At 42.8% G+C, this 1,125,598-nt stretch overlaps 3 protein-coding genes, 1 long non-coding RNA gene and 1 other non-coding gene across 12 annotated transcripts; 2 read left to right on the forward strand and 3 right to left on the reverse strand.

Annotated features, from left to right (window-relative positions):
* Positions 1 to 23,458: 23,458 nt before the first annotated feature.
* Positions 23,459 to 593,918, reverse strand: dgkh (diacylglycerol kinase, eta). Of its 4 annotated transcripts, none has more exons than XM_060832853.1 (30): positions 593,780 to 593,918; positions 577,636 to 577,824; positions 377,438 to 377,548; positions 349,294 to 349,374; positions 240,670 to 240,774; positions 236,866 to 236,998; positions 212,768 to 212,874; positions 208,516 to 208,641; positions 201,045 to 201,147; positions 192,598 to 192,760; positions 191,613 to 191,721; positions 183,829 to 183,968; positions 168,070 to 168,154; positions 163,939 to 164,030; positions 159,434 to 159,533; positions 151,027 to 151,309; positions 142,452 to 142,589; positions 132,804 to 132,944; positions 132,235 to 132,352; positions 131,315 to 131,425; positions 125,862 to 125,958; positions 117,727 to 117,834; positions 115,869 to 115,982; positions 100,357 to 100,491; positions 88,174 to 88,340; positions 85,560 to 85,665; positions 81,086 to 81,178; positions 69,247 to 69,366; positions 66,436 to 66,544; positions 23,459 to 24,186 (listed from the first exon to the last, which is right to left on the reverse strand). In XM_060832853.1, the coding sequence occupies exons 1-30, from the start codon at positions 593,828 to 593,830 to the stop codon at positions 24,134 to 24,136; spliced, it is 3,588 nt and encodes a 1,195-aa protein (XP_060688836.1). In that variant the 5' UTR covers positions 593,831 to 593,918; the 3' UTR covers positions 23,459 to 24,133. The 4 variants fall into 4 exon arrangements, with proteins under 4 accessions (XP_060688836.1, XP_060688838.1, XP_060688834.1 ...); XM_060832855.1 differs by lacking the exon at positions 593,780 to 593,918 and adding an exon at positions 37,652 to 37,782 and having other exon boundaries at positions 577,636 to 577,952; XM_060832851.1 differs by lacking the exon at positions 593,780 to 593,918 and having other exon boundaries at positions 577,636 to 577,952.
* LOC132821233 (U2 spliceosomal RNA) lies at positions 307,225 to 307,410 on the reverse strand. The gene has a single exon (XR_009645302.1). It is a non-coding gene; the product is annotated as a U2 spliceosomal RNA (small nuclear RNA).
* Positions 577,339 to 603,162, forward strand: LOC132820649 (uncharacterized). The gene is made up of 4 exons (XR_009645228.1): positions 577,339 to 577,942; positions 584,426 to 584,998; positions 588,603 to 588,858; positions 602,898 to 603,162. It is a non-coding gene; the product is annotated as an uncharacterized LOC132820649 (long non-coding RNA).
* Positions 603,163 to 636,335: 33,173 nt separating this feature from the next.
* Positions 636,336 to 982,225, forward strand: vwa8 (von Willebrand factor A domain containing 8). 3 transcript variants are annotated; one of them, XM_060833282.1, is made up of 45 exons: positions 636,336 to 636,619; positions 639,368 to 639,445; positions 658,785 to 658,915; positions 675,036 to 675,146; positions 725,928 to 726,095; positions 740,660 to 740,824; positions 747,944 to 747,993; positions 750,530 to 750,638; positions 750,719 to 750,823; positions 751,991 to 752,119; positions 753,876 to 754,010; positions 754,118 to 754,195; positions 766,025 to 766,185; positions 772,079 to 772,192; positions 787,286 to 787,454; positions 794,134 to 794,211; positions 795,699 to 795,814; positions 796,334 to 796,437; positions 796,544 to 796,650; positions 801,721 to 801,792; positions 810,833 to 810,909; positions 816,199 to 816,274; positions 823,677 to 823,812; positions 825,077 to 825,196; positions 835,526 to 835,731; positions 846,183 to 846,334; positions 857,613 to 857,715; positions 861,499 to 861,637; positions 864,631 to 864,830; positions 875,666 to 875,779; positions 878,470 to 878,534; positions 884,667 to 884,792; positions 894,756 to 894,865; positions 898,821 to 898,975; positions 900,199 to 900,400; positions 902,610 to 902,691; positions 903,431 to 903,635; positions 915,695 to 915,803; positions 923,241 to 923,397; positions 933,106 to 933,214; positions 949,959 to 950,084; positions 954,654 to 954,812; positions 969,185 to 969,283; positions 974,092 to 974,330; positions 981,019 to 982,225. In XM_060833282.1, exons 1-45 carry the CDS (start codon positions 636,466 to 636,468, stop codon positions 981,125 to 981,127), a joined length of 5,709 nt encoding a protein of 1,902 aa, XP_060689265.1. In that variant the 5' UTR covers positions 636,336 to 636,465; the 3' UTR covers positions 981,128 to 982,225. The 3 variants fall into 3 exon arrangements, with proteins under 3 accessions (XP_060689265.1, XP_060689266.1, XP_060689267.1); XM_060833283.1 differs by lacking the exons at positions 969,185 to 969,283; positions 974,092 to 974,330; positions 981,019 to 982,225 and adding an exon at positions 960,731 to 960,786; XM_060833284.1 differs by lacking the exons at positions 636,336 to 636,619; positions 639,368 to 639,445; positions 658,785 to 658,915; positions 675,036 to 675,146; positions 725,928 to 726,095 and adding an exon at positions 740,221 to 740,352.
* Positions 982,226 to 1,032,261: 50,036 nt separating this feature from the next.
* rgcc (regulator of cell cycle) lies at positions 1,032,262 to 1,038,635 on the reverse strand. Of its 3 annotated transcripts, none has more exons than XM_060832857.1 (5): positions 1,038,546 to 1,038,635; positions 1,036,609 to 1,036,779; positions 1,035,038 to 1,035,109; positions 1,034,231 to 1,034,293; positions 1,032,262 to 1,033,189 (listed from the first exon to the last, which is right to left on the reverse strand). In XM_060832857.1, exons 1-5 carry the CDS (start codon positions 1,038,577 to 1,038,579, stop codon positions 1,033,182 to 1,033,184), a joined length of 348 nt encoding a protein of 115 aa, XP_060688840.1. In that variant the 5' UTR covers positions 1,038,580 to 1,038,635; the 3' UTR covers positions 1,032,262 to 1,033,181. The 3 variants fall into 3 exon arrangements, with proteins under 3 accessions (XP_060688840.1, XP_060688839.1, XP_060688841.1); XM_060832856.1 differs by having other exon boundaries at positions 1,034,231 to 1,034,296; XM_060832858.1 differs by having other exon boundaries at positions 1,034,231 to 1,034,296; positions 1,038,536 to 1,038,626.
* Positions 1,038,636 to 1,125,598: the final 86,963 nt, after the last annotated feature.

The raw sequence follows: 1,125,598 nt of genomic DNA on the forward strand, positions 1-1,125,598 counted from the left end.
TGTCTTGTACAGTTGTAACATTATGTCCCAATTGTACTCAATGCTCTCACCAATTATGATGCTATGGCTTTAAGATGTCTATTTTGTTCTTTTAGTTTATGTGTCTATTTAAAACTGATAACAGCTTATGAGGCCTTGGATTTTTTAAAAATTGGAACAATAGAAGCAGCCTAAATAGATGTGGTCAAACTCTCAGAACCAGGACTTTCAGTTACCTAGTTTTTCAGTAGCAGTTGTGTCCGGGTCTGTTGCTGCAGTACATCTCTCCCTGCTACTCTGAGTTCTCTTGATGTCTTTCCTCCTGGGCTACTGGAGTGATACAATCTGTTTTCTGAATTTGCATTTTGCCAAGGGTGTGTTACTATACTGGAACAATTAATGTTTATTAATGATTTGGAGAAAATGTTTATTAACTAACTGTGGGAAAAGATCTGCACCCTGCCTACACACAGCATGACCACACAAAGCAGAAAATCAAGCCTGTCTAAACCATACAAGAAACACCCAGAATACCAAACAAGCTGACAAGGGAAACCAGACATGACCACAGTCACTCGCAGACCAGGGAATACACTTCCCAAGACAAACTGACAATAAGCTTCCTGGACCCGATACACACAGCTGTCCCAAAGCCCTGAGGGCAGTCACCTCCCCCTGTGATAGCAAAGCCACACAAAGCTCAGGTTAGACGGAAAGGCACCAGAATACCTCGCTCACAGGAGATCAACAATAGAAACATCTAATTGCAAAGATAAGAGACATTCTCACCATCTCTCAAAGAGGGCTGGAATCTGCTGATCTAATTAAGAACCGATTGATGCTGCCAAGAAGCTTCATTGTATCTACATTCAGGTCATCCTTCTGATAACTGCTTTGCGATTATCACCATCATAACTGGATTACTTGACTGTCAAGACCATTGTATTTTGACTATTTTTAATTAGCATCATTGTACTTTATTCCTATAAAAACTGGCTTGATTCTCAGCTCTACCTTGACCTACCCTTGTACAGACTGTCAGTTCTGTGTCAGCCTACTCAATTTCTCTTCCAGCCATATCGCTTGTAGTGAACAGCTTGTCAATTTCACCCGGTCTGGCTAGTGTGGTCTCTCTTCAATTGGGTTCAATTCTCTGACACTAACTAATCTATTATTCTGTTAAAGTTACAGCTAAGCGTGTTCTTTTGTTTTTTTTTGTTTTAGCATAGTCATTGAGTCATGCAGCACAGAAACAGATCCAAACAGTCCGTGCCGAACGTGATCCCAAAGTAAACTAGTCCCACTGCTCGCTCCTGGTCCAAATACCTCCAAACCTTTCCTATCCAAGTTTCTTTTAAACGTTGTAAATGTATCCGTATCCATCACTTTCTCAGGGAGTTCAGTCCACATGGGAATCATCCTCTATGTAAGAAATTTGCCTCGCATGTCTTTTTTTAAATCTCTCTCCTCTCACCTTAAAAATGTGACCCCTAATCTTGAAGTTCCCCATCCCACGGAAAAGCCAATAACCATTAACTCTATCTATACCTCTCATTATTTTATAAACTTCTATCAGGTCGCCCCTCAACCTCCAAGGCTGCTGTGAAAAAGGTCCCAGCCTATTTTTTTATAATGTAAAACTTCCATTCCGGGCAACATCCTGGTAAATCTCTTTTGAATCCTCTCCAGCTTGATCATATCCTTTTTGTGACAGGGTGACCAGAACTGGACGTGGTACTCCAGAAGAGGCCTCATCAATGTCCTGTACAACCTCAACATGACTTTCCAACTCCTATACTCAAAGGACTGAGCAATAAAAGCAAATGTACCACCCTGTCTATATGTGATGCAAACCTCAAAGAATTATGTAGCTGCACTCCTAGATTCCTCTGTTTGACAACACTATCCAGGGCCCTACAATTAATTGTATACGCCCTACCCTTGTTTGTTCTACCAAAATGCAACACCTCGCATTTATCCAGATTGAACTCCATCAGTCAGTTTTCAGCCCAACCGCCCATTTGATTGAGATCCTTTTGTAATCTTAGTAAACCTTCTTCACTGGAGAAAGTGAGGTCTGCAGATGCTGGAGATCAGAGCTGAAAATGTGTTGCTGAAAAAGTGCAGCAGGTCAGGCAGCATCCAGGGAACAGGAGATTCGATGTTTCGGGCATAAGCCCTTCAGGAATCGTCCTGAAGAAGGGCTTATGCCCGAAATGTCGAATCTCCTGTTCCCTGGATGCTGCCTGACCTGCTGCGCTTTTTCAGCAACACATTTTCAAACCTCCTTCACTATCTACTGTCCCACCAACGTTGGTGTCATCTGCAAATATACTAATCATGTCTGCTATATTCTCACCCAAATCATTCATATAAATGACAAAGAAAAGAGGACCCAGAAACTATCCCTGCAGAACACCGCTGGTCACAGGCCTCCAGTCTGAAAAGCACCCCTCCACCATGATCGTCTGTTTCTGGCCATTTTACCAATTATGTATCCAATTAGCTAGCTCACCCTGAATGCCATGTGACCTACCAGCATCTGCAGTCATTGTTTTTACCTTTACTAATTAGTCTACCATGCAGAACCTTGTCAAAAGTTTTACTAAAATCCAAATAAATGTCTATTGTACTGCCATCGCCAATCTTTTTGCTAACTTTGTCAAAAAACTCAATCAAGTTTGTGAGACCTGATTCGCCTTGCACAAAGCCGTGCTGACTATTCCTAATTGATTTCTGCCTCCGTTTCATTTAATGTCAAGTAGTTTCACCAAATACATTGTATTTGGAATGCAACACCTTACATTTACCTTTAAAATTAGAAAAAGGGTCTAACCTACCTCCTTAATATATTTTGAGGGGGTTTGGTCTGATCCATAACAAAGCAAGTGTGCCAAATGCCTCCTTCACCACCCTATCAACCTATGACACCGCTTTCTAGTCACGTACCTCCGAGATATCTCTGTTTGATAAAACCCAACCCCCCCCCCCCATTCCAGATGTTTTGAGGTTATGAATAGAATGAGATGAATGCAAGTGCTTTCCTTTTATTTCTCATGTTTCAGTGCCAAAGCAGATCATCGTCACCTTGTAGAAGACAGGTAAATTATTCTAACCAGGTGGCTGACTGGCTGGTTGACTGTCCACAACAATTTGTGAACACAAAGCTTGCACAGGTTTACCAACTTTACATGCTTTGTGATCAATTTTCAGGGAAGCCTACACCATATTGGTGGAGTACCAAAGGTCAATGCATGGAAGCGTGGCTGTCTTCAAGTTCCTCATTCCTCCTTCAGTGCAGGAATATGTTAGCATGATGTTGTTGGAGAAAGATAGTCTCAATCATCTCACTGAGGACCAGGAAATGCATATCTAAAGTAAGGTACTTTTTGTATCCCTTATTTTGTGTCTGGTGTCCAAATCTTGTGATATTACAATGTGACATTCAGTAATCTAAGCTAGACTGTTTTCCAAAATTGAGATGAGAACCCCAAGATGACTGTGGGAAAAAAATATTTTACTGTTCTTTGCTGTTTATGGGCTTTACTTAGACATTTTTAATGTGTCTACTGGTATCATCTTATGAATTCAGTAAATAATCTGTATTTATTTGCTCCCTTCTTGAATAATAGCACCAACATTGGCTGTCCTCCAGTAGCTAGAGAGGATTTGAGAATTATTACCAGTGCCCCAGCTACTTCCTCCATGGCCTCCCTCAGCAAGCTGGCATAAGATTCATCTGGCCCTGGAGATTTATCTACTTTTTAACCTGCCAGATCACTCCAAACCTCCTGTCTGATAGAATTTCTTTCATTGTATCACGGATCTTTTCCCTCATTTTTATATCCATATCGTCCCTCTTACTAGTGAACAATGATAAAGTATTCCTTTAGAACCTTAAATCCTCTGGTTCCAAGCACAAATTACCACTATTGTCTTGAAGGGCCCAAATCTTTCTCTGGTTATACTTTCATCCTTAATGTACTTATGGAGGAAAATCCTCAGTTATTTCATAATACCTGCCATTATTCCTTTGTACCCAACGGTGGATCTTCTAACTTGTTTTTTATTCCGAGTACATTTAATACTCCTCCAGGCCTCTATTCTTTTGAGTCCTCTTTTCCTCCCTCCTTTTAATTCAATCCTGCATATCCCTTGATATTCAGGGTTCACAGGATTTGATGGTTCCACCCATTTTCTTTTTTGGAACTTATTGGCGTAGTAACCCATTTTCCTTTTTTGAGTTTGCCCCACTGCTCTGACACAGATTTACCTGAAAGAAACTGCTCCCAGTCCAAACCTGAACTTATTTAAAATGACCTTCCTCCAGTTTAGAATTTTGTAATGGAAAAGGACAAAGATGGGCCTGAAATCAATCGTCAATGTAATAGAATTATCATTACTGTGTGCAAAATGCTCCACTGATAGAACATAGAACAGGCACAGTCTCGGCCCTTCAGCCTTCAATGTTATGTTGACCTTTTATCCTACTTGAAGATTAGACTAACCTCCATATCCTTCTTGAACTAGCTTCCATCTGCCTATCCAAGAGCCGCTTAATATTAGATTAGATTAGATTCCTTACAGTGTGGAAACAGGCCCTTCGGCCCAACAAGTCCACACCGACCCGCCGAAGCGCAACCCACCCATACACCTGCATATACCCCTTACCTAACACTATGGGCAATTTAGCATGGCCAATTCACCTAACCTGCACATCTTTGTGACTGTGGGAGGAAACCGGAGCACCCGGAGGAAACCCACGCAGACACGGGGAGAACGTGCAAACTCCACACAGTCAGTTGCCTGAGGCGGGAATTGAACCCAGGTCCCTGGCGCTGTGAGGCAGTAGTGCTAACCACTGTGCCGCCCCTAATGACCCTAATGTATCTCGCTCTACCACCAATGCTGGCAGTGCATTCCACACACACAGCACTCTCTGTGTAAAGAACTTTCCTCTGACAACTCCCCTAAACCTTATACTTTAACTACTTGTCTGGCTTTGTTACTTAAAGTTAAGTCCAGGACCCTCTCTTGAAGAGCTTTCTAAGAATTCTGCCTCCCTCTAAATCTTTCACATACCTACCCCAGTTAATGTTGGAGAAGTTGAAATCTCCTACTATCACTTGAACCCCTATATTGCAGAAAGAGGCCGTTCAACCCATAGAGTCTACACCGACCCTCCAAAGAGCATCCCACCCAGGCATCACCGCCCCCCTTCCATTTAGCATGGCCAATCCACCTACCTTGCACATCTTTGGACTGTGGAAGGAAACTGGAGCACCCGGAGGAAACCCACGCAGACATGGGGAGAATGCAAACCCCACACAGACAGTCACCCGAGGCTGGAATTGAACCCGGGTCCCTGATGCTAACCACTGAGCTGCCCACTACCCTGCTACTTTTACACTTCTTTGAAATTTTCCCACATTTCTGCCCTTCTAGAGACACAATGGTGGACATAATGTTATGGAACAAACCAGGCAGGTGGTAGAATTGATAGTGGGGAAGCATTTTGGGTGATTGTGACCATAATTCAGTACGATTTAAGGTAATTAAGGAAAAAAGAAAAGAAGGTTTGGAATTGGGAGCAGGGCGATTTCAATATACTAAAATAAGATCTAGTCAAAATGGACTGGGAAAGTTTACTTGCAGAAAAATTTAGCATTGGGAACCGCTCAAATGGATAAGAATCACATTGTAGGGCCAACAGTTTCCTGTAAAGATGAAGAATGGGATCAACAAGTGGAGAGAGAATCCTAATGCCAAGGATTGGATTAGGAAACAAAGGAAGCTTACAGTACGCACTGAGGGTTTAAAAGGCAGAAGCCCCAGTGACCAATGGAAAATGCAGAGTTGCCTTTAAAAAAAAATTTGGAATCATCGAACTTCCGCTACAAAAGGGGGCCATTCAACCCATTGTTTCTGTACCAGCTCCTGAAACAGCTACCCCACTCTTCAGCCTTATCTCTGTAGTCCTCTCCTGTCATCACTTCCAAATATATAGCCAGCTCTCCTTTGAAACCACTGACAGAATCCACCTTCAACACTCTCCCAGGTAGTGCATTCCAAATCCCAACAAAGCAAAGTGGGGGGGGGTATGATAAAATACTGCAGGTAAGGGTATTTTATAAGTTCATTAGGGGAAACAGGATAAGCAGGGATATAGTAGGGTCTGAAGTGGCAAACTATGTCGCAAACTAAAAGATGTAAGATTTTAAATGAGTACTTTACATCTTTATTCACTATTGAGAAAGACATATAAATACAGAAATCAGGGAGGAGGACTGGGGGATATACTTTAAAAAATTACAATTAAGAGGGTGCAGGTATTAGCAGTTTTCAAGGGTACAGCATTCAGTAAATTTTCAGGCCCAAATGACATGTGCCAGCCTGCTGTGGGAAGCAAGGGCAGCAACATGACTTTACTAACCTTCAGTGGCCACCGAAGAGGTGCCAGAAGAGCGAAGGACAGACAATTCCAGAAGGATAGTAAGGATAAACCAGAGAACTATAATCATCTAATTCTGTTCCTGGGAGAGTCTGAATATCCCTTACATCAGATAAATACACCAATAAAGGAGTTAGTGGGAATGAAAAAAATAGCCCTTGAAAATGAAAAAAAAAGTAACCCTTTAGAAAATGATTTTGAATCCACTGGTAAGATCTCTCTTGAAATACTCTCCTTCTGAAAACCAGCTTTGTTGGTGAGAAATGTCTGCTATGAAACACCTGTTTGTGACATGGTGCATTTGCCGAGAGGTGTGAGGGAGGAGTGAAGGACTCCTGGGAAGTCATGTATTTGTGTGGTTGTGTTACCTGAGACACTACTTGGGCAGTCTCTCCCACCCATCCTCCTCCTCGAACCATTAAAAAAGATTCTGTGCACCAGATTGATAAGGTAACGAGTTTATTTTTTATTCCTGATTTTTCAACAATTCCCTTGGGAATTTAGAACAGTGGGAATGGAGGTGAGGGCAATTGAATTTTCCTCCTGCAGAATGTGGGAGGTAAGGGTCACCACTAGTGTCCCTGCTGACTGCATCTATGGGAAGTACACCCAACTCCAGCTCCTTGAAAATAGTGTTAGGGAACTGGAGCTGGATGAACTTCGGATCATTTGGCAGGGGGGAGGGGTTATTGAGAGGAGTTACAGGGGGGTAGTCACACCTCGGGTACAAGATGGGTTACAGTCAGGGTATGGAAAGGGAACTAGCAGGCAGTGCAGGGATCCCCTCAGTATTTGGGGGGGCGGGGGGGGCAGGGAAATGACTTACCCGGGGAAAACAGTGGGGTACAGGGCTCTGACAGAGTCTGTCCCTGCTGCTCAGAAGGGAAGGGTGAAGAGGAGCAGAGCAGTAGTCATTGGGAACTCCATAATTAGGGGGACAGATCGGAGGTTCTGTGGGGACGAGACTCACGGTTGGTGTGTTGCCTCCTGGGTGCCAGGGTTCATAATATCTCTGATCGTGTTTTTGGGGATCCTTAAGGGGGAGGGGGAGCAGCCCCAAGTCGTGGTTCACATAGGCACCAAAGGTGGTAGGAAGAGAGATGGGGATTTAAGGCAGATATTCAGGGAGCTAGGATAGAAGCTTAGAGCTAGGACGAACAGAGTTGTTGTCTCTGGTTTGTTGCCTGTGCCACGTGCTAGTGAGGCAAGGAATAAGGAGAGAGGGGAGTTCAACAAGTGGCTGCAGGGATGGTGCAGGAGGGAGGTTTTGGATTCCTGGATAATTGGGGCTCTTTCTGGGGTAGGTGGGACCTCTACAAGCAGGATGGTCTTGATCTGAACCAGAGGGGTACCAATACCCCGGGGGGTGAAATTCGCTAAAGCTATTGGGGGGCGGGGGGTGAAATTTGCTAAGGCGATTGGGGTGGGTTTAAACTAATCCAGCAGGGGGATGGGAACCAAAATTGTACTTCAAATATAGAAAAGGTTGAGAGTAGGGAGGTCCGAAATCAAGTTTCAGGGACACAAGATGGCACCAGCAAGCAAGAAGTTGGTTTGAAGTGTGTCTACTTCAACCCCAGGAGCATTCGGAACTTGCAGCATGGATTGGTACCTGGGACTTCGATGTTGTGGCCATTTCGGAGACATGGATAGAGCAGGGACAGGAATGGTTGCTGCAGGTTCCAGGATTTAGATGTTTCAGTAAGAACAGAGAAAATGGTAAAAGAGGAGGAGGTCTGGCATTATTAGTCAAGGACAGTATTACAGTGGCAGAAAGGATGTTTGGGGACTCGTCAACTGGGGTGATATGGGTTGAGGTTAGAAACCGGAAAGGAGAGGTCACCTTGTTGAGGGTTTTCTATAGGCCTTTGAATAGTTCCAGAGATGTAGAGGAATGGATAGCAAAGATGATTCTCGATAGGAGTGAGAGACCAGGTAGTTGTCATGGGGACTTTAACTTTCCAAATATTGACTGGGAACACTATAGTATGGGTACTATAGATGGGTCAGTTTTTGTCCAGTGTGTGCAGGAGGGCTTCGTGACACAGTATGTAGACAGGCCTACAAGGGGTGAAACCACATTAGATTTGGTACTGAGTAATGAGCCTGGACAGGTGTTAGACTTGGAAGTACGTGAGCACTTTGGTGTTAGCGATCACAATTCTGTTATGTTTACTTTAGTGATAGAAAGGGATGGGTGTGTAACACACTGGGCAAGAGTTACATCTACGGGAAAGGCAGTTACGATGTGATTAGGCAAGGTTTAGGAAGCATAGGATGGGGAAGGAAACTGCAGGGGATGGGCACATTAGAAATGTGGAGCTTATTCAAGGAAAAGCTCCTGAGTATCCTACATAAGTATGTATCTGTCAGGCAGGGAGGAAGCTGTAGAGTGCGGGACCTGTGGTTTACGAAGGAAGTGGAATCTCAGGTGAAGAGGAAGAAGAAGGCTTATGTTAGGATGAGATGTGAAGGCTCCGTTAGGGCACTTGAGGGTTACAAGGTAGCCAGGAAAGACCTAAAGAGAGAGCTCAGAAGAGCCAGGAGGAGACATGAGAAGTTGTTGGCGGATAGGATCAGGGAAAACCCTAAGGCTTTCTATAGGTATTAAGGAATAAAAGAATGACGAGAGTAAGATTAGGGCCAATCAAGGATAGGAGTGGGAACTTGTGTCTGGAGTCAGAGGAAATGGGGAAGCACTAAATGAATATTTTTTGACAGTATTCACTCTGATTTGGTTACTTAGTGTGGAAGCAGGCCCTTTGGCCCAATAAGTCCACACCAACCCTCTGAAGAGCAACCCACCCACTCCCATCCCCTACATTTAGCCCTTCATCTAACCTTACAGGCAATTTAGCATGGCCAGTTCACCTAAACTACACATTTTTGGAAACCCACACAGACACAGGGAGAATGTGAAAACTCCACACAGACAGTAGCCTGAGGTGGGAATTGAACCCGAGTCTCTGACACTGAGGCAGCAGTGCTTGCAACTGTGCTGCCCAACAATGTTGTCGAGAAGAATACTGAAATACAGGCTGCTAGACTAGGTGGGATTGAGGTTCACAAGGAAGAGGTATTAGAAATCCTGCAGAGTGTGAAAATAGATGTCTCCTGGGCCAGATGGGATTTATCTTAGGATCCTCTGGGAAGCCAGGGAGGAGATTGCCGATCCTTTGGCATTGATCTTTAAATCGTCATTGCCTACAAGAATAGTGCCAAGAAACTGGAGGATAGCAAATGTGGTTGCCCTGTTCGAGAATGGGAGTAGAGACAGCCCTGGTAATTATAGACCAGTGAGCCTTACTTCAGTAGTTGGTAAACTGTTGGAAAGGTTGTAAGAGATAGGATTTATAATCATCCAGAAAAGAATAATTTGATTAGGGATAGTCAGCACGGTTTTATGAAGGGTAGGTCGTGCCTCACAGCCTTATTGAGTTCTTTAAGAAGGTGAACAAACAGGTAGATGAGAGTAAACTGGTTGATGTGGTGTATATGGATCTCAGCAAGGTGTTCGATAAGGTTCCCCACAGTAGGCTATTGTACAAATTGCGGAGGAATGGGATTGTAGGAGATATAGCAGTTTGGATCAGAAATTAGCTTGCGGAAAGAAGACAGAGGGTGGTGGTTGATGAGAAATGTTCATCCTGGAGTCCAGTTACTAGTGGTGTACCGCAAGGGTCCGTGTTGGGTCCACTGCTGTTCGTCATTTTTATAAACGACCTGGATGAGGGCATAGAAGGGTGGGTTAGTAAATTTGCAGACGACACTAGGGTTGGTGGAGTTGTGGATAGTGACAAAGGATGTTGTAGGTTACAGAGAGACATAGATAAGCTGCAGAGCTGGGCTGAGAGGTGGCAAATGGAGTTTAATGCGGACAAGTGTGAGGTGACTCACTTTGGAAGGAGTAACCGGAATAAAGAATACCGGGCTAATGGTCAAATTCTTGGTAGTGTAGATGAGCAAAGAGATCTCGGTGTCCAGGTACACAGATCTTTGAAAGTTGCCACCCAGGTTGACAGGGTTGTTAAGAAGGCATACAGCATTTTAGCTTTTATTAATAGAGGGATCGAGTTCCATGAGGTTACGCTACAGCTGTACAAAACTCTGGTGCAGCCGAATTTGGGATACTGTGTACAGTTCTGGTCACCGCATTATAAGAAGGATGTGGAAGCTTTGGAAAGGGTGCAGAGGAGATTTACTAGGATGTTGCCTGGTATGGAGGGAAGGTCTTACAAGGGAAGGCTGAGGGATTTGAGGCTGTTTTCATTAGAGAGAAGAAGGTTGAGAGGTGACTTAATAGAGACATATAAGATAATCAGAGGGTTAGATAGGGTGGACAGGGAGAGCCTTTTTCCAAGTATGGTGATGGCGAGCACGAGGGGACATGGCTTTAAATTGAGGGGTGATAGATATAGGACAGATGTCAGAGGTAGTTTCTTTACTCAGAATAATAAGGGTATGGAATGCTTTGCCTGCAACGGTAGTAGATTCGCCAACTTTAAGTGCATTTAAGTTGTCATTGGACAGACATATGGACGTATATGGAATAGTGTAGGTGGGATGGGCTTCAGATTGGTACGACAGGTCAGCGCAACATCAAGGGCCGAATGGCCTGTACTGCATTGTAATATTCTATCTGTTCCTCCTTGCTATGGCAGCGTTGCAGTGGTTTTGGAGTTGATATTTAGGGATGGCAGCGAAGTGGTTCTGGTAAAGAAATCCCGGCTTTTGCACCCTCAAGGGCAGCTTTAGCAGCTGCTTTCCCTAGCCCCTCCAGAAACCAATGAGCTGCGGATGGAACAAAAAATAACTTTACCGCAACTTAGCCTGAATTATTTGTTTTTATAATTTCTGTAATTAAAATGGTGCTGAATTCTGGTGATTTGTACACATCTTACTGTATTTTCACAAATACAAATGAAAATAAATAGTTATTCTATTCTATGTTCTCCTATCCAATCTCTTGGTAAATGTCAGTGTTACTCTACCTATTTAAATAAAACATTGTGATTGCAAATTAAAAATAAACAAAAGGAAATGGTGTGTTTGTTTAAGCATGATTCCCATGAGGAAGAGAAATCTGATAGACAACAGATTAAAATAAATGACAATACCATTGAGCAGTGAATGCATTTGGATTTATTTAATATTTCAGCATATTAGGAAGATCTGAACAGACTGCCTTTCCCTAAGCAGCTCATACTGTACAACAAAAATGAACTACCAATTCCAGCAATATACAAAAATACACATCTGAGTAACTTTCTAAACAATAATTAGTCAACCATGCATTTAACAGAAAAGGCACAGAAAACAAAACCCTTTCTAGTAGTCATAATTACCAGCTACATAAATAAATCACCCAAATATCTATAAGTAAATGTAACATTATATTCAAAGGGTGAAAACACATAAAACATCTTTATTTTCCAAACAGTATGCAATAAATACTTAATATTTTGTTTATTAAAAATAAAACTGTGCTGTTGTAAACGTTATGTAAACAAACACGTTTCACTTTTGCCTTACCTTTATCAGAATACATCAAGACAAATCTGTTGTCTATTGGTTGATTTTTTAAATGACACTGGAAGGGTATCGGGCAGTTTAAAGCTATACTCATTTCTGAAGCAAAACCTGTCCTCCAATTTGGTATCACAGAGACTTCAATATGGTGTTCATATGCAAGGAGGAAACCTTCAAGGCAAATCAAAGAATAGAAAGAAGCTTTGTGGGGCAATCAGTCTCACCATTCATATGAAAGCTATATCTTGGTCACCCTGGCTTCTGATGCATGCGGAAAACCATTGCTATCCTTAAGCTGCAATGCAATCTACAAAGGAATTCACACAGGTAACCTTCTGATTGCTGAGATATGGAAGGTTCAGTTTCTCTTTCAAAGGGCAAAGGACATTGCCTACTTAGGTTATCTGGCGCAGATAGGGAGCACCAAGGCAAAGTAGGAGAATGTTGCATAAAGAAGATAAAGTGGGAATTCTATAAAGTTTGCATAAATTTTCCATCAGGTAGTAACTTCATATGCTTGATAGAACAGGCAGGAGCTAAAAAGGACAGGCTAGTCATGTTAGGGTTTTAACTTTTGTCCAGGTGACTGTTTGTTTTAACACACAATTCATGTGTGCATCCCAGCTTCACACATCTCGTCTTCTCTGCTGTGAGCTTTGACATTTAGGGACTGTTGAGAATGCCTCTTTAAAACGTCAACTGGCGCCACTTCTACAGCCACCACCCGATTTAGATAAGGAAAACATTGTTCAGGAATGTATCAAATAGCCTCCACAGAAGATGAGGCTTGGAAGTGTAGGACTGCTGTTGCTACAGAAGTAAGCAATGATTTAGCAAGTAAACACCAAGGTAGCTTATAAACTTGATTTAAGGACAACCATAAATAGAACTAGAAAATGGTCTTAGAAAATAGCTAAATCACAATTTGTTACATTAACTACCACAAATACCAGCACAATTTCAATACAGTTACAAATATCAAAGGGGACTGCACAATGGATAATCCAAACTGTATAAAATACATCCCAGGCAGGAGAATAATATTCGAGGTACAATGACAGATATGTGTGGTCATTACAGTGTCAAACTGTATTAGTGCAACATAGCCCATTAAAGATCATAAGCAAAACTTTTGAAATTACATGCACATCTTGCTTGTAAACGCATTGTGAAAAGAAGCTGTGTCAATTATTTGCCACTAACTGTTGCACTTAAAATGCATCCCAAGAGATGGCTGGCCACTGGGAGAGGAACGAAAATTAGTGTTCTCTAGAATTCTACAAACGTGTTTGTCCCCAGTGCATTATAAATTCCTCATGATAAAGCCTTGTCAGTCATTATTCATACAGTGCAGCATTGAGAGTTGGGTTTTGTTTAGTGTTCCAAGTTCCCATATACTAACCAATCTTTGCAGCAGTGGATTGGGAAGACTGGCTTCTAATTAGTGTAAAATGACTTAAAGGATCACGTAAGTGTTGCTGCCCATGTCTCTTTGAGAAAGCAGGAAGGTTGCTACTGTGTCCTTTACGAATCTGGTACAAAAAATGTTTCCATTATAAGGCTTCATTCTTCAAAGTGACTGCATAGAAGAGTTAAAAACATACAATTGCAGGTCATTGGTGTAAGTGCAATATGAATTGAAGGTTTTTAGAGACAACTTCACCACTTGCTGTTCCGGGTGAAGATTTTGTGCAGACACCTGCTTCTGCTGCCAATTTAAAGCTAAGTACAAAGATGATTTGTCCTGTTTGTTCGAGGGAGCTGGTCCTGAAAGGAACTGCCAAATTTCCGAATGCCCTCAAGTCCCATTTATTAACTTGAGACTTATTGGGAGTGAATGTGATTCACGGGGCTCTATTTCATGGTCTCAATGAGTAATACTGTGCAGGCCACACAGCACTGCTGCCTGGCCCAGCAGAACAGCGTAAGACCATGCTTACAAACCAATTTCTCCTCCACTTGCCTTTTTCTTTATTCTCCACAGACTGCAGCTCAAAGGCATAACCCTTTCAGTTCCGGACTGAGTGAGCCCTGTACCAGCTGAGGTTTTTACATCAAGGCCCCGTCGTATTTCTCAAATATCTGTTTGAAATTCCATGTCATCATTTTGAAAAGCATGGAGTTTGAACAGCGCAGTGTCCAGGTCAATAAAGGTAGTTGATATGGTCATTTCATTTTGGCTGTGTGCAAATTAGCTACTTAGTTTCCAACATCACAACAGTGATGATACTTTGAAAGCACTTCATTTGCTGTAAAACGCTACAGTGAGATTGTGAATGGAGTTGGATTATTTTGATTCTTTCACTTGTACACACTATGATAGAAACCTGGAGGCATTATTATGCAGACACTTCACAGTCTTGCACCAAGTTCCTTACTCTGCTGTTAAGTGGAGGCATTAAATTATTTACTTTCTTTCTAATGGCTATTAGAAAATCAGAGAGCAACTGGAAAAATTTGTTGAGTAGCTCGCAGTAACTTTCCCACCATGACTGAGAACGTCATCCTCCACAACAGTATTAAAAAACTGGAATACCTGTCACGTACATACAAATACAGGAAAACATACACACAGAAAAATATACACATGTATGAACATACAAAATGGGGGATGTAGACTATTTGGCCCCTTGACCCTGCTCCATAATTCAATAGAATCTCCTGTTTCAAATTCCACACACCCATCCATTCTCAATTTCTCCTTCCTAATAAGAATCTATCTGACTCAGTCTTAAATATATGCAATAACCCAGCTCCAACACTTTCAGAGGTGGAATTCCAAAGTCACACTACACTCATGGAAATAAATTCTCATCTCTGTCCTCAAAAGACCACTCCTAATTTAAAAGCTTTGGACTCACCTACAGAGGAAACATACTTTTCACATCCACATTGTCCACTTCTACACATACATAGACAAACATGTAGATAAGGAGAGACCTAAATACACAGACTCACACAAATGGTCCACGGATTCACAGCAGATTCTACCAGTCAATATCAACACTGCTGAGGAGATGCAGAGCTGACATTCCTGATGAAGGGCGCATGCTTGAAGTGTCGACTTTCCTGCTCCTCCGATGCTGCCTGTGCTTTTCCAGCACCATACCTTTTGACCCAGCTCATTCAGCCCATTGTAACTGTGACAGCTTTTTGAATGGGGGATGTAATTCCTTATTTTTTCCCACTGCCCTACAAATGTAGCCTTTTCAAATACCCCACTTCTAGCAGTGCATTCCATTTCAGAACAACTTCTAGTTAAAAAAGATTCTCCTAATTTCTCCCATACATTTAAAAAAATATATTAAATCTGTATTTTCTTGCTGATCCTCCTGACACTGTAAATTGTTTCTTCCAGTCTACAGCATGAAAAAACCATGTCATTTTTAACACCGCCGATCACTGCTCTGAGAAGTTTAATCCTAGTTTCTTTAGTTTCTCAATGAAACGGAAATCCCTCATTTCAGGAACTAATCTGAGTAAATTTCTTCCACATTCTTTTCAAGGCTTTTTCAGCCTTTCTGACATGTACTGTCCAGAACTGGCCAGGCTGGGCCTTTATAAATTCCTAAAGGTTCTATTTTGCACTCTGTGCCTCCACTCATGAAGCCAAAGATCAATTTGCATTTTTTGCAGGGAACCCAAATCTCTCGACTCCAATACTCCCTCTAAAATGATACAATTACATTTATAATGCTCTTCCCATGATACACTTCTTTATATAACATTGCATGTGTCAATTTCATTATTCATCCCCAACCGCCTTCAGTCTCCTGCTATCACTCTCACCACTTACTGTGGGTGGAATCGTGAGGAAGTGATGAGGCTCCCAGCCAACAGCTAAAGAGCTGCTGAGAGTACCTGGGCACCTATGTTCAGGAACGCCTACCTCAGTCAATCACCAAGTGTCGCCGGACAAGACATCCAAACCCATGGATGTCTTCCTGGTACATGCAAACAACCCCTCATGGGACAGCATGAAGATGTCAAACCAATAGCTGGGCTTATCCCAGCGGTGAGGTCATACTCATGACTAGGGAGTTTTAGGAGGACCAACTATGGGCATTTGCAGCACAGATTTAACCAGAGCTGCCAACTAGGCATTCACCCACCTGACTAAACAGATCCTCCCCCAACAAAGTCACCACAACACTGGGGTAACACTTTGGCCAGTGTTTCCAAATTGCAAGTCACATGTAAACTGTGAAATATGCCTTTTATAGTCTGGATCAGTCATAAAGAGCACCGCTCCCAATAGCGACGCCTGGTTGGACACCAATCTATACTTCACTCCAAGCTATGTTAAAAAAAAGGCCTGTTCTTGCTCTGTCATATTCTTTAAATCTTCTGGGCTTCAATATGACTCAAAAATCTATGATGTGTTACTTCACCAAACTGGAAGTCAATGCACAACCCTTGTTAACTTCTGCTTGTTCATTGTCAGATGTTGTGGTTCTGCTCGCCGAGCTGGAAGTTTTTGCTGCAAAAGTTTCGTTCCCTGGCTAGGGAACATCATCAGTGCTGTTGGAGCCTCGTGTGAAGCGCTGCTTTGATGGTATTACCATCAAAGAAACATCAAAGCAGCGCTTCACACGAGGCTCCAACAGCACTGATGATGTTCCCTAGCCAGGGAACGAAACGTTTGCAGCAAAAACTTCCAGCTCGGCGAGCAGAACCACAACAACGGATACCCGAGCTACAAATCTTCAATCAGATTTTAATCATTGTCAGATACTAATTCTCTAATTAATCCATTTTAATTGTTGTTTACTAATTGTTGTTTTTGAACCCACCACTTACATTAGGCGTGTGCTCAGCAAATTGATCATCTTCCCTTGTTTGAACATTTACAATCCTGCAGTACACTGGCACTCATTCTAAAATCAAGAACGATCAGCATATCATGGCAAAAGCTTCTATTCTTTCCAGCAAGCCTTTCTTACATAACCTGGGATACAGCGAATCTGGATATGGTGAGCTTGCTATTCCTGATCATCGATAGCTGTTTAATACCTAGTTATAATCTGCTCTGAGCAAGAACCAGTGACCTGATTCCAATTAAATTTTCATGTTGCTTCAATTACTTTACCTATTTAATGTTTATTAGAGCTCCCCTAAACCGAAGGCACACCTGGAGATGTGCGGTTACTGCCTATTAAAAGTCTCAGTGGCTGATATAGGTAAGACATTAGGTTCTACTGCCTGCTCAACATGATGGTCTTAGCATTTTCAGATTGTCTTTGATGAGAAAACCTCATTGCCTGGAAGCTTTCCTTATATTTTGCCTCAGAATCCTTAAGCTGTCAAGTCTGTGTCACTGTAAACATCCTGTATACTTGTTCAAATACTGTACGAGTCAGAAATACTGATTAACTGCAAATACTAAGGGGATGGAAGGGAAGGGTGCTTCTGAATTTACCATGAGGGACAATGTTTTTCACCATATCCATCTATCTGTTACTGATATCTTGTTATCAGTGTGTCAGGCCCTGCTTCATTCCAGATTGCTAATAGTTAGTTAAGCAGCTGGAGAACATTCAGTGTTGATATTAAAGTTAAACTTAGTGCCTACACAAATGGGTCAGCATTAGTTTGATGCCCTTTACAGCTGTAGTGAAGTATCCAAATATAATCTCGTCTTCACCACTCCCCTTTCCATCTCCCACTCCCCACTCAATAAAGTTTCAAGAAATTTCTTTTCATGAGGGTCTCGAAATAAATGCAAATTCTTGCTCTTGGTTTCAGTCATTCACATCTCTGTGGAATTAAATAAAAAGTTGGATGCACAGAAAGGTTAGGGACTTTATCTTATTTCAGAGGTGACTTGATACAGACAAGTACAGTCCTCATTCAACAGATAGAATGCAACTGAATTATTTGTCCCTGCAACTCAAGCAACCAGAAAGCTTAAAGAGTGGTTAGGGGCCTCCAGCACTTCACCAGATGAGAGTGCAGCACCGTGGCTCTCCCTGTTGGTCATACTTTTAGTTGGTGGGGATATGGGAAGGAGAAGGGGTGGGGGGTGACTGACTAAAATAGTCCATCTCCATCCCCCTTGACATTAGGTTCACTCCTATAACACAGGGGGCTAAAACCAGCAGCCTATCCAGCATATGAAAATAAATAAATCATCAATTAGGTTTGTTAGAGGCCGATAGGCAGCTGGGCAGGTCATTTTTCAAAATGACACCAAATAAAAGACAGGAGGGAAGGGAGGTGACAGTTCAGGGGGCGACAGTTTGCATTGGGGCACCACACGCTCCCAAGTTGCCCCTCCCCTTTTGACCACACTGCCTGTTTTAAACCCCATGTCCTGCCTTTCTGGGTAATCTCCCTGCAGTGGCCACTCCTCAGGAATTAGAGCTGCCAGCCAATCAGATCAGCCAGAGAAGCCTCCCTAAGGACAGAGAGCCTACCCACTGAGGGGGAGGGTCCCACTTATAACCAATTTCACCCCACATGGGTGCTCATTGGAGTGTGTTAAATTCAAGTTGACAAACCCCTTACACACTCCATAAAATGCAGTCCTGTCTGTAGAGCTTTTTGCACCAGTCCAAAGGCCTCCAACAGTTGACCCTTGTCCAATATACCACCACTCATTTCTAGATCCTCTTACAGTACCCACCTCCCACTCCACAAACCTTAGGTGTGCTGGGGCCAATTGTTAAAAACTCATCCATTCCCCACCCACCCACATCTCTTGCTGCACTGCAATAAGACTAGGGTTGGAATACAGAATCTGCAAGGCCCTGTTTGTAAACTTCAATACCATACGATTAAGCTTGGCTAAATCGTCAGCTAACTACTTCACCAGCTATTTGGATGCAGTGACTACTGGGAATGGGCAATATGATATTCGTCCAAAATCTCTGCGTCACCAGCTGAAATCCTGTTGTACTGGTGATAACCAGAACACTAAAACCATGTGAGAGACAGATATAGAAAAGAGTTCTCAGAACAAATCCAGAGGACATGGTCTTGCTGTGAAGAAGACAGGGACTGTAACCCAGCCTACACATTGTGAGCAAATGGAATTGAGATTACAATCCCAGGTGGGCAGAGATATTGCTTCTGACCTTCATGTGGGTAATAATGATTTAAAAGGTAATAATGATTCAATCTTCAGACTAACATTCATCCAGATGCTAGTTCACCTTTCGTTTGCAAACATCTTTTTGATCAGTATAATACCAATCCAAGAAAGCAGCGTAGATATATCATTAAATATAGTGATGCAGGTCCACTGCATATTTAAAAAAGTATAGTATTATGCAATCAAGCTCTGTGAAAACATCAACAAATATCATAGTAAGGATTTGTTAATTTTGATAAAAAGAAGTGTCCATTCTACAGGCTGGTTCACATTAAAGACTCAAGGTCAAAAACTGCAAATAGCTTCCCCCTGACCCACGCCCATGTCCCGCACGACTCAGAGCTAGAGACTCAGCTTGAAGAACTGTTCTTACTGAAACTTAATGAAATGCCAAAGCCAATTTGCAAAAAGATGTCTTTTCTGGGCTTTTTGCTGAGCATGCAGTCATTTGGGTGAATGTACGATGGTGTAATCATAACAACTTGCAACATCATCACAGGAAAATAGCCTAAGGTGATTTGAAGAAAATAAATGTCTGACGGAGGACATTTTAGGAGACTTGGCCAATAACCTGGTCATGGACTTGGATTTTATGCTGTGACCAGAAAAGAAATGGAGAGCTTTAGGAGAGGGAAGGTGCAGCTGCAGAAAAAAAAACAATAGGTGATAAGCAGAAGCATGGGATTTTGGGGACAGTATATTTCAGGGCTGCAGAGTGTTCAGTTTGGTAACTTTTAAAAATTTATTATTTCAATGGATTCTTGCCAATCCCCAACTGCTCTTGACAAAGTGATGGTGAGCAGCCTTCTTGAATCACTGCAGTCTATAGGATATAGGGACAGCCACAATGCTGTGAGGGAGGTCCAGGATTTTGTTACAGTGACATTGAAGGAATGGCATGTGGTTTAGAGGGGAACTTGCAGGTGGTAGTGTTCCCATGTATCTGCTACCCTTGTCTATCCAGATTATCGGGGCCTCAGTGAATTTCTACAGTGTATCTTGTAGATGATGGAGGAAGTGAATGTTTAAGATGGTGAATGGGATACCTGCCAAGCAAGTTGTTTTGTCCTCGTCAGTGTCAAGCTCCTTCAGTGTTGTTGGGGCTGAATCCATCCAGGCAAGTGAGGAATATTCCATCACACTCCTGACTTGTACCTTTCAGATGGTGGACAGACTTTTATTATGAGGATGTGGGTGTACTTTAAGAGAGTTAAAAGCAACAGAACTACCATACACAGCACCAAGTGTTCTCAATAAGATAACAATGTAGTACTTGGTCAGACAACTAGATTAGCTCGTTGCTTGGAGACAAAACCAAAATTAATTTTGGCCAATCAGTTTAAATTATACCCCCGAAGAAACCAAACTCCAATCCAGTTTGAATTGAGTATATTGACAATCTTAAAAGCCAATGACACAATCCGATGATTTGGGGGTCTGAGACTGGGGAAAATTGAACAGTTGAGAAGAGAACTGCCGAGCCCCGGCGGGTAAAAGACTGCCCGAAAAATAGTTCTCTTAAAAGTACCTTTTTGAATAGTAACCTGTGACGCAGAAATTCCTAAAAATAAGAAGACACAGGAAGATCCAAATAGAAGAACCGAAAGCTGCCTGGTTTTGAGATAAGAAGGGTTGTTTTTAAATCTTAATTGGGAGTTTTATTGGACTAGTATTATAGAAGGAAGGTAAAAGATAAGTTAAAGGAAGGACTTGGACATAGTTATTAGTTAATTATTCTCTGTTATACTTTAAGAAATAAAGTTAATTTTTACTTTAAATAGTTCTTGGCCACTCAAATTTCACAGATTACTGCACAGGATAAACTTTACTGTGTTGCTGGTTTTATATTAAGCAGGTGGGTTCACCATACTCTGGATCAGTGGTGCTGGAAGAGCACAGCAGTTCAGGCAGCATCCAACGAGCTGCCTGAACTGCTGTACTCTTCCAGCACCACTGATCCAGAATCTGGTTTCCAGCATCTGCAGTCATTGTTTTTACTGGGTTCACCATACTGTCTGAGGCATTGGGTCAGCTAGAGGATAGGCTTGGCAGTACAGGAGTTGGAATGAAGGCAGTGGCTCCAGCTGTGCTAACATCTGTCAGGATAAAAGGACAGTTACACACAGGATGCTGAATAAGCCGGTGGTTGCTCTGTGGAAGTAGAAGATCTGAGAGGGACAATGGTGAGGTAGAGCTGGCTGTCATCAGCATTCTATAACCATGTTTGCAGGAGATTTTGCGAAATACGTGTGAAGGTTATTCAGTTAAAGGACTCGACAGTGAATCCTGATAATCTTAGAAATAAGCATTTCCAACAAGACTTTAACCTAGCGAGTTTTGAGAAGATTTGTAACTCAGGTTGAGGTTCTAGATGTAAGTTTGCTCACTGAGCTGGAAGGTTCCTTTTCAGATGTTTCGTCACCATACTAGGTAACATCAGTGAGCCTCTGGTGAAGCACTGGTGGTATGGCCCACTTTTTATTTATGTGCTTAGGTTTCCTTAGGTTGGTGATGCCATTTTTTTGTGGTGATGTCATTGCCTGTTCTTTTTCTCATGGGGTGATAAATGGGATCCAGTCAATGTGTTTGTTCATAGAGTTCTGGTTGGAGTATCATGCCCCTTGGAATTCTCACGCGTGTCTCTGTTTGGCTTGTCCTAGGGTGGATGTGTTGTCCCAGTTGAAGTGATGTCCTTCTTCATTCGTATGTAAGGATACTAGTGAGAGTGGGTCATGTCGTTTTGTGGCTAGTTTTCTGCCCGTTGACCAATGTAGTGATTGTTACAGTCCTTGCAAGGTATTTTGTAAATGACATTAGTTTTGCTTGTTGTTTGCTCGTTACAATAAGCAGAACAAATGTCATTTACAAAATACCTTGCAAGAAGTGTAACAAACACTACGTTAGACAAATATGCAGAAAACTAGCCACCAAGATACATAAAAATCAACTAGCCACAAAAAGAATGACCCTCTCTCATTAGTATCTTTACATACAGATGAGGAAGGACACTATTTCGACTGGGACAACACATCCTTCCCAGTATAAGCCAAACAGCGACACACATGAGAATCCCTAGAAGCATGGCACTCCAACGGGAACTCTATCAACAAACACACTGATTCGATCCCATTAACCACCCCTTGAGAAAAAGAACAGGAAATGACATCATCACAGAAAATTACATCACCAACCCAAGGAAACTAAACAGATAAATAGTGGATCATACCAGTAGTGCTTCACCGGAGGCTCACTAATGTTACCTAGTATGGTGACGAAATGTCTGAAAACGAACTTTCCAGCTAAGTGAGCAAACTTGCATCCAGACTTTAAGATATTTTAAATGTTTAAGACAACTGGCAAAAACTCAAATAGGTGGGGATGAGGATTTTTATTTTTATTCAGTGAGTTGTGAAGGCTGCTGGGCGCATAATGGGAGGAATGTGTCCTGTACACTAAAATGAGAATTTTATGATGCCACATGAAAGGGAATGGAAGATTTTTTTCAAAAAGTGGGGAGAGGAAATGCACACTCCAATTATATATGATCCTAATTGATTCTAACTGCATAAACCTGCGCAGGTAGAATCCATCCTCCTTTTTGTTAACTGTATCAACTGAGATTAAATATGTGGAGGGTTCTAATTGTATGGTAACTTGAGCACATATAAAGACACACTTGCAGACACAGGTTGAGGGTCAGGTTTGGAGGTATATACCTGTAAAGCAGCTCTCTGTGAATAAATGTATGTTTCTTCCTTCACTGACTATCTATCAGGACTAAAACACCTTTGTGTTTTATAAAAAATATTTGCTATTCTGCTATTTTATTTCCTTGGGTTTGTTCAGTGGAAGCTCACCAGGAGCTTTACAGGCTATGCATAAAGTTGCTTTTTAACTTAAAATGAGGGCAAAATATAAACTAGCAATCCCTGTTTTTTTTTCGTGATTAACTGCCTGTATTGATTGCTCTGATCAAAATGCAATAATTGCTTTTCCTGCCCATTAACTCCCCCAAATCTTATATTGCCAGCAAATATATGTGTGTTTGTGTTTACACAGTGTGCACACATAACTACATAAAAAAAACATCCATCTTGGAGATGCTTATGTTGAGAGCTACCCTGTTGTGACCCGTTGAGTTCCTGAACAATCAGAGCCATCAACTTGCCCTTAATCAAGCAAGTGAGTCGGCTGCACTCACTGGAATGGGTGACACAAACCTACAGTCTTGTGTGAACCAGTCCTTGTCAAAGTAATACACTCATGCAAAATACAGCTGAGGAGCGGAGACAATGTTTCATTAACAAACACTTCAGCATTAATAAGTTACTCTCTATTAAACAGATATAAAACTTGTTCAAGTGTTTTTCTTTTTTAAAAAAACATTAGTCATATGTCATGCAATCCTAGAAAGAGTTCAAGCAGGCACACTGTGCGGTATAATCTGCATGCATGCTACACTGCATGTGCTTCCTACATCAGTCTGGATTAGATGCCTTGGTCACTGAGTGATATGCTCCGCAGACCGTATTCACAGGTCAAGAAACACTGATGGGAGCATTTGCTCCAAATATTGTACAGGATACAAACCAATTCCACCTTCTAAAGCAATAAAGGCAATTAATCTGCATGAAATTGATATGTAACTGCGATAAAACAAGCCGTTTTTGGATCCACGGCCCTCGCGGAAGGAAGTCCTGAAATATTTTGCACCTATTTACCATTTTGCAGCATCCTTGTTTCCAGGAGGGTTACGCAGTTCAGTGTAAACCAATGTTTACCGATGCATATTAGGACTTGTCACATTAAAACAATCTAAAATGGCTGCTGAGGGTCAATATGTTGGCACAAAACCCTCAGTGAAACTCAAGACAGTTTAAGGTTAGAAAAAGAATATATTAACTGAAGCAAACTCCTGAACATTGCACTTTGTGACGCAGCAAGGTCACAAATCCTACCGAGTGGAAAACCTGCAGAGTGTCACCAGACTCCCCGGAGAAGTCTGTACAATGTTCCACTATTTTCTGAGATAGCACCAGAACAGCTACACTTCTGGCATAGAAGTGTTTTTGCTGAGGTCCTTAATTCCCTGGAGAATTCGCTTCATGTGGCCCACTTTCGTTATCCCCAGATCCTGAAAGAAGAAAGAGAAATGAATGGATGTTTGCCTCACAGCTTTATGGTGACACAATGTCTTCACAGAAACTCCAAGACATACACATTTCTTGGGTTGTCCCTCCCACCCTTGGAATCTTGTGATAGAAAGAACAGGGAAGTCTCTACCATGCCTGTCATAGCAGCACACTGCTCCAAAGTGCTAAAGCAAACAAATGAAAGCAATTGTAGTCACTGTTGCAATGTAGGAACTGAAGCAGACAATTTGGAACAATAAGATCCAATGAACAGCAGTGCGATAATGACCAGACCGTCTGTTTTTTGGGATGTCGATTGATAGATAAAGATTGGCCAAAACACCAATTGGCTTCCTTGGAAATAGAGTCATGGGAGAGCCATCTGAGAATTTTGGTTTAATGAGTTATTTAAACAACAGCATCGCTGACAGTGCAGATCTCCCTCAGTACTGCACTCGTGGGTCAGGTGAACAATACATACAACACGGTCCGGAGTGGGACATGGATATGCATTCTTTAACGCAGAAGTAAGAATGCTGCCACTGAGCAACACCTTGCCCTGCAAAGGATGCAACCTTTCTTCAATTGCCTTCACCCATTCACTTCACAGATAAAACACTGGGGGTCAGTGCCCACACTCGAGGCAGACAGTTGCGGGCTGGAGAATTGGCTCTGAATTTATCCAAAGCTAGGGTACTCCTTGAAACGAGTATCAAAGACTCGACAGCCTTACTCCAAAGAAGAACAAGGCATTCTTTAGCAGCTTGGTCAGCATTCTTTCCTCATTAAAATCAGATGAACCTATCATTGGGGAAGCGCTTCTGCACAAAATGAAACTATAATTCCTATACAACATTTTTCACTCTGACTGTTCATACTGTAATGTATAAAACCCACATATGAAGGCATTATAGGTGGCCACGTCTTGCCTGGGTGGGCATCTTATGGTCTGTTCTGTTTGACATGTTCATCTCCTCCATCATTGGAAAAAGGTTTTGCTGTCCAGACTGCTGGAAGTGTGAACTGATAACTGCACCAGGGACAGTAATGGGACCTCAGTGAGCAATACATACTACCTCCATAACCAATAAGATTTAAAGATTGAGAAATAACCAGAGGAAAGGCTGGGATGAAAGGTGGATTACAGTCAAATCAGATGCAGAAGGAGACATAAAGAGAGGGAGAAAGAGATTTGATTAATGGAAAGAGAAAAAGATTCAGGCAGGAAAAGTAAGAATAAAATTCAGAACTTAAAAAGTGACACATTTAAAATCTCCAAATTCTTGAAGGAATTAGAATCCACACATCTAATTGTTCATTTGTTTGGCAAGGTAAGTTGATTGGTAGTCATCAATAGTTATCACAACGTTAAAAGGCCACATGCACTGTTAACCCCCAAATTACCTTCCCATGGTTTGCTGAGTAGACTGCAGCTACAATATAAAAATCACAGGGAGGTTTGGGTGCGGGATGAGAAGTAATTTTTGTAAAGTTAACATTCAAATAGTGCAAACTGAACAGCAAACTGCAATTCATGGGGTAGCTATTCCTCACCACAAACGCCTGGACGGTTTGTGCACACATAACCGGGTACATCAATCATACTACTGTTGTCATTTCAGCAAATTCTGCAAATGCAATGTTGGTTTTTAATCTCTAGGAGCTTTCTCTATAGTTATAGTAGAATACGCTATATGTCAATATATGTGTATCCAGTATGTTTGAGTTGGGTTTGATTTATTCTTGTCACATACAGTGAAAAGTATTGCTTTAATGCTAAACAGGCCGATCGTATCGGGTAGCAGAATAGAGTGCTGATCACAGTGATACAGCAGCAGAAGGTGTAGAGAGAGAGAGCTCAACATCAATAATTGAGAGGTCTGTTCAAAAGTCTAATAACAGCAGAAAGAAGTTCTTCTTCAATCTGTTCATATGTGTATTTAAACTTTTATATTTTCTGCCTGACAGAAGAGGGTGAAAGTGAATATAACTGGGGTGACAGAGGTATTAGACTACTTTTCAGAGGCAGCAGGAAGTATAGATGGAGTCAATGTATGGAAGGCTGGTTTGTGTTTTGGACTGGGTTGTGTTCATGACTCTCCATAGTTTCTTGTGAAGAACAGTTGCCATATCACACTGTGATGCATCCAGATAGGATGCCTTCTATGGTGCATCTATAAAAATAAGAGTTGATTTCCTTAGCCTCCTGAGGAAGTAGAGGCATTGTTGTGCTTTCTTGACCATCTTGTCGACATGGTTGCGTCTCTATTTCAGACATCTCCAAAGCAAAGGGTTGCAATGCAGTCACACAACTTCAGACTGCTGTGTTTGGAGATCAAAGCCAAGTTTAGGTATTAGGGTATATCTGAGTATTGAAACTAGCCTGAAGTTTATTTGAAACAAACCTACTTCCAGAAGTCCAAAGGTGGGGGGGGGGGGGGGGGGGGGAGCTTTTAAAAATCAGTGGACGTCTGAGAGATTGATACACCTCTTAAATTGGGACTCTGCTCAGATGAAGATTTGCAATAACATAAAACCTAACCATGAGAGAGGGTAACCAGAAATGAAACCATTCAGAAAAATTTGATTTAGGTTCTGGAATAGATTTTATCCTCACTCTTTCCCTCAGCACTGCTGCCTCACAGCGCCTGAGACCCAGGTTCAATTCCTGACTCAGGTGACTGACTGTGTGGAGTTTGCATGTTCTCCCCGTGTCTGCGTGGGTTTCCCCCGGGTGCTCCGGTTTCCTCCCACAGTCCAAAGATGTGCGGGTCAGGTGAATTGGCCATGCTAAATTGCCCGTAGTGTTAGGTAAGGGGTAAATGTAGGGTTATGGGTGGGTTGCGCTTCGGAGGGTCGGTGTGGACTTGTTGGGCCGAAGGGCCTGTTTCCACACTGTAAGTAAGCTAATCTAATCTAATAATACCCAGACTAAACAAGTCATTCAAAAGAAACAGAGATCAAAGTCTGAGACTCCTCAGAACTCAGCTTAGAAACATAAGAGAGGATTTTGGCTATTGGCCCCTCAAGCCTGCTTTTGTTATTCTAGAACTCTATCAATCTGTTTTGAACTTACTTATTGAATAAGATTCCACAGCCTGTCATAAAAGTAGAGGTTTCTAAAACATCATCACTATTTGAGTGAGGAAATACCTCCCCTTCTCAGTTCGAAGTGGTCCCTTTATTCTGCTACAGTGTCGAAAATGTGTTGCTGGAAAGCGCAGCAGGTCAGGCAGCATCCAAGGAACAGGAAATTCGGCGTTTCGGGCATAAGCCTTTCCTGTCGAATTTCCTATTCCTTGGATACTGCCTGACCTGCTGCTCTTTCCAGCAACACATTTTCAGCTCTGATCTCCAGCATCTGCAGACCTCACTTTCTCCTCTGCTACAGTGTCCCCTGGTTTTAGACCCTGCAGCCAGTGGAAATATCCTTTCTGCATCTCCACTTTAGGTATTTTGTTATGTTTCTATGAGATCATCACTCATGCTTTTAAACTACAGTCCCAGTCTACTCAATCTCTCCTCACTGGACAAATCCCATCCCTGGCATCAGTACGATGAACTACATCTACATTTCCCTGATATCAAATAGATCATTCCTCAGGCAAGAGGACTGCACGCTAGACCCTAGCTGGATACTCACCAATGCTATACAAAACTGAAGCAAAACGTCTTTGCTCCTGTACTCAATTTCTCTTGCAACAAAAGCTCATATATTATTTGCCTTCCAAATTATTTACTGCACACACATTTCAGTGATTTATGAACAAGGATACCAGGCCCCTTTGGAAATCACTATTTTCCAATTTCTCACCACTGAAGAAACGCTCTGCAAGTCTGTTCCACCTACTAAACTGGATAACCTCACACTTATCCACATTATGTTCCACCTGCCATGCTCTTGCCCATTCATTCAACCTCTCCCTTTGAAGCCTCTTGAACCATCAGGCTCAGTGATTTGCACTGCTGCCTCACAGTGCCAAACACCTGGGTGATTGTGTGGAATTTTCATGATATCCCATGTCTGCATGGGTTACCTCCCATAGTCCAAAGATGTGCAGGTTAGGTGGATTGGCCATGCTAAATTGCCCCATAGTGTCCAAGAATTTGTAAGCTAGGTGGATTAGCCATGAGAATTGCAAGGTTATGGGGATAAGATTGGGGGTCTGGGTATGGGTGGGTTGGTTTTCAGAGGGTCAGTGCAGACTAGATGGGCCAAATGGCTTTTTCCACACTGTAGGGACTCTATGACTCACCTCACATTCCCAATAGCGTTTTATTTATTATCTACAAACTTAAAACTATTGCAATTGGCGCCCACATCTGAATATTGACATGGATCGTGAACGGCTAGACACCAAGCAGTGATCCTTGCGGTACCCCACAGGTCACAGCCTTCCAAATTAAGAATGATGCATTTATTTTTATTTACTGCTTTTTGCCTTGTTATGAAGGTGTAAGGGGTACTGTACCTTTAAGAGAGTTGAAAGCTAGCAAGGACTTAGAGAGGCAGAGAGCCCAGAACAAGTTAACAATGTACCACTTGGTCAGAACACTGGCTGGGTTGCTATGAGACAAAAACAAATTCAAGTTCAGCCAGTTTAAATTATGCCCCAAGATACCAAACTCCAATCAAGTTGAAATTTGGTCTTTTGACAATATTAAAACCAATAAAACAATCTGATGTTTTGGGGTATAAAACTGGGGAAAAATTGAACAGTTGACGGAGAACTGCCAAAAGATGTATGCTGGTAGTCAGAACTCTCTGGTTGCTGACCCTAAAAGGTCTTTTTTTTAAAAAAGTAAGCTAATTAATTAGCCCTTTCGCAATGAATAATATGGGATTGAAAATAGAAAAAAAATCATATTGCTACAGAAAATGTATCTTGAATATATTTCAGAAATTTCAAGCCTACAGCATTGGTGCTCAGTAGATTTATCTAGATTTATATAATTTGGAGTCACTCATAAATACTGCACTCCCCATGCATGCATTTTTACTTTCCTGAATTAAACTTTGCCCTACATTACCACCATTTGATGGCCTTAAAATCATTCCTATCAATGTTTACTGACTCCTGTTGTTTCTTAGATCCACTCAAACGTCTCTACATTCTATTCTGCCGATCAGAGATTCTCTCTCACTAATGCACTGATCCCATTTATCTTCAGCACAGCCACACCTTTTTTTTAAGCTTATCCCTCTGTCAAATACTCTTTAATATTCATCTCCCAGTCTGGGTTACCTTGCAGCCTGATCTCTGCAATGGCAATTAAATCACTCCTGTTTACTTCTATTCATTGAATAAATTTAAGAATGAGATAGATTTTTAATTAGTAATGCGTTAAAGGATTATGGGGATCAGGAAAGAAAGTGGAATTGAGGCGGAGATTAGATCAGCTATGATCATATTAAATGGCGGAGCAGGCTGGAGAGGCTGAATAGCCTACTCCTGCTATTAGTTTTTCTGTTCTTATGACTCGAGCCACCAATTTTCCTATGCTGTGACTGCTGTTTGCATTCAGATAGAGTACTTTTAATTCTGCCTTTTTAACACTATCCTGTAATTTGACTTTGCTTGGTTAGGCCGTTTTTGGAATAATTTTGTGCAATTCTGGTCTCCCTCCTGTAGGAAGATGTTGTGGAACTTGAAAGGGCTCAGAAAAAATTAACAAGGATGTTGGCAACAAAGGGTTTGAGCTATAGGGAGAGGCTGAATAGGCTGGGGCTGTTTCCCCTACAGCGTCGGAGGCTGAAGGGTGACCTTATAAAATCATGAGGATTTTCCCCGGGTTTGGGGAGTCCAGTACTAAAGGGTATAGGTTTAGGATGAGAGGGGAAAGATTTAAAGGGATCTAAGGGGCAACTTTTTCCACACAGAAAATGGTGCTAATATGGAATGAGCTGCCAGAGGCTGGTACAATTACAACATTTAAAAGTCATCTGGATTGGTATACAAATAGGAAGGGTTTAGAGGGCTATAGACCAAGTACTGGCAAATGGGACTAAATTAATTTAGGATATCTGGTCGACATGGACGACTTGGACCGAAGGGTCGGTTTCTGTGCTGTACATGACTCTGACTCTATCACTCTGGGATTTGTTTCTTTCTCTTTCCGCTTTTCTTTACAGCTTTTCTACATCCTGTTGTTAGTTTTGATTTTACTCTATCAGAATTCTCTCGTGGGTTCCCCTTCCTCAGTTTAATCTAGTTTAAATCTAATTTCAATCTAGTTTAAGCTCTCCACAACAGCACCAACAAATCTCTCCGAGAGCATATCAATTCAGTGCTATTACCATTCCCCAGAATCAATTCCAATGCACTGAGATCTAAAGACACCCTACTGCACCACGTCTTCATTCACTCAATCTTCTCATTTCTGTACTGACTAGCATGTGATACTGGGAGCAATCCTGAGACAACTGCCTTCGGGGTATTGTTTTTCAGTCTCTAACCTCACTCCCTAAATTCTCCTTTTAACAGCTACTCCCTCTTTCTGCCTGTATAATTGCCGTTAACTTGGACCACTACCTCTGCCTCTTCATCCTCCCTCAAAAGAATGTCCTACTGCAGCTCTGCGTTATCCTTGACCCTGGCATGAGGGAGGCAACATGCCACCCTGGAGTTATGTCTATGACTAGATAAACACCAGTCTGTTCCCCTCACTACTGGATCTCCTACCATTATTACACTCTTCTTCTGTCTCACCTGTGCAGTTGAGGCACTTGCTATGCCACAAGTTTTGCCTCTTGCTGCGTTTCTCTGACACACCATCATCCAAAATGAAAAATGGTGCATGAGACTCAAGGGGGATTGTATATCATACACCTGGTTTTTCAAAGCTGCCTAGCAGTTATCCATTTCTTCTCTGTATGCATTCTCTTAATGTTCGGTGAAACCGCTTTTGTTAAACAACTTTCATCAACACCTGTAGGTGTCTGGCCTGAATTCGAATTCTACCAACCCCTGCAGAAACAATCCCAAATGGAGATCCAACCTTATAATCCTGCTCAGCTTCCTCCCAGACGAGCATTTTTTGACAAAACTGCCTCTGCACCATCCCTCACATGTACGACACCAACACACTTGCACGCACCCTTTGTCAAAATCCTACACTGTACCTTAGTTGCCTCAAAGCTTGACTTCTCTCTACCTTCACGCTTAAATCACCCCTTTCCTCTTCCAGCGCCTTTTGTTTGAACATGGCAACTGTCAGATACTCACTACTAATTTTCCAAATCTCTCCACAGACTCTCCTTATCCTTCGTTTATTTTGTATAGGGGATTAAGGGCTGATCTAATGGAGGTATGTAAGATGATGAAAGATGCCAAAGAGGAGGATAGAAAGAAACGGGCGGCACGGTGGCACAGTGGTTAGCACTGCTGCCTCACAGCGCCTGAGACCTGGGTTCAATTCCCGACTCAGACGACTAACTGTGTGGAGTTTGCACGTTCTCCCCGTGTCTGCGTGGGTTTCCTCCGGGTGCTCCAGTTTCCTCCCACAGTCCAAAGATGTGCGGGTCAGGTGAATTGGCCATGCTAAATTGCCCGTAGTGTTAGGTAAGGGGTAAATGTAGAGGTATGGGTGGGTTGTGCTTCGGCGGGTCGGTGTGGACTTGTTGGGCCGAAGGGCCTGTTTCCACACTGTAAGTAATCTAAAATCTAAAATCTAAAAAATCTAAATCTAATCTAAACTATCTTCTCTGGTGTTAGTTCAGAATAAGCCAACAGAACAAGAAAAGGTCATAGAGTCATAGAACCATAGCGATGTACAGAAACAGACCCTTTGGTCCAACTCACCCATACAGACCAGATGTCCTAAATTCATCTAGTCCTATTTGCCAGCATTTTCACCCATATCCCTTCTTACCCATCCAGGTGCCTTTTAAATGTTGTAATTGTACCAGCCTCCACCAATTTCTCTGACAGCTCGTTCCATACACACACCACCCTCAGTGTGAAAAAGTTGCCCCTTAGGTTCCTTTTAAATCTTTTCCATCTCACCTCCCCTACCCTGGGGAAAAAAAACCTTGACAGTTCACTCTCTCCATGCTCCTCATGCTTTTATAAACTTCTATAAGGTCACATCTCAGCCTCCGATGCTTCAGGGAAAATAGTCCCAGTCTATTCAGCCTCTCCCTATAGCTCAAACCCTCTAACCCGGGCAACAGCTTTATAAATCTTTTCTAAATACTTTCAAGTTTCACAACAAAGGAGAATGGAAATTTTCTGTAAAAAGCATTTAAACCTGGGTGTCTACTGAAAATTTCAAGATTCAGATTAATGGGCTTTCATGAGCAATAGTTACATAACCAAGGAAGGTCAATTGGAATTAGAATATTAATCAGTCATGATCTAATCAAGTAGCAAAAGAGATGTACCAGTTGATCTCAAATTTTCCTATTGATCTCAAATACACATCCTGCTCCTCAGAGGCTGGAGTTTTCTCCATTTATCACTCTATCCAGCATCTGAACACTGCTTATTAAGCTGATAAACTGTTACCATTGGCAATGGTTTATCCAGTTTTGCATATTCCAGTGTCCATTGTGATTGGTACAGATTTGAATCTATTCTTCAAGATCCTATTTCCCTCCATTAAATTCTACCCAACTCACATTCAGTACAGTGGCAACCCACAAGAATGGTATTAAACATAGAAAAAAATCTGACCTCTGTGGAAATAATGGCGACAAAAGACAATGTTCCTTGAAGAAAGAATGTGCTTGAAGGTTCCTGTAAAGGATGCTGGGATGATCCATGCCAGGAGTGACAATTCTAGAAATATGCTGTTGGACTTGTATAACACACTAGTTAGACCTCAACTGGAGCTGGAAAAGCGCAGCAGGTCAGGCAGCATCCAAGGAACAGGAGATTCGACGTTTCGGGCATAAGCCCTTCTTCAGGAATGAAGAAGGGCTTATGCCCGAAATGTCGAATCTCCTGTTCCTTGGATGCTGCCTGACCTGCTGCGCTTTTCCAGCATCACATTTTCAGCTCTGATTTCCAGCATCGGCAGACCTCGCTTCCTCCTCGAAGACCTCAGCTGGAGTATTGCATACAGTTGTTGGGGGGGGGGGGGGTATTATATGATAGGAAAGATTCAAATTCATTGGAGAAAGTGCAGAAAAGATTTACAAGAATAGTTCCAGGGATGAGATACTTCAGTTACGAGGATAGACTGAAGAGGGTGTGACTGTTTTTCTTGGAGAGAAGAAAACTGAAAGGGAGAAGACCTTGACCTTGAGAGGAAATTTGTCAGAACTTTTCAAAATGCTGAGTGGGCTAGTCAGAAGAGATCGGGAAAAGCTACTTCCACTTGTAAAGATCCACTCCAAGCCACCCACCATCCTAATTTGCAAATATATCGCTTTCTTTCACTGTTGTGGAGTCCAAATCCTGAAATTCTCTTCCTTAGGATATTGTAGGCTCTAACGACAGCACCTGGACTGAGTGGTTCAAGAAGGCAGCTCACCTTCTCAAGAGCAGATAGGGACAGGCAAATAATGCTGGCCCAGTCAGCGACCCACAAGTGACCCACAGAGTTAAGGTGATATGCAAAAGAAACAAGGGTGATGTGAGGAAATACTTTTTCACACACTGAGTAGTTCGGGTATGGAATTCAGTGCATGGAAATGTGGTGCAGGCACATTCAATTGAGGCATTCAAGATACCATTGGATGACTACTTGAATAGAAATAGCATGTGAGGGTACAAGGAGAAAGATACAAGGGTGCAAGGAACATTTCAGAAAACATCTCTGGGACACCCGAACCAAACAAACCCTGTGGCCGTACACTTCAACGTCCCCCCCCACTCTGCCAAGGACATGCAAGTCCTGGGCCTCCTGCACTGCCAAATTCTCGCCGCCTCATCTTCCGTCTTTTGACTCTCAACCACATGGGATCATTGTTGATTTCACCAGTTTCCTCATCTCCTGCAGATGCTGGAGATCAGAGTCAAGAGTGTAGTGCTGGAAAAGCACAGCAGGTCAGGCAGCATCCGAGGAGCAGGAGAAGCGACGTTTCGGGCATAAGCCCTTCATCATTGTCTGCGTTGGTTTCCTCCGGGTGCTCCGGTTTCCTCCCACAGGTTAAGTGGATTGGCCATGCTAAATTGCCTCGTAGTGTCCAAGGATGTAGAGGCTACGTGGATTAGCCATAGGAAATGCAGGGTTACAGTGATGTTCTTTGAAGGATCGATGTGGAGGATCGATCTCCACACTATGTGTGGTTCTATGAAGATATTCTGTGAAACAAATCACACGGTTGAGGCAGTGAATTGTGACTCTAACCTCGGGGAATCGGCAATTGTTGGCTATTAGATTAGATTACTTCGCATGGCCAATTCACCTAACCTACACATTTTTGACTGTGGGAGGAAACCCACGCAGACATGGGGAGAATGTCCACACAGACAGTTGCCTGAGGTGGGAATTGAACCCGGGTCTCTGGCGCTGTGAGGCAGCAGTGCTAACCACTGTGCCACCGTTCTGCCCACGGTCAGTCTGTTGGCTATAAGGAGGCTATACTAAATAAGTTCAGAAAGTGTCAGCTAAACATCTAGCAGGCATGGCAGATTCCAAAGTATTATGAATTAACCTAAAGCTTACTGTGGTGAAAATGCCCAGGCATTTCAATGAAACAGGGAGCAAAAAATAAAGGGAGGCGAGACAGTATTGACTGAAGGCTTTTAAGGGTGAGTGGCAACAAAATGGTGATGCTTTAGAAATAAACCTCTTCGATTGTTATTTGCTTTGTAACAACTGTCATGATCATGACACAATGATCATCCCTCTTTCAGCAGTTGCTTGTTTAATGATCTACAATGTGGTGAGCTGCTCTGGAATCCAGTTCAATACTCATTGTCCTTTCAAGCCTCAGATCCTGTCCATCACCAATTATTTCCGTTTGGTTCCAATCCTCTCTAAAAGGCAAATGGTGCAAGGTACCAGGGTAGACAACCTGTATTCAAGATGGGAGAGGTGGATAAACAAGGCAACTACTATATACATTTGTTGTCAGCCTTGGGCCGAATCTTTAATTCCAGATAAGACTGTTGGGCATTTAAAATATATTTTCTACAGATGGACAACTAGTATTATATATGTTAACAGATGTCAAGTTAGAAGAATGTGGGAGTTATTTTTGATGAAGTTATCATAGTGAAAGTTTTACTGATAAGTTCAACTTTTCACATGTTCTTGCAAGAAACAAGGTGGCTAAAAGAACTCAACCAAATGGTCCATGTGGAAATATAGCAGTTTGAATAGAATACTAGTTGATAGTCAGGAAACCAAAGTTTGGTGGCGGCAGGGTGCAAGGGGCAAATTCATCCTAACAGCATAAAAGTTCAGTATTCAACGGCTGATTGAAAGAAACAAGACCCTCCTTGAGTTAACCACGAACAGGGCATAAAAACATTGAGCTAGGTCGTATCCCATTTTACTTGCAATTATTTTCTTTTAGGATAAGGAAGAGGCCATTCGCCCTTAAAAGCTATTCTATCATTAAATGGTCGATATATATCCTACATTAAATAAATGAGATAAATATTAGATAAATACTTAAAAAGAAAACATATTTAGGGATACAGGGAAAGAACAGGGAAGTGTGATGGAATGGACTGTTCTTTCAAAGTGCCAGCAAGGTCATGATGGGCTAAATGGTCTGCTTTTGTGCCATATAACTCTGTGATTTTACTTTTTCATGAGGTTAAATCCACAGCATTATTTACAAATCTCTCCTTAGCTTCAGCCACTCTTTCACGGACCCCTTTTCAGTTATATGTCCCAGATTGTTACTGGTTCCCTACAAGTTCCCTGGTTCCAATGTCACTAGTCACCAACTCTGCCATTCTGGCATTTCCTCCCAAAGGTCTTTCAATCTGCAACCTCTTTTGACAGCTGATTGAAAACCAGTCACTCAGACTGCCTTTTTGGTCACCAAATGTCATCCCTCTACTTCAGCTATTCACCACATTCTGAACAAATGAAAAACCCACGTGGTCCTTGCCCACATTTCAGCACAAACTGGCAATTCTTTAGTCAGAGGCTGCAAGGACCGGTTGACATGAAATCAGGAATCTCACAGTTGCACAGTTACTGTACTTTCTGAGACTGATCTAAAACAGATCGGGGAAGAAAGAGTGAAGCTTTTCTTTTCAACAATACCTGACTTGGAACGGCTCAATGCTGATGAGCACAGTAATTATAAAATATTCCACTGACAATACTTTGACCAAATGATCATAAAGTCACCATTTTCTTGGTAGTACCTTTTAAAAGAAAAGGCCTTTTTTTTGCACCTACTACTTAAAGGAGACATTAATTGATACAAAATGAGTAATTGTCAAAAGGCTGCAAAGGAAGTGGAGAAGATGCCAAAATGCTTCACAAGGAGAGGGAAAAGACACAGAGGCTGTAACTCCAGCAACGACAGAACAGGCTGGGGGGGGCAGGGGGGCTTCTCTTGGAGAAAGTGAAAGGTTGAGGTGTGGCCTAAATCTATGTTTTTAAATTGTAATGAGATGTCGAGACGATATTTCTACTTATAGGCAAATCCAAAACTTGTGGTCTTAAATTTCGTAGAGTCATTGATAAATCCAGTAAGGAATTCAAGAGAAACTTCTTTGATCAGAGTTGCATGAAAATGAAACTTGCGAGACATGAACTGGTAAAGGCAAAACAGACCCAGTTAAGGGAGGTGCCAAATAACCATGTGAGAGAGAGAGAAGCTCGAAAGGATATGCTAATAGGATAAGATAAAGTGGGATAGGAATCGGCTTGTGTTGAGGTACAAATGTCATTGAAAATCTGCCGGGCTAAATGATCCGTGTATGCAGTATAAAATTGGGCTTGAGAGCGTCAGCAGAAAACTCACGTTTAAATGTATGGCAATATATCTTTGACTAGCAGCATGAATGGTGGATGATAGTGTGGGAGGCAGTAATCTTACACAGTCTATTCTCAATGGGGGGGGAATTCTATCCTGATTGCTCAGTCCTGGAATAGCATCAACGTCTCCTGACCATTCATCCAGACACAGCAAGCACTGCGGAGACAGTCAGGGGTGAGGAACTATAAAACACAAGGAAAGTTAAAAGTGGGAGAAGTACAGACAACATACAAAAACACAGAAAGCGGAACGTGGGCACACAAACAGAAATTTTATCTTTTCTAAATTCTGCTCTGTTCAAAGCGATACCATCATATTGTGCATTTTCTAAAACATACAGTGAACTTGAAGGAAAGATACTTCCATATAAAATGCACAAAATGGCTTGTGGATATACCATTTTCCACTGCCAAACATGCACACATTCAACAATAGTGACAGTTTGACAGCTATCAATACACCATCATACGATCACGTTTAGCAAGCTAAGCCAAAGCACAGCAGAAAACAGAAGGTATGAGAAGGATCGGGTACAATTGCAAGGGAAAATAGGTCTGTAAAGGAAGTACCTTCAGATCACGCCTTTCCAGGTGCAAAAGCTCAGAGCCTCGGATGTCATGACGGATGAAGCGTTCTTTGTATTCTCCCAAGCTGAGCAGCTCCAGCCAAGAAGCAACTTCATCTGTGCCCCATTTTTGAACTACCAAAGTCAAGAGCAAAAGCCCCTTAATTCCTCCATGCTTCATAAGCAAAGGGTAAGCAAAAGTGGGAAAGAGCAGAGGAGCTTGCAGTGCTGGCAAAGAGGGTGAGGACAATAACAGTTACATTCATCTAGCCCATCGACCAGGTTGCTTTTCCATGCAAACAGGTGTTCTTGTGTAGACATTTTGAACACTGGACATCCTTGCAGCTCTGAAAACCTGAACACATTTCCAAATACTGACAAAGTCATGCTTGTGAAGCTGCGATTTGAAGTACCTCTTCACCAAAAATCTGCTCTGCAGAACCAGTTCATGTGGGCACTCAGCATCAGAAACATGATCTAACAGACAGACATTAACCAAGGTGGGAACCTTAGGAGATGGGTCTTAGAGTTACCATGAAATTGGAGTTGTATTGTGCCTGTATAATGAGAGTTCCCTTCAGGAATCTTTTCCTGCAACCATGTCCCAACCGAAACTAGCATATCAAAGTGTTATTGAGGGAGTATCTGACATCACACTGCTGCTGAAATAGTAGCATGTTAAACACACTGGCCTGTGTGTACATTTGACCCAAAGATGTTACAAGCTAGAAGTTCATTTCTAAAGGAGTACTCATTACGGATAGCTTGGAAAACTGAGCTTCTGTTTAAATTCAACCACAGTAGGTGGCAAACAGGTGGTGAGATGTTTGTCAGTGAGATTCCAATGTTTAGAGATTGTACCAACCTATATATTCTGCAGTCTAACACACTGAGATGAATATTGCAAGGAATTGAATGAGAGGGGTTCTAAGAATAGTGGTGGTGTCTTTGATAGGTGAGGACGATGGTCTCAGGTTACAGTCTGATATTGATCAGTTGGTGAATTAGGCAGACAATGGCAGATGGAATTTAATCCTGGTAAATGTGACACTTTGGGAGGTCAAATAAGAGAAGGAGATACACAATGAATGGTAGGTCCCTATGGAGTACTGAGGAACAAAGGGACCTTGATGTACAAGTCCATAGATACCTGAAGGTGTCAGCACAGGCAGGCTGGGTGGCAATGGTAACATGCAGGATGCTTGTCTTAATTAGTTGGGGCATAGAATATAGGAACAACTTTATAAAACATTGGCTAGGTGACAGATGGACTTCTTTGTGCTTGGCACACAATCAGAAAAATATGATTGCAGTGGACAGGCTTCAGAGGAGATCCTGGATGTTGCCTAGGGCGGCACGGTGGCACAGTGGTTAGCACTGCTGCCTCACAGCGCCAGGGACCTGGGTTCAATTCTCGCCTCAGGTGACTGACTGTGTGGAGTTTGCACGTTCTCCCCGTGTCTGCGTGGGTTTCCTCCGGGTGCTCCGGTTTCCTCCCACAGTCACAAAGATGTGCGGGTCAGGTGAATTGGCCATGCTAAATTGCCCGTAGTGTTAGGTAAGGGGTATATGTATGGGTGGGTTGCGCTTCGGCGGGTCGGTGTGGACTTGTTGGCCCGAAGGGCCTGTTTCCACACTGTAAGTAATCTAAGTAATCTTAAAAAAAAGTCTCACTTATGAGAAGAGTCTAGATAGGCAGGAGTAGAGGAGGCTTGGGGAAGTGGGGGAATTTGACTGAGGTATACAAAAGGCATACCAAGAGTAGATTGTGAGAATCTTTCCCCTGTAGCAGAGGATACAAGTTTAAGGTGATGAGTAAGTGATTTAGAGGAGATCAGAGGAAATACTCAGAGGGTGCTGGAAATGCGGAATGTACTGCCTTAGAAGGTGGTGCAGCCAGGTACTCTGGCAACTTTAAGAAACATCTGGATGATCACTTGAAACGCTGGGCCACAGTAGGCAATGGACCAAGTACAGGTAAATAAAATTACTGTTGTTTGGTGTTTGTTGGTCAACATAAACATGGTGGGCCAAGGGACCTGGAACTGTGCTGTAAGACTCTCGTCAGTCATAGACATGACACTAAAGTGAACAAACATCGCTGTTACAGTGAAAAACTATTGCTTTGGGGACAATGCATTTCAGAGAGAAATGGGAAAAGGGGAGATTCACTGGTACCCTTTTTGGCATCAGGCAAATGTTTCTGTATCTTCTTAAGCTTTTATTTAAAATAAACATTTATCAAGAAGGGCAGCCAAAAGATTAATTTTAAAATTGTAGAAGTATTTTTATAACTTAGCAATGCAGAAAAAGGCCTGAAAAGACACATGTTCTTTCACTGACCAACAATGGAGTAAAGGGCTCAGATATTCTTATGGTAGTTGGTTGTTACAAGTGTAGGCAGGAGTTGGGATCATGTAGAACTTTTGATCAGGTTGACTTCACTGAAATTTCCCATGATGTTGAAATAGTCGACGGGCAATTCCTGTTGCCAGAACTCTCTGACAAAGTCCCCAAATCTAAGTTAGAGTCAGAAATTTCAAAGGGGATTCTGACTAGCTTATCTGAATATTATCCAGGAAATGTTACAGGATTAAAATCTGCTCCAACTCTTGGCTAACTATAAAACTGGTCTCCACCACATTGAGCTATTTGATTCACCATAGACACAACCTCAACTCACAATTTCCCCCTTTCTAGACACTCCACTGCATGCTGGCCTCTAATGCCAAAGCACCCACCAACTCCTACCTCTTAACCCTAATCCAGCTGAGCCTTGATTCACTCCTCCTGACCCCTCCATGGACACCTGATGCTCAATACCTCCCAGATTACTCACAGACCCAAATCCACCAACTACTTGAACTCCCCACTTATCTACCACCCCAAATATCCCACCCCCATGGCACCTGAGACCCCACCCTGCACATACCACCTGCCTGGCACCATACACCTTCACTTATGTTGCACATTTGTCTTCTCTCAACAGCTCTCCTATGGTTTTGGAACCACATTAAAGGTGGAACATGGTACAAAAGGGAGTGTGGTCTCTCAGATGAATTACTGCACTGCTATGGCTTGGAATTTTAGCCAGAAAGATAAGTGGGCAACCTTTTGACTGATCTACATAGAAAATGGAGATATGGACATAGACTGAAAGACCAAGGTCAATATATATCATGGCCTTTGCTGTGCTGAATCCTAATGACATAATAAAGTCTTCAAAAAGGACAATATATGGCTACATTTATTTTGAGATTTTGCTTGCGAGATTATTAGAAAAAAATGAGAAGTGACCTTGTGTAATGTTGGGAGGGACTAAACTCAGATGAGGGATAAAAGGTTCATTGATTGGTGTAAGCTGACAATGGGTAGCTATACAATGATGCGTACTTTTCAACACCTACAATCATCATTTATTGAAGAAATGAAAACGGTGCAGAGAGAGAGATGGAGAGAGAGAGACAGTTGAATGTCCTAATTCAAAGGTAATATGAAGCAACATATTACTTCATATGTAATATGAAAGAAGCAGGAAAATAGACAGGGACAAAAGAAGGGAATTACAAGAGTACGAAGACAGAATTGGTTACAGTGAACAGGGTACACAGGTTAAAATGGAGATTGCAGAGGAACAGTGGCAGATATTTGAGAAGATAATTCATAACTTTCAACAAAGATATATTCCGTTGAGGAAGAAAGGTCCACCAACAGGAAATACCATCCATGGTTAATAAAATAAAGTTGAGAGTAGTATCCAATTTAAAGAAAAGGTATACAATACGCTGGAGATTAGTGGTACACCAGAAGGTTGGTAAAGTTTTATAAGTGAGCAAAGGATGATTAAAAGAAAATAAATAGAGAAAACATCAAGTGTGAAAAAAAACTAGTACGAGAAAGAAATACAATTGGTAAAATCGTATACAAATACACAAAAAGCAGTATAAGTACGGACCCTTTAGAAAGTGGAACGGAAAGTTCATAGTGGAGAATGAGGAAATGGCAGAGACTTACACCATGTATTTTATATCAATTGATCCAGGAGAAGACACAATAAACAGTCAAAAATAGTTGGAAATCAAGAGGCAAAAAGAACTCAGAATAATCATGATCAGTACAGGAGAAGTAAAACTCGCTGGGCTAACAGCTGACAAGTCCTTTGAACCCAATGGTCTGATCCTAGTGGCTTAAAAGAAGTGACTTTGTGATCGTGGATGCATTGAAGGTTATCTTTCAAAGTTTCCTGTATTCTAGACAGGTTTCTGTGGATTGGAAAACAGCAATATCTCAAAAGGAGGAGGGAAACAGAAAGCAGGAAACTTACACTAATGTCTGTCACATGAATCCATTACTAAGGAGGTGGAGGCAGGACACTTAGAAAATCATAACATAATCAGGCAGGACCAACACGGCTTTAAGAAAGGGAAATTGTGCTTGGTAACTTGTTTTTAAACAGTCTTTGAGGGTGTAACAAGCAGGTGGACTTGTACACATGAACACATATATAAAATAGGAGCACAGGTAGTCCTTTCAGCCCCTCAAGTTCCACATTCCCATCTATCGCCAATAACCTTTGATTCCCCTGTCTACACTTTAAAAATATTTAATGATCCTGCTTCCACAGCTTTCTAAAGCAGAGTTGCAAATTCACTCAGGTTTCTGAGAGGAAATGTTTCTAAAGGGCTGAACACTTTGAAAAAGTGTTCCCTGGTTCTGAATCCACTCACAGTAGAAGACATTTTACCTCCTTTGTCAAAACCTATTAGGGACTTCTCCACTGCAGTCAAATCATCCCTCACACATTGTCAAATGCCAGTGTAAGGAAGACTAGTCTGTCCAACCTACAACGCAGCCTTTTCATTCCAGACATCAATCTTCTCCTAACTGCCTTCAATGCATTTGCTTCCTTCCTTAAATACGGAGACCAAATGTATACAGTGTTCGATATATGGTTTCACCAATGTCCTGTGTAACTGATATTCGATGCTCTAATGCTGAGTTTCTCTCATAATAAAGGACAACATACCGATGACTCAACCTATGTACCCTTCTCAAACACATGGTCTTCTTCGCAGCATACTTTCCTCTTATTGTGCCAGTCTGCAAATTTAGCCACCATGCTTTCACTGCCCTCATTGAGATCATTGATGTAAACTGGAATATGTCGAGGTCCTAGCACAGAGCCCTGCAGGACTCCAAAGATAAAATAGATGTAGTGTATTCGGGTTTCCAAATTACATTTGATTAGACAATGCATGAAAGGTTACCCTCTCATCATTTTGGGAGTGATCCATTAGCATGGACACAGGATTGACTAACAGGAAACAGAGAGTTGGGGTAAATGGATCATTTCATGTTAGCAAACTGTAATGAGTGCCACTGGGGTTTCAACTATTTTAAATCTGTATTAATGACTTAAATGAAGGGACTGACTGCAGTTGAGCCAAATTTGATGATCTCATTAAGATGGGAGAAAAGCAAGTGAGGAAGACACAAAAAGGCTGTCAAGAATTGTAGATAGGTTGAGTGAGCGGGCAGAAATTTGGCAGATGGAGTATAATATGGGAAAAATGAATGTCCACTTTGGTGGGACGAATTGAAAAATAACATTTTTTTAAAATGGACAACGACAGCAAAATGCTGCTGAACAGAGGGACTGAGTATCATTGTACATGAATCACAAAAAAAAGCATTCAGATTCAATTAAGAAAGAAAACAATGGCTTTATTGTATGGGGTTGGAGTATAGTTCTATGTTCCTTCCCAAGGAAGGATAGAGTTGCACCAGAAGTAGTTCATAGAAGAATCACCAGGCTGATTCCTGGGATGAAAGTTTATCTTTAGAGGAATGGAGGAGGAGGCTGGGCCTATACTTACTGGAGTTTAGAAGAACGAGAGGTGTTCTTACTGAAACATAGAAGATTCTGATGGAGCTTGACAGAATAGATTCTGGGAAGACGTTCTAGATTCCAAAAAAACTGAAAGAATTGCACATGCTGGAAATCTGAAACAAAACCAGAAATTGCTGGAAAATCTCAGCAGTAAATGCCCATATGATGGAAAACAATGAGCCCAATTTCAAAATAAAGGAGCTCTCATTTAAGATGGAGATGAAGAAGGATTTCTTTTTTCAGAGGGTTGCTCACCTGTGGAATTGTCTTCCCCAGACAGCAGTAGAGGCTAGGTTACTGAGTATACTCGCGGCTGAGTTAGATGATCTTGGCTGAGATTGACAACGACCACAAGGGTTGTGGGGCATGGGTAGTAAAGCAGAATTGAGGCTACAATCAGATAAGTCACGACCGTATTAAATGGCAGAGAGTGTTGAGGGGCCAAATTATCCATTTCTGTTACTTAGGAGCTGATGGAAAATACTTATTGGCAAATTATTTTAAATAAAATTCAGCTCATCAAATCATGAATTTTCACTCATTTCTTGTAGCTCTTCTTTTAATTTGGATGTCAAGGCCACATAATAGTTAGTACATTTCTAATCTGACCCATCTTAACTAGTCATGAATAATGCCTGGTTCTCTGCATCCCTCCTGGTAGTCCAGTTTCAACATCCACAAGGGAATGGCCACCTCTCAGGGTTTATTTCCAAGCATCTATATTGCGTAATTTTTAAAATTCTTTCAGGTGATGCGGGCGTGCTGACCAGGCCAACATTTACTGCCTACCCCAAACTACCCTTAGGTCCATATCCCTTAATATCAATAATGTCTAGAAATCTATTGATCTTATGAATGAGTACAGTCAGGCAGAATGAGATTGTAAACACCTTTAACAATCTGTGTAAGAGCAGAAGGCAAAACTGAAACAATAAAATCGGTGAACAAATCCCAGAATGCCCAAGCAACAATTAATAGATGCTGCAGTTATGACTTCATTATGTATTTGTACAGGAACTGTCCCCAAAGCAAACAGCCAGGCTCTGCAAAATCATACATGATAAAACAAATTTCAAGGAACAGAATAAAGATAATGATGAACCTGAACAAATTATACAAGCTACAAGGGATTTTACTCATGTGATATACATTTTGAGTAAAGAGTCTTTTAACTATGCAGTGCTGGCCAGTGCATGCATTTTGATAGAATGTGATACATATTGGTTAAGATATTATTTTCATTTGCTAAACAGTGATGATCATTGCACAGTTAAAGATCTGCTATCTGGTTTTTGATGATTTGGGATTATGTCTTACATTTAAGGTAAAACGAAGGGGACTGTATGTGAAGTATTGGGAAGTCTGCAGGACAGCAGGCCTGCATGGTTTGACCGTCAAAGGTTGAAAGGAAATCAGATTGTTTGACTGGGAAGAAGGTCTGAGGTATTCACACTTTGTAGACAATCACAGTAGTCTGTTGCTAACAATGGATGATGGGCTTATGAATCACCAAAGTCTCTGAAAAGTATTGAAATCATTGGTTCACAAGTAGTTATGCTTTAAAACATCTTTTTAGTCCCAAGTTAAAAAGAGCATCAAGCTCTCAAGAACAGCCAATCAGCTTTGCTACCTTCATGCCTCAGAATTATGTCAAAAAAGAGAAAGTTAAGAGCACTTTACCCGAGTGCAGGCAACATTCACAACAAGGTTGATGTCCTAAAGGCACTAATAGAGATAATGATCTCACTGCCATCATAGAAACGTGGTTGCATGATGACCAGGACTGATAACTGAATATTTAAAGATATTCAATGCTTAGTAAGGGAGAATCCCAGATCAGAAAAATAACGTGTGGAATTTGTTTGAGTGGAAGCCAGAAATAGCAAACAGCATCAGACATTGGTTGGAATGAAAACAGAAATTTCTGGGAAAACTCTAGGGTCTAGCATCATCTGTGGAGAGAAAGCAGAGACAATGTTTCAGGTCCAGCTATCCTTCTTCAGAAGTCTGAGGTTCACCACCACCTAAATTCTGACAATGCAAGCCAGCGATGCCCAGATCTCACTAGTGAATAACTACGGTCAAGTTTAACGTGGATAACTGAGAGGTTATCCATTTTGGTCAGAGGAATACAAAGGCAACTTATTATCTAAGTGAAGAAAAACTTCAGAATAATTCAGTGCAGAGGAATCTGGGTGTCCTTGTGTATGAATCGCAAAAGAACCATCACACAGGGAAACAGATAATAAGGCAGGCAAGTGGAATGTTGACATTTCTGGCTAAAGCCTGACTGATCAGTTGAATAGTCAGACTGCAACAGATTATAGCATTTAACTCAAATAGGTCAAAACTATGTTGAAACACCTCAAAGTAAAGAATATTTTCAAGGCAAAACAAAATCTTGCTAAAAGTTCCTATTCATAGGTAAATGTGAGGTATTGTCCTGTAGTTTGGAAAGTGAAGAAAATAAAAAAAAAGTTTGTTAAAAGCACTCTGGCTTCTGGAAGCAGAGGACGTCGGGTTCTTCGTTTCTTTTGAAATTTATTTTCTCATGGGTCATGGACATCACTGGCTGGCCAACATTTATTGCCTATCCCCAGCTGCCCCTTAGAAGGTGGTGGTGAGCTGTCTTCTTGAACTGCTGCAGTCCACGTGCTGTATGTTGAACTGCAATGCCCTTACGGAGGGATTTCCAAACTTTTGACCCAGTGACAGTGAAGAAATGATGATATATTTCTAAGTCAGGGATGGTGACTGGCTTAGAGGGGAAATTGCAGGTGGTGGTATTCCCATAAACTTGGTGGCCATGTCCTTCTAGATGGAAGTGATCGTGGGTTTGAAAGGTACTGTCTAAGGATCTTTCCTGAATTTCTGCAGTGCATCTTGTAGATAGCACACACTGCTGCGACTGAGCATTGGTGCTGGGGGGAAGATGATGCTTGTGGATTTGGTGCCAAGCAAGCAACAAGCTTTGTCCTACATGGTGTCAAGGTTCTTGGTGCTGCACTCATCGAGGCAGGCGGGGAGTATTCCATCACATTCCTGACTTGTGCCTTGGAGATGGTGGACAGATTCTGGGGAATCAGGAGATGAGTTACTTGCCGCAGTATTCCTAGTCTCAGATCTGCGCCTGTAGCCACTGTGGGTATGTGGCAAGTTCAGTTCAGTTTGTGTGAAACACTTTACAAGGTATTCCATTTAATGTACACATGGAGACTCCACAAAAGCTGAGAGAGAGAAAAGGTTCTGGACAGGCGTTCTTGGCTTGAAACAGATGCTGGAGAGAAAAGAAATATCTCACATAAAAGAAGTGAATTCGAGCCGTCAACTCTCGTTCACCAAAGGAAACAGTTATATGCTCCAGAGGAGGGGCGTCCTCCAGAAATGTTTTCTTCCAAATTTGGAACCGTTTGATTTTTTTAATCAATTTACGGTTTTCTATATAAAATCTGTTACTGAAACTTAGAGTAGGGAATCTATTAACTATGATAAGTGAGTGTCTACTCATATTTGGATGGTATTAACTGCGACATGGTAGTTCAGTGGTCAGCACTGCTGCCTCACAGTGCCAGGGACCTGGGTTTGATTCCACCTGCAGGTGACTGTGTGTGTGGAGTTTGCACATGTCCGTATGAGTTTCCTCTGGGTGCTCTGGTTTCCTCTCACAGTTCAAAGATGTGCAGATCAGGTGGATTGGCCACGGGGAATGCATGGTTACGAGGTGGGATACTCAATGTGTACTCGATGGGCCAAATGGCTTGCTTCCACCCTATGAACTACAAATTTACTAGTGTTCCTTGATTAGTGAACAGGAATAGATTGAAGCTGTGGCCCTAAGGTTTGGAGTTGCGTGTTTGTATTGCATATGTTTATAAATAAAAAAATGATAGTGTAAAGATTAGGTAGCGATGACAGGAGGCTCAAGAGCTATGAGCTTCCTTCCCAAAATGATCTCCTGACTTTTGCACAGATCAGAACTGTGGAAGAAGAAATGGGGACTGACAGAATTCTACAGACTCCTGGTCTTGGTTTATAGATGTGGGACCTATAAAATTCCCAGGTCCTGTGGTCCAGGAACAGTGTTTTACAATATTACGGGATGGGAGGGGTGTCAGTCTAGGGCAATGACAGCCTGTTCACCTCTGTGTCCTGAAATTAGCTGGAGTCTGGAATTAGCTGGGATTAACAGCTAGCTTCCGTAAGGGTGACCATGACAACTATTATTGATTGCTGTAAAAACCCAATCGGTTCACTGATGTCCTTTCGGGAAGGAAAGCTGCCATATTTACATGGTCTGGCCCACATGTGATTCCAGACACCCAGCAATATGTTTTTTTAAAACGGAGCTCTGAAATGGCTCACTCACTTAAATGGCTATTAGGGATGGGCAATGGGCAACAAATGCTGAGCTTGCTAGTGATACATAAGACCCAATGAACGTCAGCATTGTGGGGCAAGTATTTGGAAAGCAGAGTGGTCTGCCCAAGAAACAAAAACCCTTTTTAAATAAATTGGGTCGAGGAAAACATTTAAATTGACATTTTTAAATACCAACAATAAAGCACAAAACATAAGTTATGTAAATAAAAATTGCGCATATATTCCATACCAGCAAACATAGTTTCGGTGTTAAAAACTTACCACATTAAATATTCAAAGCTTAATGCTTTAATTATTTCCCTGTGAACAGCAGGGTATGACAATGAAAGAATTTCAGATTGTGTGGTTATGGTCCCTATCCAAAAGCAGGATAAAGTGTTTTTGTTGATTGGTTATGGAAACAATTATTCTTTGTTGGATTCTCAGTAGAAGCAAAAATATATCCAACTTCTGATCAACCTCTGTCTCTTTCTAAGCTTGCACTACAATCTGAAATAAAAATTAAACATTCAGGGTCCTGTGAAATATAATTCCCAAAATTATTCTGGTGCTAATTCAAAGGTAAAACAGGCCCTTTCATACCTCACTGATTGGCACATGTGGTTATGCAGCAGCATTCAATCCTATAAGACCATGGTTGTGCTGTGGTTGTCAACTTTGTGTTAAACTTCAAAAGGATCTGATAGAGCAGACACGGAGGTTGTTGCTGCTTGTTGAGGAATCTAAAACACAGGGGTGCAGTCTCAGGACAAGGGGGCTGAGATGGGGAGAAATTTCTGCATTGAATATATTGTCAATCGATAGAATTTTTACATAATTTTTTATCCAAATGGATGCTTCATTGTTGGAACATATTTAAAGTTGAGATACACAGAATGTTAGTTTCTCAGTGAATTAATGGATGCAGACAGCAGACAGGAAAGTGGAAAGCCATGATCACTTTTTTTATTTATTTGTGGGACTTTGGTGTCACTGGTTGGCCAGCATTGATAGCCCTTGAGAAGGTGATGGTGAGCTGCCTTCTTGAACCGCTGCAGTCCACTTGCTGTGGGTTGACCCACAATGCCGGTAGGGAGGGAATTCCAGGATTTTAACCCAATGACTGTGAAGCAACTGCAGTATATTTCCAAGTCCGGGTGGTGAGTGGCTTGGAGGGGAACTTGCCAGTGGTGGTGTTCCCAACTACCTGCTGCCCTTGTCCTTCTCGATGGAAGTGGTCGCAGGTTTGGAAGGTGCTGTCTAATGATCTTTTGTGGATTTCTGTAGTGCATTTTGTAGATGGTACACACTGCTGCTACTGAGCACCAGTGGTGGAGGGATTGAATGTTTGTGGATATGGTGCCAATCAAATGGGTTGCTTTGTCCTGGATGGTGTCAAGCTTCTCGAGCGTTGTTGGAACTGCACCCATCCAGGCAAGTGGGGAATATTTCATCACACTCCTGACTTCTGCCTTGTAGATGGTAGATAGGCTTTGAGATGACACGAAGTGAGTTACTCGCTGCAGTACCTCTAGTCTCTGACGTGTTTATGTGGTGAGTCCAGTTGAGTTTCTGGTCAGTGGTAACCCAGAGATGTGAGGGATTCAGTGATGGTAATATAGTTGAACATCAAGGGGTAGTGGTTAGAGTGTCTCTTATTGGTGATGGTCATTGTCTGTCATTTGTGTGGCGTGAATGTTACTTGCCACTTGTTGGCCCAAGCCTGGATATTGTCCAGATCTTGTTGCATTTGGGCACGGACTGCTTCAGTATCTGAGGAGTTGCGAATGGCGCTGAACACTGTAATCATTGGCAAACATCCCCACTTCTGACCTTCTGACAGAGGCAAGGTCATTGATGAAGCAGCTGAAGATTGTTGGGCCTAGGACACTACCCTGAGGGACTCCTGCAGAGATGTCCTGGAGCTGAGATGACTGAACCTCCACAACCTTCTTCCTTTGTGCCAAGTATGACTAACCAGCAGAGTGTTTGCCCCCAATACCTATTGATTCCAATTTTGCTAAGGCTCCTTGATGTCATATTCGGTCAAACGTGGCCTTGATGTCAAGGGCTGTCACTCTCACCTTCCCTCTGGAATTCAGCTCTTTTGTCCATGTTCGAACTAAGGCTGTAATGAGACCAGGAGCTGAGTGACCCTGGTGGAACCCAAACTGGGCATCACTGAGGAGGTTGTTGCTGTGCAGATGCTGCTTGATAGCACTGTTGATGACCCCTTCCATCACGTTACTGATGATGGAGAGTAGACTGACTGGGCAGTAATTGGCTGAGTTGGATTTGTCCTGCTTTTTGTGTACAGGACATACCTGGGCAATTTTCCACATTGTAGGGTAGATGCCAGTGTTTTAACTGTACTGGAAGAGCTTGGCTAGGGGAGTGGGAAGTTCTGGAGCACATGGATTCAGTACTATTGCGGAATGTTATCAGGGCCCATTGCCTCGGATTGTTGCAAATGCATCAGCCTTATCTTTTGCCCTGATGTGCTGGGCTCCTCCATTATTGAGGATGGGCATATTTGTGGAGCCTCCTCCTCCAGTGAGTTGTTTAATTGTCCACCACCATTCACAACTGGATGTGGAAGCCTGCAGAGCTTAGATCTGATCCGTTGGTTGTGGGATCGCTTAGCTCTATCACTGGCACGCAAGTAATCCTGTTTGGTAGCTTCACCAGGTTGACACGTCATTTTTAGGTATGGTTGATGCTGCTCCTGGCATGCCCTCCTGCACTCTCCATTGAACCAGGGTTGATTCCCTGGCTTGATGGGGGATATGCCAGGTCATGGCATTATAGATTGTGCTGAAGTACAGTTCTGCTGATGTTGAGGGCCCACAGCACCTCTTGGATGCCCAGTCTTGAGCTGCCAGATCGGTTCGAAGTCTGTCCCATTTAGCACGGTGATAGTGCCACACAACACGATCAAGGTTATTCTCAATGTGAAGGCAGGACTTCGTCTCTACAAGGACAGTGCAGTGGGCACTTTTACCAATACAGTCATGGAGAGATGTTTCTGCACCCAGCAGATTAGTAAGGATGAGGTCAAGTATGTTTTTTCCTCTTGTTGGTTCCCTCACCACCTGCTGCAGACCCAGTCTAGCAGTTACAGAGGAACCTCCATTATGTGAAGGACTTGCGTGGGGAATATTTTGTTTGGTTAATCGAATTCCAGTTAATCAAATGCTGGATAACATAGTTCAGCTGAGCAGTGGGACCTTCTGATCTTGCCAGATTATCTGATATTCGGATAAGCAAATGCCAAACAGTGGAGTATCCTCTGTATATCCTTTAGAACGCGACCAGCTCGGTCAGTAATGCTGCTGCCGAGCCCCTCTTGGTGGTGGATATTGAAATCCCCCACCCAGAGTACATTTTATGCCCTTGCCACCCTCAGTGCTTCCTCCAAGTGTTGTTCAACTGATTCATCAGTCGAAGGAGGGCAGTATGTGGTAACCAGTAAGACGTCTCCTTGCCCATCTTTAACCTGAAGCCACGAGACTTCATGAGGTCTGGAGTTGATGTCAAGGACTCTAAGGGCAACTCCCTCCCAACTGTATACCACTGTGTCGTCACCTCTTCTGGGTATGTCCTGCTGGTGGGATAGAGCATATACAAGGATGGTAATGGTGGTGTTTTGGGTGTCATCTGTAAGGTATGATTCCGTAAGAATGCCCAAGTCAGACTGTTGCTTGACTATTCTATGAGGCAGCTCTCCCAATTTTGGCACCAGCCCCCAGATGTTGGTAAGGAGGAGTTTGCATGGTCAACAGGGCTGAATGTGTTTTTGCCATTGTCCTTTCCGGTTCCAAGGTCGATGCCAGGTATCATTTCTTTGTTGTGACTTTGTAGCAACTGATACAATTGAGTGGCTTGCTACGCCATTTCAGGGGGCAGTTGAGGGTCAACCACATTGCTGTGGGTCTGGAGTCACATGTAGGCCAGACCAGGCAGGATGGCAGATTTCCTTCCCTAAAGGACATTAGTAAACCAGATGGGTTTTTCCGACAATTGACAATGGTTTCATGGTCATCTGTCAGATTTTTTTGCCTAATTGAATTCAAAATCCACCATCTGCCCTGGTGGGATTCAAATCCAGGTCCCCAGAACACTACCTGGGTCTCTGGATTAATAGTCGAGTGATAATACCACTAGGCCATCGCTTCCCCATTCATATCGTGTTGAACAGGCATGATAGACTGAATGGGCTAACTCTCGCTCTTCATTCTTATCCATCCTTAGGAACCCCACTCTGGCTTGGCCATCTCTGCTACATTTGCTGTCGAGGAAGACAGTGGACACACGATTCCTGACATTAAAAAACAGGAAGTGCTGGAGAAACGCAGCAGGTCTGACAGCATTTGTGGAAAGAGAAACAGACTGAGTGTATCCAATCCAATATGTCTCTTCTTTGGAACTGATTCTTGACAGCTGGTCAGTCTGTATTCCTTTGAATATTTTAGAAAATGAGAAAAATATTCTCTTTAAATACCATTATCTCATGGGTTTTGCCCTGGGGGGCAGGTTACCGTATTCTGGAAATTCATCTTTAATTCCTAAAGTCTTCAGTGCAATCCTGGAGGATTTGCAACATAATCTCATACTGTGCTGAAATTCATATGAAAATAATGAACAATAATGATCATCGTTCATGATTATACTGACATGGATAAAATACAATTTAAAGGGAATAATCATTACCAACACGGGCTAATAAATGAAATTCCTCTGTGCCAGTTGCTAAGAAAGTAAGAAATTATATTAACTCTATTTGGTACATCATTAAATGGTTTCCTCACTGTTGTCAATATGGATGGAAGGGATCAACTAAAAACCGCCCAAGAGTCTGTTTGCTTCCTTTCCAAGTTCAACATTTACGTATCATTGCCAAATAGTTGAAAAGAGTACAGCAATTGTGAAAGGTTCAGCTTGTGGTTTCATAGATTCACTCAGCATGGAAAAGGCCCTTCAGCCCATTCAGTGTGCACCAACATAACTACCACGGAGAGTCTACTGATCCGAATTTCCTGCACTTGACTCATATCCTTGAATGTTATCATATTTGAAGTACTCATCCAAATATTGTTCTCAGCCTCTACTACCTTCCCAGGCAAATCAGTCCAAACTCCACCACCTGCTGAGTGGAAAAGGTTTGTCCCAGATCTCTTCCAATTAATGGTCAAGGTGCTGGTCTGCCAAGAAGGAATGACCACAGTGTCTGCTACTAACGATACTGAAATATATAGCCCACGTGAACCAGCACAAAGCTCGGAATGGCATGCCTCTAAGAGCCCAATCACTGGACCCATTTTGTTTTTGAACCTGTGGCTAAAATTATAAGCAAACTGAAGCCGGAGCTCAGTAAGTGTTCACCCACTAATCATGGTCGCAGAGTGGAAATGAGATGTACTCAGCAAAATTAGAGGATGTTTAAAATGGTCTGGATTACTGGAAGAAATTGCAAAGATAGAAAATAATGAAGTAAACTTGGCCATTAGGACGCTGAAGTCCATCAGCCAGTTACATTCATTCATAATGAAAGATTGATTTTGAACTATTTTTACTTGAACGAGTACACGTATTTTTTCAGAGTGTTACTACTGGGTGTGTGAACTTTGTGTTATCAAGTTGGTTGTGAGGTTTATTTCACTCACCTTTCTATTTGGTTGATCTTACATCAATCGCAATTGGATCGGGTCCGGTAGGCTAGTGACAATAAATGTGATTCAATGCTTTTCAGAAACCTGTCTGAGCATAATCTGTGTTTGGAAGGAACATTCTACCAAATTGTTACTTGACCCAACTCCACAGAGAATTAAAACATTGGTAACGTAGGTCGGACAGATGGAAGGCGTCAATGAAACGATCTGTGACGAACATGTGCTTACAAGATTCTAAGGCCTGGGTAATGATGCATTTATGATAAATTCTCAGTTGTGGTTGGTATGGAAGAAGTTGAACTGATCGGACAAGATGAATATCAGGACATATCAACACTGCCTTGAAGAACCCTTGCTGCACTATTGTATCTGAGGTATAGATTGTGATTATGGTTTCTATCCTCAGGAAATGGCTGAACTATCCTATCAAGATCAAGCATATCCAGGAAACCTATTGATGACAACTATTGCTCAGATGGTTCATGGGTCTCCACAGCATCTAATTCCAGGAGTGTTGCTGCTCCAGGATGAAGTCTAAAAGGAATAAGTTTTCTTCTTTCATCTGTGAGGTAAGTGGGGTTTCACATGAATGGTGTAAAGCACAAGACAAACTCAAGGCACTGGATTTATTCATTTTTACAAAGCTACCAATCAAGTCCCTTTGTGCAGAAGCTGAAAGCCATCACATTTGACGGCTGAATCCTGGGCAACAGCCTGACATAGTCGCACTCACCGAATCATACCTCACAATATTTGAGACAGTACCATCAATATCCTGGAGTATGTTTTGTCCCACTGACAGGACAGACCCAGCAGAGTTGACGGCATATGGTATAAAGTCAGAAGAGAGTCCTCAATATTGTCTCCAGACCTCAAGAAGTCTAATAACACCAGGTCAAGCATGGGTAAGGAATACTTCTGCTCATTACCTTTGGCTGATGAATCAATGTTCATGTTGAAAACCAACAAGCAACCAAAGGCACATAACATATTTTGAGTGAGGAACGTCAATGCCCATCACAAGCTCATTAAGTCCTGAAGGACACCTCTATTAGACTGGGCAGCAGGCAGTGAAGGAACCAACAAGCAGAAAAAAACATAGTCGACCTTATCTTCACCAATCTACCTGTATCTGACAGTACTGGTAAAAATGAATGCCACACAGTCATCGGGAAGGAATGATTTGGAGATGCCAGTGTTGGACTGGGGTGTACAAAGTTAAAAATCATACAACACCAGATTATAGTCCAACAGGTTTAATTGGAAGCACACTAGCTTTCGGAGCATCACTCCTTGGTTAGGTGGTAGTGGAGGGCTCAATCCTAACACACAGAGTTTATAACAAAAATCTGCAGTGTGATGTAACTGAAATTATACATTGAAAAATTGATTGTCTGTTAAGCCTTTCATCTGTTCGAATACAGTGATAGTTTCACTTCTTTCATGTGTAAATCACAAAACCTTTTTTTAAAAAAAAGGTTGCATTCTCGGGTTAGCTGTTAACAATGGTGATAGCTAGACAATATGTTGAAGGTGTAGGCCCCCTGTGTTCTCTGTCTATGCCATGATGTTTAGATTGATTCTAATCTAAAAAGTGAGATAACGGAGTTTTCCATAAATCCATGCAGTTTTTGAGCTCAGAGTTCTACATGAATGCATGCAGTTTTTGAGCAAAGTACACTGTAACCCTGAAAATACAAATTCACCCCACAAAATACATTCAAATTCGATTCCACCAATTTGTACCCTCATAATGGGCATATGACTCAGCATATGTAAACCAGGGAGTGAAAGGAAGAGAGGACCTTAGTAAAATGACAGTCAGGTGGCAAATGACACTAAGCAAACTGCTTGCTTAGGCAAACTAGGGTTTCATCCTTGGCTCTTAAAAGAGGTTGCTAATGAGGTAGTAGATGCATTGGTATTAATTTTCTAAAATTCTCAAAAATCAGGAAGGGTTCCATTGGATAGGAAAGTAGCAAATACAACTTGTCTATTTAAAAAAGAAGGGAAGCAGAAAACAGGAAACTTCAGGGGAGTTGCTTTGATATCTGTAAAGAAGTGAATTAGAATCAATTACTTAAGAAATTACAAAATCTCAAGGTAATTGGGAAGAGTCAGGATGATTTTGTCAAAATGTTTAACCAATTTATTGGAGTTCTTTGAAGGCGCAACACATTGTGTGGTATAAACATGGACTCTAATGCAGGAAGTGTTGACAGCTGCAGAAATTTGAGTTCCAGGTTTCAGAGCTCAAGCTGTGGCTGGAGACACTGTGGCACATCCGCAAAGCTGAGAGTGATGTGGAAAGCATGCTCAGTGATACCGGTAGTGCAAGAGTGCTGTGGGGTTCCACTCTCCAAGTCAGTTTCTGATTTAGAAGCTAATCAGGGCACAGGTTGCTCAAGAGAGCCATATTTGTGTTGGTAGGAGCTGTACAGGAGAGGAGGAAGAAGAAAGGGATGTGACAGGAAAATATTTAGTTAGGAGACAGGCATTTTTAAAATTTATTTCATTCACAGGATGAGGGTGTCGTTGTGTGGGCCAGCATTTATTGCCCATTCCCAATTGCCCAAAGGGCAGTTAAGAATCAACCACGTTTGCGGGTTCGAGTGGCTGTCGGAGGGGAGGGCCGTGGCGGCGAGGGTGACCAGGGTCGGGGACGTGCGGGGGCCTGGGCTGGACATTGCCGCAAGACATAGCGAGCAGGGCAGCGGTAGACGTCCGGTACGTGGCCACCGCCATCCGACACCTTAAAACGGCGGTGCTCGGGCCCGACGTAGTGCACCAGTTGGAGGACGCTCAGGTGTGCGGTGGGATCCCGTCCGCGCTCACCCCAGCCCGGACGGAATTTCACATTGGCCCCAAGGTCCCGTACTTCCCGCGGGAGCCTGTGCCCCACAACCTGAGCCGCCTCCGGAATTTTAATTTTGTTCCTTTCAAGGACGTAAAAAGGTGGGCCCTGTATTGACTGCTGCTGCACACCGTCCACCTCTTCGCCCTCATCCACCATCCGGACACGCCTTGGCGTGCCCATTTGCCACGGTGGGGATCCCCAGTGGAGGGCTCTCTACGCGGGAGTTCTCCCCCTTTCTCTCGGGGATCTAGGGTAGAGGGTGACTCCCAGCCCAACTGCCTGTTCTGTGGTGCTGTGGAGTCCATGGACCATGTGTATATTGGGTGTGGGCGTTTGCACTCCCTCTTTGATTTTCTCAAAAACCTTCTTCTCTGCTTTTGGTTGCACTTCAGTCCCACGCTCCTGATCTTTGGGCACCCGGTATGGAGGAGGGAGGGCAGGTCTGAAGACCTCCTCGTGGGTCTGCTCCTGGGCCTGGCCAAACTGGCCATAAACAGGTCCAGGCAGCGGGCCGTGGAGGGGGTCGTGAGGGCCGACTGCCTGCCCCTCTTCCGCAGTTATGTTAGGGCCCGGGTGTCCTTGGAGAAGGAGCACGCAGTGTCCACCAACACCCTGGAGTTGTTCAGGGAGAGGTGGGTGCAGCAGGGAGTGGAGTGCATCATTTCCCCCTCCAACTCTATTTTGATTTAGTCCCTGCCCTCCCCTTCACTGTTTTGATCACACAGCATTGCTCTTTGATGTGAAGGACACTGCTTGTCACTGGCCACCCAGGTGTTTTCCTATCTTCCTCATGGTGGAAATTGAATAAAGATTTGTGCACCTTGTGTCTCTCACTGTGTCTCACACCTGCACATACACACCATGGGTGCTGGGGAAAAAAATAAGCACTACCGCAGAAAAAAAAAAGAGAAAAAAAAAGAAAAAAAAAATCAACCACATTACTGTGGTCGTCACATTGGTCAGACCAGGTAAGGATGGCAGTTTCCTTCCCTAAAAGGGCATTAGTGAACCAGATGGGTTTTTCCAACAATCAGCAATGGATTCATGGTCAGCATTATATTCCTAATTCTAGATTTGTATTGAATTCAAATTCACCATCTGTCCTATGTACCCATAGCAATACCTGGGTTTCTGAATTAGCAATCCAGAGATAATACCAGAAGGCCGCTGCCTCCCCCTGTGGGGAATGTGACTGTAGATGTGCCTCCTGGATGGTGTGGGCTTCCCTAGTGCCAGGGTCCTGGATGTCACTAAGCAGTGCAGGACATTCTTCTAGGAGAGGATGACCAGCCAGAGGTCGTGGTCCATGTTTATACCAATATAGGAAGGAGGATGTGGTTCTGCAATCTGAACTTAGGGTGTTCGTTAGAAAACTAGCAAGCAGGATCTCAAATGCAGAAATCTCCAGATTACTCCCAGTGCCACATGCAAGTGAGGAGGTGGGTGTCACTGGCTGGGCCCAGCATTTATTGCCCATCTTTAGTTGCCCTAGAGAAGGTGGTGGTGAGCTGCCACCTTGAACTGTATACCATGTGCTGTAGGTTAACCCACTATGCCCTTAGGGAGAGAATGCCAGGAATTTGAACCAGCTACAGTGAAGGAATGGCAATGTATATCCAAGTTGGGATAATGAGTGGCTTGGAGGGGATCTTGCAGGTTGTGGCGTTCCTGTATGTCTGCTGTCATCGTCCTTCTAGAAGGAAGTGGTTGTGTGCTTGGAAAGTGTTGTCTAAGCACCTGGCAAATTTCTGCAGTGCTTCTTATAGATAGCAAACACTGCTGCTTTTCAGTATTGCTGGTGAAGGGAGTAGATGCTTATGGATGTGGTGCTAATCATTCAAGGATAAGACAGATGAATATATGGTGGAGTTTCTTGCAGTTTTAATAACATTGATAGGAAGGTTTTTAACCAACCTGTCAGGGGTGTGGGAACCAACAGAGAATAGTGGAGAAGAACAGCAAAGTTCATAAATATTTGGATGTTGGCACTAGCACAAGTTAATTGGTGAAGTTGGAGTAAAGAAGAGTAAAATGAATTCTAAACCAGGCACAATTATAACGCAATAACAGAGACCTGGCTCAAGGAAGGGCAAACCTGTAACTAGGGGGTGCCACAGGGATCAGCGCTGGGGCCACATTGTTTACTTCATACATTAATGACTTGATTAGAGTGGTGCTGGAAAAGCACAGCAGTTCAGGCAGCATCCGAGGAGCAGGAAAATCGACATTTTGGGCAAAAGCCCTTCATCAGGAATAGAGGCAAGAGCCTGCAGGGTGGAGAGATAAATGAGAGGAGGGTGGAGGTAGGTTCTGACCTTTCACCTTCATCCCCACCCCCATTCACCCATTGTACTCTTTGCTAACTTCCTCCACCCTCCTCTCTGACCTATCACCTCCATCCCCACCCCCACTCACCTATTGTACTCTATGCTACTTTCTCCCCACCCCCACCCTCCTCTCATTTATCTCTCCACCCTGCAGGCACTCTGCCTCTAATCCTGATGACGGGCTTTTGCCCGAAATGTCGATTTTCCTGCTCCTCGGATGCTGCCTGACCTGCTGTGCTTTTCCAGCACCACTCTAATCTAGACTCTGGTTTCCAGCATCTGCAGTCATTGTTTTTACCTACATTAATGACTTGGATGAGGAATACTGTAGCCAGATTTTCTGCTGACACAAGAACAGGTGGGAAGGTAAGTGATAAGGACAATACAAAGAGTCTGCAGAGAGATATGGACAGGATAGGTGAGTGGATTTTGCAGATGGAATATAGTGAGAGAAAATTTGAAGTTATGTGCCATGACAAGAACAAAGGAGCTGAATATTATTTAAATGGAGAAGGACTATAGAAAACTATAGGTAAGAGGCATTTAGGATTACACATACATAAATCACAAAAGTTAGCATATAGGTTTGGAGGGTAATAGAGAAGGCAAATAGAATATAAGCCATTACTTCAAAAGGAACAGTGCATAAAATTGGGGAGGCATTGCCAAAATTGTACAAGGCAGTAATCAGATGACAGCAGGAATTCTAGGAACAATTTTGGGTCTCTCAGCTAAGGGAAGATACATGAGCAGAGAGGCCAGAGAAGGTTCCTGGATATAGAGGGGTTGGCTTATGAGGAGAGGTTGAATAAGTTGGGCCTGTGCTCACTGCATTTAAATGCATGAGAGGCAACCTATTGAAACACACAAGATTCTAGGGGATTTGACAGGGTGGATGTGGAGAGGTGGTCTCCAATTGTGGATCAGTCTAGCACCAGCGGAATAATGTCAGAATAAGGGGTGTTGAGGAATTTCTTATCTGAGAGGATAGTGAGTCTGTCGAGGTTGGGTGATTAAATATGTTCAAGGCTGAGATAGACATATTTTTGAACGGTAAGGGGAAAAAGAAGGAAAGTGGAGTTGAGGATTATCAGATCATCTTTTCTGCTCCAATGTTTTATGGTCTTATGGACTGGCTGTTAAATATTTGTGGGTATAAGATGTTCACAAAAAAAGGTAGGAAATGAGGAGTAGCTGAATTGGTTACAGACAGCTTACGAAAGAGGATGCTTCAGAGGGTTCAAGGGTGGAGTCAATTTGGGCTCAGCTACAGAATAAAAAGGATGTAATTACATTGCTCAGTGTACTCTACAGACTATTAACTAGGGGGAAGGATGCAGAAGAATACATCCGTAGGAAATTTACACAACATTGCAACACAGTCGGGAAGTTGTAATTGGGAACTTCAATTACCCATACATCTTAGGGTACAGGAGAAAAATTTCAGAGTTTGAGGTGACACAAAATGTGGAAGATTTGTAAACTTTGAGGACAATGCAAAATTCCAAAAAGATACAGACAAGTTGGTAGAGTGAGCAGCTAGGTAGCAGATGAGGTTCAATGTAAGGAAGTGTTAGGTGATGTACTTTGGTGAGAAGGACATTGAGAGTCAACCCAAATTAGGGTGTACAAGTTTAAAGGAGGTATGGGAGCAGAGGGACCTGGGTATATTTATGCATAGACCATGAAGATGGCAGGACAGGTGAAGAGAACAGTTAATAAAACATAGTACCCTGAGATTTATTAATAGGATATACAAAGCAAGGAGATGATGGGCACCACATTACAGAAGGGGATATAAACATTTGGGAGATAGTGCAGAAGCAACTATAAGAATGATTCCAGTGAGAAGAAACTTTTGCTTTGAGGATAGATTAAAGAAGTTGGGACTATTTTCCTTGGAGAGAAGAAGGCTAAGAGGAAATCTGAAAGAGGCTATCAAAATCATGAGTGGATTGGATAGAATGGATAGGGAGAAACTGATCCTGCACATGAAAGGAACAAGAATGAGAGATCGTAGATTTGTTCTTGATTAGCAAAAGAAGCAAATGTGATGAGAGAGAAAATGTTTTTTTACAACGAGTAGTGAGAGTCTGAAATGCACTGGCTGGAAATGTGGACACAGGTTCAATTGAGACATTCAAGAGGATATTGGATGATTATTTGGATAAAAGTAATGAGCAAGATGCAGGAAATTGGCACTAGGTAATGATGCTCATTTGAAGAGCTGCTGCAAAGTGGGTGGAATAAAATAAAGATCTGCAGACACTGGAGATCTGAAACAAAAACAGAAATTGTGAAGAAACTTACCAGGTCTGTCAATACCTGTGGGAAGAAAGCAGAATTAATGTTTCGAATCAGGTGACTTTTCATTTGATGTCTCTACTTTCTTCCCACGATACATCAAGTGATCCCCTGCTGGACAATGCCCCCTTTTGTGATTCTACACATAAAGGAGTTTCTGAGGACAGAATGGAAAATTAAAGCTCATGGTTTAAGGGGTAACATATTAAAACAGACAGTGATTGGTTGCCTGGCAGAAAACAGTGCATAGTAAATGCATCTTGGTCTGATGGGTAGGATTTGATGAGTGGAGTCCATAATTGTCATAGAATCATATATTACAGTATAGGTCCTTTAGCCCATTGAGTCTGTACCACCAAAAATATACTATCTACAATAGTCTCACTTTCCTACATTAAGCCCAACCTTTTGAATATTATGATACTTCCAGTGATCATCCAAGTACTTTTTAAAGAATGTGAGGTTTCCCACCTCAACTACTCTTCCAGGCAGTGCATTCCAGACCCTCACCCCCTCTGGGTAAAAATATTGTTCCTTAAATACACTAAAAATCTCCTGCCTTTCACTTTAAGATTATGACCCCTTCTTACCGACCCTTCGACAAAGGGGAACAATAGTTTTCTATCCATCTTGTCCATGTCCCTCAGAATCTTATCCAGTTCCCCATCAGCCTTCTCTACTCCAAAGAAATCAAGTCGACCTTATCCAGCCCCTCTTCATATCTGGAACACTCCATCCCAGGCAACATCCTGATGAATCACCTCTGCACTCCCTCCAAAGCAATCACATCCTTCCTGTTGTGTGGTGACTAGAACTGCATACAGTACACCAACTGTGGCCTAACCAAAGTTCTGGGCAGCTCCAATATAAGCTCCAGGCTCTGATCATCTACGCCACAATCTCCCCCATGGTAGGCTAATGCTAAAACTTCGGAAGTATGGCATTGAGGATACATTAGAGGTTTGGATTAGGAATTGGCTGGCTGGAAGGAGACAGAGGGTAGTAGTTGATGGATTATGTTCATCTTGGAGCGCAGTTACTAGCGGTGTACCACAAGGATCTGTTTTGGGACCATTGCTTTTTGTTATCTTTATAAATGATCTAGAGGAAGGACTTGAAAGCTGGGTAAGCAAGTTTGCGGATGACACAAAAGTCGGTGGAGTTGTGGATAGTGAGGAAGGAAGTGGTAGGTTACAGCGGGATATAGATAAGTTGCAGAGCTGGGCGGAAATGTGGCAAATGGAATTCAATGTAGCTAAGTGCGAAGTCGTTCACTTTGGTAGGAATAACAAGATGATGGATTACTGGGCTAATGGTAGGCTACTTGGTAGTGTGGATGAGCAGAGGGATCTTGGTGTCCATGTACACAGATCTCTGAAAGTTGCCACCCAGGTAAATAGTGCTGTGAGGAAGGCATATGGTGTACTGGGCTTTATTGGCAGAGGAATTGAGTTCCGGAGTCCTGAGGTCATGTTGCAGTTGTATAAGACTCTGGTGCGGCCTCATCTGGAGTATTGTGTGCAGTTTTGGTCGCCATACTATAGGAAGGATGTGGAAGCTTTAGAACGAGTGCAGAGGAGGTTTACCAGGATGTTGCCTGGAATGGTAGGAAAATCTTATGAGGAAAGGCTGAGGCACTTGGGGCTGTTCTCATTGGAGAAGAGAAGGTTTAGGGGAGATCTGATAGAAGTGTATAAGATGATTAGGGGTTTAGATAGGGTAGATACTAAGAACCTTTTACCGCTAATGGAGTCAGGTGTTACTAGGGGACATAGCTTTAAATTAAGGGGTGGTAGGTATAGGACAGATGTTAGGGGTAGATTCTTCACACAGCGGGTTGTGAGTTCATGGAATGCCCTGCCCGTATCAGTGGTGAACTCTCCTTCTTTATGGTCATTTAAGCGGGCATTGGATAGGTATTTGGAAGTTATTGGGCTAGTATAGGTTAGGTAGGATTCGGTCGGCGCAACATCGAGGGCCGAAGGGCCTGTACTGCGCTGTATCCTTCTATGTTCTATGTTCTATGAAGGTGGCAAGGTCCTGTATGCCTTTGTCCTATATTCAGTTAAACCATCCTGCCATGGATCTGTGGATAAGCACCCCAAGATCCCTTTGTTCCTTCATGCTTCCTGGTGTCCTCCCATTCATTGAATATAAGCCCTTTAGCCCATCCAGTCTGTCCCACCAAAAATATACTTCTCTTGGTATCGTTTCATTTACCAAAGGCATCACATTTATCAGGGTTAAGTTCCATCTGCCCATCCGACCAATCTAATTATATCTTCCTGAACCTAACACCTTCCTCCTCACTGTCAGTCAGGGTCTGCTCTGAAGCCTCAACCTTTTACAATGTACATCAATGACTTGGATGAGGAGAGCAAAGGCACGGTAACTAAATTCAAAGATGACACCAAGATAGGCAGGAAAGTATGTTATGAAGAAGATACAAAGTAGTTACAGACAAATACAGATATGCTGAATGCCAGCAAAAATCTGCCAGATGGTCTATTATGCAGGAAAACCTGACATTGTCCATTTTGGTCAGAAGAATAAAAAAAGTATTACTTAAATGAAGAGCAGCTATGGAATTCTATGAGGCAGAGGATTTGTCATGAGTCAAGGAAAATTTGTATGTAGGTACAGCACTTAATCAAGATGATTAACGGGATGTTATTCTTTCTGACAAGAAAGCTTGAACATAAACGTATTGCATTTCAGTAATACTTGTCAATGGTGAGACCACATCTTGAATACTGTGTGCTGTCTGGTTCTCCTTATTCAAGGCAGGCTGTAAATGCACTGGAACACTTTTGAAGAGATTTACTTATGTTGATCCCTAGAATAAAGAGGTTGTTCTACAATGAAAGACCTGGACTGGCTGGACTTGTTTGCATTGGAGTTATAAAATATTGAGGAGACTAGGCCTATATTCTCTTCAGTTCCGAAGAATGAGAGGTGATCTCACTCAAAAACACAGAATTCCATGTGTCAGGGTAGATGCAGGAAGGATGTTTCCGCTGGTTGGTGGGGAGGATTCTAGAATCAGGGGATAGTCTTAGAATAGTAGGCCTTCGGAACATTGATTAAGAGAGGGATTTTAGGGTACAAGCCTGTAGCTCCCTGAAAGCGGCAACACAAGTGAATAAGGTGGTAAAGAAGACTGCCTTCATCAGTCAGGGCACTGAGTATAAAAGTTGGCAAGTCATGTTGCAGCTTTGGTCAGGCCACATTTGGAGTATTGTGTACCCTATAGGGCCTGTACCTGTGTCACACTGTTCTACGTAATAAAGAGAGAGAACATTCAGGACTGGAATGAGAAAGAATTGATTCATTTTAAATGCTGTGTGAAGATAGATTGGCGAATCCTGATTATTATCTCTTTGAAAGACAAGGAAAACCAGGATTGTTAGCTGTCACCCGTCCAATTCAGTACTATTTTATAAATTTGATTCCATCTGGAAGGACTGTGTAGGATGCCCTTCGCAGGCTTTTCTAAATGGTTCCTGTTGCTCACGGTGCACGGCCATGGAATATGCCAAAGGGCGCTTCCTAACAGCAATAGTGCAGTTTTTTTTTTATAAATACAATCCCTACAGTATGGAAACAGACCCTTTGGCTCAACAAGTCCACACCGAACCTCCAAAGAGTAACCCACCCAGACCCATTCCCCACCCCTATTATCCTATATTTACCCCTGGCTAATGCACCTAACACTATGGGCGATTTAGCATGGCCAATTCACCTAACCTGTACATCTTTGGATTGTGGGAGGAAACTGGAGCATCCAGAGGAAACCCATGTAGACACGGGGAGAATGTACAAACTTCACGCAGACAGTCGTTCGAGGCAGGAATCAAACCCGGGTCCCTGGAGCTGTGAGCCACCATGCCACCCACATCACATTTCACATCAAAATCCAGAACCAAGCCATGGGATGAACCTCTGTCAAAGGGAACAGCATGTAAGGGACAGAAAGATCCAGTAATATGGAAGGGAAATCAATATATTTATTTGACAAAAATCCTTAGGTAAGGATGAAGTCTACAATTGGTGATGAGTAAAGCTGATGTATTACATTTGACCAGGGAATCGGAAATAATTAATCGGAGAAACTCAGCAGGTCTGGCAGCAGCTATGGAGAGAAATCAGAGTTAACGCTTCAATTCCAGTGACCCTTCTTCTGAATAGCTGAGTTTCTCCAGAAATTTCTGTTTTCTTGATCTGAAATCAAGATGGATGGCACATCACATCAAGCCCTTTGACCCATTGAAGAGGTGTTTGTTAAAAAGTTGATAAAGCACCTCAGATTTGTGAGATGACATTGTCCCTGAGAGACAGTACCCAAGAGATGGAAGTGTGAACAAGTCTGGAAATGGTTGTCTCTAACTGGCAGACAGTTGCTGCTGAAGCTCTACCAGGAATAGTGTAATCCCCTCCAGGGGGAAGAGACTCCAGGCAATGTATTAATACATGTTATCATAAATTAGGCTACAGTCTGGGAAGAATTGCTGATTCTGCTCATGTTTTCACTTGTTCGGTATTATATTTCTGTATGTCTGTTACAGAAAGTGTGGGATGTGGCATGTATGGAATGTGGTGCGTGTGTGTATGATGCAGGCATGTGTCTTTCTGTGCGACATGCATGCATGTGTGTATGTTGGTGCATGTATGGGGCATGTGTGCGTGTGTGGTGTGCTTTCTGAAGGCAACGGGAGATGGAACAAGAATAGTGTTGGGGTTGAACTGTTCTGCATGCATAGCAATGAGATTGTAATCAAGGCTATTTTCTCTGGAGTATTGGTAACCTAATGTGCACCACTGCACTGCTAACCATCTGCCCTGCAGTGCCAATCACAAAGAATGCCCGGAAAGTAGAATAATAACTGGAGATGATAACACTTGTATCTAGTTTGAAATAACTTGCAAGTGAACTGTCCTGAGAAGTCAAATGATCTGGCTATATAACGCATTGTAAAACTGATGAATGTTTGATGCTGAGCTGTAAACGTTTAGCTGGTTAAACTGCAGCAGCATTTTGATTAAAGATGGTAAATGCGGCTCCACACAAATGGTTTCTCTTATGGCATGGGTTCCTTTGAATATTGGAGCTATCGGATTTAAACAAAGTGTTTTTATTGGGAAATATTTCTGGAATACTTTAAAATAGATTTTCCCTGCTCTGTATATTTTCCCAATTTAACCCTTGAAAGATAATAACCAGAAACTTCTCCACTTGCCAGTTCCATTCTCCCATCACCACAGAGAATTCGGTGAAAAGTAAATTCTGTTCTCATGGGGATCCTGTAACCGTGAAAACATCACTTACAGCTGAATTGGTGTGAGGCGATTAACTGTCAATGTACAAGAGTAATGATGCCTTACCTGGCTGAGGAGTTGCCTTATGCCTTTGGCTTTTCTCTTTCTTAAACTTTGGCACAATTCTGAACATAGCACTTCGACTGTTTCTTTTGGCAAATTCCAATGAATGGTCCTATTGAAAAGGAGGTGATTATTTTGTTAGTTGCAAGTGTTACACGGACTAAAGCCATTCTCAACGATGGAGACAACTCTTCTTCCCCAAATTATTAACTGATCTCACATTATCCAACAGACCTTATGTGGAGTCAGGAGTGTACCAAGCATCGGCATGTCGTTTGTCGACTTACTGGTCGCAGCAGATAGGAACAAGCCATCACAAGCAGCCTGCACTCCTTTCAACCCAACATGGTCAGAAAAACTGAGTGCAGGGCACAGTTCCAATATAAGCAGATCATCCAACACATGTTAACATCAAATAATAACAGGCACTAATTTATAACACATGGTATATGCTAATTTTTTCAGTGTGCTCTAGACTGCACAATTACACTGCAACATGGATATAACAGGTTAATTTTCCTTTGCATTTTGTCTTATTGCTAAAACGGAAATACAGATCCAATCTCCCATTCTGTTGCTTTGCCCAGTGATTGTCTAGCAAGTCCTAAAATATATAAGAAACGTCTAATTTTTTTCAAATATTAGAAAAACTTCTAACAGGACTAGAAAGGTTAGATGCAGGAAGTATATTTCTGAGGTTGGGGGAGTCCAGGACAAGGGGTCATAGTTTAAAGATAGGGAGTAAATCTTTCAGGACTGAGAGGAGGAGAAATTCCTTCACCAAGAGAATGGTGAGCCTGTGGAATTCACTACCACAGGATGTGGATGAAGCCCAAAACATTAAGTATTTTAAAGAAGCGTTTTATTCTGGCTAAAGGAATCAAAGGGATATAGGGTAGGTTGGGATTAGGGTATTGAGCTCGATGATCAGCCATTATTGTACTGAATCTTGGAGCAGATTTGAGGGGTTGATTGGCCTTCTGGTACTTCGATGTTTCTATGAAAAAATTTTGAAGACTTGAATTTAGAGAGCGTCTCACGGACTTAGGACACCCCCAAAGCAACAGAATGCCTTTGAGAATTCTTGCAACATTGTGTACGTACTGTACATTCCCGTCTCTTCCTCCACTAGTGCCATGGGATCCTCTCCACCTTCCTAAGTCTCACTTCAACACGCCATTCAAGAACTAGTACCTCTGACAGTGCAGCACTCCCTCAGGGTCCATAGGAAGGTGTTTCCGACCAAAACAACATTTGTCCCCTTTCATTGCTGTGGTTGCATCGTAGTATAAAACAATTAAAAGGAGCTGTGAAATTAAATATGTCACCAACCACTTCACTCACAAATTTTTTTCAGCACTGCACTGGAGCCTGGATTCTGTGGTCAAGACTCTGGACGGCAATGTGAACCTGTAACCATCTGATTCAGAGGCTATCACGTCAGCCAATCATTTTGAAGGGCCTCACCTCATTCTCTCCACAAGTCTCTTCTCAATGAGATAGAGCTTTGGCAAGACTGATCCCAGAGTACGGAGTAGTGTGTTGGTCGTGTAAAGATGTTACTAAACTTGAAAGGTTGCAAAAAGATTTACAAGGATGTTACTGAGACGGGAAGGTTTGAATTATAAGGAGTGGCTTCAGAGGCTGGGATTCTATTTCACTGAAGCGTACGAGGCTGAGGAGTGACCTTAGAGAAATTTATAAAATCACAGAAGGCATAGATAAAGTAGGGATAGAGGAGTCTAGAGGGCATTGATTTAAGGTGAGAGGGGAATAGATTTAAAAGGAGCCTGAGGGGCAACTTTTTCACACAGAGGGTGGTGCATACATGGAATGAGCTGCCAGAGGAAGTGGTGGAGGCAGGTACACTAAAAACATTTAAAAGACATTTGGACAGGTAAATAGCTAGGAAAGGCTTCAGAGGGATATGGGCAAAACACAGGGAAATGAGACTGCTTCAGTTTAGGAAACCTGGTCGGCATGGACAAGTTGTATGACTTTAGACTCCTTTCCCAGTGAAGGATATACTTGCCTTGGAAGGGCTGCAACAAAGGTTCATTCTGGGGATTAGAGAACTGTGCTAAGAGGAAGGATTGAGTAGAAAGCACCTAAATTCTCTCAGTTGATTTCACAGAAATGTATGACATTCTGAGAGGGCACAACATAGAAATGTTGATGGGGGGCTGCCTTCTGACAAATCTAGAACTAGGTGTCAAAATCCCAGGATAACGGATTGGCTGGGTTCATTGAGAGGTTTGTAAATTGTTACCCAGTGTAGGAGCATATTCAAGGCTGGGATCAACAGACTTTCTGCATGAAACAAATTAAGTGATAAAGGTTATTGACTGAAATGTTAATTCTGCTTCTTATTCCACAAGTTTTGCCAGATATGCCCAGTACTTACACTGTTTTTGGGCTTTTAATTTCAGATTTCCAGCAGTCCCACCACTATGCTTTTGTAAGGGAAGCCAAGAATATGGGTATGCGGCGGGATAGTGCAGTTGATTTGTAAGATCAACCATGAAGTTACTAAATAAGGGTGTGGAATGCAGAGATGACATGGGCTAGCTTCTTCTCTGATTTCTTAATGGTGTTCCTATTTGACCTGGACATACACTAAGCATCAAATGAAATTCAATGATAGGGATTGCACTGTGTGGCAGCCATCTCACCTAAATCCATGACATTAAGTGCGTCCTATCCCAGGATCTGTTCTTGTCTCATCATGCCTCACAAGGCCTCGAGAACACTGCACCCGAGAATGAGGAGCCCTGGTTTTTCTATCATACAAACTAGAACCTCTTTGCTCCATACCTCTTCAGCTGTTGGCTGCAGCACGTGATAAAGCCATGGAATCTCTGCAAGCTTTCCCAGCTCAACATCCACAAGGTGTAATGCTGTTGACAGCTGCTCTTCCTGAGGTGAGTCTAGTTGCTGCCAGGAATGCAAAACAGAAAAGCGGTTGGTTAGCCACTAAAATAACCATTATTCTAGCCATCATTATCAGTTTAAATATACAGATCTGCATCTTCACATCTCATAGCTGGCAGCTATCATATAGTGGGACTGTATGAGACAGAGTGGGGGATAAGATTGGAGACCTTCATTTCATAGGTTTGAATAATAAGAGGTCATAACAGGTCTGCTAGTGTTTACCTTTCCAAACATTAGCAACCTTACTCAATTCAGTTCCTTCCCCAATCTCTGTATCTCTCTCTGCATCTCCCCTTCACCTGACTCACCAGTTGGCCGAGTCTCTGATGTGCTGTGCTAGGCTTTTCTGTCCACTAAGTTACCTTGTTTTTCTTCACCTTCCAAGGGACTGCTCTTTGAAGTGGTCATGCTCCCCACAAATATTCTGTTACCTGCTCCATCCAAATTTCCTCCACTTTCCTCCATAGGCTGGACAAGTTCACAAAACATGTGCTCAGGTCAGTAGAAATTGTGGACCATTGAAAATGTATGCTGAAGGGAAGGCCCTTTGGAAAGGAAGGAATATCTGCGTCTAGACACCCCACTCCATGACGCAGTATCACATCTGCTTGCTGATGTTCCTTTGCCTTCAATGAGTGAACATTGCAGGCTCAATGTGTGCCAAATTAAAGTTCAGGGCAGTACACAGCCCAGGCTTCTGCTGGCACCAGTCAATCAGACCCTCCACCCCATGTATCACTTTCACAACCAATTCATCAGGAGTTACACACTGGAGGTGCAACTCAAGTATCTGGATCAACTCATGTTGTGTAATCTTGCAAGCCATGCAGCCTTATATGCTGTGCTGTGCCTGACAAGCTCTCAATTTTGATAAAGCACTCATCCCTGTGTAGCTAGTTTACATTTCCTGTAGTTTCTGTTTGCAGGCTATTTGAGTGCAGTTGCCCAAATTGTGTATTTCTTGCTTTCAAAGTCCTCAATATGGGACTACAATTTAAACCGTGCAGAAGACGGGTGGCATGGTGGCTCAGTGCTTACTGCAGCCTCACAGAACCAAGGACCCAGGTTCAATTTCAGTCTCGGGCGACTGTGTGTGGAGTTTGCACATTCTCCCTGTGTCTGCGTGGGTTCCCTCTGGGTGCTCCGGCTATCTCCCACAGTTCAAAGATGTGCAGGTCAGGTGAACGGACCATGCTAAATTGCCCAGAGGGTTCAGGGATGTGTAGGTTGGGTGCATTCATCAGGGGTAAATGTGGGGCAATGGGGAATGGGCTTGAGTGAGATATTCTTTGGAGGGTCAGTGTGGACTTGTTGGGCTGAAGGGCCTGTTTCCACACAGTAAGGAATTCTAAAAAAAAGACCAAAGAGAAATTTAGGAATATGACTTTGGAATGCAATATTCAAAAATTTAAAAAGGCCTTTCCACATTCCAAAACCACAATAATTTATTTGTGTTCAGATTTATTCACTTCAGCATTAAATGCAGAATTAGACTGGAACTAGTTATGAAATATTTCCCCATTGAAACTGGTCTCGTGGTTCTGGAGAAGGTTCAGAAAAGAATGACCAAACCCAGTTTACTACAATAAGCAAGCTTAGTGAACTGAGCTCTAGAAAAATGTACACTTAGGGAGATTTGATTCAAGTGTTTAAATAGTGAGAGTTTTTGTAGTTGTGTGGAGCAGACGCGTGTTGTGATCATGGTTCACATGACTGAAATAGAACATTACAGTGCAGTACAGGCCCTTCAGCCCTCGATGTTGCACCGACCTGTGGAACCAATCTGAAGCCCATCTAACCTACACTATTCCATTTTCAGCCCAACAAGTCCGCATATGCCTATCCAATGACTATTTAAATGCCCTTAAAGTTGGCGAGATCACTACTGTTGCAGGCAGGGCATTCCACATCCCTACTACTACTCTGAGTAAATAAACTATTATTTATCCTATATCTATCACCCCTCAATTTAAAGCTAGTTCCCCTCGTGCTAGCCATTGCCATCTGAGGAAAAAGGCTCTCAGTGTCCAATCTATCTCACCCTCTAATAAGCTTATATGTTTCACTTAAATCACCTCTCAACTTGCCTCTCTCTAGTGAAAACAGTTTCAAGTCCCTCAGTCTTTCCTCGTAAGACCTTCCCTCCATACCAGGCAACATCCTGGTAAATCTCCTCTGCACCCTTTTCAAAGCTTCCCCATCCCTCCTATAATGTGGTGACACAGCACTGTACACAATACTCCAAATGTGGCCGCAGCAGAGTTTTGTACAGTTGCAGCATGATCTCATGGTTCGGAAACTCGGTGTGTGAAAGCTAACACACCGTATGCCTTCTTAACGACTCTATCAACCTGGGCAGCAGCTTTCAAGGATCTATTTACCTGGACACTGAGATCTCTCTGCTCATCTACACTACCAAGAATTTGACCATTAGCCCAGTACTCTTTATTCCAGTTACTCCTTCCAAAGTGAGTTAACTCACACTTTTCTGCACTAAACTCCATTTGCCACCTCTCAGCCCAGCTTTGCAGCTTATCTATGTCTCTCTGTAACCTACAACATCATTCGTTACTATCCACAACTCCACTGACCTTAGTGTCATCCGCAAATTTACTAACCCATCCTTCTACTCCCTTATCCAGGTCATTTATAAAAATGACAAACAACAGTGGACCCAAGACAGATCCTTGCGATACCCCACTAGTAGCTGAACTCCAGGATGAACATTTCCCATCAACTACCACCCTCTTGTCTTCTTTCAGCTAGCCAACTTCTGATCCAAACTGCTAAATCCCCCTCAATCCCATGCCTCCGTATTTTGTGCAATAGCCTACAATGGGGAACCTTATCAAACGCTTTACTGAAATCCATATACACCATGTCAACTGCTTTACCCTCATCTACCTGTTTGGTCACCTTTTCAAAGAACTCAATAAGGTTTGTGAGGCACGACCTACCCTTCACAAAACCGTGCTGACTATCCATAACCAAATTATCCCTTTCTAGATGATTATAAATCCTATCTCTGAAAACTCTTTCCAACACTTTACTCACAACCGAAGTAAGGCTCACTGGACTATAATTTCCACGGTTCTCTCCCCTCCATTTCTTGAACAAGGAGACAACATTTACTATCGTCCAGTCTTTTGGCACTATTCCTACAACAATGACGACATAAAGATCAAAGCCAAAGGCTCAACAATCTCCTCCCTGGCTTTCCAGAGAATCCCGGGATAAATCCCATCCAGCCCAGGGAACTTATCGATTTTCACACTTTCCAGAATTGCTGACACCTTCACATTATGCACCTCAATCCTGTCTAGTGTAGAAGCCTGTATTTTAGTATTCTCTTCGACCACATAGTCTTTTTCTAGTGTGAATACTGGCAAAAAGTATTCATTTAGCACTTCCCCTATCACCTCTGACTCCCCGCAAAACTTTCTACTACTATCCTTGATTGGCCCTAATCGTATTCTATTCATTTTTTTATTCCTGATATACCTATAGAAAACCTTAGGGTTTTCCTTGATCCTAACTGCCAACGACTTCTCATGTCCCCTCCTGGCTCTTCTTAGCCCTCTCTTCCGATCTTTCCTGGCTAATGTGTAACTCACAAGCATCCGAACTGAGCCTCACATCTCATCCTAACGTAAGTCTTCTTCTTCTTCTTGACAAGAGATTCAACTTCCTTAGTAAACCATGGCACCCACACTTGACCACTTCCTCCCTGCCTGACAGCTACATACTTATCAAGGATCTGCAGCAGCTGTTCCTTCAATAAGCTCCACATTTCAAGTGTGCTCATCCCTGCAGTTTCCTTCCCCATTCTATTCATCCGAAATCTTGTCTAATCTCATCATAATTGCCTTTCCCCCTTTGCCCTGTGGTAAATACCTATCCCTTTCCATCGCCAAAGTAAACATAATCAAATTGTGGTCACTATCACCAAAGTGCTCACCTACCAAATCTAACAGCTGGCCTGGTTCATTACGCAGTATCAAATCCAATGTGGCCTCACCTCTTGTTGGCCTATCTACATTCTGTGTCAGAAAACCCTCCTGTACGCTTTGGACAAAAACTGACCCATCTAAAGTACTTGAACTATAATATTCCCACTCAATATTTGGGAAGTTAAAGTTCCCCCATAACAACTACCCTGTTACTCTCATTCCTATCAAGAATCATCTTTGCTATCCTTTCCTTTACATCTCTGGAACTATTCAGAGGCCTGTAGGAAACTCCTAACAGGGTGTCCGCTCCATTCCTGTTTCTAACCTCAGCCCATACTACCTCAGTAGACGAGTCCTCAAACGTTCTTTCTGCCACTGTAATACTGTCTTTGACTAACAATGCCACACCTTCCCCTCTTTTACCATCTTCTCTGTTCTTACTGAAACATCTAAATCCCAAAACCTGTAACAACCATTCCTGTCCCTGCTCTACCCATGTCTCTGAAATGGCCACAACACTGAAATCCGAAGTACCAACCAACAATACAAGTTAACTCACCTTATTCTGGACACTCCTGCCATTGAAGTAAACACACTTCAAACCATCTTCCTGCTTGCCAGTGCCCTCTTGTGACCTTGAAACCTTATTTCTGACCTCATTACTCTCAACCTCCCGTATGCTCAAACTACAATTGCCGTTCCCGTCCCCTTCTGCATTAGTTCAAACTCTCCCAGAGCATGAGCAAATTTCCCTCCCACGATAGTGGTGTCCCTCTGGTTCAGGTGAAGACCATCATGTTTGTAGAGGTCCCACCTAACGCTGAAAGAGCCCCAATCATCCCTCCTGCACCATCCCTGTAGCCACGTGTTCAGCTCCACTCTCTCCCTGTTTCTCGCCTCACTAGCACGTGGCACAGGCAACAAACCAGAGATAAAACTCTGTTTGTTCTAGCTCTAAGCTTCCACCCTCACTCCCTGAATTTCTGCCTTAAATCCCCATCTTTCTTCCTACCTATGTCATTGGTGTCTATGTGGGCCACGAATTGGGGCTGCTCCCCCACCCGCTCAAGGATCCCAAAAACAAAATCAGAGACATACAAGTCAGGCTTAATGGACCAGCTGGCTTCTACTCAATGTGTCTTTTCATCTGTAGTTATGCTGATGGTCTACTTTCAAGCCTGAAATAGGGAGCCTGCAGCCCAGGATATCTTGGGCTGCCTTATATTTCTTCATTAGCTGTTTGTGGAGTGTGGCATTTGAAAAGGACTGAACGTAGGGAAGATGTCTCATTATTCAACAAGTCCTCAATTAGAATACAGAGGCTTGCTTATTTTGGCATCTGGAGAAAATTTTTACTGAATGCTGTTGCTACTCGGGTGGTTTAAACTAGCTCAGCAGGGGGATGGGAACCTGAGGTGTTGTTCCAGTGCACAGGAGGATGAGAATAGGGAGGGCATGGACAGGATTTCACAGCAAGCTGGTTTAAAGTATGCCTACTTCAACGCCAGAGGTATCCGAAATAAGGTAGGTGCTCTTGAAGCACCTGGGATAGGTACCTGGGATTTTGATTTGTAGCCATTTTGGAGACATAGTAACAGGAGAGGAGAGGTCACACTTCTGGGAGTTTTTTATAGACCTCCGTAGAGTTCCAGGGATATGGAGGAGACGATCGGCAAAACAATTCTGAGTAGGAGTGAAAGGAAAACGGTGGCCATTATGGGAGACTTTAACTTACCCAATATTGACTGGAAATGCAATAACTCTAGTACGTTAGGTGGATCAGTTTTTGTCCAATGTGTGCAGGAGGGTTTCCTGTCATAGTATGTCAAAGGGTCAAAAAGAGGGGAGGCCACACTGGATCTGGTGCTTGTTAATGAACCAGGTGTTTGATTTAGTGGTAGGTGAGCACTTTGGAGAGAATGACCATAATTCGGTTACGTTTAGTTTAGCGATGGAAAGGGATAGATATATGTCACAGGGCAAAAGATATAGATCGGGGAAGGGCAATTATAATGCGATTAGGCAAGATTTAGGATATATAGAATGGGGTAGCAAAATACAGGGGATGGGGACAATCGAAATGTGGAGCTGGTTTCAGGAACAGATATTGCGTGTCCTTATAGGTATGTCCTTGTCAGGCAGGGAGGAAGTGATAAGGTCGGGGAACCGTGGTTCACTAAAGAACTTGCATCTCTTGTTAAGCGGAAGAGGTAGGCTTCTGTGATGATGAGATGAGATGGTTCAGATGAGACGATGGCGAGTTACAGATTAGCTAGGAAGGATTTAAAGAGAGAATTAAGAGGAGCAAGGAGAGGACATGAGCCATCTCCAGCTCCTCCAAGCCCGTGTTAGGGAACTGGAGCTGGATTTGGATGAACTGCGGATCATTCGGGAGGCAGAGAGGGTCATAGATCAGAGCTTTAGGGAAGTAGTTACTCCGAAAGTTCAAGATAGATGGGTGACAGTGAGGGGGAGTGGGAGGAGGAAGCCAGTGCAGGGACCCCCTGGGGTCATTCCCCTCAAGAACAAGTATACCGTTTTGGATACTTGTGGGGGGGATGACTTACCAGGGGCAAGCAACGAGGTTCAGGCCTCTGGCACGGAGCCTGGCCCCGTTGCTCAGAAGGGAAGGGTGGAGAAAGGTAGAGCGATAGTTCTTGGGGACTCGATAGTGAGGGGTACAGACAGACGGTTTTGTGGGGGCGACAGTGACTCACGTTTGGTATGTTGCCTCCCAGGTGCAAGGGTACGTGATGTCGCTGATCGTGTTTTCCGGGTCCTTAAGGGGGAGGGGAAGCAGCCCCAGATCGTGGTCCACGTTGGCACCAACGATATAGGTAGGAAGAGGGGTGAGGATGTCAGACAGGCTTTCAGGGAGCTAGGTTGGAAGCTCAGAGTTAGAACAAACAGAGTTGTTGTCTCTGGTTTGTCACCCGTGCCACGTGATAGAGAGTCGAGGAATAGGGAGAGAGAGCAATTAAATGCGTGGCTACAGGGATGGTGCAGGAGGGAGGGATTCCGGTTTCTGGACAACTGGGGTTCTTTCTGGGGAAGGTGGGACCTCTATAAAAAGGATGGTCTACACCTGAACCTGAGGGGCACCAGTATCCTTGGGGGGAGGTTTGCTAGTGCTCTTTGGGAGGGTTCAAACTAACTCCGCCGGGGCATGGGAACCTGGACTGTAGCTTTAGGGTACAGGACCTTGAGTGTAGGGAGGTTATGAATAATGCAGCGATCTCGAAGGAGGGTGCCTGTAAACAGAAGGGTGGATTGAAGTGTGTATACTTCAATGCCAGAAGTATAAGAAATAAGGTAGGTGAACTTGCAGCGTGGGTTGGTACCTGGGACTTCGATGTTGTGGCCATTACAGAGACGTGGGTAGAACAGGGACAAGAATGGCTGTTGCAGGTTCCAGGGTTTAAATGTTTTAGTAGGATCAGACATGGGGGTAAAAAAGGGGGAGGTGAGGCATTACTTGTCTAAGATAGTATTACGGCAGTGGAATGGACGATGGAAGAGGACTTGCCATCTGAGGTAGTTTGGGCTGAGGTTAGAAATAGGAAAGGTGAGGTCACCCTGTTAGGTGTTTTCTACAGGCCTCCTAATAGTCCTAGAGAAGTAGAGGATAATATTGCGAGGATGATTCAGGAAAAGAGCGAAGGTAGCAGGGTGGTTGTTATGGGGGACTTTAACTTCCCAGATATTGACTGGGAGAGCTATAGCTCGAGTTCATTAGATGGGTCGGTGTTTGTCCAATGTGTGCAGGAGGGTTTCCTGACACAATATGTAGACAGGCCAACAAGAGGTGAGGCTATATTGGATTTGGTTCTAGGTAATGAACCAGGCCAGGTGTTAGACTTGGAGGTAGGTGAGCACTTCGGGGACAGTGACCACAACTCGGTGACTTTTAATTTAGTGATGGAGAGGGATAAGTGTGCGCCGCAGGGCAAGAGTTATAGCTGGGGGCAGGGAAATTATGATGCAGTGAGGCATGACTTAGGATGTGTGGCTTGGAAAAACAGGCTTCAAGAGAAGAACACTAATGAGATGTGGGGATTGTTCAAGGAGCAGCTACTACGTGTCCTCGATAAGTATGTACCAGTCAGGCATGGTGTAAAGGGCCTTGTGAGGCAGCCGTGGTTTAGTAAGGAATTGGAATCCCTTGTGAAAGGGAAGAAGGCGGCATATGTAAAGATGAGGCGTGAAGGTTCAGTTGGGGCGATAGAGAGTTATAAGGTAGCCAGGAAGGATCTAAAGAGAGAGCTAAGAGAAGCGAGAAGGGGACATGAAAAGTCTTTAGCTGGTAGGATTAGGGAAAACCCAAAGGCTTTCTATAGGTATGTCAGGAATAAAAGGATGACTAGGGTAGGTATCGGTCCAGTCAAGGATAGTAGTGGGAAGTTGTGTGTGGAGGCGGAGGAGATTGGAGAGACATTAAATCAATACTTTTCATCAGTATTCACTCAGGAACAGGACACTGTTGCTGATGTGAATATGGAGTCACAAATGATTAGAATGGATGGCCTGGAAATATGCAGGGAAGAGGTTCTGGGAATATTGGAGAGGATGAAAATAGATAAGTCTCCTGGGCCTGATGGCATTTACCCTAGGATCCTATGGGAAGCTAGGGAGGAGATAGCAGAGCCATTGGCCTGGATTTTTATGTCGTCATTGTCAACGGGAATAGTACCAGAGGACTGGAGGATAGCGAATGTGGTCCCCTTGTTCAAGAAAGGGAGTAGGGATAGCCCTAGTAACTATAGGCCAGTGAGTCTGACTTCAGTGGTGGGCAAAGTCTTAGAGAGAATGGTAAGGGATAAGATTTATGAACATCTGGATAGGAATAACGTGATCAAGGATAGCCAGCATGGTTTTGTGAAGGGCAGGTCGTGCCTCACAAACCTTATTGAGTTCTTTGAGAAGGTGACTAAGGAAGTGGACGAGGGTAAAGCAGTAGATGTTGTGTATATGGATTTTAGTAAGGCGTTCGATAAGGTTCCCCATGGTAGGCTAATGCTAAAACTACGGAGGTATGGCATTGAGGATACATTAGAGGTTTGGATTAGGAATTGGCTGGCTGGAAGGAGACAGAGGGTAGTAGTTGATGGACTATGTTCATCTTGGAGTGCAGTTACTAGCGGTGTACCACAAGGATCTGTTTTGGGACCATTGCTTTTTGTTATCTTTATAAATGATCTAGAGGAAGGGCTTGAAAGCTGGGTAAGCAAGTTTGCGGATGACACAAAAGTCAGTGGAGTTGTGGATAGTGAGGAAGGAAGTGGTAGGTTACAGCGGGATATAGATAAGTTGCAGAGCTGGGCAGAAATGTGGCAAATGGAATTCAATGTAGCTAAGTGTGAAGTCATTCACTTTGGTAGGAGTAACAAGAAGATGGATTACTGGGCTAATGGTAGGCTACTTGGTAGTGTGGGTGAGCAGAGGGATCTTGGTGTCCATGTACGCAGATCTCTGAAAGTTGCCACCCAGGTAAATAGTGCTGTGAGGAAGGCATATGGTGTACTGGGCTTTATTGGTAGAGGAATTGAGTTCCGGAGTCCTGAGGTCATGTTGCAACTGTATAAGACTCTGGTGCGGCCTCATCTGGAGTATTGTGTGCAGTTTTGGTCGCCATACTATAGGAAGGATGTGGAGGCATTGGAACGAGTGCAGAGGAGGTTCACCAGGATGTTGCCTGGAATGGTAGGAAAATCTTATGAGGAAAGGCTGAGGCACTTGGGGCTGTTCTCATTGGAGAAGAGAAGGTTTAGGGGAGATTTGATAGAGGTGTATAAGATGATTAGGGGTTTAGATAGGGTCGACACTGAGAACCTTTTACCGCTAATGGAGTCAGGTGTTACTAGGGGACACAGCTTTAAATTAAGGGGTGGTAGGTATAGGACAGATGTTAGGGGTAGATTCTTCACACAGCGGGTTGTGAGTTCATGGAATGCCCTGCCAGTAGCAGTGGTGAACTCTCCTTCTTTATGGTCATTTAAGCGGGCATTGGATAGGCATTTGGAAGTTATTGGGCTAGTGTAGGTTAGGTAGGATTCGGTCGGCGCAACATCGAGGGCCGAAGGGCCTGTACTGCGCTGTATCTTTCTATGTTCTATCTTTAACGGGTAGAATAAAGGAGAACCCTAAAGCTTTCTATAGGTATGTGAGGAATAAAAGGATGACTGGGGTAGGAATAGGGCCAGTCAAAGACAAAAAGTGAGAAGTTGTATGTGGACCCTGTGGAGATCGGAGAGGAGCTAAACAAATATTTCTCATCTGTTTTCAGGAGAGAAGAGGTCACACTGCTGGGAGTTTTTTTATAGGAGAATATTGTAGAGGAGAAGAATGAGATACAGGATATTAGACTAGAAAGGATTGAGTTAGGAAGGACGAGGTGCTATCAATTCTAGAAGGAGCAAAAGTAGACAGGTCCCCTGAGCCAGATGGAATTTATCGGAAGATTCTCTGGGAAGCTAGGGAGGAGGTGTTGGAGTCTTTGGCCTTGACCTTTGAGTTGTCATTGTCTACAGGTTCAGTACCAGAGGACTGGAGGATTGCAAATATTGTGCCCTTGTTCGAGAAGGACAGCAGAGATGACCCAAATAATTATAGACCAGTGAGCCTTACTTCTGTGGTAGGAAAGGTTTTGGAAAGGATTTTAAGAGATAGGATTTATAATCATCTAGCAACCAACAATTCGATTTCAGATAGTCAACATGGTTTCGTCAAGGGCAGATTGTGTCTCACAAACTTCATTGAGTTTTTTGAGAAAGTGACCAACCATGTGGATGAGGGTAGGGCAGTTGATGTGTTGTACATAGACTTCAATAAAGTCTTTGATAAGGTTCCACATGGTAAGCTGTTGGAGAAAATGCAGAAGCATGGGATTGAGGGTGATTTAGCACCTTGGATTAGAAACGGGCTTTCTGTAAGAAGGCAGCGAGTAGTGGTTGATGGAAAATATCCAGCCTGGAGTCTGGTTACTAGTGGTGTGCCACAAAGATCTGTTTTGGGACCACTGCTTTTGTCATTTTTATAAATGACTTGGACACAGGAATAGGTGGATGGGTCAGTAAGTATGCAGATGACACTAAAGTCGGTGGAGTAGTGGACAGTTTGGAAGAATGTTGCAGATTGCAGGGGGACTTGGATAAACTGCAGAATTGGGCTGAGAGGTGGCAAATGGAGTTCAATGCAACTAAATGTGAGGTGATTCACTTTGGGAAGAATAACAGGAAGGCAGAATACTGGGTCAATGGAAAGATTCTTGGTAGTGTGGATGTGCAGAGGGATCTTGGTGTCCATGTACATAGATCCCTAAAAGTTGCCACCCAGGTAGATAGTGCTGTTAAGGCGGCATACGGTGTGTTAGGTTTTATTGGTAGAGGGATTGAGTTCCGGAGCCGTAATGTCATGCTGCAACTATATAAAATGCTAGCGCGGCTGCACTTGGAATATTGTGTACAGTTCTGCTCGTCCCATTAGAGTCATAGAGTCATAGATCTACAGCATGGAAACAGACCTTCGGTCCAACCCGTCCATACCGACCAGATATCCCAACCCAATCTAGTTCCACCGGCCAGCACCCGGCCCATAGCCTCCAAACCCTTCCTATTCATATACCTATCCAAATTCCTCTTAAATGTTGCAATTGTACCAGCTTCCACCACTTCCTCTGGCAGCTCTTCCTGAGCCCCAGTAGTACATGGAACACCCAGGTTAGAGAGAATGTGAGTCAATGCCTGCAGAATTAACTGATACCATCACCTTACCAGAGGAACTCTTCCAACGAGCAATGATTCTGTTTCATTATGCAGTGCCTTCACATTGCTGGCTATCTCAATTGCTGCATTTCTGGTAAGACTCTGCATTGAGGAAACAGAAAAGATTTAAGCTGGCTGATTGGAATATATTTAAAGGAGAGATCAATCATTTTGCACAAGCATTGACAAAAATTTAACTGGAGAAAGCAAATTCGTGACTAACAACTCTGCCCAGAGATTCTTCTCCAGATCCATTCGGAGTCCAGATACAAACCTAAATCATAGGTCAGTACAGTGGATCCCCAAGGTGAATTTACGACTGCCAGAGTTGAGAATGCACAGATTCAAAAGTTCTGTGTTTGCTCATGGAATTAAATGTGTTACAAACCATGAAAAGCATCAGGAGTATTTTGTGCATGGTGATCCTCAAAATAACAAGTATAGAAGGTTAGCAATGAGGGAGGAAAGGAACTTATTAAACACAGAACAACTGAAGTTCTCTTTTGCAGGAACCTCTTCTATCTCAAGACAGTAGGTGGAGTAAAAGTGACAGTGACAACATGAATAAGAAATTGGCTGAGTGATAGGAAACAGAAAGGAATGATTTTTTTCTAACTTGAGGAAAGGTTTGTACTGGAGTTCCCAGGTGTTGGTATTGGGACCTTCGCTCTTTCTGATCGAGATGGCTGATCTGGAGCTTGGTGTACAGAGGATGATTTCAGAATTTGCACATGGCACAACAATTGGAAGCATTGTAAACTGTGAACGGGATACTGTAGAACTTCAAAAGGATAGACAATTTGGCGGGATAGGCCATCAGGTGTCAAGACCAGAGACAGAAAATCTAAAATAAAGAGTTCTATTCTAAATGGATTTCAGGAGAAGCACTTGTGAATCAGTGTATATGTTACAGTACATTAATGGTGGCAAGACAAGTTGAGACAATGTTGAAAAAAGCTTATTGTATCCTGGACTTATTAATGATGGAAAAGTAAAGATGAACAAGTAAGTTATGTTAAACTGACATATAACACTGGTTCAGCCTCAACCAGAGTAATGTGCCCAATTCTGGGCACCACAGTTTAGGAAAGATATGAAAACATTTAAGAAAGGACAGAAAAGGTTAAGAATGATTCTTGGTGTGAAGAACATCAACAATACAGACAGATTGGAGGAGTTGGACTGTTTTCCTCGGGTGAAGAGAGGCGACTTAATGGAGGGATGCAGACAGAATAGATAGGGAAAAAATCTATTCCCAGTGGTGGGATGGATCTTTGAGAATGTTGGCGGCCTTTCCTTGACAGCAGGCCTGGTAGATGGATCTTATAGATGGGTGGTTGGCCTTTGTGATTGGCCAGGCCGAGTTCACCACTCTCTGTAACCGTCTCTGATCTTGAATGGTACAGTTGCCATACCAGGTAGTGATACATTCAGACAAAATGCCCTCAATGGCACATCTATACAAGTTGGCAAGGGTATTCACCATGATGCCAAATTTCCTCAGTTGCCTGAGGAGGAAGAGACATTGTTGGGCCTTTGTAACCAGTGTGTCTACATGAAGAGTCCAAGAAAGCTTGTTGTGGATGACCACTCCCAGGAGCTTGACAATCTCCATTCGTTCCATCTCTGTGCTGTTAATGTGTAGGGGGGCATGAGTAACATCCCGCTGAAAGTCAATAATGAGTTCCTTGATTTTGCTGGCATTGAGAGCTAAGTTGCTCAGAGTGCACCATTTTTTCAGGTCTTCCACCTCCCATCCGTAGTCTGTTCTGTCGCCATAACAATAAGCATTGGAATTCATGCATCCACTTCACCTAGTCTATAACCACATGCAGCTGCCAGTAAAGCTGTGAAATTACAACTACCTTGCTGTGATAATGGACATATTGGCACTGGAGGCAGTTCAAGAGAGATTCAACTAGGCTGATTCCTGAGAGAAAGGAGTTGACTTATCAAGGATAGTTCGATAGGTTAGGTTTGAGGGATCTTATTGAAACATACAAGATTCTGATGAGTTTGGCAGAAGAGATGTTGAGAACTAGGGGACATAGTTCCAGTATAACGGGACATCATTTGAAACTGAGGTGAAAAGAAATTTCCTATCCCAGAGGGGAGTGAGTGTCTGGAATTCTCTACCCTCGAGATTTCTGGAGGCTAGATAATTCAAAAAAGATGAAGGGGAGGTGGACAGACTTTTTTAAAACTTTTAACTTGTTGAACTGACACGGATGGGAATGGAGGAGGAGAGTCTGGTACCATTGCAGGGCGGTGAGTCCCTGACCAAAGACTATAGTGGTGGGGCAAGGCCCTTTGCAGACTGGAGGCTAGACTTTGAGTTTTGAAGCCTGAAGTGGTCTGCAGACTTGGCCTGGTGCGGTCTGGAAGTCCATGCTGGCATGGACTGGGGAGGAAGGATTGTAAATTGAGTACTTTTTAAATTTCTTTTTATTCTTATGTTGGACTTTTTTTTCTATTTTATACCTAAGTTTCTGAACCTAGATTACTTGTACCTAAGATGGCACCATTGCAAACATTTCATTGCATTCATTTAACAATAAAGGAATTCATTCAATTCAATCCCCAAGGTAACTGCTAAGCAATAGAGCTAATCCGTGCACTGCATAACTGTTATAGTTAAATATTGGACGCAACGGAGCATCTAGGATCTGTTGTCTCTAAGTATAAAATGTTTGTGTTCATAAAAAGATGCAACCTGTCGAACCTATGCCTGCCCATTGAAAGATCTGTTCAATTGGTTCCATTCTCCTGATCTCCCCCCACAACCCTTTTCTAGAAATTATACAACTATGAGTTATGAAGAGAGATTGGATAGGTTGGGTTTGCTTTCCTTGCAGCAGAAGAGGCTGAGGGGGCTGGGGGGGATGGGAATAGATTGAGATGTTAAGAGGTATAGACAGTATAGATTGTGAGAATGTCTTCCACATAGCAACGTATCTAAGATCAGTGGGCATAGGTTTAAGGTGAGGACCAAGTAATTTAGAGAGAATATTTTTCACCCAGAGAGTGGTAGAAATATGGAGCATGCTGCCTGAGAGAGTGGTGGAGTCAGATGCTCTTGCAATGTTTAAGAAGCAATTGGATGAGTATGTTAAATGCAAAGGTATAGTAGGGCTGTGGACCAAGTGCAGTGCAGTTTGGGGCTTGTTGGTCTGCACAGACATTCACAGATGGGTCTGCTCCAATGTTGTATGCTATGAGATTTCAAAGGTATATGAATAGTTTAAATGAATGGGTCAACATTTAGCAGGCAGAGTGTACTGCAGGAAAATACAAGAAAAGTATCGTTGCAACTGTACAAAGCATTAGTGAGACAGCAGCTGGAGTTATGCAAACAGCCTTATTCTTCTTAAAGGAAGTGATTCAGGGAGAATTCACTTGGCTGATTCCTGAGATGAAAGGGTAGTCTTATAAGAAAAGGTTGAGCAAGTTGTGTCTAATCTCATTTGCGTTTGAAAGAAATGAGAGTGATCTTATAAAAATGTACAAGAATCTGAGGGAGCTTCAAAGGCTGGATACTGACAGGATATTTCCCCTCATGGAGGGATCTAGAACTAGGGGTTCACAGTTTCAAAATAAGAAGAGTCCCATTTAAGAATGAGCTGAGGAGAAATTTCTTCTGTCAGTGTGTCTTTATTCTTTGGTCATCTCATGCTCAGAGTGCAATGGAGGCTGGATCATTGAACAAATTTAAGGCTAAGCAGAAAGATCAACGAGGGAGTTAAAGGTTATGTGTCAGGGAAGGGGATGGTGCACGGACTGGAAAGTGGAGTTGAGATCACAATCAAATTGGCCATGAGCTTATTCAGTTGTGGAGCAGGCTCAATGGATAAAAAGGCCAACACCTGCCCCTATTTCTTATGATCTTGCTGGCAGCTATATCCCACTTGATTAGGAGATGGCAGCATAATAAATATGAGTGGTTCATGATTCATGTCGACCAGCACAAGCATTGACTCCAATCCTGTCCAGGCTACTCGAAGTAAGTCACAGCAAGATTTACTTGAAGGATAAATTAGCCGTCTTTTGTTGTAAAATGTTACTCCAAGAAAGAATGATGAAAGGACAGATGAGAAAGGAAAGGGCTTGTAAGAGCATATGCATCGAGATGGTCAGCAAAATTAGGAGAGAAGGAAGGAGAGCGAAATAGAGTGAGATATAGGCAGATAGAAATAAAGAAAGAGAGAATTATTTTCTATTTTATCTCTGAGCGGTGCCACTTTAGAAATCACTTACCTAAACTGAGTTAATTAGGCCACAATAGTTAACAGTTTTATCCCTTTTTGTGATTCACAAATTCACATTCAATTTCATCTACTGGATGGGTCTATTCTTCATCCAGGTTCAGAAAGGGGTAAAGCATATTACCAAATTATTAAACAATCACCCCATGTTAATGAGTTCAGCTCTGCAGAACAGCCACTTACTGAGCCCAACATGACATAACTGCTACCTCTGTCCTTACCTCTGGAAACTTTGGATGGGTTTTGTTTAGTGCATGCGAGCTCGCGTTGACAGCGTGAGCCAGCTCTTGCTCCAGAAGGCTGTGGGTTTTGGCTGTGTCGCAAATTCTGAAAGTCATGAAGGAAAGAATGCCTCAGCAGTACAGGTGGAACAATAGAATTGATGGAAAAGTACATGTGTTCCTATCAGAAGTCAAATCCCTTTGACTTTACTCAGCTTTTCATTCATAAAAAAGTTATTTATTACATATGCAAATTAGGAACAGAAATGCTTGCTATTACTTACTTGACCGGCTTCATTATTTTCCTCTGGCAAAATGTATCAAAAGAATTAATTTTCCATATTGAGGAAGAGAAGATGTTGCAAACATGAATCCCTACATTATGAGGTCAGCCTTATAAGTGGTTGTCAGCCCTACTCCAGATATTTCAGCACATCATCTCAGCAGGACTCAGGAAGTGCTGCATTATTCTCAGTATTATCTTTTGGATGAGGGATGTTAAACTCAAGACCAGTATTCCAAAAACAAAAGCTATCATACTGGATCCTCTTTTCCATCACCAAACAGCCAAATTATTGAGAGTGGGCATGTACATATAGGCCATATTAGGTAAAGAGCTGAAAGTGTGTTGCTGGAAAGGCGCAGCAGGTCAGGCAGCATCCAAGGAGCAGGAGAATCGACGTTTCGGGCATGAGCCCTTCTTCAGGAATCATGCCTGAAACGTCATCTCTCCTGCTCCTTGGGTGCTGCCTGACCTGCTGCGCCTTTCCAGCAACACATTTTCAGCTCTGATTTCCAGCATCTGCAGTCCTCACTTTCTCTCATATTAGGTAAAGATGCCAGATTTACATCCCTAAAGGACATTTCACAAACTTGATTGAGATTTTTTGAGGAAGTGACAAAGATGATCACTGAGGGTAGGGTCTCACATGATGTTGCCTCACAGGAACTTTACTTAAGCAGTTGACAAGATCCCTCATGGTAGGTGGATGAAATCCATGCTAAATTGACAAATTAGATTTAAAAAACTGGCTTGGTCAAAGGTGTTTTTCTGACTGGAGTCTGTGACCAGCGGTGTTCCACAAAGATCAGTGCTGGGACCTCTGTTGTTTGTCATTTATCGAAGTGACTTGGATGAATATGCAGGTGGTGATTAGTAAGTATGCAGACAACATGAAGATTGGGTGGAGTTGTTGACAGTGAGGTATGTTATCAAAGGATACAGGAGGACACTGATCAGTTGGGATGTTGGGTGGAGTTTAATTCGGACAAGAGTGAGATGATGATTTTGGGAGGACAAATGCATGAGGAAAAAATATATCAAATGCAGGACCCTGAGGGGCACTGATATACAGAGGGATCTTGGGCTCAAGTCCAATTCCCTGAAATTGGCAACACAAACAAAGTTGTAAAGAAAGCTTATAACATGCTTCATTGGTCAAGACACCGATATAAAAATTGGCAAGTCATGTTACAATTGTGTAAGAACTTCATTTGGAATAACGTGTGCCGTTCCAGTCACCACACTATAGGAAGGATGTGGAGGCTTTGGGGATAGTGAGATAGAAGTTTACCAGGGTGTTGTCGATATTGGAGTGTATTAGCTACATGGAGAGGTCGGATAAACTTGGATTGTTTTTGCTCCAGTGTCAAGATTATTAGAAGCATGGATAGGATGGATAGTCAGATACTAGGGACTTGTGTTTAAGGTGAGGGAGAAATGTGAGGCAAGTGTTTTACACAAAAGGTGGCATGTGCCTGGAATAAGGTGCCAGGGAGGTAGTAGAAGCAGCAACAATAGGAATACCTAAGAGACATCCAGACAGACACACAATCAGGCGGACAATAGAGTGATATGGCCCATGTGCAGGCAGATGTGATTAGTTTAGAATGGTACCACAGACATGGTGGACTGAAGGACCTGTTCCTGCGCTATATGTTTTATATTCTAAGGTCATTAGTGAGCTAGATGGGTTTTTACACAATTGATAATTGTTGTCATGAGTGCGATTATGGAGTTTCCTCCGGACTTATTAAATTAACTCCCAAATTTAAACTCCCAAACTGTTTCGGCAGGATTTCAAAGCTCATCTCAAGTTATTAGCGTGGGGCTCTGAATTACAAATTAATTAAAATAACCACAATACTATTGTACCTGTGCAATAGGAAAATTGGCTAGCATGTTGCTGTATTATCACCAGGAGCAACTACAGAAAGTGCAGCATTAGTTGGAAATACTTTGGACTGCTTTTTCTTATGGGATGGGGGCCTCATTAGCAAGGCCATATGAACTGCCTCTCCCTAACTCATTTTTGGAAGGTGGGTTTATTAAGGATAGGCATGCAATATAAAAAGTCATCCCAAAGCAGTATGGGCTCAGAAAGCGCCATTGGTCTACACACCAAATGGCATGTTAATAATGTATCTTCCAGTAAGGGTGCCACTGTCCTCTCAGCCAATCTAACTTTACCCATTTTTCAGTTCCGTGGCTTCTTTGAAAGTTCCAGCGAGACACATACACGGGATGACTAGGTCTTTGAGGCTTGTGTGAAATTGTCTCTCAGTACCATGCAAAAGACTACGTGAATCTGCCAAGATGCAAAGTGTGACGAACCTTGTGATTAATTCCTCAGCTGCTTGAGCACAGAGCTGGAGCTGGGTGGCCTCCTCTTCCGTAGCCAGGTCCACAGACTGTTGAGGGTACAGGTGTGGCCGAAGAGCAGGCCTGCAGGAGTCATACCGGAGTTTGTCTTCCCAAGATTTCAGAGTACTCTCGAATGCCTGTACAATGAGGAACATGCAGCATCAATCAGAACGGTCAAGGCTAGGCTGGAGGCGGGTCTCACATGGCTTCCTCAGTTAGTTTGAAACGTCTGCCCTATCACTTCATCACAAACAACTTCATCATTCCAGTTCTGAAGAAGAGTCCCTGGGCCAAGACACTATCTCTGCTTTCTCTCCACAGATGCTGCCAGACCTGTGTTTTTTCAGGAATTTCTGTTTTTGTTCCATCATTCAACTGTGCCATTTGTAGGTGTGGAAGGGAGGACCATCTCGTAGGAAAATAAATCTCCTCACCCTTAAATGTCATTCAGTATCAAGCCGAACTTTCTACAAACAAAAGCAGAAATTGCTGGAGAAACTCAGCATAGTTAACATTTCGAGTCCAGTGACGCTTCTTCAGGACATTTTGACCATACCAGTGCCATTTCCTGAAATTCTGCTTTCGGTTTTTCCTCATTCCTCGCATCACTACTAAAGGTCCTTTTTATACTCATCACCCACCTCTCAGCCTCTCTATTCAGCAGATAATATTCTAGCATTTTTGCAATCTTGCCACCATCGAACACAACCTTCAACTCTCCTGGAGGGATTGCTCCCTCTGCAAAACTCAGGTCCATTTTTCAATTACTCTGAAAACTACTGACCCTTGAGCAGCATCTTTCGATGCAAGGTCAGAGAACGCAACACACCTGCCTTTACCTCCTCCCATCCCATGTCCAAGTACCAAAGCACACTTCCACTGAAACAGATAGCCATTTGTCTCAGGGGCTAATGGACTGTGCGAAAGTGAGGACTGCAGATCAGAGTCAAGATTAGAGTGGTGCTGGAAAGGTACAGCAGATCAGGCAGCATCCAAGGAGCAGGAAAATTGACGTTTTGGGCAAAAGCCCTTCATCAGGAATGAGGCAGGGAGCCTCTGGGGTGGAGGGATAAATGGGAGGGGGTGGTGCTGGGGAGAAGGTAGCTCAGAGTGAAATAGGTGGATGGAGGTGGGGATGAAGGTGATAGGTCAGAGAGGAAGGTGGAGCAAATCAACTTTTGCACTAAATGTCCTCTCTTGTGGTTGTTGTAGACAATTCATGAGTAGCTTTTTCATTCATCATTGGACGTGGGTGTCGCTGACTCATTCAGCATTTATTCGCCTTCTCTAACTGCCCTGACAGCAGGAAAGAATCTGCCACATTGCTGTGGACCTACAGTCATGTGCAGACCAGACTGGAGAAGGATGAGAGATTTCCTTTCCCACAGGACATTAGTGAACAAAATTAATTTTGATATTAATTGATAGCAGTTACATGGTTGCCATTAGGAGAGCGTTTTACTCCAGATTTTGTTGAATTAAAATTTCTGCACTGTGGAATTTGAACCATGCTCCCAGAACAATAGCCTGGAGTTCTGGATTGCTAACCCAGTAATATGACTACGAGACATGTTCATAAGATATAGGAGCAGAATTAGGTCGTTACGCCCCATCAATCATGGCTTATATGCACCTCATCCCCATTTTCCTGTCTTTTTCCCAGTACCCTTTAACCCATTATCTGTTAAAAATCTGTTAACCCATCCTCAAATTTACTCACTGTCCCAGCATCCTGGGATAGTGGATTCCACAGATTCACAACTTTGGTAGAAGTAGTTTCTCCTCAACTCTGTTTTAAATTTGTCAATGAAAATGTGTTGCTGGAAAAGCGCAGCAGGTCAGGCAGCATCCAAGGAACAAGAGAATCGACATTTCGGGCATGAGCCCTTCTTCAGGAATGAGGAGAGTGCGCCAAGCAGGCTAAGATAAAAGGTAGGGAGGAGGGACTTGGGAGAAGAGGCGGTGGAAATGCGATAGGTGAAAGGAGGTTAAGGTGAGGGTGATAGGCCATCCCCTATTCCCAATTCCTTTGACTCCGCCGCATCTGGTCCTAGGAGGACCAGTTCCAATACCAAACAACCCAGACGACCTCTTTCTTCAAAGACCGCAATTTCCCCCCAGATGTGATCGACGATGCTCTCCACCGCATCTCCTCCACTTCCTGCTCCTCCGATCGCCACCAGGACAGAACCCCACTGGTCCTCACCTCCCACCCCACCAACCTCCAAATACATCACATCATCCGTCGTCATTTCCGCCACCTCCAAACGGACCCCACCACCAGGGATATATTTCCCTCCCCTCCCCCATCAGCGTTCCAAAAAGACCACTCCCTCTGCGACTCCCTTGTCAGGTCCACACCCCCCACCAACCCAACCTCCACTCCCGGCACCTTCCCCTGCAACCGCAAGAAATGCAAAACCCAAGCCCACACCTCCCCCCTCACTTCCCTCCAAGGCCTCAAGGGATCCTTCCATATCCGCCACAAATTCACCTGCACCTCCACACACATCATTTACTGCATCCGCTGCACCCAATGTGGCCTCCTCTATATTGCGGAGACAGGCCGCCTACTTGCGGAATGTTTCAGAGAACACCTCTGGGACACCCGGACCAACCAATCCAACCACCCCGTGGCTCAACACTTCAACTCTCCCTCCCAATCCACCAAGGACATGCAGGTCCTTGGCCTCCTCCATCGCTAGACCATAGCAACACGACGGTTGGAGGAAGAGCGCCTCATCTTACGCCTAGGAACACTTCAACCACAAGGAATGAACTCAGATTTCTCCAGTTTCCTCATTTCCCCTCCCCCCACCCTCAGTCCCAACCCTCGAACTCAGCACCACCTTCCTAACCTGCAATCTTCTTCCTGACCTCTCTGCCCTATCACCCTCACCTTAACCTCCTTCCACCTATCGCATTTCCAACACCCCTCCCCCAATTCCCTCCTCCCTACCTTTTATCTTCGCCTGCTTGGCACACTCTCCTCATTCCTGAAGAAGGGCTCATGCCCGAAATGTCGATTCTCCTGCTCCTTGGATGTTGCCTGACCTGCTGCGCCTTTCCAGCAACACATTTTCTGCTCTGATCTCCAGCATCTGCAGTCCTCACTTTCTCCATTAAATTTGTTACCTCTTATCCTAAGACTATGACCTCTCATCCTAGAATGCCCCACAAGAGTAGGTATCAGATCCATGTCTATTTTATTCATACTTCTTATCATCTTGAATATCTCAAGATGACCTCCCCTCATTTTGCTAAATTCCATAAGACCAGAAGACACAGCAGCAGAAATTAGGCCATTCAGTCCATCGAGCCTGCTCCATCATTCAATCATGACTGATAAGTTTTTCAACCCCATTTTTCCGCTTTCTTCCTGTAACCTTTGATCCCCTTGGCAATCAAGAACCTATCTATCTCCATTTTAAATATACTCAATGACCTGGCCTCCACAGCCTTCTGTGGCAATGAATTCCAGAGATTCACTCCTCTCTGACTCAAGAATGTTCTCCTTGTCGTCATTTTAATAGGTCTTCCCTTTACTCTAAGGCGGTGCCCTTGGGTCCCTCCTGCCAACACCCCACACTGTCCAGGCTGTTTAGTATTAAGTTTCAATCAGATCCCTCCTCATTCTTCTATAACCACGCCCTCATAAGGAATGACAGCGCAGAAAAATACCACTGGCCTGAGCCTGACTGATGTTCTTTTCTTTCAGTGGGTTCACTTTGGCACCATCTCGTCATTTATCCTGGACTCTCTGCTTATTCTTTCCTCACAGCTCCTGAGGACAAAGCACTCTGGTCACGTGTGAGGACTTCCCATGAATTAATACAATCTAGGTCAATGGTAGATACCTCTGTATCACAAACGCGGGTGATCTGTTGCTCTCATGTGAACAGTGAGATTGTCATAGAACACCTCTTCAGGAATGTGGCTCTCATCTATATGGTTCCCATGATGTGGCCAGCAGAGTGACTGCTGACTCAGGAGGGCAGATATGCTGAGATGTCTTGCAGAGTTCAGTCCCCAAGCATGACCCTGGGCCTCTTTAGTTCTCTGTTCCCAACCTGACCCCTCTGCTCTTGGTCACCTGCAATCTTCAAATGAAGCTCAAAGAATAAGACCTCATTGTTCCTTTCAACTATTTACTATCTTCCAGAGTGCATCCAGTTCAAATCATCACCACCATCCCCTTTTGTTGAGACAACAGGAAATGACAGTGGCTTTGCGTCTGCCCGTGACAGCTCCTGTAGACATATCGTCTGCTTTTTGTTACTTGCTCCATTACCATGTCCTTTGCCTTGCATCATTATCCATTTTCTAACTTAATCGCCCTTATCTTCCACCCTGTCACAGAGCTGCCCTTTTGTTCTTTGCTCAACATTACTGGCTCTGCACTTGTACTAAACCTGTTACATCTGTAGCTTTGTCATGCCCTGACAAAGGGTCATATACATGAAATGTTAACTTATTTTTTCTCTCTCTCCAATTACACAGACAACAACTGCAGAGTATTTCCAGTGTTTTCATGCTAATTTGAGATCCATAATTCATGCTGGCCTCAGGAGGGAACGGAATTATTCTTCTTCCAGGCATCTTAAAACCAGCACTTGGTCCATAATCAGAACTCCTGAATAAGATCTGAAATTTCTACTTATTTATACGATGTTGCAATCAGTATTACAATGCGAACTTAATTTTCAATATTTCCCTATGGAGATCTGTAATCAGTACTACCCTACAGGGATCTGATTAATGATCCCTGTAGGATGGTTCTGATTACAGATCCCTGTAGGATGGTACTGATTACGGATCCCTGTCGGACGGTACTGATTACAGATCCCTGTAGGATCGTACTGATTACAGATCCCGATATGGTGGTACTGATTACAGGCACCTGTAGGGTGGGATTGATTTACAGATCCTTGTAGGGTGATACTGATTAATGATCCCTGTAGGATGGTACTGATTACAGATCCCTATAGGGTGGTACTGATTACAGATCCCTATAGGGTGGTACTGATTACAGATCCCTGTAGGGTGGTACTGATTACAGATCCCTGTAGGGTGGTACTGATTTCAGACACCTGTAGGGTCTGACTGATTACGGATCCCTGTAGGGTGGGACTGATCAATGATCCCTGTAAGATGGTACCGATTACTGATCCCTGTAATCAGTACCACCCTACAGGGATCCATAATCAGTACCACCCTACAGGGATCCATAATCAGTACCACCCTACGGGATTCATAATCAATACCACCCTACAGGTGTCTGTAATCAGTATCATTCTACAGGGATCATTAATTAGTACCACCCTACAGAGATCTGTAGTTAGTACCACCCTGTAGGGATCTGTAAATCAGTACCATCCTACAGGGATCCGTAAATCAGTCACACCCTACAGATGTCTGTAATGAGTACCATCCTACAGGCTTCCATAATCAGTACCATCCTACAGGGAGACGTAATCAGTACCACCCTACAGGGATCTGTAATCGGTATCATCCTACAGGAATCATTAATCAGTACCACCCTACAGGAATCTGTAATCAGTACCATCCTACAGGGATCATTAATCAGTACCACCCGACAGGTGTCTGTATTCAGTACCACCCTACAGAGATCTGTACTGAAAATGTGTTGCTGCAAAAGCGCAGCAGGTCAGGCAGCATCCAAGGAACAGGAATCAACATTTCGGGCATAAGCCCTTCATCAGGCCTTTCCTGATGAAGGGCTTATGCCTGAAACGTCGATTCCTGTTCCCTGGATGCTACCTGACCTGCTGCACTTTTCCAGCAACATATTTTCAGCTCTGATCTCCAGCATCTGCAGACCTCACTTTCTCCTACAGAGATCTGTAATCAGTACAACCCTACAGGGATCTGTAATCAGTACCACCCGACAGAATTCCGTAATCAGTATGACCCTATAGGTGCCTGTAATCAGTACCATCCTACAGGGACCCGTAGCTGAAAATGTGTTGCTGGAAAAGCGCAGCAGGTCAGGCAGCATCCAAGGAACAGGAGATTCAACGTTTCGGGCATAAGCCCTTCATCAGGAATGAGGAAAGTGTGTCCAGCAGGCTAAGATAAAAGGTACAGGGACCTGTAATCAGTACCACCCTACAGGGATCTGTAATCGGTACGATCCTGCAGGGATCATTAATCAGTCCCACCCTACAGGGATCATTAATCAGTCCCACCCTACAGGGATCTGTAATCAGTCCCACCCTACAGGGATCATTAATCAGTACCACCCTACAGGGATCTGTAATCAGTCCCACCCTACAGGGATCATTAAACAGTACCACCCTACAGGGATCATTAATCAGTCCCACCCTACAGGGATCATTAATCAGTCCCACCCTACAGGGATCATTAATCAGTCCCACCCTACAGGGATCATTAATCAGTCACACCCTATAGGGATCAGGAATCATTACCACCCTGCAGGTGTCTGTAATCAGTACCATTCTACAGGGATCATAATCAGTCCCACCATACAGCTGTCTGTAACCAGTACCACCCTGCAGGGATCTGTAATCAGTACCACCCTACAGGGATCTGTAATCAGTACCACCCTACAGGGATCTGTAATCAGTACCACCTTACAGAATTCTGTAATCGGTATCATCCTGCAGGGATCTGTAATCAGTCGCACCCTACAGATGTCCATAATCAGTACCACACGACAGGGATCTGTAATCACTACCATCCTACAGGTGTCTGTAATCAGTACCACCCAAGAGGGATCCGTAATCAGTACGACCCTACAGGTGTCTGTCACCAGTAACACCCTAAAGGGATCGTAATCAGTACCACCCTACAGTGATCTGTAATCAGTACCACCCGACAGGCATTTGTATTCAGTCCCACCCTACAGGAATCCATAATCAGTACAAGCCTCCGGATGTCTGTAATCAGTACCATCCAACAGGGATCCATAATCTGTACCACGCAACAGGGATCATTACTCAGTATGACCCTACAGGTGTCTGTAATCAGTATCATTCTACAGGGATCAGTAATCAATACCACCCAACAGGGATCATTAATCAGTACCACCCTACAGAGATCTGTAATCAGTACCATTCTATAGGTATCTGTAATCAGTACCACTTTCCAGGGATCTGTAATCAATACCACCCTACAGAGATCATTTATCAGTAACCATCCTTCAGGTGTCTGTAATCAGTACCACGCTACAGGGATCTGTAATCAGTGCCAGCCTACAGGGATCATTAATCAGTACCACCCTACAGGGAGCTGTAATCGGCACCATCCTACAGGGATCGGTAATCAGTACCATCCTACAGGGATCATTAATCAGTACCACCCTACAGGCATCTGTAATAAGTACCACCCTACAGAGACCTGTAATCAGTCCCACCCGACAGGGATCTGTAGTCAGTGCCACTCGACAGAGGTCTGTAATCAGTACCATCCTACAGGGATCTGTAATCAGTACCACCCTACAGGATCTGTCATCAGTATCACCCTATGGAGATTTGTAATCAGTATCACCCGACAGGGATCATTAATCAGTACCATGCTACAGGCATGTGTAATCAGTGCCATTCTACAGGAATCATTAATTAGTACCACCCTGTAGGTAACTGTAGTCAGTACCACCCTATACGTAACTGTAGTCAGTACCACCCTGCAGGGATCATTAATCAGTACCATTCTACAGGGGTCCGTAATCAGTACCACCCTACAGGGATCTGTAATCAGTACCACCCTACAGAGATCTGTAATTAATACCATCCTACAGGGATCCGTAATCAGTACCACCCTACAGGCAACTGTAATCAGTACCACCCTACAGGCATCTGTAATCAGTACCACCCTACAGGGATCTGTATTCAGTACCACCCTACAGGATCTGTAACCAGTACCCGCCTATATGAATCATTAATCAGTACCACCCTACGGAGATCTGTAATCAGTATCATCCTACAGGGATCTGTAGCTGAAAATGTGTTGTTGGAAATGCGCAGCAGGTCAGGCAGCATCCAAGGAACAGGAGAATCGACGTTTCAGGCATAAGCCCTTCTTCAGGAATGAGGAAAGTGTGTCCAGCAGGCTAAGATAAAAGGTAGGGAGGAGGGAATTGGGGGAGAGGCGTTGGAGATGCGATAGGTGGAAGGAGGTCAATGTGAGGGTGATAGGCCGGAGTGGGGTGGGGGCGGAGAGGTCAGGAAGAAGATTGCAGGTTAGGAGGGTGGTGCTGAGTTCGAGGGATTTGACTGAGACAAGGTGGGGGGAGGGGAAATGAGGAAACTGGAGAAATCTGAGTTCATCCCTTGTGGTTGGAGGGTTCCTAGGCGGAAGATGAGGCGCTCTTCCTCCAACCGCCGTGTTGTTATGGTCTGGCGATGGAGGAGTCCAAGGACCTGCATGTCCTCGGTGGAGTGGGAGGGAGAGTTAAAGTGTTTAGCCACGGGGTGGTTGGGTTGGTTGGTTGGTCTGGGTGTCCCAGAGGTGTTCTCTGAAACGTTCCGCAAGTAGGCGGCCTGTCTCCCCAATATAGAGGAGGCCACATCGGGTGCAGCGGATGCAGTAAATGATGTGTGTGGAGGTGCAGGTGAATTTGTGGCAGATATGGCAGGATCCCTTGGAGCCTTGGAGGGAAGTAAGGGAGGAAGTGTGGGCGCAAGGTTTGCATTTCTTGCGGTTGCAGGGGAAGGTGCCAGGAGTGGAGGTTTGGTTGGTGGGGGGCTGTGGTCCTGACGAGGGAGTCACGGAGGGAGTGGTCTTTTCGGAACGCTGATAGGGGAGGGGAGGGGAATATGTCCCTTGTGATGGGGTCCGTTTGGAGGTGGTGGAAATGACAGCGGATGATACGCTGTATATGGAGGGTGGTGGGGTGGTAGGTGAAAACCAGTGGGATTCTGTCCTGGTGGTGGTTGGAGGGGCGGGGCTCAAGGGCGGAGGAGCGGGAAGTGGAGGCGATGCGGTTGAGGGCATTATTGATCACGTCTGGGGGGATATTGCGGTCTTTGAAGAAGGAGGCCATCTGGGTTGTAGTTCCAATACCGTACAACCCAGATGACGGACCAGTTCTAATACCGTACAACCCAGATGGCCTCCTTCTTCAAAGACCGCAATTTTGGACCGTTTCAGAGAACACCTCTGGCACACCCGGACCAACCAACCCAACCACCCCGTAGCTCAACACTTCAATTCCCCCTCCCACTCCACCGAGGACACGCAGTTCCTTGGACTCCTCCATCGCCAGACCATAAAAACACGACGGTTGGAGGAAGAGCGCCTCATCTTCCGCCTAGGAACCCTCCAACCACAAGGGATGAACTCAGATTTCTCCAGTTTCCTCATTTCCCCTCCCCCCACCTTGTCTCAGTCAAATCCCTCGAACTCAGCACCGCCTTCCTAACCTGCAATCTTCTTCCTGACCTCTCCGCCCCCACCCCACTCTGGCCTATCACCCTCACATTGACTTCCTTCCACCTATCGCATTTCCAACGTCCCTCCTCCCTACCTTTTATCTTAGCCTGCTGGACACACTTTCCTCATTCCTGAAGAAGGGCTTATGCCCGAAACGTCGATTCTCCTGTTCCTTCGATGCTGCCTGACCTGCTGTGCATTTCCAGCAACACATTTTCAGCTCTAATCTCCAGCATCTGCAGTGCTCACTTTCTCCGACAGGGATCTGTAATCAGTCCCACCCTACAGGGATCATTAACCAGTACCACCCTACAGGGATTTGTCACCAGTACCACCCTGCAGGGATCATTAATCAGTACCACCCTGCGGGGATTATTAATCAGTACCATCCTGCAGGGATCTGTAATCAGTCCCACCCTGTAGGATTCCGTAATCAGTACCGCCCTACAGGATCATTAATTAGTACCACACTACAGGGATCATTAATCAGTACTATCCTACAGGGATCTGTAATCACTACCACCCTACAGGCATCTGTAATCGATACCACCTTACAGGGATCTTTATTCAGCAACACCCTACGGGATCCATGATCTGTACTCACCTTCAAGGACCCTTAAACAGTAATGTCATAATGAAATCCGTCATTAGTATTCCCTGACCGGGATCGTAATCAGTTCTGCACTGCAGTCCCATGTAATCAGTGCTACCCTACAGACATCCATGTTCAGTACACCCTCACAGCGATCTGTAATCAGTACACCCTCACGGTGATCCTTAGTCAGTATTCCGTCACGGTGATCCTTAGTCAGTACTCCCTCACGGTGATCCTTAGTCAGTACTCCCTCACGGTGATCCTTAGTCAGTATTCCCTCACAGTGATCCTTCATCAGTATTCCTTCACGGTGATCCTTCATCAGTATTCCTTCACGGTGATCCTTAATGAGTATTCCCTCACGGTGATCCTTAATCAGTATTCCCTCACGGTGATCCTTAATCAGTTCTCCCTCACGGTGATCCTTCATCAGTATTCCCTCACGGTGATCCTTAATCAGTACTTCCTCATGGTGATCCTTAATCAGTATTCCTTCACAGCGATCCGTAATCAGTATTCCCTCAAGGTGATCCTTAATCAGTACTCCCTCACAGGGATCCGTAACCAGTACTCCCTCACAGCATTCTGTAATCAGTCCTCCCGTACCAGTGATCTCTCATAGGAAGAGAGGAGACCTGGTCGAGGTGTACAAAATAATGAGCGGAATAGATAGAGTCAATAGCCAGAGACTTTTCCCCAGGGCAGGACTGACTGGTACAAGAAGTCATACTTTGAAGATATTAGGAGGAAGGTATAAAGTAGATGTCAGAGGTAGGTTATTTACGCAGAGAGTTGTGAATGCATTGCCAGCTGTGTTGGTGGAAGCAGAGTCATTGGGGACATTTAAGCAATTGCTGGACATGCACATGGATAGCAGTGAGTTGAGGGGTCTGTTGGTTAAGTTACTATATTTTACATTCGGATTAAATCTCGGCACAACATCGTGGGCCAAAGGGCCTGTTCTGTGCTGTACTTTTCTATGTTCTATGTATTCCTGCACAGTAATCTGCGATCAGTCCTCCCACACAGCGATCTGTAATCAGTACTCCGTCACAGGGATCCGTAATCAGTACTCTCACAGCGATCTGTGATCAGTACTCACTCACAGCAACCCATAATCAATACTCACTCCCAGCAACCCATAATCAATACTCACTCCCAGCAACCCATAATCAATACTCACTCCCAGCAACCCATAATCAATACTCACTCCCAGCAACCCATAATCAATACTCACTCACAGCGATCTGTGATCAGTTCTCCCTCACAGCGATCAGTAATCAGTACTCCCTCACAGGGATCTGTAATCTGTACTGGGTAGGGATCTGTAATCTGTATTGTACTGGGCAGGGATCTGTGATCAGTGCTGTGCTAAAGGGATCCCAATTAGCACTCCCCTACAGTAATTTACAATCAGTACTGCCATACACAGTAATCCATAAACAATGCTCCTTTTCAGGGATCTGTCATCAGTACTGCACTACTAGGATCCCGAATCAATAACCTCCAATAGAAATCTGTAATCAGTACTCATCTACAGGGATCTGTAATCAGTAATCCCCTACAGGAGAATCTGTAATCAGTACTGCCCTTCCAGGGGATCTGCAATCAGTACTCATCTACAGGGATCTGTAATCAGCAAACCCCTACAGGGATCTGTAATCAGTTCCACCTTACAGGTATCTGTAACCAGTACAACCCACCAGGGATCTGTCATCAGTACTCCCCTACAGAGATCCTTAACCAGTAACGCCATAAAGGGATCTGTATGCTGCTTAATAATAAACTCAAATGCCCAATTTGTATTGAAAATGATCTATTAAACCCTCCTGCCAAGTCTCAATTTTACAGTCCCCAGTCCTGGAACAGACTCCATTGCACTGGCCAGCTCTGCTTCCAAAGTTTCTGGAAGTCATACAGAATCAAATTAAAATAAAGACAGAAGATGTGATTTGAAAACTGGGACAAAAGTACTTTTGTGTCCTTGACCCTTTTACCTCATGTTACCTGGAATTACTTCTTGGTCTTTATTCACTGTGTGCAACATCACAAGAGCTCAAACTGGAATCTCTAAAAGTCTCTGGCAATTTTACAGGAAATGAAACAGTGTCTGGTATTTAGAAAGAAGTTGTTTGCACACTTACTCGATCTCTTGTCAACATCTGTGCTCTGTTTTTGTGCACAATTTTGATAACCCCAGGTGGCTGGATCCATGCTTCTCCATCTACCTGTATCGGTACGCCCTCATCTCCCAGAATGGTGATCTTCACAGACCGACACTGCAGGATATTAAGCCACTTTAATCATTGCTTTTGCACACAATCAGACATTGACAATTCAACAACATTAAAAGTTTTAATCAAAAGCTCTTGTCAGCAAAGTAGCAGCCACTTTAGAACACTGAGGATGTTCTAAAGGAGGAATAACTCAGAGGAGATATAACACATCAAATCAGAAAGGGAGATGATTACAATTTGAAGTTTAAGAATGGGGTTGATCTTTTGGTTGTTCACATGAAACTTTGCTGAAATGTAAGCTGACAAATAAAAAGTTTAGCCTTGAACTGGGCAACCATTAGTTCTGTAGAACAGGACAATGTGGAACTTTTGACTCAGCATTTGCATTCATCCTGAAAATATGTGAAGGTGAGAATTGTAGGATTTTGGTAAAATGCAGAGCTCTAGGATGAATAACTGCTCTTCAAAAAGGTCACCACAGACCTGTTGGGCCAACGGGCCTCCTACTATGCAGTAAAGTTCCATTATTCCACAGTTTGAGAAAGCTCAACAGTGAGATGCAGTTTGACTCAAAATTATATTTCGGGGTGAAACAGTTTTGACACATGGGTGGTGGAACAGCTTGGGCTGGGATTATTCCTGCAAAGAATATAAGGACTTCACTAAGCAAGGTTAGGACCAATATTTAATGAGAGAGTAACAGAAGAACTCTGGACCAAGGGGAGGCCCAAGCTTTAGTTCTCAAGCTTGTTCTGCAATTCCGTGATAGATCTGTGACCCAAAGCTATAAATTTGCTCAATATCCTTTTACATGCCTGACTAACAAAAAAAAATCAGACTTAAAACTGACAATTCATCTACCTTCCACTACTCCACCTGAAGATTAGATTCCCTACAGTGTGGAAACAGGCTCTTCAGCCCAACAAGTCCACACCAACCCTCCGAATGCACCTCATACTATGAGCAACTTAGCATGGTCAATTCACCTGGACTGCACATCTTTGGGCTATGGGAGGAATCTGGAGCACCTGGAGGAAACTCATGCAGACACGGGGAGAATATGCAAACTCCACACAGACAGTTATCCGAGGCTGGAATCGAACCCAGGTCCCTGGTGCTGTGAGGCAACAGTGCTAACCACTGAGCCACTCTGCCGCCCTTACTCCACCTGAAATTCTGGTTCTAATTTTAGATGCAGTTTCCTAGTCCTTTTCTCCCCCAACAAGGAAGACAGTGTCTCACTATTTACTACATCTGTTCCCCCTTACTATGTGGGGTCACTTAACTCAGTTGGTTTTCTCAGCTAGCTTGCAATGTAGAGTGTTGCCAATGGCATGGGTTCAATTGCCACACCAGCTGAGTTTAAGATGAAGGACTCTCCTTCTCAAACTCTCCTCTTGCCTGAGGCATGGTGACCCTCAGGTTAAGCTAACACCAGACGTGTGTCTCTAATGAAAAAGCAGCCCTCTGCTCTGATAGGACAGTGGTGACTTTACCTGCCCTTAATATCTTAACTTCGATCAAACCACATCAAACTATCTAAATGCCAGGAACTGCCGCCCAATTTTGTGGTAATTTCTCTTTACAATTTAACTCTTGGGCTCTGGGTATATTCTAGCGAACCTACATTGCACTCCCTCTGACTTAACATATCCTCCCTAAAGCCTGGTGCTCAGAACTGCTCTGAGTCTTTTACATGTGGTATAACTAAATATCTGAAATTCAATTTCCATTCATTTGTATTGAAATACTCAAAATATAAAGACAAGCATTCCATTAGCCTTTTAAATTGATTTCTGTATCTGTGCATGGCATTTAATGAACTGCATACTGAGGCCTACAAGTCCCTTTGGACCTCAAGCACAGGATTCCATCCTCTTTTGGTCCAAAGAGGATAATCTCACATTTTCCCAAAGTGAAATCTATTTGCCAGTTTTTCTCAACCAGTTAGTGTACTAATATGTCGTTGTAATTAATTGAATTAATTATTATTGATCTGATTTATTATTGTCACATGTACCTTGGTACAATGAAAAGTTTTGTTCTGTGCTCTGTACAGGCAGATAATGCCATACAAAGTGTAATACAGTAACAGAACAGAGCAAGGAATACAATGTTGTGGCAGTCTTATAACAGCAGGAAAGAAGCTGTTCTTCAACCTGTTGGCACATGTTTAAATGTTTGCACCTTCTGCCAGATGGAAGAGGCTATAAGAGACAATAACCATGGTGGGAGGGGTCTTTGATGCTGTTGGCTGCCTTCCTGAGACATTGGGAAATATAGATGGAGTCAACGGCTTGTGTGATGGTCTAAGCTGTGTTCACAACTCTCTGTAGTTTCTTACATTCCTGTCAGAGCAGTTTCCATACCAAGTATATAGACAGGGATATGCCTTCAGCCTTGCTTCCTGAAGTCAATGACCAGCACCTTCATTTTGCTGATGTTGAGGGAGAGATTGTTATCTTCACACTATGCTACCAAGCACTCTATCTGCATTTTGTCTCGTCATTGTTTGAGATCCAGTCAACAATGGTGGTGTCATCAACGAATGTGTGTAATGATGGATTAAGGATGAAATTTGGCCACACAGTAATGAGTGTATAGAGAGTATACGAAGGAGCTGAGTACACAACCTTGCGGTGTTGAAGATCATAGACTTCATATTTTAATGCATGAAGCAGTTGGAATAAAGTAAATGTACTGATGGCGCAAGTCGAGGCAAAGCAATATGATGTCATAGCCATTACAGAAACATGGTTACAAGGAGATTAAAACTGAGAACTTAACATTCTGGGAAACTTGACCTTTTGAAAAGATAGGAGGGAAGCAAAACATGGTGGGGTAGCACCGTTAATAAGAAATAAAATGAGGACAGTTGTGAGAGACAATCTAGGCTTGGATGATGTACAGTCCATTTGGGTGGAGGTAAATATAAAAATATGAGGAAAATGAGCAGGAGTAGGTTATCTGGCCTCTCAAGCCTCCTCCACCATTCAATAAGATCATGGCTGATCACTTTCATGGAGTCAGGTCCAGTTACCCACCCACTCAGTAATTCCATCACTGCTGAACATCTAACCAACTTTGCCTTAAAAACACTCAACGAGATAGTGTCAACTGCTTCACTGGGCAAGCAATTCCACGGATTCACAACCTTTTGGGTGAAAAGGTTCCTCCTCAACTCAGTCCTAATCTGCTCCCCCTTATTTTGAGGGAAAGCCCCCAAGTTCTAATTTCACCCACCATTGGAAAGAAGCTCCCTGCTTATATCTTAATCTATCCCCTTCATAATTTTATATGTTTCTGTCAGATCCCCCCTTATTCTTCTAAATTCCAATGTGTATATAGACCCAGTCTACCCAATCTCTCCTCACAGGCTAACCCCCCCAACTCTGGAATCAACTTCATGAATCTCTTCTGTAAAAAAACAGCAAGGGAAAGCACACATAAGTGAGGGTCATGTACATATCCCCAAAGAATAGTCACTCTGTAGGAATGGCTGAAAATCAACAAATAATAGAATCATAGAAAAAGAGAACAATAACTGTGGATGATCATAATCGCCATGGTGACAGGATTATTCAAATTAAAAAGGGTAGCTATGACAACAAATTCATATTAAGAATAGCTTCCTAGAGCAATATACCATAGAGATAATCAGGGAGCAGGCCATCTTGGATTTGGTGATGGCTAAAAGGGCAGGTTTAATAAATGATCTCCAAGTAAAAAATTCCTTAGGAAGTAGTGATCATAACATCATAGCATTTAATCATATTGGGTCAAAACAATCTTGTTTAACATAAAAAAGAGAATTACAATGAAATGAGGGCAGAATTAACTAAAATGAAATGGGCAGATAGATTAGCAGAAAAGACAATAAGCAAGCAGTAACAGACATTTGAGGAGGTGATCCGTAACTCTCAGCAAAAGTACATCACAGTGAGGACAAAAGATTCTTAGAGAGGGATAAACCAACTATAGCTAGGTTATGGTTAACCATAACCAGGTTATGGAGAGTATTAAGTTGAAAGTAAGTACATAGATGGAGGCTGAAGCCATTGATGGCCACAAAGACTGGCTTAAGTACAGAATCCAGCAAAGCAGGCTTAAAAAGATCATAAAGTCAGAGAAAATAAACTACGAAACTAGCAAGGAATACAAAAACTGACAACAACAGCTTCTTGAAATATATAAAAAGGAAAACGGGTCAAAGTTGATCTTAGCCCCTTAGCAAATGAACCTGGGGAGACATGCGAAATAAGAAAATGACAGAGAATTTAAACATCAGTCTTTGTGGTGAAAATACATCAAACATCACACTAATACTCAGGAATATTGGGAGGAATTAAGTACCATCACTATCACTAAAGAAGTATTAGACAAACTAAATGAGGCTAAAGGCAAATTAGTCCTCTGGCCCTAATGGCTTACATCCTAGGATCCTAAAAGAAGTAGCTATAGAGATAGAACAAAGAACAATACAGCACAGGAACAGGCGCTTCAGTCCTCCAAGCCTGCGCTGCCATTTTCTGCCTTCCATGTTAAAACTGTCTTCCCGTACAGGATCTGTATCCCTCTATTCCCTTGCTGTTCATATATCGTCCATGCTTCCTGAGTGCTGCTATTGTGTCTGCTTCCATCACCTCCCCTGGCAATGCATTCCAGGTACACATCACCCCTCTGTGTGAAAAGCTTGCCTCACACATCTCTTTTAAACCTCTCCCTTCACACCCTGAATCTGTGTCTCCTAGTAATTCACCCCTCTGCCCTAGGAAAAAGCCTCATACTTTCCACTCTATCCAAGGAATTCAAAATCTTATGAACTTCTTTCAAGTTGCTCCTCAACCTCCTGCGTTCCAGTGAAAACAAATCCAATCTAGCCATCCTTTCTTCATAGCTAAACTTCCCCATACCAGGCAACATCCTGGTAAACCTTTTCTGTACCCTCTCCAAAGCATCCACATCTTTCTAGGAGTGTGGTGACCAGAACTGTTCACAATTTTCCAAGTGTGACCCAATTAAAGTTCTATAAAGGGAGGGATCCAAGATGGTGGCGACCCAGCAAGTCTGAGTCTATAGTGCTCTTCCCAAGACTTGGGTAAAGTGGGTCACCCACCCCCACCACACTCACCAAATCATTCATAATAGCTGTTAAATTTAAATAGTTGTTTAGTATTATATTTAAATAGTCTAATATTTAGTGAAAAATGACCAAAGGGAAGGGAGCCCGCAGCTCTCAACAAGCAGGACCCCCTTCCCCACCCTCTCCCTCTTCAGCTGCAGCAGAGGCGTCCACAGCCGTCCCGGGGGACTTACCGACGGTAACAAGCCTTGTGGAGATGATCACCAAGCTGGACGCGAAGATTGATGCCTTTATCGAGGAGTCCCGAAATCGCTGGGAATCACTCTCAGCCGCGCTGCAGAAGCACAGCCGAGACATCCAGGAACTCGAGCGCCAAGTTGGAGGGGCGGAGTTAAAGGCCGCGACCTCCGAGACTGCAGCTCAATCGGCCGCGGATCAGGTCCGGACTCTCGAACAATGAGTCCGGACCTTAGAAAATCATATTGACGACCTCGATAATCGAGGTCATCGAAAAAATATTCATTTGCTGGGCCTTCCCGAACGGGAAGAGGAAGGCCAGCTTACAGCATTCCTGGAGCAATGGCTGCCACAGCTGTTAAATCTGCATGCTGGATCAGGCCAGGTAAGGGTGGAATGGGCCTACCGGGTCGCAATACGTGGGCCCGGCTCAAACCAGCGCCCACGCCCGGTCCTGTTCCAGCTGCAGAGCTATAGGGAGAGGCAGATGCTCCTAGAAGCCTCAAGAAATCTTGGAAAAGATCCCCAAGCCATGATCTATAAAGGATCCCAGATCATGCTATTTCAGGACTTTTCCCCAGCTCTGGTCCGAAAGAAGAAGGCATTCGATGAGGTGAAGAAGCGTTTAAGGGACTTAAATACTCAGTACTCCTTACGCTACCCAGCGACGCTACGCTTTAACCACGAAGGATCCATATATAACTTCGGATCACCAGAGAAGGCTAAGGAATTCTTGGACTCTCTTAGATAAACTGTAAGAGATAGTGGATGTTGGTTTGTCTTTCCCCCCCCACTTTGGTCTATATCCCCCCCTTTTTTTTTGTCTCTCTTTTTTTCTTACCTTATTGTTTAATATTATCATGGGGGGGTGGGGAGAGGGATTTGATTTTCTCCCCTCCCCGCTTGGGGTTGTTTTCTTCTATTACTTTATGTATATATGTGGGTATGTATGTATGTATATATATGTTGGGGCGTTTGGTTAATGTTGGTGGGGGGAGGTGGTTACCTTATTCTATTTTACCTCTGTCTTTAGGAGCGGGGTTGTTTCTCCCCTATTATTTTGTATTATTATATTTAATTATTACTTGTTGAGATTGTAATTTTATAGTTATGTATTTATATATGGTATTAACATTCCCAAATATATCCAGGTGTTGGTGTGAGCGGGGGTAGGGTGCTCACTGTTAACTCTAGCTTTGTATTACATTTGAATTCTCCTCATTTTATTGAGGAGCACCTGGGTCAAGGGTGGGGCACTAGTTGGGAGAGGATAAGATGGACTTTTGGAGAGGAAGTGACACTCCCTGGGAACAAGGGGGAGAATCTCCACTTAGGTACGTTTTATATTTTTTTTATTTAGAAATAGTTTTTTATTATACTGTTGTGAGTGTATTAGAGAGCCTTTATTTTTGTAACTTTATATGCTCTATGCTCGGGATGTTCCAGATAGGGTTTCCCCTCCTGAGGGGTCTCGGATTTGCCCAGATGATTATGGTTGATCAGTCGGTTAAGTGGTGCACCTGGAATGTCAGGGGGAGTAATTCGCCAGTTAAAAGGAAGAAAATATTATCAAATCTTAAGAAAGAGAGAGTTGATATAGCTCTCCTACAGGAGACACACCTATCGGATAAAGAACACTTAAAATTACGACAGGGTGGATTTGATCAGGCCTTTTTTTCTTCTTTTAGCTCAAAAAGCAGGGGAGTTGTTATTCTTGTTCGGAAGAATTTCCCTGTCAAAATCCTAAATCAGATAAAAGATGAATCTGGACGATATATTTTGATTAAAGCCCTCATAAATGGAGACGAATATGGGATTTTAAATTTGTACTGCCCCCCGGCACACCCCTTTAAATTTATAACAGAAGCTTTTTCAAAATTGATGGCCTTTGATGCCCATCATACAATTATAGGGGGAGACTTTAACTGTATTACGGATCCGGAAATAGATACATTTGAATTCTCCTCATTTTATTGAGGAGCACCTGGGTCAAGGGTGGGGCACTATTTCCTAGGGCAGAGGGGTGAATTACTAGGAGACACAGATTCAGGGTGTGAAGGGAGAGGTTTAAAAGAGATGTGTGAGGCAAGCTTTTCACACAGAGGGGTGATGTGTACCTGGAATGCATTGCCAGGGGAGGTGATGGAAGCAGACACAATAGCAGCACTCAGGAAGCATGGACGATATATGAACAGCAAGGGAATAGAGGGATACAGATCCTGTGCGGGAAGTCCTGAAATAGCATGATCTGGGATCCTTTATAGATCATGGCTTGGGGATCTTTTCCAAGATTTCTTGAGGCTTCTAGGAGCATCTGCCTCTCCCTATAGCTCTGCAGCTGGAACAGGACCGGGCGTGGGCGCTGGTTTGAGCCGGGCCCACGTATTGCGACCCGGTAGGCCCATTCCACCCTTACCTGGCCTGATCCAGCATGCAGATTTAACAGCTGTGGCAGCCATTGCTCCAGGAATGCTGTAAGCTGGCCTTCCTCTTCCCGTTCGGGAAGGCCCAGCAAATGAATATTTTTTCGATGTGCCAAGGCTGGCACTACGTAAATTATATGGCTGGCTGGGTTCCTTTATCTGGAATCATAGGATTCCCAAGGGTGCTGCCGGAGTATCTCCCAGATCTAGACAACTGGCGGATCTGAATAAAGAATTAGGATTGGTAGATGTATGGAGATGTCTTCATCCACAGGGCAGAGATTTTTCTTTCTACTCTAATCCACATAAATGCCATACCAGAATTGATATGTTTTTTGCCCCCTCGATTTTTTAAAATTCCATATCATCCTGTAAAATAGGTACTATAGCAATTTCCGACCACGCTGCTGTATATATGGAATCTAAGGCGAGGAACAATGGGACATTCGCTCGGCATTGACGTATGGACCCCTTCCTGATAAAAGATAGTAAATTTGTAAAGTACTTCTCCCAAGAATTTAAAACTTTTTTAGAAATTAATTCAGGTACGGCTAGCAACCCATCAATGATGTGGAAGACCATCAAAGCTTATGCGCGAGGTTTGATCATCTCCCACTCAGCGACCCAGAAAAATTGAAGGGAAAACAACAGCGTCTGCTCGAAGCACGCTTAAAAGCAGCTGAAACTGCATACACTGATAGACCTTCCATTATAAAATTGCAAAGGATTATGGCTGTTAGGACAGCTCTAAACACTACGCTTACTCAAACGGCTAAGAGGGAAATATTATTTGCAAAACAAAGGTTATATGAATATGGCGACAAACCGGGTAGATACTTAGCATTTCTTGCAAAGAAAAAGAAGGCCCCTCAGACTATTACGCCTATCAAAAGCAGTTGTGGTTACCAATGGACTAGGTTCGGATAGCTTCAGTGTGGGTAGGGGCTGCCGTCAAGGATGTCCTCTCTCGCCATTGTTATTTACGCTAGTCATTGAACCACTAGCAGAAGCTACAGGTACTCTGACTCATGATCATAAAACGATTAATGTGACTTTTAGAGAATTTTATTCTGAGTTATATAAATCGCAGGATTGTGAAGATAGGACTAGGAGGATACAGTCATTTTTTAAAAATTTGACCTTTCCGGGTCTAACTCCGGAACAGGTATCGGTCCTAAATGCTCCTCTAACAGTCCAAGAAATACTTGATGCAATTAGGAACTCCAGAGCGGAAACGCACCTGGCCCAGATGGTTTTCAAGCTGAATTCTATAAAGAATTTACAGAAATATTGGCTGATCCACTTATGGACATGTATAACTATGCATATAGTCAGGGCTGTCTCCCGCCTTCACTGAAAGAGGCAAATATCTCTCTTATCCTTAAAAAAGGAAAAGATCCAGAAGACTGTACATCATACAGACCAATATCCTTGCTAAATGTAGATTTTAAAATCCTCTCTAAAATGTTAGCACTGAGACTAGAAAGGATACTGCCATATATTATAAAGGAGGATCAGACAGGATTTATTAAGGGCCGTAGATCATTAGAAGGGTTTTGAATATGATCCAAGCCTGTCATCAGGGAAAGATACCAGGAGTAGTAGTTTCATTGGATGCGGAAAAGGCATTCGACAGGGTTGAATGGTCATATTTGTTTTATACATTGGAAAGGTTTGGCGTTGGACAAGTGTTTACCAAATGGGTCTCAACACTGTATAGTGATCCCAAAGCAGTTGTGGTTACCAATGGACTAGGTTCGGATAGCTTCAGTGTGGGTAGGGGCTGCCGTCAAGGATGTCCTCTCTCGCCATTGTTATTTACGCTAGTCATTGAACCACTAGCAGAAGCTAAACAGACTGATCCTAATATAACGGCCCCGAGGATTGGTACAGGTAAACATAAAATTACCCTTTATGTAGATGATGTTCTTTTATTCCTCAGTAATCCTCTGAGGTCCGTACCTCGTCTAATCCAAGTTATTAATACATTTAGTGCATTCTCAGGTTATAAAATTAATTTTTCAAAATCAGAGGCTATGCCAATGGGTGGCCTGGCTATGACACCCCACTTAGTGGACGGATCCCTTTTTCCCTTTCGTTGGTCCCTGGAGGGTTTCTTATATTTAGGTATTTTTATTACTCCAGTATTTGGTCAGTTGTATAAGGCTAATTTTGTGCAATTACTGGAAAGGATAAGGCAGGACCTCCAGCGTTGGGGAGACCTTCCAATTTCCTGGTTGGGTAGAATAGCACTAATTAAAATGAATGTCCTACCCCGTCTCCTATACCCTATGAGAATGCTTCCGGTGATGCTGCCAAGGCTGGCACTACGTAAATTATATGGCTGGCTGGGTTCCTTTATCTGGAATCATAGACGGCCCCTCATTAAGCTGAAGAAGCTACAGCTTCCACAGGCAAGGGGAGGACTGGACTTCCCAGACTTTAGGAAATATCAGTTAAGTTCCCTATTAAGTTACATAGCTGATTGGGTCTTGTCTGATCCACAATCAATCTGGCTGGACTTCGAGGCGTCTCAAGTAAAATACCCAATTATTAACCTTTTATTTTCAGACAAGAGGAAAATCATTACAGATCACTTTAAAAACCCCATAATACTAAACACAATTAAGGCTTGGAATATAATGCGGCAAAATGAGGGTAATTTACATAAAACATCCCCCTATGCACCGATAGTAGGAGCATGGGGATTCCAACCGGGGTTTACAAATGCCACTTTTAAACTCTGGAGATCCAGGGGTATCTCATGTTTAGGGGACCTATTTAAAGATGGGATCCTGATGTCTTTTGAACAGCTGCGTCAGAAATTCGGATTACCTAATGGAGACCTCTTTCGATACTTCCAAATTCGAGATTATATACAGAAGAAGACTACGTTATTAGATAGTCTTTATAAATCAGATAGAGAGTGTAATGTCCTACGACCAGTGAGGGTATCCTCCGTAAGTACTATTTATCATTTACTACATGATGAAGTATTGGGAGATATGGACAATCTGCTTAAAACATGGGATCAGGATTTGGGACTAGAAATATCTATAGAAATGTGGAATGATATTTAGGAAAATGCTAGAAGAATTACTATCTGTAACAGAACTCAGGCTATCCAGCTGAAGATACTTCATAGGGCCCATATAGCACCGGGTCGATTGGCAAAATTTAAGGCAGGAGCATCTCCAATGTGTCCCAAATGCAAAATAGAGGTAGGCACTCTTGTACATTGCCTATGGACTTGTCATAAGATCCGTAGATATTGGACTAAAGTAGCAAGTACCCTGACAGAAATTTTAGGAACGGAAATTAGAGTGGACCCTATCTCTCCTTTTGGGCTTTTCGAACTTTCCCTCCCTGGATATGCATGGGAAGAGACTATTTTCTGTTCTCTCTTTCTGTGAAAGGAAAAATATTTTGGTGAACTAGGTGGCTGAGGGCCCCCCTGGACTTTCAAATTGGCACAGATTAATGATGGAATGTATTCTCCTTGACTTCCTTACAAATATGGTGCACTGAAAGACCGAATTATTTTATAAAATATGGCAGCCCTTCTTGAATTACATAAATGCAGATATTTCGGCCATCCTAACAAGGGCTTTTATTTAATGGAGATTACAAACCTGGCTGCTCCGGAGCCCCTTAGGAGGGGAATCCCGCACAAATACGGGTTTTCTTACATTTGATGTTAATACATTCCGAGCATGTAAGAGACTTAAGTATACACTCTGGTTAGTTGTAGGTTAGATTAGTAGAAAGTTGAGTTTTGTTTTTTTTTCTATTTCGGTTTTTTTTTCCTTTGTTAAATTTTGACTATTGTATATTTGATTTAATTGTATATCAATGTTTGTATTTGAGAGTTTTGTTTATTTTTGTAAACTTGTAAAAATGTTAAATTTCTAATAAAAATATCTTAAAAAAAAGTTCTATAAAGCTGCAGCATAAGTTGTCTATCCATATACTCAATGCCCCTTCCAACGAGGGCAAGTATTACACTTTTGAACTACCTTATCTACCTGTGCTGCAACCTTTGTGGACCTACACACCCAGATCCCATCTGCATATCAATACTCCTCAGGGTTCTGCCATTCACTGTATAATTTCCACCTATACCTGACCTTCCAAACGGCATCACCTCACATTTGTCCAGATTAAACTCTACCTGCCATTTTTCTGCCCATACCTCCAACTGATCTATATCCTGCTATATTCTCTGACAATCCTCCTCACAATCCGCAAGTCCACCAATCCTTGTATGGTCCACAAACATTCTAATTGGACCAGATACGTTTTCCTCCAAACCTTTTATGAAGATCACGAACAGCAGAGATCCCAACACTGATCCCTGTGGAACACCACTAACCACAGCCCTCCATTCTGCAAAGCAACCTTCTACTACTACCATTTGCCTCCTATGACTAAGCCAGTTCTGTCGCCATCTTGGCAGTCCTGATACCATGTGACTTCTGCTTTTGACCAGTCTGCCATGACAGACCTTCAAAAGGCTTTACTGAAGCCCATGTTGACAACCGCTTTTCCCTCATCAATCACATTTGTCACCTCCTCAAAAAAAACTTAATCAAGTTAGTGAGGCATGGCCTCACCCACACAACACCATGCTGTCTATACCTAATAATTCCATTTACTTCTAAATGCAAATAGATCTTGCCCCTGAGAATCTTTTCCAATAATTTCCCTACCACCAACATGAGTCCCACAGGCCTGTAATTTCCAGGATTACTCCTGCTACCCCTGTTAGACAATGGGACAACATTGGCTATTCTCCAGTCCTCTGGGACCACACACATGGCCAAAGAGGATACCAAGATGACAGTCAAAGCTCCTGCAATTTGTGATCTTGCCCCGTCAGTATTCTGCAATAGATCCCATCAGGAGGCGGGGACCTATCTACCTTAATACTGTTTGAGACGGACAACTCCTCTTCCTTTTTAGTAGCAATTTTGCAAAATAGTGGATGCATGTAAATTTCCAAAAATCCTTAGATTCTGGAGAAGGATAGAGGATACTGCTAATGTGTTTCAAACTGTTATTCAAAAAAAGGAGGAAGACAAAAGGTGGGTAGCATGAAAATTAGCCTGGCATCTATCGTTGGAAAAGTATTGGAATAATTATTAATGAATTAACAGAAGAACATTTGGACAATCATAAGCCAATCAGAATCAGTATGAAAGGGAAATTATGTTTGATTAATTTAATAAAGATTTTTGAGATAGTTTCAAAGAGAGTGAATAGAGGGAAACCAGTAGATGTGTCGTATTTGGGTTTCAGGCAGACATTCAACAAGGTATCCCTACAAAAGGTTAAGTTATATGGTAAGAGCCCATGCTATTCGAAGCAGTATGGTGGCATGGATACAGAATTGGTTCATGGGTAGGAAACAACGAGTTGGGGATAAAGGGTTATTTTCAGTTCTGTGGCCTGTGGGATTTCACAGGGTTCAGTGCTGGGACAGCAACTGTTTACAACATATTTATGATTTGGAGGAAAGAAGTGAATGTACTATTCCAAAATAGGTGGAAAGGCAGTTTGTGCGAGGGATACAAACAGTTTACAAAGACATATTGATAGGCTGAATCAATGGGAGCAAAGTTGGTAAGTAGAGTAGAATGTGGGGAAATGTGAAGTTGTTCATTTGCAAGGGAGAATAAAAGATCGGAATATTCTTTAAATGGAGAGAAACTGCAGTAAGCTACAATATAAAGGGACTTGGGGGTATTTCTGCATGAAACACAGAAAGATGGCACACAGGAACAGCAGGTAATCAGGAAGGCTAATGGTATGTTGAGGCGAAAGTGAGCACTGCACATCCTCGAGATTAGAGTCAAGAGTGTGGTGCTGGAAAAGCACAGCAGGTCAGGCAGCATCCGAGGAGCAGGAAAATCAATATTTCGGGCAAAAACCCTTCATCAGAAATGCTGACCCTTGTTCCCAGGTGACTGGAGTATTAGATTAGATTAGATTTCCTAAAGTATGGAAACAGGCCATTTGCTCAACAAGTCCACACCGACCCTCAGAATTGTAACCCACCCAGACCCATTACCCCACCCTATATTTACTCCTGACTAATGCACATAATACTATGGGCAATTTAGCATGGCCAATCCATCTGACCTGCACATTTTTGGATTGAGAGAGGAAACCGGAGCACCCAGAGGAAACCCATGCAGACGGGGGGGGGGGGAGGGGGAGAATGTGCAAACTCCACACAGTCTCCCGAGGTGGGAATCAAACCTGGGACTCTGCACTGTGAGGCAGCACTGCTAACCACTGAGCCACTGTGCCGCCACCAAATATAAGAGTAGGGAAATCTTATCACAACTGCGCAACGTACTGGTGAGACCCACGTCTGGAGTACAGAGGACAGTTTCAGTCCCCTTATTTAAGGGGAGGCATCATTTCATTGGAGGCAGTTCACATAAGGTTGACTAGTGTGATCTCTGGTCTGGAGGGATTAGCCCATAAGACCAGAAGACATAAGATTGTCTTGAGTAAAGGCTAAACAGGTTGGGACTCTACTCACTGGATTTAGAAGAATGAGAAGTGATCTTATCTCAACATGTCGGATTCTTAAGGGGTTTGACAGGCTAAATTCTGAGAGAATGTTTCCTCGGTCATGCGAGAGTCTAGGACTAGAGGACATCATATCAGAATTAAGGGAGGACAATTTAAGCCTGAGATCAGGAAGAATTTCTTCTCTCAGAAGGGTGGTTGTCTTTGGAATTCCTTGCAACAGAAAGCTGTGGGGGCAGAATTCTAGCTATATTTAAGACTGAGATAGATTCTTGATCAGTAATCAGAAATCAAAGGTTACAGGGAAAGAGCAGGAAAGTGTATATGGGAAACATTGGACCAGCCCTGTTCAACAATGGGGCAGGCTCAATGGGCCAAACTCCATGGTCTTATGGTCTTCTACTTGAAAACACTTTAAAATTGATCTTCATATCTTTTGTTAGCTATCCGACTATCATCTTTGGTAATTCAATTTTGAAACAAGATTGTTCCTGTGAAACATGTTGGGACGTTCACAGATGCTATACAGCCATAAGATATTATATAAACTCGAGTCCTTGTGCTACTTGAACTAAGCAGAATTTGAAATGTTAGCCATGCATGTAACCTGAGGTCAGATTTATGCTTGCTCTTTGAATATTATCCAGTGTTTCATATGGTCATAGGAAGTCCTACTTTACAATCTCTCGCAGGCCATTCTTTGTTGTGCAGAGGCAATGCATGCACTGGTCAGAAATTCCACCACTGACATGATAGAGAAGTCTTCTCTGTCCCAGTAATGACCATGATCAATGAGCAATGCTAATTTCAGCTCAATTCAGTGTTGAAACAAGATCAAAGTGAAGTACAATCCAAATTCAAACACTAATGTAGTTGTTTATGCTGGAGAGTAAAAGTTCAACTTGCACAAATGATTGAACAGAAGTGTCTTGGACAAAAGCAGACTGATCTAGGAGATAGGAAGAGTTGAGATGCAACATGAAGAAAAAAATAATGCAGATTTAAAGAGAAGAGCATAATACGATAAAGCTGGTCCATGAACATTCAAAACCCAGTAGAAAAACAGATAAAGCTTTTCACCAGGTGATTAAATAGTTGCTTCAAATATTGAATCATTTTATGGGCAACATACCCACCTGGGCTATTCGGTGATGCTGGAGTTTGATAACTCTTGACACTGCCATCTGCATACTTCCAAACACAGCCACCACTTCCAAGATCTTGTCATCAAATGAGGGTGCACCAAAAATCTAAAAGAACAAAATGTCACAACTCTGGGAAAGACCAAATAGCTGCATGGCAAAGCATTTCAGCACTTGCAGATTGAATCCTTTTCTGGTCTGACAAAGAAGGCAAACTCCTTGAAAGATGCTGTATGTGGTAACTTTACAATCGGTTCTCCTATCATAACAGCACTTTTCAACAATATGGTCTTACTGGTTTGCAGCAGACAGAAAGTTTCATCCATTTAAAGCTCTGAATGAGAGGGCAAAATCATAAAACTTGCCCTTACGTGGTCACAGATATAAAAGGATAGACATTAGTAATGGTAATGCTAGTGGATGAGCACACACTATGCTGTGGTTTCCCACTTACTCAGTGATCAGTTGCTTTCGCCTTCCCTGCCAACCAGCTAAGTTTTCAAACTGGAAACAATAAACTTAAAAAACAAACTCAACAATGGTCATAATTTCAATATCCCTATTAAGATGGAGTTGGGGAATAACAAAATCTGACTTTAGAGCAGTACAGCACCCTGGATGGTCTTGACCCTGATGTGAAGTTTCTAATTTACACAATGGCTTTGAATTCAGTGACAATTTTGTGGACATAATCAGTGCAAATCAAGGAGTGAAGAGTCAAAATCAAGATGTGCGGTGCAAAGACTGATTGGCTCCCCCCATCTTTAGTGCTGAATAACCTCTCAGAAACCAACCTCGAGAAAAAAAAACATTGAGGCAGCTCCAGAATAGCCAACCATGTGTAGAGTTGGCAAAAAGCCGAGAAGGTAGCTTTAACGAGCTTGTCAGTTGATGCCAGGTGCTCAAACTGGGCAGCAGTAGCAGTCAGGGAGCCAGTGAAATTATACTCAGAAAGCAAGAGCCCAGCGAGAGTTGGAGTGGTCAGAACTGAAAGTAAGGGATGAGACAAATCTGACTCTTTCCACTGTACAAAGTGGTAGAAATCCTTTTTTTAAACATTTATACTCTTGATTTTTAAAATGGTACTTTCAAGGGTATCTAGTTTATTTTTTGTTGTTGGAATGCGATGGGTAGGTACGTTTTTGTTGGCTACTGAGAAAACTGCTAGAAATGATTAATGAATACTTGTGACAGAGAGAGACAAATGGTTCTTTAAACCAACAATAAAATTATCACTTCTGATGTTTTGGCTCAATTTTAAGCACTGTTATTGCAGCATATTTTGAAATAAATTCACATAATCTTTAAAAGGACATCTACTAACACGGTATCTGGCAATAGGAAAGTCAAAGAATACATTTTGAACTGTTTGGGCAAGCCCTATAGGTAAATCTGACTGGCTGTGACATTGTTTAGAGATTCTGGATTAGTGGTGCTGGAAGAGCACAGCAGTTCAGGCAGCATCCATGGAGTAGCGAAATTGAGTAAAAAAACGTCGATTTCGCTGCTCCTTAGATGCTGCCTGAACTGCTGTGCTCTTCCAGCACCACTAATCCAGAATCTGGTTTCCAGCATCTGCAGTCATTGCTTTTACCTCATTGTTTAGAGATGTTCAGTGTAGACTGCAGTACAATTCCACGGTTCACTACAAGGGCTTACAATTGTGACAACAGTTCCTAAACAATAACAGGATTCAACACATGAATTCTGCAGCCCCTGAAGTAATTTGGCAACTTTCCAACCAGTAGGGGTGGATGCAGATGCATTATGTCCAAACAAGGATAGTAGTAATGCCTCACACTCAAAGTACAATTCTTGCCAGAAGGATACATATCTTCCTCATGCAACTTACATCATCCTCTTTTGTACCGCCCCAAAAGTTAGTTCCTCCAGCATAGCTGGGAATGTTTAATACAGCAATGCCCTGGAGACTAGGTAGGGGAATGTATTGTCCATCACACTGTAAAACACAAAACAAACTGGGTGAAAAAAAAGCACAGCCTAATTCAACAGTTAAGTAATGCATACCCACACTTCCATTCGAGTCAATTGCAGTTGGGAGAGGTAACAGTGAGATATCTTTCAGAGGTGCTGTTAATCTTTTTCTCTCAAACTTAAAATTGTATTAAACAATGAGGAGATGAGTCAAGTAAAAATCAAACCAATGAAACAGTCAGGCATACGATGAATCTTAATGCAGAGAAGTTGGAAATTATGCATTTTGTGAGGAACATAAGAGGCACTGTGAGCAAAATTCAGAGAATCCCTACATTGTGGAGGCAGGCCGTTCGGCCCATCAAGTCCATACCGACCCTCCGAAGAGCATCCCACACAGATCCCCCACTTTATCCCTGTAACCCTGCAATTTCCCATGGCCAAACCTCTCAACCTGCACATCTTTGGACTGTGGGAGGAAGTCTGATGCTCAGAGGAAACCCATGCAGACACGGGAAGGATGCGCAAACTCCACGCAGACAGTTGCCTGAGGATAGAATTGAACTTATGTCCCTGGCGCTGTGAGGCAGCAGTGCTAACCACTTAGCCATTGGGCTGTCCAAACTCCTGAAGGACTGCAAGAACAGAAAAATCTGGGCTGTGTACACATGGAACAAATTATGACATTGCCAGAAAAATGTATTGAGTGTATCACGTCACAAACAGAGTCTTAAATTAGTCAGAAAGTTGTAACAACCTTTTATGAAACTCTAGTTAAACGTCAGCTAGAGTTTTTAATTCTGGGAATCAGACTTTCAGAAGGATTTCAATGCTTTGGAAGAAATTTACTGGAAAGGGAGCAAAGAAGTGGGATGTCAGCAACCCACATTCTGGGGATGATGGGCTTGTTCTCCACAGAATAGAAAACATAATGAAGAAATTGGAGAAGGGTTCAAAACAAGGAATGGTTTGGATAGTGTAATAAAAGTAAAACTGTTGGCTTTGCAGAAGGGTCGATAGTAACATGACCCCAATTTAAGGTGATTGGTAAAAGAATATGAGGTGAGATGTCACAAATTTATATTGCAGAATCAGATGTAAACTGGAGGGTACCGACTGAAAGGTTACTGGAAGCAAAGTCAACACGAAATTCAAAACACAAAAAGCAGGTGCCAGGGATCAATTTGACATCTTTGCCAATGCACTCAATAGTATCATTCTACAATACTACGATGATACTCTTCACAGGAATGACATAAAATATTGTTGGCTACAATATTTAAACCAGCTTTCAAAATGGTTCTAAAGACAATGTAGCACAGAAGTTCCAGGGGGCCAGACATTTGAAACCACTCTAAAGCAATATTAATTGGATCAACAATTTATGACAATCTGCATCTACTAGATACTTTCACATTTTGGACCAGGACTCAGGATGATGAGAGAAACAGAGTTACCAACACATCCAGTTTTAGATATATATTTATATGCAGGTAGTCATATAGATGAAGCAGTGTTCTTGTAATTGGGATGATTCAATGGAGGAGTATTCTTTTGAATACTTTAGTTTTAAGAGGCCAGCAACTCAGTATTAACTCGGTTCCACTCTCATGCGCTGAATGAAGATCTCCTGTATGTACCAGTTTTAGCATCTGAATCAGCATTCCAGACACACGATTGTGAATGAAGCTTTAATGAAGTGACATGGATGAGCCCTTCAATAATAAATATATTGCCTCCAGTGTTTAGTCACATCTGACTACTGAGCTTTATTATCACCATCATAAAATTTTATAACTTATACCAACAATTTAGATATGGAGACTGAATGTATGATAGCTGTATTTGATGACACCAAGGTAAGTAGGAAAGGAAGGTATCAAGCAGAATCTGCAAAGTGACAGGTTAATTGAATGGGTAAAAAATTGACAGATATTTACCCATAATTTAAATGGAGAGTGACCACATGGTTTGCTGGTACAGAGGGATCTCAGCATCCTGGCACACAAGTCACATTGTCATTCTGCAGACACAGCAAGTTATTTGGAAGGCAAATGGAGTGTTGCTTATTGAAAGGAGGATGGAATATAAAAGTAGGGAATTTTTTTTAGAGCTTTCACTTGTTTCTTGATGTAACATGGAGGATGTTGAACTGGTTGAAGGCTAGCATCTGCGATGCTGGAGGCTTCAAGAGGAGGCCAAGATGGATCCTTCACTCACAACTCTCATCTGTTGCACTGATATGTCAGATTCCACCATCCTTGATAACATGGGCACTTGTGGAAGCTTTTGTTCCACTGAGCTATTTAATTGTCTGCTAAAATTCACAGTAGGGCTGCAGGCCTTTGTTATGCATGGTACTGTAAGCTGCTTCTCCTATTTGACATGCAAGCAACTCTGCGTTGTAGCTTCACTCAGTTCAAACCTCATTTTCAAGTATGCTTACTACTGCTCTTGGCATAGTCTCCTTCATGGTCTGTTGAACCAGGGTTGATACCCTTTCTTGACAGTAATGGTAGAATGGGAGATATACCTGACCATGAGGTTGCAGATTGTATCTTAGTATAATTCTGCTGCTACTGCTGGCCCACTGTGCCTCATGGATTTCCAGTTTTGAGTTTCTGGGGCTGATAATGTCTAACCTATTCAGCAATGGTGGTAGACCATATATGCAGTGGTTGATCTCACCAATGCTGTCATGGACAGATATTTGAGATGGGGAGCAAATCAAGTGGGATTTTTCTTCTTGTTGGTTCTCTCACTGCGTGCCATTGGCCTAGTCTGGTAAATGCAGGTTGGTAGTAGTTGTGCAACTAAGCCACTCAGTGAATGATATGAGCTTCAATGTTTCTCCATAGGACCTGGGCTGTGAGATGGGGTGTAACTGTGAGTGAGGCAGGTAGGAGGAGACTCCTTCAAATGGAGGAGTCTAAGCTCTCGCAATTGTCCACAAGTTTGGGATTCTCACAACTTGTGCAGACAAGAATAGAGCTGCAGGGTGGATGAACAGACTGTCCATAACACCAGAGTCATAACAGGAGTCATTCAAACCTGGGAAATGAATATGAATGTAATGGCAATAGGAAACAGTACAGTCAGGATAGAATAGTTCAGCTGAGAGCTTGAGTCCAGAACTCTATGTTGCATGCCCAATGCTAAGATTGGGGGAATCAGCTGGGAACTGAAGCTGAAGGCATAATTGGAGGATCCAGTGGTCCTGGTTTATGAGTATAAAAGGCATTGACAGGGCTAAGAAACAAGTTCTGCTTAGAAAAGTGAGGAGCTCGGGGCTGAATTACAAAGCAGAAAGATAAGGTTAAAAATTTCTGGATTATTACTCGAGATGTGCAAATTGGCAGAGGATAAAGAAGGAGAAGTAGAATGTGTATCTTAAAGACAGGTGTGGTACATCTCTATGACTCTATGTACAGACCTTTATTTACACCTGTACATCTCTTTACTTAAGAAAGGACATAACTACAGCAGAAGTTCGCAAAAGGTTCAGTTAACTGATTTCTGAGATGAAGGGCTTATTTTAGGAGAGGTTCAGCTATTTGGGCCCATAATAACAGACTATGTTTTGGAGGGGAACTCATGCATTATCCTGTACTTCAAACCAACACTACTACCTGCACACTGAGGTACCAGCCTGTAGCATCGCTGGGCTGTGGGTATCGATACATACACTGTCCAATAGGGTATTTGCTCTCATTAGGAAGTAAGCTCCTCAACTCTTTATGTAAATGATTTGAATGTGAACATAGGAGATATAGTAAGTAAGTTTGCAGATGACACCAAAATTGGAGGTGTAGTGGACAGCGAAGATGGTTACCTTCGACCTTGATCTGCGGGATCTTAATCAGATGGGTCATGGACTGAGGAGAGGCAGATGGAGCTTATTTAGATGAATGTTAGGTGTTGCACTTTGGAAAGGCAAACCAAGGCAGTACTTATTCACTTAATGGTAAGGTCCTGGGTAAGGTCCTGGTAAGGTGCTGAACAAGGAGATCTTGGAATGCAGGTTCACAGCTCCTTGAAAGTAGAGTAGCAAGTAGATAGGAGGAAGAAGACACCAGTCTAGAGTGAACATGGAAGCGAAAGGTCTTAGACCCTACACTAGATAGTTATTTGATAACCCACTATGTACAGGTGCATAAATAATACATAGAGTCATAGAGATGTACAGCACAAAACCAGACGCATACATGCACCACCCTCTGTGTGAAAATGTTGCCTCTTCGGTCCCTTTTAAATCGTACCCCTCTCACCCTAAACCTATGCCCTCTAGTTCTGGACTCCCCCACCCCAGGAAAAAGAATTTGTCTATTTACCCTATCCATGCCCCTCATAATTTTGTAAACCTCTATAAGGTCACCCCTCAGCCTCCGACGCTCCAGGGAAAACAGCCCCAGCCTGTTCAGCCTTTCCCTATAGCTCAAATCCTTCAACCTTGGCGACATCCTTGTAAACCTTTTCTGAACCCTTTCAAGTTTCACAACATCTTTCTGATAGGAAGGAGACCAGAATTGCACACAAAATTCCAACAGCGGCCTAACCAATGTGCTGTAAGCTTGTGGACCAGCATTTTTATCGGTTATTAGGAACCTAACTTTCCTTGAGGCACCAGATACTAAAACATTTCAAGCGTTAAAAATCACACAACACCAGGTTATAGTCCAACAGGTTTAATTGGAAGCACATTAGCTTTCGGAGCGTCGCTCCTTCATCAGGTGATAATGGAGGGCTCAATCGTTATAACCTGATGAAGGAGCATCGCTCCGAAAGCTAGTGTGCTTCCAATTAAACCTGTTTGACTATAACCTGGTGTTGTGTGATTTTTAACTTTGTACACCCCAGTCCAACACCGGCATCTCCAAATCATTTCAAGAGTTGACAGATTTCTTACAGTATAGTAACAACAAATCCACATCGACCCTCCGAAGAGTAACCCACCCAGACCCATTCCACCTGACAAATGCACCTAACACTATGGGCAATTTAGCATGGCCAACCCACCCTAACCTGCACATTTTTGGATTGTGGGAGGAGACTGGAGGAAACCCACGCAGACACGGGGAGAATGTGCAAACTCCACACAGTCTCCCGAGGTGGGAATTGAACCCGGGTTCCTGGCGCTGTGAGGCAGCAGTGCTAACCATTGAGCCACCAGTTAAGAAATATTTCAACCTCAAGCCTCCTCCAATTTTGAGACGTTGTCAGTTTTACTCGGCAATTGGGGAACCAGGATAATCTGTATCCGGATTTTTGACAAGGTAAAGACAACTAGCAGATGCATGTGACTTTGGTTTAACCCTTAATAAGATGCTGAGAGACCATTTTGGTGTGTAAGACTAATGATGTAACCATGCAAAAGTGCCTAATGTTTGAAGCCCAACTGGACTTCAACAGGCACTGCAACTGGCTTTATCATTGGAAAATGCAGCAACTGGTGTATGAGTTGCAGGGTATTCGATGGAAGTGGACAGCCTCGCCAGTCCAACTGAGCTTGGGGAACACCACTTGAGTCAAGGCAATGGCCTCAGTCAGGACATATCCTGAGCAGAGAGATTCGAAGTCAGTCCACAGCAAAACCCCAAAACAAAGTCAAACCCCAGCCAATCACTGAAATTTTGTTCAGCATTTGGGCTGCAAATCATTGTAGTTGCTGCAAGTATGTGGACTCAAGACAGCAAAAGAGTCCCCTTGACCTAAACTGAATAAGAGAACTCATAGGCTGGGAACCAGGACAGTGCATACCCTGGACTACATCTGGTTGGAACAGTTAAATTACTGAGCAATATCCAAATCAAGAACCAGTCAAAATAAACATCTGGTTAAATATTCTAAAGGAGAGTGATGGGCTTGAACTTGCTGAGGCAAAATTGGTTGAGAAAGGTTCACCTCGATTGGCTCAACAGTTTTCGATTAGAAAATGGCTGCCAAATCAAGTCCTAATTAAATACCTGGACATTTTTCAGGAATGTCTCGGGACTATCAAAGGGGCCAAGGCCACCTTGGATGTTAACCAGAAAGCAATTCCACGATTGACCCTGCTACCAATTGCCTTACAGGCAAAAGTAGAGTTAGAAATCAGAAGGCTGGAAAGTGAAGGAATCATCAAAGCAGTCCAGTTTATGGAATGAGTAGCACTAGTCATACTGATTGTGAAGTCCAACGGGTCAGTTCGCCTTCGTGGGGATTTTAAACAAACAGTAAACTGCTTCTCGCAGTTAGATAAATACCTAACCTTTTGCATCGAGGATTTATCTGCAAAGCAGGTAGGGAGGGCTATCCTTCATGAAGCTGGACATAAGCCATGCATACTTGCAATTGCGGTTAGATGAGGAATTTGCATATGGTTCAGGAACAAAAAATGTGTACAGCCCTCAACAGCCTTTCCAACTGTTCAGAACTCATGGGTTCTCCCTCTCCATCAAGTGTTGAAGATACTTCAGAATCTGAGATGGACATGACTGCCTCGATGCCTTTGCCACCTGAAGAAGGGAACGAATTTCTTCTGAAACACTCTGGGTGCAAGGGGCGGTCTACTGTGCATTGCACACCACCCATACCAGAGGCAGTGTTGGAGGAACCTGAGCCGGTACTAAAAGAAAGGGAGTTACCAAAAAAAAACCGGCCTATGTCCTTGGACTCAAAGGGGGAGGGATGTAATGATTGTAATGAGGTCAGCCAGGTGGACCTCATAGAATATTAGTTTCCTGCTTGGGGCTGTTAATCTGGTCCAATCAGCGAGCACTGTCCATTCTGAGAGCTAGCTCTGAGGGAGCTCAATCAGTGTCAATCATGGATGACGTGGTGACGAATACCGGCTTTTGTGGAATTATTTCACCATCCAACACTTCCAACATTCCCTCCCTTCATCACTAATATCCAGTAGCAGCAGTATGAACAACTTACAAGATGCACTGCAGCAATTCACTCAAGGCTCTTTCAACAGTGCCTTGCAAACTGTGACCTCTTCCAACTAGAAAGACAAGGGCAGTAGATGTGATTTGGAGATGCTGGTGTTGGACTGGGGTGTACAAAGTTAAAAATCGACTTTATACACCCCAGTCTAACACCGGCACCTCCAAATCATGACTACCATCGACACTACTAACTGCCGGCTTAAAGTGGAGAGGATCTCCAAGATCGCACATATTGACAATGCGTTATTTTTTTACTTTGTACAAGGGCAGTAGATGACATCACTGCCAGCAAATTCCTTTCCAAGTCACTCACCATCCTGACTTTGAAATATATCACTATTACTTCAGTGTTATTGGGTCAAAATCCTGGAACCCCCTCCTTAACATGGACCTACAAGGCGATGTTATCATTTATGAAATCATTTTGAGAGATCAGATGCCACTAGATCAGACTTATGCGCTCCAATGTTTCAAGAATATCACTCCTTTCTCAAGAGCAATTGGGGTTGGAAAATATTTTCTCAAACAATCAATGACGCCAACACCTGTGAACATACTTTTTAAAAATGCCGCTCGTAAGATTATACAAACAATGAAGCAGCAGCAGCAGCCATGGCTTCAGGACTTGTTTTTGGGCCTGATGTCTGCAAAAAATCTAACGGCAGTCAGATTCCATTTCAGAACCAGCCGCAGAGGCCCATCATAATTCTTAAAGAAACAGAAGCAATATCTCTTGCCATTAATACACCAACTTGGGGGGGGGGGTATGCTTAAACCCCTGTGATATAGAGAAAGCACCTGAAAATGAAGGACAATAAAGGTGACAGTAGCTGAAAATGTGTTGCTGGTTAAAGCGCAGCAGGTGACAGTACCATTATACTTCAAACAAATTGCTATTGGAGGAACCCAACCACAAACTTTGTCATACTGAGGTTTGAACAGTCCCAACACAGTTAGTTGTTAAGAGAACTCTTTAGATCATATTCCCTGAATAACAGCACCCAGACATGGTTCCATAAATAAAGGAATTTAATGATGTTTTAATATGCATGTATCATTTGCATTGATTGTGTCTTCTTGTCATTTGACTGGTTGACCAACTGTGGAAGATACAAAGCATTACCTCAAGTTGCACCTTTTGTTCTAAGTTCTTATAGGTTCGCTGCAGTAACTCTTTGGTACCAAGCACACCATACCACATCATATTCTTCGTTCGGCTTCTAAACAAAAAAAAATTAAGAGATTATTCAGTATGGTACAAGGGTGTTTCACTGATATTTCATACTTCATTTTATGGCCATACATGAAACAAAATGTGCCTTTGTCACTGACTGACAACTGATCTCACACTAAAAAAGACATTTTTTTTTCTATATTAATGCACAGATTCTGATTCTGTTGAGGTCTGCTGGCCAGTGAACAAACAGGACTTTATTTGTGGTTTGTAAATGATCTGATGGATCTGTCATTCTTCTCTACTGTGGAGAAAGTGACCAGAAACTTAAACAGACTAGCAATATGCAGGTAGTTCTTCTATTACGCGATGGTTGCATTCTTGTGCAACCCTAAATTATGGAAAAATCGCATTCTAGAAACAGCACTTAAAGTGTTGGTGCTGTAATTGCACTGCAGCCAACACATGGTAAAAGCTCGTGCTTTAGAAACAGTGTCCCCAATTCGTCAATTATGTTGCAGCGAATTCGTGTGAACTTCTGTTGTTATCTGAAAGTACTGTGGCTACAAGAGCAGATTAGATCCTGACTTCCCAAAGCCTACTCAGTTCCTCTGCAATTTCTTTGCTCCACTTTACTACTTCTCCACCCTCATTTTCCAACAGACCAATACCTCCGCTTGCCTCTCTCTCACCATGTGCATTTCTAAAACAATTCCTGCAATTTTTTTATATTACTGGGCAGCTTACCATCATACTGCATACTCTCCTTTAGTGCTTTTTTTCTAGTTGTTCTCTGCTGGTTTTTAAAGGCGTCTTTATCCTTTGGTTTCCAACTGATCGTCATCACATTGTATAATTTTTCTTTTGCCTTTACGCTATCTCAGACTTCCTTTGTCAACCACATTTGCCTTGACCTTCCATTTGCTTGTTTTGTTTTCCTTGGGATGAATTTCTGTTGTCAAGATTAGAGTGGTGCTGGGAAAGCACAGCAGGTCAGGCAACATCCAAGGAGCAGGAAAATTGATGTTTCGGGCAGGAGCCCTTCATCAGGAAACTGCCTGAATTACCCCCAGAAACACCTACAATTGCTGCTGCACCATCCTCCTTCCTAGACGCACCTTCTAACCAACTCAGGCCAGCTCCTCCCTCATATCTTTTCCTACCCTTATTTAATTGTAATACCACTACATCTGATTCCAGCTTCTCCCTCTTAAACTCAGGGTGAATAATAGTCATTCGTTTAGTGAGACCAATTGATGGTAGGAACATCAAGTGGTTCATGCCCCATTTGGGACATATATCCCTAAAACAAATGTGCCCCTCTATCAGAACTGGTATCTTCAGGTGCACAATGTGTCTGCCAAGGACTTGCTTGAAGCATCCAGTACCTCCCTGACAATTGGCAATCAGCAATAATTGGTGGCAAGGAAGTTGCCTCCATTCATGATAAACAGATTGATGGTTCTAAGGGACTGACAAAATTGCATCAGAATGTGGAGGTTTTCAACGTTGCTGTGGCTGATGTGTCTCTCATATCCTGACTAATGTAAATATGGCACTGTTAATCCCAGACCAATAGGCTTGTATCACATGTCAATCACCTTCTCTGCTCTATACCCACATGTCCTCGGTAACAAAGCTGGCACACAGCTTCAGCCATAGATATTTGTTTTCCTTTGAAGACAATGTTTCATTAGATTCTGAGATCAACAATAGGCTGAAAGCATTTGAGATTGTCTGGCACCTTTTATTTTATCAGGCCACCCCTGAAGATAACCTTCCACCGTGCCTTCACTTGAGTCATTAGCAGTTTCCGATTGAAGCTGGTTACATATATCCGTTCAAAATGAAACAGATCAATTTTGAGTACACCTTCCACCTCAAAATCCATGCTGTTGACTTGAAAACTCAGTGGAATGCATGCAGCCATGTTCAGCTTTTGTCTATCTGCTCGACTGATCTAAAGTGAGCATTTCAGTACCAGTTTTATAGTAGATGTCAAAGTCATATCCCTGTACTTGTGCAAGAAATCATTGTAAAAACAAACATGCATATGAACATATCACATAGGGATGGGAGTAGATCACTTACCCCTTCAATTCTATTTTTAATCTAGTAAAATATCTCTGAACTGCCTCCAATGCAGTTACAATAAGGAGACCAATACTGTACATAGGATTGCAGATGTGGTCTCATCATGGTCCTGGATATCTGAAGTAGGAGTTCCTACTTTTCTACTTAATTCCCCTTGCAATAAATAACATTCTTTTACCTTTCCTCTTTACTTGCTGTACTGTACACTACATTTTTGTGATTCATGCACTTGGACATCCAGATCCCTCTACACCTCATACCTCTGCAACCTCCTACCATTTCAACAGTATGCTTTTTCATTCTTCCTGCTAACGTGATCAGTTTCACATTTTCCTGCTTTATCCTCCCCTTGTCAGATCTGTGCACATTCACTTAATTTATCTATATGCTCTTGTTTTATTCTTATAGCCTCTTCACAACTTACTTTTCTAGCCACCTTTGTCTCAGCAACAAATTTAACAAACCTACCTCTGATCCCTTCATCCAAGTCATTTACATAGACAACTGAAGTCCCAGCACTGGTCCTTTGGAATGATCTCAGAAATGATTTGTTCCTTGCCTTGTTCCTGCTGCAGTTTCACTCTCCTGCCATGTAGCCACTATATCTGAGGTAAGGCCAAGTGGCAATGCAGGGGTTCATATCAAACAGCTCTCAAGATCAGTTCTTATATTACATCTTTCTTCAGTTAATCTAGTCTGATCAGTTTGAACCCCCTCAGCTACTCCTTCTTCTCTTTGCTTCTTTTCAATTTCACTATTAGCGATGTTTTCATTGTGCCATGATCAAACCTGGCCCATACTTTTGCCCATCCTTTGTGACTTATTTTGATCCTCTTCTGTTCCTTTGTAACATTCTCTTACTAAGGAATTGATCATTTCTTCTCACTTTCTTCTCTGATTTTAACTTGGATCATTTGATAACAGATTTCCAACCATTGCTCCATTTGGCTTTAGCTGCTATGATCCATCCATGTCAACAGTGACAAATTCTCCAAGCTCTCAGCTTCAGTAAAAGATTGAGTTACTGTGATTGAGCACGCCATTCAACATACACCACTTTGACACCATATCTTCAATTATAGAGTCATAGAGTCATCGAGATGTACAGCATGGAAACAGACCTTTCGGTCCAACCCATCCATGCTGACCAGATATCCCAACCCAATCTAGTCCCACTGGCCAGCACCCGACCCACATCCCTCCAAACCCTTCCTATTCATATACCCATCCAGATGCCATTTAAATGAAACATAGTCGAACTCTCCAACTCCTCACAACTTGATTAAAAACTCTCCTTGAAATTATTACTCCAATCTGTTATTTCTATCAATTCCTGTCCTCACATAGATATCGTTAGCCACTAAGGCTCTTATTCCTATTTATTACCCTTAAGTTGGCATTTCGTACTCGTTCTCCTACACCACAACAGAGACAATGATTACTTCAATGATTTTACAGCACTTTGGGCCCCTGGAGTCATGAAAAGTGCTATAAAAATACAGATTCTCTCTTTTCCCAGTACTACTGTCTTACATTACCCTACTTTGCTGCCATAATACAATTATTTTCTTCTATTATTATCATTATATTTGGGTGTTTCCTAATCTAGACCTTGTGATATAATTAGTGGACGAAATCTTATCAGGGCCTGAACGACAGGGGCTATAATCAGTTGTGAAGTAGAATCGTGTGACAAGTCCGATGAAGCCTATCTCAATATCAGGAACAACTCACTGCATCTTACATATATTTGGATTTCTTGATAGGTGTGGTGAATTGTGAATTACTTGAGATTACTGGCTGTTAACCACCCTTATTAACTGTGCAATTTGACTCATTAAAATTAAATTGCCTATTTTACCAATATACTAGCAAGCTTGACTTCCTCAGTGTGGAAATCTGAGCAGCTACATGAGCTTCCTGCTTGCTTTGAAGGAGCTCCAAATTGAACACGAGGAACCAATATTTCATGCGTGCTCCATGAGCACCAGCTGCATCTCTTCACATCCATGGACGCTAGCATCTGAAACTGCAGTAGGACACTGTGCATTCAGGAACTCAGCCAGCTCGTGGACCAGACTAGATTGCATCCCGGGGCTCTTTTCTCACTGTCATAGTCTAAGCCTACCTGAATGCTAAAGGCATCTCTTCTTTGTATTGTCTTGCTTTACCTTCAGCCAGAGCTATCATGCTCATATTACTTTCGTCTTGCCTTGCTATTCAGTGCAAATCCAGGAGGTTTATTGAGATTGACTGGCAAATAAGGGGAGGTAATCTTCAATCAGGAGGTGTCTGCACATTAAGTCAAGGTCAACCTCTATCAGCAGTATTTGGATGAAACTAGAGACAGAGGGGAGCAGGACTGTGGAAAGATTTGAAAACAAAGATCAAAATTTTACAATCAAGTCATTGCTAGACTAAAAGGGTAAAAAATGAGGTCTGCAGATGCTGGAGATCACAGCTGAAAATGTGTTGCTGGTTAAAGCACAGCAGGTTAGGCAGCATCCAAGGAATAGGAAATTCGACGTTTCGGGCATAAGCCCTTCATCAGGAATTCCTGATGAAGGGCTTATGCCCGAAACGTCGAATTTCCTATTCCTTGGATGCTGCCTAACCTGCTGTGCTTTAACCAGCAACACATTTTCAGCGATTGCTTGACTAAAAGCCAATGTATGTTTGCAAGAACAGAGAGATGATTCATGTTGCAAATTAAGTCATGGACAGCAGAGTTTATGATGATGACAAGTTTACTGAGGGTAGATGTTGGGAGACTACCCACAAGTGTGTTTGAACACTCAAAGTTTGAGCTTGCAAAGACATGGGTGAGAGTTTTAGCAGATGAGCCGAGCCAGGACAGGGACAATGACACGTATGCAGCTTGATAAGAATGAGGAAGGACAGTTCACCATTATCCCACTCATATAGTATGCTAGTAATGACTTCTACAAGAGCTGTTTCCTTACTTAGTGAGTTTTGAGAAGATTTGTTTCATTACTGTGGAGATCCAACTGGATGATGTGCATATATCCTTCTTGTTACACCTTTTCTTCTGTCAAGCTCCCTACTTCCCCCAGGGAGGACAGATCGCGACACTTTATGTGCTTACTCAGAACAAAGATCTTCAGCAGAACCTTCTTTGCTCACTAAGGTCCTCCATCTTCCAGCAATCTTCATGTTGCCAGTATCTGACCGCAACTGTGTGCTTTTCTAATATAGCTCTGTGGTATAGTGTGGTGTCCTGCATTACAAGCCATTGTTCTTTACTTGATATCCCAGTATTAATAAAAAGTTGAAAGCTATGTAGGTACCTGCATTTCTCAGGATGTTCCTCACGTTTGTTGTTAAATTCCAAAGAGATTTTTGCATCTAATCCAATTCCAAAATAATTGTTCATAACACACTTTTCAGTATAACCTTCTCTGCAAATAGAAAGTAAAATAAATAAGCAAAAATTGCACTGTCACGATACGCTAACATATTCATCAGTAACAACTTTGACAAAGCTGCTCCTTTAACAACGTTATGTTGTCCTTGGATTTTTTTCAGAGAGGTCATAAAAGGCAGACTCCAAAAAGTCTAAGTTGAAGGGTTTTAGGGCCAATTTGATTATCGCTAACAGATAATACCTCAGGCAACAGGCTTTCAAGTCTTTGAAAAAAAAGCTTGGACAGTGAAAGACAAGTGGCCAGTTCTGCCAGCTTAGGTTTTCTCTGGTTCGGTTCGGTTTTCAGCAGCAGTGTTGAAAGAAGCTGCTGGATCCAAAGAAGCAGGTCCAGGTTGGTACTCTCTCTCTTTGACATCTCTCCTGTAAGACCCTGTGTTTGATTTTACCTTCTGTGCCAAGGGGTGGTTATGGGTATCTTACAAGTATGTGGAACAGCATCATTAAGTTGGTATTCTCTGTCGGGTTTTTGGATAGATTGAGATATCTTGTATTCTTTTGCTTGTGTTTCATTTGGTAATCTTGTATACAAGTTCTGTTTTGTTTAAAACTAAGTGGTTTGATCAGCAGCATCCCTCCTGGAATATCCACATTACACCTGCTTAAAACAACTAGCATTTTAGGATCTGGGCTACTTTCTTGAAACGTCTTGAGGGGTTCTGGCCTGGTACATAACACAGTATTATTCCGAAAAAGAACTGATAACTTTGAAAACAATAATTCAAATTGTAACTGAAGAAAAAGCAGTAACGAGGAACAGTTAGCATAACGAAGAATGCTTCTTACAGTGAATCTGGGTCGGGGTCAATGAATGGCGTTGCTCCAAAAGGATCAATGTTTGCAAGTAGCATTTTGCTGATGATTGAGCTTCCAGCGATGGAGGCAGCAAGTCCAGCTCGCAAACCTGCAGTAATACAAAAACATACCTTTAGGTTGTAAATGAGGAAGAATCTATACAACTAAATTTTATCAGGCAAGCTTCCAAACACAGAACTTTGACTCATGGTAGCACAGATCAAAGAAGAGGATACAGAGGTTAACAATCCTCATATCCAGCTCTTTAAAATAAAAAAGTTGGCATGCTTACACCAGGTGTCTGGATATGGCTTGCAGGCAAATCACCCAACCGTCTCCATTCTGTGAACAGTGACAAGAAGCCAATATCCAAGGTTTAACCCTTAGGCAGAGGGAAGGTCATAAAACACTGAATCTCTGCTTCTGTCCCATGGGATTGACTCAATTATCCACTTATTGGAGGAAAACTGAAGCTGTTCTGGGACCACCAGAGTAATTAATTTACAGCAGTATTATTTCCACCTTCTGGAATGTCTCTACTGTGTCAGAATGCTAGGTACCTGGGCAGATGATTCTGGTGTTCAGTACTGGAAGATTTTCTTTGCTCGCAGTCAATTGTGAGGTTGTGAATGGACCAGTGAATGAAGTGGTAGTGCGATGGATTCGTCTCTCTGGAGGGGATCTTTGAGCAGATTGCAGAGCTGAAACAACCAGCAGAATACTGAGTTATTAGAATTATGAAGTGTTGCTACTGAATATTACCAAACAATAAAAGCAACAAATGATTTTCAATCAACATGAAATAAATTAATAATCAGCAACCTATTAAATTACACTCTGTTTATTATTTATTATTGCACTTTTATTATTACACTTTATTATTAGTTAATTAACCAAAGGCAAGCAACTATCCTGCTCAACTCTGATGCTTTGTCTTCACCTAGTTTTGAGGCATTCATCAATATTCAGAGCATTTCTGTCTTCACTCATGGGATATGGTTGTCGATGGAATGCCAGCATTTATTGCCCATCGAAAAGGTGGTGGCGAGTTGCCTTCTTGAACCGCTGTAGTTCTCATAATGTAGGTTGACCCACAATATTGTTAAGGAGGAAATTCCACGATTTTGACCCAATGACAATGAAGGAATGCTGATATGTTTCCAAGTCAGCACAGTAAGTGACTTGGTGGGGAACTGGTATGTGATGATTATTCCATGTTTCTGCTGCTCTTATCCTTCTAGATGGAAGTGGTTGTGGGTTTGGAAGCCACTGTCTGAGAATTTTTGGCGTATTTCTGCAGTGGAGAAAGTAAGACGGCACACACTGCTACTGCTGAGTGGCAGTGGTGGAGCAAGTGGATGCTTGTGGATGCAGTACCAATCAAATGGGCTGCTTTGCCCTGGATAGTGTCAAGCTTCTTGAGTGATGTTGGAGCTGCTACAAATCAGGCAAGTGACAAATATTCCATCACATTCCTGACTTGAGCTTTGAAGATGGTGGACAGGCTTTGGAGAGTCTGCCACTACATTCCTACCCTCTGACCTTTTAGCTGCTGTATTTATATAGAAAGTCCAGTTGGGTTTCTGTGGTCAATGGTAATCCCCCAGGATGTTGACTGTGGGGGAATTCAGTAATGGCAGCACCATTGAATGTCAAGGAGTGGTGGTTAGATTGTCTCTAATTGGAGATGGTCATTGTCTGGCATTTGCGTGGCCCAAACGTTACTGGCCACTTGTCAGCCCAAGCCTGGAACTTGTCCAGATCTTGCTGCAATTAAACATGTGCTACTTCAGTATCTGAGGATTGTGAATGGTGCCAAACACTGTGCAATCACCAATGAACATCCCTACTTCATACCTTATGACTGAGGGAAGGTCAGTGTGAAGCAGCTGAAAATGGTTGGGCCTCGGCCACTACCCTGAGGAAGTCTGCCAGAGATGTCTTAGAGCTGATATGACTGACCTCTAGCAACTACAACCATCTTCATATGTACCAGGTATGGCTTCAACCAGCAGAGTGAGCCCCCGATACCCATTGATTCCAGTTTTGCTAAGGCTCCTTGATGCCACACTTGATCAAATGTGCCCTTTATATCAAGGGTTGTTAGTGTTAACTCACCTCTGGAATTCAGCTCTTTTGTCCATGTTTGAACCTAAACTGTAACAAGGTGAGGAGTTAAGTTGTCCTGGTAGAACCCAAACTTGGGTATCAGTGAGCAGGTGCTGCTTGTTCGCACTGTTGATGACACCTTCCATCAAAAGTAGACTGATGGGGCAGTAATTGGCCAGTTGGATTTCTCCCTTTTTTGCATACAGGACAGACCTGGGCAATTTCCCACATTGTAGGGTAGATGCCAGTGTTGTAACTAGGCTGGAACAGCTTAGCCAAGGGAGCGGCAAGTTCTGGAGCACAAACCTTCAGTACTATTGCTGGAATGTTGTCAGGGCCCATAGTATGTGGAGTGACCAGAGTTGGCTGCAAACTGGTACCTATCGTGCTGGGGACCACTGGAGGAGGCCGAGATGTGGTACTTATGGCTGAAGGTTGCTGTCAATGCTTAAGCCTTCCCTTTTGCACCGATGTGCTGAGCTCTTCCATCATTGAAGATGGGGATATTTGAAGAGACTGTTCCTCCAGTGAACTGTATACTTGTCCACCACCATTCACGACTGGATGTGGCCAAACTGCAGAGCTTAGATTTGTTGGTCTATCACGTGCTGCTTGTACCATTTTGCACAAAAGTAAACTTGTTTGGTAGCTTCATCAAGTTGACACCTTGTTTTTTGATGTGCTTGATGCTGCTCCTGGCAAGTCCTCCTGCATTCTTCATTGAACCAGGGTTGATCCCCTGGCTGGATGGTAATGGTTGAATGGGGAATATGATAGGCCATAAGATTGCAAATTATGTTGGAGTGCAATTCTGCTGCTGTTGCTGGCCCAGAGCACTTCATAGATATCTAGTCTTGCGTTGCTGGATCTGTTTGAACTATGTCACATTTAATGTGGACAGTCCCACACAACACGATGGAGGGTATTGTCAATGAGAAGACAGAATCTCCACTCCACAAGGACTGAGGTGGTCACTCTTACTGATACTGTCATGGACAGATGCACCATCAACAGGTAGATTAGTGGGGATGAGATCAAGTATGTTTTTCCCACTTGTTGGTTCCCTTACACCTGCTGCAGATCCAGTCTAGCACTGTCCTTTAGGACCTAACCTGCTGCAGAGCCACTCTTGGTGCTGAATACTGAAGTCTCCCACGCAGAGTGCATTTTGCACCTTTCAGTATAGCTCCAAGTGTTGTTCAACATGGAGGAGTACTGATTTATCTGTGGAGGGAGGATGGTATGTGGTTATCTGCAGGAAGTTTCCTTGTCTACGTTTAACCCGAAACCATGAGACTTCATGCGGTCTAGAGTCAATGTTGAAGACATTCGGGGCAACTCCTTCCTGGTTGTATATCACTGTGCCATCACCTCTGCTGGTCTGTCCTACCAGTGGTACAGGACAGGAATGGCGATGGCATTGTCTGTAACATTGTGTGTAAACTATGATTCGATGAATACAATCACGTCATGGCTGTTGCTTGCCTATTTGGCACTAGCCCCAAATGTTAGTCAGGAGGACCTTGCAGGGTTGTTAGGGCTGTTTCAGCAATTGTCTTTTCCGGTACCTAGGTTGATGCCAGGTGATCCATGTGGTTTCTTTATTTGTTGGAACTTTGTGGCAACCGATATAACTGAGTGGCTTATGTTACGAAGTCGAAAGCATATATGGTCACTTGAAGATAGAAAGTGCTTTTCTGAATTTAAAGTACAGCCACAGTTGCCAGCTAAAGGTCAGGCTGTTCCAAATAGAGTCATAGGGTCAAAGAGACATACAACATGGAAACAGACCCTTCGGTCCAACCAGTCCATGCAAACCAGATATCCCAACCCAATCTAGTCCCACCTGTCAGCACCTGGCCCATATACCTCCAAACCCTTCCTAATCATATACCCATCCAAAATGTAGCAATTAGCTGTTAAATGGATACCTAAATTTAACTAATTAGTTTAAATTATGCCCAGTATACCAGAAGCCAAAGGAACTTGAATTTTATTGTTTTGACATCTGGAAACCAATCAAATTATAAGAATCTAATGTGTCACGGGGGGTATATGATTAGATTAGATTACTTACAGTGTGGAAACAGGCCCTTCGGCCCAACAAGTCCACACCGACCCGCTGAAGAGTTACCCACCCAGACCCTCTGACTAATGCACCTAAAACTATGAGCATTTTAGCATGGCTAATTCACCTGACCTGTACTCTTCCAGCACCACTGATCCAGAATCTTGTTTCCAGCATCTGCAGTCATTGTTTTTACCTCTGCACATCTTTGGGCTGTGGGAGGCACGAGGAGAATGTGCAGACTCCACAGAGAGTCGCCCGAGGCTGGAATCAAACCTGGTTCCCTGGCGTTGTGAGGCAGCAGTGCTAATCATTGAGTCAACCTGCTGCCCCTAATTAACAGGGGTTCGACCTCCGTATCATAACACTTGATAGACTATTTCAGAGGACAGTTGAGAGTCAACCACATTTGTGTGGGTCTGGAATCACATGTAGGCCAGACCAAGTGAGGATGGCACATTTCTGAACTAGATGAGTTTTTTTTGATAATCAACAATGGCTGCATGGTCATCAGTTGACTGTTAATCGTTGATTTTGTTTTACTGAATTCAAATTCCACCATCTGCCATGGGATTTGAATCCACGTCCCTGGGACACTGAGCTTCTGGAATAATAGTCCAGCAATAATACCACTAGGTCATGGCCATCACCTTGTGCTGGCTGTGTAAAGCAGTGCCGAAATGTGTGGTGTTGGAAAAGCACAGCAGGTCAGGCAGCATCTGAGGAGCAGGAGAATCGAAGTTTTGGACATAAGGGCATAAGTTTTGGGCCCGAAATGTCGATTCTCCTGCTGCTCAGTTGCTGCCTGATCTGCTGTGCTTTTTCAGCGCCAAACCTTTCGACTCTGAACTCCAGCATCTACGGTCCTCACTTTCTCAGTGCCTTAATTCCAAAACCTAACCTGAACTTGCTCAGTTAGACCAAGCTATACTTTAATGCAAGAGTAAAATCATTCAAGGTATTTTTGTGCCACTCAGGAGATTCTCAAAAGGGCACAGAGACCAGTGCCTCCAAACAACACATGCAGGGAAAATAAAAGGTGTAGGGATATAGTGATAATTTGCCATGAATATCAAGCCAAGGTTGTACCAAATTTAGCTTGAATCATGGAGGAATAGAAATGAAATGCAGAAAAAATTATGCTGAACTTGCTAAAACAACGTGGTTAGACCACAATAACATACTACGACCAGTTCTGGTCTCCATATTATATGAATGAGGGCCTCTAAGTCAGCCCATGGCAACAGCTCAGATTCTAAGATATAGCCAATAAAGCAAATTTACTGTTAAGTGGTAATTAATTGTACAGGAGTAGGAGAAGGCATACTCAGCCAGGTGAGCATAATTGTTTAGATTAGATTAGATTACTTACAGTGTGGAAACAGGCCCTTCGGCCCAACAAGTCCACACTGACCCGCCGAAGCGCAACCCACCCATACCCCTACATATACCCCTTACCTAACACTTCAGGCAATTTAGCATGGCCAATTCACCTGACCCGCACATCTTTGGACTGTGGGAGGAAACCGGAGCACCCGGAGGAAACCCACGCAGACACGGGGAGAATGTGCAAACTCCACACAGTCAGTCGCCTGAGGCGGGAATTGAACCCAGGTCCCTGGCGCTGTGAGGCAGCAGTGCTAACCACTGTGCCACCGTGCTGCCCAATGGATAATGTCCGAGAGTAGGGGGCTAATACAGGTTCATAGAGACTTGGAGTTTGAGAGCCTTCTAGACCTAGAAAGGAGACTTGGAGAGCTGAGAGTGGAGAGGAGTACACGATAGAGATGTAGGCCCTAGGATAGGTACAACAAAGAGAAGTCTCATGCTTCAAGAAACACTGAAATGGCTACACATTTTTACTCCAGAAAAAATAAAGTGGAGAACGATAAGGGAATTTTTTAGTTCAGATATAGAAGGTATTTTCAAAAGGGAACAAGTTCAAAATTTAGGGCCATCAAACAGAAGTCACTACTGATTCCCATAGGACAATCAGGGAAACTACTAATCTCAAGGCAGAAGAGCAACGAGACAGGGAGACTGCAGACACTGCAGCAAGACAGCGAGATACTAACGGAGTTGTACAATCCCTTTAGTGTGGAAAAAGACCACTCAGCTGGAGTTTGGACTGACTGACCGAAAAGCAACCCACCAAGACCCAGCCGAGACCTTATACCCATAACCCCATATTTACCCTGGCTTAGTCACGTAACCTGCACATTTGTGTACACAACAGGGCAATTTACCATAGCCAGTTCACTGAACCCGCACATCTTTGGGCTGTGGGAGGAAATGGGAGCACCTGGAGGAAACTCACACAGACACGGGAGAATGTGAAAATTCCATACAATCAATCATTCAAGACTGGAATCGAACCCGGGTCCCTGGTGCTGTGAGGTAGCAGTGCTAACCACAGAGCCACCATGCTGTGCAGGACAACAGTTAGAGACTGCAGGGGACAGCTCAGCTACTGTCGGAGACAGCTCAGCGACTGCAGGGGACAGCTGAAAATGCATTGCTGGTTAAAGCACAGCAGGTCAGGCAGCATCCAAGGAATAGGAAATTCGACATTTCGGGCATAAGCCCTTCATCAGGAATGAGGAGAGTGTGCCAAGCAGGCTAAGATAAAAGGTAGGGAGGAGGAACTTGGGGGAGGGGCGATGGAGATGTGATAGGTGGAAGGAGGTCAAGGTGAGGGTGATAGGCCGGAGTGGGGTGGAGGCGGAGAGGTCAGGAAGAGGATTGCAGGTTAGGAGGGCGGTGCTGAGTTGAGGGAACCGACTGAGGCAAGGTGGGGGGAGGGGAAATGAGGAAACTGGAGAAATCTGAGTTCATTCCTTGTGGTTGGAGGGTTCCCAGGCAGAAGATGAGGCGCTCCTCCTCCAGCCGTCGTGTTGTTATGTTCTGCCGGTGGAGGAGTCCAAGGACCTGCATGTCCTCGGTGGAGTGGGAGGGAGAGTTAAAGTGTTGGGGAGGTTGGGTTGGTTGGTCCGGGCGTCCCAGAGGTGTTCTCTGAAGCATTCTGCAAGTAGGCGGTCCGTCTCCCCAATATAGAGGAGGCCACATCGGGTGCAGCAGATGCAATAGATGATGTGCGTGGAGGTACAGGTGAACTTGTGGCGGATATGGAAGGATCCTTGGGGCCTTGGAGGGAAGTGAGGGAGGAGGTGTGGGCGCAAGTTTTGCATTTCCTGCGGTTGCAGGGGAAGGTGCCGGGAGTGGAGGTTGGGTTGGTGGGGGGTGTGAACCTGACGAGGGAGTCACGAAGGGAGTGGTCTTTGCGGAATGCTGATAGGGGAGGGGAGGGAAATATATCCCTGGTAGTGGGGTCCGTTTGGAGGTGGCGGAAATGACGGCGGATGATACGCTGTATACGGAGGTTGGTGGGGTGGTAGGTGAGAACCAGTGGGGTTCTGTCTTGGTGGCGGTTGGAGGAGCGGGGCTCAAGGGCGGAGGAGCGGGAAGTGGAGGAGATGCGGTGGAGGGCATTGTCGATCACATCTGGGGGGAGTCTGCGGTCCTTGAAGAAGGAGGCCATCTGGGCTGTGCGGTGTTGGAACTGGTCCTCCTGGGAGCAGATGCGGCAGAGACGAAGGAATTGGGAATATGGGATGGAGTTTTTACAGGGGGCAGGGTGGGAGGAGATGTAGTCCAGGTAGCTGTGGGAGTCAGTCAGTTTATAGTAGATGTCTGTGTTGAGTCGGTCGCCCGAGATAGAAATGGAAAGGTCTAGGAAGGGGAGAGAGGAGTCTGAGACAGTCCAGGTGAATTTGAGGTCGGGATGGAAGGTGTTAGTAAAGTTGATGAACTGTTCAACCTCCTCGTGGGAGCACGAGGCAGCGCCGATACAGTCATCGATGTAGCGGAGGAAAAGGTGGGGGGCGGTGCCAGTGTAGTTGCAGAAGATGGACTGTTCCACATATCCTACGAAGAGACAGGCATAGCTGGGGCCCATGCGGGTGCCCATGGCAACTCCTTTAGTTTGGAGGAAGTGGGAGGATTGAAAAGAGAAGTTATTCAGGGTGAGGACCAGTTCAGTCAGTCGAAGGAGGGTGTCAGTGGAAGGGTACTGGTTGATGCGGCGGGAAAGGAAGAAGCGGAGGGCTTTGAGTCCTTCGTGATGGGGGATGGAGGCATATAGGGACTGGACGTCCATCGTGAAAATAAGGCGTTGGGGACCGGGGAAGCGAAAATCCTGGAGGAGGTGGAGGGCGTGGGTGGTGTCCCGAACGTAGGTGGGGAGTTCTTGGACTAAAGGGGACAGAACCGTGTCGAGGTATGCGGAGATGAGTTCGGTGGGGCAGGAGCAGGCTGAGACAATGGGTCGGCCGGGGCAGTTAGGTTTGTGGATTTTGGGCAGGAGGTAGAAACGGGCGGTGCGGGGTTGTGGGACTATGAGGTTGGAGGCGGTGGATGGGAGATCCCCTGAGGTGATGAGGTTATGGATGGTCTGGGAGATGATGGTTTGGTGGTGGGAGGTGGGGTCGTGGTTGAGGGGGCGATAAGAGGAGGCGTCCGCGAGCTGGCGTTTGGCCTCAGCGGTATAAAGGTCGGTGCGCCAAACTACTACCGCGCCTCCCTTGTCTGCCGGTTTGATGGTGAGGTTGGGATTGGAGCGGAGGGAGTGGAGGGCTGCACGTTCTGAGGGTGAGAGGGGTGGACAGGTTGAGTCGGTTAATGTCGCGGCGGCAGTTGGCTATAAATAGATCGAGGGCGGGTAAGAGGCCAGCACGGGGTGTCCAGGTGGATGGGGTGTGTTGGAGGCGGGAGAAGGGGTCGTCAGAGGGTGGGCGGGAGTCTTGGTTGTGAAAGTAGGCACGGAGGCGAAGGCGGCGGAAGAATTGTTCAATATCTCGCCGCGTGTTGAACTCATTAATCCGAGGGCGTAGGGGAATGAAGGTGAGGCCCCTGCTGAGGACTGATCTTTCATCCTGGGAGAGGGGGATCCAGGTGGATGGGGTGTGTTGGAGGCGGGAGAAGGGGTCGTCAGAGGGTGGGCGGGAGTCTTGGTTGTGAAAGTAGGCACGGAGGCGAAGGCAGCGAAAGAATTGCAGGGGGGACAGCTCAGATACTGTCGGGGACAGCTCAGATACTGCAGGGATAGCGCAGATCCTGCAGGGGACAGCTCAGATACTGTAAGGGACAGCTCAGACACATGCAGGGGACAGCTCAGATACTGCAGGGGACAGCTGAGACACTGCAGGGGACAGCTCAGACACTGCAGGGGACAGCTCAGACACTGCAGGGGACAGCTCAGACACTGCAGGGGACAGCTCAGATACTGCAGGGACAGCTCAGATACTTCAGGGGATAGCTCAGATACATGCAGGGGATAGCTCAGATATATGCAGGGACAGCTCAGATACATGCAGGGACAGCTCAGATACATGCAGGGACAGCTCAGATACATGCAGGGGTCAGCTCAGATATTGTAGGGGACAGCTCAGATACTGCAGGGATAGCTCAGATACTGCAGGGGACAGCTCAGACACATGCAGGGGACAGCTCAGACACATGCAGGGGACAGCTCAGACACATGCAGGGGACAGCTCAGACACATGTAGAGAAACAGTTAGATACTGCAGAGAAATTGTTAAGATACCACGGGGTGGGCAGTTGGACACTGTAGGAATGTGCCTAGACATGGGGTGGGGTGACGGTTCAGATACTGCAGATACGTGACTCAGATATTACAAGGAGGTTACATCCATTGGGGCTCACAGCTGAAAAGGGTTGCCTCTCTGTGGGCAGTTATCTGTTTCAAAGAGAGTGGGAAGCATCAGGATCCATCTCTTGTATTCAGTACAGCTCTGACTTTGTATATTTTTTTGATCATGTGTCCACGCACATTGCACACTGCAAACTGATGCTGGATGACCAGGGCTGCCCAATAACCAGTGATCAGTGGTTTTAAACCCACGAGATTTTACCTGAATTCAGTTTCTCTGTCTGAAACAGCTATAACAATCAACTCAAGGTGGATGAGCTCCTCATCCTAGAAGGAACCTGGGCAGAGGAGAACAAATCTTACCTGTTTGCACATCAGGTTCTTTGGTCTCATCCTCCTCCTTCTCCTCCTCCTCCTCCTCTTCCTTCAAGTGTTCCTCAATTTCCTTTTTCAGCTCCACTTCAACTTGCTCTTGGGTGTGTGCATTCTGTTCATCCACAACTACAAAGGAGAACCATCAATAAACACATAAACAGGAACACAGACAGTAGTGACAGTAAGTACAAGCAGTGAATGCTGTCAGAAAGCAGCTTATATGACCATTAGATCAGAGTGAAGCAGTGGATTACAGGCCCGGTTATGACTTTTATCCTCAGAGTACTTAAAACGTCGCATCAGGCCATTCAGCCCAACAGAGCTGTCTATGCTCGACACAAACCATGTTACTTAATTGCATCTTTTTACCATTTATTTTCACCCTTTTATATTCATGCGTTTATCCAGCTTCACCTTAAGTACATTTTCACTATTTGCCTCACCCATTCAGCGTGGTGTTAGGTATCTCATTCCAACAATTCGCAGGTCAAGTTTCTTCTGAACTTCTCTATTAGAGTCAAGAGTTGTACAGAATGGAAACAGACCCTTCAGTCCAACTCGTCCTTGCCAACCAGATATCCTAAATTAATCTATGCCTTTTAAATGTTGTAATTGTACTCGCCTCCAACATTTCCTTTGGCAGTTCATTCCATACACGCACCATCTGCATGAAAAAGTTGTCCTTTAGGTCCCTTTTAAATCTTTCCCATCTCACCTTAAACCTATGCCCTCTAGATTTGAACTTGCCCATTACGGAGAAATGACTTGGCTAATCACCGTAGCCATGCCCCTTGTTATTTTACAAACTTCTATAAGGTTACTCCTCATGCTCCAGGAAAAATATCCCTAATCTATTCAGCCTTTCCCTATAGCTCAAACCCACCAACTCTTTGAAGTTTCACAACTTCTTTCCTGTAGCAGGGAGATCAGAATTTCTTGCAGTATACCAAAAGTGGCCTAACCAATAACCTGTATAACTTATTAATAATTACCATATGTTTACTTCTCTAGTTTCAAACTTGTTCAGTAAATGGAAACAGCTTCTCCATGTTTACTGTATTAAATTCCTTCATAATATTAAAAGCCTCTACCTACAGCATCCCTCAGCCTTTACATTCCTGGGAAAAAAAAGAGCATAGACTCTTCTAAGTTTTAGAATGATGGGGCATAACAAACAGTAAGTTTGAGGAGTGGAGTTATATTTGCACAACTGGTAATTATTTGTAACATCAGAGCTCGAGGATAGTGAAAACTCAGGAAGCTTCTCACTGTGAATAAAATGGCAGTGGTTTTGGTGCAGTGTGCTCTCAGGCTGATGATCTAGTCTTGATATCGTGTGGGGAGATATTTGGTAAAAGAGGAAGCAATACAACAGAGTTTCTCAACATTGTACCACAAGATCAATCCAAATGAGGAAGCCATTTGATCCATGTCAGCTCATCTTTTTCACCGAACCCACAAATTCATGCCTCGCAAACTTGGTTGTGCACAAGAGAAAGGTAAAAGATTAGGATTGAGAAAGGTTTGTCTGTTTTGAGGCCCATGCAGTTTTCAATCAGCAGTTCACTCCGATAAACATTGCTGTCCTTTGTGCAGTTTCCCAGTGTCCCCCAATTATCACCAACTCATGTACACCCCCAAAGGGCACAATCCATACTCAGTGTTTGAGTTCTGACCGGTATTTCTGAACAGCTCTATCTCTCTATAGCTGCAGACATCTATATTTTATCATTCGTGCATCCTCTTCTCATCACTCAGCTGCTGAAATGCTTCAGTGGCTCCGAACTCCAATAATAGCCCTAATGTGAGACGTTGTAAGAACAAGAGCAGAAATGCACGGAGGTGGAGTCAGGATAAACGCAAGATGCTCAGATTTCATTCCACTCACACATCCAGTGCAGGAGCTGCAATTCACAATAGCGAAATGTGTCTGAGATGTACAGTTGTTACAAAATGACATTCAGCCAAATCTCCACACACTCAAGAGCCTCAGAAATTTACAACAACCATCAACTTATTCCAAAGCATTACCAGCAACATGGTGCCATTGTTCAATCTACATTAAATAACTGCACAAAGCTAACGGTGAAGGAATTCTTCATTCAAGGAAACAATTCTAGGTCTTTCTCTATGAACAATTGGCAGCATTACAACAAATATAGGAAGTCATACATCAACAGAATTTCTAACTGTCTGGGCCACAGTAGGTTTGACCCATTTAGAGCGATCTTTCACACAGCACAATATTGCAGAAAAATCTCCATTAACTCAATATTTAATGTTTGACAGTTCCAGGATGATGACAAGTGGATGACAAAACATTTCTGTTGCAAAGGCAGTCCTTACTTTCTTCCATTCACAGGAACTCTTCTTCCTAATCTAAACCTGGGACTGTTAAAGGCCAGTCCGGAGGGATTCCTAAATAAGCAACTTGCTTGCAGCAAGTGAAATAGCAGCTGGCAGCAAATTATTGTGGGAAAAGAATTCAGGACAAACAGTCTTCACAAAGAAGTTACGGCACCAAAACAAGTGGATTGGCCCAGCTGGTCAATGCCACTGGTTAGGTAAGAACACACAAGAATAACCGCAGGAGCACGTCCAGTCAGCCCCTTAAGCCTGATCTGTCATTCAATAAGGTCTTGGATGATATGATATGACGTCCACTCCACATTCCTGTCATTGTGCTCACCACCTGCGCCCCCTACCCCCAACACTCACCTCACAAGAACCCTTGGCTTCCTACTCTTTAGGAGAGAGAAATCTGCAGACGAATAACCCTCTGAGAGAAATTAGCTCTTCTGTTTTAACTAATGTCAGAGCCTGTTTCAATAAGGTCACAATTCATTCTTTTAAACTTTAGTGGGTATAGACTTAACTGGTTCAACCTTTTTTTCATAAGATGACATTATTTCATCTACAATCATTCAACTGGACTTTCTCTGAGCTCCTCCTAATATCATTATATTTATTCCAAGGTAAGTAAGGATCTCACCAAGACCCTGTGCAACTGTGGCACCATTTTCCTACTTTTATACCACCCTCCTTGTAATAAAGGCCAACATTCCATTTGCATTCCTAATCACTCTATCTGAATACTAACTCTGCACATCACGTACCAGCAAGCAGACCCAGCTTCCTCTGAACCACAGAGTTCTGCAATGGCACTCCATTTAAATAATATGCCGCATTTCTGTTCTTCCTGCCAAAGTGGACAAGTTCACATTTTCCCATATTATGCTACCTCTGCCACATTTTTGCTCATTTGTTTAAACTGACTATATCCCTTTGCAAACTTGTACAACTTACCTTCCCATCTGTCTCTGTCTCTATGTCATCAGCAGTCAGTAACTGCACATTCAGTTCCATTACCTCAGTGCTCTCTATGAAGCACTTCCCAGCAGATCTAATTTGAGCAAGTATCACCCCATTCTTCTTGCTCTTGAGCACATTTGGTGTATAATTTTCCTTTCAATTTATCTATGCCATTCAAAAGTCATAACACCCTCTGGGTGAAGAACTTCCTTCCAATTTCCTTACTGAATTAATTTTCTGTTCATGACCTCTAGGTTTCAACCTGCCTTAAGTGGGACTATCTTCCCAAGGTCGAGCTGGAAAAAGGACAGCAGGTCAAGCAGTATCAGAGGAGCAGAGGAGTCGACGTTATGGACAGGACCCTTTATCAGAAATGGGGAGGCAGAAAGAGGCTGAGAAATAGAGGGAGAGGATGGGGCTGGGGGAATAGTAGGTGGGATGATAATAGGTGGATGCAGGTAGGAGATGATTGAGATTGGTCAATGGGAAGGGTGGAGCGGATAGATGGGAAGGAAGATGGACAGGTTAAGTCAGCTCTAGGGGACAGGGTGGAGGAGGAGGTCTGGACCTGGGATGAGATGGGAGTGAGGAGGTTTGGAAGCTGGTGAATCATATGTTGAGGCCATAAGGTTGTAAGCTACCGAGGTGGACCATGAGGTGTTCTTCCTTGAATTTGCTTGTGACTCTCCTGCTCCTTTGATGCTGCTTGGCCTGCTGTGCTTGTTCCAGCTCCACATTTTATTGAATCTGACTTTCCAGCGGCTGCAATCCTCACTATCTCCAAGCTCTTCCTAATGTCAGCTCTGTTCACCACTCTTATAATGTGGAGTACCTATCTTCTCTGGAAAAATGTCACAGCCACTTCAATCTCTCCTGATAGTAATAACCTTTCAGTCTGATATCATCTTTGTAATTCTTTATTTTACTTTCACCAGGACTTCTCTATGCCTGATGTAAAACAGAAATCCAAATAGTGTGGTTTTGCAAAGGTTCGAAACAAGTTGAATATAGAATATCTCTACCTTTCAACTTTATTTGCCTGGAAGTGAATCCAGATTGGTTTATATTTTCTGTTGAAATAGAAGTATAAAAGTGCCAAACTAGTAGCACGGAGTCAAAGAGCATGGGAAAAAGCGGTATACTGTATAAAAGCTATATTGCAAGCCCGTGAAAGAAATACATTAAATTTTCTAACATGAAGTCTACATGCTGGGGAATGGAGAGCTCAGGGAGGATGCTGCAGAAATGACAACATTGTGAAGACAGCTCCTCATATGCTTCGGGAGGTTATTTGCTTTATTTGGGAATATATGATGCTGCTCAAGTTGACTCCTGAAGTGGAACTGGATTCCCTGCATTATTGTACAGCCATTTCTGACATCAACCTGAATTTAGCACCTCAATGTGTTCCTGAAAAATAGTGCGCTGAATGGTAACATATAATAATAAACATTCCTCATCTGCCATTGTAATATGCATAACTCCATGACTGCTTTGAACCTAGTGGGTCCTAAAACTTCCCCCTAACTCATTGCACTTAACGTCCACTTGCCCCCTTCAACCCTGTTCAACATTCTATCTCCGGCCCTCTCCCTTGCCCTCTGCTCCACCTCTGCGACCAGCCCATTCACCTCTTCTCTCTCCCAATCCACCCCCTTGGCCACAATTTGTCCACCCTCCTGCTCACCCCTCTCACCTCTAACTCTCACCCCTTAACTCCTCCCTCCCTCCCTGGTCCTTCTGGGCAAATAATTGATAAATCAAGTTTGAGGCAGCTAAGTATGTGGTGGTACATATTGGTAAGGGGATCACATTACTTGAAGGTGAGAGTTTCAGTGGTTCGGGAAACTGAGGGATCTTGAAATCAATCACTAAAGGTTGTGTCACAATTTACTAAGGCCATAAAACAACAAAGCAATCACCAGACATTATGGTGACAGGGATAAACTGACGTGTACCGAACCATGTGTGGTTCACGTTGCCCTATTATACAGAGGCTCTGGAGAGTGTGCAGAGTAGATTTACAGGTTGGATGCCAGAAATGGGTGATTTACAAATCAAGGAAGGATTGATAAGGTGGGACTCTTTCCTCTGGAAAAACTTTGATTCATGGGTGTCGTAGCAGGTTTTGAAATTATAGAAGATTTTGATTGAGTGGATTTGGAAAGAATGTTTATTCTTCTGAGGAAGAGCATAGAAGCCATCAATATAAAATAAGCATCAAGAAATTCTCCAAGGAATTCAGAAGAAACTTCTTTCCCAAAGAATGTTATTGCAGAACTTAGCATCACAGCAAGTGGTTGAATAACATTTTTGTATTTAAGGAGAAGCTAAACAAGCATAAGGGAGAATTGAAGAGAGAGCTATGATGGTAAATTTAATAAAGAAAGACAGTAGGAGTCTATACACAGATATGGACTGATTGGGCTGAATGGCCTGTTTCTGTGTTGTACATAGTATGCAATCATGTTTTAAGTATGGTGGGAGTTCGGCCTCTGTGACCCTTTCAAGTAGTAAGGGAGAAACATACTTGTGTCTTTTTTTCTATTAGCTTGTGTAGCCTCACTGAGGAAGTGTCATGTGCCGTATGTTAAAAACATTCTCTCCCAACTGATCATCACCACTCTTCTGCGTGGAATGAAATTGTCAACTCCCTTTAATCTTTTTTTCCCAATTGATCAATCGACATAGAACCTCTCTGCCATGGGAATAAGATCCTTACAGTCTATCCTAGATCCCCTCGATATTTTACACACCTCAAAAACTCTCCGTTGTCTCTGTTCCAAAGACTCCAACCTTTCCTTATAGCTAAATCCTGCATTTCTGGCAGCCACCTTGTAATCTGCCCTGTACCCTCTCTTGTACCAATGTACGTCCTGTAACACAGTTACTAGAACAGTTTATAATATTACTGTCATGGTCAAAACTGGTATTCCAACTCCAGCATAACCAAAAGAGAAAATGCTGGAAAATCTCAACAGGTCTGGCAGCATCTGTAAGGAGAGAAAAGAGCTGACGTTTCAAGTCTAACGGACCCTTTGTCAAAGCTCAGCAGCAGCATAATCTCCCTGCTCTTATATTCTAATCTTTAACTAATAAAATATCTGGATGTTTACTGAACCACCTTAATGATTTATCAAGCTACCATCAGGAATCTATGGATGTATACTTGCAAGTCCCTCTGTTCCTCCATGTCTCAGCAATTTATTGTACAATTCCTTTAATTGCATGTTCTTCTTAAATAAACTGTAAATGCAACTTTTCTATCCACATGATATCCAATTGATGTATCCAACACTCTGCAGTCAGTAATTTTCTTCCTCACTATTAACCATTTGCAAAGTCTTAATCACATTCCCTGCATCTAAGTCCAACTTGTTCATATACACCACAAACAACAAAGGAGCCAGTACTGAACCCTGTGGAATCCCACTGTAAACAGTCTTCCAGCTATAAACACCTGACGATGCCATTGAGACAAGTTTGCATCCACCTTTCTACTTTCCCACATATGTCAGGAGTTTCTACTTTTGAACCACTTTTGCTGTTTGGGATTTCTCACAAGGCATGTTGAATTTCATGTGGACGCCATCAAACACACTACTTCCATCAATAGTCTTGTTAACTACTCAAAATAAAAATGAATAGGCGCAATGTTCCTTTAACATTTCCACAGAGATTGTCCTTGATGGATCCAAAGTGTTCTTCCTATCGATATATGTGCACTAAGTTGGTTGACCCCTTTCAAGCAATGGTTCGATTTTAGCACTCCTCTTGCACCGCATGTATAACCTGAGAGGATGGAAAATGGGAGCCAGAACATGAGCAATTTCTGCTCTGACTTCACTCAACATTCAAAATGAGAGGGAGACATTTCAGAAACTGAAATTAGGAAATACCCCCCTTCACAGAAGGAACTTTCTTTTGGAAGGAAATTTATCCTGGATCAGTTGTAGTGCTTAAATTCAAAACTGACTGACTTTTTTTGTTGTCCAAAAATATTAAGGGATAGGACCAAAGATGAATACTTGAAGTTGGGCAATGGATAAAGTCATGATCTCAAGGAATGAATCGCCTCAAGGGCTAAATGTTCCTTAATAGCCTGGAATACATTTAGTCCAAGCCTGGCAACATATCCATTTCCAAAATATGCTAAACCTCTCAATATTTCGTCTTCTGCTTTTTTTAATCCCATCTACTATTTCATCTCCTTCTCCTCAATTTTTCAATAGATTTCTAGGTAGGATAGAATCCCTAGTGTGTGAAAACAGGCCCTTCGGCTCAACAAATCCACACTGACAGTCCAAAGAGTAACCCACCTAGACCCTATATTTATCCCTGACTAATGCACCTAACCTGCACATCCTTGAACACTAAGGGCAATTTAGCATGGCCAATTCACCTAACCTGCACATCTTCGGATTGTGAGGGGAAACCGGAGCAGACGCAGGGTAAACATGCCATTTCCACACAGACAGTTGGCCGAGGCTGGAATCGAACCTGGGTCCCTGGCGCTGTGAGGCAGCAGTGCTAACCACCGAGCAACCATGCCACCCTACTGAGCCATCATGTCGCCCTAGATATTAACGACTTTAAGGGATATAGGGATAGCATGGGAAATTTGCATTGATATTAGAATATCCGTCCTGATCCAGCTGAACAATGAACAATGATAGTCTAAACAGATGACTTCTATTCCTATTTCCTATGTTCTGAACTGCAATATCTTCATGGTTCCTTTATTCATGAAGGCAGACACTGAGTATTCATTGAGAACCATGCCCAATTCTTCTACCACTCCTATGTTACTCTTATGTTTTCTAACCAACCCTACAAATTCCTTCATTATCTGCATGCTTTTTATAAAACATCTTTAGGGTTTCTTTGATTTCACTAACCAATATTTTCTCATACTCTCTCTTTGCTTTCGTCTTTTATATTTTTAATCCTGCACATTTACTATTCTCCTCTCAGCTTTTTGCAATATTGTGCTCTCTATTCATGTTTATTTCATAAAAGACACAAATTAAAATAAAGCAAGTTGCATTGGCTGATGAAATAGCATTCACACTGAAGATATCTGAATATTGACTGCATCGGTCAGTCAACTTGACATTAATTAGTTCTTCGTTATTTCCAAAGACAAAGGAAACTCTTATTTCTGTAACTTGCAAAATATAACCTTGCTGTTTGGATAAATGGACAGCAAACAAGTAACTGGAAAGCATGCAGGGGCTTCAGCAGGCTGTACCTTTCTCTGCTTGTTCGATGATCTGCCTCACTGCTTTCTTCAGACTATTTGCCCGAAGCATAAGCTGTTCCCTTGGTTTGTAGAACGTTTGCGTGGAAGACCTAGCTGAGATCATTTCCAGTGCTTGCTCCTTGCTCTCAGATGAGGACTCCTCACTAAATTCCTCTTCTTCTCCTTCCTCCTCTGCAATGGGCGGTGTCGTGCAGTGGTGGCTGGTCACGGTCTGCGATTCATCACTCAGAGCCTGCAGCAGCGAGTCCAGCTTCTCATTTAGCACTGAGCACTGGCGAGGGAATGCAATAAATGGTGTCAGGCTGTAATGACAGACTCTATAGTTTCAGGTTACTTTTACAGTAGCTGACTTCATGTATAAAGGCAGCAGCCACAAACCCCACCATGATTTTCGATAGCACCTTCAACATTGTATAATGCTCCTAGGTGCTTCCTATCAGTGTCCCAACAACAAAGTGTCAACAAGATGATGTGCTGAAGTGAGGCTTAAAGTTACCATTTTGCCTTTAATGACCCAAAGTTTTATTGTCCCTTCTGGGAGACTGTGAGGGACAAGGAAGGCATGGAGCAAATGCCTATGATAAAGCTCCAGTATGGGATTAATGGTGAAACTGCTTTTCAACTTGCCCTTCACTTGCACAAAATCTGCACAATACCTTTCAGTTATTTCAACAGGAGCAGTGCTGAGCACAGTGCCCAAATTCCAGATGGGGCTGCATTCAAAACCTTGGGCTGAACGGTGTCACTACATCAATGGACAGTAGATTGAAGAGTCAGCCAGCCAGGAGGCTGATCGATTCCTACGGCTGTTTGTGGGCACAATCCAGTCACATGAGCAATTACCTGGTTCTGACAGGGACTATGTGGTAAATGAAACTGGGCTCTTCGGAGCCTCTTACAGCCCTGAATTCATACCTGGTAGCTTCAGCCACTTCTGCCCTGATCAGATCTCTATTAATACCGTAGTCAGGCCAGAATGAGTCAACAGAGCCCCAGTTGGAGATTGAAAGATGGACCCTCCTGGCTGTGGGAGGATGGCCCACCGCCGGCAATATTCATTTTGTTTATTCCATTTCTTAAGTAATCTCATGATACCGAGCAAACCAAGTATCAGAAATGATTCCACTAAGAAATCACAGAGGACTGTGGGCTAAGATAGCTGCTTATGAACGTGATAACATAAATCAAACTGAAGTGCATTGCTGGATCAAAATTCTTCTGGCCCTTTTCTCTCTTTTCTGACTATAAAGAGGTTTGACAAATTCTTCCTCAGGAACAATTTGTTTACCAACCGACAGAGGCTGATTGATCATAAATATGTTGAGGGGACATCACTTTGGCTTCAACTTTAAAAAATGTAATGCACTTTTGCTGCATTCTGTACCAAGTAAATTAATTGCAAAAACAAAGAATAAAATATTTGTGCTGTGGCTCCCAGCTGTTTGCCCAGAATTCTGAAACTGTTCAACTTGTACGTCACATTTCAGTGACCAAACTGTTTAATGTCTAACTCTGGGGAATGACAACATTTCTAGCCAGGCTTTGTGGAAAGCCTAAATCAAATATTTTATTGCCAATGTTGTTTTCAATTTCACAGCAGATTGTAGGGCAGGTTTTAGAAAGTGTGAAATTTCCACTGCAAGGGATAGAAGGTTTTGTCTGAAGAAATTGGGAAGTATTGAATGGGATGCAGAGATCAGTGCACCAGCTCTTTTGTTCAAACACCTAATTCTACAATCTGCATTCCAATCAAGAGAGACTCTGCTACTACAAGTCATGTCTCAGTAGCTTGCACACTTTCCTCATATCATGGCCCCTTCCAAGACTCGACACCATAATCTACGTTCTCCTCACTGTACAGAACTGAACAAGTGCTGCAATGGAAGAAATGCTGTCTTTTGGAAAAGATGCCAAACCTAAACTTAATCTGCCTGTTTGCTTAACACAAAGATCCCACTGGACCTTTTAAGTTGTGGATCGTCCTGGTGTTCTAGCTATCTCTATCAGCGAAAGCAGATAATTTGCCTTGTTTTTTATGTGACATAGGCAGTTCAGCTTGTGCAGAACTATGTTTGGGTACAACATTTCACTGACGTCTAATTAATAAGTTGCAAAGTGCGATCAGTCAGCAATTTATTTTCAAAAAAAATTGTCCTCTGGATACAGCAGTATGGCCAGGCCAAAATTTAAGCTTTGTCCCGAGGTGATGTTGATCTTTCTCCTCGAACCAGTGTTGTTTTTGTGGTAAAGGTGCTCCCGCAATCAGGCTCGGTAGTTCTATTTATCAATGACTAAGGAACTTTAAGGTATTTCTCACACAGAAAGTACCTTTGTGTTTTGTTTATCATTGTTTTAGCTGTTAATTCCCAACTTGCCTGGGTGATAGATCAACAGTCACCCCCAAGTGAGTAAGTTAAAGCCAACTGGCAAAACCCCTGGGAGCTTCAAAGTTTGCTAGGCACTCAAGCTGACAAAATGCCTACTGTCTGGTTCATTCACTCAATCTGCCTAGAAGCGGAGGAACAAGGATTTTCTTTATCTGGTCTTTGTCTCATGTTCTTCATATTATGGGATAAAAAGACCAGATGTAAAATTAAATAGTTGATGTACTTTTGAAAAAGGTCTTTCCTAGCCTTACTATTGAGGAGTCTAGCTCTAATTCTGACACTGTTCTCCCCCTAAGCTCTCAAACTTCGCTGTAAGTGGAAATGGTTTCTGTGTATCAGCTCAAACTGTTCCCTGGAACATCTCGAAATGTTAATCCAATCACTTTTTAAACTCAAAATGTCTCACTTTTTAAAAAAATATTAGAGTTACATGCACCATTTCCTCATTCAAAAGTGGTGGGGATGGAGTTCCTGAACTCAGGCAACTTTGAAAGATTGTACTTTGGCATAATATTTTCATATTTCAATAAAAGCCTTGCAAGGGAAACTATCTGGTCCAAGAGTAAATAAACCAGCTCTGAAGAAGGATAAGTAGACTCAAAACATTAACTCTGCTTTGTCTCCATAAATACTGACAGATCTGTTGAGTTTCTTCAGCAATTTCTACAAATAATCCTTGGGATTTGACATGCTTTTGTGCCATTTAAAAAAAAATCTTTATTGCTTGAATTAATTTTGATGAATTCCAATTCCTGGTTCAGAGGTAATTTCTTTAGGATGTCAGGCATGTTAATCTTTTTTGAAGCAAAGTAACTTTTAACATACCTATCGTTTTCTTATTTCCATTGATAATTGCATCATTGTCAGTTTTCAACCTCACCACGAACTGAATAGACATAAATTTTGTGTTGATTTTCATGCACCATCCAAATTTCTTTTCAGAGTACAATTGTGTTCGCTCTTACTACTTTGTCAATTGAGTTAGCTTTTAGCATTTTCTAATGTTTTTTCTTCCAGTTTTTTGTTGGTCCCCAATTATTCCACACAGAAAAAGGGCCCATGTTGCCTCTTTGAAGGAGTTATCCAATTGGTCCTAATACCCCACTCTTTCCACAGATACGTGCCAATTTTTCCTTTTCCTATACATTGCCAATTTCTCCCTTTTGAAAATGACAATTAAATTTGCGTTTGCCACATTTTCTGGTACTGCATTCCAGATCACAACAATTATTTTCCTGATGTTGCCTGGAAATAAATATTGCTTGAAGAAATCTTCAGCTGATTTTAAGACATTGTCCTGTTATTGAGAGCAGTAATTACAAAGTGGTAGTTTGGCCAGAAGAGAAAAGCAGATTCTCAAATTACACTCTAACCTCAGCCATCCCTGTATCTATCACTTCCTTCAGCTAGACAACCTCCAAGACTCTTGCAATTTCCTTTGTCTCAGCATTGATAACTCTATCTTCAATAAAACCCAAAACTCCGGAATTCCCCACTGAAAACACTGCCGCTATCTACATTAAGAAGCTTCTAAGACACAACTCTTTGACCAATGTCATATTGTCTCCTTATGTAGCTTAGCATTGAATTTTATTAAGTGACTTAAGATGCACCATAGAAAGCAATCTATTGGGTGCATTATGGCTTTGAACAGCAACTGCTTTGTCCAGGACAATAAGAAACCACAGAAAGTTGTGAACACAACCCACTCCATCACACAAGCCAACCTTCCATCCACTGACTCCATCTATACTTCTCGCTGCCTGGAGAAGGCAGCCAAGATAATCAAAGACCCACCCCACCCCCGGGTTATAATTTCTTCCAATCGCTACCATTGGGCAGAAGATACAAAAGCTTAAACACACATACCAACAGATTCAAGAACAGCTCTGTTCTGAGGAAGGGTCGCTGCACCAAAAACATTAACTCTGATTTCTCTCCACAATGCTGCTGGACCTGCTGAACTTTTCCAGCAATTTCTCTGTTTGTTTCCGATTTCCAGCACCTGCAATTCTTTCAGTTTTTTTCAATAACAGCTTCTTCTCTGGTCTTATTAGACTTCTGAATGGACTGCTCAAAATTTAAATTTACTGTCGATCTTGCTCTTTGTCCATCTTCTCTGCAGCCTGTAACACTGTACTCCTTTTTCTGTTCTATTACCCTAATGCACATTGTATGGTTTGATTAGATTATATTAGATTCCCTACAGTGCGGAAACAGGCCGTTCGGCCCAACAAGTCCACACCAACCCTCCGAAGAGCAATCCGCCCAGACCCATTCCCCTACTAATGCATATATCACTATGGGCAATTTAGCACAGCCAATTCACCTAACTTGTACTTCTTTGGACTGTGGGAGGAAACCGGAGCACAGAAAATATTGGAGAAGATTCTTAGGGATCGGATTTGCTCACATTTAGAAAATAATAGAATTATTAAGGTTAGACAGCATGGCTATCTCACAAATTTGATTGAGTTTTTTGAAGAAGTGACAAAGGTGATTGGTGAGGGTAGGGTGGTGGATGTTGTCTACAAGGACTTTAATAAAGCTTCTGACAAGGTCCCTCATAGGCTGCTCCAGAAGATTAAGTTACATGGGATCCACAGTAACTTAGTAAATTGGATATAAAATTGGATTGGTCATATAAGATATAGGGTAGTTGTGGAGGGGTGTTTTTCTGACTGGAGGTCTGTGGCCTGTGGTGTCCTACAAGAATCAGTGCTGGGACCTCTATTGTTTGTAATATATACAATTATTTGGATGAAAATGTTAGTGGTCTGATAGGTAAGTTTGCAGATGACTCAAAAATTGGTGGAGTTACAGATAGCAAGGAAGGATATCAAAGGATTCACACAGCAAGATACAGATACAGAGGGCCCTCAATTATCCGGTATTCGATTATCCAAATCTCGGATTATCCAACAAGATCGCAAGGTCCCAAAGCTCGGCTAAACTATGTTATCTGGAATTTGATTATCCGGAATTCAATTAACTGAACGAAATATTGCCCATCCGTATCTTTCAGGTAATTGAGGTTCCTCTGTACTTGGAAAGTTGGGTGGAAAAATGGCACATGGAGTTTAATCCAGCCAAGTGTGAGGTGATGCATTTTGGGAGGACAAAACCAAGAGGAAAATATGCAGGAAATAGCAAGACCTTTAGGAGCACTGATATACACAGGGAAATAGTGGTCCATGTTCGTAGCTTAAGGAGAGGGTGGACAAACCTGGATTGATTTTCCAAATACAGAGTGCCAGAGGCTGAGGGGTGACCTGATAGAAGTATATAAAATTAAGAGAAGCATGGAAAGAGTAGAATGTTATTCAGAGACAGAATCTTTTTCCCTGGGTGGAAATGTCAAACACTAGAGGCATAGGTTTAAAGTGAGTGGGGGAAAACTGAGAGAATATGTGCGAGGCAGGCTTTTTTTAGGCAGAGTGTAGTACGCACCTGGAATGTGCTACCTGGGAGGTAGGGGTAGCAGATAAAATGGCAAAGTTTTAAGAGGCATTTTGACAGACACATGAACAGGTAGGGAATAAAGGGATACAAAACATGGCCTAGTATATGGAATGAATTTATGGCATCACGATTGGTGCAGACATGGTGGGCTGAACCACCAGTTCCAAACGTGCTCTATTTGTACCTTCAGCACCAATCCCTGCCTCATTTCATTTGTTACAGTTTGCTAATTATCTCTTTTATCCCAATTATTTGATTCCTGTACATCAGCCAATCCTCTATCCATGCCTGTGGATAACCCCTTCCCCCTACCCCACCAAAATATCAGAAGCTCTTGTAGTGTAACCTTTTGAAAAATGTGTTGCTGGAAAAGTGCAGCAGGTCAGGCAGCATCCAAGGAGCAAGAGAATCGACGTTTCGGGCATAAGCCCTTCTTCAGGAATTTTTTTATGCTTATGCCTGAAACGTCGATTCTCCTGTTCCTTGGATGCTGCCTGACCTGCTGCACTTTTCCAGCAACACATTTTTCAGCTCTGATCTCCAGCATCTGCAGTCCTCACTTTCTCCTAGTGTAACCTTTTACAAAGCTCCTAATTAAAAGCTTTTTGGAAAGGCTGTGCTTATTGCAAAATCATCACTGGGTAAAGTAATGTGTACGCATATACAGAAACACGTGCACCCATGTGAGATTTCACTGGAACTTGGATGTAATTTTTTTCCAGTAACGTGATAATGCTCATCCTGCGAGAACAATAAAATGGATCCAAAATAATGAAAACTGTTTTAATCTCATACTGACTTAACTGTGGTTGTGGTCTCACAAGTGGAATGAAGGTGGGGCAGTCTGCTCATGCATTGGTACTAACTTCACTGCACGTGTGCAGAGAAACGTGTTTCAGCCAGTTAACCTCACCAGTCCCTGTCTGTGTGTATACCACCAGCCATTTTGTTGGCCACTTTTGCATTTGAAGTAATCACTCTGTTTTGGAAATCCAAAACTATCACATCTACTTGCTCACCTTTACCTACGCACTTGTGATATCTTCGCAGATTTCCCTGTGTTAAAATCACGCTAACTCTGTCGAATTGTACTGTAGTTCTTTAAACATCCTGATACAACCTCTCTAATAATGGATTTTAGCAATTTTTTCAATGACCAATTTTAGACAAACTGCCCTACAGTTTCTCGCACTCTGTCTTTCAACTTTCTTGAAGAAAGGCATTAAACATTTGTGCTTTATTAATAACTCACTCATGATTTCCAAAGCCTGGATAGGTGCAGCTCCAAAAACATTCAAGAAGCTTGACACAATCCAGAATAAAGCAGCCGACTTGACTGGCACACCATCCACCACATTCATCATTCATTCCCATCACCACCACAATGGCACAATTGTGTATGATGCACTGCAGAATTTCATCAGGGCTCCATCATCAGCATCTTCCAAACACATGACCTCTACCAACTAGAAGAATAAGGGTGGCAGATACATTGGAACACTACCACCTGCAGTGGTCCTCTCCAAGCCACATCCTGAATTGGAAATATATCGCTGTTCCTTCAGAGCCACTGGGTTACAACCCTGGAATTCCCTTCTTAACAGCACGTGGGGATCTTTACACTCAATGGACAGCAGCAGTTTAAGAAGAGAGTTCAGCAACACCTTCTGAAGGGCAGTTAGGGATGGGCAATAAATGCTGGCCAGAGATGCTCACATTACAAAAAGAAATAAAAAATGCAAATCATTGTCACTCAGGAAAAATCTTCTTTGATCAGGTTTATGCCTACATTTGTCAATTATGGTGTACCAGAATAAATTTTACACATTGGATTCCTGCTCCAGAATGTTATGGAAAGGGTTCCATATTATGGTATGTCTTAATTATGATTTGCATACTTTTTCATGTTTCCGACCATCACAACATCTCATAAATCTATCATTTCAATCATATATAATGTAATTAGTAATGTAATATGGAATTACTAAACTGCCTGCCTGGTCACTTAACATATTGTTCATGCTATTTTTAAGCAGATATGAACTTTTTTCAAAATAAAGGATATAATATGACTGAAATAGGCATTTAGAATACAAAGCAAGGCACATCATCGGGGTTGGGGGAGAGACGTCCCAAAGAAATGTACCAACAACACGACACTTTGAAGCTTAATTCGGAAATGCATTAGCCAATTTGTTCTGAACAAAGTCTGTGGTCAGCAATGTAATAGGTAGCCATTAAATATGTTTGTTGGTGTGTGATCTGATGGTTGAGGGATAAATGCCAACCAGGACACTGGAGAGTGTCTCTAAAATATTTCTCCAAAATAATGATGAGCTAAGAGAGTGTAAATGGAGCTGTATTTGAGTATATCACACACAAAAGATACTCCTTTGTTACACCCCGCACCATGGCCTCAAGGATCTTTCTAAGATCTTTTGACACAGTGAAGAACGCCAATCAGAATTTTATACTTCTGTATCGGAATGCATTCTGCCAATCCACAACAGTCAAAGTGGCTCAAAATAAAACATCTTAACTCTTACTTTATTGGCCAGTGTTTCACTCTCTTCTGTATTTTCGTTGGTCTTTTCATATGATTTGCCAACTTTGGCAACGAAGTCCTTCACAGTCTCGCACAGGATTCTAACAGACAACATATGAAAGTTGGTCCATTTACGTTAGTTCTGTAAACTTTAATATGGTTGCCAAATCTGGCTCCAAAATGTCTGGAGGTAAATCTAACTAATTTCCCATCACCAATGATCCCGTCCCTAATGCATCCATTCTCAAGGCATAGCACCTTCATGAAGCCAATCAGAGTCAAGATCTGATCGTTAAACAATCCTTCTTCCTATCTTCTATATTTCCTGAACAAACAAACAAAGTGATCCAAATAATTTTGTGTAAAAATATCATTGTGAATTGCTGAACTGATTTCTTTTTCTCAAGATTTCCTGACAAGCTGTTCTGGAAATTAATCTTTAATTCCTCCTTGCTGTCTGGGAATCCTGGAGAATTGCCGAATTATGAGGGAAGAGATTGCTGGGCCCCATGCTGAGACATTTGCATCTTTGACAGCCACAGGTGAGGTACCAGGTGATTGCAGAGTGGCTCACTGAGTCACAGAGATGTACAGCATCTACAGTCCGACTTGTAGATGCCGACCAGATATCCTAAACTGACCTAGTCCCATTTGCCAACATTTGGCCTATATTCCTCTATACCCTCCTTATTCATGTACCCACTCAGATGCCTTTTAAATGTAGTAACTGCACCCAGCCCCATCACTTCTTCTGGCAGCTCATTCCATTGAAGCATCACTCTCTGTGTTAAAAAGTTACCCCTCAGGTCATTTTTACATCTGGCACCTCATTCCTGGCTATTGATGATCCAAATATTTGAACAAGGGGGCAAGCAAACTCTTCCCCAGCTTCCCACAAATGTTAGGATACACCTGATCAGGTCCAGGGATTTATCCATCTTTATGCATTTTAAAATATCCTCTCTTATAATATGGACACATTTCAAGAAACCCTTATTTATTTGCCAGAGTTCTCGAGCTTCCCTGTACTTCTTCACAGTAAATATTGACATGAAGTACTAATTTAGTAGCTCACCAACCTTCTGTGATTTCACAACTGACGGCCTTATTGATCTTGAAGGGGCCCTATTCTCTTTCTAGTTACTCTTTTGTCTTTCATGTATTTGCAGAATCTCTTTGAATTCTTCTTAATCCTAGTTCACAAAGCTATATCATGTCACCTGTTACAGTGCCATTATTTAAGAAAGGTGGTAAGGAAAAGCCAGGGAACTATAGACTAGTGAGCCTGACGTCAGTGGTGGATAAGTTATTGGAGTAGATTCTGAGTGACAGGATTTACATGTATTTGGAAAGGCACAGATCGATTAGGGATAGTCAGGAAGTTTTTGCACTTAGGAAATCACACCTGACCAAACTGATGGAGTGTTTTGAGAAGTAACAAAATACTTCTCAAAAGAAGGCAAAGTTGGAGACACTGTCAATATGGACTTCAGAGGGAGCTAGCCAATTGGACACAGAATTGGCTTGAAGGTAGGAGATAGAGCACGGTGGTAGAAGGTAGAGTCCTGTGACCAGCAGTATGTTGCAAGAATCTGTGCTGAGTGCACTGCTTTTTATCATTTATATAAATGATTTGGATGGGAATACAGGAGGTATAGTTAGTAACTTTGCAGGTGACAGCAAAATTGGTGGTGTAGTGGACAGTGAAGAAGGTTACCTTAGAGTACAAAGGGACCTTGATCAGATGGGCCAATGTGCTCAGAAGTGGCAGATGGAGATTAATTTACATAAATGTGAGGTGCTGCATTTTGGAAAGACAAACCAAGGTAGGACTTATACAGTTAATGCTGGGGTCCTGAGGAGTGTTGCCAAACTAACAGACAGGTGCATAGTTCCTTGAAAGTGGACTTGCAGGCAGACAGGGTGATGAAGAAGGCATTGGCACATTTGCCTTAATTGGTGAATGCACTGAGTGTAGGAGTTGGGAAGTCATGTTGTGGCTGTTCAGGACATTGGTGAAGTCATTTTTAAAATACTGCATTCAGTTCTGGTCTCCCTGCTACAGGAAGGATATTGTTGAAATTGAAAGGTGCAGAAAAGATTCACAAGCATGTTGCCAGGATTGAGGTTTGACCTTACGTGAGCTGAAGTGGCTCGGACTTTTTTTCCTGGAGTGTCAAAAATTGCGAGGTGACCTCATAGAAGTTTATAAGATCATGAGGGTTACAGATAGGATGAGTAACTAACGTCCTTTTCCTCAGGTAGGGGAGATCAAAATTAGAAGGCATAGGTTTAAGATGAAAGGGGAAAGATTTAAAAGGGACCTTGAGGGGTAACTCTTTCACACAGAAATAGTGTGTGTATGGAACAAGTCACCAAAGAAGATGATAGAGGCAGGTACAATTAGAACATTTAAAAGGCATCTGGATATGTACATGAATAGGAAGGGTTTAGAATGATATGGGCCATGATACTGGCAAATGGGACGAGATCAGGATATCTGGTTGGTATGGATAGGTTAGACTGAAGGATCTGTTTCCGTGTTGTATAAATGGGTTTTCATTCTGTCAATGATCAAGACAATGACATCAAAAGACATCACACAAGTCATTAAAACAGAACAAGAAAGAACGAAGTATTGCAAATGCTGGAGATCCAAAATAAAAACACAAAGTGGAGGAGGAATTCAGCATGTCTGGTAGCATCTGTGGAAAGAGAAACAATTTGGCTCTAGTTCAATTCTGAAGAAGAATCGTACAAAACGTTAACCCCATTGCACTCTCCACAAATGCTGCCAGGCCTGCAGAGTTTTTCCAGCAATTTTTGTTTTTATTTCATTAAAACAGCCCTTACCCTTTCACTGCAAATGAGTATCTGTTGCACTGATGCCTGTTCTCATAAAATCATTTGTCATAAATTCTGTGCGATACTCATCCCTTGTACAGTGGAACATTACTTCACCTAAAATTCACTGTGGAAAACTCAGAACAATAAACCAAATGGAATTTAATGGACCTACATCTAGTCCTGATCAGTTCCTGATCTTCCCATTGGGGAAGTTCTCTAGGCATGGTCACACTAATAACATAGAGGTCACATCAATGTGCTCAAGTTGACAAATAACTTTATTTGTTCAGGAAAAGCATGAATTGGTTCATATTTTCATTTGGATAGATTATTTTTGAAGTAACTTACTGAATGCATCAGGGAAGTTTCTTAACCAAAGGTAGAATTAAAACATTTTATCACAACGTAAACCTCTGTATTACAGATCGGCACAGCTCCCTTGTCTGTTTTGATACAACATGTTACCTTTAGACAGTGCTCATTGTAGCTAAGCATCTCTAAAACCTTCCAGTTCTTTCGTAGCTAAAGGAAATGAGATTTGCTTTTGTTAAATTATTTTGCTTAAGGCTAGAGAAGCATGCTCATATTAAGTTTAAAACAAACCCTAAATTGTTGCCAATTTATTTGCCATCATTTGAACGATTATTTGAAACTGTGCAATATCATTTTAACACCTTCTGAACTGTAAAATAGAGAGTTGTACAAATCCACAATTGTACTTATGCAACAAAGTGCTTTCACCTGCGAACAGGTAAATAAAACATGTGTAGCTGAATTGCTTTTGAAAATAAATGAACAGGAGCCTGCTCTCAACACTTACCCTATTTTTAACTCACAAGAGTTAAACTAGGGCTAAAAGAGGTAAATTGTAAGGATAGATCATATAGTCTTGGTTTATATCCCTTCAGAGTAGAAGACTGAGGGTCAATCATGTTGAAGTGTTTAGGATGATTAACTGATATGACAGAATAGACAAAGAGTAACTATTGTCCCTCGTGGGAAGCCAGAGCTGGGGAATATTATTTCAAAAACTAGAGCTGGGCAACTCAACTGTGACGTATTTCTTTTCACACTAAGGGCAATTGAGATCTTGAACTCTGTCCATCTAGGAAATTGTTAAGACTGGGCAGCTGAAATTTTGAGATTGACAGATTAGAAATGATATTAATAGATAAGGAAGAACTGCAAGTAAATCACGATCCAAACCACTATAATCGGCAGAACTGGTCTGAGAAGCTGAAGGCCGACTCCTGACCTGGCACCTTGCTGGGAAGTGGTGGGTCCTGAAGTTATTCTTTTCTTGCACACAGAGTTAACTTGGCACAAGTAAAATCAGGGACCAACCAGCCATCCCCTAATCAAATCAAATACATCAAACTCATGCTGTCAGAGCAAAAAAAAAGACTTTTAAAAAAAAGCTTCAGGGATTATGAATAAAGAACACAAACTCAAATGTTGAATTATAGGACTGCCTGTCCTACTCACATCTGGTTCAAAAGCAGAAACTACACATAATTATGGTGCTTCATGGGGAATCCTTCCTTCAGATCAGATATATCAAATACATTAATCACTTTTGATTCTACCCCTGGAAATGTGTATGAGTCAGGAAGCTGACTAACATTCTTACACAGATATTTCATACATCAAATGACTCACTTGGCAGATGATATGACAACCGAGTGCTGGTCGGAGTTGAGGATTTTGGTGAGGTGAGCAGCAACTGAATCTTCATAGGCTGATATCTGCAACTGAGAGAAAGAAGTTAGATATCCTGGATGCACTAGATTTGCCAAAACAATCAACAAGATAAATGTGAGATAACTAGAGTCTGTATGTTCCTGTGAGGGTGAAGGGCAACGTTGGCTGGAAGAGGGAACTCTGGACGATGAAAAATATTGTGGCATTGACCAGAAAAATATAGGGATGGCTCAGGTACACAGGCAGCTGGGATCAAGGGAATCCCTGGAGGTATAAAGGCAACACAGGAGTTCACTGTAGAAGGCTGGGTAGCAGGAAACAGAAGGAAGTTTAGTGGAAGCAAGTTTTTCAAAATGGAGAACTGTGACCAGTGGTCACTGAGGGATCCATGCTAGGGCTCTCTGGATGGTCCAGCACGGATGATCTGGAGGAAGATATAGGTGGTCTAATTAGCAAGTTTGCAGATGACACTAAGATTGGTGGAGTAGTAGATAATGAAGGGGACTGTTAGAAAATGCAGCAGAGTATAGATAGATTGGAGAGTTGGGTGGAGAAATACAGATGGAGTGCAATCCAGGCAAATGAGAGATGCATTTTGAAGATCCAATTCAAGAGTGAACTATATTGTAAATGAAAATCCCTGGGGAAAGTGGATGTGCAGAAAGATCAGGGTGTTCAGGTCCATTGTACACTAAAGGTGGCAATGCAGATCAATAGAGTGGTCAAGAAAACATACGGCATGCCTTCCTTCATCAGACAGGGTATTGAGTACAAGAGTTGGCCGATCACATTATGTAGGACTTTGGTTCGGCCAGAATTGGAATACTGCATACAGTTCTGGTTGCCACATTACCAAAAGGATGTGGGTGCTTTGGAGATGGTGCAGAGGAGGTTCACCAGGATGTTGCCTGGTGTGGAAGGTGCTAGCTACGAAGAGAGGTTGAGAAGATTAGAATTATTTTCATTAGAAAGACAGAGGTTGAGGGGGAGACTTGATTGAGGTCTACAAAATCATGAGAGGTATAGACACGGTCTCTAGCAAGAAGCTTTTTCCCCAGAGTAGGGAACTCAATTACTAGGGATCACGAGTTCAAGAGGGGAACTGTTTAAGGGAGATACGCGTGGAAAGTTCTCTATACAGAGGGTGGTGGGTGCCTGAAATGCGCTGCCAGCAGAGGTGATAGGTAAGTGTGAGGTCTTGTGTTTTGGAAAGTCAAATCAAGGTAGGAGTTTCACAGTGAATGGTAGGGCCTTAAGGTTCTCTGAAAGTGGAGTCACAGGTAGACATGGCAGTGAAGAAGGCTTTTGGCACACTGGCCTTCATCAGTCAGGGCACTGAGTATAGAAGTTGGGAAGTTGGGAAATTATGCAGGACGTTGGTGAGGCTGCAATTTGAGTATTGTGTGCAGTTTTGGTCAGCTCGCTATGGGAAAAGATGTAATTAAACTGGAAAAAATTCAGAAGAAACAAGAATGTTGCCAGGACTCAAGGGTGTGAATTATAGGGAGAGGTTGGACAAGCTAGGACCTTTTCTGTACAGTGTAGGAGACTGAGGCGAGGGGGATTTTACAGAAGTGTATAAGACCATAAGACCCATGGATCAATGACTAGAGGGCATCAGTTTCAGGTTAGAGGGGAAAGAATAAAAGGGAACCTGAGGGGCAACTTTTTTACACACAGAGGGTGGTATGCAGATGGAATGAGCTGCCAGTGGTTGAGGCTTGTATATTAACAACATTTATAAGGTATTTGGACAAGTACATGGATAGGAAAGATTTAGAAGGATATGGGCCAAGTGCAGGGAAATGGGGTTCACGTGGGCGATCATTTTGGTTGGCATAGCCCCATTTGGGCCAATGGGCCTGTCTCCATGCTGTAGGACTATCTGGCTCGATGACATCTGAAGAGATTTTTCTTCCATTATATTCATCATGACTAAGAGAAGCACAACATGTCTGGCACATTCAAAATATCCTGACTCCATTATCTACTATCCTCAGAAAAGATGCCGGTATTGGACTGGGGTGTACAAAGTTAAAAATCACACAACACCAGGTTATAGTCCAACAGATTTAATTGGAAGCAGACTCGCTTTCGGAGCGACGCTCCTTCATCAGGTGATAGTCTGAAAGCTAGTGTGCTTCCAATTAAATCTGTTGGACCATAGCCTGGTGTAGTGTGATTTTTAACTAAATAAAAACAGACACTGAAAATACTCTGTAGGTCAGGCAATGCCTGTGGAGGGAAAGGGAGTAAACCTTTCAAGTCAATGGCCCTTCTTAACAAATGAATGAAGGAAGATAGAAACGTGATGGATTTTAAGTCTGTACGAGTCTGGAGAAGTAGAAGCGAATGCTTGTGATAGGGTAAATGGCAGGAGTGATAATGTGACAAAACGTTTCATGGTACAAATGGGACAGGTGCAGAATCAAAACAGTTGTCTGGATGAAGAGCGAATGGCTGGATAGCAGTCGTCCAACTGCAGAGTGAAGGAATAAAGAAATAAGCCTCTACAATTGATCTTTCAGGAAAAAAATGGTTAGTAGTAGTTGAATTCAACAGAATAGTTGAATTCATTAGTGAGTCCAGAAGGCTGTTAAGTGCTCAGTCAAATAGTGAGGTGCTGTTCCTCAAGTTAGCATTAGCTTCAAAAGGAACATCGCATTAGATGGGGGACACAAAAAGATCCAAGTCTGAGCAAGGCAGAGGGACCAGTATTGACATGACCAATAACAGAAAGTTCAGTGTTGCTACTATGGAATGAAAGGAGGTGTTCCATAAATTGGTGACACAGTCTGTCTGGTGTTGTGTGATTTTTTAACTTTGTACACCCCAGTCCAACACCGGCATCTCCAAATCAGTTTGTCTTGGATCTTCTCAATGTATCAGGGCTTCAGACATTGTTGTTGCTGATGTATACAGGAAATGGCACAAAGGGGTGGCTCAATTTTAATGAAGCAAAGACAAAATGCTTAATTCAGGAAATTTGGTAAGTGAGACAATTTAGAGGGTCCGTATCTTTCTATTATCTAGTCAACTCTGCACTTAGCACTTAACATGAGTGGAGCGGTAATTTGTAGTTTCATTCACTCTGAGTCAGTGTTAAACAAGTTCCCAGCTGCCTTGTACTTTATCAGTATGTCACCCAGAGGCTCCTTTGGTACAGTCTCAGTGTACCCATCTCTAAGCCAGGAGGTCTGAGTTCAAGTCCCACCTGCTTCAGATGCGTAAAATAGCATCTCTGAAAAGGTTCATTAGAAAATGCCAATAGCCTACAGAGTGACGCTCACTCATTGGGTATTTTTTTTTTTGTTTAACATGTTGGACATGTTATAACACACCTCTATGGCAGGTGGGACCTCAACTTCTCACCCAAAACACTACCAGTGTGTCTATACCCATTGGGTATATCCATTTCTCTCTGCCCACATTTTTCAAGCTTTCATTCCCTTCAGCGATCCAGCCATCATCATTTACAGATGCTCTAGACATCCTTTATTTAAATTTTCCCAGTAGATTCAATTACACCTTGCTCATTTTATCATTAAATTTCTCCTATCCTCCACTTTATTTTGTATCTTCCACTTTGTTCTTTCCTCCCAATTCCTCCGATTTAGTGGCGCTTTGCTGGGTTTTTACATTCGTCAATGTTTAAGCAGAAGCAATCACTGCAGGACAGCCTGCCAGATTAATATTTGCACATCATACATTATCAAGCTTCACTGTGTGTCCAAAGTAATTGTAATACCAATTGCATACCAAGTCAATCCAACATTATGATAGCTCAATTGAAAGAATCTCTGTCTTATTTTGCATTGATACTTCTCAATATTATTAATAAAAAGTTAAAACTTTCAGTTTCAAAAACCTAGGCTAAATTTTCCTAAGCTTCATTCCCATTTAATCTGCCTGATCCACAGTGTTCCTGACTTTTGAAACAATGAATTGTAATGGAGCAAATGTCCATGAAGTAAGGCACAAGGACAGGAATCCAGCCTTACCAGATTCATTCTTTCCCATTCTGGTTCTGAGCAAAATGATGTTCTGTAACTCAAAGCTTGTGTGCATTTCGCAATGCTAAAGACTCACTTGGGATTCCTCAGCATCCTCCTCTGGGGTCACAGCCAGGGCATGTTTCGGTGGTATTTTTATCTCATACGTCATAATGCTCCATCTGTGTAAAAACAAATGCAGGTCTTATTGAAATACCATCTGCTGACCAAAATAGCACAGGACGCCCAAGAACATACAAACCATCAGCTGGTTGAACATCCAGTACTCAAATATGTGATCTTTACTTGGCAAGGGAATACTTAAACAAATTACACTTGACTTAAGCAGCTTCAAATACTGTACAACATATGGTTGGTCTAACATACGAGGGACGGCCGAGGATCCTGGGATTATATTCATTGGAGTTTAGAAGATTGAGGGGAGACTTAGTAGAAACTTACAAGATAATACATGGCTTGGAAAGGGTGGACGCTAGGAAATTGTTTCCGTTAGGCGAGGAGACTAGGACCCGTGGACACAGCCTTAGAATTAGAGGGGGTCAATTCAGAACAGAAATGCGGAGACATTTCTTCAGCCAGAGAGTGGTGGGCCTGTGGAAATCAAGGCAGAGATTGATAGATTCTTGATGTCATGAGGAATTAAGTGCTATAGGGAGAATGCGGGTAAGTGGAGTTGAAATACCCATCAGCCATGATTGAATGGTGGAGTGGACTCGATGGGCCGAATGGCCTTACTTCCACTCCTATGTCTTATGTCTTATTACATTAACCAGTACAAAGCAATGTTGTGTTTCTGGAAGTTATCTCTGATAATGCTGCTCACAATGAGTCCAATGATTGATCATTCTGACAGGAGTGCTATGCCAAATAGAAGTCACAGGACAGAAACTTGGAATTCAGTCCATTAACTCATGTCAGTGTTTACCCTCATCACATGGGGTGGCACAGTGGCTAGCACTGCTGCCTCACAGCACCAGGGACCCAGGTTCAATTCTCGCCTCTGATGATGTCTGTGGGGAGTCTGCACATTCTCCCAGTGTCTGTGAAGGTTTCCTGCGGGTGCGCCAGTTTCCTCTCACAGTCGAAAGCTGGGCAGGTTAGGTGGATTGGCCATGCTAACTTGCCTATAGTGTTCAGGGATGTGGATTAGAACATAGAACTTTACTGTACAGAATAGACCTTCGGCCCTCGATGTCGCACCAACCTGTGGAACCAATTTGAAGTCCATTTAACATACACTATTCCATTCTCATCCATATGCCTATCCAATGATCATTTAAATGCACTGAAAGTTGGCAATTCTACTATTGTTGCAGGCAGTGGATTCCAAGCCCCTGCTACTCTGTGTAAAGAAACTACCTTTGACATCTGTCCTTTTTCTATCACCTCACAATTTAAAGTTATGTCCCCTCATACTAGCCATCACCATCTGAGGAAAAAGGCTCTCACTGTCCACCCTATCTAACCCTCTGATTATCTTACATGTCTCAATTATGTAACCTCAACCTTCCTCTCTCTAACGAAAACAGCCTCAAGTCCTTCTGCCTTTCCTCATAAGACCTACCATCCATACCAGGCAACATCCTAGTAAATCTCTTCTGCACCCTTTCCAAAACTTCCACATCCTTCCTATAATGCAGTGACTAGAACTGTACACAATACTCCAAATGTGGCTGCACCAGAGTCTTTTACAGCTATGACATGATCTCTCTGAAACCCAATCGTTCTACCAATAAAAGCTAACACACCTTATGCCTTCTTAACGACCCTATCAACCTGAGTAGCAACTTTCAAGGATCGCGATCTGTCCACCCAACTACACTACCAAGAATCATACTGTTAGCCCAGTATTGTCATTCCTGTTACTCCTTCCAAAGTGAATCATCTCACACTTTTCCGCATTAAACTCCATTTTCCACCTCTCAGCCCAACTCTGCAGCTTATCTATGTCCCTCTGTAACCTCAACAACCTTTATCACTATGTTCAACTCTACCGACCCTAGTGTAATCTGCAAATTTACTAACCCATCCTTCTATGCCCTCATCAAGGACATTTACAAAAATGACAAACAACAGTGGACCCAAAACAGATCCTTGTGGTACCCCACTAGTAACTGAACTCCAGGATGAACATTTCCCATCGACCACATTCCTCTGTCTTCTTTCAGCTAGCCAATTCCTAATCCAAACTGCTAAATCACCCTCAATCCCATGCCTCTGTATTTTGTGCAATAGCCTACCACGGGGAATCTTATCAAACACCTTACTGAAATCCATATACTGAAACAGCTTTACCTTCATCCATCTGTTTGGTCACCTTCTCAATGAACTCAATGAGGTTTGTGAGGCATGACCTACCCTTCACAAAACTGTGCTGACTATCTCTAATCAACTTATTCTTATTGAGATGATTATAAATCATCTTATAAATAATCTTATAACCTTTTCCAACACTTTACCCACAACTGAAGTAAGACTCACTGGTCTATAATTTCAGGGTTGTCTCTACTCCCCTTCTTGAACAAGGGAACAACATTTGCTATCCTCCAGTCTTCTGGCACTATTCCTTTTGACAATGACAACATAAAGATCAAAGCCAAAGGCTCTACATTCTCCTCCCTGGCTTCCCAGGGAATCCTAGGATAAATCCCATCCGGCCCAGGGGACTTATCTATTTTTTACACTTTCCAGAATTGCTAACACCTCCTCCTTCAGCACCTCAATCCCATCTCATTTAGAAACCTGTATCTTAGTATTCTCCTCTACCACGTTGTCTTTTTCTAGTGTGAATACTGACAGAAAGTATTCATTTAGCACTTCCCCTGTCTCCTCTGACTCCATGCACATGGGAAATGCAGGGTGGGATGCTCTTTGGGGAGTTGGTGTAGACTTGTTGGTCTGTTCCCACACTGTAGGGATTTTATGAACTTCTATGAACATATTCACTCTTCGACAATTATCCCTTCATCTATCCAAAATGTTGAGACAGAGTTTGTCTCAGGCACCAACTGCAGGGGCAATGTCTTCAAACTCTCAATTCTCCTAATAAAGATATTTCTCCAGCCTGTTAAGTAAATCTTTTTCTCCCATTCTTCGACGTATGGCTTCTCAATTGCTTAAAACTGTTGACTGCCGTTTCCCCATTTCCGTCCTCAACATTTTTACTAAACCACAATCAAATATGATGCTCAAACAAGGACTTTGCAACCATTATTTCCATTTGTGTTGCCTCATTCCAGTGAATCTACACTGGTCCTTCTCTAATTTCTCAACATCCTATTCATATAACCATGCACCCCAGTGCGGCACACAATATTCTAGCTAAGGAGGTAGAGGTTCATTGGTACTTACTCGCTCTAATATTCTACACTTTGTGATAAACCTAGAAATTCATTGTATCAACTCGTGAACAGAAGTGGTGATCTTTAGTATAATTTCATATTACACGGGCATCACAGTGACTCAATAGGTAGCACTGCTGCCTCGTAGCACCAGGGTCCCAGATTCGATTCCAGCTTTGGGTGACTGTTTGTGTAGAGTTTGCACATTCTCCCTGTGTCTGCGTGGGTTTCCTCCGGGTGCTCCGGTTTCCTCCCACAGTCCAAAGATGTGCGGGTCAGGTGAATTGGCCATATTAAATTGCTCATAGTGTTAGGTACATTAGTCAGAGGGAAATGGTTCTGGGTGGGTGACTCTTTGGATGGTCGGTGTGGACTTGTTGGGCTGAAGGGCCTGTTTCCACACTGTAGGGAATCTAATCTAATCTAATTATTCGACTGACAATTGAAAATACTTAATTAACTCTGACGAAGGGTCAAGAGACACAAAACATTAACTTCTTTCTCCCCACAGATGCTGCCAGACCTGTTAAGTTTCTCCAGCAATTTGTGTTTTTGTACTTAATTAGACCTGTTTCCAATGGATCTCAATAAGCATAACCTCAGGTTGTTCAGAGTTTAAATACTCACTGTTGAGGGATCCTTGCAGATTGAAAGGTGTTTTATATTTTTAAAAACATTAAATTACTGCTGCCTTTTTAATACTGAAATACAATACTGTCAGAAAATGAACCATCAGATTTGATATGCAGTTCTCTTTGTTACACAGAGTTTGACACTGCCGCATGACTCAGGGCACTCCACATCCTGACAATGGGACAGTTGAAAATAAAAGATTGACTTTATTAATAAACTACCTTCTACAACTTCATGACAGCCCAACAATCTTCATAACCAATTAATTATTTCTGAGGTGCTGTGAACAAGACAGTCAAGTGCACTCAATATTAACTCCCACCAACAGTAATAAGACAATGTCCAGATATCGGTTTCAGCAACATTGGTTGAGAGTTAAATGTGGACAGGACTTCTCTGTTTGACAAGTATTGAAGTGCGTGTTCCCATTGTTATTTTGCACTTTTTTAAAGGAACACAATGTCAGGGGATTACAGGGGTCAGGCACTCCTGTTTTATCATGCTTATTTACTTAATGTCACTTGGAGCCCTGACTTGGCTGGAGACAAAAAAAACCTGCAGTTGCTGGAATCCAAAATAGACAGGCAGGAGGGTGGAACTACACAGTAAGGCAGGCAGCACCAGGAGGGTGGAACAACACAGTAAGGCAGGCAGCACCAGGAGGGTGGAACAACACAGCAAGGCAGGCAGCACCAGGAAGGGGGAACAACACAGTAAGGTAGGCAGCACCAGGAGGGTGGAGAAACACAGCAAGGCAGGCAGCACCAGGAGGCTGAAACAACACAGTAAGGCAGGCAGCACCAGGAGGGTGGAGAAACACAGTAAGGCAGGCAGCACCAGGAGGGTGGAGAAACACAGCAAGGCAGGCAGCACCAGGAGGCTGAAACAACACAGCAAGGCAGGCAGCACCAGGAGGCTGGAACAACACAGTAAGGAAGGCAGCACCAGGAGGTGGAGAAGTCGACATTTCGGGTGCACCCTTTCTTCAGGACTGACAGTAGACCTGGGCATCACATCTTCAAAAGGATCTATTGCCCTTGGAAGGAGCACAGGGTAGGTTTACAAGAATGAAGATTGACCATCAGGGGTGAAGTTACAAGTAGAAATTATTCAAATTAGGCTTGTTTTATCTAAAATTTTGAAGGTTAAGGGGTGACCTAATTGGCACCTTCAACATATTATCAGTAAAGAAAAGGAAGATAAAAGTAAATTATTTCCGCTGATTTGGGAATCTATAACTAGGGAGCAACTAGAGAAAGTAAAGGAAATAAACATGGACAGTCTTGTGGGCCGCTGAATATCGTATTTTAAACAAGGAGTGTGAAATACAATTCAGTAATGCACTTTTAAAGGACGTACATTGTACAGTATGGCTTGTTAATATAATAAACTAATTCCATCCTTTAAAATGGTGAGTAAAAAATTTAACATATTGGAGATCTGAACTACACTCACAATGGAAGACAATCCTGTGGGAAGGAGATCTCTTTAAGGAGCAAGATGAAATTGTTTCTCATAGACGGTCACAAGATTTAGGAACTCGCTTCCTGAAAAGGCAGTGGAAGAAAAGTCCTTGAATATTTTTGAAGGCAGAGAAGGATTAGGTGAAAGGTCATGGGAGTTGGCATAAATGTAGATTTGTCCTTGCAACCCAATCAGCCAGGATTTTACTAAAGAGTGAATCAGGCTTGAGGGGCCAAATGGCCTACTCCTGGTGTTTGTTCACATGGAGAGAGAAGGAGTGAGCCTGCCTGATCATCAGGAGGAGATCTGATAACCACAGGAATGTCTGGTGATTTTGTGACCACAATAGTGACTAGCACATTTGATGAAGTTGGAACGAAGGTAACACACTTCAGCATCCTGATGCTAAATACCAGTGAAGACTGGAATCAACTGGAACAAAGCAATCAAGCAATTGCTTCTCATTACATTTTCTGAGGCATCTTCCAAAGGGAGAACCTTGAGAATTTGAGCACAGGAATTCTCTCAGAATCTGTGCAGATGTCGTGCTCCCTTTTTTAATGATGTGGAAGTGCCAGTGTTGGACTGTGATGGACAAAGTTAAAGATCACATAAAACCAGGTTACAGTCCAATAGGTTTATTTGAAAGTATACGCTTTTGGAGTGCTGCCCCTTGGTCAGGTACCTCATGGGCAGGATTGTAAGACACAGAATTCATAGTTAAAAGTCAAAGTGTTATACAATTGATGTGATGTATTGAACAAACCTAGATTGCTGTTAAGTCTTTAATCTCTTAGAATGGCTTCAATTAATTAATATGTAAATCTCAGAACTTCTTTCAAGTCACAGCCCGGAGATAATATTTCATAAATTCCTACTTTTGAAATAAAACCACTCAGACTCAAGGTTGGGATACAGACTCTAACCTCACACCTTTAATGCATGTCTGAGCTGAGAGGTCACTTTTTTTATATACTGATAAAACCCAAGTTATCCCTGAACTGTGACTTGAAATAAGTTCTGGGATTTACATATTAATTAACCGTGGGCGGCACGGTGGCACAGTGGTTAGCACTGCTGCCTCACAGCGCCTGAGACCCGGCTTCAATTCCCGACTCAGGCGACTGACTGTGTGGAGTTTGCACGTTCTCCCCGCGTCTGCGTGGGTTTCCTCCGGGTGCTCCGGTTTCCTCCCACAGTCCAAAGATGTGCGGGTCAGGTGAATTGGCCATGCTAAATTGCCCGTAGTGTTAGGTAAGGGGTAAATGTAGGGGTATGGGTGGGTTGCGCTTCGGCGGGTCGGTGTGGACTTGTTGGACCGAAGGGCCCGTTTCCACATTGTAAGTAATCTAATCTAATCGAAACCTAGATCTCCATTCTAAGTGATAAAGACTTAACAGCAGCCTAGGTTTGTTGAATACATTGCATCAGTTGAATGATACTTTCATCTTTTACGATAAATTCTGTATACTATGTCCTGTGTCCTACCATCATGACCTGATGTCCTGTGTCCTAGCTACCTGTCGAAGGAGCAGTGCTCAGAAAGCTTGTACTTTCAAATCAACCTGTTGGACTGTAATCCGGTTGTGTGAGATTCTTAACTTTGCCCTTTATCAAAGTTCTAGCTGCTGCATTCCGCGAAGTGAAGAGTTTAAATATTCCAAAGTTTAATTGAAAAACTCTGAACAGAAGCAAAGTGTTGTCACAAAGTTAGTCCCTTTTTTCCTAAAAGCTGATCCTTGGCTCAAGGAGACTCTGTCCTTGATTTTGTTTCAGAGGAGCAATAAACCAGGCCGGGCTCCGATCAGTCTGGTTTGGTTCAGAGATGAAAGGATTTTGAGAGGCTTTTAGTTGATATGTAAACAGATGGGACTTCAGGCCAAAGTGGTCATGCTTTCGAAGTTACCCGTATAAAGTGAGGGGAGTGGTCAGCTCTCTAGCTAGCTGAGCTGAGCAGAGCAGTTTTGGTTCAGTCTTGAACTGCGAAGTTCAACAGGAAGCTGTATGGAAACTCTCTCTCTTTTCTGTCCTTCAACTTCAACCTGTAAGCACATGTCCCATTTATACTGGTTTTTAAAGGGAGTTTGCTCATTGCGACTGTTGTGTGTATTGGGTACAGCATAATTATGTCTAGCTGGATAGGTTGAGTTCTGTAGGGGGTTCTGTATTCTGTTCTTTGTGTTTCACTGTGTAATTTTGTGAATACATTTTTAGTAGTCAACCTCGCTAATTTAATCTGGGTAATTTTCACTGTACACTCACCTAAACAAATTGCAATGTTAGGTCTCGGGTTGCCTGCTTAACAATATTTTGAGTGGTCTGGCTTAATTCATAACAGTGTGTAATGTAGGTCTGTAAGGGACAAGAGTGGCAGATGAGTCAGATGACAAATGGGTGGGTAGTTACGTTAGGGGCTAATCAGGGAAAATGATGGATTAGATGGTGGAGGGGGTCAGTTGTATATGTACCTAGGCTTTAAATCAGGTTTCCTCCCATATAACACTTCTTGCGCAAGGTAGTTTGGAACTGTCTGAAGCATCTGACTCTAACTTGGTCTACTTTGGAGGGTTGCAGGGAGCAGGGGATTCCCATCAAAAGTCCAACCTTCCTTCGCAATTTCACCCGTCAATGCATTCGAACTTATAGGGAGTCCCACACCTCTCTTCTGAATATTCAGAGACACAAACATCCATGTCATTTATAACCTTGAATATTAAACACCCTATCCTTACTACAACATCATATTCTTACAAAGCTGTTTGTACTTTTGGTTTATCTATCATATTCACCGTACTATGTGTGTTGGCACTCAGTTATTATAATTGTCTTTGAATCCATCTTACTCCTTCTAAGACTGATTATATTTTAATTCGGAGTGACTGACTTCTCCAGTACTGTTCAAACTCACTTTAAGCACTATATTCCTCTTTCCTAACTTCACAAAATCCTGATGAAGAACTTATGTTCAAAATGTCAACTCTCCTGCTCCTTGCATGCTGCCTGACTGGTTGTGTTTTTCCAGTCCCACACGTTTTGACGCTCATATTTGTCTTTTCTATATCTTAATGCTCTGGCCCATCCTCTGCCAATTTTAGTTAAACCTTCCCTGACCACACCATTGAACCTCCCCGTAAAGACAAACAGTCTCGTTTAAATAGGTGTCTCAAGCCCCAGAATTGTCCCAAGAATCTACAGTCTTGCTTCTTGCACCAGATTTCAAGACACCCAGTAATTCTCACCATCTTCTTACTCTTGCCTTGGATGGTATTGGAAGAAATGTAGAGATTACTACTATAGAAACCAGGTTTAGCTATCTCACTGGCACCTAAAAACCTGTTTTGAGTATTTCAATTCCTGCCCTATGTCATTGGTAGTGATACATAGCACAACCCTGTTACTCATTCCTTGCAGAACATTCTGCACCTATTCTGTGACACCATTTACTCTTGTTCCAAAAAGTCAAACATTATGGTTGACAATGAAAGCTCCAGAAATGCCTGTCTGTTCCCTGACTATGGTATCTCTAATAATGGCTGCATTTCTGTCCTTTGCTGTTCTTCTCTGTGCCATCAGTGGTCTATTGGTGCCATTCCTTTAAAGTGTTGTCATTCTCGGCATTTCCGATAGGTTTGAAAGTGGCTCACATGCCAAACACTCCGGTATTTCCCGTTCTTGCTATCTTAGGAACAGAATCAGCAGCACATTTCACTCAGAAAAACCATAAACGTTAGCAATTTCACCCAATTCCACACAGCTGAAACTATCTGGCTCTTCCTTAATTGAAATGAGGCTTCATCCCTCAAATCCCACACTGAACTTTCTATGTATATCAATATGTATCCTTTCAAGGGATTCATAATCTGTTTCTGCTGCCAGACCTGCTGAGTTTCTCCAGCAATTTGTAGTTTCAAATTTCTAGCATCTGCAGTATTTGTTTTATCAAATTAATATAATTCAACCAAGTCACTTTGCACATAATTACAAGAAGCCCCTTTAACTGAAATGTAATGAGACGCTGCCTGCATTCTGAATGTATTTCTGCAAATTGATATAAACACCTAATTAAAAGAATGGTAAGACTTGTCATCCATTTCATTGGTAAATAGATTGAGTGTAACATTTTATGCAGCCTAACCACTAGAAATCAATGGCAGAGTGAGCTTATTGGCTCTAGACAATAAACTGAGCTCTCAGGGGCTTTACAGTGAATTTATTTTTCATGCTAAAATAATGAAGGTCACATTATTAATTCATCAAAGACTATATGTAATTTAACTACATGTGAGGCAATGCACTTTTATGAGAAGTAACTCAGGACGAAATTGGGGACTGCAGGTTTAAGACTTCTAAGTTTGATTCATTTTAATTTTTTTTCCAAATTTGGTTTATGACTATCAGATTTTAATGTGGCATCCAGAAATTTAAATACATAGGCGCAATGTAATTGTTACCACTATTGCTGTCCACTTCCTTACTCTGAAGTCATGTTTGATTTGTCAAATCATAGTCTTGGAACGTCACAGACAGTACAGCAAGGGAAATGCATGGCCATAAATCTGCTGGGTTTCCGTCGGCATGGACAGAGTGGTTAGTTGGAGTCTTTTTCCCAAGTAGAAATATGAAATATTAGGGAGCATAGGTTTAAAATGAGAAGGGACAGTTTATAAGAGATGTGCAAGGCAAGTTTTTATACAGAGGATTTTGCTATCTTGAACACAGTGCCAGGAGAGGTAGTCGAAACAGGTACAATAGCAATGAAAGACAAATGCATGAACAGGGAATAGAGGGATATAGGCCACGTGCAAGCAGATGGGAATAGTTCAGAATGGTATCATGATTGGCTTAGACATGGTGGGCCAAAGGGCCGATTCATGTGCTGAACTATTCTGTTTGCTGCTCAGCACATCTTCAAGTAATGAATTAATGGCCAGCATTTCGGAGAATTGGAAATTCTACGGATGGAATTGATACTTGGCAGAGAAAAACAAATCAAAGGGAAGGGAGAATGTAGTCCTACTGCTTCAAAGTTACTGTGCATACTTTGAAGAAACGTCAGTCTCATTTAAAAGCTGACCCAATGACTTTTGGCCTAAAACATAATTTTCCACATATCTTGTGCAAAAGTTAACCCGAGTTTTTCAGAGAGCAAACCATGTAGTGGTTATTAATTACTCCCCAGTCCATTAATTTGAAATCACGTACAGGATCTTTGATCTTTTCTCTCCACCAATTCTACCGGCAATCTCCAGTCACCTTTAGAACACTGTGTAAAATTCTGGTCACCTTTCTATAGGAAGGATGCTGTTAAAATGGAGAGGGTGCAGGAAAGACATACAAGGATGTTGCTGGGACTGCAGGGTTTCACGGGGAGGCGGGATAGGCTGAAGCTTTTTTTTTCCCTGGAGTGTCGGAGGCTAAGTGGTGACCTTATAGAGATTTATAAAATCATGAGGGGCATGGATCGAAAGAATAGTCAAGGTCTTTTCCCCAGGGTTGAGGAGTGCAAAACTGGAGGACATAAGTTGAGCGGGGTAACCTTCTCATGCAGAGTGTGGTGCATGTATGAAACAATATGCCAGAGGCAGTGGTGGAGACAGCTACAATTACAACATTAAAAGACCATATGAATTGGAAGGGTTTAGAAGGACATGGGCCAAATGCTGGCAAATGGGACGAGGTCAGATTGGGATGTCTGGGTGGCACAGACAAGTTGGACTGAAGAGTCGTTTCCGTGATACATGACTCTATGACTGACAAGATTAATGTGTATCACACGATTTATCATGGTGCCTTTGAGAAAGAATAACAAACACACAGCCCAATTTAAAATAAAAATTCACCAATAGGTCTACTAATTCTGCAGCAGCAAGATAGTATTATGTCACCAAGAAAATAATTAAAGATTACTGAAAGATATCCAGTAATCTACAAAAGATGGCCAAGAATAAGCACAGGAAGACCAAGTGAGTGGCCACAACTGGAGACCAAAGTGGTACAATGAGCTTATGGGCCTCTGTAAAACAATCATAATATCACTGTCCGATTTCACACACTCAGACAAGTGAAGAAAGACGGTGTTCCATAATTCAGTACCAGCAACAGTTGCTGTCCAAAGATTCATAAAGAAGGGTGTTTGGCACTCAGTCAGAAAACAAACATTTCACAGTATCTACCTTTTGAACATAACAATACAAATAGATTAAGTGGTTATTATTTCATTGTTGTATACTGGAGCTTGCTGCCGGTATAGGTCGATAAAAATATTGGCTGCCATGTTCCTTTGACAGCACAACAGGGGTTGAACTTTATCACTGTGTAGCACCTTGCTGGTTATAAAACACGCTGAGGCATCTTGAAGTCATGAAAAATACTATATGGATGAAAATCTCTGATTTTTCTGATGTATTCATAGAAGTTAATAAAAGAACTTGTTAGGTCTAGCTGTAAGATGTATGCTGGCATAACATACAGAGATTGCACAAGTTCAAACTACCACCTCAAAATGACTGATAAAAGACCCACTTCCTATTCATAACACCCACCATATGTACTTAAATGCCTAAGATACACTCTTGCCACATCATAGGCATTAGGAGCACTGAACTGCAAACTGGATTCCAATTTGACAAAAGTTTCATTTGCTTCATTATGTGGCAGCATCAGTGGCAGCACCTCTGATCATCATTACGTCTTGTGTAACGTCCTGTTCAGAATACATTAATAGGTTGATTAAAAACATCAACAAATTTAACTTGTGACAAACCCTCTTGAACAAGTGTTTCATTACATTTAGAGTCATGGAGTCCTACAGCATGGAGACAGGCCATTTGGCCCAAACTGGTCCATGCCAACCAAAATGTCCATCCAAACTAAGTCCATTTCCCTACACTTGGCCAATATCATTCTAAACCTTTCCTATCCAAGTATTTGTCCAAATGCCTCAGTCCATACACATACCAGTTTCTTTTTAAAATGTTGTCCCTCAAGTTCCATTTTATTCTCTCCCTTCTAATCTTAAAGTGATGCCCTCTATTCCTGTTTCCACAACACTGGGAAAAAGACTGAATGCATTCACCCTATCTATGATCTTATACACTTCTAAATGATTCCCCCTTCAGTCTCCCATGCTCTAAAGAAAGAAGTTCTAGCTTGTCCAACCTCTCCCTATAAATCAGACCATTGAGTCCTGGCAACATCCTTGTAAATTTCTTCTGCACTCTTTTCAGTTTAATAACATCCTTCCCATAGCAAGGTGACTAAAACTGAAACAATACTCCAGGTGTGCTCTAACCAAAGTCCTGTGCAACCACAACGTAACTTCCCAACTCTACTCAATGCCCTGACTGATGAAGGCCAGTGTGCCAAGAGCCTTCTCTGCCCTGTCTACCTGTGACTCCACTTTCAGAGAACCATGCACCTAAATGCCAAAGTCCATCTGTTCCACTACACTCCTTAAGGCCTTACCATTCACCATGACACTCCAACCTTGATTTGACTTTCCAAAACGCAAGACTCACACTTGCCTATATTAAACCCATTTGCCATTTCTTCGCTCACTTCCCCAAAGTCCTTCCTCACTGTCCTCAATATCACCAATTTTAGTGTCATCTACAAACTTATTAAACATCCCTTGTATATTCTCAACCAAATCATCGCCACAGATAACAAACAGTAATGGGTCCACTACCAACACCTGAGGCACTCCACTAGTCACAGGCTTCCAGTCCAACAAACATCCTTCCACTATTACTCTCTACTTCCTACCATCAAGCCGATTGTGTATCCAATTTGCCAGCTCCCCCTGGATTCCAAGTGATCTAACCTTCCAGAGCAGTCTATCATGTGGAACCTTATCAAAGGCCTTACTGAAATCCAGAGAGATTACATCTACCGCCCAGCCCCTGTTAAACTTCCCGGGCCACTTCATCAAAGAACTGTAATAAATTTGTGAGGCATGATCCCCCATGCACACTGACTATTCCTAATCAAATCCTGTCTTTCTATATGCACGTCTATCTTATCCCTCAGAATCTTCTCAAGTAACTTACCCACCACAGATGTTAGACTTCTTGGTCTATCTTTGTGGCTCTTCTTGAATAAGGACACGAATTTTGCTACTCTACGGTCTTCTGGGACTTCACCCATGGCTAACAATGATGCAAAAATACCACAGGCCCCTGCAATTTCTTCTCTACGCTCTTGCAGTATTCTTGGATTTATCTGGTTAGAATCAGGAGTCTTTTCCATCATCATACATTGTAATACAGCCAACACCTCTTGTACTGTGATATGGACTGTCTCCAAGATATGACCACTAACTTCCCCAAGTTCCCAAGTCTTCATGCCTTTCTCCACCGTAAACACTGAGGAGAAATATTCATTGTGGACTTCGCCCATCTCCTGTGCCCATTTCTACTGGTCCTTGAGGGGTTCTACGCTCTCCCTATGTATTTTTCTTTCTGTTAATGTACTTCAAGAATCTCTTTGGATTCACACTAATCTTCTCAGCCAAGGCTATTTCGTGCCCCCTTTTCACCTTCCTGCTTTCCTTCTTCAGACAATTCCTGTATTCCCTGTATCCCTCCAAGGATTCCCTTGATCCCACCTGAGCCACACCTTTTTACTGGTCAAAGCCTCAATATCTCTTGTCATCCAGGGTGCCCTATTCCAGCCAAACTTGCTCTTCACCCTCACAGGAATATATAGACCTTGAACTTGAGCTATCTCACTTTTAAAGGCCTCCCACTTGCTGGAGGTCTTTTTGCATGCAAACTACTCAAATCAATCCCTGCAAGCTCCTATACAATTCCATCAAGATCTGCCCTGCCCCAATTTAGAACTTGAACCTGTGGACCAGTTTTGTCCCTCTCCATATCTACTTTAAAATTAATTGAACGATGGTCACTTGTCCCAGAGTGCTCTCCCCCATCACCTGTCCTGCGCTATTTCCCAAGAGTAAGTCGAGTTTTGCCCCTTTCCGAGTAGAACCTCCATACATTGCTTGAGGAAACATTCCTCAGCGCACTTAACAAATTTCACCCCATTTAAGTCCTACCACTATGACTGTCCCAGTCTATGTTTAAAATCCCCTACCACGACAACCCTATCGCTCCTTCCGGTCTCCCCGGTCTCCCTGCATATTTGTTCCTCTAATGCCTGTTAACTATTTGGGGGCCGATAGTACAACTCCAATAACATCACTACCCTCTTTTTATTTCTGAGCTCCACCCACAAATCTTCATTATTTCATCTCTGATTACTGCTGTGATATTTACCATCATCAAAATTGCAACTCCCCCCTCCCCTCTTTCCGCTACCTCTGTCCTGCCTAAAGCACCTGTACCTGGCACACTAAGCTGCCAGTCCTGTCCCTCTTTTAGCCATGTTTTTGTCATGGATATAATATCCCAGTCCCACATACCTATCCACGCCTTAAATTTGCTTCTGTAACTGTAAGTGAACTGCAGAAAAATGGTGAACTCAAATGCTATCTCACTTTCTAACTTTGTAGTCAGTGCATCGAAAATAGATAACAAAGTGAGGCAGTATGCAGGCTGCATCCTGACTGAAAAGGTCAAACAAGTAATAACGTGCTCTAAGGCCAAATTATCTGAAAGCAACTTCTTGGAAAAATGGCAAATTTAAATTCATCCCTTGGATTTAATTGTCTTTCTGAATTACAGATATTAATTTAATCATAAACTGTTGTATATTTGAATCTTACCATTTAACAGAACCACATTCAAACCATGTCAGCTGTTTATTAGATAACAGACGAGGGATTGCATCACTACTATCTGGTTGGATTCCCACCACTAATTCTCTTATCATATCCTCAGTACTAAATCTCTCATGCAGGAATACCATTCCTAACTGCATTGTGCAAGTGTTATTTCATAGACTGCAGCACTTCAAGAAGGCAGGCGGAAGTGGGTATTGCAGACATTGGAGATTAGAGTCAAGATTAGAGTGGTGCTGGAAAAAGCACAACAGGTCAGGCAGCATCTGAGGAGCAGGATGCCCGAAACATCGATTTTCCTACTCCTCTGATGCTGCTTGACCTGCTGTGCTTTTCCAGCACCACTCTAATCTTGATTTCAAGAAGGCAGCTGAAAATGTGTTGCTGGTTAAAGCACAGCAGGTTAGGCAGCATCCAAGGAACAGGAAATTCGACGTTTCGGGCCAGAGCCCTTCATTTGCTGCCTAACCTGCTGTGCTTTAACCAGCAACACATTTTCAGCTCTGATCTCCAGCATCTGCAGACCTCACTTTTTACTTCAAGAAGGCAGCTCACCACCAACTTCTCAAGGACAACTTAGGAAGGTAATAAACGCTGAGCCAGCCAAAATGCCACATCCTATCAATGAATTGGAAAAATATATTCACATAACACTTACCTGTCTAACATTTTGGTGCTGGCTCGTTCCAATTTTTCCAAAATCTGTGGAAGCTGTGTGTCATCATCGCATGAACCACCCCAGCCAAGGACCCGTGCTAGATCATTTCCTGTTCCGAGTGGCAGAACTCCAAGCTGGCACTGTAAAATAGCATGATCTGGGTATTAACAGCCAGACAAATCTAATTCTTAAACAACTGCTTTTATATTAATTTTAAAATATTTTTGCACGTCGTGCTTCCTTTGCACACTCAACTTAGGTTATGTATCTTAGATTGGATTAGATTACTTACAGTGTGGAAACAGGCCCTTCGGCCCAACAAGTCCACACCGACCCACCAAAGCGAAACCCACCCATACCACTACCTAACACTATGGGCAATTTAGCATGGCCAATTCACCTGACCGTGAATTTTGGACTGTGGGCGGAAACCGGAGCAGCCGGAGGAAACCCACGCAGACACGGGGAGAATGTGCAAACTCCACACAGTCAGTCGCCTGAGGTGGGAGTTGAACTCGGGTCTCTGGCGTTGTGAGGCAGCAGTGCTAACCACTGTGCCACCGTGCCACCCACCTCTTCCTTTCTTGGATTTGCAAATGCAACATAACCAAATTAAGTCAAGAACATTTCCTCTAAAGTACTCACAAAGCTGACTTCTGAATCCCATTAGGTACAGCAAGGCAAAAGACTAGGCATCAAATGGACCAATTTTGAGGAGCATTAAAAAGCTTTCAAATCGATTAACTGGAGCACAACAATGATTGCAATTAGGTTAGATAATAATCATTAAAGTAATTTAACTGAGGCTGCAATCAAAGTTAATTCTATTTAAGTCATAAAACACATCTAGAGAGATTGTGATTAAGCAGATGCATAATCGTGAACATTATGGAGACACAAGAGTATTGCAAGCAATTCAGTAAGTAGCAGAATTAGATTAATTTTAAATGTACCAAATAAAGAAGTCAACTGATGCAGTGAACTCGAGATTATGTAAAGCATAAAAGATTTGGCAAAATTTTATGTTGCTCGGAGACATTTTGGTGCACTTTAAATGATAATGAATAGCTAGACTCTGGAAATAAAAATTAAGCACTGTACTAATTCTATGTCAAAAGTAACTCGGGGAAGATGAGGAAACCAAAGGGGTAGCCATGGGCACCCATTTGGGCCCCAGCTATGCCCGTCTCTTTGTCAGTCCATCTTCCATAGTTACACCGGCACCACTCCCCACCTCTTCCTCTAATACATTGATGACTGCATCGGCGCCACCTCGTGATCCCATTGAGCAGTTCATCAACTTCACCAACACATTCCACCTCAACGTTAAATTCACCTGGACTATCTCTGACACCTCCCTCCCCTACCTGGACCTCTCCATCTCCATTAATGGCAACCAACTTGACACTGACATTTATTTTTACAAACCCACCGACTCCCACAGCTGCCTGGATTACACCTCTTCCCACCCTACCTCCTGCAAAAATGCCATCCCATATTCCCAATTCCTCTGCCTCCGTTGTATCTGCTCCCAGGAGGACCAGTTCCACCATAGAACCCACCAGATGGCCTCCTCCTTTAGAGATCGCAATTTTCCCTCTCACGTGGTGGAAGATGCCCTCCAACGCATCTCGTCCACATCCTGCACCTCCACCCTCAGACCCCACCCCTCCAACCGTAACAAGGACAGAACCCCCCGGTCCTCATTTTCCACCCGACCAACCTTCGCATAAACCAAATCGCTGACATTTCCATCACCTCTGAACGGACCCTGCCACCAGGGATATATTTCCCTCCACGCCCCTTTCCGCAAAGACCATTCCCTCCGTGACTACCTGGTCAGGTCCACGTCCCCCCCCTACGATCCACCCTCCCCTCCTGGCACTTTCCCCTGCCACCCCAGGAATTGTAAAACCTGTGCCCAAACCTCCTCCCTCACTTCCATCCAAGGCCCTAAAGGAGCCTTCCACATCCATCAAAGTTTCACCTGCACATCCACCAATATCATTTATTATATCTGCTGCTCCCGATGTGGTCTCCTCTACATTGGGGAGACTGGACGCCTCCTCGTAGACCGCTTTAGGGAACATCTCCAGGACACCCGCATCAATCAACCCCACCGCCCCGTAGCCCAACATTTCAACTCCCCCTCCCACTCTGCCGAGGACATGCAGGTCCTGGGCCTCCTACACCGCCGCTCCCTCACCACCCAACTCCTGGAGGAAGAACGCCTCATCTTCCATCTCAGAACACTTCAACCCCAGGGCATCAATCTGGACTTCATCAGTTTCCTTATATCCTCTCCCCCCCACCTTACCTCAGTTCCAACCTTCCAGCTCAGCACTGTCCTCATGACTTGTCCTACCTGCCAATCTCCCTTCCCACCTATCCGTAAGCATTTGTTTAATTTTTTGCCATGTGTAAGGAGTTTGCTTATTGGAACTGTTGTCATATTCAGAACAGCATAAATAAGTCTAGTTTGGATAGTCTGAGTTCTGTAGGTGTTCTTTATTCTGTTCATTATGTTTCATTCCATAATTTTGTGAATAAATTTTTCGTCTGTTTTAAAACCAGGTAGTCAACCTAGCTAACTTACTCTGGGTAATTCTCACTAGATACTTACAGAGATAAATTGCAAAATTTCAGTCTGGGCTGCCTTCTTAAAAAGGTTTTGACTGGTCTGGCCTAGTCCATAAAATTGATAAACACAGAGGAGAAATATTCATTGAAAACTACGCCTATCCCCTGCGATTCTATACATACATGTCCAATTTCGTCAATGAGGGTTTCTATTATCTCTTTGGCTATTCTTTTTCCTTTAATATACTTAAGAGTACCCCATTAGATTCACTTTAATCTTCTCAGTCAAGGCTATATTGTGCGCTCTTTTCACCCTCCTGATTTCCTTCTTCAGTTATCTCCTGTGTTCCCTGTATACCTCCAGGGATTCCCTTGCTCCCAGATGCCTGTACCTGAGCCACACCTTTTTTTTTCAGGTCAAAGCCTCAATATCTCTTACTTATTAAATTCATGGACCTTTGCTGTCAATGGAAAGGACTGCATTTACATCCCATTTTTAAATGCCCCTGGTGAAGGTGGTATTGAGTTGACTTCTTAACCCATTGCAGCTGGTGTAGTGTAGGTTTAGGGGGGAGTTCCATGAGTTTTATCTAGCAATAGTGATGGAACAGTGACATTGTTTCAAATCAGGTTAGAGTGTGTGGCTTCAAAGGAACTCCAATACATCTTTCCACATATGTCTGCTGTCCTTGTAGTACTGGGAGGTGGAGGTTGCTGGTTTGGAGGGTACTGTCAGGTGCTGCTCACTTGTTGGACCATACACACTTCAAATATGTTGCACCAGTGGTGAAGTGAACGAAAGCTGGAAGTGGTTGTGATTGATTCATTGATTTGCATCAGACAAATTGCTTTGTCGTGGATGGTGTCAAGCTTCTTAAGTGTTTGTTGGAACTGCATTCATTCAGAAAAATGCAGAACAATTCCATCACATTCTTGACAATGTGCTTTGTTGATGATGGACAAGTTTTGAGACATCAAGAAGTGAGCTATTTGTAGCGACTGGAACAAGGTCAGCCAGGTAGGTCTCATAGAATATGAGTTCTCTGATTGGAGCTGTTAATAGAGTCCAATCTGGGAACTGTGACTGATAGAAAAAAACAGGAGTGTCAAGGGTTTTGTTTACCCTAGGAGCTGACTCTGAGCAAGCTTGGTCGGTGTCATGTACCAAGTACATGAAAATAAAGGGGAATGCGGGAATGAGTTACTAGCCTTCGTGGAGTTACATTATCACTTGCTGCACAATTCCTGGTCTCTGTCCTGCTTTTGCAGACACAGCATTTTCATTGCTGATCCAATCAAGTTTCTGGTCAACAGTAACCTTGAGGATGTTGATTGTGTGGGATTCAGTGATAGCTAGATCATTAAATACCAAATAAAGATGGTTTGATTCTCTGTTGCTGGATATGGTCAGTGCCCAATACTTGAGTGGCACAAATGGTGCTTGCCATTTATCAGCTCAAGCCTGAAAGTGTCCAAGTCTTGCTACAAATAGCCAGGAATGGTTTCAGTATCTGAGGAATAGCTAATTTGACAAAACACTGTCCAATCATCAGCAAATAGTCGCCACAACTCTTCTTACGATTAGGACAAAAACACCTTTAACATGTTACTAACATGGATGATGATAAATGTATCATAAACTCCAATCTGTGAATGATACTGAAACAGGTCGCAGGGCCAAAAATGTAAATGAACGCGGCTTGGATCTCTTGGCTAATGGGTGCAAGGGGGAGCAACTAAAGGTGGATACGTAACGGTATAATAATGTCAACAAGGAAAGCCTTGAAAAGCTAACATGTTCTGAAAGTAATTTTTCCCATTAGCTCATGCAGTTAATGACAGGAGAGGTATAAATCTATCACAAGTCCGGACTGTGATGGAATACTCTCCACTTGCCTGGAAAAGTGCAGCTTGACACCATCCAGGAGAAAACAGCTTGCTTTGTTGGCACAACATCCCCAAATATCCATTCCCTTCATCACTGACGCTCAGTAGCCACTGTGCGTACTATTTACGAGAAGCACTATAGAGATTCACTAAATATCGGTAGACAGCATCTTCCAAACCCAAGACCACTTCCACCAAGAAGGAAACAGATAGTGGGAATACCACCACCTGCCAGTTCCCAGACAAGCTACTCACCATCCTAACTTGGAAAAATATTGCTATTAGTTCAGAATTGCTGAGTCAAAGTCCTGGAATCCTTTCCCTAAGGACCTACAGTACATGGACTGATGCAGTTTGAGAAGGCAGCTCACCCCATCTTCTTAAAGGTAATTCGAGATAGGAAATAAATGCTGGTCTAACTAACAACACACACATCTTATGCGTGAACTGAAAAGTAAGTGTTGCAAACATTGCACAAAGCATGATTAAAGTGCGAAGCAATGAGATTAAAAAGGGAAAGGGTTTGACAAATTAAATTAACTGTCAATCTAATTAGCAATGAGTAATATGGAAAACAATACTTAACATGATACCACCATAGCCTGATGTTTGGGATGAGAGAGTTAACATGCTTTTTGTGCTAGTTTAATTTTCAGTTTATCCCCACTCCACTGGCTAGCAGCATTGAGAAAGACTCAAATGACCATGTCTCGTGCTGTCAATAAACAGTCCCTTGCAGCAACATGTGGAAACTAGGCCCCTCATTGCTGAAAATCAAACATTCAGAGGATCTTAGAGGAGATTTGACTCCTAGACCTGGGTGTACAGGCCTACTTGTATGCAGACATAGCCTGGCATTAATGAAACAAACTCCCAGTCGTGGACAAATATTTTCACTGCCTTGTAGATACTTCAGGAGAGGTGAAGATGTAAACCCTGACCAATAACTTAGTGTGGAGCCAAAAGGTAGACCAACATCTAAATATGCCAATTTCTGGGCAACTTCTAGAACGCAGTTGAGTCCTAACAACTGCTTTAACTTCTTTTGGACTCAACTGCAAATACTGACGGGGGAATCTCTGAAATTGGGTGGTTCAGAAATGATGCCCAGGCTTGTACCCTGGAGAAGATAAAATGGGAATCTGCAAGTACAATTGACAAGCCCAACTTGATTGCTGTACAGTGTGGGTCCTATAATCTGGCTCTGACAAGGGGAGGCATAATCACAGCCCAAAGGTCAGCCACCATCAACCTCAAATTGGGGAGTTCTCGATAGTAGATTGCTGACCTATGATAGCCCATGCACTCCAGTAGGTGTGGAGCGCTTTGAGACTCTGCTCAACAACTGGATAGCATCCATTGCACCAGACAAACAAAAGAAGATGCCAACTCCTTAACTGGTACACTGGAACATCAGAACAATGTACAAGGGAATAACCAATAACTAATTATAAGCCCATAACATGTACAAGACAGCGTATGTTTGACATGGAACTCGAGGGGCTTTGCATAATTTCCTCACAAGAGACAAGGCTTGTTAAGAGCAGATCACTGAAGAAATAACATTACACATGCATCTGGCAGGGGAGAAATGCAGAGGAAATATATGTGCAAGGTGTAGATTTCATAATGAGAACATTTTTACTCTCAATGATACAACCCCTTCCACAATGGTTCAGAATGTGTTCCCTCATCTCCCTCAAACAGACAATGAATATCAATTCTCCAATAGTATGATCCACTTCAGTGGAAAAAGGCCAAAACTATGAGGAGATTGACACAACAATCACCAGAATTCTTGCAACAAAACACTTTCATTTGGGAATTTCAATGTATGAGCAGTTCCATAGACGATTGGGGGGGGGGGGGGAGAGAGGTCTCCTGCCTCAGACATCATGGCCTGGGATTACTAATAACAAAAATTGACAAACAATTTGAGCTTTTCTGCTAGGGCAGCTTTATATAACAAATACCTTCTTTCAGACCAAACGATGGCATAAAGTGTCCTGGAGACATCCAAGATTCGGCCCTGGTCCCAGCTAAATGTGATTATCACCTGACTTTCTGATCAACATTCACAAGACATGCAGTTACCATTCCAGTGACCATGATAAAGATCACTCCCAAGTATGAAATATTGTCCTTATGCCCCACAGAGTGCAAAGGCAAAATGAACATAATTTTGAGAAACCACTGATATTTGCCACATGTGACACACTGGAAGCAAGAGTGAAATAATGCTGACTGGTTTAGATTCCATCACAATAATGTGAACCTCTTCATTAAAACTAAGCAGGACCTTCTCAGGATTTATCAGAGATCTGAGACAGAAGACTTTGAATGCATTAAAAGCTGCTCAAAGTATACTCCAACACACTGCTGGGCCTCATGACAATGATTACTGATTACTACTTTGTAAGAATAATGAGATGTTCTTTGACGCAGTGAATGCTAGGGGTGTGTATGGAAGAATCAAAAAGCCAATAGTCTATCAGCAAACAAACAGCTGCATTTAAAACAAAGGCAAGATATGATCAGTGATCATAATAAAAGTTGAAACGATCAATGGAACACTAGTGTAAGCTCTACTCTGTGGAGGATAATGTCAATGAGAAAGTTCTAGACACCATCGAAAGCCCACCTGCTGATGAACAGTTGCATGTCATATCAAACCAACAAACTTAGCAAAGTTAATGACTCTTTTGTCACAGGCAAATCTCTAGATGGTGCAATAGTACCTTAATTTAGCAGAGAAAGTCAACATTCCTGCAGCATTTGCACAAATATCAGTCTCTTATGGAGGGAGAGACCAGGATAAGTATCATAGAGAGATTATGAAGTGAGCAGAAACAAAAAGCTCAGCTGCCTGTCAACAGTCTGGTGAATCTCCAACTGCTCCCTGCCTTCATATGCAGCACACACACCTAACACTGCCACAGCAGAGTGAGGTCCTGTGCCAGATGAGATGACCACCATGCTGCAAACTATCACCTTACGAGGTCAGAAGTCACACGACTCCAGGTTATAGTCCAACAGATTTATTTGAAATCACATGCTTTTGGCAGTCTGGTCCTTCATCAGGTGAAACCACATCATGGTGTCTTATGAGGTGGTTGTGGAAAAAGTGGGAAATGCTAAGTAAATTTGCAGTCAATTATTATATGTTAATATCCAAGTGAAACATTTATAGAAAGTGTCTGCCAGCCTGGATTCAGCGATCAGAACTGACCAACTCACAAAATCCCAAAATATAGCCGAAATGCATTCATTTTCTCGGAGATTAGGAACATTTTCATGTTTTCACGTCAGCTTCTTACCTGCTTGTGTAGATTTAATTTATCAATCTCAGATAAAACCCATCCAACACTTCCATCTCCTCCACAAACCAGAATACGGAAATTGTCAAATTTTTGAAACAACCGTAAACTGAAAAGAAAAAAAAGAACACAACTAATCAAAGCACAACAACAGAAAATGTTGGAAACACTCAGCAGGTCAAGCAGTGCCTGGGGAAAGAGAAACAGTTAATGCAAGTTAAAGTTTCAGGTCAATGATAAAAGATCATCTGAAAAAAAACCAATAAGCGGCACCAGGCATTATGACAAATTACTGTGTTTTGATTTTATTTCTGATTGTAATTTACACAGCATTCTAATGAAGAAAAGACAATTCTACTATTCTGAAGCAGAGATTCAAATAAAACCTGGTCAATGTGAAGTCAATATTTTCAAGATTCCATGTTGCTCTAAGATTACAGTGTCTTAAGAAAGAACTTGCTGTTATCAACTGTTACCCATTGTGAAACACTTATTCCTAAACAAATCACAGAACCCCTCTGTGTATAAATCACAAGTAGGTGCAATAATTGCAGCCACTCAGCATGTGCAGAAATAACTCAAAACAGGGCAACACTGAAATTCTTTGTTGAAATCTCTATTCAGTAACATGCTGCTGATTTCACAAGTCAGTGATCTTGACAGAAATGGATTTTCACCTGCAAAAAGATATCTGATCTTTCTCCTCTCATACATTACAAATACCGGTTTTCTGGTTCAAGAGGTATTCTTGTAAACTGTCCTGACGTGTGCCAAGTCAAAAAACTGTAATTAACTTGCAGCAGTACTCAAGTTCCATGCCACCTTTTGCAAATTTCTGCCCTTTTAGCAGACACTAGATTAGAGATGAATGAGCCACGTTCTTAATAGCTTTATAGCAGACATAAAATTCCAAGGGAAGTCAGACAGATAGGTATGTATTGAACAAGTTCAATATCAGTTCACTTGCAATTATTTTCATCCTTACCCAAGATGAGGTCCTCCATTCATAAGATCAAAGACCTGAGCTGGGTTTAATAACTGTTTGAACCTTCGGAGGAACTTTACCCCTTGATTGTCTCCGCTCTTAGAGTTGACAAAGACTAAAAGTGGGCTGGCGCAAGATGGTGGACAACTGGCTTTCCAGAAACCTGTACAGAGAACAGTCAGCACATCAGGCTCAATTTGTCCTCCAATGATCCTCAGGTAGACATAACAATATGAAACAGGAACATCAAAAGCAGTTCTGTACATTTGGATAAGCTCTCTATGACATGAGCAAAAGTAATTTCAGTTCCTATCCACTCATTCGCCATGTTGGCCAATTTATGGACAGCGTGGAACAGAAACATTTATTTAGCACATCATCATTTTACAATACTTAATCACTTTTCAAAATGCTTTCCAACCGAAGTAGGATTAGGAAGTGTAGACACTCTTGATATATACAATTGCAGCAGTCAATTTGTTTAAAGCAAGGTTCATCAATGAATGAAAGATAAATGACAGGTCAATCTGTATGTGATAGTCTTGGCTGAGGAAGTATATTCCCCATGGCACTGAAGGTCAGGGGACTTGTACACCTCCTTTGGAGGTATCCCATTAAAACAGGATACCTGGGTCAGCTGAAAGCTAGTTTCTCAAACTGACATTCCCTCAGGACTGCACTGCAGCATTGCTGTACTGTTGTGGGACTGTCAAAAAATGATGGATCAAAGATACAATACAATTTACATTTGGAATTATTTGATTTTCAGGTTAAGTAAATTTGCAGGATAAAGGCAGTATTAAATGTAGATCACAAATTGATGAGGTCTGTCCAGGTAGTTACAGAAAAGGAGAGTTGTTAAAAAAATCTCAATGAACGCTCACAATTTAGGGATTATGATATAACTACAGAATTAGAAACAGCAATAACTTGTATTTTATAAAATACTTTAATGTCATAAAATGACTCAAGGCACTTCCAGCAATGTTACCAAACAAATGTAACACTGACATTAGGAAAGATATCCAAAAGCTTGGTCAAAGATTGAATCTTAAGAAGTTTAAAGAGAAACTGAGAAGTTCAGGGATGGAATTCCAGAGCTTAGCCATTAAAACTAAAGCAATTCAAGTTTGCAATGTGCAACAAATAGAATTAGAGAAGGGTAGGTATTTCAAGAAGACTAAGGAAGGCTCAGAGCTAGGAAGGTGCAAAACATGGAGGGATTTGAAAAAAAGAGAATATTATAATTAAGGCACTGCTCATCTGAAAAACAGTGTAAGTCAGCAAACACAGAAATGCAGGATTAAATTATGTGTTGGGATACTGGTGGCAGAGTTTTGGATGAGCTAATATTCATGGAGGATACACCAATTCCAGTCAAGGATGGGTCCACTTTTCTCACACAATATTATGGTTCTTAGCTTCTTACGTATGTATGTGAATCTTGTTGTGGGACACTCCCTGCAAGCCAGGAGTATTACTCACTGTCGCAGAGTGGTCACCTTCAGCATAACATTTTTACCGCTTCCACCTAATCCAGTCAGTCTGCCTTCTTTCTCCAGACAGAATCGCACCCTTGGGCAGCCTTCTTAACTATGCCCATCCCACCCCAATCATCCTCCACGACCTCTGCAACTTAGATATTGTCAATCATGATGTGGAAAAGATGAACACTCTCCTCAATGAGGTCAAAGCAGTGGTAATTTACAGTAAAGTCCAGTACCTTATTTCATGTTCACCACTTACAGGCAGCTATGAATCTGACAGCATGTACTACACACTTGCAGAGAATTTAATTGTGAAAGGAAGCTTAATTGCAGTGAACTGGCCTTTTAAGGAACAGGCACGGCATGAAAATACATGCACAAGGACTTCTTGACCCTTGTCAGAGAACTCAAGTGCAAAAACAAATCATCCAGCAGTTGAAATTCTAATCTCTAATCACTCACCTAATTAACTTAGATATTCCTTCAAAGACAAACTGGGATCCATATTGAGTCAGATACTAAGATGTGCTGAAGGGAAGATTGAAATTGCAATTTCCTGAGTCAAGGCAAATAAGTTCCCAAACCTGAGCCAACTCAGACCCTATTTGTGCCCAGTCATCACCATTGTAATTAACTAAAGACCTTTTTTAATAGCTTCGTGCTAACGAACACAATTAAAGCTTAAACATGCCATACACATAAGCTTCACTGCAGAAACACAAGCTCTTCGGTTATATTAATTTCAGCATGTACTAGGTGGGCTGGACTTTCATCTTGGGTTTAGGAAACACAAGTCAAGACAGTTTCTGAATTTGATGACTCATTTCTTTCATCTCCTCCCACGCTCAGTATACTTTTGTCTGAGAGATATGTGGGGGTCAGGTTCAGGTCTGGCACTGCCAATACTATGGGACAATACAAATAAACTTCCTCTCGGCTGGCCAGTAGTAATCCCAACATCAGAGGACTTATGCATGCTGCTACAACCCACGAGGAAAAAGGGACGAGGTGGAACTTGCACAGTGTGACATGGGAAATAGGGAGGTATTGGAGGCTCTGACAAGCTTAGAAGTGGACAAATCCCCTGACCTAGATGAATTGCATCCCAGGCTGCTGTGGGAGATGAAGCAGGAAATTTCAGGGGCTCTGAAAAATCTATAAGCTATAAGGAAAGCCTCAATAGGTTTGGATTTTCTTTAGAGCAGAGAAGACTGAAGGGGAACACAGTTGAGTTATATAAGATTGTGAAGGGTATGGACACAGTGAGTAGGGAGCAACTTTTCCACTTGGTTGAGGGATCAGTCACAGGCAGGCTTAGTTTTATGGCAAGGAGCAGGATATTCAGAAGGATTTGAGAAAAAAACAGTTTTGCTCAGAGGGTGGCAGTAATCTGGAATGCACTGTCTGGCAAGGTTGCGGAGGCCAGAAAACTTAAAACCTTTTAAAAAATGTTTGGATGAGTACTTCAAATATTATAACATTCAAGGATATGGTACAAGTGCGGGAAATTGGGATTAGTGCACCTTTAGTTGTAGGTATCGTCGGTCCAGACTCAATGGGCTGAGGGCCTTTTCTGCATTCTATGACGAACGGAAAATTTGTGTGGGGCTTTTTTTGAAAGGGAAAGTTCAAATTCCCTGTCCCAACGCCTCCAATTTTCCAATTCCATGACCCAGTCTTTCTCAGAACAGGGACTTCCTACCCAATGCGTTCAACCAGGAAGACATGTTCTTCTGATCTCACTGACTTGCACGGTAAATTCGAATGCCATTGTCACAGCAATTACAGATCGGAATGAAATTTATAGTGAGCCAGGTTTGTCATTTTAAAGTCCCAAAGGGATTTCACTCACAGGGACAGCAGTTCTCTTGCTGCAGTCAGAGTAGCCAATGAACTGTCACAACAACGATGATAATCAGAACCTTTTGTTGCAAACACAGAAGTTACCAGAATTCAACTTTCCATGCTTGCTTTTGAACTCACGCACCCAGATCACCAGGGCTCACTCCTTCAATATATAAGGCTAATAATTTTAAATTAGTTCTCTGTGGTTGTCATTTGTTCCTGGATGTTATGTCTCTCTCCTAAGTCAGAGATTGTTGACTCTAGACATCTCAACAGGAGGCTGACATTTCAGTTCAAAAAGTGCTGCATTGCCGTGTTTCAGTTGAAACATTGTATTGCTTACACTGTCAAATGCAATTATATGACCTAATACCTGTTTTCTAATATTCTATTACTAAAAATAAATCTGGTCAATCAAGAGCAAATTACAATTATATAGTTCTTCGAGGTTGGAAGAATGAAAGGTGAACTTATTTCAATATACACAATCCTGAGGGGGCTTGACAGGGTGGTTGCTGAAATAATGTTTCCTCTCATGGGAGGAATTAGAATGAGGGAACACAGATTAAAAATTAAGGGTGTCCCATTTGAAATATAGGTATGAAGGACTATTTTCTCTCAGAGGGTGGCTGATCTTTAGCATTTTCTTTATCAGATAACAGTGAGGGTTGTATCATTGAATGGCTCAGTCTCAATTAGAAAGATTCTTGACTGATAATGGATTCCATGGTCTGGATTAGTGGTGCTGGAAGAGCACAGCAGGTCAGGCAGCATCCAAGGAGCAGCGAAATCAACGTTTTGGGCAAAAGCCCTTCATCAGGAATAAGGGCACAGAGCCTGAAGCGTGGAGAGATAAGCTAGAGGAGGGTGGGGGTGGGGAAAAAGTAGCATAGAGTACAATAGCTGAGTGGGGGAAGGGGATGAAGGTGATAGGTCAGGGAGGAGAGGGTGGAGTGGATAGGTGGAAAAGGAGATAAGCAGGTAGAACAAATCCGGACAAGTCATGGGGACGGTGCTGAGCTGGAAGTTTGGAACTAGGGTGAGATGGGGGAAGGGGAAATGAAGAAACTGTTGAAGTCCACATTGATGTCCTGGGGTTGAAGTGTTCCGAGGCGGAAGATGAGGCGTTCTTCCTCCAGGCATCTGGTGGTGAGGGTGCAGCGGTGAAGGAGGCCCAGGGCCTCCATAACCTCGGCAGAGTGGGAGGGGGAGTTGAAATGTTGGGGCGGTGTGGTTGATTGGTGTGGGTGTCCCGGAGATTTCCCCTTCCCCCACCCTCACCCTAGTTCCAAACTTCCAGCTCAGCACTGTCCCCATGACTTGACTGGACTTGTTCTACCTGCCTATCTCCTTTTCCACCTATCCACTCCACTCTCTCCCCCTGACCTATCACCTTCATCCCCTTCCCCCACTCACCTATTGTACTCTACGCTACTTTCTCCCCACCCCCACGTTTCAGGCTCTCTGCCCTTATCCCTGATGAAGGGCTTTTGCCCGAAACGTCGATTTCGCAGCTCCTTGGATGCTGCCTGAACTGCTGTGCTCTGCCAGCACCACTGATCCAGAATCTGGTTTCCAGCATCTGCAGTCATTGTTTTTACCTAATGGATTCCATGGGTCTCAGGCATAGTAAGGAAAGGGGAGTTGAGGCCACAATCAGATCAACCATGATGCTTTCAAATGGCAGACCAGGTATAAACAGACTGAATGGCCTGCTCCTGCTCCTAATTTAAGTGTCTATATGTTTAACAAGATAAAGCACTCCAAGCCACTTCAGATCGGTGTTGTGGGAACTTGCTATATAAAAATTGACTACCACTGTCTCCATGTTATAATCGTAATTACATTTTCTAAGTATTTTATGAATTGTGAAATGTTTAGCATTGCCTTCAGGATATAAAAGCCACTGTAAAAATGCAACCCCTTAAATATTGTTGCTATCATCTAATTTTGGTTGACATTACTCGAAAGGCTTTATAACAAGGTGAAATTCCTGGAGGAAAGGAGCAACACTCAGTACCATTCAACAAAGATCACAAGCTCTAAACTGGCCAATGCAAAGCCGAGAAAGGAATGCCTTTAAGCAAAGTTAATCAAGGCCCAATGCATTTTAAACAGGAAACAGCTGGCAAATCCCCAAAACCAATGTCATCATATATTCGATTTGCAAAGCTTCACTTTGTGTTGTTTCTTGTAGTTTAATTCAGGCAGAAAATTGCATGAGGGTGACTGAGGGAAATGAGGCACTCAGGCCAGAAAGTGGGGCACAGCCAACCAGTGCAATATTTTACTGTGCACGTACACTGACAGACAATGCCTAGTCACTTTGAAAGTATGATTCAACACTAACGAACTTTACTGATGATCGGGAGTAGATTAATGGGACAGTATTTGGCCGGGTCGACTTGTGCTGCTTTTTGTGTACAGGACATATCTGGGTAACGTTGCACATCATTGGGTAGATGCTACCAATGTAATTATACTGGCAGAGCTTGGCTAAGGGAATGGCAAGTTCAAGAACCCAATGCTGGGGACTACTGGAAGAGGTTGAGATGGATCATCCACTCTGCACTTCTGGCTGAGGATTGCTATGAATGCTTCTGCCTTATATTTTGCACTGATGTGTTGGGCTCTTCCATCATTAAGAACATATTTGTGGAGTCTCCCCCTCCAGTGAGTTGTTTAATTGTGGAACAGCAAAATTAATAATTCTATATATCATATAGAATTCTTAATTATATGCTTCAAAGGAGCATAAACACTCCTACTAAATTTTCTGAACCAGAAAAGGAGGTATTAGGGCAGATGAAAACAAAAGGTAACAAAGAGATTTTAATAACCACCTTAAAAAGGAGTGAAATACCAACCCTGCCCTCAGCTCCTTTCACCATCATTCTTACCAGAGTTATCTGAGACATGGCTATTCCATCAAACTCTGTGCAGTTTCCCATGTTCCACCCTCCATCAACTGGAAGTAAATGGGAACTCTGTTCCCATCTGATAACTCACACTCAGTCATATTCATATGTCACTCACGTTATTATTAATCTACAGCAGCTTGGAGTTGAAATCCCTCTATGGGACCTGCCCCTCCCTATCTCAGTAATCCGCTCAAACCCAACAATGTCCCAAGATATCTGCACTCCCCAACTCTGACCCCTGTCATATTCTGGACTTCCATTGGTGACAGTGTCTTCAACTGCTCTGGATTTCTGTTCCTTCTTTAAGACATTCCTTAGAATGCATTTCTTTTGAAAGGCTGTTGGTAAAGAGCAAAATCCTGAAGTAACTGGAAATCTGAAATGCTGCAAATACATAGCAGTTCAGGCATTGTCTGTGAAAAGAAACAATTAACACTTCGGAGAAATGACCTTTCATCAGAACACAGCTTTTGGTCTCTTTGGTTTCAAATGTTCTTTGATAAGGCTCCTGTCAAGAATGCTTTTATTATATTCAGGGCATTCTTGAGATACACATTTTTTCTGTTGAAAGGTCAAGGGAGGGAATTCTAGTGTCTAGTTGGCTGGTATAGACACAACTATTGATGCAGCAGTGAAGAACAGCAGTAGCATGAGGTTAATGGGTGGAATGCAGAGATCTCAGTGGGGTTATTGGACTGAAGAATGAGAGTATTAAAACTCAGGAGAAAGTGGAGGTCAAACAGTGTGGTCCTGGAAAAGCACAGCTGGTCAGGCAGCATCCGAGGAGCAGGAGAGTCGACATTTCGAGCATAAGCTCTTCATCAGGAATGTGGGGGAGGTCCAAGAGGGTTGAGAGATAAATGGGAGGGGGGTGGGGCTGGAGGGGGCGGGGAGAGTAGTAATAGGGTTTTTTTCAGTAGAATCACAGGAACAACCTGGTTATCATCTGGCATGTAAAAAGTGAGGTCTGCAGATGCTGGAGATAAGAGCTGAAAATGTGTTGCTGGTTAAAGCACAGCAGGTTAGGCAGCATCCAAGGAACAGGAAATTCGACGTTTCGGGCCAGAGCCCTTCATCAGGAAATGATGAAGCCCTTTCCTGATGAAGGACTCTGGCCCGAAACGTCGAATTTCCTGTTCCTTGGATGCTGCCTAACCTGCTGTGCTTTAACCAGCAACACATTTTCAGTTATCATCTGGCATGGTCTATCTTTAAAGGATAAGTTTACTTAGAAACACAGAAAATAGGAGTGGTTGGCCATTCAAGTGTGGGCGGCACGGTGGCACAGTGGTTAGCACTGCTGCCTCACAGCGCCAGAGACCCGGGTTCAATTCCCGACTCAGGCGACTGGCTGTGTGGAGTTTGCACGTTCTCCCCGTGTCTGCGTGGGTTTCCTCCGGGTGCTCCGGTTTCCTCCCACAGCCCAAAGATGTGCGGGTCAGGTGAATTGGCCATGCTAAATTGCCCGTAGTGTTAGGTAAGGGGTAAATGTAGAGGTATGGTGGGTTTCGCTTCGGCGGGTCGGTGTGGACTTGTTGGGCCGAAGGGCCTGTTTCCACACTGTAAGTCTAAGTCTAAGTTCCACCATTCAATATGATCATGAATGATCATCCAACACAGTCCCCTGTTCTTGCTTTCTCCTCATAGCCTTAGAACACATTTGCCCTAAGAGCTATTTATAAAATTCCTTGAAAACATTCAATGTTTTGGCCTCACTGACTTTCTGTAGCAGAGAATTCCACAAGCTCACCAGTCTCTGGCTGAAGATATTTCCCCTCATCTCAGATCCAAGATGCTTTCCTTAGACTGTGACTCCTGATCCTGACTCTCCAGTCACTGGGGACATCGTTATGATGTTTACCTGGTCCAGTACTGTAAGATTTCTATCAAACAGTGCTGCTTTGCCTTGATCCTCCCGACAAGAGAGCACAGGTTTGATTTAGATGTTTACATCAGTTTATCATCTTGAACTCAATTATTGCATTACCAAATTGAATGTTCAACATCTTTGGAGACAGATTTTACACATAAACTCTCAGTAAAATGCTACAAGGAATCCACACTTGTTGAAAATCAACATTAAGAAATAAGGACTAGACAGCATCTCCTATACAAGGCTCATCTCATATCACAATGCTGATTGGCAAGCAGATGTCCAGTAATGGTAATAGATTTTGTCAGAGCTGTTACTTACCATCAGAATCAATGCTGTTCAGTGCAGTGGGAGGAATAATGGACACTTTGCACTGGCCCAGAGGACATTTTCGGGGATACAGTTCCTTGCAAGCCGTGTGAACCTGGCAGAGCCCAACAGAATATCCATGAGAAACAAGAATTGACAAGGAAATAACAAGCACTAAATAATTGCTAAGTCTGACAGGAGAAACCCTGGAGAATATATCAGAACCAGATTCATTAAATGACATAGAAGGCTAGAATGGGAGGTTTAAAGGATTAAAGCTATCGTAATTTGTTACATTCCTACAATGGAATAAAAGCAGTACCACCAATGCTGCCTGCGCAAGATCCTGCAAAATCGCTGGGAAGAATGACACGCCAACATCAGCGTCCTCAACCAGGCTAGCATCGCAGCACTGATTACTGGGCACGTTGTCCGCATGATCGACATGAGACTCCGCAAGCAGCTTTGAAATGGTAGACAAGCCCCAGGTGGACAGAGGAAGCACTTCAGTCATTCCCTCAAGACCTCACTGGTGAAGTCCAGCACTCCAACCTACACCTGGGCACCACTGACCCAACACCATCCAAAGTGAAGGCATCGACTTCTGTCTTAAGACTTGCTGTCGGGAAGTGGAAGAAGGCAAAAACAGCAAAAGGAACACGTTGCCACATTAACCCTACTCCACCCACCTCTTCCCGCAACCACCTCTGCCCTAAGTGAGAGAGAGCCTGCGGTAGCACCATTGATCTGTACAGCTGCCTATGGACTCACCGAGAGTGGAACAGAGTCAACTTATCTGTGAGGGGCCACCAGTGATGATGACGACGATAATGGAATAAGTACAGAATTGTTACTTGGGCTGCTACCATATTATTGAGATGAGGTGATGGTGACTGATTTTGAAATCAAGGCAGCTTTTGACCACGTGTGACATTAGTGAGCCTTTGCAAAATTTAAGGCAATGGGAATCAGACAGAAACTACTTACACTAGGTGGAGTCATGCCAAGCATTTGGAAATATGTTGCCGTTTCTTCAGTGTTACGATATCAAAAGTCTGGAAATTGCTCCCTAACAGTGGGGCTCTATCTACCAAGTGAACTGTACAGGTTCAAGAAGGCAGCGTATTGCCACCTTCTCAAGGGCAACTCGGAATGGACAATAAATGCAGGCAAGATTGTGGCACCCATATCCTGTAAATTAATAAAAACAAAAGAAAAATTGTTGTGGCTTTTGGAAGTCAGTCATCTCAGCTCCATGACATGCCTACAGGAGTTCTTCAGGGTCATGTCCTTGGCCCAAACACCTTCAGCAGCTTCAGTGATAACATTCTCTCCCTCACAAGGCCGAAGTGGGGATGTTCAGATAGATTTAGGGTTCCGCAATGTTCACCACTAATCATGTCTCCTCACATACTGAAGCAATCCATGTTCATATACAGCAAAAGTCAGAGAGCCAGAGACAGCACAGAGAAATACCCTTCTTTGGCCCATTATGTCTGTACTAGTCAAGGTGTGGAGATGCTGGTATTGAATTGGGGTGGACAATGTAAAAAATCACACAACAGCAGGTTATAATCCAACAGGTTTATTTAAGTATTAGCTTTCAGAGCGTTGCTCCTTCATCAGGTACCTAATGAAGGAGCAGTGTTCTCAAGGATAGTACTTCCAAATAAACCTGTTGGATGATAACCTGGTATAGTGTGATTTTTAACTTCGTACTATCAAAACAGCCACCTAACTATTCAACTGCATTTTCCAGCACTTGACCCATAGCTTTGTATGCCTTGGCATTGAAAGAACACATCTAAATACTTATTAAGTGTTATGAGGGTTTCTGCCTGTGCTACTTTTTCAGGCTGTGACCTCCAGCTTCCCACCACCCTCTGGGTGGAAACCTCACATCTCCTCCAACCTTACCTTAAATCTATACTCCATTGTTCGAGATCCCTTCATCAATGGGAAAAGTTTCTTCCTGGCTACCTTATCTGTGCAGCTCATACATTTCAACATCTAAATTGTGTCCCCTGTTAATCCCCTTTGCTCTGAGCAAAACAACCTCAGTCTGTCCAATCTTTCTGCGTAACTGAAACTCTCCAGCCCATGCATAATCCTCATAAATCTATTCTGCACCCGCTCCAGTGCTATCATATCCCTCCATTAATGTGGATTCCACAACTGGTACAATACTCTAGCTGCGGCTGAACCAATATTTTATAAAGGACCAGCATGGCCTCTTTTTTCTTAAACTCTCTACCTTGACTAATAAAGGCAATATACCATATGCCTTCTTTGCCACTTTATCCAAATGCCTTGATACTTTAAATGACCAGTGTATACACAAAGGTCCCTCTGATCCTCGATGCTCCCCAGAGTCCTATAATTCATTATATGTACTTTGTCTGTATATCCTGCCCAATTGCTTTACTACACACATTTATCTGATCGAATTGCATTTGTCACTGACTAGCCAGTCTATATCCTCTTGCAAATAAGACCATCACCCTCACTATTTAGCACCCCAACAATTTTCTATCGTCTGCGAACTCATTAAATCAACATTCCCACATTTCAGTCAGAATAATTTACATAAACCACAAACAGTAAGGGCTCAACTCTGAGCCCAGTAGGATCTCACTGGATGCAGGTGTTCAGTCTGTAAAACATCCCAAAACTATCATTCTCTGCTTCCTGTCACTCAGCCAATTATGGATCCAATTTGCAAACTTGCCTTGGATCCCATGGGTTCTCACTTTGCTATCAGCCTGCCATGTGGAACCTTATCAAAAGCCTTGCTGAGCTCCAAGCACACTACATCAAAAGCATTACTCTCATCTACACACCTGGTCACCTCTTCAAAAAATTCAGTCAAGTTGGTCAGACATGACCTTCCCTTAACAAAACCAGGTTGACTGTTCTTGATTAAGCCCTACCTCGTCAAATGCTGATTAATTCTGTTTCTCAAAGTTGTGTCCAATAGTTTCCCCACCAGCAAGGTTAGACTGACTAACCTGTAGTTTCCTGGTTTATTCCTTGCTCCCTTCTTGAATACCAAATTGGTTGTCTTCCAGTTCTGCGGTACCTCTCCTGTGGCCAAAGAGGAATTGAAAGCTTTTGCAAATGCTCCTGCTATTTCCTCACTCAACAATCTGGGATATATTTCAACTGGGAGAAAGTGAGGACTGCAGATGCTGGAGATCAGAGCTGAAAATGTGTTGTTGCAAAAGCGCAGCAGGTCAGGCAGCATCCAAGGAGCAGGAGAATTGACGTTTCGGGCATGAGCCTTTCTGATGTCATTAAAATCAGCTTTCTCCCAGTTGAGAGATTTAATTTCAGATCCACCCTTGCCCTTTTCCATAACAATTGTGGATCTAATGGAGTTATATTGCTATAGGAATGATGTAGATTGATTTAATAGAGGTGTACAAGGTAATGAGAGGCATAGATAGAGTAGATGGCCAGAAACTTTTCTTGCGGGGAGAAATGACTATCACAAGGGGTCATAATTTTAAAATGATTGGAAGAAAGTACAGGGAAGACTTCAGAGGTAGGTCGTTCCACAGAGAGTGATGGGTGTGTGTAATGCACTGCCAGTGGTGGTAGTAGACTCAGATGTATTAGGGACATTTAAGCAACTGCTGGACAAGCACATGGTAAATTGAGGGATGTGTCGGTTACGTTGATCTTAGATTAAGATAAATGCTCGGCATAACATTGAGGGAAAAAGGGCCTAAACTGTGCTGTGCTGTTCCATGTTCTGTATAATTGCAGTTTGCAAAATGCTCCCTCATTGATATTTCTACCATTTGCCCAGTTTTGTTACTTAAAATTAGCACTCGGACCAGCTTCCTGTATAATTGCTTAAAAAGCTAACCTGAATGCATTTTAGGATGTCTGCTCCCTCTAAACCTTTCACACCAGAGCTACCCCAGTTAGTGCTAGGAAAGTTGAAATCCCCACCTATCACAACCCCGTTACTTTTACAGTTTCCTGAAATTTGCCGACATATCTGATCTTCTATTTCCCCCAAACTGTTAGCTGGCCCACTGTACCCTCCCAGCAATGTGATTGCTCCTTTTTGGATTTTATGTTCTACCCATATGGATTGTTCTGAGAAATCTTCTAAGATGCCAACTCTCCATACTACTGAAATAGACTCCCTGCTGAAAGCTGCAACACCTTCTCCTTCTCTACTTCCTAAGAGGCTGTGGGATCCAAGGCAAGTTGGCAAACTTCACTGTAAGGTGGCTTGCAAAGGGTGATAGTTGAGGGCTGTTTCCATGATTGGAAGCCTGTGACCAGCAGTGGACCACAGCGATCATTGCGGGTATTATTGCTACTTTACATACATATTAATGATGCATGGATATGAATGCAACAGGTATAATTAATAAGTCTACAGATAGCAAAAAAACTGGTGTTGTTGTTGATAGTGAGGAGAATGGTCTCAGGCTATGGCAGATAGAACTTCGTCCTGGTAAGCACATGGTGATGCATTCTGAGAAGTCTAAAGAGAGGGGATATAAACAATGAATGACAAGTCCCCAGGGAGCACTGAGAAACAATGAAACAAGTAGGTCCTGAAGGGGTCAGACATAGACAGGGTGGTGAAGAAGGCATACAGGATGGCATTCATAAGCCAAGGTATAGAATGTCGGAGCAAGGGACTCTTGGTACAACTTTATAAAACATTGGTTATACCACAGATGGAATATTGTGTGAAGTCCTGGTCACCACACTACTGGAATGATGTGATTGCATTAGAGAGGGTGCAGAGGAGATTCACCAGGATAGAAAAGTCTCAGCTATGAGGGGGGACTGCATAGGCTGGGTTTTGTTTTCATGGAGAAGAGGAAGCTTGGGGGGGGGGGGGGGAGAAGGAGGAGAGGATTTGATTGAGGCATGCAAACCTATGAGAGGCATACACACTAGATTATGAAAATCTTTTTCACCATGGCAAACACAGACCAGAGGGCATAAGTTTAAGGTGAGGAGTAAGTGGTTTACAGGGGAATCACAGAAAATGTTTTTCAACCCAGAGAATGGTGGAAATGTAGAAAGCACTGCCTGAGAGCATGTTATGAGGCAGGTATTCTCCCAACATTTAAAAAGGATCAGCACAATCAGGGCATAGTAGCCTATGGAACAATTGCAAGTAAAGAGGATTGATGTTGGTTAGTCAGGACAGATATGGTGGGCTGAAGGGCCTGTTTCTATGTTACATGATTCTATTACTCCTTCCATGTCTCGCTTGAAGATCATGGACATCATCCAGGTCTGGGATTATACGTGACAAGTAACATTCTCAAATGCTAGGTAATGATCATCTCAAATGAGAAAGCATCTAACCAGAGCTTCTTGATGTTCAATGGCATTACAATCACTGAAACCCTGTTATCAACATCTTAGGGGATTACCACTAACCAAAAACTGAACTAGACATGACGACAAGATCATGTCAGACATTGGGAATTCTGCACTGAGTAATGTACCTTGTGACTCACTAAAGTCTATCCACCATCTACAAGGCAAAAGGCAGGAATGTGATGGAATACTCCCCACTTCGGAAGAAGTTCTGAAGGGTCACTGGACATGAAATGCTTTCTTTCTACAGATGCTGCCAGACCTGCAGGTTTATTGTCATGTGTACTCAAGTGAAAAATACAGGAGTACAGTGAAATGTGCTCAACGTCGACACACAAGGCACCATCTGAGATACAAGCTACCTGGGGACAAACCTAATCGAATAAGCTTGGTATAAATATAAAGAGAAAAGTTAGAAGTTCTATATTACAGCTCTTCAGAGTATAAGTTAGGAAGATAAAGAAATAAAGTTAACAGATAAATGTTACAAATCTTCTGTAGACTGAAATCTCTCCACACGTGATCTTGCTCTGTCCGTAGTGCTGGGCTCGAGATCTGTGACAGGCTGATCACACCGAGCCACACTCCACTGGCCAACCCTTTTGAGTCCCCAACCCAACAGCCACTTCAGTCCACCAACCACTAGCAGTCCCATTCCTCACCGGCCCATTGACCACTGGCTGTTTAGCTACACACCAACCCACTGGCCACTGGCTGTCCCCCACCACATCAGCCCACTGACCTCTGGCTGTCCCACTCCACACCAGCCCACTGACCACTGGCTGTCCCCCACCACACCAGCCCACTGGCCACTGGCTGTCCCCCACCACACCAGCCCACTGGCCACAGGCTGTCCCGCTCCACACCTGCCCATTGACCACTGGCTGTCCCGCACCACACCAGCCCACTGACCATCCCACTCTGCACCAGCCCACTGACCACTGGCTGTCCCACTCCGCACCAGCCCACTGACTGTCCCACTCCACACCAGCACTGATCACTGGCTGTCCCCCACCACACCAGCCCACTGACCACTGGCTGTCCCCCACCACACCAGCCCACTGACCACTGGCTGTCCCACTCCGCACCAGCCCACTGACCACTGGCTATCCTGTTCTGCACTAGCCCACAAACCACTGGCTGTCCCACTCCACACCAGCACTGATCACTGGCTGTCTCCCACTACACCAGCCCACTGACCACTGGCTGTCCCCCACCACACCAGTCCACTGACCATTGGCTGCCCCACTCCACACCAACCCACTGACCACTAGCTATCCTCTTCCACACCAGCCCACTGACCACTGGCTGTCCTGCTCCGGGCTCTCAGTGGCCCCAGCGCCGCCAGTCTCATTACAAACCAAGTGAAATAAATGCATAGAGACAAATATCCTATCACCAAGTCCCCCAATATTTACGAGTGCGCAGTACACTGGCTGTAGCAGCCAGCCTCGAGTCAGTCCCCCAAACTGAGGGGATATTGGTCGGGCAGGACTTTCCTGATTGGCCCAGGTTAACAACCCCAAACAAGGATCTCACAGTCAACAAGATTCAGCTGGTTCCAAGCACTACACCAATATAGGTTACAAAAAAAACCCACTAAATTATTAAAGAAAAGCAAAATAGGAAAATAAAGAGGATTGGATGGTAAAGACAAACTCCGGACTCAGCCTGGATACCTGCCTATTCCGCTGCCGCCACCTTGGATTCTCTCCAGCAATTTCTGTTTTTGTTTCAGATTTCTGCATCTGCAGTTTTATATTTTATTTTCTTACTTCCCAGTTGCCTGGTTGAGTGCAGCTCCCATAAACATCTTACCCCAAAAAGTGCTGAAAATAAGGAACTCATTGCAACAGGGAGTGGTTGAGGCAAACAGCCAAATTACTTTGAAAGAAAAACTAGATACATGGCTAGGAGCTGAGGAGAAACACTTTCTGATCGAGTGAGATAAAGACATTAGGGCAGAGGTCATGACAAGCATAAGCATTAAGTACCAACCTGCTGGTCTGTTTCTGTATACTAATTTCATGTATTTCACAGAACAAGTGAAGGGTGCACTTTTGAATGGTTTCCTTTCACTTTGAACCATTTGTAGAAAGCAGAAGGAAGTAAAACTGCTTACCATGGCTTTGCACCAGAGACATCTCCAGTCTTGTAGTCGGAGAACACTCCCACATGTCTTGTCACACACGGCACATTTGGCACTAACAGGTAGGTTACCTTCCAGCCACTGATGAGGCATGGCAATCTAAACAAATAAAATACAACATCAACTTAGTGTTGGACACATTGCTTTGAAACATAGATAAACAACAGTTTCAACATAGGTAAGAAGCCTGATGACGATGCTACCCCTTTAACAAGATTATTTTGTCCTTGGGTTTTTTTTATTAAGAGAGATTGTAAAGGCAGAGGTGCTGAAATGTCTGGGTTAGAGTCTAGTCTAACAATGGCAAGGGATTGGCCAGTTCTCCCAGTTCAGGTTTTGACTAGTTTCTTTTAGTGGCAACAGCGAGAAGCTGCTGCAGTCCAAAGAAAGGTTCTAAGCTTCAGCAGATGATTCTTGACTGGCTTCTCTCTCTGTGACATCTCTCTTGCCTTTAAGAACCTGTGTTTTAATTTACCTTCACTTTGGTGAGGGGTGTGTTTACGGGATGTTACAGGAATTGGCTGAAAATGTGTTGCTGATTAAAGCACAGCAGGTCAGGCAGCATCCAAGGAACAGGAAATTCGACGTTTCGGGCCAGAGCCCTTCATCAGGAATGACACTCCTGTTCTTATCTATCAGCCAGGGCTCACTCATTGGATCAGATTAACAACACCAATCAGGGAACTCATATTCCATGAGGTCCACATGGCTGAACCCATCACAATCACAACATCTTGTATCAGTGTGGTGGGAAACATAAAAGATGTCATTGTTTAGGACAAAACAAACTCGCATTTGGAGTAATGCAAGAGAGCAGGATCGGCAATGGATGACCAGCAAGGATTTGTTAAGGGCGAATTGTATCTGCCTAACCAAGTCACGTTCTTTGAAAAAAGCAATGGAGAGTGCTGATAGAGGTAGTTCAGAACATATAAGGCCTTTCAAAAGGCATTTGATAAAGTAACTGGTCGCCTTGATTTGGTTACAGAATAGGTTGTTGAATGGAACAGGCAGTGATTAGAGTCATAGAGGCATATGCATGGAGACAGGCCTTCTGTTCAAACTGGTCCATGCTGATCAAAATGTCCTAACCTCATTTCCCTGCACTTGGCCCATGTCCTTCTAAACCATTCCTATCCATGTATTTGGTGAAATGCCTTTTAAATTTTTGTTAATGTATTTGCGTATTGGCATCTCATTCCATATACATATGCTCTGCATAAAAACGTCGCCCCTTATGTTCCCTTTTATTCTTTCCCCTCTGAAAAAACAAAGAATATTACAGCACAGGAACAGGCCCTTCAGCCCTCCAAGCCTGCGCAGATCCAGATCCACTATCTAAACCTGCCACCTATTTTCCAAGAATCTGTATCCCTCTGCTCCCTGCTTATTCACATATCTGTCTAGATACATCTTAGATGACGTTATTGTGCCTGCCTCTACCACCTCAACTGGCAATGTGTTCCAGGTACCTGTAATTCTCTGCATACAGGACTTTCCACGCATACCTCCTTTTAACTTTTACCCTCTCATCGTGACCCCTAGTAATTGAGTTACCCACTTTGGGATAAAAGCTACTTGCTATCCACCCTGTCTATGCCTGTCATGATTTTGTAGACTTCAATCAGGTCCCCCTTCAACCTCTGTCTTTCTAATGAAAATAATCCTAATCTTCTCAACCTCTCTTCATAGCTAGCACCTTCCACACCAGGCAACATCCTGGTGAACCTCCTCTGCACTCTCTCCAAAGCATCCATATACTGTACACAGTATTCCAAATGTGGCCAAACCAAAGTCCTATACAACTGTAATATGACCTGCGAACTCTTGTATTCAATGCCCCGTCCAATGAAGGAAAACATGCCGTATGCCTTCTTGACAACTCTATTGACCTGTGTTGCCACCTTCAGGATACATGGACCTGAACACCCAGATTTCTCTGTACATCAATTTTCTGTAGTGCTCTTCCACTCAATGTATAGTTGCTCTTGAATTGGATCTTCCAAAATGCATCATCTCGCATCTGCCCAGATTGAAATCCATCTGCCATTTCTCCGCCCAACTCTCCAATATATCTCCGTTCTGCTGTATTCTCTGACAGTCCCCTTTACTATCTGCTACTCCACCAATCTTAGTGACATCTGTAAATTAATCAGACCACCTACACCTTCCTCCACTTCACTTCTGTATATCTCAAACAACAGTGGTCCCAGCACGGATCCCTGTGGAACACCACTGGTTACAGGTCTCCATTTTGAGAAACTCCCTTCCACTACTACCATTGTCTCCTGTTGCCCAGCCAGTTCTCTATCCGTCTAGCCAGTACACCTTCTCCATCAGCCTACCATGTGGAACCTTATCAAATGCCTGACTGAAGTCCATGCATCTACAGGCGTTATCTCATCAATCAACTTTGTCATTTCCTCAAAATATTCCAATAGGTTGGTAAGACGTGACCTTCCCTGCACAAAACCATGCGGCCTATCACTGATAAGCTAATTTTCTCACCTTAAACTGATGCCCTCTAGTCCTCAATTTCTCAACTCAGGGAAAAAGACTGAGTACATTCACCCAATCCATGCCTCTCATGACAGACAGATAGGTTCTTGCTTGTCAAGGGGGCCAAGAGTTAAGGGGAGAAAGGGTGACAATGGGTTTGAAAAACTTATCAGCCATGATTGAATGGCAGAGCAGACTAGGCGGGCCAAATGGCCTAATTTCTGCTGCTATGATTTCTGGTCTCATGGTCTTAAATTACTGAAGTCTATTATTCAGAAAGTCCCAACATTGTACTTGGAAAACCACAAGAGGCTTAAAGTCAAATCGATTCTTTTGAAGATAAAACAAGTCAGATAGATAAGGGCTATTAGGGAATGCAGCATATTTGAATATCCAAAAGATCATTGATATGTTGCCAAACAAAACATTAATACAAAAGATTAAGTACACAGAAAAGGACACGTGAACTGAGGTACATATTAGCATGGCAAGGGATTGATTAGCAGGCAAAGAGATAAGGAGGATATTTTCAATTTGTCAGGTTGTGACTCATTTAGGGGAAGCAACAGACTAATGGTATTATCACTGGACTGTTAATTCAGAGACCTAGGTAATGTCCTGGGGATCCGGGATCATAGCCCACTCAGGCACATGGTGGGACTTGAATTCAATAAAAGTCTGGAATTGAGAGTCTAATGATGACCATAAACTCACTGTCAACTGTCAGAAAAATCTATCTGACGCACTAATGACCATCAGGGAAGGAACCTGCCAATCTCACCTGGTCTGGCCTACAAATGAATCCAAACCCACGGCAATGTGACTCTTAAGGGCCCTCTGGGCAACTAGGGATGGGAAATAAATGCTAGCTTAGCCAGTGAAGCCCTCAGCCCGTGAATAAATTTTAAAAGGATTAAGTGCTAGGGCAACAAAGGAGATTAAATCCTCCGAACAACAAGATAAGCTGTTTTAAATTATGTTGACTGATGGATACATTTGGTCAGAACACGTGGAGGAATAAGAATCACTGAGGGCCGGTGAAGCCCACATCACCTTAATGAATAGAAGATTGAACTTCCCTACTCTTCTTTCAATCCCAATTTCTCAGGATTATTTGTTTTGACTGGTCAATTCATTCCTTTTTTTCCCATTTTGTGACTACTCCTTGAGTTACTCCACATTTCTTTTGTTGAGCTTCTCGTGGTAACATTGGCATACATAGAATGCAAGATTTTCTTCAGGCAGAGAATCATCTGTTACATCTTTGAAAATGAAGGAGTTTCCTCACTTGCAAATTGACTGCTGCAGTTAGAATGATCAACCTTTCATTTGGAAATTTTGGGCCAGTGGGTGAGGAGACCTACAGCAAATGGGCTGGAGACTTGCTGCTATAGTATTGTACCTTTCATGATCTCACAATGTCCCCAACAACATTCCAGCAAACTAATTACTTTTAAAGCATACTCACAATTATAACACAGAAAATGCAGCAGCCAATTTATGCATAGTAAGCTCCCATGAACAGCAATATAATGATAGCCAGATCTTTTGTTACAGATGTTGCTTGGGGTATAGATACTCAACAGTTTCTCTAGTTTTTCAGAACACTTCCACAGGGAACACTGCATTCAACAGCTGAGTTTTAACTTCTTGTAAGCTCCACACAAGACAGTGAAAACAAAAGGCTTACTTTTGGGGATGGTTATTTTAAAGCTCTCATACCTACCCCATCCTCATCCTCGATGATGTCTTTACCGATTGATGCCAGGGTTGTCCATTTGCAGTTATTGATTGCCCTCACAGCACACCTCTTATGGGCTTTGAACTTACAAACTGCAAGAAGAATCAAAGACAAACACCTCAGCGAGTGTGTAACAATGCACTTCATCAACTCCATTTAGGCCAAATATAAATAATGACAGGGCTAATATGAAGCAAGTACAGCAAGGTGGTGACTGTGATTAGTCAGTGAGAAGGGTGGAGCAGACATGTGGGAAGGAAGCCGGACAGGTTTGGTAAGGTCAAGGTGGAGGGGTGGAGAGGGAGGGCTAGACCTGGGCTGATGTGGAGGTGTTGGTGTTGGACTGGGGTGGACAAAGTTAAAAATCACTCAACATCAGGTAGCTAGTGGGGCAGGATAATAGGATACAGAATTTACTATCTGAAGAAGGAGCAGCGCTCCAAAAGCTTAAACTTCAAATAAACCTCTTGGACTATAACCTGGTGTTGTGAGATTTTTAACTTGGACCTTGGATGACCAATCACGATCACCTTCTACATCCTCCTATCGCCATCCTACCTACCTTGCCCCCAGCCCCACCTCCTTCCTCTATTTATTTCTCAGCCCCTTTCCACTTTCCCTCCTTCAGTCCCGATGAAGGGTCCTGCCCGAAATGTCGACTTCTCCTTCTCCTCTGATGCTGCTTGACTTGCTGTACTTTTAATAGCTCCACATTTTATCAATTCTGACTTTCTAGCACCTGACATCCCCACCCTCTCCAAGCCATATAAATTAAACAAAGAACTGAAGATGCTGGAGATGTGAAACAAACAAAAAGCAGAAATTAATGAAGAAACTCAGCAGGTCTGACAGCATTTGTGGAATGAAAAAGAGTTAATGTTTCGAGTCCTGTCACCCTTCTTCAGTTCTGAATGCAGATTCACGGAGTTATATAGACATATAGCACGGAAACAGACCCCTTGGTTCAACTCATCCATGCTGACCAGATATCCTATATAAAATCTAGTCCCATTTGCCAGCACTTGGCCCATATCTCTCTAAACGCTTCTTATTCATATACCTATCCAAATGCCTTTTAAATGTTGTAATTGTATCAACCTCCATCCACTTCTTCTGGCAGCTCATTCCATATACGCAGCACCCTCTACGTGTAAAAGATGCCCCTTAAGTCCCTTTTATATCTTTCCCCTCTCACCTTAAACCCCCACCTCAGGGAAAGGATCTTGCCTACTTACCCTATCCATGCCCTTCATGATTTCATAAACTTCCATAAGGTCACCCCTCAGCTGGGAAAACAGCCCCAGCCTGTTCAGCCTCTCCCTATAGCTCAAACCCTCCAACCCTGGCAATATCCTTGTAAATCTTTTTTGAACCCTTTCAAGTTTCACAACATCCTTTCTTTAGGAGGGAGACCAGAATTGCACACAATATTTAAAAAGTGGCCAAACCAATGGCCTGTACAGTTGTGACATGATCTCCCAACTCTTCTACTCAATACTCTGATCAATAAAGGGAAGTATACCAAATCCCTTCTTCACTATCCTATCTACATGCGACTCTACTTTCAAAGAGCTATGAACCTGCACTCCAAGGTCTCTTTATTAAGCAACACTCCCCAGTATATATGTCCTGCCCTGACTTGCCTTTCCAAAATGCAGCACCTCACATTTATCTAAACTAAATTAAATTAAATTCAATTCAATCTGCCACTCCTCAGTCCACCAAGATCCAATTATACTCTGAGGCAACCTTCTTCGTTGTCCACTACACCTCCAACTTTAGTGACATATGCAAACTTACTAACCATACCACCTATAGTACGCCCATGACATTTATATAATGATAAGACACAGTGGACCCAGCACCGATCCCTGTAGCACAGCACTGATCACAGGCCTCCAGTCTGAAAAGCAACTGTCCACCACGAACCTGTCTTCTACTTTCGAGCCAAGTATCTAAACAGTTGGTTCTTTATTCCGTGTGATATAACCTTGCTAACTAGACTATCATGAGGAACCTTGTCAAATGTCTTACTGAAGTCTATATAAATCACATCCACCACTTTACATATATAAATCCTCTTTGTTACTTCTTCAAAATCTCAATTAAGTTAGCGAGACACTAGATCCCACACACAAAGCAATGTTGACTATCCCTAATCAGTCCTTGCCTTTCCAAACATATGTAAATCCTGCCCCTCAGGATTGTCTCCAACAACGGCACGGTGGCTCCGTGTTAGCACTGCTGCCTCACAGTACCAGGGACCCGGGTTTGATTCCCACCTCGGGTGACTGTCTGTGTGCAGTTTGCACACTCTCCCCGTGTCTGCGTGGGTTTTCTCCTGGTGCACTGGTTTCCTCCCACAATCTAAAGATATGCAGGTCAGGTGAATTGGCCATGCTAAATTGCCCATATTGTTAGGTGCATTAGTCAAGGATAAATATTGGGTAGGGAAATGGGTCTGGGGGAGTTACTCTTCGGAGGATTGGTGTGAACTTGTCGGGCCGAAGGACTTGTTTCCATAAAAAAAACTTGCCCTGTGATGTCAGGCTCACCAGTCTATGTTTCCCTGGCTTTTTCTTACCACCTTTCTTAAATAATGGCACAATGTTAGCCAATCTTCAGTCTTCTGGCACCAACCTGTGACTATCCATGGTAAATATATCTCAGCAAGGAGTCCAGCAATCTCTTCACTTGCTTCCCACAGAGTTCTAGGGTACACTTGCTCAGGTCCTGGGGATGGATCCTTCTGTATGTTTTTTTAAGACATCCAGTATTCTCTCCTCTGTGATATGGACATTTTTCAAGAGGTCGCTATTTATTTCCTGACACTCTGTATCTTCCATATCCTTCTCTACAGTAAACACTGATGAAAAATACTCATTTAGTATCTAGCCAATCGCCTGTGGTTCCACAGGTAGGCTGCCTTGCTGATCTTTAAGGGGCTCTATTCTCTCCCTGGTTACCCTTTTTGTCCTTCATGTATTTAGAGTCATAGAGATGTACAGCATGGAAACAGACCCTTCGGTCCAACCCATTCACGCCAACCAGATATCTCAACCCAATCTAGTCCCACCTGCCAGCATCTGGCCCATATCCCTCCAAACCCTTCCTATTCATATACCCATCAAAATGCCTCTTAAATGTTGCAATTGAACCAGACTCCACCACTTCCTCTGGCAGCTCATTCCATATACGTACTACCCTCTGTGTGAAAAGTTGCCCCTTAGTTGCCTCTTTTATATCTTTCCCCTCTCACCCTAAACCTATGCCCTCTAGTTCTGGACTCCCCGACCCCATGGAAAAGACTTTGCCTATTTACCTTATCTATGCCCCTCATAATTTTGTAAACCTCTATAAGGTCACCCCTCAGCCTCTGACGGTCCAAGGAAAACAGCCCCACCCTGTTCAGCCTCTCTCTATAGCTCAAATCCTCCAAACCTGGCAACATCCTTGTAAGTCTTTTCTGAGCCCTTTCAAGTTTCACAACATCTTTCTGATAGGAAGGAGACCAGAATTGCATACAATATTTCAACAGTGGCCTAACCAATGTCCTGTACAGCCACAACATGACCTCCCAACTCCTGTACTCAGTACTCTGACCAATAATTTGTATTCCTAGAAGCCCTTTGGATTCTCCTTAACCCTATTTGCTAAAGCTATTAGATGTCCCCTTTTTGCCCTCCTGATTTCCCTCTGAAGTATACACTACTGCCTTTATACTCTTTGAGGTATTCACTCGATCCCTGCCGTCTATATCTTCCTTTCCTTGAGCAAAATCTCTACTTGTCTAGTCATCTCGCATTCCTTACACCTAGCAGGCTTGCCCTTCATTCTAACAGGAAAATACTGGACTTTCATGATCTCATTTTGAATCCTGCCTATTTTCCAGCCTCCCCTTTATCTGCGAACATCTGCCTCAATCAAGTTTTTAAAGTTCTTGCCTCATACTGTCAAAATTGGTCTTCCTTCAATTTCAAACTTTAATTTTTAAATCCAGTCTATCCTTTTCCATCATGACTTTAAAACTGATGAGGAGGTGCCAGTGTTGGACTGTGGTGGACCAAGTTAAAAGTAGAATTATGGTCATTTGTTCCAAAGTGCTCCCCTATTGACACCTCAGTCATCTGCCCTGTCTTATTTTCGAAGAATAGGTCACGTTTTGCACCTTCTCTACATCCATATACTGAATAAGAAAATTTTCCTGTGCACACTTAAATTCCTCTCCATCCAAGCCTTTAACACTATGGCAGTTTCAGCCTATTTTTGGAAAATTAAAATCTCCTACCATAACCACCCTCTTATTCTCACAGATAACGGAGATCTCCTTACAAATTTGTCTTTCAATTTCCTGCTGACGTTTGGGGGGTTTATAGCACTATTCCAATAAAATGATCATCCCTTTATTATTTCTCAGTTCCACCAAAATAACTTCCCTGGATATATTCCCAGGAATATCCTCCCTAAGTATAGCAGTAATGTTATCCCGAATCAAAAATGCTACTCCCTTTCCTGACTTGCCCCTCTTGCTATCTTGCCTGTAGCATGTATAGCCTTGAACATTAAGCTGCCAGTTCTCTCTACCCCTGAGCCAAGTCACTGTAATTGCTACGAAATCCCAGTCCCATGTCCCCAACCGTGCCCTCAGTTCATCTGCCTTCCGTGTTAGACCTCTTTCATTGAAATAAATGCAGTTTAACTTATCAGTCCTACCTCATTCTCTGCTTTGTTCCTGCCTGCCCCGACAATTTGATATACTCCTTTTCCCAACTGTATCAGTCTCAGAGTGTCCTCTTTCCTCACTATCTCCCTGGGTCTCCTCACTCTCTCGGCGGAGCAGGTAAGGGCTGTTTGGCAGTGGCTGCTTGTTGGCTCAATTACGTTTGTTTAACGGTTTAAATTTGAAAGTTTTGTTTTAAAAAAAAGCGCAGAGCGGACCCGGAAGCTGGTGTAGCGCAAGCTTACCTGGGTAGTTTTTTTCCCTATAAAGGGGGGCAGGAGAGGAACCCAAGGCACTACGGAGATAGTGCCTCCCATCTGCCCTCCTCCTCTAATCTAATAATAAGACCCGTTGTGGTAAGCAGGTAAGTGCTGCCTTTTACTTATCCTATTCTTTAGACCTAGTTTTTTTTTAAAGGTTACTTGTAGAGGGCAGTGAAGGCAGTGCAATGTTCCTCTTGCAACATGTTTGAGGTGAGGGATGCCATGGTCGTCCCTGCTGATTACACTTGCAGGAAGTGCACCCATCTCCAGCTCCTCCAAGACCGCGTTAGGGAACTGGAGCTGGAGTTGGATGAACTTAGGATCATTCGGGAGGCAAAGGGGGTCATAGATCGGAGCTTTAGGGAAGTAGTAACTCCAAAGATTGCAGACAGATGGATGACAGTGAGGGGGACTGGGAGGAAGCAGCCAGTGCAGGGACCCCCCTTGCGGCTGTTCCCCTCAAGAACAAGTATACCGTTTTGGATAGTTGTGGGGGGATGACTTACCAGGGGTAAGCAATGGGGTTCAGGCCTCTGGCACGGAGCCTGTCCCCACTGCTCAGAAGGGAAGGGTGGAGAAGAGTAGAGCAATAGTTATTGGGGACTCGATAGCTCGAGGCACAGATAGGCAGTTTTGCGGGGGCGACAGAGACTCACGATTGGTATGTTGCCTCCCAAATGCAAGGGTAGGTGATGTCTCTGATCGTGTTTTCCGGGTCCTTAAGGGGGAGGGGGAGCAGCCCGAAGTCGTGATCCACATTGGCACCAACGACATAGGTAGGAAGAGGGATGAGGATGTTAGACAGGCTTTCAGGGAGCTAGGTTGGAAGCTCAAAGTTAGAGTAAAAAGTGAGGTCTGCAGATGCTGGAGATCAGAGCTGAAAATGTGTTGCTGGTTAAAGCACAGCAGGTTAGGCAGCATCCAAGGGACAGGAAATTCGACGTTTCGGGCCAGAGCCCTTCATCAGGAATGAGGAGAGGGTGCCAGGCAGGCTAAGATAAAAGGTAGGGAGGAGGGACTTGGGGGAGGGGCGATGGAGATGTGATAGGTGGAAGGAGGTCAAGGTGAGGGTGATAGGCCGGAGTGGGGTGGGGGCGGAGAGGTCAGGAAGAAGATTGCAGGTTAGGAGGGCAGTGCTGGGTTCAAGGGAATCGACTGAGACAAGGTGGGGGGAGGGGAAATGAGGAAACTGGAGAAATCCAAGTTCATCCCTTGTGGCTGGAGGGTTCCCAGGCGGAAGATGAGGCGCTCTTCCTCCAACCATCGTGTTGTTATGTTCTGGCGATGGAGGAGTCCAAGGACCTGCATGTCCTCGGTGGAGTGGGAGGGAGAGTTGAAGTGTTGAGCCACGGGGTGGTTGGTCCGGGTGTCCCAGAGGTATTCCCTGAAGCGTTCTGCAAGTAGGCGGCCTGTCTCCCCAATATAGAGGAGGCCACATCGGGTGCAGCGGATGCAATAGATGATGTGAGTGGAGGTGCAGGTGAATTTGTGGCGGATATGGAAGGATCCCTTGGGGCCTTGGAGAGAAGTAAGGGAGGAGGCGTGGCCGCAAGTTTTGCATTTCCTGCGGTTGCACGGGAAGGTGCCGGTAGTGGAGGTTGGGTTGGTGGGGCGAGTGGACCTGACGAGGGAGTCACGAAGGGAGTGGTCTTTGCGGAACGCTGATAAGGGAGGGGAGGGAAATATATCCCTGGTGGTGGGGTCCGTTTGGAGTTGGCAGAAATGACGACGGATGATACGTTGTATACGGAGGTTGGTGGGGTGGTAGGTGAGAACCAGTGGGGTTCTGTCCCGGTGGCGGTTGGAGGGGCGGGGCTCAAGGACGGAGGAGCGGGAAGTGGAGGAGATGCGGTGTAGGGCATCGTCGATCACGTCTGGGGGGAAACTGCGGTCCTTGAAGAAGGAGGCCATCTGGGCTGTGTGGTGTTGGAACTGGTCCTCCTGGGAGCAGATGCGGCGGAGGCGAAGGAATTGGAAATATGGGATGGAGTTTTTACAGGGGTAGGGTGGGAGGAGGTGTAGTACAGGTAGCTGTGGGAGTCAGTCGGTTTATAGTAGATGTCTGTGTTGAGTCGGTCGCCCGAGATAGAAATGGAAAGGTCTAGGAAGGGGAGGGAGGAGTCTGAGACAGTCCAGGTGAATTTGAGGTTGGGATGGAAGGTGTTGGTAAAGTTGATGAACTGTTCAACCTCCTCGTGGGAGCACGAGGCAGCGCCGATACAGTCATCGATGTAGCGGAGGAAAAGGTGGGGAGTGGTGCCAGCTCAAAGTTAGAACAAACAGAGCTGTTGTCTCTGGTTTGTTACCCGTGCCACGTGATAGAGAGTCGAGGAATAGGGAGAGAGAACAGTTAAATGCGTGGCTACATGGATGGTCAGGAGGGAGAGATTCCAGTATCTGGATAACTGGGGTTCTTTTTTGGGAAGGTGGGACCTCTATAAACAGGATGGTCTACACCTGAACCTGAGGGGTACCAGTATCCTTGGGGGGAGGTTTAAACTAACTCTGCAGGGGCATGGGAACCTAGACTGTAGCTTTAGTGTGCAGGACCTGGAGTGTAGGGAGGTTAGGAACATGGCATCAATCTCGAAGGAGGGTGCCTGTAAACACGAAAGTGGCTTGAAGTGTGTATACGAAATAAGGTCGGTGAACTTGCAGCGTGGGTTGGTACCTGGGATTTCGATGTTGTGGCTATTACGGAGACATGGGTAGAACAGGGACAGGATTGGATGTTGCAGGTTCCAGGGTTTAAATGTTTTAGTAGGGTCAGAGGTGGGGGTAAAAGAGGTGTGGCATTGCTTGTCAAGGATAGTATTACAGCGGTGGAAAGGACGATGGATGAAGACTCACCATCTGAGGTAGTTTGGGCTGAGCTTAGAAATAGGAAAGGTGAGGTCACCCTGTTAGGAGCTTTCTACAGGCCTCTTCATAGTTCTAGAGACATAGAAGAAAGGATTGCGAGGATGATTCAGGAGAAGAGTGAAAGTAATAGGATGGTTGTTATGGGGGACTTTAACTTTCCAGACATTGACTGGGAAAGCTCTGGCTCAAGTATGTTAGATGAGTCGGTGTTAGTCCAATGTGTGCAGGAGGGTTTCCTGACACAATATGTAGACAGGCCAACAAGGGGTGAGGCCATACTGGATTTGGTTCTGGGTAACGAACCAGGGCAGGTGTTAGAATTGGAGGTAGGTGAGCACTTTGGGGACAGTGACCACAATTCGGTGACTTTTACTCTAGTGATGGAGAGGGATAAGTGTACACTGCAGAGCAAGAGTTATAGCTGGGGGCAGGGAAATTATGATGCAGTGAGGCATGACTTAGGATGTGTGGCTTGGAAAAGTAGGCTTCAAGGGAAGGGCGCAATCGATATGTGGAGCTTGTTCAAGGAGCAATTATCGAGTGTCCTTGATAAGTATGTACCTGTCAGGCAGGGAGGAAAGTGTCATGTGAGGGAGCCGTGGTTTAATAAGGAATTGGAATTCCTTGTTAAAGGGAAGAGGGTGGCCTATGTAAAGATGAAGCGTGAAGGTTCAATTGGGGCGATTGAGAGTTATAAGGTAGCCAGGAAGGATCTAAAGAAAGAGCTAAGAGCAGCAAGGAGTGGACATGAAAAGTCCTTGGTTGGTAGGATTAGGGAAAACCCAAAGGCTTTCTATAGTGTGTCAGGAATAAAAGAATGATTAGGGTAGGAATAGGTCCAGTCAAGGATAGTAGTGGGAAGTTGCGTGTGGAGGCTGAAGAGATTGGGGAGACACTGAATGAATACTTTTCGTCAGTATTCACTCAGGAACAGGACATTGTTGCCGATGTGAATATTGAGTCACAATTAATTAGAATAGATGGCTTTGAGGTATGTAGGGAAGAGGTGTTGGAAATTCTGGAAAGGGTGAAAATAGATAAGTCCCCTGGGCCTGATGGCATTTATCCTAGGATTCTCTGGGAAGCAAGGGAGGAGATTGCAGAGCCATTGACCTTGATTTTTATGTCTTCATTGACTACAGAAATAGTGCCAGAAGACTGGAGGATAGCAAATGTGGTTCCCTTGTTCAAGAAGGGGAGTAGGGATAACCCTAGTAACTATAGGCCGGTGAGTCTCACTTCTGTTGTGGGCAAAGTCTTAGAGAGAATTGTGAGGGGTAGGATTTATGAACATCTGGATATGAATAATGTGATCAAGGATAGTCAGCATGGTTTTGTGAAGGGCAGGTGGTGGACTCTCCCTCTTTATGGGCATTTAAACGGGCATTGGATAGGCATATGGAGGATAGTGGGCTAGTGTAGGTTAGTTGGGCTTGGATTGGCGCAACATCGAGGGCTAAATGGCCTGTATTGAGCTGTATAGGTTCTATGTTCTATGGGTCGCTTGCTGCCCTCCCTTCCCTCCCACTCCCACCCTTCCCTTACTAGTTTAAATCTTTCCGAGCAGCACTAGCAAATCTCCCCACCAGTATACTTGTCCAATTCAGCTGCAATCTATCCTTCCTATGCAGGTCACGTCTACCTCAGAAGAGACTTCAATAATCCAAAAATGTGAACCCATCTCCCCTGCACCAGCTTCTCAGCCATGTATTCATCTGCTCTATCCTCCTACTCCTATTCTCAGTAGCTTGTGGCACCGGCAGTAATCCAGATATTACCACCCTCGAGGACCTACTTTTTAAATTCCTGCCTAACTTCCTATATTCTCTCTTCAGATTCTTGCCCCTATCTCTTCTTATATCATTAATTCCAATGTGTAGAACAACCTCCTGCTGGTCCTTCTCCCATTTGAGAACTTTCTGTAATCTCTCCAAGATATCCTTGATCCTGGCAAGAGGGAGGCAACACGCCATTCTGATGTCTTGCTGTTAGTTGCAGAAATATCTGTCTGTGCCTCTGACTAGAGAGTCCCTATCACTATCGATCGCTTGGAACCTGACTCAATACATTAGAGTCAGTCTTGATACCAGACACCCAGCTGTCAGGGCTACATTTCCCTGAAAGTCCCTCACCTCCTACATTTTCTAAAACAGCAAACTTGTCAGACATGTGAATAGGTGGAGGAGAGTCCCACACTCCCTGCCTCCCTCTCCTACCTTTCCTGAAGGAAAGTCTACCTGACTGTATTTGCAGTTTATCTCCCTTCCTGTAACTGCCCTCCATCACACCCTCTAGCTCCTGTAAATTCCTCATTACCTCTAAGTGACACTCCAATCAATCCATGCGATCCTACAGGATTCACAACCAAGCAGACTTCCTGCAGACATAACCATCAGTAATATGTTTCTCATCTTTGGTCAAAACACTGGAACTCTTCAACTCATACCACAGTTGGAGCACCACAGGCTATAATGGTCCAAAAAGATGACTTAGTACAATCTTTGCAAATGCAGCTAAGAATGATCAACCAATGCCAACCTGGTCAGTCATACACTCATCATGTGAATAATTTTTTTTTTGAAAAACCAAGGATATTGCATATATAGTTCAAATGCTGAGTTGGCAGTCCTGTTCATGACAGCTTCCTCCTTTGTAGACATTTCAACTGCTGTTTTTAAAAGTAACCTGAGCCAGTGAAACTATGTCATACAGGGATCAGCAGTCATTTGGTCACACAGTGGTGGGTAGAACTCCCAAAAAATGCTGAAAGAGTGAGTCCATGTTTCGGACATTGCATCCAGTGTGGAGTGCTTTGTGCAGGATGGATAAGTGGAGAAGAAAGGTGCAATTTAAAATTCACTCAGATGTAATCAGCGCTCATAAAATCAGACAGTACGCTGTCAGACCACTGTGCCTGTGGTGATTCTTTGAAAGAAATATAAAATTATCCACATCTCCCCTCTCTTTCCCCATAATCCTGCATATCTCTCCATTTCACGTGTATACCTAATTTTTTTTTCCAAGGTTCTCCTGCATTTGCTTCCTCACTATCTGTAGCTGACTCTGGAATATAATCGTTCACGTGATTAAAAGGGTTTATTGAATTTCTCAGCAGGTATCCTCATGTAACAGTCAACCTCATGAACTTTTGGCCAACTCACATGACTTTTCATATATTTCATGTAGGAACCAACCCTTTCCACTAACAGCTGAAAAATACAAGTGCTTTGTGCTTATCACCACTCCAGTGAACCTTGCCTTTGGCATAAAAAAGCTGCTTAACAAAACCTTAGAACAGTACACCCTTGAAGGCAGTTGTTCAGCTCATGTCTGCACATGTACTTCCAAATTGTTTTGCACTATGGTTGGGTGTGTGGTTGCTGGGAAAGTCTCCCACCTGAAAGTTCTTTCATGGTGAGATAATTGAACAGGATTAATTTTAACCTCTCCAAACATTACCCATGTCAGTGTCACAACTGTTGAATAAAAATTTAAGTCGAAGAAACTTTCACTCAACTATACTATACTTAAATTGTCTCCCTGCTGGATATTAAACCTCCTATCAAAACAAATTGATAGCTTGCCTAGTTAGAGGCAGCACAATGGCTCAGTGGTTAGCACTGCTGCTTCACAGTGCCAGGGACCCAGGTTCATTGCCACCCTGTGTGCAGTGTGCATATTCTCATGTCTACATGGGTTTCCTCTGGGTGGTTCACTTTCCTCCCATAGTCCAAAGATGTGAAGGTTAGGTGGATTGGCCACTGCAAATGCAGGGTTGTGGGGATAGGGTAAGTCCAGGTGGAATTCTCTTTGGAGCTTTGGGGTGTACTAGGTGGGTCGAATGGCCTGCTTCCACACTGTAGGGATTCAATGAATAGTCCAGCAAAAATTTTGAACACATCTATTAAATGCTCTCTTAACCACTCCTGGAAATGGACGTAAGTTAGCTGGCTGAGCTGGAAGGTTTGTTTTCAGAGGTTTCGTCACCATGACTAGGTAACATCATCAGTGAGAGTCCCCGGTGAAGCGCTGGTGGGATGTCCCGCCTCTCTATTTATCGGTCTTGGTTCCTTAAGGTGGGTGATGTCATTTCTGGGTGTTTTTTTCAAGGGAAGATAGATGGAGTCTAAATCGATGTGCTTACTGATACAGTTCTGGTTAGAATGCCAGGTCTCTAAGAATTCTCATGCGTATCTCTGTTTCGCTTGGCCTGGGATGCGTGTGTTGTCCCAGTCAAAGTAGTGTCCTTTTTTTGTCTGTATGTATGGAAACTAGTGATAGTGAGTTGTGTCTTCTAATGGCTAGTTGGTGCTCATGTGTCCTGGTGACAAGTTTCCTGCTTGTTTGTCCAATGTAGTTTTTTTTTTACTGTTCTTGCATGGTATTTTATAAATAACATTAGTCTTGCTGGCAGTATCTAATGGAACCTTTAGGTTCATTAGTTGCTGTTTAAGTCTGTAGTCTATCTACATTACTGAAGTCACTCATTCCGGGTGCATTCAGGATATTCCCTCTTGCACACTCCTAAAGGATCTTCCAAGAACTGGACATTATACTCTTGTTGATGTTGAACTAGTGCTTCATAAAAGATTACCATAACTTTCCAGCATTTGTGCTCGAGGACTCAACTTATAAAGTTCACCATAAGATTGTTCTTCAACCTGCCCAACTAGAACCTCCAGATCTCTTGGCTTCAGCATCTTGTTCATTTTTATATATATCTGAAAGCAATTCAACATGCTAATTTGCAAGATGTCAATCAGTCCACTAGATGGGGCACATGGCAACACAACTGTATAGTTCTGACAAAAGGTTCAGACCTTAAAATTAATCTTATTGCAACATCGAGGGCCGAAGGGCCTGTACTGCGCTGTAATCTTCTATGTTCTTTATAGTTCTCAGCTATCTATTTTCAGCATCTTCTAATTATTCTCAGTGCCAAAATGCCTCCAGCCTCAATGTGACTAGAGTTATGCGAGTGACAGAGCAGGCAAGAGTGCATTTAAAAGGAAAATCTAAGATACAACATTGTTTGAAAGCACTGAACCTCAACCATGTGCATATACCAAGAAATGGTGGGTTGTTCTCCAGGGTTACAAGGAATGTTAAATCAAAGTGTTGGAGCTTTACCAAAGTGATTCTAAGCGGTAGTTCACAGAATCACAGAATTTTTAGGAGACCTTCAGTGGTGCAGGTTCCTGCCCTCACAGGCCAGCTTTCAGCTTTCTGTCCTGATGTATGGGAGGCTGTGCTTTCTGGATGTACAAAAACCTCGATGGTCAGCAGCAACATCAGGAACTGTCACCCACCTATGGCGCAGTCTATCAGGAGTCAACAGCCAGCCAGGATCTGTAGGCCAGGAGTCACCTTCAATGATCTCCTTGTAGAACAGTACAGTAGATGTCTTTGCTTTGTAAGATAGTCTGTCAAGGATTGTTGATTAGGACCAGCTGAACCAGAGAGCGCCCAAACCTTTCCAGAAAGTGGTGTTGTCATGATCAGTCCAGGACTGAATCCTCTTGCCACCAGATCTTCTCTCACTGCTAAAATGGCTTCAGTCATATCTGATCGCACGAGTAACAGTGACATCGTAGGTGACTGCCTTCCGCCTTCACCAACCAGAGAAACATATCATTTATCCCACTGACCTCAGCAAACTACAGAAAGAGCCTGACTTCCTATAGCCATCAGGGCATTTAACAAAAATCAATAGTAAAGAAGAGACACTGTTATTGACCTGCCTTTTCTGTGTATAAATGCTGACTCACCTACTGTACTTCACTTATTAGGGAAGGGCTGAGTGTGATTCAAGTCTCAACTATACTTAAACTGTATAGTTAGACTGTACTCTGAAGTGGTATGTAATCCACACTTGGATCAAGCCACCGAAGAATAAATAAATAATTTTCATCAATTCACAAGTTGGTGCATGTGTCTTTCCTTACCTCAGTCTTAGTGTCTGAAATTTCATCATAAACCTCGCCGCCTCTCTCTCTCTCTCTCCCTCTCCTCCTTGAAGACATTCCTTAAACCAACCTTTTCACTAAGCATTTAATGTCTCTTTATGCAGTTCAACATCTAGAGATGATTAAATTTATTATTTAAAAGCAAGTTGTTACTGCAATGGTTCAAGAACGTTTCTCAGAATACCTCAGGATGGGGAAACCTGGAGGTTTTCTTTCCTTTGAATTTAAAATGTTTTGTGTTGCCTCCTAGTAACCAGCGCTGCTTCCAACAACTGACTGCGGATCCCTCAATTTGTTCACAGGATGCGGATCAGCCAGCATTTATTGCTCAAAAAGCAGTTCAGAATCAACCACATTGCTGTGGGTCTGCAGCCACATGTAGGCCAGACCAGGCCAACTATGTCAGTGAGGATGGTGGATTTCCTTTCCTAAAAGGCATCAGTGAAACAGATGGATGGAGTTTTTTTAAATGACAATTGACAGTAGTTGTTATCTGACTGCCATTAGGCTAGCATTTTGTTCCAGATATTTCAATGAATTTCTATTTCATCATCACACACAGTGGGAGTCAAATCCAAATCAACTTCAGGCCAACTTCATCCCAACCACATACTACAATACTGTCTGCCGGTGGAACAGGACACACTCCGGGATGTTGATGGTTGTGTCAGGGACATGGTGGAACATGCTGTTTAAAAACTAACGGAAGCTGGGAAATTGCTGGTTGTTGATGAAATTTCAGAATTCATCATTAAGGACGAGACTGCAGACTACTGGTAAAATCGGGCTGAGTCAGCACAGCTTTGCAAAGGGGAAGTCACGCCTGACAAATCTGTTAGAATTCTTTGAGGAACAAAGTGAGAGAAAGAAGAGCCAGTGGACATGATCTATTTGGATTTCCAGAAGGCCTTTCACAAGTTGTCACACAGGAGGCTGCGAAATAAGATCAAGAGCCAATGGTGTAAGGGTCAAAGGTACTAGTAAAGACAGAGGATTGTCTCACTGGCAGACGGCAGAGAGTGGGGATAAAGTGGTCTTTTTCAGGATGACAGCTGATGGACAGTGGAGTTCCATAGGAGATATAAAGGAACTGAGGACACTGTTGCTAATTATGCAGATGACAAAAGATAAATGGACAGATAGTGCTGAGGAAATGGGGATGCTGCAAAAGGAGCTGTGCAGGCTAGGAGAGTGGGCAAAGAATTGGCAGATGTGGGTAAGTATAAGGTGGTAGGAAGAATAGAGGTGTTGACTACTTTCTAAATGGAGAAAGGCTTTTGAAAACTGAAGCACTAAGTGACCTAGGAATCACAGCTCAGGATTCTCTTAAGGTTAACATGCAGGTTTAATTATCAGTTAGGAAGGCAAATGCAATGTTAGCATGCATTTCAAGAACACAAGAGCAGGATGTACAGCTAAAGCTGCTTTGGTCAAATCACATTTGGAATTTTATGAGCAGTTTTGGAAGGATATAATGGACGTGGAGCGGGTCCAGAGGAGGTTTTTAAGAGTGAACCTGGAAACAAAGGGCTTGCCAAGTGAACAGTGGTTGAGGACTCTGGGTTTGTACTCAGTGGAGTTTAGGAGGATGAGGGGGGCACTTACAGGATACTGAGATGCCTGGATAGAATGGATGTAGAGATGATTCTGTTGGTCGGAGAAACCAGGACCTGAGGCCACAGCCTCAGAGTGAAGAGAAAACCCTTTAGAAATAAATGAGGAGGAATTGGTGAATCTATGGAACTCACTGTTGCAGAAGACTGTGGAGGCCAAGTCGCTGAGTGTCTTTGAGATGGTGATAGATAGGCTCTTGACTACAAAGTGGGATTAAGGTATACTGGGAGAACTCAGGAGAATGAGTTGGAGAAATATGTCAGCCATGATCAAATGGTAATGTAGACTTGATGGCCTGAATGGCATAATTTTGCTCCTAAATCTCATGGTCTTTTTTTCAATTAGTGAGTACCGAGTCGGAGGGAAAGCTCTTGCAGTTTTGGTATCAACTGCTTCCTCTAGTGACATTTTTTTTTTAGATTACTTACAGTGTGGAAACAGGCCCTTCGGCCCAACAAGTCCACACCGACCCGCCGAAGCGCAACCCACCCATGCCCCTATTACCTAACACTACGGACAATTTGGCATGGCCAATTCACCTGACCTGCACATCTTTGGACTGTGGGAGGAAACCGGAGCACCCGGAGGAAACCCACGCAGACACGGGGAGAATGTGCAAACTCCACACAGTCAGTTACCTGAGTCGGGAATTGAACCCAGGTCTCTGGCGCTGTGAGGCAGCAGTGCTAACCACTGTGCTACTGTGCCGCCGATCCCGAACAAGGTGGAAAATCATCAAATTCAGATTCAGCTAGTAAGGAGTAATATTAGGAAGCAATTTTTCACACATAATGTTGACCGGGGCAATTTAAAATGTTAAGAATTAAAGGTGATGCAATTCTTGCCTCCAATTGCCAGTGCGTATTGAGGAATATGGGACCAATGGGAATCAACAGGAATTAGCCATCATCTAACTGAACAATAGAACAGGCCAATAATGGAATATCAGCCTGAATAAAGGAACGTTCTCCTTCTGGGTTTGCACTCCAACAGTTGGAAGCAGTAGTAGTACTTATTTTTCATTTTGTAAAACAATAGAAAATGCTGGTAAAACCTCAACTGTTCAGACAGCATCTGCAGAGAATAAGGAGCAGAATTAACACATTTGGCAAAGACCTGTAAAAGACCACATTTTACTTAAGCCTTTATTTTGGACGGTGGACCACGGCCCTGAACCCATGAGATTGTGCAAAGAGATAACTGCAGTTTTAAAAACTATGCTTTCTGAGGTACATTTTGAATTGTACCCAGCGTCCCAATCCCTTGAACAGAGAGAATAAAAGCAGATGAAACAGAGCCAACGGTGTGAACTGGGGACCAGTGCTTGACAAGAACATTCTGAGTAGCTCCTGACAAAGCCGACACTGCGATCTGACCCAGCAGTGAATCTGCACAGCTACCACCTTTGCTGTTTGAGTCAAGTACTCTGGACATCAGAGTGTGTCTAAGAAAAATTAACAAAAAGTGAAAATCACAGGTGACCGTGGAAAAATGCTCTCACAGCACAGAAGCAGGTAAGTGCGCAGTTTTTTAAGTGGAACCTCGCTGTCTTTTTTTTTAATAGTGAGGAGAGTGGGTTCTTTTTGGTTATATGTTTTATCGAGATTTATCTATTGATTAAGTAATTTAAAAAATACAAAGCATAGATACTAAGTTAGCCTGGAGCAGTGCTTTTTAGAGCAGTAAGACTGTGCTATTTTCTTGGTTTATAGATTGTTAAGGTGCAAAGATGGGAATTAGTAGAGTAATATGATCTTCCTGTCAGATGTGGGAGATTAGGGAGAGTTTCCATATTACTGATGTCTGCAGGAAGTGTGTTTGGTTCCAAATCCTTTCAGATCGCATAGATCAGCTGGAGCAGCAATTCGAGGCAATTTACAGGAGCTGGGGGGTGTGATGGATGGCAGTTATAGGAGGGGAGAAAAACCGCAGATACAGTCAAGTAGATGGGTTACTGCCAGGAAAGGTAGGAGAGAGAGGCAGGTATTACAGGAGTCTCCTGTGGCTGACCCAATATCAAACAAGAATGCTGTTTTGGAAAATGTAGGGAGGGGTGGACTCTCTGGGGAATGTAGCACAAACAGCCAAGTTTCTGGTACTGAGACTGGCTCTAATGTAACAAGGGGTAACGTCAGGGTCCAAGCCATCAACGGAGATATGGGACTCTCTAGTCAGAGGCACAGACAGACATCTTCGTGGCCGACAGTGAGAAATCAGAATGCATGTTACCTCTGTGGTGCCAGGATCAAGGATATCTCAGACAGGGTGCAGAATATTCTCAAAGGGGAGTGGGACCAGTAGGACGCCCTTGTACACAGTGGAACTATGACATAGAAAGGGAAAAGGATGACATTCTGAACATAGTAATACGAAGTTAGACAGGAACTTTAAAAGGAGGTGCTTGAGGGTAGTAATATCTGGATTATTTCCGTTGCTAATGAGTGTAGTGAGGGTAGGAATAGGAGGATAGAGCAGATCAATGTGTGGTTGAGGAGCTGGTGCAAGGTAGAAGGGTTCACATTTTTGAATCATTGGAACCTCTTCTGGGGTAGAAGTGACCTGTTCAAGAAGGATGGATTACACCTGAATTGGAAGGGGACTAATATACTGGCAGGGAGATTTGCTCGAGCTACTAAGGAGAATTTAAACTAGTAAAGTGGGGGTGGGACTCAGGGAGATAGTGAGGAAAGAGATCAGTCTGAAACTGGTACAGTTGGAAAAGGGGTAAATCAAACAGTTAGGGCAGGGAGGGACAAAGCAGAGAACGAGGTAAATGGGCGATACGGTGGCATAGTGGTTAGCACTGCTGCCTCACAATGCCAGAGACCTGGGTTCAATTCCCGACTCAGGCGACACTCTGTGTGGAGTTTGCACAATCTCCCCGTGTCTGCGTGGGTTTCCTCCGGTGCTCTGGCTTCCTTCCACAATCCAAAAATGTGCAGGTCAGGTGAATTGGCCACGCTAAATTGTCCCTTGTTATATTAGGTGAAGGGGTAAATGTAGGGGAGTGGGTCTGGGTGGGTTGCGCTTCAGTGGGTTGGTGTGGACTTGTTGGGCCGAAGGGCCTGTTTCCACACTGTAAGTAAGTAATCTAAACTGCATTTACATCAATGCAAAGGGCCTAACAGGGAAGGCACATGAACTCAGGTGTGGTTCGGAACATGGGACTGGAATATCATGACGGAGACGTGGCTCAGGGATGGACAGGACTGGCAGCTTAATGTTCCAGCATACAAGTGTTACAGGAAGGATAGAAAGGGAGGCAAGAGAGGAGGGGGACTTGCATTTTTGATAAGGGATAACATTACGCCTGTGCTGAGGGAGGATATTCCTGGGAATACATCCAAGGAAGTACTTGGGTGGAATGGAGAAACAAGAGTATGATTACCTTTCATGGATTGTGCTGTAGACCTCTCAATAGTCAGCAGGAAATTGAGAAACAAATTTGTAAAGGAGGCTTCAGTTACCTGTAAGAATAATGGGGTGGTAATGGTAGGGGATTTTAACTTTCCAAACATGACTTGGTCTGCGAGTTTTGAGAAGATTTGTAGCTTAGGTTGAGGTTCTGGATGTAGGTTTGCTCGCTGGATGACTGGGTTTGCCATACTATTAAGGGTTTAGATGGATAGAAATTTATAAAGGATGTACAACAAAATTTTCTGATTCAGTTTATGGATGTATCTACTAAAGAAGGTGAAAATCTTGACCCACTCTTGGGAAACAAGGCATGGCAGGTGACTGAGGTGTCAGTGGGGGAGCACTTTGGGGCCAGTGAACATAATCATATTAGTTTTAAAATAGTGATGGAAAAGAAGAAACAGGATCTAAAAGTTGAAGTTCTAAATTGGAGGAAGGCCAATTTTGACAGTATTAGGCGAGAAGTTTGAAAGTTAATTGGGAGCAGATGTTCGCAGCCATCAAAAATGAGATGCAAGTCCAGATACAGTATGTTCCTGTTAGGGTGAAAGGCAAGACTGGTCGGTGTAGGGAATAGCAGATAACTCGAGAAATTGAGATCTTGGTCACGAAGAAGAAGGAAGCGTATGTCAGGTATAGACAGCAGAGATCGAGTGAATCCTTATATACCGGCAGCCAGAATATACTTAAAGAGGGAAATCAGGATGGCAAAAAAGGGGACATGAGATAGCTTTGGCATTTGGGGTTAAGGAGAATCCAAAGGGATTTTATAAAATCATTAAGGACAAAGGGTGACTCGGGAGAGATTAGGAGGCTGGAATCAAACCCAGGTCCCTGGCGCTGTGAGGCAGCAGTACTAACCACTGAGCCACTGTGCCTATTTTCATTTTTGATTCCCAACATCTACAATATACTGTTTCACTATTACACTTCAGGATTTTAGTTTCAAGATGAAATGTGCCATGACAGTGATGCAAGCGTATCAATAGCACAGCGTAGTTGTTTAACTATTCTTGTCATGGGATTGCCACAAAAGTTTTATAGTTTTATCATAAATTTTGATTTAAAACTTTGAAATTTTGTTTATGTTTTCAAATTGCAAATTTTAAACATCACTGGGGTATCACAGTAAAGAACAAAGATTTTCATTTCCCCAAGATTAAAATATACATTCAGTCAGAATGCTTAAATGTAAAATATGATCTTCTGAATTACAAGTAGCTCAGGGTGAAACAAGGCACATCTATGTGACAAGAAAATTGGATGCATTGATGTTAAGGGCTGTCACTCTTACCTCACCTCTTGAATTGAGTTTTTTTGTCCATGTTTGAACCAATGTTGTAATGAGGTCAGGAGCTGAATGACCCTGGCAAAACCCAAAGTGGGTGTCACTGAGTAGGTGTTGCTTGACAGCGTAATTGATGACACCTTCCACCACCTATTGATAATCCAGAGTAGACTGATGGGACAGTACCTGGCCAGGTTGGATTGGTCCTTTGCTTGTATACATAGGACAAGCCTGGGCAATTTTCCATATTGTTGGGTAGATCCCAGTATTGTAACTGTACTGGAAGTGCAACAAGGTCTGCAGCACGTCTTATATATTATTGCTGAGATGCTATCAGGGCCAATAGCCTATGCAGTATCTAGTGCCTCCAACAGTTTCTTGATATCATGTGCAGTGAATCGAACTGGCTGAGGATAGGTATCTATGATGCTGGGGACTTCTGGAGGAGACTGAGATGGATCATCCATGGATTTGTAACCTAGGTCTCTGGATTACAAGTCTAGCAATAATACCAGATCGCTAGACCAGGTCCCTGGTGCTATGAGGCAGCAGTGCTAGCCACCATGCTATTTTCATTTCTGATTCTCGCATCTACAGTACACTGTTTCACTATTATATTTCTGGATTTTAGTTTCAAGTGAAATGTGCCATGACAGTGATGTAAGACTATAAATAGCACAGGGTGGTTGTTTAACTATTCTTGTCATGGGATTACCAAAAAGGTAAATAGTTTCGTCATAAATTTTGATTTACAACTTTGAAATTATATATATACTTTCAACTTGAAATTTAGGATTTCTTCTCATGTTAAACATCACTGTGATATCACAGTAAAGATTTTCATTTCCCCAAGATTAAAATATACACTTAGTCAGAATGCTTAAACGTAAAGTATGATCTTCTGAATTACAAGTAGCTCAGTGGTGAAACAAGACACATGCGACAAGAAAATTGGATGCATCGCTTTTGAAAAGAGCACAATGCGGTCCCGTCCAAACACATTCAAAGCAATGAACAGGTGTTTATCGGATAAGCAGTAATTCTCCATTCGCACATCAGTGCTATTAAGGTTAAAAAATTGCTCTTGGGTAACGCTATGAATTCTCATGTCACTTTCAACGCAGATGTTGTCATATCTGTCAGCTATAACCATATGGGAATAAGACAGTTTGACATTTAATTATCTCTATCCTAACCTCCTTCCAATTTATTAAATAAATTGGTTAAATCACTGTCACACTATGTCTTGTCACTCACTGAGCATTGACAGCTGAGTGCAGAACACAGTCCTCTAAAAATGTCCAAGGTCGTGCAGTCAGCTAAGATTTAAAACTCTGGTTTCAGAATTTTTAAATTTGATTGAACTTTAAAAAAAAAATTCCATCCATGTATTATGAGGCAATTCTTCTGAACCTGCTGGAACAACCAGCTACCCCCACACACTATGCATGAAACATTAAAAGGTCACCAAAGACTGTGTCTTTCATAGAATAGAATGGAAATGCTTCTTAGGCATGTAGAACACACTTGTGTATTTGGTATCCAGAATTATGTTATTGTCAAAGTTCAGAGACAATGGTGAACTGAGCCAGAGTGGGAACTCAATCATTGAGTATGCTGGAGACAGAAGTCAATGGATTTCTGAATAATCATGATAGCAAGGGAAACAGAGATAACACAGGAATGTGGTACTGAAGCAGATGATCATCCATGATCAATTTAAATAGTGGAGCATGCTTTGATGGGATGAATGTCCTACTTCTACTCTTTTAGTTCCTAACTTGCTTTTACACAGCTCATTTGACATTCTTGAGGTGTTTCAAAACATTTGACAGCCAATTAATTACTTTTGTCAAGCAGTCACCGCTGCCCTGTAAGGCAAGACAGTGTACAAAATCAGTTCCCACAAACAGCATAAATGTAGTTTTGTTTAGACTGTAATTATTGGTAAGACAATAGGGAACCATTCCCAAACTTCAAATAGCATCATGTGAACTTTTACCATTTATCTGGGCTGACAGCTGGTATAAACTGTACAACTGGTATAAAATATATTCTTGCCTCTAACTCAAGTTTGAGGGTTCAGGTCTCAACTCCAGAGACTTGAACAAACATGAAGTCTGGACTGATGCCCCAATGCAGTAAAGGTGTCATCTTTCAGATTCGGCATTAAACCAAGGCCCTGTCTCTGGATTAGAGTGGTGCTGGAAAAGCCCTGTCTCTGCCTCCTTCTGGGATGTCAAGGGTTTCATTCAATATTTCAAAGAACAGAAAGACTCTGACCAAAACCGAACCTTGGGAAATTGAAACGGTGAAAGGCGCTATTTTGAAGCAAGTCTTTCTTTCTTGGTATAACTTATCTGAAAAGGACAATTCACGAGTGCATGGCTCTGTCAGTACTGTACTAAAGTTGCTCTTGTTTTGATTAATATTCTTGGTCATTCCATGTCTGTATGCACATATTACTTCAGTTTAATACTTAATCAAAAGGAACCTACTTGTTCTGGGATTGAAAATGTAGTCAAAAGTAAATGCTAGGAAGAAATAAGTTACACTTTCTAACCTCACTTATCCCGTTCCCATACCATCCAAAGGAAATACAGTCACAGTAGTTAGGTTGGTCAATACTGTAAATGAGATCATGCACATAGTTAACCCTTTTCATTTCCTGTTAGTGAGGGAAGAAATATTTACTGGGACTGCAAAGGGATGCCACTGTTCACCTTGCAATAGCTACTAGAAGTAATAGAATCCCTGAAGGTAATTGGAATAGGCAAATTACATCAGGGAAACCGGCCATCCCACATTTCACGAGATTGGCCTATAATTTACATTGCTGTCCTGTGGGTGGTCAATGGCTTCTTTGCACAGCAATAGGGAGATAGGAGTCTCCTCTTGCTACTGCTGCACATCTTCATCACTGGATGTTTACTCAGCAACATCAGATGATGAATGGCTTTCCCAGCTGGCGGAGTTAGGTGAGGAATGGAAGGAGGTACTTTGCTTTTCCTATTTTTTAATCTTTTCAGCATGTAGGAATTGATTGTCACTTAGCTATTTGGTGAGTATCTGATAAAGAGTTGAGATCTATTGTATTCCGAAGGTTTAAATTAGCACAGGAACTTTTGGTAGGGTTAACAAAATATGTTAAACAACAAGTAATGAGATAATTGAGCAATTAACTGAAACACATTAAGAATGGCAGGAGGGGCTGCAGCATGTGGGAGCTCCAGCCATCAGTGTGATCCAGGAAAATCTCAGCTCAGAGTTTATGAGTTGGAGGCTGAAGGAGAGGCACTGAAACACATCAGGGAGCTGGAGCGTTACCTGGGTTCTTTGGAACAGGACACATAGCACAGGCAATAATCCCGAATCTGAGATATTGCTTCTCAGTGACTACAAGTGAAACAGCGAAGGGAACCCAGGGAAGAGGAGTGCAGGAGACTTAGTCTTTTTAATTGTTCAACAGGCACGAAGTTCTCTCAGCCATTTTGAATGAGAGTAAGGGCTGCAATGGGTGGCACGGTGACTCAGTGGTTGGCACTGCTGCCTCACAGTCCCAGGGAACTGGGTTCGATTCCAACTTTGGGTGACTGTGTGGAGTTTGCACATTCTCCCGTGTCTGTGTGGGTTTCCTCCGGGCGCTCCGGTTTCCTCCCATAGTCCAAAGATGTACAGATTAAATGGATCGACCATGCTAAACTGTCTGGGAACATGCAGGGTAGGTAAATTAGCCATGGGAAATGTGGGGTTATGGATATAGGATCATGGACTGGGATGTGGGTAGGATGCTCTTCAGAGGGTCAATATAGACTCAATGAGTCGAATAGCCTCTTTCTTCATTTGTAGGGATTCTATTACTCTTAATTTGGTGCCTAGCTCCTTATACTGACTTTCCCATGTCACACCCTTCACACATTACACTGAATTGCTGCTAACCGTGAACTATTTACCTTCACAGGAAAGTCCATGAGAGGTGACGCCAGAGAGACTTTCTCGGCAGACATTGCAGAATGTAGGTCGGGCATGGGAGCAGGCGTACCAGTTATGCATCCCTGAGAAATGCTCCACGTTAAACTGTGCAGTCTGGCAGAGGAGAAAGCAGGTCTGTTTACCAGTGTAAAATTCACAAAGCATACAAAATTCAAAGATTTTCCCGATATTGTTAAAAATGTTTGTGAAACGTTACTTATGCAATTGATTTATTTCAGTTCAATTGTTTGCCCTAACAGTTACCTTTCTATCTATGTGCACTAACAGTTAATACAATCTTATGAACTCCAAATGGATCAACAACATATCATTAATTCTTCAGAATAACAAAACAAAACATCACCTCTCAGGATTCAATATTACAATTTCAAATTCTACTGCAGTCTTTCCTGATAGGAGCATGTACCAGGAGTTCAAGATGGTATGATAAGCTGCACAGTCAGTATGAGGGAGGCTTCACTGGTGTGACATTGACGCAGAGCGAGGAACTGAAAATTTGAGGCAAAGCAGGAATTAAACTAGTAAACTAGCAAGTTTCAGAATTGATCAAATTTCAGAATCTAATGAGAACCAATAGACGTTAACAAAGCTAAAATGGCCCAGTTAAACAGGTTGTTTAACATGCCTTATACTGCCAGTTATCTGTCAAGCATCTGAAATTACATGCCTGAATTAGGTGTTGATAACTGTAGCAGAATGTCAGAAAATAAAAACAAGTGATTCATCAGTCTAAAGATAATCAGGTGAGGTGGACTGGCCATGCTAAGTTGCCCACGGTGTTCAGGGGTGTGCAGGCGAAGTGGATTAGCCATGGGAAATGGACGATTACAGGGATAGAATAAGGGTGTGGGTGTAGGTGGGATGCTCTTCGGAGAGTAGGTGTGGACTCAACGGGCCAAATGGCCTACTTCCACACTATAGGGATTCAATGAACTAAGAATTCACTGCGAGACTGAGGACAATCTCTCCCACAGTAAGGCAGAGCAACTGAAAATTTGGGTCAAAATGAAAATGGGGGGCGAGGGCAGGTGCTTTAATTAAGGTTTAATGTAGGCAATGAAATCTCCAGAGTAAGAAGTGAATGGGAGAAGAAATGAGGTAATGATCGAAAGGCCTTTGCTCATTTCCCCATGTCTGTGTGAGTTTCCTCCAGGTGCTCTGGTGTCCTTCCACAGCCCCAAGATGTGCAGGTTAGGTGGGCTGGCCACGCTAAATTGTCCATAGTGTCCAGGGATGTGCAGGCTGGGTGGATTTGCCAAGGGCAATGTGGGTTTACAGGGATAAAGATATAGGGCTGGGGCTGAGTGGGCTGCTCTTCAGAGGTTTGATGCAGACTTGATGGGCTGAATGAACTCCTTCCATACTGTAGGGATTCTATGATTCAATAGAGGCCAATGCTGGAGAGACTTCATGAGTGCAGAGCAAGCAGCATGTACATCTTGACATATGCATGAAGTTATGGACAGAACACACGTCCCAGACAAACACACCAATAACAAATATCAGCAAACTTGAGCTCACGGGATCAGAACTTAAGTCGTAGCTGTAGTCAGTGTTGTGTATCTAGGAGAAAGAGAACTGTGTGGACAGCATACAGAGAGGTGGTTACATATGCGGGTTATAAGTGAACAAGCAGAGAGGGAATCAATGACCGCGCAGTGAAAGAAAACCAGGCAGGTAGTGAAAGAGTCCCCAGGTTTAACGTTTACGAATCAGTGTTCCATTCTGGATATTGGTGAGGGCAATATTTCAAGTAAAAAGTGAGGTCTGCAGATGCTGGAGATCAGAGCTGAAAATGTGTTGCTGGTTAAACCACAGCAGGTGAGGCAGCATCCAAGGAACAGGAAATTCGACGTTTCGGGCCAGAGCCCTTCATCAGGAATGAGTTCCTGATGAAGGGCTCTGGCCCGAAACGTCGAATTTCCTGTTCCTTGGATGCAGCGGGGGCAATATTTCCTCAAGGGAGCACAACCAAAGCCAAGGCTGTAGCATCAAGAGCTTCTCAGCTTTATAGGAGGAGGAGGAAGGAGAATGGAAGCACGATAACTTTAGGGGATTCCTCCGTGGCAGAAAAAGTCAGTCAACCATTGATTAGATTAGATGACTTACAGTGTGGAAACAGGCCCTTCGGCCCAACAAGTCCACACCGACCCACCGAAGCACAATCCACCCGTACCCCTACATTTACCCCTTACCTAACACTACGGGCAATTTAGCATGGCCAATTCACCTGACCAGCTGACTAACAATACTCTGGATTGTATAAGATTAAAAGAGAATGCATCCAAAGTTGTGTGACATAGCAGTAATTCTGAGAACAGGGAGTTGTACAGAATTTTAAAAAAGGGGGAACATGAGATTAAAATGGAAAGGGAGAACAGAATATGAAAGTAATATAGTACAAAACATGAAAATGGACTGTAAAAGCTTCTACAGATGTGTTAAAAAGAACAGTTTGGCTTTAACAAATGTGGATCCATTAAAATGCAGAGAAGGTATCAGGGGAAATCAGAGAAATGACAGAATCTGAGTGATTACTTTGTGTCTGTTTTCAAAAGAGTTAAATATAGTTCTTAGGGCTAAACAGATCAAAGGTTATAGGGAGAAAGTGGGAACAGAGTACTGAGTTGGATGATCAGCCATAATCATACTGCATCGTGGAGAAGGGTAAAAGGGCCAAATGTACTACCTAGCTCCTGTTTTCTATGTTTCAATGAGGAAAATGCACCAAATTTCCAAGAGGTAGAGATCTAAGTGGCTAGGTTAAATGAGGGGCTGAAGGAAATTATGCACTTCATTCTGCTCAGAAACCACTAGGTACTGTAGATCTATCAATACCCGCTGTCCTTTCCCACCTCAACCGAATGGCCATACCTCACTTGGGAACACTGGAATTGCAGGAGGCCATTCAGCATCATGAACCTATCTTGCCATTCAATGAGATCACCAAACTCCCTCAACTTGCCTTATTCCATATCAGTTAATAAGGGATTTCTACAATTCTATCATCACTTCTACCCCTCTGTATTTCAGCAGATGTTTAACATCAGACTAATTTCACCCAAACTCCAGAATAGGAGGTTTGGAGAATGAGAATTAGAGCTCATTGTGTCAAAATTACACCATCCCAATTATCCAAGTCATAGGCATCGAGAAAATACAGTGCATGAAGCTTCCAACTGCCCCCTCGTCACTCAGCCCAGAATTAAATCATTCACCCAACCACAGACATCCTCTTCAAACTGAAGGTAACTTCAGACATAGAAGGGTAGAATTCCAGTGGCTTATATCAGTATCAAGAAAACTAACTATCTCTGGGACGACTAGCTGAGAGTAAAGACTTCCCTCAGGCAGATTGACCCACAATCCTGGTTTGTGATGTGCAAGTTATTGTGGAAGTCGGCCATTCAGCCCTTCAAGCCCACAACGACCTTTCGAAGAGCAACACACCCAAACATCCCTACCCCCACCTTGAAGCCCTGCATGGTTAATCCACCCAGTGTGCATATCCCTGGATACTATGGGCAATTTCGCATAGCCAATCTGCATAACCTGCACATCTTTGGACTGTGGGAGAAAACCAGAACACCTGGAGGAGACCCATGCAGACATGAGGAGAAGGTGCAAAGTTCCATGCAGATCATCACCCAAGGGTGGAATCGAATCCAGGACCATGGCATTGTGAGGCAGCAGTCCTAACCACTGAGTCAATGTGTCATTGTGAGAGTGAGTTCCACTGAAGGTATGAAGAACTGGAAGCTTACCTCATAGTGTTCTCTACTCTGCACAGATTTTAATGAAGAGATCCAGTCTTCCATTTCTTTTCTGTTTTCAGCACAAAGAATTAGTCTTCTGAATGGTGTGATTATCTGAAACACAATTATCTAGTGAATAAACTCATATCATCAAAATTACACTTTTGAACATTAAACATTTTGTCGAGACTATTGAAATGATATAGTTGAACAGCAGAGTTATAAAGTTATAGAGATTTACAACATGGAAACAGACCCTTTGGTCCAATTCATCCATACTGACCAGATATCCTAAATTAATCCAGTCCTAAGTGCCAACACTTGGCTCATATCTCTCTAAAATCTTCCTATGTACCATCCAGATGTCTTTTAAATGTTGTTATTGTACCACTTCCTCTGGCAGTTCACTCCATACAAGCACTCTCTGTGAAAAAGTTGCCCCTTTTAAAGCTTTCCCCTCTCACCCTAAACTAATGTCCTCTCGTTCTGGAGTCCCCCAATCCAGGGAAAAGACATCGTCTATTTACCCCATCCCTGTCCCTCATGATTTTATAAACCTCTGTAAGGTCACCCCTCAGCCTCCGACGCTCAAGGGAAAACAGTCCCAGCCTATTCAGCCTCTCCCTACAGCTCAAACCCTCCAACTCTGGCAACATCCTAGTAAATCTTTTCTGAACCCTTTCAAGTTTCACAACATCCTTCCTATAGGAGGGAGACCAGAATTGCACACAATAATCCAAAAGCGCCTAACCGCAACACAGCCTCCCAATTGTTATACTCAATGCTCTTGCCAAGAAATGAAAGCATTCTACATGCTTCCTACACTATCCTATCCACATAAGACTCCACCTTCAAGGAACTATGAACCTGCACACTCCAAGATCTCTTTGTTCAGCAACACTCCCCAGGACCTCACCATTAAGTGAAAAAGTCTTGACCTGATTTGCCTTCAGTACCTGCAGTTCTAGTCATACTCGGAGGTAACCTACTTATTTCGCTGTCCACTACACCTCCAATTTTGGTATCATCTGCAAACTTACTAACTATACCTCCTATGTTCACTGCCGAACCATTTACATAAATGACAAAAAGCAGTGGACTCAGCATCGATCCTTGTGGCACATCGCTGGTCACAGGTCTCCAGTCTGAAATACAACTCTTCATCACCACCCTCTGTCTTCTACCTTTGAGCCAGTTCTGTATCCAAATGACTAGTTTTCCCTGTATTGCAAGTGATCGAACCTTATTAACCAGTCTACCATGAGGAACCTTGTCAAAAGCCTTACAGAAATCCATAAAGATCATGTCTACCATCCTGCTTTCATCATTCCTCTTTGTTACTTCTTCAAAAAACTCAATCAAATTAGTCAAACGTTATTTCCCATTCACAAAGCTATGTAGACTATCCATAATCATTCCTTGCATGAGGATGAGCACCTCGCCAAGACCTTCCCCACATTTCCACTTCTTGCCTTTAAACAGCCACCAAACCTCAAACAGATAATTGTTCATACCAAACTACTTGGCTTTTAGGACAATACCATACAACCTTGTCATGGTAGACACTGGAATATGTGTCAGAGTGTCGACACAGATACCACCATTACACATGGGGACACTTCCCATCATGTACGTGGCAGGTACTCAATGCAACTCAGCCAACATTGTCTATCTCATACACTGCAGGCAAGGATGCCCTGAGGCATGGTACATTGGTGAAACCGATCAGAGGCTACGGCAACGGATGAATGGGCACTGCACAACAATCATCAGACAGGAGTATTCCCTCCCAGTCGGAGAACACTTCAGTGGTCCGGGACATTCGACCTGAGACCTTCGGTTGACCGTCCTCCAAGGCAGACTTTGGGACACGCAACAGTGAAAATTGGCCGAGCAGAATCTGATAGCCAAGTTCGGTACCCATAGGGAGGGCCTCAACCCGGACCTTGGGTTCTTGTCACACTAGACGTGACCCCTTTGCACTATACACACACGTATAGACAGACGAACACATACCCTCAAACTCCCTTTCATGACTCACACATACACTTCCACACATACCCTCTCACTTAAACCCCTTTACACTCACATTCACACACATATGCACACCTTCTCATAGATACTCATAACATCCCCCCCCCACTCCCTCCCACACACATACGCAAGTTTGAGAGGTGAATGTGCACGTGCAGAATTGATTTTACTTTGCTCAAAAACTGAATGAATCCATGTACGATTATGTAAATCTGATTTTTTTAGAATAGAGTCTGACCATTGCGGCACAGATAGTCTCACACAGGGAGCTAACACCTTCAATACCTTATCTGGGCTGACAAGATACCAATTGTTGAAGTGCACTTGAGAATGTAACCTTTAAAAAAAGCTTTGCGATTTACTTAAGAAAGAACTGAAACCAACATGGTCATTCTAACAGATGAGACACTTAACAAACAATCCGGGTTTTCTTCAACGTGTAATTTCAGTTACAGCACACTGTAAACTTTTGTTATAAATTCCGTGTCTTGCAATCACCTAATGTAGGAGCAGTGCTCCGAAAGCTAGTGCTTCCAAATAAACCTGTTGGACTAACCTGGTGTTGTGTGATTTTTAACTTTGCATTTCCAAGTACATGTAAATCCTGTCCCTCACGATTCCCTTCAACAACTTTCCAAACACTGATGTCAGGTTCACTGGTCTACAGTTCCCTTGTTTTACCTTACCATCTTTCATAAATAGTGTAATCACATTAGCCAACCTCCAGTCTTCCAGCACCTCACCAATGGCTATCGATGAAATAAGTATCTCAGCAAGGAGCCAAGCAATCACTTCCCTAGCTTCCCACAGAGTTTGAGGATATACCTGATTGGGTATCTTGTCATCTTTATGCATTTTAAGGCATCCAGCACTTCCTCCTTTGTAACGTTGACATTTTTCAAGATGTTATCACTTATTTCCCCACTTTCTCTATCATCGATACCCTTCTCCACAGGAAGCACTGATGGAAAATACTCGATTAGTATCTCTCCCATATCCTGTGGTTCCACACATGGGTTGATCATTGAGGAGCCCTGTCTCTCCCTAGTTACCCTTTTGTCCTTAATGTATTTATAAAATACCTTTAGATTCTCCTTAACCCTATTTGGCAGATAACAAGGTTAGGAATATTCATTGTGTGACAGCAAATGGCTTAATCTTTACTCACTGATTGTAACGGTCACCTAATTAATATGTATGCTGCCTTATCCGAATGCTCCTCCCTGTAAAAGATAATATAATTCATTGAGAAAACAGAGAACCCATGCCCTTGTGCACAGGGGCGATCAAACGTGCTCCCCTAGTGACACTGCAGTCACCTGCCCTGCCTTATTTCCCAAAAGGACGTCAAGATTTTCACCTTCTCTAGTAGGTATATCCACACACTAAATCAGAAAATTTTCTTCTGCACACATAACAAATTCCTCTCCATCTAAACCTTTAACAATATGGTAGTCCCAGTTTAAGTTTGGAAAGTTAAATCCACCATTTCCACCCTATTATTCTTTCAGATAAGGGGACCTCCTTACAAATTTCCTGCTGAGTTTTGTGGTGGGGGGAGGGGGTCGATAGTACAATCCAAATAAGATAATCATCCCTTTCTTATTTCCCAGTTCCATCGAAGTAATGTCCCTGGACATAGTCCCAGGAATCCTCTCTAAGTACAGCCGTAATGTTATCCCTTCTCAAAAACACTACTCCCTCTCCTCTCTTGCCCCCTTTCTATCCTTCCCATAGCATTTGTATGTTGGAGCATTAAGCTGCCAGTCCTGTCCATCCCTGAGTCACATCTCTGTAATTGCTATGATATCCTTGTCCCATGTTCCTAACCATGTCCCGGATTCATCTGCCTTTTCTGTTAGGCCTCTTGCATTGAAAAAAGTACAGTTAAATTACCTCATTCTCTGGTTTGCGCCTGCCTGCCTGAATCACTCCTTTTTCCAACTGTATATGTGCGTGTGAGAGAGCACGTGAGGCAGTGTGTGCGTGTGTGCTTGTAGAGTGAGCGCATGAGTCAGATGGAGTATAAGCCTGTGAGAGGATATGTGTGTGTGTGTGTGTGTGTGTGTGTGTATGTGTGTGTATATATATATATATATATATGAGAGGTTCTGTGAGAGTGTGGGAGGATGTGAAGGTATGTGTGAATATGTGTGCTTGTGTATGTGAGAATGTAGAGCGTTGTGGGGTCATCCGTAGTGTGACAGGAACCCCATGTTCAATATATTGCTTCATGGTCAAAGAGTGTAGAATCTGTGTGGGTAGAACCCAGGATCCACAATGGTAAATAAAGAACATAGTTGGAGTTATATACTGGCATCCAAACAGTAGTCAGAAATTGGGGCACAAAATACACTAGGGAATACAAAAGTTGTGTAGGAAAGGCAAAGTTACAGTCATCATGGGGGATTTCAATATGCACGTGGACTGGGAAATCAGGTTGGTAGAGGATTGCAAGAAAAGGAATTTGTGGAATGTCTATGAGACGGTATTTCAGAGCAGCTTGTGGTGGGACAGGCAATTCTGGATTTAGTTTTGTGCAATGAGGCAGACTTGGTAAGGGAGTTTAAGGTGAAGGAACCTATGGAGGTTGATTAATAAGCACTTACTGCGAGTGCTGGGTAGGTTTGTCCCACCGAGGCAAGGAAGGGATGGTATGGTGAAGGAACCTTGGATAACAAGAGACATAAAACAGCTAGTTAAGAGGAAGAAAGAAGCTGACTTCAGGTTAAGGAAGCTGAAAATGTGTTGCTGGTTAAAGCACAGCAGGTCAGGCAGCATCCAAGGAACAGGAAATTCCTGTTCCTTGGATGCTGCCTGACCTGCTGTGCTTTAACCAGCAACACATTTTCAGCTCTGATCTCCAGCATCTGCAGACCTCACTTTTTACTTCAGGATGAGGAAACAAGGATTAGACGGGGCTCCAGAGGATTAAAAGGCAGTGAGGAAGGAACTGAAGAATGGACTTAGAAGAGCTAGAAGGGGGCATGAAAAAGCTTTTGTGGGTAGGATTAAGGAAAACCTAACACTAATGTGTGGAACAACAGGATGGTCAGAGTGAGGGTAGGACCAATCAGGGATAGTGGAGGAAACTTGTGCTTGGAATTGGAGAAGGTAGGGGAGATCCTTAATGAATACTTCAATGTTCACTTCTGAAACGGACCTTGTCATTAATGAGGACAGCGTGAAATAGGCTGATATGCTCAAACAGGTTGATGTTAAGAAGGAGGATGTGCTGGAAAGTTTGAAAAACAGGAGGATAGATATGTCCCCTGGGCCAGATGGAATATATCTGGGAAGTGAGGGGAGAGATTACTGCACCTTTGACGATGATCTTTGCATCCTCACTGTCGACTGGAGTAGTCCCAAATGTTTGGAGGGAGGCAAATGTTATTCCCTTGTTCAAGAACGGGAATAGAGATAATCCTGGGTATCACAGACCAATCAGTCTTATATCACTGGTGGGCAAATTATTGGAATGTATTCTGAAAGACAGGATTTATGATTATTTGGAAAAGCATAGCTTGATTATAGGTAATCAGCATGGTTTGTGAGGGGCAGGTCATGCCTCACAAGTCTTACTGATTTCCTTGAGGATATGACAAAACAGATTGATGAAGGTGGAGTAATGGATGTGGTGGACATGGATTTTAGCAAGAAGTTTGATAAGGTTCCCCATGTAGGCTCAATCAAAAAGTGAGGAGGCAATGGATACAGAGAAATTCAGTTATCTGGATACAGAATGGCTGACCCATAGAAGACGGAGGGTATTAACAGATAGAAAGTATTCAGCATGGAGCTCAGTGACCAGTGGTGTTCCACAAGGATCTGGTCTGGGACCTGTGCTCTTTGTGATTTTTATAAACAACTTGGATGAGGAAGTGGAGGGGTGGGTTAGTAAGTTTGTCGATTACACAAAGTTTAGTGGAGTGGTGGATAATGTGGAGGGCTTTTATAAAGTGCAATGGGACATTGATAGGATGCAGAGCTGGGCTGAAAAATGGAGTTCAACCTAGAAAAGTGTGAAGTGATTCATTTTGGAAGGTCGAACTTGAATGCAAATTACAGGGTTAAAGGCAGAACTCTGAGCAGTGTAGAAAAACAGAGGGATCTTGGGGTCCACGTCCATAGATCCCTCAAAGTTGCGACCCAAATTGATAGGATTGTTATGAAGGTGTATGTGTGTTGGCTTTCATTAGCAGGGGGCTTGAGTTTAAGAGCCGCAAGGTTGTGCAGCAACTCTAACAAGCCCTGGTTAGACCACACTTGGAATACAATGTTCAGTTCTGCTTGCCTCATTATAGAAAGGATGTGGAAGCTTCAGAGAGGGCACAGAGGAGATTTACCAGAATGCTGTCTGGACTGGATGGCATGTCTTACCAAGAAAGGTTGAGTGAGCCTGGGCTTTTTTCATTGGAGCCAAGAAAGATGAGAGGTGACTTGGAAGAGGTATACAAGATGATGAGAGGCATAGGCAGAGTGGATAGCCAGAAACCTTTTCCCAGAGCAGAAATGGCTATCATGAGGGGGGATAATTTTAGGCTGACTGGAGGAAGATTTAGGGGAGATGTCAAAGGTCGGTTTTCTACACAGAGTTAGACACACGAGGGACATGTAAGTGACTCTTGGATAGGCACATGGAAGATAGTACAATGAAAGTTATGTCGGTTAGTCTGATCTTAGAATAGGATAAAAGGTCGGCATAACATAGAAAGTCAAAGAGCCTGTATTGTGCTGTACTGTTCTATGTTCTACAGAATCTCAGAACTGCAGAGCTCCCTTCTTTTGGGAACAAGTAAGGCTGGAGCAGTAATCTTTTGGAGATTACCATTCCCTGGAAAATAAAACTTTTGTTGGAGTGTTAACCATTTCATTGCAGTTATTTACTATCTTATTGTCAGTTCATCTAATGTTCTTCTATGCCAAATTAAAATAATTTTCCATATTCATTCTAAAATTCATGCAGGAATGCAAAATCTTGAACCTGTTCTCTTCCTTTACACATTATTCTCCCTACTTGCGCTCTCAGTGTCTCCCGAATAGGCAGCACATTGGTAAAAGTTTTTCCATAAATCTCAACTACAATCTCATGTTTTATCTGTAAACATTATTGCTCAAATGATATTGCATAGAGAAACAATCAACTTGCATGTACACTGCATCTTATTATCACTTTAATGTGATGTGTAAAAAAAACATTCTGAATCCACTGTGTGAAGCCAGACCTCTCAACATGCCGAAGAGAAGTATAAACTTTATCACTGCGTCTTAATAACCCTGGTTGAGGGTAGAATGGTGTTCAGGAGCCCAGGGAAACTCCTTTTCCTTCTCCAAGTAGTGTTCTGCTGTCTTTTACAGGCATAATGGGATGACAGGACACAATGTTCTACGAATAAACGCAAAATATTGCAGATACTGGGAATCTGAAACGAACAGAGAACAAACAAGCTGGCAACATCTGTGGAGATAAACAGAGTTCACGTTACGGCTCTTCTTCAGGATGACGTTCTTTGACATGTCCGGGAACTCCTACATCTGCTGTGTCCAGTAAAATGTGCTGCCCACCTTTTTCAGAAAGAGCCACATCGAGAGCTTGAATAGAATCCAATCATTTGGTTGCAACAAACCAGTTGCCTTATATTAATAGTCCCTTTGTTGCATCATCACTTTTTGTCACCAGCAAAAGGCCATTGTTAAAACTCAGCTGATCATCTATTTATGGACAAGCCATAAGAATACTGCTTTGAAGGAGAATGAGAACAATAAACTAAACAACTCGCATTTATATAGCATTTTTAACAGAATAAAACTGTCCCCGTTACTTCACAAAGGTATTTAAAAAGTCACATTTAACCCCTAACTCATCAGGAGGTATGAGAGCAAAACAGGAGATAAATTTGAAAGAATGCCTTAAAGCAGAGAGGACAGGGATATCTACATCACGGGGACAGGACGCCAACTCACACAACATTTCAGGGAACAGCTTTGGGTCACACACACCCAACAACCCCACAACTCTGTGGCTAACCACTTCAACATCCCTTCCCACTCTGCCAAGGACATGTAAGTCTTGGGTCTCCTCACCACCAAATCCAAGCCACCCAATAAGTAGAGGAAGAATGCCTCACCTTCCACCTTGGGACCCTCCAACCACATGGCATTAACGTCAATTAAGTTCAGTTTCCTCATCTCCCTTGCATCGTCAAGTCACAGGCAACCATGAACTTTGATGTTCTTTTTCTGGTAACATTGTTGAGGTCATGAGTAATTATCAGGAATAATAGGGAAGCATTCATGAAGGGAACTGATGGTTTTGTTAAAGTTATTATAACTGACAGGTTGTTAGGCTAAGTTGTGAATTAGTTCCATAATCACAAATATTTATTACTGTTTCTTCCTGATTTGTTAATTAAACATCTACTTTGTGACTTGCTTGATGTCTTCTATCAATTGAGCTATTGATACCGACGTTTGACTGAAAATTTGTTTGTTGCGGATGTGAGTTTGTTTATGATGACTTGGTCTGTATAAAACTACTGAATTATTGCCAGTAAAATATGCTTTGGTATTTTTCATACCACACATCGCCATACCAAACAGAACTCCTGGGGTCTCTCCAATTACACAATGTTCCCGAGGAGACAGCTGCATGGCCTATTTGTTCTCAGTCCAATATTATATGCATACTTTATTCTCGCTCTGTCACCAACTAATCTGTATACTTTGTGTCATGATTTCCACTCATGGAATTGGAAGAATTAAACATATTTTATCCATACAACCTGAAAATCATGTGGATAGAACTCTTCCTCCAAGGAAAGTTCTTCCAATTTTTGTCTATTTTGAAAAGAACTAACTTTCATATCCAATCCACAGGACATTCCATTGTATTGCACTGTTGGAAATATTGGCTCTTGGATGAGTTGTTAATCTGAGGCCTGTCAGCCTTTTCACATTGACAATCCTATCAATTTTTTTTCCAATAGCAACTTCTGATCAATATTTATCTCTGAATCAATATGGTTAAAACAGATCACATTGGTCATTATTTTGTTGTTTTGGGGACCTAGTTTTGAGAAAATTAGCTGTCTGGATTCTTACATCAAAATACGAATCATGCTTCAGCAGCATACAACAGGGCTTGTAGCAACTTGGAACATCCAAAAGATATGAATGATGCTATATAAATGCAATTTATTTCTTAGTCTCTTGTCAGAATCAATGGTGTAGCTCTGAGACACTGTTTTTGATACGAGTGAATGCTGTAGATAATTTTCACATGCAAGTCTGCGGACAGCAATTAACTGTTCTGGTGAAAGGATAAATAGTGTGGAACACTAAAAAGCTGAATCAATACTTTGCCTCGTTCACTTTGTGGATGACAACAGTTCCACTCCATTACAATAGAGAAAGTGGGCAATAGATAAGGTAGAACTAAGACCAATCAACACCAATAGGGAAAAGGTACTAAGTAAACTATTCGGATTGAGGACAGACAAGTCCCCTGGGCCTCACAGGAAGTGGGAGTGGAGATAGTGGATCAGTTTGTTACAATATCCCAAAATTACCTGGACACTGAAGATCGGAAAATGGCGAATATAACACCCTAATTCAAAAAAGGGAGGTAGGCAAAAAGTGGGAAATTGCAGACCAGTTAGCTCAACATCTGTTGTTGGGCAAGTGTTAGAATCAATTATCAAGGAAGCAATATCAGGACATTGTCAAAATGCTATCCAGCAGTGTCAGTGTGGTTTTATGAGGGGCAAATCATGTTTAACTAATTTACCAGAGATCATCAAAGATGTAACAAGCAAAGTGGATAATGGGGATGCTGCAGATGTAATTTATCTGGACTTCCAGAAGACGGTTGATAAGGTGCCGCACAAATTGTGAATTCACAAGGTTAGATCGTATAGGATTGGGGTAACTTATTCATCTGAATATATTACTGACTGATGAACAGAAGATAAGAGTCGGGATAATTTTTTTTTCTGGACAGCAAGGTCTGATTAATGGGATGCCACAGGTTCAGTCCTTGGACCCCAGCTATTTACCATCTGTATTAGCGACTTGATTAGATTAGATTAGATTACTTACAATGTGGAAACAGGCCCTGCGGCCCAACAAATCCACACCGTACCACCGAAGAACAACCCACCCAAACCCATTCTCCTACATTTACCTCTTCACCGAACACTACGACTTGGATTCAGGATAAAAGGCTCTGCAGCCAAATTTGCCAACGACACAAGAATAGGCAGGATGGTAAATTGCAATGAGGAAATAAGAGCCTTATTAATGGTCAGATAGGTTAACAGAGTGGGCCAAATTGTGGCCGATGGAGTTTAACGTGGGTAAGTGCAAGGTCATGCATTTGGATTAGAAAATGGGAAGGTGACCTATTACCTTAGTGGGGAGGGACTTGGGCTGCTCCAGTGAAGAGGAATCTTGGTGTACCCATTCATGAGTCAAAAAACACTAGCATTCAGGTACAGCAGATAATACAGAAAGTGAATAGCTACAGAAATAGAATATAAAGGTAAGGAAATGTTGTTGCAACCATACAAGGTATTGGTGAGACCGCACCTGGAGTATTGTGCACTGTTTTGGTGTCCTTATTTGAGGAAAGATGTAGTGGCATTGGAGGCAGGTCAGAGGAGGTTCATTAGATTGATCCCAGAGATAAAGGGTTTGTGGTGTGAAGAGAGATTGAACAGTTTAGTTCTATACTCTCTGGAATTTAGAAGAATGACGGGAGATCAAATTGGGGTATTCAAGGTGATAAAAGATGTGGATAAAATAGATGGGGAGTGGATGCTTCCTCTTGTGGGGCATTCTAGGATGAGAGGTCATAGTCTTTGGATAAGGAGTGGCAAATTTAAAACAGAGTTGAGGAGAAACTACTTCTCCCAAAGGGCTGCGAATCTCTGGAATTTGCTACCTCAAAGTGCAGTGGATGCTGGGATAGTGAGTAAATTTAAGGAGGAGTTAAGAGGGATTTTTAACTGGTAATGGAGGTTTGAAGGAATACAGAGAAAATACAGAAAAATGGGGGTGAGGAGCATATCGGAGGAGAAAGTGAGGACTGCAGATGCTGGAGATCAGAGCTGAAAAATGTGTTGCTGGAAAAGCACCGCAGGTCAGGCAGCATCCAAGAAGCAGGAGAATCGACGTTTCGGGCATGAGCCCTTCTTCAGGAATGAGGAAAGTGTGCCAAGCAGGTTAAGATAAAAGGTAGGGAGGAGGGACTTGGGGGAGGGGCATTGGAAATGCGATAGGTGGAAGGGTGATAGGCCGGAGAGGGGGGTGGGGGAGCGCGGAGAGGTCGGGAAGAAGATTGCAGGTCAAGAAGGCGGTGCTGAGTCCAAGGACTGGGACTGAGATAAGGAGGGGGGAGGGGAACTGAGGAAGCTGGAGAAATCTGCATTCATCCCTTGTGGTTGGAGGGTTCCTAGGCAGAAGATGAGGCGCTCTTCCTCCAGGCATCATGTTGCCATGGTCTGGCGATGGAGGAGGCCACGGACCTGAATGTCCTTGGTGGAGTGGGAGGGGGAGTCTTTAGTGTTCTGCCACAGTACGGTTGGGTTGGTTGGTGCAGGTGTCCCAGAGGTGTTCTCTGAAACATTCCGCAAGTAGAGGAGGCCACATTGGGTGCAGCGGATGCAGTAAATGATGTGCGTGGAGGTGCAGGTGAATTTGTGACGGATATGGAAGGATCCCTTGGGGCCTTGGAGGGAAGTGAGGGGGGAGACGTGGACGCAAGTTTTGCATTTCTTGCTGTTGCAGGGGAAGATGCCGGGAGTGGAGGTTGGGTTGGTGAGGGGTGTGGACCTGACGAGGGAATCGCGGAGGGAGTGGTCTTTCTGGAATGCTGATAGGGGAAGGAAGGGAAAGATATCCTTGGTGGTGGGGTCTGTCTGGAGGTGGTGGAAATGATGAAGGATGATACGATGTATCTGGAGGTTGGTGGGGTGGTAGGTGAGGACCAGTGGGGTTCTGTCCTGGTGGCGATTGGAGGGGCGGGGTTCAAGGGCGGAGGAGCGGGAAATGGAGGAGATGTGGTGGAGAGCATTGTCAACCACATCTGAGGGGAAATTGCGGTCTTTGAAGGAGGCCATCTGGGTTGTTCAGTATTGGAACTGGTCCTCCTGGGAGCAGATGCAGTGGAGGCGAAGGAATTGGGAATATGGGATGGCGTTTTTACAGGGGGTAGGGTGGGAGGAGGTGTAATCTAGGTAGCTGTAGGAGTCGGTCGATTTATAGTAAATGTCCGTGTTGAGTTGGTCGCCCGAGACAGAAATGGAGAGGTCTAGGAAGGGGAGGGAGGAGTCTGAGACGGTCCAGGTAAATTTGAGGTCGGGGTGGAAGTTGTTAGTAAAGTGGATGAACTGTTCAAACTCCTCGTAGGAGCACGAGGTAGTGCCAATACAGTCATCAATGCAGCGGAGGAAAAGGCGGGGGGCGGTGCCAGTGTAGCTGCAGAAGATAGACTGTTCCACATATCCTATGAAGAGACAGGCATAGCTGGGGCCCATGCGGGTGCCCACGGCTACTCCTTTGGTTTGGAGTAAGTGGGAGGATTGGAAAGAGAAGTTGTTCAGAGTGAGGACCAGTTCAGTCAGTCGAAGGAAAATGTCAGTGGAAAGGAACTGGTTGGGTCGGCGGGAAAGAAAGAAGCGGAGGGCTTTGAGTCCTTTGTGATGGGTGATGGAGGTGTATAGGGACTGGATGTCCATGAAAAGGCGTTGGGGACCAGGGAAGCGAAAATCATGGAGGAGGTGGTGTCCCGAACGTAGGTGGGGAGTTAGATTAGATTAGATTTACAGTGTGGAAACAGGCCATTCGGCCCAACAAGTCCACACCGACCCGCCGAAGCGCAACCCACCCACACCCCTACATTTAAACCTACCTAACACTACGGGCAATTTAGCATGGCCAATTCACCTGACCCGCACATCTTTGGACCGTGGGAGGAAACCGGAGCACCCGGAGGAAACCCACGCAGACACGGGGAGAACGTGCAAACTCCACACAGTCAGTCGCCTGAGGCGGGAATTGAACCCGGGTCTCAGGCGCTGTGAGGCAGCAGTGCTAACCACTGTGCCACCGTGCCGCCCACAAACATTGACCTGGGTTTTTTGGACTAAGGGGAACAGGACCGTGTCGAAGTATGCGGAGATGACTCCCACAGCTACCTAGATTACACCTCCTCCCTCCCTGCCCCCTGTAAAAATGCCATCCCATATTCCCAATTCCTTCGCCTCCGCCGCATTGCTCCCAGGAGGACCAGTTCCAATACCGAACAACCCAGATGGCCTCCTTCTTCAAAGACCGCAATTTCCCCCCAGATGTGGTTGACGATGCTCTCCACCGCATCTCCTCCACTTCCCGCTCCTCTGCCCTTGAGCCCCGCCCCTCCAATCCCCACCAGGACAGAACCCCACTGGTCCTCACCTACAACCCCACCAGCCTCCAGATACATCGTATCATCTGTCGTCATTTCCGCCACCTCCAGACAGACTCCACCACCAAGCATATCTTTCCCTCCCTTCCCCTATCAGTGTTCCGGAAAGACCACTCCCTCCGCGATTCCCTCGTCAGGTCCACACCCCTCACCAACCCAACCTCCACTTTCGGCACCTTCCCCTGCAACAGCAAGAAATGCAAAACTTGCGCCCACACCTCCCCCCTCACTTCCCTCCAAGGCCCCAAGGGATCCTTCCATATCCGTCACAAATTCACCTGCACCTCCACACACATCATTTACTGCGTCCACTGCACCCAATGTGGCCTCCTCTACACTGGGGAGACAGGCCACCTACTTGCGGAACATTTCAGAGAACACCTCTGGGACACCCGCACCAAACAACCCAACCATCCCATGGCAGAACACTTTAATTCCCCCTCCCACTCCGCCAAGGACATGCAGGTCCTGGGACTCCTCCATCGCCAGACCATGGCAACATGATGGCTGGAGGAAGAGCGCCTCATCTTCCGCCTTGGAACCCTCCAACCACAAGGGATGAACTCAGATTTCTCCAGCTTCCTTATTTCCCCTCCCCCCACCTTATCTCAGTCCCAACCCTCGGAATCAGCACCGCCTTCTTGAACTGCAATCTTCTTCCCGACCTCTCCGCCCCCACCCCCTCTGTGGCCTATCACCCTCACCTTAACCTCCTTCCACCTATCGCATTCCCAACGCCCCTCTCCCAAGTCCCTCCTCCCTACCTTTTATTTTAGCCTGCTTGTCACACCTTCCTCATTCCTGAAGAAGGGCTTATGCCTGAAACATCAATTCTCCTGCTCCTTGAATGCTGCCTGACCTGCTGCACTTTTCCAGCAACACATTTTTCAGTGAGGAGCATATCAGCCATGATCAAATGGCAGAGCACTCACAATGGGCCTAATTCTCTTATCAACAAGAAATGTCATGTAGTAGCAGAGGAAAGGATTCTTTTGTAACAACAAATGTTGTATGCATCACATGGCAAACAGCATTCCAAGAGTGTTACCAGAGATAGAATTTCACAGTGAACAGCTGAGAGAGTGGCAATGAACCGAGAAAGGAATGATATCAAAACTTGGTACCATTCAACCACACATCCATCAGTGGTGGAATAATTAAAATGGATGTGCAAAATGCAAGATTGCAAAGGGCCGTAGGCTAAAGGTGTGCAGGGAGCCCTGGTGTATTCCCATCTGACAGAGCTTTGGTTTAACGTCGCATCTGAAAACCAACAACTCTCTCAGTAAGTCTCTCATTCAGTGCTACGCTGAAGTGCCATCCATGCATTAAAGTCCTTGGAACAGGCCTAAACCCACATCCCTCCACTTCGCAAGCAAAATTGTTTCCATCAAGATCACAGTTGACACTTATAACAATCAAAAGCAGAATACTCAGAAGCTGGAGATCTGAACTAAAAAGACAAAATGCTATAAAGAAAGGGAATGCTTGTTCAATTTAGGGAATAGGGATAATCCTGGGAATTACAGACTAGTAAATCTTAAATTGGTGGTGGGAAAAGTATTGGAGAGGATTCTGAAAGACAGGACTATGATTACTTGGAAAACCATAGAGTTTGATTGGAGAGAGTCAGCATGGCTTTGTGAGGGGCAGGTCATGCCTCACAAACTTTATTAAATTCTTTGAGGATATGACAATATACGTTGATGAAGGTAGACCAGTGGATATAGCGTACAAGGCATTTGATAAGGTTCCCCATGGTAGGCTCATTCAGAAAGTAAGGAGGCTTAGGATACAGAATTGGCTGGCCCATAGAAAACACAGAGTGTGGTGGTAGATGGAAAGTATTGAGTCTGGAGCTCAGTAACCAGTGATGTTCCACAGGAATCTGTTCTGGGGCCTCTGCTCTTCGTGATTTTTATAATTGATTTGGATGAGGATGTGGAAGGGTGGGTTAGTAAGTTTGCTGATGACACAAAGGTTGGTGAAGTTGTGGATTGCATGTTGGGCTGTTGTAGGTTGCAATGGGACACTGACAGGATACAGACCTGGGCTGATAAGTGGCAGATGGAGTTCAACCTGGAAAGGTGTGAAGTCATTCACTTTGGAAGGTCGAACTTCAATGCAGAATACAGGGTTAAAGGCAGGATTCTTGGCAGTGTGGAGGAACAGAGGGATCTTGAGGTCCATGTCCACAGATCCCTCAAAGTACCGCCAAGGTTGATAAAGTTGTTAAGAAGGCATATGGTTGTTGGTTTTCATTAGCGGGGGATTGAGTTCAGGGGCCACGAGATTATGCTGCAGATCAATAGAGCCCTGGTTAGACCACACTTGAAATATGTTCAGTTCTGGTCACCTCATTATAGGAAAAATGTTGAAGCTTTAGAGAGGGTGCAGAGGAGATTTACCAGGCTGCTGCCTGGACTGGAGGGCATGTCTTATGAAGAAAGGTTGAGGGAGCTAGGACTTCTCTCCAAACTCATTGGAGAGAAGAAGTATGGGTGGTGACTTGATAGAGAAGTACAAGATGTTGCGAGGTATAGATAGACTGAACAGACAGAAACTTTTTCCCATGGCAGAAATGTCTATTATGAGGGGACATAATTTTAAGGTGATTAGAGGAAGGTTTGGGGGAGATGTCAGAGGTAGGTTCTTTACACAGAGGGTGATGGGTGCATGGAATGTACTTCCAGCAATGGTAGGAGAGTCAGATACATTCAAGGTATTTAACGAATCTTGGATAGCACAAAGTTATACAATGGAGGTTATGTAGGTTCGTCTGATCTGAGAGTAGGATAAAAGATTGGCACAATATCAAGGGCTGAAGGTCCTGTACTGGGCTGTACTGCTCTATGTTCTAAATACTCAGCTGTGACGACCTCTGTGGAAAGTGAAATCATTCTGATGAAAGGTCACAGACCTGAAATGATAACTCTGTTTCTCCCTCAACAAATGCCATCAGATCTGCTAAGTAATTCCAGTACTGTGAAGTACCTGGTCTCCAATCTCAAGCATCTCTAATATTTTGCTTGGGATATGGATGACTGGGACTTTACTGGTAAATGGAAAGAAATAATGAATCAGATCTTTTATTAAATCTAGTTTAAGGCTTGCCTTATCGATAAAGACAGAACCACCTTCAGCAGCCAGCTCTACTGGTATTTATAAACTGCATGTTTTTAAAACATACATTTGTCTTGTAGCAGTGACTTGAGCCCTCCCAGCCATACCTGGATTTCGCACACAACTGGCAGCTCCTAGCATTCCCTGTACATGTTAATAACCATATTGACATAAAACAAATCAGACTTAAAGAAATAAAATAAAGGAAGATGTTGACAAAATGAGTGGATACTGGAAGCTGTTGAAGATTCAAAAGTGTTTGGAATAATCAGGAAAAACCTGCATATTATCATCTTAAGCAAAAAGATCTTTATTTTTGGAAAGCTACTACTAAAAAGCCCAAATGGACTCAAATGAGACAGTACAGGTGGTAGCCATGAAATAGAATCATTGAGTCATTTAAGCACAGAAAAGGCCCTTTGACCCATTGAGGCTGTACTGACATAACTACCACTAATTGTGCACCAATCCCAATTTCCTGCACTGGTCCCATAATATTCAAGCATATAAGTGCTCATCCAAATATTTTTTAAACTTTAAGGTTTCCAGCCTCCATTACCTTCCCAAGCAGTGCATTCCAGATTCCCACCACACTGAGTGAAAAATACTTTTCCCAAACCCCCTGTGAATCTCCTGTCCCTTACCCTAAACTATACTCTCTCATGATTGACCCCTTAACCAAAGAGAACAGCTGCTCTCTATTCACCATGTCCGGATCCCTCAATCTTATAAACCTCAATCATGTCCCCCTTAGTCTTTTCTGCTCTTCAGAAAACAAGCCAAGCACACCTAGTCCCTTCTTATCACTCAATTTCTCCATTCCAGGCAACATCGTGGTGACTCTTCTCTGTACCCTTCTAGCGCTGGCACATCTTTCCTGTAGTGAGATGACGAGAACTGCACACAGTACTCCACTTGTGGCATGTCCAGCGCTCTGTACAACTCCAACAAAACCTTCTTGTTCTTTTATTCTATGAAATGCTTCTAATTTTAAGGAACCCCTAAAGTAAAAAAGCAGTTTGATTTGCAACTCAGAACCTGCCCTTCTTCCTGGAATACTCAATAGATACATCAAAGAACTAGAAGCTATTTAGTGGAGTGAAAGCTCACCTGTATGAGGAAGACTCATGCAATAAAAATGCTTGCTACTTCATGGTACAAGTGTGCACACCAGAAACGGTTTCAGTCCATTTACCACCCTAGGAGAAGGGGGAATATATTTGGTGCTACCAGTCAGAAGCTGGATTGAGCTGACAACAATTCACAGTGGTTTGGACGTTAAAACCTGCAACATGCAAAATACCATTCCAAAGCTTGTGCAGATGATACAATGGAGTAGCAGCTTGTTCCTCCCGTGTACCTATTGCTGACTTAGAACCGGCAGGTACATGAAGGAAGTTGCAATAAAGATCCTTTCCTGAAATCTGAATGACTTGAATTCAAACATCACAGCTCAGGGCAGGTTTCATGTGTACTTTTCAAATCAGAAACAGCCCACCTAAATTGGGGGCCATCAAATTTGAGTAGTTATGATTACTCTCAGATATAGTTAACCCTGTTTGCAGCATTTAAAATGGTTGAATTTGTTTCTAGGCTTCACAAGACAAATAAATCCATTTTAAACTGCAGGGTTGATGAGCAGCCATATACACAATTTGAAAGACATTGCTAGTTTTTTGCACATAAAAATTGTACTTGACTGCAGTTATAAACGATATCGTTGCAAATTTTCAGCAGTCCTTCAAAGACAGTGAAGATCGAGAGATAAACAGGAGACTCCAAGTGAGGTTAGCAGCAAAACAGTCTCAGAGGCTTGTGGTCAAGGAGTTGGTTCAGTTTAAGTTTTACAATGAATTTAGTGATGCCAATAGTTTCTGACTTCCAATACCCTAAATATGACATCATCTAATTAATTCAGATATACCATTTATCTCTGTTATTGTTTAAATTCCGATTTACAGTTAATAAATATGACTTAGAGCTTATGTCTGACGTTAATTCTATGGCTGCCACTTTGATTGACTTATCTCTGTAAGGTTTATCATATGTATTTGAGTTTTCAACTGCTCTGCTCAGTTCAACAATTTTTTTAACTCCTTCTCAGAAGTCTGACACCAACCAAACGTAAGAAAATGTGCAAAATTTATTTACTGTGCCCCTTGAAGTGTTCATCCAGCTACTACTCACAGCTGTGTCCTGGAGATTAGACTTTCAGTTCTCACACCTAACCTTGGTGGACTGGTAAACCTGGTGTGCTCCATAGATCAAGGACAGCAAGCGGGTATTGACAATGTATCCAGTCGCTGAATGAATTTCAGTGGATTTTGGGCTTAACGAAATAAAGTAGTACAACTCTGCATGTTAGAAGCATATTTAAGGTGGAAACGGTGGTGCAGTGGCAATGTCAAACCAAGTGGAGTCGTGGTTCAGAGGCCCAGGCTCTGGACATGTGTTCAAATCCCAACGTAAGGAGAATAGGTTACTAGAATAGATGGGATTAAGGTCCATAAGGAGAAGGTGTTAGCAATTCTGGAAAGTGTAAAAATAGATAAGTTCCCTGGGCTGGATGGGATTTATCCCAGGATTCTCTAGGGAGAAGATTGCAGAGCCTGTGGCTTTGATCTTTATGTTGTCTATGCTCATTGGAGGATAGCAAATGTTGTTCCGTTGTTCAAGAAGGGGAGTAGAGACAATCCTGGCAACAATAGACCAGTGAACCTTACTTTGGTTGTGGGTAAAGTGTTGGAAAAGATTATAGGAGATAGGATTTATAATCATCTGGAAAGGAATAAGCTGATTAGGGACTTGGATACAGAACTGGCTCACAGGTAGAAGACAGAGTTGTGGAGGGTTGTTTTTCAGACTGGAGGCCTGTGATCAGTGGAGTACCACAAGGATTGGTGCTGGGTCAACTACTTTTCATCATTTATACAAATGATTTGGATGCGAGCATAAGAAGAAGTATAGCTAGTAAGTTTGCTGATGCACCAAAATTGGAGGTGTAGTGGACAGCGAAGAAGGTTACCTCAGATTACAACGGAATCTTGATCAGATGGGCCAATGGGCAGAGAAGTGGCAGATGGAGTTTAATTTAGATAAATGCGAGATGCTGCATTTTGGGAAAGCAAATCTTAGCAGGACTTATACACTTAGTGGTAAGGTCCTAGGGAGTGTTGCTGAACAGAGAGACCTTGGAGTGCAGGTTCATAGCTCCTTGAAAGTGGAATCGCAGGTAGATAGGATAGTGAAGGTGGTGTTTGGTATGCTTTTCTTTATTGGTCAGAGTATTGAGTACAGGAGTTGGGAGGTCATGTTGCGGCTGTACAGGACATCGGTTAGGCCACTATTGGAATACTGTGTACAATTCTGATATCCTTCCTATCGGAAAGATGATATGAAACTTGAAAGGGTTCAGAAAATATCAACAAGGATGTTGCCAGGGTTGGAGGATTTGAGCTATAGGGAGACGTTGAACAGGCTGGGGATGCTTTCTCCAGCTGGGGGCTGAGGGGTGACCTTATAGAGGTTTATAAAATCATGAGGAGCATGGATAGGATAAATAGATAAAGTCATTTCCCTGGGGTGGGGGAGTCCAGAACTAGAGGGTATAGGTTTAGGGTGAGGGGGGGGAAGATATAAAAGAGACCAAATGGGCAACTTGTTTTCACTCAGAAGGTGGTACGTGAATGGAATGGGCTGCCAGAGGAAGAGGGTGGAGGCTAGTACAATTGCAACATTTGAAAGGAATCTGGATGCGTGTATGAATAGGAAGGGTTTGGAGGGATATGGGCCGGCTGCTGGCAGGTGGGATTAGATTGGGTTGGAATATCTGGTTGGCATGGACGGGTTGGACCGAAGGGTCTGTTTCCATGCTGTACACCTCTATGACTCTATAAATGAGACGCAATCCACTTGGACAGGACAAACCAGGCTGGGGAATGCATGATGATTGGGGGGACCTTTGGATGGAAGGGTCTGTTTCAATGCTGTACATCTCTAAGACTCTAAGTACACATGGTTAAGATGCTGATCTGCCAATAATCATGCCAACACTGGACAGCTCTCGGACAACTATTCGTGCTTTAGGCTTTGTACAGAATAGACATGCAAGACATCCAGGTTCAAACCCAGACGAGCCCTCATTTCAGGGATTCTGGGTAATCCAAAGCGGGAGAACAGGAAAAACTGGTGGCTACTCCTTTTTTGAGGTATTCTGGTGTTTGATGTGATTTTCTTGAATTCCAAGAGCAGTAATTACTGTTTTAGAAGCTGTTGCATTGTTTTGGAACTTTGGGGGAAGAAAGGTCAAAACAACAGTACTTTAAAAAGGAGGAAGAGAGACAAAAGTTGAGACCACATGGTCAGAGAAAGAAACACCGCAGTGAACGCACGGCTACTGCCTTTGCTGTTTGAATTCAAGTATCCCTGGACGTCAGAATGTGTTTAAGAAAAATGAACTGACAGAGAAATTCACAATATAACTTCAAGGGACCTGTGTGGGAGAGCTCACAACAAGAGAAAAGTGAAGTGCAAAGTTTTTAAGTATAACCTTGTTGTAAATCTATAATAGTGAATTGAATGGGTATTTTTCTGATTGCATGTTTTATTGAGATTTGTCTCAAATTTAAAATATATATAACATAGGTACTAAGTTAGCCTGGAGCAGTGATTATTAAGAGCATAGATTAGATTAGATTAGACTTACAGTGTGGAAACAGGCCCTTCGGCCCAACAAGTCCACACCGACCCGCCGAAGCGAAACCCACCCATACCCCTACATTACCCCTTACCTAACACTACGGGCAATTTAGCATGGCCAATTCACCTGACCCGCACATCTTTGGACTGTGGGAGGAAACCGGAGCACCCGGAGGAAACCCACGCAGACACGGGGAGAACGTGCAAACTCCACACAGTCAGTCGCCTGAGTCGGGAAGACAGTGCTATTTTCCAGGTCTGCAGATTTTCAAGGAGCAAAGATGGCCTTTAGTAGAATGATACATTCTTCCTCTCGGGTGTGGGAGATGAGGGACAGTTTCCATTTTGCTGATTATTAGGTCGGCAGGAAGTGTCCTTGGTTGTGAATCCTATCAGATCGCATGGATCAGTTAGAGTGGCAGTTAGACGCAGAGGAATTTACAAGAGCTAGGGGATGTGATGGATGGCAGTTACAGGAAGGGAGAAAAAACACAGATACAGTCAGGTAGATGCGTTTCTGCCAGGAAAGGTAGGAGAGAGGGGCAGGTAGTGCAGGAGTCTTTTGTGGCTATTGCCATCTCAAACAAGTATGCTGTTTTGGAAAATGAAGGGGGACATGGAATCTCCGGGGAATGTCATGAGAACAGCCAAGTTTCTGGTACTGAGATTGGGAGGTAATGTAAGGAGAGGTATTTCAGATTCCAAGCAATCGATTGTGATAAGGAACTCTCTAGTCGGAGGCAGAGACAGATGTTTCTGTGGCCAGCATCGAGAAATCAGAATGGTCTGTTCCCTCCCTGGTGCCAGGATCAAGGATGTCTCAGAAAAAGTCCAGAATATTCTCAAAAGGGGAGAGGGACCAGCAAGAGGATGAGATTCTGAAAGGGGAATATAGAAAGGTGGGCAGGAATTTAAAATGGCAGTCTGCAAGAATAGCAATATCTGGATTACTCCTGGTGCTACAAGGTGGTGAGGGTCAGAATAGGAGGATAGAGCAGATGAATGATTGGCTGAGGAGAAGGGTTCACACTTTTGGATCATTGGAATCCCTTCTGGGTTAGAAGTGACCTATACAAGAAGGGTTGAATGCACTTTAATTGGACGGGACTAATATACTGGCAGGCAGATTTGCTTGTTGGGAAAAGGAGCAAGTCAAATAGGACAGGCAGAACAACTTTGAAAACGAATTAGGAGTAACAAATTAAATCACATTTATTTCAGTGCAAGGAAGGCAGATGAACCTAGGGCATGGTGAGGAACATGGAACTGCGATATCATAGGAATTACAGAGACCTGACTCATGGGCAGATAGGACTGGCAGTTTAATGTTCTAGGATATAAATGCTGCAGGAAGGATGAGGGTGGGGGTGGGGGGGGGATGGGAAGGTGTTTTTGATAAGGGATAACATTACAGCTGTACCTAGGGAGGATATTCCTGGGAATATGTCCAGGGACATTATTTGGGTGGAACTGAGAAATAACAAAGGGATGATTACCTTACTGGGTTTGTACTATAGACCACACACGCCCCCACAATAGTCAGCAGGAAATTAACAAATTTGGAAGGAGATGTCAGTCATCTGTAATAATAGGGTGGTTATGGTAGGGGATTTTAACTTTTCAAACATAGCCTGGTACTGTCATAGTGTTGAGAGGTTAGAAAGAGAGGAATTTGCTAAGTGTGTACAATAAAATTTTCTGATTCAGTTTGTGGACGTACTGACAAAAGAAGGTGCAAAAACTCACCTCCTCTTAGAAACTGATGCAAGGCAAGTGACTGAGATGTCAACTGGAGAGCACCTTGGGGCCAGCGACCATAATTCTACTGGTTTTAAAATAGTGATGGAAAAAAATAAACCAGATATAAAATTTTAAGTTTTAAATTGGAGGAAGGCCAATTTTGACTGTATTAGGCAAGAACTTTCAGAAGTTGACTGGAGGCAGATGTTCGCGGGTAAAGGGACAGTTGGAAAATGGGGAGCCTACAAAAATGAGATAATGAGACTCCAGAGACCGTATGTTCCTGCTCGGGTGAAAGGCAAAGCTAGTAGGGGGAGGGAATTCTGGATGACTAGCGAAATTGAAGGCCCAAAGATCAGAAAGGCAGCCTATGTGTGGAACTGCAGGAAATGAGGGAGATACTATACGAGTATTTTGCATTAGTGTTTACTGTGGAGAAGGACATGGAAGATATAGAATGTGGGGAAATAGATGGTGACCTCTTGAAAAATGCCCATTTTACAGAGGAATATCTTGAGGTGGATAAATCCCCAGGACCTGATCAGGTGTACCCTAAACCTCTGTGGGAAGCTTGAGAAGTGATTGTTGGGCCCCTTGCTGGAATACTTGTATCATCGATAGTCACAGGTGAGGTGCTGGAAGACTGGAGGTTGGCTAATGTGGTGCCACTGTTTAAAAAAGGTAGTAAGGAAAAGCCGGGAAACTATAGACCAGTCAGCCCGACGTCAGTGGTGAGCACGTTGTTGGGGGGGATTCATGAGGGAGAGGATGTACATGTATTTGGAAAGGGAAGGACTGATTAGAGATAGTCAACATGGCTTTGTGCATGAGAAATCATGCCTCACAAACTTGATTGAGTTTTTTTGAAGAAGTAACAAAGAAAATTGATAAGGGCAGAGTGATGGACGTGATCTCTCTCGGCTGCCATCCGCCACGCAGCCGCTCCAGCCACCACCACAGCAGTGAGTGATGACATCACGTCTGTCCCCGCCACCCAACAGCCCATAGCCATGATTGACCATGCCACCTCTGCGATCGTTGTCCAAACAACTGCCTCTGCGACCACCAGCCAGACAACCGCCAACATGACCGCGACTTGATCTGCTGCCAGCACCACTCCAAGATCCGCCGACACCGAAATTAACGCGAGGCTTAACCAGAACATCACTTCCGTCCCCACTGTTGCCGCCACAGCCACAACCGCCCACCCTCCCACTGACACCACTCACATGAACACCGCCGAATCACCTATACCACCGCCGCGGATCCCAGTCACCATCTCTGCCTCACACCCTGCTGCCTGGGGTGAGCACCACTTCCGTAAATGACATCACCTTCGGTCTCTCTACTACCACTCCCACTCAGCTACAGTCTCCACCCACATCCCAGCTCCAGCCTTACACCAGGTCGTAGCTCCCAGCCCTGCCATGTTTTCACCATCCCCCAGACCACCCCCCTCACTGAGGACGAATAATCAGATAAATTGGATAGGTTAAATAGACAAGGTCTTTTCCATGAGGTGGGGAAGTCCAGAACTACAGGGCATAAGTTTAGGATGAGAGGGGAAACATTTAAAAGGGACCTAAGGGCAAACATTTTCACACAGGGCATGGTGTGTGTGTGGAATGAGCTGCCAGACAAAGTGGAGGAGGTTTGTACAATTGCAACATTTAAAAGGCATCTGAATGTGTATATGAATAGGAAGGGTTTGGAGGGGTATGGGCCAGATGCTGGCAAATGGGATTTGATTAGTTTAGGATATCTGGTCAGCATGGACAAGTTGAACCAAAGAATCTGTGGCTGTGCTGTACATCTATATAACTCTCCTCATTAGGGACCAACAGGATCTGTATTCAGAGAACACAAGTGAGAAATGGACCCCCGTGACGGTGTCAGACAGCTTGGAACTTGTCCCTTTATGTGCAGAGTCAGCAAGTAGTGTATCAGCCTAATTGCTCCTCAGGCCCACATCCTTCTTCACAGGCTCTTCACAAAATAAAACTGGTTCCAGGCTGTTTGCCTATCACACCCCATAACATATATTAAACAATGAATAAAAGGTGGTTTCCATGTACAGAAGAGAACGTAGAAACGTAGGTTTGAGATTAGTCTGCGGATATTTCATTCCTCACAAAAAATGATTTAACAACTTTGTATAACAATTGCCTATGAACAGATTAATCAATTTCACTTGAAGATTGGGCAGTTTGTCCACCAGCAGTCAACTACTCTGAGGCAGAAGATGAGGAACAAACTCTCTTAATAGAGGTTTCAATCAAAGGCAATGATTTAGAGTCAGAGGATAAATGCCCATTGGCCTGCTCCTGGGACATTTGGATTAGGGAAGAAATTTCACGGATTGTCGGAGCTTGGGTCAAAGCTGGGGGCCAGGACTACGTAATTGGAAAATCTAGATGTCCAAAGAAATCTTAACGCTAGTGACAACATGGGACAGATGAGGTAGCTTCAAATCCATTTTTCTCAGTGTTTACCAACCATCAAACTCTGACCAAGATCTCAAAAAGACCTCGGCCTCCTGGATAAGAAGGATGAAAATGACAGGTCAACATATCATTTTGTATACGCCTTTGCAGCTGGTAATGGTCATCAACCCTCACAATTGATCCAAAATATTAACTCTGATTTCTCTCCATAGATGCTGCCGGACCCGCTGAGCTTTTCTAGCAATTTCTGTTTTGGTTTCTGATTTCCAGCAGCCACAGTCCTTTTTCTTTGTTTAGTATTTAAGACACGGCCACATCACTTCCAGGTATGTCTGCCTTGAAGAATTTCAAGTTCCTTTGTCCGATTTCTATTTATAGATCTTTTCTTGATCAACATCATTCCTTTTGTTGCCACTTCTGGTGTTCCACAAGGTATTTGTAAAGACTTGCTTCCACAGCAACATCATTTTCCTCAGTGACTATTGTCAGCTCAGACTCAGCCCAAATGGATTCCAACTGAAGTTCCATCCTTTGTGTTTTGAATCCATCCAGTATCTCCGTGACGTACAGCTCCTCAGATATCTGCTTTCACCACATATTCAGTGCTATGCATCGCATATGCACACACTTGACCATCAGCACTGCCTCATGCTGGCTCAGAGCTGTCCTGCTCTCTAGTTCCACTAAGTCTTCCAGCTCATTTTACACTCTAACAAGAAACTTTTTCTTTTCCTTTCAGGCACAAAGGAAATGCAGTTTTGAAGAAGGAGGATTTAACCCAAAACATTAACTCTCCTTCCTCTCCACAGATGCTGTCATTCCTGCTGAGTTTTTCCAGCAATTTCTGTTTTTCTTGCTCTCAACTGATTAGTCTATGTTCTTGCGCTAAGTCCAGTCTTGCTCAGTGATATTTTAAGTTCAGTTACACGTCCAGCAGCTACCAACGAGGAATTTGCCCTTCAAACACTTGTGCTGGACAGCTGCACTGTTACAATGCCATCCAACATTTTAAGAACATTCAGCCAATTTACTGCCAAATTCTGTCCCTTCTGCTGTTCAGCTAGACATCAGGTTTGAAACAACTGCTGTAACAATCTGCAAAGTGTGGAATCCTTCTTGAACTGAATCCAAATCCTATATTCAGGACTCTTTGTATAACATGACTTCTCCCTTGCCTAATCCTCAGTTTAATTTCAACCAAATCTACCTCTGGTCTCCTTGCAATCACATGTTAACATTTCCTCCTCACCAGAGCTTCTAATTCCTGCCCTATCAATGTCACCACCATTTCTGTCCTCCTTGCTGCAGTTCTTGAAGCTACTGAATGCCACTGCATATCGGAAAATGAGTTGCTGTGAAGCCACATTTAATCACTTAAAAAAACAGTAACAACATGCAGAGACCATTAGAGGCACAGATTAGGGATTACGGAGGATTGGGAGGGATGTTGAGATCTTCATTATTTAGTTTTTATCTTCCTTATATTTGGTTTGGAAATGTGAGTCAAGGTTGACCTTTGAGCTAGGCAAAGGGCAAGTCCACTCAAGGACAGAAGAGAATTTAGGCATGGAGACGGAGAAATTGGGTGAGGTCCTTAACAAATACTTTGCGTCAATATTCACGAAGGCGAAGGACATGTTGAACAGTGAATCTTGGAAGGAGTAGATTGATACTCTGTGGCATGTCAATATTTAAAAAAGGTGTTGGGATTTTTAAAAAAGCATTAAGGCAGACAATTCTCTAGGATCTGATGGAATCTACTCTGGAAGGCTGAGGGAGGCAAGTAAGGAAATTTCTGGGGTCTTGTATAAAATCTTTGTATCTTCTTTAGTCACAGGAGAGGTCTCAGAGGACTGGAGAACAGCCAATGTCATTGCTTGGTTTCACAGATTTATAGAACCCTACAGTGTGGAAACAGGTCATTTGGCCCAAAAAGTTCATACCGACCCTCCGGACAGTCTCTCACCCAGACCCATTTCCCTACACTATTACTCTACATTTCCCATGAATAATGAACCTAACCTAAGTGTTCCTGAACATTATGGGCAATTCACAACCTGCGCGTCTTTGGGAGCACCCGGAGGAAATCCACATTTAAGAAGAGGAACAGGGATAATCCAGGAAATTAGAAGTCAGTGAGCCTTACATCATTAGATTAGATTACTTACAGTGTGGAAACAGGCCCTTCGGCCCAACAAGTCAAGCGCAACCCACCCATACCCCTACATATATCCCTTACCTAACACTACGGGCAATTTAGCATGGCCAATTCACCTGACCCGCACATCTTTGGATTGTGGGAGGAAACCGGAGCACCCGGAGGAAACCCACGCAGACACGGGGAGAACGTGCAAACTCCACACAGTCAGTCGCCTGAGGCGGGAATTGAACCCAGGTCCCTGGTGCTGTGAGGCAGCAGTGCTAACCACTGTGCCACCGTGCCGCCCTAGTGTACCTTTAAGTGAGTTGAAAGTTAGTGAGGACTTACAGTGATAGGGAAATTATTGGAGAAGACTCTGAGGGATAGGATTTGCTCACATTTGGAAATATATGGACTTATTAGCAATGGGCAGCATGGCTTTATGCAGGGAAAGTTGTGTCTCACAAACTTGATTGAGTTTTTTTTGCAGAAGTGAGAAAGACGTTTGGTGAGAGGAGGGCTGTAAATGTTGTCTATATGGACTCTATCAGGCCTTTCACAAGGTGTCTCATTGCAGGCTGACACAAAAGGTGAAGTCATATGAGATCAGCGGTGAGCTGCTAAGATGGACACAGAACTGGCTTATTCATAGAAGACAGAGAGTAGTGTTGGAAGAATGTTTTTCTGACTGGAAACCTATGACCAGTGGTGTTCTGCTGGGGCCTAAATGATTTGGAAGAGAACACAGATGGCCTGATTAGTAAGTTTGCAGGCAACAGAAAGTTTGGGGGAGCTGCAGACAGTGAGGAGTATTGCGAGAGGATAAAGCAGGATATAAACAGGCTAGAGACTTGGGCTGAGAAACAGCAGGTGGAGTTTTATCTGGACTAATGCAGAGCTGAAAATGTGTTGCTGGAAAAGCGCAGCAGGTCAGGCAGCATCCAGGAAACAGGAAATTCGACGTTTCGGGCATAAGCCCTTCATCAGGAATGAGAAGTGTGTCCAGCAGGCTAAGATAAAAGATAGGGAGGAGGGACTTGGGGGAGGGGCAATGGAGATGTGATAGGTGGAAGGAGGTCAAGGTGAGGGTGATAGGCCGGAGTGGGGTGGGGGCGGAGAGGTCAGGAAGAAGATTGCAGGTTAGGAGGGCGGTGCTGAGTTCGAGGGAATCGACTGAGACAAGGTGGGGGGAGGGGAAATGAGGAAACTGGAGAAATCTGAGTTCATCCCTTGTGGTTGGAGGGTTCCCAGGCAGAAGATGAGGCGCTCTTCCTCCAACCGTCGTGTTGTTATGTTCTGCCGGTGGAGGAGTCCAAGGACCTGCATGTCCTCGGTGGAGTGGGAGGGGAGTTAAAGTGTTGAGCCACGGGGTGGTTGGGTTGGTTGGTCTGGGTGTCCCAGAGGTGTTCTCTGAAGCGTTCCGCAAGTAGGCGGCCTGTCTCCCCAATATAGAGGAGGCCACATCGGGTGCAGCGGATGCAATAGATGATGTGTGTGGAGGTGCAGGCGAATTTGTGGTGGATATGGAAGGATCCCTTGGGGCCTTGGAGAGAAGTAAGGGACGAGGTGTGGGCGCAAGTTTTGCATTTCTTGCCGTTGCAGGGGAAGGTGCCGGGAGTGGAGGTTGGGTTGGTGGGGGGTGTGGACCTGATGAGGGAGTCACGGAGGGAGTGGTCTTTTTGGAACGCTGCTAGGGGAGGGGAGGGAAATATATCCCTGGTGGTGGGGTCCGTTGGAGGTGGCAGAAATGACGGCGGATGATACGCTGTATACGGAGGTTGGTGGGGTGGTAGGTGAGAACCAGTGGGGTTCTGTCCTGGTGGCGGTTGGAGGGGCGGGGCTCAACGGTGGAGGAGTGGAAAGTGGAGGAGATGCGGTGGAGGGCATCGTCGATCACGTCTGGGGGGAATCTGCGGTTCTTGAAGAAGGAGGCCATCTGGGCTGTACGGTCTTGGAACTGGTCCTCCTGGGAGCAATTATGCCCGAAACGTCAAATTTCCTGTTCCTTGGATGCTGCCTCACCTGGTGCGCTTTTCCAGCAACACATCTTCAGCTCTGATCTCCAGCATCTGCAGACCTCACTTTCTCCTCTGGACTAATGCAAGATGGATATATACAATAAATGGCAAAACCCTTAGTAGCATAAACATTCAGAGGGATTCAGACATACAGGGATTCAGATTTCGTGAAAACTGCTAGACAAGTGGTCAAGAAGATTGTCTTTATTGGTTGGGGATTAAGAGTATAAAAGTTGATAAGTCATGATGCAGGATAATAGAACTTTAGTAAGGCCACACTTCAAATACTGTATACAGTTCTAGTCGCCAAATGACCAGAAGGATATGGAGGCCTTGGAAAAGGTACAGAAATGATTTACCAGGATGTTATCATTGATGAGAAGGTGCTGGTGTTGGACTAGCGTGGACAAAGTCCAACAGGTCTATTTGGAATCACAAGCTTTCAAAGTGACTTCACCTGATTAAGGAGCAGCACTCCAAAAGGTTGTGATTTTAAAAAAACGTGTTGGATTATAACCTGGTACTGTGAATTTTCTGAGGTTATCATGTGGTTTGGATGGTATTAGCTATGAGGAAATATTGGACCAATTCGGTTTGTTTTCATTTAAATGTCAAAGGATGAGAGGTGACCTGATAGACGTTCACAAAATTTTGAGAGACATGGATAGTCAGAGTTTTTTTGCCAGGCTAAAAATGTCAGTTACTAGGGGACACAGGTTTAAGATAAAAGTGGGTAAGTTTTAAAGGAGATGTAAGAGGCAAGTTTCTTTAACACAGAAGTGGTAAGTGCCTGCAATGTGCTGCCAGAGGAGGTGGTGAAGACAGACACAATAGCAACGCTTAAGAGGCATCTTGACAGATATATGAATAGCAGAAAACGAAGGCTGCAGATGCTCGAGATCAGAGTCAAAGAGTGTGGTGCTGGAAAAGCACAGCGGGTCAGACAGCATCCAAGGAGCAGGAGAATCGTTGGTTCGAGCATAAGCCCTTCATCAGGAATGAGGTTCGCGAATAGACAGGGGATAGAGGGCTATGGACTGCATAGAGGCAAAAGATTATTAGTTTAGAAAGGCATCATGTGTCGACACAGCCTTGGTGGGCTGAAGGGCCTGTTCCTGTGCTGTACTATTCTTTCTTCTTCAGAATTTCCAGTGGTCTGCAGGAGCTGGTGTGTTTGGAACTGAACCAAGATATCTACAGCTGCAAATGTGTTGCTGGTCAAAGCACAGCAGGCCAGGCAGCATCTCAGGAATAGAGAATTCGACGTTTCGAGCATAAGCCCTTCATCAGGATATCTACAGTACTACTCACCACACACTACCAGAAGGATATATCAGGGAACATCTCATAGGTGTAATTCTGGTCTCCTTCTTATCGGAAAGATGTTGTGAAACTTGAAATGGTTCAGAAAAGATTTACAAGGATGTTGCCAGGGCTGGAGGATTTGAGCTATAGGGAGAGGCTGAACAGACTGGGCCTGTTTTCCCTGGAGTGTCGGAGGCTGAGGGGTGACCTTATTGAGGTTTACAAAATTATGAGGGGCATGGATAGGGTAAGTAGGCAAAGTCTTTTCCCTGGGGTCAGAGAATCCAGAACTGGAGGACATAGGTTTAGGGTGAGAAGGGAAAGATATAAAAGGGACCTACAGAGCAACTTTTTCACACAGAGGGTGGTACGTGTATGGAATGAGCTGCCAGAGGATGTGGTGGTGGCTGGTACAATTGCAACATTTAAGAGGCATTTGGATGGGTGTATGAATAGGAAGGGTTTGGAGGGATATAGGCCGGGTGCTGGCAGGTGGGACTAGATTGGGTTGGGATATCTGGTCGGCATGGACGGATTAGACCGAAGGGTCTGATTCCATGCTGTACATCTCTGACTCTATGACCATCATTTAAAACTGGTTGAGTGGCTTGACTAGTTACAACACTTACTTTCTTCTTAATTTATCCCTTAATGCTGAGACAGAGAGAGAGAGAGAGAGAGAGACACGCAAACAGAGAGATATGCGTGCATCTATGCGTGCATGAGCGGGAAGTTACAATAAAATAAGATTGGCTTTAAGTCATAATCATTAATTAAATTACCTTGTTTTTTAACTTTGCTCTGCTAAAGTTACAGTGTTAACAATAAACTTTAATTTCTGTTTTAGCTACACACTGGTATCTGACATCTGTTCTTCATAAAGTCTGGTCAAGAACAGATGGGCACTTTTAAGGAACATACAATACTTTAATTTTACTGTACTGTGTTATCCAGTGTCAGGAATCTGACTTGGTCTGGCATGCTATCCCTATGTCATAATAGGAACAACACAATCCAATTTCTATTCATAAGATACTTATTGTATCATTAATCTTTTCTAAAAAGATATTCAACTGTGATAGGTGATCAAACGTCATGTGTTTGTTAGGCTTCAGTTTAAACTGGGTCAGTCTCCCATATATTTCACATACTGTGGTGCATTTGAAGGAAGACATGATGTGGAGATGCTGGTGTTGGACTGGGGTGGGCAAAGTTAAAAATCACACAACACAAGGTTACAGTTCAACAGGTTTATATGCAAGTATTAGCTTTCGGAGCGCTGCTCATTTGTCAGGTAGCTAGTCATTAGCTACCTGACAAAGGAGCAGCAGTCTGAAAGCTAGTCACTAGCTACCTGGTGAAGGAGCAACACTCCAAAAGCTTGTACTTCCAAAGAAACCTGTTGGACTATAATCTTGTGTGATTTTTAACTTTGAAGGAAGAGTCACTGATGTAAGATTCCTTGTACAAATTGACAACACATTAGCTCCAGTTTAAATATTAGAATGCTTTTTTTTGAACAAAACCACTTAACGAAACCTAGTTTCAGAACCAGCTTGAGGCATCAGAAAGAATAAAGGCTTGTGGAGCTCCTTCTCTGTACTCTAGTGTCAGGGTAATGTGACCCTTGACCAAACTACTGACCAAAAAAAAGAGCCAACTCTGAAGCACTGATTTTACCAAAATGCCAAGAAATCACAAATCACACACATCACTTCATCAGTTAAACTGATCTTATTACACACACTTGGGAAATAATTTTTTCAAGTTAAATCTCAAGTGATTTGCTCCTGATGTAGAATCTCCCTTAAACAGAGCACAGATTGAGAAAGAAATTAATGATTTGCAATTTTCACAGGCCATGTGTTTGACATTATAAACCATGATGACACTGTGATAATGTTTTCCATTTTATTCCCATTCCATGTCTTGATTTCTTTCTTGCTTTTTTATTCTGGCATTTTTCTTTTTCTGTCCATAGAAATCACGCATTTGACTGCGTTTGCAGATTGCGAAAGCATGAAAATGATTTTGAGGGAGAAAACAATAAAAATTTATGGTGATCAGCTGAGCTGATGCGTATTGGGAGGAGGCTCTGATGGAGCACAGCAGCAATAGGTTAAATGGCCTTCATCTTTGCAATAAGACTATATGAAAACAAACTATAGAACTCCACTCAGCAATTACAAAACCTCTCTAAATTCTCTAATTTGTGAACAAGCATTCCATACAAATGATCATAGAAATATTGGTCAGAATCATACATGGAAGCTCTCCCAGAGGAGTTTAAAAATATTTTGCATTAGTGTCGACTGTTGGGGACACTAATAACATTACATAAACGAAATAAACAAAAGGCTAAAGAGGGTGGAGCAAATAAATATGATAATTATCACGAGAGCAAAATACTAGAGAAACTAATGGGGTTAAAGGTTGATCAGTTGCTTGGAGCTGATGCGTTGGATCCTGGGATTTTAAAATGATGCAGCTACAGGGATAGTGGGTGTACTGGTACTAATCTTCCAAGGAGCCTTAGGTTCTGGAAAAAGTTGAGAAACTGCCAATGTAACACCCTTATTCAAAAAGAAAGGAGACAAAAAAAAACTATAGGCCAGTCAACTTAACTGAAGAGTGTGGTGCTGGAAAAGCACAGCCAGTCAGGCAGCATCCAAGGACCAGGAGAATTGACGTTTCGACCATAAGTTCTTCATCAAGAATGAGGCCCAAGGAGACTGAGAGATGAATGTGAGGGGGGGTTGGACTGAGGGGAGGGTAGCTGGGAATGAGATTGGTAGATGAACGTGATAGGTCAGAAAGGCAGGTGGAGCAGATAGATGGGAAGGAAAATGGACAGGTCAGACAGTTCAAGACGACGGTCCCAAGTTGGAAGGTTGGGACTAGGATAAGGTGGGGAGAAGGGAAATGGGGAAACTGGTGAAATCCACATTGATCCCATGTGTTTGGAGGGTCCCAAGACGGAAGATGATGCCTCCAGATGTCAGGTGGTTAGGGTTTGGTGATAGAGGAGGCCCAGGACCTGCATGTCCTTGGCAGAGTGGGAAGGGGAGTTAAAGTGGTGAAATCAATATGGATTTCAACAGCTTCCTCATTTTCCCTCCCCCACCTTATCCCAGATCCAACCTCCCAACTCAGCACCACACCCTCTTGAATGGTCCGCCCTGTCCATCTTCCTTCCCACCTATCCACCTCACATTCCTCTCCGACCTATCACCTTAACCACCACCTTCATCTACCGTTTGCATTCCCAGCTACTTTCTCCCCCAGCCCCACCCCGTCCATTTATCTCTCAGTCCCCTTGGCCCACAAGCCCCATTCCTGATGAAGGGCTTATACCCTCAGATGCTGCCTGACTGGCTGTGCTTTTCCAGCACCATACTCTTCGACTCTGATCTTCAGCATCTGCAGTCCTCACTTTCTCCCAATCAACTTAATGCCTGTCATTAGAAAGATGTTAGAACCTCCCACAAAGGATGTTATAACAGGACATTTAGAAATACACTCTGTAGTTAGCAGAGACAAACTAGAATACTTTGAAGAAATAACAAACAGAAGAGTTAAAGAGAAACCAGTACATGAAATATATATGAATTACCGAAAACCATGTGATCAAGTATCACACATAAAGCTTCTTGAGAAGCTAAGAACAGGATTGGTTAATTAATAGAGAGATTTGGGAGCATTTTCAGGAAGGCAATCTGTAACTAGTTGAGTGCCAGAGTGATCAGTGCCAGACCCACAATTATTTACAATAGATATTAATGACATGGATTGTCATGAATTCCTTATCACAGAGTGTGCAAATGACGTAAAAATAGGTGAGAAGGCAAGTGGTGTAGATAGATACAAAGAGTGTACAAAGGCTTACAAATAGGTTACACGGGTGGGGAAAAACTTAGCAAATGGAATATAATGTAAGAAAATTTGAGGTTTGAACATTGGCAGGAAGAATACAGGAAGTGACAATGTAAATGCAGAGAGATTGTTTCCTCTCGTGAGAATGTCTTAGAACCAGAGGGTATAACCTCCGAGTAAGGAGTCACCCATTTAAGACTAAGATGAGGGGAAATTTGTTCTTTCAGAGGATAATAAACCTGTGGAATTCTTTACTGTAGGGAGCTGTAGAGGTTGCATCGTAGATTATCAGATTAATCATTATCTCACTGAATCGAGGAGGAGACTCAATGGGTCAAAAAGCTGACTGCTGTTCTTAGTTCTTATTTAAAATCTGCAACCCAAGTTACACCAAGTCCTATTATGCTCTTGTTAATCGATGAATGTTTGCATTTTAAATTTTTAACGATGTTTAAGGATATATGAACAGATATGTTTGGAGTACGATTAGAGCTTTTGGCCTCTTGCACCAGTTAAAATGATTATGGCTGATCTGATTGCAACCTCAAAACCACATTCCCACCAACACCTGAGAACATTCCACCTCTTTGCTCGCTAAGAATCTGTCCAGCCGTGCCTTTATAACTTTGAAAGTCTCTGCAACCACCAGTCTTTGAAGATCAGAAATCATCCATGGCCTCAACTCTCTATTTCAGTCTCCTTCACACTTTAAATCCTTCAAGATATCTACATTCCTTCATTTCTGGTATCTCGTGTTTCCACAGATCTCAACCACCCTCCCTCCTGAACATGCTCCTGGAAACTGATTTCATTAACTAAGCTTTTGGTCTTTATTTCTAATATTTCCTTATGTGGACTGGTGACAAATTCTGCTTCACAAGGCCCCTGTGTCATACCTTAAGAAGCCTGACAATACTACAGTTAGAGGACTATGGAAATACTAGTGAGGGCTGTTGCATACTCAATTTGGCAATTTCTATTGAACTCAGAAAATGTGCAAAAAGGTAACAGCAAACTTATTACAGCCTCAAAGCACTCTTCATTACTAATTTCTGCACCAGCTTTGGAAATCTTCCCCAGCTGTCACCAAACATATTAAATGGTATGGAAATTGTGCTAAACTGGAGTACTGAAGGGACATAGAAAGGCTTCAGGAGCCTACAGCAACCTTAAAATTGCAGTGTGGGCAGAGTTGAGAGAGAGAAAGAGAAATTGAGAGCTAGGCTGAAACCTGCTATCAACTAATCTGTGCGATAGAAATGTGTGCAGAGAAACATATGGAGTAGACATACCAGCATTAGACAGTAGAGTTCACAGAACACTCTTTCAACGATGCAGTCGTAAAATTAAAGCCTGGTAATATCTCTGAATACAATATATAATAGTTTTTAGGCTTAATAAGAAATAAACAGTGTTTTCAAGAAGCTTAAGCCTCATGACAGTTCTTAACCTGCCTTCTCCTCAATCAACCTACCTATATTTTGAATCCGAACTCATGGATATAAATATAAAATTGCACAACAAAAAGATTGCCAGGTTCAGTCTGGCGATTCCCAAAGACACAACAGGTGAAGAAAGCAAACTGCTATTCTTGGTAGCCATAGAAACCTGCATGGGCCCCAGACATGTCTGCCTCTTTGAATGTTACATGAAGTAGTCCACCTTCCGCAGTTATACTGGCACCATCTCCCACCACACTAATGACTGTATCGGCACCACATCATGCTCCCAGGAGGAGGTTGAGCAGTTCAACAACTTCGATGATACGTTCCACCCTGACCTTAAGTTCACCTGGACCATCTCAGACACCTCCCTCCCTTTCCTGGGACCTCTCCATCCTGGCAAGCAACTCAATACAGACATCTATTTCAAACCCACTGACTCACACAGCTACTTGGACTACACCTCCTCCCACGTCCCTCTAAAAACACAATCCCTTACTCCCAATTCCTCCGCCCCCATCATATCTGTTCCCAGGAGGAACAATTCTATTCCAGGACATCCCAGATGGCCTATTTCAAGGAACGCAACTTCCCCTCCCACATGATCAACAACGCCCTCCAGCGCATCTCCTCCACTTCCTGCAACTCAGCCCTTGAACCCCACCCGTCCAATCGCAACAAGGATAGAAACCCTCAAGGCCTCACCTTCCACCCAACTAATATCCGGATACAGCACATTATCCTCCGTCATTTCGACCACCATTTCTTCGCCACACCTATCTGCGCTCCGGAAAGCCATTCCCTCCACAATTATCTCATTAGGTCCACGTTCCCCACCAATCCAACCTCCACTCCCAGCACCTTCCCTTGACACCGCAAGAGGTGTAAAACCTGCACCCATACCTTCCCTATGTCCAAGGGCCCAAAGGATCTTTTCACATACAGCAGAGATTTTCCTGCATATCCACCCACTTCATATACTGTATCAGTTGCCCCCGATGTGGTCTCCTCTGCATTGGGAGATAGAACGCCAACTCATGCAGAGTTTCTGGGAGACACGCACCCAACAATCCCACTGCCCTTTGGCCAACCACTTCAACTCTCCTTCACACTACCCCAAGGACATGCAAGTCCTGAGCCTCCTCCACTGCGAAATCCAAGCCTCCCAACAACTGAAAGAAGAATATCTCAACTTCCCCCTTGGGACCCTTCAAGCACTCGGCATCAACGTTGATTTCACTAGTTTCTAAATCTCCCCTCCCCCCACCTCATCCCAGATCCAACCCTCTAAATCAGCACCGCCCTCTTGACCTGTTCCACTTGTCCATCTTCCTTCCGACCTATCCGTTCCACCCTCCCCACCGACCTATCACAATTACCTCCTAGCTGCATCCATTTATTGCTTTCCCAGCTACCTAACACACCCATTTGTCTCTCAGGCCCCTTCCCCACCCCCCACATTCCTGATGAAGGGCTTTAGCCCGAAATGTCAACTCTCCTGCTCCTCAGATGCTGCCTGACCTGCTGTGCTTTTCCAGCACCACACTTTTTGACTCATTCTCGCGCATCTGCAGTCCTCACTTTCTCTCTAGTACTGCTGTAGTAACTGCTTGCTTTTCCAGAGGGTACCGTGAATACAGATGTAACAAGTTGTTTAACAAGAATGATATCAACACAAAACAAACTGACACCAAAATACATCGCAAAACATCAAAATTGATAGAAAATTAGATTCCCTACAGTGTGGAAACAGGCCCTTCGGCCTAACAAGTCTACACCAACCCTCCGAAGAGCAACCAACCCAGACCTATTCTCCTACCTTTCCTTCTGACTAATGCACCTATCACTATAAGCAATTTAGCATGGCCAATTCACCTGACCTGCACACCTTTGACTGTGGGAGGAAACCGGAGCATCCAGAGGAAACACACCGACACAGGGAGAACGTGTAAACTCCACACAGACAGTTGCCTGAAGTGGAAATTGAACCTGGGTCGCTGGCACTGTGAGGCAGCAGTGCTAACCATTTTTTTTTAAGATTAGATTACTTACAGTGTGGAAACAGGCCCTTCGGCCCAATAAGTCCACACCGACCCGCCGAAGCACAACCCACCCATACCCCTACATTTACCCCTTACCTAACACTACGGGCAATTTAGCATGGCCAATTCACCTGACCCGCACATCTTTGGACTGTGGGAGGAAACCGGAGCACCCGGAGGAAACCCACGCAGACACGGGGAGAACGTGCAAACTCCACACAGTCAGTTGTCTGAGGCTGACTGTGCTTGCCACTGAACCACCGTGCTTGCTTGAGGACAGGCTGAGAGAAAGTTTAGGGAGGAATCTTAGTTCGAAGAGCCTTATGCTAAAAGATACAGTTACCAAACAAAAGGAAATTGGGGTGCGAAGGAAGCCAAAACTACACTTTTGATTCTGAGTTGATGACTTGGGGTCTGAGTTTTCAACACTGCGACAGTCAGGGAGGGGGAGAGTTACCTGGATGCTGTGTTTCAGGAGGAAGTCACAGCTCTTAGATTAACTACCTCAAACTGAGTCAGTAATCAGGGACAGGGAAGGTGTGTCTACAAGTGAGGCAGGTACCAAAAAGGTAATAACCTCCAGATTACTAGCTGAACTACAAGCAAGCTGGCACAGGGTTAGTAAGATTAAAGAAGTAAATGCGTGGCATTTGAATGGGTTTGAATTTGTGGGGCATTGGCTCCAATACTAGGAAGGGAGGGGAGCTGTTTCAATACAAAATGCTCCACCTAAAGCATGGTGGGACAGGAATTTTGGTACATTGTAGAACTAGGGCTGTAGATACAGCTTTACATTAAATAGTTTAAAGTGTGGGATAGCTCATGGAAAATTAAACAAAGGTAAAGAAGAAGGTAGGATTGCAGATTAATGATGGACCTGATTGATAGGAAAAAAAAAAGAGACAGAATATGTGAATGTCATATTGCACCAAGGAACCATGAAAGGGTAGGGAAATATGAAAATAGAATAAATTTAAATGTTCAGGATCTTAATCCAAAAGGCCTTCGGAATAAGGTGATGGTGCAAATCAAGGTAAATAGATATGACCTTAGGGCCACTGGAAATATAGTTTCAAGGAGATCAAAACTGGAACTGAACAATGAGAGATAGTTGACCTTTTGGAAAGATAGGAGGGACAGCAAAGGTGGTGGGGTAGCACTATTAATAAGAAATGAAATAAGGACAATATTGAGAGACATTCTAGGCTCAGATAATGGACAATTCATTTGGGGGAGGTGAAAAAGTGTAAGGGAAAGAAGAATTACCCAATAGTTTATAAATTCCATTGGGGAGGCAATGACCCAGAGATATTAGCATTGAACTGCCAATCCAGAGACCCAGGTAATGTTCTGGGGCCCCACATTCCATCCCACCATGGCAGTTGGAAGAATTTGACTGCAATAAAAATCTGGAATTAAAATTCTAATGATGACCATGAATCTATTGTCAGGAAACACATCTGGCTCACTAATGCCCTGTAGGGAAGGAAACTGCCATTCTTATCTGGTCTGGTCTGGCCGAAATGTGATTCCAGACCTAGGGCAATGTGGTTGACTCTTAACTGCCTGCTGGCAATAAATGCTGGCTTAGCCTGTGTTACTCTATTGGAAAGGCTACAAATCATAATATAAGAGGAGCATGTAACACTTGATGAAGGAGCGTCGTTCCAAAAGCTAGTGTGTTTCCAATTAAACCTGTTGGACTATAACCTGGTGTTGTGTGATCTTTAACTTTGTACACCCCAGTCCAATACCGGCATCTCCAAATCATGTAAAAATAATACAGCAAAGGTTATGAGTGACTTTAATTTTCACGTTGATTAGGTTAATTAAGTTGGAAAGGGTAACTACAACAATGAATTCAGAGTGCATTTGGGATAGTGTCCTAAAGCAGTATGCCATAGAGCCAAACAGGAACATGCTATTCCAGGTCTGGTCAGGGGTAATGAGGCAGGTTTAATAAATGACCTCTGAGTAAAAGATCCCCAAGGAAGTAATGGTCACAACATTATAGAATTTAATATTCAGGTTGAGAATGACAGGTCAGAAAAAACTGTGTTCAACTTACATAATGGGAATTACAATGAAATGAGGATTGAATTAGCTAAAGTGAACCGGGCAGACAGATTAGCAGGAAAGACGATCAGCAAACATTGGCAGACATTTGAAGTAACTCAGGACTCTCTTCCTCACTGGGATATATTTCAAATGAAAAGTTCTAAGAGAGGGATAAAACAACCATGGCTAATTACAAAAGTTCAAGGAGAGTATTAAATTGAAATGAGAAAGTAAGGACTGCAGATGCTGGAGATCAGAGCTGAAAATGTGTTGCTGGAAAAGCGCAGCAGGTCAGGCAGTATCCAAGGAGTAGGAGAATCGACATTTCGGGCATGAGCCCTTCTTCAGAAATGAGGAAAGTGTGCCAAGCAGGCTAAGATAAAAGGTAGGGAGGAGAGACTTGGGGGAGGGGCATTGTAAATGCGATTGGTGGAAGGAGGTCAAGGTGAGGGTGATAGGCTGGAGAGGGGGTGGGGGCGGAGAGGTCAGGAAGAAGATTGCAGGTTAGGAAGGTGGTGCTGAGTTCGAGGGTTGGGATTGAGACAAGGTGGGGGGAGGGGAAATGAGGAAACTGGAGAAATCTGAGTTCATCCCTTGTGGTTGGAGGGTTCCTAGGCGGAAGGTGAGGCGCTCTTCCTCCAGCCGTTGTGTTGCTATGGTCTGGCAATGGAGGAGTCCAAGGACCTGAATGTCCTTGGTGGAGTGGGAGGGGGAGTTGAAGTGTTGAGCCACGAGGTGGTTGGGTTGGTTGGTCCGGGTGTCCCAGAGGTGTTCTCTGAAATGTTCCGCAAGTAGGCGGCCTGTCTCCCCAATACAGAGGAGGCCACATCGTGTGCAGCGGATACAGTAAATGATGTGTGTGGAGGTGCAGGTGAATTTGTGGCAGATATGGAAGGATCCCTTGGGGCCTTGGAGGGAAGTAAGGGGGGAGGTGTGGACGCAAGTTTTGCATTTCGTGCGGTTGCAAGGTAAGGTGCCGGGAGTGAAGGTTGGGTTGGTGGGGGGTGTGGACCTGACGAGGGAGTCACGGAGGGAGTGGTCTTTTCGGAACACTGATAGGGGAGGGGAGGGAAATATATCCCTGGAGGTGGGGTCAGTTTGGAGGTGGCGAAATGACGACAGACGATACGATGTATCTGGAGGTTGGTGGGGTGGTAGGTGGGGACCAGTGGGGTTCTGTCCTGGTGGCGATTGGAAGGGCGGGGCTCAAGGGCAGAGGAGCAGGAAGTGGAGGAGATGTGGAGGAGAGCATCGTCAACCACGTCTGGGAGGAAATTGCGGTATTTGAAGAAGGAGGCCATCTGGGTTGTTCGGTATTGGAACTGGTCCTCCTGGGAGCAGATGCGGTGGAGACGAACGAATTGGAATATGGGATGGTGTTTTTACAGGGGGCAGGGAGGAAGGAGGGGAAGTCGAGGTAGCTGTGGGACACGGTCGGTTTACAGTAATTGTCCATGTTGATTCGGTCGCCCGAGATAGAAATGGAGAGGTCTAGGAAGGGGAGGGAGGGAGAAAAATTTGAGGTTGGGGTGAAAAGGTGTTAGTAAAGTGAATGAACTGTTCAACCTCCTTGTGGGAGCGCCGATACAGTCATCGATGTAGTGGAGGAAAAGGTGGGGGGTGGTGCCAGTGTAGCTGCAGAAGATGAACTGTTCCACATATCCTACAAAGAGGCAGGCATAGCTGGGGCCCATGTGGGTGCTCATGGCTACTCCTTTGGTTTGGAGGAAGTGGGAGGATTGGAAAGAGAAGTTGTTCAGAGTGAGGACCAGCTCAGTCAGTCGAAGGAGGGTGTCAGTGGAAGGGTACTGGTTGGGTCGGCGGGAAAGGAAGAAGCGGAGGGCTTTGAGTCCTTTGTGATGGGGGATGGAGGTGTATAGAGACTGGATGTCCATCGTGAAGATAAGGTGTTCGGGGAAGCGAAAATCATACAGTATCGATCTCATTACTATGTGTCTGACAGGCTAGGCGTTTTCCGTAACAGAGTCAATGGTTTTCCGCAAGCGAATTAACAAGCATTATTATTCATCATGGGTTTCGATGGGAATCCATTCTAGCAGGTACATTAACAGATGCTTTAACAATCATGTACTCCGATAGCGCAATTCACACCGTTCGACAGTTACCGGTTCCTTTATTAGTCATGAGTTCTCAATGGGACAGTCTGATACTGGCTGACATGATCTAATCAGCGAGGAATGTTGCTTCAGACAGGTAGCCCTGCAGTTGCTAGGTTCTCTCCCATGGCTGTGATTAACTGTTTGGGGACTGGAACTGGTAATGTCTGCTGTAGCAATAGTGCTACCCTCCCTAGTCCCACTCTAGGCCCTCTGATGATGTATTCTCCCCAACATGGGTTATGTGCTAGGTTCCTAAAAGTGCGAGCTACAGAGCTACTGTGGATGCTTTTGCTGTAATTATGCAAAAATCCTTGAATACTGGAGAAATATGGGATGACTAGTAAACTTCCAAAGTGACACCCCTATTCAAGAAGGGAAGGAGGGAAAAACGCATGTAACTCTACACTGATTAGCTTAACATCTACAGTTGGAAAAATGTTGAAATCAATTATTAAGGATGTAATAGCATCACATTTGGAAAATCATAATCTAATGAAGCAGTCAGCATGACTGCATGAAAGGGAAATCATGTCTGACTAGTTTATTGAAGGTTTTCCAAGGAAGTTTCAACCAGTGTGGATAGAGAGGAACCAGAAGATGTATATACTTAGGCTTCCAGGAGGCGTTCAACAAGGTAGCTCAAAAGGTTACATCAAAAGATAAAAGCCCATGGTTTTGGAGTGGTATATTGGAGTGGATGGAGAATTGGCCAATGGGGAGGAAATGTTTGGCGATACGGGGATCTTTTTCAGGTTGGCAATGTGCAACTACAGGGGTTCTACATGGATCAGTGCTAGGACCACAACTTTAAAAATCACAACACCAGGTTGTAGTCCAACAGGTTTAATTGGAAGCACACTAGCTTTCGGAGCGACCAAGACCTTCCCCATACCTCCACTACTTGCCTTTAAACAACCGTTAAACCTCAATCAGATCGTTGTTCATAGCAAGCTGCCCGGCTCTCAGGACAACTCTATACAACCCTGTCAAGGTAGGCACTGCAAGACGTGTCAGAGTGTGGACACAGATACTACCATTACGCACCTCCCACCTTGCACATGGCAGGTGACTCAGCCAATGTTGTCTATCTTATACGTTGCAGGCAAGAATGCCCGGAAGCATGTACATTGGGGAAACCGAGCAAAGGCCATGACAACGGATGAATGGGCACCGCACAACAATCAACAGAGAGGAGGGTTCCCTCCCAGTTGGGGAACACTTCAGTGGTCCAGGACATTTAGCCTCGAACCTTCGGGTGACCAACCTCCAAGGTGGACTTTGGGACAGGCAGCAGAGGAAAGTGGCCAAGCAGAGGCTGATTGGCAAGTCCAGTACCTATAGGGAGGGCCTCAACCGGGACCTTGGGTTCATGTCACATTTCAGGTGACCACCATTGCACTATACACACACACACACACACACACACACACACAGACGCACTCCTATACACACACACTCCCACACTCACTTTTGCATCCCCTCACAGACTTAAGACACTCTGCACTCACTACACACACACAGATACACTTTCTCACACTCACAACACCCACCCCAGACAGACAGACACACACACGCACGCACACAAAGACCCACATGCACACATATATTTTGTGGGGTGAATTTATACTTGCAGGATTACATTGTACTTTGCTCAAAAACTACATGAATTTATGCAAAACTCCATTATGTCACTTTTTAGATTAGAATCAATCTAAACATCATGGCATAGACAGAGAACACAGGGGGCCAACACCTTCAACATATTGTCTAGCTATCACTATTGTTAACAACTAACCGGAGAATGCAACTTTTTGAATATAAAAAAGGTTTTGTGATTTAGACATGAAAGAAGTGAAACTATCACTGTATTCTAACAGATGAAAGGCTTAACAGACAACCAATTTTTCAATGTATAATTTCAGTTACATCACACTGTGAATTTTTGCTATAAATTCTGTGTGTTAGGATTGAGCCCTCCACTACCACCTGATGAAGGAGCGTCGCTCCGAAAGCCACTGTGCTTCCAATCATACCTGTTGAACTATAACCTGGTGTTGTGTGATTTTTAACTTTGTACACCCCAGTCCAACACCGGCATCTCCAAATCAGGACCACAACTGTTTGTTTGAATGAGTGGAAGGAAGCAAATGTACCAAAGCCATATTTGCAGACAACACAAAAATATGTGGAAAGGCAAATTGCTGGAAGGATACAAAAGGTTTACAGAGAGATACTGAAAAATTACATCAATGGGCAAAAATATTGACAAATGGAAAACAATGTAGAAAAATGTGAACTTGTTCATTCTGGAAGGGAAAAAACTGCCGAAAGCTGCAACACAAAGAGATTTGGGGTACTTCTGCATGAAGCACAGATAACCAATTCGTAGGTTCAGCAGGTAATTCAGAAGGTAAATTGAATGTTTTATGTCAAGGAAGTTCGAATTTAAGAGTAGGGTAGTCTTATCGCAACAATCCAAGGTGCTGGTGATACCACGTTTGGAGTATTATGAGCAATTTTGCACCCCCCACCCAGTTCAAGAAACAATGTTATATAATTGGAGGCAGCTCAGAGATGATTCACTGGGATGGTGCCCGATATGGAGAGATTATTTTATGAGCAAAGGTTTAACAGGTTGAGACAGTACTCATTGGAGTTTAGACGAACGAGAGGTGAGCTCATTGAGACAGGTAGAATTCTTAAGGGGCAAGACATGGCTTAATGCTGAGAGGATGTTTCCTCTCGGACAGAAGGCTTGGTCTCAGAAATAAAGGGTACCGATTTAAGATTAAGATGTGGGGCAATTTCTTCTCTGAGAGTTGAGAGTATTTGGAACTCCTTGCCACAGGGCTGAGTCCTTGTGTAATGTAAGGCTGAGATAGATAGACATACGATCAACAGTGGAATCACAGGTTAGAGGAAAGGACAGGAAAGTGGACACGAGGAATGTCAGATCAGCTTTAATCGCACTGAATAGCAGAGCAGGCTTGAGGGGCCGAATGGCCTACTCCTCTTCCTATGTCCTTGGGTATTCTTATCGTCTAGAGGAACCTAGTGTTTGCGGCGTTGTGGGGCAAGAAGAATGAGAGCTGGAGAGGGGCAGAACCATGGAAAAATGTGAAAAGTTTTTTAAAAGCTTAAGCGAAAGTGATCTCTCTCATAGTACAGCGTGCCAAAAGATTCTTGTGTAACATTATAGAGAGAGCTGGCACCATCACAATAAAACCAGAATAACAACTTGTTTTTACAGGAAGATTGTTCACACCCTCAGGACATTGCAAAGCACTTCACACCAGGTTAATGTAATCTGGAAATGTAGTCATTGTTTTAATTGAGGAAGACACTTGCATTACAAGATCCCACAAGCAGCACTGAAAATTAATGATGTGGTCACGTTTGTAGGTGGTGTTTGAAGGATAAATATGGTCTGAGATGTGTGGGGAGGTACAGGTGAATTTGTGGTGGAAAAGCAGGGGACACCACACTGATCCTTGTGGCACACCACAAGGATATACTTGAATGTTATGATATTTTAAGTGCTCACCCAAATGTTTTTTAAAGGTTCTGAGGTTTCCGGCCTCCACTACCTTCCCAGGCAGTGCATTCCAGATACTCACCACACACTGAGTGATAAGGTTTTTTCTCAAATCATCTTTGACTCTCCTGCCCCTTATGCTACAACCATGTTCGGTGACATTTAATGTCTATCCGAGGGAAAAGAAACATTAACAATTTTGCTCAGAATCTAATTTATATGTTCTCCTCTCAATTCTCACACTTCTTAATCTGTGTTCTTCTAACTTTTTTTTAAAACTCACTTGTATTTCCTGTCCCCAGTTGCCCTTGAAAAGGTGGTGGTGCGCTGCTTGTTTGAATTGCTACAGTCCATGTGCCTCAGGTACACCCATAATGCCATAAAGGCAGGGAATTCCACTATTTTGACCAAGCGACATTGATGGAACAGTGCCACATTTCCAAGTTAGGATGATGAATGGTTTGCAGAGAAGCTTCTAGGGGGTGGTGTTCCTATGTTTCTGCTGCCCTTGTCCTTCTAGAATGAAGTGGTCATGGGCTTGGAAGGTGCTGTCCAAGGATCTATGGTGTACTTTTGTAGTGCATCTTACAGATAGTACACACCGCTGATACTGGGTCAGTATTTGGGAAGGTGGGGAGAGAGAGGTGGATATTTGTGGATGGGGTGTCAAACAAGAGACCTGCTTTGTCCAGGCTAGTGTCAATCTTTCTGAGTGGTCAAAGTTAAAAATCACCCAACACCAGGTTACAGTCCAACAGGTTTATTTGGATGCAGTAGGTTTGAGAGTGCTGCTCCTTCATCAGGTGACGAGTTACCTGATGAAGAAGCAGGGCTCTGAAAGCTAATACTTCCGCGTAAACCTGCTGGACTGTAACCTGCTGTTGTGTGATTTTTAACTTTGTCCACCCCTGTCCAACACTGGCACCTCCACATCATGGCTTTTTGTCACCCAGACAAGTGAGAAGCAGTCCATGACACTCTTGACTTATGCCTTGTAGAGGGTACAGGATTTGGGGAGTCAGGAGCTGAGTTACTACAATATTCCTCGCTTCTAACCTGCTTTTGTAGCCAGTGTATGATATGGCAGGTCCTGTTAAGTTTCTGGTCAATGATAACCCGCAGGATATTGATAATGGGGGATTCAACAATGGTAATACCATTCAAGGGGCGATGACTACAATGTAACTGGAGATGATTGCGGCCTGGCATTTATGCAGCACAAATGTTCCTTGTCACTTTTCAGTTCAAATCTGCCCAGGTCCTGTTACATTGGATTCCCAGCATCTACAGTTGTTATTTAATAAATAAAAATCAAAAGGGCCTTCTGGAGTTGAGAGATCTGAGGCTAAGTGTATTAGAATCACAGAGGGTGGCAAGACAGGTTGAGAAATCGGTTTTAAAAAACAAACCAAACTGTGGGCATTATAAAGAGGGGTATGCAGACAGCCCAAAAGTAAAGACAATAAACCTGCGTGAAACAGTATTTCAACAAAGCTAGGTTTAAGAGCATCTCAAGGAGGGGGATGAGAGAATGAGGCTGACGATGGCAGTGAGTAGTCAAAAGCACACGGAGGGAGAGAGGGGCTGCAGAGTGCGAAAAGGGTCACCTGGTTAGGGATGGAGTGGGGCTGCAGAGGGAAATGGGGATGGGGATCTGTACAGGGCAATGAGGGGCTACAAAGCAAAGACAGCAGTTTTAAATCTTTCAATGACGTAATACTCAGCTAATTGGGCATCAGGAAAATGGAGGTAACTAATTCTTTGAACATCGAAATGGTGATTAAGGTTGCAGACGTTCAGGAACCACTATATGGGGGAAAAATCTAGTGGATGTTATTGTAATGGACATTTTTCCAAACTGTCAAGTGCAAGATTTGTTGATTTCTGAGCCTTCTCTCTGCTTCACTCTCCACAAACCCTGCCAGACCTATTATTTGAAAACAGTAGCTGCTGGAAACACTTATATTTCATGAAGATGGCAGTAAGGGCAGCACAGCACCAGAGTTCAACTCCAGCCTCGGGCGGCTGTCTATGTGGAGTTTGCACATTCTCTCTGCATCTGCGTGGGTTTTCTCCGGCTGCTCTGGTTTCCTCCCACAATCACAAAAGATGTACAGGTTAGGTGATTTGGCCATGCTAAATTGCCCATAGTGGTTAACGGTGTGTAGGTCAGGTGCATTAGTCAGGGGTTAAATGTAGGGGAATGGGTCTGGGTGGGTTACTCTTCGGAGGGTCAGTTAGGACTTGTTGGGCCGAAGGCCTGTTTCCACACTGTAGGGATGCTATGATCCTAGGTCAGTTTAAGAGGATTGTCAACCAAAATGACAGCACTATGAATTCCACTGTCTTTCTTTTATCTGTACAGGCCCCAGTCTGCAGTTGTTCATGGCCCTCCAAAAACCTGAATTAGCTCTGGTTGCAGTTTCTTTGTTGTTTCACAGTGATAGACATACACAAGAGGCACCAAAACAAATTCACAACTGTTTGGAAATGCGTGAAGGGCACAATATTTGTACATCAAATGAAACAAAATAAATTCTATAAAGAAGATACCAGCAGCACAACGAGTTTTTTTAAACTGTACATGAATATGAGTTTCTTATCGTCAACTGGAGTTCAATTGGAATTGGAGTTGATTGAGCCTCCAGGATGCTAGACTGTTGGAAAACTATTTATTGAAGAGGATTTCTCACTACATACAGGACAAGACTGCACATGAGGCTTCTGCACAAAACCATGAATTTCCATAAGAGTTATACAGTGCAGAAAAGGCCCTTCGACCCCATTGAGTCTGCACTGACATAACTACCACTAAAGGCACACTAATCCCAATTTCTTGCACTTGTCCCCTATACTCAGTCATAGAGATGTACAGCACGGAAACAGACCCTTTGGTCCAACTCGTCCATGCCAACCAGATTTCCCAACCTAATCTAGTCCCATTTGCCAACACTTGACCCATATCCCACTAACTCCTTCGTTTTCATATACCCATCCAGATGCCTTTTAAATGTTGTAATTGTACTGGCCTCCAACACTTCCTCTGGCAGTTCATTCACCACACTGTGTGAAAAAGTTGCCCTTTAGGTCCCTTTTATATTTTTCCCCTCTCACCCTAAACCTATGCCCTCTAGTTCTGGACTCCCCCCACTCCAAGGAAAAGACCTTGACTATTTATCCTATCCATGCCCCTCATGATTTTGTAAACATTGATAAAGGTCACCCCTCAGCCTCCAATGTACCAGGTAAAATGGCCCCAGCCTATTCAGCCTTTCCCTATATCTCAAATCTTCCAACCTTCGCAACTTCCTTGCAAATCTTTTCTAAACGTTTTCAAGTTTCACCACATCCTTCCAATAGGAAGGAGACCAGAACTGCACGCAATATTCCAAAAGTGGCCTAACCAATGTCCTATACAGCCACAACATGACCTCCCAACTTCTATACTCACTGCTCTAACCAATAAAGGATAACAAATGCCTTCTTCACTATCCTATCTACTTGCGACTCCACTTTCAAGGAACTATGAACCTGCACTCAAAGGTCTCTTTATTCAGCGACACTCCCCAGGACCTTACAATTAAGTGTACAAGTCCTGCCCTGATTTGCCATTCCAAAATGCAGCACTTCACATTTATCTGAATTAAAGTCCATTTGCCACTCCTCAGTCCATTGGCCCATCTGATCAAGATGCCATTGTACTCTGAGGTAACCTTCTTCGCTGTCCACTATGCCTTCAATTGTGGTGGTATCTGCAAATGTATTAACTATACCTCCTATGTTCACATCCAAATCATTTATATACATGACGAAAAGCAGGGGAGAAGAGAGCGGAAAATGTGTTGCTGGTTAAAGCGCAGCAGGTCAGGCAGCATCCAAGGAGCAGGAAATTTGACATTTGGGGCTAAAGCCCTTCATCAGGAATGAGGAAAGTGTGTCCAGCAGGCTAAGATAAAAGGTAGGGAGGAGGGAGTTGGGGGAGGGACGATGGGGATGTGATAGGTGGAAGGAGGTCAAGGTGAGAGTGATAGGCCGGAGTGGGGTGGGGGCGAAGAGGTCAGGAAGAAAATTGCAGGTTAGGAGGGCGGTGCTGAGTTCGAGGGAATCGACTGAGACAAGGTGGGGGGAGGGGAAATGAGGAAACTGGAGAAATCTGAGTTCATCCCTTGTGATTGGAGGGTTCCCAGGCGGAAGATGAGGCGCTCTTCCTCCAAGCATCGTGTTGTTATGTTCTGGTGATGGTGGCGTCCAAGGTCCTTGGTGGAGTGGGAGGGAGAGTTAAAGTGTTGAGCCATGGGGTGGTTGGGTTGGTTGGTCCGGGCGTCCCAGAGGTGTTCCCTGAAGCGTACCGCAAGTAGGCGGCCCGTCTCCCCAATATAGAGGAGGCCACATCGGGTGCAGCGGATGCAATAGATGATGTGTGGGGAGGTACAGGTGAATTTGTGGTGGAAAAGCAGGGGACACCACACTGATCCTTGTGGCACACCACAAGGATATACTTGAATGTTATGATATTTTAAGTGCTCACCCAAATGTTTTTTAAAGGTTCTGAGGTTTCCGGCCTCCACTACCTTCCCAGGCAGTGCATTCCAGATACTCACCACACACTGAGTGATAAGGTTTTTTCTCAAAACATCTTTGACTCTCCTGCCCCTTATGCTACAACTATGCTCTCTTATGATTGACCTCTCAACAAGGGGAACAACTGCTCTCTCTTCACCCTGTCCATACACCTCATCATCTTATATGTAATTGGCTTGATGGTAGGCAGCAGAGGGTAATAGTGAAACGATGCTTGTCAGACTGGAGGCTTGTGACGAGTGGAGTTCCTCAGGGGTCGATGCTGGGCCCATTGCTGTTTGTTATTGATATCAATGATTTAGATGAGAATGTATAAGGTGTGATGAATAAGTTTGCAGAAGACACTAAAATAGGTGGTAGACAGTGAGGAAGGTTATTAGAAATTGCAACAGGATCTTGATCAGCTAAGGAAGTGGGCTGAGAAATGGCAAATAGAGATTAATGTAGATAAGTGTGAAGTCTCGCATTTTGGAAAATCAAATCAAGGTAGAGGTTTCATGGTGAATAGTAGGGTCTTAAGGAGTTAGTGGAACAGAGGGACCTTGGAGTTCAGGTTCAAAGTTCTCTGAAAGTGGAGTCACAGGTAGACAGGGAGTGAAGGCGGCTTTTGGTAAACTAGCCTTCATCAGTATGGTAGTTGGGAAGTTATGTTGCAGTTCTACAGGATTAGATTAGATTACTTACAGTGTGGAAACAGGCCCTTTGGCCCAACAAGTCCACACCGACCCGCCGAAGCGCAACCCACCCACACCCCCACATTTACCCCCTACATAACACTACTGGCAATTTAGCTTGGCCGATTCACCGGACCCGCACATCTTTGTGACTGTGGGAGGAAACCCACGCAGACACGGGGAGAACGTGCAAACTCCACACAGTCAGTCGCCTGAGTCGGGAATTGAACCCGGGTCTACAGGCGCTGTGAGGCAGCAGTGCTAACCACTGTGCCACCGTGCCACCCACTGCACGGATATTGGTGAGCTCGCACTTGGAGTATTGTGTTCAGTTTTGGTCAACTTTTTACAGGAAAGATGTTATTAAGTGGAAAGAGTGCCGAAGAAATTTACAAGGATTGTTGCCAGGACTCAATGGTCTGAGTTATAGGAGAGCTGGGACAAGTTAGGATTTCTTTCTTTAGAGCGTAGGAGATGGGGGGGGGGGGGGAATCTTCTAGAAGTGCATAAGATTGAGAGGCATGGATAGGTTGAATGCACTTCTTTTTCCAGGGTTGTGGAATCAAGGGTTTCAGTTCAAGGTGAAAGAGGCGAGTTTTGAGAAGATTTGTAGCTCAGGTTGAAGTTCTGGATGTAGGCTTGCTCGCTGAGCTGGAAGGTTCATTTCCAGACATTTCATCACCCTACCAGGTTACACCTTCAGTGGGCCTGTGGACGAAGCACTGTTGATATTTCCTGCTTTCTATTTATGTTTGGGTTTATTTGGGTTGGTGGCTTCATTTCCTGTGGTGACATCATTTCCAGTTCTTTTCTCAGGAGCGTAGTACATGGGGTCTAACTCAAGGTGTTTGTTAATAGAGTTCCAGTTGGAATGCCATGCTTCTAGGAATTGCTGTGCGTGTCTCTGTTTGGCTTATCCTAGGATGGATGTGTTGTCCCAATTAAAGTGGTGTTGTCCTTCCTCATCTGTATGTAAGGATACTAGTGAGAGAGAGTCATGTCATTTTGTGGCTAGTTGATGTTCATGTATCCTGGTGGCTAGTTTTCTGCCTGTTTGTCTGATGTAGTGTTTGGTACAGTCCTTGCACGGTATTTTATAAATAACATCAGTTTTACTTGTTATCTGTATTGGGTCTTCAAGTTCATAAGTTGCTATTTTAGTGTTGGTGGGTTTGCGGGCTACCAAGGGGTCTGAGTAGTCTGGCAGTCATTTCAGAGATGTCTTTGATGTAGGTGAGAGTGCCTAAGGTTTCTGGGCGCGTTTCGTCTGCTTGTTTGGGTTTGTTGCTGAGAAATCTGCGGACTGTGTTCATTGGGTACTCGTTCTGTTTGAATACAATGTATAGGTGATTTTCCTCTGCTCTGCTCTCCTCTGTGCTGCAGTGTGTGGTGTCTCATTGAAATAATGTTCCGGTGCAGCTTCATTTGTGGGTGTTGGGATGATTGCTGCTGTAGTTTAGTATTTGGTCTGTATGTGTTGTTTTCCTGCAGTTGCTGGTTTGAAGTTCCCCATTGGCTGTTCGCTCTACTGTGACATGTAGGAATGGCAGTTTGTTGTTGTTTCCCTCCTCTTCAGTGAATTTTATGCCAGTGAGGGTATTATTGATGGTCTTGAAGGTTTCCTATAATTTGTTTCGTTTAGTGATGTTTGGGTTGGATGGTTGGCAGAACGGTTTGTTCAAGTCTCTGCATTACTGCAGAGAAAGAATAAAAGGGAATAATAGAGGGGCAACTCTGTTACACAAAGGGTAGTACACAAATGGAATGAGCTGCCAGAGGAAGTGGTTGAGGCAGGTAGATTAACAACATTTAAAGGGCATTTGGACAAATAGTTGGATAGGAAAAGATTAGAAGGATATGGACCAAGTGCAGGGAAATGGGGTTAGCATCGATGGACATTTTGGTTGGCATGGACCCCAGTTTGGGCTAAAGAGCCTGTCTCTGTGCTGTAGGATTCGTTGATTGCATAGCCTCAACCTCATTCCCCTCTCAGTCTTCTCTGCTGTAGAGAGAACAATCCAAGCTTATCTAGTCTCTCCTTATAGCTCAATTTCTCCATCCCTGGTGTACCTCCTCTGTACTCCCTCTAGTGCTACCACATCCTTCCTGTAGTGAGGTGACCAGAATAGCACACAACACTGCAGCTGCGGCCTAACCAACACTCTGTCTCACATCAAAACTTGCTCTTATACCCCCAGAATGTTAAGTTCCCAGTCTAGCCCTTCCCTCAACCATGTTTCTGTGTTGGCAACAATATCGTACTTCCATGTGTTCATCCGTGCCATTAACTCATCAGTCTTACTTATTACACTCCTCGTGTTAAAGCATTATTACACTCCGAGTAGCCTTCTCTTACTCTCTTGACATCCAACATAGCTGAACTCATTCTGACTCACATCCTTTGGTATCTACATTTCATCGATATGCTGAGTCCACTCTCCCTGCCAGATTAGTTTAAACTCTTTGACAGAAAGTGAGGACTGCAGACGCTGGAGATCAAAGTTGAAGAGTGTGGCATGGGAAAGCACAGCATGTCAGGCAGGATCCAAGGAGTTGGAGAGTCAACCGTTTTATGCATTCCTGATGAAGGGTTTAAGCCTGAAACGTTGACTCTCCTGCTCCTTCGATGCTGCCTGACCTGCTGTGCTTTTCCAGCACAACACTTTTTGACTAGTTTAAACTCCTCCCAATAGCTCAAGCAAACCTACCTGCAAACATGTTAGTCCCAATGTAGCTCAGGTACAGACCATCCCATTTTATACAGGCCCACCTTCCCCAAGAATAGTCCTATCTCATAGCTATTCGGGCTGTCATCCAATCTTACAATTATAAGACCATAAGACATAGGAGTGGAAGTAAGGCCATTCGGCCCATTAAGTCCACTCCACCATTCAATCATGGCTGATGGGCATTTCAACTCCACTTACCAGCGTTCTCCCCGTAGCCCTTAATTCCTTGTGACATCAAGAATTTATCAATCTCTGCCTTGAAGACACTTAGAGTCCTGGCCTTCACTGCCCTCTGCGGCAATGAATTCCACAGGCCCACCTGGCTAAAGAAATGTCTCCGCATTTCTGTTCTGAATTTACCCCCTCTAATTCTAAGGCTGTGTCCACGGGTCCTAGTCTCCTCGCCTAACGGAAACAATTTCTTAGCACCCACCCTTTCCAAGCCATGTATTATTTTGTAAGTTTCTATTAGATCTCCCCTTAATCTTCTAAACTCCAATGAATACAATCCCAGGATCCTCAGCCGTTCCTCGTATGTTAGGCCAACCATTCCAGGCATCATCCGTGTGAATCTCCGCTGGACACGTTCCAGTGCCAGTATGTCCTTCCTAAGGTGTGGGGACCAAAACTGGACACAGTACTCCAAATGGGGCCTAACCAGAGCTTTATAAAGTCTCAGTAGCACAATGGTGCTTTTATATTCCAACCCTCTTGAGATAAATGACAACATTGCATTCGTTTTCTTAATCACGGACTCAACCTGCATGTTTACCTTTAGAGAATCCTCAACTAGCACTCCCAGATCCCTTTGTACTTTGGCTTTACGAATTTTCTCACCATTTAGAACATCGTCCATGCTTGTATTCTTTTTTCCAAAGTGCAAGACCTCGCATTTGCTCACATTGAATTCCATCAACCATTTCCTGGACCACTCTCCCAAACTGTCTAGATCCTTCTGCAGCATCCCCACTTCCTCAGTGCTACCTGCCTGTCTACCTAACTTCGTATTATCGGCAAACTTCGCTAGAATGCCCCCAGTCCCTTCATCCAGATCATTAATATATAATGTGAACAGCTGCGGCCCCAGCACTGAGCCCTGCGGGACACCGCTTGTCACTGGCTGCCATTCCAAAAAAGAACCTTTTATCCCAACTCTCTGCTTTCTGTCAGACAGCCAATCCTCAATCCATACCAGTAGCTCACCTCGAACACCATGGGCACTCACCTTACTCGGCAGCCTCCCATGTGGCACCTTATCAAAGGCCTTTTGGAAGTCTAGATAGACCACATCCACTGGGTTTCCCTGGTCTAACCTACTGGTGACCTCTTCAAAGAATTCCAACAGGTTTATCAGGCATGACCTCCCCTTACTAAATCCATGTTGACTTGTTCTAATCCGACCTTGCTCTTCCAAGAATTTAGAAACCTCATTCTTAATGATGGATTCTAGAATTTTACCAACAACCGAGGTTAGGCTAATTGGCCTATAATTTTCCATCTTTTGTCTTGACTCTTTCTTGAACAAGGGGGTTACAACAGCAATCTTCCAATCATCTGGGACTTTCCCTGACTCCAGTGACTTTTGAAAGATCTCAACCAACGCCTCCGCTATTTCCTCAGCCACCTCCCTCAGAACTCTAGGATGTAGCCCATCAGGGCCAGGAGATTTATCAATTTTAAGATCTTTTAGCTTTTCTAGCACTTTCTCTTTTGTAATGGCAACCATATTCAACTCAGCCCCCTGACTCCCTTTAATTGTTGGGACATTACTCATGCCTTCCACTGTGAAAACTGACGCAAAGTACTTATTAAGTTCTCCAGCTATTTCCTTATCTCCCATCACTGGGCTTCCAGCATCGGTTTGAAGTGGCCTAGTCTACTTTTGCTTGTCGTCTGTTTCTTATGTATTGAAAGAAACTTTTACTATCATTTCTAATATTACTGGCTTGTCTACCTTCATATTTGATCCTCTCCTTCTTTATTCCTCTCTTTGTTATCCTCTGTTTGTTTTTGTAGCCTTCCCAATCTTCTGATTTCCCACTGCTCTTGGCTACTTTATAGGATCTCCCTTTTTCTTTAATACATTTTCTGACTTCCTTTGTCAGCCATGGCTGTCTAATCCCTCCCCGGATAATCTTGGGGATGAACCTCTGTACAGTGTCCTCAATTATACCCACAAACTCCTGCCATTTTTGTTCTATTGTCTTCCCCGCTAGGCTCTGCTTTCAGTCTATTTTCGTCAGTTCCTCTCTCATGCCATCATAATTACCTTTATTTAACTGTAACACCATTACATCCGATTTTGCCTTCTCTCTTTCGAACTGCAGACTGAACTCTACCATATTATGATCGCTGCTTCCTAAGTGTTCCCTTACTTTCAGACTTTTTATAAAGTCTGGTTCATTACAGACCACTAGGTCCAGAATAGCCTGCTCCCTTGTGGGCTCCATGACAAGCTGTTCCAAAAAGCCATCCCGTAAGCATTCCATGAATTCCCTTTCTTTGGATCCACTGGCAACATGATTTACCCAGTCCACCTGCATATTGAAGTCTCCCATGATCACCGTGACCTTGCCTTTCTGATATGCCTTCTCTATTTCCCGGTACATGTTGCGTCCCTGGTCCTGCACTGTTAGGAGGTCTGTACACAACTCCCATTATTTTTTTTTGCCTTTGTGGTTCCTCACTTCCACCCACACAGACTCCACATCATCCGACACTATGTCATTCAGTGCCGTAGATTTAATTTTGTTCTTAACTAACGAGGCAACCCCGTCCCCTCTGCCCACCTCCCTGTCTTTCCGATAAATAGAAAATCCTTGGATGTTTAACTGCCAGTCCTGACTCCCCTGTAACCACGTCTCTGTGAAACCTACCACATCATAATCATTCACGATTATCTGTGCCATTAGTTCATCTGCTTTGTTATGAATGCTATGAGCATTCAGGTAAAGTGCCTTATTGCTAACTTTCTTATCATTAGAGATATTGGAAGTCATAAGGTGTCCTAAGTTATCCTTCCTTTTTGCTGCATTCCCAGTCTGCCTCGAGTTTAAATCCACCTGCACATATGCTATCCTGCTGCTTATCTTTCCATTTAACTCCATAGTCCGTCGCTTTCACTTTCCCTTCCCCCCAACTCAGAAGTTTAAAGTCTTACTGACTACCCTATTTATCCCCTTCGCTAGAAGATTGGTACCTGATGGGTTCAGGTGGAGACCGTCCCAACAGTACAGATCCCCCCTGTCCCTGTTCCAAAACTGATGCCAATGCCCCATGAAGTGGAATCCCTCTTTCCCACACCAATTCCTTAGCCACGTGTTTACTTCCCTAATTTTCTTATCCCTATGCCAGTTGGCACGTGGCTCGGGCAGTAATCCGGAGATTATGACCCTTGAGGACCTGTACTTCAATTTCCTTCCTAGTGCTTGATAATCCCCAAACAGGTCCTCCACCCTAGCTTTGTCTATGTTGTTAGTCCCAACGTGCACCACAACAACTGGATCCTCCCCCTCCCGCTCCAATATCCTTTCAAGCCGGTTGGAGATGTCCCGCACCCTGGCACCGGGCAGGCAACACACCATGCGAGACTCCCGATCAGGCTCGCAAAGGATACTATCTGTCCCCCTAATTATAGAATCCCCTATAACGACTACTTGTCTATTTGTTCCCCCCTCTTGAATGGCCTTCTGCACTATGGTGCCGTGGTCAGCTGGCTCATCCTGTCCAGAGCCCTTTTCCTCATCCGTACAGGGAGCAAGAATCTCATACCTGTTGGACAAGGTCAGGGTAAAAAATGAGGTCTGCAGATGCTGGAGATCACAGCTGCAAATGTGTTGCTGGTCAAAGCACAGCAGGTTAGGCAGCATCTCAGGAATAGAGAATTCGACGTTTCGGCTGAGGCTCCTGCACTCCTGAACTCAGGTTCCCCCTACCAGCCTCATTTATAGTCACATTCTGATGTCCCTGATCACTAACTGAATGTGAATTACTTAATCTACCAGGTGTGACTGCCTCCTGAAACAAAGCATCCAGGTAACTCTCCCCCTCCCGGATGTGCCGCAGTATTTGAAGCTCAGATTCCAGATCATCAACTCTGATCCGGAGTTCTTCCGGTAACCAACATTTGCTGCAGATGTGGTCACTGCCATTCACAATGGGATCAGCCAGCTCCCACATCATACAGCTACAGCACATCACCTGCCCAGCCATGTCTGCTTAGTTAATTACTTTATTACTTTGTATAAATTTGAATTAAAATACTTTCTGATACCTCTCTGCTATAGTCTTTTTCTAAAAACCAATTAATAGATAAACCAAAAAAGTAAATTTTTAACCGGTCACGGATAGTAAATTTTTAAACAGTCACTGATGATATAGCTTACTTAACATTAACCTTTTATACTACTCCTGGGTTCTGCCTTCATGGTACATATTATTTTCTTATGATTTATTAAGTCACTTTCAGATGAAAAGCACAGCCAACTTGCAAGTGACAAGTCTGAACGCAAAATAAAGACAATGATTTTGGGACCAGTCTCCTGGCCTGGAGCCAGGAAGTGAGTTTAATTTGACAAGACAGTAGTGCCCTAGAACCCCAACTTTGCCCTAATTTAGTTCTGGCAACTAGGCCCAAGCTTGGCCAGCCTGCCTCATTATCAATTTCAATGAATGACCAGTTAAAAGCTTCATCTTGCCAAGGCTGCAATTACCTCAGCTCCAGTGGGACCAGAAATAGTCCAACAACTTGACTGGTGATCGAGTGTGGTCAGCCGACACGTTTATGAGGGGCAAGTGGGATCGTTCATCTGGCATAAACGGGTGTGAATCAAGAGCTTGGGTTTGGGACATGGGGTTGGTCACTGAGTGCCGCCAATCTGCCACAGTTTCCAAATGCTCTGCCCTCTTCGCTCCATGAACCACTCCATCCCAGAAAAACCCCTCCAGACCCCATACAACCCCAAGCAACATTTAGCCTTCCAGTGGAAAATCCTTCATCCTGGGAGTCCAGTGCCTGTTGTCCTGGCAGCAGCCACTGCTTCTGATAAACAAGTTCTGGAAATGCGTGTTTCTGATTGGCCTGCATCTCCGGCCAGGAGGGATGTCCTTCTTCATGATCTATTCTGGTGAGTTTTCTCACCTGTGCAGGTGGCTGCTTTCTTCCCTGGAAACTCTTCCACTTTCAGACTCAGTCCAAAAACAGGAAGACATTGACTTGTGATCCTCTACACTAGAAGATGTACAGACTGTACTGCAACAACGCCTTAACACATTAAACAAATACAGGCACCTGTACAGGGAAGAGAAATGTGGACATTTCAGTCCAAGCATAGTTTCCTTTCATTACAGATGCTGCCTGACTGGGTTGTTTCCAGCAGTTTGTGTCCCAGATCTGCAGAATATTATGCTCCTTTTTTGGCCCACTGACTCGAAATTAGTGATTGATGTAATCTTGAGACTACGGTTTCTTCCAATCTCTTCTATCATGCAGAAGGTTCAAAAGCTTAAACACACATAACTACAGATTCAAAAACAGCTTCTTCCCCTCTGAATGGACCTCGCAGATTTCAAACCTAATCGTGATTTTGAGAGAGGGAGAGACAGCAAGAGACAGAGAGAAAGAGAGACACACAGAAAGACATAATTCCCTAAGCCATCCTTCAGTTAGTAACATATTCTCCTCAGGTTCATAAGATTCCAGATTGTGAGAGAGCCAAAGTCCAAGTTAACACTGTAGAGCAGCAATGAGAGAGTGCTGCAGCATCAAAGGTGCCATCTTTCAGATCGTACATTAAGTCAAGCTTACTGCAGAGACGAGTTTGAAACCAAACAGGCATGTTATTCCCAATATTTATCCCTCAATCAATGAGATTCAGTCAGAAGATGGGCAAAACCCTGAGAGCACTTGGGAATTCTTAGGCTGGCTTATGTACTCAACAACTTTGACTTTCTAGTTGGAATTTCAGATGTGTTCATTTGATTTACAACTTCAAGCAATTCCCATTGCCTGCTGTGCTAAATGGTGTGACACACACACACACACACACACACACAATCAACAACTGAACATGTAAAGCCACAGAATAAGGATATAATGAAAAACTCTGTGCTGCATCTTTTTGTCAGGTTGACAGTGACAGAGTTACACCATCGAGAAGGCAGCTATTCAGCCGACTGCACGCTCTTTGAAAGACACGATCTCATTAGTTTCATTCCTATACTCTTATTCCTGACCCTGCCATTTGCTTCCCCTCAATAAATATATCATTAAATCTGCTTCCACATAGTACTCTGATACATTGCCTCACAAGCAATGCAAGTAGATTTTTAGGTGAAGATAACATGATAATAAATTTAAGACCGGACACATTTAGACCAAACAACTTTTTTTTCTCTCTCAGCTCAAATGCAAGCCAGAAATTAAGTTTTGCCAGTCCAAATTTTGGGTATAGAATAAGCCTCATAATATTATATCGTAAACTGCATCCCCTCTATGAGCACAGCTGGCAAAATGGTAAACTGTTAGCAAAGCAAAACATTATGATACATGCCCTGTGTATACATTTATGCAGTATCGAGCTGAATGCTTCTCCTGTACCTTCGCCTTTGTAAACAGCTTTGTGGTGTGCATTAAGTTGAAATGGTTATACATTAAACTCCAAACATTACATAACATTGCTACAGTGGCTGCACTTAGACCAGTGAAGCCTATGAGATGCTCTGAGGTATTGAAAGGCATGACATAAATGTAAATATTTCCCTTCTAATTCAAAGTCAAGGTTTGGGGGAGTGGGGGGAATGGGGGGGTGGCGGGCGAAGAAAGGTTGCATCCTCTGGAGCCAACTGGTTTGGATTCCAGTTTCCTCACAAACAGATATCAAAGAGAACGGGAAAGGCACTTACTTACTGTGCTTTTCGAACTCCTACGGGAGCTCCAGGCAGCAGTCAGCTTGCGTATCCTGCTTTTCCCAGCGTCAACACTGGCTCGCACACTGCAGCTGGGAGATACAGACCGAAGCTCTGCTCGTCTCCCCTCCCCTGACACAAGTTACAAACAACTGGCAGCTTCCCTGACTAATGAAATGATTTATGTAAACAGCACCACTTGGCCCATTAGTCTGAGCTGAGGTAACACTTGGTTACACCTGGAAATGTTCTCCCTCTGTGGGGAGGGGTGTACAACCACTGAAGCAGACAAAAGCTGACAGGGTTTTCAGAGGGTGGATAGTGCTGGCACTCCGTTCAAGAAAACATCGGCCTAACCAGCAGCAAGGCTGAGTTGCTGTTTGTGTTAACTACATTAGAGAGAATCCCCTGTATACTCATCCACAAAGACTCTACATACCAGGCTGTGGGGAGAAATTTAGGTTCTTTTGGGGTCTAACTCACCCAAGGGCTTTAAGACTCCATGTCAGGCAGTCTATCCAACCACTCAACTCTTCCCTGATATATTCTCCTAACTGACCACCACCATGCTAACAACTCTATTAAAGACTTGCAAGGCTAGCAGTTCTTCAACCTCATTGGGAAGGCTGACTGCTGACTGCCTCAAAATGAAAGCATCCAGAGAGGCATGCACTTCAACAGGTGACAATTTGAGGGCCAAAAGGGCCATAGCCATGGAACTAATGCAGAGAGTATATCCCTCTAGGCAGATCATTTCAGCCTCAGCTGCATAGAATCATAGAATCCCTACAATTCGGAAAGAGGCCATTCAACCAATTGAGTCTGCAACGACCCTCTGGCAACATCCAGTCCCAGACCCAGAACCCCTATCCTATCCCCGCTATCCCACATTTATCATTGCTACTACACTGAACTTGCTCATTCCTGGACACGACAGGGCAATGTAGCAAGACCAATCCATATTGTTTGACTGTGGGAGGATACCAGAGCATCCAGCAGAAACTCAGACATGGGGAGAATGTGATAACCCCAAAAAGGTAGTCACCCAAGGCTGGAATCAAACTCGGGTGCATGAGGGTCAGCAACGCTGACTATTGAGCCACCATGCAGTCTAGCTTTTCTGCTTACAATCTTGTCTGGCATGGAATTCCTCCACCATCACACTGCAGGGAATGCTTTGCAATAGGATTGGAACCTCCATACATGGCTTCTCAAATGCAAGTGGACTGGCAAAAGTTGGGCACACTATGTTCTGTCATGGTGTGCTCAGCTCCAATTGGAAACTTTATCAGTGGTAACAAGGTGCCAATGAGATCTCACAACGCGATTTTCTCCCCTACCGTCCCTCCAAGCCTGGAATCAAGGGAGCAGGAAAAGCAAACCTTGAACTCTTCCTAACTAGACATCCTTCTGTTTTCAAATAAAATACTTCTGGTAACAAAAGTTACGGTGGTACGGTGGCACAGTGCTTAGCACTGCTGTCTCACAGCGCCAGAGACTCAGATTCAAGTCCCGCCTCAGGCAACTGTCTGTGTGGAGTTTGCACATTCTCCCTGTGTCTGCGTGGGTTTCCTCTGGGTGCTCCGGTTTCCTCCCACAGTCCAAAAATGTGCCAGTTAGGTGAATTGGCCATGTGAAATTGCCTAAAGGGTTAGGTGAGGGGGTAAATGTAGGGGAATGGCTCTGGGTGGGTTGCTCTTCAGAGGGTCCGTGTGGACTTGTTGGGCCGAAGGGCCTGTTTCCACACTGTAAGTATTCTAATCAAAAACAAAACGAATCAGGGAGAAAGGAAACTGTCTCAGACAATTAAGCTGACATTTGGAGCCAATATACAAACATGGAAGGCTTCAGTCTCTCAAGCTGAATCTAAATTTCTCCATGCCTCTGGAACTCTGACAGTGGTGGATTTCTGTTCATTTGTTTTGTTCAGAAAGCAGAGTTTTGACTGAACACCACCTGTTTCAACAAGAGCAAACATGCAACAGAAATCCACTACAGTTGTTCTTTGTCTCCTCTGTGAAGTGTCTGTCTTGGCTTAGTAGTTAAAAATCACACAACACCAGGCTATAGTCAAACAGGTTTATTTGCAACCTGGTGTTGTGTGATTTTTAACTTTGTCCACCCCAGTCCAACACTGGGACCTCCACATCGTGGCTCAGTCGGAAGCACGTTTACCTGGAGGCACCAAGTTTATGCTTCAGTGCAGGGAGTTGAGCACATAACCCAGGCTGACACTCAGCAAGCATTGCACTAATGGGGATGCTGCCATTTTAAAGACCATGCTGAGCAGAGCTCTCATCTACACTCTCACATGGCGAGAATGTGTATAGGGTATAAGCAGGCAGGAAAAGAGTTAAGTTCTAAGTTTTGTGAAACAAAAGGTTCAGCTGAGCATGATTCAGATCAGATAAGAGCTTACAGTTAACAATGGGGTGCTGGAGGAAAGGGTGATGGGTTAACAGGATGGAAAAGCAGTCATCATGTACAGGCATTTAACAATATTGGAAGCATGCAGTATGCAAAGTCAGCTAACAAGGGGAAAAGTATCTATTGTATGAATCCAGTGAATAAGGTTAAGAACATTCATTATATAACAGTAAAGGGGTTGGTCTCTGCTATTGATACTCGTTGATTGTAACGGACACCCAATTAATATGTATGTTGCCTTATCTGGATGATCCTCCCTGTAAAATGACTATATAGTTCATTGAGAAACTGCTGTTCCAGAGAAGACTGGAAACCCACATCCCTCTGCACATGTGTGATCATTCTCTCTCCCTCCTGGGCCTGGAATAAAGATGAAGGAGGTAAAACTACACTGTCTCAGAACGTTTTGCTTCGACTGATAAGCGGGGCATGGGTGGGGGAGCGGAACAGGACAGTGGAAATAAAGATCACATGCTACTATTTTTAAATCAACTTCTCCTTCTGCCAATGGTTATTACACTGCTGCTTATGGGAACATGCTGTACACACATTCGCTGCAGTGTTTCTGACATTGCAACTTCAAAAGTCTTTGGGACATTCTTGGAAATATCTGTGCTCAACCTCCAGGTCGTCCATAGGTTTGATATCTAATCCAGAGGAGTAGTCATTAAGACCAAGAGAGGCATCCCGTTTCCCAAATACGAGGAGATGATAAAATGAGCAGTGTGAATCAGGCTGGATGCTTCAGTCAACTCACTCTCCATTTAGGTGTGAAAAACACTGCCAATTTCATGAAAAACAAAACTTAAGAAGTGGCTTGTATTTCTTACACTGCTCTCTTGACAGTAACAAAATGATCCCACCCAGCCTGCTGAAGAAACTGGTCATACAAATAGTAGATTCTCATTTGCATCCCTGAGTTCTGGTGTTACTCAGAGCTCCAAGAAAGGGATTTATGGCTGACTACTGCACATGCCTGGATAGACAGCTGGCCAGTCACAGTGCTCTTGTAGGTCTAATGGATGGCTAATTGCAACATGTCTTCATCGTTCTTAATCCAGCTTCTATGTCTTGATGGCAGACCCATTAATACAGACAGCAGGCAGAATAGGAACCTGGTCTTGCCGCCTCTACCTTCAGCATGAAACCCTTTCATTCAAGGAAAAGCTTCAAATAATATTGAATAAGCTAGGAATTAGTACAGTATCAAAAGTCTAAGGTAGTCATGGACATAAACCTGAGGGAACTCAGTATTTTAATTAATTCCCACTTAAGGGACGCCCCATAATAAACATTATGTAATTGTAGATCATAAGGCGCATAGCACTACAAACATCTCAAGAATATCAATAGGGTGTTTCGGTGCTTATTTCTTATTGACTAGTTAAGACTCTGAGTACTAGAGCTCAGGGTATAGAATAAGTACAGAAGGCCTGACAATGGGACTACAAGTGGGTCTGGAACGCACAAAGCTGGACAGCAGCAGTCCACCACCATTTACAGATGGGAGGCTAATTCTGCACACTGCCAGATCAATTCAGGGAGGTGGAAGTGGTACATTTGGTAGAATTCCTACCTCTGATTTCAACTCTCATGTCAGGACTTTGACGGTAATGAAAGATATGTCATAGCACAGCCAGGCAGGTTGATTAATAATCTCTAAACCTTTTTGATATGGCTATAGCAGGAATCAGAGCAGGCAATTCTCATCAGCCAGAACTATGTGCTAGTTGTAGGACAGCATGCATGAGCCAGAAGACTCCAAGGGCAAGACCTTGCCATAGGCAAGCATCATCCATACATCACGACAGCCGAGGCTGTAAGTAGGAGAACACGTCACCTTTATTTTTGAGGAACAAGAGGTCCCAAACAACTTGCAGCGGAGATTCCTCCAGTGATGATATTGGTCTCAAGACAGTATGCTTCAAGAAATTGTACAGAGGCCATTTGGTGGCCTCTCCAGGTAAGGAGATAGACCACTCTTCTTTAGAAACATAGAAAATAGGAGCAACAGTAGGCCATTTGGCACTTTGCAAAATAACCATGGTTGATCATTCAACTCAGCGCCATACTCCCACTTTCTCCATACACCCTTTGATTCTTTTGGCCCTCAGTATTATACCTAACTCCTTCTTATAAACATTCAATGTTTTGGCCTCAACTGCTTTCTGCGGGAGGGAATTCTACAGGCTCACCACTGTCTGGGTCGAAGAAACTTGTCTTCAACTCAGACCTAAATATCCTACCCTGTAGCCTTAAATTGTGACTCTTGGTTCCAGATTCCCCAGTCATGGGAACATCTTTCCTTTGTCTCCCCATTTAAGTCCTATTCAAATTTTGTAAGTTTTGATAAGATCGTTCTTCACTCTTCTAAACTCCAGTGCCGTTTGATTAGGTTAGATTAGATTCCCTACAGTGGGGAAACAGGCCCTTTGGCCCAACAAGTCCACAATGACCCTCTGAAGAGTAACCCATCCAGACCCATTCCCTCTGCCCTCTCTTTATCCCTGACTCATGCACCTAACACTATGGGCAATTTAGCATGGCCAATTCACCTGATCTGCACATCTTTGGACTGTGGGAGGAAACTAGAGCACCCGGAGGAAACCCACGCAGACACTGGGAGAACATGCGAACTCCACACAGAACCACCTGAGGACGGCAATCGAACCCTGGTCCCTGGCGCTGTGAGGCAGCAGTACGAACCACTGTGCTGCCCACCGTGCTTTCATTTTACAGGGCATTGCACCTACCTATCTTAGACGCAGCATGTAGGTTTTACACTCTCAAAATTTCAACAGCCTAACAAAATGGCAAATTACTTTGGTTTAATTATTTAAGTAGGCTACTGATACCCAGTCAGCAGGTTCCTACAAGACTCCCTGCCTGCTGATGTTCAAATGGCCTGATGGAATAACCATGTGTTTCCAGCATCTCCTTCTCCTAGTCCAGCACTAGGTACTAGTAAAACGCTACCCTGCAGCCGGTTTGAAATGGACTGCTCTTCATGTTGTTGCTTATTCGGACTCAACCCCAAATCAGACCAATATGATTTGTATTGGAAATGGAAAACGGGCAATATATTTATCCCTGACTAATTAATCTAATACGATGGGCAATTAAATATGTGAAAATTGAGAATGATTGACAATTTCTCTCTCTCACACACACACACACACACACACACACACACTCACACACACCTGAACTGAGCCGGTAGCTCCTACTTTCCCAACATACATCTCCACAGAGACTGGATACATTGGATCCAAAGGTACTCCAACAACTCTCATTTATAAATGTATTTAATATAATTAAAATAAGGAACAATATCAGATATTAAACTGACAAGAACAGAAACTACAGACGTTTAAAGCCAAAAGGCCAGGAGCAGGGTCTTGTGCCCAAAGACATTTCACATTTAAATAATCAAAACACCTAGTCACATTATGAGATGCTTAGACAGGTAACCAAATGCTGAAATCAAAATGTTCAGCAGAGATAAGACACTGGAGTGATTCAGGGACAATTGGTATAGAGCAACTAAATGCGATTGAATGGTGGGTGATGAAAGCGAGGACACATGAGAGACAAGAGATGGAAGTGCGCAGGGTGAAAGAAGCTAAAAAGAGTTGGATGGCTTCAAACATGATGAAAATTTGAAAAATTAGAACCTGGCTAGACTTGGACTCAATATGGTGACCATGAGGTGATGTGTGGACAGGACTTAGAACGAGGGACTTTTAGATAGGCTCAAGTTGCTGAAGTTGTGTAATTCAAAAAAACCTGGAAAACCTCTCCTCAGCAAACAATCATACTGTGATTTGAGGGTAAACAAAGATGCTCAGTATAAAAGCAGTAGAGCTTGTACAAGAAGCTGGGCGGCACGGTGGCACAGTGGTTAGCACTGCTGCCTCACAGCGCCAGGGACCTGGGTTCAATTCCCGCCTCAGGCGACTGACTGTGTGGAGTTTGCACGTTCTCCCCGTGTCTGCGTGGGTTTCCTACGGGTGCTCCGGTTTCCTCCCACAGTCCAAAGATGTGCGGGTCAGGTGAATTGGCCATGCTAAATTGTCCGTAGTGTTAGGTAAGGGGTATATGTAGGGGTATGGGTGGGTTGCGCTTCGGCGGGTCGGTGTGGACTTGTTGGGCCGAAGGGCCTGTTTCCACACTGTAAGTAATCTAATCTAAAAAAAATCAATCCTTCCAATATCCTCAGACTATACAAAGATAGCGAGCAAGTCATTTTCAGAATCTCGGGACTGAAAACGAAAATAAGGTGCCTAAAATAATTATTCCTCAAAGTACTTTCCAAAATGTCACCAACTATAGTTGCACAACTGGAGTGAGCAATGAACTGAAACCCACACTGAGCAAATGAGCCTTCCTGGAGAGGTAGTTTGAAATTAGAACACTCCAAGTGCAACAGCCAAAAACAACCAACTATAGCAAGAAAACTCTCCAAACCTCAAGATTATCCTTGTCTTTTAAAATTTAAAAAAAAATCTCTTGGTCTCGGCTACAATCTTGGACAGAAAAATGAGGCAATGAATATTGCTGCAATTTCTTTTAAAGAGTTATTAAAATATTGTGAATAATTTAAGTGACTCTATGGGACTAGGTGGGACAGCTGAAGGCATAAGGTCAGATGAATTATAGGGATCAGAAAAGATTTACCAGGATGTTGCTGAGATGGAGGGTTTGACTTATAAAGCTTGGCTAGATAGGTTGGGACATTTTCACTGGAGCCATAGAAGGTGGAGAGGTGACCTTATAGAAGTTTGCAAAATCATTGGTTGTGAGAGGTGGGGGTGAGACTCCTGATAAGGTGAATGGCAGGTGTCTTTTCTTTAGGGTGGGGCATTTCAAGGCTAGGGGGCATTTTTTAAGGAGAAAGATTTTTAAAAAAAGACATGAAGGCAACTTTTTTACATCGACAGTGGTTCATGTGAACTTCCTGGGGAGATAGTGGATGCAGGTACAGATACAATGTTTAAAAGGCATTGTAAGACATAACTGCAAATGTGTTGCTGGTCAAAGCACAGCAGGTTAGGCAGCATCTCAGGAATAGAGAATTCGACGTTTCGAGCATAAGCCCTTCATCAGGAATAAGAGAGAGAGAGCCAAGCCGGCTGAGATAAAAGGTAGGGAGGAGGGACTAGGGGGAGGGGCGATGGAGGTGGGATAGGTGGAAGGAGGTCAAGGTGAGGGTGATAGGCCGGAGTGGGGTGGGGGCGGAGAGGTCAGGAAGAGGATTGCAGGTTAGGAGGGCGGTGCTGAGTTGAGGGAACCGACTGAGACAAGGTGGGGGGAGGGGAAATGAGGAAGCTGGAGAAATCTGAATTCATACCTTGTGGTTGGAGGGTTCCCAGGCGGAAGATGAGGCGCTCCTCCTCCAGCCGTCGTGTAGTTGTGTTCTGCCGGTGGAGGAGTCCAAGGACCTGCATGTCCTCGGTGGAGTGGGAGGGGGAGTTAAAGTGTTGAGCCACGGGGTGATTGGGTTGGTTGGTTCGGGCGGCCCAGAGGTGTTCTCTGAAGCGTTCCGCAAGTAAGCGGCCTGTCTCACCAATATAGAGGAGGCCACATCGGGTGCAGCGGATGCAATAGATGATGTGTGTGGAGGTACAGGTGAACTTGTGGCGGATATGGAAGGATCCCTTGGGGCCTTGGAGGGAAGTGAGTGTGGAGGTGTGGGCGTAAGCAAAGGACAGTACATGAACAAGAAATATTGGGAGGGATATGGGCCAAGCGCAGACAAGTGGGACTAGTTTAGTTTAAAATTATGGTCAGCATGGAATGGTTGGACCGAGGAGTCTGTTTCCTTGCTGTATGCCACTGTGACTGGTCAAGCATTCAAAGTGCTTCACAGTAGCACCAACAACATTTATTTCTTTGAGTAGTTCAACATCAAAGTTCAAGGGAGAGCATGGGTTAGAAAGGATATCCTGAGGTCCAGGTCAAGGCAGCTGAAAGCATAGCTGAGGAGTGTGCAGGTTAGGTTGATCTTAGACCAACATAAATGCTCGGCTGAACATCATGGGCCAACGGGCCTGCACTGTAGTACATTCCATATTCTATGGAAAATTAAAAGTAGGAACACAAGAGGACAAAATTGGTGGAGTGCAGAGACCTTGGAACATTGTAGAGTTGAAAGAGCATGGAAAGCTCAGAAGGTTGTAAGACTAAATAGATTACATAAATAGAGAGTTCTCATACGTCAGATTTTCTGAAGGAAAGCTGGAATAGTAGTCTGAACAGCTGATGGTATTCAGTTCATTCAGGAGCATACTGTTTCAACCAAGAAAGAGAATGCATTACCACCAAACCTACTGTATCCCACATCAGATACCCCAGAGCTAAATCCAACAAGCATGCAGCCATGTCTATGCACATAGGCTCACGTGAGAGTATTAGCATCCACTCAAGAGGCTTTTTATCATCAGTGTTGCAGTGATGCAAGGGAGGAAACTCCAGTTCTTGGAGACTGACTCCACAAATGTTTTCGCCCTCCCTTTGACTGACACAATCATTGACTGAGATTCCAGAACAAGAACTCGCAAAAGGGTTCCTTGAGGCAGAGTTCCACAGCATAGAAAAAAACCTTGTAGCGCATTGTTTCCCCATCGGTCAAAAACAAACACCTCACTGTTCTAATCCTATTTTCCTGCACTTGGCCCACAGTTGTCCATGCCTTGGCATCTCAAGTACATATCAATATATTTCTTAAATATTATGAGGTTTCCGCCTCTTCCACCCTTACAGGCAATGATTCCAGATTGCCACCACCTGCGGAAAAAACTGTTCTTCACATCTCCTCTAAACCTTCTGCCACTTACTTTAACCTCCACCAACAGAGAAGGTTTCTTCCAAACTATTCTAACTATGGCCTTCATAATTTTATACATTTCAATCATTACTCTCTCAATCTCTTCTGCTCTGAGGAAAACAACCCCAAACTGTCCAAACTTGTTTCATAGCTAAAACTCAGCAGCTCAGACAACATCCTGATAAATCTCCTCTGCACCCTCTCTAGTATTATCACATCACTCCATAATGTAGATTCCAGAACTGTGTATAATATTCTAACTGCGGCCTAACCAACGTTTTACACAGTTTCAGCATAACCTCCCGACTCAAAGTCTATGCCTCAGGTAGCAAAGGCAAGTATCTCATTTAACCACTTTATCCACTATGTCCTGATACCTTAAGGGACCGGTTTATATGCAGACCAAGGTCCCCCAATCCTCGGTGCTTCCCACGGTCCTTCCATTCATCATGTATTCCCTTGCCTGGTTTGTCCTATCCAAGTAGATCATATCTCATTTATCTAGACTGAATTCCATTTGCCGCTGATCAGCCCATCTGACCAGCCTATCTTATCTTTCTGCAGCCCAAGGTTATCTTCCTGACTATTTACCATCACACCAATTTGTATACAACGTGGGAACTTACTGATCAACCCTCCTACATTCAAGTCCAAATCATTTATATAAATCACAACCAGCAAGAGTCCCAACATTGACCCCTGTGGGGCACAGATTTCCAGTCACAAAACGGCTCCTCAACCATCACCCCCTGCTTCTCGCCACTCAGCCATTTGTGGATTCCTTGGATCCTATGGGCTCTTTGTTATCAGTCTCCTACATGGGACTATATCAAAAGCCTTACTTCCAAGTAGACTATATCAAAATCATGTCTCTGAAAAGAGACTGCTTTCATCATTTCCTAAAACCCTTTACTTACACTCTGGACATTGTATTCATTGTGTTGCCATTTAATGCAAATGCAATCATGTCAACTTTGTAGCAGATGCAGAGATAAAGGGTGCAACAGTAGCTACCTTTCAGTAATGCCTCACTAGCTGCAAAACGTTTTATTTCAGAGGATGTGAAAGCCACTGCATAAATGTATGGCACTTTCTTCTCAACATTTGTCTCACACTCAAACTGGTGCTAAAGAGTGCAATTTTGTTTTTAAAGACCGACTGCTGTAAGGGAACTAGCCTGGAAGAATTACTAAGCAATGCATCACTGAGCATCTCAAAATGCATACATTGCCAACTTCAAATCTCACTGATTTTGTTCTGCCTTATTTCTGTGACCACTTCCAGTATTATACTCTCAAAATATTTCAGTCCTGGCATTATCACTGAAAGCCCTCTCTGCATTCTGCCTGTTGCCATCCTTCCCAAAGCTAAGCGAATTTTCAAACTGCCATTCCGGCAAAGCTAAGAACTAGGAATCTACTGTCACTTGCAATGTGACCTTTTCTTTTTTATACAGTATAGAAAGAGACTCTTCAGTCTAGCTAGTCTACGCCGATCATGTTCCCAAACTAAACTAGTCCTAGCTGTCTGTGCTTGGCCCATATCCCTCTTTATCTTTCCTATTCATGTACTTATCTAAATGTCTTTTAATAGTGTAACTGTACCTGCATCCACCACTTCTTCTGGCAGTTCATTCCACACATGAACCACTGTGTAAAAAAAAAAGTTGCCCCTTACTTCCTTTTAAATCTTTCTTCTCTCGCCTTAAAAATATGCTCCCTAGCTTTGAACTCCCCCTTCTGATGGAGATCTTTGCTATTCAGCTTATCTACACCCACCCTCCATGATTTGATAAACCTCTGTATGTTTACCTCTCCACCTCCTACGCTTCAGTGAAAAAAGTCCCAGCCTATTTTATAACTCAAACCTTCCATTTCTGGCAACATCCTGGTAAATCTTTTCCGAACTCCCTCCAAGTTGACAAAATCCTTCCTATACAGAACTGGATATGGTACTCCAGAAGAGGTCTCACTAACGTCCTGTAGAACCTCAACATGAAATCCCAACTCCTATTCTCAAAGGTCTGAGCAATGAAGACCAACTAGACTCCTTCTCACAGAGGCAGCTTTATACCTCTGTCAGTTCTTGTATTTGTCAATTTCACCTACTCATCTTCGCACCAAATCCTTTAATCCATTCTGCTTCAAGAAATGAATCTCCCATTGACAGCTTTAGGGATGATTCAGTCCATTTCAAGTCAAAATCAAATATAGTAGCAGAATATAACCTAAATGATCAAATGCAAAGAGGTAATGGAAAATTATTTTATAAAACACACTGAACATTTGAGCATTCTATTACACAGGCATTTGTCCTTGGCCACCAGTTAATCTTGACAGGCAGAAAACGCTTTCAACATAACACACATTTATCTGGAAAGCCTAAAGCATCATAAGGAAATAAAAAGCAGTTTGCAAAGTGCAGACCACGGATCAACAGACATTGTCAGTATACAATTTGCTTGCTTTTGAGGATTTGATATGCTATTCACTTCAATAAGTGGTTTTTTAGTCAGGTTCAACAGAACAGCTTATTGATGTCTTGCCATAAAACGACTGAAGAATCTTTCACCAAAATTACAGGGTGTTCTGATTGTGGATTTTACTGTGAATTATGTCGAACTGATACCACAAAAACAGGCAATTCAACCTAAGTTTGTGCCTGTTGTTATTCTACAATAAGACCCCACCATTCCATCTAGCACCTCCCAGGTAATTTAATGCAAGCAAAAATTTCTTCTGTTTCCTTTCTTCCCCCCTTATGTTTGCCTAGCTTCCTTTAACTGCTTCTTTAGAATGCTGATTATGTGAATAGCAAATGTATGGACAGCTGTTTGCTTCCTTGTTCTGGCTGTAACTTTCAATAATTTGCAAACAAAATACTGACCAAAGCTACCTCATCTGTGTACATTTCGAATTGGGGGAATCAGAATGACTTCTAAACATAGTAATTTATTTCTGTTACTCATCAAGCTAGCCAAGTGCTAAAACATTGGGTCTGCAGTAGGTAGTGAGGAGACAACAAGGAGGAATAACAAACTTGACCTTGATGTGGAGGCACCGGTGTTGGACTGGGCTGGACAAAGTTAAAAATGACACAACACCAGGTTATCATCCAACAAGTTTATTTGAAACTATTAGCTTTCAGAACGCTTCTCCTTCATCAGGTAGCTGAGGAGCAGTATAGGTTACAGAAATTCTATGTCTTATCATCCTGTTCCACAGCTACTTGATGAAGGAGCAGCACTCTGAAACCTATTAGTTCCAAATAAACCTGTTGGACGATAAGCTGGTGTTGTGTGATTTTAAATTTGACCTTATCCTCACTAATTTATTGGTCATAAAGCATTTGTCCATTGAAGCACTGTTAGGAGTCACCACTGCACAGTTCTCGTGGAGATAATGTCACACCTCACATTCAAAATACCTTACATCATGTTGCATGTCAATGCAATTGTGCTCAATGAATAGAGTTTGACCAAATCAACAACTTTACACTATCGCCATTAGTATTCAAGCACAATCTGTAACCTCATGGCTCAGTATATGCCCCATCTACAATTACCATGAAGCTAGGAACCAAACCTAGTTCAATAAAGAGTGCAGGAGCATGTGTCAGGAACAGCACCAGAAATAACTAATCATGCAGCATCATTCTAACAAGTAGGACTACTTGCATACAAACAATATAAACAGAAGTGTTGGATGGAGCTAAGCGACTACACAATCAACCGATCAGATCTAAGCTCTCAGTTCTGCTGCATCCAATCATGAACGGTGGTGGACAATTAAACAACGCACAGGAGGCAATAATTCAACGAATACCTCATCCTCAATATTAGGGGAGGTCAGCACATCAGTATTTGAAATGGAAATCAAAATATTTCTAACTTTCGTCAGCCAGAAGTGCTGAATAGACAACCTATCTCAGTCTCCTTCTGAGGTCCCCAGCATTACAAGTGTCAGTCTTCAATCAATTTATTCTATATGAGTTATTCTATATGGAATCAAGAAATGATTGAAAGCACTGGACACTTCAAGGGTATGGCCTCTGACATAATTCCAGCATTAGTACTGAAGACTTCATCTCCAGAACTAGCTGTGTCAACAACCAAGCTAGTACAGTTACAACACTGGTGACTACCATTGCCCAGTCATGTCCTTTGCTCAAAAAATGGGAACAAATCCAACCCGGCCAATTACCACCCCATCAGTCTCCAACTGATCGTCAGTAAAGTGATGGAAGGTGTTTAACAATAATCTGCTCACTAACACCCAGTTTGGGTTCCATCAGGGCCACTCAGCTCCTGAACTCATCACTCCTTGTTTCAAGCATGTAAAATAGAGCTGAATTCGAGATGGGACTTGAGAGTGACTACTCTGGACAGGAAAGCCATATTTGAAAGAGTATTTGTGGGCGGCATGGTGGCACAGTGGTTAGCACTGCTGCCTCACAGCGCCTGAGACCCAGGGTTCAATTCCCAACTCAGGCGACTGACTGTGTGGAGTTTGCACGTTCTCTCTGTGTCTGCGTGGGTTTCCTCCGGGTGCTCCGGTTTCCTCCCACAGTCCAAAGATGTGCAGGTCAGGTGAATTGGCCATGCTAAATTGCCTGTAGTGTTAGGTAAGGGGTAAATGTAGGGGTATGGGTGGGTTGCGCTTCGGCGGGTCGGTGTGGACTTGTTGGGCCGAAGGGCCTGTTTCCACACTGTAAGTAATCTGATCTAAAAAAAGATGGCATCAGGGAGTTCTAACAAAATTAGGGTTAATGTGAATTAGTGAAAAATCTAACACAAAGGAGGATTGTGATTGTTGTAGGCCAATCATCTCAACACTAAGACTTTACCATAGGAAATCCTTACAGTTACTGTCCTATGTCCAACCATCTCTAGCTGTTTTGTCAATGGCCTTCCTCCCATCATTAGATCAGAAGTGGGGGATGTTCACTGATGTTCAGCACCATTTGTAACTCTTCAGATACTGAAGTAGTCCACATGAATGTGCAGCAAGACACGGACAACTTTCAGACTTGGGCTAACAATTGACAAGTAACAGTCACACTACACAAACGCCAGACAATATTCATCTCCAACAAGAGAGAATCTAACCATTGCCTCTTGACATACAATGGCATTATCATTACTGAATAGTCCACTATCATCTCCCTGGAGGTTACCATTGGATCAGAAACTGAAGTTGACTAGCCATCTAAATAGTCGAGACTGTGATGCTGAAAAAGCACAGCAAGTGGGTAGCATCCAAGGAGCAGGAGAATCGACACTTCGGGCATAAGCCCGTCATCAGTAATATCAGATAAATGGGAGGAGGGTGGGGGTGGGAAGGTAGCTAAGAATGCAATAGGTAGATGAAGGTGAGGGAGAAGGTGATAGGTTGGAGAGAAGGGTGGAGTGGTTAGATGGGAAAGGTGATGGGCAGGTCAGAAGGGCGGTGCCGAGTTGGAGGCTTGGGGCTGGGATAATGTGGGGGGAGGGGAAATGAGGAAACTGGTGAAATTCACATTAATCCTGTGTGGTTGTAGGATCCCAAAGGCGGAAAATGAGGTGTTCTTCCTCCAGGCGCCGAGTGGTTTGGGTTTAGGCAATGGAGGAGACCGAGGACCTGCATGTCCTTGAAAGAGTGGGAGAGGGAGTTGAAGTGTTTAGCCAGATGCTGTTGGTGTTGATTGGTGTGGATGTCCCAGAAATGTTCTCTGATACGATCGCAAGTAGGCGTCCTGTCTCCCCGATGTAGAGGAGTACAACAGATACAGCAGATGACATTGGTGGAGGTACAGGTAAATTTCTGTCCGATGTGTAAGGATCCTTTGGGGATTGGATGGAGGGGAGAGTAGTAGTGAGGGTGCAGGTTTTGCACTTCATACGGTGGCAGGGAAGGTGCCCGGAGTGGGGTGTGAGCTGGTGGTGGTGGGGCCTGGCGTGGAACTGACAAGGGAGTCACGGAGGGAATGTGTCTCTCCGGAATGCTGACAGGGGTGGGAAGGTGAATATCTCTCTGGTGGTGGGGTCCATTTGTAGGTGGCGGAAGTGGTGGAGGATGATGCGACGTATGTGGAGGTTGGTGGGGTGGAAGCTGAGGATCGGTGGGGGGGTTCTGTCTTTGTTGCGTTGGGAGGGGTGGTGATCAACGGCGGTGGTGCAGGAAGTGGAGATGTGCTGGGAAGGGAAGTTGTGATCTTGAAAGAAGGAAGCCATCTGGGATTTTTTAAGGTGAAATTAGTCATCCTGGGAACAGATTCAGCAGTGGTGGAGGAATTGGGAATAAAGGATGGCATTTTTACAGGCAGTGGGCTTATAGTAGATGTCTGTGGTTAGTCGATCGCCAGAGGTAGAGATGGAGAGGTCCAGGAAGGGGAGGGAGGAGCCCAAGACGGTCCAAGTGAATTTGAGGTCTGGGTGAAAGATGTGGGTAAAGTTGATGAACCTCCTCATGGGAGCACAAGGTAACACCAATTTAGTTATCAATGTAACGGAGGAACAGGTGGGGGATGGTGCCGGTGCCGATGGACTGCTCCACGTACCCGACGAAGAGATAGGCACAGCTGGGTCCCATGCGGGTGCTAATGGTTTGGAGGAAGTGGGAGGACTGGAAGGAGAAGTTGTTGAGGGTGAGGATCAGTTCAGCTAGGTGGTTAAGGGTGTCAGTGAAAGGGTAATGTTTGGGATGTGTGAAAGGAAGGAATGGAGGCCTTGGAGGCCTTTGTTGTGGCGGATCAATGTGTAAAAGGACTGGATGTCCATGGTGAAGATCAGGTGTTGGGGGCTGGGAAATGAAAATTTTGAAGGAGGTGAAGGGCTTTGGCAGTGTCCGAACTAAGGTGGGGAGTACTAAGGGGGACAGGATGGTGTCAAGGTATGGAGAGATAAGTGCAGTGGGACAGAAGTAGGCTGAGACAATGGGTCAACAGGGCAAGTCAGTTTTGTGAATCTTTGGTAGATGTAGAATCGGGCGGTGTGGGTTTCCCTGGCCCCCAATGCCTCATCTTGACCATGGACATCCATGGACCACACTCTCGAATCTGACCTCCAGTATCTGCAGTCTTCGCTTTCTACTAGCCATATAAATACTACAACAAAGGCAGGTAAGGGGTTGGGAATTCCACAGCAAGTAACTCATGTCCAAACTTCCCAAAAGCTTGTCCACCGTCTATAAGGCACGAATCGAGTCTGTAATAGAATTCTCTGTAATGCAACTGGAATGCAATTCCAACAACACTTAAGAATTGCAGTACGGTTTATGATAAAACCACTTGAATAACACCACATCCATCACTTTGAATATTTACTCCCTGCAATACATTCACAAGATGCACTGAGCAAATTACCAAGGATTGCTCTATAACATCTTCCAAACCCACGACTATGAACATTTACAAAGACATGGGCAGCAGATATATGGGAACATCAGTCCATTGCAACTTTCCTTCAAGCCACATACCACCCTAGCTTGGAACCATATCACTCTTCATTCACTGCTCCTGGGAAAAAATCCTAGAACTTCCTCCCTGACAGTTAATGTCCTGCACCCCAAAGACTGCGATGGTCCAAGAAGACAGCACACCTCCACATTCTCCAGAGAAGTTTGGAATGAGCAATAAATGGTGGCCTAGCCAACAGTACCCACATCTCGCAAATGTATTTAAAAGTAGTAAACGTCCAATTGTTAGTTTAAAAAAAGTGATGATAATTTTCATAACGTGGATCAAAACAGGGATAGCTTGACTAAAAATGATCCCCAAAATTGCAATTCTTTTAGCCCATGAGCAGAGTTCATGTCTGGTTCCAATGGATTAGCCCATCTTCCCTAACATCTGACATGACAACCAAATTTCATCAAAGTTAAAAATCACACAACGCCAGGTTATAGTCCAACAGGTTTAATTGGAAGCACACTAGCTTTCGGAGCGACGCTCCTACATCAGGTGATTGTGGAGGGCTCGATCGTAACAGAATTTATAGCAAAAATTTACAGTGTGATGTAACTGAGATTATACATTGAAAAATCGATTGTCTGTTAAGCCTTTCATCTGTTAGAATACAGTGTTAGTTTCACTTCTTTGATGTGTAAATCACAAAACCCTTCTTTTTAAAGTTGCATTCTCGGGTTAGCTGTTAACGATGGTGATAGCTAGACAATATGTTGAAGGTGTTAGCCCCCTGTGTTCTCTGCATATGAATATATGCAGTTTTCATTCATTCATGTGGAACTCTGAGCTCAAAAACTGCAGGAATTTTTATAAAACACTTATCTCACTTATTAGATTAGAATCAATCTAAACATCAGGTCATAGACATAGAACACAGAGGGCTAACACCTTCAACATATTGTCTAGCTATCACCATTGTTAACAGCTAACCCGAGAATGCAACTTTAAAAAGAAGGGTTTTGTGATTTACACATGAAAGAAGTGAAACTATCACTGTATTCTAACAGATAAAAGGCTTAACAGACAATAAATTTTTCAATGTATAATTTCAGTTACATCACAATGTAAATTTTTGCTATAAATTCTGTGTTACGATCGAGCCCTCCACTACCACCTGATGAAGGAGCGTCGCTCCGAAAGCTAGTGTGCTTCCAATTAAACCTGTTGGACTATAACCTGGTGTTGTGTGATTTTTAACTTTGTACACCCCAGTCCAACACCGGCATCTCCAAATCATAACTTTCACCAAGTAATTGTTCATCTTATTTACTAATCACATCTAACAGCAATGACTGCATTGAGCTTTGATGTGGAGGAGCCAGCGTTGGACTGGACTGGGGTGGAAAAAGTTAAAAATCTCACAAGCTGATATTTTGTAATTTTTTACTGGGTTAAGCTTGTTCACAAATAAAAGGTTAAATGAAGCAAAAGGAAGTTTTCCCCAGACATAAAGATATTGGGTTATAATAAAAACCGATAAGAGTCAGAGTCATACAGTCCAACCAGTCCATACTGACCATAGTCCCAAATTAAACTAGTCCCATCTGCCTGTGCTTGGCCAGTATCCCTCCAAACAGTTCTTATTCATGTACTTACCCAAATGTTTTTTAAATACTGTCACTGGACCTGCATCCGCCACCACCTTTGGAAGTTCATTCGACACATCAACCACTGTGTGTAAAAGAAAATAGCCCCTCATGTCTTTTTTAAATCTTTCTCCTCTCACCTTAAAAATATGCCCCCTTGTCTTGAAAGACCCACCCTACTGAAAAGATACCTGCCATGCATCTTATCTATACCCCTCATTACTTTATAAACTTTTAACCTCCTAAGTTCAAGTGAAAAAAGTCCCAGCCTATCCAGCCTTTCCTTCTAATTTAAACCTTCCATTCCCAGCAACATTCTGGTAAATCTCTTCTGAACCCTCTCCAATGTAATAATATCCTTCCTTGGGCCTTCTGGGGAAGGTGGGACATAAACATGGAGGACCGGTTGCAACTGAACTGGAGGGGTACCAATATCCTGGGCGGGAGGTGTGCTACAGCTCTTTTGGCCAGGGATGGGAACCAGAGCTATGGATCAGAGGATGGGTTAGCTGGTGGATGGACAGATACAGTGTGGAGAGAATCTGAGAGGAAGGATAGACAGTTTACATGGCAAAGTTGCAGTCGGTGTGATGGGATGAAGTGTGTCTATTTTAATGCAAGAAGTGTCAGGAATAGGGGTGATGAACTTAGAGTATTTGGAGCTATAACGCTGTGCCCTTTATGGAGACTTGGATGTCACAGGGACAGGAATGGCTGTTGGATGTTCTGGGTTTAGATGTTTCGAAAGGAATAGGGAGGGAGGTAAAAAAGGTGGGAGAGTGAGATATCACAGCTGCATAAAGGGAGATTGTTGAGGAGGGTTTGTCTACTGAGTCAGTATGGGTGGAAGTCAGAAACAGGAAAGCAGCACTCACTTTATTGGATGTTTTCTACAGAACCCCCAGTAGCAACAGAGACGTAGAGGAGCAGATTTTGGAAAGATGTACAAGTAACAGGGTTGTTGTCATGGGTGACTTCAAGTTCCCTAATATTGATTGGAACCTCCTCAGTGCAAATGTTTGCAGCAGCAGCAGCAGCAGGAGCAGTGACAGGGAGGACCGGGGGGTTGCTGGGAAGGGAAATTCCTCCTTGAAAAACTTACCTTGTGGGATCAGCAGCCTCCATTTTTGCTGCACTAGCGGGAACGGTGAGAACAGGGAGCACAGGGCTGCGGGAAAGTAAATTAATCTTTAAATAACTGACCTCGTGATTAGGTGGAGTGAACGCTGAGCAGGAGCATACAAGGGACTACTGAGTAAGTGAGGTAATGTATTTGGGTGGTTGCTTTACTCAATAAAGCACTTAGGCAGTGTCTCCCACACATCCTCTGCCTCTAACCAAAAAGAGTTCTGAGTGCCGATTTGGTATGGTTACTAGTTTTTTTCAACAATCTCTTTGGGAATTCAGATGAACGGATGTTAGGGCAGTTGAATGCTCCTCTTATAGGATGTGGAAATAAAGGGTCACCACTAGTGTCCCCACCGATTTCAAGTGCGGGAAGTGCACTCAACTCCAGCTCCTTGTAAACAGTATTAGGGAACTTGAGTTGGAGTTGAGTGTACTTTGAATCATTGGGTACCCCTTCTTTTTTAATACACTGTACAGGTGATCTTTCTCTGCTCTGCGTATTTCCTCTGCGCTGCAGTGTGTGGTAGCTCATTGAAATAATGTTCTGATGCAGCTTCATTTGTTGGTGTTGGGATGATTGCTTCTGTAGTTTAGCATTTGATCCGTATGTGTTGTTTTCCTGTAGTCGCTGGTTTGAAACATTTGAACCTATTGGCTGTTTGCTCTACTGCAACATCCAAGAATGGCAGTTTATTGTTGTTTTCCTCCTCTTTAGTGAATTTTATGCCAGTGAAGGTATTATTGATGGTCTTATAGGATTCCTCTAATTTGTTTCGTTTAGTGATGACAAAGGTGTCATATCCACGTGGCGGACCCAAAGTTTGGGTTCGAATGCTTCAAACCAGGAAAACAACACATACAGACCAAATACTGAACTACAGAAGCAATCATCCCAACACCCACGAATGAAGATGCATTAGAACATTATTCCAATGAGCCACCACACAATGCAGCACAGAGGAACTACGCAGAGCAGAGAAAAACACCTGTACAGTGTATTCAAAATATACCAAATGAACACAGCCCGCCGATTTCTCAGCAACAAACCCAAACAAGCAGACAAAACATGGCCAGAAACCCTAGCCACTCTCCCCTACATCAAAGACATCTCGGAAATGACAGCCAGACTACTCAGACCTCTTGACATCATGGTAGCCCACAAACCCACCAACACACTAAAATAGCAGCTGATGAACTTGAAAGACCCTAAACAGACAACAAGCAGAACTAATATCATTAACAAAATACTGTGCAAGAACTGTAACAAATACGACATTGGACAAACATACAGAAAACTAGCCACCAGGATACATGAACATCAACTGGCCACAAAAATGACACAATTTACTCTCACTAGTATCCTCACATATGGATGAAGAAGGACACCACTTCGACCAGGACAACACATCCATCCTTGGACAAGCCAAACAGAGACATAGATGAGAATTCCTAGAGGCATAGCATTCCAAGCAGAACTCTATCAACAAAAACATGACTTGGATCCCATTCACTTCCCCTGAGAAAAAGAATAGGAAATGATGTCACCACCAGAAATGAAGTAACCACAGGAAATGACATCAGCAACCCAAGGAAACCTAAACACACAAATAGAAAGCGGGCCATGCCACAGTGCTTCATCTGGAGACTCATTGATGATACTACCTGGTAGGGTGATGAAATGGCTGAGAAGGAACCTTCCAGCTCAGCGAGCAAACCTCACCCTGAGCTACAAGTCTTCGTGAAATTTGCTAATAAATCTTATTGAAATATCACAAATTGTATCAATTTTCACCAAATTGCATCCCTATTTAATCAGCTCCCTTGAATGGTCTGAAGATTGCAGTCATATCAAACAACATGTCCCTTCCTTGCTCATTGCAGGCAAGAAATGGAACATGTCAACCAGCCTGTGTGCACAAAACTGATAACATATCCCCAATAATAGTTATGATTCCACAATTGGACAAAATTTGCTAAATAATTCGAAATGTATTAAGAATTACACTGACAACCAATTTTAGATTCTAAGTCAGACTCAGTACAGAGCCACTTGTGCATATTAGAAGCCACATATATTAACACATAGAGCACTGATCTTTGCAGACAGAAAGAACTTATACATTGCCCTGTTTCAATTGAACAAAGTCGAGTAGTGTGTGCATTTGCAGTCCCCTTAGTTAAGAAAAGCTATTATTTCATTGGAGGCAGTTCAGAGAAGTTTTACTAGGATGGTCCTTGGAGGGATTGTCTTACGAGCAAAGATAAAACAGGTTGGGACTAAACTCATAAGAATTCACAAGATTAAGAGATAAGGTCATTGGAACATGTTTTTCAAGGGCTTGACTGACATAATGTGTCCCCTCTTGGGAGATCTCAGACCAGAGGGCATAGTCTCAGAATAAAGGGCTGCCAATTCAATATCGAGAGGAGGAGGAATTTCTTGTCTCAAACGGTTGAGACGCTTTGAAACTCCTCACCACAGAGAGTTGTGGGGTCAGTTCTTGTGTACATTTAAGGCTGATAGATAGATTCTTGATTGTAGGAGAATCAAAGGTTACAGGAAAGTGGCAGTAAAGTGGATGTGATAAGTGTCGGATCAGCCATGATCCAATTAAATAGAGTAGGCTCGAGGGGCCAAACAGCCTCCTTCTATTCCCAATGCTTCCAGTCTATGAACTACATTTAACAGGGAGTACTAACAATTAATGAATTGGGGATAGCAGAGATGGTAAACAGTAAGAGCTATACCTAACTTGTTTCAGTCCAGAGTGAAGTTGAAGACTCCCAGGAACATTGCCTCTTGACCACAACTGCCGAACCAATAAATGGGATGGAGAATTTAGGTATTAGTCATAACCACAAAATCATGTTTCAGACAATGTTAGGCTGTAGCTTGATTAGTTTGTCAAAATGTTCTCACAATTTTGATAAAATCCACAAATATTACTGAGGGGGACTCTGCAATGTTAACTAAGATGTCACTTTTCATAGAATCCCTACAGTGTGGAAAATGCCCCTTCGGGCCAACAAATCTACACTGACCCTCTGAAGAGTAATTCACCCAGACCCATTCCCTTAACCTATTACTCTAGATTTACCCTACCTAATGCACCTAACCTACACATCCCTGAACACTCGGGGCAATTTAGCATGGAGAAAGTGAGGACTGTAGATGCTGGAGATCAGAGCTGAAAATGTGTTGCTGGAAAAGCGCAGCAGGTGGCAGCATCCAAGGAGCAGGAGAATCGACATTTCAGGCATGAGCCTGAAGAAGGGCTCATGCCCGAAACGTCGATTCACCTGCTCCTTGGATGCTGCCTGACCTGCTGCACTTTTCTAGCAACACATTTTCAGCAATTTAGCATGGCCAATTCACCTAATCTGCACATCTTTGGACTGTGGGAGGAAACCGGAGCAACCGGAGGAAACCCACGCAGACATGGGGAGGATGTGCAAACTCCACACGGAATCAAACTCAGGTCTCTGGCACTTTTTATTCTTTGATGAGACGTGGACATTTCTGGCAATGTCTAACCCAAACAGTCTTTGAACAGAGTGGCTTGTTTGACAATCTTAGAGAGCATTCAAGAGGAAGATAACATTACCCAAGAGTCTACAGTTGAATGTTGATCAGATGGTGCAAACATTGCCTTGACAAAACGACGTCTGTGAACCAGATGGACTTTTACAACAATCTGACATTTTAATGGCTACCATAATTCTTCTAGTGCTTTAGTTACTGACTTAGCTTGTTGATTGCATTTAAATTCCCCAGCTGGCGTGGGATTTAAACTCAGTTCTGGTTTATGAAGCTATGAATTTTTTAAAAATTCATTTATGGGACATGTGTGTTGCTGGCTGACCAGTATTTATTGCCCACCCCTAGTTACCCTTGAGATATGAATGATGAGTAATTTCCACACCCCACGAATGAATATAAAAAAGCCTAGTCCAGGAACATTATAATATCACACCCAGATTTGCACTGAAGCAGGGGAATGACAGGTTAATATGTTGGATTGAGAATGTGTTGGAACGCACAAAGGAGGCCCTGAAGAACATGCAACTGGCCAATGTCAGAACGAAGGATTTAAGAGGAGGTAGATGGAGAGAAGCTAAAAATGGCAATTAGTGGGAGAGAATTATAATACTGGAGCAGTTCAACATACCACAGCAACTCAAAGCTAATTCTTGTGTCAACACTCAGTGGATGTAACTTGACACACAAAAAGCAGAGATCCAAATGCCATTAGTGGAGACAGTGCTATTGAAGTTTGGTTTCTTGTTTATTTTTCTTATATTCTTTGTGAATAGACAATAGCTAAAACTCCTTGTTTGCGATGCTCTTTGTACAGACGATGGGCAAATATAAATAAAGCAATTCCTCCAGATTAAAGAAGCATAAAGAATATTCCCTACTTAACGTTTCAAGGCTACAGGAGGGTTGTCACCTCTGGTCAGACAGAATCATAGTCATACGACATAGAAACAGACTTTTTGGGCCAACTCAACCATGCCAACCAGACATCCCAATCTGACCGAATGCCGTTTGCCAGCAATTGCCCATATCCCTCTAAACCCTCCTATTCATGTACCCCCGTATGGATACCTTTTAGATGTTGTATTTGTACCAACTTCCACCACTTTTTCTGGCAGCTCATTCCATTCAAGCACCACCCTCTGTGTGAAAAAGTTACCCCAGAGGTCGTTTTTAAATCTTTCCTCTCTCACCTCGCATCAATGCCCTCTAGTTTCAGTCAGATACCCTGAAGGTGTTGGAGATATGGTTCAGAGATACTGGACAAATACTAAAACAAAGCTGGAAGATGCATGCACCTATGATGAAACAGAAACTAGGCAATTACATTCCTCTGGTAAGAAACTGATCAATAGATACAAGTTGTTCTGATGTTTAGTCTATTTGACGTTGGTCTGATCCATACGCACTTCTGTGGCATGGCAATAACCTGTGCCATCTTCTACTTCTTCTAGAATTCAAAAAGGAACCACAGTTACAGCATATACAAAATCCATATAAAAGGATGAAAAATGTCCTGTACAATGGCCTCATCCTGATGGCCACTTTTCTGCACAATTTCATTAAGAGGTGTTTCAACCTTCGTATTCATACATCAAAGTATTACTCTACATGGTGAAGTTTTACCTGGCCCTGGTATGTCAAAAGGACAGATCTGGTCACATGGTTGTTGAATACTCCAAGTACTTGGACTATGATATACCATCTGCCCTGCATGTTAAAACTCATGCTGGAAAGCAACTTTCACCACAATCTCATCAGACAATGGTCCACACGAAGCATCCTACAGGCTCTGCAGCTGGATGCTTCCCTAAGAAAACTAAAGCTGCTGGCAGCAGTGTTTTGAGGTCCCTAAGGTAATCTAAGCTATGGCAGCATAATGACGCCTTTTGCAAAACACCACTGACCAAATGAAAAAGGTGTCCAGTTGCACAACTGTGCAAGCTCTCAGCGAAGATGGAAGTTGGAAAACCAAGTTTACTGTGCAATACAACCTGGGAAGAGAAAGCTTAGAGTTACTTGCTGAACTCCTTACATTAAGCAGTGCATCACACTTTTTTTTCTTGTACATCTACAGTTGAGTGGGTAACTGTATCCTGTCAATATGAACAAGAATGGTCAAGTTCAATTTCAATTCTATTCTGCAGCTCTATATGACTTTGATTAGGCTGCACTTAAGAGTACTGCATTCAGTTCTGGTTGCCACATTACAGGAAGGATATGGAGGCTTTGGATTTGGAGATGCCGTTGTTGGACTGGGGTTATAAAGTTAAAATCACACAACACCAGGTTATAGTCCAAAAGGTTTATTTGGAAGCACTAGCTTTCGGAGCGCTGCCCCTTCATCAGGTGATTGTGGAGAATAAGATTGTCTTACAGGACTATAACCTGGTGTTGAGAGGCTTTGGAGAAGGTGCAGAAGAGATTTACCAGGATGCTGCCTGGATTACAGAGTATGAACTATAAGGAAAGGCTAGAAAAACTTGAGTTGTTTTCTCAGGAGTGGCAGAGACTGAGGGGAGACTTGACAGAAGTCTATAAAGTTATGAAATGCATAGATAGGAGTGATGGTCAGAATCTTTTTCCTAGAGTTGAAACGTCTCCTAAGACTAGGGACATGCTTTTAAAGGTGAGAGGGGGAAAGTTCAAAAGAGATGCGAAGTACGTTTTTTTAAACAGAGAATTATAGGAGTCTGGAACGCACTGCCACAGGTGGTGGTGGAAGCAGATATGATAGGGGCATTTAAGAGACTTATACATAAGCACATGAATATGCAAGGATTGGAGGGATATGGACCAAGGGTAGGCAGAAGAGATCAGTATAATTTGGCATCATGCTCGATACAACATCATGGGCCAAAGGGCCTGTTCCTGTGCTGTACAGTTCCACCATCTATAGCGGTATTCTTCTCTACATCAGTGAGACCAAAAGGCATGTTTTGCCAAGCACCGCAGCCAGGCTCGCAAGGGCTGACCTGATCTCCCAGTCACCCCCCATTTCAATTCCCTCTCCAACATGACCATCCTCAGTCTCCTCCTTCGCCATTGTGAAGCTGACCACAAATTGGAGGAACACCACCTCATTTTCCGCCTGGGCAGCCTACAGCCCGGAGGATTTCTCCAGTTTCTCCTTTCCTATACCACGTCTCCCTTCCCAACACCTCCCCTTCCTTCCATTCCTCTTCCTTCTGGCTACCAACCAAATTCATTCCTCGCATCGACCAACCAGATCGTACCCTCTATCTGTGTTCTCCTGACTTCTCCACCTCCTGATGCTGCCAGCCTTGTGGTGTTCTTCCAGCCTCCTACATGTCTATGAATTGCTGTTTATAGCAATAGGTGGGGATGTTAGGCTGTGTCCTCAGTAGGATGACAGTTTGTCAAAACTGGACCTTATGAAAATAAAATCGCAGAATGTGAGGCCCTGCAATGATTGACACATTAGGGTGACAAATGGCAGGATTATGAGGGAGGGGGCAATTGAAGTTTAGAGTCCATGTGATAATATCTCCCAGAACATGTTCAGCCAGAGTTGGAAATATTATTAGATAACAGAAAACAGCAATAAACCCCACACTTTTGTTCAATTACATGTCTGCCTCACTTTCCTAAAAAATACAACTATTGCAAGATCTCAGCCAGAATCACTACTGCACTGTAACTATACTGTTCCATGTACAATGGTAAGATCAAGTACCATTTAAAAGGCCTATTTTCCTCCTTTATCAGCTTGCAATCATGAAGTCTGGACCAAAGTAGGATAGAGTAACAAAGTGCTTTGCTGTTGTGTGTGATAAAGAATCACCTTTCTCTGCTTTCAGAACTGAGAACAAGACTGAAAATGCTGATAGAGTAATTTAATCGTCCTTTCTTTTCAACAAAGAAAATCCTATCTCTAGATTCTAGGGTAAAAATAAACATTTCCGACTGCTTCTATGCTGGTTGCAAAGATTACACAGTTCGTTTTTCAATTACTGCATTGTAGAGGATATACTGTTCCAGCAGTTATTTGCAATCCATAAGGAGGGGAGTTTCCAGTACAGAGGTTAAAAACAATGGCTGCAGATGCTGGAAACCAGATTCTGAATTAGTGGTGCTGGAAGAGCACAGCAGTTCAGGCAGCATCCAAAGTGCAGCGAAATCGACGTTTTAGGCAAAAGCCCTTCATCAGGAATAAATCAATAAATTCTTGTGCAGCCCCACATTATAGAAAAACCGTGCTTTGGGAACAGGACTTAAAGTGTTGGTGCATTATAACCTGGACCAGACTGAACCTTTCAGAGTCTAATGTCGAACAGTGCAGTGCTGGAAAAGCACAGCAGGTCAGGCAGCACCCAAGGAGCTAGAGAATCGACGTTTCGGGCATAAGCCCTTCATCAGGAATGTGTTCCTGATTCTCTTGTTCCTTGGATGCTGCCTGACTTACTGTGCTTTTCCAGCACCACACTTTTCGACTCTGATCTCCAGCATCTACTGTTCTCACTTTCTCCTTCCATCGTCTCATGTCATGAGAATATCTGATGGCAACTGACCCAAAGGCTGAGTCAGTCTAGAAGAGAACATTAATTCTCGCTGCACTGTAAATAATTGCAGAACAGTCTGTGATAACAATTGACATGGGAAGGTAATATTTTGATAGATTTAAAATAACTGTTTATCTTAACAAGATTGGGAGACTGACTCAACATCAGTTCACATATCTGTAACCTTCAGTCAATTATCTAGTCTCACATTCAACAGCCTGCAAGAGTTATTCATTGCCGCTGATGTGAACAGATGTGTCACTCTTATTTTCAGTTAAAAATCACACAACACCAAGTTATAGTCCAACAGGTATATTTGGAAGCACCACCTTTCAGAGCATTGCCGCAGTCCAACACCAGCATCTCCAAATCACTCGTATTTTCACTAAGTATCCTGGTGCCCAACAGATATCTGCTGGATTTTCCAATGCTGTATTTGCAGCCCTTCTGAATCTCCTTTATTTTAACCTTTCCAGTTCACACTTATTAAAGCAATACCTGGAGAGTCAACCAAAACTTTTATAAAATCAAGGAGGTCTTCAGCCCATCGAGCGTGTACTGTCAAAAATATACTACTTCAAACACTAGTCTCACTTTCCCACATGACACCTATAGCCTTGAATGTTATGACACTTCAGGTCCTCATGCAAGTATTTTTTAAAAGATTATGAGGTTTCCTACCTTAACCACCCCCAGGCAGGACATTCTAAACTTCCAACATCATCTGGGTGAAAGAAGAATTTCCCCAAATCCCTACTAAACCACCTGCCCTTTATTTAAAAAAAAAGTCCCCTCTTGTTATTTACCCTTCAAATAATGGATATTCTTGTTGTCTATCCACCCTTTCAATTCCTCTCAATCTTACCAGGTTCAACCTTCTCTGCTCCAAATAAAACAACCTGAGCTTATCCAGCCTCTTCTCAAAGCTGAAATGCTCCATCCCAGGCAAAATCCAGGTGAATGCCCCTGCCAATGTACTTCTAGCCTTCTTGTAGGGTGATAAGCAGAACTATACACTGTACTCCAGCTGTGGCCTAACCAAAAATTCTATACAGCTCCAGCATGGTCTCCTGCTCTCCTGATCTACGCCACAGCTATAAAAGTAAGTGTGTCATATGACTTTGTAACTATCTTATTAACCTGTCTTGTCACCTTTAGGGATCTATGAACATGCACCCCAAGATCCCTTTGTACTCCCCATCTTGCTCCATCTTCCAAACTTCATCACCTTACACTGTTCATGGATAAATTCCACCTGTCATTCATCTGCCCATATAGCCAATGCGTTTATATGCTCCTATAACCTAACACCCTCATCCTCACTGTTAACCGTGGGTGGCACGGTGGCACAGTGCTTAGCACTGCTGCCTCACAGCGCCAGAGACCCGGGTTCAATTCCTGCCTCAGGCGACCGACTGTGTAGAGTTTGCACGTTCTCCCCGTGACTGCGTGGGTTTCCTCCGGGTGCTCCGGTTTCCTCTCACAGTCCAAAGATGTGCAGGCCAGGTGAATTGGCCATGCTAAACGTCCCGTAAGGGGTAAATGTAAGGGTATGGGTGAGTTTCGCTTCGGCGGGTCAGTGTGGACTTGTTGGGCTGAAGGGCCTATTTCCACACTGTAAGTAATCTAGTCTAAACCACCTGCCCAGTCATCTGCAAGCTGACTTACCATCTCTCCCACAGTCTCATCAACATAATTTTTAAATATCACAAACAATAAAAGGGACTCAGCACTGACCCAGGTGGCACACTGTTGCTGGACTTCAGTTACACAAGCTGCCTGTCGATCACTACCCTGTCCTCTAATTTGGATCCAACATATCCTGGATCTCATGACATTTTCCCTTCTTTATCACTTTCCCATGTGAGACCTTATGAAAAGCTGCCAAAATCCATACAAAACAATCTCAACTGCCCTACCTTCATGGAAACACTTCGTCACCTCCACAAAAAATTCCACAAGATTATCTCCCTCTGACAAAGCCACATTAACTATCCCCGATCAAACTTAGCCTTTCTAACTGGAAATCTACTTTCTGCTTCACTATTTCCTCAAATAATTTCCCCACCATTGTTAAATTTGCTGGTCCATAGTTCCCTGGTCTATCTCTACCATACTTCTTGTACAATGTAAATCATATTAACTCTCCTCCACTCTTCTGCGGCCAGAGACCATTTGCAAATTTGCAACTGAGCTCCTGTAATTTCTTCCCACATCTCCCACAGCAGCCTAGGATACAATTTATAAAACTGGGGTACTCTTTCCAAAACAGATTGCTTTTAAATTTTAAGTCGAAAGAAAAGGCGAGGCTTACATTCAGACATCAACCAACTAGCAGGCCCATCCTCTGCTGGTATGTCACGTAAAGTGCTCATGACTCATCAATCACATTGTTAAGACTGCTTAATCTCTTTTATTTGTTAAAACCTTAATTGATTAAGGTTCAGGGAAACATTGATTGCTTAGCACATACACATAGGGAGCAGCTATGAAACCAACTTGAATTCCTTTAACAGGAGGGAGGTGCATCCAGCCAGAGGTGTGAATACTGTTTAAAAACCAAGTGTGGATGCTGTAAATCAGAAACAAAAGCAAAAATTGCTAGAAAAGCTCTGGCAGCATCTGTGGAGAGAAATCAGAGTTAATGTTTCTGGTCCAGTGACACTTACTCAGTTCTACTGAGCTTTTCCAGCAATTTCTGTGAACATTGATTGATGGGCTCAAGCTACAGCAATTTCAAGTCTGAGATGTGGTTGGGAACTGGAATCTGTTGCCAACTGCAGGGAGATGGGCAGACACCAAGCGGTTCAAGCACACACAATAGTACGAGGACCCAGATCCAATTGATGCAGAAAGAAAACAGGAGGCCATCATGCAGGAGGAAATCCTTACTTCCATCCAGCGGAGTGCCAGGGTGCTGGACAGCAGCAGCTGCCGGTGGGTAAGTGAATGAGAACGGAAGTGAGTGCGTTGGCCAGTGCTGGATACAGAGGCTATGGCAAAGACTACACTGCACTGCCCAGCTCTGACCCATTTCCAACTCTCCCATTTCCCTCATGGAAATTCCATTCATACCAATCTCAGAGTACCCTAATAATACTTTCCATCAGCAAAAAAATAATTACAGTTTGGTCACAGGATTTTCCTAGGAACATAAGAAATAGGGGTAGGCCTCCTCAGCCTGCTCTGTCATTCAACAAGATCATAACCAAGTTCCCCTGCCTTGGATGTTTCACAAACTAAACCTTCTGCCAAGATGACATGTTCCCTCCCTGAACTGCCCTAAATCCATTTTCAAGGAGTGAAACTAAACTTGCATCAAAACTCAATTCTGGTGTCCTCTGATGTGCATTTTTTAAAGAAAACTGTCCAAACCTAGATTTTGCTAAATTGAAAACAAAGTGCATGACCTTTTACTTTTACTGCATCTATCAAAAACTTAATACTATAAACACTATAAATGTCATTAACAGGGCTCCGGAATCACATGTCTCTGACAAAATGCAATTCCAGGTCTCTGACCTCAGTTTTTGGGAAAAGAAAAATACTTAATAGAAATAACTTGTCTCTACTCTAAAATCTAAATTCCAAAAATGATATCTATAAACATAAGTGGATTGAGAGAGGGAGGGTTGCCATCCCTCTCCAAGCGATACACTCAGCACATTACTCAGTTGAGAAATCCCCTCCCATCCTTCTGTCTGTCTTCTGATCACATAATGAAGGGCTGTGGACTGTAAGCTTCCGCAGTTGAATATAACCAAAGAACTCAGCGTGGATGCACCAAACAAAGCTTAAAAATCTTGAGACATGTTCATTCACAGCAATGTAAATACTATAAGCATTCAGTACAATCATTTTTTTTTAGATTAGATTAGATTAGACTTACAGTGTGGAAACAGGCCCTTCGGCCCAACAAGTCCACACCGACCCGCCGAAGCGAAACCCACCCATACCCCTACATTTACCCCTTACCTAACACTACGGGCAATTTAGCATGGCCAATTCACCTGACCCGCACATCTTTGGACTGTGGGAGGAAACCGGAGCACCCGGAGGAAACCCACGCTAACATGGGGAGAACGTGCAAACTCCACACAGTCAGCCGCCTGAGTCGGGAATTGAACCCGGGTCTCAGGCGCTGTGAGGCAGCAGTGCTAACCACTGTGCCACCGTGCCGCCCAATTTTCTGCATACTTAAATCAATTCTTGTTGTGAAATGCGTTAAAGCCATTTAAAAAGCTACAGATATCAAGATTTACAAAGATGTTGCTGGGACTGGAGAGTCTGGTTGTGGGGAATGGCTGAATAGGCTGGGCTCTAGCTATTTTCCACTTCATCTGGAGGTCTAAGATGGACCATGTCCGCAGATACAACATCTGGATAACATACATGTACAAGCTCTGGATGAGGTGTGGCGAGGGTGTAAACGTTCCTAACACCGCCCTCATCTTGATGGTCACCTTTGTGTGCAGCTTCATCAAGCTGTGTTAGACCCTCAGTATGCAAACACTAAGTGTCACTATGTACTGAAGTTCTCCACAGCGTTGAGGAGGATGGATCTGGCCTTGACACTGCAGATCGCACCAAGTAGTTGGACTGTCCCATATCAGCTGTCCTTAGTGGCAAAGTTTGTAAAGAAAAACACCTTTTACCACAAGTGCAACAGCCAATGGTCAGCGTGTAGCATCCTTGAGACTTGGCGGGAAAAGGAGAGGGTAGATCCTGTCACATGACTCCCTGAACAGAATGCCTCATCGCCAGAACTTTCCAACAAGCACTATGACGTAGAGAGAAAGGCACTGCCCAGTTTCCATGTGCCATTGGATGCTACCCTCAAAGTGGCAGTGCTGACAAAGAGATTGTCACATATCTTCTTCTGGAACGGGAAGAAGGTGTGAAGAGAGATGCAGTGGTTTTTGTTGAGGTTCATCGCAAGCAGCTCTGGGACGCACACCAAAACAAACAAACATTGACTGTACCTCGAAGATCATCAACTCAGTGAAAGACACCTTTTGGTCTGCCCAAAACATTGTTGGTCTTCCAATGTAAAGATATGACCTCAAGCGAGTGGTCCAAGACCACATGCTGAGGGATGCACTAAAGCTTGGGGCGGCTGCCACAAAGGGGCTGAGGGGAAAGACCACTGTCCAAGATCTTTCAGTTATCTCTTGGTGTCTCAAATATATGTAAATATTGTCCAGCATAAGAAATAAATGTTTTGGATTTTTTTTGGAACTGCCAAATTCCAATGTTTGTTTGTTATTCATATGCAAAGACTATACAGAATTGCTGCAGTAACTGTGTATGTACATATTTATTTATTTTTTTATAAATAAAGTATATTTTTTCAATTAAAATATGTCTCAAAATCCAAGTTGAACTAAAACTCTGATTCAATCACCAGACAGAGCAGGGTTTCATGAAGTCTGTGACCAATAGTATACCTTCCAGACAGCAGAAAGCCTTACTGCCTTTTACAAAGCTAAAGCCAGTTTATGACCAAACACTCATTGATTAGAGGATGTATCCTGAAGAACATTGATGCTATCAAGGACAAAGATGGTCAGCGTCGCAGGTACCTAATCAACATCTATCCCTTCCACAACAAACACTGGTAGCTGCATTGAGACCAGAGCTCGTCCTACTTGCTCTGAAATTGTTAATGGGTTCCAAGCAGGACGATTGAAAGGTGTGTTTGTAGTGGCTACAATATGCACAGTCCAGAAATGCATTGTGAAAACGTATCAAAATTCCAGCAGCACCTCCAACCTCTTATGACCATTTACCAATGTGATAATACTCAGGAGGCATTATTACAGAGGACATCATGGAATGGACTAAGGTCAGTTAAGGAAAAAGCCAACCCCATCTGCTTCTCATGGTCTTTTAACTTAGCCAAAAGTGCAAACAGAGCCAAGACTGAGATTGTGCACTCTGTTCAAAAGCTTATTTATTACTATTTTTCCACCAAGTGACACATTTCCCTATCCCTCAGAAACAGCCATTCAATATATAGGAAGCAACTATATTCTAAAAACTGTATCAGTGGAGTTGGACCAACATTTACAACCTAACTTTCAAGTGGACACTACCAAGTTCAGAAGATGGACATTTTCTGGTAGCTAAAAAGCTGGTGACAGAAAATAAATATCAATATAAGATAAATCATACAACACTCTACAGTTTCCTGCTTCAATTGATTGGTTTTCTTTCAATTAAAAGACTTTTAGATAGTAACAAAAGTAAACATTTAACATTAATATTTCCTCTGTTTCATTGGATACATGAAAACATCTTGACTCAAGCCAATAATGCAACATTAATGATGACATTTATTTTTAGAAACTTTCAAAAACAAACTGCAAAAGCTAGTCCAAGTGATAAGACAATACTGTCTTAAAGAAAACTGAACTGAGTTTCATTTTGCTTTTTTAATGCATTGGCATAGATGCTGTCAAGACAGAATCCCACTGGTTCTCACCTACCACCCACCAACCTCCGTATACAGCATATCATCCGCCATCATTTCCGCCACCTCCAAACGGACCCCACCACCAGGGATATATTTCCCTTCCCTCCCCCTATCAGTGTTCCGCAAAGACCACTCCCTTCATGACTCCCTCGTCAGATCCACACCCCCCAACAACCCAATCTCCACTCCCGGCACCTTCCCCTGCAACCGGTTGGAAGTAGTATAATATCATGGAAGAGAGTGTTGGGTGGGCATTTTTAGGCTGGCAACTGGGAACAAATGGTGTACCACAGAGATCAGTGCTGGGGCACAAATACTGACAATATATATCATGACTTGAATGAAGAAAGTGAATGCACTCTCGTGAAGTTTGCAGGTAACACAAAAATAAGTGAGAAGCCAAGTGCTGAGGATAGACACAGAGTCTGCAGAGGGATATAGACAGGTTAAGCAAGTGGGAAAATACTTGGTAGATGTAATATAATGTGGGGAAATGTGAGGTTATGCACTTTGAAAGAACAGAGGAGCTGAACATTATTCAAACTGAGGAAAACGCAAAAAGCTACAAATCAGAGCGATTTTGGAATCCTTGTCCATGAAGCACAAAAATCTAGCATCCAGGGTCAACAGGTAATAGGTAACGGAAATGGAATGATGGCCTTTATTTCAAATGGATTGAATATAAACAGTGAGGTTTTTCTAAAACTATAGTCAGACCACAGTTGGAATAGTTTGAACAGTCATGGTCCTTTATCCAATAGAGATATACTGGCATTGGAGGGAGTCCAAAGACCATTCACTAAGGTGATAGCAGGTATGGTTTGCTCAGTTGGTTGGACTGCTGGTGTACAATGTAGAATTATGCCAACAGTGTTGGTCCAATTCCTGCACCAGCTGAGGTTATCATCATGAAGGACTCTTTCCTCAACCTCTCACTTTGTCTGAGGTGTGAAAACCCTTAAGTTAAACAGCAACTAGTTGTCTCTAATGAGACAGCAGTCTTATGGTCCTCTGAAATTTTATCTTTACCTTTTACCAGGAATAGAAGGAGCGATGGAGTGGACTGCGCCTGTACTCAATGGAATACAGAAGAATGAGAGGCAACCTTATTGAAACATGCCAAGATTCCAAGGGGATTAACAGGATAGATGGAGAAAGGAAAATCGAGGATCAGAGGACATAACCTAGAATAAGGGATTGCACACTTAAAACAGAGATGAGAAGGAATTTCTTCTCAGAGGTAGTCAACATATGGAATTCTTTACTTCAGGAGCCTGTTAAGTCTGGGTCATTAAGTATATTCAAGGCTGAGACAGACTTGACTTTTAATCAATTAGGGTGATAAGGAACAGGCAGTAAAGTGGAGTTGAAGATAATCAGATCAGACATGGTGTCATCAAAGGGCAGAGCAGACTCAGTGGACTGAAAACCCTACTTTTGCTCCTATGATTTTTGGTCAGTAATCAAATAGGCCAATCGCCACATCATCCTTGCTCCCAAATCCTCCAATTCATCCTCCTTCCTTTTGGACCACTGGAGGTTGGGCTACTGTGAATTTACATCCGCTTCTTTTTCCCTAAAATCTCTAACTCTGACCAACACTGTTTGCCCTTCTCAGTATCTCCACCTGCGACTCTGAATCAATTTTCCATAAAGTTTGCAGGGGTTAGTTTGGGTCAGCACTAACATTATAAGGTCTGTTTATGGCGTGCTGTGATTATCATGCATGCCATGTACTTGTGTCACACTCCCAAAAATCTTCTTTCTTTAGAAGTCTATTGTGGAAGAAGAGGAGAGTAAGCATCAAAATAGAACAGCAAACAGTCCAGCACAGGAGCAGGCCCTCTGGTCTACCAGGTCTGTGTCTACCATGTCAACCATTGTAACCTAATCCCATCTGTATGCACAAGGTCCATATCCCTCTATTACCTGCCTGTTCATGTTTTTGTCTGAAGGCCTCTTAAACATTGCTATCATATCTGCTGCTACCACCTCCAGGCATGTTCCAGGCATCTACTATTGTGTGTGTAAAATCTTGCCTCACACATCTCCTTTAAACTTTATCCCTTCACCTTAAACCTATGCTCCCTTGTACTCGACACTCCCACCCGGAGAAAAAGGCTCCAACTATCCACCCCATCCATGACTCTCCTAATTTTATATACTTCTAGCAGGTCGCCTTGAAGCTTCCAACGCTTTAGTGAAAACAATCCAAGTTTATGCAACCTCCCCTTCTAGCTAATACACTCCTGAGTACTTTAGGCATGTCCTAAATTCTCTCTGAAGAAATCAAACTTACTCACCTGACTTGTGACCAGCCAAAATAGAGAAGGTTCATTCAGGAAGGCACTGTATACTTCGAGAAACTTAGCTGGAAACATAAAGTCAGGATATGAGAGGGAGCACATGAGCCTCCATCTACCCAACACTTCAAACACCATCTGACCTCCATGTGGCATTACTCATCAAACCGGAATGAAAACAAGACATCCTCAACTCTGAGGGACTATCTAAGAAGAAAGAAAAATTTTCCTGGAGCGTTTCCTACTCTTGACTTCTGTGATGTGCTCCTAGCATCCATTTCCTAAGACTGAGAATTTGCTCCAATTTCTGGAATTGCTTAATAGCAATACCATGCCTCCAGATTCATCAAGAAACCATCTTCCAGCACTGTTGGTTTAGGTATGCCATGCACAGACTGATATACCCTAATGATATAGCTGATCATAGACCTAGATTCTGCAGTTCAAAATATATCTTGTAAAATTGAAGACAATATTAAACTAACTCAGTATTTTGTTCTAAAATTAAAAAGAATGAAAGAACATGCATTTATTTATACAGTGTCTTTCTTGACCTTAGTATGTCCCAAAGTGCTTTTGATGCAATTAAGGACTGAAAACACACTCTTTGCAGTAATGCAGGATATGCAGCAGCCAATTCCAATGCATCAATGTCCCACAAACTACAATGAGATAAACAGCACATTATCTGCTTTTCACAAATGCAAGTGAAGATATAATTATTGCTCTGTACTTTTTTAGATTAGATTACTTACAGTGTGGAAACAGGCCCTTCGGCCCAACAAGTTCACACCAACCCACCAAAGCGCTACATTTACCCCTTACCTAACACTACGGGCAATTTAGCATGGCTAATTCACCTGACCCGCACGTCTTTGGACTGTGGGAGGAAACCGGAGCACCTGGAGGAAACCCATGCAGACACGGGGAGAACGTGCAAACTCCACACAGTCGCCTGAGGCGGGAATTGAACCCGGGTCTCTGACACTGTGAGGCAGCAGTGCTAACCACTGTGCCACCGTGCCGCCCACAACCACTGTGCCACTTCTGCCATCACATCTTTCTATGTAACCCAAGAGGCCAAATGTGAACTCAGTTTAGCATCTCATCTAAATACAGCATCTTAGAAAATGCAGCATTTCCTCAGTACTGCCCTAAATTGTTAACCTAAAATATGTACTTAGGAACAGAGGACTCAGAGCAGGAGTAAACCATTTGACCCTTTGAGCCTGCTCCACCACTCAATAACATGCTGGCTGACCTAATATATGGCCTCAAGTCCACATTCCAGCCTACTGCTGATAAATTCTTGACTTACAAGTCAATGGTTATCCACCATTACATCAAAGTGGCCCAGCGTCGATCACTCCTTGGCAAAGAGAGTTTTCAAAGACTCATGATCTTCAGGGAAACAAATTCTCCTCATTGTCATGTTAATTAGCAACCTCTTTATTTTTAGTCTGTGTCCCCTAGTTCTCTCCTCTCCCACAATGGGAAGCAGCCTTTCAGCATCTATACTGTACAATCCCTTCAGGATCCTGTGTGTCTCAACAAGGTAACCTTACATTTTTTGAAAGTACAATTGAACAGGCCCAGTCAGTCCAACCTTTCGGCATCACCTTCACTCACACACACACGCAGAAATTCCAAGAATTAACTGAGTGAACCTTCTCTAAATGTCCTCCAGTGCATTTACATTACAGTTGGTTCTGCTCTAATGCATATTTCTTCAATGCGAATTGGCTATAACGCAATTGAAGAATTCAGATCATTTTTTGTAGAATGCTAACTTTCCTTACCTGAATTGGTTATAACACGATTCCTTTTAAATGGTGCTGCTATGACGCGATTTTCTCATAACACGGGATCGCACAGGTAAGAAACAATCGTGTTATATGAGAATAGACTGCCTTTCTTAATTAAGGAGACCAAAACTATACACTGTACTCCAGAGTTGGTCTCACTAATGTTCTATACAACAGTAACAAATCATACCTACTTCTAGGTTTTACTTCTAGAAAAATCATTCTGTTTGACTTCCCAAATTTTGCTGTATCTGAATATGACTTGTGTTCAAATCTATGCAGTCAAACCTGAATTTATAATATTGTGACTCAAGTGAAAGTCTTAGCCACTGTGCCTCAGCTGATGCTTCAACTAATGCAGACTTTGGGAACAATTCATTTGCCAGAATTCGTTTCAAAGCGCATTCAAATACTTGGCTGTAAAATAAACATGACCAGTCCTTGGTGAGCGGAGAGTTTGAATCAATCCTGCTAAATCTAATTAAGTGAGATTTTACATTTTCAGCTGTATGTTTTTATTAATTGACAGCCAGATGGTTATACAGATGGAAAGTAACAAAAGGTATTCTGCCCCCAGAAATTAGATTGCTCATGTCAACGGCACCATGAAACGTTAGCAAGGAACCAAATGCTTCCATTACATTTTCAGAGGTAAGCTTCATTTGAATCTTAGGCAAACATTCATTAAAACAAGGAGGTGTGGGCCAGGCATATCTCATCATTTACCAAGGATATGCAAATTTAATTTGGGATTAAGTTCATACCCTCCTCAATCCGTTAAACAACCTGCACTTGTATACCCCAAAGCCATCCACAGGGATTTCCACAGGAGTGTTATCAAACATAATTTGACACCAACCACACAAGGAGACATCAGGGTAGATGACAAAAGACAGATCAATGAGGTAGATTTTAGTTGGTGTCTTAAAAAAGAGAGGGAGGCTCAGGGAAGAGAGATATGATTCATAGACTCATACAGCACAGAAACAGACCCCTTGGCCCAACTTGTCCATGCTGACCAGGTGTCCTAAACTAAATGAGTCCAATTTGCCTGCATTTGATCTTTATCCCTCCAAACCTTTCCTATCAATGTACCTGTCAAATGTCTTTTAGATGTTCTAATTATATTCACCTCTACCACATCCTCTGGCAGCTTGTTCCATATACGGACCACTCTATATGTGAAAAAGTTGCCCCTCAGGTCCCTTTTAAATCTTTCCCCTCTCATCTTAAACTCACGCCCTCTAGTTTGAATTCCCCCATTCTGTGGAAAAGATTTTGACAATTCACCTTATCTATGCCCCTCATGATATTATGAAGAGGGCAGGAAAGCGGATTTTAAAAATGACAAAATATTGCATCTTGGCAGTTGAAGACAACGTTGCCAAAGATGAAGATATTAAAATCAGATCCCAAAAAGTCACAATTAAATGCGACTCAATACGACACCTGGTCCACCCCCCACATCAACGCGACAGTCAAGAAAGCACAATAACATCACTACTTCCTCAGGAGGCGAAGGAAATTTGGCAATGTTCACAAGTATTCTCACCAATTTTTATAGATTCACCATAAAAAGCATCCTATCTGAATGCATCACAGCATTGCTGGGCAACTGCTCTTCCCAAGACAGCAAAAAATTACAGTGAGTTGTGAATATAGCTCAGTCCATCACACAAACCAACCTTTTATCCCTTGGTTTACTTCCCACTGCAACAGGACAGCAACCAACATAATCAAAGATCCCTCCCACCCTGGTTATACTCTCTTCTACCCTCTTCCGTCAGGCAGAAGATATAAAAGTTTGAATATACGTAAGGATAGATTCAAGAACAGCTTCTTCTCCACTCTTATCAGTCTTTTGAATGGACCTCTCAAATGTTAATTCTGACCATTCTCTCTTTCTCTGCACATTTCCTGCAGCTGTAACACTATTCTACACTCAGTTCCACCACCCTGATACATTTTATATGGTACCATCTGTCTGTACAGTATGCACTACAACACTTTTCACTGTATCTCAATACATGCAACAATAAATCACTCAATCAAATGAAAGGAGTACTAAGATCTCAAACAGAGGTGTAGGTAGGGCTGCAGGAGAAAAGCAGGAGAAATGAAGGACACCTGAAAACAAAGCTGAGAATATTAAAATCAAGAGATGCTTAGCCAAAAACCAAATGTGATTTCACACAAGACATGGATAAAAATTTTCAACTAGTTACATCAAAATTATGCTTACACAAGCTGGGAACTGCAAGAATTCTAACAAAGCAATGTTCACTTCATGATAAAATCCCGCACAAATTAAAACATTGCACCATTAGTATAAATACTACGGCTAAAAGAACAGGCCTAATCTCTTCCTTTGTTGCAAAAAAGAATGAAGTGACAGCAAAAGAAAAAGTCATTTAAAAGCTACAAGAACAACAAATAAGAAGGTTTCTAAAGCTAATGTTTCAGCTAACTAATACTTAAAGCCTTCTGAAGGTAATTTTTTCTTTCAATCTATTATAACAAGCTGAAACAGGTCCAGGAGCCAATGGTCAAATCTCCTGTTCCTTGGATGGCTGCCTGACCTGCTGCGCTTTTCCAGCAACACATTTTCAGCTCTGATCTCCAGCATCTGCAGACCTCACTTTCTCCTCCAAATAGACATACCAATCAAAGCTCAATGGTTATGCAGTGATGAACTTTTTTTCACATACCATTTATCACTCGTAGCTCATTCCTCTTCAAACCCCTCTTCCCAATTGAACTATTTCTTTGCCTTATATCCTTTTTGGCTTGGAGGTGTTCCTAGTTAAAGGCAATTAAGGGCAAGGATTTTTTAAAGCATTACATCTTGCCTTGATCAGTCTGATCTTTGTAAAACATCATAAATCTCTAAATTAAAGCATAGTGCAGATGCTGGAGATTAGAAACAAAACAAAACAGAAATCCAGCAGGTCTGGCAGCACCTGTGACGGTAAAACAGCATTAACATTTTGACTCAAAACATTAATGCTGTTTTCTCTTCACACAGACTGCCAGACGTTGTGATTTTCTCCAGCAATCTTAAAACTCTATCCCTGGCGAGGATAGAGCTCGCAAAAGACATATTACCCCTCACTCTTTCCCCAAAACATCCTAGAAAATTAGAATCACTAACATGGAGTTTTATGCAGTATTTTTACTTTGCTGTGCAAAATAAGCTGATGGAACCACTATTAATGTTGAAAATATACCACGTTTATGAAACCATTCTTGAGCAAGCAAGATAAAATTCCCACATGAACTCTCAGTCCTCTGGGTGCATCAGGAATATCACTTATCAACTGTAATTGTTCATTCCAGAGAGGATAAACAAACATACTGACAATTATACTAGTTAAATGGCTTGTTATCTGCACGTCCAACATTAAAATATCATTATTGTAAGTGCATGATGATTGGCTACAATTGCCTCATTTCCATCTACTTGATTGCTTCTCCACAGACTGAATAAATTACTGATAAAATCACAACAGTGCACATTTTACAGCAATTACATCCAAAACATCAATTCAGCCAGTTTTATAAAAAGGAATGCAAACTGGACGTTCCCCTATTTTTCCAATTAACTTGTTCAGAGATGTTATTACACAGCCGACTTGAATCCAGGCCTCATGGTCCAGAGGTAGGGACCCTACCACTGTGCCACAAGCTGGCCCCTACAAAGTACATTTTAAGAAAATAAGCCAAAGTATTTACAGCTGAGAGGTTGTGTCCTTGACATCCAAGCTGTCATTGAAGAAATGTGGTAATGTGGGGTCTCAGCAAAACTGGAGTCAGTGAGAATCAAGGGGTAAATTCTCCACTGGTTGAAATCACACCTAGCACAAAGGAAAGTGGTTGCTGGAAGTGGATTATCTCAGCTTCAGGACAACGCTGCATTGTTCCTCAAGCCCAAACATCCATGACTGTTTTACCAATGAGGTCAGAAGTGGAGATGTTCCCTGAAGATTGCAGTGTTCACCATCATTTGCAACTCTTCAGATACGAAAGCCACTCATGTTCATATTCCCAAGATCTAGATGCCAACAAGGTCTCTTCATAGCAATTAGCATTCATGCCAAACTCGTCCAGCTATAGTCAAATACCAAGAATTTCTTTTTTTCTAAAAGTCAACTGCCTTCCTGGAATATTCATTTTCCACAGCGAAGTGAATGTTCAGCTGAATAAGGAAATATACTGTAAACAAAGCAAAATGTGGTAGGTTCTGGAAACCTGAAGCAAGAACAGAAAATACTGGAAAGCACTCAACACATCAGCAATACCTTGGAGAGAACAACTCCCTGTCCAGATGCTTCCTGACTTGCTCATACTTTTGAATGTTTCTTTGTCTTAGGGAAACATGCCTTATGTGCCTTTATTTGATTCATGGCCTTGAAATGATAAGACTTCTCTAATTCCATGCTGCACTGTGATATGTCTTTGGATTGTTAAATTTTTTTATTCATTCATGGGATGTAGGCATCCCTGTCCAGACCAACATTTTTTTGGCTCATTCCTAATTTTCCAGAGGGTACTTAAGAGAAACCACATTCCTAAGGGTCCAAAGTCACGTGCAGATGAGATGGCAGATTTCCTTCTTTGAAGGACAATAGTGAACCAGACTGTTTTTTTATATATCAAATGACAGGAACCTAATGATCGCCATTAGGTTAGCTTGTTAATTCCAGATTTTACTTCATCCAAAGTGCAGCATCTGCCATGGTGAAAACTCATGTCCCTAGAGCATTGGCTTGAGATTCTGATTACTGGCCCTACAACAAAATTACTACACCTTTTCACCGAATAAAGCAGCAGCGCTCTGAAAGCTTGTGATTTTAAATAAACCTTTTGGACTATAACCTGGTGCTGTGTCCACCCCAGTCAAACACCAGTATCTCCACATCATGGTTTATTTTTCTTGAAACAGCTTTTTAAATCATTTACAGGATGTGAGCAGGTTGGTTGTACAGTCAAAGCCCACCATTTCTCGCCTCCACTGGAACCAAACTTCAAAGGTTCCAGGCAGAGATTATTACGTTTGACCTTTTCATTCCACTACAAATTGAGGACCTTATGTGGTCAACTGAGGACCACCTAGAGCCACAACGTGCAGTCACTGAGTCTAACCCCAAAACTGCTAGACCTTTTGCCACGTGGCATTCCCAACAGCTGCTATTATGGACAGCTGGTCACCTCCTGAATCAGGTATGGTAAATACAAGGATGATCCCCTTGGTCAACGACAATCAGAGCCTGATTGTGGTGACTGGACACTGGGCAGGGGATGTGCTCTAGGACTCTCGCCTCTGGTTTTGGAGACCAAAACTGGACACAGTATTCTAGGTGTAGCCTCACCATGACCCTGTATAACTGCAACAACACATTCCTGCTCCTATACTCAAAACCTCTTGCAATGAAGGCCTACATACCATTTGCTTTCTTTACCGCCTGCTGCACCTGCTTGCCCAGAAGAATCGATGTTTCAGGCATAAGCCCTTCATCAGGAATGAGGCTTGGCCACTCAACAAACCTGGAGACAGTGAGATCTGCAGATGCTGGAGATCAGAGTTGAGAGTGTGTTGCTGGAAACGCACAGCAGGTCAGGCAGCATCCAAGGAGCAGGAAAATCGACGTTTCAGGCCGAAGCCCATCATTAGGGACTTAATTCCTGATTCCTGATAAAGTGCTCAGGCCCAAAATGTCGAATTTTCCTGCTCCTCAGATGCTGCCTGACCTACTGTGCTTTTCTATCAACATGCTCTCAACATGCACCCAACCTGTCAATATCATACTGAGGGTCCTGCATCCTCGTCACAGTTCATTCTCCCACCCAACTTGGTATCATTTGCAAACTGTGGGATGTTACATTTTGCACACTCATCCAAGTCATTAATAAATATAGCGAACAGTTAGGGCGCCTCACTATTTACTGCCTGTCAATTTGAAAAGGGCCTATTAATTCCTACTCTGTTTCCTCTCGACCAAACAGTTTTCTATCCATCTCAAAACATTTCTCCCAAACCCACACACTTTAATTTTACACAATAATCTCTTATCAGGAACTTTATCAAACGTTTTCTGAAAATCCAAATACACCACATCGACTGGCTCTCCTTTGTCAACTCTACTAGTTACACTTGCAGCACATGCAAACTGCCCTCTATTGATTGTTGAAAGAAATTGCTGATGTTCTATCTTAAATGTCCATAAAGCATGACATGGAAAGTTAAGAGGCTCTTCCTAACAGTTTAAACACCATTTTCACAGATTGTTTCAGAAGTATAATCAAGTTAATATGTCTTCCCTGCTCTCGCCCATATCAGTGCAATGTTTGCTTCCACTATTTATCCAATATTGTTTTGAAAATAACTAATGAGTGTGTTTTCATCACACTATGAGGTAGTGAATTCCCAATTTTAGCCCCACACAGATGTAACAACCTTGAACCTGGAAGCAGGTCCATAAAGATGATTTGTACTTCCTTTATAATGTCTGTGTACTCTGTAATTGATTTTGAGAGTGTTTGTAGAGGGCTTTTAACAGTTTGCTTCAATTATAAAAGGATCAATAGTAATTTTCTTGAATAGGAAGAAATATGGACCATGTGACCTGGTAACACTTGACTGAGGAAGGAAATGAAGACAAAGGTCTTGCAGTCAGACAGAAATGAAATCTGAAGACATGGAAGAGAGCCTAAAGCAAAGTAGTTTGACCCTCCAACAATGCAGAAATGCAGACAAGGATAGATGTGAAAAACAAATCACTCTCAGACAGAGATCAATGGTTCTGGTGGACAGAAATGGAGACAGAAAATCTGATTATAAAGATCTAAAACCTAGAAATTATATGGATAGGTTGGAAATGCTCATGACCTTAGTGTTTTTGTAGAAACATAGAAAATATGTGCAGTGGTGGACATTTCGGCCTATCAACTCTGCAGCACCATTCAATATGATCATGGCTGATCATGCAATTTCAACATCCCACTCCCATTTTCTCTCCATATTCCTTGATCCCTTTAGCCACAAGGGCCTGTCCAGCTCCCTCTTAAATATATCTCGCAAACAGGCCCCAACAGCTTTCTGTGGTAGAGAATTCCACAGGTTCACAACTCTGAGTGAAGAAATTATTCCTCATCTCACTCTTGAGCGGTTTACCCCTTATTCTTAGACTGCGACCCCTAGTTCTGGACTTCCCCAACATTCAGAACATTCTTCCCACAACTAGCCTGTCCAGTCCCATCAGGATTTTATATGTTTCTGTGAGATCCCCCTTCATTCTTCTAAACAGGTGACCATATCATGAATAGACTGGAATGTTGATTGAAAAGGAGTTCTGAAAATTCTACATTGTCAGCATCGTCATAATCCTAGAGACAGAGATTTGTGCTTCTCTGATGATGTTATACCTAAGGAGGTGCCAAGCTGTTATGGGCTAGGATTCTTAACCTATTGTGGATGATTAATCAACAGGATGTTGGGATTGGTTAACTACATAGTTTGTGTGAAGTGATGTGGGCACTTGTAGTTGTGCAAGATTTATCTTTTCCGTATTGAATATTTAAAAGTATATCTTTCTAGATGCATGTTAATTCAAGTTTAATCTTGACTGGTTCTGATTTATGCCAAAATAAAAGTTACAAAAGGTGAAATTTTCTTCATTTGTGGATCATTCAGCAAATTTGTTTATTTCGCTTTATGGTTCCATTATCAGGATTTGAACATGACAGAAGAAAGTTTTTTTTTCTCATGCTGCCTTTGGTATTCTTGCCAAACACATAAACCTATTTAAGGAAGGATGTTAACGCGTTAGAGATGAATCGGGGAGGCTTATGGAATTTATAACTGGAATGAGTGGACTATCCTTTAAGGAAAGATCAGGCATGCTGAGCCTGTTTCCAATGGAGTTCAGAAAAGTCAGGGGTGGCTTGTTTGAAATGTACAAGATCCTTAAAGGTGTAGACAAGATGGATGTGGAAAGAGTATTTGTGCTTCTGAGTCAGTCCAGAACTAAGAGAACTGTTTTAAAATGAAGAATCTCCCTTTTAGGACAAAGATGAAAATCATTTTCTTACAGAGAGTTATGCAACTTTGAAACTCACTGCCTCAGAAGGCGGTGAAAATGGAATCAAACATATTTAAGTCAGAAGTAGATAGATTCATGTTAAGCGAATCAAAGAGTTATCAGGATCTCGATGGGAATATGGAATTTGAAACAACAAAAGATCAACCCTGACCAGCCACTGAATGGCAGAACAGACTTAAAAGGGCTAAATGACACTACTGTTCCTAATTCATATGTTTGGAAATCTATGCACTCAGTTAGCAGCCCCCCAGAAACAACAGAAATAATTTTGATTTACTTATTCTATCTAAATCGTTCATGATTTTAAATGTCTTCGTCAAAATCTTCTTAGCCTTTTCTGCACGAGGACGACAACTCAAACCTCTCTCGTCTGTGCAGGCAATGGTCTCCCTCATCCCAGAAACTAGTCCGAGTAAACTGCTCCTGCACTTTCTCCCTTAAATGTGGTGTTGAGAATTAGAGACATTATTTAAGCCAGGGCCCAATTTGAGCTTAGCAGAACTTCTTGCCTTTTGTATTCTCTTGTCTATTTATAAAACACAGGATCCCAAGTGCCTCAATAACTGCAAAAGTTGTACTTCACCTGCAAAAACTTGCAGGTAAATGCCCCCAGATCTCAATATTCCTGCACCTCCCATAAGCCAATCTTCCTTTCCCATCTGATTAAATTCTAATTCACACTCCTCAGTCAGTCCTCTGGTTATTTATCCACCTTTATCCTTCTTTGTCATGTTGTTCGCTCAGGTCCCAGATGCTCCATTATGGTGCTCACTGTGCCCTTATCATTCAGGCTTCCAACATGTCACAGCACAGAATTTCTTCAGTGAGGGGGATAAAATTTAGCATATGGCTTGTGAGATCTCTATTCCATAAAGACATGAACTAACGTTTATGTTCAGAAATTTGTGCATTTAAATAAGTTGTGTGTGAACCTGAACAGTTAACCTCATCTCAGAAAACGATATTAGTGAGTTCATTCAAATCCACTTTAGTAAAATAATGGCAAATAAAATGGAGAACTCATGAACTTTGTCGGTGGCATTTTTCAGTTGAGGTCACAATGTTGGTCACCATACTTGGAAAAAGCCCTGTTATCTTCAAATTATTCCAAAAATATCTTTTGGAATCATGTGAACATACAGGCAAAGTAGCAGTTTATTAACCCATCCAAAGGGCTGCACCTCGGACAGTACTGCCGTGTCTCAAAACTGCATTGAAATATCGTACGAAATATCATGTGATATCATATCATATTGGGGTCTGACTCCACAATGTCAAGAGTTAAAACATTGAGTCAAGGTAAAAAAGTGAGGTTGGGAAGACAGCCAAAGTTGACTACTTCCAAATCACACCAGTCATTCTGAAAGTAGCATTCCAAGTCATTCTCTCAATTTGATAATAACGTTTTCAACAAGGTTCCACAAAGAGTGCAAACAATGAGCCAATATTAAGTGACAAGCAATCCATGACTTTGTGATAATAATGCCAGAGACAGTAATAACCAAGCCAACATCTTCCTACTTCAAGAAAGGAATGACAATAATCAAATCATACCGTGAAGCTGTTGTTCACGTTTTTTGTGCTGGACTCGGCAACGCTGGCATCAGACAGGTCAACTTCATCGAAAATGAGAGACTGTAAAGGTAAAGGAAAAACAAAATAATATGGATCAAAGTGGCAACTTAATCTACACAAATCATTCTTTTTTAGCTAACCAAATATCCAGACATGAAAGGACTACACCGCTTCCCCTCCAAACCAAACTGCTGCATAGACCACAGCCATTTTGAGCTGCCCACCATGTAATGCACACTCATGCTAAATCAAGATCAGATTGGTAATAACAAGCTTCAGGGACTCCAATGGATTACTAACTTGAGTTGGACATCTTCCTGGAAGATTTATCAAATGATCTCTATCCACATGTTGCTCACCTAACCTTTCTCTCCCATGTCCAATATTTTTGCAACTAACAAATGAAAATGTTTCAAAAAAAAAGTCCTTCTCCTACTTCTCACAGCATTGTGCAAGTCTTAACAACTCCTGAGCAAACCTGAAAGATTGGTAATGCTAACCTTAAATGAGTACGGTTTATATCTCGCACTTATGTGACTAAAATATAATCATGTTAAAACAATTACTTCCTTTACTTCAGTTGGGGTCACCTTATCATCCGCAAGGAGTAAGTCACAAATATGATAAATCCACCTGCCTGGATGAGCATAGCTGCAAATACATTCAAGAAGCTTGAAATACATTCAGAATAAAGCAATCCACTGGACAGTATCCAAACCATCACCTTCGACATTCACTCTTCCCCACCTCGGTGTATACCAGCTATAAAGATGCACTACAGAAATACACCCAAGGATCCACTATTGATTGCATCATCCTCACTTAGGGGAGGCAATGGTGTAGTGATATTATCCAGAGACCCAGCTAATGTTCTGGGTCACACAAACAAATCCTACAATGGTAGATAGTGGAATTTGAACTCGATAAAAATCTGGAATGAAGAGTCTAATGATGACCATAAAAACCTGGTCAGAAAAACCCATCTAGTTCTAATGTTCTTCAGAGAAGGAAATCTGCCGTCCCCACCTCTACATGTGACTCCAGACTCTCAGCAATGCAGTTGTTTCTTAACTGCCCTTTGGGCAAATAAGGATGGCCAATGAATGATAGCCTGAGCAGCAAATCCCACATCCTGTGAGGGGATAAAACAGAAGCCATGACCTTCACAACCCACAGGACAAGGGCGGGAATCAGGGTAAGGTTTCTTCCAAGTCACTCACATCCTGACTTACATTACCTTCACTGTCACAGGGTCAAAATCCTTGAACTCTCTTCCCACCTCACCAAGTGTGGCCCTCTGCCGCAAGGACTGCAGTGGGTCAAGAAGGCACTCATCAAGACCTTTAAACACCAATTAGTATTGGATAATAAATGCGAACCTAGCCAGAGACACTTACATCCCATGAAAGAATATAAAAGTTTTTTATTATTATTCTTTCATGAGATGTTGCCGTCTCTGGCTGGGCCAGTATTTACTGTTCATCTCTAGATTGATTCCAAACTCCCATCCCTTCTACAGATTACCTCACTGTTACCTCAATCCCAATATATAAATGACACTGACGATAAAATCAGTGCATTAGCCAGGCCTATTTTTTGTCAGAGGTTGTGGGGAGTAGGAGTTGATAACAGGTGTGATGTATGGCAGAACAAAGCTTTGTTCACATCTTGTGTTTGGCATCAAAGACTCCCAGGTCAAACATGACGCAGGCAAAGTTTAGAACTCCCTTTAAACTGTGCCAACACTAACCCTGAATGCAGACTTCAGAAGAGGAACAATTCCATTACCTAAAATAAAAGCACAGTGCTAGACACCAGAAATGAAAAGAAAGGAAAAATGTGAGAAACAGAGTTAACATTTCAACTCAAATACACCTCTTCTTCAAAACAGAGGCCAGATATACAGAACATTTCACAGAATTGCATAAGTATTATGGCACAGGAGGAGGCCATGTGGTCCAGCATGCCTGCATTGTCTCATAAAATGAGTATCATTGCTCAACTAAAATTCAGATAACTCTGCTCACTTTAGTTGGAACTTAGATTCCCAACATAAGGTATAAGGATCCTATCTAATCAATATTGCTTCAGACTTAAACCCTAAGGTAGGAGCACCAAATATCGATGCGAACTTAATCATCATGTTGCTTAAATTATTATGGCCAAAAGAACCCAAATTCAATATATTGCAATATGTTGGCATATTTTCTGTTCTCTTGCATGGTGGATTAGTAGTTAGCACTGCTGCCTCACAACCCCAGGGTCCTGGCTTCGATTCCACCTTTGGAGACCTGTCTGTGTGCAGTTAGCACATTCTCCCTGTGACTGCATGGGCTTCCTCTGGATGGCTCCGGTTTCCTCACACAGTCAGAGACAGACAGAGACACAATCTCCCTTGCAGAAGGAGGTCTCTATCCTTCTCTTGCTCACTCTTTGTTCTGGTGTAGGTTATGTGGGTTGGCAATGCAAAATTACCCATAGTGGCCAGGGATATGTCGGTGAGGTGGATAAGCCATGGGAAATGCAGGGTCACAGGGATAGGGTATGCTGCTCTGTCTGGGTGAGATGCTCTTTGGGAGTTAATGTGGACTCAATAAGCTGAATGGCCTCCAACCACACTGTAGGATTTTGTGATTCGAAAACAGCACTCGAAGGATTTAGAAATAACCCTTTTAAAAGCCAACAATAAAGATGGAAGCCTTGATCAAATCTGTTTGAGAACTCATGACAAGTGACACAAAGCTATAATAAAATAGATTAGAGTGGTGCTGGAAAAGCACAGCAGGTCAGGCAGCATCCGAGCAGCAGGAAAATCGATGTTTCTGGCAAAAGCCCTTCATCAGGAATGAGCTCCCGCCCACCCTGCAAGGACCCCTATGCCCACCTCCAACATCCCCCCATCCACCTAAACAGCCCTTGCCGGTCTATTACCCACTCTCGACCTCCTTATTTCCAACTGCTGCCGAGACATTGACCGCCTCAACCCGTCCATCCCCCTGCCCCACTCCGACCTTTCACCCTCATAGCACGCAGACCTCTGCTCCAACCACAACCTCACCATCAAACCAGCGGACAAAGGGGGTGCAGTGGTAGTTTGGCACAGTGACCTCTACACCGCTGAAGTCAGGCGCCAACTTGAAGACACCTCCTCCTGCCCCCTTGACCTGACCTCATCCCTCATCACAAAACTATCATCTCCCAGATCATACAAAACCTCATCACGTCAGGGGACCTCCCACCCACGGCTTCCAACTTCATTGGTCGAGTTTGGGGGCAACACGGTGGCTCAGTGGTTCGCACTGTTGCCTCACAGCACCAGGGATCCGGGTTCAATTCCCACCTCGGGCAACTGTATGTGTGGAGTTTGCATGCTCTCCCTGTGTCTGTGCGATTTTCCTCCGGGTGTTCCGGTTTCCTCCCACAATCCAAAGATATGCAGGTGAATTGGCCTTGCTAAATTGCCCGTAGCGTTAGGTGCATTAGTCAAGGGTAAATGTAGCGGAATGGGTCTGGGTGGGTTGCTCTTCGGAGGGTCGGTGTGGACTTGTTGGGCTGAAGGGCCTATTTCCACACTCTAGGAAATCTAATCTATCTAACACCACACAGCCCAATTCTACCTCCTACCTACCCAAGATCCACAAGCCAGACTACCCAGGCCGACCCATCGGCTCAACCTGCACCTGCCCCACCGAATTCATCTCCACCTACCTTGATACTGTCCAATCCCCCCAGTCGAGGAACTCCCCACATACTTTTGGGACACCGCCCATGCCCTCCATCTCCTCCAAGATTTCCATTTCCCGAGCCCCCAATGCCTCATCTTCACCATGGACATCCAATCCCTCTACATCTCCATCTGCCACGACCAGGACCTCCAAGCCCTCTATTTCTTCCTCTCCCGACGTCCCCACCAGTACCCTTCCACTGACACTCTTATTCGTTTGGCTGAACTGGTCCTTACCCTCAACAATTTCTCCTTAGAATCCTCCCACTTCCTCCAGACGAAATGGGTAGCCATGGGCACCCACATGGGCCCCAGCTATGCCCGTCTCTTTGTCAGCTACGTAGAACAGTCCATCTTCTGGAGTTAAACCGGCACCACTCCCTACCTTTTCTTCCACTACATTGATGACTGCATCGGTGCCACCTTGTGCTTCAATAAAGGAAGTTGAACAGTTCATCAACTCAACCAACACATTCCACCCCGACCTTAAATAAAAGCTCATAGCTGGTAAAGGGCTTTTGCCTGAAACATCAATTTTCCTGCTCCTCAGATGCTGCCTGACCTGCTGTACTTTTCCATCACTACTCGAATCTTAACTTAACCTTCAGCATCTGCAGTCCTCACTTTCGCCTATAACAAAATAGAGCTCTATCCAAAACTATGCCCACTTTAGAAGGATTAAAAAGCTAAACAGGTCAACTCTTTGCTCCTTAGTAAATTAGTGAGGTACTAAAAAATCTCAATTTTCACCCAAAAATCCCTGGGGTTGTGAGGCAGCACTGCTAACCACTGAGCCACCAAGATGCGCCAATAGACAAATATTGCAATATATTGAATTCCGGTTTTTTTAAAAGCATGATATGAATATTCAATGCAAGCAAATCAACAATAAACGCATCTGCTCCTGTCTTCAATTCCATGTTTGTTATTATTGTTTACAAAGACAAATAAATGAAATTACTGTATGAAATTACAATGGGATCCATAAAGTGACTTTTATAAATTACTGCCTGTCTGTCTGCCAACAGGGTACATCTCAGTTTGCTTGTACTGTATATAAATTTGTATATACCTTTGTACTTAAATCTGCATAATTAGCCACAAGGTATTGTCTTCAAAAATGGAAATGCAGAGCAGAAACATAATGCAATAACTGTTAAGATGTTCATCATTTGGCAATTTCTCATGGTCATACTGGTTTGGCTTGAACTGGTGTACTGTGTCCAGTTCTGTACACTAAACTTTAAGAAGGCTCTGAGAAAATACAGAAAATATTCACAGGAATAGCCCCAGAATTGAGAAATTTCCGCGATGTACACAGACTAGAGAAATTGGGGTTATTAATTCCTCCAAATTGAAGATGATTGAAGGGAGAAGGTTGATACAGTTGTTCAAATCATGAGAGGTCTGGACAGAGTAAATGGGGAAACAAGTGTTCCCACTGGTAGAAGGATTGAGAATGAAAAGCCACAGATCCGAGGTAATTTGCAGAACAAGCACGGACACGCAAGTTAAAATATATTCACAGAGCAAGATGCCAGTATGGTGGATTCAGTTTCAAGCAAGTGAGTCTTAGAAATAATATTTATGGATATGTGGAGAATTAGAAATTGTTGAACAAATTCTGGAACAAGATAGAGTTTTAACAATGCATTGAAGGGAATCCATGTGGTTTTCTTGGAAATTAGGTCAACAATTTAATGTGAGCATTGTGATTCACCTCAGCGCTGAAAGGCAAATTACTTATGAAAAACAGCCAAGAAATGCTTTGGGCCCTGAATTTCTGGAAAATCCAGTTCTGGCTATGGTGTTCCTGTCGTAATGGTTGCCAATGGACTTGGCTTTGTTTTCACAAGTCAGTATGGGGGAGGCTCTGGGAGAAGGAAACAGTTCTCCGAAGTAGCAGTTCAGCTCAACTATCTTTCCCCCTTTTTGGTTGAAGTACTTGAGAATCTGATAAAAGTTCAACTCAATATTTTGATTCCAACACAAAAAATAGAGTCATAGAGTCAAAGACATGTAAACAGACCCTTCGGTCCAACCCGACCATGCTGACCAGAAATTCGAACCCAATCTAGTCCCACCTGCCAGCACACGGCCCATATCCCTCCAAACCCTTCCTATTCATATGCCCATTCAAATGCCTCTTAAATGTTGCAATTGTACCAACCTCAATCACATCCTCTGGCAGCTCATTCCACGCACGTACCACCCTCTGCGTGAAAAAGTTGCCCCTTAGGTCTCTTTTATATTCTTTCCCCTCTCACCCTAAACCTGTGCCCTCTAGTTCTGGACTCCCTCAACCCAGGGAAAAGACTTTGCCTATTCACCCTATCCATGCCCTTCATGATTTTATAAACCTCTATAAGGTCATACTTCAGCCTCTGACGCTCCAGGGAAAACAACCCCAGCCTGTTCAGCCTCTCCCAATAGCTCAAATCCTCCAACCGTGGCAATATCCATGTAAATCTTTTCTGAACCCTTTCAGGTTTCACAACATCTTTCCGATAAGAAGGAGACAAGAATTGCACGCAATATTCCAACAGTGGCCTAACCAATCTCCTGTACAGCCGCAACATGACCTCCCAACTCTTGTACTCAGTACTCTGACCGATAAATGAAAGCAAACCAAACATCTTCTTCACTATCCTATCTACCTGCGACTCCACTTTCGAGGAGCTACGAACCTGCACTCCAAGGTCTCTTTGTTCAGCAACACTCCCTAGGACCTTACCATTAAATGAGAAAGTCCTGCTAAGATTTGCTTTCCCAAAATGCAGCACCTCACATTTATCTGAATTAAACTCCATCACCCACTTCTCAGCCCATTGGCCCATCTGGTCAAGACCATAAGACATAGGAGTGGAAGTAAGGCCATTTGGCCCATCGAGTCCACTCCGCCATTCAATCATGGCTGATGGGCATTTCAATCCACTTACCCACATTCTCCCCGAAGCCCTCAAGAATTTATCAATCTAGATCCCATTGTAATCTGAGGTAACCTTCTTCGTTGTCCACTACACCTCCAATTTTGGTGTCATCTGCAAACTTACTAACTATACCTCTTATGCTCACATCCAAATCATTTATATAAGTGACAAAAAGCAGAGGACCCAGCACCAATCCTTCTGGCACTCCACTGGTCACAGGCCTCCAGTCTGAAAGACAACCCTCCACACCACCCTCTGTCTTCTACCTTTGAGCCAGTTCTGTATCCAAAAGACTAGTTCTCCCTGGATTCCATGAGATCTAACCTTGATAATCAGTCTCCCATGGGGAACCTTGTCGAACGTTTTACTGAAGTCGATATAGATCACATAACGCTCTGCCCACATCAATCCTCTTTGTTACTTTTCCAAAAAACTTAATCAAGTTTGTGAGACATTATTTCCCATGCACAATGCCACGTTGACTATCCCGAATCAGTCCTTGCCTTTCCAAATACATGTACATCCTGTCCCTCAAGATTCCCTCCAACAACTTGCCCACCCCCACGTCAGACTCACTGGCCTATAGTTCCCTGGCTTACCATCCTTCTTAAACAGCAGCACCACGTTAGCCAACCTCCAGTCTTCCAGCACCTCACTTGTGACTATCAATGATACAAATATCTCAGGAAGAGGCCCAACCATTATTTCTCTAGCTTCCCACAGAGTTCTAGGGTACACCTGATCAGGTCCTGGGGATTTATCCACCTTTAGACCTATTGTCTATTGTCTTTATGCGGTTCAAGACATCCAGCACTTCCTCCTCTGTAATATGGACATTTTTCAAGGTGTCACCATCTATTTCTCTACAGTCTATATCTTCCATATCCTTTTCCACAGTAAATACTGATGCAAAATTCTCGTTTAGTATCTCTACCATTTTCTGCAGCTCCACACAAAGGCCGCCTTGCTGATCTTTGAGGGCTCCATTCTTTCCCTAGTTACCCTTAATGTATTTGTAAAAACCCTTTGGATTCTCCTTATTTCTATGCCAAAGCTATCTCGTGTCCCCTTTTTGCCCTCCTGATTTCCCTCTTAAGTATACTCCTACTGCCTTTATACTCTTCTAAGGATTCACTTGATCTATCCTGTCTTTCCCTGACATATGCTTCCTTCTTTTCCCTTAACCAAACCCTCAATTTCTTTAGTCATCAGCATTCCCTATACCCACTAGCCTTTCCTGTCACCCTAACAGGAATATACTTTCCCTGGGTTCTCGTTATCTCATTTCTGAAGGATGTTCATTTTCTAGCCGTCCCTTTACCTGCGAACATCTGCGCCCAATCAGCTTTTGAAAGTTCTTGCCTAAAACCATCAAAATTAGCCTTTCTCCAATTTAGAACTTCAACTTTTAGATCTAGTCTATCTTTTTTCATCACTATTTTAAATCTAATAGAATTATGGTTGCTGGCCCCAAAGTGCTCCCCGACTGACACCTCAGTCACGTGCCCTGCCTTATTTCCCAAGAGTAGGTCAAGTTTTGCACCTTCTCTCGTAAGTACATCCACATACTGAATCAGAAAATTTTCTTCTACATACTTAACAAATTCCTCTCCATCTAAACCCTTAAAACTATGGCAGTCCCAGTCAATGTTTGGAAAGTTAAAATCCCTTACCATAACCACCCTATTATTCTTACAGATAGCTGAGATCTCCTTGTTTGAAATGGGGATAGCCACAGAGGACTCTTGCACTACCTGCCTATCTCTCTTGCCTTCGCTGGAGTTAATCGATCTATGTGACTGTATCTGAAATTTCCCCCCTTCCTATTACTGCCATCCATCATATATTGTTGCTGTTGCAAATTCCTCATTGCCTCTAACAGTCTTTCCAACCGGTACATTCGATCTGATAGGATTCACAACCAACAGCATTTATTGCAGATATAATCTGCAGTAGCCCTTGAGCTTTCTCGAAACTCCCACAAGCAGCACATATCACTCTACTAAAGGCCATTTTTGCTCCTTCACAATCTATAGACCCAGAAAATAACACCGTCTTATTCCTCTACAAAATACTGCCAAGGTAAATTAATAGTTATGGCTTATATTTTAAGTTTAATCAAGAGACATATCTCAAACAAACATATAATCAGGAAAGAACCCATTCTACTCAGTACAGCAGACTTTCTGTACGTCCCACTTAAAGATTAGATTACTTACAGTGTGGAAACAGGCCTTCGGCCCAACAAGTCCACACCAACCCACCGAAGCGCAACCCACCCAGACCCATTCCCCTACATTTACCCCTTCACCTGACACTACGGGCAATTTAACATGGCCAGTTCACCTAACCTGCACATTATTGGATTGTGGGAGGAAACTGGAGCACCCAGAGGAAACCCACGCAGACACGGGGAGAATGCGCAAACTCCACACAGAGAGTCGCCTGAGGCGGGAATTGAACCCGGGTCTCTGGCGCTGTGAGGCAGCAGTGCTAACCACTGTGCCACCGTGCTGCCCACAATTCACAGTGCTGTGAACTTTGCCCAAATAGTTCCTCCAAGATCAGTTGTGAATTTCACTGTTTGTTAATTTTCCCAGACCCACTGATGTCCAGCCATTCATGAATTCAAACAGCACAGGTACACTGTGGTGTCAGTTTCTTTCTCTTTCTCCCTCCTGCACCGACCTCACCATGTGCTTCCTTTGTCTGTTCTTCTCCCTTTTACAACTGCTGTTGTTTAGACTTTTTTTCTTTTTTTTGAAACTAGAATGGAATAAGTGTGAGGTGGAAGAAATAACAAGACTGAGGTGTACTCAATTAATGGCAAGTCACTCAGAAATTCAGTGGAGCAAAGGGATCATGGGACGTTCTCAAATTCCTGAAGACAGCAGAACGATAATTAAGAAGAAATAGGGGCACATGCCTTCCTCAGTCCTGGCACAGATTATGAGAGCAGGGAGTTATGCTGGAGCTGTACAGGACTTTCTTAAGGACACACCTCAAGTCAGTTCTGGTCTCCACAGTATCGGATATAATCGCACTGGAAGGGGTACAGACAGGAATCACCACCAATTTGCCTGGGATGAAGTACTTTAGCTATAAAGAGAGGCTGGATAAACTCAGGTTATTTTCTTTGGTACAGAGAAGGTTAAGGGGGAACCTGATAAAGGTGGCATGGTCAGGGCAAATAGAAAGGAGTTGTCCCTCTTAGTCAAATGATGGTGAGGTCTGGAATGCACTGCCAAGAAGAAAGTTGAGGCAGATCATCTCACAACCTTTAAAAAGTACTTGGATGAGCACTTGAAATTTCATAACAATCAAGGGCCTTGTGCTGGAAGATGGGCTTAGTGTAGATTTAGCTTCGCTTCAGCAGGACAGTCTTAATGTGCTGAAGGGCCCCATCTGTACTGTACGATTCTATGTCCATGACTCTCTATTTCTAAACTCTGCAGGCCTGGCAGAAACTGTTGAGAAAGAAATGGTCATATTTGAGTTCAGTCTAATTCTTCTTTAAGACTTTTATTCAATATTTTAATTACCTTGTAAAGTTTGAAAAGTGACAATTAGATATAGCTTAAATTCCATCTATACTTGAGCCTTGTTTAGAAAATTTTCCAATGGTTAATGCCTGTGAGCAATTAGATTTTATCAATAAGAACACCGTAGGCCATGAGAATCCATCCAATCCAATCCTTCATTTTTCAGACCATTGGCCAATAAGGGTGTTCCTCTCTTTCCTTTCCCCTCTTTTTAAAAGATCATCTATTATCTTTGTTATCTTTTGTGTTGTGCGAGTGTCAGTTCTGGGATTGAAAGGGGATATCATTCCAATTTCAGACTATAGCTTAGAGGTTAACCAATTTTATCAGTTTGTTTTTAAGAATGAGTTTTACTTCATAACAAATGGATGATTTTGATTACTTTAAGGAAGCCTAACACAGTTTTAGAGTTGTATGGCACAGAAACAGCCCCTTCATCCAACACATTGCCAACCACATATCCTACATTAACCTAGTCCCATTTGCTAGCATTTGGTCCATATTAATGTAGGTCTCATTTATTGGAGACAACCAAATCATAGCCATGGTACTGGTCACAGGTTTAGGAAGTCCTAAGCATTCCTGCAACAATTCACTCAGGATCCTGAGACAGCACCTTCCAAACCCAGGACACATCGATCAAAATGTACCAGTGTGTCAGAAACATCGGAACAGCATCACCTGCAAGTTCCCTCCAAGCCATTCATCACACTAACTTGGAATTATATTGCTGCCCCTTCAATGTAGCTGAGTCAAAATTTTAAACACTCCCTCCTCAACAGCAGTCCATGTGTACTTACACTAAATAGACCACAGATGTTTAAGAAAGCAGCTCACTATCACTTTCTCAAGGGTAACTATGTAGGTGCAATAAATGCTATCACAGCCAGAAGATCCCACATCCCATAAATGAATTTTTAAAATACGAAATAGAAACAATCTTGATGACTGAATCAGAAGATTAACATAAGTGAGTTGAGGAACTGTGGGGCTCAATGACTAGGTACTTCCTGTCACAGGAAGGTATTTAAGGAGAACTTGGATAATTGTCTGAAAAGATAGGACATACAGAGTTATGGGCAGAAGGCTGAGAATGGCATTCGGTACACTGGCCATTTGGAGAGGAGAAAGTGAGGTCTGCAGATGCTGGAGATCAGAGCTGAAAATGTGTTGCTGGAAAAGCGCAGCAGGTCAGGCAGCATCCAAGGAACAGGAAATTCAACGTTTCGGGCATAAGCTCCATAGCATCGACCAAATCACACAGCACACAAAGTATCAGTTTCTGAGGAAGGTTTTAGGGGAGATCAAGGCATTTGATGAACTGGAAGATTTGTTCAGTGTTCACCTGCAGCAAACTTGTTGTTTGCTTTCACACAATATATCAAACCTTGCTCATCTTGGAGCTGATTTATCAGTCACATCCTTTTCTCTACTTACACATTTTTAAGAAACATTTTTTAAAGTAACTTCATTATCCAAGAATCACGTTGTGGCATGTTTGTCAACATAACCACACTCAAATTCTTTGGATGCTGGGAAGCATATGGTTTAACCATTCCAGATTTAACTGTTCAGGGCCAGAGCAGCAAATTACATTCTAAAGAATTACAGATTTAAAACATAGGAACAAGTCGTTCTATCACAGTGTTTACCTACCTCACGAGATTTCTCTTAGTCTCCTTCATCCCAGCATGGCAACACAGCCTTCCCTTCCTTCCACCCGCGTGCATGACTATCCAATTTGCCTCAAGTGTATTTATAGTATTTTCCTTAATTACTCGATGTGACAGCTAATTCTACATTCTAAACATGCTGAGTGGAGATCCCATAGCTCAATTTCTAAGTAACTTATGTTCCATTTAAGACGACTCTCTAACAAGGAGTGGTATTTCTCTACGTTTATCTAATACATCTCCTTTGCAATTTTATGAACCTCTATTAGAGCAATCCTCATCCTTTCTTGAGAATAGAACAACAACCTTTCCAGTCTTCTCTGATAGCTCACTTCTCAATTGTGGTATCATCCTTCAGGAAAATTACATATCTTTCAATACACATTACTTATCATTCTTTTTACATTTATGAAGACCCACAATGCTCCAAGTGTGATCTAACCAAATTATCAAGCTTTGATTTGTACAGCATTGATGGGAAACACGGTTAATACCATTACTGTTAAAATAATAATTATGGTTCACTGGTCAAGAGTGCTATGATTGGATTATGTGAATTGTCCAAAACTAACTATCAGCTTTGTTGTAGTCATGTAATTACTGGGTGTCTGATTCGTTTAGATTACAAAAGTAACCCCTTCAGTTATCTGGAAAAGCTCAGCAAGTCTGTCAGCAGCTGTGAAGAGAAGCATCTTCGCTTCAAAGGTGCTGCTAGACTTGCTGAGCTTTCTCATTGGTTAGCACTGCTGCCTCACAACGCCAGGGATCCAGGTTTGATTCCAGTCTTGGGCAACTGTGTGGAATTTGTACTTTCTGTGCCTGCGTGGGTTTCCTCCCACATTCCAAAGGTGTGCAAGTTAAGTGAATTGACCATGCTAAATTGCCCATAGTCTCCAGGAATGTCTGGGTTTAGTGCATTAGTCGGGGGAATGTAGGGTTGGGGAATGGGTCTGGGTGGGTTACTCTTCAGAGGGTCGGTGTAAACTTGTTGGGCCAAATGGCTTGTTTCCACACTGTAGGGATTCTATGATTCTATGATTTTATTGCAATATCTGCTTTTCTTTCTGATTTGTGGTATTTGCAGTTCTTTTGGTTTCCTTTCAGTTATCTGTGACACAGATATACATTTGGCATGGATATTCAATAATTATTTTAAAGTGAATACACATTGTAAACATTGTACAATTGAACAACAGTGGAGATATAGAAATGATAACTTGTTGATCATTTGTTGAAGATGCTGCAAGAGAAAGGACTGCCAAAAATGGGAATTAGAGGAATGAATTTGCAGGGAAATTGGGGAGACTTGCAGGAGCAATAGGATTGTCATAGTAGGGGATTTTAATTTTCCAAATATAGACTGGACTGCCATAGCATTAAGGGCTTAGGTGGGGTGAAATTTGCTAAGTGCGTTCAGGAAAGTTTCCTCAAGCAGTATATAGAGAGTCCTACTCGGGAAGAGATCGACTCTTGGGAATTAGGGCAGGACAAGTGACTGTGGTGACGGGGGAACACTTTGGGACCAGTGACCATAGTTCTATTAATTTTAAAACAGTTATGGAGAGGGACAAAACTGGTCCACAGGTTCAAGTTCTAAACCGGGGCAGGCAGATTTGGACATAATTATACTAGAGCTTGCAGGGTTGATTGGATTAGTTTATTTGCAGGCAAAGGGACCTCCAGCAAGTGGTAGGCCTTTAAAAGTGGAATAGCCAGATATTAAGGTTGACATATTCATGTGAGGGTGAAGAGCAAGGTTGGCAGAAATAGAGAAGCCCAGGTAACAAGAGATATTCAGGCTTTGATCAGAAAATAGGAAACATGGCTTAGGTGTAGGCAGCTGAGATCAAGGGAACCCTGAGAGGTATTTCAGGGATACAGGAGTTTACTGAAGAAAGAAATCAGGAGGGCAAAATGATGGCACAAGATAGCCTTGGCTGAGAAAATTAGGTGAATCCAAAGAAGTATTTAATTATATTAAAGGAAAAATAATAACTAGAGAGACAATAGGACACCTCAAGGACAAAAGTGGACATGTAGGTGTAGAACAGCAGGAGATGGGCAGGGTCCTCAATGAATATTTCTCCTCTGTGTTTACTGTGGAGAAAGACATGAAGACTTGGGAACTTGGGAAAGTTAGTGGTCATGTCTTGGGGACAGTCCATATCACAGTAGAGGACTTGTTGGGCGTATTAGAATATATGAAGGTGGAAAAATCTCCTGGTCTAACCAGATATTTCCAAGAACACTGCAAAAAGCCTGAGAAGAAATGGCGGGGTCGTTGTCTGATCTTTTTGCATCATTGTTAGCCACAGGTGAGGTCCACAGGTGGGAACTACAGACCAGTAAACTTAACATCGGTGGTGGGTAAGTTACTTGAGAATATTGTGATAGATAAAATACACAAGTGTTTGAAAAGATAGGGTTTAATTAGGAATAGTCAGCATGCTTTGTGCATGGGAGATCATGCCTCACAAATTTGTTCAAATTCTTTGATGAAGTTAGGAAGTTTGGGCGGTAGATAAAGTCTGTATGGATTTCAGTAAGGCCTTTGATAAGGTTCCACATAGTTTCACAATAATAGAAGCAGGATTAGGCCATTTGGCCCATCAAGCCTGCTCTGCCATTCATTAAAATCATGGCTGATCTATCCATCGTCTCAATCTTGAAATTGTGGTCCCTAGTTACTGACATACTTACTAGTGGAAACAGAACGTCCTTGTTTACTACTCTGTCAAAATTGTTCATAATTTTGAACACGTCAATATCTTCTCTGCTTCAAGGAGAATAATTCCTTTAATCTTTCCTTGACTCTACAATCCCTAATTCTTGGTATCATTCTATAAATCTCCAGGGCTTGAATATTCTTTGTGAAATAAGGTGCCCAGAAGTGAACACAATATTCCAAATGTGATCTGACCAATAACTTGGAGAGGTATAGTATCACTTCTTTGCTTTTACACTCCCTGCCTCTATTTATAAAGCCAAGAATCCTGTAAGCTTTCTTAACAACTGTTTCAACTTGTCTGGTCATTCAGAAAATTATGCACTTAAACATCAAAGTCCCCCCTGCTCCTATACTCCCCTCAAAGTTGTACCATTGTGCCTGGATTGTCGCTCCATGTTTCTTCTATCAAAATGCACATTTCTCTGGCCGACTCTGACCGACTTGTTAATGTCCTGCTCAAGTCGCTCAGCATCATCCTCACAATTCACTATTCTCTCTAGTTTAGTATCATCTGCATATTTAGAGGTTTTGTCCTCAAACCTATCTCCAAATCATTTATGTAAATCAGAAAAAGCAAGGGTCCCAACACTGATCCCTGAGGAATATCACTTTCAACTCATCTCCAGTCTGTAAAATGCTCATCTATGTCTACCTTCGGTTTCCTACCTTTTAGCTAACTTCTCATCCATACTGCCAAAGCACTACTTCATCCACTATCCGTCATCTTATCAAAGAACTTAATTAAACTTGTCAAACATGATCTGCCTTTGACAAAGCCATGTTGACTATCTGGTATTAACTTATTTTTCTCCAAGAGTATACTTATCCCATATTATGGCATCCATCATTTTTCCCATTGTCAAGTTGACAGATCTGTAGTCTCTTGGGCTATTCTTTGCCTTTCTTAAACAATTGCATCACATTTGCAATCGTCCAGTCCCCTATGACCAATCCTGGTTATTTAGTTTTCTATCACCTAAATCAATACCATCTATCATTTAAATTATTAACTAATACATTCAATAGTTGAGACCACAACACAAAGCCTGTGGGACAGCACATGTCATACGGTGCCAGAGTTCCTGTCCATTCGCCCCACTCACTGACTCCTATACTCAACAGGGCCAATAACTTACACTCAATTTCATTAGCTTCAACTTTATGTAAAGGCACGAGAATCTGGGCACCGCCTCTGCAGAAAATTTTTATCTTATTTTTCTCTACCTTGTCAGACCACCCTTAGTTGCCAAACAAAAATGAGATGCCAGACCATTAGTGTCATTTGTCCACCTTCACTTTGGCATCCTGAGTTGTCTATGCCCTGAGGGAAAAGAGTTGTTGCTATTTTACATCTTACTGCTTGTATTTTTGTTGAGACAGTATGGTTTTGAAAAACTCTGCTAACATCAGAATCAGTGGGAATGTAGGAGGTATGAGCTGATGAGTGAAAATAGTGTTGAAATTCCTCTATCAGTATATAACATTCAGGGTTCCTTCCTCCTACCATAATCAAGGGCCATGGCCTCTATTTTACCACACAGTGTCCGAAGTCCCATGTACTCGAGTAAATACTTACAGCACAGCTGGAACCCATCTTTCACTCCTTTACTTGTCCATTACCAGTCACTTTCGTCATTTAATCACTCTTGCTCTCACAGCATTCTTTTTGTTCAGGTCACCTCTGGCCTGTTCCAGTTGCAGCACTTGGTTGAAAACAATTCAGGGAAAAACTAGCTAACTCCTGAAAATCGACATGTGTTCATGATTTCCATTTACCCATGTCTGTTCATTTTGCTGCAGGTAGTGCATTATATTAAAGTTGCTTGCTATTTTAAATAATTGCTACATGCAGTCAGAACTACCTGCAATTTTCACTGGTTTCAACCACTAGCAGGGAGCCCAATCAGAAGAGCCCAGCACTACTTAAAAGCTAGCTCTTAAACTAGAGGTTCACAATGGCTGCAAGACGTGATGGGAGTAATTTGAAACAGTAATCTATGCTCTGATTCTTTGAGAAATGGCTGAACGTGAATGAGTGTGAGCACCAGGACTTTCAGACAGTGCACTGGAGATGGAAGAAAAATATCCTGTGTCACCAGGGGGCATCCAGACAAATGCTTAGGAAGCAGTGGGAACAAGCACAACTGAAGATCAGTGCGAACAATGTTGGCAAAGAACTTAGATGCAGTGTAGGACCAACTTTAATAATACACACCGGTTGTCAAGGTGAACAAGGTCATCTTCAAATAGCTGATGACACCGGTTGCTCCAGTCAGCTTATCCACTGCTCAATTCACCACAATAGCAACAACCTAGCCACAATCTCCATCAATCAGGACTCAACCCTTCAAAGGGTTGCTGAATGCCTCACCCCAATAACTTCTTTTTTAAAAACGTTGTTCATGCTATGTGGGTGTTGCTGGCAAGGACAGTGATTATTAGCCACCCATAATTTCCCTTGAGGTGCTGGTGATGAACTGCCTTCTTAAACCACAGTTGTCCATAAGCTGCAAGTACAACCTAAGTGCTGTTAGGAAGAGATTCAGGATTTTGACTCAGCGACAGTGGGGGAATCGAGATACACCTCCATATGAGGATGGGTATGTCGCTTGGAGAAGAACTTGCAGTTGGTGGTGTTTCCATGCACTTGCTGCCCTTGTGCTTTGAGGTCATGGGTTGCAGGTTTGGAAAGTGTCTTGGTGAGTTGATACTGTCAATCTTCACAATAGAACTACTGCACTCAGCACTGATATTAGAGGAAATGAATGTTTAAGGTAGTGAATAGGATGCCATTCAAACAGGCTGCTTTCTCATGGATGACACTTAGCTGCTCAAATGTTTTGGAACAGCCACATCATGCATACGTATTGCACGACACTTAAATAGGCCTTTTCATCAAGGAGAAGGTGCAGAACAAGTAGCATCTGCATCCTTTGATTGCACAGAGCAGCCAGTGTTAGCCATCATGGTGGTATGATTCCCCACAGGGATCTGTAAACCAAAATAATCAAATCCAACAAAGCATCCCCAAATGTTGGAACTCCCAACAAGATTTCATTTCTTGTAACTTTCAGTTTCGGACATTTTCGAATCAACCTGTTCAGGAATGTCATTACACACCTCTGAAGCAAGTGCGCTGTGAACTCAGGCTTCTTAGCTCAGAGGTGGGAGGCAAAGGTGTAGTGATATTATCACAAGTCTATTAATCCAGAGACTAAGCTGATGTCCCGGAGACCCGGGTTTGAATGCTGCCATGGCAAATTCAGCAGAAAGAAAGCTGGTATTGACAGTCCAATGTTTACCACTAAACCATTGTCAGGAAAAGCTCATCAGTTTGGCTCATGTCATTTAAGGAAGAAAGCTGCCATCCTCACTTGGTCTGGCCTCGAGGTGACTCCAGAGCCACCGCAATATGGTCAACTCTTAACTGCCCTCTGGGCAACTCGGGGTGGGCAACAAATGTTAGCCTAGCCAGCGGTACCCAAATACTGAGAACAAAGATAAAAGAAAATTGAGTATTCAAATTATTGGCACAAAAAATATTGAACTGTCAAAGTACGTAGACGTGGACTTGTCATGCCAAGCCAAACAAGGCCATGGGTCAAGGACTGGAATATGGGATTAGAATAGGTAGGTGATTGCTTTTGTCCGGAGTGGCCAAACTTCAAGACTTTTTATAAATGTATTAAGAGTAAGAGGATTATGAGGAAAAGAGTGGGACTTATTAAGACACTGCAGGGGCATTCTGTGCATGGAGCCAGTGGACATGGGTGAGCTCATAAATGAGTACAGTCATGATCGTATGGCACAGAAACAGACTCTTTGATCCAACAAGTCCATGCCGACCAAAATCCCAAAGGAAACTAACTCCTATCCTGCCAAACATTTTGTTTTCATGTACTGATCCAAATGGCTTTTAAATATTTTAACTGTACTTGCATCTTCCGTACCACATCCTCTGGACGTTCATTCTACACATGAACCACTCATGTTGCCCCTCATGTATTTTTAAAAATTTTTTTCCTTAAAAATATGTCCCTAGTTGTGTTCATAATGAAGGAAGATATTATAGCCGGGCATTTCACTTGGGATGGTGAGGTCTAGAACACATTAAGGAAGAAGTATTAGATATTTCAGTGAGCATACAGGTGCATAAATCCTAGCCTAATGTAATGTATCCCAGGCTGCAATGGGAGGCAAGAGAGGAGATTACTGGGACCCTGGCAGAGATTTATTAATAGAATCCCTACAGTGTGGAACTCTATCAAATCCCTTTTAAGAGCAGCCCACCTAAACCCACATCTCTATCCTACCCATATAACCCTGCATTCCCCGTGGCTAATCCAATTAATTTATACATCATCCCTGGACATTATGAGCAATTTAGCATGGCCAATCCATCTAACCTGCACATCTTCGGATTGTGGAAGGAAACCAAAGCTGGAGGAAACCCACACAGGCACCAGGAGAATGTGCAAAATCCATTCAGACAGTCTCCTGAGGGTGGAAGTGAACCTGGGTCCCTGTTATGTATAAAGAAACTCGAATGGAGGTGGGAGAAGAAAAAGTAGAATTAAGTTCAGAACATATGTTTATGTGTGTTAATAGTGTTTGCTTTTTTTTTCATTTAACACGAGATATTGTGGCATTATCCAGCCAAAGAATTGTAGGGCGAATAGATTGCTCTTTCAACATTAATGGTCTTCAACAGGATCATGACGTTAGGAAAAGGATGACAGGATGTTCAGGGATACAGAAAAAGGAAAGAGTGTTGAACTTTTATTGAATGGAGAGGTCTGACTAAGGTTCTTTTCTCCTTTGATTTGATTTATTATTGTTACATATACAGTGAAAAGTTTTGTTTTGTGTGCAGTACAGGCAGATCACACCAGATAAAAGTGCATAAGGCTAACAGAACGGAGCGAGAATACAATGTACAACTGCAGAGAAGGTGGACAAACAGTGAGGTCAATGTTAAGTTTAAAAACGTGAAGTCCTTTCAGAAGTTTAATAACCAGGAAGAAGCTTTTCTTGAACCTGTCGGTACCTGTGTTTAAGCTTTTGTATCTCTGTCTGACAGAAGAGGTTGGAAGAGATTATAATTGGGTAGGATGGGTCTTTGATTATGTTTGCTGCTTTTCTAAGACAGCAAAACGTATAGATGAAGTCAATGGATGGAAGGTTGGCTTACGTGATGGACTGTGCTGCGTTCACAACCTTCTGCAGTTTCTTACGTTCCTGCGCAGAGCAGGTGCCATACCTGGCTGTGATACACCCAGATGGAATGCTTTCTGTGGTGCACCTACAAAAATCGATAAATCTTTACAGACGTGCTGAATTTCCTTAGCCTCCTGAGGAAGTAGAGGCATTGCGCTTTCTTGACCGTATCATCAGCATGGGTGGACACGGTCAGATTTTCGATGGTTGTCACTCCTCGGAACTTGACGCGCTCAACCATCTCCACCTCAGCTCCTATGACGTAGAGACAGGGGCAAGCATTCCACCTTGCTTCCTGAAGTCAATGACCAGTTCTTTTGCTTTGCTGACATTGAAGGTGAGATTGTTATCTTTACGTCACACCACCAAGCACTGTGATTCTTTCCTGTATACTGCCACATTGTTTGAGGTCTGGCCTACAATAGTGGTGTCGTCAGTGAACTTGGAGATGGTGTTAGGATGAAATCTAGCCACAGAGTCATGAGTGCACAGGGGATGCAGTAAGGGGTCGAGTATGCAATCGTACCTGGCACTAGTGTTGAGGATTGTCGTGGACATCGTGCTGTTGCCTATTCTCAGTGATTGCAGTCTGTGGGTCAGAAAGTCAAGGATCCAGTTGCAGAGCATGGAGCAAAGACCTAGGTCTCAGAGTTTGGAGATTAGTTTGATTGGAATTATAATGTCAAAGGTGGAGCTGTATTCAATGAGTAGGAGTCTGATGTAGGTATCTATGTTATCCAGATACTCCAGGGATGAGCATCGGACGAGGGAGATAGCGTCTGCGGTGGAGCCGCTGCGACCGTAGACAAATTGCAAGGGTTCAAGGCAGGCTAGGAGGATAGAGCAGAAATGATTCCTGAAGAAGGGCTTATGTCCGAAACGTCGAATCTCCTGTTCCTTGGATGCTGCCTGACCTGCTGCGCTTTTCCAGCAACACATTTTCAGCTAGAGCAGAAATGAGCCATCATTAACCTCTCAAAGCACTTCACAATTATGGAGGTCACAGCTGCCGGGCGGTAGTCATTGAGGCATGCTGCATGAGTTTTCTTTGGTGCAGGGATGATGGTGGTCTTCTTGAAGTAGGTGGGGGCTTCAGATCATAGTACGGACAGATTAAAGATGTCAGCAAAGACTCCTGTCAGCTGGTCTGTGCACGATCTGAGTGCAGTACCAGGGACTCCATTTGGGCCACTCGCTTTTTGTGTCTTCACTCTCAAAAAGGCCAATCTGATGGCTGCAGCAGTGACTGAGGGAATAGGTACATCTGAGGCTGTCAGGTGACACTGTTACACTAGCCTTCTATTCGAAATGAATATAAAATGCATTGTGCACATCAGGGAAGGATGTATTTTGTCTGTTATTCTCTTCTGCTCCACTTTGTAACACATTATGTCATACAAGCTTCGCCACAAGCAACAGCTGTCCGTGTGGTTAGTTTGGGTCACTAGCTCAGTTCAGCATCGTCTCTTGGCATCTCTATTGGCCTTTCAAGGTCATATCTGGATTTCCTGGAAAGATCAAGGTCATCTGACTTGAACACCACCTAGACTTGACTGGCATCACTTCTGAATAGTCTAAATAAGTTAAGCCCAGGCAAAAACACACTGCCTATGTTGTCACCTGAATTTTTCTTCCTGTTCCTCCACAAGGGTGTACAACATGTTTTTAACATAAAGGTTCAGCCAGCAGTTCGGAAGGCAAATGCAATGTTACCATTCATTTCAAAAGGCCACAATAAACAAGAGAGATGCAAAGCTGAGGCTAAACAAGGCTTTGGGTGGACCTCATTTGGAATACTGTCAACAGTTTGGGCCCATATCAAAAGAAAGTGTGTTGGCACTGGAAGGAGTTCCAAAGAGGTTTACAAGAATGATCCCAGAGATGAGGGGCTTGTCCCATGAGAAATAGTTGAGGAGTCTGTACTTGATGGAGTTTAGAAGAGCAAGGGGGCTCTCGTTGAAACTTACAGAATACTGAGAGGCCTGTGCTGAAAATGTGTTGCTGGAAAAGTGCAGCAGGTCAGGCAGCATCCAAGGAACAGGAGATTCGACGTTTCGGGCATAAGCCCTTCTTCAGGACACTGAGAGGCCTGTGTCGAGTGGAAGTGGAGAAGATGCTTCCACCAGTGGGAGAAACTAGGTACGACCTCAGAATGGAGGGATGATCCTTTAAAATGGAGGGGAGAAGAAATTTCTTCAGCCAAAGCGTGGTCAATCTGTGGAACTCATTGCCACAGAAGGCTGTGGAGGCCAAGTAACCGAGTGCATATAAGGCAGGGATAAATAGGTTCTGGATTAGTATGGGGATGAAGGGTTATAAGAAGAAGGCAGGACTGAGAAACATATCAGTCATGATCGAATTGCGGAGCAGACTCGAGGGCTGAATGGCCTAATTCTGCTTCTATGGCTTATGGCATTTTGATGAAACTTGGTAACTCTTCGGGTGAGAATCTCCGAAGAACATTTCAAGAAAAACGGGTACCCAATAAACACAATCCGTGGATTCTTCAGAAACAAATCCAAACAAACAGATAAAAGCAACCAAAAACTATAGCCACATTTCCTTACTTTAAAGACATATCAGAAATGATTTCCAGAACACTCAGACTCCTTGGCATCATGGTAGCCCACAAACCAACCAACACACTTAAACAGCGACTAATGAAACTAAAAGGATCCATTAGATATTACCAGCAAGTCTATCGTAATTTCCAAGATACCATGCAAGAACTGTAAAAAGCATTACATCAGACAGGGTTTAGATTAGAGTGGTGCTGGAAAAGCACAGCCGTTCAGGCGGCAGCTGAGGAGCAATAAAATCGACGTTTCAGACAAAAGCCCTTCATCAGGAATACAGGCAGAGATTTAGACCTAGCCAGGTAATGATACGTCTGGATATCAAACCTCCAGCTCAGCGAGCAAACTTACACCCTAAACCTCAACCTGAGCTACAAACCTTGCATACAGGCAGAGTGCCTGAAGGGTGGAGGGATAAGGGAGAGGAGGGTGGGGGTGGGGAGAAAGTAGCATAGAGTATAATAGGTGATTGAGGGAGGGGATGAAGGCGATAGGCCGGGGGAGGGGGGGGGCGGTGGGTGGAGTTGATAGGTGGAAAAGAAGATAGGCAGCTAGGACAAGTCATGGTGACAGTGCTGAGCTGGAAGTTTGGAACTGGGGTGAGGTGGGGGAAGGGGAAATGAGCAAACTTTTGAAGTCCACATTGATGCCCTGGGGTTGAAGTGTTCCGAGGCGGAAGATGAGGCATTCTTCCTCCAGGCGTCTGGTGGTGAGGGAGCAGCGGTGAAGGAGGCCCAGGACCTCCATGTCCTCGGCAGAGTGGGAGGGGGAGTTGAAATGTTGGGCCACAGGGTGGTGTGGTTGATTGGTGCAGGCAGGAAACTTGTCACCAGAATACATGAATATCAACTAGCCGCCAAAAGACACAACCCACTATAACTAGTTCCCATACATATAGTCAAAGAAGGACACCACACTGGGACAACACACATATCCTAGGACAGGCACAACAAAGACACGCACGAGAATTCTTAGAGGTGTGGGATTCTAACCAGAATTCCACTAATAAACACATCAATTTAGATCCTATCTACCTTCTCTTGAAAAAAAGAACTGGAAGTGACATCACCCACCTTAAGGAACCAAGACCTATAAATAGAGAGGCGGGACATACCACCAGCGCTTCACTGGAGACTCTCACTGATGATGTCACCTAATCATGGTGACAAAACCTCTGAAAACAAGCCTTCCAGCTCAGCCAACTAACTTACAGACTTAATCTACCAAGCTATCCAGGTAGTGACTGGATAACGCAATCATATTCTCTCTCAATCTTGAAAGCATGGCTACATATGGGTGAAAGGGATTGGAATGTAGGCAATCAGATCAGTGCAGATATCGTGGTCACATAATGCTGTGAAAGCCTTAATAGTCATCTTTTATACTTACTGTCTCATTACTTTAGATAACGTACTATCCTGCTCGTATTGATGTCACAATGTTAATTGTTTTAAAATGGAGATGGAGTCATAGAGATGTACAGCATGGAAACATGTCCATACCGACCAGATATCCCAACCCAATTTGGTCCCACCTGCTGGCACCCGGCCCATATCCCTTCAAACCCTTCCTATTCATATACTCATCTAAATGCCTCTTAAATGCTGCAATTGTACCAGCCTCCACCACATCCTCTGGCAGCTCATTCCATACACGTACCACCCTCTGCGTGAAAAAGTTGCCCCTTAGGTCTCTTTTATATCTTTCCCCTCTCACCCTAAACCTGTGCCCTCTCGTTCTGGACTCCCCAATCCCAGGGAAAAGACTTTGCCTATTTATTCTATCCATGCCCCTCATAATTTTGTAAACCTCTATAAGGTCACCTCTCAGCCTCCGATGCTCCAGGGAAAACAGCCCCAGCCTGTTCAGCCTCTCCCTGTAGCTCAGATCCTCCAAACCTGGCAACATCCATGTAAATCTTTTCTGAACACTTTCAAGTTTCACAACATCTTTCCGATAGGAAGGAGACCAGAATTGCATGCAATATTCCAACAGTGGCCTAACCAATGTCCTGTACAGCCGCAACATGACCACCTAACTACTGTACTCAATACTCTGACCAATAAAGGAAAGCATACCAAATGTCTTCTTCACTATCCTATTACATGCGACTCCACATTCAAGGAGCTATGAACCTGCACTCCAAGGTCTCTTTGTTCAGCAACACTCCCTAGGACCTTATCATTAAGTGTATAAATCCTGCTAAGATTTGCTTTCCCAAAATGCAGCAAATTTGTGTAATTCTCTTCCTCAGAGAGGTTGGAGTAATTTAATGTATTCAAAGCTGAGGTTAATGATGAGCAGAAAGGAAAACAGACTTGCAATTACAACCAGATAGGCCACAAACCCACTGAAGGGCAGAGCAAGCTCAGAAAATCGAGTGGCTTACTCCTGCTAATGTTTGCGTGTTCCTCCATCATTTCAAACCTTAAACTGCCTGATCTCTCAAATGAAGAAAATTCCTGCAACACAGCATTAAAAAAATTTAAAAAAAAACGAGTTCTGGCCAGTGTGTTGATGAACTTCTAACCCTCAAACAAAACGAGTAAAATCAGATTATCAAGTCATTATTATGGTGCTGTTTATGAGATTGTGCTGTGTATAAAGTGTCTGTCGCATTTCTCACGCAGTAGTACAGATGACACATGAAAATCAGTTTATGAGACGTAAAGCACTTTGGAAAGATTGTGAAATGCAAGGCTTTCCACTTAGATTAAACCGGTCCTTTCGCAATTGTAAAATCACTGACACTCAAAATGACAGGAGTTAGAATTTGTCAATAATAATCATCATCAAATTGTGTGAGTTTACAGATACTGTAATATAAATGCCTTCGGGTGACTTCAGTAGCTTAGCTCATATTCCTGGCAGTCCACAAGTGACCTCATTATCAGCACAATGAAACAAGATTGATTCTTTTGGATCAACTTTCACAGTCAACCTTTCTCAAACTCATGGGTAACCAGCCTCCGATAAAACTATTTGCCACAAATTTAACAGGTAAATCCCAAATGTAACAGCTATTGCACAGAAATGAGCAACATCTCTGATCAACGGCTCTATGCTGTAATAGCACCATGAAATTATTCACACCATTAAAGGTCAGCCTGTCAAAACCGGCAGCTCGCTGTACAAACAGTGCACACATCTCACGATGACCCTCACTGACGGTACATACTGTGTATACATCTCAGCGTGACCCTGACTGACAGTACAAAACGTGTACACATCACAGTGACCCTGATCAATGGCAAAAACAGTGTAGACATCTCATCGCGACCGCAACCCATGATACAACTGTACACATTTACCATGACCCTGACCAACATTACAAACCAGGTACACATTTCACCGTGACCCTGACCAACATTACAAACCATGTACACATTTCACCGTGACCCTGACCAACAGCACAAACCATGTACACATTTCACCGTGACCCTGACCAACAGTACAAACCATGTACACATTTCACCGTGACTCTGACCAACAGTACAAACCAGGTACACATCTCACTGTGACCCTGACCAACAGCACAAACCATGTACACATCTCACTATGACCCTGACCGATGGTACAAACCGTGTACACATCTCATCGTGACCCTGACTAATGGTACAAACTGTGCACACATCTCATCGTGATCTTGACCAATGGTACAAACAAAGTCTGGCCCAGATCTTCAAGTCAATGTTGGAAATGTTAAACCCACGCAGACTGCATTGCAAACCAACCTCTTACAATTGTCCTGGAACCTTTGGAGATTGTGACGCAAGCTCCAACAGGGATGCAGAGAAGAACAAAGTCAAACAATTTACAATTACAAATCCCGTCAAAATCACAATCCTTTAGCTCATCATCAACCTTCCCTGAAATCTGTCCTAAGAATCATAGAATTCCTATAGTGTCAAAGCAGGGCATTTGGTCCATCGACTCCACACCGCCCCTCCAAACAACATCCCATCCAAACCTACTCCCCCACTCTATCCCTGTAACTCTGCATTTTTCATGGCTAATCCATCTAGCTTGCACATCCCTGGACACTATGGGCAATTTAGCACGGCCAATCTACTTAACATGCACATCTTTGGACTGTTGGAGGAAACCAGAGCACCTAGACGAAACTCTCACAAGCACGTGGAGAATATGTCAATTCCACACAGACAGTCACCCAAGGATGGAATCAAACCCAGGTCCCAGGCAGTGAGAGGCAGCAGTGTTAACCGTTAAGTCACCATGCTACTCTTTTCACTTTATCAGCTTTGATGGTTTTACATGGCGCTGTCAATTTCCCACCAAAACACCTCTCCCAACAACACTTACACCTTATCCATCCCCATCGTCACCTCCAACTCCAACTATTCACCCACTCCACTGTTCAGTATTCACGAGGAGTAGGTGAACACTGCTGGGATGGCAAGGGCACATTATGTCAAGGCATGCAGTGGGTACACACAGACACATGATTTTCTTCATGCTGTTCAGCTCCAAATACATCTGTGTAAGAACTTTGGTAAGTATAAGTAAATTACTGATGTAGTTGTGCGTTTTGCCATCTGATGCAGTGTTGTTGGGACATAGAACAATCTAGGCAAAGTAAAACTAGCAATCTAGATTAATTTAAACTTCTTACATAAGTGCCACAGATGCACGTATGCTGGGGCTTCCTCGCAGTCCCAAGGCCCATCTGTGCCCAACTCTAACCTCCATCGTGCAAAAGGGTTTGTCAAAAAAATCCTTAATGAAAATACTTGCATGAGCTGTACAAATCTTCCAAATATATTGTTTAAACAGGATAATGAAGGAAAAAGCAAACATTTAAACCCAAACAAAGGATCGTGACATGGAAGCTTGGTTAGTAAGCTCATTCACAGAAGTCAACATCTTCATGTCTTAATTTACTAAATAAGCTCTTGTGTCAGATCAGTAATTTTCTCAATATGCCAGAGGTTTTGTGAACAGCAGGTGTCAAATACGAAATAAAGGTCGGAGGCCCACAAACAAGCAAAATGGAAAGCAGTGAGTCAGTGTGTGGCACAAAAGATATTGAATGAGCTGTCAACTAGTCAATGCGGGTGCCACTTGAATACACAAAACAAGCACTTGAAGAATCTGAGAATGATTGTGACATAAATATACTGATTAACTGCTATTCTGAGGAGGCCATTCAGCACAAAGTTTTTAAAAAGTTTAAAAAGAAACTTGCACAGGTACCTTAATTTTTCATCTTCCAGTCAATACAACTCAGTTTCAAAGAAAAGCAAAAGATTTCTTCTGTGCAAACTGGTCAGTAACAATTCTACTGGTTAAAAAAAAAACTCTGAATGCTGGAAACCAGGAATAAAAACAGAAATCGCTGCTACAGCGGAAAGTAGAGATAACAAGTCCAGTAACCTTTCTTCTGAACAGCAATTTCTGTTTGGAATCCTACTAGTAACATGGTCAGGTGCTCCTCAACATACTGCTCTGTTGTGTAAGTTGCTGTATAAACATTAGGTGCTGCAATTCCTACATTAGAATGGTGACCACACTTCTGAAGTATTTAATTAGCTTTCAAATGCATTGGGATGAAATGATGAGACAACAGACACAAACAGGTGTACGGACACATGGATCTTTCTTTTCAAGTGGTGGAGTTTGCGGAGTATGTGATGAACTCATTTTCCAAATCGTTGATCAAGACACATCAGTATGACGGCAACAAGCTGGATACTTTTGTCTGCTTATTTTTACCTTTGAATCCTTGGCATAATAAAGCGTCCTTCCCCGCAGCTTGAAGTATCTTCTTTTCCAGCGTTGAAATGAGCTGGTTTGCTTCAGTAAAAATCCTTCTTTTATACTGGTCTGTAAAGAAATGAAAACACAGCAGTGAAGGCAACTGAAGAAATACTATGCTTAAAATAAATTGTGGCCAGGCTACTACATGGTGGCTGTACTCACCATCCAGAAAGTGGCAAGGAACTTTACTAAACCCTCAAGGCCATGATCAGATTGACCGTTCTCAGGTCTGAAGTCATGCCCTCCAATCTCTGAGGCATAAGGTAGCTTCAGCCAGGACTACAGGAGGTGCTGGAGCAGCAGATTCAAGGTGAGCCAGTCAGGCAGCATCCGAGAAACAAGAGATGCAACATTTCAAGCATAAGCCCTTCATCAGGATTCTTGATGGCGAGCTTATGCTCAAAACATCGATTCTCCTGCTCCTCGGATGCTGCCTGACAGGCTGTGCTTTTCCAGCACCACACTCTTCGACTCTGATCACCAGCATCTGCAGAGCTCACTTTCTCCAAGATTCAAGGTGAGTGCAGACAAGTGAAGTCAGGATAGGAAGAGTTAACCAGACAGGTCTTGTTGGGTTGGTTTGTAAGTGGAGCTTTCTACTGGATGTAGTATTTGCTGAGCATGCTCAGCATGGGACACAGAATATCATTTATACTATTCCTTCTTCATCCAAGACTGTCATTATTGTAATTCATTCAATTATACATTCAGGCCAGCATTAATTGTCCATCCGTTAAAAAGGTGGCGGTGAACTGCCTTCATGAGTCACTGCAATCTACCTGCGATATACAGACCCAGCATGCTCTTCAGAAGGGAATTTGAGGATGTTGACCCAGCCACAGTGATAAATTTCCAAGTCAGGGTAGTGAGTAGCATGTATTTTCTGCCCTCGACTTTCGAGATGGAAGTGGTCATTGGCTTGGAAGGGGCTGTTGAAGAATCTTTGGTGAATTATCAGCAGCTTGACGATAGTATACACTGCTGCTACTGACTGTCAGTGATGGAGGGAGTGGATGTTGTGCCAATCAAGCAGGTTGCTTTTTTCCTGGATGGTGTCAAGCTTCCTGAGTTTTATAGAACATAGAACAGTACAGCACAGCACAGAACAGGTTCTCATGTCAGGTAAACCTAATGTACGAACCGTCAAATTTCTGTGACCATATGCATGTCCAGCAGTCTCTTAAATATCCCCAATGACCTCGCTTCTACAACTGCTGCTGGCAACGCATTCCATGCTCTCACAACTCTCTGTATAAAGAATCCACCTCTGACATCCCCTCTATACTTTCCTCCAACCAGCTTAAAACTATCACTTTGTTGGAGCTGCACTCATCCAGCCAAGTGGGGAGTATGCGATCACACTCCTGACTTGCCAGGCCATGAAGTTGCAGATGGTGGCCCACAGAGCCTCATGGATGACAAGCCTTGAGTTGCTGGATCTATTTAAAGTCTGTCCCATTTAGCACAACAATAGCGCCACACGACACGACGGGGAGTATTCTCAATGTGAATGTGGGACTTTGTCTCCAAGAGGACTGCACGGCGGTCACTCCTACCTACCTGCAGCTGGCAGATTGGTAAGGATGGAGTCATGCGTTTTTCCCTCTTGTTGTTTCCCTCATCACCCACCACACATTTGGTCTACCAGCTAATGACCTTTAGGACCCAACCAGCTTGACCAGTCGTACAACTGCCAAGCCGCTTAGTGGTGGACTTTGAAAACCCCCAGCCTGGGTACAGTTCGTGCCCTTGTCACCCTCAGTGCTTGCACAAAGTGTTCAAATTTTACTGGGCCGTGTCCCTTTGTGTTATGGTGCTCAAGCAACGCTGGCAAAACCTGATAGCACCAGGTAGAGGACCTTAAATGGCCATTTATTGGGGTAGGGAGGCTGTAAAATTATGGCCAATATTCCTATTGTACACAGCACTGTCCATATGTGTTGTAAATGCATAAGCAGTGTACAAGCATGAACACAATACAACTTCACAGCTTATCTTTCATGACGTTTTCACTCTCCATTTTTAAGAGAGAAAGTTGTGCATTTAATAATTTAAGAATAATTCAAGCCTCTCTACCCTCTAGCATGAGCTAAAAAGACCACGCGGCATTTTTTCAAGATTAGAAAAGTTTGTGGGAAATATATATCTCTGAACTAACGTTACTAAAATGGGCGATCCATTTGTTATCACATTGCTGTTTGTGGCAGCCTGCTATGTGTAAATTGTCTGCCACACTTCCTACATGCCAACAGTGACTACACTTCAAAAATATACCGATTTGGCAGAACAACTATTTGGGATGTTCGAGAGACGATGAAGTGCATCCTATAAACACAAGTCTATTTCTAGTAATGCCAGCCTGCACCAGCAGCCAAGATCTACAATACGGAAAATAATACCTCAGACAATATCTAAGCTGCATTGACTAACACACAAACATCATTACTGATCATGAGGAAATAAAATTATTGCGAACAGCTTATACCTTTACAAACTTCTCAGATAAAGAAGTTTGTTGGGCGGCACGGTGGCACAGTTGGGCGGCACGGTGGCACAGTGGTTAGCACTGCTGCCTCACAGCGCCGGAGACCCGGGTTCAATTCCCGACTCAGGCGACTGACTGTGTGGAGTTTGCACGTTCTCCCCGTGTCTGCGTGGGTTTCCTCCGGGTGCTCCGGTTTCCTCCCACTGTCCAAAGATGTGCGGGTTGGGTGAATTGGCCATGATAAATTGCCGTAGTGTTAGGTAAGGGGTATATGTAGGGGTATGGGTGGGTTGCGCTTCGGCGGGTCGGTGCGGACTTGTTGGGCCGAAGGGCCTGTTTCCACACTGTAAGTAATCTAATCTAATCTAAAAAGAATTTAACACTGTTGCATTTTTTGTTTGGTTGGTTTAATGTTGGTGTTTGCTTCTCCATGTACCTTTTCAATGGTAATTTTACCTGCACTGACTTAATTCTTACTCCAATCAATTCTAATGTCTAAATAGATAGATGTTATCCTAATGTTGATGCGCTGTGTATTTTCTTGAATGCTACATGTTTTCTGCAAGCAAGGAATAAACAGGGTCCCTCCAATATTTTAAAAAAGCAAAAATAAAATAACTCTTTATAAAGATTCTTAAACAGCATCAGCTCAGTTAGTAACTGGTTCTACTTTTGCTCTCTGATTTAGCAGGCCAATGGTTCACACTACGTTTTGAACACAATTTAGCTTGACAGTCATCATTTGGAGATGCCACACAACAGCAGGTTATAGTCCAACAGGTTTAATTGGAAGCACACTAGCTTTCGGAGCGACGCTCCTTCATCAGATGATGAAGTGACACCAACTCACAAAAGGAGTTATGAGCTCAGTTGACCAAAAGTTTAATAAAGGACAGGTTAAGGGGGTGTTTTAAAGGCGCTGAGAGCATTAGCGAAGGAGAAGGGATTAGGGAAGGAATTCCAGAGCTTCGAATTCAGGCACCACTATTTAAGCTTTGAAAATGCCCAGTGTATCAGGATTGAAGAGGTGCAGGTATTCCAGAGATATGTGGTGCTGAAGAAGGTTACAGAAAAAGGGAGCACAAGCCCATGGTTGGGATTAAGAACAGGATGAGAATTTTAAATTCAAGACACTGCCAAATAGGGAGCCAATGTAGATCACTAAGTCATGGGTAAATGGAATTTGAAGCAAGTTTGGATATAAGCTGATGCGCTTTGGATGAGCTTGCGTTTACCTTAAATTTACAACATACACTCCAGTTATTCATCCCTACAGTCCATACCAGGGTTTGTGCTTCTCAGGTACCTATTCCCAGTTACTTCATCTCATCCTGCATATTTACTTCTCAATTCCTTTCTCCATCAGATGCTTATTCACCCCCTCTCATTCACTGAATTAACTGAAACCAGTGCATATACATCATGAAGTATTGATCAGAAGTATAGATGAATGAAAATTCTACAGGACACATTTAATCTGAAACCTCAATATGATCAATCACAGTTCTTTGTAGACAATGCAAGGCATCTTTTATTCTACTGCAGTACTCAACATTAAGAAAATAGGCAAAGTGTTCAGGAATTGGAACTAAGTGCAGTTGGCTTCAGCAGAACAGCTAACACTAACATGCTAGTCCCTACTGTACTATAACTTCTGTTTGAAATGCAGTTATATGTGCTGTTAAAATGAAAAATTACACTTGGTCAGAAGCTAATCATCATCAGCTGTCCTGAAACTCATCACATCCAATAAATTACTTTGGAAGCACAATCACTGTTCTGTGACAAATACTGTATATGAGGCCTTTCTGGTTACTTCTGCCTCCCAGCTTTCGTCCTAAAGTATCTTCAAACAGATATTCAAGTTACAAAAGGTACAAAGGTACCAATCATTCTGAACATCATGTGCTGCATTAGTCTAAGTGTCAGCTAATTCTGAAGATCTTAATCATTCCTTGTTTCAAAGATTATTTATGAAATCAAATATAAAAAGCCTTGGTTTGACATCACTCAGAAGTATGGAGACATGAGAGATGATTACAGAATGATATGCTATAGAACAGGCCTTTTGGCCCATTGATTCCATACTGCCAAAACAATTGCTAGTACCCACACAAGTCCCTCTTTTCCAGAGGGCCCAAAATCTTGAATGTTATGACACTTCAAGTGTTCATCCAAGTACCTTTTGAAGGCTGTAGGTTACCTGCCTCAACTTACCCTCCCCACCCTCACCCCTATTTTCAAGACCATAATAGCCTATCCAACCCTTAGTCTGTGGACTAGAACCCCAAGGGCCCTGTTGCTCTGAGCTTCCTAAAATGATGGTAAAATTGATTGACCAGGAAAATAGAAAAATTCAAAGAAAGTAACCATCAGAAATAACTGAGCAGATAAGCACTAATTCACCCGTGTAAATTGAGAAGGGCGAGAGCTGTCATAAAGAATTCCTTAATTCAGAGGAGAGTTTCATGCTGCCCCATCATCCGATTTGCCTAGAGCTCAAAACTCCCAGCGAGCCTTTTTCCCATGCTCCCATCCACTTATCCTCAATGACCTAGCATTCCCATTATCCTAACTGGCTAATTATGGGCTTCTTCACACATTTGGAGGCCAGCAGAACCAATAGAAGCCTGGAAGCTCTCAAGAACCTTTGCAGTGTGTAACATCAGAAGATGCACAGCAACAACTCACCAAGACACCCTCAACAGCATGTTCCCAAGACCACTGCAAATCGGGAAGAACTAAGTCAACAGATACACAGGAACACCACCATCTAAGAGCACCCCTCCAAGCCATACAACATTGTAACCTGAAATATACCATTATTCCTTCAGTGTTGCTGGGTCAAAGCTCTTCAACGACCACACTGTGGGTCAACCTACACCACATGGACTCTGATAATTCAAGAAGGCAGCTCACGACCACCTTGTCTAGGGCAATTAGAGACAGAAAATAAATTATGGGTCTAAAGAAAAAAAATTGGGTTCTGTACGATTCGAGCAGGTTGGGTGCTGGGGATAGAGGGGGAGCAGTAGTTCTACAATACTTCAAAGTTTATATGAAAAAGACTGGGTTCCTTTAAGCTACAGTGAACAAGTATATGGTTCCTGATAAGTGCATTATACCAATTGGAAAATGTAAACCAAGAACTTTGAAAGGGGCTATAGTCACAGGCTTACAGCTAATCAGAAGTTTTCTCCAAATGACCTAATAGCTAAAACCAAAGAGCAGAATGTGGAGCTTGGATTGACTATTGGTTTAACACATGATTCATTACTGTGTAGAGAAGGATTTGCCTAAAAGTGTACACAATCAAAAAATCTACACTGTTAGACTTGATGTACCGGATGATGCTACAATTCTATAGTTTAAACAGAGCATCAGAAAGTTCTTATGAGAAGATGTAGATAATGATAAAATAATTGGAGTTCACTGTAGCGATGGAATTAATAGAACTGATCTGTAGATACCTCATTCATGTAGAAGAACTGGACCCTGGAACATCAACTGAACTTTTCAAAAATGATCGCGGCCATAAAATGGATGGGGATGTAAATTTGACTGATCTTCACAGCAGACTAATGAGAATTAATTTAGGAAGTGACATGTTTGATGCAGAGCCGGAACTAAAACCAAAAATACTGGAGCCTTTCATTTCGCATAATCATAAAGGACCACATTGCTCAAGACTGCTGCTCAAATGATTGTCCAGAACCAGATTCACAATGTGGCTCATCATATGGAACTCTGCCTCCTTCTGCTAGAGATTTTGACACTCCCTCGTTACAACAGATGGAATGACAGGCCTCACCCTCTTTTTCCACCACCATCTTCATTTCTCTATGGCAAACACAGACCACTTTCCTATCTTGATGACTTTGCACCAGAGAAACAGGAGGAACATTCCAAACTCAACATTTTCAAGGAATACATAGCTTGGAAGAAAATTCCTGCCGGCACAGTAGATAGACACCTAATTTTACAAGTTTAACAGCACCTCAAGATCACTTCAGTTATGAGTTCAAAAGAAAACCTTATTCTTTTCCAGCAGAAGAGAATTGTAATGATAGAAATCTGCACCATATACCATTTTTATATAACTAAAACAATGATGGCGAACCATTAAAGCATGTTCCCAGTCAAATGAACTCTGAGGTGATTGTAATGTTTTAAAATATAACTGGAACTAAATTACTACCTTTCATTTGAATTTTGGCAATGGTGAGTGCATATATTTTTCATAAAAGTTTGCTTTTCCAAAATTGAATATTGAAGGACCAAAATCCTTCCCTCACTTATTGCCTTTTAATATTTCTGTTGAATTAGAATGGTGAAGTTGAAAAGAAAACTGTTAGCTATGGCAACATAAAGCATAAAAGCAGACATGCTTGTTTTATTTTTTTTCATACGATCACTATCTATATGAGCTTTTTGTCTTGGTTCCAGGTTTATTGAAAGTGATTTTCTGAGCACAACAGATTGTAGATAGGGTTTTTAAAAATTAAATTAGAGATCTTTAAAAAAGCAACATCCTTGCACTGCCTGTTATCTAGTTAAATGATCATGTAACCCAGCATTCAAAACATTGACTGTTTGCTATTTATTACATGAAAGAATAAAAGTCAAAGTTGTGCTCAGTGAGGTATAAACATGGAGTAGGTTTATCCACTTCTATGCAGATCACTTACAGAGCCGGGGATATAGATAGTCATAAATAATTTTTAACAAATATTCAGGAGTAACCTCTTTATTTAGAGAGTGCTGAAAGTCAGATACATTAGGGACATGTAAGTGATTCTTGGATAGGCACATGGATGATAGCAAAATGAAAGGTATGTAGGTTAGTTTGATCTGAGAGTAGGATAAGAGGTCAGCACAATATCGAGGGCTGAAAGGCCTTTATTGCGCTGTATTATTCTACGTTCTATGTTCCATGGAAATTGCTAACAGAAGAAGCAAATGAGATACATAGCAAAACATGCATTTAAGGGGAAACTGGCTAAGTATACAAGTGAGAAAGAAATGGAGTGAAATGTTAATAGATTTTAGTGAATTAAAGTGGGAGGAGGTTTGCAAGCACAGTAAATAACAGAACAGACTAGTTGGACCAAATGGCCCATTTCTGTGCTCCACATTCCAAGTAACTCAATGAGCTTGTCCTTCCAGCCTCACTAGAGTCATAGCACCATAGAGCTGTACAGCATAGAAACAGATCCTTCAATCCAAATTGGCCATGCTGACCAGATATCCTCAATAAATCTAATCACATTTACCCGTACTTGGCTCATATCCCTCTAAGGAGAAAGTGAGGTCTGCAGATGCTGGAGATCAGAGCTGAAAATGTGTTGCTGGAAAAGCGCAGCAGGTCAGGCAGCATCCAAGGAACAGGAAATTTGACGTTTCGGGCGCACCAGGAAGCAGCCTAACTCAAGTATATGTGTCACAGTTGGGCTGTAACACTGCAGTTGGACAAGCATTGTTTTCCTTGGGGAGTCAGAGTCTGAGGGGTGATCTTGTAGAGGTTTGTAAAATCATGAGTGGCATGGAAAGGGCAAATAGGCAAGGTCTTTTCTTTGGGATAGGGGAGTCCAGAACTAGAGGGCGTAGGTTTAGGGTGAGAGAGGAAAAAAATTAAAAGTGACTTAAGGGCAACTTTTTCATTCCAAAGGTAGTGTATGTCTGGAATGAGCTGCTAGAGGAAGTGGTGGAGGTAAAGACAATGACGGCAGATGCTGGAAATCAGATTCTGGATTAGTGGTGCTGGAAGAACACAGCAGTTCAGGCAGCATCCGACTAAGCTACTCTCTCCCCACCCCCACCCTCCTCTAGCTTATCTCTCCACCTTTCAGGCTCTCTGCCTTTATTCCTGATGAAGGGCTTTTGCCCGAAACGTCGAATCTCCTGTTCCTTGGATGGTACCTGACCTGCTGCGCTTTTCCAGCAACACATTTTCAGCTCATATCCCTCTAAACCACTCATTTATATACCCATCCAGATGCTTTTTAGATGTTGTAATTGTACACTAACCTCCACCACTTCCTCTGAGGAAGCAAATGTGGCTGTGGTAGCGAGTTTGTTTCAGGACATGGTTGAAGAGCTTCAGGGCAGAGGAAATTACCTGGGAGTTGCAGTGGGAGAGGGACTCCCTGAGATTGTTGTAGAGAGAGGAGGAAAACTTCTTCAAGGCAGGCATCCTTGCAAGACGATTTGTAGTAGGGTTAAAATCAACTAGGTAAAAACAATGACTGCAGATGCTGGAAACCAGATTCTGGATTAGTGGTGCTGGAAGAGCACAGCAGTTCAGGCAGCATCCAAGGAGCAGTAAAATTGACGTTTCGGGCAAAAGCCCTTCATCAGGAATAAAGGCAGAGAGCATGAAGGGTGGAGGGATAAGCTAGAGGAGGGTGGGGGTGGAGAGAAAGTAGCATAGTCGGATGCTGCCTGAACTGCTGTGTTCTTCCAGCACCACTAATCCAGAATCTGATTTCCAGCATCTGCCGTCATTGTTTTTACCTCCACCACTTCCTCTGGTAGCTCATTCCATACATGCACTACCTTTGGAATGAAAAAGTTGCCCCTTAAGTCCCTTTTAATTTTTTTCCTCTCTCACCCTAAACCTACGCTCTCTAGTTCTGGACTCCCCTATCCCAAGGAAAAGACATTGCCTATTTGCCCTGTCCATGCCACTCATGATTTTACAAACCTCTGCAAGATCACCCCTCAGACTCCGACTCCCCAAGGAAAACAATGCTTGTCCAACTGCAGTGTTACAGCCCAACTGTGACACATGTACTTGAGTTAGGCTGCTTCCTGGTGCTAAGACATCACTGACTAACATTACAAACAAGGAAGGAAATCAAAAGGCTCACATCTCTAACCTTTTACGTGTATTTGTTTACCCACCGTATATTTATACACTGCTTTCAATTTATGTTTTAAAAGCTGTGGTATAAGCTGCTCAAATCATCCAGTCTGTGCACCGACTGCTACCATTGAGCAGCTGACAGTTGTATTAGTTGCAGGTCACTGATCCACTATTTTTAGCTGTGGGCCAACAGAAAGTCATCCTTATAAGTCTGTGCCATCAGTAATTCTACAAGAGAAGACACAGACCAGAAAATTAGCAAAGTCTGGTCCAAATTTTTTTCAGCTTGAGAGCAGCTGCTACTAGCCCAATGAAACAGAAGAAAAGAATTAAAAAATTGAACAATTAAAGGATCCAAGTGATGAGATAGTGTGTAGGGTGAAGGACATAACAGTGGAAAATCAAAACAATTAATCCAGCCAAACATATTAAAAGCACGGAATGTTCTAATTTTAATCTGCAACAACTCTCTTGGAAAACAGGATGGGATTTTTTTTAGGCAAGCCCACCATTAAAATAATTAGTTGTGACCTGGGATCATTATTTACATTTTGCTATCTGGGGTATATATTCCCTAATTAACTTGTTGCCGCTTCTGAGACAAGTCCTTTCATTCAGGAAAAAGTACTCCTCAGAACTAAAGATGAAATATAGAACATAGAATTATGCACTGAAAATGTGTTGCTGGAAAAGCGCAGCAGGTCAGGCAGCATCCAAAGAGCAGGAGAATTGACGTTTCGGGCATGAGCCCTTCTTCAGATGATCTCCAGCATTTGCAGTCCTCACTTTCTCCTCGAAGATTTTAACATACTGCGAATCCTCTTGCAATGATGCCTTTCTTGAAGAAGCTCTCTTCCTCCCTCTCCATGGATCTCAGTGAGTCCCTCTCTCACTGCACACCCCAGGTCATCTCCTCTGCCCAGAAGCTCTGATTCCTGAAGAAGGGCTCATGCCCAAAACGTCGATTCTCCTGCTCTTTGGATGCTGCCTGACCTGCTGCGCTTTTCCAGCAACACATTTTCAGCTCTGATCTCCAGCATCTGCAGTCCTCACTTTCTCCTCATAGAATTATGCAGCCTACAATGTTGTACTGAATATGACACTGAATTAAACATGAGGAGAGGTTGACTGAGCTTGGACTTTTTTCATTGGAGAAAAAGAGGAGAAGAGGGGACCTAATTGAGGTATACAAGATAATGAGAGGCATAGATAGAGACTATTTCCCAGGACAGAAAGGACTAACATGAGGGGTCATAGTTTTAAGCTGGTTGGAGGAAAGTATAGAGGGGATGTCAGAGGCGGGCTCTTTACACAGAGAGTTGAGAGAGTATGGAATGCGTTGCCAGCATCAATTGTGGAGGCAGGGTCATTGGAGACATTTAAGAGACTCCTGGACATGCATATGGTCACAGAAATTTGAGGGGGCATACATGAGGATCAGAGGTCAGCACAACATCGTGGGTTGAAGAGCCTGTTCTGTGCTGTACTGTTCTATGTTCTATGTTCTAATCCCTCTGCCTGCCCTTGGTCAATATCCCACCATTCCCTGCAAATTCATGGGCCTATCTAAAAGCTCTTAAAGAATTCCTACTGTACCTACCTTCACCACCATCCCTGGTAGCACATTCTTGACTCCTACCAGTCTCTGTGTAAAAGAACTTGTCCCTCACATCTCCTTTGAACTTCTCCCTCTCAATTTAAATGCATTTCCCTTAGTATTAGACATTTCAACTCTGGGAAAAAGATTTTGAATGTCAATCCTATCTATGCATCTCAATTTTATAGATTACTCTCAAGTTTCCCCTCGTGCTCCACTGCTCCTGAGAAAACCACCTGAGTTTTTCTAACCTTTCCTTATAGCTCATAGCCTTTAATCTAGGCAGCATCTTGGTAAAACCTCCTCTGTACCCTTGCCAAAGCCTCCACATCCTTCCTGTAATGTGACAACCACAATTGCATGCAATATTCAGTATGTGGCCTAACCAAAGTCTTACATAGCTACAATATGGCATCCTGACTCTTGACTCAGTGCCCTGACTAATTAAGCATGCTATGGCTTTCTTTACCACCCGATCTACTTATGTGACCACTTTCAGGGAGCTATGGACTGGAACCCCAAGATCCCTCTGTACATAATGCTGTTCAGGGTCCTGCCATTAACTGCATACTTTTCCTTAATATTTGATCTCTCAAAGTGCAACACCTTACATTTACCTAGATTAAACTCCATCTGCCATTTCTCCAGCAACATCTGCAACTGAGCTTTATCGCATTGTATCCTTTGACAACCTTCTACGCTATCCATAACTTCATCTTTATGCCAAGTGTAAACTTATTAACCCACCCGTCTACATTTTCATCCCAATTCACTGAGAACAGCAGAGGTCATAACATCCACTGGTCTACCCTCATCAATTACCTTTGTCGCCTCCTTGAACAACTTAATCAAATTAGTCTGTCTGCAGAGATTTCAAACTCAATCCTGTGATACCAATTCTCAGCAATATATTACAATTCACGAGGCATCCTATTTTTGCCACATAGTTGTTCCTGCAGCACTCTCCAATTCTGAAGTTTGACAGCAAAGGACTTATCCAGAGGATTTACTTGTTCACACAATCGCTAGTTACTCAATCCTTCAACCTCTGGAGGTAGTATAAGAATGGATTCCCCCTCTTCCCTCACCCCCAACACTCCTCCCACTACATTTTTTAACCAATTTTTCATTACTGCAATTTCTTAATAAATTATAATGTTATTTGCTTTTATTTTGACCTCTCACTTCCCGCTGCCGTTACCTCTTGTCCAATTTTAGTCAGGGCTGCCTCTTCCAGTTTTGCTCACTGCTTCAGTCTTAATCTCCCATGGTTTTACTCTCATGGTATAACTCAGTTCTTGGTCAAATCTTGCACATTGCTGCTACAAAAGTTGCTCTATACCTAGCCTCCCCACCACTTCTTTCAGTACTTCACACACCCTCCGAAGCCTCAATCCAGGCACTACTTACTTTCTGCCTCACTTCCAGAGCCAGTCTCCTCTCACTTCCTTTGTCAACAGACTGAGTGCTCCAACAGCAAAGCCCAATACATGTCTGCATCAATAACATCATTGTCCGTGATGAATAAAGCTTGTACTTACACAGGACCTTTCCCAACCTCGGCATCATTGAAATTAATTTATAACATTTAAGAAGCTCAACACCATTGAGGACAAAGCAGTCAACTGGCAACCATCCACCACCTCCGACATTCACTCCCTCCACCACCAACACACAGTAGCAGCAGGGCGCGCCATCTAGAAGACACATCGCAGAAAATCACCAAAGCTTCTTCCAAAAACCATCTAGAAGGACAATACAGCAGATACTTGGCAACACCACCACCTTGAAGTTACCCTCCAAGCCACAAATCAACCTGACTCAGAAATATATCACCTTCACAATTCCTTTATTGTCATCATCTCCTTTCCTATCAGCTCTGTGGGTGTCGCTACACTGCAACAGTTCACCACCGTTTTCTCTAGGGCAGTCAGGACTAAGCAACTTCTGCTCGCCTGACCATTGATGTTCACATTTAACAAACAAATTTTCAAAATGTGACCAACGCAGTACTTTGACACTGGAGTCCACTGACTGTTGTGACATTGAAAACAGCATCTGCATATTTGCACGGAACAAGATTCTTCAAGTTGCAATGTTATGATGACTAATCATCCTTATGAACCCCACTTATGATGGCTGATGAATAAACATTGGCCAGGCTGCCAGTAATAGTGCCCTTGTTCTTCTTCAAAAGAATGTCTTGGTACATTTACATCTGCCTTAGAAGTCTGAGCTACTGTTGGAGGGATAGTACTTCTGATAGTTGAGTGCCAGCCTAATGGTGTCATACCTCAGGAGTGGTGATTCACACCCTTTATGAACAGTAAGCTTTTTAACTGCTTGATTCTGATCATTAGATATTTCAGTTAACTCAAGGGAAAATGACATGATTTGACAAACAGAAGTACTTCAATAATTTGATTGGGGAGTGAACAACGTGCAACAATTATTTTTTTTCTCTGTTATAACAGCAAGAACATGAATTTGAGATCATAGCAAATGTGCTTCAATGCCAAGATCAGTGTGAGCAGGTAAAGGGGACATGGGAAAAAAGAATCCTGAAGAAGGGCTTATGCCCGAAACGTCGATTCTCCTGCTCCTTGGATGCTGCCTGACCTGCTGCGCTTTTCCAGCAACACATTTTTCAGCAAGAGGACATGGGGTGATGGGATAGGAAATAACAGGAAAGAATAAAAGATAGAGAGGGATAGAACAGAAAGTACAGCATGAGGCCGATTGGGGGAGTAGTGGGGAAAACAACTGCTCAAAGGGCTGTAGAATAAACTGAACAAAGAGTAGCTGGATTGAACCTGAAATGGAGCCAAGAATGAGGATAAGAAAAAGAAGGAAGTCAGGTAAGAAGGGGATTGGAAGACCAGAATAAGGATTACATAGCTGGGGACAGATCAGGATTGGAGATTAAGAGAAATGCGTGGAGAACAAATTTGGGAACTGAATGAAGTGGATGGGAAAACAGGGCCCAAAAGAGAATGAGATTGTAGGGAAAACAGGAATGTGGAAAGCCTGGAATCTAGATCTACTAAAGGGAAAGGTGTTTGAAACCTACCTCAAAACAATGCCTAGATGACGTTACAGGTTTGCAGAGAAAAGCAGGCTGTGGAATTTGGATGAGAAAGCAAGGAGAGAATGAGCAATGGCATCATAGAGAGACAGAAAAAGACAGGGAGAAGAGGGGGAAGGAATGGGGACACATGGTAAAGATCAGTCTTTTTAGTTTTGTGATTGTTTTTTAATTGTGAACTGAAATGAGGAAGAAGTGATTTAAAACAGTGTTTTAAAGGATTGCTTCAAGTCAGGTAACAAAAAGTGAGGACTGCAGATGGTGAAGATCAGAATCGAGAGTGCGGTACTGGAAAAGCACAGCCGGTCAGGCAGCATCCAAGGAACAGGAGAATTGACATTTCAAGCAAAAGCTCTTCACCAGGAAACCTGACACTAAAGATATGCATCGTTAAAACAATTATTTGAACAAGCCGTCATTGAAATTTGGGTTGTAGACAAATTAGAGCTAAAGAGTTGTATACAGAAATTAATTCTCTGGTGACCAGGTATTGATGACAAAGTTCTTTTGCCTGCCAACAACCATGTGACTGGTCCTCTGTTAACTCAATAGCTGGCAAGAAGAGACAGTGAGAAGTCATTTGAACTCCACCAGCTCAAGAGTTGCCTCTCTGTCACCTGCAGTCAAAATGCACTTTAAATGAAAAGAAAAGCAATTCATCTTCCAACAGCAGTTATTGCAAGCCATGATGCTTAATGGCTAAATCAGAGTCCTTTTATGTCTTTTGCAATCCGGTGGAAGACGTCTCACATGTGACATTCTGACCAGGATACAAATTACAAGGATGATCTCATCGACCCGTGAACCTGAATCGTGTGTTTGTGCATGTGTATACTGTGCACACATTTGCCATGATCTGAGACATGAAGGTAACACTTAAAACAAAAGTAAACAAACAAACTGATATTTGCATATGAGGCCAGGCTTGGGAGTTATCTGCAGGTTGAGATTTGTTCAAAGTATTCGAAAGATGTTTCGATTCCGGAGAGGTGTTTTGCTTAAAATGACGGGCATCACAGGGAATTATAATACTAGACTGTCAAACAAAAACAATGTTGAAAATACAGAAAGGGAAATCAAAGTCTGCACTGGTTTTGAACCACTGTATTTGGCAGATGAATGTGAAACCAACAGGATGAAGGTTGAGTGCTCCCTGGTTATCAACTTATTGAAGGGTCAGAGAATAGAATCTCAACAATAAAAATTAAGAGAATATTCCTTGGAGTTTACTAGAAGCTGTTTGCATTGTGTCTTCAGAAACCTCGCAAGTTACCATCCCATATGCCTGTGATACTACAGATTGTGCAGACTGCTTAAGTGAACTGGCCAGGTTCATCTCTTATTTTTTTCTTCAATGAATCCCCTAAATGTGTCTGTCTGTCTGTCTTTGTGTGGGGTGAGTTTAAATTATAGACATTGATTAGATTATCTTATTGTTTAACTTTGCTCTGTTAAAGTTCTTGTATAAATAATGCATTGTTAATTTATTTGTTTTAGTTATTAACTTGGTGTCTGCTATTGGTTATTCACAAAATCTGGAATTAGTTATTCAAAAAATCATTTAGGCACTTTTGAGGATCTTTCAATATTTTAATATATTGCGAATGCAGGGTAGCTGATCTGATTTGGTTGCCTGTATTTACCTAAGCATTTGAAATAAAAAGTAATTATTATTAAGTATCAAAACCTGGTCCATTCTTTCCATCAATCTGGGTCTGAAAATTAAGACAATTTGGGAATTTTGTGTACTTTTTAAAATGTTAAATCTTTATGACAGCTCAGGCAATAGCTAAGTTTGATTTCCATTGATCTGCCCCAGTGGACTCATTACAACACAGAAAGACTGGGGAAATGTACTTCACAAGAGAGAGCAAAGAGAAGGAATGGGGTCATAAGGTAAAACAGACTGGGGGATAAGTGTCAAATAGAAGGTTCAATATCTGGGAATATGGATCACCAAGAGACTGAAAGTACAAGAGAGATGGAGATTACAGAGACAGAGAGGAAGGAAAGACAGACAGAAACAAACACACAGGGGAATGGAGGAGAGAGGACAGCTGCTGAAAAACACATGGACGTCTTACTCCAGTGACAATGGCCGTTACTGCGACCAGGAGAAATCTTACTCCCCAAATTGCTTAATTGTTCGATTATCCAACTGGGAAAAAAAAACACTATGAAGGGTGAAAATAGTTCCTCCCACTGACTAAATGTCTGCACCAGTATTAGACTTGGCCCAGTGATAGCAGCTGGAAAACACTCTGGAGCTCTGAGCCTGTAATCCCAGCTGATATCTGCCTGGAATACCTTGAGAGTGCTGCAAAACTCTTGAGTTGTCACTTTCCAAGTGAGATATTACACCAAAGACCATACTGCTTTGGAGACTAATGACATTATCTCTAGAACAGCAGAGGTGTTCTCCTGGTATTCTGGTCATAATTTATAACTCAACAAGTTAAAAGTAGATTAACTGATCAGATTGCCATTTATGGAACTTTGCTTTGTGAAAATTATTTGCAGTATTTTCATATGTTAAAACAGTCAATACATTTCAAAAATATTCCACTGACTTCAGTATTTGAGGTGAGTTAATGTCATGAGAGACAAATAGTTCTTCTTTGGATAAGATACGTGCATTCATCCTCAGTGACCAGATTTACTTCCAGAGACGTATAATTACTCAGTTTCCAAAAATGTAAATGTTAGGACAAACTGATAAGTACGTCAGAGCATCAGCCTCTCAACATAATAGTTGCCTTGCAGTACAGCATTCACAAGTGTCAATGTGGCATGAAGATGTGTGAAGAAGTAAGTGGAGAAAAGAAAAGGCTCAATATCTGGCACATCAACAAGAGCTCCTTGGAACACACTGTGATAGCAACATAATTACACTAAAGATACCAGATGGTTGTCAGTGAAAACTTATGGCTACAATCCATTCGAGCACTCAAGATGATGTCAGAAATCACAACGGCGTAACTCAAGTATTTTGTTTATACCTTAAACCTTGGCTTTCATTCATCACAAAGTACTTTATTTATACGCAAAGATGAATTCAACAATCCTAAACACCAATCAAACTCCAGAACATGACTCCAAATGCAATTTGTCAATGTACTACAAGATACTAGAGATCCTGGAAATCTAAAATATCAGCAGAAAATGCTGGAAAAACTCAGCAGAGAAATGAGCATCTATGGAAAGAAAAACTGACTGAAAGAAAAACAACATTTACTGTCCATGACTACTCGAATAAAATTCCCAGCTGTAATGCACCAGACGACATCTTGCAATTACATACTGTGGGGTGAATTCACCAAATTGATGCTTCTAGTGGAGAGCTATGACTAAACGTAGATTTAGAATAATTAATTTCAGAACTTGAACACCTCTCTGTATGCCCTTTCCCCATCCCCACATCACAGGCCCTGTAATGATATGGACTGCTTTCCCAACAGCCAGTTCATTTTCACTTAATTATGGGGCTCATTAACCTGCTTTTCTTCCTCTCTGGCTTGTCATTACCCATCCCTTTGCCTGCCTGTCTTTCTCTCTGTCAGAGGAGAAAGTGAGGTCTGCAGATGCTGGAGGTCAGAGCTGAAAACGTGTTGCTGGAAAAGCACAGCAGGTCAGGCAGCATCCAAGGAACAGGAAATTCGACGTTTCGGGCATAAGCCCTTCATCAGGATTCCTGATGAAGGGCTTATGCCCGAAACGTCGAATTTCCTGTTCCTTGGATGCTGCCTGACCTGCTGCGCTTTTCCAGCAACACATTTTCAGCTTTCTCTCTGTCGGACTCTGTCTCCACCTATTCACTTACTCATCTTAGTCTCCTCACCACCACCACCACCACCACCACCCCCCCACCCCCTATCTGCAGCATAAATACCATCATTTCCTCACTATTCAGAGTTCTGAAGAAGGGTCACTGGAGCTCTACTTTCTCTCCAAAGATGCTGCAGGACCTGCTGAGTTTCTCAGCAATTTCTGTTTCTGTCTCAGATTTCCAGCATCCGCAGTTCTTTGTTTTATTCAAGTATAATTAAGATGGTGAAGAAGGTATATTGGATATGTACCTTTAATCAGTTCAAGAATTGAATACAAGATGCAACTGTATACAATTTTTGATCTAACTCTCCGATGTCTTTAGAAAAATCTGAAAGAGGTATTATTTCCTCACTTCTGCAATATCTTTGTTTCTCTTTTTTATTTCCCTGATAAATTGATCTGTGAGAATAATAGAAGCATATCCCTTCTGCCTACATGCGCAGATTCTCACACACATCCTTCTGAACTAACTTCTCATTCAAGAATGAGGTTCCTGGTGAACCACAGACATGTTCTTAGTCACAGCAAATCCAAGACAGCACAAAAAGCTTTACACAGCCTCCATTGATATATCATAACACTTTGGGAAATTTGGTGGTTGGTGGAATCAAAGACTTGGATATGCACAATTTCCTTTTTTACTGCTGTGGTTGTCCAGCTTTTTTTTTTGTTTTCTCTGACTTCCAGCATATAGAGCTTTTTTTTGTGGCTCAGTGGTTAGCACTGCTACTTCACAGCACCAGGGTCCTAGGTTCAATTCCAGCCTCGGGCGACTGTCTGTGTGGAGTTTGCACATTCGCCCCGTGTCTGCGTGGGTTTCCTCCCACAGTCACAAAGATGTGCAGATCAGGTGAATTGGCCATGCTAAATAGCCCATAGTGTTAGGTGCATTAGTAAGAGGGAAATGGGTCCGGGTGGGTTTCTCTTTGGAGGGCTGGTGTGGACTAGTTGGGCGGAAGAACCTGTTTCCACACTGAGGAATCTAATTTAAAAAATATTTTTTAAAACTCCCCTGCATGACAGTATGACACCAACTATCCTTAGCAATGGAGTTAGAGTTGGTGGCTGAGCCAGGACTGGCTTCAGGCGAGGCTGTCTAAATGTGCCAACTTTCTTCACTGTCTACCTCAGCCTGGTCATGCAACCCACTCACTATCATTCATTCACGATTGGATGTTCAACTCAACAGGAAGCTCTTTAACTGCAATAGGCAGAGTCAAGACCAAAGTGATTCTCCACATCTTCATCGCTTATAACATGCCAAAGATAATGTAGCTGTGGCCCAGAAGGCAAGCAACATTCAGCCCTCAATCTTTTCAACTCCACATATAAAAGGATTGCTCATCTATTCAACATTAGTAACACCCAAAATCCTCCACCAGCAACCACACCTCTAAATACTACTGTTACTGGGGAGACCTTAGAAATCATTGGACACTCATCATATCTCAGCAGCTACTATTACCAAAAGCTCACCATCATAGATGATATTCAGTATTGAATGGACTGTGCCACCACAGTCTTCCAGAAATTGTGCACTTGGCTCTTCAACAACAGAGATCTCCAGGAAAAGACAAAGATATCAATCTACAAATCTGTTGTCGTCACCACTCTTCTATTCAGCAGTAAGACTTGGCTCAGTAATCAAAGGCACCTCTGGCCACTGCAGAATATCAAATAATCAGCTACTAAAGCAGACCCTCCTTTCACAACATAAGGATGTTATCCAACCTCACAGAGGGCAGAGATGATGATTTAAGGACACCTGGAAGGCTGCATGGAAAAGGGGTCAAAGTGAGTCAGTGTGTATGTGGGATGTGCTGCCAACCACGCTGCATTATAATTCAAAATTGACTGCATAAGCTTTGTTGTGGAGAAGCAACAAAAGTGGGAGAGAGAGAGTGAGCAGAACCTAGGGTCTAGAAGTCTCCTTCATCAGGGCAGCTTATATTCTTTTTCCCCAAAGAATAAATTCTTAATTCCTTGAAAGTGGAGTCGCAGGTAGGTAGGATAGTGAAGAAGGTGTTTGGTTTGCTTTCCTTTATTGGTCAGAGTACTGAGTACAGGAATTGGGATGTTGCAGTTGAACAGGATATTGATTAGGCCACTTTTGGAATAGTGTGTGCAATTCTGGTCTCCCTCCTACAGTTGTGAAACTTGACACAGTTCAGAAAAGATTTACTAGGATGTTGCCAGGGTTGGAGGGTTTGAGCTATAGGACAGGCTGAATAAGCTGGGGCTATTTTCCTTGGAGGCTGAGGGACACGATGAGGGGTAGGGTAAACAGACAAGGTTTTTTCCCTAGGGTGGGAGAGTCCAGAACTAGAGGGCATAGGTTTACAATGAGATGGGAAAGATTTAAAAGGGAGCTAAGGGGCAACGTTTTCACACAGAGCTGGTGCATGTATGGAACAAGTTGCCAGAGGAAGTAGTGGAGGCTGGTCCAATTACAATATTTACAAAGCAACTGAATGGGAAATGAATAGGAAGGGTTTAGAGGGATATAGGCCAAATGCTGGCAAATGGGACGAGATTAGTTTACGATAGCTGGTTGGTATGGACGAGTTGACCGAAGGTTCTATGACTCTGTGATTCTAATTGTGACTCCAGCATTGGCTGACTGAGTCACCAGAGTAAACAGAAATCATGAAACCTGGCAAACATTGTCTTTGTTTTAAGGAACTAATTGATGAAACATTAGATATATGTCACCGGATTAGCTGCTTTTGCAGAGAAATAATAATTCTGCAGCCAACAAAGAACAATGTTAGTGGTGTGTTATCATAACTCTGAGTTGCTGAAGTATTCCATGTCAAGGCAACTAGTAGTTATGTTTATGCCACACTTCTAATTGGGAAATTACTCTTGATATAATTTCCTGTCTGCATATTTCCAATCCAGCTTCTGTATGGAACCACAAAGAGGTTTTGTTCAATATCTGATGCGTTATAGAATTTACCAGCAATAAAATTTATGCTTTCTGAAGAAAGCTTTAAATGTCTTTCTTTCCAAAGCTTCTGTGTTAATGTAAACATCAATAACTCCAGAACAGCTGTAACCTAACCCTGATTATTTGACAGTTTAAAGCTTTTATTGCTGAGGCCTTCTGATTTCAAACTGAAGTCTGAAAAATGCCTCATAAGGTAAGGAGTTAGGATTGTCTGCTGTAGGGGATAAAGGAATCAAAATCTTCCACTCACAAAAACATGCATCACAAAAACAATTCTCCTTCAAGCCAAATGACTCAATTTCCTTGATTTAGGAACTGCAAATGCTGCAACTCGGATGGAAAAGAGGACTAAGTGTAGTCAATAAACCCCTCAAACCTGTTCAGCTATTCAATTAGATTATCATTAATTTGTATTTAAAAATAAATAAGTCCCAAATCTATTAACATTCATATAAATAGAAATCTATTAATTGCACTTATAAAACTTTCATTTGACTCTCAGCTTCAACTTTCTTTTGGGGTCACCGATTCCCCAAACGCTTTTAATGAAAAAGTGATTCCTGACAATACCTCTCAAGGGATGATCTCTCATTTTAAAGCTATGACCCAGGCCACATCGAATGTGCCAGCTGAGTGTGAGGACTCTAACTCTACCTGGCTGGCATTTATCGGTCAGCCAACTGGAAGTGGACAAGCGTCATCATTCTAACAGGAAGCTGACTCATCAGTTGCAACTTGGATGTGAGTCATCAGCTCTCCATAAAAGTAGGCAAGTTTCCCCATTACACAGAAAGTGACAAGGCTTGTAAATGAGAAGATACAAAAGCAAACTTGGGAAATCAATGCAACCAAGACTGATGCAATTTCTAAACCTCTGCTGCCTTCCCAATGCTAATATTTGGGTCAGTTCCTCAAGAGTGGAAAGGAATCTAGGAGGGGAAGAATCCAGTTGTAATGGTCCACCTGGGGACCAACAGCTTGGTTAATATTAAGAATGAGACTCTAATGAGGGAGTATGAACATCTAGGTACTAATTTAAAAACAAACCACAAAGTAATAATATTCAGATTACTGTGTGAGCCACAACCAAATTGATTTGGAGTAAATAAGATTTGGGTATTGAATGTACAGTTCAAAGGAAGATTTAGGACAAGTGGGTTTGTTTTATGGGGGTCTTGGCACTCATGAAAGAGGGAACTCTACCATTGAAGAAAGTTTTAAACTGTCAAAGAAACAAATTAGATTACAGCACTTCTGGAGTTATTGATGTCTGCATTATCACGGAGGATTGGAAAGAAAGGCACTTAAAGCTTTCTTTCGTTTTTTTTTCCCTTCCTTGATTTCTTTCTTTCTTGTTTTCTTTCTTTTTTGGGACAATCTTCGCTCAAACTGCACTGGGATTAGTGCTCTGGCTATTTGTATAACTGGGACGATGAAGGTGAATAGTGTGGATACAATTACATGTGGGGATATTCGGAAATTTGAAGTAATAGAACAGGAATCAGCGGTAAATGATAACCAGCCTGAGAGGAAGGGGAAAAGAGTGGAATAAAAAGACAGTGTATCGGAGTCAGGAAAATAATCATTTAAAAAAGTGGAAGTCTTCTTACCTCAATGCAAGCAGCACCTGCAACAAGACAGATCACGGAATCATAGGTTCATAGAATCCCTATAGTGTGGGAGCAAACCATTTGGCTCATCAAGTCCATATCGACCCTCCAAAGAGCATCCCACCAACCTATACTGAAATCCTATATTTCCCATGGTTCATCCACCTGGCCTGCATACCCCTGACACTATGGGCAATTTAGTATGGCCAATCCACCTAACCTACAAATCTTTTAGTCTGTGGGAGGAAACCATAGAACCAAGAGGAAACCCACACTGACACAGAGAGGATGTGCAAACTCAACACAGACAGTTGTCCAAGGCTAGAACGGAACTGGTGCTGGGAGACAGCTGTACTAACCACTAAGCCCCTGATGATTGATTTCACAAAAAGAAAAAAAATTAGCAGCCATTTGGGAGATATGGTTGCAAAATGACCTTGGCTGGAACTTGGGTATTCAAGGATATGAGACATTTTGGGAGAATGGAAAAGAAGGTGGGTAGTTTTTAAAATGAAGGATAAGTAATAAGAAGTGATCTTGGTTTGGAGAATTAAAACATAGAATCAGGAAGTGGAAATAAGAAATAGTAACGAAACGAGTCATGGGTGGGGTAATTTATAGGCTTCCTAACAGTTGCTATACTCAGGAAGGGTATACTGAATAATGAGGGCTTGTAAGAAACGTAGTGCAAAAATCATAGGTGGTGTTCAGAGAAGTTGTTCCAAATAAATTGGCAAACATAGCCTCAATAATGAACACGCAGACTGCATCACAAAACCTGGCAAATGACAGCTTTGGTCACTCCACTTCCACAATGGAGCAGATTGGGCCTACACCTATTAGATTAGAGAAGAAGAAGGGATTATCTTATCGAAGTACATAAAACTGAGGGAGCTTGTTGGCATAGATATTGAAAGATTACTTAAGATGGTGTCTGTATTCGTGTTCGCGTTAATTGAATTGTATAATACAATTATTTTAACTGTAAACCCTGTGGATTCATTCTATTAATACCTAGGATTTTGGATTTTACCAAGATCCAAACATCTGGTGGACTTGTCATTCAAGATTGAGACAACAGGGGTAGCAATCTTATCTCTAGGTCAAATGTCTTCTTGAGAGTTCTTCTCCCACTCTAAAGACATGAACACAAAACCTAACCCTATCGTCAGCTAATTTAAGTTTTGCACTGTCAGATATCTCACTTTTGTATGAGATGGCTGACCTCACATGGGCGTATAAGTTTCCACAGCACGGTCTAAGCGAAGACCGGAAGACTTATCATCAGCATCTTGGCAATATTAGTTCATTAAACAGCATCACTAAAATCAATTATCTGCTCATTGTCATGATTCTATTTGTGGAGCCTACAACAATCACTATGCTTCAAAAGAACTTTTGGGCATTCTGAGGTGATGATAGGCACTACATAAATTCAAGCTGTTGTTGATTGTGAATTCAGGTAGAAGCTGCAAAGGACAACTAGATCAAGAGCAGAGATCTGAATAGCTTCAGTGAAACACTTGGTAACTTTTACTATGCTAAAAGAGCTAACTGAGGGCCAATGAGCTCTGGTGACAGGATGGACAAATTTTGATGTAGAGTCTTGCTTAAGTTCAATTCCCACGTCAGTGGAGGTTACCACAAGGGACTCTCTTTCTCAACCTCTCCCCTCACTTGAGGCATGGTGACTTTTGAGTTTGACTACAACCAGTTGTCTCTCTCTCTCTCTAAAATGAGACAGTATCCCTATGGTCCAGGAGTACTATGGTGACTTTGCCTTTATGCTTTCTGCCTCAAGTTACAATGGAATTGGATAACTATTCAAAAAGAAAGAATATAAAAGGTTGCAAGCAAACAAGATTAGAGCAGAGAGCTTGTTTGTAAATCTAGAACAAGCTCAGCTGACTGAATGCAGCATGGAAGTTGATCTCCATAATTATATAGCACTGGGAAGTGAGGGCAATTAATCGTGCAAAGACTCAAATCAAGATCGAGTTGGAGCTGGTAATCTTGCAGCAACTTCTTTCACTCTCATCCTTTCATTCATAAAATCTTTTCATCTAAGCATAGTTGAATATGAGAGTTGATAATAGCATGGCGTATGGCCATGAGCCCCCCTAGACCTCGGTGAACAACACTACTATATCCTTAACCAATGAGAATTACTGACGAAAGGACAAAGAGGATAGCTGAGGAATTGATAGGGTGAATTTGAGCCATATCAAGTACTGTCACAAAAACAAACTAATTAAAAAATTGTAACAATGAGTGCCATTAATCTGTTCAGTTATGTTAATAAACATCTCTGGAACAGCTGCAGTTTGAACCCAGCCGGCCCTGATTCAGAGGTAGGGACACTGTCTCTGCACCAGAGGAACTCTCAAAATTTAGTCTTAACTCCACCAGCTACCATGAAGGGATTTGAACTCGTGTCTCCATGACATTAGGCTGTTCATGTTTATTCCTAGTTAAGTGACATTACCACTGCACTATGTTCTCCAGCAGCAGACGGCCATTAAGCACTGTTCAATTCTGGGCATCTACTTACATTAAATTCCTGGTACTAGAACAGACAAACCATTAAGTACTGCCTTTTAAGAGAAAGTAGTCACATTACTCATCACTTTCGAGATGATAGGATAGCTACACTCAGACACAATAAAAGCTCAAGTGAATTTAGGCCCTTTTGCTCTCGGCATAATCATTAGCTTGATTTCAGATTGGCGTCTAAATTACCTTAGGCTCCAGTGAGTCGCTTCCAAGCCAAGTACAGGCATTGTGCAGGAAAAACATTAACACAACTTTGTTTTGCTTCTTTCATCAATTCAGGACATAATAGCTATTGTAAACAGGTACAAGGCTTATTTTCAATTAGCTGAAGACAGAAATAGTAGTCATTCTATGGTTGAGCATTACATGATTAATTTGTGCATGAGACAGACAAGGCTCATTCAAATCTGACCCTAAGTGAAACGACAGAGGAAACGTTGAAAATTAGTACTTGCGATATTAATTGGTGACATTTCAACATCAGGTTTAATTTGAACGCATATGCAATTTACCACACTGCACAAGCACACTGTGGATGATAAAGATTATCCCTCCATAATCCGGTTCAGGCTTTCACTGGACGAGAGAAATTTGCCGGACCGTGTGAGGTCTCATGTCAGGGTCAACACAGGAGTTTTAACCACATTTCAAAAGCCCTGAGCAACATGCTACTCATGATCTTTCTGTAAATGTATTATTTGATTCAGTCAGATTTTCTTGCTGTAAATCATATGTTGAGACAATAAATTATGCCTCCAACAACCAAATTTGAGAAATAAAATACATATTTTTACCAAAGGATCCAACAAATACAAACTTATTCCAAAGCAAAAAAAAGCACTTCACTAAAATAAATGTGAGTGCATACTGGGCAAGTGCTCACTATAACCTCGTAACCTAAACAGTGACTTCATAAACCAATTATGCTGCTTGCAGAACAGGAAAATCACTTGGAGACTGATCCAAATAACTCAGTGAATGGCTCACACTGTGCAGCAACAGTAAACCTCAGGGGAAGAGCACAGAGCACTTTGTTACAATATTGGAACTGGAACCGTACTGAAGGTGCCAGACTGCAGAGTTTGCTGCAGCAGTGAATGCTAGAGTGGGTACAAATATCCTACAACAATGAGTAGAAATGAATGCCAAACCAGCAAGTTAGAGTTAGAAAATTGATTGAGTATCCCAGCTAAAGAGGTGGATTTTGACAAAACTGAAAAGATAGAAAGGAAGATAGGTAGACAGGCAAAGGAGATAAGGAAGATAATTTAAGAAATCCATACACTTATGACGTAAAGAAGTTAGACAAAGGAGGAAATCAGAATTTTCAATTTTCAATATAATTTTGAAACAACCAACTAAGTTTCCTTGAGGCTAAATTCTAACTCACGCCAAGTTCTGAGCAACCATCATTCCAATGATGCATGCTGACCTATTTTAACTTTCGATCCAACCTTCTATTCTAAAGTTCCCATCCTTTTGGTCAAATTCCTCCATAATCTTGCTCCATTCAGATTCTACAGAATTCTAACCTCATCTGTGTAGTTATACTCAATGATAGAGTCATCATCGGTGGCATCAAATGATTTCAGATTGCATGCAACTCGGACCAAAAGGAAGAAGGTTCTAGTGGGACTGACTATAGTGTAAATAGTTAAATCGATGTTCATTAGTTTGCACTAATTTGGTTGCCAGTCCTCAACTGTCAAAAATAATGGAACTCATATCTATACACACAAACACAGCAGCAGCTATTTGTGACCTGTTTTGAGGATCCTAATCAATGCTGATAAAATGAATTGAAAAAAAAATTGAAGCACACTGAAATAGAAAATCCACCCCATGTAGTCAGAGCAACTATCCAATACTGGATGTCCACAATAGATGACTAAAAGTGAACAGCGCAAAGGAAATGGTCAGTCACTGTTCCACATGAGCAAACTATGGACTCAATCAATTGGTATCACTGTTTCAACTAAGACCGCACCACCTCCAAGCTTGCACAGAAGCCTAACAAAGATCAGGTTAATCTGCTACTGCACACAATGATTCTGATCAGAGTAGGTAGGGAATTGAAGAACAAACCGCCAAACACAAGGAAGTCATCAAGACCTTTGAGTCTTCCTTCAACTTGTGGCAAAACCCTGTGATAGACTGGGAAAAGTTCAACTGGCACAGCCAGGAGCAGGGAAGAATGCTGGTTGTTCCAGAAAAAAACATAAATGGCCAAGTGCAGCAGATGAATGGGAACACCGCCACCTTCAAATCTCCTCCAAGCTACACAGCATCCTGACACAGAACTACAGCAAACTTAGTTTGAACTAGCACCTAATGAACTGGCATTTTCATTAAACGGCAAAAACTATTTATCTGAAACGTACTGTGTTATTGCAATCCGATCTCCGTGATGCCAAGTCATCAGTTAAAGGTTTGAGTGAGAAGTCAGTACGTTTTATTTCAGTTTTACACAAGTGAATTATGCTCTAAAGAAAGTACAACAGTGATGTGCATACCTGCTGCACTACATTTCTATTACTTGGTGTGTGTTTTTACATTGACTGTGTGGATCTCTTGATTATATGGAATGTTTCATCAACTGGCACGCTCTTGGTCCCATAGGTCAAAAAGTGTGATGCTGGAAAAGCACAACTGGTCAGGCAGCATCCGAGGAGCAGGAGAGTTGACATTTCGAGCATAAGCCATGAAGAGCTTACGCTCGAAACGTCGATTCTCCTGCTTCTCAGATGCTGCCTGACCAGCTGTGCTTTTCCAACACCACACTTCTTTACTCTGATCTTCAGCATCTGTAGTCCTCACTTTCTCTTGGTCCCATAGACGCCAGTAAATAAAAAGTTTGCTGTATATTAGGATTCCTTCACTATCATGTGGTCAAAAATCCTGAAATTCTGTGATAACACCAAGACTCCCCTTGTACCTTCAAGACTGTAATGTTTCAAAGAAGGCAGCCCAGCATAACCTTCTCCAGAATCATTAGAGACGGGCCATAAACTATGTCCAGGCTACAACATCCAAACTTCATGAAGGAATATAAAGAAAAGAGTGTGGCATTACCTCACTGATAACTGCCAATGTAGAACACACAGAGTAAAGCTCTTTTGATCATCATAACACTAATGCTGGATGAAGCTTTATCAGAATTCATGCAGATTGAAGAACTTACTTTGGCAAATCAGTACAATAAGCCAGATAAGCTGAATTTAACATCAAAACAGGTTTTTTTTAAATCTGAAGGGACAGGATACTTCCTATCTGATTCTGAGCTGGTTTCGTTCATCCAAGCTGTGTACCTCAGCCAGAAACAGTGGGAAGAAACACAATCACCAACATATTCACTGTGGTGGAAAATAACCTCATCGGCAAGAAGCCTCATGAGACATTAATACTGAGTTTATTCATTCACTGGAGGCAAATTTAGGATGGCTTCCCATGGTAGCAGAAGATTTCCATCTTCTGCATTTAAGTGTAGAACCAGACTACTCCATTCTGCAATAGTTCAACAGGTACTGAAGAACAAGATCTGTTGTCTAAGCAACAGTGATAGATTCACAAGAGGATGTCTAATGTGCAGATATCATGGTTAGTTGCAGGCATACAAATTTAAAATTCACCACAAGAACGAGAGCATCCACTCCTTGAGATGAAATGGTGGCTGAAGCCTGAATTCTCTAACCATTTTCCATTCAATATCATGGCATAGCAGGTATACCTCTTGGTGAGAAACAAGGTGCATAGGAAATTTTAATATAAATGGGAGAAAGATCAGTGACACTCTGTATGTCATTCTTAATTAGCATTGTTCTTTATTATGCAGAGATATTTGTAGGACTTTGAATCATCTTTAATTACTAGTTTCAGCACAATTTCAGGTTGACTTAACATGCTGTGTATCAGCCCTTACTGAAGAACTCTTCCCCTAGGGTCCAACAAGACTACCATAGATCTTGAATTTTTCTTTGATAAGTCAATATAGTCAATGGATTGTTATTAAACAATCTGTTATGTTGAAAAATGTACTAGCCAATCTGCATACAGTGCAGTCCACAAACACTGATGAGATGTATGACCAGATAATTTGTTTTGCTAGTGTTGATTGAGGAAAGAGGCTGGATGAAGACACATTCTTTTCTCATTTTCCATTGATACTACAATTTTACACCAACCAGATGGTATGCTGAATGATGGCAAAGCCGACATTGCAATTCTCCCACAGTTTTGCACAGCTCATCTATAATTTGTGATCATATCCTGGACAGACTTCAGAATCCATAATCACCTAGCACTCTATACACAGCTTCTAACTTCAAGTAAGATAACCGTCTTTCTATAATGATAACAAAGATTAAAAAAGGCATACATTTTTAAAAATGTGGTCATTTATGTAAGGTCAGGTCAGATTCCCTCTCTGCACACAAGCTGCAAAACTAAGAGGTAAACTAAGAATGACTCTATGACAAGGCTGGAAATGTCCTCATTTTAGATCCACAATATGACATTAACTTCAAGAAGCAACAAAACCAATAAACTTCCTCAATGACATACAGACAAGAGAATTGAGCTTTGCTTACATTCATCACATGCCAGGGCAAACATCTTCGAAATCCTCATTCTTGATTAAATATTATTAACAATTAGTCGCATTTGTGACAGTGATTGAAATGACCACAATCTTGAGCTTTTTTTTTATTTGGTCAAAGCAAGTGTACCTACAACTCCAGGATGACCATTCAAATAAAAACTTGAAGGTGCTTATTTCATCAAGCCAAGGAAATCACTTGAAAATGTAATTCAGGCTTACTTTGAAATGCAATTATTCACCTAACCATCATCAACATTTTAAATTTTGATTAGCATTTTGTGCTTAACCAGAGAGCTGTAGAAGTGGGGCCTCCAGGCTATACCTTTAATTGTTGAGCTGTTCTGCTGGTTTGCTGGTTCGCATTTGCTCCCTGTAAGTGTGCAAGCCTGCAAGCAACAAATTCCTCACAAAAGTGGCTAAGCTGATCAAAATACTCAACCAGTTCTGCTAAATTCCTTAGATTATGATGAGCAGTACATATTCATTTCTATCGATGTTGTTACTACCTTTGTAATCACTGTCCTAATAGAGCTGCTGACCAACACATAGCACCCATCAAAATACGTAATTCACCCTGAAAGACTTTGTGCTGATTTTAAAGTTCCAGAGGTCTACACTACTGTACCAAAGTTTAGCTAAATGTCATTTACAGAATTAATGTCTACCTTTACTGCCTAATCAGTATGATTTGTACATAAGTGGTGTGGGTTTTCTTAACACTATTATACAGCTAGAGATTTTAATTATTTCAGTCCTGCAGTTTCTTAAGAGGATTTGGATGCCTTACAATTGAAGTGAATGTCTTATAAAGCAAAAGATTTACAACAATCTGACAGATTTCTTGTAGGTGAATTTCAAGGAGGTTGGTTTTCAGGTGAACTTTGAGTTACAATAGGTCAAAGAGTCATTCTAATTGGATCTCCTGCTTTCAAGGTACCTCTTTTAATGACCTTAGCTGCTTGCTCATTTACAGTTAATTCAATAAATGGGTCCTTTTCACAGTGGCAGGCAGTGACAAGTGAGACGTCAGCTGTTCACAATATACATTAACAATTTGGGCGAAGTAATTGAAGGCAAAATCTCCAAATTTGCAGACAACACTAAGCTGGGTGGCACTGTGTGCTGTGAGGAGGATGCAAAGAAGCTGCAGGGTGACTTGGAAAGGGTAGCTGAATGGGCAAATGCAATATAATATGGTTAAAAGTGAGGTTATCCACTTTCGCAGCAAAAACAGGAAGGCAAATATCTGAATGATGGCAGTTTACAATAAGGTGAGGTGCAACAAGACCTGGGTGTCCTAGTGGAACATCCCTGAAGGTTGACAAGTGATGAGGAAAGCTAATGGTCTTCATAGCAAGAAGATTTGAGGACAGGAAAAGGGATGTCTTAATACAGGTACACAGGGCTTCGGTGAGGCCACACCTTGAGTACTGTGTGCAGTTTTGGTCTTTTAGTCTGAGAAAGGACATTCTTGCTACTGAGGGAGACCAGCGAAGGTTCACCAGATTGATTCCCAGGAAAAACAGGGCTGACGTATGAAGAAAGACTGAATCGACTGGGCTTGTACTCCCTGGAATTTAGAAGAATTAGGAGGGGCAGGATCTCATAGATACATATAAAATCCTGATGGGACTGGACAGGCTAGATGCAAGGAGAATATTCCCAAAGTTGGGCAAGTCCAAAACCAACGGTCACAATTTAGGAAATCAGAGGTAAGCCATTTAGGAATGAGATGAGGAAGAACTTCTTCACAGAATTGTGAACTTGTGGAATTCTCTACCACAGAAAGCTGTTGGGGCCAGTTTGTTATATATATTCAAGAGGGAGCTGGCGGTGGGCCTTGTGGCTAAAGGGATAAGGGGTATGAAGAGAAAGCTGGAGTGGGATATTGAAATTGCACAATCCACCATGATTATATCTGATTGGTGGTGCAGGCTCAAAGGGCTGAATGGTCTACTCCTGCACCTATTTTCTACGTTTCAATGGCCTTTGGAGGAACTCTGTCTGAAAAACAGCTTTTGAATTTAAAAGCAGACAACAAAATGGTTCACCAGATTACTTGGAAAACGACTTTGAACTTGTGGAAGTTATGAGGTGCTGTCAATGTTGATCTCACATCCTGTGTTGTTTTAGTTTATACGAAGAAGAGTAAGCCATTTAGCCCCTCAAGCCTATTCCACCATTCAATGGCTGATCTGTGGCCTAACTCCATATAACTGCCCATGTCCCTTACTTATCAAATTCCGATCTGACTCAAAATTAAAATTAACACCACATCTGGTATGAGGAAAACCATCACAATACCATGAAAGGTTGATAGGATCTATTCATAACTGCCTGATCAAGTTTCAATGTTCTCTTTTGTCCACATTGAAACAGTGATACAGGCTGGATCGGATTCTATATTTTTAACGTGTTAATCCACCCTTAAATAAAAGAGGGAGTAAATTCACAGAATTTTGTGAATATCCATATTGTATCAGGTTATCTGAACCTCAAATGCCAACGGTCATATAATTTACAGCAGTCATTTTAATTATCTATTTTTATGTCCAGTTCCAGACATAATGACTGAAAATTCATAATTGATTGGAACACGAAGAGTGACTCAGTGGTAAACTCTTAAACTCATAACCATTTAACTCGGAGGCAAGTGTGACTCCAAAGACTTGACCAGAAAATCAGAGCTTAAACACCACAGCAACACAGAGCGTGCCATACTGGCAGAACAGTTTTTCTTATGATGAAATGTTAAACTGAAGCTCCATCTGCCCTCTCAGTTGTATGTAAATGGTCTCATGGCTCCATGTAAAGAGCATGAGGAGTTCTCCGTGGTATCTTGGCCAACAGATATATGATCATTAATACACTGCTATTTGTGGAATTTTGCTGAATGAAAATTGGCTGATGCACTTCCAACGAGGGAAACTACATTTCAAACATACTTCAGTAGCTGTAAAATGTACTGGGATATCCTGCGCTCAGTAAATGCAAGTTTTCCTTTTCCTCTTAGAAAAGAATATCTCAATACCTGCCTAAATTTTTATTCACCCTTGGTCTGGTGTCCACATTCCTTTCATCTACTTTTAAGATGCTTTGCCCTGACTCTTGATATTAAAGGTGCTTTATAAGTACAATGTCAATGTAAGATTAGATCACATAGTTGGACACATACATTTGCATCGTCCAAAGGAACACATTGTTTTGGATTGGAGATGAATATTTTGCTTAGAACTTAAGTGAGAAAAACAAAGGGAACAGAGCTCCTGTTGTGCTGCAACGGAATATTCTCCTTCACTCCTAAAGAAACTTGAAGGGATTCAGAAAAGATTGACAAGGATGTTGCCAGGGTTGGAGGATTTGAGCTACATGGAGATGCTGAATTGGTGGGGCTATTTTCCCTGGAGCGTTGGGGGCTGAGGGGTGACCTTATAGAAGCTTATAAAATCATAAGGGTCATTGATAAGGTGAACTGTCAAGGTCTTTTCCCAGGTTATGGGAGTCCAAAATTAGAAGGCATGAATTTTAAGTGAGAGGGGCAAGATTTAACAGGGACCTAAGGGGCAACTTTTTCACGCAAAAGGTGGTGCGTGTATGGAATGAGCTGCCAGAGGAAGTGGTGGAGGCTGGTACAATTACAAAATTTAAAGGCATCTGGATAGGTATATGAATAAGAGGGGCTTAGGCCTGGGCCAAATGCTGGCAAATGGGATTTGGTTAATATCAGGTTGGCTTAGACGAGTTGGGCCTATGGGTTTGTTTCCATGCTGTACAGCTCTATACCTAAGTGCCACAATTTCCAGTGATTACAAAGGTAATCCACACTTGTGAAAGTCTTAGTAAACCTGCGTCATGAAAAACCAACTGATCCAGAACTACTGGTATGTCCAGATCAAAGCAGTAACAAAGCTCATGAGAAATACTTGTCAGTTGATAAAGAACAAAGATTAAGTTAATGTTTCACAAAAATGTAAAATCCTTGAATCTCAAATGACACATAGCTTCATCTGTTAACTCCATGTTAGAGCTACTGTAATAATCAAGTATCTGGCCCTGTCACAATGCTGAAACAGCTCAAGTCAAAGTTTGTGAGAAGATTTGTAGCTCGGGTGCTCGTTGTTGTGGTTCTGTTCGCCGAGCTGGGAATTTGTGTTGCAGACGTTTCGTCCCCTGTCTAGGTGACATCCTCAGTGCTTGAGAGCCTCCTGTGAAGCACTTCTGAGTTGCTTCCTCTGGCATTTATAGTGGTTTGTCTCTGCTGCTTCCGGTTGTCCGTTCCAGCTGTCCGCTGCAGTGACCGGTAGATTGGGTCCAGGTTGATGTAACAGCTGGAACGGACAACCGGAAGAGGCAGAGACAAATCACACGTCTGCAACACAAATTCCCAGCTCGGTGAACAGAACCACAACAGTTCAAGTCAAAGACACAAGCAATATTCGATGTGATAGCAATCATTCCTCCTCATCATTCTCAGACTGCCTGCAGCCTTTGATACAGTTGACCACACAATTCTTTTTGCATGCCTCTTCGCCCCCTGTCCAGCTGGAAGAAGTCACTTCACTCAGTTCTATTGTGATCTCTGCAACAGTGATTAGAGGATCTTGTGCAATGACTTCTGTTCTTGCCTTTGCACTGTGATCTCTGGAGCTTCTTATGGACCCTACTTCTTGACCTAATTCCCCTAGTATCGCACCATAAACTTTTCAGCTTTTCTCATTCCAATATTTCACCATCAGCTTTTGAAGGTTTATAATAGATTCTGCTATCGCCAGGTGCCCATGGAGCATGATATCTGAACATAACTCTCTCCATGAAAAAGGATTCGCATTCCTCAGATAGATACAGACCAAAACACTAGAGAACTTCTCTTATTCCTGTAGTGCCATGGAATCTATTTCATCCACCTCTCAAAGGGAATTTCAATTTGATGTCTCATCCAAAAGCAACAGAGCGCATGTGTCTCATCATTCCGCTCACAACTGGCTGTTCACTTTTCTCTACTTTAATGTCAATCAGTCTGATCTTCTATGTCCATGTGAAGTTATTTAAAATCCTCTTCATCATTAAACATGGTCCTTTTTTAACCCTATAAACAGTGATGCTATTTTCACCAAAATACAATTAAAATCATTCATACTTAAAATGAATAATGGTCTAATGCTGCCTTTAATTATGATTGCTGAATGGTCAGCATTTACGAATTGAAGGTGTGGGACTTGAGTAATGCTAACAAAAGAGACCCAAAGAGGCACAATGCCTCAACAATTCCAAAGCCCAATATATGATTATACTTACCTTCTTTCAAACATACATGAACCATGTTGCAAGCCTGACCGAGAACATTAAATTGGTTGCCTTTGGCATATTCAAGATTGCTCATTAAGTGTGCCAAATTCTGATTGAAATTCTCTTGCTATATTATACTGTCCTGTAAATGGATACCTTATCCCTTCAGGAACCAATCAAAACTCTCACTGTCTTGATTGGTTTCTACTCACTCAGCCAGGTACTTCTGAGACCAGGACCAATCTTTTCTATGAGGGTTATACTGTGGACTTCTTCTCTCTAGCCCAAGTTAGGAAAATCTTCAGTCCTTTAAGTCCTCACAAACTCGGTCTCGTTAATCAGCGTATGAGTTCATGTCCATGGCCTGCGTGATGAACAGTCAGTATTTTCTCTGCTTCAAAAAGCAGCCTACTCTACCTCTCAGATGATTGCAGACCACACAAACAAACCTGTTAAATGCAATATTTATTGCTGTGTGTGGATATTTAGAAGCTGATCTAAAAATGGCTTTGTCCATCATCTTCTTATAGCAACATAAAACACATCAACATTATAACTAGGGGAAACATAAATTTATTATCTTTCTTCCCAATGGATTGTTTACAACACACCGTTTCAAACCCAGTACTGACATTTTCCTGGAATTTGAGACTGTTAGAGTCTACTAACTGGCAACAGTCTATGCACATACAATGTGTCTTGTATCACTTTGAGTGAACCGATCTAATCCTTTCTTTGAAGTAGAACAGTCAAACCAAACAGTCTTACTGTCAGACAGGTGGAATAAAAGGTCACACAGTTCCCTTCATTCATCCTAAATTTAAAGCGACAGTTCCAAAACATAATAATTTTATAAAGCTGATCAGTCTAATACACCATTAAGTAACTACTTCGACAACAAAAGTTAAATAGTAATAGCAGCACCTCTAAAAAGAAAGAATCAGATTCAATCAAAACCTAACAAAAATGATTTCCAATTTTATCCCACTTTGGGTGCCACTAACAGTGGTTAGCACTGTTACCTCATAGCACCAGGAACCAAGGTTCACTTCCAGCCTTGAGTGGCTGTGTGTGGATTTTGCAATGTCTCCCCATGTCCGCATGAGTTTCCGCTAGGTGTTCTGCTTTCCTCCCACAATCCAAAGATGTGCAGGTTGGGTGGAAGGCCATGCTAAAGTGCCCGACAGGGATGTGCAGGCTAGGTGTATTAAAATCATGATAAATGTGGGGTTGTAGGGATAGGGAGGGTCTGGGTGGGATGCTCTTCAGTGAGTCAGTACAGACTCAAGGCTCAAATGGCCTCTTTCATGTGCTGTAGGGATTCTACACTTCTATGATATGAAAGTCTATTTCCTTATGTTTCTGAAACTCAGCCCTTTCCATGCTCTGAAGAGCTACCCCTTCAGTGTGTTACAGAACTGCATATCATCCAAGTTGTTGCCTGAGACTTATTAACATGTTCTATCACGTGTACAGTATGATTTGGACATGCTGGGTGCATTTGTAATTTAATGTAGATAAATAGGAGGTTATCCACTTTGACAGCAAAATAAGAAGACAGATTATTAAACTGAGACAAGGGAAAGTTCAATGAGACCTGATGTCCTTGTGCAAGAGGGTGAGGGTTAAAAGTAATTGTTCAGGTGCGGCAGCCAGTAAAGAAGGCAAACACTCATTGTGAGAAGATTCGAAAACAGGAACAAGCTTGGCTTGCTGCAATTATACAAAGCATTGGTGAGGTCATGCCTGGAATATTGTGTGCAGTTTTAAACTTTGTAACTGAGGAAGGATGTTCTTGATGTAGAGGGAGTTTGCAGCGAAGGTTGACCAAACTGATTCCTGAAATGGCAGGACGGACATATGAGGAGAGTTTGAGTTGGTCAGGATTGTATTCACTGGAGTTTAGAAAAATGATAGGGGATCTCTCAGAAACCATTAAAATTCTAACAGAACTGGTTAGATACAGTTCCTGATGTTGAGGAGTCCAGAAGCAGGGACATGCTTTCAAGGTAAGGGATAAACCGTTTAGGACTGAGATGAGGAGACATTTCTTCACTCAGAGTGTGGTGAGCCTGTGGAATTCACTACCACAGATACTTGTCGAGGACAAAACTTGTGTTTTTAAGGAGGAGGTAGTTATAACTCTTATGGCTAAAGGAATCAAGGTATGGGGGGAGGGGGGGCGAGGAGGCAAGATTAGGGTATTGAGCTATTGAGCTCAATGATCAGCCATGACCATATCGTAAGGTGGAGCAGGTTTAAGGAGCAAATGGCCTACTCTGCCCCTATCTCTTACACCTATCTCACATAATCACAAGTTAGACAAATTAATGCACAGAATTCTCATCTTCTGATAGTAACCTACAGGAACATCTTTGCACTAGTTAAATGTCCTTGACATACCTTACGATGGACAATAAGTTACTGCTTCATCAACATTAATAAAAAGAAATTAATACACTCATTCAAGCTGGCTGGCATAAGCTTAAAGCCTTAAGGGTGTCCAAAGTCAGCTGTTACATACTGGATTGAACAGTAGAAATGCAAGAAGCTGTGGACACATTAGTGTTAGGTATCCAAATTAAAAACAAAATACATAATATGCAAGATTATACCTCAATGCATGCAACTCCATCATGTGCAAGTTCATTTCATCCCTGGAATTTGCTCTCAATTCACATCATAATCTTTAATCCTTCATTTCATTAATTACATTTATCTTTTGTTTTGCCCTCACCTTCCTCCCTGAACCCTTGCACCTCACTACCTCTGCTGGTCATTCCAAAAAATGCTGTAGAGAAGTTCTTTTTCAAACTAAGTTCTTGTGATCTTTCTCCAACCTCTCTTCCACGAGTCAGTAGCCATTCTTCTGTCTTTCAAGTTTAAAATGAATAGGCTGCTTTTTTTCTTGAAAGGAGAGAGCTCATCAAGATTTTTGTTTGTCATTTATATATATATATATATATAATCATTTGGATGAGAATATAGAGGCATGGTTAGTAAGTTTGCAGACAACACCAAAATTGGTTGCATAGTAGACAGCTAGGAAGGTTTTTACATTTACAAACGGATCTGGATCAAATGGGTCAATGGGTGGAAAAATGGCAGAAGGAGTTCAATCTGGATAAATGTGAGGTATTGCATTTCGGGACAACAAACAGGAACAGGACTTATACAGTTAATGGTAGGGGCCTGGGTAGAAGAGGGACCTAGGAGTTCACATACATAATTATAGAGTCATAGAGATGTACAGCACGGGAACAGGCACTTCAGTTCAACTTGTCCACACCGACCAGAAATCCCAACTCAATCTAATCCCAATTATCAGCACTTGGCCCATATCCTAATTCTTTGAACTTTGCGTCATATATAGACAAGGTGGTTAAAAAGGCATTTAGCTTGCTTGCCTTCACTGCTCAATCCTTTGAGTATAGGAGTTGGGAAGTGTACAAGACACTGAAGAGGTTTCTTCTGGAATATAGTGTTCTGTTTAGGTTGTCTTGTTACAGGAAGGGTCTTATTAAGATAGAGAGGTTTCAGGAGAGATTTACCAGGATGCTGCCGGGTGTGGAAGGCTTGAGTTATAAAGAAAGGCTGAATAGACTGGGACTTCTTTCACTGGAGTGTAGGAGGTTGAGAGGTGACCTTGTAGAGGTTGATAAAATTCTGAGGAGAATAGATAGGGTTAATGGGAGATGTCTTTTTCCTAGGTTAGGGTACTTCAAGGCTAAGGTGCGAGAAGAGAGATTTTAAAAAGGGGCAAACATGCAGAAAGTGGTTCGCATGTGGAATGAACTGCCTGAAGAAGTGATGGATGCAGGTAGTTACAATTTTTAAAATACATTTGGATAAGTACATGAATAGGGAAGGTTGGAGGGATATGGGTGAGCACAGGCAGCTGGGACTAGTTTAGTCTGGGATTATGTTTGGCATGGACTGGATGGATCGAAGGGTCTGCTTCCATCTGTATAATTCTAGGTTTAAAACTATGAAGTCAGTTTGGTAAGTAAATACAGAGAAATGCTCCTATTTTGGAGGACAAGTACATAAGGTCATCAATAATATATCTAATAAGAAACTTGGGAGAAACTTCTTGACGGTGGGTGACTACAATGACTACCTCCGGGTGTGGCTAAAACAAACAGCATAGATGTTGCAATGAAAAGGGGACTGAAGGATATGGTGATTGGCTGAACTGAAGAGAAGTGGGAGAGGGTTCAGGTGGAATGTAAATACTGGGATTGACCTCTCGAGGTGAATGCTTCAGTGCATTTCACATTATGTCAAGAATGCAAATTGCTGTTCCGAGCAACCACTAATGTAGATTTAGATTATTATAGCCAATAACCTCAAATAAATACTTTGTTTTTGTACACTTCTTTGGTAGATTAAAACTCAAGGTGCAGAAAACATGGTGTTATTATTAGACACTAGTGTAATCAATAACTATTGCGAAGAGACAAAAGGTCTCCACTACTAGTCTTTTTTCTTTCACAATGTGTGGCTAACCCACCCAGACCCATTTCCCTCTGACTAATGCACCTAGCACTATGCCCATTTCACCTGACCTGCACATCTTTGGACTGTGGGAGGAAACCATGGCACCTGGAGGAAACCCACGCAGACACGGGGAGAATGTGCAAACTCCACACAGACAGGCGCCTGAGGATGGAATCGAACCTGGACCCTGGGGTGTGAGGCAGCAGTGCTAACCACTGAGCCACTGTGCCACTTCTCTGGTCAATATTTATCATGAAAGCCATATTATAATTGCCATATTGGTCTTTGTAGGAGCTTGCTGAACACAATAAGATTGTTATATTCAAAATAAATATCCCAATGGTTAGAAATTGCTTTAAGTCATGCTGAGGTCACAAGAGGCACTTAGTGCTTTTCTTTTTTCAAAAATGTGGAAACTTCTTTCGCTTCTTATTCTCCCAACATAGGCATGAAGAGTCACCTGAACAACTTTCTAAGTGGCGGTGTGGTAATCATTTTATAGACAACCACTGGGCATTTCTGCGAGAGACCATGTTGATCTATCCCATTGATTCAGTAGCTTAAGACAACAACTGTTTCTATGTTGTGCCAGTGCTAAAAGGTTTCACGAGCACTGGATCACATTCTCATTTGCAAGCCAAAAATATAACTGTTGGGAAACACCGAAATCTACTGCCATTCTTCCTAACTAACAGTCTCAATCATTTCTTGCGGATTCATTCTTGGCTCACAAAACTAGGCTTTGGGAACTCAGTGCCACTGGATACTGGCGATATAAGGAGTCGAACAGTGTGGTGCTGGAAAAGCAGTCAGTCAGGCAGCATCCAAGCAGCAGGAGAATCGATGTTTCCAGCATAAGCTCGAGGTGCTCACTTTCTCGCACTGGCTATATAAAAGCCATTGGTGATAACAGGAAACAGGTCAAGGTAGACACTTCATCATCAATGAATATTGCACGCAAGATGTGCATTAGCATACATTAAGTTTGTTTATTGTTTTCCTTTTCATTCACAGCAATTTTGCTTTGCAAAATGTTAAGACTCTAATGCACTAAGGCAAAACACATCAGAGAAACATTTCTGACAGCTCTTGCTGGAAAGGCACTTGCAGGCTAAGCCACCAGAAGTGCAAATTTCCATGTCTGACTGCCTGACTGATGTCAATCTGGGTAGTCACTGGAGATAGTTATAATGACTTGAGGACTCCCTGGGTTTGGAAAACAGTTCTCTTGAGATAATTACAGTGCAGAGAAAATGCAACAAACATATTTGTCAATAACATTTATTGTTGGGTCAGAATCCTGGAACACCCATTCTAATAGCACCTTGGTTGTCCCTACACGACGTGGACACTACGAAGCCAGACACAAGGGCATTATCACCAGGGCAATTGGGAATCAGCAACAAACACTGACCTACTCGCATCAACAAATGTTTTTAAGAATTCAAAACGGCAGCCACCCACATTGGTGTTTCAACTTCATACCGAGTCTATAAGTCAGAAGAATATTTGAAAGAAAATTTCAATATTTCAACAGTCAATTTATACTCCAGCACGGACAGTAATCAGTTAAGTCAGGTTCCAAGGGCCATTATTAACAAGTTCATATTTGGGCCCCTTGAAACTGTTACAACAGACTGTCATTAGGCAGAGCTGGTGTTATCCTGTTCTATGAGATACATAAATATCAAGAGTATTCTAAAAGGTACTCCTGGGATCTGAATTAATCATTATGGACTGATGTTTAAATTCAATCTCGTTTTGAGGAAATGTATTATTAAGGCCAGTACTATTGAAGTTTTGATAAAGGAATTTTTTTTGATCATGTATGAATTATACAATTTGGTAGACTGCCAAATGGGTATCATTTCTCAAAAGGATTCAAAAAATAAAGTAGAGAAAATCTTGCACTTATATCGTGTTATGTCATACTGTCATGACACAGATAAATGAAGAACAAGATGATCTATTTTTAGTGGCATTATTCAAGAAGAAACATCAACCAGGACACCAGGGTAAACAGTCTACTTGTCTTTGAATGATGATGTATAATTGTTTACAATAGCTGAACACGCCAGCTTCAATTTAATGCCTTGTCTGAACAACAGCACTTTCAATACGCAGCACTGCCTCAGCATTACCCCTCAAGTATCACCCAACATTATGTACTTAAGCCCATGGTAGGGCTTAAATTTACAAGAATGACACCACAACCAAGAGGTTACAGCTAGCTCATGTGTCTCGATAAAAGACTGAAGTGATCTGATAGCAGTCTTAGTTATAGAAAGAATTTGATAGGCTAAACAGAGGCATTCACATGTTGGGAATCCAAAACCAACAATCATAAAAATAAAGACACGGCTGCTCAATCCAGTCAGAAATTCAAGAGAAACTTCTTCACCCACAGAATGGATAGAATGTGATGCTCTCTACCACATTAAGCGGTTAAGGCAAATAGCATTGACATGCTTATGGATGAGAATATGAGAAAAGATGATTGGTGGTCTTGTGGGACAGTGGGTATCGCCCCTGTCTTTAATCCAGGAGCTCTGAGTTCAACTGCTACACCCCTGACACTACGGGTCATAATTTAAAAATAAGGAGTCACGCATTTAAGACAGAGATGAGGAATCAATAGGAAGGGCCCTGTGTAGCGGTGCCGAATAGAGAGACCAAGGGGTTCAAATACATAGTTCCTGGAATGTAGAATTGCAAGTGAAGAAGGCATTTGGCAAGCTTGCCTTCATGGTCACAACACTGAACACAGGAGTTGGGAAGTCATGTTGTGGTTCTATATCGGAGATTGGTGAAGCTACTTTTGGAATACTGCATTAAATTATGGTCGCTCTTCTATTGGAAGGATGTTGTTAAACTTGAGAGGGTGCAAAAAAAAAATTACAGGGATGTTGCTGGGACTGGAGGGTTTGAGCTAGATGGAGTGGCTGAATAGATTAGATTAATTATAGTGTGGAAACAGGCCCTTTGACCCAACAAGTCCACACCGACCCTCCGAAGAGCAACCCACCCATTCACCTAACACTACGGGCAATTTAGCACAGCCAATTCACCTACCCTGCACATCTTTGGACTGTGGGAAAGCCGGAGGAAAGCCACACAGACACGGGGACAATGTGCAAACTCCACACACAGATGGTCACTCGAGGCTGGAATCAAACCTGGGTCCCTTTCACTGTGAAGCAGCAGTACTAGCCACAGAGGTAGCGTGCCTTTGAAAGGGTCCAGAGAGGCAACTTTCATGCAGGAGGTGGTGGATGCCGGTACAATTTAAACGGCACCTGAATGGGTGCATGAATAGGGAGGGTTGAGGGGGATATGGGTCAAATACTGGAAAGTGGGACAGCTAATTTTAGTATGTCTTCTCAGTGCAGATGAAATGGAGTGAAGGATCTGTTTCCATGCTGTATAACTCTGTGATTCTATTTGCCATCTTCACTGGAATATCCTGAGATCATGAATGGTGCAGAATAAATAGTCTTTCTTTTCAGGAATGGTTGCTCACTCATTCTGTCAGGAACTCTCTACTCAGATCTCTCCACCTTGTCAACTCTCTGTCAACAACTTAAAAAGAAAGCCCCCCAAAATAGTGCTCTTGAATCAGGTCGTCATCTTGATCTACATTTTCCTCCTGCTATCTAAATGCAAAGTACGGAGCCTGCTGGCAGTGTAAAGGTTATACTTATGGTTCAAATGCAATACTAGATACGAGAGTATAAATTTAGATTGCCCTCCTTTGATGTCCTGAAATAGAATCTACCTGGGGGACATAATTATCTGAGTATTTTTAGAAATTGTTTGACAGTATAAAACCCTAGGGAATCAACTCAGGTCTATTATGACAGAATGATGAAATGCCAAGCTCCAACCACAGGATGGGAAGGCAAGAATTAATTTTTATGAAACCTAGAGACCATGGGAGCAAAAATAAAATGGTTAATAACATGTTATATTTAATGCCTGAGAAATAAGAATCTAGATAGGGCACAGGTAGTCATCAATGGATTCCACAGCAGCGAAAATCTCACAAATGTGGAACCACTTTCAAAATTGCTGCAAAATCCTATTAAATGTCCCTCATAGCAGGCATTGTTGCATTCAAGATGGATCCTCCGTATCAAATAAAAGGAAAATACTACAAATCCTGGAATTCTGAAATAAGAGTGTTGAAGAAACTCAGCCACTTTGACAGCATTTGTGAAGACAGAAACAATCTGAACATTTCAAGTTCTATATGAACTGAACGGAGTCATATCAGGCTCAGAAATAAAAGACACAAAAGTCTTTTTTCTCTCTCTCCTCAGTAGCAATCATAGAAGCCCTACAGTGTGGCAACAGGCCATTCAGCCAACACGTCCACACTGACCCTCCGAAGAGTAACACACCCAGACCCATTCCCCTACCCTATTACTCCACGTTTCCCCTGACTGATGCACATCCCTGAACACTATGGGCAACTTAGTATGGCCAATTCACCTCAATTGCACGTCTTTGGACTGTGCAAGGAAACCAGAGCGCCCAGAAGAAACCTGTGCAGACACGGGGAGAATGTGCGAACTCCACACAGACTGTTGTCCAACGATGGGATCGAACCAGAATCTCTGGCACTGTCAGGCAGCAGTGCTGACCACTGAGCCAGCATGCCGCCCATATGCACAGGTCAAATCATTGAAGGCAGCATGATAGCTTTAGCTTTGCTCAAACTCTTCAAATCCCTCATACCAACAGGCCAACCTGAATTGACTCCCTCTGGTTTTATACTGTCAAACAATTCCTATAAAATACTCAGATAATTAAGTCCCCCAGGTATATTCCATTTCAGGACATTAAAGGAGGGCAATCGAAATTTATACTCTCGTATCTGATTGACCACTGCCTCCATGACAGTATCAGGAAATGCACTCCACATTCTCACCACTCGCTCACGTTCCCTTGTTTTGGATTTTTTTTTTGCTATCTATTCTGTCTCGACCCCATCATGATTTTGAAAGCCTCCATCAAAACTATTCAATCTTCTCTTCAGAAAGCCTAAGCTTCTCCAAAGTATCACAAAGTGAATTTTCACATCCCTGGAGCCATTCTCATGAATCTTTCTTGCACTCTCTCTTATGCCTCTACTTTATTCCCAAAGTGTGATATTCAGAACTGGACCCAACGATCTTATTCAGGTTGAACCAGTGCTCAGGTTTATCTTAAGTTTCTTATTTCTATACTGTAATGAAGGTGAAGAGGTGTATTGTACCTCAGAGAGAGAGAGGAAGCAAGCAAGGACTGACTGAAAGCACAGAGTGTCCTGAACAATTTAAAAATCTAACACTTGGTTGAAACAAATAGTTGGAGTTGTATTGCCATGGAACAAAAACAAATTCAAATTCAGCCAACCAAGTTAAATTATGCCCCAGATACCAAAGTCCAACTGAATTTGAATTTAATGTTTTGATGACATCAAACCAATGAAATGACCAATGGGATGTAAAACCAGACATTTTAAAGAGTTGGGGGGAGAACTGCCAAGAACACCAACAAGTTCAGACTGATAACCAAAGAACACTCTGAAAGGTACCTGTCCATAAGAAATTTGTGCGGCAGACACCAAAGCTGACCTAGAGAAAAATCTATGAAGGAAAACCAACAGTGAAGAACTGACAAAACTGACTGGCTTGGAAACGTGATTTTTTTTGTAAATCTTAATCACGAGGTGCTTTCTTTGCATCGCAAAATTTAAAAGATTACAGAGTGAGGTGAGCTTCTTTCTGTGTTGAGTTTAAATTAGTGGAAAAGTTTATCTCATGTCGTAACAATATTCTATTCCCCATGCTAAATTGCCCACTGGTGTTAGGTGAAGGGGGTAAATGTAAAGGAATGGGTCTGGGTGGGTTGCGCTTCGGAGGGTTGGTGTAGACTTGTTGGGTGGAAGGGCCTGTTTCCACACTGTAAGTAATCTAATCTAATCATAACACCGTTCACCATTCCTGCTTTCTCCTATACGGGCCCTTGCTCCTGTAGGCCTAAGAACTGTATCTAACTGCTTCTTGAAAACATTCAAAGTTTTTGTCCTCAACAGATAATTTCACAGGCTCACCACTCTCCAGGTAAAGAAATCACGGTTCTAACTGGCCTACCCCATATCTTTGAATCATGCCTCTATTTGGGACTCCTCAGTAATCAGGAACATTCTTTGTGTTTATCCTGTCTAGTTTTGTTAGAATTTTCTCAGTTTCTAAGAGACACCTTCTTCATTCTTCGAAATTCCAGTGAATATAGTCCTAACCTATCTATTCTCTCTTCATACACCGTCCTGCCACGTCAGAAAACATACCCTGGCTGACTAAGGATATTGATGGGAAAATAAGGAAGCAAAACGCGGCACATGTGCATAGCAGGATAGTAATAGCAATAGAAATCAGGAAGGGAGGTTAAGACTGGAATAAGCTAAAGAAATGTGTTGTTGGAAAAGCGCAGCAGGTCAGGAAACATCCAAGGAACAGGAGAATCGACGTTTTGGGCATAAGCCCTTCTTCAGGAATGAGGAGGGTGTGCCAAGCAGACTAAGATAAAAGGTAGGGAGGAGGGACTTGAGGGAGGGGCGTTTGGAATGAGGTAGATGGAAGGAGGTTAAGGTGAGGGTGATAGGCCAGAGAGGGGGTTGGGGCGGAGAGGTCGGGAAAAAGACTGCAGGTCAAGAAGGCGGTGCTGAGTTCGAGGGTTGGGACTGAGATAAGGTGGGGGGGAGGGGAAATGAGGAAGCTGGAGAAATCTGCATTCATCTTTTGTGGTTGGAGGGTTCCGAGGCGGAAGATGAGGCGCTCTTCCTCCAGGCATCGTGTTGCCATGGTCTGGCGATGGAGGAAGCCAAGGATCTGCATGTCCTTGGCGGTGTGGGAGGGGGAGTTAAAGTGTTCAGCAACAGGGCGGTTGAGATGGTTGGTGCGGGTGTCCTAGAGGTGTTCTCTGAAGCGTTCCGCAAGTAGGCAGCCTGTCTCCTCAATGTAGAGGAGGCCACATCGGGTGCAGCGGATGCAGTAAATAATGTGTGTGGAGGTGCAGGTGAATTTGTGATGGATGTGGAAGGATCCCTTGGGACCTTGGAGGGAAGTGAGGTGTGGGCAAGTTTTGCTTTTTTGCGGTTTTAGGGGAAGGTGCCGGGAGTGGAGGTGGTGTTGGTTGGGGTTGTGGACCTGACGAGGGAGTCACGGAGGGAGTGGCCTTTCTGGAACACTGATGGGGAGGGGAGGGAATTATATCCTTGGTGGTGGGGTCCACCTCCAAACCGACCCCACAACCGCAAGACTTCTCCCACACCTCCCCCCTCACTTCCCTCCAAGGCCCCAAAGGGATCCTTCCATATCCATCACAAATTCACCTGCACCTCCACACACATTATTTACTGCATCCGCTGCACCCGATGTGGCCTCCCCTACATTGGGGAGACAGGCCGCCTACTTGCAGAACGTTTCAGAGAACACCTCTGGGACACCTGCACCAAACAACCCAACTGCCCTCTGGCTGAACACTAACTCCCCCTCCCACTCCGCCAAGGACATGCAGATCCTTGGCCTCCTCCATCGCCAGACCATGGCAACATGACGCCTGGAGGAAGAGCGCCTCATCTTCCACCTAGGAACCTCCAACTACAAGGGATGAATGCAGATTTCTCCACCTTCCTCATTTCCCCTCCCCCCACCTTAACTCAGTCCCAACCCTCAGACTCAGCACCGCCTTCTTGACCTGCAATCTTCTTCCCGACCTCTCCATCCCCACCCCCTCTCTGGCCTATCACCCTCACCTTAACCTCCTTCCACCTATCGCATTCCCAACACCCCTCCCCCAAGTCCCTCCTCCCTACCTTTTATCTTAGCCTGCTTGGTACACACTCTCCTCATTCCTGAAGAAGGGCTTATGCCCGAAACGTCGATTCTCCTGCTCCTTGGATGCTGCCTGACCTGCTGCGCTTTTCCAGCAACACTTTTTTCAGCTCTGATCTCCAGTATCTGCAGTCCTCACTTTCTCCTAAGACTGGAATAAGGAAAACTAAGAGGAAGCATGAGGAAAGGACGGCAGGCTGCACTAAAACAAATAGTAAAACCTTTTTCAAACATATTCCTCATAAAAGATTAATGAAGGATGGACTGGGGTCCATAAGAAACAAACAGGGTAAGCTGTTCACTAAAGTAAAAGATATGACAGAGGTACTAAATGAACAATTAAGAAGATAGTGACAATAGTCCAGTTGAAAATGTGGGTATTGAGCAACTGAGCAGCACATTGACAGTGAAAAGGCTGGTTGCACTCCAGGTAAAGAAGTTGCCAGGGCCAGATGGGATACATCCTAGATTGCAGGGAGAGTTAAGGGAGTAAATCGCGGGGATGTTGACAGAAATTTTCCAGGTGAAAGTGAGGACTGCAGATGCTGTAGATTAGAGTCAAGAGTATGGTGCTGGAAAAACACAGACAGTATATGAGGAGCAGGAAAAACAACGTTTTGGGCAAAAGCCCTTCATCATGAACCAGGCCTCTCTGAACATAGGATTAGTCCCAGGGGATTGGAGGATTGCAAATGTGACAACGCTGCTTACAAAAGGAGCAAAAGATACCCAAAAACTACAGACCTGTCAAACTACAAACTTGGCATCATTAGTGAGAAAAGTGATGGAAGCCATTATATGGAATAACATAAACACACACTTAAGAAAAATAAGTTAATACTAGACACTCAATATGCCCTTGTCAAGGGCAGGTCATGACTGACAAATTTAACTGAGTTCTTGGATGATGTGAAGCAGACAGTAGATGCTGGTAGTGCTGTGGATGTTATATATTTGGACTTTCAGAAAACATTTAATACAGTGCCACATGGCAGGCTGATTAGCAAATTAGAAAATTAGAAACATTTCAGACTGATGGGTCCCTGGTGGCATGGAGTAGAAGTTGGCTAAAAGATAGGAAACAGAGGGCAGGTACAGATGGGCATTTCTGAAACTGGAGAACAGTAGAAGTAGTGTTCTCCACAGATCTGTGTTGGGACCCTTGCTCTTTTGATTCAGATCAACAATTTGAGGGCAAAAATCTCTAAATTTCAGATTATCCTAAATTAGGGAGAATACTCAATTGTGAGGAATTTAAATGCAAAGAAAAGTGAGGTTATGCATTAGGTAGAAGAAAAATGGAGAGACAAAACCAGCTCAATGGTACAACTTTCAAGGGAGTATGAAGGGCTTTTGCCTGAAACGTTGTTGATTTTCCTGTTCCTCGGATGCTGCCTGACCTGCTGTGCTTTTCCAGCACCTCTCCAATCTAGATGGGGGAGTACAGGAGCAGAGAGACCTCCGGATACATACTCATGATTCTCTGAATGTGGCCAAGTAGGTGGATAACAAAGCTTATATGATCCTTGGGTTTATAAATAGAGAAATGGGGTATAAAAATCAAGGAGGCGATGCTACACCTCTACAAATCATTGATCACTGGAGTATTGTGTTCAGTTATAGAGTCATAGAGATGTACAGCATGGAATCAGACCCTTCGGTCCAACCCGTCCATGCCGACCAGATAGCCCAACCCATTCTAGTCCCACCTGCCAGCATCAGGCCCATATCCCTCCAAACTCTTCCTATTCATATACCCATCCACATGGTCTCTTAAATGTTTCAATTGTACCAGCCTCCACCACTTCCTGTGGCAGCTCATTCCATACACGTACCACCTTCTGCATGAAAAGTTGCCCCTTAGGTCTCTTTTATATCTTTCCCCTCTCACCCTAAACCTGAGTACCTCTTTTAAGGAAGGAATTTGAAGTGCTCGAAGGAGATTTACTTGAATGATACCAGGAATGAGAGGTTTTAGATACAAGAAAAGATGAACGAAACTGGGTTTGTTCTCCTTGGAGCAGAAAAGATTCAAGATGACATTATTCAGGTATTCAAAATTATGGACAATTTTGATAGGGTAAAGAAAGATATTCTGTTTCCACTAATTGGTATGTCAGTAACTAGGGTCACAATTTCGACATAGTCAGTAAAAGGACGAGAAGTGAGATGAGGTGAAATCTCTTTGCTCAAGAGCTGTCAGGATTTGGAGGACACTGCCTGGAAGTTTGGTGGTGGCACATTGCATATGAGGTTTCAAAGACATCTTGGAAGTGATTACTTTAGAGGGTTATGGAGATAGGGCTGAAGAATGGGATAAACTGGGTAGCTCTTTCAGGAGCCAGTCGAGACCACACAATGGGTCAAATGGCCTCCTTCTATACTGTAAAATTCTATGATTCCATAAGGTGGTAATCTTGTAACATGGTGATTAAGTAGTTGGAAGATAATATAAAAAGGGTAGGAAAAACATTCCTGACTGGCAGGATGTGACAAATGCTGTTCTTAAGGGAGCATTAGCGCCTAAGCTGTTCATCAAATGTCTCAATCTCCACATCAAAGATTTGATTCAGGGAACTGCAAGCTGTATATCCAGGTTTGCAGATACAATGAAGTAATGCAGATAAGAGCAAGAATTTACAAAACAAAATAAATAAACTGAGTTAGAGGCCATAACATAGGCTTCAAATCTGACAAGTATTGAGAAAGACCGATCAGAATGTATTCTTAATAGCGAAGGATGAGAAGCTGGAGTGTTAAAAGAATTAGACTGTCCACATACACAGATCACTCAGAGCTAGTCGGCAGATACAAAATAAATCAAAAAGTGGCAATCCCTTGGAAAAAGGAAGACACTTACTCAGAGCAAGACTCTGCACATGGAAACTTTTAAACGTGGAGAGGGTTGTGCTGCAGCTACCACACAGTTCTGGCTGAGACTCTTCTATTCTTACCACCTGCCAGAGACATAGCAAAAGGATTTATAGCTTCTGGCTCAGAGGTGGAGGCACTACCAATTGTGTCACAAGACCTCTTCAAGGTTAATGGTGTATTGGACAAAATCTAAATTTATTGGAATCCCAAGAGAAGGGTGTTTTCTTTTCTATATCTATCCATTTATTTGTTACTGAAATTATAGATAGACTATTTCATCTTGTAGGAAGACCCAGAACAAGGAGATTATCTGGGTTTTTGTTAGACATGAGTGCAGCTATCAACTACTTTGACTTACATAAAATGGTTATTCCAGTGGCTATGTGCATCTCCAAATTGGTTTCCAAATGGCCCATCATAAGAAAGATATAGTGCATACATTCACCGAATATTACCAAATAACTGACCAGTGATTAGTTACTACTAAACATAGTTTCCTACAAGACATGTAAAAAGATAGTGTCATTCAACTCAACTTTGAAGTACCTGCCATTTTCATTGGCAAGTATATTTTTCATCAAGTTTTTAAAAGTGTGGAATGTTAGTTTAGTAACAATTCACTGTATGTGACTAAATCATTGAATCCTCAAATTATTTTCTCTGCTTGGAGAAAGGATAATTTACTTAAGAAGCAAAACAAGTACTCTGAAACAGCGCATAGCTCAAAAATATTCCATGCTTCGTAAGCGAGAGAAAATAAACAGATTATCTCAAAGGCAACTGTTTTTTTTCCAAACAATGTGTCATGGATTTAAAAGCTCCTCATAATTCAATTTCTGTATCACGAACATTAGCAGTAGCACAGATATAACTCCTAGAAAGTAATCCACCCATTAAACGTAGAATTCTTTTATCACTGATTTATCACCATCACAAGCCTTTGCTGGAACACTGACCACGAACATTGGTCCTACATTCCTGTGGGTTCAACTCAAAGAGAGTGTGTATATAACAAAGAGGAAGGAAGAAAGAGACAAGTGCAGAAATAAAGAAATGAGCACGGATAGATAAAACAAAGAGGCTGAAAGACATGGAAAAGGAGACTCAGACACGGGGGCAAAGATTTCAGGAGTGATGGATTAAATGACAACCTTTTGTGCTGTAAGCTTTTCCACCTCCAACTTCAAGGTACTGCCATCAAACTAACATAATTAACAACTTCGGCTGATCACAAAAGCAATTTCATTAATTCAGGAAAAATAAACTACCATCACTTAACTCTCTCTCACACACACTATTTTGCTCGACTTAGCCATGAATATTCAATAATGTGCTTTATGAACACACACAATAATCAACAAACATGCAAACCATCAAAAACCCAACTCGAGCTTCCCGACAAGCTACAAGCAAATTCTCAACCATTCTGGTTAGAAAGTAACATTTCCAAGGTCCTAAAGCCCCTACAACCTCTCACCAGTGAGCTGACACATTAGTTCGAGATCTACTGCTTTAAATATTATTAACATGTTATTTAAATTAATTGTTTTACAGAAACCACCAAATGAGTTAGTTGTCAAATTTGGGTACAATATACTACCACAGAAAATCTCACAGTGCAAGCACATTTCATGCTAAAAATTCCTGGCAGCGTTTTCTTAAAGAAAACAACAAACACAAAGTATTTTTAGCCACTGGTATAATCGCCAGACATGTGATGTATGAAATGGCTGCAAAAATGTAAGCCAAATAAGATGGGGCCCGCCAGATGAAACATAAGCATTTGGCTTTGCAAAATGCAACAAGTTCAATTAGCCAGGATGCTGGTTTTGTCTTACTGACAGTTTAATGAGCTTGAAATTCTCAGTGTTGCAGAATACACAATAAGAAAAGCTTATGGAAAATAAATCCAATGCTACAACTTTGGAGAATTAGACCCCATTTGTTGTCTATTCTTAGTTCAATGTATCGGGGTCAACAATTCCTTGCTTACATACTAACAACATAACTTAGTTCAAAAGAACAGTTCAGAGCAAAGCTTATCTATGTTTGTAAAATCCAGCACAGAGCATACACAAATACAATTTATGTTTTGGAATTCATCTTTCATTTACGATTCAATGCAGTCAAGCACTATGCCACATTAGTAATGGCAATTTGGGTGCAGAGTATAACATTAGGCTCACTTTCCTAACCACAAAGGATTTTGTCAGAAGCACACTGCAGCAGAGCTCTACACCTGCTCTACTGCGAAATCTGGTTTGGCATATTCTTGAATGTTTCATCACACGACCACCCACTTTTCAATGCCCAGTCCCCATTAATCTTCTACCAATAAACCTACAGTCACAAACAGCAATGATAATACAATGAAGGGTATGTAGCATAGTCTGATCTTAGAGTAGGATAAAAGGTCAGAACAACATCGAGGGCCAAAGGGCGTGTACTGCGCTGTACTGTTCTGTGTTCGATGTTCCCCTTCCCACTGGCCAAATGCCCAGCTTATGAATCTCCACTTCAGATATCCCAAACACAATTTCAAAAACAATATGATCATTTTCCTGTATTTGCTCACAGCAGTGCCCTGGAGACTGATATTCAATTGCAAGAAACTCAAAGCAATCTCTAATTTAGGTTAGTTAATGAGACCACACTGATATCCTGCAACACCAATGTCTGCAAGTCTTTGCAAAGGCACAATTACAATTTCCTATAGCTGGTCTTTCATGAAAGCCTCACAGCGATGTGGGATATAAGCACTAAGAGTCTAATATGCTCTGATATAGATAGAGTCCATCAGCACAATGTTTCTACTAACAGACTAGTTAGTTAAATGCCTGAAAAATGCACACCTTCTCAGCTGGAGATCATAGTTCTTTTCCTTTTTCTTTTATTCATTCATGGGCTGTAGGCATCACTGACTAAGCCAGCATTTATTGCAGGTCTCTAACTGCCCAGAACATAGTTAAGAGTCAATCACATTGTTGTTGATCTGGAGTCATAAGTAAGCCCAGACTGGGTAAGAACAGAGGGACTTCATTCCCTAAATGACAACAGTAAACCAGATCTGATTTTACAGCAATGAGCAGTGGTTACATCGACATCACTGGTTAACTTTTTATTCCAGATTTTTCTGGTATGCATACTTCACGATCTGCCACAGAGGGATTTGAATCTATGTCCAGTTCTCCCTAGTCCAGCGACATTAATGCCACTGTCATCTTGAAATCAAGTAAATAGTGACCAAGAAACTATTGGATTGTGGTGAAACCCCATCTAGTTCATACTTCAGGAAAGAAATCTGCTGTCATTACCTGCCCTTGGCCATTGGATGGGCAACAAACGCTGACCTCGCCAATGACACCCACAATCCATAAAATGAAATGTACATATATTTAATGAACTTCAAGTGTTTATTTGTTCATCTAATTACAGGTATTCACAATTGCATCTGCCCATGACAGTTTTGGCACGAGTAGCGATCACTCGCTCTTCTGACTTTGAAGTGTGTTTTCGCTCTGAGGATACCTCTGCCTAGCAACTGCCCTCTGGTTGGTTGAGTTGCAAAGCATTACAAATCTGCAAACAGTAAGAGAGTGGAAAGCTTGCAGAACCTGCAAAAAGAAGGCTACCATTCTCCTCTCTCTCTGTGGAAATAATGGTCAGAAAGAAACAAGAAAGCTTGTAAGAAAGAACTTAGACAAGAAAAATGACACAAGATCAAAGATCAAATTGAACAAAGACCATCACTGTTCAGACAACAGTGCATTATGATCTCTAAAATCTGAAGCAACTGTGAGAAAAATAACTTTGCATCTTGTGGTCTGGACATTTGATCTTTGTAATCTTATTCACCACATATATACTCCTTTCCACCCACAGTATCTGTGTTAAACTGTCTGTCTTAATCACAATTGAGTGTGCATTTGTAGTTTTTAAGAGGTATGATTTAAGTTGTATAAATTAGCAATTCTTTCTTTTCACTCCTCTTGTTAAATTTAACCATGTTATAACAGGGTTACTTTTCCTGTTACTGAACAAGCAGGTACATGTGAATTACTTTTAGCCTGAGTATCACAGACAGGCTTTTTATCCTTCATTTTGGCAAAATTAGGCCACTTGGTCTGTCAATTCTGCTCTGCTGATCGATCATGGCTGAGAAGTATCTTAACTCCAATCTCTCCCCTTCTCCCCATAACACTTGAATCTCTTACCAATCAAGAACCTGTCTGTCTTAAATACACTCATGACAATGAGTTCCACAGATTAACCACTCTCTGGCTGAAGAAATTCCTCCTGCTCTCAGTTCTAAAGGGGCGTCCCTTCACTATGAAGCAGTGACCTTGGGACCTTGTCTCGCCAACTAGTGAAAATGTGTTTCCATATCCATTCTATTCATACCTATCATATTCTGTAAGTTTCAATCAGATCGTCCTTTATCCTTCTAAACTCCAAGTACAGATCCAGATTTCTCAACTGCTCCTCTGAACTCAGGATGATTCTTGTAGACAGCCTCTGGGTCCCCTCCAAAGCCAGCACATCCTTCCTTAGACACAGGCCAAGAACTGCTCACAATATTCCAAAATGCAGTCTGATCAGAGCCTTAAACCTCAGCAGGACATCTCTGCTGCCAAAAATAGAAATTGCTGGAAAAACTCAGCAGGTCAAGCAGACCTGCTGAGCTTTCACAGCACTTTCCAAATTTGTCTCTGATCTATAGCATCTGTATTTCTTTTGGTTTTTACTTAGTACATATCTGCTTTTGAATACCAGCCCTCTTGAAATGAATGTTACATTGTATTGTCTTCTTATCTGCAAAATGAAACCTTATGTTGACCTTAAAAGAATCCTAACAAGGACTCCCAAATCCTTTTGTACGTGACATTTCCAAAGCTTTTCCCAGTTTAGAAAATAATCTACACCTCTATTCTTCTGATAAATGTACAAAACCTCACACTTTCTGGTTTTATATTCATTCTGCCACTTCTTTGACCACTCTCCCAGACTAAGTCCTTCTGGAACCTCGCTGCTTCCTCAACCCTAGCTGTACCTTCACCTATATTTGTGTCATCTGCAAATTTACTAAAAATGCCCTCAGTTCCTTCATCTAGATCATTAATGTGTAAAGTGAATAGCTGTTATCCCAGTATTGACCCCTATGGATCTCCACAGGGCCACTGGTTACCAACCTGGAAAAGACTCTCTGTACCTTCTGCCAGTCAGCCAATCTATGGCAATACCTTGCTTATCACACAATGGGCTCTTATCTTGTTTAGCAACCTCCTGTGCAGCACCTTCTCAAGGGTCCTCTGGAAATCCAAATAGATCACATCCACTAACTTACCTGTGTTAACTTGCTCATTACCCTCTCAAAAGAACTCTAACAGATTTGACGGCAAGACCTCCTCTTGTCGAAGCCGTACTGACTTAGCCCTATTTTACCATGCACTTCTAATGCAATCTCATCCTTAATAATGGACACTAACATCTTGGGAACAACCTACCTCAGGCTAACCAGCCTATAGTTTCCGGTCTTGTTTCTAACCCTTGCTAAATAGTGGAGTTACATTAGCAATTTTCTAGTCCTTGGACTGCCCCTGACTCCAGTGATTTCTAAACGCTCACTACCAACGTCTCTACAATCTCCTCAGCTATCTGAGAACTCTTCAGAACTCTGGGGTGTAGTCCATCTAGTCTAGGTGATTAATCTTCCTTCAGATTTTTCAGCTTCCCTAGGACATTCTCCTGAATGATGGGAGGGTGGGGCGGGTACTGATCTCTGTCCCATGATTCTCAAAATTCTGCTATGTTGTTGGTGTGTTCCACCATGAAAACCGATGCTAAGCACCTATTCATTTCCTCCACTAATTCTGTGTTCCCTATTACTACTTCTCCAACCTCATTTTCCAACTGATCGATTGAAATAACTCCACGATGGCCAGTATCCAGTCACCAAGTCACCATTCATTTACACCTGCATAGTACATGACCTTGATTGGCTCAGTACCAGCTCAGAGAGTGAACAAAACCCCTGATACTCCTGTTCATAGCTGTCCAACAGGGCTCCCTGATTTGACCAGGTTAGCAGCCATAATCAGGGAAACCATATTTTATGAGGTCAACCTGGCTGACCTTGTTCCAATCACACCACCAATATCCATTCTTGCCTCTTTCTTACCCTTTAGATTTCAAAAAAACTCTTTCGATCTTTTATATATTAGAAGCAAGCTTATCCTTATATTTCATCTTCTCCCCCATGATTGCTTAGTTATCTTCTGGTGCTTTTCCAATCCTCTAGTTTCCCACTAATCTTCGTGACAATGTATGCTTTTTCTTTTATGCTTTCCCTGACTTTCCCTGTCAGCCAGGAGATGCTGGCGTTGGACTGGGGTGGACAAAGTCAGAAATCACACAACACCAAGTTATAATCCAATAGGTTTATTCGAAATCACAAGCTTTTGGAGCATCGCCTCTTCATCAGGTGAAGTGCAAGTGATGCACAGAGTACAGACATCAAAAGATCATATAAATGGCCTAAGTGGAGTGTGGAATAATAAGTCTCAGCAGGTGACCAAGGGCTTCAGAAGGTGTGAGGAAAGTGTCAGTAGCCAAACAACCACCAAAGGGATGACGTATAATCCGATTAAATGAGGCAGAGAGATAATTACAAAAAATTAAAACTAAGGTGGTGCTGGAGACAAACCAAATGATTTGAATAACATCGAATACAAACAGAAGCCACTGGAAAATCCCAGCAGGTCCAGCAGCATCAGTTCAGAAATACCAGAGGATGGGGTCATCTGACCCAAAATTTTAACTCTGATTTTTCTTCACAGATGCCACCAGACCCGCAGAGACCCCCAGCAACCCCTGCCCCTGATTTTCAGCATCCACAGTTTTTTTGAGTTTTTATTTGACTGGACTAACATGGTAGGTATAAGAGTCGCATGCCAACGGTCTAACCACAGTGTAATAAATCATCCAAAATTGTACAAACGAATTAAGGTAGAGAGACCATAACAATTTATCAAAGTGATGATGACAAAATAGGACAGTAAGGAAGATTTTGCAGATACAGAAGTGTTGCTGGGTCACATACAGCACAACTTGAACCCAAGATCACGGTTGAGCCTTCACGGGGATGGAACTTGGCTATCAGTTTTTGCTTGGCGATTCTGCATTTTTGTGTATCTCGAAGGCCACCATGGAGGACACTTAACTGAAGATCGGAACCTGAATGCCCTTAAACGCTGAAGTGTTCCCTAACTGGGAGAGAACATTCCTGCCTGGTTACTGTTGCACCATGTCAGCCATGGTTGCCTCCTCCCATTAGTATGTTTCCTCTTCTTCCAAATTAATTTCTGCTGTGTCTCCTGAATTACCACAGAAACTCCTGCCATTGCGACTCAGCTGTCTTCTCTGTTGGGGGTCCCTTTTCAATCAGGTGTGGCCAGCAACTCGCTCATGTTTTTCCAGTTATCTTTACTTTTTCATTTTATTCCAGCTTCTCCCTCTCAAACTGTAGGTTGAATTCTATCATGTTATGGTCACTGCCCCCTAGGGGGCTCCTTCCCGAAACAAATGTGCCTCATTACACATCACCAAATCCAGAATTGCCAGTTCCCTACTGGGCTCTATCCCAAGTTCGCTATCCAGCGTCCAGGGTCTGGTTTACTGTATTTGCTGTTTACAACCTGGTCTCTCCTCCACATTGCAGAAACAAAGCTCATACTGGGTGACCACTTCGCCAAACACCTCCATTCTGTCTGCACATAAGACCCTGAGCTACTAGCTGCCTGCCACTTCAAGAAACCATTGTGTTCCCTGGAAAATATGTGTGCCTCTGGCTTGTGGCAATGCTCCAGAGAGGCTCAGTGCAAGCTGGAAGAATAGCACCTCACTTTCGACTTGGGAATTCTACAGACTCTGGACTTAATAATTTTACAACTTAGCATCTTTCCCCATCTCTTTACCCCACCCCCACATACCAGGCCTTGTTAGCACAGGGGCTGCTACCACCCACAACCGATTGCTCATCGCCCCCATTAGCAGCTTATCATTTTCCCTGGCTGACCTTTCTCCTCTCCCTTGTCCAGACAACTTTTTCTTTCTCTTTGGACTCTTTCTCCTCCCCCCTCTCCCCCACCCTATCTTTTACAGAAATATCAACCTTTTCCCAGCTACCATCAGCTCTGAAGAAGGATCACTCCAAATGTGAAAAATTATTCAAGTATGCCCTTTGCACAAAAGGCAAGATAAATTATCATCACTGAGTACAACACAGTGAACATCCCAGGGATTACTACCAACCAGAAACTGAACTGGACCAGCTTTATACATCACATGGTTACAAGAGCAGATCAGAGTCTTGAAATCTTGTACTGAACAACTCATCTCCTGACGTGCAACAATGTGTCCATAATCAAGAAGGCACAAGTTAGGAATTTGAAGGAATACTCTCCATTTGCATAGATTAATGTATTTCAACAACACTCAAGAAGAAGGTAAAAGTAAAATAATGGTGTAACCCAACCCTCAGCATACACACTATTTTGCATCATTGTTCAGTGTAGCAAACTTGTAAAATGGAATACTCCACTATAATAACTAAATTAGGCTCCCTCAATGAGACGGAAAACCTGATTTCATGGCTGCAAGTGCGCTTTCCTAATTCCTGATAAATCCAATAGCAAAACAGAGATAGTAGCAGCCTTTTCTTCCCTGTCATGGTAAGGGTTAAAATTTCCAATTCGACTTCCATGTAATGTTTTAAGTGGCCAAGGTGAAAAGTTGAAGGTTAAGTGAAGAAGGCGTTTGGTATGCTTTCCTTTATTGGTCAGAGTATTGAGTACAGGAGTTGGGAGGTCGTGTTGCGGCTGTACAGGACATTGGTAAGGCCACTGTTGAAATATGCGTGCAATTCTGGTCTCCTTCCTATCGGAAAGATGTAGTGATACTTGAAATGGTTCAGAAAAGATTTACAAGAATGTTGCCAAGGTTGGAGGATTTGAACTATAAGGAGAGGCTGAACAGGGTGGAGCTGGTTTCCCTGGAGAGTCGGAGACTGAGGGGTGACATTATAGAAGTTTACAGAATTATGAGGTGCATGGATAGGGTAAACAGGCAAAGTCTTTTCCCTGGGGTCGGGGAGTCCAGAACTAGAGGGCATAGATTTAGGGTGAGAGACGAAAGATATAAAACCGACCTAAGGGGGTGGTATGTGTATGGAATGAGCCAGAGGAAGTGGTGGAGGCTGGTACAATTGCAACATTGAAAAGGCATTTGGATGGGTATTTGAATAGGAAGGGTTTGGAGGGATATGGGACAGGTGCTGGCAGGTGGGACTAGATTGGGTTGGGACATCTGGTCAGCATGGAAGGTTGGACCGAAGGGTTTGTTTCCATGCTGTACATCTCTATGACTATGACTATGATTCTATGACTATAAGGTTAAATACCCTCCAAGGCAAAAGATCTCAATTGTCTGGATCATTACATTGAATATTCATTCTCTAACACATAATGGTAGCAGTTGTGCACTACACCTAAGATGCACCGCACTAACTTAAGAGTCCTTCAATAACACTTTCCAAACTTCAAACTTCTTCTACCAAGAAGAACCAAGTTGGCAGAATCATAAGAATATCACAATCTGCAAGTTTGCCTTCAAGGATGATATACGATCCTGACATGAAAACCCATCCCATTCTTTTCATGTCGCTGGCTCAAAATCCTGCCCAACGGTATTGCGGATACATCTTCACCCGACAAACACAGCAATTCAAAATGGCTCATACTCAAGAGTAATGGGAGAATGCGTACAACCACAAATGCATTATAAAAGTGGTAGAGCTCAAGTTCAACCCAACCCAGACTTACGGGACCACAAATCATGTGTGTGTATGTGTGCACATACATTTCGGCATTTGTGTATGTGGGTCTTCATAGGTGTTCATGTGCAAGCCAGTAATAGAGTCATAGAGACGTACAGCACAACAGACCCTTCGGTCCAAACTGTCCATGCCAGCACCCGGCCCATATCCCTCCAAACCCTTCCTATTCATATACCCATCCAAATGCCTCTGAAATATTGCAATTGTACCAGCCTCCACCACTTCCTCTGGCAGCTCCTTCCATCCACGTACCACCCTCTGCATGAAAAGGTTGCCCCATAGGTCTCTTTTATATCTTTCCTCTCACACCCTAAGCCTATGCCCTCTAGTTCTGAACTCCCCGACTTTGCCGATTTACCCTATCCAAGCCCCTCATAATTTTGTAAACTTCGATATAATGTCACCCCTCAGCCTCCGATGCTCCAGGGAAAACAGCCCCAGCCTGTTCAGCCTCTCCCTATAGCTCAAATCGTCCAACCTTTGTGAATTCAAAATGAGCATTGTGTAATCTATTTCCGAACAAAATTGTATAATTCAATCACACTGAGGAAAGAAAACCCCAGAATTCTTTTGAATTCTCTTCACGTGTGAGACATTGATAAGGCTGCCTTACTGACCATCCATAGTGGGCTTGCAAAAGTAGTGACACACGTATTGCTTGGATCATACAACGTGGGTGATGGTGCTTTCACAATGGAGTTGTGTTGATTATTCCAGCACAGTCACCAGGTATGATCTTAGGCAGCATGGCCCATGATTTGATTGAGAAATACAGAGATGGAAATGGAAAATTCATAGATATGCAGTCGAAAGGTGAACAAAGAACCAGGAAAATTACAGAACAGGAACTGGCTCTTCGGTCCTCAAAGCCTGCGCCAATCTAGATCCTCTATCTAAACCTGTCACCTATTTTCCAAGAATCTGTATCCCTCTGCTCCCTGCCCATTCACGTATCTGTCTAGATACATCTTAAATGTCGCTATCGTGCCCGCCTCTACCACTTCCACTGGCAATGCATTCCAGGCATTCCACACCCTGTGCATGAAGAACTTTCCACATTTATCTCCCCTAAACTTTTCCCCTCTCACCTTGAACTCGAGATCCCTAGTATTTGAGTCGCCCCCTCTGGAGAAAAAGTTCTTTGCTATCCACCCTGTCTACACCTCTCATGATTTTATAGACCTCAAACATCTTTCTACTGAAAATAATCCTAATCTACTCAATCTTTCTTCATAGCCAGTCCCTTCCTTACCAGGCATACTCCTGGCGAACCTTCTCTGCATCCTCTCTAAAGCATCCACATCCTTTTCATAATGTGGCGACTAGAAATTTACACAGTATTCCAAATGTGGCCGAACCAAAGTCTTATGCAACTTTAATATGGCGTGCCAACTCTTCCACTCAGTACCCTGTCCAATGAAGGAAAGCATGCCTTAACCCTGTTTGTTAAAGATATTTCATGACCCCTTTTAGCCCTCTTAATTCCAGTGGCTCAGTGGTTCGCACTTTTGCCTCACAGCACCTTCCTATTCCTCCTATTACAACCTCGGGCAACCGTCTGTGTGGAGTTTGCACGTTCTCCATGTCTGAGTGGGTTTCCTCCGGGTGCTCCAGTTTCCTCCCACAGTCCAAAAATGCGCAGGTCAGGTGAATTGGCCATGCTGAATTGCCCATAGTGTCAGGTGCATTAGTCAGAGGGAAATGGGTCTGGGTGGTTTGCTCTTCGGATGGTCGGTGTGGACTTTTTGGGCTGAAGGGCCTGTTTCCACACTGTAGGGAATCCAATCTAATTCCGTATTTCAGATTCGTCCTACTTTCTCAACTTCTTCCGAAGCTTAATCTATTTTCAGTCATCTAGACCTTATGTAATCTTCGTTTTTCCTCTTAGACAGTCACACAATTTCACACATCATCCATGTTTCCCTAATCTTTCCATTTCTATCTCTCATTTTCACAGGGACATGTCTCTCCTGCACTCTAATCAACAGCGCTTTAAAAGCATCCCACGTATCAAAATGTGGATTTACCTTCAAACAGCTGTTTCCAATCCACATTCCCCAGCTCCTGCTGAACTTTGCTGTAGTTGGCCTTCCCCTAATTTAGCACTCTTCCTTTAGGACCACTCTCGTTTTTATCCATGAGTACTCTAAACTTACAGAATTGTGATCATTATTCCCAAAGTAATCCCCTACTGAAACTTAACCACCTGACTGGGCTCATTCCCCAATACTAGGTCCAGTATGGCCCCCTCCCGAGTTGGACTATTTACGTACAGCTCTAGAAAACCCTCCTGGGTGCTCCTTATAAATTTTGCTCCATCTGGACCTCTAACACTAAGTGAATGTTGGGAAGATTAGAATCTTCCCCAGTCAATGTTGGGAAGATTAAAATCTCCGATCACCACTACCCTGTTGCTCCTACATCTTTCCATAATCTGTTCATATATATGTGTCCCTTAATCACACTCTCGCTGTTGGGAGGCCTGGAGTACAGCCCCAGCAATCTCCCCCGACAGTATCCAGAACGGTATACTGGAGGGAGATAACCGCAGGGGACACCTGGCTGCCTTTCTGCTCTTTCTCTGCCTTTTGGTCACCCATTCCCTTTCTCCCTCAGCAATCCTAAGGTGCGGTGTGACCAATCGTTAAATGTGCTATCCACGACCTCCTCAGCATCGCTGATGGTCCAAAGTGAGTTCAAGTGCACTTGAGGAAGATTGCTGAGACAGACTACAGAATGTCTTTGCATCATATCCTGCCTTTGATTGTGCTCTGATTTCTAACACGAACTATCCAGTACTGAGAAACCCAGTCTCAGGAAAAAGGAAGGAAAATCTTGGGAAATCCATTAGACCCAGTCACTGTTTGTGAAATGATGCAAATAGTCAGTAAATCTCTGTCAGAGCTGAGCAATGCGGCTTCCAGAGGTCATTTGGTGAAATAACAAATTATTGACATTTAAAATTCCATACAAGGCATTTCTCCCTGGCTGACTGGGATTTTCAAACAACAACTTTTAAGAAGTACTCCATAATCTAAGAATAAATTGATTATAATTAAATCACAAAGCATGTTCTCATTTATATTTATTTGCTTAATATGTTATGATTGACAATTATAAAGTCTAGCTTTGGGCAGAAGCTCTTATCCCTGACACACAAATTTATAATGATGTTAAAAGTATTCGCCATTATGATAAATCAAATTAAAAGCACCATTCTGATTATCACAGTCTGGTCTCTCAGTGAAGCTTTCATCATCTGTGCCATGTACTTTACACAGAATAAAATCAAACTGAAGGATTCAAAATACAAAAGGGTTCAAAAACATCTGACTCCTGTGTTCAGTCTGTCAAAATGCTTAGGTGATAGGAGAACTTCTTGAATTTATTTTCAATCATAAACCAGAGATTACCCCATAATCACTTTCTAATTATAACTGATCTCACCATTGTGCCTTCAACAAGCTCATTCCCATGATTACCTCCCTTATGCCATTATCCCTTCCTGAGCCAGCTATTCAGAAACCCACCTCTGGCTTTGCTCCAATGCTCACAGAACATCAATAGCCCATCAATTCCCGAAAGCTCTGTCTAGAGGGAACAGAATCACTGAGGACGGATTAAAAATGACATGGGTCAAAATGCTGATCGAAATTGTTATAGGTTCCTTGACAATAGTTGGACAAAGTATTAAGCAATAAATAATTGGAGCTCGTAATAATGACAATGTAATAAACAAACAGAATTTTAATCTTTATGTAGGCTAGGGAAATCAAATGGTCAAAGATAGGCTGAAAAATGTGTTTATTAAAGGCGTTTGAACATTCTCCCATGTCTACGTGGATTTCCTCTGGGTGCTCCAGTTTCCTCCCATAATCCAAACACGTACAGGTGAGGTGAATTGGCCATGCTCAATTGTCTATAGTATTAGATGCATTAGTCACTGGTAAATATAAGGTAGGGGAATGGGTCTGGGTGGGTTATTCTTGGGACGGTCGATGTGGACTTGTTGGGCCGAAGGGCCCATTTCCACACTGTACGAAATCTAATCGAATATACCCCCCACCCTACAGAGTACCATTCCCTTCCTTGAAAACAATCCAATGCTACCTGTCCATCCTCCTTAATGACTAACTTACCTCCAACAGCCAATTCCCCAAGTGATCAGTTCAAGACTTGCTGCCAGCTCAGACAACCCTTTTCAAGCCCCAACCAATTCTACGAAAGATATGCAAACCAACCTTGGTTACTTCAAGTGCAGAAAATGGATTCAAATGTTGGAAAATATGAGGTTGCCCAGTTTACACCCATAAGGACAGAGCAAGATACCTCTCAAAAGGTAAAAAGCCAGAATCACTGGATGCTCAAAGAGAGACCACCAATAGCTGTCAGAATTCCCTAACACACTGTCTTGGAGATCCAAGCAGACATCATTGAAATGTTATTGACAGGTACAGACTACAATCAAAAAGACAAACAGAATGCTGATCTTTTCAGCTAGAGGAATAGGATTTAATTGGTGGGTGTCTTCTTTTTCTATGTAATGCCTTGAAACTTTACAGTCCACATTCAAATTAAATGGCCAAGTCCAAGCAGGTCTGAAAGAACAGCAGACGCTGGACATCAGAAAACATAGGAAAGTGGATATAAGGAACGTCAGATCAGCCATAATCCTACTGAGTGATGGAGTAGGTTGGAGGGTCCGACTGCCCACTCCTGTTCTTTTTTTTTAAATGGCCTTATGGATACCTAACAAAGGTCAGAGAAAAGACCATGACTAACTTAAGACAAGGCTGGATGGTCTTTAACACTAGGAACATAATAAGTGAGGCTGATGAGTTCAAGGCGTGGATTGACAAATGGAAGTGTGATATTGTTGCCACCAAAGAAACATGGTTGAGGGAAGTGTTGGGCCAACAATTCAACATTCCAGGATGTAGGATTGTTAGGAGAGACTGAGAATGGTGTAAGAAGGGTGCAGGAGTCTCATTAATTAAGGATTTAATTACTGCAAGAAGGAGAGATATCTTGGAAGGGTCCTCAATTGAGACTTTGCCCGTAGACATTAGCAATGTTAATAGGGCAGTCACATTACAGGGAGTGTATTAGAAGCCTCCCAAGAGTTAGCAGGATAAAGAGACCAAATATGTTCACAGAGGTGTGTAAGAATAATAAATTGGACAATTACACGAGGGATTTCAACTTACCCAAAATAAATTGGGATAAGCATCGTGTAAGGATTACTACTTCCAAAAGGGATCTTTTTCTCTGAGGTAATTTATTAAACCTGCCTCATTACCCATTACCAGATCCAAAACAGTTTGCTCCCTGGTTAACTCCATAACATACTACTCTAGGAAACTATACCTATTGACTCAATGAATTCGTTATTGTAGTTGCCTTTCTAATTTATTTGAAATTAGAACAACCAACCAACATGAAGATTAAAGTCACTGTTAATAATTGCTTGTTGATTTATAACATTTCGAACAGAGTTTGTACTGTTTGGGGATCCATACGCTATTCCTACCAATGTCTTCTTTCCCTTGCTGTTTCTTACCTCCACCCAAATGGTCTCTACATCATCTGAGCCTAGATAGTCTCTCACAATTGTCTTCATTTCATTTCTGATTAACCGTGCTAGCCCACCACCTTTTCAGTCCCTCCTGTTTCTCTGAAAGGTCAAAAATCCTTGAATATTAAGTATCCAGTTTCAAACTCCTTGTAACCATGTTTCCATAATTCCCTTGACTTGTACCATCAGGTCATGCACTTCATTCTGAATACTTACTAACAAAATCTCTACGGCTGTTCCATTAACGAATTTCCTGACACTTTTATGGTTCCTTGGTGCAAGATGACTCCCACACATTCTGTCCCTTCTTTTATTTCTGTAAACAATCAAACTCATCGCTCACCCGCAATCCAGTCTTCCTCATTTACCCTTTATCTTCTAATATTCCATGCAACTGAAACCACCTCTTCACTGTTTTGTGTAAAGCTCTATCCACAGCTCAGCTATACAATTCCTTAGGAACATGGCCCCAGCATGATATAGGTGGAGCCTGTTGCATCAGAACAGTGCCCTCGCTCCCCAGTACTGGTGGTGCCAGTCCCATGAATTCAAACCCACTTTTCCTACATCAGTCTGAGCCACATATTTACCTCTAATCTTTTTGACTCTGTGCCAATTTCTTCCCGGATCAGGTAGCAATCTTGGCATTATTGCATTTTTGTACAGTGCATGAGGCAGCAGTCCAAAGTGACACCAGAGTTTTTGGAGTCTGGCTCACTCTTGACCAGGCTGGCTCTGAGCCAATAGGTTGATGATGGTGAAAGCAGTGACTGGAGCCTTATTTAGCTTTTGGCAGTGACACCTGCAGTTGAAATATTGGTCCATTACTTCGAATGCGTGGGAGAAGAATGTGGGAAATTGGCAGCCTTCACAGGGTCACAAGCAGGTTGAGGTCATGCTTCAGTTTTACAAAACTCGGTTTAGATTACACGTGGACATTGTGAACTACCTCTTAGAAAAAATACACTGGCCTTGCAGGGCGAGCAACGTAGTTCTACCCCCTTTATCAGAATAATTGGGGAATTCAGGGGTCAGAGTCTAAAAATTACAGCTTTAGATTTTTCATGATTGAAAATAAGAAGGGCAAGTAGAAAACTGTGGAACTCTCTCCCACAAATGGAAATAGATGATGAGTCAATTAATTTTCAAACTGAGATTGAGTTTTCATTGTTAAAAGGAATTAAGGATATTGGGTAAGAGCAGGTCCATAAATAAGACACAAATATGCCATAATTTCACTGAATGACAGACCAGGCTCAAGAACCAAAATGGTCTATTCTGGTCCCTAAATTTGAGTTGCAAGAAAATGTTAGTGACTCCCAGGGACGTCTGTTGGGACCTCAAAAAATTTACTTTATTTATTAAGGACTGAGGAAACATAACAGAGTCATATATTCAAGTTCGCTGATGACACAAAGATCAATGGTATAATATGTACTGTAGGAAGAAATATGTGGGATGTGGCAGAGATGGTGGTGGTGAAAGGTGATCAGGTGAGTGGGAATTGACATTACCATCAGATCAGCCATGATCTTACTGAATGCTGGAGCAGGTTTGAGGGGTCAACTCAAACTCACATGTACAAGTTCTGTCAAACTACCTGTCTCAAGGAGGAGTAGATGTGTGCTTAATTATAAAGCATAAATCCAAGATCAATAGAGTTTTTCGACATATTAAAAGGATTATGCTGGATAGAGTTCAGATTCAGACAAACCACAATCTCATTGATTGGCACCATCACAAGCTCAAAGGAAACTGTACCATTCTCCAAAGGCTGTTCCACCACTGCCAACTTTATTATTCTCGCCTTTGCTATCCTCTGCCCTTACATTAGTTCTTACTTTCAGGTTTTCCTATCTATCAGGCTTCTGGTTTCAAATAATCCAGTGCTCTTGCCTCCAATTTCATCCAACTTCAAGGACAACAATGCAGAAACTTCAGTGCCCACAACTTCTGAGGAAGGGTCACTTGACCCAAAACTAACTCTCATTTCTCTCCACAGATACTACCAGACATGCTGAGCTTTTCCGAGAAATTTCTGTTTTTCATTTGCTCACATCTTCTCCTGTGAGTGCATCAGTGCATCACATTCCTCCAACCTGGGTATTTATTTGCAAATCTCTCCACCACATTATTCCTCTCCTTCTTGCACTCTACTTTAAACCTATTCAATCTCCTGTTCCTCCACAAGCATCTAGCAACAATGATCTCATTCGTCATGCCTTAAGAATTCACTCTAAGTTCACTCATAAGACTCTAGCGAGTCCGTTATCTCCTCTGTGAAGTACCTCGTAACATTTTGTCACTTAAAAGTTGAAAGTTTTGTACTGTGAGCCAAAGTTACTGCTCACCTCAGGAAAGAATGCTCTCACTATATATGATACACCTTGCACACTACTGAGGACAGCATCTCACATTAATGCTGAAACAACACAAAGCAAAACACTTTAATTCAAGGGTCAGAGCTGGCACACCACTTTCATGCAGCAATAAGAAACATCCTGAATCCTGCTGTGAAATCTACCATGTCAACAACTTTCATTTTAAATTTTAACTTGCTGTGCCTTTTATTTATTTCATGTCTCATCCCAAAATATAACAAAGAAACTGGCAAGACATTATTTTGTACAGATAGAAGAATTGTAAACTAAGTAAAATGGCACTAGATTTCACATTATTTCTTTTATCCCAGCAAAATCCTTAAAAATATCAAACCCACAGTTGCAGGACTATGTTACAGGAGACCATTTCAAGCATAATAATTCCATATGAATTATCCAGTCCAGAGTTTTAATCAGGTTACTGCCCTCAATTCCAGATAAAGCATATTCAAAAATTAGTGGGCGGCACAGTGGTTAGCACTGCTGCCTCACAGTGCCAGGGACCTGGGTTCAGTTCCGACCTCAGGCGACTCTCTGTGGGGAGTTTGCACATTCTCCCAGTGTCTGCATGGGTTTCCTCCCACAATCCAAAAATGTGTAGGTTAGGTGAATGGGCCATGCTAAGTTGCCCGTACTGTTAGGTGAAGGGGTAAATAAATGTAGGGGAATGGGTCTGGCTGGGTTGCACTTCGGCAGGTCGGTGTGGACTCGTCGGGCCGAAGGGCATGTTTCCACACTAAGTAATCTAAAAAAAAATTCTTAGCCACACAGGTGATCCTGTTTGGCTACTGTGTACAGAGAAAGTGGGAATTATACAATTGCAGTACATTATGCCTTCTAAGACATTGGAGATCCCACAACCCACCAACAGGCTACTTGCTCACTTTTTCTCTTCCAGTACCCGTACAAATCTCCATCCAACCTATTTTGATTTCACAATTCACTGGGGTTGTGCACTGTAAATTAAGCCCCCCTTTTCCCACAGTCATCAGAGACACTCAAAAACCCCAAACTGTCCAATTTTCAGACTCCGGTTGATAGAAAGCATGGATCAGGTTCTTGTGCATTACCTGCAATAAGGAGTGACTGCTGTTTTCAGATTAAATTAAATTAACTTTACAGATTAAAACTCTATATCTTTATAAAGTGTGTTTTATTTACATAGACAGAGAAGCAAACACAGATGGGGACAAAAATCACATAAGTTGAAGTAGAAAAGCAGTTCTGCAGTCTTTATTCACAAGATCTCTTGGGTTGGTTCTTGCTGCTCCAAAGGTTTCTCCTTGATCCTCTTTTTTCCAAATGCCTCGGCTGGGTTGCAAGAGGCAGATGGTGACAGATTCCTCTTTAAAAAGGTCTTTGACTTGCCCAATTCAAACACACAAACTGCAATATCTGCCAAAGGAAAGATACACTAGCTTTGTCAGGTTTCAAGAGGCTTAATGCTGAGACAGAGAGTGAGTGAGTTTTCTGGCTGTTGCAGAGAAACCTGCAACAAAGCTGCTCTTTTAACAAGGTTAGATTGTCCTTGGGCTTTTCCAGGGAGGTTGTAAAAATTAGATTCCCTACAATGTGGAAACAGGCCCTTCGGCCCAACAAATCCACATCGACCCTCCAAAGAGCAACCCATTCCCCTACCTTCACCCCTGACTAATGCACCTAACACCACAGGCAATTTAGCATGGCCAATTCACCAAACCTATACAGAAAGTCATAGCGATGTACAGCATGGAAACAGGCCCTTCGGTCCAACCCGTCCATGCCGACCAGATATCCCAACCCAATCTAGTCCCACCCGGTCCATATCCCTCCAAACCCTTCCTATTCATATACCCATCCAAATGCCTCTTACATGTTGCAATTGTACCAGTCGCCACCACTTCCTCTGGCAGCTCATTCCATACACGTACCACCCTCTGCGTGAAAAAGTTGCCCCTTAGGTCTCTTTTATATCTTTCCCCTCTCCCCCTAAACCTGTGCCCTCTAGTTCTGGACTCCCCGACCCCAGGGAAAAGACTTTGCCTATTTATCCTATCCATGCCCCTCATAATTTTGTAAACCTCTATAAGGTCACCCCTCAGTCTTCGACGATCCAGGGAAAACAGTCCCAGCCTGTACAGCCTCTCCCTGTAGCTCAGATCCTCCAACAATCTTGTAAGTCTTTTCTGAACCCTTTCAAGTTTCACAACATCTTTCCGATAGGAAGGAGACCAGAATTTCACGCAATATTCCAACAATGGCCTAACCAATGTCCTGTACAGCCACAACATGCTCTCCCAACTCCTGTACTCAATACTGTGACCAATAAAGGAAAGCATACCAAACATCTTCTTCACTATCTTTGGACTGTGGGAGAAAACCGGAACACCTGGAGGAAACCCACGCAGACACGTGGAGAATGTGCAAACTCCACACAGACAGTTGCCAGAGGCAGAAATTGAACCTGTGTCCCTGGCGCTGTGAAGCAGTAGTGCTAACTACTGAGCCCCTGGTTCTGGGAAGTCTGAGTTTGGATGGGTTTTAGGGCCAAATGTGTTTACAACTAACAGATACTGCCTCAGGCAGAGGCTTTCAAGTTTAAACAAAAACTTTTACAATGAAAGGGGAGTGGCCAGATCTCTCAGCTCAGGTATCCTCTGGTCTGGTTTGAATGCAGGCATGTGTGTGTGTGTGCGCGCGTGCGTGTGCATGAAGAAAGGCTGCTGGACCCTCTCTCGCTCTGACTTCATTACTGGAAGAACTTGCATTTCATTTTACCTTTTGTGCCAAGGTAGTATTTATGGGGATTGTTGCAAGTAGAACAGCATCATTAAGTTGGGATGGTCTGTGGGGTTGTCGGATAGTATAAGTTATTGTGTATTCTGTTCTTAGTCTTTCATTCAGTAATCTTGTAAATAAATTCTGTTTTGCAAGGTTTGTAGCTCAGGTTGAGGTTTAGGGTGTAGGTTTGCTCGCTGAGCTGTAAGTTTGATATCCAGATGTTTCATTACCTGGCTAGGTAACATCATCAGTGGCGACCTCCAAGTGAGGAGAAGCTGTTGTCTCCTGCTTTCTATTGATATGTTTGTCCTGGATGGGGTTCCAGGGGTTTGTGGTGATGTCATTTCCTGTTCGTTTTCTGAGGGGTTGATAGATGGTATCTAGATCTGTGTTTGTTTATGGCGTTGTGGTTGGAGTGCCAGGCCTCTAGGAATTCGATTGGGACAACACCTCTATCCTGGGACAGGCTAAGCAAAGACATGCCAGAGCTTAGTTTTAAACAAAACAGAATTTAGGCTAAGTAGTTTGACCAGCTGATTCTCTCCTGGAACATCCGCTGTACACTTGCTTAAATCAAATAGTAAAGTTAGGGCCTGGACTACCTTCTTGAAATGTTTTGAGGGGTCTGCTCAGGTCCATAACAAATGACTTCCTCTTGTGATTTGATTAGCTTCTCTATCGGCCACAGCCCAAGTTGTTCATCTACCTGTAGGGAATCTAATCTGAGACCAAAGTTCTTGACAGGCAGAAGATCTTTGACAATGATGACTGGTCCCCTAGCCCACAGGAAACAGTATTGCACACTTCCTCCAGTATGGCATACATTCATCACACTTCAGTGTCTCTTATCCAATGCTCTATCCTTATATGAAAATAGTGAAGACTGCAGATGCTGGAGGCCAGTGTCAATAAAAGGTGGAGTCGGAAAGGCATAGCAGGTCAGCAACATTGGAATAGCAGAAAGGTCGATATTTCAGGTCAAGATCCTTCAATCAGGACTAACGAAGATTTATGATCCAAAACATAAGATCCTGTTCTTCTGATGCTTTCTGACCTGCTATGCCTTTCCAACTCCATTTTTTATCAATTCTATCCTCATATAACCACATTCCCATTAATCAACTGGGTTTTAAAAATTACTATCAAGACCATAAGAACATACATATTAGCAGGCAGCAGTCAGCAATTCAATCCCTTGAGCCAGCTCCACCATTTGATACGATCATGGCTAATCTCATTTCAACATCAACTACTCTTTCCCATGCACTCCACAGTACCCTTCAACCTTTACTAATTAAACATCTATGAGCTACCTTATATGTATAACTCTTGGTTTTAAAACCTAGTCACTCTGTCAACTGCAATGACCATCTACAACATTTTAACATCCTTTTTTCAGGTCACTTCTCCGTTTTCTTTTCCCTAAAAATCCAGCTAGTTGAGTCTTTCTGGAGAGTTGTATCCTGTCGGTGTGGCATTATCACTGTAAATCACCTTTGTTTTTTGTCCCTAGTGCTGTTATCCCCTTACTATGATACAGAGAGCACAAAAGTGCACAGTAAAATCTATTTAATTCCCTCAAAACTTCACTGATTTCAAATTGCATCCCTCTCAAAACTTCTTGTTTAATTCTTTAATGATTTGTGAATCTGTACCCTTCCTTTGTTCTTTGAGGTCATTTAGATTTATTTTTCAAACAATAAGCGATCTTCTGATTCCTCTTACTACAATGTGTAATCCTGTACTTGCCTATAATGTTATGAATATCCCTATTCTGCATGTCTTTTTGAAAAATTTATCATAGTCCTCTGTAACATTTATAAAATTTGCAATTTGTTATCAGTTGTAAATTGTAAATTTTCAGTCATTAGTCTACTACGAATCACTGTATGGACTGCAGTGCTTCAACAATACGACTACCCACCACCTTTGTAATAGTAACTGGGAATCAGCCTTAGCAGCTATGCCGACATCTCAGGATAGCAACGTGATCCTGTATTGCGCATTCTGATCTATGAAAGTTCAACATCATTGCAGAACTGAAGGAAATACTTGGACACAAAGTCCAAGGACTTCACTAGATTTTATCTCAAGTTTTAGAACAGTGGAGGAAAAATTCACTAGCGCATCTCTAGTTAGGCTTGAACTTTCATAACTACCTCATGGCTTTGGTACTGTGTTTTGAGCATTAAGTTAGTGGAGCAGAAACAATTATACGCCATCAAATTAGAACATCAGATTAACCTTTCTAGTGACATGGAGCTATTATTTTCAGTTATCTAGGGGATAACTAGCAATTATGGCTGTCACTTTCTAAGTCTGTGTAACATTTGACATATAACTTGACAAGGTGCCAATTCTGAAAAGGAAAATGACCACAGCATCATGAACTTAATTTTATTAGTGCTCAGTTTTAATCACTTAATAGAAGTGGAGTCGTCCTTCACAGTTACCACTGAAAGCCACAGAGTGCCTTTTAACCTAACAGGTAAACAGCACTGACTGTCAACATGTTGCATAGCACAGACTGAAGAACCCCATTGTTACAGTTCATATGCCATGTAACCAAACTTCCAAAAATACACTGAATCAGAATTTCTCACTTCAGCACTACCACGTAGCTGAAGGGAGATGAATAACACAGATGTATGCCAAGGGGAGGAAGGAATAGTAGGAGAAAGGAATGGTAGGATATGCTAATATGGTGAGACAAAGTCCAGATGGAACATGGAAAAACTGAGTAAAAAATGAGGTCTGCAGATGCTGGAGATCACAGCTGCAAATGTGTTGCTGGTCAAAGCACAGCAGGTTAGGCAGCATCTCAGGAATAGAGAATTCGACGTTTCGAGCATAAGCCCTTCATCAGGAATAAGAGAGAGAGAGCCAAGCAGGCTGAGATAAAAGGTAGGGAGGAGGGACTAGGGGGAGGGGCGATGGAGGTGGGATAGGTGGAAGGAGGTCAAGGTGAGGGTGATAGGCCGGAGTGGGGTGGGGGCGGAGAGGTCAGGAAGAGGATTGCAGGTTAGGAGGGTGGTGCTGAGTTGAGGGAACCGACTGAGACAAGGTGGGGGGAGGGGAAATGAGGAAGCTGGAGAAATCTGAATTCATACCTTGTGGTTGGAGGGTTCCCAGGCGGAAGATGAGGCGCTCCTCCTCCAGCCGTCGTGTAGTTGTGTTCTGCCGGTGGAGGAGTCCAAGGACCTGCATGTCCTCGATGGAGTGGGAGGGGGAGTTAAAGTGTTGAGCCACGGGGTGATTGGGTTGGTTGGTTCGGGCGGCCCAGAGGTGTTCTCTGAAGCGTTCCGCAAGTAAGCGGCCTGTCTCACCAATATAGAGGAGGCCACATCGGGTGCAGCGGATGCAATAGATGATGTGTGTGGAGGTACAGGTGAACTTGTGGCGGATATGGAAGGATCCCTTGGGGCCTTGGAGGGAAGTGAGTGTGGAGGTGTGGGCGCAAGTTTTACATTTCCTGCGGTCGCAGGGGAAGGTGCCGGGGGTGGAGGTTGGGTTGGTGGGGGGTGTGGATCTGACAAGGGAACCAAGTTGCCTATTTCTGTACTGTCAATTCTATGTAATCACCAGGTAATACTGTACTTTTTAAAATTCATTTTCAGCATTTAAGGCCTATCCAAGTTTTGTTTTACCATCAACACTTCTATCAATATACAAGCAAGTAAATAAATCTCCAGCGAAATCTATTAACCTCAGGGTGTTGCCTGGGCTGGTGAATTTCAGTTATGAAGAGAGATTGGACAGACTCAGGTTCATTTCCTCAGAGTATGGGAGATGGAGAGTGGATATGATTGAATACATAAGATTATATGGTGCACAGACAAGATAGACAGGAAGAAACTTTCCCTTTGACAGAGAGATCAATGACTGGGGCATAGATTTAAAGGAAGGCCCAAAAGGTTGAGACATGATGTTACGTAAATCTTTCTCATCAGAGGCTGCTGGGAGTCTGGAATTCCTGTAAGGATGGCAGAGGCAGAAACCTTCATGACATTTAAGCAGCATTTATATGTACACTTGTGATGTCAAGGCATACAAGACTACAGGTCAAGTGCTGCAAAATGTGATGAGTTAGAATAGTAATTGTTTATAACTGGCTCATACACAATGGGCTAAATGGCCACTCTGTGTGCTGTAAATCTCGATGCAGGTACAGCAGGTAGTGAAGGCAGCTAATAGCATGCTGGCCTTCATAACAAGAGGGATTGAGTATAGAAGCAAAGAGGTTCTTCTGCAGCTGTACAGAGCCCTGGTGAGACCACACCTGGAGTACTGTGTGCAGTTCTGGTCTCCAAATTTGAGGAAAGACATTCTGGCCATTGAGGAAGTGCAGCGTAGGTTCACGAGGTCAATTCCTGGAATGGCGGGATTATCTTACACTGAAAGACTGGAGCAACTGGGCTTGTATACTCTTGAGTTTAGAAGACTGAGAAGGGATCTGATTGAGACATAAGACTATTAAAGGATTGGACACTTTGGAGGCAGGAAACATGTTTCCACTGATGGGGGAGTGCCGAACCAGAGGACACAGCTTAAAAATACGGATTAGACCATTTAGGACAGAGATGAGGAGAAACTTCTTCACCCAGAGAGTGGTGGCTGTGTGGAATGCTCTGCCCCAGAGGGCAGTGGAGGCCCAGTCTCTGGATTAATTTAAGAAAGAGTTGGATAGAGCTCTCAGGGATAGTGGAATCAAGGATTATGAAGATAAGGCAGGAACAGGATACTGATTAAGGATGATCAGCCATGATCATATTGAATGGTGGTGCAGGCTCAAAGGGCAGAATGGCCTATTCCTGCACCTATTGTCTATTGAATCTAACACACAAAACTCCTTACTTCATGACTAAACATGATCTCCATATTGTTTGTACTTCCAATGTGAACTTATTCAATTCAAATTATGTGACAGTTGATTTTTCTTTTAAAACTTGAAATTTCCTCTTTACTGTTACTGATGTCCCATTAGTAATGTTCCCAGACTATTAGTGCAAAGACCCAGGTAATTTTCTGGGGACTCGCCATGCCAGACAGTGGAATTAGGAGTCTAATTAAACTGTTGGCAACTGTCAGGAAAACCCATCTGTTTCCTTAAGGACGACATGTGACTCCAGACCTACAGCAATGTGGTCGACTCTTAACTGTCCTCGGGGTGGGAAATGCTGGCCTAGCCAGCATCACCATGATTGAATATTTTTAAAAATCGTTTCTTCAAGTTACAATCTGTTCTGATATAACACAAGAGTTCCGTTCCCGTGCAATCCTGTGTTAGAAGAAAATCATGTAATAGCAGCACCAATTAAACCAATGGGACCAGAATCGCATTATTGTGTTCTACAAATAACAATCTAAATTCTTCAATCGTGATACAGCCAAGTCGCGTTGAAAAAAACATGTGTTCTAGCAAAATCAACTATTGGCCAACTCTCAGACAAAAAAGTTTGAATTGTTACGATCTGTGTTATCAGTCTTCTGCTCTGTAAGTTCACTACATAACGGTCACATGATTTTACTAAAGCACATTCTGTATAATATTTGCTACAAAAACTGTTTACTAGTCACACTTAAAAGGGCATTTTTGAGGCATGAACCTGTTGCATCCAGCTTTGACCAAATTCCTCGTCTGACGTGAACGTGACCATTATGGACTATTAGAAACATAAGCTTAAACCCGAGTCCAAATCGAATAGGACTGTACTTTAGAGCACAGAAGGGGTCCTTTGGCTTATTGAGTCTGTGGAGCCAGAAATATGCTACAGCCTACACGAGTTCCACTTTCCCACACAGTCCATTTGTTACGACATTTCAAATGTTCATCCAGGTATCTTTTAACAGTTGTGAGGTTTCCCACCTCAACTGTGCACAGGCTGCGCATTCCAAACACTTTCTGGGTGGAAAACAGTTTCTTCAAATCACTTCTAAACCTTTCAGATTTCACTTTAAAAACATACCTCCTTGTTACTGACCCTTCATCCAGGGGGGGAACAGCTGTTTTCTATTCACCCTGTCTGTAGGACTCCTAATCTTATACACTCCTATTGGGTTCAACTTCAAATGTCTCTGCTCTAAAGTAAACAACTCAAGCTTAACTTCATCACTGGAATACTCCATCACACCTCCTATCTCTTGTAAATTCCCCATTGCCTCTAACTGTCGCTCCAACTGACCCATTCCATCGGATAGGTTTCGCAACTATCGTAGGGAACTCTTGTGGCACCCCCTCACATCCTTCCTATAGTATGGTACCAGAATTGCACACTGTTCACCATTTGAGGCCTCAGGAAAGCCCAATGCGGAGTGACTGCAAGGCCCATGGCTAAAGAAGGACTGGAATATTGAACTAACAACTTATTTATTTTTGGTTTTATACTGAGGTACTTTGGTACCTAAGCTGGCACCAGGAATGGCAAGTCGTACACTTTTCACCGTACGCCTGTACTTGAGTACACATGACAACAAATATAATTCTAATTCTCACCAAAGTTCTGTACAGTTCCAACATGAGCTCCACACTCTTATATTCTATGCTATGACTGGTAAGTGCAGGCATCCTGTATGCCTTTTCAGCTTTCCTGTTAACCTGTCTTGTCACATTTACGGATCTGCAAATAAACACCCCTAGATGCCTCCGTCCTCTGAACTTTCTAGTGTCTCGTTAATCATTGACCACTCCCTTGTATTGTTCCTGCTTTTAAAATACACCACCTCTCATTGATGAGAGTTAAGTTTCATCTACCACTGATTTGCCCATCTGCCAATCTGTTTGTCCTCCTGTAACTTAACGCCTTTCACCTCCTTGTCAAACAACTGGCAATCTTTGCGTAACCTGCAAACTTACTCATAACAAACACTCCCAACTTCTCCATCTCCACCTCGCCCCCCCAACCACAAAAACAAACAAACACACACACTCATCCACATTTATGAATAATCATAGATAAGGGACTCATCTCTGATCCCTGTGGTACACCACTCACACCCAAACAGCCTTGTATTACAATTCTCTGTCCTCTATCACAAAACCAATTTTGGATCCAAATTAAACAACGTTTCATTTTTGTTTTTGGAAGCTTGCTGTGCATTGAAGTGCCTGCCATCTAACAGCAGACAGGCTGGATACAGTTGAGGTTGACTAAAAGATACACAAGATTGTTAGCATAACTCAGAATCTTACTACTGGGTAGTACAGGTTTGAGAATCAGAGCTGTAATCTTGTGGCTCTCTGTCTATTCCTGACTGATGCCCAGCGAGATTGCACATCAAAAGTGGAGCTTTGTAATTTTGGTCTGACACATCCATTGACAAACGAAATTAAGAATCTAAATGAAGTCAGACACTCAGATGGAATAAAACAGGTTCATGTTACAGCTTGTTATGATTAGATTAGATTTGCTACAGTGTGGAAACAGGCCATTTGGCCCAATAAGTTCACATCCACCTCAGAAGAGTTACTCAGCCAGACCCACTTCCCTCTGACTTATGCACCTAACACTATGGGCAATTTAGCATGGCCAATTCACCTCAGCTGTACATCTTTGGGTTGTGGGAGGAAACCAGAGCACCCGCAGGAAACCCATGCAGACACGGGGAGAATTTGCAAACTCTACACAGACAGTTGCCAGGGGTGGGAATTGAACCCGGGTCACTGGTGTTGTGAGGCAGCAGTGCCAACCACTGAGCCACCATAGACAGGCTTGTGGCAGGGGAGTCGTATTTTTCAATTTTTTACTTGTAACTTGAAGGTGAAGTCCTATTTTTATAAACGATGCAATCACAACTGTTGTCCCAAAAGGCATAATTTATTCGGGTCAGATAATTAGATCAGTTTGTATAGCCACAGGATAAATTAGAAAGTACATGATTCCCTTTAGCTCAAAGACAGAACTATCTTTATAAAACACAAACTATAATCAGCAAGATATGCAGGGCAGGATTTTAAAGTATCTTGCAAGCTAATATGAACTTGAAAATTTAGTTAATGCAAGCTGAAGTTTCTCACAATTCAAATTCTCAAAGTCCGAGATTTGGAGCTTAAGGTAAAAACATCATTGGAAGGTTTATCATTGGTTTTCAGCTTTACCACAGGATCTGTTTCAAGTTGTTTCTCTTCCAAAATAGTGAATTTTGGATGGCTAATATTCCAGAATGTACTGAAGGAAGTTAGTACACATGCCCAAATTTCCAAAATTACCTTTGAAAGTACCATAAGGCTCAACTTAAAATATAGAGTTGGGACATACTTTTAGGGACAACGTATAACATCAAGATTCATTTATGTTATGTAGTTTGTGTGTTACAAAGAGGGATTAATTTCACATGAAGAGCTGTTCTTGCAGGCTCAATGGTGGCAATTCTGGAGACTTGTTGTGTTAGATACACTTTTAACAAGGTCTTACAACCCTTGAAATAAACAGATAGAATTTATGCATGAAAGAAAAAGAAAAGCTGTGTTGTTATTAGATTAGACTTACAGTGTGGAAACAGGCCCTTCGGCCCAACAAGTCCACACCGACCCGCCGAAGCGCAACCCACCCATACCCCTACATTTACCCCTTACCTAACACTATGGGCAATTTAGCTTGGCCAATTCACCTGACCCGCACATCTTTGTGACTGTGGGAGGAAACCGGAGCACCCGGAGGAAACCCACGCAGACACGGGGAGAACGTGCAAACTCCACACAGTCAGTCGCCTGAGTCGGGAATTGAACCCGGGTCTACAGGCGCTGTGAGGCAGCAGTGCTAAGCACTGTGCCACCGTGCCGCCCATGTGTTAATTATGTGTCAACAGGGGTCCAGAGATGCATACAGAGACTCAGAAAAACCTAGGAAGGTAGCAGAGGGTCAGTGGGTGACATACATTGGAAACAGGAGTGTTAAATTCTTAGTAAGATATCTAGCAAGACTTCTAGAAATTGAATTTAGGAACTTTGTGTTTGTCTGAAGTTAAAAGACCTTAATTTGGGAGTTTTTCGGCATCTCGGGGACAGATACCAGCTGAAGAAAAGCATCTAATGCATCTGCAGAAATTCACAAGAAACTCATTGTAGCCTTGCCAAGCTGAGACAGAAGCCTAAAATGGAGAATGTGCTTCATTTTTAATGAGCTTTGTTGTTCATACATTGATGGGATAAAATGACTAGTGCCAACTTAAATCTGTTTTGAGTGTTTGTGATTAAATCTTTCAACTTGTTTGTCCAATGTAACAGTGATTTTTTTCTGTGTTAAGAGTACACTGGAAGACTCTTGTGAAACTGGATGTGTTTCGAAACTGATCTCTACATAATTTAAAAATCATCAAGCCAGGTTTCACTCTGGGAGTTGACATATCCAGTTTTAACATCAGCTGGGATTGTAACAAAGCAGCGCTTTGAAACATAATCTTCTTTGAAACTCCTTGATCTAGTCTGGCATTAATCTAAGAAAATGATACTGTAGATAAAAAATGTTGTTATTTATTTGACTGATCATAGGACTTCCACAAAAATCAACCGTCAAGACGAAGGATTGATAAACCATCAGCTGTAAAAATCATAACGTTTTCATTCACCTCCTATTCATCGGAAACTAAAATCACTCATTCTACTGGTCAAGCACCTAATTCAACTTTCTAATGGAGAGAGGGGCAACAGTTTGTGAAAAGCTGTTAAAAATCATTGTCTATCTAAATATGTGTTTTTGCCTGCATACCAGCTATCTAAAACCTAATCCAAATGATTTCATCTTTTAATAATGAGGAAGCTTTCAGTCTCTGAGCAGAACTCGATCTTTCAATAGGCTACCTCCTCAGAATACATCCTGCCTGACTGCTGTTCGACATCCACGTCTGACAGCAGCTGTGACCAGGATTCTTAGTTGAAAACCTTCATCTTGGTTAATAGCACAAGTTGGTTGTATGGAGAGATTTCACTTAACTCAATGCCATTTCTCCACTCCTTGTTTGTGGTCAATCCTGTAAAATAAATGAACAATTTTGAATGCTCAAAGGCAGAGCTGAGGAGTCTCAGTCGAGCCTTTGAACTCTGTTTGCCCTTAAGGGAAGCTTGCTGTTGTTAAAATGCTTTTCCGTAAGGGGGACTGTCTGAAGGGTATCCTTCCGGCTGCAGCTAAGTACAGCTTCTGGCAGCGCAGAAGTTCCAGCACACTGTTAGAATCATGCAGCAGAGAGGGAAGTTATTCAGCCCATTCGCTTGTGCAGCTAAGGCAATTCCATAAGTTCAGCTGCCCTGTACTTTTCCCATTCCCTGCAACAGACTCCTTTCCAAGTATACATTCAACGCAGAATATTGTGCTGGCTGTGGCTCAGTTGGTCAGACTCTTACCTCCAAATCACAAATTTTCAGGTTCAAGTACCACTTGAGACACTGAACACGATAGTCAAGGTTGACGCTTCAGTGCAATCCTGAGGAAGTGCTGTACCATAAGAGGTGCTGTCATTCAAATGAGATATTATAACTCAAGGTCCCATTTGACTGTTCAGGGGAATACAAAAGATTCATAACACTATTTTGATGATGATCAGGGTCGTTATCCCTCCTTATTTAGGATTTAATTTTATATTTAAAAGTAACTTAATATTTAATATTTGTCCCTCAAACCACATCACAAGAAACAGATTATCTGTCACTTTCACATTGTTGTGTGTCAGAGTCTGCCCAGTACAGATGACCTACCATGTTTCCTACATTACAAAAGTGACTTCAAAAAGTATTCCACTGGCTGGGAAGCGCTTTGAGATGTCTAGTGGTAATAAAAAAGCCCAATCAAAATCCAAGTCATTCTTTTTAAACTCCCAGTCAGTCTCACTGTCAGATTTCATGTACCAACTGGCCTTCGTGTCACACGGCCAAATACAGTCAGCTACATTACAAAATTAAAACTCAAATACCACCAGTCACTGAATTGAAATTTCAAGGGAGAACAGGTCACAAGGTTAAAATCCAAGTAGGCCTCAAAATGAAACTTCCTGTGCCAATATGTCTCAAGGACACGCACAGATCCCATTAAGAAATCATCATCTCAATGTTTCCTAGTCAAAGAATCAAGTAGGTTTACTGGGCGTTACTTGTAAGCCACAACGCAAATACATGTAAAAGGGAGGATGGATTCTGGGTAATCCAGGATGGAGGACTGGAAAAATCTCTGGCTGTAACAGGCTGCTCCTTTGAGGTATTTTGGGTGCTGGAGGTGATTTCCTCAAATTCCAGGAGCAGCAATTATTGTTTTATATGCTGTAGCATTGTTTTTTTCTCCAAAGTTCCAAAAGTGTCAAAACAACAGCAGTTCTAAAAGGGAGAAGGACAGACAAAGGCAGCACATGATCAGCACAGTAAAGAGAGAGTAAAAGAAACCCACACTGCTAATTGACACAGCAGTGAACCTGCACAGTTACTGCCTTTGCTGTGTGAATTCAAGTATCGTTGGACACCGGTGTGAGTCTAGGAAAACTTAACAAGCAGCAATATTCACAACTGATCTTGCAGTAATCTGTTTGGGAGCAGTCACAGCACAGAAAAAGATAAGTGAATAGCTTTAAGTGTAGCCTCGTTGTACATCTACAATAGTGAATAGAGAGAGTTCTTATTGATTCTGTTTATTGAGATACGTCTCTAAAGTCATAATTAAGTTAGCCTGGAGCGGTGTTTTGCAGAGGGATAAGACAAATTTTCTAGGTCTGCTAATTGGAAGAAGCAAAAACGTCGACCGAAATGCTCTTCTGGTCAGATGTGGGACGAGGGACGGTTTATAATAAATGCCATTAGTTGTGAATCCTAACAGATCGAGTAGATCAGTTGGATTGACAGTTGGAGGCAATGAAGAATTTACAAGACCAAGGGCTGTGATGGATGGCAGTTATAGGGAGGGAGAAAAGCCACAGATACATTCACACAGATGGGTTAACTCCAGGAAAGGTAAGAGAGGTGGGCAGCTAGTGCAGGTGTCTTCTGTGGCTATCCCCATTTGAAACAAGTATGCTGTTTTGGAAAACAGAGGGTGATGGATTCTCAGGGGAAGGTAGCACCAACAGCCAAATTTATGGTAGCAAGCTAGGGTCTAATGTAATGAGTGATCGATTGTGTTAGGCAATTCTCGAGTCACAGGCACAGCTAAAAATCAGAATGGCGTGTTGCTTCCCTGGTGCCAGAACCGAGGATGTCTCAGAGAGGGTGCAGAACATTCTCAAAGTGGAGAAGGCCCAGCAGGAGGTCATTGTACGCATTGAAACCAATGACCTGGGAAGGGAAAAGATTGAGATTCTAAAGGGAGATGACAAAGAGCTCAGCAGGAATTTAAAAAGGAGATCCTTGAGAATAGTAAAATTTGGATGACTCCAGTGCTACAAGCTAGTGACGCGAGGAATAGGAGGATGGAGCAGATGAATGAGTGGCTGAGGAGCTGGTGCAAGGAAGAAGGATTCACAGTTTTGGATCATTGGAATCTTTTCTGGGGTAGAAGTGACTTGTTCAAGAAGGATGGATTGCATCTAAATTGGAAGGAACTAATATACTTGCAGGGAGATTTGTTAGAACTGCTCGGGAGGATTTAAACTAATAAGTTGGAGGTTGGGACCCAGGGAGATACTGAGGAAAGAGATCAATCTGAGACAGGTACAGTTGAGAAAAGTAGTAAGTCAAGCAGTCAGAGCAGGCAGGAACAAAGCAGAGAACAAGGTAGGACTGATGAACAGTCAATGCAAAGGGCCGAACAGAGAAGGCAGATGAACTCAAGGCATGGCTTGGAATATGGGACTGGGATATCATAGCAATTATAGAGACATGGCTCAGTGATGGGCAGGACAGGCAGCTTAATGCTCCAGGATACAAATGTTATAGGGAGGACAGAAAGGAAAGCACAAGAGAAGAGGGAGTGGTATTTTTGATAAGGGATAGCATTACAGCTGTATTGGGGGAGGATACTCCCGGAAATACATCTGGGGAAGTTATTTGGATGGAACTGAGAAACAAGAAAAGGATGATCGCCTTCTTGGAATTGTATTATACACCCCCTAATAGTCAGCGGGAAATTGAGAAACAAATTTGTAAGGAGATTTCCGTTATCTGTAAGAATAAGAGGGTGGTTATGGAAGAGGATTTTAACTTTTCAAACACAGACTGGGACTGCCATAGTATTCAGGGTTTAAATGGAGAGGAATTCATTAAGTGTGTCCAAGAAAATTTTCTGATTCAATATGTGAATGTACCTACTAGAGAAGGTGCAAAACTTGACCGACTCTTGGGAAATAAGGCAGGGCAGATGACTGAGGTGTCAGTGCGGGAGCACATTAGGGCCAACAACCATAATTCTATTAGTTTGACCCTTTGGTCCAACCCGTCCATGCCGACCAGTTATCCCAACCCAATCTAGTCCCACCTGCCAGCACCTGGCTCATATCCCTCCAAACCCTTCCTATTCATATACCCAACCAAATGCCTTTTAAACGTTGCAATTGTACCAGCCTCCACCACATCCTCTGGCAGTTCATTCCATACACGTACCATCCTCTGCATGAAAAAGTTGCCCCGTAGGTCTCTGTTATATTCTTTCCCCTCTCACCCTAAACCTATGCCCTCTAGTTCTGGACTCCCCGACCCCAGGGAAAAAACTTTGTCTATTTATCCTATCCATGCCCTTCATGATTTTGTAAACCTCTATAAGATCACCCCTCAGCCTCCGACGCTCCAGGGAAAACAGCCCCAGCCTGTTCAGTCTCTCCTTATAGCTCACAGCCTCCAATCCTGACAAAATCCTTGTAAATCTTTTCTGAACCCTTTCAAGTTTCACAACATCTTTCCGATAGGAAGGAGACCAGAACTGCAAGCAGTATTCCAACAGTGGCCTAACCAATGTCCTGTACAGCTGCAACATGACCTCCCAACTCCTGTACTCAGTACTCTGACCAATAAAGGAAAACATACCAAACGCCTTCTTCACTATCCCATCTACCTGCAATTCTACTTTCAAGGAGCTATGAACCTGCACTTCAAGGTCTCTTTGTTCAGCAACACTCCTTAGGACTTTACCATTAAGTAAGATTTGTTTCCCAAAATGCAGCACCTCGCATTTCTCTGGATTAAACTCCATCTGCCACTTCTCAGCCCTTTGGCCCATCTGGTCAAGATCCTGTTGTATCTCTAGGACTCTGACTCTAGTGATGGAAAAGGATAGACCAAATCTAAAAGTTGAAGTTCTAAATTGGAGAAAGGCTAATTTTGATGGTATTAGGCAAAAACTTTCAAAAGCTGATTGGGGACAGAAATTCACAGGTAAAGGGACGGCTGGAAAATGGGAAGCCTTCAGAAATGAGATAATAAGAGTACAGAGACAGTACACTCCTGTTAGGGTGAAAAGAAAGACTGGTAGGAATAGGGAATGCTGGATGACGAAAGAAATTGAGGATGAAGAAAAAGAAGGAAGCATATATAAGGTACAGACAGGATAGATCGAGTGAATCCTTAGAAGAGTGCAAAGGCAGTAGAAGTATACTTAAGAGGGAAATCAGGAGACCAAAAAGGGGACATGGCGTATCTTTGACAAAGAGAATTAAGGAGAATCCAAAGGGTTTTTACAAATACATTAAAGGGCAAAAGAGTAACTATGGATAGAATAGAGCCCCTCAAAGTTTAGCAAGGCAGCCTCTGTGCGGAGCTGCAGGAGATGGGGGAGATACTAAACGAGTATTTTGTATCAGTGTTTATTATAGAAAAGGACATGGAAGATATAGAATGTGGGGTGTTACCTTGAAAAATGCCCATATTACACAGGAGGAAGTGCTGGTTGTGTTAAGACACATGAAGGTGAATAAATCCCCAGGACCTGAACTCTGTGGGAAGCTACGGAAGGGACTGCTGGGCCTCTTAATGAAATATCTGTGTCATTGATAGTCACAGGTGAGGTGCTGGAAGACTAGAGATGGGCAAACATGGTGCCACTGTTTAAGAAGGGTGGTAAGGACAAGGCAGGGAACTGCAGACCAATGAGCCTGATGTTGGTGGTGGGCAAGTTGTTGGAGAGAATCCTGAGGGACAGGATGTACATGTACTTGGAAAGGCAGGGACTGATTAGGGATAGTCAACATGGCTTTGTGCATGGAAAATCGTGTCTCATAAACCTGATTGAATTTTTTGAATAAGTAACAAAGAGGGTAGAGCAGTGGACGTGATTTATGTGGACTTCAGGAAGGCGTTCAACAAGATTCCCCATGAGAGTCTGGTTAGCAAGGTTAATGAAATACAGGGAGAACTAGTCATTTGGAAACAGAATGGGCTCGAAGGTAGAAGACAGAGGGTGGTTGTGGAGGGTTGTTTTTCAGACTGGAGGCCTGTGACCAGTGGAGTGCCACAAGGATCGGTGCTGGGTCCACTACTTTTTGTCATTTACATAAATGATTTGGATGCGAGCTTAAGAGATATAATTAGTAAGTTTGCAGATGACACCAAAATTGGAGGTGTCGTGGACAGCGAAGAAAATTACCTCAGATTACAACTGGTTCTTGATCAGATAGGTCAATGGGCTGAGGAGTGGCTGATGGAATTTAATTTAGATAAATGTGAGGTGCTGCATTTTGGGAAAGCAAACCTTAGCAGGACTTATACACTTAAAGATAAGGTCCTTCGGAGTGTTGCTGAACAAAGACACCTTGGAGTGCAGGTTCATAGCTCCTTGCAAGTAGAGTTGCAGGTATATAAGAAAGCATTTGGTATGCTTTCTTTCATTGGCCGGAGTATTGAGTATAGGAATTGTGGCTGTACAGGACACTGGTTAGGCCACATTTTGGAATATTGCATGCAATTCTCGTCTCCTTTCTATCGGAAGGATGCTGTGGAACTTGAAAGAGTTCAGAGAAGATTTACAATGAATTTTGCCAGGGTTGGAGGATTTGAGCTATTGGGAGAGGTTGAATAGGCTGGGGCTCTTTTACCTGGAGCGTCAGAGGCTGAGGGGTGACCTTATAGAGGTTTATAAAATCATGAAGGGCATGGATATGGTAAATGTCGGCACAGTGGTTCAATGGTTAGCACTGCTGCTCCCAGTACCAGGGACCCGGTTCAATTCCAGCCTCAGGTGACTGTGTGGAGTTTGCAAATTCTCGCCATGTCTGTGGGGGTTTCCTCCGGTTACTCCAGTTTCCTCCCACAATCTAAAGATATGCAGATTAGGTGAATTGGCCAAGTTAAACTGCCCATAGTGTTCAAAGATGTGCAGTAATCAGGGGTAAACATAGGGGAATGGGTCTGGGTCAGATACTCTTCAGAGGGTCAGTGTGGACTTGCTTGGCCTGCCTACTTAGACACTATAGGATGTTAATTCTAATTCAAAAAGACAAGGTCTTTTCGCTGGGGTGGAGGACTCCAGAAATAAAGGGCATAGGTTTAGGGTGAAATGGGAAAGATATAAGAGAGACTTAAGGAGCAACTTTTTCATGCAGAGGTGATGCATGTGTGGAATGAGTGGCCAGAGGAAGTGGTGGAGACTGGTACAATTACAACATTTAAGAGGCATCTGGGGAGGCATACGAAGAAGGAGGGCTTGGAGGGGTTTGGGCCAGGTATTGGCAAGTGGGACTAGATTAGGTTCGGATATCTGGTCAGCATTGATGAGATGGTTTCAGATTCAAGTGGTGCTGGAAAAGCATAGCAGGTCAGGCAGCATCCGAGGAGCAAGAAAATCTACGTTTCAGGCAAAAGCCCTTCATCAGGAATGGAGGCAGGGAGCCTCCAGGGTGGAGAAATAAGTCACTTATCTATCCATCCTGGAGGCTCATGCCTCCATTCCTGATGAAGGGCTTTTGCCTGAAACGTAGATTTTCTTGCTCCTTGGATGCTGCCTGACCTGCTATGCTTTTCCAGCACCACTCTCATCCAAATTCTGGTTTCCAGCATCTGCAGTCCTCACTTTTGCCTAGATGGACCGTGCTTTACAGCTCTATGACTTTTTGACTTGATAACTGATTCTATACCAGGCTTTCTTTCTGAAACATCGGGGTGTACGCCTGCTATTTAGTAGCTACACGGCAGTAACATCAAGATAAGAAATGTTACACCAGTGATGGAGGCAAAACCATCAATAAATTGTTCAAATATAAGAAAATGTACTGGTGTCTTTCTGGTGTAGAAATAAGAAAGTACAACCTTGAACAAGATCCAAAGGACATTTAACAGATGAGATGTGGCAGTCCAACTTGCAGAGAGACTAGACAAGCTGGGAGTGTTCTCCCCAGAATAGCTCGTCACCACCTCTTCAAATGATCTTTTCCCTAGGTTGGGGGAGTTCAAAAATAGGAGGTCTATTTTTAAGGTGAGAGGAGAAAGATTTAAAAAAGGATCTTAGGGGCAACTTTTTCACACAGAGGGCCATTCGTATGAAGAATGAACTGCCAGAGGAAGTGGTAGATGGAGATACATTTACTACATTTAAAAGACTTTTGGATAGGAAAGGTTTAGAGGGACATAGGCCAAAGATGGACAAGTGGGACTGGTTTGGTTTGGGAAAACTTAGTCAGCATGGACCAGGTTGTACGAAGGATCTGTTTCCATTCTCTACGACACAAATGCAATTTGGGATGGGCAATAATTAGTGTTCCCCCAATGACACCTACATTCTGTTAATGAATAAATGAATGAAAAAAAAAGGTTTCAAGAGACTTTATGGAGATGTTCAAAATTACGAGAGAATTTTATACTGTAAATAAATAAACTGACCACAATGAAAGGAGGACAGATAATCCAAATACTCCACAACTACCTGATGAAGGAGCGGTGATCCGAAAGCTAGTGCTTTCAATTAAACCTGTTGGACTATAACCTGGTGATTTTTAACTGGATAATCCAAAAGCATAGATTCAAATAATTGGCAATAGAACGAGAGGAGAGATGGGGAGAAATTCTTTAATGCAACAACTTGTTACGATCTGAAATGCACAGAGCAAAAGGCTACTGGAAGCAAATTAATTAAAATAAGTAAAAGGGAAAATTGAATAAAACCTTAATAAGGGAAAAACACGTAGTTTTATGATCTCTGTGAATAAATAATCATCTCTCATTGTACATCAAAATAAAAACTGCAAATTGGCATTTTAAAAACACATCTAATAGCATGTGTCATTTTATCATTACAACCTTTGTCAAAATTTTGACAATCATATCTGAGAAGAGTAATGTCTTGCTCAATCCCTTTTATGAACACTACAATCATTTGTATCCATCAACCACAACCCAGGGCAATGATACACAATTTTTGAAGTTGTTAGATAATGAATCAGAGGAATGCTGCAAATTAACAGTTCAAATTCAAAATCCCAAGCTTCAATCATCAGAACAAGATGAACCAAACATGTACTGGCTTCTATTCATTCAAAGTCTAAGTTAATTCAAAATATAAAAAAAACATACATTTTATGTTTGAAAAATATTCAACTAGTACTGTAGTTCAAACTAAACAAAATGATTAAAACTTGTTCAGAAAGCATACAAATTCAAAGGTCTATTCAAATTAACAGCCAACTAAAATTAAGCAACTTATACAAGAAGAATACTTGTTCTTATGTGTCGCATGGAAATAGATTTTAATAAACAGACTGTAAAGTCAAGTTCAAGAAAGTTAATCAACTCTGGACAGTCTCATGCATTTGCAAGAAACCAAACTAAGATCTGCACCTGTGGTACACTGGAAACCTGGTTATCAATTTCTCAATTTAGCCAAGAAAAGGGCTCCTAAAATGGGGAGGTTACACAAAGGCCACAGCAGAGACACAGGAGACTTGACTGGACATGAAACAACTAGATATAATAGTTAAGCTGAAAAACTTGTGTCTATATGGAATACTCTATATCAATAAACCAGACATAATAACAAGACACGATGAACAGCTCCATGTATGCAGAATATGCAGACAACCTATAGAAGATTTTGCTGGTACCAATGAGAGGAAGACTTTAAAAAATGCTTCTAATGCTTTAATGCAACTTACACAACAAATACCTGCATATCCTCGAGGCTACAAGATGGCATTGTTACTGATTTCCACACCCTTTTTTGTTATATAATGATTCCCCCATTAATGAATCATCATCCTTATACATTGTACTTGTCTAATTATCACAGCAGGTTCAGGGAACCTCATGCGAACAGCAAAACCAAGTTTACAAAAGCCACTTGCTGGTAGACTCCAATGCCGACATTGTTTTAATATAATCCTGACAGCGTCGATACAGGCCATTTGGTCCAACAAGTCCACACTGACCCTCTGAAGATCATTCCATCCAGACCCGTCCCCCTACTCTTCCCTGGAACCTGATATTTCCCATGGCTAACGCACCTAACCTACACATCCCTGGACATTATGGGCAATTTAGCATGTCAAATCCACCGAACTTGTATATCTTTGGACTGTGGGAGGAAACCACAGCACCCAGCAGAAATCTACTCAGACACGGGAAGAACGTGCAAACTCCACAGACAGTTGCCAGAGGGTGGAATTGAGCCCAGGTGCCTGGTGCTATGAGGCAGCAGCGAGCACCATGTCACTGTGTTGTGTCTGAGGAAGTCATGGTCTGTATTGACTAAAAGAGCAAGAATTAAGAAAATGATGCAAAATTCAGCCATATTGGTTCTGACTCCATAACGAATTGACTTTCCATGGCAGGGAGTTAGCAGTTCCTGTGCCTCATGGCAATGGTAAAAAGAAACGGCCTATTTGTACAATAGTGCTCCACTTTTTTTCCTGGATTTATTCAAGTTGGCTTCTGTGATAGCTGATCAAAGAGCATGCAGGAGACACAGAAGGCAACTCATACTCAGGATTACTTCACATTGATTGAGAACAGCGAAGGAATCAGTCTTTTAAAGGTGTGTTCCAGAAACTGAACGAGACTTCATTCTCTTCAAAGGAACATGGGTTTTGATCTCATTGTTGCCACCATGTAAAAATATCACGTAGAAATTCAAAATGGCTTCCTCAGATGAGGACTGGACGCCATAACAGTGTACACTGATGAACACAATTATTTACACTAGATACAGAAGCATAGTTAAATACAATTTCACTCTAACGTTCTTACTAAAGTCTAGATCCAAGTACTCTGATGTCACCAACAAGGCAGTCTAGCTGTTAGTACATAGTTATTAACCCCATATATAGTTCCCCATTCCTGTAGATTATATTCTGATTTTTCCACCCGTAGCCATTATTTCTCAATACTTGATTTTCCAATCCTTATTTTATAATTTGTTTCTCCATTCCCCATATACATGATGATGATGATGATGATCTTTGGTGGTTGGTGTGGACTTGATAGGCTGAATGGCCTGCTTCCGCATTGCGGGGAATCTATGATACTTGCAATAAAATCATCGACTTGGCTTGTCTGCTCCTCAGTTTATTTGGCATTGATAGATTTTCCAGCCTTGGGCAACCGTCTGTGTGGAGTTTGCACATTCTCCCCGTGTCTGCATGGGTTTCCTCCGGGTGCTCCGGTTTCCTCCCACAGTCCAAAGATGTGCAGGTCAGGTGAATTGACCATGCTACATTGCCCGTTGTGTTAGATGGATTACTTGGGGTGTGGGTCTGGGTAGGTAGCTCTTCAGAGGGTCGGTGTGGATTAGTTAGGCCAAAGGGCCTGTTTCTACACTGTAGGGAATATAATATAATAATATATTGTTATTTGCTCCTGGGATGTGGGCATCATTGGCATCATCAGTTGTTAGGATGGTGGTGAACTACCTTCAGAGACTACTGTAGTACTTAGAGTCGAGAAATACCCACTATGTTGTTAGGGTGGAAATTCCAGGATTTTGACTCAGCAATACTGAAGGAGCAGCAATATATTTCCAAGTCAGTACGGTAAATATTGAATGTTTGGTGCTTCGTCCCAACCCATACCCACTAGGCAACAAATTTATAAAATGCCTGAATAGGAAACTGTAGACACTGTAACTACAGTTCCCAGATCTACACAAGCAGAAAATGAAGCTGCCTTTCGTGAACTAGAAAAAACAGCTTGTGACAGTTTGGCTGGCAGAGTAAGCATGAGTCTGAGTAGAATCATAGAATCCCTCCATGTAGAAGCAGGCCATTCAGCTCAGTGAGTCCACAACGACCCTCCAAACAGCATCCTATCCAGACCCTGGAAAGGTAGCTGAGGTGGGTAATCTCCAAACCTTTAACAAAAAAACACTTGGCTGAACACTTGAAGTGTCATCACATTAAAGGTTACTCCACCAGACCTGATGTACTGTATGATTTTATGAGACGTAATGTGATTACATGCTCTATATGTGTGAAAGAAAAGGTCCCTGTGTACTAATATATGTAGCTTCCGGTACACCCAGTGAGTTCAAACTCATACTCAGGATTACATAGCGAACGTAATAGTAATCCAGAAGAACCCTAGTCTAAAGCCCTGAGTGCACAGGTTCAAATCCCACAGTGGCAGGTGGTGAAATTTAAATAAGAATTAATAGTTAGTCTAATGATGAAACCATTGCTAATTTTGCAAACAAAATATCTGGTTCACTGATATTCTTAAGGGAAATGAAAACTACTACTCTCACATGGTCTGGCCACCAAGTGACTTGAGATCCAACAGCAAAACGGTTTATTCTTAACTGCTCTCTGAAATAGCCTTGTAATCCAATCAATTGTTTTTTATCAGCTACAAAGTCAAATGAAAGGAATGACACTGGATGGATCACCCAGCATTGACTAAGACCCAGGAAATGACAATGGTGCAAATAGCTGTCAACCTTGCAAAACCTGCCTCACTAACAACTGTGGGTTTATGCCAAAACTTGGAGAGCTATCTCACAGATTCATGAAGCAACAGCCTAACACTGACATTCTCGAAAAATCAGAGTTACATGTAGCCATGCAGAATAGAAGAGCTTGACCCCCTCCTGTGGCTATGGTGTCACAGATGTCAGTCTTCACTCAGTTCAATTCACTCCATATCAATATAAGAAACAGATGAAGGCACTGGATAGTGCAAAGGTTATGGGTCCTGATAACATTCTGACAATATTACTGAAGGCCTGTGCTCCAAGATGTGTTGTACTCATAACTAAGCTGTTTTAGTATAGCTACAAGAGTGGCATAAATGTTAAAAACTGCGCAGGTACATCTTGTGATTTCCTTCACAAAAAAAAACAGTATAAATCTAACGTGGCAAATAAGCACCTAGTCACTCTACCCTCAAATCATCAAAGTGATGGAACATAGAATCAGAAAGATATATAGTACAGAAACAGATCCTTCAATCAAATTGTCCATGTCAACCAGATATCCGATATAAATGTGGTCCCATTTGCCAGCAGTGCTTCACCTGAGGCCCACTGAAAATGTCACGTAGTAGGGTGATGAAACATCTGGAAACGAACCTTCCAGCTCAGCGAGCAAACCTACATCCAGAACCTCAACCTGAGCGACAAATCTTCTCAAAAGCAGGTTATTGTTGAATAAGTGCTGGATGTTGACAACAAGTTTATACTGCGATTCGTGAAATAATGAGAGAGGGGCAAAAGCTTGGGTTGAAATTATCATTTTCAAGAAGGGAGGATTAGGGGTAGAATGATCACATGGAATATAAGGAGAACTATCTATGTGGTGACTGAACTGGCTCGAAGGTAGAAGACTAAGGTTGGTGGTGGACGGTTGCTTTTCAGACTGGAGGCCTGTGACCAGTAGTGTGTCACAATATCAGTACTGGGTCCGCTGCTTTTTGTCATTTATATAAATGATTTGGATGTGAACATAATAGGTATGGTTAGTTAGTTTGCAGATAACACTAAAATTGGTGTAGTGGACAGAGAAGAAGGTTACCTCGGAGTCTGACGGGATCTTGATCAGACAGGCCAATGGGTCGAAGAGTGGCAGATTGAGTTTAATTTAGATAAATGTGAGGTGCTGCATTTTGGAAAGGGAAACCAGAGTAGAACTTATACACTTAATGGTAAAGTTCTGGGGAGTGTTGCTGGAAAAAAAAAGACTTCAAGTGTAAGTTCACAGTTCTTGAAAGTGGAGTCACAGGTAGATAGGATAATGAAGGTGGTGTTTGGTTTGCTTGCCTGCCTTTATTGGTCAACGCATCAAGTCCGGGTGTTAGGCAGTCATCTTGCAGCTGTACAGGACATTGGTTAGGCCACTTTTGGAAGACTGCATGCAATTCTAGTCTCCCTGCTATAGGGAAGATATTGTGAAACTTGAAAGAATTCAGAAAAGATTTAGAAGGTTGTTACCAGGGTTGGCGGGTTTGAGCTGTAGGAGGGAGAGGCTGAATAGGCTGGGGCTGTTTTCCCTGGAGTGTCAGAGCCTGGGGGTTGGGGGGGGGAACGTTATAGAAGTTTATAAAATCATGAGGGGTATCAATAGTGTAAATTGACAAGATTTTTTTCCCCTGGGTGGGAAGTCCAAAACTAGATGGCATAGATTTAAGGTGATGGGGAAAAGATACACAAGTGACATAAGGAACATTTTCATGCCAAGGATGGTACATGTATGGAATGAGCTGCCAGAGGAAGTTGTGGAAGCCAATATGATTGCAACATTTAAAAGGCATCTAGATGGGTATAAAAAAAGGGTTTAGAGGGATATGGGTCAAATTCGTATTTTTTTAAAAGATTAGATTCCCTACAGTGTGGAAACAGGCTCTTGGGCCTAACCAGTCCATACCGACCCTCCGAAGAGTAACCCACCCAGACCCATTTCCCTCTAACTAATGCACCTAACACTAAGGGCAATTTAGCATGGCCAATTCAGCTGACCTGCACATTTTTGTGACTGTGGAAGGAAACCGGAGCACCCGAAGAAAACCCATGCAGACACGGGGAGAATGTGCAAACTCCACACAGACAGTCCTCCAAGGCAGGAACCTGAGACCCTGGTGCTGTGAGGCAGCAGTGCTAACCACTGAGCTACCGTGCCGCCCTCAACATACACAAATGAAGCTGCATCAGAACATTATTTCAACATGAAACACACACTGTAACACAGAGGAACTATGCAGAGCAGAGGAAAATCACCTATACCGTGTATTCAAAAAGAATGGGTACCCAATGAACAGTCCGCCGATTTCTCAGCAACTAACCCAAACAAGCAGATAAAACATGTCCAGAAACCCGAGCCACTCTCCCCTACATCAAAAACATCTCGGAAATTACTGCCAGACTACTCAGACCCTTTGACATCATGGTAGCCCACAAACCCACCAACACACGAAAACAGCAGCTAATGAACTTGAAAGACCCAATATAGACAACAAGCAAAACTCTTGTCATTTACAAAATACCTTGCAAGAAGTGTAACAAACACTATATTGGACAAACAGGCAGAAAGCTAGCCACCAGGATACATGAACACCAACTAGCCACAAAGCGACATGATCCTCTCTCACTAGTTTCCTTACATACGGATGAGGAAAGATCCACCATTTTGACTGAGACAACACATCCATCCTAGGACGAGCCAAACAGAGACATGCACGAGAATTCCTAGAAGCATGGTATTCCAACCGGAACTCTAATCAACAAACACATTGAGTTAGAGCCCATCTACTACCCAGAGAAAAGGAACAGGAAGTGACTTCACCACAGGAAATGACATCACCAACCCAAAGAAACCCAAACATACAAATAGAAAACAGGAATTTTCAGCAGTGTTTTGCCCGAGACCCACTGAAGATGTTACCTAGTAGTGTGACAATATGTCTGGAAATGAACCTTCCAGCTCAGCGAGCAAACCCATATCCATAACCTGATCACTTAATCCATCTGAATTCTGCCAGGGGCCCACTGAGCCCTAGAACTTATTACAATCCTGGCCCAGACACAGACATTTTAAACTCGAGAGAAACGAGGGTGCCTGCCATTGATGCCAAGGTAGCACTTAACTAATTGTAGCATTAGTACAACTGAAGTTAATGAAAATCAGGAAAAAGCTGTCTGCTATTTGGAGTCATATCTAACTCAAACGATGGTTGTGGTTGCTGGAGGTCAGTTATATCAGCTCCAGAACATCTCTGGAGCAGTTGCTCAAGGTAGTGTTCTCAGTCCAACCTCTTCAGCTGGTTCACCAATCCAGCATAAATTCAGAAATGACGACATTTGCTGATAATTGCCAAATGTTCAGCACCATTTATGACTCCCAAATAGTGAAACCATTTGTACCCCAATGCAGAAAAGAGCTGGACAATATTCAGGCTTGTGATAATAAGTGGCAGCTAACATTTGCACCACACCAGTGTCAGGCAATGAGTATCTCTACCATCAGTCTGTACCTGCAACATAGGGGTGATCAGGAGCTGGTTCTTTTACTGTGACTCACACAACACATTAAGGTTGGAATGCAGGCTGATACATTCCAAGGCAGTTAAAAAAGTGACTTTTTAAATTCCTGTCCTTATGTATTCTTCAAAGTGAAAAAACAATAGGTCTGCAGTTTGGGACACAATCCACAGGAGGTGGCTTCTATTGACTCGGGGGTTGTCAGCCCATTCCTATCTTTGTCATTGCAAGAGATTATTGTCCTTTTGTTTTATTTGCCTCTTCCCTCCTTTGAAGGACTGTGCATGAAGTTTCCTGTGGATCACTCTCTTCTGACAGCCACTTAATTTTCATCCACAGTCATTTTTGGCTGTATCAGCCCTCTTTTAAGAAAAAAACATTGTAAATAACAAATTTAAAATGTCCTTAGCACTTCAGGAGTCTCACCTGGTCATGACAATTTCATCTACAAAATGCACTACTGTAACAAGTTATCATGATGGTTGCTTTGGCAGGACTATCCAAACATGTGTCCTCTAGCATACAGAAGGAGAAAGACAGGAGATTCATGGAAACATCAAATCTTGTTAAATCCACTCCAAGCCAAACACCGTCCTATCTGGAAATATATCCCTGTTCCTTCACTATCATCGACTCAAAATTCTGAAATTTACACACTTACAACATTGCGGATGTACCATAGGCAGTCCCTCGTAGGCGAGGGATCTGTCAGATCCGGGGCAGGCGGAGCATTGAAATGGCAGTGCGCTCCTTTCGCTGTTTTCGCCTGGCTTCCATATTTTCCCTGACGGGAAGTCTCGAGATGCTTGACGCCTTCTTGGATGCTGCTCCTTCTCCACTTCAGATGGTGTTGGCTAAGGTGGCTGTGGGAATGCTGCACTTCGCGAGTGAGGCCTTGAGAGCCTCACTGAAACGTGAGTCTCGCTTGCCCTTTCGACCTCTGGAGTAGAGCACCTGCTTGGGGAATCTCGTGTCAATCATACAAATGTGCCCATCATAGCCAATCAAGGGTGATCAGTACCTCGATGCTAGAGATGTTGGCCTGGTCAAGGACGCAAGCATTGGTGCATCTTTCTTCCCAGCAATTTCACAGGATCTTGCATAGGCAGCGTTGGTGTTACTGCTCCCATGCCTTGAGGTGTCTGCTGTCTCAGAGCCATATAGTAGAGCAAGAGTGATGACAGCTCTGTAAACCACAATCTTGCTAGCTCACTGAAGGCAATGCTGGATTTCTTCATCAGTAATCACTTGAGCCAACAGGGCACTTTCGAAGTACAAGCCTCAACTAGTATAGTTCTGGGCACCACACTTGAGTAAGTGACAAATGCAATGAAAAGAGTGTAGACAGAGCAGAAGAGACTAGTTCTAGGGATGAATTGGAGATGCTTACATTGTTTTCCTTGGAGCAGTGAAGGCTGAAAGGAGATTTGATTTAAATATTCAAAATCATGAGGGATCTGATCAGAGTTAAAGAAAATCATGAAAGGATCAAGAATAAGAGGGTCTAGAATGTATTTACTAAAAGAAACAAAAAGTGATATGTGGAAAATTGTTGAACACTGCAAGTGGTTAGGGTCTGGAACATACTGACTGAAAGTGTGGTGGAGGCAGATTTAATCAGGGCATGCATGAAGGAATTGGGTGGTTATTTGAAAAGGGACCAATATGCACAGTTACAGCAAGAAGGCAAGAGAATTGCACTAAGTATGATGTGAATTTGGAAAGCTGAGGCAATGGGTAAATATTCTCCTTCCTCACAATAACAAATCTATGATTCTGTGTCTGTGTCCCTGTATTATTTCAATGGGAACAAATGCCAGAAATGTTTCCATCAATTACAAAACATTGAATGGATCAAGAGGCTGATCACATACAATGAGCTTCTGCTAAGATTTAATTTCAGCTTCTAGCAGCATGGCGAAGCTTAAATAAACTGCTCTGAATACTCTACATGAGAGGAAGATGGAGGAGATTAAAACATAATAGTGATTTCACACAGCAGTATTTGTATTTACGGCACTTAATAGAATGATGGCAAACCGAGGTATCATTTGATGTCATATTTTAAAGGAAAGAAAAATATGGTTCTGTTCAGCCATTTTACAAAGACTAAATCTCAGCAATTATAACTATATTATTAGGGAATTAAAAAGAGTGGTCAGAAATCAAAACACACCTTCCATGTTTTGCTTTCTTTTGAGCTGTAGTCCACAAAGACTGTGCACAAGTTCACAAACAAATCAGTGTTTAACCTAAGCTACTGATACAGATATTACAAACATTATAAAAGAACCAGAAATCTGATCAAGAAAAATGTTTTTACATAACAAGTTGATAGGGTCTAGTTGGATGCAGGTTCTATCAAGCCATTCAAAACTAAATTCAACATATATTAAAAAAGAAATAATGGGAAGAAGGCAACAGAACAGCACACAGTGAGATGTGCCATCACAGAACAAGTTCAATCAGCACAGAAATGGGCTATTCAACCCAACTGACTCACTGAGCAGAGAAAGATGCAGATGTTGATTGCAGAGCCCGTAAAGTTTAACTTGCAGGGCAGGGGAAATGAGGAGGCAACATCTACAGAACAGACTGCCTCAACTTTACGAACAAAAGGAGACCATGAACTTCTTACACTTGTCAAAAGGAAGGGTTAAGGAGGCAGGACAAAAGAATTAAAGGAACAGTTTGAGAGTGGAGATTAGCAACAAGAGGTTAAATTTGTTCTCCAGGAGAATCCAGAGTCATAAGCGATTTGGCAGAGGATTGAGTGATAAGTAAAGTAAATCGGAAGCAGACATAGTGATAGATGGCTAAACCATTAATGTGTTTATTAATAACCAATAATAAGCAATGAGGTTCAGGCCTGAGGCACAGAGCCTGTCCCCGTTGCTCAGAAGGGAAGGGTGGAGAAAGGTAGAGGTTGTACAAGGGAATAGACCATGGCAAAGGGGCAAGTAAGGAATAGTTGAGCAGATTAGTGGGCGGCATGGTGGCACAGTGGTTAGCACTGCTGCCTCACAGCGCCTGTAGACCCGGGTTCAATTCCCGACTCAGGCGACTGACTGTGTGGAGTTTGCACGTTCTCCCCGTGTCTGCGTGGGTTTCCTCCGGGTGCTCCGGTTTCCTCCCACAGTCACAAAGATGTGCGGGTCAGGTGAATTGGCCATGCTAAATTGCCCATAGTGTTAGGTAAGGGGTAATGTAGGGGTATGGGTGGGTTGCGCTTCGGCGGGTCGGTGTGGACTTGTTGGGCCGAAGGGCCTGTTTCCACACTAAGTCTAATTAAATTAAATATTAACAGTGTGTCAATGTTGTAATGAGTGGTTCACTGAATAGCAAGCAAAAGGTTGGCCCTGCCATACAGTCAGAGTTATACAGATCCTTTGGTCTAACTTGTCCATGTCATGTAATGTTTGCTTGCCATTTTACAGTACTGATCAGACACAGTGTCACTCTCACCCATTGTACTTGGTTTCACACCATCATAACATTCTGTCTTTTTACTAACCCTAAAATTCCAAAGCTATGTACTTTCCTGCCAACAATAGAGCTGACAAAAATGCCATAATCAACTACCCCAGTATTGTATGTAATATCTTAACCAAACAAGGCTGCCTGGTCGCTATTATTTTAGGTGACCTCAAAAAAATCTGTGGCAAGCAGGCTGGCAATCCACAGAGGGTTCAGGTGTCCTCGTTTTAGATTCAATGGCATGACTAAATAAAAACCACATCAGTTCCCCTGTGTGTGTCAAACTCAATTGATAAACAACCCTGTTGTCAGTAAAATATGGGACAAAGCCGCAGGAAGTTGTGGCAGATTCAAATTGAAATACACTCTGAGTTGAATAAAATCTGAATTAAAGGGACTACAATATGCAATCATTTAATAAAAACACACAGTGAAAGATGCCATTGAAAAATATTCCCAACCAAAACCAAAAAAATCCACATTTACATCTCTTCTCTATGTCAGAACATCCACACTTTATAAAAATACTTGAAACACGTAAGTGCCCTCAGGGTCACATACCAAGTTCAAACCCAAGATTATGGTGGCAGAGTAGGGCACAGCTCATCCACTTTGTCCGTCTCTCTTTTTTTTGTTCTTTTCTTTGCAGTGCTTCTCTTCTCTCTTCTTTCTTCTCAGTGACGTCCTGAACTCCCGGCCTCAGCCTCTACACAGACTCGACTCTCAGCTTCAGCAAGGACCGAAACGAGGCTTCCTCTCAGCCTGGCATGGCAATCTCCCGGCCTTATGGGGCAGTCACCTGGCAGCCCATAGTGGTCTTTCAGCCCAGTGTGGCCTCAATGTGGACTTCCTGTTTTGAAATCATTCCACAGCAGTCTCCTGGCCTTGAGAACCTTCAGGTAAAGCTTGTCACATTTTGGAGTCAGAGGACTGAGTTGGAAGCAGTGTTGTTCTGAACATTTTATTTCTCTATTTTCTAATTTATTTCTAAGATCTGAAATGCTGGACTTGCTATTTCTCTACCTTTCTATTTTCATTTCCTGAGAACTTGTACTGAAGAATCTGTACCTGGGTACCATGTACTGAACATAGCACTGTAATTTAGAATGGGACCTGACTCCAAAGACTCAGGACAAAGACTGCTACCACAGGCCCATGGCTGAAATCATTTTGTAAATAATACAAAAGCCAAGGCAATGTAAAGATTCTATTGTCAGGGGGCTGCATTCCTTGCAAAAGTTCAAACTATGCTACATTCCTTTCATACAGTATTTTCAGGACTTCTAACATAATCTGTTGAAGATATTTCAGCCCCAGATTCAATGAACTTCCTTATCCAAATTGACTGCAGTTCAAGTGCGAGAACCGAGTTGGAAACAACTGTGTTTAACTTTTATCAGGGGAATTACAAGGAAATGAAGAAAGAGGGAGCTGAAGTGCACGGAGTGGAAAGACAATAGGCAAGTGCCGGTGGACATTTAAGGACACTCCGCAAAAATACATCCTAGTAAGGGTGGGACATTGTCAGACAGGGATAAACCACCATGCTAACTAAGGTAGTTAAGGAGAGAATTAAATTGAAAGAGAAAATATGCAAGGAAGCAAAGGACACGAGTAGCCCTGAAGATTGGGATATATTCAGAATTCTGCAAAGGAGAACTAAAAAGATAATAAAGAGAAATCAAATAAACAAGGGCAGACTCATGAGGAATGCAATAACTGACAATAAGAGGTTCTTTAGACATACAAAAAGAGTGTGTATAGTGAACTGGGCCTCTCAGAAAATGAATCTGGGGAGATAGTTATGGGAAACGATGAAATGAGTTAAAGGGATATTTTGCATCAGTCATTTATGGTGGAAGATACTTTGAATATCCCATTATATACTTAAGAATAATAAGATTAAGCACCATCACCATCACTGGGAATTAGTATTAGACAAACTACTGGGGATAAAAGGTAAAGATGTCCCTAGCTCTGATGGCTCGCAACATAGGATCCCAAAAAAGGTAGCAACAGATATCATGGATGCATTGGTTGTAATTTTCCAAAATTCCTTGGATTCTGGAGAATCAGTGACATAATGACAGTAAATAACTTCACATCATAAAACGTAAGGAAGGTATTTTGGGTCAGCCTGCTTGAGGGAAGTCTGTAGATATCTCTTGGACTATTAACAGAGTAATTTTCTTGCTTCTGCAGATCTGAGGCACTGGAATTCTACCTCTGAAGTCTAAAGTCACTTTCAGTTGAAAGAGGCCACCTATGGTTGAGTGAATAAATTGGTTCTGATCCAATTGATGAGGGAATAGTTGGAGGCTTCACACATCCTATTTCACCAATGCCTATAACTTGGATAATTGGGATGGTGTAATTTGGACATAATGAGCTCTAACTCCCGTTCTTCTGGAGGTTTGGTGAAGTTAGCCCGATGTTAAACATCTGCTGGAATACAGCGGTGCAGAAGTGATGGTAGAGTTGCACAAATCCCTTATTAACTGGTATGGAATAAGACAAGTTGAGGGAGTTTGGTGGTGTCTTTGAATGGCAAGATAGGTTCAAGATGCTGAATGGCCCCCTGCAATTCCGGTGTTCCCAAGTGAGATATGGCCATTAGGATGAGGTAGTAAAGGGCAGGTGTTGATAGAAATTGTATCCAGTGGTTTCTGAGCAGAATGAGAAAGCGACAGTGACATGGAATATTCAGTAATTCCACAAGTTCTACTGCTGGGTACATAACTGTTACATGATTAAGCACTCAGTGAATTGATTTGAAAGCCTATCAGCTTTTCAGTCAGAGACAGTGCAGCATTTCTCAATGTGTAATAATTTCTAATTAATCATTTAGAATTAATTAAAATCAAACGGGAGTTAATTATTCTAAAACTGAAATTCTATTATTCTAAAACCTCAGATATTGTGTCATTGATCTTTTACATAATCTCATGTCTCTTCCACAGCATGAACAATGGGGATAAACAAACTATTTATGTCAGGTGTGACTGACTAGAAGCCTCCTCTTAATACAATGAAACAGAAATCTTCTTCAAAGCTAATGTTCTTTTAGAGTTTTTGTACTCTGACAGAGATCCACCCGCCAAAGAGAGACCAATAGGAAATTTGGGCAGAGGTCAGGCAGCAAGATATGTGAGTCAAATGTACTCACAGCTGCACATGGAATTCCCAACCATTTATTATTAAGGGCATGGTAACAATGCCCTTGAAAACTTGCCGTGTGATTAAACAGCCAACATGGTTTTATGAAAGACCAATCATGTTTGACAAATCTGTTGGGAGTATTTTGAAGGTGTAATTAACATAGATTTTGAAGCAAATCTAATTTTTTATTTCTTTCACTAGCTGTGGGCTTCGCTGGTAGGGTGGACATCTATTGCCCGTGAACCACTGCAGTCCTTAGGGTTATGTAGACCCATAATGCAGTTGAAGAGGGAGTTCCAGTATTTTGCCACAACAACAGTGAAAGAATGATGATTGAATTTGAAGGCATGATACTGTGTGGCTTAGAGGGGACCCAAGGGTGGTGGCAGTATGGAATATTTAGATTTACAGACGACATTGAAGAAGGTGCCACAGAGGAACTTGTTGCACAAGAGAAGGTCTTATGGGTCTGGGACCAAGGATTGGTTAATGGATAGAAAACAAGATGTAGAAATAAACAGATCATTTTTTGGGATGGCAAAGTAGTAGTGGTGGAGTGCCATGGAGATCAAGACATGAGCCAAATGCTGGCAAATGGGACCAGATTAGTTTAGGATATTGGTTGGCATTCGTGAACCTGATGGGCTTTTCCAACAATCGACAAATGGATTCATGGTCATGATTAGACTCGTAATTCCAGATTTGTGTTGAATTCAAATTTCACCCTCTGCCATGGAAACGTCCCCAGGACTTAAGTCTATAACTCTATAACTGGAAAACTGCCAACATGACATCCCTTTCCAAAAACAGAGGGAGGCAAAAGACAGGTCACAATACACCAATGAGCCTAACACCGTCTGCTGAGAAAACATTAGAATTGATTATTAAGAAAGTAGCAGCAGAACACTTAGGAAATCTTGATCTAATCAAGCAAAGTCATCATTGTTTCATGAAAAGGAAATTGTGTCTAACCTCTTAGAATTTTTCAAGGAAATTCCCACAAGAATGAATAGAGGGGAACGAGCAGATGTGTTGTATTTGGACTTTCAGAAGGCATTTGACAAGGTAACTCACAAAAAAGTCTAAGAACCTATGGTATTGGAAGTAATATATTGGCATGGGAAAAAGAATTGGCTGATGGGCAGGAAACAACAAGTGGGGACAAAGGATTCTTTTTCTGGTTGGCAACCTGAAACCAGTGGGGCTCCACAGGGATCAGCATTGGGACCACAACTATTTACGATATATATTAATAACTTGGAGGAAGGAAGCAAATGTATTGAAGCCAGATTTGCAGAGGAGACTGAAACAGGAAGATACAAACAGCTTACAGAGAGATACTGATAGGTTAAGTCAGTGGGCAAAAAAATTTATCAAAAGGATGAAGAATCTGGAAAAATGTGAAGTTGTTTACTTTAGAAGGGAGAACAAAAGAATAGTATATTACTTAAATCTTGAGAAACTGCAAAAAACTTTAACACAAAAGGGAATTGAGGGTACTTGTATACAAAATAGAGAGCTAGTACACAGGTGCAGCAGGTAATCAGCAAGAATTATGGAACACTGGCCCTTATTTCCAGGGGGTTGGAATATTAGAGTAGGGATGTCTTACTTCAACTGTACACAGTGCTGGTGATACCACATCTGGAGCACTTTAAGCAGTTTTGGTCCCCTTATTTAAGAACAAATATTATTTCATTGGAGGCCGTTCAAAGAAGGTTCACAAGGATGATCCTGGGTATGGAGGGATTGCTTCATAAGCAAAATTGAAAAGATTGGGACTCTCATATTGGAACTTAGAAGAATTAAAGATGATGTCATTTAGACATCTAGGATCGTTGAGGGCCTACACAGTGAAAATGGTAAGAGGACGTTTACCCTCATGGGACAGTCTCAGACCAGAAGGCGTAGTTTCAGAATTAAGGGATGCCAGTTTAAGACTGAGATAGGAGGAATTTCTTCACTCAGAGGGTTGTGCACCTATGGAACTCCTTGTCACAGAGCTGTAGGGTAGAGTCCTTGTATATATTTAAGATAGATTTTAGATCAGTAGGGGAAATCAAGGGAAAGGACAGAAAAGTGAACGTGAGGAGGGTCGGATCAGCCGTGATCTTAGGGAATGGCAGAGGAGATTTGAAGGGCTAAACAGCTTACTGTTCTTCCCATTTCTTATGGTCTTACCACTACCAGCTAAAAAGGTGCAACTGAGCTGCTCTGGACTCAAGAGGTAGTAACAGTTTAAGGCAGTGATTTGTCTTACAACCTCTACCTCCTAGAAGGACATGTGGTAATGTGCGCCTCTGCGCTTGACTATTGAAGAAACTTTCTCACCGCTACATCTTCAAGGGAAATGAGAGGAAGACAATATATGCCATCCATACCAGCTATGTCCATATCCCTCAAATTCCTTCTTCTTACATATTCACAGAGCTGTGCATAATTCTACAAACCAAGCTTAGGAATAGTCCATCTGCCTTAAGAGAAAATATTACCCAGTAGTCAGTTTAGGAGAACACATCCATACACTGGGCAAAACAAAAACTCCTTTCTACACCCTTTCCTCACCCCTTAGCCACACCCTCTTCCATTTTAGCAGCTGTGTCCCTTCAGGTGAAATCTATATTTAAAACCAACTCTCTGCCCAGATTTCCTGTACTTTGGCAGCACTGTGAATGGATTTGTTATTATTACCACGCACAGAATGATTCCAGGAAATGGAGATCACTATTCAGTGAGTACTAAAGTTGATAAAACATCTTCAGTCATTTTGTACGCTGACAATGCTAGTTAGTTTTAATAAAATCAACCCTGCAATGTGCATTCCTCTATTCTACTCACACTTGACAATAACTAGCAGTTACTGTCCCAATTTTTCTTTCGTCTAGCCAAATTGTTGTCTATTCAGGAACTTGCGAAAAATTGCTCTTCCAAGGTTCTGATTAAGGCCCTTCTAGCAGAGAATTCAAAGAGAAATGAAATTAATGAACTACATACGCCAATTATTTTACTATGCATTCTATAATGTTGGGGAGACAGGTCTACTTTCCAAACCGCAGCACAATGCGATGATGAATGCATGAAATTACGGCACCTTTGATGTGATAAAACATCCCAACATGTTTCACTGAAGCATAAGGAAACTATATTTTATACTGAGTGACATGAAGTGATATTGGGATAGGAACAAAAAGGCTTTGTCAAAGATGTGGGTATTAAAGAGCATTAAACAGGAGGACGATCAGGGGATAGTCCAGAGTTTAGGTAAAGTAACTGAAGGCAAAGCTGCCAAAGATGAAGTAAAACAAATTAGGGATGCACAACAGGCCAGAACTGGGATCAAAGAATCACTATAGCACAAAAAGAAAGCCAATGACTCATCGGATGCATGGTGGACAATTCACATATTGCTCCTCCCGAACATTTCTCCTGTTCAGAATATTCGGCAAAGTATCCAAGTTAGCTGGCTGAGCTGCAAGGTTTGTTTTCAGACATTTTGTCACTATGACGAGGTAACACATCAGTATGTATGAAAGCTAGTGATAGTGGGTCATGTAATTGAACAAGCTGCCCTCCCATCAATCCAACCCAAACTTTGGGTCCGCTACGTGGATGACATCTTTGTCATCACAAAATTGAACAATTTAGAGGAAATATACAACACCATCAACAATATCCTGACAGACATAAAATTCACAAAAGGGGGAGGAGAACAATAGACTCCCATTCCTAGATGTGACAGTTGAATGTACAGTTAATGGAGGGCTTCAAGCCAGTGCCTACAGAAAAGCATCAAACACAGACCAAATTCTTTACTTCAGAAGCAATCACATCAACACCCACAAACAGAGCTGCACCAAAAGATTATTTCAATAAGAGCTGAAAAATGTGTTGCTGGAAAAGTGCAGTAGTTCTGGCAGCATCCAAAGAGCAGGAGAATCGATGTTTCAGAGAACACCTCTGGGACACCCGCACCAACCAACCCAACCGCCCCGTGGCTGAACACTAACTACCCCTCCCACTCCGCCAAGGACATGCAAGTCCTTGGCCTCCTCCATCGCCCGACCATGGCAACACAACACCTGGAGGAAGAGCGCCTCATCTTCCACCCCGAAACGTCGATTCTCCTGCTCCTTGGATGCTGCCTGACCTGCTGCGTTTTTCCAGCAACACATTTTTCAGCTCTGATCTCCAGCATCTGCAGTCCTCACTTTCTCCTACTATTTCAATAAGCTACATCACACTGCAGCACCCAAGAACCACAAACAGCAGAAGAAAAATATCTATACAATGTTTTCAAGAAAAACGGATACCCATTAAACACAATCCACCGATTCCTCAGAAACAAACCCAAACAAGCAGACCCAACTCAACCACATAATATAGCTACATTTCCTTACTTTAAAGACATATCAGAAATTATTTCCAGACCACTCAGACTCCTTGGCATCATGGGAGCCCACAAACCAACCAACACACTTAAACAGCGACTAACGAAACTAAAAGGATCCATTAGATACTACCGGCAAATCTATTGTCATTTACAAGATACCATGCAAGAACTGTAAAAAGCATTACATCAGACAGACAGACAGGAAACTTGTCACCAGGTGACATGAATATTAACTAGCCACCAAAAGACACAACCCATTATCACTAGTTTTCATACAAGGAAGGACACCACTTTGATTGGAACAACATGCACATCTTCAGACAGGCAAAACAAAGACGCACACAAGAATTCCCAGTGGCCTGGCATTCAAACCAGAACTCCATCAATAAACACATCAATTCAGGTCCTGCCAACCTTCCCTTGAAAAAAAGAACCGAAAATGACATCACCCACCTTAAGAAACCAAGACCAATAAATAGAGAGGTGGACATCCCACCAGCGCTTCACTGGAGAGTCTCACTGATGATGTTATCTCGTATGGTGATCAAGTATGAAAACAAACCTTCCAACTCAGCAAGCTAACTGACATACTTATCATCAACCTGAGCTACAAATCTTCACAAAAATCACTAATCTACTGCACAGCAGAGAAAGAACAGAATGGAGCAGTACATAGAATTCTGTTAAATCAACATAATTTGAGCGACATTAGCTTAATAGATCAGCTTTAATTCAGTAACATCATTGGTGCTTATGAAATTCAGTGAAAAGTACTCCAAACCATACCAAACAAAAACACCTCATTTTCTTTTTAAGGTTTCTTCAATTTTATACTTTCACCTCTCTATTTATTGGTCTTGGTTTCTTTAAGGTGGGTGATGTCATTTCTGGTTCTTTTTTTATCAAGGGAAGGTAGGCAGGATCTGAATTGATGTGTTTATTGATAGAGTTCTGGTTTGAATGCCAGGCCACTGGGAATTCTCGTGCACGTCTTTGTTTTGTCTGTCCGAAGATGTGTGTGTTGTCCCAATCGAAGTAGTGACAAGGAATAGATTAGATTAGATTAGATTACTTACAGTGTGGAAACAGGCCCTTCGGCCCAACAAGTCCACACCGACCCGCCGAAGCGCAACCCACCCATACCCCTACATTTATCCCTTACCTAACACTACGGGCAATTTAGCATGGCCAATTCACCTGAACCGCACATCTTTGGACTGTGGGAGGAAACCGGAGCACCCGGAGGAATAGTTGTGACTATCCAGCTTCAGCTTACAATCCAATTCATATGCCCCCATATTGTCACGCATTACTCAGGCTAAAACCTCGACCTCCAGTTGTCAATGGAACAAGGTGTACCAGTAATCTACAAAGACTGTATCTCTCAATATTAAAAACTGTTCGCCAGCCAACATTGAGACAGTGGCAGTACAGTTTACCTGTAGGTCTTTGGCTAACAAAGACAGGGATAAAATGAGAGATGAAAAGGGTGGATAGACAAAGTCTTTCTCCTCCAGAGAGAAATGTCAAAACTTAGGGGGCAAACTATTTAAGGTGGGAGGGGGATGTTTAAAGGAGATCAGTGATGCAAGCTTTTGTTTTTCACACAAAAGAGTTCGGAGTGCCTGGAATGCACTGCCAGGGGGGTGGTAGAAGCAAATATAATTGCAATATTTAAGAGGTGTTTAAACAGACCATGAACAGGCAGATAGTATAGTGTTATGGACCATGTGCAGGCAGATGAGATTGATTTAAAATGGTATCGCGGTCAGCACAGACTATACACAGTACTCCAGCTGTGGTCTGACTTAAGTTCTATACAGCTCCAGCGTGACCTCCCTGCTTTTATAATCTAGGCTTTGACTTATACAGGCAAGCTTCCCGTATGCCTTCTTACTTATCCTATGAACCTGTCCTGCTACCATCAGGAACCTGTGCAGAAACAGCCCAAGATCCCGTTGCTCCTGTTCTGTACGTTCTATGTCCAACAGGGCTCAGACTCCAACAGTGGCTGAATGATGCTGGAGCCAAGTTGGATCTTGCTTGGCTGTAAAGTCCTTGGCAGTAAGGCAGCCAAGTAATGTCCAGCTTTTTGATACACTGACCTGGAATTTGCAGTCACTACTGAAGTGAGAGCACATGATAATTTCACGTCCCAGCAGCTAATCACATTAAAGAATTTGCACAGGTAGGACAGAAACCAAATGCGCAAATATTAAGTTACACTTTTCAAATTTTTATATGGCCCGAAATACAATGGTGAAAATGTGTTGCTGGTTAAAGCACAGCAGGTTAGGCAGCATCCAAGGAACAGGAAATTCGACGTTTCGGGCCAGAGCCCTTCATCAGGATGTTTCCTGATGAAGGGCTCTGGCCCGAAACGTCCAATTTCCTGTTCCTTGGATGCTGCCTAACCTGCTGTGCTTTAACCAGCAACACATTTTCAGCTCTGATCTCCAGCATCTGCAGACCTCACTTTTTACCCAAAATACAATGGGTAAAGATGTGAGGTTATCCACTTCGGTAGGAATAACAGAAATAGTGTTTTTCATTAAAGGTGAAAGCTGAGAAGTGGTGCACTTCAAAAGGGACTTGGAATGTTTTGCCCTTGTGTCACAAAAATACAAGATCTAAGTATAGAAAGCAATTAAAAGCAGTCAAATGCTATTTTGGCCTTTATTATGAGAGGATTTAAGTACAGCAGTAAAGATTATAGACAGCCTTGGCGAGATCACACTATTGTGTGCAGTTTTGATCTCCTTACAAAAGGAATGATATCCTTGCCATTGAGAGAGTGCAATGAAGATTCTTTATGGAATAGAAGGATTTTTCTATTATCAACGATTAAATTTGCTGGGGTTTAGAAGAATGAGAGGTGATCTCATTCAAACAAAAGTTTCTAATAAGGATGGATAGGACAGATGCAGGAAGGATTTTCCGTGACTTTATGAGGCAGGAGTTTCGAGAATCACGAGTCATAGTCTCAGAATAAGGGGCAGACTATTTAACACTAAAATGAGAAGATAAGAATCTTTGGAATTCTCTATCCCAGGAGTCTATGAAGGTTCAGTTATTCAGTATACGTTCAAGTTGCGATTAATACTTGATATTCAACCTGTCCAATTGGCCGGGTGGTTATAACAGTGAGAAGAAAGGGATGAGATTACAGAAGGACACAAACAGAATGGCACATCAGAGTCAGATGGAATTTAATCCTGAGAAGTGAGAGGTGATGCACTTTGGAAGAAGCAACAAGACGTGGGAGTACTCAATGGATGGAAAGGTACCTGGAAGTTCAGAGGAGCAATGGGATCTTGGGCTGTTTCTGCACAGATTCCTGAAGGTAGCAGGACAGGTTAATAGGATAAGTAAGAAGGCATACGGGAGGCTTGCCTGTATAAGTCAAAGCCTAGATTATAAAAGCAGGGAGGTCACGCTGGAGCTGTATAGAACTTAAGTCAGGCCACAGCTGGAGTAGTGTGTCTAGTTCTGGTTACAACACTATCAGAAGAATGGGATTACATTGCAGGAGCTCAAAAGACATTCACCAGGAGGTTGCATGGGATGGAGCATTTCAGCTATGAAGACAGGCTGGATAAAGGTGGGATTGTTTTCTTTGGAGGAGAGAAGGTTGGGGGAAACCTGATAGCAGTTATATAAGATTATGAGGAGCATGATGAATAGAAAGCAGCTGTTCCCTACTCAAAGGGTAATACATGGGGGCATAATTGTAAAATTAAAAGCAAGATCTTTAGAGGGGCTTTGAGGAAATGTTTTCACACCCAGAGGGTGGTGGTGTTTTGGCATGCTCTGCTTTGAAAGTTTAGTGCTGGAAAAGCACAGCAGTTCAAGCAGCATCCGAGGAACAGGAAAGTAGTTTCAGGCAAAAACCCTTCATCAGGAATGGAGAAAGGGAGCCTGCAGGGTGGAGAGATAAATGGTGGTGGTGGGAGGGCGGGGGGAGGGGGGAGCGGGGGTGTGCTGGGGAGAAGGTAGCAAAGAGTACAATAGGTGAATGGGGGTGGGGATGGAGGTGATAGGTCAGAGGGGAGGGTGGAGTGGATAGGTGGGAAGGGAGATTGGCAGGTAGGACAGGTCATTAGAACAGTGCTGAGCTGGAAGGCTGGAACAGGGGCAAGGTGGGGGGAGACGATATGAGGAAACTGTGAAGTCCACATTGATGCCCACATTGAGGTTGAAGTGTTCCGAGGCAGAAGATGAGGCATTCTTCCTCCAGGCGTCGGGTGGTGAGGGAGCGGCAGTGGAGGCAGCCCAGGACCTACATGTCCTTGGCAGAGTGGGAGAGGGGGTGGGGGGGGTTGAAATGTTGGGCCACAGGCAGTAGGGTTGATTGGTGCGGGTGTCCCAGAGATGTTCCCCAAAGCGCTCTGCGAAGAGGTGTCCAGTCTCCCTGATGTAGAGGAGACCATATCGGGACAATGGACACAATAAATGACACTGGAGGATGTGGAAGGCTCCTTTAAGGCCTTGAATGGAGGTGAGGGAGGTGGTGTGGGCACAGGTTTTGCAATTCCTGCAGTGGCAGGGGAGGGTGCCACAACAGGAGGGTGGGTTGTTGGGGGCATGGATCTAACCACGTTGACATGGAGGGAATGGTCTTTGTGGAAAGCGGAAATGGTTGGGGAGGGAAATATATCTCTGGGGGTGGGGTCCATTTGGAGGTGTCGGCAGATGATGCGGTTTATTCAAAGGTTAGTGGGGTGGAAGGTGAGCACCAGGGGGTTGTGTCCTTGTTATGGTTGGAGGGGTAGGGTTTAAGGGCAGAGGTGCAGGAGTGGATGAGATGCATTGGAGGGCATCTTCAACTAAGTGGGAGGGGAAATTGCGGTCTCTGAAGGAGGCCATCTGATGTGTTCTGTGGTGGAACTGGTTCTCCTGGGAGCAGGTACGGTGAAGGGGGAAGAATTGGGAATATGGGATGGCATTTTTGCAGGAAGTAGAGTGGGAAGAAGTGTAATCCAGGTGGCTGTGGGAGTCGGTGGGTTTGTAAAAAATGTCAGTATCAAGTCAGTCGTCATTGATGGAGATGGAGAGGTCCAGGAAGGGGAGGGAGGTGTCAGAGATGGTCCAGGTGAATTTAAGGTCAGGGTGGAATGTGTTGGTGAAGTTGATGAACTGCTCAACCTCCTCATGGGAGCATGAGGTGCAGCCGATGCAGTCATCAATGTAGCGGAGGAAGAGGTGGGTAGTGTTGCTGGTGTAACTACAGAAGATGGACTGTTCTACATAGCCGACAAAGAGACAGGCATAGCTGGGGCCCATACGGGTACCCATGGCTACCCCCTGCCTTGAAAGTATTTGAGGTCGAAACCTCAACCTTTTAAAAGTACTTGGAGCACTTGAAATGTCACAAGGCATTGGCCAAATGTGGGTAAATGAGTTGGTGTAGATAGTAGTGTATTTTCATTGGTACAGACCAAATGGAGCGAAGGGCCTCTTTTGTACTGTGTAATTCTATGATTCAACAGATTTTCAAGTATTAAATGCATCAAGGGATAAGGGCATAGCCAGGAAAATGGTGTTGAAGTTGCCATGATATTAGTGAATGGCAGGACAAATTTAAAGGGCTAAATCTCCTGCTCTTGCTTCTATTTCTTATTTTATTATAAAAATTTTTGTGGACTTCTCCAGCACCCTGGCCATTAACCAACATCACAAGATTGGGGAACTGGATGATTTTTTACATCAGTTGGCTTCTATGTTTCGTCTTATAATGATTACACTTCAAAAAGTACATAACTGACTGCAATGTGCATTTCAACAGGTGTGAAAGGCAACATGTAAATTTGTTTCTTTCTTCCTTTGATGGAGAAAAAAGTTTCCCAACTCACTTCACAAATCAATATCAAACCTGAAACCAAAAGTATGAGCGTCAACCTAGAAAGGAATGGTTTGGGCAGGCTGACCAGAAGCTTGGTCAAAGGGGTGATTTTGTGGAGGATTTTAAAGAAATATAGTGAAAGGGGATGAAGAGAAGTTTCTAATCTGCAATAATTTAACTGTGGTCTAGACAACACTTTGTACAAAATTACCATACCTGTTATCCTGCCTAGAACATAGAACAGTACAGCTCAATACAGACCCTTCAGCCCTCAATTGTTGTGATAACCTTTTATCTTACTCTATGATGAAACTAACCTACATTCCCTACATTTTACTATCATCGATGTGCCTATCCAAGAGTTGCTTAAATGTCCCTTATGTATTTATTATACTTTCCAGGTTAACCCAACTGCTGTGGATGGACTGAACCAGATTAATTCAATATTAGAAAACTGCGATTCTAAGAGAATTATAATTTATCAAGAGAGCTTTAACTTAAGCACATATTCAGAAACAAGCACCAAAAACAGTCCTTTCCAAATGTTCAACTGACAGCAGTCTTTCAGTTCAAACCACTGGATAGGAAACTTAAACATCAATGGGACCGAGTCATATAGCCTTTCAAAGTTTTATTACCAGGAGATTCTATGCAATCCTTCGGCTGCAAATTAGGCTTCGGCTTCAGAAGTTAATTTTGCAGTGATTCCAATGAAGTTAACAAAGGAGGCAATAAAATATCACACAAACCTGCATAAAAACGAGAGACACGTACCAATAAAACACCTTCAGCTTGCTCACTCCTGTCTCCTCCTTTTTCTGAGGTTCTCTCTTCAAGGCTTGATTTCTCAGATAAACACTCCATACCCAAACGTTCCAATCCAAAACATGTTCAAATTCTTCTCCATCTTACTTCATTGAAGTTTCCCAACTGATACCACTTTCAGCTTCTTTCAACCTTGTGCAACAATTAGGGTTGGCTGTGTTGCCATGTGCTGTACAAAAAAGCCTTGACTGGTATCATAAATGTGGATATTTTGAAGAATATCACCACATGGATAGCAAGGATTTCGTTAGAATGGGATTATGGGAACACAATTAAAACTATTCAAACACTTCTTGTTTGAGGAGGGAGCCAGGAACATGACAAACTCTGGAGCTTCACTGACACTGAGTATTCATGTGACTGTGCAGAACGCAATCTCATTTGGGCATTTTAAAGTTTATCCAGAAATGCTTCAGTTTTTATCTCCCCGCAATGATCTTATCGTTCTGTAATTTCATTTGGAACTGGTTGTTTGTTGAACACCTGCTCTACATTTCTGGACATGTTCATTTAATGAGGTTAGACAAGAGTCTGGCATTTGGACTCTGACGTTAGTCTTCTTCCCTGCTTCCCATCTCAGCACAAGCAAGCAAGATATTAATCTTTAACAGTAATTTAAGTATTACTAAATTAAGTTTTAAAAGCACATGGTGTAAGTGCAACACAAAGTGACAAAAAAATGTATACAGTAATAAATAATAGTATAGGTGATCATTTTATTCCTATTTCTTGTTAAACCTTCCATGCACTCACGCCATTAATACACAGTAAGAACTTCATCACGTGGAGAAAGATTGCTGGAGTCTCATTGATGTTTCATTGCTTTTTAGTAGGTCCTACATTCAGTCACCCTTAAATGTGCTTTTCACAATAAAAGATGATTAGATTAGATTAGTTTACCTACAGTATGGAAACAGTCCCCTCAGCCCAACAAGTCCACACCGACCCGCTGAACAGTAACCCACCCAGACCCATTTCCCTCTGACTAAAGCACTTCTCACTATGGGCAATTTAGCATGGCCAGTTCACCTGACATCTTGTGGACTGTGGGAGGAAACTGGAGCACCCAGAGGAAACCCACGCAGACACAGGGAGAATGCATAGTCGCCCAAGGCAGGAATCAACCCCAGGTCCCTGGCGCTATGAGGCAGCAGTGCTAACCACTGAGCCACTATGCCAAAAGCTAAGTCATGGAACAGCAACATGTTCTACCCCTTGCTGTACTGAGCAAAAATTCAATGCGAATGACAAGTTACAATCTTGGACGTGACACGCACTTGTGCAACCACTTCCGTCCCCAAACTCTCTCAATTACTCCACCCCCCTCCCCAAAAAAAAACAAAAACTTGTCTTTATTTGACCTAGTAACACAGGGAGAGAAACCACTACTGCAGATGGTGCTGCAGGGATTTAAATTTGATTAGAAAGAGTGCAACATTAAATGTAATGCAAGCTGAACTCAGGTAGAGAATAAAATACTAAGACTGAGGAGTGACTCAGTGCAGAGGCTGAGGGACAAAATCAAAAGCAGTAAAAAAGGACAGAGGTTGGTGGAATACTAACTAACATTTATTTTAAAGATGTAAGACTGGTGATAAGTGGGAAAATGTCAGAGGAGTTAGAGAGGTACAAAGTTGAGAGTCAGTGATAAAGGCAACATGCCACCATGGACAAGTTATGAAACAGTCAGGTGGGGAAGCTTCATTTATGGACAACTGCGGCTGCTCAATAATCAAATTTCAGTCAAAGCATGATAACAATGCAACCAAGCACAATAAGGTCAGAAATGACCCAGGGGCAACAACAGATGGGTGAACAGTGACAGTTTTTATTCCTGTTACCTGAAGTTCAGAGAGTTAACCTCCCATAAGATCAAGAAAAATTGCCATTTTTATCAGCAATCTATCTATATATGCTCAGCTCATGACTTTTGACAACAACTTTCAATGGAATAGAATATGCAAGGTTTTCCAGGTTAAATGAGGTAGGTCAAATAATAAAGGAATTCTAAGACAGATGAACAATTATGACTTAAAAGAGATTTTAAAGACATCTGGTTAGAGTGTTGGAAATCAGGGCTTTTTAACAACTCAAAAATGTACCTAGCATTTACTGTGAAGCATGAGATTTCATTTAACAACGTAAATTAACTTTCCAAACCTCTGGCACACGGAGGTCATGATGTAAATTGAACTATTGGAAACAATTTATCTGGTGCCAAATGCACATTATCAACAGTGTATTGTTTTTGAAAATAAGGAATATTTGGTCTCAGAAAGAATGAGAATTGAGTACAGGAGTTGGGAGGTCATGTTGCGGCTGTACAGGACATTGGTTAGGCCACTGTTGGAATACTGCTTGCAGTTCTGGTCTCCTTCCTATCGGAAAGATGTTGTGAAACTTGAAAGGGTTCAGAAAAGATTTACAAGGATGTTGCCAGGGTTGGAGGATTTGAGCTATAGGGAGAGGCTGAACAGGCTGGGGCTGTTTTCCCTGGAGCGTTGGAGGCTGAGGGGTGACCTTATAGAGGTTTACAAAATTATGAGGAGCATGGCTAGGATAAATAGACAAAGTCTTTTCCCTGGGGTCGGGGAGTCCAGAACTAGAGGGCATAGGTTTAGGATGAGAGGGGAAAGATATAAAAGAGATCTAAGGGGCAACATTTTCACGCAGCGGGTGGCACGTGTATGGAATGAGCTGCCAGAAGAAGTGGTGGAGGCTGGTACAATTGCAACATTTGGATTTGGACGGGTATATGAATGGGAAGGGTTTGGAGGGATATGGACCGGGTGCTGGCAGGTGGGACTAGATTGGGTTGGGATATCTGGTAGGCATGGACGGGTTGGACCAAAGGGTCTGTTTCCATGTTGTACATCTCTATGACTCTATAATGCTCAGCAGAAGGTGGGCAGAGGGTATATAGCTCATTCAACATCTTACATAGTGTACCATGGCCAGTCACCAAAAGGATTCAGACAACTGACTAACAGAGGGAAAACAGTCTACTTCTAGAAATACAATATAAGTAGTGCCCAAGCAGAAGGGAGTTCTCAATGGATGCTCCTGAGAGAGCAGTTCTCATCAGGAGATGCTCAGAGAACAATCTTCACGAGAAGACAAACCAGAAGATAGAAAGACCCAAGGAAGAGTTCCGCAAACCTTGGCTAGAGAGCAAGATACTGCCTCTACCATATTAAGCAACTAACATATTCCATGCTGACAGCCTGTTAAAAATCGATAAACATCTCCAATTGCCACAGTTGTGTACTTTCTTGATCTAATTAACTAATGCATCATATTTAAACTGGTGCTTCTTTACAAACTTAGTGATCGATCACAAAATTGCTACAAATTTTTGACTGCTCAGACAAGGTAATTGTGATCACAAACTCACTAAAATAAACAAAGGGACTGCTGCAAAAGCAGATTTGGAAGTGCCACTGAGAACAAGTCAGAGGTACCAGAAGGATATAATGATGGAGAAATGACTGACACTGGCAGAGTTGTCCACCTCAGTCCAACACCAGCACCTCCATATTATGATACTGGTAGGACACACACTTTGTCCCCTGGCCCTAAGTACTGCCACAGTGGCAGTACAACCAGAATGGAAAGGAAGCCAGCTAAAAAGAGACCAAGCGGCTATTGAAAGAATACAGAAGAAATTAAGAGGAGTACTTATGCAAATTAGGAATATTTTTATGAGATATGAAAAGTGCAATCAATCTGAGCACTACACAGACTACATAATGTTGATAATGACAATTATTTCACCTTGTCCAGAATGATGAAACCAGAGGATGTGACTCGAGCTGAAACAGGGTAAATTTAAATTTAGCTGCGTAAATAATATTTTGAGGAGTCAATCTGTGGAAGTGACTCCTTGGGGAGATGACAGAAGCTGTTTGTAATGATTTATTCAAAAATAAATCATGTCACCACCAATTACGCAACCTCCAAGTGGAAAGGAAGATTTTGTACTCACGGCTGAGGAAGAAAAGAAATATATTGTACCAAGGAACCTGTAGGACACAGTTGAGTAGAAGAAAAAGTACATTAAATGAGTAAAAGAATTTGATAATGGTGTATGATGAAGTAAGTTGGATGGAGACATGTGTGCAGCATAAACACTAGTACAGACCAGCTGGGCTGAACAGACTGTCTCTGTACTGTAAATTCTATGTAATGCTGTCTACAGTCTGCCCTGATAGAAGACTGATCAGAGTTGCTAATGGGACACTGAGGTCGAGACAACTGATGCTGGCAGGACATGACCTAAAAGGTGATACAAGATGTGCTGATGGGGCTCAAGGAAGTGTTAATATCAGGGTTCCAGATATGGTTCACATGTACAAATATTTATCTGACAACGTTTAGCAGTTATCTCATTAGTTCATTATAAATCAAGTCTGAAGTAGAATCACACAGATCTACGGCACAGGAAAAGACCCTGCACCTATGCCTCTCAAAAATAACCTATTATAATCTCGTCTTTAAACACTGGGGCCATTGCTTTGTGTGCCTTAACATCGCAAATGTACATCTAAATACTTGTTAAATCTTCTGAACATTTCTGCTTCTACCACCCTCACAGGCAGTGAATTCCAGATTCCCACTACCCTCTGGGTAAAAAGTAAATTTCCTCACACCTCCTCAGAACTTCTGCCTCTTGCCTTAAATCTATAAGCCCGGTCATTGATCCTTTCATCAAGAAGGGAAGTTTCTTCCTGTTTGCCCTATCTGCGCCCCTTGTGATTTTATACATCTCAAATCACATCCCTTCTAAGGAAAAGAACCCCAATCTATCCAATCGCTCTTCATAACTGAAACTCTGTAGCTCAGGTAACATCCTGCCTCTGCACTCTCGCTGGTGCGAACATATCCATCCTATAATGTGGATTCCAGAACTCTCACAATACTGCGTGGCCTACCCAATGATTTGTACAGTTCCAGCATAACCTCCCAATTCTGAAACTCTGTGCCTCAATTCATAAAGGCAAGTATCCTAGTTAACCACTTTATCTACCATCCTGACATCTTAAGGGACGAGTCTGCATGCACACCAAGGTCTCTTGGTGCTTTGCAAAGTCCAACTGTTCATCATGAACACCCTTGCCCTACCCAAGATCATCACATATTTATCTGGATTGAATTCCATTTGCCACTGAACAGTTCATCTGATCAGCTGAGAACATTTCTTTAAAAAGTATCAAAGTAGTGTGGGTGAAAGTCCGCTCATTTGGGGTTTGTCACAGCAATCATACCTCGAAGCCTTTGTGGAAAGGGGCTACGTCATAAGTAATATATGCTTTCAGAGTCCATTTTGCCCATTTATCTCTTCTCGTAACAGAATCATGTCTGTGTTTCCAGCCAAGATTTGTAGATATCAAGAAAACAGTGAAACATATTACGAACTAATGACTCAAATTTTGAATTTATTTGATTGCTCCCTTTTCATCTGTTGTAAACATTTGGAAAAAGCTGCAATTATATTTCGGGGGAAAAAAGAAACAGAGTGCACCAATTACTGGCAAACATACGCATGAGACTATTTTAATAACAGATACATCCAAGAACAGAAGCAAATTGCTAATAAAAGCTTTGGCAGATTATTCTCTTTGTATTATTTGCCACTCCTGTCATATTTACAAATGAGAAAAGACATTAGCTCCTGTCTCTGATCTATTCACGGAGATCTGGTCCATTATGATCAAATTATAAAGGCGACACTTTGGCTAGAAAAGCACGATTGAAAGAGTCAAAATTCATGATTGAAAGATGTTATTAACCAGACACAATCCTTTACTCCTTAAAGCACTGAAGCAGGCGAGTGCTTGCATGGATTTTTTTTTGCAAATTTTCACAGGATATGAAGTTACAGTAAAATTAGAATGAAAGGGAAAACATTAACTAGCATTAAAATGAAAAGTTGCAGAGTTATGCATAAAGTATAAAAACTTACCTCGTCTGTTCAGGGGTCTTCATTTTTTCGGCAGTAGTTGCAGTGAGAGGAGTGACAGCGAGGACCAGGGGCCTGATAGGAAGGTAAATTTCAAGTATAAAAAAAATTTACCTCATGTATAGGCGGAGCGCACGCTAAGCTGAAGCGGACATGGGATTGCTGGGTAAGTCAGGTTTCTTTTGCCCGAAACACGAACTCGGGTAGTGTATCCCACTCAACCTCCTCCTCTAACCACACAAAAAAAATTCCATGCACCAGATTGGTAAGGTGATTAGTTTTGATTTTTTTTTATTTTCAGTAGTCTCGTTGGGAATTTAGAATTATGGGAATGGAGGTTAGGGCAGTTGAATGTTCCCCCTGCGGAATGAGGGAGGTAAAGGTCACCTCTAGTGTCCCTGACCGCATCTGCAGGAAGTACACCCAACTCCAGCTCTTCGAAAACTGCGTTAAGGAGCTGGAGCTGGAGCGGGGTGAGCTTCAGATCATTCGTGAAGTGCAAGGGTTGTTGAGAGGAGTTACAGGGAGGTAATCACACCTCAGGTACAAGAAGAACAGATAGGTTACCGTTAGGGGACGGAAAGGGAACCAGCAGGCATGTGGCTGTTCCCCTCAATAACAAAGTATACCATTTTGGTTACTGTTGGGAGGGGGAACTTACCAGGGGTAAGCAATGGGGCACAGGTCTCTAGCACAGAGTCTGTCCCTGTTGCTCAGAAGGGAAGGGGGAAGAGGAGCAGAGCATCAGTCATTGGGGATTCCACAGTTAGGAGGACAGAAAGGAGATCCTGTGGGAATGAGAGAGAGAGACTCATGGTTGATGTGTTGCCTCCCAGGTGCCAGGGTTCATGGTTTGGGGGGCGATGCAGCCACAAATCATGGTCCACATAGGCACCAAAAACATAAGTCAGAAGAGAGGTGGGGATTCAGGGAATTCGGGTGGAAGCTCAGAGCGAGAACAAACAGAGTTGTTATCTCTGGTTTGTTACCCATGCCATGTGCTAGTGAGGCAAGCAATAGGGAGAAAGAGGAGTTGAACACGTGGGTACAGGGATGGTGCAAGAGGGAGGGTTTCAGATACATGGATAATTGGGGCTCTTTCTGGGGTAGGGGGAAACTCTACAAACAGGACCTCTTCACCTGAACCAAAGGGATACCAACGTGTGTGTGTGTGTGTGTGTGTGTGTGTGTGTGTGTGTGTGTGTGTGTGTGTGTGTGTGTGTTGCAGGGGGTGGGGGGATTTGCTGATGCTCTTCGGGAGGGTTTAAACTAATTCAGTAGGGTGATGGGAACCTAAACTGCAGTTCCGGTATAAAAGGAGGTTGAGAGTAGTGAGGACAGAACTAAGGTTTCAAGGTGGCAAAGAGGGCATCGGCAAGCAGGAAGGTGGTTGGAAGTATGTCTACTTCAACACCAGGAACATCTGGAATAAGGTGGGTGAACTTGCAGCATGGGTTGGTACCTCGGAGTTCAATGTTGTGGCCATTTCAGAGACAATGGCTAGAGGAGGGTCAGGAATGGTTGTTGCAGTTTCCGGGACTTAGATGTTTTAGTAAGAACAGAGAAGATGGGAAAAGAGGGGAAGGTGTGGAATTGTTAGTCAAGGACAGTATTATGGTGGCAGAAAGAATGTTTCAGGACGCGTCTACTGATGTAATACTGATCAGAAAGGAGCGGTCAACCTATTGTGTTTCCAAAGAGTTCCAGAGATTTGGTACTCAGTAACGAACCAGGTCAGGGGTTAGATTTAGAGGTAGGTGAGTACTTTGGTGATAGTGACCACAATTCATTCATGTTCACTTTAGTCATGTAAAGGGATAGGTATATACTGCAGAGCATGAGTTACAGCTGTGGGAAAGCAATTATGGTCTGATTAGACAAGATTTAGGATGCATAGGATGGGGAAGGTAACTGCAGGAATGAGCACAATTGAAATGTGAAACTTATTCAAGGAACAGCTACTGCGCGTCCTTGACAAGTATGTACCTATCAGGCAGGGAGGAAGTGGTTGAGCAAGGGAGCTGTGGTTTACTAAAGAAGTTGAAGCTTTTGTCAAGAGGAAGAAGACAGCTTCTGTTAAGATGAGACATGAAGGCTCAGTTAGGGTGATTGAGAGTTACAAGTTAGCCAGAAAAGACCGAAAGAGAGAACTAAAAAGAGCCAGGAGGGGAAGCGCTAAATGAATATTTTTCATCAGTATTCACACTGGAAAAAGATAATGTTGTCGAGGAGAATATTGAGATGCAGGCGACCTGGAATAGATGGGATTGAGGTGCACAAGGAGGAGATGTTAACAATTCTGGAAAGTGTGAAACTAGATAAGTCTGCTGGGCCGGATGGGATTTATCCTAGGATTCTCTGGGAAGCCAGGGAGGAGATTGCAGAGCCTTTGACTTTGATCTTTATGTCATCATTGTCTACAGGAATAGTGCCAGAAGACTGGTGGATAGAAAATGTTGCTCAAAAAGGGGAGTAGAGACAAACCTGGTAATTATGGACCAGTGAGCCTTACTTTGGTTGTGGGTAAAGTTTTGGAAAAGGTTATAAGAGATAGGATTTATAATCATCTACAGAGGAAGAAGTTGATGAGGGATAGTCAACACGACTTTGTGAAGGGTAAGTCATGCCTCACAAACCTTATGGAGTTCTTTGTGATGGTGACCAAACAGGTGGATAAGGGTAATGGGGTTGATGTGATGTATATGGATTTCAGTAAGGTGTTTGATAAGGTTCCGCACAGTAGGCTATTGCACAAAATACAGAGGCATGAGATTGAGGGTAATTTAGCAGTTTGGAAAAGAAATCGCTAGCTGAAAGAAGACAGAGGGTGGTGGTTGGTGGAAAATGTTCATCCTGGAGTTCAGTTACTGGTGGTGTACCATGAGGATCTGTTGTGGGGCCACTGCTGTTTGTCATTTTTATAAATGACCTAAATTAAGGCGTAAAAGGATGAGTTAATAAATTTGCGGATGACACTAAGGTTGGTAGAGTTGTAGATCGTACCAAAGGATGTTGTAGATTACAGAGGAGCATAGATAAACTGTAGAGCTGGGCTGAGAGATGACAAATGGAGTTTAATGCAGAAAAGTGTGAGGTGATTCACTTTGGAAGAATTAACAGGAATGCAGAGTACTGGGTTAATGGGAAGATTCTTGGGAGTATAGATGAACAGAGAGATCTCAGTGTCAATATACATTGATCCTTGAAAGTTGCCACACTGTTGATAGGGTGGTTAAGAAGGCATATAGCGTGTTGCTTTCATTGGCAGAGGGATTGAGGTTCAGAGCCATGAGGTCATGCTGCAGCTGTACAAAACTTGGAGTATTGCGTACAGTTTCGGGTCACTGCCTTAGAATTAGAATTAGAATCCTTACAGCCCCTTCTGCCCAACAAGTCCACACCAAATCGCCAAAGAGTAACCCACCCAGACCCATTTCTCTACACTATATTTACCCTGTCTAATGCACATAGCCTACTTTCCTCCAGGTGCTCCGACTTCCTCCCACAATCCAAAAATGTGCAGGTTAGGTGAATTGGCCATGCTAAATTACCTGCAGTGTTAGGTGAAGGGGTAAAGGTAGGAGTAGGAGTCTGGGTGGCATACGCTTCGGCGAGTCGGTGTAGACTTGTTGGGCCGAAGGGCCTGTTTCCACACTGTAAATAATCTAACCTAATCCAATCTAATCCCTGAACACTTTGGGCAATTTAGCATGGCCGATTTACGTAACTTGCATTGCAATCTTTGGATTGTGGGCAGAAACTAGAGCACCCAGAGGAAACCCACTCAGATACAGGGATAATGTACAAACTCCCCACAGACAGTCGCCCAAGTCTGGAATCGAACCCAGGTCCCTGACACTGCAAGGAAGCAGTGCTAACCACTGAGCCACATTCCAGATTAGTGGAAGGATGTGGAAGCTTTGCAAAGGGTTCAGGAGAGATTTACAAGGATGTTGATTGGTATGGAGGGATGGTCTTATGCGGAAAGGCTGAGAGACTTGAGGCTGTTTTAATTAGAGAGAAGATGATTGAGAAGTGACTTAATTGAGCCATATAAGATAATCAGAGGGTTAATTAGGGTGGACAGTGAGAGCCTTTTTCCTCGAGTGGCGATGGCTAACACAAGGGCACAAAGCTTTAAATTGAGGAGTGATGGATATAGGACAGATGTCAGAGGTAGTTTCTTTACTCAGAGTACTAGGGGTGTGGAACACACTGCCTGGTACAGTAGCAGACTCGCCAACTTTAAGGGCATTTAAATAATCATTAAATAGACATATGGATGAAAATGGAATAGTGTAGGTTAGACGGGCTTCAGACTGGTTTCACAGGTTGGTGCAACATCGAGGGCCGAAGGGCCTGTACTGCACTACAATGTTCTATACCTAGTTCTTAACCAAATCTGCTTCTCAAAGGACTTGCAATATCCTGAAGAGGAGTCACCATATTCGAAACACTAACTTCGTTTTCCCCCACAGATGCTGCCAGATCCGCTGAGTTTCACCAGCAATTTTTGTACTAGTTTCAGATCTGCAGCATCTGCAGTTCTTTGTTCTATGTTTTTACAATATTTTGACTTGATTGATAAATTTCAACTTCCACTCTGCGATTATTGAAAATATTTTCAGTTAAAACTCAAAATTTACTCTCCACCTTGCTACCTGCCTTTCTTCTGTTATAAACAAGATTAGAACTCCAACATCATGAACTGCCAAAAATATATGAGAATTTGAAGACCTTAACCAAAACCCAGTCAAATAGAAAATTTTGTTTTGATGGTATCTGCTCTGTTCAGGAGTGAAATAATTTGATTTGGCTTGATTCATTCGGTAGGGCTTCCTAGGTGGTGCTACACACATGTACATGTCAAAGACTGCTCCACAACTTGGCAGTACAATTACTCCACAGCAGAAATAAATTTCACATCAAGTAAAACAAACATACTTATATGTGGAATGCACAATTACCTTTTATATATAGCAAACATATTTAATTTTCTGCATGGACTGTGTAGGTTTTTTAACGTAGGTTGGAGAAGGGAATAAAATGAAAAAGGTAATGGAGCCCCTGAGTGAGACAAGGAAAGTAACAGCTTGTATATATATATGGAGATATATAACTCAAATCACCTCATCACTCAGTGTTTCATGACCAACTATGTTTGAAGCATGAATGTCATTGCTGAGGTCAATATGGCACACAAATTAGACTCAGCAAGGTCCGATAAACAACAGAGGATGGAACTTGGTAATTAGCAAGAAGTTTCCTTGCCCATAATTCTCCTCATGGCATGAGACTGCATGCTGACCAGACTCCCAGGGCAACTCCTTCCTGACTATACACCACTGTGCCACCACGACTACTGGGAGTGTTTGGCTGGTGGGAAGGAGATATCCAGGGATGGTGATGGTAGCATATGGCGTATGATTCCATCAGTATGGCTCTATCAGGCTTCTGCTGAACAAGACTGAGACAGCTCTCAATTTTGGCAGCAGCCCACAGAGGTCAGTAAGAAAGGGTTGATATGGCTGTTTTGGCTGTTGTCATTTCCAGTGCCTAGGTTGATCCTAGATGTCTATCCAGTTTCACTTCTGTGTTCAGTCTCCATAGCAATACCGGTGATGGTTGAGAGATCAATGTTCGCTCAGACGTTCGGGAAAATGCCACTCCATTTCTCTTCCTTGTCAAGTGCTGTGAAAGGTCTGAATTTAACATCCTCTGTAAGCTTCCCTGTAAAAAATGAATAATCTAAGTTTTTTTCTGTTGTTCACTTCTAACTTGAAATTGTGGATTAGCCTTATGGTCCCTTTCTTCTGTGACTCTTCTCACATTTGATTGTTTCTTTTAGTCAGCATATCTAAAGATGGTTCTGACACAACATTATACTACTTTGACTTCTCTTACTTTGGCATAATTGCCTATTAGTCTGTTTTATTTATTGACAACTGCTTTACAATGACTGGATACAACCTGTACTGCTGCTTCTAGCAATCTGATATCGAGTTCAGTTATGCCCTCAGCCAGTTTGACAGCATTTATTAATTCAGTGCTCATTTTATCTTCCACCTTAAACTTACACTCGGTTGAAATGGAGTAATTTACACTGTTTTCAAATTCAAAAAGGTAAATTTTGCCAACTGTTCCCTGTCTATTATTCCACCATGTTTATGTGCTTTTTTGTCTGTTCTGCTTATGTTACATGAATTATGCAGGAGATTTGCACTACTTGTGGTTGTTAGTAAACCACAAACTTGTGTGTTTGAAAACCATTCACTATTTCACTGCAAACTTGAAATATACTTTCTATTTTGTTCCAAATGGGAGGGGGAGGATATAAAATTAAGCTGTGTCCACACCAACTGCAAGCTCTTTTAACAGAAAATAATTTAATTCATCTGCTTCCAGGACTGGGATGACATGATCAGCTTAGATAAGAATATTATAAGTGAAGAAAACCTATTCTAACTCCAAACAGCGGATTCAAGACAGCAGTGGAAATTCAAGCTCTTACCACCTGTTTCAAGAGGATAATATTAACTTTGGGATTATAAGGTTTTGCATGTTTTAATAGACATTACAGAGTAAGAAATGAGATGACTGAGATTATCTAAAGTTGTAACATACCAGCAGAAACAGGATTTCTCAAAAGGTAATTGTCACTTCACTCAAACAACCAAAATTGCATCGATAACTACTTTACAATGCAGCAGTCAGAAAACTTTACAAAACAAATGTCTTGCAGAACTCACAGCGCCAGGGACCTGGGTTCAATTCCCGCCTCAGGCGACTGACTGTGTGGAGTTTGCACGTTCTCCCCGTGTCTGCATGGGTTTCCTCCGGGTGCTCCAGTTTCCTCCCACAGTCCAAAGATGTGCGGGTCAGGTGAATTGGCCATGCTAAATTGCCCGTAGTGTTAGGTAAGGGGTATATGTAGGGGTATGGGTGGGTTGCGCTTCGGCGGGTCGGTGTGGACTTGTTGGGCCGAAGGGCCTGTTTCCACACTAAGTAATCTAATCTAATCTAAAAAAAACTCAACTGGAAAAGTTTAGCTGTGGCCATGGATTGGATAAACTTGAGTTGTTTTCTTTGAAGTGGAGGAGGTTGAGTGGAGGTGTACCACAATTGTAACGAGACCTATACACTCATGCAGACCCTCTCTCATACCCTCTCACATCCACCCCCACACTCACACCCTCTCAGAGACTTATACCCCTTTACACTCTCACACAAACACTCATAACCCTCCCTACCCATCACCACCACACACACGCCCGCATGCACACATCCAAGTTTGTGGGGTGAATTTGTACTTGCAGGATTATATTTTATTTTGCTCAAAAACTGCATGAATCAGTGTAAGATTCTATCAATCCATTTTTTTAGATTAGAATCATTCTGAACATTGAGGCACAGACAGTCTCACACAGGGCACCTCACACCTTCAACGCATTATCTAGGCCGACATAACACCAATTGTTCAAGTTCGCTTGAGAATGCAACTTTTAAAAAGTCCTGAGATTTACATATGAAAGAACTGAAACCAATATGTTCATTCTAAAAGATGAGAGTGTTAACAAACAATCCAGGTCTTTTTCAATACATAATTTCAGTTGTATCACACTGTAAACATTTGCTACGAATTCTGTGTCTTATGACCTGGTGCAACCACCTGATGAAAGAGCAATGCTGTGAAAGCTAGTGCTTTCAAATAAACCTGTTGGACTATAACCTGGCGCTGTGTGATTTTTAACTTTGTAACAAGTCTGGATAGAGTGATTAAGAACTCTGTTTTTTTCTAATGCAGAGATCAAAAACCATCTGATTAAACTAACACAAGGATCAAAGGGAAGGAGAGAAGATTTCTCACTTAGAACATGTCAGTAATTAGGGGTCACAATTTCAAGATTATCAGCAATACATCTTCAGTCAGAGAGAGTTGATGGGATTTGGAGTGCACTGCCCGTGAGGTAGATTCCATAGGGGGTTTCAAAAGTTAACTGGATATATATTTGAAAAGTGATTAAGTTAGAGCAGTATGGAGACCACAGACTCCTTGCAGTGCGGAAGCAGACAATTCAGCTCATCAAGTCCATACCGATGCACTGAAGAGCATCTCACAATAGTGTCTGACATGTAAAAAGCACAGAAATATGCTGTAACCTAACCAAGAGCTGGAAAGTGGGATAAACTGGATGATGCTTCTTCAGCCTTTATAGACATGATGGGCTGAATGACCTTCTGCTACGATGCAAGCCTTGAACATTCTAAGGAGACAATACTCTCTTCTCTATGAATGCATGAAACATTTTAAACAACTTGTTCTCCCTTGACATCGTACACAAAGAATTCAGATCTGCAATGCACTGAAAACCTTTACCTTGATGTTCACAAATGATGCTGTAAAAATCTGGGCCATAATTCATAACATTTTTTTCAGAATATAACTTATAGGTTTACGAATTGAAGTTCTAACTGCAAAAAAAAATCACAGTATTTCATTTAGAAATTGATAAGCAGCTCTGACATAAATGCAATTCAAATAAGCTTGGATGTGCCACCACTCTGGGAAAGTTTGCCTCCAGTTGGGTGTTTTCTTGATGCTCAATTCTTATTTTATCTCTCATAACAGGAAAAAAAGAGCATGGATGTAACTGTATTGAACCATCCAACTATTATTATTGTTCAAGATCACTTACCAGCAATTCATTTGCAGGCCCATAGAGTCAGTTCTGCTATAACACGTAGTTTCATTCTCATGCAATTCCATGTTATAGGAAAATCGCGTAATAGCAGCACTATTTAAACTAATGGGGCCCAAATCGCATTATAACCAATTCACGCTTTAGAAGTTTGTACTACAGAAAGTGTTCCCAATTCGTCAATCGGATTATAACAAATTTGCATGAATGAAACGTACATTATAGCAGAACGACATGTACGTATCTCAGCTAACGTTAAGTAATATCATTACAACAGAAGCGCATGCTTCCAGTAGACTACCACCTGATGAAGGAGCAACACTCCGAAAGCTAGTGTGCTTCCAATTAAACCTGTCAGACTATAACCTGGTGTTGTATGATTTTTAACTTCATATATCTTTAAGGTATACCAATTGCCCATGAGACACAATGCAATCTGTGTTTATCTGACAAAGTTAGAATTGATAGAAAAGAAACATAAATAATAGACGAAAAAAATCGAAGAACTACAGATGCTGGAATTGAGAAAGCAGAGTTAACATTTCGGGTCTTGTAATCCTCCCTCAGAACTGACTGCAGGTGGGAAAAGATTTTTATATATATATATGTTCTGAAGATGGAGCGGGGGGGAGGGGTAAGGAGTAAACATGAGAGAGAGAGACAGAGACAGAGAGAGAGACAGAGACACAGAGAGAGAGACAGAGAGAGAGAGAGAGACAGAGAGAGAGAGACAGAGAGAGAGAGAGAGACAGAGAGAGACAGAGAGAGAGACAGAGACAGAGAGAGAGAGACAGAGACAGAGAGAGAGAGACAGAGAGAGAGAGACAGAGAGAGAGAGAGACAGAGAGAGAGAGACAGAGAGAGAGAGAGACAGAGAGAGAGAGACAGACAGAGAGAGAGAGAGACAGAGAGAGATTAAAGTCTACCGAGAACAAAATAGCTGCTAAATGGATACCATCAGTGGCTGACAATTGGTTGTTGAAAATAGTCCATGTGATGAAAAGGCCTGGTATATGGGAGTTGTGGTAATGACATAGATAGAGTGGATAGCCAGAGACTTTTTCCCAGGGCAGAAACAGCTATCATGAGGGGGCATAATTTTAAGGCAATTGGAGGTAGGTTCTTTACACAGAGTGGTGGGTGCGTGGAATGCACTGCCAGTGGTGGTAGTAGAGTCAGATACATTAGGGACATTTAAGCAACTCTTGGAAAGGCAGATGGAAGATAGTACAATGAAGGGTACGTAGTTTAGTCTCATCTTAGAGCAGGATAAAAGGTTGGCACAACACTGAGGGCTGAAGGGCCTGTACTGGGCTGTACTGTTCTATGACATGGAAGAAGGTGTTCAAGCCCCATACTTGCTGACCCTGACATTGATTCAAAAAAAACCACAGAGTTCTCAAGTGGAAAATGAGGTGCTATTCTTCCAGCTTGTCCCTGAGACAGAGAGGTTGGCCAGAGAATTTAGTGGTGTGTTGAAGTGCCAGCCAAACAGAAGCTCATTTTGATGGACAGAAAGCAGGTGTTCTGCAAAACGATTGTCTGGTCTCCACTTTCTGTCCCCAGTGTGGAGGAGACCACATGGTGAGCATCTTATACAGTAAACTAGATTGAGACAACTCTAACAGAATGAGAATAAGAAGAAATTGCTGGAAAAAACTCAGCAAAAACCAACATTAACTCCACATTCTCTCCACACTTGCTGAGCAATTTCTGTCTTTATTTCTGATTTCCGGCATCTGCAGTAAGGAACTGCAGTTTTTGAATAAGAACAATGGCACACTCTAAAACCATCTACAAAAGAATGGCAGCTACAGTAAAAATGATTCAAAATTAAGTGCATGATTTGAACAGCACAAATTATAAACAATTTTATTAATAAGAAAACTTATCACAAAAGAAAACAAACATGTATAACCGCCTACCAAAGTGATTGAAGTATTAGTGATGACCTCTGCTTAATAAGCTACAGTGCCAGGCACTTTGCATTTAAACGCTCATACATCAGTAGACACTAGCAAATGAATGTCTGAATGCAGGACTGAACAGATTAACAAACTGATACACCAGCAGGTACACTAACAAGTCCTTAAGCTGAAAGGAGCAGCAAGTATCAGTAAATTAATAACAAGCATCAATGATTTAATAAATTCACACTGAACACTCCAGTAGGTCAATAATTAATTGGGCACATAAATCAATTAAAACCCTATTAACAGTTCAATGGAAGAGCAAGAGGCAGTGAATTTGTATAACTTTCCTCGAAAAGGTTGTGATCATGTAAAATGGATTTGCTGACTATAAAGTTAAATCAGAAAAACTAAAAGCCTCCAATGTTTCACAAAGTTTGCTAAAATGGACATATATGCCAAAATTGAAACAGCCTCAATGACAGACACTAAAACACCACAGGAAACAAACAGGGTCTCAGGTGCTTAGCACATTAAAAATGGGGAAAACAGAATATTTCAGGGGAGCATAAGGCTGTTGCAAGAGATTCAAAATGGACACAGTTTGGAGGGCATGCATACGGGAGGTGCCTGAAGCAGCAGGGTAATTGTGAGAAAAGCCCAAGTTTTAAACATAGCGATAAAGTGAAACAGCATATAAACATGGAGCTGTATTATCTAATATCATCAGTTAAGAAGGCACATTTAGCTCCAGTCTAATGTCTCATCATCACCTACCAGCCAAAGACCCCTAGTGTGACAAATGTTCATGCATATTTTTCCCAATTGGAAATGCTGACATGAAGCTATTTCATTTTTATTAAATCAATAATAAAATGATCAAACCAAGTCATTACATGACATGTTCTGTGCACTTCAAACGCACATCATTTGAATATTATTTTCATAAAATCTTCGTCACAAATATGCCTCACAGACCCGGTTACAAACTTGGCATGAAGAAAACATGCAGTAAAAATTTTCAAACAAGAGCAGACCACATGACACAAACTGCTTTGCAATTTTGCAATAAAACACTAGCTGTACCTGAGCCACCCATCGGTTTCATATGCATGTACCAGGCAAGATTTTATCGCAAGTCAGAATTATTTCTTGTAATTTGCCACCTTTATCAAAGTGTTGCTTTTATATTCACACTGTAAAGGAAGGAAGAAAAGTTGCTCTTGATCAAAAATAACAGACTGGGCCACTGAATATTAAGCATCTGAAGGAGCATATTGAAGTCAAGGTCGCGGATGTTTCAAAATCATATTGCAGGCCTGGGTTCAAGTCTCACCAGTGTCAAGGTGTGTAATGACATCTCTAACCAGTTAAAAATCACAACACCAGGTTATGGTCCAACAGGTTTAATTGGAAGCACACCAATGTTCTATCACCATTGTTAACAGCTAACCCGAGAATGCAACTTTTTAACAAAAGGCTTTGTGACTTACACTTGAAAGAAGTGAAACTATCACGGTATTCTATGAAAGGCTTAACAATCAATTTTTCAATGTATAATCTCAGTTACATCACACTGTAAATTTTTGCTGTAAATTCTGTGTGTTAGGATTGAGCCCTCCATTATCACCTGATGAAGGAGCATCACTCCGAAAGCTAGTGTGCTTCTAATTAAACCTGTTGGACCATAACCTGGTGTTGTGTGATTTTTAACTTTGTACACCCCAGTCCAACACCGGCATCTCCAAATCTTCTCTAAACAGGTTTGTTTACTTGAGCTAATCATTACAACATATTGACTTTTGTAGATAGTGTCACAGCTATGACATTTATAACATTGTAAATTAAAGACATAATATCAAAGAGGAACAGTAAAATGAATTGTCATTTGACCTGTTACGAAGTCTGCAAAACAACAAGCCTAAGTGGTTTGATTGTTCGAGAGTCTGCAGGAGGGCAGATTGTTATGCGGATGAAGATGCAACCTGGAATCAATTGTACTTAGCTCCCTATTGTACTCCCTGTACACTCCTGACCATGTGGCCAAATTTCATCTGAACTCCATCTACAAGTTCGCTGACAACACCACTGCTGTTGGCTGGATATCAAACAATGACGAGACAGAATGCTTGATGACATGGTGTAAAGATAATAATCTCTCCCTCAATGTCAGCAAAACTGAAGAGCTGATCATTGACTTTCAGCAGCAAGGAAGAGAGCACATCCCTACCCACATCAGTGGAGCTGAGGTGGAGATGTGAAAGCATCAAGTTCCTCAGAGTGCCAATCATCAACAATCTGTTCTGGACCTTCCATGCTAATGCAACAGCCAAGTAGTCACAACAACGCCTCTTCTTCCTCAGGAGGTTCAGCAGGTCCGTAAGGGCCTGCACCAACTTTTACAGATGCACCACTGAAAGCATTCTTCCTGGATGCATTCCAGCTTGGTACAGCAACTGCTCTACCCAGGAGTGTAAGAAACTGCAAAAAGTTGTGAACACAGCCCAGGTCATCATGCAAGCCAACTTTCCATCCATTGATTCCATCTACATTTCTCGTTGCTGTGGAAAGGTAGCCAACATCATCAAAGACTCCTCCCACCCTGTTATAATCACTTCCAATCTCTTCTGTCAGGCAGAAGATAGAAAAGTTTAAACACACAGGTTCAAGAACAGCTTCTTCCCCGGTGTTATTAGACTTCTGAATAGACCTCTCAAATTTCAAGTCTAATGTTGATTGTTTCTGTGCACCTTTTCAGCAGCCGTAACCTTGTATTCCTCACTCTGTTCAAATCACCCTGTGCTCTTTGTATGTTATGATCTGTCTGTGCTACACGCAAAATAAAAACTTTTCACTGTGTACATGTACATGTGAAAAAATAAATCAAATATAAATTAGCATTTGAAAAAACCCTGTCTCTTGTTATCTTTTAAAGACATTTCCATGTAGTTAGAGACTGTGCTATTATCATCTTGTCATTTCAGGTCAACTTCGCATCAGATAGCACAGTCAAGATTCTGACATTTATAATTAGAATCACTTGATACAAGAAGAAAAATCAACCGTAAGCTGCTAATCACATGCAGTCCCCAAGCACTGGCAGCTGAGTACAAACTGCATTTTCATATCTTATTTGCTAACTAGTCCTGTTTGTATTTTGTGGGGCCTTGAAGATTTTGGAAGGATTATTTTTAGCACTATATTCATATTAAGTAATAGATTTGACATAATGCAAGTAAACAGCAGTCATTTCTATTTAAGTAGCTTTGTTAGATTTGTAAAATGTACCAGGATATATCAAAGGAGTGTTAATAAGAAACTCAGAGACCCAGTCAAAGACTGACACATGAATCTTAAATAATTATTTTAATGAAATGGAAGCAGAGAGATGCAGAAATTTAGGACAGGACATCATAGCGCTTAGATCCATCCCACTAAATTAAATTTCTCAAGTGCATGCTTTGTTCAATTTGTCTCATTTGATTCAGATGTTTATGAGTTTTAAATTTGTCTCCAGGTCTCAGCTGCATCATTTCAGATGATCCTTAAAATAACTGGAGGGATATTGGCCGAGTACTGGCAGGTGGAACTAGATTGGATTGGGATATCTGGTCAGCATGGACGAGTTGGACCGAAGGGTCTGTTTCTGTGCTGTACATCTCTATGACTCTATTTAATGCTACCATCGAAGACTCAGCCAGTCTGTGGAAAGAATGCATTATTTTGTCAGGGCAAATGATATTGGGATAGATGAAAAGGAACAAGTAATTCTCCTGAAAGCTTGTGGACTCGCAATGTTTTTAGTTATTAGGCGATTAACTTTTCCTGAGGCACCAGATACCAGAGTGGACAGATTTAGTTAAGGAATACTACAACCCCAAGCTCATCGGAGACCAGAACCTGTTATACCTGTCAATTTGAAAATCAGGTGAATCAGTATTGGAATGTTTGACACGGTTAGGCTGACTGGCAGAGGCTTGTCATTTTGGTTAACCCTTAATGAGATACTGAGACCCCAGCTGGCATGAGGGATTAAAGATGTAACCACACAAAAGCCACTACTAGCTGAAGCCTAACTGGACTACAAACAGGCACTACTACTGGCTTTATCAAGGCAAAATGCGGCAAGTGGAACATATGAAATGCACGTATTCCAATGGAAGTGGGCACCCTCGCCAGTCCAACTGAGCTTGGGGAACACCACTGAAGTGAAAGCAAGTGCACAGCCTCATGCAAGACATATCCTGAACAGAAGGTCTCTAGGTCAGCCCACATAAAAGCCCCAAGAGACAGCCAAACTTCAGCCAAATGGTTCGAATTATCTTCAGGATCTGGGCCAGCAAGCCATTATCGTTGCTGCCAGTATGCAGAATCAAGACAGAATAGGAGTCATTGGACTTGCAAATTAAGTAGGAGAACTCACAGGTGGGTATCCAGGAGAATGCACACCTTGGAAAGTCCACCTATTGCTGGTTAAGAACAGTTAAATTGCTTAGCTATATCCAAATCAGATTCTGGATTAGTGGTGCTAGAAGAGCACAGCAGTTCAGGCAGCATCCAAGGAGCAGCGAAATCGCCATTTCGGGCAAAAGCTGCCTGAACTGCTGTGCTCTTCCAGCACTACTAATCCAGAATCTGGTTTCCAGCATCTACAGTCAGAGTTTTTACCCTATATCCAAATCAGAACCGATCAAAATTAAAGTCTGGTTAAATGGTCATTTGGTTCTAATAGAAGTTGGCACTGGCATGGCTGATTCAGTAAAGACAGAACTACTCTTAAATAAAATTCGCTCTGGACTGCAATTCTTAAGTTTGCATAAGACTTCAGTTAGGCTGAGAATCTTTAATGTGGCACCTTTACAGATTAAGGGTACAACTTTGGTTCCAGTCTCCTATGAGACGCAGTTACCACTGATTGTAGTAAAAGACTCCAAACAAGAGTAATGGGGTGAAATTGGTTGAAGAAAGATTCACACAGATTGACTTGACATTTTTTGATTAGAAAATGGCTGCCTGAGTAAAGTCCTAATTAAATACCTGGAGGTCTTTCAGAAACGCCGAAGGATTATCAAAGGAACCAAGGCCATCTTGCATTTGGACCAAGCAGCAATTTCACGATTCTGCAAGGTACATCCAGTGTCATTTGCCTTACGGGAAGAAGACTGGAAAGCAAAGGAGTTACCCAACCAGATCTGTTCCAGAATGGACGGCACCAGTCATTCCGATGGTAAAGCCTTTGTGGAGACCTTAAATAGATGGTAAACCACTTTCACAGTTGGGTAAATACTCAAATCCCTCGCACAGAGGATTTATACACAAATCCGGCAGGGGATGCTGTCCTTCACAAAGCTGGATATCAAACATAGAACGTACTACAAAACAGCACAGTACAGGCCCTGGGGCCCTCAATGTTGTGTGCTGACCTTTTATCCTGCCCTAAGTTTAAATAACCTACATACCCTTCATTTTACTATCATCCATGTCCCTATCCAAGAATCGCTTAAATATCCCTAATGCATCTGGCTCTACCTCCACTGGCAATGCATTCCATGCATCCACACTTGCTGTGTTAAAGAACCCACCTCTGACATCTCCCTCCTTGTCTTAGCCATTTCTGCCCTGGGCAAAAGTCTCCACTCACTCTATGCCTCATCATCTTGTACACCTCTATCAAATCACCACTCATTGTTCTTCATTCCAATGAAAAAAGCCCTCGCTCGCTCAACCTTTCTTCACGAGACATGCCCTCCAGTCCAGGCAGCATCCTGGTAATTTTCCTCTGCACCCTCTCGAAAGCTTCCACTTGCTTCCTATAATGAGGTGACCAGAACTGAACACAATATTCCAAGTACAGGGCTTTATAGAGCTGCAGCATAACCTTGCGGCTTTTAAGCACAGTCCCTGATAATGAAAACCAACACACCATACGCCTTCTTAACAACCCTATCAACTTGGGTGGCAACTTTGAGGGATCCCAAGATCCTGCTGCTCTTCCACACTGCCAAGAGTCCTGCCTTCAACCCTGTATTCTGCATTCAAGTTGAACCTTCCAGAATGAATCACTTCATACTTTTCTAGGTTAACCTCCATCTGCCACTTATCAGTCCAGCTCTGCATCCTATCATTGTCCCATTGCAACCTACAACAGCCCTCCACACTATGCACATCTCCACCACCCTTTGTGTCATCTGCAAACTTATTAACCCACCCTTCCACTCACTTTTCCAAGTCAATTGTAAAAATCGCAAAGAGCAGAGGTCACATGAGCCATGCACACTTGCAATAGTGGTTGGCTTAGGATTCCCAGAAGTACGCTACAATTAATATGCATAACATCTTGTACCAATGTGCAAGACTGCCAGAGTGTCATCAGCAGATAATGGAAAACATCTTACAAGGTCTACTTCAGCTTGCCATTTATCGGGATGATGTGCTAATAACAGAGAAGACCAATAAGGAGCTCTTCGAGAACTTGGACATAAATTCTTATATGGTTCTCCTAGATGAGCATATGCCTTGAAGGGAAAAATGTGTGTTCCAGGCACCCCAACTGACCTACACATATCATTTAGGTTTGATATGAGGATGTGAATGAAACAGAAATAACTTTTAAACAAATAATTCAGAAATAATCAAATTTTCTGATGCAGGAGGTGGCATTAAGTTTTATTTGGTGATTGATCTTCCAAATGGATTTCCTTTAGTTCTTTGATTTGTTAAACATATGTAAGCCAAGATGGTATTAAATCGAGCCTGAGAACAGGCTCACATGGTTATGCAATATTAATTTCAAAAGCCAAAATTCCTCCCCTTACCCAGAAAGTAAACCCGGTACAATGTGGAACATGTACAAGTGTTGTTTTGCATGATTGTGCTCGAGAGAAAAAAAAAATCATTTTCAGCACACTGAATTCACACAAGGATAGAAATTCTGAGGGGGGAGAAAAATGCTAAATAGTCTTGGTAGTTACCATGGGAACAGCTGATAGGAAAAATGTCACTGCAGATCAACCTACACAGCATGCTGATTTGATCATCCCTGGAGAAAATCATACAAGCTTAAACGCCCACACATGAACAATGTCTTGCAATAATCCAGCATGAAATTCCTTCCCAGCAATAGGTCAGGGCATCTGTACTGCTGTGATCCTACACACAAACCAAATACAGGGGAATTACAATATTCCCTAATGAAGAATTAAAAAGCTCTTCGGTTACTATCAGTGCAACTGAGCCTGTTCTCCCAACCCGAAGAATTTGATACACGATCTATAAATTCAATACCATCTTTAGCTGTCTGGGAAGGAGCGCTGAAATGTACTTAACATAATCAAATCTTTACTTGGAAAATTAAAATTAATTTCAATTCAAAGACAAATATCTCAGAACCCTTCAAAATATTCGGCAAAACATCTCCCATTTGAAAATACAGGTCTTTGGCAACCTGCTGTTTTGTGAGATGGCAGTTTGCACAACGGTGGCAAACCATATGATAGGCATCATCTCATGTGACTCAGGAACTCCATTCTGGCATGACAGTTTCTGCCACATTTGCTACTGAGGAAAACAGCGGCCTGAGAAGTTGCTATCTGTGCCCCATTAAACACAGAACATAGAACAGTACAGCACAGGAACAGGGCAGGCTCTTTAGCTGCCTGCCCTTGCTCAATATGCCTCCATTCCTTGCATATTCCTTTGTTATGAAATTGAAGGCATGTACTGTACCTTTAAGAGAGTGTGAATGCTGTTCTGAACTGAAAGCTTACAAGCACCTTTGTATATGACTAGATGGCAGTCCCAGAGGGTACTGGAAAATTGAAAATATGTAATATTTGGCTGTGAAATGGATACCTGAGTGGATTGCTGTTTACAACAATTCAAATTTAACCAGTTTAAATTATGCCCCAGGATACAAAAACCCAATCAAGTTTGAATTTATTGTTTAGCCAACATTGAACCAATGAGATGATCCAATGTTGGGATATAAAAATGCAGGCACTTTAAAAACTGGAGAGAGAGAGAGAGCAACTACCATCGAGAGAGATGCAAGAAATTAGGGAACACTCTCAATCAAATATCCCTTTTCATATGAAACATACTCGCAGTAAAAAAGGAAGACGACGGCCCAAGGGGATCTTCAACTGGAAAAAGACAGACAGCAAAGACAACACCAGCTGTGTTGTCTCGAAATTAAGTTGATGTAATTTTAATAAGCATCTCATTGGAACAGCACATTGTTATAGAGTTGGAGACAGGTAATAAGCAGTTAAGAGAAAGGGGAGCTTAGAAGAGCTGTGAATAGTGGTTGTTTAATGTTCACTTTTAGAGTTAAAAAATAATTGATGTTATTTTCTTTAAATAGTGAAATTTGGGAGTTTCTCTGTCACTCATATTTAACGGATTACAAGGTGAGGTGAGCTTTCCTGGGGGTTTGGTTTAATTCACAGACGGCTCACCGCCATGTTGTAACACCTTAAACACCCCTGTTGTATCTACCTCTACCACCACTTCTGACAGTGCGTTCCAGACTCTGAAAACACAATTTGTCCCTCGGATCCCTTTCAAATCTTTACAACCTCGCATCAAATAAATGTTCGCTAGTATTAGACATTACAACTCTGGGAAAAAGATTCTGACCATCGACCCAGTCTTTGCATCTCATAATTTTATAGACTTCTATTATGTCTCCCGTCAGCCTCCGCCACTCCGAAGAAAACAACCCAAGATTATCTAGCTTCTCCTTATAACTCATATCCTCTAATCCAGACAGCATCCTGATAAACCTCTTCTGCCCCATCTCCAAAGTGTCCACATATTTCCTGTAATGTGGCAACCAGAATTGAATACATGCATCTTAATCTCAGTGCAGCCGAACCAAAGTCTTAAAGTTACAACATGGCATCCTGACTCTTACACTCAATGCCCCGAACATACGCCTTCTTTACCACCCTAAATACTTGTGTAGTCACTTTCAGGGATTTTTTGGACTTGAACCCCCAAGATCTCTCTGTACATCAATGCTGTTCAATGTTTAACTTAAATAAATGCAAGGTGCTACATCTTGAAAAAGCAAATCAGAGCAGGGAAGGTCCTGGGGAGCGTTGCTGAACAAAGAGACCTTGGAGTGCAGGTTCATAGCTCCTTGATAGTGGAGTCGCAGGTAGATAGGATAGTGAAGGCAGCATTTAGTATGCTTTCTTTTATTGGTCAGAGTATTGAGTACAGGAGTTAGGAGGTCATGTGCAGCTCTGCAGGACATTGATTAGGCCACTTTTGGAATATCATGTGCATTTCTAGTCTCCTTCTGGTCTCCAGGAGGATGTTGTGAAAATTGAAAGGGTTCAGAAACGATTTACAAGGATGTTGCCAGGTTTGGAAGATATGAGCTACAGGGAGAGGTGAATAGGCTGTGGCTGTTTTCCCTGGAGCTTCAGAGGCTGAGGGGTGATCTTATAGAGGTTTATAAAATCATGAGGGGCATGGATAGGATAAATAGGTCAAGGTGTTTTCCCTGGGGTGGCAGAGTGCAGAACTAGAGGACAGAGGTTTAAGGTGAGAGAGCAAAGACTTAAAAGGGACCTAAGGTGCAATCTTTTCATGCAGAGGGTGGTGCACGTATGGGATAAGCTGCCAGAGGAAGTGGTGGAGGCTGGTACAATTACAGCATTTAAAAGGCATCTGGATGGGTATATGAATAGAAAAGGGTTGAGAGGGATATGGGCCAAGTGCTCGCAAATGGAACAAGATAAGGTTAGGGTATCTGCTTGGCACGGACAAATTGGACCGAAGGGTCTGTTTCCGTGCCGTACATCTGTGACTCTCAGTTTACTCTCAGCTAGGTTAATGTTGTCTCACACTGTTATTCAATGTTAGTTTCAGCATTAAGTGACAGTGTCACATTGTCAATATTGATGAATGGTGGTGTGGCAACATCCTAGACTGTGTAATTTGTCTTCCTGAAGCGGATGGTGAAACCAAAATCATCGTAGGGGACAGCTTATCCTTTACATGTTGCAGATGTTCCTCAGTATGCAATGTTAGTGCAGTGTTATTAGTATAAAGCAATTTTGAAGAGGACCTAATGCAGTTTTGTCTTGAATCTCAGACGTCAAAAACTCTTTTCTCTCTACACAGACTTGCTGAGTTTCTCCAACAATTTCTGTTTTTGTTTCAGATTTCCAGTATTCACAGTTCTTTGTTCTATTTTCCTGATCGGGTTTCTGCTGGTTTAGGTTTGTAAGAAAGCCCTTACGTAAATAACTACAAAGCATAAGACAGTAGCAAAGAGAAAAATATGCCAGAGTATCACTGCCAAAATCTGACCCACTGACAGCAGTGTAGATTTCAAAGGATTCCAAAGTCACTCAGTCACAGCTGACTTAGCCATCATGTCGTCCATGAAGAGAGATCTCACAAAAGGGGCTGGCACAGGAGTACAGTGGTTAGCACTGCTGCCACACAGTGCCAGGTTCAAGTCCAACCATTGGCAATTGTCTGTATGAAGTTTGCAGATATTCCCTGCGTCTGGAGAGTTTCCTGTGGGTGTTTGGGTTTCCTCCCACAACCCAAAGATACACAGGTTAAATGAATTGGCCATTCTAAAATTGTGGAATTATGGGCATACTCTTCACAGAGCTGGTGCAGACTCGATGGCCTTAAATGGCCTCTATCATCACTTAGGGATTCTGTGATCACATGGAGTGGTTTGAGCAGAAGGATGGGGGTTAGAACATCAACACATTATAAGCAGCACAGACGTAGATTTATCTTTGGTCAGTTGAAAATTTTTTTTCTTAAAAAGGAGTATTCAGCCTCAAATGATCATCAAAGAGGCCAACATCTGGCAGCAATGAGAACAGGCATTTTGCGATGTCATTTGCTAATTTAAAACCGCATTTGATTCAGTAAAAAGAAGTGAAAAATGCCAGGAGGTAGAATAATTATATATTTAGTTTCTACAAAAAAATGTCACAAACAGATTATCTGCGCATGATCACATTGGTGTTTTTGGGAGTTTGATGTGCACAAATTGACCATAATAACATTACTATAGTAATGGGTTCAGAAACAATTAATTATCTGCAAAGTACGACAAAATGCCAAGATCTCTCTTTTAAAATAAAAGTGAAGTATTGTAAAATTCATTATCCAAATGTAGGATGTTATCTGAACATTTAATTTCCAATTCTGTCTCGAGAAAGACAAAATTTTGACTTTTACTGAGAAACAACAATTATTCTTACAATGCAAGGAGGTTTTTCATGAAGTTGATCACAGTTTTGTGTGTATTCATGAAAACATGTTAAAGAGTAATAGATCTCCTAATCTTTTTAGTTTGGATCAATTGCTTTATAAGGCGGGCAACAGGGGTAGGCAATAATGTTAGCCCAGCCAGTGACACCCACATTCCACTGATTAATTCTTAGTAGCTGCTGTTGCCATTCAATGGCATTGCTTTCACTGATTCCTCACCACCAACATCCTGGGGGTTACCAGTGACCAGACACTGAACTGTAGCAGTTACAAGAGCAGGTCAGAGGCTGAGAATTCTGCAGGGATTAACTCACCTTTTGACTCTCAAAGGTCTGTCTACCATCTATCTACAAGATACAAGTCAGGACTGTGTTTGAGTACTTTCCGGTTGCCTGGATGAGTACAGCTTCAGCAACACTCAAAAAGCTCAACACCAATGGGGAAAAGCAGCCCACCTGATTGCTGATACTTTGCTGGCAGGGAGTAAATATTGAAGGTGTAGCAGGGGTTAGCAAAGTGGACCATCTGCAAGATACATACCAGCTACTCAATAAGGCTTCTTTGAAAGCACCTTCTAAATCCATGACCTCTACCACCTAGAAAGGGAAGACGGCAAAAACATCCAAGCATCATGACTTTCAAGTTCCCATCCAAGCCACACAACACCCTGACTTAATACCCCTTTTCATCCCTTTGCTTTATTGTTGGTCAAACATATTCTTGGAACCCCCATCCTAACAGCCTGTAAATGCTACTATAACCCATGAATTGCAATGGTTTAAGATGACAACTCACCACCACCTTCACCAGGACAATTAGGATGGGCAATAAGTGGTGGCATGGGGACACCCACATCTCATAAAAAACACATATTGCACAATATGTTAAGATTCCACTGTGGTACAGTATTACATTTATTCATGAAACAAAGTGAACACAATGCAGGTTCAACTAAAGCATAAATGATTGCTTGGTCAGCACGCTTTACAGATTTAAAATATGTCCATATTTTAAGATCACATACACCCAGGATTATATAAGCACTATAAATATGAGCTTTTGCTATGTTGAAGGAGTTGTACGCTATCACAGTCATCATAAAACAGACTGATGCTGCAGACAGGAAAAAGTGAGGATTGCAGATGCTGGAGATCAGAGTCGTACAGCGTGGTGCTGGAAAAGCACAGCTGGTCAGGGAGCAGAGGAGCAGGAGAATTGACGTTTCAAGTATAAGCCCTTCGTCAGGAATGAGACTTGTGGGCCAAGGAGGCAGAAAGACAAATAGGAGGGGGTGGGAGTGAGGGGGATGAAGGCAGGTAGCTGGGAATGCGGTAGGTAGATGAAGGTGTGGCTAATGGTGATAGGTCAGAGAGGAGGATGGAGCGGATAGGTGGGACAGGTCAAGAGGGCGGTGTCGAGTTGGAAAGTTGATCGATAATGGGATAAGGTGGGGGGGGGTGGAAATGGGGAAACTGGTGAAAGGCAGTCTTATCTCATTGAATGGTCATACTGAGATAAACTGTAGTCTGGGTCAATTGCAGGATCCATGAACCATGAAAATAGTCTCAGTTCTTCTTACCTCTCCCCTCAGTATTTCACTTTTGAATCAAAACAAATTAGCTTAATTTATGTTTCCATTTAGATATGAATGCTAGATAAAAAGCAAACTGGCTATTCTGATGTGGTTTCTCTTGTAGTAAACTAATGACCCTAAACCATTAGCGTCTACATTCGGCTTCCCCCACCAATTACCAGAGTTTATAACAGTGAAGCTTCAGTACAATTATGTCTCTATTATTTGCTCGAGTAATCTATGGTCGTGTGTACTTTTCTGCTTCTTTTCAGGGAAAATTGCGTCAATCTTTCAAGTAATAGCTTGTGGTCTCCATTTCATCCACTTCATATGCACCCAATCTTTATATATTTCAAGAAATTCATCTTAATCTCTTTGTGTGTAATCAGCAAACCTATAGAGGCTCACTCTACCAATTATTCACAACCCTAAAATCCTTTTTTTGTTTTCATTTCTGGCCTCTGTGTTACAGTATCTCTTCTCTCTCTCCATATCTCTAGTTTCCTTTTCCAGCATCACTCATGCTATGAAATGCACAAAGTCGCACCCATATAATAATCTTCTCGATACATGTCTGCCCTTGCAGCAAGACTTCCACCTCCACAACATTGACTGACTTGAAGCTTGGAGGAAGTGAGGACTGCTGGTTTTGCTGCTCAAACTCTTTTCCGTGAATTTGTGATGACTTTGATGCTTTTCTTGACAGTTTTGTGTGCCTTAACTCTCACAGATTCCCATTTGCCCGCAATCTCTGTGCTCAACAACTAACAACTTGCATTGAATCATGTAAGTGTTATAGCACAGAAGGAGGCCATTTTGTCCATCACGTCATTCATTGCCAGTCTGACAATATCTCAATTTTACCATTGTTATTTTCAACTCTTCATGGCCTCACTACCCTCCATACCTCTCACCTCTTCCAGCCTTGGAGACTTTCAAAAGTCTCTATATCCCTCCAAATCTGGCATCTTGCACAACCCCAATTTTAATTATTCCACCATCAGTGGTCATTCGTTTAAGCTGCCAAGCTGCACGTCACACAGCAACCAAAATTAGAGGGAATATCGATGCAAAGTTCCAAAGCTTTAGACTCCACATTTGCCTCTCTAAATTTCTCTTTTCTTTCAAAATATTCCAATAAACTAAGCTCCCTGATCAAACTTTTGGTCCTCTGCTCTTACATGTTCTGCTGTCAAATTCTGATTGATAAAGCTCCTGTGAAATGCTATTTCGCATTTTCGCAGAACCTCTAAATACATGTTGTTTTAAATGTAGCCTGTTTTGTATCATGACATTATTTACCGAATGTTATTATCAAAGTGGTCGGATCTCAGACCTGGGTTGACAGATCATATTTTTATTTGTTTTGATTTTAACAATGTGCTGTCTTGCCCAAACACAGCATGTAATGCTCTGGACTCTGCTTTAATAATAACATGCACGTTTACTTCAAAAGAAAGGAAGATAAAATAAAACTATCTACTTATAATATAAATTTTAAAAAACTTTTCAACACAGAACAAATATAATCCCATTGATCTCAAAACATTCCTTTATAGATTATAAAGATTCAAAACAGCTTTTACATAATGTCCAAAACACACAAACGACACAGTATCCAATACACCACTCACAGAGTTATTCCAGCAGTTTAATTTAGATAAATATAAGGTGTTCCATGTTGGAAAAGCATACACTTAATGGTAAGGTCCTAGGGAGTGTTGCTGAACAAAGAAACCTTGGAATACAGTTTCATAGTTCCTTGTCACAGGTAGATAGGATAGTGAAGAGGCAGTTTGGTATGTGTCCTTTATTGACTAGATCATTGAGTATAGGAGTTGGGGGGTCATGTTGCAGCTGTACAGGACATTGGTTAGGACACATTTGGAATATTGCATGCAATTCTGGTCTCCTTCCTCTCAAGGATGTTGTGAAACTTGAAAGAGTCACAAAAGATTTACGAGTATGTGAGCTTCAGGAAGAGGCTGAATAGGCTGGGACTGTTTTCCTTGCAGCGTCCAAGGCTGAGGGATGACATTATCCAAGTTTAGAAAATCATGAGGGGCATGGTGAAAGTAATTTTTTTCCCTTGGGGTAGGGGTGTCCAGAACGAGATGGCATTGGTTTAGGGCAAGACGAGAAGAATTTAAAAAGGGACCTAAGGGGCAGCTATTTCAGAGGGTGGTGTGTGTACGGAATGAGCTGCCAGAAGTGGTGGTGGAGGCTGGTACAATGACAACATTCAAAAGGCTTCTGGATTGGTATATGAAAAGGAAACGTTGAGGGGGATATGGGCCAAGAGCTGGCAAATGGGACTATATTAGGTCAGGGTATCTGGTTGGCAGGGCGAGTTGGATCGAAGGGTCTGTTTCCATGCTGTGATTCAATCCCCAAAACTAAACTCATTAGGTGCTTGTGGCTTCAACTTTTAGATTGGAACTGGATATAGCTCCAGAAAGAAGTGATCATATATCTGTCTAAATATCTTCAAGTATCCATTTCAGGGTTTATCCCAATGTTTCTGAGACTAACACTAACTCTTCTGCCCAAGAAAGCCTTGCACATTATATATCCTTCCTTTCTCAAGACTTTTATATACAACTATCATCGGACTGTTCCACTCAAAATCAAAAGTGAAACTAAAAGTCTCTCACAGCAGTCAAAAAAAAACAAATATAAACTTCTGAAAAATCTGCAGTCCTCAATATTTACTGAGACGCAAGACAACAACAATAAACAAAAGTCCATTATTACTGAATAAACCCCACTGATTACAGAACCAGATCTCAAAAACTGTTTTCACGATAAATCATGGCTAAGAAATGCCAGTTATTTATCAACTTCAGATATACAGAATGCTCACTGATTACTAACCCAAAGCCAGAAATCCAAACTCAAAACAAACATTAAAAGTGATACATAATGCAAATTATATCATAAATTTGACTATTCATATGATAGTTTCATCTACCTGTATTTTAAAAGTATTGTCAATGTATCCTGATAAGAACTAACTAACTACCAACCTCCCCTGAGCTGCATTAAGTTGCTGCATTTTAACACTAATCTTGAATGAACTTTGTCAAGGTAAGTTTGGACTCATAATTAACAGTGTAGATAGCTTTTCATCAGAAATTTATCAGCACAGTAGGCTATGGACCAAGGGCAGGTACAGTTGGTTCAGCTGTAACGCACGTTTCTTCAACACGAAACAACTATAAGACCTCAAACCATTATTTATAGAATGCGAACTTTCCTTACCTGTACTGGCTACAATATGATTCGGTCCAACTGGTTAAAATGGTGCTGTTATTATGTGATTTTCTTATACTGCAGCATCACACAGGAATGGAATTATCACGTTATGTCAGAACAGACTGTCAATGGGATTAGTGTAGATTGGTGTTTGTTGGTTGGCATAGACATGGTGGGCCAAATGAATTGTTTCGATGCGGTCTGACCCAAAAATAATTGAACTCACATTCAATTTAATCAATCAATCAATCAATCAATCAATCAACTCCACTAACCTGTCATTACAGAATCAAACAGAGCAGCAAGTGATTCAGCCAGTCATGTTTGCCAAGCCCTTAAAAGGAAACCTGTATATTTTGCTTCCAAACAGTTAAAAAAAATTGTCACCAAAGGATTTATCTGCTACTGATGTTAACAGCTTCTTGTTTCCATGGTAGTAGCAAATCTACTAATTAACAGCTTAAGACTCTTATGTTAAAGAACGAGAGTCTTGTAATATTGTCCATGTATTTTTAGGCTGTACATTGCACATAACAACTCACTACAATAATTTTTTTAAACTTTCATCTTACATCTGAGTCCACTGATTTCTTCCTGTCTACTCCTATCAAAAGCCTTCATTTTGATTTCATTCCCATATAACCTCTCTGCTTTCAGAAGAACAACTGCAAATTCACGATAGATTCGCCACATCATCGAAATTCCTGCAATTCAAGTAAATTTCTTGAAAATTCACCATATGACATCCTTCCAAAAGAATGCTCCCCAGGATTGGATAATACTTTAAATATTTGTAAATATTGACCATAATTTCCATGCTTTTCGATTGTCAGCGTTTTTTATAAAGCGAAAGACATTATGTTATTTTTAAATGCCTTATCATCCTGTTTTGGGACTTTCAAAAGATGTCTATCTAATTCTTCCTGACCTTTTCAAACAAACAGTCAGCCCCCAGCACCCACTTAAGTGTTAGTAAATATCAACATTGTGTTTTTCATTTGGCTATGGGAAATACACTGATAATAAAAGTGACTCAGTACACAAACTCCTTAGTACCAATCTAAGCAACACTGATCAACCCTGACTCCTCACTGCTCATCGTTGAGCGAATTTTCCCTTGAAATTTTACATGTCCCTCATATGAATGACCAGAATATTTTGACCAGCTTCTTCAAACACCTTGACAACTATGTTTTTAAAAAATCCATCGTGATCATTATATGCTGTGTACTTTGTCAAAAAGGCGAAATAAACTTTTCAAGCATATCACATTTAATACATTTGAGCTGGCTGCCTTTGATTAATCATTGAATTTTTAAATGTTCAGTGATTTTATCTTGACTTAATGTATCTTAACAGCTTGTCTTCAATTGGTGTTAGGTCCATTTGCTGCCATTTTATCACTTTGTATACTTACCTTTTTTGTCATTAAAATAAAAGAAATATGCTTAATCTTCCAGGACACAAATGCTGCAGGAAGGACAGAAAGGGAGGCAAGAGAGGAGGGAGAATGGCGTATTTGATAAGGGGTAGTATTACAGCTATACTGAGGGAGGATATTCCCAGAAATACATCCAAGGAAGTTACTGAGAAATTACTGGAACTGAGAAATGAGAAAGGGTCGATCACCTTATAGAGATGTATTTATAAACCCCTAATAGTCAGAGGGAAACTGAGAAACAAACTTGTAAGGAGATCTCAGTTATCTGTAAGAATAATACGGTGGTTGTGGTAGGGGATTTTAACTTTCCGAACATTGACTGGGACCGCCATAGTGTTAAAGGTTTAGATGGAGAGGAATTTGTTAAGTGTGTACAAGACAATTTTCTGATTCAGTATGTGGATGTACCTACTACAGAAGGTGCAAAACTTGACCTACTCTTAGGAAGTAAGGCAGGACAGGTGACTGAGGTGTCAGTGGGGGAGCACTTTGTGGCCAGCGTCCATAATTCTATTAGATTTTAAATAGTCATGGAAAAAGGATGGACCAGATCTAAAATTTGAAGTTCTAAATTGGAGAAAGGCCAATTTGACAGTATTAGGCAAGAGCTTTCAAAAGCTGATTGGGAGCAGATATTCACAGGTAAAGGAACGGCTGGAAAATGGGAAGCCTTCAGAAATGAGATAATGAGAGTCCAGAGACAGTATACTCCTGTTAGGGTGAAAGGAAAGGCTAGTAGGTATAGAGAATGCTGGATGACTAAAGAAATTGAGGGTTTGGTTAAGAAAAAGAAAGAAGCATATGTAAGGTATAGTCAGGATAGATCGAGTGAATCCTTAGAAGAATATAAAGGTAGTTGGAGTATACTTAAGAGGGAAATCAGGAGGGCAAAAAGGGGACACGAGATAGCTTTGGCAAATAGAATTAAGGAGAATCCAAAGGGTTTTTACAAATACATTAAAGTCAAAAGGTTAACTAGGGAGAGAATAGGGTCGCTCAAAGATCTTTGTGTGGAGTCGCAGGAGTTGGGGGAGATACTAAACAAGTATTTTGCATCAGTGGTTACTGTAGAAAAGGACATGGAAGATATAGGCTGTTGGAAAATAGATGATGACATCTTGAATTATGTCCATATTACAGAGGAAGAAATGCTGGATGTCTTATAATGCATAAAGGTGGAGAAGTCCCCAGGACCTGATCAGATGTACCCTAGAACTCTATGGGAAGTGATTGCTATGCTCCTTGCTGAGGTATATGTATCATTGATAGTTACAGGTGAGGTGCCAGAAGACTGGAGGTTGCCTCACGTGGTACCACTGTTTAAGAAAGGTGGTAAGGACAAGCCGTGGAACTATAGACCAGTGAGCCTGATGTCGGTAGTGGGCAAGTTGTTGGAGGGAATCCTGAGGTACATGATTTACATGTATTTGAAGAGGCAAGAACTGATTAGGGATAGTCAACATGGCTGAGTGTGTGGGAAATCATTTCTCACAATCTTGATTGAGTTTTTTTGAAGAAGTAACAAAGAGGATTGATATGGGCAGAGCAGTAAACGTGATCTATATGGACTTCAGTAAGGCGTTCAACAAGGTTCCCCATGGGAGACTGGTTAGCAAGGTTAGTTCTCATGGAATACAGGGAGAACTAGCCATTTTGATACAGATCGGTGCTGAGTCCACTGCTTTTCGTCATTTATATAAATGATTTGGATGTGAGTTTAAGACGTATAGTTAGCAAGTTTGCAGATGACACCAAAATTGGAGGTGTAGTGGACAGCGAAGAAGATTACCTCAGATTACAACAGGATCTTGATCAGATGAGCCAATGGGTTGAGGAGTGGTAGATGGAGTTTAATTTAGATAAATGCAGGTGCTACATTTTGGGAAAGAAAATCTTAGCAGGACATGTACACTTAATGGTAAGGTCCTTGGGAGAGTTGTTGAACAAAGATCTTGGAGTGCAGGTCCATAACTCCTTGAAAGTGGAGTCACAGGTAGATGGGATAGTGAAGGCGGCATTTGGTATGCTTTCTTTTATTGGTTAGACTACCGAGTACAGGAGTTGGGAGGTCATGTTTCCGCTGTACAGATCATTGGTTAGACCACTGTTGGAATATTGTGCAATTCTGATCTCCTTCAGATTGGAGGAAGTTGCGAAACTTGAAAGGGTTCAGAAAAGATTTACAAGGATGTTGCCAGGGTTGAAAGATTTGAGCTAGAGGGAGAGGTTGAATAGGCTAGGGTTGTTTTCCCTGGAGCAGAGGCTGAGAAGTGACCTTATAGAGATTTATGAAATCATGAGGGGACATGGATATGGTTAATAGACAAGGCCTTTTCCCTTGGGTGGGGAAGTCCAGAATTAGAGGGCATTGGTGTAGGGTGAGAGGGGAAAGATATAAAAGAGACCCGAGGGGCAACTTTTTCACACAGAGGGTGGTGCGTGTATGGAATAGGCTGTCAGAGGAAGTGGTGGAGGCTGGTACAATTGCGATATTTAAGAGGCATCTGGGTGAGTTTATGAATAGGAAGGGTTTAGAGGGATATGGGCCTGGAGGGACTAGATTGGGTCGGGATATCTGGTCGGTATGGATGAGTTGGACCAAACGGTCTGTTTAACATGCTGTACATCTCTATGACTAACTGCAAACGCTGGCGATCTGAAACAAAAATAGAAACTGCTGGTGAAACTCAGCAGTCTGGAAGTATTTTGAAAAGTCACTGGACTCAAAACATGAAGTCTGCTTTCTTTCCATAGATGCTGCCAGACCTACTGAGTTTCACCAGCAATTTATGTTTTTGCTTGCATCTTACTTTTGTTATCATTTGTCAAGGTCTTGTAAACAATTTCATTTGTCCATCATAATTTTCTAAAACTGGACTCTCCACTTTGTCCCAGAATATATCTAACTTCTCATTACTCTTTTCCCATATTCTTTTTAGCTCCTTACCTTTCTTATACTGCTACATTCCACTTTAATATATGAACAGTCTGAAGTGTATTGCTTTGCTGTTGAAATAGGGTGAATACTCTAGACCTTTCTGCAAAAAACAGGTATCAGGTACACTGGTTGGGTTTAGGCCAACACAGACTTTTCACCATTACATAAACTCTCTCACTGTTACTGTTTATCGTTTTGGTGAAAACTGTTAGTGCTGCTATTATTAACAACAGCACTGACCTGATTTTGACAGAGCAAGATAACTCTGCCCGGATTCTAACTACAAAAAAATTGTTATTGCAAGTACCTGGAACTGAGAACAGACAACAGCATAGAAAGATAACAAGGAATCTGAAATCTTGTGAATGACAGCACAAACAGCTCATAACTCTTCAACCAATTTTAACATCAATGGTAGTACCCTGATACCATTACTGACACTAGCTTTACATTTCAGATACTAAATAACGTGAATTTGACTGACAGAGAGACAGAGAGAGACACGAGATATAGAGAACGTGACAATGAAAAGTCAAATTAATACTGAAATTATAATTTTGGAAACATCTCTAACAACAATCTGATGTAGGAAGATATCCATTTAAATGATTTTCCTTCTGGATGGGTGATGTTGCTCACGACAAGGTGATAATTCGAGTCATACAGCATAGAAACTGGCCTTTCAGTCTACCAAGTCCATGCTGACCAACAAATACCAACCTACACTAATCCCATTTACAATGGCCTACCATGCTGATGGAATTCTGATGAAAAAGGAACTATCAGTCAAAATTTTCTATGACAAAGTTCATTCAAGATTAATATAAAAATGCAGCAAATTCATGCAGCTGTGGGGAGGTTGGTAGCTAGTTGTCATTTTTGCAAGGTTACCAATGAAAAGAAAGAAATCATGCTACGATTTAAACTCATGGGATGTGAATGTTGTTGGCAAGGTGAGCTTTTGTTGCCTATTCCTAACTGTCCTCACTGCCTAGCTAGAGCCACTTCCGACAGTAGTTAAGAGTCAACTACATTGGATTGACATGTAGGCCAGATTGGTTAAGGATGGCAAATCTTCCTAAAGGCCATAATAGAACTAGATCGATGTGAACAACAATTAGTCCTGGCACCTTTACTGATGCTAGCTTTCGATTTCAGATTTATTAACTGAATTTAAATTCTAACAGTTGCAGTGGCATGTCCGCACAGCATTTCACTCAGTCTCTGGATCAAGAGCACAGTAACATTAACAGTATGTCAGCGCATATCTTCCTCATCACAAATTGTTTGGCAATTTACATGCCAATTACAGCAAGTGTCATGAAAATCACCATTATTTCGCCAGCTAATTTTTAACAAATGATCCCTTATTCTTTGTCTCAGTTTTATTGGTTACCTTGACAGCATATTTGGAATTACTGAAGAGCTTATCACACAAAATCTCCAAAATGGTAAATTCATGCATTAAAATTCAACACAACATTTTCAAGATTCACTGAAGAAGGTAAATCCATCTGCAACCAGGACAATCAAACCGCTACCTGTACTAGTTTTTTGAAATGAGAACCATGCACGCAATTGCAGGGTTTTGTGACAGGTCAAACTCTGGCTGTGGATAAAGGCAACAAAGGTTAATTCATAACTGGACGGAGATTAATTTACCACTAGATGGGTATTAGATAGCCATAGCCATTAAATTTATATTTCACCGTTTTTTGCTTTTGCACTAAATAGCTTGTTGGTGGACCCTGTTGAGAGCTTGTACTGAAAATAGCATTGAGAATTCTATGATTTCCCAAATATATCAATTATGTCACTTTAGCTCTCCCTGTCATTTAAAACCACTGATAACATTTAACAAGCAAAAGTAATTAATAGTTACAATTAAAATCATATTGTGGCCTAATTTAAAACTAATACACCATCCTAATGTATTTTGAATTTCAGTCAACAACATGAGTGGGTACTAACTGAATTAAAAGAACAATTTGATGTAAATCATTGGTGTTTCAATCATAGATTCACACAGTGCAGTGGTTTTGCTCTTTGTATTGTTAACAAAATACTTCCTAAGAGACACTGCCTCTAATTTTGTTCACTTCTGTTAGTCTATTACTCTCATAATTGATTTAAGGAGGAACTGCATTGGCTTTAGTTTTAAGCTTTTCCAGACTTAGGAGGTTCCTTCCTTCAGGAAGATCTTAACTGATGAATACCATATACAGTACATAAAAATTCCTTACTTTCCATTTCCTCCTCAAGACCATCAATTCCATACCCTCTTCCAGAAAAATTCAAAACTCAGGGCACAATCTCAGGAAACGGGTTCAATTTAGATTTGAGATGGTGAACCTTTGGAATTCTCAACACCAGAATTTTGTGGATGTTTCATCACTGCATGTATTTAAGGAGGCAAAGATAGACTTTTGGTCTCTCAGGTAATTGAGGGATAATATGAATAGTAGGCAGGAAAGTGGACCTGAAGCTCAAAAATCAGAGACTATTTGAGAGATCTATTGACTGATGGAGCAGATTTCAGGGGCGGTATAGGCCACTGTTGTCCTTAATTCTTATGCTCTTTTGTTATCAAAGCTGCTGACTCTGATGGCTCTGTAGACAGTGACACCCATCTGGAGTATCTTGTCCACGTGATCAAAGCAATAAATATCAGCAGGTCATTCAACTGTCGAAAGCGGCCCAGCCAACCCATAATACTGTAATCTGATAGGCACAATCACTGCACCACAGTCAATCTCTGCTGGAAACATATTTGATTTCAAAAAAAAAGTTTAGCAATTTCACAACTTCAAAGAAATGACTACATGTGCTGAATGTGAAATGTCCAAGAGACATCCATACGGAAGATGCAGTCAGCAACTCGTAAATATCAAAGTGTTTGCCAACTTAAAGAAGCAACCACCATAAGTAATTGTTTCAACAATGTAAATTGTTGACTGATATTTTCATACATGATATTTTCTTATCATTAGAAATGACTGAGTTTTAAAACAGTTAGACCGCTGATACTCAAGTTCAGCTTTACATCTTACTAAACTCAATGTTGTCATGCGCAGTCAGTTCAGCGGCCTCAAAATCTCATTCAATATTTGTGCTATGTGCATATTTGGGCAGGTGTCAGCAATAATCATATTGAACAGGCTTTAAAAGACTGAATGGTTTATAACTGATCTTATTCTGTCTGTTATTTGGGCACTGTACACACTTAATGGATGTGTACAGCACATCTTTGCTTCTTTCAGAATTTAATTTCTAATTTGGTTCCCAGCATTGATAAGTTGATTGAATGTGTATCATATGCATTAGTTCAGCTAAATTTGATTGATCTAAAATCACTATCACCATTCAATGCTACCTCAGAGTTCAAATAGTTCCTCAGCAGTGAAGATATCTACAGGGGTCACTACGTCAGGTAGTGAGAAAGACTTTCCCTTACTTTATGAAATTCACATCAGAGGTCTTTTTCCAGCCTCTACAGTGACATTGTGCCACCAGGTTTTGCCACTCCAAATCTTTCTTGTTGGAGAGTAATCAGTATTCCTTTTCAATACCTGTGCTTGGAGAGCGTTATTCTGAAAGAACAAATTTCTCAAAGATTGTCAGCATTTCCTGTCATTTTGTTGTTCCACACATCTCCACTGTGGTATTTATCGGAAGGAATATTCAATAGCAAAGCACTTTCTGAATTTCATAGATTTGTATAGTGGGCACATGCAATAAATTCACAGAATCAAATAGCTTTTTTGTTTTAAGTCTATCGCTTCTACAAAAGGCCTCCTACTTCGCTGATGGTGGGCAAGTCATCTTGGGCTGTATAATGGCAGTGTGAAAACAAGGGTCAAAGTCCCTATGATAATCCAATGGGATATTGTTATTCCGGGTTAACATACATTCCCGAGGTATTTGATTCAGGTGTTAGCACATCGGGGCAAGAGTACCCCACAACTGAGCAACACTGGATGCAGTACTTGCTCACAGTTTTAGGTTCAGTTCATAATTTGCGTTAGATAGTTTTGAAATGCAAAGACTGGAAAATTCCAGCTTTCTTACATCCTAACTTTCCCTATGAATGTCAGCATTCAAATCAACATGACCACAAGGGACATCAGAGTTTATGCTTGCCTGACAGCTTTTAACACAAATTAGCATTTTGGCAGAGATAATATTCAGGGACTATGCAGGGCAATATTCGATAATTACACTCAATCAGTCCATTGGATACCATCAAACACATCGACCTATATACTACGTAGATGCACAGATAAACCTTGAGTTTTTTTTTAAAAATCACTCCTGAGACATGGGCACCATTGGCTAGGCCAACATTTATTACCTGTCCCTAGATGTCCTTGACAAGGTGGGAGTGAGCTTCCCTCAGAGAACCACTACAGTCCACATGCTGTAGGTTAATCCACAATTCCCTTAGGGAAGGAATTCCAGGATTTTGACCTGGCAATATAATTCCAGGTCAGGATGGTGAGTGACTTGGAAGGGAAATTGCTGGTGATGGGGTTCCCATGTATTTGCTGCCCTGTCCTTCTAAATGGAAATGGTCATGGATTTGTAAGGTGCTATCAAAAGACGGCAATGTCGTAACTGTACTGAAAGAGCTTGGCTAGGGGAGTGGCATGTTCTGAGAAACAAGTCTTCAGTACTGTTGCCAGAATGTTGTCAGGGACCACATTGCTTCCACTACCGTTACTGATAAACCAGTTTTCAGACAATTCAATTCATGTAATCTATGAGGCTGTAGACCATTGGAAGAGGCCGATATGGATCATCCACTCAGTACTTTGGGATGAAGACTGCTGTCAATTCCTCAGCATTATCTTTTGCAACCCTACATTGGGCTCTTTCATCACTGAAGATGGGGATATTTGTGGAGCCTCCTCCTCCAGTGAGTTGTGTCACAAAGCTAGTCCCTTGTTTCCCTAAAAGCTGTTCCTTGGCTCAAGGATATTCTGTCCTTGGCTTTTTTTTCAGAGGAGTAATAAACCAAACTGGGCTCAGATTAGTCTGTTTGGTACAGCGATTAAAGGGTATCGAGAGGCTTTTTTGTTTATATGTAAACAGATGGGATTTCAGGCTAAAGTGGTTGTGTTTTAGAAGGAACCTCTATAAAGAAAGGGGAGTGGTCAGCTCTCTAACTGAGCTGAGCACTTTTAGTTCAGTCGTGAACTGGTTGGGAGTTCAACAGTGAGCTGTGTGGAAACTCTCTCTTCTGGCCTTCTAACTTCAACCTGCGAGCATGTGACCCTTTTTTTGTACTGTGTTTTGAAGGGGGTTTGCTGATTGAGACTTGTGTATATTCAGAACAGCATACTTAGGTCTAGTTCGGATAAACTGAGTTCTATAGGGGTTCTTTATTCGGTTCTTCATGTTTCATTGTGTAATTTTGTGAATAATGTTTTGTCTGTTTTAAACCTGATAGTCAACCTCGTAACTTAATCCAGCTAATTGCAAAGTTATGGTCTGGACTGCCTGCTTAAAAATGTTTTGAGTGGTATGGCCTAGTCCCTAATAGTTGCTTAATTGTCCATATCCATTCTCAACTGGATATGTCACTCTTCAGAATCTGGAGCTGATCCATTGGTGTGGAAGCCCTTAGCTCTATCACTTGCTGCTTTTGCCTTTTGATATGCAAGTAATCCTGTTTGGGTGATTCACCAGGTCGACATCTCATTTTCAGGTATGCCTGGTGTTGCTGCTGGCATGACCTCTGCACCTGCCATGGAACCATGGATTTTCCCCTGGCTTGATGGTCATGGTTGAGTGGGGGATTAAGTGGGGAAGTTGTGTTGGTGTGTAATTCTGCTGCTAATGATGGTCCACTGCATCTCAGGGATGCCCAGTCTTGAGTTGCTCGATCTGTTCAAAGTTTACCCCATTTAGCACAGTGATACTGCCACACAACATGGTAGAAATTATTCTCAATGTGAAGGTGGGACGTTGTCTCCAAAAGGACTGTGTGATGGTTGTGGATAGATGCACCTAGAGCCTGCAGATTTGTGAGAATGAGAGCAAGAATGTTTTCTCTCCATGTTGGTTCCCTCACCATCTGCCACAGGCCTAGGCTAGCAGCTATGTCCTTTACTAGCTCAATCAGTAGTGCTGCTGCCAAGCCACTCTTGTTGGTGGATATTGAAATCCACCACCAAAAGTACATTTTGTGCCACTGTCACCCCTTGCCACAAAGGAACCCCATTCTGAACAGGTGATCATTTTATTAAACCTCAAATTTTTATGTGCTAAAACAAAATCAGAGTCTTGCTCTGACATAAGCAACCAATAAATTAACAGGCATAAAGTCCCTAATTCCCACCTTTGATCTGATTTACTTATTTAATATCTAAAGCATGAAAGTGCTGGGAAATAAGCAATTTAATATCAATGAGAGGGAAAATGACAACTCTGCTTAACCAAAGCAGTATATCCAAGAGCATGGTGATACTTCAGTGCAACACAATCAAGGTGAAGGTAGACAAGCTGAGTGCAGGAATTGAGATGGGTGATTTTGCGAGAACAAGCACTTGATCCACCATGGGATATGGAAGCATGGTTTTGCTACCTGGTTTTCATTCCTCAGAATTACCTGGCTGACGACCATGAAACTAAACTCCTGGATTCTAAGGCATTCATTTGAGCCTTTGTCTGCTGCATGCTACTGATGGAGAATTCATACTACAACTACAGCACCAGTGCAAAGTGACTCCATTTAAGCCAGGAAATGGATAATCTGATTTGAGCTGAGTGACTGGGTATCCCTGGAGGAAGAAAAAGCATCACAGATTTTCACTGGATGAGAAAGGAATACACGACCTTTGTGGCTGAGAAATAAGAGGTTACTGTCTGAGAGCTAAGCCAACTCCAACACAGTGGCGCAAACTTAATGCAGCCAACACAGAGCAGTGCTCACGTGGAAAAATGTATTCCTGGGAGTCAGTGAAGCTGACTGGAACTGATCAAATATGGCTCAGGTTGGGAAACCGAGAATTCTTACACATTCCACAAACCAAAGTCACTTTATACTGACATGAAGCTTGGAATTCATTTCATTGCAAAGGCCCTTACTAACTGCGTAATGAAGTAAATGGCTTCCTTCCACTCAACTTGTGTTTGATGTTGATTCACTTACACATACAGTGTACAGGTACAAAAACATTTTGTGCCAACACTGCAGCTGGAGGTTTATTGTGTTCATTCCCGAGATATAAACATTGCTGCCAAGGCCAACATATGTTGTTCATCTCTAAATACATTCATGAAGGTGCTGGTGAGTCACCTTCCTCCATCTGAAGTCCTTTATACAATCAAGGCTGTGGAAGGTGGATTCCAGGATTTTGACTCAGAAGAAACAGCAATACAGTTCTGAGTCAGGATAGTCTTTGTCTTGGAGGGGAACCTGCAGGCGATGGTGTTCACACACTGATCTTGTTCTTCTAAGTGGAAAAGGTTACAGATTAAGAACTGATATTGCAGGAATTTGAGCAAGCTGTTGCTGTGCATCTTGTAGATTCTCTGCCACTAGAGGAGGGAGTGAACATTTAAGTTGAAACCAAATCAAGCTGGTGGCTTTGCCTAAATGGTGTCAGCTCGAGTGCTGTTGGAGATATGCTTAGCCAGGCAAGTGGCGAGTATTCTACCACAACCCTGAATTGTACTTTCTCATTTGATACTATCGGGAAGGCATCTGAGAAAGCATAGCTCTGTATTGTACTGATCATGACGCTGTCATGAAATGAGCAGATGACCCTGATTATCTTTGCGTGGAGTAGCTTCCACAGACCGTACTATTTGCATTGCAGACCTTGGTCAGATCAATGAAAGTCATGTCCCATGTTCATGGTAACTTTTTTTTTAAAAACTTGATGCACACAATGATTATGCCAACATGAAAGCCATACTGAGATTCCGGATACACCTAGTCCATAAAAAGAGCGATAATAAACCTTCCAGAACATGGAGAAAAATGATTTACTACAGTGACTGATTTTCATAGATGGATTTGCTTCTCTGGTTCCAGACAAAAACAGAAAAAGTTGCTGAATTTCCTATTTGCTTGACTACTGCAAACCCTGTTCCCAAGGTTTACTCTCAGAAAGTGACATTAGGACTTTGCAACTTCAGTTTGACAAAAAATGACACCAAGTTCATCCAGAGCACAAAACCGTGGAAGTGATTCAAATGGCACCATCACACACTGTTGAGGAAATTGTAAAAGTATTCTGCTCAATGAGAGAGAAAGAAAGCTTCATATCTATTCATGAGGAGCTGACAGTCTTCTGTTGGTGTGGTACTCTTGGCCTTACAGGTATAGACCGACTGAAAACCTTCAGGCTCTGCTTACTGGCAGATTATTGAACCTTGCAGCCAAGTTGTCCCACTATCAGTTCTTAATGTTGCTCATGGTTGTGCCTGCAGTGTCAGGCTCCCTTAGCCAGTAGTCTTTTCCCTGCTTGCAATTCTTTGTCAAGTTTGGTGAATCTGCAAGAATTGTGCACATCTTTCAGTAATCAATCTTGTCAAACTATTCTTGGTGTTTCCATCTGACAAATCCAAGGACCTCAGATGTTGTGCTTTAAGTCTCTGCATTGGGAGTATGTTTTCCTTGCGGAATAATTAGCAATCATACCTTGCTAAATTTTATTTTGATAATGCTCCTGAGAAGCACCTTGGGATATTTATTTCTGGTAAAGGTGCTCTATCAATGCAAGTTTTAGTTGATGTGGACACTAATGCTCATCCATTTGAATTGGGAAGGAGGTTTTTTTCTCCCATTCACTAGTAAACAGGGTCGACAGATAACTTTCAGCAAATGGAAAATCAGATTCCCGTGAGGAATTTGAAAAGTTGTCAATAATTACCTCAAGACAAGTTTTTCACATTGATTGAAAATCATGCCCTTCAAACCAAAATCTTATTTTTAAAGTTCAAAATAGAGCAGACGACACCTTTGTAAAAATTTAACACTGACAACTTCCTTGGACTTTAGCCCAAACTATGTGACGAGCTACCTTACACCTGCTTACGGAGGCTATATACTTGAATAAATGAGTTAGTCAACATTCTCTCATTTGCAGAATTTGTTCAAGTGAGGAGAGAGTCATATTTCCTGTGCAAACTCCCTCTTCCAAAGGCCACCTGTGATCCAAAATAGAGTTCTTTTAATAATTTATCTCAATGCTTCTACCTCTGGCACATTAAAGCTGGCAGCTCAGAGATTTACTGAAGCAAGAAAGAAGTAAAGGTAAAGTCGCTATAGTCTTACCAGATCAAAGTGCTGCGCTCTTATTAAAGAGAGGTGACTGATGGTAGTTTAATCTGAGGGTCACCACACTGTCAAGTGATGAGAGAGATTGATAAGAAGAGTCCTTCATGGTAACATTAGCTGGTGCAGGAACTGAATCCACACTGTTGTGTCACTCTGCATCACAAACTAGCCATCCAGCCAACTGAGCTAACCAATCCCCATGAAAGAAATACCTGTGATTGGTAGTTAGGGCAGGCAGGAAATGTCAGAACTGTAAAATTATATCCATATTCTTAACACTTGCAGTGCTGCAAGTCAAGGAGTTGGAAACTAAAATTGGCTAAATTGTAAATTTTGAAGCACGTGATTTCTAAAAATTGTAAGTGACAACAACTTCGAAACTAGATGGAATTTTCACAAGAAAGTGAAAAGGTATTTTGTGTCAATACCGGAGGCAATTCTACAAATATAAAATAAAACTGTAGAAATCAGAAGAAATAAAAATTTGTTGAGACATTATAAAACACATGGATGGAATACACCACCAGTGCAGAACGTTGCCACCCAGGTAAATAGTGCTGTGAGGAAGGCATATGGCGTACTGGGCTTTATTGGCAGAGGAATTGAGTTCCGGAGTCCTGAGGTCATGTTGCAGTTGTATAAGACTCTGGTGAGGCCTCATCTGGAGTATTGTGTGCAGTTTTGGTCGCCATACTATAGGAAGGATGTGGAAGCTTTAGAATGAGTGCAGAGGAGGTTTACCAGGATGTTGCCTGGAATGGTAGGAAAATCTTATGAGGAAAGGCTGAGGCACTTGGGGCTGTTCTCATTGGAGAAGAGAAGGTTTAGGGGAGATCTGATAGAAGTGTATAAGATGATTAGGGGTTTAGATAGGGTAGATACTAAGAACCTTTTACCGCTAATGGAGTCAGGTGTTACTAGGGGACATAGCTTTAAATTAAGGGGTGGTAGGTATAGGACAGATGTTAGGGGTAGATTCTTCACACAGCGGGTTGTGAGTTCATGGAATGCCCTGCCCGTATCAGTGGTGAACTCTCCTTCTTTATGGTCATTTAAGCGGGCATTGGATAGGCATTTGGAAGTTATTGGGCTAGTATAGGTTAGGTAGGATTCGGTCGGCGCAACATCAAGGGCCGAAGGGCCTGTACTGCGCTGTATCCTTCTATGTTCTATGTTCTATGTTTCCTAGTCCAGCATGACTCTCAATACTCACTTACACCTGTAGCACTTCCAAATTACTGCTTGCGAGATAAACTATAATGTTTGATATCTTGCCATTAAAGGCCTTTCAAGCTGAAAAGATCTTTCCATTGACTCCAACAACAACCAGAATCAGAAAACAGTGCTCCCTAAAAACAAAGGCACATAAACAAGATTTCCAGGCATAGACTATTTTATCACTGTTACATTAAATGATCTGGCAACTAACTGCTCAAAGAATCTGATTATTTTCATTCAGCTACCTGCCCTGCTTTCCCAAGCTGTTTACTTGGTCAGTGCTGAGGTAGACAGATTCTTAATCATTAAAGAAATCAAGGCCTGAGGATAGAGCAGTTAAAAAGTGTGTTGCTGGAAAAGTACAACAGGTCAGGCATTTCTGCAGCTACTGTCTTATGTTCTCTGCAACGCAGAATATTGGGTACTGGGGATTTATTGGCCTTTAATTCCATTGGTTCCCCACCATTACTTTCCTACTAGTATTGAGTTATTTTAATTCCTCTCTCTCACTAGATCATGTTCCCCAATATTTGTGGGGTAGTATTTGTACTATCCTTTGTGAAGGCAGAGCCAACATATGTACTAATTGGTCTATCATCTCTTTGTTCCCTATTATAACTTACCCTGCTGCTGATTGGAAGGGATCTATGTTTATATTTGTGAATATTTCTTTCTTCACACACCTACAGAAGCGTTTTACAATCAGGATGTGAGTTCCCCACAAGCTTACACCTGTACTTTAGTTTTCCTCTCTTAATCAATCCCTTTTTCCTCTCTCGTTGAATTCTAAACTGCTCCCAATCCTCAGATCTGCTGCTTTCTTTTACTCAATTTGCATGCCTCTTCCCTGTGTCTAATATTTTCACTGAACTCCCCTGCTCACCCACAGTCATGCCACATTTCCAATTTTAATACCAGACAGGAATGAACAATTGCTGCAGTTCCTCCTGGTGATCTTCAAATGTCCGCTATTGTCAATCCATCATCATTCTTTTAAGGAATGTTCCCAAATTTATCATAACCAGCTCATTGTTCATATCATCATAATTTCCTTTATTTAGATTCAAACCCTAGTCTCAGAATAAAATATGTCACTCTACATCGTCATAAAGAGTTCAACCATATTATGGTCACTCTTCCCCAAAGGACTTTGCACTGCTAGATTGCCATGCCACTTTAGAACATAGAAAAATACAGCGCAGTACAGGCCCTTCGGCCCTCGATGTTGTGCCAATCCAAGCCCACCTAACCTACACTAGCCCACTTTCCTCCATATGCCTATCCAATGCCCGTTTAAATGCCCATAAAGGGGGAGAGTCTAGCAGTGTTACTGGCAGGGCATTCCATGAAATCACGACTCGCCGAGTAAAGAATCTAACCCTAACATCAGTCCTATACCTACCACCCCTTAATTTAAAGCTATGCCCCCTCGTAATATCTGACTCCATACATGGAAACTTTGTTATTTATCATCTAATAGGCAAATTCCAATAGTAGATTTCTATATAATTTATGCCATTGTTGTGATATCTCCAGTTTTGCAATATTTTCCATCTTACGTCTATCCAGAGGTCTCTATATTTTGCTTTGGTATTTCACTTTATGTGCTGTTTTATCCTATTTCTCAACCTGTCTTACTGCAGTCTTTGTAAAACTGATCTCCCTCTCTGATTACAATCTATAACATTTTCTCCCCTCTTTGGCTCTGTCTTAGTTGACTTTTCAAATACATTTGTCATGTTTTTACTTTCTCTGGGTGTGCAATCATAGTTTTAAAGCTATTTCTCTTCTCTTCCTCCCTCAAATTCAGGAAATTCATTTACCAGAGAATTGTTAGAACATGGAACTTGCTATTATATGGTGTAGTGCAGGTAAATGTCATACATAAAAGGTAAATAAAAGTTGGGTCAACGCAGGAGAGACAAAGGAATATAAAGGTTTATTGATGGGGTTAGAGGAGTGGAGGGAGGCTTATATACAACATAATATAGTCCTTTCTAGGCACATACATCACAAAATCATAGAGGTCTACAGCACAGAAACAGACTCTTTGGCCCAACTTGCCCACGCCGCCCAGGTTTCACAATCAAACTGGTCCCATTTGCCTGCATTTGATCCATATCCCTCCATACCTATCCTATCCATGCACCTGTCTTCGTGTTTCTTCAATGACGAAAGTTTACTCGCTTCCACCACTACCTCTTGCAGCCAATTCCAAACACTACGAAAAAAATTACTCTTCTGGACCTTTTGTATCTCTCCCCTCTCAACTTCAGACTCGCCTACGATGGGGAAAAGCTGTTGGCTACCTACCTTATCGCTGCCTCTCACGATTTTATAAACCTCTATAAGGTCACCCCTCAATCTCCTGCGCTCCAGGGAAAAAAGTCCAACCTTTCCTTATAACTCAAACCTTCCGATCCAGGTAGCATCCTAGCAAATCTTTTCTGCATTCTTTCCAATTTAATCATTTCCTTTCTACGGTAGGGCAACCAGAACTGCACACATTACTCCAAATGTGACCTCACCAATGTCTTGTACACCTGCAATAAGACATCCCAACTCCTTTACTCAATGCTTTGACCGATCAAAGTAGATATGTCGAAAGCGTTCTCCACTACCCTGTCTACCTGTGACTCCACCTTCAAGGAACTTTGCATCTGTCATTCGCCTTCATTAACCATGACATAGAATATAGGAGCAAGAAGTCTTGTTACAACTTTATAGAGCATTGGTTAGACCACAGGTGGAATACTGTGTTCAGTTCTGATCACTACTATCGGAAGGACATGATTGCACTGGAGAGGGTGCTGAGGAGATTCATCAGGATGTTGCCTTGGGATGAAAAGTTTTAGTTCAGAGAAGAGACTGTTTTCCATGCAGAAGAGAAAGCTGAGGAGGTGGGGGGGGGGACCACATTAGGGTATACAAAGTTATGACATAGTGACATGGTTGATGATTTGAATCTTTTCTCCATGGCAGACATATCTAAGACCAGAGACCAAAAAGTATAAAAAGGTGAGGAATAAGTGGTTTAGCCAGGATCTGAGGTAAACATTTCTCACTCACAGGATGGCAGAAATGTGAACCTGCTGCCTGAGAGGAAGGTGAAGGCAGGTATTCTCACAGTTAAGAAGCACTGGACAAGCAGTTAAAATACCAGGGCTGGGAGGCTACGGACCAAGTGCAGCCAAATAGGATTAGTGCCTTTTGGTGCTTGTTGGTGGGCACAAACATGGCGGCCTGAAGGACCTGTTTTAATGTTGTATGACTATGACACTGATCTCATCATGGGCAAGAATCAATTTGGTTCATAAGAAAGAGAGATGTTCAGAGATTAGGTAGTTGGGTCTTGCTGAAGGAATCCAAGATGGTATGGGACGATTCAGACAGGATGAAGGAAATGAACAGGAAAATGGAAGGAAATTGGTTGGCCAGTCGATTCTTCAGTGCTGAGTGAGTAAGGGAGTAATGCTGACCGTGAGAAATGAAGCAATGCAGCTGGATACTGGCAGAGGCCCATGAAGCTAGATGGATTGTGGAAAGGGCAGCACTCAGCTCTTCAGGAAAGGTGTGAGCTTTGAGTGACAGGAGGATAAGTATTTAATTGTTCAGGGGGAACAACTGTATGGGGTTTTGGAAATTGTCAAAGCGACAATGAAAATCACCAAGAAATCACTGGAAGGCAACTGAACCTGGTTCACTTGTGGAGAATGATTTATTTGTCTGCAATCCTTTCCTATGCTCGGTGTTGCATCAGGAATGAGACTTGGAAGTTTAAAAAATGAAAGGTTATTTCCTTGGGAATGTATCATCCTGTCATGTTTTATGCAGGTGCAATGGCTTGGTTAGTGAGATGAGGATGCCCTGAGTGTTGGAAAACCATTGGGCTGATCAGTGGGACACAACTGCTCTATAATTAGGTGATATGTGCAAGTGGATTTCAGGGTACACATTCACATGTCCTGGTTCCCAGGAAATACCACTGGACCAAGTAATTGTCAAATAAAGCAATATCATATATTGATCGATAATTGTCTAAATGTACTATGCGATCATAGCCTGTACCTTCCTTTAAGAAAAGTATAAAAATGTCTTTGTTTTAAGCAGTGTGTGCAGCTCCTCCGAGGAATATGGATGTACACAACCTTTGCGTTTCCGGATGCTCTGTACCCGGCTGTGTGAATAAATAAAGAACAGGCCAATTGTGAGACATCAAACCACCCTCACACCCCACCCCCGGTCCAGCTCTTCAATAGCAGAAAATGTCTGGTATCTTTTATGGAGTATTTCAAGTCAATACAACTCTTCTCTAACACTTTGTTTTTGTCTCATGGTTCCAGCATCTGCAACATTGCTTTTAATCGATCTTACAATAATAGGGCGATTGCCTCTGGCTAGTTGCAAAAGTAACCTCACGAGTATTTTTCTAGAAAGCTGGGTTATATAATTTCCCAAAAGGAGCCAGTTAAAGTTCCTATTCAGCAATTAAAGTGCAGGATTTTAATTTAAACCAGAAGTCAGATTTCTTATTATTAGAGCTCATGTAATTCTTAATAAAACAATATGCTAGATGCTCAAATGGTGCATGCCGATTGACTTACTTCATCTCACCCAATCATTTAAATTTGTCCTTCCTGTCTCTCTCATGTTGCTATCTGGTTACCTCAAAAATAGTGAATTATACATTCTTCTGCTTTATAAATATTGTTATTATGACCCCTAGTTTTTTCGCAAATGTTAATATCTCCTATATGTCGATCATGGCAAATGACAAATAATTTTAATGAACTCCATCCTATCACCCATCACTATTCTGCTTTCTAACGAAAAGAACCCCAGTTTAGAACATCGAACATATAAAAATACAGCGCAGTACAGGCCCTTCGGCCCTCGATGTTGCGCCGACCAAAGCCTACCTAACCTACACTAGCCCAATAACCTCCATATGCTTATCCAATGCCCGCTTAAACGACCATAAAGAGGGAGAGTCCACCACTGCTACTGGCAGGGCATTCCATGAACTCGCAACCAGCTGAGTAAAGAATCTACCCCTAACATCTGTCCTATACCTACCACCCCTTAATTTAAAGCTGTGTCCCCTAGTAACAGCTGACTCCATTAGCAGAAAAAGGCTCTCACTGTCAACCCTATCTAAACCCCTAATCATCTTGTACACCTCTATCAAATCTCCCCTAAACCTTCTTTTCTCCAATGAGAACAGCCTCAAGTGCCTCAGCCTTTCCTCATACGATCTTCCTACCATGCCAGGCAACATCCTGGTAAACCTCCTCTACACTCGTTCCAATGCCTCCACATCCTTCCTATAGTATGGCGACCAAAACTACGCACAATACTCCAGATGAGGCCGCACCAGAGTCTTATACAACTGCAGCATGACCTCAGGACTCCGGAACTCAATTCCTCTACCAATAAAGCCCAGTACGCCATATGCCTTCTTCACAGCACTATTTATCTGGGTGGCAACTTTCAGAGATCTGTGTACATGGACACCAAGATCCCTCTGCTCATCCACACTACCAAGTAGCCTACCATTAGCCCAGTAATCCATCTTCTTGTTACTCCTACCAAAGTGAATGACTTCACACTTAGCTACATTGAACTCCATTTGTCACCTTTCTGCCCAGCTCTGCAACTTATCTATATCCCGCCGTAACCTGCCACATCCTTCTTCGCTGTCCACAACTCCACCGACTTTCGTATCATCCGCAAACTTGCTCACCCAGCCTTCAATCCCCTCCTCCAGGTCATTTATAAAAATGACAAACAGCAATGGTCCCAAAACAGATCCTTGTGGAACACTGCTAGTAACTGCACTCCAAGATGAACCTTTACCATCAACTACTACCCTCTGTGTCCTTCCAGCCAGCCAATTCCTAATCCAAACCTCTAATGCACCCTCAATGCCATACCTCCGTAGTTTTTGCATTAGCCTACCATGGGGTACCTTATCGAATGCCTTGCTAAAATCCATATACACCATATCTACTGCTTTACCCTCGTCCACTTCCTTAGTCACCTTCTCAAAGGACTCAATAAGGTTTGTGAGGCACGACCTGCCCTTCACAAAACCATGCTGACTATCCTTGATCACATTATTCCTATCCAACTATCCTTGATCACATTATTCCTATCCAGTTTGCTCAGTGTGTTCTGATAGTAAGACCCTCTCAAGTCCTGACATTATTTTGTCAGTCTTTAAATGGTTCTGTTTCCTTTCTAATATGGACCACAGGACTAACTACTCTATAGCTGAGTTTCACATAAATTCTTTTGTCAGTCCAGAGTACCATGTCCTATTTTTATGGATGTAAATCCTTACTGTTAATGGTAATGACATGTGAATGTGTACCCTGAAATCCACTTGCACATATCATGTAATTATAGAGCAGTTGTGTCCCACTGATCAGCCCAATGTCAGCCTAATCTTATTTTTTTTATGACGAAAAATTTCATAGAAAGCTAATGGCATAGAAAGATGTCACTTGGTCCACTGTGTGTGCACTCACTGAAAAATGAGCCATCTCGCATTATTCCACGAACCAGCATTTGATTCATATTCCAGCAGGTTACAGCACTTGAGGTGCACACCCTAATGCATTTTAAATTAGTTGAGTGTTTCAGCCTCTCTTTCAGGTAGCGAATTCTAGACTGCAACCAAAAAGATTTTTACTCATTTCTCCACTGATATTTCAACTAATCACTTCAAATCTACATCTTCTCATCACTAACTTCTCTTTCAAGGTAAGCAGACCCCTCCCATCCACTCTATTCAGACCTCTCTCACAACCTTGCCCAATTTAATCACATCTCCTATCAGCTTGCTCTGTTTCAAGAAGAACCCAACGTCTCCAACCTTTCCTCAAAGCTGCATCTCCCAGTCTTGACATGAAAAAACATCTGCCGAGTGTTAACTTACAGAAGGTCCTGCTCCTCGTTAACATCCTTTGCTTTCTCATCTACTTGGCTCCTTTGCCATAATTTTAAAATCCTCATTTTATATTTCAAATCCCTCCACAGTCTCTCCTCTTTCTAATATTTTCCAACTCAAAAACAGTCCAGGATAAAGAGTGAGAGAGAGATAGGAGAGAGGGTCATGCAGCATAGAAACATCACAGTTAATCTCCTCTGTACCCTCTCCAGTGCAGTCATTTTCTTCCGAACAGTGTAGTGACCAGAACTACACACGGCATACTATCTGTGGCCGAATAAATGTATTATAAAGTTGAAACAAGACTTTCTTACTGCTAGATTCTATACCATGGTTAATGAAGTTAAACATCCATATGCCTACTTCACTACTTGTGCTGACACCTTCAGGGATCTATGGACTTGTACATCAAGGTCACTTTGTTTCTTAGTAATTCTTAAGGAAATAACATACACAATAAATGGTTGGTCCCTATTAAACCTCCTAAAATGCATTACCTCACACTAAACACGATTAAATTCCATCTGCCCAATTTACCAGCTGATCAATATCAGACTGTAGCTTGAGACCATCCTCCTCACTATTAACACCAGTTTTTGTATTATCTACAAACTTATTAATTATACCTTCTACATTCACATCCAATTAGTTAACATACATAAACAGCAAGGGTCCCAGCTCCGATCCTGGGTACACCATGGTCACAGGATTCCACCCAGAAAAATACTTCACCACCACATTTTGCCTCCTTTTGCAATCCAATTTTGGATCCAAATTGCCAACTTGCCTTGGATTTCATGGGCTCTTATATTTCAGACTTGCCTTCCATGTGGAACCAAGTCAAAAGGTGTTAATGAAGTCCATGTAAACCACATGACTACACTACCCTCCTTGTAAATAAACCACCACCTTGTCAAAAAAGCTCAATTGAATTAGTCAGACAGGACCACCCTCCAAAAAAATCAGTGCTAAGTATCCCTGATCAACCCTTTCTTCTCCAAGTGTTGATTAATCCTGTTCCTCAAAGTTATTTCCAATAATTTCCAGACTACTGACATCAGAGTAGCTGGACTTTTAATTATCTGGCCTCTCCCTGCTGCTCTTCTTGAACAAAAGGTACCACATTGTGGGCGGCACAGTGGCACAGTGGTTAGCACTGCTGCCTCGCAGTGCCAGAGACCCGGGTTCAATTCCCACCTCGGGCGACTGACTGTGTGGAGTTTGCATGTTCTCCCCGTGTCTGCACGGGTTTCCTCCGGGTGCTCCGGTCTCCTCCCAAAGTCCAAAGACGTGCAGGTCAGGTGGCATGCTAAATTGCCCGTAGTGTTAGGTAAGGGGCAAATGTAGGGGTATGGGTCGGTGTGGACTTGTTGGGCCGAAGGGCCTGTTTCCACACCATCAGTAATCTAATCTAATTAGCTCTCCTCCATCATCTGGCACTTCACCTCTGGCCAGCAATGAATTAAAAATCTATGCCAAGGCCCAAGCAATCTTCTCCCTACCTCCCACAGCAGCTTGGATCAGTGCTTGGTTCAGGGCTATTCAAAATGAATACTGTATACAAACAATTTGGATGAGGTTTGCAAAAGTAATCTTTCCAAATTTGCTGATGACACCACTCTGTGGGATTATGAGGAGGACGTAAAGAGGCTTCAAGTGAACTTGAATCACAAACTGAGTGACTGGACAAAGTGAGCAGTTCTCCACTTTGGTAAGAAAAATAGAATGGCAGAATATAATTTAACTGATAACAGATTTGAAATATGGATGGATCTGGATGCCTGTATACACTGGTTAAAGCAAGCAAAGTACAGCAAGCAGTTAGGAAAAGAAATGATATTTTGGCTTTTATTGCAAGAATGTCTTATTGCAAATGTACAGAATCTTGGTGGGACCATGCCTGAAATATTGTGTGCAGTTGTATCCTTTCTTGCAAAAGGAGAACCTAACTATCATAGAAGGAGCAAAAGTTCACCAATTCCTGGGATTGCAAAATTGTCATATGAGGAGAGTCTAAGTTCACCAGGAGCTTAGAAGAATGAAAAGGTGGAAAATTCTGACAAGACTGGGTAGACTGGAAGCAGGATTGTGTTTCCACAGTTTTGGGACAGTCGAGAACGGGTGATCAGAGTTTCAGCATGCGGGTTACTGAGACAAAGAGAAATTTCATTCAGAGGTAAGCTTGTGAAGTTTTCTATCACATAAGGCAATGGAAGCCAAACCACTGAATGTGTTTAAGAAAGAAAAAAAACTCAAAGATATCAAGGGGTTCGAGGACAGAACAGGAATATTGCACTGAGATTCAGAAACAGCAAGAATTGTTTGGAATGGCAAAGCAGGTTTGATAGGCAGGATGACCTATTCCTGCTCCAGTTTTTTATGTTTCCACTGTATCTTGTTAATGGAGAACCCAGATATGACAAACATATTAGGTTGACTCACTAACAAAACCTCCCTCAACAACGTTACCCATCCACATGCACGTTCTGCCATCCACGAAACCATCCCATGAAACCAATGTGCATTCATCTCCAGGTATCTTCAAATGAGGTGGTAATGATAACTTAGTCTCAAACACTGTTCTCATTTTTGAACCAATTTGTTCAGTGTACAGCTCTTATCCTAGCCTTCAACACTCTACTTACCAATAAACGAATCTCCTCCACCCTTGTTAGTCTATGATTTGACGGACTCTCATCATCATTTTCACCCAAAAAAGGTCCTGTCCCAGCCTGCAGGTTCAATACAAGGTCATAGAGTCATAGTCAGAGATGTACAGCATGGAAACAGACCCTTCGGTCCAACCTGTCCATGCCGACCAGATATCCCAACCCGATCTAGTCCCACCTGCCAGCACCCGGCCCATGTCCCTCCAAACCCTTCCTATTCATATACCCATCCAAATGCCTCTTAAATGTTGTAATTGTACCAGCCTCCACCATTTCTTCTGGCAGCTCATTCCATACACGTACCACCCTCTGTATGAAAGCGTTGCCCCTAAACCTATGCCCTCTAGTTCTGGACTCCCCGACCCCAGGGAAAAGACTTTGTCTATTTATCCTATCCATGCTCCTCATCATTCTGCAAACCTTCATATGATCACCCCTCAGCTGCCGATGCTCCAGGGAAACAGCCCCAGCCTGTTCAGCCTCTCCCTGTAGCTCAAATCCTCCACCCTTGGCAACATCCTTGTATATCTTTTCTGAACCCTTTCAAGTTTCACAACACCTTTCCGATAGGAAGATGACCAGAATTGCACGAGATATTCCAACAGTGGCCTAACCAATGTCCTGTACAGCCGCAACATGACTTCCCAACTCCTGTACTCAATACTCTGACTCTGAAAGCAGACCAAGTGCCTTCTTCACTCGACATTCAACTTTTCACCTTGGCCACTTAAAACATTACGCGGAGGTGGAATTGGAAATTTTAATCCTCATCATGACAGGGAAGAAAGTATGGGAAGAGGGAAAAGAAGGTAAAAGTAAAACAATGGTGGAACCCAACCCTCAGCATACACACTATTTTGCAATATTGTGCAGTGTAGCAAACCTGTAAAATGGAATACTCCACTCCAATAGCAAAACAGAGATAGCAGCAGCCAGATTGAGCAGAAAAATGCACGGTTGCCAGGCTAAGACTGTAGTGGTGGCAACATAGTAATTAATACAAAGGCAGGACACGTTAGATCTACAAAGATTCTCAGATTGCCAAAGGAACCAAGGGTCTTTTGGCATATGAACATATAGATATATTGACATCCAAATTAGAGGCAGGTGTAGGTCACCTGGCTCCGAGAACCTGCTTCACCTTTTTAAACATGCTCACGGCTGATCTGACAACTCCACATTCTTGTCTACACATGATAACTTTTCACCCTCTTGCTTTTCAAGGATCTATCTGTATGTCTCTACTTTGAAAATATTCAAGGACTCTGCTTTCACCATCTATTTATGTTTGGAATTTCCAACAACTCCAACCTCTGAGAAAAAAATTCTCATCTTTGTTTTAAATTGGGGATACCAGATTTTGCAACAGTAAACCATAGTCCCAGATTCTCCCACAAGTGCGATAGGTGGACGAAGGTGGGGGTGAAGTTGAAGTCAGAGGGGAGGGTGGAGCAGAAGGGTGGGAAGGAAGATGGACAGGAAGGACCGGTCAAGGGGTCAGTACCGAGTTGGAGGCTTGGGACTGGGATAAGGTGGTGGGAGGGGAATAGTGGGGTGCGTGGATCTGACGAGGGAGTCACAGAGAAATATATCCCTCGTGGTGGGAGCTGTTTGTAGGTGGTGGAGGATGATACAATATAAGTGCAGGTGAGTGGGGTGGAAAGTGAGGACCAGGAGAGTTCTGGCCTTGTTGCAATTGGGGAGGTGGAGTCCAAGGGCAGAGGAGTAGGAAGTGGAGGAGATACACTGGAGGGCATTGTCATCCACGTGGGAGGGGAAATTGCAGTCTTTGAAGAAAGAGGCCATCTGGGATGTTCAATCGTGGAATTGGACCTTTTGGGAGCAGATGCAGCAGAGGTAGAGGAATTGGGAATAAGGGATTGCTTTTTTAAAGGAGGTAGGATGGGAAGAGGTGTAGTCCAGGTAGCTGTAAGAGTCAGTGGGTTTGTAGTAAATGTCTATGTTCAGTCGGTCACCGGAGACCAACTGAGCTGAAGAGTGGCAAAACGAGTTTGATTTGGATAAATGCAAGGTATTACATTTTGGTAAAACAAACAAAGGCAAGATTTATACAATTAAAAGTAGGGCACTGACAAGTTTCTAGAACAGAGAGACCTAGACGTTCGGTTATATAATTCTTTGAAGTTTGCATCACATATCAATAGGAGAAAGTGAGGTCTGCAGATGCTGGAGATGAGAGCTGAAAGTGCGTTGCTGGAAAAGTGCAGGTCAGGCAGCATCCAAGGAACAGGAAATTTGACGTTTCGGGCATAAGCCCTTCATCAGGAATGAGGAAAGTGTGTCCAGCAGGCTAAGATAAAAGGTAGGGAGGAGGGACTTGGAGGAGGGGTGATGGAGATGTGATACGTGGAAGGAGGTCAAAGTGAGGGTGATAGGCCGGAGTGGGGTGGGGGCGGAGAGGTCAGGAAGAAGAATGCAGGTTAGGAAGGTGGTGCTGAGTTCGAGGGATTCAACTGAGACAAGGGGGGAGGGAAAATGAGGAAACTGGAGAAATCTGAGTTCATCCCTTGTGATTGGAGGGTTCCTAGGCGGAAAATGAGGCGCTCTTCCTCCAGCCGTCGTATTGTTATGGTCTGGCGATGGAGGAGTCCAAGGACCTGCATGTCCTTGGTGGAGTGGGAGGGGGAGTTAAAGTGAACCAACATATCAATACGTTGATTATGAAGGTGTTTAGCATGCTTGCCTTCATTGTTCAGACCTTTGAATCTAAGAGTTGGTGAGGCCTCCTCTAGACTATTGCATCCAGTTCTGGTCAGTTTGTTATAGGAAGAATACTAAGCTAGAGAGGGGTCATAAGAGGTTTGTCAGGATGAAGCCTGGAATGGAGGGTTCGGGAAGCTGGGACTTTTGTTTAAACTGGAGCATAGGAGGTTGAGAGGTGATCGGATAGAGATTCATAAAATAATGAAGGGTATAGATTACGTGAATGGCACGTGCCTTTGGCCTAGTTTAGGGTAGTTCAAGATTGGAGGCATTTCTGTAAGGTGTGAAGCCAGTTCACAAAGGTTAAGAACATTCATTGTATAACACCAGATGGTTTAATCTTTCCTATTGACACTCGCTGATTGTAATGGTCACCCAATCAATTCGGATGTTGCCTTATCTGGATGGTCCTCCCTGTAAGCAACTAAATAATTCATGAAAAATCTGCTGTTCAAGAGAAGACTGAGAACTCATGTCATCTGTGCACATCAGCGATCATTCTCTCTCCCTTGAGGGCCTGGAATAGAGATGAAGGATGTAAAACCATATTGTCTGAGTGATTGCTTTAACTGATACAGGTATAGGGAAACAGGTTGACACTTTATCCTTGAGTAGATCAACCCTTTCTCTAGTTACCCTCTTCCTCCTTTATAAGGATAAAAGGCTTTGGGATTTTCCTTAACTATGTTTGCAAAAGATATTTTCTGACCCCTTTCAGCCCTCTTAATTCCTCATTTCCAATTGGTCCTACTTTACCGATTTATTCCAAAGCTTTGTCTGTTTTCAGTCATGATTTGGAGACGCTGGTGTTGGACTGGGGTGTACAAAGTTAAAAATCACACATCACCAGGTTATAGTTCAACAGGTTTATTTGGAAGCACTAGCTTTCAAAATACTGCTCCTTCCACAACCACTTGATGAAGGAGCAGCGCTCTGCAAGTTAATGCTTCCAAATAAACCTGTTGGACTACAACCTGGTGTTGTGCAATATTTAACTCTGTTTTCAGTCACCTAGATCTTATGTATGCTTCTTTTTTCCTTAGCTAGTTTCAGTTTTCCTAATCTTGCCATTTCTGTCCCTCATTTTCATAGGGATATGTCTGTCCTGAACTCTAATCAACCTCTTTAAAAGCCTCCCAAATATCGAATATGGATTTACCTTCAAACAGCTGTTCCCAATCAACATCTCCCAGCTCCTGCCAAATTTTGGCCTTCCCCCAATTTAGCACTCTTCCTTTACGACCACTCATCTTTGTCCATGAGTATTCTAAAACTTATAGAATTGTGATCACTATTCCCAAAATAATCCCTTACTGAAAGTTCAACCACCTGGCTGGGCTCATTCCCTAACACCAGGTCTAGTTTGGCCCCTTCCCAAGTTGGACTATTTACATACTGCTCTCTAAAACCCTTCCAGATGCTCCATCTAGACGTCTAACACTAAAGGTGAATCCCAGTCAATGTTGGGAAAATTAAAATCAGCTATCACCACCACTCTGTTGCTCCTACACTTTTCCATAATCTGTTTACATATTTGTACCTCGATCTTACACTTACTGTGGGAGGCCTGTAGCACAGCCCCAACATTGTTACCTACTTCTGAGCTCTGCCCAGAATGCTTCACTGCCCGAGTCCTCCATGGTGCCCTCCTTCAGCACAGCTATGATATCCTCTCTGACCAGTAATGCAACTCCTCCACCTCTTATCTCCCTTTCTATCCCGCCTGAAGCATCGATATCCTGGGATATTTAGTTGCCAATCATGCCCTTCCCTCAACCAAGGCTCAGTAGTAGCAATAACATCACGCTCCCACATACTAATCCAAAACACAAGTTCATCTGCCTTACCTGAAGTTCTACACATAGATGTCTACTTTGGTCCTAGAGGGGGCCCTATTCTCACTCTAGTTAATATACTTAAAGTAGCTCTTGGGATTGACCCTAATCTTCTCAGCTAAAGCTATCCCGTGCCCCCTTTTCGCCCTCCTGATTTGCTTCTTCCATAAACTCCTGTATCCCCTATTTATGTCCAGGGATTCCCTTGATCCCAGCAGTCTGAACCTGAGCCATACCTCCTTTTTTTTCTGGTCAAAGCTCAATGTGTCTTGTCATCTAGGGTTCCCTCTTCCTGCAAACCTTACCCTTCACCCTCACAGAAACAAAGACTTTTAACTCTAGCTACCTCACTTTTAAAGGCCTCCCACTTACTAGAGGCCCCTCTGCCTGCAAACAAACTACTCCAATCAACCCCTACAAGCTCCTATCTCATTCCATCAAAATTCACCTTGCCTCACTTTAGAACTTGCGAAATAGGTGTAATAAAATGTCCAGGCGAAATGGTGGATGTGGCTACAGTTACAATGCTTAAAAGACAATTAGATAAGTACATGAGTAGGAAAGGATTGAAGGGATATGGGCCAAGCACAGGCAGGTGGGACTAGTCTAGTTTGGGATTATAGTCAGTCTGCTTCCCTACTGTTTGACTCAATAGCTCTTGTGGTTAAAGTGGTTCATAGCATATGAAGGAAGGGCAAGTTAGGATACTGAGCTTGATGATCAACCATGATCATAATGAAAGCAGAACAGGCTCAAGGAGTCCTATCTTATACCATTCTATGTTAAATTGAGGCCACCATTCTTGGGGTTGTCCAGAAGGTTAACTTTTTTATCTAATTTGCATCTGACTTAATTGTCACCACTTATGCAGACATGGGCGTGCCCTCTAATCCTCTTTCTAAAGTCAATGACCAGCCCTTCATTTCGCTGATGTTGATGGAGAGACTGTTATTTTGACACCATGTCACTCAACACTATTTCTTTCCTGTATTCCGTCTTGTCATTATTTGAGATCTGACATACAACAGTGGTGTCATCAGCAAAGATGTGAATAAAGTTGGTGTGGAATTTGGCCATACAGGCATATGTGTATAAGGGGTATAGCAGGGAGCTGTGGGGCATCAGTGTTTGAGGATTATCGTGGAGGAAATGGTGTCACCTATTCTTACTGACTGTCAACTTCCTGATCAACAGGGCACAATCTAATTACAAAGGGTGAAGCAGAGACTCAGTCTCAGAGTATGGAGATGAGGTTGTTTGGAATTAAGTCAAATTGAAGGCAGACATGTAGTCAGTAAATAAGAGCTTGACATTAGATATCCTTGGGTCTAGATATTCTCAGGATGAGTTTACGGCCAGGGAGATGGCATTTGCCACCTACTGCCACTCAGAATATCTCCCCTTTACTCCCACTTATTGCTTTCTGATTTAAAGTCAGGAAATGATCCATTCTGCTCATTATCCAGACTCTACTTCTAACTTTGTTCAATAGTCTATTAGGAGACATTTTATTAAAGGTTTTTTGAAAATCCAAATAAATGGCTTCTACATTACCACTGTCTGTTCTGTTTCAATATAATTTCAGTAAGCATTTTCCCTTTAGAAAACTATTCTGAATATTTCTTATTAGATTTCCAGAACCTAGACTTTTTAAAGTCTCCCCGAGTAGGGATTCCATTATTTGACTTACCAACGATGTAAAGTTAATTGGTCTATAACTTCCTGAAGATGTTGTGCTCCCTGTTTGAAATGTCAGAATCACATTAGCTATCCTACAGTCCTCCAGCATTCACTTTTGGTTGTAGAAGGTTAACATAACACATAGTCAGGCTTATTGAGCATGGCTGTCACAAGGAGTGATGCAATGTCACGAGGTGGCAACAAAGAGAGCAGCAGGAATCAGCAAACATATCAGGCAAGTGATATGGGAAGGCAGACTGCAGGGGCAGGAAGGAGAAGCATGCAAGTGAGACCAAGACCTGTCTATGGTATCTTTAATGGAGGCAGCTGCTCAAGCCATTGCTGTCAGTGAGATGACAGATATTGAAACTGTACACACAATGTGTCCTCTGCAGTTGCTGCATCAGCAAATGCAATCATCTTGTATTTGCTGTTTTCAGACACACTCTCAGCATGTGAAGAAAGCCAGAGTAAAAGATGAGATGATCTTTTATTTTTAAATGAAGAATTTATTGTTTCACTCAAGGTTAAAAAATCATAATTACCCTGAGATGCCCTTGTAAGTTGTTAAGATATTGGGGCAGAATTAGGCCATTTGGCCCATTGAGTCTGCCCCACCATTCAATCATGGCTGATTTCCTCCTCATCCCAATTTTCCTGCCTTCTCCTCATAACCTTTCAATCCATTACCAAATAAAAATCTGACCAACACCTTAAATTTACTCACTGTCCCAGCACCCACCACACTTCGGGGTAGCAAATTCCACAGATTCACAAGCCTTTGGGAGAAGTAATTTCTCCTCTACTGGGTTTTAAATTTACTACGCCTTGTCTTGTGTTCCAGAATGAACCACAAGATGAAGCATCTGCTTCATGTCTACTTTATTCTGTACGTATTATCCTCTTGAATATCTCAATTTGATCTCCCCTCACTCTAAATTCCAGAGTATATAGGCCTAAACTGTTCGGTCTCTCGTCAAATGACAAAATCTCATCTCTGGGATCAATCTAGTGAACCTTCTCTGAACTCCTCCAATGCCACTACATCTTTCCCTCGAATAATGAGACCAAAACTGCGTACAATACTCCTGGTGCGGTCTCACCAATATCTTGTATAGTTTCAGTGATTTTTTTTTACCTTTATATTCTATTCCTTTAGGTATAACAGCTAACATTCCATTCACTTTCTTTATTATCTGTTGTGCCTTGCTTACCTGTAAAGTATTTAGAGGTCATCCATGCAAGAGAGTACCCACTAAGTAATGTTTGGCGCAAACTAAAATTCCATGGTAGAATGAAATAGAACTGGCATACAAAGTAGATGTACTTCTGATTAATTAAAATTATCATTGTATTTCACTAACAGGGCACTTATCCTCACCTTTCTGGTAACGTAATCCAATATATTTTCTTTCCATTCAATACTAAATCAACATAACATTACTGGCTCAAAAAGCAGATGACAAATAACTCAATTGAATTCACGGCCTCCTGAGTATTATGGTTTACTTAAATGAAATAGGTAATAGAATGGTCAAAGTTGAAGTTTACTGGCAACTACTGACATGTATTCCTGGGATGTTGCAATTAGATGGGCGTTAGCTCACGACTGTATCATGAGTTGCCCACAGTCCTGTTGGTGTAATAAAGATAAACTATTATCAAAAGTACATCCTATCCCTCAACAACAACAACAAATCTCCTCGTTCCCATTGCCCATGAACGACATCCCCAATCACAGGGATTAGAATTACACAGAATATACAGCACAAAAACAGATCAACGTCTGTAATCATCCTCCACACAAACCTACTTGATCTGATCTATTCTATTTCTTTCTCCCTCATACAATTGCCTAGCTCTCCCATCAATACATCTATTTAACTCAAGTCAACCACTCCACATAACATCAGGTTCCATATCCTTACCATACCATTCTCCAGGGCTTTTTTTCCCTTTATCCTTTCACGACTGTTGGTGCTTGGTCAAGACTAGTACTTGTTGCCCATCCCTAACTGCCCTTGAATCAAATGGCATGTTAAGGCACTTCGGAGGGCAGGTTAGACTAAATATATGTTACTGAGAATCTGAAACAGACCAGGGAAGAACAGATTTCCTTACCTCAAGAACATTAGTGAACCAATTCGTTCTCTACGACAATCAACTGTCATGTCTGATACTACATTTATGAAAGCAACTTTAATTCCCGACAAGATTCCCATCTCCTATCCTTAGTCAAGATGAAATCCTCATTCACATTATTGTCAATAGGCCCAACTTCAACACTGTTTCACCAGCTGCATTTTCCACTGACTACTGAACTCATCCTATTCCCCTCATGATTCACCGCCTCTGGTTAACTGTACAGTTTTGCCTTTAGATGCCCTGAGATGTTTCTTCACTCAAGGTGCTGCTTTTATTCATCAATGCTGAACAGTTTATATACTTGAAAGTTAATCCTATTGGAAAATCATAAATTGTATTTATTGTCATCAAACTGCAGTCAGATTTACCAACTCCCTTGAGTGCTGCAATTCTGGTCTCCCTCCTATAGGGAAAACATTGTGAAACTTGAAAGGATTCAGAAAAGATTTAGTGGGATGATGACAGAATTGAAGGGTTTGAGCTATAGGCAGAGGCTGAATAAGCTAGGGCTGTTTTCCCTGGTGCGTCAGAGGCTGAGGGGTGACTTTATACGGTGTATAAAATCACGAGGGGCATGAAGAGGGTAAATAGACACGGTCTTTTCCTCAGGTGGGGAAGTCCATAACTAGAGGGCAGAGGTTTAAGATGAGAGGGACAAGATTCAAAACAGACCGAAGGGGCAACATTTTCATGCAGAGGGCGGTACATGTATGCAAGAGGAAGTGGTGAGGCTGATACAATTACAACATTTAAAGGGCATCTGGATGGGTACATAATAGGAAGGGTTTAGAGGGATAGGAGCCAAGTGCTGGCAAATGGGACTAGATAGCTGATCGGCATGGACGAGATGGACCAAAGGGTCTGTTTCCTTGCTGTACATCTCCAAGACTCTGTGGTCTGAAGACTGGATCTGGAGGATCATATCAAAAAGCATCACCCTTCAGCTGTTCACAACAGGCAAGAACTGGAACATGTCCATCTAGCATCTGTGTGCCAAACTCTTAAAATGTGCCCAATAATAGATGTGATTCCACAATTGGACAATATTTATTAAATAATTGGAAGTATCCTAAGAATTACACTGACAACCAATTTAAGATTCGAAGTCAAGCTTGTAGTGTGGAGACCCTTGTGCATATTAGAAGCCTCATATGTGTACATGGGGCCCTAATCTTTGCAGATAGAAAGAACTCGTAGATTGCCCTGTTTAACTGAACAAAATCGATGACATCCATTCTCCGGCTCGTTCCTCAAGGCAATAACTTGACCCACATTAACCTGCCTAGTTAAATTTAAACATAACTTAGCAGTGAACAATCATTCAAATGGTGCATTCTCCATAGCAATGCCTCTCTTAATCAAGTCTACTTGTTAAGTGATCAGTACACTCTGTTCATATAGTCAATTGTTGTCCCCTTCATATTGATATTCTTGTAAATTGTCCTGGTGAGTGCAAGTTGAAAAGCTTCCTTTTTTTTTTGAAAGCAACACTCACATTTAGTCTACTGGAATCAATAAGCTAAACACTGGGAAAAGTTTGACGTATGGTGCATTATTCTTTGAGTCAGCACAAGCATGTTGCCAAATTTACATGTCACCCATCAGGAAGAAACTCAACCCTTTTACATTTAACAAACTTACAGATACTCAAACGTCTGTGAAGGATCATCCTGTTTCCACTCTAAAGTTTCTTGCTCAGTTGACAAACTAGGTTTGGTTTCTTTCTGGCAAATTGTGGTGTTCAAAGCTATCTCCTTTACCCGACATCTCCTCAAGCAATCCTTAAGTGACCTATGAACACAACTCACTCACTCCTTAACATATATTCCTTCAACTCTTGCTTTAAATGGACATATACAATGTCTTTCTCTCCGACATCTCAAAGTTTATGACTGATGACTTATCTTCTGTCTCATTCTGGAGTCCGCAAAATGCACTGCTATTGTTACAGGTCTTTTCTGTCTAAATTACCTGATTCTCTCTTTAAAAAATACTATGCACACAGAATGACTTTCTGGACAAAATGTTTCTTTTTCTAAAAGGAAACTTGTTTCTGTCTCCCTGTGCCTCTTATCTGGGTTTCGAAAACAATACATTATTCATCCAAGGGTTTTTTTCCCTCCAAAGGCTTAAGTGTAAACAGGTTTGCTAATAACCCAGTACCACTCACAGAAATCGAATACACGAGTAAACAGTGTCCCTTTTCCTTAACGCACACAATACAAAAATACAAATCAAACTGAAAGCAATATGACAAGATTCTCTCTATGTAGGACCCAAGATTTCAAATAATAATAAAAGTCTCATCACTCCTGCAAACTGGCAGGTACATTTCAGTTAACACCATACTTAGTTAGTAACACCAACAAAAACTTACATATAGATAGCTTTTATGTAGTAAAATTTCCCAACGTACTTCACAGAAGCATTAAAGTAATCACAAAGTGATTATTTAACACCTTTCATGACCACTGGGTATTGCAAGCTGCTGAACATTTAATGAGGTAACCCTCCTATCAGAAACAAAGTGACCTCAGTTTCAATGCATTTGCGAAAAGGAATTTAGACTATTGTTTGAAAGGAAACAATGCTCAGGGCTATGGGGAAAATGTTGGAGAAGGATGAAATGAGATGCTAGTAATTCAGAGAGCCAGTTCAGAAACGACGAGTTGAATGGCTACCTTTTATAGTGAAGTAATCAGAGGACATCCTACTACCAGTTGCACAAAGCCACAGGAGATGTGCTATTTGTAAATAAATATTGGCATGATCTATAAAAGGTGAACAACAATACTGCTTCTCATAAATTAAGTTTATACCTTAGAGTCAAATACCCAAAAGATCCTGAAGGATGTGAATTATCAATAAACATTTTCTGCAACAAATTTTAAAGGTTCCAAAATCATATAACATTAATTAAGACTACAAGAAATAGGAATAGAAGTAGGCCAGTCAGCCCATCAAACCTGTTCTGCCATACAGTAAGATCATGATTGATCTTTCAGCCCAATATGCTAGTGCCAGCTCTTTCCAATTAATCTTTCAACATTAGCTCTTGCCCATAGCTGAATAATTCTTTTCCTTTGTCTGATACCTTTTTGGAAGCCATTTTGGATGTGTTCCAGTGAATCCAAAAGCATGTGGTGCTTTGGAGAGGGTGCAGTGGAGGTTCACCAGGATGCTGCCTGGTATGGAGGGTGCTAGCTATGAGGAGAGGTTGAGTAGATTAGGATTATTTTCATTAGTAAGGGGTTGGAGTGGGGTGGGGGAAAACAGGGCAGGGATCTAACTGAGGCCTACAAAATCATGATAGGTGTAGATGGGGTGGATAGCAAGAAACTTTTTCCCAGAGTAGGGGACTCAATTAATTGGATTCACAAGTTCAAAAGAGAGGGGAAAAGTTTTGGGGCGACATACAGTGAAAGTTCTTCACGCAGAGGGTGGTGGGTGCCTGGAATGCATTGCCAGGAGAGGTGTTTGGGGCGGGGGGGGGAACAATAGCGTCATTTAAGATGTCTAGTCAGATTCATGGATGAGCAGGAAGGGTAAGGATACAAATCCTTAGAAAACAGGCAGCATGTTTGGACAGAGGATCTGGATTGGCACAGGCTCTTTGTTCTTTATAGACAGAGCAGGCAGGAAGAAAAGTAGAGAACAAGGTAGGACTAATAAATTAAACTGCATTAATTTCAATGCAACAGGCCTAACAGGTAAGGCAGATGTACTCAGGGCATGGCAAGGAACATGGAACTGGAATATCATAGCAGTTTTAGAGACATGGCTCAAGGATAAACAGGACTGGAAGCTTAATGTTCCAGGGTATAGATTTTACAGGACGAATGCAATGGTGGATTAGATTAGATGACTTACAGTGTGGAAACAGGCCCTTCAGTCCAACAAGTCCACACCGACCCACCGAAGCGTAACCCACCCAAGGCCCATTCCCCTACATTTACCCCTTCACCTAACACTATGGGCAATTTAGCATGACCAATTCACCTAACCTGCACATTTTTTGGATTGTGGGAGGAAACCGGAGCACCCAGAGGAAATCCACGCAGACACGGGGAGAATGTGCAAACTCCATACAGTCAGTCGCCGGAGGTGGGAAATGAACCCGGGTGTCTGGCACTGTGAGGCAACAGTGCTAACCACTGTGCCACCGTGTCACACACCATGGAGTGGGGGGGTGGGGGCAAGAGAGGAGGGGGAGTGGCTTTTTTTTTATTAGGGATAACATTATGGCTGTTTTTAGAACATAGACCAGTACAGTACAGGCCCTTTGATGTTGTGCCAACCTTTTATCCTACGCTAAGATCAAACTAACCTACATACACTGTTTTACTATCATCCATGTGCCTTTCCAAGAATCGCTTAAATGTCCCTGATGTATTTTACTCTACTTTCACTGCTGGCAGTGCATTTCAAGCACCCATCATTCTGTGTAAAGAACCTACCTCTGAAATCTTCCCTAAACCTTGCTTCAATCACCTGAAAATATGCCCCCTTGTGACAGACAGAGACTTTCAGGGCGGAAATGGCTATGCACTCTATCTACACCTCAAAATCTTGTACACCTCTACCAATTCACTTCTCAGCTTTCTTTGCTTCAATGAGAAAACCCTAGTTCCCTCAACCTTTCTTCATAAGACATGCCCTCCAGTCCAGACAGCACCCTGGTATATCTCCTCTCCACCCACTCTAAGGCTTCCACATCATTCTTATAATGGGGTGACCAGAGCTGACACAATATTCCAAACGTGGTCTAACCAGGACTTTGCAGAGTTGCAGCATAACCTCGGGGGGTCTAAACTGAAATCCCCTGATAATGAAAGGCTTCTTAATGACCTGATCAACTTGGGTGGTAATTTTGAGGGATCTATCGATATCGACCCCAAGATCCCTTTGTTCCACCACAGTGCCAAGAATCCTGCCTTTAACCCTGCAATCTGCATTCAAATTCAATCTTCCAAAATGAATCACTTCACACTTTTCCAGATTGAACTAAATCTGCCACTTCTCAGTCCAGCTCTGCATCCTGTCAATGTCCCATTGCAACCTATAACAGCCCTCCACACTATCTGCAACTCCAACCTTCATGTCATCAACAAACTTCCTAACCCACCCTTCCACATACTCATCCAAGTCATGAATAAAAAAAAAAATCACAAAGAGCAGAGATCTCAGAACAGATCCCTGCAGAACACCACTGGTCACCAAGCTCCAAGCAGAATATTTTCCATCTATTACCACCCTCTGTCTTCTATGGGCCAGCCAATTCTGTATCCAGACAGCCAAATTTCCCTGTATCACATGCCTCCTTACTTTCTGAAAGAACTTGTTATGGGGAACCTTAAACATCTTGCTAAAATCCAAATAAACCATATCCACTGCTCTCACTTCACTAATGTGTTTTGTCACATCCTCAAAGAATTCAGTAATACTTATGAGGCATGATCTGTCCCTCACAAAGCCGTGCCGTGTATCTCTAATCAATCTATGCTTTTCCAAATAATCAGATATCCTGTCTCTCAGAATCCTCTCCGATAATTTGTTCACCATCGATGTAAGACTGACTGGTTTGTAATTCTCAGGATTATTCCTATTCCCTTTCTTGAAACGGGGAATAACATTTGCCACCCTCCAATCTTCTGGTACTTCTCTCACGGACAGTGAGGACGTAAAGATTATCGCCAAAGACACAGCAATCTCTTCCCTCATTTCACGTAGTGACCTTGGGTTTATCTCATCTAGCCCAGGGGACTTATCTATCCTCATATTTTCAAAATTGCCAGCACATCTCCTTAACTTCAACCTGTTTGAGCATGTCAGCTTGTTTCACGCTGTCCTCACAAACAACAAGGTCCCTCTCACTCGTGAATACTGAAGCAAAGTATTCATTAAGGACCTCCCCTACTTCTTCTAACTCCAGGCACAAGATCCCCCCATTATTCCTGATCGACCCTACCCTCACTCAGGCCATCCTCTTGTTCTTCACTTAAGTGTAGGAAAAAGGACCGCTCTAAATCAGTAAGATAGCCTATGCGTGGACCCACAGGAGATAGGGGAGATATTAAACAAGTATATTGCATCAGCGTTACTGTGGAGAACGATATGAAATATCCAGAACGTGGGAAAATAAATAGCAACCTCATGAATAATGTCCATATTACAGAGGAGAATGCTGTATGTCTTAAAATGCATAAAGGTGGATAAATTCCCTGGACCTGATCAGGTATACCCTAGATCTCTGCAGGAAGCTAGGGAAGTAATTGCTGGCCATAGGCGAGATGCCGGAAAATGGGAAGTTGGCTAATGGGGTGCCACTATTTAAGAATAGTGGTAAGGAAAAGCCAGTGAACTGCAGATCAGTGAGCCTGACATTAGTGGTGGGCAAGTTGTTGCAGGGAATTCTGAGGGATAGGATTTACAAGTATTTCAAAATGATTTGGGAATGATTTGGGATAGTCAACATGGCTTTGTGCAAGAGAAATCATGGCTCACTAACTTGACTGAGTTTTCTGAAGAAGTGACAAAGAGAATTGATGAGAGCAGAGCAGTGGACGTGATCTTATATGGGCTTCAGTAAGGCGTTCAACAAGGTTTCCCATGGGAGACTGGTTCGCAAGGTTAGATCACACAGAAGAGAGAGAGAGAGAGAAAAGTAGTTATTTGGATACAGAACTGGCTTGAAGGTAGAAAACATTTGGTGGTGGTGGAGTGTTGCTTTTCAGACTGGAGGGCTGTGACCAGCAGTTTGCCACAAGGATCAATGCTGGGTCCACTACTTTTTGTCATTTTACAGATGATTTGGATATGAACATTGGATATATGGTTAGTATGCACCAAAATTGGAGGTGCAGTGGACAGCAAAGGAGGTGACCTCGGAGTACAATGAGATCTTGATCAGATGGGCCATTGGCCTGAGGAGTGGCAGATGGAGATTAATTTAGGGAAATGTGAGTTGCTGCATTTTAGAAAGGCAAGTCAGGGCAGGATTTATACACTTAATGGTAAGGTCCTGGGGATTGAAACCAAAAGAGAAAATGCTGGAAAATCTCAGCAAGTCGGGCAGCATCTGTAAGGAGGGAAAAGAGCTGACGTTTCGAGTCTAACTGACCCTTTGACAAAGGGATAGTCAGCTCTTTTCTCTCCTTACAGATGCTGCCAGACCTGCTGAGACTTTCCAACATTTTCTCTTTTGGTTTCAGATTCCAGCATCCGCAGTAATTGGCTTAGGTCCTGGGGAGTGTTGCTGAACAAAGAGACCTTGGATTGCAGTTCGTAGTTCCTTGAAAGTACAGTCGCAGGTAGACGGGATAGCAAAGAAGGAATGTAGTATTGATAAGTTGGAAATAGATATAGTGACCATATAGAAAATGGAGCTCAGAAATGTTAACTAAAACGGCCCCGGCATATTGGCTGTATTTCCCGGCATCCTAAGCGACAGGCTAAGCGAAACTAATTGCTAACATAGCAATTTGCAAGAAGCCAGCCTAGCGGTAAACAATCCTCCCCACAGGTCCGAGGATGAGATAGTACATAGCACTAGATAAAAGAGCAACCAGAGGAATACTGGAGCCTCATTGTTTTAGAGCTGTACTAATGAATACATGTGTAGTTTAGAGCAATTTTTGATATCTGAATGTTACCTTGAACAGCAGAGTAAGAATAACGAGGGCTATGTTAAGAGCTTAACCAGATGGCTGTTGGTATCTGTGTGTGTGTTAGATTTAGAGCATTTTTTTTGTGTGTAAGCTTCCAATAAAGTATGCTTTTTTTAATTTTACACTGTGCGATAGCTTGATGATACGGGACTCTGTATTGCGTACGAAGTTATGTATAAATGTAACAACTTTCCCTATCAACGGTGAGAGAATCCATCCTTTAGTACCCGGCGTGGTCTAAAGTGGCTTTTCTCTCCCAGGATTGTTTGTATATTCGTATACTGACAGTCTTGAATAAAAACAGTACTGTTGAAATGTGTTAATCAAGTGGTGGTTCTCTGTTCTTGGACAGGCGTTCACAAAAAGCCCAGAAGCTCAAAGCTGAGCTTCCACAGTATGCTTTCCATTACTGGTCAGTGCATTGAAATAAGGTGAAAGTTGGCTCAGAGACAGCTTTCAAGTGCAGGAGCCTGCACAGCCATTACTGGAAGGTGGGCTACACAACCAACATTTCCTACAAATATGGTGAAAGCCCCTACACTGCTGACCAGTTCATGGGTCTGGGTTGCCAGAGTAGCAAAGTAAACCAGTACCACAAGTGCTCGTGCTAAAGTCACTCCAGCAAGGAAGTGGCCAGCTACCCACACAAACCTGGACTGAGAACACCAGACAAGAGACGAGCCAAAAATGCCAGCAGCATCTTGTTCATCGAGGAGGTGGAGATCCAGGCAAACTGATCAGAGAACATCATGTTCAAATATTTTTGGTTAAAGATCAGTTTTCCTGATTAGAAATCATGAAGCTTACCCTATCAAAGCTATGTTACTATAAAATACCAACAGTATGAAAATGTTGCACGTAAAGAACGTCTGAAAAACGCTTTTAGGGGACATCCCAGAGCTGACAGCATTCAGGTAATCGGGTGGGCTGGGCTGTGGATGGTGGGGGTGAAAACTCCCAGAGCAGACATTACCCTGCAACCTAGAGCAGTTCCTCCACCAGCAGCTTCCAGTGGGTGCACTCACATTAACTCATTTTTCAAAAAGATATTTATAAATACTTAGTATCGGTTTTTATATTTTCAGCTTCCTTTCTATTGTCCTCTAATTTTTCCCCATTCTGTTACTCTTTGCTGGTTTTTGTGTTGTTTAGTCTTCTAACCTGCCACCCAGCTTTGTGCGATTAAATGCTTTTTCTTTAAATTTCATATATCTTTTAATTTTTTGTGTTAACCATATTGTCAGGTCCTCCCCTTGGAATTTTTCTTTCCCATTTGAATATATCTATTATGCATTTTCTGAGCTATCCCTTAAACGTCTGCCATTGCATCTTTATTGACCTATCCTTTAACTTAATTTAGAAATTCACTTTAACTCGCCCTGCTTTCATGCCTTTATATATTAAACCTACATGAGAGCAATTACTATCAAGTCTTGAACTCATTCTTCTCTCCCTCAAGCCGGAAATTCAATCACATTATTAGTTGCTGCTACCAAGAGTATCATCACTATGACACTAATTAATCCTATCTCATTGCACAAACCATTTTGAGTTCAGCTTGCTCTCTGACTAGTTATTGAACATGCTGTTCTTTGAAACAATCCAAAAAGCATTCTATAAAATTCCTCATTTGGGCTACTTTTGTCCGTCTGATTTATTCTGTCCATGTGGAGATTAAAATAGCTCATGACCATTATTGTACTTTTCTGATAAACCTCCCTTATTTCTTCCTTTTTATTCTGTTCTACCATGTGTTTACTGATAAAGTACCTGTATACTACTCCTGCAACAGACTATTTCGCTTTCATCATTTCTATCACTACCTAAATTACTTGTGCATTCCGAGTTCTAGAATTTGGGTAATTCCTTTATATTGTGCAATGACAATAATTGATTAACAGAACCAGTACTCTTAGCTTTGTCGTTCTTAATAATCTTTACACTTCAGTTTCCAATTCTCAATCAATGTTGCCCTATCACGATAACTCTGTAAAAGTGATCTGACCATAGTTAGAACATAGAACAATACAGCACAGAACAGGCCCTTCGGCCCACGATGTCGTGCCGAACATTTGTCTTAGCTTAAGCACCTATCCATGTACCTACCCAATTGCCACTTAAAGGTCACCAATGATTCTGACTCTGCCACTCCCACAGGCAGCGCATTCCATGCCTCCACCACTCTCTGGGTAAAGAACCTACCCCTGACATCCCCCCTATACCTTCCACCCTTCACCTTAAATGTATGTCCCCTTGTAACACTCTGTTGTAGGCAGGGAAAAAGTCTTTGACTGTCTACTCTATTTATTCCCCGATCATCTTATAAACCTCTATAAATTCTCTCCTCATCCTTCGCCTTTCCAATGAGAAAAGGCCTAGCACTCTCAACCTATCCTCACCTATTCTCCATTCCAGGCAACATCCTGGTAAATCTCCTCTGCACCCTCTCCAAAGCTTCCACATCTTTCCTAAAGTGAGGCAACCAGAACTGCACACAGTACTCCAAATGTGGCCTTAGCAAGGTCCTGTACAGCTGCAACATCACCTCACGACTCTTGAATTCAATCCCTCTGCTAATGAACGCTAATACACCATAGGCCTTCTTACAAGCTCTATCCACCTGAATGGCAACTTTCAAAGAGCTATGAACATAGCCCCCAAGATCTCTCTGCTCCTCCACCTACCATTAACCGGGTATTCCGGATTCTTATTTGTCCTTCCAAAATGGACAACCTCATACTTGATAGGGTTGAATCCCATCTGCCACTCCTCAGTCTAGCTCTGCATCATATCCAAGTCCCTTTGCAGCTGACAACAACCCTCCTCACTATCCACAACTCCACCAATCTTCGTATCATCTGCAAATTTACTGACCCACCCTTCGATTCCCTCTTCCAAGTCATTAATAAAAATTACAAACAGCAGAGGACCCAGAACTGATCCCTGCGGAACTCCACTTGTAACTGGGCTCCAGGCTGAATATTTACCATCTACCACCACTCTCTGACTTTGACCGGTTAGCCAGTTCTCTATCCAACTGGCCAAATTTCCCACTATCCCATGCCTCCTGACTTTCCGCATAAGCCTGCATAAGCCTACCATGGGGAACCTTATCAAATGCCTTACTAAAATCCATGTACACTACATCCACTGCTCTACCTTCATCCACATGCTTGGTCACCTCCTCAAAGAATTCAATAAGGCTTGTAAGGCAAGACCTACCCCTCACAAATCCGTGCTGGCTGTCCCTAATCAAGCAGTATTTTTCCAGACATTCATAAATCTTATCCCTCAGTACCCTTTCCATTACTTTGTCTCCCACTGAAATAAGACTAACCGGCCTGAAATTCCCGGGGTTATCCCTATTCCCTTTTTTAAAAACAGGGGCACAACATTCGCCACTCCAGTCCCCTGGCACCACCCCCATTGACAGTGAAGACGAAAAAGATCATTGCCAACGGCTCTGCAATTTCCTCTCTTGCGTCCCACACAATCCTAGGATATATCCCGTCAGGCCCGGGGAACGTGTCTATCCTCAAGTTTTTCAAAATGCCCAACACATCTTCCTTCCTAACAAGTATCTCTTCTAGCTTACCAGTCCATTTCATACTCTCCTCTTCAACAATACGGTCCCTCTCATTTGTAAATACTGAGGAAAAGTACTCATTCAAGACCTCTCCTATCTCTTCCGACTCAATGCACACAGTCTCCCACCATTGTCCTTGATCAGACCTACCCTCATTCTCGTCATTCTCATGTTTCTCACATACGCATAAAAGGCCTTGGGATTATCCTTGTTGCTACCCGCCAAAGACTTTTCATGCCCTCTCTTAGCTCTCCTAATCCCTTTCTTCAGCTCCCTCCTGGCTATCCTGTATCCCTCCAACGCTCTGTCTGAACCTGGTTTCCTCAACCTTATGTAAGCCTCCTTCCTCTTCCTTCAACCTCCCTCGTCAACCAAGGTTCCCTCACACGACCATCTCTTTCCTGTCTGAGAGGTACATACATATCAAGGACACGTCGTATCTGTTCCTTGAAAAAAAGTTCACATTTCAATGACATCCTTCCCTGACAGCCTATGCTCCCAATTTATGCTCCTCAGATTCTGTCTTGAAAAATCGTATTTACCCTTCCCCCAATTGTAAAACCTACCCTGTTGTTAGTTATTTATTTGTTAGTTCGTTATTTCTATTTGTACTAATCAGTTCATCTGTGTTATTTTGAATTCTGCATACATTTAGATAAAGAGAATTAGTTTTGTCTTTTTATTATTTTCGTAACCTCTGGTCATATCAGTTGATTCACTCTTATATTTGTACTAAACATACAATCAGGACTATGTACTAAACACAGGAACAGGAGTAAGTCCTTCAGTCGACTGAGCCTGCTCTGCCATTAAATATAACCACGGTTGATCATTCAACTTAGTACCCTGTTAATACTTTTGTTTCCTCAGATCCTTTGGCCCATTTAGTCCGAAGAAGTACATTTAAAATCTTTCTTGTAAGTCTTCAACGTTTTGACCTCAACAGTGTCCTATGGCTCACCACTCTCTGGCTGAAGAAATTTCTCCTCTTCACTGTTCGAAAAGGCCTACTTTATATCCTCAGACCGTGACCCCCTGGTTCTGGACTCCCCAGTCATTGAGAACATCCTTCGTGCAACTATCCTCTCTAATCCAGTTAGAATTTCTAGATTTCTTTGAGATCACCCCTCGTTCTTCTAAACACCAGTGAATATAGAACAATCAACAGTACAGCACAGGAACAGACCCTTCCATCTACCAAGACTGTGCTGATACATACCTTAACTTGTAGTCTAAACTAAAAGACTTTTACTACTACACAGTTCGTCTCCCTCTCTTCCCTGCCTATTCATGGATCAGTCAAGATGTCTCTTAAAATGTTGCAAGTGTATCCGCCTTCACCAACTCCTCTGGCAGGACATTCCAGGCACTTACCATCCTCTCTGTACTCTCTAAACTGATTTGATCAATGCCAATACGCATGTGATAATGTTAATAATGCGGAGTTTTAAAAATCCACTCATGGGAGATGGTATTTCTGGCTAAGCCAGCATTTATTTCCTAGCCCTAGTTGTTTGATCAAACTCAGGTCCCTGGTGCTGTGAGGCAGCAGTGCTCATCACTGAGCCACTGTGCCGCCCATGCACAGAACTTCCAGCACACTGTTGGAAATCACAATTAGTGCTAAATTACACCAACATTCCAGGATTGATGTGCTTTTAGTTAGTTTAGCCCAGGCATAGAGAAACCAACTTAAATTAAATAAAAAATAAATCTATTTTTCTAATCAACTAATTCAGAGTTATTACACACCTCTGGAGCAAGTGAGCCTGGAACCCAGGCCAGAGGTAGGGACTCCACCTCTGCACCACAAGACGCTTTAAATCATCTTAAGTTAGTGTTCTTACTTAACTAACTTCAGCTGTTCTCCAACAGTGAGCTTGTATACTCCTTGTCAAGCCTGGATGAAATTTAAATTTTAAACATTAGATATTTCATTTAAATACTTAAAACAAGAGAACCCTGATTTTTAAAAACATTTAAAATTTCCAACATCCAATACGCTTTTCAAAGCTGAAAGCCAGTGAACTTTTGCTGTATTCCTCTGATGCAAAAATACCCTTCCTCAAAGAAGGTCTTATGGCACAGTGGTAATATCCCTACCTCTGGACCAGAAAGTTTAGGTTTATGTCCTATCTGTTCCAGAGGTGCATCATAACATGTCCAAACATTTTATTTTAAAAAGTACCTTTTCTTAAATATAGAGACCTAAATTGCATACAGCATTCTAGGCATGATCTCATGAAAGTCTCATACAAATGCAAACAAATTGCTCTCCTAATCTAATTCCCATGTAATATATACCAACATGCCACTGTCTTCCTAATTGCTTCCCATACCTGCACACTAACTCAGTGTTCATTTTACGAGTTTACAAAAATCTCTGAATATCAACTTTTGAAAGCTTCTAAAGTCATTTCTGCTTTTCTATTCTCATGACAAAGTAAGTGGCTCCATGCTGCTTTACATTATTTCTCCATCTCTCTTTTAACCATTTATTTTGCAGCCTGTGTTCTCTTCACAGCTTACATCCTATCTAACTTTGTATGGGCAGCAAACTTAGAAACATTACTCGATGTAATTTGTCAGGCTGCACTTAATGGACAAGTGCCCATGTATTCCTACTCTCGGGAGACTGTCTGTAAACCAATCACCTATTCATATGATCACTTACTTTGTGTGTGACTTTCTCAAATGCCTTTGGGAAATTCAGGTGTACCATATCTACTGGCTCCCCTTTATCTATCATTCTAATTATATAACCTAACAACTCTAAAAGTTTGTTCAATCCGAAATTCATTCAAGTAAAAACATGGTGACTTTGTCCGATAATACTATGAGTTCATAGGATCATAGAATCCCTGCAGTGTGAAAGCAGGCCATTTAGCACATCAAGTCCACACTGACCCTGCGAAGAGCATCCTGCCCAGACCTCTACCCCACACTATCACCATAACCATGCATTTACAGTTGCAAATCACCCATCCCGGGGTCTTATGCATAATTTAACTTCGTTAAATCCACCTAACCTGAACATCTCTCGACTGTAAAAGAGGAAACTGGTGCACCCAGAGGAAACTGATGCAGACACGGGGAGTACATGCAAACTCCACACAGTCGCCTGAGGGTGAATTGAACCTGGGTCCTTGGCGCTGTGAGACAGCAGTGCTAACAACTCAGCCTTTGCAATTGCCTAAGCCCATTAAGACCTCCTTAATAAGAGATTCCAAGATGTTTTTGACAACTGAAGTCAGGTTAATTGACCAGTAGTTCCCAGTTTTCTCTGTCCTTCCTGTCTTGCATCACTATACTTTTGCTGGAGGATCCTCAGGCTCCAAATTGAGAACCAGCGCTAATTCCATGTTCCATTGGTGAGTCTCAATTTCTAAACTTAACCAACAGTTCCTTTCCTCATACCACATGATAATAGTGGAAAAGGTAATGTGCTTAGTGAGTTGTATCACAAGATCAACTTGGGCAGCACGGTGGCACAGTGGTTAGCACTGCTATCTCACAGCACCAGAGACCCGGGTTCAATTCCTGCCTCAGGCGACTGACTGTGTGAAGTTTGCACATTCTCCCCACGTCTGCGTGGGTTTCCTCCCACAGACCGAAAGTGTGTAGGTTAGGTGAATTGGCCATGCTAAATTGCCCGTAGTGTTAAGTGAAGGGATAAATGTAGGGAAATAGATCTGGATGGGTTGCGGTCTGTGTGGACTTGTTGGGCCGAAGGGCCTGTTTCCATACTGTAAGTAATCTAATTGCAAGCTAAAACCTTTTCCTCTCATATTGTGTCTCTCAGAATAAATTTGTGAAAATTAGCATAACTAGAAACCACTGACATCATCCAAAATATTTTTCAAAATCTTGAGACCATATTGTTCATTAACTTAAGGGTAAATTATAAACAATGTGTTTTCATATGTACCTTTAACACAATAAAACATCGATTTGCAAGAATAATGGGGGGAATTAAAATCAGGATTGCACAACGGGCTAGCATTAGATTAGTGCTGATATCTTGGAGGATTGTGGGTTAGCAAAGATTACAGAAGTAGTTTCTGAGGAGTCATAGAGATGTACAGCATGGAAACAGACCCTTTGGTCCAACCCGTCCATGCCGACCAGATATCCCAACCCAGTCTAGTCCCACCTGCCAGCACCCAACCCATATCCCTCCAAACTCTTCCTATTCATATACCCATCCAAATGCCTCTTACATGTTGCAATTGTACTAGCCTTCACCACTTCCTTTGGCAGCTCATTCCATACATGTACCACCCTCTGTGCTAAAAAGTTGCCCCATAGGTCTCTTTTATATCTTTCCCTTCTCACCCTAAAACTATGCCCTCTAGTTCTGGACTTCCCAACCCCAAGGAAAAGACTTTGTCAATTTGTCCTATCTATGCCCCTCAATTTTGTAAACCTCTATAAGGTCACCTCTCAGCCTCCAATGCTCCAGGAAAAACAGCCCCAGCCTGTTCAGCCTCTCCCTGTAGCTCAGATCCTCCAACATCCACATAAATCTTTTCTGAACCCTTTCAAGTTTCACAACATCTTTCCGATAGGAAGGAGACCAGAACTGCATGCAGTATTCCAACAGTGGCCTAACCAATGTCCTATATTGCCACAACATGACCTCCCAACTCCTGTACTCAATACTCTGACCAATAAAGTAAAGTATCCCAAACACCTTCTTCACTATCCTATTGACCTGCAAATCCATTTTCAAGGAGCTATGAACCTGCACTCCAAGGTCTCTTTGCTCTGCAACACTCCCTAGGATCTTACCATTAAGCATATATGTCCTGCTAAGATTTGCTTTCCCAAAATGCAGCACCTCGCATTTATCTGAATTAAACTCCATCTGCCACTTCTCTGCCCATTGGCCCATCTGGTCCAGATCCTGTTGAAAACTGAGATAACCCTCTTCGCTGTCCACTACACCTCCAATTTTGCTGGACCTCTTATACTCGCATCCAAATCATTTATGTAAATGACAAAAAGTAGAGGACCCAGCACCGACCCTTGTGGCACTCCAATGGTCACAGGCCTCCAGTCTGAAAAACAACCCTCCACCACCACCCTCTGTCTTCTACCTTTGAGCCAGTTCTGTATCCAAAAGGCTAGTTCTCCCTGTATTCCATGAGATCTAACCTTGCTAATCAATCTCCCAAGGGGAATCTTGTCAAACGCCTTACTGAAGTCCACATAGATCACACCTACTGCTCCGCCCTCATCAATTCTCTTTGTTACTTCTTCAAAAAACTCAATCAAGTTTGAGAGACATGATTTCCCATGCACAAAGCCATGTTGACTATCACTAATCAGTCCTTGTCTTTCCAAATACATGTACATCTTGTCCCTCAGGATTTCCTCCAACACCTTGCCCACCACTGAGGTCAGGCTCACCAGTCTATAGTTCCCTGACTTGTCTTTACCACCCTTCTTAAACAGGGAAAGTAGACAGAATGTAGCATCTTATAAGTTCTTCCTCATTACAAGCTGAAGTTTTCTTGTCGCTGACAAATCATGCACCACCACCAATATAGTTCAGGCTATCTTTATCCTTCCTATAACACCTGCAATACATTCACCATTATCATTTATCCTAACTGGAGAAGTTTATATACATGCCCCATTCTAGTTTCTTCTCAAGTATCCCTTCCAACTACCATTGATTTTTATTTTGTTGATTTCGTACTCTACTCTGGAATCCAAATTCTAAATTTTACTTTGTCTATGATATCATATATTTTCAAACCTTGCAAGTAGTGCTGTTGCAAATATTCCGCACGTTTATATACTTGTTCCAATTTTTACCAATGTATATTTAATTCTCTGAACATTGGTACTGTGTGCGGATTTAAAAGTCTTAGCAAAAACAGTACACAATCTTGACGACTCCTGCCTTCAACTGAAATATTTTGGATTGTCCCTCTTGTAGCCTCATGCTCAGTATTTGGTCTCAATATAAATTTTGAATAAACTGCACATCTTAATATCACATTTCAGTAACATCATTTATTAACTTTTAGAGTTAAATGCAATCAAATGCTTTTTCATTATCCACAAAGAATATGCAAATGTTCATATTTATTTCCAGATATTTTTCTGGTTAAATACTTTCCTCTTTTCTTCCTACTCCAGGTTAAATCCAGACAGTATTTCAATGATTTCTGCTCCAAATGTGTCATTATTTCATTCTAATATGATTTTAAAGATCACTTTAATAAGATGACTCATTAAGCTAAATTCTAAAATGATTGCGTTTCATTATTTTAGGTTTCTTGGGTAAAGAATAATCAATGTCTCAAATCACTTGGAATGTATCCATGTTTTTGATCACAAATTTCTATTACCAATTCTAGTTCTGTTTCTCCAAGGGCTTTTAGATCATCTATTGGTACTCCATGTCTGGGCTGACCATTTCGCATTCACTCACTGTTCAATTTGTCAGCATCCTTTATCTCTGACAGCATAATATTTGGTCCATTGTTTGCCTCTACATGACGACTGTAGTACAATTCACTTCTATATTTTAGTGTCAGCTTCTCTTTCAAATAATATTTAACTACCTTTGGCTTTTATGCACCCACTAACTATTATTATTCAAACACCTGGTATTTTACACAGTACTGTACAGGCAGTGAAGTATAGTCAAATGCAGCAGCCAAACAACGTAGCACAAGACCCCACAAAGAAAAATTAAATATTCTTGGCAATCTTGACCAAGAAGATGAAAAAACTCCTTCAAATCATGCATCTGAACAGATAGGGCCATTTCACCAAAGCAGCCTTTTCTCAGTGATACACTGAAGTGCCAACTCAGAATTTGAATATGTAGCCTGTCAGGGACCTGAACCAAAAACTTCAGATTAAGCTTTTTAAACTGGTAATGGCACTTTATCCTGAAGAAAGATTAACTATAACAATGTATACATATAAAAGCAATGATGATTACCTTTATGAGCCATTTCAGAAATACATTTGTGACTTTAAAACCTGTATTTTTGACCATGTCTATTTTGTCACTTTTCCTAATACTTCTTTGTTTGATGCAGTTGTAGATAATGTCTCTGGAGTAGACATTTTACCGAAGTGAATTAAGTAACTGCAAATCACTACTAACAGCGAAACAGACTCAGTCCTATGAATGTTGAAAATGTGTTGCTGGTTAAAGCACAGCAGGTCAGACAGCATCCAAGGAATAGGAAATTCGACGTTTCGGGCATAAGCCCTTCATCAGGAATGAGGAGAGGGTGCCAGGCAGGCCAAGATAAAAGGTAGGGAGGAGGGACTTGGGGGAGGGGCGATGGAGATGTGATAGGTGGAAGGAGGTCAAGGTGAGGGTGATAGGCCGGAGTGGGGTGGGGGCGGAGAGGTTAGGAAGAAGATTGCAAGTTAGGAGGGCGGTGCTGAGTTGAGGGAACCGACTGAGACAAGGTGGGGGGAGGGGAAATGAGGAAACTGGAGAAATCGGAGTTCATCCCTTGTGGTTGGAGGGTTACCAGGCGGAAGATGAGGCGCTCTTCCTCCAACCGTCGTGTTTTGTTATGTTTTGCCGGTGGAGGAGTCCAAGGACCTGCATGTCCTCGGTGGAGTGGGAGGGAGAGTTAAAGTGTTGAGCCACGGGGTGGTTGGGTTGGTTGGTCCGGGCGTCCCGGAGGTGTTCTCTGAAGCGTTCCGCAAGTAGGCGGCCCGTCTCCCCAATGTAGAGGAGGCCACATCGGGTGCAGCGGATGCAATAGATGATGTGTGTGGAGGTACAGGTGAACTTGTGGCGGATATGGAAGGATCTCTGGGGGCCTTGGAGGGAAGTGAGGGAGGAGGTGTGGGCGCAAGTTTTACATTTCCTGCGGTTGCAGGGGAAGGTGCCGGGAGTGGAGGTCGGGTTGGTGGGGGGTGTGGACCTGACGAGGGAGTCACGAAGGGAGTGGTCTTTGCGGAACGCTGATAGGGGAGGGGAGGGAAATATATCCCTGGTGGTGGGGTCCGTTTGGAGGTGGCGGAAATGACGACAGATGATACGTTGTATACGGAGGTTGGTGGCGTGGTAGGTGAGAACCAGTGGGGTTCTGTCTTGGTGGCGGTTGGAGGAGCGGGGCTCAAGGGCGGAGGAGCGGGAAGTGGAGGAGATGCGGTGGAGGGCATCGTCAATCACGTTTGGGGGGGAATCTGCAGTCCTTGAAGAAGGAGGCCATCTGGGCTGTGCGGTGTTGGAACTGGTCCTCCTGGGAGCAGATGCAGCGGAGACGAAGGAATTGGGAATATGGGATGGAGTTTTTACAGGGGGCAGGGTGGGAGGAGGTGTAGTCCAGATAGCTGTGGGAGTCAGTCGGTTTATAGTAGATGTCTGTGTTGAGTCGGTTGCCTGAGATAGAAATGGAAAGGTCTAGGAAGGGGAGGGAGGAGTCTGAGACAGTCCAGGTGAATTTGAGGTCGGGATGGAAGGTGTTAGTAAAGTTGATGAACTGTTCAACCTCCTCGTGGGAGCACGAGGCAGCGCCGATACAGTCATCGATGTAGCGGAGGAAAAGGTGGGGGTTGGTGCCAGTGTAGTTGCAGAAGATGGACTGTTCCACATATCCTACGAAGAGACAGGCATAGCTGGGGCCCCATGCGGGTGCCCATGGCAACTCCTTTAGTTTCCTACGAAGAGAGAGTCCTATGAATTCCAAGAAAATCTGCACCAGTCTCCAGTCCCAGGACATTCTGCACACAGATAATATGAAATTTATCTAAATTCATCTCCACTTTAACTTCTGATCCAGCTCCATTTTATATATAATTATGCCACTATTATTTTCCATCACTTGGAAAATGGTAGGAACTACTCTGGGCAACAGTAGAATTTTGATGTTGATAAAATTGAAATACTCTTCATTCCTCGGCTAATAATATGCACCAAATTCTTCAACAAACGAGAGTTTCAGAGTTTCAAGTTAGTCCTAAGAAGGAAGCTCTGCACGATTTAAAAGCAGATTCAATATTTTGTAAAGAGTACATGCCATTTTGCAGACACTGATGCGAAATGTGAAAACAAACTTTGTTGTTTTACTCCAAACCATTTTTATTTGGGGAAAATCATTACAAGAATGTATTGTTAAGTTATTTGACTGATTTTGTTTGTAAACAAATGAAAAATGTTTCCCGAAATGGTATCTCTAAAAATTGCTAAACGAAATGTCACAGTTCACATGATTTTGATACAGATATATCACTTGTCTGTACATGCCAACTATTTCATCCTATATTCCATGCTTCGAAAGGGGAACTTCACATAAACTTGTCGTGTTCCAGCCTGCCATTCCCAGTGGAAGCACCGCAGGACCATCAGGCGTTTGCACAAAACTGGCAGTGGGAATCAGCCATGTAAAGATAAAATGAGGGCTAGGATGACCAGGGACACCCCCCAACCCCATGGGTGACAGAGTCAGGTGAAAGCGTCTTTGCCATGGAGTCACCTGCCTACCTTGCCTGCCCACCTGGCTGTGGCCCAGCAGCTGGGGCCTGGTCCTCCTGCTGCTGCCTGACTCCTGCTGCCATGGGGACAGCGGGGTTGCCATCGGTGCCGCTCCCTAGCAACCGAGCCTAGCAACGGGCAGCCGGAGCCGCGGCCTGATTTTTCTTTCCTTTCCCCCCTTGCAGACTGAATCTTACCTTGCTCCTGATCTGCCCGGAGGTCGACACTTTCCTGATGAGTTTTTGTGGCCCTTCGTGCTCCCCTTCGCTGTCGGAGGACTCGTCGCCGGTGGCTCCCGGGCCGCCTCCGGCCGCATGCTGCTGCTGCTGCTGCGGAGCTCCGGCCCCCGGGCCCGCCATCCCCACCGCCGCCACCTTCTCCGATTCCTGCGGGCAGAAGGAAGACTTGGAGTGAGGTTGAGCCGCTTTCCTGTCAGAGCCAGCCCAGCGCGGTGCGGCGCCTCCGGGCTTCGCCGCCATGTTCCAGCCGGACTCTGGGCAAAGGGTGAGACAGAAAGTTCAGAGAAAGAGAGAGACACACACACACAGAAAGAGAGAGAGAGACACAGAAAGAAAAAGAGAGAGACGCACACACAGAAAGAAAAAGAGAGACACACGCACACACAGAAAGAGAGACACACACACACAGAGAAAGAGAGAGAGAGAGACACAGAAAGAAAAAGAGAGAGACGCACACACAGAAAGAGAGAGAGAGACACACACAGAGAGAGAGAGAGAGACACACACACAGAAAGAGAGAGAGAGACACACACAGAAAGAGAGAGAGAGACACACACAGAAAGAGAGAGAGAGACGCACACACAGAAAGAGAGAGAGAGACACACACAGAAAGAGAGAGAGAGACACACACACACAGAGAAAGAGAGAGAGAGACACAGAAAGAAAAAGAGAGAGACGCACACACAGAAAGAGAGAGAGAGAGACACACACACACACAGAGAAAGAGAGAGAGAGAGAGACACACACACAGAAAGGGAGAGAGAGAAAGAAAGAGAGAGGAGAGGGCAACAAGGGAGATAGAGACAGAAGAGGGAGGGAGGGAGAGAAATACAAAAGGTTGTTGTGGGGGGGGGGGGGAAACACGAAGAGATACAGAAACATAAAACACAAACCGAGATAGGGACGAAATAGAGATGTAGAGGTAAAAAGGCAGAGATGGAGATTTGGCAGATAAAGAGAATCAAGAGGGGCAGAAGTGGAGAGAAAAGGGCAGACAGGAGTAAAGGTAGAGAAAATCAGAAAAGGCGAGTGAAACAGATGGGACATAAGGACCCAGGGGGCACAGCTGAAACAGAGAAACACACAGATAAAGACAGGTCAACGAATAAAGACAGATTAAGACATAGAAACAAAAAAATGAAGTAAGGGTCAACAGAGAAAGTGATAGTCACAAAGAGGTTAAATTAAAGAGACACAGAAATATACAACTGTAAACAAAGACAGGGAGAAAGAAAATGAAACAGAATTATACACACAGTGAGAGACACAAATCCAACAGTGGAAGATGCAGAGAAAAATAGGAGGTCTAAAGGAAAGAGAATAAGAAATAGTAAGAAAAAACAAAAAATTGCAAAGAGAAAGATAAATCCAATGAGACAAAAATGAAGTAAGGGAACTCAATTACAGAAACAAAAAGTGAAAAGTGAAACAAGGAGTGAGAGAGAAAATACAGAAAAAGTGCAAGACAGAGTGTAAGAGGTGTGACAGAAACACAGAAATATGAAATCAAGATGCCCAAAAAAAAAGCGTGAAGAGAAACAGACAAGCTCACAGAAAAACAAATGCAGAAATAAAGAGGGAGAGAGAGAGAAAAACTGGGAGAAACTGAGATATAAACAGACAGAAACAATGGGAAATAATGGACAACAAGCTGAATGAGAGAAACATAAATAAAGTGAGGAATTGAAATTAAGAATGAGAGAGATACAGATAAACAGGGAAGAGAGACCAGCACAGAAACAAAAAAAAGGATAAACAAATAAATGTGGAGACAACTAGGGAGAAGTAGAGAATGACGTACAAAACTACAAAAAGGAACCACAAAGCCATGCAAAAAAGTGAAACCAAGAGAGAGGCACAGCAAAACAAAGATGTAGAGATAATAGAGATAAATATAAAGAATAATGATCAGAGATAAAAAATGAAATGGAGAGAAATGCTGAGATAGATGATATCAGATACAAACAGAGAACTAAGGATATAAAGAGAATAGGAGACAGAGATGCAAGCATAAGTTTAATAAAGTGAAACAAAGCTAAAAAGTGAGAAAAATGTGAGTAGTCAGGAGAGAACCATAAAACAGAAATACAGATAGTAATAGAGAAAATGGAGAAAGAATGAAACTTGCAGGCACAAAAAGAAAGAAATGTGTAATAGAAAGGAACATGATAATAGAGAAACATAGAAAATAAATTGGGAAATTGACAGAGAAAGAGACCACAGCAAAGTAACAGAGAAATACAGACTGATGGGTAGAAAATTGGAATAAAGAAAAAAAAGGACAGCAGCAGAGAGCTGGATAATGGGGGGAAAAAACTCAGCAAGAGAGCTGTTGCCTAACAGAAACGGAAGATGTTGTGGTTCTGTTCGCCGAGCTGGAAGTTTTTGCTGCAAACGTTTCGTTCCCTGGCTAGGGAACATCATCAGTGCTATTGGAGCCTCCTGTGAAGCGCTGCTTTGATGTTTCTTCCGGTATTTATAGTGGTTTGTTCTTGCCGCTTCCGGGTGTCAGTTTCAGCTGTAGTGGTTTGTATATGAGGTCCACTGTTGCTGATGTGAATATGGAATCACAAATAATTAGAATGGATGCCCTGGAAATATGCAGGGAGGAGGTTTTGGGAATATTGGAAAGGATGAATATAGATAAGTCTCCTGGGCCTGATGGCATTTACCCCAGGATCCTATGGGAAGCTAGGGAGGAGATAGCAGAGCCATTGGCCTGGATTTTTATGTCGTCATTGTCTACGGGAATAGTACCAGAGGACTGGAGGATAGCAAATGTGGTCCCATTGTTCAAGAAAGGGAGTAGGGATAGCCCTAGTAACTATAGGCCAGTGAGTCTGACTTCAGTGGTGGGCAAAGTCTTAGAGAGAATGGTAAGGGATAAGATTTATGAACATCTGGGTCGGAATAACATGATCAGGGATAGCCAGCATGGTTTTGTGAAGGGCAGGTCGTGCCTCACAAACCTTATTGAGTTCTTTGAGAAGGTGACTAAGGAAGTGGATGAGGGTAAAGCAGTAGATGTTGTGTATATGGATTTTAGTAAGGCGTTCGTTAAGGTTCCCCATGGTAGGCTAATGCTAAAACTTCGGAGGTATGGCATTGAGGATACATTAGAGGTTTGGATTAGGAATTGGCTGGCTGGAAGGAGACAGAGGGTAGTAGTTGATGGATTATGTTCATCTTGGAGCGCAGTTACTAGCGGTGTACCACAAGGATCTGTTTTGGGACCATTGCTTTTTGTTATCTTTATAAATGATCTAGAGGAAGGACTTGAAAGCTGGGTAAGCAAGTTTGCGGATGACTCAAAAGTCGGTGGAGTTGTGGATAGTGAGGAAGGAAGTGGTAGGTTACAGCGGGATATAGATAAGTTGCAGAGCTGGGCGGAAATGTGGCAAATGGAATTCAATGTAGCTAAGTGCGAAGTCGTTCACTTTGGTAGGAATAACAAGATGATGGATTACTGGGCTAATGGTAGGCTACTTGGTAGTGTGGATGAGCAGAGGGATCTTGGTGTCTATGTACACAGATCTCTGAAAGTTGCCACCCAGGTAAATAGTGCTGTGAGGAAGGCGCATGGCGTACTGGGCTTTATTGGCAGAGGAATTGAGTTCCGGAGTCCTGAGGTCATGTTGCAGTTGTATAGGACTCTGGTGAGGCCTCATCTGGAGTATTGTGTGCAGTTTTGGTCGCCATACTATAGGAAGGATGTGGAAGCTTTAGAACGAGTGCAGAGGAGGTTTACCAGGATGTTGCCTGGAATGGTAGGAAAATCTTATGAGGAAAGGCTGAGGCACTTGGGGCTGTTCTCATTGAAGAAGAGAAGGTTTAGGGGAGATCTGATAGAAGTGTATAAGATGATTAGGGGTTTAGATAGGGTAGATACTAAGAACCTTTTACCGCTAATGGAGTCAGGTGTTACTAGGGGACATAGCTTTAAATTAAGGGGTGGTAGGTATAGGACAGATGTTAGGGGTAGATTCTTCACACAGCGGGTTGTGAGTTCATGGAATGCCCTGCCCGTATCAGTGGTGAACTCTCCTTCTTTATGGTCATTTAAGCGGGCATTGGATAGGCATTTGGAAGTTATTGGGCTAGTATAGGTTAGGTAGGATTCGGTCGGCGCAACATCGAGGGCCGAAGGGCCTGTACTGCGCTGTATCCTTCTATGTTCTATGTTCTATGTTCCAGGTAGATGTGTCTGTTAATGGAGTTTGTGGATATACAAACCACTACAGCTGAAACTGACACCCGGAAGCGGCAAGAACATCCATCAACAGACACATCGACCTGAACCCCACATACAAACTACTACAGCTGAAACTGACACCCGGAAGCGGCAAGAACAAACCACTATAAATACCGGAAGAAACATCATCAAAGCAGCGCTTCACAGGAGGCTCCAATAGCACTGATGATGTTCCCTAGCCAGGGAACGAAACGTTTGCAGCAAAAACTTCCAGCTCGGCGAACAGAACCACAACAACGGACACCCGAGCTACAAATCTTCAACCAGACTTTAAAGAAACGGAAGAGAAACAGCCATGAACACATGCAGGATGAATGGCAGGTATAAAAGCAGACTAACAGATACACAAACTGTAAAAACTGATTTGAAACGTGCAGAAGCGAGCTCTGTACTGATAGGGAAAAATCATGCAAGTGAAGAAGCAATGAACAACTTGAAGTTATCTTACACCTTTGATGTGTTAAAAATATATTCCATAAAAGCAGCATTTAAACAATGGCAGAAATGCTGAAACACAGATATAGAAATATATAGGGTCGGAGGAGAAAAACACGTTGTATTATTCAGACGCACTGTTGACATCAAATAAAAAGGTATTTAGATAAGCGACTGGGGAAAAGAAACTAGATGAAGAAAGAAACTGACAGAGGTAGAGAGATTGGCAGAGATAGAGAGCCTGATGAAAAAGAAGAGACAGAAGCACAGATAGCAAGTGTGAAACAGACAGGAATTAAAAAAACATAGGCACAGGCTCGCAGAGTAAAAGCAGGATCGATGCCCTAGGTTCACGTCCCACTTGCTCCAGAGGTGTGTAGTAACATCTCTGAACAGATTGATTACAACTTTTTTTAAAAAGAGAGAGGAAGGCACTGAGAACATCTGACATACACAGATCCAGAAAGCAAGAGGCAGACACACTGACAAAGGAAGTGAGACAGCAACACACATAATCGGCTATACACAGGCTGTTGTGCACAGAGAGAGAGAGAGAGAGAGAAAGAAAGTGCTAAATGCCAGTGCAAGGCAAAAGACAGAGCTAGAGGTCAGTGTATAGAGAAACAGAAATGCTGGTATACAGAGAGATCTATAAACCACTGTTCAGAGAGAGACTGAGACCAAAAGGCCTGTGCACAAAGCAAGAGAGATGCAGTGGGAGAGAAAGAGTACCATATGTTAGTGTCTGGAGCAAATGAGCTAAAATCCACTGTACCAAGGAGAGTGTAAGAGGCTGAGATACAGAGAAACTAAGTCTGGATGGTTGTCACCAAAGACATTCAGAGATTGAACAACAAACATTGGGAAGGAAAAGTTCTGAGAGAAAGGAATAACAAAAAGACAGGTGCAGAAGGAGGAAAAACTAAATAAACACAAAAATATTAAGTGAGACCGAAACATAGAAGAGAGGTACAGAGATTAAGGAAGAGATAGAGAGATGAGTGACAAATACTGAAAATGGTACAGGAGAAGAAGACAAACACGAAATTAAATAGAAAAACAATATCAGAAGCACACACTTATACAGACCACAGGCAAAGTACTGAGATTGAACCATAGACAGAGAGACATCAGGTAAGGGGCACAAGTTACAAACAGAAGAGTTCCCAAAGAGATGAAAACTCAAATACAAACTTTGAACAAAAACTAAAGACATAATATCGAAAGACATTTTCAAACTATTTATGTGTCAATAATGGAGGATATATTTCAAGGGACTTCACAGAGATATAAAAAGAAAACAGAAACTGAGCCAAAGAAGCAGGTGTGACAAAAATATCAGATGTGATTTATAAACAGGATCTTAAATGAAGAAAAATGTCAAAATTGAGGAAGTGTATGGAACACAAAGTTATGACCAGCAATCATAGTGGTCAATGCACAAGAGAAGGGAACAGGACTTGAGCAGTTAAGGGGTGATTGGGAAGGAAATAAAATGATCTGGAAAAATAGGCTTTGACAATTAAATATCGAAGACTGTTGTAGGAAGTGGGGAGCGAAGTGACAGTTTAACTGTAACAATGAGAATTTTAACTTTGAGGTATCAGCTGATTGGAGATCAGTGTATATCAGCAAACGGTGGGATGAAGAGGACACCAAGGGATTAGATTTGATGTGTAGAATGCTACCCTTCTCTGGAGAGCCTTTTAAATAGTTATGTCTGTAAGTGACAAAGACAGATGGTATGGCAGTAGGAGATTTTTTTCAATGGTAAGTTTCAGATATTAGAGTTTAAGCTCAAAGCTGAATGGAATGTTGAAGTTGTAAGCAACGTAGTTGTGCTTGAATTATAGGGAGAGGTGATGATTATGATGGTCACCTTATGAGGTTGTTGCCAAGCCGAAGGTATCAATTTCTGATTTTGTAATGGTTTGCTAGAGGAAACTGCAGCGCATTCAATACTGGAAGTCTTATGACAGAGGTGAAGCAGGATCAAAGGGAGGAGAGAGTCTTGAAGGAAGGACAGTGATTTGAAATGTTTACTCTTATTTCTGTCTCCAGGCACCACCTGACCTGTTGAATATGTTCAGCACTTTATGTTTTAGTCCTGGAAAAAGGGTGATGCAGCCAATACGTATGGGACCAAATTGCAAGTGAGCAAAAGTGTGGCCAAAAACAGTTCAGGATGGAAAAGAATTCATTGATGGAGATGCATGACTCTAATCAGAAGATCAAGTGGAACCAAGTGATGGCAAATCCATTGAGGCGACTGTTAGAGGAGCATAACCGGAGAGGAATTGCGTAAATAAAAACATATATTGAACGAAAGATCATGAAACAGAGACACTGAAAGAATGTAGGATGCATCTGCAGGAACCCAAGAATAAACATGGACTTTGAAGACAAAGACAAACACTGAGATCCAGGAGGTATGGAAAAAGTAACAGAAAAGCACATGATTTCATTAAGCCACCGAACTCAAACACACAATGAAGCTTACAGAATGTGACTTCGATAGACAGAAACAGGAGGTTCAGATAAAAATCAGTTTGTATCTGAAATGCCGTACCAGTTGTTTAAAACCACACCAACATCATGACTGTAGATTCATTGCGCAGTTGGCTGAAAGCAGAGGTAAACCAAATGGATTTCTTATGACTGATCATGAGCAGTGTGCAGGACGTAGACACTCAAACAGCAAATATAAAACATCAACCAAATGACACACCTTTCAAAATTGTTGATCTCTGTCACTTGGAAGGATAAGAGTAGAAAGTACTTGCAAATGCCACCATCTACAAGTTCCTGTCGTTCCACCCTGACTGGAAACGAAAATGTGGTTCCCTCACTTTCACTGGGTCAAAACCCTGGAACTGCTTTCCTCACAGCAATATTAATGTACCTAAACCAAAAAGACTGCAGTTCTAAAGGAGACTCACACCCACCTTCTCAGGGCAATTAGGGATGGCCAATAAATGCCAGCCTAGAACACAAATTGCAGCGCAGTACAGGCCTTTCGGCGCTCGATGTTGCACCGACCAGTGGAACCAATCTGAAGCCTGCCAAACCTACACTATTCAATTTTCCTCAATATGTTTATCCAATGACCATTTAAATGCCCTTAAAATTGACGACTCTCCGACTGTTGCAGGCAGGGCAACAGTCTACTTATTTCACTTATTTCTTTATTCTACTCTGGATAAAGAAACTACCTCTGACAACTGTCCTATTATCTATCACCCCTCAATTTAAAGCTATATTCCATCACTATCAGAGAAAACATCTCTCACTGTCCACTCTATCTAATCCTCTGATCATCTTATATGTTTCTATAAAGTCACCTCTTAACCTTTTTCACTCGAACAAAAAACAGCCTCAAGTACCTCTGCCTTTCTCATAAGGCCTTCCCTCCATACCAGGCAACATCCTGATAAATCTCCTCTAAACCCTTTCGATGACCTCATGGCTCTGAAACTCAATCCCTCTACCAATAAAAACTAACATGTCGTATTCCTTCTTACAAACCCTATCAACCTGGGTGGTAGCTTTCAGGAATCTATGCAAATGGACAACGAAATCTCTGCTCATCCACACTACCAAGAATCTTACCATTAGCCCAGTACTCCGTATTCCTATTATTCCTTCCAAAGTGAATCAACTCACGCTTTTCCACATTAAACTCCATTTGCCACCTCTCAGCCCAGCCCTGCAGATTATCTATGTCTATGTAACCAGCAACATCCTTCGGCAGTATCCATAACTCCACCAACTTTAATGTCATCCACAAATTTACTAACCCATCCTTCTATGCCCTCATGCAGGTCGTTTATAAAAATGAAAAACAGAGTGGCCTCAAAATAGATCCTTGTGGTACACCACTAGTAAATGAACTCCAGGGTGAACATTTCCCATCAACTACCATCCTCTCACAGCGAGCCAATTTCTGAACCAAACCACTAAATCACCCTCAATCTGATGCCTCTATTTTCTGCAATAGCCTACAATGGGGAAATTTATCAAACACCTTACTGAAGTCCATATACACCACATCAACTGCTTTACCCTCATCCAGCTGTTTGGTCACCTTCTCAAAGAACTCAATATGGTTCGTGAGGCACCGTGTTCATTATCCCTGACCAACCTATTCCTCTCTAGATGATTATAAATCCTATCTCTTACAATACTTTCAAAGCTTTACCCACAACCGAAGCAAGGCTCACTGGTCTATAATTACTAGAGTTGTCTCTACTCCCCTTCCTGAACAAGGGGACAACATTTGCTATCCTCCAGTCTTTTGGCCCTACTCCTGTAGACAATGACAACATAAAGATCAAAGCCAAAGGCTCTGCAATCTCCTCCCTAGCTTCTCAGAATCGTAGGATAAAGCCCAGGGGACTTATTTTCACACTTTCCAGAATTGCTAACACTTCCTCCATTGAACGTCAATCCCATCTAGTCTAATAGCCTGTATTTTAGTATCCTTCTCAACAACATTGTCTTTTTCCATTGTCAATATTTACGAAAAATGTTCATTTAGCTCTTCCCCATCTCCTCGGACTCCACGCACAACTTCCCACTACTATCCTTGATTGGCCCTAATCTTACTCAAGTCATTCTTTTACTCCTAACATACCTATTGAAAGCTTTAAGGCATTCCTTGATCCTACCTGCCAAAGACTTCTCATGGCTCTTCGTAGTTCTCATTTCAGGTCTTTCCTGGCTAACTTGTAATTCTCAAGCACCCTAACTCATCTCACCTTTACATAAGCCTCCATCTTCCTCTTGAAAAGAGATTCAAGTTCTTAGTAAACAACGGTTCCCTCACTCGAACACTTTCTTCCTGCCTGACAGGTACATACTTATCAAGGGCACATAGTAGCTGTTCCTTGCACAAGCTTCACATTTCAATTGTGCCCATCCCCTACAGTTTCATTCCCCATCCTATGCATCCAAAATGTTACCTAACTACATCATGTTTGCTTTTCCCCCAACTATAACTCTTGCTCTGTGATATATACCTATCCTTTTCTATTGCTAAAGTAAACTTAACCAAATTGTGGTCACTATCACCAAAGTGCTCATCCATCTCCAAATCTAACACCTGACCAGGTTCATTACCCAGTACCAAATCCAATGTGGCCTCACCTCTTCCTGCACACATTGGACAAAAATTGACCTAAAAGTACTTGAACTTTTGCGTCTCCAGAGGGTTGAAAAATATGCTGCTGGAAAAACACAGCAGAGCAGGCACCAGGATTCTCCTGCTCCTCAGATGCTGCCTGGCCTGCTGTGTTTTTCCAGTGCCACAATTTTCAACTCTGGTACTCCAGCATCTGCAGTCTTCACTTTCTCCGATAGCGTTTCCAGTCAATATTTGGAAAGTTAAAGTCCCCATAATGACTACCTTATTACTCTTGCTCCTATCCACAGTCATCTTTTTATTCCTTTTCTGTGCATCTCTGGAACTTTTCGGAGGCCTATAGAAAACTCCCAACAGGGTGACCTCTCCTGTTTCTAAACTCAGCCTATACTAACTCAGTAGACAAGTCCTCAAACATCCTTTCTGCTACCGTAATATTGTCCTTGACGAATTTCCTCCCCCCCTCCTTCTACCACCTTCCCTGTTCTTACTGAAACAGCTAAACCCCAGAATCTGCAACAATCATTTCTGACCCTGCTCTGCCCATGTCTCCAAAATGGCCACAACATCGGAGTCCCAATTACCAACCTATGGCACAAGTTCACCCACTTTATTCTGGATTCTCTTGGCATTGAAGCAGACACACTTGAAATCGCCTTTCTGCCTGCCACTACTCTCCTGCGTCCTTGAAACCTTATTGATGACCTCACTACTCTCCACTTCCTGTGCACTAGAGCTACAATTCAGGTTCCCATACCCCTGCTGAATTATTTTAAACTCTCCTGCAGGGCATTAGCAAATTTCCCTCCCCCCAGTTATTGGTACTCCTCTGGTTCAAGTGTAGACCATCCCATTTGTAGAGGTCCCACCTACCCCAGAATGAGCCCTAATTATCCATTAAGGTTTCAATTTATTTAATATTGTCACTTGTACCTGGGTACAGTGAAAAATTGATATCACTACATTCCAGCACCATCTTGGATTACAGAATAAATTACTGAAAAAATTGTACAAATGGTAAAATACTGAATAATTAATATTAAATTGATATTACTAGAACTTAAATTGCTTCAAAATCTCATCTTTTCCCCTCTGTAGACTTCATCCTCTCTGCTCCTCCACTTGCCGCTGTCCCTGGGTTACTGGCAATGTGTTTATTTTCTGCCACCACCATCACTTCAAGTGTCTGAGCTGAAGACGGTCATGCTGCATAGGTCCCACGTATCCTCCAACATTGGACTTCGACTGGCGGTTCCTGGCGTAGATAGAGTGGATAGCCAGACACTTTCTCCCATGGCGGGATTGTCTATCACGAGGAGCATAATTGGAGGAACATTTAGGGGAGATGTCAGAGGTAGGTTCTTTACTCAGAATGGTGAGTGTGAAATGCATTGCCAGCAGTGGTAGGAGAGTCAGATACATTTGGGACATTTAAGGAATTCTTGGATAAGCACATGGAAGATAGTACAAAGAAGACTATGTAGGTTAGTCTGATTTTAGAGTAAGATCAAAGGCTGGCACAACATAGAGGGCTGAAGGACCTGTAATGTGCTGCATTGTTTTATGTAACTGATGGGGCTCTAGCTTGTCTTCTGATGCCGCCACCCGAGATGGAGCAGGGATGAAGATACATATCAGTGAAAGTGTGATTGGAACATTACAAGAGGATTGGTGCGGGGTCTACAGCTTTTTGTCATTTATATAAATGATTTGGATGTGAACATAGGAGATATAGTTAGTAAGTTTGCAGATGATACCAAAACGGGCTGCAATGGACAGCGAAGAAGGTTACCTTCGAATATAATGGGATCTTGATCAGATGAGCCAATGAGCAACGGAGTTGCAAATGGAGTTTAATTTAGACAAATGTGACGTGCTGCATTATGGAAAGGTAAATCAGGGCAGGACTTATACACTTAATGGTCAGGTCCTGGGGAGTGTTGCAGAACAAAGAGACCTTGGAGTGCAGGTTCATAGTTCCTTAAAAGTGGAGTCACAGGTCGATAGGATAGTGAAGAAAGTGTTTGGTATGCTTGATTTTATTGGTCAGTGCATTGAGTAAAGGAGTTGGGAGGTCATGTTGCAACTGCATAGGACATTGGTCCAGTTCATGTTCTGTGAAGCAGTCACCCAGTTCACAGTTCATTTCCCCAATGTAGAAGAGACACTGCAGCGTCCAGATGCAATATCAAGTTCAATAATTTTAGGGCCTGAATTTCCCCATGTCCTCATCCCCTATCCCACACACCAGCCCTTTTTTATCACATAGTGTGCAATGGCAGACTATGTATTGTTGGTCACTAACAGTTCCCATTAACAGCTGTTCACCATCCTAGCCAGATCATCATCAACTCCTTTGTCTTTCTAACTGTTCTTCTCTCTCTTTGGGCTCTATCCCCACCGAGCATTTACTTCTTCTCCTCTCCCCCCACCCTTCTGCATATATCCCAACATTTCCCTAGCTACCATCAGGACTGAGGAAGGGTCACGCACCCAAAATATTAATTCTGATTTTTCTTCACAGATGCTGCTGAGCTTTTCCACCAACTTCTGTCTTTGTTCCTGATTCACAGCACCCACTGTTCTTTTGGTTTCTATGATGTCTGTATCCACACTCCCATTCCAGGTTCCTCTCAAGCCTCAAACCCTGGCACAGGGTAGACTAGACATGCATCTGGACTCACACTCTTTGCTGCAAAGAACAGTTTCAGTCCTCCTAAATATTCTGTCCCTTATTACTGCTACATTCCCAGTTAATCTGCAACCTCAAGTAGATTTCTGTACCATGATGGCGTAGTCACTTAGCTCAACCCTCCTGCTGCCCATTCTGTCAACCAGACAAGCTCAAAGAAAGCTACAAACCTGTTGGACAACTGCCCTCTGGGCTATCTTACCTACCTCACTCAGTCATACTCCCCTGTCCCTGAAGACTAACAGAAAATCAGATGATCCAACCCTAAGAAGTATGGTTGCTTTCTGGTACAAATAATCCTACCCTCACATATTGCACTGTTTGTAATTTAAGCTCAAGCTTATAAAGTCTGAGCTGAAGCTTCTCAAACTTCAAATGCTTTCCACAAGCACATTTGCTGTGGACCAAACTGGTATTCAGAAATTTCCATGTGCTGTAATTATAACAGATCACTTGTCCTGCATTCCTTAATGTGTTCAAAGGGACTACTCACTTATTGTATTCCGCTTTATATTCATTTTTAAAATACCTTTTAATAACCCTTACCACCAGCTGCTGCTTTATTTTGAATCTCAAGAATAGAATAAATCTTAATAATGTGCCCAATATCCACTAAATTAACTAGCTCCTTCTCCTGTAGCACAGTAGGAATCAATTTCTGAAATTGAAAATCTTTCAGCAAAACCAAAAGCAAAAAAAAATCCTCTTTACCTTCCTCATTTAACTCCCTGAACACTTTGCCAGAGGAAGTGATGGATGCAGGTACAATTACAACATTTAAAAAACATTTGGATAAGTAAATGAATAGGAACGGTTTGGAGGGATATGGATGAAATGCAGGCAGATGGCACTAGTTTAGTTTGGGGGACCTTGTTGATGTGGACTAGTTGTACTGAAGAGTCTGTTTCCATGCTGTCTGACTCTATGACTATGACTTAACACTGGCACTATTGAAAGTCACACTCAAATGCAAGATTGCACCGAGTAGCTAGTTTTATATGCTGCTAACAAAATATCTCTTCATGAGGATCCAGTTGTTCTTTCACTTGAATCCTTGAAGAATTGTAACTGCCTCAGGATTGTAACTGACTAACTTAAATGTAAAATTTAAGTTTAATGCCATCTACAAAGAGTAAAGGAGTTAAAATTAGGTTTTACCCAACAACTGGACAGAGTGTCTCAGTGTCAAAATCACCACAAACATACACTGATTATCTTGGTGTGAAATTAACATAAATATATAATGGCTCAGTGCAATCATTAAAACATCTTGGTCATCGAGGTTATCAAATGCTTTGGCAGTGTGAAAGCACTCATATGCACAAAGTGAAATAAACAAAACACTCCTGGCCTGCAATTTTCAACATACACCATCGGTCACAGAGAGGGTCGCAGAATGCACATCCAGGAAGAATTCATTCATTCTCACAGAGAAACATCTTGGACATGGAAAACACTGACAGCCACACTTCCAAGAGCAATCAATACTAATGCAAACTAATTCTGATTTACCAGATCCTGGAGGAAGTTGCTGAACAGTCGCCCATTGGGAAAATCAAATGCATGCATCAGTCAGTCCAAGATTGACTGAAGTATTCCAGACTGAGACAGGAGCTGTTAGGACTGAACTATCAAAAAAAATACGGGAACATTTCCACTTTGTTTATAGAAGGTAGTCCAAGTACCAGTAATGGTTGCTGAGAATTGGAGCATGCCCCACAGAATGTTGATTGGAAACTGTGTGTGTTTCAGATATTGTATTGTGAGTGGAGTGTGCAAATAATGTCAACTTGGATGTGCAAAGTGCATTGCCTGTTCCCCACCCAGCACCCCCAGTCATTTCTGGGGATGTGATTGAAACAGAAACCAACAAAGCAGGATAGGAATTGACAGACAGCAATGGGTCTTATCCCACTTCACTCTTATGTGAAGTAGCACAGAAAACTCAATTATTGAAAAGTCAAAAATAAGATTCAAGGGGGAAAAAAGACACTGGTAGCTGTAGTTCTCCACTTGTGCTGTTACCAAACAGTGTTCTAGTGTGCAACTTGCCTCAGTTTCTCACTTGAGCATTTATACTCGAGTCAACATAAAGATAACAAAACCAAAAGTGAATCAAAATGATAAGGACTGCTGATGCCTTAAATCTGAAACAAACACCAAGAATGCTGGAGAAACAAGTCTCTGACAAGGAATCACTGGATTTGAACGTTAACTCTGTTTTTCTGTCTACAGATGCTACCAGACCTGCTGAGTTTCTCCAGCATTCTCTTTGTGAATTAAAATGATGTTGAGCTGCACATACATGACCAGACCTAGAGATGATCAACAAACTATCCGTGAGTGTTTGGGTATATCTTGGACCAGTCAAGTTACTTTAAACACATGATCTATCCACCTTTCAAACAAAAAACACATCAGGGTTCTGCCTGTAAGTTAGTCCTGAGCTACTTTCATTGCAGGTTTCGAAAATAATTTGGATGTAAAACTGCTCGTAAAGTCCCATCAGAAAAAACAGGCTGTGGGAAATGAGAAGAGGGTTACATTATGAAAATCATGGTTGCACCGAAATTAAAGTACAAACCAGATTGCAACATTGATCTTCAGTGTCACATACACGCACAGATTGACACACACACACAAATGGACAATCACACAGTCACTCACAATTGTTCAATCACAGGCACACACGCACAGACTGACAATCCCATACACAGAAAATCATACAATAACACAATCAGACAAACTGACATATACAGACCAACACATACACACAGAAGCGCTGACAGACATACAGGCGCACAATCTCTCTCTGCCACATACAGTGCATAGAGATATAGAGCGGCCATGTGACTGAATCAATATGATATGAAAAATTGCCCAAATTTCGATACACGAACCCAGCAAGGAACGAAAGCTGCGAATCACGCCGTATTTGGGTTATGCAGTTTGAGAAATCGGACAAGGAACTTTAATTTCATGGGGCAGAAAAAAAACACAGCGACAATATTTTCGATCCAGCAGACCCATGCAGGTTTTTAACGAATGCTAATTCATTGGAAAGACTGCGAAGGGCGGAGTGAAGGTTTCTAGTCCTTCTGTGTGTTTTTTACATGAACAATGGGTGAGGCAATCATGAGATCAAACAATTTCGAAACGACTTCCCACCCCCGTGTCGGATATTGATGAATTAAAACGCGGCTGCTCGGCTCCTGGAGTGTGCACCCAATCAGGCTCAAACCTCAACGCCTTCATCTCCCCTTTCCAGCTTTAGCTTGTTTGAACTTCACAGCCTCCCTGTTATTTTTATCCCACTCCCCGGTCGGAAAATCTTGTATGTTCTGGCGAAAGGCGCTGTCCCTGTTGTTGCCACAAGTCAAGACACCCCATATTTACAGCACTGCCATCCCACAACTCACTAACAAAAGATCAGGCACAAGAACAAAACAGCTTGTTACTTCACCTTCGCCCCCTCCAGCCATGCAATGTGAACCATCCCCGTCATCTTAATTTTCAACTTACAAAACCGTGACTGACATCCCTGGCACCAGAGTCAAAGCGATGAGAAGTGAAGTTTACCCACCAGTTCTTCCCAGACGGGACTCCGGCTGTAAGAGTGATACAGATCCTCCATACTGAACTCAGCAGCCCTGCCTGCCGGGGAACCTCTGCAACAATGCTCTGTGCATCCAGATCTCTCAGCAGCTCACCCACCCACCGACTAGCTCCTCTCCCACACTGCTGAAGCAAGCAGACAGGAGGAGGGCTGTTTTTGTTTTGCTTGTATCGCCTCCACGTGATTCACTCTCTGTCCTAATAAGGAGCTGGACCATCTCCCGAGATGTCGGTGACGCAGCCGAGGGTTGAGGAGCAAGGCTTTCCCTGGGCAGCCACTACCTGCATTCGCGTAGCGCCGTCGGCCCGGGTGTATCCATGCCCAAGGTGTTTGGTTCAGTGAACAAAACAAATAACGGGGCAGATGATCTAAAGCTATGGAGGCCGTGCGGTCTATCGTGTCAGTAGCGACTTCCCAAATGAGCATTTCAATTGGTGCTGTCCAATGTTGGAATTCCTTCACACGCTTTAAATTCTGACACCTTGGAAAGGACCTATTGTGTTAGCCACAAATTAATCAAATTCCAACTAGCCTCCATTTGACATTGATGCTGAGTTAATACATCAGCTTGAGGGCCTTTCTGTTTGAAGTGAATCGACAATGGGCAGTCGCATTCCTTCTGGGAGTCTTTTTTTAGGTTTATCGTGTCTAATTAAAGCAAAACTAGCTTTCTTTGCAATTGTAATAAACAGTTAGGACAACACTGAACTTCCTCTGTAAAATCCTCTAAAATTATTATCCAATCAGGACGGCAATATGACTATCTCCATGTATTGATCTTTGCAAGGCAAATGTTGCCCTTATCTATTTGTGTCCTTCATTTGAAACTCATAAGAACACAGGAAATGGGGTCAGAAGTAAACCATTTGGCTCAGCAAGCCTGGTTCAATGCTCATTAAGTTCATGGCTGATCTTGGACTTCAACTGTAGTTTCCTGCCTAAATCCTATGCCTCTAATTTCCCTAAGAGATGGTCCATCCCAGCCCTAAATATATTTAACAATGAATAACCACCCTCTGGGTAGAGAATTGTGTGGATTCACAACCCTTTGATTAATTTCTCATCTCAGTCCTAGGTGATTGCCCCCTTACCCTTGCCCTGTACCCCACATTTTAGATTCCCTGACCAGCAGAAGCAGTCTTTTAGTGGTTACCTTATTAAACTCCTAACCTTGAATGTCTCACTGAGATTGCTTCCCATGTTTAAAATCCAAAATTCCCTCTTCAGAACTGATGAGAGAGATGGTGAAAGAATGGGTTTTATAATCTAGAAAAAGGTGGGGAGGAGCAGATCAACTGAATGGAAGGCCCTTTCTTAATTGAGTGTAAGGCTTGCATTCTGTAATGTTCTTAACACGTCAATAATTCAAGGCCATGTTCCCTTTTTTTAAAATGTAGTAGGATTTTGTCCATGTAACAAACAGCTCCTTATTTACATACCAGAATCCTTGACACACTCTCTGAAGAATCTCTGGTGTAGACAAAATTCCAAACGATAAATGAGTAAAATAATACCATCCAAAAGACATGATGAATACAGTTAGCAGTCTTGACTTAGAGCCTAGAGATATTTGCTACAATTCACTGTTTGGTTCTAACTTAGTAAGAACTTGCTTCTTGCTAATTTGGTCAAACTGTTGTCAACTGACAAAATCAGATGGACTTCTCTTTGAATTCCTTTGTTTAACTGAGTGAGATCAATGCATAATCTTAACTCTCTTCTGAGTTTGAAATTGTGACTAGACCTGAGCACCAATGTGTAATGTCAGTCACTGGAGCAATGACCCCACTTTTTTTTAATCAAGCTGTCCAACTGAGATTTCATCTTTTCCATTGGAGGATGGAGAATTTTCCTTCGCGTATACAAGCAGAAGGGCTTATCAGTTTGTGCTGTGGAAGCCAGAACCTTGTGAATGTTGTCACATTCAGGGATAGAGATAGTTTCAAGGGTGTCACATTTGCCTGATCCAAAACATTGGTTACATTTAATTCTGCCTAGAAATAGGGACAGGGCCTGTTGAAAAGGTTTCAGTAGGTTATTGAAGACAATTTGGGAATCCAGTGAAAATGAGTTCTTAGTTGATGACAAGCAGAGGCAAGAAGACCATGTATATGTACAGAGGGTTTTGAAGATCTACATAGGTTCTTTGTAGTCAAGGCTCAGGGAACTCCAAGAGCAGTTAACTAGCTGTACAACATAATGAGGACTCAGGAAAGCATTTGTAATGTTGCAGAATAATGTGGTATTCCTGTCTTAATTTGCAGAAGGCTCTGAATATCTTAGGAAATTCTTGCTAAAATTCTCCTCCATTTGGAGCACCATATCCATTCTCTCAAAGACAATAGGACATAGATTTACTTCAGTTGTGAAGTGTGATGATTCTTCAGAACACCTCACTCATCTCTTGTCCATAAGCCATTTGGACTGTCAAGACTGTTCCCCAATTCATTAGGATCATAGCTTATCCAATATTACCCACATCCACTTTCCTACTCTTTCCCTGTAACCCTTGATTCCCTGTCAAAAAGTGTAGTGCTGGAAAAGCACAGCTGGTCAGGCAGCATCCGAGGAGCGGGAGAGTCAACATTTCAAGCAAAAGTTCTTCATCAGGAATGAAGAACAAAAGAATAGAATATTATTTAGCTGAATAAAAATTGCATAAAGCTGTAATATAAAGGGACTTGAGGTGATTGGAATACAAGGATAGGGAAGTCTTATTGTAATTGTATAAAGTGAGGATGAGTTACCCTTGATTCCTTCACCCTTGATTCCCTACTGATTAAGAATCTATCTCAGCCGTAAATATGTACAATGATTTGGCCTCCACATCTCTGTGTGGCAAAGATTTCCAAAGAGTGACGATTGTCTGAGAGAAGAAATTCCTTCTCATCTCAGTCTTAAATTTGCACCGCTACATCCTGAGATGATGCTCACTGGTCCTAAACTCTCTCATGAGGGAAAACATTACCTCAACATTTACCCCTTCAAGTCTTTAAGAATGCTGAAACAAAAACATAAATTGCTGATGAAACTCGGCGGGTCTGGGTAGCATCTGTGGAAAGAAAGCAGAGTTAACATTTCGATTCCAGTGACTCTTCATCAGAACATTTATGAATGGTACATATTTCAATGAGATCACCTCCCATTCTTCTAAATTCCAATGGATAGAATCCCAACCTGCTCAACCTTTGCTCATAAGACAATCCCTCCATATGGGATCGCCCTTGTGAAACTTCTCTGAACTGGCTCAAATGAAATAATGTCTTTCTTTAAATAAGGGAACCAAATCTGTATTCCATCATCACCTTATATAATTGCAGTAAGACTTCCCTATTCTTGTATTCCAATCCCTTTTGAAATAAGGAGCAAAACTCCATTTACTTTCTTGATTACCTGCTGCACCAGTGTACTAGCTTTCTGTGTTTTATGCACAAGTACCCTCAAGTCCCTTTGTTTTACAGCTTTATGACATTTTTCTTGAGCTAAATAATATTCTATTCTTTTGTTCTCCTGTCCAAGCTAAACAATATCACATTTTTCAACATTCTACTCAAGGTGCCAATTTTTTGTGCCCACTTATCTAACCTATCAATCTCTCTCAGTAAACTTTTTGTGCCCTTCTCACAACTTGGCTTTCCACCTATTTTTGTGTCATTTGCAAATTTGGCGACAGTATATTCATTTCCTTCCTTCAAGTCATTAATATGTTTTATAAACTGTTGCAGTGCCAGTACTGATCTCTGTGGGGCCCCAATGGGTATAAGTTGTTAACCTGAAAAGGAAACCGTTATCCTCACTCGCTGTTTCCTTCCCTTTGAACTTTGTGACTAACGTTTGGGATGAAATTGACCATGCACCTGAAGATCTGTGCCTCCTGGACCTTGCAGTTTTATGTCGTTGAACATTCACTGACTTCAACCTGAAAAGTTGTCAGCCAATATTTAAGCTGCGTCAAGTTTAAATTCTTGTACCTTGTACCCTTGTACCGTGAAATGATGGTCGAGAACCTCTATTGACTCTCTTGATCTCATCTTACATGGTAACAGTTTACTTTTGTGCACATAGAATCATAGAATCCCTACGGTGCAACAAGAGGCTCTTTGGCCTGTCAAGTCTGCACTGAGCCTCAGAATAACATCCCACCCAGACCCAGCCCACCATCCTATCCCCACAACCCCACATTTGCCATAACTAATCCACATGGACACTATAGAACAATTCCTGGAGACTTTGGGGCAAATTAGCATGGCCAATCCACCTAATCTTCACATTTTTGGACTATAGTAGGAAACGGAGCAAGCAAAGGAAACTCAAGCAGACAGGGGGAGAGCATGCAAACTGTTCTTCATCCTTTATTTGTAAGACTTTTTCTTTTCCATGTAAATGATTTTCATTTGTCAGGCACCTGTTCCTTTGTAGCATTTTTCTTATGTTGTGGTGATGAAAGTGTTACTTTTTTGCAGGATTTCTTGGAGTGTGCCAATCTCCCTCTGTCATAATACTCGGCTCCCCCTGCTGGACATTAATTGTATTTGTGGTGTTGCACTGGCCTATGCCTTGAATAGTCAAATGTGGTCAATGACATTGTCATTGATTCTTGGTCTTTTGGCATTTTGGTGGCCATCAAGAGGGTAACAGTGAGGCCATCCATACAAGTGTGTTGGAAGGATCCCAAAGTTTTCTTGTATCCCACTGTCTTTGGGCCTGATCTCTGCCTGAGTCGTATGTAGGATCACCTGTTCCAACATGGGCACCTCTTTAGATTGAAGGAAATCTAACAATTCACTGCCCTGACACCTTCTATGATACGATCTCTAATTAATTTATATTTTAAAATTCCATACACTCAACATATTGCTAATGAATATAAATCTGTCAAAAGTGCCTCAATCAATTCTCCCTGCTGCTGAAATCATTGAATGAACTTCACCCAATGGCCAGAAGGAACATGTTCATTCAAGGACCTGTTAAATGAGTTCAAACTCTTCATTAATGAGAATCTTTTTGAGCTGTTGCAGCTGGTAAATATCACATGTGGCTTGCTGAATCTGTTCTGCTTGGCTAGGACTAAAATGAATGTGATCACTGTGGAGACATGGATTCAACAGTTTCAATAAAGGATTATATCTTTATTTTTGGAGGTCAGCAGTGCTAACCACTAAGCCACCATCCACCCCTAAATCATACCTTTGGAGCAATCATCATTTCAGTCATTGGGTGCAATTGTGATTGGTTTTAGATGTATAATTTCCAACAGTATGAACAACGAACTGCTTGTCAATGAGGTGTGCATGAAACTGCTGAATCTTGAAATCTAGAGCGAGAATTTCCCTTTCTAAGTTGGAGTAATTCACCTGAGCTGTCATAAAGAGGCTTGTCATCCTGTAATAGACATGCTCTGAGGCCTTTCTTAGATACTGTGAGATATTGCATTCTGAGATATTGTGTTTCAGGCTGTTTTTATTAACTCACTCACTAGCTCGTGAGATTCAAGAATACCGGGTTCTCGTTCAGTCATTCACAACCTTTTACTAACCCATTATATACCATTATATGGTTTCTTTCATATCTAAATTTAAGAACAACCCTTTCAAATCCATCACTGCATTTCCACACCTTATCAACCCTTACTACAAGCAGTGTTTACCTCAGCATACAGAACAATGCCATCCCCATCAAGTCTCCACTAAATATTTAACATTATCTTTTAAATGGGCCATTATCCCTTTACGAAACTAATTGTCAAAACAGTGCTTGCTTGAAATTGCATGAATGAACGAAACTTATACCAGCAAATAGTAAATAAATCTCACCAACAGCGGCAGTAATCAGCTTAATATCCCTTCATTCTTTTATTACGATCTCTAACTTATTTAGAGAAAAAGGCCAACTATTTTTACTAACATTTACTCATTTAGGGGGAGAATGTGCAAACTCCATACAGTCAGTCTCCTGAGGCGGGAATTGAACCCAGGTCTCTGGCGCTGTGAGGCAGCAGTGCTAACCACTGTTTCACCGTGCTGCCCTTATGTTGTTGGACTATATCCTGGCTAATGGACAATACTAATCTGAGAAAACAATATCTACCAGAAGCTATTCTACAAGTTGTCAGTTCCTGTGATTTTGGGGAAAGATGTCAATTCTAGCACTGAGCTCAAAAAATGCTTTGCATCAGAGAACTTGCCATTTAGCTATTCCAGGATAGAAATCTGCTGAAGGCATCTCTTTAGTGCAATTTTTAGTCACCTTGGATTTCAACCTACCTGTTATAAGTGCCATCTTTCTTCAGATCACAAGGAATGAAGCATCAATTAAAGTTATGCTCAACGTAATGGATGACATTGTTTTGTAACCACAGAAACTGATTCCAGTTTGAGATTATCTTGAAAATGCACTTTTGAGGCAGGTTGATGGGCAACATCTTTCAGATGTAACATGACATCATCTTTAAAGTTGCCAATCACATAAAATCAGTCTCTTTCACAGTAAGGTCACGGGAGACTTGAGGTTGCAGGTATCCATTGCAAGGAACATTATTGGCATTTTACTTTTGATTTTATAGTTGCTTCAAAGGGGGAGCTAGAAGAGCTAGAAGGTGGTACAGTGGCTCAGTGGTTAGAACTGCTGCTTCACAGTGCCAGGGATCCGGTTCAATTCCAGTCTCAGGCGAATGTCTGTGTGGAGTTTACAAATTCTCCCCTTGTCTGCATGGGTTTCCTCCAGGTGCTCCGGTTTCCTCCCACAGTCCAAAGATGTGCAGGTTAGGTGAATTGACCATGCTAAATTGCACATAGTGTTCAGGGATGTGTGGGTTAGGTGTATTAGCCAGAGGTAAATGTAGAGTAACAGAGTAGGGGAATGGGCCTGGGTGGGTTACTCTTTGAAGGGTCAGTGTGTATTTGTTGGGCCAAATGGCCTGTTTCCACATTGTAGAGAAAGAAAAGTAGTAGACCTGTGTGTGGCCTTTGTGCCAAAAGTACTTGTACCTTTTTTTTGTGGCTTTTACACTATTCGTTGCAAAACAAGATGGCAGAATTAACTGATATCATGATAGAGGAAGCCATTTTCCTCTTGCAGCTCTACCTGTGTCCATGGCAGTTGATAGAGAGGAGCCACTCTGATAGATCAACAGGGATCTCATGGTCCAGTGAGAAACCCTATCATGAATCTGCCTGTAAGAGCCATACATTGCAACACTGGGTCACTAAAGAAGCTGGGAATGCTTGTTTTTCAGCAGAGATAACGTGTTTTACAAATAATAAAATCCTGATAGTGTGGAAGCAGCCCATTCAGCCCATTGAGCCGACACCAACCTTCTGAAGAGGAGTCCACCCAGACCCACCTCATCCCTGTAACCCTGACAATGTCCTGTACAGCCGCAACATGAGCTCCCAACTCCTGTACTCAATACTCTGACCAATAAAGGAAAGCATACCAAACGGCCTCTTCACAATCCTACCTACCAACATAGAGGAGACCACATTGTGAGCAGCAAATACGATGGACCAGATTGAGTGAAGTGTAGAAAAATTGTTTCTTCACCTGGAAGGTATCTTTTCAGCCTTGGATAGTGGGAAGGAAGAAAATAAATAGGTGTTACACCTTCTGCAATTGCATGGGAAGGTGTTTGGAAGGTATGGGGATTGAAGGACGATTGGACCAGAGTGTCTGGGATCTTTGAGATCTCTGTCATCCCAATTTCACCTCTTGAGCATTTCCAGTTTTCCTCACCTCAGCAGACCAGGAATCCTGCTTCTTTCTTTTAGCTTTTAGGTTCAACAGGAGCTGCTGGAGTCTTGAAGAAGTAGAGGTAATTTTTGTACCGTCTCTCAGTTACAGCGAGAAGCTGGGGTTTCCCTTCCTACTGTGGGCACTGCCAGTGAGAAAATCTGATTTCTGAATTTGCTTCTTTGCCAAGAGATTTTACGGGATGTTACTATATTGGAACAGTTAATTAGTAATAGTTACCTTAGCTATTATTCTGTTTAGTTTTCCAAGAGAGTTAAGGTGGTCTAAGTTCTCTTTCTTTTATTGTATTTGTACTATAGTGTTTGAGAAAATTTGTTTTGCTCAATGTCCAGCAGTTTGTCCAGTTGCCACGCCTTCAGCTGCCTTGTCCCTAAACACTGCCATACTCTTCATAAATCTCACCTTCTCTCTATCTTTCCCTCCTTTTATCTGTCCTTAAGTCCCAACACTTTGACCAATTCTTTCTGTGCTATGTGTTGGGGAACCAATCACTTTCAGCTAATGATTTGGGAACAGTACTGCTACCTATTTTCCTTTCTATTCTTTTTAATAAACATTAACCAGATTAGGTAACCCCTGATGAGGCACTGTAACAAAATAAATTGAAAAAAATAATGGAAACTTAAAGTAGAAATCCTTGTTTCTACTCGTTTTGGATAAAAGAATAGAATAGAATCCCTACAGTGTGGAAACTGGCCCTTCGGCCCAACAAGTCCACACTGACCTTCCAAAGATGAACCCAGCCAAACCCATTCACCTACTATTCTATATTTACCCCTGACTAATGCACCTAACCTATGCATCCCTGAACACTATGGGCAATTTAGCATGGCCAATTAACCTAACCTGCACACCTTTGGTCTGTGGTAGGAAATCAGAGCACCTGGAGGAAACCCACATAGACATGGGGAAAATGTGCAAACACCACACAGACAGTCGCCCAAGGCTGGAAGTAAACTGATATTCTTGGTGCTGGAGGGCAGTAGTGCTAACCACTGAGCCACCATGCTACTCCATCTTGACTTATACTTCAAACAGACACTGATGGGGAATTGTAACAAAAACAAAAGTCAAATGATCACTAGTAACTTTGTGATGATGCTGCTCCTTTAACAAGGTTACATTGTCCTTAATTTTATTTTAAGAGGGTTTGTAAAAGACAGAGATTCTGATTTGTCTGTGTTTAGACACTTTGCTCATGGCTAACAGATACTGCCCAAGGCAACAATTAGGGAAAAGGCTTTTAGGTTTTTTTAAAAAAACACTTGTACAATGAAAGGAGAGTGGCCAGTTCTCCCAGTTCATGATATTTATTTCTGGTTTGGTTTGGTTTCAGCGAGCAGTCTGTACTAAGCTGCTGGTCAAGGAATGCTGCTAGGAGAAAAGGTTCCCTGATTCAACAGATGTTTCTCGCTGACTCTCCCTCTCTAACATCGCTTCTGTAAGAACCTGCATTTGAACATACCTTTTTGCCAACGGGCGTGTGTGTGGGGACGTTGCAGGAAATTGGGACAGCTTCTCCGTTAAGTTGTGGGGATATTGTGCTGGTTGGATTTCTGAATATGTGTTATTCTAAATTCTGTTTTCTTTTGCTTGTGTTTGATTTGGTGGTGTCAAAATAAATTCTTTTTGATTTGAAGTCAAGTGGCTTGACCAGCTGCATCACTCCTGGAATATCTTTCTCACAGCTGCCTAAAACAACTAAATAAGCTGGAGTCTGGGTGACCTTCTTGAAATGTTTGAGGGTTCAAGGTTTGTGCGAAGATTTGTAGCTCGGGTGCTCGTTGTTGTGGTTCTGTTCGCCGAGCTGGAAGTTTTTGTTGCAAACGTTTCGTCCCCTGGCTAGGCGACATCATCAGTGCTCTGGAGCCTCCTGCAAAGCGCTTCTTTGATGTTTCTTCCGGTATTTATATTGGTCTGTCCTTGCCGCTTCCGAGTGTCAGTTTCAGCTGTCCGCTGTAGTGGTTGGTATATTGGGTCCAGGTCGATGTGTTTGTTGATGGAATTTGTGGATGAATGCCATGCCTCTAGGAATTCCCTGGCTGTTCTCTGTCTGGCTTGCCCTATGATAGTAGTGTTTCCCAGTCGAATTCATGTTGCTTGTCTGCGTGTGTGGCTACTAGGGATAGCTGGTCGTGTCGTTTCGTGGCTAGTTGATGTTCATGTATGCGGATTGTTAGCTGTCTTCCTGTTTGTCCTATATAGTGTTTTGTGCAGTCCTTGCATGGTATTTTGTAAACTACATTAGTTTTGCTCATGTTGGGTATCGGGTCCTTTGTTCTAGTGAGTTGTTGTCTGAGCGTGGCTGTTGGTTTGTGTGCCGTTATGAGTCCTAAGGGTCGCAGTAGTCTGGCTGTCAGTTCTGAAACGCTCCTGATGTATGGTAGTGTGGCTAGTCCTTTTGGTTGTAGCATGTCCTCGTTCCGTGGTCTGTCTCTTAGGCATCTGTTGATAAAGTTGCGCGGGTATCCGTTTTTGGCGAATACCTTGTATAGGTGTTCCTCTTCCTCTTTTTGCAGTTCTAGTGTACTGCAGTGTGTTGTGGCTCTTTTGAATAGTGTCCTGATGCAGCTTCGTTTGTGTGTGTTGGGGTGGTTACTTTCATAGTTTAGGACTTGGTCTGTGTGTGTTGTTTTCCTGTTTACCCTTGTGGTGAATTCTCCGTTCGGTGTTCTCTGTACTATCACGTCTAGGAATGGGAGTTGGCTATCCTTTTCCTCTTCTCGTGTGAATCGGATTCCTGTGAGTGTGGCGTTGATGATCCGGTTTGTTTTTTCTATTTCCGTGTTTTTGATGATTACGAACGTGTCATCGACATATCTGACCCAGAGTTTGGGTTGAATTCACGTTCGTAATCATCAAAAACACGGAAATAGAAAAAACAAACCGGATCATCAACGCCACACTCACAGGAATCCGATTCACGAGAGAAGAAGAAAAGGATAGCCAACTCCCATTCCTAGACGTGATAGTACAGAGAACACCGAACGGAGAATTCACCACAAGGGTAAACAGGAAAACAACACACACAGACCAAGTCCTAAACTATGAAAGTAACCACCCCAACACACACAAACGAAGCTGCATCAGGACACTATTCAAAAGAGCCACAACACACTGCAGTACACCAGAACTGCAAAAAGAGGAAGAGGAACACCTATACAAGGTATTCGCCAAAAACGGATACCCGCGCAACTTTATCAACAGATGCCTAAGAGACAGACCACGGAACGAGGACATGCCACAACCAAAAGGACTAGCCACACTACCATACATCAGGAGCATTTCAGAACTGACAGCCAGACTACTGCGACCCTTAGGACTCATAACGGCACACAAACCAACAGCCACGCTCAGACAACAACTCACTAGAACAAAGGACCCGATACCCAACATGAGCAAAACTAATGTAGTTTACAAAATACCATGCAAGGACTGCACAAAACACTATATCGGACAAACAGGAAGACAGCTAACAATCTGCATACATGAACATCAACTAGCCACGAAACGACACGACCAGCTATCCCTAGTAGCCACACACGCAGACAACAAGCAACATGAATTCGACTGGGAAAACACTACTATCATAGGGCAAGCCAGACAGAGAACAGCCAGGGAATTCCTAGAGGCATGGCATTCATCCACAAACTCCATCAACAAACACATCGACCTGGACCCAATATACCAACCACTACAGCGGACAGCTGAAACTGACACCCAGAAGCGGCAAGGACAGACCACTATAAATACCGGAAGAAACATCAAAGAAGCGCTTTGCAGGAGGCTCCAGAGCACTGATGATGTCACCTAGCCAGGGGACGAAACGTTTGCAACAAAAACTTCCAGCTCGGCGAACAGAACCACAACAATGTTTGAGGGTATCTGGCCTGGTCCATAACAACACATACAGTTGGAGGAGAAACTTAACAAAATTAAATGAAGATACCTCAGGGTATAATGATGTATCCCAGCTCTGCAATGCCCTCGTGTCCCTAAAGGTTTCTGTTGTGCCTGGGGATACTGCATATTTCCTCTAAGTGGACAACGAAGGGTGATGAAACCACAGAATTGGGGTAGACAGTTGGTACGACCCTCTGTCTAGATTCGTTGATGGCCATTTTGTTTTTGGCTCAGAACAGGCCCATGAGGAGGTTTAAAACAAAAAAAGTGCTGGAAATCACAACAGATCAGGCAGCATCCATGGAGAGACAAGCTAGCGTTTTGAGTCTAAATGACTCTTCATTGGGGCTGACGTAAGGTGTGGAGAGGCCAGCTTTTATACTGTAGTGTGGGAGTGGAGAGGAGGGGGAAAAAGGCTGCTGATAGTGATTGGAATGTGAGAATGGCAGAACAACAGTGTGTCTAACTTCCCAACCGGAAAGAACAGATAGTCCTACTGGAGTGGGGGGAGAGGACAGAGGACATAATGACAGAGAATGCAACAAATAAAGCTGAAAGAAAGGGAAGAGGGACTGCTGAACTGTCAAGGGACCACTACTAAGACAACACCATATTTCTGGAGGTTCAGTACTGACAAAGAACTGTACTGTTGGAGGTTCAGTGCTGACAAAGTTCTGCACTGTCAAAGGATCAGTACTAAAGGAGCACCATAGTTTTGAAAGGTCAATAGTAAGAGAGCATCTCATTGCCAAAGGGTTAGTACCTATGGAATTCCACACTGTCAGAGGGGCATTCTGAAGAGAGCTGCACTGTCAGAGAGTCAATACTGAGGGATTGCATTGCCATTGAAGGGTCAGTACTGAGAGAATGCTGCCCCATCATAGGTGCTGTCTTTCAGATGGTCTTACCAAGGTGCCATCTGCCCTCTCTCTGATGGGTATAAGTCAGTCCCATTATACAATTTGAAGAAGTCCAACAGAGTTCTTCCCAATTCATTGGTGATTGTGTATTCCCCAAATTGTGTTTCCTACATCACAAAAACAGTATATTTGCCACTATGTGACATGGAGTAGTTGACTTTTTATAACAAATGTGTGAAAAACAATTATTTATCTTTCTTTAAAATTAATTTGTGGGATTGGGCATTGCTGGCTGACCAGCATATATTGCTTGTCCCTATTTGCCCTTGATAAGATGTCAGTGAGCTGCCTTGAATCGCTGTTGTTCACCTGCTGTGGGTCGACCCACAATGCCTTGAGGGAGGGCATTGCAGGATTTTGACCCAGTGACAGTGAAGGAGTGGTGAAATATTTCCAAGTCAGAATGGTGAGTGACTTGATGGCGGTGGTGTTCCCATGTATCTGCTAGATTTAGATTTAAATCCAACAAAGAGGGGGGCCTCATAAAATTGATTCTGGTGTTGGCTGGGATTCCAGAATGGTGATGGTCCCAAAAAGCAAATTCTTTTTGTGGTTAGACTCGTTAACTTTAGCGAAACTCCACACCAGACAGAAGATGAGGATTTGCAGTATGCCCTGCCAGAGTTTGACTCAATTTTGAATGTAAACAACACTTGAATGAGAATATTAATTTTGGTTTCGCTCAGTGAAACATGTGTCAAAAAAAAGCTTCAGTCTCGTGTGTATTTATCATATTCCTGGTATCACATTTGAAGTGTCGGACATGTGAGAAGTATAAAACTATATTCCAAGGATAAAGGAGGACAGTAATTTCATGATGAGTGGTTCTGTATTTGATACAGAATTTCTTTCATTAGAATTGCAATGAGGTTGATATCATGTTTCTTAAAACAATTACACATACGCAAATTTGCCTAATTAGACCACTGACTCACAGGGAATCTCTAAGGATTGGCCCTATGATTCCAGAAAAAGTTAGCAATATGTTCCAGATGATTCACAAGCAGTGACCTGGGAGATTTGCTCACATACTAAGGACATACTGTACTTGCCCATAGGTCCAAAGAATATCAATTGCTATTTGAGTTGAAGATAGCATATTATGAATGTTGGAGATCTAATCTGGCATACATCGTTTCATGAAAGTGCAATACAGTAGGAATTAATGTATTAATGATAATATGAAGTTAATGTAACTCTGACATCAACAGTCACATGTTATCAAGATTCTAAGAAAAGAGAAATGAAGACCTGTACTAGAGAGCTGTTATCAGCCTTTTGTATTTCAAATGGAAATAGAGGTTACAGGATCTCCTGGGAGTCTGACAATACCCATTCTTAGATAAGGTACAGACATATGCAGCAGACTCCAGTAAAGCAGTCTCACAAGTTTGGTACAGTCGCTCAATACCCCAGACCACACAATGGGCAAAATCAATTAGGATATAATAACGCAGACTTGAGTTCATGCATAGTCCTGGTGATAGCACAAATCAGAAAGTACCAAGTAAAACTTAGCATATTTACAGATTATAGGATGCCGTAAGACATAGCAGGAATTCAAATAAAGGGAAAAAAATAATTTCAGTGAATGTAGCTATTTAATATTAACATTTATCACCACAGAATAAAACCAACAAGGTGTGACAACACAGTGAAACAAATGAAAGGACAAGCAATCATATCTGTTTCACATTGTCGAAGACTGTTTTTCCCAGCTGGTCATCCATTTTCCATGCCTGTCTCCTTTGACACATATTAGTTTGGTTGAAAAATGTGAGTGGGCAATGTTCTCTAGGGCTTATGCTAATTGAGAACTATCTTCAACCCGGATATGCTGGAAGATTATGTTTATAAGACCATAAGACCATAAGACATAGGAGTGGAAGTAAGACCATTCGGCCCATCGAGTCCACTGCGCCATTCAATCATGGCTGATGGGCATTTCAACTCCACTTACCAGCGTTCTCCCCGTAGCCCTTAATTCCTCGAGACAACAAGAATTTATCAATCGCTGCCTTGAAGATATTTAGCGTCCCGGCCTCCACTGCACTCCGTGGCAATGAATTCCACAGGCCCACCACCCTCTGGCTGAAGAAATATCTCCGCATTTCTGTTCTGAATTGACCCCCTCTAATTCTAAGGCTGTGTCCATGGGTCCTAGTCTCCTTGCCTAATGGAAACAATTTCCTAGCGTCCACCCTTTCCAAGCCATGTATTATCTTGTACGTCTCTATTAAGTCTCCCCTTAATCTTCTAACCTCCAATGAATACAATCCCAGGATCCTCAGCCGTTCCTCATATGTTAGACCTAACCTTCCAGGGATCATCCCGTGTGAATCTCCACTGGACACGCTCCAGTGCCAGTATGTCCTTCCTGAGGTGTGGGGACCAAAACTGGACACAGTACTCCAAATGGGGCCTAACCAGAGCTTTATAAAGTCTCAGTAGCACATCTCTGCTTTTATATTCCAACCCTCTTGAGATAAGTGACAACATTGCATTCGCTTTCTTAATCACGGACTCAACCTGCATGTTTACCTTTAGAGAATCCTTGACTAGCACTCCCAGATCCCTTTGTACTTTGGCTTTACTAATTTTCTCACCGTTTAGAAAGTAGTCTATGCTTTTATTCTTTTTGCCAAAGTGCAAGACCTCGCATTTACTCACGTTGAATTCCATCAACCATTTCCTGGACCACTCTCCCAATTTGATATCACTTTTTCTGGAGAAAAATGTGTTCTAGTTAGTGTTTAAACACTCAAACAAAGAATAGGAGCAGGCCACTCAAACCCTGGAACCAGCTCTGCCAATTTTATAAGGTCATGGTTCCTACCAATCCCTCTAACCTTTCAGGGCCTTGCTTACCAAAAATCTATCCATCTCTGCTTTAAAGTTATTCAAGTCCAACACCTTTTCAGAAAGAGAATTTCAAAGACGAAAGGCCTTCAGGGAAGAAAATGTCTTATCTCTGTTTAAACATAAGGGGTCACCCATTTAAAACAATGACCTCTAGCTCTAGATTCTCCAGTGAAAGGAAGCATCCTCTCAGCTCCAAGCAGGTCGCCTCTTACTGTTCTCAGCTTCAGCAGATATAAGCCTAGCCTGTTCAACCTCACAAACTCTTAATATTGGTCTGTACCTGTGTTTTTGTTTTTCCCACTGTATATCAAATATTTACTTATCTATGCTAGTTAACAATGTGACCTGCCTGTATAGCTCTCAAGACAAAACTTTTCACTGTGCCTTGGTATACGTGACAATAAATTCAATTCAATTATGTACAAAAGTGAATAGGTATACCAGCAGGTGGTCAGGCCATCTACCGAGGGTATTTGTACAACACACTATTCATGAAATAAAAACACAGGAGCAGTAAAAACAGCAAAAAGTTTGATAGCATTTTATTAAGACCATCAAAAAAACTGATATTCATATCAAAAAACTCTTCTCATTGTATATCACAAATATTATGGCTTAGCTGCTTAAAACAAAAGTTACTGAAACATGCAAAAGTCCATTAGAATCCTTCAAATTCACTATCGTCATCAATTGCACCACTGAATAATTCGTTCCAGTCGCCTGGGTCAAGCAGGTCATCATATGGATCATCTTCACCAGCACTCTCAAGGAGCTTATCAATTGATTGGTCATCACTTCCATCTGACCATAATTAGTCATCTTCCATACCATCTAAAACATTAGAAATTCCACATTTTTGAAGGCTTTCACAACAATTTCAATTTTCATCTCCTTCCAGGACTCAACAATCCACTCACATACAATTGCAAGTAATGGAACATGTGTATTGCCACCCTTTGGAAGCTTTTTTTTCCCGTTCTTGCATCCAAGGGTCCCATTTCTTCTGTATTAAGTCCTTAAAAGGTTTATTGATGCTAACATCCAGTGGCTGCACCATGCTCGTAAGGCACCCAGGAATCATTGTAATGTCAGTTTGAAGTTCATTGATAACACTCTGTGTGACCTGAAAATATCTCAAACCAGTAAGCTTTTTTACTTTCTAAGTCCACCTGGTCACATATTCCAGACCTTCCTCATCCAAGTCTTGCAGCGACCTTCATCCATCCACTCTTTTTCACGGACGAGGACAACAATGCCTTTTGGAAATTTCTGCCTGGGCAGAGTTTTCTTTTTAAAAATCACCATAGGCTTTAACTTTGTTCCATCTGCCATACAACCAAGTACCACAGTGAATCGACTCCTTTCATGGCCAGCAGTCTTAACCGAAACTGTTTTTGTTCCAACCTTGTCCACAGTTCTGTTCCCTGGCATATCAAAGTTCATTAGGGTTTTGTCCATATTTTTTAGACTAGATTAGATTCCCTACAGTGTGGAAACAGGCCATTTGGCCCAACTAGTCCACACCCACCAAAAAGTAACCCACCAAGACCCATTCCCTTACATTTACTCCTGACTAATGAACCTAACACTGTGGGCAATTCACCTGACCTGCACATTTTTTGGACTGTGTTGTCGATGCACGAGAGCCTGTACCCGTTTTTCTTCCAACTTCTGATGACAAAGCGATGAAACCAGACTAACTTGTCATTAATTTGGGCAATCTTGTTTTTTTTTGTCTGAGCACTAAATCACATCTTTTCATAAACCGACTGTACCATCCATCACTGGCTTTGAAATCACTGTATTCATCTTTTTTTTGCTTCATGTTTGGCACGTCGAGTCACTGTTCTTCCATTCTGATGACACTGGATTATCCAGTCAGCAATTCTTTCTTCTGTTTGTGGCCACTTGTTCAACTTCCCTCACAAGGCTTACTTCTGTTTTGGCAGAACCTTTAACTGCGTGGCTTTTTTCCTTCAATCTTTCAGAAACACAGAACTCCCTTGCAGCTACGCTATTGTTCTTCTCTGCAAATTCAATAACTTTTAGTTTAAACCATGTTGTATACTTGTTTCTTCATGATGTCATTTTGTCAGAAACATTTGGGGGAGTTTTACAGTAAGTTCAGAGCATGATTGTACATGACACCTACTTCTAAGGAACTAAGGCAACAGCGGGAAGGCAAGGTTGAGGGCTGCCATAAGGTACAATAGATATTTGCGTGCACAGGTCAAATATATGTATATAAATATTACAGAAATAAATATATACGAGAGAGAGAGAATCAAGAGTGAGTTACTGGAAAAGGAGAGAACTTCTTCAAGGTCAGCATCGTTGGAAGAGGCTTCGCAGTAGGGTTGAAATCAACTAGGAGAAAGTGAGGACTGCAGATGCTGGACTTCAGAGTTGAGAGTGGGGTGCTGAAAAAGACATATACAGTATATAAGTAGTTATCAACGTTCAATTTAACGATTTCAAAATTGCATTGTGCAAATATATACTGGTGTGCGTAACATGTGATGATGCAGGTATTGAATCAAAAATGTGTATTTGAATCAAAAATGTGCAAATCCTGCCCTTTAAGGCTGCATACGTGGTCAGGAAGAGACCCCTGAAAATCTAGGGTTGACTTATACACAACATATATGAAAAATACCAGATTTTTTGGCCAAAAATAAGGGGTCGATGTATACATGAGGTCAACCTATACACAAGTATATACCCTTCATTGTACGATCATCCAAGAGTCGCTTAAATGTCCCTAATGTTTCTGACTCTAATACCACTGCTGGCAATGTGTTCCATGCACCCACCACTCTCTGTGCAAAGAACCTACCTCTGACATCTCCCCTAAACCTATCTTCAATCACCTTAAATTATGCCCCCTTGTGATAGCCACTTCTGCCCTGGGAAAAAGTCTCTGACTATGCACTCTTATCTATTCCTCTTATCATCTTGTACACCTCTATCAAGTCCCCTCTCATCCTTCTTCACTCCAATGAGAAAAGCCTCAATCTTTCTTCATAAGACATGTCCTCCAATCCAGGCAGCATCATGGTAAATCTCCTCTGCACCCTATCTATGGTTTCCACATCCTTCCTATAATGAGGTGACCAGAACTGAACACAATATTCCAAGTGAGATCTAACCAGGGCTTTATGAAGCTGTAACATTATTTTGAGGCTCTTACACTCAATTCCCCTGCTAATGAATGCCAACACACCATACACCTTCTTAATAACCTTATCAACTTGGGTGGCAATTTTGAGGGATCTATGGATGTGGACCCCAAGTTTCCTCTGTTCCTCCACACTGCCAAACATTCTGTCTTTAACCCTGTAATCTGCATTCAAATTCGACTTTCCAGAGTGAATCACTTCACACTTTTCCAAGTTGAACTCCATCTGCCACTTCTCAGTCCGGTTCTGCATCCAGTCAATGTCTCTTTGCAACCTACACCAGCCCTCCGCACTATTTAGATAAATGTGAAGTGCTACATTTTGGAAAAGCATATCAGAGCAGGACTTATACACTTAATGGTCAGGTCCTGGGGAGTGTTGCTGAACAAAGAGATCTTGGAGCGCAGGTTCATAGTTATTTGAAAGTAGGGTTGCAGGTAGATAGGATAGTGAAGAATGCATTTCAGAGCACTGAGTATAATTAGATTAGATTAGATTTCCTACTGTGTGGAAACAGGCCTTTTAGCCCAACTAGTCCACACCAACCCTCTGAAGAGTAACCCATCCAGACCCATTCCCCATATTTACCCCTGACTAATGCACCTAAATCTATGGGCAATTTATCAAAGCCAATTCACCTAACCTGCACATCTTTGGACTGTGGGAGGAAACTGGAGCACTGGGAGGAAACCCACGCAGACACAGGGAGAATGTACAAACTTCACACAGACAGTCCCCCAAGGTTGCAATTGAACCTAGGTGCCTGACGCTGTGAGGCAGTAGTGCTCATCACTGAGCCATCGTGCCACTGTTGTAGGTTGCAAAAGGACATTGACTGGATGCAGAACTGGGCTGAGAAGTGGCAGGTGGAGTTCAACCTGGAAAAGTATGAAGTGATTCACTTTGGAAAGTCAATTTTGAATGCAGATTACAGGGTTAAAGACAGGATTTTTGGCAGTGTGGAGGAACAGAGGAATCTTGGGGTCCACATTCATAGATCCCTCAAAATTGCCACCCAAGTTGAGTACAGGAGTTGGGAGGTCATGTTGCGGCTGTACAGGACATTGTTTAGGCCGCGGGTAAAAAATGAGGTCTGCAGATGCTGGAGATCACAGCTGAAAATGTGTTGCTGGTTAAAGCACAGCAGGTTAGGCAGCATCCAAGGAATAGGAAATTCGACGTTTCGGGCATAAGCCCTTCATCAGGAATGAGGAGAGTGTGCCAAGCAGGCTAAGATAAAAGGTAGGGAGGAGGGACTTGGGGGAGGGGCGATGGAGATGTGATAGGTGGAAGGAGGTCAAGAGGATTCGCAGTAGGTTAAAATCTTCGGGTAAAAAATGAGGTCTGCAGATACTGGAGATCACAGCTGAAAATGTGTTGCTGGTTAAAGCACAGCAGGTTAGGCATCTGCATCTCCAGCATCTGCAGACCTCATTTTTTACCCGAAGATTTTAACCTACTGCGAATCCTCTTGACCTCCTTCCACCTATCACATCTCCATCGCCCCTCCCCCAAGTCCCTCCTCCCTACCTTTTATCTTAGCCTGCTTGGCACACTCTCCTCATTCCTGATGAAGGGCTTATGCCCGAAACGTCGAATTTCCTATTCCTTGGATGCTGCCTAACCTGCTGTGCTTTAACCAGCAACACATTTTCAATTGTTTAGGCCGCTTTTGGAATATTATGTGCAATTCTGGTCTCCTTCCTATCGGAAAGATGTTGTGACACTTGAAAGGGTTCAGAAAAGATTTGTAAGGATGTTGCCAGGTTTGGAGGATCTGAGCTACAGGGAGAGGCTGAACAGGCTGGGGCTGTCTTCTCTGGAGCGTCGGAGGCTGAGGGGTGACGTTATAGAGTTTATAAAATCAAGAGGGGCATGGATAGGGTAAAGAGACAAAGTCTTTTCCCTGGGGTAGGAGAGTCCAGAATTTGAGGGCATAAGTTTAGGATGAGAGGGAAAAGATAGAAAAGGGACCGAAGGAACAACCTTTTGATGCAGAGGATGGTGCGTGGAGCAGCCAGATGAAGTGGTTGAGGCTGGTACAATTACAGCATTTAAAAGGCATCTGGATAGGTATAAGAATAGGAAGGGTTTAGAGGAATATGGGCCAAGTGCTGGCAAATGGGACTAGATTAGATTAGAATGTCTGGTTGGCATGAACAAATTGGAACAACGTGTCTGTTTCTGTGCTGTCCATCTCTATGACTTTATGATTATCCACAACTCCTTTGTGTCATTGACATACTTAACTGACCGACCCTTCCAGTTCCTCATCCAAGTCTTTTATAAAAATCACAAAGAGCAGAGGTCCCAGAACCGATTCCTGTGGAACACCACTGGTCACCGAGCTCCAGGCCAAATACTTTCCATCTACTGCCACCCTCTATCTTCTATGGCTAGCCAATTCTGTATCCAGACAGCCAAATTTCCCTCTATCCCATGCCTCCTTACTTTCTGAATGAGCTTATCATGGGGAAACTTATCAAACGCCTTGCTAAACTCCATATATACTAGATTCATGACTCTACCTTCATCAATTTGTTTTGTCACATTCTCAAAGAATTCAATTAGGTTTGTGAGGCATGACCTGCCTCTCACAAAGCCATGCTGACTATCTCTAATCAAGTTACACTTTTCCAAATAACCATAAATCCCTTCTCTCAGAATGCTCTTCATAATTTGCCCACCACCAACATAAGACTGACTGGTCTGTAATTCCCAGGATTGTCTAGAACAAGGGAATAATATTTACCTCCCTCCAATAGTCTGGCACTACTCCAGTGGACTGAAAGGACACAAAGATCATCACCAAAGACGCAGCAGTCTCTTCCCTGTAGAAACCTTTGGTATATCCAATCTGACCCAGGGGACTTTTCTATCCTCTTGTTTTTCAAAATTTCCAACACACCCTCCTTCTTAACATCAACCTGCTAGAGCGTATCAGCCTGTTTCATGCTGTCTTCACAAACAACATCTCTCTCACTCATGAATACTGAAGAAAAGTATTCATTAGTGAACTCCCCTACCTCCTATGATTCCAGTCACAAGTTCCCTCCACTATTCCTGAGTGGCCCTATCCTCACTCTGGCCATCTTCTTGTTCCTCACATCAGTGTAGGATACCTTGGGGTGTTCCTTAATCTTACCCATCAAAGTTTTTTCATCCCCACTTCTAGCACTCCCATGTCCATTCTTCGGTTCCTTCCTGGCTATACTGTAACCCTCTAGAGCCCTGTATGATCCTTGCTTCCTCAACCTCAAGTAAGCTTCCTTCTTCCTCGTGACTAGATGTTCCACATTCCTTGTCATCCAAGCTTTCTTCACCCTACCATCCCTTCCTTGCCTCAGTGGGATAAACCTATCCAGCACTATCTGCAGGTGCTCCCTAAACAACCTCAACATTTCTGTTGTGAATTTCCCTGAGAATATCTGTTCCCAATTTATGCTCCATAGTTCCGCTTAATAACATTGTAATTCCTCCTCCCCCAATTAAATACTTATCCATACCATGTGCTCCTACCCCTCTCCATGACTATATTAAAGGTCAGGGTGTTGTGATCACTATTATGAAAATGATCTCCCACTGAGAGATCTGACACCAGACCTGGTTCATTGCCAAGCACCAAACCAATATGGCCTCCTGTCTAGTTGGCCTATCTACATATTGAGTCAGAGATCTATCCTGTTACTTCTGCACCTTTCCAAAATCTGTCTCGCAATCTGCTCCTCTGTGTCTTTGTTGCTTTTGGTGGTGGTGGTGGTGGTGGTGGTGGGGGGGGACCTGTAGAAAACTCCCAATAAAATGATTGCTCCTTTCCTGTTTCTGACTTCAGAGTCATACTGACTCTGTGGACAAACCCTCCTCGATGATCTCCCTTTTTGCAGCTGTTATACTATCCCTGATTAGAAATGCCACTCCCCCATCTCTTTTACCTCCCCACCTATTCCTTTTGAAACATCTAAACCCTGGAATATCCAATAAACATTCCTGCTCCTGTGGTATCCAAGTCTCCATAATGGCCACAACATTGCAGTTCCAAGTGCTGATCCATGCTCTACGTTCATCACCCTTATTCCTGATACTTTTTGCATTAAAATAGACACACTTCAACCCATTACACTGATGCACCTTTGCCCTACCAGGTGTCTATCCTTCCTCATAGACTCTCTGCATGCTGTATCTGTTTGTTCACCAGCTACCCCATTCTCTGATCCATAGCTCTGGTTCCAATTCCCCTGCCAAACTAGACTAAACACTTCTGAAGAGCTCTAGCAATCTTCCGACCCAAGATATTGGTACCCTTCCAGTTCAGATGCAACCCATCTTCTTTGTATAGGTCTCACTTTCCCACAAGCTATCCATATATCTGAAGCCCTCCCTCCTACACCAGCTCTGCAGCCATGTATTCAGCTGCACTCTCTATATATACCTCACCTCAGTAGCCTGTGGCACCAGTATCAATCCCGAGATTAGTACTCTGCTCATCCTGCCTTTTAGCTTCCAACCTAACCCTCTATATTCACTTTTCAGGTCCTCTTCCCTTTCCCTATCTATGTCATTGGTACTGATGTGTACCATGACTTCTGCATGCCCACCTCCCCCTTAAGCATCCTGTCGACCCGATCTGAGACATCAGTGACTTATCAGATCCTCACTGACTAGCCAGTTTCTTCTATTGGCATGGAGTAAGAATCAATTCCTGGACGCTGAAAATGTTAGCACAAGTAAAAGCAATGGAACACCTCTTTCCCATCCTCCCCTACCCCCCTTAATCACTGTACTCACACTGCTCTATTATATGTTGCACTCTAGTAGTAAGTTGCACTAAGCTGGCCACACTTATATTGTTATGGACCAGACCAAACCCCCTCAAAATAAGATAGCTTAAACCCCAATGTTTTCTTATTTTAAAGGCAAGAGTAAGGTGTTGTGTTCTGGATGCAATTTGATTGGTCAAACTATCATGTTTGAAGAAATACACACTTTATTCTTACTCTTTCTGTAAAATACAAGCAAAAGAGCAAAGAATTAGAATAATATAACTCTATTGGAAAATGTAACAGAATAACAGATTATTTAACTTCTAAACAGCAACTGTTCCAACATAGTAACATCCTATAGACTTGGCAAAGATAATTTCAATAAAGTACATGCGATTCTAACAGCGGGAAGAGAACCCAAGCTTTTAGCTGTAACAGAGAGAGGAATAACTGCTTCCACCCCCAGCTTCAAGACCCCAACAGCTACTGAAAGACAAAGCAAAGTCCCAGTTTTTTTTGACCCCACATCTTCATGTTGCTTCTATTGTTCCAACTTCAAAAAAGAAACCCAAACATCTCTCAAGCTATTTATTGGCTGGGAACAGACTATTCCATGCCTCAGCCTCAATGTCTGAAAGAAAAGGACAAATACCCCCCATAAAGCCTTAGGGTTGTCACAATATATTCCTGGCATTAAAGGCCTATCTTACCTAGTTAGCGAGAGAACAATTTCAGTGGTCTTATTTTACAGTAACTAAGCTCAACTGCTCTTCCAGTGGAGAACTGGTTCAAACCCTCAGGCTCAGAAATTTAGAATCTAAACTGCAGATTTCAATTAAATGCTTACTAATGCTAACAAAAAAAATTAAGATTCTTTTTCTTAACACCTGCCAACATTTGATCAAACTAGATGATCAGCTATATTTATATGATCCTAACACAAAGCTGAGAAGATCTGGCTTTATGATGAACCAACTCATATCCAGTCACCCAACAATGAGCCGCCGATATCTCTTTAATTACACCTTTCTTCCCTCTACTGTTCTAAAGACACTGTTTTATAATTTGGTGGATGCTGATAGCCCTCCTCTTATAGAACATAGAACATAGAAAGATACAGCGCAGTACAGGCCCTTCGGCCCTCGATGTTGCGCCGACCGAATCCTACCTAACCTACACTAGCCCAATAACTTCCAAATGCCTATCCAATGCCCGCTTAAATGACCATAAAGAAGGAGAGTTCACCACTGCTACTGGCAGGGCATTCCATGAACTCACAACCCGCTGTGTAAAGAATCTACCCCTAACATCTGTCCTATACCTACCACCCCTTAATTTAAAGCTGTGTCCCCTAGTAACACCTGACTCCATTAGTGGTAAAAGGTTCTCAGTGTCGACCCTATCTAAACCTCTAATCATCTTATACACCTCTATCAAATCTCCCCTAAACCTTCTCTTCTCCAATGAGAACAGCCCCAAGTGCCTCAGCCTTTCCTCATAAGATTTTCCTGCCATTCCAGGCAACATCCTGGTAAACCTCCTCTGCACTCGTTCCAATGCCTCCACATCCTTCCTATAGTATGGCGACCAAAACTGCACACAATACTCCAGATGAGGCCGCACCAGAGTCTTATACAGTTGCAACATGACCTCAGGACTCCGGAACTCAATTCCTCTACCAATAAAGCCCAGTACACCATATGCCTTCCTCACAGCACTATTTACCTGGGTGGCAACTTTCAGAGATCTGTGTACATGGACACCAAGATCCCTCTGCTCATCCACACTACCAAGTAGCCTACCATTAGCCCAGTAATCCATCTTCTTGTTACTCCTACCAAAGTGAATGACTTCACACTTAGCTACATTGAATTCCATTTGCCACATTTCTGCCCAGCTCTGCAACTTATCTATATCCCGCTGTAACCTACCACTTCCTTCCTCACTATCCACAACTCCACCGACTTTTGTGTCATCCGCAAACTTGCTTACCCAGCTTTCAAGCCCTTCCTCTAGATCATTTATAAAGATAACAAAAAGCAATGGTCCCAAAACAGATCCTTGTGGTACACCGCTAGTAACTGCACTCCAAGATGAACATAGTCTATCAACTACTACCTGATTGTCCTGATTGTCTCCTTCCAGCCAGCCAATTCCTAATCCAAACCTCTAATGTATCCTCAATGCCATACCTCCGTAGTTTTAGCATTAGCCTACCATGGGGAACCTTATCGAACGCCTTACTAAAATCCATATACACAACATCTACTGCTTTACCCTCGTCCACTTCCTTAGTCACCTTCTCAAAGAACTCAATAAGGTTTGTGAGGCACGACCTGCCCTTCACAAAACCATGCTGGCTATTCTTGATCACGTTATTCCTATCCAGATGTTCATAAATCTTATCCCTTACCATTCTCTCTAAGACTTTGCCCACCACTGAAGTCAGACTCACTGGCCGATAGTTACTAGGGCTATCCCTACTCCCTTTCTTGAACAAGGGGACCACATTCGCTATCCTCCAGTCCTCTGGTACTATTCCCGTTGACAATGACGACATAAAAATCCAGGCCAATGGCTCTGCTATCTTCTCCCTAGCTTCCCATAGGATCCTAGGGTAAATGCCATCAGGCCCAGGAGACTTATCTATTTTCATCCTCTCCAATATTCCCAGAACCTCTTCCCTGCATATTTCCAGGCCATCCATTCTAATCATTTGTGACTCCATATTCACATCAGCAACAGTGTCCTGTTCCTGAGTGAATACTGATGAAAAGTATTGATTTAGTGTCTCTCCAATCTCCTCCGCCTCCACACACAACTTCCCACTACTATCCTTGACTGGACTGATACCTACCCTAGTCATCCTTTTATTCCTGACATACCTATAGAAAGCCTTTGGGTTTTCCCTAATCCTACCAGCTAAAGACTTTTCATGTCCCCTTCTCGCTTCTCTTAGCTCTCTCTTTAGATCCTTCCTGGCTACCTTATAACTCTCTATCGCCCCAACTGAACCTTCACGCCTCATCTTTACATATGCCGCCTTCTTCCCTTTCACAAGGGATTCCAATTCCTTTCTAAACCACGGCTGCCTCACAAGGCCCTTTACACCATGCCTGACTGGTACATACTTATCGAGGACACGTAGTAGCTGCTCCTTGAACAATCCCCACATCTCATTAGTGTTCTTCTCTTGAAGCCTGTTTTTCCAATCCACACATCCTAAGTCATGCCTCACTGCATCATAATTTCCCTGCCCCCAGCTATAACTCTTGCCCTGCGGCGCACACTTATCCCTCTCCATCACTAAAGTAAAAGTCACCGAGTTGTGGTCACTGTCCCCGAAGTGCTCACCTACCTCCAAGTCTAACACCTGGCCTGGTTCATTACCTAGAACCAAATCCAGTATAGCTTCACCTCTTGTTGGCCTGTCTACATATTGTGTCAGGAAACCCTCCTGCACACATTGGACAAACACCGACCCATCTAATGAACTCGAGCTATAGCTCTCCCAGTCAATATCTGGGAAGTTAAAGTCCCCCATAACAACCACCCTGCTACCTTCACTCTTTTCCTGAATCATCCTCGCAATATTATCCTCTACTTCTCTAGGACTATTAGGAGGCCTGTAGAAAACACCTAACAGGGTGACCTCACCTTTCCTATTTCTAACCTCAGCCCAAACTACCTCAGATGGCAAGGCTTCTTCCATCGTCCATTCCACTGCTGTAATACTATCTTTGACAAGTAATGCCTCACCTCCCCCTTTTTTACCCCCATGTCTGATCCTACTAAAACATTTAAACCCTGGAACCTGCAACAGCCATTCTTGTCCCTGTTCTACCCACGTCTCTGTAATGGCCACAACATCGAAGTCCCAGGTACCAACCCACGCTGCAAGTTCACCTACCTTATTTCTTATACTTCTGGCATTGAAGTATACACACTTCAATCCACCCTTCTGTTTACAGGCACCCTCCTTCGAGATCGCTGCATTATTCATAACCTCCCTACACTCAAGGTCCTGTACCCTAAAGCTACATTCCAGGTTCCCATGCCCCGGCGGAGTTAGTTTAAACCCTCCCAAAGAGCACTAGCAAACCTCCCCCCAAGGATACTGGTGCCCCTCAGGTTCAGGTGTAGACCATCCTTTTTATAGAGGTCCCACCTTCCCCAGAAAGAACCCCAGTTGTCCAGAAACCGGAATCCCTCCCTCCTGCACCATCCCTGTAGCCACGCATTTAACTGCTCTCTCTCCCTATTCCTCGACTCTCTATCACGTGGCACGGGTAACAAACCAGAGACTACAACTCTGTTTGTTCTAACTCTGAGCTTCCAACCTAGCTCCCTGAAAGCCTGTCTGACATCCTCACCTCTCTTCCTACCTATATCGTTGGTGCCAACGTGGACCACGATCTGGGGCTGCTCCCCCTCCCCCTTAAGGACCTCTTCCTCCCAAAGATAGCTTTCCTTCTTTTATGTTCGAGAAAGTTCTGCAGAAGTCACTGGATGGTGATCGGGAGCTGGAAGACTGGTTGATTTTGCCATTGTTAGATCAAGAGTGTGGAAACTGATCACAACATCTTTACTGCCTCTGCATCTGGAGTTAGGCATTAAACACTGGATCGCCAGGTCTGTGTCTCTCTGTACTTTGCATTGACCTCTGTGCATCTCTTGAGCTTTCTCTGAGCTTGCACTTAGGTCTGCTTAGGAATCTTCCAACAGAAGAAGTAATTTGTCTATGAAAACCATATCAAAGCCTTTAATCACCTTAAAAACAGATATGACATCTTATTTGACTTGAATCAATACTCCTTTTACACAAAAAATTCTAAGCTGTTTGCTGAAGAAATGAACAGACAATAACATCGGACCCTGGGCAGTCATTCGTAAAATGAAGCAGGGGGAGAGGCTGAATAGGCTGGGCCTATTTTCTCTGGAGCGTCAGAGGCCGGGGGTACCCTTTTAGAGGTTTATAAAATTTATAAAATTATGAGGGACATGGATAGGGGGAATAGTCAAGGTCTTTTCCCCAGGAGAATCCAAAATTAGAGGCCATAGGTTTAAGGTGAGAGGGGAAAGATTTAAAAGTGACTTAAGGGGCAACTTTTTCACATGGAGGGTGGTGCAAATATGAAGTGAGCTGCCAGAGCAAGTGGTGGAGGCTGGTACAATTACAACACTTAATAGGCATTTGGAAGGGTAAATGAACAGGAAGGGTTTAGAGGGATATGGGGAAAATGCTGGCAAATGGGACGAGATTAATTCAGGATATCTGATCGGAATGGACAAGGTAGACCAAAAAGTCTTTTTCCGTGCTGTTCATCTCTATGACTCAATAACTAGGGCTGGAAGCAGAAATCAAATACTGACTGAAGTGCTCCAAAATAAGGTATGTTAATCTCATCTGAATGAGATGGATTGTTCCATTCTGTTTGAATCTTTGATAATATTTGATGATATGATGTATGATTAACGGAGTACCTAAAACATTTGTTCGTGTCATTACTTTGATATTATTTTGGACTTACCATGATTAATTCAAAACATGGGATGGTTCTGGGTTCATGGAAAAACATGGGGCTTGTGAGCCTTGAGGAGGATCCCAATCTCAGAGAGTAGGTGAGCAGATTAGGCAGGAGAGAATGCTCAGGAGGTGGGGAGGAGGAATGGGTCTAGTATATTTGGAGCATTTGGTGGGGAGGAGGAAAGGTGAGTGGTTGCAGATGAGGTTGTTGTGATCAGGCAGTATTGTAGAGAAATGTTAAATTTTGCAGAGCACACATCCAAGGAGAATAGGACACTAAAATGCCACAGGTCCTTTTTGCACTTTCAATTTTCAACTTCCTGTACAGTCCAACATATAAACCAGCTTTCCCAACTCATGTGGGGCCCATTTTGTACATTCCGAATATTTCCCCACTACCTTTCCTTTGGTGAAACAGTTCCATCTTATTGTTTCTGCTTTACAACATTTCAACAGGAATTTCCTGCTTCAGATGAAAAAGGCAGCATTTGTTCCCATGGGCGATGGTATATAAGTATAAATCTTGGCATTAATATATTTACTGCCTTACTAAGTGTCCAATAAGCATATATTTTTATTACCGGACATTATTATTCAAGAAAGCAGCAAGAGATAAATCAGGAAATTACAGAGCAGTCAGTCTAACTTTGTGGGTGGGGAAACTATTGGAAGCAATTCTGAGGGATAGAATTAATCTGTATTTGGAAATACAGAGATGAATCAAGGATGGTCAGCCTGGTTTTGTTCAGGGCAAGTCATGTCTAACCAACTTGATTGGATTTTCTGAAGAGTAACCAGGCATGTAGATAAGGGCAATGGATTCAATGCAGTTTGCTTAAACTTCAATAAGGCTTTTGATACGGTCCTGCATGGGAAATTGATAGCGAAGGTATGAGCCGGGGATTCAAAGATATTTGGCAAATTGGATCCAGAATTGGCTGAGTGGCAGGAAGTAGAGTGTAACTTAGATAGATGAGATTACTTACAGTGTGGAAACAGGCCCTTCGGCCCAACAAGTCCACACCGACCCTCCGAAGAGCAACCCACTCAACCCATTCCCCTACATTTACCCCTTCACCTATTACAATGGGCAATTTAGCATGGCCAACTCACCTAACCTGCAATTCTTTGGACTGTGGGAGGAAACTGGAGCACCCGGAGGAAACCCACGCAGACACGGGGAGAATGTGCAAACTCCACACAGACAGTTGCCCAGGGCAGGAATTGAACCCAGGTCTCTGGCACTGTGAGGCAGCAGTGTTGACCACTGTGCCGCTATTGAGGGGTGTTGTGTGACTGGAAGTCTGTGTCCAGTAAGGTTCCACATGGATCAGAGTTGGGACCCTCACTGTTTGTGGTTTATATAAATAATTTAGATTGAAAGTAGGAGGGCTGATTATTAAGTTCACAGATGATACCAAAATTGGTGGAGTGGGAAATAGTGAGGAGAATAGTTTTAGATCACAGTACCATAGAATTCCTACAGTGTGGAAGCAGGCCATTCGGCCCAACAATAAATGGGCTGACCAGTAGCAAAGAGAATTCAAACTGGATAAGTGCAAGGTGATGTAGTTGGGCAGGGCAAACAAGGCAAGGTAATACATGATAAATGGTAGGAAAGGGTGGTGGCAGCGCGGCTCAGTGGTTAGCACTGCTGTCTCACAGTTCCGGGTACCAGGGTTCGATTCCACCCTCTGGCAACTGTCTTTGTAGATTTTTGCGCATTCTCTGCCTGGGTTTCCTCTGGGTGGAGAAAGTGAGGACTGCAGATACTGGAGATCAGAGCTGAAAAATGTGCGCTGGAAAAGTGCAGCAGGTCAGGCAGCATCAAAGGAGCAGGAGAATCGACGTTTCAGGCATAAGCCCTTCTTCAGGAATGAGGAGGGTGTGCCAAGCAGGCAAGGAGGGATTTGGGGGAGGGGCGTTGGGAATGCGATAGGTGGAAGGAGGTTAAGGTGAGGGTGATAGGCCGGAGAGGGGTTGGGGGTGGAGAGGTCAGGAAGAAGATTGCAGGTCAAGAAGGCGGTGCTGAGTCCGAGGGTTGGGACTGAGAAGAGGTGGGGGGAGGGGAAATGAGGAAGGTGGAGAAATCTTCATTCATCCCTTGTGATTGGAGAGTTCCTAAGCGGAAGATGAGGCGCTCTTCCTCCAGGCATCGTGTTGCCATGGTCTGGCGATGGAGGAGGCCAAGGACCTCCATGTCCTTGGCGGAGTGGGAGGGGGAGTTAAAGTGTTGAGCCACGGGGTGGTTGGGTTGGTTGGTCCGGGTGTCCCAGAGGTGTTCTCTGAAACATTCCGCAAGTAGGCAGCCTGTCTCTCCAATGTAGAGGAGGCCACATCGGGTGCAGCGGATGCAGTAAATGATGTGTTTGGAGGTGCAGGTGAATTTGTGATGGATATGGAGGGATCCCTTGGGGCCTTGGAGGGAAGTAAGGGGGGAAGTGTGGGCGCAAGTTTTGCATTTCTTGCGGTTGCAGGGGAAGGTGCCAAATGGAGGTTGGATTGGTGGGGGGTGTGGACCTGACGAGGGAATCGCAGAGGGAGTGGTCTTTCCGGAATGCTGATAGGGGAGGGGAGGGAAATATATCCCTGGTGGTGGGGTTTGTTTGGAGGTGGCGGAAATGACTAAGGATGATATGATGTATCTGGAGGTTGGTGGGGTGGCAGGTGAGGACCAGTGGGGTTTTGTCCTGGTGGCGATTCAACCCACCACTGGTCCTCACCTACCATCCCACCAACCTTCAGATACATTGTATCATCCTTCATCATTGCATAAATTGCTTAATAAGATCAAAGTGATGCCAGAAACTATCCAGCTGATTAGCACGGGTGGTGATGCTGTTACCTTTGTGTAGTGGGTGTGGAGTTAATCTTATTCAACAACCTGTGTATAAGCATAGACAGATACGGCATGTTCACCTGTCACCTGCCTTGGTTAAAGAAGGAGACAGTTACTCTAAGCAGTCAGTCTATCCTTGGCGGTGGTAAAACTATTGGAAAAACTTCTGAGGGGCAGAATTAATCTGCATTTGGAGAGGCAGATATTAAATCAAGGACGGTCAGTATTGTTTTAAGGGGAGGCAATGTGTGACCAAATGTATATATGAGCAAACGTAAAAGCTCATGGAATCCAAGGGAATTTGGTAAATTAGATCCCGAATTGGCTGAGTGACACGAAGTAGAAGGTGATGGTTGAGAGATATTTTTCTGACTGGATGTCTGTATCCAGTGGGGTCCCACAAGGGTCAGTATTGGGGTCCTTGCTGTTTATGGTTCATACAAATGATTTGAAAGTAGGGTCAATCATTAAGTTTGTAAACGATACAAAAATTGGTGAGATGATAAATCGTGAGGATAGCAGAAGGATATAAAAGGGCTGGTCAGATGACTTGACCAGTGGCAAATGGAATTCAGTCTAAGGTGCACTTGGGCAGGATAAACAAAGCAAAAGGAATATATGATGAACAATAGGACTTTGAGAAGCACTGATAATTAGAGGGGCCTTGGTCTGCATGTCCACCGGTCCCTTAAGGTATCAGGGCAGATGGATAGAGTGGTTAAGAAGGTATCCTTGAATCTATTAGCTGAGGCATAGAGTTTAAAAGCTGGGAGGCTTGGCTGGAATTCCAGAGGTGAGATAAGAGTAACAGCCCTTGCCATCAAGAACACATTCGACTGAGTGCGGCATCAATGAGCCTTAGTAAAACTGGAATCAATGGGTATCATACGTAACACTACAGGAGATTTTTGTGGTTGTTAGTGGTTAGTCACCCTCGCTCCAGGTCATCTCTGCAGGAGTTCCTGAGTATAGTACCCAACTACCTTCAGCTGCTTCATCAGTGACCTTCCCCCCATCTTAAGATCAGAAGTGGGGATGTTTGCCAATGATTGTACAGCACCATATGTGAATCCTCAGACATTGAAGCAGTCCATGTTCAAATGCAACAAGATCTGAACAATATCAGGACTTGAGCTGACAAGTGGCAAGTAAACTTCATGCCACACAAAGGCTATCTCTAATCAGAGACAATCTAACCAGTGCCCCTCAACATTCAATAGTACACCATCACTGAATCTCACACTATCAACAACCTCTGGGTCACTATTGACCAGAAACTCAAATGGACTCACGACAAAAACACAGTGTCTACAAGAGCAGGTCAGAGACTCAGAATACTGTGGCAAGTAACTCATCTCTTGACCCGCTCCCCCCTCCCCCCCCCCCCCCCCCCAGCCCCCCGCCCCCCAAAGCCTGTCCACCATCTACAAGGCACAAGCAAGACTGTGATGGAATACTCCCACTTGCCTGGATGGGTGCAGCTCCAACTCAAGAAAATTAAACCCACCCAGGTCAAAGCAGCCCACTTGACTGGCAGCACATCCACAAGCATCCCTCTATCACTGATGCTTAGTAGCAGTCGTGTGCACTATCTAGAAGATGCACTGCAGAAATTGTCCAAAGATCATTACACAACACTTCCAAACCCATTGAGAAAAAACAAGGACATCAGGTATAAGGGAACAGTGCCACCTGCAAGTTCCCATTCAAGACACTCACCATCCTAGAAACACATCGCCATTATTCAGTGTTGCTGGGTCAAAATCCTGGAATCGAGATTAGAGTGGTGCTGGAAATGCACAGCAGGTCAGGCAGCATCTGAGTAGCAGGAAAATCAACGTTTCAGACAGGAGCCCTTTCCTGTTGAAGGGTTCCTGCCCAAAACGTCGATTTTTCTGCTCCTCAGATGCTGCCTGACCTGCTGTGCTTTTCCAGCACCACTCTAATCTTGATTCTCATCTCCAGCATCCGCAGTCCTCACTTTTCGCTAACATCCTGGAATTCCCTTTCTCAGGGCATTGGAAGTTAATCTACAGTACATGAATTTGCAGCAGTTCAAAAAGGCAACTTACCGCCATCTTCTTACCGGCAACTATGAATGGGCAATAAATGCTAGCCAGCTAGTGAGGCATGTATCCCATGACGGAATGAAAAAAAATGTTGGTTAGGCCACAGCATGAGTATTGTGTGCAATTCTGAAATCCACATTACAGCAGGAATGTGATAGCACTGGAGATAATGCAGAGGACATATATTGGGAAGTTACCTGGGTTGGAGAATTTCAGTTATGAAGACAGTTTGGACAGACTGAGATTGTTTTCCCGACATCAGAGGAGATTGAAAGGGGACATGATTGAAATGTATAAAATGATGATGAGTAGTGGAGGTAGGATCGACAGAAAGAAACCTTTCCCCTGAATGGAAGATTCATTGACCAGGGGACATAGACTTAAGGTAAGGGGTAGAAGGTTTAGAGGAGACGCAAGGAAAATCTTTCTCACCCAGAGCTGCCTGTAAGGTTGGTAGAGGCAGAAACCTTTATAATATTTGAGAAGTATGCAGATGTGCACTTGTGATGCCAAGGCAGACAAGGGTATGGAAAATTGGATAAGAATAGTTTGGTGATTGTGTTTGTCTTCCACGTTGCAAAGAGCAGAGTGCCTTTTTCTGCGCTAAAGATCTCTCTGACTCTGAAGACATATAGATCACTGACCTGGGCTCGATTCTGGAGGTTAGTCAGGAGAAAGCAAACTTTATTACATTTCTGCTCAATAAAGGACTCTAAGGATGGATGATTGTTCCAATTAAATGGACACATTGCTGAAACCACATTTATTGCATTGACATTCATGTGCTAAAAGCTGCCAAAGACAGGGAGACAATAGCAGCCACATATTTCATTGCCAAAAGGAAAAATGGAGATCTGAAAAAATGAAAAGCTTGTGCCATGACTGAAAACTGATTAAAAGATCGTTATTGGGGGGATCCAAGATGGCGGCGACCCAGCCAGTCTGAGTCTACAGTGTTCCTTCCAAGACTTGGGCAAAGTGGGTCACCCACCCCCACCACACTCACCAAATCATTTAAAATAGTTTTTATTTAATGTAATTAGTTGTTTAGTATGAAATTTAAACAATCTAATCTTAAGCAAAAATGACTAAAGGGAAGGGGCCCACGGCTCTCAGCAAGCAGGAACCCCTCCCCCATCCTCTCCAGCTGCAGCAGAGGCGTCCACAGCCGCCCCGGGGGACTTACCGACAGTGGCAAGCCTTGTGGAAATGATCTCCAAACAGGATGCGAAGATCAACGCTTTCATTGAAGAATCCCGAAATCGATGGGACTCACTCTCGGCCGCGCTGCAAAAGCACGACCGAGACATTAAAGAAATCGAGCGCCGAGTCGGAGGGGCGGAGCTAAAGGCCGCGACCTCTGAAACTACAGCGCAACCGGCCGTGGATTGGGTCTGGACTCTCCAACAGCGAGTCCGGACTTTAGAAAATCATATTGATGACCTCGATAATCGAGGTCGCGAAAAAATATTCATTTGCTGGGCCTTCCCGAACAGGAAGAGGAAGGCCAGCTTACAGCATTCCTCGAACAGCTGTTAAATCTGGAGGCTGGATCAGGCCAGGTAAGGGTGGAAAGGGCCTACCGGGTTGTAATACGCGGGCCCGGCCCAAACCAGCGCCCACGCCCGGTCCTGTTCCGGCTGCAGAGCTATAAGGAGAGGCAGACACTCCTAGAAGCCTCTAGAAATCTTGGAAAAGATCCCCAAGCCATGATCTATAAAAGATCCAAGATCATGTTATTCCAGGACTTTTCCCCAGCTCTGGTCCGAAAGAGGAAGGCATTCGATGAGGTGAAGAAGTGTTTAAGGGACTTAAATACTCAGTACTCCTTACGCTACCCAGCGACGCTGCGCTTTAACCACGAAGGATCCATATATAACTTCGGATCACCGGAAAAGGCCAAGAAATTTTTGGACTCTCTTAGATAAATTGTAAGAGACAATGGATGTTGGTTTGCCTTTCCCCCAACTCCGGTTTATATCCCCCCCCTTTTCTTCTTCTTACCTTACTGTTTAATATTATCTTGGGGGATGGGGAGATGGATTTATTTATTTGTTCTCTATTTAACGATTTTCTCTCCCCCTTGGAGTTGTTTTTTTAAATTATATATATGTACATGTGTATGGATGTATATGTGTGTATGCATAAGTGTGTGTATGTAAGCCAAGGGGTTTAGTTAATGCTGCTGGGGAGAGGTGGTTACCTTATTCTATTTTACCTCTGTCTCTAGGAGCGGGGTTGTTTTCCCTTGCTATTTTGTATTATTATATTTAATCATTATTTGTTGAAGTTGTAATTTTATAGTTATATATGTTTATACATGGTATTAATATTACCAAATATATCCAGGTTTAGGTGGGGGGTGGGGTGGGGGTAGGGTGCTCACTGTTAACTCTAGTTCTGTCCTGTATCTGAATTCTCCTCATCCTATTGAGGAGGGCCTGGGTCAAGGGTGGGGCACTGGTTGGGAGAGGATATGATGGACCTTTGGAAAGGAAGTGATACCCCCTGGGAACGAGGGGGAAAATCTCCATCTAAATACGTTTTTTTTATTATTTAGAAATAGTTTTTTATTATACTGTTGTGAGTGTATTAGAGAGCCTTTATTTTTGTGAATCTTATATGCTCTATGCTCGGGGTGTTTTGGATAAGGTTTCCCCTCCCGAGGGGTCTCTGATTTGCCCGGACGATTATGGTTGATCAGTTGGTTAAGTGGTGCACCTGGAATGTCAAGGGGAGTAATTTGCCAGTTAAAAGGAAGAAAATATTATCAAATCTTAAGAAGGAAAGAGTTGATATAGCTCTCCAACAGGAGACACATCTGTTGGATAAAGAACACTTGAAATTACGACAGGGTGGATTTGATCAGGCCTTTTTTTCTTCTTGTTCGGAAGAATTTCCCTTTCAAAATCCTAAATCAGATAAAAGATGAATCTGGACGATATATTCTGATTAAAGCCCTTATAAATGGAGAGGAATATGGGATTTTAAATTTGTATTGCCCTCTGGCACACCCCTTTAAATTTATAACGGAAGCCTTCTCAAAATTGATGGCTCTCGGTGCCCATCATTCAATTATAGGGGGAGACTTTAATTGTATTATGGATCCGGAAATAGATAGGATTCCCAAGGGTGCTGCCGGAGTATCTCCCAGATCTAGACAATTGGTGGATCTGAACAAAGAATTAGGATTAGTAGATGTATGGAGATGTCTTCATCCACAGGGCAGAGATTTTTCTTTCTACTCTAATCCACATAAATGTCATACCAGAATTGATATGTTTTTTGCCCCCTCGATTTTTAAAAATTCCATATCATCCTGTAAAATAGGTACTATAGCGATTTCCGACCACGCCGCTGTATATATGGAAACTAAGGCAAGGAACAATGGGACATCGCCTCGGCATTGGCGTATGGACCCCTTTCTAATGAAAGACAGTAAATTTGTAAAATACTTCTCTCAAGAATTTAAAACCTTTTTAGAAATTAATTCAGGTACGGCTAGCAACCCATCAATGATGTGGAAGACCATCAAAGCTTATGCACGAGGTTTGATCATCTCCTATTCAGCGACCCAGAAAAAATTGAAGGGAGAACAACAGCATCTGCTCGAAGCACGCTTAAAAGCAGCTGAAACTGCATACACCGATAGACCTTCTATTATTAAATTACAAAGGATTACGACCCTTAGGACAGCTCTAAATAGTACGCTTACCCAAACGGCTAAGAGGGAAATATTATTTGCAAAACAAAGGTTATATGAATTTGGCGACAAACCGGGTAGATACTTAGCATTTCTTGCAAAGAAAAAAAAGGCCCCTCAAACTATCATGTCTATCAAGGAAAGTATAGGTATTTTGACTCATGATCATCAAAAGATTAATGCAATCTTTAAAAAATTTTATTCTGATTTATATAAGTCACAGGATTGTGAAGTCAGGACTAGGAAGATGCAATCATTTTTTAAAAATTTGACCTTTCCGGGCCTAACTCCAGAACAGGTATCGGTCTTAAATGCTCCTCTAACAGTCCAAGAAATACTTCACGCAATCAGGCAACTTCAGAGCGGTAAGGCACCTGGCCCAGATGGCTTTCAAGCTGAATTCTATAAAGAATTTACAGAAATATTGGCTGACCCACTTATGGATATGTATAACTATGCATATAGTCAGGGCTGTCTCCCGCCTTCACTGAAAGAGGCAAATATCTCTCTTATCCTTAAAAAAGGAAAAGATCCAGAAGACTGTACATCATATAGACCAAAATCCTTGTTAAATGTAGATTTTAAAATCCTTTCTAAAATGTTAGCATTGAGACTAGAAAGGGTACTGCCACATATTATAAAGGAGGATCAGACGGGGTTTATTAAGGGCTGTAGATCATCCAATAATATTAGAACGGTTTTGAATATGATCCAAGCCTGCCATCATGGAAAGATACCAGGAGTAGTAGTTTCATTAGATGCGGAAAAGGCATTCGATAGGGTTGAATGGTCATATTTGTTTTACACACTGGAAAGGTTTGTTATTGGAAAGGTGTTTACCAAATGGGTTTCAACATTGTATAGTGATCCCAAAGCAGTTGTGGTTACCAATGGGTTAGGCTCGGATAGCTTCAGTGTGGGTAGGGGCTGCCGTCAAGGATGTCCTCTCTCGCCATTGTTATTTACGCTAATAATTGAACCACTAGCAGAAGCCATACGGGCTGATCCTAATACAACGGCCCCGAGGATTGGTACAGGTAAACATAAAATTACCCTGCATGCAGATGATGGTATTTTATTCCTCAGTAATCCTTTGATGTCCGTACCTCGCTTAATCCAAGTTATTAATACATTTAGTGCGTTCTCAGGCTATAAAATTAATTTCTCAAAATCGGAGGCTATGCCAATGGGTGGCCTGGCTATGATACCCCACTTAATGGATGGATCCCATTTTCCCTTTCGTTGGTCCCTGGAGGGTTTCTTATACTTAGGTATTTTTATTACTCCAGTATTTGGTCAGTTGTATAAGGCTAATTTTGTGCAATTACCGGAACGGATAAGGCAGGACCTCCAGCGATGGGGAGACCTTCCAATTTCCTGGCTGGGTAGAATAGCACTAATTAAAATGAATGCCCTGCCCCGTCTCCTATACCCTATGAGAATGCTTCCGGTGACGCTGCCGAGGCTGGCATTATGTAAATTATATGGCTGGTTGGGTTCCTTTATCTGGAATCATAGACGGCCCCTCATTAAGCTGAAGAAGCTACAGCTTCCACAGGCAATGGGAGGATTGGACTTCCCAGATTTTAGGAAATATCAGTTAAGTTCCCTATTAAGTTACATAGCTGATTGGGTCTTGTCTGATCCACAATCAATCTGGCTGGACATCGAAGCTTCTCAAGTAAAATGCCCACTTATTAACGTTTTATTTTCAGACAAGAGAAAAATCATTACAGATCACTGTAAAAACCCTATAATACTAAACACAATTAAAGCTTGGAATATAATGCGGCAAAATGAGGGCAACTCACATAAAACATCCCCCTATGCTCCGATAGTGGGAGCATGGGGATTTCAACCGGGGTTTACAGATGCCACTTTTAAACTCTGGAGATCCAGGGGTATCTCATGTTTAGGGGATCTATTTAAAGAAGGGGACCTGATGTCTTTTGAACAGCTGCGTCAGAAATTCGGATTACCTAATAGAGACCTCTTTTGATACTTCCAAATTTGAGATTATATACAGAAGAAGACTACGTTATTAGATAGTCTTTATAAATCAGATAGAGAATGTAATGTCCTACGATCAGTGGGGGTATCCTCCGTCAGTACTATTTATCATTTACTACATGATGAAGTATCGGGAGATATGGACAATCTACTTAAAATACGGGATCAGGAATTGGGACTAGAAATCTCTATAGAAACATGGAATGACATTTGGGAAAACTCCAGAAGAATCACCATCTGTAACAGAACTCAGGCTATCCAACTGAAGATACTTCATAGGGCCCACATAGCACCGGATCGATTGGCAAAATTTAAGGCGGGGACATCCCCAATATGTCCCAAATGTAAAGTAGAGGTGGGAACTCTTGTACATTGTCTATGGACCTGTTATAAGATCCATAGATACTGGACTAAAGTAGCAAGTGCCCTGACAGAAATTTTAGGAGCGGAAATTAAAGTGGACCCCATATCTCTCCTTTTGGGCTTTTCGAATTTATCCTCCCTGGTCATGCACAGGAAGAGATTATTTTCTATTCTCTCCTTCTGTGCAAGGAAACATATTTTGGTGAACTGGGTGGCTGAGGGCCCCCCTGGACTTTCAAATTGGCACAGATTAATTATGGAATGTATTCCCCTTGACTTCCTTACAAATATGGTGCACTGAAAGACCGAATTATTTTATAAAATATGGCAGCCCTTCTTGAATTATATGAATACAGATATTTCGGCCATTCTAACAAGGGCTTTTATTTAATTGAGAATATGAACCTGGCTGGTCCGGGGTCCTTTGGGAAAGGAATCCCGCATGAATACGGGTTTTGTTACATTTGATGTTAACACATTCCGAGCATGTATCTCACTATCCAATTTCTATGTTATCCGTTGTTTTTTTTTCTTTCTCTTATTTGAATAATGTAAGAGACTCAGTTATACACTCTGGTTAGATGTAGGTTAGATTAGTAGTTAGTTGAGTTTTGCTTTTTTTTCTCTCGGTATTTTTCTTTTGTTAAATTTTGGTTGTTATATATTTAAGATTTATTTGTATATCAATGTTTGTACTTGAGAGTTTTGTTTATTTTTGTAAACTTGTAAAAATATTAAATTTCTAATAAAAATATCTATTTAAAAAATCGTTATTATATTGTTGTTCGTTTGAGCTTGCTGCACATGAATTGGCTGCCATGTGACTTACATTATCATAGCGACTTAATTTCAAAGTACACTTTCATGAGGTGTGGAAGCACTTTAGGGTGTCCTAAAGTTGTGAAATAACCGCTTCAAATTATTTGGAGTGAATCTACATCCTATTCAGAATCTCTACATTGCCTGTGGAGGCACCTAGTTTGATGCAGTACTGGGAGAAAGTGAGGACTGCAGATGCTGGAGATCAGGGCTGAAAAATGTGTTGCTCGAAAAGCGCAGCAGGTCAGGCAGCATCCAAGGAGCAGGAGAATCTACGTTTCGGGCACGGGCCCTTCTTCAGGAATGAGGAAAGTGTGCCAAGCAGACTAAGATAAAAGGTTGGGAGGAGGGACTTGGGGGAGGGGCGTTGGAAATGCAATAGGTGGAAGGAGGTACCTTGTCTCAGCCCCAACTCTCGAGCTCAGCACCACCTTCCCAACCTGCAATCTTCTTCCTGACCTCTCCGCCCCATCCCCTCTCCGGCCTATCACCCTCACCTCAACCTCCTTCCACCTATCACATTTTCAACACCCCTCCCCCAAGGCCCTCCTCCCTACCTTTTAGCTTAGCCTGCTTGGCACACTTTCCTCATTCCTGAAGAAGGGCTCATGCCTGAAACGCCGATTCTCCTGCTCCTTAGATGCTGCCTGACCTGCTGCGCTTTTCCAGCTCTGATGTCGTACTGGAACATGTATCTGTCCAACTTTGGCAAATTGCATTAACTTTCAAAAATATGGATTGAGTACAGGTTCTAGTTCCAAAGTGGAATTTACAAAATATTTCATGTATTATCTGTCTGCAGATAGTGCATTTTTTAAAGCCAAACTATAATGTATCAGTAAATATAATTCTGCAAATACAAATTCACTCATAGCCTTATATATGTGTGTGAATGCTTGACAGAGAGTATGCATATGAGTGAGAGTGTGTTTGCATGCATGGTACACTTGGTAAAGTGTGTATGTGGGTGTAATGGAGGATAAGCCTGTGAAAGGATGTGTATGTGGGTGAGAGTGTGGGGGCTGTATGTGTGTGTCCATATGAGAGAGACCGTGTGTATGAGAGAGGGTCTGCATGAATGTGTGAGTACGTAAGAGTGTGTGTGGACATGTGCTTGTGTGAGAGAGTGATCGTGTCGTGGGGTCACCTGTAGTGTGACATGGACCCAAGGTCCCGGTTGAGGCCATCCTCATAGGTACCGAACTTGGCTATCAGCCCCTGTTTCAATATATCATTTCAGTTGCATGACACTGTAATCCTTTGTTATAAATTCTGTGTCTTATGATCTTACACTCCGCAAACAACTGATGAAGGAGCAATGCTTCCAAATAAACCTGTTGGGACTATAACCTGGTGTTGTGTGATTTTTAGCTCGATTCCTGAAGAAGGGCTTTTGCCCGAAACGTCGATTTTCCTGCTCCTCGGATGCTGCCTGACCTGCTGTGCTCTCCCAGCACCACTCTGATCTAAACTCTGGGTTTCCAGCATCTGCAGTCCTCACTTTTGTCCAGCTGCTTTATAACTTTGTTCACCCCAATCCAACACCAGCTCCTGCCCATCACTGAACCAACATGTGATGAGCAATCCTGGAGCAGGTGGAGACTGAAACAGGACCTTCTCGACCAGAGGCAGGGACATTACCTCTGTGCCTCCTCTTTGATCCTTCCTCCTCCCTGTTCAATCCCTCTCCTGCACCTGGAGTGAGCTGCTCCTGAGAACAGCTTCCCCCCCCTCATCCTGTCCCCGGAACCTTCCCCCCGGGGGGCGGAGAGGCGGGGACAGGGACCGGGACACTCCGCCGGAACGGATTGAGGGATGGACCGATTTCCGGATGGTCCGCCGATTGGACCTTTCCCCCGTGCCCCCGGTCTGGGTCCGGTTCCGGGGCCGGTGGTGTCGTCAGCGGCGGGAGAGCGGGGTCCCCCCGCAGCCCCAGCCCCAGCCCCAGCCATGCAGTCCCGGCTGCTGCTCCTCCCGGCGGGTGGCGGTGCCGCGGCGGTGGCCGCCCTGCGGAGACTCTCCAACATCGCGCTGAAGCCGCTGAGCGGAGCCCGGGTCCCGGTCCCGGTCCCGGTCCGAGTCAGGCGCCTGGAGACGGCGGCAGGTGCGAGCGAGAACAACCTCCTCAAGAGAGAGAGGGAGGGAGACACCGGCCCGGCCCGGCCCAGCCCAGCCCAGCCCAGAGACTGAGAGATTCCCCCAGAGAGTGAGGGGGACACCCCCCATCCCCCCCCCACACACACCCCCACACACACACCCCACCCCCACCCCACACCCCCCCACCCCCACCCCACACACACACCCCCCCCACCCCCACCCCACACACACACCCCCACCCCCACCCCACACACACACACACCCCCCCCACACACACACACCCCCACACACACACCCCACCCCCCCCCACACACACACACCCACACACACACCCCACCCCCCCACCCACCCCCCCACCCCCACCCCACACTCCCCCACCCCCACCCCACACACCCCCACCCCCACCCCACACACACACCCCCACCCCCACCCCACACACACACCCCACCCCCCCCACACACACACACACCCACCCCACCACACACACACACCCTCCCCCCACCCCCACCCCACACACACACACCCACCCCCACCCCACACACCCACCCCACCACACACACACACACCCTCCCCCCACCCCACACACCCTCCCCCCACCCCACACACCCTCCCCCCACCCCACACACCCACCCCCCACCCCACACACCCACATTCCCAGGGGGGAGACAGAGAATCCATCCCATCCAGAGTGTGTGAGAGAGAGTGAGAGTGAGATCCGCCTGTTCCAAAGATTGTGGGGGAGACAGACAGAGACACCTTCCCAGAGTGAGAGAGAGAGCCCCAATCCCAGAGAGAGATACCCCTGACATCTGGGGAACCTGCAGAGAAGAACAGTCAAAGAAAGCCCACACCCCGGAGAAAGGAGGAGAGAACTCATCTTCAGATTTTCCTGCAAAGTGTTGTCTTGCGGACCGGGTGACATCCTTTAGATACACCTTCCCTCAATACTAGAAGTGTAGAACAGCCAACAACAGTCATCTCTCCACAGAACACTCCTAAATGCACAAAATTGTTAGTTAAGAAGGAGTCTTAGCAAATAGTCTTCTTCTGCACTGTAACAATTGTGTGAATCTCTGAGTGTTTTGTGGAGGGGTTTGCTCCGTTTTATCTGCACCAACTTTCCCAAGTGTGTAATCCCTTGGTACTGTTTGCCTGCCTTTTCCTCATCACCCTCCACATTGCTTCTTTTCAAATAATCATCCACTGCGAACTTGAGTGCCTCAAATGAACTTGCCTCCACCACATTTCCAGGCTGTGCATTCTATATCATAACCTTATGGAAAGGTATTTTCTCACCTCACATTTGTTACCTTTGGAGCTCTTATTAAATAATTTGTTCCCACTCTTAGATACTTACAGTGTGGAAACAGGCCCTCCGGCCCAATAAGTCCACACTGACTGTCTGAAGAGCAACCCACCCAGACCCAATCCCCTACATTTATCCCTTCACCTAACACTACGGGCAATTCAGCATAGCCAATTCACCTAACCTGCACATCTTTGGACAGTGGGAGGAAACCCACGCAGACACGGGGAGCATGTGCAAACTCCACACAGACAGTTGCCTGAGGCAGGAATTGAACCTGGGTCTCTGGCGCTGTGAGGCAGCAGTGCTAACCACTGTGTCACTCTTTTAGTGGAAACCGTTTCTCCTTATCTATATACAGATTGCCCATGATTTTCAAAATCTATCAGAATTCTTCTTGCCTTCTTTTCTTCCACAACAGGAGAACACTCCCAAACTATCCTTACTACTGAAGTTCCTCATCCCTGGAGTTGTTCTAGCAAATCTCTTCTGCATGCTCTCCAACATGTCAAAATCCCTGCTAAGGTGTGGCGTGCAGCTATACACACCATTTCGTTCAGTTGTGATCTAACAAGTCTCTCCTTCCCAAAAGTAAGTTCCTCGAAAATAACCTTTGCTCCCAGATGATGCCTACCTCCAAAACTCCCTCTAACACTTCAGACAATACCAACTGACATATCCTGTCTCCCAAAGCATCCCAGTTTCCCAGATGTCTGTTTGCCTCTCCAACATTCCATCACCTGCATGCATTTTTCTTAGTCTACTATCCTGCCTCGGACTTGATGTGGCGGTGGGGATGGTTGGTGGCAGGTGCATTAGACAAGTGTGTGTTACACAATGAGGTACAAAACACATACTCAAAAATGTTCTATGTAGATGGCTCTGTATAAATGCGTAGTTCTTTCAGTTTGAATGGATGTATTTGTTTCTGCGTCTGTACTGTTGTTCTGAAGTCATTCTGTTTCTTCTTTCTGTATTCCTCTTTCATTCCATACTTTTTTCTTCCATGAATTACTACTTCATTTGAAGGTTGACAAAGAGGTTTCCTGAAGAATAAACTCAGATGTATGACTTTGGAAACCAATGTATTGAAGTAAAAAATTCTGTTCTCATTAATTTCAAATAAATATGCAGCTGCAGAGAAATACTGTATCAGGAATATAAGTTGTAGTGTGCATTTTTTAAACCCAGGTTCCCAGTAACTGATGAATAATTGAAAGGGGTTGTGACCTCGTGGGACATTGTTCACTGATGGGTGACAGATGGTATGCAGGTTTCAGAAAAGAAAAATGCAGTAACAAAGTGTTAAGATTCGTGTTGAAGTGTTGTATGCTGTAGTCTATTATTGTAACCAGCTGGGCATGCTTTTGAATTTTTTATGCAATCGACTGAAGTGGTAAGTGTTTTTTAAAATGTGAAGATTTACGCTGCCTGTTTCTAAATTTATAGGTGACATAATTAGCATTGGCGATGTTCAATTTAAGCTGAAGCAGCCAAAAAACCCTGAACTGGTACCCTTGAAACACAGTAAGTAAGATTATATTTTTTTCCCCCTTTACAATTATTATAAACATTTTTCTGGTTGTGTGCTGGTGTCTGTCATTAGGACTGCAATGGTACTGAAGGCGTTTAGGAGAACTGGTTTATTTAAAGATGTTATTAATTATTATGGAAATGTTGTCCTCACTGAATTGGGAACAAGTAAGTTTTATAAAAGTGGTTCTCAGTGTGTGGAATCACTTGGAAGAGAGAGCTCATGAGATTTTGCTCCAGTGGCATTGAAGGAATGATGTCGATGGAGGTCCCGATCAGGGTGGTGTGTGGCTAGGACAGGAACTTGCAGCTGGTGGTGTTCCAATGTTTCCAGGTGTTAGAAACTGCGGGTTTGGAAGACGTTGTTGAAAGAAACTTGAATTGTTGTACACTGCTGCCACAGTATGTCAGTGGTGAAGGGAGTGATCGTTGAAGATGGTGGGTGGGATACAGATCAAGTGGTTGCCCTTGTCCTGGATGATAACAAGTTTATTGATGGACCTGCACCGTCCATGCAGATGGAGAGTCATCTATCAGTCGGAGAGGGGGGTGATGGCATGTTATCACCAGCAGGAGTTTGCTTTGTTCATGACTGACCTGATTTCATGAGACTCCATGGGGTCAAGAGATAACACTAAGCGTTCACAGAGCAGTTACTTCCCAACTATATACCATTGTGCCACCACTTCTGGTTCTGTCATGCCAGTGGGACAGGCCGTCGCCGTGGATAGTGTGTATTGTCTGTAAAGTATTATAAGATTATGCCAGGCTGTTGTTTGATTTTAGGAGACAGTGAGGTCTGCAGATACTGGAGATCAGAGTTGAGAGTGTATTGCTGGAAAAGCACAGCAGGTCAGGCAGCATCCAAAGTGCAGAAAAATCAACGTTTCGGGCCGGAGCCCTTTGTCACAATTTTGCTTGATTTTGGCATTCGTTCCCAGATGTTAGTAAGGAGTACTTTGCAGGGTTCACAGGGTTGCGATTGCTGTTGCTGGGTTTCTGGTGCTTAAGTTAGTTCCTGGTGGTCTGTCCAATTTCTTTATTCTTTTCAGAGTTTTTTTATGTTTTAATGCAACTGAGTCAGCTATTTCAGGGGGTAATTAAGAGTCAACCAAATTGCTATGGGCCTGGCTGACTGAGCGTACAATATGTTTTCTTCCCCAAAGAACATTAGTGAACCAGATAGATTTTTACAACAATGGTTTCACAGTCATTCTTAAACCTAATTTGAGATCATCTGCCGATGTAAACCTAGTTCTCATTATCTAGATCTGTTTATTAATAGTACAGCAAATATACCACCATGCCATCACTGGGGATGTGATTGTGAACATGAACACACACTGGGCAAGTAATTGTGACAAGAACACGTCAGGAAAGCGTGAGTGTAGATGAACATGTCAACAAAGTGACATGTAGTGGTAGTGATTGTGAACAGGAACACACACTGGGCAAGTAATTGTGACAAGAACACGTCAGGAAAGCGTGAGTGTAGATGAACATGTCAACAAAGTGAGCGTGAGTAAGTGTGCATGACGAATTGAGTGTGAACAGGACCTCAGACTGGTGTTGGGCTGTGGGAGTGATTATCAACAGAATCTCACACTGGGAATGTGTTGCAGGAATTTGGAATATTTGGATGGTGATGTTGCTAAGAAGTCTTAACCAGGGATTGGACCCAGTATTTTCCTCGCATGAAAGACTTTGAACTCCCCTTGCTAACAGGAAAGCCACGTTCTAATTTGTAGTTAAGAACCACATGAATTTTCCACTTTGGGGCAGGAAGTATTTCAGAATACTGTCAATTTACCCTATCCATGCTCTTCCTGATTTTATAAATCTCTATAAAGTCACCCCTCAGTCTCCAATGCTGAAGGGAAAACAGCCCCAGCTTATTCAGCCTCTCCCTGTAGTTCAAATCCTCCAAACCTGGCAACATCCTTGTACATCTTTTCTGAACCCTTTCAAATTTCACAACTTCCTTCTTAATCAGAATTCAACAGCCAATAGACAAACCCTGTGAACAAATCCCACATCATTAGGAACTGAGCAATGTTTAGAAAGTGAGGGTTGTTTATCTCCTCAGTGAAATGTCCAAAGTTTGACCAAAGTCCAAAGTGATTTGTGGTATTATGTAATTACTGACTTCATCAGTTTTCTAGCTGCTATTCCTATTCTTTTTGCTGTAACTGCACAGGGATAGATAGAGGTTCCATGAGCCTGCAGCATCAGATGGACTATAATGGCCTGGGTCCTCTGCTGACCTCAGTTATTATTTCTATGTAGGTGAGAGTTGCACATGGGGACATGCGAATCCTTGTCGTGGCTGTTCCAAAGGAATTGCCTGGGAGACTGAATTTTCTGCAGGGCAATTTCTCTCTGCCTGGAATGTTTGGAAAGGCGCCATTTAAATCAGAAAATTCAAATAATTCCAAGTAAATTAAGTAACTAGTTACTTAGAAACTGTTTGACTATTAAATAAAATTCCTGAGTAACTATTCAACTGACCTGTGCTTATCCCACACATTGCCGCTAACTACGCCATCCTCAGACCCCTTACACCTCCCAAGACTGTGACCTGACAGCCTCCAGTACTCGACACCCCCTTCCCTGCTCCAGCTTTGACACACTCCTTCCATCATCACTGAACCTGACGTTCTTTGCCCATCTTTGGACCTGACACCAACTATTTATCATTTCCAAATGATCCCTGTTTCCTCCGGCTTCACATCCAAACTCCCTTACATTTACAGAATGTATTGTCTTTGCAAGAAAAATACAATGAAAAGTACTATTGCCCAATCATGGCACTTATGTTAATGATAGAAGTCGTAAGTAAATTCGTAAGTAACAATAAATGTAAATTAAAGACAAAAGTTCATCAAAGTCCACTTATGGCTTATGGCCTTGGAGGAACCTTATTAAGAAGGAAGTTGTGAAATTTGAAAGGGTTCAGAAAAGATGTACAAGGATGTTGCCAGGTTTGGAGTATTTGAACTACAGGGAGAGGCTAAATAAGCTGGGGCTGTTTTCCCTTCAGCATTGGAGACTGAGGGGTGACTTTATAGAGATTTATAAAATCAGGAAGAGCATGAATAGGGTAAATAGACAGGTCTTTTCCGGCAGGGGAGTCCAGAACTACAGGGCATTGGTTAAGGGTGAGAGGGGAAATATATAAAAGGGACCTAAGGGGCAATGTTTTCACACAGAGGGTGGTGCATGTATGGAATGAGCTGCCAGAGGAAGTAGTGGAGGCTGATACAAATACATCATGTAAAATGTATCTGGATGGGTATATGAATAGGAAGGGTTTGGAGGGATATGGGCCAAGTGCTGTCAAATGGGATTAAATTAGGTTGGGATATCTGGTGGGCATGGACGGGTTGCACCGAAGGATCTGTTTCTGTGCTGTACATCTCTATGACTCGAAGAGATGTTAACCACAGCTGGGCGCTGGAAAAACTGGACCGAAAGCCTCCAGCAGAGAAAACCATGACCAAAACTGCAAGTCCTGGATGAAAACGACACGCTCAGGATGGGAACAAGGGTTGAGAGTGGAGACAGTTGCAACTGGACCTTTGAATATGCTGAATTCACTTGATAGATATTCCTGTCATGTGCAGAACTGCATTTCTTGATGTTCTTGAGTGTACAGTGTATTTTGTGCTGGATGTTCTAAGTTGACTTCGGTTATTGTTTTGTATTCACCTGAATAACTTTCCTTAATAATTGTAAATGGATATTGATTCAAAAGTGCTCAAGATTAGGCTCTTTTCAATGTATCAGTTTCACATCTTACAAAGTTTTTTCTCACTTTGATATAATTTTAAGCTAAGATAATTGTGTATATTCCATCTGCGCTCCCGCTATCAGGAATAAGCAGTCTATGATTGGAAGCTGTACCAATTTGAAAAATGTGTGGCTGAACTTTCTAAAGATGCACGGTGGCACAGTGGTTAGCACTGCTGCCTCACAGCGCCAGGGACCTGGGTTCAATTTCCACCTCAGGCGACTGACTGTGTGGAGTTTGCATGTTCTCCCCGTGTCTGCGTGGGTTTCCTCCGGATGCTCCGGTTTCCTCCCACAGTCCAAAGATGTGCGGGTCAGGTGAATTGGCCATGCTAAATTGCCCATAGTGTTAGGTAAGGGGTATATGTAGGGGTAGGGATATGGGTGGGTTGTGCTTCGGCGGGTCGGTGTGGACTTGTTGGGCCGAAGGGCCTGTTTCCACACTGTAAGTAATCTAATCTAATCTAATGCAATGGGACTCTGAATTTTGATGTAATTGCTTACAACCAGATATCTTCTCTACACTGCTGGCCAGATCTCTAAGCAGCCCACCCATCAAGAAGACAACCCCTCGCTATTAACCAAAAAAAAAGTACTTGAAACTTTTCCCTGAATCTCAGTTCTTTTTTAGGCTCGGCCAACGTTTATTACCTATCCTGATTTGCCCTCGAGGAGGTGGGAGTGAGTTGTATTCTTGAACCACTGCAGTAGTGGCGTAGGAGCCTTTGTCCTTGAGATTGTCTAACAGGTTTGAGATTCTTGCTCCTTGTGTGGATAAGAGTGCGGGTTGTAGGGAGAATAAGAAAATTGACCATAGCAGCGTAGTACAGGGAGCCATTCAAGAGGGGAGAGAAGAAACAAATGTAGTTGTAATCTGGATTAGTATAATCACAGGAATAGACCCTGTTCTCTGTGGCCAAGGTAGAGCGTAGAACAGTACACGCCCTTCAGTCCACGATGTCGTGCCAATCTTTTATCCTACTCTAAGATCAAAGTAAACTACATACCTTATATTTTGCGATCATCCATGTGTCCTCCAGTCCAGGCAACATCTGGTAAAACTCCTCTGCACCCTCTCAAAAGCTTCCCCATCCTTCCAATAGTGAGGTGACCAGAACCGAACACAATATTCCAAGTGTGGTCTAACCAGAGTGTTATAGAGGTGCAGCACAACCTCGTGGCACTTATACTCAATCCCACTGCTCATGAAAACCAATTCACCTTTGCCTTCTTAACAATCCTACCAACTTGGGTGGCAACTCTGAGAGATCTATGGATGTGGACTCCAAGAACCCTCTTGCTCCACACTGCCAAGAATCCTGCCTTTAACCCTGCATTCTGCATTGAAATTCGACCTTCCAAGATGAATCACCTCATAATTTTCCAGGTTGAACTCCATCTGCCACTTCTCAGCACAGTTCTGTATCCTGTCAATGTTCCATTGCAACCTACAACAGCCCTCCACACTGTCCACCGCTCCACCAACCTTCATGTCGTCGGCAAACTTCCTAACCCACCCTTCCACTTGCTCATCAAAGTAATTTATAAAAATCATTAAGAGGTCCCAGAACAGATCCCTGCGGAAGACCACTGGTCACCGAGCTCCAGGCTGAATACTTTCCCTCGACTACCACCCCCTGGTTTTGTATGGGCCAGTCAATTCTGTATTCAGAGAGCCAAATTTCCCTGTCTCCCATGTTTCCTTACTTTCTGAATGAGCCTACCATGGGGAACTTTCTCAAAATCGAGAGCGTTGTGCTGGAAAAGCACAACAGGTCAGTCAGCATCCGAGGAGCAGGAGAATCGATGTTTCGGGCTTTAAGCCTTTTTGCTGCTCGAATGCTGCTGTGCTTTTCCAGCACCACACTTTCGACTCTAATCTCCAGCATCTGCAGTCCTCACTTTCTCCAAGGAACCTTATCAAATGCCTTACCAGAATCCATGTACACCACATCCGTTGCTCTACCTTCATCAGTGTGTTTTGTCACATTCTCAAAGAATCCAATAAAGCTTGTGAGGCATGACTTGTTGCTTACAAAGCCATGCTGACTATCTCTAATCAAACTATGGTTTTCTAAGCAATGATAAATCCTGTCTCTCAGAATCCTCTCCAACAATTTGTCAACTGCAGACATAAGATTGACTGCATTGTAATTCCCAGGATTATCTCTATTCCCTTTCTTAAACACCATTTGTCACGCTCCAATCATGTGGCACTACTCCAGTGGACAGTGAGGACGCAAAGATCATAGCCAAAGACACAGCAATCTCTTCCCTCACTTCCTGTAATAGAGTCATAGAGATGTACAGCATGGAAGCAGATTCTCTGGTCCAACCCGTCCATGCCGACTAGATATCCCAACCCAATCTAGTCCCACCTTCCAGCACCCGGCCCATATCCCTCCAAACCCTTCCTATTCATATACACATCCAAATGCCTCTTAAATGTTGTAATTGTACAAGCCTCCACCACTTCCTCTGGTGTGAAAAAGTTGCTCCTTACATCTCTTATATTTTTCCTCTCTTACCCGAAACCTATGCCCTCTAGTTCTGGACTCCCCCTACCCCAGGGAAAAGACTTTGTCTATTTATCCTATTGATGCCCGTCTTGTTTTTATAAACCTCTATAAGGTCACCCCTCAGCCCCCAGCAATCTAGGGAAAACAGCCCAGCCTATTGAACCTCTCCCTATAGCTCAAATCCTCCAACCCTGGAAACATCCTTGTAAATTTTTTCTGAACCCTTTCAAGTTTCAAAACATCTTTTCGATAGGAAGGAGACCAGAATTGCATGCAATATTCCACCAATGTCCTGTACAGTTGCAACATGACCTCCCAACTCCTGTACTCAATCCTCTGACCAGTAAAGGAAAGCATACCAAATGCCGCCTTCACTATTCTATCTACCTGTGACTCCACTTTCAAGGAGCTATGAACCTGCACTCCAAGGTCTCTCTGTTCAGCAACACTCCCTAGGACCTTACCATTAAGTGTATAAGTCCTGCTCTGATTTGCTTTCCCAAAATGCAGCACCTCACATTTATCTGAATTAAACTCATCTGCTACTTCTCAGCCATCTGATCAAGATTCCATTGTAATCTGAGGTAACCTTCTTCGCTGTCAATGAAGAACCTTGAGTATATCCCATCTGATCCAGGGGATGTATCTATCCCAATGTAGAGAGTCCTGATGTCTGTGTTCACAGCTTGCTGCCCGAGTTCAGGATCTTTCATCTGGGCTGCAGATAACCTTAAGTGTGAGCGGAAAGATGGAGTTGTCGTGAACTATGTAGTATCAATAATGTAGATTGAATGAGGAAATAGAAAGGTAAAAAGTTCTGCTGAGGGAATAATAGCAGCTAGGGGCTAAATTAATCACAGAACCAAAAAGATGATAATCTCTGAATTATTGTTGAGCTATAAGCTAATTGGCACAGGGTCAGCAACATTAAGGAGCTAAGCATGTGGCTCAAAGATCGGTATGGGAGAAACTGGTTTGAATTCATGAACATTAACACCAGTACTAATGGGGAAGGAAGGAGTTGTTCCAATTGGATGAGTTCCAGCTGAATCTTGCTCAGACCAGCCTTGTGGTGAATCACATAACTAGGGCTTTAAATTCATGTGCACAGAAAGTTATGGAAAAAGTTAAAGTGGTGAGATGGCTTAGTAAAGGTTATTAAAGTTCCAGAACAAGTAATAGTACAGAGAGTATGAAAATCTAACATTGGGTCAGCTTGAATAAGGACACAACGATGAGAAAGGGGGCAGTCAATGTAGGACTGGGGGTGTTGTACTTCAATCACATTATCTATGAAATAAGGTAAATGAGCTTATAGTGCAGATTGAAATTGGCAGATACAATGTGGTGGGTATCACACAGGCATGGCTGCAAGGGGATCAGGGCTGGGAACTAAATGTCCAAGGATATGGGTACTGTTGTAAGGGCAGGCAGATGGGCAGAGGGGTCGGTTGCTTTCTTAGTAAAAAAAATGAAATTACTTCAGAAGCAAAAAGTGATGTAGAATTGGAAGGAATCTGTGTGGATAGAGCTGAGGAACCACAAAGGAAGAAACTATCTGATGAGTTATGTACTGGCCTCCTAGTAACAGGCAGGATGTGGGGAAGAAAATAAATCAGGAGATTAATAAAAGCATGTAAGAAAGGCATTATTACAATAAACATGGGGGACTTCAATGTGCTGGTGAACTAGTAAAATCAGGTTGGTAGCGGATCCTAAGATAGGGTGTTTGTGGGATTTCTATGAGAGTGTCTTTTTTGGAGCAGCATATGGTAGACCCTAATAGGGAATGGGCAGTTCTGGATTTGGACTTTGCTGGGGAGCTTAAAATGAAGGAATGCCAAGGAGGCAGTGACCATAATATCATAGAATTCGCCTTGCAGTTTGAGGCAGAAGCAGGAATCAGATGATTCCATCTGATTGAGTAAATGTAACAACAAAGACATGGTTTGGAGATGCCAGTATTGGACTGGAGTGTGCAAAGTTAAAAATCACACAACAGCAGGTTATAGTCCAACAGGTTTATTTGGAAGCACTAGCTTTCGGAGCGACGCTCCTTCATCAGGTGGTTGTGGAGGACACAATTGTAAGACATAATTTATAGCAAAAGTTTACACTGTGATGTAACTGAAATTATATATTAAAAAATACCTTGATTGTTTGTTAAGTCTCACATTTATTAGAATAACCATGATAGTGGCACTTCTTTCATATGTAAATCGCAATTTTAAAAAAAAAGTTACATTCTCAGGTTAACTTTAACAATTGGTGTCAGCCCAGATAATGTGTTGAAGGTGTTAGCCCCCTGTGTGCTGTTGTCTGTGCCATAATGTTCAGACCGATTCTAATCTAAAAAATGAGTTAACAGTCTTGCATGGATTTATGCAGTTTTTGAGCAAAGTACAATGTAACTCTGCAAGTACAAATTCACCCCACACAAGTATATGTGTGTGTGTGTGTGTGTGTGTGTGTGTGTGTCAGGGGTGGGGGTGAAACTAACATGCTCATTCTAACAGATGAGAGATTTAACAAACAATCAAGGTATTGTTACATCACACTGTAAACTTTTGCTATACATTCTGTGTCTTACAATTGTATACTCCACAACCACCTGATGAAGGAGCGGCACTCTGAAAGCTAAAGCTTTCAATTAAACCTGTTGTTCTATAACCTGGTGTTGTGTGATTTTTAACTTTGTACACCCCAGTCCAACACTGGCATCTCCAAATCATCCACCACACCTCTCGCAAACTCCTCTATCAATTCCTGCACTAACTCTGCAACAGGCGGCACAACGTTGATATTCAGATGGAGTCCACACTCTCTGCCTGCACTCAGGAGACAGCAGTACTGTTACGGGACATTGCCAAACAGACAAGGCGATAAAACTACACCACGTACACGCACACCAAGAACAAGAAACTGGAGAAACTTGGCATTCTCACCAGTACTAGCGAAGCCCACCCTGGCACGACAGTGGATAACATTATCACTGCGGGGAAGTCCATTATCGGACAACACCCTGCGACTGGAAGAGATTGGAATCCTGAGCAGGGATCTCAATTTCTGCCCACCATCAAAATGGACTCCTTGGTTCTTGCAGCAGACATGGAGGAATTTATCTGATGAATGAGACTCCGGGAATTCTTTCAAGGTGCCAGCAGTGATCCCAATGAGTCTACTGACGAACTGGAACAGTCATCACAGGGATCCGTAGAGAAGCGACCAAAGAAGGTGTCAACATGGACCTCACCGGAGGGCCGCTGCCCTGGGCTTGACCTATATGCTCAAACCGTCAGGAAATATATAGATGACAGGTTCATCAGCCGTACCCACAAGGTAGAGCAAAACAACACCCGTTCACAACGCAATGCCATCCAGGCTCTCAAAACCAATCACAACATTGTCATCAAACCAGCAGATAAAGGAGGAGCCATTGTCATTCAGAATAGAATAGATTACTGCAAGGAAATGTACCGACACCTGAACAACCAGGAACACTACAGGCAACTACCGGCTGATCCAACCAAAGAATACACCCGAGAATTAAACACACTGATCAGAACTTTGGATCCAGTCCTTTAGAGTTCCCTACTCGCCCTCATCCCATGTACTTCTCGCATAGGCGACTTCTGCTGTCTTCCGAAGATACACAAAGCCAATACACCGGGACGTCCCATCATGTCAGGTAGTGGGACCTTGTGTGAGAACCTGTCTGTTTATGTCAAAGGCAATTTGAAACCCATTGTACAGGGGATCCCCAGCTTCAGTCGCAACACTACGGATTTCTTAGAGAAATTCAGCACCCACAGACAAATCAAACCGGGAACATTCCTCGTCACAATGGATGTTTCCGCACTCTACACCAGCATCCCCCAAAATGACGCATTGCGTCAACAGTCTCAGTATTCAACACCAACAACTGCCAATCTCCAAACACCATCCTACAACTCAACCGCTTTATCCTCGATCACAATGTCTTCACCTTTTTACAACCAGTTCTTCAGACACATGGAACAGCCATGAGGACCACATTTGCACCCCAATATACCAACATCTTCATGTATAGGTTCGAACAAGACTTCTTCTCTACACAGAACCTCCAACCAACACTATACACCAGGTACATTGACGTCATTTTCTTCTTCTGGACCCATGGCAAGGAGTCACTGATAAAAGTACACAGTGATAGCAACAAGTTTCATCCCACCATCAAACTCAACGTGGACTACTCTCTACTCTCATTCTTGGACACATGCATCTCCATCAAGGACGGACACCTTAGCACCACATTCTACTGCAAACCCACAGACAACCTCACAATGCTATACTTCTCCAGCTTCTACCAAAAACATATTAAAACGACTTTCCCCTATGGACAAGCCCTATATGTACACTGGGTCTGTTCAGATGAGGAAGAACGTGATGGACACCTGGAAGTACTCAGGGATACCCTCATAAGAACGGGGTACAATGTTCAACTCATCGACTGCCAGTTCCGACATGCCACAGCAAGGAACCATAATGACCTACTCGGGAGAAGACACGTGCTGAAACCAACAGGGTACCCTTCGTTGTCCAGTACTTCCTAGGAGCTGAAGTTGCAGGGGGCGGCACAGTTGCACAGTGGTTAGCACTGCTGCCTCACAGCGTCAGAGACCCAGGTTCAACTCCTGCCCCAGGCACCTGTCTGTGTGGAGTTTGCACATTCTCCCGTGTCTGCGTGGGTATCCTCCGGGTGCTCCGGTTTCCTCCCACAGTCCAAAAATGTGCGGGTCAGGTGAATTGGCCATGCTAAATTGCCCGTAGTGTTAGGTAAGGGGTAAATGTAGGGGTATGGGTGGGTTGCGCTTCTGCGGTTCGGTGTGGACTTGTTGGGCTGAAGGGCCTGTTTCCACACTGTAAGTAATCTAAATCTAAAAATTCTGTGTCTTACAATCGTATACTCCAGAACCACCTGATGAAGGAGCAGCGCTCCGAAAGCTAGTGCTTCCAGTTAAGCCTGTTGGACTATAACCCGGTGTTGTGTGATTTTTAACATTGTACAAAGACATGAGGGAGGAACTAGCTGCAGTTGCTTGGAAAGGGAGACTCTCAGGGTGGAGCAGGAGTTTCTTGGGATAATTTGGGAAGCGCAACAGAAATTCATCGCAAGTAAGAAGAAACATAGTAGAGGAAGGCCGAGGCAACGATAGCTGGCAAGGGAAGTCTGGAACGGCATAAAAGCAAAGGAAAAAAATACAATGTGGTGAAGGTCAGTGGGAAGCCAGAGATTGGAAAGCCTTTACAATCCAGCAGAGGATAATTAAAAAAGTAATAAGGCTGGAGAAAACTAAGTATGAGAAATGACAAAGGAACTCGAGAGTTACTTTGAATCAGTCTTCGTGATGCATGACGCCAGTAGCAACACCAGAACTTTGAGAGTCAGGGGCAGAGGTGATTGTAGTGACCATCACTACGGTGAAAATACTGGGGAAGCTGAAAGGTGTGAAGGTGGATAAATCACCCAGACCGGGTGGTCTGCACCCTCGCGTTCTGGAGGACATGTCTGAGGAATTTGTGGAGAAATTGCTAGTGATCGTTCAAGAGTCACTGAAGTCAGGCAGGGTCCCATAAGACTCGAAAGTGGCAAATGAAACACCCCTGTTTAAGAAGGGAAGGAGGCAGACGACAAGAAGTTATCGGATGGTTAGCGTGAACTCAGTCATTTGTGAAAATTTTAAACTCCATGATTAAGGATGAGATTGTTGTGTACTGGAAGTTCATGGTAACAAAGAAGGGTTGAGTCAGAGTGGCTTCGTCAAGGGAGGTCATGCCTGACAAATCTGTTAGAATTCTGTGAGGAGGTAATGAGCAAGTTAGACAAAGGACAGCCAGTGGACATAATGTATTTGGATTTCCAGAAGGCCTTTGACAAGGTGTCACACAATGGTTGCTAAATAAGATAAGATCCTATGGTGTTAGGGGCAAGGCATTGGCAAGATATAGGATAGACTGGCTGGTGGAAGGGAGAGAATGGGGATAAAGGTATCTTTTTTGCGATGGTAGCTGAAGTCTAGTGGAATGCTGCAGGGCTCAGTGTTGGGTCCACAACTATTCATGTTACATATTAATGATCTGGGTGAAGGAACTGAGGGCCTTATTGCAATGTTTGCAGATGACATGAAGATCGATGAAGGTTTAGGGATTGTTAAGCAAGTGGGGAGGCTGCAGAAGGACTTGGACAGGCACAGAAAGTGGGGCAAAAGTTGTAGATGGAATACAGTGGGAGAAAGTGTAAGGTTATGCACGTTGGCTGGAAGAATAGAAGCATAGACTATTTTCTAAGTGGGGAAAGGTTTCAGAAATCTGAAGCTCAAAAGGACTTGGGTGTCCTTGTTCAGATTGTCTTTCACATGTCGGTTTGGTTGACAGTGAGAAAGGCAAATGCAGTGTTAGCATTCATTTCAAGAGGGCTAGAAAATGAGCAGAGATGTACTGCAGAGGTTATATAAGGCTCTTGTCAGACTGCATTTGGAATATTGAGAGCTGTGTTTGGTGCCATATCTAAGGAAGGATGTGTTGGTGTTGAAAGGGGTCCTGAGGAGATTTACGAGAATGATCCTAGTGCTGAAAGGCTTGTCATATGAGGAGTGACTGGGGATTCTGGACCTATACTCGATGGAGTTCAGAAAGATAAGAGATGGATCTCATTGAAACTAAGAGAACACTGAGAGGCCTGGATAGAGTGAATGTGAAGTAAGTGTTTCCAACTAGTGGGAGACGAGGACCTGATAGTCTCAGAGTGAAGGGAAGACCCTTTGGAACTGAGAGTAGGAATTTTATTCAATTAGGTGGTGAATCTATGGAACTCATTTTTGCAGGAGGCTGTAGAGGCCAAGGCATTCAGTTTATTTAAGACAGAGATAGATAGGTTCTTGATTAGTAAGGATAAAAAGGGTTATGTGGGGAAGGCAGGAGAATGGGTTTGAGAAACGTGTCAGCTATGATTGAGTGGTGGAGCAGACTTGATGGAATGAATGCTTGAATTCTGCTCCAATATCTGATGGTCCTATAGTCCATTTGGTGCATGTAGACCCACAATGCCAGTGAGGAAGGAGTTCCAGGAGTTGAACCAGCCACGGTGAAGGCAGGATGATGTATGGTTTGAAGGAGAACTTGCAGGTGATGGTGCTCCTATGTACCTGCTGCCCATGTCCGTTAAGATGGAAGTGGACATTTGTTTGGAAGGTGATATCTGAGGAGCCTTGTTAATTTCTGTAGTACATCTTGAAGAAGATGCACACACTGCTGTTACTGAGTGTCGGTGGTGACGAGATTGGATATTTGTGGATATGCTGCCGATCACACAGGGGCTTTGTCCTTGATGGTCAAGGTCGGAGTGGTGCTGGAAAGGCGCAGCAGGTCAGGCAGCATCTGAGGAGTAGGAAAATCGACGTTCTGGGCAAAAGCCCTTCTTCAGTGCATTCTTGATAAAGGGCTTTTGCCCGAAACGTCAATTTTTCTGCTCCTCGGATGCTGCCTGACCTGTGCATTTCCAGGACCACTCTAATCTTGACTCTGATCTCTAGCATCTGCAGTCCACACTTTCACCTTGCCCTTGGTGTCAAGCTTTTTGAATGTTGTTGGAACTGCAGCCATCCCGGCAAGTGGGGGTATTCTGTCATGTTGCTGGTATCTTTGATGGTGAATAGACTATGGGGGTTCAGGAGGTGAGCACGTGCTGCAGGATTCCAAACTGACCTGCTCTTATAGCCAGCCTGCCCAGATCACTTTCTGGGCATTGATAACCCCACAGAGGATGTTGATTTCAGGGCATTCAGTGATGGTAATGCCATTTGAATGTTCAGAAGCAATGGTTAGATTCACAAAAGTTGGTGAGAATTGGTCGGCTGTGATGAAGTCAACCCATGTCATAACGGGACCAGAGTGTGGGGTTTGGGTAAAAAAGATTTGGAAGGATGTAATCAAGTTTTAAATTTAATGAACTCTATGCAGTTTCTGTTTTTGATTCAAATCACTGCAGCCTCTAGTTCTTAATATTGCATTTGATTCAGGCTAATTCTCACCCACTCCTATTCACATGATTATGTTACATGAATTTCTGTCAGCACAGCCTACTAATTTCCTCCTATTCTTAGCTTGCATGATCACTTATTCAGCTTCTCTTATGTCCTGGCTTCCTATCAGTAATCTGCCTACCCCTTTCATATCTCTCTCTATCTGGGCTCCATCTTCACTTATCCACTCACCTCTCTTCTCATCCCACCCTCCTCCCCCAAAAAAGCAAGAGGAATACCAATATTTTTTTCCCAGCAGTTTTCACTAATGAGGAGGGGTCACTGGACTCGAAACACAAACTCTGCTTTGTCCCACAGATGCTGCCAGATCTGCTGACTGTTTTCAGCAATTTTTGCTTTTGTTTCAGATCTCTAGCATCTGTAGTTCTCTTTTTTTAATGTTTGTGAAGCCTTCTCCAGTGAGTTGTTAATTGTCTATCACATTAAGGACTGACTGTGCCAGGACGAGAGGTTAAAATAGACTCATGTTTACAAACTCATCATTATGAATATCAACCAGTCAGTGATGAGCTTTCAATTCTGAAAAGATGGGCCTGCATGTCATGGCAGCATATTTATGAACTGTTCACATAGAACTACTAGTTTAAGGTCTAATCCTTTCTGATCTCCCTCTATACACAGAAACACATAGGATTAAAACAACATGGGTGTGATGGATGAGAGGACCATTGGGAAACCAGTTTTGTGCTCTATGTTCACATGATTTGCTGAAATGGTTGTTGTGCTGATCAGAACACTGCTTCTCAGTCTTTCTCCTCTGAATGCTTTCACTAATTTGTGAGAGACATAAGGTGGTTTGGTACAAACTTATAAAATAGTCTCTCACTTATTAAATAAAAGTCACACCAATTGTTGAAGAAAAGATAAACTCCTATCCTCAGGTTTGATGTCACTTTTACTGCAGAGAACAGAGAGAGCTGCAGAACTGGCCTGGAGGTCTGAAGGCTTCCTACTATCTTGTTGACAGCACCAAGCTGTTCAGCCACCTTACAAGCAAGCATGTAATTGTTGGCAGACAGAAGGCTTTTGTCATTGATAAAAGTTCATGGGCCATTCAGTTACTTATCAGCCGAATCTCTATTTGCATGCATTACAACTTGTCTGCAGAAAACGCTTCAACTGTTGTTTGACCGGGCAGTTTTGCTAATGGTGCTTACAATGAATGTCAGGTTATTTGCTTTTAAAAACTTGTGCAGTCCTTTTAAACTCCATTCTTTTCAGATTTTAGTCCAAATTAAAAATAAAATAAAAACAAGCAATCTTTATATAGGCATCTTATATAAGGTTACGGAACAGTTGTGTTTAGCTTATTGGTATCTTTATATGGAAGTAACAAGCATGGTTATTATGACGAACATGTGGGTTTCCAACAGCATCTGATGGACATCAAAGGTTGCTGTACTGATTATGAACTCATTGTATATGGGATAGCATGAATAAGGAATTGGTTAGCTATCGGGAAGCAGAGAGGAGGGATGGCTGGGTCTTTTTCAGGCTGGCAAGCTCTCAGCAGTGGAGTGACATTGGGATCAGTGCTCCGTCTCAACTATTTGAAGCTTATATTAATGCCTTGGACATGAAGACCAAAAGTATTATGGCTAAATTCACTGATGACACCAAGATAACTAGAAAAGTAAGTTGTCAAATGGAGGTAGAACATATGTAAAGGGGTATACGTGAATTAAGTGAGTGGGCAAAAATTTGGAAGATGGGGCATAATGTGAACTTGTCCACTTGGTTAGGAAGAATTGAAAATCAGTGTACTATTTAAATATAGAGAGACTGCAGAACGTGGAGATACAGAGGAATCCAGCTGTCCAAAAAAATGTTATTGAGCAGGTACAGGAAGAGGTTTGAAATGCAAATTGAATGTTACCGTTTATTACAAGTGGAATTGCGAAGAAAAGTAAGGAAATTTTACTGGAGCTTTACAAAGCCTCGGTGAGATAACATTTGGATTACTGTGTCCTTATGATTGCTTAAGATATAATTGTTTTAGCAGCAGTTTAAATAAAGTTCACTGAATATTCCTGGGATCGCTGAAGAGAGGTTGAGCTTTTTTAACGTTTGTTGATGACAGGTCAGAAGAATCACTGGTCATCTTATAGCATGTAACACCCTGAGGAGAAGAGAGATCGAATAGTTTAGGCCAATACTCTCTGGAACTTAGAAGAATGAGGGGAGATTAACTTAAGGTATTCAAGATGATAAAAGATATGGGTAACATAGATGCGGAATGGATGCTTCCTCTTGTGGGCATTCTGGGATGAGGTGTCATGGTCAGAGTTGAGGAGAAACGTTTTCTCCCAAAGGGTTGGGAATGTGTGGAATTTGTCACCCTGAAGTGCGGTGGATGCTGGGACAGTGAGTACAATTTAAGGCGGAGGTAGACAGATTTTTAATTGGTAATGGATTGATGGATTATGAGGAGAAGGCAAGAAAATGGGGGTGAGAGGTGTATCAGCCATGATCGGATGGCAGAGCAGATTCGATATGCTGAATGGCCTAATTCTGCTCCCATATCTTATGCACTCATGAATGCTGAAAGCATGGTTCACTTTCCAGGAGAGACTCATGAGGAAAGGTCAACTCACCTGCTCCTCACATGCTGCCTAACCTGCTGTGCTTCTCCAGTGCCATGCTTCTCGACTTCATATAGACTAGGTCTACTGCCCTGCTCTCATCAAGCTTCATCAAAGAACTCTAACAAACTTGTGAGGCATGATCTCCCACACACAAAGCCATACTGACTACTCTTAATCAAACCCTGTCTTTCCAAATGCATGTGTATCTTATCTCAAGTAGCTTACCCACCACAGATGTTCAGCTTACTGGGTCTGTAGTTCCCAGGCTTTTCTTTGTAGCCCTTCTTAAATAATGGTACAACATTCACTACCCTCCAATCTTCTGGGACCTCACCCATGGCTAACACTGAAGCATAAGTAAGAAACAGGGCCCCTGCAATTTCTTCTCCAGCCTTTTCCAGCGTTCTTGGATATCCACCTTCTACATTCTAATACATCCACCACCTCCTCTACTGTGATATGGACTGTCCCCAAAATATCTAACTTCCCCAACTTTCCAACTCTTCATGTCTTTTTCCATGGTAAATACAGAGGAGAAATATTCATTGCTTATCTCCTGTGGTTCCATACATAACACTTTAGTCTTTGAGGGAACCTATTCTCTCTCTAGTTATTTAAAAGACTGATGTACAGAGGAACCTTGATCATCTGACTTTCGGATTATATGAACGAGATGGCAAGGTCCCGATGCTTGGCTAAACTTTCTTATCCGGCATTTGATTATCCAAACAAAATACCTCCTGCTCGGGTAATCGAGGTTCCTCTGTACGCCATTTGGCCCAAGTGGTCTGTACCAGGTGTTTATATCACATATTTGGTGATGGCCCAGATGTTCCAGGGACCTGTGTTCAAATTCTGCCTTGGCAGATGGTGAAATTTGAATTCAATAAAAGTTTACCTTGAAGTAAGAGTCTATTTACGACCATGAAACCATTGTAAATTGTTGGAAAACTCCACCTGGTTCACTGATGCCCCTGAAAAACTGCAATCCTTGGCTGGCTCATGTGTGACAGCAATGTGGTCAACTTTTAACTGCCCTTTGGGCAATTAACTGCTCTTCTTGCCAGCGATAGCCACGTTCTTCATTGAGTTAACCAAAATCATCTCACCCGAGCAGCATATCTTTGTGTTCATCTTACCCTCATACTTATTTATTTGTCTGTTAAATGCGTCCGTGCTGGGCTTCAATTACCTCAATTGGATGAATGGCTGATTTGCAGTGCAGTGATATCAACAACCACGTGGGTTCGGTTCCCACACCGGCTGAATTGAAGGTCCTTCTTTTCAACCTCTTCCCTCGCATGATGCAAACTGACACTCAGGTTAAACCAATATCAATACTCTCTTTCTAATGAGAGAGCAGCTTTATATGGTCCTTTGGGGCAATGATGACTTTACTAATTTACCTACATCTGTGCTATTTACCTCCAAGCACTCCATGCAGTGGTCAGATTCATATTCCCGCTGAAGGGCTTTTGCCCGAAACGTCAATTTTACTGCTCCTTGGATGCTGCCTAAACTGCTGTGCTCTTCCAGCCCCACTAATCCAGAATCTGGTTTCCAGCAGATCCAGTTTTTTTTACCTAGATTCATATGTAAGTCTGAGGAAAGAAAATTCTCACAAATTCAGAACTAAATTTATTCCTGCACAAAAGCCAAGTCTCTCCCTCGTTCATGGCCTCTCAATGATGGGGGTGACATTGAGTGATTGTTTCTCCTGCCGGGTAGAGGGGGGCGCGGTCAGGAACACAGGAGTTCAGTCTTGGGCATTCAGTTTGTGAGTGAGGTCAGGAAATATTTTGTCACTTGAGGGGTTTTGAATCTTTGGAATTCTCTACTCTAGAGAGGCCTCACTGAATGTGCTTAAGTCTTGCATGGATAGATTGTTGTTCTCTGTCAATCAAGGGATATGGGAAGTCAGTGTGAAAGTAGGATTAAATCCTAAGATTAGCCAAGATTATACTGAATGGTGGAGTGAACTCGATGGGTTTACTGCCTACTTCTTACATTTCTGATTCTTGTAAGTGATGTGAAATAAAGTAGAAGAGACTGTTGGTTTGGATGAAAAATGTGTTCAACCCCTCTTCAGACTCCCTAATTGAGCAATCTCTGGAATATCAGGACCACTTGTTACCCTGTCAAATCAGCAACCATACAACTAAAGCACAATAATGTTTTATATCCTAACGGTACGTAATTCAAGAGAGTTTTAACTTCTGTCCGGTGTATGAGGACATGAGGACTGTGTTGTTTCTGGTGTGATTTTCACTACGAGCATTTCAAGTTCTGAAATTGTGCTGCTTGATTGCTGTGTTGTGAAGGTGAGGACAATAATTAAATCAATTTTCATTCTGACCAGTGTTGGAACCCTTACCTCAGGCACTCGCACAGCACCTTCGATGGATCATGCAGAAAGATCTGTTGGGACAAGATGTTTTCCTTATAGGTCCACCTGGTCCTTTACGACGCTCCATTGCTATGCAGTATTTGGTAAGCCATTTTCTAGTTCCTATGCAGATACTGTCAACGTATTGTAGTTCTAGTTTGTTGATTTTTTTATGAGATGACTAATTCTGTTTTGGGAAAGAAATCGATTTGCAGGTTACCATTGGATATGAATAACAATGACAATGGCAGGAAATTATATCAATGGTGATATTGTTTGGGAAAGGGAAGAGTGCAAGATTAGTCAATTGCAAATGTTAGGATGATAGCTGCATTCTGCCGCCGAGATTGTTTAACTGAAGGAGATTACATGGTTTTAAGTATTTTTTCAGGGTGTCTGTCTACATATTTAAAAACGGTATTGAGCATGCCCCAGTACTTAGGAGAAAGTGAGGATTGCAAATGCTGGAGAGTCAGAATTGAAAAGTGTGGTGCTGGAAATAGCTGGTCAGGCAGCATCCGAGGAGCAGGAGAGTCGATGTTTCAGGCATTAGCCCTTCATCAGGCATGTGGAGGGGGAAGGAGACTGAGATAAATAGGAGGGTGGGGCTGGGGCGAAAGGTACCTGGAAAGGGAAAAGGTGGATGCAGATGAGGGGCAATTGCGATAGGTCCCAGTGGGGAGGGTGGAGCGGATAGGTGGGGAAGGAAGACGGACAGGTCAGTAGGGCGGTGCCAAGTTGGAAGGTTGGAGCTAGGATGTGGTGGGGGAGGGGAGATTTGGAAACTAGTGAAGTTGATGTTGATGCTTTGTGGTTGAAGGGTCTCTAGGCAGATGAGGCGTTCTTCCTCCAGGTGTCGGGTAGCTTGGATTTGGCTGTGAAGGAGACCCAGGACTTGAATGCCCTTAGGGGATTTTTTTTGGGTGGGGGGGGTGAGGGGGTGGAGTTGAAGTGGTCAGCCACAGGGTGGTGAAGTTGTTTGGTACTTGTGTCCCAGAAGTGTTTCACTAGTTGGCATCATGTCTCCCTGATTACTGTTCACTTTAGTGATAGAAAGGGATAGGTGTATACCACTGGGCTAGAGTTAGAGCTGAGGGAAAGGCAATTACGATGCGATTAGGCAAGATTTAGGAAGCATAGGATAGGGAAGGAAACTGCAGGGGATGGGCACATTAGAAATGTGGAGCTTATTTAAGGAAAAGCTACTGTGTGTCCTAGATAAGTTTGTACCTGTCAGGCAGGGAGGAAGCAGTAGAGCGGGGGAGCCGTGGTTTACAAAGGAAGTGGAATCTCTGGTGAAGAGGAAGAAGAAGGCTTATGTTAGGATGAGATGTGAAGGCTCAGTTAGGGCGCTTGAGGGTTACAAGGTAGCCAGGAAAGACCTAAAGAGAGAGCTCAGAAGAGCCAGGAGGAGACATGAGAAGTTGTTGGTGGATAGGATCAGGGTAAACCCTAAGGCTTTCTATAGGTATTTAAGGAATAAAAGAATGACAAGAGTAAGATTAGGGCCAATCAAGGGAAGTTGTGTCTGGAGACAGAGGAGATAGGGGAAACACTAAATGAATATTTTTCGACAGTATTCACGCTAGAAAACGACGATGTTGTCAAGGAGATTATTGACATACAGGCTGCTAGACTAGGTGCTTTTGAGGTTCACAAAGGAAGAGGTATTAGAAATCCTGCAGTGTGTGAAAATAGATAAGTCCCCTGGGCCGAATAGGATTTATCCTAGGATCTTCGAGGAGAAAGTGAGGTTTGCAGATGCTGGAGATCAGAGCTGAAAATGTGTTGCTGGAAAAGCGCAGCAGGTCAGGCAGCATCCAAGGAACAGGAGATTCGATGTTTCAGGCATACGCCCTTCATCATGAAGGGCTTATGCCTGAAACGTCGATTCTCCTGTTCCTTGGATGCTGCCTGACCTGCTGCACTTTTCCAGCAACACATTTTCAGCTTTTATCTTAGGATCCTCTGGGAAGCTGAGGAGATTGCCGATCCTTTGGCATTGATCTTTAAATCGTCATTGTCTACAAGAATAGTGCCAGAAGACTGGAGGATAGCAAATGTGGTTGCCCTGTTCAAGAAGGGGAGTAGAGACAATCCTGGTAATTATAGACCAGTGAGCCTTACTTCAGTAGTTGGTAAAGTGTTGGAAAGGTTGTAAGAGATAGGATTTATAATCATCCAGAAAAGAATAACTTAATTAGGGATAGTCAGCACGGTAGGTCATGCCTCACAAACCTTATTGTGTTCTTTGAGAAAGTGCCCAAACAAATAGATGAGAGTAAACCAGTTGATGTGGTGTATATGGATTTCAGCAAAGCGTTCGATAAGGTTCCCCAAGTAGGCTATTGTACAAAATGTGGAGGAATGGGATTGTGAGAGATATAGCAGTTTGGATCAGTAATTGGCTTGCTGAAAGAAGACAGAGGGTGGTGGTTGATGGGAAATGTTCATCCTGGAGTCCAGTTACTAGTGGTGTACCGCAAAGGTCAGTGTTGGGTCCACTGCTGTTCGTCATTTTAAACGACCTGGATGAGGGCGTAGAAGGGTATGTTAGTAAATTTGCAGATGACACTAAGGTCGGTGGAGTTATGGATAGTGACGAAGGATTTTGTAGGTTACAGAGAGACATAGAATAGCTGCAGAACTGGGCTGAGAGGTGGCAAATGGAGTTTAATGTGGACAAGTGTGAGGTGATACACTTTGGTCAGAGTAACCGGAATGCAAAGTACTGGGCTAATGGTAAGATTCTTGGTAGTGTAGATGAGCAGAGAGATCTCGGTGTGCAGGTACACAGATCCTTGAAAGTTGCCACCCAGGTTGACAGGGTTGTTAAGAAGGCATAGTGTTTTAGCTTTTATTAATAGAGGGATCGAGTTCCGGAACCATGAGGTTATGCTGCGTCTGTACAAAACTCTGATGTGGCCGCACTTGGAGTATTGAGTACAGTTCTGGTCATCGCCTTATAAGAAGGATGTGGGAGCTTTGGGAAGGGTGCAGAGGAGATTTGCTAGGATATTGCCTGGTATGGAGAGGAACTTGAGGCTGTTTTTATTAGAGAGAATGTGGTTGAGAGGTGACTTAATAGAGACACATAAGATAATCAGAGGGTTAGATAGGGTGGACAGGGAGAACCTTTTTCCAAGAATGGTGACGGCGAGCACGAAGGCTTTAAATTGAGGAGTGATAGATGTAGGACAGATATCAGAGGTAGTTTCTTTACTCAGGGAGTAGTAAGGGTATGGAATGCTTTGCCTGCAACGGTAGTAGATTCGCCAACTTTAAGTATATTTAAGTCGTCATTGGACAAGCATATGGACGTATGTGGAATAGTGTAGGTTGGATGGACTTCAGATTGGTTTGACAGGTGGGTGCAACATCGAGGGCTGAACGGCCTGTACTGCGCTGTAATGTTCTATGTAGAGGAAACCACATTGAGAGCAACGGACACAGTCGATGAGGTAGGTGAATGTGCAGGAAAATTTCCGATGGATGTGAAAAGATAGTTTGGGACCTTGGATGGAGGTGAGGGGGTAGGTGTGAGAGCAGGTTTTACACTTCTTGTGGCAGCAAGGGAAGGTGCCGGGTGTGGAGGGTGGGTTATGGGGGTAGACCTGTTGAGCGAGTCATGGAGGGAATGGTCTTTACAAAATGCAGATCGGGCAGGGAGGGAAATATGTCTCTGGTGGTGGGGTCTGATTGTAGACAGCGGAAATTGCAGAGGATAATGCACTATATCCAGAGGTTAGCGGGGTGGAAGGTGAGGATCGGGGGTTCTATTGTTGTTGCGGTTGGAGGGGTGGGGTTCAAGGGTGAAGGTACGGGAAGTGGAGGAGATCTGCAGGAGGGCATTGATCACATGGGGAGGAAATTGCGGTCCTTGAAATCGGAGACCATCTGAGATGTCCTGGTGTGGAATTGCTCCTCCTGGGAGCAGATATGGCAGAGGCGGAGGAATTGGGAGTAAGGGATCGCATTCTTATAGGATGGGAGATGGGAGGAGGTGTAGTCCAGGTATCTATGGGAGTCGGTGGGTTTGAAATGAATGTCCATGGTGAGTCGGTCACTGGAGGTGGAGACAGAGGGGTCCAGGAAAGGGAGTGAAGATCTGAGATGGTCCAGGTGAACTTTAGGTCAGGGTGGAAAGTGTTAGTGAAGTTGAACTGTTCAGGTGCTTCGTGGGAGCACGAGGTGGCACTGCTACAATCATCAGTGTAGCGAAGGAAAAGGTGCTGGTGTAACTGTGGAAGATGGTGTTCCAAGTATCCTATGAAGAGGCAGGCATAGCTGGGGCCCATGTGGGTGCCCTTTGGTCTGATGGAAGTGGGAGAATTGGAAGGAGAAGTTAGATTAGATTAGATTAGATTACTTACAGTCTGGAAACAGGCCCTTCGACCCAACAAGTCCACACCTACCCTCAACCAGGACAACCTGTACCTACAACAAATCCAAAGCCTCCAGCATCAGACCTCCCTCCGGATCCTCCGCTCCACCCTTGCAGCCATGCGTCGCCACTTACACTCTCTGCAATCAGCCCTTCCCCAGCTCAGGACAACACTCTCACAGACCTGCAAAGGACCCCTGCTGTTCTTCATCTACAGAAGAATCCACAAACTCAACAAACAGTTCTTCCTAGCCCTATCAGAGATTAAAGACAGTAAGTACCAAAAACTTTCATGTACTTACCCCCACACTCGTGGCTCCTCAACTATTCCAGAATCTTCTATAGGCCTGTCGGACGCCATTACACATGTGGTCTCCACAGCGCCCGCGGCACCCAAGGCCGCCGCCGACCGTGACGTCACTTCCGCCCCCACCGACCTCGGAGCCCCCGCGATCGCCACCCCAACAACTGCCCCGGTGACCACCACACACACAACCGCTTCCACGATCGCCGACGGACCCGCGACCCACGCGGCTACCGGGAATGACCACCACTCCTCCGTCGCCGCAACCATTTCCGCCCCTCCGGTTGCCGTCGGCGCAGCCACTTCCGCCCCCACTGACATCACTAACCTGCAGGAGCACAAATCCTCAGGTTTCCCCGCCCCCACGCCGTCTTTTGTCACTACGCATAACCCCGCACCCACGCAAACCTTCGTCACCACACATAACCCCGCCCCCACACCGTCTTCTGTCGCTTCACGTAACCCCGCCCCCACGCTTATTTCCGTCACGACGCATGACCCCGCCCCCACATCGAGCAACGTCACCACGTCTAACTCCGCCCCTACTTCGATCTCTAACCCCGCCCCCAGCCCCAGCTCCAGCTCCAGTCCCACACCAGGTCCTAGCTCCCAGCCTTGCCGGATTTTCACCATCCCTCCAGATTTCCCCCTTTCTGAGGATGAAAGATCAGTCCTCAGCAGGGGCCTCACCTTCATTCCCCTACGCCCTCGGATTAATGAGTTCAACACGCGGCGAGATTTTGAACAATTCTTCCGCCACCTTCGCCTCCGTGCCTACTTTCACAACCAAGACTCCTGCCCACCCTCTGACGACCCCTTCTCCCGCCTCCAACACACCCCATCCACCTGGACACCCCGTGCAGGCCTCCTACCCGCCCTCGACCTCTTTATAGCCAACTGCCGCCGTGACATCAACCGACTCAACCTGTCCACCCCTCTCACCCACTCCAACCTCTCACCCTCAGAACGTGCAGCCCTCCACTCCCTCCGCTCCAATCCCAACCTCACCATCAAACCCGCAGACAAGGGAGGCGCGGTGGTAGTTTGGCGCACTGACCTGTACACCGCTGAAGCCAAACGCCAGCTCGCGGACGCCTCCTCTTATCGCCCCCTCGACCACGACCCCACCTCCCACCACCAAACCATCATCTCACAGACCATCCAGGACCTCATCACCTCAGGGGATCTCCCATCCACTGCCTCCAACCTCATAGTCCCACAACCCCGCACCGCCCGTTTCTACCTCCTGCCCAAAATCCACAAACCTGCCTGCCCCGGCCGACCCATTGTCTCAGCCTGCTCCTGCCCCACCGAAGTCATCTCCGCATACCTCGACACGGTCCTGTCCCCTTTAGTCCAAGAACTCCCCACCTACGTTTGGGACACCACCCACGCCCTCCACCTCCTCCAGGATTTTCGCTTCCCCGGTCCCCAACGCCTTATTTTCACTATGGACATCCAGTCCCTGTACACCTCCATCCCCCATCACGAAAGACTCAAAGCCCTCCGCTTCTTCCTTTCCCGCCACACCAACCAGTACCCTTCCACTGACACCCTCCTTCGACTGACTGAACTGGTCCTCACCCTGAATAACTTCTCTTTTCAATCCTCCCACTTCCTCCAAACTAAAGGGGTTGCCATGGGCACCCGCATGGGCCCCAGCTATGCCTGCCTCTTCGTAGGATATGTGGAACAGTCCATCTTCCGCAACTACACTGGCACCACCCCCCACCTTTTCCTCCGCTACATCGATGACTGTATCGGCGCTGCCTCGTGCTCCCACGAGGAGGTTGAACAGTTCATCAACTTTACTAACACCTTCCATCCCGACCTGAAATTCACCTGGACTGTCTCAGACTCCTCCCTCCCCTTCCTAGACCTTTCCATTTCTATCTCGGGCGACCGACTCAACACAGACATCTATTATAAACCGACTGACTCCCACAGCTACCTGGACTACACCTCCTCCCACCCTGCCCCCTGTAAAAACGCCATCCCATATTCCCAATTCCTTCGTCTCCGCCGCATCTGCTCCCAGGAGGACCAATTCCAACACCGCACAGCCCAGATGGCCTCCTTCTTCAAGGACCGCAGATTCCCCCCAGACGTGATCGACGATGCCCTCCACCGCATCTCCTCCACTTCCCGCTCCTCCGCCCTTGAGCCCCGCTCCTCCAACCGCCACCAAGACAGAACCCCACTGGTTCTCACCTACCACCCCACCAACCTCCGCATACAACGTATCATCTGCCGCCATTTCCGCCACCTCCAAACGGACCCCACCACCAAGGATATATTTCCCTCCCCTCCCCTATCAGCGTTCCGCAAGGACCACTCCCTTCGTGACTCCCTCGTCAGATCCACACCCCCCACCAACCCAACCTCCACCCCGGCACCTTCCCCTGCAACCGCAGGAAATGTAAAACTTGCGCCCACACCTCCACACTCACTTCCCTCCAAAGCCCAAGGGATCCTTCCATATCCACCACAAGTTCACCTGTACCTCCACACACATCATCTATTGCATCCGCTGCACCCGATGTGGCCTCCTCTATATTGGGGAGACAGGCCGCTTACTTGCGGAACGCTTTAGAGAACACCTCCGGGCCGCCCGAACCAACCAACCCAATCACCCCGTGGCTCAACACTTTAACTCCCCCTCCCACTCCACCGAGGACATGCAGGTCCTTGGACTCCTCCACCGGCAGAACACAACTACACGACGGCTGGAGGAGGAGCGCCTCATCTTCCGCCTGGGAACCCTCCAACCACAAGGTATGAATTCAGATTTCTCCAGTTTCCTCATTTCCCTCCCCCCACCTTGTCTCAGTCAGTTCCCTCAACTCAGCACCGCCCTCCTAACCTGCAATCCTCTTCCTGACCTCTCCGCCCCCACCCCACTCCGGCCTATCACCCTCACCTTGACCTCCTTCCACCTATCCCACCTCCATCGCCCCTCCCCCTAGTCCCTCCTCCCTACCTTTTATCTTAGCCTGCTTGGCTCTCTCTCTCTTATTCCTGATGAAGGGCTTATGCTCGTAACGTCGAATTCTCTATTCCTGAGATGCTGCCTGACCTGCTGTGCTTTGACCAGCAACACATTTGCAGCTGTGATCTCCAGCATCTGCAGACCTCATTTTTTACTCTGAAGAGCAACCCACCAGACCCATCCCCTATATTTACCCCCTCACCTAACATAACGGGCAATTTAGCATGGCCAATTCACCTGACCTGCACATCTTTGGACTGTGGGAGGAAACCGAAGCACCAGGAGGAAACCCACGCAGCCAAGGTACAAACTCCACACAGTCAGTTTGCCCGAGGCAGGAAATGAACCCGGACCTCTGGCGCTGTGAAGCAGCAGTGCTTGTTGAGAATGAGGACTAGTTCCGCTAATTGAACATGTCCCAGTCGTGCCCTGCTGTGAAATCCATCACAATTCAAATGCTTGACACACCTGTAGAGCAGGAAGAACCCTGATATAATTCTAGTTAACTCAAATATCCAACTAAATATGGACCAAGCATTGCCTTGAGCGTGTTGAAAAAACTATCAGTCTTCACTTTGTTCAAGTTCATTTTCCCTTTGAGTATATTCACCTAAAAATAATTAGTAACAAGGCCACAACTTTTAGTTCTGATACAATAATTCACAATGATGTTTTCAAATTTAGCATTGTTATTTTATTTTGGAAATCAGTTTCTGTGAGCTCCTGTAGGAAGCTGTGCCTGGATGACTCAGGCTGTGAATTTTGGGGGCCTTGCTATGGCCATTCTGTTACCCTGGCAGAGTGCTGCTGAATCCTGGATATACACCCTATTGCTTTGTTGGCATCATGTGCATGTACAGTTCCATTGCTACTTACCTTGACAGCGGTGTAAATTGGCAGACCACATGCCTTAAGTAATCTGCCCCAGGTCCCCAGACTGAAATACAACTGATTTACTGATAAGCTTTGGTTTGCTAACTGCAGCAAGGACAGCCTTCCTTCATTCTATTGCTGGATTAGTGTATTTTTGTGCTGTCTGGAGCCAGTCTCCTTATCGCTTCTGCCCAGATTCTCAAGTTCCAGCACTATGTGGTTGCTGCATTCACTTCAGAACTGTTTTTGCTTCCCATCTTGTTTCCTACCCTGCGTTGAGTCAAAGGTAAGGCAAGGAAATTCACTATTTTAATGAAGGGATATGCACAAGAGCTGAGGGATACAGAGAAATATAGGATGATAGCTCACAAAACAATAATTAGCAAGTCAGTCAGAAGGAGGCAGAACAATTGTGAGAAAGGAATTCAGACATACAGTAAGAGATTTCATTGAAAATGGATGAGACATAATAGAATAAGAAGTGAACAGATGAAGTGAAAGTCAAAGTAAGGGGAGAAAGTGAGATCTGCGGATGCTGAAGATCTGAGTCAAAACGTGTGGTGCTGGAAAAGCCCAGCCGGTCAGGCAGCATCCGTGGAGCAGGAGAGTTGACATTTTGAGCATAAGCTCTTCATCAGGAATGTGACTGAAAGTCAAAGTACAACAGGTAGCCAGAAGTGATGAAAAAGTAAGTTCTTTTATTAAACTGTCGTGACGATTTTATGGATGTTTTACTAGATTAAATTTCTTTTTTGTAACACCGGTGTTTATGAAGCTAATCATTTAATATATGTGCACAATTCATAATTTTGAACATATATACAAGAGAATCCTTTCATCTGACTGTTAATTGTGTTCCAGTGTAGCGCAGTTTTCCAACAACACGCTACATGTTTTTCTTCACAGCTGCTGCCAACTTCAGTTCCACTGGCTATAACAATTCACAACAGCGCCTTCTATCATTTTCACTCAAGAAAATGATAACATTATAATTTTAAAAATAATGACTTATCATGTTTACAGTTTGCTTCTATCGGATATCTATCCTGAATTATTGACATTGAACATTTCACAAGGGCTTTATGAACATCCTCATCTTGCTTTTTGACTGTACAGACTGGAGATGACTGTTGTGTTGTGTAGCAGTTCGAACTGAGATTCGAGTTGCAGCTGAGATTAACCACTGTCCACTTCTACGCTATAGTGTTAGAATGACAAATTGCGTGTAGCTTAACTCTGGAATGTGAAACATTTTCCCATCTGTGCCCCCCCCCCCCCCCCCCCCTCATTTTTGGAGTGGTATATTTCACCCTTTCCTCATGTCTGATTTGAAACTAAAAACAGCTTCGCACCAAATCAGCCGAAAGTGATCCAGTTGAAAGATGGTTGCCATTGTGAGACCAAAGCCTCACTAGTTGTGAGGGGAAGGATGTTGATCAAAATTAAGCAAAGCAGAATAAAGTATGAGAACAACTGGATTGAATTGCAGAATTTTTCCAGCACCGGAGGAAGCCATTCATCCCACAGTATCTTTGCTGGCTCTCCAAATGATCACTGCACCCAAGCGCTTGTTTCCTGTCTTCTCCTTTGCAGATAATAATCCAATTCCTTTTTAAATACCTTGATTGAATCTGTCTCCATCACGCTACTAGGCAGCATATTTGAATTCTTAATCACTTGCTGTGTGAAAAGCTTTCTCCTCACGTCTCCACATTGTTTCTTTATCCAGTCACCTTTAATCTCTGTCCTGTGGTTTGATGCTGCTACCAATGGGAGCTTAGATTAGATTACCTACCTACAGTGTAGAAACAGGCCATTTGGCCCAACAAGTCCGCACTGACCCTCCAAAGAGTAACCCACTCAGACCGAATTCCCTCTGACTAATGCACTGAATACTATGGGCAGTTTAGCATGGGCAGTCCACCTGACCTGCACATCTTTGGGACTATCGGAGGAAACTGGAGCACCCGGAGGAAACCTCCGCAGACACGGAAAGAATGTGCAAACTCCACACAGACAGTTGCCCGAGGCTGGAATCGAACATGGGTCCCTGGCGCTGTAAGGCTGCATTGTCAGTGAGCAGTCACTTGTTTCCTGTTTTCTGACCTTGTACTGTGTCTGGTCTACTGACAGATGTGTGGTTTTGCTTATTGTGATTCTCTGGGTATATTTGAAGACGTTGTTCAGTTAACCTAATGCATATTAGTTGGGCTTAACTCCACCTTTCCTCCTCCTCCCCACCGCTGTCTCACTATTCTTTGGCTAGAAACATATTTAGTTGGCACCTTGCCCACTAATTTGTTCAGTGTGCAAGTGTCAGTGATAAAATATTAAGCGAACTTATAAGGTGAAACATTTCCAGGGAGGAATGTAGCCTGCTTCAAAATGGTCTGCACCTTGAGCAGTTTTGAGATCACCATATGGGGCATAGCTGTTTGCCAAAGCCTTTTGCAATGCTATAGGTTAAGCTGCTGGTTGTGAGTAGCCTGACATGTGACACAGAATTTTGATATGTGACAGATTAGATACGATGGATCAGAAATTGGCTTTTTGCCAGTTACTGCAGTATAAGTTCATGAGGAAACTAAAAGTTCATATGACTGCTGTGGGCAAGAATTGCTGGAGGCCAGGTCTGCAGATGTACAAAAAAAGGTTTGTGAAGATCGACCCAATAACTACAGACCAGTCAGTTTAACATCGGTGGTGGGAAACAACTATTTTGGATAGAAGTAATACTCACATGTAAAAATATGGATTGGTTTGGAAAAGTCACCGTGGATATGAGGAGAGAAAACTTTGTCTAAGCAACTTGCTGTCTAGTCAGTTCTGCTAACTTGAGTTGGACGGGGGTCAGTTCACCATGAAGCTCACCGTATGGCTGAGGCGCCTCAAGTGCACGCTCAATGTCAGGGCTGAATACCTTGTCTGTATGGCTCTGGGTGGTTTGGGTCATGAACTGGAAATGGATCAGTGCCCTCACGGTCAACTATGCTGGCATCATCCGGCCCATTTCTCTGCCATCCAGCGCATCACCGACTCTGGTCAGCCCTGTGTCCTGAGTTCTCTCCTCCCTTGGCCAGTGCAAACCACACTCAAGGAGGAAGCTGGTCCTGGGCAGTGGCTTCATGATAGGAGCCACTACTCCTGTAAGGGAGATCTCCAGTGTATGTCGCCTGTGTCCCAGACTATGATCCGGTCCTGGTCAATTCCTGGTAGACAATCCGAGGCTGAGATCACCCTATGGACAGGAATTGCATTTTTATTTTTAACCCTGTGCTGTCCCTGACCCAGTCCCAGAAATGCTTGATGGGGTTAGTGTAAGGGAAACTTTATTTTCATTTGCAATAGGTAAAGGAATCTTTCCCTCTGACTCTTAGAACATAGTTGTCCCTGTCCCAGAAGCATTCCATGGAGAGGGAGCTGAGGGGGCTTGATTTTTATCGTTTGTTTTGCGTTCAGCTGAGCCAAGGAATATTTATTCTAGATTTCAACACATTATTGTCCCTACACCACGAGTGGGTAGTGGGGGCAGAATTGAGGAAAGCCATTTTTTGTTTATTTGCTTTCCATTTTTTCCAGAGCCACTGGAGCTTTATAAAAACTGAAAGAACTGTGGATGCTGGAAACTAGAAACAGAATTTGATAGAAAATCTCTGCAGGTCTGGCAGCATCTGTCTATTTACTCTTCCCATGCCCCTCATGATTTTATAAATCCCTACGAGGTCATCCCCCAGCCTCTGATGCTCCAGGGAAAACAGCCCCAGCCTATTCAGCCTCTCCCTATAGCTCAAATCCTCCAACCCTGACAACATCCTTGTAAATCTTGTCTGAACCCTTTCAAGTTTTACAACATCTTTCCGATACAAGGGAGACCAGAATTGTACGCAATATGCCAAAAGTGATCTTACCAATGTCCTATACAGCTGCAACATGACCTTTCAAACTCTTGCACTCAATACTCTGATTAATACAAGAAAGCATACCTAATGCCTTCTTCACTATCCTATCTATCCATCTCACATTTTTGTAAATTGAACTCCACCTGCCAGTCCTCAACCCATTGGCCCATCTGATCAAAGTCAAGTTGTAATCCGAGCTAACCACCTTTGCTGTCCACTTCACCACCAATTTTGGTGTCATCTGTAAAGTTACTAACTTTACTCCCTAAGTTCACACCCAAATCATTTATATAAATGACAAAAAGCAGTGGACCCATACTTATGAGGAAGGATCACCAAACCGGAGATGTTAACTCTGATCTATCTCCACTAATGCGACCAAACCTGCTGAACTTCTCCAGCAATTTCTGTTCAGTTCCAGACTTGGAGAAATGTTTATTTTTCTGTTTTGAGAGATCGGAGTGTGCTCTATTTAACCCGGTACTGTCCCCATCCCAGGAGTGTCTGATCCAAGCTGTTGGGGCTTGGCATTTCTGTTTGCATCTTTCATTTAAAAGAGTGGAGGGCTGTTCTTCAGACTGGAGGGTTTAGACCAGTTGTGTGCCACAAAGGTCAGTGTTGGGTCCACTGTTGTTCGTCATTTATGTAAAGGATTTGGATGAGTGCATAGGAAGCATAGTTACTTAATTTGCGGATGACACCACAATCCTAGTTGTCACTGAAGAAGGTTATGTAAGAGTACAATGGAATCTTCTTCAACTGGGCCAGTGAGTTGAGGAATGACAGATGAAGTTTAATTCAGATAAATATGAACTGTTGCATTTTGGTACGGCAAACCAGGGAAGCATTTTGACAGTTATTGGTAGGCCCTGGTGAATGTTGTTGAACAGAGTGTTGTAAGAGGTTAGATCACATGGATTACAGGGAGAACTAGTCATCTGGATACAGAACTGGCTCAAAGGTAGAGAACAGAGAGCGTTGGTGCTGGAGGGTTGCTTTTCAGACTGGAGGCCTGTGACCAGTGGTATGCCAAAGGATCAATGCTGGGTTCACTGCTTGTCGTCATTTATGTAAATGCATTGGATGTGAACTTAGGAGGTATACTTGCGAATTTTTCAGGTTTTACCAAAATTGTGGTGTAGTGGACAGCAAAGAAGGTTACCTCAGAGTACAACTTGATCTTGATCAGATGGGCCAATGGGTTGAGGAATGGCAGGAGGAGTTTAATTTAGATAAATGCGAGGTGCTGCATTTTGGAAAGGCAAATAAGGGCAGGAGTTATACACTTAATGGTACGTTCCTGGGGAGTGTTGCTGAACAAAGAGTTTGCAGGTTCATAGTTTCTTGAAAGTGGAATTGCAGGTAAATAGAATAGTGAAGATGATGTATGGTATGTTTTTCTTTAGGGTCAGAATATTGAATATAGGAGTTTGGAGGTCATTTTGCAGCTGTACAGGGCATTGGTTGAGGGCATTTTTGGACTATTGTGTGCAATTCTGGTTTCCCTCATGGAGGAACAATGTTGTGAAACTTGAAAGGGTTCAGAAAAGGTTTACAAGGATGTTGCCAGAGTTGGAGGATTTGAGCTATAGGAAGAGACTGAATAGGCTGGGGCTGTTTTCCCTGGAGCATCGGAGGCTGAGGGGTGACCTTATGAAAGTTTATAAAATCATGAGGGGCATGTGTAGGATAAATAGGCATGGTCTTTCCCATGGATTGACTAGTCCAGAACAAGAGGGCATAGGTTTAGGGTGAGAGGGGAAAAGATTTGAAAGGAACCTAAGTGGCACCTTTTTCACTCAGAGAGTGGTGCGTGTATGGAATGAGCTGCCAGTGGATGTGGTGGAGGCTGGTACAATTACAACACTTAAAAGGCACCTGGACATGTATATGAATAGGAAAGGTTCAGAAAGATATGGGCCAAGTGTTGGCAAATGGGACTAGATTAGGTTAGGATATCTGGTTGGCGTGGACAAGTTGGACTCAAGGGTCTGTTTCCATGCCGTATATCTCTATGACTGCAGCTACGTAGCTCCTTGAAAGTGGCATCACAAGTAGGCAAGCTGGTGACGAAGGCATTTGCCACACTTGTTTTTATCGGTCAGAGCATTGACTATAGTAGTTGTGCTGTCATGTTAGCTGTACCAGACATTGGTACAGCCAGAGTTGGAGTACTGCATACAATTCTGGTCACCCTGCAATAGGAAGGGCGTTATTAAACTGGAAAGAATGCAAAAAACATTTACAAGGATGTTACTGGAACTTGGAGGGTTTGAGTTATGAGAGGAGTTCGGGTAGGCTGGCCCTTTTTCCTTGGAGCATAGATGGCTGAAGGGTGACCTTATCGAGGTTTACAAAATCATGAGGGGCGTAGATAAGGTGAAGAGCCACAGTCTTTTCTTCAGGATAGGGGAGAGTACCAAACTGGAGGGCATAGGTTTATGGTGAGAGGGAAAAGATTCAAAAAGGACCTGAGTGGCAACTTTTTGACACTGAGGGTGGTGTGTATATGGAATGAGCTGCCAGAGGAAGTGGGAGTGATTGGTACAATTTCAGCATTTAAGAGACATTTGGATAGGTACATGAACAGAAAAGATACAAAGAGATATGGGGCAAACACAGGAAAATGGGACTTGTTCAGTTTAAGAAACCTGTTCGGAGTGGATGAGTTGGGTCGAAGGGTCAGTTTTTGTGCTGTATAATTCGAAACAAAATAAGTTGTACTTTGCAGTCCTTGCAAATGTATATATTTATTAGGAAAATTAACAGGCTGAGTTACTGTTCCCTTGTATGAGGGATGCTGCAGTGGCTTTTTGTTAAATAATGAAGAATTTGAATGGAGATACACAGAAATTCTGTCCGTTTGTGGGGAAGAGCAAAATTAGAAGTCATCAATTAATGGTAGTGACCCATAAATCCAGTTGGAAATTCTGAAAAATCTTGTTTTTGCAGACAGTGTCAATAATGTGGAACTTGTTATCACAGGATGTATTTGAAGTGGATAGTATTTAAGGGTAAGTTAGCTAAGCTTCTGAGGGAGAAAGGAATAATAGAACATAGAACATAGAAGGATACAGCGCAGTACAGGCCCTTCGGCCCTCGATGTTGCGCCGACCGAATCCTACCTAACCTATACTAGCCCAATAACTTCCAAATGCCTATCCAATGCCCGCTTAAATGACCATAAAGAAGGAGAGTTCACCACTGATACGGGCAGGGCATTCCATGAACTCACAACCCGCTGTGTGAAGAATCTACCCCTAACATCGGTCCTATACCTACCACCCCTTAATTTAAAGCTATGTCCCCTAGTAACACCTGACTCCATTAGCGGTAAAAGGTTCTTAGTATCTACCCTATCTAAACCCCTAATCATCTTATACACTTCTATCAGATCTCCCCTAAACCTTCTCTTCTCCAATGAGAACAGCCCCAAGTGCCTCAGCCTTTCCTCATAAGATTTTCCTACCATTCCAGGCAACATCCTGGTAAACCTCCTCTGCACTCGTTCTAAAGCTTCCACATCCTTCCTATAGTATGGCGACCAAAACTGCACACAATACTCCAGATGAGGCCGCACCAGAGTCTTATACAACTGCAACATAGGTTATGCTAATCAAGATAAACAAGAAAGGATAGGATCAGACTTGAATGGAGAATAAATGTTCTGGACCTGTTGGGTGAAATGGCCTGTTTCTCTGTCAATTTTATGTAATTGTGGGCTGGGTAATTAATAAACATGTTTTGACTAAATGTATTCCCTGCCTCCATACAGGAGCTGACCAAACGAGAGGTAGAGTACATGGCGCTATCCAGGGATACAACTGAGACAGACCTTAAACAACGCAGAGAGATCCGAGCAGGAACTGCCCTTTACCTTGATCAGGTAAGTTACATTGCAACTGGCTGCTTTTTTTATTGTGCCTTCACTTAAAAGCAGTAAGAAATTTGAACATAATGTTATTGAGACATGCGTGAGGAATAGGCACAAGCCGTCTGTTATAGTATAACTGTCTGTTTTGGATCCTTTTCCAAAGAATAGGGGCAGTGACGAAGAAAATGTTCCAATATTAGTACTTAATTTCCTTAACAGGTGGGGATAATGAATGCCCCCAAGGTCAACTCTCATTCTTCTAGCATTCAGGAAACCAAACATGAATTTGCTATGTGTAGAACAGTTGGCTTGAGTTGCTGTGTGATATTAAGAGGTGTATCTAGAAGATTTGAAAAGGGTATTGTGATGGAGAAAAGCCCATTTCTAAATTGTCCTTGCTTGTCTGTTTGTTTTGCTTCCTTTTTATATAGGTGGATTTGTGTGAATCTTTGTGTCAATTGTTATCAACTATGTTTTGCTTAAAATGCCAGTGGACTTCCTAATGATATTCTCCAGTTTAATGTCCTAATAAGCAAGGAAAATGACAAAGATATCAGGCAGGCAAGATGATACATGAGATGTACTGGTTGACGTCTGTAGGGAGGGTTGAACAACATGTGTTGTAATATACCATTGTTCCCAGAAACAGCTGGGTCAGATTGGATGGCACTGCCACATGATGCAAATTCCTGACTGACTCTAATAGTTCAGGTTTCCTGTAAAGTCCTCTACAGCACCTTAATTATAGCATTCTGCACATTCATTGACACCACATGCAATCAAGCATTTCAGAGTGGATGGCAGCCAAAACAATATGTTGGAACTTGCATGGTTACAAACATGCCAATCCTTTTTACTGAATCTATCAGCTGAGAGCCAAACACCTTTTGCTGCAAAATGCATCAAATAAATGGGAATGGAAGTGTGAGATTGAGGAAACTGTTTGTTTTCTCTACAGTTTCAAAGACTAAGGTGATCTATCGGAGCAGAACAAAGCTATTTAGCCAAACAAGCCTACTCTGCTATTCAATGAGATTGTGGCAACCTCACTTTTCTTCCCTTCCTCGTAGCCCTTGATTTCCTTTCTGAATCAGGATATCTCAGCCTTGATATATAACCCAAACCTCCTTAATAACCCAACCTCCAGAGCCTTCTGCAGTAAAGAATTCCATAGATTCACTATCCTCTGAGGGAAGAAATTCCTCCTCGCCTCTGTTTTAAATAGGCAACCCCTTACTCTGAGATGATGCCCCTGGTTCAAGCTTCTCACACAAGCCTTTTTGCATTTTTTTTTTAACCTTTGTGGCCTCCTTTCAATAATCCCTTGCTTCATTCCTGATGTAGTGCTTATGCTCAAAATGTCAACTTTCCTGCTCCTCGAATGCAGGAAATAAGCCCTTCCTGATGAAGGGCTTATGCTCGAAACGTCGAATTCCCTATTCCTGAGATGCTGCCTAACCTGCTGTGCTTTAACCAGCAACACATTTTCAGCTGCTCCTCGAATGCTGCCTGACCGGCTGTGCGTTTCCAGCACCACAACTTTTGACTCTGCTTTAGATCATATCAAGTTTAGATAATCACAACCGTGGCCTTTAAAAAGGTGTGAGGTGTCTTATGATCGCAGCATGAAAATGAACGAGTGGAGCTGTGCTGGGGGCTGGTTACTGCATTCCACCTGGCTCTTGTCCTTGCGTGTTCACATCTATTCTCCAGTAGTAGATAAACTAGTCAGTGATCACAGTTGCAAATGTGTTGCTGGTCAAAGCACAGCAGGCCAGGCAGCATCTCAGGAATAGAGAATTCGACGTTTCGAGCATAAGCCCTTCATCAGGAATAAGAGAGAGTAGCCAAGCAGGCTAAGATAAAAGGTAGGGAGGAGGGACTAGAGGGAGGGGCGATGGAGGTGGGATAGGTGGAAGGAGGTCAAGGTGAGGGTGATAGGCCGGAGTGGGGTGGGGGCGGAGAGGTCAGGAAGAGGAGAACGTGGCTGAAGAGTTTCTGTGCAGAGGAGATGACCTGGGGGGGTGCAGTGAGAGAGGGACTCACTGAAATCCTTGTAGAGGGAGGAAGAGAGCTTCTTCAAGGAAGGCATCCTTGCAAGAGGATTCGCAGTAGGTTAAAATCTTCGAGTAAAAAATGAGGTCTGCAGATGCTGGAGATCGAGTAAAAAATGAGGTCTGCAGATGCTGGAGATCGAGTAAAAAATGAGGTCTGCTTTTGACCACTATTCCTATGTTCAACGCAAAGGACAGACATAGCAACTTAGGCATGTCAACCTCTGGTCTCAGTCTCAATGCAGAGTTTCTCTTTCCTCTAAAAATATACTTTGTTCATAAAATTTGTAGCAACACAATGCAAAAATTTCACATTGGATATCACAAGTTTATTTTCATGTTCTTTAGTTTCTCTTCAAATCATAAAATTGTTTCGCCTTTTACTTCAACTTGTCCCAATACAACATGTTCTATTCGATGCAATTACGATAAATCTGTTTATAAAATACATTCCACGTCAAGTATCCAACCCAAGGGTAAAGTCATTTCAAACTGTAAACTGCAGCATCTGTGCATGCGCTTAGTTAAAAATTACAGTCCCTATCCTCCAGCTGGATACCAGATTTGTTACTTGCTACCTTAATGTACCTATATTCATTAGTGGGAGTAAATTGCTGGAAGTGCTGGAATCTGTACTGAAAATAAAATGCTAGAAGTCAAAACGGGTGGGGCAGCATCCAAGGAGAGAGAGTAAGAATTTTGAGTTTAGGTGACTTTCCATCACAGCTCTGAGGAAAAGCCATCTCGATGTGAAATATTAGCTTGCTCTTTTTCCCCATATGCATTAGTTATGTGCTATTGTCCCAGTCTGTCAGATTATTGTCCCGTACTGGAGCTCCAGATGTCTGAGCACGAAAGCTTCTTCGCTACTGGCTTTTTTTTTGTTGTTGTTTCAAAGGCAGCAAGAGCTGGAGAGATCAGATTTTGAGCTTTTAACAGGTTTGCACTGATACACGATCAATCAGAGGAAGGTAATGTCCCATTATTATCTGGTCTCCTATCTGTCTTACATGTAAATCCAAACCCAAACCAATTTTATTATCTTTTAACTGTGTTCTGAAATAGCCTAACAAACATTCAGTGTAAGGGATGGGCAATAAATGCCAGTCTTGCCGGTGCTGCCCATGTTCCATAAGGCAATAAAGAAGACAAAAGTGTTCTGCTCTTTTCATTCCTGAAACAATCAGATTGCACAATGACATAGTTTGAAACAATTGTTCAAGATTGGTCTGTGAGGAGAAGTCTGTTAAACTGTTGATTAGCCCCTTTTATGTTTGTACCACCTTTAGCTTTTTTTTTGCAACACTGCCAACTCAATTGAGTAATATTGGAAATGAGGGTCAGAAAATGGCAGGACGAATCAGAGAGACAAAGCCTAGGAATGCACCATCAAACTGAGATGTTGTAAAGATCATCAAACTGAGATGTTGTACGGATCATCAAACTGAGATGTTGTACGGATCATCAAACTGAGATGTTGTAAAGATTACAAAATAACAAAACTAAAGGATCTGTATTTGAATGTGCATAGCATTGATCACAAAGTAACTGAATTGATTGTGCACAATTAAGTAAATATACACAATGTATTTGCCGTTATGGAGATATGACTGCAAGGTGACTAGGATTGGCTTCTCAATACTGAGCGGTATGTGGCATTCGAAGCAAGATAAAGATGGTGGGGTAGTAGTCCTAATCAAAGGTGGTATTAGTGCAACAGTTAGTGATAGATGGCACGGGAGGAAACTGGAGCACCTGGCGGAAACCCACGCAGGCACGAGAACATGCAAACTCCACACAGACGGTAAGTCAAGACTGGAATTTAGTCTGTAGTGTGAGGCAGCAGTGCTTGCCACTGTGCTGCCCTTACACATTTGCTGCAGATACACAAATGTGATTACCAGATAAGGAAAGGATTGGACTCACCTTTCATGATCTCCTACGGTTATGGAATCCCTAACAGTCAAATTTGAGGCTTACATGAGAAGAGTGGGTCTTTTGACCTCAATACTGGAGGGCTTCAGCTCGTGTGGAAGCAGATCTTTGTAGGGAATTCATTTCCTCATGAGAGGTAATGAGATGGTGCACCAAAGGAAGGCTTTTGAAGCTGTACTGAAATACATTAATTCTATTTGCATCCTCCATGTGGAATTCCTTGCCTTGAATAACATCACTATTTCTTTGAAGTGCACATAAGATCCAGTTTGATTATAGAATGGAGGGTACTGTTCGGTCAGACGGTCAAATTTATTTTGCAATCTGACCAGGGACCAGTAATTTCCTTTTAGAACAAAAAGGAAAGAACTGTGGATGCTAGAAATCAAAAACAAAAATTGCTGGAGGAATTCAGCATTGTCTGGCAACATCTGTGGAGAGGAAGCAGAGACAATGTTTCAGGTGCAATGACCCTTCTTCAGAACTGGTAGTCAGTTGGAAAAGGCTGGTATGTATGCTAAAGAAAAGGGCTGTGGTTGGGGAAAGGAAGGAGTAAAGGATAGGTGGAGACGGAGCCCAGAGAGCATGTACAACAGTGACAGGGAAAGGAATTGATAATGGTAACCTGGGGAGGTAGAAAAGCTGCTAATGGGGACCATTAGTGAGTGAAAATGAGTTGGCTGTGGTCAAAACAACCCAAGTGATGACAAGGCCTGGAGTTGGAGAGTGGGGGAAGGACATGGAAGGAAATGTTCAACCCTTAAAATGATTGGACTCGATATTGAGCTCTGATGGCTGCAGGACGAGGTTCATGGAACATTCGTTGTAGAGCTTCTTTTTACTCCAGAAGCTGCACTCCTGCACTTGATCGAAGGTATAGTACTTGGTACCGTCAGCTCGCTTTGTTGAGTCATTACTCTCCGAAATCTTTCCTCAAGCTCTGATCTTCCTCATCTGCATCTGCTTTTCAAACTCCATTCTATCAATTGCTCTGGAGTATTACTTCTTGCAGGCTTCTCCTTGCAGCCCCACGTGGCTTCTCCAATACAAAACCAGCACAATTCCCCAGTTCTACAGGATGTTTTCTGAGTTCTATCTCCAACCCTTAGCTACCTGTTGATTTCTAGAACTCCTCTCTTAAGTCTGAAGAATACAATGCAATCCAACTGCCTGCAGCCACTAAACCCCTCTTCTGTGATCCTCAAACTGTCCTGACCGGCTAATTGAATTTTTTATGATAAACCCTCCCCTATCGCTGGGTAGAATTGAATGTTGCCACCTAGCAACTCTGTTCCATAAGATGTTCAATAAATGTTAGCAATCATAGACTGCTGGCTTGCTGAGTACAACAACTGGTTAATTCATCACAGTGCATTCATTATGCAAAGACAGATTATAGAAGCTGTGAACAGATGAATAAATGGAAAATAGCTGCTGCTGCACAGATATTCAAATTATAGAAAACAACTGCAATTGATTTTGATTGAGTAATATGGAACAAATTAGTGTTTATGTAAATGTTTCTTAATGACCATGTGAGTTTGTTAGAAATTGAAAATACTGAAACCAGAAGAACAGAATGTGATTGTGTCATGATGTAAGTTGCAATTTGCTCAGTTTCCTCGAGCTGTCAAGAATGAGAGTTTCAGCATCAATATGACTCAGATAATAATTACTACCGTTCTTGATATAAAGAGCAACCTTTTCTATAAAATGCAGTAATTATATTTCTATGTTCAGATGGGCAAGCAGCTTCAGCCTCCATGTAAATATGAGATCAGTTGTGAGGAAATAATTGGTAGCTTTTTTTTGTGCTTTTCTAGGTAGTGGTAATTGCATGGTTGACACATTTTCTCTACACTGTCATTTGCAGTATTTAAGGCAGAGTTTTTGTGTTTTAGACCAAAAATAATCAATTGTATCTCAGTCATATTGAGCAGTTGAAAATTCCGATTATACCTCCACACTCTGGTGATGGGTGATCTTTAAATACATGTTTATAAAAATAATATTTCAAACTTCTGATAGTTCTTCATAAGTGACAAGTGGATTTTGCCTGCATTAGATGAGGGTATACGTAACATTGCATTTTAAATACACTGCCTTGATTAGCACACAAAAGGGTTTCCAAACTTAGCTGATAAGACCATGTTTTTAAGACCTTGATTAAGTCACTCCTCAGCCTTTAAGGAGAAAAGAGGCCCAGTTGTTCACCTTACCCTATAGATTAGACTTACAGTGTGGAAACAGGCCCTTCGGCCCAACAAGTCCACATCGACCCGCCGAAGCGAAACCCACCCATACCCCTACATTTACCCCTTACCTAACACTACGGGCAATTTAGCATGGCCAATTCACCTGACCCGCACATCTTTGGACTGTGGGAGGAAACCGGAGCACCCGGAGGAAACCCACGCAGACACGGGGAGAACGTGCAAACTCCACACAGTCAGTCACCTGAGTCGGGAACTGAACCCGGGTCTCAGGTGCTGTGAGGCAGCAGTGCTAACCACTGTGCCACCGTGCCGCCCATACCCTGATATGCATATCCGTGCATTCTGAATATAGTCCTTGTAAATCTTCCCTGCACCCTCTGCAGTTCCTCTATATATCATTTTTGTTCGTATGGCAACCAGATTTACATGCATCTTTAAATAAGTATTATTTAACTACTATTTAAAATGTGTTCAGCATAATGTCCCATTAGGTATAAAGCCTAATACTTGGTTTACTTCTTATTACAGGCTTGATAAACGGTGGAAGAACATTTTAGTGATTGATATATTTATACTCTGAGATCCTTCTGTTTCTCCACTTCACCTGGACTTACACCTTCCAAATGATTTTTTTCTACCAGTTTATATCACCTCACATTTTGCTATCTTGGACTTTGTTAATTACTTATCCATTCTACATATTTATAGACATCCTGTGATTTGTTGTATGATTTGGAGGTGCTGGTAATGGACTGGGGTGTATAAAGTTAAAAATCACACAGCGTCAGGTTATAGCCCACAGGTGTATTTAAAAACACTAGCTGTCGGAGCACTACTCCTTCATCAGGTGGACGACTATGCTCCGAAAGCTAGTGCTTCCAAGTAAACCTGCTGGATTATAACCTGGTGTTGTGTGATTTTTAATTTGTTGTAGTTCTCATCGGTAATGACCATCTTTAGCTGCAGCCCAACCATGTGTACCCCACGCGCCCCCCCTTCAAAAAAATCAATGGTGCATTTGATTCCAAAATCCCAATCATTAATGTCATTTGTGAAAAGCGATGGTCTCAGCACTGAAATAAAACAAAGAACTGTGGATGCTGGAGCTCTGAAATGAAAATAGGAATTGCTGGCGACACTAGATGATCGGTAGCATCTGTGGGGAGAAAGCAGTTTTGAGTTTGGTGACTCCTCAGCTGAGTTTTGATGAAAAGTCACTGGAATCACTATGACTTGTGGGAACATCACTTCCTACTTTCTGCCACTCTGAATGACTCCTCTTTACTCGCACACTTCGCTTTCAGTCTTGTAACCAGCAAGCCACTTGTGCCCTCATCCCACTGTCTCTGATCTTAAGGGTAGACCTTGATGGCAACTCTAGCCTTTTCTTTTAAAGGCAAAATAAATTGTATCTATTGTAGTACTACTGTCTATCACATCCCCCTTCCAGCGCTATCAACTGGCTGCACATCTCTACTAGCTTAGTGTTTGATATTTTAACCCAGTTAATGCCCAAACATTAATGATAATACGCACATTCAACCTAAACTGTGTCATGATCGAAAAACTGCCATTCATGTGATGGGTGAGAATACTGAGCATTTGCACCTAGTGTTTCATGTGTTAGATGATAGATTGAATTGCAAATTGTTTAGTACTCAACGGTACTGTAGATACTTTGATTTAATTCCAATGTGTGATGAAAATTCACAAATCCTAACATGCCCTGCCTAACTATTCAAAGAATTCTGCTGGTTTGGAACATAAAAGACAGCCTTGCAGGACCAGTGTTCTCACTCGGCTGTGTGCAACCACTGATCAGCCTTAAGTTCGAGCACTTCGTGTTGGAACAGAAAGAGTCTTTGCACTAAACTGAAATTTAGAGGTGGCATGGTAGTTCAGTGGTTAGCACAGCTGCCTCACAGTACCAGGGACCCTTGTTCGATTCCAGCCTTATGTAACTGTCTGTGTGGAGTTTTCACATTCTCTCTGTGTCTGTGTGGGTTATGTGGATTGGCCATTCTAAAATGCCCAGGAATGTATTGGTTAGGTGGATGAACCGTTGGAAATGCATGGTTCCATGGATTGGTTAAGGAATGGGTCTGGGTGGGATGTTTTTCAGAGAATTGGTGTGGACTCGATGTCCATGAGTGGGGTGCTGGAAAAGCACAGCAGGTCAGGCAGCAGCCAAGGAGCAGGAGAATCGACGTTTTGGGCTTATGCCCTTCATGAGGAATGTGGACTCGGTGGGCCGAATGCCTGCTTCCACGCTGTAGATATTCTGTGATCTATGAAAATATTGTGAGCAGCAACACAATTTGAAAGGGATCATTGATGGAACTCAGTCTTCCGTGACTAGATGTCCAAGCCAAGTCTGAGCATGGACACTGCAAAAGGATCTGTGCAAAAAAATCTCTCAGAACATTGTGTTTGAATTTCATTGGGTCAGGAACAGGTCTCTCCTGTCGTTTTATTCTGAACTTACTATTAAAAATTAATTCATTACTGTGAAATTGATCATTTACAATTTCCCAGAGAGATTTTCAGATTGGCAAAATACAAGAGTGAGGCAGGTTTGTTTACCCAGAAATAAAACTTACCACAGTCCTGTTTTAGTCAATTTAATTTCGTTTATAATCACTTGTGCCCACAAATTGCGACAGCGTTCACTTTTTTTAAATGAACTTCACCTTTCAAGGAATTATTTTGAATTATTATTATTTTGAATGTAGCCTAATAAGCACTACATCAACCTCATTTAAAACCAAGGTTGCCTCTGCTGTTTCTTTGAAGATTTTGTTTCCTGTATAGATTAACATTTCAAATTAAATGTTTCACATATTAATGATGCTGTCTTTCCTAGTCAAGTTTTAGTTTGAAAGATTTCATTTATGGAGTCATAGAGCCATACAGCATGGAAACAGACTCTTTGTTGGTCTTGAGTCTATGATTACTGAATTAAGATGCATGACAAATGGTTTGTATTCTGTAAATAAAAGCCTGTAATGTATAAAGATTTTGCTGTAGTCTTCTGTGCTTCATTCCCTGGCTGTCTGAATTGCAACAATTAATAAAGAATTTTTTTTACTGAAAAGTTAAGAAATGTTCCACCATATTCATGAACTGTCTCCATCATTGTCTGCAATGGTTGCCCTAGTAATGACCTTTTGTAAAAATTCATGATGCAGATTCATCAGATATTCTTATTGTTTGACAGCTTGGATTCTAGTGTGGAAGAACTATATCCAGCTTTAAGTTGAATTTACATTTTTAGCTTTTTTTTATTAGTTCATTTGTGAGATATTGGCATCACTGGCTGGGCCAGCATTTATTGCCAGTCCTTAGTTGCCCTTGAGAAGGTGATAGTGAGCTCCCTCCTTGAACTATTGCAGTCCATCTGCTGTGGGTTGACCCACAGTGCCATTAGAGAGGGAATTCCAGGATTTCCCCCCAGTGATGGTGAAGGAATGGCAATATATTATGTGTTAAGGTGAGGAAGAAATGGATTTTAATTAAATCAGGAAACAGAGCATGTCTGACAACAATTGAGAGAGAGGCACAGCAGCATTTCAAGTCTGATATGACTCATCTTGTGAAGTGTCTCACCTTACCCCCTCAAACTGATCAATTCAACCCAGGATGATGACATGGATGAAGTGTTATTCATCAAGACTTTTGGGTTCCTCTGGTGGCACAGTTGGACCGGGTGGCCTGGGTTTAATTTGATTTGATTGATTTATTGTCACATATATCTAAGTACATTGAAAAGCTTTGTTTACAAGCAGTACATGCAGATCATAGTAAGCAAGAGCATACAGAACATTGGGTGAAGAAAATAACTAGACAGGCATACAAGTTACATCACATAGGCATGTGCGAGGCAAGATCATGTGTTGAAGTTGGAGCTGCCACCGATGTCTGATGTAGTATCCTTGTTGTCCAGATGTTCCAGGGATGAATGCAGGACTAGGAAAATGGCGTCCGCTATGGACCTGTTACATTGGCAAATTGTAGAGGATTGAGACAAGCTGGGAGACTCGAATTGACGTGAGCTATGGCCTGCCTCTGGAAGCACTGCGTGGTTTTGGAGGTCAGAGTCACTGGACAGTAGTCATTAAGGCATGTGGCATGTGCTTTCAAATCACATCTGCTCCAGAGATGTGTAATTAGAAAACCAGGTTAAATAAATTTTAAAAAAAGACTCTTACTTTCTATTTGGTGTGATCTCTGCTGCAGTTCCCTGTTGAAGACAGTCAGTCAGTATTGTCTGGAAATATATTCTAGGGGCAGGTAGCAGTCTGGTGGCAATGTTACTGGTTAGTAATCCAGAGGCTCTGTGGGTATGGAGGTTCAAATCCAACTGTTGCAGAAGCTGAAATTTTAAGTTCATTCAATAATCTGGTTTCACTGACCATGAAAATTATTTTGATTATTGTAAAAATCCATCTTTTGACTAATATGAGGGAAATCTGCTGTCCTTATCCAGTCTAACTGCAGACCTGCAGTTGACTTTTATCTCTGATATGGCAAGTTAAGCAACCCACTCAATTCAGTTAGGGACGGGACGGGCTGGTAAATGCTGGCTTTGCCATGTCCATAGAGTCATAGAGATGTACAGCATGTAAATAGACCCTTCGGTCCAACTCAGCCATGTCAGCCAGATATTGGTAATGTACTAATGTAATCCCACTTGCCAGTACCTGGTCCATATCCCTTCAAAACCCTTCTTATTCATATACCCACCCAGATGCCTTTTAAATGTTGCAATTGTACCAGTCTCCACCACTTCCTCTGGCAGCTCATTCCATACATGCACTTTCCATTGAAGAATAAAAATAAAATTTAAGGAAAAGGGCATTTGATCTTCCAACTCTCTCAGTTTTACTGCCAGGCCACATTGTCATTCCAAATGCTCTTAAACATAATTTACCAGTAGACACCTTGATCATCCCTTCCTGTAGTTTGTAAATCAAGCTGATTGAAGTAAAACAGCAAATTTGCAAGGCGATGTCAGGCACCCACTCATCATGGATGAAAGGATTGTGAACTCCTACTTTCATATTAGTTGATTGATGTTGCAGGGAATTGCAAAAATGTGAATGATCAAAGTAGAGCAGGCCAACACCCGCAGAGCTTCAAATGAGTGTTTGTAGGCTGTGACTATAGCTGGGCAGGGGTTCTTGGCTGCCTTAGGCATAATGACAGGTACCTATCTTGGATTTTGCATTGCATCATTGGTGTACACCACACTGTTTCTCAGCAGAATGTTAGGACTGATATGGTGGTGGTCCAATAGAGCAATGATGACAAAAGGAGAGATTTTACTTGATTTGTTATTGTCGCATGTACTAAGATACAGTAAAAGTGTTGTTTTGCTTGCTCTCTGGGCACCATACAAAGTACATCAGGTAGCAGCACAGACTGAAGAGTATAGTGTTAGAGCCACAGAGAGAGTAATCAACATTAATGTTTGAAAGGTCTGTTCAGAAGTCTGATGACTGCAAGCAAGAAGGTGTTCTTGAAACTTTTAGATTTTCTGTCTGATGGAAGAGGGTGGTAGAGAGTATAACCGGAGTGGCAGAGGGCTTTGATTGTGTTGGTTGCTTTCATGAGGCAGCAGGAAGTGTAGATGGAGTCAATGGATGTAAGGCTGGTTTGTGTGATGGACTGGGCTGTGTTCACGACTCTCTGTAGTGTCTTGTGGTCTGGGAAGAGTAATTGCCACACCATCCTGTGATGCATTCAAATAGAATGCTTTTTATCTTTCTGTGCATTGAGAAAAATTGGTAAAATTCTTTGTGGATATGTCACATTTCCTTAGCCTCCTGAGGAAGTAGAGCCATTGTTGTGCATTCTTGACTGTTGCGTTGATATGGGTTGACCAGAGCAGATTGTTGGTGGTCACCACTTTCAGGAACTTGATGCTTTTAACCATCTCCACATCATCACCATTGATGCAGACAGGCGTATGAGCTCCACTCCATTTCCTAAAGTCAAAGACCAGCTCCTTCATTTTGCTGACATTGTTGGAGAGATTGTCGTCTTGGCATCATGCTGCTAAGCACTCAGTCTCTTTCCTGTACTGTTTCTCTTCATTGTTTGAAATCCAATTTGCAACAGTGGTATTGTCAGCAAACTTCATAGAGAAGTTGGCATGGATTATGGCCACACAGTTGTGACTGTTTCAGCAGTCTGAGTATGCAGCTGTGCATTGAGGATTGTTGTAGAGGAGGTGGTGTCACTAATTGTGGTCTATGGGTCAGAAAATCGAGGATCCAATCACAGTAAGAGTAGCTGAGAGCTTGGTCTTGGAGTTTGGAGGTGAATTTGTTTGGAATCATGGAGTTGAAAATGGTGCTGTAGTCAATAAGTAAGAGCGTGATGTAGGTATTCTTGTTATCCAGATGTTTCCAGGAATGAGTGTATGGCCAGGGAGATGGCATCTGCCAGGACCTGTTACGCTGGTAGGTGAATTGCAAAGGATCAAGGGAATCTGGGAGGCTGGAATTGATGTGAGCCATGATTAACTTCTTGAAGCACCTCCTAAGAATGAAGGTTGGAGCCATTGAGGCACCGTGCATGATTTTTCTTCAGCAATGGGATGATAGCAGTCTTCATGAAGCAGCTGGACACTTCAAATCAAAGTAAGGAGAGTTTAAAGGCATCAGGAAATACTCCCACCAGCTGCTCAGCACAGGATCAAGAGTGCATGTCTGGGGACTTCATTCAGGACAGTCACTTTTCCATGGGTTCACTCTAAGAAGGCATATCTAACGTCCGCAGCCGTGACTGTGGGTATGGATACAGGTGCAGCTGAAGCTGTTGGAATAGGTGACATAATTTCACTGACTTGCTATTCAAAATGAGTACAAATGCATGATGTCATCAGGTAGGGATGTTTTATTGCCCATGATTCTGTACGATTTTGCTGTATTGCCCGTTGCGTAATTACAGATGTCCTTGTAGTTAGATTGAGTCTCAAGCTTAGTTTGGTATTGCCTCTGATTGCATTGTGACGTTCGTACTGGATTTCCTGTACGGATCAGGTTGCCTGACTTGAATACCGAAGACCAGGACTTCAGTAGGGAATGGATCTCCTGGTTCATCCATGGTTTCCGGTTGCAGAAGGTTCAGATTAACTTCTTCGATATGCAGTCTTCTACACACTTACTAATGAAGTCTATAATGGTCATATCATACTCATTTTGACTTGACTCAAAATTCTTGAATATGGACCAGTCCACCTATTCTAAGCAGTCCAATGGAAGCCCTTCTGTTGCTTCAGACCAATATTGCACTACTTTCAGACCAGTATTGCACTACTTTCAGACCGATACTGCACTACTTTCATGAGATGAACATGGACAAAAGGTTTGGACTTTGTGCTAATTTTCCGTAGACACAGGATGTCTTGACTGCATGTGTGGCATTTCACAGTTTGGCACAGCCACTCAGCATTTGCATGGGATATAAATCTCAGCCTTGCCTTGCACCATTGATAGAGGTTGATTTTGTAGGAACTGTTTTACAACATGTCAGCCCAAGCATCCCAGTTTCTCTTTATTTACTAAATCAAAATCCTGCAGGATCCTGTGAAATCTCTCCATAACATCTCCTGCTCCAAGGAAAGTAACCCAGCTTTTTAGATGTCACCACATAATTGAGATCCTGTTGCTCGTGTCCAAGACCAGAGCTCTTCTGTGCTCTCTCCTGCCTGGACATCATATCTCTAGTGAGGTGTTCAAAATTGGAAACAATATTCCAGTTGCACCTTAACCAGGAATTTTTCTTTTTAAAGATTTTATTTAACTTCCTTGCTTATGTACTCTTATACCACTGTTTATGAAACCAAGGATTTGACTGTGTTTTCAACAACTTTATTAAACCTCAAAGATTTGTCGATGTGTGCACCTGGGTCTTTTGTTTCTCCACTCTTTAAATATGTTGTGTCTCATTCTTCAGATTCAATGCATTGAATGTCTCTACATTAAATTTTGTCTGCCCATTCACCATTTTGTCTGTCCAGGTTCAGGACAAGACAAAACTGCTGTGCACCTGACCTCTACCAGTGTGGCTGGAGTACAAACCCTTGTGCACTTGTGGAGAGACAACACAAATAATGCTGTGCAGAGTTTGGTACCCTTGGTACTTTTCATTGGCTGTTTTTAATAGCCTTTTTTCCCAATCGCTGGCGAATTCCCATGACAATGACCTGACCAATCAGTATGTATCTGCCTGATCTATGAACTAAGATTACAGTTAACTGCTTCTACATTAGAGTGGTGCTGGAAAAGCACAGCAGGTCAGGCAGCATCCTAGGAGCAGGAAAATCGACGTTTCAGGTAAAAGCCCTTCATCAGGAATAGAGCAGTTAACTGCTCCTGCTTCATCCCTGTGCCTACAATGTCCAACCCATCAGCATCCTCTTGCAGTATAACTTGATGTTCCTTTTCTTCAAGACTGTTTCTTGTATCCTTGACCTGATGAGTGGAAGAAGAAAATCATTTTCTTATTATCTCCTTTTAGCAATGTTTAAATACTTGCAGGTTCCATTTGTTTGTCACCCACAGTTTGGAGTAGCATGCATGCCCTGATTCTCCTTCTGACTAAAACCTGATTTCGGGTTTTGTCCCTTTTAAAAATTGATGTTATGTTGGCTCAGTGGATTAACATTCCCTTTTTAAAAATCATTTCAAAATAATTCTGATTGACTTTAGTTATTTGGATCATTTTTTGGATGTTTTAATAAATGTTGGTCTTGCTTGTTGAATTATTTTGCAATGGTGGGTTGAATAGCTCTTTCAAAGTAAAAGAGGAGCATCAGTGCGTATGTGAGGGTTGGCGCAATACAGACATGTGTGGCATACCATGACAACACATCTGGTAGGAATCATAGAATCCCTACAGTGTGAACAGCAGGCCATTCAGCCCATTGAGTCTTCAAAGACCATCCCACCCAGGCCTACCATATCCCTGTAACCCTGCATTTCTCACAGCTAACCTGCCTAGTTTGCATGTCCCTGGATACCATGGGGCAATTTAGCATGACCAGTCCACCTAACGTGCACATCTTTGGACTGTGGGAGGAAACTAGAGCATTTGGACGAAACCCATGCAGACAGGGGGAGAATGTGTAAACTCCACAGGATGGAATTGAATCCTGGTGCTATAAGGCAGCAATGCTAATCACTGTGCCATCTGAGTAGTTCGAAGCAATAGAAACACCATAATGTTTCAGGAATCTTTTTGTGTTTTCACTTTGTTAATGCAGGGTAGTAACTCCCTGGCAAAAATCTTCCAGCTTTGTGCATATGTGATTGAAAAACATGAGCAGTGATTTCACATGAAAGATGTGTGCTGAAATCTGTGTCAGTTATTTTTGGGGAAAAAAAAGTTATGTTGCTAACTGATGCCGCTATCTTGTCCTAATTTATATACTTTGAGTGGAAATTATTGTATGTAGTGGTTTTAAGTTTAATGAATGGGAACTGACTATTGAGGATGATGATATATTATTTTAATTCTGCTTCTATGTAAGTCTAATTGTCCCATAGACATTTTTAGTCAGCCAGTTCAGGCATGTTATGCCACACCTTTTGAAGCAAGTGTGACTTGATCCTGGACCTTCTGACACACAAGTAGGTATACCTACCAATGCACCCACATGATCCTCCGGTAAATCCCCCATAGGGCAATGCAAATACAGAAGATATGTCACCAAATGGCTGCGTCACTGAATAAAGGAGTTACTGAGAATGAAAATGTAGCTCCTGAAAATCAAAGTGCGGTCCTTGAAAAATATCTCAAGAAGAACCCCACACCACAAAAAATTATTTTGAACTTGGTTTGCAACCTACATTTTCTTCAATTTTGTTTTCCTCAGCATGGGCTTCCAAATCTGGAAGTCAGTGCTGGTATGTCCAATAATGACAATATTTCAGAGGTGTTTCATTGACAATAAAGCATTTTGAGCTATCTGGTGGTCATGAAAAGCACAATGTAGTGCAAGTTTTTAAAAAAAATTTCTTACAATTATAGCTTTGCATTGTACTGTTGTATAATTAGATATTTGGATATGTGAAGGTCCCCTCATGACTGCAGGGTAGTGCCTGAGAGAATAGCAAAGGCATGTTTAATGGTTCAACTGGCTCAGTGCTAACACTGTTATTTGTGGGGTGACTTTTATGTAAAGCAGAAATAATTAATGGGTAAACAAAATACCAGGCAATTTGAGCACAAGTCTACGCTTTGGTGTTGTGGAGGTAGTTTGTATATGATGTTGAATCATTTTTAAAAGGTTTGGCTGCCCATTAAGTTCACTTTATAATGTAACTTGCACAGCACCTAATTTGGATGTGGTAACATCCACCAAACAGAGTGAAACAAGAGACCAGCTAATGTCTTTCTGGTGATATTAGCTGAAGATTAAATGCTTGTTGTAAACTGTAATGAGACTTAATACTTCCACCTCAGAGGACAGACAAGCCCTCGGCTTCATGTCTTCAAGGCAGCACCTGTAACAGTGTAGCATTCGCTCATCAGTGCCTTGGAGTGCCAACCCAGATAATGTGCCTGGGTGGCTGACTGTCAAGTGACGAGTGTATATTATAAATATTAAAAGTGTTGTAATTCAAAGAGTCATGGAATCAGAGTATTACAACGTGGAAAGAGGCACTTTGATTCATTATGTCTCGATTGGTCGTCAAGCACCTATCTATTCTAATTTCATTTCCTAGCACTTATGCAGTAGAGTTTCAAATGTTCATCTGAATAATACTTAAATATTGTTGTGGTTCTGCTCGCCAAGCTGGAAGTTTTTGCTGCAAACGTTTCGTTCCCTGGCTAGGGAACATCATCAGTGCTGTTGGAGCCTCGTGTGAAGCGCTGCTTTGATGTTTCTTCCGGTATTTATAGTGGTTTGTTCTTGCCGCTTCCGGGTGTCAGTTTCAGCTGCAGTGATTTGTATGTGAGGTCCAGGTCGATGTGTCTGTTGATGGATGTTCTTGCCGTTTCCGGGTGTCAGTTTCAGCTGTAGCGGTTTGTATATGGTGTCCAGGTCAATGTGTCTGTTGATGGAGTTTGGGGATGAATGCCATGCTTCTAGGAATTCTCTGGCTGTTCTCTGTCTGGCTTGTCCTATGATAGTGGTGTTTTCCCAGTCAAATTCATGTTGCTGGTTGTCTGAGTGTATGGCTACTAGAGATAGCTGGTCGTGTCGTTTTGTGGTTAGCTGATGTTCATGGATGCGGATTGTTAGCTGTCTTCCTGTTTGTCCTATATAGTGTTTTGTGCAGTCCTTGCATGGTATTTTGTAAACTACGTTAGTTTGGCTCATGCTGGGTATTGGGTCCTTTGTTCTAGTGAGTTGTTGTCTGAGCGTGGATGTTGGCTTGTGTGCTGTTATGAGTCCTAAGGGTCGCAGTAGTCTGGCTGTCAGTTCTGAGACGCTCCTAACGTATGGTAGAGTGGCTAGTCCTTTTGGTTGTGGCATGTCCTCGTTCCTCGGTCTATCTCTTAGGCATCTGGTGATAAAGTTGCGTGGGTATCCGTTTTTGGCGAATACCTTGTATAGATGTTCCTCTTCCTCTTTTCGCAGTTCTGGTGTACTGCAGTGTGTTGTGGCCCTTTTGAATAGTGTCCTGATGCAGCTTCGTTTGTGTGTGTTGGGGTGGTTACTTTCATAGTTTAGGACTTGGTCTGTGTGTGTTGGTTTCCTGTGTACCCTTGTGGTGAATTCTCCGTTCGGTGTTCTCTCTACTAACACGTCTAGGAATGGGAGTTGGCTATCCTTTTCCTCTTCTCGTGTGAATCGGATTCCTGTGAGTGTGGCGTTGATGATTCGGTGTGTTTTTTCTATATCAGTGTTTTTGATGATTACAAAGGTGTCATCAACATATCTGATCCAGAGTTTGGGTTGGATTTGTGGTAGGGCTGTATGTTCTAACCTTTGCATAACTGCCTCTGCTATGAGTCCCGAGATTGGTGATCCCATGGGTGTTCCGTTGATTTGTTCGTATATCTGATTGTTGAATGTAAAGTGTGTGGTGAGGCACAGGTCTAGTAGTTTAAGTATGCCGTCCTTGTTGATAGGTTCGGCCTCCTGTGTTCTGTTATGTATGTCCAGTAGGTTGGCTATTGTTTCTCTGGCTAGGGTTTTGTCAATCGATGTGAACAGTGCCGTCACGTCGAATGATACCATAGTTTCTTCTTTGTCTATGTGTGTATTCCTGATGACGTCCAAGAATTCCTGTGTTGATTGTATGGAGTGTTTGGATCCGCTGACTAGGTGTTTCAGTTTTTGTTGTAGTTCTTTGGCCAGTTTGTATGCTGGTGTCCCTGGTAGTGATACTATGGGTCTGAGTGGGATGTCTGGTTTGTGTACTTTGGGTAGTCCATAGAATCTGGGGGTGTTGTTGCTTTCAGGTTTCATTCTTTGCTGGTCCGCTTTGGTTATCTGTCCGTTTTTTTGTAGATTCCTTAGTGTGTTGTTTATTCTATTGGTGAGTTGTGGTGTGGGATCGGAATCCTTCATTTGGTAGGTGTTGGTGTCTGCGAGTAGTTGTGCTTTACTGATGTAGTCTGATTTATCTAGGATGACCGTCATTCTGCCTTTATCTGCCGGTAGTATGATTATGTTTTTGTCATTTTTCAGTGCTTCCCTCTCCTTGGTGTTGAGGTTATGTGTTTGTCGTTTTCTTATCATCATGGGTACTACCGTTTGTCTCACTGTTTGTTGTGTCTCTTCTGTCAGTCCATTGTTCCTGAGTGTGCATTCTAGTGCTGCTAGGAAGTCTGCTGTCTTGGCGTCCCTGTGGTTGTATTTGAGTCCCTTGGCCAGTATAGTTCTTTCCATGTCTGTGAACTGTCTGTGGGAGAGGTTTTTAACCCAGTTGTGTGTTGTAGTGTCCTCCTTTTTGTGTGTTAGTTTGTCCATTTTTTCTCTTAGTGCTGTTTTTTTGCGGAGTGTTGTCCTGTTCTGTCCTATAGTGATAGCCTGTTCTATGGTCCGGGTCCATTCCTGATTAGTGATGAGTGGTTTTCCACGCTCAGACAACAACTCACTAGAACAAAGGACCCAATACCCAGCATGAGCCAAACTAACGTAGTTTACAAAATACCATGCAAGGACTGCACAAAACACTATATAGGACAAACAGGAAGACAGCTAACAATCCGCATCCATGAACATCAGCTAACCACAAAACGACACGACCAGCTATCTCTAGTAGCCATACACTCAGACAACCAGCAACATGAATTTGACTGGGAAAACACCACTATCATAGGACAAGCCAGACAGAGAACAGCCAGAGAATTCCTAGAAGCATGGCATTCATCCCCAAACTCCATCAACAGACACATTGACCTGGACACCATATACAAACCGCTACAGCTGAAACTGACACCCGGAAGCGGCAAGAACATCCATCAACCGACACATCGACCTGGACCTCACATACAAATCACTGCAGCTGAAACTGACACCCGGAAGCGGCAAGAACAAACCACTATAAATACCGGAAGAAACATCAAAGCAGCGCTTCACACGAGGCTCCAACAGCACTGATGATGTTCCCTAGCGAGGGAACGAAACGTTTGCAGCAAAAACTTCCAGCTCGGCGAGCAGAACCACAACAACGGATACCCGAGCTACAAATCTTCAATCAGTTTTTAAATACTTAAATATTGCGGTGGTTCCTGCCTCTACCACACTCTCGGGTAATGTACAGAAGCACCTTAGAATGGAACCTGCTGTAATTTTCAATTTGAGAAGCTTTGTATTTTTACAAATTTTATTAATAAAATACATTTTTGCAAAAAAAAATCGCTATAACATGCTGGCATTACTGCTGTCAGTGAGCCAAAGTTGACACTTTTCCCACGTCAGAAAGATTTGGAACTACTGAAAAGATACATAAGATATTCACTGGTTTGGGAGGAGGAATCACAGATTCTGAATATCGAGGATTAAAAATGGGTGCTTTCTACATTTGATCAGCTTAAAAGATGTTGAGCAATTTGAAAGCAAGTTAAGGAGCAAACTGTCTGAACAACTGCAGCAAGCTGTCTTCTGAGCAATTAGGGATGTTTAATAAATACTGGCCGAGCAGCGACATTAATATCCCATGAATGATGAAAGAAAAAGATGATGGTTGGCACGTACAATACAAGGAAGCTTATGACCATGACCCAAGAATTTTCTCTAGTGTGAGCAAGAAATCAATGATGTCGTGATTTTGACATATCTGTGTCAACGCGCTCCCTCATTTTCTGTAAACTGCAGGATGGATCAGGGACTTAATCCTGCATGAGACTTTGTATTTCAGAAGTTCTCATTACCATAAGCTAAAATATGTTTCCAAGGCAACTACTTTTAGTCCTGCAAGCTGGAACCAGCCAAGCTGTTGTGTTTTGATAAAAATCTATTGAAAACATCTTTGTCTTATCTGACAATATGGATAGGATTCTTGTGGTACCTTCCGTAGTCACCAGACAAAAAGGGAAACTTCGTTGTTCATACTTCAGATTTGGAGGAAGGGGAAGCGGTGACAGTTCAGTAGGTTTTAACAATTGACAGTGGCTGCCGGCCATTTGGAAAGCCCTTGGGTAAAATTGCGGATGTTCCATACTTTAAGATCTGGAATGGCCTACCACAAATAATGGTGGAAGCAGAATGTAAAATAACTTTTAAAAGGGAGATGGGCAAATATTTCTTCAAATCTAAAATTAAGAGGTTGCAATAAAAGGTGGGGGGGAATGGTGGTGAGGAATTTTATGAATGTTAGTAACACCTAAACATGTTGGTACAGGTATGATTTGCTGTAAAATTCTAAAACTGTACAGCTTTTTAATCATCTGTATATATGAACTAAGCCTGGCACACATTGTCGTTCACTCCACTTCTGAACTGTTGGCCTTCTCATACTATTATAGTTCCTTTACCATCCTGCTCTTCTGTTATACCCTGCTATCCTTAGCAGGGTACTGCTGCCTTTGCAATAATGCTCCCCTTGGTCATTTAAATGTTTCAGCCCAACCCTATTAATTAGTGTTTCTTTGTAAGTGAAAAAATTGGATGAGATGCAATAATAATAAGGCAAATTCAGTTCATGGAAATAAATAACCACACAAATCTTTAGAACTTTGTTTAGATTAGATTAGATTACTTACAGTGTGGAAACAGGCCCTTTGGCCCAACAAGTCCACACCGACCCGCCGAAGCGCAACCCACCCATATCCCTACATTTACCCCTTACCTAACACTACGGGCAATTTAGCATGGCGAATTCACCTGACCCGCACATCTTTGGACTGTGGGAGGAAACCGGAGGAAACTCACACAGACACGGGGAGAACGTGCAAACTCCACACAGTCAGTCGCCTGAGTCGGGAATTGAACCCGGATCTCTGGCGCTGTGAGGCAGCAGTGCTAACCACTGTGCCACCGTGCCGCCCACCTATTTTATTTCTAAATTGCTGCATAAATCAATTTTCACTCCTTTTTATTGCACGTCTTCTAATTTTGTAGGAATAATTACTTTACTGAGGTCTAAAATTACCCTTCGAACCCAAAGAAAATACAATTTTATGATGTTGCTTCCTGTAGTTTTGTTCCTTTCCACCTTCCTCAGGCTTGAGTTCATTCTGGGTGAGCCCACAACTCTCTCTGTGCATTACTCCAAATCTGTACAGTTATGCAGCCTTGCTGACTGGCATGTGTTCAAGTATTCACATCAAACCTATTTTTTTGTCTGGCAGCCAGTTATTCCAATCTCCATTCAATTTCAGTGCATGTTCCTTTAATGCCTTCTTCCCCCACACCCACTCTCATTCTCTGGGTATCAGCTCATGTCCTTTAAAGTTTCTTGTGATGCTCTCTATCCACAACCTGCATCCTGAAAATATATTGATAACTTTGTTCTCATTAACAGATAACTCACCATTCATACTTCTCCTTGCTGCAGAAAGGTTGCAAACATCAAAGTCCACTCCCACCCTGCTAATGCTCTCTTACAACCTCTTCATTCAGGCAGAAGATACATAAGCTTGAACACATGCACCAACAGGTTCAAGAACAGCTTCTTCCCCATTGTTATTACACTGCTGAATGGGCTTTAACTTCAAATAATGTTGATCTTACTAATGCTGACCTTGTGTTGTGCACCTCCTGGGCCGCCGTAGCCTTGTATGCGTTAATGTCGAAGCACCGCATTATCCTTGTTTGTGATAATCTGCCATACTACTTGCAAAAAAAATTTTCTCACTACTTTTCACTACCACAGGCGACTCTCTGTGTGGAGTTTTCACATTCTCCCCGTGTCTGCGTGGGTTTCCTGCGGGTGCTCTGGTTTCCTCCCACAATCCAAAAATGTGCAGGTTAGGTGAATTGGCCGTCCCGTAGTGTTAGATGAAGGGGTAAGTGTAGGAGAATGGGTCTGGGTGAGTTACACTTCGGCGGGTTGGTGTGGACTTGTTGGGCCGAAGGGCCTGTTTCCACACTGTAAGTAATCTAATCTAATCTAATCTTAAATACGTGACCACAATAAATCAAATCACTGTTGACTATATCCTTTCTCTACTGATTTGGTTATAATGGCTGTTTAGTGCTCGATTTCAACTCCCATCCCAACTTGGTTTGGTCCCCATTCACTGGACGCTTTGTACTTAATTTGTTTCACATTTCAATTCCTCCTGTCTCTTCATGCAAAGTTGTACGCTGACAGCAACTCAAAGTCAGATCAGATAGCAGGAGCTTGATGCTATATCTAAGATACATAATGTATTTAACAATGCAATGTGAATATTTTAAATTTTTTTTAAAAGTTCTGTGTTATAAGTTTCCTTGCATGTTGATAAAAGTATGATCGTAACAGAGAGTCAGTCTAGATTATATATTCAAGACTCTGTTGTGAGATTGAGTTGATAATCTCTGTCTCAGAAATTAATGAGCTACTGTTGAACCATGGCTTAACTGCCTTTAATCATTTCTGTATTTTACACAACATTAAACCTGTCAGTTCTATGGAAGTGGCACATTTTCCAGAGTTGAGTTTGGAAAATGGCTTAGTTTAATCAGCTGCTCAAACCTTTGAAATGCAATGCCCATCCAGGGTAATTTGAGATAGATTGGACCCTTTGCAGATCTGAGCATGGTGATCTTTTGGCCTGTGTGTGAGTTTGTGTGATATACAGAGAGCAATGATCTGGGAAAAAAATAAACAAAGAATTGTAGATGCTGGAAATCGGAAACAAAAACAGAAGTTGCAGGAAAAAAATCAACAGTTATGACAGCATCTGTAAAGAGAAAGAAGAGTTGATGAGTTCAGATCAGTAACCCTTCAGAACTAATTGTAGCTAGGAATAGGTTGTTATGTATCGGGTAAAGATTGGGTGGGGAGAGGTGGGAGGAAGTGGAGCCCAGAAGAGAGAACAGCAGTTGGGCAGACAAAAGAATGGGTTAAGGTCAGCCTGGGAGAATGAATGGCTGCTAATTGAGACCATTAGTAACTGGTAACAGTGTGTTGGGGGTTTGGGTAAGTTCACGGGGGAAGGTGATCAGACTGTCAAATTATTGAACTCGATATCGAGTGCAGAAGGCTGCAGGGTCCCCAAGTGGAACATGAGATGCTGTCCTTCCAGCTTGCTCTGAGCTTTGCTGGAGCACTATGCAAGCCTGAGACAGAAATGTTGGCCAGGGAACATTTGTGGAGCAATGATCAGACTTGGAGAGGAATGAGCATGGAAGATGGCTTTGATGCTCTACCTTTCTTTCACTTAGTGTTTTTGTGAGTAATCCAGGACCTAAGGGGGTCTCCAGCTGCTGATTGTTTCTCCGTAGTAATGACTTGCCAGCCAGAATGGTCTTGCCAACCAATTAGTACCCCCTTCTCCTGTTGAATAAAATATTGTGATGTACAAAAGGTAAAAAGCATTGGTGACATGTCACTCTCATAATATTTATATCCTCTATCACCAAGATTAATATTCTATCGTTAGAATATTATTCATAACTGTGTTGCGTTCTATGAGTGCTAGCAGCCTTGATGTTTCTTGCTCAGCAGGTCAATTTTGTTCAGATTGGACAGATTGAACTGTAGAGGTGTGATGGATAGCATTCAAGAATGGAGGCTTCATTTACTTGGGTGCACAGAGCCGAGCTGTAATAGTCTGCACTCTGCGTAAGATCAGCAAATTTGGCACAAGCCAGTGGTTCAGCATGGATGCTGTTTTCTTGCTATGGATGAGGAAAACAAGAAAATCTTTTGTGTGGGAACATAGTAATCAATGTGAATTGTCTGAATATTTTTTCATGAGAACCAAGTTGAGATATTTTTTCTAAAAAAGAGGAAGGGAGACAATGATAGAGACACATGGTCAGAAAAATAAGCCTACACTGCTGTCTGACACAGCAGTAAATCTGTATAGCTACTGCCTTTGCTGTTAAAGTTCAAGTACCTCTGGACATCAGAGTGCATCTGGGAAGAATTACCAAACAGTTGATTTCACAGCTGACTTGAAGGAGCCTGTATGGGAGAGCTCACAGCACAGGAACAGATAAGTGCATAGTTATTAAGTGTAACCTTGCTGTAAATCTGCAATAGTAAGTAGAGTAGGTTATTTTTGATTATATGTTTTATTGCCATCTGTGTCTTGATTAAATTTCAAAAATGGAAAACATAGATACTAAGTGATTCGCTTTAGAAGGAGCAACAGGAATAGAGAGTACTGGGCTAGTGGTCAGATTTGTGGTAGTGTAGATGAACAGAGAAATCTCAATGTCCATGTACATAGATCCCTGAAAGTTGCCACCCAGGTTGATAAGATTGTTAAGAAGGCATACGGTGTATTGGCTTTTATTAGTAGAGGGATTGAGTTTCAGAGCCATGAGATCATGCTGCAGCTGTATAAAACTTTGGTGCGGCCACACTTGGAGTATTGTGTAACAGTTCTGGTCACCACATTATAGGAAGCTTTGGAAAGCGTTCAGAGGAGATTTACTAGGATGTTGCCTGATATGGAGGGAAGGTCTTACAAGGAAAGGCTGAGGGACTTGAGGCTGTTTTCGTTAGAGAGAAGGTTGAGAGGTGACTTAATTGAGACATACAAGATAATCAGAAGATTAGATAGGGTGAACATAATTAAGACATATTAGATAATCAGAGAGCTAGATAGGGTGGACAGTGAGAACCTTTTTCCTCAGATGGCAATGGCTAGCGTGAGAGGACATATCCTTAAATCGAGGGCTGATAGATGTAGGACAGATGTCAGAGGTAGTTTCTTTACTCAGAGTAGTAAGGGCATGGAACGCACTGCCTGCAACAGTAGTAGACTCACCAACTTTAAGGGCATTTAAATGATCATTGAATAGGTATGTGTATGAAAATGGAATAATGTAGGTTAGATGGGCTTCAGATTGATTTCACAGGTCGGTGCAACATTGAGGACCTAAGGGCCTGTGGTGCGCTGTTATGTTCTAAGTTAGCCTGGCGTGGGGTTATTTAGAGCAACAAGATGATGCTATTTTCTGGGTCTGTAAATTAAGGTGAGGAGATGGCCTTCAGTAGAGCGATGTGCTCTTCCTGTTAGATTAAGGAGTGTTTCCATGTTACTGATGATCATATCGGCAGGAAATATCTTTGCTTGCGAATCCTGTCAGACCGTTTGAATCTGTTGGAGTGACATTTCGAGGCAATGAGGAATTTACAAGAGCTAGGGGTTGTGATTGAATGTATTTATCGGAAGGGAGAAAAGCCACAGATACAATCAAATAGATGGGTTACCTATCGGAAAGCTAGGAGAGGGAGGCGGTTAGTGCAGGAGTCTCTTATGGCTATCCACATCTCAAACAAGAATGCTGCTTTGGAAAATGTTGGGGCTGATTGACTCTCGGGGCAATGTAGCATGAACAGCCAAGTTTATGGTACTGAGACTGGCTCTAATGTAACAAGGGGTACCTCAGGTTCCAAGCAATCGATTGTGATAGGGGGCTTTCTAGTCAGCAGTCGAGAGTGTGGTACTGAAAAATTACAGCAGGTCAGGCAGCATCCAAGGAGCAGGAGATTCGACATTTCGGGCATAAGCATTTCATCAGGAATGATTCTTGTGCGTCAGGGGACTGAGAGATAAATGGGAGGGGTTGGGGCTCAGGGAATTTAGCTGGGAATGCAATAGGTAGCTGAAGGTGTGGGAAAAGGTGATAGTTCAGAGAGGAGAGTGGAGAGGATAGGTGGGAAGGAAGATGGACAGTCAAGAGGGTGGTGCTGAGTTGGAGGCTTGGCACTGGGATAAGGTGGAGGAAGGGGAAATGAGGAAATTGGTGAAATCCAGTTTCAGAAATTCAGAGTGCGTTTTTGATAAGGGATAACATTACTGCTGTACTTATGGAGGATATTCCTGGGAAGATGTCCAGGGAAGTTATTTAGATGGAACTGAGAAATAACAAAGAGATAATCATCTTTTTTGGGATTGTACTGTAGACCATCCCTCATTAGTCAACAGGAAATTGAGCAACAAATATGTAAGGAGATCTGAGTTATCTACAAGAGAAACAGGGCGGTTATGGTAACTTTCCAAGCATAGACAGAGACTGTCATAGTGGTGAAATGTGGATTTCACCAGTTTGCTCATTACCCCTCTCCTCGCTTTATCCCAGTCCCAAGCCTCCAACTCGGTACTTCCCACTTGACCTGTCCATCTTCCTTCCCACCTATCCGCTCCTCCCTCCTCTCCAACCGATCACTTTCGCCCCTACCTTTATCTGCCTATCACATTACAGTTCGATGTAAAAGTTGAAGTTCTGAATTGGAGGCAGGCCAATTTTGACAGTATTAGGAAAACATTGATTGGGGGTGGCTATGCACAGATAAAACGACGGCTGGAAAATGGGAAGACTTCAAAAATGAGATAATGAGAGTTCAGTATGCTCCTTTTAGGGTGAAAGGCAAGGCTGGTGGATATAAGGAATGCTGGATGACTAAAGAAATTGAGGGTATGGTTACGAAAAGGAAAATAGATGGAGACATCATGAAAAATGTCCATTTTATAGAGGAGGCGGCGCTGAATGTCTTAAAATGCATAAAGGTGAATAAATTCTCAGGACCTGATCAGGTGTACTCTAGAACTCTTTGGGAAGCGAGGGAAGTGATCGCTGGGCCCTTTGCTGAGATATTTGTATCATCGATAGTCAGAGGTGAAGTAACAGAAGACCAAACGTTGGCTAACATGGTGCCACTGTTTAAGAAAAGTAGTAAGGAGAAACCAGGGAACTGTAGATTGGTGAGCCTGACATCAGTGCTGGGCAAGGTATTGGTGGGAATCCTGACGGACAGGATTTGCATTTATTTGGAAACGCAAGGACTGATTAGGGATAGTCAATATGGCTTTGCGTGTGGAAAATCTGAGTTTTTTAAAGAAGTAACAAAGAGGATTGATGAGGGCAGAGAGGTGGGTTTGATGTAAATGGATTTGAGTGAAGTAGATTGGTTTGCAAGGTTAGATCACACGGAATACAGAGAGAACTAGCCATTTGACTACTGTGGCCAAATGCTGGCAAATGGGACTAGATTAGTTTAGGGTATCTGATTGATTGGCATTGATGAATTGGACTGAAGGGTCTGTTTCCGCGCTGTCTAACTCTCTTACTCTGTGACTCTTCGTTAGATTCCTTCACTTATCCCATTTGACATTTCTGATAATCTAAAGAAGGATGGGTGCTCACTGTAACAATAGCTCCATCTAATGGACAAAATCATATTTATGTTAAAAAAAGTTGAGAAATTTATGTTGAGAAGTTATGAATTTCTGATTCTTTAAAAACAACACCTGATAAGGGAATAGATCATCCTTCATTCTTTCGGTTTTCACGCATATGGATAACTGTTCAAAAAAATACCCTTAGCAATAAAATAAAGTCGGAGCGTCATTATGGCAGGAAAAGAGACCATGCAGCACGTTCAGTTCATGCTGTTTCCTGACAGCAATCCAAGCAATACCATTTCCTTAATCTCTGCTTGTGATGCTGCAGGTTTATCCCCTTTTTGAAATCATTAATTGTTTCTCTTTCCATCACCCTAAATAGCAGGTAATGACTTGCAACGTCAAAATAATCTGCCTCATGTCCCTCCTGCATCTCTTGACCCCAATCTTGTATCGGTGTCCCCTAGTCATTGTACTATCAGCTAATGGGAACAGCGTTTTTGTTGTCTAAACCTATCATCTTGTGCGCCTCTTTCAGATCCCATTTTAATTCCACTTGCTCCAATGAGAGCTGGCTCAGCTTCTCCAACCAAACCTTGTGACTAACATTTGGTAAATTTCTTCTTCACCTTCTCAAGGAGCCTCACATTCTTCCTGAAGTGTGGGGATTAGGTGTGGACACAGTACTGTAATTGTGGCCCGAAAAAATTGTGGATAGTTTCGTGACATTTTTGCTCCCATCTTCTGCATGTTAAGTTGAAGGACCATGTTCTTTGTCAACTGTTCTTTTTGAAATCTATTTACGTAAGACTTAAATGCACTAACAAATTACTGATATGGTTGGGAAATTGATTGAAGTGCAGGCGACAAAGTAGGGTTACTGTGCAGCTACTCAAATTGGCACAATGTGACCTGTGGTGTCCCACAAAGATGTGCGTTTAGGCCTCAATTATTCACATTATTTATGAATGACTTGGATAATGACAGAGAAAGTCAGACATCCAAATTTGTTGATGCACTACGTGGTATTGTAGACAGTGAAAGTGAAAGCCTATCAATGTTCCTTTGTAATTTAATACTAAGTGAATGTGCAAACCTATGCCAGATAATCACACAGCAGATAATTGGCCCACTGTTTCCTGAAGAAGGGCTTATGCCCGAAACGTCGAATCTCCTGTTCCTTGGATGCTGCCTGACCTGCTGCGCTTTTCCAGCAACACATTTTCAGCTCTGATCTCCAGCATCTGCAGACCTTACTTTCTCCACTGTGTCAATGCCAACCAAATGTTAAACTACACGCATCCTATTTACCTTGGTTCATAACCTCCTATTTCCCAGCATTTTAAGTATTCATTTAGATGCTTCTAAAAAGTTGAGAGTACCAGCCTTCACTTGAGAAGCAGCATGTTCCATACTTCCACCATTCTCTGGTTGAACAATCTTTCTCTGGGATCTCCTCTAAATCACTTAATCCTCACCATAAACCTATATTTTCTGATCTCAGACATGTCTGCCATTAGTAAAATATTCTCACAAAGGCAAGAGTCTTTGCCTTTCATAATTTTGTAATGCTGAATGAAATGCTCCCCTCAGCCTCCTCCGCTCCAAGGAAAACAAACTCACTTATTCAGTCTATCCTCATAACCTAGGCTTTCTATCCCAGGCAACACCTTGGTGAATATTTTCTGCACCCTCTCCAGTGTGTTACGACACGAGGTAAACCCACCCCCCTCCCCCATTAATTTAAACCTGAAATGGGCGGCACGGTGGCATAGTGGTTAGCACTGTTGCCTCACAATGCCAGAGATCTGTGTTCAATTCCCGCCTCAGGCGATTGTGTGGAGTTTGCACGTTCTCCCCGTGTCTCCGTGGGTTTCCTCCGGGTGCTCCGGTTTCCTCCCACAGTCCAAAGATGTGCGGGTCAGGTGAATTGGCCATGCTAAATTGCCCGTAGTGTTAGGTGTAGGGGTAAATGTATGGGTGGGTTATGCTTCGGTGGGTCAGTGTGGACTTGTTGGGCCAAAGGGCCTTTTTCCACACTGTAAGTAAGTAATCTGTAATACAAATGATTTAACTCATGGTGTAATCTGTTAAAATTCAAGAGGTCAAGAACTATCTCAAAGGTCAGTATTTAAAGTAAAAATGAGCAATTTAAAAAAAAATGTAACAGAGAATAATTAACTAACAACTATTTGCAACTCCTTTCTCAAACTTATCTTTTACTTTTCTTTCTATGATACTGGTCTGATAAAACCCTCCGATTAAGATTTACCAAAAAATTCAAATTTCAAGCCAGCCAGCTGTCGAATCTTTGTAGCTTCCTCTATCATCTTTTCTTCTTCGGGTTTCTGTTTCACAGGTTGTTGATAGATAAAGGTACCTTTAAGAGAGCGATTCTGCAGGCAGTCTGCATATGTTGGTGGCTTGGCAGTTCTTCCCCAACTGTTCAATTTTTCCCAGTCTTATACCCCAAAGCATTGGATCATTTCATTGGTTTAATATTGTCAAAATACCAAATTCAAACTTGATTGAAGTTTAGTATCTTGGGGCAGAATTTATACTGATTGGCTGAATTTGAATTTGTTTTTGTCTCTTAGCAACCTAGGTACTGTTAGCTGCTGGACTTCAGCACTCTGTGTGCTTGCTAAGTCCTTCCACTCTCTTAAAGGTACAGTACACCTTTACGCCTTCAAATCAAGTGCAATCATGATCTTCTGATTGTGGTGATCAGAACTGCACACAGAATTCCATCTGTGGCCTATGATGTTGCTGGTCCTTTAACAAGGTTATGCTGTCCTTGGCTTTTCTTTCAGAGAGGTTGTAAAAACAGGGATTCCGAAAAGCCTAGGCTTGAAGGGTTTTAGGGCAAATTTGATTACAGCTAACAGATACTGCCTGAGGCAAAAGACTTTCACGTTTTAAAAAAAGATCCAGCATTGGAGCCTTTTTTTGCTAAGAGGTCTTTATGGGATTGTTACAGGAATTTGGACCAACATCATTAAGTTAGGATTGTCTGTTGGGTTTTCGGGTAGGTTAAGTATTTCTATATTCTGTTCTCTTTTGTTTCATTTGGTAACCTTGCAAATAAATTCTGTTTTGTTTAAAACTAACTGATTGGGCTAGCTGCATCACCCTTGGAATATCCAATTTACACCTGCTTAAAACAACTAGCAACGTTAGGGTCTGGGCTAATTTCTTGAAATGTTTTGAGGGGGTCTGGCCTGGTTCATAACAGGTTTAACCAATGTTTTGTAAAGGTGTAACAAGACTTCATTGCTCCTGTATTCTATGCCCTGGCTAATGAAGACAAGCCCTGAATCTGCCTTCTTTACCAACCTGTCTCCCTGTTGTGCATGTTCAGGGATCTGTGGACTTGTACTCCAAGTTTGATCATTAATACTCCCTTGGGACCAACCATTCATTGTGTATATCCTTCCCTTATTATACCTCCCAAAAAGCATCATTTCACACTTAGCAGGATTAAAATCCATCTGCCATTGTTCTGCCCAATTTATCAGCTGATCACTATCAGGTTGCAAACTGAGACCATTCTCCTCACAATCAACACCACCACCCATTTTTGTGCAACCTGGAAACCTACATTCTGCATTCAAATCCAAGTTGTTAATGTACACAATAAACAGCAAGGGTCCCAGCAATGATAGCTGTGGCATTCTGCTTGTCATAGGCTTCCAAATATAAAAAAAACCCTCTACCTTTTGCTTTCTATTTGCAAACCAATTTTGGATCCAGTTTTGAACTTGCATCTGATTCCATGCGCTCTTAACCTTTATACCAGACTTCCATGTGGGATCTTGTCAAATTCCTTACCGAAGTCCTTGTAAACCCCATCAACTGCACTACCTCATCAATATAAAGTTAAAAATCACTCAACACCAGGTTATAGTCCAGCAGGTTTAATTGGAAGCACACTAGCCCTCCACTATCATCAGGTGGTAGTGGAGGGCTCAATCTATCACACAGATTTAAAGCAAAAATTTACAGTGTGATGTAACTGAAATTATACATTGAAAAATTGATTGTCTGTTAAGCCTTTCATCTGTTAGAGGCCCTCCCTATGGTTACCGAACTTAGCTATCAGTCTCTGCTCGGCCACTTTTCTCTGCTGCCTGTCCCGAAGTCCACCTTGGAGGATGGTCACCCGAAGGTCCGAGGCTGAATGTCCTGGACCACTGAAGTATTCCCCAACTGGGAGGGAACCCTCGTGTCTCTTGATTGTTGTGCGGTGCCCATTCATCCGTTGTCATGGCCTTTGCTCGGTTTCCCCAATGTACCATGCCTCCGGGCATCCTTGCCTGCAACGTATAAGATAGACAACGTTGGCTGAGTCACATGAATACCTGCCATGTACAAGGTGGGAGGTGTCCCCATGCGTAATAGTGGTATCTATGTCCACACTCTGACACGTCTTGCAGCGTGTACTGTGACAGGGTTGTATGGAGTTGCTATTACTGGTGAGAATGCCAACTTTCTCCAGTTTTTTGTTCTTGGCGTGCATGTACGCGGTGTAGCTTTGTTGCCTTGTCTGTTTGGCAATGTCCTGTAATTGTACTGATGTATCCTGAGTGCAGGCTGAGAGTGTGGATTCCATCTGAATTTCAAGGTTGTGGCGCCTGCTGTAGAGTTGATGAATGAGATGATTGAGGAGTTTACGAGAGGTGCGGTTGCAAAGTCTCTCTGCATAGTCTGTGTTGTAGGTCGACTTGAGTGGGTTCATGACCTGTAATCCTTCTGGGATTTTTTCTGCTTGCCTGCATTCCTGTAGAAACTTGATGTCTGTGTCGATATGTGTGATCTTCTTGGAGATCCTCTCCATCCTAAGTTGGAGGTTAGTGGTGTCGATGATAGTCATGATTTGGACATGCCAGTGTTGGACTGGGATGTACAAAGTTAAAAATCATACAACACCAGGTTATAGTCCAACATGTTTAATTGGAAGCTTGTAATGTTGAAAGCAGCCATTTACCGCGACTCTCTGCTTTTTGTCCTTCAGCTTTTCATCAACTGATCCCTAATTCCATGAGCCGTTTATGTTGTACTTGGACAAACACTTTCTTAAAATCTATAAAGACCATGTCACCGCATTTGCTTACTCTACTTTCTCTGTTACTTCGTAAAAAAAATGAGCAAACGCCATCTCAACCTTTTGCAGATTGTGCTGGCTCTCACTCAGACTTTTATAAGTGTCTAAGGGGTTTAGTTTTTGCTTGTTTCTAAAACTTTCACCGATCATTGATGGAGATGTCTTCTCACTCAGAGCACAATTAGGAAAAATGTACCAGGATTGGTCTGGTTTAATTTGATTTTCCTGATTGTTGGCTAATTGGAAATGGTGCTGAAATGCATTGTCAGAAAGAGAAAAGCTTAAGTGTGTTGCAGTGAACTGCCCTACTCAAATTGATATAGCACCTTTCTCAACCTTGCAACACCTCAAAGCAGTTCACAGCTCATGTTATTTTTTTGCAAGTGTAGTTACTTGTGATGTGTGTGCATAAAGTGTTAAAACTGATCTAGGACACAATGTGACCTAAATGCAAAATACTCTGAATTCGGGCAATTTGAAATGAAATTAGAAAATGCTGAAAGAATTCAGCTAGTTAATCATAAGCTGGTTAGCCTGACATCAGTGGTGGGGTAAATGCTGCAGCCAATTATTAAGGATATAATAACTGTGCATCCGGAAAGCGCTGACTGGATCCTTCCAGGTCAGCATGGATTCACTAAAGGGAAATCATGTTTGACAAATCTTTTGTAATTTTTGGAAGATGTGACCATTGCAGTGACCAGGGGTGGATCAGTGGATGTTGTGTCTGTATTTTTAAAAGACTTTTGACGAGGTCCTACACAAGAGATTAGTAAGCACAATTAAAACTCATAGTATCGGAAGTAATGTATTGACGTGGTTAGAGAACTAGTTGGCAGACAGGAAGCAGAGATTTGGATTAAATGGGTCCTTTTCAGAGTGGGAGGCAGTGACGAGTGGGATACTGCAGGATTCATGCTGGGATCTCAGGTGTTCACTGAATATGAGTTAACTAAACAGCACCTGAAGAGGGCACAGCATAAAATGAAGCCGGTGGCAGATAAAAGTTCTGAGACTCTGATGTTTTCCTGAAGGGATGGTGTATCCAAAGCCAGGTTTAGTGGTCCCTGTCAAATTGAGAAAAAGTTGGGTCAGGTGAACTATCTAGTAAAATGCTGGATAGAAAAAAAGTTATTGGGTATGTCATGTGAACATGTTGAAACCGTATTAAACTGGAGAGAAAGAACTGGTGAAACAGGTTAGTTACAGCTCTGCAGAGTGAGGAATCAAATCCAGGTAATGTGGATTTTGATGTGTCTCAAAATCGATTTAAAAAATGAAGAAGTCCTTGAGTAGTGGGATAGATTGGTAAGCTATCGGTCTCAGGAGCATAGAACGCAATTGAAAGGTATGTTACTGCAGTATAAGGACATATGTAAGGACAGATGTTCACAATACACATTAATGATTTGAATGAAAGAATTGGATGCAATATCTTCAAATTTGCAGATGACACTAAGCTGGGTGCCAGTATGTGCTGTGAAGGTGTGAAGAAGTTGCAGTTTGACTTGGAACAGGTTGGCTGAGTACGCAAATACTTAGCAAATGCAATATAATATGAATAAATGTGAGGTTCTTCACTTTGGCAAAAACAGGAAAACAGATTATTATCTGAATGGTGGCAGTTTAGGAAAAGGAGCAACAAAATCTGGGAGTCATGCTGGAACAGGTGTAGATGCAGCAGGCGGTGAAGAAAACTAATTGCATGTTGGCCATTTCGGTGAGAGGAATTGAGTAAAGGAGTACGGATACCTTGCTGCAGTTACACAGGGCCTTGGTGAGGCCACACCTTGAGTATCGTGTGCAGTTTTGAACTCCAAGTCTGAGGAAGGACATTCTTGCTATTGTGGGAGTCCAGCAAAGGTTCACCAGACTGATTCCCGGGATGGCAGGACTGACATATGAAGTAAAACTGGATCGGATTGGCTTGTACCCACTGCAGTGTAGAAGAATGAGGGCGCATCTCTTACTAGCATAAAATCCAGATGGGACTGGACAGGTTAAATGTGAGATTAATGCTCTTGATGTTGGGGAAGCTCAGAACCAGGGGTCACAGTCTAAGAATAAGAGGTAAACCATTCAGGACTGCAATGAGGGAGGGATTTCTTCACCCAGAGAGTTGTGAACCTGTGGACGTCTCTCCCACATCAGCTGTTGGTTAGATATATTCAAGGTGGAGCTGGACATGACCCTTACGGCTAAAGGGATCACAGGTTATGGAGCGAAAGTGGGAGTGGGGTACTGAAATTGCATGATCAGCCATGATATTGAATGGTGGTATATGCTCAAAGGGCTGAATAACCTACTGCTGCACTTATTTTCCGTGTTTCTACGTTAAGCAGCATTCTCAGAGAGAGAAATGGAGTTAACATTTCAGATCAATGATCTTTCAGACCAGGACTCCAAGGATATCTCCTCGTTCTTTGAAATAAGTGTCTTGGGACATTTATGAGAGGGCAGACTGATATATGATTTAATACCTCAACCAAGAGATGGCTCCTCTCACTCTGCAACAGTGCCTTTGAGTTTCACTGGAGTGCAAACCCCAGATTTTTGTTCAGGCTGAAGACCTAGAGTGGCAATTGAACCAAACATTTTTTGAATCAGAGTTGAGATTTTAGGAATAAACTTGGTGGAGGGCTTAAATGATGTACTGAGATGTTTTGTTTGAAGAAAGAAGAAAAAGTTTGCCTTGATATCATACCTGTCACAGTCTCAGCATGTCCCAGAATGTTTTCACCCAAATTCAGTATTTTTTAACGAAAAGAGACATTGCGAAAGAAAGTCATTAAAGCTAGCAGCATCTGTGGTAAGTGTTATGAATGTATAAGGGGTAGTGTACCTTAAGAGAGTTGAAAGCTAGCAAGGACTTACAGAGGCACACAGAGTCCGAATAAGGTAACAGTGTACCACTTGGTCAGAACAGCTGGCACTGGCTGAGTTGCTATGAGACAAAAATAAATTCAAATTCAGCCAATCAGTTTAAATTATACCCCAAGTTATCAAACTCCAATCAAGTTTGAATTTGCTATTTTGACAACATTAAAAACAACGAAACACTCCGATGTTTTGCAGTATAAAACCGGAAAAAAATTGAACAGTTGCAGGAGAACTGCCAAAAGACCAACAGATGTAACCTGCTAGTAAGAACTCTCTGAGAGGTACCTATCTGGACAAGGATTTTACACAGAAAAAAACATTGACATCAACAAGTTTCATCCCAACATCAAACTCACCACGGACTACTCTCGACTATCTGTCTCATTCTTGGACACATGCGTCTCCATCAAGGATGGACACCTCAGCACCACACTCTACCGCAAACCCACAGACAACCTCACAATGCTATACTTCTCCAGCTTCCACCCAAAACATACTAAAACAGCCATCCCCTATGGGAGGTGGAGGTCATGCTAGACAAGAACATCATCGAACCGAGCTAGAGAGAGGGGAATTCGCTGACCGTCTTAGTTCCCAAACTGGACGGGATGCAACAATTGTGCGTGGATTGTCAGAAGGTCAGCCCCATTACAAAATTGGACTCATATCCAATTCCTAGATTGGAGGACTGTATTGAGAAAGTTGGAGAAACCAGTTACATCACCAAGTTGGGCTTAATGTGTGGTTACTGGCAGGTACCATTATCAGAGACAGTGAAAGAAATTTGTGTGTCTCTAACCCCATCAACTTAAAGTGATCCCCTTTGGAATGAAGAACGCACCCGCCAGATTCCAAAGACTCATGAACAGAGTTTGTGGCTGGGTTAACAAATTGTGCAATCTATTTGGATGATTTACTGATCTTTAGTAAGTACTGGAAAGATCACGTGATACAGTTAGCAGAGCTCTTTGAACGAATACAAGAAGCAAAACTGGTGATAAACAAAACTGAATTTGTGAAAGCAGAGGTGACATTCTTGGGTCGTAACATTAGTCATGGAAGACTGACCCCACGGAACGCAAAGACAAAAGCCATCGAGGAATTTCCATGACCAACCTCGAAGAAAAAGGCGCTTCGATTGTTAAGACTCAGCAGATTCTATCGGAAGTTTGTTTCAAACCTTAGCAGTGTAGTGGCACCAATAACTGATTTGCTGAAAAAGAACACCTAAAGTTTCGGAGGACAGAACAATGCCAGGAGGTATTTGACTATTGAAGGCCATGTTAACTAGCAAACCAGTTTTAGCTACACCAAACTTTTCAAAACCTTTTAAAGTCACCATCGATGCTCGCGACGAAGGAGTTCGAGATGTACTCCGACAGGAAGAGTAGGATGGGTTTGAACTGTCAGTTGGTTACTTTTTGAAAAACTCAACATCCATCAGAAGAAATACTCCACAATCGATAAATAGCTATTGAATTTGGTACTGGCCTTATGGCATTTTAATAGTTATGTCATTAACAATGTGTCAGAGACAATTGTGGACACAGATCACAATCTTCTTACATTCTGAGAACACTTTAAAGTCAAGAATATGAGGCTATTTTATTGGAGTCTTATGTTACAGACTTCTAATTTTAAAATCGTATATGTTGCGGATTGTAAGAACTTGATCGCAGATGCGTTATCATGGATTTAATTGATGTAGTATAGATGAAATTTGTATTTATCCAATGTTTTTTATGGCAGAAGTTAAGGTGAACTTAGATTCAAGTTATCTGTATGTTATGGTAATATATTTAAAGATTAGAAAAAAAAATGAGGCCATCTTTTCGTTATGATGGTTCATTTTTTCTTAAGGGGAGAGGTTTATGAAGGTGTAAGGGGTAGATTAGATTACTTACAGTGTGGAAACAGGCCCTTCGGCCCAACAAGTCCACACCGACCCGCCAGAGCGCAACCCACCTATACCCTTACATTTACCCCTGACCGAACACTACGGGCAATTTAGCACATCTTTGGATTGTGGGAGGAAACCGGAGCACCCGGAGGAAACCCATGCAGACACGGGGAGAATGTGCAGACTCCACACAGTGAGTCGCCTGAGGCGGGAATTGAACCCAGGTCCCTGATGCTGTGAGGCAGCAGTGCTAACCACTGTGCCACCGTGCCACCCTAGTGTACCTTTTAAGTGAGTTGAAAGTTAGTGAGGACTTACAGTGGCACAGAGAGTCTGGAACAAGGTAACAGTGTAACACTTGGTCAGAACAGCTAGCACTGGCTGGGCTGCTATGAGACAAAAACAAATTCAAGTTTGGCCAATCAGTTTAAATTATGCCCCAAGGTAGCAAACTCCAAACAAGTTTGAATTTGGTATTTTGACAATATTAAAACCAGTGAAACGATCTGCTGTTTTGGGATATAAAACAGGAAAAAAATTGAACAATTGAGGGAGAACTGCCAAAAGACCAAAAGATGTAGACTGGTAGTCTGAGAGGAACCTGCCTGGAGAAGGAGTGGAGTTTGTGGAGTTTGCAGAGAAAAAAATACATTGACACCGACCTGGAGAGCAAATTTACAGAGGAAGATACAAAGAGAAGATTCGACAGCTAGCTGGTTTTGAAGTTTGAATTTTGCTGTAAATCTTAATCAGGGCTTTTATTGGACCAGTATTGTAGAAGGGGAGAAAAAAGATAGGTTTAGAAAGGAGTTGTAAATAGTTGATAGTTAATTATACTCTGTTAGACTTTTTAAAAAATAAAAGTTGTTAATTTTTACTTTCAATAGTGACTTTTGGGATAGTTCTTTGCTTCTGGAATTTTCACAGATTACCGTAATTCTTTTCTGTGTTGTTGGTTTAAATTGGGGGAGGTGGGGGGTGGGGGTGGGGTGGGGGGTGTCGTAACTGAAGAAAACAGAATTAATGTTTCTTAGCCTGCGGTCTTTCTTCAGACTTCATTTTAACTCGTTCCCAGAACAATAACCTCGGATTCGGGATTATCAATTCATGTTGTTATCGCAGGTGACTGTCTGATCTCTTTTTAGTGTTGGGTAACAAAGGCTGCTTATAAGTGTTTCAATCAGGCAGTGCCTGTAGGTTTGAGCATAATGAGGACATAAAATAAGTAGAGAAAGGAGAATTAATGCACATATTCATGTGAAAAAATTAAAGCAATGGTGTGGGGAATGTTTTTGAATCATCCTGTACATTCCATGTCTTGCTAAATTCCTCGCTAGTATTCCAGAGGTTCTTGTGAAATAAACTTTAAAGCAATAGGCTTCTACCTGAAAGATAATGAGTTTAAATCACAAGTTCAACTCCACTCACTTCCTGTGGTGAACGAGTGAAATTGAAAAGAGAAATCACAGAAGGACTTCTGTTGTAAAAGACAGAGTTTATTAAACAAATTGTCCTTTACAAAGAGCCAGAAACATTTACAGAAACTGAATTTTCATCATCATGACATTTAGTATCAGTGAGTTCAAGGATTTACATTTGAAAGCATCTCTATGGCAGAATGGGATAAGTGGGCTCAAGAATAATCTCAATAAATGTTCACACGCTCGAGGATAGCATTGTGTAATTTTATGTTCGAGTACGAAGAAAAATGTTCTTACAGTGAATTCTGTTTGAAAGGTTATGCTGAGTAGCTAATTTTGGTTTTTTTTGATTATTCAGTGCTCACACCTCATCAGTGATAGTTATGACTGTCTTTGTGAGATGCAGGAATTAATATATTTAAGCAATTCTTCATAAAATACAATTGAAAATGTTGTTACTCCTTTGTGCTTTGGGCTGAAGCTGTGATTCTTTTCTCCCTCTCTTTTCTTCTTGTTCATACATCTGTTTCTGTCTCTTCAAAATGCTCCTCATTTATTCCTTTATGTAAGCATCCATTTCACCTCCCTATTTGCCCATTTCACCTCCCTGTTTGCCCACTTGAGCAAAGTACTGCCAGTCACCAGCGACCACTTTGCTTTATCAACATCCATGCGAGAGTTTCCAGGTTTTATAGCCATGAGCTGACCGACGATAGCAGCAAAAAAAGTAATTCTTCTCAGAAGGCAGTAGTTCCACCTGAAGCTTGAGTTCTTTAACCCTTTGAATGCTGAATCAGCCTCAAATGCCCTTCTAACCACATATTTATCTTTAGCTGTTCTTGTTGTGGTCTGGCCAGTGAATATGTCGGCTTGATTGTTATGCTGTTCACATGTTAAACATTTCAGAATGGAGTGTGATAGCTTGTGCACCTCCCAGTCAGAAGATTGTAGGTTCAAATCCCTATCCAGAAACTTGAGCACAAAACCTAGGCAAAAACTGTGCTCCTCAGCAATTGATTCTCCATGTACATTATAAATGATATTGTGAAGTATCTTTTTCTAAAATAATGCTAATATATTTTGACATTTTATTGTGTGCTAAGTTCATGTAAAGGGGGAAGGGAAGCAGAACGTTCTCTGAAAATCGTTTGAATGACCTGGGTTGTTTATGTTTGCTTTGCTAGTGACTTCTCAAGACTCATCATTCTGGCTGGTCAAGCTCCTTAAGACCAAATCGTTTCCAGTTTGTCACATTACAAGCTATTTCCTCACTTTTTTTGATTTGTGTGGTTTCTATCTCTTCTGCTCTGAGTTGCTATCTTACTTTAAGCTTGTTATTGAACTTTCACACCAGAAGCATGATAGACAAATAAAATTGTAGATGAATGTGGAATTGATGCAGTCTATGCACTTTTTAAAGGCAGCAAAGGTGACATGTCCAAAGTATTTGTTTCTTAAACTATGGACTCCTCTGAACTTGGAGCTGAAAGCAGCCAACTAAGTTTAAAATATGTTGGAAGTTTGTAGAAGTTGCATTTCATAAGATCCCTCAAATAGAACTTGTTTGGATTTGTATATTTCAACGTCAGTAACTTCCACGTCTCAAAACACAATGCAACAAATCAAGTCACTACTATAATGTGGGAAATACAACATTGATTTCCTGCTCAGCAAACCTCTACAAAGAGCGATATGATCATGGCTGGATGATTATTTTGGTAATGTTGGTTGGAAGATGAGTACGAATCAACACAGACATCTACTGTAAACTGACTGACTCCCACAGCTACCTGGACTACACCTCCTCCCACCCTGCCCCTGTAAAAACGCCATCCCATATTCCCAATTCCTTCGTTTCCGCCGCATCTGCTCCCAGGAGGACCAGCTTCAATACCGTACAGCCCAGATGGCCTCCTTCTTCAAAGACCGCAGATTCCCCCCAGACGTGATCGACAATGCCCTCCACCGCATCTCCTCCACTTCCTGCTCCTCCGCCCTTGAGCCCCGCCCCTCCAACCGCCACCAAGACAGAACCCCACTGGTTCTCACCTACCACCCCACCAACCTCCGTATACAGCATATCATCCGCCGTCATTTCTGCCACCTCCAAACAGACCCCACCACCAGGAATATATTTCCCTCCCCTCCCCTATCAGTGTTCCGCAAAGACCACTCCCTTCGTGACTCCCTTGTCAGGTCCACACCCCCCACCAACCCAACCTCCACTCCCGGCACCTTCCCCTGCAACCGCAGGAAATGCAAAACTTGCGCCCACACCTCCTCCATTACCTCTCTCCAACGCCCCAAGGGATCCTTACATATCCGCCACAAATTCACCTGTACCTCCACACACATCATCTATTGCATCCACTGCACCCGATGTGGCCTCCTCTATATTGGGGAGACGGGCCGCCTACTTGCGGAACGCTTCAGGGAACACCTCTGGGACACCCGGACCAACCAACCCAACCACCCCGTGGATCAACACTTTAACTCTCCCTCCCACTCCACCAAGGACATGCAGGTCCTTGGACTCCTCCATCGCCAGAATATAACAACACCATGGTTGGAGGAAGAGCGCCTCATCTTCCGCCTGGGAACCCTCCAACCACAAGGGATGAACTCAGATTTCTCCAGTTTCCTCATTTCCCCTCCCCCCACCTTGTCTCAGTCGATTTCCTCGAACTCAGCACCACCTTCCTAACCTGCAATCTTCTTCCTGACCTCTCCGCCCCCACCCCACTCCGGCCTATCACCCTCACCTTGACCTCCTTCCACCTATCACATCTCCATCGCCCCTCCCCCAAGTCCCTCCTCCCTACCTTTTACCTAAGCCTGCTGGACTCACTTTCCTCATTCCTGATGAAGGGCTTGTGCCCGAAACGTCGAATTTCCTGTTCCTTGGATGCTGCCTGACCTGCTGCGCTTTAACCAGCTACACATTTTCAGCTCTGATCTCCAGCATCTGCAGACCTCACTTTTTACTTAGTGGAAGATGAGTACTGACTACTTTACCATTGAGAGCTCAATTGATCATTGTAGAACCAGTGCTTTTCCATCTTCCTGGGAGAGAAGACAGTCATCAATTTAACTTCCTATCTAAAAGATTGCACATCAGACACTGCAGCACCCTTTCAGTATTGTACTGGAATGTGCAATAACATGGTAAACATGACGGAAGTGCACAATTGCATCCATGCCTCTTAAACTCAGGGGTCAAGGATGCCCACTGTTTTCAGTGGATCTGAAAGGCTTGATAGTGAGAAGTGCCCAGCTTGATGATGTTATAGGGAGCTGTGGAGGGAACTAGTTCGGAGTGAGGGAGATAGAGTGCAACCCATGTCCACAGACGTTAACATCCAGTATGTGGCAGACTCTGAGATAGCAAGAATCCAGAGAAAGTATATTCCAATCAGGGTGAAAGGGAAGGCTGGTAACTATAGGGAATGCTGGATGACTAAAGAAATTGAGGGTTTGGTTAAGAAACAGAAGGAAGCATATGTCAGGTACAGACAGGATGGATCGCGTGAATCCTTATAAGAGTATAAAGAACGTAGGAGTGTACTTAAGAGGGAAATCAGGATGGCAAAATGGGGACATGAGATAGTTTTGGCAAATAGAATTAAGGACAATCCAAAGGGGTTTTACAAATATATTAAGGACAAAAGGGTAACGAGGGAGAGAATAGGGTCCTTTAAAGATCAGCAAAGGCGGTCTTTGTGTGGAGCTACAGAAAATGGGGGAGGTACTAAATGAATATTTTGCATCAGTATTTGCTGTGGAAAAGGATATGCAAGATATAGTCTCTAGGGAAATAGATGGTGACATCTTGCAAAATGTCCAGATTGCAGAGGAGGAAGTGCTGGAAATGGTTAAAGGTTCCCCATAGGAGACTGATTAGCAAGGTTAGATCGCATGGAATACAGGGAGAACTAGCCATTTGGATACAGAACTGTCTCAAAGGTAGAAGACAGAGGGTGGTGGTGGAGGGTTGTTTTTCAGACTGGAGGCCTGTGACCAGTGGAGTGCCACAAGGATCGGTGCTCGGTCCTCTACTTTTTGTCATTTACATAAATGATTTGGATGCGAGCATAAGAGATACAGTTAGTAAGTTTGCAGATGACAGCAAAATTGGAGGTGTAGTGGACAACGAAGAGAGTTAGCTCAGATTACAACAGGATCTTGATGGGCCAATGGGCTGAGAAGTGGCAGATGGAGTTTATTCAGATAAATGCGAAGTTCTGCATTTTGGGAAGGCAAATCTTAGCAGGAGTTATACACTTAATGGTAAGGTCCTAGGGAGTGTTGCTGAACGAAGGGACCTTGGAGTGCAGATTCATAGCTCCTTGAAAGTGGAGTCACAGGTAGATAGGATAGTGAAGAAGGTGTTTGGTATGCTTTCCTTTATTGGTCAGGGTATTGAGTACAGGAGTTGGGAGGTCATGTTGCGGCTGTACAGGACATCGGTTAGGCCACTGTTGGAATATTGGGTGCAATTCTTGTCTCCTTCCTATTGGAAAGATGTTGTGAAACTTGAAAGGGTTCAGAAAAGATTTACAAGCGTGTTTCCAGGGTTGGCGGATTTGAGCTATAGGGAGAGGCTGAACAGGCTGGGGCTCTTTTCCTAGGAGTATCGGAGGCTGAGTGGTGACCTTATAGAGATTTACAATATCATGAGGGGCATGGATAGGATAAATAGACAAAGTCTTTTCCCTGGGGTCAGGAAGTCCAGAAGTAGAGGACATAGGATTAGGGTGAGAGGGGAAAGATATAACAGAGACCTAAGGGGCAACATTTTCACACAGAGGATGGTACGTGTATGGAATGAGCTGCCAGAAGAAGTGGTGTTGGAGGCTGGTACAATTGCAACATTTAAGAGGCATTTGGATGGATATATGAATAGGAACGGTTTGAAGGGATATGGGCCGGGTGCTGGCAGGTGGGACTAGGTTGGGTTGGGATATCTGGTCAGCATGGATGGGTTGGACCGAAGGGTCTGTTTCCATGCTGTACATCTCTATGACTCTGAGACTCTAATAACCCTCATAAACCTCACTGATCCACTGTTGAAAAATAGATTTAGAATAGTTAAATGATTTTTTTGACAGTACAGAGTTGACGGGCCAAAGGCCATACTTCAGTGCTGCACCTGCAACTCTCATTGTGATGTTGCAGCAAGGACATGTATGGGCTCAGGGACTGGACCTGGCTGCATCTCTGAGCTCTTTGTGTGCACTCATAGTGCTCGCTCACTCTAAACCTTGTTTTGTTACTCAACCAGAGCTATCAGACTGTCAATATTACTGTAATGTCGTGCCATTTAGCCAGCACACAAAACCAGAGAGCTTGTTATGGTTGTAGGCAGGCCTCAGTCAGATCAAAGGAGCTAGTCTTTGGTCAGGGGTTACTGGCACAGTAAGTCAAGAACAGCTTTTGATTGTTCCCAAGCCCCTAGATTGCTATCAGCTAACCATTCAGGGCAGTCCGTCAGGATGCTCTCCATCTAAGTGGGGAGGTGGCAAATACTGGGCAGGTGACCACTCATCATGGAACAAGAGAGAGGCAGATATTATGGGAGGTGAATGTGGGTGACAACCTATCACTATTGTTGCAGGTATGCTGGGTCCCGGGTGAGTGAACAGACAGCACAGAAAGCACATAAGGTCAGTGATAGATAATAGTGAGAGTATGAGCTTGATGGGAGATGGGCACAGTAACACAGTGAGTGTGAGTTAGCAGGAAGATGGTGGCACTGACACTGACGGAGTGGAGAGTGACATTGATCTTTCAATCGTGCAGCAATCCAGACAGCTGAGATTGTACTAACCGGGTGGCAGCTTGGGAAAAAGGACATCTCCTCAGTGTGCTACTTTTCTGGCAGCATATACAGACATTTGCCCACACTCCCCCTGTCTGACACCTGGCAAATGTCTATAAGTGGTTGTCTGGAGCACAAAGTACTTTTAAAGGTGACATCAGGAACATGAATGCTGATCCTTTGCAGGACATCCATCATCTAATTGAATCCCTACGATGTGGAAATAGACCACTTGGCCCAACAGGTCCATACCGATCCTTCTGAAGAGCATCCCACCCGAGCCCATCCCCTATATTTCCCACGGCTTAACACACTTAACCTATACATGGGGCACTTTAGCATGACCAATCCACCTGACTTGCACATCTTTGGACTATGGGAGGAAACCCATGCAGACACGGGGAGAATGTGCAAACTCCACAAACAAACAAACAAACTCCACCCAAGGCTGGAATGGAGTCGGGTCCCTGGCGCCATGAGGCAACAGTGCTAACCACTAAGCCACCGTGCCGTCCCAAAGTGAGTTGTTTTGTGAATCGTTAATTTGTGTAGGATCGGATGTGAGGGATGTGGAAGGAGTTAATGTTACATGTTTGGCAAGATTTAGCAAGAAAACCTGCAGGTTCAGAGCAAAACAAAACTCAAAAGTAAACCTGATACAACTGACACGAGGACTGTTGGTTGAATCTTACTTGTTTTTGTTGTCATATCAATGTACCTGTAACTAGTTGCTAATGTGAAATAATTTATATGTTGTTAACTGCAAGAATCTCTTCCAGCTATTGGAAGTGGTTTCCTTTCCCACAGTGTACCAAACAGGCCCTTGAGTTTCCTGCACTTAGAGGATGGTGCCAGCACCCAGTAGCTCATGAAACAGAATGAGCAGGCATTGTTATACTACATGAGGCACGACGTTACATCTGACACCATGTTTGCCCAAACGCTCATGTCAAGGAAGTAATTCAGATAAAAAAAATGCTGTTCTGTTATTGTCAAATTTCAGTGGGATATTTTAATAAAACCCGGACCACCTCTTTTGCTTACTTTTGCAATGTGGTTTCACACAAGAAAGGTTCAAGCTTTTCAAACAGACTGTATGTTTTCATCATTATTCACTGTAAATCTGTGACCTAGACCCAAAATGTGTATTTGGGTTAGTGACTTCAATTTATGTAGATACTTTCAGTTATCCTGTTCAGACATGGTTTGATATGCTTCTGAAGCAGCTGGGACTTGAACCGGGACCTTCTGGGTCAGAGGTGGAGACACTACCACTGTGTCATGAACCCTTCTCAATTTGTGTGCAGTTATTGAAATTAGTAAGTGTGAACAAATACCCTGGCATGTTGCTGACTATAGCAAGCTTATTCAATGCTTTTAGTGGCCACAGTCCATGTGTAATGATTGCATATTCTCTTAATTGCAGTTGTAGCTCACGTGGACATGGACTGGGCCTTCTGCAGGTTAACCTGTATATTTCTGAAAACATTTTAGTTGATATACTGATGTTGTTGAGGTGCTGATGTTGGATTGGAGTGGGCAAAACCAGAAGTCTCACAACACCAGATTATAGTCCAACAAGTTTATCTTGAATCATAAACTTTCTGAGCACTGCTCTTTCATTGGGTGAAGTGGAGGGAAGCACAGAGGCGCAGAATTTATAGGTGGACACACAATTACAAGATAATTTCAGGAAATGAAGTGTGTCAAAAAATAGTACAAATAGTGTGAGTGGAGTGGAGTGTCGATAGGCTGAATAACAAGGCTTTGCAGGTGATCAATAGTGTCAAATGGTGGGAGTAAAGTGCCAGCAGCTGAATAGCAAATGAAGGGATGACCTATGATCCGATTAATTAAGGCAGAGAGATAATTACAAAAATTCAAAATTAAGGTGGTGCTAGAGACAAACCAAATGGCTGGAATAACATGATAGGTATAAGAATCGCACCACGAGGGTCTAACCAAAGTAGCAAGTAACCCAAAACTGTGTAAACTAATTAAGGTAAAGAGATAATAACATGTTATCAAGGTGATGTCGTCAAAACAGGACAGAGAAGATCTTGCAAATCTGGAACAGAATGGTGGGATTACACATGGCTCAAAATGAACCCAAGATCATGGTTAAGGCATCTCCATCAGTACGGAACTTGGCTATCAGTCTCTGCTTGGTGATTTTGCCTTGTGGTATGTCTTGAAGGCTGTCTTGCAGAACACTTACCCAAAGAATGGAGGCTGAATGTCTTTGACAGCTAAAGTGTTCCCCGACTACAAGGGAACAATGCTGCCTAGCAGTTGTGGCGCAGTGTCTGTTCATCTGTTGTCGTACTGTCCGCATAATCTTGATGATGTAGCATGTGTGATGGTAGTACTCATGTTGACCTGACATGTCTTGCAGAGGTTGCAATCGCAAGGTTGTGTGGTGTTGTTGGTCGCTGTTCTCCTGAAGGCTGGATAGTTTGCTGCGAATGATGGTTTGTTTGGTGGCAAGAAGTGGTGGCATTGGGGTGGATATGGCGAGAGGTTTGCCATCACTGATGACATGTTTAAGGCTGTGAAGAGTGAAGGTGTAGTTTCTCTGCACTGGGGAAGGATTGGATGATTTAGGGTATTCTATTGGCTGTTTCCTGTGTTTATCTTCTGAAGAGGCTGATGCGGTTTTTCGCTGTGGCATGTCGGAACTGGCGATGCATAAGTTGAACGTTGTATCCTATTCTTATGAGGGAGACCTTTTGCATTTGTATATGTTTGTCATGTTCCTCCTTGCCTGAATTGATACTGTGTAAATACAGGGCTTGTCCGTACGGGGTGGCTTCTTTAACATTTTTTGGGTGGAAACTAGAGAAGTGAAGCATCGTGAGGTTATGCATGGTCTTGTGGTAGATTGAAATGCTGAGATGTCCATCCTTGGTGGTGATGCATGTGTCCAAGAATGTGACTGATTCTGAAGAGTAGTCCCTGGTAAGTTTGATGATGGGATGAAATTTGTTGATATCGTCGTGTAGTCATTTGTGATTCTTTGCCATGAATCCAAAGGAAGAAATGTTGATGTATCTGGTGTAGAGCATTGGTTGGAAGTCCTGTGCAGCAAAGAGATTTTGCACGAACTTGTGCATGAGCATGTTGGTGTGTTGGAGTGTAAATTTGATCCCCATGGTTGCTGCATATGTCTGGATGAAGAGCTGGTTGTCAAAGGCGAAGACATTCTTGTGTAGGATGAAGTGGATGAGTTGTAAGGTGGTGCCTGAAAATTAGCAGTTATTGGTGTTGAATATTGAGGGTGTTGCAATGATGCCGTCATCTTGGGGGATGCTGGTGTAGAGTGCCGAAACATCACTTGTGACGAAGAATGTTCCTGGTTCAACTGGTCTGTGGGTGCTGAGTTTCTGTAACAAGTCTGTAGTGTCACGACAGAAGCTGGAGGTTCACTTTACAATAGGTTTCCAGAGAGGTTCTCACACAGGGTCCCATTGCCTGATACGATGGGATATCCGGGTGTGTTGGCTTTGTGTATCTTCGGAAGGCAGTAGATGTTTCCTGTGAGAGAAGTACATGGGATGAGAGTTTGTACGATACCCTGAAGATGTGGATCGAAGGTCTTGATCAGTGTTGTGTTGACGGGTGTGTTCTTGATCGGCAGGTAGTTGTTGTTGATACACTTCTTTACAGTATTCCATTCTATTCTGTATGACGATGCCACCTCCTTTGTCTGCTGGTTTGATGACAATGTTGTGATTGGTTTTGAGAGCTTCAATGGCATTGCATTGTGCTTGGGTAACATTCTGTGCTCTCTTATGAGCATGGCTGATCAAAATCACAACAGCCTCCTCAGAAGGCATACACAGGACATGACCCTTTCCAGGCCTTCCCCAGTGCAGAGAAGCTACATCAGGCTCTTCACCGACTTAAACATGTCATCGGTGATGACAAACATCTCACCAAGGCCACCCCATGCCACCACTTCTCACATTCAAACAACCATCTAACATCGCAGCAAACTAGTCTTCAGGAGTACAGCGACCCGCAACAGCACACAACCTTGCCATTGCAACCTCTGCAAGATGTGTCAGGTCATCAACATAGGTACTGCCATCGCACATGGGAACACCACCCATCAAGTACATGGTAGGTACTCATGTAATTTGGCCAATGTTGTCTACCTGATACAGTGCAGGAAGGGATGCACTGAGACACTGTATGTCAGTGAGACCATGCAAACGGTGCGACAATGCATGAATGGACACTGCTCAACAGTTGCTAGGCAGCAGTGTTCCCTTGTAGTTGGGGAACATTTCAGCGGTCAAGAACATTCAGCCTCCATTCTTTGGGTAAGTGTTCTCCAAGACAGCCTTCAAGACATACCACAAGGCAAAATCACCAAGCAGAGACTGATAGCCAAATTCCGTACTGATGGAGATGCCTTAACCATGATCTTGGGTTCATTTTGAGCCATGTGTAATCCCACCATTCTGTTCCAGATTTGCAAGATCTTCTCTACTGTCCTGTTTTGGCGACATCACCTTGATAACATGTTATTATCTCTTTACCTTAATTAGTTTACACAGTTTTGGGTTACTTGCTACTTTGGTTAGACCCTCGTGGTGCGATTCTTATACCTATCATGTTATTCCAGCCATTTGGTTTGTCTCTAGCACCACCTTAATTTTGAATTTTTGTAATTATCTCTCTGCATTAATTAATCGGATCATAGGTCATCCCTTCATTTGCTATTCAGCTGCTGGCACTTTACTCCCACCATTTGACACTATTGATCACCTGCAAAGCCTTGTTATTCAGCCTATCGACACTCCACTCCACTCACACTATTTGTACTATTTTTTGACACACTTCATTTCCTGAAATTATCTTGTAATTGTGTGTCCACCTATAAATTCTGCGCCTCTGTGCTTCCCTCCACTTCACCCAATGAAGGAGCAGTGCTCAGAAAGTTTATGATTCAAGATTTAGGGTGGCACGATGGCACAGTGGTTAGCACTGCTGCCTCACAGCGCCTGAGATTAGGGTTCAATTCCCGACTCAGGCGACTGACTGTGTGGAGTTTGCACGTTCTCCCCGTGTCTGCGTGGGTTTCCTCTGGGTGCTCCGGTTTCCTCCCACAGTCCAAAGATGTGCGGGTCAGGTGAATTGGCCGTGCTAAATTGCCCGTAGTGTGAGGTGAGGGGTAAATATAGGGGTATGGGTGGGTTTCGCTTTGGCGGGTCGGTGTGGACTTGTTTCCACACTGTAAGTCTAATCTAATCTAATAAGCCTGTTGGACTATAACCTGGTGTTGTGAGACTTCTGGTTTTGATTTACTGAGCTCTTTATTGTGTCGTTCCATGTAAAGTTCAGTTTGGGATGTTTTTAGTTACCAAGGTCAATTATTTTTATTCCTCTTTTCTCTTGTAAGTATCGACTCAATACCTGACTACACTGCCATGCCTTGTCCAACTGTGACAGTGATTTTCAGCAAGAATTCGCCCAAAACATTGTGGATGCTGGAAATCAGAAATAAAATCTGAAGAATTGTCACTGGAACAGAAGCATGAACTGCTTTCTCTCCACAAACGCTGCCAGACATACTGAGTTTTTCAGCAATTTCTGATTTTGTTTCACAACCAAACCCAGTTCTTTCCAAATGGTTATCAAACTCCAGTGAGAGTCTGTTTTGGATACAAAGTCTGTGTTGTATTTCCATCTTGTTGGGGTGAATTAAGATTGTTTGCCACTTTTTGTTGCATGAACCCTCTGTTTTGCTTTGTTTCTGGAAAGTGTGCTGTTCGAGCTGCAACTGAAGGACGGATATTAGTGCTGGAAGGTCTGGAGAAGGCCGAACGGAATGTCCTACCTGTTTTAAACAACCTGCTGGAAAACAGAGAGATGCAGCTGGAAGATGGGCGTTTCCTCATGTCTGCAGCTCGCTATGACAAGTTGCTCAAGGTAATTGGACATAATTGGATATAATTTGATAATATTGAGGCCTTAATTGCTGCCAATGCCAATGTAATACAAAAATAGGTGGGAAGGCAAGTGGTGCGAATGACAGAAGGAGTGTGTAGAAGGATATCGGCAGGCAAAGCGAAGGATATCGGCACAAACTTGGCAGATGGAATTTAATGTGGGAAAATGTGAGGTTTTGCACTTTTGTTGGAAAAATAGAGCAGATGTGGAGAATAGTGATGTTAGTTCAATGGGGGAAAGACTGCAAGAGGCTGGAGCACAGAGGATTCGGATAGCCTTGTGCATGAGTCACAAAAAAACTAGGATCCAAGTTCAGCGAGTACTTGGGAAAACAATGCATTTTTGGCCTTTTTTTCCCCCAAAGGGAGTGAAGTATAAAAACTCGGGAAGTCTCGCTAAAATTATACAAAGCAAAATTCAGGCCACAACTGGAATACTCTGAGCAGTTTTGGTCCCCCTATCTAAGGAAAGACATTGGTGGTAATCCAGAGAATATTCGTGAGGCTGTGACCTGATTTGGAGGGGTTTTCATCTGAGGAGAGATTGAGTAGATTGTGTCTGTACTGAATGAAATTCAGAAGAATGAGAGACGACCTTATTGAACCATATAAAATTCTTGGGGGAACTTGACAGGATAGATGTAGAGAGGTTATTTCCCCATGGGGAAAACCTAGGATGAGGGGGAATAATGTTAAACCAACTGGTCATTCATTGAAGTCAGAGAAGGAGGAGAATTTCTTCTCTCAGCAGGATAATTCAGAATCTGGATAATTCTTTACCACAGTGCACCACGGAGGGTGGATTTTGAAGTCTGTTTAGTGGGCAAATTTTTAATTATTAAGGGAATCTAGCATTATGGAGATAAAGCAGGAACATGGAGATGGGGTTTTCAGATCGGCCATGATTTTATTGAATGGCAGAGGAAATTCGATGGGCTGAATGCTCTACTTCTGTTTATATATCTTATAATCTTTTGGAAAATTATTTCGCTCTTCAAATAACAGTGCCAGCCCTGAACTGGAAAGTAATCAAGAATTGCTAGACTGTGCAGTGGCACTACACATACCAATTTCACCTATTCTAATCTACTTTGCCTCGAGTAATGCAAGCCCAGTCTTCATATGTACCTTTGGTCTGGTCTTCTTCAAAGAAGCGAATGGATTGAACTGCAATTCTTCTTTATTTAATCTAAAAATGAGACGTGTATGCAACGTACATGCTGCTTGCTGCCCATCTGCCTGTTGATGAGCCTGTGCAGTGTTTACCATCTTTCTCACTCCTTCCCAGCATTCCCACACTTAGGGGAGAATGTGACTGGAGTTGGGAATATAGAAATGGCAATAAACCTGTTCACCCAGATCATGGCTTATATGCGTCTTCATTATGACCACTTGCCTGACTCTACTTCCCCTAATTCCCTCGGCTGATAACATTCTATCAGTCTCAAGCTTCAAATTTGCAGTTGATTCCCAGTCTTACACTTATAATTATTATTTTTCGTCATTTAAAAGGGGGGAAAACTCCAGATTTCCACTCCCCTGGGAAGAAATGCAGAAGTCCAGAACGGCTTGGCTCAAATTTTAAGGTCACAGCTCTTTGCTCTGTACTTCACTGTAAGAGGAAATAGTTTCTGTCTACTGTAGCTTTTTCTTTGTTAATTCCTTTAGTTGTCTTAAAGACTTCATTGAGATCAATTTCATCATACTTGCAGTATTTCTTCAGAATTGAATATTTATATCGCTGAGGTGTGCTGCTCCAAACTGAATAGAGTTAATCCAACGCAGTCTAGTCAGACACTGGATAGTAATAAAACTTCCACCACTTTGCATTCCAGCTTCTTTGAGATCAATATTAGTCAGAAACTAAGAGTTCTGTTGAGAGTCACTCAGCTCCTGTCAATTGCAATGTCAGCCCACTATATGCAAGGCACAAAAAAGTAGTGAAATGGAATACTGTCCACTTAATTGGAAGAGCGCACCTCCAAACATTTAAGAAGCTCAACACCATCCAGGACAGCGCATCCAATTTGATTGGCACCATATCCACTGTGTTCAACATTCGCTGCTTTCACCACCAACACGCAGTGGCCGCAGTGTGCACCATCTCCAAGATACACTGCACCAGCTCACCAAAAGTCCTTCGACGACACCTTCCAAACCTCTAGCACCTCGAAGGGAAGGGCAGCAGGATGTAATGGCCCGATGATGTTGTCGCTAGACTGTTAACCCAGAAACACAGTTAATGTTCTGGGGACCCATGTTCAAATCCCGGCAGATGGTGGAATTTGAACTCTGTAAAAAATATCTGTAATTATTAATCCATCAATGAAATTGTTGCTTGTTGTCAAAAAAAATCTCCATTCAGCTCATTAAAGTCCTTGGGAAGAAATCTGCTATCCTCACCTAGACTGGCCGATATGTGAATCACAGCAATGTGGTTGACTCACAACTGACCTCTGCAACAGTGTAGCAAGCTACTCGTTTGTATAAATCACTACAAAGTCTCAATAAACAAATAAAACCAGATGAATCATCTGATGTCAACCTAGATGCTGGAAAAGACACTGGTAGAAACAGCCCTGTTGACCCTGCAAAGTCCACCTCACTTACATCTGGGGATGAGTACCAAATTTGGGAGAGCAATCTCCCAGAGGATTTCAGTAATAATCTGACATTAAAATAAATTTCAAAATCATACCTTACAGATAATGGCCCGGGCACCACCATCACTATTCCTAGATATTCCTAGATATGTCCCATCCCTTTAGCAGGACGGACTGAGCAGAGGTGGAAAGTCAGAATGGAGTTGCCCTGGGAGTCCTCAACATTGACTCCAGACCTCATGAAGTATTGTGGCTTCAGGTTAAAAGTGGGCAAGGAAACCTCCTGCTGATTACCACGTACCATCCTCCCTCAGCTGATGAATTAGTAGTGTAACACTTGGAGGAAGCACTGAGGGTGACAAAGGTGCAAAATGTACTCTGGGCGGAGAATTTTAATGACCGTCATCAAAACTGACTCAACAGCAACACTATAAACAAGCTGGTCAGGTCCAAAAGGACATGGCTGCTACACTGGGTCTGAAACAGGTGTGAGGGGACTACCAAGAGGGAAAAACACACTTGACCTCATCTTTACCAGTCTGCCAGTTGCAGATGCATCTGTCCATGACAGTATCAGTAAGAGTGACCATGGCATGTCTTTGTGAAGATGAAGTACAGCCTTCACATTGAGAGTACTCTCCATCATGTTGTATAGCACTGTCACTGTGTTATACAGGACTGACATTGAACAGATCTAGCAGCTCAAAACTCAATCCATGAGGTGCTGTGGGCCACCATTAGCAACAGAATTGGGAACCAGACCAAACTGTAACCACATGGCCTAGCATATCCCCCACTCAACCATTGCCATCAAGCCAGGGGATCAACTCTGGTTCCATGGAGAGTGCAGGCTGCAAGCCAGGAGCAGTACCAGGCATTCGTAAAAAAAAGAGGTGTCAACCTAGTGAAGCTACTAAAAAGGACTATATGCATTCCAAACAGCATAAGCAGCAGGCGATAGAGCTAAGCAACCCCAAAGTCAATGGATCAGATCTAAACTCTGCAGTCCTCAATGGGCAATGAATTAACTCACTGGAGGAGGAAGTTCCACGAGTATCCCCGTCTCAGTGTTGGAAGAGCCCAACACGTCAGTGCAAAAGATAAGGCTGAAACATTTATAAAAATCTTCAACCAGATCTAACAAGTGGATGATCCATCTCTGCCTCCACCATTGGTCCCCTCTATGAAAGATGCCAGTTTTCAGCTAGTTGGATTCACTCCATGTGATATCAAGAAAAGTTTGGATGTACTGGATCTTATTGCGGTTATGGCCCCTGACAGCATTCTGGCAATAATACTGAAGACTTGTGCTCCTCAAATTGCTACTCCTTTGTTCCTTTGCAGTTACAACACTGGCATCTGCTTGACAATATGGAAAATTGCCCAGTTATGTAATGTATGCAAAAGGCAATGCAAATCTAACCCATTCAGTTACCATCTCATCAGTCTGTTCTAAATCATCAGTAAAGTGATGGAAGGTGTCATCCACAGTGATATCATGCAGCACCTGCTCAGCAATAAGCTGCTCAGTGATGCCCAGTGTGGGTTTCAACAGGGCCACTCAGCTCCTCCATTGGTGAACCACGGACAAAAGAGCTGAATCCCACAGGTGAGGTGAGAGTGTCAGCACTTGACATCAAGGCTGCATTTGACCAAGTGTGGCCTCAACAGGCCTATCAAAATGTGTGAATGGGTATCAGAAGGCAAACGCTTCGCTGGTTAGAGTCAAACCTAGCAAATAGGAAGCTGGGGTTGTTAGAGGTCAGTCATCTCTGTTTCTGGACATCTCTGCTGGAGTTCCTCGGGGTAGTGTCCAAGGCTCAACTATTCTCAGCTGCTTCATCAATGATGTGATGCTGCTGCTCCTTTGACGCGATTATGTTGTCCTTGGTTTTTTTTTTCAAACGGGGTTGTGAAAGGTTCTGATATATTCTGGGATAAGGCCATTTTGATTATGGCTATCAGATATTGCTGAAGACAACAATCAGGGAAAAGGCTTTTAGGTTTTTTTAAAAACACTGATACAATGAAAGGGGAGTGACCAGCTCTCCTAGTTCAGGGATTTTTCCAGTGTGTTTGTTTAGCTGGGACCGATCAAAGCAACTACAGTGAAAAGAGGGTTCATGCCTCAGCAAGTGATCCCTGGCTGATTCGCTCAGCCATTTCTCTCTCCTCTTGGAACCTGTGTTTGAACTTACCTTTTTTGCCAAGGGGTGTGTTTATGTGGATGCTGCAGGAAGTTGCAACAGCTCCTTTAAGTTGTGGGGATTGTATTGTTTGGATTTTCAAATAGTTAAGTTATTCGAAATTGTGATTTCTTTTGTTTGTGTTTCTACCATACTCTGTAAATAAACTCTGTTTTACTTGAAGCCAAGTGGTTTGACGAGCTGCATTACTCCTGGAATATCCACCTTAGATATACCTAAAACAACTAGATAAGTTAGGGTCTGGGCTATCTTCTTAAAATGTTTTGAGGCGTGTGGCCCGGTTCATAGCAGTGTCCTTGCATCCATCAGAAGATCAGAAATAGGGATATTTGCTAATGATTGTATAATATTTAGTACAATTTGTGACTCTTTAGATACTGAAGCAGTCCATGTTCAAATGCCATAAGATGTGGACAATATCCAGGCTTGGCCTGGCAAATAGCAAGTAACATTCTCATCACACAAATGCCAGTCAATTAACATCTCCAACAAAAGACTTTCTAATCACTGCCTCTCAAAATTCAATTGTATTACCATTACTGAATCCAAGAAACTCAATTAGACTTGCCATACAAATAGGATGGCTATAAAAGCAGGTTAGGCACGAGGAATTCTGTGGCGACTAACTTACTTCCTGACTCCCCAAAGCTTGATCACCATCTATGAGACAGAAGTCAGGTGAGTGATGGAATACTCCCTGTTGGCCTGAATGGGTGTAGATCCAACAACACCAAAGAAGCTTAGTACGATTCAAGTCAAGGCAGCTTACCTGATTGGCACGACATTGCTAAGTGTTCACTCTCTCTACCACTGATACTCAACAGCAGCATGTACCGAGTCATAGAGTCCTACACCATGGAGGCAGGCCCTTTGGCCCAAACTGGTCCATGCTGACCAAAATGCCCTTCCACGCTAACACCATTCTCTGCACCTGGCCCATATCCTTCTAAACCTTTCCTATTCATGTATTTGACCAAATGCCTTTTAAATCTAGATGCACTGTGCAACTTTACTAAAGATCCTCAGAGAGTACCTTCCGAAGTCAAGTTCAATTTGATCTTGATGGACAAGGGCAACAGATACATTAAGCACCACATGCAAGTCCCCCTCCAAGCCACTCACTATCCTGACTTGGAAATTCATGGCTGTTACTTTGGAATCACTGAGGAAAAAATTCCTGGAATTCCCTCCCTCAGGGGATTGTGGGTCTACCTTCAACACATCGTCTGTAGTAGTTCAAGAAGGCAGCTCACAATTACCTTTCCAAGTGCCACTCATGTTGGATAATAAGTGTTCACCAGTCAGTGATGCCCATGGCCCATGAGTGGGGGAAAATAAACCAAACTGGCAAAAATAAACCAAACTGGAGCACCAGTTTCAAATTTGCCTCTAAGGCGCAGACCATCCTAAGAACTGTATTGCCATTCTCAGACACTGCTGAATCAAAATTCTGGAACTCCTTTCCTAACTGCACTGTGGGTGCACGTACACTTTACCAACAGCAATTATTTCTAGAATGTAGGTCAGCACCACCCTCTCCAGGGCGATTAGGTATGAGTAATAAATGTCAACCATTCGCAGGATGCGGACATCACTGGCTAGAAGGAGACGTTATGAAGCTTCAATGGCCCTCGTGATGAGCTTTTGCTTACATCCTTGATCCCTCATGTCATTTATGGTTTTTTTGTAAGCTGCCTTCCTATTGTATACAGTTCTTGATGATTTGTGAACATGGATCCCTCAAGCGTCCTGCTCCTCAACAGTCCCTAACACATTCCCATTTAAAAAAGAATCCTTGATAAACTTTCAAAGTGGCTGATCTTTAATAGTGACCTTCAGTTTTCTTGTTTGTAAAGTCTATCAACATGCCTCAACCTGCAAGTGGACTGCTTGCTCATGACAGCTTTTTAGAGTCATAGAGATGAACAGCCTGGAAACAGACCCTTCGGTCCAACCCGTCCATGCCGACCAGATATCCCAACCCAATCTAGGCCCACCTGCCAGCACCCAGCCCATATCCCTCCAAACCCTTCCTATTCATATACCCAACCAAATGCCTCTGAAATGTTGCAATTGTACCAGCCTCCACCACTACTTCTGGCAGCTCATTCCATACATGCACCACCCTCTGCGTGAAAAAGTTGCCCCTTAGGTCTCTTTTATATCTTTCCCCTCTCACCCTAATCCTATGTCCTCTACTTCTGGACTCCCTGACCCCAGGGAAAAGACTTTGTCTATTTATCCTATCCATGCCCCTCATGATTTTGTAAATCTCTATAAGGTCACCCATCAGCCTCTGACGCTCCTGGGAAAACAGACCAGCCTGTTCAGCCTCTCCCTATATCTCAAATCCTCCAATTCTGGAAACCCCCTTGCAAATCTTTTCTGAACCCTTTCAAGTTTCACAACATCTTTCCAATAGGAAGAAGACCAGAATTGCACGCAATATTCCAACAGTGGCCTAACCAATGTTCTGTACAGCCGCAACATGACCTCCCAACTCCTGTACTCAATACTCTGACTAATAAAGGAAAACATACCAAATGCCTTCTTCACTATCCTATCTACCTGTGACTCCACTTTCAAGGAGCTATGAACCTGCACTCCAAGGTCTCTTTGTTCAGCAACACTCCCTAGGACCTTACCATTAAGTGTATAACTCCTGCTAAGATTTGCCTTCCCAAAATGCAGCACTTCGCATTTATCTGAATAAACTCCAACTGCCACTTCTCAGCCCATTGGCCCATCTGGTCCAGATCCCGTTGTAATCTGAGGTAACCCTCCTCACTGTCCACTACACCTCCAATTTTGGTGTCATCTGCAAACTTACTAACTGTACCTCTTATGCTCGCATCCAAATCATTTATGCAAATGACAAAAAGTAGTGGACCCAGCACCGATCCTTGTGGCACTCCACTGGTCACAGGCCTCCAGTCTGAAAAACAACCCTCCACCACCACCCTCTGTCTTCTACCTTTGAGCCAGTTCTGTATCCAAATGGCTAGTTCTCCCTGTATTCCGTGAGATCTAACCTTGCTAATCAGTCTCCCTTGTATTAATTTTAAAATAGTTATGTAGACAGTCAAAACTGGTACGCAGGTTCAAGTTCTAAATTCGGGCAGGGTGGATTTTGATGAAATTATACAGGAGCTTGCAGGAGTTGATTAGAGTAGTTTGTTTGCAGACAAAGGGACATCTGGCAAATGGGAGACGTTTAAAAGTGAGATAGCTAGAGTTCAAGTTCTATATGTTCCTATGAGGGTGACCAGCAAGTTTGGCAGGAAAAGGGAACCTTGGATGATGAGAGATATTGAGGCTTTAACCAGGAAAAAGGAGGATGTGTCGCTCAGGTAGAGGCAGCTGGGAGCAAGGCAATCCCTGGAAGTACTTAGGGAATACAGGAGTTTACAGAAGAAGGAAATCAGGAGGGTGGAAAAGTGGCTTTGACTGAGAAAATTAAGGTGAATCCAAAGAAGTACTTTGAGTATATTAAAGGAAAAAGAATAACTAGAGAGAGAATATTTCCCCTCAAGGACCAAATTGGACATGATTGTGTAGGACCACAGGAGATGAGCGAGGTTCACAATGAATATTTCTCCTCTGTGTTTACCATGGAAAAGGACATGAAGACTTGGGAAATTAGTGGTGGTATCTTGGGGATAGTTCATATCAGAGTAAAGGAGATGTTGACGTACTAGAATGTATGAAGGTGGATAAATCTCATGGTCCTGACTAGATATATCCAAGAACACTGCAGGAGTGTTCTCTTCAGATTTCCTTCGGGTGGTCTGGTTTCCCCCCACAGTCTAAAGACATGCAGGTTATGTGAATTGACTATGTTCAGGGATGTGTAGATTAGGTGCATTATTGAGGGGAAATGTGCAGTATTAGGGTAAGGAAATAGGTCTGGGTGGGTTACTCTTCGGAGGATTGGTGTAGACCTTTTGGCCAAATGGCCTGTTTCCACACTGTAGTAATTCTATGATCTTATGGTCTATAACTCATCATGACCAAACCATCTAACTTGTACATCCTTGAACTGTGGGAGGAAGCCCACAGAGACACAGGGAGAATGTGCAAACTCCACACTGACAGGCACCCCAGGTTGGAATCAAGCCCAGCTTCCTAACACTGAGAGGCAGCAGTGCTAATCACGGAGCCACCACACTGCCCATTTGCAATTTCTTGCCACACAGCTTTGAGGGCGGAGTCCTGGTGTTTGTTTAAGGTTGTGATAGATCTTAATCGGTAGGGGAATCTAAAGTTGTTGGAAGAAGGCAGGAAAGTAGACTTAAGTAGTGTTGGATCTGTCATGTTGAATGGCGGAGCAGGTTTGACGGGCTGAGTGGCATACTCCTGTCCCCCTTTCTTATGGTCTAGCTATGACCCCTAGTGTGAAATTCCCCTACTCGTGAAAACATTGTCTTAACATTAACCCTGACATAGAGTCCTATAGCGTGGACACAAGCACCTCATCCCAAACTGGTCCATGCCAACCTCATCCCAACTGGTCCATCCACGCTAACCCCATTTCCCTGTACTTAGCCCATGTCCTTCTGTTCCTTTCCTATCCATGTATTTATCCAAGTACCTTTTAAATCTTGTTAATGTACCCACCTCCATTATTTCCACTGGTACCTCATTCCATATGCGTATCATCTTCTGTGTAAAGAAATTGCCCCTCAGGTTCTGCCTTTAACTGTGTATTCTGTATTTGAATGTACCCATCCAAAATGAATCACTTTACACTTTTTCAGGTTGAACTTCATCTGTCACTTATTAGCCCAGCTCCGCATCCTGTCAATGTCCTGTTGTAACCTAAAACAGCCTTCCACACTATCCACAACTCCACCAACCTTTGTGTCATCGGCAAACTTACTAACCCATCCTTCCATTTTCCCAGTCAAGTCATTTATAAAAATCACAACGAGTAGAGATTACAGAACAGATCCCTGTGGAACACCACTGGTCACTGAGCTCCAGGCTGAATACTTTCCATCTACTACCACCCTCTGTCTTCTATAGGCCAGCCAATTCCGTATCCAGACAGCCAGATTTCCCTGTATCCCATGCCTCTTTACTTTCTGAATGAGCTTATCATGGAGAACCTTATCAAATGCCTTGCTAAAGTCCATATACATCACGTCCACTGCTCTATCTTCATCAACGTGTTTTGTCACATCCTCAAAGAATTCAAGACGGCTTGTGGGCTTGGCCAACCTCTCTGTATAACTGATTCCCTTGAATCCTGGCAATATCCTTGTAAATTTCTTCTGCACTCTTTCCAGTTTAATAACATCCTTCCTATAACAATGAGACCGAAACTGAGCACAATACTCCAAGTGCGGCCTCACCAACGTCCTATGCAACTGCAACGTAACTTCCTAACTTCTATACTCAATGCCCTGACTGATGACGGCCAGTGTGCCAAAAGCCTTCTTCACTGCCCTGTCTACCTGTGACTCAAGTTTTAGAGAACCGTGCACTTGAACTCCAATGTTCCTCTCTTCCAAGACACTCCTTTAGGTCCTACCATTCACCCTGAATCTCCTACCTTGAATTGACTTTCTAAAATGCAAGACCTCACATTTTATCTGTATTAAACTCCATTTGCCATTTCTTGGCCCACTTCCCCAGCTAATGAAGGTTCTGCTACAATTTCTGATAAATTTGTTTACTGTTCATGACACTGCCTGTTTAAGTGTCATCTGCAAACTTAGTAATCAAGCCTTGTATATTCTCCTCCAAATCGTTGATATAGATAACAAACAGTAATGGGCCCAGCACCGAACCCTGAGGCACTTCACCAGTCCCAGGCCTCCAGCCTGACAAGCATCCTTCCACTCTTACCCTCTGCTTCCTACCATCAAGCCAGTTGTGTATCCAATTTGCCAGCTTCCCTGGATTCCATGCAATTTAACTTTGCAGAGCAGCCTACCATGTGGAACCTTATCAAAGGCCTTACTCAAATCCATACAGGCTATGTCTACCGCTTGTCCTTGTCAACCTTCCTGATCACTTCATTAAAGAACTCTAACAAATTTGTGAGGCATGATCTCCCATGCACAATGCCATGCTGACTAATCAAAATCTGTCTTTCCAAATGCATGGATATCTGATCTCTCAATCTTCTCAATTAACTTATCCACCACAGATGTTAAGCTCACTGGTCTATATTTCCCAGGTTTTGCTTTGCAGCCTTTCTTGAATAAGGGCAGAACATTCACTACCCTCCAATTCTCTGGACCTCACCCATGGCTAACAATGATGCAGAAGTGTTAGCAAGGGCTCCTGCAATTTTCTCCCTTACCCCTTGCAGTGTTCTTAGATATATCTGGTCATGACCAGGAGATTTATTCACCTCCAAGCATTCTGATATGCCCAACACCGCCTCTACTGTGATATAGACTGTCCCCAAGATTTCACCAATAACTTCCCTAAGGTCCCAAGTCACCTTGTCTTTCTCCATGGTAAACTCAGAGGAGAAATATTCATTGAGGACCTCACCTATCTCCGGCGATTTGACACATTCATGTTCACTTTGGTTCATGAGGGGTCCTATTTTGTCCCTAGTTTTTTTTTCCTTTAATATACTGAAACAGCCACTTTGGATTCACCCTAATCTTCTCAGCCAAGGCTATCTCATGCCCACTTCTTGTCATTGTCCTTCAGTAAACTCCTGTATCCCCTAAATACATCCGGTGATTTCCTTGATCCCAGGTTTGTATACCTGAACCTCATTTTTTCTGGTCCAAGCTGGTTTGTCATCCAGGGTTCTCTATTCCTGCTAATCTTGTCCTTCACCCGGATAGGAACACTTAGACCTTACACTCCAGCTATCTCACTTTTAAAGGCCTCAAAGTTGCTGCGGTCCCTTTACCTGCAAACAAACTATTCCAATCAACCCCTGCAAGCTCCTGTCTAATTCCATCAAAACCCGCCCTGCCCCAATTTAGAACTTGAACCTGTGGACCAGTTTTGTCCCTCTCCAGAACTATTTTAAAATTAATACAACTATCGTCACTGGTCCCAAAGTGCTCCCCCACTGTCACTTCCAACACTTGTCCTGCCCTATTTCCCAAGAGTCAGTCGGGTTTTGCACCTTTCCATATCGGACCCTCTGTATACTGCTTAGGAAATTTTCCTGAATGCACTTACCAAATTTTGTCTGATCTAAGCCTTTAACGCTTTGGCAGTCCCAGTCCATGTTCGGAAAACTAATATCCGTAACTGTGACACCTTATTGCTCCTGCACGTCTTCTCAGTCTCCCTGCATATTTGTTCCTCTAATCCCCATTGACTATTTGGGGGCCTACAGTACAACCCCAATACCGTCACCATCCTTTCCTTATTTCTTAGCACCAACCACAAAGCCTCACTGACTAATCCTTCAGTTATTTCATCTCTGACTATGGCTGTGATACCTTAATAAAAAATGCAACTTCCCCTGCCCTCCCTTTCACCAACTCTGTCCTGCCTAAAGCACCTGTGCCCTGGCACATTAAGTTGCCAGTCCTGTTCCTCCCTTACCCATGTTATTGTAATGGCTATAATATCCCAGTCCCACACCCTATCCACGCCCTGAGTTAATCAACCTTACCAATCAACCCTGTTGCATTGAATAGATGGAACTTAATCCAACAGGGATTCTTACTTACTTACAGTGTGGAAACAGGCCCTTCGGCCCAACAAGTCCACATCAACCCGCTGAAATGCAACTCACCCAGACCCATTCCCCTACATTTACCCCTTCACCTAACACTACGGGCAATTTAGCATGGCCAATTCACCTAACCTGCACATTTTTGGACTGTGTGAGGAAACCCACGCAGACACGGGGAGAATGTCTGTGTGGAGTCTGCACAGTCGCCAGAGGCGGGAATTGAAGCCGGGTCTCTGGCACTGTGAGGCAGCAGTGCTAACCACTGAGCCCTTCCTTGCTCCCTGTTGTGTTCCAGTCTGACCTGCCACCTCGACGAACTGTTTATGATACTGTATCTCCTTCCAGTCTCACACTTGCCTCCCTGCTGTTGAGGATCCCATCCTACTGTTGAAGAGTCAAGACTCCTCAAACTCTTGTGCATTTACAGAAGATCACCCCTCATTATTCTGAACTTATATGTCCAATGTCAGGTCAGCATTGATTTTCCTTTTACTCAACCATGGGAACAGCAGGTTCTGCAAGGCCACCTCCAAGCCTCTCACCATCCTGATTTGGAAATATATTATTGTTGCTGGAATAAAGTGCTGGAACCTCCCATCAGCACCTTGGGAACAATACAGCATTTTCAAGGTAAATTAGGGTTGGGCGATGCCTGCATTCCATGTGTTAACATGACAAAAACATTTATCCAGATGCTTTCCATTTAATATTGAGCTCCTGTTGTGCTAGTTATTTTCTGATATTTATTTGCTTGAAAATGTGATAGGTTGTTGCAAACACTGACTAATGAAGCACATCAGCCGGGCGTAATTTATTGATTTGCATCAAATTCATTGATAGAATTCATAGAATCCCTACAGTGAAGAAACAGGCCATTTGGCCCAACAATCCTCCGAAGAGTATCCCACCCAGACCCATTCCCCTGTTCTGTTACTCGACACCTCCCCTGGCTAATGCATCTAACCTACACATCCCTGAAGACTGTGGGCAATTTAACATGGCCAATTTACCTAACCTGCACATCTTTGGACTGTAGGAGAAAACCAGAGTTTCTTTGTTTTCCTCACCTTAATAAATGGAGCCATCTATCTCATTAGTATGCAACAGGGTTGACTGGGGAGATCCAGTTTAACACTTTAAGTGGAAGATTCAATGTTGAGCAATACCCCAATGAGGTATGAGAAAAATGGCAAATGATACAAAGAGGGTGCTAGGACAGCTAATCAAAGGCTTGATCAAGTAACTGGGCTTTAAGATCATACATGTAGGAGAGAGAGATATAGGGGTAGAGGCATAATAATGATTTTGTATGGTGCCTCCTGGAAAGATGATGTGGTGGTGTTATCACTATGCTTATTAGATATGGTTTTAAATCCTGGCATGGCAGGTCTAACAAAAGGAAAGCTGATGTACTTAGCCGGTCTGACCGACATATGACTTCAGACTTTCAGAATTGTGATTAACTCGTAGATTTCTTCAGTAAGGACTAAGCAAGCTACTCAGTCCAAGGACAATTAGAAATGGGCAAAATATGTTAGCCTTGCAAATAACACACTCATCACAAGAAAACAGGAAAAGGAAGTCTGCCAGAAAATCTGCAAGCACTTCATAAATAAAATGGATCTTGTACAGTCAAACATCTCAACCATTTTCTGTGCTTCATAATTTATCGGCTGAACAGCGAATAGATTTTTGGCAGTATTTGTTGGGATGAAATACTGCCTAGGACAACAGGGACATCCCTCATCTTTTAATCTCACTATGGTATTTTTAGTTTTTGCTTGAGATGCTTAATAAGCAAATGGAACTTGAGTCGAATGTATTATTTGAAGAATTGTTCCTCTGATTTTGTACTTGCTCACTACTGTAGTGATGTACTGGGACAAATTATGTACTCAAGTGCAGGAATGTGCTATGATCGTACAACTTTCTGTTTGACACAGTCCTGTTGAGCTGCAGGAACTTCCCATTTATTTAAGTGGCTGCTTAACATGCTTTGAATTTCTAGCACTTATGTTCACATTGAAAAAAAACATCATTAACATCACTAATGTGACATTTTTTTGTACAGGAGCATACAAAGGAGGAGCTAGACGCATGGAAGATTGTGCGAGTTAGTGAGGATTTCAGAGTAATAGCCCTGGGTCTGCCAGTCCCGAAGTATCTTGGAAACCCTCTAGATCCTCCGCTTCGTTCAAGGTTTCAGGCCAGGGACATTTATAGCCTGCCTTTTAAGGTAATCTTTCACCTTCAAACACAGTGATGATATCAGTGGATACTTTCATGTAAACTTAGTGGTGTCTACATTCTGCACAATTATGAATGGTGCCATTGTGATTTTGATCTTAATTATTTAGTGGTGGAATTAACGCTTGCAATACAATAAATGTTTTAATGACAAAAATTAGGGTAGCACAGTGGCTCAGTGGTTAACACTGCTGCCTCACAGCACCAGTGAGCATTCCAGCCTCGGGCGACAGTCTGTGTGGAGTTTGCACATTCTTCCCTATCTGCTTGGGTTTCCTCCAGCCATGCTAAATTGCTTATAGTGTCCAGGGATAAGCAGGCTAGGTGGATTGGCCATGGTAAATGCAGGATTACAGGGATAGGGTAGGAGGATAGATCTGGGTGGGATGCTTTTCAAAGGGTAGGTGTGGACTTGATGGGCCAAATGGACTTTTTCCACACTGTAGGGATTCTATGAATAAATGTTTCATAATCTTCCTTACTAATTGTATTTTTGTTGGAGAAATTTTGAATAATTGAGTTGTAGTTCTTGAACAAGAGTAGGCCATTCAGCTTATTGTGCCTGCCTGCAACTTAATACCATCATGGCTGATTCAGCACTTCAATGCCTTTTGTCCACCCCATCTCCATAACCTTGTTTAACTATTGATTGACAGAAATCTATCAATCTCTACCTTCAACATGGTCTAACACAGTGCTAGTATGGTTGGGAATTCCAGATTAGATTACATTCCTTTCAGTGTGGAAACAGGCCATTTGGCCCAACAAGTCCACACCGACCCTCCAAAAAGTAACCCACCCAGACCTATTCCCTGATCCTATATTTCCCTCTGACTAATGCACCTAACACTGTGGGCAATTTAGCATGGCCAATTCACCTGACCCGCACATCTTTGGACTGTGGGATGGAACTGGAGCACCCGGAGGAAACCCTCGCAGACACAGGGAGAATGTGCAAACTCCACTCAGACAGTCGGCCGAGGCAGGAATTGAACCTGAGTCTCTGGTGCTGTGTGGCAACAGTGCTAACCACTGAGCCACTGTGCCACCCCTACAAATGTTCGCAACCCTCTGAGTAAAAAAAAATTCTTCTCATCCTGGAATGAAGAGGTACCCCCCTTATTTCTAAATTGCACCCCCTGGTTCTGAACTCACCAAGCAGGGGAAACACCTACTCTCTTCCATCCCTTTGAGTATTTTGTAAGTTTCAGTTAAATCACCTTGAACTGCCAACTGCCAATGGAATATGAAGTGGAAAAATGTGGTGTTGTACAGTTTGGTCGGTAAAAACAAATGCGCAGCATATTTCTTATTGATAAGAGGTCAGAAATGTGGATGTACCTCGGAATCTAAATGTCATTGTATACAAGTTAAATGCAGGCCCAGCCAGTGATGCCTACATCCCATTGGTAAATAAAACAAATTCACTAGCCCTGTCCAAATCCTCCTGAAACTACCTGACAACTTTCTCACCATTCACATTCCCATTTAAGACCATCAGAACTAGGAACAGAAGTAGGCCACTCACCCCTTCGAGACTGCTGTGCCATTCAGTAAAGTCATGGCTGATCCTGTGGAAGAGGATCCCAAATAGCTACTGCCCTTTGTATGTAGCAGAGCTTGCTAACATCTCTCCTGAATGGTATGGCTCTAATTCTCAGGCACTACCGCCAAATTCTGGAATCCCTAATCTGTGGAAATAGTATATGTTTGTCTCCCTGATCTTTTCCTCTTCCTACCTTGAAGACTTCAATCTGATCACCCCTTAACTTTCTAAAGTTGGAAGAAGCAAACCTGATTTGTATAATCTCTGCTCACGATGTCCAAGTTTCATTCTTGTATCTCCATGTTATACTCCCTTCAAGGTAAATATATCCTTTGTAAGACCGGCGGCACGGTGGCACAGTGGTTAGCACTGCTGCCTCACAGCGCCAGGGACCTGCGTTCAATTTCCGCATCAGGCGACTGACTGTGTGGAGTTTGCACGTTCTCCCCGTGTCTGCGTGGGTTTCCTCCGGGTGCTCCGGTTTCCTCCCACAGCCCAAAGATGTGTGGGTCAGGTGAATTGGCCATGCTAAGTTGCCTGTAGTGTTAGGTAAGGGGTATATGTAGGGGTATGGGTGGGTTGCGCTTCGGCGGGTCGGTGTGGACTAGTTGGGCCGAAGGGCCTGTTTCCACACTGTAAGTAATCTAATCTAATCTAATGTGGTGCCCAGATCTGCTTTCAATACTCCAAGTGGGGTTTTGTATTACTATAGCATAGTTTCTGCATCTTTATTACACCAGTCCTCTACAGCATTTCATTAGCTTTTGTGATTATTTTCTGCACCTGTTTATGACATTTTGAAGATCTATGCATCTAAACCCCCAAGTTTCCACTGTATTTAACTTCATACCGTTTAGAAATACCCTGACTGGTTCAAAATGCATAACCTCACTTTTCTTTACATTGAACTCCATTTGCCACAGTGTTGCCAATTCATTTCATCCATCGATATCCCATTGTAATTTTATGCTATCATCTAATCTGTCTACAATGCTGCCTCATTTTGTGTCATCGCAAATTTGCATATATGACTTTCAATGTCATTATCCAAATCAACAACGTATAAGTGAATAACTGAGGGCCTGTACAGAGCCTTGTGCACTGTTCACTGCCATGTCACCTTGGTTTCCCTCATTTACTCTTCTTAAAATACAGAGTAACATGTCCCTGTGGATTAGAAAATTGCACAACTCCCTGTAGCTAGGGGACTCTAAAAGATTGTAGTTAGGGGAGGAATTGTAGACATCCTCCCATGAGGGAGAACATTCTCTCAGCATTTACCTCGTCATGCCATTTAAGAATCCTATATGTTTCAGTGCTATCACCTCTCAACTGCAATGAATACTATCCTTACATGTTTAACCTTTGTTCATAAGACAGTCCCTCCCTACCATGGATCATCCTTGTGACCCTTCTCTGACCTGCCTCCAATGAAATAATATCTTTTCTTTAAATAGGGGACCAATATGGTATCACCAAAGATGTGGTTTCACCAGCACTTTGTAAAGTTGCAGTATAACATTCCTACTCTTATATTTCAACTGCCTTAATATAAGGGCCAACATTCCATTAGCCTTCCTCATTATCTATTAGGCCCATGTACCAGCTTTCTGTGTTTCATGTACTCCTAAGTCCCTTTGTCTTACAGCTATCTATAGCTGTTCTCCATTTAAAAATAATCTGTTCTCCCATCCAAACTGCACAAGTTTGTATTTTCCCACATTATACTTCATTTTCCAACTCTTTGCTCACTTATTTATTTATATATTTCAGTAAGATGCTTGAATACCTTTCACAACTTTCCTTTCCACCTATTTTGTGTCGTCTGCAAATTTGGCCAAAATACATTTGCTTCCTTTCTCCAAGTCATTAATATATATTGTAAGCACTGATCCATGTGGAACCCCACTGGTTACAGGTTGCCAACCTGAAAAAGAGTCCCTGGTCTCCACTCGTTATATTTTATGCATTAGCCAATATGCTATGCAAACCTGGGTACTTACTTTATGATTTTTGTGAGATACCTTGTTGAACACCTTCTGGAAGTCCAAATACACATGTTTACTGGTTCTCCTGTATCCACTCTGGTTGAGACTTCCTCAAATAACTAATAAATTAGTCAGATATAATTTCCATTTCATAAGCTATGTTGTTTCATTAGATTTAGCTTTGTAATATCCACAATTTGGAACTATTACATTTAGTCCCCCCATTATATCTAAATAAAATGAGCATCTGGTTTCTGAGTAGTGATCCTTGCAGTACTCCACCACTCTTAGCCTGCCAATGTGAGAATAATTAATTTATTCCAACCCTGTTTTCTGTCCCTCAGCCAACCATTAAAACATGCCAGTAGATTACTCCCATCCTGTATATTTTAACTTTTCTAACCAGCCTCCTGTGGGAGATTTTATCAAAAGCCTTCTGAAATTCGAAGTGTACTGTGCCCATCTGGCTCACCTTCATGAACTCATACTCTGTTCTCCCTTTCTACATCAGTTTCCTGATCCTCCTATGCTGTATTTTGTAAACCTCCCAATCCTCAGAATTATTGTTTTCTCTGGCAACTTTCATAGAATTGTAGAATTCCTATGCTGTGGAAGTAGGCCCTTCGGCCCAACAAGTGCAAACAGACCCTCTGAAGGTTAACTCGCCTAGACCCATTCCCTTATCCTACATTTACTCCTGACTAATGCACCTAACCTACACATTCTTGATGGCTATGGGCAGTTTAGCATGGCCAATTCACCTGACCTGCACATCTTTGGATTGTGGGCAGAAACTGGAGCACCCGGAGGAAACCTACGCAGACACGGGGAGAATGTGCAAACTCCACACAGATAGTCGCCCGAGGCTGAAATCAAACCTGGGACTCCGGTGCTGTGAGGCAGCAGTGCTGACCACTGAGCCACCATGCCACCAACTTTATTGGCCTTTACTTTTACTGAGCTTTAATTCATAATCCTGAATTTCCTTTGTTAGCTATGCTTGATTGACATATTTGAATTTCTGCACTTTAAAGGAAAGTAAGTTAACACTTAAAGTCATATATTATGGACCAGACTGGACACACACAATCAATTTTAAGAAGTTAAAAATCACACAATATCGGGTTATAGTCCAACAGGTTTATTTAGAAGCACTAGCTTTCGAAGTGCTGCTCCTTCATCAGGTAGTTGTGGAGCCTGATGAAGAGGCAGCGCTTTGAAAGCTAGTGCTTCCAATTAAACCTGTTGGACTATAACCTGGTGTTGTGATTTTTAACTTTGTCCACTCCAGTCCAACACCGGCATCTCCATGTCAATTTTAAGACGGGTAACCTAGACGATAACTACTTCTTATTTTAAAGGTAAATGTGAAATGCCATGATCCAGATGCAGTGCAACTGGTCAAATTACTTGACATTAAGCAAATACAATTTATTTAAACACTATAGTTAAAATTGAAATGAAAGAAAGGAATTTAAAATAATTTAACTATTGGAAAACTTAACAGAATAACAAATCTACTGACCATTACTAATTAACTACTCTAATATAGTAACTTTATATAAACTCACCCGTTGGCACAAAGGCATATTCAGTTCCAGATTTTCACATGCAGTTCTCCAATCCAGGAGGAAAAAAAACAAGGGAATATTCAAAGAGTGTAGCAGCCAGGAGATATTCACTGAAGCTTCTAACTCGTTAATTTTTTAAAAAATCTTCTGACGTTATTGAAAAAAACAAAACCCATAAATCTGGCTCTGCGAGACCTGGCCACAACCATTCAGGCTGTTTGTTGAAGAAACCCAAGGCCTCACAAGTTGTCTTCAATAGGCAATTCCGCACCTCTGCCTTACAACCTGTCTAAAAAGAAAACAGGACAAAATAACCTCTTAAAATGACAACCATGTCACACATGACAAATTACCTCAGAGCACAGTGAGACCTTGATCAGATGGGTTGATGGGCTGAGGAGTGCCAGATGGAGATTAATCTATGTGTGACTCGCTATATTTTCGTAAGGCAAAGCAGGGAAGGACTTGCTCACTTAATGGTCAGGTTCTGGGGAGTGTTGCTGAACAAAGGAATCTTTGAGTGGGGGTTCATAGTTCTTTGAAAGTAGAGTTGCAGGTAGACAGGTTAGTAAAGAAGGCATTTGGTATGCTTTCCTTTATTGGTCAGTGCACTGAGTGTAGGAGTTGGGAGGTTATGTTACAGGAATTGGCCACTTTTGGTATACTGCATTCAATTCTGGTCTCCTTGCTATCGGAAGGATGTTGTGAAACTTGCAAAGGGTTCATAAAAGATTTACAAGGATGTTGCCAGGGTTGGAGCATTTGAACTGTAGGGAGAGGCTGAATGAGCTGGGGCTGTTTTGACTGGAGCACCGGAGGCTAAGGGCTGACCTTACAGATGTTTATAAAATCATGAGGACTATGGGTGGGGTGAATAGTCAAGGTCTTTCTCCAGGATAGTGGAGTCCAAAACTAGAGGGCATAGGTTTAAGGTGAGGGGGGAAAGATTTAAAAGGAACCTGCGGGGCAACGTTTTCAAACAGAGCGTGGTGTATATGTAGAACAAGCTGACAGAGGAAGCAATAGAGGCGAGTGCAATTACAGTATTTAAAAGACATTTGGACAGGTACATGAATAGGAAGGGTTCAGGGGGAAATGAGCCAAGTGCAGACAAATGAGACTAGATTAATTTTGGTTATGTGGTCAGCATGGACGAGTTGGATTGAAGAGTCTGTTTCCATGCTTTATGACACTATGACTCTCCTTAAAACTCAAACTCTCTATTCCTGGCAACATGCTGGTAAATCTCTTCCGAACCCTCTTCCTATAACTGAGCAGACCAGAACTGGACACAGTACTGCAGAAGAAGCTTCATCAACATCCTGTACAACCTCACTATAATGTCCCAACTCCTGTACTCAAAGGTCTGAGTAATGAAGACAAGCATGCCAAATGCCTTCTTAACCACCCTACCTACATGTCATGCAAATTTCAAAGAATTATGCACCTGAAATCCTTGGTCTCTCTGTTCACAAACTTCCCAAGGCCCTACTTTTAACTGTATAAGTTTTGATTTGTTTTACTAAAATGCAATACTTCCTATCTATCCAGCATTAAAACTCCATTTGCCAATCTTCAGCTCATTGACCTAATTGATTAAGATCTCTTTGTAATCTTTCATAACTTTCTCTGCCATTCACTGTACCACCAACCTTGGTGTGATCTGCAAACTTATTAACCATGTTTTCTCTATTCTTATTTAAATCATTTATGTCAATGATAAACAAAAGTGGAACAAGCACAATCCATGTGGAACACTGCTAGTCACAAGCCTTAGGGGGCAGGTGGGAGAAGAGGTTTGAAAGTATTAAACATCAAAATTTATCCATCTTCTGAGATTCACTTATAATATTTGATATCCCAGCATTGAGGAGTAGGCAGATTTCACAGAAGAAAATATGGCAGGGTTGGAATTTATAGCTTGAAGGAGTTCTGAGTCTGCCAGCAGAAAGTGTCACTCCTTGTAATTGTATTGACAATGTTCATTTTTATTACTTTACCAGGATCAGTTGGCACTCTTATATGCTGTTGGACCAAATGTACCCTCTGAAAGGTATGGTTGTTGAAGGATATCTTATTTGTTGAGCAGGGACAGAGACACAAACAAGATGGACATACTAGTTGGACTGAGTGGATCTATATCTGTTCTCCTGTTTTGATATGTCTCTCTCTTTGTATAACTGTTGTTCGTTTCTGTCCAGTTTTATCCTGATTACAGACAGTTCTACTATAACACGTCTTTGGTTAACTCGAATTGACTGTCATGCATTTGGTGAATTGGGAGCGTTGTTTCTAAAACGCTAACTTGTAAAACCTTGGTTGGCTACAGCGTGAAGTATTACTTGGAATGCGCGATTTTTGTACACTGCGGGGCCACACAGGAATGGAACCATTGCAGAAGAAATGGTTGGATTCGACGGTCTGCCCGGTTTCTATTTAATCATCCTGGACATCAGCGTTTTGCTTTTTAATAGACAGCTTCAAATCATTGAATTGGTTATTTGAAAAATCTGTTAGGAACAAGTGGGGCTATTTTTAGGGTCTTTGAAAGTTTTAATTCTACAGTGTTGCAAATGCAGAGATAGGGACTCAATTTGATTTGATTTGGCTCTCTGCCTCCATGTTTTAACACTAAAGGAAAGAAACACAAGAGTCCAATTCTTATTGAAAATTCACACAAAGCTCTTCAAGTCATGTAATGAAGCTACTGCACAATTTCCATTTATATAACAGCTTTAACCTAGAAAAACAGCTGACCCAGAATCCACAGATTGAAAGTGAAAATGGACACAGAGGCAAACTGACAGTTAGAAGTAACTGAGAGCTTGGTCAAAGAAGACAAGATTTCCTCATTAGTGAGGAAGTAGACAGATTTAGGGTATGTCGGTAAACTCTTTATGTCTTTCATAAATCTGAGATTCTGCAATTGCACACTGCACTGCTGAGAATCTCCTGTCTTTTGCTCCACCAGTGATCGCCATGCCTTCCACTGCTTTGACTCTTAAAGAGGAATTCCCTCCTTCAACTTCTCTTTCTCTCAACCTGTCTCTCTGTTAATATGTCCCTTAAAAGCTATTTCTTTGACTAAGCTTTTAGTCACTTGCTCTCTCCTGTTAAGGTGCCACAGAATAGATTACTACACAAGAACATGTGAGGTTGGGAGTTAATACTGGGAGACAGAGGATTGATTAACAAACAGGAAATCAAATTGAGATAAATAGTTCATTTTCAGGTTGATAACCCGGAGTGCTGCAGGGAGTAGTGCTGGCACCTCAATAATTTGTGATATATATCGATGACTTGGACAAAGGGACATACTGTGCTGTCACCAAGTTGAGCATTCAATGAAATTTCGATAAGTTGAGTGCGGCAAAAATTTGGCAAATGGAATTAGATTAGATTACTTACAGTGTGGAAACAGGCCCTTCGGCCCAACAAGTCCACACCGACCCGCCGAAGCACAACCCACCCATACCCCTACATTTGCCCCTTTACCTGACACTACGGGCAATTTAGCATGGCCAATTCACCTGACCCGCACATCTTTGGACTGTGGGAGGAAACCGGAGCACCCGGAGGAAACCCACGCAGACACGGGGAGAATGTGCAAACTCCACACAGACAGTCGCCTGAGGCGGGAATATAACATGGAAAAATGATGATATCAGTTTTGACAGAAAGAACAGAAAAACAGGATGTTATTTAAATGGAGAGAGACTTCCGAAGTCAGTGGTACCGAAGTGTTTGGGTGTCTTGCTACAGGAGCCTCAAAGTTGCTGTGCAGCTACAACAAGTGATCAGAAATCAAATGGAGTGTTGGCACTTATTACAAGGGAACAGACAGGGCATTGGGGAAATGATATCTGAAGCACTGTGCACAGTTTTGGCCTCCTTATTTTATAAAGGTAGAATTGCGTTAGAAACAATTCAGAGAAGGTTGACTTGAGTGATTCCTTGGATGAGAGGTTTATCTAAGGCAGAAGGGCTGAACAGATTGTACTTGTTGGAGTTTAGAATAATGAGAGGTGATCTTATTGAAACATAAAAGTTCTTGACGAAACCTAACAGGGTGGATGCAGAAGGATGTGACTCTTGTGACAAGACAAAAACCAGGGGATGTTTTATAAAGAAGGGGTCTCCCTCTTAACTCAGAGATAAAGAGAAACTTTCTCCAACAGTCAGGACAGGGTGAAATTCTCTTCCACAGAAAGTAGTGGATGCTGGGTTTCTTTTTCTTTAACATGAGCTGTTTCCCACAGTCCAGTGGTCATCTTCTGTTCACAGCTCCAAACCCAAAATAACAAAAAGAATGAAGGAATGAAAAAGCAGTGAGGGTTCCAGCATCAGTTTATGTATTCTTGCTCCTCTCAAGTGAAATTCTGTGTCATAATAATTTGTTTGAAATTTAACCTCATTGAAGAAATGTTCCTACAAATTGCAGCTTTGTTGTTTCAGCAGAATAGGAAATTAATTTTTCATAATTTTACTGAAAACGAAAAAGAGACCATTAACTGTTAAAGAAAATGGGAATATTTAGTGCATGGGTCCCTGAAGCTTCATCACTAAAAAAACTGTTTCTACTTTATCAGAGTATCTCAGATGTTATCCTTTGCAACAACCCTCTGCTCTCAAGAGTCTACAACTCTTGGTCTTCCTGAGTTCCCTGCAGATAACCTGGCAGCTCTCGTTAAGATCATGGTATGTACAGTTGATAACAGAGTAACAAAATGAGTTTTAACTCTGCAGACAATTTGATTAACATGCTGCTTTTTGACCAGGATGTGATTCCCATGCTGTCTGCCCAACAACTGCTTCACAGACTTTATCCATATGATTTAATACTTGGGAAGGAAGGTCGAACTGGAGTGGAGGATGTATTGAAGGTAAGTAGGAGGTGAAGGTGAAGCTTTTGTTATTGTGATCTGTTTAATGAAAATTGACCTCTGATTGCCCAGTTTGACAGGGATTTGCTGAGCCTTGACCTTAAGGGTACAGACCAAGTGAGCAATTTTAGCTGCACTTCAGGCTGCAGATGATGCCCAGGGAGGTCACCTCTGATTGAAAAATATTCTGTATTGCTAACCAAGTGTAACCTTAGTGACAAAAAAAAACTGTAGATGGTGGAATCCAATCATAGAATCATAGTGCAGAAACAAGCCTTTTGGCCCAACAAGTCCACACCAACCCACCGAAGGGTATCTCACCCAGACCCATTCCCCTACCCTATTACTTTACATTTACCCCTGACTCAAGCACCTAACCTACACATCCCTGAACACTATGGGCAATTTAGCATGGCCAATTCACCCACCCTGCACATGTTTGGACTCTGGGAGGAAACCGGAGCACCCAGACGAAACTTTTGCAGGCATGGGGAGAATGTGCAAACTCCACACAAACAGTCGCCTGAGGCTGGAATCAAACCTGGATCCTTGGCGCTATGAGGCAGCAGTGCTAACCACTGAGCCACCGTGCCACCCCAAAGTAGACAAGCAGGAGGCTAGAAGAACACAGCAAATCAGGAGGAGGAGAAGTTGGCGTTTTGGATAAAACCGTTCTTCAGGAATGGAGGTGGGGTAGATAAAGTGGAGCAGGGTTTTAGGTGGAGAGAGGGGCAGAATGATGAGATAGTGGTAAGTGAACACAGGTGGTAGGTGTCTCCTGGTTGACTGATGGGAGGACTGAATCTGGTTGGTAGCTGGAAGGAAGAGTTGGTAGGTGAAATGGAAGGGAGGAGGTGTGATTTGAAAGGGAGTTGAGGGATTTTTGAGAAGATTATTTAAATTTGGACAACTCAATGTTGAGTCCTCCAGGACATAGGCTGCCCAGATGGAAGACCACAAATAGGGCAACATCTTATCTTCCACCGCATTCTTTTGGCTAGGGACAATGAGGAATAAGACTGTGGAGGTGTTTGAACGTTCTGGATTAAAATGGCTGATCCCTTAATTGGAAGCAGTGCCATCTAGTTCTAAATTGTATATTTGTTGATCTTACTGCAATGTGTCTCTTCCTTTGCAATCGATGAGTTGAAAATCTGTTTGTTTTAGACGTTTGAGTTACTGGACTCTTCAAGTTCATTGACCACAAAGACAGTTCTTGGCATAAAAGAAATCAGTGGACAGGCTTCACAAGCCATAGCTACTCTTCAAATTGGTGACAAAGAAGTGGCTTTTCAGGTAATGATTTTGATTTAAACAATGGTAGAATAAACAGAAATAGATCACTTTAAATATTTTTAACCCTGTCATTGGTTTCTGGCATGTATTGAAAAACTTAGTATAACTGTCTTCAATTTTTGATATTATTTGTACTTAAGTCACGGGGTCCAGATTTATTGCAATTGTCTTTTACAAAACAGCCCTTTTTACGAAGAAAAGGCCACATTTTAACTCCAGAAGGTGACCCATCTTTATCCAAATAAATATGTTCCATTCCCACTGGAGCTGTTCTGGTTGTACAGCTTTTGTGCTAACAGAAAGCTCAGGCAACTGATCTGACAGAGTATGTCTGTTAGTTTCTTTGCAAGAAAAATGGGAGTTATTGTTACTTATCAACTCTGTTGCTGTGAGTATCACAGAATTGTTATTGTACTGAAGAACCCATTGTGCCTGCGCGATTTCTATTAACTCGTGCTAATCTTCTGCATTTTCTCCAAATCCTTGCACACCATTTCTGTCCAAATAATCATCCTGTGCCCTTCTGATTCCCTCAAATGAGCCTGCTTCCACCACATTTCAAGGCAGTGCATTCCTTTAAGAGATATCTAATCTGATACACTGCAAACTTAAATTTGGTTTGTTAGTGGATTGATGACATGGATGTGGTTGCATGCAGAATCATTTCTTAAGTCGGCCATGGATGGATAGTTGCTTGGGTTAATGCATTGGTCCCTATAGGAAGTTGTGCTACCATGTCACAATACTGACTCAAGGCCATGCTCCTTTTTCAGCAGAGCTGCTGACTGGGAGGGCAGGGATTTACCCTCATTTGCTGAACTGCAATAAAAGTAGTCTAAATTCACCAAAGTCTAGTTTGTTGTAAGTGAGATGAACTGCATTATTTCAATTTTCTATTCAGTCCAGGAACACAACTACATTGTTATTTACAATGGCTCATCAGTTATCTGCAATTTAAATTAAAACTTGCTTTATTCATTGACACTGTTGATGATTATTTTATCTGATTAAACCATTTAGAATAAACTGGTCACTGAAGCGTAAATGTTCTGGTTTGTATTCCATTTTAGTGTACTGCACTGAGAAACTGGCATTAGTTGTAGGTCAAAAACAATTAGTTGATTTTGTTTTGTTTCTTGAAATATTCATCAACAACATATTTAAAAAACTGCCTCTTGAAAGCTTCCTTTGTGTACAATGTCAACGAGTCAAAGAGATGTACAGCACGGAAACAGACCCATTGGTCCAACTTGTCCACTTGCACCGAAAAAGTTAATTGAAATAGATCGAGCGAATAAATTTCAAGTTCTCAATTCAGAGCGTATTCATGTTGCTGTTTTTTGTTTGCATTGAATGCACATGGTTTATATTGTATTGACTTGTTGCAAACTGCATTAAGCTAAGGAATGAGTGCCCTTCTTTACTGCAATAAAATGCTTCTAAAAAAAATTTGATGTAAAATTCCTCAAATTATCATGCGGAGGAATTATAGAAAGTTGTAAAGATTTTAATTCGTATCACTTGACAGAGAAAAAGAGGCCTTCAATAAGTTCGATTTTTTTAGATTCAGAATCACAGAAATGTGTTGACTCTTAACTACCATCTGAAATGGCCTAGCAAGTCACTCATTTATTTGAAACTTGTAAAATTGTAGTCTCAAGATATCCATAGTGTTACTTTTAACCCTTGGAAGTTAATATTAAAGATTGAAATCAGTAAAGGTAATGAGCATATGCTTTTAATCATTGAATTTTAGATTCCTGTTGGAACAAAACGATTGAAGTTTCACAATGGGTCACTGAACTTCGTCAGAACGTCCAGTCACGACAGACTCCTGGCCGAAATGATTCAGTCACACATGGTAAAGGATCTCTGTCTAATTGGTGGAAAGGTAATATGAAAGTTGATTGTGTTGCACATTGCAAAGCTTGCACTGGTACCAGTTTTTGTTGATTTATATGATGCTTTGAAAAACATATATGTTTTCTTGTCATGCAGGGTTGTGGCAAAACTGTGATTGCTAAGGAATTCGCTGACCTGCTGGCTTACAGAATTGAGCCCATCACACTGTATCAGGTAATTTTGTACATGCACTGAGCACAGTATTTGAGAGTAGAAACAAGGAGCAAAAGAGTGAAGGATAATCCAGAAAATTGGAAGATTGGAGCTAAAATTGTAGTTCTTAAAATTTGGGATTCTATTTGAGATCCTGTCTTAGTTGTACATGTTAAACCAGAGGTAGAAATCTGGAACTCTTCACCACTGCTGTGCAGTTGTCAAAAGAAAACCATGTAATGACTTTGGCCAGCAACTGAAGTGAAGCTGTAGGAGATTGGGTTAATGAGGAAAACAAGGCTGGCTTGTATTTATGTACCTTTTGTGACTTCAGGGTGTACCATTTTACAGGGAATGGTACCAATGGAGCAATAAAACACCAATTTGCATTGAACATGTTCCCATAAGAAGCATAATGAGAATGAATCTTTTTCTTGACGTTGATTGATAAATAAATATTGGCCAGGACACTGAAGCAAAGCCCCACCCGGTCTTCTTTGAAATAGTATGACGTAACCATGGTATCTTCACATCCACAAAGAAGGCTAATGCGTCTCGGTTTATTGTCTTATCTTTGACAGTGCACACTCCTTCAATAGTGCACTGGAGTGTCAGCTTGCATTATGTACTCCATCTCTGTAAAGTTGAATCCATATCCTTCCAACTCAAAGGTGGCACCTTGGTCACTAGAGTCAGGATTAATGATTGAAATTAAAAAGAGAAAGTGTCTGGTAAGAATGGTGTTGTGCTGCTGTTAAGATTAGGGCAGCTAAAGGAAAGGTCGTTCATTGTTATGTGCGTCATCCTAACAGTGGAAAACAGATAACGTCATTACAAGGCTATGCAGAGGTAAAAGGATGTTAGTGGAGCTGATGGTGAGCCTGAGCATAAAGTAGTTACTTCTCCTAGTTTTGTTCAACGAAACTGGAACAAGATATTCTCTGTATCATCTGAAATAGGATCATAAGTTATTTCAATCTAAATCTTAGCTGAAGCTGTGAAAAAGGTTCAAAACAAATACATGATGTATTTATCATATGATGCTAAGGCAGAAGGAGGCAAATTTGTGAAGCGCTAAGGACATAGTCAATATAAGATAGAGAGCATCCACCGCTTTAGATACAGACTTATTCCTAAATCTGCAATGCTGGGACGTTTTTTACTTCTCCATTTTTCCAATAACTGTAACTGAAAAAGCTGTACCTAGGGACCTTTGAACCTAAGATGGCACTGTAAGCAGCATTTTTCACTGTACACTTTTGAGGACATGTGACAATACAGCTAATTCTAGCTTTAATTCCAATTCAGCTTACTCAAGAACCATTCAGCAGATCTCGACTGGTTTGTTTAGTACCCCATCTAGAGCCAGGAATGGACATCAATGTATTTTAATAGTTATGGATGTCCCAATGAGATATTTTTGAAGCTTTATTTTTAGGACAAAAAAACTGTGAAAATGGTATTTCAGTTGCTTTTAACAAGATGTTAGGTTAGAGTGGTGCTGGAAAAGCACAGCAGTTCAGGCAGCATCTGAGGAGCAGTAAAATCGACTTTTCGGGCAAAAGCCCTTCATCAGGAATAGTATTCCTGTTCCTCGGATGCTGCCTGAATTGCTGTGCTTTTCCAGCGCCACTCTAATCTAGACTCTGGTTTCCAGCGTCTGCAGTCATTGTTTTTACTTAGTTGATTTTAACAAGATGTGGATCACCCAAAAAAAATGCAATTGGTTCAAGGTTCAAATTTTATCTTGCAAATTTTCAAAGCATGATTGTTTAGTTTAAAAATAAAATAATTTGCATCTTTCGCTGATATTGCCCACAAATCAAAGTGCATTTGAAAGATGGCTTAAAACTGTGAAAACTGTGATTGGAGCTTATTGTTCAAGATGTCCCAATTCTTGGGGAAAAACAAATTTTCTTGTTGCTCTCTTTCATTAGGAATGCTCCTAATGAGTCAGGGGTATTCAGTCCATTTGACTTCATACTTGCACATGAGCTGAAGGCTTCACTTGAATTGAATTTAAAAAATTGATTAACCAAAACTCAGAAACTACACTTCCAGCTTATGTTTCAAATTGAAACTAACCAAAGTATTTGAATTTGCCAAGAAGCATTTGACAATGAAAACTAGAGAGGCTTTAAAAAACGAGCAACATTTTGTTTTGTTAATATTGTTATCTTTTGTCCATTGGAAACCATTAAAATCCAGGTTAACTTGGATCAAATCAAAAATAAGTTCAGTGATGGAAATAATGTAGTAAGTTCACCAGTCAGGAGAGAGAATCAGTGAGCATGTCACATTATTAATCCGTTGAAGAGATGACAGGAATGATAGTCAGGAGAAAAACCTGTTTGTGATAGTGAAAGAAATGAGAGGGAGTGAAATAAACATAAAATTTCTATCTTCAGTTTTAGAAAGGCTATTATAAAATCTTGAACTGATTTGTGAAAGTAAATGAAAGTATCAATTTTGGGTGTTCATGATGTTGATGTGGGCGGTGCCTTATATATAAAACAACACCCTTGCAGACACAATTGCAAGAAATTAGTTCAAGTGAGGAAAAAATCAGGTTCATGCTGGACCATGACATTCAGTGGACGGCACGGTGGCACATTGGTTAGCACTGCTGCCTCACAGTGCCAGAGATCCGGGTTTCACACAGGCGACTGACTGTGTGGAGTTTGCATATTCTCCCCGTGTCTGCGTGGGTTTCCTCCGGGTGCTCCGTTTTCCTCCCACAGTCCAATGATGCGCAGGTCAGGTGAATTGGCCATGCTAAATTGCCCATAGTGTTAGGTTAAAAAAAGGGGTAAATGTAGGGGAATGGGTGGGTTGCACTTCGGCGGGTCGGTGTGGACTTGTTGGGCCGAAGGGCCTGTTTCCACACTGTAAGTAATCTAATCTAATCTGATTATTGAACTGAACCTTCGTAGCTCATTTATCATGATGGTGCTGAAGTTGGATGGTTTGCAAAGTTTCTGGATTGATTTGGCAAAGTCAATGTGGTAATAAAAGTGGATTCGTATCCTGTTCCATAATTCAAAGATTACACTGATATAATGGGCATGTACGATTCGCCAAGAGAATTGATTTGCCAAAAGAAAATTGACAAGTTCCATTGACTGATAGAGCCAAAGAAATATTAACTCTTATAGCACCGTCTGGACTTTATCAGTGCTAAGTCATGCCATGCCAGCAATATTTCAATGATTGACTTTCTTGGATTATATTGTGGGACAAGGCCACATAGTACCTTAAAGCTTTCAAGGGTATTGGATGATTATTTGGATAGAAATGGCATGCAAAGATATGGAGATAAGGCAGGAGATGAGTAACAGACAATAAATATTATGTACATTTCTGGTCACTATACTACCAGAAAGATGTGGATGCTTAAGAGAGAGTACAGAAAAGATTTACCAGGATGTTGCATTGTATGGGGGATTTTATTTATGAAAAAAGGTTGTCTAGTTTGGAATGCAGGAGGTTGAGGAGCGACCTGATAGAGGTTTACAGGATTGTGAATGGCATGAATAGAGTGGACCCTGGACTTTTTCCCAAGGTCGAGGAGTCATTTACCAGGGGATAGAGGTTCAAGGTGCGAGGGGAAAGTTTATAAGAGATGTATGAGGCAGGTTTTTCACGTAGAGGATGGCAAGTGCCTGGAAAGCGTTACCAGAGGAGGTGATGGAAGCAAACACAAGAGCAGCATTCAAGAGGCACCTGGATAATCCATGAATAGGAAGGGAATAGAAGAATACAAGTTCTGTAAGTGAAGACGGTTTTAGTATGGAAGGGAAAAATGTGTCAGTGCAGGCTTGGAGGGCTGGAGGGCCTGATGCTGTGCTGTATTGTTCTTTTTTGTTCCTTGTTCTAAATTCAGTGCAAGCACAATGGGCCAAATGGCTTACTGCACCACAATAATTCTGTGAAAATGTGGAAATATTCAGCAGTGAAGACGGAGACATGAGTCTTGATTTGCGTCATTTTAAAATACACAACATTGTGGAAGAGAAAAGTAATTGCACAGGCCACACAAACTTACAGGCATTCTGGTGGAGCTCAAGCCTCCAGCCATACAACTTAAAAATCGTTCATGTGTCTGGAAATGGAAATATTTTAGTGGACGATTTATCAAGAACCCATAAGCTGGATACCCCAAAAGCTGTGATGCAAATGAATTAAGGTAAAATGCAGTTGCCATGAAACTCATTGTATGATTAGATTACTTACAGTGTGGAAACAGGCCCTTCGGCCCAACAAGTCCACACCGACCCTCCGAAGAGCAACCCACCCGGACCCATTCCCCTACATTTGCCCCTTCACATCACACGACGGGCAATTTAGCATGGCCAATTCACCTAACCTGCACATTTTTGGACTGCGGGAGGAAACCGGAGCACCCAGAGGAAACTCACGCAGACACGGGGAGAATGTGCAAACTCCACACAGCCAGTTGCCTGAGGCAGGTATTGAACCCGGGTCTCTGGCACAGTGAGGCAGCAGTGCTAACCACTGTGCCATCGTGCCATCTATTGTTAATGCAACATAGAAATAATATGAAGAGTAATTTTTAATTGGAATTGAAAATGTCTCTTCAAGATACATTTTCATTGTTATTTGAGGGTGGTGTCATGAAAGGTGAGATTTATGAATATTGCTTGCATTTTTGTGTGACGTTTTAGAACTATTAGAAGTTGGGTGTTGGTCCACATTTGTAAAACTGTTTAAAAATTAGTAGATCAGGTTTTCGGGAACCATAACTTTTAAATCAGTATTTGGCTCCTAGAATGATAATGGCAGCTTGTTTACACTCTGGTGTTTATGATTGGAGAGAGAGAAAACATTAAGTCACTTGCTTCGCGGAATTTAGGGGAGCATTTTTTGTTACTAATTTAGTTCAAATACTTTTTTGCTTTTACAAAGCCTTTAATATTTAAAAATAATCAAATTCTTCATTATATATACTTTCTTTGGAAGGTTTTTGATAAAAGAAATAAGTTACTTCATCAGTGCAACTAAACCAAAATAAAAAGTTAAAAATCACACAACACCAGGTTGTAGTCCAACAGATTTAATTGGAAGCTTTCGGAATGCCACTCCTTCATCAGGTGGTTGTCAATTAAACCTGTTGGACTATAACCTGGTGTTGTGTGATTGTTAACTTAGTACACCCCAGTCCAACACCGGCTCTCTAAACCAAACTAAATTGCGAAATCTTTCTCACCTGCTGAAATACAGTTTTCGTCATCCTGTTTTGTTGTGCTTTCACAACAATTTGCATTTTAAATCCTGACCAAGTGGAAATCAGTGAAATCTGAGTACTCGGACTGATTTCTGCTGATTTTGGTACAAAATTCATTTTGAAGTTGCTGAGACATTTCTATATTTTCACTGAGATTGTTTGTTTCCTTGCAACAATCTCTATGTAATTTTGTCGTCATCTTGCTACAGAATACACTTAGGAATGTTCATGTCAAGGGTATCATCTGCTTGACATTGGAACTTAGCTAAATGAGCTGAAGTATGAATATTTAGTGCTGATGGAGAAGCCACATATATTGTATCAATGCAGGGTGTTGCTTTTGCTCTTAACCTGCTGCAGGAATGGCGGGTGAAAAGAAGGAAAATCCTACGTTAAGCTCATTAGGAATTTATGTTTGAATATCTGCATTGGTGAAAGTGCTGACACATTCACCAGAGCTGCTGAAATGTTGTAGTAATCACAGGCTAAGCTCCACTATTTTCTAAAGTTCGCCATATTGTGCGATCATTTAGTATTGGAAGAAATGAGAAGATTGCTGTTCATTGCACAATCCAAGGAGCCAAAGCTGAGGAAATTGTCGAGAAAGGTCTAAGTTTAGGAATATGAACTGAGGAAGAGTAACTTCTGCAACACTGGAAACTGGTTTTGGTATTCAGGAGCGCCTTGATCTGGGTATCAAGTTTTATCCTAGTATTGGAATTTATGGTCTGGATTTCTATGGACCTCCTCCACAGCCTTTCATAGCTAAAAGGCCCAAAACTGCGCTCAATGTTTCAGATGCCATCTGACCAGAGTATTATTCATCCTCAGCAATATATCTCTGCTGTGTGTTTTAGCCCTTTTGAATTGAATGTTAACATTGCATTTCCTTTCCTGACTGCCAACTGAACCCACATATTAACCTTGAGAGAGTCCTGAACTCCAACTCCCAAGTCCTTTTATGCTTCTGATTTCTAAAAATAAGTCTATACCCCAATTCTTCTAACCAAAGTACATCTTACATTTTCCCACATTGCATTCCAACTCCACTTCTTTGTCCAAATCCTTCTGCAGCTTCCCTGCATCCTCAACACTATCTATCACTCCACCTATCTTTGTGTCATCTGTGAACGTAGCAACAATGCCCTCAGTTTCTTTGTCCAGATCGTTCAATATAATGTGGATCATTGTTCCCTTACACTGACCTCTGCAGAACTCCAATAGTCACTGGCTGTCTTCCACTCTCTCTGCCTTCTGTAAGTCTTCCAATCCTTGATCCTTGCCAGTATCTTGATCAAAGCACCATGAGCTGTTATTTTATTTAGCAGTCTCCTGTGTGGCACCTTGTTAGGCGCCTTCTGGAAATCCAAATGGCTCTGATAGGTATCCTTCCCAGCCAATGCATTGAAAAGTGTGAATCAACTTGGAGATAGATTTGAGTTTCAGTGCCCTTTTATAATGATGTTAATTTGGGCTCAGATTAATCCTTGTAAACTGAAAATTTCATGAGCTTGGCTCAAATTGCTGACAAATGGGACTAGATTAATTTAGGATATCTGGTCGGCATAGACAAGTTGGACCGAAGAGTCTGTCTCCGTGCTGGACATCTCTCTGACTAGCACTCTATTTGTCTTTTGTTAAAGCCATTCTTAGTCATTGAAAGTCTCATGTATTAGAATTAGACAATGTAAGTTTAATGGTGATGTTTGTTTATTTTCTACACCACCCACCCATATTAGTTGATAATTTAAATGCTTCTTTCTCCCCAAGTGGTGTCCCTCTCTTTAAATATACTGCCTTCCTCAATAAGACCAGCTGATGGCTCTCCTGTTGTTGGCTACTACAGTCACATCCATTTCCTGGGCAGTGCACTTTAAGAAGGACATAAAGGGAGTGGGGAAAATGTAGAAATGATTGACAAGAATAGTTCCAGAGTTGAAAAACTTCAGTTGCACAGATAGATTGGAGAAGCCAAAGATATTCAAAGTAGACACAGACTTTTCCAAGGGGAAGAAGAGAAGAGAACAAGAGAATATTAATTTATATTGAATAGCTAATGAGTGACATAAAATATATCTTCACAAAGCAAACAGTTGGAATCCGAAGTGCACTTATAGAGAGGGTGGTGATATCAGACTTAATTGTGGCTTTCAAAAAGGCATGGGATAAGTAGTTGAAGAGGAAACATTTGTTGAGTTAATCATGAAAGTGGGACTGTGGAATGAGCTGCATTGTTCTCTCGGAAGCAATGGCAATCTTCTGCTGGAACTGTTCTATAATTCTATCACGTGCGTGTGAGTGATCCAGAGACCCATCAAATGCTGTGTGGATACGAATTAAAATCCCACCATGGCAACTGTTGGAATTTACATTCTGTTAGTAAAGGTGGAATATAAATCCAGTATCATTAACGGTGCCAGGGCACTATCATTGTTGTTCAAACCTCTGTCTGCTTCGCTAATGTCCTTTGGAAGGAGGTCTGTTCTCCTTATCTAATTTGTGCTACATGTGACTCCCGAACCACAGCAGAGCGCTTGATTCTTAACTACTCTCTGAAATGACCCTAGCTAGGAAATGAAGATAATTAGGACAAGGCAACTAAAATTCACCTTCCCTATCTCATGAGTTCAAATCGCTGTATGATTTGCATTGTTTCATCATTAGATTTGCAAAAATGACATAGAGCTAACAACTTCACAGAGCTGCATGAAGTTGCTACATTTTCACATCAAACTGGAATGAATTTTGTCGTGGAAAATTTGGATTGGTAATTAACAATATAGATACCATTTCGTCAGAAAAGTAGGCTACGGACCAAGTGCAGGTAAATGAGATTAGTGTAGTTTGGCGTTTGTTGGTAGGCATATGTGGGTCAGCATGTTGGGCCAAAGGCCCTGTTTCTGTGCAGTATGACATTTTGACAGAACAGCAGAGTATAAAGGCAGTGTGCGCATACTTCAGGCTTATGTGGAGCCAACAGATTTAACAACTATAGTTTGGAATGGTTCACTTCTCTGACAGAATGCTGAAGGTGGCTCATGAGTGCAAAAGTAACAACGTTCGCATATTAAGGAAGTTGAACTTGCAGAATGACTTCATACAGACCTTCTGTTCTTTGGTTGAAGTTTCACCCCATAAATTTCCTTTCATTGAGGGAGTGCTGCATTGTCATGGGTGCCACCCATCAGATATTTTTTTTGAATGCAGGTCTCATCTGCCCTCGGAGAGCATTTCACAAAGTACCATGTCAAATATCATTGTGGAACCTGAGTGGTCACAGTGTAGGGGCTAGCGTGTTAGCATGGATAGAAAATTAGCTAACAGCAAACAGTGTGTGGGAAAAAAAATGGTCTTTTTCAGGTTGACAAGATGCAACAAATGGGAGAAAGTGGGGACTGCAGATGCTGGAGATCAGAGTCGAGGAGTGTGGTGCTGGAAAAGCACAGCAGGTCAGGCAGCATCCGAAGCGCAGAACAATCGAAGGACTTATTCCTGATGAAGGGCTTATGCTTGAAATCCCGATTCTCCTGCTTCTTGGATGCTGCTGATCAAGATGTAACAAATGGTATGCCACAGGGATCTGGGCTAGGATCTCCAAGGTTTATAGTTTCTACAAATAACTTAGATGATGTGATGACAGGAATGGCTGCCTAACAACACAAAGATAGTTCAACAAATCAGTTGTGAAGATGATAGACAGAGATTACAAAAAGGTATAGAATATGCTAAGTGATGTCAGAGATTTGACAATATATGGAAAAATATGAGATTGTCCATTTTGAAAGGAAGAATGAAAAATAAATTTGTTCCTAAATGGTAAGATTGTAAAACTCTGAGATGCAATGGGATCAAGGGGTCCTCATCTATGAATCATAAAAAGTTAGCACACTGGTACAGCAAGGAATTAGGACAGCTAATTGAATGTTATAATTTGTTACGAGGGGAATTGAGTAAAAAAAACTAAGGAGGTTATGTTTCAGTTATACAGGACACTGATGAGATCCAATCTGTGCTAATATGTTCTGCTTTTTACCATGAGCTCCAAATTTGCAGTATAACCTTTTATGTGGCACTTTGTGAAATAATTTCTGGAAATCCAAGTAGAATATACCTAATCGTTTGTCCTTCGACCACATGTTACTTCTTCACAGAATTTTAATCAGTTAGTTTGACATGATTTTTGTTTCACAAAATAATTTCTTCCTCATTTACCTTGAATTTTTCAAAGAGCTCATCTACAACCAACTTAATGATCGATTCTATCACCTCCCTATTGACACACATCAAGCTAACTGACCTCTAATTTTCAATTTTCTGTCTCTCTCTCCCTTCTTGAATACAGCAGGTATAGTTGTTACATTTCAGTCTGATAAAACCTTTTGAGATCCTAGCAAAGTTTTGAAAACTAACACCAATGCATTTGTTACCTCATTCGCCACCTCCTTTTAAACCCTAGGGTGAAGTCCATTAGGATCCTGGGACTTATCACTCCACATCACTTTACTCAGTACCACTTCCCTAGTGACTGGAATTTGACCAGGTTCCACTCACCCTTCTACTTGCAACATTGCAGATATTGATGAAATGTTTTTGGATCTTATTTCATGTCGAGAGAAGCAAAATATTTATTCATTACCTCCTCCATTTTTTATTATTTACTTTAATAGCTTGTTCTTATTCTCAAGAGGACCAGCACTCATTTTACCTACCGTTTTCCTTTTTAGGTATGTGTAGAAACTCTTGCTATCCATTTTTACATTTCTAGCTATCTCCTGTTACATTTGAATTACTTTTGTCCTGATTCATTTTCTTGTCAATCTGTACCGTTAGCTGTAGTTTGGCCAGTTATCTGAACAGCCACCCATCTTTGTGCAGATATCGACATTTTTCTTAAGTTTGATACCTTCCCAAGTTTCTTTAGATAACCACATGTGGTGCATCCTCCATGTGGCATTTTTCCTGACAGTAGAATGCGTTTAACATAGAACAATATAGCACAGGAATGGGCCCTTCAGCCCCCATGTTATGCTGAATGTGATGCCAACTTAAACTAATCTCCCCTGGTCGATATCCCTCCATTCCTTGCATATCCCTCGAACATTCCTGTTGTATCTGCCTTCACCACCACCTCTGGCAGTACTTTCTAGACTCCTACCACTCAGTGTAAAAACTCATTTCTTTTGAACTTTCCCCCTCTCACCTTAAATGCATGCTACTCATATTAGACTCTGGGAGAAACGATTGACGGTCAGAATCTATCTATGAATTTCATAATTTTATAGATTTGTTTTAAGTTTCCCTTTTGCCTCTGTTGCTCCGGAGAAAACAACCTAAATTTTTCTAGCCTCTCCTTTTAGTTCATAGAACATAGAACATAGAACATAGAAGGATACAGCGCAGTACAGGCCCTTCGGCCCTCGATGTTGCGCCGACCGAGTCCTACCTAACCTATACTAGCCCAATAACTTCCAAATGCCTATCCAATGCCTGCTTAAATGAACATAAAGAAGGAGAGTTCACCACAGATACGGGCAGGGCATTCCATGAACTCACAACCCGCTGTGTGAAGAATCTACCCCTAACATCTGTCCTATACCTACCACCCCTTAATTTAAAGCTATGTCCCCTAGTAACACCTGACTCCATTAGCGGTAAAAGGTTCTCAGTGTCGACCCTATCTAAACCCCTAATCATCTTATACACTTCTATCAGATCTCCCCTAAACCTTCTCTTCTCCAATGAGAACAGCCCCAAGTGCCTCAGCCTTTCCTCATACGATCTTCCTACCATTCCAGGCAACATCCTGGTAAACCTCCTCTGCACTCGTTCTAAAGCTTCCACATCCTTCCTATAGTATGGCGACCAAAACTGCACACAATACTCCAGATGAGGCCTCACCAGAGTCTTATACAACTGCAACATGACCTCAGGACTCCGGAACTCAATTCCTCTGCCAATAAAGCCCAGTACACCATATGCCTTCCTCACAGCACTATTTACCTGGGTGGCAAAAACATTTCATATTTAATCTAAATATTTGGAATTATCTCCTTAAATGTTTGCAACTCTCTCTGTATTGATCTATCCCTGAACCTAGTTTCCAGTTCAGTTCAGCTAGCTCAATTTCAATGCCCATATTACTGCTCGTATGTAAGTTCAAAATGCTAGTCTTAGATTTGGTCTTATCCCTTTTGAATGAAATATAGAATTCAGTCATGTAGTGATGTGACATTCATCACAACAAATATCACATTTCTTGCAACTAGATTTGGAGGATCTTTTGAAGGTGTCACTGATGTTACTTTAGCACTTAGATGTCCCCACTGTTGGTTGTTCAAGTCTCTGAAATGTGCAGGAGTGAGGGAGTCACTCCTGTTCTGCAAACAATGAGCTTAGCCTTGGATTTGAGATCCCAAACCTCAAACACTTCTTTATCACCAGTGAACTAACAGCATAGGAAATTCAAACTAAAGAAATCAGCAATTGTGGGACAGCAGTGCAAATATTACTGCAGCCTTGGTTTCAAGATTGGATTTCTGGGACAAAGCAGACGATACTGAAATGGCCAATGTGGTGTAACACTGATTTTTTTCAACACATAATAGGACATGACTGCCAGAGATTTGCTTCAGCAGAGGTACACTCTTCCTAATGGTGACACTGCTTGGCGACACGCACCACTGGTCACTGCTGCCTTAGAAGGAAAGCTGGTAGTCCTTGATGGCATTCATCGTGTCAACCCTGGAACACTGGCAGTTCTTCAGAGGTAATGTTGCAAAATGATTGTTTGCTTCTCTATCTGTACACATTTACAACTGATTTAATGATTGCCACTCACTGGAGCAACAAACCCTTCTTGACATTATTACTTTCTAGGCAGGTTGGAGAAACTAATCAATGGTCCTAATCAGAGAGCACCGAATTTATGATTTTGATTTTAATGTTTTGCTCTGAGTCTTAACTTGAGGCATTATAGCAAATATAAGTGTCCCGTTGTGCCTGTCGCACTGTTAACTCTTCCAGTGAATTTAGCCAGTTTAATTCCCTGTCCATGTGCATCCTGTGGTGGAATGGGTTATTTATTCTTTTCAAACTTTATAAAATACTTCATATTAGTATTGTTTATAAATCATATATTTGAATCTTAGGAAGGAATCTTTGTTTGCAAATATATTAGCTGGAATTTATTTGAATTTTACAGAGCAGAACCAGGCAATTTGGCCCCACAAATCCATGTTGATATTTTGTTCTGCTTGAGCCTCCTCCCAATTGAAATTCATTTAACTGATTGACACATCTCATAACTCTTGACAGAGATACAAAGGAAGACTATGTTTCTGGGCGATTAGTGGACATTCCTGGAGAGGATGAGTTATTGCACTCACTGCTTCCCAACACAGCAAAAGTTTTTGATTGCGTTATTCCTTTCCCTGGGTGACTATGTCTGACAAAAATGTCTGATCCAGTCAACATGGTAGCACTCCTGCACATATGGGAAAAAGTGAGCACTGCAGATGCTGGAGATCAGAGATGAAAATGTGTTGCTGGAAAACCACAGCAGGTCAGGCAGCATCCTGCCTGACCTGCTGCGCTTTTCCAGCAACATATTTTCAGCTCCTGCACATATGGTCCTCTAGACAGCCAGGAACTCTCTAGGATTTCCCACACACTAAAGGCTGTGCAACACACACTTCTAATCTCCTAGCCACATCTTAAGTCAACTTAATAAATCAAAAATTGAAGCCAATTCAGTTTGTGAATAAAAGAATTAGGTTTCCTTTTTTTTGTTCATTCAGGGGATATGGGTGTCATGAGCTGGGCCAGCATTTGTTACTTATTGTTAGTTGGCCGTGAGAAAGTAGTGATGGCCTTCTGAAACTACTTACAGTCCATATGATGGAGGTAGACTAACAATGCCATCAGAGAGAGAATTCCAGGATTTTTCCTAGCAACAGTGAAAGAACGGTGATGTATTTCCAAAGGTCTTGGAAAGAAACGTACTGGTGGCAATGTCTGCTACCTTTGTCCGTTGAGATGGAAGTGGTCATGAGTTTGGAAGGTGTCTTGCTGAATTTCTGCGCCTTGTGGATGGCACACTCTGCTGCGACTGAGTATAGGTGATGGAGGGAATGGATGTTTGTGGACATCGTGCTAGTCAAGTCAGTTGCCTTGTTCTGAATAGTGTGTCAAGCTTGAGTATTTTTGGAGCTGCATTCATCCAGACAAGTGGGAAATATTCCACCACACTCCTGACTTGTGCCTTATAGGTGGATTTGGAAGGTAGGAAGTGAGTTACATGCTGCAGCATTCCTAGCCTCTTGTAGCCACTGCACACGTATGGCTATTCCAGTTCAGTTTCTGGTTAATGGTAAACCTTAAGATATTGACATTGGAGATTCAGTGATGGTGATGCCATTAAATGTCAAGAGGCAGTGATGGTTAAATTCTGTCTTGATTTACAATTTACTCTGAACTGTATTGAGCAGAATTAAGAAATTTTTCGTTCCACTCATAAATAAGGCATTCTTAGACGTGTTCACGTGGCAGTGAGTATAAAGCTTGGGCCAGTAAGTTGTATTGTCACTAAACTATTTAGCAAAGTTGGATATTGAGGATGTAGAGCTTGCTCTGATGTAGCTGATTTAAAGAAGAGCTAGGTAGCAATTTTTGAGATTTGTGGCTCAAGTTGATGTTCAGTCTGTAAGTTTGCTCACTGAGCTGGAAGGCTTGTTTTCAGAGGTTTCATGACCATGACTAGGTAACATCATCAGTGAGAGTCCCCGATGAAACGCTGGTGGTATGTCCCGTCTCTCTATTTATAGGTCTTGGTTCCTTAAGGTGGGTGATGTCATTTCCGGTTCCAGGGAAGGTAGATGTGTTTATTGATGGAGAATGCCATGCCTCTAAGAATTCTTGCAGGTGTGTTTGTTTCGCCTGTCCTAGGAAGTGTGTGTTGTCCCAGTCAAAGTGGTGTCCTTCTTTGTGGTATGTATGGCATTATATTCCAACCAGAACTCCATCAATAAACACATCGACTTAGATCCGATCTACCTTCCCTTGAAAAAGAGAACCGGAAATGACATCACCCACCTTATGAAACCAAGATCTATAAACTAGAGACCCTTGCTGATGATGTAACTTAGTCATGGTGATGTGATGTAAAAACAAACCTTCCGGCTCAGCGAGCTAACTTACATACTTAAGAGCTAGGGAAGTATGTGAGGAAGTGAGAAATCCAATTGTGTATTGATGAGAAGGGAGGTTGATGGACAAATTCTCAGATTCAAATGCATAACTAATACAGTAATGAATAGCAATAATGAATAAGTAACACATTCAGCCGCAGAATGCACATGCACATGGACAAGGAATTAAACTAGTTAGACTCATTGCAAAAGTCAGCGTTGGTACAGACACAATGTCAAACATAGACTGGGAGCAGCTACTTGCAGGTAAGTCTATATTTGGAAGTGGAAGTCTTTTAAAAGTAGTATAGTGAGAATTCAGGGCCAGCATGTTTCTCATTCCCCTTCCCAAGATTGAAGGGCAAGAGCAGCAGGTCCAGGGAGATATGGATGTGAAGGGATATCAAGACTTTTACAAGCAAAAAAGAGGAAGTAGATGTCAAGGTATTAAAAACCAGGGAAGCCCCTAAAAGTGTAAAGTGTAGGAGGTTGCTTAAAAGAGAAAATAAGAGGGGCCACAAAATACCTTTGGCAGAGGGGATCCAGTAAAACCCTAAGGCTTTTTTTGTGTATTACCAAGGACCAGAGGATTAACAGGGCAAGGGTGGGATCTAGTAGAGACAAAGCGATAAGCCTATGCCTGGAACCTGTGGTCATGAGTGAAGTCTCAAATGGATATTCCTCACCTGTATTCACAGAAAAGAAAAGCATTATAGCTGGGGATTTTAATTGAGATGGTGATTCTACAGCACGTTAATATTAATAAGAACACGCATACAGTTGCACAAATCCCCAGAGCCTGATGAGATATATCCCAATCTGCTATTGGAGGCAAGAGAGGGAATTGTTGGGGCCCTGGTAGAGATATTTAATACTTTGCTGGCCACAAGTGAAGTGTCAGATCACTGGAGATTAGCAAATGTGGCTCCTTGGTTCAAGAAGAGCAGCAGGAATAAGCCAGATAAATACACACGAGTTAGTCCAGTGTCAGTGCTAGTGAAATTATTGGATGAAATTTTGAAGGACGGGATTAATCAATTCTTGGATAGGCTGGAATTGATGTGGTACAGATTTGTTAGAGGGTTATCCTTTCGGTCTAAGTCAATTGCATTTTTTGAGAAGATGACTAAATATATTATGAGGGTAGTGCAGTTGACATAGTGTACATGGACTTCAGTAAGGCCTTTGGCAAGGCCCTACCTGGAAGGCTGGTCCAAAAGGTAAGATCATATGGACTCCAAGGCAAGTTGACAAGCTGGATCCTAAATTGGTTTGCAAAAGGAGGCAGAGAATGATGGTGAAGGATTATTTTTGTAATTGGAAGCATGTGACCAGCGGTGTATACAGGGTTCAGTATTGACCCTTGTTGTTTGTTATTTACATTAACAATTTGGATATGAATGTAGAAGCCATAATTAATAAGTTTGCATGTAATGACATGGAAATTGGTGTTGTTGTTGCTCGTGTCCGGTTGCAGTCTGTTATTGATCAGGCAGTAAATTGGGTAGCGTCATGGCAAATAGAAATTAATCATGATAAATTTGACATGCTCCATTTTGACAGTGCTCCATTTTGACAGGGCTAATAAGGGAAGGGTATACAAAAGGAATGGTAGGTCTTTAAATAGCACTGAGGTACGAAAGGATTTGTTGTACAAGCCCTTAGATGCCCAAAGGTGACAAAATAGACCGTGTGTTAAAGAAGGCATACAGAATGTTTGCCTTCATTAACCAGGATAGAATATCGGAACAAGGAAGTCTTGTCACAACTTTATAAAACATTGGCTAGGCCACAGATGGTATACCGTATGTTATTCTGGTCGCCATGCTATTGGAAGGATGTGTTTGCCCTCCAAGAGGGTGCCGAGGAGATGTTGAGGAGAGACTAGATGGGCTCTGTTTGTTTTCTCTGGGACAGAGGGGACTGAGGGGGAATCTGATTGAGGTATGCAAAAGGAATAGTCTGAGTTGTTTGTGAGAATCTTTTCCTCATGGCACATGTGTCGAAGACCCGGGGTTTAAGGTTTAGAGGAAATCAGAGAAAGAAAATAGTGGGCGGCACGGTGGCACAGTGGTTAGCACTGCTGCCTCACAGCGCCTGTAGACCCGGGTTCAATTCCCGACTCAGGCGACTGACTGTGTGGAGTTTGCACGTTCTCCCTGTGTCTGCGTGGGTTTCCTCCGGGTGCTCCGGTTTCCTCCCACAGTCTAAAGATGTGCGGGTCAGGTGAATTGGCGAAGCTAAAATTGTCCGTAGTGTTAGGTAAGGGGTAAATGTATGGGTTTGGGTGGGTTGCGCTTCGGCGGGTCGGTGTGGACTTGTTGGGCCGAAGGGCCTGTTTCCACACTGTAAGTCTAATCTAATCTAAAAAGTGTTCACCCATAGGCTGGTACAAATGTGGAATGTACTGCCTAAGGTGGTGGTAGAGGCAGCTATTTTTGCAACATTGAGGAAGGAGTTAAAATGCTGGGGCATAGTAGGCAATAGACCAAGTGCAAGAAAATGGGATTAGAATTTGTTGGTCGGCATAGATATGCTGGGCTGAAGGGCTGACTGTCTATGACTCTGAGATGAAATACATATTTCAATGTGTGTATAAGCATTAACATAGTTCTGATTCCTTTCTGTAAATAGTGTGTTATGTAAACTATCTCATATGAGTTTACTCAGATTATACTGACACTTATTTGAATAAATTTGATTACATCAAATTTTATATCAAGAAATTAAAACAGGAACTTAGAAAACAATTTGAGAAATTTGCTCTCATTTCACAATAGAAGTGCCAGCCCGGTGATTCTTCCACACTGCTGTGAAGTTTGATTTAGACCAATGATTATCTGTGGACAGACAATGATAAATAATTGCAGTGCTTTTGTTGTTCGACCTCATATCTACACTTTACATGATTCATTTGACCATTTTAAGAAGTGATATCTGTTTTGTATTGTAATTACACAGTTATGTTGCCAACTTCAGAAACAGTTGCGTGAATACTTAGAGAATTGGTACAATATGGAATAGGTAATGTGAGTGGGCCCTGTCACCTCAGACTTTTCATGTGAGATGATCTGAAGCATATGTGTACAATATTGACTGAGGCTATAATCTGTTGTCTTGTTGTTTCTGTGATAGAGTCTAAAAGATTTATTGCCATTATCCTGCTATTTTCATTAAGCCCTACCTTTCAAGTAGTTTTCCAGTTCTCTTTTAAAGGATGCTATTGAGTCTGCTTCCACTATCCTTTGAAGCTTGATATTGTAGAGGAATTACTGTATTACATTGAATGCGAAAGAATATTCTCTATATCCCCTTTCTGGTTCTTTTCTTAATTGTATTAATCCATTTGCTGACCCATTTACCAGTGCAAACAGATGCTTCATGACTACTGTGAATGATAATGAACTGCATAATGTTTTCACCATTTGTTGCAAGTTCCAAAAAGCATTAATTGGCTTGTTCTTTTTCTTACAGGCTTATTCACGACAGGGAGTTGACACTGTATGATGGCTCCCGACTACTCAGGGCTGACAGATATGAAGAATTGAAAAAGGTGCTCAGTCTGTCTGATGAAGATCTTCAAAAGAGGTACTGGTGCATATTTAGCGTAAAATTATACATGAATTCAGATTCTTCTCACTCTCCATTGTAAACATGTCTAAATTACATATTGTCTGACATGTTTAGCCAAAACTTTAAACCTGTAGACTTGCATTAGTTTTCGATCATTGCATTCAAAGCCGTTTCAGGCAGGAACTGGCTGACAAATAGAGATATTGAGGTTTTAGTTAAGAATAAGAGGGAAGCATTTGTCTGGTATAGCCAGTGGAGATCAAGTGAATCCCTGGGAAAGTGTAGGGGCAGTAGGAGTATGCTTAAGAGAGAAATCAGGAGGGCAAAAAGGGGACATGAGATAGCTTTGGAAAATAGGGTTAAGGAGAATCTAAAGGGATTTTACAAATACATTAAGGACAAAAGAGTAATGAGGGCGAGAATAAGCCCCCTTAAAGATCAGCAAGACATTCTATGTGTGGAACCACAGGATATGGGGGAGATGCTAAAAGAGTATTTTCCCTCAGTGTTTTCTGTGGAGAAGGGTATCGATGACAGAGAATGTGGGAAAATAAATAGTGATGTCTTGAAAAATGCCTGTGTTACAGAGAAGTGGTACTGGACATCTTAAAACACGCAAAGATTTACAAATCCCCGGGACCTGATCAGGTGTACCTAGAGTTCTGTGGGAAGCCAGGGAATGCTGCTCCCATTACTGAGATACTGGTATAATCAAAAGCCACAGGCGAGGTGTTGGAAGACTAGAGGTTGGCGAATGTGATGGCACTATTTAAGAAAAGTGGTAAGAAAAAGCCAGGGAACTATTGACAGGTGAGCCTGATATTGGTGGTGGGCAGGTTGATGGTGGGAATCTTGAGGGACAGATCTTACATTATTTAGCAAGGCAAAGACTATTATGGATTGTCAACATGGCTTTGTGCTTTGAGAAGTCATGTCTCACTGAATTGATTGAGTTTTTTGAAGAAGTAACAAGATTGATGAGGGCAAAGTGGTGGACATGATCTATATGGACTTGAGTAGGGCATTCAACAAAGTTGCTCATGGTAGACTGGTTAGCAAGCCTTAAATCATATGGAATATAGGGTGAACTAGTCATTTGGACACAGAACTGACTCAAAAATAGAAGACAGAGCGTGGCGGTGGAGGGTTGCTCTTCAGACTGGAGGCCTGTGACTAACAAGGATCGGTGCTGGGTCCACTGCTTTTCATTATTTATATTAATGATTTGGATGTGAACATAGGAGGTATAGTTAGTAAGTTTGCAGATGACACCTAAATTGGAGATTAGTGGACAATGAAGAAGGTTACATCAGAGTTCAAAGGGATCCTGATCAAATGTACCAATGAGCTGAGGAGTGGTACTTTTATTTAGATAAATGTGAGATGTTGCATTTTGATAAGGCAAAGTAAGGCAGACTTGCAGATTAAATGGTAATGTCTTGGGGAGTGTTGCTGAACAAGGAGACCTTGGAATGCAGATTCATAATTCAATGAAAGTGAAGTTGCAGGAAGATAAATTAGTTAAGAAGGCGTTTGAAATGCTTGTCTTTTTTGGTCAGTGCATTGAGTCAACGAGTTGGGATGTCATGTTGCAGCTATACAGGACATTGGTTAGGCCAGTGTTGGAATACTGTGTGCAATTCTGGTCTCCCTGCTATAGGAAGGATGTCGTGAAACTTGAAAGGGTTCAGAAACGATTTGCAAGGATGTTGCCAGGATGGCGAGTTTTGAGCTGAATAGGCTGGGGCTATTTTTCCTGGAACGTCGGAGGCTGAGGGGAGACCTTAGTGATATTTATAAAATCATGGGGGGTATGGATAGGTCAAAGTCATCTCCCTGGGGCGGGGAAGCCAAAACTAAAGGGCATAGGTTCAAGGTGAGCGGAGAAAGATTTAAAAGGGACCTGAGGGGCAACTTTTTCAAACAGAGGGTGTATGTCCAAGAAAAAAACTGCCAGAGGAAGTAGTAGGGGTGAATACAGTTACAACATTTAAAAGGCATCTGGAGTGTATATGATTAGGAAGGGTTTAGAAGGATATAGGCCAAATGCTAGCAAATAGAATTAGATTTACTTAGGATATCTGGGGTCAGCCTGAATGACTTGGACTGAAGGGTTTGTTTCTGTGCTGTATATCTCTATGACTCTCAATGTCCGTGATGATGAGTCTGTAAGTTTAAAGTTCTGCAAGTTCTAAAACTGCTTTAAGCTCCACCCAATCTGATGATATAAGGTAAAAACCAGAAAGTGCTGCAAAGGCTGAGCAGGTCTGGAGGCATCTGTGGAGAGAAATCAGAGTTAATGTTTTGGGTCGAGTGAGTGTTCCTTTGGCTGGTCCTTCCTGTGGAAGGGTCACTGATTTCTGTCCACAGGTGCTATCTGACCTGATAAGCTTTTGCAGCAATTTCTGTTTTTGTTTCTGATTATATAAGTGCTTGGATGGGAAAGTGAAACAACAGTGGATCTTGAAGGGGGCAGATCTAGCATCTAGGTCTCTACATTGTCTTTGTAACAATATCTGTCTTACCAATGTAACGTGTACCTGTTTTCTACTTTGAAATAAACCATAAGCAATAGATTAAGCACTGGCCTCTGGAACCAGGGGTTATGGGTTCAAGTTCCACCTGGGGCATGAGGGTTTGGTTTACCGTGAGGGGAAAGCTAAAGTATCTTCTACAGTTCTGTCAATCTAAGAAGTGATGGTGCTCGAATTGCCCTGTTGTAACGGACAGCATGATGACGTCTTGGTTAGCACTACTACCTCATCGTGCCAGGAACTTGGGTTCAATTGTAGCCTCAGGTGACTGTCTGTTTGAAGTCTCCACATTCTTCCCATCTCTGTGTGGGTTCCCTCTAGATGCTCCTGTTTCCTCCCACAGTCCAAAGATGTGCAGTTGAGGTGCACCTTCTGTTTGTGTTATAATATCCTGAATCAATTTCATTCTATTAACATATTGTCTCTTGGGCAAGTCTGTGCATTTTATTGCTCATTAATGAGAAACTGTGAGTTTCAGTTTTGATTTTGCACTTGGTCCTTCCAGTGAACCCATAGTCCTTGTTCATCGTCTCCCTACAGTTACTTAATGGAATGATGGTCTCATTCATCATTTTTGCTGGTTGAGTGCCCTGGTGTTGTGCAACCGATGTAGATGAAGCAACAATCTATGATTATATGTTTTTTATTAAGAAAGGACATGGTTATTCAACCTGATGGCTCTATTCTGACACTATTAACTTGACTGTTACTGACATGTAATAAAAACATTTAACCTCAAGAAATATCTGATTCCAAATTCAAATGATAATTCTCATGGGGGATTTTAATCTACATTTCGATTGGTTGAACCAGGTCAGTCAGGGTAGCTGTGAGGAGGAGTTCATTGAATGTATGCATGATAGTTTTCTTGATCAGTACGTAATGGACCCAATGAGGGTGCAAGCTATCCTAGATCAGGGAGACTACAATAAGATGAGGGAGGAGTCGGCTAAAGTAGTCTGGATGCAAAGACTTTATGGTGGGACAGTTGACGAATAGTGGAGGACTTCCAAAACAATTTTTTTCAAAAGTGCTCAGCAAGAGTATATACCAGTGAAAAGGAAGGACTGTCGGAATGGGGTAATCTGCCATGGGTGCCTAAGGAAATAAGGGAGGCTAATAAACTGAAAGAGAAGGCATACAAAGTGGCCAAGTATAGGAGAAAACTAGAAGGTTGGGAAAGCTTTCAAGGGCAACAACTACAAAAAGAGCTATGGAGAAAAGTAAGATAGACCATGAGAAAAAAAAACTAGCTCAGGATATAGATACAGATAACAAAAGGTTCTGTAAATATATAAAACAAAAAAAGAGTGGCTGAAGTAAACTTTGGCCCTTCAGAGGATGAGAAGCGGGATTTAGTAATGAGATATGATGCAATGACTGAGGCATTGAACAGGTATTTTGTATTGGTCTTCATAGTTAAGGACACTCATAACATGCCAATAATTGACAAAAAAAAAGATGAAGGTAGGTGAGGACCTGGAAACAATTGTTATCATGAAAGAGGTATTATTGGCCAAACTAATGGAGCTAAGGGTAGACAAGCCTCCTGGCCCTGATGGAATGCAACCCAGCATGCTAAGAGATGGCAGGAGAAAAAGCAAATGCACTTGTGGGAATTTTCCAAAATTCACTGGGCTCTGTGCAAGTTCCAACAGATTAGAAAACAGAAAATGTGATGCCACCGGTTAAAAAGGGAGGTAGAAAAAAGATGGAGAATTATAGACTGGTTAGCTTAACTTCTGTAGTGGGTACAATGCTTGAGTATATTATCAAGGAAGGATGAGCAAGGCACCTTGATAGAAATTGTCCCATTGGGCAGACGCAGCATAGGTTCATGAAAGGCAGGTCATGCTTAAATAATCGTGGCGACACGATGGCACAGTGGTTAGCACTGCTGCCTCACAGCGCCAAAGACTGGGGTCCAATTCCCGCCTCAGGCGACTGACTGTGTGGAGTTTGCACGTTCTCCCCGTGTCTGCGTGGGTTTCCTCCGGGCGCTCCGGTTTCCTCCCACAGTCCAAAGATGTGCGGGTCAGGTGAATTGGCCATGCTAAATTGCCCGTAGTGTTGGGTAAGGGGTAAATGTAGGGCTATGGGTGGGTTGCGCGTTGGCGGGTCGGTGTGGACTTGTTGGGCCGAAGGGCCTGTTTCCACACTGTAAGTAATCTAATCTTGCGGAATTCTGGGAAGGCATTACTAATGAGGTGGAAAACGCGGACCCAGTGGATGTGATGTATCTGGATTTCTAAAAGGCATTCAACAAGCTGCAGCATAAGATAATGATGCAAGACATTACAGGCAATGTATTAGCATGGATAGAGGATTGGTTAACCAACAGGAAACAAAGAGTGAGAATAAATGAGTGTTGTTCTGGTTGGCAATCAGTGACTAGCAGTGCGCCTCACGGATCAGTGTTGGGACTGCAATCATTTACAATTTACATGGATGATTTGAAATTGGGGAGCGCGTGTAGTGTGTCAAAGTTTGCGGATGACCCTAAGATGAGTGCGAGAGCAAAGTGTGCTGAGGACTGTGAAACTTTGCAAAGGAACATAGATAATTTAAGTGAGTGGGCAAAGGTCTGGCAGTTGGAGTACAATGTTAATAAATGTGAAGTCATCCATTTTGGTAAGAGTAACAATAAAAAGGACTTGAATGATAAGAAATTGCTGTGCAGAGGGATTTGGGTGTCCTTGTGCATGAATCACAGAGGGTTGGTCTGCAGGTGCAACGGGTAATTAGGAAGGCAAGTGGAATTTTGTCCTCCATTGCTAAAGAGATTGAGTTTAAAAGCAGGGAGGCTATCTTGCATCCGTATAGGGTGCTGGTGAGGCCATACCTGGAGTTTTGGTCTCCTTACTTGAGAAAGGATGTACTGACACCAGTGGAGGGGCAGATGAGGTTGATTCCAGAGTTGAGGGCTTTGGCTTATGAGGAGAGGCTGAGTAGACTAGGATTATATTCATTGGAATTTAGAAGAATGAGGCGGGAGGGACCTTATAGATACATTTAAATGATGAAGGGAATAGATAAGATAGAAGTAGAGAGGATGTTTCCACTGGCAGGTGAAACGAGGGCAAGCGGGCATAGCCTCAAGATTAAGTGGAGCAGATTTAGGACTGAATTGAGAAGGAACTTCTTCACCCAGAGGGTTGTAAATCTGTGGAATTCCCTACGCAGTGAAGTGGTTAAGGCTTCCTCAGTAAATGTTTTTAAAGCTAAGATAAATAATGTTTTGAAAGGAGAGAGGGCAGGTAAGTGGAACGGAGGCCACAGAAAGATCAGCCACAATCTTATTGAGTGGAGGAGCAGGCTCAAAGGGCCAGATGGCCTATTCCGGTTCTTATGTTCTTGTGTATCTGGAAACAAAGATATCTTTAAACTGCTCATACTGAATTGCTATGTCTCTGACCTCTTTGATGATGGGGGAAAGTGGATGGTTACACAATCTTTGTTGCTTAAATTAGTCTATTCATACATGTCACCTGTACTCATGTACAAAAGTGCAGGAGTACAAATATACAATGTCATCTTACATGATACCATCTTGTTACAAAATGCCGAGTTACAAATCTTCGATGCTAAAATTGATTGGTACAAAAATAAAGAATTGAAAAATCTAAAAGTTCCAAATTACAGTTCTTAATAGGTTTGAATTAGGAAAATAAAGTTAAAAAATAAACATTACAGTCAATTCAATTTCTGACTCTTCGTGCCTTGGCATACAGAGACTCTGATGAGAAGAATGATTTGTGGGAAAAGATGGAAATGTTTTTCTGCTGACGAATAGATGATGTCCCAATGATATGAAGTCTGACATCTCTGAAAATATACGTGTTTCAGTCTGGCACACTTTCTCACACAGCAAATTTCATTTGACACTGAACTCATAAATAACCCAGATAACATGTTTGTAACAAAAATAACTTAATTTGTAATGCTGTATATAGCAATTTCTTGCTATTTTTAGGCTATGTCGTATGAGTTTTACATCAATAGCATGATCAGATGATCAAGACAAAGATGGAATTCATTAGCTGATTCAAAAATCTAAAGCCAAATCAGCTAATATTGTAATGAGAGGGGGGAGAGAGAGATAGTTGAGCAAATGGTTCAATTTTTTCATGTTTTTGCAAGTATTAAAATGGTATTTATTCCTCCTCTCAATTTTTTGCCATTATGCTACTCGCCTGAAACCATTGATTTCTTCCTGATGCACAGTCTCAGGGGCAAAGGTCAATTTCTGGTGCTTTCTGCATGGCACCTATGAGCTGACCTCTTGCAACTGACATCTCTCTGTTACCTGGGCATTGGTCTCATTCTGGCAGATAAACTGCAACAGGAATTCAGAGCAGGATTAGGCCATTCAGCCCTTTGAACCTGCTTCATCATTCAATATGATCTTTCCCATGCTATCCTGTTACTTGGGGACAAGCAAACAATTATTGACCTATGTATGTACTGAAGGGTTGGACATGTACTAAATAATTACAAAGATTTCAAGGAAGAGTTGGATAGAGCTCTTAAGGATAGTGGAATCAAAGATTATGGGGATAAGGCAGGAACAGGATACTGATTGTGGATGATCAGCCATGAACATAATGAATGGTGGTGCTGGCTCGAAGGGCAGAATGGCCTACTCCTGCACCTGTTGTCTATTCCTTTAAGTCATCATCTTTCCTCATCACAGTCTTGGGACCTGAGGGTCAACTTTTTCACACAGAGGGTGGTTCAGTATGTGGAATGAACTACCAGAGGAAGTGATAGGTGCAGGTACAGTTACACCATTTAAAAAACATGTGGGTAGGTATATGAATAGGAAAGGTTTAGCGAGATATGGGCCAAAAACAGCCTGGTGTGACTAGTTTAGTTTGAAAAGCTTGGTTAGCATGGGTGAGTTGGACAAAGGGTCTGTATCCCAGCTTTATGATTCTATGTCCTTCTCCTGTGCAGCACATTCTCTAGTCAGGAAGAAATGAGAACACACCAGGTGGCCTCCTCCTTTAGAGACAGCAATTTCCCTTCCCATGTGGTTAAAGATACCCTCCAACGCATCTCGTCCACATCCCACACCTCAGCCGTCAGACACCACCCCTCTAACCGTAACAAGGACAGAACGCCCCTGGTGCTCACCTTCCACCCGACCAACCTTCGCATAAACCAAATCATCTGCCGATGTTTCCGCCACCTCCAAAAAGACCCCACTACCAGGGATATATTTCCTTCCACACTCCTTTCTGCCTTCTGCAAAGACCGTTCCCTCCGTGACTACCTGGTCAGGTCCACGCCCCCCCCCCTACAATCCACCCTCCTATCCTGGCACCTTCCCCTGCCACCGCAGGAATTGTAAAACCTGCACTCACACCTCCTCCCTCACCTCCATCCAAGGCCCTAAAGGAGCCTTCCACAGCCATCAAAGTTTTACCTGCACATCCACCAATACCATTTATTGTATCCATTGCTCCCGATGCGGTCTCCTCCAAATTGGGGAGACTGGATGCCTCCTAGCAGAGCGCTTTAGGGAACATCTCCGGGACATCTGTACCAACCAACCACACCGCCCCATGGCCCAACATTTCACCTCTCTCTCCCACTCTGCTGAGGACATGGAGGTCCTGGGCCTCCTTCACCACCAGACACCTGGAGGAAGAATCTTTCGCCTCAGAACACTTCAATGTGGACTTCAACAGTTTCCTCATTTCCCCTTCCCCCACCTCACCCCAGTTCCAAACTTCCAGCTCAGCACTGTCCCCATGACTTGTCCTACTTGCCTATCGTCTTTTCCACTTATCCACTCCACCCTCTCCTCCCTAACCTATCACCTTCAACCCCTCCCCCACTCACCTGTTGTACTCTATGCTATTTTCCTTCCATGCCCACCCTCCTCTCACTTATCTCTCCACCCTTCAGGCTCTCTGCCTGTATTCCTGATGAAGGACTTCTGCCCGAAACGTCGATTTTACTGCTTCTCAAATGCTACCTGAACTGCTGTGCTCTTCCAGCACCACTAATCCAGGTATCCATTCTGTCAAGTCCTTTAAATATTTTGTCTGTTTTAATCAGGTCATCTCCCACTACTGTAAATTCTTAGAATGTCGGTTTTTTCTACGCAATCTCTCCTTGTTAAACAGTCCTTATTGGAGGAGTAATTCAGACAAACCTTTTCTGCACTCCTTCCAACTCAAAAATATCTTTCTAAAGCATCTATTGCTTCCTTCTTATTAACCTTAACATGTTTGAGAACCACACCATCCCTTCTGGAAAACCGAACTACCATGCCTTTCTCCTTTGTGAACACAGATGAGTAATATTCATTTAAGATCTCACCCACATCCTCTAGCTCCATGCACAGATCGCCTCTTTGGTATCTAATAGCTCCCATATATTTGCCAGACCCAGTTTAATGCCATTAAAATCAACCTTTTTCCAAATCTAGACACAACACTTCTGCAGTATCCTTATCTCTTTCCATAATGACTTTGAAATTTAAAGTTATGGTCACTATCCCAAAAATGCTCATCCATGGAACCTTCAACCACTTGACCTACTTAATTCCCTTGGGTTAGATCAGGTACTGCCCTGTCTCGTAGGACTATGTATGACCTGGTACAAAAAGCTCTCCTGGATGTACTTGAAAAATTCCACACTGTCTAATTCTTTCACATTAAGGCGATCCCAGTTAATGTTAGAAAAGTTGAAATCCTCAGCAACAATAACCCGACTTCTCTTGCACTTTTCTGTGATTTGCCGATATATGGTGTGTTGTTTCCCGGGTGCCAGGATCAAGGATGTCTCAGAGAGGGTGCAGAATGTTCTCACGGGGGAGAGGGGCCAGCAGGAGGTCATTGTCCACATTGGAACCTATGATATTGGAAAGGAAAAGGTTGAGACTCTGAAGGGAGATTACAGAGAGTTAGTTAGAAATTTAAAAAGGAGGTCCTCAAGGGTAGTGATATCTGATTACTTCCAGTGCTATGAGCTAGTGAGGGCAGGAATAGGAGGATAGAGCAGATGAATGCATGGCTCAGGAGCTGGTATATGGGAGAAGGATTTACATTTTTGGATCATTGGAATCTCTTTTGAGGTAGAAGTGACCTGTGCAAGAAGGACGGATTGCACCTAAATTGGAAGGGGACTAATATACTGGCAGGGAGATTTGCTAGAACTGCTTGGGAGGATTTAAACTAGTAAGGTGGGGAGATGGGACCCAGGGAGTTAGTGAGGAAAGACATCGATCTGAGATGGGTACAGCTGAGAACAGAAGTGAGTCAAACAGTCAGGGCAGGCAGGGACAAGGTAGGACGAATAAATTAAACTGCATTTATTTCAATGCAAGGGGCCTAACAAGGAAGGCAGATGAACTCAGGGCATGGTTAGGAACATGGGACTGGGATATCATAGAAATATGTCAGGTACAGATAGGATAGATCGAGTGAATCCTTAGAAGTGTATAAAGAAAGTAGGAATATACTTAAGAGGGAAATCAGGAGGGCAAAACGTGGACATGAGATAGCTTTGGCAAATAGAATTAAGGAGAATCCAAAGGGGTTTTACAAATATATTAAGGACAAAAGAGTAACTAGGGAGAGAATAGGACCCCTCAAAGATCAGCAAGGTGGCCTTTGTGTGGAGCCACAGAAAATGGGGGCGATACTAAATGAATATTTTGCATCAGTATTTACTGTGGAAAAGGATATGGAAGATATAGATTGTAGGGAAATAGATGGTGACATCTTGCAAAATGTCCAGATTACAGAGGAGGAAGTGCTGGATGTCTTGAAACGGTTAAAGGTGGATAAATCCTCAGGACCTGATCAGGTGTACCCGAAAACTCTGTGGGAACCTAGAAAAGTGATTGGTGGGCCTCTTGCTGAGATATTTGTATCATCGATAGTCACAGGTGAGGTGCCGGAAGACTGGAGGTTGGCAAACGTGGTGCCACTGTTTAAGAAGGGCGGTAAAGACAAGCCAGGGAACTATAGACCAGTGAGCCTGACCTCGGTGGTGGGCAAGTTGTTGGACGGAATCCTGAGGGACAGGATGTACATGTATTTGGAAAGGCAAGGACTGATTAGGGATAGTCAACATGGCTTTGTGCGTGGGAATCATGTCTCACAAAATTGATTGAGTTTTTTGAAGAAGTAACAAAGAAGATTGATGAGGGCAGAGCAGTAGATGTGATCTATATGGACTTCAGTAAGGCATTCGACAAGGTTCCCCACGGGAGACTGATTAGCAAAGTTAGATCTCACGGAATACAGGGAGAACTAGTCATTTGGATAAAGAACTGGCTCAAAGGTAGAAGACAGAGGGTGGTGGTGGGGGGTTGTTTTTCAAATTGGAGGCCTGTGACCAGTGGAGTGCCACAAGGATCGGTGCTGGACCCTCTACTTTTTGTCATTTACATAAATGATTTGGATGCGAGCATAAGAGGTACAGTTAGTAAGTTTGCAGATGACAGCAAAATTGGAGGTGTAGTGGACAGCGAAGAGGGTTACCTCAGATTCCAACAAGATCTGGACCAGATGGGCCAATGGGCTGAGAGGTGGCAGATGGAGTTTAATTCAGATAAATTGTGAGGTGCAGCATTTTGGGAAAGCAAATCTTAGCAGGAGTTATACACTTAATGGTAAGGTCCTAGGGAGTGTTGCTGAACAAAGAGACCTTGGAGTGCAGGTTCATAGCTCCTTGAAAATGGAGTCACAGGTAGATAGGATAGTGAAGAAGGCGTTTGGTATGCTTTCCTTTATTGGTCAGAGTATTGAGTACAGGAGTTGGGAGGTCATGTTGCGGCTGTACAGGACATCGGTTAGGCCACTGTTGGAATATTGGGTGCAATTCTGTTCTCCTTCCTATCAGAAAGATGTTGTGAAACTTGAAAGGATTCAGAAAAAATTTATAAGGGTGTTGCCAGGGTTGGAGGATCTGAACTACAGGGAGAAGCTGAACAGGCTGGTAGGCTGAGGGGTGACCTTATAGAGGTTTACAAAATTATGAGGGGCATGGTTAGGATAAATAGGTGAAGTATTTTCCCTGGGGTTGGGGAGTCCAGAACTAGAGGGCATAGGTTTAGGGTGAGAAGGGAAAGATATAAAAGAGACCTAAAGGGCAACTTTTTCACGCAGTCTGTGGTACGTGTATGGAATGAGCTGCCAGAGGATGTGGTGAAGGCTGGTACAATTGCAGCATTTAAGATGCATTTGGATGGGTATATGAATAAGAAGGGTTTGGAGGGATATGTGCCAGGTGCTGGCAGGTGGGACTAGATTGGGTTGGGATATCTGGTCGGCATGGATGGGTTGGACCGAAGGATCTGTTTCCATGCTGTACATCTCTGTGACTCTATTTACTCCTCTACAGAGAGGCCTGCAGTATAATCCCAGCAAATGATTGCCCCGTTACCGAGATGACCTCATTTGAAGATCCTTCTGCGATGACCACCTTCATTACTGCAGTGATAGTTTCCTTTATCAGTAGTGCAATGTCCCCACCCCTCTTTTCTCGCTTCCCCGCTCCGGCAATTCCACCTGCAACGTGGCTGTCGCTGTTTTCCCATCAAAGTCCATTTCCCTCCTAACAGTATCCAATGTGTTATATTTACTCTCATTATCTTTCTGCTGGTCATTCAACACTTCTCTGTCTGTGTTGCCCTGGTGTGTGGTGTGACCAACTTGTTAAATGGTAAATGTATTTTGTGAGGAATAGAGAGTGAAAGCTAGTGAGAAACTTGATTTGGTGAGTAGTCAGTCGGGTTGAGTAATTGATTCTCAGTCTATTGTTTGTAGTTAATAAAGTTCATAATGGCAAATAAGTGTGAAATCAGGGACACTTCCAGTATCTATGGTAACAAAGTGTGCAGAAGTGTGTTCAGCTGCACCTGACAAAGGAGCAGCACTCTGAAAGCTAGTACTTCCAAATAACCTGTTGGTTATTTATAAATGTGCTGTTGTGTGATTTTTAACTTTCCCACCTCAGTCCAACATCGGCACCTCCACATCATCATTAAATTGGAAAATACAGAAAAGATTTACAAGGATCTTACCAGGACGAAAGGGTTTGAGTTTTAGGAGAGGCTGTATAAACTGGGACTTCTTTTACTGGAGTATAGGACACTGAGGGGTAACCTTGCAGAGGTTTATAAAATCATGAGGGGCATAGGTAAGGTGAATAGGTGATAGGTGATCTTTTCCCTAGGGTAGGGAAGTCCAAATCTAGAGGGTATAGGTTTTAAGGTGAGTGGGGACAGATTTAAAATGGATTTGAGGGGAATCTTTTTCACACAGAGGGTGGTCCATATGTCTTGTCATTTTGTCACTGTCTAAATGTGCCTTATAGGTTTGTTTTGTCTGCACAGTAGCTTAGTTGATAATCAGTTGGCTACATAGTTAAAGCCTTTGTTTGTTTGTTTGTTTCTTATAAACTAACTATTGTTGAGCTTAATAAAGAAACCTGGTCAAGTTTTCTTGAAAGCAGGAACAAAGAGAACTAAATTGATCATTTTTGTGATTTTGGTGTAGCTCAGTGAGTAATGGGGCTTGATTTCCTGCACTCTCCTTTCATCAGAGTAATAACCATATTTTTTACCTTTTCAAAATATCAAATTAGCTTATTTTGTTACTTGGTACTGCGTGCCTTGCATGTGTGTGAGGTTTTTCAAGCAGTGGACACTTGGATATCCTGAGTCCTGGAGCCAGTGAATCTTTCAGTAACCTTATCAATTATGCAGGGCTCGATGATCCTACTACAGTAAAAAATACCTAATAGTATGAAATCGAGCTATCAAATGTCAGTTAATTGGGAACAGTTCCAGTTTTGAGAATTTGTTTGAGAAATATCTCTAATTACTCAAGTCGTGTGCAGCATGGTGGCTCAGTGGTTAGCACTGCTGCCTCATAGTGCCAGGGACCCAGGTTCAATTCCCGCCTCACGTAACTGTCTGTGTAGAGTTTGCACATTATCCCCGTGTCTGCATGGGTTTCTTCCAGGTGGTCTGGTTTCCTTCTACAGTCCAAAGATGTGCAAGTTAGATGAGAATTGGCCATGCTAAATTGCCCGTAGTGTTAGGTGCATTAGTCAGGAGTAAATATAGAGTAGGGGAATGGGTCTGGGTGGGTTACTCTTCGGAGGGTTGGTGTGCTCTTATTGGGCTGAAGGACCTGTTTCTGGGAATCTAAAAAATCCCATTGAAAAGATAGCCTATGTTTATTGAATAGGCCTAGAGTTAAAGGTGTGAGTAGAGTAAATAGCAGGTTATTTTCTCTCAAAATGTAGAGAGTAATTCTGATAAAATGCGATTTAACCCAGAAATATGCATCAGCTGTGCAAATTTCCAGATCTACAATAGGTTGATTAACAACTGGTAAACAGTGCAATATCTTAAAGTATCCATTTGTTTTTTGGAACAAAGGGCCAGTTTGGGAATTGCTATTATTCAGTTTAAATCTCCAGCTGGGATATCCCATGTTTGTCACATTGCCATGGGGCAGGTTACACTGTGGTGAGCTTTCCTTCTGTTTTGCGTTTATCTCTGTTTTTTCTCCAACCCAGGCAAGTTGGAATCCGACAGAGAGAGAAAGCTGCTGGAGGTTGTAGACCACCACACACAAAGGCATGAAACCCATTATGAGCGGCTAAAGAACTGAGAGAGTTGCTTAGCCAAATTCTAGTGGAAGGACCTCAGGAAATTTCAAACCTCGAAGGATGGGGGAGGGTAATGAGGAGAATACATGGGAATTCCTGAGAGCTGTGGCATATCTTGGCTTGGTCTCAGGAGAGTTAAAGAACCCTCAAGCTCCTTTCATGTACAAAGGAACTTTTGTGTGGAATTAAAAACAGAACTGGAAGTGACTTGTTAAGAATTTCAACTTCATAACTTGAGGGTTTATGAAATATGTGCAGTCTTAAATTATGAATACTGGTTTTAATTTTTATACAGCAAAAGATCTTGTTTAAAATGTGAACCCTCATGGTAGATTACTTTCAGTTAACAAGTGCGAATAGTGATTGTATTTTTAAAGGTTAATGCGCTCCCTTGAAATCAAAACATTGTGTTAATAGAACAAAAATGGTATAAATGAATTTGAATGTGTGCGCCCTTGGATGCAACCTCCAGCTGGAATTACTGAGGCAGTATGCCGAAGGAATTCCAAAATACACTATAATAGAAAAACTCAAGGGCGCTCCTGATAAAAGTTGCCCTTGGTTCTCCAGTTTCAAAAGGGGACCTTCCCTTTTTGTGTGAAATATGAAGATTCTTTCCACAGATTGTGCTTTGAACTCTGCTTTAAAACTTACTTAAGCTGTTTCCAATCTCATTTGTGCATAATATGTACTGTTGAACAGGGCTGTTTTTAAGTGAATCTTCTTGTTGAGCTAAGCTTGCACAATATGGATCAGGTTCCTAAAGCTGGGCTGGACCTGGTTTTGAAAGTCAGATTGGGAAGAGCTCTCAGTTAAGTTGTTTCACAATATTGTTTTGCGTCTACTTGTGTTTCCAAAATTTAAAGCACTTTATTCTACAACTTAACTGACTGTGATGTTATTTTGCTGATTGTTCCCTATGTGATTCCAGGTTGATTTATCCCATCCATCCATCCTTCAGGATCTTAGCCTTGGCCGAGCCTCCTGTTGTGGGCAGTAGCGCTCAACAATGGCTGGGATCGGAGTTGCTAACAATGTTCCTGTTTCACAGTATAAGACCACTTGCATTGAAAGAAGAGGCTGAAGTCCTTAGAAAAATAGTAAGCATTGCTTAGCTTCAACACTACACTGTTTCTGTACATTTGTGTTTTTGAATGAGATGTTTTAATTGGCATTAAGGGGAAGTCGATGGTATAGTAGATGAGTGATCCAGAGGCCCAGAGTAATAGTCTGGCAACAAGGGTTCAAAATCCATAATGGCAGCTCGTCAAATTTAAATTGAACTAATTTTGGAACTAACCTTGGTAATTGTCTATTGTATTTTTAAAAAAGAAAACCCACACTGGCTCACTAGAGTCTTTTAACAAAGGAAATGTGTCGTTGTTACCTCATCAAACTCATATGTGATTTTGGACCCGCAGCAATGTCATTAACTGTAGCTGCCCTCTGAAATGGCCCAGCAAGTCACTGAGTTCAAGGGTGATTAGGGCTGGTCAATAAAAGCTACCCCAACTGCAGGTGCTGGCATTCCACTGAAGAAAACAAAAACAATATGAGATGAGTCCTGCTGAATTGCCCAAACATTGGAGAGTAGGAAATAACAATTGGAAATTGACAACCTTAACTGCTGTTCATTGTCCAAGTTCAAAATGACAATGATAAATGACTTGCATGTCATTGCAAGAGCCAGATAATTACTGAAAATTCCTGAGTTTCCCTTCCCACCACCACTGTGTGTGCACTGTACCAGATGGATTCAAATAATTTATTCTTAAGGGCAGTTAGGATTGGACTGTGGACACTGGCTGCACCAGTGACATGCGTGTTCCAGAAAAAAAATTAAATTCATGAAATGCTTCTTCCAGCATCATTGTTAGTTTTAGATATCTTTAAATATATTATAAGCAGTCTGTCCTGTATGATTTTACTGTCCATGCAGTTGTTTGTCACTGTCAACCATCTACGTCACACAGAAAATTGTGAAGGGCTGAGGTTGAGTGCACTGTAGGAACTGAGGCAGGGTTGAAGTGAGCAGACTTTGTGATGTGTGAAGTTGCATCCTGTTTGCTTTCGTGGATAACTTCTCGTCACCAGTGTCTGTCTGAGCTGGGATCCAGACCTGATGTAACACTTGGATAAAATGGAGTGAGATTCCTTGAAGGAGGCTGACACACTTTGCTTCCTTTTGTAGTCAGTGCTGCACTTCACCAATAATTTCTGAGAAATGTTTTCACTGCACGCTGGGATGTTAATTTGTTTTTGTGGATGTTGGATTTTTTTTGGCAGTCATTGAATAGCAAAATGCCAAACTTTCATTTCAAAATTGATTTAGTTTGCTCGCCATTTTAAAAATTGATGAACAGAAGCATAAATTAAAGGGTCCTAAAGCAAGGAGACTTTGGCCCAAACTGGTCCATGCTTACCAAAATGTGCATCAAAGCTAACCCCACTTGGATTAGTGGTGCTGGAAGAGCACAGCAGTTCAGGCAGCATCCAAAGTGCAACGAAATCGATGTTTCGGGCAAAGGACCTTCATCAGGAATACTGGCAGAGAGCCTGAAGCGTGGAGAGATAAGCTAGAGGAGGGTGGAGGTGGGGAGAAAGTAGCATAGAGTACAATAGGTGAGTGGGGGAGGGGGTGAAGGTGATAGGTCAGGGAGGAGAGGGTGGAGTGGATAGGTGGAAAAGAAGATAGGCAGGTAGGACAAGTCTGGACAAGTCATGGGGACAGTGCTGAGCTGGAAGTTTGGAACTAGGGGTGAGGTGGGGGAAGGGGAAGTGAGGAAACTGTTGAAGTCCACATTGATGCCCTGGGGTAGAAGTGTTCCGAGGCGGAAGATGAGGCGTTCTTCCTCCAGGTGTCTGGTGGTGAGGGAGCGGTGGTGGAGGAGGCCCAGGACCTCCATGTCCTCGGCAGAGTGGGAGGGGGAGTTGAAATGTTGGGCCGCGGGGTGGTGTGGTTGATTGGTGCGGGTGTCCCGGAGATGTTCCCTAAAGTGCTCTGCTAGGAGGCGCCCAGTGTCCTCAATGTAGAGGAGACCGCATTGGGAGCAATGGATAGAATAAATAATATTAGTCGATGTGCAGGTAAAACATTGATGGATGTGGAAGGCTCCTTTAGGGCCTTGGATAGAGGTGAGGGAGGAGGTGTGGGCACAGGTTTTACAGTTCCTGCGGTGGCAGGGGAAGTTGCCAGGATGGGAGGGTGGATTGTAAGGGAGGGCGTGGACCTGACCAGGTAGTCACGGAGGGAACGGTCTTTGCGGAAGGCGGAAAGGGGTGGGGAGGGAAATATATCCCTGGTGGTGGGGTCTGTTTGGAGGTGGCGGAAATGTCGGCAGATGATTTGGTTTATGCGAAGGTTGGTAGGGTGGAAGGTGAGCACCAGGGGCGTTCTGTCCTTGTTATGGTTGGAGGGGTGGGGTCCGAGGGCGGAGGTGTGGGATGTGGACGAGATGCGTTGGAGGGCATCTTTAACCATGTGGGAAGGGAAATTGCAATCTCTAAAGAAGGAGGCCATCTGGTGTGTTCTGTGGTGGAACTGGTCCTCCTGGGAGCAGATACGGCGGAGGTGGAGGAATTGGGAATACGGGATGGCATTTTTGCAAGAGGTAGGGTGGGAAGAGATGCAATCCAGGTATTTGTGGGAGTCGGTGGGTTTGTAAAAAACGTCGGTGTTAAGTCGGTTGTCATTAATGGAGATGGAGAGATCCAGAAAGGGTAGGGAGGTGTCAGAGATGGTCCAGGTAAATTTAAGGTCAGGGTGGAATGTGCTGGTGAAGTTGATGAATTGCTCAACCTTCTTGCGGGAGCATGAGGTGGCGCCAATGTAGTCATCAATATAGCGGAGGAAGAGATGGGGAGTGGTGCTGGTGTAATTACAGAAGATCAACTGTTCTATGTAGCCAACAAAGAGACAGGCATAGCTGGGGCCCATACGTGTGCCCATGGCTCCCCCTTTGGTCTGGAGGAAGTGGGAGGATTCGAAGGAGAAATTGTTAAGGGTGAGGACCAGTTTGGCCAAACGAATGAGGGTGTCGATGGAAGGGTACTGTTGGGGATGTCTGGAGAGGAAAAAACGGTGGGCTTGGAGGCCCTGGCCATAGCGGATGGAGGTGGAGGGATTGGATATCCTTGGTGAAGATGAGGTGTTGGGGGCTGGGGAAACGGAAGTCTTGGAGGAGGTGGAGGGCGTGGGTGGTGTCTCGAACGTATGTTGGGAGTTCCTGGACTAGGGGGGATAGGACAGTGTTGAGGTAGGAAGAGATGAGTTCAGTGGAGCAGGAGCATGCTGAGACAATGGGTTGGCCAGGGTGGTCAGGCTTGGCCCATATCCTTCTAAACTTTTCCCGTCCATGTATTTGTCCAAATGCCTTTTAAATGTTATTGTACCCACCTTAACCACTTCTGCTGGCGGCTCATTCCATATGCATACCACCCTCTGTGTAAAATGTTGCCCCTCAGGTTCCCTTTTACTCTTTCGCCTCTAACCTTAAACTGTTGCCCTCTAGTCCTTGATTCCCCAACACTGGGGTAAAAAGACTGAATGCATTCATTCATCCTATCCATGCCTCTCACTTCCAAAAGATCGCCCTCTGCCTCCTATGCTGTAAATAAAAAAGTCCTAATTCTGTAAACATTCCATGAAAATCCAGCCTTACACTGATTTGATTTTTTTCCTTTCACTGTGAATGAATGAATGACCTCTCAACATTACCCTGAAATGTGACAGAATATTGGTTTCGTTCACAAATGTGGTTCAACCTTAGACAAGGGTCTATGGCAAGAAATTGAGTGCAGGCATAACATGCAAGAAAGAGGAGCCGGAGTACACCAATTTGCCCATTTACCCTGCTTATTTATTTAATACAATCCTAGCTGATCATGGCTCAACTCTGCTTTCCTGTCAGCTCCCCATATTCCTTGATGCCTTGAGAGATTGAAAATATATTTCTCCCAGTATTAAAGCTATTCAAAGATGGATAATACGCAGCCCTCTGGGGTAGGGAATTCCATGCATTCACTACCTTTTGAATGGAGAAATTTCACCTCAGCTCAATCCTAAATGATGCCCCATGTTCTAGAATTTCTAGCCAAGGGAAAGCAACTTCTCAGATGTTTTCAAACTCCTTCAAAATCTTTAAATTTTTGTGAGATTATCTCACACTTTTCTAAACCCCAGGAAACAGAGACACAATTGGCTCAGCCTCTCAACAACGGACAACCCTCCCCTCCCAAAAATGAATCAACTGAACCTTTGCAGTTCTGCTTCCAATGAGAGCTTACTAAACTTGAAAGGGTGCAGAAAGATTTACAAGAATGTTGCTAGTGTTGGAGGATTTGAGCTATAGGGAGAGGCTGAATAGGCTGGGCCTATTTTCCCTGGACTGAGGGGTGACCTTATAGAGGTTTATAAAATCATGAGGGGCATGGATAGGATAAATAGACAAAGTCTTTTCCCTGGGGTTGGGGAGTCCAGAACTAAAGGGCATAGATTTAGGGTGAGAGGGGAAAAATTTAAAAGGGACGTAAGGGGCAACCTTTTCACATGGGTGGTGCATGTGTGGAATGAGCTGCCAGAGGAAGTAAAGGAGGCTGGTACAATGATAACATTTAAAAAGCATCTGGATGGCTAAGTGAATAGGAAGGGTTTACAGGGATATGGGGCAAATGAGACAAGATTAGGATATCTGGTCGGCATGGACAAGTTGGACCAAAGTGTACTGAATTGTAACTCCAGTGTACAGAAGGTTGAGAGTAGTGAGGTTATAAATACGGTTTCGAGGTTGCAAGAGCGTTCCAGCTAGCAGGAAGGTGGTTTGTACTGTGTCTACTTCAACAGCAGGAGCATCCGGAATAAGGTGGGTGAACTTGCAGCATGGGTTGGTACCTGGGACTTCACTGTTGTGGCCATTTCGGAGACATGGAAAGAGGAGGGACAGAAATGGTTGTTGCAGGTTCCAGGGTTTAGATGTTTCAGTAAGAAGAGAGAAGGTGGTAAAAGAGGGGGAGGTGTGGCATTGTTAGTCAAGGACAGTATTATGGTTGCAGAAAGGACATTTGACCAGAACCTGTCTACTGAGATAGTATGGGCTGAGGTTAGAAACAAGAAAGGAGAGGTTACCTTTCTGGTAGTTTTCTATAGGCCTCCGAAAAGTTTCAGAGATGTAGAGGAAAGGATTGCAAAGATGATTCTGGGTAGGAGTGAGGGTAACAGGGTTATTTTGGGGTTTTTAACTTTGCAAATATTGACTGGAAAAGCTATGATTTGAGTACTTTAGATAGGTCAGTTTTTGTCCAATGTGCGTGGGAGGGTTTTCTGACCACAGTATGGAGACAGGCCACAAGGGGCGAGGCTACATTCGATTTGGTACTGGGTAATGAACCTGACCAGGTGTTAGATTTGGAGGTAGGTAAGCGCTTCAGTGATTGTGACCACAATTTGGTTACATTCACTTTCGCGATGGAAAGGGATAGGTATATACCGCAGGGCAACAGTTATAGCTGGGGAAATGCAATTATGATGCGATTAGCAAGATTTAGGATGCATAGGATGGGGAAGGAAACTATAGGGGCTGGGCACAATTGAAATGTGGAGCTTATTCAAGTCTAGCTACTGTGTGTCCTTGATAAGTATGTACCTGTCAGGCAGGGAGGAAGTTGTCGAGCAAGGGGACTATGTTTTACTGAAGAAGTTAAATCACTTGTCAAGAGGAAGAAAGAGGTTTATGTGAAGATGAGATGTGAAAGCTCAGTTAAGGCACTTAAGAGTCACAAGTTAGCCAGAAAGGACCTAACGAGAGAGCTAAGAAGAGCCAGGAGGGGACCTGAGAAGTCTTTGATAGATAGGATCAAGGAAAACTCTAAAGCTTTCTATAAGTATGTCAGGAATAAAAGAATGACCACTCTAAGATTAGGGCCAATCAAGGACAGTAGCAGGAAGTTATGCGTGGAGTCCGAGGAGATAGGAGAGGTGCTAAATGAATGTTTTTCACCAGTATTCATGCAGGAAAAAGACAATGTTGTCGAGGAGAATACTAAGATACAGGCTATTTGACAAGACAGGATTGAGGTTCACAAGGAGAGAGTGTTAGCAATTCTGTAAATTGTGAAAACAGCTAAGTCCCCTGCGCCAGATGGGATTTATCCTAGGATTCTGTGGGAAGTCAGAGAAAGGATTGCTGAGCCTTTGGCTTTGATCTTTATGTTGTCATTGTTTACAGGAATAGTGCCAGTAGATTGTGGGATAGCAAATGTTGTCCCCTTGTTCAAGAAGGGGAGTAGAGACAATCCTGGTAATTATCGACCAGTGAGCCTTACTTCAGTTGTGGGTAAAGTGTTGGGAAGGATTAGAAGAGATAGGATTTATAATCATCTAAAAAGAAATGATATGATTAGGGATTGTGCCTCACAAACCTTACTGAGTTCTTTGAGAAGGTGACCAAACAGTGGATGAGGATAAAGTGGTTGAATTGTGTATATGAATTTCAGTAAGGTGTTTGATAAGGTTCCCCACGGTAAGCTATTGCAGAAAATACAGAGGCATGGGATTGAGGGTGATTTAGCGGTTTGGATTAGAAACTAGATAGTTGTAAGAAGACAGAGGGTGGTGGTTGATAGGAAATGTTCGCCCTGGAGTTAAGTTACTCGTGGTGTACCGCAAGAATCTGTTTTGGGGCCATTGCTGTTTGTCATTTTTATAAATACCTGCATAAATCCAGTTTCTTTCAAACTGCTTGGAAAATTATTGGGATGTGCTGTATTGTCTTGTTCCTGCAGATTCCGCATGTCCCAGAAGAGGCTGTTGCACAATTGTTGCGATTTACACACAAGCTTCGGCAGGCCAGCGACCCTACAGTAAGTTCAATTTGGGCACAAAATTGTACAAAGAGAACAAGGTCTGAGAAGAATGTCTAGTTGGGATATAAAAACAAAAATGTTGTGTATATATATTCAGAAGGTCAAACAGCATCTGTGAAGAGAGAATATTTTCAGATTGTGATCTTATTTTAGAATTGGCCTTGAAGCAGCCTCGAAGGGCTGAATGGCCTATTCCTGTTACTATTCCATATGGTTTTTTGGAACACTCCTGTGAAATACTTTGGGACATTTATTATGTTAAAATGCACCGTTGAATGCAAGTTGTTCTCCTTTGTTGAGTCTTCTGACCAGTGTAAAGGCCTCCTGAAAGAGAACTTGACAAACTCCAAACATTTGAGATGATTTCCAGTCATGGGGATACATTCTCGTTAATTATGGTAGGCTTATTGGCATTTCTTCCAGTTTAAAAGAAAATGAGGACTGCAGATGCTGGAGATCAGAGCTGAAAATGTGTTGCTGGAAAAGCACAGCAGGTCAGGCAGCATCCAAGGAGCAGGAGAATCGATGTGTCGGGCATGAGCCCTTCTTCGGGATTCCCAAAACATTGATTCTCCTGCTCCTCGGATGCTGCCTGACCTGCTGCGCCTTTCCAGCAACACATTTTCAGCTTATTTCCTCCACTTTGTCTTGTATGCAGAAGCCTTTCCTAGAGCTCTGCTGAAACTAGTGACAACTGTTCGTCTGCATCTCCTGGTAATAATATAGTTTGGTAATGCAGTTGGCTTGAATGGGCCTGGCAATCTATACTGGCATTTCTTTTCATATGTTGGTGAGCTTCAACAAATTGCTTCAAGTTTTGGAGTTTCAGTGTCCATCCATGATTCATCATTTACTGAAATATCCTTGTGTAAAGAAATTCTTTGTCTTGCTACTGCAAATAACAGATGTTTCTTCAAGGAATTTGGTCAATGAACTTAAAAGATCAAGAGCTGAAGAAGAGGTTCATCATCTCAAAAAGTGTGTTACTATGTTTTTGGACGGGGTTCAAGAAAGTCTAGTATTTACAAAGATGTTTATCAAGCTGGTCATTCACTCATGGCAGAATGTTTTAGTCCCTCTCCAGAGACTTGACCTCAAAAATCTTAGCTAAAACTTCATTGCAGTGCAGAAAGACTGCACAAGAGATGTTTGCTGAAGTCCAGTACCCCCTCAGTTGGAATTCAAAGATCCTATTGCACTTTCTTCAGGAAGAGTTGGGAAGTATCTCCACTGTACTGGCCAATATTATCACTTGACTAATGTCACCAGAAGCATTTTAGCTGTTCAGGATGATATTGCTGTCTGTGCCAAAGTGCCTCTTCACTTTTTGAATGCAATCTATGTTTTGTACAAGTAATCTCAGAGCAAAATTGTTCTTCAGTTTTGTATTCTTTGCAGCCTTCTTCAATTCTAAATTTAATCCTGAATGTATTGGAAAAGGAATGGCTTCTAATACTGGATCTTTGTTTTCTTTGCCCATTCAGGTGCAGTCTCTGGCTTCATCTCTTTCTACACGACAGTTACTGCGAATCTGCAACCGCTTCTCTCACTATCCAGAAGAGAATCTGTACCATGCTGTAAATAAAGCATGTCTTTCCAGGTAGCTTGACAGTTTGTTCCCTGTACCTGTTACTCACTGTTCAACTACGTTGAAGGTCCTTATCAAGCTTTTCTCAATATTACCCATTTTCGACTTTACTGAAGTGATAGTGGGCTGAATTTTTGTTTGCACAACTCATAGACCTGTTGTTTGTATAGAAATTCAGAACAAGTTTGCGAAGATATGCAAGTATTACAAAGCTGTTCCCTGCCAATCATGCATCTCATCCATTTGCACAATCTCGTGTGCAACATTACCTTTAATGCCTGTAGTTTGCACACTGGATTTCTTGTCTGTGAGTAGAATTCTTCATGTGAGCTTTGTTAAATTTGTTAAGTGATGTGAGTCAAATTGATTCATGTATCTATCTACTGATCTCACAACCACTTGCTCATTGTAGTTCTGACAGACAACAGAAAATTGTTAAAGAAGGGTGATTGATTTCATATCAACTGCAGTATGACTAGCACATTATTTGTCAGAGTAAGACAAATATAAACCAGCAATTTGTTTCTCCAGGTTTTTGCCAAACCTTGCTCGATCAGCTTTGCAGAAAAATCTGAAAGATTCAGGAATTGAGGCGACATCTGATGAAGTGGAGGAGAAGGAGGCCGACATCAGATGCAAGTTCACATCCACTCCTTTTTTTGAACTGTTGAATTGTGATGAAACTCTCTGGGATTTGTACAGTATTCTAATATTAAGTCTGTGCATTGTCTACAATTGCAGGTGAAATCAAGTCTGGAATTCTTACAATTGGGAGGGTTTCTGTTCCATTGTACAATCCAGATGAAAAGATGAAAGTACCAGATGTCCTCTTTTATGAAAACACTCAGGTAAAGCAAACTCAGTATCAGTTTGTCACTATGAAGTGGAAAAAAAAAAGGGGTTGCATTAATCTGGCAACTTTGATGCTTCATAGTGTTTTCCAGTGAATGTGGTCCCTGCTCTAATATGTGAAACACGGCAGCCAACTTTTGACAAAACAGACTCAAACAGACACTAAAATTGTCTGTTTTCAGTGCGATGGTTGGCTAAGGGATGAGTTGAAATCTCTGAAGTGGGACTTTGTAATCAATTGCTTATGGGATGTGGCCAGTGCAGGCTAAGCCTGCATTTATAGTGGTCCATGTGGTGTAGGTACACCCACAGTACTATTACAAAGGGAGGTTCAGGAATTTGACTGTTTGACATTGAAGAGATCACCATCAGGTGGTATGCTGCATGTAGGAGAACCTGCAGTTGTTGGTATTCCTATGTGTCTAAGGTAAAGGTCATAGGTTTGGGAGGTGCTATCAAAAGAGCTTGGTATATTGCTTGAACTCATGACCTGCTGCTTCAGAGCCAAGAATGGTACCATTGAGCCACTATACCTGGATCAGGAGTAGACAAATTAGGCATTTTTTTTAAAGGTTAATGAGTCCAGCATAAAATCAAGATTTAAGACTGAGTGCAGGAAAAAGTTTTTTTGACTTGGGTCCTTATCTTTTGCAATGATGTGCTGGGCTCCCCAGTCATTGACAGTGGGGAAATTTGTGGAGCCTCCAGTGAGTTGTTTAATTGTCCACCACCATTCACAACTGGATGTGGCAGTACTGCAGAGATTAGATCTGTTCTGTTGGTTTTGGGATCGCCTAACTCTTTCTATCACTTGCTGCCTATGCTGTTTCGCGTTCAAGTAAAGCTGTTTGGTAGTTTCCCCAGATCGGCACTTCATTTTTAGGCATGCCTGGTTCTGCTCCGGATACGCCCTTCTGCACCCTTCATTGAACCAAGGTTTATCCCCTGGCTTGATGGTAATATTAGAGTGGGGATATGCTTGGCCACAAGGTTGCCAATTGCGTTGGAGTATGATTCTGCTGTTGCCAATGGCCAACAACACATCATGGATTCCGGGATTTGAGTGACAGATCTGTTCAAAGTCTATCCCATTCAGCACTAGACACTGTCATACTACAGTGGAGCTTTATTAAATTTTGTGGCTTTGTCTCCACAAGGTGGTGTGGTCTCTCTTACTGATACTGTTTTGGATAGATACATCTGAACAGGAAGATTGATGATGGTGAAGTCAAAATGTTTTTCCCTCATATTGCTTCCCTATCACCAGACAAGCAGTTATGTCCTTTAGGGCTCAACTGACTTGGTCATTAGTATTGCTGATGACTAAGGTTTCCTTTGTCATGTTTGACTTGATGCCGTAGACTTCATGGGATCCAGGGTCAAATTTGCGGATTCACAGGGCAACTCCGTTTCTCTGTGCCCCTACTCAGCCTGTTCTGCTGGTGGACAGGACAGAGCCAAGGGTGGTGTTAATGTCTGGGATATTGTGTGTAAGGTATGATTCTGTGAGCATAGCTATGTAAGGCAATTGCTTGACTAGTCTGTGAGACAGCTCTCTGAATTTTGGTTCTCGCCCCAAGATGTTCATCAGGAGGATGTTGCATGATCAATAGGAGTCTTTTAATGTTGTCATTTCTGATACCTAGGTTGATACCAGGTGGTCAATCTGATTTCATTACCTTTTTGAGACTCTGTAGTGGTTCAGTCCAATTGAATGCCTTGCTTGGCCATTTCAAAGTGTTAACAATTTACCACACTGTGGCTAAACCAGGTAAGGACAGCAGATTTTATTCTCCAAAGGGCATGAGTACCCAGTGGGTTTTTACAACAAATGATCAGCTTTTCATGGTCATCGTTAGACTTTCAGTTTTAGACTTCATTTGAATTAGGATTCCACCGTTTGCTGTAATTTGAATCCTTGCCCTGAGAGTGGTCCTTAGTCTCTGGATTATTAGTAGCCTCAACTGTCTGTAACCACTGAACTGTTCTTCTATGATTTTGGAATTGACCTGTACTGTGAAAAACCTTGCAGTACAGGTAGTTCTGTAATACAATAGTTGCCTTCTTGTGCAACCTGCATTCTCGAAAAATTGTGCTTTAGAAACAGCACTTAAAGTGTTGGCAATATAATTGCATTACAGCCAACACAAGTCTTAAAAGTTCATGCTGTAGAAACAACATCCCCAATTCGTCAGTTGTTACAGTGAATTTGAGTTAACGAAACGCACGTAATAGCAGAACGACCTGTATGCCTCTCCCCTGTTGCTACATGGAATTAAATATAACAGAGATATTAATACGACCCTTGAATCTGAGTGTACTGTACCCCGAAGGTCACAATTACATGACAATCTTGGATCACACCACCAGTTTATTGCTATAATCTGGCTAAGATTCAATCACTTTTATTTTTTAATTAATGAACTGTGATAGTCAGGGAATTACTAAAAGAATAAAGCTTCAATGATATTCCGTGGGTTTGAACCAGCAAATGTAAGGTTTATATAGTTAGAACATTGATACAATCTTCAATATTTATAGAACGTATTTCTATCACCCAAAGTTGATATGTGGTAAACTTGGCTCATCGAGTCTGATCAAACTCCCACAGCACTCACCAAATTACTAATGTAATCAGAACAGATCCCACAGATTTCTCAGTAATTCTCTCAAGACATTAATTTCATGAACGGCCATCAAATCTCATTAAACTTCATAAGGGATTATAACTCTTCACTTTTGTCAAGCTAGCCTTGAAACCCTCCCTTGAGACAAGAATATTGAATGATAGATTCAGGTAATTGAAATTTGATTTGCTTGACCTGTTTTTTCTGACCTATATTCTTTATTCACTCAGCGGAGTTTGTGAAGAAAAACAGTTGACCAGATGCTGACAAATCTGTCAGAATGCTCTGAGTAATTTAGCCTTATTAGTGCTAACCCAGATTCTCTGGCAGTCATTCCAACTGACCTCTCTATTCATTTGATCACTTGCCAGTTGCAATAAATTTGTGCTGTACTGGCTTGAATCACTTTTGAAATTGCTAACAACTTCACATCTCTCTCAAGTAAAGTGATTACCAAGCTTTCTTGTGTTAGAGATTTATTTGTTTTCCATTTCATAAGATCACAGATATTTATAAATGAGAATGGTCATTTGGCCCATCTTGGTATGTCCATTGACAGCAATCTCGCACTTTCCTTGCTGCAGCATTTAATTCTTACACATCAACTAGATTAGATTAGATTCCCTACAATGTGGAAACGGGCCCTTCAGCCCAACCTGTCCAGAACGACCCTCCGAAGAGTAACCCACCCAGACCCATTTCCCTCTGACTAATGCACCTAACACTATGGGAATTTAGCATGGCCAATTCACCTGACCTGCACATCTTTGGACTGTGGGAGGAAACCGGAGCACCTGGAGGAAACCCACGCAGACATGGGGAGAACGTGCAAACTCCACACAGACAGTCACCTGAGGCTGGAATCAAACCTGGGACGCTGGTGCTATGAGGTAGCAGTGCCAACCACTGAGCGACCGTGCTGCCCTCAAATGTGCTCCCAAAAGCCCATCCCGAAGTGTTAGTGACTTGACATGATGAAGAATGAAAGAATATCGCTTGTCCACCCTGTCTACAGGACAACACGTGCCCAGAATCTTCACGGTGGCTCAGTGGTTAGCACTGCTGCCTCACAGCTCCAGGGACCTGGGTTCAATTCCATCCTCGGGCGACTGTCTGAGTGGAGTTTGCGCACTCTCCCCGTGTTTGCGTGAGTTACCTCTGGGTGCTCCAGTTTCCTCCCACACCCCAAAGATAGGCAGATTAAGTGAATTGACCATGCTAAGTTGCCCATAGTGTTCAGGGATATGTAGGCTAGGTGCATTAGTCAGGGGAAATGTCGAGTTATAAGGTAGGGGAATGGGTGCGCGTGGAATACTCTTCAGAGTGGTATGGACCTGTTGGGCCAAATGGCCTGCTTCCACACTGTCGGGATTCTCCTATTCACCAGCTACACAATCAAGTTAGATGTCATTCATAAGATCACAAGAAGTAGAAGCTGGAATGATCACGTGGTCCTTTGAAACTTCAGTCTCCTATTTAATAAGATCATGGTTGTTCTGTTTGTGGTGTAAACTCCACTTTCCTGTCTGTCCTTACAAATCCCTCGACTCCCTTTTTGATGAACGATCTGCATTTTACTCGAGAGAATGGGCTGACCCACACTTTGCAGTTTAGTCAGTGTGAACACTGCTTTTTCACTTAGTCTGTGCATGTTGTTGATAATCCAGCTGTAAAACATATGGCTGGCTTTGTTTCATCACCATCTTATTTCGAAACATAAACATTTAACAAACTTTCTCAGTCTTTTTCTCCTTCTCTCCAGAAAGCATGAGAAAATCAAAGCAAGTTTTAAAAAAAATTAAACCTCGATTAATAAATCAAGGTCTTGAAAAGCTCACTGTGCTCACTTTTGATCATATCATTTGCATACCTGCCATTTTGCAGACATACTCTGGCAGCAGTAGTTCAACTGTAGTTGGCCAAAGAAGTTGCATATTTCTTCTAGGTTCATCTCCCATCACGACAGATGGTGAAATTTAAAGGGGTGGCAAAAGTTCCTACCTCTGAGCCAGGAGACTTAGATTCAAGTCTCACCTGCTCCAGAGATGTATCATAACATATCTAAGCAGGTTGATCGAAAATATCTATTTCTAATTCTTCACTGTTACCTTGAAGTGAGAAGTCTGACCCTGATTATACATAATTATATTGAAGTATCAAAACACTCCATTACACCGTACTGTGCTGTGGAACATAGGGACAAGAGGAAACCAGTCAGCTGTTTGAGTCTCTTCCTCTCCCTGATTGGAACATCATGGGTCAATATATTAAGTCTCTCCAGCTGCCTTGGAAGAATAACCCTTAGTATAGTTAATGGTGCATTGTCCAACTTAGCTTAATTGAAAAGACAAAAGAGTCACAAGCCTATTCCTACTGTTAGTTGGAACCTTCCTTTTTCCTGAATGAAGTATTCACTTCAGATGTCCGTTCTCTCTTCAGCACATGGAGGTAATGGAGGATATGCTCAAGGACTTCCTGCTCGGTGAACATCTTCTGTTGGTTGGAAATCAGGTGAGCACTTTTTTGAAGGAGTGAATTTGTGGTTGATCGCATGCCCCTCCACCTCCCGGTCCAACCACAACCCCCCCTCCACACTCGGGGGGGAAAAAACCTTCAGGATTACGAAATGTAACATGTAAGCGTTGAATGGTTGACATGCTACAGCATCAAATAAGCTGAAAACTATAACTTTAAAGTATCAACTGCCTCTCTACAAAGAATATAGCTGGGGATCATTGAGTGCTGCAGTGCAGAAAGAAGCTATTTGGATCATATTTCCAATATGCGTCAGATTGCGTAATCCCACATCTTAATCTCCATTTCAATCAAGGGACTAATTCCTTCTCAAAGAAAGTTATGAACTCTGCAGTAACACTGGTGTCTGACAGCGAATCTCATTTCCCAGGATAAAAACAAATTTGAACCTCTCTTAATACCCATTTAGGGAAAGATTTTGTTTATTTGTTGAATGAATATTTAACCCGGATGAATCTGCAAAATGAGAGTTGCTTTTAACTTGTTCATTCCTGGGTTATGTGCATCATTGGCAAAGCCACATTTTGTTGCAAGTTCCTATCTGAGTAGCTTGCTCAGCCAATTGAAAATGTAGCTCAGAGTCGACCCATTGCTGTGCATCTGGAGTCGCATGTAGGCCAGGCCAAGAAATTATGGCAGATTTTCATCAGTGAAACAGATGGGTTTTTAAGTCAAACAAAGATAATTTTGCGATCATCACTACTGCAGCATACTTTCAGTTCCAAATGTTATTAATTGGATTAGAATCCCACCAACAACCATGGTGTGAGATTTGATCTCGAACCCCACAGCATTAGCCTAGCTTATTGATTTCAAATCTCATGACATTACATCTAGTAACCTAACACCATTGGCCTGACATATGTGAACCTATCATGTTTAAAGCTGTTAATATCATAACAAGAAGTTCAAATGTCAAACCTAACAACACGTACATATCATTGGAGCCCAGTTGTGAAGGTAGGAAAACACGCATATTCTCTGCATGTTAGACCCCACAATTTACAAGGACTATCTGCCATTACTGTAAATTGTCAAATAGTCAGGGCTTGTGAGTCGCATTTGTTTTATTTGTTTTTGCTCCTAGCCGAGAATGAAAAATGAGGTCTTCCTAGCATGAGTACATTTTAAGTAATGATCAGCACTAAACCTGCACAGGAAGAATGGACTGATCTGTATCACATCAACTTATTCTGTGTCACCACTGCAAATCTTGATTAAAATGCTTTGATTTTAATTAACAGTTTCTGAGGCCTTAAGTTTAAAAGTTAGGGCAGAGCCCTCCTCAATACCTTATACTTGTCACTGCTTTTGTACTAAATTGAGAAGTTGTTCCCAAATCTGTGTCTAAGGTGACGTTGCCACTTGAAAATAGGCCCTGCTGATTGACAGCTGAAACTGGGACACTGAGAAAGAGATTCCTCAACTCAGCCACATTAAGGCCAGCTCTCAAACTCCATTGCTGAGAATTGATGCAGTCAGATTTGAAATTTAAAGTTGAGAAAGAAAGAACTTGAACTGAAATAGTGTATTTTGCAACCTCAGGACTTTTGAAAGTGCTTTGCAGCCCATTGAGTATTTTTCAAACATAGTGTTTCAAATTTTATTGGAGAGTGAGAAACTGGAGTCTCATTGGCACTCTAGGGTTAAACAAAGGTAATTTACGGCAGGAGGACCGAGTGGATTGGGCGAGAAGATGAAAATGTAGAATGGTTGATGAGCAAATACCTGATGTTTAAGAAGATCCTCAATTACTCCTATCTAAAATTGATTCTGTAAAGGAAAAAAGATTGTAAGAGAGGTAGAAATATCCATGGCTAAGTGTAGAGGTTAAAGGTAATATTAAGACAAAAGTTATGGCATGCCATATTGCAAAGGCAGTTGGTAGGCTGGAGGATTGGGAAACGTGTAAAGGTCAAGAAAAGGTTACTGAAAAATGTCATCAAAAGAGCAAAAGTAAATGATGGAAGAAAATGATCGAGTCTACTACTGCAAAATATTAAAACAGATCGTTAAAGCTTCTGTAAGAATATAACAGTGCAAAAGTGAATGATGGTCTCTGGTGGGATGAGATTGAGGAGTTAATAAGTAGGGAAGTCAGAAATGGCGGCATCATTAAATCAGTATTTTGTTTCACTTTTCACAGTGGAGAACACAAATACCATTTTAATGGTAATCAGTAATGCAGAAGTTATGAAAAGGGACAAACTTAGATCAATTATCATCACCAGGGGAAAAAGTACAGAGCAAACAATTGGGATTGAAGGCAGACAAGTCCAGAATTCCAAGCTGCATGAAAGTTTAGTTTGGCCACATTCGAAGTGCTGCTTGGTCACCACCCTACAGGAAAGATGTGGAGGCTTTGGAGAGGATGCAAAAGATGTTAACACCAACAATAAAGCAAAAGAAATGCAGATGCTGGAAATCTGAAACGAAATCAAAATTGGCATTTTTCCAGCAATTTCTGATTTTGTGCGAAAGAGGTTTCCCGAGATGTTACCTGGATGGGAGCCTGTTAGCTTCAAGGAGAGTTGGACAAGCTTGGACTGTTTTCACTTGAACATCAGAGGCTGAGGGGCAAGCTGACAATGTGTATGCAATTATGAGATGCATGGATAGGGTCGATAATTGGGGTTTCCCAGAGTGGAAATGTCAAATACTAGAGGCATGAGTTTAAGGTGATTGAGAGAAAGTTTAAAGGAAGTCTACGAGGAAATGTTTTTACACAGAGGATGGTAGGTGCCTGGAACACACTGCCAGTAGAGTTGGTAAAAGCAGATTCAATATGTTTCAGTGGCAATTAGACAGACACATGAACAGGAAGGTAGTATTGGCATATCCAATTTGTAATTCATTGGTGAGCATAGATGGTGTAGATCCACTCAAATCTCACCTTCAAATCTGACGTCCAGGGATTGTATTAACTTGGGGTGGCTGGATGTCTGTGAAAACTGAAGTTGTGTCTGTGAGTAAGTGCTAAAGAATAGTTTCCAAAAACCTGAAAAATGTAATTGCAGGAGATAAGAGGGTTATTGATCAGAGCATAAATAGTTATTGATGCAGAGCATGATGAAATGGCACTTGAGGCAATTTCTATTCCAGATTGTTTAAAGTGAAGAATTGAAGTCTGTTATGACGTTTTCTTGAGACTTGTGACCAACGTGTCTCAGAAATAAATTTGGCCTGATAGATTTTTTTTCTAATTCAAAATGAATTGAAACATAAAGACACAAGGCTGTGGATTACTTTTAAACAATACGTTTATTACATAGGAGCAATAAAAATAATCCTAAATTGCCTAAACATAACACAGTTTGAAAGCTTTCAAAACACATGACAAAATAAAATCCCATTTACTCCCCAATGTTATCTATTAATAGTTATTCAAATAAACAGAAGTTTTCTTCCTTAACCCAATCTATCATAGAGTCATAGGATTTTACAATACAGAAGGAATTTGACCCATCATGTCTCTACTGGTTCCCGAAAGAACTACCCAGCTGGACCCACTCTCCAGCCTTATCTCTGTAGCCCTCTAACTTCATCACTTTCAAATATATATCCAAGGCTGTTTTGAAACCTCCTATGGAATCTGCCTCCACCATTGTCCCAGGCAGCACATTCCAAATCCTAACAACTCTGAGTAAGGAAGTTTCTCCTCATATCTCTCCTAGCTCTCTTGCTGACAATCTTGAAGTTGTGATCCCTAGTTACTGACATACCATTTCGTGGAAATAAATCTTCCTTTATCCTGTGAAATGTGTTCATAATTTTGAGAACCTCAATAAGTCACTTATTTTCTGCTCGATGGAAAATAAGCCCAATCTCTCTAATTTTTCTTTATATCTTAAATCCTTCATTCCAAGTATAATTCCATTAAATTTCCTTTGACCTGTCTCTAGGGCTTTGACATTCCTTCCTTAAATAGAGTGCCCAAAACTGAACACAATAGTCCATATGTGGTCTGACCAAAGATTTGGAGAAGATTAGCATAATTTCTTGTTTTTATACATTGTGTGGCTGATTATAAACCCAAGGATCCTGTAAGCCTTCTTAACAACTGTTTCAACTTACTTGACCACCTTCAGAGAATCATGCATGTGAACCCTGAAGTCCCTCCACCAGAATCTCCTGGAAGTTGTACCATTGAGGCTGTATTATCTCTCCTTGTATCTTCTACCAAGAAGCATTACCTCTCATCTCTCTCACTGAAATTCATTTGCCAGATGTCTGCCTATTTGACCAACTTGTCAACATCCCTCTGACGTTGCTCAGCATCATCCTCACGATTCACTTTTGTCCTCAGCTTAGTATCATCTCCTATTTAGAGATTTTTCCCTCAACACCATCTCCAAGTCGTTTATCTAAATCAGAAATAGCAAGGGTCCCAACACTGATATCTGGGGCATATCACTTTCAACTCAACTCGAATCTGAAAAATACCCATCTGTACCTCCCCTCTGCTTCATGTTTTTTTAAGCAGACTTCTAATCCATGTCACGGAGGATGCATTATTCCAAAATATTTCCATTTTTTTTAACAAATCTGGCATGTAATATTGTATCAAATACACTTAATGGTAAGGTCCTAGGGAGTGTTGCTGAACAAAGAGACCTTGGAGTGCAGGTTCATAGCTCCTTGAAAGTGGAGTCACAGGTAGGATAGTGAAGAAGGCGTTTGGTATGCTTTCCTTTATTGGTCAGAATATTGAGTACAGGAGTTGGGAGGTCATGTTGCAGCTGTACAGGACATTGGTTAGGCCACTGTTGGAATATTGCGTGCAATTCTGTTCTCCTTCCTATTGGAAAGGTGTTGTGAAACTTGAAAGGGTTCAGAAAAGATTGACAAGGATGTTGCCAAGGTTGGAGGATGTGAGCTACAGGGAGAGGCTGAACAGGCTGGGGCTGTTTTCGCTGGAGCGTTGGAGGCTGAGGAGTGACCTTGTAGAGGTTTACAAAATTATGAGAGATATGGATAGGGTAAATAGACAAAGTCTTTTCCCCAGGGGGAGGAAGTCCAGAACTAGAGGGCATGGGTTTAGGGTGAGAGGAGGAAGATATAAAAGAGACCTAAGGGGCAACTTTTTCATGCAGAGGATAGTACATGTATGGAATGAGCTGCCAGAGGATGTGGTGGAGGCTGGTACAATTGTAACATTTAAGAGGTATTTGGATGGGTATATGAATAGGAAGGGTTTGGACAGATATGGGACGGGTGCTGGCAGGTGGGACTAGATTGGATTGGGACATCTGGTCGGCATGGACGGGTTGGACAGAAGGGTCTGTTTCCATGCTGGACATCTCTATAACTAAATATTTTCTGATAGTCCAAATATCCAACATCCACAGCAGTACCCTCATGAAATGCTTATGTCACCTCATCAAAGAACTCAATTAAGTTTGTGAAACATGACCTGCCCTTGTCAAAGCTATGTTGAGTGTCTAGTATTAACTTATTTACCTGGAAGTGTGTATTTACTCTATCTCATATTACAGCCTCCATCAGTTTTCCCATTATTGATGACGAGCTGACAGGCCTGGCTTATCCTTTGTCCCTTTCATAAACAATGGTGTCACATTTGCAATCCTTCCCCTGGGACTAATCCTGTGTTCAAAGGACTCTGGAAACTTTCTGTCAACGACTCCACAATTTGCTCCCTTAATTCTCTCAGTTTAGGATGCATCCCATCTGGGCCTGTTGACTCCTTCACTTGGAGTGCTCTCAACTTTCTGGCAACCGTTCTTTATCTATCACTATACTGTTCAATTACACACATTTTTAATTATGCTATTGTCAGCATCTTCTAATTTGTGAAAGATAGAAGCAAAATATTAATTTAATACCTCTGCTTCAATGAGCAGCTTACCCTGCTACATCCTTATGAGCCCAACTCTATCCTTCAGTAATCTTTGATTGTTAATAGACTTGAAGAACATTTTACCATTTGTATTAGTGTCATCCTTTTCATGTGCTTCCTCTTAGTCTTCTTTATCCCAGCCTTAGCCTTTTTCCTGCATTTAAGATATACTTCCTGATTTCTGTTGTTATTGTTATTCTGGTATGTATCATATGCTTCCTTTTTCTGCCTTATTTTCTCATCAGTGTTCTTAGTCATCCAGGATATTTGAACTTTGGATACCCCTTATTTATATATTGTGGTATGTACCCAACTTGTAACCTATTCATCTCCCTTTTAAAATGCTTCCATTTTGCATCTACCATTTTGTCCACCAAAATACATTTCCAATTGACGAGCTGTAATTCAACTTTTAGATGCCTAAAATCTGCCATTTTCCAGTCTGGGATCTTAATTATTGACTGATTTTTATTCTTTTGCAGCTTAATTTCGAACCTTGTTATGTTATGGTCACTATTTCCCAAATGCTTCCCACTCCGACATTCTCTATTTGGCCTGCCTCATTACCTAAGACCAAATCCAGCACAGACCCTGAGCTGATGGGACTGGAAATGTACTGTTTCAGAAACTTTTCTGGTACACATTGTAGGAATATCTCCCCTTCTGTGCCCCATCCTGTACCTTTTTCACAGTCTATCCTAACATAAACCCCAACCATCACAACTTTTCCTGCAGATTTCCATAATTTGCCTCCAAAAGTTCTCTTTTACTTCCTCTCCACAATTTAGAGATCTAGAATAAGTACCCAGCAAGATCACTGGTCCTTTCCTGTTGTTTACCTTCAACCATATCGATGCAGATTCAAATACTATATCTCATTCAAGGGCAATGATACTATCTTTGAGTAAGACTACGATACCTTGTTCATGTTTACCCACCGTTCGAATAAAACCTTTATAACCCAAGATGTTAAATATCCAGTCATCATCTTGCTTGAGCCGTATTTTTGTTAATGCTCCTATGTAATATCCATCCCAAGCAATTTCTGGCTCCAGTTCCCCAACTTTGTTCACTACACCCTTTGTATTTGCATACATGCAGTTTAACCCTGCCCTTATATCTCTTTTGCCTATTGAGAGATGATCATTCATTTGTTCACTGTCAACATTTTTTCTGACTTTTAACCTGTCTGATACTTTTAAAACCAGACCCATTTGTCGTGGACAGTGAGGAAGGTTATCAGAAATTGCAGTGAGATCTTGATCAGCTGGGGATGTGGGCTGAGAAATGGCAAATAGAGTTTAATATACTTGGGTGTAAGGTCTTGCATTTTGAAAAGTCAAATTGAGATAGGAGTTTCATGGTGAATGGTCGGGCCTTCAGGAGTAAGGTAGAACAGAAGGTCCTTGGCGTTCAGATGAAAGGTTCTCTGAAAATGGAGTCACAGGTAGACAGGGCAGTGAAGAAGGCTTTTGACACACTGGCCTTAATCAGTCAGGGTACTGAGTATAGAAGTTGGGACGCTTTGTTACAGTTGTACAGGACATTGGTGAGGCTGCATTTTGAGTATTGTATTCAGTTTTGCTCACCTTGCTATGGGAAGGATGTTACTAAACTGGAAAGCGTGCAAAAGAAATTTACAGGGATGTTACCTGGACTCAACAGTGAGAGTTATTGGGAGAGGTTGTACAGGCGAGGACTTTTTATTTCTTTAGAGCATGGGAGACTGCAGGGGTGGGGGATCTTAGAGAGGTACTTAAAGTCATGAGAGGCATGGATAAGGTGAATACACTCAGTCTTTTTCCCAGGTTTGGGGAATCGAAACCTGGAGTGCATCAGTTTGACTGTCTGGTAGGAAGTAGAGAGTGGGCATAAAAGGGTCTTCCTCAGGATGGCAGCTGGTGACAAATGGTGTTCCGCAAGGCTCAGTGTTTGGACCCCAACTTTTCACTTCATACGTTAATGATCTCGATGAAGGAACTGAGGGCATTCTGGCTAGGTTTGCAGACAATACAAGTAGTATTGAGATAGCACTTTGGTAAGAAGAATTGACTATTTTCTAAATGGGTAGAAGGTTCAGAAGTCTGAAATGCAAAGAGACTTGGGAGTTCGAGTTCAAGATCCTCTTAAGTAAACTTACAGGTTGAGTCAGTAGTTAGGAAGGCAAATGCAATGATGGCCTTTCTTTTGAGAGGACTTGAATATAATAGCAGAGACTTCTGAGCCTCTGTCAGGCTCTGGTCAGGCCATGTTTGGAGTCTTGTGTGAAGTTTTGGGCCCCATATCTCAGGAAGGATGTACTGGCCTTTGATTGTGTTCAGGGGAGGTTCACAAGAAAGGTCCCAGGAATGAAAAGCTTAATTTATGAGGAATGTTTGAGGACTGTGGGTCTATACTCGATTGAACTTAGAAGGATGAGGGGGGAATCTAATTGAAACATACAGAATACTGAATGGCCAGGACAGAGTGGATGTTGAGAAGATGTTTCCATTGGTAGGAGAGACTAGGACCCGAGGGCACAGCCTCAGAATAAAGGAAGAGCTTTTAGAATGGAGTTAGGGAGAAACTTCTTCAGCCAGAGGGTGGTGAGTCTGTGAAATTCACTGCCATAGAAGGCTGTGGAGGCCAGGTCATTGAGTATCTTTAAGATGGAAATAGATAGGTTCTTGAGTATTAAGGGGATCAAGGATTACAGGGAGAAAGCAGGAGAATGGGATTGAGAAACCTATCAGATATGATTGAATAGTGGAGCAGACTGGAAGGGCTGAATGGCCTAATTTCTGCTCCTATGTCTTCTGGTCTGATTGGATGAATATGGCATGAGCTGTCAGCAGAAATGGTTGAGGCGAGTACATTAGCAACATTTAAAAGGCATTTGGACAAATACATGTTTAAGAAGGCTGAGAAGGATTTGGGCCAAGTGCAAGGAAATGGGGTTAGCATAGGTGGACATTGTGGTCGGCATGGACCAGTTTGGGCCAAAGAGCCTGTCTCTGTGCTGTAGGACTCCATGACTCCATAATCTCCAAATCAAGCTGCACCAGCAAAATGTCTACATTTTCTAACTGCACACTGCTGCTTCTGGTACTATGATCCACTAACAGATACTGTCTCTTTGAGTTATTATTTATTCATGATTGTTTTTTGTTGTTTACATAGGGTGTGGGCAAAAACAAGATCGTTGACCATTTCCTGCATCTATTGAATAGACCCAGGGAATATTTACAGCTTCACAGGTAAATAAGTGACCAAACTGCCAAATTATAAGTAGCTGGATAAACCGAATTTTGCTGACCATCCAACAATTGTTAAAAATTACTGTGGTTTAGCAGTTCATTTCCTCCAGTTAGATCTTACCATCAGGAATCATTTACATGATATAAGACCCCGCAACTCAATTTCACCCTTGTTTCCCCGCCCTAGCTTTCACCCTTTGTACCCCTGCCCTAGGTTTCACTCTCCTCGCCCTAGGTTTGTATCGTCTTCCCCTTGCCCTAGGTTGACCTTCTTCTATCTCCCTCCCATCTTGTTTTCTTCTTTCTGACCCCACAGCTTCCCCTCTTTAATACTCTTCCATCCTCACCACTTAAGATTTCCCTCCATTTGGTGGTCAGAACACGCTCCAAGTTGCTCCCCTCCTGCACCCTCATTAACATGTATCGTACTCCTCCTTCCCAACAATGTGTACCACCTCACATTTCCTTGCCTTCCTCTCTCCTCTCCTGTGAGGACAAACAATACATGATGAATGGTAGTGTTTTAATGGCCGTACAAGAAGAATGATGTTGGAATATCTGTGCATCAGTCTTTGAATGTAATAGAGAAGTTTAACACAGCACTTAATAAAACATGGAATCCTGGAATTTATAAATAGAGACATGGCATGTGAAAGCCAGGTAGGTACACTAGTTTCCATGTCCTCTTGAAGTTTATTATCTTTTCATGATTGTTCACTGCACTTCTAGTCACAGATCATTGCTTATTTTGAATTTGTAATGCATACATTCACGTTATCAAAGTATATCAAAACAAAGTGACCTCATACAGAACTTTGGATAAAGCTACCACCATCCAGTTCAAAAAAACAGTCATTCACAGTAACTTTCTGCTTCCTGTTCCTAAGCTGAATTTGATTCTGTGCTGTAGTTACCACTTGCATCTCATGGGCTTCAGTTTTGCTAACTAGCTTAATGTGTGCTCCATTGTCAAGCACGTTGTGACACAACAATAGCTGCTGGAACAAAGCCACAAGCAGTGATCCTCAATCCACTAGAAATCCAGCAGTAACATGCACAGGCATCACATGGTCAGACCATCATATCAAAATACCTGCAGCCAAAGATGGCAATGCCAGTTTTTATTCCAATTTTATCTTGAACAAATTTAAAGTGAATTGTGTATGAATCCCTGGCTCTGCTTAAAGGTCAGTAATTCAAATCATTGGCCAGCCATGTTACAAAGTATTTTAGCTTTTTTTTATGTGTCGTAATACAACATGCCAGTTCGTTTCCAGCATTCTGCACGAAGTTACTGCACATTTTAGTTTATTTTTGAGGTTTAAAAATATTTTCTTAAGATAATGGTTGTAATAGTCTTTAATTCTGCAGCATTTACATGTTTAGATGAGTGCGTTTTTAAGCACTACTATCCATGAAGCAAAACCTTTGGGCATATTCAAGGTTGAAAGAAACATTTCAGTAGCGTGTGAAACTGGGGCATCTGCAATGCAGCCGTAATTCTAAAAATAATCAGTTATTATTAGCATTCACAGCGATGCTGTTGTTAAAGCCCCTCCTGCTCTTTGTCTCACTTGCCTTTCTCCCAGAGACTGAAGAAGTGCAAGGCTGAACAGGAGAAAACTCCTTAAAAATGTCTCGACAGCAGATCCCTGTTTTCAGAATGGTGAAGTTAGGAAAAATGCATATATGTAGTCCCTTTTACAATCTCAGGTCATCATTAAACACTTTCCAACCAGGTATAGTCAAAAGCAAAACGGATAGGCCATACACCTCCTCAGGCCTGTTCTGCTTTTCACTGGCCATGATTTCCATATACCTGCCTTTGCCCCATATCCATTAATATCTTCAATTAACAAAAATCTTATTAATCTCAGGTTTCAAGTTAACAATCGTTAAAGTTGTTCCCAACATCAGATGTGACTTGTGTACTCGATGAAGCTGTGAGCACTTCCTTATGGGGGAGTCAAGGACCAGAGGCACAGTCTCAGAATAAAAGGGCACAATTTAAGATGGAGATTTGGTGGTATTTCATCTGTCTGAGGGTTGAGAGTCGTCAGAACGCTTTGTTGGTGAGAGCTGTGGGGGTAGAGTTCTTGCGCATATTTTTGGTGAGGTCGATAGGTTCTTGATCTGTACGGGAATCAAGGATTACGGAGGAAAGGCAGGAAAGTGTACATGGGGAATATTGAATCAGCCATGATCCTATTGAATGGTGATGCATGCTCGAGGGTAGCTTTTACTGTTTCTTATGATCTTACAGTCTTTCTTATCCACTCTTATTCTCCACTGGCTAGATAGTTGTTATTCCAGAGTTGAGGGGTGTGTGCAAGGGGACCCTGCAGAATTTCCATCATAGCAGCTTTCAAAGGAATTTAACTGAAGCTTCCACATTCTGATTTAAATGGAGACTTTGAGGGTTTCAGACTAGAAGAAATACCCAGAGAGTAATTCTTCAATAGTCAATCAAGAAGCATTAAAGTATTAAATATATCATTTAGCCAGAGAGTAATTCTTCAATAGTCAATCAAGAAGCATTAAAGTATTAAATATATCATTTAACTGCTGAGTAAGTATTTAACTGACTCAGACTTGCCTCACAAATTGCAGAACACCCAAACATATCCCCCTTCTCTGGACCCACTCTCCACTTCACTTGCTGCAGAGCTTCCTGCTCACTCCATTCCCCTCTCTATTCACCCACTGAAAACTGACAATTCCTTCACATTCTGGAACTGTTCTTCACCTCTGCTTCCTGTTCCTCCTTTCTCTGCTCAAACATCTATCAAATTCCCTATTGAACCTCTTGGTTCCAAGTATTGGAACCTCATTTATGTCATAAAGACAAAAAATACAGCGAGTACTCAACAGATCAACAGCATCCGTGAGGAGGTAAAGCGAGTGAATATTTTACTTTTGTGATCTTTCAGCATGTGGCCAGGTATTTTATTTTACAAACAGTATTGCTTAAAACAGTTCTCCCCTTGGAGACCAGGTACCGTTCTGTTAAATCTTAGCTGCACTCCCCGCAATGTGCTGAATTTGCTAGGTTCCCAGTCAGGTTTCCATGTCGAGTTTTCTTGATGTCTGTTTGGCACATTTGGTAAAGTAGGAAGCTGCATAGTAATTAAAATCAAACAAAGAACTCGAGATAGTGAAGATCTGAAGCAAACAAAATTACTGAAGGAACGCAGCAGGTAGGCAGCTTGCGTAATGATAAAGCAAAATAAACCTTTTGGGTTGGAAGGTCCTAAAGATGAGTCACTGGACTTGAAGTGTTAACTGTTTTCTCTCCATAAACATTGCTAGACCTACTGAGTTCTTCTAGCAATTTCTGTTTTTGCATATTAATTAAGTGATTTGGCCTGTCAAGAAGGTGTTTAATAAGCAATACTCCTCTTAATTGGCAGCTTATCACTGCCAACTGAAAACTCATTGTGTCACTTTTCAAAGCATAAGAAATAGAGTGAGGTGCTCCTGATGTCGAAATGGACCTCTCTTGACCGATTCCATCCCAAATTCAGTCATAAGCCACATTGCTGAGAACCCTATGAGATTCTGCCCAATATTTGACAATGTTTCTACTTTTTAATTTAAATTACGAATTTCACATGACTGTGTTTCATGTGCCACTTCATACTGGTCTTCTGCTTGAATATGAAGCCTGTTTTGGTAAACACAATTTGTGTTACAAAGTGTTGCAATAATAGACAGTGAGCTGTCTAGCTTCACATGGAAGAAATGAATCTCTGTGCCTTGAAGGCAGTGGATAGGTTCAAATTCACTTTGTCCAGCTCATTTCCAAACACAGCAAGACAGATGAGATGACAGGTAATAGCCTATCTTTTGGATTATTTTATTTCTGTTTTGAATTTCCTTATGTTCCATTCTACTACAGAGCAGTGTTATCAATTTAAATATATTCTTGTTACAGTTACATGTTTGAGAATCTGATTGGTTACCACAACTACATTAGAATACAATGCAGTTAGAGACAAATGTCATATGGTAAAAACAATGACTGCAGATGCTGGATGTCATATGGTCAAGTGATTCCTAACCTTGATTTTCATGGGCACTTGGAGCACTGAAACATTTCGAGAAGATGCAAATGAGACTTGACATACCCATGACTGAATGGCTTGTTTGACTGGTTAGGTCTATTCCAACCTGCCTGAAAAGGGACTGAGGAAGCAATGTGTGAAAATCTTCACTGACTTGGTGTTCAAATTGTTATGGCCCAGGCCAGACCCCCTCAAAACATTTCAAGAAGGTAGCTTAGACCCTAACTTTTTCAGTTGTTTTAAGCAGGTGTAAGGTGGATATGCCAGGAGTGATGCAGCTGATCAAACTACTCAGTTTTAAGCAAAACAGAATTTATTTACAAAGTACTGAATGAAACACAGACAAAAGAAAACAGAATTTGCAGTAACAACTGTTTGAAAACCCAACTGTCACGATATCCCCTGCAACTTAAGAAAGAACTGCTCTGATCTCCTGCAACATGCCACAAACACACCTCTTAGCAAAAAGGTAAATTCAAACACAGGTTCTTACAGGAGAAAGAGATTGCAGAGAGGATCAGCCAAGGATGATTGTCTGAAACATTGAACCTCTTCCACTTCAGCTGTTTCTCTAGGCCCGCAGCTGAAAAATCCCTGAATTAGGAGAGCTGGCCACTCCCCTTTCATTGTGCAAGTGTTTTAAAAAACAAACCTAAAAGCCCTTTTCCTGATTGTTACGTTCGGCAGTACCCACCTTTTGCAACCCCTTTTGAAAAAAAAACCAAGGACAACATAACCTTGTTAAAGGAGTAGTATCATCCCAAAATATTTCATTTTGACAGAAAGTTACCAACCAAATGAGGTGCTTCTTAAAAATGCATCGTACTGAGATTTGCTATCCTCATCTCCTCAATGAATGACATGAATAGACTGTGTGGTGATGTCTGGCACAAATGAACATCCTCTTAAGAGTGTCTGCCAAGTTATCAAGAAACCTGTTCTATTAGATCTGTTTTTCCCTGACATAAAATGAGTTCTATTTCCCAAAAGGATCATAACCTAATTTATCTAAATCCAGAAATTGAAGCGCTAAAGGTAGCAGATCCTCAAGTATGCACAAGGCTACATTCAGAGTTTTAACCAGCAAAATCTCCATGGTTCCCTGGCAGCTTGTTAGGCCAGCAATATTCTATACATCAAATCATTGGTTTTCTAAGAGTTCATCTGCTATCCTCATATAGTTTTGCGAATTGATTTTTTAAAATTGTGTTTTACTTTATTTCAGGGACACCACAGTGCAGAGTCTCACTCTCCAACCATCTGTACAACAGGGGATTATCACGTATGAAGATTCTCCTCTGGTCAGTTTTCATGTTTACATCAGAAGTTAACTATCCATATACATACATGTACTCTTCCTGGATAGGCAGAAATCTGGCAGATAGAGTCATGGACTCATACAGAACGGAAACAGACCCTTCGGTCCAACCCGTTCATGCCAACCAGATATCCCAACCCAATCTAGTCCCACCTTCCAGCACACGGCCCATATCCCTCCAAACCCTTCCTATTCATATACCCATCCAAATGCCTCTTAAATGTTGCAATTGTACCAGCCTCCACCACATCCTCTGGCAGCTCATTCCATACATGTACCACCCTCTGCGTGAAAAAGATAGAGCATAATGTAGGAAATGTATGAAATTGTTCTCTCTGGCAGGGAAACCGAAAGAAAGGATGTCACAAACAGGGCATGACAGCAGATTTTCGAGGTACAGAGTGTTTTAGGTGTCCTGGTAAATGAGTTGCAAAAACTAGTACAGCAGATAAATAAGATGAATAACATGGTGTCCATTATCGCAAGAGTAATTCAACAGTAAGGTAAGGATTCAATTGGTGAAACTGCATTTCAGTACTGGGTTCAGTTTGGGGAAGGATATAAATGCATTGGAAGTGGTTCACAGGAGGTTTACTAGATTCATGCCGAGAATGAGTGGGTTGTCCAAAGAAAGGTTGGACAGGCCAAGCTTGTACCTTTTGGACTTCATAAAAATGAGGGCTGACTTGATTGAAGTATCTAAGATTCTTAATTCTCTTAACAGAATGGATGTGAAAGGAATGTTTTCTCTGTGGTTGAGTGCAGAACTAGGGCTAATACTTAAAATTTAGGGGCTGGCCTTTCAGGACAGAGATTGGATGCATTTTCTGCTCAGAAAGTTGTGCAACTTTAAAACTATCTGCTTCGGAAAAGATGGAGGTTTCATAGGATCCCTACAGAGTGGAGAAAGGTCATTCAGTTTATTGAATCTGCGCCGACACTCTGAAGATCATTCCACCCAGACCCAGTCACTCTCACTGTCCTGTAAATTTGTATTTTTACCATGACTAATCCACCCAGCCTATACATCCTTAGACACCACAGGCCATTTAGCATGGTCAATTCACCCAACCTGCACATCTTTTGACTTTGGGATGAAACCAGAGCATCTGGTGGAAATCCATGCAAACATGGGGAGAACATATAAATTCCACATAGACAGTCACTCAAGGCTAGAATTGAATCCAGGTCCCGGCTCTGTGAGGCAGCAGTGCTAACCACTGACTCATTCTGTTGGAGCCCAGGTGGAGTAATTGATGATTTTTAAGACAGAGATAGATAATTACTTGTCAAGCAGGCCAATCAAAGGTTAACTAGAGTAAATGGGAATGTGGAATTCACAACAGCCATGGTATTATTGAAGGGTGGACCAGAGCTGAGGGACAAAGTGGTCTTCTTCTACTTTAGATTAGATTAGATTCCCTACAGTCTGGAAACAGGCCCTTCGTCCCAACAACTCCACACGATCCTCTGAAGAGTAACCCACCCAGACCCATTCCCCTCCCCTATATTTACCCCTGACTAATGCACCTAACACTATGGGCAATTTAGCATGGCAAATTCACCGAACCTGCATGTCTTTGGATTGAGAGAGAAAACTGGAGCACCCACGCAAATACGGGGAGAATGTGCAAACTCCACACAGACAGTTGCTGTGCCGCCCCTATTCATCTTCTGTTCTGTTCATATTCAAGAAACCTATCAGTCTCTGTCTTGAATATATACAAAAACTTAACTTGCACAGCCTTCTTGGGTAGAGAATTCTGAAGATTCACTACCCTGGGACGTGCTAGAGATCAGAATATCAAGATTAAAAGAATGACCAGAGTAAGATTAGGGCCAATCAAGGACAGTACTGGGTAATTGTGCATAGAGTCTGACGAGATGAGAGAACGTGAATTGAATATTTTCTGTCAGCATTCACACTGGAAAAAGACAATTTTGTCAAGGGGAATACTGAGAAGCGGGCTACTAGACTGGACAGGATTGAGGTTCACAACAAGGAGGTGTTAGCAATTCTGGAAAGTGTGAAAATAGGTAAGTCCCCTGGGTTGAATGGGATTTATCCTTGGATTCTCTGCGAAGCCAGGGAGGGGATTGCAGAGCCTTTGGCTTTAATCTTTATGTTGTCATTGTCTATAGGAATAGTGCCAGAAGACTGGAGGATAGCAAATGTTGTACCCTTCTTCAAGATGAGGAGTAGAGATAACGCTTGAAATTATAGACCAGAGGTAGTTTCTTTACTCAGAATGGTAAAGGCATGGAACACCCTGCCTACAACAGGAGTAGACTTGCCGACTTCAAGGGCATTCATATGGTCATTGGATAAACATATGGATGGAAATGGAATAGTGAAGGATACATTGGTTTCAGATTGGTTCCACAGGTCGATGCTACATCAAGTGCCAAAGGGCCTGTACTGTTTGTAATGTTCTATGTTCTTAAATTGATGGAATATAGATATCCTGGAGGGTTGTTGTGATTGAAAAGGTTACAGAGATGGGAAGCGAACTGGACGATGGCTAGCAATCACTCGTGGTTCTGTGATAAAGAACAAAGAACAAAGAAAATTTACAGCCCAATAACAGTCCCTTTGGCCCTCCAAGCCTGAGCTAATCCAAATGTACTGTCTAAATCTGACGGTCAATCCCTAAGCATTTGTATCCCTCTGCTCCTCGCCTACTCATGGATCTGTTCAGACGCTTCTTCAATGAGTCTACCATACCTGTCTCTACCACCTCTGCTGGCAAAGCGTTCCAAACGCCCACCACCCTCTGTGTGAAGTTCTTGCCACATGTATCCCCCTTAAACTTTCCACTGTTCACCTTGAAAGCATGACCTCTCGTTATTGAATCCTTCACCCTGGGAAAAAGCTTGTCTGTATCCACCCTATCTATACGCGCATGATATTGCATGATATTTCATGATATTGCTGATGAGGATTTCTTAGTTACGATTGACTGAAATGAGAGCTACACTAATTTGAGTTGGTAGTGCTTATCTCTGAGTTAAAATGTTCTGGGTTCAAGTGCAACTCCAAGACTCGAGTACAAAACCAAAGCTGAGACTCTACTGCGTACTGAGTGAGTGCTACTTACCCTGGGACCTCATGTGCCTTGGGCACTCCAAAGCACTGTTACAGAGAAGGGCAGGGGAGTTCACCCTTGTGTTCTGACCATAATTGATACCTGAACAAAAGTCACAAAGACAGATGATTACGTTGTTGTTTTTGGAAACTTGCTATGTGCAAGTTAGCTGCTGTGTTTCCTGTGTTATACCAGTGATTGCAATTCAGAAATACTCCAATAGATGCAAAGCACATTGAAGAAATGTTCATGAAAGGTGCTTTTTAATTGCCAGCTTTTATTTTCCTAGCATGGATTTAGCTACGACTGGAATGTTTTGGGATGTTTATCAGAATTGAGGATGTTTTAAAATTAGGATTTGGGCTGTTCTGGAGATATATCAAAATGAAACCGGTCTTGTGGTCAGTGTTGGAGCACATAACTATGTCAACAACCAAATATTTATTTTGAACCGCATCAAGTTGCAGCTGATGGATGTTTATAGCTGCACATCCATAATCCAAACGAAAATGATGATGGAATAGGATTGAAGTGCCGAGTGAGGTAGAGTCATAGAGTTGTACAGACCGGAAGTAGACCTTTCTGTCTAATTCATCCTAAACTAATCAAGTCCCATTTGTCAGCATTTGGCCCATAATCCTCTAAACACTTCCTATTCGTATAACCAACCAGATGTCTTTTAAATGTTGTAATTATGCCAACCACTACCACTTCCTCTAGCAGCTTGTTCCACACACGCACCAAGCAACCCCACTGCCCTGTGGCTGACCACTTCAACTCCCCCTCCCATTCCCCCAGGGACATGCAAGTCCTGGGCTGCCTGCATCGAACTAACAACTTCCCAGCTACCTTCCCCTCAGACCCCTTCCCCCTCCACATTGCTGATGAGGGGCTTATGCCTGAAAAGTCGACTCTCCAAGTTCTCGGATGCTGCCTAACCTCCTGTACCTTTCCAGTTCAAAAGAAAAGAGCCCCAGCCTAATCAGCCTCTCCCAGTAGCTCAAACCCTCCAACCCTGGCAACATCCTTGTAAATCCTTCCTAAACCCTTTCAAGTTTCACATGTCCATTTTCTAGCAGGGAGACTAGAACTGCACGCAGTATTCCAAAAATGGCCTAACCAATGTCCTCTACAGCCACAACATAACCTCCCAACTCCTGTACTTAATGCACTGACCAATAAAGGCAAACATACGAAACAACTTCTTCACTACCCTGTCGACTTGGGATTTCACTTTCAAAGAACTATGAACCCACACTCCAAGATCTCTTGTTCAGCAACACTCCCCAGGACCTTACCATTAAGTATATAAGTCCTACCCTGATGTGCCTTTCCAAAATGCAGCATTCACATTTATCTAAATTCAACTCCATTTGCCACTCCTCGACCCTTTGGCCTTTCTGAGCTGACCTTCTTAGCTGTCCTCTGCACCTCCAATCATGGTGTCATCTGCAATGTTACTAACCATAGCTCCGATGTTCATATCGGCATATAAATGAAAAGCTGAAATGTCCTGTTCTGTGAAATCCTTGTCCTTACTCTAAAGTCACAAGTAATCAGATTTCTTTGTTATTTGTTTTAGGAATGTGAGCATCGCTGGCTAACTAGCATTTGTTGTCCATCTTGAATACCCTTGCTATCTTTAGCAGGAGTAAGACTTTGCATCATCCCTATTTGTGGAGATGTGAAATGATATGCCTGCAGACTCATTTTAAGTTGGTTTCAGTGCACAATTGAAGCAAATTAAAAGCTGTCCCTTGCTACAAATCCGCATAGCCCAGCCCTTAACAATGGACTAAGCTGTTGCTCTTTTCCTCCTTCACACCTGCAGCCAAGAATTGTGGGCCAGCTGACTCCAGTATCAAGTATCTTGACATAATATTTTTGAACAATGAAAAATGAGCAGAGCAGTTGGAACAATTAGTTTGTTTTAGTTTTGTTTTAAAAAGCTTGCACAGATGCAGTGGGTTGAATGGCTGTCTCCCATCCTTATAATTGGCTGACAGAAACTAGGACTTCAGTGAGATTAGATTAGACTTACAGTGTGGAAACAGGCCCTTCGGCCCAACAAGTCCACACCGACCCGCCGAAGCGAAACCCACCCATACTCCTACATTTACCCCTTTACCTAACACTACGGGCAATTTAGCATGGCCAATTCACCTGACCCGCACATCTTTGGACTGTGGGAGGAAACCGGAGCACCCGGAGGAAACCCACGCTGACACGGGGAGAACGTGCAAACTCCACACAGTCAGTCGCCTGAGTCGGGAATTGAACCCAGGTCTCTGGCGCTGTGAGGCAGCAGTGCTAACCACTGTGCCACCGTGCCGCCCTGAATATTCTTCCCCAGCCCCTTGCATTAAATGCCCACTTTTCCCATCCAAACTATATTTTGTTAACTTCTCATACGATGTGGACATCACTGGTTGGACCAGCAACAGTGAAGGGTTGATGATATAGTTCCAAGTCATACAATTATAGAATCCCTACACTGTGGAAACAGGCCATTTGGCCTGACAAGTTCACACTGACCCTCCGAAGAGTATCCCACCCAGACCATTCCCCTATCCCTATTACTATTCCCTATCCCTATTATTTCCCTGACCAATGCAACTAGCCTATACATTTAGATTAGATTAGATTCTCTACTGTGGAAACAGGCCCTTTGGCCCAACCAGTCCACACCAAATCTCCGAAGAGTAACCCACCGAAACCAATTTCCCTCTGACTAATTGACCTAACACTATGGGGAATTTAACATGGTCAATTCACCTGACCTGCACATCTTTGGACTGTGGGAGGAAACCGGAGCACCCGGAGGAAACCCACGCAAACACAGGGAGAATGTGCAAACACCACACAGTCACCCGAGGCTAGAATCGAACCTGTTACCCTGGTGCTGTGAGGCAGCAGTGCTAATCACTGAGTCGCCCCTAGAAAGTGAAAGACCAGCACAACCCTGGACATCATGGGGCAATTAAGCATTGCTAGTCCACTCAACCTGTACATCTTTGGACTCTGGGAGGAAACCAGAGCACCATGAGGAAACTTACATGGACATAGGGAGAATGTCTGTGTGGAGTTTGCACAGTCACCCAAGGGTGGACTTGAACCTGGGTCCCTGGCATTGTGAAGCAGTGGTACTGATCACTGAGCCACTGTACTGCCCCCTATAGCATTGACAGTTCACCTAACATGTACACCTTTGGATGGTAGGAAGAAACCAGAGCACCTGAAGAAAACCCATGCATATACAAGGAGAATGTGCAAACTCCACATAGCCATTCACCTGAGGCTGGAATCAAACCTGGGTGCCTGGTGCTGTGAGGCAGCAGTACTAACCACTGAGCATGCAGCTTGGAGGGAATATTGAAGGTGGAGGTTTTGCTAAGCATCTGCTGCACTTGTCCTTCTAGAAAATAGAGGTCAACATTGTTATTGAAGGAGCTTTGATGAGTTGCTGCAGTGCATATTATGGATGTGCACATTGCTGTCAGTGGAGGAGGGAAGTGAATGTTGAAGGTGTTGGATTGGAAACCAATCAATTGAGCTGCTTTGACTTGATAAATGTCAAACTTCTTGGATGTTATAGAGGAGTCACATCCATCCCGGCAAATGAAGAGTATTCCACTACACTACTAACTTGTGCCTTGGTGGATGTTGGACAGGCTATGGGAGACAGAAGGTGAGTCACTCACTGCAGAAGTCCCAGCCTCTAACCTGCTGTTGTATCTGCTGTATTGTATAGCTAATGCACTTCACCTTTTGGTTAGTAAGAACCCCACAATAGCAGGGGATCCAGTGATGGTAATGCTATTCAATCTCAAAGCAATATGATCAGATTTTCTCTTGATAGAGATGGTGGTTGTGTATGCAATATTGAGAGCAGACTTTGCAGACACTTTTTTTTTGTCAGGACCTGACAAGAAACATCTTCTCTTTCCGGCCATGAGTTGCCTTGACCAAACAGCTTATCCATATGGGTACAGAGGAGAGCCCACACACATCTCTGGTTCCCAGTTCTGCTCTTCCAGTTTGTGGAAACACCTTCTCTCCATTGGCCTATTGAACCGTTTCCTACATTGAACAAAACTTTTATCAGGCAGTCCACAATCTTTTTCCTAGATAAAAGAGCTTCAGCCTGTATTGTCTTTCCCAGTAATTATAAACTCTCAGATCTGATTTCATTTCTTGTCACTTATTTTTGTGTCTTCTCCAGTGTCTATGTTAACGCAGACATTTTCTGCGAATGTAACGTTATTAAAGAGAGAAATGGCTTGTTTCCTCTATTCTCAGGTCAAAGCTGTTAAATTGGGACACATCCTGGTCATTGACGAGGCTGACAAGGCACCAACTAATGTCACCTGTATCCTGAAAACATTAGTGGAAAGTGGTGAAATGATCCTCTCTGATGGAAGGCGTATTGTTGTTGGCAAGTATCAGAGCTTTGTTTTAAATGGGTATATACAAAAACAATAAATTCTGAATAATTCAAAACGTCTGCATGCATATATTTTATTCATTCAGTTTAAACTAAATTTATATTCTTCAATGTTGACCTTATCTCTAAATCTCACCCTGGTCTGTCCATTTAATTGCCTGGCAATGTGTCGTTTGAGCATCATACTGTCTGCCTAGCACAAAGAACAATGGTTGTGGCTGATGGTCATCAATCATCTCAGCTCTAGGATATCTCTGCAGGAGTTCCTTAGGATAGTGTTCTAGGTCTAAGACACCTTCAGTTACTTCATCAATGTCTCCCAACCCTCACCACAGGGGATCATGTCATCCCTGATGACTGCACAATATTTAGCACTGTTTGTAATTGCGAATGTCCCATGTCGAGTTGCTTACCCCTTCCAAATTTCCTGTACAAATACACAAAGTGCTGTTTTGTTCAGTTCTGAAGAAGAGTCATACTGGACTTGAAATGTTAACCTTGTTTCTTTCTCCACAGATTCTGCTGCACTGTTGAGTTTCTCCAGTGATCTCTGTGTTTGTATCAACTTTCCAGGAACTGCACTTTTTTGCATTTATCCAATTTTCTTTCAACTTGTTCCATGGTCTTGCCCATTCCTATAATTTCCTATTCCACAACCCTTTTGACCACCATGCTGTACAAATTCAGGTCAATCGGGCATCAGCAATCTTAATTCCGTCACCATTAGTGACCATGTCTTCAGCTGTTTGAATATTAACATCTTGATGTCCTGAACTAAACCTCTCTGCCTCACTACACCTCTTTACTCCATTATAATGCTCTGTAGGTACAGGAGGCTTCACTAAAACATAAAGAGTTGACCCCTGAGGAAAGGTAGCTTGTTTCTCTGCTCTAATTGTTCTGAGATTCTCTAAGTGCGGTTGAGACTGGCTTAAGAATCCCACCCTAGGCTGAGATGTTGTGCCAAAGGTGTAAACTCGATGACTTTCTCTCTTCATGCACTGAACCCTGCCACATTTTCAATTCTATAACTTTTGACCCCGAGAGTGTGGGAATGACTGGGGAGCTGGCTACTTCCTTGATTTAAAGGTAAAACCCCAACAGAAGGACCGGATCTTTCTTACTGTGCAGTTTCACTTAATAATGGGCACTTAAGGAAAACAGTAAATTGGATACTGTGTGACTGACAGACGTTCTACTCATTATGTGATGCACTGTACTGAGTAATGTGACAGATTACATGCTGACATTTCAGATCCCACCAGTGCTGAAGGAAGACCTGATGTGATAGTTGTTCATCCAGATTTCCGAATGATTGTGCTGGCTAACAGGCCAGGCTTTCCTTTCTTGGGTAATGATTTCTTTGGTGCGCTGGGTAAGTTCTTTCACTATTTATTTAGAATTGTTTTGGTATAAGTGATTTCACTGAACAGTTAGATTGGAACTACCATTCTAACGTTTTATTAAGGTAGAAAATTCAGATATAAGTATCAGTGCTTGAAGCAGCATTTTGTGTCCGTTCATCGAATCATAGAATCCCTACAGTGTGGAAACAGGCCATTTGACCCAACTAGTCCACACCAACTCTCCGAAGATTATCCCTATTATTCTACATTTTCCCTGACTAACGCACATAACCTACACATCCCTGGACATTATGGGCAATTTAACATGGCCAATTCACCTAGCCTTCACAGGGAAACCACAATTAGGCAAACTCCACACAGACAGTCACCTGAGGCTGGAATCGAATCTGGGTCCCTGGTGCTTTGAGGCAGCAGTGCTAACCACTGAGCCACCATGCTGCCCATTTATTTAATTTGCAAGGCCAAAACCTATTTCACAATAGCTTGAAGCAGTCCCCTTTTCAAGTACTGTCAGAGTGCAAGATGAGAAATTGCTTTTTGATGATACTTTCCCAGTATTACCCAATTCCATTAGGAAAGTTACTGCTGAATTTGCTTTTTCTGGCAGTGCATTCCAGATCATCGTAACCTGCTGCTGAAATATATTTCTCCTCATCACCCTACTGATTCTTTCATCAATTATCTTCAATCTGGCTATTGATTCTCCCTCCAGTGGAAGCAGTTTATTTAGTTCTTCTCCATTAAAACTTTTCGTAATTTTGAGCTGGTCAATTAAATCAGCAGGCAGCATCCATGGAGTAGGAGAATCGACGTTTCGGGCATGAGCCCTTCTTCAGGAATGAGGAGAGTGTGCCAAACAGGCTAAGATAAAAGGTAGGGGGGAGGGGCGTTGGAAATGTGATAGGTGGAAGGAGGTTAAGGTGAGGGTGATAGGCCTGAGTGGGCTGGGGGCGGAGAGGTCAGGAAGAAGATTGCAGGTTAGGAAGGTGGTGCTGAGTTCGAGAGTTGGGACTGAGACAAGCTGGGGGAGGGGAAATGAGGAAACTGGAGAAATCTGAGTTTATCCCTTGTGGTTGCTATGGTCTGGCGATGGAGGAGTCCAAGGACCTGCATGTCCTTGGTGGAGTGGGAGGGGGAGTTGAAGTGTTGAGGGTGGTTGGGTTGGTTGGTCCGGGTGTCCCAGAGGTGTTCTCTGAAACGTTCCACAAGTAGGCGGCCTGTCTCCCCAATATAGAGGAGGCCACATCGGGTGCAGCGGATGCAGTAAATGATGTGTGTAAATGACCCCACCACCAGGGATATATTTCCCTCCCCTCCCCTATCAGCGTTCCGAAAAGACCACTCCCTCCGTGATTCCCAACCTCCACTCCCGACACCTTCCCTTACAATTGCAAGAAATGCAAAACTTGCGCCCACATTTCCCCCCTTACTTCCCTCCAAGGCCTCAAGGGATCCTTCTATATTCGCCACAAATTCACCTGCACCACCACACACATCATTTACTGCATCTGCTGCACCCGATGTGGCCTCCTCTATATTGGGGAGACAGGCCGCCTACTTGTGGAACGTTTCAGAGAATACCTCTGGGACACCCGGACCAACCAACCCAACCACCCTCAACACTTCAACTCCCCCTCCCACTCCACCAAGGACATGCAGGTCCTTGGACTCCTCCATTGCCAGACCATTAGCAACATGATGGCTGGAGGAAGACCGCCTCATCTTCCACCTCGGAACCGTCCAACCACAAGGGATGAACTCAGATTTCTCCAGTTTCCTCATTCTCCACCCCCCCCCCACCTTGTCTCAGTCTAATCCCTCGAACTCAGCACCGCCCTCCTAACCTGCAATCTTCTTCCTGACCTCTCCGCCCCCACCCCCACTCCGGCCTATCACCCTCACCTTGACCTCCTTCCAGCGCCCCTCCCCCAAGTCCCTCCTCCCTACCTTTTATCTTAGCCTGCTGGACACACTTTCCTCATTCCTGAAGAAGGGCTCATGCCCGAAACGTCGATTCTCCTACTCCTTGGACGCTGCCTGACCTGCTGTGCTTTTCCAACAACATATTTTCAGCTCTGATCTCCAGCATCTGCAGTCCTCACTTTCTCCTATTAAATCATCACTTTAAACACTTCTGTTATAAATAGGTCAAATCCAACTTCTTCGATATTTTATACAACTGAATTCCTTCATCTCTGGAATAAATCTGGTGCATCTCCTATACACCCATGCTAAGGCATTGACATCTAATACTGATCCTTGGGGACACTTCTGTATTCGTCCAACCAGTCTGATAAACATCCGCTCACTATCACTCTCTGCTTTCTGTCATTATACGTTTTGTATTCAAACAGTGGTTGCCTCTTCGGTCCCATTGGTTTCAGTTCGACTAACAGATACACTTTGCACAATTTTATTAAATGTCTATTGAAAGTCAACACAAACAACACTCATCTCACAGTCTTTAACAAATTTAGTTTGACTGTCATTTTTAATTGATTTTTTTTTGCAAATGGCTATTTAGTTATCACAGATCATGCTTCCCCATTCTGGTCTGCAGACCTAGATTTCCCAGGTTTACGCTGCTCCTTTTTTGTTTAAACATTTACAAGCACCCCAGTCCTCTGCCAACATTTCTTTATTGAAAGGCAACTAAATATTATGGCTACAACATCTGCTATTTTCACCTTCCTTCCCTCAGTATCTTAGGAATCATCATATTCAGATCAAGTCACAGAAAGAGGAAGGACAGCTGGAAAAAGGAACAACAAAATATTCTGAGAGATGAGAAAGATGTCATGCAGTTTTTATAATTATATTTAGTTAAAAAGTATGGCTGAGATTAATGTGTCTCCCTCAACAATAGACACAATGATATTGTAATTTAAATAAGGTGCTGACAGACTTACTAAATACATAAATAATTTGGAAAACCATCACAGATATGACGGGCTAAGTGCATTAGTTCTTGGAATGAGAGAGAAGAAGTTGAGTTGACTAATACACCTTGTGTTCTGAAAAATGGGAGATGATCTTATTGAAACCACAAGTTTCTGAGAGGGTTTGGCAGCGCATTGCTGAGAGGCCATTTTCCCTGGTTGGAAAGGTTGGTATTAAGGGATTTTGTCTCAGAAAATGAGAGTGGACCAATTAGGACTGAAAGGAGGAGAAATGTCTTCATTGAACATTGTGATTCTCTGGAAGTTTGTACTGCCGGGGGTTAGTTCAGTACTTTCAAGACAGTGATCAGTAGTTCTGGACTCTCAGAGAATGTTGAGTCCTCGTTTTCCCCAATAATTGGAATAACCAGGCCCAGGAACTCCACAATGTCGTCTTTAAGTTTTTGATGCAGATGTGTGGCAGTTACATGGATGGCTCAAGACAATCGCAAAGATATTAAAGCTTCACAGGTGGACTAAGGCTGCTGCTACCTGTCTGATCATAGATCACATTCTTAGTACCTTGTGCTTTCTGCAGTTTTGGGTGTAAGTGTAATTGTTCTGTCTATAGCAATGTTATTTTCTATAGCAATGTTAACTTCTATAGCCATTTCAATTTCTGTAGCAATGGCACTTGAAACTAATCTCTGCCATTACCACCTGTTGTTCACTAAGGTGCTTTAACCATGAGCCATAATTCAAGTGCTTCGCATCTCGTGAAACTAATATTGCTGTTGCTCCCTACTGTTCACCTTCAATCATTTTAAAGGTCCCACATTCCCTCAATAATCAGTTCCCCTTTTAGCAATACAAAATCACTGTTCTTGTCCTGTAAGTAGCTGCTTAGAACTCAAATCTGATCTGATCAAGTCCCATTATGTTTTAGTGTGGTACTGGAAAAGCACAGCTGGTCAGACAGCATCCGAGGAGCAGGGGAATTGACTTTTCAAGCAAATTTTCTTCATCAGAAATGCTCTCCTTCATGATTCCTGATGAAGAGCTTATGCTCAAAATGTTGACTCTCCTGCTCCTCAGATGCTGCTTGACCTGCTATACTTTTCCAGCGCCACACTTTTTGACTCTGATCTCCAGCATCTGCTGTCCTCACTTTCTCCCATTATGTTTTAGCAATGCAAAATGTTATTCTTTGCTCTTTTTTTTTAATCTGCTAAGAACTCATCCCTGATCTAATCAAGCCCCATTATGTTTTCTCTGATCTGATTAAGTCCAGTTTTTAACCCTTTCTTGTTCTGCGGACTTCACTGAAGGGATGTGAGGATGTGGGAGGAGCGTGATGTTAAAACTGAAGATGAGCCATGATCTAATTGTGTTTTGCAGTGGGCTCTCAGGGGTCCATGACCTCCTCTTCTGATTTCTATGAATGCACTTATTTGCTGTAAAAGTGTACAGCAAGTTTGAGCTCCTGATAAATGTCTCTTAGCTCCTGCTGGAAATTTGAATGTCCAGTCATTCGATAATGAACCAAATTAGCTCACTTGTGATGTCCTCTAACAGAATGGCCGACTAACGGACACCATCTCGGTAACCAGATGAAGAGTAGCTTCGGCTCCATTGCATCTTAGGTTTCAGCCAAGAATTCAGGTCCTTCTTTCAGGGGGTGAAGGAGAAAAATAAAGAATGAATCAAAAAAACGATCAAGGGCAAGGTTTGAAAAACAGAGTACTGCAGATGCTGGAACTCTGAAATAAAAACAGAATATGCTAGAAGAACTCAGCAAATCGTGTATCACCTGTGCAGGGAGAAAACAAAGTTAATGTTTCAGGTCCTTTATTCAAACTGGAAAAAAATTAGAAATGGAATACATTTTGAGCAAGAATTAGGTGGCATAAAGGCGAAAGGAAGGTCTATGATTGCGTGAGTTAGTCTTCCAGCGATGATAGGAATAGTGATGGGGCACGAACAGAAATAAAGAAACAAAAGATGTGTCAAGAGTGAGTGCTGGCTGACTGTAAGAAGAAAAGCAAAACATCTGGACTGTATGCAAAGGAAAGGAAACCTGATGAGCACCTCTGCATGGGGAGACCAAATATGGACTGTGTGACCACTTTGCAGAACAGCTCCATTCTGTCAGAGACCTGAAACATTAACTTTCTTGCCCTCCCTGCACAGATGCACTGACCTTTTTAACTGTTTTAGCATTTTCTGTTGTTGAAGTACCTTTTCATGATATGAGGAAAACTAATAATAGCTAAGAGTTTGAAGCTTATGTATTTAACACAACTAAATGAAAATGGTAATGGAGCAGCAATGACACTGTAGATTGATAAATACCCAGGATCTGATGGTTTCTACTCCAGGGTCTTAAAATAATTAGAAGCTGATGTTATTTGTATTTCAAGTCTGTAATGGTTCCCATATTGTATGTATAGGAGCAAGGCCGAACCATTGGCACCTTGAGCATATTGGACAATTTGTTAAGACTTTGAAAGATCTGAATTTGGCCTCCACTTTCTGTCCCCATACCCTTTGACTCCCTTGTCAGTCAATGATCTGTCTAAATCAGTCTGAAGCACGTTCAGTGACTCTGCCTTGATTATTCTCTGGGGCATAGAATTCCACAGTAAAAAGTGAGGTCTGCAGATGCTGGAGATCAGAGCTGAAAATGTGTTGCTGGTTAAAGCGCAGCAGGTCAGGCAGCATCCAAGGAACAGGAAATTCAACGTTTCGGGCATAAGCCCTTCATCAGGAATGAGGAAAGTGTGTCCAGCAGGCTAAGATAAAAGGTAGGGAGGAGGGACTTGGGGGAGGGGCGATGGAGATGTGATAGGTGGAAGGAGGTCAAGGTGAGGGTGATAGGCCGGAGTGGGGTGGGGGCGGAGAGGTCAGGAAGAAAATTGCAGGTTATGTGGGCGGTGCTGAGTTCAAGGGAATTGACTGAGACAAGGTGGGGGGAGGGAAATGAGGAAACTGGAGAAATCTGAGTTCATCCCTTGTGGTTGGAGGGTTCCCAGGCGGAAGATGAGGCGCTCTTCCTCCAACTGTCATGTTGTTATGTTCTGGCGATGGAGGAGTCCAAGGACCTGCATGTCCTTGGTGGAGTGGGAGGGAGTGTTAAAGATGTGGCCTCCTCTATATTGGGGAGACGGGCCGCCTACTTGCGGAACGCTTCAGGGAACACCTCTGGGACGTCCGGACCAACCAACCCAACCACCCCGTGGCTCAACACTTTAACTCGCCCTCCCACTCCACCGAGGACATGCAGGACCTTCGACTCCTCCATTGCCAGAACATAACAACATGACAGTTGGAGGAAGAGCGCCTCATCTTCCGCCTGGGAACCCTCCAACCACAAGGGATGAACTCAGATTTCTCCAGTTTCCTCATTTCCCCTCCCCCCACCTTGTCTCAGTCGATTTCCTCGAACTCAGCACCACCTTCCTAACCTGCAATCTTCTTCCTGACCTCTCCGCCCCCACCCCACTCCGGCCTATCACCCTCACCTTGACCTCCTTCCACCTATCACATCTCCATCGCCCCTCCCCCAAGTCCCTCCTCCCTACCTTTTATCTTAGCCTGCTGGACACACTTTCCTCATTCCTGATGAAGGGCTTATGCCTTCAGGAAACGTCGAATTTCCTGTTCCTTGGATGCTGCCTGACCTGCTGCGCTTTAACCAGCAACACATTTTCAGCATAGAATTCCACAGCCTATGATTCTTTCTGCGAACAAAAGGAAACAAATGAGCATCTCTGCACTGGGGAGGCCAAATACAGACTTGGAGTATTGGGTACCATTCTGGTCACCACATTACAGGAAGAATGTGGAAGCACTGGAAAGGGTGCAGAGAAGATTTACCAGGATATTGCCCGGTATGGAGGAAAGATTTTCTGAGGAAAGGCTGAGGGACTTGAGGCTGTTTTTATTCGACAGACGTAGGTTAAGAGATGACCTAGTAGAGATATATAATAGGATTATATAGGGTGGACAGTGAGAGCCTTTTTCCTTGGATGACGATGGCTAGCATGAGGGGACATAGCTTTATAGTGAGGGGTGATAGAAATAGGACAGATGTCAGAGGTAGTTTCTTGACTCAGAGCATAGCAAGGGCGTGGAATGCCCTGCCTGCACCAGTAGTACACTGCTGAAAATGTGTTGCTGGATTCCTGAAGAAGGGCTCATGCCCGAAATGTCGATTCTCCTGCTCCTTGGATGCTGCCTGACCTGCTTTTCCACCAACACATTTTCAGCTCTGATCTCCAGCATCTGCAGTCCTCACTTTCTCCCAGTAGTGGGAGAACTTTAAGGGCATTTAAATGGTCACTGGATAAATATATGGATGAAAATGGAGTAGGACAGGATAGATGGACTTCAGGGGTTTAGATTAGAGTGGTGCTGGAAAAACACAGCAGGTCAGGCAGCATCCGAGGAACAAGAAAATCTGCGTTTTGGGCAAAAGCCCTTCATCAGGAATGGAGGCATGGAGCCTCCACCGTGGAGAGAGAAATGGCAGGGGTGGGTCGGTGGGTGGGGCTGGGGAGAAGATAGCAAAGGGTACAATGGATGAATGGAGGTGGGGATGAAGGTGATAGGTCAGAGGGGAGGGTGAATTGGATAGGTGGGAAGGGAGATTGGCCGGTAGGACAGGTCATGAGGATGGTGCTGAGCTGGAAGATTGGAACTGGGGAAAGGTGGGGGGGGGGGGAAATGAGGAAACTGGTGAAGTCCACATTGATGCCCTGGGGTGGAAGTATTTCGAGGTGGAAGGTGAGGCTTTCTTCCTCCAGGTGTCGGGTCGTGAGGGAGCAGCGGTGGAGGAGGCCCAGGACCTGCACGTCCTCGGCAGAGTGGGAGGGGGAGTTGAAATGTTGGGCCACGGGGCAGTGTGGTTGATTGGTGCGGGTGTCCCAGAGATGTTCCCTAAAGCGCTCTGCTAGGACGCATCCAGTCTCCTCAAAGTAGAGGAGACCGCATCGGGAGCAACGGATACAATAAATAACTTTGGTGGATGCGCAGGTGAAGGGCTTTTGCCCAAAATGTTGATTTTCTTGCTCCTGGGATGCTGCCTGACCTGCTGTGTTTTTCCAGCACCACACTCTAATCTAAACTCTGGTTTCCAGCATCTGCAGTCCACACTTTCGCCTGGATGGGCTTCAGACCGGTTCCATAGATCAGTGAAACGTTGAGGGCCCAAGACCAGTACTGCGCTGTATTGTTCTGTGTTCTAATATCTCACTGAAAGAAAAAATAATCATCTCCATCTTTTTTGGGAGACCCATTATTTCTAACCTATTTCCTCCATTATGGTCACTCCCACAAGATTACATATCTCAGCATCTTGCCTGTCAAGTCCCCTAAGTTTCAGGAAGATCGCAGAATCATTTTGGTAGAGAAGGAGGTCATTTGGTCCATGATGTCTGCACCAGTTTGCCACAAGGATCGGTGCTGGGTCCACTGCGTTTTGTCATTTCTATAAATGATTTGACGGTGAACGTAGGAAGTACAGTTAGTAGGTTTGCAGATGACACCAACATTGGAGGTGTATTGGACAGCAAAGAAAGTACAACGGGATCTCGATCAGATGGGCCAATGGACTGAGGAGTGGCAGGTGGAGTTTAATTTAAATAAACGTGTGGTGCTGCATTTTGGAATGGCAAATCAGAGCAGGACTTATAGACTTAATGGTAAGGTCCTGGGAGTGTTGCTGAACATAGAGACCTTGGAATGCAGGTTCATAGCTCCTTGAAAGTGGAGTCGCAGGGTAGTGAAGAAGGTGTTGGTATGCTTTCCTTTATTGGTCAGAGTATTGAGTACAGGAGTTGGAAGGTTATGTTGCACCTGTAGAAGACATTGGGTCGGCCACTTTTGGAATATTGCGTGGAATTGGGATGTTGTGAAGCTCGAAAGGGTTCAGAAAAAATTTACAGGGATGTTGCTAGGTTTGGAAGATTTGAGCTACAGGGAGAGGCTGAATAGGCTGGGGCTGTTTTCCCTGGAGCATTGGAGGCTGAGGGGTGACTTTACAGAGGTTTATAAAATCATGAGAGGCATGAATAGGATAAATAGACAAAATATTTTCCCTGGGATGGGGGAGTCCAGTACAACAGGACATAGGTTTAGGGGGAGAGGGGAAAAATTTGAAAGGTACCTCAGGGGCAATTTCTTCACACGGAGGGTGATGCGTACATGGAATAAGCTGCCAGATGAAGTGGTGGAAGGCGTTACAATTACAGCATTTAAAAGGCATCTGGATGGGTATATGAATAGGAAAGATTTAGACGGATATGGACCAAGTGCTGACGAAAGGAACTAGATTAGGTTAGGATATCTCGTCTCCATGGATTAGTTGGACTGAAGGGTCTGTTTCTGTGCTGTACATCTCGATGAGGCACTCAGCACCCTGATTTGGAACTATATCACCATTGGGTCACTTGGTCAAAATCCTGAAATTCCCCCCCCCAACAGCACTGTGGGTGTCCTGACACCTCGAAATTCAAGAACTGCAGCAGTTTGAGAAGACAGCCTACTATCACTTTCTCCAGCCAATTAGGAATGAGTAATACATAATGGTCCAACCAGTGACCCCCACATCCTATTAGTTTAAAAAAAACTTCAAAAAGAACCCTTTTTTAACTGAGTTATTAGATGGCTGTGTTGCACCACAGTGATGCCTACCAATAAAGTACAGCCAATATTTGTACTGCGCTGTTCCATTGATGTTTGGTTTATTGATTGCAGTGGCTCTCAATTATTAACATTGTCGAGATTTCAGGTTATGAGCTGTGTTCATCTCTGCGATGGATGTAGTGGAGCTACTGTTTCCAGTTTGGAGTTCATCCTATACATCAAACTAGTGCTGTCTGGTTGCTATGTGATAATCACTACACTTTAAGATGAACAAATATATGAAATAACATGAGTACTGTAGGAATAATTTTGTGAGGCTACTATTGCATTTGGGAACATAAGGTAGGTGATATAGACGACCAGTTCAGATACCACAATCAAACTGGCAAGACTTCTCATTGGGAGAGGAACCTATAAGATTATTTCTCAAAAGTGCAATTTATATAAGTGGATTTTTCCAGTTGCTTCCAAGCAATTTGATGTATTAAGTTATTTTAAGCCTGATATTAGGGGCATAGACTAAAGTGAGAGGGGAAAAATTTAAAGGAGATGTACAAGGCAAATGTTTTACCCAGAGGATATGGAGCCTGGGATGTGCTGTCACAGGAGGTGGTAGAAGCAGATATGATAGCAATATTTAAGCTGCATTTGGACAGACACACGAACAGGCAGAGAACAGGGGATACAGACTATGTGCAGGCAGTCGAAATTCATTGAGAATGGCATCATGGTTGGTACAATCACGGTGGGCCGAAAGGACTGTTCCTGTGCAGCACTATTCTATGTTCTGTGTTTTATTTCCTTTTTCAACAGGTGATATTTTTAGCTGCAATGCAGTTGATAACCCCAAGCCCCGATCTGAGCTTGCCATGCTTCGGCAGTATGGCCCTGATGTGCCAGAGTCAGTCCTTCAAAAGCTTGTGTCTGCCTTTGGCGAGTTGAGGAATATGGCTGATCAAGGAATAATAACCTACCCTTATTCAACAAGGGAGGTTGTTAACATTGTAAAACATCTCCAGGTACGTGAGCTCAGGTGAATACTAGTTTAACCTTGTGTAGGACCTGTCTGGTTCTAAACATTCTTTCTAATTTAACAAACCAGACACTTTTCAGAACGTCTGAGAGCTTTAGTCATTGTCTTCTAATACTGTTGTTCTTCTACAGTTCTTGGGTACAAAAATGTAAGCTGGTACTCCAGTACAGAACTGAAGGAGAGCTGCAATGCCATTTTTCAAACCAAATGTTAATCTGAAATGCCAACTTCCTCTCAAATGGATATAAAAGACCCGTGGCTTCATTTCAAAGAAATGCAAGGATGTGATGTCTCAAATAATTCCTCTTCCGAGATGAGAAATGTCTTCACCAGAGAGTGGTAGAGTCAGCGAAGCATAGAGCATGGAAACTGACCCTTCATTTCCAACCAGTCTACACCAACCATAATCCTAATCTCAACCAGCCCACCTGCCTGCGCTTGGCCAAACATTTCTTATTCATGTGCTTATCTCAGTGTCTTTTAAACATTCTAATTGTAGCCACATCTACCACTCACTCTGGAAGTAGATTCCATACATGACCCACTCTTTGTGTAAAAACAAATCGCTCCTCACGTCTTTTTAAAATCTTTCTCTTCCTCACCTTAAAAATATGCCATCTAGTCTTGAGATTCCCCATCCTAGGGAAAAGCCACCTGCCATTCACTGTATCTGTACCCCTCATTATTTTATTTACCTCTCAGGTCACCTCTCAACTTCTTTCACAGGTAAGCCTGTGGAAATCTCAACCACAGAAAGTGGTTGAGGTCAAATTTCAAGGAAGAGTTAAATATAATTCTCAGGGATTATATTTAAAGGGGTCAAAGAGTATGGGAGAAAATGGAAATAGGATACTGAATTGGATGGTCATACTGAGGGGATGAATGGCCTACCTTGCACCAAATTGCTATGTTTCTTTGTTTATAGTATCTATCCCTTAATAAGTCTCTCACAATCAAATTGTCTGGTAATTGTATTGCTGTTTGTGGGAATTTGTTGTACATCAATTTGCTGCTGCATTTCCTACATTGCAACAATAACTATAATTGAAATCAGCTACAAAATGTTTTAAGATGGTTGGTGCATGTGAAAATCACTAAATAAATGTAAGGCTTCCCTTTACTCCCTCTTCCAACCCTCCCTGCATCCTCCTGCCTCCCTCCTTCAGCTTCCGTCCTTTCCCCTCCCCTCATGCACTCCACTCCTCCTTTGTCTCCCCGTCTCCACTTTCCCCATTCCTCCCTTTCCCCTCCTCCTTTCTATCCCGTCCCATCCTCTATCCCCTTCCATTCCCCCCCTCCCTTCCTGACTTAAAGTACGGTCTTCTTTCCCTCCACAACAATCAATGAAATATATTTTTCCTTTCATCCAGCTGCATGCCAGAATATTCCCAAACATGATTGGCAGGTTTGTGAGCCACACCTACTTTAATTTCAGCGTTTGAAGGTGTGGATAGAATGGACAGTCAGAGTCTTTTTACCAGGGTAGAAATTACTAAGGGATATAGGATTTAAAGTAAAAAGACGTAAGTGTACAGGAAATGTGAGAGGCAAGTTTTTACACAAGAGATAATAAATGCCTGGAATCCACTGACAGAGAAAATGAGAGAAGCAGATACAATAGCAGCATTTAAGAGGCATCTTGGCAGCTATGGGGATAGAGGGATGCAGACCACATAGAGGCCAAATGTTTTTAGTTTAGTAAGGCATCATGTGTTGGCACTGGCTTGCTGGTAAAAGAGCCTGTACCTGTACTGTACTGTCTTTGTTCCAGAAGGCATTAATTAAAGTACATCACAAAGGGTTAAGTAATAAAAGAGCCCATGATAATCGAGGTAGTATATTGGCATGGATCAAGAATTGGTTCATGGCTAGGAAACAGTGAGTGGGGTAAGGGTTTATTTTTCACTTTGACAAATCATGACCAGTGAGGTTTTCACAGGGATCATTGTTCAGTCTGCAACTTTTCAGTATTTGGATGAAGAAAGCGAATGGACTGCAGCCAAATTTGTAGACAGCACAAAAATAGCTGGAAAGAGAGAATGGGTGCTAACAGTTTCCAGAAAGATTTTGATAGGTTAAGTAAGTGGGCAAAAAGTTGACAAATGAAGTACAATGTGGAAAAATGTGACGTTGTTCATTTTGGAACAGACAATAAAAGGAAAGAATATTATTTAGATGCATAAAAACTGCAGAAAGATGTAGCACAAAGACATTTGTAGGTACCTGCATAAAAAATATAGAAAGCTAGCACCTGGGTACAGCAGGTAATCAGGAACAATTATGGAATGTTGGCCCTTACATCAAGGGTTAAGGGAGAAAGGGCAGCAAAGTGGATATGAGGAACACTGGATCAGCCATGATTCTTTAGTTTTATACCATTCACTGAGCCAACTTTTAAGTACAAGCAGATATTCATGTAACTCCTCTTTATCAACATTTACCCCCATGTGCTGTCTCAACCATTCCTCCTTCACTGTGGCTTTGACACCAGTTCTTCCTTGGTGAAAGAATTCATTAGCTATTGAGTCATAGAGGTTTACAGCATGGACACAGGCTCTTCAGTCCACCTTGTCCATGCTGCCCAGTTTTCACAATTAATCAGACTGGGAAGTTGTTGTCATAGGTGACTTCAACTTCCCGAATATTGATTGGAACTTCTTTAATGCAAATAATTTGAATGGACCAGACTTTTTCAGGTGTGCCCAGGAAGGATTCTTGACTCAGTATGTAGATAGGCTGTCTCGAGGTGAGGCCGTATTGGATTTGGTGCTTGGCATCGTACCAGATCACATGTCAGACCTCTTGGTAGGACAGCATTTCAGAGAAAGTGAGGACTGCAGATGCTGGAGATCAGAGCTGAAAATGTGTTGCTGGAAAAGCGCAGCAGGTCAGGCAGCATCCAAGGAGCAGGAGAAGGGCTCATGCCCGAAGCGTCGATTCTCCTGCTCCTTGGATGCTGCCTGACCTGCTGCAGTTTTCCAGCAACACATTTTCAGCATTTCAGAGATAGTGGTCACAACTCCCTGATCTTTACTACATGGAGAGAGGTTGGAGCAGATGGTACGGGAAAGTATTTAATTGGGGGAGGGGGAATTACAATGCTATTAGGCAGGAACTGTAGAGCATAAATTGGGAGCAGATATTCTCAGGGAAATGCACGACAGAAATGTGGAGGTTGTTTAGGGAGCACTTGCTGACAGTGCTCGGTAGGTTTGTCCCACTGAGGCAAGGAAGGGATGGTACGGTGCAGGAATCTTGGATGACAAGAGATGTGGAAAATCTGGTCAAGAGGAAGAAGGAAGCTTACTTAAGGTTGAGGAAGCAAGGATCAGACAGGGCTCTGATGGTTTCAAGGCAGCCAGGAAGGAACTGAAGGATGCACTTAGAGCTAGAAGGGGGCATTAAAAAAAACATGGCAGGTAGGATTAAGGAAAACCTTGAGGTGTTCTACACTTATGTGAGGAAGAAGAGGATAGGGCCGATCAGGTATAGTGGAGGGAACTTGTGCCTGGAGTCAGAGGAGGTAGAGGGCTTCCTTAATGAATACTTTTCTTCCGTGTTCACCAATGTCGTTTGTGAGGACAGTGTGAAATAGGCTGATACGCTCAAACAGACTAGCGTGAAGAATGAGGATGTGCTGGATATTTTGAAAAACATGAGAACAAATGAGTCTGCAGGGCCAGACGGGATATACCCACGGTTACTGTGGGAAGCAAGGGAAGAGATTTCTGCACATTTGGGAATGATCTTTACGTCCTCACTGTCCACTAGACTAGTTCCAGATGAGTGGAGGGTGGCAAATATTCAAGAAATGGAATAGGGATAACCCTGGGAATTTCAGACCAGTCAGTCTTACGTCTGTGGTGGGAAGGTTATTGGAAAGGATTCTGAGAGATAGAATTTATGATTATTTGGAAAAGCATAGCTTGATCGGAGATAGTCAGCATGGCTTTGTGAGGGGCAGGTCATGCCCCACAAACCTTATTAAATTCTTTGAGCATGTGACAAAACACATTGATGAAGGTGGATTTTAGCAAGGTGTTTGATAAGGTAAGCTCATTAAGAAAGTAAGGAGGCAAGGGTTACAGAGCAATTTAGCTGTCTGGATAGAGAATTGGCTAGCCCATAGAAGACAGAGGGTGGTCGTTGATGAAAAGTATTCAGCCTGGAGCTCAGTGACCGCTGGTGTTCTGCAGGAATCTGTTTTCAGACCTGTGCCCTTTGTAATTTTTATAAATGGCTTGGACGAGGAAGCAAAAAGGTGGGTTAGTAAGTTTGCCAATGACACTAAGGTTGGTGGCTTTGTGGATAGTATGGAGGGCTATTAACGGTTGCAAAGGGACATTTGCAGGATGCAGAACTGGGCTGAGGAGTGGCAGATGAAGCCCAACCTGGAAAAGTGTGAAGTGATTCATTTTGAAAGGTCTAATTTAATACAAACTACAGGGTTAAAGGCAAAATTCTTGGCAGTGTGGAGGAACAGAGGGATGTTGGGGTCTATGTCTATCGATCCCTCAAAATTGTCACCTAAGTTGATAGAGTTGTTAAGAAGGCTTATGGTGTGCTGGCTTTCATAAGCAGGGGGATTGGGTCTAAGAGCTGCAAGGTTATGCTGCAGCTCTATAAAGCCTTGGTTAGACTACACTTGGAATATTGTGTTCTGTTTTGGTCACCTCATTATAGGAAGGATGTGGAAACTTTTGAGAGGGTGCAGAGAAGATTTACCAAGATGCTGCCTGGCTGTCTTATGAAAAAAGGTTGAGAAAGCTAGGGCTTTTCTCATTGGAATGAAGAAGGATGAGAGGCATAAGTAGAGTGGATAACCAGAGACTTTTTTCCCAGGTTTATCACGAAGGGACATAATTTTAAGGTGATTGGAGGAAAGTTTGGGGAGATTCAGAGGTAGGTTCTTTACACAGAGAATGGTGGGTACATGGACTGCACTGCCAGCAGTGGTAGGAGAGTCAGAGACATCAGGGACATTTAAGAGACTCTTGGATAGGCACATGGATGGTAGTAAAATGAAGGGTATGTAAGTTATCTTAAAGTAGGATAAGAGGTTAGCACAACATTGAGGGCCAAAGGATCTATCTGTACTGTGCTGTACTGTTCTATGTTCTAATCTGGTCCCATTTGCCTGCATACGGTCCATATCTCATCATGTATCCAATTCGTATACCTGTCCAAATGTTTCTTAAATGACAAGATTGTACTCTCTTCCACTACTATCTCTGGCAGCCCGTTCCAGACACTCACCGCCCTCTATATGAAAAAGATTACTCCTCTGGCTCCTTTTGTATCTCCCCTCTCTCACCGTAAACCTATGCTGTCCGGTTTTTGACTCCCTTAGCATGGGAAAAGCTGTTGGCTATCTACTTTAGCTACGCCTCGCATGATTTTATAAACCTCTATAAGGTCACCCTTCAGTGTCCTACGCTGCAGGGAAAAAAATACCAGCTCATCCAGCCTCTCCTTATATCTCAAACTTACAATACAGGTGGCATCTCCAGCAACACCTTTCTGCACTCTTCCTAGTTTTATTTAATTTCCATCTTCAACCATACCTTCTGCCTCCATGGATAAATTCTGTTTTGACTTCTGATGAACTCCAGTTCACTGCCAACCATCGTTTAATTATTTATGTTTCTGTCAAAGAACTTCGATTCCCTTTTCTGCTCACTACCAATATTATCTCATATTGTCTCTTTGTCTCTGCTATTATTTTCTCCATTTCCCATCTGAACTTATGAAATGCAGTTTCTTCTTGGTTGTATTATTCCTGATATCTGTCATAAACACCCTTTTCCTGAATCATCTTACTCTTTCTTCCTTATTGTGTTATCCAGGAAATTCTGGTTTTGTGTATTCCACCTTTCCTCCTTCTGGAATCGTATCTTAGCTGAACCGGAACCATCTTCTCTTTAAAGGCAATTCATTATTCAGTTCCGTAATAGTTTTTCCCCATAATCTTTGATTCCAATTTCCCTCAGCCAGATTTCACCCATTAAAAATTGACCCTCCGAAAATAAATTTTTTTATATTCTGGATTGGTCATTATCCTTATCCATAAAATGGTATGGTGATCACTGTCCCCTAAATGTCCCTCTGCAGACACTTAATCCACTTGAGCAACCTTATTCCGCAGAAGTAGATCCACCAATGCCTCCTTTCTCATTGGGATAGAAGCACTCTGTAGAAAATTCTCCTGAACACATTTCAGAAACTCCCTCCCCAGCCCTTTGCATCTTTTCCACAATTTGTATGAGTCTACATTCAGGTAATTAAAGTCAACATGTTGGCAAACATCAAAATCTTTGCATCTTTTTGTAATTTCCTTCAAATGTTTCCTATTTGACTATTTGTGCAAATGTCTTTTAAATGTTGTAATTATACCCACATCCACCAATTCCTCAGGAAGGTCATTGCTCATATGAAGCACCCTCTATATAGAGTCCTACAGCACAGAGACTGGCCCTTTGGCCCAAACTGATCCATGCCAACCAAAGTGTCCGTCCGTACCAACCCCATTTCCCTGTACTTGGTCATATCCTTCTAAACTTCTCCTATCCATGTATTTGTCCAAATGCTTTTTAAATGTTGTTAATGTACCTGTCTCAACCACTTCCGCTGGCGGCTCATTCCATATGTGTGCCACACTCTGTGTAACAAAGTTGCCCCTCAGGTTCCCTTTTAGTCTTTCCCTACTATCCTTAACGGACGCCCTATTGCAAAAACATTTCCTCTCAACTTTTTTAATAATCTTTCTTCTCACCTTAAAAACGTGCCCCCTAGTCTTGAAATCCCCCATCCTATGGAAAAGACAACCACCATGAACTCCATTTTTACCTTTTATTATTTTTTAAACTTCTTTCAGGTGGCCTCTCAACCTCTTATGCTCCAATGAAAGAAGTTTTAACTTTTTCAGCCTTTTTCACATAAGCCTTCCATATCCAGCAACATCATGGTAGAGCTTTTCCGAACTCTCTCTCGCTTAATAATTATTTACAGGAGCCAGTGTTTGACTTAAAAATCACACCACACCAAAGGGGTGGCACGGTGGTTCAGTGGTTAGCACAGCTGCCTCACAGCGGCATAGACCCAGGTTCAATTCCAACCTTTGGCAACTGTCTATGTGGAGTTTGCATGTTCTCACGGTGTCTGCATGGGCTTCATCCGAGTGCTTTGGTTTTCTCCCACAGTCCAAAGATATGTGCAGGTCAGGTGAATTGGCAATGCTAAAATTGCCCATAGTGTTGGTTGCATTAGTCAGAGGGAAATGGGTCTGGGTGGGTTACTCTTTGGAGGGTCTGTGTGGACTTATTGGGCCGAAGGACCTGTTTCCACATTGTAGGGAATCTAATCTAATCTGAACCAGGTTACAGTCCAACAGGTTTGTTTGGAAGCACTAGCTTTCGAAGTGCTGCTCCTTCATCAACCACCTGAGAAAGAAGCAGCACTTAGAATGCTAGTGCTTACAAATAAACCTGTTGGACTATAGCCTGGTGCTGTGCGATTTTTACCTTAATAATATCCTTCTTATAACTGGGTGACCCTATAACTGGACACAGTATTCCAGAAGAGGCCTCACCAATGCTCTGGACAATCTCAATATGACTTTCCAACTCAAAGGATTGAGAAGTAAGGCAAGCGTGCCAAATGCCTTTTTAAACGCCCTGTGGTCTATATATGACACAAACTTCAAAGAATTATGTACCTGCACCCCAAAGTCCCTCTGTTCAACAACACTACCCAAGGCCCTATCATTAATAGTATAAGCCCTAGGAGAAAGTGAGGACTGCAGATGCTGGAGATCAGAGATGAAAATGTGTTGCTGGAAAAGCGCAGCAGGTCAGGCGGCATCCAAGGAGCAGAAGAATCGATGTTCCGGGCATGAGCCCTTCTTCAGAAATGAAGTCATTCCTGAAGAAGGGCTCATGCCCGAAACGTCGATTCTCCTGCTCCTTGGATGCTGCCTGACCGGCTGCGCTTTTCCAGCAACACATTTTCAGTATAAGCCCTATCCTTGTTTCTTGAACAAAAAAAGCTTGCATTTATCCAGATTGAACTCAATCTGCTATTTTTCAGCCCATTCAAGCATTTGATCAAGATCCCTTTGTAATATTAGAAAACTCTCTGCAATGCCACTAAATTTGGTGTAATCTGCAAATTTACTCACCGTGTCTTCTATATTCTCATCCAAATCCTTTATATAAATGACAAACAAAAGAGGACCCAGAAGCAATCCCTATGAAACACTGGTCACAGGCCTCCAGCCTGAAAAGCAACCTTCCACTCTTACTCCCTGTCTCCGGCCGTTAAGCCAATTATGTACCCAATCAGCAAGCTCACTCTGAATCCCATGTGACCTAACTTCTTACTAATTAGTCGATCATGTGGAACCTTGTCAAAGGTTTTACTAAAATCTGGGTAAACAATGTCTATTGCTCCGTCAATCTTTTTGGTAACTTCCTCAAAAGACTCAATCAAGTTTGTGAGTCTCAATTTTCCTTGCACAAAACCATGCTGACTATCCTTAATCAATTTTAGCCTCTCTAACTGTCTATAAATCCTAAATCACTTCCAACAATTTACCCACAACTAAAGTCAGACTCACAGGTCAAAGAGTTAGAAGTACTGTCTTTTGGATTGATTTTCACCATTGCAGGTGGTTTTAAACATGCCTTTGCATTATTTGCCGCAGAGCAGTCAATTTTCTTGATGTCACATTCTGCATTAATCCTCCTTAAAGAAAAAACATTTTTTTGTTGGGAGTTGGTGTTTAATTTATAATGGCTCTGCAGAGGCTGTGAGATTTAAATAGTCTGTGTAGATTTTTAAATGTGACACAGTATTTTTAATTTGTCTCATTATTGTGTTTTAAGACGATGCAACCTCCCTCTGAAAAATTGCTGGTCGTAACTCCTAAATTTTTGTTACTAAGATATTTTGCTTTACTCTCCTACTGTCAAGCATCGCTAACATCATAAAATGTCTCAAGCTGCTATATAAATAAACGTGTTACGTCAGCTATCTATCAGCTGATACTATCCTTGCAGTTTCAACTGATGGGTTTTTCAACTGCTAACAGAAGCAAACCCTGCTGGCAAACACTCTGCATGTGAAGTTCTTTAATAACGTTAAGTCCAGACCATAATGTTATATCCTTGTTGGAGATAGTCATAGTGATGCTGGAGGGCATATTTTGTTAAAATCCTCACGAGGAACGAACTTATACTCATGCAGCATTTTCATATTCTGTCAGGGCATCCCCAGGATCTTGCTAATGAAACAAAAAGACTAATGACTTTTAAATGCCACCACTCCTTATATTAAGTGGTCAGCAAGGAAATGAGCTGTCATAACACGATTTTAACAAGCAGGACTGAATGTGTTGGTGGTACTGATGGAGAGAGGCATGATATTGGAGGAATCTTCACATGATGTCGTTGGATCTTTTGTTTGAGCGCAAAAGGGCAGACAGACTCAGATTTAATGTCTTATCAATAAAAAGCCCCTCTGACAATGCAGGACTCCCTGAACATGGCACTGATGTGGCAACCTGGAATACTTACTTGAATCCTGGCATGGAGTTTGAGATGCATGACCTTCACATTTGGAAGTGTGTGCTGCCAACAAACAAAGCTCGTTCTGTTGCATCTGGTTGAATATCATGTTGTTGGCATTTGTTTCATCAAATATGTTGGCCCAGAAATTACTGCAGTGGCACATTGAATGATGAATGGATAAGGTTTGAACTGTTCCTATCTGCTTTCTGAGTGAACTATATTTGTATTACAAATTGCTGGAAATGCAAACAAATATAGTGCAACATATCAATTCCTCGTTAATGTTTACCTGATAATCATCTTAACCAAAAAAAGCAATGTCAAAATAATGGATTAGAATCCAATTAGAAATGGTAAGATAAATATAAAGGGCATCCTAAACAAGTAGGTAAAGAGTGAGTGTGGAAGAAGACTGAATAAAGAGTAAGAAAATATTTACTGAAAAATCCAAGTGGGAAGAGTTCAGTTCAGTTGAGTTTGGAATTGTAGTGTTGGTTCTTAATGAGTTAATGAATAAATAGCAGGCTAGGTATGTGACAGGTTTAAAAAATATTGCTCAGAAATGCTGTCCAAAGATATTTTATCTCCACTCTATCTCAACAGAGTCCATATTGGCAGATTAATCTGGTTTATACTAAGCTCTATATATTGTAACAGGTAAATGCTTCTAATTTTAATCACACAGTTGATTGTTTTTGCTAAAAGTCAATGGGTCATTAATTAAAAAGCATATCTAATTTCCAGAAATAATACATGACTGTTTCTTGGGAAAATTGCGGTGTCAAAGGTCATGGCGCTCATAGTTTTCCAGAATGAACACATTATTCGGAAAATTTACAAGGCTTTATTTTTGTCCTACATTTCTCTCCAGAAATTCCCCACGGAGGGACTCGCAAATGTAGTTCGAAATGTGTTTGATTTTGATTCCTACAACGGCGAAATGCGTGAAATCCTGATCAACACCCTGCACAAGCATGGGATACCAATAGGAGCCAAACCTACTAATGTGCAGCTGGCCAAGGAGTAAGCTCAGTATAATAACTTTTCAATGAACGGAAAACACCACCCTCTCACTGTACTTACTGCATGCTGCTAATCCATTGCCAATGATTGAGAATTAAAGATTAAAATAATCTTAGGTCATGCAGAGTGTTAAGTAAACAATTTAACTTGGGCATATTGAAAACCATCTATAATAAAGAAAAATATTTGTTTCTTCACTGGGCTTATGTGTTTGTCCTTGTCTCAAAAACTGTTAAACTATTACACATTGCAATTCTTGGACATTTTTTCTATCATCTCATATACCCCAAAAAAAAGCAATCATGACATTTTTAACATGAAGAGTTATTTGGAACATAAAATGTAATTAGCATTTTTCATTCTCATTTGGAAATTCGCAATGAAGGGTTAACTATCTTGCCAGTGAAAATGTTTCTTATACATCTCTATCTGAATGTCTTAAGTGATCCAGAGGTTTGGTTAAATTTCACTCACGAGTGTAGGTTGTATCAATGCTACTGTTAAACTGAGAAGAAACAAGTATTTTTCTTGAAATAGATGACAGAGAATTGTGGTAATTATCCTTTGGGTGAAATTTACTGCTGGATATTTTCCTGTTGCTACCAAACATCTAAGATTTCCATTGAACCTATGATTGGGTTCAATTGGTGATATATGACCTGCTTTCTTTGTGCTGGGTGTCGGTGAGCTCTATACGCTGATAATTCAATGGTGCATCTAATGTGCTGTTTCATGGCATTGCTGACTGCCGGCACCAGAGATCTATGATGTGGCCACTGTGCTGGTTGTAGCCTAGTGGGACCAAGCTCAGACTGTTTTGGAGCTTTTGTGAAAACCATCAACATGGTTAAATGAGTGGGAGGATGAAGTAATCGTAGTTAAGAGAGGTGACAGCTTTGTGGTATTATCACTGGACTGTTAACCTAGAAGCCCAAGTAATGTCCTGGGAACCCAGGTTCATATCCCATCATGGCAGATGATGGAATCTGGATGAATCTATTGTCAGAAAAACTCATCTGGTTCACTCAGATCCTTTAGGGAGGGAACTGCCATCCTTTCCTGGTCTGGCTACATGTGACTCCAGACCACAACAATGTGATTGACTCTCAGCTGCCCTCTGAGCAATTAGGGAGGGGTAATAAATGCGGGCCTGGCCCTCAACCCATGAATGTTTTTTTTTAAAAAGTGCTATAGATCCTACAATGAATGTTTTTGAGCAGTTTCCCCTTTTTAGTAGCTGACTAATTTTTTTTAATGTTAATTAGGCTGAACTTCATTTCTTTCCTTGATCATGCATTTTGTAAGCCCAAAGTCCCCCAAACCTCTACCCCAACCCCTTAAAATGTGTTGGTGACATGCTATGCACACCCATTCTTTATTTATTAGCAACTGATGCAAGAAGCCTGGCATCAGGGCTTTTTACTGATTTTGTCCTGGGATGTGGGCATCAAAGGAATGGGCAATATATGGTAGTGTAGCCAAATGAGAAGGTAGTGGTGCGCTACCTTAAACTGCTGCAGTCCAGATGGTATAGGGATATCCACAACACTGTTACAGATGGCATTCCAGGATTCGGACCCAGTTACAGTAAAGGAATAACGTATTTCCAAACCAAGATGCAAGGTGACTTAGAAGGGAACCTGAAGGCGATGGTATTTCTCCTTCATGTAACTTTCCCCTGAATACATCCTTCCTAACCATTTCAAATATTCCATCCTGTTATATTATGATACCCAAGACTTATTTATCTTCAGATGTGGTCGTTGCTCTCCCTCAAGCGTTTTCAGTCACATGTAGCTAGTTGAACTAAATACAGTCATATCTGATATAACGCAACAATTCGGTTATCATGCGATCCCGCATTATAAGAAAATTATGCAATAGCCATGCCATTTAAAATAATGGGGCTGGAAACATGTTATAATCGCTACATGTAAGGAAATTTTGCATTCCACAAATAATTTCTCACATTACATTAGAACCAATTCACGTTGGAAAAATGCATTATAGCAGAACTGACCATATTGTTAAGTTGATTAAATTTCACTTATATAGAATCTTCCATCTTCTTAAGATATCTCAAAATACTTTGGATTTAGGTTGTAAGTTTGCTCACTGAACTGGAAGATTTGTTCTCAGATGTCTCGTCACCATGCTGAGTAGCATCATCAGTGAGCCTCCGGTGAAGCACTGGTGTTCTGTCCTGCTTTCTATTTGTATGTCTTGGTCTGTTGTGGTCGGCGAGATCACTTCCGGTTCTTTGTCTGAGGACAGCGTAAACAAAGACATGCACGGGAATTTCTAGAGGCCTGACATTCAAACCAGAACTCCATCAACAAACACATCGATTTGGTTCCAATTTACCAACCTCTCAGAAAAAAAAACCAGAAGTGATCTCACCCACCACAACAAACCACAACAATAGAAAGTGGGACAGAACACCAGCACTTCAACAGAGACTCACTGATGATGTTACTTAGCATGGTGATGAAACGTCTGAAAACAAATCTTCCAGCTCTGTGAGCAAACTTACAACCTGAACCACAAATCTTCCCAAAGATCAGTTTGGATTCAGTTGTGATGAGAGACTGTATAAACAATCAGGAGCCATCAGGAGACTTCCCTTCAGGGAGCACGGGAGGATCTTTTTCAACTCCTTGAGAAGACCGACCTTTTTTTTATTCCTGTTCAGATAATACATCAGCACAATGTACTTTTACTGCATCCTGTGGCAAAAGTAGGAATTTAAATCAACTTGACCTGTTCTGCACAGCAGAGGTGAAATGATGTTAACTGTGTACGGCTGTTTGGCTGCAATTAGTGTATTCCAATATTCTGTCTGCACTTAATAAACCCATCATGGCAATGAGTGATGTGAAAAGCAAGAGAATTACCCTGCCAGAGTTAAACCACTTTCAACAAGATCTATAGCCACAGTGGGACTTAGTATTAGTGCGCAGCTTGAGAGTGCCTGTGGAAAGTAGCTTTGTGCTGTAATTGGTTTGTCAAGTGTTTGCAGTCTGGCTAAGCTAGTTGACCTCTGCTCTAACTGCTAGTTTGAATGCACAAATACTTTGGGAAGATTGCCCAGTGCGCTTTCAAATGAAATGATGTGTTATTTCTAAACAAAGCTGAAGCCAGTTCAACTGCACGCATCAAAGTTCTCAGTTTTCATTTGAGGCTTTGGGGAAGGCGGTGTATTTTTCAGCTTGTATTAGTAATGTTTTGAAGAATATGATGGTGAACCTTTTAAAAATGTATACGTTCTAAAAGAACAGCAGAGGAACGTAAAAAGGCCATTGAGCCACCGTCCTATTTAATATTATCATGGCTGATCGAATTTTCAGTGCTTTTGACCCACATTAACTCTATATCTTTACACCATTGGTAATCAAAAAATTAACAGGGCTTAAAGCAAAACTGTTGAGTTTAGTCGTCCTATGTGAATATCTGTGGAGTGGAGGGGAGAAGGTGATAGGACCGTTGAATATTTATCAGGTTAGGTTGATAGATTCTTGTTAGTTGGGGATCCAGAGCTATCAGATGTACATGGGAATGTAGAATTAGAAACGCAAAGAGATCAGCAATTAATCTTATTGTGTGGCAGAGAAGGCTTGAGGAACTGAATAACCTACTCTGCTCCGAGATCAGATGTTCATGAGGACATATATTTGAATACCTCCTGGCAGATAAATGTTTAGAGAGAAGCTTGTGAAAAGCGCTGTTCTTCACACCCACTGTGGTCCACGTGCTCAGTACAAGTTGACAGTCCAAACCAGAATGAGCAAGGTATTAATAGCCCATTTGAAGGGATTAAACAGAGTAAGGAATAGTGGATGATTTTCAGCAGCAGTTGTAAGTGAAACAGCAGAGTTAGTTAGTGAAGCAACCGTTCCAGTGCATGTACTTGTGGTGGATAACTGTCTGCAGTTAACTTGCATAGGATCCTGCAAAGAAGAAATTGTGCAAGGTCCTATCCTTGATATGGACTGTCCTTAACTGGGAACCCTAGCTAGCCATATAGGATTATAACCTTTCTCCGTCTACGCTGGGGCTAAACCACATCGACTTTGATCCCTTAGGTAACATGAAACGATATGCCCTTAAAAGCACCATGTTTATAGATGAGACCAGGTGTAAACCATTGGCCCCCTTATTAAAAAGTGAGGAAACATACCCAAAGGTTTGAGTAAATAATCTGTGTACAATGGGGATTTTTTACAAATAAGTTAGCTGAAATTTAAAATATGACAAAAAAAATCTGTCCAGCAAAACAAAAATCTCCCAAGTTAGAGCGAACTCTGCTGTGAGAAATTGATATTGTTTCTGGTTGCAGAGTGCCACCTGCTGGCTATCTACAGCATCTGCAAACAGCTGGACTTGATTCTCATTGAATCAACTGTGCCAGTTCTGTTCAGGGCAGTCCAGTCTTTCACTGCATTAATTTGCAAATGTGAAGCTTCAAATTGAAACTGACCATATTGCCACATGAATATCGGCGAGGTTTGGTCTTGAGTGGAACATTAGGGGATGCTCAGTGAAATCCTTTCATCAACAACTTGGAGTTGTGTCCATTGAGATCAGTCGGTCACTCAACAAGAATAGAGTCCTGGCGGAGACTGGTCAAAGCGGATTTGAGTTTTCCTGAAGAGAAGAAGCAGCAGCACAGGTATAATCCGATTGTGTTCCAGCTTGGAGAAAGGGATCCAGGTGGGCTGTCCAGATGTTGAGTAAAACTTTCCACCGAAGGCCCAGCACAACAGTGAGGTGATCCACTGCTCAACCCAGGGAAGGAGGTTGATGGTGTGAGAAGGAAAACTTTAATTTTTAATAGTAGCAAGCTTTTTCTTCAATCAAATTATGTAGCACTCTTTTTCAAAGTTTTTCATTGTGATGGATGTGGACACACTAGTTGGACCAGCATTTGCCAATCCCAAATTATCCTTGAGAAGGTGGTGGAAACCTGCTGCCTTTAACCTTTACCTTTTTTTAACATTTACTTATTGGACATGGGCATTGCTAGCTGGCCTGCATTTTTTAGATTACTTACAGATTAGTTTAGATTACTTACAGTGTGGAAACAGGCCCTTCAGCCCAACAAGTCCACACCGACTCGCCGAAGCGCAACCCGCCCATACCCCTACATTTACCCCTTACCTAACACTACGGGCAATTTAGCATGGCCAATTCACCTGACCCGCACATCTTTGGATTGTGGGAGGAAACCGGAGCACCCGGAGAAAACCCACACAGTCCTGAGGCGGGAATTGAACCTGGGTCTCAGGCACTGTGAGGCAGCAGTGCTAGCCACTGTGCCGCCCACGTTTTATTGTCCATTCCCGGGTTGTCTTGAGAGGGTCATGGTGAGCTGCCTTCTTGAACCTCTGTAGTTGCACCCACAGTGTTATATGGAAGGGAGTTCCAGGATTTTGACTGAGCAACTGTGAAATTGTGCAATTAAATAACTTTGGCCAACAGAAGAATGACAGACAGTCCAAAACACTCATGCAAAGGACAGTTGAGATTCTGCACCCTGGGAGGGATAAGACAAATATCAGAAGTTGTACACACAGTAATAAGAGCTGCAAGAAACCAGTGTAAGAACAAAGTAAGAGAGACATCAAGAGTAACCTGTGGTTTTGTGTTTACTTAACATAGACTTACCACACAATTGATAAATGGATGTCGTTTCTATTTATTTGAAGATCTAATATAGATTGACTGGTGACAGATTTATGACAGAAGTTACTTCTGTTCCAGGAAAGCACAGCTACACTTAACTCTACATATTATAAGCTAGATAGATGCAGAGTGCTGATTTACTGTCATGGCAGATGGTGAAATTTGATTCAATAAAAATCTACATTGAAAAAGCCAGCCTATTGCCAACCACATAATGATTGTCATTAAAAGAAAACTCAAATCTCATTCATTAGTGACCTTGAGTTAAGAAATCTGTCATCCTTATCTGGTCTGGCCTACATGTGACTCAACTCACATGGCTCTGGACAATCAGGGATGGGCAATAAATGCTAGCCGAGATAATGATACTGACACCCCATGAATGATTTTAAAAAAAAAGAGTCAGTCATGACCGTGCATCTCAGAGGTTTTGAATTTATTTCATTTGTTATAGATGAATTGTTTCTTTAAAATTTATTAGGTGGAATTTAGAATGCTGCCTATGACTTTCTCATAACCATGCTCATGTTCCTCTCTCCTGGAGATTTTAACCTGACTAAAAACTAAAAGGTAGAGAAGTATAATATAACATGACATGGACTGCAGGAATATCCACTGACACTTCTGTATCTTAAGATAACAGGTGTATATGACTTTGATTATGTTTCAAAACTATCCATAATCAATATTTCAGAGAGCATAGAACGTTACAGTGCAGTACAGGCCCTTCAGCTCTCAATGTTGCGTCGACCTGTGAAAATAATCTGAAGCCCATCTAATTTGTACCGTTCCAATATTATCCATATGTAAGTCCAATGCCCATTTAAATGCCCTTAACATCGACAGGTCTGCTACTGTTGCAGGCAGGTCTTTCCATGCCCCTAACACCCCTAATGTCTGTCCTAAATCTATCACCCTCTCAATTTAAAGCCATGTCCCGTCTTGTAGCCTTCACCATCTGAGGAAAAAGGCTTTCACTGTGCACCCTTTCTAACCCTCTGATTATCTTATATGTCTCGATTAAGTCACCTCCCAACCGTCTTCTCTCCAACAAAAACAGCCTCTGTTCCCTCAGCCTTTCCTCGTAAGTCTTTCCTTCCATACCAGGCAACATCTGAGTAAATCTCCTCTGAACCCTTTCCAAACCTTCCCCTTTCCTCCTATAAAGCAGTGACCAGAACTGTACACAATAGTCCAGGTGCGGCCTAACCACTGTCTTATACAGCTGAAACATGACCTAGTGGCTCCAAAACTCAATCCTGTGACCAACATCCTTCGGCACTATCCACAACTCTGCCTACCTTAGTGCCATCTAACCTATTCTTCTGCGCCCATATCCAAATCAGTTCTAAAAATGACAAACAGCAGTGGCTCCAAAACTCATCCTTGCAGCACACCACTGGTAACTGAACTCCAGGATGAACATTTCCCATCAACCATCACCCTCTTGTCTTCTTTCAGCAAGCCAATTTCTAATCCAAACTGCTAAATCACCTTCAATCCTGAAACTCCATATTTAGTGCAATAGCCTACCATGTGGAACCTTACCAAACACCTTACCGAAGTCCAAATGGTAGGCTAATGGTAGGCTACTTGGTAGTGTGGATGAGCAGAGGGATCTTGGTGTCTATGTACACAGATCTCTGAAAGTTGCCACCCAGGTAAATAGTGCTGTGAGGAAGGCATATGGTGTACTGGGCTTTATTGGCAGAGGAATTGAGTTCCGGAGTCCTGAGGTCATGTTGCAGTTGTATAAGACTCTGGTGAGGCCTCATCTGGAGTATTGTGTGCAGTTTTGGTCGCCATACTATAGGAAGGATGTGGAAGCTTTAGAACGAGTGCAGAGGAGGTTTACCAGGATGTTGCCTGGAATAGTAGGAAAATCTTATGAGGAAAGGCTGAGGCACTTGGGGCTGTTCTCATTGGAGAAGAGAAGGTTTAGGGGAGATCTGATAGAAGTGTATAAGATGATTAGGGGTTTAGGTAGGGTAGATACTAAGAACCTTTTACCGCTAATGGAGTCAGGTGTTACTAGGGGACATAGCTTTAAATTAAGGGGTGGTAGGTATAGGACAGATGTTAGGGGTAGATTCTTCACACAGCGGGTTGTGAGTTCATGGAATGCCCTGCCCGTATCAGTGGTGAACTCTCCTTCTTTATGGTCATTTAAGCGGGCATTGGATAGGCATTTGGAAGATATTGGGCTAGTATAGGTTAGGTAGGATTCGGTCGGCGCAACATCGAGGGCCGAAGGGCCTGTACTGCGCTGTATCCTTCTATGTTCTATGTTCTAAATACACCACATCAACCATTTTACCTTCATCCACCTGTTTTGTCACCTTCTTGAAGAATTCAATAAGGTTTGTGAGGCATGACCTACCTTTCACAAAATCGTGTTGACTATCCCAAATCAAGTTATTTCTTTCCAAATGATTCTAAATCCTATCTCTTTTAACCTTTTCCAACACCTTACCTGCAACCAAAATAAGGCTCACTGGCCTATAATTACCAGGATTGTCCCGACTCCCCTTCAACAAGGGAACAGCATTTGCTATCCTCCAGTCTTCTGGCACTACTCCTGTTGACAATGATGACATAAAGATCGAAGCCAAAGGCTCTGCAATTGCCGTCCTGGCTTCCCAGAGAATCCGAGGATAAATCCGATCCAGCCCAAGGGTCTTATCTATTTTCAGATCTTCCAAAACTGCTCAGACCTTCTCTTTGTCAGCCTCAATCCCATCTAATCTTGTAGCTTTTATCTCCGTATTCTCACTAGCAGTGCCCTTTTTTTACTGTTAATACTGACGAAAAGTATTCATTAAGTGCTTCCCCTATGCCCTCAGATTCCACACACAACTTTCCATTACTATCTTTGATTGGCCCTAAACTTTCTCTAGTCATTCTTTTATTCTTGATAAACCTTCAGAAGGCCCTAAGGTTTTCCTTGATCCTGTCAGCCAACAATTTCTCATGCCCCCTCTTGGCTTTCTTAGCCCTCTTTTACATCCTTTCTGGCTAACTTATAACTCTCAATCCCCCTATCTGAGCCTTCATGCTTATCCTCACATAAGCCACCGCCTTCCTTTTGACACGATCTTCAACTTCGTTAATAAACCATGGCTCCCTCTCTTGACAATTACCTTCCTGCCTGATAGGTATATATGTACCAAGGACCTGCAGTAGCTGTTCCTTGAATAAGCTCCACATTTCAAGTGTCTATCCCCTGCAGTTTCCTTCCCCATCCTAAATCTTACCTAATTGCATCATAATGGCCTTTCCCCCAGTTATACCTCTTTCTCTGCAGTATAACCTTGCCCATTGTTATTGTAAATAACCGAATTATGGTCACTATCGCCATAGTGTTCACCTACTTCCAAACCTAACACCTGGCCGGGTTCATTCCCCAGTACCAAATCCAAAATGGCATCTCCCCTTGTTGGCCTGTCTACGTACAGTGTCAGAAAACCCTCCTGTACATACTGAACAAAAACTGACCCATCTAAACTAAAAAATGAGGTCTGCAGATGCTGGAGATCACAGCTGAAAATGTGTTGCTGGTTAAAGCACAGCAGGTTAGGCAGCATCTCAGGAATAGGGAATTCGACGTTTTGAGCATAAGCCCTTCATCAGGAATGCTAAACTACTTGAACTATAATATTCCCAGTCAATATTGGGGAAGTTAAAGTCCCCATAACAACTACCCTGTTACTCTCGCTCCTATCAAGAATCATCTTTGCTATCCTTTCCTCTATGTCTCTAGAACTATTTGGAGGCCTATAGAAAACTCCCAACAGGGTGACCTCTCCTTTCCTGTTTCTAACCTCAGCCCAAACTACCTCAGTGGATGAGTTCTCAAATGTTCTCTCAGCTGCTGTAATATTACCCTTGATTAACAATGATACCCCTTCCCGCCTCTTTTACCTCCATCTCTGATCTTGCTGAAAGATCTAAATCCCAGAATCGGCAAAACCCTTCCTGAACCTCCTTTAGCCATGCCTCTGAAATGACCAGAGCATTGAAATCCCAGACACCTACCCATGCTGCAAGTTCACCCACCTTATTCCGGATGCTCCTGGAATTGAAGTACACATGTCTCAAATCAACATCCTGACTGCCAGTGCCGTCTCACGACCTTGTAAACCTATCCCTGACCTCACTACCCTCAACCTCCTGCACACTGGAGCTACAATTCAGGTTTCCATCCCCCTACTGCATTAGTTTAAATTCCATACAGTCATACAATCTTCAGTTCTCTTTCTCAATTTAATAATATCGCAGCCAATTTAATCCCATTGGCATACTTGTTCCTTTTAATATTTCTCGTTTCCAAGCAACTAATTTCCTTTGAAGGCGCAGTATGGTGGCTCACTAGTTAGCATTGCTGAGTCACAGCACGAAGGGCTTGGATTCGATTCCACCCTCAGGTGACTGTGTGTGGTGTTTGCATATTCGCCCTGTGTCTGTGGGGGGGTTTCGTTCGGGTGCTGCAGTTTCCTCCCACAGTTCAAAGCTGTGCAGGTTATGTAGATTGACAAATTGCCCATAGTAAAAAGTGAGGTCTGCAGATGCTGGAGATCAGAGCTGAAAATGTGTTGCTGGTTAAAGTGCAGCAGGTCCGGCAGCAACCAAGGAACAGGAAATTCGATGTTTCGGGCACAAGCCTTTCATCAGGAATTGCCCATAGTGTCCAGGGATGTGCAGGCTAGGTGTGGTAGCCATGGGAAATGCAGGATTACATGGATAGGTTAGGAGGCTGGGTTTGGGTGGCATGCTGTCCAGAGTGTCACTGTGGATTTGATGGGCTGAATGGCCTGCTTCCATACAGTAGGGATTGTAAGAATTGAAAGACTGGAGTATTCTGCATCTATTAACTGGGATGAATGGTGTGAGGAGCAGAGAAGTGGAACATTTCCACACTTGAGGTAGTGAATTCAGTGTTAAAGCATTTTCTAAATGCGGCCACATAAAACATGTTCCCTCTTGCTAATGTTTCTATCCAAAAGTCAATTGGTCTCACTCAGGCTGACGGTTACTGTACCAAAGGAACACTGCACTGTCAGATGGTGTCTTTCAGATGAGATGTTGAACTGAGGCCTTGTCTTTCATCTTGGCTGGATGCAAATGATCCTGTGGTACTTTTCAAAAAGAGAGCAAGATAGTTCTCCGCAGTCTCATTACCAATGTTTATCCCCCAACCAGTGCAGCGATCATCTTGCCATTTACTACAATGTGTAAATGTGCTACTGATTTATTATTGTTAATTATATGTCTACAAATCACTTTTCTACGTTGCAACATTTTCAAGCATAGTTCATTCACTGTGAAACATTGGGTCACCATCAAATTATGGGAGTGGTCTTAGTAGAAGTTCATTACTTCTGCACCTTCCTCCTTCCCTTCTGCCCATCCTCCCTCATGCCTTGCTCCTATGATTGTTCCCCTCCCTCCTGCTCCATTTGAATGTGTGCATTGTGTATGAAGCAATAATAGCTGTCCTTGTGGTTTCAGCAGTGAACTCTTCACTGTTCTGAACCTCTGAAGGGATGTGTTGGTTCACCGTGATGTCATGATGCTTTAATTTGTAAATATCTGACAGGTTGCCTTTGCCAGACTGTAAATTAACCAGCCACTGGACTTTCAACCAACCAGATAGCACACGCTGGAAACTTCCTATAAAGACTCAGCAGGCAGATGTCAAGGTTTGAGCTCTTTTATTTCTCCAATAACATACAGTTTTGAAATATCAGAAAGGTGGTGCTACTAAATTGAAGTGAATTGCTGTTTTTTTTCTCCCCCAAATCTTTATAACTAACTGGGGTAGCATGCTGGAAATCAAGCCCCACTCTTCCCATCTTGAATGCAAATGTGAACATTTAATGAAATCACCAAATCAAACCACCATCAACTTCTCAAGAGCAAAGTAGCCAGCGATACCCACATCCTATGAATGAATTTTTAAAAACTGCTCAACTTTACCTTACTATCTAATTGAGGTTATAAAAATATTCATGTCAGAGTTTTCATTAAGCAGCTAATCACTTCATTGTAATCAAACTGCTTTTAACCATTGACAAGAAAGAAACATGAATTGCTAAGCTGTGAAGTGCTTCGTTATAGGCCTGGTACCCAGGCACAAATCCCTTTGCCAAGCTGTCGCGCTGGAATGAAAGTCATCACTCTTTGGTGCCATCTCGCCTCCAACGATGCCCTAGCCATTATGAGTCCTTGCAGGACCTTGCCTATGCAGATGCCAGCAATGCTGCTGGGAACCGCACTGGCCCAAACTTAAGTCTGTCACTGCTATGTGTTCACTTCAGGCCCACTTTACCAATGCCACAAGGTCTCATACTAGGCCCAAACTCTTTCCTCTATTGTTCCTGTTTTCCTATTCAATGAGGGAATTTACAGCCATTTCCAGAGAAATGCTGAGTGAGCTTCTCTGTTACTTCTCCACACAGGAGAAAGAGAGAGAAATAGCGCCTGCTTTCCCGCCCCTCACAGGCTTGTATTTCTGTTGTAATGTCCACACACAAGACTATAGCGACTCGCCGAGGAACCAATCAAGTGTTTGTTACTATGCTGAGCTGTCCTCAGCCCAAAGTAACTTGTCAATTGAAAAACCAAAGCACTGTTGCTGGTCAAAGTTGCCCTTAACACAGTACTTTCCTCCCCCATTGCATTTATAATACACCATTGTTGTATCTTCTGTCAGCGTAGTAAATCTGTGGAACTCTTTACCTGTAGATTCTTGATAATTAATTATGTTCAAAGCTGAGACATAGATTTTTCATCAGTGATAACATCAAAGGTTATAGGAAAAGGTGAGAAAGTGAAGTTGAGAGTAGCAGGTCAGCCATTGAATGGGGGAGCAGACTTGATGGGCTGACTGGCTGACATCTGCTCTTATATCTGTAACTTGCAATGAGTTTCTATCACTCACTCTTAAGAGTGCAACATCTTTGATTTGAAAGTGGAGTCACAGGTAGATAGGATAGTGAAGAAGGCGTTTGGTATGCTTTCCTTTATTGGTCAGAGTATTGAGTATAGAAGTTGGGAGCAACTAGGAGAAAGTGAGGACTGCAGATGCTGGAGTACAAGAGTTGAGAAATGTGGTGCTGGAAAAACACAACAGGCCAGGCAGCATCCAAGGAGCAGGAGAAGCCCTTCCTGAAGAACGGCTTATGCCCAAAATGTCGATTCTCCTGCTCCTTGGATGCTGCCTGCCTGCTGTGTTTTTCCAGCACCACATTTTTCAACTATAGAAGTTGGGAGGTCATGTTGTGGCTGTACAGGACATTGGTTAGGCCACTGTTGGAATATTGCGTGCAATTTTGGTCTCCTTCCTATCGGAAAGATGTTGTGAAACTTGAAAGGGTTCAGAAAGGATTTACAAGGATGTTGCCAGGGTTGGAGGATTTGAGCTATAGGGAGAGGCTGAACAGGCTGGGGCTGTTTTCCCTGGAGTGTTGGAAGCTGAGAGATGACCTTATAGAGGTTTATAAAATCACAAGGGGCATGGATAGGGTAAATAGACAAAGCCTCTTCCCTGGGTTGAGGGAGTCCAGAACTAGAGGGCATAGGTTTAGGGTGAGAGGGGAAAGATACAAAAAAGACCTACGGGGCAACTTTTTCATGCAGAGGGTGCTATGTGTATGGAATGAGCTGCCAGAGGAAGTGGTGGAGGCTGGTACAACTACAACATTTAAGATGCATTTGGATGGGTATGTGAATAGGAAGGGTTTGGAGTGATATGGGCCGGGTGCTGGCAGGTAGGACTAGATTGGGTTGGGATATCTGGTCGGCATGGATGAGTAGGACCAAAGGGTCTGTTTCCATGCTGTACATCTCTATGACTCTGTGACTAAAATAGGATTTCTTGCCAACTTCTTTAGTTGCAATCCAAAAAACTAGAAGTGGTCTTTACATTTCTCCTTTATTCAAAATGTTTATGGTGACATGGAGTCTTACAGCATGGAAACAGACCATTTGGTCCAACTAGTCCATGACAACCATTCCCGAACTAAACTAGTCCACATCCCTACATTTGGTCCATATTCCTGCAAACCGTCCCTTTCCCAAACATATTTAAAATATTCTAACTGTACCTACATGCACCAGGTCCTTCCCCTTCCACGCCTGAACCACTCTTTTAAATAAAGTTACTCCTTGTGTCCTTTTTAAAACTTTCTCCTCTCACCTTAAAAGTATGCACCCTAGTTTTGCTTTCCCCCACCCCCAGCCCCCACTATCACCACCTTCCCCTCCCCCCCCCCCCACCACCAACACTGCCAGCAAAACTAGGGAAAAGACCATATATGCATCTTATCTGTGGCCCTCATGATTTAATAAACCACTAAAGTCATCCCTCAATCTCCTGCGCTGCAACGGAAGACATTTCAGCTATCCAGCCTATTTTTATATCTCAAATTCTCCCTTCCCGGCAGCATTCTGGTAGACCTTTTCGGAACCTTTTCTAATTTAATAATATCCTTCCTAGGGCAGGCTGACCAGCACTGGACACGGTAAATCAGAAAAGGTCTCAACAAGTCCTGTACAACATCACCATGATGACCCAACTCCTATCCCCAGCCTATCCAATCTATATTCATAACTGAGACTTTCCATTGCCTGGTGAATCTCCTCTGCGCCCTCTCCAATGCAATCACATCATTCTGATAATATGGCAACCAAAACTACATACAGTATTCCATCTGGGGCTTCACCAATGTTTTATAAAGTTGTAACAAGACTTTCTTGCTCCTACATTCTATGCTCAGGCTAATGAAGGCAAGTTTCCCTTTTGCCTTCTTCACCACCCAGTCTAACTATGCTGACACCATTTGGAGGTGTCGGTATTGGACTGGAGTGGACAAATTTAAAAATCACACAACACCAGGTTGTAGTCCAACAGATTTATTTAGAGTCACTAGCTTTCAAAGTGCTGCTTCCTTATCAGGTGTTGTAAACCATAAAACTCAGAACCTTATAGCAAAAGATTACAGTGTCATGCAGTTGAAATGATATATTGAACAAACTTAGATTAAGTCTTTCATGTTTTAGAATGGGTTTGCTCGTTTCAGTTCTTTAATTTGTAAATCCCAGAACTTCTTTTAAGTCACATTCTCAAATGTGACTTAATGCATGACACTGTAATTACCTATGGGGGGGTGGGGGGTTGGGAGGGGGAGGAGCGGGAGAGGTGTGTGTGTGTGTGTGTGTGTGTGTGTGTGTGTGTGTGTGTGTGTGTGTGTGTGTGTGTGTGTGTGTGTGTGTGTGTGTATATAAAGCATGGAGGGAAAGAGCATTGTACACTTCCTTCCATTGTTCATCCCTATTCTCTGCTTTGTCTGTTAGACAATGGTGTTTGAAACTTTGAATTTTGTCAGAGATAGAAGTGACTTAACATTTTGATATTTTTGAAAATGAAATCTTCAGAGTCATATTTGGCTTTGAGTGGGACTTATGCATTCTTGTGTTCTTAGGGCCCGGTGTACCTGAAGGTCCAGGGATATCCATTAGAACGGCATGAGTCAAGGGGCTTCAGCTTCACCGAGCACCAAGCCCATTGGAGAATTCCCCTGCATGAAGTTAATATTGTTTGTGATGTTGCCACAGTCAAAGGTAATACCCTGTCAAAGACATGCTGTTCCTCATTGGGGTAAAATAGTAACTGGTTTGAGCCACTGTTGATCCACATGATTCGTGCTCTGTATTTTTAGATTTCTTTCTGAACTGCGGGGCTGCAAAGAGCTCTGTCTTTGATACAGAATCGCTCAGAATTGAAGCCAGAAGGAATTAGCAAAGTGAAGGAGCTGACTGCTCCCCAGAAAACACAGTATAATGAACAAATTAGAAACAAGCAAAAGCAGACTTCACAAAGTCTGAGACTTGTGGAATCAGTTAGCAGAAAGCAATATTTGAATTAAATTGATCCAAAATGTTGTGGAAGTGTTTCTAAAAAAGAAGTTTAAGAGGAAAATTGCATTTATATAGAACCTTCCATACTTTCAGGACTTGCCAAAATGCTTCACAGCCAATTGAATATGTTTCCCATGTTAGGAACCCAGCAGCTATTTTACACAGGGATGAACCACAAACAGCAATATGACGATGACCAAATAGCCTGTTTGAATGATGTTGGTTGAAAGATAAACATTGATCAGGAGACTGGGGAGAACTCCTCTGATATTTTTTGAAATAATGCTGTGGGGTTATTCCTGGCAACCTGAGAGGAGAGACAGGTCCTTGTTTTATTATTTAGTCACAAGACATGACCTCCACGTATATAAGTCCTTCAGTGGTCTGTTGGAGTGTTGATCTAGAACACAGGCTCAAACCTCGAATGAGTAAAGCCATGAGTAATTCTCCAACACTGAGACATAGTTGACCTGCTGAACCTAGCTTGCAGTGTGAGACCTGTGCTAAAGAACCAAACTATTTATTTACAATTTACAAAGTCCTCCTTCCACTCGAAAATGTCCAGGTAGAATTGACTCGGTAAAGCATTAACTCAGTAAAGTTGGAGAGCAAGTGTTTGCAGAAGAGAAGCGAAATTTCTACCATATCTTTATCGTCTGCTTATGTTAAATTTCTAGCACAGAACATAGCTGATCAGTCATCAGAGCTCTTGGTCTGTTATCACCAGTGGTGGAAAATCTGTGAGGACATGGACTACTGCCTGCCATGAATTGTTGATATTCAGAGTTTGAGAAGATTTGTAGCTCGGGTTGTGGATGAGGTTGTTGACTTATTCGCTGGGCTGGTAAGTTTGTTTGCAGGCATTTCGTCATCATGCTAGGTAACATATTCAGTGCGCCTCCAGGGAAGCATTGGTGTCTGTCCACTTGCTGTTTGTGTGTCCTGGTTTGCTGGGGTGGGTAGTGTCATTTCCAGTTTTGTTTCTGGTTCAGTTTCTCAGTGGTTGGTATATGATGTCCATCTCTACATGTTTGTTAATGGAGGTCTGGGTTGAGTGCCAGGTTCCAGGAGTTCTTGTGCATGTCTGTTTGGCTTGTCCTAGGATGGATAGATTGTCCTAGTTGTGTTGGTTTCCTGCTTTGTCCATGTATATGGATACAAGTGATACTTGATCATGTCTTTTGGCATTGGTTGGTGTTCTGATGTCTAGTTTTCTTCCTGTTTGCCCTATGTATAATGTTTTTGGCTGTCTTTACATGGTGTTTTGTATATACCATTGGTTCTGTTACTTGTGGGTATGGGATCCTTTATACTTGTCAGTAACTGGTATAGTGTTGTAGACACAAACCAACAACCACACATTGCTCGCTCCCGATGAGTATAAAGGATCCCATACCCACAGATCCAACATTACATACAAAATACCGTGTAAAGACTGCCAAAAACATTGCACTGGACAAATAAGAAGAAAATTAGCCGTCAGGATGCACAAACACCAACTCGCCACCAAGCTATCACTTGTATCCACACACAAGGACAAAGAAGGAGAAACTGAGGACTGCAGATGCTGGAGATCAGAGTCGGGAGTGTGATGCTGGAAAAGCACAGCAGGTCAGGCAGCATCCGAAGGGCAGGAGAATCGACATTTCGAACATAAACCCTTCATCAGCCCCTCCTGATAAAGAGCTTATGCCCAAAACGTCGATTCTCCTGCTCAACGGATGCTGCCTGACCTGCTGTGTCTTTTCAGCACCACACTCTTGACACGGAAAAGGACACCCATTCAACTGGGACAACATACCCATTCGAAGGCAAGCCAAACTGAGACATGCACAAGAACTCATGGAAATCTGGCAGTCATCCTAGGACCCCATATACCAACCACTAAGAGACTGAATCAGAAACAAAACCGGAAATGACATTACCCACGCCAGCAAACCAGGACACACAAACAGCAAGTGGGACAGACCACCAATACTTCATCGGAGGTACACTGGTGATGTTACCTGATATGGTGATGAAACATCTGTGAATAAACTTACTACCTCAGCGAGTGAGTCAACAACCTCAACGTGTCAATGTAGCAAAAACTGGGTTCCTGACAAGAATATGAACACCACCTCAGTGATTCCTGCTCTTGGGTCCTGCATGGAGTTCACAAACAGCATGAGGTGCATGGGCATGTCGGCTCTGCACTGTTAACTGTGACATCGATTCATGGTCACTTCACCATCTGATGCCCACTGTTTGGACTCAGCCAAGGAGAATGGGCAAAGCTTCAGAAAGCGTCAAGTGTGCGCAAAGTCGACACCAGTTATGTTTCCCAGAGGAACTGAGTTAGGGAAAATGAGACCAAAAGTAAAACTATGACCAGTATTAGGGAAGAAGATTCTCACTGGTATGTGACTTTTCATGTCGGGCCTCCCAAAGTATTTCAGGTTAGTCACATGTTGTAAAGTAAGAAAGTCAACTGCCAATTTGCACACAGCAACCCCCCACAAACAGCAACACAAAGAGCAATTCAGAATTTGAAATCCCATCTTTGACTTCCAGTGATAGGTAGAAAGGAGTAGGAAAATGTGTACAATCTGTGTGAAGTAAAGTTTGCAGCCTCACCCAAGTTTGACTAATTTGGGTTTGGCTTGTCTGGGTCTTCAGAGCCTGTATTTACTGACGTGACTATTGAACTCATGCAGGTGAAGCCAAAGACTCAATTTTTATAGCAACCTGCAATCCGGTCTCTCTGTACTCGATGACCACACCTGGCAACGCCATACACTGCATGGATCTGTATGACATCTTCCCCCGGAATTCTGGTGGCTTCTGGCAACCTTTTGTGACAGTGGCTCCATTGGGTCAACCTCTCCATGACCAGGTTGTGCTTCATGAGGAACAGGTATTTGAAATTCTTGGTGACTTCTACCAGCTATTTCTCTGATAGTGATTAAGTGTATCGATTACAACAAAAATATAGAAAAGCTGTGACAGAGAAACAAGTTGCTTGACCTGACCATGCCATCACTAATTTACACTTGACCAAATATCCCTACTCAGTAAAACCCATTTATTCATTCACTTCTCCAATGTCACCTTGAATTCATTTTTGTCTCTGCTACTAACCCTCAAAATAAATGTTTCATTCTCACTTTCACTGGAAAGATGTTTCTGCTGCCCTTTGTATCTATGTTGTTGAATCACCAACTATTAATCACAGGCAGCTTATTTTGCTGTCTCCTATCCTTCCGTAATTATAAACTTTCTATCATATTGTCTTGTACATCTGAACTAGATGCAGGTATAGGCCTTGATTTTACTGATGGTGGAGCAAGCTCGTGGCTGATCTGATTACTCCATATTCCTGTTCATCCCCAAGAGCCTTTCATTTTGTTGTGTATCAAGAATCTCTCCATCTCTGCCTTACAAATAGTCATAAACTCTGCTGCCAGCACTTTTTCTGGGAGAGAGATCCAAAGACTCGAGACCCACTGTGCTTTAAATAGGTGACTTTTTTTTATAAAGCAGTAAACTAGTTCCAGATTCTGTTATGAGAGGAAACGTTGTTTCCACAACCACCTAGCCAAGACCCCTCAGGATCTTATGTTTCAATCAAGTTGTATCTCACTCTTATAAACTTCAGTGGATACAAGCCTGGTCTATCCAACTTCTCTGAAGACAACCAGCTCATTCTAATTGTTCATTAGGTCAATCTTCTTTGAACTGTTTCCAGCATTGGCATCTTTCCTAAGATAAGGTGACGACTACTGTACACAGTGTTGCAGCTTTAGTTTGTATCATTGAAGCAAGATTTCCGTATTTTGGGATTCAGTACCCCTTGCAATAAATGATGAAATTCTATTAGATTTCTTTATTACTCGCTGTATATACATACCAATGTTTGTGATTCCTACACTAAGACACCCAGATCTCTCTGCATCACAGAGCTCAGCAATCTCTCACCTTGAGATAATATGCTTCATTTGTATTCTTCCTGCTAAATTAGACAATCGTAGAACATAGAACAGTACAGCACAGAACAGGCCCTTCAGCCCACGATGTTGTGCTGACCACTGATCCTCATGTATGCACCCTCAAATTTCTGTGACCATATGCATGTCCAGGAGTCTCTTAAATGTCCCCAATGACCCTGCCTCCACAACTGCTGCTGGCAACGCATTCCATGCTCTCACAACTCTCTGTGCAAAGAACCCATCTCTGACATCCCCTCTACACTTTCCTCCAACCAGCTTAAAACTATGACCCCTCGTGTTAGCCATTTCTGCCCAGGGAAATAGTCTCTGGCTATCGACTCTATCTATGCCTCTCATTATCTTGTATACCTCAGTTAGGTCCCCTCGCCTTCTCCTTTTCTCCAACGAAAAAAGTCAACCTCTCTTCATAAGATAAGCCCTCCAGTCCAGGCAGCATCCTGGTAAACCTCCTCTGAACCCTCTCCAAAGCATCCACATCTTTCTTATAATAGGGCGACCAGAACTGGACGCAGTATTTCAAATGCGGTCTAACCAAAGTTTTATAGAGCTGCAACAAGATCTCACGACTCTTAAACTCAATCCCCCTGTTAATGAAAGCCAAAACACCATATGCTTTCTTAACAACCCTGTCCACTTGGGTAGCCATTTTAAGGGATCTATGTACCTGCACACCAAGATCCCTCTGTTCCTCCACACTGCCAAGAATCCTATCCTTAATCCTGTACTCAGCTTTCAAATTCGACCTTCCAAAATGTATCACCTCGCATTTATCCAGGTTGAACTCCATCTGCCACCTCTCAGCTCATCTCTGCATCCTGTCAATGTCCCGCTGCAGCCTACAACAGCCCTCCATACTGTCAACGACACCTCTGACTTTTGTGTCGTCTACAAACTTGCTGACCTATCCTTCAATCCCCTCGTCCAAGTCATTAATAAAAATTACAAACAGTAGAGGCCCAAAGACAGAGCCCTGTGGAACACCACTCACCACAGACTTCCAGGCAGAATATTTTCCATCCACTGCCACTTGCTGTCTTCTGTTGGCCAGCCAATTCTGTGTCCAGACAGCTAAGTTCCCCTGTATCCCATTCCTCCTGACCTTCTGAATGAGCCTACCATGGAGAACCTTACCAAATGCCTTGCTGAAGTCCACATACATCACATCCACAGCTCGACCCTCATCAGCTTTTCTAGTCACATCCTCAAAGAACTCGATAAGGTTTGTGAGGCATGACCTGCCCCTCACAAAGCCGTGTTGACTGCATTTAATCAAGCCATGCTCTTCCAGATGGGCATACATCCTATCCCCCAGAATCCTTTCTAACACCTTGCAGACGACAGACATGAGACTTACTGATCTGTAATTGCCGGGAATTTCCCTATTTCCTTTCTTGAAGAGAGGAATTGCATTTGCCTCCCTCCAGTCCTCAGGTACGACTCCAGTGGAGAGCGAGGATGCAAAGATCTTCGCAAGTGGCGAAGCAATTGCATTTCTCGTTTCCCAAAGCAGCCGAGGACAAATCTGGTCTGGGCCTGGTGACTTGTCAATCTTAATGTTTGACAAAATTTTCAGCACATCAGCTTCCTCTATCTCTATCCATTCCAGCATGCTCACCTACAATGTTCGTTTCTTTCGTAAAGACAGAAGCAAAAAACTCATTTAGGGCTCCCCCTACCTCCTCAGACTCCACACACAAGTTCCATATGCTATCCCTGATCGGCCCTACTCTTCCTTTGGCCATTCTCTTATTCCTTACATAAGTGTAAAATGCCTTTGTGTTCTCCCTAGTCCGTTCTGCCAAGCCTTTCTCGTGCCCCATCCTGGCTCTCCACAGACCATTTTTGACCTCCTTCCTCACCTGCCTGTAATCCTCTAGAGCTGAGCTTGACCCTAACTTCCTCCACCTTATGTAAGCTACCTTCTTCCTTTTGACGAGAAGCTCCACTGCTCTCACATTATATTCCATTTGCCAGATTTTTCCCCACCTCTTTAACTGATTCTATATCTATTTATAGCCTCCTAATGTCCTCTTACTGCCTATTTTTGTCATCAACAAACTCCCTTCAACCAAGTCATTTATATAAATTGTAAAGAGTGAAAGCCCAAGCACTGATTTCTACAGCATACTACTTGCCATCGAGAAAGTGACCCATTTATGCTGACTTTGTTTCTTGTTTGCTTATCATTCATTCATCCATTCCAATATATGTTCGTTCCTATACTGTGAGCTTTTATTTTCCTCAATAACCTTGTCAAATGCCTTCTGGAAATCTGAGTATGGTAAATCCACCACATGTTGCCTCAAAGAAGTCCAATAAATTGGTTAAGCATGATTTCTCTTTCACAAAATCATGTCAGCTCTGCCTGATTATTCTGAATTCTTCGGGTTTCTCTCTAACACCTTTCACATGTTAAACTTGGACTTCCAGAAGGCATTCGACAAGGTACCTCACGAAAGGTTAAATTGTGGGATAAGAGGTCATGACGTTGGAGATAGTACATTGATTTGAATAGAGAACTGGTTAATAGGGAGGATATAGCGAGTGGCGAGGTGGGTTTCTTTTACAGGTCGGCAGTCTGTAACCAGTGGGATTCCACAGGGATCAGTGCTGGGATCACAACTGTTTAAATATATATTACTGACTTGGAGGAAGGAAACAAATGTGCTATAGTCAGATTTGCAGACTAAATAGGTGGAAAAGCAGGTTGCGAGGAGGCTGCAAACTGTTTGCAGCCAGATATTGATTGGTTACATGAGTGGACAAGAGATTGGAAAATGAAGTGCAGTATATGAAAATGTGAAGATGTTAATTTTGAAGGGAGAACAAAGAACATTATTTAAATGAAGAAAAACTACAGAAAGCTGCAAAACAAAGAGACTTGGGGGTACTGGTGCACAAAACACACAAAGCTCGCACACAAGTCGAGCAGGTAATCAGGAAGGTTAATGGAATGTTGCCCCTCATTTCTAAGTGGTTGGCAAATAGGAGTAGAGAAGTCTTACAACTAATGTACAAAGTGCTGGTAAGACCACATCTGGAGTACTGTGAGCAGTTTTTGGTCCCCTTATTGAAGGAAAGATATTGCTTCGTTGGAGGCAGTTCAGGGAAGGTTCGCGAGTATGATCCCCATTTGGATGTGATGAGCAAAGGTTTGGACTCTAATGACTGGAGTTCAGAAGAATGAAAGCTGATTCATTGAAACATGTAGAATTCTTAAGGGGCTTGGCAGGGTAAATGTCGAGAGGGTGTATCTCCTCATGGAAGGACCAAAGGCATAGTCTCGGAATAAATTTAAAGCTGAGATGAGGAGAACTGTCTCCTCTCAAAGGGTTGAGAGTCTTTGGAACTCCATGCCACAGAGTCCTTGTGTACTTTTAAGGCTAAGATTCTTGATCAGATGGGAATCAAGGGCTATAGGGGAAAGTTAGCGTAAGCAATGTCAAATCACAAATGAACTTATTGAATGATAGAGCAGGCTTGGTGGACCCAATGGCTTACTCTTCTTATGGTATGCATTAAGCTAACTGACCCATAGTTCCCTGCTCTGTCTTCCTTCTTTCTTGAAGAAAAATAATCATATTTACACCAACCCATGGAGTGATTCCTGATACCTTACATTTGGCCAGTCATAACACAGAGAACAGTACAGCGCAGGAACAGGCCCTTTGTTCCAATGGCTGTGCCCACCATGATGCTTTTCTAAACTAACCTGATCTGCCTGCGCATGGTGCAATCCCTGTTTTCCCCACCTGTTCACGTGTCAGCCTAAATGCCTCTTAAATGTCACTATTGTATCTGCTTCTGCCACGTGTTCCAGGCACCCATCACCCTCTGTGTAAAAACAAAATTTACATTGCACATCTTCTTAAACATTTCCCCTCACATTAAACGTATAACCCTCAGTATTTGATGCTTCAGTCCTGAGAAAAAGACTCCAAGTATCCACCCTATCCATGCCTCAATTCTGTGTACTTCCAGCAGATCACCACTCAGCCTCCAATGCTCTCAAAAACAATTCAAGTTTGTCCAATCTCTCCGTATCGCTGGTATATTCCAAACCAGGCACCATCCTGGTAAAACTCTTTTGCATCGTCTCCAAGCCCTTCCAATAGTGTGGTGACCAGTACTGCACACAGTATTCGAAATATGGCCCACCTAAAATCTTCAGCAGTTGCAACATAACCTGCCAACTTTTATTCTCAGTGCCCTAACTGATGAAGGTAAGTATGTTGTATGTCTTCTTTAAAGTTAAAAATCACACAACATCAGGTTATAATCCAACAGGTGTTGCATGATTTTTAACTTTGCACACCCCAGTCCAGCACTGGCTCTTCCTAAGTGTTTCATCTTAACCAACTTACTCACTTGCGTTGCCACCTTCCAGGGGCTATGGACTTAGATCACAAAATCCTTCTAAATATCAATGCTGCGAAGGATTTACTGAATACTTTCCTCTTCCATTTGAGCTCCCAAAATGCATCATCTCACTTAAACAGATTAAACTTCATCTACCATCTCTCTGTCCATCTTGCCAACTGATCTATGTTTTGCTGTATCCTTCCTCCCTGTGCACAACTCCACCAATTTTCAATCTGAGGCTAAAAATTTGATAGCACCCAGAAAAACACAGGATCACTTTTGCAAGTAATGCAGGCAACACACAAATTTTGCTGCCTGCTAATTCAAATAGAAACAGACTGCAATCCCATGCTAAGCACCATGTTGAGTTGTTACATGCCTCAGAGCCCAGCTTCATGCTCGGCTAGTTGCATATAAACCATTTGCCAATACTTAAAGTGGAGGTATATTCAGGCTGCAGCAGATATTAAAGCAGTTGTCAAAGGTCTCTGATGTAGTTTTGTGAGGAACTCAATGATCTCAAGTGATCAAGATTAGATTAGATTCCCTACAGTGTGGAAACAGCCCCTTCGGTCCAACCAGTCCACACCGACCCTCCGAAGAGTAACCCGCCCAGACCCATTTCCTAATGCACCCAGACTAATGCACCTAACACTATGGGTAATTTAGCTTGGCCAATTCACCTGACCTGCACATCTCTGGACTGTGGGAGGAAACCCACGCAGACACGGGAAGAATGTGCAAACTCCACACAGACAGTCACCCGAGGCTAGAATCGAACCTAGGACCCTGGCGCTGTGGGGCAGCAGTGCTAACCACTGAGCCACCGTGACAGCAAATTCATTTCAATTGCCATATCCTTATAACTGAAGCATGAGCCTCTCACACACTGCCCAATTCACAATGTTTGCGATACTCAAACTGTCAAAATTTCCAGTTAATCACATTTCACACCACAGATTCTTAACTTTCTCTACCCTCATACACTGAGCACTACTGTAAGTCCAACATCCACATGTCAGAACTTGCATGCATGTTTTTTGAATTGTGTCAATTCAAAATGTGAAAATTGTTACGGCATTATAGTTTGTAAAGAAAGCTAATCTGGAACATTTGTCCTAAAAAGCTAAGCGTTGTCAGCTATGCTGTTGATTGAGGAGAATCATTTCAACACCCTAGAAAAACATCTGAAAATGGCAACTGCTTCTCAATGGGGAGAAAGGGATAGGCATCCAGAGCTACTGTATTCAACCTGGGTATAAAACCTAGCAGTTTTGTTAAACTGATGCAAAGAAGTTTTCTCTCAATTCCAGGACTTGTTCTCCTCAATCTACTTGTGGGAGCTGAAATAAACTGATAGCATCTCAGAATTAGGGGAGGCTTGGGTTCGTAATATTCCTTAACTAAATCTGTCAACTTTTAGAAGGTTTAGTATCTAGTGCTTCAGAGAAAGTTAGACTCCTAATAACGGAAAAAGTTACAGATCCACATGCTGTCAGGAAAATTATTTGTTGCTTGTCAACTGACCAAATGTAGTTTGCCCAGAAAAGAAAAACATTCTTTCCACATATTGGACTCAGTCTTCAATGGCAAGATCAAATGAGTCAAGCTTTCCAAATAACAGCTTGATGCCAGAAATGCCTATCCTTTGAAACCAAATTTCTTCAGGAGCATGCTTTTCTCTCATTGCTGCTGCACTAACTCCACAGAGACTGGTTTTCTTTCACCAGATAACCCTTTATTTACATCTGGAAAATCCTTAACCCTGATCCAGCCCCCTCACAGCCAGCTCTGAGTGAACAGGATGTCTGACACTCCTGTTTTTTAAATATATTTTATTAAACAACTCACAGTTTACAAAATAGTCAATATTAACAGCAGTATACAGAGAAACAGCAATTTTACAAGGGAGAGGAGCAACAAAGTCAGGCCCCAAACCTGCTGTTCGACCAGTTTTCAGGGAAATGAGGACAAACCTCAAATCCCGACACTCCTGTTTATTTTTTTTTATTTTATTAAACAAATTACAAAACAGTTTACAATAAACATTTACAGCTGTACAAGAGACAGCAATTTTACAAGGGAGAGGAGCAGCAAAGCTAGGCCCCAAACCCTGACACTCCTGTTTATTTTTTTTTCTCCTGGTTACATATGTTTTTTCTTTTATTAAACAACTTACAATTAACAGTTATATACAAAGAAACAGCAGTTTTACAAGGGAGCAGAATGGCAAAACCAGGCTCTCCAAACTCTACCATTCAACCAATTTTCAGGGAAATGAGGACAAACCTCAAATCCCATCTCCTGGTTGTATTTTTTTTTCTGTTTTTTTTATTTTATTAAACAAATTACAAAATAGTTCAGTTCACAAGAAAACATTTACAGCTGTACGAGAGACAGCAATTTTACAAGGGAGAGGAGCAGCAAAGCTAGGCCCCAAATCCTGACACTCCTGTTTATGTCTGACAGTCAGGGAATTCTAATTGGACCAGATTAACAGCTCCAATCAAGGAACTCATATTCTGTGTAGTCCACCTGGCTCTCCTCATTGTAATCACTGGAGGAACATCCTCTCTCAGTTTGAATACAGAATCCATTACAGCTCCTGAATCTGACTTCAGGTTTTCAACATCTTCACTTCAAAAAGAGAATCTTCAAGCAAGTCAGGACGATGACAATAATCAAGACTGATCTCATTTTTATCTTCACATTTAACTGCTTTCCTTAATTAGTTCAAATCTCTTTATCTGTTTTAGTTAATAGCGTTATCACTGTTTGCCTGAATAATATTTTATACCTTGGGATTTTTCATTGTTGTAATGGACTCTAGTCCATTGAAATTGGTGTCCAACCAGATTTGAGTACCCAGCCAATTCACCTGTCCAATTAGACTTTGCAATTCTTCAATTTCAGTTTTGGAAACCTTTGCATCTTTTTGTGAGGCAGTATTTTCACTCGTATCAATGGGGCTAACATTTTCAAAATAAGATTGTTGATGCAAAGTGACACTTGATCCTTTCTGCCTGATTTTCAATCCCAATGTACTTAAATGCTCCTGAAGCCTGACTTCCAATTTTGAATTCTGTTTTAAATCCACTTCGGACAATGTTTCCAATTCACTGCCTCCACCCCACAAAATATCAACTATGTTCATCCTTTCCTCATAGAATAAGTCCTCCATCCCAGAAGACACGAGCTTTTTTCTGAACTGTTCCTATAGCAATTATATCAGTTCTTACAAGGAAGGTGGCAAAAATTGCATGCAACCATGCAAATATGGTCTCAACAATGCCCAGTACAGCTGCAGCTAAACTCTCCACCCTTACATTTCACTCCCTTACAATAAACAACATTCCACTTGCCTTCCTAATCACTTGCCACACCTGCCCTATAGTGTTAAACTTGGAGTTTTGGACAGCCAACTCCAAAGGTGTTTGTGTCTAAAGGGCCCACAAATGCTGAGTGCACCTTTAACTGGTTAAGGCTTTCTAAATCTAGATCCTGCCATTTAACACTATATTCCACTGACCACTCTAGCAATGGAGACAATGGCCTGGTCTGGCAATTGTCAGACTATTAATCTGGGGACCTGGGTTTGAATCCCGACTTGGTGTAATCTGGAAATAAGAGTCTAATGGTGACCATGAAACCATTGCCAGTTGTAAGGGAAAAACCCATCTGGTTCACTAATGTGTTCAGTAGGGCAGGAAATCTGTCATCCTTACCTGGCCTGTGACATGTGACTTCAGACTCTCAGCAAAGGGACGACCAGACTCGTCTGGCCCCGAGGCATCATGGTGCCTCACAAACTTATCAACATACTGAATTTAAAGGACCCTATACCACCAGCCAGCAGAACGAATGTCATATACAAAATACCCTGCAAGGACTGCAACAAACATTACATTGGACAAACAGGCAAGAAGCTTACCACTAGGATACATGAACACCAACTAGCCACCAAAAGATATGACCAACTATCACTGTACCCATACACACAGACGAAGAGGGACACCAGTTTGACTGGGATAATACATCCATCCTGGGACAGGCTAAACAAAGACACCCATGGGACTTCCTAGAGGCCTGGTATTCAAACCGGAACTCCGTTTACAAGCGTTTGGACTTGGACTCCATTTACCACCCTCTCAGAAACAGAACTGGAAGTGATATGACCTACCACTTCAAACCGAGACAGATAAATAGCAAGCGTGGCAGAACACCAGCGCTTCACCAGAGGCTTGCTGATGTTGTTACTGAGTATGACGACAAAATGTCTGAGAACAGCATTTGTGGGCCCTTTAGACACAAACACCTTTGGAGTTGGCTGTCCAAAACTCCAAGTTTAACACTATAGGGCAGGTGTGGCAAGTGATTAGGAAGGCAAGTGGAATGTTGTTTATTGTAAGGGAGTGAAATGTAAGGGTGGAGAGTTTAGGGGCGGCACGGTGGCACAGTGGTTAGCACTGCTGCCTCACAGCGCCAGGGACCTGGGTTCAATTCCCGCCTCAGGCGACTGACTGTGTGGAGTTTGCACGTTCTCCCCGTGTCTGCGTGGGTTTCCTCCGGGTGCTCCGGTTTCCTCCCACAGTCCAAAGATGTGCGGGTCAGGTGAATTGGCCATGCTAAATTGCCCGTAGTGTTAGGTAAGGGGTATATGTAGGGGTATGGGTGGGTTGTCGCTTCGGCGGGTTGGTGTGAACTTGTTGGGCCGAAGGGCCTGTTTCCACACTGTAAGTAATCTAAAAAAAAAAAATCTACCAGCTCAGAGAGCAAACTTACAATCCACAGTGGTTGACTCTGAAATGTCTCTGGCATTAGAGATGGCAATAAATGCTGGTCCAGTCAATGATGCCCACATCCATAAATGAATTAAAAAAACTCTTGAAAGGGACCCAATGCTGTCCAAACATTTATTCTTCATGCTGAAAGAGAGTTTCCACTGAAGATTGTAAGGGATCATTTTATAACTGAGGCTGGAGGAGTGTACTGTCACGTCCATCCCACTGCTACACAGGTCACAGCATCAAATATAAATACTTTTTCCAAGATGGTCAAGTTACCAACAAAGTACATTATCTGGTTCTTTTAAACAAGAACTATCAACCAGGTTTTTTATTATGTACAATTAATTTTAAAACAAAACTCATTCAATGAAGATGCAAGAATTGGATAACAAGTATAAATGCTTTACCCTCTAAATATCCCCTAATCATACACATATGCTCCAAGAAAAGAGAAAAAAAAGATTTCTCTGGAGCGATTGGCTTTCTGAAATGCTAGCTTGAAAACAAAATGAATTAAGATGTTCCAGAGTTTATTGCTCTGGTGTTCTGACTGATGTTGCCAACTCACAAAAACACGATTATCTCCTTTACAGAGTAACGTGATCCTGCTGTTGAATTTGACCAATGGTGCAGTCAGTCGTATCATCTCTGGAGAAGAACAGCAAGCCCCCAAGAAAGCGTACTGGTGGGCGAATAGAGATGACAGGGTAAGCTGTGCAGTTTGTACACGTCGAAAGATACATGATTGTGCATCTTTCTGTATTTTTTTAAACTGTTTGATTTATGAAATAAGGAAAATTGTAATGGTGTTATGTCATGAATGGATTTTGTCCAGGATAATGAAAAACGAGTAGAGCCAGCAATGCTGCCCTCCTTAATAGCAATGACAGACCATATTATCTCTGACCACTACTTTGTAGTACTCCCTGCCCACGTTCTCCTCCCAAAGCTGCTTGCTTCTGGATCTGTAAAACTGAATATGCTACTCATAGTATAGTGGCATAATGGGGTGTTGGCTTTCAGTAGCAGGAGGATTGAGTGTAAGAGCCGAGTGGTTACGCTGCAGCTCTATAGAGCCCTGGTTAGATCACACTTGGAATATCCTGTTCAATTCTGGTCATCTGCTGCCTCACAGCACCAGGGTCCCAGGTTCAATTCCAGCCTCGGGTGACTGTCAGTGTGGAGTTTGCACATTCTCCCATGGGTTTCCTCTGGCTGCTCAGTTTCCTCCCACAGTCCAAAGGTGTGCAGGTCAGGTGAATTGGCCATGATAAATTGCCCATGGTATTAGGCGCATTAGTTAGAGGGAAGTGGGTCTGAGTGGGTTACTCTTCAGAGGGGCAGTGTGGAAAGGTTGGGCCTTTTTCCACACTGTAGGGAATCTAATCTAATCTCATCTCATTATCAGAAGGATGTTAAAGCTTTAGAGATGGTGCAGAGGAGATTTACCAGGATGCTGCCCGGACTGGAGGGTATGTCTTACAAAGCTTTTCTCATTGGAGCAAAGAAGGATGAGAGGTGACTTGATAGAGATGTACAAGAGGCATAGATGGAGTGGATAGCCAGAGACCTTTTGCCAGGGTGGAAATGGTTATCAGGAGAGGGCATAATTTTAAGGTGATTCAAGGAAGGTTTGGAAAGATGTCAGAGGTGGGTTCTTTACACAGAGTGCTGGGTGTGTGGAATGTACTGCCGGTGGTGGTAGTAGAATCAGGTATAATAGAGATGTTTAAGCGACACTTGGATAGGCACATGGATGATGTTGAAATGAAGGATATGTAGATTACTTTGATCTTACAGTAGGATAAAAGGTCGGCATTACATTGAGGGCTGAAGGGCCTGTTCTGTGCTGTATTTTTTTTGTCCTATATAATATCAAGGACACATAATCCTGAACCTCAGACAAATATCCTGCAGACAAGTGTTTAAATTCCACCAAAGTAGATACTGAGGTTTCTTTTGAAAACAAAATTTCCCATTTACAATGGTGAGATTTGAAGTCCTGTGTCTAGATCATTCAGCCTTTGGATTGCTGTCGAAAGTGTGTTGCTGGAAAAGCACAAGAGGTCAGGCAACAGAATTCCTGATGAAGAGCTTATTCCCAAAATGTCAATTCTCCTGCTCCTCGGATGCTGCCTGACCTGCTGTACTTTTCCAGCAACACACTCTCGACTCTGATCTCCAGCATCTGCAGTCCTCACTTTCTCCTTTGGATTACTGGCCCAGTATCATAACCACATGCTACTGGAGCACTGGCAGACAGGTTTAACCATTCACTATTCCAGGATTATCATGGATGCAAAGTTAACTCCCCCTTTCTGTTTCCTCCTGCAAAACTACATCTGAAACCCTCTGTCCTGCCCTGTCCCCTCCACCCTCACGTCCAACAACAGCATGAAAAGCTCATGGGAGTCTTTGTCATCAAGATTGAGACCATCTGATCAGCTGCCTTCCTTCCTTTCCCCCAACTCAGTGGTTGAAAGTGGGAATACTCCTCATTTGCCCAACCCTGAATTCACATCTGTCTCTGGTTTCTCATCTATCTCACTTATAAACATAAAATCATCCAACACAGAAGAGGCTCTTCAGCCCATTGAATCTGTCCTGTCAAAAATATATTGCTACCTACACTAGGCCCATTTCCCACACTAGGCCCATTTCCCACACTAGGCCCATTTCCCACACTAGGCCCATTTCCTACACTAGGCCCATTTCCTACACCAGGCCCATTTCCCACCCTAGGCCCAGAATGTTATGACACTTCAAGTGCTCAACCAAATACTTTTAAAGGTTGCGAGGTTTCCCAGCCTCAACTACTCTCCCAGGCAGGGCATTTCAGATTTGGACATTTTCATGTCCTTTGGGTGAAAAAACAATTCCTCAAATCTCTTCTGCTTCTCCTGTCTTTCACTTGAAAAATTAAACATCCTTGCTATTGACCCTCCTGTTTGAACTTATCTGGCTCATCAGACCCACCACCTTCCTCCAATCACCAAAAAAAAAACTACGGATGCTGGAAATCAGAAAGAAATACAGAACTTGCCAGAAAAAACTCAGCAGTTCTCTGCTGACTAGAGTCATACCGGCACACAGAAAGATGGTTGTGCTTGTTGGAGGTCAGTCATTTCTTCTCCAGGACATCTCTGTTCTTCAGGATAGTGTCGAACATCTCAAATTTCATCTCTTAACAAGCTCTGCATCAAACTATTCTTCCTAACATCTCCCCTTGCTCTATTGATATTGATTTTAATTTTAGATTAATTATCACTCAATCACCAGTAGATATAGAGATAATCTTTCAGGGTTTATACAGCTGTAAAGTCTGGAAGGTGATGAATAGTATCAGTTACATTTTTAAGCAAGGCAATTACATGATTTCTTAACTTTTCATTTACAGAACATTTACAAAATGTGCAGAGAATTTTCACACAAAAATTGGCTTGTGTTCTACAAGAAACAAGGGTAAGAATTCATTTATCTTCTTCAAAGTACGTGTTCCCATTCTTGTTAGCAAGCTTGCATTTTTTTATCAGAACTGCAGCCATGCACATCAGGTCTGTGTACTACCCACTGCCTGCACTTATCTTGGAAACTAGCCTTGCTGCGTAAATGCAGTACCTTGTGTGATCCTGAACAGTAAGATTGAGAGAGGTCTGGGTTCACTCCATGCAATCTTACTAAGTGAACGAATAAATAAATAAACAATGTAATTCGCTGACCCTTTTGGGATTTGTTTATTCATATAAGATTGGAGGTGGGAATCAGCAATGCTTGCAATTGCTCCTGCAGTAAAATATCCAGAAGACATGACAAGATAAAACAAAACCTTTTCTATCTTTGTCGCTGAAGGTGGATGTTTTCACCCCTGTTATGTTTGTCTGTAAGCAATATATGTCAAAAATGGACAGATTTCAACAAAACGTGGCATAAATAGGGTATGGCCAAGAAACACTGGTTAGTTTATGGCAAAGATGGAATTTGTGTAGTTCGTGGAATCTTTTTAAAGATCCATTACTATTGGGAGATAGGGTTAATTAACCTTGTTTGGCATGTGTTAATTTTCAATGTTATTGATTGTCACAGTTGTCAAAAAGAAATCAAAATTAAACAAAAATCAAACCCAGAGCAGGTTATTGGATGTGGACAAGTCTGCAGCATCCCTGGTCTGACAGCAACTCGAAGTTAAAAGATTTATTCTCTCTGCTTTGTAGTTCTAGAGCATCAAGCAGCTGTGGAAAAGTGTCAAGATTCTGAAGAAGAGTCTTTGTTTGACTCATTTTTGTGGTGTGGGCATCACTGGCTGGCCAGCATTTTTATTGCCCATCCGTAGTTGCCCTTGAGAATGTGATGGTAAACTGCCTTTTGTCCATGTTTGCATCAAGGCTGAGTGGCCTTGTCATCTGGGCATCACTGAGCAGGATATTGCTGAGCAGGAGCTGCTGGATAGCACTGATGATGCCTTCCATCACTTTACTGTTGATCAAGAGTAAACTGACGAGGTGGTAATTCACTGGATTTGTCCTGCTTTTTATGTGCAGGGCATACCTGGGCAATTTTCAACATTGTTGGGTAGATACCAGAGTGGTAACTGTACTGGAATAACTTGGCTACAGGAGTGACAAGTTCTGGAGCATAAATCTTCAGTATTATTGCCAAAATGTTGTAGCCTTTGCAATCTCCAGTGCCTCCAACTATTTCTTGCTATCACTTAGAGTGAATCAAATTGGTTGAAGACTGGTCTCTGTGATGTTGGGAACCATGGAAGGGGGTTGAAATGACTCATCCATTTGGCACCTCTGGCTGAAGATTACTGAGTTGTATAAGACTTGAAACATTAACTCCGTTTATCTCTCCACAGATGTTTCCACATTTGCTGAGTTTCTCAGCACTTCCTACTTTTATTTCAGATTGCCTAATCTGCAGTATTTTGCTTTAAAGTGACGATAACATTAGTTGTAAATATTGTCTAGAAAAACAAGGGAGTTCTTGAATTTTTTGCAACCACATGGGGGAGTTAGGGAATTCTCAGTTTAATATCTCAGCTGAGACATATTACTCCTGACAGTGTGGCCCACTCTCAGTATAAGCTGTGACGTACAGAGGAACCTCAATTATCCGAAGGACATGGGTGGGAAGTATTTTGTTTGGTTAATCAAATTCTGGATAATCAAATGCCGGATAATATAGTTTAGCCAAGTATCGGGACTAATCGGGACCTTGCAATCTTACCAGATAATCCGATCTAGAATTCATACAGTGTGGAAATAGGCCCTTCAGCCCAACAGGTCCACACCAACCCTCCAAAGAGTAACCCACCCAGACCCTTTCCCCTACCATATGATATTTATCCATGCCTAATGCACCTACACATCCCTGAATGCTACGGGCAATTTAGCATGGCCAATTCACCTATTCTGTATATCTTTGGACCATGGGAGGAAACCGGAGCACCTGGAGGAAACCCACGCAGACAGGGGGCGAATGTGCAAACTCCACACAGTCGGTTGCCTGAGGTTGGAACCTAACCCAGGTCCCTGGTGCTGTGAGGCAACAACGCTAACAACTTGAGCCACCATGCTGCCCCAAACTCAGATAAACAAATGCCGGATAATCGATGTTTCTCTGTACCAGGCTAATAATAAGATTGTGGGATGGGACATGAACCCAAAATCATTTGACTCAGAGGCAAGAGCCACTGATTATCCACTTAGATAAGATACCAGAGTAACAGACAAGGTACTGTTGCCTAAAGGTACTACTACATTGTTTGATGTTTTCAAAATACAAGGGGAGAAGACTAAGAGCAAAAAGAGAGAAAGGCGTGGAATTATGCAAAAATAGTCACAGAATCAGAAAATGGGAAACATGAACAGAAGGAGGACATTCATCCCCTCAAGACTGCCCCACTATTCTATAAGATCATGACTGATCTTTTCCAGGCTTCAACTCCTCCTTCACATCAGCTGTTCAAAGCCCCCAACTCCCCAAAATTTAAATACTCTATCTACCTCATTTTTAGTATAGTTTCAATGATCAAGCCTCCATAGAATTACATTTACTGCCCTCTGAGAGAAGAAATTCTTTCAATCTCAGTTTTAAATGGACATCCCTAGGTTCTGTAATCCTTGTTCGAGATTTCCTCCACTGGTCATAGAATCCCCTGCTGTGCAGAAAGCAGCCATTTGGCCCATCGCTTCTACACTGACTTTCTGAAGAACATCTCACCCAGACCCCATCTCCATCACCCCACATGGAGATTTTAGCAATCCACCTAACTTCCATATCTTTAGTCTGTGGGAGGAAGCCCATGCAGACACTGAGAGAATGTGCAAACTCATCACAGCCACAGAGAGAATGGAACCAAACTCAGGTCCCAGATGCTGTGAGGCAGCAGTGTTAACCACTCTGCCAATGTCCTGTCACCAGTGGAAACATCTTCTCCTTAGCTACCCTATCAAGCCACTTCAGAATCTTATATCTTTGGAGAATATCAACTTTCATTCATCTAAACTCTTGAATAAAGGTCTAACCTGTTCACCCAAAAGACAATTCGATTCATTAAATAAATCAGTCGAGTGAATCCCTTTAAACTGCCTACTATACCATTATATCCTTTCTTAAATACAAGGACTAAATTTGTACGCACAGCTCCTGGTTTAGTCTCACCAATACCCTGCACAGTTGCAGCAAGACTTACCTTTGTTTAAAGGTAATAAACCAGGTAATAACTTGCAATAAAGGCCAAACTTTCATTTCCTTCTTAATAACTTACTACACCTCCATGCTAACCTTTTATGTTTAGTGCACAAGAACACCCAGATTCCTCTGTGATGCACTTTTCTGGACTGTCTCTCTATTTAAACAGTAGTCTGCTTATTGATTCTTCCTAACAATGTGTATGATCTCACAATTTTCTATATTAAACTCCATCTGCCAAGTTTTGCCCACTCACTCGACCTATTTATAACTAATTGCAGATTATTATGTCTTCATCACAATGTGTCCTCTCACCAATCATTGCATCATCAGTATATTTGGATACAGTGCACTATGTTCCCATCTCCAAGTCATTAGTATTGGTTATGAACAATTGAACGTCTAGAACACACCTGTGTCTCCCAACAGGTTACATCTTGAAACCTGATAAAGTCCCATTCATCCTAACTCGATGTTTTCCATGTGTTAACTAATCATCAGTCCATGCTAGTACATTGGCCCCAATACTATGAGCTCCTACCTTGTACAATAAACTTTTATCGAATGCCTTCTGGAAATCTAAGTACGCTATTTCTACCAGTTCCCATTTATCAAAGAACTCTATCAAAGTTGTCAAACATGGTATGTCTTTCCCAAAACCTTGTTGACTGTTTGTGTTAGGCTTTCCTGAATATGCTGTTATTTCTTCATAGACCATAAAAAAAGGAACAAGAGTAAGCTATTTGGCCCCTTGAACTTGCTCCGCCATTCAATAGGATCATGACTGATCCAACATTCTTCCTATCCACTCTCCTGCTATTTCCCCATAATAGTTGATTCCCCTGACTGATCAAGAATCTATCTATTCTGGCCTACACAAGGACTCCCCCCGTCTCCCCCAACAGCTCTCTGTGGCAAGGAGTTCCAAAGTCTCTCAACCTCCCGAGAAGAAATTTCTCCTCATCTCAGTCTTAAATTGGAGCCCCTTTATAGCCTGTGGTTCTAGACTCACCCATGAGGAGAAACATCCTCTCAGCATTTACGCTGTCATTCTCTTAAGAATCACACATTTTGCAATGAGATCATCTCTCATTCTTTGAAACTCGAGTGAGTCCCAACGTGTTTAATATTTGCTAATAAGACAATCCCACAATACCAAGGATCACCTAATAAACCTTCTCATTAAATAAGGGGAACAATATTGCTCACAGTATTCAAGAAGTAGTCTCACCAGCAGCTAAAATAGTTGCAGTAATACTTGCCCACTCTTATTCTCTAACTGCCTTGAAATAAGGATCAATGTTCCATTTCACTTCCGTATTACCTTGCTGCCTCTGTGTGTTAGCTTTCTGTTTTATTGTGCACAGCTTCCCCCCCCACCCACCCTGTGTCCCTTTTTGTTGCAGCTTTCTGCAGTTTATCTCTATTTGAATAACATTGTATTCTTCTTTGAGTTGTTCTCCCTTCCAATATGAACAACTTCACACTTTCCCACATTACACTCCATTTGACAACTTAGTTGCCCACCTACCTAACCTATCAATAGAGTCACAGAATCCCTACAGTGTGGAAACAGGCCATTTGGCCCAACAGGTCCACACCAACCCTCCAAAGAGTAACACTCCCAGACCCATTCCCCTACACTATTACTCTATATGTACCCCTGACTAAGGCACCTAACTTACACATCCCTAAAGACGATGGGCAATTTAGCGTGGCCAATTCACCTGACCTGCACATCTTTGGATTGTGGGAGGAAACCTGAGCACCCTGAGGAAACCTACGCAGACACGGGGAGAATGTACAAACTCCACACAGACATTCGCCTGAGGCTGGAATCAAATCCGGGTCCCTGGTGCTGTGAGGCAGCAGTGCTAACCACTGAGCCACTGTGTCACCCCACGTATCTCTCTGTAAACTGTTTGTGTCTCTGTCAACCTGCCAATCCATCCATTTTTGTGTCATCTGCAAATTTGGCTATAGTGCATTCACTACCTCCTAAGACACAGTATCGAGGTACATTTGTCCTGCCTGCCTGATGTGTAGCAGCTCAGACTCCAACTGAGCTGAAGTTCCTTGAGCATTATAAGCACATGTGCTGAATTAAACCACTTGCCATTTGAAGAAGCACAGAAGAATACCTACCAATCACCTACCTACTTTCCTGTGATACCAAACTTTGGCTCTGACAGTTAGAAATGGATTGGAGGGGGCTCCCTCTCCCACTGGTAAGTATTTCCCATTACCACTACCTTTCTCACATACGTCTGCTCTCAGTATGCTGGGCTTCTCTCTCAAATACTGTAGTTTATTTCCCTCTGATGTTATCCTTCTCACACTGGTCTGCTTTCTCAGAATTGTTAACTCAGAGCAGTTTTCAGTTGCCGAAGTGAACCGAGACAATGGGTAAATGACAGAATTTGTCATGCATGTCTTACTGTGCTTTTGGCCTTACAGCCTATCTCAGTTTCAATTCCTACAGCCATATTTTATCATGAAATTGCCTGTGTAATTTTGACCAGTGCCTACCAATGGCAGTACAATATAATTTCATCATGGCAAGTGTAGACACTTCCCATTGTAATGGCAACATCAAAGTGATTTTATGTTTGGTTTGGTTTCGGTGACACATTTTAGGTGTGTTCACTTTCTTTGATTCCACATGCTGCTTCATATTGATGTAGACTTCCGCATGCAACTCCCTTGTGTTAGATTGTAATAGATTGTTGAGAACATTGAGAACTGCGGGGTGTCAATAGCAGCTTCTCCACCATGTGTTCTTAACAGTTTCAGAAATTACAGTGGTTTTGAGAGTCAAACCTGGAAAAGACATTTTATTTGCAGTCATTAGAAGCTGCTCGATGAGGATGTTGATTGACAGATGCTTCTGTTTTCTAGGACTTCCTTGGATGTGTTGGATGTTCTCGAGGGCTGTAGCCACTCTATAACTCTGCCAATTGAAGTTAACTCTGTTCATTTGGTGGCTGAAGACAGGTGGTTGTTGGTGGAAAGTAAGACAAACAAGTGAGTGCAGCACGTCTCTTTCACCTTGTCTCTGTCATTCAGCTGTCATCGTTTTATGCATTGAAATCAACTTTCATCTCAAATTGCCCCTCAAAATCTCCTTTGCTCCATGGAAACTAATTATTTCCAGCCAAATGTTGTAACTAAATCCCTCATCCCTGGAACAATTGTCGTAAATCTCCTCCACACCCTTGTCAAAAAGCCCATCCTTTTTTTTTACTAAAAGCTGTTCCTTGGCTCAAACAGACACTGTCCTGATTTCTTTTTCAGAGGAGCAATAAACTGGGTCGGTCTCCTATCAGTCTGGTTTGGTACAGAGATGAAAAGGATTTTGAGATGCCTGTTGTCTATGTGTAAACAGATGAGACTTCAGGCCAAAGTGGTCATGCTTTAGAAGTGACCTGTATAAAGAGAGGGGAGTGGTCAGCTCTCTCGCTCACAGAGCTGAGCAGTTTTAGTTCGGTCTTGAACTGGGAAGTTCAACAGGGAGCTTTGTGGAAACTCTCTCTCTTCTCTGCCCTTCAACTTCAACCTCTAAGCCTGTGTTCCATTTATACTGGGTTTTAAAGGGAGTTTGCTTATTGGTACTGTGTGTGTATTCAGAACAGCATATCCACTTGTTGGATAGGCTGAGTTCTGGAGGGGTTCTTTATTCTGTTCTTTGTGTTTCATTGTGTAATTTTGTGAATAACTTTTTTGTCTGTTTTAAAATCTAGTAGTCAACCTAGCTAACATACTCTGGGTAATTTCCACTGTACCCTTACCAAAACAAAATGCAAAGTTAGGTCTAGGCTGCCTGTTTTGAGTCGTCTGGTCGAAGTCCATAACACCCTCAAATTCTTACAAAGTGTGGCCATCAGAATTGAACACAATATAGTTGAGGCTGGACCAGAGCTTTATAAAGTGCAACTTCCTTTCTGTTGTATCAACACCTTCACTTAAGAAGGCCAAACTACTTTGGCAGTGGAACAGGATATGGAGTGACGGTGAAGTTGAAGGTTATGCCTAGACAAATGTAGAAGAAAAATCGAGGCACTGTGGAAGGCAGGACATATAAAGTTAAAGCACAAGAAAACATTACAAAGCTAAGTGACATTTATTTTAACGCAAAAAATCTTGCGATACAGGCAGATGAGGATACTGGTCCCAGTGGGTGAACAGCAAGGCTTGTAGGTGTATGAAATGCTGGGTGACTAGTAAAGTTGAGGATCTGGTCAGGAACAAGAAGGAAGCATATGTCAGGCATAGACAGCAGGGATTGAGTGTATCCCTAAAGGAGTATAAAGGCAATTGGAATGTACTTAAGATGAAATCGGGAGGGCACAAAGAGGACATAAGATAGTTTCAGCAAATAGGGTTAAGGAGATTCCAAAGGGTTTCTACAAATACAATAAGGACAAAAGGGTAACTAGGGAGAGAATAGGGCCTCTTTAAGATTGGAACCACAGGAGATGGATGAGATACTAAACAAATATTTTGCATCAGTGTTTACTATGGAGAAGGCTATGGAAACTTGGGGAAATAAATAACAATATCTTGAAAAGTGTTCACATTTCAGAGGAGGAAGTGCAGGATGTCTTAAAATGCCTAACGGTGGATAAATCCCCTGGGACCAGATCAGGTCTACTCTATAACACTGTGGGAAGCTAAGGAAGTGACTGCTGGGCCCCTTGCGGAGATATTTCTTCCATCAATAGTCACAGGTGAGGTGCTGGAAGACTGGAGGTTGGCTAAGGATGGTGCCACTATTTAGGAAAAGTGATAAGGAAAAGCCAGCGAACTATAGACCAATGACCCTGAAGTCAGTGGTGGGCAAGTTATTGGAGGGGATTCTGAGGGATAGAATTTACATGTATTTGAAAAGCCAAAGACTATTTAGAGATAGTCAACATGACTTTGTGCGAGGGAAATCATGTCTCACTAACCTGATTGAGCGTTTTGAAGAAATGACAAAGAAGATGGATGAAGGTGGGGAAATGAATGTAGAATCCCTACAGTGCGGAAACAGGCCCTTCAGCCCAACTCCATACTGACCCTCTGAAAAGTAACTCACCAAGACCCATTCCCCTAACTAATGCACCTAACCTACATACATCTGAACACTATGGGCAATTTAGCATGGCCAGTTCATCTAACCTGCACATCTTTGGACTATGGGAGGAAACCAGAGCACCGGGAGGAAACACGTGCAGGTGTGGGGAGAATGTGCAAACTCTACATAGACAGTTGCCCGAGGCTGGAATCGAACTTGGATCCCTGGCGCTGTGACGCAGCAGTGCTAACTGCTGAACCACCGTGTCACCATTCAACAAGGTTCTGCATGGTAGACTGGTTAACAAGGAATACAGGGAGAACTAGCCATTTAGATACAAAATTGACAAGAAGGTAGAAGGCAGAGGGTAGTAGTTAGGGGTTGCTTTTTGTACTGGGGGCTTGTGACCAGTGGTGTGCTGCAGGTATCAATGCTGGGTCCACTGTTTCTTGTCATTTATGTTAATGATTCGGATGTGAGTAAAACAGGTATGGTTAGTAAATTTGCAGATTACACCAAAATTGGGAGTGTAGTGGATAACAAGGAGTACCTCAGAGTACAACAGAACTTTGATCACATTGGCCAAGGGGTTTAATCTCAATAAATGTGAGGTGCTGCATTTTGTAAAGGCAAATCAGAACAGGATTTATACACTTACTGGTAAGGTCCTGGGGAGTGTTGACAGACGAAGGGACCTTGGAGTGCAGGTTCACAGTTCCTCGAAAGTGGAGTTGCAGGTAGTCAAGAAGGTGTTTGGTATGTTTGCTTTCATTGGTCAGTGCATTGAATATAGGAGCTGTGAGATCATGTTACAATTGTATAGGACATTGGTTAGGCTGCTTTTGGAATACTTCATTTAGTTCCAACCTCCCTGCCAAAGGAAAAATGAATTTAAACATGAAAGGGTTAGAAAATTGTGGGCGGCACGGTGGCACAGTGGTTAGCACTGCTGCCTCACAGCGCCAGGGACCTGGGTTCAATTCCCGCCTCAGGCGACTGACTGTGTGGAGTTTGCACGTTCTCCCCGTGTCTGCGTGGGTTTCCTCCGGGTGCTCCGGTTTCCTCCCACAGTCACAAAGATGTGCGGGTCAGGTGAATTGGCCATGCTAAATTGCCCGTAGTGTTAGGTAAGGGGTATATGTATGGGTGGGTTGCGCTTCGGCGGGTCGGTGTGGACTTGTTGGGCCGAAGGGCCTGTTTCCACACTGTAAGTAATCTAAAGAAAATATTTATAAAGACGTTGCCTGGGTTGGAAGATTTGAGCTGTAGGGAGAAGCTGAGCATGAATAGGCTGGGGCTGTTTTCTCTGGAGTGTCAGAGGCTGAGGGCTGACCTTTTACAGGTTTATAAAATCAATAGTGAAGTTCTTTTCCCCAGGATATGGCAGTTCAGAATTAGAGGTCATAAGTTTAATGTGAGAGTGGAAAGAATTAAAGAAGACATAAGGGGCACCTTATTCACATTGAGGGTGGTGCATGTTTAGAATGAGCTGCCAGAGGAAGGGATGAGAGCTGGTAAAATTACAACATTTATAAGGCATTTGGATAGGTATATGAGTAGGAAGGGTTTAGAGGGATATGGGCCAAATGCTGGCAAATGAGACCAAATGCATTCAGGATATCTGGTCGGCGTGGACGGGTTGGATCGAAAGGTCTGTTTCTGAGCTGTACATTCCTATGTCTCTATTCTGGAGACTTGGTGGAAGAAAGAGCAGGACTCAGTACGTGTCGAATCTTCAGATGAGGGGTGCTGCAATACTGATCAAGGAATCAATTTCTGCAATGAGCGATGAAATCTTACAAGCTCCTTAGTTCAGGCCATACGGCTTGAACCTAGAAACAGAAGGGCCAAGCACATTGTGAGAGCGTATAACCAGTCAGTGAGTTATACAAGGACAGATATGTTGGCAAATTTTGGTGAAGTGTAAAAATAATGGGGCAAGTGTAATGGGGGTTTCACCTTCTTTAATATTACTGGCATCGACAAAGTGAAAGGCTCAGATGGGGCTAAGTTATTGAATTGCACACAGGAGAACGTTTTAAACCAACACATAGAAAGTCCGACATGAGAGGAGATGGATATGATTTTGGTGATCAAACCCAAGAAAGTGGTAGAAGTGTTCTTGGGGGAGTATTTTGGTGATAGTGACCATAATTCAGAAAGATTTAAGGTGGTTATGGGAGAGGACTAAGTTGGATTGGAATTAAGGGTTGTAAATTGGAGGAAAGCTGATTTCAAGGTAAAACAAGATCAGCTGGAGGAGGGCTCTTGTGGTCGTGTGTTAAAGTCCCACCTGCTCCAGAGGTATCTCATAGCATGTTTGAGCAGGTTGATTGAGAAAAAAAGAACTCTGAAGTGTGATCTGGCCAAAATGGCTGAACCTACATCAGACAGTGGGAGACGTTTTAAAAGGAAATAGAGAGAGTGCAGTCCAACATATTCCTGTAGAATTGAAGATTTGAGGTGAACAATTCCGGAGAACCTAAGATGTCAAGGATTGGGGAAGGTAAAAAAGGAAGTGTACGGAAGATACTGAGAGCTTAACATACAGCTGCCCTAGAGAACTGTAGAATATGCAAAGGGTATATTAGGGGCAAAACAATAACCGGGGCAAGAGTAGAGCTTATTAGGAACCAAAATGGGATATTCAGAATCTGAAGATGTAGGTGACATTAGGTGTTTCACGTGTTCAAAGAGAGGAGAAAAGTTTAAGGAAGATATGAGAGAATGGTAAGGGATAAGATTCTTAGAGAGAATGGTAAGGGATAAGATTTATGAACATCTGGGTAGGAATAACGTGATCAGGGATAGCCAGCATGGTTTTGTGAAGGGCAGGTCGTGCCTCACAAACCTTATTGAGTTCTTTGAGAAGGTGACCAAGGAAGTGGATGAGGGTAAAGCAGTAGATGTTGTGTATATGGATTTTAGTAAGGCGTTCGATAAGGTTCCCCATGGTAGGCTAATGCTAAAACTTCGGAGGTATGGCATTGAGGATACATTAGAGGTTTGGATTAGGAATTGGCTGGCTGGAAGGAGACAGAGGGTAGTAGTTGATGGATTATGTTCATCTTGGAGCGCAGTTACTAGCGGTGTACCACAAGGATCTGTTTTGGGACCATTGCTTTTTGTTATCTTTATAAATGATCTAGAGGAAGGACTTGAAAGCTGGGTAAGCAAGTTTGCGGATGACACAAAAGTCGGTGGAGTTGTGGATAGTGAGGAAGGAAGTGGTAGGTTACAGCGGGATATAGATAAGTTGCAGAGCTGGGCGGAAATGTGGCAAATGGAATTCAATGTAGCTAAGTGCGAAGTCGTTCACTTTGGTAGGAATAACAAGATGATGGATTACTGGGCTAATGGTAGTGTACTTGGTAGTGTGGATGAGCAGAGGGATCTTGGTGTCCATGTACACAGATCTCTGAAAGTTGCCACCCAGGTAAATAGTGCTGTGAGGAAGGCATATGGTGTACTGGGCTTTATTGGCAGAGGAATTGAGTTCCGGAGTCCTGAGGTCATGTTGCAGTTGTATAAGACTCTGGTGCGGCCTCATCTGGAGTATTGTGTGCAGTTTTGGTCGCCATACTATAGGAAGGATGTGGAAGCTTTAGAACGAGTGCAGAGGAGGTTTACCAGGATGTTGCCTGGAATGGTAGGAAAATCTTATGAGGAAAGGCTGAGGCACTTGGGGCTGTTCTCATTGGAGAAGAGAAGGTTTAGGGGAGATCTGATAGAAGTGTATAAGATGATTAGGGGTTTAGATAGGGTAGATACTAAGAACCTTTTACCGCTAATGGAGTCAGGTGTTACTAGGGGACATAGCTTTAAATTAAGGGGTGGTAGGTATAGGACAGATGTTAGGGGTAGATTCTTCACACAGCGGGTTGTGAGTTCATGGAATGCCCTGCCCGTATCAGTGGTGAACTCTCCTTCTTTATGGTCATTTAAGCGGGCATTGGATAGGCATTTGGAAGTTATTGGGCTAGTATAGGTTAGGTAGGATTCGGTCGGCGCAACATCGAGGGCCGAAGGGCCTGTACTGCGCTGTATCCTTCTATGTTCTATGTTCTATGTTCTATATGCATGGAAAGTTCTTTACGCAGAGGGTGGTGGGTGTCTGGAACGCATTGCCAGTGGAAGTGGTAGAGACAGACACGATAGCGTCATTTAAGATGTATATAGACATAGGCAGGGAGCAGAGGGATACAGACCCTTAGAAAATAGGCGACAGGTTTAGATAGAGGATCTGGATAGGTGCAGGCTTGGAGGACCGAAGGGCATGTTCCTGTGCTGGAATGTTCTTTGTTCTTTGATAACTTTTTATCTGTTCACTAAAAAGAGGAATACTGTAAGCATAGAATTTGTGGAGGGGGGGCTATGATATACTTGAACAAATTAGCATGGAGAGGATGGTGGTATGAGTGACTTCCATGGGCTTGGAAGTTGATAAATCCCAGGCCCACATGGGATGTATCATAGGCTGCTGTAGGAGGCATAGAGGAGATTGTGGCGTCTTGACATTAGTTTGATAGTCCTCAGTGCCACAAGACAGATGCAAAATGACAATAAAGCAGCTAAAGTGATATCATTATTTTAAAAGCCTGGTAGGGATAAACTAGGAAACATCTAATATCTGTGCTAAGGAAATTATTGGAAACATTTCTGAGGGACGGAATCAAGGACAGTTAGCATGGCTTTGTCAGTGGGAGGTCAAATTCGTTTGAATTTTTTCAGGACGTGACTAGGTGTCTGGATAAGGATAGTGCAGCTGATATCGTTTACATCGATTTACATAGATTTTTGACGAGGTGTCACATGGGAGACTGGTCAAGAACGTAAGAAATAGGAGCAGGAGGAAGCCATTCAGCCCTCGAACCTGCTCCATACAACCGTGGTTGATCTCATCTCAAAGTCAACTCCACTTTCCCCTCTGTTTTCCCATACCCTTCAACTAATTAAAAATCTGTCTATCTCTTCCTTAAATTTACTCAATGTCCCAGCATCCACTGTACTCTGTATTCGTGTCCCCTTTAGATACTCTTCAAATGTTGAAATTGTACCATCCTTCACCACTTCCTCTGGCAACTCATTCCATACACATTCCACCCTTTGCATGAAAATGTTGCCCCTCAGGTCCATTTTAAATCTTTCCCCTCTCATCTTAAACCTATGCCCTCTAGTTTTGGACTCCCCCACCCTTGGAAAAAGACTTTGGCTTTTCACCCCATCCCTGTCCCTCATGATTTTATAAACCTCTATAACGTCACCCCTCAGTCTCCAACACTCCAGGGAAAAAAGCCCCAGCCTATTCAGCCTCTCCCTACAACTCAAGCGCCTCATTCCCAGCAACATTCTTGTAAATGTTTTCTCAACCATTTCAAGTTTAACAACATCTTTCCAATGGCAAGGCAACCAAAATTGAATGCAGTATTCTAAAAGTGGTCTCATCAATGCCCTGTACATGAAATCCCAACTGTTATACTCAATGCACTGACCAGCGAAGGCAAGTGTACAAAATGCCTTATTCACCACCCTGTCTACCTGTGACTGCACTTTCAATGAACTAAGCACGTGCACTCCTAGGTCCGAGGTAACACTCCCCAGGGCCCTACCATTAATTGCCTAAATCCTGCCCTGATTTGCCTCACCAAAATGCAACACCTCACATTTATCTAAACTACACTTGAATTGCCAATCCTTGAACTATTGGCCCAGCTGATCAAGGCCAATGATCTGAGATAACCTTCTTCACTGTCCAGTACAACCACCGATTTTGGTCTCATCTACAAACTTACTAACCATACTTCCTATATTCACATCCAAATCATTTATATGAATGACAAAAAGCAGTGGACCCAGCACCGATCCTTGCGAAGTACCACTGATCACAGTCCTCCAGTCTGAAAAACAACCTTCTCCCACCACCTTTTGTTTCCTACCTTAAATCCAATTTTGTGTTCAGTTGGTTAGCACCCATGTGATCTAGCCTTGCTGAGCAAGTTCCTCCCTTTCTATAATCTCTATTACTATTAGGGTGGTACAAGTTTCCTGTAATGTGGTGACCCAACAGCATACAATACTCCAATATAGCCTAACTAAACTTTCATACAGGACTTGTCTGCCTTCAATCCCTTTAGTTTACTCAGTACTTTTTTCCTGGTGATGATGATTGACCTAAGTCCTTCCCTTTCTATAACTTCTGCATCACTAACAGAATGGTACAATTGTCCTCCACCATGAAACCTGAAGCAAAATATTGATTTAGTGATGCCACCATTTTTGTGTTCCCCATTAATAACTTGCCAGTCTCATCCTCCAAGTGACCAACATTCACTTAAGCCACTCTCTTCCCTTTCATATATTTATAGAAGCTTTTACTATCTGTTCTTATATTTTAGACTTGTCTTCTTTCATAATTTACTTTTGCTCTTTATATGACTTTTTCTTAGTAAACGTTTGTCGAGCTTTACAAGTTTCCCAATGTTCCAGTTCCCACTTGCCTTTGCAACATAGTATGCCTTAGTGTTTGATTTTATATAATCTTTAACCTCCTTGCTTAGCCATTGATTTGTTTTTTCCTCTCTGACAATCTTCATTCCTTTCTGGAATATATTTTAGTTGGCAGTATCTCTTGAATGAATTTGATGAACTCTCCCTGATGCTACCCGTGTCAATTTGTTCAAGAATGTAAGAGAGCTTCTGTTCGAGGAAATTTAGTGAGTTGGATCCAAAATTGGCTTTGTGGCAGGAGGCAGAAGGTGATGGTCGAAGAGTGTTTTTTGTAACTGGAAGCCTGTGTTCAGTGGCATGCTGCAAGGTTCAGTGCTGAGCCCCATTCTGTTTGTAGTGTACATTAATGATCTAAACATGAATGAGGACTAATAATCAGTAAGTTTACAGATGATGCAGAAATTGGTGGATTCATATCCTGCTGCCGGCCATGAACAATTGAATCAAAGTTGATATTTCTGTGCAGTACCGTTTTTGGGTGACCTTTTAAACTCTGGCCCTGCCTCAGGTGCATGTAATAGATCTGACAGTACTGCTTCAAATAAGAGCAAGTTTGCTTCAGGACCAATATTAATTCCTGAATCAACATCACAGAAACAGATGACCTGGTCATTACTACATTGCTGTTTGAGATGTGCAAATTGATTGCTCTGTTTCCTACATCAAACCAGTAACTGCTGTTCACAAAGTGTTTGTTTGAATGTTAAGTGCTTTGAGATGCCAGGTGGTTGTGAAAAATGTTATATAGATACAATTCTGTGTTTTCCTTCAGAGGTCTCGGGGATCCTGATAAATCAGTTTCAATGTTAACTTGGAATCATGTTACCTAGTTGTTTGAGGGACAGTTGCCCAAGTGCAGCTTGAGGCTCTGTTCTATTCATCTATGATGTGGAGGAGCTGGTATTGGACTGGGGTGAACAAAGTTAACAATCACACAACAGCAGGTTGTAGTCCAACTGGTTTGAAGTATTTGACTGGTTTGAACCATGTCGAAGTCCCTTTCATAAACCTCATTCTGCGCTTCTTGGTATTTCTGCTCATGCCCCCTCAGATTTTTTCGGAGGCGATGAAGCAGAGTGTCTCAGTGTGTACTGTGCCCAACAAAATTCATTCTTGCCCAAGATACATCAATGTCTTTGCTCCAAGGACTTAGGGCATGAATATGAGATAGATACCAGGCAGGATAGCTCAGATAGCAAAGAATGAGAAATCATAAATCTGTGTTGTTAACAGTAAAGTCTAACAGAACATTTCTGTGGTTCCACATGTTAAAATAAGTCTAAAAAGGTTCATTCCCTGTAAAGGTCACTTTAGTCATCACTAAAGTGAGAATGAGCTGATTCCATGTGTCTAATCACCTTCTGATCTCCCTGGGACCGCTACTCCCCTGTTCATTAATAAGCAACTTTTAAAAAATCTTTCAGGAAGTTCCTCCTGACGAAGCCAATGAGTGCTGGATCTGACTTGTCTGGAACTTGTCAGCTGCATGTGATCCATGAGGAGCCAGTCAGCACAGGATTCGGGAACACAGCGGGTATGTGTTTTGCTCAGGATTGAAAATAGAAACCTTCACTTTCTGTTTGTAGCCATGGGGAGCACTGTGTATTTACTTAAATTTTGTCCTTGCTCATCTGAGTACTTTTTTTGAGGGGAGGGTGGGGGAAAACAAAAACTCTTGATGCCAACAGAAATCAGGGACCAGAATGGAAGGAGTTGCAACAGACAGCTCACCTCTCAGAGATATCCCTGTGCAACAAAGTCAGTCACTGAGGAACTCTGGGGCTTCATTTGTTTCAGATAAAGCAAGAGAAGATCATGTACATCATTGCTCGAATGCCCTAGGTGACCCAAATTGGTTTTTGAATTGACCTTTTCTGTTTAAGATTCATCTGCATATCTCCAATAATACAGATTGAGGGCACAACTGTGATCGACCTGGGAAAAAAAATCATAGTCACAATAACAAGAAAGATTATGGCAACGATTTTATTTATTAACCATAAAAATATCAGAGATGGGAATAAGGTCATGTGACTTAAAGTCTCAGACAATGAAGTGTCAGTTAGTATTTCAGATGGTCGGGTGTGTGAAGGTGGACAGTCAAAGTGGGGGCGGATGTTAGGGGTTGCCTGAACGGAGGAAGCCAAGTAATAAATCCTCCATGCCGAGGTGCAGACAGAGTTGGAAGCCGTTGGCTATCTATTGGATCCAATTAACTTCTGAATGAAAGTTTTCTATCTCTCAATGTCTGTAGAATAAAAACTCCAATAACCATATGAGAAAATATTGTGCAATGTAGTTGGGATGTGGCCAGGAATAAGAAACCTTATTGAGTGGAAATTAGCAACAAACAAAGTAAATAAACTCTTAAAAGGTGGGTTGAGTTAAAATAAAGATCATTGAAGTGTCAAAGTGAAATGCTCAATGATGGTGTTCATGTGTTTTTTTTTGTCACATCGCTTATCTCTCAGCTTTCACGCATGGGATCAGATGGATTATTAGACATTCTGGTACTGTTAGTTGTTCTGGAATATAGACTGGTATTTCATCAGTAGATTAGGTGCAATGAATTAGCCAAAATAATGATCTGTGCAAGTGGAGGGAAAGAAATTAGTTGCGGTCTCTGTCAATAACACTGAACCTAAATAGCCAGTAACAGTGGAGAGTGGAGCTGGGAAAGATAGTATCATTGTGTCATAAGGGCTTTGTTCTTGCTGTATTTGACAAATTCATAGAGGACTGTAGGAGAACAGGTAATGACCGTTTATTTTATACTAAGTTATGGAAAGATGGCCTTAGCAATGATGGTTAGAACTCAGTCTGCTGTGTTACAAAACATCTGTGAACTTTGTACAGGTTACAGCAAGCATATTCAGTTCCCATACTTCAATATCTATGTGTCCTTTTGTTTGCTAATCTTTCATCAGTATTGTGTACTCTTCCACCCAAGCCCTCTGATAGTATAGGTAAAAACAAGGACTGCAGTTGCTGGAAACCAGATTCTAGATATAGAGTGGTGCTGGAAAAGCACAGCAGTTCAGGCAGCATCCGAGGAGCAAGAAAATCGACATTTCAGGCAAAAGCCCTTCATCAGGAATCCTCAGATAGTATGACTTCTAAGCTATTAACCTTAACAGTCTGTAAACCTTGTTTGTTATTCATTTTTCTGTACATCTGTAGTTTTAATTGTTAACTAAGTCAACCCATTTAGGCTTCAAAGCCTGATTTTGTTGAAATCTCTAATGGGATATCAGCACATTTATTACCTGTCCATGGTTTGACAGTGCTTGCTGAACTAACCTGAGTGCACCAATAGCTTCACAAACAACTAATTTCAGATTATGATATGACTCATTTACACTTCTTAGAAGTGACGTACATTCACACGCCCGTCCTCTGCATGTAAAAACCTTAGTGATTTCCGAATTACCTCAGAGCTTGGGAAGGCTACATGCCATTATTATTGTCTCCTCAGCAGCACTTCAGCTCTCCAGATTTGATTTGGCAACAATCTGCATCCTTTTTATCCAGTATTATAATTTGTAGTGATTATTTGAACTTCGACATTCTTGAGTTTGTCCGAATAAGACAGGAAAAAAAACATCAAATCTCTCTGTTATAACGTGGCAATGAATCCTTCTGTTAATTAAACTAAACACTCAGAAAAGCTCACGTTGCCTCATAATCTGTTAAAATGTGGGTGACAGAGAACTCCCAAATTCCACAACTGAAAGAAAATCATATCAATTTATTCTTTAACTCTAAAAGTGAACACTAAACAATAACTATTCACAACTCTAAGCCCACCCCGCTCTCTTAACTGCTTATTACCTGCTTTCAACTCCATAACAATATACTGTTCCAATGAAACACTTATTAAAGTTCCACCAACTTAATTTCAAAACCATACATCAGCTGTCATCTTCAGTGTCTGTCTTCTTCTGGCTGAGATCTCCCTGGGTCGTCTTCTTTCTTTTTACTGTGAAGATGTTTCATATGAAAAGGTACCTTTGGTAGAGAGTGTTTCAATGTCTTGGGTCTCTCTTTTGTTGGCAGTTGCTCTCTGCAATTTTCAAAATGACTACCTTTTTTATATCCCTAACATCGGATCATCTCATTGGTTTGATGTTGGCAAAGCAATAAATTTAAACTCGATTGGGTTTTAGTAACCTGAGGCATAATTTAAACTGATTGGTTAAATTCAAATTGTTGTCAAAACAGCAACCAACTCAGGTATGTGTTTCACAGCCAAACGTTACACATTTTCAATCTTCCAGTACTCTCTGAGACTGCTCTTGTAAACTCTCAGTGCACAACAGCATTCACTCTCTCTTAAAGGTGCAGTACACACCTTCAACTTCATAACAACTCCCTTCAGTAATATTGAAGTCATGTACAGCGAAGCCACACAGTTAATGCTTCATTTCTCAGGAGTTTCATCAGAACTGAGGAAAATTGGAAATGAAGTAGGCTTGGGAATGTCAAAAGACCAATGCCTGGAAGGAAGAAAAATGGAGAAAGTTAAAAATCATATGACACCAGGTTATAGTCCAACAGGTTTATTTGGAAGCACTAGCTTTCGGAGCGCTGCTCCTTCATCAGGTGGTTGTGGCAACTCAGGTTGTGGCAATCACCTGATAAAGGAGCAGTGCCCTGAAAGCTAGTGCTTCCAAATAAACCTGTTGGACTATAACCTGGTGTCGTGTGATTTTTAACTTTGTGCACCCAGTCCAACACCAGCTCCTATACATCACAAATAGAGAAGGTCTGTGATTAGAATGAGGGTTAAAGATATTAAATAAGAAAAGGGACAAAAGCAAAGAGAATGATAGTGGATATAACAGTGAAACAAAAGATGTGACCAGAGGTGAATGGCATGATAACAGTCATCCAAGTACAAAGTAAAGCAATTAATCAATTTTTTTAAAAAAGGATTAAATTGGTTATTATCTAAAATTGTAAATATTGTGTCTAGAGACTGAAATTGGTTGTTGTTTAGTCTAAAAATGATATGCTATTACTCAAACTTGTGTTATGTTTAATTGGAACACTGCAAGAGGTCAAGGGAAAAAGGTCAGAATGATAGCAAGATACATCATTTTAGTTTCCCACCTAAGTTACATGTTTCCACCATTGAAGTTTTCTGTTTCTGTGTAAACATGTCAATGCAGCAGGAGGTATTTTGCTCTCAGGTTATTGGAAAAGGAGAGTGTGCCCAAACCTTCTCCAATCATCCTCTGGAGTTTTTGTGCATCCAACTTCACAGGTAAACGAGGTCTTGGATTCAGTCCTTGTGTGAAAGGTGACAAAATGGAGCATTCCCTCAGGACAGGACCCAAGTTTCACCCTTGAATGTGGTGGAGTTTCTGAACCCACAGCCTGACTCGAAGTGTTACGCCGATACCAATTGAGTTAAAATGACATTGTGTTGATTCTGCATTGGTTATTCATGAATCACCCCTGATAACTTTTCCCTCCATTCATTTTAGCCATGGAGCTTTCAAGCCCTGATATGGTGTCAAAGGAAGAATTACCCTCAGAAAACCTGAGTGTAGCACTTGGCCAGAAGATTGTGTCTCCAAATCGGATTCTGTCTGATGAAAACAGCTATGCAACAATTGTTGTCGGGTTTCCAGATCTAATGGTAAGGTAGAGTTAAAGAGAGAGATTTTAGTCCAGTAGGAAGTACTGCAGTTTTCAGTTGGCTGATTAATGATATCTGACAAAGTGAAGGGGTAGATTTTTAACTTGTTGAGTTTAAACTTGCAATGTGTTTTGATCATTGCAACTTGTAGGAAAAGCCTGCTTTGAGTTATTTTTGGAGAAGAACATTATGTTATAGTCAACCAATTATCCAGGTTGAAAATCTATTCTAGTATCTGCTTTTAAGTGATTGGAAGTTTGCTCTCTCTGATTGACTGAATGTTTGCAGTAATGCTGTTTGCCCAGAGGTGACACATTCAGCAGATGCTGTACAATACACCCTCCTGACATTCACAGTCACACCCACAGCAAGAACATCACTGTGAACTTTCGGTAGCTGTTACACTTCGTTGTACATGCTGTACCAGATTGAGGACTACCAATATGCTCTTAATAATTCTACTACTATGTCAGACACTGCACTCATGATATCCACTATCTGTGTTCTGTCCTCTGGTCTGGGCAGTATCTGTCCTGTGGAAACTTGCTATCAAAGAAGAAATGATACTGCCAAAGGACTTGCTTCATGGAATCATCCATGAAAACAAAAGAATGAAATAGGTAGTGGTAATGTCACTGACCTAGTAACCGAGAACCCCAGGTTAATGTCCATAGAATATGGATTCAAATTCTCTCCTTGGCAGTTGGTGAAACTTGAATTCAATAAAAATCTGTTATAAAAATCTAACCTCATGTTGAGTGTGTAAAAACTCATCTGGTTCTTGATCACCCTTAGATAATAGAACCAGTGCAAGCATAATGGGCCAAATGGCCTCCTCCTGCACTCTAACAATTCTGTGATTCTTGCAAAGAGGCTTTTGAATATGTAGAGCAGTATTTTTACTGGGTCCCTTAGAACAACAGGGTGATGACACCAGTGTTAATGCACCACCTCCAGCCTCACCACCAATAAAGTTGTCCTACACAGTTTCAATCTTGATGTTTAGTTCCTACTTACAAGTGCATAGCATAGTCTTTACTCACCCTACTGGAGCTGGAGAGAGGGGACAGACATGACACAACTTTCAAACTTTATGTTTGTTATTTCTCATTGACCAGTATACACATTGACAACTGTGCAGGCAGAATGATCTTCTGCTAACATCTGTTTTTGATGTGTTGTTTAAGTGCTGGTTTATATAATACTGAACCGTTGCCCTGCAGTCTCCCAATGAGGTGTACACATGGAAACGAAAGGCTTCATTGGACAGTGCTGGTGCTGTCTCCACAAAGAATAGGTTCTTCAGAGGGAGCTATGAGTCTAGGAGTGTGAAACAATCCAACTGCATCACCCTGACCGGAGCCAATCAGGTGATTCGAGCTGTTGCTGTTGAAGACGTACCGATAAGTGAAATCTACCCAAAAGGTTAGTGTGGTGCTGGGATTCTGCAGGCACTATCTTTTGACTTAACATCAGCATTTATTTTACATAAGGTTATAGGATATGGGAATCGCTGGCTGTTGCCAATCGCGAATTGCCCTGGAGAAGATTGTGGTGAGCTGACTTTCTGAAACCTCTCCAGTCCATTTGGTGTAGGGACACCCACAGTGCTGTTGGGGGTGGGGTGGGGAAGGGGGGTGGGGTGGGGGGGGGTGGTGCGGGAGGGAATTCCAGGATGTTAACCCAGTGACAGTGTTGGAATGGCAATATATTTCCACATCAGGATGGGGAGTGCCTTGGATAGTGGTGGTGTTCCCATGCCTCTGTTGCCCCGTCCCTCTAGGCAATAGAGGTAATGGGTTTAGTGATGCTGTCAGATGAAGGTCAGTCTGATAATGAAATCAGGTCACAACAAACCACATCTATAACTTGCAGCATCTTTTAATGAAATCTGTTTTATACTCTCTGCAATTCATTCCCACTCATTGTTGACCATCCAAAATTCTGCCCAACAATAGTCCTCTGCCTTTGCAGACAACAATCCTATCTACAATGTCCCTAACTTGGAATCGTAGAATGATAGAATCCCTACAGTGTGGAAACGGGCCATCCAGTCCATTGAAGAACATCCCACCCAGACCCACCCACCCTACCCTATCCCTATAACCCTGCACATCCTATGGGTAATTCACCTAACCTGGAAACTGTGGACAATTTAGCATGCCACTCCACCTAACCGTACCTCTCCAAAGTCCTTGAATATCATTTAGCCGCTCATATCCACACCCATATCTCTTGGTGCCCGTTGTTTCAGTCTCACTGTTGAGGTTTCTATCACTGGACCATTGACAGCATAAATCTGTGACAACTTTCTCAGACTCTGACTGTAATGCAGTATTGTTTCTCAGTCTGTTTGTAGTTTCCACAGATGGTCACACCATTCTCTTCCACTGCCTCTCTTCCAGACATACAGCACTGTATCAGCAGCATTGGGGTTTAATCCCCCCACCCCCACCAATGTGGTGACTCGTGTTCTGAGAATTCCCCAAGTATTCTGTTCTTCACCCACTCTGGTACTTTGGCCCCATGCTATCCACAGGTAATATTGTAATGGAATCAACTTCTCCAGGAGCAGTACAATTCTGCACCTCACCTCACTTTCCTTACACTGGCCCCACTGCAACATTCGGCACAGGCTGCATTTCCTTCAGATGGAAATCTTGATCCTCGCTGCAACATCCAAACCCATATCACTAGGATGCTCGTGAAATGTTTAACCAAGAGTAGGTATTTTCTAATCAACCAGAGATTTGATTAAGCACCCCAGGAGCAGGTAGGACGTGAATGTGGGCCTCCTGTTACAGAGGTTGGGACACTACCGCTCTGTCACAACAGCCTGTTTAGCTGTGGGGAGGGAGTTAATGTAGAGTAACAACAGCTGTTCAGCTTCGCCCAGAACACCAAATCAAAAGGACGATGCAGACACGAATCTACTGCTGAATGTATGAAAGGATTCAATTTCCTTTATCTCGTGCTTTTACGTGATCAAAATGTACTACAAGACTTAACAGTCATTGAAGTAGTTTTGAAGTATAGTCACTATTAAGGCAACTAGCAGACCATCTGTTTCAATCACACTGGTTGCAGAAGGGTATTAAAAATGCACGTGTGTTGCTAGGTAATAACCAGGACTCCAGGGAGTGCCACGTGATCTCTAGTGTCCACCTGGATGGATAGGCCCTCAGTATAATCTCTCACCTGAAGAATGGCACCTCCGACAGCAAGGTGGCATTTTGGTACTAGCCTGCCAGTGTCAGCTTGGATTCAGACTCGAAAGTAGAACTTGAACTGAGGAGAGACTGACATATCAGGAATCGACATGTTTTGAGAAATGTGAGGTACTCAGACAGTCTTGCTTAAAGAATGGGTAAAACATCAGTCTGAACTCTACCCGACCTGCATCAAGATGTGCCTGAGGAATTTTGCTCTCTGACTGAAAAAAGATCAGAAATTGCATTTGGTAACCTTCAAGGTGCACACTCACTAAATTACTTCAGACAAATGATACAACATGCAGTAAATAATGGTCTTTGTATTGGAGTAAAATCCATTTTTATTACTGCTTACTCACCTTCAGTTAAGGGACTGAAGTGGTTATTGTCCATCCCAGATCATTTGTTTTCTTTTCTCGTAGATGTGAAGCCTCCAAACACGGCAGGATTCTTGGAAGTGACAGATCTGAACTCTAAAAGGATTAAATATATTCCCATTCCAAGGTGAGAAAGTACTGAATTGAGTAGTTCTAGGAGAAAACACAAAGCAGGAGGTTGACTGTTTCCACCATTTATTTAACTCTTGACCAACCTTTATCTTAACTCTATTTACTCACCTCAGTTCAGTAAGGCTTAGTACCTTTGCCTCTCGAGAATTGAGTAATCTTGACTTTAAGATTTTATTGATGTTGATCCTTTTGTGGAAAGAGAGAGTTCCAGTTTTCCATTACCCTTTGTGTGAAGATCTAGTTCCTTGCATTTATCCTGAATGATTTGGCTCTACTTTTAAGAAATATCAACCGTTTATTTCAGGTATAGGAACTTCGTAGGGAGCAGATCCACATTGCTTCCACTTCTGGAGCTCGGGATCATTAATCAGTGACCAATAAACTCAATTGGGAATTCACAATGGAACCTTTATAGTGTGATGGGAGTAGTGGAACACTGCGTGGCATTGTTGAAGTGAATGTATTTGGTGCAATGAGTAATTTCCACAGTACATGTGGAAAGGAATTGGTTTTTCAATGGGGTTAAATGTAGACGACTGGGAGTAAACTCATTTGGGATAGAAGTATGTTAGTGGAGGAAGCTTGATGCCTGGACCCACCAGTTGGGCACTTTTCCCCCTCAGTATCACCAAATGTAGGATTTGAACTCTCAACCATCTTGTCAGTACCGACCAGTTGATTTCTCAGATGTTTACGCTGGGCTGGCTCGACTGTTGTACTTTTCTCTCTTGCAGTGCACTTATCATCTCTCCATACACGCAGTGGCTATCTAAAATCTCAGACACAGATGTCCTGATCGCACCTATTGGAGAGGGTGGAGTGGTGACAGTGGACATGGGAGGGCATGTGCGTCTGTGGGAAACTGGATTTGATCACTTACAGCGCTCCCTGCTGGAGTGGAGGACCATGATTGGACAGGAGGATGGACGCCCCCTACAGGTAAAGAACCACTTATCATAAACTTTCAGGATTGACAAGCAGGAGACAAACATATATTGCTGCTGAAAGGAACTTGCATTTATAAAAATTCCCACTCCATATGAAAATTTAATCTTTTTGCTGCTAGTTAATAATGCAATACTGAAAACACAGCAGCTCGTTGAGAGTACAGCAAGATCCTACAAGCAGCAATGCAACAATAACCAGATAAAACAATGGAAACAGGGACCTGCAGCATCAGGCTGGGCTGGCTACTTGAAAGGACAGTTGGTCCCACATTCCTACTTCTTGTTTATGACTCTGGTTTTCTGAAAACTGCTGTGTCAATCCTGTTTCCCATCATTTATCTCTGCTAGCTTTGTTCTTTGCTGTCTTGAATTGAGCTGATACCCGGGTGTGAGGTGTGGGTTCCATCAGTGTGTTTGCAATTATTGCCACAACTGCATGATGTCAGCGCTTTGGCTACATTCAACATCAGGTCTGAACATTGAAATCCAAATGAACATTGAAATCCCAGCTGGACGTTAATCAGAAAAAGGAGACGTCGTTGATTCTGCATTCCCCACCTCTGCTGCAGAGGCCTGCTGTCCCTGTGCAAGCTGAATCTGGGACCCTGTCACAAACTGGGAAACCTCGCTTGTTACCTATTACAGGAGAAACTCGGCAGCATCTGTGGAGAGAAAGCAGAGTCAATGTTTCAGGTCCACTTACCTTTCTTAAGAACAGCTCTGCTCTGTTCTGAAGAAGGGTCACTGGATCTGAAATGTTGACTCTACTTTCCCCCCACCAATGCTAGATTTCTCCTCCAGTATCTGGTTTGGTTTTAGATTCCCAGCATCTGCAGTTTTTTTTGCTCTCTGTTACTTACCTACTCTGTATGCTTGAGCTAGTCATTCCTGTTAAACCTTCCGAGCTGTTGCTAACTTACCCAGTGCAGTACGAGGAGAGTGCTATGTTGTTGGAGGTGCAGTCTTTCAGATGGGAGATTAAACTGGAGGCTCTGTCAGTCCCCTCATGTGAGCCTAAGAGATCCCACAATTTTGAAATGAAATGAGGGTGTTTGCCCAGCCATCCAAATCAATGTTGATCCCTTAAAAATAAATTGCTTAAGGAAATTACCTGGTCATTATTACATTTTTTTTGTGGTACCTTGCTGTGTGCAAATTGCTACTGTGAAACAAATGAAACAGAAATTACTGGAGTAACTCAGCAGGTCTGGCAGAGTTTGTGGACAGAAGGCAGAGTCAATATTTCGAGAAAACAGTTCTAAACTTTTTGGACTCAAAACTTTAACTCTACTTTTTTTCACAGATGCTGCCAGACCTTCTAAGTTCCTCTAGTAATTTTCATTTCACTTGTTTCAGGTCCAGCGTCCACAGTTCTTTCTTTTATTTGGGAAACCCTGATCCCTATATTACAAAGTGACTGCATTTCAATAGTACTTCACTAAATGTAATGTGTTTTGGGACATCCGGTAGTCATGAAAATTACTCTAACAAGGTTGTTGGAATAAAACTAAAATAACTGGTTATGTTTGTGATGTGATGGCTGGAAAGTCTCCAGCAGGTGGCATAAGACATCTTTTTCAGACATGAAATGCAGAATTAGTCATTTTCCATTGTAACTGTAACCCTTCATCGTTCCAACTAATTACAGATCCTTGTATAGCAACCTTGGCTTCACTTGTGGTTGTTTTAGAATTCAGTAAATGAATATCTGCAAATACATTGCAGTTGTGTTTGGAAATCCCTGAGACAGTTTCATGTTGAATTAGATAGAGCTCACTGCCAGGTAGAGAAGACCGAGTAAGGAATCAGAGAACAAAATGGATATGTTAACCTATTCCCAGTGCCAGTGTCAGTATTTCCAATGAAATGCACTTTTTGGTCTGAGAAAAAGATGCTGCATGTGATGCAGTGTGCAGGGTACGATTTTGCCAAGACATTAAGCCACCTACCCTGTTAGGTAAAGGTAAAAGATGCCAGGACATTTTGACAAAGGGGTAGGCAGGGAGTCTTCCCTGGTGTCTGGGCAATAATTAGTTAATAAGCCAAATGCACGAGGGACTGCAGCATCTCTCTGTTAGGGAGAGACAGGTAACTTGAGGAGAAGCACTCAGGATCAAGTGTGCGGCAAGGTGAGAGGGTGCTGCTTAAGGGACGTACAAACATATGAAGTAGGACAGAACCTGCTCTCCCATTCAGTAAGACCAGGTCTGAAATTGCACATTCCCATCTGCTCCTGACAATCTTTGATACCTAAAGCTTGAACAGAAAATAGTGATGGCTTTGCAAACGCACAGATAGGCCTTCTCCTCTTTGACCAATGATCATCGTAAAATCATCTGTTGAGAAAGAGCTTAGCCACTGCTCGATGGATCTTATATATCCAGAATGTTCTGGTAATGCTGCAGTACTTATACCTCCCCTGTAACTCCAATACTTTTAAAAGAAAAAGCTTTTGGATACAGCACTGAGCTGTTGCTGTCCATGGCTGTTCCCTTATCCTCCAAAGCACCTTGTGACCCTGAGCTTTTCCAGCTGCACAAGATAGTCTTGTGAGCCAGTAAAAGTCCTTGATGTTCCGTTCCTGTCCCAAACACACATCAAGGCCAGCCATCAGCCAATAACAGCCAAGGGTGGGTGAACTGTCACTGATTCCACACAAAAAGCCTTTCAGTTAGTGAATAGTTTTTGCATGCTAAGTGAATGACTCACGGAATCACCAGAGAATCAAGCTCTTCGGCCCAACAAGTCCACACCGAAGAGTAATCCACCCAGACCCATTCCCCTACACCTATTATTCTATATTTATCCCTGACTAATGCACCACCAATGGTGGTGCCCTGATACTTGAGTGTGGGTGGTTAATTCCAAGCATTAACTAAAAGTATTTTTAAGGAAGAGAATCTGACTCTGCCTGCCACTTGTTTCTTGTAGAAATGTGGGACCCCTACAAGGCCCCACATGTCAGTGTAAGCCAGCTTTAAGTAATACGAAGCAAAAACGTCCGCTGCATTGTGCAGCTTCTGACTGATTTTCTTACAAAATAAATATGGCAGTTCCAAAGCATTCATTGTCGTAAAGTTTTTTCAAGGTTTTCTGTCATTTTGCTGTCATCCTCTTTTTACCCCTCTCCTACACTCACTGGAAGAGCCCACATCCAGAACTTTGTCATATTATTGTCATTAGGACCTCACTATTTGCAACTAGATTGCCTCATTTCCTATATTATGTCAGGAATGCTTCATATTCAGAATGTCAGGAAAGCAAATTGAAGAAGAGGGAGTGAATTACAGAGGTAAAAGGCTCCATCTAGGTGCAAGAGTCCCCACTTTCTTCATATAGATGCAAGTCCTTTTTGTTTTCCAAATAAAATTGAGATTGTAATCCTGGCTCATCTTTTCAGCTGATGAACAAATAGCTCTCTGAAAGATCGAGTCATGGACCTGTACAGCACAGAAACAGACCCTTTGGTGCGACTTGCCCATGCTGACCAGATATCCTAAATAAATCTAGTCCCAGCATTTGGCCCATATCCCTCTCAACCCTCCCAATCATATAGACCCATTCAGGTGCCTTTTAAATACTATAACTGTACCAGTCTTCACCACTTCCTTTGGCAGCTCATACGCAGACTGTGATCAGGAATTATTAAGAAGTAAAGTTAAATAGGAATGAGATAAAATCTTCATCCATTTCCTGTCTCCCTTCTTGTGTCTTTTACCAAATCTTTTTTACATGGAGTCATGCAGCATGAAAATAGACCCATTGGTCCAACTAGTCCATAATCCCAAACTAAACTGGTCACACCTACCTATCCCAACAAACATTTCTTATTCATGTGCTTATCGAAATGTCTTTTAAATGTTGTAACTGTACCTATTGTCACCACTTATTCTGGATGTTCATTTCTCACACAAACCACTCTGTGTGTAAAAAAAAATTTTCCTTGTGTCTTTTTAAAATCTTTCTCCATTCACCTTAAAAATATGTCCCCTCGTCTTGAAATTCCCCATCCTAGGGAAAAGGTATTTGTCATTCACCTTATCTATACCCTTCTTGATTTCATAAACTTCTATAACGTTACCCCTCAACGTCTTATACTCCGGTGAAAGAAGTCCCAGCCTATCCAGCCTCTCCTTAAAACTCAAACCCTCCATTCCTGGCAACATCGGTAAATCTATTCTGAATCCTCTCCAGCTTAATAATATTCTTCCTATAACAGGTTGAATAGGCTGGCGCTGTTTTCCCTGGAACATTGACGCTGAGGGGTGACCTTGTTGAGGTTTATAAAATCATGAGGGGCATGGATAGGCTCAATAGACAAAGTCTCTTCCCTGGGGTGGGGGAGTCTAGAACTAGAGGGCATAGGTTTAGGGTGAGAGAGGAAAGATATACAAGAGACCTAAGGGGCAACCTTTTCACGCAGAGGGTGATACGTGTATGGAATGGGCTGCCAGAGGAAGTGGTGGAGGCTGGTACAATTGCAACATTTAAAAGGCATCTGGATGAATAGGAAAGGATTGGAGGGATATAGGCTGGGTGCTGGCATCTGGGACGATATTAGTTTGGGATATCTGGTTGGCATGGATGAGTTCGACCGAATGGTCTGTTTCCGTGCTTTACATCTCTATGACACTATAGCAGAGTTACCTTGCATACAGTAATTCAGAAGAGGCCTCACCAACGTCTAATACTACGTCAACATAACGTCCCAACTCCTGTACTCAAAGACCTGAGCAATAAATGCAAGCATGCTGAATGCCTTCTTAACCACCCTGTGTGTGACAAAAACTTCCAAGAATTATGTACCTGAACCCATAGATCTCTATGTTGTACAGCACTACACAAGGCCCCACTTTTAACTGTATAAGTCCTGCACTTGTTTGTTTTACTAAAACATGAAAATGAGAAAAATAAACCCGTACGTCTTCAGGTACTAAACAGCTTCAGTAAACTCCAAGCTGTACCGACCTAGACATCAGTAAGCAGCTTATTGCTAACCACATGCTCCAAATGGTACTGCTGTATGATCCCCGCCATCATCTTGGCAGTACTGTCACCCAGTTTATTGAAAAGCAATATTCATTGAAACTCCTGATTGTGAAGTGTACACATTCTTGAATTTTGTAGTTGGTTTGTAAGTCTGGTTTTGGAGGTGTAAATCCGTGTGTAGTAATAGCACTTATTGCATTCATCAATCCACCAGCAACATCTGTGCCTTAAGAAATATCCTCCCTCTTCTCTCCCTCCTACTTCAGCTACTCTTAAAAGACTTGCTTCTTTGACCAAGCTTTGGTCACTTGTCCTCGTATCTCTTTAGGTGACTTGGGCTTCAGTTTTGTCAGTTTATTCAGCACTTTGTGCTACATTAGTTAGTTTAGAAATGTCAGTTCTGTGTACGTGTGCTGGTGCGTTGTTTTGTGTGTTTCGTGCGGTTTACTGGCTTCTCTCCGGATTTCCATTTGTCCAGATGTTCGCTTGTATTTCAACAAAATAATATGCCTCCATTTCCAATAGATGGAGAAAGCTGGAGCCAAGTGAAAGGCAATATTTATTGAGAGATGGATTCTTACGTTTTATTTCAAAGGCAATTTTTCTTTTCTCGTCTGAAAAGCCGAGTTTAATCCTTTTGAACATTTTCGGATAAATGTGTCAATTATGCATCCCTCGTATGTGCAGTTTCAGCTGCTGATAACCCGTGCTGTGAAACTGCGTATGCAAGTTGTGTTCCAGTTGTGAGCTCAGGACCGTGGTGTTGAGAAGAAAGGGCCCCACCTCAGATCAGTTTTAAGGCAGTGTGCAATCTTTAATGTGAAGCCAAAACAGTAGTTAGGGAAACCATTTCCTTTTCATGTAGCCATTTCACACCAGCTTTGAGTGATGCAGGAAATGTAAGCAAAGTTTAAATCAATTGGCAGTGTGGTAAGGGAATATAATTATTGTTTTTCTAACCAGACTCTGAGCTATTTGAAAATGTGCGAAAAACTTACTCACCATTCCTATGTCAAAAGCATCACCTTTGAAAAGTATTGACCGAGCACCATTGTATTGTCGTATGTAACATCCCTCTTAATCTACACACCGCTCTCCCATCACTCATCATCTGGGTAGATGAAGTAGATGAAAGAAATTCATTTAGTTTGTTTTTCTGGGGAGTGGAGTTTCTAAACATAATTAATCTGCTATGAAACACAATGTCAAGAAAAGTTGAGCTACATCTGTTGGAAATGATGAGCCCACAGGTTGCTGAGCAGACATGTGTTGAAGTTTGATTTAATGGAACAGCATTGGGGTTGAGATATCTGGAATGCGATTAAATTCAAGGCATTCAGGTCACAGAACATGAACCGCTGTTTCATGCTGAGGGCATGGAACGCAGAGTTGGTGATTGAAACATTGACCATATCAATCCAGTAACTGGACCATAACGGGTGCTCCAGTTTCCTCCCACAGTCTGAAGATTAGGTGGATTGGCCATGCTAAATTGCCCCTAGTGTTAGGTGTATGGGTCAGGGGAAGTGTCGAGAAATAAGGGAATGGATCTGGATGGGTTACTCTTCGGAGGATTGGTGTGGACTTGCTGGGTCATAGGGCCTGTTTCCACACATTTAGTCTCCCAAGCCCCATTCCATCATTCATACCTCCTGACTGATGAATGTGAAAATTCCATTTGCCCACCTTGTTTCTGTACCCATGAGTACCATTATTTCAATGATCCACCACACACTGCAGCACAGAGGAACTACGCAGAACAGAGGAAAATCACCTACACAGTGTATTCGAAAAGAACGGGCACCCAATGAATGCAGTCCACCTGTTTCTCAGCAACAAATCCAAACAAGCAGACAAAACATGTACAGAAACCCTAGCCACTCTCCCCTACATCAAAGACATCTCGGAAATGACTGCCAGGCTACTCAGACTCCTTGGCATCATTGTAGCCCACAAATCCACTAACACACTAAAACAGCAGCTAATGAACTTGCAAGATCCTATACAGACAACAAGCAAAATACCTTGCAAGAAGTGTAACAAACACTACATTAGACAAACAGGCTGAAAACTAGACATCAGGATACATGAACATCAACTAGCCACAAAACAATATGACCCTCTCTCACTAGTATCCTTACATACAGATGAGGAAGGACACCACTTCAACTGGGACAACACATCCATCCTAGGACAAGCCAAACAGAGAGAATTCCTAGAAGCATGGCATTTCAATCAGAGCTCTATCAACAAACACATTGACTTGGATCCCATTTACCACCCTCTGAGAAAAAGAGCAGGAAATGGCATCACCACAGGAAATGACATCACCAACCCAAAGATACATAAATAAAAAGCAGGCCATACCACCAGTGTTTCATCTGGAGGCTCACTGATGATATTACCGGGTATGGAGATGAAACATCTAAAAATGAACCTTCTAGCTCAGCGAGCAAACATGCATCCAGAAAGGTTAGTAAGTTTGCTGATGACAAAAAGGTTGATGGTGTTGTCAATAGTGTTGAGGGCTATTGCAGGCTACAACAAGACATTGACAGGATACAGAGCTGGGCTGAGAAATGGCAGATGGAGTTCAACCTGGATAAATGCGAAGTGATTCATTTTGGAAGGTTGAATTTGAATGCTGAATGCAGGGTTAAAGACAGGATTCTTGGCAGTGTGGAGGAACAGCGGCATCTTGTGGTCCATGTACATAGATCCCTCAAAGGTGCCACCCAAGTTGATAGGGTTGTTATGACGGTGTATGGTGTTTTGGCTTTCATTAACAGCGGATTGGGTTTAAGAGCCATGAGGTTTTGCTGCAGTTCTATAGAGTCCTAGTTAGACCACACTTGGAATATTGTGTCCAGTTCTGGTTGCATCATTATAGGATGGATGTCGATGCTTTAGAGAAGGTGGAGAGGAGATTTATCAGGATGCTGCCTGGATTGGAGGCTTTGTTTTATGAAGAGAGGTTGAGTGAACTAGGGCTTTTCACACTGGACAGAAGGAGGAAGGGAGGTGACTTGATAGAGGTGTACAAGGTAATGAGAGGCATAAATAGAGGAGATAGCCAGAGACTTTCCCCCAGGGCAGATATGGCTGTCAGGAGGGGTCATCATTTTCAGGTGATTGAGGAAGGTATAAGGGAGATGTCAGAGGTATGTTCTTTATGCAGAGAGTGGTGGCTGCGTGGAATGTACTGCCAGTAGAGTCAGAGACATTAGGGACCTTTAAGCAACTGCTGGACAAGTACATGAACAGCAGTAAATTGAGGGGTGTGTAGGTTGGGTTGATCTTAATTTCAGGTAAATGCTCAGCACAACATCGTGGGCTGCAGGGCCTGTACTGTGCTGTACTGGTCTATGTTCTGTTCTTAAGGAACAACACCCTTCACTTTGTAACCTGTTGTGTCAGAAAGGTAGGACCTGAAAGGGTGAATTGCTGTCACAAGGTAAAGCTCTGCCCATCACTGTATGAAAAATTGTTATTGTGATTTAACCTGAGGGCCACCAGACCTCAGGCAAGATCATGTGAAAGACTACTTCTAGGGAAAGCAAACTGTTTTCCAGGTTCTTGTTCTTGTGTTGAATGGCATGTAACTAAACTGTTCTGGATGTGGAGTATTCAGTTGAATGTGATTCTAATGCGTATCTGACAGAATGCCAATAGCTTTATATCAGTCATAAACATAACTTGTTTAATCAAGTCTTAGCCCATCTTCTGCCTAGGATTACACGGGCATCCTTCCTAACATGGTATCAGTAACCAAGACAAATTCCAGTGAGAAAGATCAGCAACTGTACGTATACCCGAGAACATCTTAGATCATATCCGACATTACAGTAGAAACTTGTTCCCATGATTTAGCACTTCAACCACTCAGTGAGAAGATCATGGTGTGATCAGCTTAGATTGAGTCATGAGCAGCCCAAACAAAGCAGGAACCATACATCAGCCAGTCCAGTCATCAACTGAAAAATATGGAGTCTGTCAGGAAGGAATCTGTGGAACATGAAGGTGGAGGTGGATAAAGTTATGAGCAGCATAGACAGGGGGAGTAGAATGCAGCTGCTCCCCTTAGTTGAAAGGTCATGAACAAGGGGGTGTAATTTTAAGGTGAAAGTAGAGGGGATTAGAAGAAAAGTATTTTCACCCAGAGGTTGACGGGGATTCAGAATGCTGTACCTTGGAGGATAGTTGAGGCAGGTAACTCTTTAAGAAGTACTTGAATACAATCACATTCAAGGCTATGGGCCCACTTTCGGAATATGGCACTTGTGTAAATTTAGAGTACAGACCTGGAGGTACAGACCTGATGGACCAAAGGGAATCTTCCTTGATTCTTCATTGGCAAGGGACACACGCTGTGGAAGGAGTCGTTGTTAACAGCAAGATTTCAGGAATTGAGGTGACCCGATCAAGGTTCACGACTGCCAGGATTACGTTTGTGTTCTGCTTGTGAGCTGTGCCATTCGACTGAGGGGGAACAACTTGCCCAGAGCACAGCAGCACAATGTTTATATAGGAGTGATCCACATCACGTGATCCCCACAGCAACTAGGAAACAACTCACCTCAGATTGGAGTTATTTCTCCGGCACTCCCCAGTACATTCGAATGCACTTACACAAAGTATAGTTCTCCAAAGTGAACTGTCTTCTATGAATTGAATTTTCGTGCATGTTGCAAGATTCAGCAGTTTAGAATTAATACTTTTTCAAAATTATTATTCACGTGGCCGTAACTTGGCATGAGTGGATTAATGGGCTATGTTTAGTTAATGGACTAATGGAGATGTTTGGGGTCATGAGGTGGTGTAGTTGCGTCATGGGGATGTGGGGGAAGAGGAGGACTGCAGAGAGTTTTCTCTTCTGTTTTATAGCCAGAACCACGTCTGAAAACATCTGACCTGAGCATATTACATCCCGTGTGGCTGCATCCAAACTTCCTCCACAGTCAGCTGGCCTGGCTTCCACCAGCATTGAAAAACCTGCTTCCAGAGCCAGACCATCCTGAAGCTGGAAATTTTCCCAACTCCTACTACCTGCCTTGAGGATGACAGTCCAGCCCACTGTTTCAGGAAGAGTTTGTATTTGAGTGTTTGAATGAAGGAGAGTATGTCTGTGAGAGAGGCAGTGGTCCATGCTGTTTCTCAGTGGGAATATCTGATTGTGTCCCCTCTGTTATTGTGAATGGTTTGTATATGAACCAGAGGATGAATTTGAATAGTTTTCTGATTGACGTTTTAAGCAGAGGTTTAGAGGAATTTTGTTCGGCACAATAATCACAAATATGAAGGAATTTGATAAAGTAGGTAGACAGAAACGGAGGCATGGTGGCTCAGTGGTTAACTCTACTGCCTCACAGCACCAAGGACCCAGATTCAATTCCACCCTTAGGGGACTGTCTTTATGGAATCCGCAAATTCTCCCCATGTCTGTGTGGGTTTCCAATGGCATTCCAGTTTCCTCCCATAGTCCAAAGGTGTGCAAGTTAGGTGGATTAGCTAAGCTAAATTGCCCATTGTGTTCAGGGAAATGTAGGTTAGTTGCATTGACCATGAGAAATGCAGAGTTACAGGGATTGGGGAAGGGGTGTTGGGTCTGGGTGGGATGCTCTTTGGAGGGTCGATGTTTGACTTGTTGGGCTGAATGGCCTATTTCCACACAGTAGGGATTCTCTGGAAACTTTTTTCCATTGTCAGGGGAGTATAACCAGTTGGCAGTACTGAGGCCTTTCAAATGCCAACACCAACACAATGAACTGAATAGCTTTTCTCTGTATTGCATACTTCCCTGTTACACTTAATACTGTGCAGTGCTGCTGTTACTATTTCAAAAGAACAAGAGATAAATATAGCACTGGAATAGGTCCTTCATCCTTCTGAGGCTGTGCTAATTATCATGCTCTAACTGAACTAAAAAACAAACCTTCTGCCTTTATTCAGTCTGTATCACACCTAAATCTGATCCCCCAAAATACATCACCTCGCATTTGTTTGGATTAAACTCCATCTGCCATTTCTGTGCCCAAGACACCAATTTATCCTGTTGTATCCTTTCATCAGATGATTTTGGAGCAGCACTCCGAAAGCTAGTGCTTCCAAATAAACCTGTTGGACTATAACCTGGTGTTGTGTGATTTTTTAAATTTGTACACCCCAGTCCAACACTGGCATCTCCAAATCAATCTCCATGGCATCTGCAAACTTACTAATCAGACCACCCAAATTTTCCTCCAGATCATTCCTATATCCTACAAACAACAGAGGACCTGAGGGTGATTTTTGTGGAACAGCACTAGTTAACGTTTCCATTCTGAAAAACACCCTTGCACTGCTACTCTTCTGTAACCAAGCCAGTTTTGTATCCATGTCCAAGACCAAGTCAGCTTTGTCTCCATAATTTCATGTTATATGTCTGAAGTCACTTCATCATTGGACCACCACAACTGGCGATAAAGGAAGTCCATGCCCTTCGTATCTTTTCCTATCTTTTGATTTTCAAAATTTCCAGTCCTTAACCGATCATGGCTTTTGGTCTAGATCAGTCGAAAAGATGAAGATATGAAGAAAGCCTTTTTCATAATCTCAGAGCATTCCATAACATTTTTCAGTCAATTAATTATTTTTATGATGTTATTGCAATTGTAATGTAAAAAAGCATAGAGGCAATTCACCAAGAAGTCCCATAAAGTGCAATGCGACAATTACAAGAAATTGATGGGAGGGTGAATATTAGCCGAACACTGGGGTTAACTCCCTTCCTTGTCTTCTATATGATGCTACCGGTCATTTACAGCTGCCTCAGAGAACATGAAAAAAATGTTTAATGGTACATTAGCCTCCCAATACAGCACTGGCTGGTCAGCCTAGTGTCCGGAATGTTCTCTGAAACCCACATGACATTGACTGTGAAGCAAGACTACTATCTCCTGAGGGATAAAAGAGTGTGATAGTGCACAGTAAAGTTGATCCCCTCCCAAAGGAATGGGTTTGTTCAGCTTAATGAATTCTTCTCATAGAGGAGGGAAAAGTAATTGCAATATTTTGTCCTTTCAGATTACAGTAGAGAGGGACAGTGGATTGGATGTGACTGCCCCTAAACATGGAAGAATTGATGTGGATAACACCCCGCATGTTGGGGGCAATACATGGGCAGGAGGAACTGGTAAGTAAGGAATAAGGGATTTGCTTTCTAAACGTAAGAAAATATTAATAGCATACAATGTAATGATAATACAAATTAAAACAGAGGCAGCCTAAAAACCTCAGTTCCTGATCAACATTTGATGAATATTCACTATTGGAGCAAAGTCTCCCAGCATCACAATCGTTGTTGGTAATAGCAGTGGTCAGACTCCATTAGAGTGATCCATGGTCATCAAGGGGAATTATTCCTGATTGCCTCTGAGAAACAGGAAACCATTCAGCCACTCATGCCAATCAATTATATCATGATTGATCTGAATCTTAACTGCATAAACGTAAGACACATTAATTGAACTAGGCCATTCATTTCGTTGAGTTTACTCCACCATTCAATGACAGCATGGCTCAACTCCACTTTCCTGTCTTTTCCTTAAACCCTTGCTGATTAAAAATCTGCCTATCTCAACCTTGAATAATGACCCAATCTCTACATCACTCTGAAGAAAAAAATTCCATAGGTTCACTGCATTCTGAGAGAAGCAATTCCTCCTCATCTTCGACCTAAACATGTGACCCTTTATTCTGAGGTTATGCCCTCTGGTCCTGGACTCTCCCACATCAGGAAACAACTTTTCCACAGCTACCCCATAAAGGGCATATAAGAATCTTGTAGGTTTCTTGTAAGGGGTCCTCTAATTCTTCCAAATTCCAACGAGTCCAGGCCCAGTCTACTCAGCTTTTCCTCATAATCCAGTCCCACATCTGGGATCAGCCTAGTGAAGCTTCTCTGAACTGCCTCCAATGCCGGTATATCTTGGTTTGGAGAAGGGATCCAATAAATTGTTCACTGTATTCCAGCTGTAGAACATAGAACATAGAAGGATACAGCGCAGTACAGGCCCTTCGGCCCTCGATGTTGCGCCGACCGAATCCTACCTAACCTATACTAGCCCAATAACTTCCAAATGCCTATCCAATGCCCGCTTAAATGACCATAAAGAAGGAGAGTTCACCACTGATACGGGCAGGGCATTCCATGAACTCACAACCCGCTGTGTGAAGAATCTACCCCTAACATCTGTCCTTTACCTACCACCCCTTAATTTAAAGCTATGTCCCCTAGTAACACCTGACTCCATTAGCGGTAAAAGGTTCTTAGTATCTACCCTATCTAAACCCCTAATCATCTTATACACTTCTATCAGATCTCCCCTAAACCTTCTCTTCTCCAATGAGAACAGCCCCAAGTGCCTCAGCCTTTCCTCATAAGATTTTCCTACCATTCCAGGCAACATCCTGGTAAACCTCCTCTGCACTCGTTCTAAAGCTTCCACATCCTTCCTATAGTATGGCGACCAAAACTGCACACAATACTCCAGATGAGGCCGCACCAGAGTCTTATACAACTGCAACATGACCTCAGGACTCCGGAACTCAATTCCTCTGCCAATAAAGCCCAGTACACCATATGCCTTCCTCACAGCACTATTTACCTGGGTGGCAACTTTCAGAGATCTGTGTACATGGACACCAAGATCCCTCTGCTCATCCACACTACCAAGTAGCCTACCATTAGCCCAGTAATCCATCATCTTGTTATTCCTACCAAAGTGAACGACTTCGCACTTAGCTACATTGAATTCCATTTGCCACATTTCCGCCCAGCTCTGCAACTTATCTATATCCCGCTGTAACCTACCACTTCCTTCCTCACTATCCACAACTCCACCGACTTTTGTGTCATCCGCAAACTTGCTTACCCAGCTTTCAAGTCCTTCCTCTAGATCATTTATAAAGATAACAAAAAGCAATGGTCCCAAAACAGATCCTTGTGGTACACCGCTAGTAACTGCGCTCCAAGATGAACATAATCCATCAACTACTACCCTCTGTCTCCTTCCAGCCAGCCAATTCCTAATCCAAACCTCTAATGTATCCTCAATGCCATACCTCCGAAGTTTTAGCATTAGCCTACCATGGGGAACCTTATCGAACGCCTTACTAAAATCCATATACACAACATCTACTGCTTTACCCTCATCCACTTCCTTGGTCACCTTCTCAAAGAACTCAATAAGGTTTGTGAGGCACGACCTGCCCTTCACAAAACCATGCTGGCTATCCCTGATCACGTTATTCCTACCCAGATGTTCATAAATCTTATCCCTTACCATTCTCTCTAAGACTTTGCCCACCACTGAAGTCAGACTCACTGGCCTATAGTTGCTAGGGCTATCCCTACTCCCTTTCTTGAACAATGGGACCACATTCGCTATCCTCCAGTCCTCTGGTACTATTCCTGTTGACAACGACGACATAAAAATCCAGGCCAATGGCTCTGCTATCTCCTCCCTAGCTTCCCATAGGATCCTGGGGTAAATGCCATCAGGCCCAGGAGACTTATCTATATTCATCCTTTCCAATATTCCCAAAACCTCTTCCCTGCATATTTCCAGGGCATCCATTCTAATTATTTGTGATTCCATATTCACATCAGCAACAGTGTCCTGTTCCTGAGTGAATACTGATGAAAAGTACTGATTTAATGTCTCTCCAATCTCCTCCGCCTCCACACACAACTTCCCACTACTATCCTTGACTGGACCGATACCTACCCTAGTCATCCTTTTATTCTTGACATACCTATAGAAAGCCTTTGGGTTTTCCCTAATCCTACCAGCTAAAGACTTTTCATGTCCCCTTCTCGCTTCTCTTAGCTCCCTCTTTAGCTCCTTCCTGGCTACCTTATAACTCTCAATCGCCCCTACTGAACCTTCACGCCTCATCTTTACATATGCCGCCTTCTTCCCTTTCACAAGGGACTCCAATTCCTTACTAAACCACGGCTGCCTCACAAGGCCCTTTACACCATGCCTGACTGGTACATACCTATCGAGGACACGCAGTAGCTGCTCCTTGAACACTCCCCACATCTCATTAGTGTTCTTCTCTTGAAGCCTGTTTTTCCAATCCACACTTCTGCTGTCCAATCCAATCCAATGTAGTTTGACTACTGCCTTGTGTAGTTTTAAACAAGATCACCCACTTTTACGTTCCATTCTCTTCGAAATAAAGGACAGTATTCCATTTGCCTTCCCTACTATCTACTCAAATTGGATGCTAGATTTTTGTGATTCAAGGATGAGAACTCTCAAATCATTCATAGCTCTCTGCAGTCCTGCTCCATTTAAATAACATTCAACTCTTCTGTTCATCCTGCCAAAGTTCATAAACTGACATTTCCCCCCATTGTATTCCATCTGCCAACAACGTGCCCACACACCTCACCTGACCAGATCCCTCAGCAGGGATTTTTTGTGTTGCGTTCACCACTTGTCTTCCCGCTTTTTCTTTTGTCATCCACCAACTTCTCTAAATTGCATTCACTTTCCTCATCCAAGTCATTTTGACATATTGAACATAATTGTGACAGCAGCACTGATCCCTGTGATGTTGCACTATTTGCAGGTTGCCATTCTGGAAATGCTCATCTCATCCCAATGCTTTACATGTTCTGTCAATAATTGACTCACATTGTGTGTGAGGTGCTTGCGGTCACTCATTCCCTATGGTGTGCAGCATACAAACATTCACCATCCAAACTTGGGCACTTCCACTTGCAGAGAGATTCAGTCATACAATGTACACAACTCTGGGACCAAAACCAAAAATCGTGGGACAAGGTTTCAGCAGAAGTGAATATACAAGGTATGGTCAGTAAGTTTGCAGATGACACCAAAATCAGAGGTATAGCAGACAACAAAGAACAAACATCAGAGTACAATTGGATTCTTGTTCAGATGGGCCAATGGGCCAAGGAGTGGCAGATGGAGTTGAACTTAGACAAATGTGAGGTGCTACATTTTGAAAGGCAAATCAGGGCAGCACTTCTCCACTTAATGGTAAGGTCCTGGGGAGTGTTGCTGATCAGAGACCTTGGAGTGCAGGTTCATAGTTTCTTGAAAGTGAAGTTACAGGTAAGTAGGATAATGAAGAAAGAGTTTGGTATGCTTGCCTTTATTGGTCAGTGCATTGAGTACAGGATTTGGGAGGTCACATTGCAGTTGCACAAGACATTGATCCGTTCTTCCTCCTAACTTGAAAGGTTTCAGAAAAGATTTATAAGGATGTTGCCAGGGTTGGAGGATTTGAGCTACAGGGAGAGGATGAACAGGCTGGGGCTGTTTTCCCTAGAGCGTCGGTGCCTGAGGGGTGACCTTATAGAAGTTTATAAAATTATGAGGGGTATGGATAGGGTAAATAGGCAAGGTTGTTTCCCTGGATGGGGGAGTCTAAAACTAGAGAGCAGAAGTTTTAGGGTGAGAGGGGAGAGATATAAAAGGGACCTAAGGGGCAACTTTTTCATGCCGAGGGTGTTGAATGTATGGAATGAGCTACCAGAGGAAGTGGTGGAGGTTGGTGTGATTATGACATTTAAAAGGCAGTTGGATGGGTATATGAATTGGAAGGGTTTAGAGAGATATGGCCAAATGCTGGCAAAAGGGACTAGATTTATATAGGATATCTGGATGGCATGGGTGAGTTGGAACAAAGGGTTTGTTACTCGGCTGTATATCTCTATGACAGTAAGTGAGGGATGGGATTGAGCAGGAGCACAGTTGGATATACAGTGTGCTTCAGGTAGGCAGCATCCTTTGCTGCAAGTACTCACCGTGAAATGATCTATAATGCATCACTCTATGACTGGCTTGCAGCATGCAGTTGTGTAAATGGCTCAGTCTTGTCTTCCTGGTAAAGTGTGGTGCCCTGGGCTTGTCACCCTCAGGCTAGCTTTTGCACATTTCTTTGCTTTGAAGGCTTCCATGCTGGTATACTTTGCATGGGTTGAATTTACCATAAATTGGTGGCATGTAAGCATAGTGCTAATGACACAGGAGTAGTAAGCCAGAGGCCCAGATTCATGCTCTGGGGACATGTGTTCATTCTACCTTTTCAATATACCTTGAGATTGTGGATGACATTTGTCTTCAGACAATTGCACATAGCTCAGGGAGTATTGCCTTTGAGGGTCTGCATTTTAATTTCCCATACTCCCTCAGCAGAACCTCTTTCCTTGTTGTACATATGCCATAGGTACCAACATGAACCATGACCATTGGATCTTGCCCTTCCTGCTGCAACTTTTTCTCTCTCTTGGCTGCATTGTCACTTTCCCTCACTATACTGTCCTCTATTGCTTGAATGTCTTCCTCTAAGACGGTGCCATGGTCTGTAACTTTATCCACCCTGCAGTCCACACTCTCATCCAGATAAACTGAGAAAAACATCAAACCTATTGGACTGTTACACAGTTAAGGTCGGACACAGTTTGAGTGCCACTTTCCCCAGTAGAGAAAAAAAGGCTGCAATGGTTGCCCAGAGCAGCTTCCCCAGATTGATATGCGAAGACATTTGAGATAACGGGATTGTTTCTATTGAAGGAAACAAGAAAAAGGTCACTTAAGGCCCTTTGAAGTGTAAGAGATTTGAGTTTACCCTAGAATCCATCTCAGATTGAGTAACAAATTACTGCAGATGCTGGAATCTGAACTGAAAAAAACGCTGAAGATCACAGCGGTAGAGACAAAAAATAACTACAAATGCTGGAATCCAAAGTAGATAGCTGGAAGTACACAGCAAGGCAGGCAGAATGAGGAAGTGGAGAAATCAACGCTTCAGGTATAAATAACCCTTCTTTAGGAAGTCCTGAAGATGCTGCATGGCTCACGGAGATCACGGTGGGTCAGGCAGCATCCATGGAGAGAGAACAAGCTAATGCTTTGAGTCTAGATGGCTCCTCATTTGAGCTGAAGTGAAGTGTGCAGGAGGCAGCATGGATGGTGTCGGGGAGGGGTTGAAGTGCGGGGGGATGGGGGGGGCTCACCCACACCTCCCCCACTCCTCCCCCACACCTCCTCTCCCCCTCCCCCCCCCCCCCAAACTATAGCTTAAATGCTATCCTGTCCACACTTCACTTTAACTCTGATGAAGAGTCATCAATACATTAGGTTGCTCTCTCTCTCTCCATGGATGCTGTCTGACCCACTGTGACCTCCAGCATTCTTTGTTTTCAGTTCAGATTGAGCAGTGACAGTCACTTCCTTCTCCTCCCTCCCTTTCCTCCTCCCCTTCACCTCCTGCTGCTCCCTACTCGCTTCCAATCTACCCTCCATTCTTCCACTCCTTCCACCCGCCTTGTCTCAGTCTCCCCCAAATCTCGATACCTCCATCCCAATCCCATCTGCCACCTTCCCCATCCTTCTTTCCTCAACTTTCTTTCCCTCTCTCAACTTGCCTTCTTCGGTTTCTCCATGCTCCTTTCTCTTCCAGTTCCCTCTTCCACTTTCCCAACTTATTCAATTCCCTCCCCTTCCTCCATCTCCTCCTCTCTTTCTTTTACCTGCCTCCTCCTTCCATTCTGCCTACCCTTCCTTCACACCAACATCATAGGGGTTACCATTGACCAGAATTTCAACTGGACTCACCATATCAATACAGAGGCTGTAAGAGCAAATCAGAGGATCAGATCCCACAGCGGCTAGCTCACTCCCCAAAACCTGTCCACTCCCACAAGGCACAAGTCAGGAGTGTAATGGAATACTCCCCATTTGCCTTGATGGATGCAGCTCCAACAACACACAAGAAGCTTGATATCATTCAAGAAAAAAAAGCCCACTTGATTGGCAGGACATCCACAAACATCCACTCCCTCCACCATTGACACTCAGTAGCAGCAGTGTGTACTATCTACAAGATGCACTGCAGAAATTCACCAAGGCGCGTTAGACAGCACTTTCCAAGCCCATGACCACTTCCACTGACAAGAACAGCAGATACAAAAGAACACCACCAGCTGCACGTTCCCCTACAAATCACTCACCATCGTGACTTGGAAATGGATCACCGTTCCTTCACTGTCTCTGAGTCAAGATATTGGGACTTCCTCCACAATAGCAAATTGTCCTTATACCAAATGGGCTGAAGTGGTTCATGAAGACAACTCACCACTCCCACCATTAGAGATGGACAATCAATACTAGTCCAGCTAGTGACACCCACATCCCATGAATGAAATAAAAAAACGAACAGGAGACTCAGTGAGCCAACTGATGTCATTTGTATAATGTGGGGGACTGTCGATAAGCACTGTCATTGAATTGAAGGAAAACCATCCAGCCCTTCAAGCTTGTAGCATAGGCATATACAGAAAGTGTAAAAGGCATATCCAAACCCATCATCACCCAAATCCAACCAAGCAAGGCATCTCCATGGATGACCAAAGCAACATAAAGCGATGAGCTGGTTTGTAGAGCTTTGTTTGCCAAGCATTTATAATTACACATGAAGTTTCCTTACCAAACAATCTGGTCCATCATGTCTGTACTGGCTCACCACCACATTGTCCTCTGTACACTCCCCCTTTTCAGATACAATCAATGCTCGTCTTTCATTCCAGGTGGAAGAGACACTGCTGGACTAGGTGGGAAAGGTGGTCCCTATCGTTTGGATGCAGGGCACAAAGTGTACCAAGTGTCACAGGCTGAAAAGGACGCAGTGCCAGAAGAAGTGAAAAGAGCTGCAAGAGCGATGGCTGAGAAAGCTTTCAAGGAAAGGTGTGTGCGCTGAGCCTGTCATCATAACAGAACACCGTGTCTTTCTTTTTTCATTCATGCCAATAATTAAAGGAGCGAATTCATATCTTCAGCCTGGAAATAACTGCAATTTCAAGGGAAGGTGACATATTGAATAGAGAGTAAGAATTCACACTGTTACTCTTCCCCTTCCTGAGTCACTTGTGGGACCATTGGGAGTGAACAGGCCAAAGTGGGGAGAAAAAGATAGTGAGGCAGGGTGCAGAGAAGGTGAAGGATAAAAAAAAATGGGAAAAAGAGAAAACAGCTTTCCATATCACCTCTTAATGAAATGCAGAGAAAATGTGGGGGACACAGAAAACAGAGTTCATGAATATAGGATAGCCATTAATAAATCCAACAGGCAATCCAGAAGAAAATGTCTCTACCTAAAGTGTGGTGATGATGTGCAACTTGTTGCCCAGGGAATCACTGAATTGATTAAAAATAGGTACTTTTAAGGCTAGGTTGGGGGAGAGGCTCATGTGGAGCATAAATCCCAGCATAGACTGTTCAACTGTTCAAGTTGATGGAATATGTAAACACCCCTTTGTTTGAAATTTACTGTAGCTCCTCCACATTGTTGAGCAAGTCTGGAAATAAAAAAGCAAGATACAGAATAAAAGAGAGCACGGAGCTCCCATACCTCTGTTATTGTCGAGTTGTCTGCTTGGAAGACCCAGCCTGGTGTGACTCTGTCTGATTCCACCACCAGCTTCAGATCTCACTGATACCCATCCTTCCTGTGATTGTATGACCAAGATTAGAATGTTTCCATGTGGGGAATCCTAGAAAGGGCTTGCATGTCATCTAACTTTGTCCTCTGCAGGAGCTCATTTTAGCTGCTAGAAGAAAGTGAGGACTGCAGATGCTGGAGATCAGAGCTGAAAATGAGAAGCTCATTTTAATCCACTTCTACATGAGAAAAGGAAGAATTAGCATTTATGTAGCGTAATTCTCAGCCTTACAGTGTCCCAGAGTCCCTTACAGTTGATGACGTGATGGGCGACTCGGATATCATTGAATATTCAAATGCGCACACTAATGCTCTGTGTTCAATTCCACCACAATGGTTTGTGGAAGTTAAACCGAATGAAGAAAACCTTGAAACAAAAGCTAGTCTCAGTATGGAGACCATGACAACTATCATTAATTATCTTAAAAACCCAACTTATTCCTGCAGAGAAGGATATCGACCTTCAGTCTATATGTGACATCAGGCTAACACAGTCTATATTCAGTCTATATGTGACATCAGGCTAACACAGCATAATTAACTCTTGTGTAAAACAATGAACTGCAGATGCTGAAAATCTGAAACAAAAATAGAAATTGCTGGAGAAACTCAGCAGGTTTGGCAGCATCTACAGAGAAAAAATAGTTAATGTGTCAAGTCCAGTGATCCTTCTCAGGGACAGCATGATGGCTCAGTGGTTAGCATTGCTGCCTCGCAGTGCAAGGGACCTGGGTTCAATTCTGGCTTCGGGCAACTGTCTGTGTGGAGTTTGCACATTCTCCATGTGTCTGCGTCAGGTTTCCTCCCACAGTCCAAAGATGTTAGGTACATGTTAGGTGAATTGGCCATGTTAAATTGCGCATAGTGTTCAGGGATGTTTAGGTTAGATGCATTAGTCAGGTGTACGTGTAGAGTACTAGAGTAGAGGAATAGTTCTGTGTGGGTTATTCTTCAGCAGGTCGGTGTGGACTTGTTGGGCTGGATGGCCCATTTCTGCACTATAGGGATTCTATGATTCTAACTGGAAAAGGTGGTAATGTATACTGAAGACAGGGTGGGGAAGTAGTGAGCAGTTAGGCAGACAAAGTGGTGGATGATAATGAGGAAGAAAGATAAACTGTTAATAGGGACTATATGTATGTGAAAATGGGTTGGCTGTGCTGAAAGCAGACCGTCATGATGTAGGGGTTGTAGTGATGAAGTGATGGGGAGCGCGAATATCCTTTCTCTTTCCTCCCACAACACTGATACGGCCCTCCTGGTCCTCACTTTAACCCCCAACAGCATCCACATCCAAAGGATCAAAAGATACCATTTACTCCACCTCTAACATGATGCTATCACCAGACATGCATTCCCTTCCCCTCCCTCATCAGCATGCAATCACAATAACACCTGCCCTGTTTACTTCCTCCCTCCTCAATATCCACTAGCCCCTGTCACACTATTCAGCTGAAGCAACACTTTACCTGTACTTCACTCAATCAAATCTTCACTCACAATGTGGTCTCCTCTACACTGGGGAAATGAAATGCAAATTGGGCAACCACTTTGCAGAACACCCATCTTCTGTCTGCAAAAATGACCCTGAGCCTCCAGTTACTATGTTTGTCTCGGGCTTGCTACAATGCTCCAGTGAAGCTCAGTGTAAGCTTTAACAACAACATCTCATCTTGCTGCAGTCTTCAGCACTCAACATTGAGTTCAATCATTTTAGAACCTGAGCACTCTGCACCCATGTCCTTGACTCGCTCCCACGTTCTAGGCTCTATCACCACACGGACTGCTTTCAGCCTAAGTGACCCATTTTCACATATTTATGGTTCCCATTAGCAACTTTTCTTCCGCCCCCATTAGCATCCATTAATTTTTCCATAAATTTTCTCTTCCTGGGCTCCATCTCTTTGCTTATCCATTCATTCTTTCCCCACTCTCGGTCTTCAGTTGTACACCATCTTTTCCTATCTGCTATCAATTCTGAAGAAGGGTGACTGGAGACAAAACAGAAGCTGCCAGGTATGCTGTATTTCTCCGGTAATTTCTGTGGTGGATATTGAGCTGCCATCTGAAATGGCCGAGTGAGCACCTCAGTTCAAGACAATGAGGGATAGGCAGAAAATACTCATCTTGCCTCATCCAATGAAAGACTAAATAAAAATATGACTTTTACGGTGAAAGCTAATTTGCCACAGTCTACTAAGGGCCATAGGCATCTCTTTCCAATAGAGAAAAGCTATTGATTATCTCTAAGGGTCAGCACTCTACAAACTTATACAAGGTGAGGAGTCAGCCTGCATAAACCACCACAGCCAGTACATGGATTAAAGCTGGGATAGTGGCCAACTGAGCTAACTAATCACTGCCTGTTCTTTTAAGAAATATAATTTACATGCTGCAAGATCTCATAATTAGCAATGTGATAAAGATCAGGTTTCTTTCCTGACGATGTCAGTTGACTGACTCGAACCACTATACAGTTGCTTTGCCTTTCTCCAAAAACCATCCTGAATCTCCTGGGTCCATCTGAGAAACAGATGGAGATTCATTTTTGTGGTAGTTTTGAAAGATTGTTTACCAGGCACCCAGTACCACACTGTATAGCCAACCTACATTTGAACTTAAGTCTCTGGATTGAGACCTGAACCCAGAACCTCCAACTCAGTTGAGATCCCTGCCAACTGAGCCATTATTATGACTGCCAAATGAAGAGTTATCCACTACCATTCACAACATTTAATTCACTGCTACAGAAGGCTGTGGAGGCAGGTCATTGGATATATTTACGACGGAGACAGATAGGTTCTTTATTGTCAAAGGGATCATGGGGAGAAAGCAGGAAAATAGGGTTGAGAAACTTATCAGCCATGATTGCATGCGGAGTAGACTCAATGGGCTGAATGGCTTAATTTCTGCTCCTGTATCTTATGTTCTAATATGGGGGCAACTCAAAGGTATCTTTTGGCACATTCCTAAGGAAGCAATGACTGTCCATTTCCTTTCTCAACTTTCACTTTGCCATCATGCTGTATTCTTGCATTCCTTTACATTACTGATGTGCAGCCCCTTTATCAACCTCTGGACTCACTCATTATCAATCTGTGTCTCCAAACATGGACACATGATCATCACTGTTCCAGGCTGACTCCAACAAGCAGCTTTGCCCCACCACAGAGAATGGAGTTCCAAATGTGTATGGCCCATCCAAACGTGTGAACAGAACTTTGTAACCAAGATAAATAGAACTTAGTGTGGAAGAGAAATGCTGCAGAAAACGGAAATCTGAAATGAAAACAAAAAGTGCTGAAAACACTCAGGAGATTAGGCACCATCTGTGGAGAGAGAAGCAGTGTAAATATTTCAGATTGATGAGCTTTCATTAGAACTAGTCAGAGTTAAGGAAAAAGAAAAAGCAAACGAACAGTTAATATTCTTTCTAGGCCAGCAGTTATAACTCATTCCCAGCTGCCCTCAGGAAGGTAGTGAGCTGTCTTCTTGAACCGCTGCAATCCACTACATAAAGAGACACCCACACTGCTGTTCGGGTGGGAGTTCCAGGAGTTTGGCCCAGCAGCAGCAAAGGAACAGCAGTATATTTCCAAATCAGAATGGTTCATGGTTCGGAGGGCCTTATGTAAGCTTCTTTCTAGTGTAAACAACTTTGAGTATAGGATTTCCGAAAACTTTTTTCATTTTCGTTGGTAATGGCCTATTAAATGTGTGAACAGACCTTTGTTTGTCCTCTCATGAAATCCTTCCAACTTCTTGTCAGGATCAACACTTTTAGGATTTTCTGTGAATTGTTCTGCTGCATGAAGGAACCTATTTACAAAGTCTACAGTGAATTGTGAACTAGGCACATCTGCTTTTTAAACCACTCAATTGCTTAATATCGAAACATCTAACAAACCATAGACACAACCAATGAACATTGAACTTGCTGGAGAATATAAGTGCAGTCTATTCTGAGAGTGAGTTTTAAAAAGACCATTCAGAGTTTGTTCGTTGTATTAAAATCAAAAGTGCTCTGTTTCATATTCTGTAGCTATTCATGAAGCTTGTCATGTAAGTTCTGTCATCAACAGGATCATTCTTACTTAATCCTGGGAATTCTTCATATCAACTGAGGATGATATACTAATTGTGGACTTGACTTAGTGTCACTTTGTACATTATTATCTCATTCCAGAAAGCTAACACCATTGTAGCATCGTGTGTATCCTTTTAATACTCAACCACAGTAAACCCCTTTAATTCACAAACAGTGCACCTTTTAATACTCCAACATAATGAAATCACTCTAATACTCAAACCACATTCAGTGCACCCTTTTAATACTCAACACCTTTAAAACTCAAACACAGTAAACTCCTTTCATACTCAAACATAAAGTGCTTTAGTATCCATTGAATTCTCAAATACAATAAACTGTAACAGAGAAGCAAGAATAAGCCATTCAGCCACTTAGGCTGTTTCACTTTCCCTTGTACTAATGATTATGTGTGCCACAATTGCAATTCTTACTCAAGTGTGCAGTGCACTCTTTCCTACTCAGACACATTCAATGTATCCCTCTAATTTTTTTATTGTAATTATCTTCTTGAAGGGAGATAGTTTCCACAATGTGAGTTATCGAGATGCCCCTATGTACACAGCAGGGAAAGACTTGGCACACATTCTTATGAATCGCCAATTTCCTCTGGTTGTTGGAATCTTGCCAGTGACAAAGTGTGACTTCAGACATTCCAGAAGAAGCTCTGAGATTGTCTTTGTTGCCAGGAAAATCAAAAAAAGATGAGAACAGCAACAAGAGTGCTGCATTGCATTCATCAGCCTGAGCAAAGCATTTAGTCAGAGGATTTGGATGTTGAGAAACTTCATCAGTACCCTTAACTGTTTTATGATATCGCTACAAATGTCCTGAGTGGAAGATCTGTTGAATACTATACCCATGTCTTCCACTCTTAGCTGCTCCTATTGATCAGCTACAAATTACTCTTTCATTGAATCATAGTATCCCTCCGGGGCTGAAAGAGGCCGTTCGGCTCAATGACTTAGCACCGACCCTATGAATGGCATTCCGCCCAGACCCCTATCCCATCCCTGCACCTCCAAGTTTCCTATAAGTAGCTCACCCTGGACATTATGAAACAATTTAGCATGGCCAACTCACCTGACCTGCACATCTTTGGACTGTGGGAGGAAACTGGAGCACCTGGAGGAAACCTATGCAGACACAGGGAGAATGTGTAAATTCCATCGAGAGGATCTGTTGAAGCTGAGTCCCTGGTGCTATGAAACAGTAGAACTAACCACTGAACCATTTTACGACCTTTCTTTTCTGTGAAGAGAGGTGAGCCAGCATTCTGCCTTGGGCCTTGCTGGGCCAGCTCAGATGGCAATTAGGAATCATATTGTGAGTTTGGAGTAATATAAGGCCAGATCAAGTAAGGACAACAGATTGCCTTAAGGGCATTAGTGAACTAAATGGGTTTTTACGGCAATTAATGTCACTGTTCCTGAGAATTGATTGCAATTCCAAATTTAATAATTGATTGAATATAAATTCCACCATCAGCCATGGTAGGATTTGAACCCATGTCTTCACGTCTTTGTCTTCGGTGATGACAATACCACTATCTTACCACTGCCTTAATAATTTCAGCCCAAGGGGCACAGTCAGCAAAACTCTTACCATCATTTCCAAGGCTGTTCCCATTCTGTATGTCTATCTGAAAAGAATTGAATGAGTTTCTTCAGTTTGTACCATCATCGAAAGGGAAATATCCTTTTGGAGACAAGTGGGGAAGTTTTGAGAAATTGGCACGCAGATTATCAACATGTTGAACTATGTCTATGGCTAACATGACCTGGAGTAGGACTTGAGCATGGAACTGCTGGCTGAGTGACTACCCACTGAATCTCAAGATGACTTGAATGACATCAAACTCATTCTTTAGCAGCTCCTAGTAGCATCTACGCACCTCAGTTCAAAGTCCAAACTCTAATATCATTGTGGTGGGTACATTTTCGTTAGGCAAGGGGAGTATTGGATCTGGAGCAAAGGCAACTAAATGGATTTGTGGCACACACAATCAATGATACAAGGGTAAGTGAAACAGGCCTAAGAGGCTGAATGGCTTACTCTTGTTTCTCTATTGCAGTCGTGTTATTACAAGAATTGGCTGGCAACTCCGTTAAATTGAGTTAAGGAATCAGGAACAAAGAGTCATAGAGATGTACAGCTTGGAAACAGACCCTTCGGTCCAACCTGTCCATGCCGACCAGCTATCCCAACCCAATCTAGTCCCACCTACCAGCACCCAATCCATATACCTCCAAACCCTTCCTATTCATATACCCATCCAAATGCCTCTTAAATGTTGCAATTGTACCAGCCTCCACCACATCATCTGGAAGCTCATTCCATACACGTACCACCTTCTGCGTGAAAAGTTGCCCCTTAGGTCTCTTTCATATTTTTCCCCTTTCACCCTAAACCTATGCCCTCTAATTCTGGACTCCCCGACCCCAGGGAAAAGACATTGCCTATTTACCCTATCCAATCCTCTCATAATTTTGTAAACCTCTATGAGGTCACTCCTCAGCCTCCGACACTTCAGGGAAAACAGCCCCAGCCTATTCAGCCTCTCGCTATTGCTCACATCCTCCAACCCTGACAACATCCTTGTAAATCTTTTCTGAACCCTTTCAAGTTCCACAACATCTTTCCGATAGGAAGGAGACCAGAATTGCACGCAATATTCCAACAGTGGCCTAACCAATGTCTTGTACAGCCACTACATGACCTCTCAACTCCTGTACTCAATACTCTGACCAATAAAGGAAAGTATACCAAACGCCTTCTTCACTATCCTATCTAACTGCGACTCCACTTTCAAGGAGCTATGAACCTGCACTCCAAGGTCCCTTTGTTCAGCAACACTCCCTATGACCTTAACATTAAGTGTATAAGTCCTGCTAAGATTTGCTTTCCCAAAATGCAGCCCTTGCATTTATCTTAGTTAAACTCCATCTGCCACTTCTCAGCCCATTGGCCCATCTGGTCTGTTGTAGTCTGAGGTAAGCCTCTTTGCTGTCAACACAATTTTGGTGTCATCTGCAAACTTACTAACTGTACCTCTTATGCTCGGATCCAAATCATTTATGTAAATGACAAAAAGTAGAGGACCCAGCACCAATCCTTGTGGCACTCCATGGGTCACAGGCCTCCAGTCTGAAAAACAATCCTCCACCGCCACCCTCTGTCTTCTACCTTTGAGCCAGTTCTGTATGCAAATGACTAGTTCTCCCTGTATTCCATGAGATCTAATCTTGCTAATCAGTCTCCCATGGGGAACCTTGTCGAATGCCTTACTGAAGTCCATATAGATCACATCTACTGCTCTGCCCTCATCAACCTTCTTTGTTACTTCTTCAAAAAACTCAATCAAGTTTGTGAGACATGATTTCCCACACTCAAAGCCATGCTGACTATCCCTAATCAGTCCTTGCCTTTCCAAATACATGTACATCCTGTCCCTCAGGATTCCTTCCAACAACTTGCCTACCACTGAGGTCAGGCTCACAGGCCTATAATTCCCTGGCTTGTCTTTACTGCCCTTCTTAAACAGTGGCACCACGTTTGCCAACCTCCAGTCTTCCAGCACCTCACCTGTGACTATCGCTGATACAAGTATCTCAGCAAGTGGCCCAGCAATCACTTCTCTAGCTTCCCACAGAGTTCTTGGTACACCTGATTAGGTCCTGGGGATTTATCCACCTTTAACCGTTTCAAGACATCCAGCACTTCCTCCTCTGTAATCTGGACATTTTGCAAGATGTCACCATCTATTTCCCTCCAGTCTATGTTCTTTTCCACAGTAAATACTGATGCAAAATATTCCTTTAGTATCTCCCCCATTTTCTGTGGCTCCACACAAAGGCTGCCTTGCTGATCTTTAAGGGGCCCTATTCTCTCCCTAATTACCTTTTTGTACTTAATATATTTGTAAAAACCCTTTGGATTCTCCTTAATTGTATTTGTCAAAGCTATCTCATGTCCCCTTTTTGACCTCTTGATTTCCCTCTTAAGTATACTCCTACTTCCTTTATACTCTTCTTAGGATTCACTCGATCTATCCTGTCTATACCTAGTATATGCTTCCATCTTTTTCTTAACCAAACCCTCAATTTCTTTAAGTCATCCAGCATTCCCTATACCTACCAATTTTCCCTTTCACCCTGACAGGAATATACTTTCTCTGGACTTTCATTATCTCACTTCTGAAGGCTTTCCATTTTCCAGCCGTCCCTTACCTTCAAACATCTGCCTCCAATCAGCTTTCGAAAGTTCTTGCCTAATACCGTCAAAATTGGCCTTTCTCCAATTTAGAACTTCAACTTTTAGATCTGGTCTATCCTTTTCCATCACTATTTTAAAACAAATAGAATTATGGTTGCTGGCCCCAAAGTGCTCCCCCACCGACACCTCAGTCACCTGCCCTGCCTTATTTCCCAAGAGTAGGTCAAGTTTTGCACCTTCTCCAGTAGGTACATCCACATACTGAATCAGAAAGTTGTCTTGTACGCACTTAAGAAATTCCTCTCCATCTAAATCTTTAACACTATGTCAGTCCCAGTCAATGGTTGGAAAGTTAAAGTCCCCTACCAAAACTACCCTATTATTCTTACAGATAGCTGAGGTCTCCTTACAAACTTGTTTCCTCAGAATTAGATGTGTTTTGCCCCAATGATTAGATAGCAGTTTTACTGGCCACAGTTATTTAATGGGGGATCAAATATCTGCCAAGTAAGCTAACTGAATCAGAGTTTGAATACATTAATGAATTGGATTTTAATCCAGGCTTGATATTTCCTTTCTGTGCCTTTGGTATTTTAGACAAATTTGTATTTGAGGAGCCTATAGCCAACACTCCACTTTGTTTCTATTACAGATTAAAGGAAATTCATATGAGTGAATATGATGCTGCAACATATGAGAGGTTTTCAGGCGCCATACGCCGACAAGTCCAATCAATACGAGTCATTCTCGACAGCCTACAGGTAAGCTGAAGCTAAGATACTTTGTTTGATATACCAACTTAGAACAAACCTCAAAGTCTGCTTTGACAAATGTGATGAATGATCAGTCAGATCGAAATTGCTTACACGTATATGACATATCAAAGTGCTTATCATGCCACATTTTGAACTATTTTGTTGATAAACATGTCAGCCATCTAGTATCCACACCAGCCGCACAAACAGGAAAATAGACGCATGCTCATTTATCTGTTTTGGTTGAAGATTAAATGTTGACCGAGGAGCTTTGCTTTGCTGCATTTGTTCAGCTCATCTTTTGAGAACTTGAAAATCCACCTGAATAGACAGATGATGCCTTACTTTAAATCTCTTCTCCAAAAATACAGCTTCTTGTGTTTGGACCAAACCGAAACCCCTCAAAATATATGAACAGGATAGTCTGGAGCCTAACTTTTTATTTTAGTTAAAGGCAAAAAGTGCTATGTTCCAGGTGTGATTTGATTGGTCTATAACTCAGTTAAAAAAACAATTTTTGAAAAAATTGGCATAACTTTACTTTTTGAAATACTTAACATATTATTTAACAGCTAATTATCAACAGTTACAATATAGCAGCATCCCACAAACACACCCTTGGCAAAGGCAAATTCAGTAAAACAGACTTTCCTTACATGCTATCACCTCTTCAGTCCAGGAGAAAGGAACATCAAAATAATCTATGTCGCAGCAGAGAGAGAGCTATAATAAGCAGCTTCAATAGCCAAGTCCAAACTCCAACTGAAAACATAACTAAAACCCTGGGTTTGTGTGAGCCTGACTCCAGCCACACGTCCGTCTTTTGTCTACTTTAAATAGAACATTGGAGGAGCTCCAAGCTGTTTACCCACTGCTTCTGAAGCAGATATTCTCCTTCCACTGTGACAACACTTCTCTGCAAGAAAACCAGCACAGAGCAACTCTCTCTTAAAGGCACAGTGCTATTTCATAAATGAATCTCTACTTTCACAGAGTCCCTACAGTGTGGAAACAGGCCCTTCAGCCCAACAAGTCCACACTGACCCTCTGAAGAGTAATCCACCCAGACCCATTTGCCTGCCCTATTACTCTACATTTCCCCTGACTAATGCACCTATCCTACACGTCCCTGAACGCTACAGTCAATTTAGCATGGCCAACCCACCTAACCTGTACATCTTTGGACTGTGGGAGAAAACCGAAACACCCGAAAGAAACCCACACAGACAGGAGGGGTAATGTGTAAATTCCACACAGTCGCCTGAGATTGGAATTAATCTCAGACCTAGGGGGCACTGTTTTAAAATTTGTTGGTCACATTAACACGAACATAACACTAAATGTCAGGCATGAGGAGATTTTGTTTTCCCCTCTCTCAGAGTCATAGGACTTTGGAACTCTCTGCTGCATAAGGCAGTGGAGGCAGGGTCTTTGAATAGTTTTAAAGTCAGATAGATGCCGGTGAAGTGACCAGTTGTGGGTTATCAGGAATAGATGGAAATGTGGAATTCCGAACACAACCAGCTAACTGTGATCTTATCGAATGCCAATGTGAGGTTGAGGGATCTAATGGCCTTCGCTGCTCCCAAGTAGTACGCTGGCAGCTGTCCCACCTGAGCTCCTCCTACTAATCCAGCCTCACGACCGGCACACTCTTAATTAAAATAGTTTTGAATTTTCTAAATGTTTGCAAACAATTAACAGCGACATAAACAATGTAACTTGCAGTCAAGGTGTTGAATTAAGCTGCTGGTGTCACCTGTATCATGTTTGCAGTTTCCTTGGATACAGAGAGAGATAAAGAACCGACAGTAACTTTGTCTTAGTAGCAACACCAGTCTGAGATGGGTGTACATTATCTTTATAGAAGTTCAGGGATCTAATGAGCAGGTTGGACCAAGGAGAATCAATGGATGTTATCTCTGTGGGTTTTCAGAAAGCCTTTGATAAGGTGCCACACAGGAGGCTGCTGAGTAAGATAAGGGCCCATGGTGTTGGAGGCCAGATACTAGCATGGATAGAAGATTGGCTGTCTGGCAGAAGGCAGAGAGTGGGGATAAAAATGCAGCTGCACTTTTCCAGCAACACATTTTCAGCTCTGACCTCCAGCATCTGCAGTCCTCACTTTCTCCCATAAAAAGTTCCTTCTCAGGATGGAAACCAATGACTAGTGGTGTTCGACAAAGGTTGGTGTTGGGACTACAACTTTTCACTTTATACATTAATGACCTGGATGAAGGAACTGAGGGCGTTCGCACAGAATGAGAGATAGAGAGAGGGACAGGTAGTGTTGAGGAGGCAGGGAGGTTGCAGAAAGATTTAGATAGGTCAGGAGGGTGGGCAGATGGAATACAACATAGAAATGTGTCACTTTGGTAGGAAGAATAGAGACATGGACTATTTTCTAAATGAGGAGAAAATTCAGAAATTGGAACTGCAAAGGCACATGGAAGTCCAAGTCCAGGTTTCTCTTCAGGTAAACTTGCAGGTTGAGTCAGTAGTTAGGGAGGCAAATACAATGTTGTCATTCGACTTGAGAGGACTAGAGTATAAATGCAGGGATGTCCTTCTGAGGCATTATAAGGTTCTGATCAGACCACATTGGAGTACTGTGAGCAATTCTGCGTCCTGTACCTCAGGAAAGATGTATATGCCCTGAGTGGGTCCAGAGGAGATGCTTGAAAATGATCCCAGGATTGAAAGGCTTAACATATGAGTAACGTTTGAGGATTCTGGGACTGTACTGGTCAGAGTTTAGAAAGATGAGTGGGGTATCTGATTGAAACTTTGACAGTACTGAATGGCCGGGACAGAGTGGATGTTGGGAAGATGTTCCCATTGGCAGAAGAGACTAGGACCCAAGCGCACAGCCTTAGAGTAAAGGGAAGACCTTTTATAATGAAGATAAGGAGAGTCTTGTTTAGTCAGAGAGTGGTGAATCTGTGGAAATGATTGCCACAGAAAGCTGTGGAGGCTACATCATTGAGTATATTTGAAACAGAGATAGATAAGTTCTTGATTGCCATGGGGATTAAATGTTAGGGAGAGAAAGCGAGAAAATGGGGTTGAAAAACCCATCAGCCATGATTGAATGGTGGAGCAGACTCGAATGGCCTAATTTCTGCTCCTATGTCTTATGGTCTTATGGCTTCTAAATCCAGTTAGAGAGCAAAAAAAACCCTGTACAGACATTGAAAACAATGACCAGACTGTCTTGATCAGCCCAACAACTATTGGAAAAATCAAGGGAAAAACTGAAGAGGAAGAAGGAAGCTTGGGGAATATTGAGACACGGACTGAAAGGAGGTTGAAGAAAACCAGGGAAGAAGCAAGGGGACATTAGTGGACCCATCAAATCCAGGGTGACAGTGAACAATTTCAAAGATGTAAGATATTTGGGAAGTAGGACTGTTGTAACTGGAGTGAAGGTAAAATAAGAATCCAATATTGGACTTCAGGAATAATAAAAAGAATATTTTATAATTTCACAGGATGTAGGCACGACTGGCTGAGGTAGTGTTTATTTTAATTGCCCGGGAGAGTGTGGTGGTGAGTGGCTTTCTTGAACTGCAGCAATCTGTGTGGTATAAGTAGACCCACAGTGCCGTTCATAGAATCACAGAATCCCTACAGTGTGGCAACAGGCCATTTGGTCCAACAGGTCCACACCAACTCTCCAAATAGTATTCCACCCTGACTCATTCCCCTCCTCTACAACCCTCCATTTCCCATGATTAATGCACCTAACCTACACACTATGAACACTATGGGCAGTTTTAGCATGGCCAATTCACCTAACCTGCACACCTTTGGACTGTGGGAGGAAACTGGAGCACTCAGAGGAGACCCATGCATACACGTGGAGAATGTGCAAACTCCACACAGACAACCGCCCAAGGCTGGAATTGAATCTGGGTCCCTGGCCCATGGGAAGAATTCCAGGGTTGTGATCCAGCAACAGTGAAGGAACAGTGCTATAATTCCAAGCAATGTTGTTGACTCTTTCTTCTGAAATGGCATAAGAAGCCATTCAGTTATGTCAAACCACTACAAACTCTGATGAAGAAATAATACTGGAAAGTTCACCTGATAGCGCCCTCAGCACTCGAAATGACAATGATAAACTCAGGTACAAAAGGAGTACAGACTCAGCAGAGGTGATGGTGCAGTGGTATACTGTCGATAGGAAGTCGTACTGGTGATCTGCAGCAGTTCAAGAAGGTTGGTCTCCACCACCTTCTCATGGGCAACTAGGGACAGACAATAAATGCACCCATATCCCTTGAGTGAATTTAAAAACATTGACCCAGAATTTTCACTGACCAGTGAGTCCAGTGCAGATGGAGGTTGAGTAATAGGGACAGAATTGCCTGGAAAATTGAATTTTCCACTGGAACCCTTCAAAAGTCTTTATTTAGTTCAGAGAACTCAATGAGTTTTGAGTAAATTAAGTATAATAGTTACTTAGGAAAAGTTGAAAAATTAAATGCATAGTCTAGCTCTTGACCACTTATTAAACCAACCCCATATTTACCTCACACAGACCCTTTACTCCCTCCAGACTCTGACCCCAGGACTCGACCTGAACCCCTGGCGGCTGGACCTGACCCCACCCTTGATGCTGAGCCCCCAGATCTGATCCTGCTCTCCGGACACCCCACCAATCTCAATTTGTCTGCCCCATCCTGACCCACCTAAACAATCACTTAGTTTCCTTACCACCTTGCGCCTGGAATCTTACCTCTTACTCATCCGGCACCCTGCAGTCCCAGCTGGTACCCTACTTACCTGACAGACTATCCTGCCATTACACTTAACTCACGCTTACTTTATGTACTTACCATTTATCAGCAGATGTTAAAGTGACTATTTGGACATCTACATTTCAGAATATGGCAGTGAGTATTATGACTGTGTGGTTTGCTTTCCTCTGACTATTCTATGCTATGGAAGACCAGTCAGAATGGAAGAGCGACTTCATATTTCTGAGGAAGACCAGAGTAGAATCTCTTCTCAGAAATGCAGAGCTTCCGTCTTCCATGTAAAAGAAATATAGTGAGAGCCTTCTGCATGGGATTGCTTGACTGGGCCTGCACCAAATGGTGAGGGAAAAACATACTTCATCTTCATACTTCAAGCCACGTGTAGCCAATGCATGTATCTGTGACAATGCTGTAGGAGCGACCAGCTCATTGTCCTTGTGGAAACAAAGTCCCACCTACACAGAGATGATACCCTGAATTGTGTGGTGTAACGCATTTACCATGCTCAATGGTATGGATTTTGTACAGATCTAGAAATTCAAAGAGGCTCTACAGGCTATCAACATCAGCAGAATTGTGTTCATTCACAGTCCGTAACTTCCTAGCCTGACATACCCCGCTCCCCACTCTACCATTGCCATCAAGCTCTGTAATCAACCCTTGTTCAATGAAGAGGGAAGGAGGGCAATGCCAGGAGCAGCACCAGGTATACCTAAAGATGACCTGTTAACCTCGTGATGCTATAAAACAGGACAATTTGTATACCAAACATTGTAAACTGCCTGTAAACTGCAAGCCCACAGATCTGAGCTCTGTAGTCCTGCAACATTCCATCATGAATAGTGACGGACAATTAAACAACCCAGTGCATCAGTGCAAAAGACAAGGCTGAAACATTTGCAGCAATCTTCAGCCAGAAATGCCAAGTGGATGACTTCTCTCAGCCTCCACCAGTGATGTCCAAATGCCAGTTTTCCAGCAATTTGATTAATTCCATATGATCATCATGAAATAGTTACAGGCAATGTATACTGAAAAGGCCATGGGTCCTGATAATGTTCAAGCAATATTAGTGAACTCATATTTCAGAACTTGCCTCATCACAAGCCAAACTGGTTCAGTACAGCCACAGCACTAGTGTCACCCCAATAGTGTGTCAAATTGTCCTATACACAAAAAGCAGGGCAAATCCAATCCAGCCAATTACCACTCCAAGAGTATTCTTAATTCATAGATTATTCATAGAATCTCTACAGTGTGGAAACAGGCCATTCAGCCCAACAAGTCCACACCAACCCTCTGAAGAGTCATCCACCCAAACCCATTCCCCTACCCTATTACTCCACATTTACCCCTGACTAATACCCCTAACCTCCACATTCCTGAATACTATGGACAATTTAGCATGGTCAGTTCACGTAACCTGCACATCTTTGGATTGTGGGAGGAAATTGCAGCACCCGAAGGAAAAGTGGTAGAAGTCATTAACAGCAGCACCTGCTCAGCAATAACCTGCTTACGTGGAGCCATGCCTGACACATAGGAAGATGGTTATGGTTGTTGGAAGTCAGTCATCTCGGCTCTAGGATATTTGTGCAGGAGTTCCTCAGGGTAGTGCCCTAGGCCCAACCATCTCCAGCTGCTTCATCAATGGCCTTCCCTCCATCATACTCAGCGTTAAGGAAAAGTAGACTGAAAGGAAAGGGAGATGGTGTGGCCTTACTAGTGAAGGAAGAAATCAGTGCTGTAATGAGGAATGACAGGGGGATCAAGATGTGGAATCAGTCTGGATAAATATAAGAAATAACAAAGGGAAGAAATACTTGGAAGGAGTAATCTACAGGTCCCCAAACAGTAATTCTGCAGTGGGTAACAGTTTAAACCAGGAAACATTAGAAGCTTGCAAGAAAGGTACGGCAATAATCATGTGTGATTTTAACAAGCACGTGGATTGGAAGTATCTAGTTGACAAGGGTAGCTTGAAGGCAGGGTTCATTGAATATATTAGAGTGTGTTTCTTGGAGCAGTATGTTGTGGAACCAACCAAAGAGCAAGCTAATCTGGATTTGGTATTGTGTAATGAGGAGAGATTAATTGATGACATAATAGTTAAGGATCCTCTCGGGAGTGGTTACCAAAGTAGGATAGAATTCAAAATTCAGTTTGGGGGTGAGAAAGTGGAGTCCCACGGTAGTGTTCTGGAATTAAACAAAGGAAATTATATAGGCACGAGAACAGGTTCGGCCCGAGTAAATTGGGCAGGAAGGCTTAATGGTAAGACAGTGGATGAGCAGTGGCAGATGTTTAAGGAGCTACTCAGTTCCTCACAACTAAAATATATCCCAATGAGAAAGAAAGATAGTGGGGGGGTGGGGGGGGGGGGGTAAAAAAATCTATGGCTAAATAATGAGGTCATGGACAATATAAAATCAAAAACTAAAATATACCTCATTGCAAAGGCCAGTGATAGGTAGGAAGTTTGGGAAACTTCAAACATAAACAAAGAGATACTGAAAAATTAATAAAAAGAGCTAAGGGAAGGTACAAAAGAAAACTAGCACAAAACATCAAAAAGGATATCAAAAGCTTCTAGAGGTATATAAAATGGAAGAGAGTCACTAATTTGAATGTTGATCCCTTGGAAGATGAAACCTGAGAGTTAATAGTGGGGAACACCAAGATGGCAGAGGAGCTGAATCAATGCTTTGCCTCAGTTTTCACAGTGGAGGACAGTAGTACCACTCCTGTTGGAATAGGCAAGTCAGAGGCAATAGATAAGGTAGAACATAGAGTAATCAACATCAGGAGAGAAAAGGTACTAAGCAAATTAGTAGGATTGAGGACAGACAAGTCCCCCGAGTCTGGTGACCTACGTCCTAAGGTATTAAAGGAAGTGGCAGGGGAGATAGTAGATCCATTGATTTGTAATATTCCAAAATTTGGTGGACATGGGAAAGGTTCTAGAAAGCTTGGAAAATAGCTAATAGCCCTTATTCAAAAAGGAAGGGAGACAGAAAGTGGGAAGTTACATACCAGTTAGTTTAACATCTATTGTTGGGAAAGTGTTAGAAGCAATTTCAGGATAGTGGAAAGTCAAAACACTATCCATCAGAGTCGGCAAGGTTTTATAAAGGGCAAATCATGTTTGACTAATTTAGTAGACTTCTTTGAAGATGTAACAAGCAAAATGGATAATGGGGATGCTGTAGATGTAATTTATCTGGACTTCCGGAAGGTGTTTGATGAGGTGCCACACAAAAGGTTAATTCACAAGGTTGGATCATGCGGGATTGGGGTAATTTATTAGCCTGGAGAGATTACTGACTGATAGATGGAAAACAGAGAGTCGAGATAAATGTTTTTTTTTCTTGATGGTAAGAGCTAGTGGGGTGCCACAGATTTCGGTCCCTGAACCTCAGCTATTTACATTCAACATTAACGACTTGGATACAGGGATAGAAGGCTCGACAGCCAGATCTGCAGATGACATTAAAATATATAGAACAGTAAATTGCAATGAGGAAATAAGAACCTTATAAATGGACACGGATAGGTTTGGAGAGTGGGCCAAAATGTGGCCGATGGAGTTAAACGTGGTTAAGTGCAATCCCGCATTTGGGTCAAAAGAATGGGAAGGTGACCCATGGGGGGAGACTTTGGTGACTCCAGTGCAGAGGGATCTAGGTGTACTCGTTCATGAGTCACAGAAAACTAACATTCAGGTAAAGCAGATAATACAGAATGTGAATAGCTAACGAAATAGAATATTAAAGGTAAGGAAGCATTGTTGCAACCATACAAGGTATTGCTGAGACCGCACCTGGAGTATTGTGCACAGTTTTGGTCCCCTTATTTGAAGAACGATATAATAGCATTGGAGGCAGTTCAAAGGAGCTTCACTAGATTAATTCCAGAGATAAGGGGTTTGTCATATGAAAAGAGATTGAACAGTTTTGGCCTATACTCTCTGGAATGTAGAAGAATGAGGGGACATCAAATTGATGTATCCAAGATGATAAAAGGTGTGGATAAAATAAATGTGGAGCAGATACGTCCTCTTGTGAGGCAACTTAGAACAAGAGGTCATAGTCTTAGGATAAGGGGTAGCAAGTTTAAAACAGAGTTGAAGAGAAACTACTACTCCTAAAGGGTTGTGAATCTGTGGAATTTGCTACCCCAAAGTGTGGTGGATGCTGGGATAGTGAGTAAATTTAAGGAGGAGTTAGACAGATTTTTAATTGTTAATGGGTTGAAGGGATATGGAGAGGAGGCAGGAAATTGAAGGTAAGGAGCATGTTAGCCATGATCAAATGGTGGAGTACAGTCAGTGGGCTGAATGGCCTAATTCTGCTCCTGTATCTTAAGAACTTAGACCTTATAAGGTCAGAATTGGGGACGTTCACACAGTCGTCAGCACCATTCACGATTCCTCAGATGCTGAAACGATCCATATCGACTCAGCAGTCCACTCAGAACATCCTGTCTATCTGTGCAAAATTCTGTAAGTATATCACAGATACCTATATTCACATCATCCCTCTCAACACCACAAAGTATTCATTTAAATCTGCTGGCTCCATGCACAAATTATCATTGTGGTCCTTAATGGACCCTAATCTTTCCTTCTTTATCCTTAATCTATTTAGAGTCATAGAGATGTACAGCACGGATACAGACCCTTCGATCCAACTTATCCATGCAACCAGATATCCTAAATTAATTTAGTCCCATTTGCCAGCACTTGGTCCATATTCCTCTAAACCCTTCTCATTCATATACCCATCCAGATGTCTTTCAAATGCTGTAATTGTACCAGCCTCGACCACTTTCTCTGACAACTCATTCCATACACACATCACTCTTTGTGTGAAAAGGTTGCCCCCTGGTCCCTTTGAAATCTTTCCCCTCTCACTCTAAATCTATGCCCTCTAGTTCTGGATTCCCCCAGCCCAGAGAAAATACCTTGTCTATTTATCCTATCCATGTTCTTTATAATTTTGTAAACCTCTATAAGGTCACCCTTCAGTCCCGATGCTTCAGGGAAAACAGCCTTAGCCTGTTCAGCCTCTTCCTATAGCTCAAATCCTCTAACCCTAGCAACATCCTTGAATATCTTTTCTGAACCCTTTCAAGTTTCACAACATCTTTCCAATAGGAGGGAGACCAGAATTGTACATGATACGTGTAAAATAACTTAGGATTTTCCTTTACTTTAGTTGACATATTCCAAATATTTACTTGTTCCAGCAATTGTTATTCAGGCACTAGACTGCGCAAGGAACAAAAGAGTCTGACATTTATTTTATGTGATTCATCACGATGAAGACATTTATTAAAATACTTCAGTGTTTTGAGTCATAGAGCGTCCTACAGCACGATACTGGCCCTTTGACCCAAACTGGTCCATGCTGACCAAAATGTCCATCCATGCTAACCCCATTTCCCTGTACTTGGCCCATATCCTTCTAAACCTTTAGAACATAGAACATTACAGCGCAGTACAGGCCTTCAGCCCTCAATATTGCACCAACTGTGGAACCAATCTGAAGCCCATCTAACCCACACTATTATATTCTCATCCATATGTTTATCCAATGACCACCTAAATGCCCTTAAAGTTGGCGAGTCTACTACTGTTGCAGGCAGGATGTTCCAAGTCCTTATTACTCTCTGAGTAAGGAATCTACCTCTGACATCTCTCCTATACTTATGACCCCTCAATTTAAGGCTACGTCCCCTCATGCTAGCCATCACCATCTGAGAAAAAGGGCTCTCACTATCCACTCTATCTTATCCTCTGAGCATCTTGTATGTCTCAATTGAGTCACTTCTCAATCTTCTTCTCTCTAACAAAAACAGCCTCAAGTCCCTCAGCCTTTCCTCATAAGACCTTCCCTCCATAACCAGGCAACTTCCTGGTAAATCTCCTCTACACCTTTCCGTTGCTTCAATGTCCTTCCTATAATGCGACGACCAGAACTGTACACAATACACCAAGTGCGGCCACACCAGAGTTTTGTACAGCTGCAACAGGACCTCGTGGCTCCAAACTCAATCCCTAAACCAATAAAAGCTAACACACTGTGTTCCTTCTTAACAACTCTATCAACCTGGGTGGCAACTTTCAGGGATCTATATACATGGACACCGAGATCTCTCTGTTCATCCAAGAATCTTATCATTAGCTGAGCACTCTGTAATCCTGTTAATCCTTCCAAACTGAATCACCTCATATTTTTCCGCATTAAACTCCATTTGCCACCTCTCAGCCCAGCTCTGCAGCTTATCTATGTCCCTCTGTAACCCACAACATCTTTCTGTACAGTCCACAACTTTCCTAGCCATTTATTTGTCCAAATGTTTTTTAAACACTATTAATGTACCCACTTCAACGACTTCCGCTGGCAGCTCCATGTGCATACCACTCTCTGTGTAAAAATGTTGCCCCTCAGATTCCCTTTTATTTGTTCCCCTCTAACCTTAAACTGATGCACTCTAGTTCTGGATTCCCCACCCTGGGAAAAAGACTGAATGTGTCACCCTATCCATGTCTCTCATGATCTTATACACCTTTATAAGATCCCACCTCAGTCTCCTATGCTCACATAAAAAAGTCCTCACTTGTTCAACCCCTCCCTATAACTCAGACTGTTGAGTTTCGGCAACATCCTTGTAGATTTCATCTCACTCTTTCCAGTTTAATAACATCCTTCCCATAACAAGGTGACAAAAACTGAACACAATACTCCAAGTGCAGCCTCACCAAAGTCCTGTATAACTGCAGCATAATTTTCCAACTTCTATACTCAGTGCCCTGACTGATGAAGGCCAGTGTGCCAAAAGCCTTCTTCACTGCCCTGTCTGCCTGTGACTCCACTTTCAGAGAACTGTGCACCTCATCTTCAAGGTCCCTCTATTCCACTTCACTCCTTAAGGCCCTACCAATCACCAAGAAACTCCTACCTTGATTTGACTTTTCAAAATGCAAGACCTCACACTTGTCTACATTAAACTCCATTTGCCACTTCTCGGCCCACTTCCCCAGCTGATCAAGGTCCTGCTGCAATTCCTGATAACTTTCCTCGCTGTCCATGATGCTGCCTATTTCAGTGTCATCTGCAAACTGACTAATCATGCCTTGCACATTCTCATCTAAATCAGTAATGTAAAAAACAAACAGTAATGGGCTCAGCACTGACCTTGGTTTAAAAAAAATGCAAAGCACATTTTCAAAGTGATTGAAGTGACAGAGGAAACTTCGGCTGAATGGCCTATTCCTATGTTCTTGTCAACGAATAAAAGCAGAGAAGTTATCAGATCAAGACAGCCTACTGAATAGCTATTATTATTAGCAGACAGATAAATACATAGATTGGGTAATTGCACAGAGGTAACCATTAATAAGTGAGTGTTTTGAAGTCTAGGAGCTGAATAGTAGGACAGAGCTTGATGTTCATACACCCAGATGATGAGAAGTCATTACTGAACAGAAGGTGCCTTCAGGCTGGAGCGACCACCAGCTCAGTACTGAAAGCTAGTCATGTGCAGCTGGAAAATAAACACCAACTGGGACTTCAGTTAACAGTGAGTCTGTCTTGAAACATTTGCCGTCATGCCCCCACCTGCCTTACAATACCATGATGCACTGCAACTTCTAACAGCAGAAGCAAGCTAACCTTCCATTTATTTTAATGTGAAGCACCTATTCAGGTGGTTAAAAGTTTGAGGGGACTGCTGTCATGAAATCTGGGAGTTGCAATTCTTTTTCCTTGATGTATCCTCCTGCACTTGATGCAATCCTGAATGTATTTAGCTGCAGTTTCCACTGAGAGTAGTGCACACAAGAGGTTACTCTGGGTTACAAGTCTGTGGTTGCTGCGCCTCTGTTTAAATTGTTTCCATGGCATTGCAGATCACTGGATAATGACTGACAACAAGTTACAAGCGCTCTTTGTATTCTGAGCAAAGACATATAAAATGTCAGCACTCTGTTCCGTTTTCTATCCAGTGTTATGAGCAGATTATACACTGACATGTCCAGCTGATCCACTTTAACTGGAACACAACAGGCCCTAGTAAACCTCCACATCTGCTCTTGGCTTAATGGCTGTCAGCATCTAAATGATCAATCTCTTTCCCACACTGTATGATTTATAGCAAAGAAAGAGACCACTCTGCTCATTGAGTCTGTGCCAATGCTAGTCATTTCCTGGAACTGTGTGGTTCATATCCTGAGCTTTATTCATGTCCTTTTCTGTTCTTATTGCTCAAATACTAATCCAATTCTCCTCAGGTGCCCAGCTACCATCCACCACTAGAAAGCACTACTGCTGAACTTCCTTTATATCTTCTCATGGAGTCTGTGCCTGTTTATGCCATGATTTATAAATAAGCATTTGATGGTTGCAGGTCCGGAACAGAATTTTGCCCATAGAAATCTGGCGCACTCAACCTTAAGGAACAAATTTGGATATTCAATAAGAAAATGTGGATTTTCAGTGATGTGAGAAGACAAGAACTAGGAGCAGGAGTAGGCAGTTCAAGATTTCAAGGTTAGAGTGGTGCTGAAAAAGCACAGCAGGTCAGGCAGCATCCGAGGAGCAGGAGAATCGGCGTTGTGGGCAGGAGCCCTTCATTCCTCAATTTTCCTGCTCCTCGGATGTTGCCTGACCTGCTGTGCATTTCCAGCACCACTCTAATCTTGACTCTAATCTCGACTCTAATCTCCAGTATCTGCAGTTCTCACTTTCACCTAGTTCAACATTTCAAGCCTGCCACAACCTCGCTATGCCCCACAGTGTTCTGTAGAGAGTGAAGTGCTTATGAAACATTATCATTATTGTAAAGTAGGAAACTCAGCTGGCAATCTCTGCACAGAAGCTACCACAAGCAGCAATGTGCTAATGGCCTGCTAGTTGTTGGTGGGAGTTTGCTGTGTACAAGATTATATGGCAGTGGCCAGCTATACTTTATTTTCAAGCGCTGTTTTAAATATTAGACTTGAAGGGCTTCCGTACTCTGCTTTGAAATCTTGCCACTGGATCATTTATTCAGTAGTCTCCAAAGTGTGGCACTGTACTGGGAGTTGGTGTAAATCTTGTGCTCAAAGTTTGGTGTCGGATTTGAAGCCAGATCTTGATGATTTGGAGGTGACGAAGGGCTTATGCGTGAAACATCGACTCTCTTGCTCCTCTGACGCTGACTGACCTGCTGTGCGTTCCCAGCGCTGCACTTTTAGACTTTGGAGGTGAGTGCTACATACTGAGCCACCGTCTCACACGGGCTCCACTTTACAGGTAACAAGGCCAAAGGAAGTCTAAGGTATAATTCTATACGAATCTGAATGACATGGGCTATGGCAGGATTTGTGACAGAATCAGATAAGAAGCACATCGATCTCACTCTCTTTTATGCTTTTGCCGAGGGACGATGCAGGTATCTCATGAGGCAATGATGGCTTAACAATTAAGAGGGATTATTGCTTGTGAAACAAGGACTGGGTTAATACCACAACTCTCCTCATTAATATTCAGCTTATCTTACCAAGTGTACTGAACAAGCTCAATGTGGAAAATTCTGGACATGGAAGTCAGAGCAGTTACCTGGTGATTTCAGCATACCATTTGGGTAAGATTTGGTGAAAAAAATGTACTCGGCCATGTGACAAGAAAGCCTCCAAAGTCATTGCACAACTCACACTTGGTCAAATAAAAGTAAAATTCAGCTCTTGGTTGTTTACTTTAATTGGTGCTAAAGTTAATTTTATTCCATTGAATACTGGTAGCCATCTCATGCTTAACTGAATGCTGACTGTCTTGAAGGAAGCTGATATAATTTTTTAAAAAATTTAGCTTTTGTTCATAGGATGTGAGTATCTCATGTCAAGTAAGTGCTGACCTAGCCAGACAAGCCCATTTCCCATGAACAAATATAACAATAACCATTACTCGCTGTATATCTGTTCATTTTCAGTTTGGCTGACACCATGTGCAAGGAAGATGTATTTAAGGTGAACCTAGATAAGTACATGACAGAAAACAGGGAGTAGAAGGATATGCCGATCGGGTGAAATGAAGTAAGGTTTGATAAAGTTTGGTAAAGATGAAGTTTTGCTAAATCTCCTAACCCCGATGGGCTACATCCTAGAGTTCTGAGGGAGGTGGCTGAGGAAATAGCGGAGGCATTGGTTGAGATCTTTCAAAAGTCACTGGAGTCAGGGAAAGTCCCGGATGATTGGAAGAATGCTGTTGTAATGCCCCTTGTTCAAGAAAAGATCAAGACAAAAAATGGAAAGTTATAGGCCAATTAGCCTAACCTCGGTTGTTGGTAAAATTCTAGAATCCATCATTACGGATGGGGTTTCTAAATTCTTGGAAGAGCAGGTTCTGATTAGAACAAGTCAACATGGATTTAGTAAGGGGAGGTCATGCCTGACAAACCTGTTGGAATTCTTTGAAGAGGTGACAAGTAGGTTAGACCAGGGAAACCCAGTGGATGTGGTCTATCTAGACTTCCAAAAAGCCTTTGATAAGGTGCCACACGGGAGGCTGCTGAGTAAGGTGAGTGCCCATGGTGTTCGAGGTGAGCTACTGGTATGGATTGAGGATTGGCTGTCTGACAGAAGGCAGAGAGTGGGATAAAAGGTTCTTTTTCGGAATGGCAGCCGGTGACAAGTGGTGTCCCACAGGGTTCAGTGTTGGGGCCGTAGCTGTTCGCATTATATATTAATGATCTGGATGAAGGGACTGGGGGCATTCTAGCGAAGTTTGCCGATGATACGAAGTTAGGTGGACTGGCAGGTAGCACTGAGGAAGTGGGGAGGCTGCAGAAGGATCTAGACAGTTTGGGAGAGTGGTCCAGGAAATGGCTGATGGAATTCAATGTGAGCAACTGCGAGGTCTTGCGCTTTGGAAAAAAGAATACAAGCATGGACTACTTTCTAAACGGTGAGAAAATTTACAAAACCAAAGTACAAAGGGATCTGGGAGTGCTAGTTGAGGATTCTCTAAAGGTAAACATGCAGGTTGAGTCTGTGATTAAGAAACCGAATGCAATGTTGTCATTTATCTCAAGAGGGTTGGAATATAAAAGCACCGTTGTGCTACTGAGACTTTATAAAGCTCTGGTTAGGCCCCATTTGGTATACTGTGTCCAGTTTTGGTCCCCACACCTCAAGAAGGACATACTGGCACTGGAGCGTGTCCAGCGGAAATTCACACGGATGATCCCTGGAATGGTAGGTCTAACATACAAGGAACGGCTGAGGATCCTGGGATTGTATTCATTGGAGTTTAGAAGATTAAGAGGAGATCCATTAGAAACTTACAAGATAATACATGGCTTGGAAAGGGTGGACACTAGGAAATTGTTTCCATTAGGCGAGGAGACTAGGACCCGTGGACACAGCCTTAGAATTAGAGGGGGTAAATTCAGAACAGAAATGCGGAGACATTTCTTCAGCCAGAGAGTGGTGGGCCTTGGAATTCATTGCCGTGGAGTACAGTGGAGGCCGGGACGCTAAATGTCTTCAAGGCAGAGATTGATAAATTGTTGATGTCACAAGGAATTAAGGGCTATGGGGAGAATGCGGGTAAGTGGAGTTGAAATGCCCATCAGCCATGATTGAATGGCGGAGTGGACTCGATGGGCCGAATGGCCTTACTTCCACTCCTATGTCTTATGGTCTTAAGGTTGGAGGATCAAGTCTTGCTTAGAGCATAAGCTCTGATGGGCTTAGTGGCCAGTTTCCAGGCTGTTCTGTGTAATTACTAGTTCTGATTGTTCTTGTATTCTGCAAACATCGCAACAGGTGAAAATATATTTTGGGACTTGTTTAAACAATTTCCATTAGTGTATTCTATTGTTACTTTCTCCTGAATAAATTAAAACGCACACTTTGTAAAATGTTCCCAATTCAAACAAAATGTGTGGCTGTGTAACTGAACAGAGTTTCACCAAATGACCTTCACTCGTCATGTCTTTAACAGGCTAAGGGCAAAGAGAGGCAATGGCTGCGGCACCAGTCGATTGGAGAACTCGATGACACCAAAATAATCGATGGCTTGACAGGAGAGAAGGCGATTTATAAACGTAGAGGGGAGTTGGAACCCGAGGTGAGTCTGAGGAGAAAAGGGAAACAGTTTGATTGATATGGTTAAGTATCAGCTGCCATTTCCTGTGGTTTGGGGTGAAGGTGTACAGTCTTGCCTCATTTGTATAATGATAGCCTTCCTACACTGTATGTTATACTATTGAGCTACTGCACTACTTAATAATACATCCCTCCCTGGGTGTGAAATATAACATCAGAGAAAACACCACTTACTCATGTCATTAAGCAATAGAATGGAGGAAGTTTCACTCCTCTCGTTCCTCTCCCCACACCAATTGTTATATGATCCCTCCATGATACTTTGTACATGTTTAAATGTTTGGCCAATTTGATAAATGCTTGCAAATCATTTTAGGCCAACTCTTGCCGGGAAAATAGCCACACATGCCATTATGTGCAAATTGATAAGTGTGTTGAGGGGAAGAAGAGATACCTTATGAATTGCAATTCTGCAAAGCCTGTTGTTTCATTTATGACAGTCCACAAAAACAGCATCCCACTTTTAGCATCCCAGTTATTTTTAAGGGCTGATTAGATTATGATTAGTCCTTCATTAAACTTGTTATCATTTGTGTTAGAACCTAAATAATGAGATGATCATTGCTGCAACGCTAATCACAGAATTATTATCATGTTTCAAAGGCCATTCAACTGCTCTGATCTAGAAAGGAAACTAAATCCAGAAAAAAACAACCCGAGTTCTTCTTAACCTCCTTACAACTCATACTGTCCAATCCAGCTAGCATCCCAGTCATGTTTTTTCTAATTTGTTCATCGGCTGTGGGAGTCGCTGGTCATTGCCCATCCCAATTACTCAGAGGGTAGTTGAGAGTTAACCACATTGCCATTGATCTAGAGTTATGTGCAGGCCAGACCAGCTAAGGACAGCAGATTTTCTTCCCTAAAAAAAATTAGTGAAGCAGAATGGATTTTTGCAACAATTGAGAGCAATTGCATGATTGCCATTAGGCCAGCTCTCACAGGTATTTTTTGAAATCGGCACGGTGGCCCAGTGGTTAGCACTGCTACTTCTCAGTGCCAGGGACCTGGGTTTGATTTCCAGTGTCGAGCGACTGTCTGTGTGGAGTTTGCATGTTCTCCTCTGGGTGCTCTGGTTACCTCCCACAATCCAAAGATGTTCAGGTTCGCTGAATTGGTCGTGCTAGTCAGGGGTACATATAGGACAATAGGGTAGGGTAATGGGTCTGTGCGGGTTACTCTTCAGAGTGGACATGTTGGGCCAAAGGGCCTATTACAAACTGTAGGGATTCTATTATTCTGTGAATCCAGATTGCACTGTCTGCCATGGTAGGATTTAGACCAATGTTCCCAAAACTATGGCCTGTGATCTGAATTACTAGTCCAGTGACATTAACACTACACCACTGTCTCCCTAGGTTTAAGGCATTTAAGATTTATGGTAATTTGGCAAAAGATGCCATAATGAGAAATTCTTCAAGCAATGATTAGGGTAAGGTCTAGAATGCATTGCCTGAGAATGTCTTGTTTTTAATTCATTGATGGGATGTGGATGTCACTGGCTGAGCCCTAATTACCCTTGAGAAGAGTGCACGCACAATACTGTTCCAGGATTTTGACTCAGTGACACTGAAAGAATGATAATATATTTCCAGGTTGGGATAGTGTGTGTCTTGGAAGTTAACATGCAGTGATGGTGGTCCTGCTGGTCTTGCCTGTTATGTGGTGGAGGCAGATTCAATCGAGGCATTCGAGAGGGAAGCGGATTGTTAGCAGGAAGGATATCTTCCTTTCTCTCCTGATCTCTTTTGATTAATCCTTCACTCTACTTCACCTGATTTCCTTCTGTTTCCCTGTTTTTTGCTTCATGGAGAAGGAAATGGTTTACAAGCTGAACTGTTCGAGAAAAGGATCTAACTAGCTAGTCATCCCATGAGTTGCCATTTCTAGCAAGACTTGGGGCCAGTGATTCTCCATTAAACAGTGGTCGTGAAGCAGTTCGATTCCCACTGACAATCACAAGGCCTCAGCAAGATTTGCCAGTTCAGCTGGGAATACCACATATAGAAGAGTTTCAGTTCAGGATGTCCTGAAACCTGTTGAAGAAATCTCTAAACTTGACAAGTAACTCAAACAAAGCCATTTAATTCATTGGTACTTGCTTCAGGTTAAAGAGGCTCAAGAATTAATGAAATATTTGGCTAACTGGCTCATTGAACAAAACATCTTTTACTATACTCTCAGCTGATAATTAAAAAAAGAAGGCCTCTTAGTTAACCATTTTAAAGTTCTTGTGCAACCTTTGTTATAGAAGCACCCTGCTTTAGAAGCAGCGCTTAAAGAGTTGACAATGTAATCGTGCTACAGCTAACACGCATTTTAAATATTTGTGCTTAAGAAACAATGTCCCAAATCCATCAATCAAATTATACCAAATTTGTGCTAACAAAACATGTTATCACAGAACAACCCATATTCTTTAATATTTTATGGTATTATCATTCATGTAATGCCATTTTATTTAGTTTCATTGTATTATTAGTTGCATTTAATGCCTATGGAGTCGTGCAACAAGTGTTTTTTTTCCCCTACAAGTCTATTATTTTATGTCTTAAGTTTGTCAGACACAATGCTCACTCTAATGTGAGACCTTTCAGAATCCTAGCTGCCTTCCCTCATGAAGCTGACCTATCCAGTGTCAAGCTGAATTGACAGAGCAGTTTCACTTCTTTTGTAAGATTTTGACTTTGAAGTTCTGGGTCTAAAGGATTTTGTCCTACTGCCACTGACATGTCAGATAAAATTAGCATGTTTTAAACAGTAGGGACCTCTGTTACTAAACAGCCCAAAAGGGAAGGCATAGGGCATTTCCACAGGGAGGAAGAAAAAATCTGCAGCTGTCTGACAAGCTTGGCCAGGGCACTGTGAGAATCAGCACATTGAAGGGAATATGCAGAGGACCTGGAAGTCAAACCAGAAAGCTTCTCTTCAGCCAACTTTCTGAGACTTGATAAAATGAGAATGAGGTTAAAGACCTCATTCTGGGGAGAAGGTAGAGTCACACAGCATGGAAGCAGTCCATTGGGCCCAATTAGTTCATGCTGAACATAGTCTCATAATGAAAGAGATAACTGTAAAGGTGTTATGCTGCCAATCTTGTATTCAATTTCAGGAACCCAGATTCTGTAAGGCAGTTCCCTAGTGCTTATAGTAATAAATCCATTTCTCATCAGCTTGTAGGTCCAATTTTAGCAGCATGAGATTTCTGTCATAGTGACATAAAAGCTAGAGTTAGACTCACTGGCTCACACACGTGCACTGGTTCACACATTTGCAATGTCTTACACACAGTCTGGTTTATGCATTCTCTCTGGCTCTCACTCTTTCTGGCTTACACACATCACTCTGGCTCACACACTCTCTCTGGCAGCATCTATTGTCCATGCCTATTTGCCCTTGAGAAGGTGTGGTGAACTCCCTTCTTAAACTGCAGCAGTCTATTGTAGATCCACAGTGCCCTTAGGAAGGGAATTCCAGTACTTTGATCCAGTAACAATGAAGGAACAGCAGGGTATTTCCAAGTCAGGACAATGAGTGGCTTGGTTGTGAATTTGGAAGGTGCACAGTAACACTGATTCTTTCACTTGATCAGTGACAAGGTCTCCCAAGGCAGACTGGTTAAGAGGCTAAGAGCCATCGGGATCCTGGGTGGTTTAGCAAATTGGACCCAAAATTATCTTAACGCCAGGATACAAAAGATGATGGTGAAAGATTGTTTTTATCACTGGAAGCCTGTGTCCAGTGATGCACAATAAATTTGGTATGAGTCCATTGTTGCTTGTATTGTGCATTAATGATTGAGACATGAATCTAGTAGTATGTTCACAGGTAACACGAAATGTAGTGGTGTGGGAAGTAGTGAGCAGGAAAGTCTTAGACTACAGGGTGATGTAGGTGGGCTGAACAGTGATCAATGGAATTTAATCTTGAAGAGCGTGAGATAATGTATTCTGAGAGGACTAACAAGACTAGGCTGTTCACATTGAATGATAGGATCCTGGGAAGTACAGAAGATTAGAGGAACCTTGATGTGCATGCCCAGAAATCCTTGAAGGTAGCAGGATAGGTGGATAAAGTGATTAAGGAGACAAATAGGATACTTGCCTTTATTAGTCAAGGCATTGAATACAAGAGCAAGGAAGTTATGATGGAGCTGCATATAATGTTGGTTAGGCCACAGCTGGAGTACTGCGTGCACTCTGGTTACCCCACTATAGGAAGTATGTGATCGCCTCCGAGAGTGTGCAAAGGAGATTCATTAAGATTCACCAGGACTTTGCCTGCTATAAACAGCAGCCTACAATATAGAGAGTTTGCTACATTCCAAACTAGTCAGTGTCAACCAAACCTTTTCATGAACTTTAGGTCACCTGTAGACAGATTGTAGAGGGGTCATAGGAGGCAGGGGTTGGTCAGTTCTGTAAATGCATTTATTTGCTTGCTTGTCTCTTCAGTTATACAGGAAGCTTCCTTTGTTGTGTGAATTATTTGGATTCTGTTCTGATTGAGTACATTTCACATGCCTTTTCAGCTCGGCAGCCCCCAGCAGAAGCCCAAGCGTCTCCGGCTTTTAGTGGATGTCTCTGGGAGTATGTACCGATTCAACGGACTGGACGGCAGGCTGGAGCGCTCCATGGAGGCTGTCTGTATGGTTTTAGAAGCCTTTGAGAATTACGAGCATAAGTTTAAGGTATGTTTAAGGCTGCTTAGCACCAGCAGCCAACTTTGTGTTTTCGAAAGCTCACGTAAGCAGGGGAGCTTTGAAATCATGCAGCACAGAGGAGATAAATCAGGCCTTACTGCCTGTCACGTCTGATGAAAGATCCATCAGATAGTCCCCCTTCCCCCTGCTCTTTTTCCATAGCCTAACGAATGCTTTGAAATATTTACCCACTTACCCTTTGGAACGCGAATAAAGAATCTACTTCCACTGCACCTTCCTTCCATGTTATCAGACTGAAATAATAAACTGCGTAAGAAAAATACTCCCCTCCTAATAGTTTATTTTTTTTATTTCTGTGTGCCCTCTGGTTACTAGCCCTCCTGTCAGTGAAATATGTACTCTCCATCAAAACTCCTCATACTTAATAAACATGGCTTTTTTCCTGGCCTGTTTTTAGTAATCTGGACATAACATTTCAAACTTGCATAAAACTGCATCAGATATTAAAATTTCAATTATAATTATGATTATAATCTTAATAATATTCATACTCCCACTGGTATTTACCATGATCAGAAACTGAACAAGACTGAGGTACAATGAATACTGTGGCTGCAAGAACAAGTATAAGAATCTTGCAGTGGGTGTCTACCACCTTCAGGCCCAGAAAGGTAGCTCACCACTGGCTTCTCGAGGTTAATGAGGATTAAGCAGTAAATGCTGGCCCAGCCAGTGACACCCACGTCCTGCGAATGAATTTAAAAAATCTGTGAGAATGAATTGCCTAGAGTTGGCTTGTACTCCCTCAAGTAGAGAAGATGAAGGGGAGATCCTGTTCTGGTGTTTAAGATGATTAATGTTGCTGACTTGGTGGGAAAGAATAAGAGCACTTTGGAGATGCTATTAAAATTAGAGCGAGGAGTTCAGGTGTGGTACCAGAGAGCCTGTCTTTACACAGTGTAAAGTGGTAGTTTGGACACGTCACATCTCCCAGGAAGAGAATCTATTTAGACGAAGTCAATTCAAATTCTAAACTAAGAGTGACCAATTTTTATCGTCCAAAGCCGTTAAAGAATATGGGAACAATGCAGAAAATGAAGTCAAGATATGTTTGAGCCATGGTCTAATTGAATGGCAGCTAAGGCCCAAAGTTCAATATAGTCTGGAATCCTTCCAAGAGTAATTGCGGACGGGTAAAGCTCAAATTGGAGCAAGTGATAAGCTGAAATGACACAATGTTGTCAGTAGTTGGAAAAGTGCTCAGGACTCTGTTTCATATCTCACTCTTTTATGCAGTGGTATGGCTGATGTTCAGTTTTCAGATGAGATGTTTGGCACTTGCTGCTTCTGTTTGTTTGGCTGTGCTTATCCCTCAACCTACACCAGTAAAACAGACTCATTGATTTTCCACGTCATTGTTGTTTTTGGGAGCTTGCTATGCAGAAGCTAGTTGTCACCTTTGTCTCTGAGGCAGCAATGAATACATGTCAAAAATTAAGTTTTGCTTGCCAAGTGCCTTCAGATCTCAGCTTGGAGGGTTGTAAAATGCTGTCAGATGTTTCCCTGAGGTATTGAATGCACACGTTCAGGCGGGTTTGTACAACAGGTTGAACCTGATGTCCTCTGCAGCTGTATGCCAATGATGACTGACAAATGCGAATTGAAATAATAAAAAAATTAAATTTAAAAAGACTTGAATTGCACAACCTCCTAAACAAATTTCAAATTGTTTTCCTTCCTTTTATTTAGTGTAATGTGCATTTCTTTGTTCAGTAATCTCTGTTGGCAGGGCAGGTTTCAAAAGCAGTTAAGAAGGTGCACAGGATACTAAGCTTCAAATACAAAAACAAGAATATCATATTAAATCCTCATAGATCACAGGTTGAGCCTTAACTGGAGATTGTGGACTCAACTGAGCACCATACTTTTGGAAGGATGTCGAGAATGAGGGTCTTCAGTTGTGAGGAGAGGCTGAAGAGGTTGGCATTGTTCTCGCTGGAGTAGAGAAGGTCAAGGAGAGTTACTAGAGACATTTTGATTTAGCAAGTAGGAAGAAACAAGTTATCCTGACAACTGGGTCAATAATTGGAATTAAACTAAGAGGCAAAAGAACAAAAGAGGAAATGAGATATATCTTTACAGAGATGACAGTGATGGTATTGAATGCACTACCTGAAGGAGTGCTGAAATCAGGTTCTGTTTGGAGGTTTTGGAAGGCAATTGACCATGTAGATAAGGAAACAAATCTGTATGGGTATGGAAAGGAACACAATAATAGCTACAACTAGCCAAGTACTCACTTCTGTGTAAGATTCAGTGGCAGAGGCCAGTCTCAGCCACATTTGTACTTTGATATGAGAACACAAGCTTTACTGTTCCCTCATCATCTACAAAGCCTGGTTTAACAATTCCACAAAGTGTGAATTCCAGTTTTCCTCAGCCTTACTGGGTGAGAAATGAATTGTACACGCTTAGACTACTTTCCAACATGCAACCCCAGCTGTTGAGGTCTCAGCTGAACAGCGCAGGAGTGGCAGCAGTCTAGATACAGACAGCAAGTTAGCTTATCCCCACTTACAAACCAAACAGGTCATCTTATTCCCCTTCTCACTTGGAGCATTAATCAACACCTATAGTGACCTCCAGCTCAGTTATCATCAGAGCTAGTTTCATTCACACAATGGGTAAAGATGTGGATATGTCAGAGCTGCAAGGAGAGAGAAATTCTGCACATTTTGGCTGCAGGGATTTATTTCAATCATTCTGCTTCTCCTCCGCTTGATTTAGGTGTGTTAGATGTTGTCACTGGGCAGAAATGAAGGAATCCACAGAACTGTCACCTTTTTTTTTCTTTTGCTTTGCAAAGAGATGAAGGCAGAAATGGTCGTTTTGCAGTCTGGCTGGAGACTGGTATGCAGTAAAATACACCGTATGTTCGTGTGCACTCACTGTGTTGGAGAGAAATAGAACAGAGCTATTTGCAGCTTACAGCCTCAACAGTGAAACCTTTCACAAAGCAAGGGCTGTGCCTGGTTTGCACTCCAATAGTTTCCATTAAAGAACTGGCAGTAAGCGAAGACCCGATTCAAAGGGAAGTTCTCAGCCAAAGCAAATTTTTAAAAGAGCAAGTAATTAACTTCTTCAACTTGCAGCCTCTCAGTCTCCAAACCTACTTGACCAGTAGTTTAGCCCAAGCTGCCATACACAGACACAGACACAGACACATGCACATGCACACACCCACCCAGAAATTTATTGAATTTTGTGTTCGGTTTGAGAGAAAGAAGCATGAGTCTAAGACAACCTTTTAAAATTTAAAAATAAAGGCAGTTATGAGGGCATGAAAGCTGAACTGTGTAAAGTGAAATGGCAATACTTAGGCTAGGTTATGGTGAGGTCAATAGACAGGCGGTAGCAGACATTTAAAAGATATTTCAGAAATCTGACACTCGATACATTCTACTGAGAAATAAACATGTTAAAGACAGTATCAAACAGACAAGAAAAGTTTAATAATTTTGTAAAGACAGGTGGCAAGTCAGAGGTTTGGACACAATATAAATAACAGCAAAGAATAACAAAAAGTAATGGATGGAAAAATTCAAGTAATGTGTGAGGGAAACGACCCTGAAATATGAAAACAAATAGTAAGAGTTTCTAGAAATACTTAAAGAAAAGAGTTAACTGTGTGAAATGTTGGTCCTATAGAAAATGAGACTGGAAAATTAATCATGGAAAATAAGGAAGTGACAGATGAATTTAACAGGAATTCTTCATCAGTTTTCATTGTTAAGGATATAGTGAGGATGGTTTTACCCAAAATGTTAACTCTCTTGCTCTTCACCTGCTGTGCATTTTCCAATGCCACAGTTTATTGACTCAATATTGAGGATACAAATTACATACTAGAAGAAGCAATAAATTGGGAAATGGAAGAGAGGGAGGAACTCAGGAAAATCACAGTTACCAGAAATGTGGTCCTCAAGTGATATTGGAGCGGTTGGCTGATGGGTGCCCTGATCCTGATGGATTTCCTCCTAGGATCTTAGAAGAAATGGCAAGTGAGATGGATGATACATTGAATCAGAACCTGACAAGGAAGGAAATTTACTTCCATACAGATGAAAATGTGGCATTTTTTGTAGGCACCCAGTCTGTCATTATTCTTAAACAGAAGCAGAGATTGCTGGAGAAACTTAGCAGGTTTGGCAACATCAAGGAAAAGAAAGCAGAGTAGATGTTTCGGCTCCAGTGACCTTTCATCGGAACTGTCATTGTTTTTGTTAGCTTCTACAAAGTCTTAAAAGAGAAGGATGTGACTGGGTAGTTCATCAGGACTCAAACCAGTACACAGTAGATTAGGTGTTGATGAACTGCCAGTCACATCCTGTTCTCCTGCAAGTATGCAGGGGATTAGAATAAATGGACAATTTCATGACTGCAACCGTTTACATTAAGCTGTTAAAATAGAATTAACAGTCATTTGTAACTAATGTGGCTGGAAGAACTATATTGGATAAATCTGAGCAAGCCCATCTTCAAATGAATCTGGTCTATTGTGAACAGACTGCAGTGTGAAGTTTGTGTTCAGTGACCCCACCCAGGTTGAGCTGTATATTTTATTGGCACGTTTTGATGTTTTTCCTCAACAAGTGTGCAGATGATAAATGATTTATCCTCTGAGACCTCAAAATGAAAGCTATATAATAATAGTTTACTGTTTATACTGGAGCTCCCTGATGTATAATTACTGTGCAAGTGAAGGCATATTGAAAGAATTACAGTTTGGGAGCAGAGGATAAAGATTTCCTTTATTTTTAGGATATAGTAATCATTGACAAGACCAGTATGTGGTATATTCTCGATCTCTAAGTGCTCTCAAGAAGATAGTGGTGCATTTTTTTAAATACAACTGAATGGCTACAGGTAATTTCAGAGGGCAGTTAAGAGTCAAACATGTTGCATTGGGTCAGGGAGTCACTGTAGGCCAAACCGAGTACAGACAGGTTTCTTTCCTTAAACGACATTAGTGAACTAGGTGGGTTTTTGCAGATGACACTAAGATTGGTGGAGTAGCAGATAGTGAAGGGGATTGTCCGAGAATGCAGCAAAATATCGATAGATTGGAGAGTTGGCAGATGGAGTTCAATCCGGACAAATACATTTTGGAAGATGCAATTCCACAGCGAACTATACAGTGAATGGAAAGGTCCTGGGGAAAATTGATGTGCAGAGAGATCTGGGTGTTCAGGTCCGTTGTTCCCTGAAGGTGACAACACAAGTCAGTCGAGTGATCAAGAAGGCACACGGCATGCTTTCCATCATCTGACAGGGTATTGCATAAAAGAGTTGGCCGGTATTGTTACAGGTGTATAAAACTTTGGTTCAGCCACATTTGGAATACTGCATACAGTTCTGGTCGCCACATTACCAAAAGGATGTGGATGCTTTGGATACAGTGCACAGGAGGTTCACCAGGTTGTTGCCTGGTATGAAGGGTGTTAGCTATGAGGAGAGATTGAGTAATTAGGATTATTTTCATTGGAAAGAAGGAGGTTGAAGGGGGACCTGATTGAGATCTACAAAATCATGAGAGGTGCAGACAGTGTGGATAGCAAGATGCTTTTTACCCAGAGCTTACTAGGAGTTATGAGTTCAAAGTGAGAGGGGAACAGTTTAGGGGAGATATGCATGGAATGTTCTTCACACAAAGAGTGGTGGGTGCCTGGAATGCTTTGCCAGCGGAGATGGTAGAGGCAGGCACGATACTGTCATTTAAGATGTATCTAGACAGATGCATCAATGGGCAGGGAGCAGAGGGATATACAGAATCTTCCAAAAAAGGCAGCAGATTTAGGTAGGGGATATGGATCGGCGCAGACTTGGAGTGCCTAAAGCCTGTTCCTATGCTGTAATGTTCTTTGTTCTATGTCTTCCTTTTGCAGTCAGCTAACCCATTGTTTTAAGTAGAGTCAAGGGGATTGGAAGGGAGTGCTGTGCTGGACTGAACAATCTGATGTGCACAAGAACAAGCAGTGATCACTATTCTGTTGTGGATGCTTCTGGTTAGTGTTCCTCAACCTCTGCACTGGGACTGTGAGGTGGCATTGAGCAGCATGCATTCTCAATCTCAACTTTGCATCCCCAAACAAACACACACACACACACACACACACACAATATGGGGAAGAAAAAGATAATTTAAGGCTATTGACCTTTTAAATAATTCTAGTCCAGGAGTTGAGAGTCCCAAAATCACACATTATTGGTTGGGAATTGCAAATTCCTTAAAAAAACTGAATTAGATAAATTTGAAGACAGAGTAGGGGCACCGGGGCAAATGGGGTGCTTGTTCGAAGAGCTGGCATAAGCACAATGAGCAGATCGGCCACCTTCTGTGCGCAATGATTCTGAGAAATATATGCCCAACTTTCTATGGAAGGTAAGAGCCCATGGTATTGGCAGTAGTACATTGGTATGGATAGAGAATTGGCTAATAGGCAGAAAACAGATAAGGCGTTCTTTATCAGGTTGGCAACATACAACCAACAGGGTTCTGCAGGGATCAGTCCTGGGACTGCAACTGTTTGCAATATATATAAATGACTTGGAGAAAGGAAGCGAATGTACTGTAGCCTGACTTGTAGCCAACTCAAAATAGGTGGAAAGACAAGTTATGAGAGGGTTGCATACAGCTTACAGGGATATACAGATAGGTTAAGTAAGTGGGTACAAAGTTGGCAAATGGAAAAATATGAAGTTCATTTTGGACGGGAGATCAAAAAGACAGCATATTATTTAAATGTAGAGAAACCTCACAAACCGAGAAGGTTAGTACAAAGCAGGGAGGAAAGGGTCGTGTGAGGGAGCCGTGGTTTAATAAGGAATTGGAATCCCGTGTTAAAGGGAAGCGAGTGGCCTATGTAAAGATGAGGCGTGAAGGTTCAATTGGGGCGATTGAGAGTTATAAGGTAGCCAGGAAGGATCTAAAGAGAGAGCTAAGAGCAGCAAGGAGGGTACATGAAAAGTCCTTGGTTGGTAGGATTAGGGAAAACCCAAAGGCTTTCTATAGGTATGTCAGGAATAAAAGAATGACTAGGATAGGAATAGGTCCAGTCAAGGATAGTAGTGGGAAGTTGCGTGTGAAGGCTGAAGAGATTGGGGAGACACTGAATGAATACTTTTCATCAGTATTTACTCAGGAACAGGACATTGTTGCCGATGTGAATATTGAGTCACACTTAATTAGAATGGATGGCTTTGAGATATGTAGGGAAGAGGTGTTAGAAATTCTGGAAAGGGTGAATATAGATAAGTCCCCTGGGCCTGATGGCATTTATCCTAGGATTCTCTGGAAAGCAAGGGAGGAGATTGCAGAGCCATTGGCCTTGATTTGTATGTCCTCATTGTCTACAGTAATAGTGCCAGAAGACTGGAGGATAGCAAATATGGTTCCCTTATTCAAGAAGGGGAGTAGGGATAACCCTCGTAACTATCGGCCGGTGAGTCTTACCTCTGTTGTGGGCAAAGTCTTAGAGAGAATTGTAAGGGATAGGATTTATAAACATCTGGCTAGGAATGATGTGATCAAGGATAGTCAGTATGGTTTTGTGAAGGGCAGGTCGTGCCTCACAAACCTTATTGAATTCTTTGAGAAGGTGACTAAGGAGGTGGATGAGGGTAAAGCGGTAGATGTGGTGTATATGGATTTTAGTAAGGCGTTTGATAAGGTTCCCCATGGTAGGCTACTGCAAAAAATATGGAGATATGGCATTGAGGATGAGTTGGAGGTTTGGATTAGGAATTGGCTGGCTGGAAGAAGACAAAGGGTAGTAGTTGATGGTGAAGGTTCATCTTGGAGTGCAGTTACCAGTGGTGTTCCGCAAGGATCTGTTTTGGGGCCATTGCTGTTTGTCATTTTTATAAATGACCTGGAGGAGGGGCTAGAAAGTTGGGTGAGCAAGTTTGCGGATGATACGAAAATCGGTGGAGTTGTTGACAGGGAGGAAGGATGTGGCAGGTTACAGCGGGATATAGATAAGCTGCAGAGCTGGGCAGAAAGGTGGCAAATGGAGTTCAATGTAGCTAAGTGTGAAGTGATTCACTTTGGTAAGAGTAACAAGAAGATGGAGTACTGGGCTAATGGTCGGATACTTGCTAGTGTGGATGAGCAGAGGGATCTTGGTGTCCATGTACACAGATCTCTGAAAGTTGCCACCCAGGTAAATAGTGCTGTGAAGAAAGCAAATGGCGTACTGGCTTTTATTGGTAGAGGAATTGAGTTCCGGAGTCCTGAGGTCATGTTGCAGTTGTATAGGACTCTGGTGCGGCCGCATCTGGAGTATTGTGTGCAGTTTTGGTCGCCATACTATAGGAAAGATGTGGAGGCACTGGAACGGGTGCAAAGGAAGTTTACCAGGATGTTGCCTGGTATGGTAGGAAGATCGTATGAGGAAAGGCTGAGGCACTTGGGGCTGTTTTCATTGGAGAAAGGAAGGTTTAGGGGTGACTTGATAGAGGTGTACAAGATGATTAGGGGTTTAGATAGGGTTGACCATGAGAACCTTTTTCCATGTATGGAGTCAGCTATTACGAGGGGGCATAGCTTTAAATTAAGGGGTGGTAGGTATAGGACAGATGTTAGGGGTAGATTCTTTACTCAGCGAGTCGTGAGTTCATGGAATGCCCTGCCAGTAACAGTGGTGGACTCTCCCTCTTTATGGGCATTTAAACGGGCATTGGATAAGCATATGGAGGAAAGTGGGCTAGTGTAGGTTAGGTGGGCTTGGGTCGGCGCAACATCGAGGGCCGAAGGGCCTGTACTAAGCTGTATCTTTCTATGTTCTATGTTCTAAAGCACAGCAGATAATCAGGAAGGCGAATGGGGAATATTGGTCTTTATTTCAAGGGGTTTGGAGTATAGGAATAGGGATATCTTAATGCAACTGTTCAAGGTACTGCTAAGACCACATCTGGATTACTGTGAGCAGTTATGCTATCCTTATTCAGGGAAAAATGTTATTTCATTAGAAATAGTTTGGTAAAGGTTCACAAGGATGATACCTGGTTTGGAGGATTTTCTAGACAGATTGGGAATGTACTCACTGGAGTTTCGAGAATGGGAGGTGATCTCATTATAACATAAATGATTCTTAAGGGGCTTGACAAAGTAAATGCTGAGAGAATGTTTAGATTAGATTAGACTAGACTTACAGTGTGGAAACAGGCCCTTCGGCCCAACAAGTCCACACCGACCCGCCGAAGCGCAACCCACCCATACCCCTACATTTACCCCTTACCTAACACTACGGGCAATTTTAGCTTGGCCAATTCACCTGACCCGCACATCTTTGGACTGTGGGAGGAAACCGGAGCACCCGGAGGAAACCCACGCAGACACGGGGAGAACGTGCAAACTCCACACAGTCAGTCGCCTGAGTCGGGAATTGAACCCGGGTCTACAGGCGCTGTGAGGCAGCAATGCTAACCACTGTGCCACCGTGCCGCCCATGTTGCCCCTCATGGGATAGCCTATGACCAGAAGGCATAGTGTCAGTGGAAAGAAGTGTCAATTCAGGACTGAGATGAGGAGGAATGTCTTCTCGAGGGTTAAATGTCTTTGGAATTCCTTGCCATAAAGAGCTAAGGGTGGGGGCAGAGTCTTTGTGTATATTTAAGTTTGAAACAGATAGATTCTTCAGATCTGAAGAATGGTCACTGGACCTAAAATGATAAGTCTGCTTTCTCTCCACAGATGCTGCCAGATCAGCTGAGTTTCTCTAGCAATATCTTTTTCGCTATAGATAGGTTCTTGATCAGTAGGAGGATCAAAGGTTATGGGGAAAGGACAGGCAAGTGGATGTGAGGAATGTCTGATTGGGCTGATCCTATTAAAAGACAAGGGGCTGAATGGCCTAATCCTGTTCCCATTTCTTATGGTCTTATAGAAAGGTTAATGTTAAATCAGCTTCTACACTCTTTCAGGAAGTACGTTTCAGATCAAAACAATTCCCCCCCACTTAAAAACATTCTCCATCACTCCCTCTGGTTCTTTTGCAAATTATTGCCCTCTAATTACTAATTCCACTGCCAGCGAAAAGGGGTCAAGTTTAAATCCTTCAATCTATCTGTAAACCTTTTTCTTTGGAACACCCCAGTCATTTCCAAGTTCTTCAACATCTGTGCTAAAGTGTGGTGCCCAGGATACAACACAGTTCAGAAGCTGAGGTACAACTAAGCACACTTTTGTCAAAGTTTATGTCATAACTTCCTTGTGTTTGTCCTGTCTCTGATTACAAAGCCTGTACGTTTGTTTTATACAACATTCCAAACCTTTAAAAGTTTGTGTCTATGAACCCTGAGGCCTTCCTATTTCTGCAACCCCTGTATTGTTGTATTGTCAGCAAATGTTTACCCCTCTTGAGTGGAGACAGAATTGCTACTGGGATTTAAAATCAGAGCAGATTAGCCACATAGTCTTGACTTCTGAAGATTATTTATGCAGGTTGTGCTTCCCTGTTACGGTTATCTCAGGTTCAGAGAATCTGCCGCCCCACTGTAGCTCAAGTACATTCAGAACACAAACACTTGAATGGTGGCTCAGTGGTTAGCACTGCTGCCTCACAGTGCCAGGCACCCAGGTTCAATTCCTGCCTCGGGCAACTGTCTGTGTGGAGTTTGCACATTCTCCCCGTGTCTGCGTGGGTTTCCTCCGGGTGCACCGGTTTCCTCCCACAGTTAGGTGAATATAAATTGCCAATAGTGTTAGGTGGATTAGTCAGGGGTAAATATAGGGTGGTGGGTTTTTCTTCGGAGGGTCATTGTGGACTTGTTGGGCCGAAGGGCCTGTTTCCATACTGTAGGTAATCTAATCTAATTTAATTTTACCTTGACTTGTATCAATCACAAGTCTGACAAGTGAAAGATTTTCCATTTGAACACCAAAAACAGGTTATAGGGTGCCTAAACTTGACAAAGTATAACAAAAAGTAATATGAATAAAGATTGAGATAGAGCCAAGACAGGGAAAACCAGGAAGGTAGTGCAGCTGGCAGACCAGAGAGTACCAGACTCAGGAGGTTCAGCCTGTACTGAAGTAGTCCAAACCTAAACACAACAAGACTTGGACGATATCCAGGCTTGGGCTGAAAAGTGGCAAGTTACCGTCATGCCACACAAATGCTAGACAATGACCATCTCCAATAAGAGATGAGCTAACTATCGCCAGTTGACGTTCAGTGATATTACCATTACTGAATCTCTCACAATCAACATTTTGGGGATTAACGTTGACCAGAAACTAAACTGCACCAGCCATATGAATACTGTGGCTAAAGAGCAAGTCAGAAGCCAGCAATACTGCAGTGAATAGCTCACCACCTGACTCTCCAAAGCCTGCCCCCCCACCTACAAGGCACAAGTCAGGAGTGCAATGGAATATTCCTTGCTTCACTGGATCAGTGTAGCTCTGACAACACTCAGGATACTTGACATCATGCAGAGCAAAGTAGCCCACTTGATTGGCACAACATCCACAAGCATTCACTCTTACCACCACATATAAATAGAATCCCTACAGTGTGGCAAAATGCCATTCAGCCCACTGAGTCTGCACCAACCTGTCTCCCTATTGGTCTAGTGCTTAGGATTTAGTGCACTCACCGCCGCGGCCCAGGTTCAATTCCTGGTCAGGGAAGTAGTTTTTGGGGCAGCACGGTGGCTCAGTGGTTAGCACTGCTCCTCACAGCACCAGGATCCCACGTTCGATTCCAGCCTTGAGTGACTGTCTGTGTGGAGTTTGCACATTCTCCCCGTGTCTGCTTGAGTTTCCTCCAGGTGCTCCGGTTTCCTCCTGCAGTCCAAAGATGTGCAGGTCCAGTGAATTGGCCATGCTAACATGCCCATAGTGTTAGCTGCATTGGTCAGAGGGAAATGGGTCTGGCTGGGTTGCTCTTCGGAGGATCGGTGTGGACTTGTTGGGCCAAAGGGCTTGTTTCCACGCTGTAGGGAATCTAATCTAATCTAATCTAACCCTCCAAAGAGCATCCCACATGGACCCAGCCCCCTACCCTTTCCCTGTAACCACACCTTTACCAAAGCTAATGAACCAGTTTTTGAGAAGATTTGTAGCTCAGGTTGAGGTTCACATTGTAAGTTTGCTCACTGAAGGTTTGTTTAGAAACGTTTTGTCACCACGCTGAGTAACATCATCAGTGAGCCGCCAGTGAAGCGCTGGTGTTATGTCCCACTTTCTATTTATGTGTCTTGGTTAGTTAAGATGTGTGATATCATTTCTGGTTATTTTCTCAGAGGTTGGTAAATGGGGTCCAAATCAATGTGTTTATTGATGGTTTGAATGCTGGGCCTTTTGGAATTCCTGTGCGTGTCTCTGTTTAGCCTGTCCCAGGATGGATGCGCTCTCCCAGCCGAAGTGGTGTCCTCCTTTGCCTGTGTGTAAGGATACTAGTGATCGTGGGTCATGTCTTTTGGTGGCTAGTTGGTGTTCGTGTATCTTGGTGACTAGTTTTCTGCCTGTCTGTCCGATGTAGTGTCTGTTACAGTCCTTGCATAGTTGTAAATGACATTTGTTTTGTGGGTTGTTGGTATAGGGCCCTTTAGGTTCATCTGGAGCTGTTTCAGTGTGATGGTAGGTTTGTGGGCTACCATGATGCCAAGGGGTTGGAGCAGTTTGGTAGTCATTTCAGAGATGTCATTCATGTATGGTCATGTGACTAGATTTTCTGGGCCCGTTACGTCTGCTTGTTTGAGTTTTTTGTTTAGGAATCAGTAGACTGTGTTTTTTGAATACTTATGCAGTGTATTCAAGAAGAATGGGTACCCAATAAACACAGTCTACCAATTCCTAAATAACTAACCCAAACAAGCAAACACAACGGACCCAGAAACTCTAGCCACATTACCATGCATCAAGGACATCTCGGAAATGACAAACAGGCTACTCTGACCCCTTGGCTTCCTGGTAGCCCACAAACCTACCAACACACTGAAACAGCAGCTGATGAACCTAAAGGACCCTGTACAAAAAAACCAGAAAACAAATGTCACTGTAACAAATGCTACATCAGATAGTCAGGAAGGAAACAAGCCACCAGGATACACGAACACCAACTAGCCACCAAACGTCATGACCCACTATCACTAGTATCCTGACACACAGAAAAACAAGACATCATTTTGATTGGAACAACACGTCCATCCAAGGACAGGCTAAACAGAGACATGCACGGGAATTCCTAAAGGCCTGATATTCAAACCGGAACTCCATCAATAAGCACATCAATTTGGACCCCATTTACCAACCTCTGAGTAATAGAACCGGAAATGATATCACTCACCTTAAGTAACCAAAACACAGAAATAGAAAGCAGGACAAAACACCAGCCCTTAACCAGAGGCTCACTGATGATGTTACCTAGCATGGTGACGAGAGGTCTGAGAACAAACCCTTCTGCTAATGCACCAAGGCTACACATTGCTAAAAATGTGTTACTGGAAAAGGGCAGCAGGTCAGGCAGCATCCAAGGAGAAGGAGAATCGACATTTCAGACATGAGCCCTTCTGAGCTCATACCCGAAACGTCAATTTCCGTCTCCTTGGATGCTGCCTGATCTGCTGCATTTTTCCAGTAACACATTTTCAGCTCTGATCTCCAGCATCTGCAGACCTCACTTTCTCCTACACATTGCTAAACACTACGGACAATTTAGCATGGCCTATCCACGTAAACTACGCGTCTTCAGACTGTGGGAAGAAACCAGAGCGCCCAATGAAAACCCACACAAAAACTCGGGGAATGTGCAAACTCCACAGAGGTAGTCACCCAAGGTTGGAATTGAATCCAGGTCCTTCGCACTGTGAGGCAGCAACTCTAACTACTGAGCCATTATGCAGCACCACTGACCCTCAGCAACAGTGTATACTATCTACAAAATGCACTGCAAAAATTCACTAAAGGACTTTCAATAGTAGTTTACAAGCTCACAACCGGAGCTGCCGATGTAGAAGAACAAGAACAGCAGATATATAGGATCACAGACACCAGGAAGTTCCCATCTAGGCCACTTATCATCCAAACCTGGAAATATCTCACCATTCCTTCAGTGTCGCTAGGACAACATTGTAGAATTCCCTCCCGAATAGCAAGTGGGTCTACCTATAGCACATAGATGGCAGTGGTTCAAGCAAGCAGCTTATCACCTTTGCAAGGTCGTCTAGTGATAGGCGATAAATGCTGGCCCAGCCAGTGATATCTATATCCCACGAATGAATAAAAAAAAAACTTAATGCTGGTCTTGCTGACGAATACTCAACATCAGCATATTCTGGAGGCTTATTCAACATTTACTGCATCTAATTTTCTGTTTGTTTTGTCTCTTTAGTATGACATTGTTGGTCACTCAGGAGATGGATTCAACATTGAGCTAGTCAGGAGCGACAAACTTCCAAGAAACAACAAGGAGAGGCTTCAGATTATGAAGGTAATTGGTTTTGTTCCTTGCTTGTCACTTCAGGTGGCCTCTGTTGATGTGATTCACTGCATTGCTCACTAACACAAAAAGCAGCTCATTGAGATAAAGGAAGCGTTCAGAAGGCTGTGGAGCTAACGAGTTTAGGGTCTGTAGAGTTAAGATACAGAGCAGGCATAAACTAATGATATAGTATAAGTATCTTGAGCAGAATGCCCTGCTCCTGTTTCTCTGTGCGCCAAGGGTACTGCTCCCATCTCTGATAGCAAAGAGGGAGGGCATGCCTTATCAGGAATAGAAGTTGGGGTGGCCTTCAGACCCCAGAATCTGTTTGCTGTTGAGTGCTACAAATGCAAGAAATGTTTATTTTCATTTAAAGCAAGATAGCAAGTCTTGATTAGAGGAACAGTTAATATCTGTCAGGAGACAGGCCCATGTAATCTGGTTCTCATGGAGAAAGAGGCCAGAATGGGAATGATGGTTTTCACACCACGCACAAACTATAAACAGCTGGTCTTTCTGGATAGCAACACTCAAAAATGGACCCAAATGGAGAGACAGAACCAGGTGCTGCTTGAAAAATAGAGAAATAGACTATTTTGTGTTAGCTACATAGCAGAGGACTAATGAGAATTTGTTTTCTGTTAAAAGAACTGAGTCTTGTAGAGAGCCAAGGACCAAGGTATCACAAGCCTTACTACTGAAAGTCAATTAGGTGATATTGAGAAGATTGAGTTGAATGACGTTTGAAGGTCACTAAAAGAATTTTTCTAATTTGGCCGAGAAGGGACCCTACTAAAAAGCCAGGTGGACTTTAGAACTGAACCTATCAAATGTTATGTCAGCTGGGAGCATGGTATAACATCCAAATGGGTTGTAAAATATTTTGTACTATTTATAATATTTATATTACTTAGTTAATGAGAAGTCCCATTTCCTTTTGTTTGGCGTAATAGTTGTCTATAAAGAAATGTTTGAGCTATTTTGATTTTAGTTTGTTTGCTAAAGTCTTAAAACATGAATCTTGACATATGATTCTTTCCATCAGTCATTGGGAAATTTCAATTTCTTTCTGAACATTCTTGATGTTACCAAACTGTTATAATTAGAGGATAGCAACAAGTCCAGAGTTCGTCTGGGATTCAAATTAAGAGGCTGTAAAATGGGTATACTGGAACTTACCTGTGTTTAAATAAACAAGGTTAAATATTTGCTATCTTCATTGAAAAATTAGCATGACTACGTATTGGCAGTAGTTTATTTCAGTGGAGAGAGGATGTAAACTCTGAGGTGCGGAGGGGTCTGGATGTCCAACTCCATGAATGACCTGTGGTTTGTTTCCTCAGCGGTAAATGCTGGTCTTGTTAGCTCATTTGCCATCAGATAATAAAACAAAAATTCCTGCTTTTATTTTCCATTTTCTTTGCAGTAAGGGCAACTTGCCTTTTGAGATCATTCTCTGTTTGTACACTGTTGATCTTCTTACTTGAGAAAGGAGATAGATTTGAAGTAGTTAAGAAGAGGTTTACTCGACTGATTTCTGGGATGGAAGAGGTCGGATTGGCTGGCCTGGAGTTTAGAAGAATGAGAGGTGATGTTATTGAGACATAAGATATTGAGAGGACTTGACAGAGTGAATGCTTTTTTTCTATTCATTCACAGGATATGGGCATTTCTGGCAGGGGCAGCATTTATTGTGCATCCCTAATTGCTCAGAGGGCAGATAAGAGTCAGTCACGCTGTTGTGGGTCTAATGTCACATGTAGGCTAGACCAGGGAAGGACAGCAGATTCTATTCCCTCGTTAGTGAACCAGATGAATTTTTCCAACAATCGGTAATGGTTTCACGGTCGCCATTAGACTGTTAATTCCAGGTTTTTTTAAATATTGAATTCAAATTGCACCATTTGGAATGGCAGGATTTGAGCCAGGTACCTAGAACATTACCCAGGTCTCTAGATTAATCATCCAGTGATAATGCCACTAGGCCACCACTTAGTCCAAATGGATGAAAGAAAGTTCCATTTTGTGGGCATAAAGTAGGGAACAAAGTTTAAACATCTCCCACTTAAGAGTTAAAAATCACACAACACCAAGTTATAGTCTATTTGGAGGGACGCTCCTTCATCAGGTGGTTGTGGACAAACACCTGATGAAAGAGCATCGCTCCGAAAACTAGTGCTTCCAACTAAACCTGTTAGACTATAACCTGGTGTTGTGTGATTTTTAACTTTGTACACCACAGTCCAACACCAGCATCTCCAAATCATGACCACTTAAGTGTGATTCAGTGATTCTAAGAGGGAGATGAGAATTTTGTTTTCTGTTAGGCTTGTCGAGCTTGAGGCGGAAAGTGCTGATCCTGATCGCACTCAGGCTGATGTAGCAAGCACTCAGTTTGAAATGAAACAACTTGAATAAGACTCTGCAACTGGAGAAGGATAGAAATTTAAAGAATATTTAAACTTGAAATTCCAAAATGGAAGCTAAAGGAAAAGTCTTGAATTTCAAAAGGAGGAAAGTTTGAATTCGGCAGAGTAAGGCTAGGAGTAGGTGAACACATGATATCAGGAAAACTTCAGGGTACTGGGTTTTACTCCAAAAAAAACATTTACTTGACGCCTAAATTCAGTGAGAAGAAGCTGAGCTATGTCACTTAAGAAAATTACCATAAAACTTCAATTGCTAAATGTTGTGTGAATGAATTTGCAGGGAAGGTTTTGGCAGTGTATTCATTCCATTTAGTTACGCAGTCTAGTGACTGTGATATAGTGAAAGCTGTTGTTCATAATTCTTGAGTCAGTGCCAGAGGTTGCCTGGCAAAACTATGGAATTTGTTGGAGAAAAATAAATAACTATTTGATAGGCAGTTTAGATCAATAAGTTTGAGCTAGACTTTGAAAACCTTAGGGAGGTAATGAAACAATATTTTTAAAAAATTATTTTTTTGGGAGTAAGGTCCCAACCAGAAGACCATAAAGTTTCTAAGATCAGAGAAGCTGCAGTGATGGTGGAGTATTATGAAATTCTTTTTCCAAGGTTTCCAGCGCAAGGCCTAGTGAATGTTCGCTTCCTGTCTTACCAACGTGCCACACTAATTACTAACCCGTCCCCTCTGACTCTGACATCCAGTTTCAATCCCACATAACCATGCACCAACCCCGGAATAACTCGCCACTCAGTAGATATTTCCAAGAAGACCAGCTCCTCTGTAAACTTGGTAAGATAGGAGGCTGAATATTAATTAGGTGAGTTATGAAGGTGTTTAACAATCAATAATCACCTCTTAAAGCAGCAAAATATTACGGAAGCTGAAAATTTGAAACAAACAGCGAGAATGCTGAAGAAACTCAGCAAGTTTGGCGACATCTGTGGAGAGAGAAGCAGTTAACATTTCAAGTCTAATTGAGCCACTGCGGCAAGTTTACAATGATTAGCTCTGCTGCCTCACAGTGCCAGGGACCTGGGTTCAATTCTAACCTCGGGTGACTGTGTGTGTGGAGTTTGCACCCTCTTCCTGTGCCTGCCAGGCGCTCTAGTTTCTTTCCTCATCCAAACATGTGCAGGTTAGGTGGAATGGCCATGCTAAATTGTCCATAGTGTCGAGGGATGTGCAAGCTAGTTGGATTGGCCATCTTAAGTGGTGATAAGGAGGTGGTTGAATCTGGGTGGGATGCTATTCAGAGGGTCAGTTCAAACTTGACTGTACAAATGGCCTCTTTCTGCACTGTGGGGATTCTATGATTCTTGAAAACATAGTTAATTGGTTAGTGGTAGAAGTGATAGAGTCCCATATTTAAGACAAATTGATTAATTTGGTCAATCCATTGTATTAGCTGACAATGACAGCTTCTATATCTTTGTAATAATGCTTCATTCATATTGTTTGTTATACAATCACCAAATGTTGGAATCCAACACATCGTAAAATATTTGGTGATATCGTTCATGTTGTTTTTCTGACCATGACTGTAGTAGCAATCTCCAATTGTCAAACCACCTGTGCAAGTCACTGGATTTAATCTCCTGACAGTAAACACCCAGGAACTTGTCTCCTTTCCCTGTTTCCCAACAAACCCTTCCCTTTGATTCCCCATAAATCCACTTGGTCAATCTGTCACTGATTCCCAATCAATCCTCTTTGCCAATCTCATTTAGATTCCCAATAACAACATTCCGTTACTAGATCTCTGACTCTGAATCTGTACATTTCATCAATGTCACTTTGATTCCCAATCACTAGTCTCTACTGATCTCAATCTGAGTGTCAATCATTACTCTCCGTCTACCTCACTTTGATTCCTGATCCCTACTCTCTGCCGATCTCAATCTGATTATTGATCAGTATTCTCCCAGTCAATGCTTTCGTGCTGATTCCCAATAAATACATTCTTGCACTCTCCCTTTGATTCCCAAATTGTACTGTCTGCCAATCTCTCTCTATGTTTCCCAATCAATGCTGTCACTTTCTCTGATTCCAGACCATTGCTCACTGACGGTGCAGATCAGGATTTATTGTGGGAGACTGCTAACAATTCAGTCACAGTTAAACAAAGTTTAGCAGTTGTACATAAGTGAGTTTGGGAATTGTTGATCTCTGAATGTGACTTCTTGTTTGGTCTGAATACTTGTAGATTGTCTTAATTTTGGTTGCAATTGAAAATTTGTTGCACCAACATTCTGTGGTGGATCTGAAAGTTGAGTTGCATTTCCAAGGATGTGTTTGAACATAACCTGAGCCTGCTGACTTTTCTTCCTGAGATTGTGTGTGTGGATCTATGTGGTCTGACTCTCATTAATGGAATGTTTATCTTCTCCAGACAATGCACGCCCATTCCCAATTTTGTATGAGTGGAGACCATACTCTGGAAGGAACAGAGCACGCAATCCAAGAGGTTGCCAAGGAAGAGGCAGATGAACGTTTTGTCATTGTTCTAAGTGATGCGAATCTGGAACGATATGGCATAAGCCCTGCAAGGTTCACCCAAGTCTTAACTTGCAACCCTCAGGTTAATGCGTTCGCCATTTTCATTGGATCCCTGGGTGACCAAGCAGTAAGGTATTTTCACAAAAAATATGAACTTTTGTTGTCGCTATTCAGCATATTTTATATATACACATTGTATAGGGGGTTACCAGCAGTGACACGGGTCAAGTCCTGAAGGACATGTTTGCCAGGCTGAATTTGCGGCGTTTGGTGAGAGATTCAATATGAGAGAGAAACCTGCCAGAGTTCTTCCTCATTAATTTGCCTATTACAGATTCTTCTGTCCATGACACGATCAGTAGGAGTGACCATCATGTGTCCTTGTCCAGTCCACTCCTTGTGGAAATGAAGTCTCCTCTTCATATTGAGGATACCTTCTGTTGTATTGTGGGACACTACCAGTGGGTCAATGAGACAGATTTCAAACTGATCTCATAACTCAAGGTGATGCATCCATGAGGCTGTGAGGGCCATCGACAGCAGCAGAATTGTGTTCAACCATCGACTATAAACTCATGGCCTGGCATTTCTCCCACTCTACCAGTATGTCAAGCCAGGAGATCAACCCTGGTTCAGTGTAGAGTGTAAGGTGCAGAACCAGAAATACCTGAAAATCAGATGCCAAACTGTTGAAGCTACTAAACAGGCCGACTTGCGTACTAAACGTCAAAAGCAGAATGTAACAGCCAGAACGGGGCAATTCCACAATGAGCAGGTCAGATGTGCACACCTGCACTTATTGTCTTGAGATGGTGGTCAATTAAACAAATAATATGAACATTTTCATTCCCAGTGGTGGTAGACCCCAAGATGTCAGTGCAAAAGACAAGACTTACAGAACATTCTTCAGCCAGAATTTCAGGAGATTAGCATCGCAGTGATGTTACTGGATAGTCATCCAGGGAGACCCAGCAAAACTGAAGTCAATGGGAATTGGGAGGAGGAGGAAGCTCTCCACTGGTTGGAGTCATACCTAGCACAGAGCTAAATGGTGATGGTTGTTGGAGACCGATCATCTTGGCTGTTCACCACATCAATCATCCACCGAGACTGGAGCAATTTGTGTCCACATGCAGCAAGGCTTGAACAGAATTCGGGCTTGACCCGCTAACTGTCAAGGAACATTTGTGTAAAGCAATGACCATCTTAAGTGAGAGGATCTGACAAGCTCCTGTCAATGGCATTACCATTGCTAGACCTCTCAAAGCATCCTGAGGGTGATCATCAACCTTACTGGACCAGCACCATCATAATTCTGCAGCAAGTAGCTCATCGCCTGACCCCCCAAACGCTCACACTCCCGATCAAGTGCTGTGTTTGTCCCAAACACTGTCAAGCCTTGAGTGTTGCTGAAGCTGCTCTGATCCAGAAATATGGAGCATATTCCATCACACTGCTGACTTCTGCATGGTGAATAGTGGACAGGATTTGCAGAGTCAAGAGGTGAGGTACTCCCTGCAGATTGTGCAGCCATTGTGTTGAGATGGCTCGGCCAGTTCAGTTTCTGAGTAATGGTAACTCCTAGGATGTTGATTTGGGGTATTGTTAGATTCTCTTGCGAGAGATGGTCATGACCTGGCATTTGTGTGGCATGAATTTCAGCCCAAGCCTCCATTGTTAAGGTGTTGGTACGTATGTACATGGAACGTTTCAGCATCTGAGGGGTTGATGCTGAACATTGTGCAATCCTCGGCGAACATCTGCATTCTGACCTTATGATGGCAGAAGGTCATGATGATGAAACAGCTGAAGATTTGTGGGCTTATGACACGAACCTGATCAATTCTTGTGGGGATTTCCTGGAGCTGAGATTACTGACGAACCACAACCATCTCCCTTTATTCCAGATATCAGTCCCAACAGCAGAGAGATTTCCCTCGGATTCCAGTTTTTCAGTGGTTCATGAATGCCATAATCTAGGGGGATTCATGAACTGGGTGTCAGAATCCTGCACATGTGTACACTGAAAGTCTGGGACTTCAGCAATAGCTCGTATGGAGATCCACCTCCCATTCCCCTATCTCATAACGATACACCCCCGTCCCCATGGTTTTACATGTAACCTTCCCCAGTCTCTCCACTCCCTCAGCCCAGTCTCTCATGTCTCCTCTCCCTGAGCCCAGTCTCTCGTGTCTCAGTCCCTCAGCCCAGTCTCTTGTGTATCTTGTGTCTCTGAGCCCAGTATCTCGTGTCTCTGTCCCTCAGCTCAGTCTCTCGTGTCTCAGTCCCTCAGCCCAGTCTCGTGTCTCTGCCTCTGAGCCCAGTATCTCGTGTCTCTGTCCCTCAGCTCAGTCTCTCATGTCTCTGTCCCTCAGCCCAGTCTATCATGTCTCCTCTCTCTCAGCCCAGTCTCTTGTGTCTCTGTCCCTAAGCTGAAAATGTGTTGCTGCAAAAGCGCTGCAAGTCAGGCAGCATTCAAGAAGCAGGAGAATCGACGTTTCGGGCATGAGCCCTTCCTGAAGAAGGGCACATGCCCGAATCGTCGATTCTCCTACTCCTTGGATGCTTCCTGACCTGCTGCGCTTTTCCAGCAACACATTTTCAGCTCTGATCTCCAGCATCTGCAGACATCACTTTCTCTGTCCCTGAGCCCAGTCTCTCATGTCTCTGTCCCTGAGCCCAGTCTCTCGTGACTCTGTCTCTCAGCCCAGTCTCTCATGTCTCTGTCCCTCAACCCAATCTCATGTGTCTCCTCCCCCTGAGCCAAGTCCCTTGTGTCTCTGTCCTTCAGCCAAGTCTCTCATGTCTCTGTCACTCAGCCAGTCCCTTGTGTCTCCTCTCCCTCAGCTCTGTCTCTCATTTCTCTGTCCCTGAGCCCAGTCTCTCATGTCACTGTCCCTCAGCCCAGTCTCTCGTTTCTCTATCTCTCAGCCCAGTCTCTCATGTCACTGTCCCTCAGCCCAGTCTCTCATGTCACTGTCCCTCAGCCCAGTCTCTCGTGTCACTGTCCCTCAGCCCAGTCTCTCGTGTCTCTGTCCCTGAGCCCAGTCTCTCGTGTCTCTGTCCCTCAGCCCAGTCTCTCGTGTCTCTGTCTCTCAGCCCAGTCTCTCATGTCTCTGTCCCTCAACCCAATCTCATGTGTCTCCTCCCCCTGAGCCCAGTCCCTCGTGTCTCTGTCCCTCAGCCAGTCCCTCGTGTCTCCTCTCCCTCAGCTCTGTCTCTCATTTCTCTGTCCCTGAGCCCAGTCTCTCATGTCACTGTCGCTCAGCCCAGTCTCTCGTGTCTCTGTCCCTGAGCCCAGTCTCTCGTGTCTCTGTCCCTGAGCCCCGTCTCTCGTGTCTCTGTCCCTCAGCCCAGTCTCTTATTTCTCTGTCCCTGAGCCCAGTCTCTCATGTCACTGTCCCTCAGCCCAGTCTCTCGTGTTCTGTCCCTGAGCCCAGTCTCTCGTGTCTCTATCCCTCAGTCCAGTCTCTCATGTCTCTTCTCCCACAGCCCAGTCTCTCGTGCCTCTGTCCGTGAGCCCAGTATCTCGTGTTTCTGTCTCTCAGCCCAGTCTCTCGTGCCTCTGTCCCTCAGCCCGGTCTCTCATGTCTCTTCTCCCACAGCCCAGTCTCTCGTGTCTCTGACCCTGAGCCCAGTCTCTCGTGTTTCTGTCCCTGAGCCCAGTCTCTCGTGTCTCTGTCCCACAGCCCAGTCTCTCGTGTCTCTGTCCCTGAGCCCAGTCTCTCGTGTTTCTGTCTCTCAGACCAGTCTCTCGTGTCTCTGTCCCTCAGCCCGGTCTCTCATGTCTCTGTCCCTGAGCCCAGTTTCTCGTGTCTCTGTTCCTGAGCCCAGTCTCTCGTGCCTCCTCTCCCTGTGCCCAGTCTCTCGTGTCTCTGTCCCTGAGCCCAGTCTCTCGTGTCTCTGTCCCTGAGCCCAATCTCTCGTGTAACTGTCCTTGAGCCCAGTCTCTCGTGTGTCTATCCCTCAGCCCAGTCTTTCGTGTCTATGTCCCACAGCCCAGTCTCTCGTCTTTCTGTCTCTCAGCCCAGTCTCTCATGTCTCTGTCCCTGAGCCCAGTCTCTCGTGTCTCTGTCCCTGAGCCCAGTTTCTCGTGTCTCCTCTCTGAGCCCAGTCTCTCGTGTCTCTGTCCCTTAGCCCGGTTTCTCGTGTCTCTGTCCCAGAGCCCAGTCTCTCATGTCTCTGTCCCTGAACCCAGTCTCTCGTGTCTCTGTCCCTGAGCCCAGTCTCTCGTGTTTCTGTCTCTCAGCCCAGTCTCTCGTGTCTCTGTCCCTCAGCCCGGTCTCTCATGTCTCTGTCCCTGAGCCCAGTCTCTCGTGTTTCTGTCCCTCAGCCCAGTCTCTCGTGTCTCTGTCCCTCAGTCCAGTCTCTCGTGTCTCTGTCCCTCAGCCCGGTCTCTCATGTCTCTGTCCCTGAGCCCAGTCTCTCGTGTTTCTGTCCCTCAGCCCAGTCTCTCGTGTCTCTGTCCCTGAGCCCAGTCTCTCGTGTCTCTGTTTCTCAGCCCAGTCTCTCGTGTCTCTGTCCCTGAGCCCAGTCTCTCGTGTCTCTGTCCCTGAGCCCCGTCTCTCGTGTCTCTGTCCCTGAGCCCAGTCTCTCGTGTTTCTGTCTCTCAGCCCAGTCTCTCGTGTCTCTGTCCCTCAGCCCGGTCTCTCATGTCTCTGTCCCTGAGCTCAGTCTCTCGTGTCTCTGTCCCTGAGCCCAGTCTCTCGTGTTTCTGTCTCTCAGCCCAGTCTCTCGTGTCTCTGTCCCTCAGCCCGGTCTCTCATGTCACTGTCCCTGAGCCCAGTCTCTCGTGTCTCTATCCCTCAGCCCAGTCTCTCGTGTCTCTGTCCCTGAGCCCAGTCTCTCGTGTTTCTGTCTCTCAGCCCAGTCTCTCGTGTCTCCTCTCCCTGAGCCCAGTCTCTCATGTCTCTGTCCCTGAACCCAGTCTCTCATGTCTCTGTCCCTCAGCCCAGTCTCTCGTGTCTCTGTCTCTCAGCTCAGTCTCTCGTGTCTCTGTCCCTCAGCCCGGTGTCTCAGTCCCTGAGCCCAGTCTCTCGTGTCTCTGTCCCTGAGCCCAGTCTCTCGTGTCTCTGTCTCTCAGCCCGGTGTCTCAGTCCCTAAGCCCAGTCTCTCGTGTCTCTGTCCCTCAGCCCGGTGTCTCAGTCCCTAAGCCCAGTCTCTCGTGTCTCTATCCCTCAGCCCAGTCTCTCGTGTCTCTGTCCCTGAGCCCAGTCTCTCGTGTCTCTGTCCCTGAGCCCAGTCTCTCGTGTCTCTATCCCTCAGCCCAGTCTCTCGTGTCTCTGTCCCTGAGCCCAGTCTCTCGTGTTTCTGTCTCTCAGCCCAGTCTCTCGTGTCTCTATCCCTCAGCCCAGTCTCTCGTGTCTCTGTCCCTGAGCCCAGTCTCTCATGTCTCTTTCTCTCAGCCCGGTCTCTCGTGTCTCTGTCCCTCAGCCCGGTCTCTCGTGTCTCTGTCCCTGAACCCAGTCTCTCGTGTCTCTGTCTCTGAGCCCAGTCTCTCCTGTCTCTGTTCCTGAACCCACTCTCTCATGTCTCTGTCTCAGCCCAGTCTCTCGTGTCTCCTCTCTCTCAGCCCAGTCTCTCTTGTTTCCACTCCCTGAGCCCAGTCTCTCTCATCTCATGGTCGAACACTGAGAAGGTGTGACAATTTTCAGAATTGAATATGTAGTCACAGTAGGAGAAATCTGTGAGGCACTACCTTTGTCAATCCAATGCTGCCTTGAACATATAATCTGGACAAGGCCCTTCGGCCTGCTTTGCCATTCCAGTCTGATGGTCGACCTTCTATTTTCCCAAACCATCTCTACTTTCCTTGCGGTCAGTAGTACTGTGAAACCTATCATGACTGCTCGAGTAAAAAATGAGATCACAGCTGCAAATGTGTTGCTGGTCAAAGCACAGCAGGCCAGGCAGCATCTCAGGAATAGAGAATTCGACGTTTCGAGCATAAGCCCTTCATCAGGAATAAGAGAGAGAGCCAAGCAGGCTAAGATAAAAGGTAGGGAGGAGGTGAGATGCTGCCTGGCCTGCTGTGCTTTGACCAGCAACACATTTGCAATCATGACTGCTCCTCCACAATATTCTGGGATAAAGACTTCAAAGATTCACAACCACTTTTGTAGAAATTCTTCATCATCGCAGCCCTGAATGGCAGGGGCAGTTACAAAACCAAACAGGTAATTAAGTTGTGATTTGCTTAAGGGTCTAAATTTCCTCTGTCTCTCCTGATGACCCTAACTTGCCAAGTACTGAGCTTTCTACAATCGTTTGCACCCATTCTGAGATACTCAGGGAAAAGCTCGGCTGAAAGCCGCAAAGTAGTCAGAAAGGCTGGTCATCGTGTGAGCTTTCCTGGACCTTTCTCTTCCAACAGACAAATTGTCATTCACACCAAGCGTTGTCCCTTGATGAGTAAAGTTGGCAGTGTAAATCTAATAGACTGTACAGTAATGCATAAGGAAAGGTGAAAATGCATTTGGTATTCTCAATTGTTTAGTTTTGGTTCATTATCTAGTTAAAAGCATTGAGGTTTATAGTACAGTCTGACAATACAAGGTTTGTATATACAATAATAATTGAGCAGCACTTCAGCTTCTTTTGTTGGAGGTTGTTGTTGGTGAGTAGTTTCTGTTGAGGCATGGTTCCCATTCAGACCTCTGAGTGCTTCCTCTCTCTGCTCTTATCATTGTCAGAGTAACATGGCAAAGAATAACCTCTGTTGTTAAATTATACATCCTCCTTCCGATAAAAGAAACTTTCCAAGCTCTTTCACTTTTCTGCAGGCTGTGTAATTTGCAATGTTAATTTGTTCTGAAACTAGGCTGCAACAGATTCTGCCAGCAGGGAGGTCCTTCGTTGCCATGGACACAAAACAAATCCCGCAGATTCTACAACAGATCTTCACATCCACTATGCTGTTGACAGCCTAAGGACTGTCCTGTTGAGAGCACCATGCACGCTGAAGATGGTGGGAAAAGCTACAAGCAAGATTGATCTGTTGAATGCCTACACAATGACCCCACTGTCAGGTTTAGTTGGCAGGAATTTCGCAATCCTCTGGACTGCATTGGGATAGTGACACCTATCCTCCACTTTACATGTGAGTGAGCATTAGAGGACTCTTAGTCCAATGTGGGATGGTGCCTTTTCCTGAATTTCTTTATGTCTTTATAAACAGATAGTAAAAGAATACCTGTATGATAAATAGCTTCATGTAGACATTACTGCTATGACAGTAGAATCATACTTTTAAACTGGTGAGTCAATTCTCCAATCTCCAGGAGGAAGAGTGCTGCAAAGATCCTTATTTGGAATGTGATGCTTTGAAAAGCAATTTGAAATGCTTTGATTTCAGGAGGTCCAGCCCTCTGGCCACATAGTGGATAGACGGTCAAGGTACATGGTGCAATTATATCCCATTTCCTTCAGTGACCTTTCGGTATAAACAAGAGCAAGGGAGGAACTCCTCTGCTCAAAATAAAACTGGGTGTAGGTACACCAAGGTAAGAGGGGAGCCGAGGGAAAGTCACTGAAAGGGACCCTGTTTCTGAGCCCAAACTGAGCAGCTCTGAAGTAGGAATGGTGTTGAAACAAAAGGATGTACAAGACGCTGACTGTGTTTTTCACACTCTTCCTCTGCTTCTGCTGTGCTGTGTGACCATTTACTGCCAGGCTGGCTAGCTACTGACCAATCATCCCTTCAAACCTACTTTGCTGCCTCTGTCCTTTCAAATCTTTTAGTTAATGCTGAGCTGTAAGGAGCTCTGGCTCAATCTTCCAGAGAGTTGACAAGATGCTTTTCCCTGCAGCATATATACTGAGTTAGATTTCTGTGTCAGATCCAACACTTCAACAGGGTCTGAAAGGCCCATCTCTTAAATTAATCTGTGAAAGTATTAAAATATAATTTACACACAAAATTGCTTGGAATATTAAGGAAGTAGATGTAAATGATGCAATTTTTGAAAAAGTGATTTATTTTGTAACATTATGCACAGAATAAAGTTTTAATATATTTTATCACCTCAGATACATTCTCACAATTAATTATTACTCACCATGGTTTAATATCATCTCATGTTCAGTGTAAACATCAAAGTCTGCAGTCACATTTCCTTCATTCCTCTAAGGGATGTGGACATCACTGAACAGGACATCTGTTACCCATCCCTAATGGTCCTTGAACTGAGTGAGTTGCTGGGCCACTTCGGGGGCAGATACGAGTCAAACCACATTGCCGTTGGTCTGGAGTCACATGTAGGTCAGACCAGGTAAGGACAGACAGATTTCATTCCCGAAAGAACATGAGTAAGTTAGACTGGTTTTTCCAAATAATATGATCACCATCACTCGACCTGCTTTTAATTTTAGATTTATTAATTAATTTCAAATTTAAGTTGCTCTGATGAGATTTGAACCTCAGTGTACCCAGAACAGTAGTCTGGGGCTCTGAGTTACTAACCCAGTATAATCACCAATCCAACACTGTCTCCTTCATTGCTGTTTGCAACCTTGCAATTTGGACACTGGTGCGTTTCATACACAACATTTCAAAAAATATTGGAGAGCTTTGGGATAGCCAAAGATCCGGAAAGGTGCTACAGTAATGTACCTCTCTGTTTCTGGCATCAGTGGTGTCTTATTACTGATCAATCAATCAATGATAAGATACCTTTGGGACGGCACGGTGGCCCAGTGGTTAGCACTGCTGCCTCACAGCGCCAGAGACCTGGGTTCAATTCCTGCATCGGGCAGCCGTCTGTGTGGAGTTTGCACATTCTCCCTGTGTTGTGTGGGTTTCCTCCGGGTGCTCCAGTTTCCTCCCGCAGTCACAGAAATGTGCAGGTCAGGGGAATTGGCCATGCTAAATTGCCCATAGTGTTAGGTGTAGGGGAATGAGTCTGGGTGGGTTGCTCTTCGGCGGTTCGATGTAGACATGTTGGGCCAAAGGGCCTGTTTCCACACTGTAAGTAATCTAATCTAATCTAATCTAAAAATCTGCTGGAAGCTGCAATAACAACACTTGAACTCAGATAACCTTTAGTCCCTGTGTGCACCCCATTAACAGACAACATTTCACAGCAAACTTTGCCCGAAAAGTGGGTTTTAAGGAGTGTGTTAAAGGGTGAGGAAGAGGTGAGGGTTACTGAAGGAATTCCAGAGCTTGAGGTCCAGACAGCTGGATTCCTGCACCATGGTGGGTGATTAAAATGGGATATTCAAGGGGCTAGGATTTATGGGGCCAGCCATTCAACCCTTTGAGCCTGCCCTGCCATTAAATATCATCATGGCTGAATGAACGCTTTTATCCACCCACACTACTGGTAATCAGATATTTATCAATCTCTACCTTACACATACTCAAAGACTGAGCTGCAAAAGCAATCTTTGGTAGAGAATTCCGAAGGTTTACAACCCTCTGAGTCAAATCATATCTCCTCATCTCAGACCTAACTTACCCGGAATGTCGATATTAGGCAGGAAGAGATATTTGGTGTCTTGAAAAACATTTAGGTGGATAAATCCCCAGAGCCTCATGGGATCTACCCATGAGGGAGGCAAGGGAGGATATTGCTGGAGCCCTGACAAAGACCTTTGTACCTTCTTCAGCTACAGGCCAGGTCCCAGAGGATTGGAAAGTAGCCAATGTTCTTTCGTTTAAGAAGGGCAACAAGGATAATCCAGGAAATTATAGGCCAGTAAGCCGATCATTATTGAAGAAGATTCTTAGGGACAGGATTTGCTCGTATTTGGAAATAAATTGACTTATTAGGGTTAGTCACCATGGCTTTGTGCAGGGGAGGACTTGACTTACAAATATGAGCTTTTTGAGGAAGTGATGAAGATGATTCGTAAAGATAGAGCAATGGATGTTGTCTACATGGATTTTATTAAAGTATTTGACAAGTCCCTGTTGGTAGGCTGGACCAAAAGACTAAGTTGCATGAGGTCCGCAGTGAGTTTGTAAGTTGGATACAAAATTGACTTGGTCATAGGTGACAGGAGGGTTGTCATGGAGGGATGTTTTTCTGACTGGAACCTGTGCCAGTGGTGTTCCACAAAGATCAGTTCTGGGATCTCTGTTGTTTCAAATACGTATATATGTAATTGTTTTGGTTGAAAATGAGGGTGGCCTAATTAGAATGTTTACACACACAACTTTTTAACTATTCATTTGTGGGATGTAGCCATTGCTGGCTGGCCAACGGGCATTTATTGCCAATCCCTACTTGCCCTTGCGAAGGTGGTGATGAGCTGCACTGCAGACCAGTTCCTGTGGGTAGACCCACAATGCCATTACGGAGAGAAATCCAAGATTGTGACCCAGCGACAGTGGAGGAACTCTGGTATTTCTCCCAGTCAGGAGGGTGAGTAACTTGGAGGGCAAATTGAAGGTTGTGGTGTCCCCACCCTCTGGGGAGAAGGTAGCAAAGAGTACAATAGGTGAATGGGGGTGGGGATGGAGGTGATAGGTGAGAGGGGAGGGTGGTGCGGATAGGTGGGAAGGGGGATTGGCAGGTAGGACAGGTCATGAGGACAGTGCTGAGCTGAAAGGTTGGAACTGCGGTAAGGTGGAGAGAGGGGAAATGAGGAAACTGGTGAAGTCCACATTGATGTGACTGCTGAGGACATGAAGGTCCTGGGCTTCCTCCACTGCCGCTCCCTCACCACCCGATTCCTGGAGGAAGAACGCCTCATCTTCCGCCTCGGAACACTTCAACCCCAATGTGGGCATCAATGTGGACTTCACCAGTTTCCTCATTTCCTGTGAGCTCACTGAGCGGGGACTGAGCTGACTTGAAAGACCTCCTCCTGCTCCTATGTTTTTACAAGCCTGAGGCAGAGGTGGAGTTGGGTGATGTTTTGGAATTGAAAGCTGGTGGTCTTAGCGAAGGTGCAGTGTGATCAGAAGTAGCCAAGGTTTTTTTTTCCCAGGACAGGGGACTCCAAAGCTCGACGGCATAGGTTTAAGCTGAGAGAGGAAAGATTTAGAAGTGGTCCGAGGGGCAACTCTTTCAAGCAGATAGTGGTGCATGTACGGAACGAGCTGCCAGAGGAGGTGGTGGAGGCTGGTACAATTACATATAAAAGGCACCTGGATGGAGACATGAATAGGCAGGGTTTAGAGGGATATGGGCCAAGTGCTGGCAAATGGAACTCGATCAGTTTAAGTTATCTGGTCGGCATGGACGAGTTGGACCGAAGGGTCTCTTTCTGTGCTGTGTAACTCTGCAACTCTGAGCGCAGGTCCATGTCAAAGTACAACAGCAAGTTTGTAAGAAACAGATCTGGCCTTCACCAATTGGAGGGAGAGGAATGGATTTGATATCTGTGGCATTGTGTTTGTGGGTCAGATTCAAAGAGAACAGGTGAGATTGTAACTTGTTTAAAAATCATCCAGTTACTCAGAGTTGGGCTTAAATGTTGAACTGGAGAAAATTCATGCTCATTACAGTACTGGAAAATGAATAGACATTCCTCACCAGAGGAGAAATAGAGAGAAGCGATGCAGAGGTAGAGCTGGGGGCTGTCAGTGCGCAGATGAAATCTAACACTTTTTGCGTTCGGAAATATCACAGAGGGGCAGCATGCAGATGAAGGAGGAGCCATGCACACTGATTCTGCAGGTATGGTTGGACACTGAAGAATGGAAATAGGAGAGAGTAGTCCCAGCCAGATAACAGTGGAGAGGGTTTGGAGGACGATGGTGTGGTCACTTGTGTTAAAGGCTGACACAGTCAAGGGAGGATTGTTGAATTATGGGACAGTCTCATTTGTGACAGGTACCTGATTGGAGGGATACGGACAGATGGGCATTTGGGGAGTGACAACACGATCGAGGAGAGAAACTGACTGCCAGGTGTAGGAAGGTCGCTGGCTGGGATGGAAGGTAGTATTTTGAGGAGAGGATTAATGATAGCAGATTTGTAAAGGACGAAGATTTGCATTTGTATAGCACCTATCCTAACCAGGTGCCATATTGCTAACATAGCCAACTTTGTAATGGAGCAAAGACAGGAAAAACTTAGTACACATCAAGGTCACACAAATCTTTCCCTGTCTGTGCATTGGAGAGAATGTGTTACTTTGAGGAGGCTGCAGAAATAGGGAAGAATGAAATCCTGGAAGGTTTAAAACAAAGGGAGCCCAACCAATCCCTCTTGGGTTCCTAGAAAGGGTGGTCAGAGTACTGAAGTGTAAACACACTGTGCTCTCTGCTCAGCCCTAACCCCAGTTAAGTGGGACTTATCATTGCCTCAATCCACGTGGAATGTGTGACTGTCAGTTCCACAGACACTAATCTTTGGTTTTGTTTTCAGTTATTTGGAATATTTTGCATTGAGCTGGACTTGATACATCGTACTATGTCCCAACTACAAGTAGACAGAATGTCACTGTTTTTTGGGCAGCTCATGTCTGTTTTGCACTCTCAGTAACTGAGTGGATTAGGGGAGATGACCCAGTGTTGACTGCCATTGGAGAGAGGACATGATGTGAACAACTGGCCAGAAATAAGACCAGCGTTGTCTTTGTCTTTGTTCGACTTCTGATTTTCAATGTGAATTAAACTAATATATCAAGATTTGGTTTTAATCTTGCTGGTGTTACTAATTGATACATCTGCAGTGGACTGCAATTAATGGATAACTCAAAACCTCCTTGTTAACTTTGCTTGGGCCATTAACTGCACTACCTCTCGATGAAAACATTGAGATCCACCAATTTGAGATTACATTTTACTGAGAATTGCCTTGAAGGGCAATGCATCAGTTCCTGAAAGAGCCCGAATTTGGATTTCTCTGCATGATGGGCCTTGTGTGAAATTTCTTTCTGCTCAGCCCCAACTTGCTCAAATATTCAGTCATTAATGTGGTGATTTTCCCTTTCGATAACCACTTTGAAAGCTCAAGTCTGCTCTGAAGGATAAAATCCACTTGAAACAAATGAGTTCTCATGAATATATAATCTTATTCAAATCTGTAGTATATGCAGGTACAGACATGATTCTCAAAGCTTCACATATTCTGTTTTTGGAATATAACATGAATGACAATTAACACTTGGTAAAGTGGATTGAAATTAATTTAGTAAATTTAATGGTAGGCTTAATTTCATTGAGTACAATTCTTATTGAGTCTTAAAGTCTGAGGATGTGGTGAGAAATTAATTTTGCACTGTCCAAGAGTTTGTGCTATTGTCCTCATCATACATCTGATAAAGGAGATGCTATCTCTTAAGATAATGTATTCCTTGCTTACACAACTACCATGTTCCTTTTGGTACAAATAACCACATCAGCCTGGTTAAGCCTGAGCTCATGGAAGTTTTCCTTTGTAGAAGGAAATGGACTGCAGTGGGTCAAGAAGGCAGCATACCACCCCCAGCACCACCTTGAGGCATATAGGCTTGGGCACAAACACTGACCTAACCAGCATTGCCTACTTTTGATGAGTGAATTTTTTTTAAAAAGCTCATAATTTTTTTTAAGCCACAGGTTGTAATGTCCTGCCCAAAATTAACTAGCAGTTTCCAAAGGGAATTTGACAAATATTCAGAAACGGAAGTTGAGCAGGGAGCAGGACTAGTTGCTCTAACTGGATTAATAGGCCAATAATACCACCTAGGCCATTACCTCCTCAACTGACTCAGACACACGTTCATAGTCTGTCAGCTTCCACCTCCTGCTGAGACCCCGCCAGTGAGCTTTGTCCCTAGTCGGCCTCTACATCCTTAACAAGGTGACATCACAGCCTGACTTCCCTGAAGTATTAAGTCACAGTCAGGAATCAAAAGTTACGAAAATAAAACAAAGCATTGTGGATACTGGAGATCTGAAACAAAAACAGGAATTATGCACAAACTCAGCAGGTCTGACAGCATCTGTGAAGAGATAAAAGTAAAATTTCACATGCAAGGCCCTAAATAAGGACCTGCTTGAGGCACCGTCTCCCAATGTCCTTACCCCAACCTCCACACACCAGGCCTTGTTATCATATGGCCTGCTATGACACACAACCCATTGTTAGCTATGGATAGTCCCCATCAGCAGCCATTCATTCTCCTAGGCTGATTGTTACCCACTTCTTTTTCTGTCTGTCTTTTTTTTGGCTCTATCCCTACCTAACGTTTACTCCTTACCCCCTTCCCCTACTCTGCCTTCTACATAAAAACTGACTTTTCCCTAGCTACCAGCAGTTCTGATGAAGGATCACTGGACCCAAAACATTAATTCTGATTTCTTTCCACAGATGCTGCCAGACTTGCTGAGCTTTTCTAGCAATTTCTATTTTTATTTCTGAGTTACAGCATCTGCAATCTTTAGAATTTTACTTAGGAATTGAAAATTATTGTCAGGAAATCTGATATCTCCTCCCTTGTGTTCCTCAACACCTGTCAGGCAGGAAAGAGATGGTCGTGTGAGGGAACCTTGGTGGACGAGGGAGGTTGAATGTCTTGTAAGGAGGAAGAAAGAGGCTTATATAAGGTTGAGGAAACAAGGTTCAGACAGAGCGTTGGAGGGATACAGGATAGCCAGGAGGGAGCTGAAGAAAGGGATTAGGAGAGCTAAGAGAGGGCATGAAAAATCTTTGGCGGGTCGGATCAAGGATAACACCAAGGTCTTTTATGCGTATGTGAGAAACATGAGAATGACGGGAACGAGGGTAAGTCAATTAAGGACAGTAGTGGGAGACTGTGTATTGAGTCGGAAGAGATGGGAGAGGTCTTGAATGAGTACGTTTCTTCAGTATTTACAAATGAGAGGGACCGTATTGTTGAAGAGGAGAGTATGAGACGGACTGGTAAGCTAGAGGAGATACTTATTAGGAAGGAAGATGTGTTGGGCATTTTGAAAAACTTGAGGATAGACAAGTCCCCCGGGTCTGACGGGATATATCCTAGGATTATGTGGGAAGCAAGAGAGGAAATTGCAGAATCGTTGGCAATGATCTTTTTGTCTTCACTGTCAATGGGGGTGGTACCAGGGGACTGGAGAGTGACGAATGATGTACCCCTGTTCAAAAAAGGGAATAGGGATAACCCTGGGAATTACAGGCCAGTTAGTCTTACTTCGGTGGTAGGCAAAGTAATGGAAAGGGTACTGAGGGACAGGATTTATGAGTATCTGGAAAGACACTGCTTGATTAGAGACAGCCAGCACGGATTTGTGAGGGGTAGGTCTTGCCTTACAAGTCTTATTGAATTCTTTGAGGAGGTGACCAAGCATGTGGATGAGGGTAGAGCAGTGGATGTAGTGTACATGGATTTTAGTAAGGCATTTGATAAGGTTCCCCATGGTAGGCTTATGCGGAAAGTCAGGAGGTATGGGATAGTGGGAAATTTGGCCAGTTGGATAGAGAACTGGCTAACCGGTCGAAGTCAGAAAGTGGTGGTAGATGGTAAATATTCAGCCTGGAGCCCAGTTACAAGTGGAGTTCCGCAGGGATCAGTTCTGGGTCCTCTGCTGTTTGTAATTTTTATTAATGACTTGGAAGAGGGAGTCGAAGGATGGGTCAGTAAATTTGCAGACGATATGAAGATTGGTGGAATTGTGGATAGTGAGGAGGGCTGTTGTCAGCTGCATAGGGACTTAGATGTGATGCAGAGCTGGGCTGAGGAGTGGCAGATGGAGTTCAACCCTGCCAAGTGTGAGGTTGTCCATTTTGGAAGAACAAATAAGAATGCGGAATACAGGGTTAACGGTAGGGTTCTTAGTAAGGTGGAGGAGCAGAGGGATCTTGGGGTCTATGTTCATAGATCTCTGAAAGTTGCCAGTCAGGTGGATAGAGCTTGTAAGAAGGCGCATGGTGTATTAGCGTTCATTAGCAGAAGGATTGAATTCAAGAGTCGTGAGGTGATGTTGCAGATGTATAGGATCTTGGTAAGGCCACATTTGGAGTACTGTGTGCAGTTCTGGTCGCCTCACTTTAGGAAAGATGTGGAAGCTTTGGAGAGGGTGCAGAGGAGATTTACCAGGCTGTTGCCTGGAATGGAGAATAGGTCTTACGAGGATAGGTTGAGAGTGCTAGGCCTTTTCTCATTGGAACGGCGAAGGATGAGGGGTGACTTGATAGAGGTTTATAAGGTGATCAGAGGAATAGATAGAGTACGTAGTCAGAGACTTTTTCCCCAGATACAACAGAGTGTTACAAGGGGACATAAATTTAAGGTGAAGGATGGAAGCTATAGGGGGGATGTCAGGGGTAGGTTCTTTACCCAGAGAGTGGTGGGGGCATGGAATGCGCTACCTGTGGGAGTGGCAGAGTCAGAATCATTGGTGACCTTTAAGCGGCAATTGGATAGGTACATGGATAGGTGCTTAAGCTAGGACAAGTGTTCGGCACAACGTCGTGGGCCAAAGAGCCTGTTCTGTGCTGTATTGTTCTATGTTCAACAGCCTAGGGTATATCTCATCTGGGCCTATGGACCTATCTCTTCAATGCTATTAAATCTGCTCTTACCTTCTCTTTCTAAGTTTATTTCTTCTAATGTTTCACAGTCCTCCCTGATGTCTATACCTGTATCATCTTTTCCCACTATAATTAGATTAGAGATAGTCAGCATGGCTTTGTGAGGGACAGGTCATGCCTCACATACCTTACTGAAATATTTGAGGATGTGACAAAACATGTTGATGAAGGTAAAGCAGTGGATGTGGCGTACATGGATTCCAGCAAGGCGTTAGGTAAGTTTCCCCTTGGTAGGCTTATTCAGAAAGTAAAGCTACATAGGATACAGGGAATCTGGCTGTCTGGATACAGAATTGGCTGGCCCATTGGAGACAGAGTGTGGTAGTAGATGGAAAGTATTCAGCCTGGAGCTCAGTGACCAGTGGTGTTCTGCAGGGATCTGTTCTGGGGCCTCTGCTCTTTGTGATTTTTATAAATGACTCAGATGAGCAAGTGGAAGGGTGGATTAGGAAGGTTGCTGATGACATAAAGGTTAGTGGAGTGAATAGTTTGGAGGGCTGTTGTAGGTTGCAATGGGACACTGACAGGATACAGAGCTGGGCTGATAAGTGGCAGATGGAGTTCAACCTGGAAAAGTGTGAAGTGATTCACTTTGGAAAATTGAATCTGAATACAGGATACATGGTTAAAGGCAGCATTTTTGGCAGTGTGGAGGAGCAGAGGGATCTTGAGGTCCATGTCCATAGATCCGTTAAAGTTACAACCCAAGTTGAGAGGGTTGTTAAGAAAGTGTATGATGTTTTGGCTTCCATGAGTAGGGAAATTAAAATTAAGAGCAGTGAGGTTATGCTGCAGCTCCAAAGAGCCTTAGTTAGAGACCAGAATAGTTAGAATATTGTGTTCAGTTTTACATTTTACAGGAAAGATGTGGAAGCTTTAGAGAGGGTGTCAAGGAGATTTACCAGAATGCTGCCTGGACTGGAGGGCATGTCTTATGAAGAGATGTTGAGGGAGCTAGAGTTTTTCTCATTGGAGTTAAGAAGGATGAGAGGTGACTTGATAGAGGTGTACAAGATGATGAGAGGCGTAGATAGAGTGTGTAGCCAGAGACTTTTTCCCATTGTGGAAATGTCCATCATGAGGGAGCATAATTTTAAGGTATCAGAGGAAAGTGTGGGGAAGATGTCGGAGGGAGGTTCTTTACACAGAGAGTGGTGGGTGCCTGGAATGCACTGCCAGTGCTGGTAGTAAAGTCAGATACATTAGGGACATTTAGGCAACTCTTGGATAGGCACATGGAAGATAGTACAATGAAGGGTATGTAGGTTGGTCTGATCTTAGAGTAGGATAAAATGGCCAGCACGACGTTGAGGGCCAAAGGGCCTGTATTGTGCTGTAATGTTCTGTAAGGACCAACACAAAGTGTTCACTGAGGGTGGCGCCTACACTTCTGGGTTCACATACACTTATCTCCGTGATCGTTAGTGTGGCTCTGCAATTGCCTCTGTTATTCTCTTGCTCTCTATATATTATTTTAAAAGCCCTTTCAGTTTTCATTTAGTTTACATGCCAGTGATTTCTCAAGCACGCTCTTTGCTTTCCTAGTTTCAACTCTAAATTGCCCTGAGTTTTTCATATTCGTCTCAGGACTCACTTCGAACCATCAGTACCTATTTTCTCTTTTCTTTTAAATGCTAACCTTTATATCTTTGACATCCAGGGTTCTTTGGTCTTGGTCCTGTCTGTTGTCTTTACGGGACATTTTTGTCCAGTACTGTCACTATTTCCACCTTGAATGCCTCCCCTTGCTTTGACACACGGTGTTATCTGCAAGTGAAATAATAGAAAATGCCAGAGAAACTCAGCAGGCCTGGCAGCATCCGTGGAGAGAGAAACAGAGTTAAGTTTTGAGTTGGATATGACTCTTCTATCTGTGTGGACCAGACCAGATGCAGAGGCAGATCCCTGTTTCTGAAGGACATCAGACATTCCTTACAGGTTTCATGGCCATCATCTAATGCTGGCACAGAAATGGCAAAGCGTTTTGGAACAAGTTGTTCAAACTGGGATTTAAACACTCGGCCCCTGCTGTTGATCCACTGCTACAAGGTAACCACAACCACAAGGTAACCATAACCACCAGGTAACCGCAACCATCAGATAACCACAACCACAAGGTACCCCCAACCACCAGGTAGCAATAGCATGGCACCAGTGCCTGCCAAGGGTTTCAGTTAGGAGGAACAGTCTACATTGTGAAACAAGGAGTGCAGGTTCACAGTTCCTTGGAAGTAGAGTTTCAGGTAGATAGGATAGTGAAGAAGGTGTTTGGTATGCTTTCCTTTATAAACCTCTATAAGGTCACAGGAGTTGGGAGGTCATGTTGCGACTGTACAGGACATTGGTTAGGCCACTGTTGGAATATTGCGTGCAATTCTGGTCTCCTTCCTATCGCAAAGATGTTGTGAAACTTGAAAGGGTTCAGAAAAGATTTACAAGGATGTTGCCAGGGTTGGAGAGTTTGAGCTGTAGGGAGAGGCTGAATGTTTTCCCTGGAGCGTTGTAAGCTGACGTGTGACCTTATAGAGGTTTATAAAATCATGAGGGGCACGGATACGGTAAATAGACGAGGTTGTTTCCCTGAAGTGGGGGAGTTCAAACCAGATGGCATAGGTTTAGGGTGAGAGGGGAAAGATTGAAAAGGGATCTAAGGGGCAACTTTTTCACACAGAGGGTGATGCGGATATGGAATAAGCTGCCACAGAAAGTGGTGGAGGCTGGTATAGTTACAAGTTTTTAAAGACATCTGGATGGGTATATGAACAGGAAGGGTTTAGAGGGATATGGGCCAGGTGCTGGTAAATGGGAGTAGATTAATTTATGGAGGTTGGCTAACGAGGTGCCACTGTTTAAGAAGGGTGGTAAGGAAAAGCCAGGGAACCATAGACCAGTGAGCCTGACCTCGGTGGTGGGCAAGTTGTTGGAGGGAATCCTGAGGGACAGGATGTACATGTATTTGAAAGGCAAGGACTGATTCGCGATAGTCAACATGGCTTTGTGCGTGGGAAATCATGTCTCACAAACTTGATTGAGTTTTTTGAGGAAGTAACAAAGAGGATTGATGAGGGCAGTGTGGTACGTGTGATCTATATGGACTTCAGTATGGCATTTGGCAAGGTTCCCTATGGGAGACTGATTAGCAAGGTTAGATCTCATGGAATACAGGGAGAACTAGCCATTTGGATACAAAACTGGCTCAAAGGTAGAAGACAGAGGTGGTGGTGGTGGAGGGGTGTTTTTCAGGATGGAGACCTGTGACCAATGGAGTGCCACAGGGATCGGTGCTGGACCCTCTACTTTTTGTCATTTACATAAATGATCTGGATGCAAGCCTAAGAGGTACAGTTAGTAAATTTGCAGATGACACCAAAATTGGAAGTGTAGTGGACAGCAAAGAGGGTTACCTCAGATTACAACAGGATCTGGACCAGATGGGCCAATGGGCAGAGAAGTGGCAGATGGAGTTTAATTGAGATAAATGCGAGGTGCTGCAATTTGGGAAAGCAAATCTTAGCAGGACTGATACACTTAATGGTAAGGTCCTAGGGAGTGTTGCTGAACAAAGCGACCTTGGAGTGCATGTTCATAGCTTCTTGAAAGTGGAGTTGCAGGTAGCTAGGATAGTGAAGAAAGTGTTTGGTATGCTTTAATTTATAGGTCAGAGTATTGAGTACAGGAGCTGGGAGGTCATGTTGCGGCTGTACAGGACATTGGTTAGGCCACTGTTGGAATATTGCGTGCAGTTCTGGTCTCCTCCTTATCAGAAAGATGTTGTGAAGCTTGCAAGGGTTCAGAAAAGAGTTAAAAGGATGTTGCCAGAGTTGAAGGATTTGAGCTATAGGGAGAGGCTGTTTTCCCTGGAGCGTCGGAGGTTGAGGGGTGACCTTATAGAGGTTTACAAAATTATGAGGGGCATGGTTTGGGTAAATAGGCAAAACCTTTTCCCTCGGGTCGGGGAGTCCAGAACTAGAGGGCATAGATTTAGATGAGGGGGGAATGATATAAAAGTGACCTAAGGGACAACTTTGTCACACAGAGGGTGGTACATGTGTGCAATGAGCTGCCAGAGGAAGTGGTGGAGGCTGGTACAATTGCAAGATTTAAGAGACATTTGGATGAGCATATGAATAGGAAGGGTTTGGAGGGATATGGGCCGGATGCTGGCAGGTGGGACTAGATTGGGTTGGGATATCTAGTCGGTATGGACGGGTTGGACTGAAGGGTCTGTTTCCATGCTGTACATCTCTATGATGTGGAAGTGTCGGTGTTGGACTGTGGTGGACAAAGTTAAAATTTCACAACACCATGTTATTGTCCAACAAGTTTACTTAGAAGTACAAGCTTTCTTTTGTCAATGGGGCAGGACACAGTAAAAGATCAGTGTCATACAACTGATGCGATAAACTTAAGTTATTTCAGGACTGTGACTTGAAAGAAGTTCTGGGATTTACGTATTAATCAATTGAAACCTGTCTCCCCATTGTAAGTGATTATAGATTTAACAGCAATCTAGGTTTGTTCAATATGTTGTATTAATTGTATGACACTTTGATTTCTTACTATAAATTTTGTGTCCTATGATCCTGCCATACTAGCTACCTGACAAAAGAGCAACTTGTATTTCCAAATAAACCTGTTGGAAAATAACCTGGTGTTGTGCAATTTTTGACAAGATTTATTTAAGATATCTCGTAAACATGGTCGACTTGGACTGAAGGGTCTATTTCCGTGCTCTATGACTATGACTCTAAGTGGCTACAGCCAATCTGTTCCCGGACATGAGTCTTTTTTAAAATATCTTTGAAATTCCCAGCAATCAATGCAATCACTATCACATCACTTACACGTGATCTGACATAGGACACAAATGACTCATTGGCTCATCTCCTACTCCACACTGAGAAAACAGTGCCAGGGTGGTTTTAAATAAATCTGCTATTCAATATCTTTCACTTATTCTGATTGCAGTAAAATCAGGCTAATAATGTACTGTCTCCTGTGCTGTGTAACTGATATAAGTCTGTCTCCTGTGCTAGAAATACAAGTGTGACTCATCTGGTATTTTCCTTCCTCTTCCCTCCCGAGTTTAAGAGCACGGGATCCGTCGCCAGTAATGTGAAGAAATGGGGAATGACAGATATTTGCCCAGGCACATGGGAATGTGTTCAGATTAAGCAACATTTTGGCAGACTGATCGTGTATAAAGACAGTGAGATGCAAATAAACAGAGTTGGTGATGGGGGACAGTCAGTACAAATATTCCTGTGAGGTTTGCTGAAGATTCACAAAAAGAAATTGTAAACAATTGCACAAGTAATGGGAAAAGCTTTCTCTGTCACAGAATTGGAAAATATGGTTTTGTGTTAGGGTGTGCAAACAATTCACAGAATTACAGAAGGATTACAGCACAGAAGGAGCCATTGGCGCACTGTGTCTGCACTGGCTCTTCAAACTAGTCCCAGTTATCACCTTGAGCCAATCTCTGGCTCTTTGCCCTCACCCTGGCACATTATTTCCATCTACATGATTGCCCAATGCTCCTTGAATGTCTCAATTGAACCTACTTCTCACACACTTCCAGACATTACATTTCCAAATCTGTGCTCAGGTGAGTAAATATTTGTGCGTTTTAAGAAACATACAGAGTGTAGGAGAGAGGGTAGAAGAGGACTTGTCTGAGAATTTACAGTGAGGTTCTGGGTTCGTCTTGTTATCATAGCTCCTTTCTTAGGTGCCTATGGTTAGAATAAATATTAAACAACTATGTTGTATCTCTGGAATATGAATTGAATCGAATTTAATTTATTGTCAAGTGTACCAAGGCACAGTGAAAAGTTTTGTCATGCGAGCAATACAGGCAGATCACATGGTTAAGCAGCATAGATAGTAAATAATAGGTAATATGATGCTTGCCTGTTAGAATTTCTTGTTCACGTAGATTAACATATTGTTTAATATAAATTTAGGAACTCTAGACCCGATCACATCTGCCCAAGTGGTTGTAAACCCTAAGCCTGTATCTGTAAGAATTCTTGGATGGTTATCTTACCACAAGCATACAATGCTTCTTTTTTATTCTTCCTGAAAAAAATGAACTAATCCACATTTTTCCACATTGTACTCCATTTGCCACATCTTTGCCAAGTCACATAACCTATCCATAATCTTCTTTATAATCTGGTTATGTCCTCTTCATGACTTACTATCTTACCCACCTTTATGTCATCAGTAAATTTAGCAAGCAGACCTCATCAGTTCATCTAATTAATGTCTATATCCCTGTAGCACCACTCACTACAGTTGCCAACCAGAAAAAGACCCATAGAACATTGTAGCGCAGGACAGGCCCTTTGGCCCTCCATGTTGCACCAATGTGTGAAGCCAATCTGAAGCCCAACTAACCTCCACTATTCCATTTTCATTCATATGTTTATTCAATAACTATTACATGCCCTTAAAGTTGGCAAAACTAATTCTGTTAAAGGCAATGGAACATGCCCCTACTACTCTCTGAGTAAAGGAACTACCTCTGACATCTGTCTTATATCTATCACCCCTCAATTTAAAGCTATGTCCCCTTGCGCTAGCCATCACCATCCAAGGAAAGAGGCTGTCACTGTCCACTCTATCTAACCCTCTGATTATCTTGTGTAACTGGGTGGCACCGTGGTTAGCACTGCTGTCTCACAGCGTCAGAGACCCAGGTTCAATTCCCACCTCAGGCAACTGTCTGTGTGGAGTTTGCACATTCTCCCCGTGTCTGCGTGGGTTACCTCCAGGTGCTCCGGTTTCCTCACACAGAGCAAACATGTGCAGGTTAGGTGAATTGGCCATGCTAAATTGCCTGTAGTGTTAGGTGAAGGGGTAAATGTAGGGGAATGGGTCTGGGTGGGTTGCTCTTTGGAGGGTTAGTGTGGACTTGTTGGGCCAAAGGGCCTGTTTCCACACTGTAGGTAATCTAACCTAATCTCAATTAAGTCACCTCTCAACCTTCTTTGAACAAAAACAGCCTCAAGTCCCTCAACCTTTTCTCATAAGACCTTCCCTTCACACAAGGCAATATCCTGGTAAATGTCCAAAGTTTCCACATCCTTCCTATAGTGTGGTGACCAGAACTGTATGCAATACTCCAAGTGTGGCTGCACCAGGGTTTTGTACAGCTGCAGCATAACATCATGGCTCCAAAACTCAATCACTGTACTAATAAAAGCTAACTCACTGTAATGCCTTCTAACAACTTTATCAGCCTGGATGGCAACTTTCAGGGATCTATGTACTTGGACACTGAGATCTCTCTACTCATCTACACCACTAAGAATCTTACCATTAGCCCAGTACTCTTTATTCCTGTTGATCCTTCCAAAGTGAATCACCTCACACTTTTCTGCACTAAACTCCACTTGCCACCTCTCAGCTCAGCTCTGCAGTTTATCTCTGTCTCTCTGTAACCTGCAACATTATTCAGCACTATCCACAACTCCACCAACCTTCGTGTCATCCATAATTTTATTAGCCCATCCTTCTACACCCTCATCCAAGTCATTTATAAAACTGACAAACAGCAGAGGCCCCAAAACAGATTCTTGTAGTGCACCACTAGTAACTGAACTCCAGAATGAACATTTCCCATCAAACACCACCCTCTGTCTTCTTTCAGCTAGCCAATTTCTGATCCAAACCACTAAATCACCCTCAATTCCATGCCTCTGGATTTTCTGCAATAGCCTACCGTGGGGAACCTTATCAAACACCTCACTGAAATCCATATACACCACATCAACTGCTTTATCCTCATCCACCTGTTTGGTCACCTTCTAAAGAACTCAGTAAGGTTTGTGAGGCATGACCTACCCTTCACATAACCGTGTTGACCATCCCTAATCAACTTATTCCTTTCTAAATGATTATAAATCCTATCTCTTATAACCTTTTCCAACACTTTACCCACAACTAAAGTTCGGCTCACTGGTCTATAATTAGGACCAGCTGTCTCTACTCCCCTTCTTGAACAAGGAGACATTTGTTATCCTCCAGTCTTCTGATGCTATTCCTCTAGACAATGGTGACATAAAGCCAAAGGGTCTTCAATCTCCTCCCTGGCTTCCCAGAGAATCCAAGGATAAATACCGATCAGGGGACTTCTCTATTTTCACACATTCCAGAATTGCTAACACTCCCTCCCATCTAGTCTAATAGCCTGTATCTCAGTATTCTCCTCGATAACATTGCCTTTTTCTAGTGTAAATACTGTCGAATACTGCTAGTTTCTGTTTCCTGTTAGCTCATTTCTGATGAAGAGCTCCTGCCCGAAATGTCGATTCTCCTGCCTGACCTGCTGTGCTTTTCCAGCACCACACTCTTGTCTCTGATCTCCAGCATCTGAAGACCTCACTTTCTCCTCTGTTTCCTGTTAGTCAATCAATTTCATTTTATTCATTTATTCTGACAAAAGAAATGCTGGGATGAACAGAGATAATTTATTTTGGGACATTCTGAAAGGCATTGGATGATCAATTCTATTGAAATAATGTGCATGGATATGAGAATAAAGCAAGAGATTAGCATGAGGTAATGATGCTCAGGTAGAAAGCTGGTGCAGGAATGATGGGCAGAATGGTCTAACGTCTGTGATTCTCTCCATGCCAAGACCCCCACACCATGAGCTTTTACTTTCTGCAATAAACTTTGATGTGACACTCAGTCAACTAGCATAGCATGTTAGTTGCCAAGGGAGGCTAAGGAACTGGGTTGCTGATGGAGAAATAGAAGGACATTAACTGTGGTGGGACATGTTGCTTGATCACCATGTGACCTTTGCCTCCATCTACCCCACTGTAACTTTCACCCCATTGGCCTGATCACATACCCTTGCCAAATCAGAGAACATGAACTCTGTTATCTGATTGGTTTTTGGCTGTCAGTCAGTCACCTCCAATAAATTCATGGCTGTTATACAAGAATGAAGAAACACCACTCTGCTAATCGTATTACGATTTCTCGTTGAATTGTTCTCATCCATTTCTTAGAGATAAATCTTATGTTCCTGAGGATACCAAGACAAGCCTGTAAAATTAGCAACCCTTCAGATATTCCTGGATATTTCATGAGTGAGTAAGCCTGACCTCATCAATTATCAACAGTTCCCCGAATCTCTGTCAGGCCAGGGGCTTCGCAGTAGCAAGTCTATCCGAGGGGACCATCATGATCCTTACTTTCCATGAGAGGATCTGTCACCTTGACCACACCTCAATCCCAATTTGGGGTCACATACTGCATTTGATCCCACCTTGTCAAGGTGGGCTTGAATAAGGGTGTCGCTGAGGTAAGCTGTGATATACCTGTGACCTCAGTGACTTTGGAGCCTGTCCAGCAAGCTATTCTGTAGCATTACTATCCTGCACAGTCTTATCAACAGTTGTCACTTCAAAGTAATCTGAAAGTTTGGCCTGAGCCTGTTTTAAGTTTGAAGAATCTTGATGAGATACATTAACCCATCATGAATGTCTTGTTTGCATAAGATGGAACTTAGCTTTTAAGCTCAGGTATGAGGATGACGGACTGTTGTCCAAGGAGTATAGACTCACTGGTATTAAATCTCTCACTACTGCCCCCAGGATCTCTCTTCTGCCCTTGAATCATTCTGTATTCTTGAGCTACTGAAGAAGACCATCCAGGTTCCTATCAAAACTGCTAATTAATTCCGGTTTTAAGGTCAATGACATAAGTTTCATTCAGTCCCACTCTCTCTGATGTATCTCAACTAAGAGCTTTCCAGCACTGATCCAAGTTTCTTTCAGAGCAATAGTTCTATAAAGAGAATTCAATAAACCTCCCTTGTTAACAATTGCTGTGTTTCAGTTGGCCAAAACTCAATCCCTAATGAGATTGTTCTAACACTTTAACTCTGATATGTCTGAGCAGTGATCCGACCACACTGCACTGATTTACTTCAAAGTTTCAACAGTCAATGATGCTTTCAGAGAGAGGTGAACACTGCAGGGTTTACAGTATTTTATTTTGCCCATTTTGATTTTGTCCCTTCTCTCTCTCCCTAATCCACCCTCCTCACATTTTGATGTTAGCATTTCTCTTAACCAGCTTTGCTTGTAAATATTCATTTGGCCCGTGGCTGTTTTCCTGGTGGTGGAGAATGAAAATATCTATAATAATAAAGTCTATTCACATTGGTGTCTACATTTTTCTGTTACACAAAAAAGTAAGTGTATAACCATGGGTGATTTGGGGGAAAAAGAACAATAAAGCAGATTCAGAGTCCTTCTTATGAAAAATAAACAGGTAATTTCAGGGAGTTGAGCCCATAATCCTGTCTAACACTTCAGTGCCGTACTGATGAAATGCTGCACCCTCAGTGTCAGAAGTCACGTGACACCGGATTGTAGTCTAACAGGTTTATTGGAAATCATAAGGTTTTGGAGCGCTGCTCCTTTGTCAGGTGAAGTCAATAGCCTGGCTTTGTGTGACTTCTGACTTTGTCCACCCCAGACCAACATCGTCACCTGTGCATCATGGTAGTCTCAGAGGTATCGTCCTTTGGTTGGGACACTATTTACATTTTGGATAGAAGTAAAAGATCCTGAGGAACTATTTCAAAAGAAAGCTCTGGATGTCACCCTAGTGTCTCACCAATACCTATCACTTAGTCAACATTACAAGAACAGATGATTAGGTCCTTGCTTCCTGTGGCTGGCACACAATGATGACCTCGGTTTGAACGCTTAATTGATTGTAAAGCACTCTGGGACATCATGAACAATAGAAACAACATATGTAATGCCTTTAATATCATGAAAGTGTCCCAAAGCACCTGACAGAATTATTATCAAATAAATATATGACAACAAGCTACAGACAGAAATACAAGATCAGGGAATAAAAGTCAGGTGATAAAAGTCTTGGTGAAAGAGGTGATTCTTTAATTTATTCTTTCATAAGATGTTAGCATGTTTGGCGCTTGTTATCAATCCCAAATTGGCTTTCAAGGCCTTTTCACAGGGTCTGCAATCACATGGAGACCAGATGACCTAAGGATGGCAGATTTTGTTCCCTACTGACATTAATGAACCATGTTAAAAATCACACTACACCAAGTATAGTCCAACAGGTTTATTTGGAAGCACTAGCTTTCAAAGCGCTGCTCCTTCATCAGGTGGTTGTGGAGCATAGGATCGTAAGACACAAAATTTATAGTAAAAGTTTACAGTGTGATGTAACTGAAATTATATATTGAAAAAGACTTGGATTGTTTGTTAAGTCTCTCGTTTTTTAGAATGGGCATGTTGGTTTCAGTTCTTTCATATGTAAATCCCAGGACTTTTTTTTTAAAAGTTACACTCTCAAGTGAACTTTTACAATAGGTGCCATGTTGGTGCAGAGAATGCATTGAAGGTGTGAGATGCCCTGTGTGAGGTTGTCTATGCTTCAATATTCAGACTGATTCTGAAAACATCACACTGTCAACTTTTGCTTTAAATTCTGTGTCTTACGATCTTATACTCCACTACTACCTGATGAAGGAGCAGCGCTGCAAAAGCTAGTGCTTCCAAATAAACCTGTCGGACTATAACCTGGTATTGTGTGACTTTTAACTTTGTACACCCCGATCCAACACCGGCACCTCCAAATCTTAATGAACCCTGGCAGGATTCAAGCCCACATCCCTAGAGTTTCAGTCTGGATTACTCGTCGAGTGACAATAGCGCTGCACAACCACCTTTCTTGTCTTGGAGAAGGAACATGAGATGGAGAAGCTTAAATTCCAGTGCTTGGGAGTCGGGCAACCGAGGTGCCAGCAGTGATGAAGCAATAAAAATCAGGGGTATCCAAGAGGAAGGGATTAGAGGAGAGCAGAAAAAAATGGGGCTAGATAAATGCAAATCAATTCTTCAATAAAAAAACATTGTTTTCGGTGTTGAAGTCCAAAATGTAATTGACCTGCAGCATCTGCTGCATTAAATAGAATGGGGAAGATACCTGTAAATCCACAGACAGAGGCTCAAGTACTAACTGGGCTCGTTCCAGCTCAGCATCATTTGAATTTGAAAATTTGATTTTCCTGTTCCTCAGACGCTGCCTGACCTGTGATTTTCCAGCACCACTCTAATCTTGACTCTGAATGTACACAACCCAATCTGTTTTATGGACCAGAAACAAGTGCAGGTGTCCCCCCACCTTATCTGCAGGGTGATATGTTCCAAGACTTACCCAAAACCGCAGATAGTAGCGAACATATAATTTAAATGGGAAATTTACCACCCCTGCAGTGTTCTGGAATTATTTCTGGAATGTTCCATGTAATATTCTCGGGCTGCTGTAAACCGCGGATAACTGAAACCGAGCCCACGTATATGGATGTTCTATTGTAAATATGCCATGCCACTGCTCCTGGTGAGCTGTCAGCTTCTGAGGAACCAGCAGCAGTTTTCATTAGTGGTACCGAATCTCTGGGGCTATTGGTATCAAACAAGACCCACTCAAGGGAGTGAGATACTTACCACAGCGGACTTTCCCCAAAGGGATGGGATAACCTCTTGATGGGTCTGATGGGTCAGCCAGCAAGTTCCCTCCAGCGCCTGGATTAAATTCAGCCTTTGACCATTATTTGTAGACAGCCCACATTTGACTACTTCCTGCAGAGAGAACACTGCATTTGATCGCCAACACTATTATAGCAGAAATTCTCATTGTCTAATCAACTGTACACTGCCTCTCGCTGTACTTTGTCTAAAGTCCAATAACGTTTCACAAAATGTGCTTGTGAGTCTCAGTAGAAACAACTGAACTTATACCTTGTACCTGCACTCCTGGTGCCTGCCAGACCTCATCCTTTGAGGTCTATTCTTGATGTTTGGTATGAGTTAATGGACCAACTATATAAGTGTGAAAGACAGGGAGTAACAACTTTGATACACAGCACCAAAAGGTAAGGAACGTAATGGGATGCTGAAAGTAATTTGTTTGCTGGTTTGTAGAAGAAGAGCTGTATATGTTTAATCTTTTTTGCAAGTTGTGTTTATGATGTTCAATGTATTTTAAGCCAAAATAATAATTAGGAGTCACCCACACGCACCCAAAAGTATCAGAAACACTATAACCTTTTAATTAACTCAGATTAACTCATAGGTGCAGCAGCTTTGCTTGAAACACTGATGAATGATGAGAAAATCTGCAGAATATGTTCAGAGTTCTTGGTGTCGTTCCAGTTCCCTTTACAAATATTTTATAAGCCTTACTTCAATTACTTCTGACATGAATTAGTCATGGAATCAGAGATGAGTTTAGCAATGAAATTTAGATCAAAACTTCTCTTATCCTACTGTAGAATTTCCATATGCCATCCATCTCTGACAGTGGATATTGTTCCATTTGGCAGATATTCTTATTAGATTAGATTAGATTGCTTACTTACAGTGTGGAAACCGGCCCTTCGGCCCAACAAGTTCACACCGACCCTCTGAAGAGCAACCCACCCAGACCCATTCCCCGACATTTACCCCTTCATCTAACACTACGGGCAATTTAGCATGGCCAATTCACCTAACCTCACATTTATGAGCCGCTTGCTTGGAACTACTGGTCTGTACTCAGAGGAAGCAGACCATTCAGCCCATTGAGTTCACACCAACTCTCTGAACAGCATCCCTGCACCCCCCCCCCCCCCCCTCACCACCAATACCCTATAATCTTGTATTCCCCATGGCTAATCCTAGCCTGCACATTTCTGGACACTATGGGCAATTTAGCATGGCCAATCCTGCACATCTTTGGACTGTGGGAGGAAACCCACACAGACATGGAGAGAATGAGCATAGACTTCGCCCAAAGCTGAAATCGAGCCTGTGTCTCTGGTGCTGTGAGGCAGCAATACTAACCACTGAGCCACCATGCCACCGAAAACCAAAGTCAGATGGCTTGGCCATTAAACCACGTGACTCTTGTTTGGAATTGGAAGTTCTGACAAAGTGTCATACGGACTTAACTGCCAGAGGAGGTGGTAGATGTACAGTTACAACTTTTTAACGACATTTGGACAGGTACATGAATAGGAAAGGTTTACCAGGGTATGGACTAACTGGAGGAACATGAGACTAGTTTAGTTTGAGAAATATGTTCAGCATGGACAAGTTCGAACAACAAGTATGTTTCCATGTGATATGACTCTATGACTCTATTAACTCTGTATGTCTCCCCACAAATACTGCCAGACTTGCCTTCTGCTTTAATTTCAAATCTCTAACATCCTGTTTTTATTGAATTTTGGCGTTTTTGTATCCATTGGAAGCTCTGAAGCACGGTGAGATGTAATTGAAGCCTGGTCTTTGTTGTACATAAGAAATTCAGCAGCCAAATTGAACTCAGCAAGCTCCCATAAACAGAAATGAGACAGAGCACAGCTAATTTGCTTTCTCTCATGTTCCTTGTGGGATCAGTACTGCCCAGGATAACAGGGGAGACCTCTCTTACTGTTATTCAAAACCATGCCAATGGATCTTTTACGTCTAGCAGAGAGTACAGGCAGGTCTCGGCTTAACAATCTATTTAAAAGATGGTACCACTGACAGGTCAAACTCCCTCAGTACTTCACTGGATAATCAGCTTTGATTTTCCTCTCATTGGGACTGACCTCAGTTGATGGAGACAAGGCTCTGAGCTGAAACACAATTCTGTAGAATGGCCCTCTTGTGACCTGCTGAACAGAAGGCTCTTGTGGAATAAAGGATTAACTATATCTTGATTCCAACAGTGCTACAGCTCTTGGGTAATACCATGTGAGTAGCACTCACAAAGTCGTAGCTGATAACCCCATTGTTATAGGGAATGTCGAAGGTTGTGTGACCATGACATGAGCGGGACCCTGCCTGATCTGAGAGGACAACACAAACAATTTGATGGTGAAGACCAGGGGAGGTCTCCCTGGTGCTCTCACCAATGTTTACACTTTGACCAAAAACACTGTCATAGATTAGAGGGACATTCTCACTTTGCTGTATTTGGGAAACTGCTGAGTGTAAATTTGCACAAATTACAAAAGTGACAGCACTGGAAAGTAATGGATTTTGGAATGTCATCATAGAATCATCAATTCACACTGCCCTTTGGCCCATCATGTCAATGCTAACCAACAAACACCAAACTGAAATAATCTCATTTATCTGCTCATGGTCCATGGCTTACTAGCCGTGGCATTTTAAAATATTTGTCCAGGTGCTTCTTAAAGTGATTTCAACTGACAACGGAGCAGCGCTCCGAGAGCTTGTGATTTTAAATTAACCTGTTAGACTATAACCTGGTTTTGTGTGACTTCTGACTTTGTCTGCCCCAGTCCGACACCAGCATTTCCACATCATGAGCACCCTCTCAAGCCAGTACATTCCATATTTCTACCATTCTCTGGGTGAAAAAAACATTTCCTCAGATCTCCTCTAAACCATTTTACCCCTCACTTTAAACTTATGCCCTCTGGTCTTAGACACATCCTCACAATCTACCCCATGTACGCCTCTCATAATTTTATATACCTCAATCATATCTTCTGCATTATCAACATCACCAATTTCCATGTCATTTGAAAACTTACTAATTATACCATCCACATTCACATCCACGACATTCATGTAAATAACAGACGACAAGGGCCCCAGCACTGATTCCTGTGGTGCATCACTGGTCACATGCTTCCAATCTCAACGTCAACCCTCCACCATCACCCTCTGCCTCCTGTTTGTGAATCAATTTTGCATCCAATTTGCCATCTTGCCTTGGATCTAATGAGCTTTATGTTTTGGACCAGCCTTCCTTGAGTGAACTTTTCAAAGGGCTTACTGACCGCCATGATGAACCATATCAACTGCTCTAGCCTCATCAATATATTTAGTCACCTTTTCAACAAAACTCAATTAGTCAGACAGTATCTCTCTTTCTAACAAATCTGTGCTGACTATCCCTGGTTAATCATTGACTTTCCAAATGTTGATTAACCCTGTCCCTCAGGAATCTTTTACAATAATTTCCCTACCACTGACATCAGATTAAGATTACTTGCCGATCCCATACTGCCCTTCTTGAACATTAGCTATCCTCCATTCAATGGGCACCTCACCTACAGCCAGCAAAACATTAAATATCTCCACCAGGGAGATTGGGAAAGTCGGTATCAAAATGCAAGTTCTTTCTCTTCAGACGCTGCTGCTGGAGACCAATATTTTTCATTTTGCTGAAGTTGAGTAAGTTAATTCAACATTCAATATGAATGCAGCCTCATCAACGCCACGTCTCCACATCTGCCTTGGATTAGAGGTTCCCCTCAGATCATTAAATTGCACACAGAAGGCATAGAATCCCATAAACTACTGTGTATCATCGATTTACATGCAGCCTTTCCCAATTAATCCCAGCATTTTCCCAGCCTGGGAACCAGTCTGTTTGACCCACACGTGCTGCTTTAGTCAGATCTGAAGCTCTGCGCAGCGATGGGCTGTGACTTGCTTCTTGACTACGTTTGGTGCACAGTGGTCAAGAACAGGTCAGGCAAGGACATCTTCTGGGGGCTCATTTTCCCCCTCTGCACAACTGTCAGTGCTAACCAGTGGGTGGTCCTTTCACGATTTCTCTGTCAGAGTGTGAGTAAGCCCCACCCAGTCAACTGAGACTCTGCGCTCGGTGCAATGTGAAATAAAGGGAATGGATTCAAGGGGCAGAAAGAGAGAATGAGATTGTGTCATGTAATTCCAATCTCAGTCTATTCTCAGCTCATAAGGAGCCTCAGGAACAGGATTCAAGTGAGAGAAGGCAGCGTGCTAGGACAGAAGGAGGGGAGAAAATAATATATTTTATATGGACTTCATCCTTCCTGCTTAAATCGTTAATTCCTGAATACTTGGAAGATGAAAACTCAAATATTAGTCAAATGTTACAACTGAACTTAAATAAGAAAGTTTGCATTTTCATAGCACCTCAGGCCATTCCAATGTGCTATGCAGTCACTGAAGTGTTTATTATTTGGGTAACATTACTATTAAAAGAATATTTGTGATGAATTCTTCTATTTGTAAACATCCTTTGTGCTGCAGAATCTGAACGATTTTAACCTTCAGAGTACACTCACTTCTATGGGATTGTTGCTTTAGATTGTACTAAAACATTAGTTACATGCAGTGCTCCTATGAAATAAAGGCAGGGGCTGCTGCAAGGTTTTTAGTACAATTCAAGGGTCACTGAAGAGGAATTCATAGGGGACGGACAGGGAGGTTGCAAGTATTGGGTATGTAATAAAGGGAGAAAGGATGGAGATTTGGCAGCGTTGCTTTAGTTATACTGCTAGGGTGTCAACGGAACTACATGGGTTCTGCGTAAGCAACATATTACAAAGTCTGAAAGGTAGTTGGGCATGCTGTTAGAATTCAAGAAGAGGTTCTAGGACTTTGTAGGTGACTAAATGTTAGCGTCAGGGATCTGGCAAAATCCTGGTATCTGTGGTGTTTCAAGTGAAGCCCAAGTATCATCGGTAGCTCGGAGGGAGGAGGTCGGAAAGCCCAGAGGCAATACTTGCTTGATGTAACTGAGCAAAGTTAGAGCCCAGGAGAAAACTAAACAGGGATAGTTCTAGCTTAGTGAACCTAGCTAACGTTGAAAAGCTGAAGTTGAGCATGTGACTAATAAATGGATAGGAGGGAATAAAGAGATACTGATCCTGTAAGTGAGGACAGTTTTAGTATGGAAGGGCAAAATGTGTTGGCGCAGGCTTGGAGGGCTGGAGATTCTGTCCTGTGTTGGATTGTTCTTTGTTCTTGACTAAGTACTGCAGGAGAATGCAGACACCAGAATAGAGGGTGATTGACCAGAAGGGGATTAGTCAATGAGACAATCCAAGACAGAATGGCCCTTGAGAGAGCGAGAGACCAGATTGACATAGAATAGTTAGGTGATTGTTTTTGACTTGTGCATTCTTGATGGGCCAAAGGGCCTTTTTCTGTGCTAGAGATCGCTGACTCTGATTATGATTCAATATTCCTTTCTGAAATTTAATGAGATTGAATGATTGATCATATCAGCTATTTGATGTGCACTGTGAGGTTATTGATCACACTCTATTACTCATATTTACCATGTGTCGATTCTGGGGATGGGGAGTTGGAAATAAGTTATACTTGTATTGTAGATTGTCTTACTGTTCTAAAGTTATCTAGTAAAGTTTTTTTACTGTTTGCTCAGCAGAGCAGCACTCTCTCAGCACTGTTAGTGGACTGCCAGTCTAGGTTATCTGAGGACGGGCTTTTGCCTGAAACGTCGATTTTCCTGCTGCTCGGATGCTGCCTGAACTGCTGTGTTTTTCCAGCACCACTCTAATCTAGACTCTGGTTTCCAGCATCTGTAGTCATTGTTTTTACCTAGGTTATCTGATCAAATCTCAAACTTAGGACATGACCCCATTGACTGTTTGATTCAAGAAGAACAACTGGTCTCTGAACCAGAGCTGGGGAAGTCCAGCAGCAGGACAAGGAACTTCAATTAGGAGGAAACACTGGATACATTGGGAGAATTCTCATTGATGAAGAGAAAGCAGAGAGATGGAATCTGATAGAAATGTTCAAAATCGCGTGGGGTCCAAGAAGAGTAGAGAGGGTGGAACTATTCCCATGAGTGAAAGGATCAAGAGGTGGAGACAACAACGTCAAAGTAATTGGCAAAAGAAGTGAAAGTGACACAGGCGAAACAATGTTCATGCAGTGAATAGTTAGGGTCTGGAGTGCACTGCCTCAGACTGTAGTGGGCAAAACGTCAGTTGAGACATTCAGAACATATGAGTATACAAATTGGGTAAAGGAGTAGCCCATTCAGCCCCGGTCCACCATAAGATCATCGAATCCCTGTAGTGTGGAGGCAGATCATTTGGTTCATTGAGTCCACATCACCTTCCAAAGAGCATCCCATCCACATTCAACCCCATCCTCATAACGCTGCATTTTCTATGACTAACCTACCTAGTCTGCACTAAATTAAAAATCACACAACACCAGGTTATATTGGAAGCACTAGCTTTCAGAGCACCACTCCTTCATCAGGTGGTTGTGGAGGACACAATTGTAAGGCACCAGTGTCTGTCCTTAGACACTATGGACAATTTAGCATGGCTAATCTACCTAACCTGCACATCTTTAAACAATGGGAGGAAACCCTCACTAACACTGGAGAATATACAAACTCCATGCAGCCAGTCACCCAAGGCTGGAATTGAACCCAGGTCCCTGGCGCTGTGAGGCAGCACTGCTAACCACTGTGCCATCACTTTGAATCCACATTTTTCCTTACCCTGCTAACCTTTCATCCCCTTTTTTATCCAAATCAATCCACCCCGCCTTAAAAACATTCAAGGATTCTGCTTTGCCCACCATTTTAAGGAAATTTTAAGTTCCAAAATACTCTTGATCCTCAGAAGAAGGATGTCTTTGTTTTAAATAGGTGGTCCCGAGTTATAGAGTCATAGAGATGTACAGCATGGAAACAGACCCTTCAGTCCAACTCATCGATGCCGACCAGATATCCTAACCTCATCTAGTCCCATTTGCCAGCACCTGACCCATATCCCTGTATATCCTTCCTATTCGTATATCCTTCCTATTCTTATACCCATCCAGATGCCTTTTAAATGTTGTAATTGTACCAGCCTCTACAACTTCCTTTGGCAGCACATTCTATACATGCACCACCCTCTGCGTGAAAAAGTTCCCCCTTTTAAATCTCACCCTAAACTATGCCCTCTAGTTCTGGACTCCCCCACCCTAGGGGAAAGACCTTGTCTATTTACCCTATCCATGCCCCTCATGATTTCATAAACCTCTATAAGGTCACCCCTCAGCCTCCGATGCTCCAGGGAAAACTGCCCCAGCCTTTTCAGCCTCTCCCTGTAACTCAAATCTTCCAACCCTGGCAGCATCCTTGTAAATCTTTTCTGAACTCTTTCAAGTTTCACAACATCCTTCTGAGAGGAGGGAGACCAGAATTGCACGCAATATTCCAAAAGTGGCCTAACCACTTTTGAACAGCCGCAACATGACCTTCCAACTCCTTCACGCAATGCTCTGACCAATAAAGTTCAAGAATTTCTATGAGTAGAAACATTCTCTCCATGTTTTATCTCATGAAGATCCCTCAGTATCTCATTTCAATCAAGTTGCCTCTTCCTGTTCTAAGTCTTACTCTAAATTCGAACCTCATCTGTTCAATCTTCCCCTTAATAGAGGTTTCCGTTCCAGTGCTACTCTAAGAGACCTTCTTGGATGCCTCCAAAATTTTACATTGTTTATTAAAGAAGATAAACAGTACAGTGCCCAGTACTCTGGATGTGGCCTTACCAATGTACTGTATAACCTCTCAACTCTTGTATTCAATCCCTCTCATCATAACATTCTTGTGGCTTTCCTCAATACATGTTGCAACTAAAACCTTTTGTGATTTTTGCATGAGGAATACCCAGATACCTCTATAACTGAGAGCTACGCAATCTCTCATCATTTAGGCATTATCCTCTTCTACTCTACCCGCCAGAGTGGACAGTGTATGGTTTGCCACATTATACTCCATTTGCCTTATCTTTGACCACTCATTTAATCCGTCTTTTTGAATCTCCTTATGTTCTCTTTACAACATATTGTCTTAGATATTGTTGTGTCATCACAGTGTGTGCTATCTCCTCAAAGATTGGTCAAACATGATTTCCCTTTCATGAAATCATTTCACCTCTGTCAGATTATCTTGAACATATCCAATGCCCTGCAATAGCTTAGAGTCATGGAGTTATACAACGCGGAAATAGACTCTTCAGTTCAACGAGTCTATGCCGACCATAATCCCAAACTAAAATAGTCCCACCTGCCTGTGTTTGGCCCCTGTCTCTTCAAACCTTTCCCCTTCATTTACTTCTCTAAATGTTTTTTAAACGTTGTAACTGTACCACACCCACCACTTCCTCTGGATGTTCATTCCACACATGAACCCCTCTCCCTGTGTAAAGAAGATTTCCCTAGATGTCTTTTTAAAATCTTTCTCCTCTCACCTTAAAAATATGCCATTAGTCTTGAAATCCCCCACCTGAGGGAAAGGGCACCTGCCATTCACCTTATCTCTACCCCTCATGATTTTATAAACCTTTATAAGGCCACCCTTCAATCTCTTACTTCTTTCAATATTTTCTTCATGACAGATGTTAAACCAACTAGCCTGCTTTTAGTGTCCCTTTCAGATAAAGCTGTCAAATTCACTATCGTCCCCATCCAGTCAGTCCCCATATCAGGGGCGTTTGGGAAAATTACACCCAATGCATCAAATATCTCACTAACCATTAATACCCAAGCTGAAGTCTGTCAGGACACAGGCACTAGCAGCATGCAGCCTCGGCAATTTGCTCAGTACCACTTCTCTGGCATTTGTGATTTTCCTGTGTTAGCGGATTAGAGTATCACAGCACAGAAAGATGCTCTTCGGCCCAGCAATCCTGTACCATCCTATTTCTTAGGATTTGGCCTATCGTCTGCTATGCAAAGATGTTTCAAGTATTCATCCAGTTTCTCCCTAACTTCCATTTCCTGATTTGTTTTTGCTTCTGGGATGTTACTTGTGTCCTTTTTACTGAAGACCGTTGAAAAATACCAATCAATACATTTGACATTTCCTTATTTTCCATCATTAGCTCTCCAGTTTCACTTTCTATGGGACTAACATTACTTTGTTAACTCTTTTTCTCTCAGTGTCTATTTTTATATTTCTTGCTAACTTTGTTTCATACTCAAATTTTCCCTGTTTATTAAATTTTTGATCAGTCTTTGCTATATCTTAAATATTCCATCCAATCCTATGACAGCGAAGGTTACCTTGGAGTACAACGGGATCTTGATCAGATGGACCAAGGAGTGACAGATGGAGTTTAATTTAGATAAATGTGAGGTACTATATTTTGGAGAGGCAAATCAGGGCAGGATTTATACACTTAATGGTAAGGTCCTGGTGAATGTTGCTGAACAAAGAGACCTTAGAGACCTTGAATGTGGAGTTGCAGGTAGACAGTGCAGTGAAGAAGGCATTTGGTTCATTTGCCTTTATTGGTCAGTGCACTGAGTATAGGAGTTGGGAGGTTATGCTGCAGCTGTACAGGACATTGGTTAGGCTATTTTTGGAATACTGAATTAAATTCTGGTCTCCCAGCTTGATGTTGTGAAACTTGAAAGGGTTCAGAAAAGATTTACAAGGATGTTGCCAGGGTTGGAGGGTTGGAGCTACAAGGAGATACTGAATAGGCTGGGGCTGTCTTCCCTGGAGCATTGGAAGCTGGGGAGGGAGTGGCCTTATAGACGTTTAGAAAATCGTCAGCGGCTTGGATAAGGTGAACAGTCAAGATCTCTTCCTCAAGGTTGGGGGGTGCAAAACTAAAGGACACAGGTTTAAGGTGAGATGGGAAAGATTGAAAAGGACCTACAGGACAACATTTTCACACAAAGGGTGATGTATGTATGAGAAAGTGCCAGAGAAAGTGGTGGAGGCTGACACTTACAACATTTAAAAGGCATCTGATTGGGTATATGAATAGGAAGGGTTTGGAGGTACATGGGCCAAATGCTGACAAATGGGACGAGATTGATTTAGGGCATGGATGAGTTGGGCAGAAGGATCTGTTTCCATGCTGTACATCTCTATGGCTCTATGACCGGCCATCTATATTTGCACAGTGATAAGATTTATCTCATAGTTTGATACTACCTTTAATCTTCTTAGTTAAACACTGATTGTGGGTCCATCTCTTGTAATTTTTCTTCCCAATTGGAATGTCCCCTTTCTCAATTGAAATATCCCCTTAAATATCTGCCTCAGCATCTCTATTCACTTATCTGTTAACCTAATCTGCCAATTCACTTTCGGCAGGTCTACTGTTGTGCCCTCAGAATTTCCCTTGTTTCTGTTTAAAGTAATAGCCCTGGTCCCATTTCTCTCTTCCTCAAACTGAATGCAAAATTCAGCCACATTATGGTCACTATAATGCAGTCTTCATTGTGAGACCCAGGTTCAATTCCCGCCTCAGGCGACTCTCTGTGTGGAGTTTGCACATTCTCCCCGTGTCTGCGTGGGTTTCCTCTGGGTGCTCCGGTTTCCTCCCACAATCCAAAAATGTGCAGGTTTGGTGAATTGGCCATGCTAAATTGCCCGTAGTGTTAGGTGAATGGGTCTGGGTGGGCTGCGCTTCGGCAGGTCAGTATGGACTTGTTGGGCCGAAGGGCCTGTCTCCACACAGTAAGTTATCAAATATCATTACCTGCACATTACCTGGTCTGGTACAAGCTGCTCTGTAACAGGCTGCAGAACGTGCTGATCCCAAGGGAAGGGAATTAGAGTGTGATTTAACAAGGAAGATAATGGAGAGTTACAGGGAGAAGGCAGTAAGGTCATTTGGAGACCCAGAACAGACAATATGGACCAAATGGCTGCCTTCTATACTGTAACAATTCTGTAATGATCATTCATGTACCATCATTGCAACCTTCTGGGATGATCTTGTTGTGTGTGTGTGTGTGTGTATGCGCGCGCACGCTCTGGGATATTCCTGGCACATCCAAGTATACAGTTTCTTGTTGACAGAATGATTGACATTACCTTGTGGTGTAAGAGACATTTCAAACCAGTGTGTAACACAGATGCACATTACAAGATGTTGAGATGTCTGGAATTCCATCTGACACCTCGTCACGGGATGAATGATTTCTGGGGACTGTTGAAGAGGGGAGCCTGATATTCCTCACCCTCGCACCTTCGAAACATCCTGAAGAGTTTTCTGGAGTGAAGAGAAAGCTGCAAAAATTATTGTGTTGTTTCACTGATCAGCCTTATATCTCAAAAGTAGGGGTGATACCTTGAATTGCTTTTTATTTCAACCAACAGGCAAGAAACTGGACTGGACCAATCCTACAAACATTGTGGTTACCAGTGCAGGTCAGGAACTGGTAAGGCTGCAACGAGTAACTCCTCTTTTGCCTTGCCAAAATCTGTCCAGAATCTACAAGGCTTAAATCAAAAGTGTAATAGAATCCACCCACTTGAGCTCCAGCAACACACAATACCATCCCCAGGACAAATATGAGTTGACTTGAGTGGCACCCCATCCACCATCTTCAAAATCCACTCCCTTTGCCACCGATGTTCAGGAGCAGCAGTGTGTACCATTGACAAGATGCCCTGCAGAAATTCATCAAGGCTCCAATGACAGCATTTTCCAAAGCCAAGACCTCTACTACCTAGAACGATAAGGTCAGCAAATAGATGGGAGTCAAAATCCTGGAATTCGTCCCCTCAGGGCATTGTGGGTCAACTTACTGCATGGACTGCAGTGGTTCAAGAAGGCAGCTCATCACCACCTTCTCAGGGGCAACGAGGGATGGGCAATAAATGGGCTTTTCATTACCATCTGCCGAGGTGCCCATTAAACGGTGTTATTGCAAAGTGTACCATCTCCTGTAGCAGTGTACTCCAGGCACTCACCACCTTCTGTGTAAAAGAACTGCATTTCACATCTCCTTTAAACTTATCCCCTTTTACTTTGGACCTATTCCCCTAGTAATTGACATCCCTGGGAAAAAGCACCCAACTCCAGCTCCTCAAGAGCCATGTTAGGGAGCTGGATGAATTTCAGATCATTCAGGAGGCAGGAGGATTATTGAGAGGAGTTACAGGGAGGTAGTTACTCCACAGCCACGTGAACGATCATTCTGTCACATCAGGGGTAGGAAACAGAACTGGCAGGTAGTGCAGGGATCTCCTGTGGTGGTTCCCCTCAACAAGTATACCATTTTGGATACTGTTGGGGGCGAAAACGACCACCAGGGGTAAGCATTGGGACACAGGTCTCTGGCACAGAGTATGTCCCTGTTGCTCAGAGAGGAACGAAGAAGAGGAACAGAGCTTTAGTCATTGGGGACTGCATAGTTAGAGGGACAGATGGGATGTTCTGTGGGAATGAGAGAGACTCACAGCTGGTGTGTTGCCTCCCAAGTGTGAGGGTTCGTGATGTCTCTGATCTTGTTTTTGGGATCCTTAAGGGGGAAGGGGAGGAGCTCCAAGTCATGGTCCACATAGACACCAATGACATAGGTAGGGAGAGAGATGGGGATTTAAGGCAGAAATTCAGGGAGCTAGGGTGGAAGCTTAGAGCTAGAACAAACAGAGTTGTTATCTCTGGTTTGTTGCCTGTGCCACGTGCTAGTGAGGCGAGGGACAGGGAGAGAGAGCGGAGCTGAACACAAAGCTGCAGGGATGGTGCAGGAGGGAGGGTTTTGGATTCTTGGATAATTAGGGTTCTTTCTGGGGTAGGTGGGACCTCTATAAACAGGATGGTCTTCACCTGAACCAGAGGGGTATCAATATCCTGGGGAGATATTTGCTAATGATCTTCAGGGGGATTTAAACTAATACAGCAGGGGGGTGGGAACCTGAATTGTAGTTTCAGTGTACAAGAGGTTGAGGGTAGTGAGGTCAGGGATAGATTTACAAGGTTGTGAGAGGGCATCAGCAATCAGGATGTTGGTTTGAGATGTGTGTACTTCAATGCCAGGAGCATCCGGAATAAGGCGGGTGAACATACTGCATGGGAAGGTGTGCTTACACCATTGCCATGGTGACTAATGTTGTCATTTCAGAGACATGGCTAGAGGAGGGACAGGAATGGTAGTTGCAGATACCGGGATTTAGATATTTCAGCAAGATCAGCAAGATGGTAAAAGGTGAGGATGCTGTGGCATTGTTAATCAAGGGTAGTATTACAGTAGCTGAGAGAACGCTTGAGGACTCATCCACTGAGGTAGTTTGGGCTGAGGTTAGAAACAGGAAAGGAGAGGTCACCCTGTTGGGAGTTTTCTATAGACATCTGAATAGTTCCAGGGACATAGGGGAAAGGATAGCAAAGATGATTCTCGATAGGAGGAGACTGACAGGGTAGTTGTGGGACTTTAACTTCCCAAATATTGATTGGGAATACTATGGTTCATTTAGTTTAGATGGGTCAGTTTTTGTTCAATGTGTGCAGGAGGGTTTTCTGACACAGTATGTAGGCAGCCCAACAAGGGGAGATGCCATATTGGATTTGGTACTGGGGAATGAACCCGGACAGGTGTTAGATTTGGAGGTAGGTGAGCACTTTGGCGATAGTGGCCACAATTTGGTTATATTTACAATAGCAATGGGCAAGGATAGGTAGATATCACAGGGAAAGAGGTATAACTGGGGGAAAGGCAATTATGATACGATTAGGTAAGATTTAGGATGCATGAGATGGGGAAGGAAACTGCAGGGGATGGACACACTTGAAATGTGGAGCTTATTCAAGGAACAGCTACTGTGGGACCTTGATATGTATATACTGATCAGGTAGGGAGGTAGTTGTCGAGAGAGGGAGCCATGGTTTACTAAAGAAGCTGAAGCTCTTGTCAAGAGGAAGAAGGCTTATGTGAGGATGAGGTGTGAAGGCTCAGTTAGAGGGCTTGAGAGTTATAAGTTAGCCAGAAAAGATCTGAAGAGAGGGCTAAGAAGAGCCAGGAGGGGACATGAGACGTTGTTGGCAGATAGGATCAAAGAAAACTCTAAGGCCTTCTATATGTATGTCAGAAATAAAAGAATGACTAGAATAAGATTAGGGCCAATCAAAGATAGTAGTGGAAAGTTGTGTGTGGAATCTGAGGGCATAGGGGAAGCACTTAATAAATACTTTTGTCAGTATTCACATGGAAAAGGGCAATGTTAGTGAAAATACGGAGATACAGGCTACAAGATGAGATGGGATTGAGGTTCACAAAGAGGAGGTTTTAGCAATTTCGGAAGATCTGAAAATAGGTAAGACTTCTGGGCTGGATTCGGATATATCCTCGAATTTTCTGGAAAGCCAGGGAGGAGATTGCAGAGTCTTTGGCTTCGATCTTTATGTAATCATCATTGACAGGAGTAGTGCCAGAAGACTGGAGGATAGCAAATGTTGTTCCCTTATTCAAGAAGGGGAATTGGGACAACACTGGTAATTATAGGCCAGTGAGCCTTACTTCAGTTTTGGGTAAGATGTTGGAAAAGGCTATAAGAGATATGATTTATAATCATCTGGAAAGGAATAATTTGATTAGGGATAGTCAACACAGTTTTCTGAAGGGTAGGTCATGCCTTACTAACCTTACTGAGTTCACCAAGAAGGTGACAAAACAGGTGAGTGAAGGTAAAGCAGTCAATATGATGTATATGGACTTCAGGAAGGCGTTTGATAAGGTGCTCCACAGTAGGCTATTGCACAAAATACGGAGTTTCGGGATTGAAGGTGATTTAGTAGTTTGGATCAGAAATTGGCTAGCTGAAAGAAGACAGAAGGTAGTGGTTGATGGGAAATGTTCATCCTGGAGCTCAGTTACCAGTGGTGTGCTGCGAGGGTCTGTTTTGGGGCATTGCTGCTTGTCATTTGTATAAATGATCTGGATGTGGGCATCGAAGGATGGGTTAGCAAATTTGCAGGTGACACTAAGGTATGCTAAGTTGTGGATAGTGCTGGATGATGTTGTGGGTTACAGAGGGACATAGATAAGATGCAGAACTGGGCTGACAAGTGGCAAATAGAGTTTAATGCAGAAAGTGTGAGGTAGTTCACTTTGGAAGAAATAACAGGAGTGCAGAGTACTGGCCTAATGGTAACCTTCTTGGCAGTGTCAATGAACAGAGAGATCTCAGTGTCCTGGTGCATAAATCCCTGAACGTTGCCACCCAGGTTGATAGGTATGTTAAGAAGGCATATGGTGTGTTGGCGTATATTGGCAGGGGGTTGAGTTTCAGAACCATGAGGTCATGTTTCAGCTGTACAAGACACTGATGCGGCCACACCTGGAGTACTGCTTACAGTTCTGGTCACTGGATTGTAGGAAGGATGTGGAAACTTCGGAAAGGTTTCAGAGGAGATTTATTAGGATGTTGCCTGGTATGGATGGAAGGAGTTACAAGGAAAGGCGGAGGGAACTGTGGCTGTTTTCATTGGTAGAAGAAGATTGAGAGGTGCCTTAATCGAGACGTATGAGATACTGGATGTAGGTTTGCTTGCTGAGCTGAAATGTTTGCTTTCAGACATTTCATCACCATACTAGCTAACATCTTCAGTGAGCCTCCGGATGAAGCAGTGGTAGTGTAGCCCACTTTCTATTTATATGTTTGGGTTTCCTTGAGTTGGTGACATCATTTCCTGTGGTGATGTCATTTCCTATGGTGATGTAATTTCCTGATTTTTTTTCTCTGGGGTGAAAAATGGGATCCAAGTCAATATGGTTGTTGACAGAGTTCTTTTGCAGTGCCATGCTTCGAAGAATTCTCGTGCGTGTCTCTGTTTGGATTGTTCTAGGATGAATGAGTTGTCCCAGTCAAAATGGTGTCCTTCCTCATCCATATGTAAGGATACTAGTGAGAGAGGGTCATGTATTTTCACCAACCCAAGGAATCCCAAACATATAAATAGAAATCGGGCTGAGTCACCAGTGCTTCATCTGGAGGCCCACTGAAGATGTTACGTAGCAGGGTGACGAAATGCCTGAAAACAAACCTTCCAGCTCAACGAGCAAACCTACATCCAGAACCTCAACCTGAGCTACAAACCTTCTCAAAACTCACTAACATCTAAGATAATCAGAGGGTTAGATAGAGTGGACAGTGAGAGGTTTTTTTCCACGGCTGGTGAAAGCTAGCGCAAGGGGATATAGGTTTAAGTTGCAGGGCTATAGATTTAGGATAAATGTTAAGGGTAGTTTCTTCACTCAGAGTAGTAGGGGTGGAGTAGTAGATTTGCTGACATTAAGGGCATTTAAATGGGCCTTGGACATACATATGGATAATAATGGAAAGGTATAGGTTAGATGGGCATCAGATTATTTTCAAAGGTCAGTGAAACATCGAGGGCTGAAGGGCCTGTATTGCTCTGTAACGTTCTCTGTAATAAATTCTAACGATCCATTCTGTCCACACCTCTTATTATTTTGTAAACTTCTGTCAGGTTGCCCCTCATCCTTAGCATTCAAGTGAAAACAAGCCAACTTTGTCCAACCTCTTCTCATAGCTAATACCCTCCAAACCAGCAACATCTTGGTTAACCATTTCTGTACTCTCTCCAAAGCCTCCACATCCTTGTAAGTGTGCTGACCAGAACCAGACTGTGGATACTTTTAGATAACAATTCCAAAATATGTTGTTTAAAAAAGGGCTGGTGTAAGCAAAAATAAAATGGACAATCAACTGGGGGGAATGGCTGAACAACCAAGGGGAGCCCGTTCATCCCTCCTTACCCAGGAGCTTCACAAGTTGCATTGTTCTGTCAAGAACTATAACGGGGTTAGAGTCATAGAGATGTACAGCATGGAAACAGACCCTTCGGTCCAACCCATCCATGCTGACCAGATATCCCAGCCCAATCGAGTCCCACCTGCCAGCACCTGGCCCATATCCCTCCAAACCCTTCCTATTCATATACCCATCCAAATGCCTCTTAAATATTGCAATTTTACCAGCCTCCACCACTTCCTCTGGCAGGTCATTCCATACGCGTACTACCCTCTGCGTGGAAAAGTTGCCCTGTAGGTTCACTTTTAGATCTTTCCCCCCCCCTCACCCTAAACCTATGCTCTCTAGTTCTGGACTCCCTGACCCCAGGGGAAAGGTTTTGCCTATTTACCCAAACCATGCCTCTCATAATTTTGTAAACCTCTATAAGATCACCCCTCAAACTCTGACGCTCCAGGGAAAACAGCCCTAGTCTGTTCAGCCTCTCCCTATAGCTCAAATCCTCCAACCCTGGCAACATCCTTGTAAATCTTTTCTGAACCCTTTCAAGTTTCCCAACATCTTTCTGACAGCAAGGAGACCAGAATTGTGCACAATATTCCAACAGTGACCTAACCAATGTCCTGTACAGCCACAACATGACCTCCCAACTCCTGTACTCAATACTCTGACCAATAACGGAAAGCATAGCAAACGCCTTCTTCACTATCCTATCTACCTGCGACTCCACTTTCAAGGAGCTATGAACCTGCACTCCAAGGTCTCTTTGTTCAGCAACACTCCCTAGGACCTTACCATTAAATGTATAAGTCCTGCTAAGATTTGCTTTCCCAAAATGCAGCACCTTGCATTTATCTCAATTAACCTCCATCTGCCACTTCTCTGCCCATTGGCCCATCTGGTCCAGATCCTGTTGTAATCTGAGGTAACCCTCTTCGCTGTCCACTACACCCCCAATTTTGGTGTCACCTGCAAACTTACTAACTGTACCTCTTATGCTCGCATCCAGATCATTTATGTACATGACAAAAAGTAGAGGACCCAGCACCGATCCTTGTGGCACTCCATTGGTCACAGGCCTCCAGTTTGAAAAACAACCCTCCACCACCGCCCTCTGTCTTCTGTCTTTGAGCCAGTTCTGTATCCAAATGGCTAGTTCTCCATGTATTCCATGAGATCTAATCTTGCTAATCAGTTTCCCATGGGGAACCTTGTCGAATGCCTAACTGAAGTCCATATAGATCACATCTACTGCTCTGCCCTCATCAATCCTCTTTGTTACTTCCTCAAAAAACTCAATCAAGTTTGTGAGACATGATTTCCCAAGCATAAAGCCATGTTGACTATCGCGAATCAGTCCTTGCCTTTCCAAATACATGTACATCCTGTCCCTCAGGATTCCCTCCAACAACTTGCCCACCACTGAGGTCAGGCTCACTGGTCTATAGTTCCCTGGCTTGTCCTTACCACCTTTCTTAAACAGTGGCACCACATTAGCCACCACATAGTTAGAGAACCTCACCCAGTTTTGAGTGTTACAACTGCAACCATGTGCAATTATCTGTCCTAGTTTGGCTTAGTCATGTGACCTCTACCATCTGGTTCGGACTTGCAGGTAGACATGTCAAGTTCACTTCAACAAAGACCTAATTACACATACTTCTGTGTTGTACACACAAAATGTGGCGTCGGGATATATATTAATATCTTCTGCCAGAGTTATTTATCCGCCTTCTGACCTTTCAGCTTCCCCTGCACCTTCTCCTTAGTGATGGTCACTAATCTCACCTCTGTCCTCTGACTCTCTTGAAGTTCTGATGCACTACCGGTGTCTTTCACTGTGAAAACTGATGCAAAATGCCCATCAGTTGCTCTCCCATTTCTTTGTTCCCCACTACTACTTCTCCAGTCTCATTTTCCATGGTTCAATATACATGTTTTCCCCTTTCTTACATTTTATATATCTAAACCAAACTCTTCCAATCTTTATGTTAGTAGCTAACGTACACTCAAATTGTATCTTCACTCCCCTTTGTCGCTTTTTTCTCTCATATTCACCACTTCATGTGCTTTTTCTTTGGCTTTTATGCTGTCCCTAACTTCCTCTGTCAGCCATGGTTACCTCATCCTCCCCTTCACGTGTTCTTCTTTGGGATGAGTTTCGGCTCTGTCTCCTGAATTAGCTCCAGAAACTCCTGCCATTGTTGATCCACCATCTTCCCTGCTCGGGTCGCCTTCCAATCACTCAGGCCAGCTCCTCCCTCATGATTGTTTTATTCAATTATTTTACTGTTACATCTGATTCCGGCTTCTCCCTCTCAAACTGCAGGGTGAATTCTTTTACAATATGGTCACTGCCCACTTGGAGTTCCTTTATCCGAAGCTCCTTCATCATGCCTGCCTCATTGCCCGTCACTAAATCCAGAATTGCCCGTTCCCCACTGGGCTCTACCACAAGCTACTCCAAAGAAACCATCTCCTAGACATTCCATGAATTCCTCTTCTTGAGATCGCTATCATCCTGATTTTCCCAGTCTACTTGCATATTGAAGTCCCCCATGATTATTGTAATAGCGCGTTTCTTCCATGCCTTTTCTATTTCCTGAACATTTTGCTTCCCCACATCCCGACTTCAGCTCAGAGGTTCGCACACAATTCCCATCAGGGGTCTTCTTTGCTGTTTCTCAACCCTCCCCATACCTTCCGATTCTTAATCACTTCTTGCCATCAATTATAATTTTGTTTCTTACTAACAAGGCTACCCCACCCCTCTGCCATTTGCCTCTCCTTCCAATAGGATACACATCCTTGTATAATTAGTTCCCACATCTGATCTCCTCACAGCCACATCTCTATGATACCCTCAACATTGTACCTGCCAATTCAATCTCTGCCACAAGCTAATTTATGTTGTTACGAATCCTGCATGCACTTAAGTACAACTCCCTCAGTCCTGTGCTGACCATCTTCTCACAGTTGTGCCCTTATTGTCCCCTTATCTTCTGTGCCTCAAATTAGATTCCTGACCCTTTCTATATTTTCTGTCTGATTACTTCTTCTGGAAAATTTAATAACCTCTGCTCAGCCTGTCTGCCTTTAGCTATTTCCATAATTTTCCATGAAATTGAATACACCCCATTACTATTTAGAGTCCTGCAGAGTGAGACTGTGCAAGAATCCTGCACAATGAGTCATAGAGTCATAAAGCATGGAAACAGACCGTTTAGTCCAAACAGTCCACGCTGACCATGTTCCCAAACTAAAACTAGTACCACTTGCCTGCTCTTGGCTCATATCCCTTGAAATCTTTTCTGTTAGGGTGGCACTGTAGCTCAGTGGTTAGCACTGCTGCCTCACAGTACTAGGGACCTGGGTTCAATTGCAGCCTTGGGTGACTGTCTGTGTGGAGTTTGTAAGTTCTCTTGGTGTCTGTGTGGGTATTCTCCCACAATCCAAACACGTACAGGTCAGGTGAGTTGGCCATCCTAAACTGCCCATAGTGCATTAGTCAGGGGAATGGGTCCAGGTGGGTTACTCTTTGGAGGGTCAGTGTGGACTTGTTGGGCTGAAGGGCCTGTAGAGAATCTATTGCACTTTTTCAAATGTCTTTTAACCGTTGTCACTGTACCTGCACCACTTTCTCTGGCAGTTCATTCTATGGTCTGTGTGAAAAAATTGCCCCTCAGGTCCCTTTCCCCTCTGACCCTCGAACTATGCCCTCTAGTTTTGAACTCCCCCACCGAGGGAAAAGACACTTGTCATTCAACTTATCTATATTCCTCATAATTTTATAAACTTCTATAAAGTCACCCCTCAACATGCTATGCGCCACCAAAAAAAAGTCCCAGTCTTTCTACTCTATTTTTATATCTCAAACCCTCCATTCCTGGCAACATCCTGGTATATCTTTTCTGAACCTTCTCGAGTTTAATGGTATCCTTCTTATAACAGGGTGACCAGAAGTGGACACAGTATTCCAGAAGAAGCCTCACCAATGTCAACATGACATCCCAACTCCTGTACTCAATGGAGAAAGTGAGGACCGAAGATGCTGGAGATCAGAGTCGAAAAGTGTGGTGCTGGTCAGGCAGCATCCGAGGTCATCAAGGTCTTAAGCCCAGAACGTCGATTCTCATGCTTTTCGAATACTGTTTCACCTGCTGTGCTTTTCTAGCAACACACTTTTCAACTCCTATACTCAATGGTTTGAGCAATGAAGGCAAGAATTGCTAAATGCCTTCTTAACCATCCTACCTATCTATGACTCAAATTTGAAAGAATTATATATCTGAACCCCTAGGTCAGATTGTTTTACTGAAATACAATACCTTGCATTTACCCAAATTAAACTCCATCTGCCTCTTCCTCAGCTCACTAACCCAACAAGACAAGACCTTTTGTAATCTTCGATAACCTGGCACTATCTCTTATACAACCAATTTTGTCGAGTATGTTAGAACCCTACGCAGTGAGACTAATGAGAATCCTTCAGTGTGAGTCTGAGGAAGGTTATTTTCTAAAATTTTCTTATGAAACACTCTCATCATTAGCAGGCCAGTTTTTTATTGTCCATTCTTTGTTGCCCTTGAGAAGATGCTGGTGAGTAGGGTGTAGGATGGGACTGAGTGAAAATCCTGCCCAATGAGACAGAACAGGGACCTAGACATCAACCACCTTTATGTGAAACAGCTTTTTTTTTGGTCAGATGTACCTATAGCAATAGTGTATCTCTGTACTGCTCCTTGTTGTTCCCTTTGCCTTCATTAACAATGAAAATTGTGACTATACCTTTGGAAACCAAAATGTGTCTCCTGCCTATTTGCAGATAGGATGGATGTTTTTACACCTTTTGAGACTTAACATACTTCCTTTCGCAAAATTTTTTTAAAAACTCTATGGCTGCAGTTTTTTTGTCTCTCTACGCTGAAATCTGGTTTGGATTATGAGTGTTGTGATCTTCTAAAATTCTTAAAGTTGTTCTGACTTTCTTCTTCAGTTGGACTGTTTCTTAATTTGTTCTTTGGTTACCATTCATCTTTTCGACATTGTCACCCTGATATAAATTACTTTTTGGCCCTTCTATATCCATGGTAGCTGTGTCTCATGAAGCCTACTCATGATGCTCACTTTGAACAGTAAGTACTCTCTTCTCTTTTTCTTCCCAGGCTGGATTTTGCATAGCTCTTGAAAAGTTTATCCCTTTGTCTCACAATTGCTTCTACAGAAATATAGAGTCAGTGAGTCATAGAGATGTACAACATGGAAACAGACCCTTCAGTCCAACCCATCCATGCTGACCAGATATCCCAACCCAATCCAGTCCCATCTGCCAGCACCCGGCCCATCTCACTCGAAACCCTTCCTATTCATATACCCATCCAAATGCCTCTTAAATGTTGCAATTGTACCAGTTGCCACCACTTCCTCTGGCAGGTCATTCCATATATGTACCACCCTCTGTGTGAAAAAGTTGCCTCTTAGGCTTCTTTTGTGTCTTTCCCCTCTCACCCTAAGCCTATGCCCTCTAGTTCTGGACTCCCCGACCCCAGGGAAAAGACTTTGCCCCTCATAATTTTGTAAACCTCTATAAGGTCACCCCTCAGCCTCCGTGCTCAAGGAAAAACAGTCCCAGCCTCTTCAGCCTCCCCCTATAGCTCAAATCCTCCAACCCTGGCAACATCCTTGTCAATTTTTTCTGAACCCTTTCAAGTTTCACAACATCTTTCCGATAGGAAGGAGACCAGAATTGCACACAATATTCCAACAGTGGCCTAACCAATGTCCTGTACAGCCGTAACATGATCTTCCAGCTCCTGTACACAATACTCTGACCAATAAAGGAAAACATACCAAATGCCTTCTTCACTATCCTATCTACCTGCGACTCCACTTTCAAGGAGCTAGGAACCTGCATTCCAAGGTCTCTTTGTTCAGCAACACTCCCTAGGTACATCTTTGTCTCTTCACAGCGTGGCTTGTTTCTTTGTCAATCTCCCCTCACAAACCAACCCCCTCAATTCTGGAATTAATCTAGTGAACCTCCTCTGCACCACTTCCATTGCCATTATGTCCTTTCTCAAGTAAGGAGACCAAAACCGTATAAAGTATAATGCATTAGGTCATCCAGATCCTTCTACATCTCAGATCGCTGCCATCTCCTCTCATTTAAGGTATGTTTTAAAAACTATTTCCTCCAAAGAACTTGTGATATCACCAGTACCCCACATACAACATGAGTTGGTGCCCTTAACTTAGATTTTAGGGTTTGAGGGAGTGATAAACAAGTAAATAAATGACCATCTTTCTTTATTTAAACCCATAGAAAGCGATCTGCTGGTTTCGTCAAATTGTTCACACATCAGGGGATAAAATCACACACATCTTCCCCTTAAAGGCTAATTACTGATTGTAGATGATTGGGAAAGGGCTGTTTCCAGACTCTTCTCTCACTCTCTCTGTAACCCTGTCTTCATTGCTAACCAGACAGTGAAGGGTGTAAAGTGTAAACTTAAAGCATGAAAAGTTGTCTCTAAGAATCTCAAAAAAAAATGTAAGGAAGGAAGGAAACTGAATGAAAGCTTTGTTGAACACGGCAGGTCTCCTGTTTATATTGCTCCAGTGCACAGCTCCATCTCACCCACACATCCAAAAAAAAAGCACTCTATCCCACTTTCTTCAATCACATCCCGAGGGGTATTGAAGGTACAAGCTGTTCTTAGCCTAATCCAAGCACAGTGACATCTGGTAAGGCATTTTAAACAGCCCAGTGTTGGTGTTCCGGAACATTCTGCAACAGGCTTGCCTGGAATCCGTGCCGTAAACAGTGTGGAGTGGAAAATAACTTTATTATTTCAAACCTATTAAAAGTCTCCTATTATGTAAAGCTATATGAGCTGTTCTGCATACTGAGCTGACACAGATGCCGATTTCTCTCTCTCTCGTTCTCAGCTTACCCAGGTTAGCTCCAAGTCAGCAGCTGACCGGGTCTACAGACTGTGATAGTCCTCAGTAATGGCTGATTGCAGCGACTGGCAAACACTTGTACAGCCTGTGTTCTCCTCAAGTCTCAGCTTCCTTGCTTTAGCCTCCCTCGTTGTCATGTCAATTGTAACAGTTCCTGGGAGTCACACCCCCAGGCTGAGCTTGTTTCTGAGCTACAACCTCTGGAGCCTCAGTGCAGGCAGCAATTTCAGAAAAATCTAAAGAGGAAGAGGTCGCTCCATTTCATTACATGTTCCAGTCGCAACTCATATCTGTACCGTTTTCATGGTCGCACCTTTAAAGAATTCCATTAAAAAACGACTAAGACCTGTTTGCATCTGCATAGACAGAAACTGGGGAGTGTGTATAGAATCCCTACAGTGTGGAGGCAGGTCATTCAGCCCATCAAGTCCACACCAACACTCTGAAGAAAATCCCATTCAGATCCACTCTCCTACCCTATCCCTGTAACCCCGCATTTCCCATGGCTAATCCACCTAGCCTACACCTCCCTGAACACTACGGGTAATTTAGCATGGCCAATTCACCTGACCTGCATCTTTGGACTGTGGGAGGAAACCGGAGCACCCAGAGGAAACCCACGCAGACACGGGGAGAATGTGCAAACTCCACACAGACAGTTGCCTGAGGCTGGAATCAAACTTGGGTTGATTGGCGCTGTGAGGCAGCAGTGCTGACCACTGAGGCACCGTGCCACCCTGGTACTTTGGTGTGGCACGGTGTGGTGTGGTGTCATATACTCCTGACACTGCTGATTTCTTGACTGTTCTCTTCAGCTCTGACTAAACCTTATATGTGAGGAAAAACAGATTTTGTTTTCTCATTCCTGACTTCCCAGCAGGAGGCCTCAGGCTCAAAGGCCCTCAAGTCTGTCTCAAGTGGGAATCATTGGAGGCAGAAATAGTAATGTCAAAAATAAGAACTAGATTAGGCCAAACAGCACCCCACAAGCCTGCTCTGGTATTCACTAATGTCATTTTTGTATTGTTGCCTGGATCCCGAATCAGACAGGTAGTGTACCTTTAAGACACTTAGATGGCGATATGACATGTGATGTTCCTGTCCAGAGGTCTGACCTTTAGCCTCTGTAATCAAGTGTGGAAATTTATTTAGAAATCTAATTGGGAAATCAAAATATTACTTTCAGTATCAGCAACTGGGAAGCTGTTGCACTACTGCACTCAAAGGGAGGAGGATGGCCCAGTAGTTGGAATCCAGAGACCCAGATAATGTTCTGTGGATCCAGGTCCGAATCCTGCCATGCAGATGGTGGACCTTGAATTCAATAAAAATCTGGAGTTAAGAATCTAATGATGACCATGAATTCATTGCTGATTGTCAGAAAAGCCCATCTGGGTCACTAATGTCCTTTAGTGCAAAAGGTAACACTGAAACATTCACAGAAAATATCAGCCATGTCAACCTTCTCCAGTAATCCCCAGCATTACAGATACCTGTCTTCAGCTAACTTGATTCACCCCATGTGATATCAAGCATTGGTTGGAGGCACTGGAGACTGCAAAGGCTATTGGCCCTGACAACATTCTGGCAATAGCACTGAATATGTGGGTTTCAGAATTTGCCGCTCCCCTAGCCAAGCTTTTCCAGTACAGTTACAACAATGTAGAAAATTGCCCAGATATGGCCTGTATACAAAAAGCAGGACAAATTTAACCCAACCAATTATTGCTCCATCAATTCACTCTCAATTATGAGTAAAGTGATGGAAGGTGTCATTTTGAGGGCTAACAAGCAGCACTTGCTCTGCAAAAACCTGCTTAGTAATGCCCAGTTTGGGTTCCTTGAGGGCCACCTCATACATTCTTAATTCAAATATGTGCAAAAGAGCTGAATTCCAGAGGAGCCCTCACAAAACTGGAATCAATGGGTATCAGGAGCAAACTCTCCAGTGGTTGGAGTCATACCTGGCACATAGGGTTGTGGTTGTTGGAGATCAGTCATCTTTTTAGGTGTTCTTCAGGGTAGTCTCCCAGGCCCAACCATCATCATCAATGTCCTTCCCTTCATCATTAGGTCACAAATGAGGATGTTCGCCAATGATTGCACAATGTTCAGCATCATTCACAACTCCTCATATACTGAAGTAGTAGTCCATATTCAAATGCAACAATTCTGGAGAATATCCAGGCTTGGGCTGAGATGTAGCAAGTAACATTTGCACCACACAATGACTATCTCCAACAAGACACAATTTCACTACTGCCCCCCCGATTCAGTGGCATATCATCAGTGAATCCTCCCACTATCAACAATCTGGCAGTTACCATTAACAAGAAACCAAACTGGGCACACCGCATAAACACAGTGGCTAGGAATACCGTACTGAAGTGAGTAATTCACATATTAGCTCCATCAAGTCAGGAGTGTGATGAAATATTCTCCACTTATCTGGACAGTACAAGTCTGGTTACAGCAAATGGACTGCAGAGATTCAAGAAGGCAGCTCACCACCACTACTCAAGGGCAACTAGGGATGGCCAATAATTCCTTGTCATTCAACAACACCCAGAGTTCCCATGAGTGAATAAACCATCTAATTGAGAATGTGGGGATTTCATTGGCAAACTGGAAAGTTGGTGAAAGTCTTGTCTTGCCTCAGTAAATCTAATGCCAGTCAGATGTTGCTGAGGCCTGGATTTAGCACCTTGGGAGCAGAGGAAATAGCCAGTGAGAGTGGAGTTAATCAAAGCCCAGCAGTCCTTGCAAATAGGTAGCCAGGATTGTGGAGGACTGCGGCAAAAGCAAGTGATGTGTGCGCCTGGGATGGGGAACTGCTGTAATGGGGGGCATTGGTGTCACAATATGGGGAAGATGGGTGACTCTCAATGGATGACATCCTTGCCAATCCAGCTGGGATTAGAATTAGATAGATAAGAGATGAACTGAAACTAAGTCATGTAAGAATGACTTTTCATTCATGGGCAGCACGGTGGCACAGTGGTTAGCACTGCTTCCTCACAGCGCCAGAGACCCACGTTCACTTCCCACCTCAGGTGACTGTCTGTGTGGAGTTTGCACATTCTCCCTGGTGTCTAGGTAGGTTTCCTCTGTGTGCTCCAGTTTCCTCCCACAGTCCAAAGATGTGCAGATTAGGTGAATTGACTATGCTAAATTGCCCCTAGTGTTAAGTGAAGGGGTAAATATAGGGGAATAGGTCTGGGTGGGTTGCGCTTTGGTGGGTCAGTGTGGACTTGTTTGGCCAAAGGGCCTGTTTCCACACTAAATCTAATCTAAAAAAGAAATTATATTAAAAAGGAAGGCGGGTTAAACAGTATAAACACTGGTGCAACAGACAGACAAGAGTTTCTGTTGGAATACAATGTGGCTGAACCAGCATTAACACTGAGCCCATACTACACAGAGAAAGACAAAGCAACGATGTTTGGTCAAGGGATGAGCATGAAGCTCAAACCTCAGGAGGAGTGAGGAGAGGGGATGGCTTCTGGGAAGATAGGAGTGGTGAGAACAGGGGGAACAGGAACCTTGCCATTTTGGGCAAATGAGAAAAACAAGGTATTGTCTAAAATAATCCATTTGAAATTTGGATTATGTTTTGTCTACATGACTTACAATGTCTAAATATCCAAAAGAATCCTTGTTGCACTAGAGTGCTGCTTCAGAATCTTTTCTGGGATGGAGTGTCCAAATGTTGGATGCTCCTGCCATTGAAGTAGACACTTCCAACCACCTTCCTATTTGTCAGTGCACTCTTGCAATCTTGTGAAACCATATTTCTGGCCTCACTACTCAAGCTCCTGAATACTGGAGCTCCTCTATAGGCTCCCATCTCCCTGCTGAATTAGTTTTTTTTTCTCTCTTCTTCCACAGGCACAACACTGCCACTGGTCCAACTCCTGACTGGGAAAACACCCGGGTGGCCAGTGACAAGCAGTGCCCTTCACATCAAAGGGCATCTCCTGGTTATATTTTTTTTTTCTCTTTTTTTTAGAGAGAGATAAGGTGTACAAATCTTTATTCAATTTCCACCACCAGGAAAAGTAGGAAAACACCCGAGTGCTGAATTAGTTTTAAACTCTCCAGAGCTTTAAAAAATACCCCCTTTCCTCCCCCCCCCCCCGGATATTTGTACCACTTGCTCAGCTCTAGACCATCTTGTTTGTAGAGGTTCACCTCCTGAAGGAACCCTAAATTATCCAGGTATTGGAAACACTCCCTCCTGCACCATCTGTGTTCTCCTATTCCTTACCAGCATATAGCACAGGCAACAAACCAGATAACTTGCTCTAGCTGAGCTTCCACCCTAGTTCCCAGATTTCTACCTTGAACCCCCATGCCTATGTTGTTAGTCCTTACGCGGCCTATGACTTGGGGCTGCTTCCCCTTGAATCCCAAGGGATCACAACCCCAGCACCTGGAAGGCAACACCAACTGTCAGTCTCATTCCCACAGAACCTCCTATTTATGAAGTCCCCAATGACGAATGCTCTGCTCTTCTCCCCCTTCCCTTCTGAGCAGCAGGGACAGACTGCCAGAGACCTGTAGTCCATGGCTTACCTCTGGTAACCCTTGCCCCACCCCCTCGCCATCAACAGTATTCAAAAATGGTGTACTTGTTATTGAGGGGAACTGCCTCCTTTCCTATATTACAGAAATCAGTGTTTGAGGCATTTCAACCAGTTGTAAGTGATTTTGGGGGACTGTGGCTGTGAACAACAATATAGTAAATACATGTCTTATGTCAGTAAGAGACACCCAAACATCTAGGCAGCAGTCCAAAAAGTGGTTTCAAGTGTAAAAAAAAACAAAACAGCAAATATGCTTCTAATCCCAGCTCAGTCAAAAAGATCTCTTGGCAGCAATCTGATATTTGTCTAAAAATATAGTTTCAATGAAGTGATTATCTAACCCATACATCATTCTGCCCTTTACAGCAGAAGACGGGCAGTCATATCTGATACTCGGAATTTCTTCAGCTTGAAGGAACTTAAACAATGCAGCTTTAAAGAATTGAAAATAGCTCAAGGCAGTAACACTTGATGGTGTTGGCAGATTGGAGATCCCTGTTTTAGTGCCACAAGAATCGGATACTTGACATGCAGTTTAACCACAGATCAAACCTGATAAACACACACACTCTCATGCCTGTTACATTTCCAAGAAGAAACAAAAACATTTTCAAACCAAAACATTTATTTAAATGTTCAAGTACAGGAAGTCAATGTGCAAAATGCAATGCTGATGAAAATTGGTAAACAATATATTTCATTTTGCAACAGTTTGCACTGTATGTACTGTCTAGTTTATGTACACATACAAAGACTCCTAAATGCAGTAAATGTTTCATTTTACAAGTTAATATATTTCAATGTGAAACAATCACTTGCCACAACATTTCGTCATTTATGACTTTTATAAAAAAAGACAGCTTTTCAAAATTTACTTAATGTGCTGCTGGAACATCAGCCGAGAAACCAGTTCATTTAATATGATGGACAGGCCATGTGCTTACATAGAGCAAGGACAAACCTGATGCTGACTAATTTAATAATGAAAGCAGTCCTGCTCCTTCAAATACCTAGATTTACTGTCCTGTAAGACTGCAGCAGTGCCCAAAACCAGAACCTTTCTCCCTCGTGCCACAGCCTTGTCTCCCAAACCATGGCTAAATCTACTTGCCACTGCTCTCAAACCTATGGCCTTCCTCTGCCAACCACCATGGGGACACCCATCATAGTACTTCTACACTAGAAAAATGGATTCTAAACTCTTTCAGTAAAATATAAAGCATGCAAATATTAAAAAATATTGAAACAGAAGTTGCTCTGAAATGTATTTACTGATTGAGTGACCTGCTCCAAGACAACTTAAAAATACATTCTGGATTAGTGGTGCCGGAAGAGCACAGCAGTTCAGGCAGCATCAGAGGAGCAGTAAAATTGACATTTTGGGCAAAAGCCCTTCATCCTGTATTCCTAATGAAGGGCTTTTGCCTGAAACATCGATTTTTAAATTCCCTGGATGCTGCCTGAACTGCTGTGCTCTTCCAGCACCACTAATCCAGAATCTGGTTTCTCACATCTGCAGTCATTGTTTTTACCAACTTAAAAATACAGCCATTAGTAAAGGTGACATATTCTTGGAGTATTTTCTGTGGTTTTCCAGGACCAGGGTGTAGGCTTTGTTGCTGTTCTTACATACCTGTAAATTAATGTGATGCAGAAAGAAGTTCAGTTTCAGAAAGAGATTTGTTGATTTGCAGAGAGAAGCCATGAGTCAAACCTTACTTTAACATGTCTTCCGGCTGTTTCAATGCCTCTGGTAGCTGCTACCTGGTATCAGTGCAGTGTTAAATCTCTATAGCCTAGCAAACTGGTCTTATTACCCAAACAGATATGCTTTCCACTAGGAAGTGCCTCAAACATGTGCCACTCAGCACCCATTCCCCACCCCCATCAGTAGGAGCAGCACAATAGAATCAGGTTAACATGGCTGCCTCAATACCACAGACCGAGGTTCAATTCCAATGCCAGGCAACTGTTTGAAGTTTGCATATTCTCCCAGGGTCTGCATGGGTTTCCACTTGTTATTCCAGTTCCCTCCCACAGTGCAAAGATGCACAGGTTAGTTGACTGGCCATGCTAAATTGTCCATTGTGTCCAGGGGTGTGCAGGCTAGGTGGATTAGCCATGGGAAATGCAAGTCTGTAGGGATGCGGTAAGGGCCAACCTGGGTCAGATGCTCAGATGGTTGATGTGGACTTGATGGGCCAAATGGCCTGCTTCCACACTCTAGGGATTCTATGAATGGATAATCTGAGCACGATACTGTAACAATCTCCACCTACAACAGAATGCTATTCCATTTCACAAATATATTGTACAAGTTCCAGTAGGTATTGGATGGGAAGAACTTTGCAGAAGTTAATGTGGTGCAAATTTTAAAATTAACCTGGAGAGATTTGTGCAGAGTGTATATCTTTGGGTCTGAAATGTGAAGCATTTTTACTCAAGATGGACACAACTGTGCAGATGGGAAAGTAATGGCATTGGATGGTTTGATCAGCCATAACAGTATTGAATGCAGGGCATACTGATGGGCTGAATGGCCTCCTCCCATTCCTATGGTGCTATCACAATTTGGAAACTGGGAAAATGTTTTGCACAATCAAGGTCTCTCTTCATCAGTACACTGCAAGCACTCAATGTAAATGAGTGAGGTAAATAAAACAAAAATACTCACTTTTTAAAGTTCTGTCCAAATCAGCAATAAAGTCTTCCAGTTCCTTGGTGTCTCCAAGCTTTGCTGCTAAGAACAGAATCGATTGAAGCTTGTTAAATTGGGATTGACAGTATTTGTTTTTCCAGTTGGCAAGGAGTGCTGCTGATTATATAACTTGCTTTAAAAATCAGACTAGTGGTGGTGGACTGACAACCTTTCAAAAACCACCATTATAGCCAGCAGCTTATTGTAAAGAACTGGATTGGTTTGCGTATACTGCAGGGGGAAGATGGTGCTGCATTGGTAATAACACTAGCAACTTGGAGGCCTGGGCTAGTGTTTTGGGGATGTTGGTTCAAACCCTACAAAAGGCAGCAAATAAGGTTCAAACTAAAAGCTAGTCTTGGTATGGTGACCACAAAACATAGTAAAAACCCACCCAATTCACTAATGTCCTGTAGAGAAAGAAATCTGCCATCCTCATCTGTCTAGCCTATACACAACTCCACACCAGATATGGCTAACTTTTAAACTGCCCTCTGAAGTGGCCTGAGCAAGATATTAGTTCAAAATAGGCATGGGTAATCAACACCAGTCGTGCCAGTGATGCCCACATGCCAGTCACCAAAGCCAAATCCATGCACAGTTAACTTGGTGCAGCAAACATTAACTGGGCACTCAAACTCCATGAAATAACCCCCTCACCAAGTTTATGTTGTGCTTTTCCAACACATTTTACTGGTTTACACGGCTCAGCACAAGCTACAGAAATCAACGCTTGAACAGGAAGGCCGATCAGCTAAATAAGATGACAGAAAGCAACAATACCTTTAGGAGATGAAAGTGAGCAACTATTAAGCTTCTTGTTGCTGAAGCTGTCTCTCTGAAGTGAGTCTGTACCTGCCGTTTTAAAAAACAAGAACAGGAACTAACATTAAAACCACTCCGCTGGAGCATACACAAAGTATGCAAACATGAAAAAGCAGAGGCTGGTTCACTTGCCTCAGAAGTTCAAAAAGCCACAACCTTGCTCACCTAGATAGAAAAGGTCATGCATTTTGTACACTGCATAGAATAATTTCACACCATGAAGGATAGAATCACAAATCAAGTGAAAATAATAGAGTAGGAGAGAGGGCAATGCAGAACAACCTGATTCAATTCTACACAGAAATCACATTGAATTAAAGTGTACAAGTTAGAGATGCAATAATCAGGGATACTTAGGAACAGGAAGTTTAAACACAGGGTAAAATCACAGGGATTATGCCTGGTGATCAGTTTGATTTGGGAAGAACCTTTCAGCTCTGAAAAGCAGGTCAGAGAAAGATCTAACAGCAGGTATACAAGTCAAAGCAGTGGGGAAAATATATCCAGTACATTAATTGGATATGGAGGGTATTAAACTGGTCAAACCAAATTTAGGATTAATATTTAGGAAATTTTTCAAATCTCTTCAGTGAAGAAGCAGGTTATTCAACCAATCAAGTCCACATTGGACTTTTGGATCTGTGAATGGAGGCATTTAAACAAACAGATGTGATCATCATCATCATCTTCACCCAGCAGGATGAGGAGCAGCAGTTTAAGGAAGAGCCATAATGAAGTCAAAATGTCAATTTGATCTTGGTCTGTACAGATGCTACTAGGCCCATTAAGTCTACTTCAACACTTCAGTTTTTATTTCATCCAGAAGACTAGGATGGGACATCTCACTGCAGCTACACAAGATACTCATTTGGAGTGCTCCACACAGTTCTGGTCACTTGACTATAGAAAATCTATTATTAAACTAGAAAAGTTGCAGAAAAGATTGACTAGGATGCTACCTGGACTGGAAGGTTTGAGTTAGAAGGAGAGACTGGACTTCTTTCCCTGGAGTGTAAGAGACGGATGGGTGATTCCATAGGCTTCGAGGCACACAGAAAGTAGATAGTGACATATTCCCCATAGTGTGGGGACAAATACTAGAGGACATAGGAGAGAGGGGAGAGATACTGCAAGGTCCAGAGGAGCAATTTTTTTTCCCCACAGAGAGTGGAAAGTGTCTGGAATGGGCTACCAGAGGTAGCTGCGGAGGCAAGTAATGGATCGGATAAGTATGGAGGGATATCACCAAATGCAGACATATGGGACTAGATTATTTGTGAAAACTGGATGGCATGGGAAAGTTGGGCCAAAAGGCCTGTTTCCATGCTGTAAACCTCTGACTGTGAATACCATTAGTCTGAAAAGTGGCATCATGGAAGGGAAATGAGTCAGATAGGATATTTCAAGCTTCTGGATAATAGATGATTTAATTAGACACAATGCAATGGAGAGGTGGAGCATTTCCATTCTGGCTTTGCTCCAGCAATCAAGGACTCTTGCCCACACCTTCCCTGGTATTGAATACTCACTATCTGAGTCACTCATGCCACCATCACTTGTGCTCGTGCTGTTGCGCCTCTTCATGCATCTTAAATGTTCATCATATCGGAAATGTCTCTTGTCTATGGGGGAGGCAAAATCCTCGATGACTGCATTGAACTCACAGAGGACAGCACTCAGATCTTCATCCTCCATCCGTGCTGCAACAGAAACAAGACTTGTTAAGTTATAAAATTGTGGAAATTGACACTAGTTAATACTTGAGTCTAGACTAACTGTGGCAACACTGATTCAAATCCACTACAGCAGCTGCATTTTAATATTCAAAAAAGAGCAAGTGTGGAGTATAAAATTGGTCTGTGATGGCAACCACAGTAACTATCGTCAGCTATTGTTAATAGCTATCTAGTTCACTAACATCCTTTAGTAAGGTGGGCAGCATGGTGGCTCAGTGATTAGCACTGCTGCCTCACAGCACCAGGGACCCAGATTCAATTCTACCCTCAGGTGACTGCCTGTGGAGTTTGCACATTTTCCTGGTGTCTGAGTGAGTTTCCTCTGCATACTCCCACAGTCCAAACATGTGCAGGTTAGGTGGGGATTCCCTATAGGAATGTGGGATTATAAGGGTTGGGGGTGGGTCTGGGATGCTCTTCAGAGGGTCAGTGTGGACTCAGTGGGTCAATGGCCTGCTCCTATTCTAATGTAAGAGTAAAAAGTGAGGTCTGCAGATGCTGGAGATCACAGTTGAAAATGTGTTGCTGGTTAAAGCACAGCAGGTCAGGCAGCATCCAAGGAATAGGAAATTCGACGTTTCAGGAATGATGAAGGGCTTATGCCCGAAACGTCGAATTTCCTATTCCTTGGATGCTGCCTGACCTGCTGTGCTTTAAGCAGCAACACATTTTCAACTGCTCCTATTCTAATGTCTGTCAGTCATTGCCCAGCATGGCCCACATGCGACTCCATACCCACAGGAGCATGCCTTAACTGCCCTCAGAAATAGCTGGACAAGCCACTCAGTTCAAGCACAATTCAGGATGAGTAATAAGTGGACGCCTCACTGGCAATGACCACACCCCACAAGAGAGCATGATGTCCACTGAAAGGCTCATTCAGACAACAGCAGCCTCACGTCACCCAGTATGAGCCAAATCCTGTAAAGCCAAGTACAGTAGATTCTGCAGTTCCCTATTAGGGAAAAGGGATGGAGAAACATTTCACGTCGAATTCGCCATCCAGGGGAGCAGTTCAAATATTAGACTTACTATCCTTTCACTCCCCAAACAGCTGGGCACCCATTTCGAAATCGCAGGTGATGGGCTGAGCAGATTCTCTGAGAGAGGGTTCTCGTTACAGGCAAAATGTTACAGAAGGTTCCGAAAAGCCTGCCTCAACGAGGGATCGCTCCCGCGCGTTAATGTTTCTGCCTGTCGCGATGGGCCGAGTGGACTCATTCAGCGCCGCAAACTCTGCACTAGCCTCCTCGCTGAGAACAGGACCGAACGCACTCTCTCCCCCCCCCCCCCAAAAGGGAAGTTGTTCTCTCTGCCCTTTCAGGATCCTGCAAACATGAACTTGCCCAACGTACTTTCTCGTATCTGCCACACTGGGCTATAAACAGGAATCCCCTTCCCTCATCTCCCTCTCCCACACTGTGCCTACAAACAGAAATCTCCCCTCTTCTTCTTTCCCACATTAACCTGCCAGCTGTCTGTGAGCAGAAATATCCTCTCTCTCACACACACACACACACACACACACACAAAACCTGTCTTTTGTATAAACGGGATTCTCCTTCCTCTTCTTGCTCAAGGGTCTATACTTTCCCCCTCCCAGTGAGATTGCAGCCCTGTGTTATTTCCAGGTGGTTGTGGAGCAGCTGGACCCAGGCTGAGAGAGAGAGAGTGTGTGTGTGTGTGTGTATGAGGGATAGATCCCTCTAGCGCTCGGTACCTTCACTCACATGCCACTGTCCTCCTGCCCTGATGCGACTTCATCCCAGTGGTTGTAAGCTACCTCTACACTCCGGCGCCGACTCTCCCGTCACAGCCTCTTGTTTCTTCCCCCCACGCTTCCTTTTATAGGAGAGAGCCCCGCCTCCTGTCTACGTCAGCCGGGGGAATCCCTCAGCGGTGATGTAACGGGGGACTCCCTCCTCCTGCTGCTGCTGCTCCCGGGTCTTCCTCTCTGCAGTTTGACATCGGACAGCGACACTGCACACATGGAGGAACACACACTGAACAGGACAGCTCTTCTCTCTCTGCAGCTGAGTGAAGCCTGGCCCACTCTCTGCGATTACAGAGATGGAGAAAATGTCTTTCGACGTGGGAGGGACCTCTAAATATGAAACAAATCCACTGGGGATTTCAAGAGAACCGTCTTTTAGCCAGAGGGTGGCGGGGATGTGCATTGCATTGATAAGAAAAAAAATACGAGTGGCAAAAAGGGAAAGTATAGACACGCTGAGCGGTGAGACACCTGCGTCCAGTTCTGGCCGCCCTGTTATAGGAAGGATATTATTAAGCTGGAAAGGGTTCAGAAGAGATTTGCCAGAATGTTGCCAGGCCATAGACAATAGGCGCAGGAATAGGCCATTCTGCCCTTCGAGCCTGCACCACCATTCAATATGATCATGGCTGACCATCCATAGGCTGGGACTTTTTTTCCCTGGAGCAGAGGAGGTTGAGGGGTGACCTCAGAGAAGTTTATAACATCGTGAGGGGTATAGATAAGGTGAATTGCAGGTGTCTTCTCCCTAGGGTGAGAATTTCAAGACTAGAAACATTTACAAAAGACATGAGGGACAATGTTTTTACACAAGAATGATTCATGTGTGGAATGAACTTCCAGAGAAAGTGGTGGGTACGGGTAAAATTACAACATTTAAAAATAACCATGGACTGGTTAGACCAAGGGATGCTGTATAACTCTACGATTTTGACTCAGACAGGCAAACTTGGGCCGATTGGTCTGAATGGTCTGGTTCAGTGCTGTAAACTTTTATTTAATTAACTGGCAAATCCACATAAAACCATGGAGTGGTTAAGAATGTAACCTCTATCCTGATTTAAAGCAACCTTTGAGTGTTTTTTTATGTGTTGGTTCACAGGATACAGGCATCACTGGCTGGATCGTCCAGACGACAATTAAGTGTCAACCACCTTGCTGTGAGTCTGGAGTCACGTTTAGGCCAGACAAGGTGACGATGGCAGATTTTCTCCCTGAAGGACATTAGCAAATGAGATGGGTGTTTGCAACAATTAACACTGGTTTCATGGTCATCATTAGACTCTTCATTCCAAATTTTTAATTGAATCTACATTCCACCATCTGCCATTGTAGGATTTGAACCCAGTACCAGAGTCTTTAGATCAATACTCTACCAATAGTAGCACTGGGCATGGAGATGAAAGTCAATAAACTTGAACTGGATTATGAATGTTTTTAATTGATTTGTTCATGGGATGTGGGCATCGCCCAGCATTTATTGATGTAGTGGCTGGAATAAGGGCAAGGTGGATCTCCTTGAATAAGAGATCCCTGATTTGGGTGGTTATCCTGGGCCAATCGGGGAGCTTCAGCTGACCAATATAAACAGGAGATTTACAGAGTCTTCTCATTCTAGGGACTGGCTCTGAGCTGGCTGGTCAGAGTTCATGTATTGTGCACGTGTTAAAAAAAGGGTGACCTTGGTGACAGGATACCAGCCCTCTGTGCAGTTATTTCAGTTAACCTGGAGGAGGTGATGGTGAGCTGCCTCCTTGAACTGCTTACATATATACCACAGTACTTAGAAGGAATTCTAGGACTTTATCCTAGTGACACTTGTGTCAATGCTGTATATTGGTGTATTTTGTCCTTTTTTAAAAAATAAACTTTAAGGCAGAGCTGCTGAGCAGTCTAGCACAACCAATAAAGTAAACACTTTATGAGGCCATGGGGTTTTAAAAAAAAATTTGGAACAATAGAAGCAGCCTGAATGGGTGTGTTCAAGTGTTCACAGAACCAGGACTTCTAAGTTTTAGATTTCAGCGATTGCTGTTGGAGTCTTGAAGAAATTAAAACTATTTTTCCCTCTCTTGTTTAGAACACAGAAAATAGAACATAGAACATTACAGCGCAGTACAGGCCCTTTGGCCCTCAATGTTGCACCGACCTGTGAAACCAAACTGAAGCCCATCTAACCTACACCATTCTATTACCACCCATATGTTTATCCAATGCCCATTTAAATGCCCTTAAAGTTGGCATGTCTACTACTGTTGCAGGCAGGGAGTTCTACACCCTTGTTGCAGGCAGGGAGTTCTAGGTGAGCACTTCGGGGACAGTGACCACAACTCGGTGACTTTTACTTTAGTGATGGAGAGGGATAATCGTGTGCCGCAGGGCAAGAGCTATAGCTGGGGGCAGGGAAATTATGATGCAGTGAGGCATGACTTAGGATGTGTGGATTGGAAAAACAGGCTTCAAGAGAAGAACACTAATGAGATGTGGGGAGTGTTCAAGGAGCAGCTACTGCGTGTCCTCGATAGGTATGTACCAGTCAGGCATGGTGTAAAGGGCCTTGTGAGGCAGCCGTGGTTTAGTAAGGAATTGGAGTCCCTTGTGAAAGGGAAGAAGGCGGCATATGTAAAGATGAGGCGTGAAGGTTCAGTAGGGGCGATTGAGAGTTATAAGGTAGCCAGGAAGGAGCTAAAGAGGGAGTTAAGAAAAGCGAGAAGGGGACATGAAAAGTCTTTAGCTGGTAGGATTAGGGAAAACCCAAAGGCTTTCTATAGGTATGTCAAGAATAAAAGGATGACTAGGGTAGGTATCGGTCCAGTCAAGGATAGTAGTGGGAAGTTGTGTGTGGAGGCGGAGGAGATTGGAGAGACATTAAATCAGTACTTTTCATCAGTATTCACTCAGGAACAGGACACTGTTGCTGATGTGAATATGGAATCACAAATAATTAGAATGGATGCCCTGGAAATATGCAGGGAAGAGGTTTTGGGAATATTGGAAAGGATGAATATAGATAAGTCTCCTGGGCCTGATGGCATTTACCCCAGGATCCTATGGGAAGCTAGGGAGGAGATAGCAGAGCCATTGGCCTGGATTTTTATGTCATCGTTGTCAACAGGAATAGTACCAGAGGACTGGAGGATAGCGAATGTGGTCCCATTGTTCAAGAAAGGGAGTAGGGATAGCCCTAGCAACTATAGGCCAGTGAGTCTGACTTCAGTGGTGGGCAAAGTCTTAGAGAGAATGGTAAGGGATAAGATTTATGAACATCTGGGTAGGAATAACGTGATCAGGGATAGCCAGCATGGTTTTGTGAAGGGCAGGTCATGCCTCACAAACCTTATTGAGTTCTTTGAGAAGGTGACCAAGGAAGTGGATGAGGGTAAAGCAGTAGATGTTGTGTATATGGATTTTAGTAAGGCGTTCGATAAGGTTCCCCATGGTAGGCTAATGCTAAAACTTCGGAGGTATGGCATTGAGGATACATTAGAGGTTTGGATTAGGAATTGGCTGGCTGGAAGGAGACAGAGGGTAGTAGTTGATGGATTATGTTCATCTTGGAGCGCAGTTACTAGCGGTGTACCACAAGGATCTGTTTTGGGACCATTGCTTTTTGTTATCTTTATAAATGATCTAGAGGAAGGACTTGAAAGCTGGGTAAGCAAGTTTGCGGATGACACAAAAGTCGGTGGAGTTGTGGATAGTGAGGAAGGAAGTGGTAGGTTACAGCGGGATATAGATAAGTTGCAGAGCTGGGCGGAAATGTGGCAAATGGAATTCAATGTAGCTAAGTGCGAAGTCGTTCACTTTGGTAGGAATAACAAGATGATGGATTACTGGGCTAATGGTAGGCTACTTGGTAGTGTGGATGAGCAGAGGGATCTTGGTGTCCATGTACACAGATCTCTGAAAGTTGCCACCCAGGTAAATAGTGCTGTGAGGAAGGCATATGGTGTACTGGGCTTTATTGGCAGAGGAATTGAGTTCCGGAGTCCTGAGGTCATGTTGCAGTTGTATAAGACTCTGGTGCGGCCTCATCTGGAGTATTGTGTGCAGTTTTGGTCGCCATACTATAGGAAGGATGTGGAAGCTTTAGAACGAGTGCAGAGGAGGTTTACCAGGATGTTGCCTGGAATGGTAGGAAAATCTTATGAGGAAAGGCTGAGGCACTTGGGGCTGTTCTCATTGGAGAAGAGAAGGTTTAGGGGAGATCTGATAGAAGTGTATAAGATGATTAGGGGTTTAGATAGGGTAGATACTAAGAACCTTTTACCGCTAATGGAGTCAGGTGTTACTAGGGGACATAGCTTTAAATTAAGGGGTGGTAGGTATAGGACAGATGTTAGGGGTAGATTCTTCACACAGCGGGTTGTGAGTTCATGGAATGCCCTGCCCGTATCAGTGGTGAACTCTCCTTCTTTATGGTCATTTAAGCGGGCATTGGATAGGCATTTGGAAGTTATTGGGCTAGTATAGGTTAGGTAGGATTCGGTCGGCGCAACATCGAGGGCCGAAGGGCCTGTACTGCGCTGTATCCTTCTATGTTCTATGTTCTATGTTCTATGTACCCCTACTACTCTTTGAGTAAAGAAACTACCTCTGACATCTGTCCTATATATCACCCTTCAATTTAAAGCTATGTCCACTCGAGCTAACACCACCATCTGAGGAAAAAAGGCTCACCCTGTCCACCCTATCTAACCCTCTGATTATCTTATATTCTCTATTAAGTCACCTCTCAACCTTCTTCTCTCTAATGAAAACAGCCTCAAGTCTCTCAGCCTTTCCTCACAAGACCTTCCCTCCATGCCAGACAACATCCTGATAAATCTCCTCTGCACCCTTTCCACATCCTTCCTATAATGCGGCGACCAGATTTGAAATCCAAGGCCACACCAGAGTTTTGTACAGTTGCAACATGACCTCATGGTTCCAAAGTTCAATCCGTCTCCTAATAAAAGCTAACACACTGTATGCCTTCTTAACAACCCTATCAACCTGGGTGACAACTTTAAGGGATCTATGTACATGGACACCGTGATCTCTCTGTTCATCCACACTACCAAGAATCTTATCATTAGCCCAATACTCTTTATTCTTGTTGTTCCTTCTGAAGTGAACTACCTCACACTTTTCCGCATTAAACTCAGTTTGCCACCTCTCAGCCCAGTTCTGTGGCTTATCTATGTCCCTCTGTAACCTACAACATTGTCCCGCACTTTCCACACTCCATCGACCTTAGTGTCATCCACAAATTTACTAACCCATCTTTCTTGGTCATTTATAAAAATGACAAACAGCTGTGGCCCCAAAACAGATCCTTGTGGCACATCACTGGTAACTGAACTCCAGGATGAATATTTCCCACCAGCCACCACTCTCAGTCTTCTTTCAGTGAACCAATTTCTGATCCAAACCGTTAAATCCCCCTCAATCCCATGCCTCCGTTTTTTGTGCAATAGCCTACTATGGGGAACCTTAATAAACTATTTACTGAAATCCATATACACCACATCAACTGCTTTACCCTCATCCACCTGTGTGGTCACTTTTTCAAAGAACTCAATGAGGCTTGGGAGGCATGACCTACCCTTCACAAAACTGTGTTGACTATCCCTAATCAAATTATTCCTTTCCAGGTGATTATATCTTATCCCCTATCTCTTACAATCCTTTCCAATACTTTTCCCACAACTGAAGTAAGGCTCACTGGTCTATAATTACCAGGGTTGTCTCTACTCCCCTTCTTGAACAAGGGGACAACATTTGCGATCCTCTAGTCTTCTGATTTATTCCTATACACAATGACGACACATAGCCAAAAGTTGGGGGTTCTCTTCCTGCTACTGAAGTTGCATGTGTTACAATATGTTTTCTGAATTGGCCATTGTTAAAGGTGTGTTTATGGGATATTGCTGTATTGGAACGTTAATTAGTAATAGTTAATGTATCTATTATCCTGTTAGGTTTTCCAATAGAAGTTATTCCAATTCCGTCTTTCTTTTGTTGCACTTTAACTATAGTGGATGAATAAAATATGTTTTACTTTAAACCAGTAATTTGACCAATCGAATTGCCTCTGTAATGTAATACCTTACATTTATCTTTAAAATAAGAAAATGTTAGGGTCTAGAATAGTTCCGGATGTTTTGAGAGGGTTTGGTCTGGTCCATAATAAATTGGGGGCTCTTGTCAGAATCAAAATCTCTAATTCCATGTTGGGTTTAGGATTAATTGCCTCGGGTTTGCCTTTTGCGATAATGACTCTTTCAGTTGCTAAGAGTTTCCTGGAGTTGAAATAAGTCACTCTGGATGTTTTACAGAAAGTGAGCGAAGCAAACTGCATTTGGAGCTGCCTGTCTCTGTGAGAAAACAGAAGATAATTGCAGCAATAGCTCAATAATTACATTTACCAGGAATGTGTAGTTATTGTAATGAAGTCAGCCAGGTGGACCTCGTAGCATATGAGTTCACTGACTGGGGCTATTAATCTGGTCCAATCAGGGAGCCCTTGCTGACAAATAGGAACAGGAGTTCTTTCCGGTGGTGGAAATTCAATAAAGATTTGTGCACTTTGTGTGTCTCACTGTGTCTCACACCTGCACATACACACATCATGGGTGCTGGGGAAAAATAAGCACTACTGCAGTTAGGCGGTAGTGTGGGGGTTAATAAAAAAAGAAAGAAAAGAAAACAGGAGTTCTTTCTGGTGATGGAAATTGAATAAAGATTCGTGCACCTTGTGTCTTTCACTATGTCTCACATCTGCACACACACGACATGGGAGTGGGGGGCGGGGGGGGGGGGGCTGTGGGGAATAAGCAATACTGCTAGAAAGAAAAAAAGAAAAGAAAAAAGAAAAAAAGTACAGGAATTATGAATAGTAAATGGAAAAGGAATTGGAATTTATACAGTCAATGGAAAAGTCCTGGGGAAAATTGATGTACAGAGAGATCTGGGTGTTCAGGTCCATTGTACCCTGAAGGTGGCAATGCAGGTCGATAAGAAGGCATACGGCATACTTTCCTTCATCTGATGAGGTATTGAGCACAAGAGTTGGCAGTTCATGTTACAGGTGTATAAGACTTTGGTTCAGTCACATTTAGAATACTGTGTACGGTTCTGGTCACCACATTACCAAAAGAATGTGGATACTTTGGAGAGGGTGCAGAGGAGGTTCACCAAGATGTTGCCAGGTATGGAGGGCATTAGCTATGGGGAGAGGTTGTGTAGATTAGGAATACTTTCATTGGAAAGTCAGAGGTCGTGGGAGGACCTGACTGAGGTCTACAAAATCATGAGAGGTGTAGACAGGGTGGATGGCAAGAAGCTTTTTCCCAGAGTGGGGGACTCAATTACTAGGGGTCATGAGTTCAAGGTGAGAGGGGAAAAGTTTAGAGGAGATATGCATGGAAAGTTCTTTACGCAGAGTGTGGTGGGTGCCGGGAATGCGTTGCCAGCGAACGTGGTAGAGACAGGCACGATAGTGTATTTTAAGATGTTTCGATATAGGTATATAATGGGCAGGGAGCAGAGGGATACAGATCTTTAGAAAATAGGTGACAGGTTTAGATAGAGAATCTGGATCGGCGTAGGCTTTCTTCGTTCTTTTTGTTTTTGAGTATCAGGCATCCTGTTCGCTCTGAGGGAGGTGGATCAGTGTCAAGGACTCTCCACATTTAAATAAAGAGTGACTTGGTGACAGGATATTGGCCTCTGTGGAGTTATTTCAATGGTGACAAACAAAAAGCACTCGCAACAATCATCTTTGAGTTGGGGGTAAGCATTTCTGGTATCATGCCATTATTTGAAGCTTTGTTCTGTGGAAAGGTCACTGGGCCCAAAATGTTAACTCTGATTTCTCTCCACAGATGTTAGCAGACCTGCTGAGCTTTTCCAGCCATTTCTGTTTTTGTTATATTTGGGAGGCTTGACTTGTTTGATCCACTTGTAGAAGACTGGGCTCAGTATGTGGAAAGAATGCATTTTCTCCAGGCAAATAACATTGGGGCAGATAGAAAGCAATGAGTAATTATCCTGACAGCTTGTGGACCTGCAGCTTTATCGGTTATTAGGGCTCTAGCTTTCCCTGAGGCACCAGGTACTAAAACCTTTCAAGAGTTGTCAGATTTGGTTAAGGAATATTATGAACCCAAGCCTCACCTAATTCTGAGACACTATCAGTTTTACTTGACAGTTCGAGAACCGAGGAATCCGTGTCAGGACTTTTGATAAGGCACGGTGGCTCAGTGGTTAGCACTGCTGCCTCACAGCGCCAGGGACCCAGGTTCAATTCCCGTTTCGGGCAACTGTCTGTGTGGAGTTTGCACATTCTCCCCGTGTCTGTGTGGGTTTCCTCCGGGTGCTCCGGTTTCCTCCCACAGTCCAAAAATGTGCAGGTCAGGGGAATTGGGTATTCTAAATTGCTCGGAGTGTTAGGTGGATTAGTCAGGGGTAAATATAGGGAGGTGGGTTTCTCTTTGGAGGGTTGGTGTGGACATGTTGGGCCGAAGGGCCTGTTTCCACACTATAGGAAATGTAATCTAAAAAAAAGTAACCTGGACCCCAACTTTTCTAGTTGTTTTAAGCAGGTGTAAATTGGATATTCCAGGATGGATACAGCTGGCCCAACCACTTTGTTTTAAACAAAACAGAATTTATTTGCAAGATTACTGATGAAACACAAACAAAAGAGAACAGAATACCAAATAACTTAACCTGTCCGAAAACCCAACAAATTATCCCACCTTAATGATGCTGTTCCAAATTCCTGCAACAATTCAATAAACACCCCCGACAAAACGGTAAAATCAAACACAGGGTCCTACAGGAGAGATGTCAGAGAGAGAGAGATGGCAGAGAGATTCAGCATGGGACACCTTCTTCCTTGGTGCTGTCTCTTTGACCAGCAACCTCAAAACTGACTGACTGCTTGCTCTGAAGAGCCAGACTGCTCAAACAACCAAACCAGAGAAGAGCTGAGCTGGGAGAAATGGCCACTCCCCTTTCATTGTACAAGTGCTTTTTTTATTAAACTTCAAATCTTCCTCAAGTAGATAACCTAGACATTTTGGAACCAATCTCCTTATGACCTCCTGAAAAAAAAACTAAGGACAACATAACCTTGTTAAAGGAGCAGCATCATCACACTATGCAACTAGACTTCGAAGTGGCACTACACCTGGCTTTATCATTGTGAAAAGAATGGAACCAGGAGGTTATGCTGCAGCTGTACAAAGCTCTGGTACGGCCACACTTGGAGTATTGTGTACAGTTCTGGTCACTGCATTATAAGAAGGATGTGGAAGCTTTGGAAAGGATGCAGAGGAGATTTACTTGGATGTTGCCTGCTATGGAAGGAATGTCTTATGATGAAAGGCTGAGGACCTTGAGGTTGTTCTTGTTAGAGAGAAGAAGGTTGAGAGGTGACTAATAGAGACATATAAGATAATCAGAGGGTTAGATAGGGTGGACAGGGAGAGCCTTTTTCCAAGTATGGGGATGGCAACCACGAGGGGACACAACTTTAAAGTGAGGGGAGATAGGTGCAAGAAAGATGTCAGAGGTAGTTTCTTTACTCAGAGAGTAGTAAGGGTATGGAATGCTTTCCCTGCAACGGTAGTAGATTTGCCAAGTTTAAGTGCACTTAAGTCATCATTGGGCAAGCATATGGATGTACGTGGAATAGTGTAGATGGGATGGGCTTTAGATTAGTATGACAGGGCGGTGCAACATCGAGGGCCGAAGGGCCTGCACTGCGCTGTAATGTTCTATGTTCTAAGTGGACCATATGCAGGATATTCTGATGGAAGTGGATGCCCTCGCCAATTCAACTGAGCTTGGGGAACTCCACTTGAATGAACGCAATTGTAAAGCTTCCCTCAGGACAGATCCTGAACAGAGAGACTCTAGGTCAGCTGACAGCAAAATCCCAAAACAAAGCCAAGCCTCAGCCAACAGTTAAGATTTTCTTCAGGTTCCAGGCCAGTGAGCCATGGTAGTTATTGCCAGAATGTGGACTCAAAACAGCAAAAGACTAGTGCTAAATTGAGAAAGACAACTCATAGGTCAGTATCCAGGGGAGTGCCTACCCTGGAAAGTCCACCTACATCTGGTTTAGAACAGTTAAATTACTTAGGAACATCCAAATCAGAACCAATCAAAATAAACATCTGGTTAAATGATCACCCCAGTTCAAATGGAGGTCATAGAATCATAGAGTCATACAGCATGAAAACAGACCCTTTGGTTCAACTAGTCCGCACTCACCATGTTCCCAAATTAAGATAGTCCCACTTGCTGGTGTTTGCCGCATATTCCTCTAAACATGTCTTTTCATATACTTATCCAAATGTCTTTCAAATGTTGCAACTGTACCTGCATCCACCACTTTCTCTAACAGTTCAATACACATATGAACCTCTCCGTGTGAAAATGTTGGCACTCACATCCTTTTTAAAACTTTCTCCTCTTACTGTACAAGAAGGACGGATTGCACCTAAATTGGAAGGGGTCTAATATACTGGCAGGGAAATTTGTTAGAACTGCTTGGGAAGATTTAAATTAGTAAGGTGGGGGTTGGGGTGGGGTGGGGGGGGGATGCGGGGTGGGACCTATGGAGATAGTAAGGAACGAGATCAATCTGAGACTGGTACAGTTGAGAACAGAAGTGAGTCTAACAGTCAGGGCAGGCAGGGACAAGGTAGGACAAATATATTAAACTGCATTTATTTCAATGCCAGGGACCTAACAGGGAAGGCAGATGAACTCAGGGCATGGTTAAGAACATGGGACTGGGATATCATAGCAATTACAGAAACATGGCTAAGGGATGGGCCGGACTGGCAGCTTAATGCTCCGGGATGCAAATGCTACAGGAAGGATAGAAAGGGAGGCAAGAGAGGAGGACGAGTGGCAGTTTTGAGCTGTGCTGAGGGAGGCTATTCCAGGAAATACATCCAGGGAAGTTATTTGGGTGGAACTGAGAAATAAGAAAGGGATGATCACCTTACTGGGATTGTATTATAAACCCACTAATTTTTCAGTGGCCCAATGTCCACTTTTGCCCTATCTCTATCTAAAGAAACTCTTACAGTCTTCCCTTATATTACTGGTGAGCTTACCCTCATATTTAATCTTCTGCTTCCTTTTTTCTTTCTTCGTTGCCCTCTGTTGGTCTTTGTAAGCTTCCCAATCCTCTGGTTTCCCACTGCCCTTCGCCACATTATCTGCTTTCTCTTTTGCTTTTATGCTATCCGTGACTTCCCTAGTCAGCCATGGTTCCGTCATCCTCCATGTCCCATGCTTCTTTTTCCTTGGGATGAATCTCTGCTGTGTCTTCTGAATCACTTTCAGAAACTCCTGCCATTGCTGTTTCACTGTCTTTCCTGCTTGACTCCCCTCCCAGTCAATTTTACCCAGCTCCTCCCTCATGCCTCTGTAGTTGCCTTTATTCAGCTGTAATAATTCTGATTCTGTCTTCTCCCTCTCAGATTGCAGAGTAAATTCAATCATATTATGATTACTGCTTCCTAAGGGTTCCTTCACCTTAAACTCCTTTATCATGTCTGCCTCATTGCACAACACTAAATTTGGTATTGCCTGTTCCCTAGTGGGCTCCACCAACCTCAGTTCCAGTGAAAAAAGTCCCACCTTATTCATTCTGTACTTATAAATCAAATCCTCCATTCCTGGCAACAGTAGGTATTTTTCTGAACGCTCTCCATTTTAATCATATTCTCTCCAATCGATGACAGCAGAGAGACATCACTGAGGGTGCATTCTGGGAGAAGTCAGCTCAGTTCTCACGGCTGAACAGCAGACCACTGAAGATCCACTCCACCCCATGGATGAGCATCAACAAAGGGTGGCAGAGAGAGACGTCACTGAGGATGCATTCTGGGAGTAGCTGAGCTGCTCCATATCACCTGTCCTTCGCGGAGAAATTTGTAAAGCAAAATGCCGAGTGTTACAGACTGGCACATTCCCAGGTCCAGGACCACATGCTGAGGGATGCACTCAAGCTTGGGGTAGCTGCCACCCAGGCACAGTGGATAAAGATTACTGCCTGAGGTCTTTCTGTGGAAGTTAAACTGGGGGTCCATTCAGTTATCAGACCCTCCTGGTGCCTCAAATGCATGTAAATATAATCTTGTACAAGTAAAAGGTGCCTTTGGTTTGTTTGTTGAATAGAGTCAAACGCCAATGCATTTGTGACTATGTAGGGCCTGATCAGGTGTACCCTAGAGAACTCTGTGGGAAGTTAGGGATGTGATTGCTGGGCCCTTTCCTGAGATATTTGTATCGTTGATAGTGACAGGTAAGGGGCTGGAAGACTTTACAGTCTTCTTAGTATAAAAGTAGAAAATTTGGGTGGGTTCTCTCCAAGAGGTGAAAAATGTGACTCTGGAAAAGCACAGCTAGTCAGGCAACATCTGAGGAACAGGAGAGTCGAATTTTCAGACATAAGCCCTTTATCAGGAATGTGGAGGGGGGTGGGGGGTGTGCTGAGATATAATTGTGGGGGTGGGGGGAAAGTGGGGGAAGGTGATAGGTGGATGCAGGTGGGGGTGATGGTGATAGGTCATCCGGCCATCCAGCTGTCAAATCGGGCCTACACAGCAGACAGGTTATTGGTTTGGCAATGTGTGATGGGAAGGAAGATGGACATGTAGAACTGGTCATCAGGGCAGTGCTGAGCTGGAGGGTTAGATCCAGGATAAGGAAGCTTATGAAGTCGATGTTGATACCGTGTGGTTGAAGAGTCCTGAGGCGGAAGATGAGGCATTCTTCCTCCAGGCGTCAGGTAGTTGCGGTTTGGCGGTGGAGGAGGTCCAATACTTACATGTCCTTGGGGGGGTGGGAGGGAGAGTTGATGTGGTTGGCTACAGGGTGGTAGGGTTGTTTAGTCTGTGTGTCCCGGAGATGTTCCCTGAACTGCTCTGCAAGTTGACATCCTGTCTTCCCAATGTAGAGGAGACCACATCGGGAGCAATGGACGCAGTAGCTGAGGGCTCACTCTCCCCTGCTATGGGCATGCTTTAACCAGCACTGGGCTAAGACCTGTCTGTGATCACCGGCTGCTTTCACTGCCAGCCACAAATGCTGACCCCCTGGGCACACAAGGCTTCGGCCCCAACCCTTGCTGACCACTGCTTCTGCCATCCTTCATGACCCACTGCTGCTGTTCTGAGATCCCATGACAATCGGAGACAGGACATGCTGAGATGTTGTCTCCTGAGCTGGGCCTCCAGGTCAGGTGTCTTAGAACCAAAACAGAATCAAAATGGCAAGTGTTGATCTTACAAATTTTCAATCGCAGCTTCCTGCAGATGCTCAGGCGATGGGTATATTTGTGTTTGAAAGGAGTTGATCGCTAGAGTCTGAAGGAAACAAGTGCTGAAGGGCTCGGTGGGATAATGATGTTGAGCCCAATAATCCTCCATGCTCTTAGTATCTGGTAAAGCCAACTGAATGGTCCATTTGACTGAAACTAAAACAGTGAACTAGAGATCAGAAGCAAGAACAGAAATTGCTGGTGAAACTCAGCAGGTCTGGCAGCACCTGAAGGAAGAAAGCAGAGTTGATGTTTCAACGTCTGGTGACTCATCAGATCGATTTGACTGACTTTGTTTCTGTCCCTGTGTTGTTATTCAGCGCCCACTCGAGCTGGAATAATAGTTAATGACTGTGTCACTCATCGAAGGGATCGGATACAAATTCTTGTTTCTGATTGAGGTGCGGGTCAAATCTCACTCTGTCATATTTAGAACAAAGAACAAAGAAAATTTACAGCCCAGGAACAGGCCCTTCAGCCCTTCAAGCCTGAGCTGATCCAAATGTACTGTCTAAACCTGTCAGTCAGTTCCTAGGCATTTGTATCCCTCTGCTCCCCACCTACTCATGCATCTGTCCAGACGCATCTTAAATGAATCTACCGTGCCTGCCTCTACCACCTCTGCTGGCAACACGTTCCAAACGCCCACCACCCTCTGTGTGAAGTACTTGCCGCGTGTATCCCCTTAAACCTTCCACCTCTCACCTTGAAAGCATGACCCCTCGTTATTGAATCCTTCACACTGGGAAAAAGTTTGTCTCTATCCACCCTGTCTATACCCTTCATGATTTTGTAAACCTTAATCAGGTCCCCCCTCAATCTCCTTTTTTCTAGTGAAAATAAACCTAACGTACTCAACCTTTCTTCGTAGCTAGCACCTTCCATACCAGGCAACATCCTCGTAAACCTTCCCTGCACCCTCTCCAAAGCATCCACACTCTTCTGGTAATGTGGCGACCAGAACTGTACACAATATTCTAAATGTGGCTGAACCAATGTCTTGTACAATTTTAAAATGACTTGCCAGCTCTTATACTCAATATCCTGTCCAATGAAGGCAAGCATACTATATGCCTTCTTGAGCACTTTATCCACCTGTGCAGCGACCTTCAGGCTACAATGGACCTGCACTCCCAGATCTCTCTGCCCATCAGCTTTGCCCAAGTCACTACCATCCCCAGGAACTTTTGGGTACAGAGCAGGACAGTGGGATACAGCAAGCAGAGGTTCTCTGACAATGGAATCTCTGATAACAGCTGCTGATAATACTATAATAACAATTCGCTGTTTCCACTTGTACAGTCACTTTGTTATTCCTATGGGTTCTATTACTTCAAGTGATCCTCACTCCAAGCAGTCTCCAAAGCTGAGTATCTGTTTGAGAGTGTCACATTCTGAAGACCCCAGTTCTTCTTGCTTCGTACCCTTCCTGGTGGTACCCAGCTTCTGCCCTGGCCTCCCAGTGCCTGCGAGGTGGTGCCCTACTCCTCAGTCATGTGACATAGTGGGCAAAAAGGAGGTATTTTCACATTGTCGAGCATTGCTAGTAGAATGTCACAGGAATCAATCTGGGGTCTCAAACCTTTTTCAATCCAGATTAATGAATTCAATCTTGAGACAGTGAATAGTGTCTCTAAGTTTGCTGATGATCCACTGCTCACTGGAAATCTCCTTTGATAACAGACTCCCAACATTTCAAAGCTTGGGACCTTGTGTTCCTGTTTCCCCTCTCTCCCTCATCTGGCAAACAGTGGTATTACATTTGTTAATTTCCAAACTGTTTTGACATTGTGGGTGGCACGGTGGCACGGTGGATAGCACTGCTGCCTCAAAGCACCAGAGACCCGGGTTCAATTCCCGCCTCAGGCGACTCACTGTGTGGAGTTTGCACATTCTCCCCGTGTCTGAGTGGGTTTCCTCCGGGTGCTCCGGTTTCCTCCCACAGTCCAAAGATGTGCAGGTTAGGTGAATTGGCCATGCTAAATTGCCCATAGTGTTAGGTGAAGAGTAAGTGTAGGGGTATGCGTGGGTTGCTTCCGCGGGTCGGTGTGGACTTGTTGGGCCGAAGGGCCTGTTTCCACACTGTAAGTAATCTAATCTAATTCCCAGAATGTAGGGAATTAAAAAAAAATCAGCAGCAGCACTCTACACCTACCTTTTGTTGAACATTGGGATATAGGCCGTGGGGATTTTCTTAGTTTTGAAGAGTGAGAGATGATCCCATTGACATCCAGTAAATATTTGGAATGTTAGAATTTGCGAAATCATGTTTCCCTTCTCTTTGGGACTCTATATCTAACAGGTCACTGTCTCAGAATAAGGAGCATTTCAGGGTAATGTGAGGATGGTTGTAAATCTGTACAATTCTCTACCCCATATAACAGTAGATGTTCAATGGTTGAATATATTCACAGCTTGTGAAGAGGATATAGAGGCTGCAAAGTCATTGAGGCACGAGGTTAAGTGAGTGGGGAACAAGATGGCAGATGGATATGAAGCAGGGAAGTTTGACATTGTTTTAATTGGATGCAACACCATAGAGGTGACACCATAGAGGTGACATACATCTTTAAAAAAGACATGAAGCATCCAAATGTTGATGGTTTTGACAAACCTAAGATGACCCAGCTGCTGCAGCACTGCATATATATTGAGATATAGCAAGCAATGTTGACCAAGCACAGTTGATAGGATTCAAGACCGCTTGGGGAGATCCCAGTTTCTTTCCTTAGCTACAGATATAAGCTGCATGCTCAGCAACAACGCACACTCAAAGCTGAAATCAATAAACCATCACAAAAGCTGGTGCTTTTGCTGACAACAAGAATGGAGGACATGAGCACTGTGACCAACAAAACTTATTGAGTCTACTAAGCCTGGGTCCTCAACACACTCCACTGCATTGATAAGAGCTGGACAAAGCCTGCTTAGTTGGGGACATAAAAAGGTTAATGGTTTGAGGTGGTGGATTCGTTTCCAGAGCTGGTGCGGTTTTCTGCAGACATTCTGTCACTTCGCTAGGTGACATTGTAGGTGCGTCTTTGATACAGTGTTGGTGGTCTGTCTGTCCTGATATTTATGTATCTCTGTTTTTTGATACTTCTGACTCTGTATCTGAGTGATATCACTTGTAAAGATAAGATCACCAACTCAGAGATCCTGAAACGTTAACTCCATTAGCCAACACTCATTGCCAAACCAATAACGAGTCAATTGTCTAGGCCCGATTGTCGCTGGATGCTGGGAGTATACCCAATAATATTCTGCATGATGAACAGGACACTTGTGTTCCTTTGCTGCATGATCAGCCCCCCTGCAAATGAGATATGAATGTGGCAGACACTGACAGGGAGACCCATTGGTAATCCCCACCTCTGGAGGGTGAATAGCTGAGGGCCACTGGAAGTGACATTCAGAAAGGAAAAGCAATTGACCGAGGAAAAAAATAAAACACATTCTTCTGCTGTCATTGCCACAGAGACTGCTTTGGCAGAGTGGGACTTCCTGAGCTCCACCAAGGGATGTTTAAAGCAGATTTGGTCAACATGATGCAAACTGTTATTTTATGAGATGAAGGATTCCAAAAAAAAACAACAAATAATTCAGAGGCAAATGTCATGTTGGAATTAAAATACAGGAATAAACTGGGAGCAGAGGTAAGCAATTCAGCCCCATTAAGTCTGCTCAGCTATTTAACGACATCATGATTAACGTGCTAATCCTTAACTCCACTTTTCTGCCTTCTCCCCAGAACCCTTGACTCCCTTACAGATTAAACATCTCTGCCTTAATGACGCCACCTCTACAGGCCTCGACAGGAAAGATTTTCACAGATTCACTACCCTCCTGAGAGAAGAAATTCCTCTTCGTCTCTGTCTTAAAAAGGGGGATTCCTCACGCTGAGATGATGCCCTCTGGTCCTAGACTCTCTCAGAACACGAAATAACCTTTTCCCCATACCTTTTCCCTCAAGATCCTCTAAGAATCTTGTATGTTTCAATAAGGTCATTTCTTATACATCCAAACTCTAAACACTACAGACCAACCTCCTCAACCTGTCCTCATAAGACAGTCCTTCCATATCAGCCCAGTGAACCTTATCTGGACTGCTTCCAATGCCTCCAACCTTTCCTTAGATAAAAGGCAAAGACTAAATAAGATTTTCTTTGATTCTACTTGATTTTGGTGAAATCAAACCTGGAACATTTGATGAAATTGAGTCTGTATTCTGGGTCATTGAGATAAATGCCAGATGATTCCAAAGAAACATATGGTATTCTGAAGGCAGGTGCGGATGCTGTAACTGAGAAACAACAACCTCAGTAGGTCGGGCTGCATGTGTGAAGAGAAATCTCTGAAGAAGTGTCACCGGACCTGAAACATTAACTGATTTCTCTGCACAGATGCTGCCAGACCTGCTGACCTTTTTCAGCAACTTTTGTTTTAGTATTCTGAAGGGGTTGATGTGGGACACTGAGAGGTTGTTTCCATCTAGTTGGTGGAATCTGGAACACGGTGGTGTGGTCTCAGGATTAGATCTGAGGTGAGGAGCAGCATATTAAATCAAAGTTTAATTAATTTTTAAATTTCTCCTCCTCAGTGGGTAGTGGATTCTCTGTGTTGTGACTGACGTGTCAGGAGGGAAATGATACAATGAGAGGACAGTAAAGTGGAGTTACACACAGACACACGCTTTAGGAGGAGGCTATTTGGTCCCTCATACCTGTTCCACTGTTTAATAACATTGTGGCTGATCTTATTGCTGCCGTAACTCTAGTTTCCTGACTTCCTCAGTACCCTATGACACTCTTGTTAGACAGAAATCTATCCAAACAAGCCTTAAAAATATTGAATGACCCAGACTCACAACTGTCTGATAGAAAACATTCGTCTTTATCCCCATTTTAAGTGGGAGACTGCCTTTATTTTTAAACTCTGCCCTTTAGTTGTAGTTTCTCTATAAGAGAAAACGTTCATTCAGCATCCACGCTGTCAAGCCCCTCAAGATCTTATATGTTTCAATAACTTCACTGACTCCATGTAAGCTCAAACCAGTCTACTCTTTCCTCAGATGTTAATTCGCCCCGTTCCAGGAATCAACTGAGTGAACATTCTCTGCACTACTTCTAAAGGAATTGAGTGCAGACTTAATTAAGGAGACCAGAACTGTACACAGTACTCTAGATGTGTTCCTTGTTTAATATTCCATTCCCCCCATAGTACACACCAACATCCCATTTGCCTTCCTAATCAGGGCTTGTACTGGCATATGAACATTTTGTGGTTCAATTAGTGAACACTTGAATTATTTTAGAGTTCAGCAATAAATTCCATTTAAATATTTTTCCCTGTCAAAATGGACAAGTTCACAATTTTCTTCACTGTATTCCATCCTGAAACCTTAGCTCACTCACTTAACTCATATCCCTTTGTAGACTCCTGATACACTATTCAGAGCTTGGGTGGCACAATTAGTTCAGTGCAGCCTCAGTGACAGGGAGCCAGGCTCAATTCCAACCTTTGGTGACTGTCTGTGTGGTGTTTCATGTTATCACTGTGTCTGTGTGGGTTTCCATTGCGTGCTCCAGTTTCCTCCCACAGTCCAAAGATGTGCAGCCTCAGCGGATTGGGCCATGCTAAATTGCCTATTACTTCCAAGGATGAGCAAGTTAATTGGATTAACTGTGGTAAATGTCAGGTTATGGATGCAGAGTAAGGCTTGGCCTGGGTGAAATACTCTTCACAGGGTCAGTGCAGACCTAATTGTTTGATTGGCTGAGGGGATTCCACTTTCCTAACTAGCTTTGTGCCAAATTTAGCAACCATACATTCAATTTCTTCTTTCAAATCAGTGATGAAAGTTGTAAATATTTGAGATCCCAACCTGATTCCTGTGACACTCCACATGTTACATCTTGCCCGTAAGGGAATGATCACTTTCCGTGTACTGTCATGATCCCACTTGATGTTATTACTAGGCATGTCAAGAATAAAATCAATCCTGTTACAGTACAGAAAGAGGTCGTTCAGCCTATCATATCTGCATTGGCTCTGAACATTCTGACAGTGCCAATTTCCTGCCCCTTTCCCCATCACCCTGCACAAGGTTTCAATTTAAATAATTATCCAATGTCATCTTGAATGCCTCAATTGGACGTGTCTCCACCACATGTCCAAGCAGTTGATTTCATACCCTAACTACTCACCTCATACCTCACATTTTGCTTCTTTGTCCCCTGGCTTTCAATCCATTTGAGTGGGAACAGATTCTTCTTGTCGGCTCTGTCCAGGCTCCCCGTGATGTTGCAAACTTCTCTCAAATCTCTTCTTCACCTTCTCCTCACCCAGGAGAACAGTCCCAACTTCTCCAACCTACCCTCGTAACCAAAGTTTCTCGTGTCTGGAACCATTCTTGTAAACTTCATCTGCATTCTCTCCAATGCATTCACATCCATGCTATTACACTAGTGAAAGGAAAAAATAATTCAGATGAAATGGGAGAGAGAGGAATCTCTAACATAGAGAAGCGCTACAGGAGAAGTGGTAAATTGACACAGTGAACCAATAATCCAGACAGCCGCTATCTTCAACATAACACATGAATCCCCAGGAGCTGCAAAGACGAGTTAGTAAATAACAAACAGCTCACTTGTCAAGTTTGAGGTTGTCCATTTTGGAAGGACAAATAAGAATGTGGAATACAGGGTTAATGGTAGGGTTCTTAGTAAGGTGGAGGAGCAGAGGGATCTTGGGGTCTATGTTCATAGCTCTTTGAAAGTTGTCACTCAGGTGGATAGAGCTTGTAAGAAGGCCTATGGTGTATTAGCGTTCATTAGCAGAGGGATTGAATTCAAGAGTCGTGAGGTGATGTTGCAGATGTACAGGACCTTGGTAAGGCCACATTTGGAGTACTGTGTGCAGTTCTGGTTGCCTCACTTTAGGAAAGATGTGGAAGCTTTGGAGAGGGTGCAGAGGAGATTTACCAGGATGTTGCCTGGAATGGAGAATAGGACATACTAGGATAGGTTGAGAGTGCTAAGCCTTTTCTCGTTGGAACGGCGAAGGATGAGGGGTGACTTGATAGAGGTTTATAAGATGATCAGGGGAATAGATAGAGTAGACAGTCAAAGACTTTTTCCCCAGGTACAGCAGAGTGTTACAAGGGGACATAAATTTAAGGTAAAGGGTGGAAGGTATAGGGGGGATGTCAGGGGTAGGTTCTTTACCCAGAGAGTGGCGGGGGCATGGAATGTGCTGCCTGTGGGAGTGGCAGAGTCAGAATCATTGGTGACCGGATAGGTACATGGATAGGTGCTTAAGCTAGGACAAATGTTCGGCACAACATCGTGGGCCGAAGGGCCTGTTCTGTGCTGTATTGTTCTATGTTTTATGTTTTTGTACTCGGTCCATTTCTATCAAAGGTTCCGAATGCATTTTTTGATTCACTGGAACATGGTCACATTTCTACATCATACCAGGCTCTTGGGAGATAATTAGTTTGAAATTCTACTTTAAGTAAAGTTATTGCAATGCACAGGTTAACACAGCTGATGCTGCTGCTCCATTGGTGTTTATTTTGAGGTAGCTCCATACCCAGACACTGCAGAGTGATCCCAGTTATAGCTTGTCATTCTCATATGACTGTCCATGTGAACACTCATTATTTGGAATGTGGTTCCAAGGTCTAACTCAGGCACCTACTTTAATCTAATTAATTGTGGATCACCTGCCCAGTTCAGTCCATACATATCCACGTAAAGACACTTAATGTGGACTTACTGAAGTCAGTGGCACTCTATTCAATGTGGAATGGTATACTTCGCAACTGAACATCTCCAGTACAGCAAGGTCACACTTAGCATTGCTCTGCCCTGCTCAGGTTGGAGATTTTCATGGCAAGGGCTGCAGTTTCCCTTTTTTTTGGCAAGTGTTATTTTTGGGGAGATTTATGGTGCCCTGAGTGCTGTGAACCATGTCAACTATCCTTCAGGCAATTGTCAGCTCACCAACTGGCCTCTACTGCACTCATCTGTCAAACTGTGCAGAGGGAGAGGTCGTTGTACTCACCTCTACAGGACCTTGTAATGTTTACTCCACTGGGGCTGGATTCACATTCCAGCTCTGCAGCAATGCTGATGCTGCAAGGCAGGAGCCACCCTTCATACAGTGGTCCTGCACTGCTGGAGTATAGCAAATGGCCCAGAAATGGGTTTCTCTGAAGGTGCTGGTGGACAGGGTGGTATTGTCACCCCTGCCTGCCAAATGTGGCAGTTTCAGATCCAGCAGGCTACAAATCTGCTGGGCCCCATAAGGGTGAGTCATCCCACTTCTGCCTCACACTCACAGGAACATCACTCACTTTAACTCTGCCACTGCACACACAGCTCTCACCAAGACTGACAGATTGTAGTCAGGATTTCTGGTTTTAACTTTCAGCAGCTGTTGCTGGGGTCTCAACAGGGTTGGAAGTTGTGGTATATCTCTCCATGCTATTACCACTCTCCTGGAGTTTTCTCCTGATGATTTATTTTTCCTCTGCTGGGCTGTTAAAATTGCATAGAACATAGAAAAGTACAGCACAGAACAGACGCTGCATGAGAAAAATCTATTTGATTGACTTTGCTTTGCTGAGGATGTAACTATATTGGAACAGTTTAGATTAGATTCCCTACAGTATAGAAACAGACCATTTGGCCCAACAAGTCCATACCAACCTTCTGAAGAATAACTCACCCAGACCCATTCCCCTACAATTACCCCTGACTAATACACCTAACACTATGGGCAATTTAGCACAGCCAATTCACCAGTCCTGTGCATCTTTGGACTGTGGGAATAAACCAGAGCACCTAGAGGGTACCCACACAGACAGAGGGAGAACGTGCAAACTCCACAGAGTCATCCAAGGTGGGAATCGAACCCAGGTCCCTGGTACTGTGAGGCAGTAGTGCTAAGCACTGAGCCACTGTGCTGCTCAATGAATTAGTGGTAGTTAATAGTCTTTTATTTTGGTAAGTTTTGCATTGGAGTTAAGTTATTCCAATGTCTTCTTTCTTTTGTTATCTTTTAACTATAGTGTCTAAATACAATGTGTTTTGCTTCAAATCCAATAGTTTGACCAATCAAATTTTCCTGGAACACCGTACCTTACATTTACCTTTCATGTAAGAAAACGTTCAGCTCTAGGCTACCAGCTTAATATATTTTGAGGGGGTTTGGGCTGGTCCATAACAAATTGAGTACTCTGGTCTGGATGAAAGTATCTAATTCTCGTTTGGGTTTAGGGTTATTGGAAGGGTATTAGTGTCTTTTATTTCGAGCGTTGAATTCAGTTGGTTTAACCAGGGTGTGCCTTGTGTAATGATGGCCCTTTCAGTTACTCAGAGTTTCCCGGGGATGGAAGGAATCAGGTCGGGAGTTTGACATAAAATGAACACGGTAAAACTTTCTGAATTGGCAAACAAGCAGGGGTTTGGGTTGCCTGTGTTTGTGGAGGAAGGGCAGATAATCAAAGCAACCACGCAGCATTTACAACTGCCAGGAATGCCTTCGGAAATGATTAAAATTCAAGTGAAAATGAAGCAGTGTGAACATGAAAAGGAAATGAAACAATTTGAAAGCAGAGGAAAAGACATTCACCTCAGTAGATCCACATTCTAGATCAGACTCTGGGGTCTCAACCTGGCTTCAAAGACATATGCCCACGAGCTGATGGGGAATGAGAACAGAGGTCCCTAGCACTAGGAAAATTGCAGGAGACCAGGCCCTTATTGAGTCTGCAGGAGTGTGTGTGTGTGTGAGGTGGAGGGTTGTGAGTGTCTGTGAGAGAGAATGTATATGTGCGTGCGTGAGTGCAGGGTGGTCTAAGTCTCAGAGATGATGCATGTGTGAGTGTGGGGATGTACGTGTCTGGAAGGGTGTGTGTGGGTGTCTGTGTGCATGACTGTGGATGTGTGTGTGTGTGTGTGTAGGAGTGTCTGTGTGTGTGTGTATAGTGCAATGGTGGTCACCTGTAGTGTGACATGAAACCAAGGTCCCAGTTGAGGTCCTCCCTATGGGTACAGAACTTAGCTATCAGCCTCTGCTCGGCCACTTTTAGCTGCTGCCTATCCTGAAGTCCACCTTGGAGGATGGTTACCCAAAGGTCCAAGGCCAAATGTCCTGGACCTCTGAAGTGTTCCCCAAATGGGAGGCAGTGGGCAATGGGCCCTTGTGGCTAGTGGGCAATGGGCCCTCATGGACAGTGGGCAATGGGACAGTGCAGTCAGTGGGCAGTGGGCAATGGTAGAGTGCAGTCAGTGGGCATTGAGCCCTCGTGGGCTGTGAGCAATAGGACAGTGCAGACAGTGGGCAATGGGCCCTCATGGGCAGCAGGCAATAGGATAGTGCAGTCAGTGGGCAACGGGCCCTTGTGGGCAGTGGGCAATGGGTCCTCATGGGCAGTGGGCAATGGGCCCTCGTGGGCAGTGGGCAATGGGATAATGCAGTCAGTGGGCAATGGCCCCTCATGGGCAGTGGGCAATGGGCCCGCATGGGCAGTGGGCAATGGGTCCTCATGGGCAGTGGGCAATGGGACAGTGCAGCCAGTGGGCAATGGGCCCTCATGGGCAGTGGGCAATGGGTCCTCGTGGGCAGTGGGCAATGGGACAGTGCAGTCAGTGGGCAATGGGCCCTCATGGCCAGTGGGCAATGGGTCCTCGTGGGCAGTGGGCAATGGGCCCTCGTGGGCAGTGGGCAATGGGACAGTGCAGGCAGTGGGCAATATGCCCTCGTGGGCAGTGGGCAATGAGCTGTCGCGGGCAGCGGCTGCCTTCACTTTGGCAGTGACTGCACCCAAGCAAGATAATATAAAAATAAAATTACAAAGGGACCAATTGGCACATGTGCCTAATAAATCTATGTATGCAATGTATTTCTGAGTATATGTTTCATTCATTTTAATTATATCTGTTGTATTTTCAATAGGCTGCAGTTGCTGCAGCCATCACATGCATTTAAAGATGTTACATTTTGTTTCTGATCAGCCTCAGTTGACATGGGCTTAAAGGTACGCTGCTCTTTGTGTCATACCATCATTAACACTTCTGAGTGTACTGACATGAAAGACACAATTGTGCACATTATTGTAAAAGTGCAGCCTTGAAATGCATCACCCAGCTGTCATCCCTCCATGGCTGCTGTCTGAGCAGTAGCTGCAGTCAAGTCAGTGCTTGATTTGCTGGTATTTGCATGACAATTTTTTTTTGCAATGCATTGCCTCTGTTTGGAGAATGTGTCGGTGAGATGTGATAGCGTCTTGCCATATTGAGATTGCATGTGGCTTCCAGTGGTGCACGCATATGGATTTGCTAGTGCCAAGGACCTGCAGCATTGTTCCTTCTGGGTGTCAGAGGTCAAAGGAAAACGTAGTGCTTTGCAGGTCATGATATGTTCCTGCTGGCACTGACACCACAGTGCTGCCTGTGCAGCACGTTTTGTACAAGTGAAATCTTTTTCATTTCAAATTGGTCCTTACAAATGATTGAAAACCAGCAAAATTAATATGAAAACAAAAAATTGTATCCCGCTACCTGAACATGACAGCAATGAAGTGGAACAAACATGTCCTCACTTGGATTGCTTCTTCAACATTTATTCTTGACCTCCATGATGATGCCCTGTCTGGTTTGGTATTGTCCCTGTGTCCCCCTTCCCAAGCACTCATCATGTTGCCAACTTTGTCCCTTCCTCAGTCAGCGCAAGGTATTCTTCTGTGCATACTCCCCCCTTCCTCCTCCCATCCAAGGTATTAGGAAAGAACTTTCAAAAGCTGATTGGGGACAGATGTTCACAGGTAAAGGGACGGCTAGAAATTAGGAAACTTTCAAAAATGAAGTAACGAGAGTCCAGAGACAGTATATTCATGTTAGAGTGAAAGGAAAGGCTGGTATGTGTAGGAAATGCTGGGTAACTAAGAGAAATTGAGGTTTTGATTTTAAAAAAACGAAGGAGGCATGTATCAGGTATAGACAGTAGAGATCAAATGAATCTTTAGAAGATAGGTGGCGATAGACCTGACCCCACAACTACTAAACAGAATCTCATCCTTTCTAACAGGACTTAAAAAATCAGTACAATTAAACAGGTCAGACTTGCAAAATATGAAACCAGATGGATCCAACACATCCTGCTTCTATGAATTACCAAAAATACACAAACTTGGGGCACCCCTCAGACCCACAGTCTCCCTAACTGATACACTAACATACAGACTAGCCAAAGAACCCCATCAAAAACTAAAACACCTAAGTGAAGATTCACCCCACTCCATTCACTCCACCCAAGAGTTCCTGAACACCATCAAAAGCACCAGGATATAAGAGGATGAAATAATGGTTTCCTTTGACATTACAGCCCTCATCACACCAACTAACACTGAAAGAAACACTGGTATCACTACAAGGAAACCCAGGACCACAAACACCAGACAGCACCAACCTCATAAGCAAAGACAACATCATCAAGCTAGTGGACCTGTGCCATACCACCCATTTCTCATTCAATAATAAAACCTACAAACAAGTCAATGGAACATCTATGAGACCACCAATACCAGGGCCCATAGCTGAAGCAGTAATGCAGAAACTTGAACAAGCTGCCCTCCTATCAATCCAACCCAAACTTTGGGTCTGCTACGTGGATGACACCTTCGTCATCACAAAATGGAATGAATTAGAGGAAACATACAACACCATCAACAATATCCTGACAGACATAAAATTCACAAAAGAGTAGAAGAACAACAACAGACTCCCATTCCTAGATGTGACAGTTGAATGTACAGTTAATGGAGAACTTCAAACTGGCGCCTACAGAAAAGCACCAAACACAGACCAAATTTTTTACTTCAGAAGCAATCACATCAACACCCACAAACAGAGCTGCATCAAGACATTACTTCAATGAGTTACACCACACTGCAGCATCCAAGAACTACAAACAGCAGAAGAAAAATATCTATACAAGGTTTTAAAAAAACAGATACCCAATAAACTCAATCTGCCGATTCCTCAGAAACAAACCCAAACAAGCAGACCCAACTCAACCACATAATATAGCCACATTTCCTGACATCAAAGGCATATCAGAAATTACTTACAGACTACGCAGACTCCTTGGCATCATGGTAGCCCACAAACCAACCAACACACTTAAACAGTGACTAATGAAACTAAAGGATCCATTAGATACAACCAGCAAAACTAACATAATTTACAAGATACCATGCAAGAACTGTAAAAAACATTACATCAGACAGACAGGCAGGAAACATGAACACCAGCTAACCACCAAAAGACACGACCCATTATCACTAGTTTCTATACATACAGACAGAAAAGGACAACACTTTGACTGGGACAACTCGCACATCCTAGGACAGGCAAAACAAAGACACACATGAGAATTCTTAAAGGCATGGCATTCTAACCAGAACTCCATCAATAAACACATCAATTTAGATCCTATCTACCTTCCCTTGAAAAAAAGAACCGAAAATGACATCACCCACCTTAAGAAACCAAGACCAATAAATAGAGAGGTGGACATCCCACCAGCACTTCACTGGAGAGTCTCACTGATGATGTTACCTAGTCACGGTGATAAAACATCTGAAAACAAACCGTCCAGCTCGGCCAGCTAACTTACAGACTTAACATCAATCTGAGCTACAAATCACTAATCCGTAGACTATAAAGGCAATAGAAGTATACTTAAGAGGGAAATCAGGAGGGCAAAAAAGGGACATGAGATAGCTTTGGCAAATTGGGTCAAGGAGAATCCAAAGGGATTTTATAAATACATTAAGCACAAAAGGGTAACAAGGGAGAGAACAGGGTTCCTCAAAGATCAGCAAGGCAGCCTTTGTGTGGAGCTGCAGGAGATGGGAGAGATATTAAATAAGTATTTTGTATCAGTGTTTACTGTGGTGAAGGACATGGATGATATAGAATGTAGGGAAATAGATGGTGACATCTTGAAAAATGTCCATATTACAGAGGATGAAGTGCTGGATGTCTTGAAATACATAAAAGTGGATAAATCTGCAGGACCTGAACAGGTGTACCCTAGAACTTTGTGGGAAGCTAGAGAAGTGATTGCTGGGCCCCTTGCTGAGATATTTGTATCATCGATAGTTACGGGAGAGGTATCGGAAGACTGGAGGTTGGCTAATGTGGTGCCACTGTTTCAGAAAGATGGTAAGGAAAAACCAGGGAACTGTGAGCTTGACATCAGTGGTGGGCAAGTTTTTGGAGGAAATCCTGAGAGACAGGATGTACATGTATTTGGAAAGGCAAGGACTGATTAGGGATAATCAACATGGTTTTGTGCGTGGGAAATCCTGTCTTACAAACTTGATTGAATTTTTTTGAACAAGTAACAAAGAGATTGATGAGGGCACAACAGTGGACATGACCTACATGAACTTTCAGTAAGGCATTCAACAAGGTTCGACAAGGTTGCATTGGATAAGCATATGGAGGTTATTGGGTTAGTATAGGTTAGGTAGGCTTCAGTTGGCGCAACATTGAGGGCCGAAGGGCCTGTACTGCGCTGTATTTTCTATGTTCTATGTTCTATGTTCCTCATGGGAGACTGGTTAGCAAGGATAGATCTCATGCAATACAGGGAGAACTACCCATTAGGATACAGAACTGCTTTGATGGTAGAAGACCATGGTGGTGGTGGTGGTTTACTTTTCACACCAAAGACCTGTGACCAGTGGGGTGCCACAAGGATTGGTGCTGGGTCCACTAATTCTCATCATTTATATAAATGATTTGGATGCGAGCATAAGAGGTACAGTTAGTAAGTTTGCAGATGATACCAAAATTGGAAGTGTAGTGGACAGCAAAGTAGGTTACCTCAAATTACAACAGGATCTTGATCAGATGGCCAATGGGCTGAGAAGTGGCAGATGGAGTTTAATTTAGATAAATATGAGGTATTTCATTTTGGACCTGTACACATAATATTAAGATCCTGGGGAGTGTTGCTGAACAAAGAGACCTGGGAGTTCAGTTCTTTGAAAGTGAAGTTGCAGCTAGATAGGATAGTAAAGAAAGCATTTGGTATGCTTTCCTTTATTGATCATTGTACTGAGTATCGGGGTTGGGAGGTCATGTTGTGGCTTTACAGGACATTGGTTAGGCAACTTTTGGAATATTGTGTGCACATTTAGTGTCCCTCCTATTGGAAAGATGTTGTGAAGCTTGAAAGGGTCCAGAAAAGATTTACAAGGATGTTGCCAGAGTTGGAGGATTTGAGCTATAGGGAGAGGCTGAATAGGCTGGGGCTGTTTTCCCTGGAGCGTTGGAGGCTGAGGGGTGACCTTATAGAGGTTCATAAAATCATGAGGGACATGGATAGGATAAATAGACAAAGTTTTTTCTCTGGGGTCAGGGAGTCCAGAACTAGAAGGCACAGGGCGGCACGGTGGCACAGTGGTTAGCACTGCTGCCTCACAGCACCAGGGACCTGGGTTCAATTCCCGCCTCAGGCGACTGACTGTGTGGAGTTTGCATGTTCTCCCCGTGTCTGCGTGGGTTTCCTCCGGGTGCTCCGGTTTCTTCCCACAGTCACAAAGATGTGCGGGTCAGGTGAATTGGCCATGCTAAATTGCCCGTAGTGTTAGGTAAGGGGTATATGTAGGGGTATGGGTGGGTTGCACTTCGGCGGGTCGGTGTGGACTTGTTGGGCCGAAGGGCCTGTTTCCACACTGTAAGTAATCTAATCTAATCTAAGGTTTAGGGTGAGAGGGGAAAGATATAAAAGAGACCTAAGAGGCAAATGTTTCACACAGAGGGTGGTATGTGTATGGCATGAGCTGCCAGAGGAAGTTGTGGAGACTGGTACAATTGCAACATTTAATAGGCATCGACATGGGTATATGGATAGGAAGGGTTTAGAGGGATATGAGCCAGATGCTGGCAAATGGGACTACATTAATTCAGGATATCTGGTTAGCATGGACAAGTTGGATTTAAAGGTCTGTTTCCATGCTGTACATCTCAATGACTCTAAAAGCAGAACATCTGTAGCAGAGGAAAAAGAAAAGGAAAGAATAGTTCTTGCAGAACAAAAAAAAGGAAGGCCCCAGCAGGGCAAAGGGAGAGAAAGAGAAACAGAGAGATGTTAAACTTCAGAGGTTAGAATTGAAAACTCAAATTTGGCTTAAAATGGCAGAGTTGAAAAAGTAGGAATAGTGATGAAAGTTGTGATGGAGAGCAATTCCATCATAATGAAAGGTTGTGGATCTGTTCAAATATGTCCAAGCAGTGGCTAAGATCAACGAGAAGGATGGAGAAACCTTTTTCATTTCATTTCAGAAAGTAGCTAAACAAATGAAATGGCTAGTGACCGTGTGGATTCAAGCAAAGTTGATAGGTAGATCTAGTTGATAGGTATTTGCATGACTATGAGACAGTGAAATGAGGTGAAAAATGCTATTTTAAGTGCATATGAATGAGTATCAGAAGCCTACAGGCAATGTTTCAGAAATCTAAGGAGGGAACCTGGTCAAATGAACATTGTGTTTGAAAGGATCAAATGAAATAAGGGCATTGAAAATAGATCAAACATAGCATACTCTTAGAGAGACAATTATTTTGGAGAAGTTCAAAGATTCACTTCCTGAAGTAATGAGAACTCATGTGGGAGCACAGAGAGTTCAGACTGTAAGACTAGAAGTTGAAATGTCTCATTATGAGTTGGTTCATAATTCAAAGTTTGCCTTCTGGCATCAATTTCAACTTGTGAGGGACAGAAATTAGGGAAAAGAGAAATCGTCAGGTGGTGAGGGAAAAGGCGACCTCATTGAAGATAGTAAAGATCACTTACACCACACGGTAAAAAGGAAACCCGTGAGGGGGAAAGAGAGGTAAAAAAGCACAGGTGGGCTCACTGTAATAAAGTAGTTTAGAAAAAACATTGGGAAGCTGGATATAGGGAAACAAGATAAGCCAGTGAATTTTGTTGAAGTGGTAAAGGAACACACAATGAAAGTTGAAAAGCTGCGAAAGAGTGTACAACCTGATCAGGAGCTGGTTGTGAAGAAAGTGTCAAATTGGGACAGCACGGTGGCCCAGTGGTTAGCACTGCTGCCTCACAGCGCCAGAGACCTGGGTTCAATTCCCGCCACTGGCAACTGTCTGTGGGGAGTTTGCACATTCTCCCTGTATCAGCGTGGGTTTCCTCCTGGTGCTCTAGTTTCCTCCCACTGTCCAAAAATGTGCTGGTTAGGTGAATTAGCCATGCTAAATTGCCCGTAGTGTTAGGAGAATGGGTCTGGGTGAGTTGCTCTTCGGAGGGTCAGTGTGGACCTGTTGGACCGAAGGGCCTGTTTCCACATTGTAAGTAATCTAATCTAACTTCTCTAAAAGATTTCCTTGCAAGGTAGATTAACTCGTGTTTGCCAGGACGGGTAGGTAACAAAGGAAAACTTCAAGTCAATCTTTGATGGTAAGAGATGAGGAGATATATAATTCAGAAGTTGCCAGGAAAGGTGATGATATGTGGACTTTATGATGAGATAAGCAGTCTTCCATTATGTAAAATGACGTTGGAGAATCCAGTGAAAAGTGGAGAAGTTGTGGTAGGATTGGTGGAGAAATTCTCAGTTCCATGAATACAGTTTATCCTTGGTGATGATATAGTGGGATTGCAGGTGGGAGTGATGACTACTGTGGCCAGTGAAAAATCAGGCAACTGTGATGCTACGGGAAGTATACCTTGGGATTTTTCCTGACTGTGTGGACACAAGGTCACAAAGCCACAGGTTGAAGCAGGAGGAGAAATCAAAAAATAAAGATAAGGAGGTTGAAGTACAATTATCAGAGATTATGTTTGATCAAATGGTTGAGAAATAAACAAATAGCAAACAAAGTGGATATTCTTAGTTCAGAGAAATTAACTGCATCACAATGGAAAGATGAAAAACTAAAGCAGTTGTATCAAAAAGCATACACAGAAGAAGAATCTGAGTGTATCTCAGAATGTTACTGTCATAAAAATGACATCGATGAGGAAATGGAGACCATCACCATATTCAGGCAGATGAGAAATGGATAGAAGTTCATCAAGTTGTATTTTTCCAGTGAGTTATAGAAAGGAAGTATTGAGGTAGTAGGAGACGGTCATTTGGGAGTAAAGAAACCTCAAGTCAAATCACAAAAAAATTTTTCATTTACCCGGATTGCATAAGGATGCACTTGGAATTTGCTGGAAATGTCATAGGTGTCAGGTAATTGAAATATCTCAAGCAGTGCTAAGCCAGCACCCTTAATACCCAGGCCTGTATTTGAAGAAGCTTTTACAAGGGTCTTAAATTGAATGCATAGGCTCACTATCTAAAACAAAAATTGGGAATTAGTATTTGTTGACCATAATGGATGTGTCCACTAGATTTTTAGAGGCCATTACATTTTGCAGAATCATGACTAAAAGGATTAGAGAATAGTTTTACAGGATATAAGGTCAAATTTTACATCAGTTATTCAAAGAGGTTATAACTAGCATAAAGAATAAACAATTCTAAATCACATTCAGAATTGTAGGGACCACTAGAATGGTGGCATCTTTAAAGACCATGTTGAGGGCTTATAGTCAAAATTATCCAAAGGATTGGAATGAAGAATTCCATTTGTATGTTTTGCAATTAGGGATGCACCAAATGAATCTATCAAATTCAGTCCATTCGGATTAGTTTTTGGGAATATGATGAGAGGATCACTGAAACTAATTAAGGAGAAATTGGTGAGTCAGAGTTCAGAGACCACATATTTGGACTATGTGTCAAATTTTAGGGAAAGATTAAATAGACCAGGTGAGTTGGCTAGACAGCATTTGAAATTAGTACAGCATGTAATGAAACAGGAAGCAAGAGAAAGTGAGGACTGCAGATGCTGGAGAGTCAGAGTTGAAAAGAGTGGCACTGGAAAAGCACATCCAGTCAGGCAGGAGAGTTGATGTTTCGGACATAAACTTTTCATCAGGAATGTGGAGGGGGAAGGAGGATGAGAGATAAATACAGAGGTGGGATGGGGTTAGAGGTGGCGTGGGGTTAGAGGTGGCGTGGGGTTAGAGGAAAGGTAGGTGGGAAGGCGATAAGTGGATGTCGGTGGGAGGTAATTGTGATAGGTTGGTGGGGAGGTGGAGTGGATTGGTAGGACAGGTCAAGAGGGCAGTGCCAAGTTAGAGGGTTGGATTTGGGATGAGATGGAGGGAGGGGAGATTTAGAAACTAGTGAAGTCAATGTTGATGCCGTGAGGTTGTAGGATCCCAAGCCAAAAGATGAAGTGTTCTTCCTCCAGTTGGTGGGTGGCTTCGATTTGGTGGTGGAAGAGGCCCAGGTCTTAAATGTTCTTGGGGGAGTGGGAGGGAGAGTTGATGTGGCTGGCTACAGGAAGGAATGGTCTCTGTGGAATGCAGGTAGGGGTGTGGAGGGAAATATATCTTTAGTAGTGGGGTCTGACTATCGGTGGCAGAAATGGCAAAGGATAATGCACTAGATCTGGAGGTTAGTGGGGTGGAAAGTGAGGGCCAGGGGTTCTATCCTTGTTGTGGTTGGAGGGGTGGGCTTCAAAGATGGAGGTGCAGGAAGTGGAGGAGATGCGATGGAGGACTATTGTTGATCACTTGGGAGTCCCTGCAATAGGAGGCCATCTGGGACATCCTGGAGGGGAATTGCTTTTCTGGGAGCATATACAGTGGAGGCAGAAGAATGGGGACTAAGGGATTACGCTTTTATGGGGTTCAGCTGGTGGTTGAAGGAGGCCCAGTCCATGTAGTGGCAAGGTGGCACAGTGGTTACCACTGCTGCTTCACAGCGCCAGGGACCCGGGTTCAATTCCTGCCTCAGGCGACTGACTGTGTGGAGTTTGCACATTCTCCCCGTGTCTGCGTGGGTTTCCTCCGGGTGCTCCAGTTTCCTCCCACAGTTCAAAGATGTGCAGGTTAGGTGAATTGGACATGCTAAATTGCCTGTAGTGTTAGGTGTAGGGGTATGGGTGGGTTGCGCTTTGGTGGGTCGGTGTGGACTTGCTGGTAATCTAAAAAAAAAGTTGTAAAACCATTTAAATCCATTTGGTTGGAGCTTTGATTGTCTGAGCGAGATGGGCAGGGAGTTCAGGAAGCTGGAAAAAAATGGTAATCCATTAGTACCGGTTGTCTGAGTGCCTCTCGATTATCCGGCAATTCACGTCATAATGTCAGTTAGCCAATAGCAGATTGGGTGCTGATTATCGAACATCTCTTGATTATCCAGCAATGCACGCCATAATGCCCTTTAACTGATAGCTGAATGCTGGGTTGCCTGGTGCCGTTTCTGTAGGGTCTTGGGATCTTGTTCAGATGGTCCGGGATTTGGATTGTTGATGTTAGGATAGGCGAGGTTCTACTGTAAATCCTTTTTGAGCGAGTGAGGATGATGGAAGGAAAGCATACAGCCAAGCCCCACATTGCTCAAAAACAGCACAGTGTGCTACAAGTCAAATTCTTCCCCTCAGCAGGTCAAAGGTGGTTGTAAAAGATCATGGCTAGCAGTGTTCTTAAATGGTGCACCTGAAGTATTAGAGAGATTCATTCGCCAGTTAAAAGAAAAAGGGTGTTGTCGAGCGTTCGAAAGGAGAGGGTGGATGTCCCCTATTACAGGAGACTTACCTTAGTGACAGGAACACTTGAAGTTACAGCAGGGTAGGTTTGATCAGGTATTTTTCTCGTCCTTTACCACTAAGAGCAGGGGGTTAGGCCATACTTATCCTGAGGTATCTTCCATTTAATTTAATAGATTGTGTTAAAGATTAACATGGTTGGTTTGTCACCCTTAAGGCCCTAATACATGATGAGGAATATGATATTTTGAACGTCTATTGTCCATCTGCCTAACCCCTTAAATTTTTGACTGATGCACTATCTAAGTGGATGGCATTTGCATTGAGGCATATTATTATGGGGGGGAGGGGGTGGGTAGAGAAGGACATTAATTGCCTTATGGATCCTGTGCTGGATAGAATGCCCAAAAGCCCCCCAAAGCTTTATCCTCAATCTAAACAGTTAGATGATCTATGTGTGGAAGTGGGGTGGGTAGATATTTGGAGATGTCTCCACCCGACAGGCAGGGACTTTATGTTGTTCACCAGTCCTCATAAGTGCAATACGAGGCTTGATTTTATCTTAACTCCTGCAGCTCTTCTAGATTTGGTGGTATCTTGTTCAATTGGGAATACTGCCAGCTCTGATCATGGTGCAGTGTATTTAGTGGTCGAGATTAAGGGTAATACAATCAGCTCTCGGTACTGGTGAATGGATCCCTTTATCCTCAAGGACGGCAAGGTCATTAAGTACTTCTCTAGGGAAAATTTGAAGCATTTTGGCCACCAACTAGCGTACAGCTAGTAATCCATCCATTCTTTGGGGGACTGTTAAGACCTATGCTAGAGGGATAATTATCTCACACATGGCCAGCGAGCAGCGACAGACGGGAGAGCAGCAGCGTCTGCTTGAGGCACGACTGGAGGCAACTGAGGTGGCATACTACAGTAGAACGTCACACTTTTCAATCCACCTTAAACTCCATTCAGCCAGGAAGGAACTTTCTTTTGCAAAGCAAAGGTTGTTGAGCATGGTGATAGGCCGGGTAAATATTTGGTATATTTGGTCAAGTAGTAGAATGCCTCCCAATCTATTGCTTCTATAAGGGAAGGGAATGGGACTCTTACTTGTAATGTTAAAAAGATTAATGCGGTGTTTTGGAGGTTCTATTCTGTATCAGTCTGAATGTTGTGAGGATAGACAGGATAAAATGGAGTCTTTTTTTTGGAATGTTGGATCTTCTGGGGGTGTCAGCTGAGCAGGCACCTCTCCTTTGTGCTCCATTAATAGAGCAAGAGATACAGGAGGCGGTGAGGCTGTGCTGAAAAGGTGCCCGGCCCTGATGGTTTTCCCAGTGAGTTTTACAAAGAATTTGTAAACATACTGTTGGACACATATAACTATTCATATAGTCGGGATTGTCTCCCACCATCCTTGAGAGAGGCTAATATCTGTCTCATCCTCAAGAAAGGGAAGGCCCCGAGGACTGCTTCTTATACACCTACCTCGCTCTTAAATTCTGATTATTACATTTTGTCTAAGACCTTGGCATTGAGATTGGAAGGGGTGTTGCCCCCTATTGTTAAAGAAGATCAGACGGGCTTTATAAAGAGTCGCAGATCATCTAATAATGTTAGGGGGTTGCTTAACACGATTCAAGTGTGCCAGCAGCAATCGGTTCAAGGGTTGATGGTCTCTTTGGATGCGGAGATGGTATTTGAAATGGGTGGAATAAAAATAATCTATTTTGTACCCTGGAGTGGTGTGGCTTGGGTGTGGTGTTTACTAGATGGATAAGGGTTCTTTACAGTGATCCTCTGGTGGCAGTTCTCACTAATGGTATAAGGGCTGATCATTTTAACATTTGTAGGTGCAGTCAACAAGGCTGTCCCCTCTCACCTTTGTTTTTCATATTGGTGATCGAGCTGTTGGCAGACATCATTCGTGGGGATCCTAATGTAGCTGTCCCAAAGGCAGGGTCAAAGCTGCATAAGATCATATTATATGCGAATGTTGTTCTCATTTTTCTCTCGAACCTGGCAGTCTCGGTGCCCTGTTTGATGCAGTGTATTAATTCATTTTGGTTCTTTCTCGGGTTACAAGAACAATTTTTCAAAGTCGGAGGCTATGCCTATGGGGGGGAGTGGGGAAGGGAGTTCTTAGGGGAATACCTGATGTGGAAGGTGAGTTCCCCTTTAAGTGTGCACAGGGAGGCATTCTTTAGATTAGATTCCCTACAGTGTGGAAACAGGCCCTTCGGCCCAACCAGCCCACACCGACCCTACAAAGAGTTACCCACCCAGACCCGTTTCCCTCTGACTGATGCACCTAACACTATGGACAATTTAGCACCTGACCTGCACATCTTTGGAGTGTAGGAGGAAACCGGAGCACACGGAGGAAACCCACACAGACACAGGGAGAATGTGCAAACTCCACACAGTCAGTCGCCTGAGTCGGGAATTGAACTTGGGTCTCTGGTGCTGTGAGGCAGCAGTGCTAACCACTGAGCCACCAAGCCACCCCCTTGGGCCTCTCTGTTACCCTTAGCTTTGACCAGTTATTCAAAGCTAATTTTGTTAATTTGTTTAAATGATGGGGGGCCCTTCCAATATTATGGTTGGGTTGAGTTGTTTTTATCAAAATGAATGTTCTTCCTTGTTTATTGTACCCTTTGTGCATGCTCCCTTTGCTCTTTCCTGGGGCAAACATTTCGGAAACTGAATGGCTGATTTAGTTACTTTATTTGGTACAATGAGCAGCCCTTATTAAGCTTGTGAAACTGCAATTGCCCCAGGGAGAATGGTTTAGTCTGATTAATTTCGAACAAATGTGTGTTTATTAATTAATGCTCTTGACGGTTGAGAGCTATAGCCTTGTTGCGCTGAGCAACATTGCTTAATTACTTATTAATTTGTAATAAGTGTAGTTTTGATTTCTTTTGTGGAGTAGTATAGGAGTTGGTTTATTGTTTAATGTTGTTTTTGATGCTGTGATGCTATATTTTCATATTTTTGTATTTTTCTAATTCTGTAAAGAAACATTTTCAATAAAAATATTATTAAAAAATATAATTTTGGGATTACTCAATTGTGTGCGATATATCGACAATCCGGTGGTTGTTAGTCACACATAGAACATAGAACATTACAGTGCAGTACAGGCCCTTCAGCTCTCGATGTTGCATCGACCTGTCATACCAATCTGAAGCCCATCTAACCTACACTATTCCATATATGTCCAATGATGACTTAAATGCACTTAAAGTTGGCGAATCTACTATCATTGCAGGCAAAGCATTCCATACCCTTACTACTCTCTGAGTAAAGAAACTACCTCTGATATCTGTCCTATATCTATCACTCCTCAATTTAAAGCCATGTCCCCTCGTGCTCGCCATCACCATACTTGGAAAAAGGCTCTCCCTGTCCACCCTATCTAACCCTCTGAATATCTTATATGTCTCTATTAAGTCACCTCTCAATCTTCTTCTCTCCAATGAAAATAGCCTCAAATCCCTCAGCCTTTCCTCATAAGACCTTCCCTCCATACTAGGTAACATCCTAGTAAATCTCCTCTGCACCCTTTCCAAAGCTTCCACATCCTTTTCATAATGTGGTGACCAGAACTGTACACAATACTTCAAGTGAGGCCACACCTGAGTTTTGTACAGCTGCAGCATAACCTCAAGGTTCCTGAACTCGATCCCTCTATTAATAAAAGCTAAAACACTGTATGCCTTCTTAACAACCCTGTCAACCTGGGTGATAACTTTCAAGGATCTGTGTAATGGACACCGAGATCTCTCTGCTCATCTACACTACCAAGAATCTTACCATTAGCCCAGTACTTTGCATTTTGGTTACTCCAACCAAAGTGAATCACCTCACATTTTCCCACATTAAACTCCATTTGCCACCTCTCAGCCCAGCTCTGCAGCTTATCTATGTCTCTCTGTAACCTACAACATCCTTCATCACTATCCACAACTCAACCGACCTTAGTGTCGTCTGCAAATTTACTAACCCATCCTTCTACGCCCTCAGTTAGGTCATTTATAAAAATGATGAACAGCAGTGGACCCAACACGGACCCTTGCGGTATGCCGCTAGTAACTGGACTCCAGGATGAACATTTCCCATCAACCACCACCCTTTATCTTCTTTCATTAAGCCAATTACTGATCCAAACTGCTATATCTCCCACAATCCCATTCCTCCGCATTTTGTTCAATAGCCTACTGTGGGGAACCTTATCGAACGCTTTGCTGAAATCCATATACACCACATTTACTGGTTTACTCTCATCTACCTGTTTGGTCACCTTCTCAAAGAGTTGAAAATGTGTTGCTGGTTAAAGCACAGCAGGTTAGGCAGCATCCAAGGAACAGGAAATTTGACGTTTCGGGCCAGAGCCCTTCATCAGGAATGAAGGGCTCCTGATGAAGGGCTCTGGCCCGAAACATCGAATTTCCTGTTCCTTGGATGCTGCCTAACCTGCTGTGCTTTAACCAGCAACACATTTTCAGCTCTGATCTCCAGCATCTGCAGACCTCACTTTTTACTCACCTTCTCAAAGAACTCAATAAGGTTTGTGAGGCACGACCTACCCTTCACAAAACCGTGCTGACTATCCCTAATCAAATTATTCTCTTCTAGGTGATTATAAATCCTAGCTCTTATAACCTTTTGAAATACTCTACCAACAACTGAAGTAAGGCTCACTGGTCTATAATTACCAGGGCTGTCTCTACTCCCCTTCTTGAACAGGGGAACCACATTTGCTATCCTCCAGTCTTCTGGGACTACTCCTGTAGACAATGACGATTTAAAGATCAACGTCAAAGGCTCGGCAATATCCTCCTGGCTTCCCAGAGGATCCTAGGATAAATCCCATCCAGCCCAGGGGACTTATCTATTTTCACCCGCTGCAGAATTTCTAATCCCTCTTCCTTGTGAACCTCAATCACACCTAGTCTAGCAGCCTGTATCTCAGTATTCTCCTCGACAACATTGTCATTTTCTAGAGTGAATACTGTCAAAAAATATTCATTTAATGCTTCCCCTATCTCCTCTGACTCCACACTCAACTTCCCTTGATTGGCCCTAATCTTACTCTCATCATTCTTTTACTCCTTATATACCTATAGAAAGTCTTGGGGTTTTCCCTGATCCTATCCGCCAACAACTTCTCATGTCTCCTCCTGGGTCTTCTGAGCTCTCTCTTTAGGTCTATCCTGGCTACCTTGTAACCCTCAAGTGCCCTAACTGAGCCTTCACATCTCATCCTAACATAAGCCTTCTTCTTCCACTTCACCAGAGATTCCATCTCCTTCGTAAACCACGGGTCCCGCGCTCTACAGCTTCCTCCCTGCCTGACAGGTACATACTTATGTAGGACACTCAAGAGCTTTTCCTTAAAAAGCTCCACATTTCTAATGTGCCCATCCCCTGAAATGGAGGGAATATTTGTGCATCTATCGGAATAGTTTGGTCAACTTCGGGAGACAGGCTTGGTGACCAACCTGACTAAGAGTAAGTTCGCAAAAGCCCAAGTCATGTTCCTGGGCCCGTGTCATTAGACATGGACAAGTGGACCCACAGAATGTGAACTCAAAGGATATTGGGGAGCTTCCCATCACATCAATGAGAGGGAAGCATTATGATTCCTGGGACTGAGTGGCTTTTATCAGAAGATCGTACTGAACTTTTTAGCAGGGTGGTTGCTTCACTACCCGATGTATTGAAAAATTGCAGAAAGTTTCAGTGGACAGCGGACTATCAGAAGACATTTGACAGCCTCGAAGCTGTGTTGAGTACTGTCCCAATGTTACTCATACCGGTCCCAATGTTAACACAAAGCCATTCAAGGTAGCTATTAATGCAAGCAATGAGGGTGTCGATGCTATACTCTTGTAAGAAGATGATAAGAAGGTGGAAAGGCCTACTGGGTGTTTTTCCTGACCATTGAATAATCATCAACAAAAATGATCCATGATCTAGAAGGAGACCTTGAGTTTGGTGTTGGCATTGCAACATTTCAACATTTATTTGCCAGTTATGTGTCTGAGACAATTGTATATACTGATCATAACTCCTTAAAGCTTTTGGAAACACTTAAGGATCTAAATTTCCAAACCATTTTTCTTATTGACCTTACTGTTGCAGCCATCCAATGTTGCAGGACGAGAGAACATGATTGCTGATATGTTGTTGTGATGTTGATGAAGGAAGATGGAGACATTTGAACGTGAGAAAAAATTGGACTGAAATAAACTCACATAATGAACTTTTGCATGCTTACAGTCAAAGTAATTATACATACTGTAGTGTGCTAATGGTGTACGACAAAAGTTTTTTAAAAAATGAGCCATCGTTCTATAGGACAGTTCTTTTTTTAAAGGGGGGAGATGTGATACTACTATGGCTTTAAGAGATATATTTTGTCTCGTTTCTTTTTTTGAAGGCTTTAAGGCAGAGGTACTAGCACGTCTATCCAGACCCACTAAAGTCAACAGTTTGTGAGGCCTTAAGGTTTTATTTTCAAAGTTGGAACAATAGAATCCATTTGAACAGGTGCTGTCAAGCTCTCAAAGAACCAGGGTTTTAAGTTTATTAGCTGTTCAGTGGCAGCAGCTGTTGCTGGGATCTCAGCAGCACACCTCTCCCTGCTACTCTCTTACAGTGTGATTACTTACAGTGTGGAAACAGGCCCTTCGGCCCAACAGGTCCACACCGACCCTCCAAAAAGCATCCCACCCAGAGCCATTCCTCTAGATTTACCCCTTCACCTAACAATTCAGCATGGCCAATTCACATAACCTACACAGCTTTGGACTGTGGGAGGAAACCCACACAGACACAGGGAGAACGTGCAAACTCCACGCAAACAGTTGCCTGAGGCAGGAACTGAACCTGAGTCATCTGGCGCTGTGAGGCAACAGTGCTAACCATTGTGCCACCATGCTGCACTCTCTCAGAGATTTCTCTTCATGATTTTCCTCCCTGGCTTCTACAATTGCATGTGAGCTAATCTGTTTTATTGACTTGCCAGGGTTGGAAGATTTGAGCTTTTGGGAGAGGCTGAATAGGCTGGGGCTGTTTTCCCTGGACCATTGGAAGCTGAGGGGTGGCCTTATAGAGGTTTATAAAATCATGAGGGGCATGGATAGGGTAAATAGACATGGTCTTTTCTCTGAGATGGGGGAGTCCAGAACTAGAGTGCATAGGTTTAGGGTGAGAGGGGAAAGATATAAAAGAGATCTAAGGGGCAACTTTTTCATGCAGAGGGTGGTGCGTGTTTAGAATGAGCTGTCAGAGGAAGTGGTGGAGGCTGGTACAATTGAAACAGTTAAAAGGTATCGGGATGGGTATATGGAAAGGAAGGGTTTGGAGGGATATGGGCCAGGTTCTAGCAAGTGGGACTAGATTAGGTTGGAATATCTGGTCAGCATGGATAGGTTAGACTGAAGGGTCTGTTTCCATGCTGTACATCTCTATGACTCTCTGACTCTATGACTTTGCTTTTGCCAAGAATGTGTTTATGGGATGTTATGATTTTAGAACAGTTACTGTTTAGTAATAAAATAATCTATTATTCTGTTCAATTTTCCAATGGAGTTAAGTTACTCTAATTTCATTGTTCATTTGTTGTATTTGAAATATAGTATATGAATAAAGTGTGTTTTACTTCAAACCTGGGAGTTTGACCAATGGAATTGCATCTGGAATGCATGCCTGGCACTTGCCTTTTAAAATAAGAAAGTTTTCAGGTCTAGCCTATCTTCATAATATATTTTGAGAGCAGGGGTGAGGGTCTGGTCTGGTTTGGTCCATAACAACAAGATTTTTCTATTTTTATACTTTATTCCTTTTGTCTACTCAATTTGTTTCCGTATTACCCATTGAACCTGTATGCTAGTTTTAGGATTCATGGATGATTACTCAAAAACCCTTCTATGCTGCAGCTTTCTGCAGTCTTTCTCCATTTAAATTATATTTAGCTCCTCTATCCTTCCTGCCAAAATGTAGAACCTTACATTCCCCCCATTGTATTCCATCTGCCAAGACTTTGCCCTCTTGCTTAACCTGTCTATATCCTTCTGCAGACCCGTGTCACCTTCACCGTTTGCCTTCCCAACTATCACTGTGTCAGAAGACAAACTGGTGAGGGTTGCATGAATCACAAAACACAGGCACAGCAAATAATTAAAACTAATGGGATCTTTATCTTGTATTATGAGAGCAATTGAATATACAAGTAAATATGTCAAGATTAGAATGGTGCTGGAAAAGCATAGCAGGTCAGGCAGCATCCGAGGAGCAGGAAAATCGATGTTTCAGGCAAAAGCCCTTCATCAGGAATGGGCAGAGGAGATGACCTGGGGGTTGCAGTGAGAGAGAGAGACTCACTGAGATCCTTGTAGAGAGTGGATGAGAACTTCAATGTAGGCATCCTTGCAAGAGGATTCGTAGTAAGGTTAAAATCAACTCGGCAAAAGTGAGGACTGCAGATGCTGGAGATCAGAGTCTAGATTAGAATGATGCTGGAGAAACACAGCAGCTCAGGCAGCATCCGAGGAGTAGCATTGATGTCACTAAATAGGTTGTGTTTCAGATGTACAGAGCATTAGTGAGACCACATCTCAAATACTGTGTGCTGTTTCGAGCTGCTCATTTCAGGTAGGATGCAAATGGGTTGAAGATGATTCAAAGGAGATTTACTGAATTGAAACCTGGAATGAGTGTGTTGTCTCATCAGGAGAGATTGGACTTGTTTTCACTGACTTAAAGGGTAAGTGGAGATTTGATTGAAGTGTGTAAGATTCTGAGCAGTTGCCCCGTGCGGGTGAGTATGGACAGGGAGCACTGTACATACATCATGGATCATCCTTTTGTGGCAGAGACAAGGAGCTGTTTTTCCAGTTCAGAGGGCTGTGTAAATTTGGGAACTCTGCTCCAGAATGAAGTGATGGAGGGTACGGGGTTGGGGGGGAGGGGTTGCTTGGGTGAGGAGGTGAGTGGGAATATTTTTCAGGCAGTGGTACTTAGATTCCCATTAGACAAAGGAACCAAGAGATCAGCCAATGAGTTGGTTTGAGGGGCTGATTCACGTCTCCACCTAATTTGTATGTTAATGTATTAATAATATTGATCACTCCCTGCTTGAGTTATCACATGATGATTCCAAATTCATACTGGCCTTCAGCGCTTTGAAGCTAGTGAGTATTCACAAGGCATGAGTCAGCAAAATGCAGCTAAACTGGGACTCATTGGGAGAAAGTAAGGACTGCAGATGCTGGAGATCAGAGCTTAAAAATGTGTTACTGGAAAAGCGCAGCAGGTCAGACAGCATCCAAGGAGCAGGAGAATCGACGTTTTGGGCATAAGCCCTTCTTCAGGAATGAGGAGGGTGTGCCAAGCAGGCTAAGATAAAAGGTAGGGAGGAGGGACTTTGGGGAAGGGCGTTGGGAATACGATAGGTAGAAGGAGGTTAAGGTGAGGATGATAGGCTGGAGAGGGGGTGAGGCTGGAGAGGTTGGGAAGAAGATTGCAGGTCAAGAAGGTGGTGCTGAGTCTGAGGGTCAGGACTGAGACAAGGTGGGGGGGAGGGGAAATGAGAAAGCTGGAGAAATCTGCATACATCTCTTGTGGTTGGAGGATTCCTAGGCAGAGGATGAGGCGCTCTTCCTCCAGGCGTCGTGTTGCCATCACCAGACCATGGCAACATGACGCCTGGAGGAAGAGCGCCTCATCTTCCACCTAGGAACCCTCCAACCACAAGGGATGAATGCAGATTTCTCCAGCTTTCTCATTTCCCCTCCCCCCACCTTATCTCAGTCCCAACCCTCAGACTCAGCACCACCTTCTTGACCTGCAATCTTCTTCCCAACCTCTCCAGCCTCACCCCCTCTCCAGCCTATCATCCTCACCTTAACCTCCTTCCACCTATCGTATTCCCAACACCCCGTCCCCTAAGTCCCTCCTCCCTACCTTTTATCTTAGCCTGCTTGGGACTCATTGGGAACAGTTTGCAAATGTATTATGAGGCAGTCCAGCATTCACAACACCTTCTTGCATTCACACACTATTCTTAGGTGGAAAACCAAATGTTTGTCTCAAACTGGGCTACTTTTGTGAAATGGACAGGAAGACGTCATTCTGCAATATCGAGTTCATCACAGATTATCTGGCACTCAGAGCTTAAATATTTTAGCAAATAGGTTCACAGGATACTTCATTCCTTTCTTTAACTCACCTCTGAACTTTTTCTGGGTCCCTGCATAAATAAATGGATTGATGCAGGAACTCAGTAGCTGAAGCACATGTCCAATTTGTTGGAGAAAATATGAAGTGGAATTGCTGGAATCATAACCTGCAGAATAAGTGAGATCTGCAATTCGGGCATAGACTGTCGACATAAAAAATAATAAGTACAACAAGATGAAGCTGCCTGAGATGGCAAAGAGTAAAACAATGGATGTTCTCCGCTTCTCCATCTCTGGGTCACTCTGTTTCTCTCCGTTGTTCTGGGTCCGGAGTCTCCTGCGGGCTTTATTCGCTGCTAGAATGTGTTGGACGGTCAGAGCATTGAGCAGTAGAATCAAGATAAATGGGAGACAAGGCGTCAAAATGATCCTAATCCAGTCATAAGCGGCCCATTCTGGTGAGTTATAAAACATTACTTTTACACCACAGAACCAGGCTACATTGTTCACTACGTACATGGGTTCATACACCAAATACATAAAGGTATTTTTCACACCAATCACTGCGGAAATGAATACTGTAACCCATGCTGCCGTCTTCACGGTGCAATATGTTATTTTCAGCTTCTGGCAAGAAATGGCCACAAAACGATCAAAGGTGAAAGCGACAGTTAACCAGGCAGAAATGTCAATGGCAGCAAAATTCAAAGCTGCACGGATGCTGCATATTGAAGTCATAGAGAAGAAGCTGAATGGGAAATAAATCCCAACAATTCGGTTTAATATTACAACTGTGACCATGATTAGTAAGTCTGCCACTGCCATGGCCAACAGATAGAAAAGGATGCATCTTGAGAGACCACATGTTCTTTGAGACAAGATCACAATCACTGCCAAGTTTGCTGCAACAGGGAGAGGAAGAGGGAAAAGGCAAAGGCAGGTTACTAGTTTGTCTCCATCTATTTTACAGGTTTCTGTGTGAAATTTGAAGTTTTAAAACACGATATCAAATGAGAATATATGCTTGTGCTAATGTTAATTGTTTACAGAGCTTAAAGTAATCCTCCAATTAAAAATAAAGCATTTAAATGTCATAACAACTAAATATAATTCAACACAACTTAACAGAGGATACACATTGAAAACAACAAGAAAAAAATTGAGTACACACTGATGGATAAGAAAGATTTTAAAGAATATGGGCCAAGCGCAGGGAGATCGTGTTAGTGTGGATGGACATTTTGGTCAGCATGGACTAGTTTGGGCCAAAGGACCTGTCTCTGTACTGAAGGACTCTATGATTCTATATCTCTAAGAAAGCATTACATCAGCAAAGGAACATAAGAAAACATTAAAGTATGTTAAAAGCAAAAAGGCCAACATTGAGTGTGAAAACTGACAAGAACAAGGGTTCCATGTTGCTGAACATGTAGAGCTTTACGATCAAATTATTCTCAATTGGAAAAATTGGCAACCTAACTGTGGAAAGCTCCTCAAACAGAGAGAGGTCTGTGTCTTTACTGAAAAAAATTACAGGCAATGCTCAGTGGAGGATCCCAAGCCTCTCACTTGATAACACCTGGTTCATAACACACTCAAACAAGGTGAATAGAAATATCTAGATCTGTCAGTAATTGGTTACCTCCCGTTGAATCGTTCAATCCTCACCAGCATTTGATTCATTGGTGGGAATTATTCAGTCCCTGGAAGATTCAGGGCACAATATGAACCACTATTCTAATATAAGAAGTCACCCTCAGCAATCGGATCTAAAACACGTGAAACTTTCACATACACCATGATAGCAGTGTGACAGGTCACTCATAGAAACAGTTCCCATGCTGCTAGAACTACATCAACGATCTCCTTGGCAGACTGCTCATTACAGTATTGTCCAATACAGAGTGGAACTGCATTGACATGGAATATAAGATCAAGCTGCAGTCCCGATGCTAACAGCACAATATTGAACTATGTTTACATCCTGACTTCACCAACATAAAATAGGGGAAAGAAAACGTTACCTCACAGTACCTATCGCAGGAAGATAGAACCCTATTAAGTGCAATGCATTTGAGGGAAGATAAAGAAACCATGGTAGGAAATGCATGAACTTACAATGCTAAAAGTAGGAAATAAGAGCATTGACAGCGTGAAATTTAGGTCAAGGATGGAAAACAATCATAATGTTAAAAATAGCAACTCAATACAATTACAGAGCACAAGAGGAGCAATCATTTTAGTGTGAAAAACCACAATATGTTACTGAATGGGAGATGGGTCTCCTGTTAAATAGGACGTGCTGGTAAAATGGGAGAATTCCTGTTGCTCACTATTGAATCAGAGATGAACACTTCCCAATACTTCACCTGGAACTCCGATTGCTGCAATGATTGGATAGTAAATGGCAAAGACCAGACCTCTGGGTATCCCGTGCATTTCTGAAAGAGATGCTCAGCTCATTCTGCCAGTCACTGGAAAATGGTCACATTTATATGAGAGGCCATGCTCCAGGGAGATCATTAAATGATTTGATCTTTTTTTTTATTACATCTGCTGTTAAACACACACACACAGTGCAGTCCTTATGTTTAATTTGAAAATAAAGTTTGCTTCTCCTGCAGTCTGACAAATTGATTACACTGCAGACCTTTCTTATTTCAAAGAAATGTGTTATTCATTTAAAAAAATCATTATATACATCATCACATATGACGTTCAGATCTGTACAGCAGCAAATGAAGAAAGAAGCAAACACTGGAGTTTGACTCGATCCAACATACAAACCAAAGGCACCCCTTACTTGTATAAGATGATATTTACATATATTTGATGGACCAGAAACATCCGATAATTGAACAGACTGCCATTTAACTTTGGCAGAAAGACCTCAGATGATCTTTCTCCACTGCGTCTTGGTTGCAGCTTCCCCCAGCTTTAGTCCATCCATCAGCACGTATTCCTGAACCTTGGAATGTGCCAGTCCGCAACACTCGGTGAAGGTCAACTCCTTGTTCTGGAAAACCTGCAGGTTTCTGGCAGGCCATAAAGTGTCTTCCACCAAGTTGATGGTCCTCCAGGTGCAGTCGATATCTGTCTTGGTGTGGGTCCTGGGGAGCAAACAGCAGACATTGCAGTCTGTGCTCAGGAAAATGCAGTTGACGTCTAAGTGCTGGCCATCAATACAGTCAGTTTGGCCACACATCTGGCTCAAAGTTGTGGCAAATCTCATTCGAACTTTAACACAGCCTCAGCATTGTTACAGGGCAAAAGTGAGGACTGGAGATGCTGGGACCCAGAGTTTAGATCAGAGTGGTGCAGGAAAATCAATGTTTCGGGCAAAAGCCCTTCATTGGGAATAGAAGGGAAGGAAGCCTCCAGGGTGGAGCGATTAATAGGGTCGGGGGGGGTTGTTGGGGGGTTCCAACCTTCCAGCTCAGCACTGTCCTCATGACCTGTCCTACCTGTCAATCTCCCTTCCCACCTATTCGCACCACCTTCCTCTCTGACCTATCACCTCCATCCCCACCCCCATTCACCTATTTTTACTCTTTGCTACCTTCCCCAACCTTCCTCTCTGACCTATCACCTCCATCCCCACCCCCATTCACCTATTTTTACTCTTTGCTACCTTCCCCAACCTTCCTCTCTGACCTATCACCTCCATCCCCACCCCCATTCACCTATTGTACTCTTTGCTACCTTCCCCCACACTCCTCTTTGATCTATCGCCTCCATCCCCACCCCCGTTCATCTGTTTTGTACTATTGCGACCTTTACCCACCCTCCTCTCTGACCAATCACGTCCATCCCCACCCCAATTCATCTATTGTATTCTTTGCGACTTTTACCCACCCTCCTCTCTGACCTATCGCCTCAATCCCCACCCTCATTCACCTATTGTACTCTTTGCTACCTTCTCTCCAGCCCCAGCCCCAGCCCCAACCCCCACCCCCTAAATTTATCTCTCCACCCTGGAGGCTTCCTGCCTCTATTCCTTATGAAGGGCTTTTGCCCGAAATATCGATTTTCCTGCTCCTCAGACGCTGCCTGACCTGCTGCACCTTTCCAGCACCACTCTGATCTAAACCCTCGGCATTGTTACGGTCAGTCTGTACAACTTTACAAGAGTGTAAATCCCCTGAACGTCCATCACATTAATTCCAGTGCTGTCCCGTATTGCCTGGGACTGATTGGTTGCCTCCAATGTGAGTGAATGCAAAATGCCGCTGATGCTGGAAATCTGGAACAAGTCGAGTTTGCTGGGGAAACTCAGCAGGTCTTGACAGCATCTGTGGAAGTTCTGAAGAAGGATTATCACACAGGACTCGAAACATTAACTCTGCTTCTCTGTCCACAAGTGTTCCCAGACCTGCTGAGTTTCTTCAGCAATTTAAGTGCTTGCTTTGACTAAAATTGTTCTGGGGTATTTCACCACAATTATATCCAGTACAGACAGATCCAAGGCCAGTTCATGGCACTTATATCCAGTGGGGGGAGTGGTAGTTGGATCTGGACACAGAGTTGGTACGGTGTGGATTTGGACAGATTTGGTATCTGTGGATTTGTACAGATCCTGTTCAATGTGCATTTGAACAGATTTGGTTCAGTGTGGACTTGGATAGTCCAGCCTGGTCACAATTCATGCAGGCATGACCAGTTTAGAAAATATTGACCAATTGTTTACTCTCGGTCTCTGGAGATCCAGTTCTGCTCAGTTACATTTGGACCAAATCCTCTCCATTATCTTAGCCTGCCTGGCACACTCTCCTCATTCGTGATGAAGGGCTCTGGCCCAAAACATTGAATTTCCTGTTCCTTGGGTGCTGCCTAACCTGCTGTGCTTTAACCAGCAACACATTTTCAGAACACAAAGTGATACCAAGTATGAACTTGAAGAATAAAATGCTAGATGTTCTCTGCAGCTACATCAGTGCCTGTTGCCAACGGGGCATTCAGTGTACCCAGGAAACGGTTTCACTGCACGAGTATCTACTCCGGTCTGTTTTGTGAACCAGCCCAGTAAAGTTTCAATAATTGGGAACGTGGCTAGATGAAGTGTGTACGTGACTTATGTGAGGAGCAGCTCCTGAATTGCAGTGGGACTGGGATTTGAATCCAGCCCCAGGAGAGTAAACATTGCAAGGTCCCTGCAGAGGTGAGCACGTTGGCCTCTTCCCCCTGCACAGTTGGACAGGATGAGTTCGGTGGAGGCCATTTCAATGATGAATGAGCGGACAATTGCCTGAGGAGAGTCGACATGATCCATGGTGCACAGGAGACTGTGAAACCCCCAAAAATGAGACTTTGTCAAAAAAAATGGGAAAATGCAGCCCTGACTGTCTGCATCCTAAGCAGGGTGTAGCACTACCAAGTGTGACCATGCTGGGCCATGCTGCAAAGTACACCACTCCACATTGAAGACCATACCACTGACCTCAATAAGTCCACACTGAATGTATCTAAGAAACATTGAGTCAACGCATGCTGAATTAGACCTATTGATCCACAGATAGTTAGGTGTCTCAGTGAGATTTTGGAACCACATTGCAATTAATGAGTGCCTACATGGACAGTCATGTTAGAATTACAAGCTAGAAGTGGGATCACTCTGCAGTGTCTGGGTATTTTTTTTTATTCATTCATGGGATGAGGGTGTTGCTGGCCAAGCCAGCATTTATTGCCCAGAGGGCAGTTAAGAGTGAATTACATTGCTGTGAGTCTGGAATCACATGTAGGCCAAGCCAGGTAAGGGTGGCAGATTACTTCCTTAAAGGACATTAGTGAACCAGATGGGTTTTTCCAACAATCAATTCATGGTCATCATTAGACTCTTAACTCCAGATTTTGCAGAGTTCAAATTACACCATCTGCAGGATTCGAACCCAGGTCCCCAGAACATTACCTGGCTGTCTAGATTAACAGTCTACCGATAATGCTACTAAGCCATTGCCTCCCCTTTCATTTTGTCAAATAAACACCAGTGCAGCAGCAGCATTAACCTGTGCATTGCAATAACTTCAACTAAAGTAGAATATCAAACTAACTAATTATCTCCCGAGAGCCTGGTATGATGTAGAAATGTGACCATGTTCCAGTGCATCAAAAAATGCATTCAGAACCTTTGATAGAAATGGACCGAGTAGCAGCAAGTGTGCTGCTTGTTATTTACTAACTCATCTTTGCAGCTCCTGGGGATTCATGTATAATGTTGAAGATAGCAGCTGTCTGGATTATTGGTTCACTGTGTCAATTTACCACTTCTCCCGGAGCGCTTCTCTATGTTAGAGATTCCTCTCTCTTCCATTCATGGGAATTATTTTTTCCTTTCACTAATGTAATAGCCTGGATGTGAATGCATTGGAGAGAATGCAGATGAGGTTTACAAGAATGGTTCCAGACACGCGAAACTTTGGTTACGAGGGTAGGTTGGAGAAGTTGGGACTGTTCTCCTGGGTGAGGAGAAGGTGAAGAAGAGATTTGAGAGAAGTTTTCAACATCATGAGGAGTCTGGACAGAGACGGCAAGTAGAATGTGTTCCCACTCAAATGGATTGAAAGCCAGGGGACAAAGAAGCAAAATGTGAGGTACGAGGTGAGTAGTTAAGGTATGAAACGAACTGCCTGGAGGTGTATTGGAGGCAGGTCCAATTGAGGCATTCAAGATGACATTGGATTATTATTTAAATTGAAACCTTGCACAGGGTGATGGGGAAAGGGCAGGAAATTGGCACTGTCAGAATGTTCAGAGCCAATGCAGACACGATAGGCTGAACGACCTCTTCCTGTATTGTCATGATTCTGTGAAGTTTTGTTGTGTCATTGGGACTGTTTCTGCAGGTGAGTCATTGGGAGTAGGGTCTGGCTGAAGATTTAGCAGGAGAAAGTGAGGACTGCAGATACTGGAGATCAGAGCTGAAAAATGTGTTGCTGGAAAAGCGCAGCAGGTCAGGCAGCATCAAAGGAACAGGAGAATCGATGTTTCAGGCAAGATTTACCCTGCTACTGACTTTGTTAGCAACAGAATAACTACCAGTAATGATTGGTTAACTGAGAGCCTTGGGATATTAAATTATTCCCAACTGAACTGAATGAACTCATTTATGATGCAATTATTTGACAGCAAGGTGTTGACATGGAAGAAATGTTAGAATTGCTATTTAATACATTTTTCGTATTTTCTGAGTGTTTAACATTCACTGCTTCAGCTCCACTCTCCTCTTCAATAGGAGCTGCTCAAATAGTTTGAAATTTGTTGACTATATTGTTCATCAAATAGAAAGCATGCATGGAGGTTTTATTTGCCAACAAGAAACACAGAATTGTGATGTGAGGTGTGTGATTCAGCTATAATTTAATAGCATTTATTTTGGATATTTTAGTTTTGAACTAGTGGCATTTTTTGTGAGTCTGAATGGGTTTCATGTTCAACTTGTAGGTATGTCTGCAACAATGCTGCTTTATTTTAATACAACATTGTGAGAGAGTTCAGGGAGGCTGATAGGAATTTGTTCACATTGGGAGGTTTTTTGGAGTAAGCAAAGTAAACTGTTGTAATTAGGTTTTCAGTTTACAAAAGAAGAGATTATTTTTTTCTTTTGATTAAGGGAAATACCTAATATGTTGGAAAAAATCTTTTGGGTTATCAGTTTGAAAGGTTTGTAGAAGTCTTACTGAAACTTTATGTGTAAAACAGGTGTTCCTAAAAAATAGGAACAGTTTAGGATTGTTCAAAAAGACCTTGCCTTAGTTAAGGTGTTTAGTTTAAAGATTCCAGACCTGAAGTGTTTTGTTAAGACACTGGAACAGTTAATTGGATCTGAGAAAGTCTAAGTTCAGATGTATGAAGGCTCCAGGAAGATGCTATCAAATTCTGAAGGTTTGAGGAATTGAATTCATTGATAATCTATACCCTATAGATATGAAAGAGAAGGAAATTCTCTGTGATGTGAGTTCTGGGAAGGAGTTTCTTTGGAAGTAGCAGGATTTTATTTCACCATGCATTTTGCAATTTTAAAATTTCTGGTATATGTAAATAGTTTAGTTTATACTATTTGCACAATGAAGTTTTATTGTCATATTGCCAGTAAGCATACAGTGTGTGCTGCATTGCTCCTGCATCAGTGAGACAGCACCTTCTTCAAATGAAAAAACAAAGTATGATCAATCAAGATTGATTTTGTTCTTGACTTGTCCAATCAAGTGGGATCATGACAGTACACAGCAACTCGTCATTTCCTGACAGACAAGCTTCAACATGTGGAGTGTCACAGGGATCAGTGATAAGGGCTCAATTATTTACAACCTGCACTACTGAAAGAAGGAACTATAGTTGCTAAATTTGGTAATGGCACAATGATAGTTAGGAAAGTAGAATCCTGACTACAGAAGAAGGCCGTTGAGCCCCTCAGTTCTGTACTGAACATCTGATAAACATCCCACTCAGGAAAAGCCCAACCTATCCCTAGTTCATCTTGCACATCCTGCATAACTTGCACATCTCTGGATGCGATAGGCAATTTAGCATGGTCAATCCACCAAAGCTGAATATCTTTGGACTGTGGGAGGAAACCAGAACAGCTGGCATAAACCCACACAGACATGGGGAGAACATGCAAACTCCACACAGACAGCCACTTAAAGCTGGAATCAAGCCTGGGTCCCTGTCACTGTAAGGCTGCAGTGCTAAGCCCTGAACAACCGTGTCACGCAAGCTATGAAGAGTACATAAGGAGTCTACAAAGGGATGGGGATTGACTAAGTGAGTGGGCAAAGATTTTTCAGATGGAGTACAGTGAGGAAAATTGTAAACCTGTCAATTTTGACAGAGGAAATATTTAAATGGAATTGAATGCAGAACTCTAAAATATCTGAGTGTCCATTGCTTGAATCACAAGCAATGCCAGCATAGCTCCTGGTTAGGAAGCAAATATGTCTTTACTATGAGGGGAACAGAATATAAATGCAGGAAATATTTTTGCTGCATATGTATAGAGGGTGGGGTGTACAGTCCTGGTCTCCTTAATTAAGTCTCCTTAATTAAGTCTGCACTCAATTGCTTTAGAACATAGAACATAGAACATAGAACAATACAGCACAGAACAGGCCCTTCGGCCCACGATGTTGTGCCGAACATCTATCCTAGATTAAGCACCCATCCATGTACCTATCCAATTGCCACTTAAAGGTCGTCAATGATTCTGAAGTAGTGCAGAGAATGTTCACTTGATTGATTCCTGGAACGGGCAGATGAACATCGGAGAAAGGGCTAGCCTGGTTTGAGCTTACATGGGAGCCAGTGAAGTTATTGAAACATATAAAATCTTGAGAGGCTCGGCAGTGTGGATGCTGAATGAATGTTTTCCCTTACGGAGAGACTACAACTAAAGGGCAGAGTTTAAAAAAAAGGAAGTCTCCCACTTAAAATGAGGATGAAGAGGAATGTTTTCTATTCGACGGTTGTGAGTCTGTGGAACCTCTTTCCCCGGAGAACTATGGAGACTGGGTCATTCAATGTTTTTAAGGCTTGTTTGGATAGATTTCTGTCTAACAAGGGTGTCATAGGGTACTGAGGAAGTCAGGAAACTAGAGTTACGGCAACAATCAGATCGGCCACAATGTTATTAAACAGTGGAACAGGTATGAGGGACCAAATAGCCTCCTCCTAAAGCGTGTGTCTGTGTGTAACTCCACTTTCCTGTCCTCTCATTGTGTCATTTCCCTCCTGACACGTCAGTCACAACACAGAGAATCCACTACCCACTGAGGAGGAGAAATTTAAAAATTAATAACACTTTGAATTAACATATTTTCCCTCAGCTGTCTAATCCTGAGAATAAGCTTCTGTGTTCTAGATTCCCCAACTAGATGGAAACAACCTTTCAGTGTCTCTCATTAACCATTCAGTATACATTTCACTGGAATCATATGGCAATCAGCTCAATGTCCCAGAATTTTGTCATATGTTCCAGATCTCACCAAACTCCTTGAAACAAAGAAAGAATCTGAATAGAAAGAGTTTGGAGGGATATGGACCAGGTGCTGGCAGGTGGGACTAGATTGGGTTGGGATATCTGGTCAGCATGGACAGGTTGGACCAAAGGGTCTGTTTCCATGCTGTACATCACTATGACTCTATGAGTTAGAATTAGAATCCCTACAGTGTGGAAACAGGCCCTTCAGCCCAACAAGTCCACACCGACACTCCAAAGAGTAACCCACCCAGACCCATTCCCCTGACTATCGCACCTAGCCTACACTTCCCTGAACATTTAGTTTTAACCTCTTATCTAAAGAGAGATTGGAGGCATTAGAGGCAGTCCAGAGAAAGTTCATTTGGCTGATATCAGGCCGATGATGAGGCGTTGAATAGTTTGGCCTGTAGTTTAGATGAATGAGAGGTAACTTTATTGAAACATACAAGATTCCTAGGGGACTTGACAGGGTATAGGGAAAAGGTTATTTCATGTTGTGAGAGAGTCTAGGACCAGCGGGCATCATCTCAGATGAGGAATCCCCCTTTTTAGAGATGAAGATAAATTTCTTCTTTCAGAGGGGAGTGCATCTGTGAAATTTTTTTTGTCGAGGGCTGTAGTGGTTGAATCATTAACTATATTCAAGACTGTGATGTTTAATCCGTAAGGGACTCAAAGGCTCTGTGGAAAAGTCAGGAAAGTGGAGTTAAGGATTAGCGCATTAGTCATGATCTTATTAAATGGCAGAGTAAACTTAGTGGGCTGAATTGCCTTCCTCTGCTCCCATGTTGTATAGTTTATTCCTGTATTTTAATTCCAACATGCCACTTGCCTCCAGATTGTATATTATCTCATAAGATAATGGTTTGCATTGTGGTGACCATCCCATGGTGGAGCTCAGGAGTCGCGTTCTGCCAAGGCCGTCTCTGTGGTGATGACAGCAGAATAAGACCTGCTGCGCTCAGAATATGTAAGAATGTGTTTTATTTTTTCTCAGCTACATGGACTTTTTGTTTCTGAATGTCACTTCCAGTGCCCCTCAGATGGTCACCCTCCAGAGGTGGAGTTTGCTCATGAGTGTCCCTGTCAGTGTCTGCTTACATTTATATCTCACTTGCAGGTGTCCTAGTAGTGCAGCAAGGAACAAAAGTGTCCAGTTCATCGTGCAAAATACTATCATCAAGCTGATGAATCTGGCCAAGGCAGTGGACACATTGTTGGTTTAACAATGCATGTTGACTGATGGACTTAACATGCTTCAGGATCTCTGAGTTGGTGAACCTGTCCTGCCAAGTGATCTCAAGTACAGGGCTGAGGCAATGAAGGTGTTCCAACACAGCGGTGAACCCTTCTGCTTAATTAAACCAAACACCCAGAAAAGCTCACCTCGCCTCATAATATGTTAAAGTATGAGTGACAGAGAACTCCCAAATTCTACTGTTTCAAGAAAATTATCTCAATTTATTCCTTAATTGTAAAAGTGAACATTAAACACCAACATTTACAATTCTAAGCCCCCTTTGCCTTAAATGCTTGCTATCTGCCACCAACTCAATATACTGTTACAATTAAAACCCATATTAAAATTACATGAACTTAAATTCAAAACCACACAGTGGCTGTCATCTCTGGTGTCCTCCTTTCAGCTGAAGATCTCCCTGGGTTGCCTTCTGTCTTTTACTGCGAAGATGTTTCATATGAAAAAGGTACCTTTGATAGCGAGTGTTTTGAATGGCTGTCTCTCTTGATGACAGTTTACTCTGTCTAACTTTGAAAATGCCTGTTTTTTTTAGACCCAAACATTGGATCGTCTCATTGGTTTGAGGATAGCCAAAAACAATAAATTCAAACTCGATTGGATTTTAGCATTCTGGGGCATAATTTAAACCGATTGGTTAAATTTGATTTGCTATCAAAACAGCAGCTAAAACTCGGGTATTCATTTCACAGCTAAATGTTACAAGTTTTCAATTTTCCAGCATACAATGTGACTGCTAGTTAGTCATATGACAGGTGCTTGTGGCTTTCAGTGTGAAACAGCATTCACTCTCTCTTAAAGGTACGCCTTCAACTTCATAACAAAGGTAATAACAAGTCAGTCATTTTTGTCCCCTGCCAAGATGACTTTGACCTGCTCTTATAAATGCAGAGGAGTGTGCTGAAGGTTTGGTAAACTCACAGTTCAGTGTTGTTGGTCAGAATACTAATGTCCTACGTTCTTGTTCTCAGCATAACAGCTACGGCTTTAGGGCTGGTTTACTGATTTCAATGTTGAGTGATGGATTGTTGCTGATCATGCAGCTTATATCTGGGGCTAAGGAGAAGGAAAGATATTGGGATCTCCCAAGCGGTCTTGAATCCTATCAACTGTGCTTGGTAAGTATTGTTTGCTATATCTCAATATATATGCAGTGCTGCAGCAGCCTCAACATTTCAGGTTTGTCAAAAGCATCAACATTTGGATGTTTCTTGTCTTTCAAAAAATGGATTCTGCTTCTCTGTTCTTTTGAATTGAAACAATGTCGAACTTCCTGGCTTCATATCCGTCTGCCATCTTGTTCCTCACTCACTTCACGTCGTGTCTGTATGACTTTGCTGCTTCTATATCCTTTTCACAACCTGTGATTACATGCAACCAGTGAACAACATATCAAGTATTTACGAGATTTTGATTTTGATTTTCATTGGCTCTTCTAAACTGAGAAAATCCCCAGGATCTACATTCTAATGTTCAACAAAAATAGCTCTAGGGTGTTGCTGCTGATTTTTCAAAATTCCCAACAATCTGGGAATGACATAGAGTCATAGAGATGTACAGCATGGAAACAGACACTTCAGTCCAACTTGTCCATGCTGAACAGATATCCCAATCCAATCTAGTCCCACCTGCCAGCATCCGGCCCATATCCCTCCAAACCCTTCCTATTCATATACCCATCCAAATGCATCTTAAATGTTGCAATTGTACCAGGCTCCACCACATCCTCTGGCAGCTCACTCCATACACGTACCACCCTCTGCATGAAAAAATTGCCCCTTAGGTGCCTTTTATATCTTTCCCCTCTCACCCTAAACCTATGCCCTCTAGTTCTGGACTTCCCCATCCTGGGAAAGAGACTTTGTCTATTTATCCTATCCATCCACCTCATGATTTTATAAACCTCTATAAGGTCACCCCTCAGCCTCCGACGCTCCAGGGAAAACAGCCCCAGCCTATTCAGCCTCTCCCTATAGCTCAAATCCTCCAACTGTGACAACATCCTTGTAAGTCTTTTCTGAACCCTTTCAGGTTTCACAACATCTTTCCAATAGGAAGGAGACCAGAATTGCACCCAATATTCCAAAAGTGGCCTAACTAATATCCTGTACAGCCGCAACATGACCTCCCAACTCCTGTACTCAATACTCTGACCAGTAAAGGAAAGCATACCAAATGTCTTCTTCACTATCCTATCTCCCTGCGACTCCACTTTCAAGGAGCTATGAACCTGCGCTCCAAGGTGTCTCTGTTCAGCAACACTCCCTAGGACCTTACAATTAAGTGTATAAGTGCTGCTAAGATTTGCTGTCCCAAAATGCAGCACCTCCCATTTATCTAAATTAAATTCCATCTGCCATTTCTCAGCCCATAGGCCCATCTGATCAAGATCCTGTTGCAATCTGAGGTAACCTTCTTCGCTGTCCATTGCACCTCCAATTTTGGTGTCATCTGCAAACATACTAATTGTGCTACGTCTCAACAGTTTGGAAATTTACTAATGTAATACCAATATTCACCAAGAGAGAGAGTGGGTGGAAGCAGGAACACAAGTCCCCTGCCTTGAAATTCTGTAATCTGTTATTAAAGGAGACTTCCACTGAGTATTGGATCATCAGCAAACTTAGAGACGCTATTCACTGTTCCATGATTAAATTCATTAAATTTGGATTGAAAAGATTTGAGGGCCCAAACTGATCCCTGTGGACATTCCATTAGCTACAGCTGGACATTTTTACCTAGTGTTTTCTATCTTGAGGTAACAAACTGTGTATTTTTCTGAATAAGCTAAATGTTTATCCATTAGTTTGATATCAGCATATTCATTTTCTCTGTGACATGTGCTGGATGTGGTGATTCAGCTGAACAACAACACAAACCATCAAGATCTGCCACAACAAATCATTCCATCACAACTTGCCTTCGGTGACCTATTCCTGTCCTCAGGATATCCATGGCACTTCAGGCTATTTCCTGACCTCTCCAGATCAACATGAAATACTCCAGAGATAAGTGGTGCGTTATTTGGACAATGTTGGCAGCAATGCATTTCCCATTGCCTCCTGGCAGCTCACTGATTGGATAAACCTGATGCGAACCCGTCCATTTTCTCTCTGCACAGGAAGGGATTGGAAGATTGATCCATATTACCTAAGCAACAGTGCATTCAAACTGGGTAGAGGCCACTCACCTGCTTCCTAGGTTTAGGGTGAGAGGGGAAAGATATAAAAGAGACCTAAGGGGCAACTCTGTCACACAGAGGGTGGTGCGTGTATGGAGTGAGCTGTCAGAGGAAGTGGTGGAGGCTGGTACAATTGCAACATTTAAGAAGCAACTGGAGGGGTGTATGAATAGGAAGGATTTGGAGGGATATGGGCCAGGTGCTGGCAGTTGGGACTAGATTGGATTGGGATATCTGGTCGGCATGGGCGAGTTGGACTGAAGTGTCTGTTTCCATGCTGTACATCTCTATGACTCTAAGATGCCTCTAAAACTTCTTCTCTCGAACGAAAACAGCCTCAAGTCCCTCAGTCTTTCCTTGTAAGACCTTCCCTCCATACCAGGCAACATCCTAGAAAATCTGCTCTGAACCCTTCCCAAAGCTTCCACATCCTTTCAATAACGCGGTGTCCAGAACTGGACACAATACTCCAAATGTGACCGCGCCAGAGTTTTCTATAGCTGCAGCATGACCTCATGGCTCCAAAACACCATCCCTCTACCAATAAAAACAGTCAGGCTGAATTTGAATGCAGAATGCAGGGTTAAAGGCAAGATTCTAGGCAGGTGTGTGGAGGAACAGGGGGATCTTGGGGTCCACATTAAGATCCCTCAAAGTTGCCAACCAAGGCTGATAGGCTTGTTAGTAAGATGTACGGTGTGTTGATTTTCTTTAGCAGGGGGATTGAGTTTAAGAACTGCGAGGTTATGCTGCAGCTCGAGAAAGCCCTGGTTAGACCACACTTGGAATATTGTCTTCAATTCTGGTTATACGAAGGAAGTGGAAGCTTTCGAGAGAGTGCAGAAGAGATTTACCAGGATGCATGCAGTTCTGGTCTTCTTGGAAAGATGTGAAACTTGAAAGAGTTCAGAAAAGATTTACAAGGATGTTGCCATGGTTGGAGGATTTGAGCTATAGGGAGAGGCTTAATAGGCTGGAGCTGTTTTCCTTGGAGCGTCAGAGGCTGATTATAGATACGTATAAATGTATGAGTGGCATGGATAGAATAAATAGACAAAGTCTTTCCCCGTGGGGCGGGACGGGAGTCCAAAACGAGAGAGCATAGGTTTAGGGTGAGGCAGAAAGGCACAAAAGAGACCTAAGGGGCAACTTTTTTCACACAGACAGTGGTATGTGTATGCAATGAACTGCCAGAGGAAGTGTTGGAGGCTGGTACCATTCATTCATCTGGGTTGCTGGTGCCCATTTTTGTTCACACTGATGATAAAGGGCTCAAGCGAGCAGAGAGAGCTAAGAACACAGTGAGATAGAAAGAGTGACAGAGAGGCCCAGAGTCACTGGGAAGTGGGAGAGAGATGTAAGAGTGCGGTGTGGCTAGAAGAAGTGACAGAGAGTGGCACAGAGTTTCTGGTAGATGGTTGAGAGAGTTGAGAACACCATGGTCATTAAAGAACCATTTGAGAAAGCAGAACACTAGGAGGCCTCCAAAGAAAAATCAAAGCGTGAAGTCACCGGAAAAATGATACATGACACGGTGACTATTTCCCCATTTCTATTAAAATCTAAGTACTCATTTCAGATTATCAGCTAGAAAATTGAAGAATGCCTATCCAGTTAACATAGTAAGACATTAATTAGTAGGGTTATAAGTGTCAAATATACCAAGAGGTATCAATTGAAATTGGTTCAGTGGTTAATGGTGGTGGGGGGGGGGGCGGGGTTAGTTTTGTAAGCAACATGGGGGATATCTGTGACTAGTGCCAGGTGGAAATCTTCAGAATGCTCCTTGGGTCTTGGTTGGCCACACGTGTACAAAGTCTCCAGCATCTTAAATGCCAACTCGAGCTTCCAAGTCTGAAAGAGAGGCACTGCCAAGCATCTGGGAGGATGGGAGTTTCCTGCCTCACATGACTGAGGAGCAGGGCACCTCGAAGCCGCTGGGAGGCCAGGGCAGAAGCTGGGTACAACCAGGAAGGGTAGGAAGAAGCAAGAAGAACTGGGGTCATCAGGATGTACCATTCTCAAACAGATACTCAGCTATGGAGACTGCTGGGAGTGAGGATCACTTGAAGTAACAGAATCCATATGACTGTCCAGGTGGAAACAATAAATTATTTATTATAATGTTATCAACAAATGTTATCAGAGATTCCATTGTCAGAGAATCTCTCCTCACTGTTTCCCCAAAGCAAGGACCAGTGTCCTGCTCTCTATCCCAAAGTATATAGTCCAACTTGGGAAGGGACCATACTGAACCTGGTGTTGGGGAATGAGGCCGGCCAGGTGGTTGATGTTTCAGTAGGGGATTACTTTGTGAATAGTGATCACAATTCCATAAGTTTTACAATACTCCTGGACAAAGACAAGAGTGGTCCTAAAGGAAGAGAGCTAAATTGGGAGAAGGCCAATCATATCAAAATTCGGCAGGAGCTGGGGAATGTAGATTGGGAGCAGCTGTTTGAAGGTAAATCCATATTTGATATGTGGGAGGTTTTAAAGAGAGGTTGATTAGAGTGCTGGAGAGACATACTCCAGGCAAGATTGGGGAATCATGGCTGACAGGTGAAATTGTGAGACTAGCTAAGAGAAAAAAGGAAGCATACGTAAATTCTAGGTGACCGAAGACAGACAAAGCCTTGGAAGAATATCGGGAATGTAAGATCAATCTGAAATGCAGAATTAAAAGGGCGAAAAGGGGTCATGAAATATCTTTAGCAAACTGGGTTAAGGAAAATCCCAAAGCTTTTTATTTATATTTAAGGAGCAAGAGGGTGACCAGGCTGGCCCACTCAAGGACAAAGGAGGAAAGTTATGCATGGAGTCAGAGAAAATGGGTGAGATTCTTAATGAGTAATTTGCTTCGGTATTCACCAAGGAGAAGGACATGATGGATGTTGAGTTTAGGGATAGATGTTTGATATTCTAGGGCAAGTCGGCATAAGGAGGGAGGAACTGTTGGGTAATCTAAAAGGCATTATGGTGGACATGTGCCCAGGTCTGGATGAGACCTATCCCAAGTTACTGAGGGAAGTGAGAGAGGAAATTGCTGGGGCCTAAACAGCTATCTTTGCAGCATCCTTGAACACGGGGGAGGTACTGGAGGACTGGAGAATTGCTAATGTTGTCCCCTTGTTTAAGCAGGGATAATCCAGGTAATTATAGACCGGTGAGCCTGACATCAATGGTAGGGAAGCTGCTGGAGAAGATACTGAGGGATGGAATCTATTCCCATTTGGAAGAAAATGGGCTTATCAGTGATAGGCAGCATGGTTTTGTGCAGGGAAGGTCATGTCGTATAAACCTAATAGAATTCTTTGAGCAAGTGACAAAGTTGATTGGTGAGGGAAGGGCTGTAAATGCCATAAACATGGACTTTAGTAAGGCGTTTGATAAGATTCCCTGTGGTAGGCTGTTGGAGAAAGTGAGGTTGCATGGGATCCAGGGTGTACTAACTAGATGGAGAGAGAACTGGCTGGGCAACAGGAGACAGAGTAGTAGTGAGGGAGTTTCCAAAATGGAGAACTGTGGCTAGTGGTGTTCCGCAGGGATCCGTGCTGGGACCACTTGTTGTTTGTGATACACATAAATGATCTGGAGGAAGGTATAGGTGGTCTGACTATCAAGTTTGCAGTTGACACTAAGATTGGTGGAACACTAGATAGTGAAGGGGATTGTCAGAGAATACATCAGAATATAGATCGATTGGAAAGTTGGCTAGAGAAATGGCAAGTGGACTTCAATCCGTACAAATTTGAAAGATCCAATTCAAGACAAACTATACAGTAAATGGAAAAGTCCTGTACAGAGAGATCTGGGTGTTCAGGTCCATTGCACCCTGAAGGTGGCAACACAGGTCAGTCGAGTGGTCAAGAAGACATACAGCATGCTTTCCTTCATCAGACAGGGTATTGAATACAAGAATTGGCAGGCCACATTAGAGTTGTACAAGACTTTGGTTTGGTCTCATTTGGAATACTGCGTACAGTTCTGGTTGCCACATTACCAAAAGGATGTGGATGCTTTGGAGAGGGTGCTGAGGAGGTTCACTAGGATGTTGCCAGGTATGGAGAGTGCTAGCTATGAAGAGAGGTTGATAAGATTAGGATTATTTTGAATAGAAAGACGGAGATTGAGGGGGGAACCTAATTGAGGTCTTCAAGATCATTAGAGGTGTAGACAGGGTGGATAGCAAGAAACTTTTTCCCAGATTGGGAGACTCAATTATTAGAGGTCATGAGTTCAAGGTGAGAGTGGAAAAGTTTAGGGGAGATATGTGTAGAAAGTTCATTACGCAGAAGGTGGTGAGTGCCTGAAATGTGTTGCCAGCGGAGGTGGTAGAGGCAAGCACAATAGGATCAGTTAAGGTGTATCTAGACAGATATATGAATAGACAGGGAGCAGAGGGATACTGATCCTTAGAAAATAGGCAGCAGGTTTAAACAGAGGATATGGATCGGTACAAGCTTGGAGGGCCGAAGGGCCTCTACCTGTGCTGTAATTTTCTTTGTTCTTTGTTCCTGGGGATGGGAGTGACTCAAATATGACAGATTGTGATTTCCTGCACCTCAATCAGGAACAAGAATTTGTTTTCAATCCCTTTGATCAGTGACACAGTCATTAACCATTACTCCAGCTGGATTGGGCACTGAATAACAACACAGGGACAGAAACAAAGTCGGTCAAATTAGTCTGATGAAGAGTCACCAGATTAGATTAGATTAGACTAGACTTACAGTGTGGAAACAGGCCCTTCGGCCCAACAAGTCCACACCGACCCGCCGAAGCGCAACCCACCCTTACCTAACACTACGGGGAATTTAGCATGGCCAATTCACCTGACCCACACGTCTTTGGACTGTGGGAGGAAACCGGAGCACCCGGAGGAAACCCACGCAGACACGGGGAGAATGTGCAAACTCCACACAGTCAGTCGCCTGAGGCGGGAATTGAACCCAGGTCCCTGGCGCTGTGAGGCAGCAGTGCTAACCACTGTGCCACCGTGTTGCCAAATGTTGAAACATTCACTCTACTTTCTTCCTACAGGTGCTGCCAGACCTGCTGAGTTTCACCAGCAATTTCTGTTCTTGCTTCTGATTTTAGTTTCAGTCAAATGGACCATTCAGTTGGCTTTACAGATACTAAGACTATGGAGGAATATTGGGCTCAACATCATTATCCCACCGAGCCCTTCAGCACTTGTTTTGCAGAACAAAGAACTAAGAAAATTTACAGCCCAGGAACAGGCCCTTCAGCCCTCCAAGCCTGAGCCGATCCAAATGTACTGTCTAAACCTGTTGGTCAATTCCTAGGCATTTGTATCCCTCTACTCCCCACCTACTCATGCATCTGTGCAGATGCACCTTAATTGAATCTACCGCGCCTGCCTCTACCACCTCTGCTGGCAACGCATTCCAAATGCCTACCAACCTCTGTGTGAAGTACTTGCCACGTGTTTCCCTCTTAAACCTTCCACCTCTCACTTTGAAAGCATGGCCTCTCGTTATTGAATCCTTCACACTGGGAAAAAACTTATTTCTATCCACCCTGTCTATTACCCTTCATGATTTTGTAAACCTCAATCAGGTCCCCCCTCAATCTCCTTTTTTCTAGTGAAAATAGACCTAACTACTCAACCTCTCTTCATAACTAGCACCTTCCATACCAGACAACATCCTCGTAAACCTTCCCTGCACCCTCTCCAAAGCGTTCACATCCTTTTGGTAATGTGGCGACCAGAACTGTACACAGTATTCTAACTGTGGCCAAACCAATGTCTTGTACAATTTTAACATGACTTGCCAGCACTTATACTCAATACCCCATCCAATGAAGGCAAGCATACCATAGGCCTTCTTGACCACTCTATCCACCTGTGCAGCAACCTTCAGGATACAACGAACTTGCACTCCCAGATCTCTCTGCCCATCAACATTTCCCAAGGCTCTTCCATTCATTATATAATTTGCTCTAGAATTAGACTTGCCCAATGCATCACCTCACATTTGTCTGGATTAAAAACCATCTGCCACTTTTCTGCCCAACTCTCCAGTCTATCTATATCCTCCTGTATTCTCTGACAGTCCCTTATGCTTTCTGCTACTCCACCAATCTTCGTGTCATCTGCAAACTTTCTGATCATACCAACAGTTCCCTCCTCCAGATCATTAATGTATATTATAAACAACAGTGGCCCCAATACTGACCCCTGTGGAACACCACTTGTCACCTTTCTCCATTTTGAGAAACTCCTTTCAACTACTACTCTCTGTCTCCTGTTGCTCAACCAGTTTTTTACCCACCTAGCTCGAACACCCTGCACACCATGTGACTTCACTTTCTCCATTAGTCTACAATGGGGAACCTTATCAAATGCCTTCCTAAGGTCCATGTAAGCCCTTCCTTCATCTAACAACTTGGTCACTTCCTCAAAAAACTCTATTAAGTTGGTAAGGCACAATCTCCCCAGCACAAAACCATGTTGCCTATCACTGATAAGCTCATTCTTCTCTAAATATAAATAGATCCTATCCCTCAGTACCTTCTCCAGCAACTTTCCTACCACTGACGTCAGGCTCACTGATCTGTAGTTACCCGGAATATCTCTACTACCCTTCTTGTACAGGGGGACAACATGAGCAAACTTCCAGTCCTCCGGCACCTCACCTGTATTTAAGGATGCCACAAAGGTATCTGTCAGGGCCCCAGCTATTTCTTCTCTTGGCTCCCTCAGCAACCTGGGATAGATCCCATCCAGTCCTGGGGATTTGTCCACCTTAATAACCACCCAACCCAAGTTCCCTACTTATGCCAACGTGATCCAGACTAATCAAACTTCTATCTCTAATCTCAAGATTCATCATGTCCCTGTCCTCAGTGAACACTGATGCAAAGTAATCATTCAGAATCTCACCCATTCTCTCAGGTTCAGCACACAGCCTTCCTTCATTATCATTTAGTGGACCAATCCTTTCTCTAGATGCCCACTTGCTTCTTATATAAGAATAAAATGCTTTGGGATTTTCCTTAATTCGGCACACTAAAGCTATTTCATGATCCCTTTTAACCTGCTTGATTCCTCGTTTAAGACTTGTCCTACTCTTCTGATATTCCTCCAGGTCCTGTTCTGTTCTTAGCTGCCTAGACCTTATGTACACTTCCCTTTTCCTCTTGGCTAGTCGTACAATTTCTCCAGTCATCCACGGTTCACGAATCTTGCCCTTCCTTTCCTGTGCCTTCAACAGGACATGCCTATCCTGCATTACCATTAACCTATCTTTGAAAGCCTCCCACAACTCAAATGTGGACTTCCCTTCAAATAGTTGTGTCCAGTCCACATTTCCCAGCTCCTGCCTAATTTTGATATAACTGGCCTTGGCCCAGTTTAGTACTCTTCCCTTTGGACCACTCTCTTATTTATCTATGAGTATTCTAAATCTTACAGAATTGTGGTCACTGTTCCCAAAGAACTCCCCCACCAGAACTTCTACCACTTTCCTGGCTCGTTCCCCAATACCAGGTCCAATATGGCCTCTTCCCTCGTCAGACTATTGACATACTGCTCTAGAAAATTCTCTTGGACGCTTTGTACAAATTTTACTCCATCCAGACCTCTGATGCTAAGTGTATCCCAATCAATGTTGGGAAAATTAAAATCTCCCGTCACCACTACCTATTGCCTCTACATCTATTCATAATCTGTTTACCTATTTGTTCTTCTCCCTCACGCTCACTGTTGGGAGGTCTGTCATACAGCCTGAACAATGTAACTGCACCCTTCTTATTTCTCAACACCATCCATAATGCCTCACTACCCAAGACCGCCATAGTGTCCTCCTTTAGCACAGCCGTGATATCATCCCTGACCAACAATGCAACTCCACCCTCTCTTTTCCTTCAGACTCCAGCAATCAACTCCTTTTAAACACAAATATACCCATTGACTGAGCATCTGAAGAAAGCTATGATTGAAAAGTTTGAAAAATCAATATCAACTGAAGAATCATCTTGTCCTCTGTTTTGATTCCAAGATGTCTGATCCTGAGACCCCAGCTCATGAAGCAACATTTCAGTATGTCCTCTCCCCAGTTAATACATGATCTCAGAACTTATCATAAGATCACTTGTTACTCTTTTGAACACCAGCAAATACAGATCCCTCTTACCCAATCTCCTGAAAGACTAGCTGCCTTGTATCAATCTAATGAAGAGTTGCTGTTCTCAGACAGCAAGCCAAGGGATGGAGAAGAGAGGAAAAGAGGAAATATATATGAACAGGAAATATACTTGTATGGAGAGAGAGAGAGAGACACACACACACAGACACACACACAGACACACACACACACACACACACACACACAGTGTAAGAGACAAGGGCAGATAGGGAAGCACAGAGGTTAAGTAAGCACTGGAAGGAGGAGGTGCACTGAATCATTTTATATGATTACTCATTGAGATTCATTGACAAAAAGATAGATTTATGAATGGACAGGACAATGGGTCTGTTTTTGGCAGCAGTTTCCACAACTGTATGAGCTGCAGGGAGAGTGGAAGGTGAAATTATTGATTTTTTTTTAGCACCACCATGACCTGCCCATTGCTGCTATATCTCCCTCACAGCTCATAGCAATCAGTGCTTTTTCTAGCCACCTGCAATATCTGGAAATGCGAGCATCTCTGTATAACAAGGTAGTCAGTGACACTGTTGGCAGAAACAGTAGGTCCACACTTATGATCCATGTTGGACCCCATTCTCATCCTCCTTCAACACCTTCAGAAGTGTTAGGCATCTCATGATATTTTTCAATGCGTGATCACACTGTGAGTATCTGGCAAGCAAAAGGCATGCTTTAGCTTGAAATTCATGGCAGTGAAGTAAGAATCCCACTCAGAAGAAGCCTTATTCCATGGAGATGCCTTCTTAACTAGCTCCTGTAGTTCTGTCATCCCACAGGAGGATGTGTCTCCAGGTATCCACATTATTCCAATCCCCCCAGGATCTTACATGTCTCAATATGATCACCTCTCATTCTTCTAAATTCTAACACATCCTTTGAGGAGGTGACCAGACAGGTGGATGAGGGTAAAGTGGTTAATGAATTTCAGTAAGGCATTTGATAGGGTGCCCCATGATAGGCTATTGCACAAAATACGGAGGCATGCGATTGAGGGTGAGTTCATGGTTTGAATCAGAACTTCGCTAGCTGAAAGAAGACAGAGGGTGGTGGTTGATGGGAAATGTCCATCCTGGAGTTCAGTTACTAGTGGTGTGCCACAAGGATCTGTTTTGGGGCCACTGCTAGTTGTCATTTTCATAAATGACTTGAATGAAGGCATAGAAAGATGTTTTAGTAAATTTACGGATTACGCTAAGTTCGATGGAGTTGTGGACTGTGCTGAATGATGTTACAGTTTACAGAGGGACTTAGATAAGCTGCAGAGCTGGGCTGAGGTGGCAAATGGAGTTTAATGCAGAAAAGTGTGAGGTGATTCACTTTGGAAGGACTAACAGTATTAAAGAGTACTGGGCTAATGGTAAAATTCTTAGTGGCGTATATGAGTAGAGAGATCTCAGTGTCCAAGTACATATATCCCTGAACGTTGCCATCCAGGTTGATAAGGTTGTTCGAAGGTATTAGGGTGAGTTAGCTTTATTAGTACAGGGATTGAGTTTCAGAGCCATGACATCATGCTGCAGCTGTACAAAACTCTGGTGCGGCCACACTTGGAGTATTGCATACAGTTCTGGTCACCACATTATAGGAATAATGTGAAAACTTTGGAAATTTACCAGGATGTTGCCTGGTGTGAAGGGAAGGTCTTATGAGAAAAGGTTGAGGGATTTGAGGCTGTTTATGTTCGAAGAAGGTTGAGAGGTGACTTTATTGAGATATACAAGATAATCAGAGGGTTAGATAGGGTGGACAGTGAGAGCCATTTTCCTCAGATGGGGATGGCTGGCACGAGGGGACACAGCCTTAAATTGAGGAGTAATGGATATAGAAGAGATGTCAGATGTAGTTTCTTTACTCAGTGAGCAATAGGGGCGTGGAACACACTATCTGCAACTGTAATAGACTTGCCATCTTTAAGGGAATTTAAATGGTCATTGGATAAACAGATGGATAAAAATGGAATAGGGTAGGCTAGATGGGCTTCAGATTGGTTCCACAGTTTGATGCAACATCAAGGGCCAAAGGGCCTATACCGTGCTGTAATGTTCTATGTGTTACTTTCTATAGGTGTAGGCCTAACATGTTCAACCTTTCTTCATGAGATAAACCCTTCATTCTAGGATTAAGTTGTGTGAACCTTCTTAAACTTACTTCTAAAGCAATTATCTTATATTACCAAAACTATACACAACACTCCAGATGTACCTCATCAATTTTTTGTCCTGCTACAGTAAAACTTACCTCCTGTTTTATTCCATTCCCCTTGTAATAAATGCCTTCCTCATAACTTGCTGTCTCTGCATATCAATTTTCTATGTTTCATATCCCAGGAACCAAGATGTTTCTTTACCACCAAGTCCTGCAATCTCTCTTTCCATTTAATAATTTATTGTTTTTCCATTGTTCTTTCCAGAATGGACAAATATACATTTACCCAGAATACCCCACATGTTCAGAATACTGTGTACAATTCTGGTCTCCCTGCTACAGGAACGATGTTGTTAAACTTGAAAGGGTGCAGAAAGGGTTTACAAGGACGTTGCCAGAATTGAAGAATTTGAGATAGAGGGAGTGGCTGAATAGGCTGGGGCAATTTTTGCTCAGAGCGTTGGAGGCTGAGAGGTGACAGGGTCTTTTTTTCCCAGGTTAGGGGAATCCAACACTGGCAGGCATTGAAATCACTCCACGGAGGCCGGTATCCCATCATCAAATCACTCTTGATTCACAATTGGAAAGTCCCTGACACTGATCCATCCCTCTCAAAGCCAGCTCTCAGAGTGTCCAGAATGTGTGACACTCCTGTTCTTATCTGTCAGCCGGGGTTCCCTTACTGGACCAGATAACCAGCCCCAATCAGGGAACCCATATTCTGTGAGGTCCACCTCGTTGACCTCATTATAAGCACTACAGGCATAGGTTTAATGTGAGAGGGGAAAGATTTAAAAAGGACCCGCGTGGTAACTTTTTCACACAGTAGGTGGTGCATGTTTGGAACAAGCTGCTAGAGAAAGTGTTGGATACAATTACAACATTTAAAATGCATCTGGAAAGGTATATGAATAGGAAATGTTTAGAGGGATATGGGCCAAATGCTGGCAAATGAGACTAGATCAGATTGGGATATCTGGTTGGCACAGACGAGTTGAACCAAAGAGTCTGTTTCGGTGATGACTCACGGACCCTTTGTGATTTTATAAATCTATGTGTTTAACTGTGCAATTATCCAGACTAAAAGAGATGTTATGCAAATATGGTGCTTTGAAAAACATAGGCAAAAAGGCATCTTTTGAAAAGTTGCCTCGAAACAAAAGATAGAATGTGATCACGACCATATCCACTGGATTTCCTTTTGATGAAGTCAAGTTGCTGACAGCCGTAGATAGTTTGTGCAACCTCAGTTCTGATTTCATTCAACCTAGACTCGAGTTATTGGGAATTGGTCATAATCCACCTCTTCAGGTTTCATAAGATAGTGAGAGCAACTGCTAAGTTGAAACCCAAACAACTTTCAAGGCTTCTTTACTGACCTCCAGGTCTGTAATAATAAATTTCTAGATTCAGAAAGGATTGCTAAGCAACTATTAGCATGGAGTCCCCATTGTTCTTTCAAAGCCAGCTTTTCTAGTACGTAAGGGCCATAAACTCCTTTTGCCTCCTTCCCCCAACTAATGCTTGATTTTTCTTAAAACAACGGGTGGCTTACAGCACACATCAAACTCACTCTTTGATAAAAACCCTGTTCAATCCAGTAAATGTCCAACCCGTTCCATACCTCCCAATTTCTCCCCATAATCCTGAAATGTAAATATGTATTCCCAACATGCCATACAGATTCCAAACTAAATCATACCCATGTGGCTGAGAATTGATTGTGTAATACCTTAATCGCAAATGCAATATTTCCATATTTTGTAATAAAAAAAAGGACACTAAGAATATGGATATAAAATTGATGAAAGATAGGAAACAGAGTAATGACTAATAGATGTTTTATGGGCTGGAAGAATGTTTGTACTGGAGTTTCCCTACATCTGTATTTGGATCCTTGCTTTCCTGATAGATATATATTAACGAGCTGGTGTGCACAGGGCACAATGTTGAAGTTTGCAGCTGGTATGAAACTTAGAAAACTGTAAGGAGCACAGTGTAGAACTTTAAAAGGACATCGATAATTTAGGAGGATGGGTGCACAGGTGACAGTTGAAGAACACTGAGCGACAATACAAAATAAAGGGCAATGCTCTGAACAGGATGGAGAAGCAGAGGGACCTGGGTACAGAAATATTGACAATGGCAGGACAGGGGGTTAACAGCGTGGTTAGTAAAACATAAAGCATCCTGAGCTTGCATAACAGTGGCACAGGAGGTTATGGTGAATTAATCGAACATAGAACAGTACAGCACAGTACAGGCCCTTTGGCCCTCGATGTTGTGCCGACCTTTTATCCTACTCTAAGATCAAATTAATCCGCATACCCTTTATTTTATTATCATCCATGTGCCTATCCAAGAGCCGCTTGAATGTCCTTAATGTTTCTGACTCTCTACCCCTGCTGGCAGTGTATTCCACACACCCTTATTCTTTCTCTGTATTCTTTCTCTGGTAAAGTACCTACCTCTGACATCTTCCCCTATACTCCCTCCAATCACCTTAAAAGTGTGCCCCATCACGATAGCCATTTCCGCCCTGGGAAAAACTTTCTGGCTATCTCCTCGATCCATGCCTTTAATCATCTTGTATTTCTCTATCAAGTCACTTCTCATCCTTCTTCACTCCAATGAGAAAAGCCCTAGCTCCTCAACCTTTCTTTATAAGACATGCCCTCCAGGCCAGGCAGCATCCTGGTAAATCTCCTGTGCACCCTCTCGAAAGCTTCCACTTCCTTCCTATAATGAGGCAACCAGAACTGAACACAATATTCCAAGTGTGGCCTCATCAGGGCTTTACAGAGCTGCAGCATAACCTCGCAGTTCTTAAACTCAGTCTGCCTGCTAATGAAAATCAACACACCAAACACCTTCTTAACAAGCTGATCAACCTGGATGGCAACTCTGAGGGATCTTGACCTGGACCCCAAGATCCCCCTGTTCCTCCACACCCCTGCCTAGAATCCTGCCTTTAACCCTGCATTCTGCATTCAAATTCAACCTTACTGTTTTTATTGGTAGAGGGATGGTGTTTTGGAGCCATGAGGTCATGCTGCAGCTATAGAAAACTCTGGCGTGGTCACATTTGGAGTATTGTGTACAGTTCTGGACACCGCGTTATAGGAGGGATGTGGAAGCTTTAGAAGGGTTCAGAGGAGATTTACCAGGATGTTGCCTGGTATGGAGGGAAGGTCTTACGAGAAAAGGCTGATAGACTTGAGGCTGATTTTGTTCAAGAGAAGAAGGTTGAGAGGTGAATTCATTGAGACATATAATATAATCAGAGGGTTAGGCATGTTGGATAGTAAGAGCCTTTTACCTCAGATGGCGAAGGCTAGCATGAGGGGACATAGTTTTAAATCGAGGGGTGATAGATATAGGACAGATGTCAGAGGTAGCTTCTTTACTCAGAGAGTAGTAGGGGCATGTAACACACTACCTTAAAATTGTAGTAGTAGACTCGCCAACTTTACAGGCAATTAAATGGTCATTGGATAGGTATATGGAGGAGAATGGAATAGTGTAGGTTCAATGGGCTTCAGATTGGTTCCACAGGTCGACACCTGGATAAGTGTGAACTGACTCAATTTGTAAGAACATAGAACTTTACAGCGCAGTACATGCCCTTTTGCCCTCGATGTTTGGCAACATCAAGGGCCAAAGAGTCTGTACTGTGTTGTAATGTTCTATGTTCTTCCAAAATGAATTAGTTCACACTTATCCAGGTGGAACTCCATCTACTACTTCACAGCCCAGCTCTGTCTCCTGTCAATGTCCTGTTGCAACCAACAACTGCTCTCCACACTATCCACAATTCCACCAAACTTCGTGTCATTGAAAAACTTACTAACCCAGCCTTTGACTTCCTCATCCAAGTCGTTTATAAAAATCAGAATGAGCAGAAGTCCCAGAACAGATTCCTGTGGAACGCTGCACATTACCCAGCTCAAGGCTGAATACCTTCATTTACTACTACCACCCTCTGATCTCTATGGCTAGCCAATTCTGTATCCAGACAGCCAAATTTCCCTGTGTCCCAAGCCTCCTTACTTTTTGAATGAGCCTACCATGGGGAACCTTATCAAATACCTTGCTAAAATCCAAATACACCACATCCACTACCCTACCTTTATAAATGTATTTTGTCACATCCTCAAAGAATTTAATAAGGTTTGTGAGCCCTGACCTGCCCCTCACAAAGTCATGCTGATGATCTCTGACCAAGCTATGCTTTTCCAAACAGTCAGAAATCCTGTCTCTCAGAACCCTCTCCAATAATTTGCTCACAGCAGGCATAAGACTGACTGGCCTGTAATTTTCAAGGTTATCCTTATTCCCTTGCTTGAACAAGGGAATAACATTTGCCATCCTCCAAACATATTGAAATACTCCAGTGGACAGTGAGGATGCAAAGATCATCGCCAAAGGTGCAGCAATCTCTTCCCTTGCTTTCTGCAATAACCTTGGGTATATCCAAGGGCGGCACGGTGGCACAATGGTTAGCACTGCTGCCTCACAGCGCCAGGGACCTGGGTTCAATTCCCGCCTCAGGCGACTGACTGTGTGGAGTTTGCACGTTCTCCCCGTGTCTGCGTGGGTTTCCTCCGGGTGCTCCAGTTTCCTCCCACAGTCCAAAGATGTGTGGGTCAGGTGAATTGGCCATGCTAAATTGCCCATAGTGTTAGGTAAGGGGTATATGTAGGGGTATAGGTGGGTTGCGCTTCGGCGGGTCGGTGTGGACTTGTTGGGCCGAAGGGCCTGTTTCCACACTGTAAGTAATCTAATCTAATCCAGAATTGGATTATTGTTGTGTAAGTACTGAAAAAATTGGATGTGTTGTTGACAACACTTCCTTGAAGATCTGTCTAAGGTCACCCCTCAGCTTCTGATGCTCCAGGGAAAATGTTCAGCCGATTCATCCTCTCGCTATATCTCAAACCTTCCAACACTGGCATCAGCCTTGCAAATCTTTTCTGAACCCTTTCAAGTTTCACAACATCTTTCTGAGAACAGGGAGACCTGTATTGAACACAGTAATCCAATAGTGGCCTAACCAATATCCTATACTGTCACAAATGACCTCCCAACTTCTCTACTCAATGCACAAGCCAATAAAATCAAGCATACCAAACGCCTTCTTCACTACGTTGTCTACCTACAACTGCATTTTCAAGGAACTATGAACCTGCACTCCAAATTCTCTTGCTTCATTAACACTCCCCAGGACCTTACCATTAAGTATGTAAATCATGCCTGATTTGCCTTTCCAAAATGGAGCACCTCAGATTTATCTAAATTAAACTCAATCTGTCACATCTTGGCCCAATGGCCTACCTGACCAAGGTTCCATTGTATTCTGAGTTAACCTTCTTTGCTTTCCACAACACCACAAACTTTGATGTCATATGCAAATTTATTAAACATACCTCCTGTCTTCACTTCAAAATCATTTATATAAATGACAAAAAGCAGCAGACTCAGCACCCATCCCTGCAGCACACCATTGGTTACAAACCTCCAGTCCCAAAAGCAATCCTCCAACACCAACTACTGTCTCCTACCTTTGAGCCAATTTTGTACTCAGATGGCTCTTTCTCCCTGTATTCTATAAGATCTAATCTTGTTAAACAGTCTAACATGCGGAATCTTACCTTACTGAAGTACATATAGACAACAGCCACCGCTCTGCCTTCATCAATCCCCTTCGTGACTTCTTCAAAAAACTCAAGCAAGTAAGTGAGATATGATTTCCCATGCACAAAACCATGTTGACTATCCCTAATCAGTCCTTACCTTTCCAAATATATTCAAATTATGTCCTTCAGGATCCCCTTGAATGTATGAAGATACATAAAACTCCTGGTCCTGACCAGATATATCCAAGAACAAGAAAGAGGTTAGAGAAGAAATTGCGAGGGCCCTGGCTGATATTTTTGTATCATCATTAGCCACTGGTGAGGTCATGGAAGATTGGAGGGTATTGAGTGTTGTGGCCTTCTTCAAGAAGGGCTGCAAAGTAAAACCTGGGAACTATAGGCATATCTGTGGTAGGTAAGTTAGTTGAGAAGATTCTGAGAGGTAAGACATGCATATGGACAGACAGGGTTTGATCAGGAATAGTCAGCATGGCTTTGTGCCTGGGAAATCATGCCTCACAAATTTGTTAAGAGTTCATTGATGAAATGATCAAGGAAGGTTGATGAAGGCAGGGCAGTAGATGTCATTGCTATGGATTTCATTTAGGCCTTTGATAAGGTTCCACATGGTAGGCTGCTATGGAAGGTTAGATCGCATGGAATCAGGGGTAACTCACAAATTGGATACAATCGGCTTGATGGTAGGAAGCAGAGAGTAAAAGTGGGAGGATGCTTGTCTGACTAGTGGAGTGTCTCAGGGGCAGGTGCTGGACCCATTACTGTTTGTTATCGAAATTAATGATTTTGATGAGAATGTGCAAGGTATGATTAGCAAGTTTCAGATGACACTAAAATAGGAGGTATCGTGGTTGGTGAGGAAGGTTATCAGAAATTGCAGCTGGACCTGGAAATCACCTGGAGAAGTTGGCCAAGAAATGGCAAATGCAGTTTAATATAGATAACTGTGAGGTCATGCATTTTCGGAAGTCAAAACAAACTAGAAGTTTCATGGTGCACAGTAGAGCCTTAAGGAGTGTGGTGGAATAGAGGGACCTTGGAGTTCAGATGCATGGTTCTCTGAAAACGGAGTTACAAGTAGACAGGGCAGTGAAGAAGGCTTCATCAGACCTTCATCAGACAGGGAACTGAGTATAGAAGTTGGGAAGTTATATTGCAGTTGTACAGGACAGTGGTGAAGCCACACTTGGAGTATTGTGTTCAGTTTTGGTCTCCTTGCTAATGGAAGGATGTTATTAAATTGGAAAGAGTGCAGACAAAATTTACAAGGATGTCACCAGGCCTCAAGGGTCTGACTTACAGGGAGAGGTTCGACAAGCGAGGACTTCATTCTTTAGAGCTTAGGAGACCAAAGGGAATCTGATAGAGACGTATAAGATCATGAGAGGTGTGGAGAGGGTGAATGCAGAAAGTCTTTTTCCCAGGGTTGGGTAATCGAGATCCAGAGGGCATCCAGAGGTTGGAGGGGAAAGAATAAAAAGGAACCTGAGGGATAACATTTTTACACAGAGAGTGATATGCATATGGAATGAGCTATCAGCAGAAGTGGGTATATTAACCTACACATCTTTGGACTGTGGGAGGAAATTGGAGCACCCAGAGGAAACCCACACAGAATGTGCAAACTCTACACAGACAGTTGTCTGAGGAGGGAATTGAGCCCAGGTCTCTGGTGCTATGAGGCTGCAGTGCTAACCACTGTACCACCATGCCATTCTTGGCTTCTCTCCCACACAAAGCCATTGGGGCCAATTCCTTAGGTATATTTGAAAGAGTGCAAGACATGGCCCTTGTACAGGGATAAAGGGATACGGAGAGAAAGTGCAGGTGGGATACTGAGATTGCATGATCAGCCACGATCATATTCCATGGTACTGCAGACTTGAAGCGCCAAAGGACTTCCTCCCGCACCAAACTGTTCATGTTTCTATATCTCCCACTGAGCCGGATCTGTACAACTCCACATCAAATCCGATCTGTCCAAATCCACACTGAACTGAATCGGTGTCCAAATCCAACTTGCCCTCTCTCCAAGTGCCGTGGACTGGCCTTGGGATCTGTCTGTATTGGATATAGTTGTGATGAAATACCCCTAAACAATTTTAGTCAACACAAGCACTTTAATTGCTGGAGAAACTCAGCAGGTCTGCGAGCACTGGTGGACAGAGAAACGGAGTTAACGTTTCAGGTCCTGTAAGGTGGCCCTTCTTGGTTATGAGAAACTCTATAGATGCTGCCAGACCTGCTGAGTTTCCCCAGCAAACTCGACTTGTTCCAGATTTTCAGCATCAGCAGGATGTTGCATTAATTCATGCTGTTGGTGACCAGTCAGTCCCAGGCACTGTGGGATAGTACTGGAATTAATGCGACGGACATTCGGGCGGGGAGTTACACTCTTGTGAAGTTGTCCAAACAGATTGTATCAGTGTTGAGGCTGTGTTAAAAGTGAGTGCCCAGTTTTAATGAGATTTGTAACAACCTTCAGCCAGGTATGTGACCAAACTGACTGTATGATAGTCAGCGGCGAAAATCAGGGTTTATTTTCAGAGGGAATTGTGTATTTCTGAGCACAGAATGCACTGTAGTGAATAGGTCTGTCCACGAGACAATTTCACCGACTCCAGGAAAAACAAATTTTGTTTATAAAATTGAAACATCAGCACCGAGCAGCGGCTGCCCTGAAATGTACGGTTTTTTTTAAAAACAGCAAATACAGTAAACAATAAGATCAAGCCAATTAATGATCTCCCTGGAGCATGGCCTCACATAGAAATATGATAATTTTCCAGTGACATGTAGAATGAGCTGAGTATCTCTTTCAGAAATGCACGGGATACCCAGAGGTCTGGTCTTTGCCATTTACTATCCAATCCTTGCTGCAATCGGAGTTCCAGGTGAAGTATTGGGAAGTGTTCATCTCTGATTCAATAGTGAGCAACAGGAATTCTCCCATTTTACCAGCACGTCCTATTTAACAGGAGACCCATCTCCCCTTCAGTAACATATTGTGATTTTTCACACTGGATTGATTTCTCCTTTTGTGCTCTATAATTGTACTGAGTTGCTATTTTTAACATTATGATTTTTTCCCCCTGACCTAATTTCGTGCTGTTAGTGCAATCATTCTCCCCTTTTCAAATTGCCATCTCGTGCATTTGGTTTCTTTATCTTCCCTCTAATGCGTTGTATTTAACCGTGTTTTGTGTTTCTGAGACAGGTACCGTGTGGTAACGGTATATTTTTAAACTCTGTTTTATGTTGGAGAAGTCAGGGTGTTAATGTGATTCAATATTGTGCTGTTAACATTGGGACTGCGGCTTGCTTTGGTATATCCTGTGTCAATGCAGTTCCACTCTGTATTGGACTATACTGCAAAGGACAGGCTGCCAAAGAGACCATTGAAGTAGCTCTAGCAGCATTGAAACTGTTTCTATGAGTGAGCTCTCACACGGCTATCACGGTGTATGTGCAGGTTCATGTGTTATTGATCTGACTGCTGAAGGTGACTTCTTATATTGGAATAGTGGCTCATATTGTGCCCTGAATCTTCCAGGGACTGAATAATTACCACCAATGAATCAATTGATAGTGAGGATTGAACAAACGAAGCATTCAAGGGACAGTGGTAGGCGCCCAGTTGTTGACAGATCTAAATGCTTCCATACAGTTTTTTCAGGTGTGTTATGACTCATCCCTGGAGCAGGAGGGACTTTCACTCAGAGATTACCACTGCACCCCAAAGGGAGTGATGCAGATATTTCAATGTTCTTCATGCCCATTGATGATTATTCATTTGTCCCTAACTCAGAGAGCACAGTGATCCTGTATCTAGCCTCTAAGAAGCACAGTTTCGGTTGAGCTCTCCTTTGCCACACTTGCTCTTTGTGGCAATTTTAAACTTGTGCTTGTTGATTCTTTCTTGATTTTGTTTCATGCCCCTGGCACTCAGTAATCTTCACTAGTTTCTCCATGATGAGTGAAGCCACAGAACTGAGGGCATCCCTTGCACATAATGGGCAAGTTCATATTGTAAATATTCACTGCAGTGAGGCAGTGAGGAAAGGCTACGTAGTTGAGGGGGGAGGGTTGGAGTTGGGGATAGAGGGTTGTTCACCAGCTGAGACTTTGTCATCTTCCAGTTCCAATGGTTCTGATCAACAACAAAGGTCTCAGTTAGTTATCAAGTGAAGAGCTTGGGATCCTCCATTGCACATTGCTGTAATTTCCACACTGAAGATACAGACCGCTCTCTGTTTGAGGAGCTTTCCAGCAGTTTGACTGCCAACTTTTCCAACTTAGAATAATTTGATAGTGATGCTTTGGCTCTTCATGAACATACAGCCCTTGTTCTTGTCAGTTTCCACACTCAATGCTGGCCATTTTACTTTTAACATACTTTAATGTTTTCTATGTTCTTTTGTTGATGTAATGTTTCCTTGTGTTCTTGTAAGTTTTGATGTGTTTTGGGTTCCTTCGTGTCCTTTGTTGGTTTTTATTTCCTTGTTATGACATTGAAATGTCCTAGATGACTACTCAGTAGACAATTATCATTAAGACACGCATGTGTTCTTACTTGGTATCTGATTTCAAAACTTCAAATTTCACATAGAAGCCTGTAAAATTGGTCATTTTGTTGGAGTCAAACTGATAACTTGCCCATTCCTCCTTTGCTTTTTTCCCTCTCTCTCTCTGTTGCAGCAAACTTGGCAGTGATTGTGATCTTGTCCCAAAGAACATGTGGTCTCTCAAGATGCATCCTTTTCTACCTGTTGGCCATGGCAGTGACAGACTTACTAATCATGGTCACGGTTGTAATATTAAACCGAATTGTTGGGATTTATTTCCCATTCAGCTTCTTCTCTATGACTTCAATATGCAGCATCCGTGCAGCTTTGAATTTTGCTGCCATTGACATTTCTGCCTGGTTAACTGTCGCTTTCACCTTTGATCGTTTTGTGGCCATTTCTTGCCAGAAGCTGAAAATAACATATTGCACTGTGAAGACGGCAGCATGGGTTACAGTATTCATTTCCGCAGTGATTGGTGTGAAAAATACCTTTATGTATTTGGTGTATGAACCCATGTACGTAGTGAACAATGTAGCCTGGTTCTGTGGTGTAAAAGCAATATTTTATAACTCACCAGAATGGGCCGCTTATGACTGGATTCGGATCATTTTGACGCCTTGTCTCCCATTTATCCTGATTCTACTGCTCAATGCTCTGACCGTCCAACACATTCTAGCAGCGAATAAAGCCCGCAGGAGACTCCGGACCCAGAACAACGGAGAGAAACAGAGTGACCCAGAGATGGAGAAGCGGAGAACATCCATTGTTTTACTCTTTGCCATCTCGGGCAGCTTCATCTTGTTGTACTTATTATTTTTTATGACGATTGTCTATGCCCGAATTGCAGATCTCACTTATTCCTCTGGTTATGATTCCAGCAATTCCACTTCATATTTTCTCCAACAAATTGGATACGTGCTTCAGTTACTGAGTTCCTGCATCAATCCATTTATTTATGCAGGGACCCAGAAAAAGTTCAGAGGTGAGTTAAAGAAAGGAATGAAGTATCCTGTGAACCTATTTGTCAAAATATTTAAGCTCTGAGTGCCAGATAATCTGTGATGAACTCGATATTGCAGAATGATGTCTTCCTGTCCATTTCACAAAAGTAGCCCAGTTTGAGACACACATTTGCTTGTAGACCTAAGAATAGTGTGTGAATGTAAGAAGGTGTCATGAATGCTGGACTGCCTCATAATACATTTGCAAACTGTTCCCAATGAGTCCCAGTTTAGCTGCATTTTGCTGACTCATGCCTTGTGAATACCCATTAGCTTCAAAGCGCTGGAGGCCAGTATGAAGTTGGAATCATCATGTGATAACTCAAGCAGGGAGTGATCAATATTATTAATACATTAATATACAAATTAGATGGAGAAGTGAATCAGCCCCTCAAGCCAACTCTGGTCTTCATTGGCTGATCTGTTGGTTCCTTTGTCTAATGGGAATCTAAGTACCACTGCCTGAAAAATATTCCCACTCACCTCCTCATCCAAGCAACCCCTCCTTCCCCCCCACCCCCCCAACCCCGTACCCTCCATCAACTCATTCTGGAGCAGAGTTCCCAAATTTACACAGCCCTCTGAACTGGAAAAACAGCACCGTGTCTGCCACAAAAGGATGATCCATAAGGTATGTACAGTGCCCCCTGCCCATACTCACCCGCACAGGGCAACTGCTCAGAATCTTACACACTTCAATCAAATCTCCACTTACCCTTTAAGTCAGTGAAAATAAGTCAACCCTATCCAATCTCTCCTGATAAGACAACACACTCATTCCAGGTTTCAATTCTGTAAATCTTCTTTTAATCACATCAGACTCATTTCCATCCTTTCTGAAATAAGCAGCCCAAAACAGAATGCAGTATTTGAGATGTGGTCCCACCAATGCTCTGTACAGCTGAAACACAATTTACTGTAGTTACTTTTAAGTTCAATTGCTCTCATAATAAAAGATAATGATCCCATCAGCCTTGTTAATTATTTGCTGTACCTGTGAATCTAATGTCTTGTGACTTGTACAATGCTCAGTAGTTTGCCTTGCTACACACTGATAGTGTATGAAGATGTGAGTTTACTGTAACTTTAAGAGAGTAAAAGCTAGCAGTGGCAGCACCAAGTTATCTCAATAAGATACAATGTAATATACGCTCTAGCTATTGGGGTAGTTGGTTGCCTGGAAATGACAAAACAGATTCGAGGTTTAAATTATACCCCCAAAAATACCAATTTCTAATCAAGTTTGAATTTGATATATTGACAATCTTAAAAACCAATCACACAATCCAATGCTCTGGGGTATAAGACCAGGAAAAATTGAACAGTTGGGAGCCAAGCCAACGACATCTGTAGACTGCCCAGAGAATAGCTCTCTTAAAAGCTACCTTTATCAATCAGCAAACTATGAAGCAGAATCCACAAGAAGAAGAAAAGGAGACTGAAATACACAGAAGGCTGAAAGCTGGTTTTGAGATAAGAAGTTTGGTTTTGTAAATCATAATTGGAGTTTTATCAGATGAGTATTAGATAAGATAGGTTAGAGCAAGGGGTTGTCAATAGCTGTTAGTTAATTATTCTCCATTATACTTCAAGAAATAAAGTTATTACTTTTAATTTAGCTAGCTCTTGACCTATCGAATTTTCACATATTACTGCACGGGATAAATCTGTTCTGTGTTGCTGCTTTACATTAAGCAGGAGGGTTTTCCCTGTGTTGTAACAATAGATGGGAAGGCAAGTGGTGAAGATGACACAGGGTCTGCAGAGGAATGTAGACATTAAACGAAGGGACAAACTCTTGGCAGACAGAATATATTGTGGGGAAAAGTGAAGTTATGGACTTGGGCAGGAAGAATGGAGGAGCAATATGTTATTTAAATACAGAAAAACTGCAGAAAGTTGCAGCATGGAGTGGTTTTCAAGTCTTCGTCCATTAATCATAAAAGCTAATGTACATGTTCAATGGGTAATAGGGAAGCAAACACATATCATCTATTGCATCCGCTGCACCCGATGTGGCCTCCTCTATATTGGGGAGACGGGCCACCTACTTGCGGAACGCTTCAGGGAACACCTCTGGGACGCCCGGACCAACCAACCCAACCACCCCGTAGCTCAACACTTTAACTCTCCCTCTCACTCCACCAAAGACATGCAGGTCCTTGGACTCCTCCATTGCCAGAACATAACAACACGATGGTTGGAGGAAGAGTGCCTCATCTTCCGCCTGGGAACCCTCCAACTGGATGAACTCAGATTTCTCCAGTTTCCCCATTTTCCCTCCCCCCACCTTGTCTCAGTCGATTCCCTCGAACTCAGCACCGCCCTCCTAACCTGCAATTTTCTTCCTGACCTCTCCGCCCCCACCCCACTCCGGCCTATCACCCTCACCTTGACCTCCTTCCACCTATCACATTTCCATCGCCCCTCCCCCAAGTCCCTCCTCCCTACCTTTTATCTTAGCCTGCTGGACACACTTTCCTCATGCCTGATGAAGAGCTTGTGCCCGAAACGTCGAATTTCCTGTTCCTTGGATGCTGCCTGACCTGCTGCGCTATAACCAGCAACACATTTTCAGCTACTACCACAAGCAAATGGAATAGACAATGGGATTAAATTATAAAAAGAGGAAAGTCTTGTTCAAGTTATATAACACCCTGGTTACAACAACCTCGATTTTGCAAACCGCTTTGGTGCATTCTGCGGTTGATGGTGGCAATGTAAGAGATGGTGATGATGGACTGTATAGAATCATAAGATTCCAACAGTGTGGAAACAGGCCATTTGGTCCAACTAGTCCACAACGATCCTCTGAAGAGCATCCCACCCAGACCCACACCCTAAATTTCCCATGGCTGACCCACCTAGCCTGTACATTCCTGAGCACCATGGGCAATTTAGCACGGCCAATCCACCTAACCTGCACATCTTTGGACTGTGAGAGGAAACCCATGCAGACATGTGGCGAATGTACAAACCCCACACAGACAGTCACCAGAGGCTAGAATCGAATGTGGGTCCGTGGCGCTGTGAGGCAGTAGTGCTAACCACTGAGCCACTGTGCCATTGATTAGGCATGATGTGTGTGGTGGAATGTGATGGTGTGTGATGGTGAGATGCCGCATGATGCAATGTCATCATGTGTGATGGTGTATGATAGAGTGTGATGGTGCTTATGATGTGTGATGGAGTCTGATGGTGGTGATGGAGTGTGATGGTGGTGACGATTTGTGGTGGTGATGATGTGTGGTGTTGGTGATGATGGTGATGATGTGTGATGGTGCTGATGCTGTGTGATGGTGGTGATGATGTGTGGTGGTGATGACGGTGGTGATCGAGTGTGATAGTGGTGATGGTGGTGATGGAGTGTGATGATGGTGATGATGTGTGATGGAGTGTGATGGTGATGATGGAGTGTGATGGTGGTGATGATGTGTGGTGGTGATGACGGTGGTGATCGAGTGTGATAGTGGTGATGGTGGTGATGGAGTGTGATGGTGGTGATGATGTGTGATGGAGTGTGATAGTGGTGATGGAGTGTGATGGTGGTGATGATGTGTGATGGAGTGTGATGGTGATGATGGAGTGTGATGGTGGTGATGTGTGGTGGAGTCTGATTGTGGTGATGGAGTGTGATAGTGGTGATGGAGTGTGATGGGGCTGATGATGTGTGGTGCTGGTGATGAGGTGTGGTGGAGTCTGATGGTGGTGATAGAGTGTGATAGTGGTGATGATGTATGATGGAGTCTGATGGTGCTGTTGGAGTGTGATGGTGATGGTGGTGGTAAAGGTGGTGCTGGTGGTGTGTGATATTGATATTACATGACAATGGTGACAGCTTGGTGTCTATCGTAGTGTCACAGACATGGCTGCTGTAATGAATTATCAGAGGCCACGTCTAGAAATCATAGAATCCCTACAGTTTGGGAACAGGCCATTTGACCAAAGAAGTCTACACTGACCCCCTGAAGAGTAACCCTCCCAGACTCAGTCCCGTACCCTACTACTCTACATTTACCACTGACTAATGCACCTAACCTACACATCCCTGAACACTATGGGCATTTTAGCATTGCCAATTCACCTAGCCTACATTGAGATGTGAAAATTGCTCTGACAACTGAAGTTGTTGCGTGGGCAAGCCCTGGGTGTGAAACCCTTTCACTAACCAGTCACATTAAAGAAGATCAGCATCACAGAATCATAGAACCGAGGAACAGGAGTTGGCCATTTGTCCCCTTGAGCCTGCTCCATCATTCATTATGATCATGGCTGATCATCAAGCTCTGCACCCTAATTTCTGCCCTCCCCACCCATCCGCAACAGGTCGTGTTTGATCTCTTTAACTACAAGAGCTATGCCTACCTCCTTGTTGAAAACACAATGTTTTGTCCTCAACAACATTCTGTGATAATGAATTCCACAGACTCACCACAGAAATGTCTCTGCATCTCAGTCTTAAAAGGTCTACCTCTTATCCTTAAGGTATCACCTTCGGTTCAGACTTCGACATATTCGGGAACATCCTTCCTGCATCTAACCTGTTCAATCCTGTTAGAATTTTATCGGTTTCTATGAGGTCTCATAGAAAATCACCATCATAGAATCCCTACAATCCCAACAAGTCCACATTGACTCTCTGAAGAGTAATCCACCCAGATACATTCCCTTACTCTATACTTACCTCTGACTAATGCACCTAACCTACACATCCCTGAACACTATTGGCAATTTAGCATGGCCAATTCACCTAATCGGCACATTTTTGGATTGTGGGAGGAACCAGAGGAAACCCACACAGACACGGGGAAAATGTGCAAACTCCACACAGACAGTCACCTTAGGCTGAAATCGAACCTAGGTCTTTGGTGCTGTGAGGCAGCAGTGCTAATCACTGAGCCACAGTGCTGTCCACTTCTCTGTTCATTCTTCCAAATTCTAATGAATTCAATCCTAACTGACTCATTCTCTCCTCACATGTCAATCTTGCCATCCAAGGAATCAGAGCTGAAAATGTGTTGCTGGAAAAGCACAGCAGGTCAGGCAGCATCCAAAAAGCAGGAGAATCGACGTTTCGGGCATGAGCCCTTCTTCTTCTCATGCCTGAAATGTTGGTTCTCCTGCTCTTTGGATGCTGCCTGACCTGCTGTGCTTTTCCAGCAACACATTTTCAGCTCTGATCTCCAGCATCTGCAGTCCTCACTTTCTCCATCCAAGGAATCAAACTGGTAAACCTGCAGTCCCCCTAAAGCAAGAACATCCTTCCTCAGATAAGGAGACGAGAACTGCACACAATACTCCAGATGTGGCCTCACCAATGCCCTGTTTAATTGCAGTAATCATCTCTGTACGTGAATCTTCTTGCTATGAAGGCTAACGTATGGTTTGTCTTCTTTACTGCCTAATGCTCCTACAAGAACACACAAAGGAAGCACATGGTGAGGCCAGTGCAGGAAAGAGAGAGAGAGAGAAAAAAACTGACACCACAGTGTACCTGCACAGTTACTGCCTTTGCTGTTTGAATTCATGTATCACTGGACATCGGAGTGTTTCCGGGAAAATTAACAAACAGTGAAATTCACAACTGATCTTGGAGGAACTGTTTGGGTGAAGGTCACAGCACAGAATCAGATAAGTTAATTGCTTTTAAGTGCAACTTACAGAAAGTCTGCAGTACTGAGTAGAGTGGGTTCTTTCTTGATTATATGTTTTTTTGAGATATGTCTCTTGATTAAACTTAAAATATTAGCCATAACTATTAATTTAACCTGGGGCAGTGTTTTGTAGAGGAATAAGACGGTGTTATTTTCTGGGTCTGTAGATTGTGAAGGAACAAAAATGGCCTTTAGTAGAGTGATATGCGCTCTTCTCAGATGTGGGAGTTCAGGGAGGGTTTAAGGGTTATGCAGATTGTATCTACAATAAATGCTGTTGGTGGCAAATCTTATCAGATCGAATGGATCGGTTAGAGAGACAGTTAGAAGCAATGAGGAATTTGCAACAGCAACAGTATGTGATGGATGGCAGTTATAGGAAGGGGGAATGTCTCAGATACAGTCACATAGATGGGTTAACTCCAGGAAAGGTAAGAGAGGTAGGCAGCTAGTGCAGGAGTCTTTTGTGGCTATTCCCATTTCAAACATTTTGGAAAATGGAGGGGATGATGCATTCTCAGGGGAATGTAGCACGAACAGCCAAGTTTCGGGTATTGAGACCGGCTCTAATGCAATGAGGGGTACGTTGGATTCCAAGAGATCAATTGTATTAGGGGACTCTGTAGTCCAAGGTGCAGACAGATACTTCTGTGGCCAGCTGCAAAAAAGCAGAATGTTGTATTGCTTCCCTGGTGCCAGGATCAAGGATGTCTCAGAGAGGGTGCAGAATGTTCTCACAGGAGAGAGGGGCCAGCAAGAGGTCATTGTCCACATTGGAACCAACAACATAGGAAGGGAAAAGGTTGAGATTTTGAAGTGAGAATACAGAAAATTAAGCAGGAATTTAAAGGAGGTCCTCGACAGTAGTAATATCTGGATTGCTCCTGGTGCTACGAGCTAGTGAGGGCAGGAATAGGAAGATAAAGCAAATGAATGCATGGCTGAGGAGCTGGTCTGTGGGAGAAGGATTCACATTTTTGGATCATTGGAAGCTCTTTTGGGGTAGAAGTGACTTGTACAAGGAGGACAGTTTGCACCTAAATTGGAAAGGAACTAATATACTGGGAGGGAGATTTGCGAGAGCTGCTCGGGAGGATTTAAATTAGTAAGTTGGACGGAGCTGGGGGGGTGGGGCGGTGGGACTCAGGGAGATAGTGTGGAAATAGATCAATCTGAGACTGGTACAGTTGAGAACAGAAGAGAGTCAAACAGTCAGGGCAGGCAGGGACA

The sequence above is a fragment of the Hemiscyllium ocellatum genome, chromosome 12 (genome assembly GCF_020745735.1).
Source record: "Hemiscyllium ocellatum isolate sHemOce1 chromosome 12, sHemOce1.pat.X.cur, whole genome shotgun sequence".
In the NCBI taxonomy this organism is placed as follows: Eukaryota; Metazoa; Chordata; class Chondrichthyes; order Orectolobiformes; family Hemiscylliidae; genus Hemiscyllium; species Hemiscyllium ocellatum.

Bases quoted from the DNA above. Each gene is read 5' to 3' on its own strand.
- dgkh (XM_060832855.1), bottom strand. From the start codon at position 577,917: ATGGCGGCGAAGCCCGGAGGCGCCGCACCGCGCTGGGCTGGCTCTGAC. The intron at 201,148-208,515 runs GTAAGCAGTTTT...GGGCTCTGCCAG, and splicing joins GTCTCTGGTGCAAAGCCATG to GTTCACACGGCTTGCAAGGA. The intron at 69,367-81,085 runs GTAAGGTGATGG...CATTCCTGGCAG, and splicing joins TCGTTGGAAGAGTTCCTCTG to CAACTAGACTCACCTCAGGA.
- vwa8 (XM_060833282.1), top strand. From the start codon at position 636,466: ATGCAGTCCCGGCTGCTGCTCCTCCCGGCGGGTGGCGGTGCCGCGGCG. The intron at 900,401-902,609 runs GTTAGTGTGGTG...CTTTTCTCGTAG, and splicing joins AAGTGAAATCTACCCAAAAG to ATGTGAAGCCTCCAAACACG. The intron at 923,398-933,105 runs GTGTGTGCGCTG...TTTCTATTACAG, and splicing joins GAGAAAGCTTTCAAGGAAAG to ATTAAAGGAAATTCATATGA.
- rgcc (XM_060832856.1), bottom strand. From the start codon at position 1,038,579: ATGAAGTCGCATCAGGGCAGGAGGACAGTGGCAT. The intron at 1,036,780-1,038,545 runs GTGAGTGAAGGT...TTTCTGTTGCAG, and splicing joins GGGCAGGAGGACAGTGGCAT to CACGGATGGAGGATGAAGAT. The intron at 1,035,110-1,036,608 runs GTGAGTATTCAA...TTAAAACGGCAG, and splicing joins TGGCATGAGTGACTCAGATA to GTACAGACTCACTTCAGAGA.